The sequence below is a fragment of the Pelecanus crispus genome, chromosome 4, assembly GCF_030463565.1.
Source record: "Pelecanus crispus isolate bPelCri1 chromosome 4, bPelCri1.pri, whole genome shotgun sequence".
NCBI classification, from domain to species: Eukaryota; Metazoa; Chordata; class Aves; order Pelecaniformes; family Pelecanidae; genus Pelecanus; species Pelecanus crispus.
In genome coordinates, this window is record NC_134646.1 from 74,067,529 (window position 1) to 75,209,978 (window position 1,142,450).

The window sequence follows — 1,142,450 nt, forward strand, 5'->3', positions numbered from 1 at the left end:
CCTGAGAAGGGCGTTATTGTTTTCCCAATTAAGAAGCTTAATTAGTACTTCGGCGTGTCTTGTCACATTTTCAGTCTTACAGTGGCCCATTTTCACCCCTCTACTATGCTAAAAACGTTGGTCTTTCATTACGCTACCGTAGTGTAAACAGTTCTGATTAAGCTGGCATTTAATCAATCGGAATAAAATTTTCCCGGCTCCTGAGGAGCTCACCTACTAAAACCGACTTTCAATGGCATCAATCTTCTAAAAGACGACCTTCTTTCCAGACGGGCTTTCATTCAGCAGCAAAATAAACTTTATTTTCCAACCTTGCCCTCAGAGTCGTGAAGGATTTCAAAAGGACCTCACATTACAAACACCGCCACGCTCCATCATTATCCCCCATTTCCTCCTGCGCATTCCCGCCCCGGCCCTGGGTGTTGCCCTCGCCGTGGCTAGCAGGCAGCCAGCCCTCCCGAGGGCCGAGGGTGGCTCCCGCCGGCAGCCGGCCGAGGGGCGGAGGGGCGGGAGGCGAGGGGCCGCCGCCCGCCGGGGTGGCGGCTGCCGCAGGCACGGCGCCTCGCCTCGCCTCGCCGCTCCCCTCCCCGCCGCTCAGGCGGCCCTGGGAGCCGCTCTCCCCGCCGGCCGGTGACTTTCAAACGCCTCGCCCGCCCCTTTTCTCCTCAGGCGCCCGGCGGAGAGCGCGGCGCGCTGCCGGCAGGCGGGGCCGGGCCTGGGCCGTACCGCCAGGGCAGAAGGCTACTTCCCCTCCTCCCCCCGCCCTTCCTGTGCGGCGGCCCGCCATGGAGCCGGCGGGCTGGCGCCCGGGCACTGCTGACGGGGGCGGCGGTGCCCGGCAGCCCGCCCGCCGCCGCGGCGCAGCGCTCGGCGGGACCCTCCCCTCCCCTCCCCTCCCCTCCCCGCCCCGTCGCGTCGCGGCCTCACAGCCCGCCCCGCGCGCCCGGGCGGCGGGATCCCGGCCGCCCTCTGGGCGGAAGGATACGGGGAGGAGCCTGCGGCGCGGTCCGCCGGGGCGCTGAGTCCTGTTGCCTGGTGACGGAGCGGCCGGCCCCCTCCCTCCCCGTGGCGCTGGGAGCCGCCGCCGCCGCCGGTTTACGTAACGCCTCCCGGGGCAGGTCCCGGCTCCGTCCCGCCCGCCTCACTCGGGGACGGCAGCAGCGGGACGGAGTCCGCCGCCTCCTCCGGCTGCCAGAGGCCCCGGGGCCCCGCTCTGCGCCGCCACGGCAGGTAAATACCCGCCGCGGGCCCAGGGAGCAGCGGGAGGGGCAGGGCTGGAGGAAGGGCGGCTGCCGCCCTCCCCGTGGCAGCGGGGGACGGAGCCGGGAGGCGGGAGGCGGCGGCGGCGGCGGCGGCGGCGGCGGGCGCCCCCCCCCCCCCCCCCGCTCCTTCCCGCCGCTGCGCTGAGGCACGGGCGGGCTCGGTCCCCGGGGAGCGCCGGGCCGGCGGCTTGAGGCCCGGCCGGGGAGGCCCGCGCCGGCCCGCTCTCCCCTCCCCTCCCCTCCCCTCCCCTCCCCTCCCCTCTCCTCTCCGCTAAGAGCCCGGGAAGAGGAGGAGTTGCGGGGCCGGGCCTGGCCGGCGCTGGGAGGACGCTTTCCCGGGACGGCGCGTCCCGCTTCTCGGCTGCGCCTGCCGCAGCGCGGCGGGAGCGTGCCGGGGAGGCCGGGGGCAGGGCCGGGGGGAGAGGGGAGGAAGCGCGGCGACGGGAGGAGAGGGGCCGGGCAGGGGGTGCCGGGGAGCGCCAGGGGCCGGGCGGGGGGGGCTGGCTGCAGGCCGGCGGCGAGGCAGGGCTCGGGGGCGGGGCCGGGGGCCCGGCCGGGGTGCTCCGGTCCGAGCGCCTGCCCGGGAGCTGAGCCCTCCCCGCTCCCCCCCCGCTTCTCCATCCCGGCCCGGCCCCTGGGCAAGCAGCGTCAGGTGAGCGGCGTGCGCCGGCGGTCGGGGGGGAGGCGCCGGCCTGGAGCGGGACCGGGGCTGCCGTGCCTTGGGACCGGGTCACGCCCGGGAGGAGAGGAGGCGGGAGAGGAAGGCGGCACCCAGCACACCCCGTCGTGGGTGCCGGCCTGCGCCGATGTCACCCGGCGCAGTGGACGGGGAGAGCGGAGGATGCGGCGCTCCGGGCCGGGGTAGCGAGCGCCTGAGGCGGGCAGCCCCTTCCCTGCCCGTGCTGACGGGGGGCTTGGTGACAGGGCTCCGCCGCGGGCTGCGGCCGGGCCTGGCCGGCGTGCGGAGCGGCTCCCGCCGTGACCTTCCCTCCTGTGCGTGACTGTACAAAGCGCAGGCAGCGGCTGCGGGCCGGTGAGGAGGAGCCGGGAGCCGGCTCCGAATGCCTCGGACCGGGGCAGATGGAAACCAGCGCTGCCTGGCTGCGGCGTTCCAGCCTTACCCTGGGGGCCGATCCGGTGGGACGCGCTCCCCTCCTGGTTTTTTTTTTTTTTTTTTTTTTTTTTTCCCCTTTCCAGCAGCATTGTCCTTTAGGGGCCTATTGAAGGCAAAAGGCGGACAGAAAGGCGAGGGCTGCTGCCGTTTGGGGAGGCGGAGCTGGGCCGATAGCAGACTGACGGGAGCCGCATCCTATGGCCGCTCGGGGCTGGCGCCGCCTGGGCGGGCCCGGCGGCCGCCGCCGCTCGCAGGCAGGGGGCGGGGTGGGGGGACAAGGTTTGGCGAAGGTTACAGCCGAATGCAGAAGTGACACGAACTGACTCTTCGTTCCAGCAAACTCATTTCCATCTTCTCCTCCTGCCGTCGCGATTAAAAGTATACATTTATCAAGTCGCGTCATGAAACTTTGAGAAAAGCGAAAGTGCGGTGCTTTTTTTCTGGTTTGTCTTTGTTTTAATTACTCACTGCAGTACCTGATGCTGATCTGAAGGGTGAAAACAGTGCGATTTGCTTGTCCTTTGAAAGAAAAAAAACATTCCTATGTTCCAGTCTTTAGTCTATATAGTTCGGGTTGTGGTTTATAGGCCTGGGATCGGAGGACACCGTGGTACGGGTAGTTGACTTGCCTCGTGCAAACCCTTTAAAATGGCTAGGTTTTTACCCTTCCGTTGCGCACCGTATATTACTTCTGCATTCCTGGGATGAGGTGGGAATTGCACATCAAATTGCGTTTCTTAGCTGTCAAAAGTGAGCTCGTGATGATTCAGTAGATAATTGTGTAAAACCAACTACTTCACTGCAGTGCTTAAAATCCAAGTATTGCGGGCTTCTCAGTCCATGGAAGTCTGAAATTGACATTTTTCTTTATTGTTTAAGACAAAAATATGCCTTATAAAAGTAAATGGCATGGAACTTGATTGTTGCTTGACATGTAACTGTACGGATTTTATTTCGTACTAATCCTCCATCTGCTGTTTCTTGTCAGTATGGATATGCTAAAACAGTAGTGTACAACCCCTCCCAATCAATAAAGCATATCGTATAGGTATCAAAATCCTCTGTTTTCATCATTGAGATATAAGAGGGGGATGTCGGTAACTTGAATAAAATGAGTAGTACACTATATATTTCTAATGTTCTTTGTTTTCAAAGACGAAGAATTGTAGGGGAAATCCTGATTTGTATACTCCATTGAAAGCATGAGCAGTTTATATCCCCGCCATATTCTGCTTGGCAGATATTCCCACATGTATGGTCACAAAACTTTATTGGTTCATTTGTTTTGTGCACCGTAGGGGTAATGATTCTTTGAGACCACAGATTGTGCAAATTTGGATACATGGGTACATGACCCTCTAGCTTTTCTGCTCATCAGTAGGGGAATCAGAAGGAAAGGAAGGGGCAAATGGATTTATGTGTGACCCAAGAGGAAAAGTGGGAGGCCTCAAACTTCTCTTGTTATCTTAATATGCTGATTTCATAGCCTGCATTCCCCTCTGCTTTTGTTGTTCCTATTTGTTTTTCTTCCAAGTAAGAGAAATTCCATAGGGGTAAAATGATGTCAGCATTTTCCTTTGCTCATTTGCTGTGCATTCTAGGAGGAATAGGGACAGAGGAAGATCTAGATACTGCTCATAACTTCATTATTTCTCCTTCTTGAGAATCTTGTTTCTAGGTGAACAGGGGGAATGAAGGAAACCAAGAGGTTGGTTTTATACCTAGCACGGGTGAATTTTCTGTGGAATTTTATTGGGTTTTAGGCATAGTGCTGTAGAGTCAGAATAGACTTTCTATCTGCTTAGCTAGGATCCTAGCAAAATCATCTATCAGTTTGCTTCTTTTTAAGCTTTGCGTAAAGAAGCATACAAAATCCATAATGATGGGTGTTGAAAGCAGTATGTGTGAAATACTTACTTTAAAGCCATCTAAATGTTAACATGTTCAATATAAGACATTTGAGCTTTTTTTTTTTTTTTTTTAATCTGGGGCTTTCCACAGTTTGTGAGAGTAAAAGACCCTTATTTCTTGTTACTCCATTGCAGCTTGTCATCTTTCTTTTCTTAAGACATGCATTTATAACATAGGTTTCGTACCTGACTGATGGACTGATAATGTGAAGCCCCTAAAATTGTATAATGGTAATAACAACCAATAGCTAATGACTAAAAGTAATAACTTATTGCTATAATAACATGAGCAACAATATTAGGTAAAGCAGAATGTAGTGAAGACAGCAAGACTTAGAATTCTTGTAGGCTAAGAGAGGTAGCAGGAACTATTATCTGTACTGCTAGTGGAGCTTGGAATACAAATGATCTTCTAGAAGCTATTTAATATGCTCTGTTTATTGGGATAGTTTCTTCTGTATTGTGGAACAGAGATTGGAATCCTTCATTTTAGTCCAAGAACAGTGACAGGCTGGTTAGGTAATTTGTAAATGTAATTATAGAAACGAGTAGTTATGTTGTGTCCACCCGCCCCAAGAATTTTTTCCGAGTAAAATCAATTTCATGATACAAAATATAAAAATGTTCAAATGAATATCTGAATGCTCAGCTGCATTTCAATATACAGACAAAAAGAAAATTGGCTGGTAGGAGGGAAGAGTATGTTTTTTCATAAATTGGAAATAGTTTACCAGATTTTTCTAGGCAGAAATACCAGGTAGCTGGAGGACTGTTGGCGTGTTTTAGTAGAAGATCTAGATGAGCTAGTTATAATATTTTTACTAAAAAGTGTCTTGTTCTGCTTTTCCCCAAAGTTGGTTGGATGCATTTATAATGGATGCTGAGGGACTGAATGTGTATTTTATTGGGCCACAGCGGTGGTTGGAGGGGTGGGGGGAGGTGTTGAGTGGTTTGAACATTCAGTACAAAGATTATTCTTTCCCAGACTTCTTCCTAGAAGTTAATTTCTCTGGCTTTATTGGAAGCTACTGAATATTTTTAATTTTTTAATCTGCTATTTCCCTTATAATTTCACATGCACGTGTTTGGATTTACCTGCATAAAACTATTTTTTGATTATTTCTACATCATCTAGACTCTGTTCATAACTTAGCTTCTGTACGTCCACTTTGGTATCTGTCTTTCCAAGAGCTTTATTTCTAAGGCAGTAGTGTGGAAATTTTAATTAGAAAGGATTTAAATTCATAGAATCGTAGAATCGTTTAGGTTGGAAAAGACCTTTAAGATCATCCAGTCCAACCATTTTCACTGCTGTGATATCATATGTAATAAGTGGATTATATCCTGCAAAGTTTGTGCATAGTCTGTGCTCCGGCCTTGCTATAACAATTTTCATTTTTAATATAATTTGGGGAACATTTAAATTTCTCTTTTACTGTATTGAGGAGGAAGTTTCAAATATGTGGTCCATGCTAATTTTACTTCTGTCTGTAACATTCTAGGCTTTATTCTAGAAAGGATTGCATGTGAAAATGTATACTCTGTGCAAAAACTTGTTAATAAATAAAAATTAATTCTTACAGGGCTGAAATGTGAATAGTTTTGTGTTCTTTTTGTAACTAGGGGAAGAGTTTTTAAAGTTACTATTACATTTATGTAAGGAACAAGGTCTGCTGGATGGAATGCTGGACTAGGACTGAAGAGACCTGCAGTTTTCTATCAGCTCTATCACTGAGTGAATTCAAGCAAATTGTTTCATCTTAATGTGCCTGTGTTTAAGATGCCGTACGGAAAGGAGGAGCCGCTATGCCTTGTATATGTTACTAAGTTGTGTGAGTGTGGGGTTTTTGTTGTTTTTATGGTTTGGTTAGATGAACATAGAAGAATTGTGAAGGGAGCCATAGTTGCATCGGAGAAGAGGTTTTACATATATAGACTGTGGAAGAAAGTTCAGAGAGAGATAAGAGGGTAAGAGACTAGGGGTAGCTGAAGGCCAGAAAAAGTAAAGCAAGTTTTCATAAGATTGTATAGTTTTAACATCAGAACAGCAGAGTTAAGTTGCAAGATACGTTCTGCAAGGTTACTCCAGGCAGTGTTAGCGTAGTCAGGACTTAGATTGAGATAATCTTCAACAGTAAAGTGGGAAAACGTGCTAAAACATACACAGAGTGATTAAGGAAATTATTTTGGTCATCTAGCATGTGTCATATGTGCTTTTTAAGAAAACGAAGTGTTTTATTAGCCTAAGGAAAAAAGGCTGCTTGAAGCATCACTAATGAAGAAATCAGTAATGCGTATTGCTGCCATTGGATGAGTAATTAATTCTCACTAAATCCTTATGACACTGTAATCTGTTATTACAAACTTGAAACAAATTTGAAGATTGTGGCCGAATGGGAGTGCAATATTAAAACACTGCATTGAATTTAGGACACTGGAGTATCTTGAAAGAAATGGAGCCAGCTTCCAGTGATTTGTCTGATTGATAACTTTACTTATGAAACTTCAGGAAAAACTTTTACTGTTTCATGGTAGTTCAGTTCTGCTGGCTGAAGATTTTGAGCTAATGACTGTTACTAATTAGCCAAAGGTTGCTGTTGAGTGACTTCCTGTTCTCCTGGTTCTGTATTCTGGGGTAGAAGTTCACTCTGCTGCTTATTTGGGTATTGCACTTAACAGTGAAACAGAATTACCTATAGGAATTCTTGTTCTATTGAAGTTTTTGTAGCTGCTTTGCTGGAAGTCATATTGAATTGTGTGGGGTGACACAAGAGATTTAAAATGTTTCTGTAAGCCCAGATATTAGTTTAATTTTTGTATTTATATAGATGATTTTTTTCACCAGCTTCTCTGAACAGGATATCTTATCAGCTTGAGAGAAACCTCAGAGTTCCAGTTTTTAGTAACTTTGTTCTTGAGTTGTGAAAGAAATGCCTTGGTTAGCAGTACAGTAACTTCCTTGAAGAGAAGTAATATAATGCTGACCTGCTGTTTTTGTAAGAGCGTTTTCTGGTGGTGATAGTTAAATATTTTGCATTTTAGTAAAATAAGATTTCCAGCTCTCATTTGAAGTAGCAGACAGCAAATTTATTATTTTAAGAGCAATATTAACCTGTCCTACCCATTCAGTTTGTAAACTTTTTTTTTTAAATAAGCAATAGCATTTTTAAGCAACATACTTAATCATAAAAGTGGAAATATGATATGGCAATGAATATCACCACTGTTTTTATGGAAAAAGAAGTAGAAAAAGTTTTCCTGACAGTCTTACAACATAAAGTGAACAAACAATGCCTATGCAAATGGATTCAAGTGCTAAAATATGTATTCTTTCATGTGAATTGTTACTCTGTTCAAAATTGCAGAGTCTCCTACTTCTGATCTCAATTTCATAAATATATAGAATTTAATTTACTAACATTTTTGGATTAAAAATTAGAGGTAGTAGAAGTGCAGGAGAAAAGCATTTGAAACAGTTCCCTTTGTAGGCCTACTGTATTTTCTTTGGTGCAAAGTCAGTATCTTCTCTGCTGGTTAAGTCATAGAGCTTGCAAATTCAGCTTGTCAGAACTCTTTGTGATTACTGAGCTACTTGTGGCTGACACATACTGTACATTTTTACACAGTTATTAATGAAAACATTGTCTATATGTGACTTCCAACTGAATTTATGATAACATCTCTTTAATGAAGAGAGCAGTTGAAAAGACTATGTAGTTAGGCTATAGTTATACTTGTTTTTAAACCCTTCATGAGGCTATTTTAAGCTTTTCAAAAAGGTAGTAATTAACTCCTTGAATCACAGACCGAGTATAGAAAACTTCAGTAGTAAGCATTCAGAGAAGACCTTCATACAAATTAAAGCAGTTAACAAAATAAAGTAAAATGTGTAGTGTGGTCAATAACTAGTTAGATGTTTACATACAGCTGGATTATTAACTTTGGAAGTATAAATAGCTGGAGAAATACCATAGCCTTTAAATGGGCAGTGGTTATTGGATCTTTGGAATTCATAATTCATTCTCCTTTTCCCTCCCCAACTGAAAGATGCGGTGTGCCTAAGAATAAATTGTATATCGATTGAAATAAATCCTATATGGTTGCACTAAAAAAGTGGCCACTGGGCTACTTGGCACTGCAGTAGTGTTCCAGCTGATGTGAAGAGCACTGAGTGCTTTATCAGGGTGGGCTGTGCCTGGGGGGAGGCTGGCAACACCTCTTGGGGCACACTGGTGTCTGGCTGCGCACTGAGACATTACGAAACTGGAGGCAAGTCTGTTTTAAGGGACATGCATAACTTGGTGCTCAGGCCTCCAAGCTCTTACCATCCCGCTTGGGAAGGGCGTTCAAACACGGGCAAATAGCTGTTAGTAACAGGTAGTTTGAACTGCTCTAAAAGTTGGGTAAATCGAAGACATCAGGAGGGCAGGAAGGAGAGTGATAAAAATAGTCAATAGCATATATCTGATCTTTCCGTTACTTGACTGTGTCCTCCGTTGCATTGTTAAGCCCCACATACATTCTAGGTGATAGAAAGGCTAGTAAATACAGTGAGATTCAAGTAGTGGAAAGCTTACAGATTTTACATGCTGGAAGTCCTGAAGATAAATGTCTCTGTGAGCTTAAAATGTGTGCATCCTTTGTGATCACGGTTATATTTTGTTTTTTGTTTTTTATTAGCTCCATTTATGTTTCCTTAAACCTGAGAAAGACTTACTGAAGTATGATGACGATAATCAACAATGTGCACTCTGTTGCTTGTGTACATAGTAAAAGATACAGCTTTTGATAAATAGTGTCCCTGTGAAGATTCTCAGGGGACTGAACAAAAAAGGCTGTCTCCTCTGTGAAGTGACAGCTAGACTGGTATTTGTCCCCAGGACCTCTCAGGCTCTGTAGCAGTCCACCCAGGCAGTCCCTGGGTGTAACAGACTTGAGGTAAACAGGAGGGAGGGAGGTGTTTGTCACTGGCTTTGCTCTGGTATGCTGATAAGATCTGCAATTTTAAATTGAAAAACTTAAATCATACCAGTGTCTTCAATAGTAAAAAGAAATGTAATGGAACAGTCTGAAACCTGATGTCAGTGATACCGAAATTACACCAATGGTTGGGGAGTACTGTTAAGTATGAGCTGAGGCAGCGCCTACGTATTTGAGGGGTACATATGCTGCCTTCTGCATGAGCGCTCACTGTTTCTCTTGGGTTCTCCACACTTTGGTGATCCACAATATTGTAGGCTAGTTGCAGTGCAACACTTGCCTCTCTTACCAAACTTGAAGCAACCAGTAATTTATTTGTCATCTCCAGGATACTGTTGTGGTGGGATTCTGTTTTGAGGCTGAATCTGCTGAATGATAGAAGTACCGGGTCAGTAGGGAATTTCTGTAAAAATGTTGGAAGCACATATCATAGCTATTGAAGTACCTGGATTGGCTTCTGTCGTGGTTTAACCCCAGCCAGCAACTAAGCACCACGCAGCTGCTTGCTCACTCCCCCTGCCCCGGTGGGATGGGGGAGAGAATCAGGGGAGTAAGAGTGAGAAACACTCCTGGGTTGAGATAAGAACAGTTTAATAATTGAAATGAAGTAAAATAGTAGTAGTAATAACAACAGTAATAATAATATACAAAGCAAGTGATGCACAATGCAATTGCTCACCACCTGCTGATCGATACCCAGCCAGTCCTTGAGCAGTGATCGCTGCCCCCCGGCCAACCCCCCCCAGTTTCTATACTGAGCATGATGCCATATGGTATGGAATAGCCCTTTGGCCAGTTTGGGTCAGCTGTCCTGGCTGTGCCCCCTCCCAGCTTCTTGTGCACCTGGCAGAGCATGGGAAGCTGACAAGTCCTTGACCAGCATAAGCAGTACTCAGCAACAACTAAAACATCAGTGTGTTATCAGCATTCTTCTCATCCTAAATCCAAAACAGAGCACTATGCCAGCTACTAGGAAGAAAATTAACCCAGCCGAAACCAGGACAGCTTCCATATTTTGTGTTCCAAGTAGTAATGGTGGTCTGAAAGACTTGCATCTGAATTAGTTAAAATGTAGTTTCTGAACTCTGCCTTCCTAATGTTTTCTTGTTATGCTTAAGTGAATCTAACAGTGGGCCGCTGCTGAAAGGGGCAGCCCTGCTTCCTTTCTTATGCCAGATGTAGACATTTTGTGGCAATGGGGTGAGTTGATCACTTATTTGTGTTTTTTGAAGACTGGCCCACCAAAAATGAATTTTTTTTCCATTTAGAACAAACTGATCCAGTTTGTCCCTGCAACCACACAGTGGATGGGTAAAATACAAGGACAGAAGGGTGAGAATGCCAGGAAGGGCCAATGGGAGAAACAGAAGAACATCCTCTCTTGCTGGCAGTATGCAGTTGCGGTGCAGTTTGTGTTGCGCTAACTAGCCTTTGAGTCGTCAGCCACACAGGTTTCTCTGTCAAGATGCTGCTGCTGGTGTGGTTTTCCTGAAAGTTTTTACAAACTGGTGCTTGTGCTGGCAATAGTAGTAATTGTTTCAAATTTATTATTTAGTTATTATTTTTATTATTAGGACAACAAAGCTGGTGAAGGGTCTAGAGCACAAGTCTTATGAGGAGTGGCTGAGAGAACTGGGGTTATTTAGCCTGGAGAAGAGGAGGCTGAGGGGAGACCTTATCGCTCTCTACAACTACCTGAAAGGAGGTTGTACTGAGGTGGGTGTTGGGCTCTTCTCCCAAGTAACAAGTGATAGGATGGGAGGATATGGGCTCAAGCTGTGCCAGGGGAGATTTAGATTGGATATTAGGAAAAATTCATTCACGGAAAGGGTAGTCAAGCATTGGAACAGGCTGCCCAGAGAGGTGGTGGAGTCCCCATCCCTGGAAGTGTTCAAAAAATGGGTAGATGTGGCACTCTGGGACATGGTTTAGTGGGCATGGTGGTGTTGGGTTGACGGTTGGACTGATGATCTTAGAGGTCCTTTCCAACCTTAATGATTCCTAGTTTTTACTTTCATTAAAAAAATACTCCAGCCACCAAGCCAGGAAACATGAAATTGCTACTCTACCCTTAATTGGTTTAGTGGTGGACTTGGTAGTGTTAGGTTAATGGTTGGACTGGATGATCTTAAAGGTCTTTTCCAACCTAAACGATTCTATGATTCTAAATTCTGTCAGTTATATGCGGCGTTGTTTTAAGTTCATTTTGAATGTGAAAAATACTTACTTAAATTCCTTGTCATTAGATGCTGAGTTGTATTTTTAAACTTAAAAAGAATTATCGTATTTCTAAGTTACATGATATGTGTACATTTTTCTTTTTTTCAGATAGGATTTAAAAAAAATGCAGTCTCGTTTAAACAAAGGAGTAAAGTTTAGTTCAAACACCAGTTTTGAGCAAGCTTGAAATTTAGTTCAGAATCCAGTCTGGACAGTAACAAACTAAACTGGAAAAAATTTTCTCATGGCAGTTTATGTTCATCATTTTCTAAGAATGGAATGGAATTATTAAGATTGTATTGGTCCTTCTTTGGACAAATTCTTACTAAAATACTGTAAATGTTGCCATTGTTAATGACAGCTGGGCATTTGAAATTAGTGAAGGAGTGTTTCAGTCCTTTAGATTCAGACAGTCCGTAAATATCTTTTAATTTATGAAGTCTGATTGATGTTTGAAGGTGTTTTTAACAGTTGTAAACCCTTCTTAAAATCAATACTGAAATTTTTTGAGACATAATGCTTTGGGTTGGGGGGGCGCAGGTTACACGTGTGCTGTACTTACACTTATCTGGTACAACTGCACAACAAACTGTGGTACCAGGAACTGCTTTATTTTGTCAGAAATGCTCTGGGCTCCCCTATGTTTATTGAAATGGAAGTGGTGGCTATGTGCTGCATAATAAAGCGCTTGCTTTTGATTATTTTTTTTTTTTAATACATCTTTAATATTGAGTCTTGACCTCCTGAAACAGGATGTTTCCTGAGTGATGCTATGAAATAACAATACTTCTGTCTTGAAGGTAAAATTTGCTAACTAAATTATCAAGACACCTATTAAACCATGATCTGCAAAACTTGCCAGCTATTAGGGCTTATTAATTACATTTTTAAGTCTTATTATGTGTAGTGAAGAACTACTTCCTAGGTGTCCACTATGTAGAGATGCCTCTTAATAGTCTCCTATATGTAATAGGAACCCTTTCAAAAGAATTTGTTTATGAAACCACTTTCAGATCTTCTTACAATTCTATAAAGTGATGAAGTTTTGGTATGTAGTGGGCATAGTATGCTGTGGCTGTTCTTCACACTGTTTGTAGGTTTTGCTGCTAGGTCATGCTTTTTCCTCTTTCCATCTTGCCTTTTTTTTCTAACTTACAAATTGTACATTTTCCATCTTACATTATGCATTTATTTTGAGGAAGTGGAGAATATTCAGATTACTGAGAACTTGGGGTCTTGGATATGCAGCTGAACTTCTAGTGCAGGCGCCTCACCTGCTAATTCTGCAGTCGGTTAACAGTTGTTTCCCATGGCTCAGCTTTTGCTGTCTGACAGGATTGCTGTTCTGACATCTTGTAACGAAGTTCATATATGTTAATAATGTACAGCCCTGTGAACGGATCAGCTAATTGAACTCCTCCAGCTACTTTTTTTTGAAGTGTTGTTCTTGTATTATGGTGAACATAAATGTTTTATAAGAACACCTGTACAGGTTCAGACAAAGGCTTTGTCAAATCCAGTACTTGTCTGCAACAGCATCTGTAAATGAGCTGTTAGGGATGAAAAAGAACAGAGAGTATATGTGATACCTCTCCTGAATACTCCCCCAGCCTCACACTATCTTCAGTCTAGGGGATTTCCTGAGCCTGATGTAGTTTGTCCAGTTGGAAACTCTCAAGGGATCTCTCTTGTTCAATTTCCTGTGAAGCCCATCTGATTTTTTTTTTTGGTTGTTTTGAGTCCTCGGTGTCTTTTGGCAAGGAATTTCTAGTACCTGTTGTGTGAAGTTTTGCACATAGCCCTTACTAACTCCCCTTACTAACTCATTGGTAGTTTCTATTAAAAAAATACATTGAACAGTCAATCTCTATCCATGGAGAGGCACATCTTTTTTGATATTACAGGACTAGGGTTGCATGTTATATACAATATGCATGCAAAACATTAATTCAGTGGCACAAAGATGACTTTAGTTTTGTTCTGTCATTTGCTCTTTTGACTAATGCTGGGTTTGAGCTTACAGTTTTGTCAAATATCTAACATACTACTTAAGAAATAGATCCTGGGATTAATAGTCAGCTCACAACTCATTGTTCTGTGTATTAATACCATGAGATTATTATTCTTCCTCTGTCTCATTTCAGGTTTATCTATGCTGAATTTTGTTTGCCTTTTTATTGCCCAGTCCAGTTTCATAAGGTCCTTCTGTATTTTTTCAGTTATTTTGTATTCACTATCCCTGATAGCTTGCTGTCATTCAGTAGCTTGTTAACTCTGTTGCCCATCCCATCTCCCAGGTCACTTAGGAATTTGTAAAGCAATGCAGGTCCCAGTGCAGAATCCTACAGAACTGTGCTGGTGACTCCCCTGGTGTCATCTTCGTTATGCCTCTGTTCTTTTTTCTTTCCTAACCTTAGTAAATGAGGCTTATATGGTAGCTCTTGAATCCTTTGAGTAATTCCATTAAGCTTTTATACAGAATTAGCAACTTCAGATTTTCATTTGGATAAGTGTTATCAAAATAAACCTGCAGAGTTACAAGAAAAAACAATCCTGCAGTAACACCCACAGACTGGTTTCTGTCCCCTCTGTGGGTTCTCTGACTTGAGTTACACTAGAACCATAGCATAAGCCCAGCCTCGTTAGCTATCAGTCAACCGTAAAACTTATATCCATTACAAATGAGATTGTATCACTCTTGCACTTCCTGCTAATAATTCTGAAAAAAGGAAATTCTGTGTATATCCAGAAGTTAATTCACCGAGCTGCTTTTATGCTTTCGACCACTTTTACTCTTCCTTGCTTTGATTCCAGCTGGGTGTTTTAATCAGTGTTTCTCACGGCATGGCAGCGCTTCTGAAGCTTTGTGGCAGAAATTGTCTGAACTGGGATGGAGGGAGAGGTTTGTTTATAGCATAGGCATTATCAATTTTTTTGGTTTATGATAGTGTTTCGGTGTCTTGGTCATGAATCAAGTCCCTGCTCTGCTGTTTCTTGTACAATAACATCAAACATCACCAACCCCTGCAAAAGCTGTCCTTGCTGTGAAGACTATACAGCCAAATTTCTTAGATTGTCGAGGAATGTCATTAAAAAATAACAACTTCTTCTACTTCTGAATTCACATGTCTTCTAAATGCCATGTGAAATTTATTAAGGACACAGATTCCATTGTTCACTAGATGTTAAACAGGCTTTGTTTCTGGGCTTTGACAGTGCCCTCCCCAGTGTGTGGCCGTTCGGTTTGTATATTAAGGATTTGTTTAGATTTTTCACTGAAAGAAAGAAAAGAAATGATAGTAGAATTGCCGATTCCTCCATAATAGATAAGGACAATTTTGGACTTCTGTTACCATCATATGATGTGACTGTGCTTTTGATTATCAGTCTTCTAGAAGAGGACTGAAATTTACTGAAGTGAATATGTGATTTTAGTATGTTATTGACCAAACTTGGTAAAATTTTCACTTTGATTTATACTAATTAGGATTTGCATATTTTTGCTATATGTAGTAGTCAGGGAGAGGAAGGATTGTTTGCTTTTAATACAACCATTCTGGGAAAAAATACTACTTCTAAAAAGCTTTGTCCTGGTTAAAAAATGTGGACACCTGTATCTACATTTAAAAAAAAAAAAAAATTTTTTTTTTTCTCTCTGTGCATTGAAAAATCATCATACATTGTCAAAGACCATAGTGGGGGAAAAAAAGACTTCTGAAAATGAGAGCTATAAATTGTAAACTATGTAATGTACTGGCATATTTCACAGAATAATAGAGGAAACTTTGTATAAAACAGCAGTTATGGCTTAACTATTGTGTGAGAATATGTTTAGTCTAATTGTTAACATATAGCAGTAGGCAGAATGAAGCAGTGGAAACACCAATGTTGACCCTTTTGGGAATGGAAGGAAGGAAAAAGGTAGCATCTGTAGCTTTATCTAAGAGATCGACTTTTCTGTAGTAGATGTGTCAAAATGTGTAAAGAGTAACTTTGAGGCTTGAGAGACTTTATTTGCAGATTATAGAAATAAAAATATATTAGTTTTCAATGTCCTTCAATATGTAGATCCTGACAGTTTTTTTCCATTGACAGTATAGACCCTAGTGTAGCAAATTTAAGCCTGCAGGCAATTTGCTTCCTTTCTAAGTTACCTTTTTATGATCTCCAAGAAATAGTCTGTGAACCTTTAGTTTACCTGAAAGGACAGTAGTAAGGGGTATGCTTTTTACTCTTCTATTCCAATGTTTTCTCTTATTTTAAGACTTGATATCTTTAAGGAAGCTTGAAAGCTTGTTAAAGCATTAAGTCTACTTTTTTTTTTTTTCATTTACAAAAAATGTTTGTTCAGAGCCTTGCTGTATGGATACATAATTTTCAGAGGCCTCTTGGTGCTGATAAAATACAGATGAGGTTACCTTAGATTAATTTGGTGAGTTTTGTGGTTCAGCTTTGGTCACTGTTTTCCAAGATTACAAACAATTGGAAAAAAGGCTTTACTTTTAAGCTCCTTAAAATAACTTCTTTTTTTTTGTGAAAGGGAATTAAGGAGGAAAAAAGTTGTTGAAGACATGGAAATGTCTTGCCTGGTATGAGCTTTAAGCGAATCTGCTCTTTCTGTTGATAGTCTGATAAGCACAGTTATATATGCTAGCACTTTCTTGGTGGGCTTGTATCGAGCTTCATTGAAGAGTGATTTAATCACACCTTTATTTTGTTGCACTCTTTGGTAATCTTAGTGTAATTTTACACTCTAATGCTGTATTGCTGTAGGCACAACTGTCACAAGAAGGTGTTTTTATGGCTCTCGTTACTGTATTACCAAGACACTCTTTATATATTTTTTAATTTTTTTAAAAAATTATGTATTTGTTATGACAATACTTATATTCCATTTCACTTACAAGGAAGATGAGGATTATTTGGTCTTCAAAACAGATTATTTACCATGCAAGAACAACTATGTTGTAGGGAATGGACCTAGAGTATTCTAGCTTCAGTTTCTGTACCATTGATCCTCCTTCCTGTTTCTTGCTATGGATTATTTAAAGTTGTTGCTTTTCTGTAACTAGATTTCAGAAGACTAAAACTCAGTTATTGTCTTATGCTATCTATTTTAGGTCAAAAGAATGTTTAGTGACTATTGCACTGAGTAGAATTTTGAGAAAGAGTATCTATTCTAAGGTAGTCTAAGTTGTAAAATCTGAGTGTTTACACAATATTGTAGTCTTATTCCTTTACAAGACACTTCATACATTGATTCTTGTGCCTATAGTTGTTAAGCTGTTGACAGCTTATCTAACAGTGACCTTGTTAAGGTCATTGATTTGTATTACAAAAACTGAAGGTTACTTAAAAGGAAAAAAATTGACTAGGAAGTGGATTAAGTAGAAATTCTTTTGAAAGAATTTCATCGTGTATTTTTGACTTTAGGATTTGTAAGTAATCTGTAGTTTTCACAAACTATTGATAGAAATGTGTAAATTTTTATTTGGTAATTCTCAGTACAAGGCATGTCCCTCCATCATATTTTATAGCTGGAAATGGAGAATTATTTCCAACTTGGTAGTTAAAGTAACTAGCCTTGCACTAATTACTTAGGCTGTATTGTAGTCTCCCTGTTCAGATTAGCCGTGGTCATTGTGCAGATGAAGAAAGTTATTTTCAACAAGACAGTGTGAAAAAGATTTAAAAGGGATGGTAATTTACTTGTTGGAAAACATTATCTCTAAAATTGACTGTCATACCTACTAGCAGAAATGGTTGCTCTTTGAATGACTTGTTTTAATTTGATATGGAAAGCCTCTCTTTAGTACTGGCATGGGAAAATAGTCAGTTTGCATGAAATTTTGTTAATTCTAAAACATAATGGAAATGTGTTTAAGACTTTCTGTAAAACAAAGTACTTGAGACAGTTGTAAAATGAGAACTCAAATATTATTTCAGAATTTTGTTTAGATTTCCATTTTTTATATCATGTATATATTTTGAAAATTAATGTTAAAATAGGTAATTGAAGATGATACTCAAAGAAGCTGGACTATAATATTTGAACATTACAGAAATTTTGTTGTTGTCTCATTTCTTAATTCCTGTGATAACCTACCTGTCTTTCTCTGACTGTCTCTCCCCTATCCTCCCCATCTAAAAATAGCAAGACATATGCTTTAACTGGTCAGCCAAAGTAAATCAGATTATGTCAGCCTAGATCTCAAGAACTGAATTTCTCAAATGCCTCATGAAAATAAATGTTAAGATAGAAAAGAGAGGCCACATTATCACGTCGATCAGGGAAAAGCTGAAGCATAAACTCAGTCCTTACTAGGTGCTAAGGATCTAAACCATTTGTCTAAGTAAGTTTTGACTGAAGTGACTCAGTATCCAGAAGCCCTTTGCTTTGCTATATCATAGAATGGTTTGGGTTGGAAGGAACCTTTAAAAATCACCTGGTCCAACCCCCCCCCCACTATGGGCAGAGACATCTTTCACTAGATCAGGTTGCTCAGAGCCCCATCCAACCTGACCTTGAACACTTCAAATAGGTCATCCACAACTTCTCTGGACAAGCTTTTCCAGTGTCTCACTGCCCTCATCATAAAAAAAAGTCTTCCTTATGTCCAATCTAAATCTGCTGTCTTTCAGTTTAAAACCATTGCTCCTTGTCCTGTCACTACAGGCCTTTGTAAAAAGTCTGTCCCCATCTTTCTTATAAGCTGCCTTTAAATACTGAAAGGCTGCAGTAAAGTACCCCTGGAGCCTCCACTTCTCCAGGCTGAACAACCCCAGCTCTTTCAACCTTTCTTCATAGGAGAGGTGTTCCACCTCTCTGATGATTTTTGTGGCTCTCCTCTGGATCCACTAACAGGTCCATGTCTTTCTTGTACTGGGGACCCCAGAGCTGGATGCAGTACTCCAGGTAGGATCTCATGAGAGCAGAGTAGAGGGGCAGAATCTCTTCCCTCAAACCTGCTGACCACGCTTCTTTTGATGCAGCCGAGGATACGTTTGGCCTTCTGGGCTGCAAGCTCTGGCTTATGTCCAATTTTTCGTCTGTCAGTATCCCCAAGTCCTCTTCTGCAGGGCTGCTCTCAATCCCTTCATCCCCCAATCTGAATTGATACTGGCGATTGCCCCAACCCAGGTGCAGGACCCTGCACTTGGCCTTGTTGAACCTAAGGTTTGCATGGGCCCACTCCTCAAGCCTGTCAAGGTCCCTCTGGATGGCATCCCTTCCCTCAAGCAAATCAATTGCACCACTCAGCTTGGTGTCACCTGCGAACTTGCTGAGGGTGCACTCAATCCCACTATGTCATTGATGAAGATATTAAATAGTATTGGTCCCAGTATGGACCTTAGAGGGACACCGCTCATTACTGGTTTCCACTTGGACATTGAGCCATTGACTGTAACTCTTTGGACACGGCCATCCAGCCAATTCCTTATCCATCTAATAGTCCATCCATCAAATCCATATCTTTCCAATTTAGCAGCAAGGATGTTGTGTGGGACTGTCAAAGGCCTTGCAGAAGTCTAGGTAGGTGACATCTATAGCTCTTCTGTTGTCCACGGATGCAGTTGCTTTTGATTGAAGTAACTTAATTTCCAGAAGCCCATTGCTTTGCTGTATTGGGTACTCAAAACCTTCAATGAAAAATGTGGTCACCTTAACCAAGCCCTCTCCTTCCCGCCTCTCTTGACTGTTTTTGATGGTATCTTTGCAAACGAAAGACTACTTGGAACGTGTGTTTGCTGTCCCTTTCCATTCTCTGTGCACTTCATAAAAAAAAAAGGTTATGGGTAGATGGGAGACCTGTTGAATTAGAGGAGATGCATTTCTTGTTTGGTTGCTTCCTCACATTTTTCCACTGATTTTCTTCCCCATCCACCCTTTCATAATTCCCCTTTCCAGTGGAACTTTCTGTCAACTCTGTCAAAAAGTTGTTGATTTCCTGAACATTCAGGTAATTCTGCTCCATGTCTCAAAAAAAGACAAATCAAGAGTGTCGGTTTTCCCAGATCTTTGAAACATGGGATTTGGGGGGCTGACTGGGGTTGTGGCATTGACTTAGGGAGAGTGTTCATCACATGCTATGATGTGGACTACCAACAGGAGAAGGATGAAATAGATGTTTGCATGGAATGTTGTTCTTCAACAATTGAGAATATGGGCTGCTTAAGAGTTTGGACTTGTGGCTCTTGATTTGGAGTATCTTGGTCACAATAGTAGATTTTTCTCATACTTTCTGTTCTCTGATTACATGATGAAGCAGCAACCTCCAGGCCCTTTGCAGGATGTTTCTATCTACTGTTACTTGTGATTATTTATGAGATTCTGACTAATACAAACATTTTACTGACAAAGATCGAATGCTCTTGCGTTGCATACTTTCTCAAAATGAACATTGTCATCAGAGAAGTAAGGCAGCTTTAGCGTAGCTCTGTAGCAACTGATTATAATGGGTTTCTTTTTGATAATGTTGCACTTGACTCAGTAAAGATCTGGAATATACAGTTGTACCTGGGTGGTGATGCAAAGAAAGCTCCTAAAAACTATGATCTTTTGTTGTGTGGACATAGGTGGTAACTGTATGGTCACCTTTCCGTTTTGTTTGGCCACAAAACACATGCTGCCCGCACAAAATACTGCACACAGTATATAGTTTAGATAGTTATATTAGGTGATGTCTGGTTTGAGTGTGTTGGTCATCTTGCAGTGGGGTTGAAACAAAACAGTAGATTTTGCTTAGATCCTTTAGTCTTTGTTTCCTTTCGGTGAAGTGATATTTTCTGCTAGGATTTGAGCTTTGTTTTCTCTTGCTAAGAAGTTGGAGAGGAGAGAGAAGGCCTACACAAATTCCAGATTGGCATGTGGTTGATAGGCAGACCAGTCCAAAAATGCCTTTTTTGGACTGACTTCTTCTGGGTTAGAGGGCAGAATGCCTGCATGTGTGGTGCTTGCACCTTCTGCCCCTTACTTATCGAGATTGGTTTGGGATTGGGGGTGGTGTAAGTCTTAGGATGGTTTGTCTTATTTTAGGATATGGTTTAGAGTGTAAATTCTCAGGTAAGACTGGTGTATGTTTTCTGTAAATAAGGTTAAATGTTAATTCTGGCACTGATAAATTACGTTCTGCTCAAATTTTTTAAGTTATTCCAGAGATTTATATTTTTATGAGGACAGATTTTGGATGATAAAATGCTTTGCTATCCTGAGGCAAGGCAAATATTGAAACTACAAAACCCCCCAAAAAATCTAAGCCTGAAGATAGCAACGATTTAGTGGTAGGATTTATGAAGCTCCTGGCCAGATGAATTTCATAAATTCAGTGTTTTATAAGTAAGACACTTTTTTCTTTTCCAGAAATGGAAATCACTGCAAAACAGTAGGATTATATTGTCTTCTAATGATGCAAAATATACAGTGAGTCTTTATGCAAACTAACATAGATAGGTTTTTTTTTTTAATCAAAGGTGGGTTTTTTTCAGCTGATAGTGAAAGTAGTAAAACCTCAACTTTCCCATAAAGCTAGGTCAAACATATATTTCAATCAGCAGATTAGTTGTGAAGTCTTTGATGAAAGAGAGTCTCTTCCTGCATTAAAAAGTACCTTTTCTAAAAGTCACCTTTAAACTTGGAATAATTCCTGTTATTCTTCAAAATGACACTGAATAGGTGTACTATATATGTGGATTAAGCAGTATGTAAATGACTGCTTTCTACATTGGATGTTTTTTTCACTGTTTAATATTATTCATGTATGGATACATATTATCACAACTTATCATTTTTTCCTCTTTATAGGTCCTGCTGGGGACTTGCATCTGGCCTCAATGTGAAATTAAGGTAGAAAAACACATCTACATATGTGTTTGCTATTAGGATTTAGTTTATTCACTGGTCATGCCTGAAGAGTGATGTTCATCTCTAGACGGCTAACTGCCAGAAAATATAAATGATTGTCCTAGAAGTCAAGCCTCTCTCCTATTTACTGGAGTGAAAATCACCTCCAGATATCGACGGAATATCAACTACAGAAAATGCTTCACGTTATAAGGATGCCAACCACCTAGATTCATGCGCCCTATCTGTACAGTTGTTGTGGATGGTTTGCCATCTGAAAGCTCCTCAAGCTCTTATCCAGGCCCTGTATCTGTTTCTGAAATGTCTCTGCTACATGCTTTGGGTCCAGTGCAGACCTGGCTGGGACAAGAGCTAGAGAAGTGTGGCATTGATGCCATGATTTATACTCGGTATGTCCTCAGTCTTCTGCTGCATGATAGCTATGACTACGACCTGCAGGAACAGGTATTTACATATTTTAGATGTTGTCCAGTGAAAGTGAGTTTTTGTATCGGTTATGTTTTGTGTATTATACATGGGTATGGCTCAGATGGGGGGGTGGTCGTCTTTCAGTGTGTGGGTGGGAGGGGGGTATAAACCACACGGGGATCAAATTTGGTGGGTGAACTGAGATTAATGTAGTTAGTTTGCTGTATAAGCAATTACATTAAACAAAATTTTCACAATGCTACAATTGGTATCGGAATTATTAGCACTGGAATGTTCTGTATCATAAATGCAGACCTCCAGTACTTGTGATTATAAGGTTGATTTAATATTGGAACATTAATAAACTAATGTAATTCTTGTAAACTGTGTGTCAAATTGGCCTGCTTCACAATAGTTTGTAGACTCCCCATCACTTCTCCTCATGGATTTAATCTTGTGCTATTTTCAGTAAAGAATTTAAAAAAAAAAAAATCCCACTTTCTTTTTTTAGTATTTGAATATTTAAAATACATTCTTGCACATGCATTATTCATCTCTTCTAAAAGAATGTTAATGTTGAATCCTGATAAAAGCCATGCAAAAGAGTTGTGGAACAGTGAGTTGCTATACATGGCTGTAATTCAAAAAGGGCAGGGGAAGAAAAGTGAAGTGGTGTATCAGATAGGCACAACTCTATTACTATTTCCTTGTGCCTTTATTGCTATGGATTTTATGTGTCCCTAGAATATACTTTTCAGTCCTGATTTCACCTCTTCTTTTTTTTTTTTTCTTCTTTTTTTAATGTTAATTTCTCTGCATCATCCACCTATATCAAAATACTTCTAATAGTGGAGTTTTCCGGATATAGGACTCGGAGAAGTTCTGGAAGTTTTCAAGAGGGATGAGGATGCTGTTGATCGTAGACTTTGTCTTACAAGGTGGCTGTGATTACAGTGGGAAGGAAGTAAAGCAAATACCTCTTATTTGGTGGCTTAATTATTAGTTCTTTTTTGTTGCTGTTGTTTCTGTTATACTTCACACATTGCTACCTAGCTGCTTCAGAAATTTTGTTGTTTTCTAGTTTACCTTTTTAAAAATCCAGCAAGAGCAGGGCAAGGTGTTGTGGAATAAATGTAAATTTAACTGAAGCAGGAGAAAATTCATGTCAAATGCTGCCAGTCTCTGAACTCTTAGCAACCATTACTGTGCATAAAAGCTTTCATGCTTCCATTAGGCAAAACAGAAAACTTTATGTGCAAAAGTAATTTTTGTTCAAAAGTCTATCTGACAGCAGTGGAGGTCACCAGGAACAACCTCATGATTAATAATAATAATTAAAAAAACCCCACTGTAAACACTCTTTAGAATGTACCTTAACAGTGAACTTATTTAGGTCTTGGTCAGACACGAATAGCTGTATCTTAGAAGGGGACAGAATAAAGTTCCAAAAGGAGGGTGTGGGGTGAGGACAGAAAAAAGAAACCAAGTGAAACCACACCAGACTTGGAGGAGCTTTATAGATAGTCCTGTGGCCTTGGGGAAAAATGAAGACTTGTTTCTCTTCAGTCCATTTTAGAGCATAGTCATAACTGTGAAGTCACTACTGTGATAATTTGAAATGACTAAAGTGCCAAAATTAGTTTTCCTTTTCTCAGGCTTTGCAAGAAGCAGGGTGACTGTATTATGAAAACCTAATTCAGTTTATTTCTCGTTTCAATACCTTAACTGGGCGCTTTGCGGGTTGATAGCGGAGATTTAAGGAATGTGTCTGTTCTTTTTCCAAGCTGATTATCTGAACCTAATGAGCCAAAGAGGGAATAATACCACATGCTGACAGAATGAGGGAAGAATACCACATGTAGCCAAAACCTGTGTTGCTGGCGGATGCTGTAGTAGAAATGTACAGGATGTCTTCTGAATGACATAGAAATTTGAAGAAGCTGAAAGTTTCTTTTTCACCTCCTCAATTTGATCCTGCTTATAACATGCTTATATTGCATTTATTCTCTCTACTTCAAATAACCATATTCAAAGTTTTGAGACCTAATATCAATTTAGTTTGGGATGATAATCTGTAATAATGATTGGATGTGTGTGTGTATGAAACATACTGCTACCTAATTCCTTTTCAAATAGCTTAGTCTTTAAAGAGTCTGCAAATACAAATTTCTTATATGGAGAATTGAGGAAATCTTAAAACACACGTGCTTGTTCTTTTATTTATTTATTTATTTATTTTAAATTTTTATTATTGCCTACTGGTTATTTGTATGACCTGGTATTTTAAAATTAATTTTGGTTTAGTTAAGTGATTCAGAAACAAGAAAATCTGTATTCTAAAGCATATGTTTGCATATAAGCAGTTTCAATCCAATTTTGGTGATGGGTACAACATTAAGACAAAGAGGAAAAACAAATACTAGTGGTGTTTACAAATAGGAATCAGAGAAGAGTGCAGCAATTAAACATCTAAATGAGAAATAATTTAGGAGTAAAATACTGAGAGTTGCTGAGCTCCTTTAATTCAGATTAATTCCATGGAAGAGTTGGTTCTTGGCGCCTCAGGAATTTTTTCTCCCATATGATTCCTTTGATTCTTGAGAAAGATGACAGAAGTTCCAGGGAAAGAAGTGTTCTCAATAGTGGGTTTATTGCAATGATTTCTCCCCAACTTAGAGGACAGCTACAAAAAGGACGGAGGCTCTTTCTGCAGAAGGAGCCACATGGAGAAGACAAGGGACAACAGGTACAAATTGTGCTTGGTGAAATTTCATCTCGATAGGAGAAAGAAGAGGTTTTTGGTTGGGTTCCCCCCCCCCCCCCCCCCCTCTCTTATAGTGAGAACAGTCATTCACTGGAACAATCTTCTTGGGAACGTGGTAGAGTCCCCATTGCTGGAGGTTTTCAAGATGCAGTAGGACAGGGTGCTAGATAATCTTATCTAGGCTCCGCTTCCCTCGAAAGGGTGGACCAGATCATCTTTCGAGGTCCCTTCCAACCTGGGCTGTTCTATGGTTCTAGAACTCTCTTTCTGTGGGGAGAGATTAGCCATCACTTCTTCCCCAAAATACAGCAATGACTTCTGTTATGAACAGGTTAAAAGGAATGTGTGGTCTCTGAACACCCAGAATGGGATTACACATATGAACAATCCATTGCAATGCACTTTTTTTTGGGGGTGGGGCTGGTGAAGAGGACAAATTTAGGAAGTCCTAATCTCATGGTTACTGTATAAATCATCTTCATTAGAAGTGTTGCAAACTGAAGTTAAGATGGTTGTTAAGACCTCAGAATGCTGATGACGTCATTAGCACTGTTTTAGTCACTTCAGGGAGCCTCCTTCCGTGCTTTCTTTATAGTGTTCTGGTGTCATCAATTGTAGCACGGAAGTGGAACTCTGAAGTCCTGGACTAAGGTTCTGTCAGGTAAGTACAGAAGGATTTAAAATAAAAAATGAATGAAAAAGCATCCCCAACCTTACTAGGTATACCTAGCTATTTAAGGTATCGGTGTTATTGTGTTATCAGACACTTCTGTTTACATTTAAAGTAAGTATTTCAAAAGAATAGTCTTGATTGACTAGGTCTTCAGGGTTATTTTTGAGATTAGGCAGCATGTTCCCTTCTGTTTTGTTAGTAATATAATATGTGGTTTCTGGTCTTGATTCTCCTGCAGACTTCTGTGGCTTTGGTCACTTGACCTCTTTTCCTCCAGTATTATCTGTCTCTGTACGGTGAGGTAGTTTGATATGTGGATAGAAGATAAAAATGTGTTTCAGCATTTGGTGTATGGGGTTGCATGTGGGTTTGTGTTTTTTTTCCTTCTTTGCTTTGTTTTTGTTTGTTCTGGGTTTTTTATGTGTGAGTGGGTTTTGGGAGTCTTTTTGTTTGTTTTTTTTCTTGTTTGTTTGTTTTTATTACTGTTAATTCCATGTCTTGCCCAATAAGAGTGGTCTCTGTTGGGTATCATTATATGGACGCAGGCTCAATATTGTGGAAGGATAGATCAATAAACCAGGAGTTTTCAGGGAGCTAATAGGAGTTTTTTGCAAGTACTTGTGTGTGTGTCTGTGGAGGGAGGCAGAGTACAGAAAACAGGCAAAAGTAAAACCCTAGTACACTGCAACAGAATTTTACTGGAATGTTTGCAGGTTTTATTCTGACTCATTGTCTTGAACTGAAGTATCTATTAAAATATTGGGGGAATTGATAAGCAAGTATGTTTTGCCCAGCTGTGTTTCAAAGTACTAGAGAGCTTTCAAGAAAGGAATCTTGTTTATGGTAAATTGCACTGTGGTACCAAGATCTTCCAGAGCTGCTATGGTTATACATATGTTATACATACCTATCAAGAATTACTGTAACACCTCCTAAATATACACACTTTAAATGTTTTTTAAAAAAATACTCAAGTTAACTGAAGTTAATTTAATTATCGTTGGCATTTGTAGCACAATTCTTATTCAAGACATACGTGCTACTTTTGGAAATCATAGAATCGTTTAGGTTGGAAAAGACCTTTAAGATCATCCAGTCCAACCACTAACCTAACACTACCAAGTCCACCACTAAACCAATTAAGGGTAGAGTAGCAATATCCTGTTTCCTGGCTTGGTGGCTGGATTATTTATAATGAAAGTAAAAACTAGGAATCATTAAGGTTGGAAAGGACCTCTAAGATCATCAGTCCAACCATCAACCCAACACCACCATGCCCACTAAACCATGTCCCAGGGTGCCACGTCTACCCGTTTTTTGAACACTTCCAGGGATGGTGACTCCACCACCTCTCTGGGCAGCCTGTTCCAATGCTTGACTACCCTTTCCATGAAGAAATTTTTCCTAATATCCAATCTAAATGAGTCTAAAAGCTTAAGATGTGAAAGTTCTTAAGCAGTCCTTCATTCTTAGGGTGTGCACTTTTTTCTTTTTTTTTTTTTATTTCTCTCCCCCCTCCCCTCCCCCCTCCTTTTTTTTTTTTTTTTTTTTTGGCATCAATGATATTGCTGGTGGGAGGGTTTAAGAGGGTGGAAGGGTTGAGGCTCTTTGGGACTTTCTCCCCAGCGTTGACTGATGGAGGAGAGAATGCAAACACTATATGAATTGGGTTTGAACATTTTTCTTGATTACTGTCACACAGCAGGACGTTCCTAGAAATAGAAATAATTTTGGTTTTTTGTGGCTAGTTTATGTCTGCCATATCAGAAGACAAGTAAGGACTTCAGTGATAATTTGCCTTTTCTTACTAGAAACAAAGATGTTTCTTGCTTACAAATTTTTCTAGAGAACATGATTTACACATAAATTAGATGTCTACATGGTCAAAATTACTAAAGGAATCTGTTGAACTATGTTATAGAACATATTCTGTTCATTATTTAGGTGTGTTAGGGTTTTCTGTTTTGGTTTTGTTTTTTAAGATTTGAGGCCTATCAATGGTCTCTGTTCAAAATGTTTGGAAACCACTGGTATTTTTTTCTGAGGCAGATGACCTTTGAGATGCTTTGGTCTGTTAAGGAAAACCTCATCAAATTGGTGTGGATTTAAAGACTGTGATGATAACTAAAGTGCAGAATGATTTTGTTAAGTATATATGCTTTCATCATTTGCATTTTATTACTGATTTTTCTTATTTTGGAATAAAGGATAAATTAAGGAGAAAAAACCCATGAAAATACTGAAAAATCTTTAACATTTGGGGACTCACAGAATTGTGGTTGAGGGAGATCTGAACATTGTGAGATAGCCTTTTGACTTCAGACTAGATTGATAGTTAATCAGAATGCCTTGCTCTTAGGTTCCTAATGTTAAACCAACTAGATGCTGTTAAGATTTCTGATTGTTATTTAAATGCTAATTAAAAGTGTATTTGTAGATACATGTGTTCTCAAACCAGTTTGTGATACAGTAAATATTGCATTAAGAGAGTATAATCTGTGCGAAGCGGAAGGCATTGCCTTAAAATATGTTTTGTGTGCAATATTATTTCATTGATCTTTATTTGTACAGTATTAAAATCAGTGTATCTTTTTTATATACTATTTGTAAGCATAGCTGTTTCTGAATATAACAAGTTCATGGGTTTTTGCCTGCAGACTGTTCTCTCTTTTGAAGGGATGGAGCCTGTATTAAAAAACCAACCAAACAAACCCAACAGCTAGACACTCTGCGAGATAACGGCTTTGTTTATAAGCCTTTGGTCATGCAGCATGAAGGTCTAAATGATTTGTTATGCATACTTTTCATATCAAGTGTCTTCTGTTACTTTTGGTCTACTTCTTTCAACTCATTTTTGGAAGTTGACTTTTTTTTCTGACCCTTGAAAGTAAAAATCCTAAAAAAGTTTTTTTTTAAAAGATAATATTTACCTAACTCTCAGAATTAAGTAGCTGTTGCACTGCAAACCGTGTTCTTCTGTGACCAGCATGAGATTTTTCCTTTTGATTTTTCAATTTATAGGAGGGAGGGTTTCATTCTGGAAGACTAATTATTCATAGGCTGATTTGAAATAGTTCCATTCAGGTGATCTTTTTCATGGAGGGATAGAAAAAGTCTTCGGAATGATAGCTACGCTTCTGCTGACTTTCTGATCATAGTTTTTATTCTTGCTTTTTCATCATTAACACATACATATTTGAAGTCCAAAATGTAGTTTTCTTTTTTATATCAAGAGAAGAAGAGAGCGGTGGAGAAGACATCTCAGCCCACAGATGATAAATTATACGTCTTTACTCTGTGGTTTTATCTCCGTAAATGCTTTTGGCCTATCACTCTGAACTGGGATGGGGGTATTGTTGCCAGCTCTTCTGCATTTGGTTAGCGTGTGCTGGTGACTCGGGACACTTTTTGCTGACAGTACTTGTGATGCACCTGCTGGGTTCCAAGATCCAGTCGAACGTGGGGTGTTTCTTCTCCCTGCCATCCCATGTTAACCCAGTAGAGGGACCTGATGTCTAGACTTATATTCTAGTAATGGATATTTAGTTTTTCACGTGTGTATTTTAGGGGGAAGAGGATGTTGTGTTTGTTTTGAAGTGAAAATCTCATCCATAACCTAAAGATAGGAGGATAAATGAGGATTTGGTCCTCTGCACTACACTAACCCTGTATTAAATGTTAATCTGGCTGGTATGCCTATTTAGCAAAAGATGACAATGTAGGTTCTAGTATAATTGCAACTGCTCTCTTACCATCCCTAAGAAATAACTGTGGGTCACTCAAACCCAATTTTTTTTAATGCATTAAAATATGCAGAGTGTAGTTCAGTTACAGTAGGGTAATGCTGTGTGACTGCTGCAGGCAGTTGTCATTAAGTTTCAAAGTTTGCCAGCAATGTGTAGAAGTAAATTTCTTGAATGCAAAACAGTGTAGTTTGTATTTGTGTTACTGCTTATTAAGCTAGTGAAATTAAGCTGTGAAACATTCCTGTAGGAACAATTTTTAAAATTTTCTGACCTTAGTTTTTTAATCATTACCCAAACTAAGTATGTGAAATTCAACTTGTGGAAATTTGTGTGTGAAGAAAAGAATAGGTAGGAAAGGGAATTGTGAGACCAAGACTTCTGCCTGTACTTTTTTATATGATTAATTTGAAGTCCTTAGAGGATTCAAATGTGTACATGCTTGCAGGGTTGGGAATAAAACCCCTCTTTTTCTCATACATAAACATGTAAACTGAAGAAAGAGCAGACTTATTATATTTAGGAAACAGTACTATTTCCTCACATTAATATGACCATAAAGCTTATTTATTAATAGAAAATAGTTTAACTTTTGTAAAAGCTCAGATAAATAACTTAAAAGCTTCATGGGGGAAAACTTAGCTGTGCTTCTCCACCCCCCCACCCCCCCCCCCCACCCCCCCCCCCCCGGAGTGACAAGCTGAGGACTATATAACTCACACTGTCATATTTAAACTTTGGAAAAGAAATCTTCTATATACAATATTAACTTGTTGAGAAGAATGGGGAGGATGTGGATTCCTCTTCCATTAAGCAGTGGAAGATGACTAAAATGGCTTTAGTGAAAAGGCACGTGCCTTGGAGAACTCCCAGATACCCTCCCTGAACTGCTGTGTGTGCAGCAGGGTAGGGCCTCTTGTTTTCAGTCTTAGAGCAGACTTGTGACTCTCCCAGCGCAATGGGCTTTGTCCTCTGAAAACACCTGTAGATCAGCTTGTGAAGAGCAGCTGTACCCGCAGTCGTTTTGCAGGTGCTGAAGTTGTTTCAGTTGGGTTCCTTTGCAAGTGCTGTCAGTGCAAGAGCTTCCAGCCAAAGCTCATGGAACAGTTCTGACCAATGCAACTCAAGTTCGTACTGGTGCAGTGTCTCTGTGGGACTTATTTTATTTTATTTTATTTTATTTTTTTAAAAGTTACTGATTTTTAGTTGGCATTTGACTTGTTAATTATAACTGCTGTGTTCTGTATTTCTGTCTTGGTGACTGTTAGATGTGGGGTAGGTTTGGAGTATCATGGACTATGCATTTGTATTCTTTATTCCATTTTAGGGGTAGGAATTGTGGTGGCAGGGATTGGAACTCAACAGTAGTAGGCTCTCAAGGTCACTGTGCAAAGTGTCCAGGTTTTGGGGTAGTCAGCTTCAGCTGATACGTTAGTGCAAAAGAAAAGCATTTGTTCTCAAGGACTATGGTTATCTGAGAAATTTTTCTTTCAAACTACCTTCTGCCTTTGTACCAGTGTGAGTGATCATGTTGAAATGCTGATTCCTTTGCAAACATGTCTGTTCCAATATGTGAAATGTCCATTTCAGGACATGAAACTTATGTAGGCTCTGTGGTGCCTATCGTGTACTGTCCTACTGAAGTAGGCACATCTGTGTAATATAGTTAAAATCTTATCATTAGCTTCTGCTCTGAGTAATCAAAGCTATCTTTTAAACCAGTACTGTATTACCTTTTTGTCACTTTCTAAATAGCATCTAATGCTTAGTTATGGTGTATCTCTCAGAGTCATGCAAAAAGAACAACAATCGCTTTTTTATTGTTAGGTTATGACTACTAATGTGTTCTCATAAAGGCTTACATAATGCAAAGCAGAGATAATAAGCTCAAGTGCCAGGCCGGTTAGTCCTCCTAACAGTCAGGATTTATATGCAGCCATCTCTGTGCTGATATAATTGTACTGTTTTGGATTCTGGGGCTAGCTGAGATACATCCTTAGTGTGCTTTGTGCAGTAGACCGTTGCATGATGGTACACTCACCACGTCTCCAAGCATAGGTGTGCACTGCCTATATTCACACAGAATCAGATGATTACAGTGGTCTGTGATGCTTGCCACACAACTTTATTCCTAAGTCCAACCATAAATACTGTGAAATAAGTTCTCCCATCATAACATGTCCCTTTCAGATATCTGGACTCTGTAGTGGCAGTTTCTGTTGAGTTCTTGGCTTTGTTTTCTGTTATCTAGGTAATATGTGCCAGTAAAATGATGTCTTTATAGCTGTAGCTATAGCATTGCTAAATTGTCTTCTTTCCTGCTTTTACTTTAATGAGAAAACTCTAGAGGCAGCCTGCTCAACAAACATAAGATTTCAACAGATGCAGCATTTGCATGTTCTCTCTCTTGGGAGTGGGTGTGATCAAATTTCTTCTGCTTGGTTTCAGCCTAGAGTAACTTCTAATTAGTGAACAATACATAGACTGCCCTTTCAAGTTGGTAGGATTGTAATCCTAGAGTTTATAATTGACAGAAATTCGGTTTATGGGATTTTATACTCCTGATTGATTGGTTTCAGTAGGTGACGTTCTTCCCTGCCCGCAAATAGCGGAATCATCAGTCCTGAATGCCTTGAGGACCTTCACGTCATAGCAGTGCGTGATGTGGTCTGGTACACTATCAGCTGTTCTGTTACAGTCCTACTGCATAGGATTGTAATGTTCCAGTTACAGCAACCAGGGAAGAGGTGACTGTAGCGGCTAGGTGGTTCTCTGGCTTTTCACAAAAAGTCTAAGATGAATTCTTTCCCTGGTAATACCTGGATTTGGAGTAATTATCTAACATTAAAGATTGTTTTCCAGTCCTCTCCATTCTGTGATAGCATGGCTTTTGACATGGAGAAAACTTGTGCTGCTCTCTGAAAATGCTTGTCTGCCGTTTGTCTGCTGAACCTCTTGTTGCATGTCTTTTGGAGAATATAAGTTGAGCTTGTGCCACTGTTCTCACGTTTTCTTCTGAACTGTCTTGCATATGTATTATCTTATTATCTTTGTCTCAGTCTGAGGCAGCCTGTGAGGAATGTCTGAGCTGATCCTGGCCCATTAGACCTTTCTCATTAACTATAATGAGATGCAATGTCTCTTAAAATTTTTGCAAAAACAATTATGAAAAGGTATGTATCCCCGTGGCTCTAAGCAATCCATGACAGTTTTTCCTGAATCTCAGTTTAGGGGAAGTATTTTTTCAGGGAAGATCACTGAAGGTATTTATACAGTCTGCTTCTTGAATAATCTTAAAGGTGAAATACACGTGTAATCTGTTGCAGTTTTCCCCAAATTCTCCCTTATGAGATCCTGCTAGAAGTAGTGAGCACCTATTCCATCTTCCATTCTCTGCCTATCCAAACATCTCAAGAGCTGATTTTTTGGAGTTCTTTGAATAAGTTTTTGGAAAAGCTTTCTTGCATGCACAATGGTTCATACCTGTCTACACAAACATTGGATTTAATTGCACATCAATGCTGTAAAAACTGTTGCTGCCAGAAGAGACCAGGACTGCTGGCCTACCTGGGTTTCCACTATGTCAGATGATATTGTCTTTGTTTTAATTTATTCACTATAAACCTTGATAGCAGTCACTTACTTAAGATAAACTGATGACAGGCTTTGGTGAGGAAATTTTGTGGACTGCGTGTTGATATTCAGGAATTATTCTGGGCGTGTTTGTGGAGAGAGAGAATGTGCACTTTGGAGAACACTGCTGGCTTGAGTTGAGACTATTCTGAGGAACGATGGCATATGCAGTCACCGTTCACTCTGCCCATATGAGCATTTGTTCTGTTTTTCCCTTTGGCCTGTCCAGTAATTTGATGATCTATTTTAATGGCATTTGAGCATCTTTAAAAAAGTTTTGTAAGAGAGGTTTCTCCTACAACTTGGCAGAGGAGTCTGCAGACTAATGCCCTAGTTTGGAACAAGCAGACAAAACTTAATCTTTATGTACTGCACTGGACAGGAACTGGCCAGCCATTCAGTAGACATACAACTCCAAACTATTCATGGCAAAAAATACCAATCAACTGTTCTGCTGAGTCTTTGGCAAATGTTTGCACCTTTTAAAAAAACTGGGTAGTTTTTTTCCCCCCTTCCTTGGAGATATCTCTTAATCTTTTAACTGAGAATTATAAGACAGAAAAATTGTTTGCATATGTTAGTCTTTCAGGACTCTGCTTCCATACCCTAACAATTTTGGGAATTCTTTTTCACATTAGATGATCCTGTCTGGATGTTTGGGTTACTTATTTTGATGGTATTCTTTGAGTTGGATTCTTAAAGGGAAAAACTCTATGTGTGTGTGATTATTTTGTATTTGAGAAATTATGACATTGAACGCTTCTTATTTTTTGTATGAACTTGTTACTAGAACTTGCTTGTTGAAGCAGTACGTTCTGGCTGGCCAGCAATCACTTTTACGAGAGTGAGAAATGACAGGCTGGTAATATGCTTGGATAGCAACTGGTTTGTGCTGAAATTAAAATTAAAAACGAGTTCTTCAAAATTCTCTGATTTAGAATTTTTTTTAACTTGGCATTTTCTTCTCTCCTCTAAGAGAATGGAAATTCTTGCCCTAAAGTCTCTCGTATATAATTCGAATTAGAAGTGTCAGCCACATAGATGATTATGGCTGTTCAAGACATTATCTGAAAACTTGATATACATTATATTTCTTTATCTTGGTGTGTATCTAATTCAATCTGTAGTGCATTTATGAAGGGAATCTTAGGAAATCAGTTTCCCTGAACTTACTTTAAGAAAAAAACCCTGGTGTTTTTGGGGTTTTTTTAAAACATGTTTTCCTGCTGATTTGATTTCCCTGTTTGGGGAGTTTGTTGATCAGGTTATTAAATCTGATTCCTTTCCTCTGTGTTCTGTTGATAAGGGAAAATTTAAGCCTGTTTACTTACCTGAATAGAAACTGGGACCTTGAGTCGTCTGGTGTTTCTGCATCAGTGAACTTGACTCCGGCTTTTAGGAAATACGGGTATTCCTGCAAGATTCTTGAAGTATGTTTTAACACTGATTTTTCCATTCATGTAGACTATGAGCTTCAAAACAATTTTCTTTCAGTCTTATTGCAAGGTGTCAAATTTGTTCTCTTACTGATAGTAGATATTTCTCTATTATCTTTATAAGAAATGAAAATAAGAAGAATCACTACTAAACTTGCTTTTCTTTTGCTTCTCCAGTTTCTTGGTAGGTTGGAGGGAAGTGGTGGAATTGCTGCTTTTGTATAGTTGAGCAGGAGAAACAATTTAGAAACCTCTTTCTGAAATTTGTACCTGTATATTAATTCAGGATTTAATTAAGCACTCCAAATACTGGATTTCTTGAGACAGCATTAGCATAAAGAATACAGATACTTTTTCCAACATTTCTTTAGCCACATTTATGGTTCTTAAGTTATTCTTATCATGAAACTTTGCACTTACAGTGTCTTTAAAATTCAAAGTCTCTAATATGAAATGATCTAGTTACATAGTAGGTAGGTAGGTACAGTAGGACTCTGAAGAATAGATGTTTAAATAGCAGTTTAGATATTCAGACTTGAATTTTTCCAATATCCAGATGGCCTCGGCTTTCTGTTGGTACTTATTTAATATTGGGAGGTTGTCCTTTAAAAATGTAAGTAGTGGTAGTATGTTTTAAATACTAGAATTTTGTAAGCCAGATTTCAGTTTTTCTTCTGTGTGTATGCACACTTTTTAAATCTGTAAGTTTGGGGTGGCATTGTTTTTATGAAACGGTCAGTGACCACTGAACAGAGTTGTGAAAATTCAGAGTTATGGTAGAGCTCTTGCATTAAAACAAGCGTTATAATATGAACTCTAGTTCTGTTAGGAAACAAAGGTAAACCAAAGCGTCTAGTAGCTGAAGAGAACAGAAGCCCTTAGTGATTCTTTCCATGTGAAGTAACTAGTTTACTTGCCTTCATGCATACAGAATGTTTTGTTGAACTGCTTGCTTTCCTGTTTGTCATGGACTTAATATTTTCCAGTCTAAGGAGTAAACCTACTAATGGGCTCCTGACCACTGGAGACAAAGGAAAATAAAAAGGTGGGAAAAAAGCAAGAGAATAATTTAAACCATTTGAAACTAGTGGATTGTCTTTTTTTTAATTGATTTAGTCATCATAAAAGCAGAATTCCACTTGGTTTGTGTGTCACACCTCAAGTTCTACAAACTTACTCTCTAGGGAATATGACATTTTCTTGTTTCTTAGCTGTTTGCTGTAATGCTTTTTACCCTTTTTTTTTTTGGTAATTGATTCAGAGTGGTTCTGATAGAGTATAACACAAGAATTACATGTAAGGATTTTTTTTCTTCACTGTTCGTTAGTGTTTCATGGGTGTGGTGTTTGATTTGTGTGCAGAACGTGCAAGGTCCTCAATAAAATTAGGCCATATCAAATACTTATATAGTGCTGATAATTACTGTAGTTTACATGAGGATTTTAAATTTCAAAATTTTACGTGGAATAGCTGTAATGCATGGTGTTTGCTAATCCTGTAAAATCTGAGGCTAAAAAATTAGCTGGTTTGTCCAGGGAAAAGAATTAAAACCCTCACGTTCGCAAGTTTTTTGGGTTTTTGGTTTTTTTTGGTTTTTTCCCCTATAAAACTTAAAATGGCGGTGTGGCGCACTGGCAACCAGGTGTGACCAAAAACCGTATGTTCAGAAACAAATTTCTTGTGTATTGTGTAAAGAGGTAGAAAGGAGGAGAGGCCTCTACCGGAGCTCTGTCCTCAATTGCTGCATCCTACAAGATGAGCAGTGTTGTTCCCACAGTGCACAAACAACATGCTTACTCTGGAAGGAGGGATGAAACCATGGTACGCACAGCTCTGTGCTGGGTGCCTGAGAGAGAATTCCATTTAGCCTCCCTTCCCCCATTTAAAAATTTGGGTATTTGTTGTGAGGATTATATTTTGAAAAATTGAAATTGTCAAAGTTTGTCAAATTGTTGAAGTCAGATATCTTTCAAATTATGTGCGTGGAGAACTGAATGAAATGCTTTATAAATTTCTGTAAGCGTGAAGGTTCTTACTGCTCTGCTGGCAGACTGCTAGCATATACGGCTAGCGAAGCTGCTCTTGCAGAGGTTAGCTTTAACATACCAGTGCAAAGCAAAGCTTTGTTGGCGTAGATGAAACACAGGACTTTAATATATAGCATTTGAGAAATGTTTTCCTAGTGCAGATGTTGTCTTAATCAACTTTTCACCTAAAAGCAGGATAAATGAAGTTAACCCAGTACACATTTGCTGGTGTGCCTGGATTTTCATTTTGAGTAATGTATTGCAAGTGGGTACATATTTTTTCATTCGTAATTGTGCCTGTGTGGATGGGCAGGACAGGCTTTGGAAGCTGGTGGGGGGTAAGTGGCTTTCATCAGTTTGTATACTTTCACGAGTATATTGGGAAGAGTTAGTGTGCTCTACAGCCTCATTGTGTGTAAAGAAATATATAACTTAAAATTTTGGAAAAGACTTAGGAATTTATTTAAAAAAAAAAGGAGTATAGCTGTACACAGTCTATTGAACCTATCTTCTGAGAATTTTATTTTTCTTATTTTTTTCTATTATTTCTTTCTGCTAGTCCTTCTAATAACAGAACAGTAGCCTGTTCAAATTTCTTGTTTTAAATGAACCGCTGGCATCTTGCACAAGTATAAGGACAAACAGAGTGACTGGTAGCTTTTTGTTCTTTGAGGACTAAATCCATTTCTCCAGTTTCAGTGATCAAGTAAGACTTCAAGAAACAAATTCAACAAATTGCTGTACTCTTTCCTGAAGGACTCAGTCATTTAAAATCACAAACAGCAGCCATTTCAATGGCTGCTTCTGAAGGTGATTGGTCCCTCTCCACCCCCCCTTTTCCCCCATACTATTTTCTGGTTGCACAGACACAACTAGTTTCACTGACAACTTGGTTTTGCTTTATTTTGAAGCCATGGAGAATGGGCAGTTGTGTTAAATGAGGGTAGGCCTTAGCCTGGATTTCATTAGAAGCAGTAAGATACATTGAAAAGGTTGAAATGGGTATGTTGCAAAGCATCAGGTGTTTGTGGATCTCTCTGAAGAAGATGATTTAGACTGGTGGACATTAAAAGATGTTGAAGATTATTCTCCTGGTACCTGAAACATTTCTGTGATGAGATGAACACGGGAAATAGTGTATATGTATGAATGGACAGCAAAGAATAAGCAAGTCTGATAATAAATTTGTAAATTCTGAAAAGCGATATAAAATAGATGTTACGTATCTTCAGATGATTACATATAATGCAATAGCATTCTTCTTTGATTTTATTGTTCTTAATGAAATGTTCTTACGTGTATGGGAACTCAACCCTCCTCAACCCCCCAGTGTCTGATTTTCTTCTGAAATTAGTTCAGGTTCATTTCAAGATAGGCACTGCTATCTCTAGTCATAATGATGCTCATTGTGAGACTGAGTTTGAAGGCTTTGGGATCTAACATTGCATTTTCTTCTTTGGCTTGTTTAGCTTTCTCTTAAGTTTGATCCTAACTCTGAACTACTTGCTCTTCATCCTTATTATTTCAGAGATCAGTGAAACTCTCTAACATATGGTTGAATGTATTACTGTAATTTACACAAAATAAGTTAGCCATAAAATGGTCTTTATGGATATGCTTTCCAATTTGAAAATATTGCAGTGGAGTAGCTTCCATGTCCTGTGACAAATATATGTGCTTTTCTGAATATCAAGTGCAAGTGTCGTGGTTTAGCCCCAGCCAGCAACTAAGCACCACGCAGCCGCTCGCTCACTCCCCCTACCCCGATGGGATGGGGGAGAGAATCGGAGGAGTAAGAGTGAGAAACACTCCTGGGTTGAGATAAGAACAGTTTAATAATTGAAATAAAGTAAAATAGTAATGCTAATAGTAACAGTATAATAATGATAATAATAATAATGATATACGAAGCAAGTGATGCACAATGCAATTGCTCACCACCCACCGACCGATACCCAGACAGTTCCCGAGCAGCGATCGCTGCTCCCCGGCCACCCCCCCCCAGTTTATATACTGAGCATGATGCCATATGGTATGGAATAGCCCTTTGGCCAGTTTGGATCAACTATTCTGGCTGTGCCCCCTCCCAGTTTCTTGTGCACCTGGCAGAGCATGGGAAGCTGAAAAGTCCTTGACTAGCATAAGCAGTACTCAGCAACAACTGAAAACATCAGCATGTTATCAACATTCTTTTCCTACTAAATCCAAAACACAGCACTATGCCTGCTGCTAGGAAGAAAATTAACTCTATCCCAGCCGAAACCAGGACAGTATCCACCCCTTATTCTATACCATCTACGTCATGCACAGGCCCTCCCCTTTCCAATGTGTTCCAATTAATCACCACCGCTTTCCCTATCTTGATATACACACAGATATCATTCCCTTCGTCTATGGCCCATCCCTCTAAAATGTCCATTGAGTTCATTTAGCCCATGACTTTGGGTTCCATCTGTCATCACAGTCTCTCAGAGCAGGAGAGGTGGTGTGCAGGGTTGGACTGTTGCATGCTGAAGTCAGTTCTCATTCCAACATGGTTTCATCAAAGTTCATTTTCATTAAGCTGGGCAATTCTTACTGCAATACCATTGATGCGGCATATAGCAATCATAATATATAGTATTATATACTTAATATTAACCTACTATATTATTATATTAACATGCAGTTAAGAGATAACATATAGTTAAGAGATAACATACAGTATTATAAAGCAATTAATATTATACAATTCAGTTCATTGGCTATTTTCACCCAAAATCAAATTCCCTTGAGGTACACATTGGGCTTCCCCTCACCCACCAAGTGCACCCAGGTCCTTGAGCAAAAGCAATCCCACGAATGGGTTTGCCTTTGCCAGAGGGGGAAGTAACCCAGACTGTCTTCCCCAGCATATTTTTCATGTGCACTACAGGAACTTTATCTCCTTCTACAGTACGTAAAAGTTTTGATTGGGCAGGGCCAGCTCGATTGGCAGATCCCCTGGTGTTGACTAACCAGGTGGCTTTTGCTAAATGCGTATCCCAATGTTTAAACGTCCCACCACCCATTGCTCTCAGGGTAGTCTTTAACAATCCATTGTATCGCTCAATTTTCCCGGAGGCTGGTGCATGGTAAGGGATGTGATACACCCACTCAATGCCGTGCTCTTTGGCCCAGGTGTCTATGAGGTTGTTTCGGAAATGAGTCCCGTTGTCTGACTCAATTCTTTCTGGGGTGCCATGTCGCCACAGGACTTGCTTTTCAAGGCCCAGGATGGTGTTCCGGGCGGTGGCATGGGGCACGGGATATGTTTCCAACCACCCAGTGGTTGCTTCCACCATGGTGAGCACATAGCGCTTGCCTTGGCGGGTCTGTGGGAGCATGATGTAATCAATCTGCCAGGCCTCCCCGTATTTATATTTCAGCCATCGTTCACTATACCCAAGGGGCTTGAACTGCTTGGCTTGCTTGATTGCAGCGCATGTTTCACACTCATGAATAACCTGTGCAATACTGTCCATAGTTAAGTCCACCCCTCGATCACGAGCCCATTTATACGTTGCATCCCTTCCTTGATGGCCTGAGGCGTCATGGGCCCACCGAGCTATAAATAATTCACCCTTATGTTGCCAGTCCAAATCCACCTGAGCCACTTCAATCTTAGCAGCCTGATCTACTTGCTGGTTGTTTTGATGTTCTTCAGTGGCCCAACTCTTAGGTACATGAGCATCTACATGACGAACTTTTACAACCAGGTTCTCTACCCGGGCAGCAATATCTTGCCACAATGCGGCAGCCCAGATTGGTTTGCCTCTGCGCTGCCAGTTGCTCTGCTTCCATTGCTGCAGCCACCCCCACAGGGCATTTGCCACCATCCATGAGTCAGTATAGAGATAAAGGACTGGCCACTTTTCTCTTTCCGCAATATCTAAAGCCAGCTGAATGGCTTTCACCTCTGCAAACTGACTCGACTCCCCTTCTCCTTCAGCAGTTTCTGCGACTTGTCGTGTAGGACTCCATACAGCAGCTTTCCACCTCCGATGCTTTCCCACGAGACGACAGGACCCATCAGTGAACAGGGCATATTGCTTTTCATTTTCTGGCAATTTATTATACAGTGGGGCCTCTTCAGCACGTGTCACCTCCTCCTCTGGTGATATTCTAAGGTATTTTCCTTCTGGCCAGTCCATGATCACTTCCAAGATTCCTGGGCGACTGGGGTTTCCTATTCGAGCCCGTTGTGTGATCAATGCAACCCACTTACTCCATGTAGCATCAGTTGCATGATGTGTAGAGGGGACCCTCCCTTTGAACATCCAGCCCAACACTGGCAGTCGGGGTGCCAGCAGGAGCTGTGCTTCAGTACCAACCACTTCTGAAGCAGCTCGAACCCCTTCATATGCTGCCAGTATCTCCTTCTCAGTTGGAGTATAGCGGGCTTCGGATCCTCTGTATCCCCGACTCCAAAACCCTAGGGGTCGACCTCGAGTCTCCCCTGGTGCTTTCTGCCAGAGGCTCCAGGTAGGGCCATTCTCCCCGGCTGCGGTGTAGAGCACATTTTTAATATCCTGCCCTGCCCGGACTGGCCCAAGGGCTACTGCATGAACTATCTCACGTTTAATTTGTTCAAAGGCTTGTTGTTGCTCAGGGCCCCATTTGAATTCGTTCTTCTTCCGGGTCACTTGATAGAGAGGGCTTACGATCTGGCTGTAATTTGGAATATGCATTCTCCAAAACCCCACAACGCCTAAGAAAGCTTGTGTTTCCTTTTTGCTAGTTGGTGGGGACATAGCTGTTATTTTGTTGATCACATCCATTGGGATCTGACGACGTCCATCTTGCCATTTTATTCCTAAAAGCTGGATCTCCTGTGCAGGTCCCTTGACCTTACTCTGTTTTATGGCAAAACCAGCCTTCAGAAGGATTTGGACTATTTTCTTTCCCTTCTCAAAAACGTCTTCTGCTGTGTTGCCCCACACAATGATGTCATCAATGTACTGCAGATGTTCTGGAGCTTCACCCTGTTCCAGTGCTGTCTGGATCAGTCCATGGCAAATGGTGGGGCTGTGCTTCCACCCCTGGGGCAGTCGGTTCCAGATGTACTGAACACCCCTCCAGGTAAAAGCAAACTGGGGTCTGCACTCTGCTGCCAAAGGGATGGAGAAAAATGCATTAGCAATATCAATTGTGGCATACCACTTAGCTGCCTTTGACTCCAGTTCATATTGAAGTTCTAGCATGTCTGGCACGGCAGCACTCAGCGGCGGTGTAACTTCATTCAGGCCACGATAGTCCACTGTTAGTCTCCACTCCCCATTAGACTTTCGCACTGGCCATATGGGACTGTTAAAGGGTGAGCGAGTCTTGCTGATCACTCCCTGGCTCTCCAGTCGACGAATCAGGTTATGGATGGGAATCAGGGAGTCTCGGTTGGTGCGATATTGCCGCCTGTGCACAGTTGTGGTAGCAATCGGCACCTGTTGTTCCTCCACCTTCAGCAACCCTACAATCGAAGGGTCCTCTGAGAGACCGGGCAAGGTGGACAACTGTTTAATTTCCTCTGTCTCCAAAGCAGCTATACCAAAAGCCCACCGGTACCCTTTTGGGTCCTTGAAATACCCTCTCCTGAGGTAGTCTATGCCAAGGATGCACGGAGCGTCTGGGCCAGTCACAATGGGGTGCTTTTGCCACTCATTCCCAGTTAGGCTCACTTCAGCTTCCAGTACAGTTAGCTGTTGGGATCCCCCTGTCACTCCAGAAATACAAATGGGTTCTGCCCCTCTATAGTTTGATGGCATTAGCGTGCACTGTGCACCAGTGTCCACTAGAGCCTTATACTCCTGTGGGTCTGACGTTCCAGGCCATCGAATCCACACAGTCCAGTAAACCCGGTTGTCCCTTTCCTCCACCTGGCTGGAGGCAGGGCCCCTCTAACACTGGTCACAGTATTCGCTGTTCACTTCCTGTAAATGTGAATCAAAAGTCCCCTGATCAAGGTCGGAAGTAAAATTAGCCCTCTTACTCTGTCTCGGGAACTGCTCACTGGAAACTGGAGCTGCAATTTTCCTGGGAGAACCGCCTTTTCTAATAGTTTTTCCTTGCAACTCACGCACCCGTGCCTCTAAGGTTGAGGTGGGTTTTCCATCCCACTTTCTCATGTCCTCTCCATAATCACGCAGGTAAAACCACAGGGTGCCCCGTGGTGTGTATCCTCTATATCCTCTCTCTTGAGCATAGGGACATTGACTCCTAATGGCTGAGACACTGGTCCGTGCAGGTGGGGAGTAGGACAGATCCTCTCTGAGTTGTTGGAACTCTTGGCACAGTTTTTCCACAGCTGAGACACAGGCCTGTAGGGAGGAAGAGAGCTTTTCTTCGTAGTCCCGGAGTTGTCTAGCCACTTCATCCACCGTTGGTGCCTCGTCGTCTTTCCAGGCTAGTATTGCCAATGAGTTGGAATACGATGCTGGTGCGCTCCGTACCACCTTCCGCCACATGGATTGTGTGCACCTGACTTCATCTGGGTCTTTGGTTAACCGCTCATCATTCAGGTCACTGTAAATCACCTCCAGCACGCCTAATTCCCTCAGGTACTGGATACCTTTCTCTACGGTGGTCCATTTGCTTGGGCGGTATAAAACATCCTCCTTGAAGGGATACCTTTCCTTCACGCTTGACAGAAGTCGCCTCCAGAGGCTGAGCGGTTTTGCCCCTTTTCCAATTGCTTTGTCAATGCCCCCTTCCCTGGAAAGGGATCCCAGCTGCTTGGCTTCCCTACCCTCTAAATCCAGGCTACTGGCCCCGTTATCCCAGCATCGGAGCAGCCAGGTGATGATGTGCTCGCCTGGATGACGACCGAAATCTTTTCGCATATCTCGCAGCTCACTCAGGGATAGGGATCGGGTGGTCACCATCTCATTTATGGGTTCTTCCTCCTCTGGTTCTCGTGATGGCCCTGGTTCATCTTCATCCCTTACTAAACGAACTGATTTCCTTGTGTATTTTTTCTTCTGTATAGGGGCAACTGATACCGGCGCAGGTTGGTTCTCTGGTTTAGCCACAGTGTCTGTCACTGGGGTTTGAGTAGCCGCAGTGCTCATGGCTGTGGCTGGAGTAGCCACAGTGCCTGGGTCAGGGGTTTGAGTAGCTGCAAGGCCTGTAGTGGGGGTTGGAGTAGCCGCAGGGCCTGTAGTGGGGGTTTGAGTAGCCACAGTGCTTGTTGTTTTGTCATCAGATCCAGAGACCTTCTCTTTCTTTTGAGGGTACTGATTAGCGTTGACCACGGCTCGATAGGCATGGGCCAGTCCCCAGCATGTTGCAATGATTTGTGTCTCTCTGGAGCTACCAGGGTGACAACATACTTCTTCCAAATACTTTACTAATTCTTCAGGATTCTGCACTTGTTCAGGGGTGAAGTTCCAAAACACTGGAGGTCCCCACTGCCCTAGGTACTTGCACATACGTTCCCACACACCCTGCCACTCATAACTATCCAGCCTTGGGGTAGATCTCTGGATGGTATTTTTAAACTGCTTACTGACCTTTATCAAAACGGAAACAACATTCCCAAGAATTATCAATAGAAGTATATTAACTGCCCAGGGGTGTTCAAGATACAGGAAAGTTGTTGTAATGAAGGAGGAAACATCATAGAAGAAAGCAGCAAAGGTGCCATTCTGTATTTCCTCCACAACAAGCCTCTCAGAGTAAGAAGTGTAATTGCTAACTCTCTCTATGAGGTAGTACCCGAAGTACAGTAGTGACTTCTGTATGAAACCCAAATACCAAAGAATGCTCAAGGTCAGGGTTTTGATAAGGAGCCTCCCAAGCAAAAGATCATGAATCACTGCAGAGCATAGCACACTACACAAACTGACAGCAAGCTTTAACGCGTGCTGCAAAAAAAAGAACATGGTGCAGATCAGAAGAACTAATATCGTGACCGGCAACTGTTAACAGACTCCTTAATACACTCTGGTTAATCTGTTGTTATCTCAAACCCTTCGAGCCCCACGTTGGGCGCCAAAAAGGACTGTCGTGGTTTAGCCCCAGCCAGCAACTAAGCACCACGCAGCCGCTCGCTCACTCCCCCTACCCCGATGGGATGGGGGAGAGAATCGGAGGAGTAAGAGTGAGAAACACTCCTGGGTTGAGATAAGAACAGTTTAATAATTGAAATAAAGTAAAATAGTAATGCTAATAGTAACAGTATAATAATGATAATAATAATAATGATATACGAAGCAAGTGATGCACAATGCAATTGCTCACCACCCACCGACCGATACCCAGACAGTTCCCGAGCAGCGATCGCTGCTCCCCGGCCACCCCCCCCCAGTTTATATACTGAGCATGATGCCATATGGTATGGAATAGCCCTTTGGCCAGTTTGGATCAACTATTCTGGCTGTGCCCCCTCCCAGCTTCTTGTGCACCTGGCAGAGCATGGGAAGCTGAAAAAGTCCTTGACTAGCATAAGCAGTACTCAGCAACAACTGAAAACATCAGCATGTTATCAACATTCTTTTCCTACTAAATCCAAAACACAGCACTATGCCTGCTGCTAGGAAGAAAATTAACTCTATCCCAGCCGAAACCAGGACAGCAAGTTTTCTGTAATCAAACTAATCTTTAATTTGGCAAAAAGTAGTTTTTAGTAGATAGGATGACGTTTTTATTTTGAGCAGTATGTTATTTGTAGTCCTGTTCTGCCATAGTACTGATGTTATCCCAAAGGTGGGTTCTTTTACCCAGTGTGCAAGAACCAATTCACACACTGGGTTGAGATATTTGCTTTATTTCATTTCTGCGCAGAGATGGGTACTAGGTGGTAATTCCACAAAGCTAGCACATGCTGTTATCCTTGCATCACATATTTATACAATTAAACAAAGTCACTATGCCTACTGTTAATACCTACTTGTTAGTCATTAGTTATTTCTACTTTTGCTTCGATTTAAAGACATAGTTCCCTTTAAAATCACTGCGTATGCTCAGTGGTTAGGGGTCTCCCTTTGGAGGTGGGTAGCTCTTCCAACAGAGGTGTGGTTTTCATATTATAATTAGCTGGTTCGCATAGGGGACCCTAAATAGTGGATCTTGCTGACTAGTATCTTTTACTAGGAGTAAAGGGGAGTTTTGACACTCAAGGATATATGTTTGTTGTTTTAGAGATCTCTTGGCCTTCTGCTCCTCACTATAGATATCCTGGTGCCTATTATCTTTAGTGCATTCCTTTAACAATCAGTCATCACTGAGATATTAATGTGTTTTATATAATGTAATTTCTCTATTTTGATTTTAGGAGAATGACATCTTCCTGGGCTGGGAAAAGGGAGCTTACAAGAAATGGGGAAAGAGTAAGAAAAAGTGCTCTGATCTAACTCTAGAGGAAATGAAAAAACAGGCTGCTGTTCAGTGTCTTCGCTCTGCTTCTGATGAAGTAAGTTTGGACTGTTTAATAGATTCTTAAGATTTTATGCCCTTCTTTGTGTTACATATATTTAGCTTGTGATGCTTATTTTTTAACTTGTGGCTTCTTAAAATATACATCCCCAAGAGTTCTCTGAGAGTTCTTTATTTTTCTCCAGGAAATTATGAAATCTGTGTGTGGTAGCAGGATTTCACAAAAGATTCTGTATTATGTAGTGTCATGCTTTCCTTTCTGTAAGCCCTCACCTATTCTGGTGCATTGCAACCATCCCTGACAAGTTTGTGTTGAAATTACCACAAAGCTTTGCTTAGAGATATTTCTTAAAATTTTAAATTTACTTTGTGTTGTGTGTGAGCAGCAAGGAATGGAATATTTGGGCAGAAAGCCACCTTGCTTTGTGCATGCTCTGTGTGTAATCCAGAATTGCTAAATAAAACGCAACGTATAGTAGCAAATGTTCACTTTCCAGATTACATCATTGAGTGGAAGTGGAGTTGAAGTGCATTGACTGGAGAAGGTGAGGAGAGGTGAAGGCATCAGGTTGAAGGAAGATACCAGAGGCAGCAGATACCATGTAGCTCAATGGAAAAGTGGAGAAAGGGAGAGACCATCGAAGGAAATGTATAAAAAGAAAAAATTATCTGTAGCACAGGTCAATGAAAGCTCTCCAGGGAGATTTTTCAGACAGCAGAAATGAGAAAGTCTTATCTTTTGGTTTACAGAACTACAGATACTCTGACCTGTTACTGCTGTAAGAAGAAACTCTACCCCGCTTATGCAGCCTGGTTGCGTTATTGCTTCATACGGCTTCCTAGTCACAGTTTGTGCTTGTGCAAGTGTTTGTGTGGTGGTGTGGAGAACTGGATTGGGAAAGTGAATCAGTTTCCTGAGATTAACCTGGTTGAGGTGGAGGAAATACTAACCCAGAGAGGTTTCCTGGTCAGATTTGTAGCACAGACACTTGTGCCAGCAAGGGGGAAGGTATATGGCCAAGAATAATGAAGGAAGTGGGGTTGATTTGTGTGGTTATTCCCACCACCACCTTCAGCAGCGTTGTCATCATATACTGACTTGCTGTTTGTGAAGCTACTTGAGCATTTGTTCAGTTACTAAAGTGCTGATTGATTAATTGGGAGTTTTCTGAACTCCCATTTTCCCATTACTTAGTATCCTAACAAAGTGATGCAAAATATAATTTTATTGGTAATTTGCTCTGCTCTTACAGTTACAGAATATTGAGGTCAGTGGTCTGACTACTGTATAAGTTAATTTAAATGTGAAGCAAATATGAAGAAATAATTGCAAGCAGTAATGTCTTCCTTGAGGATATGACTGTCTTTGTATACTCATTTTATGAACAACAAAAAGTAGTAGTCTAATAAGAAAGAAATTTTTTACAATGAGGGTGGTGAAGCACTGGCACAGGTTGCCCAGAGAGGTGGTAGAGGCCCCATCCCTGGCAACATTCAAGGTCAGGTTGGACGGGGCTCTGAGCAACCTGATCTGGTTAAAGCTGTCCCTGCTGGCTGCAGGGGGGTTGGGCTAGATGACCTCTAAAGGTCCCTTCCAACCCAAAGCATTCTATGTTTCTAATACGTAGACCACAGGAATACTGATGATCAATTTTTAGCTTTAGAAATTACCTCTTGATGCATCTTCACATAGCCGAAAATCAAGGAGCATCACTTAGAGCTAAATTTATATCGTATAGAGAAATCCAATTGAAAAAGGAAAGGAAGGAGGAAAAGTTACTAATAGTACCTGGTCTGCCTCCTCTTGAAAGTTCGTATAATCTAAAGCAGAGGAAGGAAAGAAACACTTCAACTAGAGTTTTGAAAGAATAAAAACATGTGTGATCTGAAACACTGAACAAGTAACTTCCTCTTTTGACTCTTGCCACCTTGTCAGACTTTTGTTGTTCAACACTAACCCATAATCTACAACCTGTAGATCTGTGTTATTTCAGGGCTATTTTGACTTCTCTTGCATGCCTAGACAATTCAGCTTTGCACGTTTGTTGTCTTTAATGAAATTGTAGGTTGTGTATTTTTTTTTTTAATGTATTTTCAAACACAGGGTGAAACCTTTAAACTTTAAAAAAAAAAAAGTTGTTACTTAAAGCTAGGTAGTTTAACACTTGTATTGCATAACAGAAAAAGATAGGGTTTTTTTTTGTTTTGCTTTAGGTTTTTTTTTTCCCTGGAATTGGGCGAAGGGGTGATCCAGCTTTGATGCTAGTGGTATTTTAAAGTAGCTTGTAAGGTATATTTTCTTTCTGCTTTTCAAACACGTTTCCTATGTTGGCTCGTTTCCGTATTTATTTCTGTGCCCTAATGTGATGGGAATAATCAGTAGTTTTTGGACTATGAAACACAATGTTACAATACTATTTCTGCTGAGGCATTCAAGCTGCCCCGTGCAATGTTCATGATTTCATCTCTACAAAAAGATAAAAATACTCTGTTAACTGTAGCCAAAATTGATGATTAGTGGTGAGTGGGGAGCATGTATAAAAACTGTTGAGATACAAATAAGTACTTTTTCCCCAATGCCACTTGAGTTTCTTTAAATTGTTTTCTGAATCATCTGAAAACGTTTACCTGTAGAGGGTTTGTTTTTGGGTTTTTTTTGTTTGTTTTTTGTCAAATAGGTAGAATTTGGATGTGTTCATTAGGATCTTCATAAACATGTCGACTAGCAGCTTTGTTCTCACAGGTTTTTCTTCTTGCAAGGGGTCTGGCAATATTCCACGTGGGCAGTTCTTGAGCTTGCTTATAGTTTTGCTATTCTTCTCTGATCCTTTTTTCAAAGTAGGTGGATATGGAAATACCAGTATCCTTACATGGATACAGAACGCTTGCTCTTGCAGACTAACCTCTTCTTTCAACCTTAGCATTGGAGCAAAGCAAGCAAGGTTGAGGTAGCTCCATTATTGGGAGTAATTGAAAGAAGTCTTAGTGTATTTAAACTTAAGTATATTTGAAATGGTTAGAATGTTTACCCTGTATGTGTCTGTAGAGAGAGTATGTACATACTTGTGTACGTACACACAAACAAAAAAAATCCCCCAAAATAGGGAGACAATTAAATGAAGATTCTAGGATTCTGCAGCCTGATCTATTTTAGGGGGAAAAATGTGCAGAGGGTGAAAGGGTATTGAGGGTTAATAATAACTTTTCTAACTCTCATAAGAAATGACAGAGATCCAGGTACCATAATTTTGATGTTTATATTTCATTACTTAAACCAGTAACATGTTAAGAAATTGCAGACAGTCTGCCTCCTCCCCCCTACCAGTAATCAAAGGCCCTAAAATTGGGTGATCGCTTCAAAAAGATGCTTGATGGGGAGAGGAAGTCATAAAATAGATGAGATGAAAATTGACTTGATAACAGTAAACACTGTTTTGTCAGTCTTTCATTTAATGGTTGAAGTAAATATTTTGAAATCTTGTCTCTTGTGGATTTTCATTTACATAGTATTCATTCTTAGGGAGTACTTTATTTGATAGCTAGTTTTGTTTGAATTCAGTTTTTTGTCTCTTTTTAATAAGAGTAATGCTGTAAAACACTAGTCTGAGACAGAAATCTGAGACAGTGGTTATAATTTTATGGTGCAGAAAACAAACATTTGACTTCAGAAAGCCTACAGTTTGGTGTTTATTTCTAAAACATTTCCTAAGTTACAGAGTATGACAAGTCAGGGAAGCTGCAGTCTTTTGACCATGCTGCATCACTGTGTTTTTTGGTGGCAAAACATGTTGTGGACTAAGTGCTTTTGTGAGAGGAGGCCTGATTTTGACAGATACTATCAGGTATATTTAAGAATGCAAATTGTTAATGTATGTATGTTCTGAGGACAGTATTCTTTTGTGTGACAAGCATTTCGGTGTCTCAAGTTGTCTATATCCATATGAATCTTTGGCTGCAGATGCTTTTGATGCAGTCAGAAGCAGAGAAAATGTAAGGACTTTGCAACTTGCTAGAAAATGAAGACAGAATGATGGTGAGAAGAACTTCTAAGACACTTACTTTAATGTAGTAATCACTTGCTATTCTTACTGGAGTTCTAAAGTTTATTTTTTCCAAAACATTTGAATGGAGTATAAACAGCAGTTCAACGATGTGCTGAAAAATTGTTCAAATTTTAAAAAGCTTGTTAATATTGACCTTGAATAGAGACTTTATTTTAATTCTTAAACTGCTGAATTGTAGAAGAAATTTTAAAATGTTCATTTGCAATTAAGTAGCAAAGTAAGGGTATCCATTCTAACAAAGTATTGGGTAAAAAACCCCAACTGTTTAGGACTGGGGAATATTTATGTAAAAGTCCTTTAAGGAAAATAAGAAATTTTATTCTGAAATTACTGCCTCAAATTTTAAGTAAGACCAGCTGCTTTTGTCAGCATTAAATGACTTTTTTTTGTTAGTGTTTTTGTTGTTGTTTTTAGTTCCTGTCTGGTACACCTAAAAGTAAGAAGGTCACTTTGTTCTGTATAGTTTCCAAGATTTTTTTTTTTTTTTTTTTGCTTTAAGCCTCCTAATTCTGAAAGTCTGTAAATTATTTTGGATTTGAATAATGAAACTTGTCAGTAACAAGACAGAAAGCAGTATATTTGAGACTCAGAAGTTTAGTAAAAAAAGTAAGAGTTAGAAAATCACCTGTGTTGTATTTGACCTGTTGACCCACCTAGTGGATGAGGGAAAGGCTATGGATGTCATCTACCTGGACTTCAGTAGAGCCTTTGACACTGTCTCCCACAGCATTCTCCTAAGGAAGCTGGCGGCTGATGGCTTGGATGGGTGTACACTATGCTGGATAGAAAACTGTCTGGGTGGCCGAGCCCAGAGAGTTGTGGTGAATGGAGTTAAGTCCAGTTGGCAACTGGTCGTGAGCTGTGTTCCCCAGGGCTCTGTTTTAGGACCAGTCTGGTTTAACATCTTTATCAACAATCTGGATGAGTGGATTGAGTGCGCCCTCAGTAAGTTTGCAGATGACACCATACTGGGTGGGAGTGTCAATCTGCTGGAGGGTAGGATGGCCCTGCAGAGGGACCTGGACAGGCTGGACTGATGGGCTGAGGCCAACTGTATGAGGCTCAACAAGGCCAAGTGCTGGGTCCTGCACTTTGGTCACAACAACCCCATGCAACGCTATAGGCTTGGGGAGGAGTGGCTGGAAAGCTGCCTGGCCGAAAAGGACCTGGGGGTGTTGGTCGACAGCCGGCTGAACATGAGCCAGCAGTGTGCCCAGGTGGCCAAGAAGGCCAACAGCATCCTAGCTTGTGTCAGGAATAGTGTGGCCAGCAGGAGCAGGGAGGTGACTGTCCCCCTGTACTCGGCGCTGGTGAGGCCGCACCTCGAATACTGTGTCCAGTTTTGGGCCCCTCAATACAAGAAAGACATTGAGGTGCTGGAGCGTGTCCAGAGAAGGGCAACGAAGCTGGTGAAGGGTCTGGAGCACAGGCCTTATGAGGAGCGGCTGAGGGAACTGGGGTTGTTTAGCCTGGAGAAGAGGAGGCTGAGGGGAGACCTTATCGTTCTCTACAACTACCTGAAAGGAGGTTGTAGTGAGGTGGGTGTTGGTCTCTTCTCCCAAGTAGTTAGCAATAGGATGAGAGGAAATGGGCTCAAGCTGCGCCAGGGGAGGTTTAGGTTGGAAATTAGGAAAACTTTCTTTATGGAAAGGGTGGTCAAGCATTGGAACAGGCTGCCCAGAGAGGTGGTGGAGTCCCCATCCCTGGAAGTGTTCAAAAAACGGGTAGACGTGACACTCTGGGACATGGTTTATTGGGCATGGTGGTGTTGGGTTGATGGTTGGACTGATGATCTTAGAGGTCCTTTCCAACCTTAATGATTCCTAGTTTTTACTTTCATTAAAAAAATACTCCAGCCACCAAGCCAGGAAACATGAAATTGCTACTCTACCCTTAATTGGTTTAGTGGTGGACTTGGTAATGTTAGGTTAATGGTTGGACTGGATGATCTTAAAGGTCTTTTCCAACCTAAACGCTTCTATGATTCTGTGATTTTTGCAAGGTGGATACTGTCTAAGCAAGATTGGTATTAGAGGTTACTTTTTGACTGATACATGTAAGATTTTTCAGTAGGTGTATTTCATACTAGTAATATTGAAATTACTCATGTTGCCTGTCCATCAGCCATAAATCCTAGCTGAAATACCTTTTAACTGACTAGTTTTCTGCTAAAGGTTGCATTGCTCAATAGACCAAGCAGGTTTTCAGCTGTGTTATTGCAGTTCCTGTATAATATAGTTCATTCACGAACACTTGTAGTATTACGTGTGAAATTCCACCCCAAGGTGGTGCTAGAGTTTCAGTTAAAGCAATCGGTGCATCTTCAGTCTGCTGAACTGTATGAGGACATTTTAAGAATGAGCAAAGGAGAATACTTTATATGTATCTTACTTGCTGCACTGATGAAACCAGATCTCCCAGCCTCTTTCCTTCTTTGCCTATAAGTGGCCACTTCACCTGAGCTGTTCCACAGCACGTACTGAGACATTGCTAGTGTCTAATGCTGCTGATCTCTCGAGGCATGTCCTAATGGGGTTCAGGCAATGTAGTCCATTTCTGAACTAACCAGGCTCTCAAAACCTGCTAACTGCCACGTGAAACAGTGTACCTCATATTAAAGTAAAAATTAGTCTTGGTTGATAGATTCCGTAATGAATTTTGAAAGAGCACTGCTCTAATACATTTGAGAAAAGCAAACAGTGCCTTCCATCCCACTGTTCTAAGAGGTTACTGCTTGGAGGTAACATTGAAACATAATTGGTGAAATTTCATAACAGTAATTTCTTTGAAATTTGAAAAGTCAGGTGTGGGCATGCTGGTATTTGGAGCATTGGCTTCACTTGCTTTGAATTATGAGGGGGAAATATGACCCTTCTGATATCTGTATTATCATATGGGAGCACTTACAGGAACAAGTGTGGCTCTAGTGAAGTGTTGTTAAAAATTTGAAACTATAGTCTTTTAGTCTCAAATGTACCTTGCTTTCAGCACAAATTTGAGATGTGTCTAAAATAAGATTCTGTTGAAAATTTCTTAGTATTTGTCATCTTTCTTGCTCTAAGTGCAGAACTGTCCAACTTTCCATGTAGTTACTACAGTTCCGCCCATAACCTTATTTGAAGGAATAAGTTCCTAATCAGGCCAAATTAATCAATTGGTTATGTTTCAATGTCTGAGCGTATTTTTATTGATGGGTTACTCTCGCCAGCTATTGTAGTCTCCAAAGATTACGGTATCTGTGTGCCAGTTAGACCAAGATGCTATTGCATAATCGGTATTGGACTTGGCAATAGTGATGTGCAAGAACTGAGGCAAAAGCGCTTGTGGAGCCTGTAGCGCAGGGACTATGTTTCTTTTCTCCTTATGTAGGATGCTGGATTAACCGGATTATTTAAAATTCATTTTAATCACTGATTTTTTTCTGCTGTTCTCTGCTTCTCTGATGTAAGCCAATATTAATTAGCTAATACACTTTGACCGCTACGCTGAGGTACCAGGGAATTGGCTAGTAAACATTAGATGGTTTGTTAAGTGATTTAACTTACACATCTTGATATAGCTAGAAGTGACATAAACAAGAGATGTGTAAAGAAAGCATCCAATATTCTTTTGACTCTTTTAAAAATAAGTGAAAAACATTAGTCAAAAAGCCCTGTAAAAAGGGTGACAAAGTGCTAGGATGAACGCTGTTAACATAGAGATAAAGGACAGCACAAGAATGTAGCAAGTTGTGTAAAAGCCATCTTAACAAATCAGAAAGATGAAATGCTGAAGTTGCTGTTGAAAAGTTCAAATTTATTAAAGGAAAAAAATGAAGTTAAGGTTCCAAAACAACTGTAATGCTTCTTGAAGCATATATCCGGACTAGCTCAGTAGTAAGCATTTCTGTGTGTCTGAAGATGATTGTTCAGAATTTTTTTTCCAGGAAATGCCAAAACACTTCACAAAACTAGTGAATATTATCTTTCTTCTGGGTTATATCCAGTTGGCTGCCTGGAAGGGGATATACTAGACGTTTCTAGAACACGCAGCATTATTTGGGAAAGGATCTTAAAATTTTTCAGGAGCTAAGAAGAATTTTAGACAAGATGTGTTTTGAAAAATAAAATCAAGCTAGGACTGATGTCACTCAGCTTCTTCTGTGAGAAGGCACTGTTGGGTTTTGTTATTTCCAACCAGTCATTGTTTTTCTATGATAATTTAATTTGTACTGGTTTACAGGAATTTGTATTGGCTCTGTATTACCAAATTCATTGGCTTCAAAAGTTTTCCTTCTTTCTCCATTCATATACTAAGGTGGTATGTGGTATTTAATTTGGTAAATTATATTCGCCTGTGTTTTATAACTTCAGATACCATATAGAAAATTGAAGTGAATTTTTCTTGCTGAGGTAACAGTCACAGAATAAAATAATTACAATAAATCAATTACTTTTTCCTTATGACTTTGCCATTTAAATAGATATTCATAGTACCACATATCTGATTTGTCAGTTTACTGAAGCTGCTACCATAAGTGTAATAGTAACTTTAGTAGAAGTTGACAAAAGTTTTAATTATTCCAATTTTTATATGAGTTTTCTTGGTAGAGAAAAAGTGTATATTGAACTGGAGAAGTTCTTTGTGGGAGCTTAGTCTACACAGAAGTTGCTTCATAACATTTTTTGCGCATTTGTTTCTCAGTTTACATCAAGCCAGCAACAGTAAATTAATGCTTATTTTATATTTCTTGCATTTAAGTATTGCTTATAGTATAGATAATTTTGTCTTGGAGGCTGAAAGTAGGTCTTTGGTATGACTGAAAGTTATTTCACCTTGCGTGTATTCCCAGTGACAATGGGAGCAAAATGGGGCAAGGCAATTCTCTCGCCAGCAGCTTCTCTGATAAGTCTGGGACAGAAGGAAAGTTTGCACATCTTGGAGGGAGAAGGTGGCACAGCCTTTCAGATACACAACCATGGCCGTGAAAATGCCAGAGAAGTTGGTTACAGAGCTCTCCTGAATAATGCCTTGTGTTTCATCACCGAACAATGCTATTAGATTATCCTTTTCCTTAATGTAGAACAATAATTTTCACCAAAAATGTTGATTGGGGCCCATTATGAATTCTTGTCATATGCACAAGCAGACTTCAATGAATATGGCAGAGTACCTACTGAGAAAATTTCAAGCATCCCTTCTGCATTTCACTTGATGCAGAAAATAACTTCTGCGCAATTGGTAGGAGCACACTTTAAAAAGTTCCTCCTGTTTCACTGATAATATAGATAAGAACATTTCAGCATCTGCAAGCTGAAGTACTGTGATTAAGTGAAATCTCACAGCAGCACTGCTTGCAAGGATAGTAAGTCTTTTCTGGCTTTGAAGTCAGCATGTTTGTTTACAAGCAATGAATAATAATCAAGAATAGTTTCTAGAGAGGAATTATCCTTTCTTGGGGGGATGACTTTTATCTCAGTGTAGCCCCTACAGGAGGGAGCTACAAGAATTAAGTCTTAAATAACAGAAGTCAGATTAACTGCTCTAGTAACCTAGATTTAGGGATAGTGTGTTCATTTTAAGTTAGTTTCAGCTGGTAGTTGAGCTCTTTTATCTAGCATTGGTAAATAATGTGCTATTATCTCTCTTAGAATGTGTGGTGTGAAGTAGTGAATTACAGCTCTGAAATCTGAGCCTGATCCTAGATATGTGATTTACAGTTCCTAATGCTGTTTTAGTATAGGATTAAGAGACTCGCAAGGAAGTATTTTAATCTCCTTGTTGGAGAGCTATTGCTCTTGTATCACTTGAGATTGGATTTTTGTGATATTAAGTCGGTTTGTCTGCTTGGAAATTGATAGTCTAAGGTCACACATATACTGAAGATTACTTGGGTCAAGTATTCTTGAGCCCCAAAAGAGAAGTTAATAAACAGAATTTGTTTTTCTGACTGGTCCAATGTCTTTGTTGTAAATCGTTATGTATGCAAGTAAAAAGATAAAGATTTAATTATGTTCTCACTACTGAACGGTCAAAAAGGTGGTGTACAAATACATACTCTAAATGTTTCTTAGTGTCATCCACTGTATTATACTGGAGGAAGATCCCATAATGCAAACTGGAACCTAGTTTTTTTCCTTTGAACACTACCTGGATTGAACCCCTCAGGGAGGCTGCTGTTTTGGTGGATTTATTTATTTATTTATTCATTTATTCCTGCAGTGATGACCTTGGAGTTAGGGGGGTATTTTTTAGTCCTTTTTTTGGTCTTTCTATCTCTTAAGCACCTCTCTTCAGAGTACTTGTAACCAGATGAACTACACTGTATCAGAATGTTAGAAAATTAAAACCTAGACTTTCATCCAGCTCTCCTCATCCTACAAAATATAGCAATGGATGTGTGGTTGCAATGAATCACATTTTGTGCCTTATTCAGTTCACGTGGCTTAACAGCTGATTCATACAGAACAGCTACCTAATCCTGCTCTTGGTGACAGGCTATATGCCAAGAAAACAGTCCTGGTACACTACAGTCAGAGTTCCATCTCTGACTGGAGAGTCCTATGACCTGTTAAAAGAATCATTTGAAACTATGAATACCTTGACTTAATTTAATTTCTAGATTGTTTGAACTTCTGTTCTGTGAAAGGAGTGTCTGTATTGTGCTCTAACTGATCCTGCTGCAGCAGGGGTTTGGACTAGATGATTTCTAGAGGTTCTTTCCAACCTAAACAATTCTGTGCATCTGGGGAAGAAAAAAAAACCAAACCGACCACCAACAACAAAACCCAACAAAACAAACACACACCCCAACCCCATTTTTGTATATATATAAAAATGTGTGTGAGCTTTGCTGTTTCTTTTTTAATTGCTCTCACTCCTCGTTATGCAGAACTACATGAATTTGGCTCTAAATAGTCACGTTGGTCAGTAAGCAAGACACTGGCTATTTGAGTCCTGTAAGTCCAGCAGTCAGATTGACTGTTCTTAGAATCATAGAATCATAGAATGCTTTGGGTTGGAAGGGACCTTTAGAGGTCATCCAGCCCAACCCCCTGCAGTGAGCAGGGACAGCTTTAACCAGATCAGGTTGCTCAGAGCCCCGTCCAACCTGACCTGGAATGTTTCTAGGGATGGGGCCTCCACTACCTCTCTGGGCAACCTGTGCCAGTGCTTCACCACCCTCATTGTAAAAAATTTCTTCCTTGTAGCCAGCCTAAATCTATTCTTCTTGAGTTTAAATCCATTATTCCTTGTCCTGTCACAACAGGCCTTGCTAAAAAGATTGTCCCCATCTTTCCTGTAGGCCCCCTTTAAGTACTGAAAGGCCGCAATAAGGTCTCCTCGCAGCCTTCTCTTCTCCAGGCTGAACAACCCCAACTCTCTCAGCCTGTCCCCATAGGAGAGGTGCTCCAGCCCTCGGATCATTTTTGTGGCCCTCCTCTGGACTCACTCCAACAGGTCCATGTCCTTCTTGTGCTGAGGGCCCCAGAGCTGGACGCAGTACTGCAGGTGGGGTCTCACCAGAGCAGAGCAGAGCAGAGGGGCAGAATCCCCTCCCTCAACCTGCTGGCCACGCTGCTTTTGATGCAGCCCAGGACAGGGTTGGCTTTCTGGGCTGCAGGCGCACATTGCCGGCTCATGTCCAGCTTTTCATCCACCAGTACCCCCAAGTCCTTCTCGGCAGGGCTGCTCTCAATCCCTTCATCCCCCAGTCTGTATTGATATCGAGGGTTGCCCCATCCCAGGTACAGGACCTTGCACTTGGCCTTGTTGAACTTCAGGACATTCACACAGGCCCACCTCTCCAGCTTGTCCAGGTCCCTCTGGATGACATCTCGTCCTTCTGGCGTGTCAACCGTACCACTTAGCTTGGTGTCGTCTGCAAACTTGCTGAGGGTGCACTCGATCCCACTGTCTATGTCACTGATGAAGATGTTAAATAGCACTGGTCCCAGTATGGACCCCTGAGGGACTCCACTTGTCACCGGTCTCCATGTGGACATCGAGCCATTGACCACGACCCTCTGGATGCGACCAACCAGCCAATTCCTTATCCATCAAACAGTCCACCCATCAAACCCATATCTCCCCAATTTAGAGAGAAGGATGTTATGTTATGGGGGACTGTGTTGAAGGCTTTACAGAAGTCCACACAGATGACATCCGTTGCTTTTCCCTTGTCCACTGATGCAGTTACTTCTTCATAGAAAGCCACTAGGTTGGTCAGGCAGGACTTGCCCTTGGTGAAGCCGTGCTGGTTGTCTTGAATCACCTCCCTGTCCTCCATGTGCTTGAGCATATCTTCTAGGAGGATCTGTTCCATGATTTTCCCAGGCACAGAGGTGAGGCTGACAGGTTGGTAGTTGCCAGGGTCCTCCTTTCTTCCCTTTTTAAAAATGGGCACAACATTCCCCTTCTTCCAGTCAGCAGGGACTTCACCTGACTGCCATGACTTTTCAGATATTACGGAGAGTGGCTTGGCAACTCCATCAGCCAGTTCCCTCAGGACTCTGGGGTGCATCTCATCAGGTCCCAGGTTCATGCTGGGTGAGTTCAGAAGCTTAATTTATCTGTTAGCACAGTCACTCCTATGCCAGTAACATAACACCTATCCTTTATGTAATCCTTCCCTTGCTTCGGCCAGCTGATGAATAGCCAAAAGGAACAATTTTTGATGGAACTGGATGTAAGTTAAAGCAGGGGAAGGAAATAGAAATATGTTGGAAACAGTAGAACAGAGTAAAATGTGTTTTCATTGTGGAGGAAGTATTGTTATGCAAAATGAAAAATATGAATTAAAAAACTGATGTGCTGCCATTTGTAGTTTGAATGAAAAGGCTTAGTAGAAATCTGGGTCAGTAGTTTGAATCATCTTACAGATAATCACGATATTTAAGCCTTCTGTGTTGGGATTACAAAAGGAAACATAATTAGGCACTTCCATGTTGAAAAGTGTTTTTAAGGTACTCCAGTATTTGTACTATTTGGGGACTGTCTTCAAATTTGAACGTAAGCGAAGCAGTTCAGGCAGATCGCCTAATTTTGTTAACTGATTGTGTCCTATTGAACCAAGTTAGTGCCTGGAATATCTTTCTGCAATGGGGTTGCTGCAACTACAATGCATTAACTTAAACAATGAAAAAATACAGTAACTAAATCTCATATTCAGAGAACAACACTGTCATATACAAAATAATTGCTGAGGTATTGGTTACATTAAGTCTGCCACTTGTTTTTATATACTGCAGCAAGAGGTTGAGCAAGTGGTCTCTAGAGACTTGGCATTCTGCACAGTGCCCCCCCCCCCCCCCCCCCCCCCCCCTTTTTTTTTTTTTAAAAGCTAGCGCGAGCTACATCAGCGTGCTATGCAGGACAGCATGCAGCGTGTCAGCTGACTCAAGTATTAGTTTCACAGTACAGGAGGAAATGAAGCCTTTGATTCCAAAAGTTTTCACTTCTTCGGTGTAATGGTGAGCATATTGTTCCTGGTTTGGGGGATTTTTTTGACACGATGTTATAAAGTTAAGGAAGTGAATATATACTCCTTATATTTTGAGTATTTGCTACAGGTGTCCGTTCGATTAGACAGTTTGGAGAGCTAAGCAAAAACAAGGCCAGCTCCTCCTCTGTTGCCCTTTTGGGGGGAGGAAGGGGGAGTCAGGAGTGATATAGGCATAAAGTGGCAATTATTGCAACAACATAGGTTTGTTCGTATTACTGTGCTGCTTGGTTCTTTCTAAACAATTTAATTTATGTTGGTAAATTTACTGATGTAGAAGATGCCTTCTAAAGTTTAATATTGCTAAGTCATCCTCAGTTAAGTATGTGGCATAAAGGTTTATATTTAGCACTGCAGTGCAGCAATGCAGTTAGGAATAGAAAATTGCTTTCTCACTTGACTGCAAATAATTAAAATTTAGAAGTTAGCATATAAGTCATTGCTTCAGTATATGATTTTTCTAGTGTCTGTTTCTGACAGAGAATTAAACAAGCTAGTTTCACTGTATAAATGAGTGTTCCCTTTACCATAATATTTTCTTGTTCTTTAGCAACATATATTCACATTTCTCAGCAATTTCTAGCCAGTAATCGGGAGACAGGAGAAACTCAGATCTTGGGAAAAAGGAATCTTTATACCACCATGGTGACACAGCAAATCAAACTCTTTTTTTTATGCATTTCTGTAACTTGATATTTGATCTGTGTTACCTTTGGAGACGATGCGTTTTCCATGACTATATGCACACAAGATCATGTCAAATTCAGAAGGTGAGATAATTTTGGAGGAGGTTTGTATAAATCTCAGAATCTCCAAGTATGATGGGGACAAGATGCTGGAGTTGTTCTTGAGGAAGCTGTGCAGAGGATACAAGCAGCTGGACAGTTCTCCCTCATTCCCATTCCCAGCTGTATGGTAAAGCGCAGGGGGCTGCTTGTATCCTCCTCACTTGTTTTGGATTGCTGTGTTCGGCTGTGATTCCAGCTTTCTGGTTTGCAGTTATGGCAAGTGCAAAGTGTAATCTCCAAGCATGATCCCTGAGCATTGAAATACTAAGAACGTGAATATCTACACAGTACCCACCTCACCTAGTTTTCCTTGCAACAGGAATGGTCATTTCAGGCTGTAGGTTGGTGTTTACTGTTTACCTGACTGGAATGCAACTTTTATTCCATTAGAATAGCATGGGGTTTTCTCCACGGGGACAGCTGCTAGTATATTGTACCATTTTGTTTGTGTGTGTTTATTTTTTCAGTATTTTGCTGCTCTGGTGCTGTTGCTTTATCTAGAACTGCTTGTAAGTCTAGGCAGATAGTAAAAGCAGAAGCATGGGAGAATAACACTGAAAAGGGATTTAAAAGGAAGCTTGAGTGTGTGGAAGGTTAATGTGGAGGAGTAAAGGAGGAAGATAGAGGCTTATAGGGAGGATGAATAAGGTATTGATTTTTCCCTCTGCTCTCCTGAGCAAGCAGCATGATGTCTAAAGAAAAAACTGGGCATTGTAAACTGGCAAACCTATGGGATAAGTTTTGCATGAAGATACTGTGGAAGTATTTACTCTCCCTCTCTGCCACCTGTACGTATGTGTCTTCATACTGTTCTCCTTTTCACCTTCGCTCCTGATTTTCTGTATCCTTTTAACAGTCCCTTTCTCACAGGTATAAATTGTGCAACCAAAAGGGTCAGGCATAGCTTTTTAAAATGCATCTTAGTGATCGGTTGAATCTTGAACTTTTATCCTGAGACTCTTGGCTAAATCCCAAGTGATATAGTGCAGTAAATGTGACAGTGCAGAGTTTGCAAAACCTTGGATGTACAATAATGCAACAATGTGACTTGTAGTTTGAAACCTCTGTTTGAAAGTATCTACGTGTTTCGTGGAATCATTTTGACCTCTAATTAATGTATTTATAGGAATGGATTTATACCCAGTAATAATTTTTGTTGCGTTTTAATGCGTAGTTACCATGCAAAAAGAAAAATACGTCTGCTAAGATATGTTTACTGTATTGATGTCTTTTATAAAATGAATATTCTTTTTAGTAAGTTATGTTTTCTTTTTCTTTTTTTTTTCTTTTTTTTCTTCCCCCTGCCCCGTGGTTTTGTTATTGTGCAGAGCTCTGGGATTGAAACGTTAGTGGAGGAGCTTTGCTCCAGACTGAAAGACCTTCAGAGTAAGCAAGGTGAGGAATAAATCTTTAAACTCCTGAGGCCATATATTGTATTTATCAACTATGTAACATTCTGAGATGTGGAGGTGGGGGAGCAGGCTGTTAATTCAGTAGCTTTTAATACAGGCGATGCAATTTTAAAATACATTTGAATAATTTCATTCAAATAAGCAATTCTGTACTAGTATGCTTTGTTTACCTAAGAAATAGCCATTCACCAGTGGAGTTTCCTCATGAAAAGCTATAACTGTTCATATCCAGCTATGCCTGCTTTTTTAGTAAATATTCCATATTCAGTATCCCCCCTCCCCACCAAAAGAAATCAGAATAAAGTAGGCTTGATTCTGTTCTTTTTGTGTATTGATACTTGCAAAGAGTAGATCTGCCTCAAAATGGTTATATACTAGCTATTCCTGTGAAAAGCATCCAAGGAGCCATCACAGAGAGGTGTGCTTCAAATTCCCGGGCTTTAGGGGAACGATAACGGGGACTTTATGTTGTCAAGCTTAGGGCAGGGAGCATAATATAAGATTGTGGTGTCTCCAATGAAAGTTCATTGCGCATAAATGTTTGTTCAGGTGCCTAGCAGCAGCCTTTGACCCTTACAGTAAATTAATATGCTTATCGTGTAGTATAAATAGCAATAAATAAGGAATAAATATTTACCTGCTTAAAGCATGATTTTAGCTGTTCCCATTCCCTTTTTCTGTTTTTAATCAGAAATTACTAGTCAGCTCTTAGTATTTCATAGCGCTATGCTGTGACACTTTCTTACTGAGCCAAGGTCATATTGACCATTTCTTTTGGAAAAAAAGTAAAACTAGTCTGTATCTCACAGCATTTTTTGGTATTTTACAGATTTTAATATAAAGAAGGAGAAATCTTTAGAGTTGCCTCTCACATAGGAAATACGCCTTTGCATCCTCCCAAAGCACAGCAGCTGCTACAGGGGTACTTCCTTTTAGTGAAGTACATGAGAAGTTAGATGAAACCATTCATAAAAATATTTAGTTAAATAGCTGGGTTTTTTAAAAATCCTTTTTTATATGTAGCAATGCAAGAAGGAGATAAGGATTTAGATAGGAAATAACTAAAAACGCAATAGGAAGTCTCCTAGTGGGGGCATTGCTAACCATGAAGTTGCAAGCAGCTGCTAGCCAGTCATGTTTGGTGAAACTTGCGGGGCTTAAGAAGACAACTGTGGAAAACTTGAATCTTGGGTGAAAACTTGTAATTTCTTTATGTGTAATAACCAGGCTATAAATTGTTCTGTTATTTACAGTGGTTTATGGAAATTTACTACTATTACAGTATACATCCTGGTGCTTTTTGTTAAATATTGTTATAAAATACACTGGCTTTTTGAATTTTTCTGTTAAGCATTTGGAATTTTCTTCCAAAACAGAGGAGAAGATTCACAAAAAGTTAGAAGGCTCTTTGTCTCCTGAGACTGATTTATCTCCCACAGCAAAGGATCAAGTAGAAATGTATGCATTTTTTTATTATTATCTGAGATGCGTTTCTCTTTTCTCCTTTTACTCCCATATTTTAACACAGTGAAGTTAACTTAGTGGGGAATCTGGAGTTTTGTGGATATTAAGAAATACATTTCTTTCCTGCCATTTTCTTTTGTTTATCTTGCATGTTTAAACATGAGCATTTGGTACCATGAGCTAGTTTAATTTCTGGCAAAGTCCTGACTGCTTTCTTTTGACTATATGCAGAACTCAAACCGTACTGTATTTTAGTTTCCTTAAGACCAAGTCAACTAGACAAATTAAAAGCCTTTAAAACAGCATTAATTGATACATTAGACTTGCAGGGAGAGGAACAGTTTTCTGGGTTTGTAGAATCATAGAATGGTTTGGGTTGGAAGGGACCTTTAAAGATCATCTAGTCCAACCCCTCTCCAACAAGCAGGGACATCTTCAACCAGATCAGGTTGCTCAGAGCCCTGTCCAACCTGACTGTGAATGTTTCCAGGGATGGGGCATCTGCCACCTTTCTGGGCAACCTGTTCCAGTGTTTCACCACCCTCATTGTAAAAAATTTCTTCCTTATATCTAGACTAAATCTACCCTCTTCTAGTTTAAAACCATTACCCTTTGTCCTGCCTTGTTCAGAACTCTTTGTCTTCTGTTGCAGAAATAGGAAGCTGAAACTCTTTTATAACCTTTAAACTCTTTATAACCAAAGTGGTCTACTAGTTACCAAGTACCCGAGTCCAGTACCCAGGCGTGTTATCATTGACTTCTCTTGGAGATATGACTGCTTCTGTACCTCTTAATAATAACCATTGGTAGCAACAGTCTAGTAGAAGTGTTGCTAAATGGATGATACTTCTTCAGGGAACTGATTGTGCTAATGTGCATTTAACTTAACTGACTTCTGAATGTTTTTTAATAGGTTTTCAATGAAATATATGCGATTCAGTATAAATCTCTTTACTGTCAAATACCTCACTGTCAAACATTTAAACGTTGCCGAAAACTGTATTTTAATTTTGTCCCTGTTGCACAAAGCTGTTAAGCATCTTAAACTACTCAAGAACTAATCTTTTTTTTTGCAACAGCTTTTTCTTAATAACCGGACGATCAAACTGTGTAGAACTTAACAGATAGTGTCTCATTTCACAAAGGAGAATGTAAAGAACAGAAATTCAGGACTGAACTGACTGAAATTTAGGACTTCTTCACTTATACTCTAAATCAAAAATGTTTAAGACTACTGTAGTGAATTGCTACATTATCTAATAAATCTGGAGTCAGGCCTTCACTGTTTTAAGCATCCACAGTTTCTGTCTACAGTGAAGTTTAGTACTCCCTAAAAAGGGATTGTTTTACTTGGCAGTATATTTTTAAACATATATTAATATAAGCACTTTTAAAGCTTATCTTAATCTCCCCTTTGTTATCATTCAAATAAACAGTGCAGTGATTGCCATGTGCATATGCAGAACAAACTAGATTTTTTGGCAGTTAGATTGGTAGTGCTTTGATGTGGTTTTAGTAACACTTTCTAATCTTAATGCCTGTCTGAAGTTCTACGATCTGAATGTCACCTTTTTGTTTTGCTTTCAGGTACTATGAAGCATTTCCTCCTCTTTCTGAAAAGCCAGTTTGCCTGCAGGAAATTATGACTGTATGGAATAAATCCAAAGTATGCTCTTACTCTAGCTCCTCATCTTCATCCACTGCTCCACCAACTAGCACGGATACATCTTCTCCAAAGGACTGCAATAGTGAAAGCGAAGTAACTAAAGACAGAAGTAATAAAGTATCTGCCACTGTACAGGAAAGAACCCAGCAGAAGAAAAGTAAAAATGAGAAAGAAAATAAGTTTAGTACCAACACTGTTGAAGAGAAGCCTGTTTTTTACAAAAAGCAAGTCCGACATAAGTCTGAGGGAAAGATGCGTCCTCGCTCCTGGTCATCTGGATCCAGTGAGGCTGGCTCAAGTTCTAGTGGTAATCAAGGTGAATACAAGGCATCAATGAAATGTATTAAAGTAAGACACAAAACAAGAGAGGTTCGAAATAAAAAAGGGCGTAACGGGCAAAGCAGGCTTTCAGCGAAATCTGGTGAAAAGGCTGATAGAAAAGTCCACAGCGGAAGCAGTAGCAGCAGTAGCAGCGGGTCCATCAAACAGTTGTGCAAAAGAGGTAAAAGGCCATTAAAAGAAATTGGAAGAAAAGAAGCTGGCGGTAGCGATGGAAAAGATTTGTATTTAGACAGCAGAAATGAAAAGGAATATAAAGAAGAACCCTTGTGGTATACTGAGCCGATTACAGAGTACTTTGTTCCTCTTAGCAGAAAAAGCAAGCTGGAGACTACGTACCGCAACAGAGAAGATATATGTGGCGTAACATCAGAGGCTGTAGAAGAGTTGTCTGAATCAGTGCATGGTCTTTGTATTAGCAACAATAATATTCATAAAACATACCTCGCAGCAGGTACTTTCATCGATGGTCACTTTGTAGAAATGCCTGCAGTTCTAAATGAGGATATTGACCTCGCTGGGACCTCAATATGTTCTCAACCAGAGGACGACAAATATTTAGATGATGTTCATCTGTCAGAACTAACACACTTCTATGAAGTGGATATTGATCAATCCATGTTGGATCCTGGTGCCTCAGATACGATGCAAGGGGAGAGTCGGATTTTAAATATGATTCGACAAAAGAGTAAAGAAAAAACTGATTTTGAGGCAGAATGTTGCATAGTGTTAGATGGAATGGAGTTGCAAGGGGAAAGTGCAATATGGACAGATACGACCAGCTCTGTTGGTGCTGAAGGGTGGTTCTTGCAAGACCTTAGTAATTTAGCTCAATTTTGGGAGTGCTGTTCATCTTCTAGTTCTGGTGATGCAGATGGGGAAAGTTTTGGAGGAGATTCTCCAATCAGATTCTCCCCCATCTTAGACAGCACAATGCTTAATTCACACATGCTTGCTGGCAATCAAGAGCTCTTTTCAGATATTAATGAAGGGTCTGGTATAAACTCTTGTTTTTCAGTGTTTGAAGTGCAATGCAGTAACTCTGTTTTACCGTTTTCTTTTGAAACACTCAACTTGGGAAATGAAAATGCAGATTCTAGTAGCACTGCTAATATTCTTGGGAAAACACAGTCTAGATTGCTAATATGGACCAAAAATAGTGCCTTTGATGAAAATGAACACTGTTCCAATCTTTCAACAAGAACCTGTAGTCCATGGTCACACTCGGAAGAAACACGTTCAGACAATGAGACTTTAAATATTCCATATGAAGAATCCACGCAATTTAATGCAGAAGATATTAATTATGTAGTTCCTAGAGTGTCTTCGAGTTATGTAGATGAAGAAATTCTAGATTTTTTGCCAGAAGAAACCTGCCAGCAACAAGCTAGAACTTTAGGAGAAATGCCCACTTTGATTTTCAAAAAAAAATCTAAGCTAGAATCTGTCTGTGGTATTCAGCTAGAACAAAAACAAGAAAGTAAAGACTATGAAACTACACAAGGGTGTAGTGAAAGCAGTCCACATGGAGATGGCTACAGCTCAGGGGTTATTAAAGATATTTGGACAAATATGACAGACAGAAATTCTGCAGCGATGGTAGAAATAGAAGGAATAGAAGATGAATTGTTTTCGAGTGATGTAAATAACTATTGCTGCTGTTTGGATACAGAAGCAAAAGTTGAAACCCTCCAGGAGCCCAATAAAGCAGTGCAAAGATCAGAGTATCATCTTTGGGAAGGTCAAAAGGAGAATATAGAGAAGAGAGCCTTTGTCTCAAATGATTTATCAAAAGTAGATGGTGGTGACTATACTACACCATCAAAACCCTGGGATGTTAACCAGGATAAAGAAAACTCGTTTATACTTGGCGGTGTGTATGGGGAGCTCAAAACATTTAACAGTGATGGAGAGTGGGCAGTGGTGCCACCTGGTCACTCAAAAGGGAGCTTATTACAATGTGCAGCTTCCGATGTAGTGACAATAGCTGGTACAGATGTTTTTATGACTCCAGGTAATAGTTTTGCTCCTGGTCATAGGCAATTATGGAGGCCATTTGTATCATTTGAACAGAATGAGCAATCAAAGAGTGGAGATAACGGATTAAATAAGGGTTTTTCTTTTATCTTCCATGAAGACTTATTGGGAGCTTGTGGTAACTTTCAAGTTGAAGAACCAGGGCTTGAATACTCATTCTCTTCCTTTGACCTGAACAATCCATTTTCACAAGTTCTTCATGTAGAGTGTTCGTTTGAGCCAGAAGGAATTGCATCTTTCAGCCCTAGTTTTAAACCTAAGTCAATTCTGTGCTCTGATTCAGACAGTGAGGTTTTACACCCCAGGATATGTGGTGTTGATCGAACGCAGTACAGGGCTATACGGATTTCTCCAAGGACTCACTTTCGCCCAATTTCTGCATCTGAACTTTCTCCAGGTGGTGGAAGTGAGTCAGAATTTGAGTCAGAAAAAGATGAGGGAGGTATTGCTGTCCCTTCTCAAGTGGATGTATTTGAGGATCCACAAGCAGATCTCAAACCTCTGGAAGAAGATGCAGAAAAAGAAGGGCATTATTATGGAAAATCAGAGCTTGAATCTGGAAAATTCCTTCCCAGATTAAAAAAGTCTGGAATGGAGAAGAGTGCACAAACATCATTGGATTCCCAAGAAGAGTCGGCTGGGATGTTGCCAGTAGGAAACCAAGATCCCTGTTTAGAATGCAGTATGAAAGAATCTCTAGATGGGAGGGCGATGGAGAGCTCTAAAGTAAACTGCAGAATAGTGGAGCCGCGTGAGGAGACTAGCAGGTTTTGCAGTTGTAAAGCAGGGTGCCATTTCCCTACGTACGAGGATAATCCTGTTTCTTCAGGAGAGCTTGAAGAGGTATGTGGATATATAAAATTATGGAATTCACAGCTGGCAGCTGATAACCAGCAATTTGTCATGTGACAATTCAATTTAAATGTTTGTAATTGTATAGTTCTCTAGAAAAATACAGTTTTGTAGAAACACTGGAGGTTCCATCTGAACATAAGGAAAAACTTTTTTACTGTAAGGGTGACCCAGCGCTGGCACAGGTTGCCCAGGAAGGTTGTAGAGTCTCCATCCTTGGTGATATTCAAAAGACATTTGGATGTGGTCCTGGGCAACCTGCTCTAGGTGGCCCAGCTTGAGTGGGGGGAGTTGGACATGATGACCTCCAGAGTTCCCTTTGAACCTTAATCATTCTGTGATTCTGTGAAAAAAAATTAACCATCTTCAGCCATTACGGTGTCATCTTGCACACCTTTAGAAATATATGCATGTGTACACTCATGTGACTTTAAAATCTGTTTACCTTAGGTTTTTAGCTTATCTGATTTACATATAATATGTTAAAATGTGCATAAAGTTTGAGTAATAAGATATTACTGATTTTGATTCAAACCTGTTTTAAAACTTTGAAGAGGAAGATCTGAAGTCAGTCTTTGCAATATGAATTATAGTTACTTCCAAGTAGAAGAATCTGGAGTTGAATTATTGGATGTAAACTTCAGAAAAGAAAGGTTTGTAGAAAGGCTTAATTGTCTGGAAATTTAAAATGTTCTCCTGTCAGCATAGATGCAAAAAGAAATAAAACATGGGTGCAAAATATCCATCACTACCATGGTACTGTAAGGAGGCCTAACTATAACTATGGGTTAAGCTCAGAGTTTTCTTTCAAGTCATTGTAGCCATAGGTTAAGTAATGATCAAGAGCAAAAAATCCCTTCCAGCCAAAAATATCCAAGTTCTTCTTGCTGTGAGCTCCCTCTGCTCTTGAGAAGTCATATGTGACCAGCAAAATGAAGGTCCTTGAATGCATCCAGAGGAGGGCAACAAAGCTGGTGAAAGGATTGGAAGGAATGTCCTATTGAGGAACAGCCAAGGACTTTGGGCTTGTCTAGTTTGGAGAAGAGGAGGCTGAGGGGCAACCTCATTGCTCTCTACAGCTTCCTGAGGCGGGGAAGCAGAGAGGGAGGTGCTGATCTCTTCTCCCTGGGATCCAGCAACAAGACACGTGGGAATGGTTCAAAGCTGCACCAGGGGAGGTTCAGACTGGACATCAGGAAGCATTTCTTTACCGAGAGTGTGGTCAAACACTCCAACAGGCTTCCTAGAGAGGTGTTTGATGCCCCAAGCCTGTCAGTGTTTAAGAGACATTTGGACAATGCCCTTAATAACATGCTTTAACTTTTGGTCAGCCCTGAAGTGGTCAGGCAGATGATCATCATAGGTCCCTTCCAACTGAAATACTCTATTCTAGTCTAGTCTATACTAAAATAATTCAGTTGTGCAGCCAGTCCAGAGATGTTGTCTGGATAGTTAAAAAGTTGCATCTTACATTTTCCTCTTCAGCCTCCTCTTCCACATACTCAGCAGTTGTAGTATCGACATTAGGAAGGAATTTTTTTCATTTTCAGCTGAAGAGTCGCACCCAGCTTGTGTTGTGCAATTGTATACTCCTCAATTACAAGTTTGAAACACTAATTCATGTATGGGAAAGCTAACCTTTTTCTTGCTAAAACTAAAGCTAACGTTTTTGTTGGACAAAATCAGTGTTTCTTATTTTTCTTCTTCCCCATTTGTTTCTCTTCTCATCCTCCTTTAAATTAATTGCTATTGCAGCTTCTTTTCTCAGTGTCAATAAGTTGATGTCTGCTGCTTGCACGAGAGAATCAAATTTGTGATGTTTCCAGGCCCTTTTGAGACATCTTGGTTCCTGCTGCTCTGTTAAATTAACAGCATTGAAGTGGCTCAATATCTTTTCTGGAGTCTGGGAAGTTTCTGGGTTTGTGCCAGGCCTTGCAAAAAGAGTCATCAAAAAAATCAATAAACTTAGACCGTAAGTCAGAACAGGTTCTGGAATTACCTTATCAGGAGTAAGCAGAATCTAACTTCATCATGCAGTAGGACATAATGAATGAATAAATGGTATAATACAGTTATTTGTGACAGCAAGAGTCTAAAGTTCCTTCCAGCCCTTTTCAGATCTCCTTTCTGGATACTTAGTGCTCCATGAGGGTGTTTATTTTCATCTTTGCTTCAACCATTTATCCATGCAAGAAAGTAGTAAGTGGTTTCATAGGGGTTTCAAGAAAGTTACAGTGGTTCCATAGTTTATGGTAGCTATGAGGCTTGGAAAAAACCTTTGGTGCTGAATAGTGCTCGCTCAAAAAGCTCTGGTATTTTATTTTAAGTTCCTTAGTGCAAGAGGAAAACTAACTGCGTCCCTTGCTCAGGTCACATGATTTTGTAGGCATTTTCATTGCTTCAAAATTATAAGCCACTAAGAAGGACAAAGGGCCAGCAACCATCTCAGCACTCTAGACTCTAGATTTGGTTTGCAATTAAGCTCTTCCTAGGGGGCTTGAGAAGCCTGATTACAACCTAAACTCAGAAGGACTGGGTTAACTAGCCCTCCTGTATCTGGCATGTCTCAAGAGGATGTGTGCATGCTCAGGGCTTTTCTAAGAGCCGTTAGTGTACATCTGAAGATAATAGGCTTTTTGGCTTGAGAACATTTATCTAAATTTATTATTGTAGTTAAGTCTATCTGTAAAAGAAGAGGTTTTTTAAGCATTAAAACAATTCTAATATGTTGGTTATAAAGTAAACTTTAATCAGTAAAGATGATGACTGTAGTGTGCTGGAAGGGTGCAAGTCTCATGCAAGTATGTCTTCTGTGTGCAAACTGTTTTCTTCTTAAGAGTGATATTATTTATTTTCATGAGCATTAAACAAAATCAATATAGAATACCTAGAATTAGAACTGTTTAGGAGAAGCATTCTTCCTGGACATCCCACACATACATGCATGGGAAAAAGAGATCAATATTTTTAAAGGATTTCTTAAAAGTGAAACTTCTGTGCTTCCTTTTACTGACTTAGGATAAAAATTAGTTACTGTTTAACTCACTGTTATCTAACATAGTTTGAGTTGTGTTCTGAGGTACCTCCAATATTTTTGCATAAATAATGGGTGTGAAAATACTAATGCAGACCACAGTGTAATAGTAAAACATTCTGGTTTGCATCACATAAACTTGAATTATATACGTGCTGTGCCAACACACGTCTTGGAATACCTCCTATTTATAAGAATGTAGAAGAATCTGGTTCAGTTTCCTCCCTCTTACCTTCTGTATTAGAGCACTTCTTTTAGACTTGTGGCATATTTTGCAGAAGGAATTTGCTGATAGCTCCTGCAGAAGTTCTTCAAGAGTGAACAATAATTATATGCCTAGCCTTAAGATTAAAAACAAAAACAAAACCCCCAAATGCTCCCCCACCCCCAAACAACAAAAACAACAAAACCCTACAAAAAAACCCTGCTGAAGTACAGTCCTTTTTCTTCCCAGTAAATGCTCTTACTGTTTAGCTGTGGAGTCATGGGTAAGTACACAATCTGGTCCAGTTAATGGTCTCTGAATATAACAACGCTGAATCTCTTACCAACAAATTTTATATGGGCTCTGACCTAGTAGGTGTGCCCTAAGAATTCTTATGCTATTGAGTCCTTGACATAGATGAAGGGACTTGTGGGTCTTGTTGGGATCGGACCAAACTTTTGAGGTCTGAACATGCCTAGGACAATGCATTTGGGGATGAGGAAATTTTTACTGGCAAAAAACGTTAAGTGTTTATGGATCTCATGACTTAATTGGCCTATTAGATTTGGTGAGGTACTTTGCTTGACTGGAGTAGTGCAATGTAAGTGTATAACTCCTTTAGGAAGGGCTGTCAAGAGAGGAAGAGAAGAGGGGTGCCTTACATGCATTGGTTCTGAGATCAATAGTGTTAGGAGATAACCTGCCATAAACCTAGGTAGTGATAAGGAGGAGGCAAAATTCAGAGGGGTCTGCTTTATGCCTTAAAATCAGTAGAATCAAGTGGGGAAAAAACATTCAAGAGCATGTAGTCATCCACATACAAAGCAAAGGACTTCATTGTGAAAGAGAGAGTAACTTTGGGGTGATCTGAGAAGGGATTGGTCCAGCTGGTTCTTGATATGTGCTGATCGTGACAGATGATGAAAACACCTACAAAGACTCTGAACTCTAACTTTGTAATTAGTAAGACATTAATTTGCTGAGATTTTGAAGGATGAAAGTATCTCATGATGAGAGGGACTGTAAAAAGATGGAGTTCACAATGACAGTGTAAAAATCATGAGGGAAAAAAACCAAGGTATAAGGTAAGCCAAGAAAATAAAGGTTTGGTACACCTGAAAGTCCTAGAAGTAAATCAGAAACAGAAAAAAATGAGTGAAGGATGTTTCTGAGACAGAACTAACAAGCTTGGAAAGCTATGAAAAGATAATGTCAAAAAGGTACTGTTTAGTGTGGGGTTTTTGTTGTTGTTTTATTGTCTTTTCACCAACAATTCAAGCAAAGGAGTAGTACAGATAACTTACATTGTTTCAGCTAGTGATAGGAATATTCAGCTAGATATCATGAGGAGCAGCAACTAATTTGAAAAAAGTCTAGTAGAATACTTGTTTGAGAACACACAGAAGATAGAAAATATATAAAAGGCAAACATGTTTCCATCTTTTTAAAGAGGAAAATGAAACCTGGGGTATTACCAATGACTTATCTCTATCAATGAATATCTCTGTTTTAACCAGTAAATGGCATGGATGCATGAGAAAGAAACTTTCTAAGTATTGGTTTGGCAAAAAGATTGCATGCTCAAAATAACACCCAGTGGCTTACTAGAGGCAAGGCAGGGTGATTAATTTTTTCTGGTCTGGGGAGTAAAATACACGTTTATGAAAATCCCTGATGATATCGAACTGGGAAAGTCCTCAGTTACACTAGAATACAGGATTAGAATCTAAAGGTTGTTAAATTGGAGAAGTCTGAAAAATAAAATGCAGTCCAGCAGGGACAAATACAAACTCCTAAAGAAAATAATAATCCTCTTCACAAACACAGTGTGAGGAGTGACAGGCAAGGAAATGATGTGAAACAGAAAAGCATCTTCATGTAGATCATAAGCTGAGCATAAATCAGCAATGACACACTGCAAAAGACAGCATTGTGATACATAAATGGGAAAGCCCCTCTGTATGAGGGAAGTAGTTGCTCCGCTAGAGCTGGAGCTGGAAAGCCTTCTGCTGGAGTACCAGGCTCAGCTCCCATTACCTTGTATCAAGACAGGTGTCCTGAGGGCAGCAACACAAAGATCACTACTATTGAAAACAGAGTGAAAGAACTAGGGTTGGTTTATCTCAAAAAAAAAAAAAACCCAAACCAAAAAAACAACCAAAAAAAACCAAAAAAAGAGAGAGAGAGAAACCTGAAGAAGAACCCAGCAGTTTTGCAGAATCCATGTTCATAGTTACAAGAGATAAGGAGAAAGCTGTGCGTGTCCTGTAGGCTCTGGTAAACACAAAGGAAGTGGATGCAATGCCCTTAAATCACAGCAAGGGAAACCGAAGAAAAAGAATTCTAACCAGAAAACAAGCTTACTGTAAGGCTCAATTATTTTTAGGGAAGCAGTGGAAATTCTGTCTTGAAGCAATTTAGAATGTAGGAATAGTACATTGTAGTTGATTCCGGCTTTGTGCAAGAGTAGAGACTAGATGATCTCTAGGGTCCCTTACACATATATTTTCAGTGAAATTTGAGAATTAGGTGACTTGCAAATAGGTTTTAAGAATATAAAGTCCAGACTCGGCTTCCTTCTAGCTTCCTAAGGCAGATGTATCTTCCCTGGGTAGCTGATGAACTAAAATTAGGATCTGATCTTTTGGAATGGGACTCAATGGTTTCATTGCTGCTTTGACTTCTAAATTATTCATGTGTTTCTTGTATTCTTTCTGATAGTAAGGGGTTGCAGAGCAGGTTCAAGGAAATTTGTACTTACAGCAGATTAATATGACTTTTTCTGTGGTTGGTTATGAAACTGTCAGTCATAACACTTCAGATAATATTCAGATCATAATGAGGCTTTAGTGCTTATTCTGTTCAGATTCTGCAAAACTCGTCACTGCCTCGATCCTTGTCAGCATGCATTCTGAAAGGGTGGAAATATTCAATGCTGGTGTTTTCAAATTAGTATCTAAAGCCTAAATAGTCTATCCTGAAAGGCATATCAATTTAGATGAAAAATAATAGCTACTTAGATGGGTAGCTGGAAAATTCAATAGAACTTTTCATAAAATAGTGGAATTGCCATTTTTTCAAGATCTTCAGGCAGATGGTCCTTAAAACTGTGGACCCCAGCTCTGAGAACATGCTTTGCATAAATTTTGCTTGAAGACTAAAGTTCTGACCAATGTAACTTTTCTAACTAGCAGATGACTTATCTGCCGTATGAACGTGCTTTGGACTTTTGTCTGTAACTGTAGGGGAAAAACTTGTGATGGAAGCAAGGAAATAAAAATGATTGCTACCTCATACCAAATTGTTAGTTAAGGAACAGCAAAAAAATCGTACTAGTATTTCCCCCTATGCAGATTGTTGATAAAATAAGATTTGTTAAGCACATCCTATAGCAGTTCTTGGTGTAGAAAAAAATGTGTTGCATATTCATAAATGCTAAGAAATTTATTTGATGTGGCAAAATAAAGCTATCTGTTATTTTCTGCCAAGAAGAAATAATAAAGTGACTTCTTAATGAACTACTTGCATGAGCAATCAAGCTCTTACCTGAGGAGAATTTTTTTTAATATATATATATAAACAAAAATATAAATAAAATAAATATTTTGGGGGTTGTGGGCTTGTTTTTTTTTCTTTTAATCTATCAACATGAACTTCCCTTTTAATACATCTGTATACATAAGGAGAGGGGGAAGGAACCCCACCGCCCTGCTCCCTTCAGATTTCTCCTACCTTTTGTTCCTTGACTTTTCCATCTGCACATTTATCATTCAGGTAATAAAACCTCAAATTGCAGATGTGACAGTAGCAGGTTTATCATTTTATCATATGAATGGGTCTTTTTTTTTTCTTGAATTCTGCTTTCATATTTCTAGACCTGCTCTTTCCCAACTTTGGTAGTCACTGTTTTCTCACCTGCTTAAGTACCCCTGTCAAGGATGTTCCTGAAAGTTGGTGTAGTATCCTGTCATGCAGAAAATACAGTTAAATTTTATCTTATGTCAGCAAACCAACAGTACCACTCAAATGTGCTGTTTATCAGGCTGTCTACTGGTCACAGTTGAAAACTGTGGTGTTGGGTACATCCCTTGCTGTCGCGAGTATGGAACAGTTTACACAAACAAAAGAGTAAAATGCTCCTCCTGGGCATTCGTTCTGTCTAAAGTGTGTTTGCCAGAGCAGCTTGGCCTTTTCCCCAGATCAATATGATATGATATTCTGCTGCATTCTCACAATACAGCTTCATCAGCTAATCAATTACGAATTGCTGTCCATAGCAGTCTTGCGAAGAAAGCAGCAATACAATAAAACTGTGTAGAACAGTAATCTTCCTTGGCTGCTTTGTTTCAAATACGTGTGTGAGCGGAAGAGGGGAGGAAGATCTCATCAGCTGTAGGCAGTGGCATTTGTAGTGCAGGAAACAATCTCTCACTTCTCTGCCTGTTTTCCCTTTTTTTCAGTTGTATCCTTAACAAAACACCAAATTGCTATTCCATCGTGATGCTGGAGATCAGATACACTGTTTAAAATGGTCATTATCCACGTAAGCTCACAAAATCTCTCCTTCATATTAGCTACTTTACTCCAGCTAGATTACAGAGCTGTTTCACTGTAATTTGATCTTGAAGCCGCAGTGGAATTTCGAGTTGAAAAAAACTAATAATTGCTTTTATTCCTTTAGAAAGTATTTGTACTGACATTTGCAAAGAATGGTTGTTCTTTTGTATACCACAAGTTTCAGTTGGAATTTTGGATAAAAGACCTAAGTGGACAGCCCTGCTGTTGTATGAAGTTCTTAGGAAGGTTCATTTGAGAAAAGAGACATAAAATGATGTTAGAAGGAACAGATGTGAGCCAGATGCCAATGACAAACATGTAAATGCTATTTAAACTTTTGAAACTATTTTACTCTTTCAAACGCTTACACAAACAATAGCAAACATTAAAATTATTTTTTTGTTGCTGTTGGCTTAACCCCAGTAGGGGACAGATGAGAGGAGGAGAGAAGCAGAATGAAGTTTTAGTTTTTGGATCTAACTGCACAATTCTGACCCGAATCTACTGAAAATTCATAGACAATTGTGACTGAAATCTGCCAGGATTTGGGGGGAGGAGAATCTTTCATAACTGTAGTATTAGCATAGTATTTGTGCTATTGAGTGCTAAAGTCCTCAATGATTTTACATAGCCTCAACCAGAAGCTCTAAGAGAAACCTCAGTTACCATACGTCTAGCTGTAAAACAAGAACGGAAACCCATCAGCCTTCTCTCGGACCTGCAGCAAGACTGGGAGTGCAGCAGCACTGCAGTTGGTTTTGCCTTGTTGTCCTTGAGCTTGTACTAAGAATAAATATAAATAGTTTCAGAGAGGAGAGACTTCCACTTGCAATTTCTAATACTAGTACAATTGAGAATAATGGCTATTTATATGAGTAGCTGGAAATGTGTGAAAACTTTTCATAAAATACTGGAAGTGCACGTGAGTATGTGTGAGAGGAGGAAGTGCCATAAATTGAAAATGCAATTTTAAAAGGGAAAGGAAAGGAAAGTAGAGTCATGGGACTATTCTGGAGTTGGTATTTCTTATTTGCTAATTAAGGGTACTTCTTTAATTTTCAGAAATTTTCATGATGACAGACTGTACACTTGTAGTAGACATCTAAGCAACTGTAGGAGAAAATGGTTTTCTTCAGTGAATATATAAAATGGATGTCAATTTGTGTCCCCCATCGCCTCCCAAACAAAACCCCCAAATGGCTTTAGTATGGATAGCAGGTCTCTCCATCCATCCTTTTGCTTTCCGCATCTGACCTTAATGCTGGTTTGGAAATAACACACGTCAGTCCACGAGGGTCGGTGTGGGGGCGAGAGGGCCAGCTCTGAGCTCAGCCTGAAGCCCTGCAGCCGGAAGATGTGGCCCTGGCTTTCTCCGACTCCTCTGGGATCGAGGCAGAGGGCGCGGAGCAGCCCGCAGCCAGCACCAGCTCAGTCACCGAGCCGTCCTGACGCAGCCACGGAGGCTCTGGTGGTGACTTAGCCCAGGAAGCCAGACCGCTGGAGCTTGTTGCCCCCTGCCAGCCTCAAGCTGGCTTTGCTTGTAACGCGCTGTGCTTCGTCCAGCTCATCACGTGTGCAGATACGAGCGCGGGTGCGACATCAGCGACGCGGGGAACTTAGAAGTTAATGAAGCGTTGTGTCTGTGGAGTTCAGATGCCTCTGTCTGCAGTCAGAAGCAGAGTGAGGCTTCTGTGATTGAATTTATTTGTAAATGCACGTATTTCTTACGAAGTCCTGCGTCAAATACCATTGAGCTTTTCCCCCCCCGTTTCTGTCTTGGTTTTTTTTGAACTATGGTTTAACTTTCTAAGAACTCTCTTTTCTGGAGTGGGTTTTGGGCTTTTGGAGGGTGGTTCCAAAAGGACTACTCCTCAGTCTTACGAGAGGAAACCAGCATGGATGGTTTCAATATTCATTATAGCAGAATTTTGTGGGGAAAAAAGTTTAATCTGGCAGATGCTTCTGAATACAGCACTCTTGAGCTGCTTATTTGGTTTGAGGGGCTTCTCTTTATTAAGTGATAAGCATTTGTAAGTTTAGGTTCTATAGGTTTGTCATTCTACAGAAGAGGAACAAAAGGAGGCTCATAAATTTTCCATGCTTAAATGGTCTCAGGTTTACAGAGGAGAAAGCTGGACAGAAACTCAGTGTTGACACTCATTTGTTAATGTTTTTTAGTAGCTAGTTGCACTATACTTTGGTTTTGAATCATTCTATCTAATATCTATAGGGGATGTTAAAAGCTGGCATCATCTTTTGAAGGTTAATGGGGTTACCACAGATGCAGTCATAAAACTAGGGACGTGTCTGTTGTGACAAGCCTTTGGTATTTTGGCCATGACCATTAATTTTACAAAGAAAGGGCTCAGGTAAATTTAAACTAGCATTAAAATGTGGGGGGAGGGGAGTATTTAGGCATTATTAGTGAGTAGATTGAGATTATTTTTAGCATAAAGACAAATTATTAATCATCCTCATAACCGTTTTTTCCTCATGTTGACACATTAATTCTCTAGTTTAATTTTACGTTATCCCATTGATGGTAATCGTACTGCTAATTCACCCTTCTAGACTTTAAACATTAAATTTTGCTGCTTTTTGTTTGCTTTCTTTTCTGTTTTGTTTTATACTAAGCTGTTTGTCATGTTGACTAATGTTGTTCCCTTGTGTTTTCATCTCTTGCGCAGCTATCTGTTCTCTCTTGTCTTGTACTTAGATTATACAGCATAGGGCTGGAATTCATCTTTTTTGTGACGGATTTGTACAGCTCTATATCGGCAAAGTATGAGCTCCTGCATAGAGTTCATGTTGAGTATAAGAGTTCAGATAATGGTTCTATTGTAGTTTGACAGTCCTTTCCCATTAGTATTAGAAATTGAACAGCGCGACCTATAAGACCTAGCAAACTGGTTGTAATACCAGAGTTTCCTCCTTTACATGTAAGTATATTATTTATAGCACAATGAAGTGTGATTATTGTCTAAACACTTTCCTATATTGAATACTAATCTGCAGAGAATGAGTGGCAGCCAGGAAAAGCAATGCTGGTGGGAAAAGGCGCTCTATTCTCCCCTTTTTCCTGCGTCACAGTGTGAAGGTAAGAGGCTATGCCAGTTTGAACTGACTTGCTGTTGCACCCATGTTAGAATGCAATGCTCTTTCTTACGGATTTGAATTGTTGCAGATGAATTGGGACTACCATCTGTATTTTAAGAAAAAAACAAAACAGTAAACTTCCACAATAGATTCTCTTATCAGAACAGGGATGCTTCAGTTACATTTGTAATAGATCTCTAGCATGCTTCTAAATAGTTTTTAAATTAAAGTGCTTTTAAAATAGTCTTCACATTTATGCAAATTTACTTAATTCCAGAGCCTGGAATTAAGTAAATAGAATATTAATCTCTGACTCTGAAAATACTTTATCACATTTTTGAATATGCTTCAACCTGAATAATACTTATTAGGTAGCTAATTTTATAAGAATGTGAAAACGTGATAATTACCTTTTAGGGGTTCGCATAAATAACATGCCAGCTATTCAGTGAACGTGTGGAATTTCTCTCAAGCTGGGAAGGAGAGGGATTTGCCCCTTGGCCACTCCTTTCACAGTGACAATCTGGGAATTTTTCTGTCCCATGCAGAGAGTAAGTCCCGTCTTGGTAGGCAGGCTGCTCGCAAGCGGAAGCAGGTGTGCTTCCAGCACTCTCTGTTGCCTCCCAAGAATTCCCAGCATCTGACAGCTGGCCCAAGCCCAGGTTTTCAGTGGACAGGCAAGACTCCAGACAGCTTTTATTTGCCTGCGTACCAATTTACCTTTTCTGGGGAGGAGCCAGGAGGCTAAATAAGAACACTCTGTGTACTGAATTGACAGGTGGTCTGGTGCTTTCTGTTGGTGGAGGCTCACTGCAAGAAACTTTTGATCAGAGACCTGATTCCTTAATAAGCTGGAAGTAGATTAGCCAGTGATTATTACTGAACTATTTTTGGAATGCACCTTAAAGTGCAACGAACTAAATGGTGTTCTTGGTGCCTAAATGCCCTTACTGTGGTGTTTAGGACAGTTTGGCTTACTTTCAAGAACATCTTAACTGACTTCACTCCCAACTATAGAAATGTGTTTGCACAGTGAAAGAGAACAGATTGATGCCTACAGGACTTTGATTTGCCTCCTGGACTGGTCACAGAACCTCCCATATTAGAAAAAAACTCAGTATTGACGAAGTAGAGATATTTAGTGTCCTTTTGTAAAGGTTTTTTTTCCCCACAGGGATAATTGCAGGGGTATTCTTGGTGTACTAGCAAATGTAGTGACTCACACTCTTGAGTATGTATTTTACACAGAGGAATCCTTGAATTCCTGTGAGTGAATTCTGTCATCTTTTTGCTGACATCTGCTGGTAAACCTGCACAACTGTCTCGGTGTTTCACCGCCCTTACTTCATCAGAGGAAGCCAGAATATACCGTATAAAATACTAAGGAGTCCAGAACCTGCTTGACACAGTGGCAGAATTTCCGTGAAGTAGAATAGTTTCAGGATTTCCTCTTTTAGACTAAGTTTAATAAAACTAGGGCTTTATCCTCAGAGCTAATGCTATTCTTTCACAAATCTTTAGCTGTATCCAGTTTTCTGTATAGGTATTTTTTATATATGGATATCGATGCATGTGATCCATATATCGATACGATCTATGTTGATATTATATGTGGAAGCTTGGTAAGTAGAAACAACAGCCATTCACGTCAACTTTTTTTTTTTTTTTTTTGAGCTTCAGTCAGGATCAGGCTGCTGTTGCAGTATATTTTGTATGGGTATAGAAAGAGGAATGATCTAAAACACTGTGCAGTATCAGAACTGAAAAATGTACTGAACCATTTATAATAAAAAAGTAATTCTTGCTCTTTGTACCTTACTATTTTAGATGTTTTCATTAACTAAGTAGCTTCTTTTTTTTATTACTTGGTTCTCCAGGTAAGATTTGATGAAGCTTCCATGAGGTATTATGCTTATCTGTTTAAGGATGTCAAACTATAAAATCTTCCAGAATCACAGAGTTTACATGGCTTAGAGTGTGAATTTCAAGAATACTTCTCTAGATGGTTTCATTTTGGCTAAATGTAAATAACAGTGTTCCTCAATTCTGTTTTTTCTTCCTTTTTCCTCTGAAACACCCCCCAAACACAATGTAAGAGTGTTATACAAATGCCAAGGGCGAGAATGGTGTAGGAGAATTTGCAGATGTAAAGGAAGTATCCAATGATGATGAACATCTTTTAGATTTTAATATGGTAAGTGTGGTGTTGGTTTGGGGGAGGAGGTTTTTTGTTTCTTTTATAAGGGTGTGCTACCACGTCTTTCCTTTCATCGCAGTTTTCAGTCTGGCCTCAAATGAAATTCCTATGAAAACCTTCAAAAGCTTTTCTTTCCTTCGTGTTTTGATCTCTTCTGTGTCTTGAGCATTCCTCTGAGAACTCCTCAGTGTTGTGCTTTGGGGAGTACAGCCCTTTGTACAGAGTTGTACTTATGGTAGTTAAGCAAACTCAGTTTCCTTTGGGAACACTCGGCTTTTGCTTGTTGTGCGTGTTAAACATGAGTCTTTTTTTCCTCAACTTCTAATTTCAGTAGGCGTAGAGTGGGCTGATGTGCACTATGAAGGCAGAAAGGACCAGTAGCCACAGGCCTAAACATAATGTGTGCTGAATTCTGTCCTGCTTACGAACAAAAACCTGATTTTTTTGCTGTAGGGAGAATCTTCGTGTACATGTGCACTTACTGATATATTTTTAAACTTTATAGTGATGATAGCACTTCAGTTTACACTGTGACACGCTTGCTATAACTTTACTGATTCAGCTGAAAATACTTTGGTTTTGCTTGAAGTTCAGTCAGAACTGTGCTGTGTTTTCTCGGTACTTAATACTTACTATGAAATTTTGGAGATAACTTTTACAGTAATTTTCTAACATGACCTGTGATACTGATGCATTCTAACTGAGTTCACTTTTGAGTCTCTTGCTGTTTTGTGCAAATGCTAAAATGAAGGAATAGGAAAAAATAATAAAGCCCCCACCTTTTTTTCCTGCTGTTCTGCAGTCCTTTGTACATAGTGGACTAAGTCAGGGAAGTGGAGGACTTGCCCTGTAACCATGACATCTCTCTTGAACGACTACAATACTGTGTAACCTCCCAGCTCAGAAAAAAGCAAGCGTGTTTTTTATTGTTCCCCATCAACACTGTCAGTTTAAATCCTTAGGTTTCTTCTGTTTATGAAGCAAGATGTGCAGATGATATAAATGCTGAGGCAAAACCAAATGGCTTCAGGAAGAAGATCTACTCCAGTGATAGCTCCAGCTCTGAAGACACAGCTTCAGAAGGTGGAAGTGAATGGGCTGATCCATGTGAGGAGGAGCTTTTTTCTCGAACTCAACTCTAAAAACTGCAGAGTAGAACAGATGATTTAAAAGTAACATGAGATGGAAAACTATCCTTCTTGAGGGTCTGTAGCTCTAAAACAACAACTTGAGTTTCCTCTTCAGTTAATGGATTCAGATGTGTATTTATCTTTCTCTTCTTGCTTATTTTATAGATGAGGACACAGCTGTCCTGTTGAAGATTTTTTTTTCCCCCCAAAAAAACCTGTTAAATTCTTGGCTATTTGAACTAGACTAGATTGTGTTGTCAAATCAAGAATGGATGTGCATGTGCTTGTCTTAGTAGTACCACTGCTTTTTTGCATCTTAATTGCAGTTATTTTCATTCGTAACTGTAGCCCTACCACTATTACTATCTTCTTAGCATCGCAGTGTCTACAACTACTTCTGCTATTCAGAGACTTCAGCTTTCTGCACATCAGGCTTTGTTCTTTAAGAACTGGGAGATAAATACTTAACACTGTAATCTATCAGTGCCTTTCTGAATGCAGGAGAAAAGCATGAATGACTTGTCCAGTCTTCATCCAGTAAATCTCGTAACTTTGAAGTAGGAACAACAGGGTTGTGCTTTAGAGACTTACAGAAACTGTGTTTTCTATCCTATGATTCCCCCCTCCCGCAAACCAACACTGAGGATACCATGGTTTGTATTTTTGCTAACTGGAGAAGCCAAGGATTTTTTGTAGGTATGGAGGCAATCTGGGGTTTTTTTTTTCCTTTTTTTTCTTTTTTTTTGTCCTTTTTAGCAACTTGCCAATGTGGGGCAGGCGTTTAAAAAGTAACACCAAAAATAATAAACCACTGGGGTGATGTGTGGATTGTTGTGAATTTTGTGACGAGTAATGAGAGTGTTGTCTTGTTGCAGATGATGGCATTCATGTAACCTGCAAAAGCATCCTGTACTGAACTTGAGCCTGAATGACTGAAACTATCTAAAATGCTCAGAGTGTTCAATGTTTTAAATGCAAAGGGTCAGCGCTTCACTTGAAAGAAATCCTGTGGCTGCTGCAGTTAGCTGCTGTTGTGGCTGTACTTTAGTAAATCTCGTAGTTCATTTTGTGTTTCCGAGAGAATGTGTGGGGCAAGTTATGTGTGTGGTGGGGGGGGTAGGGAAAGTGATGACTTACAACATACATGTGTGATTGCAGTAGTGATTGTTGCTTTATGTGACTTGCTTTTAAATTTTCTTTTGTTAACTTAGAAAGTCAATACGTTGTCAAGTTGCATCTGTACAAGACTATCAACTCCTTGTGCTTTTAACACATTATGCAAAATGTATAAGCCAGGAGGAGCAATATTTGCAAAACTAAACGTTCTAAGTTTTTTACCAACTCATAGTTTAAAAACAACAACAACTAACTAGTCTATACACTAGCAGCATGTCTATAACATCAGGAAGTGCAGAAAGTCCAATACTGACTTGAAAAGCTTAACCATTAATTTTGACAGGCAATAAACCTCACGAGAACTACAGCTGTTTGAAATGTGAGCTGAACTGCCTTTGAAATATGTTCTGTGCTAGAAAGGTTTTCTGAGTAACTGGGTTTTGTTGCCTTTATTCAATTGATAATGTAAGAATTGAGATACATGGTTGGAAAACCATGCCATTCTTTGAGCAACGCTTTTGTTGAGATCCTTACTTAAAATTGGCTTGGCTTGTCCTTACCCAGGGACTTGCTTTTGGTCCTCCTCTTAGACTATGTTTTAGGGTTTGTATTCATACAAGAAATCTTTTGACACTTTACAGTTTCTTTTCTTAATTTATTTGCAGACTTTGGATAGATTTTTATATATTTTACTTTCTTCTGGAGCTTCCTTGAGAGGTTGTTTAGCACCTGCACTGAGAACTAGTTAACTGTAACATGAAAGTAAACAAGAACTGTACACACAAATTCTTCAAATCACTACAGTGAAGAATGGAATAGAACTTCATTTGAGAACAAGAAATGACCAAATGGACATATTTCAAACACAAACTTCAGCTCAGTTAATTTTGGCTAGAGCTGCTTTTTTGGTAAGAAAGGGCTCAAAAATGACAAAGGTGTTGCTTATAGTTACATCGTGGCATGTAATAATTCCAGCACCTTTGGGGAGAATAAAATCGTATCTTGAGCTTGGGCAATAACAAATTGTCTTTACTTGTTTTCATAGTTTAATGGCTAAAGCTCTACAGCTTTCAGTGAGAGTTGAAGTGTGGTTTTTAGTTTTTCTGTATGGATAGAAACACACACAACAACAACAACAACAAAAGCATTAAAGGTTGGCATACGCTGAACCGCACTGTGGTATGAAGCGCATTGCATATCCATAGCACTGAAGTATCAGTTTTCCATTCCTGGGCTGAAATTTGTTTCTACTTTTTGCTTCAAGTGGTTGTATTGTTCTGATTTCACGTACACCAGAGTAACTGATTTTGTTTTCTTGTGGAGTTACTTAACACCGAATAAAAATATAAAAGGACAAATGGATGGCGTGTGTGTGTGTTCATTTTCTTTGGCTAACGTATGTAACAGATACAACGTGGCAGTTAAGAATTAAGCAAGTCCCCGGAGAGAGAGCACGAGGTATCTAGTTTGGGAGTCCTTTTCATTGCTGTGATTTTTTAATCTCTTTTTTATTCTTTCTCAGTACAACACAGGAAAATGAAATACACTGCATTTGTTCTTCAAAAAAAAAAAAGACAGGCAAACAAAATAAGCTTAGTCCCCACTTTAATTATTTCTGTAGAAAATACCATAATCTCATTCCAAAAATTAATTTGTAATGACAGCTTCACGTTTAGAGAACGAGACTTCTTTCAAAAAAAAAAAAACCCAAAACCTCAAACCCAAACAAAACCCCAAGCAAACCCAGACCCTCTCTCACATATCAGTCAAAGCACTTTTATATAATACAGGATCTAAAATAGCAGACTTTATTTGTGCTTTCAACTTGTCCTCAGCCATCAAATGGTCAGTATCTCACTTCTACTTTTAGAAAAACTGCATCTACGATAAGAAAATGCCTACTCCTAACCCCATGGCCAGACCTCTTTTTATAAAAAAAGGAAAAAAGGCAGACCCAGTTTTGAGCAGCTCGCATTCTGCTTGCTGGAGACATGTGCATTATGTTGCTGTGAGCTGACAGCCACAGTGACTTGGGATTCCGTGCAGAAGGATCGCAGCTCCCCTTGATTAGAAGTGCAATGACAACAACACATGAATACACACTTGGGAAATCATGGAAAATGGTTGCTCTGTAAGGTTCTTCGGTGAATACATTTGTTCATTAGTATCTAGCATGTTTTAAACTTTGTCGTTAAAACTTTCAAAGGTATAAATTACTTTTAATTATTTATTAAATACAGCAGGAGGAGTATATTTTCATTGTTTATAGAAGATGCTTGATAAAAGAATTAAATTTGATCAGCCAGGCCTTTCAGTTATAATAATTCAGTATCTGAATTATTAACTCCACATATCCCAAGGAATTCGTTTCCAATGTGAACAATGCTTCTATTGTGCAGAAACGGCTGCATAGCCCTTGGCAGCAATTGCATCTGTCAGCGGTTGGGCAGGCTTTAAATGCACGTCAAACTACGGCTTCATGGGAGCGCTGTCCGCAGTGAAAATACATGGAAAGGTACCGCGGCTCCTGGAGAGCCAGTCTTCCCAGGATTCCTTGACAGTGGCTCATTTGTTTCCTGCCAGGACCAGTGTATTTAAGTATTATCCCCAATGAATTTGTCATCTACCTTTCACGTACAGCATCTCACGTTACTTTCTTTTATGACCTGTGCAACTAGTAGCAACAAGGCTCTAGAGGTTTGGGACAAATGAAACTTAACTGATACATTCTAGCATTCTGCACTAAGATGCCTTTTCCATTGTTCAAGTTGCTCTTAAACTGTATTATAATATGCGAGTGCTTATAAATTTTACGAGCTACCTCTATGCTCCAATACAACGATAATGGGATTAAAAGGAACAACAAAGCTGGCAGCGGGTCAGCATGCTGCCGAGAAAAAGTGACTGGGTGGACAACATTGCCCTGCTTCATCGTTGCGGATAGCTTCACCTCTAAAGAAGGCACCGAGGACAGAGACTGAGGTGAGAGGCTTCCACGTACGCGGCCTTCTCCCACCTGACAGCCTTCCTGTAGGGCACGTGCTTCTGGAAGCATGGTATCTGTTACTGCAGCGTATTCGCAGCTGCAGAACCCTGTTAATCCAAGAACATGAGGCGGTGCAAAAGCAGTACTCAGTCTCTCTCTCCCTGTCACTGCAATGCAGGGCGACTTTTATTAACAGTGGTAACAGCTACATAATATTGCTACAATTGCTTTTCACGCAAAGATTTTAGAAATTGTTAGTGAAGAAGGCTTAGCTGCCCACCATTTCTGTGTAGGCCTTATTTTGCTTGCTACAAGGAAATGGACACAGTGAGATGTAGGAACTTTCAATATATCACTGAATTGAGGAGTCCCAAATTCTTGAATTTCTTCTAAAATCAATCTGAACAATCAAGCCTGTTAAAAGTATAGATGAGTGTATTTTCATACTGATTTCGGTGCTTTTCTTGTTCATAGCCACAGAAATGCCTGAGCAAATGGCACTACAGTAGCAATACTGAAAGCAAATACATAAGCAGTAGAATAGACTGCCTAAAAAAGGGATGCCACTTCCACCACTAGAGATTTTTAGGAACAGATTAGACAAATGTGTCAGAAATAATGTAGGTATGTATACATATGTCCTGCCTTGGGGAAAAACAAAGAACCAAGTGATTTCCAGATTTCTCTGAATCCTGTTTTCCATACAGGAACAGCTAGCTTATATCCCGAAGGGCTGTTAAATTGATTCACAGTTTACAGAGAAAAGAGAACCATGAGATTGCCTATAGGACATTAAAACTTGGGCAGTTTTTCCTTTATTGATCACAAACTTGTGTTTGAAAAAAGTGCAACTTGTGTGTGGTTTAAGCTCATCGTCCAAAGAGTAATTTGCCTCATGAATCCCTACCCGCTGTGGTAGGCCACCCTGATCCCTTCCAGATGCAGGACAGAATTGGTATTGAATGTTTCTTTTCTTGCACAGTTACTTTATTCATGCAATAGTGAATGTCAAGGACTGGTAGCACGCTTTTTGTTCCCAATACCCTTTTGGTAGGATTCCTCCCTTTTTTTTTTTTTTTTGACACTTCATGACTTCTAATATTTGTATTGATGTTTGGCTTTTAATTGTCTGCACTTTTAGATGGGGTTTTAGCCCATAGTCTTTTGACTCTGGAGCCCTTATCTATTTGACAACAAAGTCTTCTTCAAGAAGTCTCAATTGTCATTCATGCCTTTTAAATATTTTTCCTCCATTTTTCCTATAATTTTATTCAATACAAAAATACTAAATTCTTTGAAGCACTGCAGATCCATAGAAGCATTAATTGGATCTGTTATCTGCCCAAACTGATGTTACTTGGTTTCATTCATCATCACTAGGTCGAGACAACTAATTCTTAGTCCAGTACTTCTTTTTTTTCCTAGTGAGTTCCAGTAGAAAGTTACCATGTGTTGGGTGCAATGCCTTTTGTGTTACAGAATTAATCTGTTTGCTTTTGGAAATTAATTTAAATTCTGCTTGCTTAAGAGAATAAATCTGCTATAGCATCCCAACTTTTCCTTATGCAGCTGTGCATAATAAAAACCTCATTTCCTTCTCTAGTATGATTTAGTGATGAGTTGTGATCTGTAACAGAAGTACTATGGAGGCTTTGTCAGCAATTATTTATGGGCACTTAAGATTCTGGAATTCTGAGATATTAATACAAGTAGCAATATTTTTAGTTTGTATAGTCTTACTCCTTCACACCTTAGTACTCATTTTGTCTTTCCTGAACAGCTTGTAGACAGTGATAGAAACATTCCAGTCACATGCATTACGTTTTGGTAATATCAATTCAAACATGCTGGAAAGGTTCACACTGCCTTCCCCTGCGTTTCCTGCTCTTCATTTTCTTACTTAAAGGGAAACTTTAAAACTACCTTAAATGACAGTGACGGGAAATGGAGGAAGGAGCTGTTGATCAGCTAGTATTCAATGATGTGCAACTCTTGTATCTTCACAATATGCAAATATTTGGTTAACTCGAGAAAAAAATACTATATTGAAATGTCTTCTAGTTTACGACACTGACCTCAGGGTGGACAGGCAGCGGCACAGCCGATTCAAATGAAGCTCAGTTTGGCTGTCTCTGAAAGCTGCTTGCATCATACTTGGCTTCTGGTGAATGAAAATTCAATCTAGATGTTCCCATCTAGTTCTTAAAAAAAATTAAATTAAAAGTTGTATCAATTGCAGAATTGCTGAAGCTTCAAAAGAGAACTGAAAGCCTAAGTGGAGAATGATTTCCCACATCTACAGGCATAAGAAGCATGAGGGAAACTTGCGTTTCTGCTCCTTAACTCTACCTTGTTCTAAAGGAACAAAGGAAGGACTATTACTTCACATACTTTTTCAATATGTAGTGTATTTTGGAGAAATCAGTGAGACAGAACAGAGCATGAACCCTTCAAGCTTTTTTGCAGAGTCACCATAAAACTGGCATATTGGATTCTGCTGGCATGAATATGAGTTTGTACGACAGGGCTTTTAAATTGAATGTTTTAAAAAAATTAAATTCTCTAGCATGTATTTGTTATTAGACCACGTAGATGTTTTTTGCCCGCTAGGTGAACATCAGTTGCCAATTTCAGGCTGCTCTATGTAGTGCTTCATTTCTACACAACAGCCACAGACAAGACACTCCTGAACAAAACATCAGGATTTTGTCCCAAGAATTTTTACAAAATTACGTGTTTTATGGCTTTACCATAAAATGGCTCCGAATCAATGGCAGACCACTGATGATAACCATGCTGAGTATGCACTGTAACTTCTTATCATGCTTTTGAGGAGTTACTTACAACCCATCTGTTAAAACAGGAATACCCTTCTGGATGAACTTTAAATTTTGCACAGCTGAAAAACAAAGGTGCTGAAGGTCCCCTTTGCACTTAGTTATGCATTTATACTTCCTGTACCTGGTAGTACCTGTTCAATTTCCTTTTAATAATTAGGACATGCCACGCTTCTGTGAGGCCTAATGGTATGATGCTGTATTTAGTCACATAATGTCAGCCCTCCAGCTGTTACCAATACAGAAGAACAATAATACACAATACTTGCAGACAGAAACTACGATGTCTCAGATGGAGGCGGCTTTAACAGAACTGATGCTAACTGCCAATGCAAAAAGTCAACTTTCGCCAATAGCTCACAACAACCAAGTCCTATTTACCCTTTTCTACAAGTTACACAGTCATTCACATGCAATAGAGAGTATTTTTTTAATGCTGACTAGGCTGTGATTTTCTGTAAACATTTTGAGGCTGACCCTGGTATTTTTACACTGCCTAGCACATTGGGGACCTGATTGTTCTGTGTTTCTTCAGTGCAAAGAACAGTAAGAATTTTGTTGTGAGTGGGTATCGAAAAACCCACCAGCCAAATAGGAAGAGACATCCGTGGGCTGGAAATGGAAAACATATCCACTAAAATAAATCACTTAGAATGGGATCTCAAAGGTATTATGATTGTTAGGCAAAAATTCTATCCTTAAATGTGCTGACTCAAAAAGTGTTAAAGTGCCTAACTCCTTGTGTGATCTGAAACTTTTAGAGCTGTACTCTATGCTCTGCTACTGCTGATAGATATCCTGCAGCAGATTTTTCTATTAGTTTCTTCAGCCTAAATAATATTACAAACATGGGAGTATCATTACTTCCTTTGGAGACACTCTGCACCCTTACAGAATTCATGACTGTATTTCTATTCTGTTATTACGCTAGGAATCCAAGAAGTTTGACCCAAGTTTGATGATACCATGATGACAATACACTCTCCTGGTTGCTCCAACAGAATTGATTGTCCCCCTGTACTCGGCGCTGGTGAGGCCGCACCTCGAACACTGTGTCCAGTTTTGGGCCCCTCAATACAAGAAAGACATTGAGGTGCTGGAGCATGTCCAGAGAAGGGCAACAAGGCTGGTGAAGGGTCTGGAGAACAAGTCTTATGAGGAGCGGCTGAGGGAACTGGGGTTGTTTAGCCTGGAGAAGAGGAGGCTGAGGGGAGACCTTATCGCTCTTTACAACTCCCTGAAAGGAGGTAGTAGTGAGGTGGGTGTTGGTCTCTTCTCCCAAGTAGTTAGCGATAGGACGAGAGGAAATGGGCTCAAGCTGCGCCAGGGGAGGTTTAGGCTGGAAATTAGGAAAAATTGCTTTACGGAAAGGGTGGTCAAGCATTGGAACAGGCTGCCCAGAGAGGTGGTGGAGTCACCATCCCTGGAAGTGTTCAAAAAACGGGTAGACGTGGCACTTTGGGATATGGTTTAGTCTAGTCTACCCTTGATTGGTTTAGGTGGGCTTGGTAGTGTAGGTTAATGGTTGGACTGGATGATCTTAAAGGTCTTTTCCAACCTAGACGATTCTATGATTCTATGATTCCCACTCTCAAAACCAGAAGGAAAATGTTAATACTGAAAAAAGAGTTAGTGATATGCTTCAAAATAGTATGTCTCTTGCATATCAACAAGTTTATAGTGCTTCAAAGCTGTTTTGCTTTTATTTACCTTCTTTTAATAGTAATATGCAAGCTGTCTTGCAGAGGTAGCAGTGATTTCAAAGAAAGATATGGAGAAATTAGTGCCAATCTTAACTGATACTCATCTTAGAAATCGAGTGGAATAAGCACTGAAATTTATCAGTCTCTGACCCACTCACAGAAAGTATCTGCAGAGATATAATCTTTGGTTGATGGTAGGTTTTCGGTGCCTACTTCTCATCTTGAAAATGACCTAATTCTCATCTTGATAGCATGGAACTGGTGTCAATGGTGTCATGGTGGCAAGTACTTCTGTACAAGTTTACCTCAGCTTCTTGCAATTTATTCAGGTGAAATTTGCCCACATCAAAGCTTGAACAGTCGTGGCTTTGCTCTTCTTGATATTGAACAAGTTCAGGTATTTCTGCATCTGCTGCTTCCACCTTCAGGGTAGGCATAAGAGGTGTGGGGTGATGCGAGCGGCTGCTGCTTGCATCCTCAGTTAAGATGGGAGACGGCTTTATTCTACTACCATTCTAGAGACACCAATCACTGAGTCTAGGTGCAAACCGCATACGAGCTTTGCAGAAAAAAAGCAAGAACGAGTTTCAAAGATGATAAGGGAACATGAGAGCTCTGCTCCTGCAAGGTACCATTGCTTGTAACTCCTTTGATTTCAGTGTGGGGATGGAGAGAAGAAGGGGTGTGCAGGACAGGTTGACTACGCAAACGCCAAAAGGGAGCACTTTGAGACGGAAGGTAAAGACAAGAGAACTGGAAGATAAATCAAACATGCTAGAAGAGCAATTACCATCCTAGACGCTGCACTTTTGGCATTACAGGTCAGTTCCACAGAGCTAGGGATACACCTTCACTTGATGCCCCAGACCTTCCACAGTCCAAGCTTGCAAAACCCACCAAATTTCATTTTCCCCTTACATGCAGCCAGGAACACAAGGGGCAAACCCACCAAATTTCATTTTCCCCTTACATGCAGCTAGGAACACAAGGGGACTCCCGCCGCAGACCTGCTTCCCCCGCCGGCCGCCAGCGCGCAGGCCCGGCCGCGCCGGCCCGGCCCGGCCCGGCCCCCCGCGCTGCCGCTGGCGGTATCGCAGGACGGGCTGCCACCGCCCGGTAAGCGGAGCGCGGCCCCCTCCGGTGCGGAACCCCTCGGAACGGGCGCCCTCAGCCAGAGCCCGCCGTTCGCCAGCCCCCGCCGCTCCCCGGGGCCGCCCCGCCGCCGTCCCCCGCCTCGGGCGCGCTGAGGCGATCCAAAATGGCGGCCGGCGCGCGGCCCCGGCGCCCAGCGGCCGCCTCCCCGCGTGCCTCCCCGCCCCCCAGCGCGCAGGCGTTGCCTCCCCCGGCGGGCGGCGCGGCCCGGCCCAGCGCCGCGCGGGGAGGGGCGGCGGGGCGGGAGGCGGCCGAGCCGCGGGGACCGGAGCGTCGCGGGAGGAGCCCGGCACCTGTCCCGCCGGCAGAGCCCGCCGCTGCGCCCGCAGCCAGGTGTGCGCCGCGCCGCGCCGCGCCGAGCCCGCCGCGGGGGCGGGCGCCATGGGAGGCCCTGCGCCGCGCCGAGAGGGCGCCCGGCGGGCGGGGGCTGCGCCGCCTCAGCCCCGCTGAGCCCGCCGCGGCCGGGGGGAGCGACATGGAGCGCCCGCCGCAGCCGCCAGCCGCCTCCTAGTCCCGCAGCAGCCGCCGCTGTGGGGCGGGTTGGGCATGGCCCAGCATGAGGAGAACGACGGAGGGCAGCGCTACCCCGGTGAGGCGTCAAAGTTTCTGCGTGGCTCTTCCTGCTGGGGCGGCGGCTGGCAGCCCTGCCGGGGCTCGGCCCGCGCTCGGGGCCGGGGGCTGTGCGGTGGCACCTGCCGGGGCGAGGGGGGCGAGCGGGCCGCCGCCGGGGCGAGCGGCAGAGCCGGGGGGCGAGCGAGCCGGGGCGGGGCGAGCCGGGCCGGGCCGGGCGGGCGGGGGCAGCCCCCGGCGGGGCGGGCGGGGGGCGGCTGCGCGCTTTGCCCGGCCGTGGCCGCCTCAAAAAGTTCGCGGAGCAGCTCGGCGCCGGCGGAGTCTTCACCGAGTGGGTCGAAGGACCGCCGAGGAGGGCGAGCGTTGCTTCCTCAAGGCTTTGGGGAAAGGCGTTGCTTGTGGGGTTTTGGTTTTTGGGGTTTTTTTAGGTTTGGTTTTTTTTTTTTTTTTCTTAATTTAAATGAAGGCCACCGGCTAGGAAGTCTTCGCAGCGTCGGGCCAGCCGCAAAGCTCGTGAAAAGGAAGCAACTTTCAGCTCTCTCGCTGCCTCTCTTTCTAGTCGAAGTCTCCTAGGCAGTTCCCAAAGAGCAAACAAAACCACCGCTAACGTTAGCCGAACTTCTCGTGACGCTGCTGCTAATGTAACGTGGCCTCAGATTTTTCGGTAACGTCGGTGTGGGGAGGAAAAAAGCCCTGTAAACTGCTTCTGGAGCAGAGGCTTTAGAAGAACACTGTGACTCATTTGTATTGCCTGCCTGACATAGCAAAAAAGTGGAAAAGCAGTGAATGGTTTACTTATGATCGCTCTCCAAGCGCTCCGCTCAGCAGCCAGATTTGTAAAGCTCACGCTTCGTGAAGGACGCTGGCTGGGAGTTAGATAAAAGGCTTCTTAATAAAAAGAAAAAAAAAAAAAATCCCAACTTGTTTCTTTTTTTGCCATTAAAGTTTTGGCAGTGCTTATGTACGTCGCCCTAATCGCTGTATCTCATGCTTTGTTGAAAGCTAGACTGCTTTGTAGCCTCGGGAATTCTTCACCGTCGGCAGTGCTGTGGCTGTTAGGAGGTAAACATAAACAATCTGAAACAAGAAATGTTTAATAAACAGAACTGGGTTTGATGTTTTTGTGCACTGAGGTCACCTGCAGTTGCACTGGATAGCAGCAATGTGTTTCTTGGAACATTTGATAAAAATATTGTCAAATGTGTGGAGAGTATAAATCCTGAATTTTTAAAAAAATATTTTTCCTTTAAGAAGAAAAAAAACAGTTGCAATTTTGTAACTGAGGAAATGCCTTGCTCTTCAGAACTTCACAGAAAAATTGCTGGCAGAGATAAGTGTTGAAGGGACAACCTGTTGGATAAAAATTGAGGTGTTAACTCTTTGAGAACTGAGCAGTATATGTAAACCATTCCTCTTCTCATTCCTATGAGGCAAGAAGACACAAAGCCTGTGTAATAGATAGTTGTCTTACACTTCCTTCTAAACAATTTCGATGCCTATATTGCATTGCAAGTCACAGCAAACTTGGAAGAACGTGGCTTGAGTTCGCATCTTTCTAATCTTTGTTTTACTCTAATGGTTTGGCGTTGCTGTTAACTTTCTTTAAATTTTACATTAAAATGGGTTAAAAAGCCATTTTATTCTAGATCTTAGAAATTATAATCACATATGACTTGCACCTTCTGTGTGGTTGAGTGATAACGCAAAATCAAAATCTGTTTTAAAACCCCTGGTTGTTGTCAGAACATGCCTTCTTGCATGCCGTGATCAGAATCTGGGGAATGTCAGGCCGTATGGACAGCCGTACTGGGACAGACCAAAACTCCACCTGTAAGACAGAAGAATTTATCTGAGAGAGGGCCTAAAAGCAGGACTAATGTATGTTGATATTTCCGTGAAGTTCTGGTACTTGCAGTTCAGGGACTTCCTGAGTTTCTTATTGTTTAGGAATCTTCAGTGATTTGTTTTCTTCCCTGTGCTTACATGTAAACTTCTAGCATCCACAGCGTACAGTGGCAAGGAGTCAGGCAGTTCAACTACCCTTTGCATGAATAGCTATATCCTAATGTTAATTTTGAACCTGGCTTTACCTGGTGCCCCTTAGTGCTTATGTTGGGAGAGTTAATAAGTAAATAATACGTACCTACCCTCTCATTGCCACTTGTGACCTCTGCTGTATTTTCCTATCTCCCTTTCCCTTGTTACCTCTCCTCTGGGATAGTGACACTTAATGAGATCATGGTTCCTTTAAGACATAGGATGTTAAGACTTTACAAATACCAGTTTTATTTAGATTATAAATATATTTAAGCAAGCCATGGGGATTATGAATGTTGTGCAGACAAAATTGCATATTCTTTCTCAATAGTTTATTATACTACTAATACCTCAATAATGCCATGTTTATTATGATGATAAAGTTACAATAATGTTATGTTAATAAATGATTTATGGAAAGAAGGTAGTATTGGAGCATGTGACACTTAGAATGTTTGACATCAGTTGTCAGATTTTGCACTTACCAGTGATGCAGCTAAAATAAGGAGTATAAATATCACTTCGCTAAATCCTTAAAAACAATCCTATAATAACGTAAGGCAAAATGAATCAAGGAGTTCCCATGTATGTTTTTGACAGCTGATTACATCTCAGGTTTTCATTTAAAGCCCTTGATGGGTATACTTCAAAGCTTCCCACAGTTTCGCTGAACTGTGTGAAACCTTTGTAGCTTGTTATTGCATAATTTGCTTCAGCAAGCTATAGCTGTTACATACTTCTCCATTTGCTGGTTGCCCGTTTAAAGGATCTCTTCCTGTTACATTTCTTGCTTAAAAACATACCAAGTTAAAATAGCTTCAGTACTCCAAGTGGAAATTTATTTTCACTTCTCTTTGAACTCTCTTGTTTACAGAATTGTTTGGCCTCTTGAGCTGCTGTGTGTACTGGCTCTTCCAAGGTCATCGAACGCTTACCATTTGTAAGTTTAGTTGAGAAGAGCCATGCAATTAAGCTAAGGACTGGCTGCTACTTGGGAAAATCATTGAGCAGAAGTGAAGGCAGTCACCGAAGGACTTCATTATGGGAGCGTGCTTGTGCTGTTTACCCAAACAACATCAAAGTTGTTCCTGGCTGATTACATTTCTGAACTTTGTTTTCCGTACTGCATTGTCTGGATACATTAATAAGTATGGCTTGTGATAAAGCAAACACCAGCACCCTTGCTTACACAGTTCCAGAGTGTGTATGTGTGTGTATGCTTTAGAGTAACGTTGGGGCTGGGTGGGCTGTTGATTTAGAGAGCAATACAATGTGTATGAAGGTGTGGGTGAGCACGAGGAAGAGAAAACAGACTTATGTTAGAAAAATAGGTGAATCCAAGCAAGAAGGTCTGAGAGCAGGAGATCCAAGTATATGCAACAGTAATTATATCTAATGCTCCGTGTTATGTCATATTTGTACACTTTGACTATCACAGTTGGCTTCATGAAGTAGAATAGATTGTCACCTGTATTCAGGGATTGTTGTTTAGGGGGTTTTGGTTGGTTGGTTTTTTGCTGGCCCTTGCAATTTTAATTTAGTGAACAGAGAGGTTCGTAACGTATGCAGTTTGTATGTTAGCTATTTCAAGACATCACTTCTTTAAATTGCAGGGGATGTAAACTTTTCGAACCATGGTAATATGCAAAAAGAAAAGTTGCTATAGCAACTCTGTAAGAGAAGTATGCATCTTCACAAGCTTTTTAGTCAAAACAATAAATTTGAAACCTTACATATTCAAAGGATTAGGCAATTGATGCATTGATTGGTTTGGATGGTTAGTACATAGTTGGCTGTTAAAAAATTCTGAAAAGTTCTGAAAGACAAAACATCCAGGGTTGTTTCTGCTTGACTTTTCCCTGCACTTAGAGGTGGCTTGAACTGGAGCATTGGATCAGCTAGTGAATTGCATTTGTGTAGTAAGCTAAAGAGTTGGTATAGCACACTAAGTATGTTTGGATTAATGAACTTTTCATGTGATTGAAAGCTTGTGGAAAAAAATGTTATGGTTTGGACCAGTGGAATACGTTTGAAATGCATTTTCTTGTTGGTATCACAAAGCCAAAGTGTATTGGTGGGCTCAGGTCTAAGAACAGACAGTGTGTCAAACCCTGGTGTTTTCCAGGGCTTAGGAGCCATTAGCCAGTGGTTTGTTAGTGCTGGGGGGAACCAGTTTTCCAAAATGAGATGTTTGGGGTTTGTTTTGCGTTTTTTTTTTTTGTGGGGAGAGGGGTGTTGTGTGTGTTTGTTTTAAAAAAGTAGAATGTGGGGGGGACCTCCTAGAGGATAACTAGCACCTTTAATTAAGTGCTATGCTTGAAAGAGAATAGCGACCAGAGCAGGAGACCAGGCTTCAGGAACTGGAGAAAAATCCATCTAGAAAGCAAGCTATTTGCAAGATGGGAGGAGTATTCTTCACTCCTTCACACTTAGTGCAGAGTATTTCAGAGTGAAGAAACCAAAGCAGTATGTGCATATTTGTTCTGCCAACTGCTGCAGAGTAATTACATTGCAAACTTCAGCAGAGCTGTAGGTAAATTAACTATTCATGTAGAAAGAGGACACGTATGTAATGTCACAGTAATAATCATGTAGTGTTTTAAAGGGTCAGTAGCAGTTCTGGGAGCCAGGGCAGCAGTCCTGATGGTGTGCCAGGTTTATGAAAGGCTGCAGTTGCCCACGAGGGCAGTGCATCTAGCCTGCAGCTAGACTTGACTGCCCTCTCTTTGAGGGTTGCTCAGATTTAGACTGGAAGTAGGGCACGGACTGGATTAACTGCCCTGCTGGCAGCCCCTGAGGAGACAGTGTGAATATATATTGCAAATATGAAGGATAGCGATCCCTGAGTGCAGTAAATACAATGTATTTGCAAGTAGCAGTTTTACTGTACGTGCGCTGATGAAGTGCATCACGTGTATTGTCAAAATCTTGACTACATGGATAGCTTTATAGCTATTCAGATTTTGCATCTCTTGCTTAATGCAAAACTGATGTATTATGCATTCTATTTCAGTGACAGATTTATCAGTTTTATGGTTTCCAGAAGAAAGCTAACAAATTCTATTTAAATTAATGCTTCAGAATTTTGGTCTAAGTGTGTGGAAACAAGTTCTGTAGCCCCTCAACGTCAGTAAATATGCATGTTGACTGTATAAAAATAAACTTCAAATATTTGTCTTAATATCAACATGGAACATTAAAGTACTGCAGTTTTTACAGTATGTAATTTCACTCTGAGGGGATGTATACGAAGCAAACACTGGCACATAAACTGCTTATGAAAAGCTTTTCATGCTTGACATTTTCTAGAAGCCTAATTTAAGTTGCCGTTGTCCTGCTTGTTCAAGCAGGGAGAAGGGATAGTGGTCATGTGCAAGAGAAGATGAATAACTTTTAATTACAGGACTGAGTGTATTTAAAAAAAACCCAACAAACAGCCAAGAACAAACCACAACCTTCCTGCAAACTCATAATCTTGTCTTTTCTTTCTTTTTAACCAGTTACCAGTTGGGCCAAGACAACTGATGTAAATTTATCCAACTCCTTAAATGGTTTGAGCTTCATGGGAATTCTGGACGCAACAGTGGGCAGCGGTATCCAGGGTCTTCAAAACTTGAACTCCGGGACCTCGAGATCTCTCTCATTGCCTGAGTATGGGCCTGGCCAGCTGTCCAGTGCTCTAGAAGACTGTCATAGCCTTAAATCAGTGGATTCTGGTATTCCAACTCTAGAAATAGGAAATCCAGAGCCTGTTCACTGCAGTGTGTTAAATGTGAAAAGAAAGCAGTCAGAACCTGAAATTGTGCCTGACAGGGCTTTTCAGAGCGCGTGCACACTGCCGTCTTACGTGCCTCCGCATTCTGTGACTTCTGAACATGACCACGCTGTGCGAAAATCCTCTACTTTCCCAAGAACTGGGTATGACACTGTCAAACTTTATAGTCCAACTTCAAAAACTCTGAATCGAAGTGATGATATCTCTGTCTGTAGTGTTTCTAGTCTTAGCACAGAACTGTCAACAACTTTATCAGTTAGCAATGAAGACATTTTGGACTTTGTGGTCACAAGCAGTTCAAGTGCAATTGTGAATCTTGAGACTGATGAGGCACATTTCTCAGATGTTACCCTGAATTCCACTAAAGAGGCCAATGATCAGAGCCAGCAGGGGTGTTGTCAAGAGACAGACGTGGACAGTAAACGAAAAATATTGGGACCTTTTACGAACTTCTTTGCCAGGTAACGTTTCTGTAAAATATATTTGTATTTTAACAGTGAGATTAAGTAAGATCATAGGAGAAAGCTCTTGTGTGATGTTTTACTTTGAAAGATGAAATAGCTTGGTATTTTAATTTAAATTGGTATTAACAACATATTTTTTTCTGTTCTGAGTAAGTCGGCAAATACTGCTAGGGACTAAGGCTCTGAGTCCTACTCTGTATTATCTTTATTGCATATGGAAGCATCTTAAATCTACTGAAAAGATTCCTTCTACATTACTGTAGAAGGAGTTCGGAACAAGGTTGTTTTCCTCTGAAGAAGTGTTTTCTTCCTGGCTTCTCCAGTGATGCCTTTTGTGATTTTGGCCAAGATCCTTAATCTCATGTCCTGTAGATAGGTAAACGTAGGTAGGATCCATATATGTATTGAAGAGCTTTGACCTCTAAGGATTCATAAGTGGTCTAGTAGTGATGGAGTATTTTGTTGATCAGTATAAGCATATGAAGCTTAAAATACAAATACTTGCCAAATGTGTGACTACTATGATTTTTCCAAATCTCAGTTATAGTTTTGTTAATCCCTTTTTTCCTTCATTTTTGGATGGAATCAGAACATCTGTCACTCAGTTGTTGAAATGAAAGCATTGGCCACTCAAAGGAGTTACATGGCCTCTTTTAAACGTGGCCTTTGTATGAACGATAAGGTATTCTAAATGCAGATACCCAGTGAAAGTGGTGAATGAGGAAGAGGACTAGTCTACTTTTTGGGGTTTGAGTTGTTTGTTGCGTTTCTTTGGGTTTTATTTATTTAAGGCCTTCATAATGCCTCTTATTTTTAGGATATAATGTCTGAAGTATGATAGATGACATATAGAATGAAACGGTTCTAGAAATAAACTTTAGACATCAGGCAGAGTTGGCTGTATCTAACCTGTTTTGAACATGTGATTGCTTCAGCTAATCTCTTTTTCCTCATGTAAACCTTTTTTTCCCTGCATGAGATGAATAGGCTGATAAAATACTTAGAGAACTGGCAAACATCATTCTTTGAAAGGCTGCCTTATTTGTAAAGCTGAAGAGAAGCAGTTTCTTTAGATCTACTAAATTGGCTGAAGCCTTCACTGATTTTTATTCTTAGGTTAAAGTTGGAGTACTGTGCAGCAGAACTCCAGTCATCAGTCGTGTTTGAGGTGCTGAAGCTTTTGTGGACCTCTGTTTGTTGCCATGGAACCAGACTTAATTCTGAAGCAGGAGGCTTCTCAGCACTTCAAAGCATGAACTTTTGTTACCCGTTCTGTTAGCACAACTGCTAACTCAAACGAATGCTGTCCTTCAGCCTGGAGGGAGCACAGCGGAACAGGCATATTTAGACCCTGCTCAAAGTAGGATGTTTAACCGCTTCTCAGCTTTTCTCATCCAACAAAATAAAGCCATCTGCCCAAATTCTGTTCTAGTGTAGTCTCTAGTGGTTTTACCAGTGTTACAGAAATGGTGGTACTCACTAGGCTGAGCTTTTTAACCTGAATCTTTTCAGGTACGTTGAGTTCTAGACAACAAAGGCTGTCCTTACTACCTTTTAAATGGGCAACAGGTACTCTTGGTCACCACGTGATGTCCTCATGAGAATATGAGGATTAAGTTCAAACTAGGTGATCGGCTTTGAAGTTCCATGTGCTCTGTCTACTCTGTCTGTAACCTGGGCTTTAATATCCCTCCCTTTTTAACATCCACTTTCTGCTCTGTTTTAAAAACAGGAGTTGCTCACTTTTTGTCTGTACTTGCACACCACACACCTGTATTTTATGCATCCGTTCTCTTATGTTATGTGACCTGATGGTGAGTTTCACAGGTACTGAACAAGCAGGGAGCTTCTGAAGGTCCTTCTGTGCCACAGGGAATACTATCTATATTTATGCTGTCAGCATTGTTAAGGATCAAAACATGCTGTTGCTAGTTTTTGTTGATATTTGCAATCTACTGTCAGTGGGGTTGTAATTGCTTCCTCTAATGATCCCATACAGGCCCTGTTCCCTGGAGTTTCTGTGGGCTCCTTGGATTCCTAGGGCTTAAACAAGTACTTCAGTAAATGAACTTGCGCCCCGCAGTGCTTTGTTTGAAAGTAGCTGACTTCTAGGGGCCTTGCTACCTAGCTCACCCTGCGCTGTGTGCCAGGGTTTGTGTACGGTGTTAGATGAGGAGGGGGCATTTGGAATAGTATCTTTGAAGACCAGCATGCTGAGAAGGCACCTTCTTAACGTAGTTTGTAAAAAGTGCTGCGGTGGTAGATATAAACAAAGTCCCCGAGAGGAGCATGTTCTTAGCACTTCACGCTGTGCTGAAAGGAGTTTTGCTTGAGATTCAGAGTCTTGCAGGTTAAGTGTGTAAACCTTCTGACAACCAAGGATGAACTATGGCAGGAGAAAGCCAAATTGCTTTGGCTTTGGTCAGTGGCTGGCACCCTTGCGTACGTGGAAGAACAAGCACCTCGGTGGTTTGTACGCAGCGTTTCTACTTTCCAGCAGCCTGATGGTCATGGGGTAAGGCTGCAGTGCAGGGGCCCTCAGCCTTCATCTGGGGGTTTGGCTCTTTGACGACTCCTCTGTGTAATGGGATACAAGTTTGAACCACTGAGAACTTGGCTTAGGTTTTGCTCAAGTTGTTGACATTTGGTAAAAGGAGAAACCTTGCTTCTAGAAATGGCAGCTGTGCTTGTATTGAACCCCATCTGGCATCTGAGAATGTTTTAGTTTGAGACTCCAAAGGGTCTGGTTGTTTCCTCAGGTTGCTACATGCCTCTCTGGGTGTGGCAGGAAGATCCAAAGTGAGAAAAAAAGACGGCTTTCCCGCTTGTTTACGCATGGCTTTCCTCTTGAAAGAGCTTAAGGCATCACAGGTACAGTGCTAGGTGGAGTACTAGTGCTCTCATTAGGCTCCATGTTAGCACATGAAAATGGATTACTGCTTCTGAAAGCAGCTGTAGTGCTGACTGCTGACAAAGAAACCTGACGTGTTGGTTGTTTTCAAGTGTCACATGTACTTGTATCAGCTCCAAAAGGCTGGCGGTCTTTCACATAAAGCATGAGTTTGAATTCATTTCCTTCATTTGAATATATGCAGGAACTTGGTTTGAGAAATAGTGTGAGCAAATAATTGGCAGGGAGACTAAAGAGTCGGTGCCTTGTCTGTCCCTTTGCCCTAGTGACCCAGAGTAGCATAGCTTAATGAGTTTTACCTTTGGAATTTGCTTCTGTACTGCTGAAACACAGACTTTTTAAATGCTCGGGTTTTTAAACAGCTTTGCTGAATCAGAACTGTTGTGATCTTACCGTAGAAGTTGTACTTTTCATTTATCTTTTTCATTTATTGTTTTGGACAGTGAGGATGAGGCTTTTTTGTGGTTACACGCAGAGTGACCATAAAAAGGATTAGGACTATGTTCAGTTAAATAATAAGCCATGCAGTTCCCTTCCTTTTGAATGGACTACAAGAATCCTAAGCCTTTGCTTATTCCACTGCTGCGGATATTGTCTATTTTTCCAGGAATCTGGATCCTCTCTCTTTTCAGGCTGCTCCTAGAAGTTCTTGATCTAGATGTTCTAAGTAGCAGGATCTCAGGAAACCTCTACAGGGAATTGAGATGACACATGAAATAAAGGGCTCTAAGAAGAATATTACATTTTACTGTTTCCAAAGAATCTCTCTATTTCTGAGAGAAAGCTTCTGAAGCAGGATTGGCATGCTATACCATACATAGAAGCACAAACCTAGTCCAGACTGTGGCCTTACTTGTAGTCTGAGAAGAAAAAGGGACTAAATTTCACAATAATAACTACTGGTTTCAGCATTAAGTCTGAAATCCCATAAGTTGTACATCTATATCACATACACACATATACATGTTTTGAGGTGACTGGTCACACTTAATTGGGAGTTATGGACTTAAGGAGTTAGGTCCGTCAATACTGTAGATAAGTCAACTGCATTAATGAATAGGACCCCTTCATAATGCCATTTGTTGCTTTTAATGAGAGGACAGCTTATTGTACTTCTCTAACTTTGACGTTAAAAGGAAGGTAGAATAACAAGGAGCAGTATACTGTTGATTTCCCACTTTCATCTCTCCAAAACAGGAATTCACTGACCACAGAAGGGAAGAGGAAGGATTAAAATAATTATGATTGAGTAATCTGAGATATTAAACTTTATATATGATGTTGCTGCCTCTTCTGTGCATGTTTTATGTTAAATGAAGCCTATTAAGAGTATAGGCTGTTCAGGAGGAGACAGGACTGGTGTGTAGGAGGAGGGACAGAAAGAGCTGCATGTGCTGTGGGGGAGGATAAGAGTACGCTGCTTTTAATCACAAATGTACAAAACCTAGCTGAGCTGCAGGTGGAGTTGTCCAGAAGCTGGGAGGAAGGACTCCAGAAACGCAGCCTCTGACGGAGGGAAGGCGTGTGGACACCCAGCACAGGCTGCTTCACTGCCCTGCGGGTGGGTGGGCTCCCAAGATTCGCTGTCCTGTAGGAGGGAAAATTGGAATTTGGTGGCAGTTTTGTCCCTCCCCACTACTATGTCTGGGGGCATTCTGAGCTAATTGTTGTCAATAATGGGCATTTAAAAGGGTTGGGGAGAGAGGAAGGCAAACAAGCTTACGTTTCAGTGGTGTGGGAAGCAGCATAGGCACCGAGGATCTGTATTAACAGATGATGCTGGAAACAATATTTCAGCAGCCTATGAGGCGTTCAGGTATACTCACCTGATGGCTGCTTTAGTCTTCACAATATGGTTTTGAATACTACTTACTTGAAAGCCACTTTCTGTCTACTTGAAACAAAAGACTAGTGGTCTTCCCCTCATCTGTACTTACTATCATGTCTCTGTGTAGTACAAAAGAGAAGTTGCAGAATTTTTCTGAAATAAACATTGTCTCTCAAAGCAAATCTTCCATAGGTGCAAACTTGGAGTTCTGCAAAGACAACAGCCTTTTCTTTTGGTAAAGGTTGAAAATTGAATGGTATGGTTTTCAGAATTCCTATCCTCTAATTCACTGTGTCAAGTGTTGGACTTTGTCATGTGGCCTGTTCTCTACTAGGTGTTGAACTGAAACTGTCCACATTAATTTTAATCCCTATTTTCCTTTCATGCATGAAATAATATAACTTTTGTTTAGAATTACTGTTCTGTTAGTTCTTCCTTAAATTTGCACTAACTTGTATTTGAGATTTGGCTTTTTAGAAGAAAGAGAAGTTGCTTTTGCAGATAAAACCTGCTTTATTTAAACTCCTGTTTGTGTGAAACTGTTTTTGGTTACTCAACAGCAAAACTAAGAGGCTTGTTAAAGTTGTTTGTTCATTATGGAAGTTAAATTAAAATCTGCTCAGCAGTACTTTGAGTTTTGGGATTTTTTTTTTTTTTCACTAATGATACAAAACTATGCAGTAAGTGAGGACTTTATTTTAAATAATAACTGGATCACATTAAGTCAGATGTGTATGTTTCTTTTCTAGTGGCTGGTGGGAAGCATTACAGAAGTCTCACACTGGCTAGTGAATGAGATTTGTAGCATAGGTGGGTGGTGTGTGTCGCTTGCAGCATTCAGCTATAATGCTGCTTCTGCCTGTTCCTTCTCCTTCACCTCCTGTGTGAGGCTGCCTTTTGGAAAGCTTGCGGTTGTTCAGTTCTATGCATTCTACGTGCTTGCTTTTGAACAGGAAGAGTAAGAATTACGTACATTTTGACAGATGAATACAAGACTTCAGGAGCTAATTCAGATGCATGAAATTAAGATCAGTTGTCGTTCTTGATTCATCGTCTGTATGAAGTTTTAGTGAATTAGTGGGTTAGATGGACTTTGTATCTTCAGTTCATTCGGAAGAACTTTCCTGATGTTTCCCTGTTTTAAAAGGAGCTGTGAGAAGAAGTAGACGGGTACTGGGGAAGAGCAGAATATCAGCACAATCACTGCCATGCGACTATCTATCTCTCTAATCAAAATACCACTTAATGTTCAACTGACTTTTTGTTCCCTCCCTTCCTTACCAGCAATATCAACTGTTGTAAGTTATTGCGAGTATAGAAATGATAACAAAAAATTACTCTGACTGTAAAGACTACTTAATTCAGAGTTGACATTGTGAAGGAATGTTATGTACACATAAAGATTCTGAAAAATGTGGTGAGCAAGGTGAAATTAGATGGAAAATAAATATCAATTCTTGCTCCTTTATTATTATTTTTTTAATACAGTCTCCCTTCCTTTCCCAGTGTTCTGTAACCTGTGGGGGAGTTGGAGTCAACATTACCTTTTGTTTTTAACATATTTATACAGGCTCAAACAAGAAATGGTCTGTTAATAAAATTCTATGTATGGATGAATACTTGTTTAACAGAAATAGTATATGGAGACCGCAGGTTTTTCTGGGGCAGAAATATGTGTATTTATGCCTGGATATTCAGAGTTCTGTTAAATAAATGTTGAGTTTGCTGGCAGGAGAAAAAAAAATTATGAATTTTGCTTTATGAACTGTTAATCTCAATTCGGGCATTAGTTACATTGCTGTTTTAAGGAGCTATGCGTATTAAGCCTCTCTTCCTAGTCATTAAGTGCATGAAAAGTTTTCGAGCCATACCTAAGAATAATAAAGAGAAAAACCCTACAGTAAATAAGGAGTCATTCACACCTTGCATTGACAACTGGCAGAATAAACACAAGAACTTGGTAACAGTGGTGAGGTAAGACAAGGTATTTACTGAGTGCTTGGACTCTCCTTTGTGAGCTGCGGCCTTTTGCAAGTACAGAACCACAGAACAGTTTGGGTAGGGACTTCTGGAGCCCTCTGCTGTAACCTCCTGCTCAGTGCAGGGCTGACTTCGGCACTACACCATCTTCCTCAGGCCCTTCCCCGGTCAGCTGTTGAGTATATCCAAGGCTAGAGTTACCACAACCTCTCTAGGCTACCGAGTCCAGAATTTAGCCACTACCACTGTGATTCTTTATTTTTCCCCCCCTTCCCTTTTATCCGGTTGGACTTTACCTTGCAGCAGCTTGCTGCTTTGCCTCTTGTTTTTCCTGTTTGCATCCCTGAGAATGGTCATCCAGGCTAAATGAAACCACCTCCCGGTGTCCCCGCTTGTATACCGTAGGCCTCAGCGCCCAGCCATCATAGTGGTCATCCATTGGACTGCCTCCAGTTTTTGATCTCTCTTTGTTTTAGTCCAGGGACCCCAAACTAGATACAGATGCAATCTCATGGGTACCAGGTAGAGCTTTTAATAATTTTTTCCTCTTGATCTTGCTAATACAACCCAGACCATGTTTAATCTTTATTGCTGCAAGGTCTTACTGCTGACTCAGGTTCAGCTTTTTGCTTGGAGTGACTTTCATGTATTAATTCTATTTTTGATTTGTGTGGTAATAGTACTCCAGATCAATGAAGAAATCTGCTTTCAGACTCTGGGAACAGATTTTTAGGTTATTCTGATAACATTGGGATAACTGGGGATTTTGCCAGCTAGAAAAGAACCATTATGTATAGCTGGTTGACTCTAATAGTTTGAACTTGGACCCAAATGTTGCTCTTGTATGAGAGTCCTAACTTGCTGAAACTCCTGTTTCTGAGATTCTGCAGCATTAGCGTGGTAGGCTAGCGCTGTGCGTCGCCCACACGCAAAATAGTTCTTGGTTTGCTACAACCAGCCCTAACTGCTAAACACGCAGGATTACGGTCTGATATATCTTGTCATGTCTTTGACACTTCAGTGCAGGCAGCTCTGCTTTGTTCTCCTCTGAAATGAGGGCTACCCTCTAAGAAAAAAAGGTAAATACAGAACATTGTAGTCTTAATAAGTAGTTTATCAAACCTTGCTTTTCTTCCCAGAAATCTAAAGAGATATTTTCAGTTACCCTATTGCAAGCTTTCAGATATCCTGTACTGCTAACTTGGATTGTATTACTGTCTCCCTCAACTGTGGAAATCTTTTTTCAGACCTGCAGGTATCTGCTACATTGTAAAGTGTCATTATTCTTTCTTCTTACTTAACATACTGGAATGTCAGTGGTTGGAAAACTTTGTTTATAAAATGTGATAGGGATTTATAGAACCTGATTTGTCATTAGTTACCTCTTTAATAAGTAGGTCAACTTCTAGGCTGTCTGGCTCTACTTCTGTTGGATTTGTTTATCCATAAACAAGGCATTGTTCTTCCTTTACCTTGACCTTTGGCAATCTCTCAGAGACAAAATTCTGCAAACCCTGCTTTTTTTATGTGATTCAAAGCATAACTTTTGACTTGTTAATGAAGGTTCTTCACCATAGCCAAAATACTTGGGCTTTTTTGATGCTATTTTGTTTTGGTGGGGTGGGTTTTTTTGTTTGCTTTTTGATAAAAGTGTAGGTTGATTGAGAGGTGATCTGGGGTTGGGATGGGGGAATGCAAGAACTGGCAATCACTGCATCTAGGGAATTTCTGGAAACCAGTGTTACCTGGTCACGGGTACCAACTGTTGGCTTTCACCTGTGGAGAATGTAGATTTAGGGCTCTTCAGCAGATTTTGGTAGGCCTTCTGTCAAAATGGTAACATCAAAATAGTGAAAAATCATCAATTTCAGATTTTCTGGAGAATCCAAATACTCTAATCATGACAAGTCCAAAGTCCTAAGCTCCTGCACCCTTTTATTTCAGGCAACTGGTATATCTTGGGAGGAAAAAAAAAAATACTGTGCATTACCTGGAAGTCCAGGTGTGTGTGGGGTGTGCGCACCGACCGGTGTCAGTGGGTGTATGTGTGTCCGCCTTGCTCGACTCCACCCTCTGACAGGTACTGTGCTGGAGCCCATCCTTTTTTCCTGTTGTTCGAGTGGCATGGGCCAGAGAAACAGTTCCTTCACTCTGGTGGTACCAAACTTCAGAGGTATCTCAGGGGGCACGGTATTGAGCCTGCCTGGCTAGAGAAGACTTTGAGACTTCTCAGGGAGGAGGTTTACAGCCGACTTTTAAGATCTGGACTAAACTGGCAACAGAAGCCATGGCAGCACTGTCTCTGCTCCTTTAGTGGATAGGTTTGTATACTCCACTGCGGGGAGTGGTGCGGAGGGATGACCTTTTGAGAGGTGACTTCATTTAAGTGGCTAACCTTGCTTGGGACAACCCACAGCTGAAATGTAGAAAAAGTGAATACTTGAATGCTTGTGGAGCAGTGCTATGAACTCATCCCGCAGCAGTAGGTGCTGGCAGCGGTGTTACAGACTTCCTGGCTTTTTAGAAAGAGAATTGGACTGAACTAGAGAAACGTTCTGCTTCTGTGGTGATGCGGGACTTTGTTGAAAAGCAGAAGCTTGAAAAAGCTGTAATAGATGCTGTATGGATAGGTTTGACTCGATTACCTGTTATTGATGTGGTTCCCATGTTTTTCTTTTTTATTTGATTGAGGCTTCAGCCTGAACATGACAGCACACAAGGCTGCATAAATACTGGCAATATATGAGTGTGCAGTATGTATATATGGCAACTGTTCAGTAGGTTTATCTTAGCAGTGCTTATAGAACCCAAATGAAGTAGTTCTTAAGTTTTATTAAAAAAATAAGGTTTTCTTGACACTGCTGAACTTATCTGTTGGTATTAACTTCTTTTCCCCACAAAAAGGCAGCTGGGCAGATCAGTATACATTAATGGTGCAGTATATGTATGTTCAAGCAAAAGATTGTTTGGTCCCTGTCTGGTTTAACCCCAGCCAGCAGCGAAGCACCACGCAGCCCCTTGCTCACTCCCCCTGCCCCGGTGGGATGGGGGAGAGAATCCCTGTTGTAAATCAGCATGATGTGCTCTAATGGGTTGTGAAGATGACAGTGAGGCTGAGATAATGATCAGCGTATGATCTTTTCTTTCCAGGCATGTCAACCCTTTTTATATTCAGGATCTCAAATTATGTTTTGTATCTTAAAACACTTGTAATTAAACTTCGAGATCTTTTACCCTAGGATTTCTGAGCTCGTCTTTGGAGTGAAGATATGTTTGGGTTTTTTCCAAATAGTGAATTTTTGCTACTTGTTAACTTGTATTTTCTATTAGGTAAGATCTCCTTAAGTGACCTTTAGAATGGAATTTTTTTGGTGAATTATATTTGCTCAGAAGTGAGACTGCTTAGTACTTTATTTTTTTTAAGATCCTAGGGAGCTGTGTAAGCAAGGGAGGAAAGGAATTCCTTTTTGTGCTGTGGTAGCAGAAAAATGAAAGCTTTTGCTGTGAATTATTTGCTCTTATATATATATGGCAGAAATTATTACTTCCTTCTAAGGGAGTTGTGTATTTTAAGGGTCTACTTTCAGTCCAAAAGGCTCAAGTAGTGGCTTTAGCAGGACCCTTTGGTGTTGTCCCAATATATTGCAAAGCTCTGTAGAAATCAGGCCAGAGAACATTCCATAGTATTTTTTTTTCCTGAAGCTTTCTAAAATTAGGTGCAAAGAGAGCAGCATCTCTTCTGCTCCTTCCATGCCAGCCCAGCTGTCATGTGGTTTACCTTTGGCTTGTTCTGGTCTGGGGCAGATCAGGGTTTAACAATCTTGGGTGTCCTCCGTCAAAACAAGAACAGGTTGTAGTTTGCGGTTCTACATCTGATGTGCCAATTTGTGGCTTCTGGTAACAGTATGCCTTTTGGGAGTTTTGAGACTTTTTGGAGTGCATAAAGAGCGTGGGCACCAGCAAAACACCAGGATTTAGGGCACAGGCAGAGAACAGGGGAAAAGAGGAAAAGGAGAGTAAGTTGCTCTGTAGAGAATGGGAATTGTATATTGACCATGCCTGGTGCTTTCAGTTAAATGTATATTTTAAATTTAAAAAAAAAAGAGTGAACTGGAAATCCCTGACATAGTGTGAAGAGAGGAAGAGATGCCTGGTGCCCTAGAATGTACAGTGGAAATCGCATGGACAGAGAGGAGTGAGCTGAGCAAGTCCTCTGCCATCTGCTAGATAAGCTGTAGAACAGATAAGTTATCATGATGCCCCCTCTAAAGGGAAAACAGATAGTTAGGATTGCGGAACTGAATTGAAAGCAAGTATGTGAGTAAACTAAACCTGAAAAGTCAATCTTAAGCAGGCTTTTGCAGCAGAGGGATATTACACTTTATCTTTCCAATTCACCTGTATTTTGCTGTGAGGATAAAGACCAGATGCTGCTCTTAAAATCCCTCCAGAGGAGATCGTGGGGGGGTGGGATTGTTGGTTGTATATACCTGTGCTAGCAACCTCTAACGTGGATAGATAGGGAGAAAAAATTGCCTGTTAGTCCTTTAATTTTCATGCTATTGCAGCACTAATGAACTGCGGTGTAAAGCCTTTTACTTGCAAAAGAGAGGATTTGAATGTGCACAGAACTGTCACACAGATGTGCCTCCTTGTGGGGCTCTTTCAGGTGTCCCTGATGCTAGAAGCTCTTGTTTTCTCTGAAGACAGTATGTAGTCTGGAATTTAGTTTGCTTGCTTCTGAAGTAGTAACAATCTGAAAGAAAACTTTCTGCAAGAACAGCCAGCCTGTCTTGCATTGTGTATCCTATTTACCTGCAGTGGTTTTGGTGATGATATTCCTGTCATGTTTTCCCTTTTGTTCTTACATATATTTTGAACTTGCTTGATATTTCTCCATTTTAAATTAACTAAACATATGTATAAAAATAATCTCATGTTTGGCTCTCTTTACATTTTTTTTCCTTGGTAGCTGTCTCAAATGATCCTATAAATCCATCATCTCAGGCTGTGTTATGAACTTGGTCAGGGGTAAGAAGATAATTAAGTGCAGAAGCCCTTCAGGGTACTAAATGCTCAAACAGAATGGATTCTTTATGTTGCCACGGTGAAGGACTTGCTGGTGAAAAGAAAGCAAATTCAACTGAGATACCTTTCTTGGAAGCTGTTTTTATGACAGTCTCTTTTTCCCAGCACTAGCAGTTGTAGTGGTAGCAGTGTAGTCAAACTTGTTGATTAATGCTCTAGTTAGCTTATAAATCTCCAAGTAGCATTATAGCTGTAATGATGAGCCACAGGAGAGCTTCATAATACTGAAATGGAGTATGCTAGTTACAGAGACAAAGCAAATCTTTGGTTTTGATCCAGTAGTTTACCTGTAGAATTATAATTTCATGCTTCGAAAAAAGTGGAAAGAGGGAAAACATGGCAGTACGTTTCTACATGTTTCCATGCTGCTGTTCTTTAGTGCTTTCCCTGCAGTGCTTTCCCCTACATCTTTATATAATTTTTTATTTTGTGTGAGGTGGGGTAGGGGAAAGCTGAAAGGGGTTTGTAGGAGTACAGTTACTGCTTAGCTTTGACATCAGTTGTTACTGACTTGTGTGATTTCTGTACATAAACACTTTGTTCTTATCTTTTAATATGATAATCTGTTCCTGGTTTGGGTTTCAAGGTAACTGTACCCTTGTGATACAGACGCATGTGATAGTTTGTGTAAATATATCCATATTTAAGGATGTCAGTGCACCTTATTAAGCTTACAGTACGTTCCAGTGCACTCTGACGTTTGTGCCTTGATTGTTTTTCTCGTATTAAACATTTCTTCTGTATTCTAAGCAATATTATCTCTGTTGGTGTATTTGTGATATTGTTCGTGTTAGCTGATCCAAAGTGGCCAGGAAAAACAACTTTTTAGAGTCCAGATCATTCCTGTTGCAGATGGGTATTCAGCCCTTTTAGAATATGAAGCTCAGTATAGTTTTATTTCCCAAACTGCGACGCTTCTATGAATAAGAAAAAATCTGTACTTGGAGAGTCAACCCACTGGGCATTAAGGTAGTAACTGTAAGGAAAAGCAGTAATGCCAGACTGGAAGCATCTGCGGTATGAAGGTGCTATAGGTGCCTGATGATTGAAGTAGCAAAAATGCTTTTGTCTCAGTGGAATTTTTTTTTTTTTTCTTCTGAATGGGGGAACGAAAGCCTATAGTCAAGTTCCCAGGAAAAACCTGCCACAAGGTGTGTAAATAATTGAGCTAACCTGGACATATTTGAGTATTTGCTGATCTAGACAGTAGGACAAAAGAAAATCTGTTACTTTAATAATCCAGACATGCTGTGGGTATAGAATATCGGTTGTGCTCTTGGAGGAGCTGAGTGCTACCAAAAACATGAAGACTGGTCTGTACCGTATGTCTAGTTTTGGAAAAACATAGTTGTGGTGAGAAGGCGCAAGTCTGGCATATTGCTTTATGATTAAAAACTAGCAATGTCAATAAAAAATAATCTAATTTTCAGTGGCTTTATGTCTAGATTTATGACTGTTACCACAGTGTTTAAGCTGGTTAATTTGAGACAGTTCAGAGGGACTTCAGAATTCATGTGTTTTGATAGCTGCTTTTAAGGTTATTCAGGAAAAACAATTTTTATGAAAGCAGATTAAATACAGTAAAAGGGTACTATGTCTGCAACTTTTTTGTGATTTTTGGTAGTAGTGTGTTGTAACAGGCGGGTAGGTAATGTTTGTGCAGCAAGAGATTTAGTGTCTTAGTCTTTAGAAGAGGGAGGCTGAATGATCTAGAGGGAGGCTAAAAAAGAAGGCAACTTTTTAGAAAGTTACAAATAAACTTTTTTTTATCTACTAAAAATTCTTATTTAACCAAGTCCATTGCCTGATATGGTGATAATACTGCATGATGTACCTCTTGAGGATGGGAAACAGTGCTTGCCAGCACAACCACAAGAGGAGTTGGAATATGTGATTGGGATATATAAGGTTAGCAAATTGTCTATCCTTCTGTTTATTATAATAAATCGACCCTTTTTCATAATCAAACTTTTTTTTTTTTTTCAGGAATTTGTTTACCAGAAGGCAAAGTGCAAGATTTGAAAAACAAAATGATGTGGGATGGAAGTTGTTTGGAAAAGTACCTCTCAGAGAAAACTCACAGAAAGATCCAAAGAAAATACAAAAGGTATTTGTTTAATTCTGTGTTAGGATTAGTGGTGAATGTAGAAGCCAGTTAAGTTTATGATCTGTATATATGACTGTGAAGCCTGTTTGAGTTGCACACAATTTCTTGGACAGTATCAAAGAAGGTTCTCCTTGAAATCTTACTTCCGTTACAACAGTGCTGTTCAAAAGAACTTATTTTACATGGTCATTACATTGAGTACCCCATGAAAACACATACCACTTCGGTATAAAGCATTTCATGTGAAGATTCAAAGTATATGAATGCGTATTTGTTTTTTATAATCAAGCTTAGTAAGTATTTTGAAAATCTTTCAAATTTCTTTATCTTGTTCTAGCTTTCACTGGTTTGTGGCCTTTGTGTCGTAGACCCATCTATAAAATGCTGTTTGAAGGCAAATTGTGTTCTGCTAGGCCTTGGCTTATTTGTGCTTAAATAGTAATTAAAAATACATAAATTCAAGATAGAGTGAATGGTAGAGTGCCAGAAACTTGTGTTGGAATGCTAGTTTCACCCATTCCTTGTTTTCTGAAGTACTTGCTGTTTGGAGTTGAAATTTTCTGTGTGTGGGCCTTGATGAAAATTTGGTTACTGACTTGAAATGTTGGAACAATACAATACAGTTCAGGATAGGTGAATGGAATAAAATAATTTTTTTCCTTGTACAGTATAGTTCAAAAGGGAGTGTGGATTGAAATTGTTTATTGAACTGGTTCCCAGGATAGAGAAAAACACTAAAAGCATCAGAAACACCAAGGAATTCAGGTTTCTCCCTGTCTTCATTGATGCTTATCTAGTTTTGACATTCGTTTTTATATGTGTCTCTGTTGCTTACATTTGCCAGTAGTTAAATCCATGATTTGTCCAATTTTAGCAGCTGTTTTTGGGGCCGGGGTGTGTGTGAAGAGGTTATACAAAAATCTTTTCAGGCCTTCCTTAGTGTGTCGTAAGAGAATAAAAAACACAGTGAAAAGGCCTTTTCTCCTTTGAATTTAACTTATAATGCTGTAACTTGAGAAGATTGTTGAAAACATAACATTTCAGAGGACTGGTTCTACTACAGATGAACCCACACACATTGCTGGTGAATCAAATAACCTGCTTTCCCAATGGGGAAAAGTCTTGTGAAATCCAACTGTGTGGTCGGTAGTTTATGAGCTGGTCCTTCAGTGAGAAGAAAACATCCTCTTTCAATCTGTCTCACTCAATCTGGGATTTTTGGATTGCATGTAGGCATTTTATGTGTTTGGGGCTTTTGTTGTATTTCATCCGGTTCTCACTTCCTTGTTCATTGTGGGACTGGGAAGGTTTGCATGGAGAGAGACCATGTAGTTAGAACTTCACAACCAGCTGCTGGGTGTGAAATGATCTGAAGGACTGTGCTGGCTGATTTAGGGTAAAGTGCTCTGGACATCCAGGTGTCTTGTGTGGCTGTTCTTAGCTGTAGCTAGGCTGTTAATTTAAGTGAAGTTCAAGCGGCTTTTTGAAGTTGTCACTATGATCAACCATTCAGACTTTATCTACAGCTTATCTTGATACAATTAACAATTGTACCTTGAGGTACGTATTTTATTTCCAAGGCCAGAAGAGTAGGTGCTTGAAAGATCTTTATCTCATGTATTGAAGAATTTGGAGGTATGCAATGAAGTGTGGGAGTTAGGGAAGAAGATGGCTGTGATCAAGGTAAATGGTTAGTGTCCTAGTAAATTATTTCAGCGTCTGCACTTTTTCCTCTGGGATATGAAACAGGGTGCCTAAACTATTTCTTTCATAGGTGGCTGTTAATTGTCTATGCTTTATGGATGCTTTACTTGAAATTGGGCTTGATTTTTTTTAAAAAAAATTTCTTTTTCTTCCCAGAAGTGCTAGGGCCTTCCTTAAAGCTCAGTGCAATGGGAGTTACACTTGCATTATATAAAATTCGCTATAAACACTAGCTGCCCTGAGAAGCCGATCATTTGGGTATGCAAAGTTGATGACTGTTTTGGAGCTGGAGACTCCATATCTTGACCACCAGTGTTACATGACTTGACTTTACCACCACACTGTCTTATGCAAAGATATGTGGAAAACATTGTGGGATGCTCTTACATGAACATGTCAGTGTAGGAGCTGTGAGGCCCTGAAAAATGATGGCAACATCATAATTGTTAATTGAACACTGTCAGCTGTACGTATTGAGTGAAGTGTGTAGAGCACACAGGCCAAGTGGAAAATGCCACCTAGACAGAAGGGACTAATTAAAAATCTAAGTATTCTTTTAATATAGCATTGTGTGTAACTTCCTATATGCTTCAAGAAAACCAGACTGGAGGGAGAAAAGGGAGAGTCAGTTTTTCTGACATGAGAAATCAGCAGGGTTTTGAACCCTGCTGTCTGTTGATCTCTTGAGTTAACACAGTGATTTGTAGCAGCAGTCACCTGTCACTCCATGCCGTGAATTTCTGATTATATTACACAACTGGGCTTGTGTGAACTTGATGAGAAGTAGTTACACACTGTTCATGTGCTGCTGGCCACATGGGTATTGCTTCCTTCCGGTAGTACGCTTCATTCCTTCTATCTTCTGTATGTGCAGGATTATCTGACTTCATTCATAGGATTCAGCGCTCTGACAGACTTATTTCTAATGTTTTGTGCTGCTGACACGATGAACAAAAGAATTGTGCGTTGGCGTGTCCTTGTAACTTTTCATCACTCTGCCTCTTGGGTATCCATCTGGATTGGTACTGAAGAGATACTCAGTGCCCTGCTAAAGGGTTTCATGTCTATTTGCTGGTGGCGGAAAATTGACAGGCTTCTGAGAGTCTGTTACTTGAGATGCCTCAAGTTTGGGAAAGGGTGGAGATGCAGACTGTGCCTTCCTCTTGAGCTTGACCCTTGTTGTGGTTTAGCAGTTCCTGCCTCTGTGGTGCTGCTACTTGAAACAGGAGTTGTTTATTGAGCAAGAGCCTTTCCATTCTCTGGCTGCTCAGGCTAGGCTTACTGATTCTTTTCAAGGGAAAAAACCCAAACGTACTCATACCATGGAGTCCAGGTCTCCCTGCAAACTGTCTGTTCACAGTGATGTTATTGTCCATGTGGCAAAATACTCATTAGTCCGTAGGTTGTAGGAGACTCAATCTGCCTGACTACAGGAGCTCTTGAGTAGTGTTTCTATTAGCAAAATCTTGGTCTGAGTTAATTCTGAAAGGCAACTTAGAGGAAAGGTGATAAATTCTTCATCGTAATTTTTACTGGATTATGGTTTCCCATCTTGGGCGGGGGGGGGGGGGGGGGGGCAGAAATTCAAGTTGCTTGTAACTTTTTTTAGACTATTAAAAGTCCGTTGGATTATCTAAGAAGCCACAAAATAGACTAACTGTAGTAGTAGCTATGGTTATCAATTTATGTTTGTATCTGTCCTCAAGTTTCACATACCGAGGGAAATCCATCTGATCGCACCTGCTTGGTATGAAGTTCTTTCTGCACAGGAACTAAGGTGACTGAGACACCAAGTAATCCTTTCTCAAGTCAGCTTCTTTTGCTTCTGGGCAGACATCAAAGAAATCCTTTGTGCCAGATCACTAATTAGAGCCCTGTGACTGTCTCATTATTTTGGCTGTAGACTCCTATAGTGAGTTCACTGGTATGTTCATGGTTCCATGTTTTAATAGCTTTCCCCACCTGCCCCCCCCCCCATGAGATGAACAAAGTTAACTGCAGACTTAGTCTTCTGAAAGATAAGGATGTTTGTGTACACATTTTTTTTAAACCTATATGAAATGAATAATCTTTAAATACATTTATACTGTACATTGTTCTGATACTTTCCCCATAATAAACTTGTCTGGGATTGAAGGAAATTTGCAAGAAAGAATGCTATCGTAAGGTATGTATTTATGTGAAGCACGAAAGTGGGGGGCAAGTAATTGAACTGTGAAGTGGCTAAAGATTGTTTTTAGAACTACCAGTTCATATTTCCTTCTGGCCTGCTACTTAATAAATAAATAATGAAAACTCCAGACCCTCAAATGTGGTTGCAGTTCACAAGTTGAGCGTTACCGTACCGCAGCTGAAGATGGCTCTACGTACACAATTGAGGCCAGACACAAGGAGCAGTAGCATTTTTTTCTGTCTGACCTCCGACCAAAAGAATGGTCAGACAGGTTTTTGAGCACATAAGCCTTTTCTCAAGTCCTGTAAAAACTTCTAACAGCACTGTCTTCAACTAGTATATGTAAGACATAGCATCATAATCTATTTTAACAATGTGGGAATTAAAGTCACTCCAGCTAGGTTGGTGTTTGGCCTACTTTTACTGCTGACAATATACATGAATATTTCGCTTTTGATAAAGAATCAGTATTGGCATAGGCTAAGGTTGCATTGCTTTGCAGTGTCACCCAGAGGTTTTATATGGTTTTTATACAGTTAAATATTTTAAAACTTAAAAGCTGTCAGAACAAGTAATCTCGTCTGAGAACCTGGAAGTATATTTACAATGGAGGTTTGCATGATTAATTTTTTGTATCAATTATCTTCAGGAATCCTGCTTGAGCAGAACTGGTTATGCCAGTTGCTTTAGTAATTGATGTGTGAAAATGCACTAAAAGTCAGATGACAGTACTTCACTGAGAGTAATAACCAAAGTTGAATTATCTTCCCTTTCAATAGACTGTAGAGCTGAGCTAGGCCTTGCAGCCACTATTTCTTTCAGGAACTCTCTTCAGGATTGGCAAGAACAGCAGATGTAAATACTGTATGTTTGCAAATTATTTCCTTCCCCCTCCCCAGTGGTTTTGTTAGTGAATGCTCTTGAAAAAATTCCTTTAAAAATTCAAGAAGACGTAATGTTGTTCTCGGCATATCATTTGGTTGTCTCCTCTCATGTGATCAGTCTTCACAGAACTTGTTTGCCACTGGCCAGTCAGGATCTTGTGTATTAAGAGACTAATGTGTATAGAGGAAAGTCAGATTTTAGCGATATCCTAGAAACACGTTACAGCTGTCTTCCCCAAAGGAGCAGCTTAAATGAAATTACTTTTTTCTGTAGTGTATGTCTCTTTTTTTTTCTGTAATATGAAAATCCATTTTTTAATCGGTGTGTGTAATTTTTGTCCCTTCCAAATGCGCTGTGACCCTATGAAGACTGTTCAGTTTAACTTCATGAATTCCCATAACAGCTCAATGTAATGTCTTCATTTCCTCTGAGTTCTAATACTGGTAAAATTCAGCACGTTGTCATGGTTTAGCCCCAGCCAGCAGCTAAGCACCACGCAGCTGCTCGCTCACTCCCCCTGCCCCGGTGGGATGGGGGAGAGAATCGGAGGAGTGAGAGTGAGAAACACTCCTGGGTTGAGATAAGAACAGTTTAATAATTGGAAGAAAGTAAAATAGTACTAGTAATAATAACAATATCATAATAATAGTAATACTAATATACAAAGCAAGTGATGCACAGTGCAATTGCTCAGCACCTGCTGACCGATACCCAGACAGTCCTCGAGCAGCGATCGCTGCACCCCCCCGGCCAACCCCCCCAGTTTCTATACTGAGCATGATGCCATATGGTATGGAATAGCCCTTTGGCCAGTTTGGGTCAGCTGTCCTGGCTGTGCCCCCTCCCAGTTTCTTGTGCACCTGGCAGAGCATGGGAAGCTGACAAGTCCTTGACCAGCATAAGCAGTACTCAGCAACAACTAAAACATCAGTGTGTTATCAGCATTCTTCTACTAAATCCAAAACAGAGCACTATGCCTGCTACTAGGAAGAAAATTAACTCTATCCCAGCTGAAACCAGGACACACATGCAACACAACACTTGAGGCCTTTCAATAACAATCTTTACTTATAAATTCAGATCTAAATATTTTATGGTATCATTTGCTGACATTCCGTATCAGAATATTTAGAATTTCTAATGGCAGTTCCTTAATAGTAAAAAGTAGCTATGATTTTTAACCTAGGGATCATCATCTTCCCAAACTCATAAGACTTCCCCCCGCGCCAGGATAAGGATTCAAATAAATTAAATGCTGGGGAGTTGGATTCCAGCCGTGAAGCCGCCAGTGATGAAAACAGTCTGCCCACTTCAGATGCAGTGGAAAACTATGGGGGTTTATGCGCAGCTGTGGATAACAAGTTTGTCCATGCGAGGCCCCAGGAGCAGATTGCAGGCATGCAGCGGGTGGAGTGGCAGCTTATAGCCAGGCTTTTCAGTACACCTTGCTTGTTCTGCGCTTGCCACTACAGCAAAGTCATTTAAGTCAGATTGTTTAGACTTGATAATCACATTAATACAATATTGCTTCTATCATACAAGCTGCCAGCAGTGTGTTTCCACCCCCTCCTAAACTGTTGGATTCTCTGTTGATTCTCTGCCCCCCCCCCCCCCCCCCCCCCCCCCAATCATTCCTGTATTTGTTTCTTTTGAGGAGAGGGGGAGATGGAAAAGTGTCATTCTCTTTTGGTACCAATGATAAAGTTTCCCAGCTGCGCTGTCTTCAGCTGGAGACACAACAGGCTTTCATTTAGGAGTGATGCACTAACAGGAAATAAATCAACTTGATTTACCAGTTATGTTTTTCTGTAATTATTAGATCATGACTACATGTGGGATCAACATTCCAGTCAATTAAAACCAGTTGTACTTAAGAGGCTTACTCTGCAGCATATGATAAAGTGAAAATGAGCTCTCGAAACAGCTAAATACGTTGCTTGGCTCATAGGGGATGGTTTTTTATGGGATGAATAGGTAAGCTTATAACAGTACTCAAGAAAAAACCTTTGTAAGTTGATTGGGGTCAGTTATCATTCAAGTCGATCTTCACTTGGTTTCCCCCCCCTTTTTTTTTTTTTTTAAAGCTATAATCCTAGTTGATTAATGAAATCACTTTACTCAAAGCCTGTGTTTTGGCTTACACCTATTAGGTGGAAAAGAGTTGCAAGAGCAACAGCACCCAGCAAGAAATACTGAAAGAAATTACTACAACCCATGCTTTAGGCAGACAGTGGTAAGAGCTCCTGTTGAGAGCAGTGTGTTTTATCTGGGGCAGGGAGGAGGGAACCAAAAAACCCTGAAAACCCAGAAAACCAAGAAAAGTCCCCCCACTGCTGATGTGTGGAGCTTGCACATGCAGCTCCATGTGCAAGAGCGGTCCGGATGGAAGCTGTGCAGCGTGGCTAGCTACTGTCATGCATTCCGCTTCCTCTTGTCCTCTGCTGATGGGTGGCAGTTGTCTAAAAATACTGAGCTTTTCTAAGCATTTGTCTTAACCATGCTTTATGCTGTATTCAGATGGGCGATTCAGGGCCTTTGGAAGAGGAAGTGGTTGGTTCAAGCTGACTGCTGATTTTGGCAGGAGCTAGATCTACAATTTTGCATAAAGCATTGTCTTCTGCTCATACCAAGTTTGTCTTTGGATAGATCACGGGATAAATCATTGTGACTAACGGCTATAGCGGTTAATGGCAGGGTGAGTGTTTGCATGTAGACTTCATTCACACTTGAAAGCATTGTAGGCTATAAACTACTGCATTTTTTTTTTCTGTTCCGCAGTAGCAGTCCAAGGGTGTAAATGAGTCACTTCCTGTGTTCTCCTCCTCTGGGTTCATGTCTACTTGTCAGCCTTCAAAAAGGCAGGGTTTAAATCTGTCATGGTGTGCCCGAGTTCCCTTTTTTTAAGAACAAAGCAACAAAAGTGCAATTGCAGCGCAAGAAGGCATAGTTACTGTGGTTATCTGAAACTAACCTGTGCTTATTCTTGCTGCAATCTCTAGAAATAAAGGTGTAACTCTGATTTTCCCACTTAAGAATTATAACCCAAAACTTGCAAGTTGCCTTAAAGCACTGCAATTTCATGTCTTTCCTTCTGATCCAGTTAAAAATATTTTGATTTTATTGTAATCGTATGTAAAGGGCATCTAATTTTTGTGGAAGTAAATAAAAATAAGTAAAGAAAGGAAACCTATTTTGTCACATATGAAGTCCTAAAATATCTTTTTTTCCAACAAGAACTGTACTAAATAGATTATTCAGCAATTCTAGTAGGCTGTATTACTCTACAAAGAGCGTGTTGCCCTTGTCCTGACTTGAAAATTACCTGCCTCAAACAAATCTACTGTCATATTTATATAGATAAAGCAAGAGTAATAGCTTCCATCCACAGCAAATGAAAGGGTAATTTAATACTACAGCAGAAGGATTGTTCTCGAGTATTTTAATAGTAAAAGAATGTAATAGGACCCACCCAGGTATCGCAATCTAGCAGAGTCTAGCTGTCAAAGTGCTGGTTTTGATGCTTTTGGAACTTCTTCCTTTATGTTATGAACATATGGAAAGCAGAGGATATGTTACAAACATTAGGCTAATAGAAAATAATAGGCTTTGAGTATCAGTTGTAACAGTTATGGCAAGCTACAAAGTATTTTTTGAAAGGGGGTGGGGGTGTCCCCCTTTTCCAGCTTTAAAGCTTTTATTTCAGTTTTGTCACTCTCTGAGATTCCTCATAAATTGTCTTGGTCAAAAGCCCTGGAAGGATCCTAAGTAGGTGTAACAGGTGGTATTTAAGGATAGGTACCTCCTTTCTGGAATAAAGATATGAAATAGATAGAAGTAGAAGCTTTGTTAGCTGTTACTGCAGTTAAAATGTCAGCTGCTAGTCTCTACTGAAGGGTCTGTTTCAATGCCAGCGGTGTGTTTTAGGGGAAATGCAGCAAGTTTATATAGTTGTCCAGTGAGATCATAAAGTTTGTCTTATTTGAATCAGTTACTTTGTAGCCCCCGTTGATGCTTAGCATTAGATGGGCAATATAAATTCACATGGCACAAGATTACTCTTAAATGCAGGAAGGCACAAATTCATGGAAAAATGCTTGACTTCTGAGGGTGAAGTAAACATCTCTTCCTACCCCCAGAATTTCAAGGCCAGGGAAGGCAACTTTTCAGAAGACCTGATACATCAGTGGAAGTTCATTCTCATTTGTTGTTGAATGAGGATCCAACATACAGCTGGCATTTGTGTGTCTGGTAGTGCTTATAGATAGATACTTAAATGCCTACTTCTTTGTGTAGCCAGTAAGTTTTTTCAGTGTAGTAACCTTCCACTATGCATGCTGATAAGCAACATGCAGGAGGCTTTTGGATTTTTTTTTTCCCCTATGGGTTTTGGAATGAAAATAGAAATCTGTAGAGAGCAAGCCTGGAAATACTGGCACATACTTGAATGTTGCATTGCACAAACACTTGGCAAAACATTGCTGTGAAGCAAAGCTGGAGAAAAATCCTTGAAGGCAGGTGTGTTAGCCTCGTAAATATTGTGGTGGAACTGCCTATCCTAAAAGGAGACTAGAACTTACATTGCTGAAATGTAAAATGAATTGAGAAAGCTTTGCTAGACTATAGTATGTTATTTTTGTGTTAAACAGAAGCAAGCTCCCAAGAAACCTAACCCAAAGGTTTTCTTTGTCTGTCTTCCAGTTTATACATCTCAAACTTCATCTACAACTAAAGAATAGGGGGGAGGTGAAGGTTTTGAAAGGCTAACTCTTACCATGCTCACTAGCAACAACAAAGCTGATGTTCTTTGGCTCTGCAAAATGAATGGAGTTACTGTATGCGTGCTATTGGAAACCCTGAGGATCTGGATGCAAGGATTTTAAAATCAACCCAGACTGGTACTTTTTCCTTGAGTGTCTTTCTGAAGAAAGACTGGGAAAATATTTCTTCAAATTTTATGTTCTCATTCTCCCTCCCTCCCTCTCTCAGAGGACACGATCTCATTTTTTGACATGATTTTATTAAACATTTTTTTGTGCCTGTTAGTAATTTCCGCATAAAAATTTTCTTTTGCTGTATTGAGAAGGTGTCTCTTTAGCATGACAAAGTTCAGTGGAAACAGTTTCATGAATACTAAAGCCTGGAAATAGTTATTGCTTTAAGCTAGACTATGAAGATATGTTGCCTTCCTTCATATATTTTATTTATATTTGTGTGTAGCTTTAAAAAGCTACAATCTCTTCTCCTCAAGACTGAACTGTAAGTTGTAAAGAAGGTTATATTCTGGAAAATTTACATGTTGATACAGTTTTTCGTAAAATCAAATACCAGGTGCACAAGAGTCTGCCAGTCCAAACAGATGATGAGAGATAATACAAAGCACAGCATCAGTATGAGTACAAAAGAAGCTTTTATTAGACATGTAAGAAATTGGCATCAGTAACTGCTTCAAGGGTAATTTCAGGGATCAGAGAAACAAACATAGATGTAGAAAACTGCTCAAGGAGGCTTTAGCACAATAGTCTTATCGCCTTGCTTTTCTATCATTTTAAGGGCAGACAAGTATCAAACTTGAAAAGGTTGGAGATCCTTACAGATGCACAAATTTTGATGAGGCAGCAGAACAGAAATTAATGGAGGGATTTGGAAAGGGGTAGGAAGTCGAATATGGTTAAAAGTATCGAGTGAAGTACCTTTCTCACAGTAGTTTGGTGTACGTACTGAAGTCATGTAGCTAAATACAAGCCTGCACATGCTTACCTACGTAGACAGCTGTTTGCAAACAAAAATAGTAACTGTGTGCTGTGGTGGGTATCTAAACAGCTTAATAATACAAGTTGTTGTGCATTGCAAAGTAGATGGCATTCCTGGGTGACTTTTACACTGTCTTGAAGATTGCAAGTATTTGAGGTCATATTTGCAACTGATTTGAGAACTTGCAAGATAAAATGCCATATTCCTGTGACTCCTTTCCTGTATCCCAGGGTTAACCTGGTGCTTTAGCTGTTTCATAATGGCATGAGCACGAATCTGATGTGGCATGGAGACTCCTTTTGTTTCTGTGTCTCGCTCAGAATGAGGGGGACAGTTCTGACATCTCTTCAGCCAGACTGAAAAGCATGTTAGTTGAGACTAGATAGGAAAGGTAAGTTTTCTTCTGCAACATCAGCACTAATGTAAAGTGTTGGAAGAAAAAGTTGCTGAGAGATTATTTGGAAGGCTATGGTGCTGAGGCTATACAGAAAATTGAGGTGGAGAGATCAGTGAGCAGACATACAGTTTATGTAAAATTATGTTTTTACATGAAGTCCATATCCAGTGTAATCCCAGGCGCTGGAAGTGACCTTTAAGGGATATGCTGAAAGCAGGTGTTGGTAGTATTTTGTTCTGGCAAATGTTCATTAAAAAACCCAAAAAGTTAAATAACTCTTTAGCTTGTATTCTCTTGCTCAAGCACTTACACATGCTTGCCCTGCTGGAAGCCTTTCTTGTAGATGTTTCCCCTTGTTTGGTACTGCAGTGTATCAGATAGTATCAGTATATAAGGAAACTGTGCACATGTTTGTATATGCAGATTAAATTACATCCTTTTCAGTGTTCTAAGTAGTAGAGGGTTTTTTTGTTACTGTGACTCATTGCAGTCACTTAACAGGATGCTGTACAATCTGATTAAAGATCCTGCATTTGACAATAAAGAACTGTTCTTAAGCCATGTTGTTCATAGGTATGCTTTGTCTCTCGGAGTACTTCAAATATAGGGAACTATTTTAGGTTCCTTCCTTTTTCTTTTAATAAAGCGTGTCACTCTATATGAGCCAAAAAGCACTTAAATTATTTACATATAGCACAAATGAAATGTGAACCCTGAGGGTGAGAACCATCTGATACGTAGCACGTTCCATGATTAGTGGTGACAGACTCCAAAACAGCAAACTGTTATTCTTTCTTGGAAGACCTAACTTGGCCTTATCTAGGCTTAGGTTTTAAATGTTCCTTAATTTGATGCCTCCATTGCTCAAAATGTGATGCTATAAAAATACATATATGTAAAAATTGTTAAAATAATCCAGTGGCTGGAGCACAGGGCTGCTAAGCAGAGTATGTGGCTTCTAGTTCTGTCTTTGCTGTTAACCTTCTGGAAGATGCGTGCATTGTTTTATTCATTTGGCTTCAGTGTGATTGCATGGGACCAAAGTTGCAAGCCCAAGTTCCGTATCACCTTTAATCAGAAGAGAAGTGGATACTTTTCAGGGGAGAAGGGGGAAATTTCAGAGCACTTGAAATGATGCCTAAAAATAGGTAGCGTGAGGTTTTCCTCATGTGAACTGGCCATAGCTTCTTATCCTTCCATTGCTTAAGCATTCCTAATTTGTTAAGCATGGAACAGGAGAATACTGTGGTACCAAAGACAAGAAGGATGTCCTGGTGGAAGATAAAACTTCATGCACATAGTGTTATTTCAATCAAGTTCTGTCATCACATCACTGCCATCTGCTCTGGTATCCTCTCTGTAATGTGAGAGGATTAAATATATGTATAGATGGGTAAAGCAAGTAGGGCTGATGGTTCGTGAACCATTATTTAATTGTAGAACTTGCCAGATCACTTCGGCAAAGTGTGCAGGTTGAGTGTGCAGCTCAGATTTCTCAGGTTGTTAGATCAGTAACTAATAAACTAATTGCATTTCAGAATAGTTCTGTACTGGTTTTGGAGTTACATAAAAAGCCCTCATCCCTTAAGGAGTTGTTTGAAAGTTTAATATCTGAGCTCAGCAGTTTCTCTTTCTGTTAAGTTTTGAAGGATATTCTCATAATCTGATCTTTGCCTGAGGTGTCAGTCTCCTTAAGTTCTCTTTGATTACTGTATGTGTAAGAGTCTCCATTAAAATTACTTTTTTTATGGCCTGGTGCCACGTGAAGAATCAGATCTTAGCTTCCTGACCTGAAGATCATTACAAGTTTCATGATTTGCTGGTTTCAGTTAAGCTTTGGAAAGATACAGTCCTCCTGCTTGCTCCTTTTCCTTCCTTTTACTTCCACATTTACATTGCCCTACAGCAGACATTACCAGAGTAACCAAACTAATCCAACGAAACAAAGGTTAGTTTTTAGCAGTATCATTTCCCCAATCTAGTGTGTTGTACAGTCACACAACTACTTACGGTGGCCAAAAGGGCAAGGGAGGGCAGTGAAGTGCTGGGTGTGTACCAGCTTAAATTTACCTGGTAAACCACTTTATAAATAAAAGGCAAGAGATTGCAGATGGGCAGGGGGTCATGCAGTGGAGAGCTATGAAGCAACATAAGGCAACGTTGAAGCAATATTTAGGTAGCAGACTCAAAACCCAGGAAAAAGAGTTTTCTGTTTGCTTGTGCAATTCTGGTCCAGTGCCTATCTTATATGCTGAATCAGGTGGGAATTCCAGTGGAAAAAATACTGTGTAATTAAAGCTTGTGTGTAACTTGTTCGAGTAGCCTCAGGTACTCTTATAATTGTGGCAGCCTAAAAATAGCGACTGCTACCAAATGTCTGTGGCTAGCTGTGATTTGAGTTACAGAGCGTACGTAGCTTTTCACCCACAGAAGTATCTTCCCGTGTCACCAGGCATTGCTCTCTCCAGGTCAGTGTTTTGCAGAACGCATGGTTGATGGAGCTCTTCTTTTTGTGGACCGACAAATAGCTATTTCCTACATCCAGAAGAGCAGCAGTTCTGTTCTATTTTCAGCATGTGAAACCACAGAGATTTGCCACAGGAATGCTGTTGCTCACCTAAGATTGCTCTTCCTCGTGATCTGGAGGGTTTTTTTGTGTTAATAGCTATTTAATTTTACCTAATTTACATAAAGTCTTTTGATATGTGCGATAATTTACTGCTTCAGCTTATGAGAAAAAGCATTAGCATTGAAGGTTGTAGTGCTTTTCATGAGCTATGTTGACTTGCCATTGTGGTCATTAGTAGTGCTCTGACACTGGATGCTTGGATGGCAGATGTCTGTAATTAATTGGTGGTGGCGGGAATGAAGCTAAGATACTTTTAAACAGTGAGCTGTTCCTCACGTGGTGTAATATCGCTGCATCCGTGAATTCGATGAGAAGTCGTGGGTTGAAAACATTAGCTGATATAACGGCTAGCAATTTTGAGAAAATGACTTATCTCAGCTTTTGCAAAGCCACCTCTTGAAAGCAGAATACTCAAGTGACTTTGGTTGTTTTCGAGTCTGTCTTTGCTGCTCATTTTGTGGTTCAGGATCAGGCCTTGAGCAATGCAGCCTGGCAGCTGCAAAGCCAATGAGATTAAGGAATATGGAATCCTTAGTACAGTGCTGAGAAAAGGACAGCCAACGGTTGCAGATGAATAGCTAATAGGATAAAACGTGGGTCTACCAAAGGTGGTGCCACAGCAACTTAGGTATCGCCCCTGAGTTGGATAATGGAACTTTTGGACAACGGAAAAACGGCAAACTTAATTCATCTGGATTGAGGCAAAGTATTTAACAAGCTGTGATGTGGAAGTTGTCTGAACTGCGGAAGATGGATATAAGCATATCTATCTTTTAGAGCCGGCTGGAGAGGACAGCACGAGTTGTACTGAAAAGATGCTTCGGGCGTCGGCAGCGTTTCGGCGTAGCGCTGCTGCTGCTCCTTCGGCACCCGTTTAAGGGCCGGCGAGGCCCGGCTGCTCCCGCGCTGCGCGCCCGCGGCACCCGGGGCAGGCAAGCGCCCGGCGGGGGCGGGAGGCCCGTGGAGAGAGGGGCCGTGCAGGGGGGCGCGGCTGTGCAGGGCAGCTGGGGGCACGGCGGGAGGCGGCTGCAGCCGGCGAGGTTTCGGCTGCCCGGCTTGGAGCTGGGTCTGAAGCGGGCCGGCAGGAGCCGCTCGGGCGGCACAGGAGGCGGACAGCTGCTGCCGGCTGGAGCGCGGCGCCGGGCAGGGCGAGCGCTGCCTCCCGGGGCGTCCCGCCGGGGCCGGGGGTGGGTGCCGTGTGTCCTGCCGAGGGGGAGATGGGGGGGTGCCGTGGGGGTGCCGTGTGTCCCGCCGCGGGGCCTCGGCCGCGCCTCCCTCCCCTGGGGGCCGCCGCCGGCCGCGCCGCGCGTGCTCAGGCAGCGCTGGGCGAGACGGAGAGAACCGATCGTGCGCGGCGGCTCCGCGGGTGATTAGCGGGGCTGGCGGGGCGGGCGGGGCGGGGCGGGGCGGCCCGCCAGGCCGTGCGGGCCCGGGCGGCGCGGCGGCGGGGATCCAGGCCCGCGGCGCGGGGCGGGCATGGGGCTCCGGCGCCGCCGCCTGTGAAGGACCGCAGCTTTCATGGTGAGCCAGGCCGCGGCGGGGAGCGGGTGCGGGCAGCCGTGCCGCGGGCGGGCGGGCGGGCGGGCGGGGCGGGGCGGGCGGCTGCTGGGCGCTCGGGGCGGGGGTGAGACGGGGCGGGTGGGCGCAGAGTTTAACGCGTGTCGGTAAAACCAGCCTTGTCCCCTTCTGCATCGCCTTGCTGGGGCCGGCGGCCACCCGACTTGCCGGGAAGGGGATCCCCTTTGTGCCGGGCGGCGGCAGCGAGCGGCCGGCCAGGGGCCCACCCGGGGGCTCGGGCGCTTCGAGCGCGGAGGCTGCTCGCTGCCAGCCGGCGGGTGCGCTCCCGGCCGGCCCGCGGCCATCCCGGGCGGCCCTGGGCCATCCCTCGGCCATCCCGGGCAGCCCTCGGCCATCCCGGGCAGCCCTCGGCCGGCCCTGGGCCATCCCTCGGCCATCCCGGCCATCCCTCGGCCGGCCCTGGGCCATCCCTCGGCTATCCCGGGCAGCCCTCGGCCGGCCCTGGGCCATCCCTCGGCCATCCCGGCCATCCCTCGGCCGGCCCTGGGCCATCCCTCGGCCATCCCTCGGCTATCCCGGGCAGCCCTCGGCCGGCCCTGGGCCATCCCTCGGCCATCCCGGGCAGCCCTCGGCCATCCCGGGCAGCCCTCGGCCGGCCCTGGGCCATCCCTCGGCCATCCCGGGCAGCCCTCGGCCGGCCCTGGGCCAGCCCTCGGCCATCCCGGGCAGAGCTGCTGGCGTGGAGCGGGAGTCGAGCAGGCTGGTGTCTGCCACTGTCACCCAGCACGAGTGTTTCACGTTCGGCTGCCCCGGAGAGCGGTTGCCTTTAAACAAACAGGGCCGGAGCAAGATGACCTTGATGGAGCAGTTCAGTTGTGCCGTGCTGCCGGCCCCCGGCGGGGCTCGGGCCACAGAGCTCTCCCGGGTAGCGCAGCCCGTCGTTCGGCGCTTCCCCGTGAGCCGGTGGGTCAGGTGTGTTTCTCCGTAGAGATGACCGAGGATCCCTTTGCAGGTTAGCTTCTCTTTCTTGAACAACTGGCGGAGGATCGCCGCAACTTGAGCGTCTTGCATCTCAACTGCACGGCTCTCAGGATCCACCCGGAATTAAACTTGGTTTCGGGGGGGTGTGTTTCTGTGGGGTTTTTTGGTTGGTTGGTTTGGGACTTTTAAAACAGTGCTTTAATCTACAGCATGCTTTCTTAGAACATCTTCAAACCCTAGTTCAGCTGTTGTGGCTGAATGCTGAACAGGTTAAGATGAAACCTGGAAGAAGGCCTAAGTGATCTCAGTGATAAGGGTGTATTCGAAATCGTAAACAATCAGCCTATCCTAAATTGATCCTAAAATTAACTTGCAACCATATCGGCTTAGTAACCCCTAATTACAGTATATGATTTAAATAGACACTGAATTATTTGTGCCTATGCTAGATTTGAGCCTGGTTTTAAAAAAAAAAAAAAAAGCTTAAAATGAGCTATTGTGTGGTTCAGCCTATTGCAGTATGCCTGTATGTGCAAATACTTCTACTTGCTTGGTCAGCAGATACTGTTAATATGAGTTTATGGAGGCTTCAGTCTGCTTCATTGCTGTATCATACATTGTGCTCTGTTCAAAATTGCATTCTCTTCTTACTGGAATAAAAGATCATTTTGAGGAGCTTTTGTCCTTCGTTGTGAATTTTGGGCGTTTTGGTTTTTTGTTTTGTTGGGGTTTTTTGGGGGTGGAGGGTTTGTTTTGTGGTTTTTTTTTTTTTTTTTTTTTTAATTTTCCCTAATTAAAAAACAGTCTTGTAGATAGTGACTGTCACCAACAAACATTTTTATTCTTTTTTTGGCTACCAGTGAAAAGGATGAAATTACTACAAAGGACTCATACTGGTAATCTGTTAAATGTGCCACTCCCATTTTTGTGCTAGTCTGGCTTCTTTACTGTAAGGTGGTACTGAGTAGAATACGTCAGTGAATACTTGCTGACATGCAGGGTGGGCTTTTGCTCTTTAAGAGGTCTGAAGAACTGTACTAATATGCCAATACTGTAACTAGCCACCCATATTCCAAAATAAAACATTGCTTAACCAAGAAATTCTTGGAAGAATGATATGTGTAGTGCTGGTCTGGAAAACTTTGTGCTTAGCTGAATGAGATTTCCAAATTGATTGTACTGTATGGAATAGAATCCCCATTGCAGCCCAGTGTGTGCAGTTTTTCTCACTTTCCAAAGGCAATTTTGCTCTGCAGTTGGCTTTCAATGAAAGAAGGCCCTGAAAATAATTTTTGTAAGCCAAAATTAAGCCGCTTTTCTGGAACTTCTGCTGTGATAAGCATTGTGTGCGTGTGTTTTAATATCAAGTCCTGTGATGCTTTAGGGAGATCCATATATGATGATTTCTGTATATTAGCAGTTTCTTGTGGCTGCCGGATGGTTTTTCTCTCACTAATAGTGTCTCAAAGGAGTAAAAATGTTAGAGATAGGGACAAGGTTCATCTTGTCTGTGGAAGCAGTGATAGAGGTTAATAATTGACTATGTTCATTTGTGAAAAATAGCTAATTAAAAAAATCAGTCTCTTAATAGAAACTGGGAGAAAGAATAGCCATTTGCCTCATTCCTGTCAGCACAGTGGGTATACTCTGTAGTTGATGGTGCAGCTGAAGCATGTTATGATGGTGCACTCATGGACTGCTGCTGTCAGCTGCTTGCAAGGAGTTATTAATGCAGGAATCATGTCTTAGCTTTCTGAATATGCTGTCGATCACAATACCTTTTTACTGTATTTCTTTGCTTATTTTCTCACTGGAGGTTTTTTTTTTTTTTTAGTAAACAGCTTTGTCAGCATGAGCACTATGCCTTTACTAAACAAAGCTAAGTACTATTCAGTAGTTGAAATAAGTTTTTCTTGGTTCTTTTCCTTGTTTTCAAACTGATGTCATGCACAGCGGTATTAACTGGTATTAATGAGCCAGACATTCCGAATTCGTGACAATGTCTCCTGTCACAGCAATGCAGGCATCATAGGATTGATGGTTGAGACAGTGCCCAGTTAACAAACAAGGAAAAAGAGGATTTTTTCTGTGTCCCGAGAGCTTCACAGACCTGCACCTATGAGTCCCACAGAACTAGCTTGAACTAGAATTGAATTGTATGACACAGAGTAGAAAACGGCAGCTGTGTTGCTCTGCATTCATGTGTGTTTTTCATCCATCCTTTTTTTTTTAAGGTGGGGTTGGAGGAGAAGACCTTTCTGGAAGTGGTAGGGATCTTGTTTTAGTTTCTGAATGATCCAGGATGTTCTGATTGTGTTGGAAGGGTTAGATCTATTGTCCAAGGAAGTTTTGACACAACTGACAGGTTAGGTTGAGAGAAAGAAATCAGTACTGTTGGAGGAGTTGTTTGTGCTAACGGGAAAAATCCATGGCTGGAACAGTGTTCACAGTGTTCATAATGATTAGTTTTAACAGTATAGTTTCCGTTGTTGTTTTGTTTTGTAGGGGTTTTTTTGGTTTTGTTTTTTAATTTTAATAGAAATGGTATAAACAAGCTACACATGAAAGCAGGTGGTTTTTGGAAGTGGCAAAATTCTTCAAAAAATTGAATGTAAAAGTATGTATAATATGGATTTGGTTTTTCTGTAGGACTGTTTGTCCGTGTTTGTTGTTTTGTGTATCACTGATACTTTGAATACTTAATGTTTGCTATAGTACTTCAAGCTTTGGAGTAGATGGGAGTTCTGTAAAGGTTGTTTTATCCCATTAGGTCATGTTTTTGGTACATTTTCTTCCAAAACAGTGTTTGTAGGAAGCATAACAATATCATGTAATGTCAAGTCCTCTAATGTAGATCATAGTGATACAGTAATTAAGGGTGGAAGGACCTCTGAGGGGCTAACTCCCATCTCAGAGCAGTCTGCTTAGACCAGGTTCCCAAGGCTCATCCACCTGAGCTTTGAATGCCTTCAAGGTCAGAGGTTCCACCACATCTCGGGAGACTTGTCCCAGTGTTTGACTACCTTCCTAGTGATTTCCTTCCCGCCCTCCCCGATCGGAATTCCCGTTGTAGAATTTTGCGCCTGTTGTCTTCGTGTTCTTTATACAAGCGCCCCAGAGACACGTACTCAGCCTTCACCGTCTTGTTACTGCTCTCTACCAAAAATCCCTACAAAGCCTTCTCCTCGGAAGGCTGAACGAGCCCCGTTCTCTCAGCCTCTCTTTGTATGGCGCTTGCTCCAGACCCCAGTCATCTTGGTGCCTCCTTGCTAGTCTTGCTGTGATGTGTCAGTGCCTGTATTACAAACACAAAGCAATACCTTATGCTCTGTTATGACTGAGGATTGTTGTACTTCAAGGCATCATAGCAAGTGTGGGATTTCTGTCTGACCGTGATTTTAACCTTTTTTTTCTTTTGCCATTATTGAACTGTTGCATCTGAAAATAACTTGAGTAGGAGAAATCTTACGATGAGATCTTAAGACAAGGAGCTTGTGGTCATTTTTGGCTTCAATTTCAAAATCATGTAAATCAAAAATATTTTAAATAGGTCTTATTTTATTTCTCAGATAGTATCTGATGTTTGTAAGCTCATTCTTAGCAATACTTTGTAAAAGCAGGCTGCCAGTCAGAGGAACTGAAGATGTTTCTACAAATGGAAGGAATGGGGAAAAAAGATGAAAACTCACTCCTGAACATAAATTTTAACATTGTTTTCAATTCTGAGGTTACTCTAGTTGGATAGCTTTGAAGGGGCTGCAGTTGCGCAGAGATGTGAAAGCATTATCTTGAAGACTTTTGTAGGCCCTGTTTGAATTCTCATGTGCGTCATCTTGGTGTTCTCCACTGTTTTAACTTGCCCTGTCTTTTGCTTCCCTAGGAATATGAAGAAAAAACTGGACGAGCTCACAGACCACTCTCTCCTAAACAGAATGTGAGGAAGAATCTTGATTTTGAACCACTCTCCACTACAGCACTTATTTTAGAGGACAGACCAGCGTAAGTTTTGGGAAGTACCACACTGAGGGTCCCTTTAAAATTAGGCTAGCAAAGCTTTTCTTACTGTTTTGTATTTGATTGCTCTAACGTAAACCAGATGATTTAAAATTTAAAGTAGAAATATTTTTCTGGCTAGTGATTATGAAAGTGGCATGATTATGAGAAAAAATATTCAAACAAAAGTAACTTTATTTTATAATAAAAGCAATGGCTTTTATGAAGGGAGGTAATTAGGGGAGCAGGGCTCTAGTTTTGAGTAATTCTAGCTTCTAACCATGAATAAGGGATTTTTATTTTCCCTGAGAGAATGTAAGCATAAAAATGAAGCTGGTATATGCTAAAGAAATTGAGAAGCAAGGATACAGTGTCCTGTTTACACAGAGAAAGACCACACCTCCATAAATAATGAAACAATATAATGATTGTTCTGCAGTGGGTTCAGCATTGCATTCTAAAGGTTGTCAAGTACTTGATAGGTTGTTTCATGCTTCTGTTACTGTAAGGAGATTCTTGCATCTGCAGACTAACTCCATAACGATTTACTGGCAGCTGCTCTACCTTGGTTTGCTTGTGAATTACACAAATTCAGTCATGCTTAGTCAATTTTTGAATGGTACCCAGCTTTACAGGCATGGTGTCTGCATTTTTAATATAGCTGTGCATTGGTGTAAGGAACTGGCGTAACAAAGGTCTGTGTTTTCATCAACAAATCTGTATGCAGAATGCTCATATCACAGTAGTCTAGTTTTAGGGTCATTTAAGACACTTTTTGGCTTGACTGGTAGACTGTGTGACAAGACTTCTTGGGACATCTAGAACAATGTAGGAGTAATTATTTGTCATAGCAGGTTTTTATTGTGTACAGCTGGAAACCATACTAGTTTATTTGTTGTATTTAAAACCTGTCTGTTAAAAATCATTCTTGATGTGAGATAATCCGAGAAGTACGCTGTTCAGATAGATGGAATTAGTAGTGATACATTACAGGATAACATTCAGATTTTGCTTTCTTTCCTACTCTTGATAGACTGAGAAACTCCTAGCAGAAAAGGTATTTTTAAGATTCTAGACAATTGAATGGTCGTTTCTTTTGTCTAGTAGGGAAAACTGCTCTGGACAGCAGTACTGCCCTCTGAATCTTTCTAAATAATCTTTTTTAATTGTTTACTTATAGTTTGTGTACCTTTTTTTTTTTTTTTTTTTTTTTTTTTTTTAACCTATCAGGCTTTAAGTAATTTCTTCTTGATTTCCTATGACAAAAAGATTTAAGACTTCTGGAAGAAAAATGTGGTGAGATTTTTTTCCACAATGGCTGCTCTTGATTTTGCATGCACTTGTAGTGTTTAGGTAAAACCTTCTAGGAAAAATCTATATATATTCCATAGTACCTCTAGCTTTAACTGGAAAAGTCTTAATAGATTCTAAACATCATCTCACATGTATGGTGATGTCGTTAAGAGAAAGGACAAGTAATTTAAGTGGTTGAATTTAAGTTAGCAGAACTTGCATTGTTTCATCTGGCTTTCCTTTCCAAACTTTCCCTAACTTACACCATTTCTAAAGACTTGGATTTAAAAATGCTGGTCAATTTACATAAATGAAACTGGAACAGAGTAGATTGTTCTCTGTGGTTAACAATGACACTAATGTGAAAATCCACTTTCCTTGTTCTTGCAACAATCTTGATTTTAAAAAATATGCATAGGCATGTATCATATGGCTGTGCATACTTCACAGGTAACACCATTATGTAAATAGTAAAGCATACTACTATTAATGGTGACTATTGAAGGCTAGCAGCTGCCTTATGTGTGACACCTTACAGGAACGTGGAAGTGAATTTTTGCGTATCTTTTTTTATTAACCAAAGATATAAACTGTCCTAGGAATACAATACAGTGTTCTACAATACAGAAGAACAAAACACTTAGTCATTTCCTGTTCTGATGTTTTGGTGATCCTGTGGTTGTATGAGATGCATAGTGGTTATGTTAATTACAAATATGATTAGCTTGAAGTTAATGTGGTCTGATATATGAGCACGTGTATTTGTGTGGCAGAGATGTTACCAGTCCAGGCTTTAATCACAAATCAAAATGGCTGTGTTGGTATTGATAAATGGAGAATATAGAGGATGCCACTCGTTGCTGTAGAAGTTGGGGGGGGAGGAGTTAAGCCTTTAAAATAGAAATGGGGTCTCAGAGAGCAGAGGGGGAAAAAGAAGCTGGTGTAGGGAGTCATTACTGCATGGGTAAAGAAAGTTGTGGATGTAACTCTTAATGGTAAGAGAGAGTATGGTCTTGTATCTTATCTGTAGCGATCAGTTTAAATCAAAACTACCAGCTTGGTATATACCAGTATATTCCCTTTGTTTATGAAGATCAGCCTGTGGGTTCAGTTGCTTTAATAATAAAAATGCTGAATTTACCAAACATAAGGAAATTATTCAGCATATTTTGTGTATAAAAGTAGTAGCTGGTCAGTGTTCTTTCCTTCTCTTCTGCTGACTCTGGCAAGAAAAAAAAAATTCTTTCCAAGGATCTGTTGCTCTACTCTTTGATCAAATATTTTGACAAGCAGTGGTATATGCTTTTCTTCTAGAAGTGTCCACAATTTTCTTTAGACAGGTTTGCCAACTTCAAATACTGATTATTATTATTTTTTAAATTTAAGGAACCTCCCTGCAAAACCAGCAGAAGAAGCTCAGAAACACAGACAACAGTACGAAGAAATGGTGGTTCAAGCAAAAAAAAGAGGTGATGGAATTTCTTGTCTTCAGAGGAGACAAGTAAAGTTAAGGGGTATTCTAAACCTGAAATGCACTTGTGTCAGTCTGTTGCTCTGTAGTGTGAGGGATCTGTACCTCCCCTCAAAGAAGAATCAGTCCAGAGAAGAGAGAGGGATGACGGTAGTTCCATTAAAAAGCCCCACGCCAAGCTGAAAAAGAAAGCAGTCCTAGAATCCAACAGGAAAGAATTTTTTAATTTGTAACTCTTCAATAGTTGAGTGGCATCTGTTTGTGGATTTAAAAGCTTACTAATATTTTGGAGTAGATTATCAGTCAAATTAGTGAAGACTAGACTTACTTAGATAACTACAGGCTGTTTGATAGTTTCGTGTTGGGAACAACCTGTTGAGGCTGTAGTACATAAATACATAATTTTCCACGTAGGAAAATGTATGTAGTTATGTTCATTTGATAATCTGTCTCCCACTTAAAATTTACAGCTTTCCCAAGGTTTTGCTCATAATTTCTTGTCTGACATTGTTCACAGAAGTGTCTCAGCAGCACTGTACCATGCACATCAGGTAGAGCTGACAGCTGTGGTTTTCTTCTGCTGATATTTTTGACCATCTGGGTTTTCTAATAAAAACAAGCATTGCAATAATAGGAAATTTGGAGTTGTAGAAGTTTTATGTCCAGTGAGAGCTACTGGAATTTTTTTTTTTTTCTTTCCCAGCTGGCCAGACCCCTGAGCCATATGAAACAGTGGAAAGGTGATAGGAACAGAGGACTTGCTTGCTTTCTGCAGTTGACATATTAATAATAGTATCCTCTTGTGGTTTTGAATATCATACACCTAGCAACAGAGTTCCAACTTCATGTGACTCCCATGTTAGTATATCCGCTTAATGTGTAGTAGTCCAGAGGAGTTTCTCTGTTCTTTCTTTGCATGTAGGGTAGATGGTTTGGAAGAAGTGGGATGGTGCTCAAGTTAGGCAATGGGCCAGGTCCTTGTGCTGTCTTCACTGGGCTGGAGTATGTCATTCTGTCCAGATAAATACTCTGACAAACCCATTTTCCCGAAAGCCACTCCAGATGAACAAATTTGTAGAGTGATGTATTGTGTAGAGGTCAGGAAATCAAAGAGTGTAAACACCCTCTTTTTGTTTAGAGAAAAATGCAAAGCCTGCATTTAGGCAGGCTTACAAAGAGCCCGTATCAAAGCTGAAAATACTAGGAGGCAGTTGGTATGGTTCTGCTCAGGCACGGCTTCTGTTGGGCTGTAAAGTGGACCCATTAGGTTGTGTGTCGTCATTCCAAAGACCTTGTTCATGGTACTGGTGTTCTTCAGTCAGTTTTCCTTGCCAGGTGAGTACCTTCCTATGTTTTAGGCAGTGTGTGTGTGCATGCACAGGTCCTGTCTTTCCTGTTCAAACTAAACATGAAAAATGTGTTCTTCATGAACTGAAGGTTTCCAGTATATATGTGTTTGTGATCAATGACATTTAGATTAACCATATGCTAAGTAGCGTTAAAAAATGTGGCTCTTGTGATTTCCTGACAGTATATCTAAATCATAATTTACAAAGACCAACACATAAGAGTGAAAACAAAATACACAATTTGTATTATTTTAGCCTGTGTTTTTGAGTCTGCCATAAAAAAAGGGGTGGGGCTTTATTAGGAAGTCCTCTGACCTGTCCTACTAGGTGGGGCTTTTGGCTGTCAGAGATGCTAATTCAAAGTTACTAATGTGGTTAGATTTGAAGGGTCGAAGGAGCCATACCCTATTCAAGTCCCTTTGTCCCATCCATCGAAAATCAGCCTTATGCATAGTTCCACTTTTTTCTTTATTCACATTTGGCATCACTGCTTAGCTTCCTGTATGTCTGGGAAATTTTTAGAATTTGGACAGTCCAGTGTGCGTTTAGGTGAATATAGTGTGCTTTTACATGGCTATATAGCCATGAATAGCTAACTCTGAATATTTGGTTTCTGGTTTTATTAACTTAAAAAGGAAATTGCTTTTCTGCAGAGCTTAAAGAAGCCCAGAAGAGAAAGAAACAACTGGAAGAACGCTGTAAACTGGAAGACAGCATCGGCAGTGCTGTTTTAACGTGGAACAATGAAATCTTGCCCAACTGGGAAACTATGTAAGACAGTATGTTATACTGAGTTTTAATTAAAATTGCTGAGTCTGTATCCTGAAGAGAAGTTACAAAGCTAGCAAGTATAATTTTAAACGGTCTTGGAAGCTTTTGTTCAAAAGTAGCTTGTGGACAGCTACAAAGAAAATGAGCAATGTATGTTTCATTATTTCTACAAGGTGGCTCAAGTGAAGCAGTTACTATTTGTTTGTAATGGAGGTTCAGAATATTCAGAAACTGTGAAATGCTGAGAAGTGATCTGTGGTAGAGAATGTAAAAGCAGAAAGCATAATGCTTGAACACCATGATTTATCAGAAATGAGCCTTCCTTGACTACTTGAGCTGTTGATGTTATAATATCAGATGTAGATGGAAGTACGTGTATGGTATTATGAAGCCTCTTTAATTACAGAGTGGTATACCTGCTGGGATAATCAAGTGATGGAAAGGAAAAGTAGGGAAAAAATTGTTTTATAACAATTAAGTGCTGAAAGATTTTCTACAAAGACACAGCACAGGCAATTGGTAAGCTACCTTCGCTGTCTAGTTTTCATGGACTTTGCTAGTCACCTCAAAAAAACCCAGCCCACCACCACAACCACCAGCCTCCACAGCACTCACAATTGCAATTTGCTTAATCATGGAATTCAGTTGTCCTGCGAATATATAGTAAAAATATGGATGGAATTTGTTGGAAAATGCGTTTCTGGAGAACTGAAGTAATAAGTATAAGCAAATTGCAGATTTACATGTCTGTCTTTTAGTATTTGAGGATGCATCTGTTATGGCTGCTGTTTAAATAAGGACACCTTTTCCTGTATTGGTTTATAAATCCAGAAGTTTCCTAATGAAATTAATTACAGAGTGGTATACCTGCTGGCATAATCAAGTGATGGAAAAGAAAAGTAGGGAAAAAGTTGTTATAAACAATAAAATGCTAAAAGATTTCCTACAAAGACACAGCACAGGCAATTGGTAAGCTACCTTCGCTACCATTATTCTACCTTTTAGTTCAGAATCTACTTTTAGATAAATGGATTGTTGTGTTTTTTGTCACTACCACAAACTTTCATTGGTGCTTAGATGCTATTCTGTTCCTCCTTCTGGGCTCTCAGATCAATCAACATCAGCTGCAACCATTTCAAAGCCTGTGTTCTGTTAAAATGTTTTTCATGCTCCCACCTAAAAGTTGTTACTTGTTACCTCTTCATGCATTTTTTGGAGGGTTACAGCTGCAAAGCTGGGTGGGAAACTGCATGTTTCATTTGCACAGCAGGGTGATGATGGAGGGGAAAGGGTAGACTTCCATAACTTCTTTCTGTATTTAATTTTACATAGAAATTTAAGTCTGTCCAGTCTTTAGCGTAGGCGGTGGCATAGATATGGTTTTCATTTTCATTTGTTTATTTCTGTCCTCTATGATTCTTGCTGGTCAAGTGTGGTTGCAGATTATGGATATTGTGATTGCAGTGCTTCTGTCAAAATAAGGCATTATCTTGGAAGGAAGTAAGCTTTCCTTTACAGTTCAAAGCAAAATAGTACTAAAGAATGGGTATGTGCAAACCACGTTTGACTTCTTGGCCTGTTGATGTTCATTTTGGTTTGGATCCCTGCAGTAGTGGTAGGAGGACACATTTGCAATTCAGCTGGCAATGAAATATTTATTAGAATAATCTGTTTTATTTTAAACAGGTGTTGTTCCCGTAAAGTTCGAGAGCTATGGTGGCAGGGCATCCCACCGAGTGTGAGAGGCAAAGTCTGGAGCTTGGCAATTGGCAACGAGTTAAACATCACCCATGGTGAGACTGTTTTGTCTACCTTGTCTTACAAAGAGAAATAGTGAGGGGACAGTAGTGTATTTATTATGGTGTATCAGAACCTGAGGTGTGGGTGTGAGATGTTGCCTAGTTATGCTTTTTTAGTGGTGCTTTGAGGTGTTTTGTTCAAAAATACAGCGCCTTTTAATCTTGTAACTGCTCTAGGACTGCTGCTGTGAATTGTTTCTGATTATTGCTGTCACTGTGTCTTGCTTTGATGTTAGATGGAGATAGTCGGAATTAATGACTCAAGCTTTTTTTTTTCCTTTTTGAAACTTAGAATTGTTAATTTTGTAGTGCCTACAAATATGCCTATAGTGTAATTCCTTTGATTTAGAGCAAGACATTAGGTTTGTGAGAGATTAAAAGACCCCTGGGAAAATTTGTACTTTTGTTTATGTGTGCGTTTCTGAAAATAGCAATAGTGTGCTGCTTCAGAGTACAGAAACACACAGCTCTGAAAGGCTATCATATGTAATTAATTCCAACGTGGAAATGTGGTAGACTGCCTGTACTCCTGCTGCATTGTGCTGCTTTTCTGTGCTTGGCTTAGTTACCTTTGGTGTAGTTCCTACATGGAATTTTCTAGACTTATCCTAATTATCCATTCAGACTATAATTTTGAACACCAGTGCTCTGCAAGAAAAGTAAACGCTTGAATATAAAATGGAACTTGTGCCTAGATTGCTTTTCCTTTTCACTTAAGTTATAGGTCAGTGCAACAAGTCTTTCAGAACCTACTTTGACATTCAACTACTGTTAGAGATACTGTTACTTGTAATGACTGGGGCAGCATTGCTCGTATGGTAGGGAGGTAGAACCTGACAGTGGATGTGAACATACACAAATAGTAGGCTTGTTTTTCTCTGTTTTTGTCTTTCCAGAACTGTATGATATTTGTCTGGCTCGTGCTAAAGAGAAATGGCGATCACTTAGCACAGGAGGGGCTGAAGTAGAATGTGAAGGTATGCTTTTCATGAAGGATTTATGCTGCATTACAAAATAAGAGATTTTGTAAAATTGTTACTTAAAATGAAATCACAGATTTTAAACAAAAAAATTGAGCTATAAAGATGCCTCTGGTAAAAAGAAAGCTTTTTGTGGGAGCAATAAATAGCTGTATTCTTTTTTCTCAATTAAACTATAGTCTCTTAAAAACCACACTTGTTCGTTTTTCTTTACAAAATATCTCTAGGTACAATTCGTATTTGATGCTAATTTGTAGGAAAACTAGGAAAGTTTGGGGATTATAATTTGAATTGCAACACTAAAATACTTTTCTGCATCTGAAGTTTTGGAATTAAAACTCAAATTATAGCAGAAAATTGCATTTTAATCCCTTATTGCAGCTTTGAGCCCATCTCTTGAGTCTGTTTCAGAGAGCAGCAATTTATTTTTGCAGATGCAGTGGTTTGAGATTTGCTAATTGATTGGAAGAGTTGTCTGGTTTTGAGAGAGTGTAAAACTACATGCAGATGCTTGAAATTGCCTTTGGTAAGAAATTACGCTGAGCAGAAAAAGGAGAACATACATGCTGGCATTTATCAACAGGAAAATATTTTTGATTGGAAATCCCCTACTTTGTCCTCTTAAGATCGTCTGCATCTTAAATAAGATGACATCTAGTATGTTTCCAGCTTACTCTTGCAGTTTATTTTCTGGAATGTGTATGCTCATGTGATTGGTGTAAGCATTGGCTAGTGACAGCTCTTGGTTTTTGATTGCTTGATAAGTAGCAGTAGGTAATTCCCAACTATACTTACCACAACAGACAAAATACAAATAAAACTTTTTGATATCGGGGAAAAAAACCTAATACTTTAGAACATTACCTTATATGAATCTGTTTCTTTTATGGAGAGTGTATTGCAGTGTCCACGATCTTTAACAAGACATACTAAATAAGCATGATTTTGGAAGGAGAGCTGACAGTAGTAAAGATAGGTGGCATCCATCAGATGTTTCTGCTTTAGGACTTCTCCCTCCCACCACAACCTTTCCACAGAGACAGCTCTTCAGGAGTGACTGGGAAGCCTTGTTGAGGGCGAGGGGTCACAGGTTAACAGGCTGGTGTCTGTCTAATGATTTGTCAGCGAATGCCAGTAAAGTGCCTGGCCTGCCTTGTCCTGCGTCTTTCCCCCCATTGCTTTGAAACATATTGAGGGTCAGTGTGCACTGCAGGGTTGCTTTGAGTCAGGACATACTTGCTCCTTAGCCTGTGTGCTGAATTCAGGGAATTGCCCTGTCTATACTCTTATTCCCTAGCATTTGCATCAAAATAAATGAACTGTGCAAAAGCTAACCTTTACTGGGGTGGTGGGGCAGCAGGAAAGCACGTAAGCTGATCCATGTAATAAATGCAGTACCTTTGGCTGTTGCAGATGCTGGATTTTCTGCAGCTGACAGAGAAGCAAGCCTGGAGTTAATAAAACTGGATATCTCAAGAACATTTCCTAACCTCTGTATATTCCAGCAAGTAAGCCAATGTTAACTTTTGTGTGACTTCTCAGAACAATTAAGTTTACATAATCTTGCCTGTGCCTTGGTTGAAACAGCCCGTTGAGTTCAGATCTTGAAGGAGGAGACATCTTGAGAGGAAAAAGTTCCTAAAGATTTTGGAAAACTGTAAATAATCTAGAAAAGAGTAATCTCAAGGTACTATACATTTGGAAGAAGCAAAAAACCAATCTGTTGGCTAATCATCATGGTTCGTGTAGCCCAGTTTATGCTGGTTTCTGTCTGATGAAGTGATGCAGGTGAGTGTTTCCAAGTCAGTGAATCAAGGCTGCTGGGTTGCAAATACACAGTAAGTGAGAGAGCACACAAGTCAAGCAAGCAAGGTTTGGTGGCTTTTTTGTTTGTTTGTTTTATGCAAGACCAGTTTAACTTGTATGTTTCTGGTGTGCTTTAACAACTCATTTTAACCAGGCATTTTGTCCTTCTATACACAAATTTCAGTAGCCCTGTCAAAAGTTTAGATTGTGATAAGCCAACATTTTTGGGTGAAAAACTTCTCACCTTTGGAAATTCTCAGCCAGTTACAATACTTACTGTAAGATATGGCAGCTCTAAATAGTCAACAGTGTGAAATTCTTTTTAGCTCTACATGTCATTCTTGATATGCTCTGTGTGTGTTATAGCATATTGTTGTTGTTTTAACTACTTTCATCATGATTGAATTCTGCCTCTAGTCTAATAGACAATTAAGTAGTTCTCATTAGTGTTCTGCTTTTTTGGCACTATTGTCAAAGTGCTGCTAAGCTGTAAGGAATCTCTGAGGTTTACATTCCCCTTGTGTAAGGATTTAGTATGTAATTCATGTATTGGATGAACTGTATGCTTTTGTAATAAATGTGGTATGGAGGGCTGTTTCATGCTTTTAAAGCCAAAATTATTTGGAAAGACTTGGGGCTGTTCAAAGCTGCAGAGGGGAATAATGTGTCCTGCATCAGAAGTAATAGCATGGAAGGGATTTTAACGTTTGTTATATACTCAGATGTATTGTCTCGTTCTTGTTTAATTATAGGGTGGTCCTTACCATGACACGTTGCACAGTATTTTAGGAGCCTATACTTGTTACAGACCTGATGTAGGCTATGTAAGTGAAGAAAATTTTTTTTGGGGGTGGGGAGGGAGAACTAGGGGGAGGGAGGATTGTGTTAATCAGTCCTTTATAGACCAGTATTAAATGATTTTGTGAATACTTGGAGGGTTTCTGTGTGTTTTTTTCTATTCCACGACATGCTTGAGAAGTGTATATAATGATTCTGTTGCTAGATTTAAGCTTTTTAACAGGTTAAGCATTTGGAAAACTCAAAAGTACATATTTGTAGTGCTTAAAAATTGGAGTCAGAAGATGTTCTTAAACTGGTCCTTTGAAGTATGTACTGTTCTTAATGGCAGTGCTACTGAGGCTGTTGTGTTGAGTTGATTATCTTACTCCTGTTGATATGCATTTCTGTGCCTTAGCACTGTGAGCTTGTGGAACAGTCTTTAAAGCCATGCCCATCAGCTACGTGAGCTCTCTCAAAGTATTTGAAGTAGTGATTATGAGAGGACTGAGTGGATTTCAGATACTTCATTTAGTCTTTTTTCCCAGAGCAGGTGTATATATATACATATATGAGCTTATTCTTTATTTGGGAGCAGTTGTTTTAGAGAAGGCAAATGTAGAAAGATTACGTTCTTCTGTGAATAGCATGGGATGCTTGGCAAAAACTGCTGCATGTGGCTGCTGGGAAGCTAGAAAAAGGGCAGATCAGGTGGTGTCCTTCATTTGGCATGGAACCTGTTGTGTTGGGAAAGGAGCTTGTTCCTCAGGTTTGCGGGAAGAACTGTCACACCTTGGTCCATGTGACTCTGCAGTGGCAGCGTTACACGCTCTGAGCGAGCGAGCTTTGCCTAGATTCAGCATTGATTCCATAGCATACTTTGTAGAATAATGCGAAAACATCATGAGCTTATGGTAAATGAAACATGAGCTTAATCTTAAAATGCAACTTACTGCTTGTCAAATGAGTCATTGCAGTTGTCTGTAACTGCCAGTAATTGATTGAAAAAGAACAGGCTTTGTGTCTACTGTCCTAGTCCAGTTTTCCACAAATAAGGGTATATATGACCCATCCCTAGGAGAAGAGGGATTGCTTAGAAACAGCTTATTCTTAAAAAAAAAAAAAAAATCTTTATTCTGTATGTTTGAAAGTGCTGTCATCCTAGTCTGTCTTAGGAGTTTTACTTAGAGCCTTTGAAAGAAGGCACCATGGGGATCATTAGCTATCATGCTCTGAACATTCAATACTAAAGGGTCACATGGGTTAAAAAATCCTGCCTTTCTGAACGTTCAGCAGCTCAGTGAGTGCATTAAACACTAATGATTACGAGGACAAAATGAGGCAGTATTCTTGGAAGAATACAGTTATTGCTGAACAGTAATACTTCTCCTTTCTTCAGGTACAGGGCATGTCATTCATAGCAGCTGTATTGATCTTGAACTTGGATACTGCAGATGCCTTCATTGCTTTTTCTAACCTTTTAAATAAACCCTGTCAGATGGCATTTTTCCGTGTGGACCATGGCCTTGTAAGTATGCAAGAAAACTGTAATCTACATGTTGTAGATATGTGTAGGGAAAGCTTAAAAAAAAAAAATTGATGGGCTCAGTAGCTTGAAAAATAAGTCGGTCTATTTTAAAGCAACATGCTTGATAAACAACACCCACCCCCACCCCCCCACCCCCCCCCCCAGCACACACATGCATGTGCACACCTCTTCCAAAAAAAGAACCAAATGAAAACCCATCCCACTAACCTTTTTGAACAGGCAGGTGGATGAAATTGTTCAGCTGCTATTTTATGATGCTCAGAGAATAGTTATGAGAATATTATTGTATGGGCTTTTCAAATTGAGCATGGTAGTTCAAAGCTGAAAACACTTTAATATTATAAGAAGTGTCTTGAAGGTGCTTTTTATCCCAAACCATAGATGGTTAAAAATAGGCTGTTGCAGGGAGAACCAGGTTTCCCATCTCTTGTTGTAGCAGCTGTGTTTGAAAAGGAGCCTGGGGGAATCAGATGAGCAGACCCCTCCAATTTTCAGTGGGAGCTGGTTGCCTAATTCTCTCTGGAGTCTCTAAAATTCCTTGGTAGCATGTACATTGGGCTACTTGTGTACCGTAGCAAAATAAGACACATCTCCTGAAGTGTGTTTTTTAATTTAAAGTTGTGGGGTTTTGTTTTTTTTTTTAAAATACATGGCATTCTGTATTTCTTTCTCGCTTATGTACCTTTTAACACTATGAAAATAGGATCTGCTTCTCAGGAGTTCAAATGGGAGAAATAAAGCAAGGGAATGGATGACATCAACAACAATCACTCCTGTTGCTTAAGCAGTAGGACACTAGGGATCCTATCAGTATTTCCTGCTGGAAAACCAGTATGTAATTCCCTGTTGCAGCCCCTGAATCTCACCAGTTGTAAATGCCTATGGGGAGAGGTATCACAGTGCAGACAGCATTGCTAGAAGGAGTATCAGTCCTTCTCCATTACTGTACTTGGGAAAAGAGGACATACTCATGTGTAAACATTGTTCTTGTGAAGATGATTTTGGAATGAAATTTGCTAGAATAAGATTTTTTTTTTTTTTCCTTAGCTGAAGTAGTGTTTTTTGGTATGCTCTTGGATAGTGCTGTTTAGTTCTGTTAGCCTGGCTAAATAGAGGCTCCATGATAAATGAATGCTTACAGAAGAGTAGAGATGGTGATACATGAAAGAATATTAACATATCATGAAATTACAAAGCCATGATTCACATCAAAAGAAAAACTTTGTACCTAATATTTCAAACAGAGTAGTGAGACATAAAGTGAGACAGTTTTGGCTTCCTGTGGTTAATACACTGATCTGCTGTCTACTCGCATCTTTTTGTGTCAGTTTTACAACTTAATAACCAAATGCTGATTTATCTTAACATATAATAAATTAAAAAAATAAAACCAGCATAAGTTAGTTGTGGAAATAATTGTAATTTATACAGATTTATCTTGATTTCTTTTGTTGGTTACAGTTTTATTAAACTAGTATTTTTTTTGTTAATTACTACTAAGTAAATGTCTTGTCGAATGTGGATTTGATAAAGATAAATACCTGAACTGCTATTGCATTTCTAATAGAGCTGCCTGTGTTACTATCAATAGATGTGATTGTAGCAGTTATGTGTAAAATCCCTTCTCTAGAGTATTTTTGAAACGCTTTAGTAGAACTCTCTTACTGTGGTGCTAGCATGTAAACAGATCATTTTGGAATTAGGACTGTAACTGATAGTTCAGAGATTTTACGTAAATTTGTTATGACTGTTTCTGTAGAATACACCCATCTCTGAATGGCTTTTAAGCCTTATACTCATACTGACTACTAGGCTCAATTTTTTATTTGCTGCCGTTAATGAAGGTAGTCTACCATCTGTCACTTCATTCAGATGAAACGGGAAAAACTTTTTTAAGGACACTTAAAAAAACCGGGAAACAAATCTGTCATCCTTTAAAAGGATCTCAGACAAAAGGCTCCTCTTTTCCCTTTACTGCCTTGCTGTTTTGGGGAGAAGCATGCTGATACAACTCATACTTTGAAGTAATCACAGCCATTCTTTATTGCTTTTATTGGGGTATTGTAATTAAAATTACTGAATCATTCAAGGACTTTGCTTAACTTTTCTCCCTATAGTATGAAAAGGACAGGGCGGGGGTGAGGGTGGAACGAAAAAGCCTTTTGTTTTTAACTTTTAGTTGGATTGGAAGATTTTCTTTTTCCATGCCCTCCATTATGAAATTTGACCTAAATATTAAAATTTTAAAATAACAGGAAAGTCTTTGTGTTAAAAGGAGTACAGTTCAGGGGTTATGGTATCAGATGGGAGTTACAATCTGTTTCTCTTGCATAGGTGTTTTGTCTTAATCTTTGGCTTTTCTGTATGAACTCCGTGTCTCCTTCTTTGCAATAGAAATGTTATTATTTTAAAATGTATAGTATAAAAGAAGCTTTGGTATTAGAATATGATTTATATGAATTATATGAATATGATTTATATGAATTATTGGAGCCAACTGGACACTTCACTCTTGCTGTGGACTACTAAATTATTTTAGTACCGTATTTCATTTTATAATCCATTGGGCCTTGGATCTTATTCAGTGTGATACTAAATTACTGCCACAAGCATAAAGCACCATTCTACTATCATAATTATTTTGAGAAATCAGCAAATAACTTCTCTGCTGGTATTTTTCTTTCCAAAGGAAGCTGGCCAAGACCCAACACAATAATTATATTGTTTAGTATGAGAACAGTATATAGGGTGGATCTTAAACTCTGTGTGCTTGCAGATGCTGTCCTTTATGTAAATATTTTGCTTTTTATTGTATCATGTAATTCATACGATCCTGTTTTTGAAGAGCATTAATCCAGCAACAGATAATATATTTAAGCCTATTAATACAGCTAACTGCTTTCTCTCCATTGTATTTTCCCAGATGTTGACTTACTTTGCTGCATTTGAGGTATTCTTTGAAGAAAATCTGCCAAAGTTATTTGCTCACTTCAAAAAAAATAACTTAACTCCAGACATCTATCTTATTGATTGGTAAGACATTGGATTGGAAAATATAATTAATGTGCATACTAGCGTAGAGCTCTATGTCAGTAGTCATGCCAGAAGCTGGAGTGCTCTTGCCTGGTTTAGTATTCTTTTAAGATGAAGGCTTTATCTTTTGTTCAGTACTTGAGTGTCAATCCAAATCGTTCCCATGTGCTTCTGTGGTGTTTAACATTTGCCTAACCTTTATTATTGTACTTCTGTTGAGCTTGAACCTTATTTTGAAATACAGCTGTATAGCACTTAATCCATATTCAGTGCATATTTGGATTGATCTTCTGAGAAAATCTGTCAGTTTTTCTGTTTTATGTGCAGGTGTGTATCAGGGTTGTATATCCAGACAGTATTGCTAGTCTTGCATTTGAAAGTAATAGTTTGTCCTCTTGCACACAACAGGAAGAGAGTAGTTAAAACAGAGTATTTCTATCCATACAACAAAAAGCTAGAAGCTACAGAAAAGCAAGCACCTCGGCTTTTGGCAGGATGAACTATGGCTGCTGGGCAGTATCTCACTCACATGTTAGGTGGTCCCAGATCCTGTTTAGAGGATCCCAGTACAGGTTGTTTAAAAACTGATCTTGACACAGTCCAATTGTTGAATAGTTAATGGGCATTAGCATGTTTTTAATTACTGCAGCTATTCCACTTAGCAGACAGGCAATTACAATCTTTTTATTTGGCGAAACTGCCTTCCTTTTTAGTTCTAGTGTAATTAGAACCTTTTTCCTTAGAGAGGAAAAAAGACACGGATATTATTTGCGCTCCTGCCAAATTTCACTGTGGTATAAGGCACTCCAAATTGAGTATTTGCATTTGTGCCTCTCAGGGTTTGGTTTGGGGCAGCTAAAATGTCTCTTCTGAGCAAGACTTCGTTGTCAGTGTCAGGATGATATGAAATCTTTCTTGTGAAAAATTGATTTGCCCTTAAATTGTTGATAACTTCTCCTGTTCTCAGGTATCTGACTAAATACCTTCAATAAAAGATGGAATTCCCAGTATTAACAGCATTTTTTTCCTGAGATTCATAAGTTTTTATTTTGGAAAACATTTGTATTGTGTTAATGCAATTCTACCTGAACCAAGCTCTTGATACCCTGGTGATTTTTAAGACCTAGTTGTTAGCACTGAACATGTTCCTGATCCATTAGACGGAAATCCATTTAAAGTAATTCAGTCCAATCCAACAGCTAGAAGTTTGAATACCTGAGTTTTCATAGGATCACAGAATTGCTGGGGCATTGGAAGGGACCTCTGGAGGTCATCTAGTCTAAACCCACTGCTCAAAGCAGGGTCAGCTAGAGCAGGTTGCTCAGGAGCTTGTCCAGTCAGGTTTTGAATATCTCCAAGGATGGGGACTTCACAGCCTCTCCAGGCAACCTGTTCTAGTGTTCAGCCACCCTCACAGTGAATAAGTTTTTTACTTTCTTATGTTTAAATGGAATTTCCTGTATTTCAATTTGTGCCTGTAGGCTCGTGTCCTTTCACTGGATACAACCGAGAAGAGTGGCTCTGTCTTCTTTATTCCCTCCTGTCGTGGTTTAGCCCCAGCCAGCAGCTAAGCACCACGCAGCCACTCACTCCCCCTGCCCCGGTGGGATGGGGGAGAGAATCAGAAGAGTAAGAGTGAGAAACACTCCTGGGTTGAGATAAGAACAGTTTAATAATTGAAATGAAGTAAAATAGTAATGATATTAATAACAATATAATAATGATGATGATGATGATGATGATGATGATAATAATATACAAAGCAAGTGATGTACAATGCAATTGCTCACCACCGGCCGACTGATACACAGCCCGTCCCCGAGCAGCGATCGCTGCCCCCCGGCCAACCCCCCCCAGTTTCTATATTGAGCATGACACCGTATGGTATGGAATAGCCCTTTGGCCAGTTTGGGTCAGCTGTCCTGGCTGTGCCCCCTCCCAGCTTCTTGTGCACCCGGCAGAGCATGGGAAGCTGACAAGTCCTTGACTAGCATAAGCAGTACTTAACACACTGATGTTTTAATTGTTGCTATCAACATTCTTCTCATCCTAAATCCAAAACACAGCACTATGCCTGCTACTAGGAAGAAAATTAACTCTATTCCAGCTGAAACCAGGACACCTCCTGTCAAGCATTTTTACACACTTAGGTCTGAGCCATCTCTTCTCCTGGCTAAACAGTCCCAGACTCTCCCTGTGTATCAGATGCTCCAAGCCTTTAATCGAGTTCATGGCAAGCTGGACTTGCTCCAGTGTATCCATGTCCCTCTTGTACTGGGAAGCCCAGAGCTGGCTCACCAGTGCTGAGGAGAGAGGCGGGATGACTTGCCTTGGCCTGCTGGCAGTGCTATTCCTAATGCAGCCCAGGAGCTTGTGGACGTTCTTTGCTGCAAAGGTGTGTTGCTGACTTACATTCAACTTGTCATTCACCAGAACCTCCATGTCTTTTTCTGTAAAGCTGCTTTGCAGCCTGCTGGCTTCCCACGTGTATTGGTGTCCAGGCTTATTTCCTCCCCAGGTGCAGGACTTGGCATTTCCCTTTGTTGCACTTCATGAGGCTCATGTCGGCTCATTTCTCCAGTGTCTCAAGGTCCCTGTGGAGTGGTGTATCGATCACTCCTCCCAGTTTTGTATCACCTGCAAACTTGCTGAGGGTACTATCTGACCCATCATCTAGGTCTTTAATGAAGACATTTAGAAGTATTGGATGAGTATCAAACTCTGGAGTACTCTACCAGTGGACTGGCTTGAAGGTGTACTTCATGCCACTAATGACAACCTTCTGAGCTTGGCAGTTCTAGCCAGTTTTCAGTCAACCTCACTGTCCATTTATCTAGTCCATACTTCATCAGTTCATCAGCAAGGATTTTATGGGATACAGTGTTGAAAACCTTGCTAACATCAAGATAAACCACATCCATTGCTCTCACCTCATCCACCAAGCCAGTCATCTCATTGTAGAAGGCTATCAGGTTGGTCAGGCATCATTTTGCTTTTAAATCCATACTGACTTCTCCCAATCACCTTTGTGCCATTCATATGTTTTGAAATGATCTCCAGGAATTTTTCTTCCATTACTTTCCCAGGGATAGAGTTGAGGCTGACCAGCCTGTAATTCCCTGGATCCTACTTCTTGAAGATCAGAGTGAGATTTCTTCAAGTCCTCGGGAATCTCCCCTGATCGCTGGGACCTGTCAAAGATAATTAAGAGTGGCCTCGCAATGACACCAGAAAGTTTCCTCAGCACTCATGTGTGTTATCTCACCAGGTCCCATGCACTTGTATATGCCCAACTTGTTTAAATGTTCCCTAATGTAATCCTCTTCTATCTAGAGTAGGGCTTCCTTGCGCTAGGCTTTCCTGCTGGTCTGGAGGACCTGGGATTCCTGAAGACAAATCTTCTCAATAAAGGCTGAGATGAAGGCAGTGAGTACCACAGCCTTCTGCATGTACCCTGCCCCATTCAGCAATGGGCTCATGTTTTCCTGAGTCATCTTTTCTGCTGATGGACCCGTGGAAAGCCCTTCTCATTGTCCTTAACATCCATTGCCAGATTCAACTCCAGCTGGGCTTTGGCTTTCCTAGCCCCTGCCCTGCATATTCAGACAATGTCTCTGTATTTCTCCAGGGTCATCTGCCCCTCCTTCAGCCTCTTGTATGCTTCCATTTTGTATTTGAGTTTTGTCAGGAGGTTCTTGTTCACCCAGACAGGCCTCCTGCTGCCTTTGCTTGAGTTCCTTGATTTTCATATGCCTCTTGCACAGAGGGTAGTGTAACATGGGCTTTGTTTGACTTGGCTTTTACACTGGGATTAAATTTTAATGCAACATGAAGGAGAATGAGAGGAGGGGGAATGGATAGGCTCATTTCTCCGAACATTTGATGGCAGAAATACCATCAGAAGGATTTTTATGACTGAAGGCTGAGAATATTAAACTGAACTAGATCTATGCACAGAGCAGGAAGATGCTAGAAAAAATACTGGAATAGGATAGAAGGGAAGGAAGAAGGCAGAGGCTGGTATGTTCAATGATAAGAGGAAGGATGTTGAAGTTATATTGCCTCAGACAATGTTGTGAAAAGCTTGTGTGTGGAGGAAGCAATTGAATAAAAGGGATATCAGAATAGGAATACTGTAAACATGCTGGAGAATAACTGGATAGACAACATTAAAATTATTAGGTTATCATCTCTTTAATGGATTGCTAGTTTAATATCATGCTGTTGTAAATAAGGTGATTTTTTGTGTGTGTGTGGAGAGACTAAAACTGAGTGTCTTCGTGGTTAATATCACTCTGTTGTCTAACTTTCAGCTTTATATTGTAAAGAAGAAATCCTGAGGAACAACACCAGAAATTGGAGATTTAGAAAAAGCCTGTTTTGACAAAAGGTTGAAGGTTTACATTCCCCTCAGCAATTTTGCTTTGATAGATTAGCCTTGTATTTTCTTGAGTAAACATTTATGGGATCAGTTGTTCTCTCTGAGCACATTTATAGGTTTGAAAAAAAAAGACTGACTTACGAGCAAAGGACTGAGGTGTTGCAGTGTGAGTGTGTGGGGCACATCAGACCTCCCCTTTTGTTCCTTCTGTGGGTATTGTTAAGAACACTTGAAACTTAAGTCAGGAGTGATTGTGGATGGTGCTTCTCCAGGTCTTTGTACCAATGGACTGACAACCCTTAGCATTTCTTGCTGACTACCTGCATCCATATTAAAGCTGTTTATTTTAATCTCAAGAACAGTTCACTCTGTTCCTCCCCACCCCTAGGGAGTCACAACACTATGATCTTGCACAGGAGTGTAGGCTAGTTGAGGTAGTCCTACCCAATCCTATATTAAACTTTTTTCACACTTGCCTTGAGCTAGACAGCTTGTCCCACTCTGTCTTTCATTTTGTTAGATAGTGGAGTTGGTATTTAACTGTGTAAGATTTAGGTATAATATTTAAATATGTGTGTGTATATGTGCATGTGTATATAAGTATATGTATACATATGTGTGTGTGCATACATACATATACTTTCTCCTTTAAAATACTTTGATCCTGTAGGAAGCAGATTTAGGTTTTTTGGGGTTTGGTTGTTTTTTTTTTTTTAAATGGCCACTGGAAACTTAGCAAATTGGACTTTATATGTGCTGTCCTTCCGTTACTTCCAAGAAGTAATACAGAAAAGATGTAAGGAAAAGTCAGGTGGGTCCGTGTTCTCACAAATGAGTAACTGTTAAAACTAAGGACCTTGGAAAATGTTGTTTATAAGGTTGCCTGTGGCTCGTGGCTGACAGTGAATTTTCTGTAGTGCAGGTATTGCTTCATTAAAAGCAGAACTGTTTCTGGAAGGAGAAGAATGTGGATTCAGAGTGTTTAAAGTCAGGGAAGAATATGGTACTGCGGTGCTCTGAATAGGCAGACCTTTTGGTTGTAGGTAAAAATCTCTATGAAACATCCTTGCTGTAACAACGTCACTTTTATTTAAACATGCATTTGTTCTGAGCCCCGAAGGGATGCCTGCTGCTATGCCGGTGGCTGGCATGGTTACTGTGCAGGCATGTGTGCAGTAAATCTCAGCTGGTGCCAGCTCTGGGAGGGCTTCAGTAGCCAGTGCTGTACAGACCAGTTGCTGGGAAACCCTCCTGCTCCTGCTGCAATTACAGTGGAATCAGGTAGTCTCCTTTGTGCCGCGTCCTGTAACCAGTGCTGCAGGGAACGGCGGTAAGATTCGTATGCTTAAATCATTTTTGAAGAGGTATGTTCTTTGGGTTTTCTTGGGGCTGGTAAAAGATTTAGGGAGGGGAGGCCCCTGCCAGTGCAGTTCCACCACTGCCTTCTGTGATGGGAGAATACCACGGACTTAACAATTCAATTAAAAGGTGTAGCGGCATGATTATCAGTGGATACCTGCCAGAAATAAGGCATCTCCTTTAAAAAGGACCCATGTGCTTCAAGCCCAAACTCCCAACTGAGAAATCTCACAGAAGAATTCAAAAGCTAGCTAGTTTTTACTTTTTTTTTTTGAAGAATATAAAAGGAATCAAGTGTGAGAGAGCTGCAGAGAGCAACGTGCAGTCAGGTTCACGGAGAATAGAGGGGAAATAGTGTGTCTGAATAGCCCAGTTCTGGCCTCAGCTCTGTCAGCTGATGTACCGCAGGCTCTTGTGAGCAGAGCAGAATGTGGATTTGCAAAAGACACATGCTGTCTATTTATGGCCTGCTGCTGCTATACAAACACCTCTTTATCCCTAGTCAGAAAAATGATTTTGGCAATAATTATAGCCAAGGGCTTTGTTTGTACTGATGGATTGATCAGTTGTTCTTTAGTATTACATTGACTGTCGTCGTGCTTCATGAACACTAACGTTCTATTGATGCCATTTGCTTGTTATGATAAAGGTTCAAGCCACTTTATGTGGACATTTGTAGTGGGCACTTCCAGTGAAGTATCTGTAAGCTTGCTATCTGTTACATTAAGAAAAACGTAGTCCATGTCATGCCAGTAACTCTCCACCCCCCAAAAAATGAAGCTTTAAATGCATGCCTCCTTTTCAAAGAAAAAATGGACTGTAATTCTGTCCAAAGGTTTATGGTGACATCCTGATTTTTTGAATTGGAGTTGTTACCAGACTCCAAAAATCACAGTCTTCAGCCCAGTTTACAGTGTGCTCATCCTTATGTCCCTGCAGGTTAGGGTGGAATCACGTGAAATATTGCGCTGCTGTGTATTACTCCTAGGTGAGAGAGCAGGGCTTTTTGGGTGCTTCTGACTGGTTGGAAATTGCTCAGAAACTCACGCAGTATTTTTAGTATATTGGTACATTTTACAATGCAGTCAGATAGCTGCGTGCTAAAAAGTTGCTCTATTGCAGTCAGTATTGTATAGTACATAATATTTAAGTTTTTCTTTTCCTAATAAGGAACAAAGTAAATGCTTCCACTTTTTTTTAACTGTAATGATTTTAAAATTGTACTAAATAAACTGTTACCAACAAGCTTATTGCAATAACTCTAAATGTGCTAATGAGAACAGATGCTGCTATACAATACAGTAATGCACGAACACTTAGATGCAGTCTTTGTCTCAAAGCAGATGTAGTTGAAATTGATACAAAATGTAACAACTAAAAATTAGTACCAGGATGAAGGAGGGGGGGGATCCAAGAATAAGTTTAAAAGGTGAATTAGTTCATCGGTTTCCGCAGCTGAACTCAGAAGCTGCAGAAATATTTTTGTGCTGTTACAGACATGGGAAAAGAATGTGTAGTGCGAGATTATATAAGATCTGATTTGCATCAGCGTTCTTGTGCGTGAGTCGTCAATCCAAAATCTGGCATATCTGTCTTCATCACTGCTGCTAACAATATCTTTTGAAGACTTTTTAATTAAAAAAAGAAGGGGGGGGGGGGGGGAAGAGGGAACAAAAGAAGGAAAACACAGAGCATATGGTTATCTTGGTGACAGTGCTTTGCTTTGTCGATAATGTTATGGTCATACGCTTTCCCCGTGAGTAGCAAACCAGCCGGGATTTCATGCACCTGCATCAGGGCACGCTTCCATCATAAGCAGGGCTGGGAGGAGCAGGAGCATCCGGTACTTGTTGGGTTTTTTCCCCTCTTCCAAACAGGTAGTGGCCAGTAGCCTGCATTTACGTTACTCTGACACTGGACATCTCTGTGCTGGCGGGCTGCGGTGCCTGGGGCTTCTGGGGAGCTGGAAGAGAGCTGCAGAGAGAAAGTCATCCTGCAGTGCAGCGAGAGCAGAGCATGTGCAAGCAGTGTGCCAGTGCTGCCGAGAGCTGCCGCTGTAACTGTTACAGTCTAGCAGCTGCTTTATTACAATAACACATTTCAGCTGGGTTTCAGACCAGTAGCTCAGATGTCTAATAAAAAATGTCTTTCAGGAGGAAATGGTTGAAAGGAGCAAATGCAATTCTTAGCAATAATGATTCCTACTGTTGTTTCATTGCTTATTCTAGGGGGCCCAGTCTCTCTTCTTAGGGCTTGATGCATTTAATTCCATGCTAGTATTAATGAAAGTTAATTGCCTTGCGAATTTCCTGCAAATTGCACTTCCTTCCAAATTATGAAGAGATCAATGTCAAATACCTTATTTGATGTGACAGCTCTTCGGATGCAGGTCAATCTTTTCCTGCGAAAAGTAGTGTTCTAATAAATAGTTCTGACTATTTCTTCTGACAGTTAATTTTCTGCATAGCTGCAGAATAATACACATAGGTTATTCAGGTTAGGTCTGAATCATGACAGAATAATAGCTTTTGTGAATAAAAACAGATCCAAAAAATGTGCATTGTTACTTCTCTTTAACCAGGATTAGTTTCTGGCTGAGTGTTTGCCTGCACTTGGTGACCAGGAAAGGACTCGGTTGAATTGCTTCCTATTACACTGTTCTTTTTAAATTGAAATGCTGTTGCTGTTCCCTCTGTGTGTATGTGTATAGACAAAAATTCTTAATTCTGCTGTTTAAGTATTCTGTAGCAAGACATTTTTATATGGCATGTGACTGTACAAAAATGTTGAAAGAGTATACAAAGTCTGCAACGCACAGTCAGCCAGTAACCCAAAGAAGGGGCTTGTGTTGTGCTATTCTTATACATTCATGTATGTATGTATGTAAAATACATATATGAAGAATAGTGGGTTTTTTCATCCCAGACTCAACCTCTTATTTGCTTATTTTTATATTTCTAATTTAGCCTTTTGGTGAACAGAATTTAAACAATTTCCACTTGTTATAAAAACATTGTGATGAGATGTAAAAATAGAAAAAAGTAAAATCCTAAGGATCCTAAACCTACAATTTACTTGTCACCTGAATTTGTGCAAATGGTTTAGTCTCATCTTGCTGCTTGTAAAATTAATATATTTTCCTAAAGTGTGCTGATTCACAGAGAAGCCAGATACTTGATGGCACATCATTCAAATAATGTTACATAGTAAAAAGCAGATACTGCAGAAAACCCTTGATTATTAGAATTTGCTGTGAAAATATATTAATTTATATTCTATACCTGTATATGCGTGTGTGTTTGTGTGTATATATCTGTTCCATTGTATTTTTTTAATGTAAAGCCGAATTTCCTAAATAAAAAGTTGGAGGGGATGGGGGGGAGTCTTAAACACAAGAGAATACTGTTCAATTCAGCATACTTGAAGTTTTGTGTTAAAAGATGTGGAAAGGTTTTATTTACATTTGAGGCTTTGCTGACCTCTGCTGGAGAAAGAATTATCTGCAGTTTTACGGGGATCTTTCATGCAGTGCATCTGTGGAGAAGTGCTCTGGCTCTAAATTCTGAGGGGAAAAAAAAAAATCACTGTAACTCGTTTCCCTTATACACTATAACATGATTCCAGGAAACTTAATTCTCTTTGCTTGCTGTTATGACGTTAGTGGTCAATGAAAACTGCTCTGCCTTGTAACGAAGTGTTGGATAGAGGAGGGAGTAGGCAGCATCTTAGCTTTCCTGGCTGCAAGGCTGTCAGCATTTTGATGAGGGAAGAAATGTGCTCTTGGCAGTTAATGAAAATGCAGTTTTAGCAACTAGGAGGAGGTTTTTGCTTCTGCTTTTAATTTTACTCTGAGGATCCCATCCGTTCAAGCACGCTGAGCCACCATCTTATCACAGCTATCTGTGCATTCTCTCTGGACATCTTGCGTGTTTCTCTCAACTCGCTAGAGTTTAAACTGATCTTTCCTCCAAAACTCATGCTATTATTACTTTGCCTGGAACACAGTTAATTTCACACATCTCCTTCATCTGATCCACAAAATTCCCTTTGCAGTATGTCTTAAGATTCAGCTTTTTGCGTTCTCAGCACTAAAACTGTATCAATCCTCAACTCTGAAGTGATGATTAAATACGCCTTTGATTATACCTGTGGCCACTGCATGTCCATCATAAAACCATGTATATTGTTTCTTGTGGTGTGATCCAAGACAATTGAATGTGGAGACCCAGATTGATAGCAAGCTGCCTTAACTGTGGTACAGTTTTATGTTGTTTCATGTATTGCTATGCAGCAACTAATAGAAGAACTTTTGAAATAGAAAAGTATTCAGATACAAATATTTGAGAAGCCTCAAACTTAACTGCTAATCCATCTGTGTACTTCTGCAAGTATGCAAGCCATTTTTCTTGTGCAGTAACTCTGAAAATTTTACTGTTTTTCAGGATATTCACATTGTACAGCAAATCTTTGCCACTAGACTTGGCGTGTCGTATCTGGGATGTGTTCTGCCGTGATGGAGAAGAGTTCTTATTCCGTACAGCCCTGGGAATATTAAAACTTTTTGAAGATATTTTGACCAAAATGGACTTCATTCATATAGCCCAGTTTTTAACAAAGCTACCAGAGGACTTGCCTTCGGAAGAATTCTTCACGTCTATTGCTGCCATTCAGATGCAAAGTAGAAACAAAAAGTGGGCTCAGGTAAAGAGGATGTTGATCTTTGGTAACAGATGATTGTACTGTACTCATGAAAACGGGGTTTGGCAACACCTGGAAGAATGTTTTAGCGGAGCTAGTGTTCAATTTTACAGGTAGGTAGGACTATGTAGCTCACTTCATGCTTTTAGTATACATTCAGGTGAGTAGATTCCCTGAGCTCTTTCTCCTCTGGAAAGGGAGAGCTCAGTCAACATTCAAAATTGAAATGCTGGGTGGAGTTGATGAAGTAAAGTATCATATGACCTTTTTAACTTCCTAAGTACAAAGGCTGCTAGCAGCATTACAACTTGATATTTAAAAGCAGAAACTTACTCTTTGGGAGAAGATGGCAATTTGTCAGGACATGTCATCATACAGTCATTATCTTAAGATCCCTGAGGATCTAGTTTGCCTAGGTTTGGGCTGTAAAGAAGTGACTGCATCTCTGACTTCTTCACTGGAATTTAGCACTGAAGCCTTTACTTAAAAAATTGTAGTCTCATCACTGTAATTCCAACTAAATTCCAGGTTAAAGAAAAAAGAAGTGTGTCGTCTGAATGTGGAAATTAAGTAGCTGTAACAATCATCATGCTGGAGAGTTAGGTCAAATGTACTCCATAGCATTTGGAGTGTAAACGCCTTTTTTTGTTGTTGTTATTGGGGTTTTTTTGTTTGTTTTTGTTTTTTTGTTTGGTTTGGGTTTTTTTCCCTCCTTCAAAGCAGAAATAGTCTGCTTCATGAAGCATGCTGTAATAGAGCTCTGTCCAGTTTGTCAGTTCTTTTTTGCAGTGAAACTGAAAGGTGGTGTTAAACGTAGTGGTTATGGGAGTTCGTGGTTCTTTCCTGGAGTAGTAGTCTGCCTGTAGATGGGAGGCAGGGGGATGACTGCCAGCTTGCTATTTGAGATGAGAATTTAACCTTCACAGTAAGATTAGATTGTAGCCTTCTGAGCCTTATCTTGTGTACAAGGGGGAGCACAACCTGCGCTGCACAGCTAAGAGCAGCATGCTGCTAGCATTTCCTCGCTGACACGGCTTTCCTCACAGTTTATTTTGCATTTATGTTCTGGTCTTGGTCATAAGTTGCTAGTACAGATCCAGCTTTGTTTCTATCCTTAAGAACGTTTTTCAGCCAGCAATGTCTCTTCAGGTAACCTTCCAGTCTTGTTCCCTGTTCAGATGGTTCACTTTCTTTGAACTTGTCTAGTGTGGATGAGGATCACATACCAAATCAATTCTCAGCCTACTGCTGCTTCCTTTGCACAAAAGGGGAGACAGTGGTCCTGTTCTGCGAAGTAACCCAAGTAATAGGCTTGTGTAGCCAATGCTTTTCAGTCTTTGACACCTGTGAAGGTTTAGTGGTGATTATCACAACAGGAGGAAGACTTCAAAGTAACCTAGCCTGAGCAGTCTTCCCCAGGCTCTTAATCAGCTTCATACTGACTGCGCTGGCATTTCCAATTGTTTTTGCTTGTTGCGGCAAACTGAAGAAAAAATGCTGCTGAACTGTGGTGCAAGTAGATCTCAAAACACAATTAGCACGCTGTAGGTATTGGCTGACCTCTTACCTATCTTGACTTCTGCACCAACTGGCTTTCTTCACCAGGTAGTTCCATTGCTGAGTAGGTTTCCATCAGGAAAGCATCTTCACTCTCTAGCCCGCCACGCTCTTACAGGCCAGAAGTGGGTAGGGGCTATGAGTTTGCTCACCTCATGTACTTACTGGGATTCCTCAGTTGCTGAGGTACCGCTGTTAGAATCTTGCAACCAACCTAGAAACATTAACAAGACAAAGAGCATATGGGATTATGTTTTCTATTACTAAGATGCTACCTGTGATGACCTGCTCTCTCTCTTCAGGTTTTTAAAGTTCACCAGGATGAGTTTGGATTCAGAAACGTGAATTTTGCAGTTCTAGGACAGACAGGCTTTTGGTAGTGTGTGACTTGGTTGCACAGGAGGACTCATAGCAGTGCTGGGGCTGTGGCAGCACGCACCCACACAATAATGCTTGAGAAGTCTGGCTGCAGTTGGGATGGTCCCTAGCTGGATAATTATTTGTGACTATTGTATTTGTGGACGCAAATGCGGACTTTTTGCTTCAGAAAAAAACTTAAGCAGATCTGGAGGCAGTGACATGCTCCAGACGAGCACCAGTCAGCACTAAGGTAATTCTGGTCTGAACTCTTAGATAATATCATATCATACTGCTCAGGCTGCTCACTTGGTGTGTTTCTAGACAGTCCATTTATCTTGAGAATTATGACTTCCCCTCAGACAGCATCCTTTAATAGTGCTAGACTTGTGTAATCTGGGTAGGAATCACATCTCCAGGCTTCAAAAGTGTGTGTTGGGGGGAGATTGAGTTCAAACCTTTGTTAAATCCATTTCTATCTACCATGCCACAAGAACTTAGGGAGAAGTCTCTATCAGTGGAGAGGTTCTCTGAATTTGATTACATTTAATAGTTAAAATAGTATTGCTCAGAGATAATTAAATTAGAAACTCTTCAGACAGTGATTTATTGAGTCACTTTTAAAATCTAATACTTTTTTTTTCTCCTTCCTTGAAACATCTAGATACTGGCTGCTCTGCAGAAAGATAACCGGGAAATGGAAAAAGGAAGTCCTTCACTCAAACGTTAAAACTATGATTGCCTCCAGTGACTCACGGGAAAAGAGCTAAAGTGGCAAAAGTATTGAGTACTGTTTGACATGTATGAGCCTGCAACTCAAAGTGTTATTTCAGAGTTTTGTTTAGTAATAGGATAGCCTTAAAGGGGAGAGAGAAAAAAAAAGGGGGGGGGGGGGGCAGGGAAGGAAGGAAATCCGGGGATAAAACCCTTATAAGTGAAACCTAGGCTTAGCCTTAAACTTTTAGTGGAACGAGCGTTTGCTGTGGACAGCATTACACATTCTGTACTTCTGATGAGGGCAGTGAAACTAAACAATATCAAGGGGTTTTCTAAGGTTTTTTTTTTTTTTCTTCAGTGTTTTAAAAGACTGGGCAATGTTGGTTGCTTTGAAAGCTATTCCTCAGTTTCATTCCTGGGCAGGATATATTTCCCATACCCATAACAGTAGCTGGATCTGGATTTTAAATAACTGGTGCTGGAATTTATAGTTAAATGATGTAAGGACCATTTCTTTAGAAATGCCTCTTGTTCTATAGGCTGTGGGTCCCATTTACCAAAGAAATCACGTAGACATAGAACTGCATTCCATTCTTTAATAAGAAAAAGTTAAGTAGAAAGTAAACTTGGAAGAGAAGTCACGCTAGCAGTGCAAAACCAATTATTCTTCAAGACAGCTTGGAAATCTATGTTTCCAATCCGGATGCATATGGAAGAAGTTCCATTAATCAGACTTAGATTCCAAACTCACCAGGGGGGTTCCTGATATTAAGCTGGCACAATTTCCCAATTGTACTCTTTCCTTTGTTTAAACACAGGGTCACGTACTACTAAATGTGTGTTTCTGTGTCTCCCTCTCCTGGGCCAGTGCCGGTTCAGGGTGTTCTTGCCTACCAGCTAATTATTCCTGTGCCACCTCTCCAGTCGTTCTGATAAAACTGTGGGCTGAGCAGATAAGTTGAGAAATGGTTAAAAGCAATTTTATAGTTACTTTAAACCCAGCTCTGCTCACTGGCAGAACTGAGGAGGAAGGGTGTAGGGGAGAAGTTAGGTAAGCTAACGTTGCTGCTGAAAAGAAAAGGTTCTGTGGGACCTCCTGAAGCTGCTGCTGCCACGGTGGGAAAGTGTTACATGGAGCTGATCTGTATGTAGTGACAAGTGAAAGAAGTTGGGGAACGTGCCAGAAAAATACTATCAGGATAGGTACAAGCTGTCATTTCCTAGCGTTTTATCCAGCCTCACACATGGGAGCAAGTTAGAGAGACAGCAGGCTGTGGTTACTTAATTCTGTTATACAGCTTAGATCCCTTCTGCATTCAGATGAATGTTAAACTGTAAATCATGAGTGCCTCTGATTTACAAGAATGTTTATTGCATAGTGTATAGTGTAAAATCTATTTTATAACTAATGACGATCATTGAAAAGGGAAACTAACTGAAGCAGTATTTGTGTTAACTGTAAACAGGTGTTACAAAATCCTCTAGCTATATGGTCAGCGGTTTCCCAATGCTCTTCAGTTTGTTTTATGCAGATTATTTTGGCATTGTCTGAATAAAAAAAAAATGAGAATAATAGTTGCACACTGCTCAACTCAACATATAATGTAAAAGATTGTGGGACATAATCAAAATACTGTCCTTTAGTACAAACATGGTTTCTGCAAGGGATAGCTTGATTGTAATATTAAAAAGAGTGAGAGCAAGATTCCCTGGTAAGTGAGGGCTCATAATCACTTTGGAAGATGTGTAATGCAAATGCAGCTTACAAGTCTGATACCTCATTGGCCTCTTTTCCTCTCCACTTTGTGTACCTGGCATAATGGATGTGGTTTTTTTGTTGGCCATCTTAATTCCTCCATACGACGACTTCTAGGCCATCACTTGCTGAAAATAGACATCAAGATGTTGATACAAAACACATGTTAATTCTCCCAGAATTTGTATAGCTTTGGTCCTTCAGTGACCGGTACGTGTATGCTACGTTGCTTTGGAGTGCAATAGAAAGCTGGAAGGTCAGTAAATGTTTTTTAATACTACTTTTTCTAGTACTACAACAAATATGCCTTTCCGTGAAGGATATGAGAGGCCTACCATCTGAAACATTTGCACTATGCTTTTAAATGGTTTATTAAACACGGAGACAACGTTTTCCTCAGTATACGTTTTTAGGTGGTACTGTAACTGGCTTTGCGATTTACGTCTTCATTGCAACTAGGTTTGTATTTCCTTTTAAACCAAGTCTAGAAGTATGGCTCATTTGTCTGGTTAAAATGCTTCTTTGGCCACTAGGTACCTTTGCAGCCATGGACAGCCTGTTCTCCTTTTTCTCTTCTTAGTAAGATGTTGAACGCAACAGTGAAAATGGGCGTAGTTGTGGGGGAAAAAGGCCTGCTGCGACACATGTGCACTGTTTGTTACTTGCAAATGCAATTTTTTTGTTCTGTGATTTGATCTGTCTGTTCTTAGAAGATGTATATATTTTCTAAATGATTTCTTTGTGTATATAAGGTATGTTCTTTAATGAAGAAAAGCAATGCAATAAGGAGCTTTGCACAGTTTGTTTTCAAACAAAATACATTTTAAAATAAATCACCTGCCTAAAGATGCAATTGTTTCAACTTCTCAGTAACTTGATTTGAAGGTAATGCTGGAATTTTGATAAAAACAGAGATAAGTAGTAAGGGCATAGAATTACTTGCCACTGAGCTTTTTAAGTTTCTTGCAGCATACCAAATCTCTTAATTAGCTATTAAGGAAAATTTCTGTAATAAATTCAGGGATTGCATAAAAAAGTTTGACAATTTTATTGTTCAGGTGCTTGAGCGTATCTGTAACATGATGCATGAGATTTTCTTTCATTGAGCAAGTGTCCCTGTCAAGCAAACTTTCTTTCCTTCATGGGTTTAAGGAAAAATAAAAATGCTGCAATACATCAGAAGTCTGCAACTACCACTGTACGTGCAGCAGATTAGAGGAACCAGAAAACTTAACCAGGTTTGGAATTCTGTACAACCTGCACTTTATAATAAAGCTGTTTTGCAACTTCAATCAGCAATCCATCATTAACGTTACTTCATTTAGTAAAGAATTTCATTTGGGAAAAAAGGTACCTTGTTACAGCTTATTTTTGAATGTTTTAAAAACTAGGATGACATATAGAGAACTATTGATACATCCCCTGTACATCATGTTTAAATTGGTTTTATGTAGTTATCAAGTCTGTTTTGTTTAGATACATGTATCAAACTGGAACTTTTTTCAACTGTAAATATATGGTTTTGTTAAATAAAGTTATGTAAAGTTATCTTAATCACTTATTGTCAGTGTAATTCAGAAATTAAAAACTTGAGTACCTGTCTGTTTCTTCACAGGTTTCGTTAACAGTTTTTGCCTGTCCAAAATCAGGACTTTGGCACACTTAAGTATTGCAGGTGGAGGATTTGTTGGTGATGCTTTCCAAGTTCTCATGTTAAAATACCTGTTATATTACATGTGTCATTTAGAAGATCTGATACTTATGGTGCCCACGGTTTAATCTGTTTCATATGCCTTTCTCTAGACTAGTTCTGAGATCTGATAAATTTATTACGAAAAATAGATGTAAATACATCTTTGTGAGATGCACAGAACTCAGAAATGCTTGAATGCCTTATCCTTTCTTTGTTTTAAAAGAAGAAAACCTGGTTTGTTGCAAGTTTTGTAATCACAAGACATTTTTGTGCTCAACTTAGGGCAGTATTCTTTTAATTCTTGCATAGGCATAACTCCAGAGCTTGAAGTGGAGAAGCTTCCTGTTGCTTACGTAACTGAAAAGAGGTTAAGACACCAAATAAAAGATAGATAAAAGCAGGGGAGAAGAGAAGACAGTACCTGTGCAACAAGACTATGTGGGGAACGCAGTCAAAGACTTGGCTGCCATGGTTCTAGTTTCCCCAGTAAACGTCTCTCTTATTTGTATTGATGTATCTTACTGTTTGATTTGCTGGATTAGAACGTATCTCCTGGTTTCAGCTGGGATAGGGTTAATTTTCTTCCTAGTAGCAGGCATAGTGCTGTGCTTTGGATTTAGGATGAGAAGAATGCTGATAGCACACTGATGTTTTAGTTGTTGCTAAGTACTGCTTATGCTAGTCAAGGACTTCTCAGCTTCCCATGCTCTGCCAGGTGCACAAGAAGCTGGGAGGGGGCACAGCCAGGACAGCTGACCCAAACTGGCCAAAGGGCTATTCCATACCATGTGGCGTCATGCTCAGTATAGAAACTGGGGGGGGTTGGCCGGGGGCAGCGATTGCTGCTCGGGGACGGGCTGGGTATCGGTTGGTGGGTGGTGAGTGGTTGTATCACTTCCCCCCCCGCCCCCGGGTTTTGTTTCTCTTGTCATTCTCCTTGTCATTACAATAATTATTATTATTATTTTATTTCAATTACTAAACTGTTCTTATCTCAACCCACAAGTTTTCTTACGTTTGCCCTTCTGATTCTCTCCCTCATCCCACCGGGGGGGAGGGTGAGCGAGCTGCTGCATGGTGCTTGGTTGCCGGCAGGCTAAACCATGACAACGTAAAATCAGAATTCCTTATGTAACCTATACCAATTTGATACAGATAAAGCTTTATATTGTGTATGTTACAGGAGTTGCACAAAATTGTTCAAAACTGGATTTACTTTTCCTTACCTGTTTTCCCAGTACTAATTCCAATCTGTTTGAAGAGAAGTGAAACACTTTCCTGCATGCCAGCACATAAGATTAGGAGGTAAAAAGACATTTGTCTTCACTGCTTCCTGATGGAATGTCTTCCTGTATTTATGGGAGGAAAATGGAGGAATCTTTGATCTTCATCCTCAGGGTGCTTTGGAAGGCTGGGGTAGCAGTGGGTTGTCTCAACAACTCAGAGCTAAGAAAAAACAGTCCTGGAGGCAGCGTGTCGAGTTTAAGCAAATGTCTTAGTAGTATTTGTTTCAGTAGAAATACCCAGTACAGGGAATATACTATCAACCTCATTTGCACCCTAAATTCTTGCCTTCTCCATATGTCAAACATACAGCAATCAAAAGCATCTAAGATTTACTTTCCCTGCTTCTTCTCCCTTTATCTGTCTACATTTGTTGCTTAATAATGTTTAGGAAGTTAAAGGAAGGTTTATGTTTATATGTCCTAAGCCAAAAGCAGCCAGAAGCGTAAGAATTTTCCTGGCAGGAACTTGTAAGAAGTCAAAACAGGGAAGAATAACTTATCTTAGGGAGATGACTGCTCATCATCCTTAATTAGCTATGAAAGCAGTTTCATGGAACACCAGGAGGCTACGTGGCTTCTGTGATAGCTCCTCTTTCAGCAGAAGAGCTGACTTTTGGTAACAAGGCTTCAGATGAAAGCTGCTGATTTTGGGGTGTCTTTTTTTAAGAGAAATGGTTGGCAGTTGCACTTGTCTCCTTTTAGTGTCCGGCAACAACAGACAGAGGTAGATCTACTGGTATTTTGTGCAAAGTTTTTGAATATTAGTTGTGTAACATCTTTTCATGAATAGCGTGTGTGAGCTGCTGAAGATGCAGAGCACAGTTTGCAGAACAAGAGCCTGCACTGTTCCCCTGTGTTTATGCAATAGTTCTGCAGAACTGTAAGGACCTTAGAATACCACCAAATTGCTACTGCATGGTTGCAGTAAGACTAAGAAATTAATTGATCTCTTCTGTCATTTCACTATGACAAAAGAAAAATATTTAAACCTTCAATAGTGTCATAACCACTTTAATTATGTTGTTTTTTAAATATTCAGGCAGTTCAGAAAACCTAGTTCAGAGATGATTGAAGAGAGAAAGGTGTAAGCCATTCCTAGAACTGCCTTTATGTAAGTTTTACCTACTTTTTATCCCCTATATAAGTGCATTCAGTGACTTGTGTACTTTGCTTAAATGCATATGCAACTTATTTTGGAACTAGGACCAGCAGCTCAAGTAAGCTCAGCAATACTGGTCCCACAGGGTGTAATTCCAACCTGGAATTGGTGGAAAACCAAGAGATTCCATTCTTACTCTTTCCCACTGGGGTGTGCCTTCTTACCTGCAAAATTCACAGCCTTTGCACTTAAGTCTGGGCCTTCAACACCCACCTCTGACTACCAAAAATGGGACTAAAGACTGCTGGCCTGTCTAAGCAAAGCAGTGGTATCACACACAAATTAACAATTAAGTAGGTAGGACTGATGCAGTAATTGGGTACACCGGGCAGTGGTGGCCTGTGAGGAGCCCACCAAAGTTGCAATTCCTTCAGTGATGAGAACATGGTACGTTAGAGCTCCAACATTGTACTGGCCTAAGATGTTTCTATTTTCTTGACATCCATCCCATGCCTTAAATAAAAAAAGTAACACTACAACAGCAGCAGCAAGAGCTGCAGGATATAGATGAGTCTCACAGCTGCTGTTTGCCATGGGGGAATTGGAGTTTAAAGAACGTATTATTTTGAAAGGGGAAGCTGCTTCCTGTAACTAAAGCTCTGGGAGCTGTACAGTCATAAACGTGTGGATGTTTGTCCCTCCCTCCCTTTCTTCGGTCTTTTTTTTTTTTTTTTTCTGGAATTCTGATACACTGTAGTTGAACAGTGCAGAGGGGACTGAAACAGCGATGGACTTAACGCTACTCTCTACCTCTTCACACACCATGAGTAAGGGCAAGGCTGAGGACTCTGTACAACTGTAAAAGCTGAAAGACCAGAAAGATTAAAAACTCTGGTTTTGAGTGATAAGTTTCATGTATCTATTTATGCTATGGAAATAGTTCTTAAAAGTAATAAACCTTTCCTCTTGTGCACCACCAAGGCAAACTCGGCAGCCAAGTATATTTACAGAACGGGTGAGAGATTTAGTGCTTCTGTAGTATCGTAGCTGTATGCAAGTCATGTCAGGTATTGACAATAAGCTTCTCTCCAGTTCTTGGCCACGTCTATGAAAATTACCCCTTACAATGTGCCCAGAAGGCAGGCATAGTTGCTGTATAGGTGAAGTCGATGCTGAATTATAAAACCCATACAGAGGGTGACAGGGTCAGGATTTGAGTTAGGGTGTGGTGAGTGCTCTGCTTAAATGGTATTGCCATGGCCATAAAGGACTGAATGCTGAGATGGTTTCCTAGAAGGGCAGGCTTTTCACTGTGGCTTTTTTTGTTTACACAGGCACATGCATATGGTTTCATTTCAAAATGAGTAACTACTGTAATCTCTTTGCTAAATATGTAATACTGATAGGTCACTTGGAAAAGGCTTTTCCAAGAGTATGCGTGTTAACATATTCCCCAGGACTTAGCAAAAAAAAAAAAAAAAAAAAGTGTGTTAAAAACCAAAATTACAGAAAACTCCTTTGTTTATTTCTTTTCCATGCCTTCTTTTCTGTAGTCATCCTCAGCAAGGAGAGAGGATTTGGCTTCCCTGATTTTTTTCTGAATTCCCCTACAAGTAAGGATCAGACCAGCATGGTGACATTTCAGTGTTTCCAATCGCTGACTTAGCAGCTCTGCGGTGTCCACCTTTTCTTCAAAGTCCCGAAGCAGTATCTCATGTCCAAGCAACCCACATTTCTGCTGCAATTTCAAATTGTCTCTCCGCAGTCTGTCTCTGGCCTGTTTGGTTTTGGTCAGAATGTCTCTTTTGTGTGACAAGACTGTCTCAACATCCATCAGTTCAGCCTTTCTGCCTTGATTTTCAGCTTCCACAAACTGTAGTTTTTCCCTGAACTGGCTGAGAATATGTACTGTGTTCGATAGCTTCTTTTTGAGCTTCAGGATTTCATCGCTGAGCTCGTCAATCTTTTTGCTGTGCTTCTGGTTCTCTTTCTTCATGTGCTCAAAGTCCATTAAGTGTTGGCCCTCTACCAGCTCTCCCTGAGCTTTCAAGATGGCTTCAAGGTTTTGGATTTCATGCTTCAGCTTGATGTTTTCCACACGGGCCTAGAGGATTAGAAGTAAAAGAAGAATTACTCTCTTTTTTTAATCCTTGCGTCGCCAGGGAAGAAGCGCTTCCATTTAAGATAAGTCGTGACGGCAATAAAGCTTGAAGGGGAGAAAAGCATCGCGCGTCTTCCGTTAACAGCGAGCGGTAGGCGTTAGGGGAAGGAAGTACGCTAGCTGGAAAGCGGAGGCAAGCGCTGGCCTTTCCAGAAGCCTGCTTGGCGAGAGGAGATGGAGGCGCCACAGGCCAGACGGCAGCCGCCGCCCGCCCGGGGGCCGAGCCTCACCTCGCACACCTGGCGCTCCTTGTCCCATTCCCTGGCCTGGATGCGGTCCAGCGCCGCCGCCGCCGCCTCCCTGCCGCCCAGCCGCCGGCCGAGGCTGCAGACGGCCACCGCCTTCTTGCGGGCCTGGAAGGCGGCCCACTCGGCCTGGGCCCGGGCCCGCCGCTCCTCGCCGAGCCGCCGCCGGGCCGCCACCCGCTCCCGGCAGGCCGCGGCCTCCCGCTCCCGCTGCTCCCGCAGCTCCCGCAGCTGCAGGAGGCGCTGGGCGTACCGCTGCGGCTCCCCCGCGCCCGCCCGCCGCCGCCCCTCGCCGCGCCGCAGCCGCAGCAGCTCGCCCAGCCGCAGCTGCAGGCGGGCGCTGGCCTGCCGCAGCCGCTCCCGCTCGCCCGCCAGCCCGCGGTGCTGCTCCAGCAGCGCCGCCCGCTCCCGCCGCTCCTCCTCGCCCTCCGCCGCCGCCGCCTCCCGCTCCTCGGGCGCCTCGCCCGCCGCCTCGCCGCTCCTCCGCTCGCCTCCGCCGGGGGCGGCCGGCGCCGGGGGGCCCGCGGCCTCTTCGGGGGGAGGCGCTTCGCCCGCGGCCCCGTCCCCGCCGCCCGCCCCCTCCGCCCCGGCGCCGCCGGCTGCCGGCGCGGCCGCTGAGGGCCCCGGCAGTCCCGCCGCGACCGCCGGCTCTGGCGGCTCCGAGGGCCCCGGCGGCTCCAGCTCCTCCAGCCCCGGCTCCTCCGGCCTGGGTTCTGCGGGCTCCGCGGGCCCGTCCAGCACCTCGGGCCCCGGCGACTCCCCTGGGGCTCCCGAGCTCAGCTCCCCCCGCGCCGCCGCCGCCGCCATGGCCGGGCCGCTGCCCGCTTCCCCCGTTGCCCAGGCAACGGGACTCGGTTCCGCCGGCCGGCCCCGCCCCGTGGCCCGGGACTACCACTCAGCGACGGGGCCGCTCGGGGTCGCCTCTCCGATTGGTCGCGAGAGAGGAAGACGGATGCCGGTCGGCCAATCCTAGCCCCTCGTTCATTTTAAGACCCCCCGCGCCCAGGCGCGTCGGTCCCATTGGCCGGTGGTCCGAGAGGAGGGCCAAGCCCTCCGCCTCCATTGGCCGGCCGCGGCGGGGCTCCGCCCATCGGGCGCGCTGTCATTGGCGATGCTGGTGCGGGGGCGTGCCGGCGCGTGCGCGCGGCCTGTCGGCGGGCGGGGTAAGATGGCGGAACTGGGGAAGAAGTACTGCGTGTACTGCCTGGCCGAGGTGAGCTCCCTGCGCTTCCGCTGCACCGAGTGCGCCGACATCGAGCTCTGCCCCGACTGCTTCTCGGCGGGCGCCGAGATCGGCCCGCACCGCCGATGGCACGGCTACCAGCTCGTCGACGGCGGCCGCTTCACCCTCTGGGGCGCCGAGGCCGAGGGCGGCTGGAGCAGCCGGGAGGAGCAGCTGCTGCTGGACGCCATCGAGCAGTTCGGCTTCGGCAACTGGGTAAGGGCCGCGGGCTGCCGGCGGTGGGGCTGCCCCGCGCCGGGGGCTCGTCCCGGCTCGGGTGGCGGCCGCGGGTGCGGGGGGCAGCGGGCCGCCGCTGGCAGGGAGGCCGCCGGCCTGGCCGCGGCGGGGGGCGTGCGCGGTGCCGGCCAGGGGCCCGGGCGTCCCGGCCGGCGCGGCAGAGCCGCCAGCGCGCCGGGGAGGCAGCAGCCCCGCTGGCCGGCAGGCCCGGGCCGGGCGGGCCGCCTCGGTCTGCCGTGGGGGGACCGCTGGTCGGAGGAGCGCTTCGGGCTTCTCGGACCTGTTGCTACCTTAAGTTCCAGCGTGTGCCTTCCCCAGTTACGGCTCTTGCACCCTCCGTTTCCTTCGGCTGTCACAGTCGTAAACTCGCTGCTTGCCTTCTGTGTCGGCTTTTAAGAAACAGCAGTAAAACCATCATAATTTCATTCACTGATTGTTGCTTGGTTACGTTTTGCTTCGTTAAATGTAAAGACTTTTTCACAATCTTAAAGTTTATGACTGCTGTAGCTTGCTTTAGTTCTTAAAGAGCTAGAAAAGAGTAAATACTATCTTTCTTACTATAAATACTGTGTTTCTGCATTGCTCTAAAAGTCCTTCAGCAGTGCAATATAGACAAGCAAAATCCAAATGACGTCGTGATCTCGGTGCTGGCTTGGGACTTAGAAAGCTTCCTGGTGATGGTAAGCTGCCTTTCTGAGAGAGCGGTGGATGCCCAGGAATCACCACGTGAATCCGATGTCTCGATGGTGTTCCTGTACCTAGAGGATATGATGCAGGTTGCCTTAGTGACGTTTCTGGTGCTGTTTTCATGGCTTATGTGCCCCTGTGCCCTTGTAAATACTTATTTGGACCTGAGAATGCAGATCTGATGGAAACGTGGCTAATTTCAGTACTGCTAGAAAAGTTTAGGCTTTGTAAGTTGGCTTTTGAGGAGCAGGGAAGAAGTCATGCTCTTACCTGAGCGCATCTTATGCTGGAGATGTAATGGGAATCATTTTGTCACTCCTTATTTTCTGTTTAGGAGGACATGGCCGCTCATGTGGGAGCATCCCGAACACCTCAGGAGGTGATGGAACACTATGTGAGCATGTACATCCATGGCAACCTGGGAAAAGCCTGCATCCCTGACACTATTCCGAACAGAGTAACGGATCACACGTGTCCCAGCGGCGGCCCGCTTTCTCCTAGCTTGACCACGCCGCTCCCACCATTGGATATATCGGTGGCTGAGCAGCAGCAGTTGGGATACATGCCGCTTCGGGATGACTACGAGATCGAATACGATCAAGATGCGGAGACTCTGATCAGTGGCCTTTCGGTGAACTACGATGACGATGATGTGGAAATAGAGTTAAAAAGAGCTCACGTAGACATGTATGTAAGGAAACTCAAGGAGAGGCAACGGCGGAAGAACATTGCACGAGACTATAACTTGGTACCGGCTTTCCTGGGGAAGGATAAAAAGGACAAGGAGAAAGCTCCCAAACGGAAGATCACAAAAGAAGAGAAGGAGTTGAGGCTGAAACTGAGGCCTCTGTACCAATTCATGTCTTGTAAGGAGTTTGAAGACTTCTTTGAGAACATGCACAAGGAGAGGATACTTCGAGCAAAGATTCGGGAGCTGCAGCGGTATCGTCGAAATGGAATCACCAAAATGGAAGAGTCGGCAGAATATGAGGCAGCCAGGCATAAACGGGAAAAGAGGAAGGAGAACAAAAACATAGCTAGTTCCAAGAGAGGGAAGGAGGATGGTAAAGACGGTGAATTTGCTGCCATTGAAAACCTGCCTGGCTTTGAACTCTTATCGGACAGGGAAAAAGTGCTCTGCAGCTCTCTAAATTTGAGTCCTGCACGTTATGTGACTGTAAAAACTATAATCATTAAAGACCATCTCCAAAAAAGACAAGGAATTCCTTCAAAGAGTCGCCTTCCCAGTTACTTAGATAAGGTACTGAAGAAAAGGATTTTAAACTTTCTAACAGAAAGTGGTTGGATATCCAGGGATGCTTCATGAAACTCAGCTGATGTGAAAAAACACAGCAGAGGCCCACTATAGCCTCAAGGACTCCGTTATTTTTTTCCTTCCCTCCCCAAAGATACAGAAATTATCTCAGTTAAAAACAAAACAAAACAAAACAAAAAAGCAAATACGTAAACCCCCCCAGTATTCATGATCCATGGTTCAAATAGACTTTTGCTTTGGATCATGGAAAGTACTTAATTGTGAAACTTCTACATTGGATTTCACTGCTTTTGGTACATTATTAGAACAGCTTGCTTTCATGTGAACTTACTCAAGTCCACTAGTCCCAGAGTAGTTACTTTACTCCTTACTATTAGACGAATGAACATCAGTGTAATCCTTGCTTTTCTTTGAAGGTGGGAGATAGTTTCATTTGCTGGAAACTTTCTTCTCCCTTTGTTGGGTAGGGTTTTTTCTTTTTTTTTTTTCTTTTTTTCTTTTTTTTTTTTTGCATAATGCTGGCAGCAAAATGAAGCTTACAAAAGTCCTGAGCTCAGGAGCACGGTGAGTGGGGATTTCTGTGACCATTGCTAAGCTTTTAGAACGTTCTCCTTAGTAACTGCAACCAAGGCACTGGAACAGTGCAGTGAAAGCTTCTGTTGAGAATACAGCAGGGATGAGCCATGGCAGGGAGTGGAAGGGAAGAAATGTGGTAGGTGAGATGCCTTCAGGTACTTGTGCTATGGAAAGGGTTCTTGAACAGCTGCCTTCGCACCCAGCTGATCTGGACATAGGTTTGTCTTGAGTTTTTGCTGAAACAGACCCCACTGAAGCTTTGATGGTAACTCAATAGTAGCAGAGTTGTAGGAGTACACGGCAGCTGTTGTGCTCTGTTCTGGAGGAGGGGTCAGCACTACTGTGAAGTGGCCGATTTGGGCCAGAAATGGGGTTTGGGAAAGTAGGGAGCGAGTTGTCTTGCAGCGGTTGGGAGCCTCAGACAGCAGCAAAATCACCGTTCCTTCTTGTTGGGGGAGCCTGCTCCTCCTTTGGTATCTGTGACTTCTGAGCTTGTATGGGCTGAGGAGGTGTAGCTGCTGCCTCCTGAATTTGATTGGGAGGGACAGGGAAAGGGAGCAAGATTCTCAGGCGGAGAGTGATCCCTGAGATTAGTTTTTAAAAATAAAAATGAGAAGTGATACAGATTAGGTCAAAATGCACAGCTAATGTGCTCCTGAAGTAGGGAGCTGTAAATCAAGCCATTACAGGGTTCTAATTGCACATACCTTGAAACGTACCGGACTAATAAGCACGTTGAAGTTGGAATTACTGACATGGTAGGAGAACTGTGAATACAGCCCACTGCAGTGTGAGCAGCGCACCTTGACAGGTAACTCGTCACAGCTGTAACGACTGCGCTCTGAACGGGGTGCTTGCGACAGGCACCAGCTGGCAATGTAACACAGCACGTACAGAAATGCCAGATCCACAGTACTGTTTTAGTAAGATCTACCAATTAAAGGAAAGAAGTTGAAGGAGGACTAGAAAAGCATTTCTATGCTCATTTCATCCTTAAATTCCCATGCTGGTATTTAACCAAATGAATAAAAAATGGTGATTGCCATGTGGAAGACGGCACAGTGTCACTTGTGCCTAAGCCTCTCTACTGGTCACATCCAGAGCGGGAAGCTGTGACCGGAGGCCAGCTGGGCAGGTCTTCTGGAGTGCAGGTGTGCCAAAACATGGAACTGGACAGCCTCCAGAACAAGCGCAAGCCCTGCGAACGTCATCTTGGTTTGATGCTTTGGGCTGTAGTCAGTGAGGATACCACAAAATCTTAAAGTGGTATTAATTCTGCGACTTGGCAGAGGTATACTGATCAGAAGTGGGTTTTAGTTAATATATCCAGCATTACCAAAACAGTGTTACCAGTGAGTTTAGAATAAAAGGGGTACAGTTACAAAGCCAGCATTTCTAAGAAAGAAAAAACCAAAACTCTAGTGCCTTTTTCTTTTGAGCCTGTGATGTTATGTCCCTTCAAAAAAAGGTAAGGGCTATGTCCTCTTGGATGTAATATTTTGTTTGGCTTACCTGTAAGTGGCTTGTTGCGGAATACTCGAGACAAAACTGTCTCTCCTTGGCAGCAGTGGAACTAACTCCAATGTGCTGAGTAGCTTTAAGAACCACTTCCACCCTATATGCATTTGCAAACAGCACACAGATTCATAAGGTATAAACTCTCGGTTATTTTCTCTGTCCTACTCCTGCGGAAAGGAAGCTCAAGCCTTTCTAGTATTGTAGTTTTGCAATTTGGTTCTTCCTGTAACTTGTTACCTAACTGCCGTTAACATCCCATTACTGATAGCGTACTGGAGCCTCACCTCTGCGTGTAGCTGGGAGTTTAAAAGAATTGGAGTTGTTTTTTTTATTTTTTCCTCAAATCTGTGATTTTTTTTTTCTTTGTTTGTTTGTACACTGTTTTGGCACATCTAAGTCTAACTGAAGCAATAGTCTAAAGCCCATCTGAACTTAAAAAAAAAAAAAAAATCTCGGCACCAATGAGTCATTTAAATGTTGAAGTGAATTCTGCATTTACACTTTGTAGTTTCTTAATTCCTCAGCCCCTCCAAAATGTTTCTTTGGTGCTAGACGTAACTTATTGAACATCAAAATGAATGTAAAATAAAGTATTTTTAATGTATGAAATATGGATATCGATATTTATTTTATACTTGCAAGCAAATTCAAGGTGGTAAATGTTTGCTTTAGCAAATACTAGTCCCTTGGAAAGGGCTTCCCTAGAAGCAATGTCTCATTGTCAGCTATGCTTTTAATTTTAAAGGTGACTTGCACTAGAGGATGCTGCTGTTCCATATTTTCACATGGAACTGATTTAGTCTAAGCATTCCTTTGTTATGAGCTGCTGTTTTTTTGTTTGTTTGTTTTTAAGTTGAGATGCAGTTATGTTAATCCAGCAACTTACTAGCGCTATGCTCTTCTGTGGTGAAGGGGCTGAGAAAAAACATGGCACAGAGCTCTTCAACTTGTATCTTGTGTTGATCTGGAAGTGCTTCCTATACTGTACAAATAACCTAGCCTTCATGTTGCTAATGAAAAGGTGTTTTATATGCTTGATGCTCTTGACTTTTCTAATTAAAGATATTACTAATTAAAAGTATCTGTCCTAACAGCATTGATGTAAGCCTATGAAAAAGTGACACTCCATAAGCTGTTCAAAATACTGATCTTCTGCTACTGATAGAGGCAGCAATAAGTCTGTTTTAATGCTGTATGTTTACTTCGATCAGTCCAGTCCCAGCAATGTTTTACAGTAATATTTGCTCACTAGGTAACAAGGGAGCATTAATTTCCATTCTGCGTGTACTAGCCAGCGCAGAAGGGCTTGTTACAGCATATTCTGGATATGGCCCCTCCTGCCCTGTGTTCGTTGCAGTCCCAGCAAGCATTAAGAACAGCGTTAGCAGGTTTGCACGAGTCTTGGACCATAAACTGCCTTGTAAATCACACAAACTAAGCACTCTGCCATTATTCTCTTGTGCGGCGGCTGCATCAATTTTCTTTGCAATTGTAACAGACTTAATTGGCCTCTTGGTTTACTATCTCTTCTTGCAAAATGTTTTTGCATGTGCCCACATTAAATACTGTGAAGGAAGGTACCTGGTGAGCATGTTCAGCTCATCAGCTTCTTCCTTAAAGGGAATGTTGCACTCATTTGAACAGTGTACTGGTGTAGCTGTGCCAGACACACAAATGCCTGTGCTGAAATCATGTAAAACCTAACTGATGTTGTGCACACTCAGCATTTTACTAGGTTTTTGCATTGTATATTGGTAAATAAACTTGTATTAAAGTTTCTTTCCATTATTGATTTAATGGTAATGCAGCTTGTGTAACGAGCGAAATGGCTTAAGTCTTTGCAGTAACCAATGCAGATGCATTTTAGCTAAATGATGATGGGTGGAGATGTGGTCTTTATGAAATAGCTAAATGAGAGGTAGTGGTGGTAGCTTTGTTGGGTGCTCTTATGCTTAAATTTCAGAACTACCTCCCTCTGTTCCTTGATTTCTTCTGTGCTTCGTACTGTTGTATAGCAGGGTGCACAGGTGCTCTGAGCTCTCAGGAAAAACTGAAGCTCTCCATGCTGAAAGCCTCTGAAAGGGCAGGCCAAGGAAAAGGAACCACTTCAATGAGATACTACTCAATTATCAGCTTTAAAGATACCAATTCGAGTTTTTGTGCTGAGCATTTAACAGTAACCTGTGTTTAAGAACACCCTGAATGAAGTAATGTAATGTAGTCCAAAAAAGACAGTTTGCATGAGGTGCTGGGAGCTCAATAACAAAAATCTTAATCTGCTACAAAGAAGCTGCCCTTTTGTTTTAATTGCCCTACTGGAAAAGCTTCTATACTAGTGAAGCTGTTACTAGATTTAGTTCAGATCCAGAGGGGTTGGGAGGGGGCAGAACAACACATGACAGTTCTTAAAAAGTGTCTAAGTTGACCCTGGTCCCTTTACGGCATATCAGTTGAGCATGGGTTCCGATCAAAGTACAACAAAACCATTTCTTCAATCTTACTTCACACAGCTGTGGTGTGCTCTAACCCAGATGGAAGGAAGTTACTTCCAAATTCAACTTAAGTATATGGAATCCCCCCGCCCCCTTTTTTTTCCCTGTAGTTTTACACTCAATCTGTGCATTTTGTACCCTGTACTTGATTAGTTTAAAAAAAATTAACACTGTAGTTGTCTTCTCACACGCACCAAAAATTACTCTCCCTCTCATGCCCAGTCAAAGCATTGATTTTCTTTCTTAGAGTTGAGAAAGAATGAATGAATCCTTAAACATGACTAAGCCCCAAACAGCAGTATGCACTTAGGTTGTTCCTAATTAACTGTCTGAATCCCGTGAGGCAATGAGCACTGGGAAAAAAGTCTTAAAGAACAAGTAATCACTTCTCACCCTGAGTAGGTCTATTGTTCAGTAAGCTGTAGGCAACTCTGCATCTGAACCAAAAAAAAAAAAAAAATCAATACTTGACCTTAAGGTAAGAAGTTCCTAAATTTAATACAAACCAGAAACAAGGGTGAAAAATTCAGAAGTACTTACTGTTTACCAGGTTCTATAACATGCGTAAGTTTGAAGTTTCTGTCCTGTGTGTTACATGTATGGGCTTTGAGGATACAAGAGGACAGATGCTTTGTCAGTTGTGTGATTTGCCAGGTTCCATCCACTCCTATCCAGGTGACCAGACAAATGTAGGACAAAGCATTCAGTTAATCACGTATTGTATTTCAGCCTGATTCTGCAGGACTGGGAGCAGCACGTGGAGTTAGACAGGGCAAGAGCTGCCTATGGGAAAAGTCCTGTTGTAACTTAAGATCCAAGCTGGGTAAATGCAAGAAATGAAGATGAAACTAAGTTCACATTTTTTGTTTGAGTCACTTACATGCAGTTATTTATGCAATTCTAAAAGACAGCATGTACCAAACTCTCAGCTACTTGCTTCTTCGGGTATTCTGGCTTTCAGCAGGGTTGTAACTACAGTTTGCATAACAAACTGATTGTAAAGCTTGGAAGTTACAAGACTATCAAAATTGTTTAAACCAATTTATACAATATTAAATTAAAAATCCAGAGATAGGATAAATTCTATTGGTTCTTCAATGCCATACAAGTATTAGATGGTTTTGAGTCAACATTACTACAGAATGAAAAGGGCTGAACAGTTACAAAAGATGTCTACTCTCCATTGCCTTTTATTTACAGGTCAGAATTCACAAAGGTTTCAATTTCAGTTGTTGACAGATTATTTCTGAATAGACAAAAAAGGGCATTTATCACATCGGTACGTAAAAGCTGATGGACACTTGCAGAAAATGGGTTATTTGTACTACTTCACCCACTTCTGCAATGTTAGATTCTACAAAACAAAAGGAAGTGTTTGAACCACTATTTGGATTTTCAATCTACACATAGTGATAAACATGAGATTGCAAAATTCTTGTGAGCATTTTGTTCCTTTCAATTTAATGCACCTTTGGTAGCAATAGTTGCAAAAAATGTTATCTAGTCTAAAGCATTAGAGGGCTTAATGGCTCTTGTATTTCACACTTACGAAGAGAGCTTATGCAACAGTGATGTTGAAGGCCACTAAGCAGGAAAATTTCATCGATTGCTTCATTTTCAGTGACAGACCTCAACCAATTCATTTAAACCTCTCGGGCCAGAGGAATGAGGAAGGCGTGGTATAAGAGAAAAACCATCCAGCTGTTTAATAGTTGTATGGCATTTTAAATTCTCAGATTAAGCAGCTAAGCGTCCTTCACAACACCCACCAAGGCAGGCCGCAGTGTACGCCCATGCAGCTTATAGCCAATCTTGGATACTAATGCAATAGTGCCAGGCTCCTTCCCTTCCATGGGAGCATGGAACAATGCTTCATGTTCATAGGGATCGAACTTGGCTCCGACAGGATTCAGTCTGAGCAGGCCATGTTTTTTAAACACTTTTTGAATCTGTACTTCTGTCATCACAAGACCTTCATATAAGCTCTTCAAGTGAGGATTTTCATCCTTAATTTCTTCTTTTGGAACACTTTCTGTTGCTTTCTCCAAAATGTCTGCAACTTCTAGTAAGTCCTTACAGAAGCTCTGAATCCCTAAAAAGAAATAAGAGAGAAGGGAATGGGATTAGTCCACTGAGGAAAACAAGCATTAAAAAACCCCCAAAACCCAGAACCCCAAAACCTACAGCAATAATCTGTACTCTTTTAGAATTTTAACAAAGTATGTGATACTGTGAACATCTGGGGTAAAACATCTTCCCAGTTTTCCTTGATGATACAGAGCTATTAAAGATACCTTGAAATCCACACCACCTCCTCTAGTTCTATGGAAAAAATGTGTTTCAACTTAATACTTAAAAGAGCTCAAGCTATGCGATGACCTGACATCAACGGTTAAAATTCTAACTGAAGTTACCAAAATCTTCAGATGGCTTAATGTAATTTCCTCATTCTCTCTCATCCTGGGATTCACCTAAAGTTCAAAGCATTATGTTGCCCTATTCCTACCCTTTAATCTGGTGTGCTACAAGTATTTGCAGAAGAAAAAGCATGTAGTCAGGTGGATGAGGAGTCCAAGAGATGAACAGGGATTCTTCCTTGAATGAAAAGAACTCGCACCTCTCCCTCCCACTACAAACCACTTTACAGAGTCAGAAATGCCTTGTAAAGACCGAGCAATCCCTAAGCTAACGACAGTCTGCATCCTGAAGCTGTTCTCTGGCTCACACAAAAAGAATCCAGACTAATCTCTCTTAGGCCAACTGTCTCTAGAAATCATGAAAAATCAAAACGATTCAGTAGAATAACACATTTCTGTGTAGAGGTAAGCCAGTGACAAACTGGACTGCATTTTGGTAGCCTTGTTCTAATTTTTTTTTAGCCACAGCCAGCCTTTTTAATTCTAGCTCACATTTTAGAGTGTTTTTTTCCTCACCAGGAAGTGGTATGAGCATTACCAGGGGACAAGTCTTTGGTTTAAACAAAAAACAACTATGGAAGCACCTTGCAAGATCTATAGGGATCACCTTGTTCTCAGGAAAGTGTCACTTTAACAACTGCACAACTCCGTAGAGACCCGAGCTCTTTATAGAACAGTAACTAACAGTGTTCAAGCAGTTAAAAAAATATGAACAAACGAATCAAGGTTTTAAATTAAAACTAGAACTGTGGTTAGGGCTGAAGAGTCCCAAACATAGATTAACTAGTTGTCTAGCGATCTGGATCAAACCAAATAGCCAAAGTCTTCAGAAGGTGTTTTGTTTTGGTTTGGTTTTTTTTTCATAAGTAAGCTCTGCAAGTATCTGTGACTGCATCTCTGTGAATTGATGCAAGACTGAGAAATGAGTTTCGCTTCCTTCAAAAGAAAAAGCAGCCATATACGAATGATAAAACTTACAATTGTGCAGATTATCTGTAATTTAGTTTTCATGAGAAATTTTACTTGAATATTTATTTCGATGGTGGCATCTCTTTGCTCAGACATGACTCAAAGTCCTTCTGCCCTAAGTAGCACATTAGTGAAACAAAGCTTATTGAAAATCAACTTCAGGATGAAGCATTCAATCATCCACAAAAATGGTAAAAGAATACTATGTAACTGAGAAATGCTTTTTCTTACAGTACACATTAACTGAAGACCCTGTATTCAGAAATTAAAACTTCCGTATTCAGAATTAAACTATACAACTATATATATAGTGTGTAGCAAAAAAGGCCAACTAATTTTTCAAGCCAGAGTGACAGTCAAACACCAAGATGATACAGCACTCTTCTACTGCAGTATTGGCATACAATTTCTGTTTTACAGATTTGTGTTTGAACTGTCAAAAAGCTAAATCAGATGTCAGTAGCCTGGCTCTTGAAGAAAAGTGTGTTTCTAGCATTCCTCATAGCCAGTGATTGTACATTCCTTCCACTGAAAAGAATCCACCCATCTAAATGTATTACTTCTATTTGAAAGCTATGGCCTTCAACAGAACAGAAAAGAAACAAAAAAACCCAAACCAGAGGGAAAGCTAGTATTCCATGCTCTTGGTTCAGTTTTTTGCAGTCAGTTCAGAGACCAAAGTGCATGAAAAAGGCAAACTTTAGGCTGCAAACTTACTGAAAAATCTACTAGTGCAGTACATATTGTAGGAAATCAGATACCAAATTTAAGAAAACATCAAGTTGTCGACTTTAGCAGTTTAAGTCCTGCCCTTGTCTAGCGAGATGATGACAATTCTGATGCAAACTGAGGAACCATTCAAACCTCTCCGCCTCAATACATTTTTTAACCAAGCAGTCAGAATCACTGGGAAGTACAACTTGTCAAAACTGTGGGCCAGTCAGGCCAATTTTCCAGGCTTCGCATTTCCTGAGTCTTACGAGCATACACAAAAGCAGCCTCCACTGACCGTATAACTTTGCCTCTTCTACCAGTTTCTGGCTTCTTTGCCTCACGTTTTCTGCATCTGCCAAGGCACGCTTGTACTTGTCCTAAACAAAAAACAGTAATAGAAGAGATTTCATTCCTGGTGGTTGGGTAGTTGACAATAATTCAAACCATCGTATTCAGTATAAAACAGCATTTTAAAGAGTTGCATAGCCTAACCCACCATTTAAAGAGTAATCTGAAGACAACACGCCAATTATCACAGCATCCTTCCTACCAAGGCAGATGTTTGCTTCACTTCAGTGCAGACAGAAGTGAGGGAAAGGAATTAAGATGGGTTTCCAGACCCTCAGTATTTGTCAACAGATTAGCTAGAAGAAGTTTTTAACTCTACAGATATATCAAGTTTTATGAATCAAAGATTTCTGCTTTTTCTGATGTGTGTTCACAGAAAGCCTTCATCAGTCATAAGGTATTTTGACACTATGGCAAACGACTTTCAAACCATCTCTTCCCTCTCCACACATACCACAGAGTGTCCTCCAGTTTTTTCAAACTTTACAGATGAAGTCTAATGAAGTCTATGAAGTCTAACTCCTCTGTTGTCAGATTCAGTTTTGGTCTATTCCTAGCAATACGGCCATCTAGCAGCAGATGTACTAAGAATGAAAGCTTAGGCACTCCAGGTTGAGCGCTTCACCACCGAACCAAGAACTCCATGTTGGGCTTCCACTCTGAATGTGCGTGACCTTCACATGCTAGTGAATAATCTCAAAACAGAGTAAAAATAGTCAACGAGTCGACTGAAGAGCCACATTAGGTAGCCAATAGCAAATGCTGTCAACAGAGATGTTAAATGACATCTCAGCTTTGTCCTTCAGTGCCTTGGGAAGGGCAACAGAAAGCAAACTCAATCCACTTACAATCCATAGCTGCTGCTTCTATAGAAGGTTCTGGGCTACCTTTCAAAGTCTCAAACACTCTAGAAAGACACTTTATGTAAAGCACTCATCCAGAAAAGCAACACTTTTGTTGAATCCATGCCTCCCACCTCTCGGGGCATCCTTCACCCGCTGCTGAAGTCACGCACGGGAGAGAATGCAGGATACTTTAGGCCAGACTGAGAGAATGTGACACTTCAGCTTTGTGTTTAAGGGCTCTCCAACAGAGAAGGTTTGAAACTTTCACTTCCTAAGTATGTAGTAAGTACACTGTTATATAAAAGCTAAGCATCATTAACCCCAACCTTTGAAAAGTCAGCAGCTGTTTTCAGAAAGCCTACTCTTAGCACACACAAATATGCATGTCAAAGATGCACTCAAACCCTTCCATAGGCTTCCAAAAATTATTTCTCCACTGAGAAAAACAAGTGAACTGAAGTCAGTGAAACTCAGTAACAAATTTTCAGGCTGGAGAAGGTCCAATTCCATCCAGAAATTGGAAAGAAACTATCCAAAAATCTTAATTTTGGACCAGGGATGCATCTCGGGTCTTGCAGTACATCTACTCTTAAGTTTAAAGAAATTATTGAATTGCAGGTTTTTGTTCAACAACTAAACAGCAGTCACACAACTGTATCCAGATTGTGCACTGAGAACCCATAATGAACGCTCTTAGGTATGCGGTTTGTAAGGTATGCAACTTGATGACCAAAAGACACTTACAGTAACTTCTTTTAGTTGTTCTTCCAGTTTGGCCTTTTCTTCAGTTAACATCTTTTCAGCAGAGCTGGGTTCAACCTTCTGCTCATTTTGGCTCTGACTCTGGTCCTCTTCCAAGTTCTGGCCAGTGTTTTTCTGTTGTGTTGCTACACAAAGCAGTCGTGGAGAAGTCCTAAGGCAAAAACACGTGGACAATATTAATCAGTTGTTTATTTTGTAAGATATTAGCATTTTCTGGACATGCTGGACACTTTATTTGACACGTCAACGTCTACAAAATTCTCACATTAAAGCACAAATTAATACAACAATTCTAAGTCTGTGAAAACTGTTTGCAGAACCTTTCATCAGAAGTAACTGAACTTAGCCCGTCTAAACCGCTGCAAGAAATACCTTTGCTGCAAAATAACGACCACTGGGCAGCGGCTTGTAAGTGTCCAATATATTCAGTTTATAAAGTTACGGCACTTTTAAGGGGAATATGAGCTCCTTTTCTGCACAGTACTCTATCAGGAAGCAAATCCAGTTTAGGTGATGCAATCACCTGGAACAGTCTCCCAGAAAACACACCGACGAGAACGGTGGTTTGCCGCCGACTGCTAGAGACCAATGGAAAAGCGCTTTCTGTGTCACTGCTGGATCTTATTGCTGTATCGCAAATAGCACGTCAAGAGCAGGCCAGTCTCCATAAAGATGACTATTTATCCTCTCCTAACATTTCTCAGGCTGAACTAGCTGAGCTACTTGAGCAAACCGGTTCACGGACGAGGCGGGTGGCTCACTGCCGCAATGGCAAAAGGCCTCGGATCCCTGCACGCCACCTCAGGACTTCAGGCCTGGAGGCCTTGAGGCTCCAGACCGGGCCAGGAGGCCCTGCAGTGCCCGGCGGGGCCACTCTCCCGGGGGAGGGTACGGGGCCAGCAGAGCGCGGCGGGGGATGGGGGGCCGGCACCAGCCCGTCCCGGCTGTGGGAAGGGGCTCCCCGGCGCCGAGCCGGAGGGCCGGGGCTCGGGGGTGAAGTAACCCATCGCGGCGGGGCTGGGCCCCGCTCTCCTCACGGCCCGGCTGGGCGATGGCGAGGCGACGAGTGCGGACCCGGCCGCGGACCCGTCCCGACGCGGCCGATCCCGGCCAGGCGGCGCGGCGCGGCGCGACCCTCACCTCAGGGAGAAGCTCAGCAGCGGGTACCACGGGCGCAGCGCGGCCCGCACGCACTGGGCCACCGCCGCCATAGCGCCTTGCTGCCCGCCGACCGCCTCAGCCCGCCCCTCCGGGCCTCCGCGAGACCCCGCCAATCAGCGAGCGGGCAGGCTAAGAGTGACGCGGCCACGGGCCAATCCGCAAGGCGGATGCGCGCCTCAGGCCAAAGAGGCGAGGCGGGAGGTGGAGCCTGCGGCTCTTCCGGGGCTCTGCGGGGGCTCGTGGCGGACGGTGACGCGCGGGGGGGCGTGGCCGAGGGCGAGGCGAGGGCAGGCTCGCGCCGCGAGGGCCATTTTGTCCTGTGAGGGAGGCGGAGCGGCGAGGCGAGGCGGGGTTCGGCTGGGGCGCCGGCCCCGTCGGGGCCTTGCTGCCCCTCGGCGGGGTGTGAGAGCGTGGTGTCGGGGAGGAGAGCCGCGGGAGCGAGCAGGGCACCGGCTGAGGGCAGGCGTCGGTGTTTTCCCGTCAAAACCGGTCAACGCACGCTGGAGGCGGTTTGGTGGCTGCAGGTGGTCCAGTCTGATGAGCCGCACCTCTCCTGTGCGAGTTGTGACTGAAAAAGTTTGACGATTGCAGCTTTTTTTTTTTTTTAACTGCTGAATAACCCCGTTACCAGTAATACCTTGTAGCATCTGTCAATAGTTTGCAAACCTCCACAGAGAGGTTTTCATCATGTGTGTCTATACACGCTCACTGTAACTGCTGTATACACTCTTGCTGGATAATTGTGGTCTAAAATCTTGAGTTTTCATTAAAAGGGATAATGTTGCTAATCCACTACTTCCAAATTTGGTCACCTACTGTGCAACCTGTTTGTGCAAGTGCCCCGTGTAACTGGAGGCTACGGAAACCCTGCTTGGTGATACTTGGATGACTTCTTAACTTCGGCAGTGTTGCCCATCAGTTTGTCATTACCCTGTTAAAAGAGGGGAAAAAAAATAAAGGTCATGAGTTTATCGTACAGGCCCAAAGTGAATGCTAGATTATTCACAGATGCCTGAACACCAGCTGTTAACCTGATTTTTTGCATGCATTTGTGCACTTTCCAAATGAAATCTGAAGGATAGAGAAGATACAGATGCCATTATGCAAATCCAGTAAATGTTATATTCAAGTGCATAATTAAAGTATTACTAACAAAGAAGCTGCAGAAGATGTTTCTGGCTTGCCACATGAGAATTCTGCAGAAGTTAGGACCTTGCTAAGTTAAATCAAACTTTGGGAGAGTGCACTAAGTTTTCAGCATGGTCTTTATTTGGCAGGTTTGCTTGTCTACGGTACATTGCTTCGTGGCCTCTGCAAAAAGCAGGATCAATGGTATAATGAGGCCAGTGGCCTCATGCCCTGACAACTGTTACATCCCAAGGAGTCTCTCTGTCCCTTACAAATACATGGATGTGGATTTCTCCTCCTGTGAGAAGGTTTGGAAGAGTAGAAGGATCCCAATAAACATTCTTGGGTGACAACAGGCAACAGCTCTAAGATAAGAACCAAATGTTTTTGCAGTCCATGGTTTTTGTAAGTTGGTGATCGCTGTTTTGTGATGTGACTCTGATACAGTTCCAATGGCTTGCCTATACAAAACACAGTAAAGAAAAAGGGTGTATGCCATGTGTTGCCCATACATGGAGTGGCTGTAATGCTGTCAGTATCTGCTTTCTGGAAAGTAGATAAGCCACAAATTCCAAGCTTCATCCTCAGAAATACTGAAAGAAGTAGTTGAGGAAGTCTGTTAAAGATGCTGATAATGCTGAGGAGGGATCAGAGAGAACAAGGAGAAAAATAGGAATAGCCATAAAGGACAATACCCACAGAAAGCCATGAAGAAATGAGACAGAGAAGATAAGTGGATCTTTAGGTCTGATGTTTTTAAAATGGTTCCTGGAAAGATTATTTGTTCCTTACAAAATCTAGACAAGCAGTCTGCCTGTCTCATCTTTCTTGTCTGTTGTTTTTCCCTGACACCCTTAGCATGTAGCTTCCTATTTCAGCCTTTCTTCATTCTCTGCTGCCTGCCATCTCTGGAAGTTGTGCTTGATTAACGATTGATCACCAAATCACAGAACTGATAGCAAAAGGCTGAGAAAAGCCCATTGCCAGCATGTCTCATTAATAACTGAGTAAAATATATTGGATTCAAGATTTCTGAAACAAATTCCTTCTTTTATTAGGACCCGTTTACCCCAAATGACAGTTCATAGGCCTTTTGCAAACAAATTTTCAAGATAATCCACAGTGACAATGAATTTTGTTGTGATTTTTCTCAACTTGAACAACTGTCAAGAAAAACCCACAGCTAGCAGAGATACTGATGTGTCAAGACTAAACAGCATATGTAGCGCAAAAGAAGACCAGGCAAGTTTACGTGGAGCTTGTTTGCATCATGACTGATGTTGGCTGTAAGTACTGTTCCACTTTGACCAAAAAAACCAAAAAAGACTTTTTCGTGCTTTGTTCTGACTTACGCTATTGCAGCCTGTTCTGTTTTAATTGTAGTGCCACCTAGTGGGTTGGGTTTTTTTAAACATAACGCATGAGTAGTCAGCATCTGTTACTTGACCTGGTTGGCAGTCCCAGATGTTCAGTAGCAAGCACAGTTTTGTTCTTGAGCAGTCCTCTCCATATCAAGCAGTCTTTTGCTCTTGACATAAATACCAGGTTTGAATATGATTCGATGATAAGTAATGCTTATCCTGAATTCTAAAACATTAACCAGCTGCTGCTTTTCAACTTGATGTGGTTAGAAGTGACTCTAACCTATAATTTCTGTGGACTAGTGATAGCATCAGGTAGTCTGGATATAATTCCCGGTTCCTCTAGTGATTCCCTTTGTGGTCTTGTGCAGTTATTTAACCTAATTTCCACATTTCTAAAACTACAAATTAAGGGTAGTAATCTTTCAGTACCTTACAAGAAAGTTGCTAGGAGAGCACGAGGGAATTTCTGTGATATTTTGAAAATTCAAAATGTCAACTGAATGATAAGCTTCTTTTTTATTATTAACATTGCACTTGTAGTAAAGACACTTGTAATCCTTTGAGATGAAAAATGTCATAAATACAAGATTTGTGCTTGAAAAGTTAAATGAAAAATTAAGGCATTTCTGTTTCTCTAAAAAAAGAAAACAGCTAGTTCTGCCTCCAAATGCTAAGATATAGTCTATTGATATTCAGCCGGCAAACAGAATGGCATTACATCTGTGTTTCAAGTATGAACTGTATTATTAATGTTTTGAGGGTAAAAGGAAAAGGGTATCATATCTTCTCCAATCAGATATGTTATATGTCATCCTAATCAGAAACAAATATTGAACTACGATGGGAGCAAGTGGAAAAAAAAATACCAAAAAATATCTTTGTAAATATTCTAGCAGTGACCTTTCAGGCTACTTACCAGGAAATACCTAAATCAAATTAAAAAATGTTAATTTAGCTGTAAGACTGTTACTGAACAATATAGCAGTGTAGACACACTTGTTATTCATACCTGTGCCCTTTAGAAAAGATTGCAGATAAGACCACTTAGCCATAGTATTTATTCCATAGTCCATTTTGGGAGGATGTCTAGTGTAAAATTAAGGGACTCATCCTTGAGTATAAAATAATAAAAAAAATTCCTCTATAAGGATTAGTGAGGCTGAGGATCAGCTACACCCTGGATCCTTTTCAGACAGAGGACAATAAAGATTAAATCATTACTTGAATCCAGAAACTTTAAAACTTGAAATGCAGATTGGGGTGTGTGGAGGGAGATGACCTTACTTTCTTTTAATTAGAGCAGTACTAAGATGGTTAATCTATATGTTCAGAATTTATCATTTTTAATACAAACATTTTAAGAAATCTCTCCCAAGGGTGTAATACCTACTTTCTGCTAGTTTCTCCTTAGGCTGAAAATAAAGAGTCATATATCTTGCTCTGATCATAAAGAGTACTCTTTGAGTTCCCATAGCTTTTTCCTAACAGGTTTGAAAGGTACATTTTGTAACTATCTTGTTGCCTGGAGAATGTTGACACTGTGTTGGAAATCTAATAGCAATACCCACAGGGCTCTGAAGAGAGCTAATTAGAGCAATTTAGAATAGCAAAAGTTCTGTTCCTGGGAGGACACTGAAGAGATCCTTCCCCAAAGCAGCATGCCACAATTTCAGAGACAATTTATTGTAGTATTCCTGCATAAGTCGTCTGGTATCCCAAGGATTTACAAATGTGGCTATCTATTAGCGGTTTGTTCTCTTAGCCCTCATGTTATCAGGGGCACTTGGGTATTTCTTGTAACATTCCTGGAGATATAAAAATGGAAAAACTCTTGTCAGTCAAGCATTGTCTGTCTTACTTTAGTCTAGTTACCAGACAGAACCAAAGTGTTCAAATGCACAGAATCAATCTTCTGTCATGCTGATGTGGCTTTCCACCTCGAGACAAATTTATTGATGTTTGAGAGAAGAGTTTTCAAACCAATTGTGATTCTCTTAGTGTGGTGTCATGGATTTTCTTAATATTTTTCTTAAAAATAAATTGTTGCCTTTCAATGTAGCAGAACAAGTTGATAAAAGAGGGGGTCCGCTCTCTTTTGTCACATTCAGATTTGCCAAGAAGACAGCAGTTGTTGGTACCCGTTTCTGTACAGAGGCTAACAATGGAAGCACTGTTACTGGAATGGTATTTTGACATTCAGATCTACATTTTTCTTTCTTTCTTAATTTTTCTTTAAGATTTGATGAATTAGTTGCTGTGGGCCCGTTTCTGCTGCCTTTGCATACAAGTGATTTGTGTTAGTCAAAGGGAATGTTGTACGGTGAAGCACTGCCAAGCCAGGTGCTAGGCAAATAGGCTGCCAGTAGCGCTGTAAAAGCCTCAGGCCTGGCTATTTATTGCTCAGGTGTGACTTGTGCAAATGTTTCTCCCTTGCTTTTTACATATTTTTTCTGATGACTGACAGGATGTTGAACTGCATGGTTGGTTTGGCCAGTGCACGGAGCTCTGTTTAGGCATGACGTTTTAGTGCGCTGGTTCGCAGTTCAGTCTCATAGGCAGGCTGTTCTTCGAGCACCCAGCTGGCTAACAAAGGAGGAATGCTCAATCTGCTGACGCTGTGCAAGGGTATTGAAAAGCTATGAATACAAGAAGCATAAAGCAAAATTTAAAAGTATTATCTTCCGCTTTTATTCAACTCCTGTAGAAAGCAGCAAGAGCTTTTAATTGTGTTTCTATGCGTAATTAATGAGTGGGTGAACACGCCAGTGGGACCATTGCTGTGCTTCATTCAATCCTAATCTAGCTAGATAGGTCTGGCCTGAATGGGGACAAAGAGTTCAGCTAAAAATAGTTGGAGTGGGAGGGAATAAAAAGCTTCCACAAATCTGATTGCCACATGAATAACATCTACCTAACAACTCTTTGGTGCTTTATTGAGAGGTCACAGTCTCTGAACCTGGACTTACACCTGTCCCTAAAATGAGTGCTTCACACTTTGTTCCCTTTCCACAGGAGTCTGTGAAGGCACAACTTCAACCCTAGTATAGGAGCTCATATCATCATTAGACTGGCGAAACTGTTTTGTCAGATTTTCCTCAAAATCAGTTGGGTTCTGTTGCTGATATCTGTGGTATAACTCCAGGTTTTAGAGTTTATTTGAATGTAGAACCTGTGCCAGGCAGGTACAGACAGAACTGAATGAAAGCCCTTGTTTTACATCCACAGTACTTGCAGCTTGTTCAGAAAGCAAGAGCATGGCTGCCTTTAAATTTTCTAATAGTTGTCACCCAAAGTAGTTTCACTGCTGTTTTAAAGGTCACCTCAGATTTATGAATCACCTCAGGTTAATGTGTTATTAATCAGTCAGAAACCAGTTGAAAATTATTGCTTCGGCACTGTGAATGCTCAAGTGCTAGATGTTTATAGAATAAAATACCAGGAAGGAAACCTGTACTTCCATGCTGTGTGTTAAATAAGAATTCTGCTGCTGTAGCTGAAACCACGTAGTCTTTCCCTCTGACTCCATTACCAGCTCCGGATCTCTGCGCTGTTCTCTGGTCTGACTGGACAAGCTGCTTCTCATTGCCTTTACAGCCCATAGTTGATCCTTTGATTTTGCCCAGGCTTATGCTGTCCGTTCTTTTCCCCTTTCACCTTCTTGCTCTGCGCTTTCCATCACCATGTCTGCTGTGTTTGCAGTGGAAGAGCGTCTTTACCACGCTGCTTCCATCTCTGCTTACTCACTCGTTCTCAGGTTTTGCTAAAGCTATCCTTGCTTAAGACCTCATCATGATTTGTGATCAAGACAACCTTCACCTTTTTGATATTAAACATTGCTTCAACAGCACTGTGTTCATTTCTAGAGATGGTGTGATCTCGGTATCCCCTGCTCCTGTTCATGGTGTTAGTGGTGGTTGATAATTATGCTTGTGCTATGGTGAAGCATTAAGGTGGAGAATCCCTGCCCCCCCCGTGGCTTCTCTTTTAATTCATCTTTATTACTGAACAAAGCAGAGCCTTCCATTTCAGAGAGCTTATAGCTTTTTATAACTAGTGCTCTCTGTAGTTTATTAAGCCACCTTTTTCTGCTTGCTTAATTTGTATTTTAAGTCTGTTTTTAAAATGATATTTCTATTGTGTCTTTTTAAATATGTGTTTATTACTTTTCTATGACTCCCCAAGTGGGAGAGTGCTTGGCTGGCAGAGTCTTAATGAATAAAATTACTGTCATGGTATAGCTATAAAAATCCACTCCCTCCTTGGAATGGGATATGCAAGTTTGAAGAAGCTGAGGAAAAGGAGAAGTATAGTTACCTTGGAGTTATTTTAAGTAAAATGGGATAAATACAGTGGAAAAGTATTTGTTAAATTATTTTGCAGTTATGAACTGTTAAAGTGTTGATCCTCCTAATTCTACATTATGCACATAAATCGAAGGGTGTATCTGTACTATTATTGCAATGATGTTTGTGGACAGATACACTCAACTTTGTAGAAGTTGAATGCTGACAGTAGTCTGGAAGAACCAAAGAATTCTGTATGTGCTTGAAAACCTGCTTGAGTGTCACAGTACATTGTCATGCTAATTAACTCTGAGCTGGTTGTGCTTCTGGAAAGCAACTAGTATCTAAGGCAGCTTGCGTCTCATTCAGCTCTATACTACTCTGCAGACACATTAGCAACTGTCTACACATTGATTTGACAGCTTTTCTGTTATTTGGAACAGAAGGAGCTGCTTGGGACTGCTGGTTGTTGTTTTTCAATAATAATTGTTAATACCTTAGTACAACACCAAGTGCATAAAAGATGTACAAACAAGAAGTTGAGGCTTCAGAGAGAACTCCGAGAGCTGTAAAGTAGATGCTGTACTTTTCTGCCAGAGGACAGCATGGCAGACCCAGAGGATCTGTTCTCATGGTTCCCCACATTGCAAATAACTGTGTTTCAGACCCAGCTTTTCAGTAAACTCCAGCTAAACTGTGTAGGTCGTGTAAGCAGTTGGCCAGTGCAGCTACAAGCAAGGTCAAGCAAGAGCATAGCACAAGAAATATTGATGCATTAATGGCAATTTCCTTGTTACAGCTCATGGTTTGTAAGGAATAAATTCCCAGTTGGGGGCAATTCTGAGGCAGCAAGCAAATTTACCCAGCTTTTTACTTTTCAGATATTACCTGCCTTTGTAAGGGCTCTGCAGATCACTAGGTAAGTGCAAAATGCTGATAAAGTTAGGTGATGACTTAAGGCAGTCTCAGCTTTTCAGGCAGAGTCACTGAATGGGGGAGACAGGATACATTTATCTTCCTCTGTTTGCACAATGTGATGGGTTGACCCCGGCCAGCAACAAAGCACCACCACCACAGGAGGAATGGGGGCGAGAATTGGAAGGGCAGAACCAAGAAAAACTCATGGGTCAAGATAAAGACAGCTTAATAAGTGAAGCAAAAAAATGAAAAAAACCCACCAAGTGATGCAAAGGCAATCACTGCCTCTCACTGATGCCCAGGCAGCCTCTGAGCAATGACTGTCTTGGAAAGGCTCCTGCCCCAGTTTTATTGCTGGGCATGACACGTGGCATGGAATAACCCTTTGGTCAGTTTGGGTCAACTGTCCTGGCCATGGCTCCTCCCAACCTCCTGTCTGCCCCGAGCCTGTTTGCTGCGGGGGAAAGAGTGAAAACCAGAGAAGGCCTTGGTGCTTTGCAAGCACTGGTCAATAATAGCTAAAACATCGGTGTGTTATCAACAGTGTTTTAGTCATAAATCTAAAACACAGCATCGTGCAGGTTGCTGTGAAGAAAATTAACTCCATCTCAGCCAGACGCAGTACATACAATAATAGATAGGCCTGACCCTACAGTGGGATAAACATGGTGCTAACTATAAATAGAACTTGACTGCATTTGCATCTTCTTAAGTTCTTTAGTTAGTGTTAATGACGTGTATCCAGCTGACGCAGAGAAATAGCAGTATCTTAAACTCCAAATACATTTTATGAAAGCTATAAGCAAAAATTTTCAAACGGAATGGCTGAAATTGTGCATCTGATCTCTACTTATGCACATAAATATTTTGGTCTTCAGAAATGTACTTCACGTGCAGTTCCAGAAAATTTGTAGTAGTCTGATCACTCTAAGACTGCATTTTACAGGGGTTGTATATCCATAATTTTTTGCTTGCATTTTGTGATATATTTTCATTGTGTATTTAGGTGAAATGCTAGTTTAGGTAAATCTGCAACCTAGATAAATATAAGCCTCTGGTTTAGAGAAACTTACTTGTGTAGAACTGTCTCTGTTTTTTTCTAGAAAAGTCTGTGCCCTGTGGCAAAATCTCACTCTGTTTAGGGACTGTCTGGAATGTTATTTATAGCATTCCCCATTTGTCCTGCAAGTGCTACTACTTGATTTGAACTCCTGTTTTTATGTGGAATTCATTACCTTTCTTTCTGGAAGAGAAGATCACTTGGAGCAGAGAAGCTGAGATGACATGTAATGTGGGATGGAGGTTGTATTAGGCTGGAAACAGTAATATGTTGTTAACACCAAGCAGTGTTTTGACCTACAAAGGGTCAAGGGATAAGCTGAGCATCAGGCTTCATTTTGTTTGGCCAGTGATACCACTGTGGAACTTTTGTATCTGTCATTTGGCTGGCAGCAGAGAACTGTTTTCCACCATGTAGGTTACGAAGCGAGTAATTTAGGTGCTAAATAAGTATAGTCCCGTTGCAGATACCCCACATACCCCACCTGGCCTCCAGCAGCTGTTCTAGAAGAGCACAAGCCTTAGTAAGTCTTGTTTTATTTCCACCAGCCCCATGCTGATGTCTCATAAAATATTTTTAGGTACCTATTTTTAGGCACCTGAAACACTCTTCAAACATCAGTTCTAGCAAATATGTCTACAAAAATCCTGTAAGCCACAGTTTTACACCTGGTAAAGGTGTAAACAAGCTCCTCTGTGCATGTCGAAAGAAGACCCTATCAAAGATACTTAAGGCCCAGCAACTTGTTCTCTGTCTTGCAGTCAGTATACAGGTTTACATCACTGGGGCTTGTCTGCCTGTGCATCCCCTGTGTTTGTGTGTCCACTTGGCTCTTGGCAAAATTATTTATGCCCTTTCCAGTCTGCCTTCCAGAATCATCCTGAGGCCTTTGTTTGGCTCAGTCTTCTGGCCTTCGGTCTGTTTTCCCTGGCTCTGCTCTGTCGTGGTTTAGCCCTAGCCAGCAACTAAGCACCACGCAGCCGCTCGCTCACTCCCCCTACCCCGATGGGATGGGGGAGAGAATCGGAGGAGTAAGAGTGAGAAACACTCCTGGGTTGAGATAAGAACAGTTTAATAATTGAAATAAAGTAAAATAGTAATGCTAATAGTAACAGTATAATAATGATAATAATAATAATGATATCAAATCAAGTGATGCACAATGCAATTGCTCACCACCCACCAACCGATACCCAGACAGTTTCCCGAGCAGCAATCGCTGCTCCCCGGCCAACCCCCCCCAGTTTCTATACTGAGCATGATGCCATATGGTATGGAATAGCCCTTTGGCCAGTTTGGGTCAGCTGTCCTGGCTGTGCCCCCTCCCAGTTTCTTGTGCACCTGGCAGAGCATGGGAAGCTGAAAAGTCCTTGACTAGCATAAGCAGTACTCAGCAACGACTAAAAACATCAGTGTGTTATCAACATTCTTCTCCTACTCAATCCAAAACACAGCACTATGCCTGCTACTAGGAAGAAAATTAACTCTATCCCAGCCGAAACCAGGACAGCTCTCATCTGCTTCACCCAGTATTTCTTATGACTATGACTCTTGTCAGTGGTTTACCCAGCTATTTCAGGAGATGCCCTGTCTTTTGACTCTTGCATTTTGTGTTCTATTCTGTGAGCTGCCCAGAAATGTGAGGGTCACCATAACCTTGATTTGAGTCATCTGACTGCATCCCTATGTCTTATGTTGAATTCCTGACTATTTACCAGCATGTTCTTCTGGCTTTGAACCCAAAGACAACATCATGAGACAGGCTTTTAAACCAAACCATTGGCCTAAGAGGGCTGGGGATGCTCCCTAAAAGCTGCCTTCTGTAGCTTTGGATAACTGGTTCCTTCTAAGTGAATAGGAAGGAAGGTCAAATGTTTGGGATGAGTGAAAAAGTAGTTTAACCTCAGAAAGTACTTCATAAACCTTAGTGAAAGTTGAGTTTGCTATTTCCATATCAGGCCTTCTTTCTTCAGCAAGATTTGTGATGAGCCAAATGATCATTGCTTATCCTTGATGTTTCTTGGGCTCTCTAACATGCATTGGTGCCAGAGATGAAGTGTGTATATAGTGCATACAGAAATACGTGTAATGGTCAGGTTAACATAGTGCCAGGATACTACCATGTCTGTTTGAGGAGCATACTAATGTGTACCACAGACTGAACTGAACACTTGAAATTTATTTCCTTGTTTAGAAAGCGTAATGGCATTGCAAAGATGTCTCTTCAGTGGTGTCAAAGTTGGTGCATTTGTTCCTACTTGTTAAAAAAAGGTAATGTTGATTTGTATGATTTAACCATAAATGCTTACCTGGTGCTTGGACCATACTGAAAATAAACCCCATTGTATTTAACAAGAAATGCTGCCCCATATGCCACACAGAAGTGGCAGTCAGCATACAGCAGATTGGAAAGATCTTCTATTATTTTTCTAAAGTTCTGAAGTGAAAAGAACATACCTGTGAAAACATTTAAGTAATATATTATTCTTATACTGTACCTTGTGTTCTGTAAATGCCTCTGAAAATCAATAAAAACAAATTGTACCTAATGCAAGGAGGGCAAGCCTTTTCCTCTGATTTATTAATGTTTGGAAAAAAGTCATTGCACATAAAAATCCTATATTAAAAATAGTAATTCATGATGTTTTAATATTTTTTCCCCTAGCTAAAGAAGAGTAGGAAGTATAGGAGTGATAGTTTTTTACCACTATGAAAATATTTCTGGTTTTCGACAGTAACTGGCATCAAGAATAACAATAAAAAAAATATAAGCCGTACTGAGTATTCCTCCTCCAATGTTTTATGTCTACTCAGAGAAGATACGGTACAGACAATTGTTCAGCTGCAGTAAAGTTCTCATTTTTATTGTGCAGAGCTAAATTTATCCTTGTTGTAATTTTTCTGAAATCAGCAGTTACTTCTGCTAGGCATGAGAGTGACCTGCTCTGATTGTATTGCTGTTCTAGGAGAGACTGCGCTTGAGCGGAGTTTCTTCCCTTCAGTTGAATACACGCATACACGTAAATTGTGTTTACCTCTGCAACTGTTTGTATGATTAGAGCCAGCACAGATAGAAGAGCACTGTAACTTGAATCTGTGGCTTTCAGGTGGATGAGAAGTTTTGTCATTTCAGAAGAAAGATGCTGTTCCATATCACGTACTTCATCTGAAATGGTTCACCACATACCTGATTAGGCAGAAGCCTTCTTTAGAAACAAATTGGGGTTAGTACTCATGAGATGTTCAGGCTTGATATTTTCTGCAGAGTATCCAGAAGTTAAGGCCGGGGTTGGGGGGGTGGAGTTTTGATTTTTTTTAATAAATACGTTTCTAACGTTGTATCAGAATATTTTGTGGTTATAAAAGAAACGGGTGGTGCAAAAGAAAATAGGCTGATGGGAGTCCAAAGCTTCTATTTTAATGAAATAAATGTGTCAGAAAGGAATAGAGGAATATAAGGTTTACACAGAAGTAGGACCAAACTGAGATTTGACATCAAGTTTCTGTTTTGAGATTATTCATTTTCTCCTTATTAGACTGTACAGACCCAGCTTGAGCAAGTTCTCTGTAAACTGAAGATTCATAATTCACTCCCAACATTTCATGTTCCAGTCTCCTTTGTATTGATGTGAAAATCTGGATTTTTAACAGAGCTGATTCATTGGGGTTTTTTGCCTCCCTTGGAAATACCATGTGTCCAGAAATGTATATGGTTCATTTCTGTGCCTTCTTATTTTTATTTATTTTTAATGGATACTCTCACTCTCATCAGTAGCATATGTGTCATGCAGGTTGCCATGGTAAATATGAATTTTTTATTAACATTGTAAATATTAATTTAAAACATGAGAAGCTGGTAACAGATGTTAACACTGCTTTGGAGATTTTCCTGAGGTGACAGAAATTGTATATGGGGTTAAAAATGTGAAAAGCAACATGTCTTAGGAAGGAGGTCCTGTAGTGATAGTACAGCAGCCGAGGGGCACAGAATCTAGGATATTTGGACTGTGAAGCAAGGACAATAGGAGGTCAGACATAAGCTGCTGAAAGTTAGTACTAGAGATGACATGGAACCAAGGGTCAAGTTTCAAACTCCTTCCTTACATTTCTGGCCCATTTGTAGTCAGCTCTTCGCATCAGAGTATGACCAATTGGCTCAGCTGAATCCAATATAAAAAAGAGTGTGAAGAGACATGGTCAGCTTCAAGGCAGAGAGGGGCACGGGGCTGGCCTCCTGAAGTTTCATTTATGACTTTACATCTAACTGGGCTAAACAAGTAATATTAGGCAGATTTTTGAAAACTCCCAGTTACCCAAATTTTGTTGAGCTCAATGGGACTTATGTGCCAGGAAGTTCTTGAAAATTCACCTTTCTAGACATACCATATCTCTAAAACTCATGTCCTTCAGCCTCTGTTAGATTGTTTGTGAAATGAGTCCGATGCTGCTATCTTTCCTGGGAGATGAGGAAACAGAAGTATTTTTTGGTGGTAGTTTTGTCCAATGGAAACTTTTTTCTGCATAACCTGTGATTCCTGATTATTTTCTATTCATCTGTGGTGTTATGACCGAGTGTTAATTTTTCGCTGTGAATTCACTTTTGGAGCAGAAAGTTATGAGGTTGTTGTCTTGCCCTGAGACTTTGACTCGTATTTGATGCTGTCACTGAAGAGTGATTTTAGAAGCAGCTACATGATGAGAGGTACTATCTTTCAGCTGATATGTTAAATTGAGGTCGCTTCTGTCAATGGCGCTCTTAAAAATCACCTCTGTGTCTTGTCAGACATTCCATTTCCCAGTGAAATTAATTCTAAAAATCAAGGACTGTGTCTGAGATATTACGAAGACCATAATGGTGGCTCTGTTTGCCCCGTCTTCATTGCACTTCTGGTATTTCACTTACTATTTTTGTCAGGACTTATATTATAAAACTCAATTTTACTCCGTTCTATATCACGAAGCAGCATATGTCACGCTAACTCCACTGAGCAGAGTAAGATTACTACATGAAATCTTGTATCATCTTGTGATATATATACACACAAGATTACTCAGAAAATAACTTGTCACCACTGTAGACACTTCATGGTTGCTGGAAAAAACACTCCATACTGAAGGTCACATGTATATATACACTGATTTAACAGCTCTATTCACCCTTTGCTAGAACAGTGCTGCTAGCAGAATGACAGGAGACTAGTAAAGCTTCATACTTTCAAAGAAAGCTTTCTGATCCCTTCTGTTTAAAGGACCAAAGTTCCTTACATTAAAAGGATACAGAACTTTGTAACTACATTATTTTGTGAAAATAAAAGCACTCTCAACTCCGTTTCACCTCAGACACTATTAAGACTCCAGATGTGTCACAGAATTTGCCATATAGCACACCATAGTGATTGCAGCATTAGATTTGACACTTTCAGATTGTTAATTCCTTGGTTTGAATCGTGTTGGGGATTTTTTTTTTTAATACCGATAAACAGTTCGAATAGTTTAGGGTCTCTGGTTCTTTCAACTGAGATGTTAAAAAGCATAGTCCTCTCAGGTTCTTTGTAGACTGAAATCTTACAACCCGTTCATAAGAACAGGACTTAGGAAAGCTGATTTTGGGTGCATGTCTCCCATCCATACTCCTATTCACTGTACTATACGCTTTTCTGCTTGATGCATTTCAGCAGTGATTTCAAAGGTAAGAAGGCTTCCTTTCTGCTACTGTCATGAAAAGCCACTTAGATTTTGGTGATTTGTAACCTATTGAAATATAACCTTTACTGTTAGTGTCCTGTGCCTTTGAGGTGGCTTCCAAAACCCCAGATGTCTCTGCTGGTTCTGTGCATTCCCAGCTGAGATGGTTAGTTTTGCAGACTCACCTTTTATGTGTTCTGACTTACTGTGTATCTGGAATTAAAGTTCATTTTGGCTATGTGACACTGGTTGATTTCTTGTCTTAAAATGTTTCACAAACCCAGTAAGTTTCTTTTATTTCTGTGGGATGTATTTGATAAGAAGTGACAACATTTCACATTCTTCTTTTGTCAGTACACAAAAATTATGTCCCAAGTGACTTGACTTCTAACAGACCCACATTCAGTTTTTCACAAGGTTCCGATCTGGCTTTGTGTTAATTGATTTCTTTAATGGTTCCAGTGATACCTTATGACAGAAGAATGTTATATGCGACCCAGTAGTGTTGTGCTCTTTGTAGTCCACAAATCAATAAATGCACTTAAAAAACTAAACTCTAAAAACATTAATTATAGATATAGGCAAAGGTCACTCTCTCTGTCAAATTCCTCTCCCTATCCTATTTATAAATAAAGACATTATAAAGCAGCATGCCACTTGTGAAGTCTAGTGACAATGTTTATTTTTATATATAAATTAGACTGTAAGGGTTCCATTTTGGAAATGGAATGGAAAAATTTCAGTGAGCAGAATTCCCTAACTGCTTAATAAAAATGGAGGTCTCTCCTAGCATATTATGTAAAAACACAACAAATCCAGAAACATTATTGCGCTCACTGTCAGTATCTCCCTGTGGAATTACTTCTTGGCTGTAAAATGGCAGCAGAGTCTCTCAGCATTTTTACAGTAACCAAACTGGGACCTAAACTGGTATTCTACCACTTTAATTTATATTCTAGTAATTATATAAAATAAATAGATAGACACCTTTTGATATTTTTTCAAGCCATGAATGTTTAATTAAAATGCGGAACTTCCTAATTATGTCAAATGTTGTCATGAAGAGTTCACTTGAAAGCAATTCAGACATTACAGAGAAGGGTATGGCTTAGTGAGCTTATTATTTCTTTCACTTAACTTCTAACGTGAAATTGCTTTAACAGCTTTGTTGCCGTTTTAAATGTTTTATGGGCTTTCCTTCTCCACAGAAATTTTAGTCACCATATTTAATTTAGGAATCTTTCCTTAATGAAATTAGTATTTATAAAAGTTGGCAACCTTGTAGGCAGAATTCTGTTTATTCTCAGGACAGATATAGCATAGACAAGAAGAATGTAGTGCTATTGTTAGATAGGCATGGTCATCTGGATCAAGCTGCATCAATTGAAGTCATCCCCACAGCCCCTGGAAATGGCAGCACTGTGTCCTATGCTCTGCATTGTGCAGGTGATCTCAAACCATGTCCTGGCAAAGTCAACTGAGACAGCCAGCTTTGCATTGAAGGAAAGGAGAAGCATTTACTTGTTTCTTCTACTAGCAAAGGTTTGGGAGCAGAAGCCTGTGACAAGGGATAGTAACAAGCCACTGTAAATTATTGATACCCGTCCTAGCATGCTTCCTTGCAAGATGAATGTGAATTGTGACCTGAACTTCCGTTTCACTTGTACAATGAAACTTCAGTCTTATTTTGGGATAGAAAAACAACTTCTAGCATTACAAATATGCTCATTTTTTCTGTAAGTTTGCAGTATGGGTTGTGATGCAGGTTGTCTATACCAGTGTAATGTGAATGCAAAACACTTTTATTGTAAGTTAATAACACTGAACACTTCTGCCTTATTTTGAATTGTTGAAAATTGAGCTGAGCTATGGACATGGGGCTTTGGGGTCTTTCCACAGTAGTTAGAGGGATTTGTGCTAACTATGTGATAACTAACATGTAAAAAACCTAATGGCTATATGGTATGTATACAGCCTGTTTTTCTACAGCAGACATCATTTTGTTTGTTTTTAAGGTAGCGTTTGCAAGTAATTATCATCGTGCTTTTTGAAATGTTAGCTTCTGCACAAGAACTGATCTACCTGCTTTGTCAATTCCGGTTTGACTTAAAAGGGCACTATTGAACCAGTATTTGAATCAGTGCTAGAGTCTGTATAGATGTTCATGAAATGTGGATAGACCTGCTATCCAGAAGGTGGGTAAAGGGACAGATATACTCTTCAGCTAGAGGTTAGCACACCTGATGGCAGAGCATCAGATTGGTAAATGTGCAACGTGGTGCAAAACAGCCAGTGTAGCTCCAGCCACAACTTGCATGGTTTAAGGTGAGCTTTGACCTTGCCCTGAAGAAATGAGGAGGACTTACGCATTCTGGCTCGTTGACTCTGCTCCAAGGGGAATAACTTCCAGCCGAGAGATGGCAACATGCAGCTTTAGGGCAGTGACCTTGCCTAAGGGGGTGTTAAACTGCTCCAGAGAGCTGCTAAAAATCTAGTTTATATTTATTAGTTTTGTACCATAAAAATGTAGGTATAAACCCTCATAAACTCAAAGAAGCAGATGCAAACTGTACAGGCATAAGCCAGATTAGATGTAAAGCAAGAATGTCATAATATTCGTGCGTAATACTTCAAAATATCATTCATTAAGCCCATGCGAGTCACAGAGCGATTTGGGGGGAAGAAAGGGTACTACATTACAAAATTACTAAGCCCCACTGTCTAAATCAACTCAGGCATTGGAAAGAATAAATGTCATGGAAAGTCAATAAGACTTGGCTCCTGGGTAACCCATGTTATTTTAAATGTCATGCTCTGTACTAAATAGTGACTCATTTTGTACATGTTACTGAATCTTCTTGGGAAATGATCTAGATTAAACTAATGCCTGTGAAAGGAACAGTCACTCCCTGGCCATCCATTTCTGATTTTTTGATTCTTTAAATATTGATACCCCTGCAAGAGGTCTAAGAGACAAAATGGCTCATAAACTAAAGGTGACCTGAATGCCTAGTAAAGATCTATGGTAAAGAAACCAAAGGTGTCAAATGCCATATGAATTCTGAGACAGGAATGTTACATACAGAGGCAGATGTACTTGCAGCTCTTAAGTTTAGTTTGGGTCTGAAAGAGGGTTTCATATATACTTACAATTTTCCAGGAGGAAATATTTCACTGAAGTTGTATTTATGCTAAAACAAACATCTTGAATTTATTGAGCTGAATACTATAGCGTTTTCCAGTTTTTCCTCTCTCTAAACTGTGCTTAAGTGTCCTCAAAGTAACACAGATGGTTTTGATTGTCAAATACTGATTTGTTAACTTTGAATTCCAGGTTGTTTCTAGAGGAAAGTTGTTTTTCTGGTTCTGTCAGAACAAACAACATCAGGTTGTATATGTGCGGGTCTCTACTCTTCATGTTAGTCTTGTACTCAATGCAATCAATGGCTCAGTCTAACACATACTGAAAGCAGTAGGAGGTATTCTATTGATTAAGAGGAGCTGGACTTCTCAAAGAAAAAGAAAATCGTCCTCTGAGATCAGAATCTGGCATCCAGCTTCCTTTCTACAATTTTAAGTATCTTTCCTGACTTTTTTGTGAACATGAGAGATATTTTAGAGAACCATCTTTAAGTCTACAACAGGAGTTGAAGCAGCAGAAATATTTTGTCTCATTTCTATTCTAACCAGATACATGCATTATTATAGCATTCTTCTGTATGATACCGTAGAAAAGATCTGGCAGTTAATAACTCTGTTTCAAAAGCTGTGTACTTTGGCTGTAAATAGCATTCCATGTGGAAAATTGGCACAGCTGGTGTCAGCTCAGGATACTCAGAATTCTTCCTCCCTCTGCTACCGAATCAGGCATAGGAAACAGTGTAAGGATTTTGTGGTTTCCTGTTCCACATGCTGTTTTGCATTCTCGTTACTCCTGTTTTACCTCCCATCCAGCCTTCCACAAGTTTCTTAAATGAATGAGGTTCTACAGAAATGCAAGGAGGAAGATTATGTGAACTGCAGGCTTGGTAGTGTCACCTCAGTCCCTGAGGAGATTATGGAGCAAGTCATGTTGGAAGCTACTTCCCAGACATTTGAAGAGCAAGAAGGTAACTGAGAACGGCACAGATTTACCAGGACAAATGATGCCTGACCAATTAATTACGTTCTAGAATGAAATGAATGCTCCATGGTTGAAGGAATAGCTGTGGATGTTGTTTACCTTGACAAGGCTTCTGACATGGTCTCCAGTACCATCTTTGTAGCTAAACTGGTGAGACATGGATTGGGTAGTGGATGAAAAATTGGACTGTTGGCTCAGAGAGGAGTCATCAATGGTTTGGAATAAAACTGGCAGGAAACTACAAGTGATCTTCCTAAGCGATCACTACTGGGGCTGATACTGTTGAACATCTTCATCAGCATGAAGGGGTAGCATGCACCCTCAGCAAGTTCATGAATGATGCCAAATTGTGTGTGTGGGAGTGGGGCAGTTGATGCTAGATTGGAGCAGAGCTTCCATACAGAAGGACCTCAGCAGGTGGGAGGAATGGGCTGGTAGAAACCTCATAATGTTCACAGTGCAAATGCACTGTTCTGCCAAGACAGATTAGTACAGGCTAGGGGCCAAGTGGCTAGAAAGCAGCTCTGCAGAAAGACCTGGGAGGTCCTGGTGGGCAACGAGGTGATTATGAGTCAGCAGGAAGAGCCTCAGAGCAATGAAAGCCAATTGCATACTGGGCTGCCTTGTCAAGACTGTAGCAAGCAGGTCCAGTCGTTATTCCCCTCTACTCATTACTTAGAAGACCCCACATAGAGAAGTGTGTTCAGTTTTGTCCTCCTGTGCCTGAGAGAGATTAATAAACTGGAGCAAGTCCAGCAGGGAGTGAGTAAGATGGTTAGGGAGCTGCAGCACAGGAAAATTAAGGCAGGCAATGAAAAATTGAGAGTGCTGTGCTTGTTTACCCTGGACAAGGTAAAGCTAAGGGAGGATCTAACTGCAGTCTTCCAGTACCTCGAGGAGGGATATAGAGAGGATGGAACCAGAACTGCACAGCAAAGGGCAAGATGCAATGGATGCAAGTTGCTACATAGAAAATTCAAAGGCGTTAGGAAAATTTCTTAGATATAAGGTAGTTTTATTTCACACGGAGGGCGCTTAAGTACTGGAACAGGTTGCCCAGAGAGGTTGTGGAGTCTCCATCCTTGCAGATACTGTAATTTGTTAAGTCCCTGAGCAACCGATTTCACTTTGGAACTCACCATGTTTTGAGGAGGAGGTTGGGCTTGTCGATCTTCAGAGGTCTTTTGCAACCTAAACTATTCTATAATTATCCCATTCTATAATCAGCCTTCACCTCTGGACATGACATCCTTCTGAAATGTAGGAGAGATGTAGTGAGGAGATGGGAAAAAAGCGTGAGGTTTAGAAGTTATTCTGTGGGCTTTTGTAGAGGATTTTTTAGATCTTAGGTTAGTCCTTGAGTCTGCTCTCCTCCTGATTTCCATGGGTGTATCAATCCTTAGAAGTATCGCAGAGCTCTGTTAATGCCTGAATAGCAGCATGGTCCAGTGTACGGTACACAAGACTGCCACTCTGAGCTGGCTTATGGACTTGACCATCCTGCTGAGTTGATAATGTACAAGTCACTAGCTTGTTTTCCCCTCCCATTACTTCCCTATTTAGACTGCAAACTTTTTGGATCAGGAAGTGAATTTTTACTAGCTGTTTAGCGTACAGCATGCCAGGACCTTATATTGGGTAGGTCTGTAAGTGTTATTTTTTGTAAAACACCATCTGAGGTGAACAATGCTGTAAAATGCAAAGTGTTACAGCTGGAATTTCCCTCAGACTACATTTGTCATGTAACATTGACAGAAAAGTAAAATCCTCAGTGCTGTAAGAGACTTAAAAAACTTGGTATTATGAATGGAAATGTTAGCAACGGTGCCCAGAGATGGGGATTGAATTGGAGTAATCTGGGAGGAGGCTGAAGAGTCCTGTTACAGTTAATGGGGCAAGACGAGGGAGAAGAATCTGTATTTGCTTGTAAGAGTCTGCTTGCCCCCTAGTTCCCTTGTCTTCCCTACTCCCAAAATAAAAATAAAGCACAGGGTTTATTTGGGGCTGAAATCCTTATGTGACTTGGTGGAAGACTTTGTGTTGATTCTGTAGTGTTAATTCCTGCAGGGTACAGTGAACCCTTGACTTCCAATTAATGCTGATGTAAAGTGCTCACAGGATTTATGAGCCAGAATTAAGAAAAATAACTGATGTGGACAGCTGCCATAGGCTATTGAGATTCTCTTGTAGCCAACTTTGCTGCCACTAGAATTGCTTCTGGCAAAGTACCGCAGCTTCCTTTTTTTCCTTTTCCAAAATGGAAGGAGATGTCTGATCATGCTCTGTGCACGTGTTCCCTGCAGCTTCTTGCAAAGACAGCTGGGACGACCCTTGAAATGAAGAGTTCAGAGACCCAGCAAATAGTTCTCATTGTGTTGCCACCCATGAGGCAACAGAAGAGCAACCATAAAGTCCACTCCATGGCCAGGGGCAGATTAACTCACTTTGGGAAGAGAATCTCCAGCCACCACACAGGTGATTTAGTAGCTCTGTGTTATTATTGTCTCCTGGGCCATGCAACTGTGGGTATGACTGGGACATGATAGATATGTACTTCAGCAGTGTTAAACGCTTTAATAGGCCCCCTTGGCTCCCACACAAAATGGCTGCCGAGCTAATTTCTGACCATTGGATAAGGGAACTGTGAACCATGTTTGCTGATTTCCTTACTTTTCCCAAACTGAAAGCCTGCATCTGAGATAGCTCAGGATGACGCTGAAGATTTTAAAAATATTTGTTCCTGGAATTATTTGTCAGAATTCACCCTTTTTTTTTTAAAAAAAAAAAAAAAAGAAAAAAGAAAAACAGATTCTTACCTACTGGGAGTATAAACCTGTGATTTAAATTACCCTGGAGATGGTATTTCTAAAATTAATACTAGTCTTAGGTTTGTATTAACTTGTCCTTTGCTCAGTTTTGCTCTGATAGAGCTACTATGAACATATGGCAGGTGACTCAGAAAGCTTTGAATTTTATTTTGTTACTGCCCCTGCTTGTCTCATTATTTCTCATGAAGTTCCAGGATGTGATCTATGAGTAATTTGTAATTATATGCGACTAGAAAGGTAATGCTGGTCTTGCAGATAAATCACAGGACTTGATGGCAGGAGATGTAGGTTCTTTCAGCTTCATTACCTTTGTGGCCTCCAGCAAGTTACTGGATTTTGGTGTCTCGCAGTACCTATCTGCTTAAGTGGGCTCAGAAGCCCTGTCAAGTACAACAGAGACTCAACATTTATACAGATTTGGTGAACTTTTAATGGACTGTTGTGTGAAAATTAATGATATGATTTTGTAAGTCTCAAACCAAAATTTCGAGCTCAGCCAGGTAGCATGTTTCTGGTGAAAACATTGCTGCTCTTAGTTCTGTTGTTTGAAAACTGGATTCAAGTGCATGCAAGGGAGGAAAAGTAGCAACAATGCCTGAAGTCTATGAAGAAATATGGCATAATGCAGCTTCTGCCTTTATGCTGTAGCAACATTGCTATCTGTAGTAACAACAACTGTTTTTATGATGGTCAGTATTATAGTGTAGCTTCAGAAGAGGAACTTAAATCCTTCTGAAATTAATAGGCTATAATTTGAGTACCTTGACTAAATACATAGTTGAGAAGAGGTCTCTTCCAATAGCAAATTTTCTGACAGGAAATTCTTGGCCTGTGATAATCCTGGGGAAACTGCCCTACAGTTTAATCCTGCACACAAAATACATTATTAGATGGCCAGAAGTAACCTGACATCTCTATCAAAGACAACATTCCTATTAATGAAGGGTTTTTTTTGGTTGGTTCATTCTGCTGTGTACGGTGACACCTGGGAAACAGCTAAGTAAAGAGAGACTATTATAAAGCATAATCTATATTTTTTCCTTTTTTATTGAAACACATTTGTGATAACATAGCTTATTGTTGTGTTGGCTGGAGAAGAAATATCTGTGCACATACTTCTGTAAAATTTAGTTGGACTTTTATGAGTAGTATATTTTTATGTGATAGAGAGGGAGATAAAGTGATAAAGAGAGCCAGAAAGATCAGTTGAACTATACTGATCTCAAACTGTATGCTGGAGTCACAGGTCCATTTAACTGCAGTATGGAGAATTCTGATTCCTGAATACATTTTCTTTGGTATGGTGATTTTTAAATAAGCCTTTAAAGTTTCTGTATTTTTAAGGATTTTGTAGTTTTCTTAAAAGGATATGGGGCTAATGGATTGACTTGTAGCCCAGAAAAGGCTGAGTAAAAAATTTTCCTTAAGCTTATGATTCTGGTACCTTTACATGCCTGTCCTAGTTCATTGAAATTTGTGTTGATATAAGTTGGATTTGAGAACAGATACTAACCTTAGTGTCCTTGACATATTCACACTCTACAAGGATAACTCCTTACTCCTGTTTTTTACAACTGGTCTAATTAATTTTAGTGGAACTTGTCACACGACTCAAGATTTTTTATGGGTTTAGGGGCTTTTAGATTGATTCTAAAACAGTGCAATCTGCTTAACTTTGACATAGAATAGCATAGCTGTGTGCTGTTAATCAGCTGCTGTGTCCCACTCCATATGTTTGCTTGAGATTTCTGTGTCTCTTTTTAATTGTTTGATTAACTAATGGGAGGTGTTATTAGTGTTTGTCAAGTGCTTTGAAATCCACACATAAATGTTGTTGTAAAAGTGAAAAGCTGTTCTTTGGCAATGCCAGGAAAAACAGGCATTGCTTTGAACGTGGCCCATGGAGTTACCCTCAGTCACTCCCTTATCATTACTTGGCTTTATGAAAAAATAAATAAAACAATGGGGTATGACGGGGCTCATTAAAAACATATTTTGTTATTAAGCATCCTATAAAGAACATACTGTAATATCAATTACTGGCTTCAGCAGTTTTGGGAAATGGGAGCATCAAAGTACATGAAAGCCAATATGCACCAATGGTATAGTCATTGATTTTCATAGGACTATGGGAGTCAAAAATGGAAATTGATATTGCAGTGATGTCCTGGGTAATTGACCATTTAAGTGATTCGGTAGTAGTCCTGTAGGTAAGGGAAGAGGTGCCCTTCTTTGGTGCCTGTTCCATATTAATGAGTTTCATACTTAGTCTTTTATGCTTGTTTCATTTATAGTAGAGCTCTAAGTACCTGATCTTGACTTGAGAGTACTTGGCATCTTGCAGGATCAGGAATTGTGCCTGCCGAAGCTTGCTGCATTTAATTTAATTGTATCATTTTATTCACTGTTACTCACTTCATCTATCCCAAGGGGAACATAGAGAAAGGAAAAGAGAAAGGAGAGAGTGCCAGTAAACTATAATAGCAGAAAGAAGGAACTAATTTTAAGCTGCTTTGAAGCATGCTTTCTGTAAGCAATGCTGTCCTCCCAAGTGGTAAAGAGCTTAACGGTTGAGGAGAACTGCAATAAACTTCTGTTTTCTTCCAATGGCATAACATAGTGTATTGGTAACACCTACTTACAAGCACTGTCTAAAATGGGTTTTCTAACCTAGGGAAATTGTCAAGTGGATAGGACCCAAAACCCCAGAAATCCTTATTATGATCACAGTTTATAGTGAGGGTCATACAGAGGGTAAATAATAATAGACTTAATAGATATTTGAGTAAAATGCAAATCAGCAATTACAGTCCAATAGGTTGCTTATGATCATTGCCTTTAACTATCCATTAAACCTTCTAATGATATTGTCAGCTGTAATATGTAAATCTTGTAACTATATCTTCTTTATAACATGTTATAGTCATTTAACCTTTGTAAAATATTTATAAATTGAACCTTATTACAAGTTCAGCCCATATTTTGTGTCTTTGGTTTCCACTCTGCAGCATGCTGCTTACTGTGCAGATCAATATTGTCTTGTTGCTTCCTTGTATTCCCCCATCTCATGGTTTAGTCTAGTCTACCCTTGATTGGTTTAGTGTGGACTTGGTAGTGTAGGTTAATGGTTGGACTCGATGATCTTAAAGGTCTTTTCCAACCTAAATGATGATTCTATGATTCTATGTAAGAAAAGAGGATTTTCTTTTGATTAGTATCCCTGTGCTACTGTGGAATTGTGCAAATGTGTTTAATTACATACACAAATATTATGAAGAGCTTCTGAAAGATCAGTTCAGGAAATGCCAGAATGAATGTTACCTGTCCCAAAAGAGGCACATGCAACCCTGACGTGAAGGGCTCCCATCTCACAGCATATGAAATCGGGTGTTAAGCCTCTGTGTGATGTTGTACGTGAAGCAGTGTTCTTCCTCTTCCTTCTGTGCCATGACATCCTACCATGTGGCAGGACCAGCATGATGGTGTGGGTGGAAGGAAGATCCAGGCTCAGTGACGTGTCATTTGGTGGATTCACTGTTAGCCCACTTCGAAGCAGGAGAGTATTTTTGAAGCAGATCTCCCAGTTGTCAACACTTACTGCACATTTATTTGCATCACGGAGCAGCTGCAGTTTGGATGAGCTAGATTGCTTTCAGAAGAAACTAAACCAGAAGATCCACTGTGGGTATGTATCAAATATGCCCCAATCCCTAATAATGGAGACTGAAACCATGAATTGCCCTTAGCACCATGAAGTTCTCCAGCATGAATCAAATGCACACCAAGAAAAGCCTCTTGGACATTTGAAAGTTTGTGCAGCACCCATAAAGTACTTCTAGTGCTATTTAAAGGCCCATATGGTGACTATGCTTTGATGTTTGCTGCTGTTGACCACCTTGAAATCTGCTCCTTTTTTCTTTTCTGGGGCAACTCCTACCTCGGTATTCTTTTCTTTCTTTGTAATCACTATCTTGTGTTACAGCCTGTCTTTGTTGAACCTAGTTCTGAACAGAACCTTGGTCTCTTTTGCAGTAACTCTCTTTTTTCCCCATCTTGTTATTACTTCAGCCCACTCCCCACTGTCTTTCCAGGTTGAAATGTCTTGCTACTTCAGCCTCCCAGAAGATCCAACAAGGTACATGCTGCGGCCCCAGGAATATAATCATGTTTATTATCTTGTACTGTGAGAAATCTGAAAACTTCTGCAGCAGCAGAATAACCTAGTGGCAGAACACAAGTTTGCTAACCTCAGTATAGCTTCTAGGTGCAAGGGGGTTGGCAGTCAGTGGTGTACAAAGTGCTGGAAGATGAAGGTTCTCTTGATAACAATAACTACACTTTCGGGGAGACACAGTGGATGTACCCCTGCTAAGGACATCCAAACAGCTTTTCAGGTGGGACCACACCTCTGAGGCTGCCGTCCACTTGGATGCTTGCGTCCTGGGTCCTGGGATCATCATGCAGGGGTCCTGGAGGAGAACTCAGCCTCTAATGCCACTCCAGGGAAAGCTGAATCCCACAAATGACTCCTGCGAAAAACTGTCAGCATCGAGGGATATTTCTTTTACCTGCTCTCTGCTGTGGCCAGTATCAACAGTCCCCTGTGTCAGATTTAGCGTTTTCATTCTAGGTAAGCATAGGTCTGCACAGCAACGCTAAGGATCCCACCTCCTCCCCACGAAAACAAGGACAAGTGCAGGCTGGGTTTATTTCAGAAATCAAGCCAAGGGTTTATCTTGATCTGCTGTTACATTACACAACTACAAAGTTTTCTGTCTCCGTTGTTAATATTTTACCCTTAACTTCAACTTCATTCTATTTGAGGCAAACCGTGAGAACAGTACCAGCCTTAATGTTAGTATATAAACTATGTGTGTATTTTAGGCGACTAGCCATAATTAAGACTTGGCTTGTTTTCTTCCTCTTTCTCGGCCTGTATAATAACGGACAAACAATTCTGATGAGTTATTTGTCAAACTGGCTTGTAATGATAAAGTAGAATAAAACCCACGTAATTTAAAATTATTTTTGAAATTGAAATTAAACATATTTTCTTTTGAAAATACATCTTTTGAAAATACATCTTCTAAAAATACCTTTAAAACATGAGTATATACTAAGCCCCGACTTTAGTAAAAAAATACCTTTAGTTATTTTTCTGCATTAAAAGTTTATTATATTGTTGTCAATATTTTCAACAGTCAAACCACTGCAGTCAGTAAGTGTTTGAAACCACAGGTTACTAAGGCTATAATACAGGATTAGTTTTTTTCTGCAGACACAAAAAAATGCTCCCTTATTTTGGCCTTTTCAAATAGTTCAGTTCAATAATTATTTAACTCCAAGCTGAGAAACTGACCTGTGCTGAAAAAGCAGAAAAACTTGGTTTTCTCTCCCAAACTGTTGGTAGGATAGGAGGATCAGATCTACTAATTAAACACTTGGACCAACAGCTATAAGAGACAATCAGATTAGTTTGCTAATTTTAGATTAGTAAAGCCTTCTTTATCAATTAGAAGATTTTGAAAAGAAAATGTGAGTTGACAAACATTTTTCTTCAGGTACACAGCAGATTGAATATTTTTACCTAACTTACAAAATAGCTTAAAATGCTGTGTTATGCATTTGTGGTGAATTAGAATTTTTAATCTAATTCAGTTTGACAGAAGCTACACAAAAGCAGACCTTTAATAAACAAGGCAGATGCTATTCACAAGAGTCCGAGTCTAAGACCCTGAAGAGCCAGAATAATTATGTATTACTCAAATAAGGTCTTAAATTAATTTATTTTTGTCAGCAACAAGAAAATAACAATGCATGCCCCAATGAAAATTAACAAAGTAAAGAATAAAATTGCAAAACAAAAGTAATGATTATTTAAGGTTTTCTGCTTGGTAATTCAAATTATCATTAAAATCTGTGACTATCAGCATAGCTACAAATGATCAGTAATTCAAAGGCAGCAGCAGAACTTTCTTTACTCTTCAGACAGTCTCAGTATTCAAAGAGAGAAATTTCTGTGGCAAGATGGGAAATAGAAGAAAGATTCTGTGGAAGGAGACTGACGATTATGTTTTCAGTAATTCCTCAGTGGTAAAATGCTTATTCAGCAGTTAAAGCTGAACTGAAATGTTCTTACATATATTGAAATGCTAACTTACTCTACAGGAAATCACATTCAATTCAGCGTCTTGTTCAGTAGTATGGTGGTTAGTCAGTCTAAGACTACGGATGGTCTTTTGCTTTTTTAGTTTCTTCTTTCTTACTCCTGGTAAGACTTTCTCTGTATTTTTAACTGTAAGTAGATGAAAATAAACTGACCACCATAAGGAAATTGAGCTAATAAAAGCAGATCACCTTTGGATATGAACTTAATGGCGAAACAACAACAAAAGCCCTCACAAGACCATTAATTTGGACTGAAAAGGCTGAGCTATATTTTTAATTGTAACACTTTTAAATTCTGGGCTGTTACTTCAGGTTGTTTCTCAATGGATTTAAATGGTATGTGATGAATAAAATATTGATTGGTGGTTTCAGATGACAGGTACTTCTAAATCTGAACATAACTAATACAAAATTCAAATTCTGACCAAACAAAAAATTAACATGAATTTCATATTTTCTTGCTTTTAATAAGCACAGATGTCTTGCCAGTGGCTCAGGCTCTGTCAAGCATCACTGCATCACTTTTTGTCGGCTCAGACATAAAGGTATAGAGCTCTTTCTATGTATGTGCTTTGCATGCAGAATCAAACTGGTTGATATTCAGGCATCACTGATGTTGATTTTCTTGATGGCGATTGTGGTTCTAATGTAATAATCCTGAAACTCTTTGCTTTTCCAGTACAATATGCATTTAGTAATTTAGGACCAGCAGGGTCCTTAGCTCATCAGTGAATCATGTCCCCTGGTCTTGCAGGCACTTTGATCATATAATCCCTTTAACAGACTGATTCAGCTCTGTACCTCTTACTGCTTGACAGTGGGTAAAAAAGATAAAATTGCTGATGCTTCTTTTATCTTCTGTCAGGTTACTGAAGGTAAATAATATGCTCGCCTAAATGAAGTATCAGTTTAGTGAACAATGAAGCATATGAACACAAGAATTGCCGTGTAGGTCAAAATATTGTGTACCTGGTCTAGTATCCTAGGTTTGACAATGCCCTGTTCCAGAATGAGGTTTAAGAAACTCTTTCCTGAATCATCACACAGGGACCTTCCTCTGGGGGAGGCATTTTTGTAATGGTTGTCAGTGAGGAATCCACCCAAACATGAGGTTTAATTTTTTTTTTTTTTTACTACTGCTGTATAACTTGTGTGATCATCCTGTTTATATAAACATTTAAGTTTTGCTTTTAATGCCTTATAGTGTCGAGTTTCAGAGGTTAACCTGACAATTTTTATATTTTAAATATTTTTTACCTTCACTACTTCACTGAGTGAAGGTATACCAAAACGTGACTGACTGTGGCTATACCATTGATTATTTTATATAGCTCTTTCATATGTCTTCTTGTTGGCTCAAGCACTTAGTTTCCTCGGTTATCTTTAAAAAATAGGATGTCCAGAACTAAATGCACTATTTCAGCTGAAAGCATACTAATGACTAGAATAAAATGGCATGCTAACATTACTTTTTAGTCTTCTCTGTATCATTCCATTACAGAAAATAAGGCTGAGAATCTCAAGAAATCATGTTTTCCCCTCCTCCCATAATCCTAGCACGTTGTTTGCCTCTTTATTTGCAGTTGTGTGTTGATCAGAAGCTTTTGTATTCTATCTGTTTACAGTAGTGCTCCTGTCTCTTTCCTGAAAGGTTCTAATTAATTTAGAATTTATCAGTGTCTTAAGTAATTCAGAGAGGATTAATGTATAGTGAACTGTGTCTGGATTAAAATCCTCATGTCTTGGATTGCTGACTGGACTGGTGAAAGCATGGAATGCCTTTCAGTTCCAAGGCAGTTTGATATGGTAGTGACCAAAAGTTTTCACCAATGTGAATGGAGTTTGTAGTGGTATCATCTTGGCATTTTTTTCATAATTGGTATATTTTTAGGAAATCTTCACCAAGAGGCCAAGGCTGGCATGAAGTAGAGCCTGTGCAGGTGTCTCTGAGAGGTGTCCGGAGTGAAAAAGCTGATACTGCGGCTCGCTCTGCATTATTAATTCTAAAAAGGCCCTGGGGAAGGGCAGGGAAGTATTTTCTTTGTCAGTCAGGGAATTAAATGATATTTCTGCCCTCCCCAAAGTGATGTCCTGAGTGTCTTTTGCTCCTTGGGTCAATGAGTCAGACAACTATGTTATATCATTCCTTTAATAACCTAACCAAAGTCAGCCTAAAGATGTGCTGGTGACTGTGGACATGGCCAAAGGATCATCCAGCTGTAATAATACGTTGCGATTAGGAGGCACCTATGCGTGAGGACTGTAGCTTCATTAACTGCAATTAGCATGAATATGCAACAAGCTGAAATACGCCCAAGAACGCAGGATGAGAAAAATCTGAAGAAAATTGCCATTTACATCCCATTGCCTCAAAACAGTTAAAATGGACAATAAATATATGTCTGTACAGAAGCAATACAGTGTACAGCCTATTACCTGGTTGAGTCCTGACGTGCATAAGGATATGGAAATCTCATTTCATGGCAACAATGTACACAGTGTATTCAAAGAGTGAAATAGACACAACACACTGGGTACATGCATTATCAATATACGAGTAGTTACTTATAATTTTAAATTGATATAGATAGTAGATATGTAGTAGATTGATGTATCTAGTACATGTACATATATATTAGATGCAGGAATAAAATAAAAAGTATCTTTCCCTAGTGTATGTCTGAAATCATATTAATTGCACAAATTTTATCTAGACAGCACTACGTGTGATGGAAAAAGAATTTATTCCTTCAAGAAATTTCAGATGCAAAGCAATGAAGAATCTGGGGGTTTATTACATACTTTCTGTGATGATAAAAGAATCTTCACCTATTGCATGAGTCAACCTGTCATGACAACAGATCATCAAATATTACTTACAAGTTCAGCATTCATCCCCAGTGTACCCTCCTTATGGTTCCAGTCCATGCATTACTCACCCTAGACATATGGCATTAGAAAGACATTACTCTGTCTCAGTACTGGAGTTGTTCAGAACTCTGCCACTGATCACCATTATTAATAATGTCTGCCTCATTCTGAGGACCTGAAGAGGACCAGGGCTTTTCTGTGGACAGGCTGGACCGATGGGCCGAGGCCAATTGTATGAGGTTCAACAAGGCCAAGTGCCAGGTCCTGCACTTCGGGCACGACAACCCCATGCAACGCTACAGGCTTGGGGAAGAGTGGCTGGAAAGCTGCCTGGCGGAAAAGGATCTGGGGGTGGTGGTTGACAGCCGGCTGAACAGGAGCCAGCAATGTGCCCGGGTGGCCAAGAAGGCCAACAGCATCCTGGCTTGTGTCAGGACTAGTGTGGCCAGCAGGAGCAGGGAAATGATTGTCCCCTTGTACTCAGCACTGGTGAGGCCACACCTGGAATACTGTGTCCAGTTTTGGGCCCCTCAGTACAGGAAGGACACCAAGTTGCTGGAGTGTGTTCAGAGAAGGGCAACGAAGCTGGTGAAGGGTCTAAAGCATAGGCCTTATGAGGAACGGCTGAGGGAACTGGGGTTGTTTAGCCTGGAGAAGAGGAGGCTGAGGGGAGACCTTATCGCTCTCTACAACTACCTGAAAGGAGGTTGTAGGGAGGTGGGTGTTGGGCTCTTCTCCCATGTAGTTAGCGATAGGACGAGAGGAAATGGGCTCAAGCTGCACCAGGGGAGGTTTAGATTGGATATTAGGAAAAATTTCTTCACAGAAAGGGTAGTCAAGCATTGGAACAGGCTGCCCAGAGAGGTGGTGGAGTCACCATCCCTGGAAGTGTTCAAAAAATGGGTAGACGTGGCACTTTGGGACATGGTTTAGTGGGCATGGTGTTGTTGGGCTGATGACTGGACTGATGATGTTAGAGATCCTTTCCAATCTTAATGATTCCTAGTTTTTACTTTCATTAAAAAATACTCCAGCCACCAAGCCAGGAAACATGAAATTGCTACTCTACCCTTAACTGGTTTAGTGGTGGACTTGGTAGTGTTAGGTAAATGGTTGGACTGGTGATCTTAAAGGTCTTTTCCAACCTAAATGATTCTATGATTCTATGATTCTATGTTGCATAAGACTGGTAGGAAAGTGTTTGGCTTCTACAGCATAAGGTTGAAGTTGCCAAGGGAGAAGTGGAGAAGCACATAAATATGCAAAACAAATGACCATTAGATGTGTAGAGCACATACATGCATGTATCAGGGCACACATTTTTGCTAGTTTAAGTAGAGAAACCAACCATTTAGTTTAGTTACATGTTAGCTCATTTCCTCTAGGCATCATGGCAGAGGTGGGTAATGATAAAAAAGGGGATGATCCAGGTGCTGCTGCTCTAACCTGGTGGGAGTTGAAAACTCTGTGGCAGACAAATTCTAGAACCGTAAAACGTATTGAAAGAGACCTCCAGAGGTTATCAGTGTCATTCCCTTGTCTTCTCTGGGTTAGAATCCACAGAGGGACCTGGCTATATTGACAGTCCTCATAAAAATTGAGATTCGTTCTGTCATTGCCCTTAACTTCATGTACTCTGTTCATTTCAATTATGCAAAGCATAGGTGCTCGAACTGGTCATTTTTCATGATGCTGAAAGTTTGATTTAACATGCTGAATAAGCAAAATGCAGCGTGCGCTCTTCATTTCTCACGCTCCTTGCATTGTTTCTGTAGCTTGTGTGGTATCAGCCAGCTGTTACAGTTTTGTTTGTCTTGATTTTTACCAGTTCATCTTTAGATTGGCTCACTGCACAGCAAATGCCATAGCCACAGTTTCTAGTGATACATTTAAAAATTCTAATTCAGTCTTGCTACTGCTTGATATGTCTGCAAACTGTCAAATTGGTCATCACTCAGCAGTCTTCTGTGTGAGGCCAACATGTTGCAGCACTTGAGCAGCTTTCTTCTTTTCAAACTACTCATTTCTGCTTATCTACAGTCTGCATGGAACTCAGAATTTACCAGTGTTCTTATAAGGAAATAATATCTCAGGAGAAATTTATTTTTATTTCTATTTTGTTTATTATGTCTTCTGTTGTGATTATAAAATACAGACTCTACTATTCCTTATATCGAGGAACAGGGATTTTAAAATAATGTGCATCTGAAGTTTATAGGAAAAGTTTTTAATGATTTTTTATTTTACATGCATTGTCAGTTTTTCTGTGGGATATGACTTATTTATTACTTTCCTCTTTTCCTTATCATAGAGTGTGAGGTTCTCGAGGTGTTATGGAGCTGCATTTCCACTTTTTTCCGTACATGGACATAGTGTATCTCCAATAAAGTTTCATTTGATTTCACTAGGTACTATTGCGATGAGAATTGTCTCTCTGATTTTGAAACTGCTGAAAATAATTTGCTTTTATTCAGAGATTTGAAAGGACGACAGAATGCTATAAATAGACCTAAGAAGAAAGCCAGTACCAGATGCAACCATAATGTGAAAGAAGGGATGTTGCTGGATGACTGCTTCTGTATCACCTGACTAATACCATGTGCTCCTCTTGGTCCCCTGCTTTCCCCACACCCACAGTAGTGCACCTACCTTTGTGAAGTGTACGGAGAGAGAAAGGAGTCGAGTACCGTGCTGTGACTTTCCTCCACAACCAGTCTCACAGGCACAGAAAGCTCCTTGCTTTAGGCTCAGATGCTGAGCTATTAGGAATATTCCGCCCTTCTCCCCTCCCTTTAATTTTTTTCTGCAGCTATGTCTATTCTGTTTTTCTAGATAATGGTATGTTTTTGCAGATGGATGTGTTACTTGTGGTTTAAACTTCTTTTGTCCTCAGAGCAGCATCAAGAAGTTTGTCAGAGTCATTTAGTAACAATAAATAGTAACAGCCTGCTTTCCTAGGGAAATGACACAGCCGGGTCTGGTTTCACCAGTAGTAATGCTTAAATCACCTGAATTTGAAAGGGGGTAAACCTTTCAGAAGTGTTACATTCCTGCACATTTTGTGAGAACAGGTTGGCTGGTGAAGGAGGTGTAATCTGTTACTGTTGGAATACCTTTGATTCAAATGTGTTCAGGCATCAGGGTCAATCCATCTTGAGTATTAAGTTTTCTTAACACTAGTAATTGTAGAAGTACGTATTTTAAAACAGGGGGACTCACTAAATGGTGGTTTATTTTGATTGTAGTTTAGCATTGGAAGGCTGTGTCTGGGAATAACTGGATTCTCTGTCACTTTTTCCTTAGTTACTTCTTTCTAAACTGACAGCCTTTTGAATACAGCTTCTAAATATGGCACAAGAAATAATTGATGAAATTGTAAAGGATTGTAATAGCCTTAAAAACTATTGAAAATTATAATTCTAATTTATTTATTTGTAAAGAAGAGTTTCTATTGCAGGAGCTCAAGGCAGATATCCTGGGCTCCCTAAGAATCCTGTGCTTATCACCTCTCATGTACTTTAAGAACAGATATAGCACTTGGATCCCTATGTTTGATCCATTTTTCAAACTCACAGAAATCAGGTACATCATCATGCTTTCAGAATGTAAATATTTAATACAGACTTCTTTCAGGAGACAGAACCATATTGATCCTGTGTTCTTAATCTTTACAACTTTATCATTTGTCTGACTGAAATTTCAAAGCTATCCTTTGTGGTTTTTGGAGTTCTCTTCCCATTTATGCTGAATGACTTGACTAAATTCCATATCACTATGACTGTAATTTATGTAACTCAGTTTCTCAGCCTCTGTCTATCTCCTTGTTGAAACACTGTGTGGTTTGTTTCAGTATTAAAATAGACTGCACCCCATAACTTACTGTTCAGTCTTTCAATGGGTGAGCTAAGGGTCTAAGTGTGAATGAAGGGAAAAATTCTGAACTTCGTACACCGAAGCTGTAATTCAAACAACAAAGCAGATATTTTTCAGAAGGAGTAGTCATTAAATAGAGTAAAATCAAAGCTTCCAACACTTTTTCTGTGTTGAGATTTTAAGTTAGGATTATAAAAGCTTCAGTAATGAGGATCAGTTAAATGAAGTCATATGCAGACCATAAGTAACAGAACATTCACCACCACTCTAATGAGAGGGCACTTGATTATGGTAGAATGTGCTTTTTTCTATTAAAATAATTATACATGTTTTTCATGTTTTAGATCTAGGATTTTTAACAAGTAGCAACTACACCTTACTTCTATTCAGGCAGATATTAATTATATGGTAGAGACCATAATTTCTGGTATTATCAGTTGGTGACAAGACTTTGCCCAAATCAATCTGGGACAGACTTTGCACCTTATTATAAAGCAAAGGGGCCATGTGATGTTTTAGAACAGTAGGCAATATAGAGAAGATTGGTGCGTAGCGAAAACTCTAAAACTGAAGTTGTCACCCTGCATGGGGCTAGAACTGATTGTTCTGCAGGTCCTTTTCCCTGGTGAGCATTGCTAGGAGTTTACCATCACTATGCACTAGGAAGAGTTCAATACATTTTAACCAAAATTGCTGCTGAAAATGTCCAGTAACTAATAGTAATCTATCCAACAGATACAGACTTTTCTTTCTGCAGTTCTGTTTTTGCCATTATGTCTTTAATCCTATTTGTCCAGAACACATGCTCCAGTCCACCCTCGCAATTTCTGAGACACTGAATCATTTCATTTCCCTAAATCCCTCTGTGACTAGATGATGAATTCTTGCAACTCAGTAATCTTGCACCATTTCCCTCACTGAAGTAACACATTCAATAAGAGGGAGACTTTAACTAAGGTTGGTACTTTTGCACCAAGTTTCTTGTGACCCAGAAGTTCACGTGGCTGACGTGCTTAATGTCTTGCAAAAGGGAATTCTGTTTCATGAAATTAATGGGAATAGGACACAATTCTGGTAGTTGTTTGGCGAGTTTGATAATGCTGTCTGAAAGTAGTGGGAAATGACATGTAGATGATTGAATTTCACATGCCTGTGTTGTTATTTTTTTATTGTTGCTCCATATCAGAGTGTAGCTTCATAGAGAGAGAAAGGTGTGCTTGCTGCTGCTCTCTCCTTTTATAGTTAAGCTACTTTGCATTTGAAAAGTTAAAATGGTGAGAGAAACAGAGCAAAGAGCTATAAATAGAGCACTGTCTGTCAATATCCAGTAACAGATATTTGGGGGAAAATAAAAGAAACAGGACAAATACTGAATAATCTTTCTCTGGTGCCATCCAACCTTTCTGTAAATGGCAACTTAGGGACTTTCAGACCTTGATGTTTCATCTGTACTATGATGCTCAAAAGTCTTGATGCGCAATTACCTCTCTCTAATGTCTCTTCATACTTCTGGCTTCCACAACATCTCATGTGGCATTTAATTATGTTAAGAAGTGCTTCATTTTGTATGTTTTAGCCCTGCTGCATGCTGAATTCATGAGCTACCTTCTCCCTACAAATTATTTCATAGAACTATACTGTATTCCTCTTCAGGCATCCTTCATCCAAGCTCGAGTCTGACTAGCCTCTACAGATGTTGCTCATACTTCCAGTCATCTTTGTTGCACATTTCCTTTTTCTGGTTCTGTTACATCCTTCCTGAGATGGGAAGATCAGTACTCCACACAGTATTTAAAATGTAGGCACACCATATATGTGTACAATAGTGAAAAATGTCTTTGCATCTGTTCTCAATTTCTTTTCTAAAAATGTGGCCATCCTAGGGGAAAAGAATGTTTGAGTACCCTGTCATGCCATTTATAAGGTCTTTACAGGGCATTTACGTTATGGTCAGCAGTGCAGTTCATCCAGGGAGAGGAGACCTTACCCCTTCGATCTCTTCTAATGCACCCTTTCCTGGTCTTAAAAGAGTTTCAGAGCTCCCAAATGGCCAAATTCTCTTCACTGGATATGACTGGCTCTGGATACTTCTTTGACCAGTACTTCTTTAGCCCTTTCACTTCTGAGCCTCACAAACAGCTACCACTGGCTGCTTGCTTGGTGTAACTGCTGCTCCCCATGTTAAGTATGCAAAGGTGCTTCCCAGCTTATACATGCCAGCAGTCCCTCCTTCTCCATTGCTTTGTTTACCTGGCTCCTCCTACTGCTTTCACATGCATGGAGTGCCATGTTCTTCCTTCAATACCTGCTCCCCTTTCAGGGTCCTCCACTTCTACATTACTTTGCTTGTATTATTTTTCCCCTTCTCATCTTTTCTAGAAATCAATGATGAAGCATTTAATGCGATGGGAGATTGGAGGTCTGTGGCCCATTTTGTCAAGCAGCATACAAACTTGATAGAAAGGGTAATCTTAGTTCATAAGAGCTTACTATATTAGTTAAAGGTAATGGGGGGCTATGACCAGGGAAATGGAGCAGAGCAGTGAACTGTAAAAACTAGAGGTAGTCACAATGGCACTAAAAGTAGACATAGGTCCATTTTAACCTGGAGACCTATGGTACTGAAATGTGGTGTGGAAGGAGTAGTCCTTGTGTTTATAATAGGCAGAATCAAACCTTTGATTTGGATACCACTAAGCGCCAAGGTAAGAGAGTGTTAAAACTGAGACAATATTTTCTTGTGCCCGAGACCCATGTTCAAGTGAAAACTTAAAAAAAAAAAGAAGTGCCTGCAGCTACAGCAACAAAAATAGTAAATAGAAACACTAAATAAAAACACTAAATGCACTATAGGGTTAATAACAAACACTCCCTATCATAGTGTTGTATTCATGGTTTTATGCACAGGAAGTCTTTGTACCCATGACATGATAAAAAGTTGTTATTGATAGATGAATCGTCTGCTCAAAAAAAGCTACAAAATATGCCATTACCAACAAACTTCTACCTAAGACATGCTTTTGTCCTCATAATTTTTTATAGTATCTTAATGTAAGGTGCTATCTTAGACCTGTATGTACAACATGGAAGGGTTTTTGAGAATAATAAATTAAAGTTGCTATAGAAATAATACAAGAGTGCTTAAGAACGACTTTTAAATGGTGTGGTGAAGTAGATACTGGAACAGCAATCTAAATTCTATCAGACAAGGTAATGGAGGGTAAAGAAGCTGGCGAGCAGAGTGACTGGAAAACTAAATGATAATATAAACCTAAAACATAGAAGAGCTGTGAAAAACTCTATGCAAATGAACCAGGAAACTAACGTATACGTGACAGGCTGTAGCTTGAAAGGAGTAAAAGGAATATCTGGTTTAAAAGGGGTCAAGGAAGAGCTGAGCCAAAGGTGTTACTGAGTGCTTTTGCTCTGGATGCATTTAGCTGAGGGCTAAATTCCCATTTGTGGTGTTTTGATTTAAAAGAAGGCCTATACACATACAAAATACCGCTGGCAGTGGTCATCTGGTGAACCTCTTGGCTCCAAACCAGGATCAGCTGTACCTCAGTCATTCTTACAAAGCCTTGTTCTACTGGTCCTTAAAAACCTGCATGGGGATCTGCAGTCGCCAGTGGTATTCTCTTCCAAGTGTTGGCAATTCACCTTAGGGAACTTTTCCTGATACCTCACCTTAATATTTCTTTCTGCACTTTGGACCCTTTACTTCTAGCCACAGCCTCAGGTGACAAGCATGAGATCTTGCTGCCATATTAGCTTGAATCTCAGGCTTCACTTCTCTGCTCCCACAGTCATCTCTAACGTCCACGTGATACCCTTGGGCTCTAGTCTGGAGTGACCCGCTCACCCCTGTAGACCCGGAACTCAGGTCATTGACAAAATGGCACAGGTGCCGTATTCCTGTCTAAAGCACAGAAATATTTGCAGATTGGCCTGATAGCTACTAGTAGCTACTATTTTGGCTGATACCCTGCATATCTAGCAGCCAATCACAAATGTATGAATCCTCTGTATTAAGCCTGGAAGAAAATCCTGGCTTGAAAAGGAGAATGCATCTTAGAGAAATCCATGGGAATACAACCTGGGGGGGGACACAATCATAGCTGGTGAATTCTATTTTGAATGTGTTTAGTCTAAAATGTTCTGACAATGGAGTGCTTACCGACAGTTATTTGAGAAATACATAATAAAAATAGCAGGGAGGCAATTTCAGTTCTCATATGGAACAATCACTGAGAAAGTTGTTCCCAGTGCTTTTCTAGAACTAGACAAGTGTTCACAGGTTTCTTTAGCAATAAAAAGTGCTCTAAAAAGAAAGCGTAGCACCACAGTCCAGCCACGTGAAAAAGTGTCCTGAGTGAGTGAATCAGTGTATCACATGAGTATCACAGGGGAATCCTGTGGGGGTTTTATAGATTTGGTGTGTATTGAAGATCTGGCTGCTGTTGAATACAATAAAACAGCAGATGCTATGTTGAAATTTTGATTGAGGAGAAAACTGTTAGGATCCTAAGTATCTCATCCAGCATGGCTGCTTGAAGATTTGGAAGGAAGGATGTTCAGACAACATGGCAGATGAATGCCTTTTCTGTACTGGTCAGTGCTACAGCTGTATTTGGGCTATAACCAAGCCTAAGCTTCTCAACACGTGGTGTTTGGAACAATTAACTCTGTTGACTTCAAAAGGGATACAAATTTGATATAATTTGCTCTATTTTTAGACAGTTGGATAGTGACACACATTATTTAGTTTTTATTAGCTTAGTCAATGCACAGGTCTAGTAAATGTTAAACATTTATATTAACCATACAGCAGTGGCACTTACAGGCTCTCAGCATTCTGATCTTTAGCCAGAAGTGCAGGTGTGCAAATGAGGAATGTTTTGGCTTTAAGAGACAAAACTTTGTGCCTCTCACACCTGCACATGTTTGGAAAATAAATATAGCCAACAAAAGCTCTTCTAAAATATTATTGTCCAAGGATTCCCTACCCAAACACTTGCCAGACATGCACACATATATAACAGAAGCAGATGCTATTCTGAGAAGTGTAAAGCATACGTACTGCACAGAAGTTGATGTGATCTACTCATGCTCATCAGAACAGCAGCATGTAGGAGGTATTTGATTACCTGCAGAGTCTGGCCCTGGCTCAGAAGACTGGTACGTGATTATTTACAAAGCCTCGTCTTCCTCCCACTGAAGTCAATGACAATGTTCTCATCTTGTTGTCTTTAATGGATCATCTCTTGGCAATATTTGTTAGATTATAGTTCACATAAACAAACTTCCAATTAAAATATTTGCAAACCTCTCCTTTCTTGTTTATTTGTGTGAAAGGAGACATTTAAATATTTCCACCTGCCTTTCTTCTGCATTTTTTTTTAAGACTCAAAATTACAGGGTCAAAATAACTACACGAGTAAGTTGTATGTTACTCTACTGATTTAAGTGAAGTTATAAATATATAGTTTACAATATGCATGGCTTTGTGTCTTCAAATGCAAAATCTGGCATTAATAATCTCACGTTTCGCAGGAAAACCTACTTTAAACACTGCTTGTTGCACTGTATATTTTAAGATGTTAGCTCAGAATGAAATAGAAATTTGGTAAAGTGTATTTTTGAAAAGAATCAATCACACAGGGGATAATATTCCCTGAAAGTTGCACAGACCCTCATGAAAGCTCTGCTGCTGAAAACCAAGGTCCTCTTGTAGTATAGGATACACAGATGCCTAATATGTATCTTCCGGAATTCAAGGAGAAGATAAGAAGATCAAAAGTGGTACAGAACTTTCATAATCAATAAACCTTTTATGAAGAGAAGTTGGATCCTGACTTGCCCCTCCAGGGAGCTCCCAAAGGGAAAAGCAAGTGTGGGTGTGAATCTTTTCCGGGTGTCCAGTGAGACAAGTGATTCAGGAAGGAGTTAGTGCAGTTACCGTTAGAGTTTCAGCTGTGTAAGTTAGCATAAGCACAGCAACCTTGGTAACGTACCTGGGGAAGGCACGACTTGTTAGAGCTAGTTTGGTTCTCTATTTTAACAGTAGATGTGAATCTGGCTTAATGTGTAAAACTTGGGGAAGCCACAATTACAAGATGATGATGGGAAATATTGGCAGAACTATTTAAAGTGAATATACATTATGAAGGGAAAGAATTAAACTTTTCAGAGAGATTGAACGGATATCTAACTAACTGGAAATAATGGAACTGAGTCAAAGCAAAACTGTTAGGAATCGTATCTCATTTGCATTGTGGCTCTAACGGAGTTGCGTTTTCTTACACTTGAGCTCATTTAAGGCATACATTCACCTAAAAAGATCACTGTAGGCTTGATTTGCATGGTAGTAAGTCTATCTAAGGTTCGGAAACAGCATTTACAGTAGGAGAAGAAATAAGTGAATGGCAGTAGCTGTTAAGACATGATTAAATTTGATGTATATGTCGGAGGTGGTTAACTTCTGAATGGCTAGAGGCTACTTTTATTCTCTAGAAGGTGTTTGCTGACCAGAACTAGCAGCTGTGTTTCTGTGGTATTGCATGTCCTGTCCTAGATTAGCATCCTCCATATAACCCACACGCACAAACGCCCTTTGATTTGGCTGCTCTGTTGACCTGATGGCATTCCTGGAACCTGGGTATCTCTAAGGTTTTGGCCCCACAAAACCTACAAACCTCAGATTACTAAGTGGTCACTCCTTTCAACTGTGCTGCAAATGGGTTTCCAACCTAGGTTAGGGGTCACAGCATGAGTAAGACTTTAGGGTTAGCTGGAAATAAAAAGTCCAGATGACAAATATGACAGCTTACATTGGGGCATTATTAGTATGGGAAATGCTGCTATGAAGTCAATCCTTCTACTTTGAAATGCTAATGCTTAATGAATGCAATGGACATGAAGTCAGGATTTTCTCCATATTTAACCCTTTTTAAAAATGCACAAAAATATTTTGTTTCAAGGGATGCAAAGGAGGATTCCTAGGGAAATCAGTGGATCCACTTGCATGACTTAAGTTAAATGTGTGCTCAAGGTCTCTGCTCATTTGTGAGCCTTGGCATAGAACCTTCCTGTATTGCTCTTTTTTGTCATAGCAAAGTCAGTAATATATTCAACGTATTTTCCATAATTTATAACCCAACAGTGACAAGCACTGTATCAAATGCTGCTGTAGTGCCTGATTGAACTAATGAAGTCCATGGGCCATGTGCAATATTCTACAGCTTGACAAAGAATTAGACTGGTTTTGGAGGGGAGGGGGGACAACTCAGCCAATATAAAAAAAGATCAAGTATGCACCCTATTCACAGTAATACTTATATCCCTAGGAATAACTGCTAATACAGCTAAGGTGGAAAATCTAGAAAATGAAGGTTCTCTGAAAATAAAATGGTAGAAGTTAAACTGAAGATGAGAAAAATTCTGCATCGAGCCAGCTGCAACTGAATATCTTCACTAATATTTTTTTCTGCTGACAAGAGAGACCCCATGAGAAGTCTTTTTTTTTTTTCCCCCAAAACAGAAGATTTGTGTCCTCTGATGCAGTTCTATGCAGGCTAAAACTACAAGAGCACTGCTGGAAAATTGCAGGAACAATGATTTATTCCCGGGTTGAAAGCTGAACAAGGGAAAACACATAAACACTGCACTATAGGCACAAAGGGTGATTATTTTTTTGCCACATGAAACAGTTTTAAAATTCATGGGAAAAAATAATTTTTGACAGTATGGTGTAGGAGGTTTAGGTCTTATAAAAATAGCTATGGATGGTATGTTTGCTTTTCAGACTGCTATCTTTGCTCTACCATTCGGGTATTTTTGATGTTTTTTCTTGAATAAGACTTAGAGTAGTTACGTTTATTGATGGATGAATTTATATGATTACAACAGACTAAAACTGCAGAATCTTTACAATAGCAGAAACGAATCTGTGGTCTTTCTGTATTTTTCTTGAGCAAGTTGTGTTGGGAAAAAAAAAATCTGTTCATTCTATTTGACTGTTTGGTTTTTTTTTTCCCCAGTTGTATTTAGTATTTTGGTGCATAAATGTACTACTATTCTGGGTGCTACACTCTGAATCATATATGAAATTAGAGTGAAGTATGGGAATTTAGCAGTAGGTTTGTCACTAAAATATATATAAAAGTAATTCCCTGTTTCTTTGTCAATTTTTACAGTTTAGGTGATGCAAATTCATATTTCATATGCTCTTTCATGACCCCTAAGCAGATTTGTTTTCTTAGGTGTTTCTAATGTCCATCTTTCCCAGATTTCTGGTTGCATATTCTGTAGATCAGGGATACCGAATTACCAACTAAAGATGGGGAAAAAATTCCCAGTTAAGGTCCTTTTTTTAGTTATTTCCCAAGTATATTTCAAAACGAGAAAAAATCAGCTCAGGTCCTGTAATGTAATAAGCACTAAAAGCTTTTGCAAGTTTAGTCAGGCGGGAGAAGAAGATGGTGAGAAACTCATGCTAGACCTTTCTGCCACAGCACTGCAAAAAAACCCTAAAATTTTGAAAAATCATGAGAATGTCTTAAAGAATGTGACATTAAAATGAAATTCTTGACTCCACTTTCTTTGTCTTCCAATATCCTGAGTCTAGAGGATTAATTTATTCTGTGTTTTCAGTCTTTCTTTGAAAACATGAGGACTATCACACTTCCTAAATGCCAACACTGAGATTTTTATGCAGTCTCCTGATGGCAACAGCTGGAGTTCTAAGAAAAATATTGTGAATCTATAAGCTGCTGTATAAGCTTTATATATTGTTTCCTACAGATACACATTTGCTCTTATTTACCTCTGACATAGTACTTATTCCCAGTTTCCAAGTGAATAATATAGCAGGCATATGGAAAAACATACAAGTTTCCCAGATTTCCCTGCTTTTTGATAATCCCAAAGAAAATTGAAACAGCTACTCATGCCAGATTTCTAAAGGCAAACTCATTTTTTAAAGCATTTGGCCTCTTAGCTCCCATTGATCGTCGTAGAAGTTAGAAGCCAAAAACATTGAAAATGCCTACCTGCACCTTTACAGATTTAGGCTCTTTCAAGATTCTGGATCAAAGGGAACTTCAGGGTAGCTGCAATTGTTTGGGATTGGAGAGAAAATATTGCATAGGAAAGAAAAAACATAGAGAAATGCTTTTCTTTTGGATATTTCTTCATTCTCTATGTTTATAAGAGGTACTGACAATGGAATTTATAGGGGGCTGTTCAAAACAGTTTGATATTTATACACCGTTTTGTTTTTTTCAAGTTAGGTCATCCTATATTCATAGCACAATACTAACAGGTACCTTTTCTTCGGGAGAAGTAGTATATTGTCTTGATATAAGTAACCTGGCTTGGTGCATAAAATAAGACATTAAGATGTTACAAAATATGGGGGGGGGGTGTGAGTGTTGTTGTTTTACTAGCTCAAAATAATGATTTAAAATAGCAGAAAATAATGATTTAAGAGAAATTAATGTTTGAATGTAGAAATAGAATTGATAAGGGGAACATTGGAAAGTGTGAAGTCCTTTGTATTTCTCTAGCTTGTGATTCCAACGCCCTCCAGCCTTTTACTTACACAAAACATCTGCCTTCAGCTGTTCCATTTTTCAGGAACAATAAATAGCATGTAGGAGAGGAATTGGTGCCAGTTGTCTTCTATTACTTTAATTTTCACTATTACCCATACAGCTTTTTTTGAAAATGGTTTTCTCCAAAATGTGTGATAGTCAGGTTCCCGGGCATCTGACAGTACACATTTTTCACAGTGCTACATTACTTTCAGTAACTTGCTTTTTTGGGGAAAGGGGAGGAAGACTTATCTTTATCCATTCCTCTAGACCATGCAAATCTGTATTGCAAACAAACAAGGAAAAAGGAAAAAAGATATGAAAAAGAATAAGCCAGCTCAGAAAAAAGTACTACCTAAACAAAATTCATGTACTATTCTGTTAATTATTTAAAACTTCTATTCCTGAAGGTTGTTACTTTAAGTAAATCTATTTCACAGATTGAAAACAGTGTGGCCTGCTATGATGTTTTAGTTGAATATGTCTTCTACACAAAACTCTCTCATTTTTGTTGGTTTGGCTTTGAACCAGCCACTGCTATTATCTGCAGACCTCAGCCATGAGACAAAATTTAGCAGACTCTCTGGAAAACTTACAGCAAAATCCTTCCCCACCCCTTCAAATAGGCACACAAGACCACACAGTTAGTACCCAGTCCCACACCAACTTAAGCTTGTATGCTTGCAATAGAAAGGATTTGCTCTGTTTGTCAAACCCTATTAACCATAAATTGGAGCCTACTTACATCTGCATTCCTTAATAAGCTCTTTCCATGAAGAGTTCGAGAGGATCGAGGTAGTTGTAAACATGTCATACTGATTTCCCACTAAATGTTTACCAGATGGGAAGATCTATTAGAAAAATGGTGCCTTCAGGGATCCTTTGCAAAAGACCAAAAGACTGATTTAGAATGAATTGGTTTTAGTTGAGCTTAGTATTTATCTATTTTTCTGATACCATTTTCTCAGAAATGCAGCCATATTAGCAAACTGATTAATAAAATGACACTGGTAAAAATACTGGTAAGATTAGATCAGAACGTAAGTGGTTGGTAAGACATTGACAGTATTTTTAAAATAAAAGGAACTGCATTATCTATACCTATGTGAAGCTGAATGTAAACCTGAGAATTACATCTTTCACACCACATTTTACTTACCTAAATACCCAAATTTTTCCCAGCTTTCCAGATTTTCTCAAATAAGCTTTTTGAAATTTTAGGACAGAAAAAGCATGAGTGCAAAGCTATTCTGGGAAAAACAAACTCCCACAGTCTAGCTAGCCACATAAAAGAAAAAGCTCTTCTTGTTCTGTTGTGAGCTCTTAAGGTGTAGACAATTAATCCAACTCTCTCATGTTTTCAGAACTCTCCCCATTAATTGTTGGTGAGAAATTATGAAGGCTGAAGACAGGTAATCTTACAGTAGCCACCACAACATTATGCTTCACCGTATGTTTTCTATTTCAGACTAAGCCACTGTTTCAGGCTCTGTGGCATAACAAATTTATACAGGTCAGATGTATTTTTGTTTTTTCTGATTGATGGAAGATAAAACCTTAGGGGCTTTCATTGAATTGGATGAGAGCTGAAGATGCTCAAAGGACGAGGTTTCTAGACAACCTCAATGACTTGTTTATGGGTGACTGGCCTGTATAAAGGTGGGTGGTTGTGTCAGTTTTCTCTGCGTACATGCTGGTTGCTAACTTGATACTGATAAAATTAGAAGCTATTACCAGAATGGAGCCCACATAGTCCAGGAGGAAGCAGTTAATGACCTGCTACGCCACCTGGATGCTCACAAGTCTATGGGGCCAGATGGGATCCACCCGAGAGTACTGAGGGAGCTGGCGGAGGAGCTCGCCAAGCCACTCTCCATCATCTATCAGCAGTCCTGGTTAACAGGGGAGGTCCCTGATGACTGGAGGCTTGCCAATGTGACGCCCATCTACAAGAAGGGCCGGAAGGAGGACCCGGGGAACTACAGGCCTGTCAGCCTGACCTCGGTGCCAGGGAAGATTATGGAGAGATTCATCTTGAGCGAACTCCACAGGCAAGTACAGGTCAACCAGGGGATCAGACCCAGCCAGCATGGGTTCATGAAAGGCAGGTCCTGCTTGACCAACCTGATCTCCTTCTATGACCTGGTGACCTGCCTGGTAGATGATGGAAAGGCTGTGGATGTCATCTACCTGGACTTTAGCAAAGCTTTTGACACCATCTCGCATAATATCCTCCTCGGGAAGCTGGCAGCTCACGGCTTGGACAGGCATACTCTTCGCTGGGTAAAGAACTGGCTGGGTGGCCGAGCCCAGAGAGTTGTGGTAAATGGTGTTAAGTCCAGTTGGCAGCCGGTCACGAGCGGTGTTCCCCAGGGCTCTGTTTTAGGGCCAGTCTTGTTCAATATCTTTATCAATGATCTGGATGAGGGGATTGAGTGTGCCCTCAGTAAGTTTGCAGACGACACCAAATTGGGTGGGAGTGTCGATCTGCTCGAGGGTAGGATGGCCCTGCAGAGAGACCTGGACAGGCTGGATCGATGGGCCGTGGCCAACTGTATGAGGTTCAACAAGGCCAAGTGCCGGGTCCTGCACTTTGGTCACAACAACCCCATGCAACGCTACAGGCTTGGGGAGGAGTGGCTGGAAAGCTGCCTGGCTGAAAAGGATCTGGGGGTGTTGGTAGATAGCCGGCTGAACATGAGCCAGCAGTGTACCCAGGTGGCCAAGAAGGCCAACAGCATCCTGGCTTGTATCAGGAATAGTGTGGCCAGCAGGAGCAGGGAGGTGATTGTCCCCCTGTACTCGGCACTGGTGAGGCCACACCTGGAATACTGTGTCCAGTTTTGGGCCCCTCAATACAAGAAAGACATTGAGGTGCTGGAGCGTGTTCAGAGAAGGGCAACGAAGCTGGTGAAGGGTCTGGAGAACAAGTCTTATGAGGAGCGGCTGAGGGAACTGGGGTTGTTTAGCCTGGAGAAGAGGAGGCTGAGGGGAGACCATATCGCTCTCTACAACTCCCTGAAAGGAGGTTGTAGTGAGGTGGGTGTTGGTCTCTTCTCCCAAGTAGCTAGCGATAGGACGAGAGGAAATGGGCTCAAGCTGCGCCAGGGGAGGTTTAGACTGGAAATTAGGAAAAATTTCTTTACGGAAAGGGTGGTCAAGCATTGGAACAGGCTGCGCAGAGAGGTGGTGGAGTCACCATCCCTGGAAGTGTTCAAAAAACGGGTAGATGTGGCACTTTGGGACATGGTTTAGTCTAGTCTACCCTTGATTGGCTTAGAGTAGACTTGGTAGTGTAGGTTAATGGTTGGACTGGATGATCTTAAAGGTCTTTTCCAACCTAGACGATTCTATGATTCTATGATTCTATGAAATTATTTACAGCTCTTCCAAATTTTTTCTCATAGGTGTATGTCAGTTAGTATATACCTGAACACAGCTCTCCGTAATAACCAGAGGTAATACACTGTACTGAAAGCCACGGTCTTTTATATTGTTCAAATTTGAATAGGGTAATTGAACGTGTACTTTGTAGCTTAGTCAGCCCTTCATAGAACAAAGGCAGCTGCTCACTTTTTTGACTTCAAAACTGCCCACAGAAGTAGGGTTTTGTTTTTCTAGTGACAAGTATTGCTTCCTATTAATTAGGCTTTCTTCTGCGGGCATCTGGCCTAGCTGCAGCAATGTATCAGTGAATTAATGCGAACCAAACAATCTGACATCTGCTTGATTTTTTTTATTCTCTCAAATGGAACAACTATTGAGAAAAGTGTTAAGACACCTAGATTTCTTGACTATAGAAAGATTTTTTTTTTTTGTAATTGTAGTAATACAAATAGAAATTATTTTGGATCCCAAGAGGCCTAGCTAAATAAAAGCTCTGCTGTTTGGTGTAAGGGAAATCAGGGTATGGCATTATGTGCAATAATTTCCATTTAACACAAAAGAAAGCATTTGGTTTTTGTTAATTGGGCAACAAGGCAATAAAGCTTTGCCATTTATTAATTTGTTAGCTTAGAATGTGGTCAGAGTGAGTAATAAGGCTATTTTGGTGTCAGGCATTTTGATAAGACATGTGAGATGAAGTTGTTTTCATGCATGAGCATTTAGTCTAAAACCCTGCAGGTCACTGTGCTCTTAATGATATTGTTAACATAAACACAATGTAAATGGAAGTTGTTTTGTATCTAATGAATAGAATAAGGTATCCTAAATGCATCTTGATACAGTAATTTAAATCAACCTTTAAAAGAGGTAAACAATCTACAAGAAGCACGTTTAAATGGGTAATTCTTTTATGATTTTCTACCATGTTGTGCATCTGCGGTCATCTTGCGTTATCAACCTAAGAAGGCTGTGAGTATGAAACATATACCAAACTTATCAATATTTTTATTTGCAAGAGTACTTCTTACATTCAGTAGCAAAAGGAATATTAGCGTTGCATCTTGGTTTCTGCTCAAGCAAAACTTGCGGCTTTCTCTAATACTTTCCATGTTTGATCAGAAATGAACCTGGTAAAAATAAAGTGGGTTAATTGAGGCCTTTTTAATCTTAATCTAATCTGACAGTCAATAAAAATGTGAGTAGACTTTATTAGTATAGCACTAATAATTCTGCCATTAACAGGAGGAAACCTGCCTTGGATTTACAATGCACTAATTCTTTTTCAAGCTTTTTCTATTTCTATTCTGGGACTAGAGGAGCTCAGAGGTGTCTAATACTAGGTTATTTGTCCTTTTGTCTGCCTGTATGTATTTGCTGAGACAGAGTTTATAGGAGACATAAAAGGTGACAGAAATTTAGGGAAGCCTCTTTGTTTTAGGAATCCTTAAACTCACTCTAAACTAGCTTTTTGGCAACCCTTAAGAAGTTCCAGTTAAACGAGGTTTGAAACTGGGAAAGCCCTTCCCTTCACCTCTTGGAGTTGGTCTCTTACATTGCTTAGCTTGCTTGGGCTTTCTAGACAAAATTATACTCACTGGTCTGTAAATTAGCTTCCTTCCTTTATTAACATACTTGATGTTAACAAACCTAGAAAAATCGGTAGCAATTCTCTTCTGTTTGCGTTTCAGCTGGAACAGTCACAACAGAGTAAGAAGTACTTAAATATTCTGGTCATGCTTTGGACTAGAAGTGTGTTGTTTTGATTGTCCTTTGCATAACCAAATATTTCTATGAAGCTGGATCAACCTTTGTTTTCTCTTTTTGTACAGTACCTACCTAACGCAACTGGGCACTGATCTGTGAGGTGGTGCCCTGACTTGGAACAAAACAAATACATGTTTTTACCTCTTTGGTGATTTAGCTACAGGACTTTGAATGACATTAATGGGAGTTATATAATGAAACTTCCTTTCCAGTTTTGCAAACCTCAGCCTTCTCATCCAATCTGCTCTATACTCATATTGAAACTATACTGTCATTAAGCGTACACAGTAGTGATACAATGCAATACAGGTATTGTTGCTACTATATCCCTAGTCTAGAGTTACAACATTTTATTATTGTGAATTACTGGTATATTAAATATGCATTATTTATTAGACTGGAAGATTCAGTAAGCGTGCATTAATCTGGTTGATGTAAAAACAGCTTCAACAGCCACTGAAGAAGTGGCCAGGTAAAAGCCTTTCACTTAGTGGCAGAAGATCTCTTTATCTATCCTGAGAATGTCTATTGCAGAGACAAGAGATGGTGCAAATATTTCATAGCATTGCCCACACATCTGTCTTCGTTATGACAATCTCTAAAGGAGGAAAACAGAGAAGTTACCTTTGTTTCCACTTAATCCTTGACCTCTTAGAAGCCTGATAGTAAGGGATTCAATTAGTGACAAGCACAGTGGTAGGTTGCGTGATTCATCCCCATGTACTCAAATCTCACAATTCATACAGAGAAATAAATATTACATCCATTTCTCTCTGTTTTACCATCCTTCAGGTGAGATTTTAAACTGGCTTGCCTAAGAATAAAAGGCCTGTGCAATTATTGTTTGTCATTGGGCTGTGTGTCTGTCAACATCTTCTGAACCTGTAAGCCAATTTCAACTAAATAGGCAAACAGGGGGAGGTCACAAAAATAAATGGCAAGTTTTGTGACTGGGCAGACAAGGAGGACTTTATGAGTGGATTTGCTAGGTTCCTGTCAAGATAGATGCAAAAGATAATCTGATAGTGGGAAAAGATTCAAGCAGACCTTGCAGTTGACCATAAGATGCAAGGCTGGAAGAAACCAGGCTTCATTAGTTCTAGAACTATTGCTCGGTTTTCTTTTTCAGTCTCATTGTAGGAAAAGTCAGTTACTGACAGATACAAAGAGCTTGACTCTTAGGAACGTGGATGGTATCACCTCTTCTTTCATCTGCTGCTCGCTGGGAGCCCAGCCTGTCGAACACAGTGGTGAACGCAAAATGGATAAGCATGACAAAGTCCAACTGTATATTCATTCAGATGAAGTATTAGGTTTTGTATGGCAGTTTTAACATTTAGGGACTCAGGCCGTCCCATCTATTCTGAGTATTTTTAGGTTATTCTACAAATGTTGAGTAGTCTTCACAGTTTCACAGGAGATAGGCCATTATGTCAGGTATGACTTTCCACTCGGGTGTTTTCTGCGAGCGGTTGAATCACTGCCTAATTTCTGCGCCCATGAACATGTCCAAACAGCCATGATTCAAACAAGCGTTTGACCACCACCTGTCACTGAGATCAGTTTGCAAGAGTCAAGAGGCTTTTGTCTGGAAAACTAACTTTCTGTCCACTGAAAACCATGTGTTTTTTCCCTTACAAGGGTTGTGTTTCAGAGGGATAAGACACTAACTTACTGAGGAAACTAACTGCATGCAGAGATCATTCTCGCCTCACACCCGTGTTTCACCTCCTTTAGACAGCTCCCCATAGCTTCTCCTAGGCCTTCTGAGCTTTCAGCATTGTCTCCAGAAATCAAGATTTGGGGCGGGGCGGAAATCGACTTGCTTTTTACAGAAGATGCAAAGTGCTTCAGGAATTAATTTAATACTCAGCCCCTTCAAGAGTCCCAGGGGCAGCTTCTGGTGACCTGGGCCAGGTGGTGTTGCCTGCCTGAGCTCCTCCCAGCTGCCCGGGCTCCTGCTGGCAGGGTGTTTGGGGCAGAATCTCCAAAACTGGCAGCTGGAGATTCCCAGAGGAGGGGCAAGTTCTTCAGTTAATTCAGACACCGCGCTGGAGGAATGGGGGGAAGGCTGCGCAGAGGCCGTTTTGAGGCTTTGGAGCTGCACTTGGGACTCTGAAAGAGGACTTTATTGGGACGTGTGGAAAAAGCACATGAGATTTTTTTAAAAAAATTATCTTTATTTTCAATCTTTATTCCTTCTGAAATGTGAGAGTCATCCTGAATTTGAAGCTGGCTTATAGTTTGAGCCACTACAGTAATAACAGGGCAGGTTACCATAGGTATCCTAGCACTGAATGTGTACAGCTACTATGTAATCATATACCTTGCTGAAAGTCATTTTTACATGAATTTGGGATGACCAGGTTACTTTAGGTCATTGTGGTAGTCATCCCGGGCTTGTAAATGGTATAGTTAAAGCAGTGGATACTATTTTTTCTATTAATCTTCCTAGAAAAGCCTTTGTAATCCTAATTTTCTAGGCCATTAGGGTAAAGGCAGATTACAACTAAAGCTGGTTTACTAACTTTACTCACCTTGGTTTTGCCCAGCCCAGATCTCTTCTATTAGGTGTCATCTAACGTGTCTGCCTCTAGCCGGAGTCATTACTGCCCTCAGTGATCTTTCAAGCGTGTTTTCTGACGCTTAGGCCTGAGCAACCTTACCTTGCTGTGAAGTTAGATTCAGCTTCGGAGCTGGCCCTGGAGCGTGCAGCAGGTTGGACCAGGAATCCTCCGGAGGTCCCTGCCAACCTCAGCTACCCCGTGGCTCTGACCTGCTCCCTCTCACGGCATCACACCTCTTCACAAGCACAACGCACGGTTGCGCGGCACGCCGCAGCGGAGCGGGAAGAGCATCCAATCTGTGACGCCTGAATCTTCTTCCACCGCTTCACCTGTCTGTTCTGAGTTACGCCACACTGCACAGGCCCCGTCGCTGCCACTCCTGGCCGTGACCGCGCGGCCCCGAGCATCTCCTGGTGCTTCCACGGATCAGGCACACGTCCCCACAGTGGGACAGCCTGGATTTGCGAGCCCCACAGTGGGACAGACCAGATTAGCGATCGGCTCTGGACAGTGCTGGTGGCGAGCCTGGGGCCTCCTAGGAGCTGAGGGGCTGAAGGAAGGGTGGGCTCCCACTCTCCACCGAAGCACCTCCCGCCTTCCTCACGGGAATCGCGGTTTTGCGCCTGCTTCATTTGTTCCTCGCCTTCCAGCTGCTGACAAACGGACGCCTTCCGAGTTCTTCGCTGCGGCCAAAGCGGGGCCGTCCCGGGGCCGGCAAGGCAGGGGTTGCCTGCTCGCCCCCGCCGGCCCTCGGCCTGCCCCGCGCCCGCCCCGAGGGGCTGCGCGCATTTCGCGCAGCGCGCTCCCGCAAAGCCTTCCCCCGGCGCTCGGCGTGAAACTTCGCAAGCAGCGGGCTCTGCCCGGTGCCGCCTCGTCCCCGCCGCTGCCCCGCCGTGGGGCGGCCGGGCGTGCCCGTGCCCCCGCGCCTGTCCGTGTGTCCGTCTGTGCGAGCCCCCCCCCCCGGCCCGGCGTTTCGGCGCGGGCCAGCAGATGGCGGCGCCGCCCCGGCTGGGCGCGCAGCCCCGCGCACGCCGCTGCCGCGCGAGCCCCGCTCCGGTTACAACCCTCCCCCGCCCCCGCCCTCCGCGGCGCCGTCTCCCTCCCCGCCGCCTCCCCGCCTGTCACTACCACGCCGGAGAGCCACCATGGCGCACGGCGGGCCACGCGTGTCCGCCGCCGCCGCTCCGCGCGGGGCCGCCCGCCTGCCGCCGCTGCCGCTGCTGCTGCTGCTGCTGCTGCCGCTGCTGCCGCCGCCGCCGCCGCTGCCGGGCGCCGCCGCCGCCGCGCTGCTGTGCGCGGAGCCCTGCGGCCGCCCGCGCCCCGGAGCCCTGACCCGCGGGGCGCGCAGCCCGCCGGAGCCGCGGCGCGGCGGCGGGGCGGCGGCGGGGGGCAGCCGCTCCAGGAGAGCGTCCTCGGCGGCGGGCCGGGAGCAGGTCTCCCTCATCAGCACCTCCTTCGTGCTCAAAGGGGACGCGTCGCACAACCAGGCGATGGTGCACTGGACGGGCGAGAACAGCAGCGTGAGTGCGAGGGGCAGTGCGGGCGGGCTGGGGGGGCCCCTGCCCTTGCCCCTGCCCTTACCGTTGCTTTGCTGCCCCAACTTGCGGGGCGCAGCCTGCCGCTGCCGCCTGCGCTCCCCGCCGGGCTCGCTGCGGCCGGAGCGCGCTGCTCCCGCTGCCCGGCCGGGGGCGCGGGGGTCCCCGCGGGCCGCGCTCGAGGCGAGCGGCGCCCCCGGGGCCGGTGCGGTGCCGCGGGGGAGGCGAAGCGCCGCCGGGGTCGGGCCGGCCCCGCGCCCCCCCCCCCCGCCACTTCCCCAGAAGTTTGGAAAGTTTGCGAGCGCGCATCTTGCAGAGGGGCCGGGTGCGCGGGGTGCGCCGCGCCGTGCGGAGGAGGAGGAGGAGGAGGAGGGCGGTGAGGGCTTGGCCCCGGAGCGGCGAGGCGGTGCCCGTGTGCGGCCGGGGCTGTGCGAGGGTCTCCGGGTGAAGGAGAGGCAGGGGGCGAGCGGCGGCGGGGGGACGGTCTCCTCCAGCCCCGCACCCAGCCCCCGGTGGCGGCCGAGGTCTGGCGGAGGCACCTGGCCTCAGGAGCCCCGGCTCCTCTCCCCGCGCCGCCTCCTCGGGCGCCGGGGAAAGAAAAACCCAAAGCAAACCAAAAATCAAACCAACCCCCGGCCCGGGCTTGAGGTGGACGTGAGCGGCAGGAGGCTCAGCCGGGGCGCGGGCGCTGCTCGGAGAGGGCTGGGGCCGGGGGTCTCCCCCGCACGGCCCCGGGCTGCACCCCGCCGCGGGCCTGGGGGGTTCCCGCAAAGGTCCGGGAATAGCAGCAGCTCTCCGAGGATTTTTACCGCCTCGTCGATGGATAAAAATCGCACGCCGAGACTGGCGTTACTGCGTTAGAGCGCCCGTGTTCACAGTTTTTCGCAGTTAAAGCAGTGTGCCTTGCCTTTATTATTATCTGTTTTAGACGGCAGCTCTCACGGTGAGCACCCATAACCTATTTTTAACTCATTTTCAGTTTCAGCTAGTCTTCATTTCTTTACGTATCGACCCATTAATGGCTGTGTATTTGCACGGGTGCTTTCAGGGATTTGCTGCTTCTAATTTATCCTTCGCTGAAACATTATATCATAACAGTGGGCGTCATAGGTAAATATTACATAGCACCTTGCACTGTCTGTGTAACTTCATAGACAGGAAAATATCGTTATGAAGGCTCAAGATCAACTTTCTCCTGGAGGATTTTAGTGTTTCTGGGAAACTCTTGAGTGTTTTTTACTACAGTTCAGCTAAGCTCCGACTCTGCTTGAACTTTGTGAATTTAGCGTAAAGTTTACTTAAACTTGGCTCAGTTCAGAGAGCTTGTGTTGTACTTCTCATAAGTACGTGAATTATCATCCTTTCTCTAGGATCTCGCGTCCTGGTTTTTGCCTGTTTTGCTAGGGAGTCACCCAGGATGTGGAGCTGCTGAGGCTCCACGGGTGAGGATGCAGCGATTCCCTTGAGCACGCTGAGCGTTCCTGTTAATGCTCTTGTATAATCAGGTGTCAGAGCTGGAGTCAGCATCATAAAGCTTGACACTTTCAAAGGCAGTTTTTGATTTGCTCAGGAAGGAAGCGTAAGATGATGGCCATTTTCTGTGAAAAGAAAATGTTGCAAATCAGCATCAGCTATTGGGATTCTGTCCTTCCTCCATTTCTCTGCTGTTAGACTGCTGCCGTTCTTGGTGGACAGTGCTTGCAGGCTGTTAGGAGTACTGCCTTGAAGAATTCAGTATTAAAAAGTTGGCATAAGTTCATTTTTTGACATGAAAGGAAAGTAACAGCTTTCATGCAAAGCACTCTGCACTCTGAAACGAATATAGTAGAACCTTGCTAATCCACATTTATGACTAGTGGTCTCTCCTCGCCTCTCTGCAAAGATTTAATAACAGATGCTGCAGTGAGGGCTTGTATTGCTAAAATGTTGTTATTTTTTCACAGTATGCTACAGTTCACTTACTAGAATACTACCAAGTAATCTCTTCAAAAGCAAAGATACATGGCAACTGTCAGAACAAATGAAAGTGGTTACAGTCTTTGCTGCAACTTAGTTCTTTTTTGTTCTCTTAGTTACTGTCTACTAATTCAGTCTTGCAGGATGACACTCTCATCATGAATGCCTGCAGATGTGCTCTACAGTATTTACACATTCAATAAAAAATACTTTTGCAGAGTTACTTAAAAAGTATGGTGCTTCCTCTGCCTGCCATCAGGTGATTACCGTCAAGCAAGACTGGATTTGAACGAGTGACCTGGTAATGAAAGACTCTTTGGTGCCTTAACCCAAATGAGGGCAGCTGGTCTTTTTGCACTGGATGTTTTACAGTATGACTGTCAGCATTTTTTGCACCTTTTGTTAGCTTTGTTTTATTGCATGCTTCCAGTAGAAGAGCTGATTTTAACAAAGGCTTCCAGAGAAAAATGATTTGTAAAGACAATCTGTAGAATCTTTTTTTTTTTTTTGAAAGAAGTGGAAGAAGTACATTAAGCCCAATGGAAGCAGGATGGGCTTGAATGGTTTGGAGAGAATTTTGCTGCCTGTATGTATGTGAGATTAAAACAATTTAAAGTAAGTACCTGATCCAAAACATATTCAAGGTAGTCTTGAGTGTTTGTTTGTTTATATGGTTATGTATGTACGTATTTGTTTTACTTTGGGTTAAGTGTTTGGAGGTAGGAAAGCAAAGATCCAGTGCTTCTCAAACCTGGCACCGTACTCTGCATTCTTAAATCTATGGCAAGTCTTGCCTTGCCTCAGGAGCACAGGCTTGGGCCATGAAGCGCTGTTCTGTCCCAAGCGCGTTGCAGTCAAGGGGGGGACTGTCATGCATAACAGTGGGGTTGGGATCAGGCCCTGCGAACCTCAGGAGGCGCTCAGCAATCTTAAAGTGTCACCACGCACATTTGGCACCTCATTGGAGGTATTCGGCACTTTGTAAACCAAGGAGCTAAACTAGTTCCTTTACCCTTTACAGCTGCGTGGCTGCAAATTTGACAGTGATGAGCTCCAGATGACCATATATCCTCTTAAACACCTCACCTAGTAAAATAAATGAAGAAGAAATATGCAGTAGGATTATTCCTTTGAGCTCTGTGATGGAGAGGCAAATAACCATAAAAGTGGAGGGGGCGGCTGCTGCTCTGAGGGATGCTCACCTGCACGAATAGTTCATTGAAAGTGCTACCATGGAGTACTCATGTGTGTGGATCAAGGGCAAATAAATAAATTTCAAAGGGGCAGAGGTTATGCTGATATGCACATGGAGCTTTAAAAAATTTATTTACATCTTGCAAATCCTCCTGTGCCGCAATACTAGGAGCATGTGATTTTTGGTTGTGTGAGATGTCTTGAAAGAAACTAAGGAGGCTATAAATTAAATTGGTCCTCTCTCCTCCCCCTTCTTTTCTGTACTGTAGAAGTCTGATGTGTACTTTATTATCCTCTCGTAATGCCGTTAGTTTTCTGAATTAGAGAAATGGTGGATTTGATAGCACAGCAGAGTATATGGTTGCACTGATTGTAAAATGAGCTTGAATAACTGAGAAGATCACTTGCTTTGTCAAGAGAGCTGTGCAGGGAGGGATGCAAATTGCTTCCTGTTTTGTGTCCTCATTAGTTTTATTTTGTACTTGAATAATTAATTATTTATAAATTCCATAAACTATAAGCCTGTCCCCGACCTTCCTTGACAGTGGGATGCACAGCTGAAACCATCACTAGTGATGCAAGTCTTGCAAAGCTGGTCCTTGTAACATCCAGAACGTATCTGGTTAGTGAATTCCTACAATTAGCGTTTCTGCTCTCTGTCCCCTATGCCCACACAAATCTGTTGTGCACTATTCCTTTCAAACAAAGGCTCATGCAAGTGGAACTAATTTCCTTTCCAGTCTTAAAATATCATAAACTGAAGACATGACAGGTGGGTGGTGCAGCGCACCATTTAGTCTGGCAAGGGCTAGTGATTGACGTTTGTGTAACCGATAAACAACATGGAGTTGTGCACCGGAATAGGTACAGGTAGTGTGCTTACAGAATAGCCTCTTACTGTGATAAGCTGAATATGTGTGTTCCCAGATTTACTAAAAATACAGTACCCTTTCTGAATTGGGGAAAAACAGTCAAGTGATGACAGCTTTTAAAAACCCTACTTTTCATTAGAAGAGACCTTATAGTCATCTCAGGACCTTTTTTGTGCTAGATAAACAACTTCCTTTGCAAAACTATATGCTTTTTGACCCTCCTGGAGAATTCCCATTGTGCATTAATACTAGCCGATTTAAAAAAAAAATCAAAGCCAAAACAGAAATACGGGGAGAATGAGACTTGTATTCACAATTGATTTTGATTCATGGGCTGCTCTTCATGCTGTGTGCAGACTGCTAAAGTGTTGTGAACAGGACTTGGGCCAACTAGTTCTAAGTCTGCAGTTTCATGGTGCCAGTATTTCCTTTTTTTTGTTTGTTGTCAAAATATTAAGTCTGTGCAGGCACTTATTTGTCCAGTAAGTTGATGTCATGATCCCTCATAAACATGTAGCTCTTTTTTATGGAAAATAAATATACACACAATTGTTTGCAGACTTAATATTTAGCAGCACCTTATCAGAAAGGAAGGTTTATCACACATCTACAGAAATCACTACACACAAAAACTTTAGTGGATCCAGACTTCTCTGTATTTGATATACAGATACTTTGTTTAATTTAAAAAATATTGCTCTTTGTGATACAGTTTCACCATATATGATTTATACAGCCCAGTGATCACTGAATGTATTCTTCTGGCAGGTATTTTATTTAATCGGCTTTCTGTTTTGTTCAGTTTGCAATAAATTTTGCTGAGGGGATCTATAAAAAACATTGACTTCAATATTACTGTAGCAGTATCTGTAACAGTAAATGTAATTATCTATTCAAACTGGCAAAACTGCATTTATGGTAAGGGTTTGGTGCTGTTTCTCCAGAGTAGCCAGACTACTTTTTATGAAGCTAAAGGGAGCATGAGGTAAAAAATCCTGATGGTTCAGACCTTTGATAAATGGCAGATATATTGCAAAGTGAAAGGCAGATTTCCCATAGGGAGGTTTTTTTTTTCTTAGAATTCCTTGAGATGATAGTGTGATAAAAAACAAACAGAAACCAACCCCAATAATCATATTTGAATGGAACAGCAGAGTCCCACACGGAAAGCAGAATGATTTTAATCTGACTGAAGTAACTAAGTAACTCTGAAGTTTAACATCTTCCCCCCACCACCCTTTTTTTTTTCCCCATGATGTAAAGTTTATGGCTTACTTCATTTATTTGCTTCTACCAGCCTATGTTTTCCCTCTCTTCCAGCCCTACAGCTTGCTAGTCATGTCACTGCCTGCTGAGCTCTCTCCACATTTCAGCAGATTCTAGCTGAGAAAGAGAGAGCGCCTCTTCATGGCCTCTAAGTAGACACTTAAAACTGATACATAGTTTAATTAGTAAGTGTGTGTTCCAAACATGCTTCAAAGTCCTGCTCCATGCGCAGCTGTCTGCACCTGCAGTCATACCTGCTTTTACCTGGTTTGCTGGTTTAACTGGCATTGCCTGGTTTGTTTAGGAGCAAGCTACTAGCAGCCTTAGCATGAGTAGGTACTACTGTACTGACACTGGGACGAGTTCAGAGAGTTTAAATCTAGGAGGGAAATTTAGCAGTGAACGCTAAAGACAGACACTGGATTGAAAGTTTAGCTCTGATACTGCTGATGTGTTACATGTGTGTGATAAACCAAATCTGGCTTAATACCAGTCATTAGGTATGTGTTTAGGCTCTTGATAGCAGGTTCACATATCACAGTGGGAAAATAATGCATTCTTCCCAAGCTTGGCAGTGTTAGGAATCTACTGATACAGATCTTTGGAGAAAGAAATGAGGACATCCCTTTTGATTTTATTAAAATTCAATCGACTAGTAGATTCTTTTTGAAAGAACAGAAGGGGAATATGATGAGCTTTTCAGAAAAAAACAGTAACTGTTCTGCTAAAATGGGAAGTTCTGTGAGGTGTGTACTGATTTATGAATTTAAAACATGAAAGTGCACAGATTACGGCAGTTTTCATGCCAAGCCCTTTGTATGTCCAAATAAAATATTTTTGTAGTATCATTTAGGTTGGAAAAGACCTTTAAGATCATTGAGTCCAACCATAAACCTCATGCTGCCAAGTCCACCGACACTGCCAAGTCCACCATGGTCCTGTCAATTAAGACCAAAGGATGTTAGCATAAGGAGAGAGAATCTGCAGTACAATGCAAGTGAGATCCTTCCAGTTCCTGAAAGCACAAATTCATTTAAGCAAAAGTTGAAAACATAAGTTGAAAGTAGTCTACAGTATATGACTGCTCGCCGTAGCTCAGGATGAAACTTGATGACCTGCAACATTCCTTCGGCATTTTTATTCCCATAGTCTCACATTCTTTACCAAGCATTCCCATCCCCAGCTGCCTGCCCCAGTAATAATAATTTAAAACCCTAACAAATCACCAATGACAAAACCACTTTTGCAAGAAATAATGGATGGGATCCTTTGTCATGCCTAACTTCAGCCTTCAAGTCTAAGCTTGGACTTCTGTGGTAGGAAGGAGGTGGAGATGGTCCCTGGATTGATGTCTCCCCTGACAATCTTAACATCCGTACTGGAGAAAGCTTGGATGCGTTGACTTCTGAAAGGATGTATCTCTCTCCACTTATTGTAGAGGGGCCTAGAAGACAAACTTAGATAAAACACAGAATTTATTTAAAGTTATCCCTAACCTAAATACCTGGAGTTTATTGCTGCTGCAGTTATTTCCTTCCTTAGTTATTGTAGCATGGCTGTTGGAGTTTCAGTTATAGATTGAGACTCTGTTGTGGTAGATATTGCACAACCCCAATGCAAAAATACAGGTGCAGCTCTAAAGTTTTTATAATTACAGTTCTACCTGCATACATGCCTGAGAAGCAGAATTAGATACTTAAAGGGTGTACATTGACAGAAATTACACAAAGGTCTAAGTTTCAGTCCAAGGGCTGCTCCAACAGTTGTTTTAAGTATTTTTTTTCTAATGACTTGGAATATTCGTACATAAGTGGTCACTGGGGCAAGGCCTAAAATTTCCCCTCCGAGTTGGGAGTTAATCAGGAGTTTAGAAATGTGCCCACTCTGTGTGTATGTATGTAGGTATGTTTTTCTGTCTCTCTCTCTTTTGTCCAAACCAGTAGATATGCAATGTGTCAAGAAAAAGTGGAACAGTTTCAGTAGTAAGGGTTGTGAGTCTCTGTTCTGGCAGGAGATGTGAATTTCAACTCTTCATGCAGAAGGGGGAATTAGACCCTTCTGCTGGGTGAGCACCCTAACCCCAGTGCTCTTGTGCAAGGGTGAGGAGGGCAGCGTCACCTCCCGTGAGAAGCCGTGTTTCAAAGGGGGTTGCCACTGTGTGCTGTGAAACGCTCCGTGTCGTAGGTGTGTGCTGGCACATCTGTTGGACTCGCTGGCTTCGGTAAGATGTCTGGAGACGAGCTGTGTTTATGGATTCTGTTGGATTTCGTCAGCCCTGGGTGAGGCTGTTGTGGAAAGAGGAGAGATGCTGAGGTGCTGCTGTCTTGCAGGACTGAGAGCACGCGTGCCGCCCTTGGCAGAGCTGGTGATGCTCCGCGCGACCCTGTCACCACGTCTGCGAGCTCTGAGGCAGTATTCACAGTGATACCTTGGGGACATTTGAGGTTTGGCCAGAGGTAGAGCGTGAGGTTCCAAATGAAAGGCTGTCGGGTTAAACTGAAGCACCGAGGAACTTTGCCAGTGACCTCACTAATATCCTCTGAAATAGCACTTGCGTTACGTAGGTGATTTTGTGCCTCCGTTTCTTACCTGCAACGTGAGAATAACGGTACTTCCCTATCTCTTAGGATTGCTGCTGTTCAAAATAAGCTGGACACTTCAGTATTAAAGTAATGGTTATCACCTAAACGAGGCAGGACCATAGAAAATGACATCTATGGTTTCTATTTTCCTCTGACTGTTTCACAGTACAGTACAGGAATTAGAGAAGAAAAGGCTCTTGCAGGTCATGCAAACTTCTCTGCTTGTTCTGATGTTTGTTTTGATCAGGGCTCCTTTTAATGTGTAGTCCAGTTTAATTTAAATGCCTAGACTCTGGCACTTCAACATCATTGAACAGACTTAAGATTATGTCACTAAAACCATTTTCAGTGAAACAACCTGTATTTAATATGATTTTTTCTGCCCTCATTTACTGGTATACTGAAATAGCTGTGCTTCTTTCTCGGTATTTGTACCTTTCCTACTCTTGTAGACTAGTAATTATTTCTCTGAATAGCATTTATTTTGGCCTTTAAAATTTTCTTTCACAACTCACTTTTCCTAGCTCTTTAATTGCACCATCTGGATAGGACAGTACCTACATATAATAGTACCTACCTACCGTGTATTTGACTGGCACATTTTTAGAAATGTACATACACACAGACATTATTGTTCATTTCTGGCTTCCCCCTAATCTCTCTAATGTCCTTGTGATTATTTGAGTTTTCTAAAAAGAAAACCACAGAACAGTAAGTTATTTTTTTTTTTTAAAAGATAAGTCATAAAAACACCTAAATAATTTGGTCCTTAGCAAAAAAGTAATTTCTGTGGTTTCTGTGCAGTAACATTTAAAAAAGTTTTAGTAGATGAAGTAGATGTATTTAACGTTTATTTTTTTCCCCATTCACTTTATGAAATCTGTTTCTTTCATGGTCTTTGGAAGCTCATCGGAGGTACAGTAAAACTGCATGAAATGTCGTAGAGGTGTATTTGCAAGCAGCAATTACTGGGACATGTCCTTATTCTGGCTGAGCAGTGGGCCCGTGTTTACTGGCCAGTGTGTTCAGTTTTAGCAGATGGCAAACTGCACTCTGTGAAAACACATTTTTTATCACTGTTACTGTCTCTTCTCCGCTCCCCAGACTGAAAGTGCCACAGGGAAAGAGCAGTCTTTCCCCCGCCCATGTATGAGCAAGACGTGGTGTACTGGGGCTCTGCTCTGAGTTGGTGGCTTCTGTAATACCAATAAATAATCATGATGATGCATGAGGATTGAGCTGTTCCACCTGTAAATTCTAGGACTGCATAGCCTGGCCTCCCTAACTGAAGAACTACAGTAGAGAAAAGTTGCTTTTCTCAGGTATTGAAGAAGAGCCTGTTTATGGTTAATGCATTCCCACGCTTGCCTCCACCAGCAATTGTCACTGCAAGACAGAGGCCCAAGGGGATGGAGCTGGAGGATTAGAGGAATATGTTTGAATCACTCTTTGAGCTTTGGGCAGTGTTTCACAGTGTTAAATGTGACCGATTCTGAAAAAATAGTTTGTTTCTTCATTGAAAACACAATTGTATCAGGGGATGATAAGTTGCCATAAAAGCCTCCCGGGTCTAAGTTCAATAAGATATTTTTCCTGTGTTTGCTAGCAGAAAAATACCTTGTAACTTGCTCTTTTCAGAGGATTGGAACCACCTGCGAGTCTAAGGCATCTAAATCTGCAGCAGTACTTGTTAAATCTTGTAATTTATGGAAAGCTGAGTATTCTTTTCTCAGTTCTTCTTTTATGCTCCTAGATATTGTGTTGGGTGCTCAGCATAAGTAGGTATCAGTGTTAGCATAGGTAGAGACAAGAGTATAACCCTGAGGGAGCTCGTGAACCCCTTTTGTATGGGTACCTCTTTTTTATGCATAGTTTTTGAGCGGCTCCATGGATGAGTCATAAAAACAGAAATAAAACAAACAAAAGCAATGCATGCCAGCGACAGGTGGGTTATTTCTGGGTGCATAGAGATATCTTTGGCAATCAGTTGCTGCCACAAGGCAATGGGCACCCATTGGGATGTAGAGCTCCAACGTTCAGCTCATGAGCTGAACTCCGGGCAGATCTGTAGTGGTAAATGCCTGGAGATGCCCAGGGACCTGGCTGGTGATGCTGGAGACCTGTAACCACATGCAGCTGGGTGGCACAGAAACACTAATGGTCTTTTGCCCAGCTCACCTCGACCTGCAGTGATCTCTCCAGTGGGAAGTCAAAATCGAATGATGAGGATCCTCTGTGTGTGTGTGTATTTGTAGTTACAGGCTCTACTCTCGGTGATGCTTAACTAAACCCCAGTAGATTCTTAACTAAACCCTGGTATCCCAGTCCATGACAGGTTGGTGTTAACATACTTCTGTATCTGAGTTCCCAGCTGGTTTTGAGAGTGATCCCCCTCTGCTCTTTCAGAGCACTTTATGGGGCCCTGTTCAGGCTGGTAAGGTTCACGTTAGATTTGGCTGCTGCATGTTGGTTTGTGGATATGCTATGTGAACATCATTCCTTCTGTTCTCTCTCATTTCAGTCTTGTAAACCCCACAAGTTTAACTGATATGTATAGGACTCTGGAGTCTTAGACATTGTAGTATTTCACGTGGTTAGAGCATAGAAGCAAGCAGACATACGAACTAAAAAGCTTTCCTCTCCCAGGCTCAGATGCCCCCACACAGGCAGTTCATCAGAACTGCAGCTTTTGATTTAGAGGGCCATTTCTTATTTTGTTTATTTGTTTGGCTTTTAATGAGTGGTTTTGCATGTTTCCCTGCCTGTTATCCAACCACATAATGGCATGCATGTCAAAAGGTCTCAGCTGCCTTGAGAGCAGTCTTAAAACACGTTCTTACCCCTGAATGAGAAGTACAAAATGAACAGAAACTACACAAAACATCTATGTTGGGAGTACAGTGGCTTCGGAGTGGGAGCTGTGTCCTGAGCACCAGTGATGGACTGTAGAGGACTCACAGTGAACTCCCTGGTTGCCCTTGGCTGTGCCAGTGCTGGGGGTAGAGAATTGGGAAGCTGTTACTATTGCTGGTTCTCAGCTTTTCTTTCCTCCTGGATGAGGGAGGCCAATATTGGCAGAGTCATCTGAGACCTGATCCTGTTCTTTTGGGGGTTTCACAGCCTGATAGGAAAAACAAGTATGAAAGAATCCAGAGTTATTTTTTCCTCTCTTGTATGTGACATCCACCGAGGTACTGCTGAGCACATGCAGGGGGAGGAGGATGTGTGGATGGAGCAGAAGTGCCCATATTTTTGGAGCAAGCAGCCCACTGTAAGTGTTTTAAATTTCTCTTGGGTCACAGATATTATTATTAAACTCTGTCTAAAGCCACTGTAAAGAAGAGAAGTAAGAAAGTATGTTGTGCATCAGCCGAACAGTATTTTTGTAGCTCTGCAAAACCCACTGAGATTCACTGATTAAGCTCCTGGCTCCCACCAGCTTCTGCGAAGGAAGATGTAGAAGGAATGCATTCCCCTGCATCTAGGCTGAATCAGGCACCTCTGCTTAAAAATTGCAAGATGTAGCTCAGCGAACACGTTTTCAATTCATAATGAAATACATATGTTCGTCTTCATGCAGCATCTCTCAAGGGCTACTGTGCAGAGCACTGAGGGCCACTAACAAGATCTCCTTTTCCTTCCTTCCTCCTCTTCAAACTGCTTTAAAACAGATGTTTTTTTATAAAGTGGGCTACATTTAAGGGGCTTTGAACCTTGGTATTCCTTTCAATAATCTCATTGCTCCTGGAGAACTCTTCAGAGGCAGCATTTTTTAAATTCACTGTATAAGCACCTTGTGCCCTATGTTCCATTTCTTTATTTAAAAAAACCTTGGGGAAGAGGAGGGAGATGATTGATATCAGGCTACCATCAGTGTGAGAGCTAGGTTGTTAGCTGGTAAATTATCAATATAAAATATATTTTTTTTGTTTAGCTAACTGCAGAAAAGCCACTTCTTAAACTGGCATGAACTGGCACAACTTAAGAACTGAATGAAAGGCAAGCTTCTTCGTCAGCGGGTGGACTTGGTTCAGCTTGATCAGTCTGGAAGCACGCAGGAATTTTTGAGCTACTTTTGTGTGTGCTACGGAGGCAAGAGGTGTTTTATGAACACTGGAGCTGCATGAAAAGAAGACCCTCCACTTCCTGTTTGAATCAATGTCCATATTATTGTGAGGGATTACGTCTTGGCTCTAATGTCATGACTGTGAAGAGACTGTTCCTGAAGATGGGAATGTAAGGCTAGAGAAGGATATAATCTTTTATCTTGTTTGCAGAAACTGCCAGCAAGTCTGGTTATTGCATTGCTGTATTTTGTGAAGTATATCGAGGCTCCCTGAGGGAGCAGGACTCAGTCCAGCGTGATGTTTCACAGGGGTCGGTAGCTCAGAAGTCAAGCCCATTGACATGAGAGCACTGAAATTCACATTTAGGCATAGACTGTGTGCCAGGAAATAATATAAAGAGTGCATATTCTTTGATCGACAGTCTGTTGTATGTGGAGGGTTTGCACAAAATATGCAAGCGTTTTATTTTTTGCACCAACTAAATAGACTTGTATTTATTAATGGAACCTGATTGTCATACTCAACTATCACTCAGTGAGAAACTCTGCTCCCCTTTAGGCAACTTCTGCATCTGTCTTTTGTTTCTGTTACTTTTCTGTCTGCTTTTTTGTATGTCTCATTCCTCCTCCCTCCTTCCTTTCCTCTGTCTCTGTGTGTCTCCTTTGTTATTCTACCTTCATTTCCTTCTCTGTATTAAATCACCTTTCTCACCCCTGAGGGCTTACCTAGCATCGTCTTCCCAGTTCCATCTGGAAAAAAACGATCTTCAAAGACATAGTTAGTAATGACACAGACATGTCATCAGTTTGGGAGCTGCCATTCCAGTGAACATAGATATTCACACTTGGTCACATGTTGTCTGCAAGCCTGGACAGACAGCGCGGCATTGCTTAAGGAAGTCTTGCGTTCATGGCAGTATCTGTAGCTCTAGACGATAGCAACAGCAGATGTTTAAAAAAACCACTGTCCCCAAAATACATCTTCTAAATTGAAACTGGCTTAGGAGCAGTGTATTTCACCTCATGCCCCCAGCCTAAAGCTGTGAAGTGATCTCTTCAACTCACCTAGGGTTAGTTTTGGATTGGGGACATGAAGTGAAACACGGCTTCTGTGTCAAGCTTCTGGGTGAGTTTAAATGAGCATAAGTAGGAATGAAAAGACTCAAAATCCCATTTCCAGTCATCCAGTTCTGTAATCTGCACATGCCATCTAATAAGAATTTGTATACTACCCATCACTGGAATTATGCTGCTGCTCATCCAGGTTTAATCGAAAAATAATCACAATCTATTCAGTGTTAGATTTAATGCATAAATGAGGTATTGTGAGTGAAACACAACTTCTGAAATGTCTGTTACCGTGGATTCTATTGCCTGGGTTAAGTTCAGATACTAGAGCATGTCACTGTGATATTTGGGTCATGTCATTCTGATATGTGACTTTGCCAAGTATACCTCTATTACCTTTTGCAACCTATAGGCAATGACTTCTTTTTCCTTTAAATTAAATGAAATATTTACAAGCTGTTACTTATTGCAGGAATTTAAATGAATGAAGCTTCTTTTGAAAAAAACGCAAGCCGAGGAAAGCAAAGACAGCAAATGAGTGTGAAGCTGTCATAGGAGGGAAACTCTGCAGCTCATATATGCAAGCTCTGTGGCTTTAGCTGAGCCTTGAAAACATGGGAGTCAAAAGCAGGCAAGTGCTAAGGTCTTGGTTTCTGGCATAGCTTGTTTCTCTGATGCAAGTGCACTTGCTGTGCAGTCACTACAGTACATGGACTGAAAGAAGACGAACAGATTTAGAGTGCTTTTATTTAACATGAAATTGATACTGTCTTATGGGAATGACATCTAAGAAGAACATGAGAACCTCTGTACTAGGCTAGACCTGTGGGTATCTAGGGAAGGGCATCAGACTCAGATGAGTATTTTGTGATCCTTCACCAGACAGCTTTTCTGGCCAACAGCAATTTGTGGCTCAGGGGTAACTGTAAAAGCATCTCAGGTTCAGGAAACATCCGTTGTTTATAAACATGAAAATGAGAGGGAAGATGAACTTATGTACTTAAATGCAGCAGTTAGCCAAGATTGCTACTACTGAATTTCTATTGATTACATCATCCTTTCCCCAAAGCTAAATGAGTTCAAATTTTGGGGTATGTTCTCTGAGTGATTTAAATTTTGTGGCTCTGTTGCTACATTTTAGAATTTCAAAACCATTTCTTACTATATTGATTTAAATAGTATTTAAATTCCAACAAATTATGTAAAATAACAAGTAGACCTATCAACACATAATTTACAAAGTACTTCTTTTCTACTGTAAGTTTCTCACCAAATTGGGAAGTTTAAAGGGTACTATTTCTCTTGAGTGAATGTTGTTTCTAGAAAGAAAGATGCATGGCAGAAGTAGTTTTTAGATGTCTTTTTGGTTTTATGGAATTTATTAAAGCATCTTTTTAGAAGTGTTGGATGATGGTACTATCACGTGGAAAAAGTACAAAGTATCCTGAATGTTTTCCTTGGTTATTTAAAATTGAATAAATGTTCATTAAATGGCCAACCTCATCTGAGCCAGGATTAATTTTAAATTCAAGCCATTATTGTCTTGGTCTATAACCAGTACAGTATATTTTCTTACCAACAAGTGAGTCTCATTTTTAATTTATGAAAGTTTACCTGAGAGTATTCAAATGTCTCACCCTTTCCAACTATTAAAAATGCCTTTGATGTCTCAGCATTTGACTTTAAAACAGCTGATCTTCTGGTGTGCTGTATAAAAGTTGTTTTGATATGTACAAGAAATGCTGCTTGTTCGTTCCAAGTTTGCATAGCATAATTAAGCTAGGTTTTTGTTCAGTAAAAATCGGTGATTCTGTTAAAACGAAAATCAATCCTGTTCTCTTAATTTACTTTAAGGCCGATTATTAAACAGGCATGATCAAGTTTCTTAGATTTTAAGAAGTGCTGAAGGTGAATTTTTAAAGTCTTGCTCATTCTTATTTACAAATAGTTCATGATTTTTAAATAAAGAATTCTAGTGCTCTCTTTTCATTTTCAATACTGGATTGAAGGATATCAATAGGAACATTCAATTATAGCAGACTGTCTGTAGGCTCCACGGGAACCCGAGCTGTGATTAGATTTCTCAGCTAGAGTAGAGCAGCGCCATTTCATTGACTTAAATTTCACCCATTATGGAAGGATTCTTAGCTTTGATTTGTCTCACAGTTAGTGGAGCGTTCACAGTAATGGAAAAGAAGAGGTGCAGGAGCCTACAAAATGGGGAAGAGTAAACAGAAACAGGTAATACCATAAGAATTATATTTTTAAATGTTGAATTCCACACTGTTCTTTCTTACTGTTTTTCCTCTTCTTTTTTTTCTCTAAACATTTCTGTATTATCAAGTTTCTCTAGAAAAAGCAAGCTTGTTAGCTTGAGCGGAGGTTTGTTGTTTTTTGCCTTTCTTTGTCTCACTTTCTCTTAGTCCTCTACCTTCCTTTCTATGGATTGGTTAATTTAATCTTTCTAGCTGCTGTATTGGTTTGTTCAGCATCACTATGGTCAGCATGTTACATATGAAAGACACATCAGCTGAAGGAAACTAATATCCTGAACAACTTACCATCACTGCAGATAGAGGGAAGCCAGCTGGCATGAGTGAATTGATTTCTGCATCAATCTCCTTGCACAGGCAATCAATTCAACAGAGAAACGAGACCTGAGTCCTCATCACTCCCCTGTTGTAGAAGGCTCCCTATATTGGAGTCTCATTCTTCCAAATTCACTGATGCACTCTGCTATCACTTAGCTATGAGAGCAGTGTACTCCATACAGTATTACTGAACCCAAAGCCTGTAAAAGGCAACAGCAGGCTTCAGTGTGTTTTGGATCAGATCCTTGGGCTAGTGCTGCAACCATACTGGTCACCGTATTAGTTAAGAGGTATTTAAGCCCCCAAAGCATTAGGAAGGATCTCTAATCTCTCATTGCTCACAGCATGAGGCTCATCCTGATAACAAAGCAGGACCAATTTTATTTGTAATTTTTTAGTATACCCATGTGCTTTTGTAGTTTCTGAACCACATGCATGCTCATAATTCTGAGGAATGACACACAGTTTTAGTAGGCATCGTTATTATATCTACATGGGGAAAAAAACATGGTGCTTTCACTCTTCTCAATTTTTTGGTGAAGGAACAGTAGTGCAGCAAAGCAGGTCTGTTCTATAATAAAAATTTTCAGGGCACTAATGTATAACTTAGGTAATGGCTTAAATAGTCAAGTTAAAGAGAAAATAATTAGAAGGTTAATTTGGATTCACCCTTCCCTATTACAGCTTAAAGATGTTGACTGTAGAGGTCTGTTACTGCTTCATTTAGCTTGACTATTGCAATGACCTGACTCCTTGTGCGTCAGACTGTTCTTGTTCAGGTATGAAGTAGGGTTTTTTTGTTGCTGGATCAGAGCATGTAGCACTTGTGGCTTTTCTAATACCATAGAATTAGGAGCAAATAAGCTGACATTGGCTTACAGAAGGGAACAGACTTGCTCTGCTTTGGTCCCAAAGGTGTCATTGATTCTGTTTGCATTACACGGTCAAATATTTGTATATGGTATCATTGAGGCTAACAAAAGGTTGTCATAGGGCAGTATTTATGTCACAAATTGTGACATTCACTTGTTGATGGGATAGTATAATGTCAGCATGTCGTGGCACAAATGTCATCATTTTGTGATGTGACAAATTGTCCCTAAGGATAGACTTTTTAAGAGACCTTAACGGATGTTGGAAAAATGAATTGGTTTAGACTGATTTTATTTGCCTCATATTTAGGAACAATCAGAAGTTTAGAAAGCAAAGCTTGAAGCAAATTGTATCACTTTTCATTCTTGAAGGGTCTTTGCTAATGTCACAAACTTTAGCCATTATATACATGATGCTTCCTTAGCAGGCAAATTTGTTGACTCATCATGCTTCAAGGCAGCTCCAGAGATGACAGTTCTTCAGTAGCTAACGTGTTTAATTGGACCGTTCTCCATTTGTAGCAGACTGGATTTTCCTATTTTAACCGCAAAGTAGTAGGAGAATTTGGAAAGTTTCCAGTCTGTCAAAACTTAAGTGCAATAGGAAGTAAGATAATTTTGTTTGTATTTGTTCTGTCCTTCATTCAAACCTTGTGAGAGGAAACTGTGAAGCATACTAAGCAGTGCTGCTTATACCTTATCTACAAAGCAAATTCAGCTGGGATGGCTGTGCTTTGTTAACACAACTAAACCAAACCACAAGTATATTTGGTATTGCAGTGTATTCCTGGACAGTTCCCCATGTATGCCTGAGACATACTGTAAGAAATTGAAGGAGAGGATGTTCAATAGTTTCCAGAAGATATTTTAAATAAAATTAAGACACGTAACTTACACTGAAATTGGAGCCTTTGAGAATGTTGATTTGGTTTCTTAAATATGAAGGGAATATTCTGGCAAGAACTGAAGGCTGCAGCTTTTTCTGTGGAAATAGCAGATTTCTGCTTCTGTAGAAGTAGACTCAATGGAAAATTTGTTTGTCCAAGCACAGAATAAATCATAGATTTGCTCTTTAGGTGAGGTGTTTCTGGATTTAATGATGAAGTTTGGTCTTACACAGGCATAGTTGTACTTCTGGGTGGTGCCAGCATGCAGGTTTATTTTGTCAAACGTGGGTCAGAAAAGCAACATGTAATAAATAGCGCTAGCGGGCAGTATCCTGCCCTCTGTTCCTGAAGCCCTGTGTGCTCGTTCTAAGCTGGACTTCAGATGAGTGATTTTGTATGAAACTACTTTCCACTAGATTTGGAAAAAGTTCTGATGAAATTTGTACTTTCCAAGTCTGTATGTTCTCAACCCTGTGTTTGCATAGAAACTCAGTTTTGTGTATGTGCTATATGTGAAACTATATGTGCAGGTGGTTTCAGGCACTGATTCTGCCTGTATAGTTTGTAAATTTAATGCAGAAGTTTGAGCTGGTGTTCTTTGAAAACACAGATAAATATAAATAAAATATAGTGTGCTCTCTTGTAAAATTTTCTAACCGAGGCTGGGATGGGAAGTCCCTGGACGACTCCTCTGCAGGAGCCGGGGGAAGCCTGTCAACTTATGTCAGCTTTAACTGTAGCGCTACTGTCAGAGAGCTGTGCTCATGTGGCCTCTTCTTGCTATACTTGGCCAATATTGAGCTAAGGCTTCGTGATTACACCAGGCTGTAACGTGCTGCTAAGGAAGAGAAATTGAATAAAGAAAAAACATAGTGTTTGATGAAAATGAACAGTGTTGAACAAACTTTGAACAGCTTTCTGATCAAGATATTTGGACATTGGGTACTTTGCTCAAACCATTTGGTCTGGAACTGATCCAAAGCCCGTCTTTCTCCTGAGCAAATTCCAAAAGTAGGACGTTTTTTGCTCACATTGCCAATAGCGTAAGCCTCCGTTTCTGCAGTTTCTGTGTCAGTTCAAAGACAGACGCCAGGTGAGATGTGATCTCTCTACAGAGGACTGTCAGTGGTTGCAACATGATGCGGTTCCTGCAGAGATGGCAAACAAGGTGGGTCCAGTTGTTTTTGCATCTCTTGGGCTTCAGGGGAACAACTTCTGGTTTGCGGGGCTGCCAGAGGCTTCCTGTTCAACCTGGAGAGGGTAACTTCAACCTTTCTATAGCTAAATGTCACATATAGAAGTCTTGTTCCGCCTCTTCAGTTATCAGGGCAACATCAAAGATCATGAAGTGTTTGGATACTTTGGAAATTTGTGTGATCATGTTACCGTAGGTAAACAGAAGGGAAAAGAGTGGCAAGCTACACAGGAAAGTTATTTTTCTGATGTTAGTCTGATATAAGGGAATCTCATTTTACAGTCTTTTATCCAGAGCTTTCATGTGGCTTTACATCCTACATGATAATTGCTTTTTAAATGTTGTCCTGTAAAACAGTAGAGCATTATGAATGATTTTTCATTTACATATATTTTTAATGTCTGATATTGTATTAGTGAAATATGCTTCTTATCAAGCCACTTTTAATTTTGTTATATATTATTTTCTTTCATAATAACATCTACTTAAAAAAATCGTTGGGAAATTTTACCTTCCTTAAAGAATGTTTGGGATTTTTTAAATTCTTTTTCTCAACTATATGGTTTTTTAATTTCAATTTGGTAAGAGATATAAATTTCTTAGAATCATTGCATACATAATAATTCGAAATGTGTCTGGCATTAGTTCTGTAAAAACAATCTGGATGTTCTCTGATCTGGATCTACAGAGCCATAAAATATATATGGCACTGTATTAAGTTTTATAATGCTCATTACTTCAATGTTGTACCTGTTGGGTAGAAAAATCACTGAAGCAGATGAAGAGTATTGCTCTTTGAGCAGCAGAAATATTAGAAGTGCTTTTACATGGCCCCTTCTAGATATGAGTTTCACTGCAGGGTTCAGCAAAGAAATAATTAGTACTTAAACTGTTTGCGAAGGAGTATGACTATTCCTCCAGAGCGGAAGAATTACAAATCAGTGGAGCGCTGCAGAATTTTTCTTTGGGCTAAAATAATTGCAATGTGAGTCTTCAGGATATAATGAGGGATATCTGTGGTCTAGCAAAGTGAGCTTAAAACTCGATATAGTAGCACCCTGTTTTTAATTCCTGAATCTTTCACATGACTGTCATTGTAATTTGGGGCAGTGCTCTTTGTTCCTGTTCCAGTTGTTAGAGCTGTATTAGCAACGTAATCTGTGTGTCTTTAAAATTAACTGTGCCTTTGTATTTAGTTACTTTCAGGGTCAATTGCTAAGCTACTTAGACAACAAATTTAACCTACCTGCTTTGTAATCACTGTAATTGGTACTCTGGAAGGCCTGGAATCTACATGCGTGTTGTACAACATCAACCATTGTACTCCAGCAATGAGCTCTGAAAGGTTAAATATTTAGATAGTGTTAGCTAACTTTCTGCTTATAATTATAGCCCTAATAAACCTCAATTTTGTCTTGATATCCTTCTATTTTTGAAAGGGATTTTTATTTATGATCTGTAGAAAATGCATTTATTAATGGGCATTGCATTAGCATTGCTAATGGTCATAATGTGTTTAGTTTCAAAGGATGTCTGCTTTGAGATTTACTGCAGATGAGCGGAAGTGCCACCATTCACTTGGGAGTGTCTAGGAGAAAGTCATGTTAATGTTTTAATTTTAGAATATGTCATCGTAGTGTTCCACTTCCATTACTGAAGTGCCAGCTGTTTGGTCTCAGTAGAGTTGTACAGGACATGAAACAGTCCTGTAAGTATCATGGTACAAAGCCATAAGAAAATGTGGAAGTTTGTGGTGGGTGTGCAATCCCCACCTCAGTTTTGCATGATGAGAGCTTGTTGTCTAGCTTTGGGACGTAAGCAGCTTCTGAGTGTAAAACGTGGTATGCGTACCCCATTTATGTTCACCTGTCTATTGTATGGGTTTAGATGCTTTGCAGTCTGCTGAGTTTGCATTCTCCCGGTTATAGCCCTCTTAAAACAAACCCTCCAAAACCAAGGCTGTTTTTAAGTTGGCTCATTTCACTCTACCAGCACACAGTGCAGCTCTGCAACCATTGCACTGACACAACTGAGGGGGCATTGGACACGGGCAAGGGGCTGAGCACAAGTGGCCGGAGTGGTAGGGAAACGGGAACTTTGGGAGGTAGCTTCACTGCTGAATCAGTGCATTGGGAAACAGATTCCTTAACGTGTAGTTTGCTACCTGTTTTTCTGGGTATCAGTGCTGTCTTAAGCAGCCACAGAGTATTTCCAGGCCTGCACAAACCCTCACAGCTGGTGTCAGCGTAGTTGTTTGTGGAGAACTAACTGGAGAATTGATTGTGATAAGAAGAACCTGGACAGCTTAGTCTGTTCTCTTCAATGTCTGATTTAAATCTGCCTTGCTTCAGTTTACTCCTTTCCCTATCCACTAGGGATATGGAGAAAAGTTTATTCCCTGTCTCTTTTCATCAAGCTTTAATATATCTGAAAGCTTTTATTATGCTTCTCTTATATCTTGCGTTCTTTAGATTTAATAACCTCAGCTTCATCATCCTTTCCTTGTTGCTCACTTGGTGCGGCTTTTCTAGACAAAAACAAGTAGATAAAAACAAGTTAAATGTCTGTCCTTTTCTGGTCATCTGGTATGCACCCCAATTTCCATTAGTTCTTTAAGAAGTGAGTGAAACAATCTCAAAACTTAGGGCAGTGTTTGAGAATCTGAGGATGATGTTCATCTCCACCTTACCTACTAGTATGCTTCTGTTGCCTCCTCCTTTGTTGAAATACCACCTAAATTCTTCTTTCACCTTTCTCTGTCTCCAGGCACCTGTTACTTTTCAGTGCATTTCACTTAGCTTTGCCACCACAGCACTTTGTGCGACCTTGTGGTAAAGCAGGTGAGTGAGCTGAATTGGGTAAGAGTAGCTCTGTAGTCATTCCCCACAATGTCTTTCCTTTTCATGCTTTGCATGACACCCTCTCCCTCGTATCCCTTAACTGCCACCCCCACATTGGGCGAATCACATATGGAGAAGCCTGTATCCAGAAGTGACAAACAGGAAATTTTGGGAGAGGCTGTGTCTTGCTGCGTTGCTTTTCCAAAATATGTCTTCTGGGTAGCTTTATTCACCTTACTGGTAAACTCCGTGAGTTGGATTATTTTTCTTGCTGATTAAAATAATGTACAGAGATCTTTTAGAAAAATAGGAATTTCTGTATTTCTGTGGCTTTTAGTTCACATGGCAAACTCTGCTTTGAATTAGTGCATCTGCTTCAAGGCCTGCATAGTGTCATTGGGTTTTGCATGCCATTGCCTGGATGTTCTTCCATGGTGGCATATGGGCACACAGTATATGGCCTCCCACACCTCCTCCCACCTCTGCTTCACTGCACTTTTACTGTTGGGCAGTCTCCTGATCTTCAGTAATGTGTTTTTTCTTTTTATTCTCCTGTCATTGCTGGCATTTTCTTTCTCTCTCCCTCTGCATCCTTAATTCTTCAACCTGCATGAGCTTCATAATACATTTCTGGATTATAGACACTTATAGGTAAATTTTGTATAAGCAAAGTACACAGCTGGTAAAAACAAGTTCTGTTAAAATCAGGGAAGGATCAGAAGCTCTGTGTGCCTGTATATATACTTATTTATGTCTCACTTGAAATACTTCATAGGTTAACCTCTCATTTATTTTCTCCCCAGAAAATCATTGAAAGGTTTCCATATAATGACTTCTGTTGCCTTGGTTGTATGTTTACTTTTCCCTGTCACTTTGCCCATGTGGCCAGTATGACATCTATGCTTCTGGAACAGTACCTTATATGCCCCATTTTCATCTTGGAGCAGGGCATATAGGTGCTACGGTAAAGCAGGTAATAATATTCATCAGATGTTAATGCATTAAACATAGGACTTCAGAGGCAGGCTTCTCACTTTTATTATTACTACATATAATAATATATTATAATATATAATAATATACATAAATATATATAATAATATATTACTACATATATATTTACTACATAGCTTTTAAGCGTCCCTGTGTCTTCCTAGGCAGATGTCTGGAATTTATTGAGTGGAGTAAATTCCTTCTGAGTGTTTACAGGAAGAAGTGACAAATGTGATTTGATAACATTGACAATTACATGATTCCCTTCCTGCTGGTGAATCCAAAACAACTTTTGAGAGCAATATGAAATTAAATTGTGACCAAGGCCAGCCACTGTGAGTTACAGTAAAACCAAGCATTTGGTTAAACCCTCAGAGCTGCAGAACTTCTTACAGAGACATTCCGACAACAGAAGAAAAATAGCAGAATATTAGTGAGCTTTATATCTACAAGAATTAAACTGATTTTTCAGATAAGCAGAAGTGCACAGCTTGCTGAACAGAAAGAAGAAACATTGCTGGTGCTCATACCAAGCCATTGCTACAGACAGCATGATGAAGCTGTTGAGGAAAGTCTTTTGAAGAGTCACTGGTGGTACAGGAGACACCAGTGAGCAAAGTGCGCCTGCTGTGCACACAAGAGTGCTGTGGTAATTACAACATTAGATCATAGAATCATAGAATGCTTTAGGTTGGAAGGGACCTTGAGAGATCATCGAGCCCAACCCCCCTGCAGTAAGCAGGGACTGAACCTGTGCACTTGGCGTTATTAGCACCATGCTCTAACCAACTGAGCTAACCCAGCTGGTCATAACTGTTTCTGGTGCAGTTCATGTGTAGCGAAATGCCTCACTGTCTTGCATGCTTTACATCACAAACTGAGTAGGTTTCATAGACTACTAATGGCATCTATGTAGGTAGAAGATGACTGAAAATGGGCAGGGCCTGCCACTAAGCATGAGGAAAGTGAAGTGCTGAAGGTATGGAACTGTGTATGTCCCATGTAGTTCTACAGAGGTCAGTGAAGCTATATCAGCAGTTGCATACACTGTCCTGGGGGAGGGACCTGTGTTGTAAAGAAGCACTAAGAGCTATAATATGAGAATTACCACTGGTAGGATCCAAAGACTTCACTAGCTGAAGGCTGTGCAAAGGCAGTGCTCTTTAGGAGAGTGCTGAAGGAAGGCTTAGCATGCCAGAAGAGAGGTCTTCGGTCTTCAAGACACCCTAAAATACTTGGTGTTAGGTATTTTCACTGAATATTAAAGGCAGCTCTGAATTTGACACTGTTACTGCTTGGACTGGCTTTTAATATGGTCAGTGAGTTTTTGGAGCTCACGGTGTTCTTGCTCTAGGAAGAAATAAAGGTGATGTTTGTAATTGTGTAACAAAGGCTCCGAAAATAATTTCGGAGAACTTTGGAAACAACAGAGGAGATTGTGCCAGTGGGAGTTGCCATTGCGATTTTAAGTCTGCCACCTCTCTGAGAGCCAGGAAGCTGAGCTCTGAGATAGTGCAGGGTCATGTTGAAAGTGTGAGTATATTTAGAGATGTGGGAGTTTTGTGATGGGGAAAAGTGATACTGTGTTACAGCCATCAGACTCAACTTTTCACTTTGGTTTTACCAGAGCTAGATTTGATTTTTAACAACTCCTGTAATCAATCTCTTTCTTGACCTTGATAATCTACCTTTTATTTTCTTTTTGATCCTTTTTGTCTATTAAGATAAAACTTCAGGGAAAAGGCAGTTTCTTACCATGCATTTCTGCAGCACAAAGCACAGAGGAATCCCCAATTTGAATAAAGTTTTGAAGTTCTACAATGCAGAGAGAGGAGTTCACCAAAAGCAGAGTTGATGCAAATTATTTTGTCTGCTGAGCTGTAGCAGATCTTTAGGAAAAGTTTACAGAGAGCACGTTGGCTCCACTTGTCTAATAATCTATGCTTCAGTAGTTTGTGATCCCACATATGTTCTGCTTCAGGCTAGATAATTAGTGTTGCCAGTGGTTATCACTTTCTGTGTAATAACTCATATCTGTCCTGGACTAGAGGATGATAAGCTTTTGCTCCATCTAAGAGTTGCTGTACATCCTCATGCCACTGTATATATTCTACTTAAACAGTAATAATGTCTTGCTGGACTTGCTCTTCTACACTTCACTGGGGAATGAGGACTGTTAAGAGGAGGTCATGCTATATGATGCTACAGTATTTCTTTATCTTTAACTTGGGCAGACAAGCCTTCCTGTCACCTAGGGAGCACATTTGAAACTTTCAGGGTGGCAAAAAATGCCTGTGCCTTCACTTGCTGTGTTAGAGACATGTCATACAGGGCAATGCAGGATATGGAGCTTAACAGGAATATTTTGCCGTTGGTCCCTATCAGCACACAGGAGATCAGCCTGTAGAGTTTCTGGTGATTTGATGGTGGCTTGCAGAGAGCTTGTTTGAAGGTGGTGCTCTCTGCATCTGGACAGCAGCAGTAGCTTGTGGTGGGCACAGCTGTGGCTCCATGCTTCCAGGTTTCTTGGGAAAAGTATTTACTGTCACAGCACTCAGTTGTGACTGGCTAAGGAGTAGAGGGAACAAGTGTGGAGGAGGAGGCCATTATCATAATTTCTAATTGTAAATACTCCTTCAGTTGGTCTTTGTTCTGAATCTGAGTCAATAAGGAATAAGCAATGAGGAATAAGCGGAAGTTACGAGTACGATGTACAGTGTAGCTGAGCCCCAAAATGTTTACAAGATCACACTTTGATTTTTAAACAATTTCTTAAACAGATAGTTTATTGATAGAAGGACATTTCTTGAGTTTGAAAGTGATTTACGATTTATACAGTAATTGAAGTGGCAGTTGCTTCATCACACTTAAGTTTATTGATTCCATTAGTACATTGACCTCCTTTCTGCTGAACCACCAGTTTGAATGTCTGTGCTGTGTGGTATAAATTAAAAGGAAAAATGCAATTTTCCTAACCCAGTTTTCTGCAATAAATAAAGAAATGAAAGCAAACAAACTAGTGGAAAAATAAAAACCATAGGAGAAATGATGCTTTGAATCTCTTTAGATTTGATGGATTTTTCAAAGCAACTTTGTGTTTATCAGAGGATGCCTTTTCTGCAGGTCAGTGATAGATGCTGAGTTTGCTTGCTCTGTTAAAGTGGCCAGCATCCATATTCCAGCAGTTTGAATAAGGAGAAATCCAGAAGAATATGAAAACTGTCATATGAATGGCAGAACAGGGCCAGCTGGAAAGTGATTTCTGTATGATTCCACTTTGTATATCTTACATGTTAAATAATAGTTTCCGCACTTTTATTTTCCCCCAGAAAGACCACTCATAGTTGGGCGATGCTCAAAGCTGCAAAATAAAAATGTGGAGCATTGGCATGTGAACTCAATGGGAGCTGAAAGACAGAAATCGCAGACAGACAGAAATCTCTCTTTGCTTATGGTCTACTGGGGCAGCAGCTCCCTCCTCCTCTGGCCTCTTTAGAGCAAGCTGCCTTCTGCTGCAGTCTCGCTCGGTCTTATCTCACCTTTGGGAAGAGAGTGGCTTTCTGCACCAGCCAGTGCCTGTAAGAGCAGGAGCTGCCGCCTTGCCCAGATCATGTGGTCCTCCATCCCTGTCTGCCCTCCCTGAATTCCTGGCATCGTTCAGCTTGTGGCAGTTCCCCTGGACAGTGTGGTATGAAAGCTGGTGATCTGCCATGGCACTGAGTGCTCATCTAGTCCGAGCATGGCACTGAGGAATGAACATTTTGGCTTTTGCTGCGTGCCCCTTTGATTTGATAGGTTTTCTGCTTTCTCCCCTTAATCACTGATGAAAGTCAGCCAGACTGAAAGGACATGTTTTGCTCTTTGTAGCTGGGAAACAGAACAAAACAAAGTAAAGATTTGGCCCTTGGGATAATTGAAATGAGAATGACCCATCATTCTGTGTCTGGCAGAAGGGTAGTTAATATTCTTACCATTGATAGTATATGTTGGGCTAATGGATGTAAAGTTTCAACAGCACCTGTAGGATATCCTGACCATTTAATCATGCAATTCTGAAAAATAAAGGACTTTGATTACAACCAAGGCTCCATATAATAGTATCAAGCTAACATTCAAGGTCTCTTAGCAGTACTTAGATACGAGTATAGAAGAGGTATTTAGCAAAGTTATCTTAGGAGCACCATATTTTTAACAGCATGATTTGTGCTTGCATTACCTCAAAGTGAGTTTTGACACAATTCCAAGAGCACCTTTTCATAGGATTTGGCCCAGGCATGCCATGCTTTCACAGGAGTGAGCCTGGACAAGCTGAATGGGAGAAATAGAAATTGGGAACCGTGATGCTCTTTCCAAAAGGTTTTTCAAGCAGATTTGTTTTCATCCTATTGCAAGATGGAAACTTTTGGATGCAGAGCCTGGATTCAGAGACCAAAGGGATCACACAGTCTCGCATTTATTAAATTGCGATGTGAGTTGGGCCATATGGCACAGAAGCAGAACAGGGGGATAGTGAAGGGTTTTCTCCAGGGATCCAACTCTTTTTCTGTGACTACAGTGGAGTTATTACCATTTTATGGTGCAGACATGCTCCGATGCTGTACTGAGAAATGCAGTATAGTAATCTGAACTGGACTGAATTAATTTCTTCTGTATGACAACAAAGTCTCTGGCCATATTACGAGGTTGGCCTCTTGTCATCTTTTTTGATTGTGCTACTCTAAATTTGGACCATCTGTGTGGGGTTACATTAGTGTTGTTGCTCAGAAGTTTACAAGCTTTCTAACAGCCAAGTGGAAAGGGCATTTCTCATTATTGTACCAATGGCTGAAACATTAAATGCTTGTTGCTATGTTCACAAATGAGTGTACAGATTTTTGGCAAAACCAAGGAGTCAGATTCACTCATGCAGATTAAGGCCTTATTACAGTATGTCCAAGGGGGTTGTATACACCCAGGTCAAACCACTGGGTCTTTCATGTGAAACGGAGTAGGTTTTAGATAAATGCTAGAATTGGCATAGTATTTTATCAGTTCTTTCTTTTTTTGTGTGTTTTTGTCACTTTGATTAAAGAAGAAAACAGGATCTAATTTAATTTCCCTTCCTGCTCCTGTAAAAATCTGTTTTACTGGCAAATTAGAGTGATGAGAATTTCTGAAAATTTTATCAAGCAAATACTTTCCATCTGACAAGGCTGAAACTCCAAAGTTTCCAGGAAACCTGAAAGCTAGTGTGACGTTAATTAGAGGAGATGGTCTGGCTCTTGCTTTTGCCATCTAACTTAATTTTTCTATCCTTGCATCATTTCACAGAGAAAGCCCAATAACTATTTTAGGTTCAGTAGCCAGCTGATTGTCTTGTCTTTTATAGTGCAGAGCATGAATAAAAGAAGTGTTTATTTGCAGAAGTATCATGAAATATTTGTCTGTGCTACCTATGAAAATAGAATAAACTTTTTAGATTTTATGTGGCCTGAGCTTAAATAAGAAGAGGGGGAATGGTGACCAAAAGAGTGGCTGAGCGCATAAAAATGGCAAGAAATATCTTCCACGAGCTCACTGTTATTATTTTATTAGAATGATGGTTAGGAACCAGTATGAATACTTTGAATACAGAAAAGGTTATGCTTCCCACCTCCTGATTTAAGGAGATGCATAAGGATTAAATTAAATATGCCTGTAATTTACTGTATTGCGTGCATTCAGCATACTTGCTCTTTGACAAGTATCCAGCTCCATTCAGTGCCAGCTACTTCCTAATCAGGTAATAGATGAGGCTGGAAGGAGGCTGCTCAGCACTCTCTGGTTGAGCTTTTGCTGCTGGGTAAAGAGGTTTAAGGGGGCCAGATGCAGAATAAGCAAGAGGAGGCAGGATGCTATAGGAGCGTGGATGCTGGGAGGGTGAGGGTGCTTCAGCTGCTTGTTGTAGCATTATTTCTACATTTTTCCTTAAAGAATCATTGGTTAAAGTGCATAAATGGTGATTAAAGCAGTGGATTTAGTGTCTACAGCTGTGGTGTTGATACGTGTCTCAAATGAAGTGATCCACTATCTCCCTGGCTAAGGATTGTAGGACAGAATTTTTAGAAGTGGTGGTTTTGGATGCATCCATGTTCTCTTTGTTGCTGGCCTGAATATTAGTTTCTTTTTTTGTCATTTAGCTGTCATTGCAGTGGCCTCCCATCTTGTGAGGTTTATAAACACATGCTGTCAAAAAAAAACCCCAAAACAAATTAAGAAGTAAGTATGAATTTAAGCTGAAGCTTCTTTAGTCCTGGGATCACAGGGAGTGACTACATTCATTGATCCACAGTGTGGATGTATTAGGACTGCTTCTTCTACAAGGAGAATTAAACCAGGTATTAGGGATGAGTTTACCCATTGTGTGGAACAACTGCAGAATATTCTAAGTTTAGACTGTGCCATAAAGTGTATCCATTTTTTCCTGAAGTATTTATATGGGATTTCTTGAGAATTTTGGTTAGAAGCTTGACTTAAATGGAATCTTTTAAGTCATAGTAATAGTGATGCTTTGTGTTTGAAGTGGCCAGTCTCTGGAATCCTGAGCTTCTGCTTTGAATCTGTAAAATGGGAATAACGATGGTTCCTTATGTTTGTATAGTTATCCTGAGAATTAATTCATTAACATCCAGTTGTTGGTGATGGGAGTCCTAAAAGTATGTGGTGGGAGTGTTGGTATTGGGTATGGTTACATACATAACATATCCAATTGGATTCCATGGAATACATAGTGATATTTCTGAGCTTTTCTAAAGTTTGGTACTATGGACTATACTGAGATGAGGGCAAAAGTGGAATCTGAAGTTCTTGCTTTTCAAGACTATCAGTTCACATGACCCTTCCTTTGGAACCTGAGACTTTGTTCTTTCCAACCATGGTCCAAGTTAAACCAGAAGTGAAATAATATTTCCATTGTCTCCCAGCAGGCATTGGACATGCATTGGATATGTGCCTACACCTTGATTACATTACAAAATGCATGTAGTGGCAATAGCTCTGCTTTGTGTTAGAGAGCTCAGTCCTGCCGTGTGCCGGACACTGCTGCCAGTTCTCAGTGCCCTTGCCACAGCTCAGAGTGTTCAATGTGTCCCTCAGGACTATGTAACCAAGCTGAAATACATTGTCGTGCTCAATATTTATATTTTAATTATACTGTTTTTTCTTTCCCTCTTTCTTCCTTGTTAACTGTTCTTTTCGTCTGGCTTTGGGCTCTGAATATTCTCAAGTCCATAACTGATTCTAGGTTGTTAACAAAGTTTTCCACTACCTGACCTCTAGTAGAGAGGTTCCCTAATAGCAAGCCTTCTATGTAGGAGTAGAAACTTCCATTCTGTGAAGATCTGGTGGACCAAGAAGACTTTTTGCAACCAAATTACTTTTTAATGGCTCATTGATTCAGTGTCTAGGAGCTTACATGTCAGAGTGTATGAGACTCGCCCTTTGTCCCATCCCTAATGCATTTCTCTTTAGCAGTCACTCTTTGTGCATCTTTTTTTGATTTGGGGCCTTGAAATGCACTGGTGCTGCTTCACTAAGTTTTATTTAGTAAGAGTGGATCGTGTTGGTGATCAGTTAAGCTGGTGAATGCTGACAGTTCAGTGAAACTCCGTACATCCCTGGTGTGCCGTCACGTGCATGACGCTGCTGTTCTGTCACAGTGCTGACATACTCCAAAGAAGAGGCAGTTTTAAGAAAGTGCCATACCTAACTTAACTTCCACGTTTAGCGTGGAATAATGTAAAGCACTCTGTCAGTCAGAACATGGGACAGGAGCTGGCACTCCTGGGTTTGGTTTTCCAGGCAGATTTGTAAGATGCTGGGAGTGCAGACTTTTGGATGCTGGTGCTGGCTGTCCTGCTGATTTGTTGTTGCTGTTTCTTATTTGTGTTACCGCAGCATCTAAGCATTTCAGGCAGGGAGCTGAACATCTTTGTTCTATATGCTCTGTACACACAACACAAAATGTGGTTTGGGGAACACTTTACAAACTTGTATCAATAAAATTAATTTTCTAAAATTTATGCTCAAGTATTTAATTGAACTTGGCTATTTTTTTCCCAGAAGTGATATGCTGCTTCTTCATCCTTACAAAGACCAAGGGCCTAGCTCTTATGGAAATAAATTAAGATAGCAAAACAAAGAGTTTTAAAAGTGATTAGTTATAATAATATATTTACAGTTATTTAATTATTTCAAATATTTAAGGTTTTTGGATACCCATCTTGAGGGTTTTTTTTTAAAAGGATCATTTGAAAGGACTGAGAATGCAGTACTTTCTGAAAAGTAGGTCTAGTTAAGGTTGCCTAAAATTGAGATAAGTGCGAGTCAGCTCACTAGCCACTTTTGAAAATCTACATCTATCTAATGTCGAGGAGCCTAATTTGAGGTCCCTGTTTCGAAACAATTATGCCATTTTTTTTTTCTAGCTTCATTTAATCCTGCTGGACAGGAGGCTAAAAGAGATACACCTCATCATGTTGCTGTCAGAATTAATACTTTTGAAAGACACTGAACACTTCACAAATTACACCTCTAAAGTATTAATTTATTTATTATTGTGGCCCCTGGTGGAGACATACTTTGCCTTTCTGTATCTATATCTTTCTAAAATGAGCACAATGGTATTATTTGGTATTAATCTGTATTTTTTCTGTGGGGAATGGAAGCCAGCTGATGGAGGTAGGAAATTCTGATGAGCTCCCCCTTTGCAAGTTTTGTAGCTTAAGAGTTCCCTCTGCCACATTGCTGCCCCCTTAAGCTGAAATTTTAAGCTGTTTCCCTCTCTCGTTTTGATGCCTACTTTGTAAAATACTCCTATTAACATCACATTTGTGTCCTGCATTATATCCAGTGCTGCTGTGTAGCTGAGAGGTGCAGGCATTTCAACCCAGAGTGAGCTTGTGGCTTGTATTCATATTCAAATTTTGGTATCATCTGTCTATGAAATTATTCATCAGATTCCTGTGTGAATGCTTTTAATGGTTTAATGTGTTCAGCTGATAACAAACTGCATGCTGAAATGTAATGTTGCTCTTTTTAGACTTGATTAGACTCTATCCTTGATTGTGATTTAATGGCTGTTCACAAGCTTGTTCGCTCTTGCTGTTGCATATTAAGTACCAAAGTATCCAGCCAGGTCTGCCAAAGTCTTTCAAGGGACCATGGTTTCTCAAGGGAGATGAAAAGCCCTAAGTAGGCTAGCGTTTTGATTCAGGACTTGGATTGTATTTGATTGTTCTTGATCACCAAAGATTTTGTCTGTAAATCCCTCTGGAAATGTTTAAGTACTCAAAGACCTGTCTCAGTGCTGGATTTTACTCTCCTAAAATGCTATCCAAACAATCAAACAGAATCCTTTTTAAACCAGTTAGCACAAGCAATAGCAGTCAAAACAATTCCAAATATAAGTTTTGTTCATCTTCTCCTTTTCATTTCCCAAGTGCCTATCTGAGCTATTGTGCCAGAAAAAGCAATGTAAGATTAGAAGTCAGCTGTTTCTCATATGCTTTGTGCATCATCTCTAACATCTCATATTTGTGTATCTTGGGTACTTGCATGGCCCCAATTACCATCATCTCTGCTTTTTAGCATACGTTATTTTTCACTGCGCCCTTACAGAAGTACTGACAGACCTAATTCTCAAACAGGAAGATGCGGGGATTTCCACAAGAAGTCTACACAGCAAGGGCTTGATCTGAAGTCTTATGCTAATGCCATTACCAAAGAGTCACTTTTCCCATAAGTATCTAGTCTTCTCTGTTTAGACTAGGTGAGGATTAATAAAAGTGTGGTAGTGATACACTAGCTAGGAGATTGTTTAAGCTAGGCTTAAAGTTACACCATATGCTTGAACAGCACAGCGAGAGATGAAATGACCAGTATTTTTCTGGACAAAGGATCAGATGAGGGAAGATGCTCACTGGGCAGTGGGAACGTGGGACCACAGAAATATGTTGATGTCTTCTAGTGATGTGCTCCTCACCTTTGGCTAATGTGTCTTTTATGAGCCCTAGTGAACTCATGCTCTCTAAGAAAATACCTGTAAGAATAAATTAGCTTTTAAAATGTAGGTTGATGACAGTTGACCCTGAGGTGATGTTGAGAGTAGCCTGTCAGCAATGGCATGTTTTAAACCAGAGCTGATTTCCACAGCCTGCATTAATTGTTGCTTTTCTAAAGAAAGAAATAGTCTAAGGATTTGCCAGTGCTTTTTTATACCAGCGAGTCTGTATTGACTTCAGTGGAATTATTTCTGGTTTACTCTTGCTAGCTGTTAAGGGCATTGTCCAAATGCCACTTAAATACTGACAGGCTTGGGGCATTGACCACCTCTCTAGGAAGGGAAGCCTGTTCCAGTCTTTGACCACCCTCTTGGTAAAGAAATGCTTCCTGATGTCCAGTCTAAACCTCCCCTGGTGCAGCTTTGAACCATTCCCACACATCTTGTTGCTGGATCCCAGGGAGAAGAGATCAGCACCTCCCTCTCCACTTCCCCTCCTCAGGAAGCTGTAGAAAGTAATGAGGTTGCTCCTCAGCCTCCTCTTCTCCAAACTAGACAAGCCCAAAGTCCTTGGCCATTCCTCAATAGGACATTCCTTCCAGTCCTTTCACCAGCTTTGTTGCCCTCCTCTGCATGCATTTGAGTACCTGAACATCCTTCTTAAATTGTGGGGCCCAGAACTGCACACAGTACTCAAACTGAGGCCGTGCCAATGCTGATTAGAGCGGGAGAATCACCCCTTTTGACCAGCTGGTTACACTGTGTTTGATGCACCCCAGGATGCAGTTTGCTCTCTTGGCTGCCAGGGCACGCTGCTATTGAGCCTGCTGTCGACCAGCACCCTGTGTCCCTTTCTGCAGGGCTGCTCTCCAGCCACTCCTCTCCCGATTTACACTTGTGCCCAGCGTTACTCTGTCCCAGGTGCAGAATCCTGCATTTCGACTTGTTAAATTTCATCCCATTAATCATAGCCCAGTGCTCCAATCTATCTAGATCCCTCTGCAAGGCATTGTGTCCCTCAAGAGAGTCAACAGCACCTCACAGTTTGGTATCGTCAGCACACTTGCTAATGGTCATTGAACTCGTGCATCCAGATCGTTGGTAAATATATTGAACAGAACTGGCCCCAGAGTTGAACCGTGAGGAACACTGCTGGTGACTGGTTGCCAGCTAGATGTAGCCCCATTCACTACAAATGTTTTGGGGTTTTTTTGTGGTTTGTTTTTTTTTTTTCCTCATAAATCAGACACTTTATTTTGAGGTAAGTTTCAGCCAGAGAAGGCGGGTGTTGCAAAGCTCCCCTTGTCCATGGTTGTGGGGAGCTTCCAGCTGCCTGTGAGACTGTGGCATGGTGCAGAGTGCAGCTGCGTGTGCTTCCCTGTCCTCAGTTCAAGGGCTTTGCAAAAGCTGCAGAAATCTCCAGCTGGGTGGCTGAGGAGGGAGGGGACAGGAGTGCACCAGGGTCCAGTTGTGTCCCTGCCTGGGCCTGAGGCTGTGCAAAACAGCCTCATATGTGCAAACAACGGGAGCAGCCACCCTCAGTCACCACGGACAATCCCTGCCCAGGGCTCTCCCAGCCTCAGGCCAAGGCTGTCGGTCCCACATGTGCCCGGCAGCCCAGAGACACCTGTCCTGGGGTGGCCATGTCACCAAACCCCACCACCAGCTTGCTGCCCACTGTGACATGGCCACTACATTGTTTGGGCTGGTGCCAAGAGCAGATAGCTCCGGCCAGGTGTTATTTTGACTCCCTATCTTTAGGCGGATGTCCTTGTAGAAACTCCAAATTGCTCTGGCTGAGCGGCTGAGGACAGGAGCGCGCCACGGTCCGGTCGCATCCTCTTCGGGGCCTCTGGCCCTAGAAGGCAGAGGAAGAGCAGCCACTGACTGTTGCACCATGGCAGCCCCTGCCTCCCTGCCTGCGGGCCCCCGTCCCCTCCCTGTCCTTTTCCCCGTCCTCTCACCTCAGCCTTTGCTCACCCACCGGCTCGCCTCCAGCCTAGGCTGGCTCAGGGCGCAGCCCTTCCGTACCCTCCCTGGGCCGGCCGTGCCACCCACCCGCTGTGACAGGGCCCCTGCCCACCTTCTGCCTGCGGTGACGGAGCCGCCGGAGAACCGGTGGGAGCGGGGTGCCAGGGGCTGACGGAAGGCCCAGCCCTCGGCTGCCCAGGGAAAAAGGGCTGTTGCTCTTCAGTTTTACTCAAATGTAGTGGGACAGATGATAACTCAGACCTGTGGGGAAAATGGCCAACACGGACAGCCTGCTGTGCTCCTGTCTGCGTGGGGACAGCCTCTCGCCTGGGGCTGCAGTCACATCACAGCCCCCATTGCCCCCAGCCCGCCCCACCTCCCCTTGGCCTCCCCCTTGCTGTCAGGGCCGGGGCAGGGGGAGGTGAAGCCCAGCATGAGGGTGCAGACAAATAAATGTGGTGTCTGAACACTGGGGAGCGATTCAGGTGTTTAACATACTGACCTAGTGCCGCTTTGGCTGTCTGAAAGCCCAGTACCCTATGAATATACATGAAATTGGCAGCATAAAATATATGCCTTTTTAGATCAGCCAGGTGGGCTACACTAAGGCATCTGAAATTGCACTAAATACGTATTTGAATTCCAGCTGTATTGCCTGGAACTCCACTGGCTCCATCTATGGACAGTTAGCTCACACCTGGCTGCACACCTGTGCTTGGGAAAGCTACCAAACTCACTAGCCTTTTACTAAGCACATTTAGAGATTAAATGCAGAAGGTTGTACACGAAGGAATGTTTTTGCTGTTAGAGGTAATGTGGTAAATGCCAGTTATCAGGGAAAAGCCATAGGAAAGATGCAATTTTGACCCCTAGTGAGGAAGTGCAATTGTCTTGTTTTGAAAGCAGTGTTACAAGGAGGCAGGTTCTTGTACCCTGCTTTAAAACACTTGCAAACATTAAAACCTCCAACATGCCTGTTCCCATGCAAGTGGCTCTTTTGTGCTTGTATTCAACCCCGTGCCTTCATCACTGCCTGCTAAAAGTCCTTCATTTTTCTATGGGGAAATAATTGCCAGCTGAAGTGGATCAAGAATTACTTTTACGTGGATCATACTCAGCAACAAGTTTAATTACAGCTGAAGTGGCAGATATTCCCCTTGTGACACATACTCTCTTTATTGGCACCAGAAGAAACATTTAGCAGCGGAGGAACTCCGAACTTCCAGGAGAATATTCTGCTTTTCTGCTGCTCTGACCAGGTGACTCTTACGTTAGCCCAGCTGCCCCTTTCATCTTCCTTTCAGGAGAGAAGCAATATATATCTTGTGATTTAATGCATACCGAGCACGAGGACTGGGTATGGGATTTTAAAATCGGCAAAATATTCTGCAAGCTTAAATTGCAGGATAGTATTTTATTAAGGCAGAAACTCTGGATTTTTTAAAGCTTTAATGTAGACATTTTTATTACTTAGTAATCAAATTCCAGATATGTCAGGAACATGATCTAATTCCTACTTAATAATCCTCTAAATGCAAATATTGGAACTCTTTAAAACAAGCTAAATACTTTCACTTGAGCTTGATGAAGCTGATTAAGAACTACCTGCATTAAGTTGTTTTAGTTCCCATGTAGACTATCTGTTTAATAAAATAAATTACCACCTCAGGGGAGTGTAAAGTGAAACACTGGAACATACTAAGGGCGAGCTTTTCAGAAGCACTTTGTAGTGGCTTAACTCTGCTCTTTATTGTGAATTTTACCCTTCACTTCAAACGGAGGAAGGTGAGGGAAACACCCAGTGTCCATCCTGGATAAACGGTGCACAGAGAATGCAGAAACATTTTTTTCTCTATGTTCTCTGTAAAATGTTTGTTCAGCATTGCTATGAAATCCTAGTTGTCTTGCTAAAATTAAAAGTCTTCTGCCAAAGGCAAGGACAGGTTAAACTAAGTGGGCTGAAAAACAGCTGTTATACTCACTGGCAGTACTTTATTGTCTGTGTCTTGTTAGCTTTTTGTTGGATTTGGCACAGTTCCTTGAGAAACAATCCCATCTCTTGAAGAAATAAACCTTATGTTACCACCTTAAAATAACACGAAAAGTACTTAATTCTTCTTACCACATTCCTCCCATCCTCTTCTCTCTTTAAGCTGTGTTGTTTGGCTGTTTTTATGTCGGCCCCTTTCGGTATTGAACTCGATACCTGCAATATTTTTCATTGCCTTATCCCCTAAAAACTCAAGCATATCACAGTGCTTGCCAGAAGCCATTCAAGCAAAACATTACCAGTTTATGAAATATCTTTAATTAATATGCATATACCTATAAGAAATAGGTGGTGTTAAAGACAGTTCAGCCAAACTAAACATTGTGTTTTTATCCACGGATCTCCCCTCCTGCTGCCTGAATCTCCGTTGAATCATAAGATTAAGCTGTGACTCCTTCAGAGGGTGGGGGATTCGGGTAGTTTGCCAGGGGGCTGGGCCCCACCCTACCTTCTGGAGCCTGGGAAATAATAGACCGTGCTAGGGAAACAACGTGGATCCAATTTGAAGTCCGAGAAGCGAGGACATTCTGTGACATATCAGAAAGGCACGGCTTTTAATCCACTTCCTCATGCCTGGCTCTTGCTGATGTCCTTGAGAGCACGGTGATCAAACATGACACACAACACACACTGTCTCAGCTAAGCACGGTGGCGCAGGGGCAGGCAGAGTTATGGCCTTAAATTTGAATTTTCCATGGTTTGTGATAGATGGAGCGTATGTCTGCGTTGGTGCTGATTCACGTGTGCATACTACGCGTGCTGAGAGGGAAGGCACCAGGGCTTCCCTGATGCCCCACGTGGCTCTGGCTTCCCAGAGAGCAGGGCAGGGCCAGCAAGCAGCGGCACTTTGCAAGCTTGTGTTCCAGCAGCTATTCATGGCCACCTCTTCTGCAGAGCACCCAGATAGCAGATTGATTATTTGTTATTAATTGTCCTTCTGGATGGTGATAAAATACAGAGTGAAAAATACATGGAACAGTAACTGTGGTTTCTTTTCTTTTGGTTGCTGGAGTTGGGCGCATCTCCTAATGTAAGTTGTGCATGGTAGGAGCGTAGAGTGAGTAAAGTGTCCTCTGGAAGTTCATTGCTGGAGAAACTGAATGTAATTGCCTTTGAGAAGTGGATATATTAATTTCAGGACCCTTCTTATTAAGCTTTCATACAGAAGGAAAGAGCTTTCCACGCATCATCCTTTTCATGCAGATGGAAAACCTCTCTTCACAGCTGTCCGTCTTTTCTAACTCTTAGTTCTGTGCTAGAAGCTCACAGATAACTGCATTTGCATGCTGAGAAGGCTTTGGTTAGGCAGAGGCACCATAAGTGAGGTCATCTGGTTTCGTGTCTAGTCCTTGACCCTAACTGTCTTTGCAGCCTTAAATAAATCACTTAGGCCAACATTTTTTGAATATCAATGTCTGAAGTTAGACATCCAAATTTGTAGTTGAGCATGTAAGTAGGACTGTTCTGATTTTTACAGACACTGACTCCCACGGTGTCTTTACGTGTTATATTGTGTGGGGGTTTGCAGCATTACTGAAAACTAAATGTGGATTTAGGAGCATAATGTAAGACATCCAAGTTTGAGAATGTCAGCCTTGACCTACACAATTTTAATTTTTTGCCCCTCTGTTAAGCTGACCTAATAAGGCTTACCTGGCTGAAGAGGATGCCAGGAGGACTGATGGACAGTGACTTTTCTGATGACGAAAGTGTTTTGATCAACCAGTGGCTGATATTTTCTGGTTTATGAATAAAGACAGTTATTGTTAACAATAAAAGGAGGGAGATTTCTTCAGACCTGTTGCCCAAACATAGTGCAGTTGTCATGTGCAAATGTAGCAATCATTTAATACATTTCTGCATATCAAGACTGTGCTGTTAGACACAGCCTGGTTTGATCCACCCTCCACCAAAACAGATGAACTGCAGTTTCTTAATGAGCAGTTAGATAGCTTCTTAGAGACATGTGCAATATCATCCTGATGAGATAAGGGCTCCTTTGTGGTACTCTGGATTCATAAGCATGCTGACTCCATAGGCTGGGGCAGAATGTTTGAGCATTTTATTAAAAAAAAAACCAACCCACTGTTTTGGTAAAGTTTTGGGGCCACATTCCAATCTCATTTTCATCACATATCTCTGGCATAGAGAACAGAGGAGCTTACAGCTGCACTGGGGGCTAACTTCCTTTTCATCACGCGAGGACCAAAGCATAGAGCTCTCCTTTTAAATTCCTATGGTCCAGGTTTACAGTGGCAAAGACATGTCAATCTTGCTTCGTAATATAAAGGGAGTGAGTTCTGTGGCATACTTTAAAGGACTAGATTTGATGGTAGTAAGTGCAATTGCAGCTTTCAGCTTGTTACAGAGCTAAGCTCCAGAGCGTGCATGTTAAAAAAGAAGTTGCCAGTGAATGTAATATTGTTTGCAGGCAGAAATGTCTTCAAGTCTAGTATCCCTCTCCCTTCCGTTTCGTGAGTGCTGTGACAACTCTGCCCCTTTTGGGGACAGACCAAAGTCTGCTGCAACTTTGTGTGGAACGTGTATCAAAGCCTACTTTTGTCTTGCTGAATTCAATGGGAATTTTGTCTTTAAATGTAGTGGCAGCCCCACTGGATTCCTTCTGTTATAATTTATTCTTTAAGGAGTTTATGTCCAGAAGTACCGACTGCCTCTTACTTCCAGTGACTTAACATGAGCTGACTGCTTATCACCCTTGGAAGGTGGGCTTCTTCCCTGCAGAAGATTCCAGTTTAAACAGATACAATTGCTCAGAAACAATTTTTCCCTTGGCTCCTGATGAGACTGTCTTAAGTCAGGCTTGGTTTGGTTTGGTGTGCTTTGATACGGAGGTGTGACAGTGCTTTTCACGTAATTGGGTTAACACTGAAAGCCTTGTCTATTTTGATTAACATGGTGCAGTTTTTCTTTAGCAGGTGGAGAACGAGTACAGACACAGAATCATTTTGACTGCCAGAAAAACGTTCTTCAAGCAAATGGGTTTATCAGATACTTGATCAATCTTTCAAAATCCAGCTGTTGAGCAGAATCAGCACAGGCAATTGTGTTTTCTGTGGTTTTAAATAATGTATCAGAAAGGATCTTGACTTTTAAGAAGTGCAGTGCCTGTGTTGTTTTTTCACTCCGAAGCCATGAAGCTGCTTTGCTCCAATTTGGATTCAAGTGTCTTCTGCAGCATAGGGCTGTGTGTGGTACACAACTGCTGGAATTGTTTCTTTTTTTAACTAAGAGATTGGCAGCCTCTTGGATGAGTCACAATCATGAGCCTAATTTTAGCTGGTGTGTATGTGTCGGGAGAATCTACCAGAGACAGTTGCATCTCAAGGGTTGAGAGAGGTGAAGTGAATTTAGTTTTGGGGCTTCTTAGAAATCAGCTTCTGTGTCTGAATTCTATTTCTTCTCTTGTGGTTTTGTACAGTCATATTATATGACCTTTCTGTTGGAATTCACCTAATTCCTTCACCTTCAAAGAGTTTATCAGAAGGAGACAATCTAGAGTGACAACATCAATACTTTGATTGATGCTTGTTGGGTACGTGTTTGACTCCTGTTTGTGTTTTGAACATAATAAAGTCCAGAGTTTAAGCTGTCTGTAGTGTCCCAGTTAATTTGTTAATTTATCCATATGCAGCCTCTGCTGGTTTCCTCTAGCTGACATGGGAAATAGTATCCAGGAAGGTGTGGTAGTACGTAGTGTGAGAGCAGTTTAGTATATGCAGTCACAGTCCTCCAGTCATTCAGGCTGCATAATCTGGCTGCCAGCGCTCATGCCACTGTTTAGTGGCTGCTACTGTTATTTTAAGGCAGTAAAGGTATTCTGTTGAATACTGCATTTTGCTCTGTTGGTCCACCTGTATCAAAGTAACACAACCTCTGGCAGGAGCTGGTTCCTACTTCTGGCAGCCTGCTAGGAAAGCAACGTGAACAGTGGTACCTGCCTTTAAATGCTGCGTACGTGAGAAAGAAAAGGCGTGTGCTTTTAATGGCATCTTGCTGTTCCCTAATGCATTCATTATTCCTGTTTCCTGGGAGGCAAAGGTGTTGGACTGGATTGTGCAAGGAGATGGAGGCCAAGTTGTCATTTACTGCCCATGTTCAGAAAGCAGCCATTAGTAGTACCCAAGTCCCTCCTCTGCTTTGTGTTCTGCTCAGCCTCTGTGTGCACGTAGGTAGTAAACTACCGTATGTTGTTTATAGAGAATGCAAAGGCAATGTATCATTTTCCACTTAATCAGGATGTTCCTAATCGGGAAATTGCCCAGAGAACTAATTAAAGCCAAATGTACTCAATAACTACTGTTTAAGAGACACAGTAATTCTGCTTAGCATGAACATCCTCAGGTGATTTACAGGTACCTGGGCCACATCCCATTTTTAAACTGAACGTGGCTTGGTTTCTCCTAGGAGAGCTCTTAGTTTTGTCGGAGTTATGATGCAGGGAATGTCTGTACAAACCACTTCTGTCACTGTCTGATCCGTATTGAAGCTCTATCTTTTCAAGACAGGCAGGCAGAGTGCCCTCCCGGTCGTTGCTGTGGCTGGGTAGCCAGCCCTGCTCCCACTCCGGGCAGAGCCACTTCTTCCATTACTCTGAGGAGTCTCAGGCTGTGGGCTGGTGGTAGTGACGGTGATGGTCCTGCTTAAACTTGTAGAATCACAGAATACTTTGGGTTGGAAGGGACCTTCAGAGGTCATCTAGCCCAACCCCCCTGCCGTGAGCAGGGACAGCTTTAACCAGATCAGGTTGCTCAGAGCCCCGTCCAACCTGACCCTGAATGTTTCTAGGGATGGGGCCTCCACTACCTCTCTGGGCAACCTGTTCCAGTGCTTGACCACCCTCATTGTAAAAAATTTCTTCCTTATATCTAGTCTAAATCTTAGCCTCCTTTAGTTAAAACTTTGCTTATGCTGAGCGTAAACACCTCCTGGCTCTGGACACATGGTCCTGGTTAGTGCTGCTTCTTGTGTTGTCCTGGCAAACTATTTGTTCAGCTGTGCAGCAGCTAAATCTGGATACTGATCTGGCTGAAAAATAACCCAGAGAAAGGGGAAAAAAGAAAAGAAGAGAGGTGTCTCATCCAAATCGGTTTTCTAGCCTGGTTCATGATGTGGCTATGCAAACAGCTGTACAAGCACAAAGAAGGGAGTGGTGGGACTAAGTGGGTGAGGTCAGGGAGAAGGGAGGCTATTTAAGCCAGCACTGCTGCCAAAATGTTACTTGCCAAATTACTTCTCAGTTCCTCTGTTTTGTTGAACATTTCCTCACATCTGCTCTGTCACAGTGAACTCTTATGGATGTTACCACTTCTGCATAATAACATAACAGCTGTACTGGTTCAGATGAAGGCTTCATCTAGCCTAATATCCTGTCTCCAACAGTGGCCATAATAAGCAGATCCAGGGGGTAAGAAGGGGACAAGCATGTCTGATACTTCCATGAATGTTCTCTCAGCCTCAAACAATGTTTAGCTCAGGGGATTTCTTGAACCTGGTGTGTTTCATTTACACAGTAACTCTCAATGGATCTCTTAAGTTCTTGTTCAAGTCAAGCACTCCCCTGAAGGCCATGTAAAATCATGGTGTTCATGACATCTGTTGGCAAGGAGTCCCACAGTTTTCCTGCTTGGGATAATCACGAAGTCTGTAGGCAGGACAGACCTCTGGTACCAACATGAATGGGTCTGGGACCACGCTGGCCTGGAGGGTGACAGTTGTGGGAGCAGCCCAGGACTGTCACACCTCTGCTCAACAAGTGTGCCTTCCAAACCAGGGTAGCTCCAACTGCTCCTCCTGTTGGGACTGGTCCCTGGCTCACCATGGCTCTCAGGCTGTGTCTAGGGATTGTTGGCCATGTTGGCATGAGCCAAATAAGTGTGGGGCCCCTCAACAGCTCCCAGCACGGGCGGGTGAGTTCCAGTGCTCAGGGGTGTTCCCTGGCACTCTTTAATTCACAGAAGGAGGTGCAGGCATGATGCCTTCAGTGAAACATGTATAGACTAATATCATTGGGATATTCCTAGATCAACATCTTTAACCTCTGAGGGTTTCAGGAAGATGGTAATTTCCTAGAGGAGATGGTAGTGCTTATTTAGTGTGCTTAAATGGGTAATTCCATTGAGTCAGGTTTAGTGCCCAGTGCAGTCATCTGTGACCTATTGTCATTATTTTTATTAATATATGTATTTACATAATGTTGACTCACCTATACAACAGATAAAAATATTGGAGAAAAGGCTTCCCTGAAGAACTGAAGTTCGTGACACCTGCTAGTTACTGCTCAGCGAAGATGAAATGTTTTAGTTGTCTCAGTCCAGTATGTGAAAAAAAGATTTGAAAGGACCCTTTCCATAAGCCAGTGAAGGGTAATTAAGTTCTCAGTTGGTGTGCTCAGCTGAAATGACCGGGAAGGAGCAGTCAGGATGCACACTGTGTGTTGTCCTCTGAGGTGGATGGGTTGAGTTCATATCTGAAAGCACACGAGGCAGTGGAAAAGCTTGCAGCCTGCATCAATTTTGTGGGCAAATAAAAATTTTTTACATCCCAATGCTTGTGTAATTCCATTGGGATTCATGCTAGATTATAAACTGGATAACTCTGGATACCATCATTTTCTGTGCACATCTGTCCTTTGTGACCAAGTCAGTGAATTGCAGTGCTGCTTGAGAAGGGTGAGTCCACTGAGACAAGGCCATGTTGACAAACTAGGGCAAATTTTAAATGTTTGTTCAGTGGTGTGTTTGATGCAGATTATAATTGTTGCTAGAAGGTACGTACCTGTTTACTAGGATGAGAGGGAAAAGTCTCCATCTCTTTTCACCTGATGTTCATTGTGTTTCTCATGGTAATCTGTGCATAGGCCTGCGAGGCAGTCCCGGTCAGTGCAGCACTGCCTGAGCCACCTCAGTTGCTTTGTCAATGAGGAACACATGGGCGAAGAGTAAAATTACCTGTTACTTGTTTGCACACTAAAATCTTTTTATGAATAGGCTGTACATTCCTTTCTCCCGTCCCCTTGGGATGTGATTCCCCCTTTGTAAGATATTCACAATCTATGTAAATGATTGTGATTGCCAAACTAATCAAACCAAGGACAAAAGCAATCACAGGCGCTCATCTAGCATCCAGCTTCCTGACTGCAGCCCCCACATTAGCTTCTACTTCATTAAAATATATATGACCCAATTCAAGAGCTAATTTGGACGAAACCATTAGGCTTCTGTCCTCATCACTGGTAGAAGTCTGAGGTTCATTTTCACACATGAGTGAGCAGTTGCAGCTTTAAGATGCATGAAGGTTGTTGCTGTGTATGTGCATATGAAAGGGAGAAGGAAAGTGGCGGCCAGTGGACAGACTCTTATTGTTTCTGTAGCAGCATTGTTTTATAAGGTCTTATTTGTGCTCCACCTGTCGAATGCTAGGCAGGATATAAAAATACGTGGATGAGTTAAACACATGAAAGGAAAATTGACCCTTTGGGAAGGGAGACTGGCAGGATGCGCATGTTGCATCATAACTGTTGGGTAGCTAATACAAAAGTTGGTGGTGGTCCCAGTGGAGTCCCTGGTGGAAGATGTCTGGTTGGGTCTCTGGAGGTGTTTGGACCAAGCCCAGAGAATCTCTACACACTCTGCAAAGTTTCTTGGTTCGTTTTGGTTTGGCTTTTTTCATATTGGATAGCTGTTTTAAATGCCTTAACTTCAAAAGAAGCCCTTAGCAGGCAGAGTTTGCAAAAATATGCAGAAGATCTACAGATGCAGAATCTCAAGATATTTTTTAATCCAGCAAATCCGAGTAATTTATCCTAGGAATTTCCCAGTCTCAGGAAGGACGCCATGACTAGCTTGTGTCGGTAATATCTACCGGCATGTGTGGCTGGCAAGGGTTTCTTCCCTGGAGCCGCTATCTGGGGTATCAAGTTACTTTCCGGACTGATGGATGAGTCACTAGAATCTCTGTTTTGTTTGTGCATTTTATCAGAGATGATCAGGCAGCCGTCAGTATGATTGACTAACTCCGCACCAAGTGTCAGGCAAAAGTAGCTGAAGTGAAGTAACACAAGTGACAGCTAAAGAATAAGCAACAATCTGTCTTTTCAAATGAGTTGTTCTGTTGGCAATTTGACAAATTGTACAGTGTAACTGAAAGTTCTAGTTAATGTGCTACATTATTTCAAAATATTCTGTTATGAATTGCTTACATTTAAATTCTGCCAGATAGAATGCTTAATGATATCAGTACAAATACAACAAAATTGACATAAAAATGCTGAGACAGTGCAAGTCTTCTGAGATTTATTCCTAGATATACTTGCAAAGTCCTGTTTCAGCATTTTTAAAAATAATTTGACATTTTTGTTTTCTACAAAATAGAATGTAATAGGAGAGTTCTCGATATTAAATGGACAAGAAGGAGAAAGGGTGGGATTGGAAACAATTTGTTTGCCTGTAGAAAACCTCCTGCAAACTTCTGCTCAGCAGATTTATTAGGGTGCCATACCAACTGATTGATCTAATTTGTCTGCCTTGCACGAGTAAGTCATGTTTTTCCCATCCTAAGAGAACCTGACTTCTTTTTTCTTTGAGTTTGATCAAAATTACTCTGGTTCCATGATATGAGGATGACATTTTAATGGGACATGTAAATAAGGAGTATCTCCATGAACTCCAGTTTTGTTGAACAAATATACTCCAGGAATGTTGGAATAATTTTCTTCAAACTTTTGTTTTTCCTGGCTGGTTAATGCCTTGAGAGAGCTCACAGCCCTTGTGATTGTCAGTGTTTCCCCATGTTTTTTGAAATTACTCTCATTCTATAAGAACATGTGAATCATGGTTAATTGAGCAGCGGCTGTCTTACTTTATTACGACCATATTTCAAGGTCTTATAATTAGTTTCTCACAGTCTGGCCAGTCAGCGTCTTGTATGTAGCTAGCTGACGATATAGCTTGTAAAAAGCTTTACTGGAAAAATTAAAGTACGATTTTAAACAATTGCAGTTTTACTGGTATATGTCCCTATGGGGATATCCTTATTCTACAATGATCTTTTTTTTTTTTTTCCTTTTCTCCCAGACTGACAAATCAAATTTGTGACTAATTTGAAATATTCTCCTCTGATTCCAGAGTAAGCATTCCCACATGAAGAGGTATTTGCAAGCAATCAAGTGGCCATATTTTAAGAACTTGCTGTGAAGGTGCTTTAAATGTCCTTGTTTTATTCTGTGTTGTAAGACTAGGAGCGTACATTGCCAGCTACGATGCATGACTGAGAGTGCTAAGTCAATCACATGTGATCATTAAAAATGTCTACTGTCCATTAAATTGGTAATATTCTATCTTTGGCTAAGATTGTTCAGATGTTTGCAGCGGCTTACAGTATCTAGGTGCTTTAGGGTTCCTGTCATGCTTGTTAGTCTGATACAGTGTCAAGACACACTGTTTCTCTTGGCAGGTACAGATTATAGATTAAGCAGCAGTTGTACGGCAGTATGTCTCCTGTTTGTCTTCGTCACTGCTACCTGCTCATGCAGTGGTGAAGATTTGTCCAGGAGTCTTCGTAAGAACAAGAGCAGACAGGAGGAACAGATTTTCGTAACTATCACTTCTTTTAGGAGACCGAGGTATTTTTTTGCACATGGCATTCCTCAAGTTTTAATCTCATCCCTCGTGATGATAACTGCATGGTTGTTGGGAAGAAGCGTAGACTGCAGTTGTCATCATTATGTTGAGGCTTGGGGCTGACACAGAAGATAGGGGGAAGATAGGGGAAAGCTACTTGCTAGTCGCTCTGCTGAAAGCAAGGCAGCGTCTTCTCAGGGTCACCCTGGTGGGGCTGGTACTCTTCCTGCTGATGGAAGGCTCTCCCTCATGTTTTGGTCTGATTTAAGCACCACTGGCATCAAGATGTGTGACACTCTGCTAGCGTAGCTGATGTGACCGAGTTTCTTCCTCAAAATTGAGGGTTGATACTGGAGTTCAGATGGCAGCTAGGTGGTTACAGCCTGACATAGATGAGAAGGAGCAGAGACCATTTTAATAGATTACCAGCAAGTTATTGCAGAGAATATAACCACTGCTTGCCCTGAAGGTATTTATCTGTTCTCTAATAGCTGAATTTGCAATGACATCTTAGTGCCTGTGGCAACTAATGCCATAAGAACTTTTTCTTTCAGATACAGGCTTTGTATCTAAACCTTTAAAAGTCTGCAGTACTCGCAGAAGCTAGTGTATGCGTGCTGGAAGCACTGAGGCTGGGGTAACTTCAGCAGACCCCGGCACAGCTGCAGCGAGGCTCATCGGTGCCTGTATGGCCAGCGGCCCCTCACTGCATCGTCTGGCTTGGAATTACCTGCTCTGCAGCTGGGGAGGCAATTTCCAGGAGGAGAGGAGGTGAAGGGAGGGCTCTAAAACTCTTCCCCTTCCCCTACCCTCCAGTCAGCCCATTTCTGTGGGGGGTTCTCCACCTTTGCGAAGCTGGGGTTTTTTTGGAGGGCATATACCTGCTGGCATCACTCAAGAAAGTGTTAGGCATGACAGTGCTTTTGAGATCCGTCATGGAGAGCTGTAGGTGGAATCTCTTGGCAAGAGTTTAAAAAAGAAAAAAAGACAATTGCACTAACCTCGCTTCTCCTCCCCAATTTAAAACAACTCCGATGTTGGCATTTTCTCTTCCATTTTCAGAAGGATGAACACTAATCCAGAGGTGATGATGATAATGGTTGATGGGTTTACTTTTGTTATGTAGTGAGTATTGCATTATCCTTTTGTTCTGTGATTTATGGTTAAAACAGCCGACAGTTCTGAGAATGCAGGGGAGGCTTGGCTAGCATACATATTGAAATAAAAAAATTAATAGATGAAAATAAATTACATTCTTTATTAGTGAGTATGTTTCTTTCAGGCTAATTTTTCTAATGCAGATAATAAAATTACGTTACCTAAATTCGAACAACTATATTTAAAATATTTTATTACTTTCTTGGCTACTCCCCTTTTTAGTATATGTCCCCAGACTTTTGAAACACAGAGGTCGTCATCTTAAAGAATCCCACCATTGCCTTACTTTGCAAATTAGCTCCTTGAAATATCAGCTGTACATACTTTGCATTTAATAAATTAATTTATTAAGGAAGCAAGAAATTGATTTTTCAGTTACTGTGGATCAGGCACCAAACATCCTAGTATGTTAGATGAAGCAGGAAGCTGATCAATAAAAATCTATTTCATCAGCATTTCTTAGTGAACTAGCTGCTTGGGAACAAACGAAAGCACCCACATGCAAACCCCTCTCTCCTCTAAATGTTTTCAGATGATGTGACTGAAACACAAATGCCCTGTGCAATAGGTCTGTGTATAATCAGGGAATTTGTTATGTGTGGGGAAAAAAAAACCTGGAAAAAAGTTATATACATGTTTGCTTGTATTATATATGTCTGAGTGAGATATATGGATCCCATGAGTAAGAAACACATTATAAAATCTACATGCAGAAAAATTTTGTGTATCCTAACATTAAAGCTGTGCTGAACACTGGCAACAGTCCAGAATGAAAACTGTCAAGGTTTGTATGTGTCTGCCTGTTTTCTTCTTCTGAAAGATCCTTTAAATCTTTGCTTGAGAGCAGGCTCTTCCAGATAGTTTATAGAGGGTGCTGCCAAACTCTTCTCATAGTGGACATATTAGAGGCCACACACAACAAAATAAGTCTTTTCACTGGGAATTTATGTGCAGAGTGATTGCTGAACAGTTTTTTTGGGGGGTGGGTCAAAAATGTTCCCGTTGCAGTTGATGGAATGGATCATGTCTTACTATGTACTGCATAAGAATGACAACGTATATTTATTTTGGGATGCGGGCAATAGAATATAATGAACCTGTCACCTTGACATCAACTTTCTCAACGTTGCTCCGTTTGGATTCTTAATATGCAAGCATCAGGCTATTGCTTGCCATTTGTAACTGTCTACAAAATAATGATTTATTTTGTACTGGGCAGTAGTGTAATTATTGCACTTTTGTTTGCATATTTGTTTAATAATCTTCAAGTTGGATTCTCCAGGCCAAGTTCTGCACTCTTCTAGGTACGTCTCAGACCTTCGAGCTTTGGCAACTATTGAATGTGGTTTGTGTAGTGTACTGAGATTAGGAGATAAGAGTGCTCTTCTTCTAGTGGCTTCAGTGGATTTCCTTTCCATTTACACCTGAATAACTAAGATCAGAGTCAGGTCATTGGTGTTTGGAGCCCTATTTTTAATTTTTTCGTTACTAGAATCCATCTAATGATATTCAGCTGCTTGTAAAATTTCAAGGGAGCCAGAGTAAGTATTGCTTGGTCGTTTGGGAGTCTTTCCCGTCTTTCAGCAGTTTTATTTTGAAAAGAAAATTGTGCAAGCTAATTTGAATGCATTTTGCAAAACTCTGCTTCTGATCTATGGTTTGTGTTACTGGTACACTCTCTTCCAGCCTGAGATCTCCCAGCTAGTCCTGGGAGACATTATAACAGTAGAAGAATCTTTATCCCTCTGTCTATGAACCTGTAAAAACTACTACCAACACAAATCTACACAGATGAAGGAAGCAAAGCAAGTTAAACTCAAGGCAGATTTATGTCCCTCTTCAGCCAAACACTTCAGCATGCATTCAATTACAGACATGGGTTTAATCCATTTTTAGTCAACAAGTCACTTAAGTGCATGACTAAGTCCCACTGCATTACCATGAGAGGTGAGCGGGGACGTACGTGCTTTGCTGACTTGGAGTCTATTCCACACATGAGTGCAAGAGTCTGATAGTATCGTGTGTATGACGTTTTTGCCGTGGTAGCTAGGTATAAAGCCACAGACTAAGGGTGAATCATCAACATCACCACAGCAACGAATTTCTTAATACTCAAAACCTTTGTCTCTTGTGAGACAGAATCTCTCGTTACACGACCTTGGTAGAGCGGTGAGGAGGTTTTTATTGGAACGAACTGAGCAGGGAGGCTTGCACATGTTGAAGTTCAACCAGCAACTGTGCCTTGCTTTGCACAGGAGTTCTCAGTTTGGACTTCAAGTCCTGTAGTTGCCTCCTGGATGCTGGTGCTCTCATGCAGTTGCAGAAAGCGGCAGCCGTCCTCGTGCTGGTGGGTGTGCGAGGAGAGGGGCACCGAGTACCCTGCTGCTCTCTGGCACCCGCCTGCAATCCAGAAAGGATCAGACTTTGATAAACCCACAAATATTTGTGTATCAGCAGCAGCTACATCTAACTGCACCATGTAGGGCCATCCATGAAATTAAATTATTTGATATACCAGATTCTCAACGGGTGAGCTTCAGTACCTGAATTAATTACAACGATGTAAACCAGCCAAGGGGAGGACCCATCTTCTTGTGTGTGTTTTCCATTCTGAGGGTTTGCTCACTGAAGCAGACATTTGAAGTCCTTTTTTTTTTTAAAATAGCAACACAAATTGATTATTTTGAGAGAATTAAATGTTCAGAATGAACCATTTTTTACCTGTTTTGGGATTTGAATGAATGTACCAGAAACCGAGGCCGGTACACCTTCCAGTCTCCAGCAGGGTGATGAACTTTCTAGAATAAATTTTGTGGTGTCCTATGCACTAGCCCACTAGCATGGGTGCAAATGTTTCTGGGAGGACTCAAAAAAGAAAAGATACTTTTTGATTCTTTGTATAGAGATCTGTAGTCAGTCTGAGATTCCTTATGGGATATAGTTTGTCAAACACCCGTCAGTCATGTAATAGTCTTTGCTTTGTTGAATTCTCAAAAAAGGCATAGGATTCTGTTTTCAACTTGGTCCTTTAAAATGATTTAATAACCATGATGAGTCAAATGTTTTATGAGGCTTTTTGGCTTCTGTATGCTTTTCTTGATATGGATGAAGGCACTTGATGCTGAACCCAGAGCAACAGTCAGAAAAGGGGTTACGATGAGATGACCATCAAGGGAGTCTTTTTTTCACCCCATACTATTTATTTTTATAATAGAGCTCTTGATGGCGGCAGAGAAGAGATTCATGGCTGCTTGCGAGCAGGAAGGCCTCGCAGGCGTAGCAAGGTTGGGTGCCCATATGAGGAGTTTGCCAATATTCTTTCATTTGTTGTGATAATTATGGTTTGAGGTTTTTTTCTATTTCTGAAAAAGAGCAGGAGGAAGAGAATGTTAAAAACTACACTGAGAAGATACCACAATGACTATTCTTCAGTTGCTGGCTCTTGCAGCTGTGTGCTTTCTGTTGTTCTCTACCTCAACAAGTTTATTTGGAGGTAGTAGAGATACTTCTAAATCTTAAAAAAAAACCAAAACCCAAACTGAAGGAATTTGTGGTTGAACAGGGAGAGATGGAAGACAAATGTCTGGCCAGTTCATCTCAGTCTTTGCTTGATGCTCTGTCCTGGTGGTTATCTTGTGGATCTGACTAGGCTCATTTCCCAAAATTTATATCCATCTATAATCGGAAGTTAATGTGGTAGAGTGATTCCAGTCCTGATTCTGTGCTCTCTCTCCTAATTAAATTATTTGAGGCAGTTTGTGGTGAATAGAGGCAGTGCTATCCAGAAGTTGTAACCTTCTGTCCATCTTGCAGGAAATAAGTGATATTCCCTGGGTGTCCCCATCAAGAATAAGAAGCTTCCTTCCCAGACAAATATAGTTCAGTTTAATGGTTTACGTTTACACCAGTCTCTATTAAACTTAAACTAAGATTTCGTGCCAGCTAGTGCTGAGAAGCCTTTCCAAATGCCTGCCCAGCTCTTCCAAACGTATACTGTTTTTAATATGATACAGTCTTCGGGGTTTACTGACTTAACAGGCTTCAGCTGGCTTTGGCCTGGCAGTACTTCTACAATATAAGTGCAAAGCATATGTCAACTCTATATTTTAGTTCTGGGAATGACATTTTATCCAACTTGCAAATTCTTAGGGTTTGCTTACTAACTATATTTATAGTTGGTATTTTGAATTTTTAAGTGCTGGATGTGTTACACAATGTGGTTGCCCTCCATGACAAAGTATTTGTAAAATTCGCTATCTATCATAGCGATTTTTTTAACCAGTAAAAAAAGGAACACTTTCATTCCTGAGAACACTCTCTTCTGTGTTAATGGATGTGAACTAAAGGATGGAAAAAGCTGTATGATACAAAAATGCGCAGGAGAATTAGAGAACATGTAAGAGGATATTTTCCCCAGGTAATACAGCCTGCAGTTTGTTAGTCTGCAAAGTAGGTGATGTGTTAACTCTACAGCTCAAGAGAAACACTCCCATTGTAGTTTTTGATCGTTTGAACCAGTCAAGACCCTTATGACCGCTCAGTCTTGAAGAAATAGATGACTTTTTTGTCTTGAATTAGCCATTACATGTGCAGTTCAGCAACATTTAAGTACTGCATTGTTGTGGTTTAACCCGGCAGGCAGCTAAACACCAGACAGCCGTTCCCTCACTCCCCCCGCAGTGCGATGGGGGAGAGAATCGGGAAAAAAGGGTAAAACTCGTGGGTTGAGATAAAGACAATTTAATAGGACAGAAAAGGAAGGGAAAGTAATAATAATGACAAAAGAATATACAAAACAAGTGATGCACAATGCAATTGCTCACCACCTGCTGACTGATACCCAGCCAGTCCCTGAGCAGTGGCTGCACCCTGCCCCGGCCAACTCCCCCCAGTTTTTTGGTTCAGCATGCTGTCATACGGTATGCAATATCCCTTTGGTCAGTTGGGGTCAGCTGTCCCAGCCGTGTCCCCTCCCAACTTCTTGTGCACCCCCAGCCTGCTCGCTGGCAGGGCAAGTAGAAGCAGCAGCAAAGGCCTTGACTCTGTGTAAGAACTGCTCAGCAGTAACTAAAACATCAGCGTGTTATCAACATTATTCTCATCCTAAATCCAAAACACAGCACTATGCCAGCTACTAGGAAGAAAATTTACTCTATCCCAGCCAAAACCAGGATATGAATAAACTCTCAGAGCTTTCATCCCTCTTTTGATGTATACACTATAGTCATTTTTTGAAGCAGAGTAGTCCTTTCCAGTCACAATATAAGGGTTGCTGAATAGTTCACATTTAATTCCTGAAATGTACATTTCTAGGTATATTCCTGGAGATGAGGCAAATGTAATATAACATTATGGTTTTCTTTTCAGTCCACATGATTAATTCTTTCTTATGATACGGATACAACCTAAGATTTATCAGTTTCAATTTATCAGGTCAATAATGGCCTTCTCTCCAGATATAATACATTGAGCTCAACAGACAGCAGCCTTTTAACATTTCTGTCTTCTAAATTGCTATTTATGTGGAGAAGACGAGTCAGTGGAATCAGCTGAGTTCACATTTTCCCAGGTCTGCAGAATGGAAGACACTAGAGGAAAATAAACTTCTGAGTGCCTTCTGGGTCTAACTGGCAGAGGTGGGTTATTCTCTGCCTACACTAATATATCGTAAGATATTTTTTGCTGTCCACAAGCTAATAAATTTTATTGTGTGCTATCAGGGGAGTGTAAAATATGACCTCAAGAATTTGATATCCTTTTATATTGAGGGCTAGATAAGACATGGGTTCTTTACTTACTGTGAGGAATCAGAAATAGTTTCATATTTAATGGCAGTTATTGATTTACTAGGTTTTTTATTCTGTCCTGAGGGGTTGGAAAGAGGAGTACTTTTGCTCATGCATAAAGTAACAGCAAAAGAAATTTTCAAATCCTAGGCACATCTAAAGGTACATCCCTAAATCAGCATAATCTAATAGTAGTCTTTGGACTACTTCTACTGCTTCCTTTCTGTTTCCCCGAGAGGCCTCAGAGGAGATGGGGATGAGCTCCTCCTGTACATGGAAAGGCACTCAGATCTGTCACTCCCGCATCAGCTTGGCCTGAGAGGGGTGCCAAAACTGGGATGTGTTGCACATCTTATGTCTGAGGTTTTATCAGTCCCTCTTAAATAACCAAGTGACCTGATCTAGATCAGTGCTAAGCACCTGTAGCCTCCGATAACTTTCATAAGTTTCATGGTGTTCATCATTTGAAAACAAGATATTTAAATAAATGTGGACTTGGTTTTCCAGCTTTGGGATGAAGCTTTCAGAATTTTAGCCTTTAGTTCAATCACATAGGCATCAGTGCAGTTTTCTGGAATAGTCTTTTAGATGCATCATCTTGTCAGCTACTCTTACCTTCCCTCCCTCCTTCTGCTGTCTCATCTACAGTCCCCTGAGCAGTTACAGCTGCTGTTCTTGCACTCATCTGAGACAGCCGTAGTGACTACTGCTGACTGAAGGCATAACCATGATTCCTCTTCACCCCGATATTTTGCTCTGTATTCAGAGCTGCCTCGAAGAGCAGGGATGATCTGAACATCTGTGTGTAGGTGCAGTTAGAAGCCTTGCACTGCTGTCTTCCAGAGTTCCAGCAGCTCCATGCCATTGTGCCTCTGCCTGTGTTTAGAGGCTGAGGCCGTTATATTGAAGTTATGTTAATTTTTAAGCTTCAGAATACAGTGATGTCTTTGTTGTATGCTTTTGCTCCTTACCACGTAGATGGCTGGCATGACTAACTACTTTTGATAGTGTGGGGATTTCGGTTTGCAAGGACACCTTTCCATAGACAACCTAGCTGGTTCATTCTTTCAAGGTGGAGAGCACAGGTTTTTGATGTGTAAATTTGCTAACGCAGCATTTGTGTTGTACAAGTAATAGTGCAGGCCTGGCCTGATTCATTGAAGTAGCAGATTTCTTGTGTTCTTTGTATGTGCTAATGCTAAATATCGTCTACTTCCTTATCTTTTTGTACGTTGATACGCAAAGTGACAAAGTTAAGTTGAAAAAACTGAATTGATATAAGATGTTAATTGTTTGAACAAATAATTTAGAGGACTAACTCTTTTGTGCTCATTACCAAAAAAGGAGTATTTCAAATATATTAATCAAATTCTATGTGAACTTTGCGAAACAGTTGATTTTCTTTCACTGAGCATTGATGGTTTTCTCTAGCTTCACTTAACTCATTGAAAGGATCTGCTTTGTGATGTACCTGAACTCTATAAACCTCACTGGGATTTTGGTCCATTCATGGAAGACACTTTTAATTTATTAGGCAGCCTGGTGAATTCTTAGAAAGAAAACTTCAAGATGTCTGTGAAGGATTTGGTATGTATTGAATGAGTACATGATTTGTGTACTTACTGCAGAAAGAGAACTGATTTATCTTGTGATCTCTTGCCTATACAAAAGCTTGCAATATGTTAACAAGTCTGGGATATTGTTGCTAGCACATATTGGAGGAAAGCCAAGCTCTGCTCATATTTGGCTTCAATTCTAGTAAGTAATTTTTGATTATTTCAATTAAATTACTTGGTTTATGTAATTCCATAATGCCTTGATAACGCAGAGGCCTGTGCTGCACACCTGCAATGTCAACTTCATGTAATAGCTACTATTTGGGAAGAACATAACAGAAAAAAGTAGAATGAAAAAAGAGTAGAATATAAACTTGCTGGTTTCACCTGGTGGTTGCACCAAGAGTTTCACAGTGTGCTTGTTCTCTAATGCATTCCTGTCTTATGCGTTTTGCCAACACCCTCAAATAAACATAATAACATTTTGGAAGAGTAAATGATCGATTTCTACCAGAATAGCAATTCGGGACATCTCATATGGCTTGGTCTCGTGTTGGGAGTCCTGGCTGCATTTGAGGCAAGCCTGCAGCTGTTCCCCACACCATTTCAGGTCTGTGGTTTGTGGCATTCGGGATCTGGTACCATCCAAATGCAAAGGCATATGGCTCAGGATGAAGCAGTACTTAAAATACCGGTTTCAGAGCATGAGTTCTCTCCTTTTTTTTTTCTTCAGTAACATTGAGGTCTTTCAGTGGTGCCTGTTCATTCAAAATAACCCTTTTCTTCTTCAAGGGACAGAATTATGCAATTGCCATAATGCTCCTGCTGGGTTTGCTGACGGGGCACTGGTGTATTTGTAACGGTTGTGGTTGGAAATGCAGCTGCTTCTGTCTTCGGCGGCGAAGAAAGAAATTGTACTTAGTGGAGACACTGCATAGCTGTCCAGAATGGAAATTTTTAAAGGGGAGAATTTTCTAGTGAGTCATAGATACTAATGTAGATACTGATTTTTTTTTTTTCCTGGCTGTCTCTACTAATTATCTGATAGGGAACTACCCAACCAGAAGGCCAGGCTGTTGCTTTCTAAGCTTAAGATACTTTCATTGTTGGAATCAAAATATAAAGCTGCAATCAATAGGATGATCAGTTTTCTGCAAGCAAAGGGAGCATAGTGTGTGTAATAATCACTTTGTGTATATGTAGCTTGTTGAAGAGATTAGAAAAATGATGGCATCATCCTTTTTATTACAGCAATTGGATTAGTTGGGGCTTCAGCTTGCAATATTATCTCACAGACAGCAGATAAAGCAGCTGTTAGGGAAGCTTTGCTTGTTCCCATTTACAAGGAGCTCGCACCTGTACTTGTTTATTTTCCAGTGTGTGGGGAAAAGGCTGAGAGTGTAAAGCCACTAAGTGGCCAGAAATGATACCACTCCATTACAGTTTTCATGGTTCATATTTTTTTACTGTGCTATAAGTAGTTAATCCAAGCTACCCATGGAAACACACATAAACAACGTGCCTCCCATGCTACAGTGGATGCTACTGTTTGCCTTCATCTTCCCCAGGTGATATATTGGTCCTGATCCTGTAGCCTTCTCCCATGTTGAACAGTCCTTCCTGCACATAATCCTGTCTCAGCAGGACCCACTCTGGAAATGCAACTTTGTGTGTGGGAGAACCTGCAGAGTCCGGTTGTGATTTCTGTTTTAACTTCCCAGGTGCATGGATTTCTACAGTTTGTTGATCAAAGGCAGTAGAAATAAATATACACATGCCAGGATTAGGACATACAGACACCATGGAACTCTTCCTTTCTTTGGGCATATGTGATTTGAAGGGTAGATTTTCAAGTTTGTTTTTTTGGGGTGGGTGGGTTTTTTTTAACTTATCTTCTTAAACTGTCTCTGGGCTTTGAAATACACATAGTTTCATGTTCAAAGGCGCTGAATAGTGGATCTCCTGACATCTGATGCTAAGTGCTTTCAAAGATCTATAGGTAGAGATTTAGAAATCCAATTTAGTTTCCAACGAAGTATGAAGCTCAAGATGTTTATTAAGCTTTATTTTAAAAAAAAGTAAGAATATCAGTATGTATTCCCATCAAGATAATTATTTCTTAGCATTCACAAGCATATGAATGAAACATTCCTTTTTCTGCTTGTGGTGATGATTTTTATTGATGCTGCACCTAGAAAAAGTTTTCCCCAAAATGTAGTTTGCATTTGGAGTTAAACAGCAGGCTTCGGCAAATTTCTTTTGACAAGGACTTTAATATTTGGCATCCAGCCATTGAAAATACACAATCCTTGCTGCTTCGCTCAAAGCTGCATTGTTCTTCGAGAGCAGAGCTATCAAGCAAGATTATGGAAAATGAGGGGATTGTAGAGGCAGCTTGGTTAAAGGCTTTGCAAATTTAAGACAAGGCTTTAAAATATTTCTGAAATTAAAAAGAAGCATTCATGTACTGGTGAGATGTGTTTGTGTAGACTCCTGTTTGCCATGTGTGCCTTCATAGTCATTTACCTTGCGCTAAATGTGGACAGATAGGGCTGGATTGGATTTGTACAGGAACAATAGTCCACTGTCAAATTTGCTTCAGTAAAAATGTCCTGCTGTTGGCATTATTAATTAAAACTAGGAGGCTACACTTAACAGTTATGGCACTCAGAGGAAGAAAGGTGATCTTAAAAATAGCTTGGACCTAACCCATATAAAGACTTTCATAGTTCAGCGTCAACATCTTGAACTGTACTAGGGTTAACAGGGCAGTCATATGGTCTGAAAAATTGGTATGTTGTGTTCCTCGAGGATAGCTGCTTTCTCCATTGCTTGCAACTATTAAGTGATCCACAGCTGCTCCATGTAAAAATCAATACAGTAATCCAGTCCAGAGGTCCTAAGGTGTAGCAGCAGTGGCAATTATGCTTTGACAATAGACTTCTAAAGTGTGTGATATGGCTTCATTATAGCGAGTAACTTTAAATATACTGTCACTTTTCTGAGGCTCCTCTGATCAGGGCTGAGCTGGAGCGGAGATCTTAAATCAAGGCAGCTGCTCCATCTGAGCAGTCCAAGCAAATGGGTCTTAATGGTGGCAGCTAGCATGGTAATGAGAATCTGTTATAACTATTGCTTGGTGTAGCAGAGCTTTGGATACCACAAAAGGTTGTCTTCAGATGATATAGGGGATTAGGATTAGTTTAAGGCGGACAGAGCAGATGGTTAAAGAAAATTAGCCACTCTGTGTTTCAGGGAACAGCAAAGATTTCAGATTACTTTGGGCTGCCTTTGTTGCTTTTTTTATTGTAGACATTTGCAAAGGTTACTTTGGATATGTGCATACCAATAAAGAAACCTGTAGTTTATGCAAACAAGGAGTCTAGCTTGCACATTTATCTGAGATAAAGAATATATTTAAGCTGTTATGGAAATGAAAACATAACGATAGAAATAAGCCCATATAGATATGGCATTATTGTATTTGGTCTTCTGCCAGATACCGCCCTTGGAGTTGCAGTGTTTTGCTGTCTTTAATATAGAGATGTGGCCACTGAGACAGTTGGTCAGAGTTAGAAGTTACTTGAATCAGAATGCAATATTGCCTGTTGAGGCTTGCAGTTGTAGGGGACTCTACCTTCATCGATCAGATCAAGATGGATGGCTGCGAAACTGGATCTCCAGCCTCACTGAGCCACACTGGAGTGTGAAGGATGCAGGCAGAGGAATTATGCTCTGGTTTGGCCATACGGCTCCAGCCATAGCCCCAGGGCTGCTGCCACGGTCCCAGCGATCTCTCTTTTGTCGGAAGCCTAACTGCCTCGCCCTTGAAGAATTTAAGATAAAGGAATGTGTGTTCTAGTCTAAAGAAAAAAAAAATGTTTCTAGCTGTCAGTACGGTGTGTGTAGCAGGCCTTTTCTGCATTAAGTTAGCTTCAGGTTCATATGGGAATTAAAAAGGTCAATCTCTTGCAAAGTAAGCGACAAGGCGACGATAAGTTGCTCAAACAGACATCCCCCTGTTTCTCTGAAGCGTAATCTGTCAATCATTTTTCAGCCTCTTTCTTTGCTGTCATGAGAGGATAGCAAATTAATTGTAGGTTTGTACATCAAACTTTTAAGTGCGTGAGTGTGCTTTCTGCAAAAATAGGTTTCGCATGGCTTGGAAATTGTAATTCTAGTGAGCACTCTCCTTCACCCATAACACTTTGTGTCTTTATAAAGTCATGAACAAGAATTAAACTTGGTTTTAAAAATTGATTTTTAAGAACTAATGATTGGTAACAGAGGATGGCTCTTAAGTGGGCTTCTCTACAAAAAATGCAAACAACCCCCTAAGACCCCAAACCGCTTAGTTGCCCAGGTTTCTCTAGCAAGCTGTCCTTCTCAATGGGAAGGCAGTTTTTATGGAATTGATTTGCTTGACAGTGTAGCAGGGGTGTCCAAAATAGGTCAAAATGGAAGTATTGCTCACCATTTTTGAAAGGGCAGCAGGCTCCAGTGAGTCTGTATGTCTCGCTGCAGCAAAGGGGGATCTTGCCTGCCTTTGCACTTGCTGTAGGATTGACCCACAGAGCCACATAAAAGGGCATGGTTGTAGTTTCACAGCAAACTGAGCGTTCAAAATCCCATTCTTCGTTGCTTAAACTGATTAGAAGACCAGCACCTTTTGCAGGGCTTTTTGTAAATCCAGTTCTGTAAAGATAAGTATCTAGGTCAGAAGCTAGAGGTGCTGTTGCCTGTTTTTCCAAAGCTATAGTATGTTTGGAAACTCTTTAATAAGGCTGAACGGCTATAAGGAATCCAGTGGAATCTAAAACACTCATTGAATTTAACCTGTAAAACTCGACTACCAGCAGGTTGATGGAGGCTTGTCAGCTGGTGGTGCCTTTGTCTTGACTTAGGCTGACATGAACATTTTGAGAAAAAGCAAAGAAAAACTTCTGTGTTCTCTTTATCCTATTCACATGCCTTTCAAGGCCTTCTCATTTACTTCACTTCCTTCATTACATTGCAAAATCGAGCTTAACTGTCTGTCATTTAGCACTGTAGGGCACCTGGCCATGTGGCCTCGTTCTGCTGCTAATGAGGGTATTGACCACCGTGCCGAGGGGACTGTGGCTGCTGGTGCGTTGCCTGCGTTGGGTGCGTCCAGCAGAGCAGGAGCTGCCGGTAGCGAGGCGGGGAGCGAAGTGGCAAGGCCAGAAGTGATGTTAACTCCAGGGAGCTGAGCCCTGGGTACAGGGGCTTTGCCTGGGTGATGCAGAAATGACACCAAATGCATGCTTGACAGGACAGAAAACTTGTCTCCCTGAAAGGAGCACCTTTGCGCAGAAGGGCTTCTCGGGAGTACATATACTTTGCTGGTGACCGTACCTTTTTTTGCTGTCAGGAGGTGGTACTTGTTGCTCTGGAAGTCAGTTTAATGAATCAGCTGTCTGTACAACTCTGCAGAAGATGCATCCTGCTGATATCAAAACACATGAATTCTAGTTCTTGTTTAGACGTTTTTTTCTCTGACTTCAAGAAAAGAAGGTTTTTACAGGGTGCGTAGGTACTTAAATATTCAGGCAGAGACCTTGTGAAATTTTAAAAAACAACCTGTCCTTAGCCTGCATTTACTACCGGTGCCCAAATACCTTTAAAATCTGCCCTATGCTTCTCTACTCTAGCTATTCCTTCAGTAAAATGAAAAGATAATCAGGATTAATTTGCTAATGGAAAATGTGTGGCAGTTGGACAGTGTGCTGAGGACAAAAAGTAACTTCCAAGAAATCCAAGAAATCTGGAATTCTCCTATGCCTTTACAAGACCAATATGAAACACATGGGTCTGACGTGGTGGAGGTAGTAACGAAGAAGAGGTTGTTCCACACGCCCTCTAAAGAAACAACATCCCCTTAATGGCAGAACTCTGGGGTCCTTCTTTGCAGAAAGCAGACTGACAGCATTTGTAGGTTAAATGAAATGAATTAGCAAACAAGTAATTATATTTGCATGTAACCTTGTTAAGGTAATATCCTGTCCATCTTAAACCTGTCATATTAGACATTTAATCTTCGTGACGCATGGAGTGGTATATTATGTTTGACAGCTTCTAAAGGAAGAAGGACGAGAGACTGTAATTGGAATGCTGCCGTTGGATAATAATGATGAAAACTTATCATCTTCAAAGGGTTTTCAGCCTCTAACTAATCCACACATCCGCTGAGTGGAGAAGGTAAGTTTTATCCTTGTTTTACAGATAGGGAAACTGAGATGGAAGACGAATCACCGGATTAGAACTGGAAGTGCCTAGATGCTTGTAGTGCTGTGTAATAACAAAATTAAATTAATTTATGCACTCAAAACAAAATAAATGTATTGTTTAGATTTAGATTACATACATTACATCAATCTTCCTGATATTTGACCCTTCAAATATAAAGTTAGTCTCATGCACTACCTCTATAACAGGTGTTCTCAATCATGTTACTGTTGTATTCAGTAACTTTTACAAGTAAAATGTGCAGAGTTTCTGAATGATTGTGCTTAGAAGTGAAGATCCGATCCTGAAAGCCTTCCCGGTATAGAATCTGTTTTGTAATTAGTGGAACTTCAGATTCAGAAAACAGAGAGTATCACCCACTGCACTGGCAAAACTCTCCGTGGAGCGTGCAGCTTCCTGGACACTTTTACTTCCTGGATTGGCATGTTAAGGCAATTTGAATTTACTGGTTATTAAAATGGCAAAACTAAATCAATTGCTGAAGTGGACATCTTCCTCTCCTGTTCTTAATGCCCCCATTTTATTAGAAGTGATTTACTTTTGGTGTTAAACAGATACAAGGTGATTTAAAAATAACATTTTCTTTTGGTTTCAAGTCTGTAACTTATGTTATTAAACTGGAAAATGTTTTAATAAAATCAGTTTACCTCCTACTGATCATACTTTATACTGGAATTTCTTTTATATTAACAGTAAAAGGTGGGTCAATTATTACACGTATTATTCGCCCTATGTGATTCTGTTGTCCCAAGAGCTAATGAGTTGCAAATATATGTTAGAGATTTTTATAAAGTCTTTATTTCATGAATAAATAAATACTAAACTATTTTATCCTTATCTTAAATTTACTAAAGCTTCCCTGATGTCACCAAATTTTAATGTACACGTGAGCCATAAACTGAACTATACTACAGTCCTCCATTGGAATGCAGTGGGTGAACATTATGCAGCTAGCTAACAGACATGAAAATATTCTGACTGATGACGTTTTTAATTACTATCTGGAGAATACTTTATATATACAAAAAATTGTGAGCAAAAATTGCAATATTTAAAAACTTCATTAATTAAAGAAAAGAAATACTTCCTTTTCCTTTTCACTGATTGTCTTCCCCCTTCACTTGCTCTTACATTGCAGCACTGCCCAGTAATTTTGTGAATAGACACCCCTTTTGTTTTCTTTCTCTTTTGTATTTTCTGGGGAAATTCCTATATGCACTTGTTAGTGCCCCAGTAAAGGAAAATGTTTTTGCTTAGTCTTTACCTGAGTTCTATTGGCTGAAATGACAATGCTGTTAAAAATCAATGTGCAGAAAGCCGGATCATTACTGAGGTCTTCCCTTGAACAGTTCATAGAGACAGCAAGCTCAGGAAAACAGCCTGAGTAAACTGCATCGTGATTGATTTCAAGTACATCTGATGGAGTATAATTGTCTACCCGTTCATTTCTTTTCATTCTCCTCTCTACATGTTTCCTCTTTTGGGATCAAATAATCAGTAGCAATAATCACAAGCAGCAAGAATAAAAAAGGAAAATACATAGAAATGATCCCCCCTCAGTTTTGGTTGCAAAACCAAATAGCAGTAGATTTGTATTTCATTTATGAATTCCCATATTCCACTATAATATCAGCAGAATCTTTGGGAAAGCCCTGACTCTACTTTGTATTAATTTAATAAAAATGCGCACTGTGGTTTATATTGATGGTTTTGCTGCTGGTGGCATTGAGACCAGATTTTCAGGTGTGTCAACATCATCACCAATATCTTCTCCCTCTTAATTTCTTTTAAAATGTGGCAAGAGAATCCATACTGTGAGGGGTTAGGTTCCCAACATTTCTGGGTGGCTGGGTTTTTTTGGTCTGTTTGTTTGTTTTTCTTAGTTTTTTAATTGACATTTATGGCACTGAAAATGGAGACTCTCCAGTTCAGAAAATATGACTCTAACTGGCCTTTTTGAACAGAGCATTAATTGTGGAATGTGGTCTGATACCTACTTGATATAAATCCAGACTATTAAACTGATATTAATAATCTTCCTTCAATAGGAGTCCCAATTAAAAGAAATTTAGATTTTACTTATATCCTTAACCTTGTACATTTACCTCAGTGCAAACTCTTAATATGAGAGGAAATTGTTCTTCTGTGATTATCTGCCACAGGCCATAAATCTGTTTTATAAAATCATACTCTGCTTAAAACAGTATTCTAAAAATTATTTAATACATTGGTATTTTTGGTTTCAGGCACAAACAAGTGTCTTGAGGCTACCTAAGCAAATAGTTCGGGAATGGTTTAAAAAAACCCAAACTGTCATGTTACCTGTGTATAGTCATAGCATGCCTGTGAATTGCTGTTATTGCGCTGAAAGGAACTGTTGTCATGAATGTGGACCTTTTTTTGGTTTATCATATGCTCCTTGCTGTAACTGCTTTCATACCTTCAGGATATCATCCGAGCACTGTGATTTCTTGTGAATGTTTGCTCTAACATGCTATGTTACTTTTGAGTTTTGTTTAGTCCTAAATTCCTCTCTCAAATAATGCCTTTGTCAGTATGTCCTGGGCTTCTGTACTTGCGACTTCTCAGTGTTTTAAGTATCAAATTTACTAGTGAAAAACTCCGGGTGTTTTTTTCTGCCAGACCCACAAACTCAATTTGAAATGTGAGAATGAAGTCACGCTCCTCCCTTTTCTGTGCACGTGGGTGTGTGTGCTTAAACCTATCTCCAGTAAGAGAGAAGCTTCTTCAGGTGGAAGGTTCATTGACTGCCATCAGAAAAAGAAAATCCACTTTTGTCAAATTATGCCTTTAAATTATGCCTTCAGTGCTTTCACCCACTGAAGGCAATGGGACTCTGCAGTGAGAACAACGCTATGAGGAATGAAAGCAGTAATATTTTGTTTGTTCAGGTATGTCTCTGCAAGGAGCAGATGCCACGGAAAAGAGAAGGTGTCTTTTAATTTTGAAGCTTTTCAGAACAGAACAATACTTTTGAGTATCTAAAAAGTCTTGTCTGCTGTCATTTTTATAGAAAGATTATTATACACTTTCTAGCTATTCAAACAGTTTCTCCTTTTGCACTCCATTTTAGGTGTACTAAATCCTTCCCTTCTTTCCTTTTTACTTTTCATATAGTTAATCATCAGCTACAGTCATGTTTCCTCTTTCCTTCAGCTCAACCCTCATAGGTTTGGCTTGCTTGCTTACGTTGTTGTAGGCGAGTCCCTCCAGCTCTGCTCAGGTTTTGTTACCCTCTGTGAGAGCTCTCCACTTTATTTACATCTTCCAAATAATACTATGCATAGAAGTGCTGGGTAGCCAACTAGATCTTTGTTAATACGGCTTCTTAATAAGCAATTTAAATGTTTTCAGTTGTGTTAATATATTGATACAGGTAAATTTGACCAGTAGTATATCGGCAAATACATTTCTATATTCCACAAATGCTTGTATGTTCTTTTCCTATTTCAGCTGTGACTTTAAGGGAGTGCTGTTTACTTCTTCCATTCTTGATGAATTCTTCCATCTGTTTCAAAAAAGTATAGGAGGACGTTATGGTAGAGAAGGCCCCATCCACATTGAGACCTTCACAGATAGTGAAGTTTTACGGGAAACAACAATGAATTGGTTTCTGATGGGAATTATAGTCGCATTAATTACTTAATTGTATTAGTTTTTGAACACAAAATGATATTGTGGGTCTTTTCATTGTCTCAAAATGTATTTTCATTAATTAAGCCAGATAGCATAAGGCATAACTCATCTCTGGTTTGAAATAAAGGAAAACATTTGAATCTGATGTGTGGACCTGAGCTTGATATCTATATTCTCCTTGTATTCCCTCTTGTCTTGTATTTCAGGGAAGTTCAGATGTATTGTATAGTCCATGAAACTGTACAGCAAGGAAAAACTGTGGAATTTGGTTCTGAATCCAAGATAAAATTCTGCAGAAAATTCTATGCCTATACTTAGCCTGCAGCCTACTTTTTCTTATATTTTATTCATTATTACTAAAGTGTTTGTACAAGTAAGACTCCTGGGATTAACTTTTTTTAAAAAAAAAAAAAAGCTGTCAGTATGTCAGAAATAAACCTTCTGGCATTGCAGAAGAGGAGAATTTAAGGTGTGGTTCTCAAAGTCAAGATTTTGCGCCATGATAAACCCCTTTTAGTTACATGTCCATAATTAAATAGCCAGCTAAATTCCTCTCAGTTAGTCACCTACAATGCAGCATCAGCTGTTACATTTGTTGTACGATTCTAACTCACAGGTCTGTTCCAATTACATGTTAAAGCGCAGGGACACGCTTCTGATTTCATCTGCTTCCAAGCACAAAATTACACATTGTTCCTCATTAATAATATTCTTTTAAAAATAGTACAAGGATGAAGACAAAGCCTGGACCGTCTCTCATAATGATACCCTGGAGCATTAGAGATACTACAAGCTTCTGATCTTGGTGTGAAAGTAGTAAGCAAATGGAAACTGTGTATCAAGAAGGCAGTGAAGTCTTCCCGAATACTCTCATGCACAATTTCTCTTTGTTTTGGTGGATTTAGGTCTATACCACTGTGTTTTAACTCCTGTCCAACATAATACATTAGTTTCTAATTACACTGCTCTTCAGACCAATGTAGGTCTCCAGGCTGTTTTTAGAGGTGACGGCTTAATACATTAACACAGAATATCAATCACAATAGCTGTTTGTTGCTGAAAATACAGAAGCTGTGCTGTTCATAGAAACGAAAGACTACCTTGTGCCTATGAAACTTGAGAGACTGAGACTTTATTTCTTTCTCTTCCACAGGTTTTCTGTGCAACTGTGGGCAAGTCTTTTAGGCTCATAAAAGGACTTGAGTCCTAGTACTTGCTTACTTGTGCTGTTTATTTCCCCTCTCCCCTTTATTTTTTACTTTATTAATTGTAAAATACCTAAGTAGTCCCTTACACGGGCAGTAGAAGTGTTGGAAAATATCTCTGTTCCAGTCTTTTTAAAGACCTGGTGGTTAGAGGACCTTCTACCAAAGCAAGAGATGCAGGTTTCACTGTAGGACCAGTATCTACTGGATAAATGTTTTCTCCTTTGTATTAATACACAGAATTGTGAATAATTGAGAGTAGTGAATGACAATAAGAAAGCTGAGAAGAATGAATTTAAGTAAGTGCATAACTGATTGCAGAATTAACTCCTCTGCCAGGAAGCTTTGCATTTTCCTTGTTGCTTTCAGTGATTCAAATTTACCAAATGGAACTTGTTCTGTACAACTGCTAGTGAAAAGAGGAAGAGAAACTGGTTTGAATGGGAGCCTTTGCCATTGGGGTGGAGTGCTCTCCTCGGAGTTCTTGGGAGAATGCTTTTGGGAAATCTGCCTACTGATAGAGCCAAAAAGAAACCATAGAGGGGCCATAATGACAGCAGTAACGCTGGAAGCAAACAGCAAGACTTTATTGGAAGGTAATGCAAGAGGACTGAAGTGCAAGATACCGGGGCAGCCTGTCAGAAGAATTGTTCTCTTGCTGCCACAATGATCGTATGTACTAGATAAAAAGTTGGAAGACTAAAACTGAGTCACCTGTGAGGAAGACACAAAGGCGTAAATCTAGCAGAGATATCACAGTTGATATTTCTAAATTTAGATGCTAAGGCAATAAGAGGAGAGGAGGCTTAGTATATCTGGCAATTGGAGTTACTCTGCTTTGTAGTGGCAGAGCAGAGATGTCTCTGGGTGGAAGGGAAGCAATCCTGTTACGCCTTCCACCCAGGTTGTTCCTAGAGCCAGTCTTGGTCAAGTGAAATGGAGTCCTCAGATTTTAGGCTAGACCCCAGCCACAGTGGAGGTGCAGCTTGGAGCAGCTTCCCCAGTTAACAGCTATGTGTGTGCACCTGAACCTCTTACCGCTTGCAGCTCTGAATACTGCAGACCTGTTGGGGGGACTGGCTAGGCTGGGGACTAGCAGGGCAGATCTCTCTAGGGGAAATATGTGTGGTTTTTATACTTGGAAACTACTGCTATGAAAACTGCCTTCAAAAAAGAGGCATCCCTACTACAAAGCCACTCTGCTTGTCACCAGTTTTAAAGACTCTGCTCAAAACTCCCAGATTTCAGTTCCTTCTTCGGTGCTTTGTTTTTTCCCCTTCTCTGCCAAGGTTGCTTACATTTCATCGCTGTGTATTGCTTGTAGGCTACTTAGTCTCTATAAAGGACTTGCAGCAGAAAAAGGCCTAATAATGTGAGATGCTCAGTTCTTGTTAGTGCAGCTGCCATCTGTGGGAAGGGAATTCTGCACAGGTGGCTGTAGGTGCGAATTGGAAAAAATGGAGAGGTGGTAAAGTAATCGAAGGTGCTGTGAACATGAACGGAGAAATTGGATTGTTGAACATTTCTTGTCCTGCAGCATAAAATAATTATGGATGAAAGTTTTACTCTGCAGAAAATCTGTTGTGAGCTTCGTGCACATGAGTGTTTCCATTCGGCATGCAGATTTAAATGATGTGGAGAAATGCAGTCTCTTTTAGAAAGCAGCCGTTGGCAATAATGACACTAACCTGGAATTTGTTTCTATTTCCTGTGAGTTCGGCAGAACAGGCTAGAAAAGCACTGAGCATCCTTTGTTATTCTCATGATGAAGAGGACTGATCTTTTGCACTGCGCTTTGGGTTCCTCCAACTCTGCAGAATAGATTATCTGTTGCTTTTTTAGGAAGAAGTTACAATAATTGTATTGATTGTCTTTCATTTGACTTTTGACTGAGAGGAATAAAAAGCTTCAGGATTATTGATTTAGTTTTGCACTCAAGTATTTTACTTTTGTTTTCACTTCCCATAGGACCTAATCCCAAGGCCATTTAGGCAGTTGTGTAAGGCCTTAATGCAGTAGAGATAATGCAGTACGGCTCTGCAGAAGCCTGAATCAGCAGACAGCCCATGCATCTATTGCCTTGCTCAGGCATTTGTAACTGTATCTACTGAGAATAACCCTAAAATGAATCAAGAGATGTTTAAACAGATGGATTTATTTATTCTGCCTTTTTAGGAACTATTCGTTTCTCTCACATGCCTGAATGACTTCTAGATAGATCCTTGCTGTATCTACCCCTGTCAGTAACCAGCACCAGAGGGGCAGGAATTTAGGGCTAGAGATTTTCAAGTGCCAAGCACAGCCCGATCTTCTTGCTACTGAAATGCTGTATCTGTAGGAGTAGAAACGGTCAGTGCAGTGTGCTTTGGAACATCCATGAGTAGGAGTTAGGCAATGTTGTGTTCATAGTCAGCACTGAAATTTTAGTGTTTAAATTTGACTGTCTTCTCCTTACACCCTATTCTGCATCCCCAAATAAAGTGGAGCTTAGGTAATACTGATCCAAGTGATTCTGTAGGTAAGGCTGTTGAACTCCATGCTAACTACAAAGGCGATGCCCAGCTCAGTGGTTGGAACTGAAAATCCTTTTTTCAGTCTCTCAGTGCTTCAGTGTTTGTGGAGAATAGGTCTTCCATAAATGTGCTGGATTTTATGTTTAATACTGGTTTTTCCTTTACTTGGAAAAAATAATTAAAAAAACCCACAAATGTAAACAAGATTCAGTTGGGCAGAAATACTTAGGCACAAAACACAGTAAAGCAAACACGTAATACAAGATAAGCACAGAAACATGCCATTAAATACAACAAATAAAACTTACTTCATGGATTAGGGTCTGTTGAGCTTAAAGGCCTTGTTGTTCAAACACCCCACATAGAATCAACACAACTTCTATATCTGGCAGCTTACGCACTGTGCCTATATATGTAGTGCTAGCATGTGTGGGAGGAAAGGAGTGGGGCACATGAATTGGTTGTTTATATAACAGAGTTCCTGTGTTTGCTGCACCATTATTAAAATCACACAATCCTGTAATAATGTAAGTTTGTCTTAGACGTCTTGGCCACATTTTTTCCATCACTTTCAAACATTTTCGCAGGAGTTACATTGGTGGTATATCCCTCTGTCACCTCGTTTTCTTGATGTTGCAGGTAAGGCATATTAAAACCTAGGAAATGCTTTGGGGCAAAAAGAGGTGTGCACTTAAAGTTATTTTACTATATTAAATTCAGCTTCCACTCCATTCTGAAACAGTGCCTCATGCACACCAGAATTTTAGGAATTCAATCAAATACACTGAATTCCAGGTCAGGTTTGTTCTCTTGGACAAAGTTGTTTCTCCTGGGATGGTTGGTAGCGAGTAACAGAGTCTGGTTCTCTAGTCTTAGTTTTAAGTTACTGGATGACCTTGGCAAATTTTTTTCTGTCTTCTTGTCCTCATTTGTAAGATAAAGGTAAGGAGGCAGAGATCCATTGCACAGTGCTTTGACATCTCTTGATGAAAAATGCTGTGCCATTTCCAAGTATTTGTTATTGTCCAAGGGTGGTCATTAGTATACTGTTTCCTTGAGAACATTAAGCCCTTCTCGAACCTGTTCTCCTTTTTTTCTTCAAAAAAACTACATATATACCTTATGTCCAGGGACCTTCTAGCACTTTATAAAGACCGGAGGATAACATTATCTCTGTTTTACAGATGTAGCAACAGAGAATCTGTAAAGAGTAAGATCCTTCTTGGAGATTATACATCTTGCTCAGTGGTCCAGGTTCCTGTCTCCCAGCAGCTTTAATCGCTAGACAACTTTGCTACCCTTTGTAAGAGAGAGACGGATGAAAAAGCCATCTGCTGCTTGTGGTTGCTAGGGAATCGCATGCTGCCCTCAGGTTAGGCTGATCCACTTTCTCTCACGTTTGTACTTGTTTGGATCACTGCTCTGTACTGGGCTAAAGTTGATTTAGCTCCTGTTTTTTTCCTCCCCCCTCCCAGTAGTATGGCAACTGGACAATGCAAGGTGGGCTGCATGAATTTAAACATATACCCTCTTAATACATACATGTGGAAAGGGAGAGTAAATGTAGATTTTGTAAAGTGTTGCTCTTCGACTTGCTTGATGTCTGAAGCTTGCAACACAGATGAGGAAGAAAACTGCTTTTAGTGAAGAATACTCACACCTGAGACACTGGCAGAATACTGAGGTTTATATAAATCCGTTCATTATGGCTCTGTGGGGAACTTCCAAATGTATTAGCATTTTTAGGTCCTCTTATCAGCACTTCAAAGATAAAGTGGTGTGAGATGAATGCTTCTCCCTTAGCGCGTCGGGTTTTACATACACCATGCACCTGAAATAGGTAGGAAAGTCTAAAAGGGGATTTACAAGCAGACGTTTAAAAATGCGGTGAATGATTTTTCGTATGGTTTTTAATTATGATTTGTCAGATGGCTTCTCAGAGGAACATAATCACAAACCAGATAATCACTGATGGTTTTTTTAAAGAAAAAAAGAGGAAAAGGCAGGCTGGGTAGTGTTTTTGTGAGGTGCTGCTGGTGGGGGCTTGTTGTGCCTCTGTCATGTTTATCTCCCTGCTGACTGTCGTCATGGAAGCTCAGAGCCAACTGGGAGATCCTGCTCTGCACGGGACTGGATTACTGACCCTCGTGCATGGAAAATTGAATGTATTAAGCGGCAGCCGCATTTTCAACCCTAAGGACTTCACAAGGAATTTGAAACAAAAGGCCAGAGCCCTCTGAGGAGATTTTCATCCCAGGGGGGAGTCTCATTTTTAAAAAACAAATTAGCATCACCATAGAGAAGCAACTTGCAATGACCAAAAATTAGAATACAAAATGAAAGATTTTTTCGTTCTCCTGGGTGCTGCTTTCCATCTTCTTTTGCCATCGAAGGAGCGCTCTTGTCTTAGATGTAGCTGAGGTGAGCTAAGCTCTGACCTCAATGCAGTCGGTTGCACTTACATTGGAAGTGGGAAAACTAGCAACATCAGAATGTCTTGCCAATCCATGGGTGAAAGATAAGAGGCTCATTCTTTTCTAGAGGGTTAACAACAGCAGTCTCTTGATTTATGTATATATAAATTTGCTAAAGGCCCATGAAAGGAGAAATCTACAGGAGTTAATCTAGCAGGGACAGATAGGGTTTTTTTTCTCCTTTTTCCTCCTGGTGGAAAATAAAGTATTTCACAGACTTCTAATAAAAGATAGTCAGAATTCTGAAAAGACCTGTGAAAGAAAGTTCATGAGCTATAAAAGCTTGCCTTGCATGTACTTGCATGTGGAAAATGCGGATGTCATATCCCTCAGAAGATGGCCAGAAGCTGTAGGGAGAGGGCTAAAATGTTTGCTTTTGGAAATGCAAAGGATGGAATTGCCAGAGGTGAGGCACGGACAACCTTCACGTCTCCTTAACTCCAGTTTGCTGCCTTGTCCCACAGATTTGTGTTGCAGCGACTGGGGGTTGAGTTGCACGGTGAGGCTAATGGCAGACGTGTCTGTGTGTGAGATGGAGGGCACAGCGCAAGCCTGGGACCCTCGTTTTGCCATTTTGCCCCTTGAGGTGATGGCAGAATAGCTCCTGCCAGGGAAGTCTGTGGGGACTGTGTGCTGAATTAATGCAAAATGTGTTTCATCTACCTTTTCCTACGATAGATGGTGTCCTCCGAGTTCAGCATAGATCTTTTGAACTCCTCTAAGGAGTTGTTTTGGCTTCGTTGCAAAGGGCAGCAGTACAAGCTAACAAGCTTATACTGATGAGAGTGTCTTCTCCTTAAGCCTGGCTATCCAAACGTAATAATAGTCTGCAGATTTTTCCCTGAAGGGTGCCTGCATAGCCTGTCACTTTGGAGGATATGCACTAAGACTGAAAAAAACACTTCATTATAAAGAATAAGCAGATTTTAATGATAGCTGTTGTTGTATGAGATGTTGCAAGCGAAGCATGCATTTTTGGTGCAACCAAACCAAGAGCAGACCCAGCAGTATTGTCACTGCTTTTTGACTTTCTGCTGTAGAAAAATACTAAAAATATCTACAGTTATGTATTTTGTGCAAAATACTTTATAAATATTAAATAATTAGTCCTCACAAAATGTCTGCTCGAAGCCAAACTTGTCCCAAGGCCTCTTGTCACCTCTCAGATTGTTTCTTAGTTTCTGTCATCCCAAAGTAATTCATGCAGTGCTCCGTGTTAATTTGGTTTTGCTGGTATAGTACCTGAGAAAATTGTAGTATAGGAACGAAATAGGTAGCTACCTAATTTGTTTTAAAGGATTATGTGCTACAGGATCCTTCAGTATATTTGTGTGTAAGACTGTCTGTGGGCATGTGTCTCTTTCTACAATTAACAATACTGACACAGCAGTTTCACCACCGAAAGCTCTGGTTTTGGACACTCTGTAGACATAAGAGGAATCTTCTATTGTAAAGGTGGCGGCAAAATACCCTTTTTCTGCTGTGTACACTAAACGCGTAAAGCTCACGCTTGTTGAGAACAGCAGCTTTATTTTTGTGACACAAGCGAAGTGTTTTGTCCTGGTTTATGCATTTACTGTGAGGAGTGAGTTGTGGAGCTTGCAATGTGACTTCCCACCGTTTCCATTTGGTAAGCGTTGGGTGACATACACTACAGCCAACGGGGGCTCAGGCAGAGGAGCAAAACGCCTTGGTGCGATTTTGATAAAGAAAGATGCTGAATCACTGTCTGCCCTGAAGAAATCTCCTCCAGCAACACAGTGAGATTAAATGACAGTAACTTTTCAACTGTTCGCTTTTTTTTTTTTTTAGTGTCTACTATCAAAAGCATACAGTAATGTTGGAAAGTGGGATAGCCAAAACACTGCACAGGGTGAGATAATACTGGTAAATCATGATAGGAGAGAGAATGAAATGGGCATCTTTCCTCCAGTGCCAAAGCTATAAGGGAACACGGGGAAAAAAAAGAAACAAACAAAAAAATCCAACAAAAATCCACGCGGTGATTAACATGGCAAAAAAGCAGAGATGCTGGCATTCCTGTATGCGAATCAGGAGAAGATAATGGTGACAAATGGACACACGACAGCCCCCCAGACATTTGCAGCTGATTAGAAGCACTACAGACAAACAGCTGTCATGCCAATGAAATATTATGGAATTGAAATGAACTTAGAGCGGGTTGGGGTGCCACCCCTCGTACTTCACTTTTATCACTGCTGCTCCAGGCTCCTACTCTCTACCTAGTCAGTGAGTCTCTCCATCTCCCTGCATGCTTCCCATTTAATTAGATTCACTTTAAATCAAAATGGGGCTCAGTTTCTGCGAGCCTGTGTTTTATAAGGTGGTGAGGTATGGAGTAGACTCGAACTGTTCTCCCCAAGCACAGCTGAGATTGGGTAGATTATCACTGGTACAAGTGAGATGCTGATCAGCTAATAGCTGCAAAAATCTGGAGACCACTAGCTTTCAAAAAATTCTGGTATCTCTCTGCTTTCTGCTCTTTATTTGTCTCACCCTTTTTTTCCATGATCTTTTTCCTCTAGCCCTCTACAGAAAGCTTGTTAATATTTTGTTCAGCTACCAGCTAAGAGAATGAGGTTGCAAATAAGGGAAATACTTCTCCTGAAGTAGCTGTATCCTTAAAAATACATACCTATATACTTAAAATGCTGAGCCTTGGTATAACATGTGTAAAATATATTTGCAGATCATTTAGCTCAAGCCATGGTGTGAAAGGTAATTCTAGTTGACTGCTGGGAAATAGGAAGTATAGCCTCTCATTTTCTGCTTTCAGTGCTGAGCTATTCATGGAATCCGCAACTTTTTTTTTTCTTTCTGGTCTCTATTATTTTCCATTATTCTCTAGATTTAGCTGCTTCTAAATCCAAAGCAATATTCTGGATTTAAAATATTGCCTCCAGGAGTAGAAAGTCTGTTTTCCTGTAGGATGGATGTTTTCCTCTTGAGTCTAATAATTATGGCCTTTTCTTTCAACAGGAATAATTGTGTTATTAATAGTCTTTTCATGAACAGAAGAAAGGCCTCTTTGGAAGGAGAATGCTCTTGCTTCACAAAAGGTTTCTGATAGCCTTAAGGTGGATTTATCTGGTGGAGCCTTGGCTAACCTTCATATTAAACAGACAGAAGCAGTTTAGGGAATTTGGGGATGTGAAGCAAATTAGAAAATAAATTAAAAGCATTATAGTTCAATAGTATAAATTAATGCAGCTGCCGTAAGCTTCATCCTGAGAGAGTTGTCAATATCTGCAAAGCTCCTGCTATGGGGAAGAAAATTAATGTGTACTTCAACATTTGTGTTTTGCCCCACAAGCAGCAATCTGAAAGAGTCCCCTGTAGCTTTGATGGTTTTCCTTATCTTAACTCCTTCCACACCAGTGCCCTGGATGTCCTCTGGGGACTGCAGAGCGAAGGGGCTAACAGCCCATCCCAGGCAAAGCATGTTGTCAGTAAAAGCTGTGCAAAATAGATGCTGATGACAACGCTGATGTCCAGGCTTCCCTCTGCAGCCGCTTCTCTGGGCTCCCGGCTGTTCAGGTTGTGGCAGGCTTGGTCCAGCAATTTCTCTGTCTTGCAGATGAATAGTGTGAGCATAGAGGCATCAGCTGAGCCTGCGTCCGCAGAACAAAATTCTCTCTGTTCTGCTATGGTTTTGTTAGTGTTGGTGGGAGAAGAGCACTAACTTCCCTCCCACTCCCGTATCCCAGCCCTCTGCAGTGCCATTCCCTCTGCAGCAGCTCCTTGTGTCTGCTCTTGCCAATGGAGATTTTAGTATTGTCTCTTTCCTCCCTGACACCTGGGTGGAGGCTCTACCAAGAGATCAGAGAGGGCAGTGGCGAGTCTCTTTTTGCTTATGGAACAGAGAGAGGAGTGCTGCTCATCCTAAACCCACACGAGCCAAACCTCCCAAAGCAGAAGAGAGTAAGAGAGCAGGAATTCTGTCTTGGGCACGGACAGAGTCATTCAGAGTGGTTACATGGGAATTGAGGATAATAGAAAAAACATGATAATTTGCTGATTAAAAAGAAGAGTCTGTATGGCATTTGTGTTCTCTGGTACTCTTAATATAAACAGGAGTTGAGAACCGTTGTTGCTGTTGTTGTATATATGTTCTAGTTGTGCTGGGCACTCAGTCAGATCTGGTCCATGGTGTTCTGAGAACTGTGCAAACACATAGTAACTGAGAAATTAACGTTCCAGGCAGTTTGTGTTCTTGATCAAAATAAGGTGTTTCAAAGCATATGAAGGGATGGAAAGTGGTGAGGGCAACCGTGATATGGCCCATGGCTGGCTAGGTAAAAATCAGTCCCTACAAGGGTAAGCAGAAGGAGATGGTGTTTGGCCATAGTTAACTGTTAACTTCTAGGAGAAATAGATTTTAGAGAGGAACCTTTTCAGCTGGTCCTGAGACAGCGTTCCTAGGGCTAGATGTGTCAGAGAGAATTTGAGGTGGCAGAGGACAAATGGCTATTTGAGGTTGTCATTATTGGTATGTTGGAGCATCCTGGAGTGAGACAAGTAGTGGAAACATAGGCTGTGCAAATGCTTACTGCAGGGGACAAGGAAGGTGTCCTTGAATGAGAGCCAATGGAGAGACTTCGATGATGAGTGATGTGTCAGGGCTTTATGATGGTTCTCATGGAGATGGACTGGGTGTTATGAAAATGGCAAGTATGCATGCTGAGTGCGTACTCCTCCTTCGTGAGGAGGAGGATGCAATCTGTGGCACAATATGGCAGCAGAAGATCTGGAGAAAATTCGGTAAGTTTAACTCGTTTGCTGACATCTGTGAGGAGATATCCTAGAGACCTTGTTCTACTGTTGTAGATAAGATAGGAGATAGTTTTCTAAATTTTAGCTTGCTGTCTGCTTTTAGGGGTTTTTGTGTCTTTTGATTTTTAATAAAAATAACTACTTGCTGCCTTTAATACATGCTACTACTCTTTAAACATGAATTCTAATCCTAACACTGTTAAATAGATTATAGCATGCTTCTGGCAGAACATGACTTGCCTCCAAGAACAAACAAGGAAACTCGTAATCCTGAGAATCTGACCTTTGCTTAATTTCTTCTTACTTCTTCTCAGTATGTCTTTCTCCCAAAGTCTTCTCTTTATTTAAAGTGTGAGACACTAAGAATGTTAGCTTTGTCTTTCTGCCTTCTTTAAGGTACTCAGTGAAGTCTGGATGCCTTGCAATTGTCTGTGTAAGAAGGATATGGGCAAGGAAGATGAGGAATTGCACGTATGCAGAGAAAGATGGAACAGAGTATTTGAAACAAAGTTGGACTGAAAAATTCATATCAAATGCAAGCTCACTTAGGCATGACTCTGCATCTGGTATGTAGCCTAAACTTCTTGCACCCTCTGCTACAAGACAGTAGAAAAATACTGTCTGGGCTCCAAACATTACGAATGGAGTAAGGAGGCCTAACATGTGACAGCGGGTGCTAATATCTTTATTCTGCTGCACCTGAGACCCTGACTATTCCCCTTCTAGCGCTGCTGAAAATGCAGGTCAATTAATAGGAGCAGAGTTCTCATTTTTGATCCTGTATTTAATTCCCTGAAGCTATTATTGCCTTGAGGGAGTAGGGGAAAAGTAGAGAAGATAATTAGACTTGACCTTGTGCTATGGACTTGTGCAAACTGTTGGATTAGCAATGAACACTGTCAAAGCTTGGTTAGAAAGCGAGGGGGGGGAACAAGACACATTGTAAAGCATGTTGCTGAATATGCAAGAGAATAAAAATTGAAATGGAAAGGACAAGAGGGAAGCTGAAAACAAATACTGAGGCCAACTCCGTAAGTGCGATGCTGTCACAAGTTAATGTCTTTTTCTTTTTTGTTGTCAGAACATCAGTGATAATCAGACAAAATGGTACTTACTGCAGAGAAACAATTAAGTTGGGCCTTCACAGCCTAAATGATTAAAAAAAAGAGAGGAAAAAAACAGGAATTACAATAAGGGAACATGTTATAACAGAACTTGTGATGGCTAAGCAGCAGCCGTACATCAAATAGATGGAGCAGAGCAACTGATTCTGATCAGCTTTGCTTTTTCCTTCCCATTTCTCACTGCACATTCTCTCACATTATCCTACTATTAGCATTACTGGCTTCCATTTTGGTGTGGATTACAATGGCTTGAATAAGTCTTTTTTGGAAACCATCTGGCCTTAGACATCAAAGAACAGCTGTAGATAGAGCTGGCTTTTAATGTAGCTAAAGTTCACGTCTCTGTGTAAAATAAAATGGAGCAGTGCCCACATTGATGCTGACATGGCGACACTGAGCCTTGGGGAATTCAATTTCTCATTTTCGGTTTCTTTGTCTTCAGTCTCTCCCCCCATTAGGGATTCTGGGCCAAATCCTGTTCACCTTGCTCGTGTGAAGATAGTTTTTGATATCAGTAGGATTCTTTGCTTGCATCTTTAGACCATACAGTCTGTGTCCTAAATGCAGGCATTGTTCAGCAAGTAGGGGTGAAAGGAAAAGGCAGTGATATGGAACCAAACATAATTAGAAATTTTGCTATGATTTAAATTTTGTAAATGTTTTTTTTTGTTTGTCTGAATCTTTGCGGCACTGGAAATCCCAAAACCAAAAGCAGTTCAGCAAAATGAAACATGCCAGAAAACACTTCAAAGGGCTGGATTCTGCTCTCATTTCTAGTGGTGTAAATCTAGAGTGATGTGGGACATTTTCCAGATTTATGTGCCTGTCACAAACAACTGTACCCAACCTAGGAAATGGAACTGATAGTTGTTTTCAAGACCAGACTGAGTGCAGGAGGGGAGAACTTGAAAACTTGATATGATTTATGAAAATGTGTTAATTTTCTGAATTCCTAGGACTTAGCAGTAGCATTACAGCTCAGCTGGAGCAGTAATGTGAAGTTAGAAAATTTCAAAAGCAGCATTACCAGGCGGACTGCTTCCAAGAATGGGCTTGTGGTTGTTGCATTCCCTGTGCATGTGTCCACAGAAAGGAGAGCAGTGCCATGACCCTTTTTCCCTTTTCCCCTGTTTTTCCCATTCTTCTCCCCTTCCCCCCCTTTCCCTCCCTTTCTCCCCCTTTCCACCCCTTTCCCCCCTTTCCCCCCTTCCCCCCCATTTTTCACCCCATTTTTCACCCCCCTTTCTCCCCCTCCCCCCCTTCCCTCCCCTTTCCCCCCGTTTCTCCCCCTCCTTTCTCCCCCTCCTTTTCCCCCCTCCTTTCCCCCCTTCTCCCCTTCCCCCCCTTTCCCCCCCTTTCCCCCTTTCCCCCTTTCCCCCTTTCCCCCTTCCCCCCCTTTCCCCCCTTTCCCCCCCTTTTGCCCCTCCTTCCCCCTTCCCCTCCCTTCCCCCCCTTTCCCCCTTCCCCCCCTTTCCACCCCTTCCCCCCCTTTTCCCTCCTTCCCCCTTTCCCCCACTTTTCCCCCACTTTCCCCCCTTTCCCCCCTTGCCCCCCTTCCCCCCTTCCCCCCTTCCCCCTTCCCCCCTTTCCCCCGCTTTTCCCCCAGTTTTCCCCCCTTCCCCCCCTTCCCCCCCTTTCCTCCCCCTTTTCCCTCTCCTTTACCCCCCTTCCCCCCCCTTTTCGCCCCCCTTCCCCCCCCTTTCCCCTCCTCTTCCCACCTTTTCCTCCCTTTTTCCCCCCTTCCTTCACCTTTTTTTCCTTCGCCACAGTGGGCAGTGCTGATCTGGCCCAGCCCCACTGTCCGGAGGAGAGCAGTACCTAAAAGCTTCGTTGTCTTCATACCCTCTTCTGGCTTTTGAGGATCCGCACAGAGGCTGGGAATGACCTGCCTTGCTGATCACCCCTTTCTATTTCAATTTCTGTAAGTAATGGTACTTGTGGCCCCTGCGTACTGCGAAGCAAAGCATTGTGTTTGTGTTACTGCTGTGGCAATGGCCTGCGCTCTCAGCACAGAGCAAATGAGGAGTGAGCAATGACAGGGGAAGCTAATCCCCTTTATACCAAATCGTCTGCCGTAGCACTCTCTGAGAGCAACAAAGAGAAAATGAAGGCAATGGAAGAGGGTGTTGCAAAAACATGTTTCAATTACTTTATGAAGAAGTACCTGTAAACGTTCCTTTTTAAAATTTGCTAAGCTTCATTGATTTAACGTTGCATTCAACATGGGAATTTTCCTCCTGAGCAGCTAGGTTACATTGCACCTGACCTCTTTCCTGCTCTTTCTTTTATATTTCAAGAATGACTTTTTCATAATGATTTGCAAAACAAAACAAGATTCACTTTTGTAAGTGCTCGTTCTATTTTCCTGTATTCTTCGGCCATTGAAATAATTGCTTGTAAGAGACAAATATGTTAATGCTGTTAAAAAAACACCCTATAAGTACAGTGGATCCAAACTCATGTCCTTCTCCTGAGCAGATTTATTTTTAAGATAAAGTGCCCTTGCATACAGTCTCACATTTAACAATATACTGTGACCTATAAATATTAGGACAAGAGGAAATGGGCTCAAGCTGCGCCAGGGGAGGTTTAGATTGGATATTAGGAGAAATTTCTGCACGGAAAGGGTAGTCAAGCATTGGAACAGGCTGCCCAGAGAGGTGGTGGAGTCACCATGCCTGGAGGTGTTCAAAAAATGGGTAGACATGGCACTTTGGGACATGGTTTAGTCTAGTCTACCCTGAATTGGTTTAGTGTGGACTTGGTAATGTTAGGTTAATGGTTGGACTGGATGATCTTAAGGTCTTTCCAACCTAAACGATTCTATGATTCTATTCCAGTGAACATTAAATAAAATAAGTATTGGGCTGTACGAGTTCTAATATTTTGTACTTCCTGCATGGAGTCTCTGAAAGTTAATCCAAACACTGCTTCCCTTGGGCTGCCAAGGTAATGGGGAGCAGAAAAAAAAAGAAGAAGAAAAAAATCTCCAGCAAACTGCAGGGTAAAAGATTATTACAGGAGGGAATGAAATGCTAAAAAGAGAGGTTAAAATCACTGCCTAGCTACGCTGTAGGTTCATACTTGGATTATCTAATGAAAGCGCAATGAGAGGAGTATATATGATGTGTGTAAGTGTCATGTGAATGTAAAGTATATGAATATCATCCTACATCTAAGGAGGTAACAGTGCTTTAGATACATGAGTTAAAGACTATATACAAGATGTATTTTGGTATTACAAGTAATGTGTAGGTGAATTATCTGAATCGCAGGAAAGTTAAATGATGTGCCGTAGCTACTGGCCCAGTCACAGAGCTGGGGCTAACTTCCAGTAGCCTCCGAGCGAGGGGCTGTGGTGTCCGGCTGTGCCAATAACAGAGCTGGGAACGGAGGGTCCCTACACACAGCGTTCATCAGGAGAAAATTACAGATCGCATACAATGTTCTGGTCAATTAAGGTTGAAAATAACTTTCTGATTGCTGAACGTTTTTTCGCTCTTTTCTGTTTTCAGTTGTTCTGGCATGTGTCTGGAGCGTGGGTTGCCTGAAGGGGGGACTTTCTCTGGCCGCCTGGCTGGGAGTGACACTGGTGCTGTGACATTTCTCTGCACATCTGTGCCCCTGTGGTTAGACAGCAGTCAGCAAATGGTATTGATGGGGCGTTCAGGAGCTAACTTGATGCTGAGGAGGCAGATTTCATACTTGTCTGCCTCTTTCAAAAAGAAACAGGCTCTGATTGATGCTGAATTACCTTCTGGAGGCTTCGTTTCTCTTCTGGAGACTTCACCATCTGTGGATGTGTTCAGAGTTGACTTGTCTCCCCAGGCCATAATTTGCTTTGTGAATGTCTCCCCAGGAGTCTTGCTTCTGAAGGTGAGGGAAGGATAGGTACCTGCTCTAGCTATTCCAGGCTCTTTTGCTGTTATTTAACAGATGACTTTCCAGATTTGGGCTTTCTAGGAACTGAGTCTCATTTTTCCTTGCGCTGTAGTTCTTCAGAGGACTCAAACACACCATAGGTATTGTTGCTTAACCAGTTACTGTAAATCAGCTGAGCGACGGTGACTTTCTGTGAGTGCTTGATCATGAGTCTCAGCCCTCTCAGCCCTTAGGTATGCCCTGATTGCTTCACAGAGATCTCCAGGCAGATCTCTGACTTAACTGACTGCGCTAGCTTGCTATCTGCTCTCTTAGTTTTTCAATGATGTGTTAGTACTCCAAAGTCAGAAATATGCTTGAAGTTTTAAAACGGTTGCTAGTCCTGGAGAAAGCTTGGTTTTTGTTCATCTTACGATTCAATTTACTGTCTTTTTTTTTTTGTTTGTTTTGAATCAGAATGTATATTACTTGATAATTTGATCAGCGCTGCAGCAACAAAGGCCAGCCAGTGCCTCATTGCCTGTTGTGCCCTCTGGTTTGAATAGTAACAGCACATTTTCATGCTGAGTTTAGATGAATTGGCTCCTGCCTGTGTGTGCTGGGTAATGTCCTTTCATATTCTTGGCATTGGTAATGAATAGGATTTTGAACACAGCTTGCAGATGTTAAGGCTTATTGTAGGAAAAACCCTCACAAAAACTTTAAGCTTCTAATATGTGCCTAAAAGCCAAAGAGGGTATCAGAATTACGGTACTAATTCAGTTGCTATCGGTTGCTTGCTAGATCTCTAATTGTCTGTACAAGCACTTAAATGTGTTTGGTGATCGGTGACTTTATAGTTCCCAGATTTTTTTTTCCTGTCTTTTTGTCCATAGATAAGAGAACTTTGTCAATCTGCTTGCTTTTAGACCTGTGTTTGTTTTTTAAATATCTTCTTGAACATTAGTGGTGTTCTTCCATCTTAATTAAGATAAAAGTTTGACCTGTTTTTTTTTCCCCTGAAGTAACAAAATAGCTCTGTTACTGATACCATGGTTTACTATAGGAAATCCTACCTCCCCCCCAAAAAAAACCCAACCCAACCCAAAAACCTGAAAAGTTCCCCAAAAACCCAAGACTGTACTAAAATGTCTGTTGCCTGAAGATAGAGTATTTGCCACCTTGTGATTTATTATTTGTTTGCAAAACCAGAAACTGAAAAAACCTTTGCAGTGTCAAAACTGTCAACTCCTTATTTAAGAGGGTGTATTTTCTGAATAGTTACAAAAATTATAAACAACTAACAACTAACAAATCTCCTTTTTTGAGGAATTATTGAGATTTACAGATCCTGTTTGATTTTATAGCAGAGAGTAATGCTATGGAAAAGCCGGATTTAACACAGTTAAGAGGGATTCTGTGTGTTGGGGTTTTTTGGCTGCTTCTTTTTTTTTTTTTTTTTTTTTTTTTTCTTTCCAAGAGAGATGTTTATTTCAGCTGTGGATTTAATCCTTCCTTCAAAGAGAACTGGAGGATAAAGTGAATGCCAGAGCAGCACTGCGGGTTTCTACTGTACTTTTGCTCTTTGTTGCTGCAGTGCTAAACAAGTTTCTGTTAATGTGGTGGTGCAGGTGAAAATGCTGGGACTTCGTTAACAGTCCTGCTGATGAAGTGTGAGCCAGAATAAAATCCAGTTCCTCCTCTGTTCGCTGAGTTAGATTTGCAGGACAAGCAGAAGCAGAAAGCAGCATGCCCTGCTTGTGTTATTCCACCGAATGGATTTCATCCACTGCACAGATTTCACTCGGACTCTGCATGGGCAGTAGAGTAAAAGAAAAATAGCAATAAAAATGTGAAATCTTTATGCAGTCACAGTTCTGAGTAAAACCAAACATCTGAGACCCTCAAAGTGAGACTTTGCAGGCAAATTACAACGGGACATGTGTGCTGTAGCCAAAATATACTGAGAAAAATAACTTGAGAACAACACATTAACAAGGAAAAGGTAAGGAAATGAACACATCGTTTTACCTTGTGGCCTGTGTAATTCAGCACGGTGTCAGAGAAGGGGGTCAGACTCCGACACAGGCATGTGTGGGTGTACTGGTGCCTGGTTTGCTGCCTCAACTCCAGCATGCATTAAGATGGGTGGTCTTGTGGCCAAAGACCTCATCTAGGTCTTATGAGTAAATCTGAATGAATAATAATGATTTTTCCAATTTCCTAGCTAAAATGAATTTAAAAAATTGGAGGCGAAATATAATGTTTTAAACCAGGTTAAAGCCATTGATTTTTTTTTTCCTGCCCATTGGTCCCTACTTTCATGTGAGAGTAAATTCAGTGATGTGTGGGTACTGTTGCAGTGGGATGGTATGACCACACAGGCGGTGACAAGAGAGTCCCATCTGAGTAAAAAGTAGCCAGCTCACTGAAGAATAACAGTAGATGCTGAAGAAAAACCTGGTTTTGTTCTGCCTTTCATGGTCTCTCTGGTAGAGCTCTTTTCTAAACAGTGTTTTACATAAAACAATTTAACTCTTACTAAAAAGAGTGCCTCAACATGTTTTTTAAGAGACCTTTTTCAAAAATGGGAAGTACATCTAACACTTCACTGTTCTTAAGTATCATGACACACAAGAAAATGAAAAATAGAAGAAAATCAGTCAGATGAAGATGGTAACAACAGAAGTTCTTTAAAAGCCAGTGCTTCTTGTATCTTGATAATACAATCAGTGTATTCTCTAAAAGCTTTAAGGCAGTAAGAGTTTCTTTAAGTAGTGGGGTAGCTTTCAAATTCCCTTTTGTACCTGGGTAGAGCAACATTAAATCAAGAGACAGCATCGTCAAACTTGCTTTGACTGATGAAAGAAAAGGGGTAGTTGTCTGAGCCCAGTCTCTTTTTTCTCCGAGAGATCTTGCTAGCTGCAAATCATTTGAGACAAAAATCGGATTCTGCATCCATATTACCTTCCTAGAGAGATCTTTGCAGATCTGACCAGTGCTTTCCCTTTTTTCCTAGGAGTCACCAAAATCTTTACTGTTTTTCACTCAATCGTATATACTGGAGGCTTTGCTTATTTCCCAGGGCAGACTTCAGATGATGCATAAAACTTAGGTCATGAACACTGGTGGTAATTAAAGATCCATGGTATGTATGTTCTGAGCTGTTAACTTGGGTATCTGGGCAAAATTCCAGCTTGGGTAATTATGTGCTGTCTCCATGACTTCTGTCAGTGGCTTTCGTTGGGTAAGGGGTTGTATGCAAGTCTTCTCCTACATGAGTACGTAATATTAGTTGCTCAGTCTCCTGGGCCTGTGATTCTAGGAGCTGATTGCTGATTCACCCTTTGAAAAATCACTAATGATTTTTACATGGCTATCTTGTTGCCCCATAAAAACATCCAGTTCTGAGAGAGCACATCCTCAACACTTACTGAAAATCAAGTCCTTTCAGTATTGTTAAATTAAGCATATGAAATCACCAGTTATTTTGCAAAATTTAAGCTTTCAGCAGAAATTCAACATTTTCTGGGTAGGTTTTGTTCAATGGTAAATTTCAATAAACTTACCAAAAAAAAAAAAAGACTCCCTTTTTGACAAAATACCCCCTCCTCCCGCCCATGCTGAATTTGCCTGAGAATACGTGTATCTTTCTGTCAGAGAAGAATCAGGGAGAGCTGCTGTTCATGCTAAGTCTTTATTGGAAAGGAGTCAATTAGGAGGAGAGAATTCTCATTGCTATTACCTTAATGTATTCATATATTTATAAATATTGACGTTACATTCCCTTGTGTTGCCTGAATGTTAGTTGAAAGCTTTTGAATATCTAAATCATTAATACTGTAACAGATTCTAGTTTGAGGAAAATGGTGCTAGTTTTTATTCTGTGAAATGCTTTGCGAGAACTGTATTTTGTTATGTGCATGCTCTGCCAAGTACCAAATTCCTGAAGACACTGAAGACATGGTTCTAACAGCATCTTAAGCTGCTCAGTTAGAATGGAGGATTAAATATATATGGTCATTTTTATTTTAAAAAATTGAGTTTTATAGTAAGAAGACTTGTAATGTATTCCAAGGGACTATTGTGATGAAGTTAATATAGCAGAGATTTTATTGTCTTATAACATCACTTGTGGCAAACTGTGTTGTCACCAAAAACATGCTGCCATTGTGGAAATAACCTCCTCAGGCATAATTTCTGTGGTTTCTTGAATAACAGGAGTGGAACTTCAGAATGAAAATTTCCCAAAACATAGGATAGATATTAATGGGATTAGATATGTATATCGTGCCTCTGAGAAGTGCATACCTGGAGACAGCTTCGCCATCTGTATATGTGATGCTGGTATTGTTGACTGCTTACACAGACTTTGCTTTCTGGTGTTGAGAAGAATCACAGCAGTTAATGTTGAGGATTTTGGATGCAAAATAAGCAGATTTTTTTCCCTCTTTCAGCTGCATTTTTCCTGTTAAAGAGGAAAAAAAAGAGGACAGGATATAGTATATTGTCAGATCTGATCAGGAAACCTCTGTGCTAGCGAGGTGGGACTAGCAGCAATGCAGGGACATTCTTGATCCTTTGCTGCTAACAAGAACTTAAAAATTTCATTAGATGCTAGTAAAAACTTTTTCACCGTGAAAACCATTGGTGGTTGAATGTTAGAACAGGTGCCCAGGCAAGCTGTGTGATCCCCACCCTTGGCGATACTCAGAGTTTGACTGGGTACAACCCTCAGCAGCCCGCTCTAACTTGGAAGTTGACCCTGCTTTCAGCAGGGCATTGGAGCAGACCTAGAGATCCTTTCCCTTTTATTCTGTGATTTTAAATATGCATCCAGATATTTGGAGATGAATTTATCACTTGTTATTCCACTAACTTCACTAAATTCTATCTAAATGATCGGCCCACATGCCATTACAGCAGGTGGAGATGTTAATTTTAACTTCAGCTGGAATTAGTACAAGTTCTGAGTCTCTGTAGTCCTGTTCCAGTGCCCATTAAATTGGAACTTTTGTGAGTCAAATTAATTTCTCTAATTTCTCTAATCCGTTTATACATGTGACATCTATAGCAGTGTGCAGGAGGCAGTTCCACAGTATCACTGTATGAAAAAATCCACTATTCTGTAGCCTAAAAGTTTACCTACTTTTTTGTTTGTATTCCTTCCCATTGCCTTCCCTCTGCAGTTTGATACGAGTTTGTCAGACCATTTGTATGAAGCAGAAACAGTAAAAAAAAATCTTGAATAAAAGAGCTTAGTACGCAACACTGCATTGGGAACTGTCAACCATGACAGAAGATGGAAGTGTTGAAATTTAAATAAGCATCCTGGGCAGTGTATTTCTACCTCATCTTCAACGCTAATATGCCTCGGTTGTGATAGTAAGGCATTCTGCATGCAGAAGTTACAGCCTCTTCTAAGAGTAGGACTGGTGTGCAATGGATTATTTCTCAAAACTTGCTGACCAGCAGCAAGCCCTCGGCTGGGTTAAGAGCATCCTTCTGCCCCAGCTGAGGAGCTTGCCCGGCAGTCGCATCGCTCCTGAGAGAAGCCAGATTTGAGCCAGTGACCCGGAGGTGAAAAGCTCTGTATCCCATTAGCTATTTTCTGAGGGACGTTCAGTCTTTCTAATTTTAACTGTTTAAGGATTGCTGCGCTTTCTCTGATGGCTGCATTTGGCAGAAGTGAACTGTTGCTAAGAAATGAGATCAGACCCATTCCCCCGAGGTTTCATCCCTCACCCTCTCCACTTGCAGCTTGACAGTTTGGACAGTGAAGAAATCAGTTATTTACTAACATTTTATAATAGTTGAGAAGAAAAGGGTCACATCATCTCTCTAATATAGCCTTTAGCTCCAAATCATGCAAGACGCTGCTTTGAAATGGCTGGAAATATGCATGACTTCAGCAAGCGGAAAAATTGTAGCCAGCAGCTTTGCAATCAAGTCAAGATGACTATATATGAATATTTCCTAATATTTGCACCTCTTCTATTTTGCGAGCAGTATTTTTGCTACTTGTAGGCCAGATTCTTCTTGTAGATTTTATTAGTGTGAGGAAGAAAATTTGGCTGCTCAGGTCTATCCTTTGCAGTTCTCACAGTTTTACAATTGCTTTTTATTACCAGCAGGTGCTGCTGAGGTTTGTTAGTGCAGAGTTAAGTGGGTCTAACTTCTGAACTGGCTGTAACAGCTAGAAATCTGATCAATTAAAAGAAGTGGAGTAATTCTCTTTATCTTAGTATGTTCTGCTCTGAGACAGGGGTTATGGTTCCGGCGCATCACTAAAGGCATCCCAGAAGCTGCCTTTCAAACCGAACTTGTAGGCAGTACTGAGAGCAGGCTGGCACATGGAAGTGCAGGTCTCACCAGAGTGCATCTTCTTGAACCCGCCGGGTGCTGGAGCCTGCTCTAACTTGCCTGCAAGGCATTTTCCAGGTGGGAACAGGGTGCATTGTGTTTGTAGCCACTTCACAGACTTCTCTTTAGAGCACCCAGCCAATGACATGACCTCCCTGGGAAATGAGAGAGTGTGGCATCTCCAAGTCTATGCAAGAGATGATTTGTTTCAATAAAAATATGTTGGCTGTAATAAGCAAATAGTGGACTTTCCTAATTCTTTTTCCCTGGAGGGTATATAGTATAGGAAATTACTTTTATTCCAGACATTTCTGCCTGGAATGATGAGTGAGAATGGGTGATTCTACTTGAAAGAGTGTAAGATAAAAAATGAACAGTGATATTGATAAGATTTTTTTTTTTTTTTAAACAAACCAGTGGAATTAATTCCATTCAGGTGCTCCTGAGTATGGCCATATTCAGCAGCCTGCTAGAAGGAAACCAAGCAAGACATGACCAGCCGGGTTAGCTCAGTTGGTTAGAGCATGGTGCTAATAACGCCAAGTTCACAGGTTCAATCCCTGCTTACTGCAGGGGGGGTTGGGCTCGATGGTCTCTCAAGGTCCCTTCCAACCCAAAGCATTCTATGATTCTATCTCTTACTATGAATGGAGAATCCATTTGAGCCGATAGCCTGGAATGTGGGAGTCTGCCACTACAGCCATGATGCCACCAGCGGAGCAGGATGGCATTCCTGGTGGAGCCTGACAGGATCCCTCAGTGCAGTGTAGCTCTGCCAGCTGTCTCTCTTCCATGGAGTGTAGCACAGGCCATTTAGATTCAATTTTGTTTTTATTCTTTGATGAGTGTTTAATAACCATTTCCAGATCTCCGCACAGTTGGAAAGTGACATTGTCAAGAACAGGTCCAGCCAGCTGAAATTATGTGGTAATGCTTGTTGTAACAGCACTGGCAAGAAGTAAAGCGGAAAAGTTCTATTTCCTTCAGGACAGAGTTGGCTAAATGGAATTGAGATATCCGGGGATAAAATAATTACCCTCTTGGTTTTGGCTTGCTTTCCATCATGAGAGAAATGGCATGGCATCTTCAGCTAGGAATAAAATATTCTCATCTCAGCCTTTATCAGTTTGCTGCATGACATTTGAAAAGTGACATGGACAAAATTTTGAGTTTACTGGTTCTACAACCAGGTGCTTATATAAGCCACCTAGTTTCTTAACGTAAACCTACAATTCTGCTTTTCATTCTGGACACCCAACGTTCCCAGCACTTGCTGTTTAGGTAATTAACTGTGTATTGATACAGTCATTTGGGACCAAATGTGTCAGCTTTATTTTTGCTGTAGGAACTCTCTGGATTGCAAGGAAAATTAGTGGAACCTAGAGGTGTGCTACATCTTCTGAAATAATTTCTTTTATTAGTTTCTTCCTGGTTAAATTGGAGGCAATGATTCATACCTCATTGCGTTGTTTTGAGGCTTTTAATCAGAGTTGGGTACTGCAAGATATCAAACATCGTCGGCTCTGATGGATATTAATAGATGAGCATGCAGAGCACCTGGTGCAAGAAGGGATCTTGTGATTGCTTTGAGATCTTTGCTGAGATGCTAAGCAAGTGCCAAGGCTTATTAAGCTCTATCTTACTGCTAGCAACCCACTGCACTGTCAGTGGGCACTAGCTGTTTGTGGCAATGTTCTTTTATTCATGATATGTTTTACTGCTTTTTCTCTGATCTTTTCCACTGACTGCTTCATACAAATGTTTTGATGGACTCTCTGAGCGCTCAGAAGCTTCCCTTCTTGCAGCTCTCCACTATCCTTTTCTTTTTCTGATACTCCACCTTTTCGCTTTGCTTCTTCAGTGTGGCAAAACAGCAGGCACAGCAATCTCTGTCCTTCAGAGCAAAAGGATTACAGGGGTTAGATGTAAAAGTATACATCAAATTAATAATTCCCATTAGAAAATCAGTTTGTTGACTAAGGGAAAGTAGCTGGGGAGGAAGGGAAGAGAAGAAAAAGGCTTACTTAAAATTGTTGTTCCCTGTAGAATCCTTGTTAGTGTGAACAGCTGATGTCTGTGGAAACTCTCTAGCCTCCTTGCCTTAACCATGAACCTCCTCTTCATTGCTTTAGCTCCCTTTTTGCTACTAGAGGGGTTAACTCAGTAGATGGCAGTCTCTTTCCTCCGAGTCAGCGCGGAGAGGCAGTGAGCGGGAGCTTCGAGGCAGTTCTGCAGATGCCCTCTTTTGGAGAAGATACAAAGCCCACGCCCTGGTGAACTGGGGTCAGTCAGGATCGCCGCGCAGCTTTCATGAAAGTAGGTGTGTTCCACCCCAGCAGACTATAGCTCTCATAATTACATCTCATCTTTCCAAGTTAACAGTCACTATTTTTATTATACCGTAAAGTTTGGAAACAATGCAGCTACTAGGTCCAAGCCTTGTCTCACTAAAGGTAGCCCTACATGACTGCTGAGCAGTGAAGCTGCTCTTCATTCACATATGGTATTGGAAGGGGGGTCGATCCCAACATGTAGTCTTTAGCAAGGTGTTTGTCCAAAAATATGAGAAAAAGCCCATGAAGGTAAGTAATATGGGTAAAACCCTAATGACAAACGACATATGCGGAGGTGTGCTGCTCCTGAGTGCAGCCTCCCACACAGAGACACATGTCCTCATGGAATAGAAGCTGGTTTTTTATTTCATTTGCATTGCGATAGTTGCAGTAAAAACCTGCACTGTGTTTAGTATAACACCAAAAATAATTTACTTTGTATTTTGTAACTAATATTTAATTTAATGGTTAATATTTTATTAAAATATTTTAGGAAGAAATGAAATTTGGTATGCATTGCTAGATTTCTTGTAAAAATGCTGAAAACTTTCAGTCCTAAATTAATGAATTAGACTTAAAAAGTCATTCATGAGACTTAAAAATAATCCAAAATGTATTTTGAAGTTGGGTTTTTTTGGCTTCTGAGTGAGGTTCTGCATTGTTTGACTTACTCCAAGAGAAACCAGGGATGCTTTTAAACACTGCTTTGGGCTGTCTGCACGTTAGCTTGAGGTGGCAAGTCAACTTCCAGCCCCAGACACCATCATACAATGGCAGAAACTCAGTGCTGGAGTTTCCAGTTGAGGTTCAAATAGTAGGCTAGATTTGAAGCTAAAAACTTTGTGTGGTTTTTTTTTTTAAATTTTTCTTTTTTTTTTTTTTACTTTATTCTCATCAGCACATACAGTGACCAGTGCATCAATATCTCTGTGAGACAGTGAATCCATTACTAATTGGGCAGCTGTCTGTTACACCAGCTGGAGTTTGTTTAGACCTCTAGCTTTCAGTCGCACGCACTGTGCGCTGCAGTAGTCAGGCTGGGAGGTCATATATATATGGATGATCCTTGTCTCTCTTCCATAAGTACAGAAGAACATATAGGCCTGAATGGATTAGTTATTGAATTCACTCTAAAATGTCCTTGATTATTATAATTTTTGCCCTCTGAGCTTTAAAAAAAAAAAAAAATTAAAAAAATTTAGCTATTAATACCTCTAATTTTGGAGCCTCTGAATACATTTTGGTTAAGTATTTTGCACCCTGGATTTTTAAATACTGTACACTGCCATAGTACTATTACAATACCTGCTTTGAATTCTTCTCTCTCCTACCTGTCAGTGCATCATTTCATGCTCCACTAAGTGGTGCGAATAGCAAAACCATCTGTTCATTACTCATGTAGCCATTGTGTGAAATATGAATGAAACATCTCATGTCTGAAAGAGTCATTGTCAACCGAGTCCAGCTGGTATGGTGTATTCTGCCCAGAATCCAGAGTCCAGTTGCTTCCTTCAGTTGTTGTGCTTAGTCTCAGCTCAGTATTTGTTCAAGCAAATGTCTAATCCGTGATTTGAAATCCTCTGTTTATTCACTTTCTTCCCCTTGAAGCGTACTTTAGGGTTGAGATCCTTGCTAGGACATTAACCGTGGCATGAGCTCATTCTTTGATTTTATCCTTGTAGGCACAGCTAAGTGAATAATATACGCCTGTATACCTGCAAATGAGGGAAAGAGATGAATTTGTTATGTATTCCAGGAAGTTAATGAATGTTTTAAAGAACTCATTTTTTTTCCCCACATTGTCTTTACTGAAATAACTTCCATCAAAAGTTTTCTCCACCAGGTCTAGAGTTCCATCTCCATCAAAGCTATTTGTACTGTTCATTCTTTTGGCAGAAAGAATTGTTCCTTGGGAAGCCATCATTGTCAGTACTGCACAGATCAGATGGTAGTGGCTTCTAAAATAGCAGGTTAATATCCCTGTCTGACAGGATTAAATGCTTAACAGTGATTCTTGCTTTTACAGCTATCAGGGTAAGTGATGCCATATGCAATGATAAAGATGTGACATTGTTCAGCTTGCCTTTTCGAGAATGATTAAATGACATGCTTAAATCCTTTGTGGCCTCACAGGTTTGATGGTACCGAGTGATACAGTGGAACAGAACAGCTACACCTTAAGTGAGGAACAATGGCTAAATTACATATCTGAATTTTAGTTTATACTTAAAAGTTGCAGGCAGAAGGAAGAGTGCGTATTATTTTCATTTGTAACTAACAAACTGATATATTGTAAAATCTGTCTCTGGTGTAAGCTTTCCCACACTCATCATGAAGGCACTCATCCCTTTGGGGTGGAAAAGGCTGAATGACAACACATGCAGTAAAACCTGAACCTACATAATTTCTTTAGACTTCAGGGTAAGATTCAGTTCGAGAATTTAAATATCTGAATAGAGGTGTCTACATGTGAAGCAGGAGTCTAAGCTTCTATCATAAAGTCAGTAAGGATCTCACTATAGGAGTCTAAAGCTATTCAGCTTCTAAAGCAACACAGTCTAGGCTGTTCAGCTAACCAAATTTAAGTGCCTATTTTAGGATGAGCTGAGAAGCTGACATGAACTCCGTTGACTGTGATGAGTTCTCAGGTGACTTCCTCACCTGTGAACGCCTCTGTGTGGCACCTACATTTATGTGTCCATCTGTGAGCTGGATCCAAGTCTCTTTTTGTACAGGTTACAGCGAGATGTGTATGCCTTCTCAGAATCCATGGAACAAACTGGACCATTGCAGCACAACAGATGAGGAAGGTTTGGCTTGTTGAGATAGAGCTGTCAGGGTTGGGCGAACCCAGGGTTGAAGGTGGGTTGTTTTCTGCGTACAGACTTGTGAGAGCTTTAACATCCGTACACCTGAGGCATTGAAGGAACAGCTGAGCTGTAGGAGTTTTGATGTAGGTACTGAAACAGAGGTTGATGTCTAAATATCTTGGAGGATTTGGGCCTTGGCATTGTGTGCTGGTTGCTGACATCATATTTAAAAACAGTGTTCGGAGTGGTAGTTTGGTCCGCTTCCATATTTTTTATTGCTAGCATAGAATTAAATAGTTGTGTTGTATGATATTAATCATTTATACTAGGATATTGCAGAAGACAGTGCTGGGAGAGATCTCAAGTGCTAAAATGGCCATCATATCTCCAAAGTCAGGATCAGCTGTATCAATATATTTGGAGAAGGCCTTGGAAGGGTGGAGCTTGGCTTGTAGGTGCTTGGGGGCCTCATCTACCACTGTTGTGCTGGTAGTCCCATTGATCTGGGCTCTGTTACAGGTCTTTTAGTAGTTTCTCTTCATGCTTAAGTTTTTCTCCAGTATGGAGGTAGGAAAAGAGTGCTTACTCTAACTTTGGTGTTTCCAGTCTTTTGGCTGTTAATCTGTGGTCCCTTAGTGTTTTTCTTTTGAGTATCACGTACATACATTGAGTATCACTTTCATTCATTAGAAATGACATCATTAACCAAAAATATTAGAAATATGAGAATTCTTAGACTAGATTTTAATGTAAGATTATGTGTTTCTTTTAAAATGAGAAGTTGTGGCTGTCCGGCATAAGCCTTGTGCCATTAAGAGCAAAACCTGTGATTCTTTAGTCTCTCTGTTGTGTAGGTGTAAGAGATCCTCATAACGGGAAATTAACCCTTATATAATCAGGCATCTAACACTTTACAGTAGGATAAAATATAACCTGCAGGTTTGTATTATGTGCAGTTTCCAGGCTTGTAGGATGTGAGCAGGTTTGGGTCAGCCCTAATGCTAGAAAATGACTCAAAGTTCAGAAATCTGGAAAGCTGCCGGTGTTTGCTTTGCTTAATAAAGCAAACTGTAAGTCAAACATTTAATCACAGCATTCTGGTAACAGGGGGCCTGTTTTAATACAGCTCTTTTATTGGCCTCTTTGTAGTTCAGAAATAATAAAGGCGATCCTGGCGGATAAGGTGTTTTCAATGCAGGTCTCATGTGGAACCTTTATTTTCAGACGCATGCCTTGTATAACAATATGAATCACCGACATGAAAGCTGTTCTGATCTATGGTGGGTTTTCCAGTAGGGAAATAACCTGCTGAGTTTATTAATGTTTGTCTAATTTACATCATTAGGGTCATTTTTTAAATAGCCCTGTCTGTTTGCTTTATTGCCGGTGTGAGCGTTGGGAGGAGGGATGCCAGAGCGCGAGCGCCGCTTGTTTCTGAGTGGAGTGGAAAGCCCAGCCTTGCGTCCTCCCGGGCGCTCCCTGAGCGGAGAAAATCTTCAAGGCTTCAAGCTCTGAAGGCCTGCACACCAGCACAGGTGTACGTGTTTCAGCGTGGTTTTTCTAGTTCCTCAAAAGACCTTTGTGAAAGCAGGAGAAGAGCAGGGCCGGGGAGGTGGGAGAACGGGGCTTCTGCGCTCAGCAGGGAGACAGCACGACACCTGTTTCACGATTTGAAAGGGGAGTCTGTGCCATCCCTCTTCTTACAGGTGTTGCACATAGCAATTAGTGAAGGGGGATTTTTGCAGCTCTGCGTGCTGACCGCTCAGCAGTGCCCGCAGAATTCACTGGAGTTGTCCTCGTGCTGCTCGTGGTGGAGAGGAAGCTCAGCAGCGGTGCTGGGAATGCTGCGGTGTTTCTGAAAGGCTTGCCCAGCTCCTCTGAAGCACCCTCTCCTCTGAGGGATGGAAGATGTTTTTCTGTGTCACTGCAGGAGACAGTATCATGTCTGTTACTACCACTGCTAGCGGTGATACAGGTGAGACTATTTAGTTGAAAAGACTGCTCTGCAGGTCAGACTGAAATTCTGGTTTTTTTCTCTCCTTGTTCATTCTCAAAGAGGAATAAATGAAAGGAAAAGGTAATACTGCAGTTGAAATCTAGCAGACCAAGTTTTGATCTTTGTCTTCTAGTGAAAATCTGGAATCTTTGGTTTGCTAGTTACTCTGGGTTTACTACAATGAGATTGGAATTTGATTCAGCTGCTGTAATTTTTGTGAACTGTTTTTAATTGATATCTATCTGTCTGTCTACACATACATAGGCAATATGTGGACAGTTGCCTGCACTTGACTAAAATTAGACTAATTCAGTTCTGCAGTTTCCATGACTAGATCCTTTTTACCTGAGTGGGAAAAATGTAAGGAATTGTCCACTGTGAGCTGTAGTGCCTGTTGAGTTTGCCAGCGAGAAGCAGTGAGATGCTCTGTCCTGTACTGCATCCAGCCAGGCAGGTAAAGCAGAGGCAGAGATTTGGAAAAATCCTGATCTTTGCTGTTTCTGAGTTCATAACATTTTAACTTAAGACTCTCACTAGTAGAGCATTACACAGATTCCTTGGAGAAGAGTGAATGACTGATTGTCCATGTGTAAATATATTGCAGAATTTAAGATTTTGAGAATGACTGATTGTCCATGTGTAAATATATTGCAGAATTTAAGATTTTGAGATTATTTGGATTCTGGACAAAAAGGAACTCTAAAAGAAGTTTAATCTGATACACTGACTGTACTTGGTTCTGTATTAGACTGTAAGGAAGAAGTTAAATGCAACGTATTTTCTTCTTTTTCCTGGGTAAGAAATTTTTTTCTTCTCTTTGTGTGGACAGCTGCTCAGCTTCAGGTAGAAAGTGTTATAGTTTATGGGACTGCCAGCTGGAGCCAATTAAAATCTAATGGACCAGAGTTGGCACTAAAATACCTTTTTCTGCCCTAGCAATGTAGAGGTTTTTTTTCTGCTGCTTATACCTGATTTAAAAGGTTTACAATGGTGTTAATAAACAAATTTACTTACCATTTTGCAAACCAAGACATGTTTGAGTTTAAAATCTGACGCAGAAATATTATGCTTTGGGACCTTTAATGAAGTCATGGTTCCACGGAGTATGAAGAGTTGTGATGCAGGGACTTTCTCTGCCTGATGTTCTCTCCTAAATATATGAGACGGAAGCAGAGAGCTAAATGCCTTGCTTTGGTCACACCAAGGATCTGCTGTATCCCTAGGAAAAAATGTGGGTCTTAAAACAGATGATCTGTCTTCTAGTTCTGACTGCCTCGAGCAAAAGAAACCTAGGACAAGACTAGGAGCTTGAGTTACAGTATGGGAGAGTGAAAATCGTTATTGAGAGTAACATGGGTAAAGGGAGGCGTGAATGTGGTGTGCTAGAGGGACAGAAGAGAGAGTAAGAGCTCAGCAAAAAGAATTGATTTTGGAAAAAGAATTCAGTTCATTTGAACTGGAAGGAGCTGCTGTTTGTTCTTGAGAGATATGATTTGGACTAGTCTCTTCGTGCAAACCTAAAGACTTAAAAGGCATTTTTGGCCTTTCCAAAATGATGTATTTTCAAAGATTGAATTGAGACTTAGTTTTGAAGGTTGGGAGAATTTTTTTTTTTTTCCCCCCAAAACATACAAATTTCACCAACACTGTATGAAACATGGCTGGTGTAGGCAATCTTTCTATCTAGGAAACCTTCCTATTTTTTTTACTTTGTGGTAGCTGAAGTGCATTTCACTTCATGTTTTCAGTGAGAACATTTGATCAGTTAGTGACTAAGGTTCGCCTGATAAACAGAAACTAAATTACTTATGATTGTTTCTCCACATTCTTAAAGATTGCTCAAGGCACAAAAGATACCCTGATAACAGGTACAAAAGTAATCCTGTAGATGCATAAAAAAGGAAAGAGATGGTTCTTAAGGCATAAACCTGGAGCATATTATCCTGGGGTTTCCACAAATGAACAGGCCGTGCATTTGAAAGAGTGAGGAATGTGAATAGTGGGCATTTGAAAGTGTGATAAACGTAGGTCTGATTTCTCTGTTTTGCTGTTCATGGGGCAGATCTAAGCTGCTTTTAAGCATTCTGCCGTTTATTCAAAGATTCATGTATTCAAAGACTGGTCAACATGACTGATTTTAATCATGAACTGACCAGTTTGAACCCCAAAATGCGTTATTCCATGCATGTGTTCATACATGCTGAGGGTGGTCAAGTTGCTCTAGAAGGCAGGAAGAAAAGAGGATTTAGAGAACAATAAAAGAGCATAAGAAAAAAATGAGTTTAGAGATGCTTGTATGGAACAGATTATACAAAGCCTGAAAAACTTGTATATTTGGATGAGGTACTTCAAAATGTCAGCCGAGGGTCATAAAATCTAGGGTGTATCTAGTGTAATACTAACAGCAAACAGTTGACGTTTGTCCTGCTTTGACTTGTCACAGTGTTTTGCTCATTCCTGGGTGACCAGTCTTCTTGCGGATGAAGATCAGTTTGTGTTGAGGAGCATTTACTGTTAGACCACTCAGGTGAAGGTGCAGAGCTCAGAGAGAACTGTCCTCAAAGAAATGAGACTGGGCCCAGGCTTAATTTGGTCCTAATTTTCATTTTTCCATAATTTTCCTTTTCTAAAGCCTTTGGGGACCATTTCTATCTGGTTTTGTGAAAATAAGTTAATAAAACTACAAGTAATTTCTTAGAGCTTTTTACAGTTAAAACTATATAGTTCTCCTCTTTATGATATATTCAGCTCCCCTCAATACTGAAACCAAGGGTTCAAACAGCACTGGAGATCATACAGCTGTAGGGTGGTCCTCAGGCACAGGACTGAGATGTGCTCTCAGGAAACCATTGGAAATACTGCATAGGAGGTGGTGTTACGCCTGTATCACAGCCAGAGCACTTCCCTCTCTGAACTTGTCAATGTGTCACTTAAAGCGGGCATTAAATTTAATATTTGGAGAGGCACACAACTTTGTAATATTAATAACAGCTTCATGATGTTAAAGAGAAAGATATAACCTAATTGGAGAATGAATATAGACTTTTTTGGCTGCTCTTCAGGCAGGAGATTTATTAGAAGTGCTGTAGTACTCCAATTCCTAATCCATCTCCTCTCCCCAAGCTTACAGTAAGTTACTCTGTTTGCTTCTCTCTCTTAGGAGTACTCTTGAAATGGCATCATTTTACGTACCCATTTTTTAGAGAACATTGTGGAGGAAAAGGAAGAGGAAAAAGAAACCAATCTAAACCAGAATATGGATGATTCATAGTAAAAACTATTGAGGTTGTAAAAAACCCTAGTAGGGATTCTGACAAGCTGGCATATCTCCTTCCGCATCGATAAATTTGTCACTGGTGAAAGTGTTTATTCGTTTGCATTTTATGATTGATGCTGGACCTTTTGTAATGCATATGTGGACCTACAGCTCATCCTCAAACAGTAGAAGATGAACTCTCACTAATAGGTCTCAGTGACTATCTTGCAATTTATGCAGGATTAGCATTTTAAAAGGGTAGTGTGCATGATTTAAGTAGGATTTGAGTATATAGCCATGGTTTGTCCTTTGCTGTCAGCAAAGGCATCCTAAGTTCATTTCTTTAAAGAAGCTCCAGGCCAAATGTCAAGAAAAATTAAATCAAGCAGTGATGTAGTCCCGTAGGGAAAATGTATTTCAATTGTGAGGTATTCATGGATATAATATGTCATCCTGTAGTCTGTGACTGTTGGGTGTACTTACAGGCAACGTGGCTTGGTAATTGCTACTTGTTAAGAAATTTGGCTAGGGTAAAAAATGACCTGCCAGGGAGAGAGACAGTTTTGTTAATTTTATTTATGAGACTTTCATCAAAATTGGAAGGATGTGTGTATGTGGCAGGAAATCCTCCGTGATACAGCATCTTTCATAAACGAACATTGGTTTTGTCTTCCTGTCTATCCAGGAGATACCGTAATCTTTTAGAGCTTTGGCTTCCGCAGTCTGAGAAACAAGTTGGATGCAAGCCCCTTACTTTGCTCAGCCACCAACATTTTGCTACCCGGATCGCCCTTCCTGAGGGCAAGTGTAAGCAAATTTTCCATCTTTCCAACAGATGTGGGACAAAGCTAGGCTTGTCGGATCAGCCTGGATCCAAACCTGGAAAGAATTAACTCCACCCTCTGTAGTTTTGTTTTCATAAAGAGTTTCTTTTTTTCCTGGCATATTCTAAATAAAACAAACCAGACCCTTACAGTTCAGATTATTCTTGAGTGTGGATACCTGACCCAGGTGCAAGGTCGTGTAAGTCGTAATTAGAGGCCTGGCAAGCTGAGATGGAGCCACAAACTGCCTTTCCCATGGAGTCACCTCCATGCCCATGCTGTTGTATTAGTTTATTCTCTAAGCTTTTCTGGGGGGCATAGAGGCTTGCAGTGGTTTTCTTTGTCATCTCTAATCACAGATGGGTTAACTTTGTGGTATCAGTAGCCGTAAGCACTGATGTGTAGCATTCAAATGTCCATGTCACTCTTAGCCCTGTTACTTGATTACTGTGAAGCATTACATGTGGAGCACACATGGAATTTAGGAAGAGTATCTTTTCAGATGCAAATGGATGTTTAAATCGGAAGAAGCCGATGCACATTTGATAGCAGCATCCTTCCAGAATGAAAAGATTTATCACCTATTGAATCGTTAAGGAACAATAGACCTGCTCCCTCAGCTGGCCAAAATCATTGTATTGCTTTGGGCTTTAGCGACCCTCTGACATTTAATGATCTAACCCAGTATTGTTCGTATATCTGAGGAAGAGAGTAATGAAGCCACCTTTCATGGATTTATTTTAAGGACATGAGAAATAGAAGGGGCCAGTTTCTGCTTCAGCTTGTGCCACTCTAAGTCCAGAAGAGATGAATTAAAAACCCGAAGTAGATTTAAGCAGAGCACTTGTGTTATTCCACAGTAACACTTCCCTAGCCAGAAGCTTAAAACCAATGACAGAAAAAGATTGAATCGTAAGAATTTCTGAATAGTTTCATTGTGTGCTAGCACAATGCACGAGATGTTCTGGGTAAGGAAATAGGTTGCACGGAGTTTTGAAGAGGAAAAAAACCTTCATGTAGTTAACCCTTTAGAGTCTGCAGACAAGGGGAAGTGGCACACTAGCTGGAGGCAAGAAAATTAAGGGTGGGCTGTCACCAGACAGGTTCGTCTGGCCCTTGCATGTCTGGCAAGCCAGTCCTTTTGGGCAATGTTTTATTATTCATTCATGGTCTATCTGCAAAATAGTTCTTTTCACATCAGATTCAGCTTTGTTTATCACTTTTTTTTTTGGTGTAGATTTGTTGAATTAAAAGACCTATCTAAAGGAAGACAAAGTTTTTGTTGTATCCTTTAGTATTCATTCTTCTTGTATGTCTTAGAAGAATGAGGAATTGCTCAGGGTCTGCTGGAACTGAAGTACTTTGGGAGACAGTTGACCAATGCCCCTTCACTGGAAAGGAGGCTGATTGACAGATCAAAGTGCATCTTTCCCATAATAGTGAGCAAAAGATTTTAATCGAGCTGCCCATATGACCATAAAGAGATGATCTCTTTTCCTGGGGAGTCAAGGCTGATTTTGAATTAATTGAATCTTTCCAAAGTACATTTCATTACAGTGGCTTTCCCTTATTATACTGCTGGAACACTTTGCTTTGCTTGGTTTTAGTAGTTTTCCCAGGTCATTCCAGAGTCCAACCTAAATGATAGTGTGTCATGCACAGATATCTGTTTTAACTATTTAGATTTGTAATGAAGATGTTACATAAACCCAAAGTTACTAAGAGCATAGAAGCATGTCTATTGATTAATTTCTTATATAAATGGTTTTCTAAACATTTGTAGTGTCTTTTTAGACCCATACCTAGTGTTCACAGCTCTTGGGTAAATAAGCATTCATTCCCGTCCTTTCTTCCCCAGGTTCTCCTTTATCTTGTTTCCTACCCGTTTTCCTGTCTTCTTTGCTATTACTGCCTGCAGTATTTTTCTCCTTTGGTTTGTCTCCTTTCCAGTTATTTCCTGCTTCCTTCACTGGAACCAGTAATTATTCAGTTTTTCCTAGATAGCTAATTTCCTCAGCTTTTTTCCTAGTCCCCTCATTTTGTTTCATGCTCTCTTTCTTTTTTTTTTATTGAGAGGTTCTTTCCTCCATCTCAGTTATATTTTATGCAGGTAGTTCAAATATATTTCCCCGCTCTACCTTGATTATATTGGACATGAGATGGTGCTTGTAGTAGCTGTTACCTCTTGTACAGTACCTGCAGGTATTTCCTTCCTTTTTAGAGACTCATTCATTGCCTATTGGCCCTGCCCGAGGCTCTGAGAGATGGGAGCTCTCACTGAAGCTATTGAAAAAGGTTTGTTAAGAGGCAAAGAAAAGAGTATTCTGCAATTGGTAAATGAGGCAATCTTTGCTGAAGAAGATTGAAGACAGTACAGTTGTTGGCAGATGTGATCCCTACCCACTCTTCTTTGGCAAAGCCATTTATGTAGCTGTTACCAAATGGCATTCTAGGTACACTGGCCTTCTGGGAGATCTCCCGTGCATGTCCCGTCTGCTCCTGGCCTGGATTTGCTTGTGGGAGGTGAGGAGATCACAGCCCAGAGCCAGCCTGTGCTGCAGATGGCACTGGGAGCTGCACCAGCTCCTCTCAGATCAGTGGGACCCAGCTGTCCGGGCCTGCAGCTTCCTATTTCTTTGCATTTATCCTTTGAAAAGTGCGGTTAAAATTTTCAAACTCATTTATGTAGTTTGGTGCATAATGAGAAATATGCTTTTTTACAGAAGCCGTTTGTAGCACAATGGTTATGTTGCGCTTTTATTTCCAAAGGCTTCAGGGATTCTTTCCAGGCCACATGACTCACACCTTTGAAGTCACTGAGCAAAGGGTCAAGCCCTTCCTCACTCAATAGATGCTTTCAGCTCCAAGTGCTACCAGTACATTCCGGGCTAAAAATCTTGTCTATTGAAACAGCTGTAGCTTCAAAATATCGGGAAGCTGCATTAACGCTTCATTTCCTGCAGTGAATAATTTTGCTTATGAAAGTATAAGAGCTAGGGACATTTAGGAAAAAAAAAAGAGAGAAATAGAAAGAAATAAACCCTCTGTGCTCTGGAATGGATCCCCCCACATCCCCCCCCCCCCCCCCCCCCCCCCCTTGGATAACTTTATCCCATCACAGCAGTAAAATGCAATGATATGGAATAATTATGTGTTCCTAAGCCTTTCCAATTGATCTACTGTTGTGAGAATATATTCAGTAAATTCACCTGAGTGACTTTGGACAGCAAAACACAAGGACATTTATTCATAAAGAAACACTTATTTGCCTGATATAATGGAGCGTTGTGACCACAGGAACATCATTGTCAACCTCTATTCTAGATAGGTTTGTTGTCAGAAAAATGGGTGTGTGGTTCAGAAGGTGACTGCAAAAATGACTTGTGGAGCTTCATATTTATTTCCTCCCTCTACTTTCTGGTGTTAAAATTTAATTTTGGATTGGAAAGATCAAGCTTTCTTCTTCCTGTTACTGTAAGCAGGAAGGCAATTTTTTTTTTTTCTGAGAGAAACCAAATGGCAGTTGTGCTGGGTGAGGAAACAGGAAAAATAAAGCCTAGCTGTCTTCTCTTGATTAGCTTTCTAATACTACTCATATTTAAAAAATAATTTAGTTTTAAAAATATTCAGATTTAAGGGAGCAGATACTTGGAAAAAAGAATGTGCCATTATTAATGATTTGCTTCTATCAGTGGCTGCATTTTGAAGCAGCACTCTCTTCCCCAGGCTGTATTAGCACTGTGAACAATAAAGCCAGAAAAATGCAATGTCATAGATAAAAGTATACTCATTAGTATTCCCCTATTTTCCTCCAAGTATTCATCTTCTGCATTTGTCAGCCATACTTTAAAATATGAGGTAAAAATTGTTTAAATGTTTGTCAAATGGGGATGTAGGAGTTAGGAAATGCTGTAATGAGAAGTTATTTCAATATATGAGATAATATATATGCTATGTAATACACACAGTTTAATATTATTACAACATTATTGCAGAATTAACAGATTTCAAAAAGATACTATGTAACAGCCAATGAATATGATACATTGCAAATAAGGTCATCTTGTTATACAGCTAGAAGTAATAAACTTACACTGCTAATGATTGTTTTTCTATATACATTTCTGCTTCAGTGGCATTTGAATTTTTTCCTTTGTATCTTAAAACACCAAAACTTATTGTAAAAGCTCAGAAACAATGAAAATAGAAGGAAAACTAAGAAAAGAGAGGAGGCGAAGAGCACTGCAGAGGATGGGTAGCAGAGAAGAATGCTCCTTCAAAAATATATTTTGATGTATTTTAATTTCAAGAATATAGTTTTAATGGGACATTGTGACTTGCCAAGATACAGAGTTGCCTAAACAAAGAGAAAAGGAAACAGTTTGAGCTTTCAGTTCTTATACTATTTTAAGTTTGAAAATTTCAACAGAAAGTTTTATATTCTCTGGGTTTATAATTAAGTTTTTGAATTTTAAATGCCATTTCTATCTAGCTGCCTCCCTCTTTTTGGTTTCAGTACTGAGAAATGAGAGGATATGGAAAAATTTGGGAAAAGGAGAAAAAAAAAAGACCTCTGGAGGGGAAAAAAAAGGAGACTTATAAGTTTTGTCAAAGTAATTAAACAAAATTTCTAAACCTCTCTTCCAAGATGTTTATTTTTTTCTCCATATTTTTAATTACGGAGAAGTCCATTTTTGTCTACAAAAACACCTACTTTGAAAAAAAAAATTGACTAGTTCTACTTGTTAAATTATTATGGTAGAAGTGAGAACATCTAGCATGTTTCTGAATGGTGTGACAACTATAATTACCCACACAGGGAATAATTTTTGAGAGTAGAGGGATCTTCAGTCCAGGTGTCAAAGACATGGTGAGATCAAGTGCCTGGGAACCGAAGCTAGACAAATTCAAGCAGAAGGTAAAAGCACAGGTTTTTTAACAGGGGTGTTGGGGGGGGTGTTATCCATAGGAACGTCTCATCAGGGAATGCTGCTCTATCTCCATCACTTGATGTCTCACATTGGTAGGACGGCTTTCTAAAAGATGTGCTGGAAGGAATGGAAAGATTTCTGGGACTAGATGCTCCATTCTGTCAGAGGCGAAGTCAGATGAGATCTTGCAGCAGTCCTTCTGGTCTTAAAGTCAGAATCTATGAAACGTATTTTCAAGCAGCTTTGTGAGTCTCTCCTCTGTGGCTGTGAGATTCATCCTACATGCTGAGCTGGACGAACCAGAAGCATTGCAGAGAAAGGCTTACCTGACCGTTTCAAGGGGACGGTTCAGAAGACCCGCATAATCCAGTACAGCATGTGGTACACTCGGGGCTGCCATGTCATCTTCTGTGAACCATTTGACAGCTGCGTGTGTTGGCTTGTAAATGCATACACAGCTGGGACACTCTCAGCTGCATGTGCTTCTCTCCTCTCTATTCTAATTCCCACCTCATCCCCAACCAGCTGGTAAACACGCAGCACTGTCTTGATGTCCCCTCTGTCAGCTGAAGAGCGTATTGCTCAGATAGCTGCAATGCACTTCTTGAAGAAACCTTCATTTGGGAAAAGGAATTTTTGAGCCCAACAGTACCTGCTCTCTTCTGTAGCTTTTATCAAGGATGCTAATTGCAAAGCCAGGGAGAGGAGGAGGAGGAGGAGGAGGAGGAGGGTCATTTCTGTGAGGTGGGCAGCTCTTTGCTGATGAGTAAAGGGTGTCTTGCTGAGAGCCAAGGTCAGCGCCGGAGGAGGTGCATTTTTCACTTGGTTTTAATGTTGCGTGGAGTTAGATGTGGTGTTGCTAGCACTTCTGTCCTTACAGAAATGTACTGTGCAGGTCACATCCTGTAATTTCAGGCAAAGAATAGGTGGAAGAGTCAGATGTAGCTGCCATCATTAGTTAATGAGTTGTTAGCAGCATGAAAATAAAGGTATTGAGCAGAGGGTGAACGTCCTCTGATGAGAGAGGCTGTTGCATGTGAAGAAAAAGGTTTTACCTTAATCATGTTAAGGTGACTGAAGAGTTTAAAAAAGTTATTGAAGAATATCCAGGGCTAATATTCACAGTACCTGAGGGAGTGCAAATGGGAGAAGAATTTTGCACGTTTTTTCTTGGTTCTCTATTGCTTTGAATGCAGTGACAAGAACCAGGATGGTATTACAGATTTGTGGGCTAGGATATGCAGTTCCCATTGATTAAATAACATAGCTTCATAGTTGTCCATTGGATAAAGAAAAGTAATTTTAGGTTCACATTGTAAAGGGGGGAGATTGAGACAGCTGAAATTTATCTGAGTTTTTCTCAGTACAATATTTGACCGAGAGAGGAGCCTGTCCTATGCTAGGGTCTGCCGCAGGTGGCTTCGGCTCCTGGTTTGCCCAAACTTGTCCCTGCGTGATGGAGCAGGTGGAGTAACGTGCAGTCTGCCAGGGTCCAAGTCTTCCCAAGAACTAGAGCTGAGATGGTGACTTTGTGCCTGCTCAAGACTCCCTTTTGGGAGGAGACAGGAGACCTTTCAGTGGCTGAATTTTTGCTATCCCAGTGGACAGGAGGAAAGCATCAGGTTAGATTGCATACTCCAAAAGAATTCGTTAGTTAAATCTTGATACATCAGAGGGTTTGTGCAGGATTAGTCAGCATTAATACTGGGCCATTAGGGGTTAAATTATTTTCCCAGAGTCTTGGAAAGGAGTGGGATCAGAGCCAGGATTTGAAGCCAGGTCCTGCGGTTGGACAATGAGGCTAGGCTCTCTTTTCATGCGGTATGGAACAGCTGGGTAGAAACATCTATTATTTGTAATATACATATTCAGAATATCTGCACAATTAAATTGTAGTGTTGATCCTTCAGCAGTTGCATTTGAGACCTCTGTGGACTAGAGGATTCGGACCTTAGTAGATTTTATGTTTCCTAAATTGATTTTGTAATTATGTTTTCACTATTTCAAATTTCCCCCCTGAAATACTGACATTTGATATACTTTCTCCTTCTGTCTCTGTCTGGATTCGAATGGTTTGTGAGGTAAATTTAATCTCTGTATTGCACAGTTAGATTCAACAGCTTGTCAGCATTTCCATCCTGAGCTGTTATGGAGGTCTTTGTAACTCATCTGTGTAGTAGTGAAATTTGGGCTTAAATGGCTACGATGTGAGTAGTTTTTCCCCCCTGTTGCTTATGGGTAATTAAAATAAATTGGTATGGAATGCATTTTTAAGTTTGAGGAAGACCTAATGTTTAGACAGGGAATTGCTTAGGAGGTTTTTTTTGCTGCTTACACTTAGATAAAGCCTGCCTCATTACTGCAGTTTGCACTTATTGTTAATTAGTGCATGCAAAACAAAGCAGGGAGATTGTTTGCTTAATTCTCTTCTAAATCTCACCTTTTTTAAACTGGTGTTATTCCAGCATCTCTAATAGAAATACTGTAGATTTACACTTAATGACTACCATGACATGCTGAATAATGCTCTCCAAGTCAGATGTGTTCCTTGCTTGGTGAAATCTGAACTCTGCTATCTTCAGTTGCACTGAGTAGTATCTCGGGTCAAACAAGGGTATAGCTCATTCCCCATGTGTATTCTGGGCACCAGTGCTTTATTCTCGGTATTTATGCTGAAAGCGCTGTATGCCCAGAGGGTGCAGAATTACACAGCTGAGTGTCCTCTTACATGCAATTCATTTAAGCTGTTCGCTGCATCGACACCTAGTGAGGCAAAGTGTTGACCCAGGGCTTGTGGCAGCGTGAGGTCTGAACTTCATGCTTGCACCTAACTCAAAATATCCTCACTTGGAATAATTCCCAAATTTTCCTATGGTCGCCTTTATTTGTGCCATCTCATTCCTCTCTTCAGATCTAGGTATGCACAGTGTAGACGTTAAGCAAATTAAATCCGCTGTTGAAGTCACAGTTTGGCAACCCTGCCTTGTGTGTGTAGTTCCGTGTGTGCCCAGTGAACCAGGTATGTGGTTACTCAGCATGAGATTAATTCATCAGGAATGAGTAGGACGCAGGTAAAGGTTCTGAAGACAAATAAGCAAATGTGGTCGCTTAACATGTTTTAAAAATATATTGCTGCGTGCACTAAGTACGTCTCGGAGAGATCTGTGGTGTGCTGAGATGGACAGAGCCTTGGCATGTTGATGCAGATTGCACGGTATCTTTTTCTAAGACAGACATACAAGTGGCAATGTGGGACAATTAGAAATTAAAAGTATAAGTAAAACTTCTCATGTGCTTCCATTCACATTTCAGAAAGTAGAGAACTAAAGGGAAGTCTAATTCTTTTTCTCAGATGGATTTTAAATGAGAGTAGCGCTAATGAGGATTAAAACCCCAAACTGCATAGGAAGCCGTATGGACAGCAGGAGCCAGCCTGTAACATTTGTGCCATTCTGCTGCAGCCAGTGTCTCTGTTTCACCACTGCCTGTGCATCATGCAGTGCGTTATACCAGTGTAGCTGCTGCAAGGAAGGAGTTGGAATATCTTCTTAACCTCCTGGCAACAGTCTTAACTCTGCTGACTGGTGATGCCCAGCTTAGAATCCCATTTTGGTTGGCTCTGACTGTTGAGTTTGTAGCAACGTGTGCTCTCATTAGTGCTTCTCGCAATTTGCTGGGCTGTTCATCGCCGAGAATTGACCTGTGTTACACCAGTGCTGGCTGTAGGACAGTCTAGCCCTCCTCTAGGAGCTGGATGATCAAGGCTAATAGAACACCTTCGGACTCTGGAGAGTCCTGCAGACTCAGGAGGCTGAGTGTCCGCATCACATTCTGAAACTGCATTTCTTGACTCACTTTGTGCTGTCCCTTCCTTATGTTTGCTTATAAATGAATTGCCTATGCATATTTGGTGTTGGATGAAATGTTGGCTCATCTGAAATCATCAGGGTCAGCATTTGGCCCCAGATCTTTCTAGTCCTCATGCTTTCCTCTGCCCAGGGAAGGATTAGGGATAGTTACTAGTGTCTGTACAGGAGCTGAAGATGAGGTCTCGCTTTCCACTCCAATTCCATCGGATGCTTATTCAGGAATAGTCCTGATCGTGCCAGAAATGTTTACTGTATACACTTTTGGTCTTACTCAAGCATAAATAATACTTTTTTTTTCAGTTGTCAGGGTCAGTTACATGCAAATAGCACAATCCAATATTCGGAGGGGTAGGAAAACTCTCCAGAGTGCTTCTGGCTTTTCAAGAATCTGAAGCTTTGAAAATTAACAGCTTTTGGCAGAAGCCTAGTATGAAGGGTCTGAGTAGAAAATAACAATTAGTGCACATCTATTGTCATTGTTTCTGTGTTTGTTCAGTGTTAGTTTGGCAGTAAGTAATATGCTGGGATTTTTTTTTAATGTTTGTTTTATCACATTGTGGTACACAGAATGATTGCAAAAGTACACTTGTTTGTTTTAAATTTCAGGAGAGAGGTTCTTGCTTTATTGGTTAGATGGGAAACTAAAAATATGTATAGGCTGGGACCACAAACCCAATCCTCATCTTGATTACAGTGGTCCAGCCATTGCCTTGTGTCTCTTAAGCTCATGCACATCTACTGGATCGATGACATTGCACTCGTGTGCAAAATGTGCAGAAAAAGGGCTGCTGACTTCAGTGATGGCTTTCCAGATTTGCTGAGGTTGGTTTGATTGACACAATCCTTTTATTGAATTTGGTGACTTTACAGATAATTATACATGCGGAATACAGGGAGCTACGTAGTAGCTTTATGCTTGACTTGTTCTGTTTTATGAGGGAGTGAAAACTAGCAGCCAAATCAAAACAACCAAACCTCTGAAGAGGTCTTCAGTAACTTTAAGTTAAAGTTAGTAAACTTGTAGTGTAGGCCTGCCTTATGCTGTGTATTTTTTTCAGTCAAATGAGTGGCATCTTCACATGATATTTAACAGGTAAACTGTGGGGAAGAAGATGCCTCCTTAAAGTATGGAGCAGAGATGCAGAAAACTGTATTGGTGCTGCTGTCTCAGCTCAGCTGCAGTCTCTCCCTATAGACTGAGAAACGTTACTGCATGACCTCCTGAGGAGAACAGTTATCATTAAAATAGTTAAATTCAATATGGCTCAAATCAAGATACAGATTTTATGCAAAAGTCACACAGAGGGTATCTGCTGCTGCTGTAAGTATTTACCACTAAATAGCTTTATATTTTAGATGACAACAAATCCAACAATTCTGACCAAAAAAAGCTTCTAGAAATACAAAACCTGTAGGCGCACTGTGACCAACATCTTGTATTTAAGTAACTCGATTACAGCTTGTATGCATGTGGAACAGACTGGTGCCAAAAACCCCAAAGCTGCACAAGCCTTGTCTTAGTTTCTTACTTGAATTGTTCTCCTTTTTTATCTTGAAGGCTGACAAATTTTTGTCATTAATATCTCTGTAGTACCAAAATATTTCAGATAACAGGTTCTAACTTGATTTGTGGAACTTGACCATATATATTTCTTGGCTTTGCCACTTTGGGTGAAGACTAAACTGCAGGTAGGTCAAAAAACAATGAAGAGGTATTAACTGCCCATTAAGATTAACTTTGCATATGGATATTATTGGGGAGCCCACTGACAGCTGTGGCTCCTGGGGCTTGTGGTGCAATAGGAAACTCAAACCAAGAGATGTTGTAGTTAGGTTCAGCCTAGGTCAGAAGGGACTAATACTTCTGAGGTCTGCTGGATTGCCCCAGGAAAGTGGAACTGGGCTCAGCGCAGCATCAGGAGTGGCAGACATCATTGTCAAAATCTTTGTTACACACATAGGACTCAGGAGAGATTTGAAAGAGCTCAGAGGCCAACACAGTGGTGGATTCAGTAAAGGACTTACCAGTGGGATGGTATGGGGAAGCTTTTGCTTTCTTTGCACTTCTAATTTGCCTTACTTCATTTATTAGTATCAGTATGAGGTCATTTGCTTTTGGTATGATGGAGGAACACTTTTCTGCATTTTAAATAAGACATTGTTCAGCTTTCTCTAAGCATCTTATTTCTAAATGCATGCTTTCTGTTCGTGACAAATGCTGGGAGTTGGCAGCCTAAAGGGGGAGTTAGCAGGAGGTGGGGGAGTTCCGTAAAGAAAAGACAAGAATTTGCCTTCAGTGTGGAGAGAAAGATCAATAATACCTCTGATCATTGCATTTGTGTAAATGATTTGACCATTGGTGTCTGGAGCATGTTAAAGCCATGTGGTCACTTCACACGGACGATCAATATATAAATGCAAGGCAGACAAGAACGGCATGAATAACTGGTTTTCTTCAATACTTGGTTGCTTCTTGCCAAGTGCAATTTATAGGTGGCTTTTAGGGATTGATGGATGAACATAATTTTTGTGGTCTCATGTGTGGGAGCTTAAGCTACAATGATAAAATCCAATTTAATATTTTTTTCTCTGGTGAAGGTCCAGCAAGGTTAGCTGTACTAGGAAGTGCCAGCTGCAGTCTCACCAGGGCTGGTATACTTCTAGCTTATCAGTGGTGGGAGACAGGAGGATAGACTGGTTGCACCATTTTCAGTTCTTTTTGACCCTCTCCATTAGATTTCTTTTGTGTTTAGCGGTCTGCGAGTGCCATCCTTGCCATATTTTCAGTGTGCTTATGTGGGTGAGTGATGCTGAGAGGTGAAAATGAACTGTTCCATCCTCTGCCCTACACACTTTCTTCTGTCTCCTCATCCATTTCGCTTTTATTAATTAATCTGTTTTCATTTTATTAATTATCCTTTCATTGCTATGTGACACCAGGGAATAACATTTACATTGAAGGCTCTTGGGAATTTGGCTAAAGAGGTGGGGAGTCTGACATGGTGACTATGCAGACAGAAGATGTGCGTCTGGCAGACATTTCTTTTTCTGCTGGTGAGCCCTGCTCCTGAGCTTTTGTATATATCAGAAATCCAAACTCAGATCTTACTTGGCAAAAAGCCCCTAACTCTGGAGTAGGCTGACTTAAAACCTCAGAACAGAAATCTTTCTGGTTTCCTATCAGCTACAGCTTTGAAGTGTAAATAAGTTAGTATTGATTTTGTGTGTGAATGTGTGCATACCTACCTACTTCCTTTGCCCACCAACCAAGTATTTTGGAATTCTCTTTTCTGTAATTTTTCTTTTGTCCTATTTCGTCCAAGGCCTTTCTGCCATTTCCAACACATACAGGATGCTATGGAATAAAAATGCCTGTAGAGGTTAGCACCTTAAACCAGAAATCTGTTCTTTACCTGCTGCATGGGCAGATGCACAGACCATTTGAAGGCACTCTAGTTTGTCTTTCCTCAGAAGCTGGCTTTCTCCTCAGTGTTTGAGAAATAAACTCATGCTTTCAAGGACTGGGGCAGAGGTTGGATGCCATTTGGATTTTTCTTCAGCTTATCCTTTCAAATTTCAAATTTTAGGTCAAAACCATGTTTCTTGCAGAGCTCCAGCTACTTCAAAGTCATTCTGCCTGCAAAAGTTTCACAGCTTGGGCTGAAGTTACTGATATGATGGAAGCTGCTGTGGGCTTTTAGATCTTGTGGGGTATTCTAGCCAAAAGGCTCTTGTTCATTAAAAATTGAAGTGGAGAGTTAAAAGCAAGCCATGGGAAAGAACGTGTAATGTTTTTTAAAAGTCTAGGCATTTCATGCTTCCTAAATTTTTAAAATTAGTGTATTTTATTGTGTCCCAATGTTAAAAAATGCCATGCAGCATTCAGAAGAACCCATTTTATTATTTTTGTAATTAGTTATTTTTATGCTGGTGTCATCTACCTGTTCCACCATAAATTAGTACCTTGTCTGTTATAGAAACGAACCAAGAAACCATTGTGATTGAATAGGTTTGCAGCCTAAATATACAAGTATTAGCAGTAGGCTAAGGAAATAATAGTATCTCCCTTTTGCAAATAGGGGTTATAGGCACAGGGAAATTCAGTGATTTGGACTTACATATTCTGCACCTGGATCCCCGGGAACAGAGCCCACGTTTTGCAAAATCTCTGAAAATATGAATCTCTTTTATATTACTGGGTCTGCCATTGAACAGGTCAGAATTATTTAAAAATCATGCAGAAGGTAGTCTCCCCAAAAACCTGCAATGTAAGTTAACCATCGGTATTCTAACCCCTGTTTTACTGAAAGGAGAACTGATAGAGAATTGAATAGGGCTTTCTACGGCATTCCCAAGCCAGACATCCCAAAGAGGGATTATAAGGCTAAGGTAGGAATCCTCTTGCTTTCACAGTAGTTTCCTGATCAACTTTCACCACCGAGGTATGATCAGAATCACAGTCTTTGGTATTAAATGCCACTGCTTAGTTGGAAGGCAGGTATGTGAAAGACTGCAAGCTGCTATATGCTCCTACGTGATCAAAGCAGCTATAAAATTCCACCACTGTTCTAAATAAAAAAATGAAGTTGTATGTGTTAATGTTGAGTTTGTCCAGGTTCAGACTGTGAAAACGTTGGAGTTTAGGTCCTGCGTAGTCTTAGAACTAAACCATGTAGTATTGTAATGTGATAAATAATATTTTTTATTATAATTTATCTTTCTATTTAATTGTTTGTATCTATTCCTATCTGTATGCAAAAAATCAATCCTTTTTTTACTGTTAGCTTTGTTAATACTTTAATCGATCTTTAAGTCAGGTTTTTATACAACAGCTTCTGCTTGCTAATATGCCACTGAGTTGGTTCTAAGGCAAATGAAATCTACCTTTTTGAGAGCAGTTTTCCTTTTTAGTTGTTAATTTTTGACTGTGTACCAGGAATTGTCTGAATGCTGCTTCTTGCACTAAACATTTAGTTCATTTCCTTCCTTATTATAAAACCACTTTCTGTAACAGGATTGCCGTTTATTTCAGTAGTACAAAAATGTTCTGTATCATTATCAAAGTAACCACCTGGAGTGCTATAAGTAATGCACATACATGGAACAAAACCCTGCTCTTTATTACAGATTTTCGAATGCAAACTACCTGCATGTCAATTTAAAATAACTCTTGACTTCAGTAGAGTTGCTCAAGATTTATACTTGTGTAATTGAGAGCAAAATGCAGCTTCATGTATACATCTTCTAATAATGCAGCAATATTGCGTGAGATGTAATTGAGAGCAAAATGCAGCTTCATGTATACATCTTCTAATAATGCAGCACTATTGCGTGAGAAGTAAATCTAAACTTTATTGCTGTCTAATAAATTATCTGGTAAGCACTATAATTAAACTACAAACCAGTTCATTAGATGCAGGCAGTGTCACTAGATTAGTTCTAATATAAGCTAGGTAGTTGCAGAATGTGAGTGGCTGATTGTGAATATCATTGCTGTGACAGCAACAGTTAATTCAAATAATGATGGTAGTTTAATAGTTGAGGTCGTATGACAGAATTAGCAAAAGCAGATTTGCTGAATAATTGGTTCTTTCTTGGTACAGTAAGTCATTGATTTCTGTTCTCTTCCTTCTCCTGCTTCCTCTTACAGTTGTAATCATCAATCTGATCATATGTGCATAATGCCCTGAGACTTCAGCTACAGCTGTAGCAAAAGTTCAGTGCCTATCGGAATAGAGCAAGCCTGGCAGAAGAAATGCCAAACCAAATTCATCACCAAGCTAGCAGGCGCGTGGTCCCGGAGCTGTGGGTTGTGAAATAAAGCGAGGGAAGGCGCTCAGCTGGGGGCAACCACCAACCGCACCGTGCTGCGGCCAGAGCTGGGACAGCAGGGGGGTTATGCCACAAGCCTGCCGAGCTGTTCTACCTGCTCCGGATTTTTTTTTAAAATGAAGTTGCAGCCTAAGGTAGTGCTTTCCAAGTGTAAATTGCTGTGCCTGCACTGCAGATTTAATGTAGTTGTTTTTTTCTTCATTCACTTTTCCTTGACTTGATCCGTTGCTAAAAAAATCACAATCAAGCTATTTTACTCTCAGATCAAACACTGTTCCGTGCTGTCCTTTTCTCTTACAGTGTGAACACTCACAATTTTTTGTATATGTGAGCCATTGCAAAGTGTGTGCATGCACATGAGCTCATGAATGCATACGTCTGTGGGAATGCATGTGCTACAGTGTTTTCAAAGCTATAATGCCATAGTATCTCAGCAAATGCTTTCAGGGTATGTAGCATGATCTAGTACATAATCCTGCTTAATGTATTTTTTTAATAGCACCAGACTGTGGGTTGTATTGCCAGATTCAAATTGATAGTAGTTGTTGTAATAGCCATTCTAAGGAGAAATGAAAGACATGAACTAAAACACTGGAGGCAATTGGTTAAAATGTGGCTTGGTAGGCAGGTGTACAAAGATAGAATCATAGAATCATTTAGGTTGGAAAAAACCTTTAAGATCATCCAGTCCAACCATTAACCTACACTACCAAGTCCACTCTAAACCAATCAAGGGTAGACTAGACTAAACCATGTCCCAGAGTGCCACGTCTACCCATTTTTTGAACACTTCCAGGGATGGTGACTCCACCACCTCTCTGGGCAGCCTGTTCCAATGCTTGACTACCCTTTCCGTAAAGAAATTTTTCCTAATTTCCAACCTAAACCTCCCCTGGCGCAGCTTAAGCCCATTTCCTCTCGTCCTATCGCTAACTACGTGGGAGAAGAGCCCAACACCCACCTCACTACAACCTCCTTTCAGGGAGTTGTAGAGAGCGATAAGGTCTCCCCTCAGATCAGATCGGATGTAGCTCTGGACTCTGTATTAGGATAAACCCATTTTCTTATACAGTAACATTTCTCAAAAAATTTAGAGTTGGAGCTATGTTTAGCACCTCAAGGGCCCTGCTTTGATTTTGTTTTTGCATGCTGAAAGCCTTGATTGGACCTGTGTGTTAACTTGCCATCACTTCAAGGAAGTGTTACATAGATTCATCGATACTCATTTTCCTGTGCCTTGACTACCTGATGTGTTCCGCAGCAGACGGGGGGGAATAACAGCTCCCTGCTGCTGATGCCACTGCAGTCCCTGCACTCCTTTCGCACACAGATTCTGTTTTTTAATGCCATATGACTGCATTTAGGAGTTCAGTAATTTGGGACAGCTACTTTGCAAACTCTGACAGTGCTGAAACAAGGCTCTTGAATAATTCTTAAAAAGAACATTTTTCATAGGTCTCTGTACGCTGGAGTGACAGGTACAGACTCTGTAGGTACAAAGAAAACTGTTCCTTTTCTACGTGCTCTGCATCACATCCTCGCCATTATTATATCTTCTGGATTCAGGCATGATTCTCTCTGGATTCTAGAATTCCTCCGATTCTGGGTTAACATTTTGGGCTCTAATTTCATAGAATAATGAAGTATTGACCCAAACTATGGACTTAAACGTCCGCACAGCTTGAGGAGAGATAGAAATGATTTAGACAATATACACATTTTGGTTCCTCTTTTACTAACATGCAATTTTCTGTTGGATTCTGGGGAGTTGAGAAAGTCAAGCTTTTTAATTTGCAGTCTGAAGGATTCTCCAGGAACTCTCATCTTCTGCCAAAATCCAGGGGATAGTCTCCTGCTTTTTCTGATAAAGCAGGCAGTCTTTGCTTGGTATCCTGTCAACCAGGATCTAGACTAGCCTAATGAAATATGTGCTGCTCTATTATAATCTTTAGTGATTGGACAACATTTAGAATAATTTCCAAATGGTAAGCTCAGTTGCAGTTCATCATTGTGGTCCTTGTCTTACAGAGACACAAGATTAGGTACAACAGATTAACAGCTCAAAACGTTGTTTAAATATTATAAAATCTGAATACTTTCTAAATCTGTAACTTTATGCCTTGATTCTGAAAAGTGTGCAGACTTCTGTCATTCTTCCTTTCAACCCGAGGAAGGTTTTTAAATGACGATGATTTTTGTTTCATAATTGTTTGTAATATCCCTAAGACAATTGGATATATATGCTTTTGCAGCATTTGGATGCTACTAGATAAATTCAGCTTTGACTCTGGACACTTGTATTGATAAAGCATCAATTGCTGTTTACACAGGTGCTAAATGAATAGCAAACATCTCATTTTCCAACTTCTCCCTGATGGACCTTTTCTTGCCAGTGCTGACTGCAGCATCCAGTTGAGAAGTGCTGCCGGGTACCACTGGCACGTTATTTTGATAGTTTACATAGAAACGTTAGAGAGTTCTTGATTCCAAATTCTCTTCATGTTTCCAGTTCTGCATCTGATAAAAGCTGTTCTAGAAAAGAGCAGATGTTCACGGTTCTTGTGAAAGTCATGGATCTGCCTACACTTTCTCTAGGTTTAGTCTTTTCCTTCTGGAACGATAACAAATGTAAATTTACGGACAAGTAGCTCTGGCACCAATCACTTTTTACTGTATCATCAGTACTTGTGGAGCAGAAATCCACAGACTCTTGTAAAAATATGTAGCTTTCCTGGTTTATTTGCAGGTGTACCAATTTAACATTGTGGATTTGCTGCTTGTACTGTTGAAATTGTGGAACAGCTTGTTACATACAAACCTTACAGTGAATCACTAACAGGCAGTTTCTGAAGGATTTTTAAACTTAATTCAACATTTCCTGGCTGGATTAGCTTTCATCTCCTGTGTTAGTATAATGAAGGTTCCCCTATAAAGTTATATATAAATAATATGATTTAAAGAATAACGTGGATAGTTGCTGTTTGGCTTTCTGATAATTATTATGGTCATTAATGCTTACAGATCCAAGAAGCTAGTGAAACTAAGTGGGTATTTTAGAGCTCTGCTATGTTTATCTAACAGTTTAAGTACTTCTAAATTTAGTTTGAAACTTACTTTAGGTGAAGAATGGGTAAAAAGAAACGGATGTATTTAAATTGATGCATATTCTTCCATGCACAACTGTATATTGTTTTAAAACCAGTTACATCAATTTAATTTGCATTTGAATGCTTACTTATGGAAATTAAACCTACCTGAGTCAGATTTATTTTTTAAGGGCAACCGCATGGGATTCGGTAATGCAGTCTGAAAATACGCTGTTTATGGTATGGACACAACTGAGTATGGAATGACTCTAATTGGAAGGTAAAGCAAATTGATTTAAGCCACCTGTAGTGATGCTTAATATAAGTACCCACACAGTACGGTTAGTAAGTGGTAACTTCTTAAGTGATTGTAACTCCATGACTCTCAGTGAAGTGCCCATATCTTCAGGAGAAACTTAGAGCTCAGACTTCTAATCAGTTTTTTACAGCTTAAGAAATTACCATGCATCATCTGAGGCACAGCAGTGAAAGCCCAGCAACATAATCTACCTTAAATCTCAGTGTAAGAGGTTTGAGCTACATAGGATTACCTGGCTGTGGGCTAAGAGTGTGCATAAGGATAACAGAGTTGTGGTAACGCGAACTTGAGACGATAATGTATAGTGCATAGGGGTAAGTGTTTCTGTGTTTTTCCTAGTGCATTAAAAAACCTCAATGGGTTATAGCCACCAGTTTGCAAATGAAGAATCTGTAGTGGAATTCTTTCTGTGGCACTCTCCAAATCCCATAAATTAATTACATAGGTATTTATTTGAATTTTCTTTGCAAATTCCATTAAGCCTGTGTTTAGAAGTTTAAATTATATACCTTAATGTTTTTCAAAAATGTTGAACTTTCTAGGGCTCCATTCGTTGTAATCGAATCATTGGAAGTTGCTACAGGTTGAGCACTTTTGAAAAACAAGCCATGTGTTTAGGCTCTTAATAAAATGCGTAAGCCTAGTTTTAGCACCCTCAGGATATGGTCCAAAGTCTATTAGATTAACAAGATACTTTCCATTTATCTTAAAGATATTAACTCAATCTGTAATTGATTCTGAGCTATTACTGCATATTTAAAAATAACTTTTTTAAAGAATACCTCATACTGCAATGAAAGGGCTTCTGGAGAGGTATTCACATACAACGATCACCTCTGTGTAGCTGTACAAAACAAACCTGTGACTCAGGTTAGAAAGAATTGTCCAGGGACCGAAGTCTGTACAATACAGGTCAGCAGGTGGAAATTCGGACTCTCAGTAATTGGTAGCATTTTGTTTATTTACGGATGTAACGCCTCCTCTGAATTCTTCTAAAAGGTAAAAGATGTTAACAGTATTTTGACTTGGGCTCCTCTCTGTGAGGTGAAACAGTGCTCCCAACTTGCCTTCTCTTTCCCAGAAGTGTCAAAAAGTAGTCTAAAGTATGTTCGTTCACCTCCTATTGATTTGAATCCAGTCATCTGTGATTTTAGTTCCATATGGCCCGAGCTGCTGGAGAATATTGTTATTTTCCCAGGTGGTTGGGTGGTATGAAGTAGGCATTAAGACCTTAGTATACATCTTCCTGCACGTGCATTTATCTTGCCTTACAAAGCCTTGGCGATCTGATGGTGCCGCACCAGCTGCGGGAGCCAGACCAAGCTCTCTTCTGTTGAAGACCCTTCAGGGGAGCTCGGAGGCTCGCGGCTGGGCATGCTGGACACGCTCTATTGCCAGCCTGAGGACGGCAGGCTTCATGCTGCCACTCCGTCATCTCTGTCTGTCTGGGTCTCTGGTGTCCTGTCTATCAGTGTATGGGGAAGCAAGTAAGTAGAAATCTAGAGCACTCTTTTGAGACTTCAACAGTTTAGGGCAATGCTCAGGTTTTCTTTCCAAATCCAAGTACTATGTGTTTCAATTTAAGATATATAAACCCAAGATGAAGTAGTAAGCTGGAATGATATTTTTTAGGAAATTAACCAAGATAGGATCTTTAATGTCCTGTAACAAAATATTTTTTTATTAATACATTTAAATAGTCAAACTCAGATATGATCAGACAATTAATGAGATTGCATTTGATGTAAATTTCAATTCATTGTTACTGTCACGGTGTTCGTAGACTCTGTAATAACATCTGTGTTCTGCACTAGTTCAAAAGGACAGCTCTGCCATGGAACACGTTGAGTGAGCATGCAGTCAGGAATTATCTTGGAACGAGTCAGAATTGTGTATTTAATATTGGTATTTCTGTGATACTGTAGTGATCTGTAAATATTAAGACTGAAACAGTAGCTAATTAAGGCAAGCCTCTTCGTCTTATGAACAACAGTTTAGATAACAACCCCTGCTTGGGTATAGAGAAGTTTTGGGGTTTTTTTTGTCTTTCCAGGTTTCACTTCCTTCCATTAATTATTGAGCAGAAATACAAGACTGACCAAGCTTCATTGTAACTTTTCCAGAGGTGAACATCATCTCAGGAAAAAAAAAAAAATCCACATAAACAGCATAACACCTTTCTTTTTCTGAGGTTAACCAATAAGTAAGAGATGATAGAATATTAAAGAACTTATAGTTTATAATCAATCCTTTACTCAGGTTTTTCCTCTTTTCACTTATAAAAGTAATTTTGACTTGAGTAGCCTCCATATGTATTTTACTTCCAGCTCAGGTCTTCTCTGGCCTTATTTAGAAGACAGAAATGTGCTTGCATTTTCTTTTTGATGTCATCGCTTTTCTTCCTCTTCGAAGGGATACTTTTTATATTAGCATTACCATCTACAGGAGAAGGGGTCCAAGATATGACCTGAAAGCACAGGTTTAAGAGCATGTGCTGCCAATGTCATTATGTGTTTCTGTTGGTAGGCAGTCTCTCTGTCATCTTTCCAAAAGGCTGATGGGCTTATTTTGATATTATTTGAAACCAAATTAAGGTAGGAGAATGGTTATTAAAAACTGTGTGAGTGCTGGAGTTGGAAGTGTAGAGGAGCCGTTTCAGGCCAGCGCCTGTAAATAACTGTGTCAGCAAAGTAAAAAGAAACAGAACTGCACCCGACTTGTTTCTTTTCACCATTTCTTGTCCTAGTTTTTCAGCAGCAAACTAGAGGCTGGAAGCCACTCAGTGGCACTGTTTGGTGCTGTTGCTCTCCTGACAAACCTGTTCCAATCTTATCCAGCTATGAAAAAGCCTTTGAACCCTTTTATAGATGTGGTTGAGTGTGACTTTTTCTGGTAATTCTTTTCCATGTTTTCTTATTCAGAAAGGGTGACAACTGCCTCTTTCCTAGAAGCTGAGATCTGAAATTGAGTAGCTTTAATAGCTGTCTTTCATCATTCTGCTAGGAGGAAGGGGTCAGGCCACTTAAAGACGATGAAGACTGATGTATCGCAGACAGGGTCAGAAGCGGAATTTGCTTCATTCTCATAGAATTACATTAACTCTTGAAGAGCTGGATTTCACTTTGACTTCTACTTTGCAGGCAGTATTTTCAGATGACTTTTGTGGAGCAGTTCACAGGAAGTGTCTGCTGTCAAGCTGAATACATCACGTTAATCACTGATTATGTAAATCTGTGTTTTTCCACCTATCACCACTTTATGAACAACTAGCTTACATTTCCCTTCTTCAGAGTTTTAGTTTTCTGTTTAGTTACTGAGTTGCATAAAAAGTCTTTCTTGTAGCTGAAGTAGGAATTATCATAAAGTTGCAGTGCATAAACTTTCCTACAATGCATCACGTGTCCATTGATATCAGCAAATTCAGTTGTGCGAGGTATATGGCATGGAGTCTGTTCTAAAACCTTTACTGGCAGGAGATTTGTCATCAGGCCTTTCTCATGCAAATCCCTCATAGAGAGAGCAGTTGGCAAGGTCAGGTTCAGGTAGGGACTGTGGACCCAATGCTTGGCCAAACAGTTTGCTGAGAATCGTCGAGTTTCAAAAGGTTGCTGCCATATGATAACCAAGCAGTGACCTATATTATTGCTTAGCCTTTGCATGACAAGTCTTTTGAAGCCAGTGACTTGAAAGGTGTGTCTTATAATGTCCATATGCAAGACCTAATGTCCATATGCAAGACCAGTTTGAGACATATTGCTGCTCTGATACAGAAAGGTTGACATTGCTACGGTTTTCTCTGCTAGTTCCGTGGCTGTTGAGGCATTGTTGGGCTTTAATATCATTAATGTGCCATGTTTAATAAAAGTAACTACTTCTGTTCCAGTTTAATACCCTGAATCTGACAATCTCAGAATCATGTGTTGCACAGGAGTTTCTCAGCTCCTGCTGTTAGCAGGTTCTGCGCCTTTGTTCCAGACGGAGTCGCGCTCTCCTCTGATGCAAATGTACAGCCACTTCCCAGATATTATCTCTATCCCGTAAAAAAGGTGTAGTAATTCCAGAAGTCCCTTTTCAGATGTAATTAGTGACTCTGTTAACCAATTTGTACTGGCACGATCTTTCTTACCCATTTCCTTCTAAAAAGGTTCATAAACTAACAGTATAGTTGGCAGTGAATTGACAGCAAATGCATAGAAAGATGAATTAATGCAGGTCCGGAAAGTCCCAATAGCGGTACAGTGTTCTTGTTACAAAGGTTTAGTTGTTGTTGAAATCCAGTAATTGAAACTGGACCTTTCAAACTGAATGTGGCTGCTACCTAGAACAGGCAAATCCTTTGCTTCCTCTAATAAGGTAGTGAAAGAGTATAGAAAGCTCATTTGTCATGTTCATATTCAGTGGTTCATAATGAACCATAGTGCAGCAAACTTTGGGATTCCATCTGAGGTGGTAATTTTCATGACTTCTGGTCATGTTTATTTCAGACATTCTGTCTCAGGGATATGGAAATTGTTTGTTGTTAATCCCTATATATGTAGGATGGAGTTTTCCAAACTGTCTAGTGTAGTCTGCTCCCACTGGGGCATCAAAGGCAGTTTTACTACTGACTCTAGTGAGAATAGAATTATGTGCCATCTCTACATGCTTTTAACAATCCAGTTCCCTAATTGTTTTAAGTTTGGATATGCTTATCCCTGGCAAAGGTGCTTTGCTTAATAAAGTTCCTTCTGGACTTGGTTCTTGACTGTATCCCACGACCAGTATACCCTTGCTAGTAAGGAATTATAAACTTGTAAATTATTGCATCTGACCTAACTTGCCATGGCAGTGCCTTTATACTCTCACTTTTACTATTTGGTAACATTTTTCCCTTACTTGAGCAAAGACTCTTTTAAAACATTTCAAGTCTTAAAAGAAATAAAGTGTGAAGAGATTTGAAGAAGGTTTCTTTTTGAACATCCCATTATTCAGCTATACCTAGAGGGAATAGTTACGGTACCATGAGGCTTCATATGAGAATAATTGAATGGAAGGTAGTACTTTAATGGCAAGATTTATGCTGTATGAAAGACTTGACTGAGTATCGCTTTGCATTGAATAAACCAATAGGTGAGATCATCATTTGGGTATTCATAGAAATGACTGGATATATCTGTCTGTCTCCTTGTTTTTCTCTCCTCCTTTCTCTGCCATTCTTTTCCTCTAGGTCTTCCCATTCAAATTCACCATGCAGAACAGCTGCCCTGGGCCAGCTCCTGCTGAGCCAGGCTGATGGGAGAGCACAGATTTTTGTTGCTTTTTCGTGACAGGTTGTGGGTGGATGTTGGACATAATGAACCCAGATTGGGAAAAAAAAAAAGTACTAAAACCAAAACAGAGCCCGAGCACTTTTGGGGAGGGTGGGATGGCGTTCTGGGAAAATGCATTTGCCGTGTATTCCATCTGTGCCGGCATCTGAGAGGAATGGTTATTAGAGCAGGACCCAGAGCATCACACCTGCAGTCCAGCCTCTGTGGGATCAGTAATTACATGTTAATTAACAGTCTGGAATGAGTGAGAGTTTGCATGTCAGCACATAATCTGTATAGTGACTAATAAGCTGCAGAATGTTTTCAATTAGCAGGCTTGAAAAGGAAATCCCAGTGAGTGTTTTGCTTGGTTGGGAAAGGACTGAATGAATGCACTCTGTTGTTAGGACCCTCAAAATAGAAAAGTGGCAGATTTAAAAACTATGTTGTAAAGATTTAGATCTGTGAAACGCATATACTGAAGTTACTTGCTACTGCTGTGCATTGATGAAATCATACAGAGTAAACTTGAGTGAAATGAAATTTTTCACTTGATTAAGTAAGAGCAAACATGGAAAAATTCCACTCTTGCATAGGTTTGTTAAGGCATTTTAGTAGTCTACAGTGTATTTTTATTGCAAGTTTTTTAATGGGCTGAAGTAGGGACAAGTCAAGAATCTGTTCACTTGGGAGGGAAACAAATGTTGCATTCTTTCTTTGACACAGATTCTGGGAATCATTGACTGTACCCCACCTCTGTTAGGCTTTTCACTGTGATCTCCAGGTGTTAGATTCCCTCCGTTATGTGTTTACATAGTAATTTAAGGAGAGAAGTTATTTCCCAGTGACCTGGCTTGTCTATTTTGACTTAGCTTTATTTCTATTCTGTCCATATTTTCACTCAGGGGCAACATTTGGAGTGGTAATTTCCAGAAGTGTTTGAGCAGGTTTTTTTTGTTGTTGTTGTTGTTTTTTTTTTTCCCTTCCCCCCTAGGATGGTATTACAAGGCCAGGCAATCTGGGACCCTATTTTTTAATTAGCTACAAGTAAAGAGACCTCATACAAGGGAAGAAAGATTAAAATTTGTTTGGCTTGTTACAATTTATAAAAGTGGACTAAAAACTTTTTGCTTAAATTGGAGAACTTTAGAGCTTCAAGATACATAGTGTGTTTCAGGCACTGCAGGTGGATCAGAACTGGTCAAGTTAACCTAAAGGCACGGTTTTCAAGTTAGTTCTTGATAAGTGAGCTGTATTCCAAATTACAGTCAGACGGAAGAGATACACTGTGGTGGCCTTGGTGTACTGAGAATGGAGATATGCTCAAAATGAGAGTGATTTTCAGACTTGTGAATACTCAGAACTACCTGGCTCTGGCTCCGTGTTGCACAGGTACTTTTAATGTTTTGTCTTAGTGAGGATGCTTTTTGGGAAAAAATGGGCACCTGATGGAGACCTGCTTTGTCCATTCCTCACCTGCAGTGGCTCATCTTCAGCTCCCCCCCAAGCAGTATTGGAGCCATGTGGAGCCCACCCTGGCTGAGCTGAGCTGCAGGAGCAGGAGTCCAAACTCCACTCCTGTGCTGTTGCCACATCATCTATTTCTGGTAATGAACATTTTGCAGCAAGTGAGTTTTTTATGATCTTGGAACAAGTGCAGCTTGGGTATGTATAATGTCAACAGTTCTAGCTTTTCTTAATAATCGTTGGTCTTCAGGTTGGCAGTGAGCTGTTGGCATGTCTGAAGTGCAGAACACAGAATTCCTCCTTTTCATCCCTGGTGGTACCTCTTACCCCACGGAAACCACTGAACTTCCATTTGTAGTGTTCAAGGCTTGAGTTGCCCTTTACGGACTTTGTGTCAACTTCAGAGGCACTGCTATTTCCCCCCCGCCCCCCATCCCTCAGATTGCTGCTGCCGCCATGCAGCAATGGGAAGCAAGGCAAAGGCCCATGGAAAGGTGCTAGGTCATTTCCAGGAACACGTGGTGAGATGTAGCAGAGTTGGGCTGGTCACTTTAAAACTCCAGCTGCAAGAAGTTTTTCCCAACTTCTCTTCTGTGTTTTCCTGCAGATTGCTTCCTGGCTGCCTCACTGAACTGATGTAAGAGATCTTGATACCATCTAAGGCATCATCTCCTTCATGGAGCTAAAATTTTTATTATCTTGTAATTAATTTGCAAGACTCTCTGTAGTAGCTATTTGAAAGTTGAATTGGATGTACAGATTTGGCCAAGCTCCTTCTAGAGGAGGCAGGCAGGCATTCTGCCCCATGCCAGATAAACTGATCCTTGACTTCAAGCCTTTTTAATTCTCACGGTGCTTATTAGTGCTCACCTCCATCAACTGCATACTAGTGGGTTATTTTTAATTAATCTACTTCAAGATCTTCCCCTCCTCCCACCAATTTCTGAAGGATACCTGAGCTTGTATGTCACTCGGATCAGGCTGCAGACTTTTTAGCCTTCTCTTGTCATGTTAAAACCAGGATTGGTTGGAGCCTAAGAAATGGCATACACTTTTCACTCTGAAGACAGCGTGCATGTAGAATTATGTCTTCACAGGTAATTGAAGTTGCGGCTGTTGTACCAGCCACCTCTTTTCACACAGTGAAGGAAAAGAGGCACTGTGGAAGACTAGCATCTCAAATCAGCAGTTGGTGTTTCTAACACATGCAGACCATTATGTGTATAAATGTGAAGAGTTTTAAATACATTAGAGTGACTGTAAATTGGTTGACATCAGAGGTTTCTTTGGATAGAGGATGTCACTACGGTCATCTCATGTTAATCCTTCTGGTTTTCCATCAGTATGACAGCTGTCCTTAGCTTATGGTTGAGAATGTTTGTAAAGTGATGAGAAGTTGTATTATTCCTCCCTTACATGGCTTGTTCCAGATTAAAATAATCTAATACAATTATTTTAAAAGTAATTTTCCTCCTAGTTTTGAGCACGTGTAGAAATCATCTACTTGCAATTCCTCTTAGAAAGTAGTGGGTATATTCCCGCCTCCCCTGCAGCTTGACAGGTTGTGCTATACAAAATGCTAAAATAAAAATGCCAGTGGAACAATAGCAGGGGCTGTCTGAAATGGTGTGGGATTCCCGAGCTGAGGTGGTTGGCCAAAATCCCATCAGGCTGTCTGCTGCACGAGAGTGCCTTACCCCAGCCAGGCTGGAGTGGCATACTGAACCTGCTGGGTTTTTAACTACGCATCACGAGTCAGGCACTTTACTGTTAAAAGTGCAGAGTTTGGGCTATTTAATTATTTGTTAGCAGTAAGAATCTGAGGATTCATGAACCATCTCTTTTGACGAATGCAGTGATTTCATCAGATAAATGTTTAAAGTGGGGCTAAGATAGTAGCGAACCACAGCAGAAAAATATCTTTTCCTTTTGAGATAACCTCTTAAATATATACGTATTTAAAACCATTTTATCTTCTCTGTCTAATTCTAAGCACCCCTTCTGTCAGCAGCAGACAGAAATAAAAAGAAAAAGCCTTCAGTAGATGCCTTTACTTTTTTGTGAAATGTGTCAGATGATAAGCAAAATGTAACTGGGTATTTATTTTACTTTTCATGTGCCCTGCAAACTGTGGAAGGCAGCAAGAGATAGATAGAGCAGCAACAGTCTGATAAGCATGGCTTTCCTCTTTTTGCTGGCTTTCTGCTTATACTGCCTTTAAGCGAACACTGGGCTAGAGACCAAATGTCTTCACTCATCTGGGAGACTTCAGAGCTGCTGGGAATAAACTGGTGCAAAAAGCAACTCCTTGATTACAAGATCTGTAGGTAAATGTTACTTCTGCAATAATTGCCATTTCCCCTCCATCTCCTCCACAGCACATTCTGTTCTAGCAGTGCCTAACAAACAATAATAGCAAAAATAAGGCGTATTTTTACACTGGTTATTTTCCATCTCCTTAGTGAAAAGGACACATAATGGAATGAATCTGGCTTCCCATCTGTTGCTAGGTGCAATTCAAAGTGGCAGTTTTGACCTATAAAGATTTGGCTGGTTTGCGTCATGCTTACCCTAGAGACAGCCTCTCCCCTTTAATTTCTGTGTGTCTCCATTTTCCATCTGTGAAAAATCAGGATAACACTACTTTTCTACTTCGCAGGGATTTTACAAGGACACATTTATTAACAGGCACAAAGCATAGGCTCTGTATTAGATACCACACAAATATCTATGTCTAAAAACTTGCTGCCACCCTCAGTCCCACAGAACGCAGGTCGGCTGACCTTCATTACGTGACAGAAGGTGATTCATTGTTCTAGGCTGTATTATGGATTGCCAGCTCCTAATCTTGCCATTTTTAAACACATGCATAACATGATACTTGCAAGTTGTCCAGCTGAATTTGGTGTTTCCCATTAAATAGATTGGGACATCCCAGGGCTATAAAGTTAGAAGTATGTTTATAAGTTGCAGTTTTGGGTCCCAAATAAGGGGCAGTGGGGACCACGAAGAGTTAGGCTGGAGGAGGTGTGTGTGTGAGATAATTGAGAACGGTTTCCTCAGAGCACACGTATCTAGAGTTGTGGTTGCCTTTTGTAAGTGAAGTAGTTCTTCAGTTAGCTTCATAAATCGGTAGTTCTCAGGTACATTTTTGCAGTCACATGCAGGTCAGGTTTAAGCAGTTCAACAGGCCCTTTTGAGAGAAGATGTCTCCAGGGCATGTTGGCTGATCAAAGCAATATTTTAGACCTGTACTAAATTATGAACTCAGTCCTGCAAGAGCTCAGGAGATGGGTAGGGGCATTTTAAGGAGCCTTGGCTTTACAGCAGCAACCCTTCAGTCCAGACTTACAACTTTTCATACCTGTCCTATTTCCAATGTGATTGTTGGAATGACAAAATTCAAGATCAACAGTGGTAGTAGTTCTGCAGATGAAGGTGGGCAGGGCAACAGTGTTTCTTGTGGATGGTTACAAGACATGGTCCATCAAGCTAGATGGATTAACTTCCTCATTGGTGTGGCTCTTGTCTTGGAAAAAGTGGGCTCTGTCCCTACCAGACCTTTATAACCCTTGGTAAAAATCTTTGTTTCTTATTTCCCTGCTGTGCTAAGCATGGATAGCACATATACTACCGTGATGCTAGCCCTTGGTGGGGATTTTGGTGGCTATTCCCAAGCTCACAGAGACAGACAAGATGCAGGCTGTGCCAGAGTAGCACATGGGAAACTGTTGTAAGGTCTGTTAAACATCATTGCCATATTTTATGATTTCCAGCATATTACATCCAAATATTCTGGTTTTTTTCATAATATTATCTTCAAAATATTAATGAAAATTGACCTTGTTTGGTATGATACTGTTCTATTAAAACTCCATTGCATTATGTATGTATGCATACACACGCTTTGCAGAAGAGGCAAATTCTTCTGCAGAGAGCTCCACCAGCTAAAAAAAATCAGAGCTGCTACTGTACCTAACTGAGTAACTCCCCTTAATTCAGTTCTTAGTGGTTTTGATAAATGTAGGATTTTATCCTTTTAAGGCCTAGCTACCCTTTAGGAATCTTGTTGACAGAATTTTAAAAAAATTAAATAAAATTACACTGCAGCAGAGTTGTTTTTTTTTTTTTTTTCAACCTGCATTTAGGAACACGTTAACAAACTGCAAATAAGTAGCAAATTAAAATTTAGCTTAAAGTGTATTCATTTTAGTTAACTAAACAAAACCTACAAGCCCTTTCATTTGAACATCAGTGATGTGGAAGCTGCAGTTTTGAGGTTTGGCAGTGACACAGCTTTTGAGAACTGGAAATAAGAATATCAGGGAAAGACAGAGACAGGGCCTCATCCTGCAAGGCTTTACTCGTTTGAATAGCTCTTCTTATTTCCTTAGGGCATGTTTGCCTGTAGCACTGCGTTCCAGTGGAAAGTCTCTTAATTTTGCTCAAAGAACGAGGTCGGCAGGAGGTGACTTCTCCCTGCGTAGGAGGGAGCAGGCAGGTTGAACTGCGTTGAGCCTCCTTGCACTCCTCCTGCTCAGCCCGAGGAGCAGTGCTTCTGCTTGACCATGTCAGCTGTCTCACGGCACCTCGTTAGCATGGGATGATGGCTTTATTGGGGGAACAAGACATAAAAATCTTCCTTTGGTTAAAAATGAGCAGTTTCATTTTAGTGCGATGACAGCCTGATACTGAGGATTGATTTTTTTTGTGTTAAAGCCAGTTTTGTGTGTGTGCAGGCAAGAGAAGGGAACTGTGGACACACATGCCTAGAAAGCAGCTGCTGCAGGGGGTGAAATCAAAAGAAAGAAAACCTGCTGTGATTGTTTTTTTATTTTTATTTTTTAAACTTCTGAGGTTTTTATTCTCCTGTCAGCTCAATGGGCATCTCTTTAAGTAGCAAAACCCTTGTGTGGAAGTCATGTCCCTGAATCTCACTTACAAAAGTGAACATTTGCAACTATGGATGAGCAAAGTACCAAGGATGAAGCTGTCAGATGTATTTTTTACTGCTACTTGTAAAACAAACATTTAATTAATGTATTGCACAGTCCTGTATCTTGTCATCATGGAAACACAGTCTACAGAAAGTTTCAGTCTTACTTGTTCCAGTGGAAAAAACCTAATGTGGGAAAATGTCTCCAAAACCGCCCATGTAATGTAATACCAGTGTTTAAAAATCCATGTTCACCTTTCATGTGAACATCCCAAAGTGCTTTTCAGATGGGGAAACTGGAACACAGATTAATGATGTGGTACTTCTGGCTCCCTATTACAATATCTTTATTTCATCTTTCTTTTGTATCTTGTTACCTAGGAAGGCCAATCTTGTTTTTTGTTACGGTTCATACCACAGTAGGGCCCCCACGCTGCCCTGGTCCTGAGGTCTCCAGATGCTACTGTAATGTAAATAATGCGTATCAGCAGGTCACCTGGTGAGGCGATCCAGAGGGAACAGAACCCAGGCTCCAGGGCACATTTTTCTGGTCATTAGACCAGACTGCCTCCCTAGTGTTGGTTTTCATCATTGACATTATATTGATTTCCAAGGAAAATGCCACAAAGCAGCAGCCACACATTGGCTGAAAATGGGGCCAGCATAATAGTTATTAGATTTAGAAGCATAGTGCATGCATAGCTCACCCTAAAAAGCACACAATTATCTACAGTCAGTCACAGGCTAATACATCTGTCACTGGATAACCACAGATATGCACGATGAAGAACAATATCTAAATTCTTCAATACTAAAATGACAGACTTATACCTGACAAGTCAGCATAAATGAATATACATGAGAAGATTATCTGACTCAACCTCTTATTAATTGCTGTTTATTTTTTGTGATGACAGCCAGTAGAGGGCACTGGTAGATGTCTATATAGTACAGAGCTGTGCATCCCAATTCCGTAAGAGCCCAGATAAACCCACACAACTTGGTGTGACTTGCTGCCAAGAACGTGTTACATTTCTTGCCACAGTGTTTTATCCACCAGTAGTGTAAGTCTGCTTGGGGTGGTAGTTGTTCAGCACATACTGTAGACCTCACGCTTTGAGTCAGGAGGTCTTCCTGTAACTGCATTGACAACCAGAATGATAGTTCTTTTGATAGAATATTTTCTGCTGAAATAGCAAATAATATTTGCAGATATGTGTTGGGATATCCATGCATCCATAATTGGGATATCCATATGGAATATCCATATTTAGAGATTAGGTGGAGAAGGGGGAAAAGTGTTGCATACGTTGTATAGTTTAGCCACCCTGATTGGCGATAGACCTAGCTGAAGGTACTATACATGTGTCCTCATTGGTTAAGATTTTTAGGTGCAGCTATTGTCTGTGACATCCCTGTTTGCCTAGATGGTGTCATGTACATCTAACATATAGACATACTACCTGCAAGGGAGGAACTAATTTAAAAGGGGTGTTTGGTGTTGCGGGTAGGTCGGTAAATGGATTCATTAATTGTACGGACCCGAATTCTCATATGAGACACTGAGGCCCTGGCCCATTCTCTCCTATCAATATATTTGATATATTTTTGTGCGATGGCTCCATTTATGTCCTGTTCTTTGTAAAACAACTTAGCACAGTGGTGGCCAGGTTGTGATCGGAGGCCCTGAGCATTATCATGTCATTAATAACAGTAATGTTATTTCCACCTTTAAAGCCTGTGATGACCTCGTCATATTATTCTATGAAATATCTTTTAAATGGTATTCATTGTTACTCCTCATAGAGACCACAGGAGGAACGTTGACTGGCCACTGAGAATCTTGAATCTTAGAGCAAACAGATTGGTTATGGCCATTTTTGGGTGTTTTGGTGCCTTTGTATTCTTCAGGTTAAAGTGCTATTTATTCTTAGTGCTGTTGACCTGATTTTAATTCCAGCTAATGCCTTGCAGCCATTGAATGGAATATATTGAGTAGAAAAATAAATTCAGTCTTACAGAATGATGCTATAAGAGCAGCTTAAAAAGGTCAAAGATGGAATTTATTTCCTCTGTGTTGCTGGAACTCCTGTGTTTGAGTATTTAGAAACTTGATATGCCTTTATAGCAAGTGAATAAATCAGAGAAAAGCTAAAGCCTTATATTGGCAGTTCCTGAATACCTCGCTGAGTAGCTTCTCCTTGGAGGTAAATCAGTGAGAGGTAAAAGGTGTTGAATGTCTTCAGCTATTTGTGGATGTAGAACTGATAGGAGCAGGATGGAATAGAATCTATCCATGAATTGAGTCACCACAAATGGTTTTCAGTCAATGCACAGTTTCTGCACATACTAAAATAATAAAGAATGGGGGTGGCCGTATCAGAGGTCATAAGAAAAAACTGAAGTGTGTTAAATGTTCACATCTGTCAATCCTGCTCTTTTTGGAGTGAATGGGAAATAGCTGAAGAAATCGTGATGCGTGTCCCAAATGACTCTACAAACAATCTGGGAAGTCTCTGGGGATGATATTTGATTCTGAACGCACACTATTTTTTCTTGTCAGTCATCACCTTGGCATTGCACACCGTTATTAAGCTATTACCCAGCTTTTGTGAAACACACAGAATCATCACACAAGATAAAGCCCTAAGTGAAAATCTCAGTGGCTCACAACAAACACTTGTTGAACAAAGCAAAGTTCATACTACTGTTTTCTTCTGATGATGTTCAGGGGCATGCATATTTAATACACTATTGTATCAGGAACTGCAATCAAAATGGGAGTAATATCTAAAGACATGAAACTATTTCATGAAACCTACTAATGAAAGTTAGGATTTTGTAGATTGCTCCCTGGAACAGTGAGATCTCTTGAGCACTTACATGTGATTCCTGTAACTTGATCGGGGCACGGGGAGCTACACGTACAGGAGAGGGGAAAAGGCTTCCTAGTTGATACAGTACAATTTGTTAAAAGGATAATTGGCAATTATATTAATTTCTTGACAAACGCTTTCAACTGTACCAAAGTACCAATTCACTTGTGGATTTAAACAAAATGCTGATGACTGATGATAAGTATTTTTATTGTTTTGGAGACTTTAAAGGTGATAGGTTTAGTATAATCTGACTGTGACTTCCATTGACTTTGGTGGAATAGGCCCCGAAAACATTTCCCTATTTTAGGGGCAAAATACTTTGGCTTTTTCTCTAGCGCTTGTGATATTTAAGTTACTAGAAATACTTTTGCTTTCTACTTTTTAAATGTATGTTGCTTATCTTGTGCTGTTTTTTGCTCAAACTAAATGGAGTTTTAGTTTTACCTGCTCTTCCCTTGAAGAGAAAGAAGCAGCTTATTTTAGATATGGTATTTTTCATGGAATCTTAAAAAAAAAAAAAAAAAAAAGTAGTAGAAATACTTAATTCATACAAGTTTTTAGAAAACACTTGCTCTTTATTTCTTAAATGCTGTGTCTGCATTTCAGATTTACGGTACCCATCCCTTTTGAAAATGGGAAATGTAGACAAGGAAGACAGGGAATTATTCCAAGTATTCATTTAGTTTTTACACTGAAAGCCATGAAATGTTCTTTTGGTGTTCAATTTTCTACAGATGGTTTAGAGCGTATATTAATCTATGGTGGGGGCATGTGTATGTAAACCCTCAACATTTGAAAACAAAATCAACCTTCTTATAACCGACACAGAATTTTTTAAAAAAGACCAAATTCTCTTCCTTGCTGTTCAGCAGAAAGCACTGTGTTTGCAACAGGACAACAGCAATTCTAGCAGAATTTCGCCAGATGTGTAGTAACGCCTTTGTTTCATTTTGGGAAGGTGATTGTTTGAAAATGGCTTTTCTAATTCAGGATATTTTGATATTCAATAAATAATTTAAAAGAGTCTGGATTAGGATGAATGCCTTTAATGAATGTGTTTTAAATTAAATAGGACTGAAATATTAATTTATTTTTTCTGCCTAGCTCCAAGTTGCCCATCAAGTCATATTTTTTGTTAGCTCCAAATTCTTCCCTGTGTAAAGTCAAGGGGGTCAGCAGAGTTAAAAGCAAACATTTTTGCCCCGTGTCATTTCTGGTAACTTAATTTATGCTTAATTGTTCAACATAATTACAAAGACAACTTTAGTGATAGTTTATGAGAAATAGTCTCAATGAACCATGGCTAGCACGATGGCTCCACAAATGAAACATTGCATCACAGTCTGCTAGTACTGGCATCAGGTTTTTTTAAGTAAATAAAGGGCGATGTGGGTAGATTTGGTGCTGAACTCAGCCTGCAAAAAAAGAATAATTTCCCCCATACCACATGAAGATTTCTTGCTTCTTACATCATTGCCCTGCACCGAGTGTAATGGGATTCTCTACAAGCCATTTCCACAGTAGAACGAGTAGCTTGTCAAATAGGTGTATTCCTGCTTGGTATCTGTGGACTGATGGGCTATAATAATGACACAGCACTGGGCACTGTTGATATAATCATATTGGAGAACCTGCTGTCTAAGGGTAGCGTTTTGTAGTGCATGTGTTGCAGGGGGGCTGTATGATGTAACCTGGGCACCAGTATCTATTACAAAAGACCAGGCTGCCTTAAATTGATAGTGCAACTCAGAACACTGAGGAGAACAATACCACCAGGAGACGTGGAGCTTCATAAAAACTGACCTTCATGCTCTTGTTAAAAATAACAAAACAAAAGCTCGACACTGAATCCTAATGAATGAGATCTTTGTGTTAGTTCAGAGAAAGTAATATGATTCTGTAGACCTTTTCAGGTGGCTAGAGTAACTTTCCACTGCAGCTGTGAAAGGACAAGTCCAATTACTGGTGTAATACTCCTTTGCTGAAGTGCCTAATAGCCATTCAGTTCCTTGATCAAGGCCATTGTTGGCCCTTTGCTGTCCAGTAAAAACAATATGAAAAAAATATTTAAAATATTTATATGTAAATGGTAGTATCCATTCATATTAAAATAGCAGGAATAATTCATACCTGCCCTGTAGGTCATCTGGAAAAATACCTGTCTGTTAGGATGTAAACTTGCAGTAGATTTGTATTCTCTTGTCAGCTGGTCACAATATTTTCCTTTACTTCTCTGTATTGCACACAGTTTTTCTGAGGTTCCTTTCAAGCCATTTCATTAAATATTTGACCTAGTTAGTCTTCTGTAAATACTAGCAATCTAGGGCAAGTTTCTCATCTATTTTCATTTGCCAAAGTCGGGAGTAACGGTGCTCAGCTGAATTATTCTAGACTTATGTGGTAAAGGAGATCATGGTCTGGTCCCTACCGGTAAACGTGAAGTGCCGTCACCCATTTGATTCATGTGCATTGTTCTCATTATCCTTAATGGATGTTGCACACATATATTAGGAGAATAGACCCTGTAAGGAACTGCCTAAGAAGTGAAATGAAAATGATAATCACTTTGTCTTGGATGAGGTATTGTTTTTATTCTATGGGATTTCAAAGGATATTTTAGTGTTTAAATTATCTGGTGCATTAGAGAATGGTTTAGATAGGCTTTGGTTGATTGACAGCGGTGTGTATATTTTAGAAAATTATTATACGCATTGGGATTTTAATTTTGCTGTGAATTATATTATTTTTGGAGATGTAAATTGCTGTCTCTCCCAGGAGACAGAAATAGTGTGCTGCTTGTTTGATTTTTAGCAATAATTAAAATGATGTGTTAAATTAGGCTCAGGTAGTGTCACGAAATAGGACCTACCTACTTGTGTGGGGGAGTTCAGCGTCCGTCACAAAGCCGCAATTTTTTGTAGTAAAATAAACTGGGACCTTGTGGTTCATATCCTAGAAAGTACCTTTCTCCACATGTATCATCACGTAAGAAGGCCAAGTAGGCTGGCAAAGAGACAAGGCAGCTGAGCCGTTCATTGAGGGTGAGGGTGGGTGCTCTCCAAATGACCATTAAACTGACGGAAGAACAGATGAGTGGATTCAGCTATTGCTGTGCCTTACACTTAGCTGACACAGAAGACTGTCATTTTGAATGCTGTCAATGCTTTAATTTTCATCCCTTGCCATTCAGATCAGACGAGGCTGTGACTGAAGCAGTTAAGTATCTACGTAAGGTCTTTGAGGGAGAGTTCACTCTGAATAGTGCAGAGATCTGCAGGTTACATCTTTGCAGATCACCGGGCTTTGTGGTAGGGCTGTAGGAGGGAATAAGGTTAAAAGAAAGATCATTGGGTCTTGTGTTGTTTGGACTTCATGGCTTCCTACCAGCAGCCCCAATTTAGTTAAGGTTGTTACTTTTTCCCCTAGAGAAGAGAAATCACAAGAAAAGTAAAGTGACGTTTGTTACAGCTGATGGGAAGCAAATTGAGTGCAGTGGAGTGGGTGATCTTTATTGAGGACTAGGTGGCAATGTCACATATCACCCTCTATGCAGAACTTGGCAAGTGTAAAGATCCTCTTTCCTTCCTAACCAGAGCAGGGGACGGTTGTCACGCTAGATGGATGGAGCGAATGTGAGAGGACTCGGGGAGTTCTTTTATGCCTGTAATTGAGGAGAATCTGAGATAACCCGTTAGTCTCCAAGGAAGCAAAGAAAGTTTTATCAGTCAGTCAGTTGACAGCTTCGTTCAGAGGAAGAAAAAGGCTTAAGTGTAGGTACTATCAGAGCAGAGTAAGTTGTTTCTAAATAGGGGTGCATGTGTTTGTGCATGTGCAACCTTAAATGCTTTAAGTGCAAGGTGTTTGAAGCACAGGGCTGGGATTTGGAATAGTGTTCAAATAATTTTTTAAGTTCAGGCAAAGACAAATTTAAATCTACCATATCAGGGAACTACAGAATTAAGACTTAAATTAGTTTCTGTTATACTACATTGTCTGCAGATGCTTTATGTATAATGTCATAAAAATGGAAATGGTCTGCAATTTAACCATGCCACTTCTTGCTGAGGTCATCCAGTGCTTTGAGACCACTTATTATCCAAACACTGGAAGAAGCATCAAGAAGGGATTCCTAGCATTGATTCTGAATTTCTTTCAATTTTTGTCATGGCCCTTACAAGGCCTTTCAGGCCCATGATCTTATCTCAAAAGGCTTGTATTTAATTACAAATCACTTATGTGTTCTTTAATCCTATAGGTGACAATGTGTAGTCATAATTTAGGATGCTACAGTTCAGCTATAGTAGGAAACTACAATCTCTGGGGCCTCAGATTACAATTCTCAGTGTTTTGGAAGTGTAAGCAAAAGTTAGCAATGTGATACTCAAATTCTGTGGGATTAGGGACCATCCACTTAGGCATCTCTAGGCAAAACTCTGAATGTGACTGTAAACCACACACAGACAGGGAGAATGCAAAACTTGCAGTGCTGCACCAAAACAACTGTGGGATTCCTATAGTCTCTATTGCCAGGTAGTACTTGGTTTTTCCAAAGGCAGGGATAGAAAATGGCCAGTAACGGGTAACTGCCAAATAAACACAAACCTCAACATTACTGAGGCTTATCATATGCAAACAGAAAAAAATACAATAGTATTCTCTCCGAAACATTATAGCGTTAGCTGATGTATTGATTGGATATCTTCTCAACCAGTGTTTTTATTGACTTTATGTTCTTAACTGTTCATCATAGTACTATTCCTTTCTGCAATCCTTTTCTTTTTCATACTTTGAGGCAAAAATGTCATTTCATCTCAATAACAATAGGACTTGATGATTTTCACATTCATTAAAAATAAAAAGGCCTGAGAGGTTCCCCAAATGCTCCACATTACCTATTTGTAGTTTTCTGCATCACTTTCCCCAGCCTCCTGTGCCTGCATCTTGATGACCACTTCCTTGTCAAATCAAAAAGTCTTCCTGCTGTCAGAGAAACTCCTTAGTTCTGGCTTCTATTATTTGGAACAATTTCTTCGCATGTCTCCACCTCAGCAACTCGCCTTATTGACTGTCCCTTGTGCTTCACGTTTTGTCTAAGAATGTATTTTTCTCCCCTGTCCTTGTCTGTATCTTCATTTCTTTGTCATTCTGCTCTGTCCTGTTATTACAGTCATTAACGGTATAATTTCAAGGTAAAAAATAATAAGGGCACAGCTTGTTTGAAAAACTCAATGTAAGATGAAGTTGTATAATATTTGCTTTATTCTGTTAATTCTCCAGGCTGCTTCTCTCCCTGCAAAAATGAGGCTCCATTTCTGGAAATGTTCCCTATCAGCTCCCAGCTCTGTCATGCAAAACTGCATCTTGAGGTTGGCTTATCTGTGTTGCTTATGGTTATGTAGAAGGGGAGGGCGAGCAGCCTTAGTTTTCTACTATTTCTGTTAGACAAATGAGAATCATTCCTTCTCAAAACCATAAGCAAGTATTATGCAGCCATTTGCTGTGTATCACATGTAAGGAAAAGCCATCACAGGAAAATATCTTGATCAGGAAATACTGGTAGTATTTTTCTAGAGCTGAACCTTTAATACAGTGCATGATATCTCTTGCACCAAAACAGTGCTGTTGAATCCTATTTCACTTTAGTATGATTAAACTCTTTCAGAACTGAACGTGAGCAGAATGAAGTTAAGTGTTTCTTGTGATTATTCCCTGTTTCCAAAGTACAAAACAATGATGTCCGTGGGCTGTATCATCAGGTGCATGGTAGGTTTACATCCCCTTCAGACAGCTGTCCTTGGCCATCGACAGCGCGTCTGCAGGCAAGGTCTATGTGACAACGTACTGCTGGGCGGAGGTAAGGTTGGCAGCTAAGGTAGCTGTGCAGTAACAACCTGGGTAAAGAGCAAAAAGTGGTTTCGCCAAAAGAGCCAATATAGAGCTGAAGGGAAATTTGAGCTGGAATAAGCCCTGTTCACAAAACACTCAGGTTTGTCCCTTTGAACCACACCTTCACCATGAGGAATTTTTTGCTCTAATACAGCAGTATAGCTGTAGTGGCAAAACTTTCCCTATACAGATATGGCCAAAGAGGCCAGGGTCTGCCCCAGCCCTACCTGAGCTTGCTGTGTCTGTTAGCACCCTCACCTGTCCTAGCTGCTCTGTAAACAAGAGCATTACTTTTCTGTCATGTGAAATGGCTTCGTGTTAAGGAATTGTGCTGTCCTGTGGGCAAGCTGTATTTCAGACAGTGTCTTGGCATAGAGAAGCTGTCTGGTCTCAGGGAGTGATGTTTTCCTCTGCTTTTGAGTGTATCATATGTTTTTCACAAATGAATTTCTTAGCCTGAATGTGATGCCATGGTGTGTGGATCGATACTGTTCCTCTGTGGCAAGGTGTACTGAATGCCAAATGTCTTCGGCAGTCTGTTATTATAAGGCAACTTAGCAGAGCCAAGAAGCCTGCAACCACCACTTTCATTAAGTGTAATTATCCTTGAGCAGCTGGGATAGGAGCAGGAGCCTGAATGGTAATTAGCTGTAGTTGTTAGGAGATGCATTTTCAGGTTCCTGTATCATTTTTCTCTCTGTTTAAAGAACAGACTGAGGGAATTGTGATAAATCCTGAGTCCTTGCTGTTGGAGAGGAGCTAGCTGCCTACTGATCAGCTCAAATTAGGATGTTCTTTGCATGTCCATGTGGTCTTGCTGCAGTGAGAAATCATCCTGCACTTGGATGGTTTGGGTCTTTGCGGCAACATTAACGTTTTCCTATATGTTTTCTCAACAGATGTATTTCTTTATTGTTGAGTTTTATGTTGTGATAAATTAAAGTGACAACTAGTGCAGATCTGTTTCAATTCAGTTTTGTTATACAGGTAGAGAGATATGTATGCATGTCACCAGTGAACAGAATCACCAGACTGGTAGAACCAGACAGATACAACCTCCGTCATAGATAAGATTGATGTATTTCTATCCATCAACATTTTTAAAATGTACATTTGCAGTAGAAGTTTGGTGCTTAGATTTAAATGGAAGAATGACTTTTTATTTTTAAACCATTTTTTTCCCCACAGCCTGCTTTGGTATTAGGTTTTGCTGTCAGTAAATAGCGTTGGAAGAGCTTGACAAAGTAGTATGTCCTTGCTGCAATGTCTTTTCATGAAATGAGAGAATTTGTAAAGAGGAAAAAGAATTAGTAAAGCTCTTATCATGCAGCACAAATCTGCTAGACACTTGATCACCCCTGCTCTGTCCTTGGCTAATAGCAGCCGTCCTTATCTAGTAATGTTCATCTTCAAAACTTTTTACAAGCATTAGTTAATGAACTCTTGGAGCACTATTTAAGCATTAAAAAGAGGTGCATGATGGAAAACTGAAGTAAACATGTTAGGTCGTACATACTTTTTTCTGTATTGTATTTCTGTGTAGGAGATACTTCTTGTTAGTTTGGAAGAAAAAACAAAGATCGAAGGCTTGCTTCTGTGCTTTGCAAAGGACCCCTGAGGGATTGTGTCAGTGAGAACCAAGGGCATTTAGGCTGTCTGTGCTAGATGCTGGGCCCTGGTAGGATTTGTCCTGGATGTACAGTTGTCTTTTCTGGTTGCCCAATTATATTTTCCATGACTGGCATTTATAGCGTACTATGTAGAATAATTATTGACTTCTTTTCCAATTGTGTGTAAGAATAAATGATAACAATCTCTGTCTGCAAAGCAGGCATAAGTTTCATAATATTACAGATTTAACTGTATATCCTTACAAATGCCTCTTTTTTTTCCTGCTACTTCAGACATTTTTCTGTGAGTTCAAGTTTTTCTGCTTTCTGTTGGAAATCTAAAACAATGGTTTCATCCCCTCCTCTAGTTCTAGCAGAATTTCAACGTACGCTATTTATGACAGTATTGAGAATCACTGATGCATTGCATCGGTGGGAGTGGAGAGGACTCCAGCACAGACTGAAGGGTTTGAGGAGCCAGGCACAGGTCTGATTTTTGCTGTGTATGCCTTGAGGTAAGTTTTTCAACTTTCTGAAAGCCTTTTTAGAAGTCTCCACCGATCTCTGTGGGGGAGGCCCTGCTGATCTATCCATTAATCAGTAGCAGAAGTTTTCATCATCAGGTACCTTTGTTTGACACTTTTTCTCTGCAAACCACAAAGTCCAGCCATTCATGTTCTGTTGTAAATGTGCTTTGTTGGCACTCTTTTTGCTGCTGCTTCTTTCTGTAGAAAAGAATGTGGTATGAAGGCTTGGTTATAGTGAGGTCTAACAGAGAAGAGCTCAGAGGACGGAGTAGAGATGTCCTGAGTTTAAATAATGATCCATTTATAAATAACAGAATCTATCCATTTATAAATAACAGAATCTATCCAAATACCTTCCTTTGCAGCAACTCTTCTTCCTGCCCTCTTCCTTTTTTTTTTTTTTTTGGCTAATCTTCCTGTCCAGCAGCTATTTTGCTTTTAGATTGTGTGAAGTAACAACTTAATAATTGAAATTCCCCCATTTGTTGGCTACATATAGGCCCCCTGGTGCCTTGTTAAGTGCTCCGTTACCAGTGAATGTTCTTAATTATGTTCTGGAAGACGTTGTTCAAGTCACAAGTCATTTACTCAAGGTTTGGGCCCAGCAGGTAAACATTTTCAAATTAATTTAGGTTGCTAAACAGTAACCACTTAGATCTCTTGAATGCTGGTAACTTGCATTTCCTACTGAATTCAGTGGGAGAAGAGATTATTTACTGCATTTTGAAATCAGGCTGATTGATGGTTAAATGACAAGATGGGCTTTTACTAGTCTCCTAGTTTGGAATATGCTGAGTATGATTTGGATAGAGAGAGAGGTGCCTATGAAGTGTCTGACTTGCATATTTAGAAGGGACATTGGGCATGTGCTAATGAAAACAGTCGCCTATGAATTACTAGGAATGTCTGATCATAAATGACTAAACATGAAGATTTGTTGTTCTCTGTCTTACCAGTTTTACATGAAGTAAAACAATAAAGCTGTCTTAAGAATCTCTATTATTCCTTTGTGCATGGAGATATGCACTATAGCAAATGCTCTAAATATTGTAGATACTGAAGGTATTTATAGGTGAATGATTTTTCTTTTATCCTGTTATATAAGGACATAACTTTGGTTTTATGGACCTTCACTTAATGTAAATCTCTCTCTTCCTTCCCCCTCCCCCCCTTCATTGAAAGCCATAGAATCTTTCTATTTTCTTTGCTGTCACTATCATCATCAGCTTTGTCCTTGGGCCCTTACTAATGAATGACAGCCATTAGAAACCCAGAGTCAGCAAAATTTATACAGGACTATATGCAGCACAAAGGGCAGGGCTCCCAGGGCTGCTCTGCTGATGGACCCAGAACTTTGCAACAGCAGACAAATCTTGACCAAAACCAGACACTGACAAACAACAGGGGAAAGTGTTCCCCTGCCCCCCATATCCAGTTGTAAATCAATCAATAAGTAAAGCTAGCAAACAAGCAAAATAAAAAACCTCTGAACAGATATAAATCTCTTTTAGCCTAGCTGAAATAATTCCATGAATTTTTAGTGAGAAGAGCATGCCCATGCCCTGCTGACCAATAAGGAAGTGGAAGGTTGGGAGTTTGACATGAGCATGGCCTCAGTTTCTGATGCAAACATGCATCAACTATGATGATACCCAAATTTCCAGAACCTTAATTTCAGCAGGGTCTGTTGGCAGAAGCATAGCTTGTATTAAAAGTGGCCATGGTGGTTTATGTAGCAAACTTCAACCTGGGCGTGGTTTTCTTGTAGCTGGAATTGGGGACTCCTGTTACTGTATCTTGAAGTACACGCAGTTTCATTTTTTTAATTCACTCCCAGTGTTGATAACCTGTCCGCCTCTGGGAAAACATGTTAGCTGTTTTAATCTGAGCTAACAGTGGAGAATATCAGTACTTTCTAGTGTTATACTTTGCTTTCCATCTGTGATTTTGTTAGTATAAACTTCTGACTTCAGCATAGTCATCTTAGTCATAGAAAATATTGACCTTGCAGAAATAACAGAATTTAATTTGATAAATAGCTGTAATGCTACACTTGTTAAGATTTCTTTGGGAAAGTACCACTTCAACACACATTTGCATCCACCTACACAGTAAAAAAGATGATTTTTTTGTAGTTAAGGCCAAAAAATTACTGTCGTCAAATGTGATGCAAGTTCTGTCAGGGTTCATGAAGTAAAAATCCAGATTTTTCATCAGTGAATCTTGCTCAAAATACTGTACATGTAGGGGAGGGACTGGAGACATCAGACCCTGTGGAATTGTACAAGAAATACAAGCCCTGACTGACATCTCCTGCAAGTAAGGGGGCTGCCCAAGGCATCTGACAGGAAAGCTGTCTGTGGATGGACTCCTTAGTCACCAGGAGGTGGGTGGCACTGAAATGGGTTCGCAAGACTGGTTGTGTGTATTGAGATCATACAGGTTCTGTGGGCATTTGACAACTGGGTGTTCATGGAAACTGAGGGGCTCCTATTGGAAGAACACATAAATAACGTGGATTTGGGCTACTGTGGATAGAAAAGCTAGTAAGTGCTTAGAAAAAAGGGTACTGGGTGCTTGAAGGGTGTGTGGTACGGCTGGATTTGGAAGAACATGAGACTGCTAAGTCAGCGCAGTAGACCCTCAACCTGATGGTGGTGCTTCCACGTCCCTGTGGCCTTTGCTAGTAAGCATTAGGCAGCTGGAGGGGAGGTCCCCCACTCCTCTTTCTGCAGTGGTGGCTGTGGCTTGAAGTTCTTGCCGTGCACTTGCTGTGCTCAGTGAGACCTGAACTATGGGTCAGAACTGGTCTGGGGTGAGGAGCGGTGGAGGACCTCTCTTCTGACAAGTGAGCAGCCCCCCAGGTTCCTCCAGGTAAGTGGGCCACAAAGACAGGGGTCCTGCTTTAGTACCAGTAAGCACTTGGATACATGGTTAAAATGAAAAAATACCTTAGAGCTGGCAAGAAAGACAAAAGCTGCAGACATTGTGGATGTAGTAGATGAAAAGTGGAAACTTACTGCTCCATCTTTGTAATAGAGACTTCAGCCTCTACATTTTTAACATCTGGGATGCCCTCTGTAGTTCCCTTCCCACTGAGAATAAAGAGATTGGCATGCCTCAGTCAGGTTCTTCTGCCCTGCCCTCCTCCCAAGTCAATATAGATATGAATTTCTTTCTGCTTTCCCAGCCGCTGCTGAAATCTGTTTTATAAATAGTTCCCAAATTTATTCCCTGTGTCTGAAGTACCATTTGCTTCTGAACAGCCAGCCATGATGTAGCTACCTCCCTGTGTGTCAGATAACTTCCTCAGTTGTTTTTACCCCAAAGAATTCCCATTCTTTCCCCCCCACTTGCTGGGGATGTGAGGATGTGCCTCTGCATTTCCTAAGCAACCTAGATAAAAGGGACAGAGTTGACAAGAGTTATGGTAGCTTCCTCTTCAGCCTATCCATCCTACTTGCCTGCTGATCTCCACATGCTTTCCTCTTTTGCCAATCTTTTTAGTCATTTCAATGGGACAGTGTTTCCTATAGTATTCATACATCGATATCAAAGGGTTTATTGGAATTCAAGAAGCAGCAATTGCTGCTGTGTATCAGCACTAATTAAACTGATTCCTTAAATCCTTGATCCTCATCCATAACAATATAAGATCAAAGACCCTGAAGATAAAGGAGCAGTAGCATCCAGTGGCGCAGAGACTGTTTTCACCAGGTCATATATCTACATTTGTTTAGTAAGAGTTTGAAAGCAAAACTAGAAGTTCTATTATTTTTGTTACTTACAGGAATCCAACTACTTTAGTCTAACATATATGCAGAAGGTGTGTATACCTGCCCACTAGTATGAGGAAGAGCAAAGAGGTCATGGTTAGTTAGCAAAAATGCTTTTTGAAGACTTCTGTGAGTTGAGGCTCTGGGTTTATTCTGCCAGTTCTTCAGAATGGATACCCCACTGCTGTGCTGCTGTGTAGTGAAGCATGCCAGGGTGTTACCATACTTTCCTCCATGCATCCCTGTGGGATGGTTCATCTTCCCCGTCCTTTCCAAGTATCTGCAGATGGTTTTTGATGTATGAACTGCTCCATGTTTTTAATTACCAAGAATAATGTAACTAGCTTCTTAATGACTATGTTAAAGCTTTCTTCCAAAAGGGAAAAAAAAAAAAAAAAAAAGAGAGAGGATATTCAATTTTTTCTTCCTGGTTACTTACTTTTTCAGTTGCAGGGCCATCTCTTCTTCCTGGTAAGCTATGCATTTCTTTTCACTAACACTTCTGTTTTTTCATATTCAGGAGTGCTGTCCTTAAGCCACAAGGCACTGTTACATTATTTGCCTATGAGCAGAAAGGACCTTTCCCACCCTTGATACCTGAATAGTTAAATCACAGTGGAACATACAGAGAGGCCAAAAATAATCTGTGAGGTAGGGGGGCAGCCTGTCCTGTGTTGGCTGGTGTCTGGAAGAGATGGCAAAAATCTCTCTGTTAACATCTTGTTGGTGTCATTCAGACTCAAAGCCTGGAATAAACAGTTTATCATCTCCCACCCCAAGCTCCTTGCACTGAGGGCAATTCTAGTCCTGACTCTGGTTATTGGACAGGCACACTTCATATATAGTTCAAATTCCTCTTCAGTTATTGTATGAAGGTTAGTGGACCAGTCTGAACTATGACATGTTTCACTGCTGTATCTGTAATCGTTTTAGCCCATTCTGCAGCTTGGAGAAGCACTGCATACTTGGGGAAGATAGCAGGCCTTTCAAACCAGCTTATATGAACCGATAGGGCCTCAGAAAAGGTATTTTTATTGAAAACCAAAACAAACACCCCCAAATGCCCCAAACAACAGCAACAACAAAACAACCCACCTGGTAGCCATATCTGAATAGCTGCAGATACTGAGATCTGCACTGAATATCTGCATGGTATTCTCCCCAGCAAAAAACCTCTGCTGTCTTATGGAAACTTCCCCATACTGTTTTGGGTGACCTTACTGATAACACAGTCCTGTAAAACCTGCGAACAGAAGCAAATTGTTAACTAGATCAGTAGACTGAACTGCTATTGAACTACTCCAGGCTCAGCAGCCTTAGTTTCCTTTGGTAGATGTATTGATGAGCCAACACTAATTCCTCAAGCTGTTTATGCTTCCATGTTGTCAGAAGACCAATCTAATGCTTTTTCACTCCCTTCAGATGGCTGAGAGAATACTAAACTGCATTTTTCTTTCCAAGTTAGTATTAGAATGTTTCTTTTTTTTTTCTTTTTTTTAAAAAAAAAAAATACACTGAAAAATATTACACTGAAAAACATGTATTTGGCTAGTTTCGGCTGCTGTCCTAGTATTTCCATTCCCCCAGCTGCACCTACTGATCACTTAGTAAGCATGCTAAAAAGTCTGAGAATGAAAGAGTACTGCTTGGGAGGATCATCTGGTAGGATCACCTTAAACATGCCCCAAAAGTAAGTTTGTTCTGTTAATATGCTAGGAATTCTTAAGATGCTGTCGTCAAGGTGTGAACTTTCTTTTTAGTACAGCAGTATTAAAATACTGTTTTTTAAATATGTATAAATACATTGAGCAGAGACTTCTCATTCCACTGAAAGTAAATTTTTCTTCTTTATTGCAGAGGCTGGTGATAAGTTATGACTAATTTTTAACTTTTGGAAAAGTAAAGAAAAAAATCTCAATTCGTTCCCACTTCAGGAGTTTCACCCCATGCATAGACTTGCTTCAGGGCCTTATATCAGACCACACTGTGGTTTTGCAGCCCTCAGTGTCTCCTTGTGTCTAGCAACAAGTATCTGGGCAACCCTCATGTAGGCTGCTCTATTAATTGCCACTGGTTACCCTTCTGTGTCAGCCACTTCTGGGTTCCCTGGCATGACTTGACTCTGCAGTTCAATCTCGGGTGTTCTTTGACTTCACATTATCTCTAAATGTCAACTGTTTGGGGACTTGCCTTGTAAATCATAGAATCATAGAATCATTTAGGTTGGAAAAGACCCTTAAGATCATCGAGTCCAACCATTAACCTAGCACTGTCCACTAAACCATGTCCCTAAGTACCTCATCTATATGTCTTTTAAATACCTTCAGGGATGGGGACTCAACCACTTCCCTGGGCAGCCTGTTCCAATGCTTGATAACCCTTTTGGTGAAAAAAATTTTTCCTAATATCCAATCTAAACCTCCCCTGACACAGCTTGAGCCCATTTCTTCTCATCCTATCACTTGTTACTTGGGAGAAGAGACCAACACCCACCTCAGTACAACCTCCTTTCAGGTAGTTGTAGAGAGCGATAAGGTCTCCCCTCAGCCTCCTCTTCTCTAGGCTAAACAACCCCAGTTCCCTCAGCCGCTCCTCATAAGGCCTGTGCTCCAGACCCTTCACCAGCTTCATAGCTCCTCTTTGGATGTGCTCCAGCACCTCGATGTCTTTCTTGTATTGAGGGGTCAAAAACTGGACACAGTATTTGAGGCGTGGCCTCACCAGCGCCGAGTACAGGGGGACAATCACCTCCCTGCTGCTGCTGGCCACACTATTCCTGACACAAGCCAGGATGCTGTTGGCCTTCTTGGCCACCTGGGCACACTGCTGGCTCATGTTCAGCTGGCTGTCTACCAACACCCCCAGGTCCTTTTCAGCCAGGCAGCTTTCCAGCCACTCTTCCCCATGCCTGGATACCAGTGACTAGCTTGCACATGGGCTTTTCCCATTTTTTTTTATCCACTTCCTTAGCAGTCACTTCTTGAACTGTTACATCTGGTGTGAAGTAGTTGCCATGAGGCTAAGAATTAGAGCTTATATCTTTAAGAAAACCCCAGCTTTGGTGCCTACTTTGTAAGTCTGCATACAGCTTCGTCTGTAGGTTTGTGCAGTGTGTTTGAATTGCTGATCAGTGCAATAGGAAGCTCCCTTGCTAATTGTTTGCAAACTGACTTTTCACAGACGATCTCTTATGTCTTACATCTGGGCACAGAACTCTGGCTGGGATGCCTTTGCCAGGTCTGGCACAGCTGACTTCACTTCACTTGAGCTGTCTCTTAAGACAACTGGCACGGGGGAAACTGCATGAAAGTATTTGCAGTGCATGCAAATAGGCATACACAATTACTCCTCCTGTCTGCCTTCTGGCTTGCCATCTCTTTCGATGTTTCAGAAAGCTTGTCTTTCCTGCCTCCTCCCCTGCTTGGAAGTGCCGTAAGCTTGCATAGCTATCTCTGAGACCCACCGAGAAACCGCAAGCAACAGGTTTTGCTATCACTGTTGAAAATTCTGACAGATACAATGCAGCTTTTTCTTTAGCATTTTCATATACGGAAAGCGGTAACTCCAAAATTCAAGTACAGAGATGCTTGGTTTGATCAACATGATCAGTAAATTTAATCTCATGTGGAAATGCTTTTCCATCTGAATCTGCTGGCAGCACTTGTCATTATTTTAAAAGATCAGAATTTCTGAACAGAAAAAATTTACAATTTCAGCAGACATAGGTAGGATGCAACTATTTGTTATCTACTATAGTAGATAACTGCTGTCTTGTTATCCAGCTTTAATGCCAAGATGCAGGTCTACTGGGTTCTTTGGCTGGGTAGGTATGGTGTTACCTGGCAAATGCAGCTGGCTTGTTGTTTTAGTTCACTGAGAAGTGACACAGCAGATTATACTGGTAAACATAGCCAAAATGATATGAAAAAAGTGAAGAATATTAGAATGTAAAAGGAGTAAGAGGGAAGAAGAGTAATTTTTATAAAAGGCTACTGTTTACTCAAAATGTTCTCTCTCTGTGCTTTGTATTGCAAAGGTGAAAAGGCAAAGGGCCAAGTCAGCTTGTGGCTCATGTTAGTATAATTCCATGACAGAATAACAGTATTTTCCTGTTACATGAAGAGATAGCAACCAAGTTGCATCCTTATTATACTAGACACGTATAGCCATATAAAGTTGGAAAAATGGCACTAGTTTTAGCAGATGAGTGAAATAAATAAGCCAGGAAAGGAGAGGACAGAAATCCCGGTATTGGTGGTAATTGCATCGTTAGCAATAATCCCAATTGCCTAGCCATTAGGACAGAGTTCTTGTGTCAGGCAGATGAGATGCATAAAGCAGTTTTGTAACACAACAGACAGCACCTTTTACGCTCCTAAAAACAAACTAGCCAAGGGTGGAGCGTAGTCTGGGAAAATTGCTCCATATGCTTGTGGGTTGTACTGAACCTCACTGCACAAAACCTGAAAGCTGGCCAGGTGTCTGTGTCTCGACAAAGGCAGAGTAGGTGTTTGGAGAGCAGGCTGATGGAGGTGACAAAATCACTGAGATGTTCTGCAAGGTGCTGTCTTAAAGCGGCTCGTGGCCAAGCCTGAACAATCTTCCTGGCCCCATATCCCCACGCATAACTGTGGCTCCTGCTGCTTAAGGACCCAGCTTGTCTGCACAGCCTGCCAGCATCTTCTCACTGCCGTAGCGGGCAGAGGCTTCCCACCACGCTGGAGAGGAACACGGGGCTGGAGCCAGCCCTGTCTGCTGTCACCTTGGCCAGTGGTGTACCCTGGGCTGGGAAGGCAGTGTGGGCACATGCTCCCAGCACTGGTGGAGACTGGGAGTGAAGGCAGGCACCGACTACAAGGGTGGGAGTTCCTCTGCTGGCATGGCCAAATGCAGTTTAGCCTACACCTCCCAGAAGCTGAAGTATGACCTAGATCTTCTGAAACAATTTAGCTTTGAAAAGCTGCACATCCTGTCCGCAGTCCTTCAGCTTCAGAGAGCAGAAGGCCTTGTTGGTTCAGGATGCTTTGGTATGGCCTTGGACTTAGCTTAGTTTTCCTGTTTGCAACAGAGATGCTGTGTGTGGCTCATAATACACTGAGAAAAACACAGAAATGTGAGCATGGTTTCAACACTGTGCATCTCGGTGAAATTCCTCTTCTCCTAAGCTCAGAAGCTAGTTCCTGCTTTTATGGGGTTATCACTGGGGGAAGGACAGGCAGCAGGAATTAGCAGAAACCAAATTCCCATGACTTAGATATAAGAAGCTGCTCTTGACATAGTTTGCCAACATCTTCACAAGGGGATTTGGTTCATACAATAAAAAACCACCCTTGTTGTCCATATCCACTTACATACCATTCATTTGAAGTGTCCTTTTTAAACTGATAGATTTTTAGTGGACGCAGAGGCTGGTGACTTGAACCTGTCACACAGTATGGGAGCACGGGACGGTGGTCTGAAAAGCCTGCTTGCTTACAGACTTGAGGGAGCTGTTCAGGTTTTTTTTTTTACTCATCACATGCTATAAATCCTAATTATATTTTTATTCATTAAAACAACACACTTTAACACATTTCCTAGTATTTCATTGCCTGGAGCTGTTAGATACTATTACAGAGTAATTAGGTAGTTAAGACACTGTTAACGCATGTGTAGAATTTGAAAGGCGTTATTTGCTTGTAAGGCTTTATATATATACACACGCACACACTGCTGAAGGAGAAAAAAAAAAAGAAATTCTACTAAGGAACATAAACCAACATTTAAGTAATAGTGAAGAGTCTGGCTTAAGCTCAAAACTTCAAGGAAATTCAGAGTTAAGGCTGAAAATTTGTGTTGATAATCAACACTGATGTTTGTTTATTTCTTTATTTTTACAGTAATGAGAATGGAAGCTGGAGTTGTCAGCCCTTCAGCTTTAGCTCAGAATCTGATTCTAAGTCAGACACTTAATATTAAAGAAAAAAAAAATCAGATTCTTGTAAATCAGTTGTAAATCAGTTTTTCTTTTAATAACACAGTGTACTATTTCTGTAGAGAGGAGCAGATCTTAAAGAAAGCTATTCTTCCAGGTAACAATATCGCCAGCCTGGCATGCTAAGATGCAAGCATGAATGCAGTCTTCTCAACAGCAGCAAACATTCACAAGGAGCACAACAGGATCACCCTGTAGGTAGAGAAGTAATGTGAAAGGAGAGAGGTTGCAGTATTTTGCAAACTGCAGGTGATCAAAAATCAGGAGATTAAACTCAGTAAAAAAATCAGTAAGCAGCTTACTGAGTGCATATGTGTGTGTATATATTCTCTCTATATGATCAGTATATATACAGTCAGTGTAAATATAAGCATATAATCGGTGTGTATATTTCTATCCGTGTTTACTTTCTGACCTCTGAACAGCTAGAGTTTACTTGCTAAAGTCTCTTGAGCTTTTCTTTGAGGTTAAATACTATGACACAACCAGATGGAATTTAAAAAATAGATTATTTTCTGTAATAAGTATTGCAATTATTTATTGCAATTATTTTCTGTAATAATTGCAATAAAATCCTTAAAGTTAAAAATAGTAGTTATAAATTATTGATGCTGAATTCCTTTCCGTTTGGAAAGGTCACTTAAAATGTGTCTCTGATTAGCATTTTAGTGATGTGGAACTGTAAGATTTACAGGAACTTAGGTGAAATGGGAGGCAGAGATGAGAAAACTTGCATTTTTGTTGGCAGTCTAAAGAGAACTTGCTATTCTGTCTCGCTGCTTGGCTGAACAGTGTTTCCCGCAGATGCGACGAGACCTCCTCCTACTGTTTCATTTTATTTGCACTCAGTGTCTACACAGGGGATGAAAATCTCAAAGCCTTTGAATGGGAAGTACTTGAAATCATACAAAACAGCTAGTGCACATTGATCACTCAACTCATCCCAAATGGCCCCGATCAAACCCTTTTCCCCAGGAGAGATAGCTTTTCCTGCCGGGCTCCAGTGCTTTCCCATTTCAGCTGTGAAGTAGGATGCTCCGATGGGAACATCTTTAATGCAGGTTCCTCTCAAGTCTTCATTGACTGGAGTCAAGGTTATTGGCATCCACTGCCTTTGAGATGGAAAATGAATCTCATGATCTGGAACTCAAACAAAATGTTCCTTGGATTTTCCTTGAGAGCACTAATCCCTATTTTTAATTGGGAGGCAAAACTTTCTTTAAAGAGAGGATTTTATTAGGCCTCATGTTCCATGAAGTAAAAGAGCAATCTGCACAGCGGCAGCTTTGTATTCCAGTGGTAGTGAAAGAAATGCTTGAAATGGGCGTAAGTGTTGAGTAGAGATGCATTTCAAGTGCGTTAAACATCTTTTAGGAAAGATGTTGCTGACATGCTGTGTTGGTTTATTTATTTATTTTTTTTTTAAATGTACGTATCCCTCTAAAGAAAGAATAGGCTGTATTTAAAAAAAGAAATCTGCTACATACATCACTAGGAGGGCTATTACCTGTTGCAGGCTTCTTCACGTTTTTGTTTAAAGCCGTAGAGCTTTCATATTCTGAGCGTATCTGGGGAAATTGCCATGCAGTTCAGAGTCATTTCAGGATGTTTGGAGTTTAAATTCACTCTGTGCTCCAGCATTTTTTTTTTTTTTTTTTTTTGGCAAACAATGTTAATACGTTTCATTGGGAGAGAAATGTCAGAAACATCACCGTTTCCATTGAAGCTAACGTCCCTGCGCGATGCTGTAAACAAACAGATACCTGCAGTTCTCTTGCAGCACTAAGTTGTCTTGGGCAATGTTCTTCCCTTCGCCCTTAATCCCACTCCAGCATCGCATGCTTTGTAGCCCTTGTAGATGTGCGTGGCTGCTGAGAGCTGGATGCAGGCAGGCTGTACTGTGACCACAGACGTGCTCTGATATTTTTTTTATATAGAAGACATATGCCTCTTGAGGATTTTTGTGGGCAAAGAAGTTCAGCTGCTGGAACATGAAGGATAGTTGTGCCAAGGACAAACCAAAGTAGCTTTGTCATCTTACAGGATGGAGCTTTTTATTTGCAGAGGAAAATACTATTGTGGTTTTGGTGGGTCTGGATCTGTGGGTTGGAAGGTCAGCTTGAACTTCTCAGAGTCCCTGTTGTCAGTAAGTATCCTGCTAAGGCTGGCTTTTTTCCCTAATTCCCCTCTTAAATGCCGTTGTTGAGAATTCTTAACTTTGGAACTTGCAATCTTTCAGCCAAACCTGTTGCCTGGGTGGTGAAGTTTCAGCTGTGAAATGCTGAATGAAGGGTGTTGCAGGGACACAAAAACCTGAGCTAATTTCCCTTCATTTTTCTCCTCCCCCTGAAAAAAAGGATGGAAGGCTTTTCTTACAGCATCTCTAATGAGTTATTCAGAGTCTACATCTCCCTCCGCACCTGACAATAAAGAGTCAGGACTGATTTTACCTTAACAGGAAATACCTCTGTTTCCAGGGGAAAGGAGAATCTTGAATTTACTTAAATTCCTTAGCAGCTCTAAGTAATTCAAGATGTAGCACACCCCATGTATATCTGATAGCTGAACTGTGTATCAGAGAAACACAATTAAATGTAATAAAGTGTAGATTTGAATCACAGTTTGGCCTGAATGTAACCCTGAAGTAAGTGTCTTATATTAATATTTACAATTGATATCAATCACTGCAATTAGTAATAACACTGATGAGACAGAAGCAAAACAGTAATCTCATTAAAATTCTCATTTCAATAATGTAATGTGACTCAGGCATTTGAAGTGAAAATGGATGCACATTGATTAAATCTGAAAAATAAGTTTTTGAGTCTTTTTCTTAAAAAAACTCCTTATAGCTTGATTTGTCACTAAGGTTTACAGTTACCTATAGGGGAAATGCAGAGCTCCATTAAAATAAATGGAGATCAGGAGAACGAATAGGTGGAAGATCTGCTCTTGTAGCAGACTCCTGCTGGAGCAGGTTTGGTTACCATTTATATCTGGGGTTATGTGTCTTGCAATTCAAATACCATTTTGCATAGCCTAAAGCCATTAGGGATTAGGAATATTTATGGTAACCATAAAATATGTGATGATGCTATCATAGCATCAGGTGTGGTAAATATGTAGTGATCAAAATACTGAGTTTTCAGGTATTTCCCCTACTTTTCTAATCAAAACAGCACTATAAAATTAATCACTTGGAGCATAACAGCCATATGAAATTTTCTGCTAACTTAGACAGTAAAAGAGTACAAATACTTCTCACAACGTCCTAGCCAAAAAATGCACATTTAAAAATAAGTTCTTAGTAGTTTCTACAGCATTCTGTATTCTCCTGCCAGGAATCCTCTTTTCTGATCCTGATTATTTTCAAGCTGCAATCATGTAAGCCATAACGATAATGAAAGATTTGGTGCTCTAAGAAAGTATCATAAGCAAGAGAGTAAAAAATTATTTCAGTGCTGTCTTGGGCTTTGCAAGCTTAACAATGTGACCTGTCTCATGACTGAAATATTTGCAAAAACACTTCATCTGACAGATTCTTTCCCAGCTTTTCATCATAGACAGTCTCTCCATCTTGTTTTTTCTCTCCGTTTCAGACTTTCTTAATTGCTACAAGTCCTAGCATGCAAAAGTCTCATCTGAATGCATCATGCAGAATCTTCCTGGCTGTAGCAGAAAAGTCTGCCCTGTTTTTCCAGTTTTCATTTTAAACCCCTACTATAGTAATTAAGGGTTCCCTTCTGTTTATATCGTAGGGCTTGCATACAAAGAAATTAATCAGCTTCTGTCTGTCAGTTGCAAACCTGTCTTTTGTGTTACTAAAAACATATTTTCTGTAGTGGCAAATGCTGCAGTTGCCTGATCCTGTTGACTGTCTACATTTGGTAACTGTGGAAAAGTACAGTTTGAAAAATTCTAGGTAAACTGAGATTTTTGAGCCATTGCCTTTGGTTCTTTGCTATCAAGGACCTCCATTACTCCTTGGTTTTGGCAAGATTTCCCCTCCAGCTCCCCATTCTGGTGTTTACAGTGTTTACCAGTTTACAGTCTTAGAGAATTTTCTTTTCTGTAATGTTGCACCCTCTTTGGCTGGTCAAACTTCTGAGAAGGCCTGGTGAATGCTGCTTTTCCATCTCACCACTGGGCACGGTATTTGATCTTGAGGTTATCCTTCCAGACGGGTGTTGTGTTTTGTTCAGGCCACTAGCATGCTGAAATAATTGATTATGGAATGAGAAAGAAACCTGTAGTCAGTCTTTGGGACTTTCTGACTCATTTTTCCAATCGGATCCATACAGGTAGAGCTGCTTTTCTCCTAGAACATGAATGGTGTCCCTTATGTGGATGTACAGGTTTGGTGGCTTCCCTGGGCCCATGAAGACAGTTGTTGAGAGCTGCTGTCACTTGGGTGCCTATTTCATGGCCAGTACGGCAAGGTTGGCTTGGCTTTTCAGCAGGAGAGGTTGCTGTGTCTGCAAAAGCATATTTTTTGACTAAGCAACGACTAAGCAATCCAAAATTATTTCTGTACATGTAAAATGAATTTCCTCTTCCCTCCTCTTCATGCCACCTCAGTTCATGGGTTAGGCACACTGGCTTTAGGGTCCTGCAATATTGTTAAATGTGCTGTATATACACTTTATATGGGACTATCTAGACTTGTAAGTTTTTTGGGGCAAGGAGCTTTGGGCTCGGTGTTTGTGCAGCATCTAGCACAGTGGGTTTAATTGGAGACTTAATGTGCAGTATCATTGTGAAAACTAATGGTCCGTTAAAGTTCAGGGGACAGCTTAAGTAAAAAAAATAGATCTTTCTCTTTACCTATCTTGTACCAAACCTTACATTCACTGTCTTCTCAGAAGATCTTTGCATTTAAATAGCTCCAAATAAATCAAAAGCAGAATATACAGAAAAATTATAGAGGAGACACAGGGCTCCATACTAATCACCAGACTAACCATCCTGACTCTCTTCCCTGTCATTCCTATTTATTTTTACATACTTTCACATCACTTTCATCCTTCCCCATCAATTCGAAAATCAGTTATTTCCCTGTTTTCATCACAACACTTTTGAACTGCCAGCCTGTTCTATAGGCCTATCATCATTTTCTTGGGTTTAGAACAATTTTCCTTACCCTTGATTGGACTTTCGTCACTAACTGGGAATTTGACTGACAGGGGAAGTTGTAATCGTTTTCTTGCCTCTTACCGGTGGTTTGGAAGAGAAATTTCCAACCCATTGTGCAAGGCTAATACCTGTATGTACCTCATACAGGGGTTCCATATAAATTTGGTCTTATTACTGTAAGCTTTCATTTCCAGATAGCTCCTGCAAGTCATTCCTTCACAGGAGATGTTTTGGCACCTGAAACTTTATTTACATCCAGATATTGTGCCTGCAGACTTACCAAAGTAAGATGCTGACTGATTAAAAGTAGTCTTATTGTTGTATTCCAGTTGAAGAATTTACCATCTGTGATCTGTAATTAGACTTCTCACTAATTAGATATAACAAAGCTGCATAATGCCAAGTTTGAGGAAAACAGAAATACGACATAATATATGGCTGATTGTTTTTATTACTTAACTGTAAATAAAATGTTCCTCTTATGTCCTGGGCATCCATAGTTTCCTACCCCTGTAGATTTAAAAAAATATTTTCAGTCATTCATGACACTGTTTGGTTGCTATAGTGATACCAATTTCCTGTCTCAAATTACTGTACTTCAGAGGTACATGAGGCCTTTTAATCTTTGGGGTTTTTTTATTTTCTTCCCATTTCAGTCTTTGATTTTACAGATGCTCTTATTCAAGGACTGGAATTCCTATATTGTTGGTCTGTTTTTTGCACTATCTGATGGAAACCGGAATAAATATATACCTTTCCCCCCACAGGACTAATGAAGATTCCTGCTGCTTTATTGGTACCCTCGCTGAACATTGCTCTGTATCAAAGCTTTACAGAACTTATATGTAGTTTTCTTATGGGTCACTAAGCTAGAGAAGCACAGGCTGTTCACCTTGACCAAATCAAGAGCAGCTGCACCCAACCAAGTGGAATTTACACACTTATGAAAAGCAGCTTGTCAGCCATGATAGATGCTACATTGAGTGGGATGCTACCGAAATCCAGTGTGAGAAGTGCAGCTGGGCCAAGCCTCCGACTTAATGGGGACTGAACCCTGACTGAGACAGTTCGCTGTTTCTGTGATATATATATATATAATAGAAAGAAACCATAAAGCAGTATTAGCTGATCAATGTTCCCTTTGTTTCTCTACTTATGACAGAGTTTGTGTGGTGGTTGAATTTTCTGTAAGGATCTGTGGGGTTGTCACTGTGCTGGGCATCTCTGTTGCTTCCTGCTCTCTCTATACATCGCTTTGAGGGCTGCTCTCATTGGAGATGCCTGTGCGTTTGGCCTGTTAGTCTTTTGATGGAATATTCCCGTTGACTATGTGGTCTAATTTCCTCTGCATTTTGTTCTCCTTCCTGGAGTACGGCATTGCAACTGTAGCCTTGATCATCAGCATATGTGGAATTTGGTATGTTTTGTGAGACGTGTAGCCCTAAGCAGCCTCAGTTCAAAGGTCTGTATTGCGAAATGCCTTTCTGCTCAAGCAGCACTTGTACAGATGAATGATGCCATTTCTGATACAGATCACGTCCTGAAAACTCTGTGGAATCAGACTGTTAGAGTTTCTAAGCAGCAGGAAAAACTCATCACTGAATAAGGTAAAAAGGAAAATATTCCAGGCGGGATTACTGGATTTCCAAATGGGCAAAAACTGCATGGGGGAAGGTGCATATAGAAAACATTCAGGAAAGTCAGGAAAAGGAAGGGATCTGTGTGGCTAGAAGCAAGTGGTGTGTTTGTATTTTTAGCAGGTAATACATGCTAAAAATGAAGGAGAAATGGGAAATGAAGGAGGCGGATGTGTGTGGATCCCGGGATGAATTAATATCCCATGGAATTATACACGAATTAAGCAGGGTGGCAATGATGTTTGTATAACTGAGAAGGAATGTACAATATGCTCTTCTTTATTAATGTCTTTCTCATCTATATATGATGTTCTACCCCATTTTCTTTCTAATTTAGGCTCTCTTCTGATTTCTGTCCCTTGAGTGGCTGTCTAGCATGGTGGATTTATGCTGTTTATTCAGCAGCATTCCTGCTTTTCTAAATTCTGTCCCACGTGCGTTTAGCATAATCTTCGTTTGCACTTCCACTTGCTGCCTGCTTATTTAGCTTTTCCTCCCAAGCCATTAGTTCAGTTCTATTTTCTTGTGGGGAAAAAAAAATTCTTTCTGTGGTAGAAGTAATTAAGTCTCCTACGCTAAAATCATCTTCTTCAGGATACTCCAGATTTACTCTACTATCACTCCCTTGAAATCCATATGTGATGCTGTGGATTGGTGATAGAAAAAACTTGGCTTCTCATGCTCCTTTTCCAGACAATGGAAGTGTCTGTGGCTGAACTGGTTGGCGGGAGGTGGGTCCCAAAGCAGTACCCGCACCACACCGTTAGCAGCTATTTGCTTTGGCAGCCAGAAACTTACCCTATGGTGTTGTCTTTTTTTATTTGTACTACTGTTCTTGGGCAGCGGCTGCTTGCTTCACTATCTGTTTTTAGCTGCCTGTGTGTGGGCATAAAACCCATGCGAGGCTCACTCTACTGTGGTTGTAATAGCAGAAAATAGATGTATTTTCATCTCTCAAAAGATCTTTAGATCTTTTCAAAGAGAAGTGAACTGTGATTGTGCAGGGTGAAAAGGGTCTTGTGCTTTTTAACTTCTATATGATGACACTAGGGACAACTGCATTTCTTTCTTCTTTTTCTGTTCCTTTTATTGATGCTGGGAATGCAAGGCTTGTCTGGCTCAGGGGAATCCACAGGATTTATCTATTCTCTCTTTCTTTTCTCCTTATTTGACTTCATACCAATGATTGGTATAAAAGTATTTTTATTTGCTTTTTAACATTAATTGAATTGTGGTGCTATCTCTCCGCTTCAGCTGCGAGTGTATGCTATAACCACCTCTCAGAACCTGGAAGAATATTGATGAACAAGCTAGGGAGAGCAGGTCAACCAGTGTCTGAAAATTTTTAAACTTTTAGTTTTTTCTTGCTTTTTATATTTGATGTGGGAATAGCAAACCTAGATTAAAAATAATGTAAAATTAATATTCCCCTAGTTGCAGGCAAGGTAACAAATCAGGTCCAAGGTCAAGCCAGGAGATCCAAGCAACGATTCAGGAACGTCAGGGAACGGGAGTGGGAACAGGCACACCTATGACATAGCTCAGGCCTGGACCCTGTGCCAGAGCTGAAAAGAAGATCCCAGGGCTGCGGATAAGAGTGTGCATGGGTTGGGGTCCAAGGTGAGGCTGCCCAGGGCAAATAAGGCTGATAGGTGCTCTCAGGACCCTGACAAATTTAACTTTCTTAAAGCGCTTACTGGGAGAATCTACAGCCAAGTCACTGTGACAGGTTAGAAGTGCCCAGTAGAGCTGAAAGGTGAGTGATGCTGACTATGTTGAGAATGAGCGTGAGGAGCTTGTGATGAGTGAATGCTGGCTTTCAAATGGAGCAATTATGAGGAAAAATGGAGAGGAGATAATATCATTGCAACAGTGGGCTGGATGAAGCCCAGAGAGACCTGTGATTCCAGTTCATGCTCTCTCTTACCAAGACTTCTTGTACAGTAGAAGAGTCTGGTAAGGGAAGAGGACAAGTATATTTCTTAGAAGAGCTAAAAAAGATGATAATTATAAGATAATTAATTACTCTAAAAATAATCAATGGACTTGCATCACACTTGCTACAAAAGCCTGGTTTTCCAAAATCTTTTTGTGCTTTTGATCTCTGAAAGGAACTGCGGGTGATACTAAGGTCATATGCATATTAAAATATAGGATTTCAGACAGAAATCAAGTATCTAAAATAACAAATAATTTAATTTGTTGGTATCATTTCTGTAAAAGATATGGATGCAAAAGGAGATGACAGTGAAGACCCAAGGTCAAAAATCAGATTCTTAATACTATCTGACTATAGTAAAAATATTTGGTTTCCTGAGTCATTTGTCTCTCAAGTAGAAGACTCTAGTGGTAGGGGTATTTTTTACACAATGCACTTGGCCTTCTGCCAACAGATGAGCGCTCCAGATTGATACTAATGAAAGAAATATTAATGCACCGTAGCATGTCAATTATCTTGAAAAGGTCTCCAGCAACCATTTATCACTTAAATTTCACATCTTATAGCTGGGGACCAAATTGTGTTACATGTTAGAATAGTTCTGCCAGATTTGATCCATCATTAACTTTCATTTGTTGATAATTTGAACATGAATTTTTATTTAAGTTATGCATCTTTGTCAACTTGATGGAAACGTCCTGGATTGTCATGTTGTCATAGATGAGTGATGCTGTTTCCCAGTTGAAGCTCAACTGTATTCTGAAATGCCTTTAAGGATATATCTCCCAGGAAAAAGTCCTGAGGTCAGGGACTTTATTTGTTGCATTTGAGCGGGAGGGTGGGGAGAGAAAAGAGGAGGAAAAGAAAAAAAAAAAAAAGGGGGGGGGGGGGAAGACTTTTATGATTTAAATTGGATTCTCAGTTGCTGAATCATGCATAGAACCTTAGTGGGATGTGTTGGTTTTTTTTTTTTTCCCTTTAATATCATTCTTATGATGGTTTTCATTGCTAGGGTTACCAGGCTTCCAAGAAAAACAGAATAGTTATAAAGGGGAAAGGTAACACCAGAGTACATTTTCTTTATCTGCTAGGTGGATTTCAGTGGATTGGGTGACATATCTCAGGTGCAAGACGGCAAATGAATCCATTGTAGAGGATGTGATGCAGTCACAGGTCTCAGCGCTAAGCAACGTTAACATTCACTGCCTCAGACTTCAGATAAAGACAACCCCTGGAGGGGTTTGACCAAGGAGGGTCAACACAGAAGAATCGCCCATCATACTGTTGAGGGAAATCCTTTGGCTAAAGGAGATTGTTGGACTTGTACAGTATGGGATGGCTGCTCCTGTTGACTAGGAAGGTGTAACACATGGTAGGCTGTGGAAAAATATCTTTCTGTCTCTTACGGGACCATTGTAAAGCTCATCAACTTCTTTTCCCTGTACAAGCCATACTTTTTCTCCCTGCCTTTTTAGAAAGCAAACACACAGCAGCTTAGGGTTGTGTTATTCTTCAAAGCTCTAAAATACAAGTCTTAGTGACATGCAGAATTCTGGCCAGAGGAAGCTTGGAGAAGGCTCACACATAGCAGGCTTTAATCACAGTTTAATATACTTCTGTAATATGCTCAGATACTGTTTTCAGGAGTGTGGTATAAGAGGTCTGTGTTGAATAAGCAGAATGGGAATCAAAATGTACTTAAGCAGTCAGTAGTTAACAAGCTCAGGTGACACCTTCAGATGACATGAACTAAAACCAGAGCCAAAGAGGCGACAGAGGGTTAAACACTGATTGTAGCTGTGTGAAGTGCCTTGAAAATGGAAGTGAAGCCTTGGCTTCAACAAAGAAAATTTGTTTTCTTTTTGGAAAAGCTATGCCACATCAGTATTCTTACCTACGTTTAAATAGACAGTGCAAATGAATTCTTCATGCAAAGCTCAGGATTGCTGTGTATGTTCTGTTTGTGCTGGTGTTTGATTTAATTTACTCTTTTGAGGATCTGTAGTAGTACAAAGGCCTTAGGTAGCCTTTCCCATCACTTGGTATAGTGATTAGATCCTTGCATTATAAGTCACAAGATCATGGTTGTAGTCATTTCTCCATTTTCCAGGGTATCGGGAGGTTGATGTAGGCTTTGGATAATATACTTCATCCAGGATATGCTTGGAGTGCAATTTAAAGGCCCTTGAATCACTGTACTGAGCTCCCCAGGTTTCTGGAAAGACTAATTAGCTCAGGTTGTGAACATAAAATACCTCTGTTCTGCTTCTAGACAAAACCTGGGCAAGAAGCAGCAAAAATGAGTTGTTGCTGCACCTCAGCAAATAAACCTTAGCATGCTCTGCGGAGAGCTACATTCATAACCCTGTACAGTTAACTGGCAGCTTGAATAGTCTGACCACATCTGGGCATAATGGACAGAGTTGCCAGCATTTTGCACCTTTGTCATGTTGTCCCAGCCTTACAGGGGCCAGTAGTTGAATAGTTGGTTGTCACTATGTCTATGAATTGTTCTGACCCCACTGCAGCAGCTCTTGGGCGTGTGGTTATTTCTTGCCGCAGTGTGTAAAGTCCTGGTGTCCTTCAGAGGCCGTTGTGTTGGGAACAGAGTGGAGGCAGTTGTATTTCTCAAGTACCATGCTAAACGAAATCCTGACTGTGTGGTTTTATGGTGTTATCTCTTCAGTGAACTATGGTACTTCACGGGGGCGTTCTTTTCTGCTTCCCTTAGCTTTTAAAACAGAGGGGTAGTGATGATATGGCTGGCTGTGTTTAGAGAGAGCGCTGCTGAGATGCAGGTTCAGTTATGGTGCTGTCACAAACACATAACTGTCAAGTCACCTACGCTACCTGGTGTTAACATCCCCGGACTCTTAATGCACCTGTTCCTAATTTTATGTTGCCTTAAACATACCATGATTCATTAGTGGTACAAGAAAACCGCACCAAGTAATACCTCAATTTGCTTGTTTTACAGCCAGTTGAGTAGCGCTCTGACAAGGGACATACGAGCATCTCTTCTTATCTAACAGTATAAAGATTTCCGAGACATGTATCTTTCTTAGAAAGCAGTAAGAAAAGCTTTCAAATTTTCTTAATAGTTTGTTATTCTGTTATTTTCTGGGTTGTGTCTAAATGATTCTAGAGCGTATCTTACAGTTCTTCCTTACATTTCATACGTATTTTGTACGTCTTTTTGGATCTCTTGATATTTACAGTTTTGTTGTGGTTTAACTCCAGCCGGCAACTCTGCACCACACAGCCGCTCGCTCACTCCCGTCACAGTGAGATGGGGAGAGAATCAGAAGAGTAAAAGTGAGAAAACTCCTGGGTTGAGATAAAGGCAGTTTAATAGGTAAAGCAAAAGCCGCACACGCAAGTAAAGCAAAACAAGGAATTCATTCACTACTCCCCATCGGCAGGCAGATGTTCAGCCATCTCCAGGAAAGCAGGGCTCCATCACACATAATGGTTGCTTGGGAAGACAAACGCCATCACTCCAAACATCCCACCATTCCTTCTTCTTCCCCCAGCTTTATATGCTGACCATGATATCATATAGTGTGCAATATCCCTTTGGCCAGTTGGGGCCAGCTGTACCAGCTGTGTCCCCTCCCAGCTTCTTGTGCACCACCAGCCTGCTCGCTGGTGGGGTGGGGTGAGGAGCAGAAAAGGCCTTGACTCTGTGCAAGCACTGCTCAGCAGTGACTAAAACATCTCTGTGTTGTCAACACTGTTTCCAGCACAAATCCAAAACACAGCCCCATACTAGCTGCTATGAAGAAAATTAATGCTACCTCAGCCAAAATCAGCACAAGTTTATTACTTCTTAATGTGAGTATCTCATGTACTTAATCACCTACTTAATCATCTACTTCATAGCATTTGGAGTTGTGCTTCATGTTTGTCAGAAAAACAAATGTGTGGGTCATCAAAAAAACAACAAACCAACTCTGGTAAAAATGTTTTCTCCCCCCTCTTTGCAAGAATTAAAAGAAAAAATAGAAACATCAGACAGCGTGTGCATATTGCAGGACTCTCTAATAGCCTGAGGCACTACTTTGGTATCGTATTGAGAATAGAAATGCTTTAGTCCCTGCATGTCTCTGAAACGGGGAGGATTTGAGTCTGGCAGTCACTGTTTAAGGAAGAACTTTAGGATTTTTTTCTAATGATGATCCATATATTTCATTTAAAGTAACTAAGGAAAATTTTGGTGAAGCTTATTTACTTACTAGCAAAAAACTATATGATCCTGTCGTGGTTTAGTCCCAGCCAGCAACTCAGTACCACGCAGCCGCTCGCTCACTCCCCCTACCCCCATGGGATGGGGGAGAGAATCGGAGGAGCAAGAGTGAGAAACACTCCTGGGTTGAGATAAGAACAGTTTAATAATTGAAATAAAATAAAGTAAAATAATAATAATAACAATATAATAATAATAGTAATAATAATATACAAATCAAGTGATGCACAATGCAATTGCTCACCACCCGACGACCGATACCCAGACAGTTCCCGAGCAGCGGTCGCTGCTCCCCGGCCAACCCCCCCCAGTTTCTGTACTGAGCATGACGCCATATGGTATGGAATAGCCCTTTGGTCAGTTTGGATCAACTATTCTGGCTGTGCCCCCTCCCAGTTTCTTGTGCACCTGGCAGAGCATGGGAAGCTGAAAAAGTCCTTGACTAGCATAAGCAGTACTCAGCAACGACTAAAAACATCAGCGTGTTATCAACATTCTTCTCCTACTCAATCCAAAACACAGCACTATGCCTGCTGCTAGGAAGAAAATTAACTCTATCCCAGCCGAAACCAGGACAGATCCTAACATGAAAAACTCCACAGCAGGAGTAAGACTGTCTTTATAGTAACAAGCCACTTAGCTCATCACTGGATTAAGTGATGTGACTCAGTCACCTTCATTCTTGTTGGACCATGGAAAACAGCTGGATACAGAAGCTGGTGTTTTTGGAGCACAAGTCACCATCAGTCGCCTTAGCAGTGAGGTGTAGGGGAATTATTGTGGAATTTATTTTACTCAAAATATTCTGTAAAAAGGAATAATTCACATTTCAGTTGTTACAGACTTTCTGCTGATTTGTAATCTAAAATAAATTTTGCAATGGAAGCGGCTCTTGGGGAAAGGAAGAGTTACAACAAACCTTGTTACACCAAACTGGTGCTTCCTGTGCTCTGTGGAGGTTATGCTCTCTCCCCTTACACACACTCACAGTTCACATAAGTTTCTACTTGACTCATTTCTGTCTTTGGAGGTTTTAAGAAAAAAGAAACTTAAATGCCAGGGATCTTTGTTATCAGCATATAACACTGTTAAACTAGATGCAGTAATGGGGTCCCAGACTGACAGCGTGTTTCGATGTTTTCCACTGAATTGTGAATAACCTGGGTGGCATCTGAAATACACGGCTGGTCCAGGCTGGTCTGGTCAGAGTTACACCTGTACAGCTCTGCTCAATCGAGGGTGGCTGGGGAGCGAATTCACCCACATTTATGGCGCCGCAGCGCGAGCAGATTGCTGTGAGGGTGCTGCTCTGTCACTGTGCCCACCTTACCTAAGAGAAATTTGACTGCTGGAGCTGTTTAGCAGTGAAGGGGCTCTGACCGCCTTCAGGTGGCCGTGGCCGGGCTCGCCCCAGCGCATGGTCCTGGGGGAAGGGTCTCCTGTGGGCTCCGGGCATGGCCCTGTGTGCTCTCCTCCCCTTAGTCCCTGGGCTGGGTGATCCCGCGGGACAGGAGCGCGTCGGCCAGCGCACCGCTGCTCTGTCCTCTCCGGGAGCCTGTTGATTCTCCCAGGTCGGTGCGAATCAGAAATAAGAGTCCAGCTCTGCGATCGTTAATCCCAGACCAGGCGCTCCTTCATCATCGAGTAGCCCAAGTGTGATCTGGGGCAGTGCTGTCAAATTAGCCAGGCAGCGCGGCATGAAATCTCTGCTGGCTCTGTGCCTGATGCTGGAAGACAGATGTTACCTGATCCATAGGGGTGACTGGAACGGTGCAGGCGGATAATACCCGAGCCAACATAAAGCTTGAAAATTAACTTTTCAATGTTTGTTTGTCAGATTTGAACTGTCAGGGTGAGTTAATACTGATGCAGTTCTTGGGTGTTTTTTTAGGAGCCCTCAGGGTAGCTCGGCTGTAGTGTCAAACTACAGCCTAACTCCGATTCAGCAGCTGTTTATGTAAAGCGGGTGGTGAAACTTTGAAAGAAAATGAGTGGTTAAATATCATCGACTGCTTTTGAAATGTTAGCATGAGAGATTTGCATGCAGTGAGCACTGTAGCTCTTCCTAAGCAGTAATTGGACTCAGCTCATCTTAATTTTAGATTTGAAGTAGGCAGTCTGAGCCTGGCTACTGATGTGCTGGCTGTATGCGCTGCCATTAAATGAAACCAACAGCAGATGAAGCACATCTAGACTGAATACTTTATTTTTCTTTCTTAGCTTTAATTTTTTTTAGGAATTTTAACTATTATTTTGAGCTTGTTCCTATTTCTTTCTTTCTTCTTTCCCGCAGTGGGAGAATGGGATTACAGTAAAATGAGTTTTTCCTTCACATTATCAGCAACATGATTTGCCATTTTAAGGGCAATGTTTGTAGTCTAGCAATGTGTTAGATATGTTCATAAAAGAAAGAAATGCTTGGAAATACAGCTTTCCACCAAAAGAAAAAATAGCAGAAGTACAAATTATACTGACTTCTGTGAGGAAAATCTGGTTGTAAATTGGTGTGAATTATATGCACAATTTTAAGAGCTGTCTAATAGTTTTTGGCTAGTTAATACTGTCACTTCCAAATCCTGATCAGCTGCAATGAAGCGTTGTTTCAAAAGACGATAGTTTTAGTCTGCAGAAGAAGTTGCTAGAAAGTTGTCTCTGTGAGATAGACATCCATAGCAGGATCTCACTGGTGCAGATAATTTTTGTAAACTTTAAGGCTTATTCTTTACAGAATTAGTTCATTTTCTAGGCAAAACTACAGTGACTATCAGAACATTGTCTTAAGGTTATAAATTGGTCTTAAAGGATGGGTTGACAAAGGACTCCGTTTCATAGTGCGGTGTATTACTGCAAGGTTACAACTATTAAGGGGAAACTTCTTGCTTTAACGTATCTGGCATTATCCTCTTGGAGACAGGTGATTGTCCGCTTTTTTCTAGTATGACTTACAGTACTTTGCTGTTACCAGATGTTATAGCAGTAGAATATATCATATTATTTGAGAGATTCTTTTAAAATATAATCTATAGGCATTCTGAATGGTGTGTGGACAGATTAAAGGTTTTTTTTCAAGCCACCAATGCTTTCTGTTTAAAATGAAATGATCTGGTTCAGAAAAGGAGATGCAGCATTAACAAGATATAGGGGTTTTGATATATTCATGTAGAATCTAATGGGACTTGTTCTGATGCATCACAATGGACTGTATAAGTGATCACATTCATATAACAGGAGATATTCATATAACAGTGACTGAGTGCTGTGGAGAAGGAAAGAAAAAAGAATCAGACCAGCCAATTTTGGTTTTATTCTAACTGCAACTGCCAGTCTTATTCTTTCACACTGAGATATTCTTAAAAGCAGAAATTCATCGGTGTAAAGAACATAGTTACCCTTGTGGGGGCGAGAATTAGATGCTGAAAGTGTCTGTTTTTTCTAAAAAAAAAAATTAAAAAAATTTAAAAAATGACACCTTTTTTATTGACTTTTATTTACAGAAGCATGACAGAAACAACCTCACAGCTTATCCAATTACATTTTAATATTATATATAGATTTGAAATATTGGGTGCTTCCAAGGTGCTACAGGCATGTAGGAGATCATTTACAAAATTCTTGTATGTGTTATAAAAGAAATCTTAGTTGAGCATCAATTAAATGGCACTCTTCGTTATTACATTAAAATTCAGTCATGTTTGAAGAATTGACTCCTGCAGTAGGAATATCAGAATTAAAAAATAGACTAATAAAAAAACCCCTTGTTGCAATGCATTTTTTCTTTAATTATAAATTGCAGCTGGTCAGTGACGTTCACTAGCCCATGATATGAATGGAATAAAAGTTGGTTTGGAATGAATTGCTGCTGTCTAGGTCAGCAACACAGTTGTCCTTTAGAAAACGAGCTTGAAGAGTTGAGCCCTAATTCGATGAATACTTGGTATGTGCCTGGGTGCTTTGCTGAATCATGGTTTCTATGCTGAAAGTACAGAGTTCGCTCCTCCTAATTTGAATCCCCTTTGGGCTGTCGCAGAGTGTTGGCTGGATGGGATTCTGATTCTGGGAATGCTGCGCACTTAGACTGAGCTCTTTTTGTTGAGGGAACGTCTCGTGCAGTAGGGAACTATGTGAACTTGCCTGTCCCTTCTGTGGCACAACTAATATATTAAATTCCTTTTGTTAAACCGAAGCCTGCATTTCTGTGCTTCCTAAAGGTCATGATTTCTGTCCCCTTTGAGCACCCTGCACAGGGTGGTAGGGAAGGGTCATTTTAAGTTTATGGTGGGTATTTGAGAAAGTCACCATTCAAGCTTGGAAAATGTTGCTCATGCAGCTGAACAAGTCCATGCTTGTTGCAGTGAGCTGTGGCCACTTGCTGCAGCTGTGTTGCTTTTCTTTAGTAGGGTTTTGGTTTTTTTTTTCTCAAGCTACGGGTCCATTTGCTCTGAAAGGTTCTGAGGTCTTCTCTGTGTGTTTGTGTGCAGTTTAACAATAACAATACTTTGTCAGTGGCTTTTGTTTTGTGGTTTGTTGTTGTTTGTTTTTTTTTTTTTGATTAGCAGTGTTGATTAAGACAGTGATTCATGACATTTTTGGCCATTAGCCTCCATTGTGGTTTTCACAATACACCATTATTTTCTTTCTTCTTCATAGTGGGCTACTAGCCCAGACTCCTTCCACTTCTGCTGCAGTAGCAGGATGGATTGAACAGAAATCTCTCTGGGCTCAAAAAGAAAAGTGACTCATCTCCCCTTGCTCATCCACTCATGTACATCTTAATAAAAAGAAGTTTGTTTAATCATTTTGTTATGAATGTAGGGTATAGCTTCAGTCATCTCTTTGCAGTCTGTTAAATTTTTCATTTAAGCTAATGTTTTCAAAGGAGTTAATGTTATCTTAGAGTCAAGTGAGTGCTCAGGGCAGATCCCCCTCACTCATCCTGCTCTAGACCCTGTTGCCGGGTTTGGCTGCTCCACCTCACTGCGGTAGGAGATGTGAAAGACATGCTTTGCAGCTATAGCCCTGGTCGCTCTGGGAAACCAGGCACCCTAGCTAAAAATAGTCTCTAAGTTAGCAGCTTTGCTTGTGAATACACAGGCACGAGAAGCTGATTTGGGTAATAAGAGATTCCCATGGTAGACTGGGAACTGGGGCTATCTGGGAAGAGACAGACAGGAGAAATACAGAGATGACAAAGATGTAGTCGTTTTAATCCCAGCATTGCCAGTCTATGGAGTGCTTGATGTTGCATCCTTTAATTTTGCTAACCACTGTGTATTTCCTTAAGACCTCAGTCAAGGTCAGAATTTCATCCCACTAAATGCTTTACACATGCATGAGAAAAAGCATTTGTCTCAAAGACCATAAAGTTTTAGCAGACCAAGGACTATGTGAGGAAAACAAAGAATTATTGGATCTTTACTCTGCTCATGGGGAGTTAAGGTGAAGGAGACTTCCTTAAGAGGCTGAAAATTTACCATCAGAGGAACTCAATCTGAATTTTCTGTGTTCAGGATGTGAGCCTCCAGACCAGTTCCCCTCTTCTCTGTATTTCCGTTGACCTGGCTTCTTCCACCTCCTTCTGCAAAGCTTTCTGTAACCCCCCTTCTTTTCACTTGTGCAGCTGAACTGAACTCACCCTGCTGCTGGGGGGAATTCCTCTGCGGTGGGCTGAAGCTGTACTCGTCAGTGTTTTATTCGCCAGTGGAACTGGCTCATTTTGTCAGCTATGGAAGACTTTCAACTAGATCATCTGTGGTACAAGGAGGAAAATAAAGATGGAGGTTGGGAAATGCAATTGATAAAGGCTTAAGTGGTCAGAATTTAAATCTTAAATTGCCAATTGCATGGCTGGCTAGAAAAAGGAAATGTGGGAAGAAGAAGGAGGCAGTAAACATGATGATTAAGTGGATCTTACTCAGAGGAAATTATAGCATTCCTGAATGAAAGTCTTCTCTTTAACAGAGAAATCATTAAATGTTAAACCCGCACTATTATTTGCGTTTCATTGGGTAGACTTGCATGTGCAAAAATACCCATTTTAATTAGTGTTGAAAAGAAGTCTCGTGTACAGAGCACTGCCTGGTAGGTATTTTTATACTCTCTCTCGGTGAACTCATTTTATATGATGATGATTTCCTCTAATTTTTAATTAACATGTCTAAGTTATAGTTGGGGAAAATGATCAGTGTTTCATTAACTGCCTCACACTTGGAGATCTGTGCAAACCTAATTGATGTGGTTGCTACAGGGTACTTTGTCAAAATGAGCCGTCCTGCCACTACCTTTCTCCCCTTGCCTTTCAGTTATATGAATTTGAGTGAACGGCATACTGCAGCAGCATATAGTTTTTACCTCTAAAATGACATCATGTGTGGCGTTCTATGCCAATGCAGTATTTCATCCAGAATATCTCAAAACATTTTACAGACTGTGTATTGGAAGATAATTTGTTTATCACTGGTATATAGTGCCCCCCCTTTACCGAGTGTACATAACAGTGCTTAGGAAAAGAAGTGAGAGTATTTCTTGCTCCTTCCCTGGGGAAAATTACTGGCTCAACTCTAAGCATCACAGTTAAAAATATACTTGCTAGTCAGTAACAAATACCCCTAAATTCATAATGTTTAATATCACAAATTATTAAAGCCTATTGTTGATATTTATTGATTTATTTAACCATATATACAAATCAATTATAGTATCTCACTGGAGCAAGTGGTTGAGGTGTGTGAAGGCAGGATGGTCTGGTGGTAAACATGGTGTTACTTACAAGGCCTTGGCTCTGGTCCCAGCTCTGCCACTGGTCTGCTTCATGACTGGGACCAAATAACTGCGTACAACTGCTGGTGTACTAAAGAAAGTAATTTTTGGGGAGGAAGAGACTGTAATTAGTCATACTCATTAGTAAGCGAGTATATTTATACTATATGTTTTTCAAAGAGTTTAGGTTAAGCTGTAACTATGGTAGCTATAGGGTTTCTATTGCCATACGGTAATAATGAGAAAGGTTATGAAAACAGCAAAGATAAAAAAGAGCTGAAACCTAGCAATGTACTCAGTACTCTGCCCACGAATTATGCCATGAAACTGAGTTAGAGATTGTAAAGTCTGAGTAGAAATGCTATCTCTGAACTTGCTTTATCTCAGGAAAAACAAGACTTTTTAGTGACTGCTTGTCATAGCGAGAAGAGCTAACTGCAATAGCAGTAGTAGAGTTGATACGTTATAAATTACTCAAATACGTTTTTATGAAGCCATTATTAAAAGGAGAATAAAAACTTTGTTTCTTTGTTTTCTTTACAAAGTGGTGAAAATGGTTATGGTCATTTGGTTTCCTCTAAAGAAAACTTGCTTAGAAATTTGATCAAGAAATCTTTTTGTCTTAAAATATGATATTCACATGAGATATTAAGGCACATGAGATTAATTTAGAAGTAGTTCATGTAAAATAGTATTGCAGAATAATTGAGGTTGGAAGGGACATGTGAAGGTCATCTGGCCCACCTTCCTGCTCAAAGTAAGGCTTGTATTAAAAGTGAGATGAAGTTGTTACGGGCCTGGTCCAGGCACTTTTTGAGATCTCCAAGGATAGAGATTGCTCATCCGCACTGGGTGACCTGTCCTAGAACTTAACTGCTCTCTTGGTGAAAGTATTTTTCCTTTTACATCCCATCGGAATTTACCCTCCAGCTTGTGGTTTTTCTTCTCTTGTTCTCAGACTCTGGGAAGTCTCTTTCTTCTCTTTTGGTAGTGGAAGATGCTGCCTTACTCTTCTTCACTAGACAAATGGAGCTCCCTTACTTTTCCTTATCTGTCATGCTGCAGCTCTCTAACCATGATCCTCTAGTGGACTCACTCCAGTCTGTTAATCTTTGTTGTAGTAGAATCCCCCAAACGGACACAGTATTCTAGATTTTGTATGTAGTTGCCAATAGGGAGTTGCTGAATGATAAATATCAATAGTAGGGTCCCCACAACTACCTGGATGTAAGGGGACTTAGTTTATATGCCAGACTTGCCATGAGAAGCTGAATGCGTGAGTTAGATAAATCTTTGCCTTTGCACCTTGTATGCCAGTTCTGGAAAAAAGGGATAGGAGAGAAACCCAGTTTGAAAGAAGAGAGGAGGGTAGAGAGTGCTTGGTTGTAATGGTGATATTACGTACAAATTCTAAAGCTTCATTTTCCTGGAGAGGTGATGAAGCAGCAAGTTATGGAGAGATGAGTGAGAGTACGTCTTTTGATGGGAGCAAGCACATTGCAAGCCCTCAAGCTAACTGAAACACCGGAGCCACTTTAGTGCTAGGCATGATGTAATGCCGTGAACAGTTTCCTTGTTTAACTGTTTCCAGTTCTGCAATTAGGAATGTAACCCATTGCGTTATGAGAATAAAATCTATTTTTCCTGGTAGGCTTTTTAGTGTTGGGTAAATATGACAGTCGGAACACATGGTGTTTCCTTAAAAACTGTGAATTCAAATGATGGCTTAGTGTTAAAAAGAGGATCTTGGGTGTTTATAATCCAAGGCAGGTCTGTCAGTTATGGAAGTCGGAGTGTGTTTTCCACCAACTAGAATAGTCCTTTTGCAGCAACTGCCAATTAAAAAAAATCCCAAAACCTCACTTGGGGAAGCAGTGGGGACTTAATTCACAATTTTGTGAAAACTCATTACCTTAGTTCCTAGGCTTTAGTTCTGAATCCAGTGCTGAAGTGAATTTTGCTGTTAAGTTTGTAGATGGCACAAAAATTGCTAAAATAATGAAGGTTGTTGCAAGGATAATCTGAAATGGTTGATTAGATGATGACCTTCCAGCAAAATTCATTTTAATATAGCCAGATGAAGAGCTGTACATCAGGAAAAAAAAAAAAGGGATACAAGACTCTCAGTGTGGAAGGCTGCTTTGGGAAGTAGCAACCCAGAAGTCAATGTAAGGTTATTGGGGGGGTAGCTTGCTCAACATATAGTTAAACTGAATTGGTATGGCCAAGAGGGCTCATGAGGTTTGTTCTTGATGCTGAAATTCCTATCTGTATTTGTGAACTGAACTTGGAAGATTGTTCTCGCTTTCGTATTTTTTTCTTTTTTTTTTTTTTCTCCTTGTCTCCATCTGCAGACTTTTTCTTGACAAACTTGCTCTTTTCTTCTGCAGAAAATCAGTTGAATTCTACTGGCAATTAGCCCAGGGAAGCAGAGACTAGTTAGAATAATTATTGCTGGAGGTGTAAGTGTAGGCCTACAAAGCCTAAGGCTAAACAAGAGGAGACAGATTAGAAAGAGCTCTTTGGAGTCTGAGAGATGAATAATGTCTGGCTTGGAAAGTTCTTGGATTCTTGGGGAGAACCTGGTGGCGTGGATGAAAAAATGCTGATTATTTTTGTATGTATCTGCATTCATTTAATCCCCCCTCTGCATGCCCTAATTTTATTAGGCATGTTTGCCAAGTGATCTTTCCCTTTTAGGGAAAGAAGAACAAAATGTTTAACACAGCTCTCCAACAGCAGCACTATGCTGGCTTATCCCAGAATCACTATTCATGGAAACCGATGATGAGGCTCCTGTAAGCTGTTTGTGGGCTGTCCATAAAGGTTATATCAAGTACAAGTTGGAAAATTAACTTGCTTTTGCCTCTGGTAGCTGCTGTTGTTCGTATCTGGTGCCCTCACCTCAGAAGTGTCCTCAATTCTAGAGCACATAGTCTGAAGATAAGTGGTGAGGGGTGGGGAGAGGACCCACAAAAAATGATCCAGATGCTGGAAAATAAGCTTTATGAGGTGACTTGTAGGGAGGCCAGTCATTAATCTCATCAAAGAGAAAAGGTCAAGAGGTAACGTGATTGCTGTGTATAAGTACTTATATATGGAGAATATATTTGTCAGTAGGGGCCTTTTAATCTCCTATACAAGGACAGGACAAGATCCTACAGCAAAAGATTGAAGGTAGACAAATTTAGCCTAGACTTAAGTCATCATTACCTGTCTGTCCACATAAATAAATACTGGGACTCTTTACTAGAGGAAGATGTAGGAGCTGTATGTTGTTTGAAACGTAGATAGCTGTATTTTGAGCTATGTGCTTTAAGCATGTTTCTGAGTTACGTGTATTTGGGTCTGGAAGGGAAGGAGGAGAGGAAGCTGGACAGCACGGACCAGGTGATCCCTTCTAGCTTTGGACTTTGCATCTGAGATGCCTTCAGTTTATTCCTTTCATTTGAGGGCCATTTGAGTGTTGTTGTTTGAGTGTTCATAATGGCTGCAAATCTCAAGCAAGATGATAATTATCTGACACCTCAGAGCACCAGTCTGCAGGAGGTCAGGAGAGATCCCTTTTCATCCTGGACACGTGCTTGGCTCTAGTTGCAGTCCCACCTGCACAAGTGCACCCACCAACAAGCGTATGTTCCTGCAGGGAGCTGAGGAGAGCCACAGCCTCAGTGCCTGAGATAATGGATGCAAAGAATCTAGATCTTTGGCTTACCACCTCTTTTTATAAAGAGAGCCTTTTAGGAAATATGGTTGTGTTTTGTGCTTTACGAGGGCCATTTCCACTGCCCAGAATTGTTGCTGCCTCATTGCTCCATGGCAAGACCATCTTCTCCTTACCCCTGTGTCACAGGCAAACAGTCTTGACTGTGGGAATTTTGTCCCTGTCTCCCCTTCCCAATATAAGAGCAAAATATCAAATTAATAATTTAGAATAAATCAGAATATCCTGCCTGTTTCTGACACACAAACCTTCAGGAACAATCAAACACAAAATACAAATAATGTTAGGGTTAGACTACAGGTACATCTTAGGAGCTAAAGCCTACATTTTGGTGAATCTAAAAGCTAGGCTACAAAATGATTCTATGCCTTACAAGCTGTCAGAGATGCCCAAGTACAGAAATCATTCACTTTACAGTAAAAAGGAACCACCGCTGGGAAGCAAAATGTTTTATTTCTGTAAAAACATGTATTCTTGTTTCCTTTTTTTTTTTTCCAGTTTTCTTCAATTTCTTTTTAGTTCAGCAGAGAATTACCTTGTCTGCCGACCTAGTAAACATTTACCTCGTAGCCTTTATCCACTTGGATTCATTATGAATTTAGGCAGAAAACATTTGGCTTTTGTGATCATTATCTGCCATTACCTGCTATGACAACTGTTATACTTTACTGTATTGAACATTACTGGAATTAAGGTTGTAGTTGCAATTCCTTTAAGAAATACCTATTTCCATGGATTTGCAGCTCAATTCTAAGCATTCTGGATAGGAAACATTTAGCTACAGGCAGTTATTTAATTTTTCATTTCTGTTCTTTTCCTTTGGTGTTGAAAATAAAATCTTAAAGAGCGTCATCTTTGGAAACTATAAAATAAACAGATTTTGGAGGCTTACTGATTTCCCTCCCCTTTTTACTTGTGTCCACTCCCTACCCCTCTTCTAGCTGAAGTGGGATGAACCCTTTTCTCTAGTCTGTCAGTGTGAAATAACCATGAGAGTCACTGCAAAGCTGAATGGTAATTAATAATTAAAGACAGATCTGGAGGAATGTATCTATAATGCATTGATTTGTGGGGGGAGGAGTATGTAAGTTGCTTTTGGTTTTTTTTTTTTTTTTTTCTTTTTAAAAGAAAAGAAAGACTTAGCAGCTAGTCTTGATTATAGACGCAAATCCATTTTACAAACTTCAGACTAAGCTGCTTATTAGTCATACCACTGCTCCTGGGTACGGCGAGTTAGGTATTCAGTTTGCAGATCTCTCAGTCCTTGTTCATATTAGCCGGTCATGCACAGCCATGAGCGCAGCCACACAACGTTAGTTTTGTTTGCTCTGAGGAAAATAGCAAAAAAAAGGAAGGACAACCCTAGGTACTAGGATACTAAAAGCAAAACAAAGACATGCCTGAGCCGTGATCAGAGACCCAGCACATTTCCCTAAGCTATTTCTCTAAAGGCACTGAGGAGTAAATATTTCTTAGGGACTGACAGTTCTCCAAATAGCTTAACCCACTGAGAAAATGGACACTGCTTGAGTTGGACAGGAACCAAAGAACTGAACTGACGTGTTTGAGCATCTGTTTTCCCCTTCCTGGTTGATGCATTTCTCTGGTAGCACATTTACTGCCTTTTTATTTTATTCATGGGAAATTCACATTATTTCCAGGTACCTGATGATTCCTATTTTTTCACTGTAGTCCTCTATGTCCTTTACATCCATACTCTGGACCTCTTCTTTCTTTTGTTCAAAATTTTTTTGATCATCATCCAGTTGTGCCTTAGTTAATTAGTGCAACTGATTAAGAGTGGTATGTGTTATGTCTTCTCCCTGAGAAACGCACTTCAGGCTGCTTGTGTCGTGACTTGGGGAAGGGAGAGGGAAGCTACAAAAAATATCACTTCAGGTAAATTGCTATTTGTTGTCACAGAGATTAAACGATGCTCTCACCTTCTCTGGACCAGAGAATAGGGAGGGGACTTGATTTCTTTTCCTGCTGATAGGGAATCAATGCCCTTGAAATTGCATAGGTTTCTGTGGGTAGCTCTCTGAGCTGGGTGGTTTGTGAATATAGGTAAGAAATCTCTGGACTGAGTTAACATCTCCCAGCACAGAACTTTAACATTTATAATTTCTTTCTTCATATAGCAGTAATAACAATGCGGTATTAATTAACTAATACTGTAATGTGTTATGCTTGCTCATTTTAACTCTCTGAAAGAAAGCCAGAGCCATTTTGATCTGTATTTTTCCTATATTGTGCACAAGGATTTTTGCTGGGATACCATCTGCATGTTTGACTGTTGAAAGTCAAATTTTAGCTGAAATAAACTTTTGTTTCATTATTTTTGACACTGCTCTTCCTGAAGAAGTGTCGCTGTTCTCCCAATGCGAGAAAGAGAGTTCATGGAAGAATTGGCAGGGAAAATAAAAGATTTTTTCCCCCAAATCTTGATCAGCTTTTAACATGCTTCTTTCTTCAGGAGGTGGCTGAGTAATCTTGGATGGTAATTTTATTCATTTTAGTGTGTCTACAAAATAAGCTTCTACAAGCTATTTCTTGGGCTGGACTGAAAGCATCTTTTCCCTTCTACTTGCTGTTGAAAAATACAGGCCTACTGCCCTGTCTAAGAAGATAATGGAATTGGCAGAGGTTGGAATATTCTTTCTGTGCCGGTGAAAAGATTGTTCCAAAGTGGGGAAATTAAAGGAGTTGAATGTTGTTTTAGATATGTGGGTGATATATTTTTCCTGTGGCCTTTAATCTTGTAAAATTCTTGCAAACTACAGTATTTTTTAAAAACCAAATATATAGGTGAACCTGCATTGATATAATAGGTCTGAGATCATTTCCAGTTGTCTACCTCTGCTCACTTTCTCTTCTACATTGTGAGTAAATTTTACTTTAAGAAATGTCTGTTTAGAGAGATCTTCAGGCATGTGAGTTTCCACCGTAGGATAAAAAAGCTTGCATTATTAAGTATAACCCTAGTTTTTCTCTTTGAGTAGTCATGTCCCTTATAACTTGGAATTTAAAGTCATAAATTCGTACAGCTATGTGCATTTTGTGGAAGATACAGTGTGGTGTTTTTTCCTGTGCACAGAATGTATGAGACACTTGCAAATACTGGTTTTACCAAAATTGGATCCTTCCCTCCATGAAGGAAATTTCAAGATCTGATTTGCTTTTAATAAGTTTAGAATGGGCTTAATCCAGATTCCCATTGGCTTAAATAGGCTTTGGATCAGACTCAAAATAAATGCATGGGTATGGAAGGGTGAGGAGGGAGGAAGAAAAACATCCATTTGCTAACAACATTGAGCTGAAAAGTTGCCATTGGGTTTGGGCTGTATCCTGTGCACTCTGGTTATTAGTGCCTTCCCGTCATGGCATCAGTTAAACCCCAAACTCAAGAAAAACAATTTGCAAGAATTAAAAGGTTCAGATTTTTTTCTTCGTTTTGGGATAGGGTAATTTCCATAAGAAAAAGACAATTGACTTGTAAACAGAGAAGGCTATGCTGTAAGTTTCAGAAATAGAATATAAATAGAGACAGGCATTTACAATACAAATATAGAACAAACTCATTAGAAAAAAAGATTGGAAAATAAATAGCAGTTCCGGAGAGATGCTCAATATAATGAAGGACAACAGTAAATGTCATGTAGACTGTGCAGAAGTTTTAACTGTTTAATACTATTAAGTTCTGAAATAAAGTACCTTGCTATGAAACACATCATAGTTATACATGCCATTTTGAAGAAATGAAATGTGGTTTTTTTAGTAGTTACAAAAACTAGGCTGCTGCACCTTCTGAGGTGATACATAGTTGCATAAGTTTCTTCTAACTCTTTCCTCGGATTTCCATTTATTCCTTGGCGAAAAGGCAAGTGAGGGGAAAAATGAATTTTTCCCATACTGAAGATGTTGACCTTTTGGCACAGTTTCTATTACATGTTAGATAGGACATCTGTGGTATGGAAGTGCATAACTGTATTTCAGACCTCCTAGCTCTGAAAAGAGCTGGGGCGTCGCTGCAAGTCATGAGTACCAGTGTTAGGGTAATATTGGTCTTGAATGGATGTAAGACTTGGGTCTGAGAGCATCATGTACTGGAAAAGAAGATCCTTAAGGTTAGCAGCACACAGAATTTATGGCGTGTCTGTTGATCCTGCTTCTCAGTTTGTCCTCTTTTTGTATGTTGCTTTCTGCTCTGCCTGGACTTCTTCCACAACTCATTTAAGCGTGGATTCATACAGTCTTTCTGAGAGGGTCAAGCTTGGAAGTGTAGGTCCTCAGCATGATAAATCACTAGGAAAAAAAAGTACTTCTAAAGGACTATTCAGATCCAGACAGACAAAACTGATCTCCAGAGGTATCTGTGTCTCTCCCTACGGGCTGGTACATCCTGAAGTTAGGTGGGATAAATCAGTGCTACATCTCTGTTGCCATTTCTCAACTGTAAAATAGACAGTACTACTATCTTATGTTAAGGGGATGTGAGAAGCCTGAAATTACTGCATTTCTACAGAAAAGAGCCATGAGAAGGTGTGTTAGATAACTGTTCAGAAGTGTTCTAGGCATGAATTAAAAATATTTTCCTTCCAAGTCTTGTGCTGCTTAACTGTTGTACCTATCCTTATACCTATGAAGACAGAAAAGAGTACATCTCATAACATGAAGAAAGAAGTTCTTCACGTATTTCTAAACCAATCTGCGATCACAGGGGAGAGACGAAGCATGAAAAACATCAGTCTCTAAGGGGGAGAATTTCACATTAAGAGTTTGTTACTGAAACTGCTTTGCAGCCCTAGCTACAGCCTGCTAAATGCTGACATACAAAAACTGTCTCCAAAGAATCTGTCGAATGCCTAAGTCTTTGCTGGAGTAAAATAAAGAAATATAGACCTCATTTATCAGGACCTACAACCTTTTCCTGCTTGTATCTACTTGATCTGCAGGTCATTTAAAATGTATTAGAGGTTTAAGATTGGAATGCGAGGCTAATTTGAAACCTGGCTCTAAGATGACTGATTGTGTTAATATTCTTCATGCTGGTTAAACTAAAGCATAGTGTCCGTGTGACAGGACGGCATTAGCTAGGGATCCAAAATGATGTGGCATTGTTTGGTGAAATAGCTGTTTCTTTTTGCAGATAATGCTGTATAATTCCACTTAGCTTTAATGGCCCCATGGGTCTTAAAGTAATGAACACCTAGGGCAGAGGCTGGGTGAGGAAATACAAAAAGCTGGCGAAAACTCAGTGCTCACAGATTAGAAATCCTCCTGGTTTGGCTTTGGACTGAATGTGGAGAACTCTCCAGCACTCCCCCGGCCCCTTCCAATGTTTTCTCTGACATATTTGGCCCCTGACCAATTTTCCCAACTGCTCCCAAGCCCTTTCTAATAGTCTCCTAGCCCAGTTGGATGTTCCCTCAGCTCCTTTATGCCCTTTCCATTGGCATGGATATGAAGTTCTGCTGCTTCAGGGATACTGCTGAAGATAAATGTGCTTTCATCCTTCTTCCTCTCAAAGGGGGTCATTCTCAGTATTTTACAGTAGCTGAATTTGGTTAATGTCATTTGAGATGTTCCACATTTATTCTGAATGTGGCCACAGATGGGGAGACGGGCTTGGCATTTGAGTGGGAATGGTCCCTTTCCACACCATACCGGGGGCAGTGTGTTGGTACTTCTGCTGAAATAAATTATTTTAGCAAGATAAGTAGGGATGCAAGAGTTAAAAGGAAAGGCAAACATAGAGAGACCAGCTTCCACCCAGTAAAGGACAGCGAGGGGGTGGCATTGGGCTTAGTCTGTCCATGTGCAAAGCTGCAGAGCAAATAGTCCTTGCTCGGCGGGGCTCCTGGGCCCACCCCACTGCGGGGGTGATCGTGCTGGGGGACTAGAGGACTTTTTTTATCAGCACTTGAAGTAACAGGCCCAGATCTGTTTTGTGTTATTCCTGTTTTACTAGGCAACACCCTGACTTCCCCCCCCCCACCACCCCGTCTCTGTTTTTAAGTCATTGTCCTGGCCTGATTTTGTCTTTGGAATAAGTAAAGTACCCCCAAGCACATTAATGCTGTTCAATGCAACACACACGCTCCATATCACAAAAGGTGCGAAAAGAGTTTTGCATCTGCCTCTGCTATGTCTCTGGTCTTCTGACTAAAATATTAATCAGCATCACTGTCACTGTAATGTAACTGCCTTCATCTTTAGCATGTTTGTCCTGGCAGTACGGCTTTCAGGTAGGGGTCTGCTGTTGTCCCCTTCTGCAGATCATGTGGCCATGTTTATCTTCTTTATTTATAAAGAATTCAGATACCTCCAATATTCAGGAAATAGAAAGTCCAGTCCTTATTCATGATAAGAAGGATATTAAACACCGAGACTCTGGCTGAACTTGATGCAGCGTCAAAGTCCTTGCTCCCATATACAGTCTTATAAAGCATCTTTATGCTAGGCAGTTAGGTCTTATTTGAACACTGTAAGCCATTCTCAGAGATAATTAAATGTAATTTTGAGGTCAGTGTAGGCTGATGCAACCTCTGATAAATATGATGTTATCTGGTACAGTGATATTTAATCCTGTGGTTCTGGTGAAGACAGAGCAGCTGTGAGGGAGAGTAACCAGTATGAACATAGCTGCCAAAAGCCCTGCGTCAAATGAACAGTTTTCTCAGCTTGTGGTATCCTCTACAGATGTTTCCATATGTCTTCCATAATAATGTCTTTTTTGAAATAAAAAATGTAATTATTTTAATATGGTAACTTTTTTTTTTTTTTAAAAAAAAAGCTCTTGTTTTGTAAAAGGATTTAGTGATGCAGATTGGAAGCTCACTTTCAATTTTTGTATTTTACTATTGGGCAGTAACACTGCATGACAGACCGGGAATATTTCACAAACAGCACTTAAAATTTAATTTTTCTCTTCTGGTAGTGAATAACTATATAACATTGATGACCAAGGTGAATTGCCTATCCATAATACTGGATTCCTGAAATATCTGGAAGAGAGTAAAGATGTTTTACATATGTCTTCTTTGGATGTCAGCTCTGCTTCCTCTTGAATTTTTGTGGGAATGGAAAAGAATATTCAGACAATAGGTTTGCTTCTGCAGGAAGGTTTGTTAACTTAATTTAGAAGACATTATTAGAGGAGATAATTAAAGCCTATAGTCTATATTTCAAAAAAATTTACAATTAGGAGTCAAGCCAGACTAGGAAAAAAATATTCTTGCTTCGTGCTTTAGAAAGTTACTCTCTTGGCATGTTTGCAGATGTGGTTTTAAGAGCTCATCAAATGCTATGTTAAATATTTAAACCTAAAAAATACCCTGGTTTTGTAGAAAAAGTCAATGGCAGAGAACCAGAGATTTTTGTGTCAGAGATGACATTGTTTTGGGCTTTCTGAAAAAGAACAGAAAGTTTAATTGAACAAGTAGTTAAAATGTTAGACACTGTTTCCCAAGCTGCAGATTTAATCTAGAATTTTGGGCCCTGTAATTCTGTGGCCTTCAAATTGAGTTCCCGTTTGCTTGAGTGAGCTCTGCATCTGCAGCGTGCCCAGAAATCTGAGCTGCATCTAATGAGTATAGAAATGAGTGGCAGCATGAATATGTTAGAGTAGCAGCAATCCAGATTGGTTGACCAATTTTACATATGCTTTGATTTTTAAAGACTAAACATTAAAAGTTACAAACACAGTATTCTCTGTTGTTGTGCTGATGGGTCAGGCAGTACCACCTAGAAGCCTGTGCTTATCCAAGCAGCCAACTGCTGAAAACTGAAGTATCAGCCCAACTTGCCCGAGTTGCAAATTGCTGGAGGCTGGAAAATATATTTGGGAAGCATCTTTGTGTATATGCTTCCCCCATTCTTGTACTTTTTCTATTTTTTTGTTTGCTGCTTTTGGAGACAGGTGACTGATCTAGATGGACCTGTGGTATGAACCAGTATGGCTACTTCAGACGTATGGTTGTCTATCTCTCTGTCAAATGTGATTGAAATCAGTCAGTGGATTTAGAACTGTAAGGTAGGGACGAGCAGCCAAAAGCATATATATACATGGTGTACATGCAGTGCCATCACATAAACATAATTTTCTTAGGAGCTAGCACTGAAAATCTAATACCAGTTGATGATGATGTGAAGACTTCTCTTCTTCTGAACTTGGACTGTATGCTCATAAAGGCAGTAGGTTGTCGTTTTGTTCTGTGTTTGTACAGTGCTAACAGAATATAATCTTCTTCTGTGCTAGATAGTGGATTAAATATATTAGATATCTTAAAGTTACTCTTCTGTATAAATGTTTGCAGGGTCAATGTGTAAAGTACTATATTTAACGAGGTTTTGAATCCGGAAGCAATCATGGCCACCACTTTCAAGACTATGCACTTATTCAGCTCTTGTGGATAGAAGTACCTCTTAGAGAATAGGAATTGAGCCATTATTGTGTCTTGCCTTGAATTATGAATAAATTCACTGTACAGAATTATTACTAATGCTTAAGACAAGAGCACTGGTCCGGTTGGTGACTTCATACACGGTAAGTTCTCTCTTCTTCCAATACAATTTAGTTGGAAGAACTATAAATCTAATTCTTTAAGTCTTTCATGTGAAGTCATGGGTTGCTTTTATGAACTTTATTACTAGAGAGGAGTAGAAGCTTATACAGTGAATTCTTAATAGCTTTAGTAATGGTCTAAATGTCTCCTTTTTCACCTTTCATCGTAACGCTGCAACAGAGTAAACCTAAACGCTCTTTTTTCCATTTACATATATATAAGTTCTCCCAGTGTAATCAAATTATTATGAAGTTGTTAATAGTATTATGGCAGTTGGTCCATGTAATACACCTGTGGTAAAATACCTTCATATTAATAATCTCTTGGTTTTTACTTTTCTTGTAAGAGTCTTTGTTTTAAATAATGAATGTAAAAACTAATGTCAACCGTAGCGTGATGATTGAAGAGCCTGCTGCTGCAGAAGTGGAAATGGCTTGAGCGACTGGAGCAGTAGGTGGTTGCCTACAATTTGTTAGGGAGTTTTTTGATTATTAGTTGTCAAGAAAGTTTTGGAAGTACAGGGGGTGGTGGTGACAAATTAATAGGCTGTGCCTAGAACATCTTGATCTCCCTGAAATAGTTACAGTGTACAGTGAAATAGTTACAGTTTAATAACTGAAAAGGTGAGTTCTTGAACAAAACAGCAGCTTATGTTCCAGTCATACAGAGTATTAATTGCTTGTTCAAGTGACTCTCATAAACACTTCTCTTGATTTCAGTGGGTTCATTCACATCAATTAAATTAAGCAGATGCTAAAAAGTTTGCAGGAACTTGAGTCTGTCTGAGTAGTATATTTTCCTGATAGTTCTGGCTGCCCAGAAGTATTTACACTGTGCTCTCACCTTCTAGTAAACTTGGGAAAACACAAAAGCTTGCAGTCATACTTGCAATTATACATTTGAAAGTATGAGTCTTTTGCTATTGCACTTCTGAATAGAAGCAAAAAAAAAAAAAAAAAAAATTCAAATCACAAATGGCAGGGGTCAAATAAAGCTTAATCCATAAGAATCTCCATGTAGGTAGAAAAAGAGAGATCTGTGTTACGAATAGTCCATGAAAGAAAATGTCATGGATAGAGCATGGAAAAAAAGAAAGAAGTTTTTCCATAAGTCAATGCTTATCAAAAAGAGAAGGATCTTAGCAAATCCTTCACAAAAAAGGGAAAAAAAAAAAAAAACAAACCAACCCAAAGGTAAAATATAAACACCAGGGAAATGATTGATGTAGAATTCGTTCCTTTTTCCTTTCTTGCCCCTCTTAGGTGACATGGTGATGAAAAGAGAGGATTAAAATGGGCTTCTTTAAAGCCAAAATTTTATTAGGAAATGATTAAAAGCACATTGTATCTCTTAAAGTGAAGGTTTGCTCTTTTTGGTCCAGCCTTGCTGCAAAGCATTTTCAGAAGAGAGCGAGAGAAAAGGAGAGGGGAAAACCGGAGATCATTCTAACTTTAATTATTAATGGATAATAATATCTGTGGAATTTTCCATTTGTTTTCCCTGTCCATCATTCACTGAAAACTGGAGACAGGTCTATGTCCAGAAAGGATTTTTGGTTCAGAAACTGCTACAACCCTTTTGTTTGGAGAACAGTTTTGAGCTGTAACTACCATAACAGTGAGAATCCACCCAGGCAGGAACTAACTGATGGAAGCAGGGGAATGGCATGGGAGAATCAAAATTCTCTCTGTGCACCCCCCCAGTCCTCCCAAAGAAAGGTGGGGGAAGGATGAAAAAGTAGAGGTAGAGAAATTTCTGAACTTTAAGGTCTCCCAGCCTGGATGAATTGACCAGAATTACAGTTATTACTTCCACTGAAAACTTACTTCCAATGCACATTGCATATGGCTTTTGGAATCCTAAGGGATTTGTCTTCCATACCTTGGCCCATATGGAGAAACATTGGCCAACTCTGGCCAACTTCTTGGCCCTGGAGAGGACAAGGGTTTTATTAAAGAAGCAACTAATAGAGCACTACTTTTGTGACAAAAGCTGAAAGTTTTCATTTTCCTCTTTTCCTTTTTTATTTTAAATCTGTACTATGTGACATGGTTGGTGTATGCTTGCCATGTAGTATCAAAATAAAACAATTTCTTGGAAAGAAAAGGGTGAAAATATTGTCTCCTGAATTCTCTGCAGGGAACCTGGCAGGCAAGTGGAAATACAATGCTCTGTTTATTCTAATGTTCCTGAAGGGAGGTAAAACTGCAGATGTCTGCCATCTTGCTGCAAAGGGGCAGAACACACTGAGATCACAGCAAGCAGTAGAAAGGCAATCAGAAAGCTGTAAGGTGCAGTAAGGACTGCTCCTAAGAGAAGTCTGTGACGCTCGAATACTGAGCAAGGGATCTGTACCAGAGATCTATGTCGTTATTCGGGACCAAAGTATGTATGTATTTTTACTTGTATTTACTTAAAACCCCCAAACAACCAAATTTCCAATCTTCAAGCTTCGTGAATGTCTTCCTTCTTTAGGGGTTGCAGGTAGAAAGGCCTTGGTGGTGGTCTTGGTAACAAACACGTTCTGAGGAATCTGAGAAGAAGAAATACTTAGGGACTTTTGTTTCAGGACAATGAAAGCAGAAGGGATACATTTCTTTGGTATATTTGAGCAGAAGCACCATGAGGTGTTTGTAGATCCCTAGCACACAACAGTGAATTGTTGTTGCCACCTCCATTGACATACTGTGGGGACTACTCAAAGAACTGTGAGTGAATTTGAGATTAAATGGTTTAAAATGGTTTCACAAGTCTCCTCATAAAACAGGAGGCTGGGTGGACCTGGAGATCTCTAGGTAACCCTAAAAATCCATCTTTAAATAAAGAATCTGGTGAGTCTAATTCTCCTCCATTGCCTACATTTATTTTAGCTATAAAATAACACACAAAGAAGTTAAATTTATTTTAGCTCTCTATGACTGATGGTAGTATGAGCTACTTAAGAATCATACCCTTGATCGTTGCTTAGTTGCTGTCGTACTTCAAACCTCTGTCCATCTACAGGCCACCCAAGCACTTTCACTAGGACAGCTGTGTGTATGAACCATTGGCTTCCATCCAAGCTGCAAAATGCTTGTAATTATGGAGTCCCATTGAAACGAAATCAGTGAAACAGAGCTCTGCTCTTACAAATGATGCACAGAATCCAGAGATCCTGAAGACCTTTATGTTTTTATTATGAAATGATTCCTCCCGTTCTTTGGATCTGTTTATTAATTGAGAAAAAACACTGTTCTGGTTAGAAAGATCACTATTTAGCCTGAAAAGATGCCCACAATCCAGAGGACAGTGCTGTAAAATCTGTTAAATAGCCGACCTACATTTTTCAGATATTGGGATGAAATCCACTGGCATAGTTGAAATAGTGGTCAGGCCCCTGGCAGCCTTGTACTTCTTAGGATGTGACAGGAATCTGCTAACAGTGTTTAAGAATTCAAAGATGGCTCATTATGCCTTTGCTTTTCCTACTAAGTCGTTCTCCACACTTCTGAAATGCAAAATAAGGTGTTTTAATTTTTGAATGAATTTACCACTCAGATTGGAAAATACTGAGATCTCAGAGCTATGGCTCAGACTAAGGCACCAATGCTGCAGTGTAAATAAGACATCTTGCTGCATCTGGCTGCTCCCCAATGCAGTTTGCAATTACCTGAAAGCCATTCATTTGAAGTGTGTGGAACAACAGTAGCTTTCTGATTTGGTGTGTACATCCCCTAGATGAACTACAGCTACCAAGCAGTACGGCGAGCCCACTCCTTGTTCCTGCGAGTCTTTAGCACTTAGGACAGGTGCTGAGTTACAGAAATGGCTTATCTGGAAGGTGCTTTGTTGATGCTTCCATAGAGGTTAAGTCTGGATGGAGGGTAACCCAGTAAGATCTTCTGTGTGCAATAATAACCAGGTTAATTCAGGAATGAAACACTAGGCTTACCCCATGGCAGAGTGGCTCCAACGTGCATCAGTTAAAATCATCCGAATTTAAAAAGTTATGGTTGTATGGTGTACAGGGATGAAAAAAGTTGGCTTACTAAGTTCAGGATTCACTCTTTGGTTCTGTATGAATGTAAGGAAACAAAATGTAATCTTTTATATCTTCTGGTATTTTCTTTTTTATTTTCATGCGCCAAATATGCATTCTTGTATCTCTTAGAAAAAACTCCTAGGTCAATTTTTGTGGCCTCAGAGGAATTTCAGTTGTTCAGAAGAGCACGGTCTGAAACTTTTTCCTTAATAATTGGAGCCAATAGATGCTCCCAGTAGTGAAGTTTCTTTCTTTTTCTCCTTAATTGCAAGCACCAGCAGAAAGCTGTAGTTAAGACACTGACAACAGAATAAATAGCTGACCTGATGGAGCGTGCTTGGGCTGTAGCCAGGAATCTCATCAGTAGTTACTCTCTCCTTCGGGAAATGGTTCTTTCTCTTGGCTTTGTAAGTCTTGTAGGAACCTATTTAAAAGTAAAAGATTTTTTTCTTTCTTGCTTGCTTTATTTTAAACCCAGCCTTTATTTTTATAAATCATCAAATTCCAACAAAGTGGTCTGGTAGATTGTGACTCTTTTGAGAATAGGAGAGATTAATGGTATTTGTGAATTATGGATTGGTTCTGCTTTTACTTACATCGATGTGCATCCAGCAATATGTGTTGTGAATTTATTAGGCTTAGATAACCCTGAGTGAGACCAGTATTATAGCTCAGTTCTGCAAAATGTTGTGTTATTTCCAAATCGCCATGTACATAACACCTATGGTCTGGAATTCTGTTCTCTCACAAGCTCCAGCATACAGAGACTGCGGCATAAATGTATCATCAGCATATTAATTATCTCAATAATCAAAGTGAATGCCTACAGTTGCTATTTGCTGGAGATTTCATCTGGTGGTGAGGAGCAGAGGAAGTGCCAGCTAAATAACAGCATGCTCCAAACATTTGGAGTCTGACGTTGACCCTGCATTAAAGAAAGCCAACAGCTGTGCAAGGAACCAGAGGTTCTTCCCGTTCTACCTCTGTGGGGTTGCTATGGGAACATGGGTATAAGAACCACTAATGTGGACTGGCAGCAAGTGAAGGAAATCTGTTTTAAATGATCTAAATATAAAACATAGCATTCAGCTTAATACACCAGTCATGGACTAGTGCTTTACATTGTTTGACCAGTGAATTTGTCGGATGTTGAGCGAATGGGAAGTGTTTCTTGCTGACTCTTCTCATAGGTTGAAGATGTTTTGTGGATGAAATTTGTTTGTGTATTTTGTTGGCTGTTTGTGACGTAGATAAGTAATTTACAGAGCACAGAGCTGGTTCTTTTATGCCTGAATTTGCTATCTGGATATATTTGCTATCTGGATAATCCAAGTTAATCAACATTGTTTAACACTTTGGATTAAAAAAAAAAGTTGTGTCTGTAGATGTCCAAGAGAGTTGCCTCCTAAATTTAAACTAGCAACCAGATTGGTTCTTCCTGCTGAGAAAATCATACAAATTGCTTGGGGGCTTTCATGTGGTGGTGGGATTTATGTGACTATTCCAACTCCACTGCTCATGTGAAACGGGCAATCTTTCACAAAGTCACCAGGTTTGCAGAAAACTTCCAGTGCCGAAATCACTCTTTGCAGAAAGAGAAAGGAAAAAAACCCAGTCTAAAAGCAAAACTGGTAAGAAGTAAAAATAAAGTGAAACACAGTTCAGATTTTCAGGAGCCTCACTTCTGCGTTCACCAGAATAATGCTGCCCATGATCTTCTGTTTCTTACATCAGTTTACATATATAAATATATTTTTTACATATATAAATATATTTATTCTTGTTTTCTTTTTAGGTGATCTTGATCCTTACCAAGTATTATCATACTGACATGGGGAAAGTGCTGGAGAGCTCTTTGTGGAGGTAAGCTCCCTGCTTTTCCTATAACTCCCCCTCCGCCCCCCGTTATCAGAATAGATCTGTCTCTTTTCCCTTTCCAAACTGCTGCTGAGTTTAGCTGGTAGCCAATTGGTACTAATATAGTAAGATTATCCAAATTGTCATCAGCTCTTACTCTTTCTCTTCCTTAAATGCAGTTCCTGCAGTTCAATAAGAAAGAGTTTGAAATGAGTTTTAACAGTAGAGACAAACAATGAGGGAAAGTATAAGGTACCTTCCTGATGCCACTTTGCAAGATGGCATTCTTTTCCTTAGAAATTTTGCATCAAAGTTACTTAAAAACTTTGAAATACTTACTCTGTTGGGATATGTCTGTTGGGAGTTCTTACTGCTTTTGAGTACTGTACTGAGGTTACTAAATAATCCTGATTTGGAAGCAGTCACAATTGGGTGAAATATAATAGCAGTGCAGGTTATATTGTGTCTTATGAGAACTGGGAATATGTAGTAATCCAAATAAATTTCTAAATTGCTTCTCATTTCCTTAACATTCGTGAATTAAGATATCAATATGGTTGTTGCCTGCGTGTGCACAAATCGCAGGCTTGGGTGTATATCAGCACAAAGCCAGGGCTAGGGTAAGCCTATATTATACCAGGCATACTGGTTATCTTCTCATGTGTTGAGTTTGTTTTGCTAAGTGGGCTTTTTGTGTTCTAATTTTCTGTGTATCTATAAATCTTCCATCGCAAATTTTTGCTAGACCCGTTATGTACACTTCAAAAGTGAAAGAATTTCACTGTTATCAGTAAATACAACATTGCTCCAATGTTTGCTATGCAAGTTTTGCTGGGTTATCTGTAGCAGTAGAAATAATTCTTGAAATATTCTGCCAGGATATCTAAATAGTTGTTATAAATGACAGGAGGCTTTCTTGAGGAGTCTTGTGTGAAATCCTTATGTAGCCCATAAGCTTCAGGTCTAGAAACAAACAGGTTATCTAATACCTTGTGGCTTAGGTACTTGTGAACTTCACACTGTCCCAAGAGCTTGTATGGGGACTCAACCTTCATCTGTGTGTGTAAGGAGCTTTAGAGACAATCCAAGAAACAGAGTGGGCAAGGGAAAAGGGAGTGGGAAAAGTCCGTGACCAGGACATGCTGCACACCAGCCTTCTTGCTTGTTTTGAAGGAGGCTGCATTTTTTTTAACCTTGCGGGTTTTCTCATAGTGACAGTGTATCTTTGCAATACCTTGTTGTCATACTACTAGCTGAGTAGTACAGTCTGGCCAGGGACAGTGGTCCATGCAGCACAAGGGTATTTTCAAGTAAAAAAGAAACTTCTAGCTATAAAAAGGGGGTATTCAGGAAAGAGAGTAAGATCAGAAGGAGACTGCTTAGTATTGGCTCAGGATTGGCCTTTTGAAGGCTATGATGGTTCATTTGTAATCATCCTTTAAACTTAAAAGATGCAAAATTAATTGCACATTTTGTTTCTGTTTTAATTTTTGTCCAACATCTTGTGCAAAGAAGACAACCAAATGGCAATTTGGATACTCCCATAATTGCATAAGCACACATTGCTTTCCCGTTACATGCCCCTGGCCTATACAACATGTGCAGTGTTTCAAGTTTTGCTATCCACGCTTCAGTGTAATCTATCATAGAATTCTTTTAAACTTAATCAGTCTGACTCTTCAAAATAAACTCTCTGCTCTTTCAAAATAAACGTAAACCAGGCTTCAGATAATGTTGCTTTCTTTTGAGAACATAAACACTTTAAACAAGGTCATTCAGACCTTGCTGACAGCTGGTGTAAAGACGAACTGGTGTGAACTGCATTCCAATAAAACTGATGCTAGTGTGCATCATAGGGAAATCAGGCCCTTTTGCTTGCAAGTCATAGATGTACCAGATGCTTTGGCTGTTTATAAAACTAGGATGGAAAAGCTGAAAGGAAGCAAGTGCTTAAGATTAGCACTTGGGCCAGGGGTGGTAGCTGATCCATCCCTAGCTATGTTTGGCTCTGGGCTCACCTCCTTCCCCCGCCTCCGCCCACCGTGGCATAAAAGCAGCACATGTGGTTGTCAGACTGGGGGAGTTACACAGGGCCCGGATCTGGAAGAGCACAAATGGTGCAAAAATGTCAAATAGTGCCTCCCTCTGTTGAGATGTAGCTCATTATTTGTACTGAATAAAATAAAAATAAATACTGTCCATGAAGTCAGGGAGCTTTTGTGTTTTTCTCTGTGAAATGGTTGGGTGTAAATTGGTGAGGCTCCGTGTTTGCTGATGGAGCCGGGGCATCGTACTCACATTGGCAGCCTGCCCAGAATGCGCAACATATATATTTTTAAACTTTTTTGTTTGATTCTCTTTTGTATTCCTCTCACTTGCATCAGAGCAAATATACAGTAAAACAGGTGTGAAAAACCTTATAGCAGTTTTTTTGTCAGCGGACAAAAGCCATTAATCTTTGTGAGGTTTCTGTGCCCTAGTGGGAATGGATCCTGTCTGGTTATTTCCTGAATCAGTCCAATGTTTTTCTTCTCCCTATCTTGCCCAGCTAGATCATACCAGACACTTCATATTCTCTAAGTGAAAATAAACTTGTTTTATAACCCAATCAATCCCCACCAGGTTAATTTTTTAATGTTAATCTCCCACTTTTATTTTGCCTATCAGTAAATATTATCCTAGCTTGGCATTTATCGGTTCTTTTGTTTCTTGAAACTGCATCTTTATTTTCTTCCTCTGAAACATATTTCCTCTTCATCTCTCTCTTTCTTTTTCTCCCATCACTCAAAATAATTGGTTTTTTTCCTTGCTTAGTGGAACAAGGAATGAGAAGAGAAGGGTGACTCAGTGGTCCAGTGATGCTTATTTGTTCTTAGTGACCTTGGAGTTGCAGTCAGACTTTTAAGAGTAATGCAAACAGTGGGGAAAAACACCCGTCGGAGGTACCTGCCCGGCGGGGGCTTTATGTGAAGAAGATGCATTTTTTGGAAGTGGATCTAGGTGGTGGATTTCTGAGCCTCTGCAGAGCGTTGTTAATTTGTGTAGGTAATTTATGCCTGCCCACACAGGTCAGGTTACGGGATTGGGAGGCCTAAATTTTAATTATCTTGGAATCTTTTCATTGTTGAGTAAACAGGGAAAATGGTGCTGGATAATGAAAGTCTTAACAACTTTTTAGTACTAGCAACCATATCTGGTTGCACTGAGGGGGTGGAGGCATAAATCTTTGTGGAAGCATGTAGTTAGAAGACACCAGGGTGTGCTTCTCTAGTCAGCTATTTCTGATACTTTGCTAATTTGCTTAATTAATTAAGTAATTGTTAAGGTTGGGGTAAATTGTATAGTTATTTGACTCAAAATAAGGTAGCGAAACAGACAGAGATGACATTGGTTGCCTCTTGAATATAAATTAAAATAACTTATTGAGAAGGAGCAGAGGATTGGTTTCAGGTTTATTTTTAGAGTTTCTAAACTGCAGTATGTATTGTGAATACAGGTTGGTTGTCGTGTTAGGCCTCATTAGCATAATGAAAAAACTGATACTGTGACTAAAACTTAAAATTCAGGTACTAAAATTATATTCAAAAATTGTGCATATATTGAAGATACTTTGCATACTAGAGCTATTCCTGTCAGAGTCCACATACATCTTTATCCAGCACGTTTACAGTATGAAGGACCTGAATCAAACAGACCATTTACGATAACAGATGCTTGAGTATGTGTTTTCATATGTTTTATGGACCAGTTTGTGCATGAATATATAGGTGCACATATTTTACAACCTGTTGTGGTTTAGCCCCAGCCAGCAACTCAGCACCACGCAGCCGCTCGCTCACTCCCCCTGCCCCGATGGGATGGGGGAAGAATCGGAGAAGTAAGAGTAAGAAAAACTCCTGGGTTGAGATAAGAACAGTTTAATAATTGAAATAAAGTAGAATAGTAATGATAATAATAACAATATAATAATGATAATAATAATAATAATATACAAAGCAAGTGATGCACAATGCAATTGCTCACCACCTGCCGACTGATACCCAGACAGTTCCCAAGCAGCGATCGCTGCCCCCTGGCCAACCCCCCCAGTTTCTATACTGAGCATGACGTCATATGGTATGGAATAGCCCTTTGGCCAGGTTGGGTCAGCTGTCCTGGCTGTGCCCCCTCCCAGTTTCTTGTGCACCTGACAGAGGATGGGAAGCTGACAAGTCCTTGACTAGCATAAGCAGTACTCAGCAACGACTAAAAACATCAGTGTGTTATCAGCATTCTTCTCCTACTAAATCCAAAACACAGCAGTATGCCTGCTGCTAGGAAGAAAATTAACTCTGTCCCAGCTGAAACCAGGACACAAAACCTCAGGTGCCTGCTTTGCATACGTTGCATGCCTGCAGCTTTAGATGTATGTACTTGAATCTTACAATCAAATATTTTAACTTTGAATTGGTAGCCACTAAGAAATTAATACTAATACTTATCTGCACACCTGAGTTAATTAATCTGAAGAATGTCGCTTGGAAAGAGATACATATTATTTTTATTATTAATCCATTGTATACACGAGGCACCTGAGATGATAACTTATTGCTGAAGGTTATACAGTGACTCAGCACTCTATGGCCGTGGAATTCGTTTCCAACCCTGTGCTTAGGGTCCTGTTTCTGGTATGCATGCAGCCTTCCCCTTCTTAACTTGATCTAAGCAATGAATAATAGATGATGATGATTGCTAATAAAGTTTTGATTGCATATTATCAAGCTGTAATGATGTGGTAGTGCTAATGCAACTTGCTGTGTAATTGCCATTGTTCCCAGTGGCATCACCAATGTTGCTATTGCTTCACCACAGCAAAACAAATGGCATTATTTGACGTTAACTGCACTGTTAACTCCTCTCAGCATGGCGTGCCGAACCCCAAGTAGGCCCTTTTTCAGAGATTTTGGGACATTTTGCCCCATGTTGTCAATAACGAACTGCTAAATGAAGAAACAGACTTCTCTGACTGCTTAAATATGGTTGGATACCCTAGCTGAACATCCTGGAACTCCTTACTCCAAAACGCAGCCTGAGGAGAGAGCGAAGTCACAGCGCTGTGCAAGGAGGTTGTGAGTCCAGGTCAGTGGCCGGCAGCTGGAGGTGAGAACAATTGGGTGAGCCTCGCGGACAGCATGAGACTTGGCAAACCTCAGGGAGCCAGGAAAATCCTCTCTTTGGTGACACAGCTGTTTCTGTCTGCACCCACAAAAAGCCACGTGTTCAGGGCAAGACCCAGTTGTACAAGCCCACTGCCTGTCAGTAGTGATCGATGCACAGTGACTGCATGGTGCTTTTGGTGTTTACGCAAAGGAGCATGCCTACACTAAGGTTAAAATCCAGACTACAAAGAGCAGGAGATTCTTTTAAGGTAGATGCGGCGAACAACATACCACTCAGGAAAGTAAAACTTCCAGACCCTGTGCGGCTCACAGTGTGAGAAAATAAGTATGGGCATTTGTTTCCAAACTCTTCGGACTTGTAGGTGAAACTCATTTCACCTGTTTCCTGAAATTAATTTAAAAACCAAAACAAACCCCCCCAAATATAGCATCTGGTGCCCCAGTGAAATGCTTTCTTGGGGTGAAGTGTTGCTTTGTAAGTAAGCAACTGTATTCTGCCGCAACTTGCACTACCAGATGGTCTTATATTGTGGTTCTGCTTTGAAAAGTGACTTTGTAGAAATGGCCCCAAGGGATCAAGTTATTGAGTCTGTGATTTCCATATCAAATTTGCTCTCTTTCCAAGTGAAAACAAAAAAAGAAATGGCTTTGTAATTATTAGCCCAGTGAACTCAGCTTGGGATCTAATGTCTAGCTGTGCTTTCTCTGGCTAAAGTATCATCCTGAGTAATGCAGGTTCTGCAGTCAAAATAGACTGCCCTCATTTGTACCTGTGCAGCTCTTTTGTCCTCCTATTATATCCTTATTTACACCTGTTCCACTGTGCAAAGGTTTTGGGCAGTACTGTTGAAAAGGCAGTGCTACAATTAGGATTTTATTTCCCTTATCAAACAACAGATTTTTACGCTCTCTTTGATCATATTTCCATATTCACCTAATAGCATTACAAAGACTTTCATTATCTTTGCTGCAATTTCTATCTTGCTAATACTCTACAGTGCATCATTATGAGTTGAATTGTGCAGGAGAGTCTCTATTTTAAATTTATTTTGGGCATTTAAAATGAGCTGCAAAACCATAGTTAAAAAGTGAATGTAGTGGATTTCAGCCTATCAGCAATGTTTTAGTATAGGTGTCAGGTAAGGAAAATATGTTAAAGATAAAGGAAATTGAAGGAACATGTCTTGACAAACCTTGGAATGTGCAAGGTATTGAAGAGATGGTTATTGATGTTTTTGATGGGTGTGCTTCTGTAGTGTGTGCTCTAATGGACACACGACCCACCACAGTCTTGCCTAAGACCAAGACCCATCACACTGGCAATAACCTTGCTGCTACCTTCGTGCTGCATTCATCCTGTCGCTTGTTTTGGCTGTAGCTTTTGGCCATTCAATAAAGGAATGAACTTTGGTTGTGGATGTTGGGAATCATTCTTCGACTCGTTGACCTGTAGACCCCTCTGAAGGAGATGTCTTTTAAATGGCTCTCCAGGGCACAGAACTTAGCTTAAGGAGGTCCTTTTATGTCTGTGTTACCATAACAGCATTTAACAAATATTTTTATGTCTAGTGTATATGAAGGTCTGAACTAAAAAACATAAATCCCACAAGCAAGTAAAAGCTACCAAAGAAGTCTGTCCAAAATTCTTTACTGAATATCTGTTGCTCACAGATGAAAGCACTGTGTCATAACTACTATTCCAAGTCTTCAACAAATTGAAGTGGTGATGATCGTTTTGAATGTTTACATGTTTCTACACTAGTTTGTGAATACACAAAGAATATATGACATATGGATTAAGATCCAGTTGGAAGGCTGTGATTTATATACTTAGGAAAAGGCTGTTGCTTGCAGTACACTTGTGTTTATTGGAGCTGGCTGCAGCCTGGCTGCTGGGCATGTTACGTATATCTTGGAGCATGGGAATTTTGCTACTTTACAGGTTAATTTCTTTCCTTTCCCTTTCCCTCTCCCTTTTTCCTTTTCCCTTTCCCTCTCCCTTTTCTCCTCCTTCTGGAAAAGGAATTAAATAATTGTGAGATGTAACTCATTATGAGTGAGTCAATTGATTAAGAAAGAATAAGCATTTATCTTAAGTGGTTTAAGAATCCTGTCCTATTGTTTGAGTAACTTAAACCTAAGTCATAGAATTTCTGATTGCTTTAACTGGAACTGGTATCATAAACATTTTTTATAGCCAGAGACTGTGTGGGAATTGTACCACAGGTTCTTGTTTTAAGTAGATTCCTTTTGTCTGGGACTGACGGTAAAAGAATAAGCAATCTTTCCTACCCAAAACCCATCTAGGTTGGTAGCAGTAGGAAGTTCAGAAAAGCCACTTCACTGGCGTTTCCTCAGATCTGTCATAGTATCTTATGGCATAAGCCTCCCTACAAGAAATGATCATCTTTCTTGCTAGCCTCAGCAGACAGGTTTAAGATGAGGAGTAGAGAAACAATGTCCTTCTATGCATTAGTCGCCTGTGGGGTTTGTAATTTTTTGTGTGTGTTGTTTTTCCACTCCCTTCCAGCATAAAAGAGGGAAGCTTGCATTGGCACGACCCACGATCCACTTCTACACGATCAAACCGAGAATTGCACTCTCAGAGCTTTTATCGTGGCATGATTCCTCTGTACTAAATTTATGTAAAAACAGTTGAGCCATCAGTTTTTAGCTAATCAGAAGTACTTTGCTGCATTGTCATCTGTTAACTCCCACTGTCAGCAGGCCAGCACAGCAGGGAGGTGCTGGGCCCGTAACCGAGGGGCAGATGGAATGACACCATATATATATTAAGCAATGTTTCCTTTGCCACTCTGCAAAATGGAATAAATAAGATACCACAATGAAAGCAGCTGGTTTCATTGCTCATCACATTTTTATGATGATAAATGAGGTATAAAAACCTGAATGGGATATATTTTTAAAAACTGAAAAGGGCAAAGTCACGGCTTAGTGGAGCATCTGGTAAAGTAGATATGACATTGCACTCAGCAACTAGTGACGCTACTGGTTCCACCTTCAGCCTACTGTATGACCTTGTTTGAAGAACCTGCCATTCCTGTGCTTTTCTCTGCTTGGTCTTTGCCTGGTGTGCTGCTTTGAAATATAAGTAATTTGGAGAACTGATTGTGCAAGTGCAGTGGGACCCCCATGAGTGCTGGGGCTGTATTGCTGCATTAATACAAGTAATACGAAGGAGCTGTAAAGCTTAGGCATGTTTTTTGTTTTGTCTCTGAAAGTTTTTGGCTTGAGCCTGAGAAGGACAGGAGACCATCAGAGAGCACTGACATACCATGAGACCCATCTGAAAACACCCATATTCTTACTACAAGGCAGCTAAGGATGAAGTGCCTTTTCTCATGTGCTATTCTGAAAATGCTGTTTTGCAACCCCCTGTTGCTTCTCTTAGTGTTGGGCACCTTGTGTCACTGATGTGGTACGCGGCATGTGAGCAGCTTTGCTTGCCTCTGTAGTATGTGCGGTCTGCTCTAGTGCATCCCCTGTGAACTGATTGCAAATTAATTTGGTTGTTGGGGCTGAATGAATGAACAGCTGCACAGTTAATTATGCAGAGTGGTATAGAAAAATGTAGTGTTAATGTTTTATACTCTCATTATCCCTGCAGTATGGAATATATTTTTCAGTGTGGAAACAACAAGGGCAATATTTCCCACATAACTTATTTATTAGGAACTTTGCATTGTTAGGCAGCTTTCTCTGCTTTAATTGGGAACGGATTGGGACAATTAAAAACTCCATACAGGCCAGTTTTTAAAGTGTAAATATAATCCTGTGTGCTGAAGAATTTGGGGCAGTGGGTAGTTTACAAAAATTAAACTCATCTTACAGTAAGATTTAAATGTCTTGATTCTTTTTGGTGTTCTGAAATATGGAAAGTTAGTCAAGAGTTTTTCCTTCCTCTCCCTGCCACCTGTCATTGAACAGATGACTGATAATTTGTCAATTGAAGCTGTGTTCCAGATACTTTTTTGTTGTAGTGGTTGTTGTTGTTTTGTTTTCATATGGTATTTTGTCCCTTCCTACTTCTACTCCCCTCTTTCCACTTCAGCATCATTTCTTCCTATTGCATATAGGGAATGCAATAGAAGGATAGCAACTTGTTTTGCTTCAATAAATAGCCATTCTTGAGGTAACCTTCACTTTCTCACCGATTTTCCCTCCTAGTAGCCTTTTCTTGCTAGCTATTGCCCTCCCTCTTTCATGGGCCTCGGTTTCTCTCTCTTCCAGGCCTGACTTCTCCAGTCCAGGCCTGACTTCTCCAGTCCAGAACAAAGAAGCTGCTTTTGGGTTGACGTATTAAGTGCCTACCAAAAATTCTTGCATTTTTGCCTACCATGTCAGCTCCAAGGCCAGCTTTTGAGGCTGTTCCAGAGCTGATGTCCTCTGATGGCAGGGCTTTTCCCCAGTACTTGGTTTGACAGACTGTAGATATTTCCATGACCTGTGACCACATTTGATCACAATTTTCTATCATGTGGTCTGAAATTGTAATTTCAATCTGAGGGGGTTAGGGTTATTGCCTGTTATTGACTATTTGTTGAAAAGAACCCATGTTAGTTTATTTTTTTCAAATCTGGTATGTACTTTCTTGGCCAGATGAACATCGTTTTTCTCCAAGAGGGTGCATGCAGTTTGAATTACGCCCCTTGATAAAAAGACATTGCAGTATCAGTGAAATACAGCCACCTCTGGGCAAAAGCCAGGGAAACAAGTAAAGCAGACCCACAGTAAAGTGTGCTTTCTTAATATCAAAAAGAGTAACAGTTCAGGTCAAAAGCACCTACATCATTCAACCTTTTGATATCCAGTCTTTCAAGCTTTCCTTTCTGGCAGGAAGACGATGTATGGTCGTGCTTTCTGTACGATTCAGATAGTTTTCTGTAACGCTGATCCATCCTTAGGATTGTTGGCTGTTCTGAAGACTTCAACATAAAATGTTAACACATGGGAGAGAAAATTATTTTAAATTTTACTCTCTCCCAAGAATTTGGAGACTTATAACTGGTTTATCTTAATTCTTACCATACGCTCCTTAATTTTGTAATGTCTCTTTGGGATACAGTGTATGTGGAAAAATGTGATTTAAAAAGAAAGCTGTGCTGTTCTGAAGTATACTGGCTAGAGTCTGAGATTTCTCTCCCTTTGCCCTACCCCTAGGCAGTGTCTGTGCTAAATGTTGGGGTCTCAGGTTTCAGTAGTTTTTAATTTGCCTTTTCTTCAGCCTGACATGAAAAATGAGAAAAGTAGTAATATTTTACTTTTTAGCCTCATTTAGAATCATAGAATCATAGAATCATTTAGGTTGGAAAAGACCTTTAAGATCATCCAGTCCAACCATTAACATTACCAAGTCCACAACTAAACCAATTAAGGGTAGAGTAGTAATTTCATGTTTCCTGGCTTGGTGGCTGGAGTATTTATAATGAAAGTGAAAGCTAGGAATCATTAAGATTGGAAAGGACCTCTACGATCATCATTCCAATCATCAACCCAACACCACCATGCCCACTAAACCATGTCCCAGAGTGCCACGTCTACCCATTTTTTGAACACTTCCAGGGATGGGGACTCCACCACTTCTCTAGGCAGCCTGTTCCAATGCTTGACCACCCTTTCCGTAAAGAAATTTTTCCTAATTTCCAACCTAAACCTCCCCTGGCGCAGCTTGAGTCCATTTCCTCTCGTCCTATCGCTAACTACTTGGGAGAAGAGCCCAACACCCACCTCACTACTACCTCCTTTCAGGTAGTTGTAGAGAGCGATAAGGTCTCCCCTCAGCCTCCTCTTCTCCAGGCTAAACAACCCCAGTTCCCTCAGCTGCTCCTCATAAGGCCTGTGCTCCAGACCCTTCACCAGCCTTGTTGCCCTTCTCTGGACACGCTCCAGCACCCCAATGTCTTTCTTGTATTGAGGGGCCCAAAACTGGACACAGTATTCCAGGTGCGGCCTCACCAGCACTGAGTACAAGGGGACAATCACCTCCCTGCTCCTGCTGGCCACACTATTCCTGACACAAGCCAGGATGCTGTTGGCCTTCTTGGCCACCTGGGCACACTGCTGGCTCATGTTCAGCCGGCTGTCTACCAACACCCCCAGGTCCTTTTCTGCTGGGCAGCTTTCCAGCCACTCTTCCCCAAGTCTATAGTGCTGCATGGGGTTGTTGTGACCCAAGTGCAGGACCTGGCACTTGGCCATGTTAAACCTCATACAGTTGGCCTTGGCCCATCAGTCCAGCCTATCCAGGTCCCTCTGCAGGGCCATCCTACCCTCAAGCAGATTGACACTCCCACCCAGTTTGGTGTCAGCTGCAAACTTACTGAGTCAATCCCCTCATCCAGATCATTGATAAAGATATTAAACTAGACTGGCCCCAAAGCAGAGCCCTGGGGAACACTGCTCGTGACCGGCCGCCAACTGGATGTAACTCCATTCACCACTACTCTCTGGGCTTGGCTACCCAGCCAGTTCTTTACCCAGCGAAGAGTATGCCTGTCCAAGCCGTGAGCTGCCAGCTTCCCGAGGAGGATATTATGCGAGACGGTGTCAAAAGCTTTGCTAAAGTCCAGGTAGATGACATCCACAGCCTTTCCATCATCTACCAGGCAGGTCACCAGGTCATAGAAGGAGATCAGGTTGGTCAAGCAGGACCTGCCTTTCATGAACCCATGCTGGCTGGGTCTGATCCCCTGGTTGACCTGTACTTGCCTGTGGAGTTCGCTCAAGATGAATCTCTCCATAATCTTCCCTGGCACCGAGGTCAGGCTGACAGGCCTGTAGTTCCCCGGGTCCTCCTTCCGGCCCTTCTTGTAGATGGGCGTCACATTGGCAAGCCTCCAGTCATCAGGGACCTCCCCTGTTAACCAGGACTGCTGATAGATGATGGAGAGTGGCTTGGCGAGCTCCTCTGCCAGCTCCCTCAGTACTCTCGGGTGGATCCCATCTGGCCCCATAGACTTGTGAGCATCCAGGTGGCGTAGCAGGTCATTAACTGCTTCCTCCTGGACTATGTGTGTTCCATTCTGCTCTCCGTCCCTGTCTTCCAGCTCAGGGGGCTGAGTACCGTGGGGATGACTGGTCTGGCTATTAAAGACAGAGGCAAAGAAGGCATTAAGTACCTCAATCTTTTCCTCATCCTTAGTGACAGTGTTCCCCCCCACATCCAGCAAAGGATGGAGATTCTCCTTGGCTCTCTTTTTATTGTTGATGTACTTATAAAAACATCCTTTATTATGTCTTACAACAGTGGCCAGATTGAGTTCTAGCTGGGCTTTTGCTTTTCTAAATTCCTCCCTGCATAGCCTAACAAGATCCCTGTACTCTTCCTGAGTTGCCTGCCCCTTCTTCCAAAGGTGGTATACTCTCTTCTTTTCCCTGAGTCCCAGGAAAACCTCCCTGCTCAGCCAGGCTGGTCATCTTCCCCACCAGTTTGTCTTACGGCACGTGGGGACAGCCCACTCCTGCGCCCTTAAGACTTCCTTCTTGAAGAAGGCCCAGCATTCCTGGACCCCTTTGCCTTTCAGGACTGCCTCCCCAGGGACTTTCCCAACCAGCGTCCTGAACAGGCCAAAGTCTGCCCTCCGGAAGTCCATGGTAATGGTTTTGCTGCCCCTCCTCTTTACATTACCAAGAATCGAGAACTCTGTCGTATCGTGGTCGCTAAGCCCAAGATGGCCTCCAACCATGACATCTCCCACGAGCCCTTCTCTGTTTGTAAACAGCAGGTCAAGTGAGGCACCTCCCCTGGGAGGCTCACTTACCAGCTGCGTCAGAAAGTCATCCTCCACACACTCTAGGAACTTCCTAGACTGTTGCCTCACTGTTGTATTGTATTTCCAGCATGTGTCCGGCAAGTTGAAGTCCCGCACGAGAACAAGGGGTAGTGCTTGTGAGACTTCTGCCAGCCGCTTGTAGAATGCTTCATCTACCTCTACATCCTGATTGGTTGGTCTATAGCAGACTCCCAACAGGACATCCGCCTTGTTGGCCTTCCCCCTCATCCTTACCTATAAGCACTCTACCTTGTCATCACCACTCTCGAGCTCTATACGGTCAAAACACTCCCTAACATACAGAGCCACCCCACTGCCTCTCCTTCCCTGCCTATCCATTCTGAAGAGCTTATAGCCATCCAGTGCAGCACTCCAGTCATGAGAGTCGTCCCACCACATTTCTGTTATGGCAACTATGTCATAGCTATCCTGCTGCACAGGGGCTTCCAGCTCCTCCTGTTTGTTGCCCATGCTACGTGCATTGGTGTAGATGCACTTGAGATGGGCTATTGATTTTGCCCCCAACATTGCCATGCCGCCCCTGGGCTCCTCACTAGCGAGCCTGTTTATATGCTCTTCCTCCTTCAAACCTAGTTTGAAGCCCTCTCATGAGTCCCGCCAACTCATGAGGGAGAATCCTTTTCCCCTTTGGAGACAGCTGATCTCCATCTGCTGCCAGCAGGCCTGGCGCCGTGTAAACCTCCCCATGATTGAAAAAAAACAAAATTCCACTGATGACACCAGCTTCTGGGCCACCTGTTAATCAGGTTAGTTTTCCCGTTCCTTTCAGCATTCTTCCCATTTAAAAATAATTGGAAGCAAAATATATATGTGATGGAGTTTTGTATGTGTGATGATTTCAGGTGCGCAATACTTAAACTGTTGGTGCTATTTTGATGCAATTTTCAGCTTAGTTCAGACTGCTCTGTGCTAATGGGAAGGATGCTCCAGTAAAATATTATTCCTCTGTGCCATGAGAGGGCAGCGTTTTCTGGCAAAGTGCAGAAGCCCAGAGTGAAAACTGTCATGCCCAGGCTTTCTACATGGCCTCAGGTGAATGTAGGAATCTGTCAGTGTTCCAGAGTGGAAAGCGTCCAAGAAGCACATTAAAGTAAAATTAAAGAAGGAAAGTTAATTATTTAAAGATCAGAAAAGTATGTTACAAAACACCCTGACCTATCACAGCATTACTTCAATAGGTCACAGTTAGAGGAGACCTTGACTCTTTGCATAAATATACTTCAGGTACAACACCTCTTAATGTGCACTGCTATGTGAAATGCACGGTTGGATTTCCAAGAGCTTCACAGTGATAATAGGACTTAGCTTCTCAAAAGGCATGTTAACATTTGTAAAGTACTTTAATAACTAAATATGAGTAAATTTTTAAGTATCAAATTATATTTGATTTCCACATTAACTGGAAGTTGTGGTCTTTGTAATTCCAAATGCTTGAGTTTTTATAAAATTGTTTGAGATTTCATCTTGGGAATTGATACATATTGATATTATTATAATAAACTTTATTATTTCTTTTCTCTTTAGCATATTTGGTAGGGCTGGGAATAGGACATAAGTTTTCTGATTCCCGGTTGATCACTTACATAACTGCTTTACTGGGAAATTTCTTCTGTATTTTATACATTCAGAGAATGATTTTTGTTGCAAGGGAGCTCTGGTGATCATCAAGTACAACCCCTGCTGAAAGCAGGGCTCGCTGCAGAAGTTAATCAGGTCGCTCAGGGCCTTGTACTGTCCAGTTCTGAAAATCTTCCAGGATGGAGATCCGACAGCTTTGGTGGGAAACCTCTGTCCATCCTTTGTTGCTCTCATTGTGAAGTGTTAATGTCAACTGGAATTTCCCATCTTGCAGCTTGTGCCTGCCTCCTATCGTCTTTTCACTATGTACGCCAGTCCTGTCAAATTTAAAACCTCTGTCTAAGTGCTGGAAGACTGAAATCAGATTCCTCATTAGCCACGCTTCCCAGATTAGCCAAACTCAGCTCCCTCAGCTGTTCTTCCTATGTCGCGTGCTCCAGTTCCCTCACCATCTTAGTGACCGTCCACTGGACTCACTCCAGGTTGCTGATGTCTATCTCATATGAAGTGCCACAAAACTGAACACATTTACTTTATCCCATTTGTAGAAGTGGGATGATCTGTCCTCTGGGGGTCCCCCTCTGCTGCTCTCCCCACATAAAATAATAGGCTGTGCTTGGGTGAATGGTTTAGAATAGTTACCTCGTTATCTGGATATAAGAATAAGTATAAAAATCCCTAAATGCCAAAATCATTAACAGCGGGAATTCAGTTCTTTAAAAATTACTTAGACACCCAAGTTACTTCATTACCTCTTGAAAAAGATAACATTGGTCTTGTTTGCATTGAACCTCTCAGCGTAAGAACAGTGGGGATGCCAGCATTAACTTTTTGTCCTCACTTTTGTTATGCAGTATGAATTCTTGATGGGTTTTGATTTAGTTGCTGGTACATTATTTATGACACCTCTTGGCTGCAGCTGCTGTAATCCACGAACCAAAGCCAAGCCTATTGTTTCTAGTCATAGAATTGTAGTTTGTTGTGGAGCAACTCCCAGGTAATTAGGCAGGATGTGCTGTAATTGGTTGTAACAGGGCTCTTCTAAATAAACCATTAATCAGACTGAATGGCAGGTTAAAGTATTCTTTTTTCCTTTCGAAGATTTGTCTACCACAGGTAAACATTATTGTGGCCACAAACATCAGGAAGATTAATTTTGCCAGGAAAGGAAGGAGAATTACATTCAGTTTTTTTTAATGATCCTTCACTTAGCAGAGAATTCTTTTAAGTCAGAATATTGGAATGTGCAAAGCAGAGTTTTTAAGGGCAAGAATTCATGCACTAATCCTGGGATGTGCATAAAGCTAAAGTTTTATTCAAAGAGTGGACTTCATACAGCAGATTTTACTGCTATTGGTTTTGTGATGTTTTGGACAATCTGGGGTCATCTTTAGCTTGACGTATACTTTCATACATGTATAATCTTGATTGACAGGGTTTCGAGGATCAAACATAGACACCTGAAGTCCCTAGAGTAAAAACTGCTGATTGCTTTAAAAAGTGCACAAAGAAGAAATTGTAAGAGGCACAACATTAGTTTGGTGGGTTTCTTGTCTCTTGGCATCTTCCCATCAAAGCTTGATTCTTTTGTGGAGTACACGATGGATATGAGCTAAATGGAAACAACACAAAGGAAATGGGATGAAATTTAGCATTAGCTCTGAAAATCAGAATATGCAGTAGCCACTCCAAAATCTATGAGAAACTAATGGATTTGCCTCAATTCATGCTTCAAGCTTGTGAAACAGTCCTTGCCACAAGAACATTTAGGACAGGGATGGGAAACAAAAGGGAGTCAAAATGCATTTGTTCCATCGAAGGTTGTTCCCTCGAATGTGGTATTTTGCCATATTGTTTTCTTAAGAGAGAAATTAAAGAAGGAAGGGTCAAAACTTTTCCTTTTTATGGCTCTGTCCTGTTTTGAATCTATATGTTTGGTTCGACTGGCTAATCAGGAATGGTGTTTATGAAGAGGCTCTAGTCTGCTCTCTCACAGGTGTCAAAGAAAAGTGAATTACTGTGTTACACGTTACAAAGCAAGTGTTGGGATGTCACTGAGGCAGAGCCTAGACCAGACATGGATTCTTCCAGTTTTTGTTTTGCTCCACAGAGTGCTGCATATTCTGTATTCAATTTTCCTTTGCACCCTCTCTGTAAAATTCCCATGAGTAGTAGCAGCCGTGTTGCTGCTGTGCTCACAGTGAGCCGGATTTCCCCGTCAGCAAGTCACAGAGTGACTTCACTACCAGAAAACAGTCACTCCATAAGAAGTGAACTGTGTGGTGTCACCCTTGGGGACAAGCTAACTTGCACGGCCCTCCACCTTCTCTCCTTGAAAACAAACTGTATTTTAGGGCACAAATGCATATGCTCTACTGGGGGACAAGGCAATAAATTGGTGTAATTGTTGGAAAGAGGGCTAGTGCTTTTGGAAGCAGTGGGGCTGTAATATTTGCACAGGTTACAAGTCAGGTCCTACAACTAACAATAGACTTCAACTGCAGTTTGTACTAATTGTGGATTTTTTTAGAGTGTGGAGTGCCGTGTTATTTATTATGGAAGTAGTAATGATCTGTTCCCATTCTCTTTTTCTTTCTGCTTGGTAGCCTCTGAGGAGACACTGCTTTGATCACTGGAGTATGTGTTCCAAAGATGAAGCCCTGCAGCAGAAAAGGGGTTAAACTTGAGCTCAACAGCAGGAGTTTTCTCATCTTGACAGTTTGCACAGAATTTTTTTTTTACATCACAAAGCATTTTCATCTAGGCAGAAATTGGGTGATCTTACTTTGGGGCGGGAGGGTGGGAGGAAGGCAATGTCAACTGTATACAGGTTAAATTATTCTGAGTGAAAACTGTAGTCTTGAAAGGCCTTGGGCTTCCTCCATGCATCTGATGATGACTGTGTTGGTTTGGACTTTAAGGTGGAGAGAATTGACGTGTTAGAACTATGTCTCCTCATCCATTTGTTCTCAGCTTCTTGACCTATGGTGTGCTCTTCACAAGCAAGGATCTTCGTTGAGCCTCATCCGTTATCACTCATTTTGTCACTTAATGCAACGGGCAGAAGATTTCAAAGAGGCACACTGGAGGCCAAGTGGCTCTGGAGTAGATTCTTGGCTCCTGGTTTCCTTCTGCATTTGATAGTAAATGGCAAGAGTCCCAGTGTTGCACTGAGTCCTTCCTCCCCAACTTAATTCCAAGCTTAACTCAATCCTGCCTAGGCAGCTGAATGGCAGCGAGACAGCCAGTTGCAGAAAGGGAATAGTTTCTACCTGTTAGTTTGCTTACAACACCTGGCTTAGCTCCATATTGAAAACAAGCAAATGGATCAGTCCCACCACCGCATAAAGATATGAATATTAACATGTAAGCATAAGAGATCTGATTGCCTCCAGCTGCCTGGGGCCACTGCTCAGAATTTGGTCAGTAGTAGGGTTGACACTTGGTGTGGCATCTGCTGCTCTCATATTTTATTTTAAAATCAGCATGTGACTCACCAGAGTCTTGTAAGGCTCACCAAAGCTGTTATCAGTGCGCCCTTCAGTGTAAATGTGCCTTAAGTTAGTCACTGTATTTTTTCACATGCTAAATAAATTAACACAATATTTCCATAAATGATAAGTAATTACTGATAACCCACCTAATTTTCAGAGAGTGGGTGTTCAATACTTTCTAGTTACCAAGTTCTTCCCTCTGAGTACTCAGAATGGGAGGTACCCAAAATTTTTATCATCTTTGAAATTAAATGGTGAGATGTCCATGAAAAAAAAACACTTGATAAACAAAGTTTCATTTTGTAGTTACTGAGCACTCAGAATTCTCAGTATCTGGTAAGGATGACAACTGTTTGGTTTATGCAATACAACAAGTATCACCAAAAAGAAATTTAGAAGTTGAACCAGTTTTGTTGATTTCCACTTTGGTTTTTCACATCTTTACCAAAATTCTGCTTAAGCTTTTTTCTTTAGAAATTAGTCTGTGAGTTTTTGAACTGATATATTCAGCTTCACTGATTCATTTCTGTATCATATTCTGGGAGCTTGCTATCTTTTTAAACTGAAGTTTTCTGATACTCATTCTCTGTTTGAGGGGGTGGGGGGAAAGCACTATGCAGTATCAATAAGGCACAGGATAAATATATTAAAAACTCGTTAATTCACAGATCTTTTAAATTTAATTAACATTGAGTAATTGTAACTGCCTGGAGCTTAGCAGTGATCAGTATCAGCCTTGCTTCTAGTCAACTTTTTAACCACTTATTTGGCAGTAAATACAAATTATTGTTGATTACAGTTATGGGTGACAAAAAAGAATTGACAGGGTTATGAGGGCTGGACTGACAGAAGAGCTTTAAGTTGGCCTATTAAAACCAAGTTCAGCTTAAGGGAATTGTATTTATCTGGGAACAAGAAATGTGGGATATGATGTACAAAATAAGTTGGCATATGGTAGAAAATTGTGATGGTAAAAAAGCTGAGGGGATCAGAGAGGTGACCTCCATGGTTGTGTCTTGGGTAATTATGAACTTCATGTAAACTGCACTCACGAGCAGGGAGAAGAGCAGTATCTTGCTTTCTGTGCATGCTGCTGTGAGGGTGATGCTGAAATATGTCAGGGCCTGTTGTCCATACATTCAGACACGTGTAGAAAAGTGGAAGAGAGTCACGGGAGCATTTGAAAGCTGGAGAAAATGGCCTGCTGTGAGAGATGCACAGAGTTCAGTCTTTCAGCTTACCAAAGGGAAGTAAAGGGCTCTTTAATCTAATGGTTAAGTTTACAAGAGGGCTTGATGTTTGCTCTGCTCAACCCTATGTGACCTTGGCTGTAGCCAGTAGACTGCAGGGAAATGACGGCCATGTCCGTTTGTTTTCTCTTTCTGATATCCCCCATCTTATCTGTTTTGACCAAAAATACCTTTCTGACTCCTTGCTCCTTAGCCAAACAGATTTCTCTGTAAACTATTTTCTAGCAGTTTTCCTTAAAAAAGAAAGGGAGGCGGTAACTGCTCTGTTGGATAGACATGTTTGTTCTCTGTTTTTGCAGGGGTGGGGTAGAAGGAAGGAAGGCCAAAGAGTAGTAAGAGGCAAGTAAGAAAATAACTACATGGAAGAAATCATCGCTATCTGTTACAAAAAGCTTTCTAACATTTTGACATGCAAAAAATGAATTTTAAACAACATTCACTTAGTTTGCAAATTTCATCCCACTTAAAAATTAACAGTACATAGCACCACTTGTGCATTGAAAGAGTTGGTAATCTCGGTCTGATTGCTTACAGCAAAGTTGTTAAAATGATCAGAAGCCCCACCAGAGTCAATGCTGATTTATGTTCCTGCAGGCAGCTGCAGCAGAAGGACCAGGGAGCTGGTACAAATGTAGCTGTGAAATATGCTCTTCTCCTTGGATGTGGAAGATTCAGATCAGAGCTTTGGCCGTTAGCACGATAATCAGTTTTATTTTCTTGTCTGTTTAGTTTCATCAATATTACGTTTCAAAACTTTGAAACCTTGTTAGTCGATCCTTTTAAAGACCACACGAAGCAAGACAGTGTGCAGTAGGGAGCGAGGAAGGATTCCAAACTCAAGCATGGGTGATGTTTGCCGAGAGCCTGTGTAACTGAGGTGCCTTAGCAAAGTGCAAATGTATGGACCATTTCTGTGTGCCTTCAGGTGCCTATGCACTTTCAGACTTTGGGATTTCCCTCTGAGAGCAAGGCAAGGATATTATTCCTATTTTGTTTGCTTCCCATCCACGTATTCTGTCACTTTGAATGGGAATGTTTTCCCAAGAGAGAGTTAATTAAAAGGAAACAAGGTATTTCAAATTGAAAGGTTATCAGCAAATGTTGCATGAATGAAAACATTAAATGAGTGAGTCTCGCACATGTCTTCTGTGTCACTGCTGCTTACAGAAACAATCCCAAGAAAGAGACAAAACACCCAATGACTTAGATTGGTAGCATTTAACAATTTGAAATACTCTAATTACCCATGTACTTGTTAGGAGAAGGAGAAGGGGTTGGTGCTTGGAGGGAGAACAGATGACTTACATGATTCAGAAACACTATAAATTAGTAGATGCGGATTTTGTTTATGTTTAAATAGAGATATTCTGAAATGATGTTAGACAGCTTGGATGTGGGGCATTTCTCTGAGCAGAGATTGTGTGGTTTTGATAGATTTTAATAGTCAATTTGAGTAGCATCCACACTGGTTAAGCAGTCTTTTCTGATTTGAAAAATTATTCAAGTTTTGTTCTGAATTGCGGTGTTACATTTAGATGGATTGAAAATTATTATAATTTAAAATAAGTGGGCAGGAAGGGGAAAAATAAATCAAGATGGATTCTCTATTGGAGGATGTGGTTTTGAAAACCACTACTATAAATACCCTCCAAAACACCTTTTACATGCAGAGAAAGCTTTTTAGGAGATTATTGTTTTAGAAAAATCTTCTTTTACATTTTTCCCTTCTTGCCATTCTTTTTTTTCCTTTTTTCTATCAGATGAGGAGTGAAGGAATGTGAGAATAAACTCACTGAGTATGGTAAGAGTCAGAGTGATGTAGTGCAAAGCAATATTAGAGTCCTTCTCATCTACATATTCATCATTTTCAGCCCTGTATTCTTTGAATTGGGATGAGGAGCCATTGGGTCCTTATGAGTCAGCTCTGAGCACCTTCTCTTTTAGGAGGAAGATAAGGAGGAAAAATAGATTCTTCAAATAACATAACCTCTATTTAAATCCTGTGGAAGTTACATTAAAAGGAGAATCACACCCTGGAAAGCTTTTGCAATGTGAGAATTGAATTTAACAGGCTAAGCTTTCCATGATAATAATTGCACAGCTAAGGATGATGCAAATTTAATGGTTCTAATCAGATGAGGTGAAAGAAAGCAAACATTGGGTTTATGCTTTAATTTGTGATTTGCTCTACTATTGATTCTTCTGTGGAAGAAGAAAGGTGTGTTGTGTGTGTTGTTCGTATGTTTTGTTTTGGTTTTTTTTTTTTAATAACCTAGAAAGCTTTGGAAAATATTAATCAAATTGAGTGCTTTTCATCAACATAAACTGCTTGCAGCTTAAAATGATACATTTTACAACATTTAAATTAAAATACTTTACTGAAAATTATCATCTAGAAAATGAGAATGACCATAGTAGGTCACAACCGAGTACTGAGTTGGATAGTCCTTCATCTCTGCCAGTAGCTCATACCAAATACTTAATGAACTGTAAGAAAGGGACACAAGTCTGTAGTGGAGTTTCACAGAATCACATAATGATTGGGGGTGGAAGGAACCTCTCGAGATCATCTAGGCCAAGCCCGCTGCTCAAAGCACAGTCAACTATAGCAGGTTGCCCAGGACCATGCTCAGCTGGGTTTTGCATATCTCCAAGGATGAAGACTCCAAAACCTCTCTGGGCAGCCTGTGCCAGTGTTTGACCCTCTTCACATTAAAAAGTCTTTTTCTGATGTTTAAATGGACTTTCCTGTGTTTCAGTGCATACCTGTTACCTCTTGTCCTGTCACTGGGCATCACAGGGAAGAGTCTGGCTCAGCTTTCTTTACAACCCTCCTGTCAGGTATTTATATACATTAATAAGGTTCCCCCTGAGTCTTTTCTTCACCAGGATAAACACTCCCAGCTCTCTCAGTCTCTCTTCATGTGTCAGATGCTCCAGTCCCTTAACCATCCTTGAGGCCCTTAGCTGACTTTCTTCAGTATGTCTATGTCTCTCTTGTACTGGGGAGACCAGACCTGGACCCAGCACTCCAGACTGACTCACCAGTGCTGAGTAGGAAGGATCACCTCCCTTGGCCACACTCTTCCTAATGCAGCCCAGGAGGCTGTTGCCCTTCTTTGCTGCAAGGGCATATTGCTGGCTCATGTTCAACATGTTGTCCACTCGAGTTTCATGAGATTCCTGTCAGCCCGTTTCTCCAGCCTGTGGAGGTGCCTCTGAATAGCAGCACAGTCATCTGATGTATCAGTCGCTCCTCCCGGTTTTGTATCATCTGCAGTCTTGCTGAGGTTGCAGTCTGTGCCATTGTCCAGGTCATTAATGAAGATGCTAAGTAGTATTGGCCCCAGTATCAACCAGTGGGGTATGTTACTAGTGCCTCACCTACAGCTGGACTTCATGCTGCTGATCACAACCTACTGAGCTTCGCATTTCAGCATCTTTCAGTCTACCTCACTATCCACCTATCTAGCCCATACTTCATCAGTTTGTCAATTAAGATGTTATGGGAGATGGCGTCAAAACGCTTGCTAAAGTCTCTCTCCTCACCCTGTGAGCTACCTAGAAGGTTATCAGTTTGGCTAAGCATGATTTTCCCCTTCATCAATCCATGCTGACTACTCCCAAACCTTCTTCCTATATGTTCCTATATGTAGAAATGGATTTCAGGATTATTTGCTCCATCCTGCCCAGGGATGAAGGTGAGGTGGACATGCCTGTAGTTCCCCAGATCCTCCTTCTTGCCCTTCTTGAAGATAGGAGGGATATTCGTTCTTCCATGAACACTCTTGCAGCCTCTAACAAGTTTTGACTTAGGCAGTTCCTGAGCCTGAGGTGCAGCCCCTTTATTTAATATCCCTTCATAGATTCCCTCCCCCCCCCTCATCTGGGGTTCCTTGGGGTTTTTGGGTTTTTTTTTGTTTGTTTGTTTCTTTTTGTTGGTTTGTTTTGTTTTGTTTTGTTTTTAATTTGGGCACATTTTTTACCACAACTGTTGGTTATGGTGAAACACCTCCTCCACTTCATCCTGTAAGGTTTTGATTTTATGGACACTACAGTTTTTGGTCCTTGAAGAGAAGTAATTTCATTCCTTTGTGTGCCCTTGTCTGTCTTATGTGTATTTCTTGTGCTTCCCTTGTGTCCTGTTCGAGCTAAGTAGAGCAGTATTGAACACAGTGCTAAAGATAAGGGCACAATGAAAGAGCCAATACAGTGCTATACTGGCATTTTCTATTTCGTTCTGTTACCTTCCTAAAAATTTCTGAATTTGTTTTTTTGAATCGCTGTTGAATGGCAGATTGATGCTTTCATGGTACTCTGTATCATACCACTCAGGTACCTTTACAGAATGGTAGTAGTTTGTGCAAAAGCCTTCATTTTGTATGTGATGTTAGCACATCCCTTTAAATTTATCTACTGTGAATTTCTTTTGCCATTTTAATGACCAGTCACTCAGTGTTATGAGGTTCATCTACAACTTCTCATACTTGCTATCTTACTTGATATTTACTTCTCTTCGTTTTGCTTCTTTGAATGATGTAATCAGCAGACTTTTGTCACTCCCTGCCCCTGTTTCTATAATTATGAATACGTTAAATAGGACTGACCAAAGTACCTTGTGGGACTCCTTTGATGACTTTTCTCAATAGCAAAAATGAATCAAACCTTATGTTTCCCATTTTTAGAACAATTATGCCTCCAAATGAAGACCTGTCCTCTTGTCCTCTCCTCTAGCAATACAGTTTCTTGAGCACATTTTGTGGGGGAACTGTCTGAGAGATTTTTAGAGTAGACTATTTGGTTGAATTTCCTTTTTATACATTCGTTGATTCTGTCAAAAAATGAGGACGTTAATGAGTCATGCATTCCCTCTCCAAAGTAATGTGGACTCTCACTCGGTACCTCTTATTTCTCCATGTGTCAAATTACAGAATTGGAATAGTTTTTACTAATTTGCCTAGTACTGACATCAAACTTTACTGGCCTGAAGTACTTCCCTAAATTGCTCTTGGAGATCTTTAAAAAATTGGAATCCATATTTGCAATGTCAATTTCTCTAATACAAACATTTTAAATGAGAAGACACTCTCTGCAATTAATGGCTTAGTGATTTCATCCTTGAGTTCCTTTAGAACATTTGGATGAATACCATCTGCTTTGGGCAGATTAGTAGCGTTGATTTGTGTAAAATGTCTTTCACTGACACTTTAATATGAGACACATCTTAATACAGCGACAGCAAAGCAGAGGTCTGACACGGGAACCTTTCAAAGCAGCTCCAGGGTGAACAAACATGCAAAACATTATTTTACTTTCTCTACTGTGGCCTCATCTCTGGTTGCTCTTTTCTCACCTTGCTCGTGTGTTGGCTTCACAGATTGCTGTGTCAGGCTTGACATCTTTTGGTAGGTTGACAGAAGATTATTACAGTGTAAACTTTTTCAAGTTGTGTTTCAAAGGCTTTTATTTTGGCCCATTGCATTATAGTGTTATCCTTCTGAGGATTTTTTTCCCCCCCTGTTATCTTCAGCTGGACAAAAATTCAGCTTGTTAAAGTTGTCTGTCTGTCTTCAAGTAACATTTTTTTTCAATCTTGCCTTTTTTTTCTTTGGTCCACTTTAGGTAGTATGCACTTGCACTGAAATTCAATCTCATGCCTTTAAAAAGACATTTCCGATATTTTACGTGTATCATTGCTTCTTTTAGCTTTCTTTTTTTAACCAAGCTTCCTCCTTTTTGTGCAAGAACGCTGTTGAACCCACTCCCATTGTGCGTATTTTGGCTTCCTTGCTCATGCACAGATGTTGAATGTACATCCGCACTGCTCACCATTGCAGAGTGACTCATTGACAGCCCTGCTGAGACCCGGTGAAGGGTTGCTTCCCCTCGGAGTTTCCTGGCTAGCTGCTCACGAAGCAGGGTCTGAAAATTTGCTTTTGGCACCGTGCCCCGATACAACATTTAAGCAATCTACGTGGGGTCACTGAAATCTCCCATTACTGCTGTGTTTCCCAATCTTGCAGTCGTTGAGTTCATGAAGCGAATTGGAGTCACTGCTCCCATCCAGGCCAGCCCGGTGGTGGTATGCTAAATACTGCATACGGTACTGCCAGTCCTGTGTGGGACTGAACTTCCAGTCTGCAGGGACTTCATAGAGTTTACTTATTTATTGGATTTACCTTTAAGCTGTTCCTGATGGATAGTACCCTTGCTGGCTATTCTGGTTTTTTCTGTATTCCCCACCCCCCCACCCACTCCCCCACGCCCCATATTTAAGCAATCTACTAACTTCCTAGGTACCTAACATTTATATAGAAGGACATTTACTTACTTTATCCTCTGGTCTGATTTTCTATTTTTTTCATGCTTGCTTAAATGGGACTTTCTTTTATCTGACTGCTTTTAATCATCTGAATCATCTGCTGTTTCACATTTGCCAATATCTCTCCTATTCTTTGCTTAAGAATACAGTGTTTGAATCCCTTCTCAAAAAGATGCATTGTCCCAAACTGCATGTCCTTCTGTGCCTTTCAGCATTCTTTTTCTTTCTTAATTTGCTTTCTTGTCATTATTGACTTCAAATCTACTAGTAAGTAGAAAGATGAGGGGAAGAAATCGGTAATATTTTTTCTGTTAAAAAAAGGCAAGTGATGCTAAATATTATCATATACATTAAATTTTTTTACTATCAACATAATTTTGGGGGTCCTTTTATTTTCTCTTTTTCCTATGACTGTGAGTTTACACATTGGAGATGTCAAAAATGAGACAGCACTACATTTCTTTTTAGGGAAGAGGTCCTTAACTCAAAAGCATTCCTGCCTTTTTCCCTCACTCCAGCGTCTTCCCTGGGAAAATTCTCACTAAGAGTGAGGAAGCCTTTGTAAAATCCTTGGCCATGTGTTTTGTGTACATTTGTCATCTGGCCTTTCCCTTTTTTCTTTTTTTTTTCCTTTCTTTTTTTCTTTTAGTTATACATATTTGGTATAAAACCAAGTTGAAATTAACCAGAATTCAAAGGCTTTGACTTTTCTGGTGAATAAAAACAAAGATAGTGCACATGAATAAAACAGACTTTGTGTGTCTGCAGCAGCTTCCCACACTCCTTCCATCTAGCAGCGAACACTTTCTGTTGGCGTTCCAATTAAAGCTCTATGCATAGGGACAGATTTGCATCATTTAAAATAAAACTGCTGTTTAATGCCTTATAGACATTACCCTCCAGAACATTATTATTCGTTAATTTTTATAGCTAGGAACAGTTTAGTCATCTGGATTGTAGTTTATCTCACTACCACTTGTGCCTGTAATATATCCTGCCTGTCTGTGATTTGCGCAGCGATGTTTGGTAGTCCTTTCCTTGCTGTCTGTGCCTCTGCTCCTTTGGCCTTCCCCTTTATAGGGAGACATCTCTTATGTTCTTTCACCCGAGAAGAGATCTCTTCCCCATCTTACCCCACTCATTTTTTCAGGGCATTTTAGAATATCAGCAGAAATCTTAATAACAGGAGATCAGCATGTCTAAGAATACAATAAATACAATTCTTGATCATTTCTAAAAGAGTAGAATCATAGAATGCTTTGGGTTGGAAGGGACCTTTAGAGATCATCCAGCCCAACCCCCCTGCACTGAGCAGGGACAGCTTTAACCAGATCAGGGTGCTCAGAGCCCCGTCCAACCTGGCCTTGAATGGTGCCAGGGATGGGGCCTCCACCACCTCTCTGGGCAACCCATTCCAGTGTTTCACCACCCTCACTGTAAAAAATTTCTTCCTTATATCTAGTCTAAATCTATTCTTCTTTAGTTTAAATCCATTATTCCTTGTCCTGTCACAACAGGCCTTGCTAAACAGATTGCCCCCATCTTTCCTGTAGGCCCCCTTTAAGTACTGGAAGGCCGCAATAAGGTCTCCTCGCAGCCTTCTCTTCTCCAGGCTGAACAACCCCAACTCTCTCAGCCTGTCCCCGTAGGAGAGGTGCTCCAGCCCTCAGACCATTTTTGTGGCCTCCTCTGGACCCGCTCCAACAGGTCCATGTCCTTCTTGTGCTGAGGGCCCCAGAGCTGGACGCAGCACTGCAGGTGGGGTCTCACCAGAGCAGAGCAGAGGGGCAGAATCCCCTCCCTCGACCTGCTGGCCACGCTGCTCTTGATGCAGCCCAGGATTCGGTTGGCTTTCTGGGCTGCAAGCGCACATTGCCGGCTCATGTCCAGCTTCCCTGCTGCTATATCAAACCTGGAGCTATGTGCTAAGCGTAGTAGGGAGAAGAGGTGGCCACTGAGTAACTGATGCTGCTCCTCTGAGTGACGAAAATTGATGCCAGTGCTGTCTCTTTGATAAGGTGCTAAATAAAATAATTATCTTCCGTTATTAGCAACCTAGTCTTTATAAAAGGAGAGGACTTAACCCTGTTATCCTGGACATATTTCAACTGCTACATGCACATTTTTCAGACTTTGTAGAGATGTTGATCACAGGTAATGGTGATGTGATACTCTGTGTGTTCGTATGTGTGCGTTCCTGTGTTCAGACATGTATACCATTTAGAAGAAATTCATTGTACCCTCAAACAGAGGAAATACCAAGTACTGGAGAGCTCTACACTCTAACAAATAAAGGCATGAATAACAGCAATGGCTGGGAATTGAAGCAAGAAAAATTCAAATTATAAATCAGGCACACATTTTTAATTAGAAGCATAATTATATGCTGAAACAAACCAACCAGAGTTAGTGATAAATTCCTCTAGTCAAGACTGGGTGGCTTTTAGAAAGACATGCGTTGGTCAGACAAGAGTTACCGTCCTTTTGTGTACCTGTAGTCGCGCAAAGTGCTCTGGCCAGTTTTATGCAGGAGGTCAGGCTAGAGGCTCCAATGCTTCTTTCCAGATTAAAACTAAGTGAATCTAAACACTAACAGTATTGCTGTGAGACAGATGTATCTGAAACTGGAAAACAGCAACCTTGTTAAAATGTAGAGGGGCAAGTGTTGAAGGAAGGCTCATGTTAAATTCCAGTTTAAATTCCTAATTTCTAGCTCTGTAGTATGATTTTGTTTTTTCCTTCTCATGGGCATATTCTTTACCCGTGTTGGCAAAAAATTTAAATGTAGAATAGCTTTACCAGTTGGGATGTAACTACATTTCTTAATGTACTTTTGTCATTGGTTGGATTGGGGGATACTAAGATGCTTTCATTTTCCAATGAAGAGTAAGGAGCAGAAATTTAAAATAGAATTTCTTTTCCTTCCTGTTTTTGGCACATTTGACTATTTTCACATGTAGACGTAGGAATATTTTTCTCAGTGCTTTTTCTATTGTGTTCTGGGGGCTGTATCCTTCTATTTGTCATTAATTTGTGGCTTCTATATCATCCAGAAGCTTGGAGTAAAAAATTGGACAATGTGTAAGAGAAATTTCCAGTGGTCTTACACTGGAGGAGGCAGTTTATCCATTTCCTACATTGGCTGCTCCATCAGCCTTAACATCAGAAGAAGGAAGAAGAGTACCAGCAAAGTGTGGATGGGGAATGCTGGAAGAACTGAACTGTGCCAGCCTTGGAGGAAATTGTAATGATTGTCCTTGTATTCTAGCAATCTCTGACTCTGTTTGTATGTCTTGGAGGAATGAAGGGAAATAAGGTCTGAACAGGCATTTTTAACTGTTTTTCTCTTCCTTCTTGTAACACTCACTGTTCTGACTGACAGTATCGGCATCCAGGGACCGCTGGCGTCCCCCTGGAGAGGGAGGTGGAATCCTGCCTTGAGATTACACGGACATGATCAACCTTCAGCAGTTGCAGGATCTCAGCCATCCAAAGCTGCTGTTGCCATCCATCTTCTTTGTTTCAAAAATTTGCTTTTGAATGCATTTACTTAAAGTTACAGGAAGACATTGTATAGCTCTTAGTACAATAGTATGCAAGATTTTATGTACATGGTACTCTGGGAGATTATGAAATGTATAGGATCTCTTGGGGGGGGGGGGTGTCTGTTTCTGTCTCTTTTTCTCTTTTTTCTTCTTTTTACTGTGGTATACAGATTATACTGAAAGTAAAAATACCCATCCAGCTGTTTTCCCAAATTGTAAATAGGCTTGGAAGCTTCCTATGAAGTCATCAGTCACCTAGTTACTACACATAAATGTGTTCCTAAATGTAACAGGTTTCAGATTTCTGGCTGAATTCCTCTTTGCCTGTGTCAGAAAAGCCCCACAAACTACTGACAGCTGGAGCTAAACAGAAATAATCATTCTCTGGAAGTGCCTTTACTGTGTCTGGCAAATGGACCACATTTTCTTAACTGCTTTTTAAGTTTGTCTGTGTATTTTTGTGAAGACTGTACACAATATTAAGGAGGTTATAAATTTTAAATTGCCCTTTTTGCTACTTTTCTTACAGTCAAAGAGTAATTTTGAGTTGGGGAACTTATTAGTAGGGGCTTGAATCCATTTGTTCTGCCCAGCAGAAACTATCTAAACTATTTAGCAGTGCTAGTAGAAACAAAGAGGAAAGCAAGGAAAATACAAATGCTTAAGCTTTAATGAGCAGAGTTGTAACTAACTCCATTTCCCTTTTCTCCTTTCCACGTAGGTTTTTTTTTTTTTTTTTTTTAAAGGAAGAGCTCTCCTCTAAATGCATCAAGTGACTGTGAGCCCCAGACATGCGTATTAACTTAAATGCCTAAATTAGGTAGGTATTTGCCTGAGATCATATGTATAGCCTAATGGACATGAGTAGAGGCCTCCAGAGGATGACTGAGAAGATAGGAGTGATGACCTGACCATGGCAGTTGCCTTTCTCTGTCCACTGATTTCTGCAAGGTGAATGTTAAGTGGGATGGATCTAGATCATAAGAGTCCCACTGGGGAAGGAGGAGTCAGTAGGTACCAGCTTTCCAGTTCTCTTGTTTTGGAATCAGAGATGATGATCTAAGATACATTTAGGGGAAAGGAGGAAACAAAAACACAACATGAAGAATTCTGGGGAAGAGGGATCGGTGAAGTTCAGCTTGGTGCCTTGTTGAGCAACAAACAGTAAAGAAGGTGGGAGGGATACAACAGGAGAATGACTCAGTTACGGGGTGAGAAAAACAGTAGCAGGTCAAATTCATCTTTTCAGAATACGTTTCAGATGATGCTCATGTCTGGTTCACTCCCATCGCTTAGTCCATGCAGGACATTTCTGGAGTAGGGAAAGATTTGCTGATTGTATATTCAGAGGCCTTGCTAGGTAGGTGATGATAACCACGACTATAGTCTTTTTGATGCAACAGGGATGTTGCTGCCGTTGCTTCCTGCCTTGTTTAGTGAGTTGCTAGATTTTTCCTTCCGAGAACAAGTATCCAAAAGAAATGGACACTGGCAGTCCTCCCCAACAAATTCCTGGCTGTCTGGGAGAGGAGATTTCCTTTTCTTATGGAAAGAAACAGCTCAGTGTGCCATCTCCATCTGCTGGTTGAGCAGATTGGCAACAGGAGTATGTGAACTGATTTCAGAAGAAAGAGAATTAGCACACTGGAAAATATGAGTAGGAAAGTAGAAAGCGTAGTATATACTTTAACGCTTACTGAAAAATGGAATTTAATCAACAAGATATTAAAAATTATGGCCTTCCCTGGGATGATTTAAATAATATCTTACATTTTCATGGCAGGGATATAATTACACATTGTTTGATTAATTGTATAAGATAGTACTGTGGCATGTAACTTGACTGATACAGGCATATCAGTATATCTAGACTACTGAAAATATGGTAAAATAGGTGTCTTTACTTGGAGAAAGTATTATGGTTTGTTTTAAAATTCAACCGTGTGTAAAGCAATTATATAAATTGTATATTTTACAAACTCTGTGTGTTTAGTTTCTGACAATATGTTTGATAATTTCCTTGTTATCCTTAGTGTGTAAAATTACTTAATTGCTAATGAAAATGTTCAGCCCACCTGAAAAAATATATTACCTAAGTACTTCTATTAAATATTTTCTGTTCTGTACAGAGCAGAGGAAGTTCTCATTTTTAAACTGGTTGTCACTGAAGTATTCACTTACTGTTGCTATACTTCATCATTTGAAATGTGCTTAGAGGAGGAACATAGGAAATGTATTTTCCTTTTCAGACTTTAGTACATAAAACAGTCTGAGTGGCATGCTGATAACCTTCAGGGCAAAGGGATTTCTTCTGTGCCCAAATAATGGTGGTGCATGTTGAAGGCTTTCCTGGAGCAAACTAGAAACCTTAAAAAGGGTAGAGGTGAGCTCTACCAGCTGGCAACTTTTCTTGGCAGGTTGACTTCACTGAAATAGTGTATTAATGAAGTCATGATCTGTAACTTTGGAGTTCAATCATTAAAAGTTGCATATTTACATATTTTTAAATTTGTCTGTGTCTATTGCAAGTACGTTCCTGAAGTTTACCATTTGGATCTTCAGCATCGCATTCTATTGATGTAGTTTCGCTGCTGTTGTTTTAATCTATATTCAAAGCAAAAAAAGGTAAAGCTTCTATAAGCACTATCCTTGCCTTATTTCCAGGAAATACAATTACCTTGATATCAATCTATCCCTTTATTCAAAAGTGTTCTTTTGTATGCATGTGTATATGTAACTACATAGAGAGGTAGAGAAAGGCGTTAATTTCTCAGCTGCACGTTTCAATGAAAAGAGAACCAAAGTGATACAAGAGCAATTGCTGTCATCATCTTCTGATGTCTCCGTTTAGGGTCATGGTTTTCTATCTGGATATCATAGTGACTTTTTGATGGAAAACCAGTGTGGCTTCATCTTTACTGAATCCATTGATTTGAAAACAGTGAGAGTCCAGCGGGTTTCAAGCACAGGCAACATATATTAACCACACAATTGAGGACAGAATTAATGGGTTTCTTTTAATTTTTTTATTTTTTTTTTTTAACTGGATGACTGTTGTGGTTTAACCCAGCAGGCAGCTAAACACCACGCAGCCATTTGCTCACTCCCCCACAGTGGGATGGGAGAGAGAATCAGGGGGGGAAGGTGAAACTTGTGGGTCGAGATAAAGACAATTTAATAGGACAGAAAAGAAAGGGAAAGCAATAATACGATAAAAGAATATACAAAACAAATGATGCACAATGCAATTGCTCACTACCCGCTGACTGATGCCTAGCCAGTTCCCGAGCAGCTGACCCCCGGCCAGCTGTTCCCCTAGTTTATACGCTGAGCATGCTGTCATACGGTATGGGATATCCCTTTGGTCAGTTGGGGCCAGCTGTCCCAGCCGTGTCCTCTCCCAGCTTCTTGTGCACCCCCAGCCTGCTCGCTGGTGGGGTGGGGTGAGAAGCAGAAGAGGTCTTGACGATGTGTAAGCACTGCTCAGCAATAACTAAAATATCAGTGTGTTACCAACATTATTCTCATCCTAAATCTAAACCACAGTGCTATGCCAGCTACTAGGAAGAAAATTAACTCTATCCCAGCTGAAACCAGGACAGGGACTAAATTAAAACAAATCAAACCAAAACAAACAGTATGAGTCTTTCAGTATTTTGGAAAATGTTTGAGGTATAGGCCATACTGTTGCTAACTGTAACAAAGGAGCAAATTAAGAAGTTACTGTGGTAGGTATAAATTGAAAATAAACCTTGTGCTTTGCTTTATGTTCCTCCTCTTCCAGAGTGGCAGACAATGTAGTCAGTATTACGTAATTGCAACATGCAATGTTAATGGTTCGGTTTAACTAGAATACAAAAACTTGACGCAATAAGGAAATGTTAAGTGTTTGGGCTTGAAGTTACTGATGCTTAGTTTTCAGTGTATTACCTATGAGTAGTTCTTCCAAAAGCAGCAGGATATGGGAAGGAATTGGAGTAAACCTGATTGGCTATTCATTCCTTAAGAGCTGGTTATCCTTAGGTAAGTGCTTCTGTCTAATCTTTGCCAGTTTGTAAACTGTGATTGGCAAGAATATATATCCAGTATGAAAAGGAATTGCCCTTTTCATGAAGTCTCCTAGAGGTGGTTGTCTGATATACATCCTTTCACCCTGTTTGAGTTTGCTCTCCTGTGAGAGAAGGAGATAGTTTTGCCTTCATGACAAATATTTTCTCTCAGTAAGATCACCTTTGATTAAGAGACCGTTTCTATCTTAAAAAAATTCAGCCCAAATAGAGTGTGAATAACTAGCAGCAGCTGCCCAACATTTCCATTTCATCCTATTAGAATATGCAGCATGTACCCTGGTAGTGCAAGCAAGAGAGCAGAATACATAAATGCACTTTGAAGACTAGTAACAGTCAACCTTTTCATATAGCAGTTGACTGTATATTCCCTGATAACATATCACTACTAAGAACTTCAAAACCTGTTATTTGTTGCTGCCTGGATTGGTGGAAAATATTTTAGCAATGGTAAAGCCTGTGAATGTTGTATCAATGGACCTATTAGTGCGGCTTTGTGCTAGCTCCCACTTCACAGGCAGTCACTGATATTCCTTCTTCAACCTTGCCTACAGGAAGCTTAATTAAAAAATGAGAGCTTGTTTTATTGCTCCAACATTTCAAATCCAAAGACCAGAAAATATACTCAAAGGCATCTGAAAGGATATGCTGGTATGTCTGCCACAGAAACGTCTGGTTTTGATGTCTTTCCTGGAAAGTAAAATTCATTCTTGCAATACCCCTCACGCTTTTGAACTCTTAAGCCATTCTTCAAGATGAAAATTATTTGAACAAATGACCCGTATCTCTCTAGCAGGTCCTTCCTACAGGGGTGATAGCACTGAAGATTTTTTTCCTTTGTCTTGGGTTTATTTCAAGTGAGGATACAGAGTTCTGGTAATGTCTAAAAGAGGCTAACTGTATTTCATATACCAAAGAACAACCATCTTTCATATGCCATCTACTAGGTGCTTTTTATAAACCGCTCTGAAGGGGAAGATCTACCCTAAATCAGGATTGCAGCTGAGTTGCCCACTTGCATGATATCTGGTGTTGTCTTGGTTGAGCAGGCCAGAGGCAGGATTCCCACCTTTGGAAATGGTGACTAAAGTGAAGACTCAGCTCTGAGAATGAGATGTCATCACTGTGTTACATAGCTGAGTTGTGGAGATGATGTAAATAGAGAGGTAACATGGAAGGAAGGGAGCTTTCCCAAGGGTCCTTTATGCTGCTGAATTTATTCCTCCATTCAGTGCCAGAACTGAGTGTACAGTGCTCGAGTTTCTGTTCTTATTGCCGTCTTTCCTTGGAAGAAGTATATTTGAAAGTATTGTTATTATATCTTTAGCCTGGGGATCTTGGGGACCTGGACCTCCTACCGGATGAGAGAGACTTCTATGTCCACGTGCTACAGAGTGCAATGGAGGCAGCAGGTGTCAGGATGACGCTGGGCTAAAGGCATTTCCAAGGACATCTTCAAACTGCCCCAGGCCCAGTGGTGATGGTTTAAGGAGAGATGGCATGACACAAAGGTAGTGCAAGAAGTCTCTTGACATCACGTGAACATGAATTCCACTCATAGGGAGTGGAAATGGATTTGTTTGCATGTGGTCTAGTCTCTGAGACTTCATTAACCACAGTTTAAAGCTCATGGGAAGGGGTGAGCTGTAGAAGCAAGGTCACAGAATCACAGATGTGTGGGGTGGAAGTGACTTTTGGAGACTATGTAGTGCAGCCTCCTGAGAACTTTGTGTTGGGCAATTTCAGCATCAGTAGCTGTACAAACTGAGGTGAGGGATTACTGCTGATGTATCTGTGGGGCTGGGTATTTAGCATATATGTATGCATATATTTTAGTATTTTCTTATTTTAGTACTGTTTCTTTTCTATGTGATAAAGGTGCCTTATAGAGGGCTTACGAGAGGGATCAAGCCACTGAGGTGTATTCATATAAGTAAGAACCCTTGGATGTTTGTGTCCTTCTACATTTGTTGCTTACAACACTGCTCTAAACAAGAATTGCAGGAGTTGGCTCCAGACATTTAACTTTGAATGAAACTGGCTTTTGGGAGGGGTTTTTTTTTTTTTGAAGGGACAATAGCAATATTTGACCAACGTGTTAGGTGAAGACAGACTGGTTTTAGTCTGCCTGTATAAGCAATAGAAGTGCATATATGAAGTGATAAGGGAAATAATATGGAAGTGGAAATCAGGCTTGCATATTCACAGGGCACTCGGGGATTTATTATGTATAACATATTTATCCCTTAATGCTATTTTGAAGACACGTAATAGCTGAGAACTCCCTCTTGCCCTGTTTCTGAAATACCTTATGGTACCTGAAGAAGAAATATTTAAGAATCACCTAGTGGTTTTGAAATATGAGAGGATCATAGTCTTGGGAAGTAAAGGCTGCCTTTTATCTGCAGAACTGGTTCAGCAAAGGTCATGGTAGGAACCGCTTCTCAGCTCAATGCTGTTTGGAAGGACCACCTCGAGCAGAGGGAGGGTGCAGTCTCCGTTGCTGTTGCCCGTTGAACCACTAACATCTAGTGTGCGATTGCCAACAAGGCTGTCAAATAGTGCTAATTGTGTTGGTCGTTTTTGTGAGTCTAATTAACTTTTTCAAGCCATTCATATTGCTTTCCTTGGCCTTCCTGGATTATTTAACATTACTCACAGTCTGTGAGAAGACATTTATGCTTACGTTGCATTGATGCCAAATTAGATGGTTTAATGGCTATACCTTGTTGAAAACTGATGCTTGTGTCTTAGGAGTACCTGGATGGAAATAAACACTGACAGCAACTAGGAATAATAATTTGGTTTTCTCATTTTCGTTGTGCACTCTTGCACAGAGACAACACTTGCAGGTATTAGTAAGCCCATCTGCTCTCCCAGCATTTGCCCACCAACTCAAATAAGCCAATGTTATTGTAAACAACTGGAGATTGATGATAGGCTATGTCTTTGAAGGTGTGAGTTTGCCTCCTTCAGCTCTGATGAGTTTTGCTTTCATTTCCATTACCTAAGAATTTGTCTGGGAGTGGTGTAAGGGGGTGTCCATGTTTCTGTATGTACTGAGAATTTCCAGGACATAAAAGTGAGATCTTGGGGCAGGAGGGAGGGTGCAAGCTGTTAGTCTTGTGCTTCTTAATATAGTTCAAGATTTGTCTTGGTTATTGGAGGGATCCCCCCATTGACAGGAGTGCTCAGCTGAGTGCTCTGGCATATTTCCATTTACTAACTTTCATTTGAGTCTAATCTGCAAAGTAATACTAATTTTTCAAATAAATGTTTTAAAGCTGCAGGATGTTCCCACACTGAAAGAAACCCCAGGGGATAATCTGTTTCCTCTTTCCTGTTACAGCAGGGGAGATTATTTCTACCTCTTTCCATACTATTTTTTCTAACATTACCTATTGTCCCAAGCCATGCAGTAACCTAGATACACAGCACTGCCAGTCACAAGCAACCCAGGAACTCAGCATTGCAAGTCATAAGCAGAATGAAATATTTCCCGCCCTTTATTTGGCTGTACAGTGCTGGACAGAAAGCAAAATGTTATTTTGCTTTAGGAAGTGGTGAACCTTTGTGCTCCATAGATTAGCTTGCTGTGTATTCAGAACTTGATATATTCTGGCTTTATGTCCTTTATAGAACCAGGTGAAAAACTCTTGCTCCATAGAAAATTGTTACCATAAGAGGAGAAAAGCCTGTTTACTTATCTGTCCTCAAAGATATTGCAGAAATATAAATATCCATTGGCATTTTACTTATGCACAATTTAAAAATTAATAAAGGAACTAGGAAGTGTATAAAGTTTCTTGTTTGAAGATGCTTTTTAGATGAACTAAAAGTTCCCATTACACTTGTTCTTTATAAGTAGTGATCTATCCAAAATGCAAAATTTAACGCTGGATCCAAATGCAGTTTGTGAGCATCCTTTCTTACTGCTAAAAGCCATGGACCTGATATTGGGTCCTTAAAGAGGTAGTGTTTAAGGACTGAGGGCACGTTCAGAATGTGGGCTTGAGCCCAGAGATCTGTCTCCTCTGTTGTCAGATTTGAGAACCTTTAAAAATACTGGGGTTTTGCTGTGCTCTCAGCAGTTCTTCTGTTCCTTAGGCTTATTTTGTGGAAATGAGTCAACTGGGGAAATTTTCTTGTCTTCCTTTTTTTTTTTTTTTTTTTTTTCTTTTCATTTATGAATACTGCTTTTGCTGTCAGGGCACAAGAGAGTTTCTTTAAGGAAATTTATTGCTGAAATAAGGGAAGAAAATGAAATTCTGCTGGCTGCTGCTTAAGACTTATGGATAAAGAACATACGGACAATAATTACTTTTAAAGCCTCCCTGGAAAATATAAAATCTCTTGCTATTAACTAAACTGCCTTTAGAACTAAAGAAGGCATGTGCAAGGCCTGCACAATTTTTTTGTGTGTGTGTCCATGCGTAATTCTCTGTAGATTTTTCATTTCTCAAGTCTATGTTTTCAATATTCTCTATTTCTTTCCTCTTATCCCTTTGAAGAACTTCTAATGCCTGTTTAGACACAGAGAACACGTATTGTAATCCAGAACTCCACTACTGAGATTGTTTATTTCTCATTTGATTATTATGTTTTATTATAATATTGCATGGTCATCTTGGTTAGCTAAATATATGTGTTGATCTGATTAATTTACAGTTGGAGCATGTGTCTTAATATAGGTAGTTCTTCCTTCACAATGACTTTTTCTGGTAGCTTGCAGTCTGTTTGTACTTTCCTTGGCAATATTTCCCAGAGGTGGGATTTAAGGAAGGAAATGGAGCAAATCTAGATTCAGACTTTGCTTTTGGATCTCTTCTCTCTAGAGGATCAGAACAAATCCCTGAATTTAATGATGCACTCAAATGTAATGAAAATTTGGATATTAATCATCACTGGGAACCTGTGTTCTGTGCTCATTAAATAGCAAATTTTGGTGAGTGCTTCCCATTCCCTTTTGAGATACCAGAACAGCAGGTAGACGCTAAGCAACGTCAGGTCATAATGCAAATTTTCTTTGAGGTAGAGCAGTGCATATTGCATGAGTTTTCAGTAAAACCTCAGATTCCACTTTTACTGATGTAACTTTAGCATCATAAATATGCAAAATTGCTTTATCATATGCAATATGGGATGCTCATCACTTTTGTTAGTGAAAGCCTGGACTATTTAGGAAGACCAGTTGTTTGAATCGACATGTGAATTAGATTAAGAAACAGATTTCAAGAGTGGAGAATAGTAATTCAAGTGTCATTAGAAATAAGTGACTGCTGAAATCTTTCCTGGCTTACTAGTGAAGTATATATTTTTTAATGAATTATATTTGTATACGGGGATGCAACATGACCTAAACCTTTGGGGCCATACAGGACTCCCAGCAGTGTTGTCAATCTGATGCATTCCGAAGTCAGAAACAAGCTTGACTTAATGAATTTTGAATTCTTTTTGCTTGTCTTCTGGCATTTTTGCTTTTAGGACCTGTATTCTGAAGGTTTTTTCTATTTTCACAAAGAACAGAAGTTTTCTTTCACAATGCTTTAAAAAAAAGGAAAAAAAAAAAAAAGAAAAAAGAAAAAAAAGCTGGGATTTTAGGGTGATTATGTATCTTCCTGAAAGGAAAGAGGTTATCTAAAGGAAAAAAAAAATATTGTAAGTCTCAGGATGATACTGAGATTTGTCATAAGATTTCACAGCATGAAGCAGAAGATAATTCCCACGGCTAGACCTGTGTCTTGCTTGTTCCCTTCTCTCTCATAATGCCCCACACCTGGTGCAGCCAAGGTATGTCGAGTCATGGCGTAGGTATTTCCTATTCTGATGGGTTCTTATGCAGCAGGACTGCAGGAAGACGTTTGGAATTGTCACCAAAGCGAGCAGCTCCGGTGCTGGCAGCGGAGCGCTCCACTGCGGCGGACAGGGGGCTCCCCAAACCGGGGGAGCCTCCAGGGGAGCCAAGAGAGCCGCCAGGAGCCCGCAGCTCCCGCCACAGCAGCTGACGGGACCTGGCCGTGGCCAGGAGCTGCGGTGGCCAGGCCCCCACACGTATGAACGAAGCCCTTGGAGAGCCCCAGCGACCAGGGCGCGGCGCGGCGTGGCAGCAAGGGCGTGGCGCAGCACTTTGCGCGGCAGTTTGCAAAGGGTGCCAAAGCTCTGCTGGCTCGACTGGGGAGCGATGGCATCCACCCGGCAGAAAGCCACGGCCTCTCTAAGCTCTACACCCACCACGACTGGTGCAGCTTCCCCGACAGAGCTCCGGTGGGAACACGCTGCCAGCCAGGTGCCGGGCTGCAGGCTGCGCCCTGCTTTTCTTGCCAGTACCGGAGGGCAGCAGCGAGCACACCTGTGGGACGTGCGCCCAGGTAGAGGAACTCCTCTGCTTAGTGACAGAGCTCCAGGAGGAGGTGAGTAGGTTGAGGAGTATCAGGGAGAGCGAGAGAAAAATAGACTACTGGAATCGCACCCTACATTCCCTGGGACGGGCCCAGCAGGCAGACAGGACATGTGATACGGAGCATTCCCTGTCCTCTCTCTGCCTGGCTGAACACAGTGACTTAAGGGACAGGGGGTAATGGTGACAAGTTCCTGCCTGCGCAGCAGCCGCGTCTCCTCTGTGACTGCCCCACCTTCCCAGGTGCCCTTGGTAACAGGTATGAGCTCTGCAAGTGGAACTGAACAGTAACGAGGATGATGGTTCATCTAGCTTGGAAGTGTCGCTGAGGTTAAGTTGGCCTATGCCCTGCTTCAAAACTGCCTCTGTAATGAGAAAAAGATGGGTCATTGTCATAGGAGGCTCCCTTCTGAGGGGAACAGAAGGCCTAATACACCGACCAGACCCACTTCTTAGGGAAGTCTGCTGCCTCCCTGGTGCCCAGGCTAAAGATGTGAGGAGAAAACTTTCTACCCTGTTATGGCTCTCAGGTTATTATCCATTATTGATTTTTCAGGTAGGCAGCGATGAAGTTGCAACAAGAAGTCTGAAGGCAATCAAGAGAGACTTAAGGGCCTTGGGACAACTTGTTAAGGGATCAGGAGCCCAAGCAGTGTTCTCTTCTATCCTTCCAGTTGCAGGGAATGATGAGGGAAAAAACAGGAAGAGCCAGCAGGTCAAGACCTGGCTCCAAGCCTGGTGTCACCGGCAGAATTTGGGGTTTTTTGATCATGGGTCAGTCTATGTGACACCAGGCCTGCTGGTGACAGACAGGGTACACCTGTCTTAAAGGGGGAAAAGGATCTTTGCACAGGAGTTAGCAGGGCTCATTGAAAGAGCTTTAAACTAGATTTGAAGGGGGAAAGGCATAAAACCAGGCTGACTAGAGATAAGCCTGGGGGCAGCACGCAGATGTTTGAGGGGTGGTGTGCTAGCGAGGTCCTTTGGTTTGCCATCTCAGTGGAGGTAGGAGATGGAGATCCATGCGGCAGCAAAGACACAAGGGTTATTGATGCGTTAGAAACCATGGAAGCACCTGAGAATGGCCACTTAGGAATTAGGGTTTCTCTCCCCAGAAAGATGGTGGGATCAACAGCCCAACTGAAGTGCATGGACACCAATGCACGCAGCATGGGCAACAAACAGGAGGAGCTGGAAGCCACTGTGCAGTAGGAAAACTGTGACATAGTTGCCATCACGGAAACATGGTGGGATGACTTGCACAACTGGAGTGCTGCACTGGATGGCTATAAGCTCTTCAGAAGGGATAGGCAAGGAGGGAGAGGCGGTGGGGTAGTCCTGTATGTTAGGGAGTGTTTTGACTGTCTAGAGCTCAATGATGGTGACAAGAGGGTTGAGTGTTTATGCGTAAGAATCAGGGAAGGCCAACAAGGCAGATATCAAGGTGGGAGTCTGTTACAGACCACCCAACTAGGATGAAGAGGCAGGCGAAATATTCCATAAGCAGCTGGGAGAAGTCTCAGAATCACTAGCCCTTGTGCTGATGGGGGACTTCAACTTACCAGATGTCTGCTGGAAATACAATACCGAGGAAAGGAAACAGTCTAGGATGTTTCTGGAGTGTGTGAAAGATAACTTCCTGACACAGCTGGTAAGTGAGCCTCCCAGGGGAGGTGCCTTGCTTGACCTGCTGTTTACAAACAGAGAAGGACTCGTGGGAGATGTCATGGTCGGAGGCCGTCTTGGGCTTAGTGACCATGATATGACAGAGTTCTCAATTCTTGGTGAAGTAAGGAGGGGGGCCAGCAAAACCACTACCATGGACTTCCGGAGGGCAGACTTTGGCCTCTTTAGGAGCCTGGTTGACCAAGTCCCTTGGGAGGCAGTCCTGAAGGGCAGAGGGGTCCAGGAAGGCTGGACATTCTTCAAGAAAGGAATCTTAAAGGTGCAGGAGCAGGCTGTCCCCATGTGCCAAAAGAGGAGCCGGCAAGGAAGACAACTGGCCTGGCTGAACAGAGAGCTTTGGCTGGAACTCAGGAAAAAAAGGAGAGTTCATGACCTTTGGAAGAAGGGGCAGGCAACTCAGGAGGACTACAAGGATGTTGTAAGGTTATGCAGGGAGAAAATTAGAAGGGCCAAAGCCCAACTAGAACTTAATCTGGCTACCGCCATAAAAGACAATAAAAAATCTTTCTATAAATACATTAGCAACAAAAGGAGGGCTAAGGAGAATCTCCATCCTTTACTGGATGTGGTGGAAAGCATAGTGACAAAGGATAAGGAAAAGACTGAGGTACTTAATGCCTTCTTTGCCTCAGTCTTTAATAGTAGGACCAGTTGTTCTCAGTGTACCCAGACCTTTGAGCTGGAAGACAGAGACAGGGAACAGAATGAAGCCCCCATTATCCAGGGGGAAATGGTTAGCAACCTGCTACACCACTTAGACACACAGAAGTCTATGGGGCTGGATGGGATCCACCCAAGGGGACTGAGGGAGCTGGTGGAAGCACTCACCAAGCCACTTTCAATCCTTTCTCAGCAGTCCTGGCTAATGGGGGGGCTCCCAGTTGACTGGAGGTTAGCAAATGTGATGCCCATCTGCAAGAAGGGCCAGAAGGAGGATGTGGGGAACTACAGGCCTGTCAGTCTGACCTCGGTGCCGGGGAATGCTACGGGGAAGGCTGTGAAGCAGATCATCTTGAGTGCCATCACACAGCATGTACAGGACAACCAGGTCATCAGGCCCAGTCAGCATGGGTTTATGAAAGGCAGGTCCTGCTGGACTAACCTCACCTCCTTCTATGACAAGGTGACCTGCTTAGTGGATGAGGGAAAGGCGGTGGATGTTGTCTACCTAGACTTTAGTAAAGCCTTTGACACCGTGTCCCATATCATTCTCCTGGAGAAACTGGCTGCTCATGGCTTGGATGGGTGTACTCTTCACTGGATAGAAAACTGGCTGGATGGCTGAGCCCAGAGGGTTGTGGTGAATGGAGTTAAGTCCAGCTGGTGGCCGGCCACAAGTGGTGTTCCCCAGGGCTCAGTTTTGGGGCCACTTCTGTTTAATATCTTTATCAGCGATCTGGACGAGGGGATTGAGTGCACCCTCAGTAAGTTTGCAGACAACACCAAGTTGGGCAGGAGTGTTGATCTGCTTGAGGGTAGGAAGGATCCCTGCAGAGGGATCTGGAAAGGCTGGACCGATGGGCTGAGGCCAATTGTGTAAGATTTAACAAGTCCGAGTGCTGGGTCCTGCACTTGGGTCACAACAACCCCATGCAACGCTATAGGCTTGGGGAAGAGTGGCTGGAAAGCTGCCCAGCAGAAAAGGACCTGGGGGTGCTGGTCAACAGCCAGCTGAACATGAGCCAGCAGTGTGCCCAGGTGGCCAAGAAGGCCAACAGCATCCTGGCTTGTGTCAGGAATAGTGTGGCCAGCAGGAGCAGGGAGGTGATTGTGCCCCTGTACTCGGCACTGGTGAGGCTGCACCTGGAATACTGTTTCCAGTTTTGGGCCCCTCAGTTTTAAGAAAGACATTGAGGTGCTGGAGCGTGTCCAGAGAAGGGCAACAAGGCTGGTGAAGGGTCTGGAGCCACAGGCCTTATGAGGAGCGGCTGAGGGAACTGGGGTTGTTTAGCCTGGAGAAAAGGAGGCTAAGGGAAGATGTTATTGCTGTCTACAACTACCTGAAAGGAGGTTGTAGTGAGGTGGGTGTTGGTCTCTTCTCAAGTAACAAGCAATAGGAGAAGAGGAAGTGGCTTCAGGTTGCACCAGGGGAGGTTTAGATTGGATATTAGGAAAAATTTCTTCACTGAAAGGGTTAATCAAGCATTGGAACAGGCTGCCCAGGAAAGTGGTTGAGTCCCCATTCCTGGAGGTATTTAATAGACGTGGAGATGTGGTGGTTAGGGACATGGTTTAGTGGACTTGGCAGTGCTAGGTTAATGGTTGGACTTGATGATCTTAAAGGTCTTTTCCAACCTAAACAATTCTATGATTCCACAATCCAGCTCATGTTTCAGGTTCCTTCACCTGCCACCATCCTTCCTCCCGACCCCAGATAGCTCTGGGCTTGTAACATGTCCTGGTGCAAGGCTGTCATATGCATGGAGACAGTAAGGACTCGCAAATTTTAAACAGCGAGGGCTGCATGTGGATCGTGTCACTGAGCGTTTATGTAGAAGCACAGTCAGTGTGATGGCTCTTCCACCATGCAAGAAGTCTAGCTTGTTTTATTTTGTGTATTTTACTTTTTATATTCTTATTTTGTGTGGGCACGTGAAGTTACCCCCGAGTTATAGTTTGGGTCACACTATAGGAAGAAAATGACTGATAGAAGAAATGATTCAGGATGCATGTGTTGCATCAGAAGGAAAAAAAAGCCCAAAGTTTTCTTGGGGGGTGTGGTGGATTGACCCTGGCTGGATGCCAGGTGCCCACCAAAGCCGCTCTGTCACTCCCCTCCTCAGCTGGACAGAGGAGAGAAAATAGAATGAAAGGCTCCTGGGTGGAGGTAGGGACAGGGAGAGATCACTCACCAGCTACTATGACGAGCAAACCAGACTTGACTCAGGGAAATTAATTTATTACCAATGAAAAGTCAGAGTAGAGCAATGAGAAACAAAGCCAAATCTTAAAACACCTTCCCCCCCACACCTTCCTTCTTCCTGGGCTCAACTTCACCCCCGATTTTCTCTACCTCCTCCTCCTGAGTGGCGCAGAGGATGGGGAATGGGGGTTGTGGTCAGTTCATCGCACCCTGTCTCTGCTGCTCCTTCCTCCTCAGGGCAGGACTCCTCGCACTCTTCCCCTGCTCCAGTGTGGGGCCCCTCCCACAGGACACAGTCCTCCACAGACTTCTCCAACGTGAGTCCTTCTCACGGGCTACAGCTCTTCATGGACTGCTCCAGCGTGGGTCCCCCACGGGGTCACAAGCCCTGCCAGCAAACCTGCTCCAGTGTGGGCTCCTTTCTCCACCTGTCCACAGGTCCTGCCAGGAGCCTGCTCCAGCGTGGGCTTCCCACGGGGTCACAGCCTCCTCTGGGCACATCCCCCTGCTCCGGCGTGGGGTTCTCCCCGGGCTGCAGGTGGATCTCTGCTCCCCCGTGGGCCTCCATGGGTGCAGGGGCACAGCTGCCTCCATGGGCTGCACCACGGGCTGCAGGGGAATCTCTGCTGCGGTGCCTGGGGCACCTCCTGCCCTCCTTCTGCACTGACCTTGGTGTCTGCAGGGCTGTTCCTCTCACATATTCTCACTCCTCTCTCCAGCTGCAGTTGTGCCCGTTCTTTTTCCCCCCTCTTCTCAAACGTTATCCCAGAGGCACTTGCACTGTCACTGATGGGCTGGCCTTGGTGAGCGGCAGGTCCGTCTTGGAGCCGGCTGGCATTGGCTCTATTGGACATAGGGGAAGCTTCTAGCTGCTTCTCACAGAAGCCACCGTTATAGCCCCACTGCTACCAAAACCTTGCCATGCACACCCAGTACAGGGGGTAATCAATACAGGGCACTTCGGAGCAAAGCAAATACCACAGTGAGTTTGAATTGTCTCTTTTCAAACTGCTTTAAAGTTGGAAAGCAATATCTAGGCTAACTTCTAAGAATGCAGCTGAAGCTGTATAGCATCTGAAACAATTATTGAGTGCCAGAGCTCAAAATGTGTGAATGCACAAATGCATACGTTTTTAAACATGGAAAAAACTAGGTTAGGAGCAAGCGGTTGGATTCCCCGTAAACTTTGTTAAAGATCACATGCGTGTCGGGTTTTGCTCAAGTGGATCTGGGGTGAATTTTTTTTTCCTTCATTCACCTGGCAGATCTGATGTTCTAGGTTCAAGACACCAGCAGCACTTTCTGATTAGTTCCATCTTTTGGCTTTTTTGATTCAAAGAAGAAATGTTTGTTCTGGAATTTTTAGCTATGTTTTTATGTTTGTCATGGGTGCTAACAGGTCTCCTTCCAAGACTGCACTGAGCCTGCAAAACTATCTATGCAGTCTTATACTAATGAACTTAGTATTAGATTTTACACAATCTGCTTAACAAAACCCAAAATGGGAGTGGCCTATTGACGATATCCTTCTAAATCCTGTTCTCCTGTGCAGTTTCATACTGATCTATGTAATTTATAGTAAATGAGTATCTGCAATGAGTTGCTCAGTTTGCATTCTTTCCTAAATGCTATCTTCTTGTTTGCTTGGTTTGTATGCAGGAGAGGACTTGGGGAGACAGTGGCCTTATTTATTCTGATGTGATAATAACACAGTTTAGTTTACTTGTGTACATCAGCAAATGTACGTTCTGTGCCGTAAAAGGAAAAAAAATAAACATCTTTCTCTAGTATTTGGCATGGGTTGCTTTAGCTGAGTCTAGATTTTAAAAACTGAGATCTTCTGCCCTGTAAACCCATTTGTCCATAATTTACTAAGTACAAAAGCCTGTTATTTGCCCTTCCATCCCATCCCATGCTGACTGACTGGCTTGAAGTTCAGAAGTAAATGAATTTGTGAGCAATGGTTTGTTCCAGTCTGGCTTTAAGGCTTAATGAGACTGTAACGTATCCAGGCTGAGGTTTCCGTTTGATCTTGTAAGAGCAGGAAACAGACAATTAGATTGCACTGATCATTAACGATTGCTAATACATTTGTTTCTCTGTTCTGAGAGAATGACTGTCTAATGCATGGCTTGGAGTCAGGCACGTGGTAAATCAGAAGGGTTACATTATCCTACTTACGTAATGTCACTGACAAAAAATACATAGTTGGTTATGGAGAAGGCTGGCCATCTCTCACATCTACCTCCATAGAAGATGGAAGGGTCAGTGCTGTTTAGAATAGCAGGATGTTTTTATTGGGAACCTCCTCCTCCTCCTGTGAGCCTCTCTGCAGGTGTGGCAGAGCTGACCCTGATGCCAGTGGAGGAAGCAGGACACTTTCAGTCATGCCCCGTGGGAATTAATAATCCAAAGCGTTGTGTTGGAACTGGTGGCACATTCATCCTGTGAAAGTAAGAGATCACCTTTAATGTCATGACTCTGGTGCTCTCTGAATTAATTCCTGAGACTCAGTCCTTTTCTTCTCTCATAGGTGTTAGAGTGAATTATCTGTCCTGCCAGAATGGTCTGAAATGCATATGCTTCCTTTAGGAAAATTGCAAAATTGAGTTAAACTTTAAAGAAACCACAGAATCCCTTTTGAATATTTAACTTAAACCTTAAGGATTTTTTTTTTCCTCCCCTCACTTGGCCTGACACGGGACAGAATCAGAACTGAGGAATGGAAACCAGGGGTGGGAGAGCAGCCCTAGAGCTAGAAGTTGGGTTTTTGGATGGTGGCCAATCATGGGAGAAAGCCAAACTAGAAAACCTGCAGAGGTGTTAAAGGCTCAGAGCCCCCAGACCTGTGGCTCACTGATCTAAGCTAGAAAAAACTGCTGATCTGAAAAGGTAATACGAAATGTGTCGTAAAACATCGGATGATGAAATAATATATGCAGTGAAATGGGAAATAATCTTGGACTTTTGAAAAACATCTGGATGTTCTAGGGTGTTTTTTGTTGGTGGTTTTTTAAGTTAAATAGGACTTAAAAATCTGCAGCATATGGGAGCTGCAAATCCCCACCATGTGTTGCTGCTAAGTGTAAGGATGTATGGTTTGTGCAGCAACTTTTATTGTTGTTAAAGTGTCCATGTGATGCAGCTGCTTGCTTGCTTTCCCCTCACCCCAGCGAGCGAAGGCTGTCAGCTTGTGGCAGGAGAGAGCATTAGAGCCCTTGGAGGTGACGTCGTGGTGATCTGAAGGTGGACATGGATCCCATCAGAAACAGGACCTGTGAGCCTAAAAGTTTCCAGTGTAACTTGACTGCCCAGCTTGCTTTACACAGACCCTGTCAGCAACACATAACTGCAGTGCTGATAAGTGCTATAAAATGTCATGGATGTTGTCTAGAGCCAAATCCTGATGGTGTTGCATGAGATTTGATCATGGGAATATGCATTCTCTTAGAAACAGTTCTGATATTAAAAATAATCGTTTCTTGCACCAACATTTGGCTGGAAGCTACATAGACATTTCCCAGTAACAACACAGACGGCTTTATTTGCTTTTGGAAGGTTTTGCTGCCCAAGTTCATGATCCTTCCCTGCCCTTCTCCATCCAAAATTTTTCCTAAACCAGGGCTAGATCAAGGCACAGGGGGTTTTGCAAGAAACCTTATGCTTTCTGATGTCTCAGTGACAAAGCAGATAAAGAAGTCAAGTGTCTTTTCCTGGCATACAAACATTTACTGACTGGAAGAAACAGTGTGTGGGGAATATCCAAACATTTACAGAGAGAAGAATGGCTGTGGCAGCTGCGCCGTATTTTATAACTGTGATAAAGATAAAATCATTCTGGTCCTTTTTTGAACCTAAGGAAACAATTTAGTTGAGAGAAAAAAAGACATTTTCCGGTGTACATGAAGAAACCCACATGCATGCTACACACATTCTAGTGCAACAGTTTTGGCAGGGTTAAGAGCTGGGAGTGTTTTCCTTGTGACCTGACGTTCCCTGAGGACACGCGGAGCAGGGCCTCGCAGCCCAGACAGGGTGTAGCAGGTTCTCGGGGATCCTTACACATTGTGATGTCTTTTTTTTAAAGGGAGTTCAAGATCAGGTGATCTGATTTTCAGGAGTGAGTACTTAGCAATGGGCTAGCTCTTTTCTTTTAAACTGTGTTGGTGTTTGAAACACTGGGATAACTTCACAGTTCGGAGTGTGTTATGCACATCTTGGCGGCATGGTGAAAATATTAGAAGATGCCAGATGGGTGACATGATACTGTGGGCAGATAACAGGGGCTATAACTCAGACTTGTGGAGGTCCAGCCATAACAATTCAATAACAGATGCTGTATAATTTTCTACTGCAAATGCAATGAAGAGTATCTCCCTGTAACTCCTAGCATTAGCATCCTGTTGAGTAGACATATGGTTCTGGAAACCACCAAGTGAAGGCATTAACTACCTGTTGTATATGCTAGTCATTGCTAGTAATGATGGTTTATTAGTCTTAGAAACAAGGCACGCATTTTCTTTGTTGTTTCTTTTGAAAGATTTCTTTGTATGTGATGACTAATGTTTTCTTTGCTTGGAGTTTTCATTGAATTTCTTTTTTTTTTAACTGCTTTTAAATACACTAAAGGTTGCTAAATAGCCTGAAAAAACAGTCTGCTAAGTTAAGACGTATCACAGGATTGTGCCTAGCCCTGAATAATGAAGACTAATCAGATGAGAACAAAATGCAGTCTATTTTTTGCCTTGTATTCTGGGAGATAGGATAGATGGATAATCTTCTAGTTCAGACATAAATCGTGAGTTTGGCTCTGCTATAAAGTTTGTATGTGGTGCTCTCAGAGGCTATTCAAGGCACTTTCTCTAGGCACCTACAGAGGATCTCAATGGCCAATTTTGTGCCTTTAGGAGACATGCGGCTTTAAGGTCAACCATGGCTCTGGGAATGCGATTCCCTGGGCTGGGTGCACAGCTCCCATCACTGACAGCTTAAGTGGTACACAGATACTGCACTTCTCAAATCCCATGCAAGGTGCGCACTTTCCTGTGATTCTACCTTTTTGAACACTTTCCTCTGTTTAAAATTGTCATAGTCTCAGTACAATTATAATCTCCACCAGGGCCACTCGGAAAATGTTACCTATCTTTCATGTTATATTTTGACATGCTGAAACTGGATAAAAAACCATGGAAGCACGAGATTTGTTATGAAGATATAAGCTGTACTTCACAGGGTTTCAGGCCCAAAGGAACCACTAGAGGATTTAGTTCTAATTTTCTTTAGAGAAAATCTTAGAAAAAAATAATTTTTTTGTTATACTCAAGTACTCCTTTGTTCAGATTAAAGAATTTTTGCCTTCTGGAGACTAAATTCTTTGTGCCAGAGAGCAGGAGAGATCACAAAACCTCTCATACTTGATACCCTTGGAATGACAGGGAATTTATTAGGTATGATTACATAAGTCCATCAGAAAAGAGAGAGCTGATAGCACCATTTTTCTAGTTTTATCTTTTGCTTGTGCTTAATCTCTAATGTTGTGGAATAAGCTAAATAGAGTGCTTTCCTCTTTTGCCTTTGGAGTAAGTCTAGATAGCTGCATGGGAGGGAGAAGGTGTTGTTTCTGACCTCAGTGGGTGATTTTGGAAGCCCTAAAATACGAGATTTCAATAAAATTATTTTCTTAATGGAGAACAGAAGTCATTCTGATTCTTTCAGGCGAAAGCCAAGAAACTCTGTTTTCCTGTGACCTGTGAAGGGAAAGAGATGAGCAGGCAGAGGTTTTGGAATCTGTTTACTTTTATAGTCTTTCTGCCCTTGAAAGTCAAAACATGATCTTTCCTGTCCAGTCCCAACAAAGCTTGTTAACTGCAGAGAATTTCTTCAAGAATCTGCAGGAAAAAATAAAAAAGACGAGAAATATATTCTAGAAGGATAGCATAATTTTCTTTTAAAGACTTCAAGCAATGCAGAGTCCCCTGGTAAAATATTTCAATTTGATTTTCCCAGCTGTGAAAGTAATCAAAAGCTTCTTTCAAGGTTTAACTTGCTAATGAGATCCAGTGACTGGAAGTTAGTTATGCCATTGTCTGCATGATTAACTATTTCCATCCTGTTATCAGATAGCTTTTATGCATGAAAATACCTGTGTGTGGTGATGAAGTCAGCCTATAACATTCTCTTTGATGATCTGAATATGTTGCGCTTCTTAAATCTCACATCATAAATCATGTTTTCTAGGCTTGAGTCATTTTTGTGGGTCTCCTTTGAATGTTTTCCAGTATTTCCACATGTTTCTTAAATTGTGGACACTATGCTGGTACTCTGTCAGAGGTCTCACAAATAATATAAAAAAAAGTGAGATGATTTCTATTTGCCTAACCTTTATTTGATCCTTCCTCCTCTCCCCCCCAAGAATGTCATAGATGCTTTTCACTGAGAAGGTTTTTCAAGTGTTTATCCTGAAGTTCTCATCATTCTCTTTCCTCCAGCTTCTCTTTTTTACCTCACTTCCAGCAAAGCTCTTCTCCAAGTTCCCAAAGTGAGTGGCTGCCATAGCAGTGACCAACCGATAGCCTTCAGACGTCCAACTCTGGAAGTGTCTGTTTCTTTTTCCATAATTCTGTAGGAAATATAGGCTCTTATTTTAAAAACTTTGACAAGCATCTAAACTAAATTCCTGAAGTAGGTAAATCAAGTACAATCCTCAAGTTCCCATTAGACACCTAAGAACTCCATTCTTAATTCCCCTTGTGTGGCCTTGCATTTGGTTCTATTAAAATGAATTTTGTTAGATTCTCCTTGTAGGCAGCAACTTAGATTGCTTCTCAGACACCACATTTTCTTCTCTAACCTTTGAGAAGCCGTCTCACCTACCACTGTTACCACAGGAGATCTTATATTTTTGATAAAAATAACTTCAGGTGAAGAATGAATCCCTTACGGCTCCACTAAATGAGGAGTTGTCGGTATCAAGAACATTTTGAGACCTGTGAGTATACTACAATTGAATCCAACTGAAGTACACTCTGTTAATTCCACATCATCATTTTTTAATTGAGATGTCATGTTGTACTAAGTCAAATGCCATGGAGAAATCAAGTGCACTATAGCATACAATTGCCTTTGTCAACCAGACCTGTTATCTCTTCACAAAAAGACAATACGTTTGTTTTACAAGACCAACCTTCCATTAAACTAACTGATTGACATTAATTGGATTTTTAGCCTCTAATTCTTTGTTGATGAAATTCCAAATTAATCACTCCTTTTACTGAATGCTAAATAACTATTCTAGAGGTCTATGGCCCATCTCTTTTATCCTTATTTAAATATTGTATCTCCTTTGGCAGTCCTTTATTTCTTTGGAATTTCCCCAGTTTTCAAAGGTTTGTTTAAAAATTAACATTAGCAATTCAGGGAAGCTCATCAGCATGTCCTTTTAACACTCAGGGGTATGTGTTATCCAGGCTACTGATTTGAACATTGTTTAAATTTAGCAGATGTTGCCTAACATGCTCCTTTACTGCATATGGAAAACTTTCTGTCCCATCCCCAACTTCGCATGAGATGAATGCATCCTTGTGCTTCATTCTGCATCCAGAACAGAAAACCCCATTCGAGCATCTCTGTGTACTTTACATCCCCTGCTACAGTTTTACTGCTCACCTCTTGCAGATCTCCTGTATCTTTTCTTCCCACTGTTATCTTTTATGCATTGTCATTCACTTACCTTTCTTCAGCTTTATACATCCACATGCTCTCTTTTTTCCTGTATGTGCTTTGTATATTCTAGTTTCTTTTCTGTTTTCGTTGCTAATTCCATGTCTCATTTTAAGCAAGATACCTTCTTGTCCTTTTTTGTGTGCATCTGGGTAATGATGACTTCTTGGGAGTTTAGAAGCATACTTGTAAAGGCACCCTCATATTCTGTTAAAACTTACAACTTAAATTTGTTTTGTTGGTTTTTATTTTTTATGCAAACTGTTGCTTTAAACTTTGGAAAAATGATTCTCCAGAGTTTTCAGATTTCCTGTAAAATATGTGCTTGTGCTTTTAGATAGAATTTATTTTTCTGTACAGAGGTGTTTTGCACAAGGTAAGTGCAGTGAAGTCACGATCATCAGTATCGCAGTCTGATGTTGAGTATTTTTTTTTAAACAGTGGCTTTTTTAAACATTCAGGTATCTGAAACAGATCATGGGTGATGAACCTGGAGTTTTTGGAGTTCTGACATGTTGATTTTGTCAACAGATGAGGGCAAATATTTGTCTTTGCTAGAATTTCCTTTACTTTTCTCAGCAGAGCTGAGCAAATCATCAGGTGCAGAGCCTATGGAGAGCTGTGCTGCTGTGTCAGTGCGGAGGCTCAGTGCCATCAGTGAATTCCAGCAGCTGGTATCTGCAAATCTGACACCCTTTTAACGATACTCAGTGGTATTTACACAATATCACAGTGAAAACTGTTCATTCAGGCCTTCTCGTGCATAAGCTGTTAATGCAACACGCTAGATCTCCTGCTTGCTGTCCCTTCTATGTTACAACTGCAATGGTATTAATATTACCTCCTACTCTCCCAGCGTTTGAGGAGGTGTGGTTTTGGGTCTTACTAAGCTGTACTGGCTCCCTCTGGCATCTTCCATGTGCCCCTCTGGCACCCACTCCTGCCCTCAGCAGTGTTTAGTCTGTTTGGCAGCAAAGAGCTTTGTAGCCCCACAGCTTTAGATTTACATTTAGGAAATGCTATAGAGGGAAAGCAAATACCCTGAAACGGTTGATGCCCGGTGTGAGCCCAAGGCAGATGGCATGGGCACCCTGCTCATGATGGGGCTCCAGTCACATCTTTCCATCTCCTCTGGTGTTCAGTGAGCTCAGGCAGGTTCAGGATGCTGCCGCGGAGAGAAAGGGCTGTGTGCAGGGAGGTTTTGTGGGGCTGGTTAGGAAATCTGCTCCTCGGAGAAAGGATGTCTGTTGAGATTTTTTTTTAAGAAGCAGAAAGGAGGACAAGAAGAGGGGCTGATAGTTGAGGGTAGAGGGCGCATCTGAACTGGGGAAGCTCATGTGCACACAGCAGCTCGGTCTCACAAATCTTCCTGTAACTCTGACTGGATTGCTTCCAATAGCTGAGTTGTGGGTACATCTTTTTAATACCTGTTTCATGTAGAAGTGGCTCATACAGCTGTGTGTTGCTCTTAGCCCCAAGAAAATGGTTTGGGATAAAATCTAGGGTTTGAAATGTAGAGACTTAAGACAGTGCAGACTTGATGTCCTAAGCATAATTGCCTCCTTCAAAATCTGGCATGTTTACTACAATATTTTCTATGCATCTCATCCACCTCTTCAGATTTTGTCTCCAAGTCCTGTGCCTTCTTCCCTTGCTCATTAGTAGTACTGCAGATATCAGTGCATCCTCGACTGCTCTGACTGCTGTGGTAAAGATCACTTTATTATGATATGAATACAATTACAAATGTCCTTTATGGTTTGTTTGACCCTTTTTAATCGCTTTAATCACTTCCCTTCCCTGAGCTGTTGGCAGCTGACAGACAGACCTTGTTTTCTAGCTGTCACTGAATGTGTGGAGACTACATAACCTTGTACTTCAGCCACATCTTCAATGCTTGCATCGCTAGTAGAAAATTGATTGATCAACTAATTGATAAAATCCAGCTAAGAATTCACTGAAGTGCTTGTGGGCACCAAAGAGGTGAAGAAAAAATTGAAAACCTATTTATTCTAATTAACTCAGTAAAAAACAATTTTAGGAAACAATGCCTGCCTCGGTGGTGTGGAAACCTACAGATATAGGCAAAATAGCTTTATATAATGTTCCTCATTTATTAAGAGGGAGTTTCTGATTTGCCAGAGGGGCTTGCTTTGCAGCATTTTCACTATACAAGTAAGGTAGAAGAAGAAAATTAAAACTAGAGTCCTGGCAGCTTGAATGTAAAGTGTACTCACCAGTGGTCTTTGTTCTTCTTGCAGCTCCAAGCATGGAAAATCTCCCATGCTATTTCATTTCTTGCCTTAATGCATATATTTGAAGTAAGGCTGAGAGTCAAAGTCAGTGGTAAAATTCAGTGCCTGAGACATGGGAATGAAATGGAAAGGAGCTGCAAGACTTCAGCTGCATGATTCTAAATCTCATTGATTTTTATCTCCTCCTTCGTATGTTGGAGTTCAGGAGAAGCTTTTGCCCTTGCCTCCCAGTTCCTCCCCAGGAATGACAGAAAGGTTGTTTTTGACCTGTAAATGCTTTGGAGTCAGAGCGTATGTGCATGCATGGATAATTCAGTCACTTTCTACAACATGTAGTATGCTGCAATTGATTCCTTGGGTTAAATCTGGTCCTGTAGCTAAGCTTTTATTTAAAAAAACCCAAACCACCGCCAACAATAATGAACAAAAAAACCGCCAAATCAAAACAACAACAAAAAAAACCCCAAACCAGTCAAGCAACTCTTTCTTCAGTAATTTCTTTCAGTTCTTAGAAGTGTAAACCAACAATATTTTGCTTGTTTGATTTTAAGCCTGACTGTAAGAATACTCTTTAAGGGGTGTAAACATTTATTTCACCAAGATGCCAACTTGGAAAAAATCAAATGATATCAGTGTGAATAGCAGCTCTTTCAAGTTTAGTTAATTATTTCATTGCCTAGATTAGGCAGTGGAATAATTAACTAAATAATATGCTTGATTTCCAAACTCAGATGGCTTCCTTAGGTGTCTAAACCTTCCAGTATTTCCTCTCCATCTGTCAAATTTTCTGCTTTCCCTATAGCCTTTCCAGACAGGATTCAGAATGCCCTTGTGCGTTTTCAGTGCAAAACTTTCCCTGTCTTGCCAAACTTTCCCTGTCTTGCCATTTAAATCTTCAAAGCCACCCAAGTTAATCAAATGTAGTATAAAATTGAATACGGGAGTAAATGCAGACCTGCTCATTTAATATTTAGTTCACTTTAAGATTTTATTTTTCAGTGTGCTATGAGATTTTCCCCTACATTGCAGTAAATGCTAGGCGCCTGTCTTTGAATTGAGGCATATTCCCCACAGTGCGTGGTGCTTGCACGCAGTGAGGTTATTCCCCGTCTGCAGGGCTGTGGTGGGCAGCAGTGGATGCTTGCTAAGCTGCAATTCACTTCTAGCCCTAAGCAGGGTTATTATTATCTCACTTTGTCATCTTCAGCAGATGTCCTTTATAGAACAGATATAAAAGATACACCTTTGAGGGCGGTATGGGACATTTTCTTCCTAAAGAAAATGGTGTTGGTAGACAGCCGGCTGAACATGAGCCAGCAGTGTGCCCAGGTGGCCAAGAAGGCCAACAGCATCCTGGCTTGTATCAGGAATAGTGTGGCCAGCAGGAGCAGGGAGGTGATTGTGCCCCTGTACTCAGCACTGGTGAGGCCGCACCTGGAATACTGTGTCCAGTTTTGGGCCCCTCAATACAAGAAAGACATTGAGGTGCTGGAGTGTGTTCAGAGAAGGGCAACGAAGCTGGTGAAGGGTCTGGAGCACAGGCCTTATGAGGAGCGGCTGAGGGAACTGGGGTTGTTTAGCCTGGAGAAGAGGAGGCTGAGGGGAGACCTTATCGCTCTCTACAACTCCCTGAAAGGAGGTTGTAGTGAGGTGGGTGTTGGTCTCTTCTCCCAAGTAGTTAGCGATAGGACGAGAGGAAATGGGCTCAAGTTGCGCCAGGGGAGGTTTAGGTTGGAAATTACGAAAAATTTCTTTACGGAAAGGGTAGTCAAGCATTGGAACAGGGTGCCCAGAGAGGTGGTGGAGTCCCCATCCCTGGAAGTGTTCAAAAAATGGGTAGATGTGGCACTTCGGGACATGGTTTAGTCTAGTCTACCCTTGATTGGTTTGGTGTGGACTTGTAGTGTAGGTTAATGGTTGGACTGGATGATCTTAAAGGTCTTTTCCAACCTAAACGATTCTATTCTATGATTCTGTGATTCTATAAAACATCTTTGATTCTCCTCTCCTTTATGAATAGCACAGGGCTACTGCTGTTACTCAAGTGCTGCATTGGGTGGCAAAGAAGTTCATTCAGTAGTGCCCATCCGAAAATGTCTTCATGGTCCTCCTGGCTGCTTCGGATATGCCTGGCTATTGGAAAACTGGGAAGAGCAATGTCGTGCTGCTTTGACTAACCTTAATTTAAAAAGAGGGAAATCTTTTTGAAATTAAAGAAAGATTATATTTCTACCAAACTGTCTTGGATTTTCTAAAAGAAGCATTACTGTATTTATAGCTATATTACAAGTATGAAATAGGATTAGATGTAATACAGAGAGACTGTGATCTCTTCAAAGAGTTTGTCTCATTATGCTTCTGTGTACCGTGAGCTATATATTGTCAAGTAAGTATATTGTGTCACGGAAGTTACAAGTTCAGTTCAGGATGACTTAGCTCAGATTGCTGCAGACTGAATAGTTCTGGTTCAAGGCTCTTAGAAGCTCCTCAAGCCTGAATGTTCTAGCTCAAGATATTTATATCTCCTGCCTGTGAAGGCCAGGGTGGTTTGTTTGTTCTGCAAGAAGAACAGCTTGAGACTTCTTTTCTCCTTTTCTATTTATTTCATACTGTGTGTGCTTGTGGGTTTTTTTTTTTTTTCTTTTCTCTAGGTTTTTCTCACTTCTGCACACTAATGATACTGTTAAATAAGCAAGTTGCACGCTCATGACTTCTGTTCAGTAGGGGTGAAAAAGAACATACACCAACATCAAGAAGCTGAAACTAAAACTTGGATATCCAACTCTAATTTGACATAAGTTGTATCAGCATAATATGTTACTTTGTAGCACTGACTACTTATTATATGATAAAATCAATCATGCTATAAAAAGTTAAGATTGTCAGATACATCATACATTTATTGCAGGCATTGAGGGCAATATAAAATTTCGTTCATAGACAAGAGAAAACCAGTCTGAAATTTTTACGTTCTTTAAAGATACATTCTGCAGACTTAGGGCCTTTAAAACAGCATCCATGTGTTACAATTAAAAACCTAACTATATGAATATTTAATATAGGAAATGATATTTAATGTTTGGAATGCATTAGTAATTACTGGTTATTTTAACATGAAAATTTGAAGCGCTGTTCAGGTTAACCGTGGAGGGTTGGTATGATGTGAGAGAGTCAGGGAGTCAGGTGAAAGCCAGTGCTCCGGGGGATGTGAGAGCCTCTGGGAGGCTGTATAGCATGAGGCTGCGGATGGGCTCAACAGGCAACACAGATCCTCTGCTGTACCCGCAGCTGGCGCGTGGTGCCAGGGCGGAACAGAAACCCTGCACCGAGGCCAGGAGTTCCCCACACAGGGCAGGGCAGTTGCAATTCCAGACTAATTTTGGGCAAGCTGCCGGTTACTCTTACCACCTTTATAAATCTTCTGCTGGTGAAACGCATAAAATCTGTTGTGACTCACTTCAGCTACATGTGGAGACCGAGCAAGCAGAAGAAAATGCTTTTTGCAGGTGCCCCCTGGGGAAGCAGCTGTAGGAGGGAGAGGGCTTGCAGGGTGTGCTAATGCAAGGGACACTCAGGCACACAGACTTAATGGGAAGCCTTCTCCTAAAACATTGTGGTTTCCTTGTGTGTAGGTCAGCTCCCACCTGTCTGTGATTTCCTGGAAAAATCTGGCTTTTTTGTTTAAAAATTCAGTCTCGTTGGAGTTTCTTTCTTTGGTTCATTTGTCTGAGATTCCTGCTTTACAGATGGTGCAGGCAGGAGCCCACGCCCCGAGTTCCGAGCGTTTGCAGCTCAGAGAGGTGAGCTGCTCCACCTTTAACTCCTGGTGCAGAAACCGTTGTACAAATACAGCATCCACAATTATGTTGTCTCTGTGGGAATTTTGCCTGGCTTTGTACTAAGGACACAAGGAAAAGAGGGAATGTTAGGAAGTCAGAAAGCTTCCTTTTTTTGAAAGCCCTGTGTAAGGCAGCGGTAATGGTGAAAAGGGGACATGGTCTTCTAAATGTATACTTTTGCCCTAAGCAAATCCTTGTCAAAAGTATGTCTTCCATAGGTCAGCTTTTTTTGCCTTATTTGGGCATTATTGTATAGCGTTATTTATATATGTTTATGTAAATAAGTTTACTGATTAAAACTGACACATTTTCTTTCCTGTTAGTTTTCTGATACTGCCTTCCCTTCTTCCTTCCTATTCCATTAATAAAAAGAAACTCATGTTCTTGGAATTCAGACCCTAAAGGATGAAGATAGTATTGTACCCTTACACATTATCATTATCTATATCCATACATGGACATAGATATAGGTTTTTATTATGAATAAATCTTTCTAATGTTCCAGGATTGTCACTGAGAGCTTTTGGTTAAAAAGGAAATCAAAGTAAAGGTGAAAATAGAAAGACAAAAGTTGGGCTTTGTCCTTTGATATCTTACAAATAGGAGGTATGTATCTGGAAAATGACTGCCTTCTGAGGCCTCCCTCTGATTCAACTAATCTTTTAAAATTGGTGCTGATACTCACTTTTCCTCAAATCTGGGAATAAAACCTGTTCTAATGATGACCTGTGATCGGCTTCTGTTTTTCTCTGATCTTTTCTCTTCCTCCTCCCCTTAATATAAAGCCTGCTTGTAATGGAAAAAAAATGGTCAACATTCTATACACAGCTAGTTTTGAAAAATGTAACTATGTAAAAATGAGTTCATTTTGAGCAAACTTACCCAGTTCCGCTATTTTTCTATTAATGACTTGCCAACAACTGACATGCAAGCCCCCTATCTATGAATGAGGGTCATCCGGTTTTGGTGGGGTTTTTTTGATATTAGGTTTGTGGGTTGGAAAGAAGTGAAAGAGCTAGTGAATACACACATGTTCTCTGTAATAAAATGTGAATTGGACACAGATTAAGCAGAAATTTGTGTATCTGAGTGCTGGGCAGAATTCTGAAGTGCACACACTGGCCCTAAGTGGTAGTTCCCATTTATTTTGATTTCTTTGAGGACTGGGTATATGGTTTTGGAATACTTCAGGTGACAAAATTAGTTGGTGTTTAATTCAGCTGATGAAGGGTTCAGCATTATTCTTTCAGTAAGTGTCCTAGTCATGGTAAATGGACTATACAAGAACTAAAAATACCCTCCAGTATATTCCACAACCTGCATGTGAGTGCTGGTGAATAATTCCCTTTTACTGGATTAAGTCTAACCGAACTTCTATTGAAGTAAGCCAAGCATTTAATGGAAAACTTCGGGTTGTAATGTATAGCCAAGACAGACATGGTGGTTTGTATTTCACAGAATTTAACACCACCCATTGTCCAAATGTTCTGCTCATTTAACACTTAGTAACTGTCATTCCTGTTTCTATTAGATCAGGGAGGACTGAAGGAGGCCCATGCATAGTGGGAACATGGTGGCCCACAAAGCTGATGTATTGAAGCTTGCAGAGTTGCTTTCCTTTCCATCACTTACAGTTGTGAATACAGTGGCTACTCTAACAAAGCAAACAGACTGTGCATAACCTTAATGTATCGGTCTAGGAGACAATGGTAAGATAACTCATGGTCTGTGAAATCGCTTTCTACGAAGCCAGAGCACAAATGTTGAAGTAGTTGGATGCTGGTGGCTGAATGCATCCTTGAAAGATGAAATGCTGTGGTGTAGTATGCATATTGGGGTAGGCTGCTGCTCAGCTGTAGCCTTCCATAAAGAAATAACAATTAAACAAAAAATTGGTATGTTTTGCCTAGCTCAGAAGTAGCAGCCTTTGGTAGCAGCTGTTGAAGCAAGCAGAGCATGAGGAAGATGGGAGGATGGTGGCACCGAATTCCAGGGTGATGTTGCCTATAAGTGGAGCTGGGCATGTGAGAGCACAGGATTGTCTGGGTTGTGAGTAGATGCTATTACATCTCATAGATTTGTACAAATGGTTTTGTTTCAGTGGTACCCATGTATGGCTGTTGGCTCCGCTGTGCAGTGGGAAGGCAGTGTCTTAATACCATTGGTTAGAAAATTCAGCCAGGTGTTAAGTTGAACAGGAGTCAGATGACGATCGTGAACAGTTGTTTTTAGATGGAGGTTTTGGCCTGTTATTTAATGTCTTCGTACAAACACATAGCACTTAGCATCATAACATTTGCATCTCCCAACAGTTAAGACGTTTTATATGCCACAGTCTTGATGCAGATAATGATACCCGTGGAACAAATACTTTCCATGCTCCAGCAATCGCTGTACATCTCAAGGTAACCTTTTCCCAGGAAAAAGAAATTTCATAATCAGGAGATGTGTCTTTCTCAGAGTCAGTTAGCTATATATCTAGTGTTACTCTTGCAGAAGGTAATATTGAATAACTTCAGATATGATTACAGCCCTGTCAATTTTGATATGAAAAAGTGTCTTAAGTTCTTCTCAGGAGTTCTTCTGGATCATGCTCTTGTTCCTTATAACAGAATTGTTATCCTCATGATACTGTTCCTAAATGGTCTTGATACCTAAATGGGTTTATATAGCAGAAATTGTGATGGGTGCACTTTTGTGCCAACAGTGTGCAAGAGAATTACAATCTTTGCATCGTGCCCAATTTTATAGGAAGTTCATTTTTACCAAGCTAAGGCAACACAGTTTTAAGTGATTTAAGAAACCCAAATCCTTGTAAAAACTTGAAAATGTTCAGCACAAGGGATTTCGAAGCCCAGTGTCCTCTCACTAACAATGACGACAGTGGATGCTGAGGGAACAGTATGAAAACAAACGTGGGTTATGCATTCAGAGACACCTCCTGCCTCTGCCAACAATCAACATTTTAGACTCACTGAACCAGGGGTTGCATCAGGATTACTGCAGCCACTGCAGTGATTAGTGAATCCTCCTTTGCTGATGCAATATGGAGGAAGAAGACCTACAAAAGAACCAGTAAGGTCAAAGTCTGTCCTGTGCACTTCCAGGATTACTCACAGGCATAGGAATCTGCTGTGAGCACATCTTTTGGAAAGCTGTCCACCTTTTTCTGTAACCTACTTTGTTATCAACCCTCTTTTATGCATACAGATTTTGCTGTGCTACCTCTGTCAAACCTCATCTTTCAAATTACACTTTTCAAGAGGATTTATCTTTTCTTTAAAGACAAAGGTTTAACTTGTGCAGGGTGAGTCCCAAGTACTTCATTCCCAACTCTGCCAGTGATTCGCTTTGATTTTGGACAAGACTGTTTATCCACTTTGTGGAAGCAAAGGCAATATTATTTTTCTACAGAGATGAGTTTAAAGTTTTTTGATGTCTAAAGATGCTGCACTACTAGGTCCACACTATATCATAATATTTTATTCATGAACTGGACAGTGAATAAAGCTTATAGTACAATGAGATCATGAGATAGTGCTTGGGAGCCAGCTTAAATTTACCTAGTGGTGACAATTCAGTACACAGCTGAATAGCTCTGTCTGGCATTTCAGAAATAGATATCTGAAATAGATCGACCTTTTCCCTTAAACAACACTTCATTGTGGATTTTTTTTAGTAGAAGTAAGTAGAAGTTCTTTACGTCATATCTGTACTTGCAAAGAACTTGACTCGTATGGAATAATGGTTAAATATGCTCTAAATTTTCTTATGAGGTGTTAACTCCCTTTTCTTTCAGGCTTTGCTCTCATTCTTAAAATGTAAAAAGCCCTTTGGTTCCACCAGCTTGCACTGTCCATATTTGCCTGCTTATCCAACCTGGCACACCAAAGTCAGTTTGCTGATTCCAGCTCTTCTAGAACCTGTTGAAAGAGCCAAGCTATATTTTTGCCTTGTAACATGTCAGAGAAATAGTGATTTATTGCCTTTATTTCCAAGTTGAAGTACAGTGCAAAAGGCTGGTTCTCATCATGCTTTCTTCTGGTCTAAAGCACACACTAAAATGGGTGTGTGCTTGTGATGCACAGAGAAAATTACTCCCATTAACTGGCATAAGTGGCTACTTGCATATGGGCGATGCTGAGCAAATGCTTCTAAAATTAACTACTGAAATGTAATCTCTATTGTGATGTAAGGTTCCTGTAGGAATCCATTCTCCCTGATCTGAAATGTGGAAAGGATGTTATCTCTTTATAGCTACTGCTGCTACCATCTCCTGCCTCACAGGGTGATTCTTTTTTATGATGGCAACATTTTTTAGAAGACTGGGAAAATATAGAACATTACCTCAGAAAGAAAGATCACTTGCTTGTCTGCCTATTTTTAAATGGATATTTATCCTCTCTCGTGGTGTAAATTAACTGAAAAACAAGTACGCTAACAATAAATGTACTGTTGCGGTAAATGAGTCAAAATTGTATTGTTTCTTCTTGCATTATTCTAAATGATGCATTCTATCCAATCCTAACTTGTCCTATCATGTTTTTTTAAAATGATGCTACATTCCTTAAATGATAACACTGAGTTTAAATGCAGCAAACAATGTAGTCAGGAATAGTGCAAAGCTGCTGCTGTGCCAGTTTCTTCGCGCCAGCTCAGGACTGAACTACACTGAACTGAACAGCCTCTGTTTTCAAGTTCTCCATGAACAAAACTGAGAAATGTTTCAGTAGTTGACCTTCAGAGTGAAAAAGCTGGTGCATTAACTTACAATGTCTCCTACTGTACTGTGCTTATTGATTCATGGGGCCAGAAGTGTAGATAATAACAAACTGATGAGCTTTAACAGCAATTTATTATAAGAACTAGTCATGATTGTTTGATGACACCTCTTCTCCTTTTCCTTCCCTCCTGCAATACTCTCTCATCTTCTATATTTTTGCTTCATGTCCCTAAGTCCATTGGTTCATCTGACCTCCTTATTAGTGTCTGTTTAATGCCAAGTACATGAAGTTTTAATCCCTCATTAGATAATCAAAGAATTTTGTATGCACATGGACAAAACACAGGTTTTCATAATAACGTATTTGCAGTTCTTCTCTGGGTCAAGTTCAATAGGAAAAGAAAGTATTTATTGGATATCTCATTTTAAAAGTTGTTTTGTATCTTCAAAGTAGTACAAATACTGTTTTGCTAAGAAATTAAGAGCTGGTTTAGATTGACTTGTATATGTGCTAAACTGCGTGTCTTTTTTTTTTTTTTTTTTTTTTTTTTCCAATCTTTGCTCCTGATTTTGGTCTTGGCAGTTTGAGAGCTCTGTGGGGAAAGCTTCATAAATGCTTTACAAATCTTTAGTAAATTAGGCTGTAAGTTACATCAAAGTAACATTTGATCTCATTATCTAGAAAAGGCATGGCTTGCTGCAGAATTTAATGGTGATTGTTGAATTAGATGATGGTTTTTATACTGGTTACTATAATCTCTGGTGATGTAGATGGATAAGCTGTTATCCAACAGGAGATGCAGGTTAGGGAGCTGTAGAGTAAATAGCTCAAACTTGGACAGAAAAGTGCTGAAGATGTTTGGGAAAAAAAAAGCAGCTATTGATCGGTGAAACTTATTTTTGATGCATTTAATCATTCTCATAATGCACATAGTATTAAATGGATCTGGCAGGTTTTATTTTGTAGATATAATGTTTAAAGAGGAGGATGCCTAATTCACTTAGGTGGGAGTGGCCTGACCTCTCACTGACAGGACGTACAGATGCTCGCATCTGCTGAGAACTAAAACCTTGAAAACACACACACTGTGACAGGGGGTGACTGCAGCTGCTGTAGGTGACTAAGCCACAGTAGGGAACTGCTATAATTGTTTTCATAATTTCTGTTAATTTTTGAGTCTTTCCAACTGATGATAAAACTCAGTTTTAAGGGTGTTTTTTTCAACTGTGAACAAATATTTCCTTGTCTGGATTTGAAGTCAAGGCAGTGAAGTGTCCTCCTTATCAATAATATGAAAAAAACACAAATTATTCTCTTCATTCCCTGTCCTTGATGAGAAAAGATAAGGCAAAAAAACTTCTATAGACATGATAGATTTGAGGAGACTTACTACTTGTAAAGTAGTTTAAAAGGTTGGTGAATTACACGTAGTTTCATGAATTACATGTCTTTCTGTAAGTGTGGCTTTTAGGCAAAATTTGACGTGATTTTGATAACTGGACATTGGAGTGTAGTGATAGTGTGTTGAGTGTTGTTCCCCATGAGTCACAAACCTTGCCTGTTTTGTGATGTACTTACTCCTAGTCTTGTTGTTTGTTATGCATCTAGAGGGAGTTTTTCTCAGACCAGGGGAAAAAAAAAATTAAGACCTCTGCTTGGCTGTTTGCCTGAATACAGGGCAATCTACCCACTGTGTGTCCAGTTTCCCAACCACGCCTGCTCACAACCTAGGTGCATTTCTTCTTAGAAATGTTGGGTGGTCCCATGGCAGCAGGGCACCATCAATGCAAGGGCAGTCCTTGAAAAACCAAGGAGAAGGTGGGCTCTGAAACATCTCTGTTCCTGTGGACCTTAAACAAGGGACTGGCCAGGGAGGTTCAAACAACCTCTGTAGCACAGGAAGACATTAGGTCTGAAGACTGTGACTCTAGGATGACAGGTTTCCTAGATTTTTTTCTTGAGCTTTACAAAATTTCCAAAATGTGGTGGTTTTTTACAGTTCACTGAGGGCAATCCCCTGCTGATCTCCTTAGTAATTTGCCTAATTGACAAAATTGATACAAAAAAATGCCCAGAAGAAGATTAAAAAAAAATCATGCTTTGCATTGGCCCAGTATGAGTTTTCCTAATACAGAGCTTTGATTTTGGATGCCATTGGCAGGGGCTGGGACATTGTTTGCTTTGATTCTGTGATTTGAGCTTGGTTTGAGAACAGTCAATTATTGACTAATTGTTTGAGACAATTTAGTCTTAAAGCAACCTAGGAAGCCAAGTGATCATAAACGATAGCTGCCTAGTTTCTTAAATAAAGCTATTCACAAAGGTCTTTTAAAGATGTAATTTAAATCTTTGTGATATTATGCTTGTTAGTTCTCAAAATAATAATGATTTCCATTTATAACACTAGCATGCAATTGTTATACTATAGCACTATACTTTGGATAGTATTTATTCAATGTTTTTAATTGGAAGAGCTTAAAGCTTTTCACAAAGCATTAATAATCCTTGCAATTGCCTTCTTTAAAGGAAGTGTTCACAGCCCCAGTTTCCATATAAAAGAAGACAAAGACATTGAGTCATTTGCCCTAGGTTACAGAACAAGCCAGTGGCAGAGTGAAAATACAACCTATAGGTCCTGATCTCTGAGAAACGAAATAAATCTTGAACACAAGCAAATGTTTTCCACTGCATGGGAATTCCTTTATATGAACAGAGGAAATAGGATAGACAAGTAGGTTTTATGAGTGAGTGCTTATGAAATTATGTACTAATTTTCTTGGACTCTTTCTCATATCTTTTTTTTTTTATTATTTTAAGTTCTTTTTGGAAAGAGTAGAATTAAAATTTGCTAATAGGGCTACAGAAGAACGGTTATCTTCTGTATTGTTTTTTCACTACGGTATTACAAAAAATAGAAGCACGTGCAGTGCTTTTGTGAGCATTTGAATTGTAGATTAGTATTTAGCTGTTCAGCTGCAATGATATCAAGCACTACCAACCAGGGCTGACACAAGTGATATGGAAATATAGAACAATGCAATTTTTGCATCTCTGAGGAGATTCAAATCATTAGCCTGTGTAGAATAAAGTATATTTGAACAGATATCAGCCATATGAGAATGGACACTTTTAATTGAGACAAACTTAGTCCTTGAATATAAAAACGCTTTGTTTCCATAACCAAAATTATGCTACTGTAGCATTTTTTCTGTATGTGAGGAGTTTTACGTGTTCAGAACTATAAAAATATGAAGTTCAAATTAATATTATAATTTTAATAATTAGCATTCTGCTGTAAATCAAGTATATAGCTTAGTTTGATATCTTTATATCAGTTTCTGAAGAAGTACAACAACTTAAAAATTAAGCTTCATATCACAAAAAAGCAATGCCATATTAAAAAGAAAATAACTATCATGAAGAGATTATGTGTCTGAATGAAGTTCTTGTCCTTCATCTAGCACAGGGCATTTTATTCTCAATTTCTACTCAGCAAAGAGAGATGATTCCAATTCCATCTATGGTCTGTACTGTATTGAAATAATAATGATGGCTTTTGCATTTTGGAAGACAAGAAAGATGCAACCCAACTGCTCTTGCCATCTTCTGCCTTTACTGTTGAAAGAAAGGTACCTCATGCTGTATTGGTTTCTAATGTAGACCTTGCACAAGTTAATTGCATTACATTGCTGTAGTCATACAGCAGGAAACAAAGACTATTTTATAGCCCCCGTGGAGAACATAGCCTGGAAGGGTGCTCTGCTCCTCAGGTCCTCAGACCTGTGTTAACACTAATCTTGTTTCTGCTGTTAGTGATTTTGGAAAAATGCTATGACTTCACACCACTGTGATGCTTTGTAAAAGGAAAAATACTGAGTTTAAAAAATAAAATAAATATAAAAATGAAAATATACTCAGTGATGGCTTTGGTCTCTTTCTGCGGGGTTAGGCTTCTCACTGAAAAGAAACTCCGTGAAATGCACTACAACTGGTTCTGTGGTGACTTTAGGTTATGGGAAATGAGACGTTGATATTCAGATTTTCAAAATCAGTATTCAGTCTGCAGTGCTGCATGAAACGTTATAGATTGAATATATTATGAGTAAAGCTGTCAGATCTACTTTAGGAGAAATAGTTAATGCTAGTTGCAAGGCATGCTGTCATCATGACAAAATCCAAATGTTAAGTTTAGTGTACCTGATCTAGTGACCACTGATCTTTGTAAGCATCTCGTTTGGAGACTGGTTTATGTTTGTGGCCCATGTCTGAATAGCAGCTATTCTTCCATAGTCAAAAGAACAAAATATGAACAACAAAAAAATTTCCCTTTTAGTGGTATACCTTGGAAAAAAGTCAAGTATTTAAGAGCAACAGATGCAAGAGTGTGGATGGGCATAAGAGAGAAAGAGAAAAGAAGAAAGGGGGAATTTTGCCACAGTGCAGTTACTTTGAAGCAACCAAGTTCTTTTTGCTTGCTGATAAAATCTGTATGTTGATCTTCAAGCAGCTCATGATTACTAGGTGACAATGATCCAGCTAGTCCAGTGTATAACATCCGAGTACCAAATGCTCAAGAAAAAGTGCAGAACTTTTTAGAGGTTTCTTTGGTATCTAAACTGGTTGAGACCTCGAAGAATTGGGTTCGATAAGGTTTCCAAAATGTGCTGGAACACTTGCCAACAACTCTAGAAATTGTTATTTCTCTAAATATCATGCCATGACCTAAATATCATTCTTAGTCTTTCTCTGCTTGATTTCTTTACTATGTGGCAGGGAAATCCGTGGATTCATTGCTTGAGAAAGATTGTTTTTCTTGGTCAGGTTTGAGTTGATACATTCTTTGTTTCATTCAGTATACCTTTGTCATGGTGCTGCATTAAAAAAAGTGTCAGATCAGCCCTCCGTAGCCTGTGTTTTTGTGCTGTATGCTTATCATGTTTCCTCTAATTTTATCTTCGTGAAATAATCTTTCAGTCTTTTAAGTCACTCTTTTTGAGGGAGTACTGCTATCACTCTGTAATTAATCTTATACCCCCACTCCCCAAACCCCCTTCAGCTCTTTAATAAATGGATTTATCCATTTGGATGAAGCATAAAACAGACTAATTCTGCAGCTAGAAATTGATTTAAACTTGTACTTTAATGTTTTCCTGAACCTTAGCCTAAATGAATACATTGCTTAAATCAGAAGTGTTTCTTAATTAGTATGCAGACAGTGGTGAATGAATATTAATTTCTTATTAGCTATTTTTGGATTAAGTTAATAAAATTACCAAGCATTTCATAAAGGACTATTTTTAATATTTTTACTCTTGTGCACTGCCTTCTAAGTATGTGAGGGGTTTTTTCAGATCTTAAGTTTTCTTTTGCTCCTTAATGGATCAACACTACATTTCAGAAACAAACTTGCATTTAGTGTAGGGCCCAAATCATACAGTGCTAGATTTTGCCATATAGAGAGTTTGAGAAAATAAATCCTCCACTTACCAAAGGCTATGAAGAAACCTTGACTGACCTTTAACTATAATGTCATAATCATGACTATATAGCATAGAACACCATATAGGATTTCAAGTGAAATAACTTAATTTATGTTAAAACAGTTTAGAACATTGGAACAAATCTGTTCCCTTTGGTTCCAACAAACCACATGCTGTATCAGCTTTGTTAATCTTCCAATATATGTAAGGCACACCACAGTTTAAATCTTTGCGAGGGATAGGTACACACAGACAAACAATAAAATGATTGTATGAATTAGGTGAAAAAAGTTTTATAACGTGGATTTGTTAGGATTACCTTCTTTCAAGGCCTGAGCTGCGTGTGCAGTGGGAGCACAGTGGGAAACGTAATACGGTTTGGCTGGTGGGTCTCATTCTCTCCCCCGCTCCCTCCCCTTTTTTCTTCAATTCCCAGCCCGAAACCTGAAGCTTTCCCAAATCCATGTCCAATCCACAGGGATAAGTTGCTGGGAGTCAGTTAGCCTTCCAGTGAAATGCGGCTGGTCTGGGGCACTGACATCTGTGGCCATGACCTTCCTGTGAACCCTCTAACAAGTCTATTGCTGGTTTTATGCATTTCATTCGATATACATGGCAAAGATTCACTAATTACATTTGCTGGGCTATGCTGCCTTTAAAACATTGCTTTTACAATGTCCATTCCCCTCATCCACTGTTTTTTTCCCCTTTTCTGCAGTATCTGGAGAGTATCAAACTGATAGTTGCAAACTGAGTACGAGCTTTTGAAGTCCAGACATTTGGAATATTGCTCAGCTTTAATGGGTGAGAATAAGTGTGTTATTGAGAGATATTAAAGACAACTGGAATCCTAATGACGTCAGGCCTGAAAAAATGATTATTCTATCAGTAGAATATTTAATTTCTGAAAATGAAATTATGCATCATTTCCAGATTTGTAATAAAATAATTAGTGCCTGCACTTTCTCATTATCAACTGGTTTGCTCCAATTTCTTTCTATGAAAGGGGCTTTGTCGTTTAGTGAGGAATCATATTATAGTCAAGTTTTACACATTTTATTGTCTCGACTTCAGCTCCGAGAATTACATGTCTACTTGGGAAATGAATTCACAGTACCACAGAGGCTGGCAAGCTTCCAGATTTTAATTGCTTACCAGTGAGGTTCAGGGCAGACTGTTCTTCCTAGGGTGGGAAAATGAAAAAGAAACAAACCTCAGTTGTGCTAAAGAAAATGAAAATCACCTTCTTGAAAAGAGTATTCACTGATACGTGAAACAAAGAACTGCATCGTAGTTATTGCATAGTGGGCTCTGTGGCTGAATTAACAAAATTGGGGAACTAGGCAAAGTTGGAGCTGTCATGGTATTCAGCCAAGTCTTAAGGCTTTTTGTAACTAACTTCTTTTAGGCAGACTGAGGTAGCTGATGGGGGAAAAAAGGGACTTAAGATCAGAATACATGGGAAAAGTTGAGAGGAAGGATGGGCTAAAAAGCTCTGTAGTAGCAAAACACAGGAGTAGCCCTGAGCATGTCAGCTGCAATGTAAAGGTACTGCACAAGGAGGTCGAGTGATGAGATCCTGTTACTGAAAGCCAAGAAATCTGAATTTCGATCTGTGGCTCCACAAGAGGCTCCTCTCAGGACCTGTCATGCCTTGTTTCTGGTGTGCTCTGTCTGCAAAGAGGGAATATTTCTTCACCTCTTGCCTAAAGATCTCTTCCTCTCTCTCTTTTAAAGAGTATTTTCCATTGTATATCTTGATAGCATTGCTTTCATGTCTCCATCTTGCAGTGTGCAACCATCACGATACCAAAAAAGTAGTGAGAATAACAGAAAGTAAAGGACTGGTGAAGCATAAATATCTGAACTGAAATAGTAACTGTAAGTGTAGGAATTTCTTTGCAATTTATTGCCATCAAGCTGTCTAGGAAACAAGTTATTTATTTGATACAGCTTCAAAAGGGATCATTGGTGCTTTGAGGAGGAGGATGACATCATGTTTCACCTGCCAACGCTGCTGTAGCAGCTACATAAGACTGCAAAAGGGAAAAAAAAGGAAAGAGGACAGTGTTGAACAAGCTTAAGTCTAGGCTCTTCTAGAAAGAGTGATTCCACAAAGTGAAGCAGTTAATAGGTGATAAAAAAGTGTATTTTGTGTTTGCTACAAAAGCTCGTAAAGAACTAGTGGAGCTCTACTAGGAAGGATCTTTATTGCACTGTGCAAGAATAGATGAAAAATAACATGCTTGAATTTGGATATGAGTAGCTTGGGAGGAGGTGAGATGCAGTAATCAACAGCTGTAGGCGAGCTTGGCAGCTGGAAGGGTGGCTGGATTGGTGCGGGGTGGGGAGGGATCTCTGTTTCAGGACTTGTTTACTTGGAGCGTGAACAGCCTGAGATCTGGTTGTCTTCTAATGAAACTCAAGAGTCTCAACTTCATTGCTTCTCCTGAGCTTTCCTTTCATACCTGTTAATTGGCTTGTACTAACATTTGAGCAACCCTGGTATTTTTCATTCTTTTCATTGCCAGCCTGGTAAATGACAGGAAAGAGATCAGTACAGTTTTGCTGGGGGAAAAATATTTCTATGCAGTGCAACATGGGCTCTAAAATATATTCACCAAACAAGAGGAAACCTACTGCTTACATGACTTAAGATCTCTTTATCTGTCAACAATTATGTGCTCCAATAGGTACTGTTAAAAAGATACTAAAAAGAGCTCTAGTTAGATTTGTAAGATCCCAAACTTTATAAGCCTTGCTATTCATTCACTAATGTTCACACTCACCAATGTTCATGCTTGTTAAATGTAACACTCATTAAAAATATATAATCCGTATTCATCATTTTTGTTATCCATCACTGAATCAAATTAATAGATCACCATACAATTTTACATTCTTTTTACAAGTTAATGGAAATGATCCATTATTCAAATGCTGAGCATTGCCCATCTGCACTCTTCTTTTTTATTTTTTTTTCTCCAGTTGAGTCGCCCATTAATGAGTGACAAAAAGAGTAATGCTGACAAATGTATTTGGAGATCTTCAAGATGTTGTTGCCAAGACCCCTTGTAGGGCTTGGTCAGCCTTCTGAGTCACTATTCTGTGCTTCTGGCTTCTTGTGCATCCTTGGGTGGGGTACTCCTGTTTTGGTGATGCCCCTGAAGGACAGGATCTCTGTGATTGGATTAATGGATTCCCTTATTATGTCTGATGAATGTTCATATTGCTCATTTTAATACATTTTTTAAAAATGGCCTCATGTAGCTTCTTTCCCATGAGAGGAGGTCTCTTTTAATCAAAACACTTAATTAAAGAGATTTTTTTACTAAATACCTCATTCTTTTTGCCAATACTGCCATTTAAATACCACAATTACATATTTTAAAATTCTGTGTACCTGGGATAGGCAGGACATTGCATGTGTTTCTATTCCAGTTTATGGTTTCTGAGCACACGAAGGAAGCAAAAGACAACAGGATAACATACTTAACTTCAATATTAATCACAACCATAACTACCTACAAGCATACCCCTCACTGATTTGTTTCATCTGGGTTTAGCTCAAGCAAAACCTTCACTCTAAGAGATTTCTTCCTCAGGATTTCCTTACCTGTTTCTCTTATTAATTCTAACTGGTTTTGTCTTGAACAACATCCACAGAGGAGGTGGTTGCTGAAAACCAGTGTGTAGCAGTCAGTCCTTAGAGGACAGCCTCCATGCCCCAGACCTGTCACCATGGGGCTTGGGAATAGGGTCTGAACCTTCTAAATGCTAGCAGCTTCTCGGCCACTGTCAGTGCTAAATGATGCAATTGTAGGAGAAACTCTTGGCAATCTGCTCTCCTGTTCATAGGCAGCAGTGCCCTCGCAGATGCACAGGGTGCCTCAGTTCCTGGACAGTTTATGCACCGTCACTCAGTGCACAGGGCTGAGCAATACTAGCCAGACTTAAGAGTTTGACAAGAAATGCTAAGGGAGAGGGGTGAAAAAGGGGTGGGGGAAGGCAAGTCTGGGTCCAGTCATTGCAAAAATGTTACTTTCCAGCACCTGTGAAGACTTGTACAGCTCATGATTTTTCTCTCTCTCTGTCTGTAGTGTTTGCGTGTATGTGTGTGTGTGTGTAATTCCTTTGGCCAAGGATTGCCAGATTGTACACATAATCTATTCTTTTAAAAATCCCAGTTAGTAAATCCAGCATGTTCTCTTTTATTCTTTTGTCCTCCTTTACCCTTCATTTTGCCCCCACACTTCATTCTATTTATACTTCCCAAGAGCTGCGTGCCGAGGCTAACGCTGGCAGGGATGCTGGGCAGGTGATGTTCCGGGGGGGGCAGCGGGGACAACTTTTGCTTCTGGCGTTCCCTCCCTCAGCCAGTGCCCAGGAGTGCTCCCTGAAGCGGTGCGCTGCCCTCCTGAACCTGCTTCCCACGGGGCTGGCAGTCTCAATTGGCCGTGCACAGAGCCAGGTCTTCAGTTTTTTGAACCTGCTCTTTTCCTCTCAGTTTTTCTTTCTCTTTCTACCTTGTTTCCCACATCTGCCCTCTGCCTTCCCTGCCAAGCTGCCTCCTGAGCGCTGCTGTTCAGAGGAGTGGGTGCAAGCTGGGCTTGCAGCCTGTGAAAGGTTTTCACAGAGGAACCTTGTAGGAGGCTGAAAGGTGAGAATTGTTTTCTTTTTCCTCAGTAAACACTTGAAAAAAAAGCAGCTTTGACAATGAAAGAAACCTTCAGAAGTGATACTAGAAGTAAAACTGAAAATTGAGGTACTTTAATAACAGAAAAATAAAGAAAACATCAGTAGATTCTATATCAGTATTTTAAACGTTAAGCAAACATATTTCATACACATCCTTTCCTAATCATGCATTTAGCAGCAGACTTTTTCTGTGTAGGTCCAGTGATGCAGTGAGCTGGGTTTGTTCGCATGTTGTGCAACAACATTTGATTCCACCTGCACGTTTCCAGCTCAGGAAAAAGTGATCAGATAACCTGTACAGATAGGGTGTAAGCTTTGTCCTATAGCTAGAACATGATGAGCCAATTTGTACTGATCTTTCGAAGTGTTTGGACAGGCTCTTACATTATGAACATTGTCTTCTGGTGTTCGGTGGTTTCTTGAGATTACTATTTGCATTTCCTATTTTCATCTCCCTGCCTGCTCAGCTTTCATATTTCCTTCCTAAATATGTCTTTTCTGTATCTCCTTGTGTCTTTTTCTATGTCTTTTTCCCCTGTCCTTTCTAATTTGAATTCCTTTGTTCTCCTTCAGCATCAAATACCCTCACCCGCATCCTTACCCTGACTCTCTAAAGCCTTTCAGGAGCAATCCTCCTCCGAGATCCCCTGATGTCAGAAATGAAACAAAAAACCAGAAGACCGTGCCCACCTTAATGATAAATGCATCTTTCTGAGTTTCAGTGGTTAGCCTACGTTGTTTTGCTAGGGCTGTGTGCTTTGTTCATACGGCAGAGACGCTTGCTTGGAGAACTGACAGGCTGAAAAGCACCACTGGAGAAAGCAATCAGTTAAAGAGGTTACCACGTACAAGCACAGTATGTTGGACAAAAAAAGCCCCTACCAGAAAGGAAAGATAAGATTTTTTTTTTTTTTAATAGTGTAAATGGCAGTAGTGAGTCTTTAGGAGGGATGTGAGCAATGAGAAATCTGTAGAGGAATCATTTGCTTAAGAGAGCTTCTCATGTGTAAGGGGCATGGGAAGGAGGGGAGGGAAGACACATAGTCAGTGGAGGAGGGAGGCAGGGGAGCAACTTCATGAGAGATCAGGACGGTTTCCTGGACTTTCTGCTCCAAGTTCAATGGAGCTTCAAACTGGAATGAAGAATTTCAGATGACAGTCTGGCCTTTTCAAAAGATGAAGGGGTTTGCATCCTCCTTAAATATTTAAAGAACACAAGGAGCACTTTGAAAAGACTAAAGCATTGAAGTAGGCAATTAAAAGAGAGATGATTCTGCTGAGACCTTGTTTTTGAAGATGTACTGGAGAGGTAAAAAAGCAGGCTGGTCCAGGCGCTTAGTACACAGAAGACAGCAGGTAGTAATTGCTTAAGCAAATGTATGTTCGTCCTGGTTTTGGCTGGGATAGAGTTAATGTTTTTCCACAGTAGCTTGTATGGGACTATGTTTTGGATTTGTGCTGGAAAAAGTCTTAATAATACAGGGACGTTTTAGTTACTACTGAGCAGTGCTTACACAGCGTCAAGGCCTTTTCTGCTCCTCACCCCACCCCACCAGCGAGCAGGCTGGGGGTGCACAAGAAGCTGGGAGGGTACACGGCTGGTACAGCTAACCCCAACTGACCCAAGGGGTATCCCATACCATATGACAGCATGCTCAGCGTACAAAGCGGGGAGAAGAAGAAGGAAGGGTGGGACGTTCGGAGTGATGGCGTTTGTCTTCCCAAGCACCTGTTACGCGTGTTGGAGCCCTGCTTTCCTGGAGATGGCTGAACACCTGCCTGCTGATGGGGAGTAGCGAATGAATTCCTTGTTTTGCTTTGCTTGCATGAGCAGCTTTTGCTTTACGTATTAAACTGCCTTTGTCTCAACCCAGGAGTTTTTTCACTTTTACCTTTCCAATTCTTTTCCTCCCATCCCACTGTGAGGGGAGTGAGTGAGCGGCTGTGTGGTGCCGAGTTGCCGGCTGGGGCTAAGCCATGACAGTGTTGTAAAAAAAAAGTAAGCAATGCAAAAAAGGTCAGTGTTCCCAGTTTGCTGTTGAGAACCTGAGTACAGTTGTGCGTGTTTGCATTAGAAATCTGTGCACTTGCATGGCAGTGTGTAGTACTGCTGAAATTAGGAACCTTCCAGCATCATTCTACTTAGATAAAATTATTTCATTCAGTCTCTGCCCATCCTGTCATGGAGAAATGTTGGGATATCCCAAGATTTATTGTGCTCTGTAGGTTTTTGAAAACTCACAGATTTTTTCTGGCTGAAAATCTCTCCAAAGGAGTTAATTGTAAGATTTATCAACCGATGACAACCACCCCTCCTAACCCCCCTGCTACTACCACAGGGATTTTTGTCCTGAATTAGGACATCTTTGATATAGCTAGTGGTACCTGTAATGTGCTTCAGGGAAGCATAAATGGGAAAGGCATAGGTCATTCAGTAGTGGGTATTCACAATGGAAAGAAGTGTAGAAAAATAATTGGCTTCAGAAGACTTTTGATTTGTGATTAATTATTCACAGCACAATTTCTCTAGCCCATCGTGGTCTTACACTTTAATCTCTTCAATTTTTCTGGACTTCATTGGTTTTATTTGTAAGTTCATTAAAATTAATCTTTCTGAAAAGAAGTCTGACTTTGAATATAATCTTGCTTGTGCGATGAATGAGGACATTTTGCTTTGTTGCACACATATATATCCGGGGGAGCGGCATATGAAAGGGTAGTCACGTGGATTAGATGGATGTGCAATCAGTTGTCTCTGAGTGTAATATGTTACACAGCTTCCCTTCTACAAGACAATGGAGCATCTGTGTGGACATGTTCCACACAGCAGCACTGCCTTCACATTGCTGTACATTTTTTTTTAAAAGATAAAAAGCACTACTATGAATGGCTTCAAATTATTTGTAAGTGGACTGCAAGTGCAAAGCCGGTGTACTTTGTTTGGTTTCTTAGTCCTCATTACATCCCATGTGCTTGCTGCTGGCATCTTAGGGCTGGGGCTGCACAGGCATTTTAACAATCAGAAATTCCTCTGGCACAGAAAGGTGCAGCTCGTTTCCCTCCCCTTCCCCAGCTCCCAGCCACTCGTACCCGTATGCGTCGTCCCCTGTGCGGGCGCTCGTGTTCGTGCAGCTGCAGGGCGAGCCAGGCAGAGCGTGGGGCTGGCCGACGGCTTTGGGAAGGAGAGCAGTTTGCAGCTGGATTTTTTTTTCAGCAATTTCTTGCTCTAGCTGACTTGTCTCACTGGGGGGTTTGGTACAAAGGTGGGAGCAGTGGCCTGTGGCAGGAAAGCGGGGCTACAGACAGTCTGCGTGTCTGCTTCTGAAGGCGTCAGCCTTCTGTACTCTATTTACAGAAGTAGGTTAGTACTGTGGTTTGTCAAAGGCAGCTGAAAGGATGGGTAGGATAGGATGTTTAGGACAGTATTAGTGCTAACGAATTTGGCTACTAATCAGGGTTGATGCATAGTTTTCTAGACTGGTATTTTAATATATTGGTTGGCAGAAAAAAAGTGAAACACTGCTTTGGCACTTTTGATATTCCCCTTCCTACATCTCTCTGGTGTATTGGACTGGAAAGTGGCGTAGGATCCCCTCTGATTTGGGATTTGCCAGGTACTCTGTTATATAGTTATTTCCTTGAGTTTCCTGAGCCTTCTTTTGATCTCTTTAGAAGTATTTCTGTACCCATCAGCTGATACATTCTTGATCAGGCACCAGCGTTTCATCTGAGCTTTTTTCAAATTTATAATGATGCTCTGCTAGTTCATATTCCAGGAGGAGTAAGTATCACTTTGTTTTAGTTGCTATGAAATTATTACTTTGTTTTTGTCCTCTGCATAGATTTTAAACATGCTTTATGGCTCAGCTGAATATAGTTGAATTTGCTTAGCCCTTTTTTGTGAACAAAATAATAAGCCTGAATTAATATTTCTTAATTAGCAATCCCTAGTCTTTGCTGATAAAAGTCACTTTGAAAATTAATCCAACCAAGGCTGCTGTAGTGCTAGAGATACTCATTAGTTATTTCTGTCCATAAGACTGTTCCAGATGTTCCCCCAGGTTTTAGTGCTGATACTTGGAACGACTGGCAGTGGGTGGGGAGCAGGCTGGTCTTCAAAACAGCAACAGATCTGCAGTTTCGCAGTTGGCCAGTATTGAGCAGAAGCAAGGGAAAATAGGGTGGAAGTGTATAACCAGCATGAAGGGAGATATGGCACACTGGTGGTCACGCTGTTTAGCCACTGTGTTCGCAGCCAACTTGGTTGAGGATCAGTTTGCTTTCTTCTTCTGTTTCAAATCTTTACTTGGCATGAGGGAAGAAGGGAAAACATAGTACTTTCAGGGTCCTGTGATAATGAACCTCACTGCAGAGCGCCCTGCTTTAACCCGTGACGCATCTTAGTGGAGCATTTCAGAATTGCACAAAGACTGGCTTTTGGTCTTGGGTCCTACAATCTGAAAGCACCGGTGAAAGTCTCACCACTCTGGGGTGAAACGTCCCGGGGAGGTAAGGGGATGTTTTTCAAGTGAAAGGAAGAAGCTGGAACTCTGAGAGCTTCCAGTGGTCGGCTGGATCTGGAAGGGTACAGGTGAGGAATCACAAGGCAATATGGGCGGTATGAGAGGTTTGCTTGCAAGATGCAAGACAGTGCTGTGCTGTGTGGTGAGCTTGCTTGTTCTGCTGTTCTGGGAATTTAAAAGTGGTTTACAGAGACGAAGTGGCCAAGCCTGAGGTGAAGTGAATTCATGCCAGTAGCCTTCCTTTTGGTTAAAACTTAAGAGGTCCTGGAGAGAAGCATCTAATATCCAATAGACAGGTGCCAGCCAGTACCAAATGGTTGTACTGAAAGCAAGCAATGCATAGCAATGTGTTTTCTGGAGGGACATTATGATTTAAAATGCCTATGTAAAAGGAAGTGGGTGTTTACATGTGGTCACATGTTTATCTATGTCATCTGAGGCTTTGATGATCTTACAGGGTCTCCTCTCATGAGATACAAACACCACCTAATAAGAATTTGAAATACTCATTTTGCCTGTCAGGGATAAGTGCCATTTAAATATGAGCTGAGATTTGAGACCTCTTCCCAGAAGAGCTGTTCATTAATTTTTGCTGATAAATAACACTTGGAGCTTTACACATAGGATGTAGTACCTGCTTTCCTCTTCTTCCTGATGTTAATATTAAAGTTTGTAGCACTGAGGGTGGGGGCGGGGACACACACAGACGACCCAAACCTTAAACGCTCTTGAATTAGCCCAGTATCTATCTCAATATTAATTTCTTGGGAACTACAGATACCACCACAATCATATGGGACCACAGATTAATCCTAACTTCTCTTTAATTTTGGAGTTTGATTTGAGAAGATGCAGTACCTGGTGATTGCTTAAATACTGACTGTAGCTGGAACACTGGCAGATTATTCCTAGTATTCTGCTCTAACAGGAGTAGAATTCAACTTTAAAGAGGTTTGCCTTAACTCATCTAATTTTTTACCTACCAGAAGCTTTGCCAAACTAGAGATTCAGAAAAGAGACATGATATTATTAGGCAATGAATTGTTTTGACACAAAATATTGTTATCAACTCAACTATTTACATGTTACCAATGTAGAGTTAAGCAAATATTTAACTTCTGACATACTTGCTTTGCTAATTGCCTTCATGGACAAAATTTTAAGCTGATGCATTCAGAATTTCACAAATTTAAGGACTTGCTAATGGCAAGATTTTAATTTTTGTGTTGCTTGCGTGGATGTATTTCAGACTAGGGATTGCTTTAGAAATCTGCAGTAGCCTGTGTCTAGAGAGTTAAACCTGCTTTGTGTGTGAATATGTTAGCAGCATTTTCTTTTAATGGCATATTTGAAAAAACTGAATACTGGAAATCCTTCACTCACCATACATTAATATTCCTCACAGAAATTCTGCCACTTTGGCTTTCAGGTAGTGGGTGCTAGAAGAATGGTGATTCTTCTAGTTGATGGCTTCCTCTTGGTTCACAGTGTTTTTCTCTCCACAAAGACATTGCATGTGAATCGCTACTCACCATGTGTCCCAACTGATCTAGCCAGTATTGTCTCCCTGTTCCAAACAGGCTGAAATTGGACAGTCAAATGGAAACTCCCGTTCACATTTGTGATGAAAAAACTAATGAAATGCTCCATTAATCATGTAGTTTGACCTTCATTCCCGCTGTAATGAAGACTGAGAGGCAACATTAGTCCATCTGAAAGATTTAAGCATTCGGGATTGATCTTGAATGGGATAAGGCCATCAGTGATATGATACAGGATTACTAAAGGCTTAAATAAATAACTCATGTTTTACAGTTGTGTTAACATAACAATCAGTCATACATAGTACTTCTAGGTACTGCATTTAAATTTCATTATTGAAATGCCTCTTGTCACTGGGAGTTTTGTCTGTTTGCTGAGAAACTTGGGAAGGATGCTGATTTTGGCTATCCAGTATTTTACTGCACTACTTATAATGCTGTGCATGTTAACAATGCTAAGTGAGGCAGGAATTATTTTTTAATACCTGTAAAATAAAAATACTGCTGCTTTGTGCAGAGTTTCATGAGTCAGTCGGTGTCAGCGGCATTATTATTGTATCAGCAATAGTGTGGCCAGCAGGAGCAGGGAGGTGATTGTTCCCCTGTACTCACCACTGGTGAGGCCGCACCTGGAATACGGTGTCCAGTTTTGGGCCCCTCAATACAAGAAAGACATTGAGGTGCTGGAGCATGTTCAGAGAAGGGCAACAAGGCTGGTGAAGGGTCTGGAGCACAGGCCTTATGAGGAGCAGCTGAGGGAACTGGGGTTGTTTAGCCTGGAGAAGAGGAGGCTGAGGGGAGACCTTATCGCTCTCTACAACTCCCTGAAAGGAGGTTGTAGTGAGGTGGGTGTTGGTCTCTTCTCCCACGTAGTTAGCGATAGGACGAGAGGAAATGGGCTCAAGCTGCGCCAGGGGAGGTTTAGGTTGGAAATTAGGAAAAATTTCTTTACGGAAAGGGTAGTCAAGCATTGGAACAGGCTGCCCAGAGAGGTGGTGGAGTCCCCATCCCTGGAAGTATTTAAAAAACGGGTAGATGTGGCACTCTGGGACATGGTTTAGTCTAGTCTACCCTTGATTGGTTTAGTGTGGACTTGGTAGTGTAGGTTAATGGTTGGACTGGATGATCTTAAAGGTCTTTTCCAACCTAAACGATTCTATGATTCTCTTTGTGCCAGATAATCCCAGACCCAAATCATGCTTAGAGGGATGGACAAACTCTATCAGGTGTCTCAATATCTCAGCATGGTGTCTTGAGCCATATCCATGCTTGAAGTGAGAATTCTGAAATTGCAGGCATGATATATGAAAAGTGTAAAGGAATTTAGGGTACCATGTAATTTATATTTTTCTTTTGTAATACTTCTTTCACAACCTTTATAATTAGGACAGAGCCTCTATGGAAATAAGCATTGGTATTCAAAGGACTTTCCATTATAAGTGTCTCCATTAAGTAAATAGATGTAGGAGTCATAGCAAAGCAATTTGTTCTTTAGCTGTGTAAAACAGCAGTGATTTGTGCGTATTGAATTTTAAAACAGCGCAAAAAAGTTAGAGCAGAATTTAGGAAATCGCTATGCAGTTCTTGTTCACTGTTACAAAAAGTTGAGTGATGCATACAAATAGTGCTAATTAATTTTTCAGTAGGAAACCAAGACTTCATGCATACTGATTCTTCCAGCACTGGCATGAAATCGGTTACACTATTGCTATACCGGGAGCAAAAGGCATTGCTGCAGGGAATTATAATATGTATAGAAAGGTGTTATGCAATCAGCACTTCTTGGATCTGCAGTCTCATTGACTGAAAGCATTAAAAATGGGAAAATGTATCATTCTGTTTTTGTCTGTTACTTACTTTGAAAATGTATGAAATTGAAATGTGATTTTCTGATTTTTTTACTTTAGGTAAATTAGACTATGATCAGACTGTAACAAATGGAAGGAGTACTGTGGTGCTTAAGTCAGGGTTGACGGCAAGCTCTAGGCAATGATAGTCTTTATAAATGAGCTGAACTTGTTGCTTGTCTAATGACATTTGTCAGTAGAGCAAGTTTAATGTGATATTTTTAATAACAATAAGGCTTTGTGGTTTTGTAAAGTTCTGTTTAAAGATCTGTAGAGTTTCTTCCTCTTTATGAATGAAGACTCAGAATACTTTTTTTTGCTTTTATTGGACTGCAGTATTCAAGATAACAAGCTTTTAAAAAACCTTAAGAGGTAGTTAAGGGCTGCAACTGTTAATGCTACTTCTTTGCATTTAACTTTTTTCAAATGCAGTAAAAAGTGGAAACGTGAAATTTCTGTACAGCAGGAAGCTGAATTGATCATTCCGATGATATGGAGAGTAGATTTTCTGAAATGCTTTTACAACAAAATAATGTGTTAAAATAATAAATGAGTCAGCTAAAACTTCAGGTCATTGAGGCAAGGCCTCTGCACATCCACTATGGATTTGGCCCGTTTAGTACTTTTCACCTTTGGATGACAAAGCATGAGAAGGTGGAAAAGTTACTGCTAGAGGATAGAGTATAAAAATGTTGGTACAGGACTTCTCACAATCACTGTCACTTTGCACTCCCCTTTGATACGGCTCTACACAATTTTCCTGGGACAAAAGTAAAGTCTACAGAATTAGCAGTTGATGAGGTTCCCACCTGGCACCAAAGAAAAATCTTTCTGTGGCTCTTGTATTGAAATAACTTGGAACTAATTTAGAGTGGGCATGTTTGTGGCCTTATAAGTTGACCAAATTGTGTTTATGCCTTTGCAAAATTCCTCATTTACAGTCCATGGCTTGATTGCAGCATCTGGGATGATTTGTCCACACCTGGAACAATTAGAAAGTCTTTTTCTTCCCCAGCCCGTGTCAGAATGCTTACTCTACAAGCTGCTGCTGTAATCTAATTTTTCCTGAGAATGGGGTGACTTGCTATTGTTACATACCACAGCAGACATTTGGCTCAAAGACTTGAGGATGTTGAACAGTCCAACCACAGAAAGCAACAACAGAATTGTAAAATTTTGTGTGTTAGTGAAATAATTGTTATTGATTTCACTGGATGCAAGCTCAGGTCTTAGAAATGTACATATCTTAGAAATGATACAAATTTCAGTGTTAATATTGTAAGCATCCTCTTGGAAAAGCGTGATTTCTAGCTCACTCCCAGCCTTTCTTGATGTCTTCTTAAGAAAATTCCGCTGTTGCTTAATAGGCTGATTGTCCTGGTTTCGGCTGGGATAGAGTTAATTTTCTTCCTAGCAGCAGGCATAGTGCTGTGTTTTGGATTTAGTAGGAGAAGAATGTTGATAACATGCTGATGTTTTTAGTTGTTGCTGAGTACTGCTTATGCTAGTCAAGGACTTTTTCAGCTTCCCATGCTCTGCCAGGCGCACAAGAAACTGGGAGGGGGCACAGCCAGAATAGTTGATCCAAACTGACCAAAGGGCTATTCCATACCATATGACGTCATGCTCAGTATATAAACTGGGGGGGGTTGGCTGGGGAGCAGCGACCGCTGCTCGGGAACTGTCTGGGTATCGGTTGTCGGGTGGTGAGCAATTGCATTGTGCATCACTTGCTTTGTATATTATTATTACTGTTATTATTATTATATTGTTGTTATTATTATTTTACTTTATTTTATTTTAATTATTAAACTATTCTTATCTCAACCCAGGAGTGTTTCTCACTCTTACTCCTCCGATTCTCTCCCCCATCCCATCGGGGTAGGGGGAGTGAGCGAGCGGCTGTGTGGTACTGAGTTGCTGGCTGGGACTAAACCACGACAGTCCTTTTTGGCGCCCAACGTGGGGCGAAGGGTTTGAGATAAGAACAGATTAACTAGAGTGTATTAAGGAGTCTGTTAACAGTTGCCGGTCATGATATTAGTTCATCTGATCTGTACCATGTTCTTTTCTTGGCTGTGCATGTTAAAGCTTGGTGTTGGTCTGTGCATTGCGCTATGCTCTGTAGTGATTAAGGATGTTTTGATTGGGAGGTTCCTTATCAAAATCCTGACCTTGAGCATGGTTTTGTATCTGGGTTTTATACACAAGTCATTACTGTACTTCGGGTACCACCTCATGGAGAGAGTTAGCAATTATACCTTTCCCTCGGAGACGTCTGTTGTGGAGGAACTACAGAATGGCACCTTCATTACCTTATTCTATAATGCTTCCTCCCTCATTACAGAAAGTTTTCAGTATTTTGAACATCCCTGGGCAGTTAAGATACTTCTATTGATACTTCTTGGGAATATTGTTTTGGTTTTGACAAAGGTTAGTAAGCAATTTAAGAATATCATCCAGAGATCTGCCCCAAGGCTGGAGAGTTATGAGTGGCAGGGTGTGTGGGATCGTATGCGCAAGTACCTAGGGCAGTGGGGACCTCCAGTGTTTTGGAACTTCACCCCTGAACAAGTGCAGAATCCTGAAGAACTAGTAAAGTATTTGGAAGAAGTATGTTCTCACCCTGGCAACTCCAAAGAGACACAACTCATTGCAACATGCTGGGGACTGGCTCATGCTTATAGAGCCCTGTTCAACACTATTCAGTACCCTCAAGGGAAAGAGAGGGTCTCTGGATCTGATGACAAAACAACAGGCACTGTGGCTACTCCAACCACAGCCATGAGCACTGTGGCTACTCCAACCACAGCCACAAGCACTGCAGCTACTCCAACACCCACCACAGGCACTGCGGCTACTCCAACACCCACCACAGGTACTGCAGCCACTCCAACCCCAGTGGCAGGCACTGCGGCTAAACCAGAGAACCAACCTGCGCCGGTATCAGTTGCCCCTATACAGAAGAAAAAATACACAAGGAAATCAGTTCGTTTAGTAAGGGATGAAGATGAACCAGGGCCATCACGAGAACCAGAGGAGGAAGAACCCATAAATGAGATGGTGACCACACGATCCCTATCCCTGAGTGAGCTGCGAGATATGCGAAAAGATTTTGGTCGTCATCCAGGCGAGCACATCATCACCTGGCTGCTCCGATGCTGGGATAACGGGGCCAGTAGCCTGGATTTAGAGGGTAGGGAAGCCAAGCAGCTGGGATCCCTTTCCAGGGAAGGGGGTATTGACAAAGCAATTGGAAAAGGGGCAAAACCGCTCAGCCTCTGGAGGCGACTTCTGTCAAGCGTGAAGGAAAGGTATCCCTTCAAGGAGGATGTTTTATACCGCCCAAGCAAATGGACCACCGTAGAGAAGGGTATCCAGTACCTGAGGGAATTAGGCGTGCTGGAGGTGATTTACAGTGACCTGAATGATGAGCAGTTAACCAAAGACCCAGATGAAGTCAGGTGCACACAATCCATGTGGCGGAAGGTGGTACGGAGCGCACCAGCATCGTATTCCAACTCGTTGGCAATACTAGCCTGGAAAGACGACGAGGCACCAACGGTGGATGAAGTGGCTAGACAACTCCGGGACTACGAAGAAAAGCTCTCTTCCTCCCTACGGGCCTGTGTCTCGGCTGTGGAAAAACTGTCTGAAAAAATATGCCAAGAGTTCCAACAACTCAGAGAGGATCTGTCCTACTCCCCACCTGCACGGACCAGTGTCTCAGCCATTAGGAGTCAACGTCCCTATGCTCAAGAGAGAGGATATAGAGGATACACACCACGGGGCACCCTGTGGTTTTACCTGCGTGATTATGGAGAGGACATGAGAAAGTGGGATGGAAAACCCACCTCAACCTTAGAGGCACGGGTGCGTGAGTTGCAAGGAAAAACTATTAGGAAAGGCGGTTCTCCCAGGAAGATTGCAGCTCCAGTTTCCAGTGAGCAGTTCCCGAGACAGAGTAAGAGGGCTAATTTTACTTCCGACCTTGATCAGGGGACTTTTGATTCACATTTACAGGAAGTGAACAGCGAATACTGTGACCAGTGTTAGAGGGGCCCTGCCTCCAGCCAGGTGGAGGAAAGGGACAACCGGGTTTACTGGACTGTGTGGATTCGATGGCCTGGAACGTCAGACCCACAGGAGTATAAGGCTCTAGTGGACACTGGTGCACAGTGCACGCTAATGCCATCAAACTATAGAGGGGCAGAACCCATTTGTATTTCTGGAGTGACAGGGGGATCCCAACAGCTAACTGTACTGGAAGCTGAAGTGAGCCTAACTGGGAATGAGTGGCAAAAGCACCCCATTGTGACTGGCCCAGATGCTCCGTGCATCCTTGGCATAGACTACCTCAGGAGAGGATATTTCAAGGACCCAAAAGGGTACCGGTGGGCTTTTGGTATAGCTGCTTTGGAGACAGAGGAAATTAAACAGTTGTCCACCTTGCCCGGTCTCTCAGAGGACCCTTCGATTGTAGGGTTGCTGAAGGTTGAGGAACAACAGGTGCCAATTGCTACCACAACTGTGCACAGGCGGCAATATCGCACCAACCGAGACTCCCTGATTCCCATCCATAACCTGATTCGTCGACTGGAGAGCCAGGGAGTGATCAGCAAGACTCGCTCACCCTTTAACAGTCCCATATGGCCAGTGCGAAAGTCTAATGGGGAGTGGAGACTAACAGTGGACTATCGTGGCCTGAATGAAGTTACACCGCCGCTGAGTGCTGCCGTGCCAGACATGCTAGAACTTCAATATGAACTGGAGTCAAAGGCAGCTAAGTGGTATGCCACAATTGATATTGCTAATGCATTTTTCTCCATCCCTTTGGCAGCAGAGTGCAGACCCCAGTTTGCTTTTACCTGGAGGGGTGTTCAGTACACCTGGAACCGACTGCCCCAGGGGTGGAAGCACAGCCCCACCATTTGCCATGGACTGATCCAGACAGCACTGGAACAGGGTGAAGCTCCAGAACATCTGCAGTACATTGATGACATCATTGTGTGGGGCAACACAGCAGAAGACGTTTTTGAGAAGGGAAAGAAAATAGTCCAAATCCTTCTGAAGGCTGGTTTTGCCATAAAACAGAGTAAGGTCAAGGGGCCTGCACAAGAGATCCAGTTTTTAGGAATAAAATGGCAAGATGGACGTCGTCAGATCCCAATGGATGTGATCAACAAAATAACAGCTATGTCCTCACCAACTAGCAAAAAGGAAACACAAGCTTTCTTAGGCGTTGTGGGGTTTTGGAGAATGCATATTCCAAATTACAGCCAGATCGTAAGCCCTCTCTATCAAGTGACCCGGAAGAAGAACGAATTCAAATGGGGCCCTGAGCAACAACAAGCCTTTGAACAAATTAAATGTGAGATAGTTCATGCAGTAGCCCTTGGGCCAGTCCGGGCAGGGCAGGATATTAAAAATGTGCTCTACACCGCAGCCGGGGAGAATGGCCCTACCTGGAGCCTCTGGCAGAAAGCACCAGGGGAGACTCGAGGTCGACCCCTAGGGTTTTGGAGTCGGGGATACAGAGGATCCGAAGCCCGCTATACTCCAACTGAGAAAGAGATACTGGCAGCATATGAAGGGGTTCGAGCTGCTTCAGAAGTGGTTGGTACTGAAGCACAGCTCCTGCTGGCACCCCGACTGCCGGTGTTGGGCTGGATGTTCAAAGGGAGGGTCCCCTCTACACATCATGCAACTGATGCTACATGGAGTAAGTGGGTTGCATTGATCACACAACGGGCTCGAATAGGAAACCCCAGTCGCCCAGGAATCTTGGAAGTGATCATGGACTGGCCAGAAGGAAAAAACCTTAGAATATCACCAGAGGAGGAGGTGACACGTGCTGAAGAGGCCCCACTGTATAATAAATTGCCAGAAAATGAAAAGCAATATGCCCTGTTCACTGATGGGTCCTGTCGTCTTGTGGGAAAGCATCGGAGGTGGAAAGCTGCTGTATGGAGTCCTATACGACAAGTCGCAGAAACTGCTGAAGGAGAAGGGGAGTCGAGTCAGTTTGCAGAGGTGAAAGCCATTCAGCTGGCTTTAGATATTGCTGAAAGAGAAAAGTGGCCAGTCCTTTATCTCTATACTGACTCATGGATGGTGGCAAATGCCCTGTGGGGGTGGCTGCAGCAATGGAAGCAGAGCAACTGGCAGCGCAGAGGCAAACCAATCTGGGCTGCCGCATTGTGGCAAGATATTGCTGCCCGGGTAGAGAACCTGGTTGTAAAAGTTCGTCATGTAGATGCTCATGTACCTAAGAGTCGGGCCACTGAAGAACATCAAAACAACCAGCAAGTAGATCAGGCTGCTAAGATTGAAGTGGCTCAGGTGGATTTGGACTGGCAACATAAGGGTGAATTATTTATAGCTCGGTGGGCCCATGACGCCTCAGGCCATCAAGGAAGGGATGCAACGTATAAATGGGCTCGTGATCGAGGGGTGGACTTAACTATGGACAGTATTGCACAGGTTATTCATGAGTGTGAAACATGCGCTGCAATCAAGCAAGCCAAGCAGTTCAAGCCCCTTGGGTATAGTGAACGATGGCTGAAATATAAATATGGGGAGGCCTGGCAGATTGATTACATCACGCTCCCACAGACCCGCCAGGGCAAGCGCTATGTGCTCACCATGGTGGAAGCAACCACTGGGTGGTTGGAAACATATCCCGTGCCCCATGCCACCGCCCGGAACACCATCCTGGGCCTTGAAAAGCAAGTCCTGTGGCGACATGGCACCCCAGAAAGAATTGAGTCAGACAACGGGACTCATTTCCGAAACAACCTCATAGACACCTGGGCCAAAGAGCACGGCATTGAGTGGGTGTATCACATCCCTTACCATGCACCAGCCTCCGGGAAAATTGAGCGATACAATGGATTGTTAAAGACTACCCTGAGAGCAATGGGTGGTGGGACGTTTAAACATTGGGATACGCATTTAGCAAAAGCCACCTGGTTAGTCAACACCAGGGGATCTGCCAATCGAGCTGGCCCTGCCCAATCAAAACTTTTACGTACTGTAGAAGGAGATAAAGTTCCTGTAGTGCACATGAAAAATATGCTGGGGAAGACAGTCTGGGTTACTTCCCCCTCTGGCAAAGGCAAACCCATTCGTGGGATTGCTTTTGCTCAAGGACCTGGGTGCACTTGGTGGGTGATGCGAAAGGATGGGGAAGCCCAATGTGTACCTCAAGGGAATTTGATTTTGGGTGAAAATAGCTAATGAACTGAATTGTATAATATTAATTGCTTTATAATACTGTATGTTATCTCTTAACTATATGTTATCTCTTAACTGCATGTTAATATAATAATATAGTAGGTTAATATTAAGTATATAATACTGTATATTATGATTGCTATATGTCACATCAATGGTATTGCAGTAAGAATTGCCCAGCTTAATGAAAATGAACTTTGATGAAACCATTTTGGAATGAGAACTGACTTCAGCATGCAACAGTCCAACACTGCACACCACCTCTCCTGCTCTGAAAGACTGTGATGACAGATGGAACCCAAAGTCATGGACTAAATGAACTCAATGGACATTTTAGAGGGATGGGCCATAGACGAAGGGAATGATATCTGTGTGTATATCAAGATAGGGAAAGTGGTGGTGATTAATTGGAACACATTGGAAAGGGGAGGGCCTGTGCATGACTTAGATGGTATAGAATAAGGGGTGGATACTGTCCTGGTTTCGGCTGGGATAGAGTTAATTTTCTTCCTAGCAGCAGGCATAGTGCTGTGTTTTGGATTTAGTAGGAGAAGAATGTTGATAACATGCTGATGTTTTTAGTTGTTGCTGAGTACTGCTTATGCTAGTCAAGGACTTTTTCAGCTTCCCATGCTCTGCCAGGCGCACAAGAAACTGGGAGGGGGCACAGCCAGAATAGTTGATCCAAACTGACCAAAGGGCTATTCCATACCATATGACGTCATGCTCAGTATATAAACTGGGGGGGGTTGGCCGGGGAGCAGCGACCGCTGCTCGGGAACTGTCTGGGTATCGGTTGTCGGGTGGTGAGCAATTGCATTGTGCATCACTTGCTTTGTATATTATTATTACTGTTATTATTATTATATTGTTGTTATTATTATTTTACTTTATTTTATTTTAATTATTAAACTATTCTTATCTCAACCCAGGAGTGTTTCTCACTCTTACTCCTCCGATTCTCTCCCCCATCCCATCGGGGTAGGGGGAGTGAGCGAGCGGCTGCGTGGTACTGAGTTGCTGGCTGGGACTAAACCACGACACTGATACAGAAAGTTTTGGAATATTTCTGAAATTTCTTTTGTAATTCTCTCTGGCAATAGCAATTCATCCTTCCAGGCTAAGGGCTTGAGCAGTTTTCACCAAGCTGATGTATCAGGACCATTCTTAAGTACCGTGCTGTGAAGCTCTGGGAGCAACAGGGAATTTAATTTCACAGCTCTAGTGCTCTAATGCATAGCCAGGGCCTTTTTAATAGGGCAACACCTTTCCCAAATGGAAAATTTGAGCCAAACTAAGAATTAGCTAAGTGTTTCTAATGATTTTTCAGCCCTATCTACTTTGTAACAAAACACCCAACTGAACAGACTTACTGTATAATATTACATTTTTTAATCTGCTCTATCAAATTTTGGGTGCATTAAATGATTGACTCATTCATTCATTATACTACTACTCAGACCACAAACTGCTCCGTGGTAGTGGGGCAGAGTTTCTTCTGATGTAAATGGAGTTCAGTGGGAAGAACAAGATTCAATTCCCATTCTTCGAAGAGATAACAGAATATTTTTGCTGCTTTTTAATTGAATTGTGTTAACTTTGGAATGATACAAACTCAGAGTAGCACAATTTCTATCTGGAAGAGCAAAGTGATATTTTACTGTAAGCATTAGAGCATTAATAGAGATATTGAACTTGCAATAAAAAGTAATCTGAAGAATTAAAATCTGTTTTATAAATACAATTTTATTTGCATCCCAGAGCTTTTGATAAAAGTAATTATTATAGTCAAGTAAACTGGGGTACAGTTTGTAACAGTGAGGATGATATTGTCACCTCTCACTAGATTCCAGACCTATTGGGAAAGTGCATAGAACAAAAGATTTCTTACGAAAGAAGTGAATCTTTAGCCTAGTGGTTTGCTCCCCTCCCTGCCCCTCCCTGATTGACCTGTATTTCTAGTTTTATGCCCCAGTATATTTTCTGATACTATGTTTTACCCCCCTGTATGAGATCCTGTAGCTGCCTGACAGCCTGTTCCATATGTTGTACGGACAAGTCTTTGTGTAGATGAATCCTTCTAATGCCTTTTGTGGCCAGCTTTCCCCCTCCTTTCACAACATGTCTCATTTTATTGAGTATGACATCGATTCAGACTCTGGTTCCTTTTAGACTTTTGTCACTTCTTCTCCCCGGTGTCCTGTGGCAGGTGATTACTAAGGTTATCCTTCTTCCTTTTTTTTTTTTCAATTGTAACCTAGGCTTTGTAGCTTGCATTTCTCTGTAGAATATTGTGGAATATCTGAATACCTATCTCCCCATGTCTCTGTATTTCTGAGTCATTAATAATTTTATTACTGCTTTTGTTTCTATTAACTGTAGGTTTATGTTATCAATAATTTTTTTAACCTATGTAGCCACCTCCTGAGTCTTTGATCAGCTTTAATATAGACCACTTTTAGATTCAAGGTATTACTCCTTTTAGTTCTCTCTTCTACTGCTGTAAATAATCCCTTACCAGAAGGGATTATTCTTAAAAGGTGTACTCTCACCTTTCCTGCCGGGTATAAATGAAGCATTCTCATTCCCTCTCCTCTGGGCTTTATCTTTACAACCCTTTCATTGTTTTGCTTGCCTACTTTAGATTCTGTCTAATTTATTAATGCCCTTTATTGTAATAAGTGCCCAAAGTGGCATGCAGTACTTTAAAGCACAGGTGCTAAATTTATTTCCTATGAATAATTCAGCCCATACTCTGTTAATGAACTGATCCTGCCTCCGCAGAAACATCCATTGTTTGTAAGTGCCAAACTGTTTGTGCAAACAAATTCCAGGTGATGTGATCTTGAATAGTTCAGCTTTTGGTTTTGGTGGTATATGACTATTAACATAAGGTCTTGTCTTACCACAATCTTCCTTAGTTAAATTGGTGCAAAGGGCTTATGTCTTAAGAGGACTTTGACAGGCTCTTGAGTATTAGTAGTGTTACCAGTTATGCTCATCAGCTCATTTTCATCAATTGAATCTATGCTCTCAGTCCATCACAAACATGAGATGAGATTTTTGCCTCCCTTTCAGATAAACAGGTTTAGTCTAAGACCCCGAGCATAGCTATTACTGCTCATGAGGTTTCAGCACATACATCTGTATTCTTGGTTGCACGTCTAAACTTAATTTACCCTAAATGTGTTCCTAAGCAACTTCAGCTAAATCGAAATACATACATGGCTTAAGCTGAAATGAGCACAGATACAAACACCTTGCGAGAGTGCAACACAATTCTGCAATCCAGTCCTATCCGTGTGCCAGGATTACAAGACTGAAATTTGTCAGTGCAAGAAAGCAGGATTATAAAGTGCCATTCAGTGAAAAGAAACCAAGGCAGGCCTGCCAAAACAGGCAAATATGGGAGTTATCACCAGAATCCTTTATCTGTTCCAATAATCATAATCTGAATCCTGTTCCAAGAATTAAAGCAGAAACAGTATCTAACAACATAGGCACAGTCTTTCACAGATTTCAGTGTCAAGAGTAAAATTTGGAGTGGTTTCATTCATGATTATGTCATTTTTAAAATACAAGATTTTAAAAAAGCATGTAGCTGGGACCTCATCATTTGTCAGTGAGTCAATGAAGGATAACAGTGCTTTACGTTCTCTGTTATTAATCTGCTTGCCACAGTCTGTAGGACTGGAGACATTGAATTTTGACAGGGACATTGAATCTTGTAACAAGCTGTTACAAGAATAGTCTAAGGAAAGTATCACTTAAAATTATTTAACAAGCAATTTGTTATTTTGACTTCATATTCAATGGCTTAATTGCCTAGACTGTAAGACATTGTGTCAAGACCACCTTCCTCTTCTGTGCATTGCTGTCTGTCTCAGGTTAGGTGATACAGATAATGTAGTGATACAGATACATAGTAATACTGAAATTCTTTATTAGTTTAGCTCTATAGATAATTTGCATTTTTAAATTCAACCACCCTAAATTAGAAAAAAATAATAATCAAAATTTCTAACTATAGATTTAAAACAATCTTGCAGCATGTAATATACCTGAATTTAGGGATCTGATACTGTATCCTGAAGGGAAAATTCAACAGACTTTGGTCCTGAACATTAGATCTCAACTAGGCAAATCAGTTGTAATTCCTCTATCCACAAAGTGAAACATTGTTCTGGTCTTGGTTACTACCTCTGCTTTCAGGATTTCTCAACTAAGGAGGCTATTTTATAATGCATTTCAAACGTAGTAGAAAAATTCTATCCCATCCCTCGTGAACAGTTATAGGGGATGGTATTTCTTTGACTGATGGGCTGATTTTGACTTCTAGTAAAAAAATGAATTGCAGCCTTAACTGTGAACTCTCTATTTCCAATTCCCATAAGTGCTCTTCTATTTTATATTAAGGACCTGAGATCTGAAAGAAGATTTAGTAAGGAGGACAATATTTCAGAATTAATAGAATATCTGGAGTTACATCAAGATATTTGATTGGCTAGTGTACAGCTTATTACTTCTTTAGAGTTCATTTAAAACACATTGCCTCAAAATAGCTGTATGTCTATCACATTTAAGTTTTTTTATGACAGCAATAAAGTGAATACAAGTCATTTCTCTGGAATTGATTGTCAACAAAGTTTAAATGTCCCAAGAAGTACCTTGTGTCTCAATCATTGCAGCTGAAAGAGGTGTGCATAGCTTAAAAACTTGAAAAAGTGTTGGCAAGTACACAAAAGTCTGTTCTATGGCTTAAAGACAAGAAACCACATCAAAAGGAAGATGTGGGATGGAGTATAAAGAGGTATTCATATTTGCACCAAGAGGAATTAAATAACCGACAGCTGTCCTACAAATAGTTGCCTGAGAAATGTCAGGTTGGTGTAATGAAAACCAAGCATGTCACACTGAACTGTAGGACAAAAGTGTAGCGTGGCTTTATTATGATTTGACAAATAGAGAAAAGCAAATAAAATCGCAGGAGAAAAAAGTTGGAACTTGAAAGTATTCAGAAATGGCAACAGTAAACCAGAGAGCAACATCTGAATCCTTACATAGTTATTTGAGATTTTAAAAAACACTTCAAAGATTTGCTTAAAGCATATCTGTGGTGGCATGCAGCTCCCAGCACACTAGAAATCAGCTTTTTTGGAATTTTTTGTGTTTGATGATGATAAAAATATTTACTGTTAAGACATAGATTTGTAAGCAAGATTATTTGGCAAACTGGTCTGAGTAGGTGACAGAAAATTGGCTAATTGACTTGTGGCAAAGTAATTTTCCACTTTTTGCCCACTGGGCCCAATTCTGTAGTCCCTGGAGAGCGTTACTGATTCAGTGTCATTTGGAGAATCTTTTAATAACAGTTAAACAATGACTTTCAAATGTGGAATGATAATAATGCAAGACTTTTCCTCTGATTAAAGATAATGTTTAGTTAATACCCCATGATTATCTTCTAAACACCTGATGGTATGTGGGTTATTTTCACAACAAAGTTTTTGAAATTTTGTCCTGATTGTGTTATGCAGTCGTGAATTGAGAGTAACAGTAGCATCTTCTGCAGGAAAACTCATATATCCTTTTGTTATTTCTAAAATATATTATATTCTAAAAGCAAAGCAAATGGAATCCTCCAGATTAGATGGATGTTAAGAACTCAGTTCAGGAAAACACTCAGAAGAGCTTAAGCATGATCTCCTCAGCTTTCAGTCTTTTTAAAACCAAAATGGAAACAACAAAACCCATATAATCCTCCTAGAATTGAGTGCCCTGAAGGCACCAATGGGCTTTGGTGTCGCTGACCAACCTCTCCTGGGGCCTCTCCCATCACCTGCCCATGGGCCAGGAGCCCCACTTCAGCTCAGCCTGGGATCATCAGCCCCTGCCTGAGCCACACCATGGGTATGCCTCCAGCTCTGTCACTGTGCCCCTGCCTGGCCATGGGCCTGGATGATCTGGACCCCAGCACACAGGCTGACTTGTTGGCTGGACCTCAGACCTGCCACATCACCATGACATTGCCTTGTAATCTGGAGTCATGGTTGGACCTGGCCGCCATCTGCAGTCTGTTCAGCTCACTTCACTTGACGTGGTGGGATGGGACCCTGGTCAGAGAGGTTCTTGCCCTGCTGACCCTGTCCTTCAGGGAGCAGTCACCCCTCATTGCTCCTTGACAAATTAAGGAGAATTCCATGTATTTTACAAGAGTAAGAATTACTTTTGCTTGAATTTAAACACTGCAATCCAGTATTTCAGTAGTTGCTTCAGGTTCATTCTATTATAAATCCTGGTGAAGGAGGAAAGGAGACAAAATACACAAACTACATGCTCTGTTGCCTGCTTCTGCAAAACAATTTAAAGGGAATATCCTATCTGAAAATGGAAGTCTGAAAAACCACTTTTCCTTATACTGGTAATTAACTTCCTGCTGGGAAAAGTGCTGTGTGTCCTGTTGGCTTCTGGAACACGAATCTGCGAACAAAGAGAGATCAACCCATCCAGTGAGAGAGAATATACTGGGCTGAAGAGTTTCAGAAGATGATAGTCAAAGAGTTATTTTCCAATACTGAAACTGCAGTAAGTACAAAATTGCATCTGTTACGTAAATACAGTGCCAGGGATGGCTGAACTTTTTTCTTTACATAAAAAAATGCCTCTATCATTTTTCTGCTATTTTGTTGTGTGACTCTGCAAACCCATTGGGATGTCGACTTTGCTTTTGTTTCTGGAAAAAAAAAACCAAACAACCAAACACAAAAACCCCAAACAAACTCAAAGAGGTTTCTGTTATGAAAGAAAAGCAAACGATTAAGCAGTTTTGCAAAGAGAGACTGTACATTGATCATGTGAACTTAGGATGATTTATAGTAGAAGATACAGCATGCTTTCTAATCCAGGTAAATACTGAAAAATTCTTAGCCTAATCCATGGAGATTTCGATATGTGAATATGGAAAGGCCAATATATTGAGCTGCAGGCATCTTCAGTGTGCTACTTGTTTTTACTCTTTATTCCTATATTCCTGTTAAAACAAGAATGGGAAATTCGGCGTCTAGGATGCTGACACGCAATGTGGTAGAACTTTTCAGGGAGATGCGGCAACTCTTCTTCAATGGATGTAGCTGCTGGACAACTTTTGGTAGCAGCATAACTTAATCAGTTCCTTCTCTGGGCTGTCTGCTTGATTCTCTCTGTGTGCTGCCGCTGCCCTGGTAATAACAATCACTGTTACTTTTCTATCAGAATTGTTTTACAGCTTGACCAGTTTCACCATTCTAGTCATCAGATGGACACACTAACACCTCCTTGAGCACAGCGCTGCATGCCATGCAAGGGCAGGAATTAGTGGCTGGGACTGAGGAGGTGATTACCTGCTATAGGCAGTACTGCTGGTGAACATGTAATTGCAGCCTAGCTCCTATTGACTTTCAGTCCCTGTCACTTGTGCTTATGGAAATCCCAATAATTGTGTATGGACCAGCAATAATTCCTATTGTAGACTTCCAGTGTATTTGATCTGACTACTTGGTGTTTTCAGACTGAAATACCTGACCTATTTTTGGCTTATCTGTCTTTATGTGACCCCCTGAGTAGATAATGTGAAGACTGAGCTGCAGCTGTAATTACGGGCTCGCTCAAACATTTTGGAGGATCCGAGCTGTTGTAAACAATTGCATTAGGTGAGCACTTCCCATGCTAGCGAAACCACGTGCAGTCACTTATCACAGCCTGCTCTCATTTCTCTACCTTGGAAGAGCTGAGCTTTTGCAGATTGCTGCTTAACAATTCTCAATCTTCTTTCAGCTCCTTTGCTCACCCTCCAGAGAGGCCATGACCCATAGTGTAAGAGTGTAAGACCACATTCGTATTCATAAATTGAATGTATGAAGTGTGTAACTTGAAGTGAAATTGAAAAGAGGATTATGAATTTTGGAAGAGGGAAAAAAAAGCCTTTCAGAATCACTTAATCACTTTTTGAGCTTCATCCTGATAAGAGAATACCTAGAAGAATATGTGTCTTTTATTAACCCGAAGACCATATTGCTTACACCTTATATTAAGTCATCCTGTTGCTTTCACTGGGGTATTTAAGAGAGTAAGACACAAATCAGTATAACGTTGTTTGAATCTTGCTGTATGTAATGCTTGAAATTATATTTTCAAGGTGTTTTCTTTTTTATCTGACTTGGGCTGCCTTATGAACACATTTTTTTAAAATTAGAAATGACCATTTAATATGGTTTTCTGAATTAGCTATGGAAGCTTGCCATGTTTCTGTGACCGACCCATAAGCAGGCTTGAGACCACAATCTGACAGCACATGAGAGTTTGAGAATAACTTTCCATGGTTTGTTCTGAAACTCAAGGTGAGATTGATTATAGTAAAGATAACAGTATTCATATTCTTTGGTTTGCTTTATGATCTGAGAAGGTTAAGAAGCAATATCGCATTCTCTGAGCCAAAGGCAAAATGCATTTATAGTCTTTAAACTAGTTCAGAATTTATGTTTGTTAATATATAGAAAGTTTCTCCCTCACTTGCTCTCTGCCCAAGGTGATGGTTAGCTCATTATCAGCCACTAACAACTAGCTCTTGGCTTCTCCTAGTTCAGTGTATTTGTATTTTGAGGTGGATAATGCTCTGGTTCTTCTCTTCCCAATTTATTTCTTTAATTGTAAAAATCAGATGGAATAAAATTATTCTAGAGATGTCTGGGGTTTGAGGGATCCAGCCAGTTTTTCATTATTATGTGCTTTTACATTACACTTTATGCCAATGAAATACATCCTCTGTCAAGCCTTACCTTTCATCCTCTTTTCTTTTAAATATACAGTTACACTTAGGAACATAGCATGGAGAGTTTCTTATGAGTCTGATCGAAGTGTGGTGGCTCCCTGTTGGCTCGTGCAGGAGATGGTAATGGAAATCTTCACACTTTCATCTTCAGCTCGAGTCAGGGTCTTCAGCCATAGCAGCCATGGACTGGGCTGGCGCATACTGCCCAGTGGGTTAAATGAGGACTGTAAAACTAGATAAGAATCTTTCCAAGACTTCAGTAAGGTCGGGACTCAATCCTAAATAAACACTAAAAAGTTTGAAAGAGACATAGTCCCAAGATGTGCTTTACATTTATGAGCCACAGATTTTCACATGGGCCAGAAATAGGTTTTGATGAATTAAATGTCAGTAGTTCAGCTGGTGGTGCTAAGAAATACATTGATTGCATGTAAGCAAATAGAGATTTGACTAATGCATAGTGTAGTGGCCACATAGGTCCTTCCAGGCTTACATAAAGTATTGATAATGAAATGTTTCATGCCTCCAGTATATTCTACCCTCCAATTGGAAGTATTTGTGATCTAGTAATTAGCTCTACTGAAGTTGGCACATACATTTTGCCATTTTTAGGGGACATAATGTGTGTGCAAAGCAAACAACTTGTTACATTGTAGTAAAGAGGTAGATGAGTTCTTTAACTTGTATTTCTTTAAGCAATACTTTATGGGGCTTACAGCTGAAAGCCAATCTCAGCTGCTACTGTGGAGTGATAGTTGCTCTACAATAAACTTACAGTGCTGTCATAAGATGAAATATATAGATGTAGGCACACAGTTGTGTTATAAATATTTGATTCTGTGTTTTTTCAAAGACTCACAGCTTGAATCATGGGCTTTTGTTGGTTTCCTTTACAGATTCTATAAGGGTAAGTTGATTCCACATTGTACAAAAAAATACCTTTGAAGGGGAGAAGAGAGATATTGAATATCAAGCTCAAAAAGGTTTATAACAAACAGTAAAAGGAAGACAAGCAGGAAAAAGGAAAAATTAAGATACAGAGCTTGTGAGAGTCACTCCATCAGGCACTGAAATAGACTTGTTCTTCTCCAGCATGCCTGCTCAGTCTTTACTGTTTCAGGCTGTTGAATCCTGTACTCTGTCATACTTCCCAGGTCTTCCTGGGCTCGTCTGTTCATTTTTTTGTTGTTGTTCACAGCAAAGAAGTCTCCTCCAGAGGACTGTAGTGATAAATGAATAGAAACCAGGACATCCATCTTAGTTATAATTATGACCTTGCAGCTTTTAAGGAGCATTGGAGGGATTTCTTGCTCAAAAATGCTCATTCATAGCAACGATGTTCCAAATGAAACTGTCAGGGAACTGTTCATAACACAAGGTCAGTGAATCATCTAATGCTAGTTAGCTGTGGAAAAAAGTATTCTCTAACATAGATGCTGTTAGCATCTTAATAGTTTATATCTGTAAACATGGCATTGAATGCCCAGTATCCTCTGTGAATTATCATTTAGCTTAGATACATGGAAAAAAAGTCTTCCATCTAAGTAATATTCCTGTCTTCATATTAGTCATGGATAACACTGTCACCCCACAGTGGAGGCTGTCTAAGTTGTGCAATGCTGAAAGACACTGCATCCCTTAATAGTGCCTGGGGTTGCAAAAAATTTTGCTTTAGAAAGTATGCGAAAGCACTTCTACAGCAGGAAGCATTTGTACATGCAGGTTGCATTCTTCTTGCTGTGGAGGAGCAGCCTTGAGGCCAGACTCGAGGCTAAATTCATCACCTATATACTTCATTTTCTCCAGTGCCTTCAGGGTTGCCTGGTAGTTACCTATTTAGGTAGTTACCTAGAGGTAACCCAGTAGTGTTTCTGGGAACTCCTGTTTCAGCACACACTCAAGCGTGTATTTATTTGCATGCAGCCTGGCAGTCTCCTGTGGCTCTGGCACACATGCAATAGACATTCATGCAGTACTTCTTAAATGGCCACCAAGTTTATATGCCAAAAATGGAGATGGATTTCTTTTGGTAGCAGGAGTTCAGGCTGTCCACAAAGAAAACATGGAAGGATAATGCAAGCCAAAGTACAACCATGTCCAGATCACCTCTAGTGGGACCAGAATCTTTGATGAAATAGAAACAACAATAATAAAGAAGGAATTGGTGTTGAGAGGCTGTGTGCCATCCAAGCCTTGGAGTATAGAGGAAATACAAAAAGGTTCAAGCTAGGCTATTGCTTCTTATTCCTCTTCTCTCATTTTTTCATTTTCAGTATGATGTCTCCTGTGGATTTCCACATCCACCATCTCTGCCTTTGTAGAGCCTCCCCAGGTGTGTTGTCTCCAGTAGTTTTGCACTGCATTCTTTTGTGTAGCTTTCCTTGCTGCTTCTATTATTTGAGCTACTTCTGGCCAAATATATCGGTCCAGATAAGGGAATTACTTCATGCCTCAAACCCTAAAATAGTAATAAAAAAGGAGTACTGGAGAGGGAAATCAATCTTTTCCCTTAATCATATCTGCTAACTCCTCTCCAAACCATCTTTTGTTTGTAGGCATAGCCCTACATTGGAGTTATTGTCAGCAAGAAAAAAAATCCCCTAAATTAAAAAAAGCGCAACCCCCTTTTTTTTTTGCTGATAAAATTACCTCCAAATACATGGCATATGTCTGCCTAAACATTTCAATATAAATAATAGCACAAGAATGAGATAGCAAAATGTTGCAGCAGCAGTCTTTTGCTGAAGCAACCAGGAGTCACGTTACCTTCCCTACAGTCCTTATGATAGCAGTAGGACTGGCTTGGTTAGTCTGGCAGCTGTCCCTAAGTGTGCGAAATGAGATATGGGGACAGAGAGGAAAAGTGTGTGCGAAGAAAACACATTTCTTAATTGAGCTGGGACTGAAAGTGAAGGAGTCTTTATAAGAACACCTTTTATTATCTCTCTCTGCATCAGGTACAAGAAGTGACCTGGAGCATTTTGTGTTAGAAATATTTTCCACTGTTAGCATAAGCATAGCAAACAACATAGCACAGCAGTCAAGACGCTAATGTGCGTTGGCAGTATATGCAAATGCTCTAAAAAGAAATTTTCATATATTTATATACACTGCTGTCAGTGTGGTGGGAATTGAAACTTCTGAACTGTTCAGTTGTTTTCTGGACACATAAAAAACATCCAATGTAGGAACCTGATAGTATATATATTAGTTTTTTAGATGGGATCATTTAAAAAATGTTTTTATATATTGCATTCTAGAAGGTGCTTTGCTGCTGAAGAGACTTGCTCTGTTCTCTGAAGAATTACCATGCTAAATGAGGCTCTATTTATTGAGGTGTTATCATTTTTCTACTAGAAAATGGTATGTTCCTTTTCTAGCTACTTGGAAGCTTATTCTCTAAGGAAGGGTGTCCATTACTCAGGCTAGTTGTCCCTATTCCAGCACTGTTTTCTTAATCCGAGAACAAGTCTTGAATTTACAGGACAGAAAAAAAGAAAGAGGATTGATGTAGCTCAAGCTAGACAAGAAGAAATTAAAGCTTGACTGCTTTGAAAGATGGATGCCTCCCAGCAGGAGCTCAGAGAAGAATTACATGTAAGAATAGAAAGTGGGGACAGGTTGCTGGGAAACGGATTAATGAGCTAGAAGATAAATTGAGAGGAAAAAATTAAACAGCAGATAGACCCTGCCTTTAGTGTCACAAAGACTGATGTCCAGTTCCCTGTAAGTGAAGAAGCTGTGAGTAAAACTTCCATCTTAAATCCTCATGCTCCTGGTTTCCAGACCAAAATGTGTTCTGTGATTGCATCTGGTGGTGGGGCAGGTTGGGGTACATTGCTCTGCACGTGTGTACTCCTACCTGCTCATGATGGTTTCAAGACCTGCCATAGTGCATGGATAATGACACTTTGATGGCATTACCTGGAAGAGAGGCAGAATTGGGCCCTAAAATGGGAAGAGTTACCAAGTGTGCTCTGTTAAATCACGTTTGGATGCATGTACCTTACTTGCCTTCAGCAGATGGGAAACTGTAATGCTTTCTGACATGTTTTTAAGGGGAAAAAATGCTTTAATTGACTTCAACGTTTATCTGTAAAAATGAACGGAATACCTAAGTGATTGCTTTCAAAAACAGACTATTAAGATGCTATGCGTGATGTACATGCATTGGTACAGAATCAATTTGTCACCATTTTACAATCTAGACATTTGGGACTAAGGCTAAATCAGCCTTAGATTACTAGGGAAACCTCTGACTGTCACAAAAGTCCTTTTGTTTGTCAGAGTAATGGTGCTGGTACGTCATTATGAGTGGGCCAGTGATGAAACGTGTAAGCAAGAAGAACATTTTGGATATGCATAGGAGATGTACTGCGAATTCTGAGACAAAAGGAGAACATGTCCCATTTGGAGAGACAACAGTAGAAAAAGCAGATTATGGAAACGGGCTGTGCTCTGCAACAATATGTAATGCCTGAGGGAGTATCCAAGCAGTGTCTATGAGCTGGAAATGTAATGACACAGTTATGGATGGAGCAGCTCTGCTCATCCATTGGAGCAGAAAGCAAATACATCACTTTTCAAGAGCAAGAGAAGACAGATGCAACAAGAACTGAAGGGAATTGAGTTACATACTGTGTCAAGCTGTCCTGTGCTAAGGCCTTGGCGTTGAGTCCTTTTGTACGCATTTTCCAAAAAGCCAAAAAAAAAAGCCAAGTTTTAGGCTTTTTTTGGTAAAATCTTATATACTTCGATTATGCTTTCAGATAACCTGGTGCAAATTTAGTGTCAATCTGTTTAGTTCAGTAGAGTTACTTGCTATTTCTGCTAAGGTGACTGAAGCAAATTCTGGCCTCTATGGATATTATGAATTTGAATGCAGAAGAGGGCAGTTGTGTGAAACAATGCTCTTGTCAGAGCATGAGAACAAGAATGTTAACAGGAAGGAGGTCATCCTTCTAAATTTATAAAATTGCATTAAATTAAGTTTTCTAAAATTCTGGCCTTTAACCCAAGCAAAGGCTAGCATGGGACAGAATTTTATAGGCTGTATAAGTGGGAAGATGAAGAAAGCAGCCCAGCTGAAAACAGGCTGAGGTGACTGGGTAGAGAATGATATTACTTACCGGGGTGGCTTAAATCTGATCAGTAACTAAGCTATAGGGGACTAGAGATGGAAATATTATGGAAAGTTTGGGCAAAAGCTAGGTGGCAGACTAGTTAGATTGGAAACTGTTTAGACCGTATGGATCTAGTGGGCAAAGAAAAACAAAAGAAAGAGAGGGAAGCAACACCCGACGTATAGTATTTTTAGACAACATGGAATATTTTACTGCTCTATTTGCTTGTCTTCCAGGTGAGAGAAGGAAGGAAAACATGGGGAGTTAATTTTGTTTAACCATACTATGTATGAAGGTAACTCCAGTAATTTTAGGTTTTGTGCCATTTTGCCACTTGTCAGCATATGCATATATGCCCTCTTTCTCCTGATAGTTGATGTCCTGCACAAATTGCAGCCAGAGCTGGGCGATGCTAAAAAGGTTGGCTTTGAAAATACAAGTAATTCCTTTGCTGTTTTAGCTCCCCCGGCCTTGTTCTGTAGTCCAGCAAAAGGATGGAGACAGCGTCAGCTTTTACAGGGTGCTCTCAGATATCTACTTTCTCTTGCTGTCTGCTAAGTTATGAACAGTCATATGCCTGGTGAAGCATCTGGTTAATCTTTAATTCTGTAGTGAATAAATTCTCCTGCCTTTAGCACTGATGTGAAATAATGGGTCTGACCTTTAATTTCAGACCCTAGTCTTGTGGGATAAAGTGAAGCATAATGCTTTTTTCACAGCTCCAGGAGGTTCCCTGTTTAATATTAGCAAGTGTACAATAGGATCTCATGTCTCATTATCATTGGGCAGTTTTAGGGGTTTTATTAGAAGTATTTAGAACAATAACAAGAGATGCCCTTTGTAGAAGCTTGTGTATAACATCCTGATGAAGCTTTTCAACAGAGGTTCCCTATGAAGCATCTCAAGGCCTATCATTAGGAAAACACCTGTCTCAAGTCAGGTAATTGCACCACTTTTTCCTCACTCTATCGTATGTAAAAGTCCTAAGAACCACTCCTGTCCTTCAGCTGGTTTTTTTCCACTATAGTGCTATGATTAATAAGATACTCACGTTGAATCAGATGTGAAAAAAAAGTTAAGATGAATATAAATTTGCAGGCATAATTCAGAGTTCTGAATTCTCAGATCCCTCATTATGAAAATGAAATTCTCCCAATGCAGACATTGGATGTGGTATTAGGAATAACTTTACTTGGAGAATAGGAGAGAAATGCTCAAAGAAAGTCCCATTGTATTAGAATATTATGAGGAAACGCTATCAAAGGATCAGAAAAATGCACTAGAAACTTGCTTTTGAACCCATAGTTATCCTAACAAGCTTCAAAAATGTGAGGTGTTTATAGAGGATTTTTTTAAAAATGGTCTTGAAATTGAAATGGCAGAGGATTTATACTAACTCATGTTTTCATTGTACTGTTAAGCAGAAACTTTCCAGTCCTACTAATCTGGACAGACAGAATTTTTTCTGATTTTCGGTTCACACTGATTTGCTTATGCTTCACATTTCTACTAATGTGTAGTTTATTGGCTGTTAAAAATGCAGTAATTTTCAGTAATGCTGATACTGGTGTAGTAAATCTCAACAGTGTAACCTAATGTAGAGATGAAGTATATTCATGTCTATGTCTCTGCTGTTAAGAAGTCGCATTATAATTATGCCAGTACCTAATAATGTTTGTGAAGGTTTCTTTTGTTTTGTGAAATACACTATTAGGCATCAAATTAAAGAAGAAATGACAGCACCCAGCCCTGATGGCTGTGCACTCTGCATTCCAAGTATGGTGGTTATGGGAAAAGACCACTTCTTTCATTTGTATTTTTTAAGGAAAACTTCACTTATTTTTATGTCATGTGTTATAAAATACACCCTTCAAACAGTTACAATTTTACTTGGTGGTGTTATATGCTTTTAGGTATATATTGCACTAAATTACATATCTCCTTTCATCTTCTGCTTGGAGTTTGTATATTCATAGTATGATTTGGGTTGGAAGGGACCTTGAGAGATCATCGAGCCCAACCCCCCTGCAGTGAGCAGGGACTGAACCTGTGAACTTGGCATTATTAGCACCAGGCTCTAACCAACTGAGCTAACCCAGAGTTTGCTGTAGAAGATGATGGCAAATGCAAAAGCCCCATTGCTTTCAGAGGGACCAAAATGTCACATGTTAGGAAGCTTATTGAAGCCAGCAGAGACAGTTGTCATAAAATATTTTTTTCCTTCTGATTTAAATGGCAGTTAAATAGAATTTTCGGGTTTCAACTTTATGAAAAGATGAGAGAAATGGAGATTTGAGAAGAAAATAAAACATTGGAGGCTTTCTTCCCTGCAAACCAGTTCTAATATCTGTAATCTATCAGCATGGATAGAGGTGCGTGGCCCTCATTCATAATCACCCAAATGGTCCATTATGAGTGAAAGTTATAAGGACACAGCTATTATAATTTACTAAGAAATATTAATATTTCCCATTAATTTGGCTGGAATTTCAAAAAAGAGTAAATTTCCATCAGTTGGTGTATTGTTAAGACATTGTTAATTTATTAATTTGTTTCCAATTAGAGTTATTCTTATTTATGGATGTTTCCATTTGACTGCCAAAACTGTGGTGAGATGAAATTTGTTCCTAAAATTCCTTGGAAGTCTATAACATGTCTGTCATCTTCAGAAGCCAGTGGAGAGACTCCTCATTAATTTCAACAGGAATTGTGTTGATGCAAAACTTATTTGCCTTTAAGACTTATTTCTACTTTCTTTTTACCAGCACATATTGTGGGTTGTGCATTTTTTTCCATACTTCTTTCTCATTAAAGAAACACATTATTTGGAGAGAGAAGCTCTAAACATTGTGTGGTTGGGAGACAAGAGTTCTGCTTTTCAGCTCTTAGTAAGAAGAATTCCTTTCTGTCTGAGAATAATTTGTCATCTAGGAAGACATTTCAACTTTGTCACGATCAACAGTTGCAGTTAGTATTGTTTGTTCTATTTAATTTTTATTTCTTTTCAAGAAAGGAAAGATAACCATGGGCCTCCTCACATTATGAGATAGAAAGCAAAGAACTGGGAAGACAGATGGAGAGTATTAAGGGAGGGTTGGGGTGGGCATTTAGAATTTGGGGTCCTTTTTAAAATCTATAAACAGACTACTGACTTGGGCCTTTATGGTTTCTGAATGGAAAAAACAGTTGTGTTCTAGAGGAGTTTGCTTGTCCTAATGTAATCTACACACAGGCAGGCTTAGAGTCACAACACTCAAGTTTCAAATGGATCCATAAATTGAAATAAAATCATATCTATCTTTTAAACAATGGAAATATAAATTACATTAATTCTGTCTTGGAGAGAAGGGAGAAGTCCATGAAATGTGGGTGGTCCAACGTCTGTGCAACAGACAAGAACTCTAATTTATACAGGGGTCATGATTTTAGGGGATAAATGTTTATAATCCCAGATGGGAAAAGGTCTTAGAAAATAATTTTACGATTGCCGCTCAGAGAAGAATTACCTTCTTCTGGACACACCTTCAGTTATAATTCAGTTAAATATGTGTATGAACACTAGTAATAATTTAACACCTTACTTCTGTTGTGTCTTACTGTGCTGGAAAAAGGCCTCAATTCTTCAGTGAACTCTCTGTCTCTCTGTTTTCCCACCTCCATTGGTTCTTCTGGATGTCTTTAATAGATGCCACGAAATGATAAAAGGATTGAGGTTTTAAGCCATCTGGTGATGTAAGTCTTCCTAGCATTAAAAATTCTAATTACACATCTCAGTGTAGTACACATTTTCAAGACTACCTTTATTTCATTTTCAGTGCCTTCCTTGTAGGGTCCTTTAAGGCATAGATTTACTTTTTTACCCATTTTAGATATCAAACAAATATTCAGTACCTGGGTTATTTGGCAGCCTTCTCTTAGTATTCTCATTTACTGAAATGTCCTTACAAATATTGGAATATTTCTCCTATCTTTTTGTTACATAATTGTAGTTGTGAAGCATATTTATTTAAGTTTGTCCATATTCTATGTTCATTAACAGCATTTTAAGTACTCTGCCTTTAACTAAAACATCTAAGGTCCAGATTTTTTTAACTGCATCCCTTTGAGGATCTGGGCAGGATTCACTGCAAGGTCTGTAGAGTTTACACAAAACAGTGTGATGGAAATGAAATGAGAGTTAAGCTTCTTACACTTCCTACAGTTGCTTTAACAAGCAAAATGCTCTCAGTGTAACTGAAGCAGGCAGCTCACAAATGGCTGAGAACTGTAATTGTAAAGTTATCCAGTCCTTCAGAGTGGATCTTCTTTGCAAGCGCTTCTTAGAAAAACGTGCCTGTGGATTGACTCTGGAGAGCTTGCAAATGCGTACCGCGTTTCTAGGGCTCACTGACAACACCCAGGCAACAGCTCCCACCAGATTTTCAGCATGGAACGATATCTCGTTGGTTGTAGTGGTGTATGAAAGCATTGCAGGCACAGGAAGCTGCTAAACATAAAATGGTCAAAATTATTCACGGCCATGTTTTGGTATTCTTTCCCCAACTAAGTAGTTTAATTATGCAGTAAAAAGTTGGCAATATTTGCCGAAAACTCCTTTTTGGTGTAAGGGTGTTGCCATCAGATACTTGGTGACCTAATTAAAATGTCAACATTGTAGATGTCCATGTTTGTTGTCCCAATTTCTGTTTTATATGTATTTGTGTAAAGACTGTCTATGTGCTATTAACATAATCCTAAAACAACATTCCAAACCAGAGCCCTCGTATGCCTGTATCTCCTCACTGGTGATAAAGCGAGCCCAGATGACTCTTTCAGATGTTGGCATTTCTGTTGTAGAGGTATGATGTTTGGCAAGATGAGTCCCACCATTGGCATGGCAAAGTCCGAAACCCCCAAACCTTACTTGATCTCTGCTTTCAATATGCAAGCTCCGTTCTCAGCTGAGAAGGCTATATAAAGGCCACGTGGAATGTAAATTGTGAAGTAATTTATTGTAGTGACACATTGCACTTACGTTCCAATGGGCTGCATCTTGTAATATGTTTTACAGAAGAGTAACTTTGAGTTCAGTTATTAAGGCTCTAAACCAGTGGGGAGTCACATCTGCGCAAGAAGTCATCAAAGTGAGTACGATGTGAGAGCAACTGACTGCAGCGCCACGCAAGTAAAAAGCTTCTTAGACCTATATCCATGAGGACCGCTGCATGCAGAAAATCCAGGAAAGTTGTCAACACTCTAAGTAACAGGAAGACTTGAACAGTTAGAGTCTCCTTTTGGAAATACCAGTCATACCCATTCATAACAGAAATGGGATTCGTCTGCGTGAAATTCAACTGCAGCTGGAATTTCTGAAGTGAAGAACGATGTTGTGGGTAAAACCCAGATACAGAGGAGGTTCTGGCTGACCTTTATAAAATAAATTACTGATAGATTTTCCTTGCTTTACTACAGACAGTTAGTCATGTAATATCAGTTGCTATATTCTATACCTAGACTCCATCTCACTTTTTCTTAAAATGGATAAAGTCCTGACCTGAGGCATCTGAAGTCAGCCAACAGTAAATTTTCATCCCCTCTTTTAAAATTCAAGTGAAACCACTGTTCTGTCACATACATGAAATTCCTTCCACCTTTATTAATGAACTTCAGACAGGTTTTTGTTTTGGGAAGGCTGACTTTTTCTAATCTAAGTTGGCTGTTCAATATCTTTTTCTACCCTTAGGATTTTAATCAGAAGGCTGAATTTTTATTTTAGGCTGCAGGATACCATTCATTCCAAAAGACATAGGACATCTCTTGGCTGTAATTAGGAAAATGGGGCCTTGGGCTGGGATCTACATGCAGCCCTCGGGTGACTGTCAAAACCAATCCATAGCTTTTGTAATCCCTTTCCTTTGGGAAGGGGAAAAATGTTTAAAGCAACCCTGCTCAACTCTTCTGTTAGTCACTTCAGGAGTTTCTCTAGGCTTAACACTTACCACTGATCCCAAAAGGGAGGGGAGAGACCTGGATGCGGCGTGTTACTAGTCTGAATTTGATGTAGCACTGAAATATCATAAAACATGTTTTAGAAAACAAAATTGGAAATATGAATGACTTCTTAATTTGCCCTTTTTTTTTCAATTTCTAGCTTGGATGATTCTGTGCCATATACTGTTTTCTCAAGCTCCCTTTCTCGAGCTCCCTTTTATAGCTGGAGAATGTGTGTGCACTCGTTAGCAGTAAACTGGGATAGGACTTGGCCTCAGGTTTGCTTTTCTTTGGAATACCTCTACTTTATTAAGATTTATAAATATCTTGACCCATTTCAGCAAAACTGCAAGATCACTAGCAAGAGCATTGGCCAGTTCCTCCTTCCCCTTCTAGTAAATCTGAAGTTTAACAGCCTCTAAGCCACCTTTCTCTCCAGAATGTGTCACCTTTTTTGCTCAGGGTGTCCTAATTTTGCTCAGGAAAGAACATAAGAACCGCTGCTCTGGTCAGGGCAGGGGTCCTGCCAGCCCACTTTCCTTTCTCCAGGAAAGATCAGTACCTTATGGAGGAATAGAAAAAATGAGGCATTGAAAAGAAGCTTTAAAATACATTAATTTGTTGAATTTATTCTAGCCATTGATCCAAACAATATAATTCTCCCTTAGCAAATAGCACTCTCATATATGAAATAGTCTTTTTCATGGTTTTAGCAGCCTTACACAGTCATTAGCTCTGCTTTATGCTAAAGCATAATAGGTACTTACTAATCTTCTCTCTAGACTCATATAAATTGTTGTAGGAAATATAAAATTTTGATAAAAATGCAAATATAGCACCTACACACTCCTTTGTTCATATTAGAAAGTTTTTAACTTATTAGGCCCACGTACAATAAATCTTAATCTACTCTGTTTTCTGCATACAGAAAATATTCTCCAGCTGTTGAAAACAAGCATAAATAATGTTGGAGAAAGCAGAAGCTGACATAGATTAAGTGACCTTTCTAACAAAAGGAACAATAATTGTAAATTAAAGTTTCAATTACCCAACATACCTATGGATCAATATCTACAGATGAGTCTTCTGTTGCGGCAATAAATACTAAAGGAAAAGTCCTATATACAAGAGGAGTTTCTTTTTAAGTTCTCTTCCTTCAGCCTCTGGGATTTTTTTGCATTTTTTCAACTATAATTTCTTGCATGGAATTGTGTTTCTGTCCCCAAAACTAGAACTTCATTTCCTTATCTTCATTCCTGTTGATGTGCCCTTGACCTCTCTCCATTCTTCATCCCTCCTTCTGCCCTCACCACTGCTCACTTTCTTTTTCCCTGGATGTCTTTGCTAGCAAAACTAATGTCATCCATTTATACTCTGCTCTCTGCTGCTGTTTACATTTCTGATTTTCTCACTTTCTATTTCCACAGCATGCTCTTCATATTAAATCATTTCTCTTTGTTTTATTTTTCCACTCTGAACTTTGGTCTCTTATTTACACCTGGAAGGTTTTCCCCATTCTGTGGGGAAATAAGCTGTATTCATTCGTACCCTTTCTGAGAACTCGTCTCCTGTGTATGATTGATACTGATAAGCCATGCAAATGATTTTAGGTATTCTTAAAATGAATTACAGTTTGAGATAAGTCTTCTTCAGCTCTGTAACATCTTACGTGTCTGTCTTGTATGTGATTATAGCTGCCTTGGGGCAGGGTTCCTGTCTTCGTTTCTTTTGTATGCAGCTCTAAGCATGTTACTATCGCTAAACAAGTCATGTTGTTATTGACTAATAGATGGGGTGTTTCACTTCTCTGTTTTCTTAATTTGAACCCTTTTTAACTATTTAAAAATTATCTTACAGCTACTTTTATTCTCAGCCCAGTGGAAACAAACAAGGTATTTTGTCAGACGAAGCATTTTAGATAAAATGCACTGTTGGCACGACTACTGAATCTTGATTTAGGAGATTTTAGAAGAGACATTTTGAATGATTTCTAAATGAAATGCAGTGAATGGTATGCTGTGTTTGCTTCAGAGAATGACTGACATGCAATCTAGAATTTCTTCACAGTTGTATAGTTATTGCTTTTGATTTTAATGTGAAATTCAAGCCACCACTATCAATTTGATTAATAGGATAATACAACTTATGATGTTAAAAAAAGTTAAATGTTGATAAAGATTGCCTAGGAAGCTGAAAATATACTCCAATTATTGCTGAAGAATTATGAAGTCTGGTCTCTTGAAAATGTTAGCATGATTCTTAATGTTACAACTTTAAATAATACTTGTCATCTGAATATTTGTGCGGTTCTCCATTCTGTAAGACTTTACTGTGAAATCTTAATCTCTGCAGGGGCAAAGGACCGTGTTCCATAAACTAATTGGTTGTAAAGAAAGGAAGAGGGCATAAAATTGACACAAGAATAAGCAGAAATGCCCCTCTTTTTCAAATCCACTGATTAGAATAGTTCTGAAAAAATTACATCTGCAATATGAATATGCAAAAAGCATGGTGGCCTCTTTAATTTTAACATTTCATTTTGTTTTGTATACAATATGTAATATTTTGTATTATGTTTAAATATTGTTAACTATTGTGGTAGAACAAAATACTGTCCGTTTATAAGCAACCACACCATTTTCTGTACAGATAAAGAATGCAATTACAGAGGCAGACATCAGTACTCCATACAAAGTATAGTTCAACGCACACTCTATTCCAAGAGGTGATGTTCTTTCAACCGTAGAGGTGAAACAGGGAAAAAGAAGGAAGATTTAGAAGGACATTAGTGTGTAAGCGTAGATGAAAGTAGGGTATGTAACAGGAGGAATGGTAGAACGGAACCCTTCAATATCTGTCAGGTTTATAAATCCCTTTTTCTAGAGATAGTAGTAATAGTACCAAAGGAGAGACCTCCTCAGTGATAGTCTCTACATGGTCCTTCTTTTCTGTAATATCCTCTTAAGTATTCTAGCAGTGTTCTTTTAAAAAACAGCCTCTCTTCTTTCCAAGGCAGATCAATCTGGCCACCATTACACTGTAGTCATCCAAAATAGCATATTTTCACAGATGGAGAAAAGCAGTATTGGTGGGAAGGCAGAGAAGATCACCAAACTAGACACTCATCTCAAGAAGAAGAAATATGGTCATATGCAATTCCTTTAGTATTCTTTTGTTTTCTTAGAAAGAGTAGAGCTATACTCTGAGAAAAATAGTTTTGTTAGCTGTGAAAACAATGTTGATTCCCACATGCTGTACTACAGAGCTGAGGCACGTTAGTCAATATTTCTTAGTATACATTGACATGAAGTGCTTCTCCATGGGAGAGGGAGTCCTCTATGCCAGAGTGTGCAGGTGTGTGCAAGTGTGTGTATACATATGCATGTGTCTCTGTGCAACTCTGTAGTCTCATCAGGCAAGAGGAGATGAGATTGGGGAAAAACCAAAATGTTACCCCCATTTACAGCTGCAAAGCTGAAGAACAGAGAAATTAAGCAATTTGAGGTCACAGAACTAATCTCTGGTGACAGAACTAGGACCTTTTGAGCCCAGAACTCCCCTCCATAGCAGGCGTGTTATTGCTGCCACTCCTCCAGCTCTCCACTTGCAGAATTACCAGCCTTGGACTAATCTTGTCCATGAGGCACGCTACAGGGCTATTAAGATTCATATCACACAATACTTCAACTTTTAGGAAACAACATCATCCTCAGTGTTGTCATCTTGCCTCCCATCTCTTCAATGACTTGATTAATCTAAACTTGTCTTTAATATAAGATTGGTACTCCTTAGGGATTTTGTGTTTTTAAGTACCCTTGGTTTAGGGAAGACTGGCTTGTTATTTCAGTGCTCATGTAAATTCTTTATGGAAAACAAGTCACCTCAAATGGCATAAATTGCATGTTTTATCATTAGTTGTCTCCAAATAAATTGACAGTTTCAGAGATTTAAATACTCATAGTCCTACTCTCAGTTAAGACTGTGAGCAGGCCCAGTGGGATTCATGACCGTGTTTGAGTAATAAGATATTGCACAGAATGAACAAAAATGGCAAATGCCAGTCCTGTGCTACTACTAAAATGTTGATGCACCGGAGGCATATAAAGTTGTGGCTGAAAAAAAGGCTTTGAAAGGAAAGCAGAATATAGACAACTATGAATGAAGCTTTAAAATAACAAAGTAGATGACCTGAAAGCAGAGCAGATTTAGCATACATCTTGCAGAATGGAAATTGCATCTCTCCGTTCTCCCCACTGATATTTTGCTCACATGCTTTTAGAAAACAGCAGTGACAAGTTAATGCTTTACACCAATTAACATTTTCTCTGTGTTAGACTTCAAAGTTTCTGCACTCTTGATGAAATCTAAATTGCATGCATGGTAAAATATTAAAATGATACTGTTTAAATTCTGTCATCTTCTTATGCTTGTGACAAATGAGAACCCATTTGCTTCTGTATTTTCACTCACTGCATTCAACAATTGCTACAATATTGACTGTCAGTTCCCATGCCTGGTAGGCTAGAGGGCTTTCATATGTTTGAATATGTACTACGGATATCACGCCCTGAATCCAAAATATTTTCCAGGGTTGAAGCACAGGTGTTGCATTCGTTTCACTGAATTTTTCATTTCCTCTTCAATTAAGTCCCATAGGGTGGGTTTCCATCTTCTTGGTCCTGTATAAGAATTTCTCTTAGACTGTTGAATCTAGTAGCTGTCTTCAGACAAAATCCATTCTTCAGAGAAGCTGTTGATGTGCTGGCTCTGAATTGACTGATGCCATCTGTATGTTGATTTTCACACGCTCAATGCGCTTATGCCCTAAAATATGAAAGTTTTCTTTATTATACAGATAAAATCAGGAGCAGAGATATGTGGAATTATATTGCTTTTCTTGGTGTATAGTATTCAAGTGTAATGAACCTTTATTTTTTGCTTTTTAATCACTAGCTACTGGTACGTCAAACTCAAAAATAAAGTTGAGCACCAATATGTTTTAATGTAGTAGTGCATCAGGTTTTACTATTGTATCTTTATATCTAAATGATTTCTTCTTCCTATTTCTGTCCTTGGTGTTGTACATTTTTATGTCCAGATGAAGCAGTTTTATGGTTGAGAGGTTTTTTTCTAAAGCAAATGATGAATGTAGCTTTACACAAGAATTTTAATGCAACAGATGCATTCACTTATAGTAGAATCTCAAAGACTCTTAGACAGCAAAATGAAAATATATTAGTTTGTCATTAAAGGAATTTTGAATTTCTTACTAACTTAGATAAATGCAGCAAAGTATATTTTTGAAATCTCATTAGTTATGTTGATTCCAATAGAGTTGTACATTGTTAAATACGATAAAACATAACATTAGACCTTTGACTGGAAGATATAGTACAGAACAAACTGGAATTGATTTGTTGGGTTTTTTTTCTGCAGCCACATTTTACATATGATCAGCATGATTTTAGGTGAGTTAACTTAAAAGCTTACATAGAGATTACCAAAAAAATGAATTTTGCCCCAGTTTTTCTTTTAAGTGCAAACACAACTATGAGATAAATCACCCTCATTAGCTGGTGGTCATACTAAGAATGCTACAATCACATCACCTAGCCAGCAGACAGACACCAGTAGTAAATAAGACTTTGTTTAAAGGGTTTTTTTTTCAACTACGTTGATAGCTTGGTCCCTGTCCTGCTTCCATGATCCTGCCTCCTTTTGGTTCATCAGCAGTCCTTACTTTGTGGTATTCTTTTTTGAGCTTGTTTTCTGTCAAACATATCCCAGTACTGTCAAACGTATCCCAATATTCTCTGCTTCTACACTGTATTATTATCATAGAGTCTTCATGAATTGATAGGCATTGTGGTGATGGTGGTGAAACCTTGAAAGGATGAAACACTTTAAATACAACAAAAATGATCTAAAGAATTTTAAAAAGTAGACCCCAAATTCATTATTAAAACCAGTTGTATAAAATCCCACTTTTGAGAAACCTGACTTATGATTTTTATATATTTGGGGTTCACAGGGCAGTATCACATTGTACCATTTTATGTGTCATCGTTGATTCTAACTCAGTATCAACAGATGTTGAGCATTGACTTTGTTATTTCTCAGTTAAATAAAATGTTTGCCTCTGGATCATCTTCATGCAGGTACAGCCTTTGCCGGACAGCTGGCTAGCTTGCATTTCTGCAGAGTCATTTTATTGGATTTGTTAGTAGTTGAATGTATCCTATTCAGAAACAACTAGGAACATAAAAGTAACCAGTGATACTGGACTGCCATTCTTTAAAATGTCCTTGCAGAAAACTCAAGGGAAAAAGAATGATAAAATGAATTAACTGTATGCACTGTGCAGCAAGCCCTTCTAATGGTTATTAGTTGTCTCTTTGTTGAGGTTGTAATACTATCCCTGAGAAACAGGGATTTTTGAGCACTGGTTTTAAAGAGATGGTATCATAACAAGGATGGTAATAATAGTAAAATTTTGTCTGACAGTCAAGAAATAGTAACCCTAGAAGATGGAGCACTTTCAGCAGGAAGAAAGAATAGTGGGAATGACATGCCTGCCCCAGAACCCCATTTATTCACGTGCTGCATTTTTGAAGCTATATGAATTTGACTAAAATTTATGTTACCTTCACCTTTTATTATGTTCTTGAAACCATTTTACATCTCTGCAGATGCTTTTGGACTTGCATCCTTCTGTAGCTGTGTCCAGTCAGTCCTCTGGATACAAAGCAGATTTATCAGCAGGATCTAAGAGGAATTAGGGTTTGGGGGCTTCTTGCAAAAGGTGTGCAGTGTTTAGTTTGAAATTGGTACATTTAAACATTTCATGCTAATTTCTGTTAGTAAATACAGAGAGCTACAGTTTAAATTATCCTTTGTGAACATGAAGATATCAGGCTGTTAATTATCATTACTTATTGTCAGGCTATTATTTTACATTTTAGCCTTCTGCCAAATACAAACAGAGAATAGATCCAGTTCCAACCAATATGGCTTGTCCTACTGAAAATATTTTGTTGATCATCTGATGATTGGACATGCCTAGGCCCTTTTTGGTTTTAAACCAGAAGAGACTCACTATCTTCTATTCATTTGTCATCACTAATTAATAATTCCTGGTAATGTTGTCCCCCAAACATCTTTTCCCTCTTTCATTAAATATAGTTACGGAAGAGGTTGGTACATACTCTCTTTCCCAGGTCGCCTGTAGCACCGGGGATGATTGATTCAATATACAGGTTTCTGAAGAGCTGACAGAGTGGTTGGTGATTGGTGTTATCTCCTGGGAACTGGCTTTGTGCAGGGCCAGCTCCGAGCAATTGAAGTTTAGGACTTCAAGGGCACATTGCACAAATGCATCTATACTTTTTTTTTTGGGGGGGGGACACCTGGCTTCAAACTGACTCTGCATAGTCTATCACCAGCCTGGGTCAAAGATGGGTTGCGAGCTCCACGCTGACCAGTTGAAGCCCTTGCCTTTACCCCACATCCCTGATCTCCAGGCTGTGGGGGCCTTTGGTAGGGCTTCATCTTGCAGTTTATAAGCCGTATGTGAGCCAAATGTCACGAAGCTGAAGCTGATACTTACCCAGGTCTTGCTGGGGTGTCTCTGCATACATTCCCATGCTCCCATTTCTAGGAGGATCTTCTTTGCTCCCTTTCATGATACTGTGCCTATGGTAATGTAATGCAAACACCCAAGCCAAGCTGGCTTCCTACAGGCAGTTATATTTATTACAGAAACAAGTCAAACCTCCTACAGTGTCTGATTGTTTGGGGCTTTGCCCTTCTTGGGAGTGTGCCAGCCCGCCCCCTTCCTTGCCTTAAATGATAATTGGTTCATTTAAAGGATGTAGTAAAATGATAGACTAGGGACTTTTTCAAAGGTGATAAAAACAATTATTGATGCTGGTAGACATTCTCTCTTGTCATATTTTCCTTTACAACCTTGAGAGATGCGGAACAGGGCCTAAGAAGGATTTTTTGGTGTGTGTGTACAGAGACATTTTCACTTTCATTAAGAATATATGGGGGACATATTACAGACCATGGAATTGAGACATTATTTGACAGGATTCAGTCTTTCCAGTGCAGACAAGATTGAATGGTACTTCAAGTGTGTCGTTGAATCTTCCCAAGACGACATAAAGTTCAACTAGTCTCATTCTTTATGTAAAATCAGAAAATGTGCAGAATTACTGAAATGTTCATTGCTGAAACATAAAGCGTAATTCAGGGGCATGAATAAAATGCAGATCAGTCCAAACTATGTAGAAGTACTAAATCTATTTTTATTTTTGTGCAGTGAACCCACAATATAGTTAACAATGCGTGCATGAGCATGGATATAACTCCCTATAATATGATTTAATGATTGTATAGCTTGGGTTTTTCATTTGTATATGTATTTGTTTCTAGAAACAAGAAAAGTTAAATTCAGAATGGCTCAGTCAACAAATTGGCTAAAAGAAAGGAAGGAACTGAGCAAAGTAAAGATGCACAGTGTTTTCACAATGCTGCAGAAAGACAGGGTGGACAGCATTATAGGAGTGACCAGTTTGTGGCAAGGGAAGTAATGAGCAGGGAATGAGGCAGCATAATGATAAGTTATAAGCAGTACTCAGCAACAACTAAAAACATCAGCATGTTATCAACATTCTTCTCCTACTAAATCCAAAACACAGCACTATGCCTGCTGCTAGGAAGAAAATTAACTCTATCCCAGCCGAAACCAGGACAGTTGGAAAAGAGTAGATATGGAAAGAATGATGCAAAAAGAAGGTATGCTGTTTGGCGAGAGAGAAATTACGTGATGATCTATGAAATGAGAGAGGAAAGAAAGATATGATGAAGTGAAATTGGATTTAATGAGGTAGAAGAAAGGTGATTAGGGACAGAAGAAAAATATAATTTAGTGATGAGAAAATCCTATTAAATTATCCAATAAATCTTCTTGCCACTCAAGGATTTCCCTTCTTTCTCCTCCTTCTCCCCAGGGTATTTTCCAGGGTAGTTGTCTCAATATGTAACCATACAGGAATGCCATTTTCCTTATGAAGTACTTCACCATCTTTCTGTAGGACCAAGAAAATGATACAAATGTACTCCTCCACATAGTCACAGCCTTCAGGACTGTAGTCTACACAGCATGTGAGTGCTTTGTCAAGACTATGTTTTAAGTAACTAGGTTAACTTTTTTAAGAGCCCTTTTTTTCAGGTTTTTTTTTGAGGCGGATTATATCTGTTCATTATATCAGATACTGCATATGAAATAACCATCTTTCCAATAATCTCCATTGCATAAGTTAGATCTCTGGACTTTGTACCTTTGCTTGCTTTTAACATCGTTCAGTTCCATATTACAGCTTTTTAAAATCTGAGCAAAGTAGATAGGAACAGCAATATAGTGCACGTAGCAGATGACTTTCCATTAGGAAATGATCGGTTTATCTGAATTAGACTTAAAAGGTCAAGTGCACAGTATTTGTGCAGTCTCTTTGCTTTCTTTTTTTGATGGATAAACAGGAAAATTCACTAATTCATGCCTTAACAAAACCACTCCTAAGACAATCCATCAAAACAACAATTACAATTCAGCCACTATTGCATTCTCAGTGTGTAACCTTTCTGCCTTGGTGTCATGTCATTGAGACCTCATTTGGCAAGAATTGGCCTATTAGTTAAAATTGGGTATGTTTGGACAGCAGGATGGAAATGTGAGCCAATAGAGATGGAGGGGTGTTATGGAGGGGTGTCCTGAAAAAGCAGTACAACTAAACTGCACAGTTTTACTGGAGTTGAAATTGCATGTAGAAACCTTTCCTGTGAAGTTACAGTAGATCTCATGCATGCACTAAAGCATCAGTCTTAAGGTGGTGTCTTTTAGAGAGTGGAAGGCAGCTAAATTGACCAGTGTTTCTGGAGGTCTCCTGATCTTTGAGTGATGACTAGTCACCAGTTTTCAAGTTTTTTTGATTTTTCCCTTGGCAATAGTTTTAGACCTTCTGAAAGATGTTTTTGAAGACTGTTTCACAGGAAAAACAAATCCAGGAACTATAAAGTTAATGCAGTTGTCATAAAAGCAATATGTGGTTTAGTCAAATCATAAAACTTCTTGGAGTGTACTGTTATGCTTGTCCTACAGACTGGGAATACTGTATACCAACCAAGTCTTCCACCTCTCTGTCCTTCATGGGAAAACATTTTGAGTGTTGCAATTCCACAAGTCTATTTGTTCAGCTTGAAGTACATTTCAAAACGGTTCTCATCAATTAGGTAAGTCTGATGTTGCTCAGCAAAGTTCTTAATTTGGAGTGCCCTAAAGTTGCAAGGAAGTTCCCTTATGCAGTAGTCTCCATGACATGGAAGGTGCTGAAATCAAAACTGAGCAAGCTGCTTTCCTTTCCTGTAGTCTCTGGCTGACAACCCTGTCTGCATGAATTCATGTTACTCACCCCTTGTCATGCTGAAGATGCAATCGGCAGCATTTTAGAGAAATAGAATTGTTAACTTATTTTAACCAGAGAACCAATATCCAAATAAAGCCTGTGTACCGTGATTTTGGAAATGTGTGTGAGTGTGAAGTAAGAGGACTCCTAATGACTGTGAAAAAGTAAAAATGCTGAAGTAATGACAAAGTTTAAAGAGAGAAATAAATGCATACTTTTAGCTCTGTGCTGTATCTGTTTCTTAAATACTTGGCATTAACAGTAAGGACTCTGCATATTAATCCTAAACCCTTTCCTTACTGGGAAGATGATGCGCACAGAGGCTGCTATGCCAGCTGTTCTTCCAGCTGTATGAGCGCAGTTTGTGTTTTTTAGTGATGGACCAAACACCCATTCTTTTACCAGTGATTCCTGCATCGGGTTCTGGGCAGATTCCTCCTGTGTGTGTGTACCAAAGGGTCAAATTTTATGTGAAGTGAAATTCGAAAAGAAGACAGCAAGAAAGAATTTTTTAAGGAATATAAAATAAAACATGATAGCTATTGAAAGCTAAAGGAAGCTTGAAGTGGCAAGAAGAGAGGAAGTATTCTAAATTTATAATGAAAATTAATTATGCATTCATTGCATTTGAAGAGGTCAGACATGATGAATTTAAATAGTACATGAGAATGAAGGCCATCTTTTATATTAAAGGCGTTACAACAGGGTGATGTGAGGAGAGGCAGAGAAATAAAGGAAGCAAAGGGGGAAGATTGCAACACTGAGGCAGTAAGTAACAAGAACATTAAATCGAACAGATCTGCTTTGTGACTAAATTGATTCATGATTTCCAGGCAGTTCAAAATAATGATAATTTATTAGCCATAAAATTATGCTGGAAAAATGTTGAAAGCTGCCGAGAAAGTTAATAAAAGAAGGAATTTCAAAGTGGATTTTCACCAGCTTGCAGCAACCTTTACAACTTCTGTACAGTGGAATAATTCTTCCTTAAAATTTTGTTCCTTTCTTATATATAGTTACTATATATACTTCCTTTTTTATGGGGAAAATACTAATTTTTTTTCTGTTTTTTGCTATCTCCTGTGACATCTGTCCTGTTTTCACTACCCTGTTTCATTTGTGAATACAGTATACGAGCAAAGAGATTAAACACAAGCCTGTGTAAATGCCGTATGGGATAATTAGCTGTAGGGCTAAAGGAGAGTACGTTGCTCCACTTTCTGGGTTACTGGAGCAGAGAGTTATTCTTGGCAGGGATAGACTATACTGAATAACACTGGTAGAAAAACAGTGTAACCTTTCTGCTTAACACTGTTTTAATATACATATTCTGGGGCATATGAAGATATTGCATTACTCAGCCACCTTTCTGTTTAGAAACGCAGATACTTTGGAGCTGGGGATCCTATACCTATACCCAATACTATACCCAATAGTTTGTTTTATAGTATTGCTATGGAGCTTGAGGAGATGGAAATAATACGTGTATAGTAGCGTGACTAGGAAGTCAGAAACTCACACCAACTTTCCTAGCAAAGGCATACCTTTAATTACGGAAATTCTAGGTGAAAGGAGTCCTTGAAGAATTTCATTTCTATGGCCCTGAGCTAAGCATTGTCAATGGAAAGTGAAATCAGAGCAGCTTAGTGCTTAAGAAGGGTGAAAAAAGGTTGAACAGCAAATAGTAAATTGTCACCTCAGGCTTTTACAAAATAGCACATAAGAGGAATAAAGAGTATTTTTCCTTAGAGGGTGGTTTCATGTACCTAGTTGTCCATGGGGTGCAAGGTTACCAGAACAGGATATGGTACCAGACAATTCCCCTATGGCAACTGTTATGATTCACTGGTTTTATTATCCCCAACTTCACTTGGGGGAATTCTCCAGACAAGCTTCTAAAGTGTAGCGTATAACCTAATAGCATTATTGTTTTTATTTTATTATCACAGGCACGTTCTTCATTTACTTACAGTCAATTTCTATACTGAAAATGATACCATAATTTCTATAGCCACAATTAGATAACCACAGTTAGATTGAATCAATACCCATTCTTCTGAAGAATATTATACTAAAATTGTGGAGTATGGCTCTCTTCTTCATCCTGACAAATACAATTATCACTAAAGCCCTGGTCCAAGTCCACCTAATTCGTGTAATAAGTTATGTACCAATTAAATAATATATTAATAATAGATAAGCTAACGGTTGGACTTGATGATCTTAAAGGTCTTTTCCAACCTAAACGATTCTATGATTCTAAGTTAGTATTTAACACATGTATGCTGTCCTTGTATTTTAGAATCCTAAGTGTTCAGCATGGTTTTCTATTGATGACTAGTTATTGCACTGTGTTTGGTGAAAATCCTAACAAGTGTAACAGCCAAGAAGGGGGTTGTTGGGCTTTTAGCACACGGGAGTTTTGATACCTAAGTGGGGGCTTTTCATGTTGTATTTCCTTTTCCATTTTATTTCCCTTATTCTTCACCCTAGAAGTGAGTAATTGTTATTCTTAGGGTAGAAAATTTCTGTGATAATTCTCCTTGCTCCCAAAGTGCTTGGTGTTACCTTCCTGCCAAGATTTGCATGGTGTTTTGAACTGACAAATGGTTGGGCTGGCATGGTTCTAGTAAAATCATCAATGGTAAAACCACTCGCATTAACCTGTCATTTTTTCTCTGAGGACTTCACAGTTCACTCCCTTAACACTGAAAAACTGATTTACATTGATTTACCACTAGGAAGTTTTCCTTTTCAAGGCACTTGAGCACAACTGTGTGTTAGCCTGCTAGCACCTATGGATGTTCCTAATTTACTGATGATTTCACGGAGCCCAGATATATTATCAGGTGTAGGTCTTGGTGGGTTCCTTTTGATGAAGTCTGGGAGTCTTCGCTGTGGTTATGTATTAGCTTTAAATCAGCTTTCTTTGTGCAGCAATCGGTGCAGCATATGAAATGAGATTGTATACAGGGAGCTGTACTGAAGACAGGCTTACCTTGTCAAACAGGCAAGTCAAGCACAAGATTACAAAACACATTATTGCTTTCTGATTCAGTTGTGTTTTGCAATATCAGTCAGGTCTGTCAGCTTTTCATTTGCCCCATGAACAAAGTTCTGGTAACCAAATGGAGATAATACTCTCCCTTCTCCATGAAACTCATGTTTCATGAAACTCAGCTTTGGCTGGGTAGAGCTGGCAACGTGCATATCCCCCAGCTGTGGCTTCTCTTCAGTGGCTCAGGTGTGCTGCATGCAAGTGCTCTGCTAGCTTGTCAGTGGTGGCTGGCATGTGGAGTATGGGAAGTGCAGAGAAGCTGCTGCAGCTTGGGAGCTGCTGATCTTATGGTAGGAGATGAGGAGGCAGGAGCCGAAGGACCAATTTGCAGGCAGAAGGCTGGGTATTAGGTAATTTTGGGGAAAGCAGTTATAGATGTCCATGAGAGAGAAATATTAACAAGAATATGGTGGGCAATCAGCAGAAGTTTGTTTCTTGGAGAGGCAATACATAAAGTAGGATGATCATCTTTTGTTTTAAACTTATCATTTTAATGCTCTCCAAGGGCTTAATTTGATTCCAATCATGACTTAAATTTTGCCTTAGGTTTGATTTCAGAATTAAAATCCTATGCTTTTTAAACTTCTTTGGGGTTTTAAAATGTTTCTACATAATTTCTCTCATTTCAATGCCTCTGTCCTCAACCAGAAGTAGATATTTTTCTCTTAAAAAAGGCACAACAGGGAAAAATCCTTCCCTGCTAGGACCCAGTCAAATTTTCCTCATCAGTTAGGTTGACAGCAGGTTTAGCACATTTACTAATTATGAGTCCAATTTGTTAGAACAAACAAGATTCCAAAACTTCAGGAGGCCTAGTGTGATTATAAATCATTAAAAAAACTTGAAAAATGCTTCAAGGCAAGAGCACAGCAAACAAAAAGAAGGGACCCTACAGTAGAGACTATGGTGCTTAAGTGGAGAGTACCTTCCCATTTTGAAAAATTATGCCAGGTATGTTAGCAATACATTAATGATCTACAAGTGTATATGTAGTTTTTTGCTTGCTAGAGGTTCATAAAAGCAAAACACGTTATGAACTTGTATATGAATTTCCTTGTGAACATCTTCTACCTTCAGGACTGGCAGTAGTTCTGTCCTCTTTCTTGTGTGTCTGATTGTATTTCCAGCTTTGGGGCACCTGTCTATGCTACTCAGCAGATAAACTTCTGCAACAGCAGCGATTATTCTGGGAATTTGGGTCTGGGTTGGCACATGCTCTTCTTCTTTTGCAGGAGGATGGATGCTTTCCAGGCCCTTACAGGGATCTCTGGAGGTCATCTATCTAGTCAAACTTGCTACTCAAAAAATGCAACCACCTTCTTCAAAATTACCATCCATCATAATTAAGCAAAAGAGGAAGGTTCATTTTCAGACATCGTTTTCCATGTTGCATTTGCTACCTAACAGACTACTTATTGAGCAGAACCAAAATACTAATGCTGGGGATATCAGTTGTCATAAATTACTACAGCACTGCTTTTTGTGTGCCAACAGATACGAGAGATTTGGGTGCTAATCAGCTGTCATGGTCAATGAGAATCTTAACTGTTCTGTGTTAGAGGCAGCCAGTGTGGTGATTTAGTTGGATAGCACTAAAATTATTGACTTCAGATCTTGAGAGACTTGTTAAATATATCATGAAGGCCAGAATTCATTTTTTTTTGAGACATCAACACTGAAACAATGAAAGTGGAGTGTATAGTGGCAATATGAATAAATCTCATGTTCATGTCTTCAGAAGAAGCAAATACCTGTGTGTAACAAGCACAATCATATTTTCTGTCCTGACCTGCCCTGAGTCTCCGTATTTACAAATACTTATGATTTCCATGAGTTCCATTTTCATATACCTCACCCTGTGAATGTATGCCTTGCAGTGCTGTAGCCACTCTATTCCTTGATACAAACCCAGTATGAACAGTTGTGTTTTACCGTCTTACTGTCTCGGGATTAGTATTTCTGCATTTTCTTCTACAGCAGGGAATTTGCATCTAATAGTTGCCATACCTCTATCCCATTGCTATACATTCTGCCATGACAAGCAGAAGATAATGTAATGCAACCAAATAATCTGCTCATCACTGACAGTAGAACTTCAGAAACACGAATATTATTTTCCGTAACTAACCTGGATACCATTTTCTCCAGGAAATGTAAGAGCACTTGGGCGGTGAACTGGATTCACCTCTTCATTACACCAATGTTAAAAATGGTTCTGTAGTTGCATTTCTGGAGCAGTTCCAGTGAAATTCAGGGAGCTACTCCAGCTCTACAGCTTTGTAAAACAGAGCTGAATTTGACTCATTAACATGTTTTTCTTCAGACGTTAAGACTTGATTTCGCCAATGTGCTACTCTAGCGTGCTGCTTTTGTAACTGCATTTGTTTCTTTGAAGTTGGGCATATGATAATGACATACTGTCAAGGTAGGTCAGAGCCACAGAGGTGTATGAGATAGTCAAGACATGGATATTGTGGGCTGTGAGAGTTTCTGTGACCCAGAAAGTAGCACAGAAGTACATTTACTCTGTGTGCTGATGACATACTGAGTCCTTGAAAAAACAGTGAGTTACTCATCTTCCCACTCGATTATGTTTATTGGACAAGTTCCACATAGTTCATGATCAGCAGAAAACTGAGATCATACCGTTAACATTTTTTGGCATTCATAGCTAGACACATTTTTTCCCCTTTTAACAGAACATATCTTTGAAATAAATAAATTAAAAAACCCTAAAGCAAGTTGTAGTACCTTGTAGGTCAACGTCTTGGTTTTCCAAAAAATGGTGGTGCCTGACAATACCTATCAGCAACTGCTCAGCCATTCTGAAAATCAAGGTATCTGCTTAGGTATGTGAGTGTAAATACCACTGTCTGACTTAAGGATTCTATGTTATTTGTGTCTTTTTTCCCATAATTTCTTTATGTCTTTTCCCTGACACAGAAGTTAACAACCAAAGAAAACAGATTTATATCTGAGTGTCTAAGTGTAAACCACAAAAAAAGTGAAAGGAGTCTCAGATTTTGGACATTTAATATCTGAGCTGTTCATCGTTATCTGTCTGTGAAGTTGCTGCATTGACCCAAAGGTCTGTGGGATTAGTTGGAAGGCTGATATTTATGTCACAGTTTTAAAAAAGCCCTAAATGCTTTGTGCAACCTGATTCTCAGTAAGATGTATTCTCTTCCTGCATATTTATACTGAGATTCCTGAAGGACCAGATGGTAGAGGATTCACTCAGTGACCGACTTTCAGGCTGTCCTGGACTTTTTTATTTGTGATTTCAATTCTGTTTTAGCTGTGACCATTTACGACCATATTAACAAAGTAGGTTAGTTTAAGTATGTTTCAGGTTTGAAGTCTACATTGTTCTGTAGAGTTTTAAGACACAAAGTGAGCATAGTTACGAACATAATTGCTAGTACTTAAGAAACTTCTCCAAATAAGTTGTTAGTTTTTTTACATACGATTTTTTTAATTCTCAGGCACTCAGATGTTGTCCTATTAGCTGCGTATTCTAGGGGTTGCATTGTTTTGTATTGTATTATGTGTATATATAAAATATTCTTATAAAGATAATTGTATTATTGATGGTCTCTTCTTGCTTTCCCAATCATTTGTAAAGGCTGGAGTTGGGAAGGACACTGTTCCACATTTGAGTGATTACAGCTTTCATTTCAGGTATGCAGAGCAGACATGATGCTTCCCAGTTGTAGATCATTTTTCCCCTCTGTCACCCACCCGGCACGTGGTCTGTGCTGCAGGACGGCTGCTCGGTCTGTACCAGGAGCTGCTCTCATTCGTTACCTTTTCTCTCATTATGCCTCGAAGCCAGAAAGGCATCATTTCAGCTGCTGTCTGCTCCTGTGGTTCAGGCAGTACAGAACCAGGAAGGTTTCACAGGCATGTCTGTGGACAGCTGTGTTTAATGCTGCTCTTCTGTGGATTTTGGAAGATCCCGTACTTAAAATGATCATAATTTAGTCTTTACAAATGCTTCTGTGAGCATTTCATAGCCATGCCCAGGCCGTTCTCCATGTTTTGTGCAGACAAGGCGAGATGATTTCAAAAGAAACATTCTGTGCCTTTCTGGATGACATCCTGCTGCTTCCCAACCATATTTTTGTTTGCTCCCCCCCATCATATATTAATTCCGTCTCTTCTTCCTTCAGAGACAGATGGTGAGCTAGTGATACTAATGAGCTCCCTGCTGCCCAGGGAAGGCAGCCTGAAATGCTTTGTGTTCTGAGAACTAACAGGCTGAGCACCCTCACTAAGGATGTAACACATGTGATGAAAGGTTTGATGCACAAATACTGTAGCAGACTTTCTTCACGTGCACCTATGAACTCTTTCCCCAAGAGAACAACTTCCTGAAACAGCCTACCTAATAGTCCGCTCCTTACTGTGTTTATTGGGGGATTGCTCTGAATGGTACAATAATTTCTCTCTTTCATGGAGATGGAAAGAGCATTAGGTTGTGGACACATGGCAACCGAATGCCCTGCTTCTCTGGCATTAGCACACTGAGAAATAAAAACAAAGAGCACCTGCTGTTCCCCAGAATGAGTCTCTGGACATTATAAAAACTTTCTTGGCAGAAAGCCAGCCTTTTCTGGGCTGACTTGAAAAAGAATGCAGTTAATTATAGGAGCTCCAGACCTCTAAGGTAACAAAATGCAATTATCCAGGGATTTGTGATGGATTCAGTTATGTCTTGTTTAAGCTGTAAAAGGATTGTCAAAACTGACTTGTACTAAGTATGCAATTAAAGACGGGTCCAGTTGGCCTGGAATTCTAATGGTTGCAGTCGTGTGGCCAGTTCAAGGCTGACTACAAAGTTCCCAAGTAGTGGTAGTTATGTGGATTCAGCATGATCACGAGGAGTTTTTCAAAACCTAATGAATTGGTTATGATTCTGAGAACTTTCGTAATGGATTCATTAAATGTTCTCTCTCCAGCAGAGATCACAAAGAGAGATGTAGAGATGTATCCTTTCTCCACACTTAGCAGTAAAAATGCAGTGACACAAGATTTCTAATTGAGTGAATGTAAAACATTCACTTTTTGTGTTTAAAACCAAATAAATACTAGCATCAGAGGATCTGTCTTTTAATGTGAGATCTCTTTCTCAAGAAACAGCACTTTGCCACTGGAATGGAGAACATTAAAAAACCCAGACTTTGCTTTCAATTACTACATAGAGAGATACCACATAAGTTTAGGGGATGGATAGTAAATCTAACTCTAACCTGACCAGCTATTATAGCTGATAAAGAGGTGTTGGTCTCTTATCAAAGCAGGTGCTTTGATATCTGTTGATGCAGAATAGTACCCAGTCCACATTTAAGTTAACTACTGTATACTAGCAAGTAACAGATGTGCTGCAGATGGCTAGGGTGATTAAAATAAAAAAAGCTCACAAATAAAGATTTTACAGGTTTGGAAGCTAACAATAAATAAATGGGTTAAAAAGCACAGTATTAAAACTCAAATACGTTCATAATTGAACTAAAACCGTATTTGTTTCCCTATTATCAGTCAGTTGCTATGAGTAGGTTTAAAACAAAATTATGAGTTACAGACTTAAGCAGGGATGTTTTCCCCATTTGAATTTACTAGTACTGTGCCAACAGTTACTTTGGGAAAAGTACTCTCTTCTTGGTTCTGTGCTTTCATCAGCTTTCAGTTAGAACATGAAATGACGGTCAGTCTGAAAGTGGCTAACGGTCTCTTTTTTAGATTGTACATTTGCATTTACTGAAATGAAAGCTTTTTTACAGGAATGTACTAGTTTCACCAAGAATGCTTTTACGAGCGTTTCTATTTTATGACTGGAAGTTCCACCCTGAAAGTAGAGGCAGCCACGTACAGGCAAACACCTATCTCAGAAAAAGCAAGATAGTCCTGTAGGCAGTGTAGGATCAAGAAATTGAACCAGAGGTTCCCACAGGACTAGTGGGTATCTTCACCATAAGGCTTTTTTCCCTTCTGGGATGTTGCTGCTTCTCTGTTTTTTCTTGGTTTGTTTTTTTTTTTTTTTTTGAGAAAACCTTGGCAAGTCTTATTTCATCTTTATTTTCATCCTGATTCAAACCATGGCAATTTATGGAGTCTCAAAACTTTCATAGGACAAGAAAATGGTTTCCTGCCTAGCTGTGACAGGCGTTATTGTAAGGTGAGAAAGATTATGAAATGTTAGTAAAGGAAATGATACAATCTCAGTAATTTAAGCATGTATGGGCAGGTTGACACAATTTCCAAATTAATAATAAAAATGTAGACCACCTTGCTGTGAGATCTGATCAACAAGAACTACTTAGATACGTGATGTAACATTGAATTAGCTTAACGGAGCTTAGTATATTCAATGTACTACACTAAGTAGCATGTACAGAAGACCCATCATACTGTGGTACTCTGGATTGGGTTTAAAAAAAAAAAATTAATCTTTTAGAAATTGGTCATAGGTAAGTTTTGGTGTCTTTTTTTTTCTTGTGGGATTGCAAGTGGTGCTTAATCAGAAAAACAGTGTATGAATATTTTGTTTTAAAAGGGTATTTTTAATATGAGATGAAGTAACTACTTTTTGAAAGAGATGACTAAACAGGTGAACTGCTTATTTCTGGATTTTGCTGTAGCTATTTTTGCAAGTACTTATTAAGGGAGAGATCTTAAACAAATAAGAAGTGAATACTCAGCTTCTACTACTTGTGGTTATAGTGTGTACGAGTGGGACATCAGATAACCCCACTCACTGCCCAGAAAGGCCTTGGAAGTTTCTCTGCATATCTTAAGGCATTTTACTTTTTATTCTAGTAAACCTCTGCACTGTATAGTCATTTACACTATATTCACGTGGAAGTAGCTCTGGTAGTAGAATCACAGAACACTTTGCTTATGGATTTTTCTTCTATCAACTGTAATAATAATTCCTTGCTACATTCCCCTGACCTTTCCCTTTGACGCCTGCAATACCCCGTGGTTGTCTCCACATGCTTCTTAGAGGGGCAAGAGGCAGTACTTGCTGTGGCCGATGACGAGCTCTGTGACTGCAAGTGAGCCAGCCGGCTGCTGCCTACCAGACCCCCTGATGGCCTCTTCCATTTGCCTTTCCCTCAGTGGAGATGCTAATTGGGTCTGTATCCTTTATCCAGCTATTGCTATTCATAAAACTTGTAGGAGTTGAGGATTTTTGAGGTCTCTCTTCCTCTGAAATCTGGGTCCAAAAGCCATTTTGGATGGGGAAAGGAACTGGAAGAGAAAACAAATGATCATGTAAGTCTTGTTTACTTAGGCAGCCAAACTAAAGATGCATATCTAGGACTTGTCTTTCATGTTGTAGATTGAGCAGAATGCATCCTCTGGTATACAGGTATAGTAGGGAAGCTTAATTACAGGGGTGATCAAGAATTTAAAATCGTGCCTCTATTGCCATGTGATAGCTCTGGGTTTGTATTATTTCCGAAATGCAGTTGTCATTTGTTTAGTCATTTGTTTATATGCTCTAGGTAGTTGTTATCTGTTTCCAATGGTTTCCTCTCAGGTCATAGCCAGAGATGACAGATGACATAATTACATGCATTTTTTTTTATATATATATACACATATATATGAGTATGATATTTTATTTGCCAAAAAGTGTTGCACTGCGCACTGTTCTGTCCTATGAGAAAGTAAGCATGAGATGCGCTACAGAAATGTTTCCTTGCAGTTTTCTCTCATTTACTGAATTTGTTTTCTATTAATGCTTTCTATTACTTTGGATTTCTGGATATAGTGGAACATTATCAAGTATAACATAATTGTGTTGTTCAGACAAGTTTTAGGTTTGCATTGTCACAGACACCCCCTTAAGGAATTAGACAGAAAGGAGAAAGAACGTTGCCTTTTCCTGAATTTGCAGCATGAAGCACCTTCTTAGAAATCACTTTTGAATTGCCCTCATGTCATACGAAAAAGTCCTTATTTCCTCTTTAGCTGTGAGACAAATACCCCCCACCCGCCGCCCAGATGTACAGAAAGATGTAGGCTGATGAAGTATTTAGAATTGTTTAAGCTTTCTAGTTTGAGCATATGCTGGTGGCACTGTGGAAACCTGGGAAACTGTCTCCCAGTAAAGATAAAGTGAGAGAAGATCCCTTTTCAGTGCTGAATAAACTGCCTCTGCTTTAAATACGGAGAAGCTTTGGTATTTTGGATTTAATGAGGCCTAAATATGTCAACATTGGAGGCTGTTTGCTTTTGTTAAATAGTTGGCATGCTATACTGGCTGGCATTGTTGTATTTGCTCTGTCAAAATCCTCTGCAACTCATTGTTTCCCAAGCTATATGGATACAGCTCTTCAGGCCTGCCTTCATATTAGGTTGTTCTGTTTGGTTTTAGGATGAACTACATCTGCTCTCTGGTTTGTTTTTTTTTTTTTTTCCCAAATGTCTTGCTATGTCTTCTGTTATGCATCCTACAAGCGTTGATATAGACAAATTAATGTGAACAATTCTTTTGAATGAAGCCAGCACAAGAGAAGTGATGCATTTGAAATGTGAACTGTGGAAGTTTAGCTCACGTAGATACCCTAATGCAGCCTGATCATATTAAAAATTGGCTTCTGATTGTCCAAGACTACAATTCGTTTGGCCAGGGGCACGAGGCTGTCATGCATATGGAGCTGGATTGCTCTGCAGTCCCAAATCTGAAATCTCCTGAGCTTGCACTACGAGGAATTATACTTGTTACAAGTGACAACTCTATAATCCCCTATCGTATTTCTCCACCAAAAATAGTTCTAGTCATGACGTGTGCTTGAGTTAGTGTCATATTTTCTCCACAGTTGCTACAGGTTTCAATTTTTCTTTCTGTGGTTAGCGTGCAAAGGAATACAGTAAATCATCTCCTTTGCTGTTGTGTACTACATCTCTCTTGTAAGTACAATGCCAGAATTATAATGTGAATTGTTAATATTCCAATGCTGAGCACTGAAGTCAGTGAAAACTTGGCATGTAGGATGATGGGATTATTGGTACAAGTTGAGTAAAAGCCATGTACATTTTATTGCCGTACTCTGTGATTTTCCATTAAGTAATTTTGGATTATCTAGTTCTTTATTTTTGTCCAAACATTTTGGTGGCCTCCTGGAAAAAAAACAACATCTAGGGGATGATAATCAAATGAAGCTACTACAGAGGAGATGGATAGCTGGTCAGGAGACTTTCTCAGAAAGTCATTACTGCTTCATTGGGAAAATGGAAAAGTGAAATGAATGGGATTCTCTAGAAATCTGTTTGTGTTCAGGGTCAGTCAATTTTTATTAGTGATCTGGTTGATGGCGTAGTCAGTGTATGTATTAAATTTGTAGATGTCATGGAGTGTGAAGGGGTTGTAGGCATGTTGGAAGACAAAACTGGAATTCAAAATGATCCTGGCAAACTGAGGAAACTATAGGAAAATGAGACAGGATTAATTAATAGGTATAAGTGCAAACTATTGCACTTCAACAGGAATTGCAAGCTTCACAGGTACTGATTAAATGGAAATTTTACAGAAATAAAATATGAGTATTAAATGTACCACAAACTGAACTTCAGTCCTTTCTTAGTGATGCAGAAAAGCCAAACCTCACCCTGTAATATATGTATATCTGAGTTTACATGCAAAAGATGCAAAGTAGTCCTTCTGGTCAATTCAACCTTGTAGGGCATCAGATGGGAGCAAGCCTAGAGAAGAGCATCGGGGATGAAGGAGGGTCTAACACGTGACCTATGACAAAGACCAGAAGAATGTGGGTTATTTATTTTAGAGAAGAGCAGTCAATGGGTGATGTGTTAACAGTCTTCAGATATATTAAAAAAAGTCATCAAAGAGGATACAGTCTCCAAATGCATAGTGCTAGATCATGAAAAACAGACTTACATGTTAGCAAAAAAACCATGAGTTGGAAATTAGGGAAATCTGTATAAAATGGTATGTCATTTGGATTATTTGCCTGGGGAGGTTATAAAATCTTCATTACTGGAGGTTAATAAATATATAAACAAACATCTGTTACGGATGACAGAGCTATCATTCACCAGCCTTGGCAGTGGTGGAAATGAAGTAGGCTTCTTTTGAAGAAACTTGCCACCCTATTTTCTGTATTTCTGAGCGTTTTTGTTTGTTCGTTGTGATTCTAATGTCAAATCGATATCATCAGAAAATAAATTTGGGGATGTAGGGCTACTTACTGCTTTATGTACTTAAAGCCTGAAAAATTTCACCCCTACAGGTAATATTGCTTATATTTAAGCGATAAGAGGGTTTCTTAAATTAGGCAGATCAATACTGGTATGCTGATTGCAGATATATCAAATAATTCTCAATAGGTTAAAATCAGATGTTATTATCCTTTCAGTATGTGGTAAATTGTAGCTTCCTTCTGGAGAACTTCCTTTTATGACTGTGCCTAAAATAAACACTTTTATCTGCTCTGACATCTTGATGGTAAATAAAATATATTGTTAGTATTATGGCTCTTTTTTAAGTGTCAGATTTATTCTGATTACTACTGTGGCCTCCTGAAAGTGGTAATTGGGAAGACACAGTAAGAATGTTAATAGGTTCCATAGGCACATTAGCCTACATGGCATTAGAGTTTATTTCTAACTTCAGTAGAAGCTTGTACAATAAAACAGAATTTGCCTCTGTGCCTTTGGTCTCGTTCATACTATGTGCTGTTCTGTGTGACATGATACTTCTGTGTAAAGTAGTATAAACTCAGACTGGAAAGTAATGTGACATCTTTATCACAGAGAGGAATAACCTACAGCAGGATCTGATGGGAATTTGGGAGAAGCAAATGATGTGGTTTCTTTTGTCCCTTATCCACGGTGGAGATGGGCAGGGCCGAGCAGGCAGGGCACCCTGTGTTCATTAAGGTGGGACACCTGAATTAATCCTCTGTAGAGGTGAGCAGTTCGCCTGTTATCCCGTGGATCGACAGCCGTTCTGCCTGCCCCAGGACCTTTCATTTTTCAGAGAGAAAGCAGGTTTTTGACCCTGTGAGTGCTTCCTTTATTGTGGATTATGGGTATGCTGGAAACCTGTGTTTAGCTCAACAGTTCAGTAATGGAAGGATCGAGGACTGAAACACTTTCACTGAGAAGAAAGTTATTTTTACAGTAGTTGTACATAAGAGATAAATATTTATAGGCACTGTGACAGGAAATTGGAATCCTTACTGCTAATTGTGATTTATGCTCAAATCAAGAAGCTTCTTTTAGATTTTTCATGCTTTGCATACGTTCACATTTCTGCCCTAATGCATTTTCAATTCCTTTTGTTACCTTAAATATCCTAGATCTTTTAGATTTGGAAGAGTGGGCAATTTCCACCAGGCTCGTTTGTTCCAAGTAGCAGCATTACCTCTTGGTTTTATCCCATCAAATGTTGTAAACGCTTAGTTAGCTCTGTTAGCTAGCTTGGTTCCCATTCAAAGTTGTAAATGAATTTGATCTTGTACACAGATGTCAGCTCCATTATAAAGGTACAACACTGAAATCAGACCCCATTATTGCTGAACATAGTGCTCACTGTCACTTTAAAAAAAGAAAAGCTATCAATGGCTTTGGTATTAACAGTAGCCCACTGCAGCTACTGGACATTGTGAGCATTGTGCATGGCAATACTTGCAGAACCAGAGTTGGAGCTTGGTTTACATGACTGTTGTGTTTTACAACCATTACCACTTGAAAACATTTTCAGACAAATATGAACACTCTCCAAATGCATATGAAGAAGAGGAGCCAAGAAGTGTTTGTGGTACTGACTGATGACATTTGTAATTTTCTGTAGTGAAATCAAATTTTTATGAAAGCTGGAGTGTTCCAAAATACATTAGAACAAGTAATTCCAAGGTTACGATTGAATTCGGGATGTTTCCAAGTAGCAAAACGTTGCCAAAGAGGCACAAGTGTAGACCAGATGAAGAAGCACTCGTTCTGTGGTTAGGTTTGTTGGGACAGGTATGGTGACAGTTTTGCATCTCCGATAAATGCAGCACACATCACTCGTGCCTTACAGTTCTGTTCAGTCTTATTATCTCTTATATTTCTGTTTAGTCACTACTAGTTTCAGACAGAGGAGCAGTGTGTTTGGGGAGTGCTTAGGCAAAAGGGCATGCATTATTTGGTGCATATGCAGTGCATGAGGATTAACTGAGAGGCCTCATTAAAGGGTGGTAAGCTCTGTTGCAAGTGGTTCATCAGGTGAACTAAGAAACCTTTTGAACTGCTCCCCCTGCACTCTTGAGTTGGACTCAAGTTGTTGGGGAGAAGAAACAATGCTCTTTGATTATGGAAATAACTTTTGCTTTGAATGGGAATATGTTCTCAACTGAAATTATTCTTAACCACTTGGATAAGCAGATTTCAGGATGAAATCATGTATTTACAAATGTCTTTATTTTCGTATTGTCATTCAATATATAACATTCACATTTTGAAGTACTCTTTAGAGAACGGATTATTAAATTAAAAAGTATTGTTGTTCCGTATCAGCAGGGATAGTGGTACCTGGTAGAGAAATGGAAGGATAACGCTGGAATATTTACTTGGCTCTGGAGGAGCAAGTAGCCTTCCTCTGGAGCACAAAGTGACCAGGAGCTCTGTCTCCTGTGATAACCCCCTGTGACTGAGAAGGGCTGCTGTCAGTAGATCTTGTCTCCTGCAAGTTCTTCCAAGCTCCTATGTGTACTTAAAATTCAGTGTGGCATTTAACAGAATCAGCCCTGCTAGTAGTTTTTACTACATACTTTACGGCATGTAGTGCCAATTTTGTTTTTTAATATCACTGTTTTTCTTAACTTTGAGTGTTTTCTAGGAGCAGAACAGACCAAGTGGTGGTACTCTGCTTTTGTCTGCAGGTGCTTATTCTGAGGTTAGGAGCAGGCATAATTTTGTTCTGTGGATGGTGTGGTTTGATGGACAATGTCCCCTGCAACACAGAGCCTGTTAGCAAAACCAACAGCAAGAATGGTAGCATTCCTGGCGCACCGAGGATTAACTGACAAGCTAAATGATACTGTTGCAGAACCAGTGAGGGTGAAACCCACAGGAGTTACTATAGCTATTTATACAATCATAGAATCATAGAATCGTTTAGGTTGGAAAGACCTTTAAGATCATCCAGTCCAAACATTAACCTACATTACCAAGTCCACACTAAACCCGTCAAGGGTAGACTAGACTAAACCATGTCCCAGAGTGCCACATCTACCCGTTTTTTGAACACTTCCAGGGATGGGGACTCCACCACCTCTCTGGGCAGCCTGTTCCAATGCTTGACTACCTCTTCCATGACGAAATTTTTCCTAATATCCAATCTACACCTCCCCTGACGCAGCTTGAGCCCATTTCCTCTCGTCCTATCGCTAACTACCTGGGAGAAGAGCCCAACCCCCACCTCACTACTACCTCCTTTCAGGTAGTTGTAGAGAGCGATAAGGTCTCCCCTCAGCCTCCTCTTCTCTAAGCTAAACAACCACAGTTCCCTCAGCCGCTCCTCATAAGGCCTGTGCTCCAGACCCTTCACCAGCTTCGTTGCCCTTCTCTGGACATGCTCCAGCACCTCAATGTCCTTCTTGTATTGAGGGGCCCAAAACTGGACACCGTATTCCAGGTGTGGCCTCACCAGCACCGAGTACAGGGGCACAATCACCTCCCTGCTCCTGCTGGCCACACTATTCCTGATACAAGCCAGGATGCTGTTGGCCTTCTTGGCCACCTGGGCACACTGCTGGCTCATGTTCAACTGGCTGTCAACCACCACCCCCAGGTCCTTTTCGGCCAGGCAGCTTTCCAGCCACTCTTCCCCAAGCCTATAGTGTTGCATGGGGTTGTTGTGACTGAAGTGCAGGACCCGGCACTTGGCCTTGTTAAACCTCATACAGTTGGCCTCGGCCCATTGGTCCAGCCTGTCCAGGTCCCCTCTGCAGGGCCATCCTACCCTCCAGCAGATTGACGCTCCCACCCAACTTGGTGTCTTCTGCAAACTTATTGAGGGTGCACTCAATCCCCTCATCCAGATCATTGATAAAGATATTAAACCAGGCTGCCCCCAAAACGGAGCCCTGGGGAACACCGCTCGTGACCGGCCACCAACTGGACTTATCTCCATTCACCACTACTCTCTGGGCTCGGCCACCCAGACAGTTTTTTAACCAGCAAGGAGTACGCCCATCCAAGCCATGAGTTGCCAGCTTCCCAAGGAGAATGCTATGGGAGACTGTGTCAAAGGCTTTGCTGAAGCCCAGGTAAATGACGTCCACAGCCGTCCACCACAGTCACCAGGTCATAGAAGGAGATCAGGTTGGTCAAGCAGGACCTGCCTTTCATGAACCCATGCTGGCTGGGCCTGATCCCCTGGTTGACCTGCACTTGCCTGTTGAGTTCACTCAATATGAACCACTCCATAATCTTTCCTGGCGCAGAGGTCAGGCTGACAGGCCTGTAGTTTCCCGGGTCCTCCTTCCGGACCTTCTTGTAGATGGGTGTCACATTGGCAAGCCTCCAGTCATCAGGGACCTCCCCTGTTAACCAGGACTGCTGATAGATGGTGGACAGTGGCTTGGAAAGCTCCTCTGCCAGCTCCCTCAATACTGTTGATGTTCCCTTGGAAGCCTTCCCTATATTTGAGTGTGTTTGAGGTCATGATTGAGTTTCGTTTCAGACAGGAAGCATATGGCAGTGGGCTGGGGAGCCAAGACTTTGCTGGGACACAGAGCACACAAAAGAAGCCACATGAGTAATTGAATCTCTTGTTCTGCTTGAGTTGAGCAACAGAATATTGCAAATTTTCTGTGAATATTAGCTCGTATTTGAGAATTATTTTTTTTAATCCTGTCTGGACCTGTCCTGCATTAATTTTCTACAAATACACTTCAGCAAATGGCAGGATTTGCCAAATCAATATATTTTAACTATACATTACAGAATACTTAGGGATGGCAATTGGAATTTATAATCACAAATGCTTAGGACAGCAGTCTGATTCTATGAGTAGCAAGTTGGTCAGGCAAAACCAAACTTAGCATGTTACCTTATGCCCTGTCAGAGCTCAGGTATTTTATAGCTAACAAGCTACAGGTCAACAATTACTTTAGAAATAATCTGAGGCAAGTATTGTTGCTTTTTCAGATAATTTACAAAGAGAAGAGTAATTTGTCTGAATAAATAATGTAATGCAACGTCTTGTGATATTCTTGTGTATTGAGATGAATTTAGTGCTCATACGCATAGAAAGCACAGGGCTTGATTCCCAGTGATTTACTCAGGTGCCTTTTACTGGGGACTTAGAGGATGGACTGTTCTCTAACTGCCAGCATCTCTTCCTTTTCTGCATACATCTTTGGAGAATATTTACCATTTTCAGGAAGTGCAATGTGTCTCACTATTCTCAGAGTTTCACCTTTTCTCTATTATAATCAAAACTAAGGTGGTGAGAGTGGCAAGTGAATTCAGAAAGGATAGGCTAAATCCAGAGTAAGTACATGGAGATGATGCAGTTAAATAAGCAGACTACTGTAGGCTTAGATGAACAATTTTCCAGCCATCTGTCCTGTTTTTCTCTCCAGATTTGATGGCAGGGTATCAAAACTATTGAATAGTTAGTGATAGCTGTTAGAGATATCTGTAAGCTGCCTATTGAGTATGGACCACTGGTGGTCTGCAAGTTCATGGCCCAATGCTTCACAGCTGAGCTGTGGAATGACATTGCAGGTATGTTGTTTTCAGTTGGAAGCGTGAAGTATAGTGATACTTGAAATATTCTGACAGAGGTCCACTTATCCAAATTTTTTGGAACCAGTTGCCTACAGACAGTATCCCTGATATTTAAGGCATTTGTTTTCTCTTCTCTGAGATGGGACAGTAAATTGACACCAAGCACTGATATGCTAAAAGAGAAGATAATAGAAAATTCCAAAGCAAATACAAATAGGCCTTCTTGTCTGTGTGCCAAGGATGCCTGATGTTGGTATCAGTACTGTTAGTGATGCTCTACCTGCAATTTAGATTAAATCTGCGCCTAGCATGTCCAGCTTTCAAAATAAGGAATAATGCATTTCTCTCTCCTTGCTGATGCTACACACAGAGTCTTGTGTAATCACTGCCAAAAGATAAAAAGAAAAAGTAGCAAAACCCAATGCTGTTCTGATGGGGAAGGCAAAGAAAAGATAGGTATAAAAGAAACACTGTATGTGCAATTGGTGTTGTGATGTTAATTTGAAATGCAACTCCTAAAGGTCAGCCATCTCTAAAGGCAAATTTTGCTCTGCGGCTCATGGACTTGCATGCTGGGGGGGAGAGCAGGGGGACAGAAAGCAGGAGGCTTACAGGAAGTAACAGGTAGGGATGGGGTGGGCAGCAGAGGATAGCAGATCATCTTTTCCTCCTCAGGACCTTAGATCTTCTAATGATGAAATCACATACATCTCTAGTTATCATGTACCTGACAGTATTGCTTATTCACTACAGCTTCAAGGCACAGATGACCCTGCTCCATTCCTGTTTCGTTATACCTCTGCCTTTGCGTATCTTCTGCTTGAGGGATGGGGGAAGAGCAGAACTAATTCCCTCCCACATTCTTCTATGCCATTTGACACATTTACCAACAAAGACAACTTACTTTTTTCCCCAAAATCTATACTTAAATGTTTGAAGAGGCAACTGCAAAACATAAAATTGAAGCCTGAAAATCTACCTACAGTATGCATAAACCCAAGCTGTATTTTCTTTAAGACACTCCATTGAAAATATGACATAAATGTTCTTCTTTTCTTTCCTCTTACACTTGACAGTCTGTCCGTACAGATGTGAGAGTCTGAATGTGGTGTTATTTTTTATTATTGTTGTTGTTGTTATTTAGTAAAGTCACAGAGCTGAAATGATAAGTAACCAAAACCTCATAATAATAAGTACGCATGACTCATGGGTTGCTCATAAAGTATTTGTTCCATTAATCCAACTCTATCGTGTGGTTTGAAAGTAATTACATTTTGAATATCAGTGTGAATAACTTAATGGTTTGGAATCACTTGAAATTTCTTATCAATCCATCAGCTAATATCCCTTACTTATGATTTGCATTCTTAACAGAATAAGTGACTCACTCAAAGCTACTTCTTATTTTATTTCTTTTTATAATCATTCACAGCTTCCTTTGATCATATGGTACTATCCTTCACTTTTACATCCTTCAGTGTCTTAGAGGCAACAGGCATCAACTTTGTTCTATTTTTATGCTTTATTGAGGCAAAACCAGAAGTTTCTCTGACCTCTTGTAATATTTGAGGAAATTTGAGGAATCTGAAGCTCAGCTGTGTGGAATGCACATTTATTTATATATGTAATATATGCGAAATGTTAGAAGAGTCTGAGATAGATCCAAAAGCTATAACAAAAAACAAAACAAAAAAAAAAAATTAGAAGCTTTAAGTGCTGATCAAAATGCTGTCCACACATAGCTGCCGAAGAGGCCATATGTGGCCAATGCAAATACAGGTGTGACGTGACTGTTCGTTGTTCTGCTAGATTAGTCAGTGCCTGAAGACACAGCACTAATGTTGGAGGACAATTTCTCTGGGATTTGATGGGTCATCTGATTATCATATTTTGTATTATTCTTACTAACTCATGCTGTAGAATAAATTGTGAGAAGGTAAATAAGGAGAGTGCAACTATATTGGAAGGAGTTGGAACAAAAGATCACTTTTCCTCCTGAGACAGTTATGCGGCAAAGCAAAGGGTCTTTAGCAAACACAAGAGAAAATTATTGCCATGTGTAATTTTTTATGTAATATTGCTCGTGAAGGAAGGAAAGTGTTACTACCAGAACAGATTTCTTTCCTCCATCCCCTTCCTTAAATCTAGATGCCTCATTTTCATGAATCTGAATTGCAGGCATGCAGGCCCCATGTTTGTTGACAGAGGGACACAAATAGACCCTTTTTGTACATTGTACATAATGAAAGAGTAAAACAGCTTTGAGTCATGTAGGCTGCTTCTCAAATTTGCCCAAAGTTTGCTCAGTAAGAGGTGACTAAGCTTTTTAGGTTCTGTAGCTGTTTCTGGAAAGGGTGTTGCATCTGTTGAGTCAAGTCCTTTATTTGACAGTATAGCTTTTTTCTTGTTCTCACATAATATGGTCTGTTGGCCTCAAAAAATAGAGAATGTTCTTCAATTAAAAAAAAAAAAGAAAGAATAAAAAGTGGCTCAAGAGTTGTTGTACTTGTCTTTAATCATAAGGTGGAATAATAAAGTTTGTCTCTCTTGCTTAAAGTACATTACAGATGACCCTACTGTCCAAACTCATTTACTATTATTAGATCTTTTCAAACCTGAGATGTGCTGACATCCTGTCATTAATACTCTTGTAAATTCTGAAGTAAACGGATTTCAAAGACACTCGACTGTTAGTGTGAAGGCAAGGTCAAAGAGTTGAATGACAAGTCCTCCTGGTACAATAAGACTACCCATCAATCAGTTTTACTAGCAGCTTCTTCATAAAGAAAAGAGATCAGAACATGACAAAATAGTATCTTGGAAAATACATGTGCATGACGTCATTTTGGTATCCTTGGACTAGTAGTTAATGAAGAACAACTATTATATATGCTCTGGAAATGTGGTAGTCTCCTATAGGAGAACATCTTCTGCAGTTTAAAACTTCTGAAATTCAGAAATTGAAAAAATATATTATGCCAAAACTTTCTGAAGCATATATTTTAAAGTAATTAAAATAAGCAAGATGGTTACATTTCATTTAAGAATTATCAGGCTTTCGTAGTGATAACTCAAGGATGGTCATTTACAGCCGTTAAAACCAATTTTGTTTCAGTTATTAAATACTCTCTTGTATGAGTGTGCAAGCTTCACTGTCAATGCATTCAGCAAATACACAGCTCAGAAGCTAGGTCATTTTCCTCTTAACTTTCTGCTGAAAGTTTTTGGAACTTTTTAGCCTGCCCGGTGGTGCCACTGTGTTTCATTTCCTTAAATCTTCTGTGGCATTTATTCTACAGGGTTGGATGTTAGAGACAGGTTAATCAGTGGTAATGTTAAATACAGCCAGTCTACCAGCTTAATGGAAGGACACAGTCTAAAATTAGACAGATGGCTCTAGAAGAAGGAATTCCCTTTATCTACTAAGTAAATGTATAGGAACAACAAAATTATTACTCAGATCTCTCATTCTTATTAGCACAGGATATTAAAAATTAGACAAAATATAAAATGCCTACATTTAAAAGGACTTCAGCTGCATTCAACAGTCAAGATACTGCATGTGTCTTTAAGATATATCGTGAGGCTTTTTCACTTGGTCGTTGTCTCATGATGATAATGAGAGTTTGTCTCAGTAAAAGAAAACAAAAGTCAGTTTATATCTGGAGATCCAGTCTGATCCAGTCTGAACACAAGATACATTTACATGTAAATTTACTTCACTATATGAAGCTGAGTGAAGGCGGGCAGACTGCAGTCTGCTGTGTTCCATGGGATTACCCACAAATGTGGGGCAATAGGCATTGCATTGAGTGACTCCTCCTAACCACCCCTCCGTTTGCTTTCTCCAATGATAGCTGGAGTCTTGATTTCTTTGAAAAAGTCTGCCTTGGAGTGGATGGATTTGGAAGTAAGAACAGCAGATGTATCTTAGTCTCTCCCCAAACACTGGCATGTTGGTTTTTCTTTTATTGGTGTAAGATCAAGCTGTTTTCTGAGTCCTGTATAAAAGGTACTTAATAAAATATGCCTGTTGGGACTAGTGGCTAGCATTTGGGATCTGTACATTTATTTGTAGAGTAGTGGTGTTGTGCTAACATTCACTATGAACCTGAGGCTTGACCGCATATACCAAAAGGTTTGCCAAAGCTTTCATAGGTTAAATTCCCCAAAGTGTTGGTTGGTTTTGAGTGGAATCAACAACAGCAGAAAAGAAAAAAAAAAAAAGCTTTCATTGGGCAAAATGACTTTTTTATTTTTTTTTCCATGTAAGCTTGACTGCCTTGGGCAGTTGAATATGACTTAGTTATATGACTGCAAGAAGAAAAGTAGATAAAATGCTTCTGTGCCACCTTTCAAACTGCAAATGTAAAGATTGGGGTACGACTATAATTTCAGACTTCATATCCAAAGGTTGCATAGGCCCTATGTTGTTGGTACTTACCAGTAAATTTGAGGCTATCTTTTGTCGGCTTAACCAACACTGCTGCACAGTTGGGCACTTCTTTGGCACAAGCAGACTCCGGGCAGAGTTCTGATTCCACTGAGCTTAAAGACAAAACAAAATGACAAAGCTTTTGTTTTAAGTATGGTCAAGACTTTATGTGAAGTTGTGGATTTCCTAGAAAATACTCAGGTAAGTTCCTTTTGTGAGTTGGTAATACTGTAATTGTGTTGGTTGTCTACAGAAAACTGTTTCTATTACACAGTATCTTCAGCAAAGACAGATCATGTTATGTAATTTTGAGTAACTGCAGAATCACAATTTCATTGGGGTTGGAAGGGAACTCCTGACATCATCAAGTCCAGCCCCCCTTGTTCCAAGCACGGTGCTCTAGACCTTGTCCAGTTGAGTTTTGACTGTCTCCAAGGATGGAGATTCTGCAACCTCCTCGGCTTCCTGTTCCAGTGTTCAACCACCCTTACAGTAAAAAAGATTTTTTTTTTAATGTTTAAATGGAGTTTAATGTATTTCCATTTGTGCCCATTACCTCTTGTCATTTCAGTGGGCACTGACAAAGAAGAGTCTGGCTCCATGTTTACTCCCTCCCATCCAGTATTTATACACACTGATAAGGTTCCCCTTGAGCCTTCACTTCTCCAGGCTCTCTCAGCTTTGCCCTATGTGGTAGATGTTCCAGTCTCTTAATCATCTTTGTGGCCCTTTGCTGGGCTCACTCCCATATGCGCATGTCTGTCTTATGCTGAGGAGCCAGTACTGCAGATGTGCCTCACCAGCTGAGTGGGAAAGATCACCTCCCTTGGCCTGCTGGCAATGTTCTTCCTGATGCAGCCCGGGAGACTATTGGCCTTCTTTGCTGCAAGGGCACATTGCTGGCTTACGTTCAACTTCATGTCCACCAGCACCCCCAAGTCCTTTTCTGCAAAGCTGCTTTCCAGCCTGTGGGCCTCCAGCATATACTGGTGCATGGGTTATTCCTCTGCAGGAGCAGGACTTTGAACCTCCCTTTGTTGATCTTCATGAGATTCCTGTTTTCCCATATGTTCACAAGATGCATTATTGACGTTATCAGCCACTTCTCACAGTTCTGTATCATCTTCAGACTTGCTGCCGCCATCCAGGTCAACAGTATTGGTGCCAGTATCAACCCGTGGGATACATCATTAGATTCATAAATCCCTGTTGTCTACTCCTAATCATCTTCTTTCTTTTCATATATGTGGAAATGGCTTCCAGAAGTATTTGCTTCATCACCTTCCCACGGATGAGGGTGAGGCTGACCAGACTTTAGTTCTCTGGATCCTCCTTCTTAAGATAAGAGCCAGATTTGCCCTCAGGAACCTCACCCAATCACTGTGACTTTTCAAGGATAATCAAGAGTGGCCTTGCACTGACATCAGTCAGCTCCATCAGCACTGAAGGGTGCATCCCATCAGGGCCCGTGGACATGTGTATGCCCAGTTTGTTTAAATGTTCCCTAACCTGATGGTCCTCCAAGGAAGTTAAGGTTTACTTGCTCTAGCATTTCCCATCGGTCTCAGGGGCCTGGGCTTGCTGAAGACAAGTCTTACCAGTAAAGACTGAGATGAAGAAGGTATTGAGTACCTTGACATTTGCCATGTCCTTTGTCATCCAGTTTCCTGGTCCATCCAGTAGTGGGCCCACATTTTCTCTAGTCTTCCTCTTGTATGCTTCCTTTTTATATCTGAATTTTGGCAGGAACATCTTGTTCACCCATGCAGGCCTCCTGCCACTCTTGCTTGACTTCCTGCTAATTGGACTGGAGTGTTCTTGAGCTTGGAAGAGGTTACCCGTGAAAATCAAACAGCTGTCCTAGACCCATATTTTGGTCCCATAGCCCATGGGATGTTTTCAAGCAGATCTCTGAATAGGCTGAAGTCTGCTCTCCTGAATTCTAGGGTTATAATCACAAATGAGATCATAGCCCTGCAACCGCATGCAGACCTCAAAAATCTCTTCTTTGTTCCCTAGGCTGTGCACATTAGTGTACAGACAATTCAGATGGGTACCTAGTCGTGCTGATTTCCCAGGAAAAGAGTGAGAGCTTCCCCCATCATGCTGTCCGGTGGGCACTTCCTTATCTGTGTGCACACACTTGGACTGGGCCCACTCCTGCCCAGCTCTGTTGGTTACGAGGTCTCTCTTGTCCATATCACTCTGCATCCTTTGTCTACCATTTCCTCACTTGATTGTGGATACTAATTTCCCTCCCTTGTCATTTGTCATTTAAAGTTCTTCTTACTAGGCTGGCCAGCCTGTTGGCAAAGATGCTTTTGTCAGGTGGCTCTCATCTCTCCCTAGCAGTCCCTGATGGCCAAAGAGGATCCTATGGTCAACACCAGGGGCACAACCAGGCATCAGCCTACATGATCCTTCTACACCTCCTCGAGCCCTTTCCCCACACTGCCAGGATCGAGGAGAAAACAGCCTGGGCCCTCCTTGGCCTTTGCCCCCAAAGCCATGTAGTCATAGTTGGTACAGTCCAGGTCTCCCCTGGTTCTAACCCATGTGGGTGTCCATGAAGAAGAGCAGCAGGGGTTAATAATCTAAGGGACAGAAAAAACTTGGCAGTCTGTCTTCCACCTCCTGGATCCAAGCCCCCGACAAGCAGCAAACCTCTCTAGACAGCAGATCAGGTCAGCAGATGGGGGTCTCTGTCCACTGTAGTGGGGAGTCTTCAACTACTGTCACTGGGCACTTTCTCCTGGCACTGCTGTGTGGCTCAGGCTCAGCCAGCTCAGTGCTTTGCTGAACACTGCTCCCAGGCCCTCATGTGCTTCCAGGGCACTGAAGCTATTCTGTAGTTGCAGATCTGTAGATGGAGCAGGAGCTTTCCTTGTGGTGCCAGCACTCACCAGCTTCCAGCCTTTGCCATCATGGGAGGATTCAAGTCCTTATAGCTGCAGTGTCTCAGAGAGGATCCCATGGATCTCTTTCCTGTCACCTCGGATGCTGTGAAGTCTGCTGATCTCCATCTGCTGCTCTTCACTTGGTGATCCAGATTCTCCGCCACCACAGAGCTCCTGCAAGGAAGGAGCCCATCTCCTGCTGTCTCAACCTCAGTGAGAGACCCCAGATGCCCCTGCAGCCCTAGACCTGCAGAGCTGCATCCTCTGCTGGCAGCTCCATCTGAGCTTAAATGGTAGAAGCTAGGGGAAGCAGGAGAACATGTAATAACCTTCACTCCTAAAAAGAACTCCTCCTTTTTAGATGCTGGGTCACTTTTTTGTTCCTCCTAGTCTTCCTTAATGCCACACAAGAATATGATTGAAGTTTTCAGCTCCTTGAGTACTTTGTGTTATTCTGAATGCAGAGAGCTAATCTTATTCTGTTGGGGTTGTTTTCACTTGCATTTGAAATTGCATGGCAACAATTTATAGTGGACCAAGCTTCTGTTAAGAGCAGTTAGTCATCATCAAGTGAATGAATGTATTAGCATGTCACCCTGACACATATCAACCCTCTCTCCTGTAAAGCACAATGTCAGCTGTGAACAGACTCTTAGTGCAACTTTATTTTTACAAAATAGATCCATCATGGCATGTGTTCAGAAGAATTCTGCCAAGGATCATCTCCTTGCTGTTTTATTTTTAGAACATTCATTACCATGGTGTGGACGCACCGTAGATCCATGTGAAAGTGTTAATGGCCATAAAGCAGCCTGCTTCCTGTATTTGTTGCTATGAAGTGTGATCATCTCAGTTTGGAAACTCCTATGTAAATGTGTGTATTTGTCTTAGGATTCTGTTTCCTAGCAAACTGCGATGCAGTGCAAAATGTGCGGCATTTGCTGTGGCTGGCCCTCGTAATCCGTCTGCATAATTTATGGGAACACTTCACAGTACCTTCTGCTGCTAATGGTCTCTTGGAGTCCTGCAGAAAAGGCTGGTTCTGCCTTCTAATTTTAAGAGCCATGATGGTGGCACTGTTTGTCTCTTTTTCTGGATCTATTTTGGATTTATGTCTGGCCAAGGGTTTGGAAGAGCTGCTATAAAAGCAGAAACATCTGCTGGGGCTTTATGTGCTGCTGGCTTGCCAAGTTCAACAGCAGGCCAAACTACAGCTGATGGGCTCGGCCCTCCCCAGGTGTCACTGCAGTTACGGGAGAACAACTGCAAGGGAGATTTGGCTGCTGAAAGCTCTACACAAAGTAAGTTAAAAAAAGAGCTTTGGCGACTGTAGAAGGCTATTAAGAGATTATGACTGGGGTCATTAGCCAGTAACAGAAACAAACCCTGCTGAAGTGGTTGTGAGCATCTGAATTCCCCCAGTCAAAGCACCCTCAGGTGTGCCTCCTCCCATCATTAACCACAGGCTTTCCTACTGTGTTCTGCAAACTGCCAGTTCAGGTGGAACAGACATGCACTGATTTTAAAGGCTGTTAGGAAAACTTGATCTTGTTTAACTGTCCGAATGTTTTCAGACACATAATGGCAACCTCATTCTCATGGGCAGACATGGGTGAGGCAGGTGGTGTTTTTGACACGGACAGTGAACTTCTGTTGCAGGAGAAGAATTCAAAATGATGCCTTAAATTTCCTTGTAAAGGTTTTGTTCCTGATGCAATTGTAATAACTTAGAATAATCACTCCTTCAACACTGGGGACATGGGAACTGGTATCCTGGATGAACTTGTGCACTGGGCGCTGCCCAGCCTCCATCCGTGATGTGTACTAGCAGTTTCAGAGAAGCATGCCAGAAAACCCACAACAGACAACTGTAGGGCAGTTGATGGGTCTCTAATAAACTCAGCATAAGGCTTCATACCTTCCAGAGTCTATTTATCTGTATTTACTTACTGTTTAGGACTTTTTTGTTCTTTATAAAAATGTCCAGCTACTCCCTTAGTTCTGCCAAGCATTTGGCTTCAGGTGCAGAATACCACAGTCAAATTACTGACAAAACATTGACTTCATTTACCTTTTTATAAAGTGCTACAACCTGGCCATATAATTCACTTCCCCTTCAGCCTCCCCTGGAGTAATTGTAAAGTTGAGGTCAGCACTTCAGCAGCAAAAGCAAAAACTTCTACAAATGGAGTTAAAGAAGAGTTCCACTTACTGAAGAGTAAGTAGCTGACTATTATAGTTGGCAGAGCTCATTACTAGAGGAGTACATAATTGCATGTGGATGTGCACATACAATTTATTAAATTATTATCAGTTCTGTTTTAATTTCCTAAATGTTCTTGTTGAAGCTGGATCTATCCAGTGATTACAAGAGAACTTGATGTTCTGTTCAGAAAGCACAAGGTCAAATTCTCTTTTCTCATACATCCCAACATCATTCTTGCTTTCCAAGGAGCTGCCTGACTGAGAATAAAGTTGTTTCAGAAATATTTCAGCTGTGTGTACTGGTTTAATAAAAAGCCTGGGCTGTGGAAAATACCTAGCATTTTTCCATGGTGAAGGATTTTAATGCTCCTTGCAAACCTCAAAATGTTCTTAAACCATCCTCTTTCCCCAAAGAGCACAAGTATGTGAGATGAGAAATTTTTCCTTTGCAATTACTCATTTCCAATTGCAGCACTCACAAAAGAGGAATCGTACTGGAAGTGATATAAGGATGTTTCCACTTTTGGCATCATTTTGAAGTATTGAATTTTAGCACCAAAGGCTTCTCTTTCATGTTTATTTTCCCTAAATTTTCAACAAACACACCTCTTTTTCAAAGGATGTTGTTTGTTCAAATTGGTAGAAGTAAGTTAACCCTATATAGGAAGTATTCTTTTTTTTTTTTTTTGGTAGGTTTGTGGTTGCAAAGGAAAGCCTTTGTATTAAAAAATATACCCCTAAAGGTAAAATTCTTCCTGTACTCTAATCCAGCTAACATTTTTACAGTGCAAAAAACCCCAAATTAATATTAATCATTTTTGTAGCACTGTGTGAGTTCTCAGTTCTGGTATTTTATTTATGTTTATTTATGTTTCTAATATGCAAGAGCTGTCTCTCAGTAGCAAACCCGTGAAACACTCCATGATATACTCCATTCCTTGCTGTGACCTACTAATGCAATGCAGGATTTGCAGCTACCGAAACTAAATCTACACAGGATTGTTTCTTAGGATAAATGCTTGCACGCTAAGGGTTAGTTTCGTGATACATTGAATTCAGTGAAGAAAGTGTGGCGAGAAATTTATCTTTCCCAGTTTTCCACCATTTCATTCTCATTTTCTACTCACTTATTTAGGCCTCTACAACTATTTGTGGGACAGAGTTATAAACAGGATTACTGAAATCATCCCGGTTAAAAATAAGTCTTCAAAACCATTAATAAGAACATGGATCATTTCAGTTGTTTTGTTTTTAACGGGAGCAAATGGCTGGGGTAGAACGATGGTGGGGAATTTTTAAGGTGCCCCCAGGCCTGGCTGTGTCTGGCAGCTGCACCCAAGGGCTGCGTGCTCCACTGCCTGCCCCAGCCCCACCTGGGCTGCAAAGCTAAAAAGGAAGAACTAACACTGAGCTTTTACTTTTTACAAAAGAAGGACGTAACCCTGTCTTCCTGGCTGTGTCTTGTCTGCTTTGTCACTGTGACACTGCTTGTTTCATGGTTGAACGGATTCATCGCAAATATCTGTGTACTGCAAGCATGGCTACAGGCTGTACCTTCCAAGACGTGCTGTCAGCGAGTGCTGTGTGTCGGTGATGGAATTAATGTGCCAAGGCAATAGTTTCAAAATAGGTTTCCTACCTAAACTCCCAGTTTCTGGGAGAAAAGGTGATGGCTGCAGCTAATAGAAGCTAATGCGATGTTTTACAAGCCTGTAAAATATAAAGTCTAATTATTGGAGCTGTGCAGCAAAGTAATGAGGAGCTTGAAAATGTAACTGATAAGCAGTGTGATTATAGGCTAATGAGCAGGATGTTTGTGGTGTATTGAAGGACTAATGAAGGGCTGCAAAAGATAACTGTGGTGGTGTACAGTGAGACTATGCAGAGTAGGAATATTTAAATAGAGCACTGAAAGATATGTGGTGTATACAAAGACACAGTGCTGCTAACTATTGGAGTTTAAGAGTGTGTGTGTGTGTGTATTGCAAAGATTAAGCAATTAGCCAAAACCAGTACACAATAAATGCATGACAGAAGATACCAGTAAGGGAAAACATGATACAGTACATAAGTATGTATTATATAGCTTGAATTTCTGTGCCACGTAACACCCCCATCTGTACATAGAGCTCTGTTTATCACCTTCCATACTCCCTCATAAGAAAACATAAATGGTTCCTGTACCATCTGAAGCTTTGTGTCCAGACAGCTCTGAGACAGGCTAATTCGTGGAAAATGTGGGCTTTGAAACACTTTCTGCAAAGGTAATTGCAACATCAGAATAGAAAGCTGTAGCCTGGCATGTATGGGGCACAGTCAGCCCCAGTACCATGTAGCATCACGAGAACCAGTTGTCCAACCCTCAAGGGAGAAGCCAACATGTAACATCGTTTAGCATTTGTCTTCTGTGATTTTTAAGTATGTTGCAAAATAAGGCCATGTCCTATCCTCACAGTGAAGTTAGTAACCATAGTTCCCGAGAAAGGATCTGACTCCATAAAGTCACCTAGCAGGGTAATCCTTGCTTTTATTATCAGCTACAGAGGACTGGTTTTCCCTCTTGGTGCAACCAGTTGAATTGGGTATATTTAACACATTGAATAAAAGTCCAGTTCTAGAATTTGTGATGTTTTGATCCTCCTTGAGTTCTCACTTGATATGAATGTAGCTGTTCAGTGTTTTGGTTTCATTTGGGTTTTTTTCTGTGGATTTTTTTAAGTCAGTATTTTACAATCAAATATATATTTACAGGTTACTAGAAAGCCACTGTGAATGGCTGGCTGTCCTTTACTGTGCTCCCATGTAGTCACCGAGACTGTAGGAGTCTTCATGTGCACGTAATACCTGTAAAAATGGGAAGGAATCTCTATAACTGTAGAAATGCAGAGTTGCACCATGTTCTGTACTCCTCAAAGCATTACAGAGAAGATCACTTCAGCCAAAATGGCTGTTGTGATAATCCACAAATATCTGTGTTATCAGCATATATGATCAGTATATGTTATCAGTAATGGCTTGGTAGGTAAAACCAGGATACATTCATCTTCATAGTGCTTTTGGAAAAAAAAAGGTAAACTCTGTATTGCCTAAACTTGAAGGTGGTAAACTGTTTATCTGTTAGCTCTTGCCTATGCCATTGATTCTTTAGTGTAAAACTGGATTAAGGAACAAACTTTTTTATATATCTGTTTTTGAGAGGAAAAATATGTAACTTCAAAAAGGCTCGACTTTTCTGGAAAACAGAGAGAGAGGTATTTTCAGAAAGTACTCCAGCAGAGCTTATAGCTGATGAGTAATCTGTTAATTGTATTGCTAGGAGTCATACTCTTCTACAGCCTTCGGAGAAACTTTTCATCTGCATGAATTCCTCAATACGTGAGTCAGATATTGGAACCCGACATTACAATGTGTTTCTACTCTGAAGAAAGGCTTTGGGGTTTGGAGTTTTTTTTGTTGTTGTTTGAAAAGATTTAATGAGGCTAACCCATTGTCTGCATTTTCCACATTGTACGTATAAGAGACTTTCTGTGGGGTTTAAGTAATTACGATACATTAGTGTACCACTTCTTTAATGATAGTCCTCTGGTTACTTTCTTTTCAGTAGGTTTGTCCTGGCATTTGTTGTTGGAACTTCTGATGTATCTGTTTTAGATACTTGCATCAGCCAGTTCTTCATTGCCCTATCCTATAGAGATCTATTTTCCTTACAGACATTTGAGGTATAGGAGATAGTATTTTTGTTTCAGGTGAGGGACTAGAACACAAAGGTAATCCTGGTGTTAGACAGAAGTATGCGGTAGAGCAAGAACCTGAATTAATTTTTCTTGCACTTCAAAGTTCGTGATGTAAATGCTGGATTGTTCTTCTGACCAAAAGGAGGGAAGAAGAGAAGATGACATTTGCAATAGTCTGGAAAAAATTAAGTGGGAAGTAGTCCGGTGAGAGTTATGCACAGATCCACTCTTCCTTGATACTGTCATGTACATCTCAATTGAATCTTTTTTTTTTTTTCAAAAAACTTAAAATAATCTAAACCAGCAGATCTTTCCTATATTTTTTTCCTAATTTTTTCATGTTGTTTTGCTAATTAAATAATCCACGAGTCATTTAAAATCTCTTCATTGTTGTCTTCCAGGATTTTCAGTTACTGGAGCTTGTACAGTATGGCTCATTTGCCTAGAAAGGAGCTTGACTTAATTTTCAAGGAGAAAAGGTAGAGGAAGTCTGATCAGCATGTGTATTAAGTGTTCCAACCATTCTCTTTTCAATGCATCTCTTCATTAAAAATAAAAGAAAACAGGGAAGGAAGCATTTTCAGTTGACGTTTTCTTTGAGTATTGAATTTGACTTGGGAACGCAATTTTGATCTCTAAAAATTTTCATTAACATCTTACTATATGCATTTTAATGTTTCATATATATGTATTTTAACATATACTTGTAAATATTATCTGGAAAAACAACTAACAATGAGCAATACTGAATCATAGGTGGGAGTCATCAGTGGAGAGTTGTGTAATGATAGTGACATTTAGACAGGCAAACATTTGGTTCATGTCTTTTTTGGTATTTGTTAAATTTCTTCTTCTTTCTCATTATTTCTGTTGGAAGATGTCCAGACTCAGCATTTAGGTACAGTTCCAAATTATGTTAGGCATAGATTTATTTTAGCTCAAATATGAAAAAGTTACGTTTTTAAAGACAAGTCCGAAATTTCCTCAGAGTTTAGGGCCTTTGGAAGTTTTGTTTCGTCAGGCTACATTTCTGTACCACTTGGAAGTTTTCCCAAATATCATTTGAGCTCACAGTATTAAAACAAGCTAAAGAGACATGATTCTGTCTGTGCTGTAATATCGTTATTTGATTTTGATAATTGTTATTTCAACATGCCGTTGTTACAGTGACAAGGGATTTTTCCTTAAAGAAAAAAAAAGAAGAATGACGCGTATTTCAGCAGATGTACACTCTTTCAAAGAAGCTATTATCCAGCCACAAGCCCTGTCAGAAACAGGTTGTGTGGTGGCTGCATCAGTACGAGCAATCATGTCATTCCAGCATCCGATGGTCCTACCCGTCTTGAATGGTCCATCACCTGAATACTGAAAGATGTGTTTCCTATGAGTCCTCCGCTGAGTTTTGCTGTACTAAGGAACATCCATACAACCTGTAGCCTGTAGTGCACAGGTAAATAAGCAGCAGCCAGAAGCAGCCCGTGGATAGCTTGCTGTATCCCCTGCAATGTCTCACAGAAAGCCAAAATGGTTACTAACTGCATCCAGATCACTCAGAACCACAGGTTGGGCCCATCTTTACAAAATCAACCTTTAAACTTCTTTTGTTTGTTGTGCTGTTGTGCTACTACTGCAAGTAAACTATGCTATAGAAAGATGTTTTTTACTCTTCTTATCAGGTACATGTGTATCTTCTTTCCATTATACCTTGAAATATCTTTTCATGAATTTTTCGGGAGAAAAGAGAATGTATTTATCCTGATAAACACAGATGGTTCATTTGTGGGTTTTTTTTCCCCTCTCCTTAACATTTTTGACACAGCACAAGTTTGGTTTTTAACACACAGAAAAAATCTGGGCTCCCTCAAGGCTGGGTTATAGTAAAAAAGATTTGGGAGTCTATATAAATTTCTCCATAGATCCACAGATCTTCTGCCAATCCGGGTCTTCCTGCTTAAGCATGGTGTACCGTTACAAATATGCATTAGCCTGTAGTCTCAGATTGGAACTGGATTTTTTTTTTTCCCCTTGAGATACCTAATTTGTACCAGAAAATGAAAGATTTTTTACTATATAGTTTTTCTGCTTTTGTCTGAAAATATCTTAGTTGCCTTGGCGTACTCTTTGTTACAACTTTATTCTTTTCTTGTAATACTTTTATAAGTCATGAGAATTAGAAGAGGAAGTTTTAGATTGGAACTTTTTATCTTTGAAATGGCTTATCCTCTTTGGGCTTTCTGCCTGTGCTCTTTTCATACCTTGATACAGTTGCCACCACCGTCCCTCCTGCAGTGTCACTCTCCAGTGGTCCCTCTGTATTAATCCTGGAACCGCCTCTTCAAAGTATATTGTATCATCTTTAAGGTTCAGAGAATGATTTCAGGATGTTATTACTGGGCAAGCCACTGACCTGATATTCTTTCCTCAAAGAGAACAGACTAGGTTCTGTTTCCATCACACATACTTGTTCTGCATGGTTTCAGTACATCTGTCTGAAGTCAGTATTTTAGTCTTTGCTTTAATTTCCTTTCTGTCAAACACCTCTGGCAAATTAGGTTTAGCACTGTCCTTCCTATTCCCCTTAGAATTTTAATTAGCTTGGCACTGAATACCCAGTGCAGTGCAATTGTATGTATTTGATTTCTACATAATTATTTGTCAAAACTGAATTGCTGTGATTCCATTAACTTTTGTAATGCATTGCTGTATATCTGCAGGCGAAGCAACATTGGGGGGAGGGGGGGAACCAGATCAAATCCATTCAGATGTCACTATAAAATAGATAAACTCTCAACTTTAGGCTGTGAATGTGTTCTGTGTGTCACAGGCTTATGCCCAGTCATTTTTTGAATGGTAGAGAGAGAAGAAAAGCAAGGTAAATGTGAACCTTTCTTTACTTGGTGGCCCTTAGGGCCTGATCCAGGCATATAGTTCTGTGCTCGATATGCTTGGTGATGCCAAAGATGTAGAAAGCTGCTGTAGAAAACCACAGATGAAAGTTCTTGTATCATGTGGAAAGGTGGATGTGTGATTGCAAAGTAGCTGCCTCTGGCTTCATACCACATGCCCTCTGACTTAAGTGACATCCCCAGTGGGACTGGGACACGGGTGGGTGGAGGGTGGGCACACGGTGCTCATTGCAGCCTCCTCTGAGCACCAGTCCCTTGGGGACCATTCTTCCTCAGGTGGCTTGGAGGAGACTTCAGGCTCTGGGCCACCTATCAAGGTGTACATGCTCAGCCAAGGATTTGGTTTCTCACTTTCACTCTCGCTGTACTTGGTCATGTTCCTACCAATCTCAGCAGTGACTCCCCTGGGTGAGGAGTATGAGACAACAGAGGCCACCTGGGGAGCAAGGAACATGGTAGAATGGGGCTACAGGGCAGAAATCACAGGCAGTCCTCAGTGCCAGACTGGGAGGGACACAGGACTCATCCTGAGTCTCTTGGACATGAGAGCTGTTGCATGTTCCCACTTGTTTGAATAACAGAGAGGTACCAGGCAGGGCACCTTCAGCCCCATTTCTTAAAGGAGACTGTTATTGCAGTGCAGAAAAGGGCACATAGAATGGAAGTCCTCCCACGAACCATCTCTCCTAGGGAGGGCTTCTTGGTGATGAAAGGACAGGTACCTTAGATGTGTCTGAATCCCCTTCCAAACAAGAAGGGAAAAACTGTAAATATGGAGAGACCATATGGTGCAATTTGATCCTGTGTAGAACAAATGAGGCTTCATCCAAAGTGCTTTCATTTGGGGTGTGACTTGTTTCGCTTTAGTTTCACTAACTAACATTTTCCTATATTAACATTTTACTTGTGCATTCTTTTTATACTAGACGGTGCAGATACGGGTGCATAGCACAGATGCCAGTTTTCACTGTAGGTTTTTCAGGAATACAAAACAATTTCTGCAGAGTGCCCACATTTGAAATATTCATAGATTCGTGTATATGACATACTGACGGCCAAGTGCTGACTTTGTTTTTATTCATTCCAAATTATGTGATCCTCTGAAAAAGAGCTGGAGGAGTGGACAGATACCTTTATCAAGTACAAATTCTGGTAGATGTCCATTGCAAGTCTTCCAGATCTCAGGCCAAATTGTTCTTTTATGCAACACTGGGCTCTGAAGTCAGCTCTTCTTTTTCTGCATAGCTGAGGAGGTGCTGTTAGTACTTGCAGATGAGCCTTTGCTCTGCTTAGCTCTTTTTTCCCACCTTGTGGGTGGTGATGGAAAGGTATACGTGTTGTGCTTCTGTCACTGCACAGCACAGTGTCAGGACGAAAACTAGCACTGCACAGAACTGCAAAGTACAGACAGAACTAGCCATGTTTTTTCAAACCTAGAAAAATATTCTTACTAGTTTCTTTTAGCTAATGAGCACTGAAAAGAACAAAAGGATGTTAGAAGAGCATTGAAAAGGGATAGTTACTGCTACAAAGTGGGGATTTTTTTGCTGAGTTTCAATGCTGAAGCCTTTAGAAGAGAGCACTTACAGATGTTTGATTTCTTTCAGGTCCTCAGATTTTGGGACGTTATACACAAAGTTGAATCTACAGCCTGGGATTGCCACTGTTATTGACAATTTCTACATTTGTCCCACCAACAAAAAAAAGGTATGTGGCAAAAAAATGACTTTTTCTGGTGCAGCTGAGACTCTGCAACTATGTGAAGTGTGTTTTACAGGTTTTCAAAATACAGGGAAGTGGTTTTCACAAAGTTGCAGGTCACCTTAGGTGAATTTGTGACATACAGAAGTAGGATATTTATTCTTGCTGAGTAATACAGAATGGAAGAAATGCCTTGATGGACTATGAAAACTTTTGAGGCCATTGACTCCCGGAAATGGAGTTTCCATGGAGCTTTTCACAGAAATGGAAAAGCAACTCTTGTAGGTTTTCACACATCCACCTAAATTCTGGGACTAGTGTTCAACCTCTCCATGCTTTATGCACAATTTCAAAGCCCTTTGCACGTTCCTTAATATAAAGCATAGGGATGTTTATCCTGTGTAAAACCTTAATTAAAAAATTAAAAAAACCTCTCCCTGAAACTCTTTCTTAAAAAACGTTCCTGCATCATTAGCAAGCCAAAAAGCTTTTCATGGAGCCTAGGAAGATTAAGTGAGAGCGAAATAGACCCATTGAGTGTATTTACAATGGATGTTATATTAGAAGCAACAGGAAGAGCGATTATGAGAAAAAAAACAATAACAACCCTTCTATGTCTGCAGAATGCCTGTGATTTAAACGGCAGGAATGGTGAAATACATTGTGAATAACACAAGCACAGTAGGTCTTTCATGAAATAAGAATTTTCTCTTGATAAGGGCCTTTTAACTCCAGTGTAATACAGAAGCATTGATTTCATGCAGAGGCCACTGATTGGAAGGACAATGTTAGTTGTGTTTATCTGTCTGTTCTGCCTAATCAAAAATCAGTGGAACTCAGCAAGGCTGCCTGGATGATTAAGTACATATTTTATTTCTCTTGCAATTGTCACTGGAGTTTTTGTGCCCAAGCTATGCTATGCCTGAGCTCGGTAATATATTTTTAATCTGCTGCAAAGTCAGAAATTAATTTTTTGTTTCTTGAAGTAGAACTACCACCAAGCACAAAGTTTCAACAGGCTCTGTGTCTCAGAGATAAGATCTACGGGTGATTTCAAGTCCTAAAGAATAAAAAAAAAAAAAATCTTTACCCATTTCAGTTTTGGGAATAAAAACTAGAAGTAAGAGACAGGTGAGGGCTCTGTGGAGGATTTTTCCCAGCTCACCCGTCTAAAATATAAAAGCCTGCATGAGCACAGGGGGGTCAGTGACAATGCGGTTCTGTCAGTTGTCTGGCAAAAGAAACAGTGGTAAGATCATTGCTAAATTTCAAGCCTGAAGGACACACCAATGTTCACAAAAAATCTCATGTTAACCCTGTCTTAGAAAAATGTATATTCTGCTCAAGACAGTTTGAAGTTCTTAGAGATACAAAGTCTGCTTAGTAAACTAATATCATATTGGAATCCATTTGTTATAGAAAGTCTCTTTGGGTAGTCATTAAATATGATGGTTTTATGCTAAGAGTTGCTTCTGCAAAAGATGCTTTTCAATAGTACACAAACAACAAAAATCCCGCAGAGCAGAAAGGACTTCTAGGGCCTGTAAAAGATGCCAAAGGGAGACATTTATACATGCAAATATTCATACAGGCATACATACACACATACATGGTACAAAAATGGTGAAAGCACTGGAGTTATATTCTGCAGCCAACAGCATCAAACTGATCTTGGAAGTGTTCAGTCACACGTGGCAGGTAAGGAGGAAGTCTCCATGTCATAAGAACTTAGTCATAATGGCAACTTTTCTGGTGTTGGACATTTGATTGGGACACTAAGACTACCAGCTGATTTCACAACATTTATTTAGAAATATGAAAGAAAATGTCTCCCTATCCATCCATTTCAGCCCAGTTGCGGTAAGGTGGGATAGAACATTTAGAACTATGACTCCCTTTTCTGAGCTGTGCAAAAGTCTCAGGGTTTCACTTGTTCCTGATGCTACTAGACTTCAGATCATTATGGTATGGATTTCTGTCAACCAGTTCACATCTTTTGAAATGTGCTGAAAATGGAAACTGCTGGAATGCTGACCATGCGTACTGGAACTGAGCATGCATTTTAAATTTAAAGCATGAGTAGTCTCATGCTACCACTCAGCATTTAGAGACTGGGAATATGCACGAAAGCAGAGATAAAAGACATTGATGGGGATTTTTTGAATACTTTGCATATTAAGCATTATTCTATGCTTTCATTCCATTTACCCATTGTAGACCTCATCTGTGGAAGAACTGATACTGCAAATTTAATGCTTATCATTTCCACCTCAATGTCATCACAGCATTAACCTCACCTGGTTTTAGCTCTGTGCATTTTAGATGTCTAGTCAAGGCCTCTCCCTCTGCAGTCAATGGAGAAACACGGGTACCTCCAGGCAGTTCATCCTGTTAAAGTCATAGTTCTTTGTAATTGTGAGAGTAAGACTGAATGATCTTGTGGAGGTTCCTATAAATGACTTTGTGACTATTGTGGGTCTGAACAGAGGCTCACTGCAGCTTCCTACAAAGACATACAAAGAGATGGAAGACTATTTTGGTTGTGGAATGCAATTAGATAAAATATTTACTAGAGTGCTCCAGTCTAGTTCTTGGACTGACATTATTTCTTCAGTTGATCTCTGCCAGTATACCAGCTCCTGGAGTGACTTAAGAGTTTCAATCAACATGCTTGCACTCTGTGAGCTGCAATTATACCATTCAGGCCAATGGACTTATAAGTGAGCTCTATACAGCAAATGTGAAATTGTACTGGAAATTTTCAGTCCCTATGAATTGCTCTAGTTTGCATTTTCTGTAGATGGATTGAAAAAGAAAAAGAAGTTTATACCTCTTATCTTCCCTACCCCATTGTTTAAGAAGTTAAAATTCCACAGAATTATTATGCTGTTTGTGACAAGTGCATTAGCAGATGCTGAGGGTACAACAGCATCCTTTTCACATAGTACTCCATGGAAAAGAGATTGTATAAAAAAAGAACAAAATTATAAGGTAAACTAAAGGAATGCGGGGCACTTTGAACTAGCTGGTGGAAGGAATCTACAAACCCTACTAAATCCATGCAAAGAAGTGGCACGTTCCTTTTCTCTCTTATCCTCCTACGAACAAGCTGCAATGAGTACTGTTCATAGGTCTAAGAGACAAATCAGGAAGAAGTTGTATCAAGGGCATGTCTACACAATCTTTTGACGACTGAGGTAAATTCACTCAGTCTGAGTCTTTCTCTGACTGAATGCAGCAGAACTCTGATGCAGAAATTGTGTTGCTGCAGTTACCACAGGACTTAAGCTATGAAACCCAGTTTTGACAAGAAATGATGACAAACCTCTGAGGGTAGAGCTTTAGAGGGCTTTGTGTATCACTCTGAATGGGCCTTTCTGATGAAATCATGGTATGAAGGCGTGAACTGTGGCTGTATTATTTGTGATTCAGAGCTGAACTGCAGTCAGCTAGCAGCACAAGCAGAAGACATTTGCACCTACCTGCAAAAGACCATGTAGGCTCACCCTAAGTGCTGTGAAACAGTAGAGTAATAGGTGAGGTAACACTGTAATTAAGAGTTCATGCTTCCTAAGGATGCATTAATATTTGCTTTGCATTCTGGCTGTTTTTAGTGTAGTATAAACCTGCAGTCAAAGACACTGAAACAGTTACTCTGCCATGGTTTTGTAAAGTTGTAGAGTAATGAAGGTGAGTTCTCCTCTGTAAGCTCTCTTATGCTAACTTCTCAATTTGAAGCACTTTTTCATTGATCTGTGACATAAAATAGCCTTACTCTATGCAGGCCTTGAAGTGCTGTGCATTGATAAGGGATGTTCCTGCACTTTAAACAACAGAACTTATGTAATTATTTCCTTTTCAGTAATTACTCTATGCCAATAGCATCAAATAGTGCAGGCATCCCATAATGTACCATGTGGGGAAATAATTTGGTTCATATCCTCTGTTTTCCAAACCAGCATTATAACTGTGATTTGGAAGTGATGCACCTGATTCATGGAGCATGGGGTTACGCTTTCCATAGTGTCAATCTGGAGTCAGCTGAACAAAGTAAATTCTTTCTACAGAAGACAAAAGTTAGCAGAATTCAGCTTCACTAAGCTAAATTATCAACAAAATATATAACATTTTTTGTAGGTCATGTATGGTGTTGGATGTAGAAATTACATATTTGCTTTAATTCTGTTTGTATAATGTTGTTGAGGAGGGGTTGAATTTTTTCTCACGTTCAGCGCATATTTTAATTTTCATTGGTGTTAATGCAGCTGATGCATCCATCCTTCTGTTTATATGCTTCTGGAAAAGAGACAGCTAAGCAGTGTATATTCAGGCTTTTCATAAGCCTTCATGTTGATTGTGCATACACTGACTTATTAGTTAAATGGGTTGGACACTTACATTTCCCAGCTGTCACAGTAACCAATAGATCCATGTTTTTCCAAACTCAAAGGCAAGATGACAAACATGTATTCTTGCTTGACAAACCATGCAGAACACTTAATAGTAGTAATAAGGGTATAGGCTATCCTGTACAATATTTTAACTCCTGATATTTTAAAATAGTATAAATTACACATGATCGGGAAAGGGTATTTGCCACAGCTATAAAAGCATTTCCTGGGATGCAACTGGCTTGAGCAATGTTTATAAGCACTTACAGGTAAATGCAGTCCTACAGCATTTTGACATTTGTCTTTCAGAGCACAATTGGTAGTGGAAGTTGTCAAATGACTGTGTTTACTTGTAAGGAATAATTCTACTCAAGTATTGGTTTCCTTAGAGACCATTCCAGAGCATCTGCAAACATACAGAGCCGAATTATCTTATACTTTCATTAGCAGAAGTTGTCAGCTATGGAATATTCCTTTCAATAACCTGAGTAGTTACTTCAGGAAGGTTTCACTGTGAAATTGCAGAATATGAGTCTGTATGCATCATCTCTCTACCATGATGCATTCTTTCCTTATAAGCAGTGTCACCATTCAGTTTTATTCTAGTGATGCACCACCAGAGCACTGATGTAACCTGACTGCATCCTTTTGCTTAAGACTTCTGTCTGGGGCTGTTCAGTTCATCTTCAGATGTTCCAGGAGGCAGTCCTATGCAGAAATCCCAGATTTTATTCACACACTGTTGATGAGCAGTTGCGTAATTGATGGTCAGTCTAGGAATCTATTAAATGCAAGTGGAACTAACTAGGTTAAACCAGTCAGAGCTTTCCTTGAGCTGTTAGCTAGGAGTCAGAGGTTCATGCAGCACCACTGAAACCAAGCCATACAGGGAGAAGGTTTGATGGATGCTATTTGATGGGGTGTGAGTACGTATATGTGGAAAAGGTATGATAAAGCTTTGAGAAGCAGAGTAAAGTAGTTGAAAATTAGAAACATACATGGAACAATCACTAGGAATCTGGCTATTAGAAAAGTATTTGAGCCAAGCACTGGCTAAATGGAGGCTAGGAACTACAGCTTTCCCTGTCTGACTGATTCCTGCTATGTTTGAGAAACCATGGCTTTTTCACACTTTGTATGTAAACAGGGCTGCATCAAAAATGTATAACTCTCATGTGATTTTCATACTCTAACTCCTTGTAACACCTCCAGTAAGTCAAAGGTAGTAGCAGTAGTACTGTTTTATTGAAGTATACCCTCTCTCTTAAACAGTAGACTATGACTGCATTTTTCTATATAGTGTGGTGGAGAAAGGTTTGGTTTGGTTTCCATAAAAATTTTGCAGACGCTTTCTGTGCATTTCTCCATCCTGGTCTTCTACGTACAGAGCTAGAAAGGAATCCCCAGCTCTTGTTGATTAGATGCATTGTTGTCTTTGAATACATTTCTGCATGCATGTCTACCAAAGCGTTGAACCATGCAGTCTGAAGCTGTCTCTAAACCTTTTTGTTTCAGTTCTGCTCCCTTTGTCCTTTAAATGTTTTATAGTCCTGGAGTAGATTGTGGTCAAAGGCTACACCTCATTTAAAAAAAGAAAAAAAAACAGCCCACAAAAAACCCAAACCAACAAACCTGGCTAGCAACACAAGTGAACAGTAGACTGCCATGACTAGTGTGTAGGTTTGCCATAGTACGTATGATAATTACTCATCAAGGTAGAGGGTGTGTGGGCTAAATGGGTGCACAATTGAACAGACATTCTGTGTTATAATTCTATCCTATAATTTATTTGATGCTTAATGTAGAGATCTCAATTAAAGTTTTTGAAATTGACCTTCTGCTGTGATTTTGTAACCTAATGTGCAACTTTCATATTCTTTTGTGCTCAGGCATACAATTATTCTAAGGAAAAATAGTCCTGTCTTTACTGCACGCTTATTATAGATTCTTTTGTTCTGTTTTTATGAATTTCCTGTCTAAAACTCATTAATCACAAAAGCAGACCAACAACTACCAAGACGCCATAATGTTAAATTAAGTTTACTGTAGTGAAGCCAAAAATAAAAAGACTAGCTGGTGGGAGTACAACATAAAAAAGATTTATGTGAAAATGGAAGAGACCTATGAGCAAGTGTTAAGGGACCATTGTGCATATGATTCTGCACTTGAGAAACATCCATTTCCCTCACAGTAATTCTGGGAAGAGAAGGAATCCAAGCATCATATTTTCAGCAAGGTTTTATTTCCTGTTATGATGAGCAGGGGTCATTGCTTAGAGAAATAGGAATAGTCAATCAAGAGCATACAGTAGAAAGCAGGTCTGAAGCCACCCTCAGCACCTGAGGTCATATGTGCTGCTGAGTGGGTGGCTGGTCAGAGAGGAGCTGTAAACTGGAAAGCATGATGTTCCACACCAGAGGGGTTTTTAAGATCTGGGATTTTGATTTGGTATGTCTGAAAATAAGGGCAATTTTGCAAAACTTAGACCAAGCTGTCATTTCAAATTTGTTTATTTTAAAATGTAGATTCTTATACTTAGGTCCAAATCTAAATCTGAGGCATACGCCAGAGAAGAATCTAGGGAGGATGGCGGTAGATTTGCTGTGGAGGACAGTAGGCGGGTTGTGTGTTTCCCTTATGCAGCCTGCCCATGGGCTCATTGGCCTGAAATGACTTCCTAATTCCTCCTCTGCTTGAGGTAAGTACTGGTGGGGGAGAAGCCAAAATCAACTAACCAACCAAAATTGTCTGCAGTAGGTCTCTAGACCTGAGCGAGACCTAGGCTTTTGTCCGGCATTGCAGAGACTTTCTTCTGTCCTAGCTAGAGCTACAGCTGTCTTCTAATCAACAGCTATGAGGGTACCACCACAATCATGTACACCCTTTTTGAAGGCTATATGATTCCCATGAGAATATATATCCCATGATGCAATATGGACCTTGCAGAATTAAATATAAGAAAGAGTCAAATTGTAATATATGGGATAGTGTCCACAGGAGAAGGTGTCCGTATGAAGAGTGCACAGAGTTACCGATTCAGGGCTGCATGAAACCTGTGACAGATAACACCAGAAAGGAAGAGGTGGTTATATCAGTGGTGCTGAGTCCTTGCAAAAGGAAAGAGGAGAAAACAGAGAGAAGCTAATTGTAAAGAGGAAATGGTAAAGGATTACTAACAAGCATCTTATGGTACTTAATAATATTTAATTGGTTGCCCACCTTGCTAGGATGAAATGGGTACAGTTAAGTCTATGGAACAGAGTCAGGTTTCTGCTAAAACTGGCATACACAAGATGAGGTTTTTCTGTGATTAATTCAGATTATTTATATCTATTGCAATTATCATGTGTGTTGAGATTACTTTTGTCTAATTATTTACTGAGCATCACAACATGCCTAGAGGCATGTATCAAGGTTCCTGTGTTACTGAAGGGAGGAAAATGGCAACTCCTCCATCTTAACTTGAAGTCTAACTGCAGCAATAGCTAACCACAAGGTCAATGTTAAGGAGGTTATATGAAAACTTCCAAACAGTGTTTGAAGAAAGATGAGTAATACCACTCAGAAGGTCTGCAAGGACAACATACAGTAGGCATATTCCCCCGACAGCCCAAAAATAATTGTGTAGTGTGTTTGAAACTTATTCATCATGCTTGCTGATGGCTCTTCTGCATCTCCTGGAGACCTGTGCGTTTCCTCCTCATTTCCCCAGTGATGGAACGGCAGCGTGAGTCCCAGCTTCCATGTTCGTGGTCTGCTAGCGTTTTCCAATCTACTGATGTGTCAAATTCTGCTTCTCTTCACTGCAGCTGTTTGACTTCCCTCCACTTGTGCTGACCACACAAACTCCTCTTGCTCTCTCAGCAGCAGAGATGTAGCAGGATTTTTTTTCCGTGGGGTTGGCATGGAAGCACAGTGGAAATGAGCTGGGCTTAAATTGCTGCCACAACCATTTTGCAGGGCTGGCAGCATGCTCACCCCACTGAGAGTCCCCGTGGCTGCTATCCCCCTACACTGCTAGGAGGGAAACTGCTGCTTAAACCAGTCAGCTGCTGCAGTCTTGCTGTCACGGCACCAATGTTTGTACAGGACTCCTAAACTACTGTGAATCTCACAGTTAAGCATGCCAGTGATTTTGCTTATTCCGCCCTCTGTGGCATTTACTAGAAGGGATGAATGTAACTGCTTACCTGTTTCTATTTCTGAAATGAGCCCTGATTCCCAGTAGCCCCAGCACTTTGCAGCAGCAAACTTCCACTGAAAAGGCAGGACCTGTGTGACAAATGTGTTTTAATCATGTCCTTCTCATGCAGCCTGTACACATTTATCTGAATATAGTCTTCAAAAATGAATGCAAACATAAAACAGGATTTTTTTTTTTTTTTTTCATTTCACACTATGCATTTCTGTCAGGCAGAGAAAGATTCTTACTTCTGGAAACTGAAATCTCTTGTGTTTAACTAAGCTACCTCTGAAACCTTCTTGACAGTGGCCTCTTTCAGGCTTGTGCTGGAGACAGATTTTTTCCAGCTGTGGGAGTAACTAATGCACTAGGTTGCTGTCGTCCCTTCATACCAGAAGATTGCTATGAGATGAATGGTGGATTCTTCATAATTCCTGATTTGGTTTTGAGGTGGGATCTTTGGCAAGCCTGTTTTGTTTTGTGTCTAACCGGTATTTCTCTTTCCCACTTTTTTCATAATGGTTTTTTGCAGCCTTTCATCACTTCTTTCTGTCCTTCCATCTCTAATCTCCTTCCAGTGCTTTCTTGTTTTCCTGCTTTTCTTTCTTCCATTTCTGAGCATTACTCCTTTTTACACCTTACAGGTAATTTCTGGGCCAAATTAAACTTTCTTCTTTCACAGTTAGAATTACTAAAGAAAAATAATGTTTAGAAGAATGTAGCTAATGTTCTATGTTTCTATTAAAAAATCATAATTCTCTTGGGATAATAACAAAACTGCTGACATATCCCTACCTATAATTCATAAAATTAATCCCTTCAACAGCGGTAGTAGGGTGATTTGATCAGGGAGCTGTTAGCCAGGAGACCTGACTTCAGTTTCTATGACCTTGAGCAAGCCTGAATCTCCCTGAAGCCTGACTTCCCATTGCCTCGTAGCTCGTAATATCATTTGCCTTGTGGAAAAACACTGTGACATGACATGATTTGACAGTCTACCTTGAGGTCAGATTACAAGGTTTTGCAAAAAGTACAGAGTTAGTCTTCTTTAGTTTCCTTATTTATAAACTTAAGACAATAACACTGAAGTCTGCAGAGCACCTGTGATCCCTAAATAAATGCTGAGTACTTTTATGATCCCATTTCGAAAAGAATGCATATTTATAAGGTATTTTTTCTGTCACATCCCTGCAGTACTGAGCAGCATTTTAAGATTTGCAGCATGCTGAAAATAATTGTTATAAATACGTTCCTATGTTTTCCAAGATTGTTTAGCATTTATCAGGCATGGCTGTTCAGGATATAAGTAATAATTTGAATATGATGTTAATACTTATATTCTCACATAAATGAAGAAATTAAGCTACTTGCCCCAAACAGAACAGGATTAATTTCTGCTGCAATTGCTGGATCTACAATTTACAGGTTTACAAACCTATTGTCAGTCCTCTAAACAATATTACCAGTCTGAGCATTGAAATGGCATTCAGATTTGACTTTAAAATGCTCTTGTTCTTTTCTAGAAGACACCAAGTCTATGCAAGGAGGTCTGGTGGAAAGGTCTGGTGAGGAAAGTGCCTCAGGTAGCACTGGGGATTGTGGAGTGTTTATCTTGTAAAGCTTGGTGCCAAAAACGGACGACTGCTAGCTGCATAAAAAGCTGTGCTTTCAGTGTAACTATGACTACAGGAATCGGACTGGGATCACTGGGAATAAGCAAACATCTCCTGTCAATTTAAGATATTAAATGTACTGCTAATGCTAATGCTAGTGCTAATATATGTCCTGTTTGTTTCATTCAGCCGTACCTGTGAACTAATTTTTTCCCACATTGTGTCACTTTATAGGATTTTCTGTGTTTAAGTGCTTTTACAGTTTGTTTGTGATGCAGTGCAGGCAGGCATAAATTAATGTGGGTTTGGCTAAAGGTTTGAGTCTGGCCGGGAGAATAAGAGTGTCTCGCACTTCGTTCTTTTTGTGGGCTCCAGCAAAGGCAATGGTTTTCTTCTTTGCTGCATCTGAAGGGTCACAAAATGCTTTTCTGCTCTCCAAGGTGCTCTAAGACAGGAGCAGGAGATCTGGGCCTCCATTTTTTACGTCTTTGCTAGGTAGAGCTCAGGGATACAGGGTTTCTGCTGGGCTTTGGGATTGCAAAGCCCAAAGGCTCCTCTGAAAATCTCCCACACTGTATATTATTGCAAGGTCCAGCCATAACTTTTCACTTGAGTTAGGCAGACAAAGTCTATAAAATGGTCCTTTCTGGAATAAAGTGCCGTTCAGGAGGTAGTAATGTTCCGTTCTAATACTGCTTGGTATATTGTAAGACCATATTAAAACCACTTGTGAGTTGTACTCTGCCATAAGATCTCAAAATTTTATATGCGTGTAGATGATTTGGTGTCTCCTGTTTAATAGCTTTGGGAATTCTGAAGAGGTAGTAGGATTTCTGTTTCACAGATGTGGACACAGAAAGATGTAAATGACTTGCCTGGGAAAGAAATGAGAGAAATTTAATAATATGCCACACGTCTAAGCCAGCCTCTCAGCTTCGAGCACAAAACTACCCTTTTGCCCCTCGACACAATAATAGATTAATTAAATCAAATGCATTTTACTAGTTCAAGGGAGAGCACGGGCTTGTGGAAGGTCTGTTGATGTCATAAATATTATCAGCAGTCATACATGAAAGCTTATTTTTTAAAAAAGTCAGAATGGTTAGTATTTCCAGAATGAAGGACTGAAATATGGGAAATATTTTCAGTGGTAAGATCATAATTAGCTTTTGGCAAAGACCAAGTAGATAGTTACACTTTTTTTGTGTTATTGTTTTGGGAGACTGAATAGATAAATACACAGAATTTGAAGATGTGACTTCTGAGCCAAATTTCGTACCACCTTTATAGAAAGCTAATCTGCGATGATAATGAAAAAAGTTTTAGAGCTTTTCTAAAGTGTTAGAGGCAATTTGAATGCATCTTTAAAAATTTATGCTCAGAAAGAAAGAAGGGAGCTAAATTTACATCTAGGACCTTAATTTTAGATACTCTGTTGGAAAATATTGGCCCTGTGTTTCTGCACATTTCATAGAATTCACTTTTGATTAACACTCATCTACTATAAGCCAGTTACCATGTAAAACATGGCTGGGTTAAATAAGGTCAGAAATGTTTGCCAATACTCTGAAAATTTCTGAAAAAAATTATATCCCAACTTACAGATCAAAATAAAAAACTTGGAGCCAAGATAAGGAAAAATAGATGAGATTAACTGAAATACTTTGTTTAAATTGTGACCCTCTTAAATGTAGTGTTTTAAAAGTATGTCAAGGTTTACTTATAATAATAATAAATACTTCAAATTAAAATTAACATTTGAATTGGGAAACATTAAAATGTGTGTTGGAAAACATTAACTTTGCCACTTCAGTATTTTCTGACCAAAAATTTTTTTTCTGAAGGTGCCCTGGCATTTTACTAGCCAGTAAAGTCCCACAGTTGTATATTTTTTTTTTTTCTGATAGCTAGTAAATTTTTGACTTACATAATGTTTATATGACTCTGAGTTTATCTCAAAGCTATAATGTATTCTGCTTTACTTATATATTTTTCTGTCCATGGGATTCTTCAATTTATTAATAAGGAGATTATCCCCTTCCCCATTTTTTCAAACTAAGATGTTAAGAGGCAAATTCATTAGGCTGATGTTCACAGTTTGCAGGTGACACTGCTAAGTTTTTCTTTTCTCCTGTTTTCAGTGGTCCATGATTTAGGTAATTGCCAGTTATTTCTCTTTTTTGAACATTTTGATAGCACACTGGGTTTTGTTTGTGGTGGTGCTTTACCTTCTCTCTTGTCTGCCCTCTTTGACTGGAGCTTGTCAGTGGCTGAGGTTGGACACTTTGCTGTTCCTTAATACTACTGTGTCACCTGCCACTGTATTTAAGCCACGTTCACAGATGTAAGCTAAGTATTACACAGCTAAAATCCTAAATCTCTAAATGTTCATGCTAGCAAATAAGTTTTTTTTTAAAAATCACAAGTGATGTGGTGGCAGAACCCAAGAGTCCCCCTTTCTGCCTTCTCTGCAGGTCAATTTATAAGCTTCAGCCAGCAAAATTATGCCCAGAGAACACTGCGGTCGTAAACTGGCAATGACATCTACTGTGGTAGGGGCTACAGGCTTTTACCAGAAATCTCAAAAAAAGGTCTATTCTCAAGGCTGTAGCCATTTTTAGTAGATCTTAGACAAGAATGCACAATAAATTTTTAGTCCACTTTTTAATCCAGTAAATACATGTTGATGGCTGCACAGTAAGATGTTACTGTGCTTTTTCCCTGAAGGGTTTGATTTTCCAGCTTATTTTGATTTCTTAAGGAACCACAAAAATCAGGAGGAAACCTCCAATTTAAGCTTGCTCAGCTCCGTTGTAGTATATTACATGGTAATCAGGGGTACTCCAGCTTGATGACCTTTCATCTAGGGCTGTTGTTTAACAGTGTACAGTGCTACAATCTGGGCTTTCATGTGTTTTGAGTATTGATTTTCCAGATGGGGGAGAACTGCAAGAACCTGAGAAGGTCTGGCATCACTGTGACCTGGTTTGCTTTTATTCCTTATGGCTCTAGGCAAAGCAGTCAGTTCCCGGGAGCGGTGGACTGCTTGAAATGGCATGTCCCTCCCCACTTTGCTTGTGTGAAAGCCCTGAAAAAGTGTTTCCCTGGTGTAGCTGGCTCTCCCTCCAGCTTTCCTTTCCAGCTTATTTCCATTCCACTTCTCTTTTTCTCCTCCCACCCTTCCAGTTGCAGATCGGCCTGGAGGGGACTTTTCCTGGCACCCGCACCCCAGGAGCAGCAGCATTCAGCTCAGCCTGTATTGCTGGGCAGCCTTACACAGGCACTGCTAATAGCTGTAGCACCAGAAGCTGAGGGAGTTTGCATGTCAGATGCAAATTGCATATCAGATGCAATTTTAGTCAAAAAACACGTCAAATGGTTCTCTGCTCTCATAATGTATTGTTTCTTTCCTTCGGACAAAGAAATGTGCTGGCATTACCTTGTTCAAATCTTGTTCAAATCTCTATGTAAATTCCCTTCTTCCCTTTCTAAAGCTCTAGGGTATGAATCCCGTTCACACTGGGGTACCATGGTGATGGGTGGCTTCCAAATACCAAAGACAAAAAGTGTGATAATGGTTGCTGTGGTGTTCTTAATCCCCTCATGATCCTCTTTATATGAGACTAGTTCTCTGTGAAGAACCTATGATCCCGACTAAATGCTCTCCACGCCAAAGGAACGACAATACAGGGAGAAGTGGTGCCTCATGGGGTTGAGTTGGTGACCGATGTCAGTACTCCAGGTTTCTAAAGCTATGTCACCAGATGTCTTCGTAATCCTGGATATGTTTACTCGATCTAAAAGACTCTTTGTAAATGGGGTTCTCTCCCATTTGTGGGATAAGTGAATGAGATTACTCACCAACTATTTCAGAATACAGTATATTGTCAGAATACAGTATATTGTCAATATTTGTTCATCACATGTAATGCTGTTTATGCAATTTTTATAGTCTTTCCATAAGGATTACTGTTGGGTATAGCAGAGTCACAACCAATTGCCTTAGCTGCTACTTGTAAAAACCAACTCAGTTACCATAACTTGGTTGGAATAATCTAGCCCTGCGTTAGAAGTATATTACCCAGTAAACACAATGCAGTTGATGCCTATTTGAAGAGACCTCACGCATTTCAAAAGTCTCAGGAGACAAAATAAGTTATTTGTGTGGCTGAATCGGTGAACAAAAACGAAGCAGTTTGTTATCTGAAGTAGCAGGACAGCATATGTTTCACTGCAGTGTGGCTGGCAGCCTAGAGCCTTGAAAAATGTGTTCTTGTCTTCAGGGAAGCATAGACATCAACTTCATGCATCTCAAAAGGTGTTAAAACAACACCTGATGAGTCAAGTCGCAATCAAATGAGCCTTTCTAGGGAAGAGCAAGCAACATATTCAAAATTTTGGCAACTGCCATTTTACCTTCACCTTTTTTAATCAGAGAAAATCTGCTGTGATTTCTCACAAGTTTTCTTCAGCTTTACAATAAAGAAAGATGCTCTGAGCTATGCTCTCTTTCCCACCCAACCATGCTGAAATTTTAACCTTAGAAGTGAAAATAAAATAAAAAGTTAAAATACAGTTTGTATTTTTGCTTCTGTTCTCTTACCTATTAAAGATTACTGAGTTTGTCACCTAAGATTTACTGAGTTAGTCACCAGAGGGGAGACCTGTGGAACCTCTCTTTATTCTGGAATAAATAGTCAATTTTTATTTTTATCATTTTGAAGAACACTTTGACTGCCAAACAAATATCCTGAAGAGTCAATTCTGCAGATGTACATAGTCCTAAATTTGTCATGTTTGTGTTCAGATATGCCACGCCATCTGTCTTCACGGCTGTAAGAAGCTTATTACATGTAACCCTTTGGGTAGTTTAGTTTGTATTTTGTGGTAGAAGATATCAGTGATGCCCACAGTCTTAACACCCTCACTCTGGTAAAGAAGAAAAGACAGTAATCGTTAGAGGCTTTTTTATGCCCAGCAGCTTTTAAATACTGTGGAAAATAGTCAGTCCTTGTACAAGATAAAGATGAAAAGTGTGTGAAATGTTTTTCAAAGACCATATGTTTTCCAGAAGGTCATGCAATTTCATCACCAGCGCTAGGCAAGGAAGAGGGACTTCATTTGCTGTGATGAAAACAGCCTGGTCAAAAGAGGTTAACAGTCAACTATGCAGAGGGGTTACATGCTTTGGTTGGATCTGTAATTCCATTATGCTTTCTGACTAAAAGGTGTGTGATAAAGGAGTTTCACAGCAGAGCCTGAGCTGCCAATTGTTCTCTGGAAGCGCAGGGAAAGAGAAATTCTGCCCAGGTTTGGCTGGCAGTGGTTGGAAGCAGGGGTTGGTTCCACAACACCTAACTGTGGATGGTTCACTGGAAGAGCCTTAGCTGGGACTATGAGACATTCATTAATGGAGAAATCCATAACCATGTTGATATCAAAGGCTCAGACTGTTCTGGTCTTCTGGAGTAATTAACAGCTTCAATGCTTGAACATACCCACCTAATGCTATTGTGAACCGATCAACTCTTATCATGGTGCCATGCAGTACTCTTGAACATCCACTTAGAAGCAATTGCAGCATCAGGTGAAAAGGTAGATAACTTAGAGACCTGATCCTGTTTACACTTGGCTTGATCTCAATCAAACCTGCTGTGCTTAGTTTCCTACCTTATCCTTTGCATTAATTTATTAGTACTAGTTCTTGCTGAACAGGGTGTAGGCAAATGGGAGGAGATGCCTTAGGTGTGAGGCTTCGCATTTCTGGTGATTTTTTCACTGCAGAATTCCTTTTTCCTCACAGAAGTCATGTTTATAATGGAAATTATGAAGGATTTAAGGAAACCCTTTCATGTTTTGTCTTCTTGCCATGTTGAGAAATTATCACCAAAAGCTGAAAGACTGACCTTTTCCATTCAGAAAAAATACAGAAAATTAAATTAATCAATATAGATTATTTCAATATATGTGGGCTAAAAATGCTTAGTTGTGCTATGGCTATTACATCATGGGGAAATGGTTACATTAGGAAGGCTAATAATTGCCTCAATGACTGATAGCCTATTTCGTTAGCATATGTCATGCTGTTGCATGCTTATTGCAATTATCAAGGCAAATGAGTGTTTTGTACATGTGACATTGCATTCTGTTGACATCTTTATATCAATACTTGGTCACATTCTCAGGGGCAGTGGTTTGACTGGTTCCTGAGTGACAGTGATTAGTAGGTAAGGCAAATATTTTAAATATTTTTACTTTTTTCTTTTTTAACTTCTCCATGGCTGTGAGCAACATGGAAGAGCATCACAGGCACTGTGTTGTTCCCAGTGCTGCTTTACAAGCTGACCTAAAGAGGTTGGTAACTAGCTTAATACTGTAAAAAAAAAAAAAAAAAAAAAAAAAAAAAATGTAAATTAGGTGGATTTACTCTTCGGGATGTAAGCAAAGGGGCATTTATCAAAATGTATAAAACTTCTGCTGTGTTTACTTGTGTCACTCCATTCATGCATTCCCCCCCCCCCTTCTCAGAGCCTAAACATTTTGTCTGCCACTAGCACTTGAGTGTTGAAAATAGTTTCTTAATTGTTCTATGCACTATGAGTATCTCTATTATCAGATTATATCCTTACGACAGAATATAGCTAGAGATGTATGATATGCAATATAAATATGATAAGAAGTGTCACTAGAGCTCATCCTTGATTAAGAATTTATTTTACTTTCCTCTTAACAAGGATTGACTGGATCACAGGCCATTTCATTTAGGAGGCTCTATGTGAGAGCTTTGTTGATTTTTAATTTTCCTCCATTGATTTTCAGCATCCAGAGAGCACTTGTTCTCTAATGGCTCTCTGTGTTGGTGTTTGCTTGCAAATTGAAGTAAAAGATAAATGGCTTTCAGGGTAATACCTCTCCAAGGGCTTCCACTTGAGGGCTGGTGGCTGTTAGCGGAGCTGCAGTGTGTTTAGAAAAGTTCTGTGCTCAAACAAAAGCATTCCTGAGCCTCTAAGTGAGGTAAAATTGTTTTAGGCCTGGTGTGACAACAATCTGTAGCTGATTTATAAATCTTTACAGGAATAGCCCAATTTGTCCACAGTTTTCTATGAAAGTGAAATGTTCTGCGCTTTTCTTAATAGGGATTCAAATGTTTTCCTTCCACATGGTTTTCCTCAGCAAACAATTGATTTTTCAGTAAAAGAAGGGGGGAAGAGCTGCCAGTATTTGGCTAGTTATGAACAAGTATTTGTACTAAAATGCAGTAATCTTTTGCTTGTGCTAAGGTTGAAAGTTTTGGCCTGTATATTGGAAAACAATATTTTGAAATGGCTGTAAATTTAATTTTCAAAATCTTTGCTTGCTTAGTAATATTAAGCTAATTTATAGTGTAAACTTGCTTTATATTTGAATATTTCAAGCCTGCTTGTACACTGTTGCTGTGACAGATCATTGCGTTGTGAAACAGTGTTCTGTCTTAACAGACTGCTAACGAAAGGGTCCTGCTTAGCACCCCTTATCCGTTGCCTTCTCAGACCAGGCTTCACTGTTTCAAAAGGACATCTCCTTACTCTAGGCTTGAGTTAGGAAGCCCTGGAAAAATGGGTGTGAGGCTCTTGGATTTCCAGGGAGATGATCCAGTGGATCATGAGCCTCAACTCCCACAGGTGCTGGGCAGCGTCATTTCCCATTGGCTCCTCTGGAAATGATTGCCATTCATTGCCTTAGAAAGTCGTATTTGTGTGTCAGATAGCTTTATACAGCATATACACACAGAGTGCATTATATATTTTCATACATTTGAATTGTAAAATTGGGCTAATATAATTTTTTTTAAAAGAGTTCAGTTACTGAAGATACACTGCTTATATAGTATCCATGTATGTCTTGTCTTAATTAGGTTTTCAGCTTTTCAAGAGTGTCCTGTAAGAATTTGGCTTAAGGAACCTGTGATTCATTTTTGTTACTCTCTGCTTCTCATGGATCAGTACTGAAACAGCTTAACAAACTACTCCATTAGCACATAGGTCTGAGAACTTAAACACTCAGTCTTAAATGAAGAGGAGCTACAAATCCTTTCTGTGTTCTGCTACTGTGTCACTTTGTGTCTCCAAGACGGGTGTTAAGGACAGTCTCATTAACAGTCACCCATCCTGCAGCGTCCAGCATCAGTCAGAGTTTCATCAAAACTGAAGAATGGAGACCTGAATTTCAGGTTGGTTTCTGTGTTCTGCTTTGGCAGAAGTTTAAACTGTTCATGTTTGGCATTAAGTGTGTGGATGATGCCATTGACTTCAGTTCAGTGAAGCATTTGCACAGTTGCATTTGGGAACTGGGGAATAAAATGGAATGCACGAAAGTTAGTCTTTACCAGAGGAGTGGGACCGTAACGTCTCCATATTTTAATTTATAAATAAGAAAAGTAGCTTTTTTCCAAGCAAATGAAGTCACTGTTTTATAGCAAAATGCAGCTTATCTGAAGCCTTCCCTTAGCTCTTTTTTTAAAGTCAGAAATTGCTGATGGCTGTGTGTACCACAGGGCACACAAAAATCTTTTGCTGGAGGCTTTGTTTCAAGCTTGTGGGACTTCCCCTACTCAGTAGCCAGGCTTGTTACATCAGATGTGCTTTTGTTTTGTTTCTTCAATGCAGCCTTCAGGGTGACCTCTGCTGAGATAAAAGGACTAAAACCACTGTGGATTTCCCTGAAGCAAAATCCTCAGCAGCGATGGGCAATTCATTGCTCTGAAAGCAACTGCACGCTCCAGGAAAGAACCCAAACCAGACCAGAGAAGATCTGGCGGAACTCTTGCTTCTCTCTGTCCCTCCTGTGTTACTTGTGAATAAGGGCACTGTTAAATCTTAAAATATAGCAGTATAGGTAATGACCACAGTGATGATTGAGAAAAAGTGTTGTCTTATTTTTTCTTGGAGTATCGTAATGTTGTTACATTCCTGGTCAGCTGTTCATTGGGAGCTCTTCTGGAAGAGCTTGAATTTTGGGCTGTGTCTTCACTGCATGGCTCAGTGCTACTTAAACTCAGGCAAATCTAATGTGAAGGGGTTTGAAGTGCTGCCAATAATAAGGGCTGGCTTTAAGCTACTGTTATGAGAAGCACTACCGAAATAGGGAAGATGACCGGGTTTGGACCATGCAGAGGTGCCACTGCTGCTCTGTGATAAAGGGACATGTATATGTCCCATATTCATATGCTGGGGAGCCTTCCCAGGGCCTCATTTCCCAGTCAGTGGCTTTAAATATGGTTTTGGGCCAGCACAGAGCTCCAGAAAAGGATCTTCCCCCTCCCCCCTAAAAAGGGGGAGCAGCAGGTTGGGCTCGAAGGTGTTCTTCTCACAAAGAGGAAGACATATCCCCCAAATGTCTGAAGGGCAAAGTTGCAGACCCAAGGGACCTTAAATGGAGAGAGTCCTGGTGTTTCTTCTGTTTGGCTTTAAAATAAAGCTTGACGCAGCAGCCTTCCTGCGAGGGAGGCGGTGGTGTCTGTCACCTGGGATGGTGCGGATGAGGCTGACTGCTCTGATCCTGCTGTCAGGGCTCGGTAGGGAACCAGCAGTTTTTTGGTGAGAGGGTAGGGTGGTGTGTGTTTAGCTTTGCGTAGCTGTGAATGGCTAAATTGAAAGTCAGGGAGTAGAGATATGAAACCTCTATCTCTTGTGGAAGTGGCAAATAATAGTCTCTATTGTGAAGGTGACTCTGTTTACTTTCATTGCGATAGAAGGTAGGAGATTTTGTAAGCAATATTAGTCCATTTTGCAATCCATAAATCAATCCATGTTCTCTGAAATGGGGCTGGAGGCAGGGGTATATGTGTCTGTTTATCAGCAATGGATGCCCTAGAGTATTTCCTGGGAAACAGGTAAGGCTAATATGAGGGATTAGTCCTGGAATAAGGCTCAAAGGAATAAAACAGCGAATATTTTTCATAATACTTCTTTTTAATAAGATACCTAACAAGGGAGTTGAGGGAGGGCACTGGAGTGGTTTGAAGCTAAAAATCAAGCATTTTTATGGAAATAGACTCATTAAAGCTGCCCGTTATAGAAGTGCAACTGTTTTTCTGTGAATGTGATATTTGTGCAATAATTGAAATATTCCGTCGGTTTTCTTTTTTTGGTTATGTAATTCATAACTGCCATTTATAAGTAGACTAGATACCTTGCCCCAGAAAGCCTGGAACACGTCTACCTGCTTTTTACTGGTCTGGCAATGTAACCACCCTGCAAAATAAAGGTTTATTTTATTAAACTTTGGATAAATTACTGATGTGAATCAGTAAGTAGAGATGTGGTTCTGCCCCACAGCATGTATTGTCTAATGTTGATGAACCAGACTCAAGTTGCTTTAAGCCCTTTGCATTATTTCAAATACATTCTATGAACTAACTTATTTTACAATATATTTTAAAAATTATTTTTTAAAAAGCAATTCTTTCACTTTGAAACTTTTCTTAGATCTTAAACAATAGATCTTGCTATTGCCTTTGAACGCAGGTTTGGGGAAGCCTCTTGATTACTTATTGTAGTTATACTGTCATCTTTTTAAACCTCGTATTAACACTCAAATTCTATAGAGTGCTACTTAGTTCTTATTTCCACCATACAGAGTGACAGCCTTGGCTTACGGAAGTCTTAGACGTTTATTCTGGCTTCAGTGCTCAGTGTCAGGGCGCAGCGTGGGGCGGCTGCTCCCTGTGGGAGGGGGAGCTGAGGGGGATCCCGCGGCCGGTGGGGCAGGGACGCAGATTGCCAGGCACATCCGCGGTGATGAGGCCATGGTCAAGGGGGTCAGCCCTGGCTCTGGCATCCCCACAGGGCATCTGGGAGCCTCTTCCTTCCTCCCACCCCAAAATTTTCACAAACATTTTCAACCCAAGTTAGCTGTTCTGCTAATCCCATCAGTCAGTCCCCAGGCTGGTCTGCCTGAGCAGGAGGCTGGAGTGGAGACCTCCTGAGGTCTGCTGGGCTGCTGTGGTTACAATGCGCCACACACGTTCAGAATTCAGTTTCATGGTTCCTCCTGTCAGAGGTTATGATTTACTTAATGTGCTTTTATTTTACATGTCCAGTTGTTCAACTTAAATTCAGAACTGCTTAAGACTTTTTCGGGTAAGATGAGCAGTATGAATTGTGCCATTTAATTATACAATCTGGTTATATATTGTAGAGTTAAAGACACCATGAGAAAGGAAAATGCTATGAAGCATGCAGTATAAATCTTAAAACAGATCTTCTGAGTCCTGAAGTCACCAATTTCTCACTGCTCACAGTGTAGAAATGTGTTGGTTCAGTCCTCCAGCTGACCACAGACCCCATTTTAAACATTTATTTTTAATTTCCTTGATATCCTTTCCTCTTTGTATGTATCTGAACTAGACTTTTTGAGATTTCCTGCCTCCCCTTCCCCTGATGGGACAAAAGATTGCTCCTGTCGTGCCCCCTGGAGCCCAAGTGAGACAAGAACGGGTGCCTTGTTAGGCTGGGAGCATCCTGAATTCTCCAGGGATGGAAAGCCATGCTGTTGTAAGCAAGATGACCCAAGTTCACTTGGTTTTGTTGTATTATGTTCATTGATATTGGTTCTTTTGTTGCTTGACTGACTTGTCACTTAACAACCTCCCTGTTTTGAAGTCAAAGTGGCACGTTGGAGACCAGTTGAACCCGAGAGGCACTGGTGATCTATTGTGTGGAAGTTGAGGGTGTCTGAAGCTGTGGTTTGCAATTCAGTGAATGCTGCTCAGTTCCTATGGCAGATGCCATTAGTTATGGTTTCCCTTCAAGCAAAAGGTTTGCAAGCGCCTTTGTACCAAGTTCATTGGCAAAACAGAAAGCTGTAGCGTGCACATGGAGTGTTCAACCCCTTCCAGAGTGGTGCACTCTTCTGCACATTTTTTTTTCTTTTTCTGTACATTACATACTTTGCTGTTTATTGACAGATTTTTTTTTTTTTTTTCACCTCTTCCACCTAATTTTGTTTAGAATATGGCTAACTGGGTAACTGGTTTATACTTCTCACTTCAGGTCGTTCATACAAAGACATCAAAGCATACTAGAGATTTGTATCTAACCCTTGGCAAAACTGGGAGTGAGGTGCTGGAATGCAATTTTTCATGGAAAAAGAGAGAAAGGTAGAGTCAGTCAAGGCAGGTCACACCCCATGTGTGACAGCATCAGGGATTGCTTGCAGAGTGCTGATTGCATGACAATGAAGAGACTATGTTCTTGACCTTTAGTTTCTTAGGCTTATATCCTCACTGTTAGTGCATGAACTGCCAAGTCTTTGGCTGTTCACGCAGGGTATTGAAGGTAGACTTGTATAGGACTTTTTTCCTTTTTTTTTTTTTCCTGCTGTCTTTTTAAAGCAGGCAAGCTGTGAGAATCTGCAGTGTACCTATAGGCAAAGTACATTCTGTACAGCACATTTAGTGACCTCTTTGAGCCCTCCCAGTAAACAGTAGAGCACCTATTGATGGACTTTGTGTTGGCATTTTCATCAGGCTTCTGAAGAAGCAACATTGCTGGCTCGATCGATAAAACTCAGTTAGATTTACTGATTACACAATTCTCTTTTCCCGAGACAAACAGCAAGTTCGTAATTGCTCAGCGTACTATATTTTCTGGCAGCAATACCCAGCCACACCTATCAGTTTGCATGTGTCACAAGACAGGATTCAGATCACTTCAGATCGCTCTTTCTTCTCCCATACTGCTGTGAGCTGGTGGACTTTGTTCAGCAGAAAAGGAGAAACATGCTTTTTATGATCTGAGCCTGTCACTGCCGTCTTCAGAGCAGCGACTATAATGTGAGACAAATGTTTTGAGATTTTAAAAGCATAGATTGTGACAGCTGAGTGTGCTACCTTAAAAAAGAGACAGACTGTCTCAATATAGCATACTAATCCCACAAATGAATAATAACAAATGAAGTTGTTATACTATGCCCAACTGACCTACGCTGTCACTGATTTTAATTTTATTTCTGAATACAAATATACTTTTTTTTTTTTCCAAGACTGTGCTGGGAACTGTGCGATGCATTTTGTGTTGTTACCTCTACAACTGTGTACCTGCTCTTTTCTTGTACATTACAGACACGTCAGTCTTAAGTTTTGGGAGTCTTAAGTCTCCAGTACACATACAAACTCTGGGCTAAGTATAAGTGTCGGGCCTCTTGTGCAAACTAAATGCCAGTCAAAAAAACCTGATAGTTAAAGTCTTGGAGCTGAGGGTAATTAATTCATTTAATCAAGCCTGTCTGGATATCTGCAAACCGCTGTGCTACATGTTAATGGGCAAGCCTCTCAAACTGCCTTTTTGTCCCTGGGTTTGGTAAAGCAGGTACTTCTCTTTGAAAATGCAGGTCATGTACAACTTGGAAAATACGTGCTAAATAACACAAAAGAGTTAGATGAGAATTTCCATTCCCGTAATCACATTTTCCCCAGAATGCTGTTGCTATTTAGTAATCTATTTACTGCTGTAAGAATGCTGTAATTGCTGGACTAAGGTGTACTTACTGAAGTAGTTCATAAGTAGCTCTGTTAGAGGTATGTCCTTCTTTAATTTGACTGCCTACTAGGGAATTACAGCCATTCCCTCCCTGTTTCCTTGCTTGTGGAGCACAGGTTCTCTGCTGACGTGAATAGACAAAGCTTCGCTGATAACAACATTGGATTTTGAGCCCTGTCTTTGCTATGCTGTCTCCTGCACTTTGGTTGTTACTGCTGCAAAACCCCTCTTTCTCATCAGCTTGCATAATTTGTTTTGGTAAATGTAATAGCTTTACCCTCCCTCTTGCTGGGTTGTGCAAACCTGATACCCTTGGAAAATCCATGGAAAAAGAAGGAAAGGATCCAATGACACTGAACGGCTGGAACTGCCGTCTTTTAGGGGTTATGTCTTCTTTTCTACATGATTTTGATACTCTTGGGACTTGGTTCTCCACTGTCCTGAAAAATGTTTAGTGACTTCTAGAACTGTGAGGAGAAGAGTCAAGCACACAAGTACTCCATCAACTCTGTGACAACACAAAATGGAGGCAGCAGAGAAGCAGGACTGGTTTTACACAGCAAACAAAGGATTTGAGGATCCTAATACAAGGGTTCATAAATGTTCTCAAGGGTAGAAACAGCCTGAGTTTCCTAATGAGTATGTTATTGCATTTCAGGCAACCATTTCACCAAAATTATCATCTTTGTTTTCTTTGAAACAGACTGACCTGCAGCTGAACTGTGTGAAGGCACAGTTTTAACAAAATTATACCAGCTGTTAATAGAGAGTTAGAAAAAAACACGGGCTAGATTTGCAGCTGGTATAAATTGCTGCAATTACATTGTGTTCAGGGGAGCTCTGCTTGTTATATGAACCTGAGGATCTGGTATTTGGGGCTTTTCTGAGGCTGATGTGCAGCATGTGGCTGCTGTTTTCCCATGTGTTGTGCTGTTTTGCTTAGTGTGAGAAGGTGCAAATATCTGGGTTTAGTTTTAGAGATTCCTCTCTTGGATTTTTGAAGAGTCTCCTGAATTTGACCTTTTGCCACCTCTGACGCTTCCCAGCTCTTGAAGAGCGCAGCATGCCAACTGTTTGCCTGGCTGGAAGCGCTCCAGCGGGTCACCAATACGGAGCTTCCCTGAGGTAGGCATAAACACATGTGATATATCGCTGGTTGTTTTTTAATATTGGATAAAGTTTTTAATGAGTAGCTTAATCTTTTTCAATAGTTTTCTTGTAGTGCTCTTAAATTATAGCATTCCTAGGAGATGGGTGTTATCTAAGTCCAGAGGGACCTGAAAAAAATGCTAAGCTGCTTCTGTCCAAACCTTCGTTTTTCAGTATCTGTACAATGGTGCAATGTCTGTGATAAGTTGAGGTTTTCCCCTTGTTATTTTGGCACTGTGAAGCAATAGCTCTATGATATAGGTGCTATTTAGTAGCCCTTGCTTACTGCTATATGTAGAAGTCTTCAAAAGAAGTAAAGGTAAATAAATACATTCTAAAGACATTTTGAACAGCTTTACTTTTTTGGATGTCTAAACTGAGACATTTTTTCAGATGATTACTGCTTGCCATTTTCTAAAGTAGGGATTGTCTCCAAGTGGATGTGCTGGATGAGATATCAAATCCATTTTGTCTTTGCTTCTTAGGCAGCCTGTTGCAGCTAGAGGGAAGGGCAGCCAAATGTTAAATGATGTGTCTCAGGCCATAGATACTAGTTTCAGAGATAGCATTAAACTTCAGAAAAAATTAGTACCCTTCCTTGGACTGATAGCTTTTGGGGTTGGGGGAGGGGCACACCCACCCCAAGAATTGCTCCTCCCCCCCCAAATTCTTTTGTATTTTTGTTTAAAGATTTGGTGTGTGTCTGTACTTCCTTTAAATCTATGATTGCCTAAGTTACTTCTCTCTCCCAATATATAGCATCCTTTATGATCAAGGAGAGCTATTCCTTGTGTGTGAGACAGACATACAAACACTCCTAGCTTATTTTGATATGGTTTAGCAGGTGGAAGAGGTAGCAGAATTACTTGCAGGTGGCCAGGTACTTCTGGGTGTAGCAGCAGCAGGTGAACTGCTGGCCTCTAGTGGTAAATGGGGAGTAATCTGAGTCTCTGAGTGTCTCTTGCTCAGAGACGATGTCTTCAGTTACTTCGTGTAAATTACACCAAAACTTGAAGTATGAGTGAGACCATGGCTGTGATTTAGTTTCAGTTACATGAATTATTTTCAGTATGATTCAGATAATCTTGAAATGAAATATTTTTCATTTTTGCTGGTGTAAATAAAGTTCAAGCTGCATGTGAGAACTGGAAGAATGAAATTCTCATAATGAGATCTAAGGGTACTGTTATTTTTAAGAGAATATGCAGTCAGTATTTTATAATTTCTGTAAAGAGGAAAAGCCTCTGTCAGGATTCTTGTGACAGAGAAATAGATGTCATTATAAAACATGTAATCCTCTGAAGATACTCTCCTCCCCCTTTTCCAAGTGAATCGATAGAGGGATATGGCTCTCCCTGGGCTGTATGGGCAGCTCTCTCTCCAGTTAATGAGGAAAATAATACAAAGGCCAGTTTGGTGGTCAACAAGGTAAGTGCTGTGTTACAGGGCTGATCTCTGCTCTCCTGAGATGGCAGAAACCACAGAGGGGATGAGCTCCATGCAACGTTCCTGTTTTTAACACATCACTAACTGTGGTCCAGTCCAGCAAGTGTTGCGGTGGTGCTCACGTGAGCTCTCCTGATGAAATTTAGTTGTTGTCACATGGAAATGTGCTGAATCTCTCCAGCTGTCGCCAGGACAAATGGTCATTATAGCAATACCTTAGAGGGATTGAAAGAAGGGAGTAAAATGCAAACCTCTCGGGACAGTTGAGAGGGGAAAAGGTCCTTCATTAACTCCAGAAACAATTAGTGTGAGAAGAGAGACATTTACTCTTACTAATTAGTGTATTGTCAGATGTTTTTACATTGCTTTAATTTTCTGTGATAAATATATCTGAGTTAAAACTTACCTGTTGCCCAACTTGTATTAATACCAAATATAGTTACTCTCAGCTTAGTTCTGTCCTTTTTAAAAAAAGGACAGAAATAATGGACCTGAGTCCTAATAAGAGAAAATGGTGTAATTCAAAGGTAGAACCAAAGGATGTGTGCCAAGGTGAAACCAGAATGGAATACAATTCCCTTGCTTTGAATGGTGAGTTAGACTTTGACGTTGAGGTTGAGCTAGCATTTTCTGGTTAGCCCAGACTAGCTGCCATTTCTGCAAGGATATTCCCTTCTGTAAGACATCCTTCACTCTCTTTTTCCTCCCTCTTCTCAGTCATTGGAGTGACAGAAAGGATGTGCTTACGCTTATATGCACCTCAATAACAGTATTTTCTAAATGTTCTTTGGCAGGACATTTTGTGGTGACTAGAAGTTTCTCTTTTTGTATCTATGTACTCCCCCTTTTTGGTCTATTTGGAGATATGTAAGGCATCTACTGGGTTTCTGGATGTGTCTATCCAGCAGAAAGTGGCATAGCAGATGGAGAAATCCCAGGAATACAATTTACTTTTCTTCATAAGAAGATCACTTTCAGTGCAGATGGTTCAGCTGCAGACCAAGGGCTGTAGAGCCCAGCCTCTCCCTGCCTGCCCAGCTACTGGCTGGCCAACGGCATTGGGGTTGTTAGGACCTGAAGGAAGAAAATGGTAAAAACAAATTAAGAAGCCAAAAACAGCAAGAAGCTTGAACAGCCAGGTGTTGTTCACCCAGTATAGTTTCTGTGAAGTTTCTATTATTGCAGAAGTTTTAATGTTTAAGATTTGCCTCTGAAAACTTCTGTATTTCAGCAGCTCCTGAGGCTCTTGGAGCTTTTCCCCGGGGTGTCCCCACCTTGGAAGAATGTGTGGCTTTACTGTAGCTGCTGGAGATCAGGCTTTGTCTTTGGTTCTTAGTGCTGTTCCCCTCATTCATAGGGAGCAGTGGCTTGGAAGAAAAGACTGATGCCCCTCCTAGCATTCATAATAGGATTTCCTTCCATTTACAGGCCCTTAACATTACTTACTCAGCTGTGCAGGGTTGATGTCAGTGAATAGCTGGCTGAGTCATTTTTGAGTTATTTAACATGTTGAGATTAAGCCTGAAGCTGTCAGACAAGTAACATCTACATAGGCTTTTTCTAGCTGCAGCCATTAATTTCTGTGCTATATTAAAGCTAAGTTAATAATAGTACTTTGGGTGATACTTTGATGGGAAGCTCTGTTAATGCATTTGTGAGGACTAAAAAGGCCGGTTAATTCAGTGCTAGAAATGTTACAGAGGCAGTGATGCTAAACTGGAGATTGAATGAATAGATGGAGCAGCTAGTTGTTTTGCTAAAGAAGATAAAATATCTGTGTGTACGTCTTTGCAGCACATTAACTGGTGAATAGGCACAATAGCTGCATCGTCATACTTGGAGCTGCTGCTTTTCTTCTGTAAGAACAGATGCTTAGTGTCTGAAGTAGGAAGTGATTGTTAAAAGTGTGACTAATTTTAAGAATATGGGTGCGGATATTCAGTTCCTTGTTACATGTTAGTAGTCATTCCCACACTGAATCTTTTTTCAGAAGTAGCCTAGTGTTTAGCACAAGTTAATTAGAAAGAAGGCGAGTGGTACAACTCTGTTGAGCTGTCAGCAGATGATGTACAGATGGCACCCATGTCTGCACTACTGTGCAGCAAAATAAAATAGGGCCATCTCCGAGCTGATCTGGTGACTTGAGAAGATTAAGAGAAGAGTGGTGGCAACAAGACCTGCATCTGAGAAGAGCAGGTGAGGATGGGGGTGCATGCTGGAGACATTGATAAGGCCACCATTGTACCAGTTATGTCAAGTACATCTGTGTACATTTGGAGAACCAGATCCCTTTTTGGTGGCATTGATGGAGTCAGTGGAGCTGTGGTGACTCGCCACAATAGAGAATTTGTCTCGAGCAGGTCAGCTGCCTTATTGAGACTTCAGTGAGCTCAAAGGTGTGGAGTAGCTGACATCCACCACTGACTAATCTGTGAGGAAATGTCATGGTTAGGAAAGTAAGATTAGGAAATAATAATAAACACAACATGTCACTGCAAGACTGTAACCCTTTAGAAATCATTGGATTGTATTAAGTTCAGTTAGATGTTAACTGGTCATAAAAGCAAAACTTACAGATATATCCTTTCTTAAAATGAATAATTTCGTATTTGTATCAATAAACTGGTAATAAATATTGTATAGTACATGTTGACTTCTGTGGCTATGTGGTTTTATGTGTGGGAGGAGTAGCAGGGTGAGATCTAAACATATCGTGCCTGGGTTATTTTTGTTTATGTTCATGCTTTTCCTTACCTTTTGGAGTCTCTCTGTGGAGTAATTGTACTGTATTAGATAGAATCTGTTCCTTATATAAAATTGTATAGATAAGTTTGAAATCTATTTTGAAAGAAAATACTCTACTAAATTCTGTGGATTGGGTTTTATTTCCTTCGTTCATACTGAATAAGGCCATAGAGGAAGAATTGTATGTTATATGGTACTGCTTAGTATCAGTAGTAGTGGCAGAAAAGAGCTTTATATATTTGAGTAATATTTCCTTGGCTGAGTCTGTGAAAGCATCAAGGGCAGCACAAAGGAAGAGGCCAGGGCAAGAGTAGGAGACAGAAAAGCTGAAAAAGATCATAAAAGAAAATACAAAGTGCAAAGAAACTATGCCTGGGATAGCCTTTCATTGCTTTCTCCATAAATCCCCATGTTTAAGGGGGTAAGCTAGCATGTGAAGTCCTGTGGCAGTGTCGTGGTTTAACCCCAGTTGGCAACTAAGCACCACACAGCCACTCACTCACCCTCCCCCCTGCCAGTGGGATGAGGGAGAGAATTGGGGGGGGCAGTAAAACCCATGGGTTGAGATAAAGGCAGTTTAATAGGACAGCAGGGGAAGAGAAAATAATAATAATAGTAACAATAATATACAAAGCAAGTGATGCACAATGCAATTGCTCACCACCCGATGACCGATACCCAGCCAGTCCCCGAGCAGCGATCGCTGCCCCCTGGCCGACCCCCCCAGTTTCTGTACTGAGCATGATGCCATATGGTATGGAATAGCCCTTTGGTCAGTTTGGGTCAGCTGTCCTGGCTGCGCTCCCTCCCAGCTTCTTGTGCACCTGGCAGAGCATGGGAAGCTGAGAAGTCCTTGATTAGCATAAGCAGTACTCAGCAACAACTAAAACATCAGTGTGTTATCAGCATTATTCTCATCCTAAATCCAGAACACAGCACTATGCCCACTTCTAGGAAGAAAATTAACTCTATCCCAGCTGAAACCAGGACAGGCAAGAAATCCAATGCATGTGTAGTTGCTGACTGCCACTATCAGCTTGTCTGTGGCACTTAGCATCCAAGCACTTCAGTACAATTTTCGTACAATTTCCAAGCATTATATAGTGAAACTGTAACCCAGACCAGTTAAGAGACTCGTCTGGGGCTCTCCAGGGATGCAAGGCAGATGCAGAACCTAGCCTGTGTGAGGCTTGCTTCTGTCTTTCCCTGCGTAGCTCGGCGTGGCAGCCTTGTGGTGGGAACCACAGCATCTTTGCTCTTGATCTGCATGTATTCGTAGAATCATAGAATTGTTTAGTTTGGAAAAGACCTTTGAGATCATCAAGTCCAACCATTAGCCTAACACTACCAAGTCCACCACTAAACCAATTAAGGGTAGATTAATAATTAATTTCATGTTTCCTGGCTTGGTGGCTGGATTATTTTTTAATGAAAGTAAAAACTAGGAATCATTATTCTTTGATTGCAGAAGATTGGTCAGAGTCACAAAATGGGTCCTGTAAGTTACCTTCGCAGGGGTGTTGTGGAGGCTGCTGATGCATGTTACCCTGTGGGAGATATTGTCTGTAATCTATATACAATAAACAAAGGGAGCAGAGCCAGATCTTCAGCCCACCTAACAGTGGCAATTTTCTGTCCAGATCGGCTCCTGCTTTAGAAGTGAGGAAGGCAATGGGGTCAATGCCCTGTAGAGTCTTTGCATCCCCCTTTGCCCCAATTGTACAGTTTGCTCACAGCATATGTAAGCGGATAAGCTCCTCTTTTGTATTCTCTTAGTGATTTCATTGCATGTTTTGCTCCCCCCCCCACCTTGTGCATGGACCAAGTGATAAACCTTGAAAACAAATGTGCAAGAATAAACAGATCGTCCACTCTCTGTATCCCTTACAGGCAATACAGACTTTGAAATGTTTTTTCTTTCAGCTCGAAATGTCAAAATAGTCCGTGACTGGAAAGCTACTGCTTTGTATTAAGGGAAAATGCTGACACAATTTTCACTAGCATCAAGGCTCTTAATGAGCAACTGTTAAGGAAGAGAGGACCAACACAAGTAATTGTATTGCTCATTGGGATTACCCTGTCAGCTATAGTTCTCCTTTTCAGAAAAGCAGAAGAATATTTTTATAATAATTAGAAATGTAAGATATACTGAGAGTCTCTTTTTACACCTGGAATATGAAGCTTCCAGTCATCCTGAAAAACTGAATAACCATTTCTGCCACTGCATGTTGAGAGCAGGCTTGCAGATGTGGTGCAGGGCCATTAATGAGTCGATGGTAGATCATTGCCCTAACCTTGTCTTGGCTTCCATGTCATTCACAGGTAAAGTGTGAATATCTTCAGATGATGTAACTGAATAGGATACTTCCTCTTGAGATTTCTAAAACTCAAATAGTCCTTTGCCTAGTACAGTTATTCTTGCAGAGGCAGTTGAACAGGGATATTTTTAGCAGTTAAAGCACTGAATAATGGAAGCTAAGGGAAATACTTCTCTTTGTGGGATTTAAGCATGCAAAGTCTGTTAATACCAATGATGGTAATGCTTTTAAATTCTGCTAGTACTCAAATGTAAAAATATGCAAACATCTAAAATACCTATCTTTTCCACCAGTATTGTCTGAAAAGTGAAATATTGCTGTTCTAGGATTTACTGAAATGGCTTTTGGTTTTTATAGGGGGAAAAAAAAGAGCAATTACAAGCTTTACTAAATGGACATCATCACTCACTGGTCTATGTACTGTGTAGCTGTGATGCTTTGTGCTTTCTCTGCTGATTCCGCTGTCACTATCCCAGGTATAAAGGCTGTTCATGCAGGATCTGTACAGAGTGTGAAGGGGCTTTTTATACACAGACCTTCATAACATAGCTCTGTGCAAGAATAGGTTTAATATTGGGACAGAGTCAGAAGAGAACATTGAAGTCCAAATTCAGGTTGTCCAAAGACTGAAAAATTTGGTAGGTGAACTTAGACGTCCTTAGACATTGTTTCCCTGAGAAAAATTTGTGTCCTATATATTTAGAACCAATTTTTGTGGTTTTGGAGGGGGGGGGGGTGGTGGTGGTGGTGTTATAGAAACAGGTTTTTGTATTGCAACTAGTGCTGATAATATTTTAAGCAACACACAGAAAAAAATAACATGTCAAGGGGCTGGATTAAAAAACCGAACATTACTTTCTCTCTACTCTCTCTCATTACTCTTCCTCTGCTTCCTAAATGATAATTCCTACTTAATTTCCTGATTATATGATGATTTTAAGGAACTGTCAGCTTGACAAAACTTGGAAATTGGATTTGCTTATGTACATCCAGAATATTCAGATTTTTTTTTTTTTTGTTAAAGCTTTTGGATTTATTTTATTTTGTGATTCTATTATTGCTAAGGGTCTAATTCTAACAGCTACCATTTTTATTGGGTTTATATTTTCATTAGAGCCTCACCTGTAGAAATTAGATTTAAACCTTATAGCAGTAATAAGTACTGACTTGTTTGCTCTTGAATGCTTTGGCTGTATGTCCTCATCTCTCAGAAGGTCACATGCTCTGGCTGTCCCTCAGGTTTTGAGCAAAATGAGATCCTTTAGATGCATTTTGTGTTTCAGCCTAACAAACAATATTTGGTTATGTACTTAATGAAAAAGATTGCTGGTGGATGCTCTCGCTCTACTTTCAGTTGTTATCTGTGCTCATCGATCCATGAGAGCAGTTTAATTACACTAAAAATGAATGTCAATGGATGTAGAAAGAAATAAATCTTTTAAATCTGTATAGCATACTTCACTGAAACAACTGAGTTTACTGCCCTTCCTAAGACTACCTTTAAGAAAGGTTAAAATGGAGACATAATGTGCTGTGTAGTCTGCATCCTTCAGCGCTTGCATTTAACCTGCCTGTCACTACTTTTAAAATCAAGGGCTGGGGCAATGAGTTGATTTGTAGATGAGAGCTTCGTAGACTTCAGGTGATCTTTATGTGATAGCTCATGTTTATGTTGGGTTGATCTGCTGTGGATTTATTTTAGCCACACATAAAATGGCAAGAATTAGCTATGAAAGGGTAGGAAGTGGGCTTAACTGTTACCCAGATAACATATCAGAGAGAGTTATTGGCTGTCTCTTAGCTCTCAGTGTGGCAACGTTTTGGTTGAGTGGGAAATGTAGACTTTATTGTGTTTTGCTGCAAGGAAGAGAATTCTGGAGGTTTTTCTTGAACATAACATTGTTCACCCATCAGAATCACCAGTTGTGTTCTCCAAATTGTGGGATTTAAGACACTTATTTGTATGCATGTGAGGCAGAAGGGTAATTGATGTTTAGGTCAATACCTTGAATGGTCTCTCAAAATAGCATAGTAGTAGTGTGATCTGATTGTTGCTAATCTCATTTCCTGGTCTAAAAAGTGTTTGAGATTTTTGGCTGCGTTTTCTGGCAGTTGGCTGAATTGCTGGGTGAAAATACAGTAAGTTAGAACAACTCACATTTCTTTAACTCTATTTGTAAGTGAATTTCTCAAAGGGTTTGATAAAGCCTTTAATTACAGAGAAGCTGTGAAATAAGTGTCCATAGGACAACGCAGGTACCATTTAAAGCTCAGCTACATCACCTTTATGGCAATCACGCTTAATGTCAACTAATGAGCATGGTATTCATGAGAGAGTAGATATTGGCAGGATAACACAGCGGTTGCTGCAACTATAAAAGGTCATTGGATTTTTAAGCTTTCAGTTAGCAAACAGCTACTTAAATGGACAGGAACCAGGACTGATGTCTCAGCTGTTATCACTGTAAAGTCATTTAGATTTTTCACTGGTTGTACATATGGATTTAACTCTGATGGCTCCCACCTTCATGGCAGGGAAAAGCAGACCTGACCTTGGTGGCTCTTACCTTCCTTGCATTAAGTGCAAGGCAGGCACTACTCAACGTGGTTCAGGTTTGTCATCCTCCCATGCACTCACCGACTTCAGACATTGATGCACAGGTTCAGCTGTCCCTTCATTTAAAACAAAACCCCAAACCTTTTTATTAAACAGTAATTAAACCATTTTAGACACGTTTTTTGCTCCCCTGTCTAAATGTTACAGTCTTCACTTTTGAAGCTGAGACTGAAGTGATCTTGCTTCACTCCAGTCAGACAGGAGATGGGTTGTGGAGATAGAAATTATAACTTGGATCTCCTGGTGCTGGTTTGATGTCTTGTCCATTGGGCTGTGCTGTCTGCACCAGTGGTGTGTGTCCAGTGTTTCCAGCTTGCTCCTGTATTTGGTTTTATATTCATAGTAATGAGTGTTGCTCATCTTGTTTCTTGCTAGTCCATTATTGTATTAAAATCTGTGTGCTATGTTATCCTCAAGTTGAACTCCAGGGTTGGTATATAACAGTCCAGTGTTTCTGGCTCATTTAGCTTTGCAGTTTTTAAACACTGTTATTGATACTCCTCTGTCCTTTATTGCTTTATTGGCAATCGCTGCAAGGACTTGGTGGTCCTGTCTGATCAAGTGTGTTGTACAGAGAAGTAGCTTGCAAAGTATTAAAGAAAAGATGAATGGCAAGAAGGAAAAGCTGCTTGTTAAACTGCACCTCTAGTTCCTCATGATTTAGGAAAAGGAGAAATTCTTCAACTGTATATTTTGGTTTTTTTGTTTTGTTTTGTTTTTTTAAAGAATGGAATTTCCCCATAATTCTTTGATTCAGTGACTTGTAAAAAGGAAAAAATAAAATTACTGCTACTGTAGTTCTGTAATCTTGTACACAGTAGGCCAGATCCAGATGTTTATATTAATGAGGGACTTGCTTCCTTCAGCTGCAGCAATGCAAAAAGTTAGATATTTAGTACATTTTAGTTGTCAAAATTAATGAAAATCCAATGGTATCTCAACATGACATGTCATAGAATTGGAGTGAGAGGTAGTTTAAATATATCGTTGAATATAGAGGTAGCCAGTATATTATTGAAGTGCAGGGGTGACCAGCTTTGTCCAGAGACGGAGGATATCTTCACCGAGAGGCAGGTTTTCAGAAATAACCAGTAAGAGGATTTAGAAATTGGCCTTTCATTGACTACTTTTTTGTGTGTGTTCGCTGTTCAAACCTTAAGCATCTAAACCTGTGTTAAGTTTGCATTTCTAAATCAGTACTACCAAAGGAGAATTTTGCTTGCAGAGTTTATTCTATGTATGACAAATGAAAAGTATTAATGAGGAATTCCTGATTTCCATATGCATTTCTACTGTGCATCATAAACTGCCTTGACATTATAGATCAATGCTATTGGTTGCTCAGTCATTCATGTCTCCTGGTATAAATTGCCATTATTATTACTCTTAAGAATATGTTAGGCAGGCGTTTGGATGTCTGTTGCTGTTGGTACTTCTCCTTGCACCTAGAGGCATGTTAAATACCTCTCAAAGCAATAAAATATGACTTCTGAACCTGGGGAACTCTCATACAGGTTGCAAATTGGTGTAATGAGGTAGTACAGAAAAGTACAGCAGTACAGAAAAGATAGTAAAACTAGAAGGGTCCCTTTATTTGGCAAGGCCATAGCATGCCTGGAGATGAACAAAGTGAACTGGGAATATCTAGTCTAACTTTTAGTTTGTTAATAGCTGATCTCCCTACAGTCCAGGTCTTTTGTCTTTGGAAAACTATGTTCTTTCTCAATTGTGTGTGCACTGTTAACCTTCAGGAAGAAATTACCTGGGGGGGAAAAGAAATCAGTTATGTACACGCACGGCAGATTAGACATGAACTTCATCTCTACTGAAGTGACTTTTCACTCCTACTAACAGTAATTTGGTTGGGGTTTTTTTTTTGAGAACTTAGTAGAAAATACGCAGCAAGATGTTGTGGCACCATTTTAAATAGGCTTCATTGTCGATGGCCATTTCCTGTTGATTACAAGGGCATAAAAGAGTTTGCTGCATGCTCCTCTCAGAAAGGCTCTACTGAAGTACAATCTGTTGCTTTTTCAAGACAACGGTGATACTAATATTAAGCAGGTTTTCCTGCAGACATGGCAAATAGAGGACAATAACAGTTTTGTGTCTACTGTTAATCAAATAGAGATGTTAAAAATAGAACAGGCAGGTGGTGTCTTGATAAAGGGAGCTCTGTATTTGTAGATCCAAACCGCTTGCAGGTCATTTTGAGCTAGGTAAGAATTTGTAGTGGGCATTGTTTTATTGGAGCATAGTGGTACGTTGCCTGAGAAAGGCGGCAGTTCTAATAAGAAACAATGGTCAATAAGGTATGATTGAAGCAATTAACTTTCTTTAGAATTAACCTTTAATGAAAATCTCAGTGTGATTAATGAAGAAAGGAGATTCTTCATAAATGTTACATGTTAATAGTATTAACACTTAAGATGTACTGAAAAATACTGTGATACATTTGTAGAACTCGAGTGTCTTCCTTAGTTGCATACCAGTACATGCTTTCTGAAATACATAATTAGTGGACTGCCACAGTGTGGTACATGTCAGATTTGGCAGCAGGTGTGATTATCATCTCCTTTCTGAAGCAAGTTAATTGTCAGTTGTTCAATTGAACACATAGGTGTTTTCCACTGAAGGTGATATATCAGGGTGCTACCTGCTTGATGAGGATATTTAGATTCTGTGGCTCTTTTAGTAAAGGTGGATTTTTATTTTTTTTCTGTCATTAAGATTGTAATCTGCTGAAGTCTGTAATTGTTAGGCACATTCTTTAGCTCTCAGCTGTCACTCTGCAGAAGCTGGAGCTTTTCATTGGCACTGTATGTGACTTTGAAGTCTTCTGAGGTGAGCAGAACTGCTGTGTTAAAGTGTTGCTAATAAAAATGTAAATACCAAAAGACATGTTATCCAGGGAAATTCAGATCTGCAGAATGTGCAGATCTACACGGTGAACCTTTGTGACGAGCAGCAGCAATAGAGATTTGGGTATTGAGATGAGCAATGTTGGCTTTTGACTCTTTAAAGTGTCACAGATGGCAGGCAGGCAAATTAACAATTGCTTGAGAAAACAGTTGTGTGTGCTACCAGGCTTTTGACAGATGGGTTTCTACAGTAAGGCCTGCAAGCTATAGCTTCTGCTGCTGCTGTTGACTTACGAATTCAGGGGAGTTAACGCTGGATCAATAGGGATTTCAGAAGGCTTCAAGGCTTATAGTAAGAGGTGAGCAAGTGATATCCTTGGACATTCAAGAAGTTACTCAATAATACATCAGGCAAAGACATGAATTTCTACCACAACAGTGATATGAAAGAATGAACTTCGTAGCTGGAAAGACAGTAATTTTTCTCTCTTCAACAAATGCACGTATGACTGAGATTCGGTTAATTCAGTATGGTAATTGGATCAGCAGTTTCTGTGGTAAAGCCTGACTACTGGTAGTGCTGACAACAAAAATGCAGATTTGTTATTCCTCCTGAGAGCCGCAAGGCTAATCCCTTCAGTGCTGTTTTCCGTGAGGTGGCCGAGCCCATCACCGATGACCCTCTGCTGTGGCAGCAGCACCCCATGGATCTGCCACACATCTGTCCCGTGATGCACATGTTGAACCACGTGAGCTCCTGGAGCAGGGAAGGAGTAAAGGCTTTAGGAGGAAGACAGGTACCACAAATTGGCGCTGACTGGTTATGAAAGAATCTAAATCATCTAAATCTAAAGACTTGATAAAAACTAGAGAGAGGGACCAGGGCAGGATCTTTGCTGTATGCATGGGTGCACACCAGCTCATCTTATAGGAAGAGGAGAAGACAGGCATATACAGATATTCTAATATCTTTATCTTAAGCTTCTTTTCCCAGATGTATTCAGGTATCTGATAAAGGGGAAAAAAAACCCCAAACCCACGCTGGATTAAACTGACCTCAGATCTGCTACCCAGTGGTATACCCAACGTAGAGGAAGAGTACATCTTAGAAGAATTGTGTTTATCTCAATGGTTATAGAAATTCTCACATTAGATAAAAGCCAATGTGCAGAAATGAAGAATTAGGAAGCAAGGAAAAAGCCTAATGTAAATAAGAGCGCTAGGATTTATTGGCATCAGAGATGTCAGTAGAAGGCTTGTGTTGCTTCAGGAGGCATGGAGAGAATTGCATGGTGGGATATTTGGTGGTCATTTCCTCTTGGATTAAAAATTGTAGGCAGAATACAAGCCAACCTACTGAAGTTCCCATGCGAGGGTGGGGCGGGGGTGGGGGGGGAGGGAATCCTTTTGATGAGGCAACAAGGGAAAATGGGGGCACAGCAAAGCAGGCAGTGTACTACCCTTGCTGTCCATGTTCTGTGGCAGGTAGCCCACTATATCCCTTTCCTGGACCTCCTGTAAGCAGCCAGAACCTCTCACTTCTCAAATAAGTAACCCAGTGTCACCCTTCAGAAAATCCTCCTTAGAGCCTTAGGAGCACAAGTTGGGAAGGCAAATCTATTGGAAAGCAGTGATTTTGCACATTAATGCATGACATTTGGGGTTCCCCAATGTAAAATTTTGACTGAATGCTTGGCAGAGAGGAACCCTGATTGCATCTGGACCACTATACAAATCTGCACCAAAATACAAATGTATTAATTATAATCTTAATAAAAGCATCAGCTGCAGATGGCACTAACACCTTTACAGAAAATTTTTAAAGAATTACTGTAGGTGAATTTTCATATTCTAAAATTACTGAACTTTTAAGTAACTCAGTTTCCAAACTTTTGTAATTCTTCATATTGCACTGGATCAATCAGCAGAATGCCTAATGCCAGGGAGGGAATGCTTCACACTGCAGGCTAAAGGAGAGAGGAGAAACTTAAAATTCTTTCAGAGTAAGAAGAAAGACAATTCATTGCTGATGGTACTTTAGGAAATGTTAGGAACAGCCTGTCAGGTGCATTGGTGAGAGCATCTTCTGGGCATATTGATAGACAAGGCTAATAAAGCCAGGGCTCAAGAACATGAAAGAGCGCTTGATGGGAAGCCATAGGCAAAAAGATCATCTCTGTATTTAGAAATGAGTAAAATTGCAATTGAAAGGAGCTGGAAAAAAGCAAGGATAGATGTGTAAGAACCACCAGAGCACTGATGCACAGGCAACACAGGGCTGCATACTGCAGGGACTGACTTGTAGACTCATCGTTATTTCACAGTGTCTGACACCAGACGGGGGAGAATGAAATCATGCAAAGTTCAGACTAGCTATTAAATTGTGTTGAGTAGTGTTGTACTGAGCCCAAGAGATTTGCTCAAACCAGTTCTGCCCCAAAGCACTGCACGCTACAATCAAACAGGAGGCTCAGGCATGCTCATTGCCTGAAGCCTCAGCTGTGGCAGAAGGTGGTACTTGCTCCAGGTCTGCGCTGCACACCTTGGCTGAACAGTTCTCTGTCAGCATGGTCTGGGGTAAGATTCCCTCCCAATCCTAAATCTCATGTGAACATGGAGGAGATGAAACCATGAACTTAAAAAATGGTTTATTTTCACTGCCACAACATCATGTCTTTTTATTTCTGCTTTCAGCTATCATATCCTAACATATGCATATATATCATTGGAACTGAGCTTTTCTCTTCCTTTATGTATTTTCCCTGTCCAAGTACCAACAGTTTGCTCTTGGTGAACAGGTTGTGCTCTGGAGACCTTACATGGTACAGCTGACTTTTCAGCCCTTAGATAATTTCTGTGGCTCCCCCCCCACCCCCCTTATAGTTCTGTGGCATTATCACATTTTACATTTGAGCAAATTTATTTGCTAACTATACCCTGTCCTACCTACCTAATTCTCTGTATCTTTTTTTTTGTTTTGGTCACCTACAAATGGTACCAGCAAAGAATCTGTATAAGAATCTATATGACTAGTGATAGTGACTGATTACTGGGAGATAAAGAACCCTGAATGCTGCTTAACTATATATGCTACAACTGGGGCAGCTGACTATTTCTTGAGTTCCATATAAAACATGTGATTGTAATTGTGAGGCTGGCTTTTCAAAAGCTTTCTTGCTGGCCTAGTTCTGCTCCTGCTGGAGACCATAGTAAAATTGTCTTCCTATCCAGTGGAGCGAAGTTAGGCAGGCAATAAGAGCTTTAGAAAATCCCACCTTAAAATTGCAACTAAAAAGAATTTTCTAGCAAATGGTTGTCTCTGGTTTCTTTTTTTACAGCTAAGCCACCCACTGGGAGTTTGATTCTGTAGGACCCTGAAGATGATTGGGGGTGGGGGACAGAATTCAGCCTAAAAATAACTTAGAGGAGCTCTTTTATGCCTCAACAAAGACACAGTTGTAGGCCTGTCATTTCTAGATCTCTAGGGCTGAGAAATAAGTGTTGGGTGCTCTGGAAAGAGAATATGTGCATGTAAGCATGTGCCTGTGTGCTCTGGATGTATACACAGAAACTTTGTCAATTTTTGCCCCCCTTGGGATGAATTGGAAATGTTTCTTCAAGAATCTGTATCTCTCTCTTCTCCAGCATCCTTATTACTTTTTTTTTTTCCTAGGGAATACCCAATTAAGACTATTGTTAGCTAAGTTGTTGGAAATCTTTTAGTTACAGTTTATAAAATAGTGACACTGTTGATACAAGCAAGTGAATTGTCAGCAGAACTGCAGAAAAAGCTGGATTTTCAGAAGGAATCTGAGGTGCTGCTTTGTAAGTAGAGCAATAGACACAGGACCATGTTGTGCTCAGCACCTACACCAGAGTTGATCCCAATCAGCTCCACTAAATTTACCAAATCCATGCTAACTTCATGGTGCATTTATGTGAGAGCAGAATATAACCTATGGTGTCCTACTGCTTGCTTTACTTGTGGGTGGATTAACAAGGTTCAGCACTGAAGTTGTTGCTGCCTTGTGACTCCCAGTAGTGCATCTCTTCCTGGCTGCAGCACCGTAGGAGGCTAATGAAAATGTCACTTGGGAATGAGGTGGCCAAGTTCCTGTGGGTAAAAGCCATCTAATTTTTTTTTCCCCCTAGTGGACTGAATGTTTCACCTGTTGGTTGCTTTCAGTTTTCAGATTCTATCTGGCAAGTGTGCAGACAAGTTTTTCTCATGTGTGTTTGAGTTGAAGGATTTGGGAATACAGTCCTTTGGCTTTTCAGGGTGGGTATTTTTGGCCTTGCAGTGCAAATGCATGGGGACGTCTGCAATGTTCTGCTGGAAAAGTTGGCTGTATGGGGTAAGCTAAATCCTGAGCCAGAAACATAGCTGATCCTGCTTGAATTCTGTAGTTCTTTCACAAAGAGAATATTCTTCCATTTGTTTTAAAGTGTGATTTTTGCATTTATTTTACTTTGAGCCTCCAGTAACACACATCAAGGCTGATTGCGAAGGGTTTGCAATCAGGCACTACTCGGGGAGAAGGAAGGATGTAAACATTGCTGCTTGCTTCATAAAGAACCATATTAATCTCACTCTGCCAGGCCTTTGTAAACCTTGGCAGTGGATAAATGATATTACAATTCCTCAAGCATGTAGAGAAGGGAAAGCTGGTTACTTCACTTGTGCTGTCAGCTATCGTTGGGAACATAAAGTCTGTATTCCTACAGCTGCTGACAGTTTGTAGAAGTCATGATAAAAATGTGCATTTTTAGTCAAATTGTGCTGCCTAATGCCAGTATGCTTTTAGCGTGATATCCTATTTCTGGGTGCAATATAATAGATTTGATTGAATAATTCTGGTTTGAGTTTAGTATTTCATCTTTCTGCCTGTATTTTCAAGGCTATAAATAAATTCATGTGATCATTTAGACATTATCTTACAACAAAAATCTATGGTAATTCTTGGATAAGAGATAAGAATTAATTTGTAATTTTGATCAAATGTTAAATCTATACTTATGTGTATTCATCATTATGCAATATAATATTTCTGTCACCATATTAGAAAAACTTAGAATTGCACTCTAAGACTGTACTTTCAAGAAACATTCTTTGTGGTAGTCAGTGTTGACTGGTGCTGTAAAAGGTAGATTATGGAAAGGATTCCATTCTTGCTTTCTGGAGGCCATAAATAGAATCATAAATGTACCACAATAATAAGAATTCTAATTCATATTTCTGTGCAATTGTAGAAAACATAGGTGGTTATTTGTCCCCTGTAATTTTCTAGCTGTATTTCCTGCAAATGCCAGCTGTACCATTTTTCTGTATATTTTCATTTTCTTAGCTGAAAGAAAATGTCATTTCCCAGTAGACAAAGTCCTCTGTAAATAAAGTAAAAACAGAAATGTAAAATGTCAGCAACTGTTTTCTTTTAAAGAAGGCCATTTTGCGTGTGTGTTCGCATGCAGTGAGTAGGGAAAAGGACTTGCATTTTTTTACCCAGTATTACCGATAAGGATGATATTTCAAGCAGCATTTTTAATTTGTTCTTCTCCAGGGGCTGGCTGGTATAAAATGGTGATAATGAATTATTAACAGTTTTTTAACAGAGGTGCTGCCAGTTCACAGTGTGCCTGTAATCCACAGTTGGGTCTTGTCCTCCTTGGAGGAATAGAACTTTGTTTTGTGAAATCAGTGGGATTTCAGCCGTGGTCAGATGACCTTTGAGAAACAGCTGTAGTTGTTTGAGGTGTTATCATCCCTGAATTGTTCATCCTTTGCATCAGAGGTTGGGCTGGAAGACAGCTGAGGTAGCAGAACAAATCGTTCAAGTGCTGTTCAGCAGCTTTCATGCAAAATCAACTATCTTTGTTTAATCAGGTCTCACTAGTTGTCCAAGTCAAGCCATCTGAGTCTGTGCTGAAGAAGAGGAGCAATGTTTATACAATCAGCTCCTCAATCAACAGTAGGGGGGTGGTCCCCAGCCCAAGAGTTAGCAAACAGCTTAAACAAGGGAAAGCCTTAGACCTTGTTGAAGCATGTAGCCATTGGAAATGCCAGCCTTCAGTCTTTCCTGGTTTATTTTAATCTTGGAGAAAAACGTTGGGGTGGGTGAGATTTGTACATTGGAGTGTAGATTCATTCCAAAAACTGCATAGCTATCTTCAGATGGCAGGTTAGGAAGGTAAATCATAGGCTTCCCCTGTAGAGAAGGACTGGTGTTTTGAGGGTGCATTTCCTTCCACCTAGGATGTGAATAGTCCCGTGCGTGTTTGGTCTTTTCACTGACTGTAGAAGGACCACATGCCATTTCATACACGTAGATTAAGTATTACCCTTGGTTGTCTACAACTAGGTGGGATGAATTTGGTGTTAACAGCTCAAACGCACAAGTTATTGTGCTAACAAATCACCTCTGACAAAGTCATGCAAGTTATCTTTAACCACTTCTCACTATGCATTAAGTTATAGTGCAGTAACTTAGATTTATTATGTCTAAGACTATGCACACTGGTGGTTGTCATGGGTCAGCAGATATTTGGTAGCTGAATAAACTGTAATAACTGGATTTGGAATCTAATCCCAAGCTGAATGTTTGCATGAAGAGTATTGTTGTTATTGAACTTCTTTATTAGAGTATCTGTGTGCTAAGAAACCAAGAATTACATTAATAGATGTGATCTAAGGTAGATAGATGTAATCTGCTTAGTTTAATATCCTGTCTCCAAGAGAAACTTGTTTGGGGGAAAAACAACAATATCTCGCAACAAGGAGTGAAGGGGAAAGAGTTGATGTTTCCTGTCTTTTTTTTTTTTTTTTTTTAAATATACCGCTAGTCAGTTTTGTTGAATGACCCTTACTCTTCTGTCATGAGCCAGAGAACTAAAGCTCCCTCTCAATATAACTCATTATTTTTGATACATTAGTTATGCATTCTTGTTTATTTCCCTTCTGGGATAAACACTATCAATGTTTTCAAATCCTACTTCAAAGGAAGAAGCTCTGTTTACCAAGAATTCCTAAAAATATGGCTAATCTTAAAAGTATGTTCCAGAAACAGACTCTTTGATAAATGTAACTTTACTGTTACAACAAAGCATCGTGGAAAAAGATGGAGTCAGAAAACAATGCCCTATCTGTTTATTGACCTGATGCTGCTACGTTTAGACTGAAGATAGCTGGAGTTAGTATGAGAAAATCTGTCTTGTTATGTTTTGGAAGATAGGGACAGAGCAATATATTTCCTATAAAACCTGCAATTTGTGCATTCAGGTTTTTGAATGGAGATGATGGACTGCCCAGTTCCTCAGTAGTATGTTAGAATTGTATAACAAAGGGAAGCATAAACCAGGCAATGCAGTCACTGGAGGAACAAAGATAATCTACATATTTATGAGAATAAATAAGGACAACATTTGGACTATTTCTTTTTGCTGTCTCAGTTGCTTCTTCCAATTATAGCACTCCTTTTTATCTGTCTTCATCTTTTTCTTAATTAATACGGGTGAAGTCATCCTCATCCATGGTGTCTAGACATCTTTTTTTCATACTGAAACATTTTAATTTCTAAAAGATTTATGTTGCCTAATGATCACAACATGCTCTGAGATGGTATGAATACCCCTAGTAATGTTTGCCTTAGGCTACTTCTTTGAAGTTGAAGACCTGTAAGGTAGGTATGAATTGGGGCACTGGAGTGAGAGCCCCGTCTTTTATGTAACGAGCAGCGAGAGCTATGTGACCTTAAGGGTGGATGAGGGTGTATATATATATCAGGAATTTGAACAGAAAAGTGGCTCTTCTGTAAAAAAAACTCAGACTTTTTTCACATCTCAAAATTTTAATATGTCAATTGGAAGTCTCTTATGCCAATGCTGGTCTTTTAGATAAGGGTGGTGGTTTTTTTTTTTTTACTTGAGTACTGGCACTCAATTTTTTTATTGCAGATGAGAAAGAGCATTATAGAGCATCGGAATGAATGTCAGGATGTTCTTCAAATCACAAGATTTGTTTAGTTTGCTGTTTCACAGGCACAATGATATTCTGAAAGGACCAAGGCATTACAGTCATTTAATTAGGTTTTTACAGCTTAATATATTTCTTGCTTAGCGATAGATGACTTGTTTTACAATACAAATAAAGTCATTGGAATTAATTATGGGGTATAAAATTAAACATAAACTTTCTGAGTCCTTGCAGAATTGTGGCCTAACAGTTACTACATCCTGGAAAATTATTAGACTTAAGTACCTCTCAAAACTTGGCTTTCAATTTGGGAGATAGATCTGAGCTGTCTGACTACTTGATGAAACGCATTTTATGTAAAAATTGAAAAAGCAAGTTTGATAGGAGCAGTTGTTTCCATATATCAGTGTTCATTTAAAAAATTGCTTCTGATTTTTGAATTCCATGTAATGAAGTCTTAGTCAAAACCTGGTAACTGTTATGAAAAGATTAGGTCAGAAAGAGGCAACTCATGACTAGCCCAGGGGCAAGTCAAAAGTTGTTGGTACATCTGCCTATATACTGCGTTTTATTGTTTGTCAAGGAGTCAGAAGATGTTACAAGGGGAATATCTTTTGTAACTGGTGTCTGTGCTGCCAGACCATGGCTGCATGCAGCAGGGACTGCACATACCTTGTTTGAGGAGTCTTTACATAGTAAAGACGAGAGCAAAGAAGGACTTAGTCTTTACTGACTTTGAGTATACATTTCCACTGTAATCTGTAATGGATTGCTGTTGCTGCTGTAGAATAGCAGTAGAGGTTGCTTGAATTTTGTATTAGGTAAAATGGGTGCAAATTAGACCATGTTCAAATCTGTGTTCTATAAATATAATTCAACTTTTTATATGCATTTTTGTAGACTTTTCATCATGGTTATATTTATTAGCATTATTTTGCTGCAAGAAAATAATTCTTGAAGGATAACTAGAAGATTTTCTCTTCTGTCAGTGAAAAAAAGAAAAACACAGTCGAAGTTAATTTGATGGGAAAATGCAAAAACAGTGTCTTCCATTTTTATATTTAAAGGCTGAATGAATGCCAATTTTGCATATTCTCTAACTAATTTAAATTTAGCAAAGACTCCTTTACTAAATCTTGCACTTCCTTGCTCATTGATGTTATATTAGGTGAAACACCTACTTTATGCAGTGCACACGATTGTACAGTTAAATTAATCCATAATCATTGTGCAGCTGACCTTTAGTTGGGAAAGAAACCATGGCAGTCTGCTTCCATATTGGTTGGCATATTTGGGCCCAGGACTTAGGATGATGTAGCTGATGTCTGGCTACCATTTAAATTGTAGGATCAGTGTTCCATTTCTGCCATCTAAAGAAATGAGCATTAATTGTTATAAAGACCCTAAGGATAACAGTAGTGCTTCTCATGGGTAGTATTTTCTTTTAGTGATGGAGAAATTGTTGCAACTTCAAATGTTTCCCAAGACAGTCTGAGATTTTGAATAGTTCTTCCAGCAATTACTCAGTTACTTAATGATTTAAATGATACTGAAGCTGTATGGAAATGCTCAACAAATTAAGTAATATTGGTGGTAGGACACTTAGAATAGGATTTTATTCTATAATAAAGTACAATGTATCTGACATACTTCATTATGATAGTAGTTAAGATATCTAAGAACATAATTCCCAGTTATATTTTTTCTCTTTTTTTTCTTTCTTTCTTTTTTTCTTTCTTTCTTTCTTCCTTCCTTCCTTTCTAAGACTTTTCCACTGTTAACCAGCAGCTACAAGATTTGAAACTTTGGTAATAATTTTTTGAATTCTCATACAGGGAGAAAATAGAGAACTTCTTTAAAAGAAAAAGAGGAAAGGCTTCAGCTTGGAGCACTTTCCTCCATAGCTGGACAATTTTAAAGTGACTGAATCAGTTTCTCTCACCAGAGGCCAGATGAAGGGAGACCAGATCACAGTTAGTACAATTTGAGTAGCAAAAATCTAAACTCAGGGTTTAAAGTGGACAATATTCGCTAACCCTACAACAGGTTGCTGTTGTGTGTTACTCTACTCGTGTATCTCCTGTTCATATAAAGTATTGCTTTCATTGTCAAAACTCTCTGAAAGAAGAGCAAGTGTACTTAAATCTTATTGATAACATTTGGCAATTTGCCTTTGCCCTTTCTATTCTCTTTGCAACTCGTTTTTTGGTTGCATTGCCATATACTTCTGATGGTCAAGCTGATGCAATTGAAGGCACTCCTGCTACTAAACTTGGTCAACAAGCTATTCATGATTGCAGTTAAGATGTTTGTTGCATTTGAGTGCATTTTACTGAGCATGTTTTGCTATCTGTTCTACTCTAGAAGTAAATGCTGGCATGGTTCCCTGAAATGGCCATTTGGCTGCAAGGGCCAATGGCACAACCAACCTCTCAATGTCCAAACCAAGTCTATTAACCATCTCCTTGCTGATGGCTGATGCACACCTTTGAGTTAGAAAAGAGCTGTGTCTGTTGTGAGAAGTATTTGACTGAAAGCTGCCTTTTAGAACTAGAAACTTGAATGGGCAGTGTGTTTTCACATATCTAAAGGTGTTATATAGCAGACCGTAAATCTGACCATTACTGTACATCATGATTATGTCATATAAGTGCAGCTGAAAGAACACTTGTCTGGCATTAAACCAAACAGCTCAACTCTTTCAGACAGCAGCACACATATAACAGTTTCAGATCATTCATCCATCTAGTTTTTGATCTACTGTGAAAAGAAATGCCAGAATTCATGCACTTGGTCACACTGCTGACAGATTCCTCAGGATACTTTGAAGAAATCTGGCAGCTCCAATTTAAGTTTACTAATGTGATAAAGTGTTTTTTAAAGGGAATAAACACTTTATATGGGGAGCTGCAGTCTTGCCAGGGAAAATGTTTGGCTTTACAAAAACATAAAGCAAATAAACTCCCCTCCATAAAATAACATGGCTTTACAGTAATATCATTAGAAAGGTTAAATAGTTAAATCTGCTGAAGAAAATAAAGGATTCCATAGGCCATTGGAAGCCCTTAAAGCTACTGAGGTGTCCAAACCAAGCTACATGGTTCAGGACTATCTCCAGTTTTACATCAGGGTAACTGGTTTAATATTTGTCTTCAATCATTTTGAATATGTGGAATCAGAGTGAGAGCACGGTTAATGCAACTGCTTTATCCAAATGGACAGAGCAAGAAGTAGTTCAGGAGAGAAAGCTGCTGTAACGTGTGTGGGTGTTGCAGTGTCCCCAGTACTCCTCGGCAGCAAGGAATAAGAAAACTGATAAAACTGATCTCTCCCTTCCCAGATTGGACCAATTTCCTTAATGCTTTTAACATAGTATGGATGAAATAGATTTTTTACTAGAGCTTCTGAAAGAACTTAATTGCTGTTCAGGATAATTACTTGTTTTCTGCTGTACTGTAATACATAATGTCTTTTTTCCAGTAAAATAGCATCTTGGAGTGAGAACACTTAAGAGCAAATACTCTGATATTAAATTATAACCATTAGTGGGAAGGTAAGCATCATGTTGTTCCTCATTTCACAGATGTACAATGAAGATAATCAATTGGCTTGATTGTGTCTGTTGTGTCAGGAGTAAACTTGGAAATAAGAGAATAGAGGAAACTTGTATTGTCTCAAGGGAGTCAAGAGGTCCTCCTACCAGCACCCTTGTTCACAGGGGACATTCAAGAGGATGAAACTGAAGTGCCAGTAGAGGAGATACTAAAATCAATTGCCAAGAGCTGGTGGTATTTGCCCAGGAGGTGAAAGGAACTTAGGAATGAAATAGCTCTGCCTTGTAACCTGTTGCAGGTGTGCCACCAGAGGACTAGAAGGTGTCAAATATATCTCAAAATTGGAGGAAAAAAGAAAAGGGAGGAAGTGTGATCTGTGGAGCTACCCAGTAAGGCCAATACCCACAACTGATCAGAGGGATTCTATATGAATCTGAATGGCTCAGAAATGTTAGAGGGTTTCTTTTTGTTTTGGTGTGGTGGGTTTTTTGGTGTGGGTGTTTTGGGGGTTTTTTTGGTGGGTTTTTTTGGTGTATGTGGGTTTGGTTTTTTTTGGAACCAACCAATATTTGAAGAAGAGAGATTTGCTTGATAGTCTACTGAGATTTTTCTAATGGTCTTACTTTCCTTCTACCGCCACCACTTTGTGTGTTTCAGAGTTGGCATAGGAGTCTGTGAATGCTAAAAATTTGCATTTGTTTTAAAAAGGGATCAAGAAATTAATGGAAAAAAAAGTACATCTAGCTGCCACTCTTGCCTTGGAAACTACTGAACCATGAGCTGTGGGAAGATGGCATTGTAGAAAAACTGTAGGGCAAAAAGTGTAGGGTAAAAATTTACTTTCCTATAATAGTTTTCCTCAGAAATCTATTCCTCTCCAGGTCTGGAGAAAAGAAATTGATGTGGACCCTCTGTCAACACCAGTGTGAATCTTATAAATATTTGAGGAGTACAAAACTCCAAAAGCCCCTGTGGAGCATCTGCATCTTCCACTGGCCAGTGCTCCCTGTGGCTATATATATATATATTTTTTTTTTTAATGTGAAATGATAAATGCAGCTAATATAAGTTAAATATTATAGTTATTATCTGAATGGATTATTAATGAATGTTTACTCTCTATAGCTGCAAATACTTAATTTAAAACCGTTCCAGTAGTATGGAAGATGTATCACACAGTTTGTGATCCTGTTCAGAAGGAGATGTACCAGAATGCACCTGAAATAATTCAACATACTCTTTCTCAACATTATGAATGGAATTCCTCATAGCTTTATCATGTGATGATTTCTATATATTGTCTTTGTTAAGTGATAGATTCACTGGATAAGCATGATATTGGGTGCTAAACTTTCTCACAGCTTTCTAAATCTTCTCATTTCTTTCAGTGGATAGATATGGATACAGTCTTCTACGCGAACACGGCTCACATCTCCCCACTTATTCTTTTCTTTGTTGCTTCTTATAGCACACTCATCATCTTTCTCTTGAGCCTAGCTCAAAATTTAGCATTTAAATACAATTTTGATGGAATTGAAGTGCAGGAGAGTAATCCTGAGAATGTCACTGGGTGAGTTACAATTCCTGGAAGTCCAACTTTTTTCAGCAGTGGAGTTATTAAAGTGTCTAGGCTTTTGCTGCCATGCAAGCCCAGAGGTGCCTCTGTCTCAGCTGAGCTGAATGTCTTAGCAGCTACCTGGTGCCTGAGGCAGTGTGTGATTCACACAGCCGTCACCTCACTGCTTAATCCCCCAAGCAAATAACCTAGTAGGTGTATTCAGCATATGTCTAACCTATACAGAAAGTGTCGCAAAGCTATGGCTACTGTAATTGCTATGAGTGGTGGTTATACCTGTATACCTGTAGGTAAGGGATAAGGGCATCTGTCCAGGGAATGGAAAACCAGGATCTTAGGACTGTTTTGGCTCGAGGGAATTCAAGCCAGAGCTTGCACTTCTCAGAGGTGTCCCCTAAGTTTCTGTTCTCCTAGGAGAGTTTCTGTTTTATACTAAGTGATCAGTGAATATAAAATGTTACTTCTAAAAGCCAGGGCAAGATCCAGGACTTTGCCTTCCCAGATGATTCCCCAAAGAGGGGAGCTAGAGACAGGATCCTGCTACTTCCCCCTTCTTGCCTTACAAAATCTCCTCTCCTTGCTGACACAGTGGCCAGGCATTAATGTGTGCCCTTGTCCAGTGTGGCTGAAAGCTGATGGGTGGCATGCTCTTTAACCTTGTGAGTAGCTTACCATATAGTATAGTGAATAACAATTATTACAGCCGTTCCTCTGACTTAAAAAGAAAAGTATATGTCACTTCTGCCTATACAAAGTGAAATGTTTAATTTAGGAGAAAGCTGATAATACCAGTTTTCTGTCAGTATCAAACTGAAGGCTTTTGCTCAGCATACAATCTCTAGAAAGAGGTGGTATTTTTCACTGTTTTGCCTCACTTACTTTAGGTGCACCCTCGATCCCCTCCCCTTTTCAGTATACTAACAATAGTTGAATTCCACTCTAGATGACTCAGTCTCTACATTCAGTACAGAGAGTGTTGGGTGGTTTGGTTTTTTTTTTTTTGAAATAAATTTAAACAAAAAATCCAAGATTAACACAGACCCAAGGGAAACTGAAATGCCAAGACACAATAAGCATTTACTTGGAATCAATATGTCTGTTTACATGATGGGTAAGAGTGTCAACTCAATGTCTCTTCATCATGCTTACAGGGCTGCCCTGTAAGGGCACTTGGTTAGACAAACTTTCATGCTCCTAAAAAATAGGGGTTGTTAATTCTACTTTCGCAAGTAGGTATCTTGTGTCTGCTTGTGGATGTGACCAAAGGACCATGTTGATACCTATCTGTTGATACCTAGCTGGAATTCAACATGTGTTTCATCCTCTTCTGCATTTCTGAAGTATTCCTAAGCCTTTTCCATAAGGAAAGTAACTGAAGCTGTGAAAGTTTTTTAGAAGTAATTACATTGAAAATGCCATATAGTATGAAGAAGGTTTGAAGACATGGTTCAATATTTTGTTTTAAATGGATTTGTAATTACATATGGGGATTCTTTGCTTCCACAGTCCCGAATGGGCCAGAAGGAGAAGAATGACAGCATGTGTGGGAGTATTGATTTTATATAACCAGACTATTAAATGATAGCAAAAAATGCATCACTCAGATACTGCTAAGGACAATGTCACATTCATCTGTCACTGTGCAATGAAAACAAGTTTTAGAGTAATACCTCAGCTCTTGATATAGTTTTTATGGAGTTTTTTTCTTTTATAATTGGATTAGAATTGTTGCACTTGTAACCTTTCTAGTAACTACTCATTCAGGTATTGACACATGTGCGTGTTTTATTAGGATCACCCTTGTTGCGCAAGGGCCCGTGCTACAAACAAATGGATATCTGGCTTCCTAGAAAAGTCTCTCAATGACTGCAAATTCCAAGAAAAACATATAATTTATAATAATATTGATTTTCATTTTTTCCCCTTTACTTGAATTTAGCAACATCCATTGACAATGCTGGCTATTAAAACCCTCTGTTCGTGTTCAGATGGAACTATAGTTCACACAGTCTCCCTGTACAATGCTTAAATCACGTCAGCCCCTCTGCAAGGTCTTTTATGACTGTTTAGTAGAGCTGGGAGGCGTTATGTTGCCTCTAGTAGTTGTATCCAGTGAAAAATGCAGAACTTTTCTTAATAAAACTACTTTTAAATTTGTGCTGAATTAATATTGTTATTACTTAAAGAGGTTGAAAAAAGTGTTTATGATATTGTGACGTACTGGTGTGGGGGGTTGTTTGTTTGTTTGTTTTAATTGAGTTTCATTTTTAAGTTGTCCTAACTGGGGGAAAAAAAATGCATTAAGGTAGGTGATTATATTATGCACTAGTTTTTAATCCTTTCTTTAAATAATTGAGAATAACAGAAATGTCTTAGAACCATTTTTTTCATAGCAATTTCTAAATCTCTCTGATTTAGAGATTTAGAAATTCATGATCAGGAATTAGGAATTAATAGCTTCATGTAGATACAAAACATTGGAACTGGAGAGCAGACCCATTATCATATTTCCAAATGAAACAGGATAGAGGGGTACTCTGAATTTTCGTGTAGATACAGTGTGTATTTGAGTTGGTAAAGAGGCAATTCTCAAAAGCAAATGCAAACCTTTTATCCAAAATGCGTAACTGATACAATGGTAACATTGATCCAAAGATGGCCTTTGTGATCTCAGAGTAAGTTGTTTATAATATATGCACAAGACATAATATTTTGAATTTTTTTTTGTGTGCAGAAAGCCATATATCTGTCCTGTATTATAACTTCCTCAGGGATGAAGTTTAATGCACATTAGTCCTGGTAACACTACTGGGAGTTTCATGTGAGAAGGTGGTATAACGCTTTCCTAATGCATAGAAATAGGTGGTTTCCAAACATAACATATTAAGGCCTAATCCTGTACTTGACTCGTGAGGTGTGCCTCAAGTGGGACTATTTGTATAGGCAAGGATAATAATTTCCAATTCACTCTTTCCCTAAATACAAGCATCAGGAGTTAGATTATGTGCGATGCCAACAATATTAAAGAGCTCATTTAAAGAACAATTTTTATTCTTATTTTAAATAAAACATACTTCCCAACCATAATCTCTTCTGTACGTTTTGCTGAAAATACCTAAGTTCAGCTGGGGAAACCATATCCATGTGAACAGTCCCATTAACATCAAGGTTTGTGGCTACTTATGCTGCAGAATAACTGAATAGTGGCACAGGCTCACGTTCTCAGGGGGTTTCTTTAGGGGTAGGAAGTTCTTTCTGATTTTCCCCCTTCCACACTATCCTCTTCCTTTTCCAGTGTTGGGGGTTTTTTTTGGTTGTTTGTTTTGTTGTCAGCCTTTAAACTCTGAATATCTGTTCCCTTTAATATAAATGGTAACTTCACACACATTAGTATTCTCTTAATTCAGCGGGGACTGCCTGTGAGTTTTAGACTGCATATCACCCTCGTTCTCTGGGGCAGGGATTACTTCTCACCCATGACAGTGCAGAGCATGTTGTCAGCACTCAAAACAAACAATAAGTAGTAACTACATATAAAATATCAGTCTTGGATTTATCAGTGTGCAGAAAAGTCCAGATTTTTTTTTTTTTTTAAAAGACACAACTGCTTTCTCCCTTGTGCTTAAATAACTCAAAACTGGCAAAATGATCTTGTGTTAACCTTTCCAAAGTATTTTCTTTTGGAACCAAGACCAGGCAGGAGAAAGATCATCCCAGACGTGCTTTTTGAGGAGGAATGCATGATGGAAAAGACCCAGTTAGAAGTGAAAAAACACTATTTCAACTTGACCTTTTACATCCATCCCCAGATGATGCTCTGTGAATAGCTCTGGTGGTTTTTGCTTTGGAAAGTCTTGTTTAACCTAATGCCTGGCACGCCAGGGCTCTCCACAGTCCACGTCCTCATTATGGCTGATGCATTTCGGATAACACAGGCTTGGGATAGAAATATTCTGGCAGAAATTGTGTTGGTGATGGTAACGATCTCTATTTGTGGTGGCAAAAGTCAGGTTGTGGTTGTTTAGTGGGGAGAGCAGAGGTGGTTCACCTGGGAAACATGGATGATGTGTGACTGTATTTCTCCTTTTTTTTGTTTGTTTTCCTAATGCATTTCAAGTATCTTTCTATTAGTGTTTCTAAGATGTGCATCTCTCCCCAGAAGACTCTATCCGTGCTGCAAACAAAACAGAAATGACCTTTCACTGAATCAAAGGCAGACTATCTCCAGAATAATCACAATCTTTATACCCTAAAAATGCTTTTTTTTAAACAAGTCAGGTAGGCAAGAAACAGATCTTTCCTGGATCGTTATGTGTTGCCTTTTCTGCTCTCCCCTTCTTGATGCAGTGTGCATAAATAGGTATAAGTTAGAGTGATGTGAACTTACAGCTGCTGCCGCTGGGACCTTGCTCATAGGAACTCGCGTCTTTCATACAGCGTCTGGTGACGGTGGGAGCGAGCACCACCGTGGTGACCTGGCCTCTCGTTTCCTTCCTAGTGGCATTCCTAAATTTAGCAGAGCAGCAGACTTGGCAACATTGGTTGAAGCGACTCAGGCTAATAATTTATGTTGTTTAATTTTTTTTTTTTTTAATCTTTCTGTTAAATTTGTTTTCAAATTAGAGAAGGTTGCAGCAGGAAGCAGATGCGTTTAGCCGCAGATGCTGCCTACTACAAGAGGGGGCTGGAAGGGAGTTTGAGGACACTAAATGGGGATAAAGAGAAAAATAAGCTGTGAGTCCATTTTGAAAGCTTTTGAAGCCATAATCCATCTCTGTCATAGGATTTTGTGGTGTTTAGAAACCCATGCATGTCAGGACAGCTTTTTCAGCTTCAGATACTGGTGATGGCATAAGGTTAAATTTAAAGGGGAAAAAAAAAACCCAAAAAGTGGTGTGAAGTGGTGCTACTGGTACCTCTAGTAGCAGAAAAAAGTTGAAGCCACAGGGGTGAACAACAGCTGACGTATCAAAGTGTAATATATGTTTTATCTTGGTTCTCAGTTCTTCTGTAAGATATTAATGGTTTATTTGAAATGCAAATGAGAAAGGACAAAATTTTATTGCAAAACCACATTCCACATCAAACTTTGATGTCTGATTATATGGAAAGAGGTTCTAAAATTTTTCTGTAGTTTTTGAAGTCAGCTCAACGTATTCTTAAAGGACCTGCATTTAAGCCAAAAGGCTTGGTAAGCAAACAGCAGTTGCTGTTTTAAGTGCAGGTTCCTATTGTCCAAATCATCAAGCAGGAGAATCATTAAGTCTTCTTGTCAAGTGGGAGGAGAGGGTGGGAGGTGAGTAAAGACATTGTGGTTATTTTCACAGGGACTGTTTTATACAGCCCTTTTGTACCACCTGACTGGGAATCAATAGTACTTTATTGGAAAACAAACAAGCAAAATGAAACGTAAGACAGCTCCAGAGCACAGCTGTCTGCATTGCCATTGGGAAATGAAAGCTTCCTTCGTCTTTCAACATTCGCACAAAAGGGCAGCGATGCTGTTGGAGTTTTACATTAAATTTGACTTCTCTTTAGGACCTTTCTAAAAAAAATTGTTTTTACAGAAAGCTTAGCCTTCTCTTTTTGTGGAATATAAATCGCATATTCTCATATGTGTTGTACCAATAGAGTAACTTATATGCGGAATGGTTTTACTCTCTTTCTTTTTCTTTTTTTTTTTTTTTTCCATTCAGCTCTATGTTCTTGCTCCTTTCCCAATTTTCTTCCTCTACTCCCATCCCCAGCTCCACTTCTTTATAATGGCATAAATGGCAACCAAATTGCAAGTAAGTGGAGAAGTATTCTTAAATGACATCACGTCGGAGAAACTCATGATCTCTTTGGTTTGCACTTTGAGTGTCTTATCTGTGTGCCCTCCCACACTCGGAAAGCGTTACCGACTCAATAAAGTAGCAGAGAATTCAGCTCTGTGATTCAAGCTGGAAATTGTCAAACTGAAATGGTAGCTTTTTTCTAAGGAAAGAAAAAAATTGTTTGAACAGTTTTTGAACACACAGAAAAATGTGATAAAGCTGTGATAACTTGTGGATGGAATAACATTAACTTCTAAATCTTGTCATCAGAATAAACATTGTTGACCCATTCTGCTAATCCTCTTTTTCTTTGGTTTGGTAATGACCACTTCACAAAACTCTGGCTTCAAGCCTGGGAAGAAAGTCCCCTAAAATTATTATTGTGATTTTTTTGTCTTTCGTGTGCTTTTCAGTTATTTCAATTATTTTGTGGTTTTTAGAAATATGAATGGATAGACCTGTAAAAACTAAGGATGGTTAACTTTTTGGGTAGGATGCCTCAGGTGTAGATGTCATCTCAGTTATAATGGATGGAAGGAACTGCACTTTTAGGGTGCAATTCAGTTCATAGAATGGATGTTTGAGTTTGTACCTTTTAAAGTGCCTATTTTTCTTTGTTGCCTAGAGAAACTTGGGTAACTTACTCAGGTCTAGGTATTTATGTAGATACCTAAACTTAGACATTAATTTTATGCTCTAACTTGACATCATCCAGTCAAAAATAGACCTTGGCATCAGTGTAGACAGCTGAATTCAGGCTTTTATGTATTGTGCAACAGCTGCCAAAGAATAAACAAATATTTAAATGTTAAAGAAATGGGAGAGAGAAAAATGCTGAAAACACTATGGCTATGATTTTATTTAAAAAAAAAACCAAAACACACACACCCCCTGACCAACACCACCACCACCCCCCACCCCCCCAAAAAAAAAAGTTAGAGCCATGCCCTCACCTGGGATATTGTATTTGGTTCCAATTGCTGCATGAGAAAGACACATTGGAGAAATAGTGTGGTTGAGAGAGATGAGAATTGCAGGAGTATGGAGAGAATGTTCTTGTATGAAAAGAGATTGAAAAGACTTAGACTATTTAGGGAGAGATTAATAAGAAGGAAACAGTAAAACTAGACAAAGTAATGATTACAGTACAGAAAAGCAGGATGGGAATTTGTATTTTATTTTTAAAGCATGAATGGAAGAACAAGGAAACCCTGATTGAAACTGGAAGGGAAAAATTGAAAACCAATGAAAGAAAAGACTTTATTCACACATTGCATAATTAACCCATGGCAGTCATTTCCCTAAGATAGCATTGAGGCTAGTGTTTTACCAGCCTTGGAAAAAGGGACTGGAAATATATATATGCGAAATGTCTACAGTGATGATAATATGCAACATCCCCCCCCAAAAAGAAGAGAGCAGCTTTGAATGTTTTCAAAACAATTTCAGTGCTCCTAGAGCAGTGTGACTTCAGGATAACTTCAGATTTCACCACTTCTGAATCAAGTAGAAAGTAAATGGTTTTGAGGAATTTTTTTCAATAGTTAATTTGTTTATGCAAAATAAATATACTGTTTGAAACCATCAGACTGGATATTGCTTGGTTATCATCTGCTCTCATTTATTCAACTCTGCGAAAACTGTTGTGGCCCACTATCAGAATGAAGGCATATTTTTGTCTGTGATATATTAAGGGCAAAATAGGAGCAATATTTCAAAAAGAGTGGGCTAAATCAGTTTCAGTATGTTGACTGGCTGGGAGATGAGCTCAAAGGAATCTCAAAGCAATTCAAGCAGGTTGCAGCCTTTAAATGCTGATTGGGTTTGTCTGCAATGTTATTGAGAGGGCCTCTAAGGAAGAGAATGAGAATTCATTATTCTTTATATGAATAACTGAAGGAAAAGAAAATGAATTAAAGGGAGATGTACTTTTTCTTCCTAAAGTCTAGATTTATCAAACCGATTTAACTCATTTTAATCTTATGTCTAGTGGTCAGTGTAATGTTTTAGATTTTGTTCTGTTTCAAGGTCACTAAACATCTGTTGCAAATATCGGTGGTTTTTTTTACTTAAGCAGCTAGCAAAAATGTAACCTCTTGATTGCTCCAGTTGTGGGATGAAACACTGAAACATAGCAATGCAGTCCATTTCCATGTCCGATTTGGTCTGTTCAGCAAGAATTATATGAAGTGCTGTTTCTCTGAGTTAAGAACAACTAAGTTTTCTGAAAGCCTAAAGATTGTTTTAAACAGAACCTGCCATCAAGGTGCTCCTTGAACCCTCTCTTAAGGGCATCTGTGTCTTTGTTTGGTCAAGGTGGTCTGGACTTTCTGTCCTTGTCTCATCGCCCCACCCTCTTGGTGGTATTGTCTTGTGCCGTGCAATTCCCTGATTCTCACCTCAAGCTGGGCTGGGGCTGTGCAGGATTGGCATGAGAGCAGCTTTCTGAAGTCATTTTGTGGTCCATGGAAAAAAGTATGGGGAGACTACTTCCAGAAGGGCGTGACAAATAGGTATGAGGGAGCACATTGATTAAAGGTGGTGGGAAGCAACAAAAAAGGAGATGCTTGGAACTAAACTACAGACTTTTTTGCTCCCTAATCTGGAACGTTGTTCTGGCTGTATGTGCCTCTTTCCCCTTTCGCAGTGTAGTTTGCTGTGGTCCAACCCTTAACGTTGTTACTAACTGAAAATTTCCGTGAAGCTACTGCTGCTTTGAGTGTCAAATTGGGTTAGAATGTGACTTGGAATGAGCAGGAAGTTTAAAACTGGGAGCGATGGGCTGTATTTGTTAGTGCATACCAGCTGCTCTGTTTTGATGTGAAGGGTATGAAAACATCATCAGACCAGGAGATTAAACTAAGTTTACGGCTGCTTTCTGTTACTGTCAAAGAGGCTGCTGTACTGTACTGGTGAATCCCTGTAATTTTGAAACTGGTTTGAAAAAGGAAGGCCATTCATCTTTTAGATTTATTTTGTTAAACCCAGGGAAAATGGATGTTGTTGAGAGGACTATTATTTTTCACAGACTTACAGTAAAAACTGGAGGGCACCTGTGAAGATTGTGGTGGATATTCTATGTGTGTACCATAGATAGCCATGCCCCAAACATCTGGGGGATCATTTGCTGAAATGAATCTTTCTTTTTTCAATTTCAGTGATGAACTCTCTATTAATTTCTTTTTTTCATAAAATAGATTTAAAACAGAAAGCTTGCAAGCTATCAGATATTCCCTGATAAAGTGTGTTAATTTTTTTAGCTCTCTTAAACCAACCCAAAAACCATTTCCATATGGCTGGGCAAAAGTTAGTGCCCTTCTCCACAGAGTGCAGACCACAGCTCATATGTATTTCTTGGCATTCTCTCTTAATCTTAAATTTAAAACAGAACAACAACAACAGAAGTTGTAGTAGTACAGAATTTTGTCTGAGCGATTCTGTTTTTCTCCTTGTCACAGCCCCTCCAAGCTGCTTTTGTAGGGTCTCTCCAACCTTTCTGACTGTGTTTCTTTCTCGTATGTCTTCATACTGTTGGTACAGGTATAATGACACTTGCTAGGGCAAAATGATCTGGCAAAATAGCTCTTTTGCACCATGAACCTGTCTTGGGCCTTATGTTAAATCTCTTAAATCCTTTTGGGGGGTGGGTGCACAGCAAATAATGCCTGGATTTGCAAGAGTCCTGAAGAGCTCTTGTTTCTTAGGACTTCCATGGGATGTGATGCTGGTTATCTCCCCTGAAAATCAGTCCTTATGTTTCCAGGCCTTAATGCAAATGTGTTAGACTCAGTGGGATCTTCTGCTTGAAGTTTCTTAACCTTCTTGCTGCCAGATGCATCATTTCTAAAGTAGTAATAATAATGTCCTCTCAACTATTTCATTCTCACAGCAAAATACATTTAATGTACTTTTGGCTATTATGCTCCATTATTAAGTACTATATCTATGTCATTATTAAGTGAAGAGTGATAACAATGTAAGTAAACAAAATGCAAAAATTGTAAATATTCCTGCATTCAGGTCTTAAGTGATGGAGATTTAAATGTAAGCAGTATATAAGACATTATATTTACTTGGTAGCTGCCAAATGAAAGAGGAGTGGATGCATGTTTAAACTGAACTTGATTTGAATTCTGCAAGCACCGAATATAGACAGCTAGATTCATTGCAGCTCTTTGTTTTAGAATTCTTGAGGAGAAAGAGTGTTTAGATGAAGGAGGGAAAGAGAGTGTTTGTAGGATTATAACTGTGCAAAACCCAAATGCTGAAACTAATGAGGACACTTGGCAAAGTTTTCCATGCGTATACTTTAGTGTAGGCATGTATTAATCATAGTAAATCTATTCTGCCTAACAGGCAACCCGAAGCTGTCTGTAACCACTCTGTGTATATAGATATATATATTTATATATTTTATATATCTATAAAAATAAAAGCTTTACATCTGTAGCAGAAGAAATGTTTCAGAATGAAGATTTAGGAAACGTATTTGAAAAAGACAGTTGAGTTGGAGCAAAGTAAAAGAATGACTCTGTGTAATAACCTGCGCTTTGCCGCAGGTAGGCTGAGAGAGAAGCGTGTCGTGGCAAGTGTCAACTATTAGCAGATGATGAATAGTGTGGTTATCTTAAAGAGTTGGTGCTCCTCTGTGTTTCATAGTGACTGGCAGGCCACAGAGCATGTTCACTTGGTCTGTTGAGCCAGCGAAGCATCTATCTGATTTTTTATAAAATGATGCTTGTGACCACAGAAAGTGGTCAGAGCCAATGCAGAGAAAAACGGGAAAAAATGTCAGTGTGACACGAGAAGTGAAAGTGGGAGCAATAAAAACATATGGCTGGATCAGAATGAATTTCAATTTCCAAACAGCTGTATTTAATTCTCTCTACTTCTGACACTATTATAAAACATGAATGATATTGGTGTAAGTGTGATGTGGAGGCAGAATAATGCTTTGTATCTTCTCAGTGCCTGGTGTGCTTCAATGATGCAAACTGAATGGAAGTCTTGTTTAAAGTGAGTTTAAGGTAAAATGAAACCTATTCTTAAGTCATTGTTGTCACCAACAGAGAACCAGTGACTGAATCCATGAACTTGTATTCATTTCTTTAAAAAAAAAAAAAAAAAAAAGGAACGGAAGTGACATAAAAAAAAATTTGCTTCTTTAAATGAGCAGTCTTGAGAATCAGCAGAAATAGTCATAGATGTGTTAATTTTTTTTTTCTCCATGATCTTGGTGCTACTAATGAAAACGAACATTATTGTTTACTTTCTTTGAAATGGTGACCAAAGTTTTCCTTTATCACTTTGGTCTTTGCCTACAAGTGTGATGATTCTTTTTTCATTGCTTTCCAAAGGGAGGCACCACAAACTGGCAGCATTAGGAGAGAGGTTCATTGAATGAGAATATGATGGTGTTTCAAGGCATTCAAATTTAGCTGTACAAGCTTAAAGTGACTATCTGCTCTCCATTATGAACCATATACTGCAGTTAATTGGATGGCCTTTGAGAATATTTCCAGCCATCTGGATATCTAGAAAAATGGTGGAAGAGCTTTAGCTCTCTAGGTTACCCAAAAAAAAAAAAAAAAAAAAAAAAAAAAAGCAAGCTTGAGTTTAATACCAATTAGGGCTTTAACATCTGTTACTAGAACTAATAGTCCATAAATATTAGAATTCTCAACATCAGATGTTAAAGGTTGGAACATATCTGACTTAGTGTTAGCAGTATAAATGTTGTGCATCTAGCTAGAGTTGATTTTCTACTGTTTCTGTCTGGACAGATGCATCTATGGACAGATGCATCTATGGAGTGTGATTTGTTCTGTCCTAAAATAGATGTCTGAGATAACGAGCGGGAGTTGCCCTTTCAGGGTGCCTACTTCTCTGCCACAACATTAGAGGAAAAACTAGGAGTTTGTCTTTTTAGATCGCTAAGGTGAAATGAGATTAATTGCAATGCAAGTACCAAATTTCAGTTTATTTAAAAAAAGAAAAAAGAAGACGAGGAGAAAAAAAAACACCAGGAAAAAAAAAATAGTAGTATGAAGTAGTGATGGATATCTCATAGCAGGTATAAGTCAAGTGGTATATTAGGAATCTTTTAAATCAGCCTGGCTTGTGAGTTAGTGTTATGTAGGAAAGGGGCAGGAGAAAAGGCTGTTTGGAAGTAGTTAAATAAGACATGCTGTTATAACTGGAATACTATACTCTTAGGTATGTTTGTTTGCTTTGACTTTTCCCACTTAGGTCTGAGTGGGAGCTGTGCACTAGGTATTGTCTTGGCTGTTTAAGTCCAAACACTTTTTAGACTGCATTTTCTACGGCTACACAAGTGTAGATGCTGATGATTCTGTGCTGTAAGGGTAATTACAATTTTCTCACCTTAACAGAACTTTTTCTAAAGAAATTAGAGCACTCCTAGCTCTGTGCTTCTTTCTCAGTGATTTAGCATATCCCTGGTGTATTTGTTCATTAACCAGATGCTACCTAGATTAGAAGGGAAAAGGTAATCTACCATGCAACATGACCCAATACTTGCTTAAAAACGAACTAAATTCATTCCACACTATAGTAAATAACATGGGCTTGTCCCTTGGGCTTTCCACTGAAAATTTCATGCAGACCTTATAAATATCATGTCTGAGTCCATATGCAGTTTGTACACATGCTGTTTTGCATAACAAGGTATCTTGTCAGTCTTGGACAAAGTTGGGATAATGTTGTAGGGACAAACCCCAGGCCACTTTTTTTCTTTTCTTTTTTTTTTTTCTTCTTTTTTTTAATATCGTGCCATACACAGGGAATCAAATAAATAGTTCAGTATTGATTCTGGAATTAGATCTGGCTCCCTTCTGCATAGATCCATTGATCTATTTAGGATTTCATGAAGCTTTAAGGCTGTGTGACTAGAACCGGAGACTCTGGTTAAGGTTTATAAAGAGATTAAGGGACCAAAGGAAGCAGACAGACTTCTTTCAGAATTTGCATAAATGCTTAAGCAATTTGGGGATTAAAACCAAGGTTTAGCTAAACCATTGTGGGCACTGCTGTAGATCATTCTAAGCACATATTTATATTTGAGTGCTTTCAATATTTTCATAAATCTGAGTACAGGAGGTAAAACCTCCAATAAATATATGCTTTTGGGGATTTTTTTAAAAAAATTTATTATCATTATTCTCATTTACAGTCCATAGCTGCATGCAGATCACTGGAAATGCTCAGAAAAGAATGAATGCTAGGGGAATAGACAAGGCTCAGTTCTCTCCACATGCTCACTTGTATTGGAGTTTTAAATTCTTATGGTACCATTCATGGCTTTAAATGTTATGCTGCACAAGCCACAACATAAGACATGGTCCTTACTTGAGGAACCTTCAACATATTGAAAAAATGCAAGTTAAGTATAATTACTATAGGTTTGTATGATAACAGTAGTAGTAGTGACATCGTAGTAACATAATATAGACCTGAGATACTCTCTTGTCATATGTTTGCCATTAAAAAATGGCTGTAGCTTCTGTGCCTGTTTTGCTGTTAAACCTAACTAGAAGAGTGTCATTGAACTTAATTTTGGTTCTTTTATATTATTGCCCAGTAACATACCCCTAATGTTTCAGATGTTTCCTTTCATCTTTCCTCCTCTGTCTTACAGATCAGGTAAGTGCTGTGGTGTTCAAGATCAAACCATCATGATGGAGAGGGTTCAAATTTGGTGAAATGTGTTCACTCATTTTAGATAATGATATAAAATACATAGCTACAATTTTTGAAGCTGCTATATGTATATACCGGAAAGGCCGAATTACTCTGATCTTGTGAATGTTAAATATTACAAAGCAATGCTTTTCTTCCTGGTGAAGTTCTAATGTCAGCACACTGTGGCAATGTTATAAGCACGTGTTTCTTCTGTAGAAAGCCTAACAGATGGGTATATTTTCGATCATTTTATTCACAAAGGTGTTCAATAATTTATATGCTACTTTGCATCCAATTGTAAAACTGCTCAATGAGCAAATTAAAGCTTAAGGCGGCTGTTGGGTTTGTGGAACAGAATGCTGTTCAGCATTTCAGTTCTTTTATCTCAAGCCTCTCTTTTTCCATCTGTCCTTACAGCTTCTTCTCTTGTGTGGTGCCCATACCTTTCTGACCATCAGCTTCTGTCCTCCTCTATTCGTCCTCTTTTCTGTCTATGGAATTTCCATTTTTGTAAAAACGTCCCAACCTTCCACAACCTGCTCATAGGTTTCACATTCTATTTGGAGTCATGAATTTACAGAAAAATGGCAAATTTGGACCAACTACAGTGGAGGGAGGTAGAAGTAAAATTCCTGTTCTCTGCTTAACATATTGTCAGACATTTCCCCTTGACCCATCTGCTGAGTAGTTGGAGGTTCAGCTTTCTATTCTGTCTTTAGAAATGGTGTTTCTTTGTTGCTTGTAGCTTTAAGCAAAATTTCTTTACCATGTTTGCAGAAATGTCCAGCATAAAATACTTCCATTAGAGTCGAAAAGGTAAATGATTCATATATTTCTGTATTATTTATTTTCTGTTCTGCTATTTGACAAATTGACTCTCAAGAATTCACAATGAAGAAATTAAATGTCTTGGAAGGCCCTGCTGGCCTCAGAATTAATGAAGTAAAGACCATCGATTTTTACTGGGGATAGTGCCATGTCAATTAACAAACAAATTATTTTGTTATATGTATGATTTGAGGACAGTGAGAAGGTCTGAAAGGCATCTAGAAAAATTCAAGTTGGTAACTTCTGTCTCAGATCAGGGTCTGTAGTGATACCCAATGCATTCAGTGCATGAACTTCTTCTTCCAACTGCAGTATGTTGCAAGGAAGAAGAGGAAGTCATTCTGCTGCAGACAATATTTCACTGTGTTAAAATGTTAATAAATCTGACATAATTTTGGTTAAGCTGTGAAAATCAGGAAGGTTCGATTTGTGGATAATTTGGTGCTAAAATGTATGCACTCACTAATAGTAATTTCCTTTTAAATGTTTTAAACACACATGAGGTACTCTGTCTCAGAGTGGGTAGAGATCATTTCAATAAGGTACCATTGATATTCTGTTCGGTTTTACTAGTAATCAATAGAAAATGTTGGCAGCAAGGTCACTTATTAGCACATTGTTTTGCTTTGTTTTTCCATTTATTGAGAAAACAAATAGTTCAAATTTTGATCTAAAATCTGAAAACCTTAAATTGTTGACAGCTCCTACTATTCTTATGACTGGCAGTAAATTAATCAAGAGAAGTCCTGTTGGACTGGTGTTACCGTTTAGAATCTTTTTTGGGTTTGATGGTTTGGGTGGGTGGGTTGGTTGGTTGGTTTGTTGGGTTTGGGGGTTTTTTTGTTTGGTTTTTGTTGTTGTTGTTGCTGTTTTCCAAAGACGTTTGCAAGGGCAGATCAGCTAGTTGGAATTGACAGCAGATGTCTCAGCAGTCGTTGAATGGTCAAAGATGAGCTAAAGGTAGTTAAAAGTCTTGAAAGCGAAGCCAGGAAATGCTGTAGTTCACGGGGATAGGATAAAAGGAGCCAGAGAGGGGAGGAAAGTGGAGGATAAGAAAGCTGTTTGGATGAGTATCAGTGGGAGAAGACTGCATTTGCAAAGGCCAGGAAAAAGGAATCTGCAGTAATAGTTTGGCAATGTAATATATTGAACTAGACTGAGTAATACGAAAAGAAAGTCATATCTTGGATTTGACACACAGTGTCTGCAAAATGTAGATGCATGATAAAAAGATGCCTGAGTGGAAAGCTGGCTCTGAACCAGGATAAAACAGTGCCATCTCCTAATCCAGAAGCTCTCAAATTGCTGAACTTTGCTGAGTTTTGTTTAATAAAACATGTATTTTACCAAATAAGCCTGTTACTTGAGAGAGTTTAGTTGGTTTAAGCATGTATACAGTTGAGATGTATAACAAATTATTGAGATTGATTTAAAATTTGTTCAAGTTGAACCCGCTCAATTTCTCATGAAGATTGAATTACGGATGGGTCAACTACTGGAACAAGAGATTAGGGCAAAGTTTTTCCAGAAGGAGAATTTCCAGATAGTTGGAAGTTATGAAAATCAAACTTCTTATTGAGTGGCTAAATCAAATGTAGAAACTTAACTCTGTTCTCTTTTCTTCTCTTGGCCTTAGTGACTTGCCTGGGGTCACTCTGTGAATCAATGGCAGAGCTGGAAATAAAACTGAAGAATTACTACTCCCAGTCACAGGCACTAACCGCAAGACAATCTTTCTCCTCATTTCCCTTTTAATGGACTACACTTGCATTTAGCATTCCACACCAGTCAACAGGGTAAAATTATTGGCTATAGTTAGACAAGCGTACTAAAGAGTACCTCGGAGTTTACGGATGAAAACAGCTATAAAAATGCTCAGGTTTATTATTATTTATTGTTTGCAAACATGGAGATTCAATAAAAGTTTACAGATAAAGGAGGCCCAGCACAGGACTTAAGTTTCCCATTACTACTTTTCTGTTCCAAAAGCAATATGCATTACTTAAAATATTTAGCTGAAAGAAGTTGTTGCCAGCATTTTTCTGATACTTATTCTTGGAAAAAAATATATTCATTTTTCATGAGTTCTTCCATATTTTATCTTAAATTATCCTGTTCCATTCTTAGCATCTCTTCCACACCTGGTAATTGTTACGTGGTTCTCTGCTAAGAATATAAACCAGCACCTATTAGTGAAATCAAGAGTACCTATAGTCCTGAGTAATCTATGGAGGGTTTTCTTTTGTTGCCAGATCATTTTCACTAGTCTGAATGTCAGCTCAGTTTTCAACATTGAGGTCAGTTCCCAGATTTTTTAGTTGATTTGTCTACTTGTTGTTGCCAATCAGTATGAGTGAGTGGTGGGAATGAGTTGCATTATCGAGTACCATTCAGCATGAACAACCCATAAAAATGAATGGCTATATTTTTCTTTAGGGCATTCCATTAATTTAAATGTGAGCCATATTTGACAGCAAACATTTACACCGTGAATTGAAGTAATTAAGAATTGAGATGAAAAGCTAAGTTTAGCAGGTTATGAAACTTCAGACAGTCTGACTGCACAAGTTCAGCAAGGACATCACATCATGTCCAGCAATGGGTTACACACAAGATGAAAACTGTCTTCATGGAGACCTTATAGTCACAAAATAAAAGAAACAAATCTGCCTATCTAGCAGAACCTGGCAGCGGTTGTAAGGCTGCAATGAAAGCTTCAGTCACCTAAATACCAGGCAGCAGCCAGTGTTTGTTTTGCTTATCAACTGCTAATCTTGTAAGTGAGCTGCAGCTATACCGTGCAGCTCGACATGGAGAGCAGAGAATAACCTTCAGGACATGTGCAATAGTGAGGCTTGAGGGCAGCATTTCATCATGTTTAAGAATTGTAAATTACTTCCATGAGGAGAGGACCTACCCCCATTAGAGAGGTGCTATGTTTATCTAGTTGCAGAACAAAGAGGCAGTGGTATAAAATCATAGAATCATTTAGGTTGGAAAAGACCTTTAAGATCATCCAGTCCAAACATTAACCTACATTACCAAGTCTACTCTAAGCCAATCAAGGGTAGACTAGACTAAACCATGTCCCAAAGTGCCACATCTACCCATTTTTTGAACACTTCCAGGGATGGTGACTCCACCACCTCTCTGGGCAGCCTGTTCCAATTCTTGACCACCCTTTCCGTAAAGAAATTTTTCCCAATTTCCAACCTAAACCTCCCCTGGCGCAGCTTGAGCCCATTTCCTCTCGTCCTATCGCTAACTACATGGCAACACCCACCTCACTACAGCCTCCTTTCAGGTAGTTGTAGAGTGTGATAAGGTCTCCCCTCAGCCTCCCCTTCTCCAGACTAAACAACCCCAGTTCCCTCAGCTGCTCCTCATAAGGCCTGTGCTCCAGACCCTTCACCAGCCTTGTTGCCCTTCTCTGAACACGCTCCGGCACCTCAATGTCTTTCTTGTATTGAGGGGCCCAAAACTGGACACCGTATTCCAGGTGCGGCCTCACCAGTGCCGAGTACAGGGGCACAATCACCTCCCTGCTCCTGCTGGCCACACTATTCCTGATACAAGCCAGGATGCTGTTGGCCTTCTTGGCCACCCGGGCACACTGCTGGCTCATGTTCAGCCAGCTGTCTACCAACACCCCCAGGTCCTTTTCGGCCAGGCAGCTTTCCAGCCACTCTTCCCCAAGCCTGTAGCGTTGCATGGGGTTGTTGTGACCCAAGTGCAGGACCCGACACTTGGCCTTGTTAGACCTCATACAGTTGGCCTCGAACCTCATACAGTTGGCCTCGAACCTCATACAGTTGGCCTTATTGATAAATACTTATTGATGCTTCCAAAAGGCCACAAGGCCCTGCAGCAGCCAGTGTGTATTTTTTAATTTGGAATGTCTAGTACCTTTTGTTTGTGGAATGAGTGTCTATGAGTGAGCCCCGGGTAGTGAAATACGGAATTGGTGCTGATAATTGTTAAGATGCTAGTAGTGCTAATGATGGGTGAATAAAGCAGCATGAACAAGCATTCCAGTAGTGCCACAGCAGAAATGAGACAGGTACTTCTGAATGCTGTGCTTGGGGAAGTAGACTTGTATGCAGAAGCATAACATACTCACTGGTATGTCTGGTACTGCTGCCTGTGCTAAACTTGAAAAATGTGACAAAAATTACACGTTTGTGAGGAACTACTGACAAGTACAAGTGTGTTGGTGAGGAACTGCTGACAAGTACAAGTGTGTTGGTGTGTCTGGAACTATATGGAGCTTCTTGTCATTCACCATGTCCACCCTGTGTTTTTTCGATTTAAAGGACTTCGTCTTCTCTTTCTGTTTATCTATTTATTACCAAAGGATTGAGAGTATAATCAACCACAGTTGGCCAAGAAACAGCAACTTCAAAGCCTCCTGCTCCTTGGTCACTTGTGTGACTCGTATACTTAAGTTTTGTTTATTCTTTAACACTAAATCCTGGTAGAGTGAGGAAAAAAGCAAGCCTCAGAACCTAACACAAACAACAGTCAACAAGTAGCAGAATTCAATAGCAAATTTCAGGCTTCAATTGACTACAGAGTAATTCTGCATTCTAACTGTGGTCTCTGGTTCATTAACATTCCAGTTTCTTTTGTGTTTTCTGAGCACTGCATTTAACTCTAATACATCCCAGTTTATTTCTGCATAACCTCATTCGACCACAACTTTCCAGTAGCAGGTTTAGAGAAATGCAGCTTTTTTCCTTTTTTTTCTTTTTTTTTTAAACCTTCCCTCCAACATATTTCTCATCAAAGGAGTTTTGCCATCAGCTTCCGTAAGGCAGTATTTCTCCAAGTGTGCATTAAAAATGAGGATAAAGTCTGTAAGTGTGAGTATATCAATAAAAATAGCTTTTGCACACCCTCCCCCCCCCCCCCCCCTTTTTCTTTTATTTGTAAGCCATTTGGAGCTTTCAGAACTCTCTGAAGTCATTAATATTGTTATGGTACTCTCTAGTCTCAATAGAGAGACTTAACCTATTAAATAGAGTCAAGGAGGTGGGAACCCTTCTGTGATAGCAACAATACCAGCCTTGTTTTGCAAGATTCCTCTCACCCTCTCCACCCCTTAGAAGGTATAATTTGTAACCAGTAATCTGAAAATAACATGAAGAATTGTTTTTAATGCAAAAATGAGTATAGTAAAATTTACTGAATGTGAAATCATCATGTACTCATGTTAATATAAAGTACAAATGATGTAGACAGTCAAGCTTTGGGTTTGCAAGCTGTGTCACCATGTCACCTTTGCAAAGCTGCTCCATAGTCAAATGTCCAGGGACTCAGAGTTGACTTCAGAGCCCTGCTCCTGGGATTATTTCTGTTCTTGATGTGGTGGCTGTGTAATGTACAATGCATAAACTAAGCAGGAATATAACCTAGTTTCTCCCACTTCGCACTGAGTACCTTGACTACGAGGCCATAGAAACAGCTCACTGCCTGCAGATACCTTCATCCCTCTGATGAGCAGCCATGAAATGCATCTTCACCAGACTCTCCTGTTGGCTGGTGGACAGGCACTCTACTTGTATTCCTCCCGTCAAATTCTAGATGCTTAACTGAAATGTTAAAAGGAGTTCAGGATCTTACCTCAGTAATGAATGGAAAGAGAGAATCAGTTCTCTAACAAACATATTTACAGGTAAATTGCCCATGGGATATACACACAACCCCCCACCCACCCACCCCCACCCCTCAACCCAGAGAGATCCACAACAAATCCTCTCCAAGTTTAGGAAAGCACCTAGAATTAGATGGAGGAAGACTTGCCTCTCTGAGGTGCCTGACAGGTGGGTTTGAGTTTCTTCTACCCAAGGGAAGACCTGGATCCCACCTCTTCCATTCCTGGTTATATATGCTAACCTACAGGGCGCTGTGTAGGCAACTGTTGTCACCCACCATTGGATGTGGCTTATAGATATGAGTCCTATCTGCAGGTGTGGCACCTGGATATCTCAAGTGGAGGGAGTCACTAAGCCCTTACTCAGGTGCCTTTGCTTCAGAGCACGGCAGGAATTTGGGGACAACCCTGTTGTCAAGCTGTAGGTTTCTCCTCGCAAACTTTGGGGCTTTCTAGGCCATTCTGTGGAAGCTTTTGCTGCTGGTGATTTTTTTTTTTTTTTTTTTTTTTTAAGGCCATACAGAGTCCTTGGTTAAAAGCAAAACAAGAACAAGTGTATGTTACTGCCTCTCCCTGTGAACTGGCTTACGTAGCAGCAGCAGTCACAGACTTACCTAGACTAGGCAGGTTTCTGACACATCCCAGACCCCTTCAGACCTTCAGCTCCTCAGCTAAGCTGTTCCCTCTCCTGCTCTGCAGGATAAGGGGTAATACTATTTGCACTCCTCCTTCCTGTTCTGGATGAAGTGAGTGCGAGCAGGGCTGATTGAATCCACAGAAGATTACTAATCACTTCTGGCAGCTTGGTATTAATATACCCGTCACAGCGTCAAATCCTGGTGCTGTGAAAAGGAAATGCATCTTCTTAAAGCTCTTAGCCTGGAAGACACAATTTAGCTGTGAATAGGGATATTTCTGCTAGAAGTATAATCTCCTTTACCTGATTTTGCACTGAAGACAGTCACCTAGCTGCTTTTATTTGCAGTTGTAAATCTGTAGTAAACTGTGTGACTTAAGCGTGTTACATACCAATGCAATATGTAAGTCATGGTCAACTGAAAATAAGCCAGATCTTTGCATACATGAAAATGTTGCTCAAGTGAACGGAAAGATCATGTTTGCATGATCTTTATTTACTCTTCAATGCTTACGGTGAGAGGAAGTGAAATGCCAATTGTCAATACGCAGTTATGCCATTTAATATTGTTAAAACTTGCTGGATTTATGAACAATCTAATAGTACATGTTCTCCAGAATTAGTTTTTACTTCACCTGAAAAAGTGATGATATAATAATGTCAGAAGATGTTAGAGTAGCATTTTGGCCAATGTAGTATGAAGTGCCTTGCTGTAAATTGAAGTAGAGCATGTCTTAAACCCTCTCTGTCAAGCATGCAGTTAGGTGGCTTGCTGAGGAAGGAGGTCCTAACATAGGAAATGAAAAACTGTCCTTTCTTGTGATGCCCCTAGTTTAGTATCTTAAACTTCTGGGTATTTTGGGAGTTTTGGTGTTTTGCTTTGTCTTTAAATAATGGGGAAGAAGTGATCTGCCTCATTGTATTTTGTAGTAACATCATTCCGCTGACATCTTTTTAGTACAGCTCTCTCTTTTACAGATCCTGTAAATAACGCAAGGTGAGCATTGTCTCTCTCGGGAAAGATAAGGGGTTACAAGTGATGCAAAACATCACCTTAGCTACTTGTTGTGTTAATTACACCTCTGTTAAGGTTTGATAACAGCTGCTTGGTCTGCTGTAGGGCAGAAAACATGCACATGATCTCGCATGTCTTTAGTACTAGTACTTTCAAAGAATGTCTTGAGTTTAGTAAAAATCATAATAATTTAGAACTCTAAAATCAATCTCTTAAAACTTCAACAAATGATTGGCTGCAGCATGCTGAAACCTGTGTCTTGAAAATTGGGTAGGTTTTTGAGTATTCTGTTTTTGTTATGCTTAAATAAGTGAAATATTTGAGTAAGGTCATTTTCTCCAACTCTTCAAATGTCACAACTGTATTTCTAAGAAGCAACTAGTTTGGGATTAAGAAGCCTAGGTAATTTAGGTTGCATGAAAATTGAATCAACTAGGCTTTTAAAAATGTTCTTCATTTTAAATGAATAGCTGGTATATCCATTCTACACAGGACTTCAGCAATTCAGTGACATTTATTACATACTTGACTTCAATTCCTGGAAAAATACTGGAAGAAGTCACTAAAAGTACCTGTAAGCACCTAGAAAAATAAAGAAGATAAGGGATGGTAAACATACATTTGCCAAGAACACAATGTGTCAAACCAATTTAATTTTCATCTCTCATAGAATAACAGGTCTTGTGGGTAAAGGACAGGCAGTAGATGTCATATATTTTGACTTCAGCAGAAGACATTGTTGTAGGTGGATAGAAAACTGTTGAAAAAGCTATAATAGAGTGTTATTAATATTTCACTGTCAAAAAAGAAGTGTGTGTCAAGAATGTGCTTATTAAATCTGTAGATGACACCAACCTGAGAAGTACTGCAAGTACTTGGAAAATACTGAAGCAGAGTATCAGGAAAAAAGTTATAATGTGATTACGTAGGGAGGAGTACCTGGAAAATGTAATGATGTTGCAATAAGTAGGGAATGCCTCAATTTTCCTAAAGTTTAAAATAAATTGTGGCTGAATAAAAAGCATGTCAGATCATTACATTTGCTATTTTTCTTGATGATTACAACTGAAAAAGATTTGATTTTCAGTATCCATGTTAACACTTAAGGTATGATATTTCTATCTAATGATTTGGGTGAAAGAGTCCATGCAAATGAAAAGGGGCATAATAACTGAGAAAAGTGAAATCTTTGATATAAGCTGTTAAAGCTATTTTATATAGCAGCTGCCAAAAACTTCAATTTCAGCATTGCAACTGATACATCCGCTCTACCTAGACATAAGCTTTTCTTGTATTAAGTGATGTTTTATCACTTAAGTGGGCAAAATAGAATTTATTTGATCAATTGAAAATAACAGAATAGACATTCTGTGATGAGGCAATTTTCATCTCTTTGTAACAATGAGAAAGCAAATATTCTTGGTAAAAGTAGTTTAGTGTCATATTTGAATATTGTTGTTAGAAGGATCTTATCCACTTTGTTACTTTGTATCATATATTGCTTCTGATAGAAGTATATTAACATCTGTGTATACATCTTAATATACTGTCTATACATATATTTCTCTATGCATGTTAATTATAGCCGAGAGCCTTACATTCTGCAAAAGTCTGTCCTTAATCCCTCTTTTAGGAAGCTACTATTATTTTAAGAAAATTATTTACTTACATTCACAAAAGAAATATGGAAGGACTGAAATTCAAATCCCAATTCCCTTAATAACTTTGTGTTAACCTCATTAAAGAAATTCTATTAAGTGTTGGAGCATTGTGGGGTTAAGTAAAGGATTGCTGAACAGTTTCTTTTCATCATATCAAAATTATTGGGCTTAAGTGATCAAGTCTCAGCAAAATAAATGCTTCTAAAATTTGTTTAACTTCAAAATAACTGTATATATATTTTTTTAATATAAAACTGCTGTTTAGTTACCATGTTAAAATTTCATTTGTTGTGTTTCTAGACAATACATTTTTAATATTAAACCCATTAATAAGTTTTACCATCTTTTTCTTGGTAAGATTGTTTTATCTTCACTGAAATCATTATATTTTCTTTAATAAGATGAACATTTAATGTGCTCTTGGCATGAATTAATTTTTAATAAACCATTAATAAGTCAAATCTCTATGGTTTTCTTTCCCTGAAAAGTCAAGCCTCTTCCAGCATGGAGTTTTTGATAGATCCAGGCATTTGAATTTATTGTAGCATTTTCAACTTTATTCATAATAAGAAGAGAGGAAAAATTCTTGTTAGTCAGACTGTAGGTGATTTTTTTCCCCCCTTTGATACATTTATGAGACAGTGTAAAATTTGTATTGATAGAGAAGCTGATTCTTTTCAGCTGTGGTGAAGCATGGGTTATTATACCAGGTGTTTTGATTTCCTAGCAGAAATTAGCAAAATTGCTAATTTTATCTATTTATCTACCTGTCAGAATGTTTGTGTTGTACTCAAGCACTGATTCACTCTTCAGTTAGTTGATGAGCTACTGTGATAGTGTTTGCATTGATGCTTCAACGATCTGAGTTGCAGAACTGACATGGTCCGAGTATGGAAACTGGAATTCTACTTGGAACTTGAAAGCCTACCTTGGTAAACTACAGAGCTAGCCTTCTTCCTATTCTGGCCAACACTTACAAAGGAGGTAGTGTGAATATATTGGTGGAGTGATCACTCTTCAAATGATAAATTAAACATGCCCTGAATTTACATGCAAACTCCATGAAAAAGCTGTACGTTACAGCTTTCATGGGGTGGGGATGCTCATGAAAATAGCATGTCTGGGTTACTTTTTGTTGCACTGACCACAGAGTTGGAAAAAGGTGGACAAGCTTTTGGCCTGTTCAGTTCAAAACAGAAGTAGCAAACTTCAAAGAGAACAGTTTGTAAAGGTTTAGTTATGTTGATATCAATTATACCATTCGGGACAAGGTAGTTTGGTACTTTTGGGATGGAGTGGAAAAGGCCAAGTTGTTCTCTCCAAGGAGAAAGAGATCAAGACTGTAGAAATGTAAACTACCCTTTTAAAAGAAAGGGACTTCTATGCTAATTGCTCTGTGTAAATTTAGGATATCTGGCAGTGGGTTTTATCTGCTCACAGGTACTCAACATTTATACCAGAGACTTTATGTCAATCTCCAGTGGATTATTGTATTTAACTGAAGTCAGTGACTCTTTCCATTCAGTGACAGCTGGACTTGGAGCTGTGTAATCGCTTGCACATACCCTCCTGTTTCATGGACAGTATTTCTGTGAGCAGGGAACATAAAGTCCTTGAGTGGAAGGCTTCTCTTAGATCATTTTGTGCAGCTAGAGTTCTGTTTCAATGTAAAGTTGATGCAAGTCTTGTAGGTGTTTGCTTAAAACTTACAGAAAAATCTGTTTGCTTTGAGTTTTAGACTCTGTTGTATTACAGACTGTAAGGAGACAAGTGGGTACATAACCAACTGGTCAGGATTTACCCTGAGGGAAGAGCTACCCTTGGTTCTACTTATACCTAATTGATTTTAGTGATGTTTTGGGGGGACTAAGGCCTTGCCCCATACCTGTGTGTTATTAATGAAGTGGTGGTGAACCTGGCAAAACTTCAGCATTTTAAAGGAACTGCAGCAAAGCAGAGGAAATAAAGTGTCTATATTGCAATACAGGTATTTATGTTTTCTGCAAAACAGGTGTGGTTGTTTCTTCTTCCATTGCATTGTTGAGACAATGCTTTGCTTAGGTTTGGGCCTTTCTTGCTGCACTCAGAAGTGTTGCTCTGTGTGTGTAATTCAAAGACAAGACGTGTGTTCCTGTGCTGTTGTGTGTTGAAAATGTTCTCAGTCTAAGCCATTAATTTAAGAGGAAACTTACATTTATTTTTGTTAAATTGGAGCTAATGTTTTTTAGAGTAGACTTCAAAGATGAATGGGTAAACCAGCCTGAAGAACGTATAATTAGCCTGGATTTATAAACTACGTGACTATATATATATATTGTGGTTGCTTCTTGCTTCAGAGGTGCTGACAGTTTCTACTGTGGTACAGTTTGAATAAGCCTGCAAACATGCAAATGTAATCCAAAATAACCTTTTACTAACACCAGCAGCCAATTGATCAGGTCGAGTGACAGAGGCAGCCATGCAGGGCTAAAGCAAAGTCTGGCGAGGGTTCTTATTCCTTTATTTGTATTCATTTTCATTGCTACTAAATCACAGAGGTAAAAGGGGAACACCCACAGGCATTCCCATGTAATATGGTTCCATGACTATAAGAATCATGTCTTTTGCAAGCATCTTTTCTAAGCAATTACTGATGCTTTGTACCTTATAATATAGGTATATTTATTATTTTCTAACTTAGTTACAGTACATTTCAATGCTCATGTTACCTGTTTTCCTTGCTCTGCCTGTACTAATTCTGTCCGTCTTGAAGTAAGGAATCTTGAATAGTTTCTACATACTTTTGTTTAAATAGCTGCAATCTTCTGGTTTTGGTTGGTTTTTTTCTAAGATTTAAAGCAATCCAGTATGGAGGATGACTCTGGTGTTCAGAAAATTGCTGTGTTATGTTAAATGCAGTGTGGGGGGGTTCTCACTGTTACGAAGCAAATTAGAAGTACTGTAGACAGATACTATTAAAAAGTAGTTTTTGCTGGGGGTAGGGGCTGTGGGGTTTTGGTCATTTAACTACTTTTCAGGCTATGCTTGTTGAATGTAGTCACTGCTTTATGTGTATGGGTGCATTGAGCTAGGTATTTTTACGTATTAGGAAATTAATATAGTCTTTGGTCTTGCGGTTTATTTAAGGAATGAGTAAGCATTCTTGCAGCAATGTTTTTAGGCACACAGAGTAAGTCTTTAAAGTGTATGGCCTCACTTGGTGTTTTTCCAGCAAAGTGATTTCAGTTCTGCTGACATAAATGATTCTAATATACTGGGGTGAAATAGAAAATACTGTTCTAAAGGGAACTGCTAAATATTAGCATTAACTTTAAGAAAATAAATGTATAATAACTGGTATTTTAAAATATTGTCAGTTATACTAATTCAGACAAATCACATATTAGATACCCACACTATAGGAAGAACTTCAACTTTCAGGATCCTTTAAGTATACAGTCTCCATAACTGTAAATGAAGGAACTATGGTGAATCATGGCAAGAACCAATACCAGGACTGATAAGAAAGTACTTAAGCAGGCTGCCATACACTGCAGTATTTGCACTCATTGAATCTGGCCAGTGCAGTAACCACACACGTGGATTTCTTCTCTAGCCTGAAATAACACCGCAGCAGTTGCTGCCGTAGCCTGCCCAATGGAAATGGGGCCAGGTTCAGAAAGGCTGAGCATGAGAGCTGAGCTCTAGCACCCAGCATTCAATCTCCTTGTCTTTGGCATAGGAGTCATACTGCTAGGTGCAGCATAGGAAGACTAGCGAAATAGGAAGAGCTACGTGTCCCAGATGAAATATTGAGCATGTTGGGCAGGAGGAGCTGTTGAAGTACATGTTCACTTGTCAGTTCCTTTGTGCAGCCTAACAGGAAAACAGTGAGGATAAGAAGTTCTAAATCGAACAGTGGTCTTCTAACTGTAGTTTGGATGAACCTTCTGAAGATACTCATGTCTTTAGTTAGTAGAATATTTGCTTAGGAGATGAGACAGATTCAGTGCTGTTGTCAGCAGGACAGCGCTGTGACTCTCCACTCCTGATGAAACTGCCGTTGCACAAAGTGGAGGACACAACGAGGAAGAAAGTGAGCAGGAAAGGAGCGATATGAATCCTTGTGATTTGCCTTCTGTATTAAGCAGCAAAGACTGTTTGCTATACAATATACGAGTGGTCTTGTAAGCAGGGACACAAGGCTTCATACTCCCTGTTCCTCCCTGCTCCATCTTCCTCATAGGTAGTCCTATATTTGCAGCCAGTGTGATAGGAGACATGGATTGGGATCCTTTCAGGTAGAGGAAGACACTGGATTTCCGTCTTCTGCAGTGTCACAACTGCATTTTGTACAGGTTTTTATGCTGGTGGTTAATGTTACTAGCACTTTGAGAACACCTACCAGACTAAGGCTCCAAAAGCATATAGACAAGAAATAATCTAGGTTTTATGGCTGTTGGTGGGGCTTTTTTTGGGTGTTGGTGGGGGTTTTTAGGGGGTTGGTTTGCCCTTTTTTTCTTTTTTTTTTTTTTTTTAACTGGCTTTTCTTCATTACCACAGTATTCAGTAAAACCTGTGTGGAAAGGGCAAACATAATGCCATCTGTAAAACAAGGGAAGGAGGAAAACTCTTGACATTACAAGGTTGTCAGTTTAACTCATTTTTGTAAAAAAGCTTTGGAACAGATAAATAAATTCTTTGTAAGCAACTAGAATATTACAGTGATGCTTAATAACTGTAATCAAGAAATCGAGATTAATCAAGGAAAAAATACGTCACATGAATTTAATTCTCTATTCTGACAGCTTAACAGTTCTGGTAGATAGAAGGGAAGCCGTACGTGTCTGTATACGTACACATTAGAAAATCTGTCAGAATGGACAGATACATCAAATGGGACTTTTCAGGAGCCTGACTTCAGCCCAATTATTGTTCTGCCTTTTCATTAAATACTTTTGGTGAAGGATAGAGACTGCTTATTCAGTCTTCAGATGACAACAACATGGGAAAATGTACAAGGATGTTTGGGAGGCAAGGTTTGAATTCTGTGAATCATTCTAGTCATCTGTTTCTGAAACACTATGGGAAAAATAAAACAAGTTTAGCTGGGTTGCTATGTAGAAAGGACAGATTTAAACTTTATATTTAGATAGGAATAATTAACTGTACAAGCACAGGATGGGTAATGACTCCTTAGGCATCAGCAATAGAAGAAGAAATGTGGGTTAATAGTCAATCTCAACTTGGAACTTAGGTAAACAATGTCTTTTCAAAGATGTCAAACACCATCCGGAGTGTGTGACAGGAATATTGTGTTAAACAGCGGAAGAAATTCTTTAGCCCTCCTTGAACCTCCTAAGGTCAAAAAGGATATGGACCAATTTAGGAGAGTTCAGAGAAAAATAACGAGAGTCCTCAGAAGTCTGTTTTTTAAAAAAAAAAAAGAGAAGTGAAGGAACTGGATTTTTTTGAACACAGAGAAGGTAAGACTAAGGCATTATGATAATAGCTTTCAAATATATAAAAGGCAGTTGCAAAGAGGTAGAGAATACATTCATGGTCTCTCACAGGGAGATCAGTGAGAAACAGACTTGAATTGCAGCATGGAAGATTTAGGTTATACATCAGAAAATAACTTCTAATAATAAGGATTGTGAAGCTTTGAAACAGGTAGCCTAGAGAGAATGTGAGGTTTCCATTATTTGAGGTTTCAAGAACAAGTATCTGTACTTGGTATTGGGGGAATATAGCAGGAGCACGGGGAGCTCTTTCACCTAGGTTAACAGATGCGTACAAATCTAATGCATCAAGTAACATCTACTAGCTTTATTTTGGATTCTTAGAAACAATGTGTTGTAATGGTATGTTTGTTTTATGATACTGGTATGTGAAAATACTAGGATGTAATGCAGTTAAATATTGTTGAACCTGAGAAGTGGAGCATAATTTATTCCCTTGCTCTCTCATTCTTCTCTGCAAAGGCATTTCTACCTGTTAGTCTTTCAAAGGTGAAATACAGAACAAATCTCAACTGCTTTTCTTACAGATTTTCTTCCTCCTAAAATGCTGGTTCAGCACTTGGCAGCTCAGAGCACGACATTTCCACTGGAGAGCTGTAGTTCTGTCCTAACCCCGTCCTAAAGGCACCGCTGGGCCCAATGCTTCTCGGCCACTGCTTGTTATTGACTTTGATTTTGCAGAACCTGACAGCAAAGGTCCTGCAAATTCCAGCCTTGTTATAGTCTTGTTTCTATGTCTCATAACTTCTTTAGCAGGCACTGAGCTGCTTTCTGCCCCCGGCCCTGGCCCTTGCTTGTGTAACCCTGGTTGGGATCATCTCAAATGGTGTTCTTAAACATCAGGTCCAAAGCCACCTCTCTGCTTGGTCCTGCTTTTGTTGGGAAAACAGATCTCTTCTGGTTTTGTTTTTAAACAGCAAAGGGCTTCACTTCAGGTCAGAATGTTTATCTGAAAGGCACTTCAGAGATAAAAAGAAGAATGCTGTATTTATCTTGCAGTAACAGCAACATCCAGCAAATAATGCAGCCATCTCCCTTGGCTCCTGTGCCTGAGACAAACAAACCAGCTATAGAAGGCAGTTCAGGTTACTATAGACTCTCAATTTAAGCACTGCCTATTAAAGAACATCTACATGGCCAATTTATTCTTCCTTTCCTTCCTCAGGAGGAAAAAAGACCTAACTGTTTTTCAGTCACAAAGGTTCTCAGTCCCAACAGATGGAAGAGCCGTCATCTCTCTTTTCCTTGAGTGGAAAAAGGACATTCATCAGCTCTTGGAATGGGGTACAAAAATCAATAGCTCCTATGTTGTTAAAGCCATTCAAAGCAGTAGTTTCAGCATATTTGTAAAACAGCTTAATGTAGTGAATTAAAAAAAAAAAAAAATTGCTATAGGAAAATCTCACTAATTTCACTATTAACCAGAATATTCACTATTAGCCTGCTTAAATATTGGTATAGATCCAAAATACATTTTTTTTCTTCTTATCCAACACAGACTTAATTTTTAAACCCTGAATTAATTTCTCACATTATTGTCTTCTAAATACTTACCTTAAAAATCAATTTGTCACTAGCTTAGCTAGTGCTGTATGCACTGTAAGCTGTGACAGAATTGCTAGTCCAACCTGGGCTGTTCAGATGTGACTCAAAGGCAAGAAGGAGGCGGATGGGTGCTGCTTCACTGAGTTTCTGGTTTTGAACTGATCTGTAGTATGTAGCTGAGCCTCTACTGCAATATCCTCCAGTTGTGACATTTCAAGGTACTGGAATTAGTCTAGGATAAATACATCAAGTCTTTTGGCTAATATAAACTTTCTTTGCTCCGGGAAGGTGAGAGCAGTAGTGGGAAATATTTTTTCTGTAATTAACATTGGGTCTTTCACTGAAATTGGCCTGTGGGTTTTTTTCAGAATATATGATACACTTTGATTCTTTGCTGACACTGTTCATCTGAGACTTCGTGACCATCTGCAACTCTCTTTAGTTTTTCTAAATTCCAGAATAAACTTTGCTTTTAAAGATAGAGCTTTTCATCATTATGCAAAATTCTGTTTAATCTCAGAATTAAGAGCTCCTGTTCACTGGATAGGGAAATCTGGAATTATGTTGTTCAGGCCATGCTATGGCAATAACATTTGACAATAATGTGAAAATATATTTCACATCTCACTTATGATAAAGCACATGTAAAAAAGTAAAGTCAGAGTGTATGTAATCTGAGAGACTGAGATCCTATGTTTTTTCCTGGATTTAGAACTGAGATATGAATGTTTACTTCCCATACAGCAGATGAGTGACCTAACCTCTGTGTATTGGGTGGTCTCCCTTGGTGAGCCTTTAACTTTGGGAAGATCTTGGGTAATTGCACATGTAATGAAAAGTTTCATGCCCAGCACTAGTTCAGGGTTATAGCTACTCTTGGGAGTGATCACAGAATGGTTGAAGTTGGATGGGACCTCCAGAAGTCATCTGGTCCAACCCCCCTACTCAAGCAGGGCCACCTAGAGCCAGTTGCCCAGGACCATGTCCAGATGGTTTTTGAATATCTCCCAAGGATGGAGACTCCACAACCTCTCTGGGCAGCCTGTGCCAGTACTTGGTCACCCTCACAGTAAGAAAGTGTTTCCTGATGTTCAGAGGGAATCTCCTGTGTTCCAGTTTGTGCCCACCACTTCTGCTCTGGTCACTGGGCACCACTGAAAAGAGCCTGGCTCCGTCTTCTTTGCACCCTCCCTCCAGGTATTTATAGACATTGATAAGATCCCTCCTGAGCCTTCTCTTCTCCAGGCTAAACAGTCCCATCTATAACATCACTCTTACACTGTATCATACTAAATTTTACTATAATTGTGAAAACTCATTGATGTTTCTGTTTATATGTCAGTCAGTTACTGACCTGAAAGTAGTTGTACCTATAAAAATCCATTGAAAGCAGTTGGTTTGACATATTAGTAAAGTCAGGGTTGACTACTATGTTTTTGAATAAATATAATCATAATTTAATACATGAAGCTGTATTTCTGGTGATGACAAACTTCTGAGCAATTCAGCTTGACTTTGAGATCACAGATTGAGTTTGGAGTGGAGGAAGAGTAAATAGTTTTGAAAATCTCAAAAAGAGAATGTCTTCTGTTATGAAATTTTGCAGTCATATTTATAATGCAGATTTCACTATATACATGTACTTCAGGATAAGCAGGGCAGTTCTTTCCTTGTTCAGACAGATTTATCCTAATCTGTATCTTACCTGTATCTTATCACAGGTTTTCTTCTGTGGTAACAAGGTATTATCAGTCACATTACAGTGCCATCAGATTTTGTTTTCTTCTGGAGAACAAATGTGCTTGCAGTAGCAGATCTCATTTAGTGTATTGTTTTCAAGGCAAAGCCTTGAGATATCCTCCTCTTAATGAGAATTCTTAGATCTCATTATTGCTTAGGTTTAGAGAAAATTGTGTTAAAATTCGTGTTAGTAAAAATGGTCAATTGGTTAAAGAATTTACTCTTGTATCTGTAACATCTGTAAAATTGCACTGTCCTGGTTTTGGCTGGGATAGAGTTAATTTTCTTCCTAGTAGCTGGTATAGTGCTGTGTTTTGGATTTAGGATGAGAAGAATGGTGATAATACAGGGATGTTTTCATTGTTGCTGAGCAGTGCTTACACAGCGTCAAGGCCTTTTCTGCTTCTTACCCCACCACACCAGCGAGTAGGCTGGGGGTGCACAAGAAGTTGGGAGGGGACACGGCTGGGACAGCTGACCCCAACTGACCAAAGGGATATCCCATACCGTATGACAGCATGCTCAGCGTATAAACTAGGGGAACAGCTGGCCGGGGGTCCACTGCTCGGGAACTGGCTGGGCATTGGTCAGTGTGTGGTGATTAATTGCATTGTGCATCACTTGTTTTGTATATTCTTTTATCATATTATTACTTTCCCTTTCTTTTCTGTCTTAATACATTTTCTTTATGTCAACCCACGAGTTTTACCTTCCCGCCCCTCCCCGGGATTCTCTCCTCCATCCCACTGTGGGGGAATGAGCAAATGGCTGCATGGTGTTTAGCTGCCTGCTGGGTTAAACCACAACATGCACCTTTTTTGGTTCTGACTTTAAAGATTAAAGGTGACTTACGGGGTTGTTAGAAGTGGATTTCACAGAAAGCTTTGAAGAAAATCCTGGTCTACTAGTCAAAGAAGACACAAAGCTGTAATTCTTTCTTTGATGAAGTCCACCACTGTGAGATTTAACACTTGAGTCCCCATTGTATTCTGTACGCATGATGGATTCCTGATAAAAGTATGTGCTGCTCTCTCATCTGGCTTTGTGTGTGTTTACGTGTGGTGATTTGAGGCTATATGACATCTCTATCCAGTCTTGCTGTCAGTATTCTCGGGATAAGTAATAGAAGATCTAAAAGTTTTATTATACAAATTAAATTGTAGGTAAAGAGGAGCTCGGTGGCTCATAAGTGCAGAAGAAATAAAATTTATTTTTAATTGGCAGTAGCATTGAGAAATACATATGCATAGCCTTTTGAGACTTTTATAAAGTTATCCTTAATGTACTGTTTCCTCTCTTTAATATTTTTTAATAAAGATGCAGAATTCAGTTTTGAGTACTTGATATATGGCAGTTAAACATAAAAATTACCTACGTGTAGCTTGGTCAGACTCTTCATGAGAACATTAAGGAAATTTTTCTGCAGACTGGATAAAAACTAATTAATGCTTTATCATGACTTTGCCTTCTATGAGCAGTGTTGCTGGTGGGAAGATACAGTCTCTTCAACCTGAAGAATTTTTTACTCAGACTTCTGCGTCTCATTTCTTTTAAAAAATAAGTAAAAAAGGCAGTTTCTGAGACCAGTGTATCTTAAACGATCTTTTGTGGCACATACTCAACAAAAATGCCAGAGTGCAGTATTGTGCTTATGGTTTATCTTAATGTTTTCTTGTCAGACATATTGGCAGGTATTTTATTTCTTCTTCTCTCTTAACAACTTTTTGCTACTGGCCTAAGGTACGGTGTCAATTAAAAGGAGTATGTTGGAGAGAAATCAAAGGAGCTACGATTCCTTATGGGCATGAGAGTATTTCCACTTGTATCACATCACATCTTCAAAATATATGCAGGAATTTGGATGCTATGTGATTTTGGGGATCTGGGTACATGATGACAGGCTATTAACCCTTAGATCTTCAGCTGGGTTCAAGGCAGATCGTACTGAATATTGACCATCTTTACAGCTGGATTAGAACAATGGAAAATACTACAGCTGCACGTATATTTTTTGCACTTGATGGTAGATGGCTTTTCTGTTGGTCATTTGGTAAGGAAAGATCGCAGAGGGGTAAGGGAGAAGGCAGATGGGGACTGCAGGAGAGTTCAGAACCTGAGCGTCACCAAATCATTTGTCAGAGAAATAAGAACAGATTAGGCAACTGGGCGGTGGGTGTGTAACAGCTGCTGCTCGGAGGCTGTAGGAGCTCTGGAGAGGAGGAAAGGTGCTGGAGACGTACTGCCTATACGCTTTGAATGCTCAACACCAGTTGAGCATGTGGTTGAGGATGCAGCACTTCATCAGTCCTGGCAGGTTAACAATAAATCTTTCCAGTGTATTTTTTCAAGTGCCTTTTTGTGTGTTGTTATCAGGATCTTTAAGTGTCCATCCTCATTCACAGTCTCTCTCTCAGCTGCAGTTATCCATCCTGGTGATGGCTTCTCAGGCTTTTAAGTAATACCAATGTAGTAACACCCTATCAGCATTTAATGTCAGCAATTAAGTAAGAGGCAGTACCCCAATATCTTCTCTAAACTCGCTCAGTTCCTTTTCTCTTTGGCATTAGGGAAAGATTTGCATACCTCTGCTTTATCTGGCTCAGAAAGTAGGATAAGAGGGGCACCTAGACTGCAAATTTTTTTAAACTGTACTCATTCTCTCAAATGAGTAAAAATCCCTAGTAACCTCCATTACTATTCAATGGACTTGAGAATGAGATGGCACATTTCAGTTACCTGTGGTTCACCGTGCAGCTCATGAGTTCATGCAGAGCTGGAATCTTTTGCAGAAGAACAAAGAAGTCCGGATTGTCACAAATTAGGTGACTGTTTTGCTGCTAAAGCTGCATACTTTGGGGATTTTTTTTTTAAACAGTTTTCAAGTAGTGCAATCTCATTAGTTTATCAAAAGAAATATCAAGATATGCCTTGACTATGATTTATGAGTATAGTAACAGGAGGTAGTTTTCAAGAAACACTAAGCCAGACAATTTAAACTTCATACTACATGCAAATTTTAATGGGTTGTGACTTTCACCTCTTGAGGTTCCTGGCTTGAAACTAGTGCCTTATTCTATAATATAAAATATACTGTAGGCAAATACTAGTTGAACTTGAGAATAGTAAGTAGTATTGCATAGTGATTAATGCACTGATTTCATACTAAGAGTTCTGATGATTCCTTTCCCTTAGAAACCTGTGAATCAATGATTCCTAAGTAGTAAAAAACCTCTGGCAAAACTAAGCTAACATTGACCTGTCAAATTCTTATTAAAAATAAATTGGCACAGTTAGACCAAAAAATGAAACTCAGCTTTATTTACAGAATGAAAGCCTTTCTAAAGTAAATCTGGAAAAAAGGGGGATTTGAAAATCATAAACTTTTCATGAGATCTTGGCAGTTACATCTGGCTTGTTCTCCGCTGCTACATCCCGAGCAGAATAAGCAGTTGGCACATCACCTTTCTTACAGTAAGTGGAGCTGTCTGTGTCACTGTTAGTGGACTCTATCCCAAACTTTGTGTCCAGTTCTTTAGAACTGACTGAACATTTTGTTTTCAGTTTTAAATTTTCCAAGTCTAGTGGCGAGCTATCTCTTTCTCTTCATTTGTTTTCTATCAGACTTGACCACCTCTGACTTAAATGGATGGCTGCAAATTTGTCCAAATTGTCTCTTTCAGAAATTATGTTATTCTGAATCTTTTCTGAGCTAATGATAATGTTAAAACTTGATCCTGTAATAGCATGGCTTTCACTCTCATCACTAGATATTGGACCTGATCTCTTCCTCAGGGTTTAACTCCCCCCCCATCCATGCAGATGTTATCAGCTTTAGGGGCTAATATTGCTTGAGTTGTAGCTGCTAGAATAGGCCTGTCAATCCATCAAGTTTTGGTCACTTTCTGCCAGTCATTGGTCAGTCATTGGTGTTTCTTCATATTGATCACCCTGAACAGGGATATTTCTCCTGCAAACTATTGTAATAATGTTGCGATTTATTAGTTGCCTGCTAATTTGTGAATGGTATTGAACACCAGTCTTTCCTGTCATCCCCATCTACTGCTCTTCACGCCACTGGGAGGATTTTTTTCATTTGTAAAAGTTAGGGAAAGTGATACTAAATGAATGGTAAAAGCAGAATATCCCAGGAGATAACAGACATAGAGAGGATTTCATAAGAAAATGCTTGTATCTAACATAAAAAGCTATCCAAGAAATGAAATAAAGTGATGGTCATTCAATAAAGACATCAAGAGAAGGAGAGGAGGGTTCTCCACAATTCTCGTGCTGTGTATTAAAAAAAAACTAGTGAAGTGTGTCAGAGCTATCTCTTCTTTTTTGGAGGAAGATCGCTTTTGACCACTAGAATTCACCAAGTTACCAGGTCAAACTCGGACCTTTTTGGGGTATAGTTACTTATAATTGGTGAAGAATGAGACCTGAAGCGGTTTGTGAAGAAGCTGTAACTGTCACTGCTCTTGTGTTGCTTTTTAAGGGAAATGCATAAATTAATACATCTTAGGCCCGAAGGTCCATTCAAGTTTTTTGTGTAATACAGATCACAGGATGTCACCAGTGTGATGAGCTGAAGAGCTTGTCTGGAGTCTGTAGGCAAACGGTTTGCTTACAAGATGCCTTGAGTATTATTAAAATATTAGATTATTAAATCAGAAAAGTCTTACTAAATATTCTGATTTATGAGGCATATAATACCTAAAATGGATAATATAGATAAGGATTATAAAATGTTTGCTATAGCATGAGACAATAATAATAGTTGCTCCTTAGTAAGAGACATTTCCTGCTCATTGCAGGCTTATTGTTTAGGTTTTAAAATAATTTCTTTTTATGTTTAAATATAATTTTATTACAGAGGTTTCTGTAACACAGAACATCTATCATTTCAATAGCGGGGGGGAAATCTTCAGTGATAACCAAACAAGAAGGTTCTCATAAGAATGATTTCCTCGTACTGCTAGGCTGTTATATATGGAAATTGTCTATTTTGGGACAAAATCCAGCACCATGCTATATGACTGTACAAAGACGTTTTCTTTTGTGTTTTGTTCCTTTGCTTTTTAAATTCATACTGAATCAGTGCTGTTCACTCTCAGTCCATGACAACTTCTTGATTTTTTTTTTTTTTTCTTTTCTCTTTTTTCCCCTCGCCCTTTGCAGAGTGCAGTACTCACTCCCATTTAGAGCAAAGGGATGCAGTCTGGGATTTTTATCCATAAGCTTTCTTTCAAACTGCTTATCATTCTCAACAAGGCTGAGGAGTCTGTTGCTATCTCAGTGCAGTTGTTTTTTGAAATGAGCTCCATCATTTTTACACAGCAGTAGAACCCAGAATTCCTCCATGTCTTGGTTTTTCTTGGTAAATTGAGGCAAACAGATGAATTGTGAAGGTGTGTTGCTGTGTACGTCAGTGAAGTATTCTAAAATGCAAAGGCAGTATTTCTGAATTGTAACTCTGTTATGCTTCAACAGAGAGTTTGTACAGGAAACAGTATAAATCAGGTTGCTAATGTATGTCGTCCATGATTCCTAAATTCCTAGTTCTCAGTTGGGCCCAGAGTTTTATTCATCATGACTCACTTGGGAGTTTTATAATAATCTGTCATCATCTCCCTTTCCTCCCCACCTGTCCTGTCTGACCCTTTTCTCCTGCTAATCAGTGACTGAGATGTTTTTATTTCCTTGAATTTTGTCATCTTAGTGACTCCTCTGGAGGTGGTGCTGAGTTCAGATAATCCATTTCAACTCAGAGCTCCAGACAAGTGCAGAGGAAGACAGCAGGGAGTGATAGAAAATGGTATGTGGAGGAATGCCATGGAGAATAAGCAATAAATTTTTAAAACCCAAGTGATGAAGAAGTGGGGACACACAGGGAAAGAAATAGCAGCAAAAATATTTCCAGAAATAGGACATCTTTTCAAGTCATGGATTGGAAATGATGGGTCATGTTATGATGTCCTAAATCCTTGCTGCTCCTTTTAAAGAGATGTTGCACACATGGCTTCAAAAAAGGCACTGCAGTGTTAACTAAGTAAATTCTTCATTAGATTGATTTCTCTTTGATAAGCATCTACATCCATTACTACAACATTATTTGTGTTTCACTGGTAAGCTCGTGAATTTGTTACATCAAAACTGTGAACTAGAAGGGTGGTTACTTGTACTCAGCTTTTTGGTAAACCATAGTTCGCACTAATTGAAATTGTCAGTGATTTCTAAGTTCAGAATGTAAGTTTAAAGAAACATAGTGACTTAGCAAGCTGGCACTGCTGACTTCTCAGGATTGCACTTACATCTCCTTGCAGTTTACAGCACACATAATTTCTAAAATTGAAATCCCAGGAATGTACTCACCCCCACGATAGGATGGTGTTAGAAGGTGAGCTCAGCTGATGTGTCACCTCCAATTTTCTGCAAGACCTGATGTTTTTTTACACAGGTTTGGGTTTTTTTTGGGTGGGTGTTTTTTGGGGTTTTTTTTGTTGTTGTTGTTGGGTTTTTTTCTGTTGGGTGTTTTTTATTATTTTTTTCCCTCTAGTTAAATTGGGTGAATCATAAGGAAAAGTTGTCTAAAGTCACCCAGTAAAGTTACTGGTTCAGTCCCTAGTTTTCCCTAGGCTTTTTATCCTCTGATTTAAGTACCTGATTGCATGGTCTCATTAAAAATGAACCAGAAGCAAGAACATATAGAAAGCATATCAAAAACAACTTCTGCAATTTGGAAAGGTACGCTAGCCGAATGGTAAGCTTTAATATTAAACAGAGATGCAGTGTCTTTCAAACACTTTGATTTCAGGAGGACATAACTGGTAATCAAAAAATGATTACTGAATACTCAAAGTGATAAAGGCTATTGTATGACATAGCTAAGTGCCTTTCAAGCAGTGACATAGTGGAGGGTAGGTGAAGTATGTTTACTCTGCCTCCCCTCTTGGATCATCGTTGCAACAGTGCCTTGAAGAAAGCAAAAATTTATTATTATGTTTTGATCTTAAACTGAAGAAGTTATTTAGTGGTAGAGTACATTAACTGTGCTTAATACGTAAACACAGTGGATATATCAAAATGCTTCCAACTACTAAAAACTCAACTATGACAGCCATTGGTTGCCTTCGTACTCAAGCCTTCAAGAAAGCATGAAAATAATTAAATGTGAAGGATATCTTTCAGTAATTGAGGTGGTAGGACTGCTTTGATACCTTCTCTGTAGTAACTGTTCTTAAGCATGAACAGTGTCTGTGCTGGACAAGGCAAAAAACTCTCTGCAAAGCTTTCAGTCTGAACCAGTGAGCCACTGAGCAGAGCAGACTTCAGAAAGCCTGGAAAGGGCTTGATTGTTGCTGATTTGCTTATTATGAGTCAATAATCCAGATTATCAGACAGTAAATTCTGCTAATATGCAAATGAACTGTGTTCTTATCAGTTTCTTCTTTTGAGATACCAGAATAATCCTGTAGTTTTGAGTGTTTTATGTGTTTGTGAAGAAATGAAGGCAATAGCACATATTTCCTTTCAGTTTCATTTTGGCCCAGAGAGCAACTTTAACTCTTTGTTGTGGCTGCTTTTTCACTATACTGTGAGAGACAAAAAGGTGGTGGTGGGAGGCCTGAACCCACCACTGTTGAGGTCAGTAGCAAATAGCCTGCTCAAAGAAACTGTTGTCACTACAGGCCTTCCTATTGACCTCTGTGAGTTTTGGACCAACCCCATGAGAATGGGAGCAGGTTCCTAGCAGAAGAAAAGCAAAAAGAGTAGAAAAGCAATTTTCATCTCACTTAAACAAGTTTGGAATAAGGATTTGAAGTCTTGAATCCCCTAAAAGGGACAGTGAGTCATCCTCACCTTTGTTCCCTCAAAGCACATTGTATCACCCAGCAGGTCTGCAGATGACCTGGGAGAGGACTTGTAACATTGCTGAATATCATCACAGTTGTTTTTTGAATATCCAGCTCCAGGAATGGAGCCCACAAGCCCATCTTCCAGCACCTAGTCTTTGTAAAGTGCATGGAGAGAGTCAGGTGTCCACGCATGTGAACTGTGCAGGAATGTCTCAGCCAGCTCAGAGCTGTTGCCTAGGGCTGCAGGAGGCAATGCAAATGTGTCTCGGCAGCAACTGCAGGCTGTCAGCTGTATCATGAAGAAGTGAGGGGGGAGCATGAGATCCCAGAAGAGACAAGGTTTGGGGGAGGAGAAGGAAAGAGATCTGCACCCATCTGCAGCTTGAATAACTGTGATCCCTGGTCCCTCAAACCCCGTTCCTCCCAATCGGGCAGATCCCAGTACTCTTCCTGGATCCTGCCATCAGTCCTTCCCACTAGCCCCACCAACCCCTCTAGCCCTTGAAATGCTGATGACTGCTTCTGCTCCTTCTGTGGTTCTTAACCCACTGTGTTGCCACTACAAAACTGAATTTTGCTAACGATATGGAAGCATGGAATCACCTGTGAGTCATTTGACAGGAAAAGGTGAACAAAGATAGGGTGCAAAAATGTCTGTGGCCTGACTGGAGTGTTTCTGGGGTGGGCATTTGTCATTTCAAATTTCAGGAATTTAATTATGTTTATCGCTGCTTTCTTAATTTGTTGGGATGGAGAGAAAGAGGATTCTGCTATTTGTGCAATGGCCTTGTGATTGCACCCCTTCCCCGAGAGCAGGCACCCGGGCTAGGCTGCATCCCCTGTCGCGACAGCGCAGCCCTGCCTCCCCGCGAAGGCTGGGCCAGCTGGCAGGAGAGAGGGCAGCAAAGAAATCGGGCTGCAGCTTCTGTCTGACTGTGGCTTATGCTTTTTATATCTTTACTATTCAATGAAAAATGCATTGGTAGTTTTTGGGCGAAGGTCTAGAAGCCAGGCTCTGTACTTCCCGGGCAGGGTCCCTAGCCCTGCACACTATTAGTAAAATGTAAGCACCGCTGCTGACTTCTGCTCTTTGTTTTCCTCCTTTTTGAGCTTGGCTGTCTGTGCTTGTGGCCGTGTGTTGAGTACATCTCCCAGATTAGCAGATGCCCATGGGTGCCTGAATTTATGAATCTGTGCTGGAGTTGGCATGCGTTTACATACACAGCTGAGAAAGACGGCAAATGCACAACAGCAAACTTAGAATCATAGAATAGAATCATAGATTCGTTTAGGTTGGAAAAGACCTTTAAGATCATCCAGTCCAAACATTAACCTACATTACCAAGTCCACACCAAACCAATCAAGGGTAGACTAGACTAAACCATGTCCCCAAGTGCCACATCTACCCGTTTTTTGAACACTTCCAGGGATGGGGACTCCACCACCTCTCTGGGCGGCCTGTTCCAATGCTTGACTACCCTTTCCATAAAGAAAGTTTTCCTAATTTCCAACCTAAACCTCCCCTGGCGCAGCTTGAGCCCATTTCCTCTCGTCCTATCACTAACTACATGGCAGAAGAGCCCAACCCCCACCTCACTACTACCTCCTTTCAGGTAGTTGTAGAGAGTGATAAGGTCTCCCCTCAGCCTCCTCTTCTCCAGGCTAAACAACCCCAGTTCCCTCAGCTGCTCCTCATAAGGCCTGTGCTCCAGACCCTTCACCAGCTTCGTTGCCCTTCTCTGGACATGCTCCAGCACCTCAATGTCTTTCTTGTATTGAGGGGCCCAAAACTGGACACAGTATTCCCGGTGCGGCCTCACCAGTGCCAAATACAGGGGGACAATCACCTCCCTACTCCTGCTGGCCACAACTTGAAGCACCCCAGTAATTTTTCTGGGGAAAAGAGTTCTCGGGGACCACTAGGTATGGAAGGTGTTACAATGAAAATTATTTTATAGCACCCTTAATAATATGCTTTAACTTTTGGTCAGCCCTGAATTGATCAGGCAGTTGAACTAGATGATCGCTGTAGGTCCTGCTACCTGAAACTATTCTATTCTGTTCTCATGCTTTGAATTCCTAAATTTTCCTGATTTCAATTTTGCATGTCTCAGTGCACCAACCCCCCCCCCCCCCCCCCCCCCCCCCCGGAAAAAAAAAAAAAGATAAGTATGTCTTGGGGAAAATTGAGGCACACGTAAATAGCACATTTACACTGCTATAGAATGTTTTATGTTAGAAATTAGTTCTCAAATCTACAGATGGATTTTTTTTAACCTTCCTTTTCATTAAAAGTATATTAGGATCCAATAGGAGCTAATGATCTAAAGATGGAATAGGCACTGAATTTTGCAAATTAGTGAATATACAAATTCAATTTTTTTCAAGAAAGAAAAGATAATGCAACTCAAAATGTATTTTAGTTCTTTATTTGACAAATGTAGATTAATATTGAATTAAAGGCTTCCTAGAATGCTAATAAATATTATTTGATAGATTTCAGTAAAGCTTGGGATTCTTATGGTAATGTACAGTAAATTGCAAATCTCATTATGTCGGTCTTTAGAAATCCTTTCTTAGAAGCAAGTAGACGGTGATTATAATGCAAATTGTGCAGTGCAAACTAAATATTAGCTAGTAAGGTGCTATTCTGTTTAGATTTTATGATTCTTATTTTCTCAGATAAACCTACTGCATTCATTTTAAAAATAAATAGTGTTAAGGAGTTCCTGTGCCTATTGTACATTAGGTTAAAGTGCTATTTTTTAAATTTGGGGTTTTGTTTTGTTTTGTTTTTTTAATTTGTGAGGTTGTTTAATATGATTCCATTTATATGTGGAGATGCCGGAGAGTGGTCTCCTCCACTCTTTCCCCTGGCTCTGAAATTTTTATTTTCTGCAGTGACTGCTTACTCTGGAGAAGTGGAAGGAAAGGTGATTTGAAACTGGTGTGACACGGCTTTCTGGGTTCCCTGGCACCTCTTGTGGCCTTAATTCTGTAGGCTGGTCATGACTTTCCTATTGAGCTGTCATCCTGTCCCTCCCCAGAGTGATGATGCTCACAACTGCTTTGACACTCTTTTGCGACAACGTGGTTGTCAGAAGCGTAACTTTAACTCTGCGTATGCAGTACATAATGAAACTGTCTTTATGTCCAGGGTGGGTTCCCATGGCAACAGCAATGTGTTCGCTGAAAGGTTAATTACAGTCGCGTTGGTAAATGAAGTGCTCCAGAGAGCTGGAGCTGCATGGTGACTAATCCCATCTACCTGTGCCTGCCACTGAGGTGATGCTTGGTTTAGGAGAGCGTATCGTTCCCTACTTTTTTTGAATTATGCAGCCCACGAAGCAACACCTTTTACAACAATCAGGGCAGAGCGAATTCTATCAATGTTATTTTGGTCAGATTCGGAATAAGGACATGGTCCAGGGGGCTGCCCAATCAATGTCTGGTCTCACAAGGCTGGGGGCAGCCAGTGCCTCTGAAACGCCTTACAGGGTATTTCCCTTGGCCAGCATTGTAACCTGAGCAGAAGTTTTTCACTTATGACTGGATATTTTGTGAAGGTTTTCTCTGGTTTCATCAGTGCAGAAATGTATGTCAAAATTCATAACCAGTGCATTATCCCTTCCTCTTTGTTTGACCCCCCCACCACGAGTCTGTAAGGAACTGGTACACAGTGAAAAGTTTTAGACCAAATCCTTACAGACTTAGTAGAATCCATTTTATTGGTATCAGACAACAGATATGAGACAGTGTAATCTCTGCATTACCCTACAAAGGTATCAATGCATGATGAGTATATTGAGGGAAAACTCCTCTGAAACACCGTGGAGGGAAATCTATAGCTGTCATCTTTAAGCTGTAACTAAACTTCTCAAGGACAAAAGGAATTGAATCGTCAGGCGAATTTTAATAAATACATCTTGTATTTCAGTTAGTTAGATTTTCTAGTTTTTCTTGTTTAGTATCATAGACTATCTCGTGTTCAAAGGGAACCATGAGAATCATCGAGTCCGACGGCCTGCTCCTTGCAGGACTACCTGTATATCCTTGATAGTACTTATATCCAAAGATACCTGGTATCTTTGTTACACTGGTAACCAGATTGAATTTCTACAATTCCCTTTTGATAGCAAAGACTGATTCAGCGATTCGTTTTGTTTTGTTTTGTTTTCGTAATGTTAAAATATAGGTAAAATCTTAGTAATGTAACCTGAGCAAAACCCGGGTTTCTTTTGCAGTAATAGGCATCCTGGGAATGTATTCAGGTGAGGCAGTGGGATACTATTCCACCACTTAGTCCCAGCATGGATGATACCAGAGGAGTGTATATTGCAGGATTTGTACACATTGATGCCTACCTTTTATCAGGCAATGACTTTATTTACAAAGAAATATGTGCAGATGTGGAAGGAAAAGCAAATATGGTTGGGCCAACAAAATGTGTATGGACCTTAGCCATGCTTTTATCCATTCTTTTTTTCTTTCTTTACCTAGTTTGATTTTATGTCCTTCAGAATAGTGTCTCTCTGTCTGTAGGAAGTACATTACAGTTTCTTTCTAACACTGTGCAAGTGATAAATACTAACAAAATTTCACCTGACCTGCAGTGAGAAGTCAGGGACACTGGGTCAGAGAAATTTACTTGGCAAAGTAGAAAAAAAACATGTAAGATGATTGGAATTTTAGTCTTTGGAAGACTGTAAGCACAATTGCAATTGCATTTGCAAATTTCCTTGTGGAAATAATAGAGAAGATGCAGAATATTTAAATTGGATGCGCAGAAATGTTTGATTCCCCTCCCTCTCCCCCCCCCCCCGCCCTGTTTTGTAGAGATCAGTCTTTTTAAATATATCTAGCACGAAATGAGATGGCTTGGTGCTTATTTCTTAGTACAAGATTAGATCATTCCGGTGATGGATGCAGAATAGTTAGATATCCTGTTTCTGGTGTTATTGAAGCCTTGTGAGACATGATAGCTGCTCATCAGCAGGGATAGCTAGCAATATGTTTGAAGGACATGACAGAGGTCACTTTTTAAAAAAAAAAAAATCTAAGTTCTGTCAACGTTTTTCTGTAGCCACTTAGTTTATACTGCAGCATTTGAGTTTTAGCCTTGAAAAAAAAGACAGAATTAATATGAGGTAGATGCATGGATTTATTTTTTTAATTTTATTTTTCCCAATACCCTGACCATTTGCACAGAACAGAGTAAGCCAAGTAGAAGACCACAGAAATATGCAGGAACTGGATGGGCAGTTGCTATTATTAGTAACTGCTACTGAAGTAACCTACAATACTCCCACTGCAGATAACCATCCCGGCAGGGTGCTCTCATCCCTTGATAATGGAGTTGGTGTGATCTTGGTGGGGACAAGGAGGTGAATGGTAATAAATACAGCATCTGGGCGGGGGGAGGGGAGGGGGCAGGGAGTGTGAACAAAATAATGCCATTCTCCAGTTTTAATTTGGTCTCTGGAAAACAAATGTAAAAGCTGTGTTGAAACAATGTGGGGAAGGCACGCCATGGGTTACTGCTTTGTGTGGATCATGTAGATGCAGTGTTGAAGTAATGCTTTTGGACAGTTAAACCTGTATGTAAAATTTTGTGTATGGTCTGTCTAACAGTAATTTTATTTCCAAAAACTTTCAAAGTTTCCTTGGGGGGACAGGATATGTCCAGCAGAAAAAAAAGCACTATAGCTGCATGCTGTTATGATGATAGGGTTTGACTTCAAAGGCAAGGACCCTCATCAATTGATTTTGACCCAAAGCTCTACTTGCCCTTAGTAAGGTTTAGTCTCCAGACTTGTATGTAAAGGCTAGACGAGTACATATATTTACGTAAAAGTTGTGAACATTGGCAGCTAAGTAAGTGGCTGGACTGCTGCCATCTTTGGGTAATCTACTACAATAGCATATTTTGGAGAGAAAACTTGTTTATGTAAATGACCAACTTGTAGACAAGGAATGTTGAGTGGGATTTGTCTCATCTGAGCATGCCTGATGTTAGAAGACTGGAAGACTAGCCTCATCAATAGTAATTACTCCCTCTATGTTCAGCCCTTGCAGGGAAAGAATGATACCCCGAGCACTTCACTGCTCACTACCTGCTGCTGTGTGATAATTGCTTTGGCTCAATCAAACCTTAATTAAAACATTATTGATAATTTGTCTGCAAAGAAACACTTGCTCACGCTTCTTAATGAGAGGTCAAATTGTATCATCGCTTACCTTAATCAGCTAAAACTTTAGTAGAAAATAACTAAAATTTTCCTTGGTCTTTTTGCTTTACTGTGGAAGTGTTGGTCAGTAAGTTTTCACCCTGTTGATTTCTATAAGCAGAACCAACTGGTGAAAGCAAAGAGTACAGGATGATATGCAAGGATATCCAGGAATGGCATGCAAAAAAGATGTATATCTAAAGATAACACTTTACAAGTAAGATATTAATTGCTTAGCAACTATAGCTGAGCAAAGCTCAGTGATTTTCTTTCTTCCACATCTGTTTAAAGACATGTCCCTGATTTTTGGATCTGAAGTGTAACAATAAACAATTTTCACTTAATGTTCCAGTAGAAAAAAAAGGTAGATCCTTATTGTAAAACTCAAAACTGCTCAACTTACCTGAGTTCACACAGAAATACATATTTCGAGTCATTTTGAAGAAAGAACGCTGAGGTTGACTCCAGTCAGGTTACTTCTACTTCATGCTAAGATTTAGAAAACCTTTGTTTCTGGTTGAGTAACACATCAACTTCTATTTGGAATTTATAATGCATAGGGATAATTGAATAATGTGTTTCAGGTTCATTTGATTTGCTGAAAATAATATATAAGTTTTGTGCTTACAAATCAGGTAAATTTTATATAATTTCAAATTTGATTGCCCTGTTAGACATTTTAACACAACGATTTGTGTGTTTTTAAATCAGTAGTAGATGCATGTAGATGTTGTAGATGCAAGTAGTAGTAGCAGATGTGTTAGTAGATGCAAGCAACTGCCTTCAAATCATCTAGATTTATGTAACGAGTCAAATTTTATGCACCAAATATGAACTTACAATGCTGCTGTTTTCATTAAGTTGCCTAGCTAGCACTGATGTTGGTAGCATAAATGTCAGTAAATACTACTGACATATGTGTGCGTGTATATATATGAATATGTATATATCCACATATATATTTATATACATATGAATCCCAAAATTATATTGGGGTCATATAAGAGAAGAAACTTGTTATTCTCTGAGAGTGATCAGATGTTTGGCCAAGAAATCCTGCAGCTTTCATCCACGACAACTCCGAGTCCTGCTTTGGAGAACGTTGCCATTGGGTATGTACCTGAAGGTTATATACCTTGGCAAAAAGAGTAGTGTGTGGAATGGTGCCAGTGAAGAACAAGATTTTGTAGTAGAATCATAGAATCGTTTAGGTTGGAAAAGACCTTTAAGATCATCCAGTCCAACCATTAACTTAACATTACCAAGTCCACCACTAAACCAATTAAGGGTAGAGTAGCAATTTCATGTTTCCTAGCTTGGTGGCTGGATCATTTATAATGAAAGTAAAACCTAGGAATCATTAAGATTGGAAGGGATCTTTAAGATCATCAGTCCAACCATCAACCCAACACCACCATGCCCACTAAACCATGTCCCCAAGTGCCACGTCTACCCGTTTTTTGAACACTTCCAGGGACAGTGACTCCACCACCTCTCCGGGCAGCCTGTTCCAATGCTTGACTGCCCTTTCCATGGAGAAATTTTTCCTAATATCCGACCTAAACCTCCCCTGGCGCAGCTTGAGCCCATTTCCTCTCGTCCTATCACTAACTACTTGGGAGAAGAGCCCAACACCCACCTCACTACAAACTCCTTTCAGGCAGTTGTAGAAAGCAATAAGGTCTCCTCTCAGCCTTCTCTTCTCCAGGCTAAACAACCCCAGTTCCCTCAGCCGCTCCTCATAAGGCCTGTGCTCCAGACTCTTCACCAGCTTTGTTGCCCTTCTCTGAACACGCTCCGGCACCTCAATGTCTTTCTTGTATTGAGGGGCCCAAAACTGGACACAGTATTCCAGGTGTGGCCTCACCAGCACCGAGTACAGGGGGACAATCACCTCCCTGCTCCTGCTAGCCACACTATTCCTGACACAAGCCAGGATGCTGTTGGCCTTCTTGGCCACCTGGGCACACTGCTGGCTCATGTTCAGCCAGCTGTCTACCAACACCCCCAGGTCCTTTGTGGCCAGGCAGCTTTCCAGCCACTCTTCCCCAAGCCTGTAGCATTGCATGGGGTTGTTGTGACCCAAGTGCAGGACCCTCCTCTGCCAGCTCCCTCAATACTCTCATGTGGATCCCATCTGGCCCCATAGACTTGTGAGCATCCAGGTGGCGTAGCAGGTCATTAACTGCTTCCTCCTGGACTATGAGGACTCCATTCTGCTCCCCATCCCTGTCTTCTGGGGACATTTAATAAGCTATTATTATAATATATACTTGTTTCGATTTCTGGTTGGAAAAATCCTTTGGAGAAAAGCTGTCATTGACTATACCCAGTCTGACTTTGGCTTAATCTTTCAATTAATGTGTGATCAACTATCTTTGGATATATTTTGGTAAACTGTGACTAGTTTTTGTCCAGTATTCGCTGGTCTTTCTTTGAATACGCATCCTGTAAGTGTATAGGATATTGTCTCCACTTGCTTTTTCAGTGGGTTTTAGCATTACATTATAGTTACTTTGTGAATTTCTGTAATTTGGTATTTTTGTTCTGAGGCTAAAGAGCAATTTCTGCTTTTAAACAACCAGGTAAGAGCAGTAGCTTGTTTATGAGCTTGATGGAGCTAGTGAGTTTGGTTCTGTAAAATATGGTTATTAAGTAAAATCTGACTAGGAAAGGTATCAGTGCTGCAAGAGAATATTTTATAGCACACTCTTAAAATTTCTTCCAATACATGCACATGAAGAGATTCAGTTAACCGCAGTTGTCAATGCCCACCTTTATGTGTGTAATTTTGGTGCGTGGGGAGGGGGACAAACTAGTGTGTTAACTTCAAATGACATTTATTCAGAGCGTATAAGCACTTTCAAAAGCAAAACATTTATGCCCAGGAAAAGTGTTGTCTAGCTTGTGGTCTGGGACATCATTACCAATCATTCATGCCGTGGTGATTATAGAAATTTTTTCTAACTGTTATTTTAGAAGGCACAGTTTTTAATTTGTAGAGCGATTTTCCTCTTTGGCCTCCATCTTCACATCAAAGTCTAAACATTCTGATTGCTTCCATGATTGAGGCAAGTCTCTGTGGGAGGAGATTTATTCCAGTATACATCTAGCAGATAGGGTGGGGATTTTCTTTGCTCTCATAAGTAGATTATGTAAAAGCAGGCATAACTCGAGTCTCATTAGTGCTGGATAGAGGGAGGCCAGTTTCTTCATTCTCTCTCCACCCATAATTAGCATAAAATGTTACTCCATGCTCCAATATAGTTTTGTGATCTCTTTTTTCATAGCTGAAATAACTCAAATATACTTTACACTTAAATGGTGCTCCACATTATCAGTGTTGTACAAATCATTAAAAGTCCTTGTCATTCCCCTTTCATTTTCGTGATGAGAAAGGTATTATCCTCATCATCTTTACAGAAAAGTCTAACAAACAGGAAAGTGAAGAGGCTTCTTCATCATGATTCACTGGCAGAGAGTCAGCCCCAGATAATGACAGTGCCCGGAGTAGAGTGGGTGGTCACTAGGGTGCAATTCTGACTACTGAACCATGCTGCCTTGCTGGGAGGAGAGGTAAAAAATGATTTAATAAGAACTGCTAGGTGGCCGGAGGCAACTACATTAGGAAATGAGGCAGTATTTATTGCAAGATGCATATAGCTGTTGAATTTCCTTGCTAGGGAAGTGAAAGCATAAATATTCAGCCAGATTTCTAATTATTCCTATCTAGTTAAGGGGACTATGCAAGCTTTTGGGAGCTATATATCTGTGAATAGAATGGCCATTTTTAGTTGCAGGACAGCTTACCTCTCATATTCTGTTGTCTTACACAGGGTATGCGTCAAGTATAGCCATCAGATTTCTGTAATTCCTCATCACTCCAGTCCTATTTTCCCACTTTGAATCCACCCAGTAGGTGACCTGTTTCCAGTTAGAGTTTCCAGAAGTGGTTTTGTTTCAGTTGTAGTGTGACTCACTTTTTAAAGTCAGAAATCTGGCTGCACACCAAACATAGAATAGAATACAGTTTTTCAGTTGGAAGGGACGTACAATGATCAACTAGTCCAACTGCCTGACCAATTCAGGGCTGAGCAAAAGTTAAGGCATAGTATTAAGGGCATTGTTCAAATGCCACTTAAACACTGACAGGCTTGGGGCATCAAACACCTCTCTAGGAAGCCTGTTGGAGTGTTTGACCACACTCTCAGTAAAGAAATGCTTCCTGATGTCCAGTCTGAACCTCCCCTGGTGCAGCTTTGAACCATTCCCGCACGTCTTGTCGCTGGATCCCAGGGAGAAGATATCAGCACCTCCCTCTCCGCTTCCCCTCCTCAGGAAGCTGTAGAGAGCAATGAGGTTGCCCCTCAGCCTCCTCCAAACTAGGCAAGCCTAAAGTCCTTGGCTGTTCCTCAATAGGACATTCCTTCCAGTCCTTTCACCAGCTTTGTTGCCCTCCTCTGCATGCACACAGGTACCTGTATTTTGTGACTCCAATGAAGTCCTGCTTGAGGAGATTTCTTCCGATTCACACTAGCCTTCAGTCTGTTGTGTTACAGTGAATATTTTTGTCACAGATATGTGAAGAAATAAAGAACTGAAGGCTAATGATACATGGAAATCAAGCACTAGAAGTCAGGTTAAAAAGTAAATGTTTGTTTCATCTCTTCCTGTCTTCTGTGTTTTGGGTATGGTACATTGGGTTTTTTTCTGTTCATGTGTGTAAGAGAAGGATAGGTGAAAAGAAGTGTGACTTTAGGGCTTGTACGGGTGTGGATTTTGGACTACAAAAGTATGAAATTCCTTTACTCAAGACATAGTTCATGAAATGGACTCATTTCCCTTTACTGTCTGCAGATCTCCTATTTAAATCTTTCCTAAGTTTGTTCTGAAGAATTTGTCTTACCTCATCCCAGCTATAGAAATGAGTGCTTTTTTTGTCTCACTAATTTAAAACAATTACTTTTCTCTGAAAGTAGCACTGTTCCATCTTCTCCTTCAGTCTTTTGAGTACAGTAGCCTTAGTAGCTCATGTTCATTTACTGTCTTGTCTGTTGTCTTTCTGTTTTCAGACTTAAGCCCACCTATGCAGTTTACAAAAGTTTTTCCTCATTAATTTTATTATCTACATTTTTTAACATTTGAAATGTGAAGCACATGTACCATGCCTTGGGCTCATCTGGTGTAATTTGTGTTTCTTTCTGATTTTGTATTTCCAGCTAAAACCAGGTGAGGAGAAAAAACTCAGTGACATGAGCAGAAGTACTAGTCCAACACAAAAGCACAAATGGAATCAAAAACTGATGCCCTTTTTGTAGTCTAAGTAGAAATCAAGCCCAGGCTACGAGAAAGTTGACTAACCCCAAAGGACCTTTTTGCATTTTCAATCATTGTGACAGAAGTGTCTTAAATAATAGTAGTGTCAGAAACTAGTAATATTTGATTTTTTTTTTTTTCCTTAGGAAATCCCATTGTTTTGCCATTAATATAGTGTCTTATTTTGTATCAACTACACTACTGCTAAAGAAAAACTATATTATGTATAATGATAGATTAGCATAAATGCTTCCCATTTAGCCTAGTAATTTGAGATCTTGTATTATTAGTATCTGTCACACTTATGTCTCATCCTAGTTTGACCAACATAAAAGTACTAGCAAATTTCTTGAAGCTGCATAATGTACCCTTCTGTAAAAGTTAAGCCTCTGAAGTGTGTAGCATATTAAAAGAGAAAAGTTAAAGGGCTGTATAAAGTTGTGTGTGGTGTTTTGGATTCCTGTAGATGAAAAGTCCTAAGGACTTTGATACAATGAAATTTTTTCATAAAAAAGTTACCCAACTGAAATTCTTCCCAATCCCCATATACCATTTATCTGTAGTTGTCAGATAATACAGCATCCAACTGGTTCAGTCCTTGACAAGCATGGATGTGTGTGAAAAGTTAAGTGATGAAATAAAGTAGGTGGTACACCAACCATAGGAGGTTCCATAGTGCTGTAGTTTGAGGTCAAAACAGAGTTCCCTATAGTCGTTACTGTGGGTTTGTCCCAGGATACCATCACATGCTGTGGGTCAGGGTCATCCAATCTGCCAAATTTCTGTTACATTCTCATGAATAATTTGGTTTTATGACTTTATGTTTTATTTTAAGAATAAAATCTTAAACCAGGATCTACAGGGGGGCACCAGTATATTTATTCAAGTAGCAATCATATTTATTTTTACCAGCTCCTCAGGGTTGGAACTTGCCTTTATCTATGTTTGTGACACAGTGTTTAACTTGCAGATGACATATAGAAGTTTTTCAATAACTCCTCTTTATTATACTTTATATTCAGCCTTGTGTTCTTGTTCTAATAGGCACATTCTTTCCCAATAAATCAGAAATACAGATCTTCCAAAATAAGGATTTTAGCAGCAGTGTTTTCCTGCCTGAGCCACTTATCTATTGTACAACTCTCTACTGAGGAAACTTCAGAATTTCCTGAAATAATCATCACTGAAAGAGAAGGAAATTAAACATTGTTACAGTAATAGAGAGTAGTGGAAAGAGGGTGAAGAAGCAGATGAGCTTCTCTTTGCTCTTCTTGTAAAGGTGTTTTATTTTCCTCCAAATGTTTGTTTCTTTTTCAAATCTGGCCTCTAGTTGAAAGTTTGGTTTACATAATTAATTTTTTGGCAGGGAAACCCTGGATGACATGTCTAATGTATACTGCAGGCATCTGTTCTTCTCTGGTACTAAGTCCTGCTAGAACAATTCAAAGCCTTTCAACTACCAGATGGCTGTATGAGTTTTCAAGAGAACTTTCTCATTTTGAACGTGTCTTAGGTTATCTCAGTCCAGTCATTCTGGTTCATGAATTCTGAACAAAGCATTGGGGAAATAAACAAGTACAAAGCTACTTAGTTTAATGATACATACTTATTGAAGTTTTCCTTTTTCTCTGTACTAACATTTAAAGGAGAGACAGTCACAGTGGCCCATTTCATGATGGCCTGGTTTCCATAATATTACATGATTTTTGGAGTTTGTGGCAGTTGTTTGGTCGTTTGGCAAATAAATGCTGAATTTTCATACGGAATGTGAAGAATTTAACTATGTTGGGCACAAACTGATTTGCTTTACCAAGCAGAATTATTCTCTTTTTGTGCCTTCTAAGATAAGGTCATGGTTTAACTGGGTTTTTAATTTAATGATATGCTTTTTAGTTTAAGGATTCCTACCATTGCTTGTTTGGAAGAAATTAAAAAAAAAAAATCCCAAACGAAAAACCCCAAACCAACACAAAGGAAAAAAAGAGAAATGGCTTTTATATTAGGACTTGATTACTTTAAATATTGGGTTCGTTTTGAGTTTTAAAAACTTCATTAAATAATCATAGCAGATAACAGCAGTGAGTCACCCTGTTTGATTTTTCTATTGTTCATCTTAATTAACCATAACAAGGAGAATTTTTTAGGTGACTAAATGACTTACAAGAACATGTAGCAGTGAAAATGGTATGCTGAGATACCTCTGAAAATATTGTATCCTCTGTTTACTGTAATTTGTGATAATGATTAACTTTACAAATGCATAGGGTAAAACACGCTACAATGAATTCAAGCGCTCTGATGCATTCAGTAATGATTTTGGTAAAAATCTTCATTTTCAGAGCATAAGCATTGCTTTAAAAACATTAAAAATATTAAAAATGAGTTGATCAAACCATACGGAGCCTTGAACGTTTTGTCCTTTCTGTGAGATTTGCTGTAACACTTGGTGTTGGTGGTAAGCAGAACCAGAAGTAATGGGAATGTTTTAAACAGCCAGAGGAGTTGGAACATCTGTAAATAATTGAGAGAATGGAATTGACTTTGACTGAAGTTTGGGTTGCTGTATGGTGAAACAGAATCTTATGTTTTGCTTTACTTACCTATTACATGAGAGCCTGATTCAAAGCTGAATCTTCCCATATCCTCCACTGGGTTTTGAATAGGTTTCAGATGAATCTCCCATGGTTATTATGAAGGTTAGTAAGTTAATGTTTGTGCAGCACATAGAAAATGTAAGGTAATCCATACCCAGTGAGTATGTTGAATTTATAAGTGGACTTAGTCCAGGTATAGATGGAGAGAATGGAGGGTGAAAGGTTGAGGCAAACTACATATCAACACAACCGTGACCATGTCATGTGATTCAGGGATATATACCGCTGTGTTGAGTGATAATGGAGGAGCTATAGCCTCTTTAATCTTCCTTATCCAATAAATCTATCCTATCTGAAATAAGCCTTCCAAAAAATTTGATTAACAGCAGCCTCTGAGAAGACAACCATTTCGTGCTCCTTGTACCCCATGAGTATGGTTTTACTATTCCTCAATAAGAATGAACTGTTTCTTTGGGAAAAAAATTACTCTCTTTGAGCAAATGTATAGTAAGATATTGTTGTACTATGCTAAATATTAGGGATTCAAGGTGAATGCTTCGGTTGTCCTGGTGGGACGAATCCCACGACTGGAATGTGGCTATTGATGGCTACAGGCCGTTCAGAAGGGACAAGCGAGGAAGGAGGGGCGGAGGCGTTGCCCCCTATGTAAAGAAATCAATACAGTGTGAAGAGCTCTCCCTGAAGAATAGCCACGAGCAGGTCGAAAGCTTATGGGTAAGAGTCAGAGACAGAGGCAACAAAGGGAATCTTGTGGCTGGTGTCTACTACAGGCTGCCTGATCAAGGGGAGCCTGCTGACAAAGCCTTCTTCCTCCAGCTCAGTGAGGCTTGGCGCTTGCAGACTCTCATCCTGCTGGGGGACTTCAAGCACCCCGACATTTGCTGGAAAAGCAACACGGCGAGCTGTAGGCAATCCAGGAGATTCCTGGAATGCATAGACGACAACTTCCTAAGCCAGGTAATAGACACACCTACCCAAGGGGACGCGATACTGCACCTGATGGTCACCAATGCAACTGAGCTCATCGGTGATGTCAAGACTGGAGGCAGCTTGGGCTGCAGCGATCACGCACTGGTGGAGTTCACGCTCCTGAGGGACAAGGGAAAAGCAAGGAGTGCAGTCAGGACCCTAAATTTTAGGAAAGCAAACTTCCAGCTCTTCAAGGAGTTAGTCAGAAGGACCCCCTGGGAGACGGTCCTCAGGGACAGGGGAACGGAATGGAGTTGGCAGATCTTTAAGGACACCTTCCATAGAGCGCAAGAGCTATCAGTCCCCAGGTGTAAAAAATCAGGCAAGGAGGGGAGGAGACCAGCATGGCTGAGTCGAGACCTGCTGGTCAGACTAAAGAGTAAGAGGGAACTGCACAGGCAGTGGAAGCAGGGACAGGTGTCCTGGGGGGAATACAGGGAAATGGCCCAGTTGTGTAGGGAGGGGGTCAGGAAGGCCAAGGCAAGGATGGAGCTGAATTTGGCAAGGGAAGTAAAGAATAACAAGAAGGGCTTCTACAGGTATATCAACCAGAAAAGGAAGGTTAGAGTAAAGCATACCACCCTTGATGAACAAGAAAGGTGAACTTGTATTAATGGACGAGGAGAAGGCTGAGGTACTCAACAACTTGTTTGCCTCGGTCTTCACCGGCAACCTCTCTCCTCACTCCTCCCAAATCGATGGACCAAAAGATGGGGACCAGGAGGGTAAAGCCCCTCCCACTGTAAGGGAAGGTCAGGTTCGAGACCACCTGAAGAACCTCAGTGTACACAAGTCTATGGGACCTGATGAGATGCACCCCAGAGTCCTGAGGGAATTGGCTGATGGAGTTGCCAAGCCACTCTCCATAATATTTGAAAAGTCATGGCAGTCAGGTGAAGTCCCTGCTGACTGGAAGAAGGGGAATGTTGTGCCCATTTTTAAAAAAGGAAGAAAGGAGGACCCTGGCAACTACCAACCTGTCAGCCTCACCTCTGTGCCTGGAAAAATCATGGAACAGATCCTCCTAGAAGATATGCTCAAGGACAGGGAGGTGATTCAAGACAGCCAGCATGGCATCACCAAGGGCAAGCCCTGCCTGACCAACCTAGTGGCTTCTATGAAGGTGTAACTGCATCAGTGGACAAGGGAAAAGCAATGGATGTCATCTACTTGGATTTCTGTAAAGCATTCGACCCAGTCCCCCACAACATCCTTCTCTCTAAATTGGGGAGATATGGGTTTGATGGGTGGGCTGTTTGATGGATAAGGAATTGGCTGGTTGGTCGCATCCAGAGGGTCGTGGTCAATGGCTCGATGTCCACATGGAGACCGGTGACAAGTGGAGTCCCTCAGGGGTCCATACTGGGACCGGTGCTATTTAACATCTTCATTAGTGACATGGACAGTGGGATCGAGTGCACCCTCAGCAAGTTTGCAGATGACACCAAGCTGAGTGGTGCGGTTGACACACCAGGAGGACAAGATGTCATCCAGAGGGACCTGGACAAGCTGGAGAGGTGGGCCTGTGTGAACCTCATGAGGTTCAACAAGGCTAAGTGCAAGGTCCTGCACCTGGGACGGGGCAACCCCCGATATCAGTACAGGCTGGGGGATGAAGGGATTGAGAGCAGCCCTGCCGAGAAGGACTTGGGGGTACTGGTGGATGAAAAGCTGGACATGAGCCAGCAATGTGCGCTTGCAGCCCAGAAAGCCAACCGTATCCTGGGCTGCATCAAAAGCAGCGTGGCCAGCAGGTCGAGGGAGGGGATTCTGCCCCTCTGCTCTGCTCTGGTGAGACCCCACCTGCAGTGCTGCGTCCAGCTCTGGGGCCCTCAGCACAAGAAGGACATGGACCTGTTGGAGTGAGTCCAGAGGAGGCCACAAAAATGATCCGAGGGCTGGAGCACCTCTCCTATGAGGCCAGGCTGAGAGAGTTGGGGTTGTTCAGCCTAGAGAAGGGAAGGCTGCGAGGAGACCTTATTGTGGCCTTTCAATACTTAAAGGGGGGCCTACAGGAAGGATGGGGAGAATCTTTTTAACAAGGACAAGGAATAATGGATTTAAACTAAAGAAGAATAGATTTAGGACTAGACATAAGAAAGAAATTTTTTACAGTGAGGGTGGTGAAGCACTGGAACAGGTTGCCCAGAGAGGTGGTGGAAGCCCCATCTCTGGAAACATTCAAGGTCAGGTTGGATGGGGCTCTGAGCACCCTGATCTGGTTAAAGCTGTCCCTGCTCACTGCAGGGGGTTGGGCTGGATGAGCTCTAAAGGTCCCTTCCAACCCAAAGCATTCTATGATTCTGTGGTCTGCATCTAGGCTAACTAGTGATGCTAGCATGTGGACTTTGTCTTACTAAGCTATTCTATACAGGTAGAAGATTTGATTATTTGCAAGCGTGTCCAAAGACCAGCTGTAAGAGTAAGGTGGTGTCATGGAGTGTGATACTTTCAGGTTGGCTCTTGTAAAAGACAGTTTATTCCATAACTTAAATACAGCCCCATTGCATTTGGGTTCCCGGTCATATTATGCCACCTTTGGATCTGAAGGGTTCCCTTTGGGGGGGGAGGCCAGAAAGGGAGGATGATGAAGATGGGAGAGGACTGGACTTGGAGACTATTCAGAGGAAACCTGTGCTTTCACATGGTGATGTTTTGTTTGGAATAGGGAAGCCAGTTAGCAGTATTCTGGGCTTGTAGAGCAGTCCCTATGGGTGTGTTAAAAGAGGAAAAAAGCGACACATTAATTTTCACTTACTAGTGAGAACCTTTAAAGATCCTTGGCTTCCTGGTCTCTCTGCTCCTTCTATGCAGAGATTACCTTAAGAGCCTGTAGCACCAAAAAAAATTAATTGTTTAAATAATATTTTAATATGCTTTTGCTTGGAAGCAGAGATGCTGTTAAACTCTGCACTAAGTCATGAAGTCCTTCCCTGTTGCTGTAGATACTTTTTTTTAAACAGAAATTTGTTGCCAAAAGGATGTTCCCCTGTTTTATTACCTAAAATTTCTTTGTCTCGCTTTTTCAGTAAAGTATAATGGAGATCAAGGAGGATAGTGAACTTTTGAGGTAAAAATCAGGGACAGCTGCAAGGCATGTTTTACAGCCAAAGGGGATCACTTTTCTGTGCTACTAAGAGCTACGTGGTGGCTTCTGTCTCTATACACGTCTTTGCAGAAAAATTTAAAGATAACCAAAGACGCTGAGAAGCATTCTTTTAATCCTGCCTCTTACACCAGAAATGCCTGAGAATTGGACAGAAGAGCTTAGAGAGCACACTGAAGTGCTGTAATAAATAAACATATCTGGTTGTGGATAAAGTCAGCTGGACAAATCTCCCTCCAGAGATGAATAATGTAGCCCTGCGTGGCAGCCAGAGGGGCCAGTTAAGAGTGATCTGAGCTGCTTGCAGCCCCCAGGAGATATTAACAATTGCATTTAATGCTTATGTAGCACTTTCCCAATGTTTAACTGGATTACTGGAGGCTTGTAGCTTAAAGGCTTCTGGTGACTTAAAACAGAAGAATAACTGAAATCCATTAAAATAAAAAATGCCCGCAAAAAACTGTTCCCTGCCCTGCTCCTCAGAGTGCTGGAGAAGGCAGTGCTGAATCCTGTGGGTCTTTCCTCATGTGCTCTATGTGCTTCACTGTCCTGTGCACATGTGGCAATAGCAGTATTACTTGGTTTTCCTTCCCCCTCCTTCCTCCCACTCCCAAAATGGGAGACTTGACCCTAATATTATTTTAGGCTGTTTTCTGAAGAATATGTCCCTTGCTGAACTGTTTATCCTTTTGACGCAGAAGGACAATTATGTGGTAGACATGTTACCTCTTTAATCTCTCCCACAAAGTATAAGTGAAAACAAGTGTGGTTTTATTGTCAACAAGTAACACATTGGAGCCCATTTTTGATTACTTGATTCATGTACGTTAGCATCTAGCTCCAGAAGTAGCCCTACTGGCTTCATTGGGTCTGCTCATAGAGCAAGAGGTTGTCACCATGAGTAAATTTAGAGAAGTGGTTCTCTAGCACTAGAACAGACAGAAGATCTGGCAAGAAAAAAACCTGAAGTCTTCATTACTTCTTTTTAATTTTTACTTTCTAGCAAGGTCTGTTAAAGCTAGTAGGAATTTGTAGGAATGTGGGAGAGAATAAATACTGAGGTAGCATAGCAAGATCTGGCTTCTCTTGGTAAGGGGAAAAAGAGAGAGTCTGATGCTAATAGCTCAGCACCCTGCATATATAGCAACACACAAGCCATGTGAACAGTTATGTGCATGCTTGACCAAACAAATATAATTGTGCTGCGTCAACCTGATGCAATGGTGACGCATGATGTGTTCCTTTCCAGCAAGGCATGATGTCTAGTTTCATCGTGCCACGTTACATGTGCGGGCCAGTGATGAACCTAGAAATGCTTTTGGTATAGGAAATCAAATGGTTCTGTTGTAAATACTAAGGAAAATATACTGTAGCTGTATTTCTGCTTGAGATTTGTGCATCCATTTTTCTGTCAGGTGAAACGTTTCATTTTTATAAACCTCAAATCACTATCCAATCCAATATGCATTGTCATTTAATCTTAACCTTAGCATTATCTATTCTTTGTTCTTGGGGGGTTTTTTGTTTTGTTTTTCATTCAAAACATAGATGAAACCAGAAGACTGTATTTTGTCTTCAGTAACAGTCTTCAGTGACTTTATTCCTGGTTTTGGAACATGTATGCATAACAGCATATAGATCTCTGTGAGCACAAAACTGTAACCTATATTTGTAGTGATGATGAAAATTCAGTAGTTGCTCCTATAAACATCCAGTTACATATCTGCATCTACCTGCATGCAAAATTATACATGAGACTTTATGTCACTCATAATTTTGCTTACTGTGCTACTGACAAAATGGTCATTCATCTTAATGTTTCAAGAGCAGGCTTGACAGTGTGCCCATTTGTATAATATAGTTAGTGAGTTTATGATTACAGAAACACTTCTGTCCTCAGATGGCTGGGAAAGCTGATTATTTGCAGATGGTGCAGGCAGCACTTTGGAAGCATGAGCACCTATGTCTTTGTGTGCTGAACTCAGGTGTTGGAAGTGTATCTGTCCTTTGGGGACCAGTTCTTTGGAGAGCCATCAAATACTTGGTTTTGGTTTTTGGGGTTTTTTTTTGCATGGAAGAGGTGCAGAAATGTAACATTTCCATGCCATAGTCCATAATCAAGCTGAAAAAAAGGCGGCTAGAATCCTCTCGTGTTTTCTTTATAACTAAAGGAATTTTGTTAAAAGGCCTAAAATAACCAATGTTTTTTGAAGAATCTTTCCTACTGCAAAACTTCTGTCTGCAACAAGTCAACAAGCTCCAAGACTTGTGTTTTGCTTAATTTCCTAACCAAAGTAATGTGGCCCAAACATCACATAAAGATATTTTCCAAATGCTAAGAGAAGCTCATAATATAGCTTTCAAGATTTGAATCATACTATACCTTCAAGATACTAATATTCTTCTTACGCTAAAAAGGTTTCTATTGTATATAGGGTACTGAGTTCAGTGTTGGAGTTTCTCATGTTTATAACTTATTGTGGTTATTTGAGTTGCATACAGTCAGATATTTTAGTTGATTCTCTGTACTGCTGCTGTGTATCAGGATAATAGATTGCAGATTGATTTTTCCTTCAGTAATTTTCCAGTCTGTTTATGAATATGCTGAAGCATTTTGCATGTTATGCAGTCTAATTCCTTGCTCCTGAACTAATTATTATACAAATCCATAGTGAAGTTCACTATCTGCAAGGTTTTTGAATTGGTGCTATTTCCCAACTTGTTTGATGTCAGGTATTTACCTAGATATTAATGAGTGTAGTCTTTGCAGGAAATTGTTTTTACAGCAGAATTAGAAATTAAAAAGGACAACAAAAATTATACTAATGCTCAGTAACTCAGTGGAGGGTGTGCCAAAGTTATAATTTTCATGAGGTTTTCTAGCAAGTGTTTCTATTCAATGGTGGATTCTCATAGGAGAGCTTATTGGGAAGAGCTTGGTGTCTTAATTTTCATGATTCACTCAAGTCCTTCATATCCTGCTGTGAGTCTGAGGGGATATCCTGCACATTGCCTTTTTTTTTTTTTTTTTCCCGTTGCTACTCTAAAATGGTGTTAAAATTAAGGATGTGCTCAGTGGGTTGCTGGTTGATTTCAGGCTCTGTGTGTAGCTTCTATGTATCAAATGATGAATTTTTCTCTGGAATTTTGGAGGAAGAAATTAGGTTTAAAGGTTTTAAATATGTTCCAAAAACGCACTTCGGCCAAACTCTATGCTTCTTTTCCATCCTCTGAGATGAAATCTTATTTTTATTTCTTTAGTGGTGTGATTTTGGGGTTTTTTTGTTTGTTTGGTTGGTTTGTTTTTTTTCCGCTGCCACCTTGATTAAAAATATGAAATGGCAATGGATTCTTCTCTTGGAATGTGTCTGCACAATATTTGGTAGTAATTACGTAATCTGTCTGATTGCATAGGCTGATTATAAAAGCAGGTGTTCAGATTAATTACATAAAACAGCTTCCCTTTTGCAGATAACTGTCATTAAGGGACAAATTGTGCTCTCATGCTAGTTTAATTCCAAAGTGACTCCATTAAAATTAACGGAAACTCTTTGGATCTCAACCAAGGTAAGGTGTTTAGTGAACAGTTCAGATGGCAAACTGACAGCCATATGTATCTGACATCTCACTGTATATTTTTTTTTTTTTGCCCCAGGTGTTCTCCTAGAGCCAGAGAGAATGTTTTGGGGCGATTCTGCAGAGGTCATTATCTGAGATACAGATTAAAGAAAGGAGCTATATAAAGTGGAATTTTTGTTTGTTTTAGAGTGGGAATTTCAGGTCTGGGTGATATAAACAAAAGTGTTTAATTTTGTTGGTGTCATTAATGGCATGGAAAAGTTGCTTGGAAATAGGCGCCAGGCAAAAATACAGCATACTTCAGGAGCACCATTTATTTGCCACAGCTGCCTCTGCAATCCCTAATGTGGGTAATGCTCTTCCTTGACAGCTGTAGACCTTTCTTCAGTTGAAATATGATTCCAGTAATGTAGAGATGCATTGAGGTTACTTGGATACTAATAGTGTCCCAATATCTCCTGATAAGACTTGAAGTATTCCTACATTCCCCCATAGGGGATTCATTTGCTATGACATTGAGTAGGATGGTGTTAGTATGACTCTCACCAGCCCCTTTTGATCTTTGGTTTGTTCTGCTTCATGAGATGAACTACATCTTGCAGCAAAAGCAGAACACATGCAGTGAACCCTAATCTAGGAAATGAAGTTGCATTGTTTTATGTGTCCTGGTTTTGGCTGGGATAGAGTTAATTTTCTTCATAGTAGCTGGTATACTGCTGTGTTTTGGATTTAGGATGAGAATAATGCCGATAACACACTGATGTTTTAGTTGTTGCTAAGTAGTGCTTACACTAGTCAAGGACTTTTCAGCTTCTCGTGCCCTGCCAGTAAGAAGCTGGGAGAGGGCACAGCCAAGAGAGCTGATCCAAACTGGCCAAAGGGCTATTCCATACCATATGATGTCATGCTCCGTATTTAAGCTGTGGGGAGTTGGCTGGGGGACTGGCTGGGTATCGGTCAGTGGGTGGTGAGCAACTGCATTGTTCATCACTTGTTTTGTGCATTCTTTTATTATTATTACTATTATTACTTTCCCTTCCTTTTCTGTCCTATTAAACTGTCTTTATCTTCACCCACAAATTTTACTTTTTTTTTTTTTTTCCCCCCCCTCCGATTCTCTCCCCATCCCACTGGGGAGGCAGGGAGTGAGGGAACGGCTGTGTGCTGTTTAGCTGCCTGCTGGGTTAAACCACGACATTATTCATCATGTATAGGCAGCATAGTATTAAAGAGATAATTAGTAGAGATCTGGGGAAAATCCAACAAGCCAGCAAAATTATGCTGGTGTAAAAGTGATGTTAGAAGTCTACAGTACTATCACATGCAGTTTCAGCAGTGTTGCACTCATAAAAGACTGTTGTAGTGGCCTCTCCTAGCCTTATAAGGTATGAATACATGAGGTTTTTTATAGTTGGGGAAAATACAGCAAGTGCTCTGTATTTTTATGGTAAATAAGAACTTATAAAAATTGTTTGGTGTCAATAACTTAATGCATAACTGACTCCATTGTTTACATATGAGTTGCAGTCTGCCTTTTAGATCAATTCCTCCAACAAATGGAAGCCTCATAACAGGTATATTTGAGCACTATGTGGTGCTCAGAGTTAATGTTAAGGCACACAGCGAAACATTTTTATGATTGTCTTACAGGGCTTCATTGTCTTTTTTTATATCACAGAAAGAGAGATAAAGGGTTTTATCCTTCAGGTTTTTCAGTTACTTGACTCTCTCAGGCATGCCCTGCATTTGAACAGGAACACTGCTTAATGCTATCATATTGCAATCCAAGTTCATTGCACTAAACCCAATACTGTCATTTGAGCAGAGCTGAGTTGATTCTGTTGTCTAATCTGTAAATTCACAACCTGCTGTACAAGTGATAGCTTATCAAAACTTGATTAAGAGGTAGAAACTGGGGAGGCAGGATAGGAATCTCAGATGCTATACCTTTTGAACTCTCACTTGAAAAACCCCGGTGGCAAATAGTTGATAGCAGTAGGTTGCTATCACAAAGGCTTGAACAGGTCCAGTAAAGGGCAGTGGTGCACATCTGTGTCAGCTGTGTATCAGCAGTGATACCTGCCTCTCAATTACACTTATCTCTGAAGTTTCATGGGTACATACCACCTTCATAAAACATACTAAACAAGGATATTCCATGCACAGAGCTCACTAAAAAGTTGACTGTCTTGTATGATGCTGAGTTGGAAAGTTACTGATGGAGGATCTGTAAAGGGGGGGTGGAATTCAGAAGAGAAAAACACTTTAATAAATCCTAACTCTTGACTCTAATGACTGTTGATTGACTGTGTAACTTTTAGGTAGGTTTGAGCTGGAATAAATGTCAAATATAATTCAGTTCACACAGCAGTGTGAAAAGAACTGTTACTTCCCTCAGAGAAAACCTGACAGCCCAACTTTCTTAAAGGGCTTTTCTGTCTTGCTTGTTCGTTCTCTCTTTTTAATGAAGCCTTTCACAATTGACACTTCCCTAACAAAAGGTAACACAGGTCACTCTATTAAACAGAATATTCTCCCATCAGCGACATCACAGCTGTAATCTGAGATCAGAAACTATTATTTGTCTTTCAGAGGATGAGTTGTTACTCATAAGAATAGTGTGGTGTTCTGAAATGATGTCTGCAGACTAAGGGTGCTTGGTATTAAAGGCACATGTTAAGAACAGGTACTTAATGGCTATAAATATAAAAAATTATATCTATATGAAACTAAGAAATGGGTAGTATTAAGTTCTTGAGTGAAAAAGCAAATATACTGCATTAATACCCAGCTCTGCCACAGACTTCACATTTACTCCTTTTGGGAATGGATTTGAGCGATGGTGGGAGAGGAGACAAAGGATCAAAATTGCTTAGTGCCAATGATTATGATCAGATTTTCAAGAGCTTAGAGTACCGAGTTCTGACATAATTGGAAAATGTACTCATGGGGTTGCAACAGGAGTTACTGCATGCTCAGCATTTTTGAAGATCGGGTCTTTATTTACATGCTTCAATAGAAGGTAAGGTTTTTTGAAAGCTGGTCTTTGTTTTTCTGCATCAGTTCACAACATGGAGGGCGATGGTATTATTGCTTCCTGGTGCTTCAGTCTATTTTCTTTTTTACATTACAAATGATGGTCAGGATCTGTTTCCCCTCTGTGCTGATATTTCTGATCTGCTGTGGTCAGTACAGAGTCACGGAAGTATTCAGCAGTCCTTCAGATCCACCTGTTGTATATGAGGTCCCTGATGACTGGAGGCTTGCCAATGTGATGCCCATCTACAAGAAGGGCCGGAGGGGAACTACAGGCCTGTCAGCCTGACCTTGGTGCTGGGAAAGATTATGGAGTGGTTCATACTGAGTGCGCTCACCAGGCATGTGCAGGTCAACCGGGGGATCAGGCCCAGCCAGCATGGGTTCATGAAAGGCAGGTGCTGCTTCACCAACTTGATCTCCTTCTATGACCTGGTGACCCAGCTGGTGGATGAAGGAAAGGCTGTGGATGTCATCTACCTAGAGTTCAGCAAAGCCTTTGACACCATCTCCCATAGCACTCTCCTTGGCAAGCTGCATGGCTTGGACGGGCGTACTCTTCAATGGGTGAAAAACTGTCTGGGTGGCCGAGCCCAGAGAGTACTGGTGAATGGAAATAAGTCCAGTTGGCGGCCGGTCACGAGCGGTGTTCCCCAGGGCTCAGTTTTGGGGCCAGCCTGGTTTAATATCTTTATCAATGATCTGGATGAGGGGATTGAGTGTGCCCTCAGTAAGTTTGCAGAAGACACCAAGTTGGGTGGGAGTGTCAATGTGCTCGAGGGTAGGATGGCCCTGCAGAGGGATCTGGACAGGCTGGATCGATGGGCCGAGGCCAACTGTATGAGGTTTAACAAGGCCAAGTGCCAGGTTCTGCACGTGGGTCACAACAACCCCATGCAACGCTACAGGCTTGGGGAAGAGTGGCTGGAAAGCTGCCCAGAGGAAAAGGACCTGGGGGTTTTGGTTGACAGCCGGCTGAACATGAGCCAGCAGTGTGCCCAAGTGGCCAAGAAGGCCGACAGCATCCTGGCTTGTATCAGGAATAGTGTGGCCAGCGGGAGCAGGGAGGTGATTGTCCCCCTGTACTCAGCGCTGGTGAGGCCACACCTGGAATACTGTGTCCAGTTTTGGGCCCCTCAATACAAAAAAGATATTGAGGTGCTGGATCCCGTGTGTTCAGAGAAGGGCAGCAAAGCTGGTGAAGGGTCTGGAGCACAGGCCTTATGAGGAGCGGCTGAGGGAACTGGGGTTGTTTAGCCTGGAGAAGAGGAGGCTGAGGGGAGACCTTATCGCTCTCTACAACTACCTGAAAGGAGATTGTAGCGAGGTGGGTGTTGGTCTCTTCTCCCATGTAGTTAGCGATAGGATGAAAGGAAATGGGCTCAAGCTGCGCCAGGGGACGTTTAGATGGGATATTTAGGAAAAATTTCTTCACGGAAAGGGTGGTCAAGCATTGGAACAGGCTGCCCAGAGAGGTGGTGCAGTCACCATCCCTGAAACTGTTCAGAAAACGGGTAGACATGGCACTCTGGGATATGGTTTAGTGGGCATGGTGGTGTTGGGTTGATGGTTGGACTGATGATCTTAGAGATCCTTTCCAACCTTAATGATTCCTAGTTTTTACTTTCATTAAAAAAATAATCCAGTCACCAAGCCAGGAAACACAAAATTGCTACTCTACCCTTGATTGGTTTAGTGGTGGACTTGGTAGTGTTAGGTTAATGGTTGGACTGGATGATCTTAAAGGTCTTTTCCAACCTAAACAATTCTATGATTCTATGATTTTAGTGTTCTGGGGCAAGATCACACGGCTTTTAATTTTTGGGGATTTCTGAGAAGACACTAGTATGTGTGCCAGTCAACGTTAGGAGGAGTGGGAGTGTTAGATTTGCTTCTAACAGGGGAAGGACCAAGCCAGGGTGGGTTGAAAAAGGACGAATTTCCCTCCAAGGGCAATCAAGAAAGGTGCAGGAGCAGGGAGAAAAAGGAAGAGCAGGAGCAGAAAGTTGTAGGAGCTGGAGATAGCTTTTGACAAGTGATTCGGGAAGCAACTGTCGTGTCAGTAACTCAGCTACATCAAACCAAGCCACCTACAGTGATGCTTCTTGTTGGATGCTGGGATATTCATTAGAGCATTGTAATGAAAATAAATGTGTCTGAATAGCAGGGAGCTGGGTCAAGCTACAAAAAGCCACTGTTGAAATGTAAAAAAGGTTTGTCCCTGTAAAATGTAGCAAGTTCTGTTCTGGATGTAGTTAAACAGTGGTGGACCTGGCAGTGTTAGGTTTACGGTTGGACTCGATGATCTGAAGGGTCTTTTCCAGCCTAAATGATTCTATGACTGTATGAAATAAGCAAGGCTGACAGATAGTAAAGAGATGATGAAGGAGATAAAAAAACACCTGTATTGTTCTCAAGTAAGACTGAGATTCAGTTTGTATCTCTATTTGTTACAGAAAAAAAAGCAAATAGAGTTCAAGTTTGGTGAAAATTTAATTATTTAGATATAGAGTAGGAATTATGAAGAAAAATATTTTCTAATATTGGCAATGGTTTGTTTTGGGTTTTTTTGTACTTGTCTTGAGGTGATTAAGAAAATAATTTGGTAGTGCAGTCTGAAGATAGATTTTTACACTTTCTAATCATTCCTTAATTACAGTTGTTTATGACTTGGGAGAAGCTGGCTATGTGGTGTGAGTAATGATGATATCCCCCATGATTACTCAGAAGGCAGCAGGACTTGTAAGGTTTCCTGCAATTTGTGTCTACACGAATTGTACAAAAGCCACTCGGGTATACGATATTTCTCAAGCGGTCAAATACTGTTCTTCAAAGGTTCTTAAAATTACTCTAGTAAATACATTTTCTATGTACATAAACCCAAAATAACTTAAATCATAGAATGATTTGCACTGCTGTATTACTCTGTCATATTTTGTTGCCATGGTGTATATTCCCACTTGCATTGGAACACACTAGTACTGCTTTTAAGTAAGAATTGTGCTTGTTTTTCCTTCATTTTAGCCATTTGTCTTTTTACAAGATGATCCTTTCAAGGTGGAAGGCTATGGTACACAATTAATGCTTTCCAAATTGCTCTTCAGGATGGATATTTGGAAGTGAGGGAGACAAATGTTCTGATAATACAGCAGTAATCGCAAATTTATTTATTTATTTGTTTGTTTGTTTATTTATTTATTTGCAGTGGGACCCCATGGGTATTAAAGTCCTGCTTTATGATGTTACTCCCTAGCCCAATGGGTGAAACTTGTCTTTGCAGAAGACCAAGCTTTCTTGGGATTTGGCCTGAGAGAAGGCTAAGAACTGCCAGCAACCTCTGTGTCTTCTCTTCCATCTGCAAGAGGCACTCTTGATCTTGCATTCTCCAGAGTACAGAAGTGTGTATATTTTAATAAAACTCCAGATGGAGACTGTGCACAAGTGCCTCCTTGAAAAGTATTTTTAAGGCTTTCTCTGTGATCAGGCTGTATCGTTCCATTAATTCAAACAAACCGATACAGAGCTCTGCATCCAGAAACACCAGTAACTCACAATGCTGATGGAGTGACCTTTTTTTCTGAGGCAAAGAATGGTTTGTACTGACTTGTAGTCAGCATGATTTGACATGATGTGACTTTTGATTCCTTTTTACTGAGTAATTCAAGTACAGTCCATTCAGAATTTGTAATGTAATGGTGAATGCTGTGATTCTGCTTTTTCTTCAGAATGGTGAGAATGTTAGTGGTAATTACTAGATCTAAAAATAGATATATTAACTAACATTCAGATCAGAGAGAGGGGCAAAGAATGGAATGCTAATACAAGTGTTAACTTTTCACACTGAATTGAGCACCTCTTGATAATATGAAAGTCACGGAATACTGGTGTGCTACAGAGGATAAACCGGCTCCAAGACCTGAATTCTTACACCTCTGAAAACCAAGACACTCATCACAAATTGTTTTAATTCAACAGATGGTCACAGCAAACCTGATTCTGCAGCCTCCTCTTACATAAAGGATTACTTATTTCACTAAAACACCTCATATATTAAAGTGAAGAAGGACTGTATAGAGCCCTACCTCCAACTCTCTATTTTGTTAAAAGGTCAAAATACATCTGGACTTCATAGCTTTAGCTGCATTTTTTACACTGGTAAATGTGGTTGAACCACATATTACAGCAAGGGAGTTTATTTCTCAGGGTAAAGATTCATATCTTTTAGACAGAGCTTCAGCGGATTTAGTGGTCTTTATGTTTGGCTCTGTCATTTCTAGAGGGAGCTATGAAGTTGAATGGGTGGTGGTTATAGTTACTTTATGGAAAATCTGCTTTTGAGACTTCTTTTGACAGCACAGATGAAGTTTATTTTTCTTCACCATACTGTTTGTTTCCTTGTTCGGTGGCTACTATTTGATCTACATTATGCCCATTACAACCACAGTTTTACATTAAATGGTCAAAATGCCAGCATGGAAAATGAGAAGAAACCCACACAGGATGAAACATCTGTGCTTTTTTTGAGAAGTGTAAGCAGGGATATTCTGAAGTACTTACAGCAGAGGACAGTTTAATATTACATCATGTTTTCATTCCATCATCTTAGTCTTGCAATGTGCATATGTGTTATCTCCATTACGTTGACAGGTATTATAAAGCACAGAGAGGTGACGTAAACCGTCCCCCAAGTCTTATAGTGAATTGCTGAGAAAATCTCAAATACAGCTGGGGAACCTGAGTCTCTAATGCCTGGTTTTGCTGCCTGCCCATCATAGCCACCTCCTTGTTGGGATCCAAGAGTCATCTTCTGGTGAATCTTGTTTGAACTATCAGTGTGGTAGTTGGTCATAACATACTGGTCTGAGACCAGAGCAGGCATTTTTGCTGTTCCTATTCTAGAGTGTAACCAGCAGAGAGGTTGCAGACACCCATCTCAAAATACAGCAGAGTTGGCATAGCTTTAGGGTCTTGTGTTGAGGGGAAGGCTTTGTGAGCAGGTAATTTTATTACAAATCTTCTGTTGAGAAAAGGCTGTGTGCTTTTTGCAGCCATGATCTATGTTTGCGTAGTGCAATGTGCTTTGGGAAACAGTTACTTTACCTTGTCAACTTGAATTATGTTACAGCATTCACAGAAAATTGTTTTGTTACCATCACTCTGTTGCAAAAAGTACTCTTCAGTGAATTAAAAGTTTGAATGTGTTTTTTTTCCCTTATGTTTAACAAAGTGAGTATGGATTACTAAAGGTCACAGCTGATTATTTTGCCTAAAAATATAATAGCTGGATTTGGGAATAGATACAAAAAATGCAATGCATGCCTAAGTTCTGAAGGCAGGTGTAGACAGAATACTGACATAAACCCAAACCATTTTTCATTATATGACAATTTAGAGTATCACAGGTTCAGCCATTGCTGTTGTGCTACATAATGGGAACTACAGACCATCAAATACTTTCCTGGGGGGCCCAGACCTAATAAAGATACAGGGCAGCACAGAAATAACTTTAACTGCAACTTTTGGTGGAGGTGCTTACATGAATGTTTAAATTGCCTGTAACCTGCACTGCTCGTTTGCCTTCCCCTTCTGTGATAGTTTGTCAACGTGCAGTTTGACTTAAACATCAAAAAAGGAGAGAAGTCAAAAGATGTACCTGGGGGTTGAAGGAAAAAAGAAAAAAAACATAAATTCCCAGCCTGAGCATGGTAAATCATGGACACTAATGACAATACAAACTCGAAATGCGTATTCTAACATGATCTGTATTCCATGAAAGTTTCCAAAGCCTTGCAGATATGTAAAGACTTCATCCATGCTCATTTTACTGGCAAAAAACCAGAGATAACCTCTATTTAATAAGTTGTTTCATGAACATGTTGATAGGCTGCAAAATTTAGCTGTTTCTTGTCTTTCTGAGAAATGTCTCAATATGAGGCAGACTTTTTTTCAGTGGGATTATTTTATTGTAGAACTGGTTTTAGTTGGAAACCATATCTGCATTGTATTGAGCCATATGGCACCCGTTCACTGAAAAGTGGAACCTATATCTGCTGTAGAGAAGCATACTCCATAAGAAACTTCGAGGCCTAAATCTGAATTCACAAATGCTCCCAAAAGCCAAAGACTAAACATATTCACTAATTGTAAATATGGATAAAAATGATGGCAACAATTGTTTTGCATTAGAAAAATATTGGTATTGAGCTGCAGCTGCACTTCCTGGTTGGAGTTCTGTAAAAACTTATACTGACGACCTGTGCCCTGTTGAGCAGAGGGACCTGGGAGTCTCCTGATGTCACAAGAGAGACAGGGGAACCAGATGAGCAGGTCTTACCTGAGGCTTGATGGGTTGGGTATGTTGCTGTTGAGAGTTTGCAGGGATTTACCATTCCCTGGAATTCATATGGGCCACTCAAAAAAACAAAAACCCAAAAAAAACCCCAAAACAAACAAAAAAACCCAAACCCCAACCAAAAAAAAACCCAACCAAAAAAACCCCCCAAAAAACCCAAAACAAAAAAACCTCAACAACAACCCCTTCAACTTCTTGTTTCATCTTGTTTCAACTAGCTGTTGGCAATCTGACATTTCTTAGTCAGAGCCTGTTTTCCAGGTGAACAGTTCAGCTTCTCAGTGGCTCGCAGTGATTACTGTCAGTTAGCATGGTGCCACAACAGGTTGTTCGGGCATGAACCTGCGTTATTCTTTCTTACTCTCTTCCTCCTTAGCTGCAGTGATTTTAACAGCCTGAATTACATGTAACTTTTCATTAATACCCACTGCCATGACTGTTTACAAAGTCACATTCATAGCTCCAGGATACCGAAAACTCTTCCTAGTGCTATACCTTGGAAAAGATGCTCAGAATAGGAGTCTAAGCAGACTTGGGCTTCTCTGTAGGCATAATTTAAAATCTATGAAAATTGTGGAAAGCATGAAAGACGATGATACAGTTAGGAATTTCTGATGCTAAGCAGTTTGCAAATCGCATCACTAGTGCAGCAGCAGTAGTACAATGAATGAAATTCATGGAGCTGCTTTCTGTATATGATGGTGGTAATGAGGGCAGTGTGTAGCTCATTTGAATTAATTTGCCATAAATTTTTGATGTGTCTCTATAAATTGCCAAATTCTCATTTAGGGGTTAAAAAAATAGAATTGAGTTCAAAAAACACTCTGCAGACCTCAACATTCGGTGTGACCAGTCTGTTTTTTGCAGCTGTATTTATTTACTTTTATCATGGTTGCACCTACAGGCAAAGGTATGATTGAGCTCGGCACTGTCCAGATATGAAGCAGAGAGACAGTCTTGCCCTAGGCAGTTTTTAATCAGTCTGACAGAGAAATGGATGTGCTAAAGCCTTTTAAAAACTTAGCTAGGACTATAGGCATGCTGACTGTGTTTTACATGGTGGGATTCTATTGCTGCTTTGTTTATGAATCCTAGCTTCAGTATTATTTCTGCATGCCCAATCACCACCTTGATTTATACAGTCAAAACTCATAGAAATTTTGGTTATTACTTTCTGAAACATTTTGATTTAGGATCCTTTAGTTCTGTATAAACATGCAATATTGTTTAGTTATCAAAGACAGATTATTTCACAGACTACAGAGGTCTGTTTGGAGGCAATTTGGGAAGACTAGCCATCCACCTGGGCAATCTTTCTTCTTGAATGAGGCTTATTTTTTCTCTTGGTTTTGGTTTTTTGGGGGGTTTGGTGGGTTTTTTGTTGTTTTGTTTTGTTTTTTAAATGTAGCATCTTTGATGTCTTTTAAGTCCCATAGGCCTATGTGTTTTCAGTAGCAATAAATAAGTTACAGCCTATTCCTCTACAAACTTTTTTGTCTGCTTATTAATTCTTTCAAAGAAATGCCTTGGAGCAAGCTGATGAAGCGAGGTAGATTTGACTGTGAGACACTGTCAGGCAAGAGAGTTGTCCTGGTTTCGGCTGGGATAGAGTTAATTTTCTTCCTAGTAGCAGGTGTAGTGCTGTGTTTTGGATTTAGTATGAGAAGAATGCTGATAACACACTGATGTTTTAGTTGTTGCTAAGTACTGCTTATGCTAGTCAAGGACTTCTCAGCTTCCCATGCTCTGCCAGGTGCACAAGAAACTGGGAGGGGGCACAGCCAGGACAGCTGACCCAAACTGGCCAAAGGGCTATTCCATACCATATGGTGTCATGCTCAGTATAGAAACTGGGGGGGTTGGCCGGGGGGCAGTGATCACTGCTCGGGGATGGGCTGGGCCTCGGTCGGCGGGTGGTGAGCAATTGCATTGTGCATCACTTGATTTGTATATTAGTAGTATTGTTATTATTATATTATTAATATTACTACTACTATCTTACTTTATTTTGTTTCAATTATTAAACTGTTCTTATCTCAACCCAGGAGTGTTTCTCACTCTTACTCCTCCAATTCTCTCCCCCATCCCATCGGGGTAGGGGGAGTGAGCGAGCGGCTGCGTGGTGCTTAGTTGCTGGCTGGGGCTAAACCACGACAAGAGTAAATAACACCCCCCCCAACTGTCACCAAACTGTTTAACTTGCAATAAATTATCAAGAACTGTTAGTAAATTAGTATGCCACCTGGGATAGGCTGTTGATCATTGTGTGATTTCTGTTTACTTTTCTGGAATGGGCTGCAGTCTCAGATGAGTGCTTTTTTTCAGGAAACTCACTTGTAGAAATGACAAAAGGCCATTTTTCCTGGATATAGATTATACTGAGATTTTTTAATTAACTTTTAATTATGTGAAAGAGGCTCTTCATAACTCCTGGTGGGTTGGTGTTTTTTTTTTTTTTTGTCTCATCCTTTATGGCTAACTCACACCACCCAGCCTCCACCCAGTTAGCTGTGTTGTGCTACAGTGAATTTGATGGTGCTTACAAGTTTTTAGGAGCATTACTGGAAATACAATTGATATAAAATACCATAAATCTTGTTATGCTTTTTATCAGTGGCTAGCTGTGGTCCAGGGCTGCAATGGATTAAAACATAAGAGGACAAGGTGTCCTGGAAAGTTATACTGGAAAGGGTATTATAAATATAAGAAAATACACAATATTGTTTGCAGGGCTAATACCAACAGGGGAAAAAAAAGAACAAAAACCAAATTTTGAAACAAAACTGAGGACCAGAAAAGGTCATTTGAATGTATGCTAGAACAGAGATGAGCAATTAAACATTCCTAATTATTATAACTGATGGGTTATAACCAAGGGTTGAATCTCATCCTTCTAATTTAGGAATCTGAGATCCTGCCTCATCAAAATGTTAGGGGCTTGGACTACTTGGGGCAATAGACCCCGCTTTACCTATGCATCTAGCTTTCTCCAAAAAGATAGATAGAAACATGAAAAATCCAGACAGGCAATTGAGTCTTCCTAGCTTTAGTGCTTGCCCTTCACTATAGGTTGTACAGGGAGCAGCATTTGTGAGGGACAATGAGGTGGCCTTTGAGACAACAGCAATTGTTAGGTGCCTCCATGTACGACCTTTTTTTTTTTTTTTTTTTCTTCCGCCCCCCCCCCCCCCCCCCAGGATGCTACTTTCAGAGTCACATTCACTGTGCAGGCTGGAGAAATGAGCTGGTAGGAAACATGTGAAGTTCAACAAAGGCAAATACAAAAAAAAAAAAAAAAAAATCCTCCATCTGGGATGGAATAACTCCAGCAGCTGTACGAATGGGGCTGACTGACTAGAAAGCAGCTTTTCAGGAAAGATCTGGGGTTCCTTGTTGAACTCCCAAGGGTGGAGCAATGTGCCCTTGCAGCAAAGAAACCCAACCATGTACTCTGGAAAGAGTATAGCCAGCAGGTCCAGGGAAGTGATCCTTTCCTCTGTTTAGAATTTTTGTGACTGCATCTGGAATAGGTCCTCCAGTTTTGGGCTCCCCAGGACAAGACAGACATTGATATACCAGATGGAGCCTGGTGGAGGGGCAGCTAGATCCAGAGCTGGGGCACAAGAGACACGAGGAGAGGCTGAGGGAGCTGGGCTTGTTCAGCCTTAACTAGGCTCAGGGGAGGTCTTATTGCTGTCTAAAACCAGCTGTGCATGAAGCTGGAGTCAGACTGTTCTCAGTGGTGTGGAATGGAGGTAGAGCCAACGACACCAGCTGGAACACGGAAAACTCCAACTTACAAGGAAACTCCAGCTTACAAGGAAATGAATTTTTAAGATGAGGGTCATTGAACACTGAAACAGGCCGTCCAGACTGTGGGATCTCCATCCTTGGAGATCTTCAGGACTGAGGGGACATGGTCCTGAACTATCTGCTCTATTTGGCCTTGCCTGGAGGAGGAGGTTGGACTAGATGTCCTTCGGAAGTCCCTTCCTATCTGTATGTTTGTATTATTCCCTTCTCGTCAGCATTGTAGGAGTTACAGTGGACAAATAACTCCCAATAGCCACATAGTCTGTCCCTTAGCACAACAGATGATCTGAGGAGCATAAGCAAAGGAGAGGGAAGAACAGTGAGATGAACTGAAGTTCTTAGGAATAAGAACGTGTTCATTTGAAAGGAATGAAAGAAAGAAAGGGAAAGACTGTAAAAGCATGCAACTTTCAAGTCAAAGATCTATATTGTAATGCGATGCCTGGGTGGTATCCATCTAGGTCTATCAAACACTGGAACTGCATCTCCCAGAACGATGCCTAATTACCAACTGAGATGAATTGTTTTTATCCTTTCTGTCTAACCCAGGTTATTTATGACTGCCTGTTCAGTTCTGAAGAGGTCTGTGTTCTGTTTGCTGTGTAAGTGCATGCCAGCTGACCAGTAGATTTAATAAAACCCATACGCATCTGCACAGCTGAGATTAGGAGTTGGCTCTGGAGCAGTAAGGCATTCTTCCCTCTAGTTAACTCTAAGGAACTGATACCACTGGAAGCATTGGTATAGTGTGGTCTTAACATACAGTAAAGGGATGAAATGTATTATTCAGTCATTGGAAGTGGATGGTACTTTAAGCTGAAAGTTCGAAGTTATATTGCAATAGATATTTTTTTTTTTCATAAGAACAACTCCTACTATTCATATGACCTTTTTTTTTTCATGATTAATACTTGTTTCATTGACAGCACTGTGGGGTGAGGTGGGAGGAGGTACTTTGTTATTTACTCCTAAAATTCATTTTGTTAAAATGGGGCTGCTTCCAATAGACCTATATATACTTCCAAAAGGCTTGAGACATGCAATGATTTGTATGGTATCTGGTACTTTCTGCTAATGAAATCAAAATATGAACAATATAGAAATTTTGAGGAGAATGGCAGAGAGGTTTTCTCCTCCTTTCTTTGTTGAAATGCAATTGTTCTTGCCAATATGTTGTCTTCAATATTTTGTTTCCGTTTCTGAATTTCTCTGTAGTTCCTCTGTTTCCCTTTTAAAGCCACATATATATTTTTATTCCCATCCTGTTGGTATTGATGTGAAAGGTAGAGGAACTGTGATATATGTAAAGTCTCATAAGAAATTTGTGTTTCAGCCTCAGGAACTAGTACAGAATCTTGTAAGTGCCAACCTGGTGGTAAGACTAATGTTTTGTTTGGATTCTGCTTTAGATGGGGTCAGTCCTGGGGTCTGCAAAACGGTCAGTTTGCAAAGTTCCTGCTGACTGAGGACAGAATTGGTACCCCAGGAGTAACATTGGTCTGATGTTTTTAGAGCTCTGTGTAGCTGTCTGTCTTGGAAAGAAAAAATAACAACATCAACTGGATTTTCTTTTTCAGTATCAGCCATAGTTCATAGCTGAATCTCTAGCAATATTCTTGCCAAGAGAGAAAGCTCCTGAAATCTTCCTAGCTGCCTTCTATGTCTGTAAATGCTCTGCCAGCATCTGAGCTCTCCAACTTCTCGTTTTCAGTAAAATATTATGTTAAAAAAAAAAAAAAAGGATTAATTACAAACTTTTCATGAGGATTAAATGTTAATAAAAGTGAAAGAAAGGGGATTAGTAGAAATGTTTGTGCATTCATTTAATTTACTTTCCTATTCACTTTTCAACTTTTCATTAAAATGTACTGGAAAAGAGTCAAAATAACACACTTGGGAATAGACATGGAAACAATTACCCTTGCCCCTAAATTTTACCAACCTTGCAAATCAGCAAAAGAACATTGTCTCTGTTTCTGTCTTGTTTTTGATGACGTGCAGCCTTTTCTCTGTCAGATATATGAGAATATGTACAGAATTGCCTAAGGCTTAGTAATCACAGCATTCAGCTGGGAAAATACCAAGGCTTGTTCCTGCAACGACACATGTGAGTGCTCTAACAACTGACCCCAAAGTCAGTGTCTCTGTCCCAACAAATATTTTCTATCTGTGTGTGGAAGAGCCCCGGGAGGAATACCCTCTCCCCCTAATTCCCTCATGGGCCGTAGGAATCATACTGGTAAATCTTCTGATGGAAGTTTTCAGCAATACATTTCAGTTATAGCAAAATGATGCTTTTGAATAGAAAAAAAATATGTTTTATACATCATCTTTCAAAAGCTCCAATAAACACCCATCCCAAGTACACCTGGAGAAAACTAGCACAATGAGTGCCAGGTATGTGCATTTACTAAAACCCTACCTCAATATAAAATGGGTACTTTACAACTGCAAAAATCTAAGCCCTGATGGAGAAAGGTTTATTATCTACAGTGCTGCTAGAATCAGGCACAGCAGTACCATATGCTTCTGAATATGAAAGCTCCATTCTTCAGTGAAGTCCTTTTTCTATTAATGAGATTTGCCCTAATGGGACCAAAAATTACTTTAAAAAACATTTCTTTTCTGCTTTTCTAGGGCTTTTTTCCAGTCCATTTGGACTGGATATCAAAGATAAGGGGAAATATTTCAATAGCAAGACCTTTTATAATTAAGCTTTGTAGCCTATATAATGGAGATATGGCCAAATTCAAGAGGAAAATAATTACTGTTTTTCCAGGGCTTGCGTCTGCTGCTCTGCCTCCCTTTCTTCTCCCCGTTCCATTTTCCCCTTCAAAACCACATAATCAGTTGTGCCTTACGTATGAAAGACTTGCTCAACGCAGCTCTTTCCCCCAGGTTCATATTTTCTCCTGTGGTCTAGGAGAGAAGAGCTGTTCAATCTTTAACTATACCCAGACTTCCATTAAGGAGAGCACCTACAGTTCTCAAAAGGAAGCAGGTGCTTCCTGAAGGGTAAGCACTTTAACAACTCACTTCATAGTGCCAGCTACCCCTTTAGATATGGGAACGGACAAATTCAAAATACAGTGTGAGGCACATCCGAGAGACTACGTAGATGATGTTAAGATGAGCATGATGTTTATTGTTTTCTACTCTTCAGGAACCTTTCCCAATCACTAGAGCCTTTCAAAGCTCTCAGTGATTTCAGGCAGCTGCTTCAGCAATTTTGAATGTAACCAATCTGTTTGCATGAACCTGTGGCTATTTGCAGGCGTATATACATGCACACATATATAGACACGTCTCCAAGTTTGGAAAATGCTACTTATTCTTTATGATTCGTAACAGAGTTGTTAGGTACATTGATCTTCATGAGAAGTGCTCTATAGAATTGGGAGAGAGAGGAATAGAGGTGCTTGAAGTTGATGCCTCAACTGGTGTTAGGGATATCTTGGGAACATTATGGGATGGCCTTTGGCTGTGAGAACACCAGGAACCTGTTGAGTATTTGGGATTGGAGGGGATGATTTGTGCCAAGTGAGATTCCCCAGGGTAATATTTTGAGAGCTCCCTTTTCCAGTCTTCCCAGAAAATTCTTATGCAGCCTTACAATAGAACTGAGTTTCATAATAAAAGACCAAAGGGCACAATTGTAATATTTTTAAGGCAGACACGTGTTTTACCTATTACACAAGACAATGAGGTCCTGATCAATCCCATATGACTGATATTTTTAACCACCACAACTGCCTTTCTTTCCTTCATATTTTCTCCTTGTCCACTAATAACCATCCATGTAATTTCTCTTTGAGCTTAGTGCAGTTTCTGCTGGCGACTAGGAACCGTTTGACCTGCTTTTTCATTAAATTAGCAACACACATATACAGTCATTTGTTGTGCATCCATTATCCTGTTTGGGAAGCATTGTTTTATATTTTTGCTCTGTGATGTCTTCAGGCATAAAATATTTGCAGGTTTATTGGAGGACTGCAAAATAACTTCTTGAATTAGATTAGTCTGTAAATGCCCTAGCTAAAAAATCAGTATGTGCCCGCTCTGTCTGGGAAATACTAATGTTTTGTGGAGAAGTTGGTGAGAAAGAGTGAAACTTGCCCATTTCTGCTATGCAATCCAACTTTCTTTTTTTTTCCCTCCAAGTCACGCAAAATGTCCTTATTTTATGGGCAATATAAAACCTGGTTAGGGAACATTCCCCTGCTGTGACAAGAATTGGCGCTATGCCTCCCCCAGTGCTGTTCCCCATTCAAACTGCTGATTTTGAGCATACTGGGAAAGACTATCTGATTTAGTTCCTGGTATACTGGAGTGCATAGTTTTAAACAAAACCATCTGAATACGTGAAGACATCAATATGATGATCATCCCACAAAACATCTGATCAGTAAGTTTTGCTCTTTTTAGATGTAGGAACTGTACAAAGGGTACATTAAATGATCACTTTTGCTGAAGAATTAGCAATAGCAAGGCTAACATTGGACCTTGCAGGAAGACCAAAGGACTCTTCTGTTTTCACTTTAAACAGAGACAAAAAAGTAGTGTCTGTAACAAGTAGTATTGGGGTCCTTTATGTCAACCTTAGGTTCTGTTTCTCTCAGTCTAAGTTCAGCCTGTGCCAAGAGAGCCACTGGGTATAAAAAAGGTATTTCTTATTAATTAACTACTTGCTTATAACAGTACCAATATATTTTGCAGAAGATAAACAATGTATGTGTAATTTCGCTCTGCAAGATAGGTGCAAATAACACTAGAAAAATTAGCTATTAAAGAAAGGACTGTCTATGAAGATGTTGAGTACTGTTTTTCCTCTCTCTCTTCTGTGACCTTTGGCATATTCACACACCCCTCAGTATATTGCAGGAATACCAAATTTGCTTAATATGTGCCAGTTTTTTAGAATTCTTGGGCTGGCGGCATGAGTTACTGCTCTGAAATGTTTTTAAACAGACCATTCCTCATGAAAATTTGGCCTGCCACGCTAGTCAAGTGGCAACAATTTTTTGGTTCCAGCAGGTTATAGATGGATGAGATTTGTTCATGTGGAGGAAGAGGCAATGATCAGCTTGCTTATCCTACCCGATGCTTCTCTAAATAGGAAGACTGAAGAATTGAGCTGTAATTGGTATCCCCTAGAGAGCTGGTGTAGTCAGCATCTTTGAGGTGTTCAGTTGTAGAGATCAGGCAGATTTAGATATATAGAGGTTGCCAACAAGTGCAGCAGGGCAGGATTTTTCAGGCTGGTCATCAACATCAGTCAGAACTTTTGTAGCTATTTCTCTGGGGGCATTTATTGTTATCATATGTAACCACCCTTAAACTTGTTTCCATTGTAGTGAACGCCCTAAAGAAATGCCAACTGTTTCAAAACTTTTTCCTTTTATGATCAGATCGTATCATTTCAGGCTTGCCTAGTTGCAGTGTGAGCCAGTTGTTCTCCATCCAGTTGCTCTGAACGCATTTTTCTGTTGAGGTGCTAACTCTGATGTTCTTTTCCTTTTAAGCATGTCTCGTGTTACAAACTGCTCCAGTTGGTAACCAGCTCATTTTAAGATCCTAACCTCTTAATATTCACTCCACATCCTAAAGTGCCTAATATGTTGCTGGTACTAGATAAATAATATTACAGCTTCAGCTGTGGTATTCCAAATGATTAATGAGCTGACCACAACACAGGGGAGACAAAACTGTAATACATGCTTTCCATTAGCCCCACCAGGATTGCTTCATATGGCCTTTGATTGTGTCCTGAGATTATGCAATCAGTGTAGCGGATATTTCTCGGGTGTCATCCTTAACATTCCCACCTTCCCTTTCCTTATGGTGGTTCTCGTAGAGACTAGCTGCTGTTTTGAAATGGATCTGTGTGACAGCTTGAAAGGGTCTCTTCAAGGGAAAGTAAATACGAAATCTAGAGGACGCTGTGAATGCTTACTGGGAAAAGTAACATACTGTTCTGGGATGTATGTACATTCATGTATATATGTATTCTATCAATGTGCATTTATGCAGTTCAGTTGTGCACACGCAAGCTGGTTTTCTAGCTCTTGTTAATTTTCAGTGAGTCATTAGTGATTGGGTTCACTAATAACTAACAGTTGTGAGGAGTGATTTTGAGTGCAACTTCCAGGGAAAATCTAGAAGATTAAACTGCTATCTGGAAGGCATTCTATTTTACTCTCTGCTTGGAATTACCCTGGGTTGATTCTTTAGAAATTGGTTTTACCCCTATGAGAGTGAAGGGACTATATTTCACTCTGCAGTTTTGCCACTCTTGAGTTATCAGGACTTTCATACCATCTAAGATAAAAATCATAACCTTGGCAGTCTACTTTGTGTGTTTTATGAATGCCATCTGAGAAGCAACATCTCATTTATAATTGGGACCAGGAGCTAGAGTAATTTCTGTATCGGCCGAGCATGTCTAATAACACATAAATAATGTATATTGTGAAAACAAGAAAAATAGATGAGTAAGTTACTTAATCTGAAAAATGGTGAGGGTGTGACTGCAGTGCTGTGAAGCTCTGTGAATACTGTCCCGAGATTGGCAGTACTGCTATGAAGAATATTGATCTTCAAAACTCATGTAGGCATGCAGGTTTATGTGATGGTATCACTAGGAGTTTGGTGCTGCCCTGTGCCCAGCAGCCTTGTCTCCAGTTTAGCTAAGAACCTTCATCTAGGCATTAATATTTCAAGTTCTTAATGGAAATTAATTGACCTTGGTAAGGATGGCTCATAAGTTTGCATCATTAAGGATTTTGCTGGAGTGAGTCCAGCACTCTTTAGGATTGAATCCCCACAGCCAAATCTTCGACGTCCAATGGGAGTTCAGTCGAGTGTAGGTGGTTCCTGGGCACGCTTAGCCTCTCAGTGTATGGCTGCTGTGTGCTTAAATGAAGAGTTTCCATATTTTGATTTCTTACTCAGCCTGAAGGAGGTGTTTTTCCCTCAAGATCAGTTTAGAATGCTCAGGAATATGAGGTGTCTTGATTTTGACCATATGCAAGATTATAGCATTAAAAAATGGCGTGTCTCGTCTTTCTCACCACTTACTACAGAAATCTCCTGTGGCAAGTCAGATGCTGTGAGTCTAGAAATTTCTTCATGATGGACATTTTGACTGTTTATTTCTTCCTATTTTAATACTAGAGAAACGGAAAGGAAAATAAAAGCTAGAATTAAAATTAAGATCAGTTGCTGAAGCTGAAAGACACAGCACAATTGTAATATGTTAGAAGATTGCCTTGTTTTAGAGAAAGTGCTGATTAAGATCAAATTTATCTTGAGTTTACATTTTGATTGGACCTAAACTGAGGGGAGGGGGGTTATATTTCAGACACGGTGCAAATGATGCATGTTAATATCCTGTGTTTATTGCCACTTGGAATTACAGCATAGCTTTGAATTGCTGCCAGATCTACAGTTAAGACTCCCGAGTAATCACTATGATTATTCCAAGTCTTCATAGTAATAGTGGAAGAAGTATGATATGCAAGCTACTGTAGCCTAAGCTGTCAGAGTATTTTTATCCTTTGGGGCTCAGATTGTGATTGTACCCGGTAGAGGGAATGGTTAGACATGCCAATGAATCCTGAAAAAGAGATTAAAGAAATGGATTTAATTATGTTATTTTCATATTTATTTGGCTTTTCTGTTACCTCCTGCCTCACTAACTTTTCCTGAAATGAGGAAAATGAGCTTTTCTTTATTTTTTGAATGCTTTAATTCATATGTTGGCATGGTGTAGTATTTTCATTTTCACTTTTATTAGAAATCTTTTTTGCTTTCCTCCCTGTTGAGCTGTACTGTATCCTATTTCTACTAATTCTCTTTACAATCCATGGGATAGTTCATCTCCTTGAAATATTCTTTTACCTCTGCTTAACTATTGGAAGTTGTAGATTTACATCTGATCTGAATGTATACACATGTGTTACTGTGGTTTATTTAGCTGTTGGGAGATTAAGAAGTGAGGTCAGGGATAAACAGCATAATATAAAGTTACAATTTACTAAAAAAAATTAGGAGAGTCTCACAAGAGGGAGAAATGCTCTGTAAAAAGTTGTTTAAAAGAGGCTTAAGTGAAATTTAGATGTGATTAAAATCTGTCCTGGTTTTTGGATACACAATTATTCAAGCAAGTAGTTGTTTATTTTGAGTTAAAACCTTCAGTGATCACTGTTAGTGAGCTCTCCAGATAGTATGTCCCAGTTGCATCCCTTCATCAGTTCCTTGCAGGAAGGTTTTGCTATTTGTTCTACTTATAAAGTAAATAAAACTTGTTATGGAAAGCATTTAATGTGGGTACAATGTTTACTCTGGAGTACTTTCCTCAATAAGTAGTGTTAGCCAGCAGGCAAGTCTGAGCACCCAGTGTGTTAGCTGTGGGAAGCAAATCTGTATGCCTGGCACATAATGATCAGTTTAAACTATTGAAATATAAATCAGAACACTGAGTGAAATTCAAAAATATTTCATTAAATGAATTATGATGTGTGTGTGGATAAAAGTATAGTTAGGGACTCTGCCATATATGCTTAGACGTCTGCACTCTTTAGGCTATTTTTTTTCTGATAGATTTAACTCTGAAGGACAGCATTAGCAAATATCACAGCGTGTTTGCATTTTTCTTTGACTGCAATTTCTAGAACGATGTTCTCTGCAAGCTGCCCTTGGGTCCTCATTATGAAACTATACTGAAGGCTCATTAACAGTGAAAGCCACTCCCAAATTTATAGACCTAATTCCTTTATTATTTTGAAGTCATTATTTTGGTATTTTTAGAAGCATGAGATTTATTGGGCCGGAAGAAGAAAACAAGACAATAGCGCTGTAGTCCAGAGATTACCGTTCTGTACAAGTGCAGTTTATGCCTTTTCTGGACTATATGCCATACTGATTTGTTGTCGTAGTTGTATTAATTTTTAAAAATGCTAACAGGAGAGAATGCAGATAATGATATTTACAGAAAGTGTTATATGGACTAGAAGACTGTATCCAAAGATATTAAGCTTTCCGTATGGACTTATCTGCCGTCCTGCTTCTAGTGATACAGCATGGAAAGACTTGTACACGCTGCAGGCTAAGTGTGGGTCTCGGGGCCAGCCTTGTGCATGCGTTAAAATGTGAGGGCGTGCCTGGACACAAGCTTCAGCAGGAATTGTGGAGCTCACGCTGCAGCCTTGCTTGTGGAGTTTACTTTAGCGCGGGACCGGGTCCTCCTTTCTGTCATCTGGTCAGAAACCAACAGCATTGAGTCCTATGTAGCCCGCTCAGCATGCAGATAGTTTGAACGCATTTATTTCTAAGAAAAACTAGATGTTTTGAGCCTGAGTTGCAGATGGTAGTGTGGTAAAGAAAGTACAAATCTCTGTGCTGGGCATAAATGCTTCTTCACTCCACCTTGCAATGCAAGCAAAAGGGCAGTGCAGCACACAACAGCACATGCAGTTTTAGGCTGGAGTCGTGCCCTTTGCAGAAAACTTGCCAAATGGGTGTGTTACAAGAGTCTTTGAATGCTGTATCTAGGCCACCAGCATACTTGGAGTGTATAGTAATAAATTAAACAGACAGGAAACCATTGGATACAGTAGGAATAAGAGATGGCATTTGTGACAGTGCATTTATAGAGGCTTTCCAATAAAAATGACAGTTTCCTACTCTTGGGTAAAGTCTATCATTAAAAAAAATACAAGATCATAGGAAGGTTATGGGCTATGGTTTTGCTCTTCTTACTGACCTAGTCACACAGCTAACAGAATTAGGTTTGGCTTCATATATGCTTTAGTGTGGGGTTTCAGCGATGGACCATGAACCCTGAAGTATGTGCAATTCTCTCTCTTGTTCAGCAATGTACTTCGATATGTGCCTCATTTGAGGTATATGAAAGCTATGCAGAAATTAGTGTAACTGTGTACGTGCTTCAAGTATGAGTGTACATGCTCAAGTAACCTGTCAAATTAGAGCATCTACAAATGTTGTATTTATAGTTTTTTTCCCCCAAGACCAATTCCAGTAAAAGCTCAGTCCAGCTGTCATATCTGTGTAATTCATTAGAAATTTCAAATTTTTAACCTCAGATTTACTCTAAAAAAGTGACTACATAAAAATTGTACTGTTTTGTCTAATATGTTTCCTTCTCTGTATTCGCATTATTGTAAATTTGTTTGCATAACTCATTGCCACTTATCTCTGTAAACAATTTACAGTCACAGTGATCAGGATTCTGTGGTGTCTTGTGCATCATTTGCTGAACATTCTAAATACACTTTGAATTCAGGATTTTTTTTTTTTTTAATTTTTTTTGAAGTGTGAGCCAAATAGAGCCCAGCTGGGCTTTGAAAATCCATGTTTTGTTTGTAGGCTATCAGTTGACAAAGGTACCTTTTTGAATGCAAACTGGACCTGTTTGATCTGGAAAGACAATAAAAATGGATCCTCACATTGGCAGTTTTAGAATCACGCTATAACATGCAGGCCAACTGCAAAAGGTGAAGAAGTTGAAAGGAGTGAAATTCTGATTAAATTACGTGGGGAAAATTTCTTTGTTGCTGAAAGCCTTACATGAAGTTCACACAAGGAGACAGCTCAAGCTATTACTATGTTTGAGTCAAGGTATTATCCGGACCTGAGAAGGAAATGCAAATAATTGATTTGTATATTTTTCTGCATCAAAGTGAATTGCCATTTTGTCCAAAATCTGTCAGCAGGAGGAGAATGGCGAAGCAATGGAGAGATGTTATAAACTAGTTCTTTCTCCTGGGTCATTATTCTGATACAATTATAACAGTGATTATTTTTACATTTAGTATTTATAAAGCCAGCCTCACTAGATAAAGTGATGTATTTGTATGGACATGTTAAAATGAGTCATTACTAATATTATTTCTTTTTTGGTTAGTCTGAAGATTTTCTTGTGGCCTCATGAACCTTGCACGAGGACCACAATCCAAGGCAGTCATTTTGAGTAGAGATGAGGAGTGTGATCAATTTAGTATGACTTGCAAGAGAAGTTATAGAATTTAACATTCACAGATTTGGGCAGGGAAGATTAATAGGATCTTGCAGTCCGCATCTCTTAGATGCTTTTGAGTTTCTTGTCCACAAAATTTTGATAGGTAAGGTATGTACAAAATCTGATATTTACACATTAAAGTAAGGCTGTGTTGTCTGTTTTAGAGAAAATAGTCTTCTAAATATATGTTGTTGGTTTTGTCTTTTAGATAATTCTTGTAAGTTCTTCCCATAATGACCGTGACCAAAGCCTTTTCATAAGCACAGATGAAGGAGCCACTTTCCAGAAACAACCCATTACTTTCTTTGTGGAAACTCTCCTTTTTCACCCAAAAGAAGAAGACAAAGTACTTGCTTATACCAAGGAAGGCAAGGTAAAGCTTGAAGATACTGCATTTATTTGAAATTTAGGAATTACTTTGTTAAGGACGTATAAAGCAGTTTTGATACATTGATTAGTGTTGGGTTTTATGAATTATCGGTTGTCCAGAAGGGAACTATATTTTGTTTTTGAGAGGCTTATTTAAATATTCATTGTATTCATGTCCAAATCTTTTTGTTTTACAGTACTTTCAATTCTGGCATTTTCAGCTGATATGGATGTTGGTAATATTTACCCTCCTGTATAATATAGTTAAATACTACCTCTGAAACGTGCTCCTCCCTCGAAAGTGACCATAAGCAATTGCTCTGTAATTTATAGCCTAGTAGAAAGTTAATGAAGCTGAAATAGTGCCTCCAAAGGCCTTTCGTGGGATCTAAAGTAAAATAATATAAAATAAACTGCACAGTTGTACAGAAGAAGGGGATTTTGGTGATCACTGAATCTGTAGAAATGTAGAATAATTCTCTCTCTCATTATGTATTTATACCGCTTTCAGATTTAGGAGTTGTATCGTGTGGTTTGTAAATTTTGACCATCTTTCAGATTTCTTCTGGTTAATTTATAAAGTAATTTTTCTGGATGGGTTAGGCTAAACACTGATGAGTGAGCACACAGTCTGTAAGTGTGTAGTTCATCTCTTTTTCATGATGCCAAAATTGCAGCTGTAACGTCACTGTGATTCTGGTCCTAGTAGTGGTCTTGACTCATCTTCATCATTACTCCTGTTATAAGCTGAAATTACATAAACTTTAGTCCTTTTAAATCCTTGTCAGACTTCACAGAAGGTTTATATTTAGTTGGTGAGAATAAAGCAAGTTTTTCATGCTGAAACCAAACACTGCACTGATTTCAGTGATGTTATATCAAGTCATCATCCTTTGGGATGTTTTCTGGGATATATAAATAAATAGCTGATCCCAAAACAATTCACATTTACAGGCATTTGCAAATAGGATAAAGCTAGAATAAAAAATAGAGCAAACCAAACGCAGTCACAAATTACATGAAATACTTTACTTAGCAGCTTCAATTTGAAATCCTAACACAACTACAAATGTGTTGAACACATGTTATGTTAACAAAAGACTTCAGGGAAGCCTGAAGTTATGGAAAGCCTATCTTATGAAAAGCTCTTCTTTCACTTTGACTTTTGTTTTTGATGATAGATATAATTCCTGAATTTTGTATAGGTAGAATCATAGAATCGTTTAGGTTGGAAAAGACCTTTAAGATCATCCAGTCCAACCATTAACCTAACATTACCAAGTCCACTCTAAGCCAATCAAGGGTAGACTAGACTAAACCATGTCCCGAAGTGCTACGTCTACCCATTTTTTGAACACTTCCAGGGATGGGGACTCCACCACCTCTCTGGGCAGCCTGTTCCAATGCTTGACTACCCCTTCCGTGAAGAAATTTTTCCTAATATCCAACCTAAACCTCCCCTGGCGCAGCTTGAGCCCATTTCCTCTCGTCCTATCACTAACTACATGGCAACACCCACCTCACTACAACCTCCTTTCAGGTAGTTGTAGAGAGCGATAAGGTCTCCCCTCAGCCTCCCCTTCTCCAGACTAAACAACCCCAGTTCCCTCAGCTGCTCCTCATAAGGCCTGTGCTCCAGACCCTTCACCAGCTTTGCTGCCCTTCTCTGAACACGCTGGATCCAGCACCTCAATGTCTTTCTTGTATTGAGGGGCCCAAAACTGGACACAGTAGAAGATCAAGTGTCTTGAAAAAAGTAGATGGCAGAAACTGTAAGAGTCCAAAGAAGTGTATTGAAGAAGTTGACCAGCCACAACAAGTGGGTAGAATTATTTGCCAGGAAAGAGAAGGTGGCAGGAACACCAAGTGAAGCATTTGCTTTGTGTTTTGACAAATTATGCGTGACACAGAAGTTTTCAGGCAATTTGTACTTGGATCATCTTCCAAACGGAGTGATACTACTATTTGCCACATTTAAAATGTGACTGGACAAAAAAAACTTTAATATTCAGTAAGAAATAGCTCTGCATTAGTAGCAGGAAGGGTTAGGCAATCTGATAGACTTTTCTCAGGCTTTCAATATGACACCATAAAGACTTATTGGACAAGTCCTACATCTTTACCTAAGATGTGTAGGAATGAAGGATGCCTTTGACTGTAACTGGGTCAGTAACCTGCTTTAATTTTCTATAAGTTCTGATCTGTTTGGGCTAGTGGGGAGAGGAAGATGAAGTGATGTTGGCAAAGGAGGAGCTGAAAATGAAAATTGCAACTTGACATAAGAAGAGGTCACTGTACTAAAATCAATGGTCTTGAGAGATAATGTTGATCTGAATTTGGCCTAGGGAGATGGTATACTCTAGGTTTGTGAGTTAAGTAACTTCACCTTCGCTGAAAGAAAGTAGTATCAGGATGTAACACAATCTAAAACTTAGGAGAAGCCGCTACCTCCTGTAACTCAAATTATTTCTTAAAAAGGCACTTTTGAGAATACAAGGAATACAAGATCACGTCCTTCATAAATAGCAATCACGCTTCTCTGTCTACTGGAGCATCACAGCCTTTCTCACAACTTCTGATTTGATTTAGGGCTTATTTTATATTGCAAAATATGCATTGTTCTTTCATTCAGAACGCTAGATTTTGTTTAAATAAAGCTCTAGCCTCTAGCTGACACTATAAATGAATGCAAATCCAGTCAATGTGGTTGGATTAATCCATTTACTGCCTCAGACCTATACTTTCTTTTTCTGGCTACCTCAGTTATAATGAATAACAATCAGCTATTCACTGAGACTATATAAATGCTTCTAGATTTTTAAAAACGCAACAGGGATGCAGTAGATTTTAATTGTTCAATTGGAAGCTGAAAGAATGAAAAAATGGCAAAACTGACAAAAGCATTTTCAATTTTTTTAAAAATTCCACACATTAATTACATGGGATGTGTTTGCTGAAGCCAGAGATTTTAGCTGTCCACTAATATAACTGTTTTCACCTCCTATCTAATCTCATTTAGTAGTTTTATCATATGTACCTGTTAAAAAGCAAAACACATATGGAACATTTTTCATTGAAGGAAGCTGAATGTCTACATAAGTTACACATTATTTTTTATTTATTTCAAATAGTGCCTCAATTAAAATTTCATCTGAGTTTGAATGTGTCTTGTCAGTCCTACTTCACTCTCCCTTACAGTAAGATTGCAAGGGCTTCCCCCTGCACTAAACCAAACTGTTCATTCATAAGCTCCCAGACTTCAGTCTTAAATGTGTGTGAGGGGAGGTAGTTTGGGTTTGGTGGTAGGGGGTTGGGGTTTGCTTTGGTCTTTTTTGGCCGCTACTGACAGGCATCGCTGTTCCAATGTTGGGAATCTTCTCTCATTTCTTCTGAAATTCATCCATGACAAAATTATATTCCTTTGTTCATGTGCCAGTGTTGTCTCTTACCCTAAATAGCTCTTTGCCCTCTTGCCAGGAACCTCTGAATTCTTGGCTTTCTTTGCAGCTTGGACACCAGGGTTAGGGCAGTGCCTTAAATGATCATCTCTTCCAGATTTATAGTAGTCTGCTGAGGCAGGTAACTAGCTAAGCAGGGTCAATCCTTTCAGAAAGATGGTCAAACCAATGGTTATCTTTTCTGTAATGCCTGTGGTGACAACTGTTTGAAGCAGCAGCTTAGGTTCTCTGTCCTGCACAGTTTAGCCCATTTAAAGCCACATCCCTCCCTCCCAGGAGGCTGCTCTAAAGCCAAATGCTATAAAATACACTGGTTGCAAGCAAACCCTAACCCACATAATAAAACTAAGATCAGAAAGTTAGCAGGCAAATCAGGAGCCTGGCTCTGCAGCCCCATCGTTAAAAGTATTTAGATCTGACATTGAAGACTTTTTGATCCCTGATCATTTCTGTCTATTGACTGTGTAAATGCTAAAGTAAGCACTCTGAGTCCTGAGTGTAGTTTCTCACCCGAACTGTGGTCTATCTGCTTTAACTGAGCATGCAGTGGAATAAAGCCTAGTCATTGTGAAGTGCAGAGTAAGTGGGAAATACTGTTTTATCTCTAATTCAAATCTTAGTAAATTTACCCATAGAGTTTATGCTCAGACAAGTTACCTCAGCCTTTACATATTAATATCACCAGTTTTCTGTAGTAAAACATAATGCGTAATCGTGGGGGTTTGTTTTCATTTGTCATTGAACCCATCATTTTAAACCAAAAACACTTCTTACTAGTCCTCATAAGGCACTTTTCCCCAGAACAATCAATGACTGGTGACTTATTCCCACATCAGAGAACAGTTTTACTTGCCCTTTTTCCCCCCCTATTAGTGATATTAAGGGAAAACCCATCGTATGTAAATTGGATCAAATAAGAAATGCATACAGACAGCAGGGGGCTTTAAATCTGTCTTTTTTAGCAGTCAGATAGATATTTCCTATTTTAACTGGAGGAAACACATTATGAAGGCAAATGCTGAAGCAAGGAGATTTTTGAATAGCTATTTTATATCCCACTTTATTCTGGGGAAAAGAGCTTTCATCTGCACTCTCAATATCTATCCATCTCATTAGCATTTGCTTTTATACCAGGGTGGACTGTTCAGAGGGAAGGTGGAGCTGGAGTCCTCTTCCTGCAGGCCATCTTCTGCCTCTCTCTCTGAGTGACCATTTCTCACGGGTCACAAATTGGTATTCCATGAAGCAAGCCCTTAAGTACATCTCTCCTCATCAAATCTCTTAAGCATTTCTTTAATATCTTTTGGTCCTATTTTAGCAGAGTTTTAAATCCATTGACTTCCTGGCTTAAGTATTTTTGATGGAATTAAGGCTCGAAGCATAAAGGGAACATTTGTGCTTGTTTCGCCAATGAATGGGAAGAAGGAGAAGAAAAGCGTCCTTTTACCATCCCTCTTGTGTAACATGCTGAGGTGAAAAAGAATCTGACCCAAAATGAACTGTGAATTTTTTTCATGGTAAACAAGAAGACGTTGTCACTGAGTTTTGTTAGGTATAGATTATATTTTAAAAGATTTTCTCTATGAAAGGTTATTACTCTGAAAACATTGTAGAGAGTTCCTGGTAATGATTTTCTTTTTTTCTTCGTATGCAATCTGTCATTTTAATAGTGACATAGGACCTATCTTTGAAGATGTACATCATTAACAGTTTCCCATCGTCTAATTTTAATTTAATTTTTTTTATCTTTTGTAGGTTTATGTATCCATTGACTTGGGAAAAAAATGGATCCTTCTGCAGGAACGAGTTTCAAAAGATCATATATTTTGGTAAGAAGTCTGTTATTTTCCAAATAAAAAAAGAACAGCAAAAGTATTTCATACTAATCAAGAAAGATGTTTCCAGAGGTAGTGATGGGGACAGTATGAGCCTTGGCGTCTTTTGCAGATTGAGTATGTCAGTGTTGCTCTGTCTGCTATTACAAATTCATACTCATGCCAGTGATCATACTGAGTGTCAGCACATGTAAAGGTTATATGTCTGGATCTATGGAGCCTAAGATTTAGAGAGAGCTGTAACGTCCAATGAAATCGCTCTTCATTTTACTGGTGAAATTGATCTTAAGAAACGAGAGCAGTCTTTTTGCAGAGAAAAATCTATAACATTTTTTTAAGAGGCTGAATCAGACCTATTAACTGGAGTCATATATAAACTTACACTATTAAGGAAACTGGTGAAAAATATGACTTTATGTGCACACATATATCAAATGATTTCATTTTCAGCTCAAATATTTTGCAGTCTTTCAAAGTGTTTAAGAAGTGATTTAAGCAGGTTGACAAAAAGTTTGAAGATTAAGTCAATGCCTGTTTTTTATACAAATGAAATTAATTTGAAAAGTGTATAATTTCTTTTACACCAAAATTAACCTTTTGATAGTGTTTTTAATTGATTTTTGCATTTAAAAATAGTCAATTTGTACACTCAACATTTATCTGATTCCTATTGGAAAAGCCAGAGAATTTCCCCTTTCACATTTTACCTTAGTGTGTAAGTATGGACTGTGAATAACTGTATCGTTACCAATAATTGGTATTTTTTATTACAGAATTAGTCATAACATGCTAGACACTTCTGTTCCCAAAATGACTTTTGATTTTAGTTCTAGGAGGATTCTGATCTATGTCAGTTATGTGAAGTATAATTATCCATGTGTTTATGGAGCAATATCTGGCTTTCAGCAATATTTTGTGGTTTGCTAGTGGTGTTGCCAGTATTGAAATGGATTTACCTGATCTTGGTTGCAAAATTTGCAATGTGTTTGGCATTCATGCTGTGATCCTCCTTGTTCTTCAGGTAGTTACTTTTCTCTTGAGTTGAAATAGATACTCATCCTGGCCATACTTGGGGAAAAACAAAAAAAACAAAACCCCAACCTGCTTAAACTGATGGTGTAGAGGTTATAAAGCATGCATAGCTGTTACAGTACCTACAGATACATTGGCCACTGGCCCAAAATGTAATTTGACAAGTCCAAAGGTGTGCTACCATGTGTGCTGCTGCTGAACCTGGCCAGGGGGCGGTTTGTGACCGAGGGGAAGGGACACAGAGAGAGGTTAAACCCTGTTTGGAAGAGCTGGGAGCACAAGACCTAACCTGCCTTGCTGCCCTATTGGTGTAAGTATCTCTGGCCATATCAAGGAAGCTTTTTCACAGTTCCAGTGCCTCTTTTTCAATCTGCAACCTACTTACTGTCCATACTTTTAGAAAACCAGCCTGCAGTTGGTTTGTAGTAACACCCATCTGATTTCGTAGAATCATAGAATCGTTTAGGTTGGAAAATACCTTTAAGATCATCCAGTCCAACCACTAGCCTAACACTACCAAGTCCACCACTAAACCAATTAAGGGTAGAGTAATAATTAATTTCATGTTTCCTGGCTTGGTGGCTGGATTATTTACAATGAAAGTAAAACCTAGGAATCACTAAGGTTGGAAAGGATGTCTAAGATCATTGGTCCAACCATCAACCCAACACCACTATGCCCACTAAACCGTGACCCAAAGTGCCACAATCACTTCCCTAGTCCTGCTGGCCACACTATTCCTGACAAAAGCCAGGATGCTGTTGGATTTCTTGGCCACCTGGGCACACTGCTGGCTCATGTTCAGCCGGCTGTTGACCAAAACCCCTAGGTCCTTTTCCGCTGGGCAGCTTTCCAGCCACTCTTCCCCAAGCCTGTAGCATTGCATGGGGTTGTTGTGACCCATGTGCAGGACCTGGCACTTGGCCTCGTTGAACCTCATACAGTTGGCCTCGGCCCATTGGTCCAGCCTGTCCAGGTCCCTCTGCAGGGCCATCCTATCCTCGAGCACATTGACATTCCCACCCAACTTGTGTCATCTGCAAACATATTGAGGGCACACTCAATCCCCTCATCCAGATCATTGATAAAGACTGGCCCCAAAACAGAGACCTGGGGAACACTGCTTGTGACCGGCCACAAACTGGACTTAACTCCATTCACCACTACTCTCTGGGCTCGGCCACTCAACCAGTTTTTTACCCAGCAAAGAGTACACCTGCCTAAGCCATGAGCCACCAGCTTCCCTAGGAGAATGCTGTGGGAGATGGTGTCAAAGGCTTTACTGAAGTCCAGGTAGATGACATCCACAGCCTTTCCTTCATCCACCAGGCAGGTCACCAGGTCATAGAAGGTCAGGTTGGTGAAGCATGACCTGTCTTTCATGAACCCATGCTGGCTGGGCCTGATCCCCCGGTTGACCTGCACATGCCTGGTGAGCGTACTCAAGAGGAACCACTCCATAATCTTTCCCGGCACCGAGGTCAGGCTGACAGGTCCGTACTTCCCCAGATCCTCTTTCCGGCCCTTCTTGTAGATGGGCATCACACTGGCAAGCCTCCAGTTGTCTGGGACCTCCCCTGTTAACCAGGACTGCTGATAGATGATGGAGAGTGGCTTGGCAAGCTCCTCTGCCAGCTCCCTTGGTACTCTCGGGTGGATCCCATCTGGCCCCATAGACTTGTGAGTGTCCAGGTGGCATAGCAGGTCATTAACTGCTTCCTCCTGGATTATGGGAGCTTCTTTCTGCCTCCCGTCCCTGTCTTCCAGCTCAGGGGGCTGAATACCCTGTGGATAAGTGGTCTGACTATTTACTCTGGTTTGTCTTGGCCTTTTCTGCCAAAATACTTGAGTCATCCTGATGCTTTCTGCTTACTTGCTCCTGCAAATTATAGGCTTATTGAAGAACTTATTTGTACACAGCAGCTGGAGTTTCATAGGCAATACACTTTACAGGTCTCTTAACTACCATGTATAATCGTTTAGAAGTAGCACAGTAGGTCAGAAATGTCACGTCTGCCTTATAACTGATTTTTCCTTAACAAGATTATACAGGGTATAAATCAGGAGGGCATGTGGCGCTCTGTCTTTAACCAAAGAAATTTTTCAAATGTATCAGATCTGAAAACCATCAAAGTCACTAACAGGTAAGAAAGAATAGTGGAAGCCTCTCTCTTGCAGACTTGTTTAACGATGTTTTTCTTACCTGAGTCTAGGTATATTTAGCACACTTAAATTATGAAAAAAACATAGCATGCCACTGAAATATGTGTCAGGTTTGCTCTGACTCAAACAATCTGTCAATGTTTTTTGTATGTAAGAATTAAAGCTAGCAAGTGCATGTTTAATATTATTTTGTATTTTGCTGTGTTTCAGAATCCTTATGTTTCCTTATATCATTTGGACACAATCAGGGAAGCGTCCTGGAACTTCAATAGGAATAACTCCCATGTAGTACTTCAAAGTCATGGTTGTTCATAAATGTCACATTCCTCTTGGAAAAGAATAATAAATTCTAAAAGTCTGTGCATTTACAACCATTAGAAATATTTTCTAGGTTTTTGTTTTCCCCTTTTCTGTATACAGACCATTTTGATTTCTCTCAAGAACTGTATCAGCCAGCAACAGCAAGACTTTGGGAGCAGTAGTGTAGTGCCTCATCAGTACCAAATGATCCTTCTCTTAAACTTCCATAGAAATAAAGATATATAAGTATATTTTACTTCTAATATCATATGGAACATTGCAATATATAAAGAATCTGCTGCAAGTGGAGCGTTTGACCTGATGGCCTCCCAGTGGGAGTTACTCTGTCGTTATATGAAACTTTCCACTACTTTATTGCCTTCATCACCTGAGTTATCTGAGTGCTAGATAGAGACAAGTATCTGTGTAGTTTTCAACAGATGTAAGAATATGGGCTTTGTCATACCTTGACAAGGTCAGGTTGGATGGAGCTCTGAGCAACCTGATCTGGTTAAAGCTGTCCCTGCTCACGGCAGAGGGGTTGGGCTAGATGACCTCTAAAGGTCCCTTCCAACGCAAAGCATTCTATGATTCTATTAGGACACTAAGTCCAGTATTGTTTTCTTGGCAATATATAACATCTGATGTGTAAAGATAGGTGAAATGAATTCAAACTAATTGTACATCTCGCTATAAATGAGAGCATGTGTCTTGCTGATACTGGCTGGTTGTGTCAAGAACATTTCACTGGGCAGATCTTTAGCACATGTTTCTTCTTTGATTTCAGTCAAGCTTTGCCACTGAGATTGATAATATAGCCTAAGATTTTCATTTCAGCCTGGTAACTACAAATATTATCAGTCATAATATTTTCCTGTGCTTTGTAAAAACAGTTTTTTCCTCCGCCTCGAGCAGCAGCCAGATCTTCATGCATTTCCTGAAGAAGCAGATTTTTTTTTTTTTTTACATAATGAAAAATCTAAATGCAATTGATTTAATGGAATGCCTTATGTATTTACATTAAGGGAAGGTCAGTAGGGACTGAGTATTTTAAACTATTTATGTTCAGATCTTATCCTGTAGGTTTATAAGCAATATATTAAAATCATCTTCTAGTGTTCTAGACCATCCCTTAAGTATGTTTGCAGATTTAGTGTATAGAATTTGTTTTTTCATGATAGTGGAACTAATGGAAAGATTATTGGTATCAGTGGAAAGTATATACTACCATGTCTATTTTAGGAGCACAGAATATTTTCTTCCCATCTGTGATATAGTGTGGCATTTTCTTACCCCCTCCTAGCTGTTTTCCCAATTTGTTTCATTTATTCTTTTGGAAAGGAAAATTGACTAATCCTTCATAGCAGTTTGTCTTCTCTTAGCATCTTAGGAGGCAAAACAGGCTTCCTAGAGGAGTGGTTGATGCCCCAAGCCTGTCAGTGTTTAAGAGATATTGGGACAATGCCCTTAACAACATACTTTAACTTTTGCTCAGCCCTGAAGCACTCAGGCAGTTGGACTAGATGATTGTTGTAGGTTCCTTCCAACTGAAAATATTATATTCTAAAAGCAAAAGAGCTGTAAAGCTGTAGATAGGTGTAAAGATGGTTGCAAAACAGATGCATTCCAGAAATTTCTTTCTTTGTTTTCTCATTCAAGTTGAAATAAACAAATCAAAATGTAGGAAAAAAACCTGTTGAGAAAATATGGAAATACTGAAAATAAATGCTCTGATATTGTTCATTAAAAAGCTTTTTTAATTTTTCAAAGTAAAATAATGAAAAGTGGATTTGAAATTAACTTAAAATGAAATGCTAAGCCACGCTGTAGTTCAAAAGAAAAAAGTTCCATTTTGTATCAACATTTAGAAAATAAATCTTTTATTTCTGTATAAATACTAACTAGGAACATTCAAATCCTTTTTTTTTTTAATATGAAAAGTTTTAATTTTGAGCAAACTCTTGTGCTTTAAAATTAAGAAACTTTCATTACGAGGATCAGTTTTACTGCTGCATATAAACTGCAGCTGGCCATGAGTAGTGCCCCAATGTGATGATTTCTGTTTAAGGGATGTTTTAGCACCCAACCTTTATAAGTACGTTTTCCAGCTCTTGGTGTATTTGTAGGAGGGAATGCAAAGAAATTGCTTTAGAAATAGAATTATATGACCTATCCCAGCCAAACATTAAACACCCACGCGTCACATGCTACTTAATTGGTTTTATATATCAAGCCGATTTTCAAAAAAGAATGGTGTATTATGTGGTAATCATTGAGAAGAGGAGAGTAGTGCAGTTTGGGATTCCTCCCGCTCTGCTGCTATTCTTCTCAGTCCCCAAGGCTTATGCACCAGTGAGTTCCTTTTGATGTCTCAGAATAGAGCTTAGTAATACATAAGTGAAGAATAGATTGTGAATCAGCTGTCTACACCAGCACAAATATACCCCAGGACAGTAAGTCATGAATCAGTAATTACCAGAGAATTAGGCCTGGCACATTTGCTTTATGACTGTGTCTAGAGCCTTAGAAATGCTTTATCCTCAACTCACTAGGACCTGTGGATCCTATCTGTGGGTATTTGTTACTCTTATTTTTAGCTATAGGTTCTCCATTTGCATGAGAGGTGAAAACATAAAAATAAAAAGAGATTAGTTTATTTGGGTAGAACAGTTGTTCTCAGGGGACCAAAGTTCTGTTCTCATCATGAAATCCCACAGGAGTAATCAATCACAGCCATCTCATTAGCATCAGTGTAGTGAGTTCCTGGCTATTCACATGTCAGGTGAAAGAGGGGAATTCAGAGATGTTGTGCCCTGAAGGGGAGAGAGGAATGCAGAGAGGATTTCGCTGAGCCTCTAACATTGAATTTTGTGTGAAAGGCTCTTGTGTGGAAAGCCATGAATCTGTGTGGGCAGTCATTCTTATGTTTGACTTTGTCACTTGGGGCGGTATTTGTTTCTATTTCTATCTGTGTGGTGATATGTATGACTGTATTGGGTTTATGTGGCAAGGTTTGGTAGCAGGGGCATTCCGGGCTTCTGAGAGGCAAGACCAGAAGCTGCCCCCATGGTGGACAGAGCCAGTTCCAGCTGGCTCTAAGACAGACCCGCCACTGGCCAAAGCTGAGCCCATCAGCGACGGTGGTAGTGCCTCTGTGGTAACATATTTAAGAAAGGGTAAAAAAGCAGCAGCTGTGAGAGAGGAGTGAGAATATGTGAGAGGAACAGCCCTGCAGACCCCAAGGTCAGTGCAGAAGGAGGGCAGGAGGTGCCCCAGGCACCGGAGCAGAGATTCCCCTGCAGCCCGTGGTGAAGCCCATGGTGAGGCAGCTGTGCCCCTGCACCCATGGAGGTCCATGGTGGAGCAGAGATCCACCTGCAGCCCGGGGAGGAGCCCACACCGGAGCAGGGGGATGTGCCCGAAGGAGGCTGTGACCCCGTGGGAAGCCCACGCTGGAGCAGGCTCCTGGCAGGACCTGTGGACAGGTGGAGAGAGAAGCCCACAGTGGAGCAGGTTTGCTGGCAGGGCTTGTGACCCTGTGGGGGACCCACGCTGGAGCAGTGTGCTCCTGAAGGGCTGCACCCCATGGGAGGGACCCATGCTGGAGCAGTTCATGAAGAGCTGTAGCCCATGGGAAGGACACATGTTGGAGAAGTTCATGGAGGGCTGTCTCCCATGGGAGGGACCCCACGCTGGAGCAGGGGAAGAGTGTGAGTAGTCCTCCCCCCCGAGGAGGAAGGAGCGGCAGAGACAGCGTGTGATGAACTGACCGCAACCCCCATTCCCCGTCCCCCTGTGCTGCTCAGGGGGGGAGGTGGGAGAGTCAAGGAGCAAAGCTGAGTCTGAGGAGAAGGGTTTTTTTCACTTCTGGATTTTGTTTCTCAGTATTCTACTCTGTTATTAATTGGCAATAAATTTAAATTAATTTTCCCCAAGTCAAGTCTGGTTTGCCTGTGGCAGTAATTGGTGAGCAGTGTCCTTATCTCAACCCACAAGCTTTTCATCTTATTTGCTCCTCCTGTCCTGTTGAGAAGGGGGAGTGATAGAGTGGCTTGCTGGGCACCTGGTTGCCAGCCAAGGTCAACCCGCAGCAATGACAAACCACTCCAGCTATGCTGTTTGGATAAAGGTGGCAGGAAAATTGTTTTTCTTAAAAGAGTTTTTAAACATAGGGAGTAAATAAGTAGCAGCACACATTGGTTGTGCAGGGCTTTGGCTGAATCATTGAAGGTGCGTCTTTCAAAGCGGATGCAAAGAAGGCAAGGCCTGAAACACAAATCTGTCATAATCAAACAGATTTTTAGTTTGTATGAATCAAATCATAGTTTTGTCTCCTTGAGTAACCACTTGGCCAGGAGTCAATACCATTTTAAGCTACTTGGTGAAAAGGTTTGCATGCTTTTGACTTGCTTTCTAAACAAGGCTGTGCCCTTAAACCAATAATGTGAATTACTGGAAATCAATCAATATAAACTGGGAACTTGTTGCCTTTTGGATAAACTTCATATTCAGAGATTCATATTTAGAGAGAGGCAAACTAAGGAGACCAGCAAATTTTTCAGATTGCCTTTGATTGGAGGCTCCTGCACATCAGCAAGCAGGTTTCTTTTGATTTGGTTTTGTATGTCATATTTGAAGATAACTCTTCATTAATGTGCACCCAAGTGAACTGCATCAAATATTTAACAATGAAGGGTTCCATAGGAGGTAGAGAAGATATATGTCCATAGCAGACTCTACTTGATTAGCGTTTGCAGACAACTGCTGCCCTACGAAATGAGCTCAGACTACTGGAAAGAAAGAGTTGTTTCCTGTTTGGAATAAAATACAAAATCATCATTATCATGTAAGGGACTGATACTTATGATTCACATATTTGAGATGTGTACTGTGACACGTCAGTGGTAAATTTGTTCACATACATAACATAAATATCAGATTCCAGGTCAGCACTGGTGTTTTTCTGATATTGCATGCAAGTGGAGTAAGAAAATACTGGGGCGGTTTGTGAAGAGAGGTAGCTGAATAAAAGCAAAATTGTTATCAAAATAATGCTTGATTTTTAAAGGTCTGATAATTTGAATTCTAACTTCTTAGAATTTTGGCATTGCTATTTAAAAGTGTAAAATACCCAATGGTCGTATTGTGGAGTATATATTTATACACAGACCAAGGCAGATGCAGAGGGCTTATAGTCCTCTCCATCGCATCATATTTACGCTGATGTCATGCTGTTAAAGTCAGTGGAATTACCTGGTGGAGCACTAATGCAGAGATGTGAAGAATTAGGTCGTACAACAGCTGATCTTTCAGAACTTCCCTGAAAGTCTGAAAGCCCGTATGAATAAGAAAGGGCTCTAGTGCTCCTCAGGAGACCAAATTCAGGCCTGCATTGTGTGTATATGGAAACAAAGGTGCCCCGATTTCCCCGTACATTTTGTTGTGTTTTATTAGGTGCGGCTTTACGACGTAAACAAGGTTAGACATGCACAAAGGCTGCACCAGAGCTGAGGCAATTTCATCTCTGTGCACCACCAGAAGGGGCTGTCTTGTCACTTTTCTTCTACAAGTTTGGTGCTCAACTGCTGGCATGATCCAGTGATTTAAGAAACAGAAAACTAATCCCTCCAAAAAGTCCCCAAATTACATTCTGCTGGATTAGTTTTCCCAAGGGGCTCAACATGGTGTCAGACAAGCACAAGGGAGATAATGGGAACCTGTGTTCACAGGAAAGGGAAGCAGCGTATTAAGGCTGCCTATACTTACACCACCCTACAATCAAGTTGGGCTGTTTTAATTCTGAAGTGTTGTAACCACACTGTTAGGTGATCTGAAGTGCTAGTGTGTTGCGCTTGCTTTATCCAGCATGGTATACTTGGTCAAGAGATATTTCTTTTCCTAGAGGAAGACTTGTCTGATCTTAAAATTAAAGTTAGTCTGAATTTTCAGTGGAAATTTTAACATTTCACTGTAAAACGCTAAAACAATCCAAACCAGAAAACCCTAAATTCAGTGGCAGAGGCCTTTTTTACCCAAGTAAAACAAACAAACAAAGAAAAGGTCCGGAATTGCTGAGATATGAAGATTTTAATTGCAAACTACTGTCAGAAGAAAAGTGGGGGAATTCTAAACAAATTGAATAAGAAACCTTGCTGAAAATGAGAAAAACAGATAGTTCCTGAGAAAGTGCTTGAATTGGTGCTGAAATGTCAAGTGAAAAGGAAGAAACTGCTGTATTATCAGGAGCTGTTGCATCTGTGCTTTATAAGATGGCAGAGGTCGCAGGTTCAATCCCTGCTTACTGCAGGGGGGTTGGGCTTGATGATCTCTCAAGGTCCCTTCCAACCCAAAAAGCATTCTATGATTCTAGGGTCCTATCCTAAAGCCAGGTCAGGAACTGTGCTTGTGAAAGTATGTGTGGGCACAATCCTCACAGTGATACAATGCATTTATGTTGTGGTAGTAGTCAGTTTGTAAAATGATGATGTAAAAAAAAAAATTGTCTTACATTTCTCCTTCAGTATAAAAAAAACATAATTGAGCCTTCCTTTTAAGTGGATCATTTACTGTATGTGTTCCTGTATGCACTTTTTTTGCCCGTCATTTTAAGAACACTGCATTGCATGGGCAGAGGGACCTACACTGTGTTTAGCTTGCACTGTATGATTCTGTGTATGATACGGCTTTTCTTTTGGTGCATGATTTAAGCACAAGTGAAATGACATAGAATCATTTAGGTTGGAAAAGACCTTTAAGATCATCCAGTCCAACCATTAACCTAATGTTACCAAGTCCACCACTAAACCAATTAAGGGTAGAGTAATAATTTCAATTTTCCTGGCTTGGTGGATGGATTATTTTTTAATGAAAGTAAAACTAGGTATCATTGAAGTTGGAAAGGACCTCTAAGATAGTCATTCCAACCATCAACCCAACACCACCATGCCCACTAAATCATGTCCCAGAGTGCTGTGTCTACCCGTTTTTTGAACACTTCCAGGGATGGTGACTCTACCACGTCTCTGGGCAGCCTGTTCCAACGCTTGACCACCCTTTCCGTGAAGAAATTTTTCCTAATATCCAATCTAAACCTCCCCTGATGCAACTTGAGCCCATTTCCTCTCGTCCTATCGCTAGTTACTTGGGAGAAGCAAACAGTATTGCTTTTTAAAGTACTGTTGGCACAGGAGTCCACTGAAATGAGTAGATTACTTTATTCTTCAGGGATATAGAGTCAAGTTCTCTGCATTAGTTATACTCTGTTCTGAAGATTTTCTTAGCAGCCATAATAGATGGGGTCTTTTTTTTCAATAAAAAAAGAAAGGATGATTTTTAAGTGTTTGTAAAGCTGGGTGAAGGGACTTTGGATTTGGGAAACTCTGCTCTGTAGCTGACATTCAGAAGTAGACTTTAAGGGTATAATGTCTGCAGTGAGTAAACAGTCTCTGCTGTTATTGCTCATATGTACAATTAGAGTAATGAAAACCACAAAACATACTTTTGAAAATATTCTGCTTACCTAATTTGTGCCTTTCAGAATGGATAAACTCTGCACTTAAAGGGTGCATCTTACCTATTAGACTTGTCTAAAGACTTGGCAAGCTCAATGGTATGTCTGAGGCGGTGAAAGAGAGGCAAGATTGGGGACACGGAATGGGGTGGCTTAATCTGGTAGAGCAACGAGGAGAAATGCTTGTCAAACTTCAGCGTGGAGCTGTCATCCTAAACCTTCTTTATAGTCAATGAACACCATGGGAGGTGATCCAGCTGGTTTAGGAAGAGAGGACTTACCCTTTGGAAGTAACTGTTCTCCTGTATAATGAAGGATAGTTTTAAAAGGGGGAGTAGGGGAAATGTCCGAACTTCAGGGGAAAAGAGTGTTACTTTTTCCTGGCTGGGTTAAAAAAAAACCAAAACACCACTTCCTTGTGATTTATTCACATCTACTCAAAAGTCTGAAGCAGAAAAGTAGTCTGGGTTGGAAACTTCAATTTTCTGTGTCCATGCAGTGTTCATTGAAACAGATCAGTTACAACCTCTTGCGCTAAAAGATAACACTGGAAACAAGATTAGCGGCTACTTGTACCAGCTGCCACTGTTAGGAGAAACGTGGTAGACATGAGAGCATTGTCACTTCTGAGCTGTTGAAAGAAATATGAGAAGGTAAAGGTATTGACAAATAGCTCAAACTGTGCTTATGAAATCATGTGTGATGAATTATAGATATAAGTTGTTTCAAAAGTACCCCGAAACTATCTTTGCATTATTGATGCCAGTCAGCATGTCAAGCTGAGCCTCAGAAAATTTAAACCCTAAAGTTTCTGTTAGTTTGTGGTTCAGCTGCATGAGGTCCAGCACAAAAAGTAAAATATTCAACAAACATAATTTTGTTCCTTCAAAAAGCTGACTGCAGAGTTGATAGCAGGTTTGATTTGGTGTGTTGTTAATGTCTAGAAAAGTAGATACAGCGCACACAGCAAAAAAAGTTCACAGATCCCTTCCCTCTGCTCAGATATATTCTTATCAGACCTCAATGAATGTAACATCTTTTCCGATTTAATGTATTGCCTTCAAAATGCTAGAATAGTTTGTGTTTCAGAGACCAATTTCTTAGTAAATGCAAGATTTTTCCATGCATTTACTAAAAAATTCGCACTAGAAGTTTCCTTCACATCTGATGCCTTGGTGGGGGCTCATCCCTCCCCCTCCCCTTCCTTCTTCAGACAGATCATTTATCTTATTAGGGAAAAACAGCATATGTGATTATTTCTGGTGGTTATGCAGCAGTGGGAATCATCCAGTCTCTTCCCCCCGGCCTGCGTTCCCAAGGAACCACCAATTACTGAGTCTGAGTTTTAACCGCTCCTCATAAATCAATGCTATTAAAATCATTAGACAATGATGTAATTTCAATCCAAAGTATAGTTTTATTGCATTTGATTATTAATAATTGTATCAAAATGATCATTTTCTCTTAAGTATTTTAATGGGCTTTTTTAATATCTGCATCCAGCTGCACTTTATCACTCAATTTATCTCCTTTGCATGTCTTCAACTTGCATCTGCTGACTCGATGGCCTCTTACCGTGCCCGTGAAGAGCAAAGTAGCTGTGGGAGTGGGGCCGGATTCTGCTTCGCTTAGTGACAGCACAACTGTCAGCTCAAAGCTTTCCCTGCAGAATCTGCCTGACTAATGATGATGGAAGGGCCAGAAAAAAGCGCAGCTGGGGTTGCCGTTCCCAGGTTGGGATGGAAGCCCTGAGGATAGAAAACTCATCTTTTGGCTGAGTATATTTGACATGGGAGATACTAAGAGAAAATCAGCCTGTATTCCCATTACACCTTTTCAAAGTTAAACGGCACCTTGATCAATTCTGACTGAATTTTCTTCTCAGGATATTCTTCTCAAAATTATTCTTCACTTTCTTCCTTTGCCAAAGTGGAATCTACTCTTCTTTTGAATATACTAACCAAAGATATATCAATTCGTTACGGAAGCCATGTGTCAAGTTTAAGATATTTCTAGTAAGAATGGAATCTAAGTCTTTTTCAGCACTAAATCTGCCTTGTAGTCTCAAATGTCAAGTGTAATTGTAAAAAGATGCTCTAGTACCTGCCAGTGCATGTGAGTGTGTGCATATCTCAATATATATATTAATTTATGATTATGAAGTTTTGCTTCCAATTTCATACCTATTTCTGTTCTTTTCTCCAATTGATCCTACTTGTATCCATATTTTAGTAAAAAAGATTCTAAAGAAAGTTAAGAAAAATGTAATGTCTAGTACAGAAAAAATAGTTTGCATCTAGATGTTAGTGATAGGACATTATAAATGAGGTTTATTTTAATTTCCCAGCTAGAATGTTAAAGCTGGTTAGTATGAAATTCTCTCTTTTCTTCCATCTACATCATTACTATTCTTTAGCTGGCTCTGCGTAATTTGATTATGTTATGTTCCCAGGGCTGTTGCTGGAGTTGATGGAGACCCTGATTTAGTTCATATGGAAATCCAGGACCCCAGTGGAGGTATGCAAATTAAAATGTTATCAATTGATACCCTAGTGTATAATCATTGCTTTTTGTTTTAGAGAGTACTTTTTGGATTGTTTTTAAAACTAGTCAGAAGAGAAATTGGGCAGGTCAGATGCTTTCTCTGTTTATCTGTAGTCAGCAAAGCTGTCCTGTTATATAAAAATATAGTCTAATCTAAAATTTACTTGTTTTCTGCTCTAAGATGAATTGATGTCAATACGCTATGCTCCATTGAAAATGTCCATTTATAGTGCAATTTATTCTGGCAGTTAAACATTGAACATTTTTTCCTGATTTGCAAATAAAACTGGCAATGCAATGTTGGTGCTGGGTAAGTGTCTGTTAAAGTGAATTGTTGCATATGTCAGTCCTAATGCAGTAGCCACCATCTCCCAGAATTTCATCATGTTGTAGTATCCAGTATACTTTGAGACTTCAAAAGGAAAATAAACAAAAAATCAGATTAGCAGTCAGGATGTGCTGTAGTAAAGTTACCATGATTCCAAAAGCCTGTATAGTTTCTGGTTACCAATTGTATTCTTGAAAGATAATTTAGTTCCTTGAATCAGATAATCTAAGTTCCTGTGCAGTCTTAAAAATGAGTTGTAAAGATTGCATAGTTTGACTTCCACTCATCTAGTTACTTTTCTTAATTTCAGCCCTATTAAAAAAATCAAAGTTAAAATCTGGATGACAAAGTGTCTAAATCTTTTAAGCAGTGAGATTTCTGAGACCTGGTGAGCCCTACACAGCACCGTTAACTCCTCTGTTTAGAGGAGTTATCAAAAAATGGACTGTGCACTTATGGTCAGTACAAGCATTGCCATTGATTTTAGTGGAAACAACGTCTTTGTACTACCTATCTGGTGAAGAACTATAATGCTTGCCATGGGAATTATGAATAGCTGCAAGACTTTTCTATGGGCTATTACTGCCCTTGCTAAAATATCCTTGTGGTGATGATTCGGACATGAGCAGGAGAACTTGGATTAACTCTAGCTGTCTCTTAAATAGATCCACATTTTAAAACAAATATTTGTATCTAGTGTACTGGTTTGGCCTTTTCTAACTGAAGGTCATTAAGTGTGGAATGCATTTCCTATTGCACTATAAAAGTAATGAAGGATGTGCATGGGGTGCATTATTTGCTCTTTCATACTGTATCTGGAGCATGGGGAGAATTAGTGATCTGGACACAGGATTGTGTATATAATGTTTTTCTCACTGCACTTGGGAAAGTCACTCAAATATTTTGTGCTCAGAAGCTTGTGAGGAAGGGTGAGCTGTACAAGGACGTGAATCCAGGAGAAGGTCTTTGGGCCACAGTTGGTGCAAGATATGATTATTGTCTCTCTGGGAAGAGCAGATTGCATCAAAGATGTAGTGATGCTGTTCTAACAGCCCAAGCAGAGAGGATATTCCTTGCCCATTGCTAATGGGAGAGGAAGAGAGAGGCCATAGCCTCCACCGATATAAATCAGTCCAAGCCTTTTCAGCAAGGTGTTAACTCTGAATATAGAAGTCCTGCCGCAACAGAGCAGTTCCAATCGTGTGTTAATAGTGTGTCTTAACTCTCCTACAGAGCTTTGAAAATAGCCTTTCAAATTCTGCACGCTGTCTATTAAACAGAGTCTGATTCTCTTCTCACTCATCACAATTTTATACTGGAGTTGATCTATTGATTTCAGTTATGTTGTGTCAGGCTGCCATTTCTCCAAGTGAGTAATTCGGCTCTGTGCATAGGTTAAGTGAGAAAAGAGGATCCTTCTATTATCCCCACCCATGAATGTCTCATTCATCTAACCTGTAATCTCTCTGGACCAGCAGAATTTGGATAATAACAGGCTGCCTCCTGGGAATGATCTGAACTGTAAGCAGTTAATATAGTCTCAGTACATTGGAAATTGAAAAACTCTTGTATGAGGGTTTAATATAATAATTTTACAACTAACTCACCTGGCAAAGGCAGTGGTTTCCCTACATGAAAAACATTTTATACCGCTTCCTTCTCTTTCCCTTGATAGCCCTGTCATATGTTTCTGTCTCTCTTCCCTCAGGTTATCGCTACATCACTTGCCAGATTCAAAATTGCTCTGATAAGACAATGACAGTCCAGTTTGCTGGTGGCACTGATCGGGATTCCCTGACTGTGCAGGATGACTACATATTTCTTCAGGTACTGCCACTTTCTTGAGAGACAGCCCCTTTTCAAATTCAAAAATAAAATTGTAAACAGTGCAGCAACACTGTAATTTAGGAGCATGGAGAAACCTGTTCCAGAGTATGAATGATGCATTTATGAATTTTTACATGGAACAAAGCATTCATTTATCAGTCAAAAAACCCAATGTGTCTCTAATTTGTGCAACCAGTTGCCTGTTTATGCGGTTGATTTTAATTTATCACTGACCTAGCTTTAACTATATGAAAATTTTCAAGTGGGTTGTGTGGTTCAAAGTTACTTTCTATAAATACTCTTCTGTGTTAGACAAAATGCAACCCTTATGTTCTTATGTTTACAACCTCTTCTGGGTCCTTTTCAGTACCTCCATGGCACAAAAAGGTTCTCTGAGAAGAGCATCCAAGGAAAGCCACTGACAGAGTAGTGGCTCAGCTTCTTTGTATGGATTCTTCTCTGAAGAGGTTTTGCTGGGAAAGAACTTTAATGGCTGTGCTTAGGAAGCGAAAGGATGAAATGGCCATAGCTGGAGAGCTTGGAGTAACTTAGAATAGAATCATTTAGGTTGGAAAAGACCCTTGAGATCGAGTCCAACTGTAAACATAACACTGCCAAGTCCACCACTAAACCATGTCCCTAAGTACCACGTCTACGACTTGTGATGGTCCAAATTACATTCAGGTTATTTCATTCCCAAACTACAAGATGTGCGTGCAGAAACTGGGCTGTGGAACTCTGTGAGCACTTACGGTACAGCTCAGGCACACTTGAAAATTTAATTTTATGTGCTTGGGACTGGTTGTGATTTGAATCTATCAGAGCTGCAAACTTCTCAATGAACCATTATGTCCTCCCTATTTTTTAACATGTTACTAGGGAAGTCACTTATACGTTCCTTAGTCATTGGCTATCATTTTTCCCTAACTTTGATATGATTTGCTTGTTGCAAGGCTTGTCTATTTATTGACTTTTGCAGGGAAGCAATATTGTGGCAATGGAGAGGTCTCCCCGCTGCTGCCTCAGTGTACATCAGATTGGCTTCTTTGCAGCTTTCCTCCTTTGTGGCTGCTTTTTCCAAGAGGATCTGTAAACTAATAGAGACACAAAAGATCTGTCATCCTCTTGTTTGGCACAGTGGTTTCAAGGGCCCACATGGCTTAGAACGTTTAGCACCACAAAGAAACAGCAAAATGGATTTGTGAAAGAAGTTTTGAATTAAAGTAGGAATTTTTGCAGCTCAGGTCTAGCACTCATGGCACTTGTTTTGCTCAAAGGTACTATTATCTGTGGCTCCCCCCAGGCACACTCTAAAATCCATTTCACGGTGTGTAGACGGTGAGAAGTGCTTCTCACAATGTGAACTTCCAGACTGCTGTGCTCAGCAAAACACTGGCTGCTTCCACTTCAAGCATTTTGTTTTGCTGAATGTCTTGTATAATTGCATCTTGAGCGGTTGTTGTTCTATCTCATGCCAGGCATGGGCAGACACGAAATGGAAGTGCAACCTGGAAATATACACACAAAGTAATAGAGAGTTGCTACTAGCAAAATGATGCCATTGGTAACATAGTCTCTGTAGATTTGAGACATGTCAATGCCCCAGTAGATGAGATGTGCATGTATTCTCCGTAAAGGGGAAGCATCTCTTAGTCTTTTCCTTTCAGACTTATCTGCAGTAAATCACAGTATGTAATATAAATCTCTCTTATTGCTAAATTGGTTTGCAGTTAGCCATATCTATATTATTGGAGGATAGAAGATAACTCTGGGATCCTATAGTCACATCTGAAGGGCAGCCACCTCTGAGGTGTGATGCAGGACACTACTTACCTGTTCCAGTGAAACCAAACAGCAGCTGCACATCTGAGAAGCAGCATACTTATGAAACCACATAGAAATTGTTTTATCACTAGACTAAAATATTGCTATATAAGTTAGAATATTGCTATATTAGTTAGAATCAGACAAGGGACTCCTCTTAATATCACAGCGATACTTGTCAGAAAGAAGATGGGACAGAATCATCTGTGCAAAAAGTGAGGAGAGTTTCACGCTGCCTTATTGCCCCTGGCATCGCTCACAGCCCCTGAGCTGTGCAGCTGTGAATCAGTGTTGCAGGTCTGCACTGCTAAACCTGGCCCAAATGTTAGACTTCTGCCCTCTTTAGAGTAAGATCTCAACTCCATTTCTTTAGTATGTCTATATCCACGAAGATCAGGAACTTTCTAATACTCATCTCTCTTCCAGTTTGCACTGACAGTCAGGCAGTTTCAGAGGTGATTTTAGTAGGAGGATTAAAGTTTCAACACTGTTTTTAAGCACAGACCAGCCTTTAAAGGCAGTAAGGTTTGACACGACTAGCTGCTTCAACTCCAATTCTCTACTGCCTTGCATCTTCTTCAGTCATTTAAAATGAGTGACATTAAAAAAATGCATTATGAACAAGAAGGCTATGAAAAGATGGATAAGACTGCTATTTAACACTAATTAAATAAACGGTGAGGTTTTTTGTTTAATCCATCATTTAACAAATCACATTCCCAAAGGGCACCATGTTCTTTCTACCACAAAAAAAGGAAATTGGTTTAAAGAAAGAGGGAAAATGATTACAATATTAAATACTTTGATGTCTTTAAAATATTCAGGTAGGTGGACCTTTTTTCGGGTCCATTTTTCAGAATCACTTTTTCCTTCCTGAAGAGGAGGAGAGCAACAGAGTTTGAGTCTGTTTGGAGTCTGTTTTGTCACAACTTTTGATTTATGCTTTTAGGAGTACACTCTGCAAATTAATTGCATGCAATAAAAGTAATAGCTATGTATTTCAGTTGCAGGTTAAAAAGAAAAAATGTCTTCTATTGCAGACTCTTTATATTTAACATAAACTATCACAGGGTTCCGTTTTTCATTTGTATAGACAACCTCAGCAAATCGGACCAAATATTATGTGTCTTACCGTCGCAATGGCTTTGTACAGATGAAGTTGCCAAAATATGCATTGCCAAAAGTAAGTATACATATTTCTTTCTATTTATGTATTTGTACTCTTCTCTTTCTACCTAAACTAGTTTTGTTCTTTTCTTTTTTAAACCTCATTGTTCTGAGATCACAATTTCTCCTTGTAAGGATTTCTGAATCCCATTTGTGGTATATTCTTATCCTACTGTTTCTATTTTTATTTCAGGAATATAGTAGCTCATAAACCAAAGCGGGCAAGAACATATGATAGCTTATTTTTCATCAGTTACTGCAATAGTTTTTGAGCTTTGCTTCCATGAAACAGTGCTACACGCCCAATGGCAATGTAATGATATTGAGTGAGTGTTCTTTCAAGAATCAATTACAGTTTTATTCCACATGGTGCTTTCTGGTATAAGCATGAATAGTAATATAAAAGAATTTTACCAGTTGATGGTGCTCTATTTCATTAAAGAATCCCAGTATGAACTTTAATTACTTAACAGAATGTCAGTGTTTGTTGAAAAGTTCCTTCAGTCTAGCATATTTTTATAGTGACAGGGTTTCTATATTTGCATAGTAAATTAGCAATAAAGCACAGACAGATATTTACATATGGTCTAACGGATGCAGCTGAACTTTTGTGCTGCACTTAATGTGTTTCATAACTTTATGTATAGTTAGAAGGCTTCTACAATCCTGAACAAAAATGACTTGGTGGTTTTAAAGAACTAGCTGGATAAAGCCCCAGGTAACTTGGTCTGGCCTCACAGCCTACCCTGCTCCCAGCAGGTCAGTCTAGAGACCTCCTCAGGTTCCTGCCTTTTCATGTGATTCTACGTGATTCTGTCACTTACTTAGTAGAGAACTAAGATATGTTATTTTTGCATGTCTTGAAATGCACAGGTTTAATTCATTGCTCATCTAATGAAGAACAGTGGAGTACAATGTATTTCCTTCTTTTGTTGTTGCTCTGAAACAAAGAATGTGTTTAATGTTGTTTTTTCACCTTTGTGTTTTTTGTTTTTTTTTTTTTTTTTAAATCTAAGTGGTGGCCTGTAGTCTTCTAGTTTTAAATATACAACGTATAACAAACCCCTCAAATCAAATCCTCAGATGTTATTTGGGATATGCTCCCAGTAGCACTATGGAAATAGTTCTTTCTGTCTGTCTGTCTTTCTCTATTTTGACAATAAATGCATAGACAAGGACAGGTAGATAGATCAAACATTCCACATATTTATTTCAGTGTTTTTAAGGCCTTCAATGTAGTCTCTTTGTTTCTTGGGGAAATTTGTAATTAGGAAAACAACAGGAGAATATACAGTGCTAAGTGTTAAAACACACCAGGTGTGCCCACTCTGAGGGACTGCAGCCCTTGGGCAACTCCTGCAGGGGCAGGGACATCCCAAGGGACTGCAGCCCATGGGTGACCTATGCTGGAACAGAAGAAAGCAAGGGAGGAGCAATGGAGGAAAGCAAAGAATAAGCAAGGAGTGGCAGAAAGAAACCCTTCTGCAGATGACCCCAACCTCCTGCACAGCCCATTGTCTCACTGAAGCAGTTGGGAGGAACCATATTAAAACAAGGTGGAAACAAGGGGCTTGAGGGTAAGAAGCGGGGAGAACAGGTGTTTGATTAAGCTGATGCTGGAGAAGGGGGAGGAATGATGTTTCCCTAAATGTTTAATTATTTATGGTATTTTTTCAAAGACCCAGATCAGTAATTAAAAGTGTGTGTTAGCTGGCAATAAATTAAATCACATAAAGATCACCAAGTTGCGAATGTTTTGCCCGTGGCAAATTTCCTAAAGAAATGTCAGTACACTATATTAATGAAAGGCATGTTATTTGCCAGATCTAGCTATCTGACACATCTCAATAAATGGGTGGAGGTTGTCAGAACTCAAGAACTATATGAGACTATTGTCTTGTAGGCATCCACGTTTGTAATAGGTGAGCTTGCATCAGTTGTGAAGAGCAGCAAATGTTATGGGAGGGTTGGAGACATGGCACACAGTAGGTGACCTGGATCTCTGTTCCATCGAGCTTTCTTTGGCAGCAAAGCCAGTTTAAGAAGTTCTCCCCAGTCATTTATTTCTACTGCTCTTCTGCAGTCCGCTATGACATGTGTTGTGTTTGCGGGACTGTACTATAAACAAGAGCAGTGCAGCAAATGTCATTGAAAAATAACCCTGAAAAAAGTACAATTTGTTTTTCAAAAAGGCAGATCAAGAGGCAACATGGTTGTAGTGAAGAAACCTCCTTATGGGGAGAAAATATGGAGTCTTGAAAGCACTTTAGTAGAGAAAGACCCACCGTAGCTGGGAGCTGAGTCCAGATGCATGCAAATTAGAAACTGAGCTGGACTTCTTAATGGTGTTGGTGATTATGTATTTGAAAACGTGCCAAGGAAAGTGACAGATACTCTAGGTTTTGATGTTTTCAAATCATAACTGAATGCCTTTCTGGGAGATTTGCTCTAACCATACAGAATTTATTTGCTCCTTCTGTGTCTTATAAAATATGCAGAAATAATTGTGGGAAATTCTCTGGTTGGAAAGATAGCAGAGAGCAAACTAAGGGATCTAATCATCACTTTTAGCCTTAAAATCCATTAATCCACAAAGGGTGCTTAGTTTACTGGGCATATTCACTTACTGAGTGCATTTCTGACATACTCAAAAAATGTCAGTCATAACTCACAAGTATTTCTGTCATATGTAGTCTGGATTGTTTGAAATAGTGCTGCATGCTGAATTCTTTTGAATTCTTTGTCTTGGAAAATATGGGTTTTGTTTGTCTTTTTTCTTTTTTTCTTTTTTTTTTTTTTTTCCTTCCCTTTGCTAAGCAGATTAACTCCAGGCTTGACTCAATAAATAAATTAGAAGTTAATGGTTTAATTTTGGATAGAGTCAATAGCAAGATAGGAACAGGATGACTGTGTCATTTGGAAAAGGATGTTTTTGTGTTCTTCGTAGTTCAGGCAGTACCTGATGAGTGGAACAAAATAAACTGGATCTCTTTAGCATTTTGATGATGCCTGCAAGAGAAGTTTCTTGGGTATCTGCACACAACAGAGCTGAAAATTTTACTAAGAGGGCCTGGAAGCCAGACATCCATTAGAACAGTGGTGAATGTGAGAGATTTTAACCTCTTCTGTAAAAGACACATTTTTTTGAAGTGATTCGGTACCTTCACATTACAGCAGAAATTTTATATACTAAAGTGAATAAGAACATAGCTCTGAAATTTTCACACCATATTTCAGTAAGAATCATCAGAGTGCAGTAGAAATGTATCTTCCAATCCAGTTTGAATAGAAGGCAAAAGATTCATATGAACAAATTACTGATGAAATTTTGCAGAGAAGCAGGATATAAGCAAAGACACTGGCAGTGGTACATCTAGAACACATGACTGCGGAGTTGCTACTTTCATGGTGGCAGCAGATAAACAGAAGGAAAGAATTTACAAAGAATTTGTTTTTTAAGTTTAAGAACAATAGCTTTTAAAAGAACTGAGTTTCAGGGGGTTTTAAGTATTAGATCCTGCCTAACCAGGAGATGAAGCTGGTTTGAAATAGGCTATATTTCATTTTTCCTCAAAAAAAATTGAATGAGGCTTCAGAAAATCTCTTTCCAAGTGGTCTCAGTAAAGTGTTTCATGTCACAGGCCAGGGTTTTTGAGCAGTGACTGTGTACAGGGAAGGAAAACTGTAGCCGAGTCAGAAGATACTGCAGGGTGGTCAAGGATCTTTCTAACAACATTAGGAGAGCTGTGCTGGAAAACCAGGCTCCAGCCTCAGGGAATAGTGCTGGGCTCTTCAGATATCATTTGTTTGTGGCACAGATGTGTTTCACGGTGATTTTATGTATGCAGATAGAATGAACATTTTCAGACTGGGTAATTACAAAATGTTATTGATGTCTCGTTTTCCTTTCCATATGAAGAGGTTGAAAATCTGCAAAAAATGATTCAGTTGTTTTATATTGTTCATACTTGCATTTGTGTCTGTACTTGTCCAACTGTACCCCCAAAGAGAAACCTAGAAAAGGATAAATGTTTGCCCTTGGACATATCTCAAGGCCTCCTTACTTGTGAATCAAAGGCTGATAAAAGCAGCTTCTAGCCAAGCTTCACACATGCTAAGTTTCTAGGCTCGAGCTCCACAGTGCCACTTAGATCACCTTTGTGATCTATATATATACAGATATATATATATATATATATATACAGATATCTATATATATACAGATACAGCCCTGTATATATACAGAGAGCAGAGCTGTTGGGGGCCATCTAATGAAGAGAATTTAGATTTTTTTTCTTTTTATCCCCCTCCCCCCTCGCTGTTGAGAGGTTTTTGTGGGGGTTTTTGTGGGTTGTTTTTTTTTTTTTAGTACTGTGTTTGATACTGACACTACATTGAATCACACAGCTGTCTCCTGCATTTGACAGGAGGCAAGTGCCGGGTGCTGCCAGGCAGAGTGGTAGCAAACATTGGTGAGACCCTATTAAAGGGTGCCTGTATGCTCCCCAAAACAGAAGAGGAAGTTTGGAGTGATTGTTTTAAAACTGAATTGGTTTTTATACTATATTCCATTTTACCAAGATTGCTTGTTCTTTGCTGCTAGAGCTAGATCAGGAGTGAATTAAGTCATAGGAAATGAATAACAAATTCCAGCCCAGAGCAGCAGGATTGCATTTGTGTCATGAAATGGCTGGGTAGGCATGCAGGTGTGTTCCAGGGAGATCTGGTGAGATCCAGGGAGATCCAGTGATTCCCCCTTGGGCTGTTTTCAGCCTGGAGCAGGGGTTCAGCTGCTGCTGCTGGGAGAGCGGGTCTGCCAAGGGGCGCAGGCTGCAGCCCCATCTGGAGGTTCATCACACTTGTATTGCATCCAAGTCCCTGCAGCTCTGATTGCCCTGGCCTAGAGAAGTGTGGTGTGGAGAAGTACATTGGGTTCTGGTCCCTATTAGGGATTTTGAGTCATGCTCTGTCATGGTTTAACCCCAGTTGGCAACTAAGCACCACACAGCTGCTCGCTCACCCTCCCCCCACCCCCCAGTGGGATGAGGGAGAGAATCTTGGGGGGGGGGGGGGGGGACTAAAACCCGTGGGTTAAGATAAAGGCAGTTTAATAGGACAGCAGAGGAAGAGAAAATAATAATAATGATAAAAGAATATACAAAGCAAGTGATGCACAATGCAATTGCTCACCACCCGCCGACCGATACCCATCCAGTTCCCGAGCAGCGATCGCTGCCCCCCAGCCAACTCCCCCCAGTTTCTATACTGAGCATGATGCCATATGGTATGGGATAGCCCTTTGGCCAGGTTGGGTCAGCTGTCCCGGCTGTGCCCCCTCCCAGTTTCTTGTGCACCTGGCAGAGCATGGGAAGCTGAAAAGTCCTTGACTAGCATAAGCAGTACTTAGCAACAAGTAAAACATCAGTGTGTTATCAGCATTCTTCTCATCCTAAATCCAAAACACAGCACTATGCCAGCTACTAGGAAGAAAATTAACTCTATCCCAGCTGAAACCCGGACATGCTCTAATGTGACTAACAATGAAAGTGGGAACTAGTTAATTCTGACAGTTTAAGGAAAAAATTTGTTAACAATATTGCTGACCAAACCAAGGAATCTGCTACAAATCATGGTAGTTTTACTGTTGCAATTGGAAGAATTTAATTATTCTGACTTCCCTTCCCATCTCTGGTAAGTAAACTCCATTGATAATGATCTCCTTTTATGAACTGATACAAGACATTTGTTGGTTCTGCATTTGTTCATGCCAGCTACAAAATCTTAGTAATGCGAGAGCTCTACTGTCTGCTATATCCTACTGCAATTCAAAAGTTTAGTTCTGAAAAGATATGGTGTGGAAAAAGCTTATTTCATCTACTTTGATCTCTGTATGTCTTTTCAATCTTGTGAAATAGGCAATAACACAAAATTTTTGGGGTAACCAAGATAAAAGGGAGTACAGGGGAAAATAAACAAAAATAAAAGAAGAAAAAAATCCTATTGCCTTAGAAATAAGTTAGCCTTTAATGTATTCATGGTAATATGAATCTCCTATACATGCCTTTTATCCCCTAGTGCCCTTCTGAGGGGCTCGAAACAGGCCCACCTCTTCCTTGCCTCAGTCTGAGATATATATAGCTATTTTAACCACAGGTTTTCTTCCAAACTTGCCTGTATCATCCAATAATAGATATAACACTATCAGGAGTTAAATATTTTGAGCAGTTTTACTCTTTCTCCCTAAATTGCCACCATTCTTTTGAAGCATGTATTCTTCTCTATCAAGCTCCGTCTTACCATAACTTTTCAAGGATTCCTCAAATGGGTCCATTCATTAACAGCAGAAATGGCAGGAATGATTCCTGCAGCCCCTTTGTCAGCAGACAAAGTTCTTTTGAGGCTCTGGCTGCGTGATGGTTGGATTATGAAGTACTGAGGCTATGAGAGCTCATTTAGCAAGGCTCTTAGTCTCCCAAGAATTGTTTCTCCGCTTCGGTAGGCCCTTCGCCATCTCTGCCATCCATCACTCAGGGAGTCTTAGGCTGAGGTTGTTCCTCTGTGCGAGGCAGAAGAGCAGTTTGCAGCTGCAGCAGGGCTACTTCTCCATCCTTCTGAAAGTCCATTGGAGTTGCTGTTGAACAAAGAATAAAGGGGAACACAATAGAAATACAGGTAGCAGTGGCATTTGATGCAGTAGAAGTATTCCTTTCCCGGGCGGTGTCACAGCACTAGCCAGTGAAGCTGAGCTGCAGCAGCTGTCTGGCTCCACAGTTACACAAATCCATCTGAGGTGGATTCAAGAACTCTTCTTCACAGTGTAACTTATTACTGATTTCTCTCATTGCACTGTTTTACTCGGCCAGGCAAGGAAGATTAGGGAGATTATCTTTGGGATATATACTATCCAGTTACCATGATTGTACTTAAGAGATTACAGGGGTATAAATGTGGTGCAACTGGAGGTCAAGGCTGAGACTACACAGCCTTGAGTGCTTACATCTGTTGTGCTTCTGATACATTCACTCCTCGTGATTCTCTATTTAATTTATCACTTGCTTCAGGTCAATGTATTGCCCGACCACAGCATTAAAAGGTTGCTGAGGGGCAAAATTCTGACACTGGACTGAAAATTGTAAGATTTGAAAAACAGGGATTTTGTGGTTCTTTTTATTTGCCTTATTGACTAAAGCACCACAGTCCTGCCTGCGTAGCATTATACCAGCTATGCTGAACCTTGCCTACAGTGTTTTTACTTAATGATATTTCCTATGTCATCAGCCCATTTTACTACACAAAGGAGCACTGGCTTGCTGTATGATCCTTGTCATCTTTTTTTATTCTTCTGTCTTCAGCATGTGATTGTATTTGTTTGTGTCATAGGGTTTCTTATCACGGTAGTATAGTAAGCCGTATTGAGCATTTCTTGAATATAACATTCTATAAAGTATTAGTAGACTTACAGGCTGGTGAGTTACTAAATGTAGATGGTATGGGGCTGTATACAGTGAAAGCAATGCATTTCTCTTCCCTTCCTCCTCTAAACCTCTTTCCTTCCTTCCTTCTATCCTAAGCTCCCCCAAACCCCAAATCTTTTAATTTTTTAATACTTTTGGGCTTCTTCACTGATTTTTCATTTTTGATTTGGTGTTCATTCAGCCTTCTGTGAAAACAGACTCAACTGCATTAAAAGCAGATAATTTTTGAAAAAGGTTAGACTGATCATGTTGGTGTCTCTGTGTTAAAAGTAAAAAAATAACTCTCAAGCAATGTGGATGTTTTTAAGAAGTAATATTTGATCATTGCTCTGTACTGGCTGGAAGAGTTCTTGGGTGCTTGCTTTCCATTGCATGTCTGTGACTCCGTGGGAAGGGTGTGCCGGAGCAGGCTCTTGGCAGGACCTGTGGACCTGCGGAGAGAGGAGCCCACGCTGGAGCAGGTTTGCTGGCAGGGCTTGTCACCCCGTGGGGGACCCACGCTGGAGCAGTCTGCTCCTGAAGGGCTGCACCCCATGGAAGGGACCCACGCTGGAGCAGTTCGTGAAGAACTGCAGCCCATAGGAAGGACTCACATTGGAGAAGTTCATGGAGGACTGTCTCCCATGGGAGGGACCCCACGCTGTAGCAGGGGAAGAGCGTGAGGAGTCCTGCCCTGAGGAGGAAGGAGTGGCAGAGACGACGTGTGATGGACTGACCACAACCCCCATTCCCCATCCCCCTGTGCTGCTCGGGGGGAGGAGGTAGAGAAAATTGGGAGTGAAGTTGAGCCCGGGAAGAAGGGAAGGGTGGGTGGAAGGTGTTTTAAGATTTGGTTTTATTTCTCATTACCCTACACACGTTCTCACTCCTCTCTCCTTCTCAGTTTTGATTGGCAATAAATTAAAATGATTTTCCCTAAGTCGAGTCTGTTTTGCCCATGATGCTAATTGCTGAGTGATCACCCTATCCTTATCTCGACCCACGAGCTTTTTCGTTATATTTTTTCTCCCCTGTCCAGTTGAGAAGGAGAGTGACAGAGGGGCTTTGGTGGGCACTTGGCATCCAGCCAGGGTCAAACCAGCACATTATAGCTCTTGAATTAAAAAAAAAAAAAAACCCCAAAAAACACCGAAACCAAAAACCAAATCCTGTCCTTTTAATGATATTTCTATTTGTATGTGTAACACTTCAAGTAATCTCAATACAATGTGTTTTTGTTTTCCCCTGTTTTCACAGGATCATAGAAAATAGACATGGAAAGGATCTTGAGAGGTCCTTTTCCAAAGCTCTACTCTTAAGAACTCCTGAGGATGAAGACTACTTTACCTCCCTGAGTATTTTATCCTCAGTGTGTATGACCGGGCCCTACTATAGAAGGATATTCTGATATCTAACCTAAATCTCCTTCATTGCAATTTATACCCAATATTTAACTCCAAGTAGACTTAGAAGTTTATTCCATTTTCCTTGGGGTGGCTGTTTACATTATTTGAAGGCTGTTTTCTGCCTACTGTCATCCACCCATAGAGAAATGACCCCATGGACTTGATTACATAGTGGACTTTAGGGTGCTTGCAGCCTTCTTTGGTTGCACCTGTAGGTAGACCTATCCCTGGCCCTGGGTTAACTCACTATCTTGAACCTATGAGTAGTTCCACAGATTTTTAGTGATGAACATACAGAAATCTGTGCATAGTGTGATATAATATTACCCACTAAAGAGAGGAGGATGAAGGAAACATTGTGACAAAGGAATTAGCAGAATATAGTGCACAAGAAGCACCTTAGCAAACAGAACAGAGAAATCTCATGGGGTTTTAGAGGTTAGAAAAAAGGAGTTTTGGACAATACAGCTAGTAGCACCTCAAACTGTACAGAAGCTTACAACCTAAGATGATGACATAAAATAAATGGAGAGTACTGGTGTTTGGGAATCACAGTCTATTGTTGATACAAATTGCCATGGTAAGCTTTGCAAAAACAAAAAAAGAGAGAGAAGTGAGAAGGGCAAGCATGGATGCTTGGGTCAGCAAGACATGGATCAGAGCAGACACGTCAGACTGGACAGAGCAAAAGTAAAGCAGTAGAGATGAGAGAAAGGATGTCTGTGGAGGAATGGGCATGTCACAGAGGAAACAACGTGGTTGCTGTGGCAGATTTGGGAAAAGATTCTGCCTTGGGACACCTGAAAGTGCACAGAATATCTTATTTGAGCATGAAAGTGAAAGGAAAGCACAAGAGCTAAAATACTGAATGTATACATAAAAGCAGCCTGGAGATAAACAAAAATCTGAGACAATAAGGAATGTTCCAAATCCTGAAGATCTCTAACATAAGTGAAGATCTCTATAAATGAATTTGAATAAATCATGTGTGAATAGCATAATTACAGAAAAACTAGATGATCAGCAGGACTTTGAGTATCCTGCAGAATGTGGAGAGAGAAAGCAGGAGGTCCAGCAAGAAGGCAATTACAGTAGTCCAAGCATGAAATCGTCAAAGAATAAATGCTTTCCTTATAGGATCTGCTGAGATTACAGCCTAAGGTAGTATCTGTGGCCATGAATTAGATAAAGCAATAAAAACTTGCATTGCCTCAATCAAGATATTTCTTCTTTCTCAGATGTCCTTACTAGTTAACTCTTTAGTGACACTAAGTTCTGTCTAGCAATATTTCCTGACATCCCGTCTTCACATGCTTGTCATCTGAGCAGCGGGTAGCTGGGCTGAAGGGCTGGACTTGGCACACTGAAGACCCAGCCTCTGTATTTGTCATTCAATTTCTTCTTCCTCTTTTTTAAATTCAGCTTTCCAGGATAGGAATAGTAAAAGACTGACATGACAGTTTAGCTTTGTTTTAGCTACATTTTCAGCAGTCTGTGTCATTTAGGGTTTTACAAGATAAATTTAAGAATTGGGCATGAAATTTGCAGTTTTCCTTACTTTGTCAATTAATTTTCCCAGAGTATTATATCATGACTGGGCAGAAAGTGTCATGCAGGATTATTGCAAAGTAGTATAACTGAAGGACTGGTTCTTGAGGGAAAAGAAATCACTATGAAAGCTGAACTGAAAATCTGAAAGTGTAAATTCTGAGTGGAAGGAACAAAGTTCAAGACAGTGGAAGGGCAATTTTCACTTGCTAAAACCAGGATCTCTTAAATTCTTGTTTCAGAAAAAATTGGCATCCAGCATTCTGAGTGTACAAACCTCTTTCTGGGTAATAGTCGCTGCCAAGAGAAAAGTAAACTCTCATTTGTTGCAGTAAACTTTTCCAGTTCAACCCATCTTTCTTTCACCAGATCCTTCTTTCTGCCCAAAATTAATCTTCCTGTCCTTCTGCACCACACATTTTGGCTCTCTGTGTGCTGCTGCTGCTGGCTCAGCAGCTCCTACCCCATCGTGAGACGAGAGGCACGCCGGTGCTCCTCCCAGCTCTCGCCTCTGCCGCACGGGCCACCCGTACAACCACTGCTGCCCCACCAGCGCCTGGAGCAAGGAAAGCGCCTTACCTGCATTCACTGGAGTTTTGTGTTTGTTTATGGCACTGTATAAATGTTTTATTATCATAATGTGGATGATAATTTTGCTGAAAGCTCCTGGCTTCCCAGGAGAGTAAGGGCTTTCTAGAGATTTTCACATGAAAAAAAGAACTGCTTCTTTACTCCTTGCTTCACTACCTGCTTTACTTCCATCCTTACTTAACGGATAATCATGGGAGTTTTTCACACACTGCAAAAGAAAAGGTGATTTCGGTATTAGATGTGGTGTAATGTGGGCTGCCCAGCCATATAGTTAAGGCAGGAGATGAAGCGTTCTGTACATGTAAGAGGCTTTTTAAAGAACCTGTTGGGATCCGTTGCTGTGTTTTGCTGGCACTTCTGTGTCAGAACAGTTACTATTTCACACTCAGATGGAAAGAATTAAAGATCTGGCAGACTGTCTGCCTCTGAGTTATTTTTGAGTACAAGAGAAAAGGAATCTATTAATGGGATGCTAAACAAAAATCTACTTTAGTACACAGTTCAACAAGAATGTCTTTGAAAACAGCATTGAGCTGTCATCGATAGGAAACTTCACTTAGGTTCTTTTGTGTTGAGATGTGTCGGATACGTAAAAATAAATTTAACTAAATGATTATTTAATAACCAACTTTTGTTCATATTAAAAATCTTTCCATTTTATTTTTATTAACTTTTTTTTTTAATCTAAGTGCCTCAGTTGCATCATGTGTGTTGCCTGAAGTGTGACTGCCATGCTTTGCCAAGTATTCAGTGTTACTCATATTTTCTTCAGTCTTAACTGGATTCTTACAAAATTTGTTTTATTTCTCTCTTAGAGTTCTACAAAGTTGTTTTCTTGATATATTTATATATTTTTAAGTCAATTTTCCCCAAACATATTCTCTTGACATTTTGGTAGCTTTATTTCATATTCACTCCATCACCTTAGTTATTTTTCGAGTAATAAGGTGACCAGAACTGTATACAGTTTCTCAGTTAAGTACCAAGGTCATAAAGAGTTTACAAGCTTTCAGTCTCCGTGACTAGATGCCATTTCATATGTAGCCCCAACATGTGCCTTTTTGCTGCCATATCCTATTGCAAACTCATGTCCTTCTTTTTTTTTTTTTCCTGTTTCCTAAGCTTAGTGTAGTGTTGCTAATTCCTTATTTATTTTTTCTGTTTAATATTACTGTTACATTATTTTCCCCAGCTGTGCATTTTTTGTCTTGAGAAGTTTGGAGTGAAGAAGCTGGGAAAACTGAAAGGAAGCTGTTACAAAATCCACGCCTGAAATTCTTGAGAAATGAATGCAGAATGTTGACTCTCATGTTATTACTGTTGAGTATTTAAGTGGCTCTGTCTACACAGATAAATTAGCATTATGTACTATAATATACGTGAGCTGTGTGCATGATAGGTACTACTTCCTATGTATAATTGCTGTAAATTTTATCTGATCTTCTTTGTGCTATGTTATGCTTTACCCTGGACAATTCTTAATTCTCTAGGTACCTGAGGATTATTTTTTAGATTAGCTTTGTTTATGTTGTTTCAGTCTTTCATTGACTCTCATCCAGGTCTTGGAAAATCATTTACTTTTTCCTTTCCTTTTTTCCTTTTCAGGGAGTCATTTCCCATAAAAGTCAAAGCACAGCACAGCTTTTGCACATTCATGATTTTTGGTCTTCACTAAGCTGGTTTGCACTCTGATAACCTGTAGCCAGAAGGCAGCGACTGAGCACCTCAGAGTGATGGGATACGGCATGTTGATTAGTATTGTGTTGAGATACTACTGTCCTTTCAGATGCATCCCCCCTGCCTCCCGTACTCAACTCTGCTGGCCAATTTATTACTGTTTGTAAAATAGAAATGATAGGAACATGAGTCATTTGGTATCCTATTGTTCTACAGGATTTACAGATAATCAGTACAGATGAAAACCAGGTGTTTGTGGCTGTTCAGGAGTGGTACCAGACAGACACGTACAACCTGTACCAGTCTGACCCGCAAGGTGTTTACTACTCTATCCTGCTAGAGAACGTCCGGAGCACAAAGCAGCCAGAAGAGAACGTCCTGATAGATATTCTGGAGGTAGGTCTTTAATGTGTATAGTCTGAATGGAGTTTCAATTTTTTTTTTTATTTTGATTGAGTATAATTAATTTTACATTAATATATTTTTACCGTTATCTCTAATGTAAAAGACTAGGATTTCTTTCTTATTGGTAGTGCATCGTTACTACTTACATGTTTCCCTCTTGCCCTGCTAATGTGCTGTGCGCTCTAAGAACTAGATTCTTGGTGTGGAGTTACATGGACATGCAAAACCAGAACTGGCTGAAGCGGGGGGGGGGGGGGGGTTAAGATATTGAAAAGTGAAGCTGGCAGCGCAGTTTATTACTGAAGTAAGAAGTTACGTAGCTGCCTATGTACAGCTTAGTTCTTCTAGGTGACTCAGTGATACACTGCCTGACTTACAGCAGGACATCTTTTAGCCAGTAGGGTCTTAAATAGTAATCCTGCAAGCCTTGTGCTAGGTTGTGTCAGCTCTGACAAGTGAAGAACCAACAAAATTAGATATTGGACAGCAAATCCACTTGCTTTCAGTAGGTGTCTTATGCCAACAGCATTTGCTATGGGACAAACTCTCCTGTAAACAAATCTATCTTGGATTTTAACATCAGTGCACTTGGCAAAAGAAAAGACTGAAGAATATAGCGTTCTGGAAGAGTAGCAAAAACTTATTAATTCCATTCCTGTTGATGGTGACATTTAAATGTAATAGCGTGTACATTTGCTCTGGTTCTGTTCTTTCTTGTAGCATGTAGCTCTGGCCATTATCAGGATATTAAACTAATGGACCTTTGGTCTGACACAGCTTGGCGACTGTTACTCTCTAATCTGTCTGGTGTTATTGTACAAAAAAAAAAAAAATCTTTAAAGCACATCAGACATCTCTCTGGAAAAGGTCTGTAGTAATTCAGGGTACTAGTCATACATTTACAGAGCTGGTAAATGGCTGTAATTAGACTCTTCTTGGTGGGGGGAAATGATAGTAGTTCTTTCCCCCCTTATCTCCTCCATCTTTGTTTAGCTTTATCTTTCCAAATGGCTGTAGTAAAACAAGAAGGTGTATCATTACCAATGATTTCTAGACTCTACCTTTTTAGAAATGAGGCTTCTTAATGAGTGAAGCTATATGTTGTGGGTAGCCAAATTCCCATAGGGTGATTTTTTGAGATCATTAGTTTGCAGCTCTGCTCGTGGTCACTCCGGTGGGATACAAAGCTAAAAGGGAGTCAGGTGCAATCTCTTCTCCCTGCGTCACCTGTAGGATGTCGTTTCAGATAAGTTGTGCAGAGATGCCACCCCTGGGTGTCCTTTTGTCTACAGAGTTATTTATTTAATTCAGTTTCAGTGATGATTTCAGAATTTCACAATTTCACCATTTTCACTGAGGGTATATTTGATAACGCACAAGACAGAGACATCCTAGATTATTGTGGGTGCTGGATTAATTTGTAGGGTTGCATTAAAAAAAATGCGCACATGATAAAGAGTAACTGAAAGGCAATACACATGGGGCCATACAATTCAATTTTTGGAGCTATTCTTGGAATAGAATTGCTTTATAGGAGAACACTTTATTTGCTTACAACCTGCAGCTTCCAGGTGGCTTGTATGATAAATAATTAGTGTTCGTCTTCTTTACTAGAATGTGATTGTGTACTCATATCTACAGGTAATGTATGGATTATTTACACAATACAAAATAACTACTAAATATATCTTGCAGTCCTTGAGGATGGAATTTTTTTGGTCTAGTCTTGGCTTTCTCTCTGGGCATTTTAATGCAAGTATCCCATCTTGGGAAGAGGAATCTTCAGTGCAACACAGGGACAGTTCTCAATGGTTGACAATTTCTCTTTCCACCAGTGCATAATCCTCCTTAAAATTTGCACTGTTCATCTTTGTTAACTTCTGCTGACCTCACTTCATCTTTTACTTGTGCACCTGCTATAAAATGATTTATGGGCTTCTACCTGCTTCATTTGTTTTCTTTTATATGCTGTATCTTTTTTTTTTTTTTTTGTACTATATTTCTTTTCATGTTGCATGTGTGAAAGGGGAATAATTCCCAAATACTTGTTAAAGAAAGAAAGAAAAAGAAAGGTAAAGTATTAAGTGACTGTACAAAAGGAGCATGTCCTTGAAGTTGTATCAAGCGCTGCCAATGCGAACCAGTCACAAATTTGACGTAGGCATATTGGTAAGATGGGCATACTAATGTAACACTTCTAGATTGGATCTTGTTATGGCTCCTCATACGGGTAAGAGCTACACAAGTTGCAGTACACATTCTTCATCTTTTTTTTCCCCAAACAACAAATCATGTATATTTAAGTCACAAACTTCTATTATATCGCTGTATCTTTTTTATTTTGGTAACTGCTACTAATAAACACTGTGGGGCCATCTGAACAGTGCTTCTTGCTACCAAGTAGTACAGAATAGTGTTTGGCTGTAAAATCAGTAATGTAACAATGTGGCAATTAATGTGTCACAAAATATATAGTCATAGTAGAAAACCTGTTTAGAAAATAGGTTTATGAGGTACAAAGTGTTTTACTAAGAGTACTGGGGAACCACTAACCCCTGAACTGTTTTGTAAAATAGGTGCTTCAAGAACTAACCCAAAAGTCCAAAAAAAATCAAAGGAAAGATACTTGTGAATTTCCTAGTGTTCATCTGTCTGGGTAGCTACTGGACTGCTCATCAGGGTAACTGAACACTCCACAACGTTGAAATGTCTTCTTTTCCATAGCACCTTATTATTAATGTGAATCTTTTCCCTTCTTGCTAGAAAGATATTAATCTCCCAATTTTAGATTAGGGAACTGAGTCAAGGAGTAAAAAGTGCAGAAGAATTTGGGTGCTTCGGCATCGCAGTTGAATCCAGAAGGTAGATTTGACATACAGCATTTACAGTATTCACAGAAAGAGTCAGGCATGTATTTACATAGGTCACAGGAGAAATAAAACAGCAAATGCTACAGAGGGGGTGGGGTGTTTTAAAGCTGCCATTTTTTACACACTGTAATTTTATATTAGTAATTAGTTTTTAAGCTAATGCACCACTCCAAACATCATGCTTCTGAACTTGCCCCAAAGACAGATGCCTGAAAGTTATTTATTATTTCAAGTAGGGTTTATGCCGTTCATTCAACGTAGAACTGCTGAAGTGCTGGTCAGCTTTTATCTTGTTTTAGAGCAGCAGTGGGAGAAGTTAACTGAGACACTGGAAGAAATTTTTTCATAGCCTTTCTGTCTAATAGATTCAAACACTTTTGTCCCATATTCTAGAGAGGAGAGATTCCCCTAGCACTTGGATAGGTTAGAGATGGGAGTGGGAATGGAGAAAAATTTTAGCCTGACTCCCAGTGAATGATTATATGGAATGATTAAATATTCATTAAACAAAAATGAGAGAGAGAGAGGAAACAAAAATATTCATGATGCAGCACTGTTTTTCCCATCCACAAATGAAGAGGGAAACCTCAGTTGCAGTCCCTGATCTAATTATTGTTTAAATATTTAATATTGTGTTCTCTGGAAGAAAACATGCACAGAAATTGAACCCTAAGTCTACCTTCCCAAGTAAATGTTTGAACTGCCAGGCTTTTCAGTTGTATTCGTGGCTGTGCTGTCTCTGGAAGATAGAATATGTAATAAAGCCCCAGCAAGATGAAAGTGCTTTGAAAATAAAGCAAGCAGGTTTGTAGTTTCTTTCCTCTCCTTCCTTTTCTCACCTGCACTGCAAAGTAGTTGACTTTTATACTATGTTTGACTTGGAGGTAATTCTGAGCTTCCAGCATCCTGGATAAGTAAGCCAACCACACATGCATGGCATTTTAAGGAAGAAGGAACTCATGGGAGAGCAGGGTATTAAAATGTCTGTACTGAATTTGGTTATCTAAATGTAAATACATTTCCAAGTTCTAGGCTGTTACCATAACTAGCAGAGCATTCTTATTCTCTGTAGATTTGGGTCAGTTCCTTAGAAAAAATCATATAGTTATAAACATTTACAAACAATAGGTATCAAATTTGTAGCCTGCTGGAAGGAATGCAGTCTCTTCACCCTAAATGAAGGCTTTTGTTAAATGAATGTCAAAGTGATTTCATAACTGGTAGTTGGAAAAAAGGGAAAGAGTAAGTATTTCCAATACAAAATAAATAGAAAATCCAGGAATTAATCATGTTGGCAAGAGGCAAATATTCCTGATCATGCAAAGAGCTGGCTATCTTGTGCATTTAGCTGTAATGAATGCTTCGGTTTTGTTAAATGTCAGCACATAAGCAGATTAGAGAGCTGTACTATGTTGGAATGGTGTATGAGTTGGTATACATTTTCAAGAATTTTTCAAAAATTCAAGAAGCCTCATAAATAATCAAAAGGGAAACAAGAACACTCTTAAGGAAACCTTCAAATTTAATACAAGATCTTATCTCATGCCATTGGGTGGAATATTAGCACATAACATAAACGCTAGGGCTACAGCTAAACGTATTAAGGTGTGACTACTGTCAGGTTGCTTCTAAAAATTATCCCCGTTAACTTTGACTCTCTAAGTTGTAATAATTTTCTAATACAGATTATTTTGATATGAAATAACTAAATTTTCCCAAGAGAAGAGAGAGCCTGTAAACTTTTTTCTTTTTCTCCAGAGGTTAAACAGGTGAAGGGAGGCTAAATGTGTAGAGCTAGGCTGGCATTTCAGATGCTTGAGAGGTTGATTCAGCCCTCGCTGTTTTTTCCCTGGATGATTTGTCTGCATTTATTTCCTACAAAAGGCAGTTGTGCTTCCTAATTCAGTGTTATTTGAAAGGATATTATATTTTGTTACTGTAACCTACTTGTGTACTATTTATATGATGTAGGTCACATGACTTCAGTGTAAAGTCAGGTTGCTGTTAAAAATTGATTACATCATTTGTAGAATTTGTAGAATAACACATCCTTTTAAAATACATTTAGAAATACAAATCAGATAGCAGTAATCCTCCCATTCCCCTTTCTTCCTTTCCTCTTATCCTTTTGCCTTTTTTTTTTTTTTTTTTTTTTTAAGGTATCATTCACTTTCCTAGTAGAGAAACTACCAGAGGTACACAGTTCAGAGCCACAAAAGAGCAGCGATTCAGGGTTAATCCTTGTTGAAAAAAAAGTGTATGTGCTGGTCATTAACCCTCTCTCCTGTATACCTCAGGTCAGAGGTGTAAAAGGCGTCTTTTTGGCCAACCAGAAAATTGATGGGAAAGTTACAACTCTGATAACCTACAACAAAGGCCGTGACTGGGATTTTCTAAACCCTCCAGACATTGATATGAATGGCAAACCGACAAACTGCAAACCTGTAAGTGGTTCTTTTTAGCCTATCCTTTCTCTAAAGTGCACAAGAACTATTTTTATGGTAGGATGTGCAGTAGTTCCGACAGCCCAAGAGCTTTGCACCAAGTTTACCAGCCAAAATAGTAGGCAAATCTACTTGCATTGCATGCGCAGTGCCTGCGCAAGCTGTTAGTCCGGTCATCTTGTAGAGTGAGTAGTCACGACCCTGTCGTACTGCATTTCTTATTGTAGAGCATACTTTGACACAAAGAGGACATTTTTTCTTGTGCGTCAAACACACAACCCAGTTCAGAATAATCATGACAACAATCGTTTGTGTCTGCATATAAGGGGCACATCATCAGTCAAGTGCAGCTTACCAATACCTTTTCTCTTTCCATCTTTTGTATTTTTGTTTCATTTTAAACGAAGGTAACCCTTGGTTCCCTGTTAAAGGGAACTCTTGACAGTTGCTTGGAAGTAAATACAACAGTTAACTGCATGAAAAAGTCCTTTCTTTTTGTAAGACGTTGTTATTTCAGTTTATTTAGATGTCCCAGCTACCCATAGTATTTTGTTATTTGTGAGGCTGTACTGTAAACCTTGTGTTTTTCTCACTGACTCTCTGCTCCTGGGGACACCAGGCTGGGTGAAATAAATGCTTTTAGTCCTTCCGCTGCCAGAGATTTGATTGCTCTCCATGTAACAGAAATGGAGGGCTGGAGCCGTTGGCTCCCTTTTGAAGACTTTAAAACCATGCTGTATGTTTCAAGCCTGATGAGCGGAGGGATCGCAGTGGCAGCAGCTCCCAGCCGATGCTGGCAGCCTGCTCCTGGTAAGGCTCATGGTCAGGTTGCTGAGAGCAATATGACCTTTCAGTGCTACTGCACAAAGAGCAAGAATCAGCAAGTTGCTTAGCAAAGAGAGGTGATCAGATGTGTCCAAAAGTCATTATGATATTTTTCATACTACTTTTTTTCTAAAAAAGACATTTCGGTACAAACAGTTGGTTTTAATCATCATTTTACCAGTTACCTGGAACGAAAAAACATGCAATACTTGTTGTTGTTTGGTTTTTTTTAGGTTTTTTTAAGCAATTGTTCTGTCACAAAGGTTTTTTATAAAGTAATTTCATCCTGACCTTTTTGAGTTTGGAAATCTTTTTGCTGAGATAGTGACAGACTACGCAGACATCACCAGAGGTTCTTGGTAGTTAGATAGCTAAATTTAATATTTCAGAGTGGATTTTGGCTCCACGGGAAACAGCCATTCTCTATCTCTATAAAGACATATCTGAAGTGCTCTGACTGGGCTTTCATATAGGCGCATAACTGTTACCAGTTGTTTGGGTTTGGTGGGGTTTTTTTTGTTCTTTTTGGTTGGTTTTTTTTGTTTGTGGGGTTTTTGTTTCTTTTTTTTTTTTTTTTTTTAAACCTGTTGTCTTCTTCCCCCACAAGCCTGACTGCTACCTTCACCTCCATCTCCGCTGGGCAGACAATCCCTATGTGTCAGGAACAGTCCATACGAAGGACACTGCACCAGGGCTCATAATGGGGGCAGGTAAATGCATAAAATCATTTTTTAAGACCTGAAATGTGGCAGCAGTTCTTTGTAGATCTAGTCTTTTGGTTTATAACAATACCATGCTAGAAACGTTGCCAATAAAGGCTTTCCCTGCAGGATAACCCTTTATGGGATCTCTTGATGAATTTAATAAAAGTTAATTGAAGTCCCAGCGTTGTCTTCTAGGACAGATACATAACAGAATACATTATGCTTTGTGCTGATCTCCTTCCCCATTAGTGTGGTGTGGAGGAGTGACAGTGGCTGAGACTTGTCCTGCACTCTTTTTCTCTAGAAGTCGGGTGTAACACATCCAGCATAATGAATAGCCCAGCAAATCCAATACACCAGTGTAAGCAGTGGCCAAGCCTTTGTTCTTTATGCTTAGATACAGATAACTTGTCTTGTAATTTTTATTAATTTCCTTTTTGCCTAAAGGGAGATGAAGTGAAAGAGGCAAATGTGTCTCTATGTTGGGAACAGTGCTGCTTCTGGTTTCTCCATATAACATACATATGGAGCCATGCTACTATGAAGTGGCATTTAATAAAAGAAATACCATCGCAGTGTTGAGTACTCATCTAGAAAAATATTCACATAGCTCTGTTTTACTTTGTATCCTTGTGATTAGTCTATTAATTTAATTTAATTATCTGTTTCTTTGTTTCAAAATTATTGGAATCTTAACTGTTCTAAAAGATTTTTTAAGTTGCATTATTTTATTCTTATGTTATGGATTATGTTTAGGTGAAATACACACATGTACTGCTTCTCTTTTCCTAAAAGTGTATCTGATTTTAATCAATAATGCTTTCTGTCTTAGCTTACGCTAGTCGCTTATAAATGGCTTACCTAATTGAAAATTTCCTGAGAGTATCAAGGTGAGCATATTTGGTGTTGAAAGAGACTGACAGCTGCCATTACTTCAATATAACTGAAGATTTCAAGTTTTCCCCTAGTGTAAATGGAGCTTAAAGTATTTTACTGGAGGCAGACCTACCTGGTGAAATGTTGCTATGTTTTTATTGACACAAATGAGACTAAGAATTTATACAGTGTCCTTGTAGATACATTTCTATTAGGTATTTAATTCACATTTTATGAATTCCTATATTTAGAAGAATAACTTCCTGTTGTGGTTTAACCCCAGCCAGCAACTAAAAGCACCACGCAGCCGCTCGCTCACTCCCCCTGCCCCGGTGGGATGGGGGAGAGAATTGGAAGAGTAAGAGTGAGAAAACTCGTGGGTTGAGATAAGAACAGTTCAATAACTGAAATAAAATAAAGTAAGATAGTAGTAGTAATAATAACAATATAGTAATAATAATATACAAAGCAAGTGATGCACAATGCAATTGGTCACCACCATCTGACAGATACCCAGACAGTTCCCGAGCAGCGATCGCTGCCCCCCAGCCAACTCCCCGGAGCTTACGTACTGAGCATGATGCCATATGGTATGGAATAGCCCTTTGGTCAGTTTGGATCAACTATTCTAGCTGTGCCCCCTCCCAGTTTCTTGTGCACCTGGCAGAGCATGGGAAGCTGACAAGTCCCTGACTAGCATAAGCAGTACTTAGCAACAACTAAAACATCAGTGTGTTATCAGCATTCTTCTCCAACTAAATCCAAAATACAGCACTATGCCCACTACTAGGAAGAAAATTAACTCTGTCCCAGCCAAAACCAGGATGCTTCCATCTCGGGGTTCTTATTTTTACATAAAGGTACTCCTATTCTAATGTAGGTTCTTAATTTTAGCCTCATCATATTGCACCTGAATGCCTTCTAGTAGCAAATTGAACAATGAGGTTTAATTACTCTATTTCATTTTTCTCTGTCCTTGTGTTATGATCTGATTCGGTGAACTGATTCTCGTTGAGATCTTGGGTTGTTTTCATTTGGTTGGGTTTTGTGGACTTTTTTTAAGTGCACTGTTCTCTGAGACACTATTAGGGATGGTAGGTTGGAGAAGACTATTTTGCCCTTAATTCCTTCCTAGCATGGGGTGAGATTTTGTCGCTGTGACATTGTCTTAACCATGCTCAGTAGGTAAACTAGTCAACAGCTCTCCTCAACGTAAACATGAGGGAGCCTTTTTGATGACATCCAGATATCGTTAAGAACTGAATTTATATGTTAAATCTGACTTGATTGTGGAGCAACCTATAATGTAATGGAAATGCTAGAGAGGCACTGTCACTCATAGCAGCTGGCTAAAAAGCTAGGATGGATGGTATGAAAGTGAGAAAAATTTGCCCAAGAGTAGTGCAGTACCTCCTTTCTCTGAGAGGGTCATGTAGTTGCAAACAGAGCTGAGGGACTTATTTTGGAGTCTTAAAAATCTTGAAGAGCAACTGCATCCCCTTGCCAACAGACGAGCTGAATCAACTCTGATTTTGACTTGCATTTACAGGATTTGGATGCTCAGGTCATCTAGATTCAGAGCACATGTTCAGTCTTATCTGGCAAACCTGGTATCCTTGTAAACTTACACTTCTTATCAGAAATACTTTACATACAATGAGCTTGAATTTCTTTTAGCCTGATCCTTGAAATTGATAATCCTATGCAAATCAACAGAAGTACTAGGAACTTAGCGCATACGGAAATCAGATTATTTGGGCCACGTCACACTATTGGAATTCTACTGTCAGATTTAAGGAGAACACATCTTCTGGAAATGACTGAAGATGATAAAGATCTGTGAATGTAGTTGATCACAGTGTGCCTAGGAACCATTAGGGCCTTTTGCTGTGAAAAAGAGAAATGTATTCTGAGGGTGAAGTAAGTAAATAACTGCCAGTGGAGAGAGGGAAATATTAATACTCTGGCAAAATACTGTACAGTGACCTTATTAATAAGAATGTGTACAATTCTGATCATCAATTTGCAGGACCAATGAGCAGGTGCTAAGAAGGACTACTTGGCAGTTGATGGAAATAGAGAATATTTACAAGAAAACCACATTAGCTGAGAAAAATAAAGGACAATAAAGAATTTTTTTTTTTCCTGGAAGTGTAACCATGGGGTAGAAACAAGTGATCTAAACAAGTGGATAAGAACTAGAAATTAGAAAACAGTTTGTAACCATAAGACCATGAAGTTCATCCTCTCAATAAGAGCGGTGTGGCTATCAGTCAAAAAGGCAAAAAAAAAAAAAAAAATTACCTCTAACACGGAGTTTGGCTACTTTATAGAAAGCTTACACAACACAGCTGCTTGTGGCAATGAAAACCTAACCTGTGACTTAAGGATAGTTTTGATCCTGTGCTTGAAAATCAGAACACAGAGGCTACTGGATATTGTTTTAATTTAAAAAATAATTAAATGGTGAACAGCATTGATGCCTAGAGCATTTGGGAAAAATGCAATAATAGGATGTTAAAATTGCATCTTTTTAAACTCATATTTACAAATAAAAATTCCACTCTATTAAAGTTGCATAAATAGTTGAGGAATGCATATTTTCAGCTTATGTATATATATATAAAATTGTGCAGACAGAATATTAAATTTTACAGCTGCATATTAAAGTGTTCTTTTAAATAACTGCTCCCTTTAAGAAACGTAATAGGATTTTGCATTTACATTTTATTTTCATGCATTTTCGTCTTGGCAACAGCTTCTATTTCTCACAGCATCAGCTATGAAATGTGTGTCAATTGATGTGTAAATTTTTACTATAAACTTGCGAAGGACTTTTCTATGAAAAATGTTTAGAGAAGTATAGATTTTTCAGGTGCTAGTTTACAATAATTGTCTGCTTAGCTTCCAATCCAGATGGCAAATCAAGCAAGCAGTAAACGCTGCACATTCACGCAAATTGAGGAAGTGCTGGAAAGTTCAGTTTACTTTTTGTCATATCAGGCCCGAATATATTGCATACATTGTGATAAATTTATATCATTTTTCGCAAAAGTAGCATACCAGGATGCCACTATAAAAAGGATGAGGGAACAGGGAGATGATTGAGCCTTTCCCAGTGCATTTTGGAGTGAATATGCTGCGATTCGTTTGGATTTTTCTTCTATCAACATGTTCCCCCATTCTGATGGCATGAATCACTCCCTCAGCTAAACGCATCTTCAGCTTGCCAGGCAAAAATTGTCTATCTGGGACATTTAAATACAAACTGGTAGTATGCTTGTTCTACACTGTGACTACAAGTTTACAAACCATGAAATTTTAGCTTATTTTGCATTGACTGAAGGGATGTTACAACTGTATTAATTACCAGAAATCTAGGCAAGGTACATCTCTCCTTTTGGAGTAGATAATCTGCCTGTATGCTAAATTTAAGTGGCTGGAAAAGATTTTCCATATTAGAAGGATTATTGAAGTGTTGCATATGGGGATTATTTCTTCTCACAGTAAGTGTGTCTAAAATCACATATAAAAATATGGGTAAATGCAGTGATAAGTAGCCCTTTAAACGTAAATTAATAGTAAATTGTATATGAAGGTAATCTTCCATATTTGTGTGACCCAGTAGGAACCAGCCAAAATGCCTGAGCAAAGACAAACTTTTAATTACTCTCTTGAGATCTGTGTGTGTTTTTCACAGCTATACCACCTTTCCAGAGAGCTTGGCTGGCCACCGGGCACCACTAAAATACATTGCTTTCCTTCACATTCCTGTGCTACCAGCTGCTAAACTGGCATGTGCAAAGTTACAAATAGCTTGGAGAAGTATGTTGAAGAGTAGTTAGTACCCCTGTATTGTAGTTTTTGGGACTTCCACCCCTGGAGGGATGGAATGTGTGATTTTTACCCAGTTACTTTAAAATTAGCCTTTACTCAGGACAAGTGAAAAAGCAAAAGAGGATTTCCTGTATCCCAGAGCACAGTTTGAAAAGGCTTATAAGAATGCAAGTGATAGAAATAAGACTGCTTAATCAAAAAAATCTGAAATTCAGGCCAAAATGTTACCTTTTCGTTGCTAATTTTAAGAAACAAGGCATCAAGACATAACAATAGCAGAGCCATACTGGCTCAGGTCAGGAGTCCACCTAGCACAGTATCCTGGCTCTGCTGGTGTCAAAAGCCTTTGGGGAAGTGTTTAAGAACAATTCAGGTGTATATGGTCCCCCAGGCCATGGTTTGGGAGAAGGCACGCACGTTGGACTGTTTCTCATAAGTGCTGTGGTCAAGACAGCACCAGGTTTACCTCTGCTAACCGATACAGCCCCATGACGCTATCATACCTTGGCCTTCTACCCTCAGACACATCCATCATGGCTGGGGGCATGCCACGCACATCCTCAGTTTCATCACATGAAAACATCGTTTTCATGGTCTATAACATAACCCTCATGTTATTTCAGGTAATTGAACTTGGGGCAGGAGTGGGGGGACGCTCACAATAATACAATAATCGCAACAATAATCTCCTGTCCTGGCCATTGCAGCCACCACCTGGGGACAGCTGGGGCCGAGTGCTCTGTGGTGTGAATGTGGTCAGGTCACGCCAACTGGCTCAGGGCTGCAGGGCAGTCTCTGGCCTTGCCTTATTTTACATATGCATGGTGTTTGCAATAATGCCATCCCTTTGTTAGGGACAGAGGGTGAGTCTCCAACTGCCTTTAACAACAATGTATTTAAAATTGCATGAGTGTCCTGGTTTTGGCTGGGATAGAGGTAATTTTCTTCCTAGTAGCAGGCATAGTGCTGTGTTTTGGATTTAGGATGAGAAGAATGCTGATAGCACACTGATGTTTTAGTTGTTGCTGAGTACTGCTTATGCTAGTCAAGGACTTTTCAGCTTCCCATGCTCTGCCAGCTGCACAAGAAACTGGGAGGGGGCACAGCCAGGACAGCTGACCCAAACTGGCCAAAGGGCTATTCCATACCATATGGCATCATGCTCAGTATAGAAACTGGGGGGGTTGGCCGGGGAGCAGCGATTGCTGCTCGGGAACTGTCTGGGTATCGGTCGGCGGGTGGTGAGCAATTGCACTGTGCATCACTTGCTTTGTATATTATTATTGTTATCATAATTATTACATTGTTATTATTATCATTACCATTTTACTTTATTTCAATTATTAAACTGTTCTTATCTCAACCCAGGAGTGTTTCTCACTCTTACTCTTCCAATTCTCTCCCCCATCCCATCGGGGTAGGGGGAGTGAGCAAGCGGCTGCGTGGTGCTTAGTTGCTCTCTGGGGCTAAACCACAAAATGAGAAATGTAGAAAGCAAAGTTGAAGCAAACACTCAAGGTAATTTGAAGTCTTCTTTCCTGTTCATGTCATGTAGCTACAAAAAGAATATAAAATAATGTAAGACAAAGTTGAGAAGCTTCTGTTTACAGACAAAAATTCTTGAAACTAGATGGCAAAACACTCAGTGTCATGTGTCGGAGGAGTTTTCAGGCCGTTTAGATTAAAAAGTGATGTTAAAATGATACCATTGATAGTGCTGGCTAATATAGTCTGCAGCGATTACCCATTCCAGATTCAGTAACTTTTTCCAGTATGAACCTGAATCCCTTCAGTGCATTGTATTACCTTTACTGGTTACCACAGATGGATTTTGAGATCTAACACAGAACCACTAAAATGTTAAAAAAGTTTCCATGTTGTAGTGGCACACCTGAGGAGGTACTGCAGACATTTGAAGGTGCAATTAGGAGCACAGATTTTGGTGTGATTCACCAGGCAAACAGCACACTGACGTTTGTGGGTGTGCGGTACAGTCTGAACACTTCAGGGTGTGGTGGGAATGGTACTTAAAAACTGTTAAGTATTGGCTTCTAGTCTTGGAGCTGAGCATAATTTGGCTGTTTCTCACCTTCTGTATCACCTCATCCTGATGTCAGTTGTGCACCTGTGTTATTGGCTGCCACGCTTCCCACAAATAAGGTGCATAATTCCACTTAGATACGGCATGGAAACTTTCAGGAAACTTTCAGCTTGTACTTTCTGAGTGTTCCTGTGACTTCGTAGTCATTTGTTTGTAATGCTATTAATGTCAGGATTTTTTGCATTTCATTTAATGTGAATAGTAGCTGTTGTAAAGGGGCTTATGGAGTTCTATTACATGTGCTTTGTCTAGTTAGCTGGATTAATCCAGTAACATGACACACTGCAAGGTAGAAGTAAATTGGTGCACTTTATTTTAAATCTTAAAAATAACAGAATGTCCCAAATTTTTGAAGTTATTTTTTATTAGAATATAAAAAATAAAGTTAAAGCGATGTAGTTCTTTAAATAGAGAAAACTCATAACTCGTGTGACACACGTTAAATAGAAAGGTTTGCAAATAAAACTGTGGTGAGTCCGCTAAGTTCTTTGAAGGACTTACTTTTATTCCAGTTCTACTTTTTCAGGCTAACAGCTTTCAAAGATACCCTTGGCTTAAACTCATCACACCCTCCCATGTGTTCCTGCGCTTTGCAGGAGCCTCCCTGTCTCTGTTGGTGATGCCGGTTTCCCGCTTGCTGCCTCACCTGCTTTTCCTTTCTGAATCCACTGGTGCTGTTTTCAGCAAGACATTGTCTGCAGTACCCGCACAGCAAACTGCAACTAAATTGAAAAGTTTTATCATCCCTTACAGAAAGGGTTTTCTTATGTGCTTGAACACTTGAGTTTATAAAGTTTGCAGTTCTATTACATAATTTTGCATCTCCTAAAAAATCTGGAAGTATTGGAAATTACATCCTTCATTAATGCATGGAACATTACCTCAGCAATCAGAAGTTCCTGCATGCACCACCTCTGGGTTTTCACCCTTGGCCTGGGGACGGACTACTTTCAAAGGTCAAAGAGCAGTGAAGTCCTTTTTCCGAAAGCAGCACACCAGCCTCTATGCCAAGTTTGTCATCAGTTGTGGGTTTTGACATAATGGCATTTCTCTGTAATTAAAATTGAGTCCACTAGCTCCTTTTGCTGATTTACCAAGAAAAAGCAATAAAGGTAAAACCAAAACTAGGAGAAATCATGTCTGTCTTGTTACAGAGGTGCAGTTACAAAGCTGTTGCGAATATCTTTCAGTCATCACCATATCAGCTGGATATAAAATCTTTCTAACGAAGCACAAGTTGATGCTTTTTAGTTTACAGACTAATTCTCCATTAGCTAAGGCAGTTTACCACTGCACTTTTAAAGGGCAGATCCAGAGCAGTTCTCAAAATAAAGACCTACTCACGTAAGCAGATTCCAGTAAGTGGTAAAAAGAGGTAGAATAAACAGCATTTATCCAGGAGCAAAATTACTAATGCGTTCATTAAGGTATCTGTGCAAAGAAGGGTGTAAACCGACAGCAATACTTTAGATTCTAGCAAGGAAATAAATATTTCTATCCCCAGCTATCCCAAAGAAAAAGTTCTGTGAGTAATTGCAGAAGCACAAGGATATACCCATTTGCAGAAACATATACCATTGAAAACTATACAAAGGAAAGTAAGAATAGCAAAAGAAATATGTTTTGTATAAACAACAAATCAAATCTCCCTTCCCTTCCTACAAATCCTGAGAAGGTGATTTCTCATTCATACCTCTTTTGACTGATCAGATTAATGTTTGCTACACAAAGCTGATGGGATTTGGTCCCACTTGCTGATGAGATGTGTGAGACTTGGGAAAATCAGATCATGTTTCCTCATCTTTGCTTAAGTGGGGTTCTAGGATTCAAAGTGATAATAAATTGAAAATGGCCATAAACCAAATAAATTTAAATAAACTTGAATTTGGGGAGAAAAGACAACTGAATTCAAATGTGAAGCTTTCATTTTAGATCTGTCTTATTAGATAATATTCATGACTTAATCATGTTTAATTGTTAGGGTTTTTTTCTCTTATACTGGAAGATCTGCCTAAATGAATGCAACATGACTGTAACCAAAACATCTAATTTTCCAAAGACCATTGGACAGAATAAAACCAAAAGCTTAATCTATTTTTTTGAAAATTTGAACCTTGTGTTAGGCCTATGGTCCTTTGTCCTTAATACTGGTGGTGTAACTTTCTGTCATGGAAATTTGATTTTGGTTGCTGGTATCACTAGAGCCTTTGTTTCTGAAAACTAGACAGCCTTATGTATAAATGATAACCCTTTGGGGAAGCCATGTGATGGCCCTCGCTACCCTGGCTGCGTAGACCAAGTCAGCAGGCAGAGCAGTGGGAAGGTGAGACCACGCAATCTGGGCGAGCACCCCGTGGCCTTGGTGCTGACTTAATGGTGGGCTGGTTTTGAATCACAAAATCATAGAATGCTTTGGGTTGGAAGGGACCTTTAGAGGTCATCTAGCCCAACCCCCCTGCAGTGAGCAGGGACAGCTTTAACCAGATCAGGGTGCTCACAGCCCCGTCCAACCTGACCTTGAATGTTTCCAGGGACGGGGCCTCCACTACCTCTCTGGGCAACCTGTTCCAGTGCCTCACCACCCTCATTGTAAAAAATTTCTTTCTCATGTCTAGTCTAAATCTATTCTTCTTGAGTTTAAATCCATTATTCCTTGTCCTGTCACAACAGGCCTTGTTAAAAAGATTCTCCCCATCTTTCCTATAGGCCCCCTTTAAGTACTGGAAGGCCGCAATAAGGTCTCCTCGCAGCCTTCTCTTCTCCAGGCTGAACAACCCCAACTCTCTCAGCCTGTCCCCATAGGAGAGGTGCTCCAGCCCTCGGATCATTTTTGTGGCCTCCTCTGGACTCACTCCAACAGGTCCCTGTCCTTCTTGTGCTGAGGGCCCCAGAGCTGGACGCAGTACTGCAGGTGGGGTCTCACCAGAGCAGAGCAGAGGGGCAGAATCCCCTCCCTCGACCTGCTGGCCATGCTGCTTTTGATGCAGCCCAGGATGAAGATGTTTGCAGGGGAAAAAAATAGGGTCTGTTCACTCCATAATTACCCATTTCTCTTTCCTTCACACTTGGCACAACTGTTGTCACATCCAGTAGTAGTCATAAGGGTCATCCCGGCACTTTGAGTCTAAGCTGGTTTTGGCACATTTTTAATCTTACAGGTCTTACTTCTACTTCATCCATACAAGCCTGTTTCTAAAAATTTGTGTTCACTCCACATCCCTTTCATCCATACTGTACTGACCTTATCAGATATTCTCATTGTCTACAGGAATAGGGTCTTATTTTCAAAATGGCATGGCCAGCTAAGTCTGTGCTGAATTATTTGAAAGACAGTGTGAAGTGGGTTGGAAAGATGAAAACCCAAGAAGGGGCAGTGGTGTCTTCTGAAACATTAGATGCAGTTGAAATAAATAAACTGACTCCTATAAGTTCCCTGATTCAACATTGTCCTGGTTTCAGCTGGGATAGAGTTAATTTTCTTCCTAGTAGCAGGCATAGCGCTGTGTTTTGGATTTAGTAGGAGAAGAATGTTGATAACACACTGATGTTTTAGTTGTTGCTGAGTACTGCTTATGCTAGTCAAGGACTTTATCAGCTTCCCATGCTCTGCCAGGCGCACAAGAAACTGGGAGGGGGCACAGCCAGGACAGCTGACCCAACCTGGCCAAAGGGCTATTCCATACCATATGGAGTCATGCTCAGTATAGAAACTGGGGTGGGGGGGGGTGGCCAGGGGGCAGCGATCGCTGCTTGGGAACTGTCTGGGTATCGGTCGGCGGGTGGTGAGCAATTGCATTGTGCATCACTTGCTTCGTATATCATTATTATTATTATCATTGTTATACTGTTACTATTATCATTACTATTTTACTTTATTTCAATTATTAAACTGTTCTTATCTCAACCCAGGAGTGTTTCTCACTCTTATTCCTCCAATTCTCTCCCCCATCCCATCGGGGTAGGGGGAGTGAGCAAGCGGCTGCGTGGTGCTTAGTTGCTGGCTGGGGCTAAACCACGACAAACATAAATATCCTAATCCTGTCTAGGCTGTATTTAGGGTTAAATAATGTAGAGTTATACCATTAAACAGCGGAGCACATGCAATCTTGATAGTCTAAATAGAGTGTGTATTTTGGTCAGTGGGTGCTGTCATTCCTCTCAGGAACCTTTCAGCACTAATGAGCACACTCTGCATAAACAGATCTGTCTGGTAGTTAAAACCAGCTATTTATATAACACACAAGTGACATTTCATAACACTATCCTGATCTCAAGTGTTTTCTTTTCTCATGTCTCCTGCTTAAGAAGATCTGATAACTTCGATCTTACTTTTACTGTAAAAACACACAAACCATATATTTAAGTCAAAATCCCCTGGAGGATGTAATTTAGAAGGAATATTTTGCTATGATTGCTTCTCCCCTAGAATACTGTAAACTACCTGGTGGTTTAATAGTTTGCTATTTGAAATATTGCATGTTAAAAAATTGAGATCTCAGTATTTGGAATTGCATCCGCTAAGATATCTTCCATTGGTTTGTTTTAAAGCTTCTGTTTGCTTTGCAGTAACCTGAATGCTAGCTGCTGCTCCTCAGTGCTTTTTGTCAAAATATTCAGTAGCTTACTGGTCAATATTTAGCTAAAGTCTGTAGTAATTCTGCTTTAAATTCTTTTGTATTTATACTTTTTCAACCCATCGCCTCCTCTTTTCAATATTACGTATTTCTCCAGATTCTAGATTTTGCTACAGCTTCATAAAGTCTTGCAGATAAAACCGTTTTTGTTTTAACAATTCAAGTTCAGGACGAATAATTTTACTGAATGTGATTAAGGTTAAGGTATGGCTTCTGAGTTTATGGACGTTTCAGACTTACATCTTAAATACATGTTCTTTTATAATAATTTTTCAGTATGCAGCAACAAAACTAAAATGTTGGTTTGGCCTCTGCATTTCAGTATTAGAATTAAGCCTCATTGCTCTCACCTATGGATAGCTAGCAATGTAAAGGAAGAAGTTAAAAGTGTATATGTATATGATTTTAAAAGGATTTATCTGGTGCTACCAGAAATGAAATAAGCCTGCTGACCATCTAAGCTTAGTTCTTGCTCTTACCTAGAAACTTCTCACTGTGCCTGGTGTCAGGTCTAGATCCAATCTCTCTTGCTCATGTAGATGCAACCCTTGTTTCCTCCTGTTTTGTGACAGGTAACCTGGGGTCCCAGCTGGTTGAATATAAAGAAGAAATGTACATAACGTCTGACTGTGGGAACACGTGGCGTCAGGTAGGAAAAAGGAATCATCAAAGGCACCTGGAAATAATTTTAACATACCCAATATGATGAAACTTATAATGCTTAACTAATCTTTATATACCCACTGTTTCAAGGGAGGTGGCTATTATTATCCCCATTGCGCTTGGAAGCTGGGAGAGATTAAGGAGATCATTGCAAAGACTCAAATTGGTCAGGCTGTCAGGTTCTGCTGAAATTCAAATATTTTGGTCTTTTTAAAGATTTTAGAAGTATCTTGCTTAAAAAAACATGTAGAGAGTCTGTTTAGGTTTTTAATAATTTAAGTAACCTTTCTGTGCTAATGATGAAGTGGACTTCGGTTGGATCTGGCAGTACGACTATTCTAAGCTGAAAGATGTGGTTTAGGTAGAAAGGAAGAAATTCTTCATAGTCTGAAAACTGGTATTTAAGCTTAAACTTTGTTCTTCATTGCAACTGAGAAAGCAAAAAGAGTTTGAAAAAGCAATAAGCCTTTGAATGTCTTTTTTAGTATGATTTAATCAATTCTGGGACTACAAACATAAAAATATTTTAAAAAACCCCGTCTCGTAGTAGCTGTAATGCTATTTGAATTCTGGATGTCTTTTGCTTCCAATGCCTAGTGTCAATTTAAACATTGCACCTTTATTATGTGGGTTTTTTTCCTAAATTGCTCTGTTTCAGCAATGTTCAGTCACGGGGATATTTTCTCTTTGAATGTAAATAGCAACAACAATCGTGATCGTAAGATATAAGGAAGTTCTGCAATCTACTTATAATCTATATCCAGGACAAAAACAACCCTCAAACCACCAAAGTGTGTCAAAAAGTCATTTAATTTCAGTTAAAGTAGTCTTTTAGTGTTCAGCTAAAATAAAATTCAGTTGTGTTGTTATCTGAGAAGAACTAAGTGTGAAAATGCTCTCACAAGTATTACTGAGCTCAGGGAGTTTGAGATAAAAAGAAAAATACAGCCAGTTTCTTATATTGCTATTGTAGTGTGCTATTAACACTCCATAGAAGGACTTTTAAAAAGAAATACATTATTTTTGTCATGATAATGTCCTTTGAGGGTTAAAAGATAAAATTTTATGCCAAATTCGATCTTGAATTGTAGCAGATGATAAATAGGTGTTTAAATGCAAAAGTCTTCCAGGATTTACAGTGGGTACTGTGTTGTCCAGTACTTCACAGAGACCTCTCTAACAATTTAGTGTCACTATTTGCCAAAGTTCTATGGTTTTTCTGGGGTGAAAAATAAGAAGGCAAGAGTGAAGGAGATCAGATTCATATTTTCACCACTTTTTATTTATGAGACACTCAGGCAAATGATATGTGATGAAACTTGACCTTAAGATGACTATTGTGTGCTGTAAAACCAGCCACAACCTGATCCCTCATTATGACAGTGAAAATGAAAACCACCATTGCTAGCTTTATTTTAATTAAAACTGCTATGAAGCCTTTGAAAGAGCTTACTCAGTCTTAATATTTGCCATCAGAATGAAAATGTCGATTATTGTATGTATTTTATAGCCTCGCTGTTCATGATCAAACAGTTCTTCCAGAGGACAGCGGTACATTTCCTTTCTCTGTCGGAGTTCATGCAATGAAAGACAAGGCTTCAGTCCGATGATATGGGAATTATTTAGACAGTAAATTACAGGTCTCGTGAGCTGTCAAAAGCAGAGCGAAGCTCATGTTTCAGCACAGCTCTTCGGGTGGGTTTAAGTTACTGATGTAGAAACTTTGCGGTTGTCATTAGTGAGTGCGTGTCACCTTCCTCACACGTGACACATGATGTTGCAGAGCTGTCTGCAGACTAGAAGAGCAGTCTGTGCTTCAGTAGACTGTCAGGGCAACGCAGAAAAGTAAATATAAAGGACTTTGGAGAAAAGGCAGTTCAATGAATTAATTAAAAGCTTTTCTGAAGTAATAGCAGTAGTGGTTCATAGGAATATAGGACTGGGAGGAAGGTCAAAGATCACATAATCCAACCATGTGCTCTATGACAGTATCAAACATAAGAAGAACACCTCTAACAGAGGTTTGCCAGACCTGTTTGTTAATCCTTCACTGTAGGAGATTCTGCAGTCTTCCTATGTGGTGTTTCACCATTCTTCATAGATTTTTCAGAACATTAAACATAAGCTGGCTATGCTTTTTGCTGTTATTCTTGCAGTTTCACAGATTTTGCAAGGTAAGTTGATTTCTTCTTGTCTTTGGAGAGGATTGGTTTCCTGTCACCTTTGAATAACTTTTCAGGTGTTGAAAGTTGATTCTCATGTCTACCCAGAGCATAGGGTTTTTTCCCTTGGAAAAAAGCAAACTCAAATCCACTGATTTTCCTAATGGATCAAATTTCTGAAGTGCTTTTCCTTTTTGTTGCTCAGTGATTGGACTGTCTAATATGATATCCCTCTCCTGAAGCATGGTAAAACTGGATGTAAAATTACAAATTTTATTGGTACTAAACAGAAGGAAATGATTGCCCTTGATGTCTTGACATTACTGACACCTCATTTCAGAAGATTTCTCTTCCTTGCAGTAGCATCACATTGCTGACTCAGGTTCAGTTTGCAATTCATAACTGGGACCAGTCCCTGAGTTCCTGAATTTGTAATACATTCTCAATTTAACAATGATCTGCTGATCATTTTCCTTCCATAATTTTTTAACTAGCTCTATACACTTAAAATTATTTCAGCTGAGCCCATGTTTCCATAGCTTGCATATGATAAGGTCACATGAGAGTTCAGGAAGACTTATTATTGCAGTATGTACAGCCAGTGTTCATAAGAAGAAATAAAAATGCCCAAATGAGTGTTTTGTGCAATTAAGTAAATACTGGTGATAAATGGAAGAGTAAAGCAAGGATTCTGATAAGTAGCCACAATACCACTTGGGCTGGCTCCACTTGTTCTCCTGTCTTTTTGTTGCATGATGCCTGAGCTCTTTGTTGGTATCTCCTGAAACTATCACCCTACTGTGTACCATTTTAAGTCAGACTGAAATTTCTGACTCTATATTGTACAACGTTGCACTGTAAAAAGCAGTAGTTTAGGAACTAATTGACAAGTAGCTTAAACCTCTATGCAGTAGCAGTGATCTGGCCTGTAGGAGAAGGGAAGCTCACCTTGACATTATCCTGAACTACATGGGTTTAGATCATTTTAAGTGAACCACAAAGATGTAGCCGAAGGTAAACTTGTGGGACAGAGATGTCTATTTGGAAGATTTCTATGTCTATTATACCTGGAAAACAATATCATAAAATGTGTTAATGAACATGATAGGACTCGGAGAGATAAATAAATCTTGCATCCTGGGAGAAATGGGCTAGCTTTCAACACAATTTCAGACCATACAGGTTTTATACATTTTTTTTTCCTCTGTGGGGCCTGTTTTTTCAGTCCTGATTTTTAAAATATTACGATACTCTGTCAAATGCTAAGGATGACCTTGTGTATACATATGAGTGTGTTTTACTTATTTTTAAAAAAATAATTATTTCTGTTCGCAGTTATGGTTGCTATTGCTATTTCAAAAGCATGTGTTACAACGCTGTGCTTGAAATAGGCTAAACAGAGTAAGAGAAAGGTCTGGCTTTCAAAAGCAATGGCTTATATAAAAGGAAAAATATCAGCAACAGAGAACCTTTCATATTTGATCTGCTACCAAAGTAGCTAGCGTAGCAACAAAATTCTCAGTTAAGCTAATAAGGTTACACAGAAAGTGTGTTGTAGGTCTAGGAATGGAATCTAGATCTCTGAATCTTTAGTCCAGTGCTTTGTTTGTTGGAATGTTATTTCCCTATGTCAAATCCTTTTGTATCAAAGCAATTTGGAAAACCTTTGTTTAAGCAAGACTACTTGTTTTCCTGCAGACATCTTAAGAGATGAATGGTGACACATTTAAGCCCAACAGTAAAGGCTGCAACCCCAGCCTCTCACCCCTGGGGAGGTCCAACTGGCTTATTCTATGTAGGAAACTGTTTCCAGATTTGAGTTTAGAAATGGATGTCACTTTGTGAGAGAAGCAAGTGACTGTGTGCATTTTTGGTTACTTTTGAAACTTAGGTATCTCAGAGTAAAATTGAGTGCAGTATATTCCTCTAGGATCATTTAAACATGTTTTCATTGATTTTGTAGAGCTCTCCTAATTGCTCCCAACAGATACCCCAGCCTGAAATAGCTGCTGAAGTTGTAAGGACAGACACAGAAAAAACATGGAGAGCAGAGGGAGGAGAGAAAGAGAGAGAAAAGAAGTTGACATTACAATCATAAAGCACATAACATGCTCCAAAAATTACAGAAGAAGGAAAAAACATAGAAATAGGCTATAAAAATCTACTTCTCTAGTTGCTACTAGTAAGGATCATAATAAATTTATTACCTGACTTTAGTTAGTGGAGAGGCATATATCAGAATTTGTGGCTGACTGTGAACATATGTATCACTTGTTGCTGGGTTCGAACTTCAGCTCTGACACTGGGACCACCTTTGCCTAAAGCCTTTGCAAACTGTTTGTCTTGGTTTTGTTTCTAGAAAGTAGATAAATATTTACTTTTGTGCTGAACTCCACAGGCATGAAATCATTAATTCTTTTCAATGTACTGAAGATAAAGAGTTGCTTTCATCAGGAATGTCATACGTTTTGGTTCTTAAATGTTTGAAATGTGTGCAAGAAAAGCATGATATAAAGATGGCATTAATGTGCCTGTAATGTGTCCGCTGTGCTTTATAGTGTGCCAAGTGGATGTAGGGTAAAGCTGGGGTACTGAAATGGTGCATGAGGGAGTGCCATGATGCTTTTCTGGGAAGACCTGATTTGGATAAAGTGATGCAGATACCAGCTTCCTTTATCTTTAGTGTGATGGTGAAGCTTTTGGAGACTTCATGTCCCAGCATATACCATTTCATTTTAATTTGAGCAAAAGTTCAAACAAAGTTTAGAGGAGGATCAAAACTCTGCTTGCTTATCTGACTCCAGCTGATCTCATCCTTTTGAAGTGCATCTAAAATTAATGTCTATCCTTTACTGAATTCTCTTCTAAAATATGCAGCTGTGTGGAACAAGTAGATAGGACTGTAAATGCCTCATATCAGGGTTTTGCCTGTAAAATGGCAACACTGAAAAGCTGATCAGACACTTGAAGGCCTAGGATTCCCATAAAATATGCTCTTACTAGATGAGAGGAAGACTGAATTGTGAACCCAAATTAAATGCTTACTATTTTTGAAGTAATTGTGAATGTGCTGTAAGATACTTCCCCCTGCCACCCCCACCCCACCCCGGTTCAGTCTTGCTGATATATCATCTAAATGTGGCATTTAGTATTGTCAAAAAAAGAAGCATTTAGTATTGTCAGGTTTTTTTTTCATTCACAAGGCAAAGTAAAGGTAACGATTATGTTTTTCACCTTTGCTTTGTCAAAGCATGTAGGAGGCTGCGTGTTCTTCTATTAACTGCTAAGTATGTGTAGTAGCTCTCACTTTATCACCTGCTCTTATGTTAAATGAACTTTCACAGGTTAATAACATGAGTAAACCCTGTCTTAAAACAGATTTCAAATGTAAAAAAGGGGAGATATTTACCTGTTCATTTATGTTATTACTGCTGATGACCTCTAGAAGACGAAGGAAAAGAATTTAGGAAATTTTGAATCCTTTATACCATTAAATCAATATTACGTGTATTTTTGTTCAGAACTCAGAGCTGCCTCTGTGTGAGATCACATAAAGTTTGAATTTAAATAAATCATTGACACTGGAAATACAGAAAGCATGCTTGCGCCAATTATTTCAAGTTCTGTAGAGTCTGGAAAACACATGAAAAAGTCATGGACAGCAATACTTTTCCTATTTTTCTTAGAATTAGACTACAAAGCATTTTATTCTGCAAGATACACAGAATATGGCAAATACCAAAGTAAGGTGATAGGTTGCTTGGTGATATATAATAGGAAGGAATGCAAAATGCATACTGTGAGAAATATAAGCTTGGGCTAAAATCATTTTAGACAGTTTAATCTGACTGTGATTTGAACCTGAACATTTTCTGATTCACCTGCTTAACTTTCTTCTCTTTTACAGCTGGGAGAAATATAAGAGTTAGAGTGACTTTTATGTCCTTTTCAATTTGAAGTGTGTACATTATAAAACTTAGAAGTCTTTTAATCCTGGTTTGCTCGTACGTTTTATTTCTGCTGTTCTGTATGTTTGCTTAGCTGGCCTTTTTTTGTCTGAATTGTAGGTCTTTGAAGAAGAGCATCACATCTTGTACCTGGACCATGGTGGAGTTATTGTGGCGATCAAAGACACCTCCATCCCTCTGAAAATACTCAAGTAATCCTACAGTCAATTAGAGTAGAGCTATTGTGTATTCGAGACATCAGGCAAAGTTCAGAGTTTAAGATGAGCATTTTGATGTGATCATGTATGAAATGCAGGTGGAGTCAGCTTTATTTAACATTCATTAAGTCAACAAAATGCAGATGGATGTTTTCTTAAAGATTACTTCATGGTGGTAAAGGTACCATGGCATAATGGATTAATCATAATAAAATTTTCTTGCACCATGTAGATATTTTTGTTTAAAAGGCTATCCTGGAACTCTACAACGCAATGATGCTCAACCTACGATGCATATAAGGCTTAGGTATCCAGTCAGGATAGTTCGTTCATACTGTAATAAGGCTCTGTCCCCTCCAAGGGCCACAGTGAATGATGACATTGGAGAATAGCCCTGAGTCGCTCTGGCAAGAGCAATATAATGTAGACTTTGGGAGCCAATGGGGAGTGGACTTATGTGTGCTGATGTGCTGTGTAGTGCAGTATGCAAGAAGCCCAGTTCTTCTGAGATAGTCGTACACAAATTAACTGTAGTATGTGTAGATCCTGTCATATAGTGATAATGCAGAAAATGGCCTTCTCGGCTTGTTTGGCAGGAAAGATTTGCTGCAAACCATTTTTGTTACAAAATACCAAGTTTAAACTGCATGATAGTGAAGCAAAATATGGTAACTTTATGTCATGGCATACAAAACTATCATCTTCAGCATAAAAAAATGTAAGAGATCTTTATTACTTTTGACTAGGTTCATTTTTGCATAATACTGTATATACTAATAGGAACTAGGCTATGTACTTAGCTAGAATGAAAGCCATCATTAACCTACTATCTGAAAGACCTAGAGGAAATGTACAGAAGAGACTTTTATTCATAAATTTGGGGCGCACAGTGTATTTGAAGTATGTTTTGCTGATCCCTCAGCATGTTTTGAAAATTTTTAAGTTGATGGTAGCAGCTGTGAAGGGCCCTCATCTTGATGCCTGCAGTTACCGCACCTCCTGTATGTTTTAGCAATTGGGCTGGTTTGCTTCTCCTGTTTCACTGACCTCTGCTTAACAGGTGTCTAGCTCAGAGAGTACTAGAACGAAGTGTAAATTAACTTGCTATTGAACCTACAAGGTAGCAAGATAGTTTGTTGACAGACCTCAGTTTTTGTTTGCCTGAGAATTTCCATTGTTGTGGTAAACTTGTTATACACCTTCTAATACAGATGTGAGCCCCTGGATACGTTGATGAGAAAAAGATCATATTAATATGATATACTGTCCAGGCATATTGTATTTTGGTGATCATAAATGGTGGGCTTTAGTAGTGAGGGGATTTTTTTTAATGAATTAATTAATTCTGTTTTGTATAATAATAGTTGTAAATGAAAACCATTTCTGCTTTTTTACAGGTTCAGCATAGATGAAGGCCAGACTTGGAGTACACATAATTTTACCAGCACTTCAGTCTTTGTAGATGGATTACTTAGTGAACCTGGAGACGAGACACTGGTCATGACGTAAGTTTCTGGTTTCATCTCTTTTTTTCAGGGTGCTCTCTGCTTAGGCATGTGAGCATATTTTTAATTGTGGATGTTTGAGATAGTCCTTGAGTCAGTGGCTTTTGCTTCTTGTAGTCACACAGACTGTTACACTGATGTCCAAACAACCCTAGTATGCAACCTGTCTTTGAAATTACCCGAGTGCAGTATTTCAGATTGTAAAGATGAAGTGTTACGTTCATATGAAATTTTGCGTAGTTACTGCCAGGGAGAATGGAATAATAGGACTGCAAATACAAATCTGAGAACTGTACGTAAAAAAATAACTATTTCCTGCATTTTTTCTGTTTTCTACAGATTCTTAGGCAAACTTCAAAAATGCTAAATATCTATCCCTTCTTCTTGTGAAAATTGTCTTCACAGCGTATACAACTATGTTGTTGTCCTAGTAACTATCCTTGCAGTTCTTTGTGTAACCAAACACTGTGCTAACAAATACATGTTTTAATTCTGTGCAGTAACTGAGACACATGCTGTGAATAGAGTTAAAAATAACCAAATCCTGCAGCGCAGGCCCCTGTTTATCTTTTTCAAAAGGGCCAGGGATATCTGGATCTGAGCTGCAGGTTTTGCTCCATCTCTAGGATAAATGCTAATACTTTAGAAGTGTCTGAGACTAAAAACACCTGTCCAGTTAGAGAGAAAGGCAAGTGCTGACTGCAGCAGGAAAAGGGAATGCACTCAGAGGTGTGCAGGTTGTTACATGTGCTCCTATCAGAACAGCTTGTGTGTTCTTTCCTTTGTATTGGAGCTCAGTGTGTTCATGACAAGCTTTTTCTCCTAGGAGTTACAAACAGAGCTGCCTTGACGTGTCCCAGTAGCATTTTCCCCAGGAAAAAAAAAAAAAAAAATACCCCAGTGTGGAGTTGTATAAAGGATCCTCGGCAAAACAGAAATCTTACCCAATGTACTTAAAAGCATTGTGCCAAGTTCATAACTCTGTACTGCATAGGAATGAATTTGGTCTCTTAGCTCATTCTTTCTCCGCTGTCCCATTTATCCTCTGTTATACATATATGACCTGAGAAGAACACTATTACTCCACCATCTTCCCCTCCTCTCAAGCATAGGGGTTTTTTTATAGGATAATATATGCCACACGGAGATGCTTATGCCTCTGTATGAAGGATTTCCATTGATTTCAGTGGAAGTAGAGGGATCAAAAGCTTATCCTAAACTGTACTTACTGGCAGATAAAACGATGTGTGATGACTATATGCTCTGTGGGTTGGTTTTTTTTTTAATTATTAAGTATCATTAACAACAGTGATTTTGTGAAGATATACTTAAATATCTGGCTGAATAGGCTAAAGAGCTCATGTAAAATGATACCTTTTTGAAATTATCCATCTGAAATATATAAAACTGTAGCAAGATTTGGTACATGAGCCCAGATTGACAAAAAAGCATCATGTGACTTATATGTTTCTAAGGCCAGAACAAGAGTCTGACTCCAGTATCTCAATACCAGGCTTGTAAGATCTTACTTTGCAGCTAGTCCTACTGAACAAGGAGGACATCAACCACTTAACTGCCACACTGGCCCTGAAAAGGCTTGCAGCCTTCCTACCCGACTCTAAAGATAATGGGAAGAATAAACTTACAGTATGTGTTTCCTTGTTGCCATTATATCAGCTTCCTTGTCTCTCCTACTGCTTTTTTTTTGGGTTTTACCTTCAGGGTGACGTGGTTTGCCCAGTGGTGCTATGTCTGACTTTACGTCAAAACCTTTTGTTGTTCTGTCTGGCTTAGGTCATTTTCTCTCAAAACTTCATGCTTGTACTGAGTTGCTGTGCATGACTTAATCTACAGTGATTTGCTGCTTTTGAGAAATGTCATCCACTGATATGCGCTCCCTGAAAAAAAAAAATCAGCTATGCCATCTTTTCCATTTTATTAGATAAAAAGTGCTTTTTCTTTAGGGTAGAGCATGGTGAGATGAACTTGTGCATGGTAATGGGAATAGATTAACAATGTCTTTCACCCTAAAGAATCCCCAAATCCATTACTAAAGACCTAGTCTGACATTTTTTACTTGTATAGGAATTTCATTTTCTCCCTTTGCTAGGGAGTTTGTTTGAGTAAGGACTTTGAGAAGAGAGTCCAATGTCAAAATCTGCATGAATTACTATAGATAACATAATTCTGAAGTGGGAAGATAATAACTGAAAAAGTGTACAGAAAAATAGTGGAACAGAGACTGTTTTATTTAAAGCTTCTAGAATAAATTCACAAAAGAGTCAAAGAATATTTTACTTGTACAGAAAGCAGCTGTTACTGTAGGGTAGAATCCCACTTCCACTGAAACCAGCTTGGGGATTTCCTTCAAGGTTTCTAATTTTTATTAAAAAAAAAAATATATATATCCACAGAAAGATTATCTGGGAAGGACATTAAGGGACTTAGTAATACTGTCTGTGAGAGAGACTTCTCATTCTCCAGCGTGATGACTGGGACATTGACCTGACTCATAAGGGACTTCCATTTGAATTCCTGTTGTGTCCTAACTTATCCAAAATGAAGTGGTCTGGAAAGCTTTACTGATGAAACAGGGAAATGTGAACCTGGTTGTCTCAAGTCTTCATTTCAGAAAGTTATGTGCTTTCTGCAAAACAGAGAAAAAACAAATGTTGACTTGTCAAAAGTTTTATGAAAACTGAGTTGTCATCTGCCAGTCGACATCAATCTAAATCATTCATCCAAATCCCCTGCAGTATTCAAAATATGTACACTCAGATGCCAAGGAAAATATATTTTATTCCATTGTGCTCTGCAATAAACCTATTTAAGATTTTTAGGAGTTTTAAGTGGTAATGTATTCAAAAACTTTAGGAAACTCATTCTGTATAAAAATCAATTTCTAAATAGACCTAGTTAAGAGTTTTAGGAAAGATAAGCAATAAAGTAGTCATAAAGTTTAGGAAACTCGATCTGTGTAAAAATTTCTAAATGAAGAGCTCAAATCCACCATTTGTTGCTAAATGAATAAGTAAGTTTGCTAAGAAATTTTCTCAATTAATTGATATATATTCATCAAAATAGTGCATGGCCTAGTAGGCTTTATTTTGTTCCAAATTCTTTAAGAATGAAAGTTACTGCAACCCAGTGTTATACTTAACAATATATTATACTTGGGAAAAATTACTAACACTGAATTGAGTAATGGCCTAATTCAGTGGAAAAAGGAAGAATTTCTGTGTGCCTGAAATATTGATGTCCCTCTTCAGAGGAAGTAGTTCATATAATGAAAGTTTCAAACCTGTTAAAATGACTTCTAGATCACAGTTCAGCTTTCTGGGGGTGTTTCCCAAACCGGGTTATTTAGATTGCAGCGTAAACCCGGTATGCACGATAACCATGATACCACAGACCGTGGCCAATAAGAGGTTACATAAAAGGACTGCTTTTATTTATGTCAGATAGAATCAAAATCTTCCTTATGGGTAATTATATTTTTTTTTCTAGAGGGATTTTTTTTTCTAAGGTCTTGTGGAGTAGCAGCTTAAGATGCTGCTGGGAACTTTGACATCTCTGAACTGCAGAACTCCTGCATGTGCATTTTGGTGTCTTGAAAGTCCATTGTTGCATTCCTGTTGGGTTCCTAGGTGATAATGGAAGCAAGAAAATAGTCTAGTTTAAACTTAATCAAAACAAGATGGATATGATATTAATAGGTGTTAGCTATTAGGGAGAACCATCCAGATTTTTGCAACTGGAGATTCTGCTAGGAATGTCAACCTCACCTTTAACATCATCAATAACCATCAACATTACAGGTAGTTTGTGGGGCTTATTGTTGTGCTACACATGGCAGCACACTACCTTTCCTGTTGTCTTTGAGTATCTTACTAGGTGGAGGTACTTCTCTCTGTTGTGAATTCTTCACTACTTTCTCATACTGCAACCCTTAAAAAAGGTAGAGAAATGGTAGATGAAGCCTTAGTATGTAAGAAAATAGCTGATTTCCCAAGGCAAATTCTAGGTTTTATTTGCAGATAGTTAATCTCTTGTTTGAGAAGCATTGCTCAGTCATTAAATGGTTGTCCTACTCTCTGCATAATGAGGAGTGTATCTGTCAATAGATGGAGGAATATGGAAAGACAGGAAGAGAATGGTGACCTTGATAAAAGAGCAACGAAAAAGCAAACTGGTTACTCTATTTCAGTCTAATCTAGATATTGGCTAATCCAGACGTACAGATGCCTGTTTAGTGGCAAGTCTAACACTTTTGCTGCCATCTCTGTGGACACAGATGTTAGCAGAGCAAGTCAATGTGTTGTAGTGTCACTGCCAGCCTGTGGTCTTGGAGCCAAGACCATGGGACAGCCCCTGTCTCTCCCTCCACTCAAAAGAGGTCCAGTGTTTAAAGCTTTGTTTTTTCTTTTCTTCCCATGAAGTTTTCATAACGTATTCAGAAGCATGGGAATGTGATGCTTTCAGTGTCTTGCTAAAGCCCATATTTAGTACATTTTGAGGGCAGACCTGGAAATATATTTGAATAAGAGGAACTGAAAGTTTAGAAATCCATGTCCTGTATGAACCTTTTATCACCTTGTCCCTATTTAAAGGAGAAGAGAAGGAGAGAAAAAGGGTGACACGTGACGTTTTATTCAGGTAGGTTCTTTGTGTCATTTTGAGCCCCTAGCACTGAGCGAGTGCCTGCAGCTCTGGTGCTCTAACTTCTCTTTCAGGGAGACAGTTCCATTTTAGTGTCGAATTCTAATAAATGGTGATGATGAGGTAGACGTTGGAAACTTTGGCCAACAATAAAAATGTTCAAACATTTTACTTAAATTTTAGTAAGGGGGGCCTTGAACTCCATTTTGCTGTATTTGCTCTCAGAATGAAGGAGCTACAGTTTAGGTGACCATAGGCTATTTACTTCACCAGGTGAAGTCTGAATGAAGAATTTCCTACCTGTGACAAAAGAGATCTGATTTTTAACTATGAGAGTAGAGAAAAAAAAAATATTAGCTAAAGAATGAATTATAAAATTTTGTAAGTATCCCAAAATAATTTGATCTTTAAGTAAGATGATAGCAGAGAGCTGAATAATGCAAAGCTATCCTTTATGATCTTATATGTTTTGCATTAAATTCATCCATTTTGTTCACTGTTCACCTTGTATTTACTTCTACACAAAGCACCAGGATAGGCACTAAATCTGCAATTTTTTCCAAACAGCTTACATTTTAAAAGGTTGTTCTTGGACAGGAATTTACCAAATAGATGGAAAAAAAATGTTGGAGGTAATTCGCAAACATCATGGAGCCACTGAGCTTCTGGATGAAATGGGAACATGTTCATCCTGCTCCTCCCCAGCACTTCTCAGAACCTAAGCATTCATTTCCTTTCTTTTTCCCCAAAAGAGCTGAAACCAAGATATTTTGGCATGAAAGAATGATTGGCAATTACTATTTTTGCGGGGCAGGAAACAATGAAAAAAGATATTTTGGTTCAATTTCAACTAAATTGTTTCCGCCCCTCATTTTTCACTTTGGCAGCCAAAGAAAAAAAAAAAAACAAACCAAAAACACAAACAAAACAAAAAACCAAACCTACTGTTTAATGCATTTAGTATATGCATGTGTTTGTAGTTTAAAGCACTTAAATAATAAATATCTTAGCATATTTGCACATGATCTGTTGTGTACACAAGCACTGTTTATGTTGCTTTTTGTAGGCAGGTGTCTACTTTTGCACATGGAAGCATTCATCATTTCTGTAGCTGTGATTTAGGAAGGCCACTGAAAATCTGACCTCTGTTATGTTCTTTTGGGGAATTAGAAAAATATGCGGAATTATAATCTTGATGTAAAACAGACTGCAGCTTGAATCTTACATTACTTCTATCCATTTTACTAGTATGAATCCTTTGACTTACCTAGTTTTTGTTGTTTTTACCATGGTGTAAAGGAAGTAAAGACAACTGTTAGAAGGTAAGCATGTCTGTAAGGGTTCATCTATTATTTTCTTTTTGAAAGTGATAGGCTTTAAATAGCACTGTAGGACATAGTCATGGCTAACCCACTCTTCCAACCCATATCGTCTTAGAAAATCTTTCATTAATAATGTTACTTCTAATATGAACTACAACAGGCAAAACAAAAAGATTGTCACATTTATTTGCTTTTTCAGTTATATTGTCATTTGTAGTGAAGGTCTCAGTGAAGCAAAGGACTTGGCTCTCTGAGCTCATGATAAATGGACAAGAAATTTCTAACACACTATTCCTTTTAGGCAAAAGACAGCTGAGAAAGTTGCTGCTGTTTTAACGTAAATGGCCTCTGATATCTAGAGAACCATAAGGTGGATTAGGTATTCAATCTGAAATTGCAATTGTGTTATAAAAATAATCAGGGAGGTGTGACAATTAAAAAAAATATTTTAACAGTACAGTAAGTTCACTGACAATTGTGATTGCTACTAATATCATTTACTACAGGAGAGAAAGCCTTATATGAGGAACAAGATCTACGTACCACTTTTAGTATGGCTCTGTGACTGCTTCCATTTAAATGAATACTTACCAAGAGACAGGCTGAAAGTTGTTAAAATAATTAACTAGCATCTCTGAGAGTCTGGTTTCCTTTCCCAGCTTGATCACATGCTCACTGTTCAACTTTGAGGTTTAGATCCACAAAGAATTTCAAGTACCTGCCTTTTTGCATGTGTGGAGGGTTGACCCTGGCTGGACACCAGGTGCCCACCAAAGCCTCTCTGTCACTCCCCTCCTCAGCTGGACAGGGGAGAGAAAATAGAATGAAAGGCTCCTGGGTCGAGATAAGGACAGGGAGAGATTGTTCACCAATTACTGTCACAGGCAAAATGGACTCAACTTGGGGAAATCAGTTTAATTTCTTATCAATCGAATTGGAGTAGGATAATGAGAACGTAAAAACCAAATCTTAAAACACCTTCCCCTCACCACTCCCTTCTTCCCAGGCTCAACTTCACTCCTGATTTCTCTACCTCCTCCCCCCGAGCTGTGCAGGGGGACAGGGAATGGGGGTTGTGATCAGTTCATCACACGTTGTCTCTGCCGCTCCTTCCTCCTCAGGGGGAGGACTCCTCACACTCTTCCCCTACTACAGCGTGGGGTCCCTCCCACAGGAGACAGTCCTCCATGAACTTCTCCAACATGAGTCCTTCCCATGGGCTACAGTTCTTCACAAACTGCTCCAGCATGGGTCCCTTCCATGGGGTGCAGCCCTTCAGGAGCACACTGCTGCAGCATGGGCCCTCCATGGGGTCACAAGCCCTGCCAGCAAACCTGCTCCAGTGTGGGCTCCTCTCTCCACCTGTCCACAGGTCCTGCCAGGAGCCTGCTCCAGTGTGGGCTTCCCATGGGGTCACAGCCTCCTTCAGGCACATCCCCCTGCTCCGGCGTGGGGTCCTTCCCGGGCTGCAGGTGGATATCTGCTCCCCCTCCATGGGCTGCAGGGGCACAGCTGCCTCACCATGGTCTTCACCACAGGCTGCAGGGGAATCTCTGCTGCGGTGCCTGGAGCACCTCCTGCCCTCCTTCTGCACTGACCTTGGGGTCTGCAGGGCTGTTCCTCTCACATATTCTCACTCCTCTCTCTGGCTGCAATTGCAGTTGTGCAGCAACTTTTCCCTCTTTTTAAATATGTTATCCCAGAGGCGCTACCACTGTTGCTGATGGGCTTGACCTTGGACAGTGGTGGGTCTGTCTTGGAGCTGGCTAGCATTGGCTCTATCAGACATAGGGGAAGCGGGAAGCTTCTAGCAGCTTCTCATAGAAGCCACCCCTGTAGCCCCAGTGCTACCAAAACCTTGCCACTCAAGCCCAGCACAACATGCTTGGACATCTTTGCTTAGGTGCTGCCCAGAAGATAGACGTGTTATCCAAGTTAGAGCTACTGAGATTGCCCACATCACCTGTGTGTGGGATCCTGAATTGACCCTGATTCAAACCCTAGGTTTTATTGTATTGTCAGTAGTTTTATACATTTGAAGACACTCACAAAAAACTAGAGGTCCTGTTCCACCCCCAACTGGCATGTCAAGTTAGCAGAGTGTGTCAACAGGGCAGTAAAGGACTGTGCAGACAAATTCTGCAATGTTGGCAGCATGCTGTTTTGAACATCAAGGTTGACGACAAAGTCGTATGGAGGAGAGCAAAAGCCAACGCAGCACTTGGGAGATTAAAGCAGCATGTCTAGAATGAAAGAGGCATCCAATTTCAAACAAAAATAGCTGTGCATCACGCAGTTGTCATCACTAAGTCTTCAGTATGACTGCAAAACTTGGACAATTTAAGTTGCTACATCAAACATATGAATAAATTCCACATGTGCTGTCTTTGTGACAGCAGTACAGCAAGATCACTCCCGCCACTCTGAGGTCTTTGAGTGTTCTAAGATATTCAACAGTTAAGCAAAACTGTTGCAGGTTCAGCTATGCTGCTCTGTGGATCTGGTGGATATATCAGACATGAGGCTGCTCAAAGCCATTTTCTTTGTCCAGAGACAATATGGCTAACAGCTCAAAGGTTAACCACCGTAGCATTACAAAGAGTTGCTCAAGGCGTGTCTTAATTTATATGGCATTAGATCCATGATATGGGACACTAGCTAAAATCCATCTGCTCTGGCAAAGAATGTTTTGATGCCTGTGAACAAAATCCCGAAGAACATGCAGAAAAGGTAAAGAGGAAGGCAAGTGTAGTGGTTATAAAAAGATGTCTGTGACATCTGAGATGAGCAGTGTGTTATCAAAATCAGGCTCATTTCTTCTGAGTGAAGCCATGGAAGCTGAATGTTGACCTGATAAGTCTTTGGGAATCTCCAGCTTTAGCACCATCATAGCTTCAGTCAGGTGGTTTGGAAGTGGCGCAGACAGCAGGCGTCGCAGCTATTACATCTATTGAATAGATGCTCTTTTCTATTGAATAGAAACATGAATTTACTGGAAGAGATTATCATTGCATATGATTTCTCTTAAATTAGCTCCCCCTTATTATGAGCTTTATCAGGAACAGAAATAACCAGCAATCCTCCAGCAAATAGTTTAAATGAGTTAGCTTAAAAAGTGCATTAAACTGTCTTAGCTATCAAATGATGCAATCAAATTAAAAAATTATGTGCTCATAAATGAACTAGGAACAAGTGTACAAAGTTGTTATGGCAACTGAAACACTGAATTTAAAATTATGGATCCCAAGTTCTTTCAAATAAAAGTAAATCAATTTCCAAGGTAATTGGAATTTCTTTCAAAAATTATTTATCACAGCATCATCTTTCATAGTTTCAACAGAATTGATTTGATGGCTTTCTAATGAAATATAATTAATCAAGAAGAAGGTTTTAGTAGCTTATGAATTACTATCATCTTGATATTTAACTTCTAATCATCAGTTACACTTGCTGCACTGTTCCAGTTTTTTCCGTTTATGTGATTTTATTGGATGTATATATTTTGCACCTGGGCAATTACATTGTGATTGTTGTTATGTATTGCTTTATTGTAGCTCATATTTTTGTCTAATCCATTGAATCCTACTTCAAATATGCCTTTCTTCCTTACTTTGGAAAAATATTTCTTTTTAATTCTAGTGATATTTGCTAATGCATTTAAATGGGCTCCTCTGATGCATCTACAAAGCCCTGTCCTCAATAGGGTAACAAGTGTTATTGCAGAAACAGCATTAATAATCATGAGACTATGTTTTCAAACAGTTTGCTAAGCTGGGTGCACGTAAGGTGCTGGATTCCTTAGAAAATTTGCCCCAGGAATTACCAAGCTGTATGGCTGCATTTTTCATGGGGTTTGTGGCTGTGCTGGGAAACTTCCTCAAATCTCAGGAATTTTACTTAAGCTAGAGAATGGTGGAATCACTGGTGCAGTTACTTGTGCTTTGTCAGAACATGGTTTTCAGTTTGTAGAATCAGAACAGCCGTAATGGAAATGAGGGTTTTTTTTGCAAGAGGCTGGACTAACAGGCAGAAAGGTTATTTCTGTCTTTTGCTAAAAACCCACAGAGGAGAAGCTTATAGTTCGCCTATTGAAGCAATGCCTTTGGTGTACACACATATAGTTTGCACATAGCTTCCATATTATTCTAGTAGAATTTGCATAATTTCTAGAGTAATTTCTATAATTTTTATATAATTATAGGATGTGGGACTGGGCAATATCTCAAAAGTTTATCTAATCTCTAGCTCTAATCCTGATGTTTCACTGATTTCTTTCGCCAGTGAGGGAGAATAAACAGCCACAATAGCTTGTATTATTGCCATTACAGAATCACAGAGTCACAGAATGGTTGAGGTTGGAAGGGACCTCTGGAGGTCATCTGGGCCAACCCCCCTGCTCAAGCAGGGCCACCTAGAGCCAGTCACCCAGGACCATGTCCAGATGGCTTTTGAATTCTCCAAGGATGGGGACTCCACAAATCTTTTTGGGCAATCTGTGCCAGTGCTTGGTCACCCTCACAGTAAAAAAAGTGTTTTCTGATGTTCAGAGGGAACCTCCTGTGTTTCAGTTTGTGCCCACTGCTGCTGGTCTCATCACTGGGCATCACTGAAAAGAGCCTGGCTCTGTCCTCTATGCGCTCTCCCTTCAGGTATTTATACACGTTGGTAAGATCCCCCTGAACCTTCTCTTCTCCAGGCTGAGCAATCACAGCTGTCTCAGCCTTTCTTCATAGGAGAGATGCTCTGGTCCCTTCATCATCTTTGCGATGCTTCATTGGACTCTCTCTAGTCTGTCCATGTCTCTCTTGTACCGAGGAGCTCAGAACTGGACACAGTACTCCAGGTGTGGAGGAGAGCTGAGAGAAAGAATTAGAGAATTGTGTGGCTGTGTCTTTTAAGTTTGTTGATCCTTGTCTTTCCTCTTTTTTGCTCCTTCTCTAGGTCTCTTTGAAGACAACTCTTCAGTCTATAGCACGACTCTTTGAAGACATTTTGTTGTACTTTTAGTTTTATCTTTTCCAGAGAAACCCCCAATTCTTTCAATCTTGCTTCATTGGTTACATTTTCTAAGCAGTTTATGAGTCATCTTTGCCCCTCTTCAAATTCATTTTTAGTGGGCGTGTAAATATGCATGTAACATCCAAAATTAGACACCATATTCTTTCAGAGGCTCCACCAGTGCCAAGTTTATCAAAATACTTGCCTCCATGTCTTCTCTTTTCCAGTTCTGAATACAACCTAAAATTAGTCTTTCTTCGTTTGCAGCAACATTGCACTCTTGTTTTAATTCCACAGAATTCCCCAAGCCTTTCCTTCAGTGTTTGAAAGTTATTCTCCAATTTGGTTTTGCACCTTTGTTGTTGTGTTTTTCCTAGGAGCAATTTTTAGTCTTAGGAGTAGTTTTAGTCTGGAGAAGAGGGGGCTGAGGGGAGACCTTATCGCTCTCTACAACTACCTGAAAGGAGGTTGTAGTGAGGTGGGTGTTGGGCTCTTCTCCCAAGTAGCTAGCAATAGGACAAGAGGAAATGGGCTCAAGCTGCGCCAGGGAAGGTTTAGATTGGATATTAGGAAAAATTTCTTCACAGAAAGGGCAGTCAAGCATTGGAACAGGCTGCCCAGAGAGGTGGTGGAGTCACCATCCCTGGAAGTGTTCAAAAAACGGGTAGACGTGGCACCCTGGGACATGGTTTAGTGGGCATGGTGGTGTTGGGTTGATGACTGGACTGAGGATCTTAGAGGTCCTTTCCAATCTTAATGATTCCTAGTTTTTACTTTCATTAACAAATACTCCAGCCACCAAGCCAGGAAACATGAAATTGCTACTCTACCCTTAGCTGGTTTAGTGGTGGACTTGGTAATGTTACGTTAATGGTTGGACTGGATGATCTTAAAGGTCTTTTCCAACCTAAATGATTCTATGATTCTATAATTTTTGCAATTGGTTTTGGAGTATTTCATCATGTTGATTTCTGACCATTGCTTCCACCAGTCAGTGTCTGCTCCCTTCTTTCTGTGATATGTGCAAAATTTTATGTGTGTTTGTTATTTGACCACACGCGTATTAATGAAAATACTGACTGTGGACCCATCATATCTTTGTGATACATATCTCAAAATATTTCCCTGTTTGATAACTACTTTTTGAAAATGGATTTTTCTAATTGGATTTGTACTCCCATTCCTCATTACAATGATTTTATCTGCACTGATGTTTTCCTCTTTAAGTTGAGACAGTGTCAGCTAGAACTACGTAACAGTTTTAACAGAGGTCAAAATATGCTCCATGTTCTCCTTTCCTTTTTCCCCTAAGCCAGTTACCCTGTAAAAGAAGGAAATTACATTAGTTTGACATGATTTACTTTTGACAAATCCACGGTGGCTGTTATCATTCTAATTATTTCCAAGGTGCTTATAAGAGGATAGCTTAATAATTTGTTTGGTATCTTTGTGGATATCAAAATTAATTCTGTAACTCTCTGGGCTCTGTTTTGTTGATTGATATGTATGGTTATATATACATATATATATGCACATACATATATACACACACACGTGTGTGTGAAATGTGAAATGTTTCCCTTTCCATAGTCATCTGGAGTCACCCTCATCCTCTGTGAGGTCTCAAAGATGATTATTAATAGGTCATAGATTTTGTTTTATATTTTCAGGAGAATTTCATTCTTCTGTTCTGCACTGACCTCAACCAACCATCTCCTTTCTTTTTTCCTGAGTAATCTGCCTGAGTTAGGTAACATGAATGAAGAAAATTTCATCTGTTCCATAGAAAAAACTTTTTTTATGGCAGGAATGAAGCTTTGATAGGACTTGGCTCCTTGCACTTCAACATATTTGTTGATAAATGAGTTAATAAATGTAAACAAGTTGTAAAGTTTTGTGGTGTCTAAAGAAGCATTCGCTGAGGTAGGTAGCTGCATAAGCACATGGTGAAGTCTGCCTTATGTTAGTACCTTGTATGGAGAAAGAAAGATTTTAAAAGAAAAAAGGTACAGGTACTTAGCACACAAAAGACACTTCATGCCTGTCAGCAAAGCCAGTCATATTGAAGCAGGCATTGTGGAAAAAGCATGAGACCACCTAAGTAGTCACTTTATTGAGTATGTAACTACAAGCGAATAAGATTATATGGTGACAGCAGCTCTCAGGATCCAGCTGAACCAGAAAAAGGAACCAAACCTGTAGGTCTCAATGAAAGAAGTGGGACCACACACCTACGTGCACATACAGCCAGTGGACCAAGCCACATTTTTTGGGTTTTGGGTATTGTTTCTACTTCTGAGCCATGGGTAGATTGAAAAGGAAAGAAAGTTAGATGATCCAAGTCTTTTAATCTCAGAGTCTTACTAAGAAAAGAGTAAGACATACAAACTAAATGCACATATTTGAGTTTAATTAAGTGCATTTCTGATGGTGAAGTTCCTTGTAAGCCTGGATTGTTTGGTCATTATAATGTGGTCAGTATGGGCAGTAATTTATAGATACCTACACCTCTGTGCTATGGCTGAGAAACAAAGACACTAGAAAGGAAAGGAAAGGGGGAAATCGCTGTACATCTTTAGTCTCTGCGACTATTTTTCAGCCTCTAGGTAGAATTCAGAGCTCTACATCCATCTACCAGGGAGGAGGCTTAGTGTGATGGTGTTGCCTCTGTGCTGCAGAGAATCTACCATTTTCTTGCTTCTGGTCTACCCTAGTTCCACTTTGAACCTGGTATTCAGGACAAGAGAAATGACTGTGCACAGCAGAATGCTTTTAGCAAAACTGCACCATTCCTGCTGTGTCTGGATTTGAACAAAATTGAGGGCAAAACAAAAGGAATGAATTAGTTTGGAGAACGCTACTAAAGCTTGGAATGTGAACTCTGTGCAGTATGAACTGCACTGAAATGGTTGGCTTCAGAATCAACCTTAAATTCTTTGGGAAGTAAGCCACATAAGTCTGATACAAACCACAAATACATTTGACTTTTGCCCAAATAGAGTCTTTATCCTTTCTAATTTGTTGCTGGATGTCATACTTACCCATTTTGTTTTGGAAATAAATATTCTGACTTTGAAAATGTTGGCTGCTTTGAAAGTGCAGCTTGGTTTTTAAAGCAATGAGATTTCCATTTTTTTTTTCAAAAAGAAATTTACAGTTTGTGGCTGGTTTTTGTTATACATTGGACTGTCTGAAATGAAGAGGAGTCTGAGAGTTCCTCAGCACAATGTGTAGATTCAGTGTATTCCTTAGAAGTGAATACAACTTCATGATACTACTGTGAGTTTCAACAACAGCAAATTGCCATCTGAACTCTGTAGACATTAAAAAAAAAAAAAAAACCCACAAAAATAAAACCAAACCAAAAACCACAACAAAAGCAAGTTAATAAGTTGCACCATAATCAGAAGGAATAAGAGACAGAGCTGAAAATTGAACCTGGTTATCCTGGGTTCTGCTCCCTGATCTGAGTTTCCTGTCAAAATCTGTGTTTCATGTAACAGGATAATAGAGAAAAATATTGGGTTCCAAATTAGAAAAGGTAGTATATTTCCAATTAAATTTCTGGATAGTTTGCTAGGGAAAAAAAAAATCTCTAATCTATGAGCTATATTTTTTCATTGTAAAGTTTCATAGACAATTGGAAAATGTTTTCTAACTAGACACATTGTATACAAAGAGGAATCAAAGTGGAAGTAAAATTAACAAGGGACCTTTTAGTAGGGAACTGTGACCAAAGGAAAACATAGAACTGAAAATTGGAATCTCAGATGTATAGTGTTTCTTTCCAGTAAGATTTTACTTTTGATCTTTTTGTTCAGAGTCTTTGGACATATTAGCTACCGTTCAGACTGGGAACTAGTGAAGGTGGACTTCAGACCATCCTTCCCCAGGGAGTGCACTGATGATGACTATGAATCTTGGGAGCTCACAAATCTACAGGTATTCATGGTGTTAACTGCCACAACTTTTCCATAGCTTTCAGATTCATGTAGAATTGTGTGCTAGGAAAATGTTTTCAAACAGAATTTGGATACTACATTCCCTGCTTTGATCTCCTTACATTGGTATTTGCTGATTTTACAATAGTTTAAATGGGGAGGGTTTTGTGTTCCCTTTGGTTGTGTGATCTGTGCGCTGGGAAAGGCGGAAGTATATCTGGTGGTCTGCCGTAATAATAGGTGGTCCTGCTGGATTGTGAAGCATATACCATAAACTAAAGTGTGTAATATTGATTGAAGCAATTTCAACATGCAGACATATGTTCTGCCAACTTCCTGACCACATACTGTACTCATATATAAATTGCTGTAAGTAAAGTCCATTCCAGACGTAGTTTAGGGTCTCAGTGGACCGATCATGTAATGGAGTCCAGTTGTTTTGGGCAATACCATTTCTGCAGTAATGCATTAAGGCTGTGCGAATCCTGGTGCTCTGGCCAAATCCAGTTTTGGGAAGGTACATGCTCTATACAATGTATTGATTGAAGAGACCAATGTGAGAGGGTTTTTCTACATTAAATGGAATGTGTCATATTTATTCATAATCATTCTGATTATTATGTTTGCGCTTCTTCCAGCACATTTGTTCTCTCGGTCTCTGCAGGGTTGGGGTTTTTTTGCATACTACTCTGTGTTATTCCAGCTCTCCAGCTTTCATTTCTAATGCCTGATTTTACACTTCTGGTTTGGGAATGCTGTATATTTACTAAGAACATTATGCAGATCTGAGCCTCAAGTGTAACAGTATCTTGGGATATTGGCATTGAAATGTCTTTCAGAAATTAGAAACTACTCAAATGACTCTGACAGAGTACTTGCAGCTACCCAATTACCAGTGGACTGTAACTGAATGAAGATAGTCTTCATTCTACCTGTGTCCACATGCCTGGTGCTTCCTGTTGACTGCTGAAACGAGACCTGGTGATTTAGATAGAACTTCAACCATCTGCATCCACACTGAATTTTTAAATGGCCAGTTGTAGGGTTGTGCCTAGATTGTGCACACATGAAACATGGGTTAAATTGCACTTGAATTTCCATGCACATTTTTGGATTTGTGCCCCGAAATAATAGCAGACATTATAATGCTGTAATGGCCTGTTAGTGGACAGCAGTAGATATGAGAGCTTTGTATACCTGTACGTTTGAATATAACAGAGTTGAGACTTGATACAAGTTTATAGTCTTGGCAGCAAGACAAACCTTTCTCATGACAACATAAGGTCGCGTCTGTGTGGTGTAGGTTGTGGTGTGCAGTAAGTGCGGTGCTTTGATGTTCAGGGTGATCGTTGCATCATGGGCCAGCAGAGGAGCTTTCGGAAGAGGAAGATTTCATCATGGTGCATTAAAGGGAGAAGTTTCACATCAGCTCTCACATCTAAAGTTTGTGAATGTGTGAACTCCGATTTCTTATGGTGAGTCTGTCTGTGGATGTTTTGATTTATTGCTAGTAAATAGTTACTTAGAGTTTGAGATAGGTTTATTTTCCTCCTTTTGCCCCTCTGCCCACATAGCCATGTATAAACAAATAGCATTTGCCTTTGTTTAAAAACATGGCCATGTTTTAGGTATTGGTTTCACCTGACTGAACAAATCCTGATGTTTTTCTCTATTGATCAAGACTTGAAAAATGACCATTGGATTGATTTATAAGGCAAGCAAATCCTTTCTGTTTGCAAATGAAGGAAAAAAATCAGAAGAAATGTGTTGGTCTGGGTGGCACAGGAAACCTTTTAAAAAATCTAAGCTATCAAGAGAGTTAATTTTGCAGAACTGACAAAGTAATTACAAACAGTTTTTCCCCCAGGTGTACACAACTCCTGTTGAAATTAGACTTAGAACAGAACTGGCTTCATCAACTTGTATGTTCAACTGGTAGAATAATATTTTAAAAAACTTTTTACTCTTAAAAAAGTAGTCTTGTCCACCCCAAATTAGATTGCTGAATGAAGTGGGGGTAGTAACACCCTTGGTGTTGATGTTTTTCAGTGATTATGGGTTTGAGCGCTCTGCACCTCTGAAGTCGCAGTCTAGCAAATGCTTTGCTGACTTTTGGTTTAACCCAGAAGCACCTCCTGAAGACTGCGTGCTGGGGCAGGCATACACCAGCAGCACTGGGTAAGCTGATTTTGTGTTCAACTGGCTTGCAGAGGCTTCCAGAGCAGGGGAGAACATTCCAACCAAGGGCCACAAAAGTGGTTTTAAGGAAATGTAAATAAGGCAAACTGTAAAAAAAATGGAAAATGCAAAAGTTCTGACTCTGACTTAGAGCATGTGCAAGTTTCCTACAGACTAATGAAACATAAAGGTTACTTTACAGTTCACAGCAGTTCAAAAACGAACCCATTTGAGAAAAGGGGGAGCTGTCTTCTTCCCAGTATTTTTATTTTTTATTTTGTAACTGTATTTTGTAACCATTGCTACACTTCTGATAGGAACGTTCATTCAAAGGTTTGGGTTTTTTTTTTGTAGCCCATTTCTTGAGTTCAGATCAATTTTCAGTCTGAATCCAGTGAATTCCTCTGAGCAGCCAGTAACATCTCACAGAACTTCCCAGTCTCTCACTTCCATAGGGGTAAGGAGTTCTGTGGAGAATAGATTCTCTTCCTGACCATATGGGACACTCAGAATCAAAGGAAAGCTTTAGTAACTGTAAACAATACCACATAGAATATACACTACAATGTAGTCTGACGTCTGTGCTGAGAATAACTTGCAGCTGGCATCTGTTCTGGCTTATCATAACATCATCTCTGTTGGTTGTGGAGATGGGAACCAAATGATGAAATGTCAAATCTGGCAATAGCATCAGAGTTTCTGTGTATATTTGCCTTACCAAGGAAAATGATGCTTTTTGCGTTGCGGCTGACAGCTGTGATATACAGAATAGGAATTCAAAAGAGTGAAATCTGACTCTAATTTTAAAGGAAGTTTAAAAATAACATACCTGAGTGAAACTGATGTGTAAATAATTACTGTACACATCCAAGTATTTCATTATTAGTTCTTTAAAAGTGTTAGGCTTTTCACTCTTTTATACTGTTACGTTAAATAAATGCTTTAAGTTTTAAGAAATGCATAGATTTGAGAGCAGCAGATGAGCAATTGGTTCTGGGTTAATGCAGAAGCTGCTTGATCTAATTTCTTCCTGATCTTTGGGATTTGAACCAAGACCTTCAGAGCATTGCAGACCATTGGACGCTAGGAAAGGGTATGGCAGAGAGGACAGCAGACTGTCTAGCTCTTGGAGGGCTGGTCAGGAGTGTTTCTAAATTTGAAAAGGCAGACTCTTCCAATGCATACAACTGAAATCCTCATCATGCTCCGCACCCTCTTTCTTCAACAGGTTTTACTCAGTAAAGGCAACATCCGTCATCAAAGTATTGGCATCATGAGTTGGTTTTGATCATGTGCAATCTTGTCTGTTCATGAACCCAAGGAATATTCATTAGCTACCATCACACTCGCATTCAGTGCCTCTGATGGCATTCACCTGCTCAACTCCGATTCTTTGTGCTCACTGCTTACTGTTTTTGCAGGTACAGGAAAGTTGTTTCTAATGTGTGTGAAGGTGGCGTGGACCTGCAGCAGAACTTAGCACAGCATATGTGCCCCTTGATTGCTCCCAAGGGACTTCAGATCAGCATCAGAGAAGAAAGTCTGGCTGTTAAGCCTGGGGAAGACATCACCTTCATCGTCAGACAAGAGCAGGTAGTAATGAATATTGGCTTTATGAAAGTTTCCTCACTATTTTTATGGTTCCTTTCTCTCCTACCTGCTTTGCTGCTGAATGAAATTAAGTTGTGCTTGAGACGAAGACAAATGACTCTCTAAATATTGAAACTTCTGTTTTCAAGTGAATCAGACAATCCAGTAAGCACAGTGAGCCACCAAGTTCTGTCCACAAAATGGGGTTTGTCTCCTCAGCAGCGTGGTCAGTCATGATTCCTTAAAGTCATCGGCTTTTTTGAAAATCAAAGGAACTAAATTACCAAAGTCTCCTTGGACTGAAAATTTCAACTGCTGTATCAGAGAAGAACTGAAATGCAGAGAACATTTAATATTCTGGTTTAAGAGGTTTTGAGAATCTGCCTTTCAGAAAGGAAAAAGCTTTATAGAAAAGCAAAGCTTTATAGAAATCAGCAAATAGCACAGCACAAGAACATTTATTATATATTAGTTGTGTTGCCAAGGATATGGGTTTTTTTCTGTTTATTGAGAGAGACAATGCCCTAAGGCCCTGACCAACATCAGCAAGTAACTTTTGGATGAATTGTTTGCCGTGGGTATCTTTCTTAATGCTTGCTTTTTAGTATTAGGCTGTAGCTGTTGTGCAGAGGTTACCAGAGTATTGTACTTCCTGGCTAACCCCACTGATCTGCAAGAACTTGAAGGAAGTTTACACATTTTGGCAAACCTGTGCAATATAAATCATGCACTTGGGATTTATTTCTATAAGGGAATTAAGGTGATTAAATGCAGAGCACCGGGCTGCTTAACGCTTCACAGGTTCTGCATCCCAGTGCTTGCAGTGCCCCAACAGTTGTGTGGCAAGTTATGCTGCCTTCTCTTATAATTTGTTTGGAAATGTTATTGTAAGGATAGAGCATTAGGTAGCAATTTAGACTCTAATGATTTTGACTGGCAGTTAGATTTTATTTTTTTTCCTACTCTGTAGATTCTGAAGCTTTAATGAATCTCTGTGGCAATACGTAAAACATTTAAAACTATTCAAAAGTCTTCAGCAGTCAGGGATCTTGAAGGGAATCCTGTGCTGTGTTTTCTGATGAAGTCTTTGCTCGCTACATCGAACCGGAAGGCAGATTTAGAAGAACTGTAACAGTTTGCTGCCCCCTATGGCTAAGAATAATATTTATACTCAAATGTCCTGAGCATTGCTTAGGATTTAATCTATACAACAAAGTCTAATGAGAATTCATAACAATTACTGAGTTTAAGAAACAGCTCTACTAGGGTAAGCCAAAATATACCACTTTCTCTGCTGAACAAAATTAATTTACTAGTTTATGTGAATGTATGTTACTAGGCGCAGGAATGCCAGACACCAGGGACTAAAGAAAGCAGGCTTTGGGTATGCTTGGGCAGTTTGCAAGTGACCTTAGAAATAATAACACTTTATAGTTATAATTATTTTTTCCCAAAGTCTGTTGGCTGAATGTATGAGTAAATAATGTCATGACAATCATCTATTTTGCATGGAAGTTGAAGCCCCAGTTCCTTTTAAATTTTGCTGCCTTTTCCCTATGCGACGCTTTTGATATCTGTCCACTGCTCTTTGCCTTTCCCGGTCAGGGAAATAGAAGTGCCTTGGTCTTTTGCAGACAGCACTCTCATCTTTGCATCAGGGAAGCTATTAGAATAAAACATTAAGAGAAGCTTGCATCTACTGGCTTTCAACACTGGTTTCTGTCTCACCTGGAAAAAATATGCATGTATACTTGTTAGCATAAGAAAGAGCGAACAAGAACTGTTTGCAAGCTAATGTCATCTAAAGAGATTCCACTTACTGGCACATTGCTGGCAAGAAGACATCTCTTTAGCTTTAAACTTTAGTAACATATTATCTCCTCTGCTAAATTGTACCCATCTGTTGTCAAAAGAAAGACGTTATTTGGAAAAAAGATATTCACAGTGAAGAAGCTTTCAGGGTCCTTTATGTGTGTTGAAAGATGGTGTTTAGGTATTTGATAACCCTACAGGTTCCTTATTATGGGTATTCTTTTACATTATAAGCGATGCTCTTTCATCTGATAAAACATGGAAGAAAATCAACCAAACTGCAAAATAATAGGAGGAGGAAATAATAGTATGTTTTCCTTCCCTTTGTAATGCCAGGGTACATAAGTTCTAGGCTTTGTTGCCTCCTTTGATTTTACATTAGTGCTGCCTTTTGGGATTAGATTTTGATGTAAACCTATTTCAGAGTGTGGCTTATTAGGAAAATGAAGTGATTTTTGAATACTTCAATGGGTGTCAATCCTTCTCTGCTCTGATGGCCATTCAGGTCACCTGACTAGCATATGGATGTATACATTTCTTTCCTAGAGGCAATGAAGATTTTTAAACAAACACTGTGTTTTCACAATATGGAGGATTTTCTACCAAGTCTGGCCCCGCAACCTGTTTTAATTGCATGGCTGTGATGGCCGTGTACTGTGGCAAGTGAGCAGGAGCATGTTGCTGAAGACCAAAGAAACAGGGCAGCTCGCTAAGGCAGTGCTGCCAGTAGCATTGGGAAAGTGTTGCTGCTCACAGCTAAAATTAATTTTCATTTGACTCCATCCACATTGCCAGTCTATGTAGCACAGGCCTGGCTTCTCTCCTGAGCAGCCACACCATGACAACATGAGCGATGGGCATATGTTTGTCCTCTGACAGTAGTATCAGTCTTACAGTATTTTAGGACGGAGTTTAGGAAGACAGTGTCATTTAAAAGAGCACTTAGCAGAAGTGCAATGAATTATAAATTGTGTGAGATGTTTGACATGACAGAATTATTTGGCTGGACTTTTAAACCCTTTCCCAAACTCAGCTCAATAATCTGCTTCATTAAGCATGCATCTAACTTTGCAGTAGAGCGTGTTAGTTCTAGGCATGCTGGTAGCTCTGTATAATGCAGTACAACTCTGTGCAAAGATCCCAGCTTCGACCTTGAAGGCCATATGGTTGACACTCAGAGGGTGTGGTTAGAAGGTGCTGCAAAGAAGGTCTAAAGCAATTAATTTTACTTTATAATTGTATAGGCTAGAAGCTCACCGGATGAGTGGTAATTCGCTAAAATAACAATATTCAGTTGTTTGCAATCATATGAACATCACTCCAGAACTTGGGGCTGCCCTGCACCGTTATGTTAGTTAATGTTGAGCCGCATTAAGGCAACAGTGATGGTTCCTGTGTCATACAACTTGGTTAATGGTCTGGGGTGTCTTATTTTAAGGTAGCACCTTACTGTGGAAATTTAGTATTATCTCTATTAATGCACGCAATATCTGTTGTGCTAAAATCTTTGCCATGGGTATAGTGCATTTACTGCAGCTATTGCAATTGAGTCAAAATATCTGGCTGGGGCTGGAAATGCTGTTGTGATTCAGGAAATGCCTGTAATTCAGGAAATGGCTATAATCATGTGTCCTATCTATTTTCGTTCTGGCTATTTAAAATATTTTTGTTATATTTCCTTTTAGGGTGATATACTGAATACCAAATACCAGGTAGATCTTGGAGATGGCTTTAAGGCAATATATGTGAACCTTACGATGACTGGAGAACCCATCCGTCACCGCTATGAGAATCCTGGAATTTACCGTGTCTCAGTGAAGGCTGAGAATGTGGCTGGGCATGATGAGGCTGTGGTGTTCATCCAAGTGAACTGTAAATCAGCTCTTTGGTTTTCTTACTTTTGCTGCTGTGTAAAAACCTCATGACAACTATGAAGTAGTAAAGAAAATTACTAGTCACAATTAGGAAAAATGCATATTTTTTCAATAACCTCACGCAGTCTTGCAGTGCTGTATGTTGTTAATGCAGAGGCTTGTAAACCTAATGTATTAGGAGGTCAGAGTTAGTTTTGTTTGGATTTGGGAGAATGATGGTGTATTAATTTTTTAAATAGCAAGCATGCCTCAGTTCAAATCTCACGTTTGATCCATTTTCCTGACTCAAGACCCCATTGGCAGTTCTAGCAGCTAAAATTTAACACATCAAGCTTTGTCTTTTTAAAAGCTTCTATGGGCTATGTGAAGCAAGTGAACAGACATGTTGAGAAACACATGAGCTCTTGTATGATTTTAAGAAAGAATCAAAATCTCAGTGTTTCTAAAAGTCAGGCTACTTACTGAAGTACTAGAATCTAGATTTTAGGTAGTTAATTCTCACAAAGTTTTAAAGTGGTGCTTGGGTATAACTTCATGTTGGCAGGCAGTGTTACTTGACTTAGACTTCTCTCTCTCTCTCTCTCTTTAATTAAGACCTAAAAAACCACATCAAATAGATTTAAAAGAAAAGAATAGAATGGTACAGGGAATATCACGCACCATCGCAAGCTTAATGTACCTCACTCATCTCATAATTGAAATGAAGAACTGGAACTGAATTTTCCTCTTCCTTCAAGATTCAAGAGAGCTATTGCTTTGCCTCTTTTCAGATGTGTCAAAAATTCAGAAACAAGTAACGTCAAAAGAATAGATACTAATCTTGCATTCTTCAGGTGTCTGTTTCCCTCTGATGTGAGTGGTGTGTCTTCCATCCTAATCCCAAAGCAATGGAAATCGCTGGGGCCACATACAAGGCTGTGCACAGATCTGTGTGCTTTATGTCAGCCTGTCTGGTGACTGCTGATATTTATGTATTTTCCTAGTCAGAGTCCTTGAGTGCAGAGTTTCCAGTTCTGCGTTGATTAGCAGATGGAGCCCAACCCATTAATGCTAATGGCCAATCTCCTATTAAAATCAAATGGAAAGGTTCAGAATCGAATTCTCTGCCTCAGTTTCATTATCTGTTTCTTTGTTGTGTTTGTTTTTTAAATCATTTTGACAATTCCAGAGAGCTCAGATAAATTACTTAGGGCTTCACCGTTACTTTTTGGGAGCTTCTAGGTGCTGAGAAGTAGATTAAGCACAGCAACAGTACAAGCAATGAACAACAAAACAACTCCATAACATCCTTCTCTCTGGGGAGAACAACTTCTTACTGTTCAGAGAATGACGAGCCGTAGCAAGCCCTGATGGAAAGCAGAAGAACTGCTTTCTCAAAATGCGCTTCTGCTGTGGCCTACATCAGGTTAAACAGTAAAAATAAAAGATACCGATTGTGTTTTGTGTGGTGGATTTACAAATTGCAGAAGCCAGAGGTATTTTTCACAAGTAAAATGACTGGTGCATTAAGAGGACTTTGGTGCTGAAGTGCAGAGGCAGCAGAGCACTGAAGCAGCCGTGGTCCGTTCCTGAGCTTGTCTGTGGACGCTGTGCACAGTGTAGAAGACTCACAGAAGCGTGTTACCCAGTCCGGTTGAAAAAATGCTTTCTGTGTGATTTGCTCTGTTTAATTTTTTAGGTAAATTACGAGATTTGAGGAAATTAGCTGGCACTAATTAAACTTCAATTTCTACATTCGAGAGGAACACTAATAGCCATTCAGGGTCGTTTGTCACTGTGGAATACCATGAAAGCAGAAAGGTCCATAGAGTCCTGCTTTCACTCTATCTCTAGCTGATGTATTCCCAGGGCAGTTTTTCAGGGACAAATGGTACAGAGAATATTTTTTACTCCTGCCAAGTTCTGTTGCTATGGGATGCTGTGTAACGCAGGACAATTCTATGAACTTTGGCCTGTCATCCAGATTATGCTTTCTGATGCAGATCACACAATCTACAACTTGTTAATGAATTGTAAGAGAAATTAGAGAAGTCTAATAGTATAAATGTGAGTAGGTAACCCAGAATAAAAAGAACTGAAGAAAGACTAGGCATACATTTTCTTTTTCATGAAACCGTAATCTCTATAGTGTGTGAAATATCAGGGAACTTTGAAAACTGTACTGAAATTGTAGCTTCGTTAAACAGAAATAGTGTAAGTCAACTTCATTTCCTAATTATACACACTGAAGGGTGCTATGAAGCTTGTTCAAATGCATTACAGAATTGTGTGACTGAGACAAGCAGAAGGACTCAAAATAACTATTTTTAGCTCTTTAATGTATAGGAATGGCAAATTTGGAATAGCAGTCTGCATTCAAGTACCAAACAATTTCACCTCTAAAAATTTTGGAAAAGTAACCTACTTTCTTCAGAAGCAAAAACGTATCTCAAAATGATCAATTTCCTCTGGGAAAATGTAAATTTATGGGAAAATCAAACCAGTGATGTAGATCCCTCCAGACTTTTTCACTTTTCCTCATCAGAAGGAGAATTTATTCCTAGGAGGACCAAATTTAACGGAATTCCTACAATTTCTGAATTTTCCTCAAGACACCAGCAACAGGAGGAGCACTGTAACTCTGTTTTTGTAAAGAAGCTATTGAAGAAACCATTTGTTTAAGCACCCAATGTGTCTTGAATTCACATATGTGGTTAAAGTGTTGTCGGAGAAAATGCAGAATGAAAGTAGAGCCTTACATTCAGATGAAGCAGCATGTGGGCTGGTTGAAGTGAGGTCGAAAAGGAGGTTGTGCACAGCTTGGACAACTTGCTCTCAGAGAAGTTCAATCAGTTTAGTCAAAGTGTATTAGAAGTGAATGCGCAATGATTCCTTTCATGAAAGAGAGTAAGAGAAAGACTGGACCGGTTTTAGTTACCTTTAAGTTTGCACTGAAATGAAACCTCGGAAACCTCTGAGGGAAAGATTTTCTTTCAGTGAAGTTATTGTACTATGAAGCAAAACACAACATTAAGAAGCAGATAAAATCATTGTAATGGTGCATTTCTTTTATACAAATAGTAATGTTTACAGCCTTCGTAGGCAAAAGTTCAGAAAGGAAAAAAACTTACTTTAAGGCACATTTTGGAGTACAGAGTTTATCTATTTTGATTTGCAAATAAATGCTCCCCTGACGTACACATCTATTTTAAAGCATGCATTAATGAGAGTTTATGTGGTGTGAGCCTAACAGCTGATATTTTATAATGAAAATGAGTAATCAGCAACATTCTTTTTCAGTTTTCTGTTTTTTCCATAGCAGTTTGAGATTTGTTAGATTTCTATTCATTTGAGCTTTTATTACTTTAAAAAAAAAAAAAAAGCTGAGATTGCCTTTTCCACTTTTTAACTAGGATATTTACTTATGTTTTCTAGAATTGGACATCCACCCAAAAAAAGTGCATCAGAGAGGTGCATTTTGGTCATCACATTGCTCTAGGATTTTGTTTGTGGGTTTTGGGGGGTTTTTTTTGGTTGAAATGAGGTCCTTCTAATTATGCCTGCAGCTTTCAACACAGATGTAAAAGCAGGAGGGAGGGAAAAATAAATTGAGGACCTTATGGTGTGCAGGTGAGAGGCTTTTGGGCAAAGAGGCATTAATAAATTGATGGATTCTTGTTCAATTATATTTTGGGAACTTTGTTCAGCTCCACTGCAGGCTTTAAATTTAGAAGTGGTTCCAGTTGTTGGGAGAAACCAGGAGGTGAATCTGACAGCCATCATACTGCCGAAGAACCCCAATTTGACAGTCTTCTACTGGTGGATAGGAAACACTCTTCAGGTACATGAATGGTTTTGACTGAGATTATTTTCAATCTCTTTCCAATAAAGGTTGAGTGACACCTTTTACTTTAATAGAAATACGACCATGTTGCATGACTTCTTTTAGACTATCTTTCATTCCAAATAGCCAGTTATATCTAGTGGCAAGCAGTATCTAACTTCCCTTGTTTTATCACATACATTTAAAGTGTTAATTTCCCTTTATTGCTACTTATATGGAAATGCAAATTTCTCTTCTAGAATTGGTTTAAATTTCTAAATCATTTTCTTTTGGGGGGAACGACAATTTATTCTGTTTAATTTCCTTTGGAAAAAAACCTGTGGAGGGGGATGCATTTGGGATCAGAGCATTGGTGAATGATGAAACTTGGGTTTACGCACTTCCATGTTGATAATATGAGTACTGTAAATTTAAGTGGTGTACAGAAAAAGATATCTATTCATTGTATAGATAAATATTTTCTGGGAGTCTAAAATAAACTGGCATATCAAAAATAACTGGGATATCTAAAAGGATGTCAAAACAGTGAAAGCACTCAAACAATCTAGTGATATTCATTTGGGGATAGAAAGTCTAGATAAACATATCCTAGAGCAATAAATATCCAAGTATTTCTATTGGGAATATTTCTTGTTGAACTGGGTTAATATCTTTTAAAGTAATTCTTTCAGTAACAGATAAGTAAAATATTTTCTTTATGAGGGAGACTAAGTATGACAGAGGAATGCTTCAGATAAGTGTAATGAACTTTCTTCTTGTAAATGTGCTGTCTACCATAATTCCAGCCTGTACCTTTTCATTATTATTGACTTTGCCATTGCTGGAACAGGCACTGCAGATTGATGTAGTCTTGTGAACGGTTTTGTAACTCATACAGATGTGGTAACATAGTGTCTCGTTCCACCTTGGAGGTTATGGTGGGCTGATGCACTTCCATGGGTCCATGCTCTAAGTTGACAGAATTAATCCTTTTGACCTTGGCTATACCCCACATATTTTGAGGCAAAGGGCTTGCTATGTATGATCTTACAGAGATTTGTGAGCCTGTTTATTTCAGTGGGATCTGAATGAAAACGTAATACTCTACCAATTATTCTAAAACAAATGATTGTCCCATCTGGCAGCTATTCTGTTTATAAACATTCTATGTAGGGAAAGAAGCATCCTGTATTGAAAATTGCAATTGAACAATTTGATAAAATGTTGATTAATTGAATAATTGATGTGAAACCTTTTTTGCTAATATTTTTAGTGATGGTATGTTCAGACACTGTTCTTGTGGTTCTTGCTGAAATTCTGTTTTCAGCTTCTCTTGTTTTTTTAAAGCCACTCCTTACATTGGACAATTTTCTGGTGACAAAGTTTGCTGAGACAGGTGACGTCAGAGTTACAGTGCAGGCTTCCTGTGGGAGCTCCATGCTTCAGGACTCAAAAGTTGTCCGCGTTTTTGGTGAGACATTACTCTTGTTAATTTTTTTTGTTTGTTTGTTTCATGTGTACTTGTTTCTTATACCTCTTAAACCAGCCCTGACACAACTGAACCTGTTGTAAAATTATGTCTAATACCACATTTAATTGTTAAAATTAGAGGGATGAGCTGTCACTAGGTAGCTCCGTGAAGTTGAACAGTGTGATTGTATGGAAGGGTTTAATCTGAAATGTTTTGTTTCCTTTGCTTATTTTAAATGTTACTATGGTTTCCAAAGGTTATATGTAACAATAGTGTTTAAGTAGTGTTTTGGCCTATGACTAGAGAATTTCTTAGAATTTCTAAATAAAGTAGTTTAAAAACCTCTGGAAAAAAGTGTATATACTCTCAGCATTAAAAACTGTGTGAAATAATTGCCTTTTATCACAATATATCACTGTTCCTTTGATGTTTATCTGAGAGTTTGGTTCAAGTGTAGCTCCACTGTAATTATTGAATAACCCTTCAACTCTTCTTTCACATTGTGCCCTCATGTGTTTTGCTGTGTCTTACAATGTGGTAACAAGGCATAATATACTGTGAAAAATGTAGTGCTGACGAATTATTTAAATTTGTATTTGTGCTGTCACATATGGGAATTGTGATAAGTGAAAAAGCTTCTTTTTAATGTAGAGCTAAAAGCCTTCAGATATCATGAAATACACAACATGATACATCTCTGTTGTCTGAAGAAGATTCTGTTACTTTTGCTTTTAGTATACTTATTAATTTAAAATAAAGGTTAAAACCACACTCATGCTAAATGCAGCTTTTAAGAACCTTCTCCTTTGCTAAGATAAATGGATTTAACGTTTATGCTACCACTTAGAAGTGCATCCAATTTTTTAGAAATCTTCAGAAGTATAACCCGTCTTAGTGTGACTAGATCAATGACTTCAGCTTTCAAACACTGCTTCTGCTCTTAGTGTTGGCCAGTCCTGATAGCCAAGAGCAGGAAAGTACTGGTCATGGAGGAAATAAAGAAACCTCTGGAAAAGAAAACCACATTCAAATACAATTATTTCGGAAGCATTGGGAAGGCCAGGTTTAACTCGTGCATTCTAGAGCATCTCTTTCTCTGCTTTGCATTAAGTTCCCCAGGTGCTCATCCAAGGAGCCTATATTGAGAAAGGGAAGATTTTAGAGACTGTTTACTGAGAAACAGCCCATTTCTGGTATTTCAGATATTTTGGACGACATCCAGAGAAATGTTGTGGGTGTACCTTGTTTGTATTTTTTTGAAGAGGGCAGTAGTTAGCCTTTGGTATATAATTTCTGTTCTTATTTTCATAGCTAGTTGATGGAATACATAAAGTATTCATTTTACATGAAAAACGGGAACATGTAATGGGCAAAAAACACATGTTTATGATTCAGTGAGAATAAAATCCATTGGCGCATTCCCATTACAAATAAAAGAAACTAACCATGTCTGTGTGGTGTATTGTCCTAAGGAAAAATTATTGGGAAGGTTATGACCCCAGAGCACATATGTAAATCTTCTTTGTTTATTTTTTTTCTTCCTGCTTTTTTATCTTTAGGCACAAATTTGATGATGTTGATGAAAATATAGAAAGAAATTGAGTGTCTGACAGGAGTGTACTCTTGCTCCGTGCAAGAGTACACAGCACAGAGCAGTGGGGTTCCTAGATACCGCAGTGCTGCACAGCAAATAATGCCAAATATGTATTTTCAGCTTTTATTTCTGCAAAATTGTTTTTACAACCTGGTTTGTTACTTGTTGAAAAATGTTTATTTTTGTTTTTCTAGATCATTTTCATGTCCTTCCTCTGAAGTTTACTAAGCACCTGGACATGTACAACCCCGACATACCAGAGTGGAGGCAAGACATAGGGCGGGTAGTAACACGACTTCTTGCAAAGGTGCTCTTTCAGATCGCTCGTAAAATGTTCCCTCGCCAGTCGTAAAGCTTGAAGGTTAAGTTAATGCCTTCTCATTTAGAAAAAAGGAGGCAGAGCAAAATAATAAAGTGAACCTCATGAGCCACATTTCAAACAGGTTTGAGCCTAGTGTCACTTTTACGTGCAGGCTGTAGACGATGATATTGTAACATAGAAAGTTTAGGGCTAACGCAGCCTAATTGGCAATTAATGCTAAATATTGCTGTCTGGGATTAGGGATAGACGTATTGGCAAGTACTGCTGACTCCAAAACAGGAAGAGTAGCTTAAATGTGATATATTTAGAAGTTAAGCAAAGGATGCTGTGTAATATAAAAGACATAGGCTTTGTGTAAAAACAAAGTGGAAAGAAAAAATTTACAATGTCAGTTGTGTAACTTCAAGAAGTATATATGATATATAGGCAAACAGTTCGTACAGCTGGTTTTTTAGATCATATTAGCGAAAGAAATGTGGATTGGGAGCAGTTGAATCCTGTAGGTTAAATCAAGTACAAAGCCATGCAGCAGTTCCCTGAGATAAGTAAAAGCACCCCATAAAAACTGTGAGCTCTAGAGCTGTGCTCTTCAGGTACGCACACTGCCAGCAGCCGAGTGTGCACACACTGACTTTTTGTGAGGACAATAGCACTGAGGTGTAGGTTGAGAATGTTTTGAAAATGTTTGTGTCTGAAATCACTTGACTTTTCCTGGATTTACAGTAGTGCAAATCAGGTTCTGGAATTTTGACTTTATACTTTTTCGTGCCTTTTTTTTAAGGTTCACATCAAATGTTAAAGTAAATTCCCACTTTTCTCAACTTAAACCCATTCCATAACCAGTGTCAGTCAGACAAATGTTTTAATCCCTTATAAAATTTCCCTTGCATTTTAGTAATTACTAAATCATTTGCAAAAGAATATGAACAATTTAATGGAATTTTGGAATCTGTTTGGGAAAGGAAGGCTGCAGGAAGTGTCCAGGGTGTTGTCATTAGAATTGTGTGGCTGTATTATACAACACAGGGAGGAATCTGGGACTAAAAGGAAAATTTGCATGAACTATTTTGAAAAGGAATGCACTTTCAGTGGGGGCTGCAGGTATTCATAACAATTTCAGGAACTGAACCTAGGTGCTCTTCGTCTCACCATGGAAGACTTCTCTCTGTCCATTAAGCACAGATGGGAAAGTAGCCTCCCTAAGCTAAAGTTAGCTGTAATGAATATGCCCTTCTAAGTCTACTAAGTGTCTGAATGGCCCACAAAGGATCCTAAATCACTTAGGAATTTTTTTATGTTACCCTAGAAGTGCACAGCCATTGCAGAGTTTTGCTAAAACTGCATACTTCATTTTGCTTCTTTCCATGATGCCACTAAATCTCTTTTACGTGATAACAAAGCTTAGCTCTTCCAATCTTCAAACATATTTCAGTTAATTTATGTTTGGCTTTGTTCATGTTTTAGCTTCTGGTGGAATCCTCTCCAAATATTAAGGATCTGAACACCAAAGACTAAAAGACACATGTAGAGTTACGTATGTAAAATATAAAGCATGCTGTTCTATAATTTGCCATATGCCTTTGTCTTCACAGGACACCAATATACCCGAAGAAACACTCATGACAGTCGTGAAACCTGGTCTGCCCACAACAGCTGACTTGCATGTGCTACTACCAGCAAACCAACCAAAAAGGAAGAGAAGTGTAACTAGTGATAAGGTAACCAGAGCAATGTATGTCTTATTATGACAGTCTTCATCCTGTTCTGCAATCAGTGGCTGTACTCTCATTGTCTTTACGTGAAATTAAAAAGTGCCCCCTAACTATGTAAAGATCTCACTCCCCTCTGACAAGAGACATGTAAAAGCCAGCAACAGCTATGACTGCTGTGTTTGACAGTGTATGAACCAGCATAATCTAGTGCTTACTGGTACTGGTGTATTTCTCAAGAATAACTAATACTGATCTGTTTTTTAAACAGAAACAACAATGACGGCATGTTAGTCTGTGAAGATCCAGTAGAACAAAGAGTGTATTTAGAACACTGATATTTCTGTCTCTGCACTGTCTTCAGAAGCAAATTAGATTTCAGGTCAAACAGAAACAGAACCTTAATAATTGACTTATAATGTAAAAGGCATCAAGTAGGTAGTTTCTGCCTTTATGAGCAAATGTCCTTTTCAATTGGCAAGAAACAAATATAGTGAACAATGTAAATCAGGCATTAGTTTCTCCCTACTTACTTCCAAGCCATATTTCTTCCATAATAAAAGACCTTATGCCAGTTGAAAATCAGAGGACTGGCACAATTTATGATATTCGACCTTTTGCTGAGATAGAGAAGGAACAAATCCCAACACTGTGCCCATATCTTGCAGTTCAAGTCCTGCCAGCTACAAAGAATCCCAATGTAAGGTATCATTAATTCTAAAGGGCATTTTACAACTTTCTGAGACAAGGTCACAGTATCCAAAGAGCTGGAGAAGTAGGTAAGATGAAGCTCTTCATGTTAACACAAAGCCAGTAGATTGTGTTTGGAATTGATGTGGTACACTTTGGAATGTCCAAAGGAGTATGTTGATGTTGTCCAAGTATTTGAGCAGGTGTCTTACGTTAAAATGCACAGAGTACAGTGTCAATGCACAAAATTTTCTGCATTGTGGCAACCCCAAACCCTTACTGCTGTCCCTGTGTAATCACAGTGGAAATTCCTGGGAGTCTGAAATCCTGATTATGTTGCAGGAAACGGTTAATTTTAGTAGGTTGTTTCTGTAGTAGAGAGCCATTCATGAACTATGGCTTTCAGCCAGGTGAGTATTACCGCTTCAAAATTATTTGCAACTTTCCACTTCTTGAAGAAGCAAGGTGCAGCTTCTAAAGGAAGTTCTTTCTCTATATTCCAAGCATATATGGAATGGACGTCTTTAATAATTTAAGGCAACTGATGGTGATAGATTCTTTGGTTGTGCAAACATTTTACTTTGGTGCAAAGTGTTATGCATATTAGTTCCCTTTAAATCTCAACTGCTACATTAGTGCTGTGCTTCGAGGCAGCTTAAAGAATATCATCGATTATAATCAATGCTGTCTCAAGGTTTTTATCATGTTTGTATATGAAATACTTTGTGAGTTACTCCAAAGCATAAAGAAGAAAAATCACATGTTGCAAATGATTTGGGAAAACTTCTGTTCAGTGGGGCTATGGGGAAATTACAGTAGTTTAGCAGGGCACAGTTTCTGTAATAAGTAGTCCTCCAGTAAGACCTTGCAAAGGTTTTTGGAAACTAGAGGAGCACTGAAAGGTGAAAGTAATTGTATACTCTGGAGAATAGATATATATTTCTGACATTGTTAGGATGGACCAGGTCAGACCAGTGGTCGCTGGGGATTATATGTGTGGAAATACCAAATATGGTACAACTTGCGTTTGGTTGGAGCAGGAATAATGGAGACAGGAGCAATCACAGCGACCTATGCTGTCCAATGATAAAAAATCAGGTATGCTAGTATCACATTTCAACGCTGATTGCTTTATAGAGTACAATACTGTAGAGCCAGTCTTCTAGTGCCAGCTGCCTAAATTTCTAATTTCATGTTATTCCTGAGACACTACTTTAGCTATTGATATGTCCTTATAAATTTGTTGATTTAGAATTAAATGGCACAAATTTTGATAAAATATGTGTTGTATCAGGATCCATTCTAACTTGAGAAATATCCTGAAAATATACCCTATGTAAATAAACTTAGAAGCAGTAACTGCTTAAGTCAACTGGAAAATACTCATGGTATCGCTTGTTTAAAGATTTGTTGCATTCTCTTCTGTTACCAGAAGAGAATCTTGAAGGTCTTCATCATGTTTCACTGGAAGGATGTGCTTTATCATGCTGCTAAGTGCTAGTCCTCAAAGTCAGTGTTGTGACACTATTGCAAGGACTCACCAACACAGAAAGTTTTCTGCACATTTGGAGGAGATGTCCCTGAAATCCTTAACTTAGACACGGTTATGAAATGTCTTCACTTAAAGAGACCCTATTTGTTCTTGGATGAAAACCTTTTAGATTTGGGATATTATGTGACTTCAGAAGGATCATTAAAGGCAATAATTTCTTGGTCAGCAAGAGAATACCTACTATGTGGAGTTTCTATTGGTATTTTACGTGAAGTGTGATGTGATGCTATTTATTAAGTTAGTGATCTAGAATAGAGTCATTACTGGTAAAAGTAGCCAGCAATAACAAAGATGATAAGTTGGCAGTGTAGTAGTAAGAGGCCTTTGGATAATTCTGAAGTTTGGTTCCATTCTGACAAAAACCCTTTTTCTTTCAAATTTATGCATGCAGAAATAAAAGCTGAGTGTGATTTAACCTGGTTTTAAGAACACAGCAATTTCAAAAGTATTTCATTCTAATCATTGACTCCAGAGGAAATCTTGGTCGCTTAATTTATGCACATCTGTTACATATCTAATGTCAGGTGGGATGAGTCCAGTTGAAAGAGTCAATTAAAGTTCATTTAAACTATAGCCTGGAAAGCAGTGGCTCTGAGGAAGATTTAGGGCCCTATCTAGACAAAATAATACATGAAAATTGCCAGTGAGTTGCTTTGGCAAGAAGGGCAAGTCAGACCCCCAGCTGCTGGTGAAGGGTCTGGAGCACAGGCCTTATGAGGAGCGGCTGAGGGAACTGGGGTTGTTTAGTCTGGAGAAGAGGAGGCTGAGGGGAGACCTTATTGCTCTCTACAACTACCTGAAAGGAGGCTGTAGTGAGGTGGGTGTTGGTCTCTTCTCCCAAGTAGCTAGCAATAGGACAAGAGGAAATGGGCTCAAGCTGCACCAGGGGAGGTTTAGATTGGATATTAGGAAAAATTTCTTCACGGAAAGGGTAGTCAAGCATTGGAACAGGCTGCCCAGAGAGGTGGTGGAGTCCCCATCCCTGGAAGCGTTCAAAAAACGGGTAGATGTGGCACTTTGGGACATGGTTTAGTCTAGTCTACCCTTGATTGGTTTGGTGTGGACTTGGTAGTGTAGGTTAATGGTTGGACTGGATGATCTTAAAGGTCTTTTCCAACCTAAACGATTCTATGATTCTATGCATAAGTAAGTGGGTAAGAGTTTGAAAAGTGTCGTTATTTTTACATTCTTATACCACAGTGCAGGAACCATTGTGTTCACATGTTCAAATATTATCATTGGAAAAGATGTATTAAAAGAAGATAGAAAATTCAAATGCTGGTATAAGAACCTTAACTTAGAGAGTCTAGAGAGAAGCTCCAAACACTGCCTTTGTTTTTTAAACAGTTGGAGAGGTGGCAGCACTCTGCTCAATAAATACCTTGGGGCAGAAGAAAAACCCCTTGAGTACTGAAACAACCATCAATCTAACAGTGAAAGAAATAAGCCAGAATCTTTGGCTGGATTCACATCAGATTCAAATTTTTGACCTGTGGAAGTGTAGTTCGTATAGGCTTGGCTGGGAAGTCAGGGGTGGGGAGAGAAATAGCAAACAAGTATTAGTCACTTAAGCAACAACCAGAGCAAATGTTGAATTCTTCAAACACCTGCCAGGAAAATATGATGTATCCAAAGTTGTGGGGCTCAGTAATTTCATTTACTAGCTGAAAGTCAGATTGGCCTAAAGTAGTGGTCCCTCTTGTATACCATGAACACGTGAATGAACCTGGACTGAGACTAAGTAAATCTATTTCAGGGGTGCCAACATCACTTTTAAAGGCTGCCAAGCAATATAGTTATCATATCCATTCTCTCTTCAGACTTTGGGCAAAAAGATAAATACTTAGGAGCTATCTGGAGTAGTTGTCCTGTAAAATAACTGAGGCCATGCTCACATCACCCTTATGTTGAGTCATTCCCCTCCCCCCAAAAAAGTAATAAAGTCAGTGGAATGGCTTCAGAAGTTAGATATTTCTCAATATGAGTGAGGATATTTGAATTTGAACTTTTGCGTAGTCTCTGTCCATAACATGAGAAAGGCTACAGGGATTTCTATTTATTATACTGCAAAGGCTTGTCAAAGATGAACACTGTAATTGATAATATCATAAAAGGAGTTGCTCGTGAAGGTTTCATGGATTTAAAGCATATTTCTAATTTGGCATCCTGTGGGAAGTCATGTCCTAAATTACAAGGCATGGAGTATAAAACTAGCTTTGATCTTTTAGAAAATTACCCGTGCTGAAGACACAAGCAAGTAGAAGGGAAAATTTAGACAATTTGTCATCTGGGGTTAGGATATGATGGTATATTTAATGGTTCTGCTCCATAAAAATGTGAGAGACCATATTTTACTATGCTCTATGCACTGGGGAAAAATAGGAGGAATCCTGATTTTTTCCACATGGATGGATTTATATATTTCTACAGAGTATTGTTAAAAATTAGGTATAAATGGAACCCATCCCATTATAGGTAAGGAGGTGAGGTAAATTATGACATGCAGTTCATTATCAAAAAGCAGTTACTTTTCAAAGCAAGAAATCTAAAGTGATATCACAGGTTTTGTTCTGAAAGGTTAGAAAAATTGAGAGTTTTTAATATGGATTATGCATTGTGTGAGTTATGACCCAGGTAAACCCAATAGCGTGTGCAAATGACATGCTGTCTGTCACATATTGGTTAAAGGGTTTGGTAAGCAGAAAGAAAGATTTGGCTATAAAATTTTGACATTTTCAGCTTTTACGGCTTGTGGAGTTTTGCATGATTTTTAAACCTGGAATTTCTTTAAGATTTCAGCTCATCGTTGACAAATGCTTTCTGAGTTTCTCACCATTTAATGAACCAGAGGTTTTCCTTTTTAGACCATTGAGTGTCTCAAAGTGGAACAGAGTGCGAGACGTCTGACATTCTCTCTGTTGTATTTTCAGAGAATAGCGGCTATAAAGCAGGCCTTGAATGCACACAACATCAGTTTCTTTCTGAGGGGAGGATACTGGGTCTTAGTGACTTTAGCTGACTCCGGTTCAGGTAAATATATAAACAAAGCTCCTAACAAACCAACCTTTGGATGCTTGTCTGAGTTCTGATAAGTTAAGGAGAAAAATCTTCATATCTATGTATATGTACATATACACACATGCATATGTGCTTATTTGGTACTTGTTACATATAGATACACGTATATGTGTGTATATGTGTATGTAAATATATATATACATACACACACACAAGTATATATGGATGTGTTTTCATTTGGTACTTGTTTACAATCACCACGAAATAAATATTTCTTACCTATTTCCATTTTATCATACCTCATGATTTGTATCAGAAGTTTCTTGCTTTTTTCTATGTAACCGTGACATTAACTAAATACCTATATTATACTAAACAGTGCCCTGAAGGAAGTGCCAACCAGGCTTCAAAAAAACCATCTGGTGAAGCACTTTGGCTGCACTGGCTGCAGAGAAAGCAGAGCTGCTTTACTTCAGCCAGATATAACTGCAGGGGTCTGGGACATGGCCTTGCATCTCTGCCTTGTGTCTCTGATGGTCAAATCAACTGACGTGAAGCTTGCTGTAGGGTTTCCACATTTCTCATCCTGTCCTGGGATAAATTACATGCTTTTTTTCTGTTTTTAAAACAAATGAGAACAGGTTTTCTGCATGCATTTCCTGCATCTCTGGATTCACTCTGTACCTGGAAACTGGTTGAAGAGAGTATGTGTGCATACATGCGTGTGTGTTTTGAATGGAGATTGTTAAAATGATGTTTTAAGCAGAAAGTTCAGTTTTGACACAAACCTTGTATTAGAATGTCCTGTATTTTTTATTTGTGTATCATATCCCATAATTTATCCTTCTTTCTTATTTCAATGTGCTGTGGGAGAACAGCTTAGCTGACCGCAATCAGTTTATGTAAATACTGGTGTGATATTTTATCTGTCAGCTCTCTGTAGAAGACAAAGCTCTTTTATCTAGTCTCTACTGCAGAGCCGTGCTACAGTCTCACTGTGGTACCGCATCTGGTTTAAAGGGCTAACATGCGTTAGCCAGCACAAAAGGCTGGGATTGAAAGAAGCCCATGTTCATTCCAGCCTTTACTAATGTATGACTTTGATGAGTTAATTTTTTTGTTCAGAGCCTTAGTGTCTCCATCTGTGAAATTAATACAGCCCTGCTTTTGCAACGCATGTACTTAGGGTATGTGATCATTTCCTATGATAACTTTAGATTCCCAGAAAAAAAACACACTGAGTATGCAAATAATTAAATCTTCAGCGTTTTGGTTTTTGGTTGGGCTTTTGTTGTTGCTGTTGTTGATCCTCTGTCCTTCAGTCACAAGTCATCAATTAATTTTGATTTGCTGCCTTTTTGAAGAGGCTACAGATGGAGTGAAAAGAGGAGGTTACACAAATAACAACAAATGTTTTTCACCTGGCAATTAGATAGAAAAGAAAGCCCAAGAATGACTGATCTGAAAGAGGATGTGCTAAGCTGTTCTTTTATTTCATATTTCAGACTCTCGGAGAATTGGAGGAGGCAGTGGCTACTGGGCTATTGTGGTTCTCTTTGTTATCTGTCTAGTTGCAGTTGGGGCTTTCATCCTCTACAAGTTCAAAAGGCAAGTAAACCTTAATCAACAACATATACATTTTAAGAATTAGGCTTATCCACAGATCAGCAAAGCTGAGTTTGTTACTTGAAAAGGAGATTGAAGAATTGCAAAAAGTCCACCACTTTGAAAACTGTGTTTTTCTGAACTTTTCAGACATCAAGGTACTGCACTGATGCTTGCTTTCACTTGCTGTGCTCCACAATAAATAGCAGTAATATGGGAACTGTGGAGAGTTTGTGCAGCTTGTCTAATTAATATCCTCAAGGAACAGAGCTTACCTAAATATTATTCCTGATTAATTCCTACCTCATTACTCCTAACAGTTATGAATAAACTGAAGCTATTGGGACAAAGAGTGCATCTGCAATGCTGATTTGCTTAAAAAAGTAGTTTTATCAAAACGCGTAGTGCTCTAGAGTTTTTCTTTGCACACATTACGTTTTAATTGCTGGGGCAATGCCACGTAGAATGACTGATGGAAATAGATTAGCGTTAATTTGACACTAGAGTGTGTTGAGGGGAGAAATAATTCTGGAAGTGGCCTTTATGCGAGACATATTCTAAAAATTGACAAGGGATGTCATGCCAGCCTTTGGCAGTCTAATATATCTTTAGTCCGCAATTGATTTTAATCAGAGCTACTAGGGTTCTCTGCAGTTTAAAGAATTTTGTTCTTTTTCATGAGTCTGTGTTATCATTGGCTGTGCTCTTGGTATTTTGTATCTCTGGGGCATTTAGAAGCTATTTGGGTTCGAGCATACTGGAAACAAGCCTTCATCATCATAAAATCCTCATGTCTTTACTCAGTGAGGATTCCTGTTGATTTGTCTCATTTTTTTAAAGATTGATTTTTATTTGAAATAAATATAAGGTGATACAAATGGGTGTGGCAACGAGTTTGTGATAGCAATAGGCGTAGATAGCATTTAAGTAAGAGTTTGTTTAGATAAAGAGTTTTTAAGTCAATAGAGAAAACCCCTTTTTTCCAAGAATCTCTTCATTTTCTCACTGCAGCACCTAAGTTTCTCAGAGCTCGTAGTGGCTGATTGCTCTAAAGGACAAAGCACAGAATGCTGTATCAAACTGTCTCCAACTGAATAAAAATCCATTTTGCTAGTTTAGGTGCCTGCAGCAAGGAAAAGCATAAAAATGGTTGATGTGATGTAATTACATTATTTCAGTAGCAATACATGGAGCGTTTGCTGTTTGTAGTGTGGGATCATAAAACTTGCTTGTGATACCTTTCGAAAGCTGTATGATTTATGTCTTTTATTAGCTCTTAAATGAGAGCAATTAAATAACAGACACAATTACTGCATGGCAAAAGAAGTATAAAATATTAAAGAAAGGAAGAAAAAAATTATTTTCCTTGAGTTCTTTCTAAAATGCCCAAAGAATCATTGCTTTATAAATAGAGTTTTTATTAAGGAGGAAACTATAGTACAATTTGCAAATTGCAAGCTTTAATGTCTCTCACGCTTCTGTATATAATTTGTGAAAATCATTTGCATTTAAATTTTGTGGGGGTTTAATTTAGGTGTGAGTGGGGACAATTGTGAGATATATTCAAATGTTTCTCAGTAGCCTGAAAACTGCTGTTGGCATTGATGAATGACCATGCAGTAGTATTCAATTTTAGTCCATATCATATCTGTTTCTGAGATATTTGACAGAATTATTTTTAAATATTCCTGCTAAGGTTTGCCAGGATGACAGGTTTTTTTGGTTGCATCCTTCATTTGCAATTTGATTTTCAAAGAATATTGAGCGCCTAATCGGTGCTACGTTTGAAAAATCATTTTTTCCCCCATGTGGTCCCTGTGAACTCCTCTCCCACCCAAATCTTTAAGCCCTTTATAAACACAGGAAAGACTTTTTTTAAGACAGATGGTGAATTGCTGGATCCCCATGGAGTACTTACTTGTGAGTATAGTCCCTTTAAAGTCAGTACAGTTAGTATGTAAGTGTACAAACTGTTCCATAGGGACTAAGGCTATGAATCTGAGCGTCCTTTACAGATATAAAGGTTGCAGGTTGTAATACACAAAGGCAGCTTGTCAATATTATATGCCTGTATATTAAAAATTAATTTGCTGAAAGAATGCTGTAGGCAACAAAAGTTGTTCAATTTTAGGAGATGATTTCAGCAAAATAACACTTACTGGGCCATATGGTAACTCAGACAACACATGCAAATATAAATATGAATTATTTCCACATAGAAATTACAGACATGTATAAGGTGTTGAAATGTTAATACTGTCCATAATTTTTATGTATGATTCATAAAATCAAGGTGGAGATGGAGGACATTTAGTGGTGCTTTCCTTTCATTTATGTAAGATGATAGTCAGATACTCCCTTCAGAAAAGGGTTAAAACTCCTTTTTTCCCCAAGTCAGATAAATGTTTATTAATCTTAATTTTACCACTACGCTAACTGGGTCTACAGGAGTTACATTTGGCATTGAGACACCGGCAAAGCAGGTGGTCTGCAAAAGATTGCATGGACATGCCTTGGACAATTCTCTCTCTCTCTCTGCTGCCAGTTCTTTGCTTAAGGTTGATACCTGGAAAGACTGGCTTGCAGATAAGATGGTGACTGGATTGCCAGGGAGGTTACAGCTTCATACATGAGAGCATTTTATCCATTTGCAATGAGCAGAGGCACTGCTCAGGACTTGTGATGAAAAGTAAAGAGAAAACGGTGGACTTCTGCATAGACCATAGTACAGCTTCAATAGAAAATGGAGAAACCTGCCCGAACTGCCCAGCTTATTTCTGAAGTTCATGTCATAAGAACTTGGGTCTTATTTTACACTAATTTTTGTCAGGCAGAATTGTGAGATGAAAGATGGTGTTGACAAGACATGAGGGACTAATCTAATATCTCTTCTTTAATGAATCTTTTAGGGCAATCACGACAGCTATGATGAAACTTGCTGCTCCTGTTTAATTTCTAATTTTTTGAAAACTGCAATACCCAGCGCTAAAAGTTGGTGTCCCTCGCAAGAAGTAAATCTCACAAAATTAGTTTGGAGGAGAGCAGTAACCTAAAAATAACAATCCTGCATAAGATTCTGTGTCAGATGCGTCATGTACAGAAAATGAAGAGAGTATTTTATCTAATTTAGTAGGGGGGTAGGGGAAAAAAAGAGGCAGATTCATATAGAGGTAGTGGGATTTTGGCTGATTAGTTATATGCATAGTAAAAACCAGCACTGTCTCATCACTCTTGAAGGAATGCCCATTAAAAAGAAAAGATTAAAATGATACAATTTCCCACTACTCTAATCAAAACTAAAATTGTAGGGTCTGCTGTATAATCAGAGCTGTCACGACTGTCTAGCTAATGATTAGGGGACTGTAGGTTGCATGGGTTCTGATATGCCCTAATCCCAAACACTTGAACACTGACTAGGAAGACTGCTGCCCTCCGTTCTTATATGCAGTAAAATTGCAAGCATTTATCATTTCATCTCCCTGCCCCCGCCACTTCATCTAATGGCCTATTTGTGCATCCAGCCACTTCTCACCAGGAACATGCGCTCAAAAAACTGGTGCTGAAGTCCGCAGAGCTCACTGAGCAACTCCTGGCCATCCCAAGAGTGGTTAGCTGCTTTAGACAAAAAAAGAAAAAGCCAGAAAGTCTTGGCTTTTGATCCTTTGTGATCAGAGTAGGTAAGCAATTCAGATTAGGGCTATTTTTACCCAGTAAATGAAAAGTAAATTTTAAATATAAATGCTGGTGGTTTTAAAAACTAATTCCAGTCATATCCCACAAATGAACAGAGATTGGTTTAGATATTTTTGCAGGGGAAGTTTCAGCATGGCAGCGAGGAGCGAGAGCTAAGACCCCAGCTGCCAAATCTGACTGTGGCTGTGGCGCGAGAAGCAATACAGACAACGAACATGGATGGCGGGCGTAATTTGCCTTTTCTTTGGTCTTACTTTCTGGGTATGGAAATCACCCATCCGATGCCTCAAGCAAACAATATGTTACAATACTCACTAGTATGCTTCAGTTGTTTAAGCATCCAGGTAAAATGGACTACAGCTGCTCCTTTTGACCACAACAATATGAAGCAGCTGGAAAATATTTTTGAGAAATCAGGTCTACTTTTTAATGCAGATCTGGGACCTGCATATATTTTTTTCTGTACCATAGCATCTTTACTAAATTTGGTTCAGTAAAAAAACACTTCTTCCATTCCCTTTGAAACAATGTTTATATTTTTTGTGGGTTTCAAGTTGCCATCCAGAAAAGATTTCTTCATCTTTTCAGAGCAAGCTTCTATGGTGTGGGATCCTGGACAACAGTATAGAGAAGGCAAATAGCACTGTCTGCTCTAGGCAAAGTGGAGAAAAGGAAAATATTTTAGCCACATCAAAGCTGCATGTAATCATCATGTTACTAATGAAAGATCTGAAATCAACCTTTTCTTATTTTTTACTTCTCTATTACAAGATACTAGAATAGTCAAACCAGAGCAGATAGTTGGATTTTCTGCTTAGCTATTTTACCTGGTTAATAGTAACAAATTTGATTCTCTAAAAGAGTATGAAAATCTTCATCTTTTAATTTATATGCAAACTACCACCAGTGTACTTAAGGCAGCATACATTACTTTCACAAATCGCCGTGAATATACTTCAGCCAAATTTATACCATTTTGTGTGTATTCCTTTTTTCCCCACTACTATCAAGTGCCACTTTTGGTAAATGAACCCCCTCCTGGGTCATTTCCACAATCTGGAGCAGAACTGTGTTATCTTTCTGCCTCATTGACTTACTATCTCATTTTCAGTCTCTGAAGAAAAGCCATCTTTTTTCCCCACCTTGCTTATACTACTTTTATGTTCCATGAGAGCAAGTTTAGTCCCAATCCATGCCGTTTAGTTATAAAAAAACAGGCACTAATTTAACGATCCATAATATTTCATAAAAACTTCCTCAGAAATCAAAGTAATAGGATGTAGAAAAGATTTCTGAAATGAAAGAGGCAAGTAAATCAGGAGTACCTTAAAGCACAAAGAAGTCAGTCATCCGAACATTAATCCAAACATAATAAAGCCAACACCACAGTATTCTATTTAATAGATTATTATTGTTAGTTTTATTTAAGTTCCAAGAGAATGCTACATTATTCCATATCCTTTGCCATGTGAATATGTTCCTATTTTTTATACTAAACAGAATCTTAATCAAGCCTCTGGAAAATGAATGAAGTTGCATAAAGGCCAATGAATATTGGCTCCACAACGAAGCAATTGAAAGCCAAATAAACTAGAGAGTTTAAATGACTGGGAATCAATATCTCATCCCCCTCCTGCTGTTCCTTAGTGCAGAACATTTTTAAGTGCAAACAGTTTTGGATATGAACAGATAGAATTTGTGAATACAGGGAGGAAAAAAAATACTTTCTGGAATATCTTCTAAAAGGTGTGGGACCTGGAGAGCTTGGTGAAAGCCATGTGCTGTGATGTTCATTAGTAGTTCTGTGCAGAATTAAGTCTCCAGTTCATATTATTATGGTCCTCAAAGCAGGCACGAATATTTCTTCATGACTGAAATAAAATCCTACAGAGAAAACAAAAGGAACTAAAAATTTAAACCATGGAGTGCTGCTCAGCAGAGGTAATTGTCTCCAGTGATGGATGTGAAGCACATGCATTTTGCAGCTGAAGAGTAAAACCCCAAAAGAAACTATTGCATAATCTTTTTCTCTGTTCTTATAAATGTGCTTTCAATTTTCATATTTTTGATATAAATCTCTTGGGTCAAATTTCATGTCTTGTCATGTTTTCACAGTAGTCTTTTATGTAGACGCAAGCATTTCAGCTCTGCCTACTTCAAACACTTACATTGGACTCAACATAAATTGCTTCCTTACAAAGAGCAAAGCACATGAGGGTACACAAGATTTTCTCTCTGTACAATTAGGGATAGCAGCTTTCTTCCTACATCTTAAAGCAGCGAGTGGTGACTGGAAAATTGCCAGAATCAGGCCCATCTTTAGCAAGGATTCAGTATCCACATCCTGTTTCATCCTGCAGTGCGGTTGTCCCTTATGAACAGAACATCTGGCACATGTGTTAAAAATGCCTCTTGAAAAGTCTTGGACTATCATTTTCTTCAATCTGATTGAATCTCTTCCTTGTAAAACTCAACCAATATGAAACACGTAGAGATCTCTATAATGTATAAAGGGTCAAATGCCTACAGTGTATGCCTTCACCAGACCTGTAATATTCTCCTTCCTTCCATTCATACTTGGTGTTACAATCTAAGATGCTTTCCTCTGTAAGTGTGAGAAGCAAAGGAAAGTACAGAAGAGTCACTGAGTACCTCAACTTTATACCTTCCATGAAGGATCTGTACATAGCAGGATTGGGCTCATGAGGTTTAGGTGAGTGAGAAATAACAGCTTGCTGCTTTTATCCATAACCCATAAAGAAGTGCTCTTAACAACAATACGTTTAATGGTTATTTGTGAACTTGTGAGGCTTCTTCATTCAGGAACCCCTTAATAAGTTTAATAGTATGTGTTGTGATTGTGGTGATCTCTAACTAGTAAGTCTTACTAGAGATGTGTGTTGAAGCCTCAGGATTTACACCAAAAGACACACCTTGACCAGGTGTGTCTTCAGACAGGTCCTTCAGCCTGGGCAGACAACAGATAGACTAGCAGCTCTGCTCCCTTTACTTAACTGCAAAGGTCTGATGTGCCATATGGGTTTGAGATGGATAACATTTTTATTATGTCAAAAATATTTTGATAATGCCATTGATGCTTCTACAATCTGTCAGAAATACAGTTTTGAGAAGGTCACCTAATTATTGCAGAAACATATGTGCTAATTTTGCAGATGTGTTACAAAGACATTCTTCTGGGTTTTGTTTCCCATACGCATTTGGCAGTGGACTGAAAGTGAGCAATTTGACAGGTTTGATGCAGGTCTGATTGAGAGGGATATTGTTTTCCACATGACCGGTTTCATTAGCAGACACATTAAAAACAGTCTGCAGTTACTGGCCCTAGAGAAAAAAATCAAAATTAATTACCTAATGTATTTGTTTTGGTAATGAGGAATGTCCTTCTCCCTTTCAACATGGCTTTGTTTGTCCAATTAAAGGGAGGAGAGTGAAGCAGGGCTTAGCTTTTTGTGTATGTATGTGTTGGAGGAGCCATCGGACCCGTTGAAGTGGTCATAATAGCAGTGTTGTGCTATCAGATCTTCTTTCCATCCATGTCCATTGCATTTGGTTAGTGCTTTATTTACTCCATGCTCACCGAGATACAGAAAAGAGCAAGAGGAATCAGATTTCTTTCTTTGTGCTGCTTATAAATAATGGGATAAAATACCTGATTTCTGTATATGTATAATTGTGTCTGTGCGTGTGTATAGGCATACCTATACAGATGTGTGTGTGTGTACATATATAGGTATATAGGATGCAATTCATCTCTTGGATAGTCCAAACTAAAGGGAGGAGATCCTCTTCAGTCATCTTTAACAATTTCTATTTGTTCTACTTACTTTGATACAATGGAAGGTGCTGTTCAAAATAGTTTACTTTTATCCCAAACTAACATGGTGCTACCTGGTAAAGAACTTTTCTTCTGAAATGACATGTAAAGACAGGCCATCTTCAAAAGCCTAGAGAAAACAGAGCAACCTGTGCCTTTATCCAGCTTTCAAACTGCTGCCAGAATATGGAGCAGAAGATGGTCGTTTTTAGAGATGCCTAAAAATTAGTGTCACTTTTTCTATTTTCTCACTAAAGGAGCTCAGCAGAAACTGCAACTTAACCTCAGCAGTTCAACCCCTTTTTCTCTTTTCTTCTTGTTGTCTGCCCATTGCAGTAATCTCTGTTTAAGCACAGACTTTGACAGCCATGATCTGCTGGCATGCTGATCAAGCTGTCAAGCTGCTTCTTGCAGTGTAGGAAGCGGAGCTCACAACCTGCAACTCCCTAACCAGAAATGTCTGCTTGGAGCCTAGGAAAGGATGTCCTTATATGCCCAGGCAGATTGCAGGTGAATACAGCTACAGCAAAGGGTATGGCTCTTGAGAAATGTTTAAACCATAAATGCTGCTGCAAAGTTACAAGTCCCTGATTATTCCCTTTGATTTTACAAAGCCTAATTTAAGTTAATCTAGTTAAGAACTCTTTATCAGTACTAAGTCTTAAGCCTCCCAGTCTCAGCCATGGTGCTAATTGTTCATTAGAGCTGATAAAGTAATTTAATAACATGCTCTTTGTTTTTCTAGATTCAAATCAGAATGAATGAATTAAATGCTGTCTGCCATAGAGAGTTTTGTCTAATTCAGCAGTTCCCAGTAGTCCCAGGCCAAGCTTTACACTCTGTCTCCTTCAGTGCTGCCTGCTTAGCTTCACCAATCTCCCCTGTTGTCTTATTTGCCCTTATTGATGCCTGTTTACCTCCTTACCCCTGGGCCTGGCCTCCTGGTTCTTCACTCTCTGCTCCCTTTCCGTTCCCTGTCTCCTGGGTTTCTCCTGCTTCTTCCTCCTCAACCCTGAAGGAGTGTGAGAGTGCTTCAGTGCTTTGATGCTTCAGTGTCAGCCCACCTCACCAGGGAGATGTGATGATGATTGTGACCCAGCTTAATGTTTGTGAAAACACCTGGAACTAGGAATGAATGCCTGTTGGGCCTTTTTATTGCTTAAGTTCTTAAAATAGTTTTTCTGTCTTTTCAGTAATTTTTTTTCAGTATTGTTCATTGTCTGTCAATCTTAGTCAGAAATTGATGCTTAATTATTACGTTGGTATGAACATCGTGATAAGGCAGTTACATAAAACTGTGACTGAGAATAAGGAGTTGGTAAGTTTAGGTTGTGAACACAAAATTAAGGAAGGGTGGGATTGGTGATGTTTTGTGATTCTGGAACGACTTTGCTCTGCTGAAGCTCTGCTCTGATGCCAGCGACACAAAGGAACTCCTTCACAAGACTTTTTCTCCTTGTCCGATTTAGGAAACTGCCAGGCAGAAATGTCTACGCCCAGATGCACAACGAAAAAGAGCAGGAGATGACAAGCCCTGTTAATCATAGCGAGGACACCCAGAACATCATCCAGGGTGAGGAGTTTATTGATGATGATCTGGACTCTCAAACACTAGGTAACGCAAGAGGTAACTTCATTTTTAGTTTATAAATTTTCATAAGTAATTAATTTTTAATTTATGTTTGTTTTCATTTTTGCTTTTTTCATATTCCGCTCAGTCTCAGGAAGAAGCAAATAGTACACCACTGACAAAGGATTATCTCAGTTATCTTCTTTTGGCTTCCTTGTGATACAGGCTGATGTATGGATGACATGCTATGTAGAGCATGAGTACGGAGATAGTTTAATGTCAGGAGACTTACTTGGACAATTTTAGAGAGAAATTACATTTGGTGGAACAGGATATAATAAGTAACAGTTGAATTAACTCAGTAATCCCCTGCATTAGTGGAAAATGGAGTTTAGGCTAGAAGGATTTGTAGAATCAGTGTTTCCATGATTTCAGATAGATTGTATCTAGATCCATTGCTATATTTGCCATCATATTGCAGTGGCATTTAAAGTTTTCATGATTAGAAACATTAAATTTATTCCTGTATAAAAAGTATTATAAGTCTTCCCTAATTTAGCTGGTAACTTTCTAGTATTCATGGGGTGGTCATAAGGAACCCATGAGGGAAACTTTCTGTGAATTTCTCTCAGTGCAAATGATTTCAGCGTCAGGTGGAAGTGTATATCCTGGCACCCTGTGGTTATTTTTAATAACACGTGGAGTGCTGATCTGTGAAGTTCATTTCTTGTAAAATTTACCATTGTGTTCAGACTGCTTTCAGGTCACAGTCTGAAAAGCGGAGGACAATGGAAAAAGCTCCCCAGTTCCATTTCTACACATTTTGTGAAAATAAATCAGATAAGGCAAAGCCTTTGGAATTTGTAGCAGTAGATTCATGGTGTAACAGGCAACTATAATGTCTTCAGGAACCCAAGGAAGATGATGTGTTTTAACTGCACCAGAGGTAGCCTGGGGAAGGACAGAACTTTGGCAGAGGAGAGATTTCTTTATCTTGGGTTTCACCTTTATCGTTTGTTGTCGATGTCTTTATTTTCATTTGCTGAACTGTGCCCCGCTTCTAGGTTCTTGGAGGTGTTAGCGTTGAGTACAAGGGAAGAATCCAGCCTCCTGCTTTGCTTTGTGTATTTCTATCTTTTCTTTGACAACCTTTGTCTATGAGTGTCACTGTGTTTTCATTCAGATTTTGCAAGACGACCTTGATTGCACTCCTGACTTTACCAGAGTTTGTTCCAAAAACAACCCTGGAAAAACAAAGTCTATGTTAAAATTGTTTAATCAACTCATCTCCGGGGTCTTTAGAGGAGAAGGCTGAATGCTAACCAAGTCCTTGCAGACATGCCTCTTAAAGCGGAGCACTCGAACACCTCTAGTAATGTACAAAAGCATAACTTCTTTTAATGGTAGAAAATCCCTTATGGCCTATTTATATAAGGCAGCTTGGGATGCTGGAATAAAGAAATGCTACCCTGATTTGTAACGCACTCAGAAATAATCTCTACTTGCACTGCACTCCTTACTCAGAGGGGAAAAAAACCCCCAACTTCTACCTGGGCAGAACATTATTAGGGTTAAAGAGTGCAAGCTCATGATGTTTTGATGGAAACTTAAGACAGTTAGCAAATGCAGATCTTGAAGTGATTTGTGATTCTGCCAGGTTGTCAACACCAGCAGCATTCCCAGTGGAGCATAAAGAGTTCATTTCTGTAGATCATAATCATCCATATTGGTCAGCTACTGTACAGCTTTTAGAAAAAAGGCTTTATTTAAGACATAAAACTATACTTCTGCTCGCTGTACTGTTTTGTTACTTGCAATACTGCCCACTAGCTCCAGTATTGCTCAGTACTGCCAAGAAAATATTCCTGTTAATGATACTCCTCTATTTTATCTGGCTAGAGTATGAAACGTTATAATCCCTGCTTTATATTAAATTCTGGTTTACAACATTATTTGCAGAAGGTTCCTATGGCTATGGAGATCCCTTCTAGTTCTGGTGAGCTTTCCCTCTCCCTGTTGGGAGATGTCAGTAGCAGCCTCCACTCCATGCACTGCAGGGAGTTACAGGCCTGGCTTTCTGTTTGTTCTCTCTCTTCTCGTAACTTTTGAATTTCCGCAGTACAGTATTTCCAGACTCACCCATCCACTTTTTTTGTTTTCTATATATTTTATGTTGCCTACTTTATCGCAACCCCCACCTTGGGACTCCTCAACACCATTACCTTGCAGTGACTCCTTCTGGGAGAAGTGGCAACTTGAACAGCTACAGAGTTCCCCTATTGCTGATGCCGGTCAGTGTCCAGTCCCAGGTCAGTGGCATGTCGAATGGACGCCTCAGGTTCCATTCTCCTCCCTCACCTGCACCCCTCAAGACAACTACACCTTTTTAAGCCACAAAGAGAACCAACTTATGCTGTCACTCAGATAGAAACCCTAGGAATTCACCACAAATCCACCACCATCAGCAAAAGCTTTGCGCAAAAGTATGCTGTAGGTACATGGAGCTGTTGCACCAACTTTCACCTGACCTGTTGTTTGATAAAGCCACTCTCTTTATGCGATTGACTTGTCCCTGCAATAAAAGGGGGATTTATTGTGAAGTGCCTGAAATACACTAATGCTGGCCTTTTGTTTCTATATTTTTGTAGGCAATCACTCAGGCGTGGTTTTGAGCATCAACTCCAGAGAGATGCACAGTTACCTGGTTAGCTGATATTTACAGCTGAACACAAAAACCGAAAGACTCTTCTCTGTATCGTTTTATTTTTCCCTGGTGATGTCACAAAATTGCAAATATGGCCGTAAATGCTGGTGGAGAGGAGGTTTCTTATCAGTCCCATGGAAAAAAGCGTCTATCATCAGTTACCGAGGGAGAAGGATGATACGTCTTGTGTTCGCCCTATGGCCTGGGAACTCGTTACAATTGAAACTCAAACTATGGTAGCAAATTTGTAGCCCTAGGCACCTTCAATGCCACCTTATTTCTTTTCTGTATATGCTCTAGTTCTTTATGTTTATTTTTAGAAGGATTGACTGTAACTTTTTAATTATATTTTTAATTGAGGTATTCAGCGGCAGGCTGGGACTCTTCAGCCCAAAAAGGTGATTTTTACACAAGCGACTAGACCAGAACAGATGGTTGGTTGATCACGATGACATTTTTTTAGGAGGCCAAGTGTTTCTGCACTGGGAGAGGACTGAGCGAGGAGACAAATGCACTCCTAGTCGATACAAACTCTTAACTTAAACATGTGTGAGACAATCTAATGAATTTAGGCTTAGGCCCTTCTGCGGATTAAAGGAAGTAAAGTGTTAATGAAGATATCTCATAATATAGGATAATGCTCTTGTAATTGTAGCAAGTCCTGACAAACCATCAGCACCAGTATCTCCCCCAACCCCACCATGCGTGAAAGAAAAATACCAGCTTGATGCTATTTCCAGACCAGGTGCCTTCACTTGCAGACAGTCATTTCAGTTGCTCTCTTCTTGTCTCCTGAGCAAGCACCTCTAGGACGATGGCAGCTGCCAGATGAGTTATCCTGTAAAACCCCATGCTGGTGGCCTGTCTCTTTTTAAATTTCCAGAATGTAAATACCTCTTTTAAGTCACTTTCTTTGTATGGTTGTTTTTTTTTAAAATTTCCTATTAGGGCAGAGGTGCCAGGTAGGTCAGAGCTCTCCTCTGGGCAGGACTGGGTAGTGCACCGCCATCCCCTTCCCACCCGCATCCTTCTTTGGGATTTTCCCTGGCCGTTGGACCTTGCAGGCAGGGGTGGGCAAAATCTTACCTGACCTTTTCTGCTCGGGTTGGTTTGGCCATCCTGAGGGCCAGGGGGAGGATGGGCTGTGATTCAGGGGTTCGTATTTCCTCTCCGTCACCACAGGGTGTCACTCGGTCCCTACCACTGCTGGCCCCCATTTCTGCAGGGAGGACGGTGGGGCTTGCGAAGGAGCTGCCTGCAGAAAAGCTTGTGAGTCAGGTCAGAGTTTCCTAATCCCAGTTTTGTGAGTTAGGTTAGAGTTTCCTAGTCCTGACCTCTGCACCCCTAGGGAACGGCATCGTGGTGTATCCACACCCCACTGGTCTTTTCCCTGTGGTTTATGGAGCTGTGTAGGAAACAGACTGTGGTGTGATGAGTTTAAACATCTGGCATCCTATGTGTCACAGCTGCCTGGGATTAGGACGCTTCTCTCAGAAACCTATATAATCTCTTCACTTTTTGCCTTCAATAGAGAATAAATAACTCTTTACTCACTGAATGTCATACTGATGCTAGTGGCAAACTCACACATCACCTTGCTTAAGGAGGATACAGATAGCTAACTACATCTTTCTGGATAAACAAAGAGAAAATAATGAATGCTGGTAAGACAGAAAAGAACTGTCTTAAAATTATCATATGCATTGGAGTCATTCTTCCATGTAGCTGTGGATATCCTAGAGCATATTGTCATCAAATGCAACGGACTGGGATGTAGCAATTCAGTGTAGTACTGTAGGCTCGCACAAACCCCACAGGATGTACGTGTAAAGCACAAGAAAATCTAGATTATAAGTATACTGTAAGGAACTAGGTGGAAAAATTAAAGTGAAGATTCTGAAAAACGCTTGCAAACTGCTCAGGAAAATAATTTCAAAAATTGTTCTAAAATTTCTGCCTATTTAGTTGTAGAGTGCCATGCAAAGTGATTTACTGAGAAGCACTGCTCTAGCTGACTGTTGTATGCCAGACTGTGCAGAAATCCATAGTGTCATATATATCTGAGTCTGGGTTTCTTGAAGAGAAGTGCAAATACAAAATGTGCTGTGCATTGGAAACTCTCAGGATTGCTGCACCAGAGGCTTTCCCTCCTCTTTTTATGCTTTTTGTAGTGGAAGTGAGCTGGAGCAGAGAAGAAAACAGTATTGCAAACAGCTTACTTATTCCTATGAAATACATCTGAAGTGGGTTATTCCTATAGGGCAGGTGAGTGGCAGATTAGCCTCATGGACAAGGGATGGGATGGAAGTTCTAGCTTGGGGTTGTTCTCCCACGGTTTGTCTGATTGGCAAAGGGCACTGTTGGAACTAGGTTACACATCTCATTTATGCTGTAACAGCTACTTTTATATGTTTAATACAGGGTGATTGGTGTCTCTGGTAACAGGAGTCTTTTGGAACCCTGTAGAATATTTAACCGCTCGGTACTCTAATTAACACTTAGCACAATATAGTGCCTGTAATGATGTTTTTCGATGCTTATTAATTTGATTCATGCAGCACTCCTGTGAGGTTGGTTTGTCATGTCTTAGAAACACTGTTTTCTAAAGAGATATCAGTATTGCCATAACTGTATTAACAATACCCAGCAGATAATAAAGGAAGCTTTTGATTCCCTGGCAAGAATAACTTTAAAATTAATTATTTTAAAACTGAGAAAATACCATTACCATTTTCCCATTCATGGTGTCTTGGTTTATCTTTAAATGAAAAGTCTCACTAGTGCTAGGTTTCGAATCTCTTGAACTATGTCTGTGACATCTTAGCATTTTATCCCTTTATATATATCTAAAATCCTGATACGTGTGTATACAGAAACAGAGTTGTTTCTATGCACAAATGCTAGTCACACATGCATGCACACACACATGCAGTATATGTATGTATTCCAGTTAAATTTGCTAGAGAGGAAGGGTGATTTGATGGCTAAGAAACAGAAGACAGCTGTCAGGTACCTGGATTTTGTACCCAGACTTTGAGCAAGCTACTTAACCTGTATGTGCCTCAGTTTCCCCACCTGTAAAATGGGGCTGATAGTAATTACCTACCTCACAGGGGTATTGTGAGGCTAAATTAATTACTGTTTGTTCAGGATCTTCACAGTGAAAGAATTTTGTGAGCATAAATTATTAATAGTTTCGCTTTCTTTGTTTTACTTGTAATTATTGCTGTTATCAAAGATAGTCTACTGAAACCAGCTGCAATTATGTATAAATGTAAAAAATACATAATCTGAAAAAGGTACATCACTCTTTAAAAAAAAAAAAGTTAATTTTATTTAAAAACTGTTACTGGAACATATTGTTACATGGTAGCATTGCAACATTGGCTGTGCTTTTGCTGTTACACACTAGTATCTTAAACTTACTTTTCTGCAGTGTTATTTGGTCAAAAGCCTTATAATAATGGGTACAGTGATACTTATCAACATGGATATTGAACTATACTGAAACCAACAAAACTGGAAGTGTATTGGCCTCACTCACATCTTTTGGCGTTCTTAAACTCTGATGTATTTGCAATTTCAAAAACACCCTGTACTTTTCAGAGTGCTCCAAGCACTACTGGTTTGAAGCATTCTGACAGAGCCATCAAGATTTACAGCTGTTATCTTTGCTTTCCCTTTTGACATTGAATGTTTTATATGGCTTGGGAGTGGTCCATCCATATAAAGTGCTCAGAAATGCTCAGAAAACATTTAGGGAAAATCCACACAATAGTGTAAATTAATTTATCAAAAATAAAAGCAATATAAACCAATGTATGTTTTTATACCCTGTAGAAGAGGGTGATGGAAATGGCTGTGAAGAAATAGAAGGTACCAGCCTGAGGCAAGATGTTGTTGTTATCTCCAATTCACATCCAAATTCTTTGAGCTCTTTTAGGATATTCTCATTGAACTATATTCTTCTTGATGAATTTTCTGCTTTCAATGACCAGTGTAAAGAGGAGTAAAGTGTTTATTCCTATAAAGTAGATGAATTGTTAAATTACTGTCCTCTGGACAGCCAGAGACAAATCAGTGCTTTGCCATTAGTAGTTCCTAGTGCAAAGCAGATTTCATCTGACATGATTTGGATGGTTCGCTGTGTTCTAGGTCCAATGAGACATCCCTTTAGTGGGAATACTCTACTGCTGTATGCTGTCTCTTCAATAGAGGTCAGTAGAATGGAACTGCAGTGGTTTCCATCCTCCTTATACAAATACGTGCTCAAAGAAATGTGGTGGGGTTTAATTATTTTTAAGAAATTAAATACATGCATTTTTTACAGTAACTTTTTGATGAGGAACCAGTGGTTCTGATAAGCTTTGAATGTCTAGTGTTATTTCAAGCCAAATACAATATTGCTAAGTTGATAGAATTGATGACAATTTCAGTCGTAGATTTTTCCTGTGTTTCCTGTAAAACAGTGTTTTGTAATTTTTCATTAATGAGACTTTGGGGGGAAAAGAGAGACTAAGATTTTTATTTCAGTGAACAATCCCTGACAGTTGGAGTTGTTATTGTATATTGATTGATACCACTGTATTGTTTCCATCTTCATTTTTAATTCAGAGTTTTAGATGAAAGTAAGTGCACATTTCTCTCAAAATATTGGCTTTCCAACAGGAAGAAATTTATAAGTATTTACCTTTATAAATATTGATTTTTGAGATGCAAAATTTTGTTGTGTCTTCTAAGTCCATCCATAAATCTATTTCCTGGCTCATTTTCTCTGTTCTAGTCCCAATTACATATTGCTTCTACGACTTTCTTTACGAGACTGGCATATAGCCTAATCTTACTAGTCTGAGAAAGTCTTTCTAAAACTTCCATTAGAATAGCATTTAATTGCATAGAAGTAGTTACAGGATCTGCTCAGACCCTTTTCCTAATGTTAAGTCTACATTTTAATGTTCCTTATTTCCTTTCAGTATTTCAGTATTAGCCCTCTCAGTGCCATTTAAATGCATGTTTATTCCTGTCATGGATATATATGTAATGTTTTTCATAATGATCAAAGTGACAAATTTGGAAATAACTCAGACCCCTAGCTAGCTTTTGCAATTAAAAGCCTAACCCCGCAGTCTTTGGGAAATGTCAAGCTGTGCACTCTTAATTTTTGTATCTTCTTTCCTAAGTCAGCCCTTCTACCCGAATGATCGCCTCAGCAGCTTTTCCTCCAATTCTTTTTGTAACCTCAAGCTGGAGGGAGCGCAGAAGGGTTTCTCAATGTCAAGAAGGAGTAGAACAGCTCGTTTCCCAAATCTGAACGGGAATGTCGTCTGGACAAAGTTTTTATTTTTCCTTTCTTTTCAAGTATGTTGCATAGAGCAGAGAGGCTTATACATACCGTCAGGGAAATAAGGACCTATAATGGTACTTCAGGATGCTGTGAAGACTAAGCAATGCATTCCTCTAAGATATGTCTTTTTTTTTTTTTTTCCCCCTTCCCTTCCCCTGAAATTGATACATACAGCAAGTTACTTTCATAATTATTAATATGTGAGATCTCATTTCTTTAAGTCTTCAGTCCCAGCCTTTTTCCTCCTGTTAAATGGAGTAGCAAATTACTTAAAATATGAATTGTGGAGCCATGCATGACTGAATGAAGGATTTTCATTCTTTTAATCTCTTTTTTTCTTTTTCCTTATGTGAAGCTTGTCAGAATCACTATTTTCAGCTAGTTTATGTGCTGGTAGCTGAGATGATCTTCTGGAAGACAGTGTCTAAGACAAGAAATACTGGAAAGTTTAGAACTACGTACTCAAGTGCAACGATATAGCTATGTGAACAAAATACTTATCAAAGAGCTGTTATCACTTGTATTAAAATACTTTTTTTAATAGTATCTCTAAAAATTCTTAATTGCGTACTCTTTGTCTCTCCTTCCAGACTGATTTTCTTTTAGGAATGACATTTACTAGCACTGAAAAAAGTGGATTCTTTCCCTTACACAAGTAATTTTTTTTAAAATTATTTCCTTGCAACACTTGAATGCATTACAAAAAACTTGACCTTTATTGATTGGACTTGATTTCTGAGTTTCTGTAGAATTTGCATCTTTACCCTGGTTTGTTGCAATACAGTGGACGTAAAGCCCTGTTGGGCAGCAGTAATACATGCAGCATGACATGGCACTACTTAAACAATATGCCTTTGTTGCACATATTTTTAATAGTGTAATGAGAATATTAATCACCAGGAAGGCCAGGAATTCCCAATAACTTTCTTAGCATTTCTTATATGTCTATGTTAGTTGTTGCTAATTTTAGCCAGCTTTTGATACTTATATTCAGTTCTTACTGACAGTGTCTGCTTTTGCAGATCAAAAGGCAAGAATTCGCTTATTCTCTTTTTTTTTTTAAAAAAGTATTAATTCAGAGAATTTGTTTATTAATTAAAACAGTTCAAGAAGGAAATCTTTCTGAAATGGTGAAAGAGATGCTTTTTAATGAGAACAGCTCATATAGGAAAACAGCAGACTTGTATCCACACAGTTTTTAAGACATTCTGGTTATGGATTATCAATAGGCAGGACTATGCAGAAGGGGAAGTGTACAACCCCAACATCAGTAACACGCATATTGGCAGTTTGCAAATGATAAAGCTAGTATAAAGGAGAAAATTTTAATACACCACTTATATGGCCCTGATTCACAGAAAGGCATTTAAATGGTTAAGATTACAGAATATCATCACAAACATAGGAAGATGCCCAATTCACCGGGTCCATTTGCTTGTAAATACACTCCTCTCCCTGTTTGTGGTTTATTTTTTGAGATGCTGAACTCTTCAGAGAAGTGACCTGTATTGTTTAATGCTTCCAACTGTTTGCTAAAGTGTTACTTTAGCATTGTCTGAATTTCCATTCTTTTTCTCTTCTGTTTCTCCTCATTTCTTCCCTCTCCCTTTCTTGTCTTTTTTTTCATTATTGCTGCTGTTTGTTGCTCTGCCTTGCCTGCCTCCTCCTCCTGATGACAGTTCTCTACAGTCCACCCTTTTCTTCCTTGCTTTTTGTTTTGCTTTGTTCTGTTTCTATCTGTGTTTTTATTTGGATATGCACCCTACTGTGTCCTGAGTGATAACAAGAAGAACCAGGGTCTCTTCCTCATCCCTGTCTCTCCTCTGAGCTCTGCTGTATTATCTGGGTTGATGTAGTTCCCCTGTGCTTTGTCTCTCTGCAGTTTGTCCGCCCCATTTCTTTCCCACTTCCAGTGCTTTTAATCCTTTCACTTTTCATTTTGGCTCTCATTTTCTCTAAATCTTTTTGGAACTCTTCCTTTTTGCCTTTCCAGGACGTCTCTCAGCTGCTTCTCCCAGAGAGCACATACTTCTAGTCTGAGATGTGGATGAGTGTTGTACTCCCTGGAAGAACAATAAGCCTATAACTAGCATTTTTTTTTCTTTCATCCGTGTATATATTGACATTGCTGTCTCTCTGTGGTGGGGAAAAATATATTTCATTGACAGACAGCTGTACCCACTATCTCCCAAATGCCTCCTTCTGCCTCATTTTGGGTTATGGGGTTGAGACACGGTGTTTGCGTGAGTTTCCTGGAGCACAGTGAGGGCTGGCTTGCTTTGCCAGCCCTTCAAACTGGCAGGTACAGAATTGCAGCAAGGTTGGGCAGAGAGGATGGGAAATCCTGAGGACCAAGCTAGTATACGGCCTTTTAGGTAAATTGTTAACAACCTGAAGCTGAAGAATAGGTGAGGCAAAGAGGGCCCATTGCTAATAGAGGAGCAGGACCAGGGATCATTCTTCTTGGGAGTGGTTTGACTTGTCATGTTTGTGGGACAGGTCTGCATGCAACCTTTCCTAGAGGCAGAGGCAAATGGCTTGCTTTCAAGCCCCATAAAATGAAAGTTTAAGCAAAGTTACCAGATAGGTTTGGCAGAATCTTCCTGCTGGAGGGGCTTGGAGAAGCTGATGGGAATAAGGTAATTGAAAAGCTCAGCGGTATCTTTCTAGGGTAGAGCCTGTGTTAGAGAGGGAGTGTATGTGAGAGAAATGCAGGAGGGAGGGGTGCACAAGACTAAACAGGACAAGGAAAAGCAGGGAGAAAGTCAGTGTTACCAGTGTGTATGATTTTGCCATGAGCTGTTGATTTTGTTTTGCCTAAGCCTTGTGCTTACATTAATTCATAATGGGAACTATTTTCAGTTTTGTTGGCTGCATACAGAGACTTGAAACCATGCGTCTAAATTGGTGCAGCACCAGGAACGTGAAATTATCAGCATTTCTACCTGTAACTTAAGAGGGATCTGACAGCAACATCCCACTTGAGGTGCATGGAAGAGAGGTTGCTTCCCAGGAGCCAGGATACATGTTTATGTGCTCCAGAGGTAACTCCAATGTAGGGTTTACCTCTGAGTTGATTGTAGGCCATTTGCTAATGGTTTTCCTCCTCAGCACAGCACTGAGCTAGGAGGCAAGGGAGAAGAATTATTTTATGGGATCTGTGTCTTGGATTTATACTGCTTAAATGTAATTTGCTACAATCCCTCTATGAGCTGTAATTTTATAATGTTTAGAGAGGATGAATGGAGTTGGTGTAGTATTCCTGAGGGTAAACACCAGCCGCAGGAGTTTACTGAACATGTAACTAGAAATTTTAATTTTAGGAACACAGAGTTCCTCCATTTCATATGCACACCAGGCATTTGAGTAGAGCTCCTTTTTTTATTTGTCACTGACCAGCTATGATTTATTTCCTCATGGGTGTATGTCATGGGCTGTGCTTGCTGCAGTGCAGAAGGCTCTGGAGGGAAAACGTAATCAAATGGAGAAGTATACTCGAGTTCTCCCCTCTTGATCCCAGTTTCTTCTGAGTTGCTTTTCTCTGATTGTAGTTCTGCCAGTAAGCTGGGTTGATGTCAAAAGGGGATTAACTCATTTTTATCCTCTTCTGTGTGGCTGAGAAAAATACAAGAAAAAATTTGCAGAGGAATAGCAGATTGGAAGTGGTGGGGAACTTGATCAGTTGGTAGGGTGCTTTGGGAAGCTTCCACTTTTGTGTTTGACTTAACACTTACTTTTACAAATACGTACAGCTACTGTGATTTACCTTTCCATTAGCCATAGGTATGTTTCTTTGCAAAAGGGGAGGTGGTTCTAAAGAATATCACACCAGTGCATTGGCAAGTGTGGCTTTAGGAGACATCAACTACCACCCTTCCTCACCTAATTGTATCATAGTATCATTGTATCATTGCTCTGTATTTTTGAAGCTGCACTAGGAATATCAATTCACCCTAGATTAAGTCTTGGAGGAAGATTTGGAGACATAATGAGAGCTGGAATGGGAGAATTTTCCATTTTAAGAGTAAAGGATGAATACTGGCATATTTACAGTACATCTGTGGCTGTCTCAGCACAGGTGGGTCTAAACTCTCTTGTTCCAGACTCAGACAGATAAATCATACAGATTTTGCTGGCATTACCCATGTGAACAAAAGGAGAGAAAATTGGCCATTAAACAAAGCCCAAATCATAATTTTTGGCTAATTAGAGCTACAGCTCTTGGTAAAGATATGAAAGCCAATAAAATAAAAACTAGACTTGACATACTTCTTGTGAAGACTCACAAAACTTTTCTTGCTACCCTGTTGTTCATGTGGAGCATTATTTATTTGGCATTGCAGGGCCAAATTCTACCCTAATTTATGACCGTGCAGTTCCATGGACTTTGTCAGTTCAGCTTTGTGTTACAGAAGAAAGGTGCTCACACACGGTAAATTTGAAATGTAGCTGCAGGCTAAAATCAGTCATCATTTCACTGCATCTGTACTCACAGAGGTGACGGGTTGATTTTCACCTGTAATTACTCCCGTGGTTAGCAAGAGGGTACGTTGGATAGATGTAAGCTAATTACAACCAAGGTGGAACTTAGTTTTGAACTACTTGCAACTGGTTTTCTAGAATGTGATCAGCAAATGCTTAACACTGTGTTTCTAACTGGATTTCTGACAAAGGGGACATTTCAATCTGTATAAAGGCTCTTAGTGGTCATCAATATGCTATAGTCCATACCTTTAACATATGTGACTACGCAGTCTTTTCCTGTTGCCTTTGCACATTCTAGTATTTGTGAAAACAGTACATGCCTTTTCCTAATTTTGTTTCAGGAGACCTTGTCTTTGAGCAGGTTTCGTTGTATACAGTATCAGGGCTCAAGGGAAGTATGAAATTAATCCATAACTGGTGCATTGTCATAAATGGGGAAAAGTCTTATTTGTATATTTTTGTAAATATGTAACATTTAATGGCAGTTTTGTAGTGATGTGCTGGTTTTGAGAAAAAAAATCAAATATATGTTTGAATATGCTTAATGTAACACTTAACTGTGATTCAATTGCACAATTAATAGCTTAATCAAATTCCTGTGCAATATGTAGTGCACACACATAACCAAGTATCTGTTAGTGATCCACAAGCAAGTTTTTGGCAACTTTTAACGATGGTGATGAACTGTGCAGTACAGTTTATCACGGTCTCTTTTAGCTTCCAAACATGTAGCAGGCAAACTACTGTATACGTACCTGTGTACTCCACTGCATCCAAAGGTATGCATTTGTCCTGAGAACCTGCACTACAGGTTTTTCTTTAATAAAATTTGGTTCTAAACTATTGGTTGCTTTGTTTGTCTTGTGAAGCATTTCATGGGATTTGTGGAGGGGAAATGGTTTAACCAGTCCCCAGAGTTTGTGTGAGTTTTGATTTGTCTGTAATGAGCAGCAAACTCCTCAACTTCAGCAGCACTGAACTCAAACGCTGCAGCAAAGCTTCATCCTCCTCCACTTTAGCTACTCCACTTCATCCTCCTATACTGCAGCTCAACCCCACTTCTAGGGAAAAAGGGAAAAGTCCTTTTTCGCTTTTTCCCTAGGAGGGGAGTTGCTGCAGTATAATTGGTGGAGGGTGACACTCTGTGGTGAGACTGAAGCCATGCAACTGCAGTAGAGGAAAAATAAATGTTCTCCTCGAACTCTGCTGAATCAAAGGCTGAATATTTCTGTCTAGCTAAAGAATTAAAGAATTCAGCAGGTTTTAATTTTGATCTCCCTGAAGAAATGACCATAAACAGAACAAAGCGATGTGTGGTGTTCTGCCCTTCCTGTGTCTCTATTCCAATCTCTTCCATTTTCATTGGCTTCTTCACACACCACTTGGTCCTTATTCTTTTTTTTCTTTATTAACCGTCTTGCTTTGCCTTTATCCCATACTCTTCCTGAAGAGTTGCCTGTGCTGTATAGAAGCTGCATCCTCCTTGCAAAATTGAGGGCTGTGTATGTGCGATGTGAAATCTTACTAAACTGCATATTGGAACAAAGCGCGACATAAACTATTATTTACCCGTTGTTTAATTAGCCATAGAAATGTTATAGACAAGAATGAAATTTTAATGGGACAATGAATGGATTATTTATTCATGGAGTGAGTATACTTTGAGGATAAGAAGATGGGCAACTAGAAAGAAAAATTTCCGAAATACAAGTTTAAACTTCATTTTCTCAGTCTGCCCTAGTTCAGCACTTTCTCAAATCTATTCACTACTGAAAGACTTAGCAGCCAGAGGAACCCCATGGTATGGGCTATACGATCCTACCCTGTGGCACAGCATGCCAAATGTGCAGCTGGGTTCAGAAATGAAGCTTGAGGCTTTCCCTACTTGTGTAACTCTGCTAGAAAACATTTTGATGGTTGTCATTTTACGTTCTCTAATCTTATACTGTGGCTAGCTGAGACTTTAAACTGCAATTTATCACTAAAAAAGCTGCCTCTTGAATCTCGAGTGGCTACGTTTTATTTTCCAAATTTAGTGCTCTGATATAAATAAAAGCAAAACTAAAAGAAACCCTAAAGTCTCTTTATTTTTAATGATGTTCCAATAGCTCCTTCAGAGGAAAGTTCCTGAGTTGGAAGGGCAGGAGTGAGAACGAACAAACTGTTCCCATAAATGAGACACCAAATGAAACTTGCTAATATTTAACCTGAAGGGCTACTTTAGTTCAGAAACCAATTTCCATGGAAAAGAGAGTAAGATAATCACTTGACTTCTGTTTCCTTTGCTGTCCTCATCAAAGATATATTAATTGCTATGCTATTTTGAAGCCTAACTGGTTTCAACATCATCGTAAATTATGTCTCTCTAATAAAACTTCTGAGTCATAAACACCAGCCAATACTTCTTCCTGTTTTCCATTAAGACACTGATTTCTTTTCCATTTTTTTCCCTTTTGTGATTTATGTCTTGAAAGATGCTTTGCTTTCGTATGAATCCAGCTGCTGTGGTGAAAATGTTACTGTACTCTGACCCTCATGTTTTCAAAAGCTGAAGCAAAATGCTACAAATGCTGCTCAGTGTATTTTTAACATGATAAAAGGATCCATTCTCACCATTACAGCATCACACCACAAGCTGACCTCCAAAAAAATCAGAAGCAGCACTACATGCTAAAAAAACCAGGTTAAAAAAGTAATAATTCCAAGAAATAACTCAGTGACAGCAATTACCAGTCTATTTAAAAATTAATAATGAAACCAGGAATGAAGCTTTTCACTTAAGCTCAACTCAGGACTATGTAGCTATAATTCTATAGAGTTATAATTCTACAAAATCTAATAGGAAAATTATTTCCTTGTCATCAGGAGAGATTACTGAAGAGGAATATCCTTGATGTAATTTAATTATTTCAATTATCCAATATATTGTGAAGGAATGACATTGCATTGCCTTGATCTTAAGACAGATGTTTACTTCAAAAATCAAACTGAAATGATGATGATACATTATTTTATAGGAGAGAATGCTTTTGTAACTGCTGGTGGGAAAAATGAAACAGTCTATTATGAAAGAAACCAGCTTCATTTATAGAATTACAGAATTGTTTAGGTTGCAAAAGACCTTTAAGATCATCAAGTCCAACCACTAACTTAACATTACCAAGTCCACCACTAAACAAACTACTTTCATGTTTCCTGGCTTGGTGGCTGGATTATTTTTAATGAAAGTAAAAAAAAGAATAGAATCATTAAGGTTGGAAAGGACCTCTAAGATCATCAGTCCAGTCATCAACGCAACACCACCATGCCCACTAAACCATGTCCCAAAGCGCCACGTCTACCCGTTCTTTGAACTCTTCCAGGGATGGTGACTCCACCACCTCTCTGGGCCTGTTCCAATGCTTGACCACTCTTTCTGTGAAGAAATTTTTCCTAATATCCAATCTAAACCTCCCCTGATGCAACTTGAGGCCATTTCCTCTCGTCCTATCACTAACTACCTGGGAGAAGAGACCAACACCCACCTCACTACAGCCTCCTTTCAGGTAGTTGTAGAGAGCGATAAGATCTCCCCTCAGCCTCCTCTTCTCCAGACTAAACAACCCCAGTTCCCTCAGCTGCTCCTCATAAGGCCTGTGGCTCCAGACCCTTCACCAGCTTCGTTGCCCTTCTCTGAACACACTCCAGCACCTCAATGTCTTTCTTGTACTGAGGGGCCCAAAACTGGACACAGTATTCCAGGTGTGGCCTCACCAGCACCGAGTACAGGGGCACGGTCACCTCCCTGCTCCTGCTGGCCACACTATTCCTGATACAAGCCAGGATGCTGTTGGATTTCTTGGCCACCTGGGCACACTGCTAGCTCACGTTCAGCCGGCTGTCTACCAACACCCCCAGGTCTTTTTCGGCCAGGCAGCTTTCCAGCCACTCTTCCCCAAGCATGTAGCGTTGCATGGGGTTGTTGTGACCGAAGTGCAGGACCCGGCACTTGGCCTTGTTGAACCTCATACAGTTGGCCTCGGCCCATCGGTCCAGCCTGTCCAGGTCCCTCTGCAGGGCCATCCTACCCTCCAGCAGATCGACACTCCCACCCAATTTGGTGTCATCTGCAAACTTACTGAGGGCGCACTCAATCCCCTCATACAGCTCATTAATAAAGTTAAACAAGACTGGCCCCAAAACTGAGCCCTGGGGAACACTGCTTGTGACTGGCCACAAACTGGATTTAACTCCGTTCACAACAGCTCTCTGGGCTCGGCCACCCAGCCAGTTTTTTACCCATTGAAGAATATGCCCGTCCAAGCCACGAGCCACCAGCTTCCCTAGGAGAATGCTGTGGGAGATGGTGTCAAAGGCTTTACTGAAGTCCAGGTAGATGACAGCCGCAGCCTTTCCTTCATCCCCTAGGCCGGTCACCAGGTCATAGAAGGAGATCAGGTTGGTCAAACAGGACTATCCTGAATAAATTAGTAACAGCAAATTTTTCATCTCTTTTTTTTTTTCCCAATTATTTCAATTATTTTGATATGCACAAGGCTCAGAACCAAGCCCTGTGGGATCGCAAGGCGATGGCCACTGGAAACAGAGGATTTATGCCCTATTTTTTGTTTGCTTACCAACCAGTTGCTTTATCCTATTGTGTCTTTTCCTTTTCTCCAGTAGGTACTTAAACCTCATTAGTGACGGACCTTGTCAGAAGCGTGTTGAAGAAATCCAAGCAGAGTATGTTCTTTTCCTGGACGCTCATTAACAGGCTCATAGACCTCCTAGCGCTTCATGAGCAATGACACCGCAGTATAAAACCTGCGTCGACTCTACCCAAGTACATTGATTTCTCAGTCTGTTCATTAATCCTTCATTTGATTGCACCTTCTGTCAATCTGCCCAGTACAGCTGTAAGCCTGTGTTTCCTAATTCTTTCCCTCTCCATTCGAAAAATGGTGTCACATTTAGCATCATTTATTCTCTAGTAAGGAGCCCTTCTTTATAAAGCCCTATGCTTAAGTACTGTAATGGAGGGCCTGATGGTGCTCAACTTATGCATGAACTAAAAAAAAAAATAAAAAAGACCTTAGCATTAAAGCACTGCAATGCTTACAGTGTGGGTGCCCACCTGCAAGAATAAACCACAGTGGGGAAGTTAGGTGGTGGTGGGGTCCTTCATGTTGAATGCCTTTGGGATGCAACTGGGTAGACCAAATATTACATGTAGCTTATACAAAACCACTAAGATCCTCTTTAAGGCTTTTTTTTAGGCCTGAGTAACTTAAGGTATTCATTTTTTCTAATTTTTGCATATATAGTATTATACTATAATAATTGTATATATTATATTACATAGTACAACGATTCTAAATATATATTTTTATACATAACATATATATTTTTGTACAACTTGTCCTATATATCTTTTCTACAGATATTCTTTCTTTCCCTAGAGAAATACTAATAATTTGCTTTGGTTTTGAAGGCTTTTTAATTGACAAACGGCAGTGAAGGGTTATAAGCTTTGATTAAGCAGACAAAATGCTGTGTCTACTTGACAGACAATTCTTAACTAGTTATACCACCATGACATGTTTTACATATGCCGACCACCTTTTTCTTCTGAGGTCAAGGAGGCTATGAGTACAGAAAGGAAACCGATCAGACTATAATACTGCTTCCCTGAGTTTGGTAAAGTGAAATGTATTTTCTACTTAAGTATGACATTTGGTAATAATTTTAGTGTAATGGGACCAAGAGCTAAATCTAGGAAAAGCAACAAGGAGTAATTATGGCTTATCAGTTCTCAATCTAATCCATCAGTCATCTATAAGGAATTGCTATATTCCTAGTTAAGTAGCCTGATAATTATTTCACTTTGATTTTTATCCACTTGAGTTTCTTAGGGGTAATTTTTAATGTTTTACAGTTTTACATTATTTATTAATGGGGCTGACATCTAAGCAAACTGATGCAGTAACATGCCAGAAGCGGTAACTTCTGCTATGAGCTCTGAATACATTGAACTTCCATTTTCCATTGCTGGACTATCCCAGTCCAGCTGGGATATATAGCTGGACTATAGACTGCATTCAAGTTGGAGAAGGTCATTGTACAGTTAAATGGGGACAGAACTGATACCAGAAAAATACTAATTCTAACCTGTCCAAGCATTTTTCAACTGACACAGGAGAATGGTACTTGGTTGAGGAGGACTATTGCGGGTGTCCTGCTAAGGTGCCACCTACTTATTATACTGAAAAATACCAAGAAATAACAATGCCAATACTTCTTTTTTGACAGGTAACTTTATTAATAATGATTTTGGATCTGTCGCACCTACCAGGTGCCAGTCTTTTTTCACACTCTGCAAGACTTTCTGAAGAATAAACAAAAAGGCATAAAGTTAGTTGAAGCTACTAAGACACACATTTATAGGTGGGTCTGTTTTGGACTTTTTTTTTTTTTTTTTTTAACAGAAGTTTCCACGAATGTGTGTCAAAAAACTTAAATACGTTGAGAAAAACAGTAGAAAGACTATATTTACAGTCAATTATAATGGGCACTGCCAACATATCCAATAACAAAAATAAAACAAAAACTTTTTTCATGTTTCTTTCATGCTTTTTTTCACAGACATTTTTAAATATGATTTTGTTTTTTTAAAAAATACAATAAGGAAATAATTACATTCTTAATATGAGAACATTATCTTACAACATACAGCCTGGGCCAATTAATTTGAAAGTGTCTTTAACAAAAATTGATACTAAATTAAGTATTCACCATTTGAAAAATCAAATTGCCACAATCATCTCATTAAAAAAAAAAACAACCTTTGATCCCCCAAAGTTATGACCTGTTTTTCTTTAAAAAAGCATCACCCATAAAAAAAAAACCTATTAAAAAAAGCACCTGGTACAGTAACAGGAGTTTGTTGAGGAAGCACAAGTGTAACATTTTTCTTAAAAGACATAGAAATGCAATGGTTTAAAAATGCAAGAGTTTTCCTTTAAAACAAAAGTCATGCTGCTCTAGTGCTGACTTTGCCTGGTGATCCTGAAATCTAAAAATGGTAAAAATACAAGCTCTGTTGCTTTTTATAAGAAAATTGTACAGCAATAGAAGTATTCAATAAAACGGAGTACATTTCACAGCACCGAATGTGGTCTATAGAGAGGTTATTTCCCGAGGTTTTTTTGTTTTCCTCCTTTCAAAACCTTGGCCGTTATATAGAATAGACATGTCACTTACGCAAAGTGCGATGGTACCAATGTACTTATACATTACAGACATACAATTACAGTACCTGCTGGGTCGGGGGCGGTGGTGGCTTTATGGAGCCTTTGCTGGAGAAAGGGTGAAAGATGCTTAGTTTTGCCAGCAGCCCCTGCTGCATCGGGCGCTGTAGGTGCCAAGGGCGCTATAGGTGCCGAGGGCGACCGGCGCCTATGGCAGCGCAGAAGGCTGCGGCACCGGGGCTGGGGTTCTGTGCATGGCCCCAGCACCACGCGATTTCTGTTTGCTTGGACAGAAATTTGCACACATCTGTTTCAGGCATGGATTAAAACCTGTCCTTGCCAAGGGTTTATTTTTTTTTTTCCATGGGCTATAGAGGGTGGAAGATACAATGCCAATACTGGGTAAATGAGACAACTGATTTGGCTTTTGACGACTCTGCATTACTTGATGCGGGACCACTTCTTAATGGCAATTGATACATCACTGCAAATGTTGACTATAAGCCTAATTTGCATCATAAATATGTACAGATATAAATTAAATATTTATTGAAATATACAAATAAATAACTTAATTTGAAATAAAAAGCCTAAATGAACTTACTTTTACTTCAAATTTGTTTCTGCTCATATTTATGGGAACTTGGTAATGTTTAGTCCATAGTCATACAGCACAGAATGTGCCCTCCACTTATAGAGTTAGTAAGTAAGCAGATGACCTAAAATAATATAAAAAAATCCTGTTTTCAGTGAAAAAAACCACACTGACGCTTGCTTCCCTACTGCATCCGCATTCCTGCAGCACTTTGTACAAAGCATAGTCCCAAGAAGTAAAGAGCCTTTTCTCATTTTGGGCCCCATTTCTACTCTGCTGAGGTCAATGGGATCTCTGGCACTAATTGCATTTGGCAACAGGACCTGTGTCTTATCAGCTATCAGGTCTTTTTGATAGCTCTGAGCCTTCAAATTCCACCAGCTCCTGTGGGAAGTCCTCTGGCATACAGCTCAGCTGGGAATCCCAGCGTACCCTTCAAGCTATACCCAGCTATTCCTAAAGGTAAGAGACAAACTATAGGCTGGGCCATAAAGGGATGTAATCCTTGGTATCTGCTGTGGTGCCAACTTCTGTGGTTTTAATTATAAGGCTTAACTAATTATCAAGACTCCAGCCCTAACATCTCTGATTATCTCAAAGTATTTTAATTTTTTTCAATTAAAGTCATTTTTCTAGTCCTCACACAGTTGAGGAGAAAAAAAATCTTGAGAATGTGATTGAAGGCTCTCCAAAGGCTTAAAAAAAAACCCACAGAGAAAAAATTAAAAGAACCTAAGTCATTACATGGTTTTTTCCCCCCCCTCTCTCTCCTGATTTTTTTAAAGCCAATCTTGAGATTTTGAAGGACTTTAGTTGGCAATTTACTGCATGTAAGTTCTCAGGAGTGACATGGATGGAGACAAAGAAGAACAGATTTCTATAATTTTATAGACTAAAATGCAAGACACTGTTTCCTAGTAAACAGAAATGGACTCCTGTCTGAGAAAATCCCCAATTCTTTGTAAAATTGTTTACAAAACAGTCTGGAAACTATCATCTTTTCAATCCATCTTCCTTAAAAATAATAGCTGAGGTCTGAAAAGACGAAAGAAACTAAGTACAGCAGTGTTCTACAACTCAAGTTTAACAATACTATATTATAAAAAACAAAACAAGACTGACTGCATAAGCTATTCTGAGTTGCCATTATCTGTTGAGTATTAATTTCAATTATGTTTTCTTTTTCTAAAAGTATAGAAAAGAAGCAGTATCTAAAAATACCTTTTGGCTTTTAAAAAATTCAGGAACAAATCACAGTCCGACAACATGACCTTTGAAACGACTGGTGCTTCAGAACACTAATAAAGAGAACGTACTAAACTGCCTTTTTTTTTTCTTTTTTTTTTTTTTTTCCAAAGTATGGCAGCTTTTTATCTCCCAATGACAAAAGCATCTGTCTAAACAGTATCCAAAAAATGCTTCACAGCTGAGTCGTGTCATCCCACGGTCTCGCACCAGTGCAGAAGACAGCAGCACTGAAGAGCTCCTGCCTTCTTGGCCGAGCAAGCCATGCCATTTCTGTGAATACATTTCTTCAGTTTTCTTTTGCCATGTGAACCGCTAACAGCAAGGTGACTGCTAATGAGCAGGACTTCACTTGGCCACCTCTGTGGCAGAGCTCACAAAGTCAGTTTTAACCTGTAAGAGTACTTCTTATCCATAATGCTTTCACATCGGTCTTAACGCGCCAGTCTTCAGTGGTGTTCAGGCCATCTGATGCGATATAATTAACATTGCTGGTCTACGCTGTCTCAGCAAAGTAAAGTTTCAGCTGTGACTTTATGCTCCTTTTTACTTACTATGGTTGGTTTGGGTTTTTTTGGTTTTCATTTTCTTTACCAGTGAAGTTGGAAATAAAGAGTTACAGCTAATAAAAAGGGGCACACATAGTTACACAGCAATACAATAGAGGGAATACAGGCAAATTAGCGCCAAGCTACCATTAACTTAACAGAATTATAAAACCTCTTATGTTGTATCGCTTGATACCACCTTTCAGACGAGTCTTTTGCAGCCTATGTCTTGGTCCATAACAGGTAAGGCCTTTATGGAAAGTGAGTGGTTTTGCTATATTTATGTTCCATTTTTCATCTCCCATTCCTGGAAGGGGGGAAAAAAGAGATACGGAAAATGTTAGAGAAATCAGGATATTTCACTGATGTCATCAGATCTGCTAAGCCAAAGCCAGCTGAGGTCAGTAACAGTTTTTCCATTAACTTTGCTGGATCCAGCCTTCTGCCCACAAATTAGGGAATGCTAACAAGTATGACCTGCTAGTGTCTGTGCGCAGCTTCCACCCCTCTGCAATTATATACAGCAACTTCTTCTCTCGTGCAGTGCAAATAAGCCATGTTTGCTTTCTGCAAAGGGTACTTATGGAGCAAATTCACACACCACAGTTGGTCTAAAGCATGCAGCTGGAGCTGAATATGTGAGAGGCTGATTGAGCATATAGGGCTTTCTAATTTACTTCCATGAGACAGCAGGAAGCACTCGATAACTCTCATAGCTGACACCAAGTGATTGTTTTACTACTCTTCAATTTTTTTATTATAAAATTCATGGCAGACACATGTTTCTATGGCTGAAAAGGGCAACTTACTGAGGTAGAGAGACTTACAGGCAGGGTAAAGAAAAACAAGTTAGTTTACATTGCATTTGTTTCCCGTATACATAATCCAAATTGAACTATTCCTTGGCAAGTTAAAGAAATCACTTTGCCTTTCCGTGCCTCAGTTTCTCCACCTGTTAGCTGAGGACAATGACACCTACCATCCACAGCAAAGCACATAATCTATAACGCTTTCATCCATGTGTCTCAGAGCAAGGTATTGCCGTTTCTTCTGCCACATAAGTGAAAATCCTGAGATTGCTACAGCTAAACACCCAGTTAAATCAAACTTGTGGCTGTTGAGTGATACCCACAGTATTTCCTAACACTACATAGGAGCAGAAGAGCTGAAGAGGGATGGGCTCAGCCTAGGACATGCATACTCTATCTACTCCCTGAATCACACCCTTACAGCGATCAGAAAATAATGAAGAGGCGAAGGAGTTGGCCTCTCGATGAAGTAATCCCTGTGGAGCAACTGCCCAGCTGTTCCTAGCCAGGCACTGGGGTCTACAGATTCCTCTCCCACCCATCTACTCTGCAGAGACACTATGCAGGCAGCCTGCTGACTTGGCTCCCAACCTGAATTCCTGAATTTAACACTCATTCCACAACGTTTAAGAGCTCTGACTGAAAACCTGTTACTTGTCCATGTAAATATCTGTTTCTGCTGCAGAAAGCAGTAATAGCATTAGTTGGGCTAAGCAGCTGCATGACCGTGACACCTCTTCAACCATTGTAAAGCAACGGGAAAGGTCACAGCTGGCGGCTGCTTTAGTAATATAAGAAAAAAAATCTTGCGTTTAAAGCAGGTAGACAACAGTTTATTGTTTTTTAATCTTGTGGGGCTTTTATTAAAATCCAGTATATTTTAAATATTTAGTTTTACACTTGAAATTATGGCAAACCCAAACTTAAAACACAGTATTGGTAAAAGCTAAATTACTTTAAAATGGATATTAAATGTATATTCTCTATGTTTATGCTGCCAAAGCTCTAAAGGAAGTCGTTGGCTAAGCAACTGGGAGGAGAATTTTTGTAAGTGTTAAATAAGCCTTGAAAGCAGTAGCTTCTTTTGCAGGTGCAGGAGGAACTTTTTCTTTGTTTCCATTTCTCCAGCAGGTTCATGCCAAGGAAAGAATGTTTAAGTCAACACTGACAGCCTGACTGGGAGCTGGGAAAGTGGGCGAGCTCCTTTTCTTCTTCAGTCCCTGAACATAAGCAAAATGTAAGATGCTGACATTCACCAGTCCACCAGTTTTGAAAACAGATCAGAAATACTCATTGCAGTTTCCTTGCTTCACATAACTATTTGGTTTTAGAAATTCATTTGAAATGTGAAAGATTTAAATCATTGTTCTTCTTGTGGAGCAAGGATATTTGGAGTATTTTACTCCTCTAGGAATGCTAATGCAGAATATTGTTTTCCATGTTTTTTAATACAGTCTCCATTTTCAGCCAAGTAGAGATTAATAAAATTGCAATTAAAATGCCTTCCGACTTCTTAAAAATAAGCACTATTACTTTCTAAAAAAAATTAAAAGCATGTTACAAACACAGAAGTTAGAAAAGCCAAATATATGTACGCATACATGTGTGTATGGACGGTGTATGTCCTAAACAGTCAATCCCCAAATTGCTGCTAGCTCTTAGATTTAACACTAGACCTGTCCTCTTGCTTCTCTCTGTATTTCCCTCGCACGTCAGTGCATCTGAGAGGAGAGAGATTTTGGTAGGGCAGCTTCCGAACCTGCTGTCTCCGGTGCCTCGCCTCCCCTGCGAGGCACTGCTGTGCCACACAGCTCTCCGAGCCGGCCGCACACACCGCGCGCACATCTGGCAGCCGCAGCTGCCCGAGCAGAGAGCGGCGCGGCGCTGTGAGCTCGCAACAGTGACATGAGGCTGGCTGCAAACACAAGGCTGGCTGGTGACAGACTTGGCATCCTTCGTGCAAGGAAAGAGCAAGAAGGGAGGCATTCAGTGCGTTCAGATGCATACTGGGGGGGAAAAATACTCTGACATTTTTCATGCTTACACAGCTCCCTCATAACATTAGGATATTTGCCAGCTGCTGAAGATGCAAGCGTTAGCACGGACTTGAAACCTCTTTCACGCCCACATATTACATTGACATCCATGCGTGGAGAGCCAAGTAAGTTCTGCTCTTGGATACTCACGTGTGACGCCCTTTCTTTAGCCACATCTATAAGGCCTGGCTCACGCATAACTGCAAAAGGCCGAAAGAACTGAGAGCCAGATTCCACCCTCGCATGTGTACACTTAACTCCCCCTGAACGCAGGGTGTGCTGCAGATGTATACCTGATGGCAGACTTTGGCTGCAGCTCCTTGCAAATGGGCTGAGTACAGCTTGGGTTGCACTATCTAATTCAGCACAATTTCACTCTTAACATTTAGTGCATGAGGTTTTAGGAAAAAGCTGTTAAAGCTGAATTGGATACTTTGAGTTGTTTTTCCCAGGATGGGAAATATGCTTAGTAACTCCATATCCTTTCTGATTAGCCTAACCTTATATCCAAGATTCCTCTACAAAAGAGCTTGACCAACCTATCATGCCATCCAAAGCACAGCCGATATCAAACAACACAGCGGGGTTTTTCCTGTATGGTATATGCAGAGCATGAAAAATGTACTACAGCTGGAAGGTATTCTTTACACCAAGAACGTTTAGGTTTTTTTAATAGTGCCTTGGTTTCTCCAGCTCTCAAGATTACATGGCTGGCTTTAGTGTGCCTGTCCAGCGTATAGCACAAATCCATGCTCCCTTTCGCAAGGACTGTGCTTGAACTGCTAGACCACATTCCCCGAGTAACACTATGCTAACATGCAAATCTAAGATGAAGTGTATAGTTAGAGACGGTGTCTTTATGAGACAAATTAGGGTATAATTGGAATACACAGAGAAGCTTTAGAGCACATGAATCCTTCTTCAGCTTTGGAACACAAGCAGCAAACTTCAAAGTTAAACAGAACTGAAACCAATTGTTCTGAGTTTAATTATTCTTAGTCAAATTTAAATGAATCAGGCTAACCGGCAGAAAAAGCAGTTGATGTCCATGGAAAAGATGGACGAAACGGTGGCAGAAGAAGGGTGAGAAAGCTCTCACATAAGGTACAGCGGGAGAAGAATTTATGGCCTGGGCAATGTATAGAGGTTAAAGGGGCTGGGGGGAGGAAACAGAGAGATTAGGATGTGCCAGAAAAGCAAATCAATTGCTGAGATGATGATTTTTCAGTATCCACTATGTTTAGGTGCCAGGCTCATGCTCAGTCACTGTAATGTGTATAATCAATGAAGACATGTAACAGACGTTACTTTAAAAAAATCCCTATACAGAATACTTCATTGTTTTGAAAAAAGAAATGGACTGCATGAAAGACAAATGTCTATGATTATTATTGTTTATAATTACAATTAGCAGTGGGCCAACGCTATTACTGTCACCCTTAGTTATATGTTGCCCACATGCTTACGTTGCTAGCAAATTTAGCCTAAAAGAATGGTGACAAAAATCTCATTTAAACTAAAGCATGGAAATTAGAAAACTCTAACAATACAAGAGGAACACAAAATTCAGCCTGGTACTTGTGAGACTAAATTAAATTTATTCAATTTCTACTTTAAATGAACATTAAGAGTAGATACTTGCACAACACATTGCCAATTATTATAATGTAGAACTATTCTTTTCTTGCACCAGCTGACAAAGATCAGACCCGGTCTTGTGTTGTTTCAGAACATGTACTGAACAGTGCTCTTTTAACTACTTCTCTGCACACAGGTTAGTGTAACTTTATGAATTTTAGATGGACTGTCTACACCACAGACCACTTATGTCGCAAATTAAATCTATAAAGGAACAGAGGAAAACAGGGAATGAGAGAGCAGAGTCAAATCCGTCTCCCAAACTACTTACCAGTTCTTCTGCAAAAGGTTTCCCAAAATCAGCAGTATTTATGTAGCAATACATATAATTTAGATATGGCCCATTCTCTTCTTAAAGCTAAATTTCACCCACAGAAGCAGCAGGAACTTTTCCCTCTCTCCTTCTCTGTCTCTGCCTTGCCACAAGCAAATAAGATTTTTTTTAAAGTAAGAAAAAGGACAGACAAAGAAAACTAGACGTAAGTCTTCTCACCTTTGCTTTTCGAAGGACATGGCCTCGACACGGAGAATTATTTGACGAGGGAGGTCGCTTCAGAGCTGCTGCGCTGTTCACAGGTATTGAACATTCAGTATCACTGGTATCACAACTGGAGATTGGAGAGTTTTCCAAAGTTCGGTGCTTGAAAATTGGAGACTAATAAAGAGTGAAAACCCTACACTGAGTTTCCTCTGAATAGTCACATGAGCAATATTTTCTATCTAGACTTAGATTTGCAGACTTCTTTTTAAAGAAACCATATTCATAATAATGATGGATAAATGAAAAAGAGGTTAGAACAAAAGAAAACAAAACAAATGTGTGTTCTGTGATGAAAATTCAAGTTTGTTTTCTGGGATTAAACAACATTGGGTCATCTGGAGGAACTGACACATCCCTCTGATCCTTCTAATGCAGCTACCCAGTTGCTTCTGACATAGATCCATAGCATGAGCCAGGGCTGCCATGCTCCATTGTGAGTGTGTGAGATGCAGCCCTTGCAAAGGGTGACAGTGACTGACAGGGGACTGACACAAGTAGGTCTCCATCACTGCACGATGACTTGGTGCATTTAAATCTCCCTGGGATGGAGCAATGTCTCAGTTCATGCACTTGTACAATCACTGAGGACAATGAGGTGTCAGCTTTTGTACATCATCCTAACCCATACTGCCTGTGACTCCCATGTCTACCTGCTCCCCGTTGCTGTAGAAAGTACACCTGATGTAGGTGAAGAATACAAATAATACAAAGGCATTTAGTTCTGCTCTTATTTCCTGGGCTTAATAAACCTTTTGAAAACTGTCAGTTCCCACTCATTTTACTGGAGCTGAGAAGCTCATGGTACTGGGATTTGCATGTTTAATGGCTTTGCATACCTGTGGGCTTGATGTTCCTGACTTGGGCTCAATAGCCAAGCCCAGTGTGATGCCACCAGCCAAGGCTTTCTTAAGGCTTTCCTTCACCTCAGTCAGTTCTAGCTCCAGGTTTACACGCTCAGCCTCCTTCTGCTTACACTCCTCTTCCAACTTCTTTAACTTGTCTTCAAGAATCACTTGGGTCTTCCTGCCTGTCATCCACAGCAATGTTGTTATTTCAGTAAGAAGCTTAAATTGACACTTACAGAAATTACTTTTTTTTTAAAAATGTAAGGAACAAAGTCTCTAAAAATCAGTGACATCACAAAAAAGTTAAATACTTTGCAAAAACCACTTTTTTCACGTAAAAAGTTCAGCAACCGAAATCAAATGCTTTCTTTCAGGTTCCTTCTCTAGGTTTCTGGTCTATTTTCAAATCAGTATTTGCTTTGTTATTTTTCCATGTCATGAAAATATAATTAGCCAGTCACAAGAAAATTATTCCCATGTTCTGCTTGTCTGAAGTCCCCATCAGTGTCATTTCACAGGTGTGTATACACACACACACACACATAAAATATGTATATAAAGTACATACACCTATACATATATATGATATATATTTATATTATATATTTTTATATATATAGAAAGTGAGTATAGACATTACAGAGTATTCTTTAACATCAAAACCAAACCTCATGTCTTCAGCATGTCTTCAGCACAGAATACAAAGCTATTTGGATAATTAAGCCTACCCAGGGCACAATTCAGCACAAAAAAGCACCTCATACCAGCATTGACTTCAATGGCAGCGCGTAGATCTTTTCTTTCTTTTCGGAGCTGGGCCAGCCTATTCCGGAGCGCTTCCTTCCTCTTTAGCAGCTCCTCTTCTTTGCTTTGTAACCTCTTTGCATCTGCCTCTACGCGATTCTTGCCATATTTGTACTGCTCCGCATCTGTATGTATTGGATTGTGGTTATTTATGGTTAAATTAACAGTAAAACTCTAAACTATTCCCTGAGACTGAACATCACATGAGGCATTTCATGGTTTGAGAAACTGGTTTAGCATCCAACTTTTTCTCAGTCCGCGATGCCCACTGAGTTCCGAAGCACAGCTTTGGAAATTATATGGGATAGATAATTTGTTCTCTACATTTAGACAGGGAAGATGGGAAATACCAGTCACCTTATAGTACATTGGTTCTGAAAAATGGCCTTGCCTTTCTATGTAGCAGAAGAAGGAAAGGAGGTTCCTCTTTATCTCTGAACCCTTCATTTTTAATTGGAAGGGGTCAGAAGAAAAGCTACCTGTTTGACTTTTTTGCCTGGTTTCCATTTCTACTTCAAGTACTTAAAGCACATGTCTTTTCTCACCTGACATAAGAGAATACAAAGTTCTCACCTTTTTGATACCTGAGAGCTTTTTCTTTTTTGATTTCCCATATAAATGCTTTCATTTCATGGCTCAGATGTATCTGTGGTCTAATTTATATCACAGCCCCTTCTATACCTCTGCTCCAGTTGCAAACTTAAAGAAAATAGGTCAGCTAACAGATCACTTTGTCTAACTGCATATCTGAAGGCAAAGTCAACTAAACCATTTCTGACAAACAGCTGTCAAACCAGTTTTAGTTGGTCTTTAGTAACCAAGATGCCTTTACTCCCACAACTATCTATTCCAGTACCAATTGACCTGCATGGTTAGAAAGATACATACTTTTTTCCTGAAGTCTAACCCAAATTTCTCTTGGTGCCATTAAATCCATTTATTACATTCTTAAACATTTACCATGGGATTGAAAAACCACATTCTTTCCTTCTCTAGCAGATGCCGCATTTTTGAATTCATATTTTAAAAATATATTTCTTTTTTGTCTTTTCTTCTTTAAGCAAAGCAATCCCTATTGGGGATTTCCTAGAGGCAATCCACCTGCCCAGAAGAACCCTCCTTCCAAACGCGCCACTCACCAACTGAAATCTCTCTCTGAGGAAGCCTTTGAGCTGTGTGGTTGTCTTCATCATTTTGTTACACCTTTTCTTTTTCATTCGTGATAAGAGTGCTTCCCCTGTTGACCAATATAGTGTTCTCATGTCTTTCTCAGCTCCTCATATGCCTCTTCCAATAGAATTACTCTCTGCCCCAAATGAATACTCATTACCCTTTTTTTTTTCCCTGCTGCCCTCATGACTTTGCAGCCATGGGTCTACATCTCATATTTATCGTTCTCTATATGACAACCCTTTATCTCATGGCATGGCTGGAGTACTAATGAGTCACCAGTGCACACAATATCTCCTATTCAAAGTCTTGGTGGGCATCTCCTGCTCAGCGTCTCAGCCACAGAAGAAGCACAGTGGTTCATTATCTTGTTTGCTGAGAACACAGCTATTTCGGGTATCCTCATGACTCCACTCACAAGTGAGGCAGCAGTGAGGAAGCAGCAGTGAGAAGACATACTTACTGGACGCGGTGCGCTTCACACATGACACCGATTCAGATTTCTTCGGTTGGCTATTTAAAGTTCTCCCTTTTCCGGTGATCCCGTTAGCAGTCGCAGGAGGCTTCTTGCCTTTAAACTGTTTGAAAACAAAAGTACAAATGGGCTCCAGCTATTCCTGTACCACTGGCATTACAGTCACCCTTTCATCAAGGGCAAAGCTTGACAAAAAGCCGCCTGCTCGGAGAGCCTTAATAGAGCGCATTGATTGAGCTGGAGACGGTGCTTCCTCCAGAGATGTTGACTCTGAGAGCTGTCTGCTCAGCGGAAGCCACGCCGGCAATCACAGGGTAACAATGGGATAACAGGATAACAACTCCCCATCTCTGGTGGCATCACAGTCTCCAAGTTATTTAAAACTGTGGCATTCACTATATTAAGAAAGCCATTGTGAGGTAGAAAAGTTGTACCTTTGAATAATTTTATACAGGAAAGCTTCTTGAAGCACAGGTTTGTCAGAGTTAATTTCATACAGAAAAACCCAGCAGGGTTGGCCACACAAAAATTCAACACTGTTTCTTATTTACTATATGACCTTGCCATCCTTGTGGTGCATGGATTTTTTTTTTTTTCCAAAACAATATAATTATTTCATATTTTTACATGTTGGGAGTTAAGATGCCAACTTCCTCTTATACAACTTCTAGCTACTAATTAGAAGTTTTTCTTACTTATAGAAAGGCAACCTCTTATAATTGCCAGGCAAGCTCACAAGATTAACAGGAACAGCTCATTTCACGTCCAAGGGGTTTCCATGTCCTGGTTTCGGACTAAACCACGACATTCCATTTAGAGGCCTCTCCTGTAATGAACTGAACCTCGGGAAGAGCAACACTGTCCTGACTAATCGCAGTGTTTCCATGGGGGGTGCCTTAGCCAAGCACAGGGCATACATGTGCCATGCTCTCCTCACCTGCTTCCAAAAACTTTGGAGGACTGAACTGGGAGTGCAATGAGAAGCCTACTGTTGAAGGCAAGGATCAGGGCAATTTATTGCCCAGGTCCACCTCTGATTTTGCAACTCCACTGAATTCTAATATTCCAATATGAAGTTTTTGTAAGGGTTAAGTGAGTTAACATGCAATATGACAGGTACCTTATACAAGGGAAACACTATCTATCTGTTCCATTTCAGATTAGATTGAAAACCACCCATCTTTGTGATACATTCGCAGGCTTATGCCAATGACCAGCTTTAGGAGACTCGCTACGGGGTCTAGAGAAGGTCCCTGGCGTAGCAGTGGGCAAGGCTTGCTCTGCCCTCCTGCTGGGGTCTGCCTGTCTGCTACTGAGGCTGAACACACAGGGTTTCATCTGCTCTGTAGCTTCGCATTTCAGCTGAGGTCCAGAAGCCTGAGGCCACCCTCAGAAAGCAGCACAGACATAGGCTTAGTTTTTTTTCAGGGGAAGAAAATAACAGGCAGTAATTTAAATATGGTATACACACACTATATACAATATCATTTAGTGTATATATATAATAGATAACATATATGTTACGATACATATGTATATTCACAATATATATAACCATAGTGCAGACAATATACAGATTAGCAAAATTCTAGAGAGGCAAATCTGCCGTCACAGCCAGGTTGTATTTCACTTTTTTTTTTTTTAAAAGTCATCACTACCTAAGGAGACAGCAGGAAGCTAGATATGCATTCGGGTTAAGTTTGGACGGTCACATCTGTTTTTCTGTTATTATCCACAATCTGTAAATCACCAAGAACTTGTGGGGAAAGCCTCTCCCAGGTGCCAATACTTCAACATCAGAATCTACAACTTAGCAAACCTGTTTCATTTGCAGTGGACTCATGACTAAACTCTAAGCACTTCAGTGCTAACACAGTGGGACTGAAATAGCCCAAGGCCCTTAAGATAACAACCAGATAAACAGAACAGACAAAAAATAAAAAGCTTTGTTAAATATTAAATAGTACAGTACCTGCGAGCCAGATCCCCTCCCCACAGCAGAGGTATTAGTGACAGACTGAGCAGAAGACAGATTGGATGAGACAGGGTATTTGTAATGGTTAGAGGAGAGTTTGTCAGTAGATAACCTATTGGGTTTTCTGTCAGCTGGCGGATAGCGCGCAAAGATTTTTGGAGACGGCAAGTTATCGTACAGGCCTGCGTTATCATAAAGCATTTCTTCTCCAATGTTCCTGCTACGAGAAGAAGGAAAGCCATCTTCTGGTTCCCACTGCAACACATACACTTTGGCAGTTAGTAAACAATACACCATGCAGAACCTCCTAAATTAAAACTTTAGTACTTCTTTTGACCATAGCAAGCCCTCAGCGTTCAGCAAGCATATGCTTATTCCTTACACTTGAGTCAAACTCTTTAGAAAGAGGGGGAGGACACGGTGTGGAAAGGAAGCATTGCATTACATAGCTCATAGCTTCAGTCCTCTGCATTTTCCATAGTATGAGCAAACTGGTACTATCCTATCACCCTTGCTGTTTCATGACTGCACCTTCAGTTGTTAGCTCTAGCACTGAGGGGGCACAAGCAGACTGTGTTAACCGGGGGATACTCACAGGCTACACAGATGAATCTGTGGGATTACATCTGGTACATGAGTTGTTAAAAGTAATACGGCCTAACAGTTAGCAGAAGCCAAGAGGGTTTTTTCCTTTTTTTTTTTTTTTTTTTCTTTCTTCAGGCTATACGTCTTTCCAGTGAATACCAGCTGCTGGTATGCTAGCATTACATTTTCTTTGATGGAGAATTATTATTCTGAGCTAACCAGCTAAAATAGCTACAGGCCATTCTTTTTTTTCCTTTTTTTTCCTTTTCAGAAAAATGGAAAGCTCAACAGCAATGCTCCAGTGATTCATTCAATTCATCTTAAAAGAAACCAACCTGGTTGCCAAATACCCTTCCTTAATCCATCCTGGCTGTGGCGGTACACTACTCATACAAAGGCTTGAGCACATCCAAGATCTACACATACAGACTACTCACCACACATGTGGTCATGTGTTGTTCCCCAGAGGGGTTTTCTGCTATCTTTCTGAGATTACTAAGACATGATGGAGGACTGAACTTGCAGTCTACTTAACACTTTGAAACTCTGAGCTTCTCTTGAGTTCAGCCTTAGTGGAGGCCTTTCTGAGGCAGCCCAAATTAAGAGCTGACACAGGCTGTAGCTCCCCTGTAAATCTTCCTGAGGACCACATATTGCTGTGGGTAAACATCCACTATGTGTTAAACCCTGTAACACATCTGCCTACGATTGGCTCTGCAAATTATAAAGATGGAAGTGACCACTGTGGTTCTCCTTTGGGATGAGCAGTACCTGCTATCATCAGGAATGCGGCCCCAGGGATTGAGTGTTTGGGTTTTGGGTTTTTTTCAACAGACACCAGAAAGTGCGTGGTGTAACTGAGTCCTTAATTTTGCCAGGTCCATTGTGATCTAAAAAATACCCTCTCAAGTGAGTATTATACGCAAGGACTTGGCAACAAATCATCAACAGGCAACTGCTTTCTAAATGCACGTTGGCTCACGTGCAGGTTAATGTAAACAGTATGTCCCACACCCCTAATACTCCGTAGGTGTGAGAGACGTCTGCAGCCCCCAATCAAAAAAAATACGAGTTCATTTGGAAACTGCCCAGTGGGGCTTTTTAGACAATATAATTTTCAGATGTCCATGCATTCAACACATGCAAACCATTTGTTCTGTGCAAATTCAATTCTTACCGATCCATTTATGCAGGGAACATCATCATAATGAAGTGCCATTCCACTCGGACAGGCGTAGCCATTGGCAGTGCTTCCCCGATACGGATTTGTAGATATAACTCGCCTGTTCATAAAACTGAATAAAACAAAATAAAAATAATAAAAACCAGCACTTGAACCTAAGTCTAAATGATGATTCAGTGGTATATTCCCTGTATCTGATTATGTAGCCTGGAAGCACATACCTTCTCACCTTCTGCAGGAAAGCTGAGGACAGTTTTCCTTCTTTTGCTACTCACATGTTGCTGCTAGCAGCCAGTATTACAACATATGTTCCTGTACTCCATTCTTAGACTGGGGATAAGACTGTGTGAAAGCCAGGAGGGCAACAGCTGTAACTGCTCAGTGGAATGTTTACATGGGAACCTGCTGATCTGTGTTATAAACCAGCTTGCCAGTGTCCCGTCAAAGTTCCCTTGTTGTCTGCATCAGGGAGAAGCAGGTATTTCTGGGTGCATGCACGTTCAGGGGGGGATGCGAACTTAGGAAATGGGAGAAACAAGAATCGAATCCAGCAAAAATTTGTAAAAAAAGTGGAATTTTGACAAAATCTAAATTCACATATCTATCAAAATTTGCTGAATATTTTCTTCCTCAAAATCTGGGCATTTTTCATTTCCATATCCCAACTTTTGGCTGGGTAGAGTGTGCACAGTGGCACTACGCTTCCCAACTCTCTGTCTGGGTAATTGTGCATGCAAATACTCCATATGCTCATTCTTGCTCTGTTTCACGTGGTGGATCTGAGCCCTCTGGACTCTTCAAAAGGGATATATATATATATATGTATAAAATCATAGAATCATAGAATCATTTAGGTTGGAAAAGACCTTTAAGATCATCAAGTCCAACTGTAAACCTAACACTCGCAAGTCCACCACTAAACCATGTCCCTAAGCGCCACATCCACACGTCTTTTAAATACCTCCAGGGATGGTGACTTGGCCACTTCCCTGGGCAGCCTGTTCCAGTGCTTGACAACCCTTTCAGTGAAGAAATTTTTCCTAATATCCAATTTAAACCTCCCCTCCTTGTTTTACTGGAATTCTGCAGAACACATGCACGATATCACAGACTACAACGGGCTTTGCGTTGGGAGCAAAGATCTAACAATGCAGAAAATGGCAGAATCAGACCCAATAGCAGTGACGACCCCAAAGGCTGTTTTCCTTTGTAGCAACTGCTGAAATTGAACGACATATAGAGTGAGATCCTAAATAATTTCTATAGCTTTAGGTGTATGTTAACAGGAAAACAAAGCTTTCCATCCCAAACAATGGAACTATTCAGACTCTGTGCTGACATTCATAAAATATGATAAAGCCCTATTAAAGCAGAGAGGGTCTTCTGTAGTGCTGGCGCGAGCTCAAGAATGCTGTGGTTTCAACAGTTGTTTTCTCTTGGCTTTGGAATAACATGGAGTCCACTGAATTTCACATTCAGAGGGAGATAGACCTCATCCAACTGTGGCTCACCTGAGCCACGGGAGACCTGCGGCTCACAGAAGGGATGAACCTGGCCAGTTTGGCGTGAACCTTTCAGGGCAGGGCAGGGGTGGAATAATCATTAGATGGAAGCTTTTCTTACTTCAAACAAACAACAAAAAGCCCAAGATAAATTCCATTATAAAAATACTTTAACTTTATCATATCTCATTCTTTATTAGACATTATTAAAGGGCTGCATTTGTTTACTGTTCCTCTTAATGAGGAACATTACTCAAGTGTTTCTGTTTAGTCTGAAGGACTGCCTTTGGAACTATTACTGCATTTCTTTCTATTTAAGTAGAGTGATGCATAATAACCATGTCTGAAAACGGGGATATTCATTAGTGACATCTGATGCACCTGTAGTAACTATTTCCCAAAGGAAGCTAAGATTTATCTAAGTATCTGCAAGCACTTCATAAGCATTATTTCACTATGACTCATTAATCCTGTTTACAGATGCATCCATGTAAGTTAATTGTATTCTGAAACTGCTAGGTGGGAAAGCAAATGGAGAAAACCTGCCTGGAAGCACTCTTTCTTCAGCCTTTCCTAGACACCTAATGATTTAATGAAGAAAATTGATGGGACTATTAATGAAGAGCCAATTGTTTTGCAAAGCATCAGTCTCTGTAAACGAATAACCAATAATCCTGACTTGACTGTGATAATCAAAGCTTTAATGATAACTGCAGTTAATTTGGAATACTGATATTAATTCTATAAAGGGCAGCAGTAGTATTTTATTAACACTTAAGTATCATTGTCATTTCTCCTCATTTTCTAAGAGTAGCTGAAAATCAGCAGACAGCTACTCTAGTTGCTTATCAACAAGCTCTTACAGTCTTTTAAAGACACCCAATGAATTTTAACTAATTCTTAATAGGGGAATTCTGCTATTTTGCAAGTTGTTTGACATTCCTTTCTAACATGTGGTCTAGTTGCATATGTTTTTTCACTTGGCTCCAATTAATATCACATTTTTTCAGAAAAGGAAAGCCAAGCAGTGTTCAGGGGGAAAAGGTTTCCATTCTATTTCTTTCTTAAATGTGGTTATTGCTAGATGCTGACTGAAGCAAAAATAGATGTCAACACAGGATAAACTTTTTGAGCCCTATTAACTTCAAAACAAATATTAATGTAAGTCTGTAAGCTAAGTGAATTTTAATTCTATCAAAATTACCCAGTTTTCACAAAACTGGGCTTGTGGTAACACTGAGTCATGTTGGTTTCTATCAGAAGTCATTCAAACCAGATCCTGAATGAAGCTGCCCATTTCCTCTCGTTAAAGCTCTCTTAACACTTCGCTAATGGCAGCAGAGTCTTCTCTTAGAAAACTCTGAAGCTTTTGCCTTTTCTTTTTTTTGCATTTTTAGTCTGTTTAAAGTTATGATGGGCAGATGGGGTGTGATTCTCTAACATATTAAGTCACACAAATTCCAAATTTGTATGGGTAGTCTCATTTTGCGAGATGAGGGATGACGCCTTTGCCAGCTGTCGTCTCAGGCTACCCACTTTCTGACCCTGGGAAACCACAGGGTGCATTTGCAGCATGGCATCCCGCCTGTCCCAAACGTTCCTTCACTCCCATTTCTGAACAACCTCATCTAGCCAAGGAAAAATGACAGTCTCTTCTCACCAAAGACTGCTATAATGCCTAAATTTATTTGAGCATGTAAATCACTATATACGCTGAAGTATGCATTACTGTTCTTAGCTCAGGATGGGTGATGGAGAATTCACTGTACAGATTTGCAATTTGAACAGAGCTTCTGTGCTGCGCCCTAGACACCTTCCCAATTTCCACCTCCTAAATTAAACCCCAGAAATTAATTGGACTGCTGTGAGCTTGATGAAGTATTTCATTAATCAGAAAAGAACTTGAGAAGGAAACACTGAGAATGCGACTAAGACTTAAATTTGCTGTGCATTCTTAATGTACAACATATACAGCCAACAGATAAACATGAACTACATAGTTGCATATTTATTTAATTTTCAGCATATTTGTCCTCTTCCAGGGACAGTTCTTCAGGCAAAATAAAATATTATAATATCGCATTTGATAAGGAGACTTACTGAAAAAATGAGTAAAGATTTGAGTAAAGTTGGATGGTGTCTGCATCTTTTACAGAACTTAGCAGGATGCCAACACAATAATCATAAACACATCTAACATGCTGCAATGCTGAAACACTTCTGGAGTTCAGTATCTGACAAAGGGGGGGGGTGGATTTTGATAAGCTCTCTTGGCACCAGAGTTAACATACAGATAATAAATTCTCACAGTACTGGAAATACCCGGGTAGCTGAACGCCTCTCACCAGAAGGTCTGTTTGGCAGCCTGGATGACGCTTGCCGTCATTTCCACGTCGATGTAGTCATAATGCAGAGCTCCGGGGTCTGTTGAAGACCCTGTTTCCGCCAGCAAAATTCCTATCCATCTGCCCATGTCTTCGGAGGAGGATGCCTGCGAGGAGAGGGCAAGGGCGTATGTCACGTCTTTAGTCTGCCACTGAGCTAACCATTATTGCAAAATGATGCATTCTTCTTGGCTGACAAATTGCTACCACACTGTATGAGAGGCTCTGGTTTCTCTCTGCTGAACCCCAGGATTTCTTATTAAATCTGCTTTGCTAGAAGGAGTGCACTTCAAGTAAGCTATGTTCTCATCAGTTATGATGTAATATGAAGTGGGCAATTTCCAAAAAAGAAGAAAAAATAATCATTTAAGGCTAGTGGATTTAGATTCAAGTCATGCTTATTTTAGACTTCAGAAAATTGAAAGCTGTAACAGAATTATTTTCCTATGCTAGGCTGGGGGATTTCAGTTAGGATGACTCCTAAGAAGAAAATCTTAGTCCTAAGTAAAAATGAGAGGAAAAAAAAAAGAAACAGTAGAAGAAATTTTAGTGTTGTTTTTGGAAAAATTCCAATACATTTGTCTAGATGACGGCATTTATATTCCTAACAGCACCAGTACAAACATAAATACTTTAAAAATAATTTTTAATTTTTCATATTTTGCTTCAAGTCACCAATTGCAAAGTTAAACAGCAGCAAAATAAATAATGGAAAAAAGGAAGGGGGGGGGAAGAAAACTGTGCAGTTTCTAATTTTTTTGTTCTCTTTAAATATTTCTTTGCCTTTCACAGTTTCTTGAGCTGCTTCCTAGTTTTTCAGTTTTTCTGAATTGCTCACATATAACAGGCCTGGTTGCAAGGACAGGAGACTGATGTGACCTGCAGTTGGAAACCCAAAGTGCCAAAGTGTCCATCCTGCCACTGAAAACAAAAGGTCGCCTCCCCCTATACCTTCATTATACTTGGCTTTAAGTGTCTTCTCCTTTCAGCTTTCAAAATATGATGAATAAAGCCCCTCAGAAAATCCTGACTCACCTAACACAGGTGAAGGTATGACCTTTGTAGTGCAAGGAGTGTACCACTGTGTACATGGGTGGCCTGTAAAGGGACTCACCAGGATGCTGGCACACTCTACTTTCTTACTGCAGAATTACTCTAATACGGAAACAGACTGAGCAAAAGTGGTTCACATAAGTAGCAGACAAATGAGAATTAAGAGCTCTAGAGTTCCCATCGACAGTGATCCGTTATTTAATTATTGCAAAGTTATTTACCCAAAGTAATTATATCCCTGATGTAACAGCGTGTATAGAGAAGGAGCAGGGATATTTTAGTAACAGATCAAGGGAAGGTCAGTGTAGAGAAAAGCATCTTACTGAGAAGATTTGTGAACTGCATTAAATCTCAGTTCTCTCTTTGCCTACAACTCAGTATTTTTCTTCTCCTTCCAGTATTTATTAAAAGATCTTTTGAATGGCCAGGTTGTATGAAAGTGCTTCTCTAATTTAGCTTGTGGGTGTTCTTACAAGTCATAGCCATTAGCAACCACCGCACCTCGAGCACAGCAACCTCCTGCCCATTTCGGAGCAGGCGGAAGGTCAGGGGATGCTTCGAATCCAGTCCCGGGATGACTTCGCAGCCACGGAGAGGGATAGAAACAATGTGCGTCTTCAGATCTGTCCTGTCCTTGTGGAAAATGAGCTTATTATCTTTCACTCTGCACCACCGCTCACGCCAACGGTTATTTAAGAGCACGTTGAGATACCCTGCAATAAAATGAAACATGAGATATTTTACTCCTGACTTTTTTTGAAAAGACAAAAAAACCCCAAACTTACTTTTCAGTGTAATGCTAGACTTAAACAACTTACTCCTCTTATAATAGAAAGTCCAGATGGATTTTAGGAAGACAAATAAAGGACCCTGCCCCACTTCTTTTAATGAAAACTTTCACTGTGCCAATAACTTAGAAAAAAGCATATGAAGATTTGATCCCGCTCACGTGCAAATTGCTGTTCTGTTAGTCACTGCAGCGGCTGGATGAGCAGGAGCACACCGATCCCCAAGACTTTAGTCTTGGCGAGGGACAGCGATAAAAAGGTACGTACACAGCCAATGTGCTCACACAGAAGACCCACCTTCTCCATGTGTAATGGCTTTGATAACTGTGGCTGACCAAAATTTTCTGGGAAAATCACAGCTCATATTATATAATTAGGTGATGAGCTACCTTCTGTAACAGCCAACATCAGTGTTTTAAAGACCTACTAAGCGTTAATGTCAAATGTTCCAATTTCATTTAGAAAGAAGAATGCACATTTGGTTTGCAACACTTCTAAAGCAGAATTTAAAAGATCACTACTGATGCCAATAAAAATAAAAATCATATTGGTTTAAAATTCAAGAAGTAAAAGTATATGAAATGTAGCTAAACTTTAGGACAAAAGTTTAAACAAAGATTTTTTTTTTCCCCAGGCATAATATACTACCCTTACAACAAATCAAAATTTCATGCACAAAGTGCCTTTTAAAAAAACCCACTTTTCTTATCACGCTTCATATTGGATACAGTGTCTAGGCATATAATATCATTAAATGGCCAGTATTTTTGTGGTTTTCCTTCTCTGTCCCATAGGAACAATCATTCCAGACTCAAACTTTAAAATCAAGACAATGCCCAATTTTCCTGCCTTATTTAGTTTGGGAATTTAAAAAAAAAAAAAATCTTTTACTTTTGCTTCCACATTATGAACAGTACATGAATTCAACATGTTGCTGCTTCCAAACAGGCTATGAAGAGGGAAACAAATGATATCTTGCACAGGCCGCAATTTACGTGAAAAAATTGTCTTCTATCTCAGGTCTGATTTTCATTTAATCCTGTTGGATAGCTATCTCTTTGGTTTTCATTAAAACTGTGACTTATCATTCATTTTTCTGGGTTTCCCTTCCAACATTTTGGTTCCAATGTCAAAGCTCAATCCAACAGGATATGGCAGATCAGAATTGCGCACATCTTGGAAGGTGCCATAAAAAACCAGGAGGATGTGCACAATCCTCTGATTTTGGCTCCTTGTGATGATCACACTATCCAGCTCTCCTCCCTCCTCCTGTAACAAAACCCTGTATAGCTATGCATTATAATATAATCCCTGGAAATGGAAAACCCCTCATGTGCAAGCCAGCTGGCTTGTTTTGGAGTGAGAGTCCTTTTTTTCAGACAGTACTTTTTTTCCCCCTCTGCTCCCAGCGCATCTCTCAGAAAAGCTCTTCCAAACCCTCTTACTTCACTTGAAGTAAGCAGGATCCCATGCTTTTCCTCCCACATATCCATCCTTAAAACTTCAACAGTTGACATGACCAAAATGCCCTGAGTGTGTTCCCAGCGGGGGCATTAGCACTTCAGCTTAGCCCAGGCAGTCAAAGACCAGTGATGCTCTAGGGAACACCTTAGCCATCACTCCAAGTGCAGGTGGGTTTCCATTTCCACTCTAACTGGGTGTCCCCTGCAGCCCCGCTGGGCCCCCTTTGTTCATGGGAGGTAGAGCCTTTTAAAGTGGAGAAGCCTTCAACTGTGGAGCAACCTCCCAGAGGGCATTGCACTAAGTCAAATTTCTGGTGGTGAGAAACTCCTTCTGCAAACACTTCCTGCAATGACCAAAGCCTAGACACATATATTTTCCTATAAAAGCTGCAAGTGGTGTTGAGTAGAGCCAAATGCAGGCAATAGTAACGGCTATACTTATGTCCATATCCGAAATAATGATAGAAATACTAGGAATTAGATTGTACAGCTGTGGTTAACATCTCACATAATACAGAATAATCAATGGAGTATGAGACCCCGGAAGTTTGGGCTTTTATGGAAGCCAGATGCTTCAGACAATGCATCTGGCTGGACACAGCTTTTCCCAGCTGTTCTTTGGGTTGATAAATCACATGTGTACTTAGCTGACGTATAGACATATATGCACACACTTATTTCATCAAAGATTGCTTATGTGAATCATTCCTCAAGTGTGGCTTGAGAGCCACCTGCGATCTATGAAGTTCTCGCTGGTGGTCCATGGATCTGCTTCTTTCACATTGGGCAAGCATCTATCACACTTCACGCACCGGTAAGTTCTGCCAACTGCTTGCCTAATCACAGATTTCTGGGTTTCCCAAAGTTTTCCTAGTCAATTGAAGGGGAAAAGGCAAATCCAAATTCAGAATCCAGTGCAACTGCTTCACAGCTTGCTTTCTATGGAAATTTTTTTTGGAATGCATTGGGAGAAGGGTGGGTTCAACCTTATTCACGTATGGAAGTGTTACTTAATACTGGAGCACCAGAAGGCAAACAGGAGAATGTAAATACATTACGTTGTTTGAAAATACCAGAGCTGTGAGGACATCAGCTAAGTATATTGCACAAAGTCCTAAATTCTGAGCAAACATTAACAGCTAAGATACAAAACATAAGCATTTTCTGCGTGCCTTTTTATATACTTCTTTGGTACTGCCAAGTGCTACAGCTGTCATATGGAGTGATCAACATTAGGAGTTAAAATAGCTTACTAGAAATTTGTTACTTCATTCAAGTTTTACCCAATATGTACCACTTTAGGAACCCACAATTAAACTCAAATCACTTTGGCTGAGGCCAGTCAACTGCTGTCTTGATTACTATCCCATAAAATCTCACCACGATCCATCATAAAAGACTTGATACCTTCCCAAGAACCTTCTTCTAATTCCTAGCCTGAATTTATTTCACAGTTCAGCCTATATTCATTTTGTACCCATTTTTTTTTAAAACAGCTCTTGTTTCTTTCTGCTTTTTGTCCACACTTCTCTTCCCCCTCACCTTTGTAAAGAGCAATGATATTCCTTCTTAGCCTGTACTACCATTTTATTTAAAAAGTCAAGTTCTTCCAGTCTCTTTCCAAATTATAAGCTCTTGATTACTCTACTCCTCTTTCAGTCCAAATGCATCCTTCTGATGTTGGGGGAAGAATTATGGCAATAAAAGCAAATTTTGAGGAATTTCTAGGCTAGAATTTTAGAAAGGTTTAGTCACAATGTGCATTTAAGACTCAAGGAGAAAAATCACTTACCACATGTTGGAACATCTTCTTCAGCTGATGAGGTCTGTTCATCTGTTGATGGCTTTTTCTTTCCTAAACCAATGATCTTCGTTATTTTTTTCCCTGTTACTTTAGTCACAGTGCCCTTGGCTTCTGATTTTGAACTTTTTTTCCTCTTCACTATTAAGAAAGCAAAAGGGTGTATTTTAATGTGCTTAAATTAACCAATGAATAGAGAGAACCTGAATAAAAATAGTAGTTCAGACAAACAATCCTGTGCAAGATGAACATTCATACCAAAGTTGCAGACTGCCATGAGATAAATATTATATGACCTCTTTAATGCAGATGCCTATAAATAACCTCTGTGCTTTAAAAATCATGGCATTCAGAAGGATAAGAAAAACAAAAATCAACTTTTTAATTTAATTTAATCTAATCAACCTGACAGTCTCTTTCCACAGCAGACATCATCTAATTTATCAGTATGACTGAGGTACCCGCACATAAATTTAGCTCACATGCACAAGAATAAAAATCCAGCCGGACGATTTCTCATTGTTCCTAAACATTTACCTTAAAATACTTCAACAATTAAGTACACAACAAAGACAGAATATGCTTGCCTAGCAAAAATACTCCTGCCATGTACAATCAGGTTAAGGTATCTTATTACAATGGACCTTTTAGAAAGATAAGACTTGTAAAATAACTGCTAACAATTAAATTAGTGGGATCAGTATAAGCATTCAATGGTTAGAAGCTGGCACTTTTTGCGATCATGAGGGCTTGGAAAGAAAAGGCTCTGCTGAAAAGAGGTATTTTGCTAACACCCAGTCTATGCTTCCATTAACTTAATACAAGACTAGTAATATTACAGCTCTGTGCAGTGAGGCATGTTGAACTGCTAAATGTAACATGGCAAGGACTATCGATATAATTTTTAAAAGTGCTTACGTGACCAAAATCCTAACAAATTAAAAAAAAAAAAGGTTTCTAATATTAAATAGAATCGGAAAAAAAGACCTTTTATTTGCAAAACAGAACAAACAAAATGAACTTTCAGAAATTGCATTTGGTGGCCTGATTTGGATTCCATCAACAGAGCAAAAGTCTCTCTACTCACTGAAAGGGCAGAAAAAATATCCATTAACTTGCCCTGATACACGATTTTGATGAAAAATACATTTAGGATAGCCACTGATTGTGCTGCTGTAACTTTATCCCGGACACATCAATTCCCTTTGCAACAGGGAACATTTAGTGGTTACGGACTTGTGTAAACTGAGGAAAAAAAAGACAGCATGTTCATCTGAGAAATGACTATATGAATTGATGAACCGGGAAGAAGAATGCACAGAAAACAGAGAAGCAGTTTGGGACTCACAATGGGATTAATTTATCATATTTAGTTTAATTATTAAGAATCATGGAACATTATTTAGAAATTGTATCTGCAGCCAAGACTGCACAAATCTGTCACCCGCCGCATGCGGTGCTGAGAGGGAAGGGCAGCTTTTCAGGCGTGGATAGCTGTTGACCAGCAAACTCCAATACAGCGATGCACGTGTCCAAGCGAAGGTCTAATTCTCTCTTCCCCAGGGAAGGGCGTTCACAACTTATATTGTGCTCTCGAAACATGCAGTGAGCTCCTGTGTGTTCGAGGGAGGAAGGCCACCCGTCCCTTCTGCTCATGTCACCCCCTGCCTCAGGGACGACCCAAAGGCAGCACCTGCCCGCAGCCAGGTTTCCGTCCCACGCAGCGGCAGCCGATGACCGGCTGTGGCTGTTGAGTGGGGAGGAGATGAAAAGCATTGAAAAAAGCCAGAGACTGAGAAAAACTCATCTCTCTGAGACAGAACCCCAAAGGAACCATTCTCAGGGGCGTGAACAGACAGTGGAATAAGCCTGTTTCAGTGCTTTTTTTTTTTTTCTTCTGTCCTATCTTTCCTTCACACTGCTCTATTTTCCTGCAGAACTGGGGGGCAGCAGAAATAAGGCCTTCATGACTTAATCTTTTCGAGTTTAAAGAATATACTGATTGCCTGACTGCCAGTGATTTTTGTCACAAAAGCCTTTTCTTCTCATTTCCTTCCCCACAGCAAAACGAGCAGCTGGTTCAGAGCGCAGCAGAGGCTGGCCGATGGGTGACGGCTGGAGATGCCTGCTCTCCGGAGTGTCCCTTCCCATGTACTCCCTTAAGCGTTTCCTCTCCATTGTTTAAAAAACTAGTGTAACTTCATCCAGAACCCCTTAAAATGATGCCAGGGATATTTTAATCTTCTTGTAGTCATTAATGCCTATTATTTTTATTACTTCATATCAAAGGCCACAATTTTCACAAGCAACTTGTATTTTTAATCACCCTCCTTGAGACGTCTAAGCTGGGCTGGTTTTCCAGCAGCACATGCTCCATCAGCATGCATCTTGTGAGGCATCTGAGCCACCAGGCACTTTTGGACATCATGGACAATACAGCTTTTGGGTCACAGATGTTTCTCAGCAGGTTTCAGAGGCTAAAACAGTAGTGCGCTTTTTGAAAGCTTAGTAGAAGATTTTATGGGGTGAAATCTAACCACAACTTCTAGACACCACAAAACCTGACATTGTTCTATACTGTTGGGTATGTCAGAGATCTGTACAGTCAGGAAACATTGGAAAATGACCCAGGGAGAAGGTAAAGGAAATGAGTCAAAAGGCGAGACAGCGCTGGCACCAAGGCCAGTATTGACATTGTGCTCACTGCAGCTCACGTTACCCTTCAGCTTGACAGCTGCAGTAAATGTCTTATCTTAACGATACCACTGCTACATGGCAAGTTAACAAAGTCATAGAATTTCTTACACTTTGGGGAGCAGAGAGCGTGGTGGAGAAGAGAGCCCAGGGGTTGAGATTTTTAGATATCTTGGACAAAATTCCCCCTGGGTTTGGGATGTGCCTCTGTTAGATTATAAGGACTACAAAACATGCATGGCTCCAAAGTAGCATATGTAAAATCATACAGCTATATACTCACAAACCCACGGATATTACACGATTATATACATTTTAGTATGTTAATACAAATAATCATACATAATAGTTTATATATCCATGTATCTGTGTATACACACATACACACACACATATATAAATACTCACGATTCTTTCCTTCTAATATTCAATGATAGCTTTTTTGCTAAGAAGCTATACACCCACTATTTGTGTTGCCCCTATACACTTACAGTTACTAAAAGCAACTGTTGCCTATAGTGGTCGCCCAAGCTCTAAAAAACTGTACTTTTGAACACACAAAAGGCCAAACCACAATTTCTATATTCTGTTTCCTTATACTAATTATATTGATTTTACCTGCGCAATGACAACATCAAATGCCTTCTGTTACTGCAGAATTTTGTGGATTCACTGACATAATTCAGCTTTCAAGTGAAATTGAATCCTAATAAAAATATTCAAAAACTTTACTGCCTATTTTTAAAAGACAAAAGTCAGGTAATTCACTACTGATCGCTCCCTATATGCACATACTATTTACACAAAGCATCTCTGGATCTGAGACATACCTTGTTCTTTCCCATTGCACACGGTAGTGATGCCATTTTCCACAGCACCTTCCCCATCTGAGCTTGGCCTCTCAGATGACAACTTCTGCAGGGACAAAGAGATTAGTTGACATACAGTGTTGGCACCTTTGCCGAACGAAGTACCATGAGTCAATTTAAAAGTATGCTTACTGTGAAATAAAACACATTTCAAGCTCTCATCCACTTGGAAGACAAACAGAAGACAGTAAAAAATTCAGTTTTAGAGGGTTTTCTTATGTTGCCATATAGGCTTTAGAAAAGCACAGAAACCACAAAATCAGTCTATATTTGAAAATACAGTCAAAACAGGGAAATAATCACAATTCAATACCTCTTATTACACAACATATTTTTAATTAATTTCTAGACTCTAAATGTTGTTGTTTATTAATCTGCTAAGCAATGAACAATTACATGGATCAGGTAAGAATAATTTTTAAAGTACTTCTTTAAAAAATGCTTCACATATGCATTTACAACTACAACCTATCAGAAAACAGTGCATTCCTACATGGTGCTTCAGTACTTTCAATATCCGCAAAAAAGAGACTTTTGAAATAGATTTTTAGCACCGATTATTCTGTAATGCTTGCGTATGAGATACAGGATGATGCGGTAAAGAGCTTATGCTGGCACAGTTTTGGTAACCACATTACTCATGAGTGGCGAAGCCATGAAGAAGGTGTACAGATTATCACAGAAAGAAATGAATGAGAAGTTTTGTTATCCCTTTTCATGGCACGCATTTTAAAAAACAACTATTTTATGACACTTTCTGTTACTTTGTTAATATTCTGCAGGTGTGTGCAAGCATGCAAACACAACAGCTTTTGCCTTGTGAAATCAGAAGGTCTGAGCTGTCATGGAACATGCTTTGCTCTTACTATCCCAGGTGCAATGCAATGTAACGCTACTGACTGTAGCGTCCTTCCACCATGGGGGTAGAACTTGCCACCAGGAATTTGGTGACGAAACCTTTGGCAGTGGGACTTTTAAGCAGGGTCTGCAGAGGGGTCTGCTCACATGGATGCCTTAACAGAGCAGGGGCTTAAAATGGTGCTGGTAATGTACTGATCATTCACTGCAGGGTTGTTCTCCTTCCTAATCCTTGCTCTCACATCCTGCTGAGTCAAGGCAGCAGAGACAACCACATGTGAATAGCCAAGTTTCTGTCTTGAGACACAAATGCTTGACAGGGTCTGCCAAAACAGTGACCTCAGCATGCCCAGGGAGCTCTTCAAGAGCTAAATTCTCAAAAATAAAAGGCTTTCCCTTAAAAGTTATGTATAATCTTAAGCTATTCTTCCCTGAGGGTCACATCCCTTCCTGCTCTTTGCACTTGATGGAAAGCATCTCTGCATCACAGCACATGTATCAGACCCGCTTAGTCTGCACCTGAAATGGCTAAAGAGAAGCTGCTAATGGATACACGCCAGTCTGCTGGTTGTTCATGACCAAATGAATAGACATGGCAGAAGTCTTCTTTCTGTAGGATGTGTGCACATACCCAAACAAACAAAAACGACACAAGGGCTAACAGTCTAAAACAGTAGCATGAGTCAGCAAATAGTTATTGAAGGTTGCCCCAGAAAATGGTTTAACATGAACAAGTCAATGCACGAAATCCAGAACCTACATTCAATTTCAGCTTTGTGGTCTGAACATGCCCTAAACCATGCAGTGTCTAGCTGTGCCTCTATCATAAGTAATCACAAGGAATTCTACATTCATCGTTTTGATAACTTTACCTTTTCCAGCTCCGTCTTGTGCACTGGAGAACTAGACAATGGCCCATCAGAGTCTACCGCTCCCATACAGTTGCTGCACACATCTTTTATAACCTTAGGAGACAAGGCAAAACTTACTAATTATTCATAAAATACAACTCAAAGAAAATATATATGAATGTGAAGGGAGATGGGAAGGAGAATCGCACAGATATTTACTAGGCTGGCAGGTGTCACGCAGGCTACCACTACACCAACTTCACACTGCCTCCCTAAGTCATTTCATGTACAACCTAGAGGAGACATAATGTCTAGAGGTGGAAGGTTTCAGTTTCTAGACAAGCTAAGCTCCAAGGCTCTCCTGAGTAAAGAAACCAACAGTGCTGCTGATTTCCATATGCTAGTTTTGCAATACAGACTCAGCTGACACCACCAAATTAATTTCATTATGATGACGAAAAAGTGGGATTAGATCCAAGGCCCTGCATGTCAAAGGACAAGAGTTTTGCATAATACACTACCCAGCTGCTCTTTTTTTGCTATTGGAGAATTAATGAAGTGCTGATCAATTTACAGTTAATACCACGCAGTGGTATTTTGTGGTATTTTTGTATTATACTTGCACATTGACATAGAGGTATAGGTCAAAGTAATTGTAAATGTGTTCTTGGAAATGGGAACGGCATTAAGTCTGCTTTTAAGAAGTTGAAGAAAAATCCAGAACCAAATTCACCGAGATTTCTATAGAATTTGAAGAACTTCAAAATGTGAAACTTTATAAATGTAAAACCACGCGCTGAGGAAAGACATTTGATGATTCCCTATGGGCATAATTAAGTTTTTTCTCTCATGAGGTTTCCACCAGCCCATTATCAGTCTGAAATTGCTTATGCTGATGAACAGGTCCTGACTCTCCATCCAGACTCATGCCGAGGGGGTGCTGAGGGTGTGTAATCAGCACACTGCTGATTACAGCCATACAGCCACGCAAGGACAGCAGAGCCAAGCGAGGTAAGAAAGAAAGGCATCCTAATCTGCTGGAAGCATTACCACTAGACATGCAAACTTTCCCCTTTACATGTACATGTACGTGTTTACATATCCAGCTCTCCCTTCACACTGTTTACAGCAAGCTCGGCTGGCAGAGAGGAGGATCTGGCCTGAGAACTCCCAGTTCCAGGGAAAACAGCAATTAGCTAACTGTCAAAATCCAAAATCTTCTTTATAGGAGAGGAAAAGCAAAACAGCAAAGAACAACTTTTCAGTTTTGACTGAGCAATTTTGATGTGGAAACCATTAAAGAGCTAAGGATGGCACCAAACAGTCCCTTCACAGCGCTGAAGTTCCCTTTAAGGGTGAAGCTAAACAAATCAAATGTTTATGGGCTTACAAAGACCCTATTGCTACAACTCATGAGCACATCATAAATTACAGGCACTATATGCCATAAAGAGCGAGCACCAGCCCTGTTTTACAGATGAAGAACTCAGGAACAAAAGAAAGATTAAATCACTCCCTCAATGTCACATTAAAAAAATCTATGCAGAGGAGGGAAATGAACCTACGCTTTTTTTTCTGAGCTAGTAGCTTAAAGCACTTCAGCATCCTTCCTTGACCATCTGAACTTCCTTCTGTCTTGTCCCAGAAACATAAGCACAGTATTTCATGACACTTGGTGTCCTTTGTAACAGAAAATTTAAATATGTGTGTTGCAGAGCATTTGCACCTCAGAGTTAAACGTAGCTCTAAATTCCCCAAAATCGTAAGAATTTTTTTAATGTGTGTTGTTTTATTTTCAATTGCTGGTCCTCAGCATGGTGTAAATACACTGCTGTTTTCTTCCTAGAGAAATATGACTGTACTGTTTCTGGGAACATTCATTTCTGTCTCCTGCATGACCCTGATTCAATGGCTCATGTTTTCAGCATCTGCTCACACCACACAGTTAGTTAATTTTGGCAAAGGCAGATAGTAGTGGGAGTTACAGACAGAACAGAGGGAAATGATTTGGCAGCACTAACTGAATAGTATGTGCAAAGTCATGCACTCAAGTAAAGCCGGTTCTTATCATACCTCACATATTTAAGGAGAAGCTGAAGTGTTTAATTGGGTTGTAATTAAATTTTGATTAAAAAAATGACACACTATCAAGTGGAAGTTCATGGCAAGATCTGAAGTAAATGCATATTCAAGGATCCAACACTTCATTTAGGTTCAAGGGGCTCACTGGCAAAGACTTGCTCATCATCTTCTATGTGCAATGTAATTGTGTTCGATGCACAGCATAAAACTCGTACTTCTACAGCTCACCAGGATGAAATGCCTTTAATATATAACGGTTGCCTGGATGCACTCTCTATAATTACGTTTGCAGACAACTGCCATTATAAATGTGGTTTTCACATGCTTATAGCTTTAACTCAAAATTTTAAGGATAAAACATTCCACCAGTGTTGCCAACATGCATAATTTCAATCACAAGACTCGGCGTTTTTGTCAATTTTTTCTATGGAGTCTCCTGGAGTCATATGAAAACAAACGATCACTGTTTTCATTAAAAAAATAGCTGCGAGTGAGAGTGGGGAAAGGAGGTCAGCAAACTTTTATCCATTGCAATGAAACGTGTGAAAATATGAATAAATGTATCTCAGTGGCTCCAAAACTAGAAAGCAAATATAAGGAATCCCCAAATGTGTTATTTTTAATAAAACAGCATAATCTGGAAGGCTGTACTGAGAATGCTTTGTAATGGCACACACTCCATTAATAGTTTAAGTTTTCCCACACATTAGAAAAGGGAAATAATTCTCTTTTTCTCACCACAAATACCTTTGTACATTAAATATACACAGACTAGGTGATCTGCCAGGAAAATCAAGCTGAGATCATAAACAGAGTATGCATTCAAATATTTAAAATATATAAGCAAATGCAATCAGAAAACTGAAGACCTTTCATTTCTTCGGATAGCCTCAAAACTAAATATATTTAAAATAACCTTCTGTTACTCCATCACAGGAATTTTAAATACCACAATTACCATTACAATGTTACAATTAGTAGACTTCAGAACTGCCTCTTTCAAATGCAGACCTGGAAAAAGCTTGTGCAGCCTGAACTCTTTTATTATTCCTTATTTATGTTAGAGAAAGGTCTCGAATCCCCAGCTGGATCAGGATATACACCAGTGTATCACATTGACTGCAGTGACATGAGGAATAGAGGGAAGTATTTGCAGGTACAAAGCTGGAAAGGTTCCCTGCCCCAAGCCTTGACAGTGATGGGTGAAGTCAGTGGAATTTCTGCCACGCGGTGTGTCTGGAATATTTCTCTCTTTAAAACTATCTTACTACACAAGCACTAACATTTACTATAAAACCTTCATAACTGCCATCACCTACAAATTTCTAGAGTTATTGTGTCTTATTTTAAATGACACGCCATGACTAGAGGCAAAATACTTACCCTACATGCAAAGTCAGAAGAATCAAATTAGATTTTTCCATCTACCTTCAAAGAAGCAGGCTTCAGATAAAAAGCACAGGCTACACAGCAAAAGCAGAAAGCCAGCTGCTTGCCAGCCAGACCCTGCCGCACAGAAACCCAACACCTTCTGAGTAGAAGAACTGAATCCGTAGCTGGTTCCTTGTAGGTGATCTCTTTGGGACCTGATAAGGAGTAAGACCGAGTCTCCCTGCGTTTGAGGAGCTCGTAGACCTCTCTACAAACTACAAAGTTCAGGCTACAGGCTGTGCTCCCCACAGGGATGTGATGAGAGCATCTCGTCTCATCTTTTCATGAAACTCACAGGAGAAGGTCACACTTTTAATATGATCGAGCTCAAAAGTGATTAGGGAGAAAGATGACAGCCTGACTGCACATTTGCTTTACTTCTGTATGTAACCAGGCTAGAAAGCCATCCAGCCAACCCACCCCCTCATCCCCATCTACCCACGTGTTTCGCAAGAAATGGGATGGGCTGAATCCCCTGCCTCTTGCCTTTGCTGCTTAACTCTGAAGACAGGAATATGGTAAAGCTGAAATCTGCTTATGCACAACACAGCAGAGGGAAAAAGGTTTGGCTCCAGATATAACCCAGTATTTCTCATTCCTGAAACACTCCCTTTTCAGTGCTGGAGGAGTACTGACTTTCTGGGGCTTTTTGTCATTTTGGCATGACTAAATTCTCATTTTCTCTCTCTTTTGGACCCTTACACACCACATACATTAGCATCAATCTCCTCCTCCCCAAGAGAGCCCCAAAACTCTCTTAGCACTTTGCAGAGAAGAAATGCTCCAGGAGTTTACCTAGATAAATTAGAGTAAAACCAAATTATTCACATCATAGCCTATGCTTTTATGTCTCAAAAAGAAACACCCTTTCCCCTCTGAACTGGAAAACATCATTCTCAAGCATCCCCTAGCCTGAAAAGATTCATCTTCCTGCCTTATTGCCGTTTGTTTGAGCAAAGTGGGGATGAGTTTCTAGCAGACTAGCAGCCAGCAAGCCTATCTTTAGTGCCTCTTTATTTCCTTAAAAATACTTTTCTGACATATTCAACCAAGACAACCCCTGTACCCTTTCTCCTGCATTATTACCATGAAGTCTGTTCCCATCTATGGCCACTGGATCGGGCAGGGTCTGGGAAAGGAGGCTCTGGGTGGCTGCAGAGGGTGGCTGGAGGCATTGCTGCTGCAAGGGCAGAGGTACCCCATGCAAGGGAAGCTGCATCCCCAGCCCAGGCGGTGCAGAGATGCAGACTGCACTTTAGGCCATAAATCTGAGCTAGGTATGATTTAAATAATTTTCCATCCAAAGCTGCAAGTAGGAGAGAGGAGGAATACTATCTCGTGGTGAAAGCAAGGGATCAAGCCTCAGCCCTCCTGGGTTCTGCTCTGAGATCTGCTACAGCTTGCATTTGTGATTTTAGCCAGGAACTTAAGGAAAACTTATCCCTGAGAAAACAAGCAAATAGGATGTTTGTGGCTCTGTATTCACTGGTGTGGGGTTTTGTCTGGTTTTTTTCTTTTTTTTTTTTTAATTTGCATATGCATCTGCTTTTTTAAAGTAATGTATTGTTTTCCATGGTGCTGGTCACAAAACACACTCTGGTTCACAGCCAGGATGGGGTCCTCCGGCTCTGTCAAAGCACGCAGGCAGCAGTCCTGCAGGCTGGTCAAAGCTCTCACGCGCAGCTCCGTCTGTCGCGTCTCCAGATTGTGCCCTAAATAGTTCTTATGCAAACATGCTGACCTTGCCATGGTTTGTACCAAGGTATCTAAAACCATCTCTTTGAGACAATAGGGGCGTAAGTCCTGGGAGGTTTAATTTAGTTTGCAAAAGCCTTCACTGCTGGTGATGATGTGCAGTGGAGAAAGAACCCAGCCTGACTGTCCTGGGACACAGTATGTTCCCGAAGTTACTTATAAACTAACAACCACTATATGGAAATCACTTTTACTGAGTATGCATCCCCAAATGCACTTTTTCCAGTCAGTTTGAAGGCATGATCATTCAGCACTTGACTCTATAGTCAGCTACAAAATGGAGATAATAACCTCTTTGGGGAACATTACTTAAGCCAAGAAAGCAATGTTTGAAGTGAAGATCTCTAGCTGGAAATTCCCATAGAAAGTAAAACCAGCCACACAATGTTTACAGTTACAAGCTCAGTTTTGTGCTGATTTAAACTGGTAAAAGAGCAGCTCTGTCAGGAGTTTATTCTTCAGTAAAACTCAGTCCACACTAAGACCAGAGCCCAATAGTGAAAAAATAAGCTGTTTTCAAAGACTTTTATGCAAGACAACATGCAGTTATCAGAGATGGAAACTGGGTAGGACGACCGGATTAACAGCCCTATGAGGAGTGTTGCAGGGTCTTTGGGTGACTGGATACAGTCACAACCTTGATCTTCTCCCCTCTTCAGGGCAAAAATCCCTCTTATTACAACAAGTTCAGAATGGACTGAACATTGTCAAAGTGATAGATGCAGAAACGTCTACTCATGCCTGAAGATTCACTGCTCAAATACAGACCCTCAACTGAAGAGATTGCTGCTAAATGGCTGCACACTGTAAAATGAAGAAAAGTTAACAAAGGGTGCCTAATATTTGGGAAGAACGAAAATCAAGGGCAGTACTCCAAAATCATAGATTACCTCTCATGCATGATAAATCAGAAATACATTTTTGCAGGGGGCAATGCTAAGAGGAAGAGAAGGCCTTGGGACCAGACACCATGACCATTTCCTTCTTCTACTGGTCTTTTACAAGAAGCTACTTCAGAACTTAATTTCTTTGGCATCCATGTATTTTTAATATTAAGAGCAGTTTTCTGTGGCCTAGTCTGAAGGTCCTGCACACAGAACACATTCATCCGTATGAATGAAGCCACTAAACAAGCATCCTCTTGTAATGTCATGTTCTTAGTAGTCCTTTTATTTTTAATGTGGCATTTCCCAGGGATGCTGACAAATAAATGTAGTTTCAACCAGTCTGTTGGATGTGCTGAGACAAACAGGCAGATTTAAGACCTTACTTGACCACAAATGCACAAAAGCGCACACAGATGGACATACACTCAAGCGCGCATGGAAAAAGCTCATGTTTGGGTCTGAGTGTGTAACTGCATACATTTTTTCATGTACGTTTTTGTGGGAACATTTTAGGACTCAAGTCTGGAAAATTCCACCACTTTATGTTGCACACCATATTACTGCTATGATCTCAGCTCTAGCCTGAATTTATACTAGTTAGGCTCCTTGCTCTGAAAGCCTGACAGGCTTGTTGGTGACATCAGCTGTCTTTTTTTTCATCAAGCATTTCTTAGCCGGTAAACCTGAAACTCCCTTTGTGGTTTCCAGTCTAGACTTCAATTTGCACTAAGTTTATCAGCTGGGGTTTTTTGGTGTCATCTTTACAAAAAAGGTCTAAAATATTCTGCATTTATTTCACACTTGTCTTCCAATAGATATTTTAAGATTATTTGCTTAAGTAAATGTATTTTATACCGATTACATCTGACTTAAAAAAAAAAATCATCTGGTTTAGCTTTCATGGGAAAATCTGGCCTCCAAAGCCATTCTGAGCTTTTCAGGCTCAAGAGTAAAGCTTTAATTTGACGTTTACATATGAGTTCATGAGAACCCATTGTTCCTGAGTGATAACCTGGCTCCACTGGCACGTATTGGTACAGTATCTTTGACAGAGAAGGTATGTTATGATTAAAAAATGTGGTTGCAGAGACATTTCTCATTGTCAGTTTCTGAATCTGCCCATTTTATTAACTACAGAAATCACACGTAGGTGACAGAGCTGGGGGCCACCCTGCCCCTCTGAGTGACAGGCAGGGAAAGCTCAAACTGCTTCTCCCAAGACAAAGCAGTGATCTCTTTCTCAGTATAGAAACTTCCTACACAAAGCCACACATGATTTTCAGACGCTCATTTTAAGTAAGGCTTGAATGACAAAAAATAATTATTTTCATAATAAAAAACCAAACTTAAATTTTGATACTTTTTAAAAAATACAAAACCCAATGCTTTTTATCTCAAAAAGCTATAGTCCCTCTTGAAAACACTGGAGCTGTTGCAAGAGCTGCACAGACCATTTTTGGTTAGCTGCTAGGTAGGCAATTTGTACTGTTCAGAACAAAGAGTGCTGCAGCAGTGCTGAGGACTTGGAAGTTGACTGTACAGGAGCGTTGACATGTACCTGAAGGAGTTTTATTATTAGACAGATTTGCAGCATGAAGGAACTAAACAAAGTGCTGTCAGACTGTCTCCAAATGCTTTGCAGATAACATACTGCCCGGCCATTCACCCTTGGCACACACAACTTTGTTAACATGCAACTGTACAAAATCTCTTTTTCTAATTAAAGTAGTGGGAATGCATCTGGGATATGGAAAATTCTAGCACTGCTCTAGAGTTTGTGTGTGTGTGGGGAATGCTGTGTACAATTAAAAAAAAAAAAAAAAGAAAAAAGAAAACAATTTTTTATGAAAGAAGGTCTGATAAATGGCCATGAATTCAGCATTACTAAACCCAAGTTTAGAACAACACAGGAAATAATGGTGCAGTTACTATGACCTAATTACAGCGGAATTCCCTTGGAAAAGAACATGACTTATTAATTTCTTTTCATTCCAGTCGGTGTTTCTGAAACTCTAAGTGAGTTAGCGGGACACTTGGATGGTGCTAGATTTTAAAACTTAAAACAAGATACTGTTAGAAGCAGCCTAACAAACCCATGGCTGTGATTAGTTTCTACTAAAAAGATAACGGAGAGTGCATTTTCTAAGCTAAGATACAAACTTGCAGTCAAAACCAAACACACACACACATGTAAACTGTAAACCCCCAAAAGGTGTATTCAAATGTTGAAAAATTGGAAATTACAGATTAATTTTCCATTTAGAAATTAGCCCACAGCAGAACTCACAGCTCTTAAGCTGCATTTTATGTCTCCGTCTTCTGCAGATAAACTATCTGCCATCAGGAAATTCCTATGTGTTTAATTAGATTGAATTTGTAAAAATACAATTTATTCTTAGAAAAAGAAGTACTATATAAGGTTAGATCAGAGCACAGCATGGAGAATGCCTGATGAGTCTTATGCATTCAGACTTTTACAAGCATTTAAAAGGCTGGATTTCAAGGTCTTAAAACAAGCTACTGAAACTGCAGTGACAGGCTCCCACACTACTTCACTGACCTCCACATCTGAAACTGGCAAAGTCCAACATAAATACTAGTAATCTGGTTAGGATCTAAAACTGCAGTCCTTGCATTGGGATCTTCCACATTTGCAGACACTGAACAGAAAAGAGTGGAAGATGACAAAATCCCATTTCTCAGAAGTCTGCATTCCCAGAAAATACCATAACAGATGATATCCTGCTAAACTGGGATTAGCAAACTTGAATTGACTTCAGGAAGCTGAAAGATTTTTCTCTACCCAAGAGCAATTCAAACAGGTATCTCCTCAGAGATCCTTCTTTTTAAAAAGGTGACTGTGATGTTGGTATACCCAATTTTTGCAGGGTAGCCTGTGGGAGTTATGCGTATATACCACTCCAAAAAGCAACCTGGGTGCCACCCCCTCCACCTTAGGGAATTTGAACCTTCAGCTCACTACCAGCGTGCCTTAACCACCAAAGCTTTCTGGAAAATGAGCTGGAGATGAAAATGGAAGGGAATTTGCCACCTCTCCTCTCGGTGCCAGATTATTGTGCAATGAGCAGTGAAAACCATACGCAGCAGCAGCAGCTGTGTAATACTGAGCTGCTGGTTGCCCAAGGAGTTGCTTCAAGGCCTGAACATTAAGTCTGTACTTCTGCAGTCCCAAATTAGACGGGATTTAAGTGGTTTGGATTTGCCTGAATGTTAGTCTGTATCTCAGTTTTTAACAGCAACTGAGCAGGCAATGGACACACTTTGTGGGTGGAAAAGCTTCTGGTCAGAAATCCCCCCTTACCTTTAGCCACTGTTCCGCCTGCTCTTTGCTCTGCACTGCCAGAACCAGGGCATCCGCTCCTTGGTGCGAGATTTTCAGCTCATGCTTCTTCTTTTTGCTGTCTTTGGGAATGTATGTGATACTGCAGTCATTCAGGAGCAGCTCCATCTGGGGCTGCTGGTCCTTGGAACTTTTGTAACACTAAATGAATGCAGGGGAAGTTCAAAAGTTAAGATATCACCTTTCCGAACCTTGGGGGAAAGCTGTTATTACATAGAAATGCTATTTTTTAATTTTTAATATTTTCCGTGCACCCCTTTACCACATACCACAGAGTTCAGCCAATGCCAACTTTGCATTTCTCCTCCTCATCCCCTCCGTAAAGCAAAATTACTTCCAGACTGACATTAATGGACATCTTTTATTGCAGGACAGGTACAACATATGGAGAGCATTAAGCTTCTCTGTGTTATCCTTACGACTCAACCTTGACCTTGACCAGGTAAGAAGAGGGTGATTTAGGATATCTGTTCACATGTAGCAGCAGGATAAACTTGTACAGCTAACTACTTTAAAGCCTAGATGCTTACCCTGACCCGCAGCAACGGCCCAGCATAACAAGGCAAACCTACGCCAGTGCCTACACGCTGCAGCTAGCAAGGCGCTGGCACATGCCCTACTCAGCTCTTCTTTTTCTTGACATAAGTAAAGAAGAAGTCACACTGTAGAAAGGGGGCAAAGCCGCAGGATGGTAACTTTTTTTGCTAATTCAGTTCAATCAGTCACTGCACAAAACCACAGAAATTTCCATGTTAGTTTGCTTTTTATCCACACATAGTGGATGTTTAGCCTGTAAGCTCCTGGATAAAACTATATGACTTACCCAATGTTTTTTCCCTGAGTAGTAAGTACTGTCAATGAACAGCCATTTTGAGCTGGATCATTGATGACTGGCTCTGTGTTTAAATTGGTGATCTAAAGATTAAGGGTTTCACATTACATCACTTGTCCTATAGACCTAGTCCCTATTCCCGTCTTCTAACACATCAGTATAGTTGAGGTTCATCAAGCTGTCATAGAGTCCCAGACTACAGAACAACGTTTAACTGGGTATATGAATGTCCAGTTATTTTATATACTTAGGTAAATTGGGCTTTTATTCACACAAATAAGCACAAAGGCTAAAAAGGTATCTGATAATAAAGAAGACTAATTAGTATATCCATACATAGAATAGTTCAGTATAAATGTGAACATGAACTTTTGCATGTCTGTGGCAGTACTCATGTCATGATGCAACTGTCAGGAAGACAGTAGCTGTTAAGAGTATGTTATAAACACTACAACTTAGGCTGAGCAAATACAGCCACTCTAAACCAGCCTCTGCAAATCACTCATAATCCTCCTTCCCCCTCCAAAGACCATTAACTCCATGTTTCTTGGTCACAGATTTTAAGTTTGTAACATTAAAATATATTAAGTTTTCAAGCTATGAAATCTTGAAAACATACAACATCAGTCACCCTAAGAAGCAATGAACAACATACAATTCCCTTTATATTAATTTAAATATTTTATTTATAATTATATATTACTAAAACTGAAGTATTTGTATATTAAAGGACTTTAAGTGAAAAACGATTGCCTACTAAAAGTTATTTCTAATGTCTAATTAAAATATTTTGGTTTTATGATGACAGCTGCATTTATAACACAAGCAATTACTAATCCCTTAGAACATATATTTGTTTTACTTGCATATCTCATAAGTTAAATGTCTAAGTCCTCCTTCAAACAATAAACCAATCTTGTGTAACTTTGTCATTAGACTCCTATTGTGATTTTTGTTTTCTTAATCCCCATTACAGAATTACTGAAAGACAATCCCTACAAGGAAAAAAAAAGCTTTTCAGACCACACATGTGGCTAAAGGAAATGAAAATAGAAAAAATAACGTATTTCTATACAGAGCAACAAGCATAATTGTAGAAGAAATATTGTGTGACTTCAGAGAAAATCTGTTTTTTCCCCTCTCTCTTTCATTTCTTCAAGCTGTTATCAGATGGTCCTGAAATTTGATATAATCTTGGTATATGGTGATAAAAATGTGGACTAAGCACAATGGCATTATAACAACATCATACAAACTGAATCGGAATCAACATTCTTTTTGACACTTACATAGAGGAGAATAGAAAAAATAAATCCTCAGTAACCATTGAAAACTGGCATGAATGAATTCCAGCTATATTTTCAGAAACCTCTTACCCAGATACCTCTATTTCAATTTCATATCCTGTTATTCCCTACACCACCACAAGCATAAATGTACTTTGAAAGTGAATACATCTAAGCTATGTTGTAAGAGCGTACAATAATGAGGGTCTACAGAAAAATGTTCCATCACCTGTTAATCAGCTTTTAACGTTTGGGCTATTGCAGCAATTATTAGTTACATAATTAGTTGTAACTCTTGGAAGCACCAGACAGGAAGACAGGGAGTGCCTAAGACCCCGACTTATTTACTACTGTAAGCATCAGTTCACTTATAACAACACAGAAATGAGTGTTTCTCTCAATTAGGCTAGGCTCTCTTCTCAGAAAACAAAAAGACGTATATGAGCAGATAATTCACTAACTTACAGAATCTTTTACTGGTGCATCCAATCAGAAAGAAACATAACAGATATGCTTAAGGAACAAATACGTCCACTTGTTTCTTTCCTTTCTATAATGCAGCTGTGCATCATGTGAATACTGCATCTGTAATTACCGCAGAACAGATGGCAAAGGTTTAGTTTAAAGTGTATACATTACCACGGCATATGCTGCCAAGTGAATTCTCAGTCTAACAAGGGACTTTTCTCTTCAGCGGTCTGATCCAACAGTTCATACACAAAGCTCCCTATGAGATTTTTGGTCCATAGGGAATGAATGATTGGATTTACAGTTTCAGCAATTTATTTTTTTTTCCAAATGAAATATGTTAGAAGCTAATAGGCCAGACTTTCTTTCCAATATCAGGGAACTGCCTAGGTTTAACTTTAAGAGCAATAAAAATCAAAGTTCTAAGTGGCTAAATGACACACTTATAATTTCAGTGCTTCTCTGCTTCTTGGGTAAATCATGACTGAACTCTTTCGTAAGGTTACTGTAGACTTGGCCACTGTTTGCGGAACATATTCCAAAAACTAGAATCCTGTAAAAATATACATCATCTGAAAGGTACAAAGAAAACATAGCTAGATAAAAATAAAAATTACCAGTAGTTTGTTTTCTTTGATAACACACAGTAGTTTGGTCCACTGCCCAAATCGTTTCTTTCTAAGGAGGAAGGCACAGATTTTGGCATCCTTCACCAGATCCATAGACGCCTCCTCAGAAGGCCACTGATGTCTCATTTTCTTCCCCTTTCCATCCTCCTCCTCTTCATCATAGGATTCGTAAGAGCTGCTCATAGCATCTGAGTCATAATCTTTAAGAAAAGCGTAAAAGTGTCAAGTTAAAATATCTAGTAATGAAGCATACTGAAATAACTGGAAATCTCAACAGGGTTCATTTTAAGTTAAGGCTTTTGAAAGTCAGCCATGAACAAATTACTGTTTTAGTGCTTAGTAATATCAATACATTAAGTTAATTGAATAAGAGATGCTGTTCCATTAGAAGACCCATACTGATACCCTGGGAATTTTAATTGAAAGAATGAGCTGGGAATAAACAGAATTTTAGGTAGTTTTTTATTGTCTTCAAAATATTACTTAGCAGATACCTTCACCTCTAGTAATTCTTTTATAGAGAAACATCTCCATCTTGCCCTATTGCATAATGCAAAATGTAGGCACAGAAATGTCAATATTAGTACAGTACATTAAGAAACAAACACTGAATATGACAAAGGTCACAAGAGTAAATTATAGGGCACTACCTACCTATCATAACATTTCATACAATTCTCAAATACAGCACCTGCACTGATACAATTAACATCGAATAGGCAATGCTTTTCCTTGAACTATGGATTCTGCTGGAGTTAAAGGCATTCTTCAAAAAAGGTCTTGTTATGTTAGCCTAAACAGTTTAACATTGCTCTAAGTTCAGGGATGTAATCGCAAGATTCCTTTTTAATTAAACAATCTTCGTTCTTGCCTTTCATTTTCAACAATGCAATCAGCTCTTGCAGTCCCCTCAACTACAAAACTGATTTGCCATTATCACAGAATCCTCTCTTCCACCATCCATACTCATTTATTTTTCTATGTGGGCATAGAAGTAAAGCTCCTCAGATAATAACACCTGAAGGCATGTCTGTTATCCATTGGCACATGCTCCCATGGAGGACATTTGATTGGATTATTTTCAATAGCTGAAATTTTATCCAAACATTTCAAGTAGACTTTGACATATTTTTAGGCCAGAAGGTGTAAGAAAAATCTCTCATTTGCTTAAGCTAGGTATTTAGGACACAGCTGGCATGTAGGAAGGAGACCTGGGACAACTGGAAAAAGGACAAGAGAGTGGATTTTTGGAAAGCTCATTCTAAATCAGCTCCTCCCTACATGCAGTCCAAATGGGATACACCCAGACCTCACATCTCTGAATCAAGACTAGATATTCTGATCCTATTTGTGTTTTCACAAGTGTACAAAATAGTTTATCTTCATTCCAAAGTGAAATGAAAAATAAAATTTCAAGCTCTTGAAACTTTTTTTTAAAATTTAATTTAATTGCCATCTTCCGGTCAATTCTGCTATGGAGTGTTCGGTTTGGGGCAGCTCCATATGGCCAAGTGGTAAAAGCCTCAGATGATTAATTAAAGTAATTGTAGGAAGTGCTGATTGAGACTTCAAAGTAGAGATTGAAATTCTGCATGTTAAATATCCTACAGGTACTTCCTATGTGGCTCACAAGCAGTCCAAGTGCAGATTTCATGTTAGCAATAAATTGTGTGATCAGCAGAGGGACGCTGCTGGCACAGCGGTTACAGGTTCATCCAAATCTCTGTTTATAGGAGGATGAAAGCCAACAGGAGCTTCTGAGGCTGACATTTCTGGACTCCCAACCTCACACAGTCTAACAGGATCTCTGGGGACCTGTTGCCATATCCTGCCCATTAACTACTCCCCATGTCTCTCTTCTCCTTGGGTTGTGGGACTCTTGGCCAGAAGAAGAGTTTGCTGTGTGACTCACACCAAGAAGGATGACCACCCTGGAGTACTCATAGCATCTGGGCTGAAACATTTGCTGCTCTTTGCCACATCCCGCTTCTATTCTTTGCTTCTCCAAACTGCTATAATCATGACCAAAACAAGGTTTTCGGGCTCTAGACACAAACTAGCTTCTGTTCACATTGTAAAGTGACTATTTTAACATAAACAGCATAGGCAGTCTACTACCCATATGTAACAGCTTTAGCAGGCATTCAGAAAGTTATGCAGAGAAATCCAGCATGTATGTATAATTTCAAAGGGTTTTGAAGCAGTATTACTTCGAACTAATATTCACTGTGAACTGAATTTGGGAAGCAGTAAAAGTCATATTAGAAATGCTAAATTGTGGAAGCAAACTGTGTAAAGGTAAGTTGTGGAAAGACTACTAGTGACTAAATCCTGCCGTCTCTTATTGTCTCATCACAATGGGTAATGAAACAGGCTTCACAGTAAGCTATAGGTAAGAGCTGAAAACTTCTTGTGTGTATGTTCAAGTCAACACACTCTTTGGGTCTTGGAGTGGGGAACAGGGCGAGAAAGGAGAGAAATACAAAACGTGTAGAAAAAGTGAAAAGTGTCTCTCCAAAATAAAGTTATTTTATTAAGTCTACTAAAGTCTCAGAGACTGAGATTCATGGATACAACATGTTCCAGTGCTGCTGATCTACCTTTTTTTGCATCTGCTGCGTTTTCTGATTATTCTAGCTTCTTTTGACACTGGCTTTTCACACTTATCTTCATCAAAATTTTCCACCGTTAGGGGATGAAAACCACAGTGGACTTTTGCATTATTTGTAATAGCGTATTCCAAAGATTAGTCTGCAATAATTTAGGCATATTGTACAGACCAGCAGCTTTTAATAAAGCAAAAGAGAGTTATCAGACAAGGCATATACAATCTTGTTTTCATCTACATGCAAGTGTTCATTTACATACAGATTACAGGGACTTGGGGAAGTTACAGATATTTCATTTTCATATCTATATTCTGCAATTTTCTTCTGCTGCTGTTCACCCGTATAGGTAGGACACATGGTATGTAAGCCTTCTTGCTACTAATGACATTACAAAAATATTCCATAGGAATATTTACTTAAGATAATGGTATCTATCCCAACAGTTCTTTAACAGTTTATTCTTGCACTTCTGGCACTTCGTTGTTACGGTCAAACAGTCTGAAGAGCTAAGGTTACATCTTTGGTTAATATACTGCTTTGGTGGCTTATTTTAATTACCACACACACTGGATTTAGTGGAAGTTTTGCTTGAGTGGAGATATATTACTAATGGAATATTGAACATAAAAGCAACTTTATTACTGATGAAGAAAGGAATACTTTTAACACAAATTAAAAGAGATGATAAGGAGTTCAGGACATAAGAAAATACAGAAAAATCACAGCAAGTGAGATGATAAGTTACAATAACAGAGAGTTGAGTATCTGGATATATATTCTTAATTTACAGAATTACTAATGAACTTTTAAGGCTGATATCCTAAATATTTTTATGGCTTTGGATGGTTAAATACAGTAACAAATCAGTTTCATATTTTGTCTTTCTTTTCCCCTACATGATCCTTTAGCAGTGCTATTAATATTTGTTCTATTAATACTTTTCTGCCTGAGCATGGCTCTTGTTTAATGACAAAACACAAATCAGCGGTTCACCAGATTACAGGGTGTAACAGGACCACCCTGCAGCATTTCAAGGGAGGAAATGAAGAGAGGACTGATTTTGCTGCTCTGCTAAGACTGCATGTTCATTTGCTTTACAGTGTATGAAACTCTTTCTTACCTTGAATTTCTTAGGTAAATTAAGATAACCTCAGTTTGTGCAGTGTACAAGTGAATAATTAATATTCTAGGGTGACTCCTATGCATGTGTTTTAAGAACAGAGATACCATTTTATTCATTTGTGCTAGTTCAAATAATATAAATGGCTATAAAATGGGGGAAGATATGCCTTTAATCTTTGGGCCATAGAAAATAATGATTAGTGATAAATCAGCCACACACAAGTAATAGATTACCCCAGCCAATAAAAAAGCAGCAAAAAGGAAAATCTGTGCAATTCTTTGGTACATAAACATGAAATTACTACTCTACCCTTAATTGGTTTAGTGGTGGACTTGGTGATGTTAGGTTAATGGTTGGACTGGATGATCTTAAAGGTCTTTTCCAACCTAAACGATTCTATGATTCTATAATGTCCTGTTGACTGACCCTGTGTAAATGCTCACGGTAGTCATTTCATTGGTTCATCAGCGTGCTCCCAGTGTAGCTCCACTGATATGCATAGGTCTTTGGATAAGTACTTGGACATGAGAAGGAGCATTTGTGTCTTGCAGAAGGACATTCTGGTGGTCAGGTAGGAGGCAGCCCTCTGCCTTTTGCACTGAACAAGTAGTCACAAAAATACTGTCATGTGCATCAAACATGGCTTGAGGAAGCCAGTATGAGCGATTTATCCCTATCCACAATGTATCATCAGAAATGCTGTAAATCACATCTTTTCAAGAATTCCTTTTTTCTTGTTATTCGTCTACTTTAGCAAGTAATTCAGTGCAATGGAGGCATATCAGTAGATCTGCAGATCAGCACCAGTTTCTGAGACCTCTACATTTACAATAGTGCTAGTTTAGAGGGGTTTACTCTGGATGATACTTAACTCTGGACTCCTGGTCCAATGCCCCCACCACGTTCGTGGTTCAAAGCTGTCCAAAAGACTGGTGGCTGATTTGGATCCTCTGTCTCCAATAGCAGCTGAAACATGTTTATGTGCACCTAACTTGAGCTCCAGGTTTACTTTCCTCTAAAAGGAGCCTGGTTTGTGCACAGCAAACCAGATCTGCAAACCAAACCAATGCATGGCCAAATGGCAAAGCTACGACCTGACTGCCATAAGTGAAACTTGGTGGGACGAATCCCATGACTGGAATGTGGCTATTGACGGCTACAGGCTGTTCAGAAGGGACAGGCGAGGAAGGAGGGGCGGAAGCATTGCCCTCTACATAAAGAAATCAATACAGTGTGAAGAGCTGTCCCTGAAGAATAGCCACGAGCAGGTCAAAAGCTTATGGGTAAGAATCAGAGACAGAGGCAACAAAGGGAATCTTGTGGTTGGTGTCTACTACAGGCCGCCTGATCAAGGGGAGCCTGCTGACAAAGCCTTCTTCCTCCAGCTCCAGGAGGCTTCGCGCTTGCAGACTCTCGTCCTGCTGGGGGACTTCAACCACCCTGACATTTGCTGTAAAAGCAACACGGCAAGCTGTAGGCAATCCAGGAGATTCCTGGAATGCATTGAGGATAACTTCCTAAGCCAGGTAATAGACACCCCTACCCAAGGGGGTGCAATACTGGACCTGATGGTCACCAACGCAACTGAGCTCATCGGTGATGTCAAGACTGGAGGCAGCTTGGGCTGCAGTGATCATGTGTTGGTGGAGTTCATGCTCCTGAGGGACATGGGAAAAGCGAGGAGTGCAGTCAGGATCCTAAATTTTAGAAGAGCAAAATTCCAGCTCTTCAAGGAGTTAGTCAGAAGGACCCCCTGGGAGACCATCCTCAGGGACAGGGGAACGGAACAGAGCTTGCAGATCTTTAAGGACACCTTCCATAGAGCGCAAGAGCTATCAGTCCCCAGGTGTAAGAAATCAGGCAAGGAAGGGAAGAGACCAGCATGGCTGAGTCGAGACCTGCTGGTCAGACTAAAGAGTAAGAGGGAACTGCACAGGCAGTGGAAGCAGGGACAGGTGTCCTGGGGGGAATACAGGGAAACGGCCCGGTTGTGTAGGGAGGGGGTCAGGAAGGCCAAGGCACAGCTGGAGCTGAATTTGGCAAGGGATGTGAAGAATAACAAGAAGGGCTTCTACAGGTATGTCAACCAGAAAAGGAAGGTTAGAGAAAGCACACCCCCCCTGATGAACAAGAATGGCGACCTAGTATCAACAGACGAGGAGAAGGCTGAGGTACTCAACAACTTGTTTGCCTCGGTCTTCACCGGCAACCTCTCTCCTTGCCCCTCCCAAGTTGATGGATCGCAAGATGGGGACCAGGAGGGTAAAGCCCCTCCCACTATAAGGGAAGATCAGGTTCAAGACCACCTGAGGAACCTGAATGTACACAAGTCTATGGGACCTGATGAGATGCACCCCAGAGTCCTGAGGGAATTGGCTGATGGAGTTGCCAAGCCAATCTCTGTAATATCTGAAAAGTCATGGCAGTCAGGTGAAGTCCCTGCTGACTGGAAGAAGGGGAATGCTGTGCCCATTTTTAAAAAGGGAAGAAAGGAGGACCGTGGCAACTATCAACCTGTCAGCCTCACCTCTGTGCCTGGGAAAATCATGGAACAGATCCTCCTAGAAGATATGCTCAAGCACATGGAGGACAGGGAGGTGATTCAAGTCGGCCAGCATGGCTTCACCAAGGGCAAGTCCTGCCTGACCAACCTAGTGGCTTTCTTTGAAGGAGTAACTGCATCAGTGGACAAGGGAAAAGCAACAGATGTCATCTGTGTGGACTCCTGTAAAGCCTTTGACATGGTCCCCCACAACATCCTTCTCTCTAAATTGGGGAGATACGGGTTTGATGGGTGGACTGTTCGATGGATAAGGAATTGGCTGGATGGTTGCATCCAGAGGGTCGTGGTCAATGGCTCGATGTCCACATAGAGACCGGTGACAAGTGGAGTCCCTCAGGAGTCCGTACTGGGACCAGTGCCGTTTAACATCTTCATCAATGACATAGACAGTGGGATCAAGTGCACCCTCAGCAAGTTTGCAGATGACACTAAGCTGAGTGGTGCAGTTGACACGCCAGAAGGACGAGATGTCATCCAAAGGGATCTGGACAAGCTGGAGAGGTGGGCCTGTGTGAACCTCATGAGGTTCAACAAGGCCAAGTGCAAGGTCCTGCACCTGGGACGGGGCAACCCCCGGTATCAATACAGACTGGGGGATGAAGGGATTGAGAGCAGCCCTGCCGAGAAGGACTTGGGCGTACTGGTGGATGAAAAGCTGGACATGAGCCGGCAATGTGCGCCTGCAGCCCAGAAAGCCAACCGTATCCTGGGCTGCATCAAAAGCAGCGTGGCCAGCAGGTCGAGGGAGGGGATTCTGCCCCTCTGCTCTGCTCTGGTGAGACCCCACCTGCAGTACTGCGTCCAGCTCTGGGGCCCTCAGCACAAGAAGGACATGGACCTGTTGGAGCAGGTCCAGAGGAGGGCCACAAAAACGATCTGAGGGCTGGAGCACCTCTCCTACGAGGACAGGCTGAGAGAGTTGGGGTTGTTCAGCCTGGAGAAGAGAAGGCTGCGAGGAGACCTTATTGCGGCCTTTCAGTACCTGAAGGGGGCCTCTAGGAAAGATGGGGAGAATATTTTTAGCAAGGCCTGTTGTGATAGGACAAGCAGTAATGGTTTTAAACTAAAGAAGAATAGATTTAGACTAGACATAAGAAAGAAATTTTTTACAATGAGGGTGGTGAAGCACTGGCACAGGTTGCCCAGAGAGGTAGTGGAGGCCCCATCCCTAGAAACGTTCAAGGTCAGGTTGGACGGGGCTCTGAGCAACCTGATCTGGTTAAAGCTGTCCCTGCTCACTGCAGGGGGGTTGGGCTAGATGACCTCTAAAGGTCCCTTCCAACCCAAAGCATTCTATGATTCTATGGCCAGTGAGGATAACCAGAACCGGCCCCAAATGGTTAAAGCCATGCTTACAACATGTCACCACAGCACTAATAGACATGTAGGTATCAAATACTAAAACAAGGTGAAGGACACTGGAATTATCAATTGCTCAGAAACTGGTCTGGATATATATTACTCACTGGAAGTGATGTACTCAGGAGCCTTTCCAGGACTAAGTGGCACTGCCTCTTCATAATAGCCTTCGGGAAGGGAAGATGTTGGTAGTGGTGGAGGCCCATTATCTGGTGGCTAAAAAAAGTAAAAAAGAAAGAAAAAGAAAAAGTGAACATCTACCACTCATTATAAGGAAGCAGAACCTTCTTGCATGTACGCCAACTGCATCCTTTGGGGATATAAACACAGTACGATCTTCCTTGGCATTGTTAAGGATGGCAAAATCAAGATAACTACATTAAAAAAGTCCTTTCTACAACAGCATTAAGTGACAAAAATGTTGAAAAGATATAGTTCTCTATTTAAGAACTAGGAACTTGAAGGGTCTATGTGGGAAAGAGATTTCTGTGCATAGGCCATTTTACAATGTTAAGGCTTATTTATTAGTATTTTACATCTGAAAATTCATATTACAGAGCAAACGACAGTTTAGAAAAGCCTGGGCTGGCAGAGATAAAGGACAGATAATTTAGATCATATTTTCATGATGTATTTTGTTTTTCAATGGCAAATCAATTCTTAATATAGACATTAATTTTTAAAATACTCTTTCTAAATAGTGAAAACTGAGCTACAACCAAGGAAAAGTTTGGGACATCAAGAACTATTATATGATAAAATAAATATTTCAAATACCAGGTCGAATTCTAAAACGCTTCTTTTCTAAATATAAACCTGTTTTAAATTTAGAACTGACCGACTGCCGGTATGTTGATATAGTAACAAAGTAAATTTAGTACTCTATGACTTCTTCCATATGACTTTACTGTTCTATTTCCTTAACAAGTACCAAAACAACTGTATTTTATAGAACTCATTCATATTTGCCACAGGTTTTTACTTCCATATTTTCATATTGGAGAAAATACTGAAGTCTTCTTCTAACACTAGTGGTTTATTGAATGATTACAAAAATATAACTTGTAAGCAGAGTCTCATTTCTGCAGTAATATTTTTTCAATACATCTTTCTCTTTTTTCATGTAATGAAAGAGATGTAACAGTGTCTATCTGCATTGGACTGATCCAGCCTAAACTCAGGGAACAAACACAGATACCGAAGGAAGAAACTAGTCAGGGTGAGCTTTGCTCATGGTCAGATACAGACATTTCTGGAGTGCAATTCAATGGGCTAAACAATCTAGTAGAGGCATAGAGCCTTCCTCCACATAATATAAATGAAGCCACAATGACTAGACTCCTCTTTTGCTATAGACCTAAAGTTACCTGGGAGGAAGCTGAGCTTCAATAATATGTGGCGTTAGCTGTAATGAAATTACTTCTGTGGGAGATTCACGCTTGCAGATTTCAGAGCTAGACATCTCCAAATCTCATTACCGATTACACATCTACGCTGGATACCTAATTCTTAACAACATGAGCAAGATGAGTCCCGCCCTTAGTGTGCTCTGTAGTTAAATTCATATTGAGTAGGTTATTCCACCTTGCAGGTAAGTGCTTGTGTATTCCCAATGTGCAGGAAGGCAAGGAGCTAGCAAACAAACCTGCCCTCCAGCTCATCCAGCGCTGACTTCCCTTTCTGTGCTGAGTAAAATCAGAAACTTCCTCACGAACAATGAACTGATTCGTGACACAGAAATTCTTGGTCAGATTGAGAGTTACACTAATATTACTTCTATATCAAATGATAGAGCCAACTTCATATGTCACACGCAATTACAGATAAGAGATGGCAATTACTGTTATCTACAATGTGAACCAAATGAGTTTTCCTCTCAGACCAGTTTTGCTAGAGAAATTATCTGTCAAAGAAGCAAAATAATGAAAAAATACCACTTTTAGCGTAGTTTCCCTGTGATTCTGCTGAAAAAAACCGCCAAATTGCAAATCTGCACATAATCACAAAATAAATGAGTCTTTCCAGGTTAGCTCCTACTGCACAACAGGCGTACGGGTCATGAAAAATACTACATGTTCGTTAATATTGGAAGATTGACAGCACATTATGAATTTTGCCCTACACACCTGCACACATCAGCTCTGTGTGGCCTGAACTGCTAGACACAATAGGAGGAACTGCCTCCAAAGAGTTTGTATTTTTTCCCTTCACGCAGGTGGGCAGAGCCTTGCTCAAGTGAGTCGGGGTCAAGGTCTGTTCCTGGGGCAGTGTAGATTCATACCACCCCTTTCATAAGACAGATGTATTAATATCTAGGTCTAGCCTTATTTTCCCCATCAGGTGTATATACAATATATGAAATTCCTATCATTATTAAACCTAATTCACCCAGGAAATACCCATCTTGAGAGTCGCTCCAATTTTGACTTGACACAGCACCAAGGTTTCAATGCTATCTTTTATCCAGAAACAAATAAGAGGTTCCAATGAAGATCGGGGGGGCAGGGGGAAATCCTTGTTTTTAGACAAAATGTTATTCAGAAAGAAAGAAAAAAGGAAATGAAACACAAATGGTGCTTGTCTGAATTCGACCCTGCTGGAGCACCAGTTACTTCATACAGCTGGGGCGGGCTGGGCTGTGCAGCCAATGTCAACACAGATGGAATCCATTGCTGAATTAACCAGTCCTCCTTTCTGAAATGCATTTTGCAGTGCTTGCCATAATAACATTGAAAACAATTATAAAAAAGATAAAAAAAAAATTAGGAGAAACAGAAACATCCCACGTTAAATACTTTCTGATTAAAGCAAGGATGCTTTAATATTGCAAGAAAATCCAACTGATTAAATATAAAATAAAAATACCTCACTCAAATCTGTACCATAAACAGCTACACCTTTTGGGAGCTATGGAATATATAAGAGTTTCAGCATCAAGAAATATAAAAAGTACATCTGAGCATTCTGATATTACTTGCTAATATTTACAGTGCTTTAATTTTTTTTACTGTTGCTTGTTGTATTTAATTCTTTCAGCTTGGCAATTTTTTAGTGGAAGAATTTTGATGAAGTTATGAATTATGAACTGAAATATTTCTTGATTCAATAAATTTTCATTAGTTTACCTGAAAAATAAAAAGGCCATAAGACCCACAAAACTATTTACATATCCTATAAAAGGACTAAATCTAAAAAACCCTAGAACACGTGTAGTTTGAGTGGTATCAGGAGGAAAGACCTGGCAACCTGCAAAGAAGGCATTAGCACAAATTCCTACTTTTTTTTTTTTTTTACAACAGGCCACAGGGAAGAAAACTAGAGAATACTGCCTTTCAAGACAAATAACCTCGCTCAATCACAGGAATAAGAACTGAGTGAGAAAAAAAAAATGCCATTATTTTTATCTCATTGGAGGAAAAGGGACAAAGATGAGTGAGATATTGTTGCCCAGAATAATACCAGTAATACTGAAACAATACTGATAAAGGTGTTTGTCAGGTGCTGGGTCTGAGACCAAATGAGAGATGCTTTATTTGAAACGAAGAAGCAGATGCGGTGATAATTACACTACAGAGGTGAGATCTCTGAAAGACTGGATTTTGTACGGGATGCCCAACTCCAGTTTACAGGAGGGATTGTTGAGAGAAAGAAACAAATATCTCCAAATAATAAGCAATATTTACTTGGACAGTAAAACTCATTATTCTACTGGACACTATGAAACAGACTTAGTGGAAATATTAATTTTATGGCATATTATGGTCTTCCCCTCCACCTGCCCCTCTGTGTTCCACAGGCCACAAATAAAGTCTTTCTTTCTTTGTCCTATGAGATAAAATAGTTTAGTTCCCCCTTCTGTCCAAGGGTGCCTACCAAGGCAGGCAGTAACTTTTTTTTTAGGGATAGTCCAGCTGATATCTGCTGACAATATGGAAGTATATAGCGTGGAAAGCAGTATGAAAGACAGAGGAAAATAAATTGTCATCGTATAGGGGCCTGAGGATATAAAATCACTTTACACCCCAATGAAGACTTACACTATGTAGGAAATAGAGAGAAACACCTCCCTTTATGCGATGATTTAGGACATGGAGATTTCCAGTGCAAAGCAGTGACTTTAGCAGAGACTGTCAGTACACTCGTGCTGCAGGCAAAGGCTGCCAGCAATTCAAGGGCCACGCTCGCACGTGTTGTTAGATCAACCACCAGTTCGGATCCAGTCAGACTGCGGAGCCAGCTGCTGCGTAACCCCTTAACACCGAAAGCAGCAACATGAGACTGAGACTGGAAAAGCGGTCACACGTTGGCGATGCATAATAAAGCTATTCAGAAGCCAGCAGGCAAATGTGGGCTGTCAAGAAGAAACCTTGATACATGCACATGCCATTTGCTTTGGAGCAAGCTTAGACCTGACCTCTGTACAACCCCACAGCATCCTCAGCCTGGAGGGGGTAGAGTGCTCACACATGTATGATCCCTCTCCCCACATGTAAAAAAAAAAGGATATCCAGAAAGCAAGATGAATCAACAAACTGAGTACCAATATCATTGGCAAAATTACTGACTGCACATTTCAACCAGGCTTTGTTGTACCACTGTAAAGGCTGGAAACTGGGCACCAGTACTTGCCACACACTTGGTATGAAAGCCTTCAGATAAACTCAGCTTTTTGGAACAGACTAACCCTGTCCATCCCACCACAAGTTGGGTAACATGGCTGCATGACAGGTTATTGGTATAGTCCCACCCAACCACCGCCCAGGGTACCCAGGCAATTACAGCACACGCCTCTGGGACACCGGTGGTACCAGGAAAAAACCAAAAGGAATTGCCCAAGAAATCAACCGCCAGAGTCAGACACGATGAGAGGCCCAGCAACCCCCAGCAATCCCATGAAGAGCCGAACTGGTCACCCGCCAGCTCCTGCTGCAGCGCTGAACAGGTGAGAGCAAGGAGGAAATGCTAGCAGAAGTGACTGCCAGGCGGAGGATGATTATAAGCACAAGTAAAGCTTTTCTTTAGGTTGATCCTGAACAGCAACTTGAACAGGTTGAAGGCTAAGAATAAAAGAAGGTACACGCTGTGCACGCTGTCCTCCAGGGAGTGGAGGTACATCTGACACAGGCTAAGAGTGCGTCTGCTGACTCAGGGGTGAATGCCTAATTAAACGTATCGCTGGAAAAGTGCTTAGTATGTGGAGTATAGTGACTACAAACAGATCACAGCCTCAGAAAGCACAGCCTGATGATGGGAAAGGGATCTGAACAGACTTGCTTGCATTTAAAGAATGAATCAGTGCATACTATGCCTCCACAGTGATCTGAAGATTGTCTGGAGAGCATTTACACAGGAACTTCACCAGGAACTGAGTTACCATTTCACAAAATACAGCACATCTTAGTTCTGCTTAGATAACACAATAACCCCTTTACCTAAGCAACAGGAAGGTAAAGATGGCAATGAAGAGGACCAAATGGAAACAGTAAGAAACCAACACAGTGAGCGTATTGACTGAGCAGAGAACCCAGTTGGGTCTTGCATCTCTCTGGTGGCAATGTCAGCCTGCGGCAGAACCCAGGCATAAGCTTAAGTCTCAGTTCTTGCCATTGTATTTAATTAACATTTGAGATACTACATAAAACGGAAAAGACTGGAGCACAGAATGCACTACTGAAAGGACAGGTAGCTGGAAGGAGTTACACCCAAACTCTATGGAAGACAGGAGTGGAAATAAACTTCAGACTCCATGGAAGTAACAGAAGATGTAAGGAAATAATTAAAAAGTGAAAAAGAATGAGCCATAAACAAAAAAATATTTCCGTAATCATTCAGATTTTATAATAAAAGATTATTACACAGCCAGTTGGAAGCATCACTCAGACAAAACAACAGAGTTGACTCTCATCAAGCAAAGGGTCTGGCTTACCGAGAAGAGAAATGGGCTTTAATTAATGCTGGGGAACACTTTCATGCATATTACATGAGAAAGATGAATCTGAATTTTAAGCAGCATGGGGCCCTCAGTCAGAGGTGGTTATTGCAGCTGTGCTTAAAGAAGCGTCTGTACTCCCCAGCAAAGACAAAAATCACCTTCCTATTCCAGCGTTAATAAGCTCATCCACGTACACAACATGACAGTGCGGACAGAACAAGGCAGTGTGGTGGGAAGAGTGTGGGCAACACCATTTCTACTGGAACAGTATTTTCTAAGGGCCTGAGCACTGCATCAAACAAAAACAAGAAAAGACTTTGGTACTTACTGGCCATTAGGCCTTTCCCCCATGACTGTGCACAGCACATTAATGAGCATGTTTCGAAAAGTAAACAGGCTGGTTCCTCACTGTCAGCACAAGGAGCGTGTTTTATGGACACGTATAGCATACAAACAAGAATCCAAAAACCTGAGGGAGCATGTTACGAAAAACGGTGGGACAGTAGCCTATCAAACCTGTGGTATTAGTAATCTAATAGCTTTCATCTGTGCAGGTCAAAGTCCATCAGCATCTAGTAAAGACAGAAAAGAGGGCATGCAGCTTCCCAATGATCATAGAAAGAATCTGGTAAAGCACTTCAATCCTACTCTAAATCTGACCTGAGCTCATCCAGTTTAAATGTGGATTTCCAGCTCATTCTGGCAGCTTAGAAGTGAAGAAAGCTCTGAAATACAGTGATGTGCATTGTTATCAGTGTACAATGTAAGTGAACTGAGAAGGAAATTAACTACAACTTTTCTGTGATACCATTTGCAAATGTGCAATAAATAATCAACAATAAGCCACCAACCCCACCCAGGGGAAATGGGAATGGCAATTACGGCTGCAAACACTTCTTTGTCCTTAATCTTTATGCAATCATATATGATGACTGAAAGTATTCCACAACCAACTGCATCATGTTCGGAAGACTCTGCAGTTCTGGTCACTCGTGATCAAACTATGATGCTGCAGAACACGAACCTGCAGCAGGTGCATAGAAGAAATACTGATATAGTTCCATAGAATTAAACTATAGCTCAAAATGACACTGATAGAGCCTTTCTTATACACAGTGGAGTGAAATGAAGCCTGAGAGGAATATGATTGTGATTTCAAAGGGTATCTGAGGCACAGGTACCAAGGTGAGGAAAAAAGCTACAGACACACAAAGACAAAGGCTGGCAATGAACACTGGGATGGTGGAGCTTTCAAATTGAAATAGTGGGTTAAAGAAACCTAAATGCTAGTAGATAGAGTTTGGTAAGTTTCTGAAAGAGTTAATATTTTATAATTGCCTGCAGTAAGAGTGATTGCACTGAATAAGCAAAAAGGCCCCTTTAGTTGTTCCTTCACTACAGAAGAATGCGTTGAGATTTGTTCAAACTGAAGCTATTAGCCAGCTCTGAATGAAACAATTGAATTTTTGTTGCATTTACTTTTGTTGCTTTTAAAAATGTTCTGCAAGGAGAAAAACTCCAAGGCTAATACTATCTTAAGATTACTTTTTAAGAAGAACAGAGAATAACAACTGCTTTTCAGTGTTGGAAGAAAAAGTAAGATGAAATAAGGATTCACAGGTACCCACCTGGCACATGAGCCCCTTGCTTTTGTTATGGCACTAGTCTCACTGCACATTTTAGAAGAACCTTTAAGACTGGCACTTTTTTGGTGGTTGTTGAAAGAATGATTAATGTAATTGGTGATGTATTACCTCAAAAATCCTTTTGATTTCAGGATGATTTTTTTTTTTTTCCTCTCCAAGGACACTGTCTCCTTTCAGCATTTTCTAATAAACATCTGAGAGTATACCTGACAGGCAGCCAGATAAAGGGAGCCTGTCAAATTGCTTCTCCACAATAGGAAACCCATTTATATGAAACACTCCTACAGAGTAAGTGTGTATGTTGCAGGAAAGGGTTGGAGGAAGATGGCCTATCCTTTTGATTTATACCTACAGGGGTTCTGGCATCTTGCTGGACTCTTGTTGCGGTAAAATAATTATGAAATTGTCAATATGCCAAGAAAAATAAAACATATACTCAGTTTTACTGTGAAAATCATGCAAAATAGCTGTGCTGTTTGTATTTGATTTTGCTGGACTGCACAGTGCACTGAAATCATCAACTGTCAGGTGTAATAATGACAACCAAATGCTTGGAGGCTAGAAGTATTCTGTCACTGTCATGCTGTGGATAACTTATGCCAGTAATCCTCAGGCGCATCTGAGCAGCAGGACTCACTGATCTTATTCTATTGCCTCAGCGAAAAATGTACTTCAAGGCAACTTGGTGATAGTGCAATGATGGGATCCCAGGTGTTAAACCACCAGCAGCACGGCAAGGTACACACAGAGCACTGCCTCCGTTATTCCTCCAAACCCATCATCTAGCGCTGCGTCCTGCCTGTCAAGCACAGGGAAATATCATAAATGTAGCTGCTCATGTAGAGATGGAGAAAGGAGGCTAAAAGACACAAGCCCTCACGGTAAGGTTCAAGAGGGGTAAACCAATAGGGCTGTCTTTCAGACACGGTGATCTCCTCCTCTGCTGCTGACCCAGGCAAAGCTCCACCAGCTGCTGGCACTGCAGTCATGCCAGCAAGCACCTATTAATGCAGCCAGGCGAGTGGTGGTTCAGTTCTGCAGGAGGACTCTGAGTTGCCCTTAAGTTCACATCCTTTATCTGCAGCTTTTACTTTGCCGGCCATCTGAAGGAGCTGTATGCACAGGCTAAAGCAAGTGCGGATTTGTGCTTTCTAAGCCTGAAAGAAAGCCTGCCAGACCAGATGTAGACAAGGGAATGTATACAGAAAAAGTGAATTACTAAGAGATTGTGTCCTTAGTGATTTGTTTCATTCAAGTATATGCAAGGTCCAACTTTGTCCCTCAATTTTAAGACCTGGTCCAAAGCCCACTGAGTCCAGGAAAACTCTCCGGACTTTAATGTGTTTTAATAACTGGAGACTTCATTTAAACTACTAACTGCATGTCTCTAAATAAAATTAAGTTTATATTCTTTCTTTGTGGGCTGATGAGTAACAAAACTGATACAAAATTTGGCCTGAGCAAATATGCAGGTCTGTTTACAGATTTACAAAGGAAGCCTTGCACAGCACCTGCCCACACATAATTCTGGCTCCTGGCACTGCTTTAAGGAGTATTGAATTCCTTCCCACCCACACATCTTAACATAAGTAAAAGCTTCAACATGAATTCAGACTAAGCATTTTTGAATGCAGAATCCCTTGGGTGCCATAAAAAGAAACAGCGGTGTAAATGAAACTTTAATTTCCATCACGCTCAATAACTGATGTGCTAAAAACATAGATTTTAAAACAGCACATAGTTTATTTAAAGTTATTGATTCCCACTTCCAGTAAATTCCTGTGTTCCAGCAGCACACTGTGTTTCCACTGGAGGCTGAGACCACCACTAGATGTTATTCAGCAAGTGGAAAAAGTTTCTGTCCTGAATGGCTGACAAAAAGAGGTGCCATACAACACAACATCCAGCTTGCCATGTGAAGAAGGGCAACCTGGAGCAGAATCTCCCAGCCTCTGGCGGGTCCAGGGGATTTCTTCCACTCAACTAGGAAAGCACGGTCAGTGAAAAGTAGCTAGGAAAGGTAGCTCAATATTTGTGTCACTGAGCAATGTAAATATGTAGCGTTTTTACAGAGATTGGCATAAGCTACAAATTTTTAGGAGTCTACTGATTCAGGGTAGGTTGAAAATCATCATGCAGGAGCATTAATGGAAGGGAAAATTAGATCTTAGCCACTGTCACTGATGTCCAGCCTAGTGTAAAAACAAAGACAATATGACAGTCTCTGATTATATCTAATAATAATGAGGGACTAACAAAGAGATATCTAATAGAGAAAGGTTTCCAAAAAACAGCTGATGATCAATTCCATTAGTTCAACATGACTTCAGGAGAAATCTTTAAACACTCAGACTGGGGTTTGAGCTTGCCCTGGTGTTCAAAGGTCAAAAAGCGGACAGTTTAGTCCTTCACTTCTAACTCCACCTGGTCTTTTGCAAGACAGCAGCAGTCTGTCATCTTTTTCACAAATGACGATGAGCTACTGTCTTAAAATAGCACAACTCGTAACCCGTATTTGGATAATGCAGGGCAACAAGAGGCCTGGGACATTTCCTTGCTCATCTCAAAGTGGCACCAACACCAGAAACGGAGGTGAAAACCACCACTGCCTGACAGCAGCAACAGAATTGCAGAAAAATTGGCAAAAATCAGCTTCCGCCACTGTGGAAAAAACAGCGCAGCTCCGTGACTTCACCAAGATGAAAGCGCCCACAGCGTTACAGGCAGGTCAGAGGGGAGGGCCATGTTCAAACTCCACGTTGCCAGGCTCAACATGGGAAGACTGCGTTCCAGACCAGCCAGCTCTAACTGTGTCAACTTCCACGGTAATTCCTGCTATATCTCAGAGAAATATTTTTGTTACTCCAAAATCCAAACTGAACTACTGCAAAACCCAGTGCTGACCTCCTGGACCTAATTCATACTTCACACCATTTCACTCGCTGCAGCTGTACCAACTTTAAGGGAATTTACACATTAGTATAGGAGAAAAGAAAAGTAGGTCAGTTGTCTTTAGAAAAACAACTCGAATCTTCAGAGCCAATTTATTAAACTGAACCTACACAAATATGAAAGAACAAGGATCTCAACTGGCTTCAGCTTATGAAGCTAGCACCTGAAGTCTGCATTTCAAAGGCATGTGCATTTTGCATAATTTTCCTGCCTCTCATCAACCCCATCCCTTGTAAATTATGCTATATGCATCTTGAATTAAAGAAAAATAATCATTTTCAGGCACTGTTAACCATGAAATGGATTCTCCAGGTTTTACTGCATATTAATAAGACCACTTTTGCATCCATTCAAGTCTAAGCATAATTATTTTATAGCATCCCTTTTATTTGAATTTTGCTACAGTATATATGCCAATGCTGGATATGAATGTTTCTAGCATAAACATTCCCTTCCTATAATGGTTTCAGCATATCTCATTACATTAGGTAGAATTAAAATTGGGGGGGAGGGGGGGATCTTGTTCAGGTCACAAACCAAAAGCTGGCAGCACTTAGGGAGAAACTATGATTAAGGTATTCTACGTAATACATGTTTGTTGGTTTTTTTACTTTGTTCTGCAGTACATAGCATTATTCACCATCAAATAAAGGTTAATATGAAAGGCTGGCCAAGAGTTTGATCTGATAAATTAGTTCTTATGTGCATAAGATGCTACTGGCTTATATATCTCTTAGAACTGGGCATAAATGCCGTAACAGAGTAACACACTAAAATGAAGCAGAACATCAGTTATCCAGTTGTTCTGCCCCCATAAGCTGCATCTGTATTTCGTGCTTCAGACAACGAATCTCCACGGATTGCTCTTATCACCATGCACAAAATTTTCCACAAATGAATAAAAAGATGGATAATTTATCAGTATTAGGGCTAAGACTGTGTTCACCTTTCAACAGGCTAAACCATGATTTGCTTACGCTTCTGTAAAAAAAGTTGAAAATGTTTTCTTTCAATCTACCGTAAAGTCAGTAACAGAGGAGCATTAAAACTTGTTTATAGTTTATGCTGTAACAAGACAGCTGCTCCCAACTGGAGGAACTGAATTACAGATCTCGATCAGTATCTTTGCTATAAACATCTCCAAGAACACTTCTACTTGTTCTGCAAGGAATTTCCTACCCAGAGACTGAGCACAGAAGGGCACTAAAGACTTTACAAAAAAAGGAAGTATTCTTCCTTCTTTTTAAAAATCTGTACTTTCATTTTTCAGCTATCAAGAGGGAGTCTTCTCATAAGGCTTGCTCCAGGGAAAGCTGATCCTTAAAATTGTAAGAAACTGGCTGGGACCTGTGGGCTTGGCTAGGCCAACCTCCAACACAAGGCAGGTCAACCTTTGAAGTTCAGATTAAGTTGCTCAGGCTTTTGACACTTGAATTTTGAAAATTGCCAAAGATTGCAATTCCACAGCCTTTGCAGGTGACCTGTTTCCAGGCTTATTTCACCATAAGGAATTTTTTGCCTTCTCTTCTGCAAGCTGAACCCAATTCCCTCAACCAGAGCGGAGTTGAGAGGAATAATCATTTCCCTGGACCTGCAGGCTCCTTCCCCTTGTAACCGTTTTGGCTAGTGCTTATCACAAATACATTCTCTCTTATATATATTTATACATTTAAATTAACACTCACCAACCACTGCTGAGGTATTTCTGGCAGAGGCATTTGAGGAGGCGCTGGCAAACTGTTCGCAACTTCTTGCTTCTGTACATGTTCTTTTATTTCAAAACCTGTGGAAGAGCAACACACATCGCTTAACACTTCAGTGGATGCAAAGCGGACGTTTTTTCCACCCGTGGACACCATGTCTGTCTGACTGTCACACACCGAAATCTGGTATGCAGTTCTGCTCACAACCTACCCCCCAAGCACGGTTACTGAGGTGGAACTGGAAGAATGCTGAGAATTCAGGAATTTAATCAAGCAGAACAAACACATACTTATTCTATATGATAATGACATATATGCTATTTGGATCAACAAATACCAGACACAGAAAAAACTTACAGGAAATCATTCTGAGCTGCCTATCCATCTGGAACTGAAAGACTTAAACAGCTACAATTCAAACACGTTGCCAGGCGCCTACCATACAGATAAAACCACCTACGGGGGTAGATACCACACTTGTGAATGTCTCAGTGGCAACGTACAGTGAATAAAACATGGTCATCCTGTGAGCGGTATGTGGCTGGCTGCCTTTTACCAGCGGAGACGAGCAACAGTTGTTCCCATGGCACATTTTGGATGGGCAAGGCCATCATGCAGAAATGAGTCCAAAACCACCTTTCATACCAAAAGAGTGGGGACGAGGGCAGAAGAAGAGACCCTGCCTCTCTCCCTCCCCTGCAGCAGTGGTGACAGCTATTCAGCCAAGCCCTCAGCGCCCATGTACCCTGGGGTCCCTGCTGCCACCACCGTCTCTGATCGCAGAGCCATGGTGCGAGTCTGCACAAGTCCTGGGAGATGGAGGATGCTACAACACCCCAACCTGGAGCACGCGGCTGCAGGAAACATTGCCCTAACCAACGCACCATTAACAGAACTGCACACTGAGCATGTTTTCCCACTATTTCCTTCTTCCTCTCTTATTTTTTTTAAATAATCCCATCATTTTCCAGGTGAATTTGAAAAGGGAAAAGCAGCCAAATGTAAAAGCTGCTTTGAAGGCCCTTTGTATCACTATTGCATCTCCCTCCCAGGGGAAAAGAGGAGTGACCCACTCGTTCTGAGGTTTTGGCACAATAATTTAAATCCCAGTTGAACTCATTTCATAGGAACATGATAATGTTTATTTTTCTAAATATCAAAAGGGAGATTAGGGTGCATCTCCTCAATGTTCTGGCAAAAATTCAGTCAACAGATTGTACCCTGCCCTAGACTGAATTTAGCTCCTAGTGTTTAGTTTAGTTTCTAAAATACATATTTGCAAAGTCAAATGGATGTCTTTTGGTCAAGATCATATAATTCTCGAAAATGTAATCAATGATTAAATGTTTCTTGTCATAATAACCCAGTCCCACTGGCTGTGAAGTCACGGATTGGAAAACAACACTGATAAAACAAACTGGCTCTAAGGGCCACAGATTCTTCTTTCTTCCTGCACATCAAGAGATGGATTAGTCTTGGGAAACATTCCAATTTTTTTTTTCAGTATAACTTTCCCTTGTTCCTCTTTATGTAGGATGAACCCATATTATGACTGCTATCCATATCCAAGTCTCCCATGCTTTTCATAACACCCAGAAGTCAAATATGAAGGGCTTTATACTGAAAAAAAAAGTATTCCAAATGAATTCTATTGACTCTGTAAAACTAGTTTTTCCCCAGTTTTAAACTATGTGTGTTTAAGCAAGAACCTGCTCTAACATTTATTTTCTTCTACCAAATTACACAGCAAAGTCAGCATTACAGGTTTACGGCATCAGGCCCCTTTAGGGAAAACAGGCAATGTTGACAGTCATATTAAATGACTAAACCCACCAACAGTACTTACTCCAAAATAAACTGTTTATGTCTTTGTTTTTTAGAAGAAAGTCTGAGTTTCAGAAGGAAATGCCAAGTGTTTTGTTCAGACCTACAATCCATTGGGCATGCCAAGGCTCAGGAAGAAAAATAAAGTTTATGGTTTTGCCAGCTATTCAGAGTAACCACTGGTTTGGACGTGGGGCAGGTCAAGGCCAGGCAGCTATGACCTGGAGAACACTGGCCTGGCCCAGTTCTCTCTGGTTGATAGATATTAAATGAAGAAAACAGTGTGCATTTGGGAGATGGAACAAAACAATGCAAAAGGTTTCTGAAGAATTCCCCAAGCAAGAACTTACTGAGTTTAAATCGTTTTAAGTGATTTCCACACCTTTACAAAGAAAAACATAATTGTTCATTTCCAGATGTTATAAAGAACCCAGCCAGTTCCCAGTTGCACAGATCCTTCATAACCATTCCCCATTGATCTTAAATGGTTTGCTCCAGCAATCAAAATATCCTGTTGGATACACAAAGCTGATTTTTGCAAATGCACATAAAGAGTCTGAACTCAGCATAGTCCGCAGGCCTCTTAAACTGTGCCAGCGACCCAAGAGCTCTCATGGAGTTATGCGGGTGGAGTAAAACAACATTTTGAAAAACAGACTCCAAATGACTGTTCAGCTTGGTTACAGAGTACTGTGGGTTTATGCACCTTTTATTACTTTTAATTTTAATGAAGAGATGAATAGTTTCAAAGGGATGGGAGCACTGAATGTTGTAACTGGTAAAAAAACCAGCAGGGTCAGCTCCATTAAAGTACATGACTCCCCGGGTAGTTTCACACACACTTGAAGGCAGCATGGGATGGCAGAGCTCCCAAGGAGGCAGCTCCTCTCCTTCCCTGCCTTGTTCCTGTCCCTGCACCAACCTCTCCTTTGTGCCAGCGTAAGCATGTGTGTGGCCTCAGGTTGAACCAGACCAAGGAAGTGACACTGGTTAGGACTAGACCAGAAAAAAAAAAGCAAATAATGCTTGTGCTAGCAGAAAGGAAGATGCAGCACATGATGAGCAAGAATGAGTAGCCTGGGGAGAGAAACAGGATGCTTTTTTTAGAGGCCATGCTGGCTTAAACTCTGTTTAAAGTGCAGTTCCATAAAATGGAGTTTACAGACATATAAAGCATAGTCCTGCGACCTCTTGCTTAACTGAACCATGGGATTTCCTTGATGTAATTCTTGTTTGGACTAGAGCATATCTTTCAGCAGAATATTCTATCCTGATAAAATGGCAGCAATGGCATGCAGACCTTACAAAGTTCTTCCATTAGTTCATAGCTTCAATGCTCAAATTATGTGCTTTATTTCCACTTTGAAACAAACATTCCACCACTGCACACTGCTTTTTGTTGTGTAAGTCTAAGAGCTCATTCTCAGGCATTCCTTCCCTACATCAAGGTTAATTATGATACCTCATTTTGGATAATTTCAAGGCGTATGTCTGAATCCTTTAATCACTTTTATGACTTTTCTTTGCAATGTCTAAATTTTATGTCCTTGAATGTAGGCGCTAGAAGTTGGTATAATGTTCCAGTAACAACTGGACTGAACCAAGCTCCACCGCTTAATATATGGCTTTTATATGGATCTTGTTAATGGATGGATCCTGTAATAGGATGTAATGGATCTTGTTACAGATCCTGTAATAGGCTTTAAAACCTCAACAGTAGGTGTGAAAGGTAGACGGCTATGGTCCTTGAGTCTTTTTATCCTTGGCCACATCTATAGTCATAAATTAAACATGCCTGGGAAGGTGCTCTGGTATGGAGAAATCCATACCCATACGGTTAAAATCTCTCATCCCTCAAAACCGGGGTGGAGGGTGATGATTTTGAACTGTCTGTTGGGAACAGATCTTTGCCCATGCTAACTCCCAAATCATGCCTAGGAACTGATGGAACAGACGAGTCAGCTCGGGCCAAACCCACGCCAAGGACTGCTCCATAATTTTAACAGTGTAAATAATTGAGTTCCAGGGTCCAGAAACATACCCAGCACTGTTTAATTTACTAGTAGAGCTGTAGCTTTTGCATCCTGAAACACCATCCAAAATCCAGAAGAAAAGCATATGACAACCCTTGCCTGTGTTTGCAAAGTTGGCAACAGAATGTTGTCCGACTTCTTGAGGAAGTCAAATGTTTTTGTTATTAAATCTAGTTGAAGCTTACAAGAAGAACAGGCAGTGTCAGATCAGCATTGCTGAGGTTATTTTGAACTCCTGTAAAATACAGTTGTTTCTAAACATGTAAAATTGCAGGTTCTCACCTACAGATTTTGGTTTTGGGGAGTTTGGTGTATTTTGATTGACTTTTGGAGCATGAAGCCTCCTTCTACAATATGTGAAATTGAGACCTGCCTCCTTCTCTCAGTAGTAAAGTAAAAATAGTGATGGGTCTTTCAGAACGTCAAAATGGAAAGGAAGAGAATCATTATTTTCAAGTTGATCTCCTTGGACTTGAACCCTGTGGCAAACATGATTTCTTTACTGGAGGGGGGAAAAACTGCATCGAACAAGACCGTATTTTTTTAGCACTGGAGAAGAAACAAATCATGAGAAATGCAGCTGCTCACAACGTGGCATTATTCTTCAACACACTCTGGTATTTTTTAAAAATCTGAACACTGAGGGTTTATACTGACAGCATTTCTGTCAAATGTAGGAGAGACAGAAGTCTTATAGCCCAGATGCCTCTTTATAAAGAAAGGTGCTGTAAGGAAATGTAAGAGTACTGGTAGGAAACATAGTGAGGAATATTCTTCGTATAAGCTCTGTGGAAAGATTGCTGTACACAGTGAATCATTTACACTGCATTCAGTTCCATAATCGTATTGAAGACAAAAGCAATTGTGCAAACCAAATGGTTTTAGATAGGAAGAAAAGGGGAAAATTAATATAACTCTAATTGCAAAATACAAACCAAACATGCTGACAGCCATTTCCTAGCCCTGGCTTGACACTCCTGTACCAGTCACGCACCAGAGTCCACCTCAGTATCAAGCGTTTTGATGGATTTGGGTCATTTGACAGAGATGCAGCGTGCAGCACCCACGCATCCATAAAATGGTGCTGTGGCCAGCACTCCCTGATGCAGTATCACTTTTCCATCAGAACTCATAAATAGCATTGCTGCCACAAATAAAATGAAGCAACCACTATATCAGCAGAAGTGAAAACATTCTATGTAGCATGTAATTTTGTGGCTGGATTCATCCATGTGCACCCAAGACACTTCCAGTATGCCTTTTGCTGTATTTTATTGCTGAACATGAAGGAAAGCATTCAGGAAAGGTACACTTTGGCTTCATCCTGTCTTTCTGTCTTGCTTCAATTTAGGGCTTGTCTTTAGCCCTTAAAGCTATTTCACTAGTACAGACTTATTCTGTGCATTCTGCAAGCGAGAAAACCCACCCCTGACACTGACCTTTTGATGACTGTATCCTCAGGAGAATGTTAGTTATTACTGCCTTCTTCTCCCTGACAGTGGAAGTTAGATATTCATGGTCCAGAAGTTCAAGAAACAGGCGCAGCTCAACTATTAACTCTTCCATGGCTGAAAGACAAAAAAAAAAAAAGAGAATTATTTTTTCTACAAAGTCCCATTACGAAAAAGACAGAGCTAATTCTCATTTATTCACATTCATAGTTATTTTCTAGCATTTCTTAAAAATGCATGGTCCTCCCTGCTGGAAACAGACTATTCATTAGTAAAACCAACAGAATAGTCCATTAGTGAGCATTACTGGCATTTGCAGTGGTTATCTCAAAATCAATGCAGAAAAGACAGTTCTTTTCACATACCACATCATCAAGCCAGCACTAGACAAAAGTAAGCGGAGTGGTGGCCATCTGCTTCTCTAGCAGTGCCAGTCTGGTTCCTCTCCCTTTAACAAACAATTTCTAACTGCAGAACAAATTTAAAGTTTGATAAAACTTCTAGGCACATTGATATTTTCATAAATCTTTAGAGAAAGTCTCTCTTTCCCTCATCTTATTTCTTCTGTTTGCTGTGGGAAAAAAAAGAGCAAGTATTCCTTTACAGTGATTTGTCTTTCTCGTAACTTCCAAAGACAAGCTCCCAACCCATCACATAATTTCTATTACTCGCCAGATTCCTGATCATGCACTTCATATTTCATCTACTATTCCAGATCTCAAGGGTTTCCAATTCTTTCTAGAAAAAATGACATTCCTTCTCCATATTCCTAATGCGTCTCAATTTTTTTAATCAACAAACTTTATAAGCACATTTCTACTTTTTTCCTTTCAAATTACCTCTGAAGTCTTGATGACTGCAGTAGCTTAGACTATACATATAAACATCGTATGATACCTATTCAGCAGATTTATGAGAAGCCCATGGTACTGAACCTCATTTTCATTCTTCAGTTCTCTCATAATTCTGAGATTCTCTGGTCCCTTCGCTTAAGCGGACTTGCTATTTTTAGTTTAAGTTTCATCTTGGATATAACAGTTCACATTTCCATATTTTCTGTATCTGATGACATTATCCTCATTAAAAGATGAGGAGGAACATCCATTTCATTTCAGGGCCGCACCTAGGATTAATCTCAGTGCTATCCTCATTCCAAAAAGCCTCTACTTAAATTTTTCTCTACTTATTCACATTTGTTTTTATAGTCTTTTCAAGGCCTAACAGGGTAACTACTGCTAAGCGTCTTCAGACCTCTAAAAAATACATTCTTTGCTGCTTACTCCCTTCCCAGCTCTTCCCTACTCCTAAAACCTTTTCTGATATAGTTGTTTACCCCAGTGAACCTGAAATCCTTTTTCCATTTCTGAAAACACATCTGGATGTTTAAACAACCCTTGGTCAGGATGGACACACTTGAAAACGGCACCATGCAGGGAAAGGTGCAGATGTCAGCTACAGTCCTACAAGGGAATGTTGGCCCCTTCTTGTCTCCAGTGAATGCAGATTTTCCCATTTATTTGCTGATTGTACCTGCCAGTACGTTCAGGCTGTCCTGGCAAACCTGACATACTCCTAGCAGGCACAGAAGACATGCCAGCTGGCAATATTAAGGCACGATAGTGTCCTAACAAAGAAATCCCTGATAAGAAGTAAACTTGGGCAAATCATTTCTGAAAGACACCATTAATTTGTACATATACACCCATCCTGCCCAAGTTTTCTCTTGGTGAATATGTTCTTCTATTCAACTGAGCAGTAGCACTGCCATTATATCAACTGTCCACATTTTCAGGAAATGTTTCCCGAAGATTTTTAGAATATATAGGCAGAAAGAGGGTATCCAAAATGACAGCAAAACTGCCCACATCACTTCACATGAGAAACATCCCATGGCTACAGGTCATTTTTTTGCCATCACACTTGTAGCTGTCTAAGCTGTCTAGAAGTCCCTCAGAAATCCAAAGTATTTTATGACAACCCTATTACTTCCAGTGTTGTTCACATTATGGAACAACAGTATACATACCCGCAGCATACAGCTTACTGAAGCAAAATGGTACAGGTTCAGATTTGCAAAGCAGTAAAAGATCACAAGTCTCAAGGAGGGAAAAAGAAAGAGGACCTATGACTTAAAACAATAAGAACACCCAAATAATCAGCTCTGAGTTATTTTGTAAATGATAGATTTTAGAAATCAAATGTATATTCCATTAAGTGTACAGTGGTCTCTTGCTTTTAAGTACGCTTTGATATAAGATGTATTAATGTTGTTGTTGTGAGCTTCATTTTAATTATGGAATTTATGAATCTTTTCCTATTTCTTTATTCTAATACATCCATTTCAAAAGCTATCATTACCATAGAATCTAGGCAGTCATTGTGAAATCTAATCAGTATACAGTACTAGAAATGTGTATTTTTCAAGTAGTTCTACAGCCATATAAATGACTGTCAGTAATTGCATATATTACTGCACTAAAATTTCTTTGCAATGGCATGTTTTCTGGATTCTTTAAGGCAAGGGACTGTAAATAAGCTGAAAGGGAGCTCCCCCTTCTCCTCTTCACCAATAAATACCCTGTGTCACAGTAACCCCATTTCTTTGCCTAGAACCTTCACTTCTGGGAAGGGAGAGAGAAAAGGATGAAAGCTTCAGATACCACTGACGTGCACAGTACGCATAACTGTTTCCAGTTATTAAAAATGATAAGATCCTTGGACTCCAGAGCTTATAATCTAATACAAAGAGATGAGAAATGAAAACAGAGCAAGAGGGAGTTATGAGGCAAAGGGACAGGGAAGGAACAGGAGAGGAGATGGGAAACTGCTGCCGGAGGGACTCCTGGGAGCCGGCATCAGCCCCAATCTCTCCTGAGGCCTCTTCATATAAATGTGCGGCCTTCTCCTCCTCCTCCTCCTCCACGTCTTTGGAGCAAATCTGCATTGCAGTCACTGGTGAGCACAGTTCCTTGACCTACACTGACAGCCACCTAAGTTACTGCAAGCTGTTTAACTGCACCCAGCAGAGGATTTTAAAAGAAAAAAACCCCTCAGGACTGACAGGGAACGACAAGACGAAGCTGACACCAGTAAGACAATGCTTAAAAAACCTCAAAACCACTGCCTTAGTAACATGTTCACTGTAGCTGATTACATTTGGCCTGGTGTCCAGCACCGTGGTTCAAATATCTAATAGTACGTCATAAAGGCATACAGAGCGGGAGAAGACTTGTTCTTCCTGCCTTTGTAAGCTTACAGGTATAGGACCCTGACTTCAAGTAAGCAGTTGTAAAAGCTACTTTAAAATGTTAGCATGACAACAGAATAAAATTGTTAGCAGCTGTTGTAAATTGCTAGGCATAAATACTTAGACATCGCTTCTCTTATTTTCCTACCAGGATTAAATTGGGGTTGTAGTTTCTTTTGTGGGAGCTGATAGCATCACAAACATCAAAGTGTGAAGGAAAGAACTTCTGAATTTCACTTTATATATATGCAATGATGTCAAACGTCCAGAAAGAAAAAAGGGAACACTGCTCTCAGCTAGTAAGAAACACTCCACGTATCTTTAAAATGCACTTTTCTTTTTTAATACTTTCGCTGCTTAAGCAGAGAACATAAATACTGCCATGGAGTGCATTTAAAGTATTTAAATAAGGAAGCGAAACCTCTTTTTTCTAAGATGGTAACAAATAAGCTTGTACGTACGTGGGAAAAACAAGTTTGCCCGTTGTCAATCCTTGGCTTATTTTCTGGATTAAAGAATCTTTTCTTCTCCTTCCTAGAAATGTAATGATGTGCTCACAAAAAGTAACGGAACTGAATAATAGAAAATCCACATAACGCATATTTTCAGTAAGCAATCATTACTTCTGAAATGGAGACTAAAAATGAGAGGGTGATGCAAGTCCCAAAGAAAAACATACTCCTCCAGTAAGAGATTACCCTTGGAAATCTGACATCACCACAAAATAAGAATAATAATCAGAAGGCTCTCAAAAAGGGGCCAATTTATTTGACAGTTTTGGCTGTATTCTCATTGCCAAAGGAATTACTTGTAAGTGGCAGGTGGTGAAAGGCAGGGTGGAGCCCAGGGATGGTAATCACAACAGTAAGCAGATTTTAGCTTGACTGAGGAGCAAAATCACATTCCATATTAAATGATGAGAAGTCCATTCTATGCTCAATAGGAATTCTAGGCCCCTAATGAGCTGCTGCAATTGCCATGCACAAATAAAAAACAATGATACATCCAGAAGGGTTTCCAAGACTGGCTCTCAAGAGTTTTAAAGTTTTTCAAATGACAGCACATAAAAACTAGATACACAAGCCAGCAACGGAATACACCAAGGTAAAAATAATCAGAGGAAGGCAATTACATCACACTGTAGTTTTTGTTCCAAACCAGAACTAAAACCAACTGGGGTTGAAAGAGCATGATGATGCAATTATTCCAAATCTACATTTATGGGTACTAGCCTATAACCATTTTTTAATGAATATAAAGTTTTCACTTCTAATTGATTAAAAAAAAATCATAGGAGCAGTGCTATATCACAAACATGATTTCAAGGTTGCTTAAACCAGAAGAAAAGACAAGGATGAGCTCATTAAAAGAATGGTCAGATGATTGTTTTTTGGTCACACACAGCAATTGCAGTATCTCTTAACCTTGCCATACCACAAATGAACCGAAAGTGTTTTCCAGTTGACTAATATCTGCTGAAGAACTTTTAAAGAAAAAGAGACAAATCCAGGAAGAAAGTATTTTTATTAATTATTGTCTTCTCCATACAATACAAACCCTACACAAAGTAAATGCACTTCCATGCTTGCATGTCTATTATAAATGCATGTATACAAATATGTCAGTATACAAATCTATCATAGAAATACAAATTAAAATTGAGCTTAAAATTTTTAGAAGATCCTCTTGATCAGTTCCTTGCGCATTGCTGAATCAAATTTCTCTGGGCTTAAATCTTCTGTTCACTGTTTAGTTTGTCATTTACAGATGTTAAGGGCCAGAACAGACCATGTCAGTGAGATCCACTAGAAGAAATCACCTAATCTGACCTTCTGTACAACACAGGCCAGAGGCTTTCATCTAGAGGAGCTACTCCTCTGTTAGTGGAGAAACTTGTATTTACCTAAAGCACATCTTCCAGGAAAACCAAAAATCTCTGTCAGCATTTTGAGCCCTAATTTCACATGGGGAGATCCCATTTAACTTCCTGAAACAAATTTGATTGGGTTTATGGATAATATTGATGCCACTCTTCAAGCAGTATATGAAAAACAGGCATTGAGAATAGGTGTGCTTCAATCCAAACACAACCCAATACAAGCGCACACATGCGCATGCACACACACACCCCCCAGCACTATATTTGGTAACCACTAAGAGGTTTTCAAAGTGGATGTCTCAGCCTTAACCTTGCCTTTATGGTCGTTTATTTCAAGACTATATTAAATGAAATAAATACCTAATCCTATAATAGTATTTATTCTCTGAAACATGTTCATCCTGCAGTTTTGTACCACATAAAGAAGATGTTCTCTAACTCATACACCACATGGGCCAATTTCAATGCATCTGTGTTCTCACCTCTTAAAAATCCAAGTCTCCATATTCGGTTAGCAGTGTGACACTTTGGGACTTTCTTCAGAAAAATGTTAAAGCTGGTGATGGCTGGCTGGCTGAATGATTAAAAATTATTCTGTTTCAAAATCTGATTAAAGCCTACTAAGATCCAATGTGTAAAAGCTTCCTGAAACATACAGACTCTCCCACCCTGCCAAAAAAAAGCCTCACTGGCATTTGGGTACACAAGCAACAGAGGAGAAACCAGACATATGATCTAGGTTTGAATCAAAACCAGAGCTTGAACTGCATGTTTATACCCATTTCTATTGAAATAGTGTCATCATCCTTAGTTTTGGATGTCGTCATTTGAATATTTTATTTAAAAGCTCATAACAGAATACCGCTGGGGAAACCATGTCTGTGTTTTATAAAGATATAAATATCAGAGACATTATGAAGAATATAGAGCCACAAAGAGACAAAAATCTTTACACTAAGAAGAAAAACACAAAATCACTTTGACTTGGTTCCACTCAATCCTATAATGCAGTTACAAAAACCCAGTAATTAATGAAAAAGTTCCTTTGATGACTACATTATCATTATCTAGGAAAAGAATTTCACACAGAAATATGCAAAAACTGGAAGCAGGCGGCAGTGGCATATTTAGCACTAGGAAAAATTTTCACTCTTCAATACGCTACCAGAAACTAGATGACATATTTGAAAATTCTATCAAAATCCTATCCAGCAAGAAATGAAAAGGCATGCCGTTTGAAGAACACACAGTGACAAGACAAGACTTTACACTGGAAGAGTTTTCTGATGGCTGCACTGGCCCTTGTTTGCTGTCCTGTTAATGATGGTGGATGAGGTGTGATGAACTCTACCTGTTTAGTATGCTCAAGACCTGCTCCAGAAAGTAGAGATGATCATCTTGGGGGTCCATGGTATTACAGGATGGAATGGTAAAAGTCTATGAAAAAGGGGTGAACCCTAAATCACAGATGCAGCCCTAAAGATGAAGAATTAGCGTGGAGCAAGTAAAACACATACAAGGATTGACATCAGAGTGTTTTAACATAAAAATAATGATATTTAAGCCTCTCTAAAAACTCGTAACAATACTCTTTTGTTTAAAATTTGGAGCTCCCCAGACTGTCACCAGCTTTCTTTCCAGACAGCTTGGGGCAAGAGAGGCAAAACACAGCTACTAAAAACTCCTCCTGCCTCATGCATATTTATGACCAACCTCAACGAGTGTCAAGGGATCATTTCAGCCACAACCCACATGTATTCCTCTTTTTCTTTCTTCCTTCTGCTTCAGTTTCAAGGACTGGCTTTTACAAAACCAGCTTTCCGAAAAAGCTATCAGAGCTCCAAATGCTGCCGTTGCAATACTTGGGTGATAAAACAAGAGGTGGGAAAGCATTAAGGAATGTTTGGACAAGAAACAAGCTGCCAAAAATCCTACTCTATCAGCTACAGCCATGCAATGAGTGACAGCAATGCAGGAGTGTAATCCATTAGCATAAGGTAGATGGATAAGAGTTTATTTTTTAAAGTCCAAACCAGTGCTTAAGCACTGCCACAGACTTTGGAGAGGAATGCCTCCTTTTAAGCAAGTTCACAGACTTGTAGAAAAAAAGAAAAAAGAAAAAGGAAAAAAGAAAAAAAAAAAAGAGAAAAAAAGCAAGAACAAAGGAGAAAAAGAAGAAACAAAAGAAGAACAAAGAAGAAAAGAAAAAGAAAAAAGAAACAAGAAAAAAGGAAAAAGAAAAAAGAAAAAAGTAGTATTACAGGCATTAATTTTCATTCAAGTATTAATTATCTACATAGAACTCATAATAGGTTAGCTGCCCCCACCCAAATGCTGATAACTAATTACAGAAACTTACAGTGGACTTGACAAAGTTGTTGAAGGTTTTGTCTAAAAGTGTGTTTTCCACATGAGGTTTCTTTTGTTCCCAAAATAAATGTAACATACCTTGTAAAGCAAAAGAACATGGATTTCACTCCAACTACATGCCCAGCAGCCTGGGCAAGACTCTCACCCTCCCGTCTCCGTGCTCACTGTGGGCATTCAGGTTGAGTTTTCTTTTCAGACTCCCATTACCCTACTAGGGCAGAAAATGGAAATTTCTTCCATTTAACCATCTTCAAATATACCAGCTGACATCATCTCGTCAGGACAAGACATTCCAGGTCTTGCTTGCTGGCTCCTGCATTAGCTCAACTCCTCCATTACTCCAAACCACAAAAGATAAGCAGCCACTACAGTATTAATAAATGGGCTCCAATTCCACAAAAGAAAAGCAGTTCCCTCATGATGCAAAAAGGAGACAGAAAATCTGTGGTAGGAGGTGAAAGGCTGCCCCAGACTCCAGGTCCCAGGAGGAGATGGGGCTCAGTGAAGGCTGAGACACACTGAAGCAGATAACATGGGAGAGTAAAAAGAAAGCGAAGCATTGCAGTACACCTTGTGAATTCTTCACTTGGTTCCTCAGCTGCACACAGATCTGTTTTTAGGCTAGGATTTCTTTCAAAGCTATGAATAATTGCATATCCAGCAGAAATGTGAGACAGTAAGTTAATGAAGTTAATGGAATGGAAAAACAGAATAGTGAAACAATGACAGAGAAGTACAAATACGGCAATGGCAGGAACTGCAGAGTAGCATTTGGTATTTTTTGTATTCAACAATACGATTTTTATTATGCATGTCAAATACGAAACTTAAAAATTGTTCAAGAAGTCCTGAGTCTGATCATGTCAGCCATATGTGCAGTACAATCCAAGAATAGTTTGCACTCTATGAATGTGGTGCTCTAGGCTTCCAGTTTGCAGCTTATTTATAGCTAGAAATGAGATAATATTCCATTTTGTAAGAACAGATCCAGAAGTCCTCACATTTGTATGTGAAGATGGAAAAAAAATCAACTTTTTTGTATCCTACAACACTTTTTTATACCATTGTTCTCACTGCTGGTTCCATTATGCAATGAGGAACTTCTACCATACATTGCTTGTTGTCTGATGCTCTTCCCAAGGAGAGAAGCATGTTCTGCTTTACCTGTCAGGCTTTTGAAAATTTCTTTCAAAGAAACATCTGCCCCATGAAACATCGGTCTCCTTTACTGTCACTCCTTATTCTTATTTTGGAGATTTTCATTATGTGAGACGTAGCTCATAGTCAACAGAAAAAAAATATTAGAGCTTAAGGTAGCTTTGAAACTCAAGCCCCATAGGTGAAGAACCATTAACATAAAAATGGAAATCTTTTTAAAAAAAAAAAATCTGTAGAGAATGCTCCACAAGGTTTCAACAAAACCTTCAGAGCAAAAAATGCTTGAACATCATCGAGAGAGAGATATATAGCAATTGTTTAATATCTTGTGTGCTCTGTTCCTTATCCAGGAGTGGCTCTGGGCTTTAGGGACTTCACACTCTTTTACGTGTTGCATGGAATGCAGAAATATTAGGGTTTTTATGAGCTTTTCAATAGCATTCACCCTAAGATTGTCCAAATGATTCACAAATTAAGTTTGCTACAAAACACAACTGCACAGGCAGTATCACCTCATTTTAGTTAAGGAACTAAGATAGAGATAGAAGGAGCTCCTCCTGATTCTGGATCCTGTTTGAAATACTCAGTTTTTCAAAGTGCTTGAAACCATGCAGAACTTGACTCGTGCAAGCACTGCTCTCCTGGACACCAGCTGAGTAGAGTGCTCTGCACTTCTATCGGGTGGCTCACAGGACCTCGATTTCCATGCATAGGGAATGAGGAATAACTGCTCACTGCCAGCCTCCTGTGAAGTCAAGTCTAAAATGCTTTGCTCATCATGCAACTCTGAAGACACAGAGGATCCAGTGCTCTAAGGCAATGTTAGACTGCCAGAAAAACAAAGTATCCTTTCTGCTGCAATTCTTTGCCTCATTCAAAAATCTGGAGGACACATAAACAGGTGCCCTAAAATCAACACCTTCTCCCCCTACGTATGTTGACTCATTCCTAGACCTCTGTTCTGAATAAGGACATAAATGCAACCAAAATATCATAAAATCCCACCATTGTGATAAACATCACCATAAAACTTCCAGTTAATTAGTCTGTACCCTTAGACAGATTTTCTAGGCCAGGAAGAAAGTGAGCTTTGCTAGTTCTCCAACATAGACTTTTAGAGACCAAAGGGAGAAGCAGCTGCAAATGTATGGGACCTTAAGGGAGAATATCCTGCAGTAAGCATCTTCTTTCTTAACACTGGCCCTCCCTCATGAACACCCATCTAAAACAGCTTTTCACAGTCTGATGCTCAAAAAGGAGCAATGTCTTAGACAAGTTGTGCCAGGACATTCATGGTTTTATGGAGAACTGAAAATAAACATGCTGAAACCAGCTCAGAAATCAAGACACAGTCAAGATGATAACAGTAAATGTTCACAAAGAAGCACACATAATATTGTTGTTGTTGTTGTTGTAGTAGTAGTAGTAGTAATAATAATAATAATAAAAATAAAGTATTTGGCATTTAGCCCCCTTGCACTGGAATTATGTGGTACCAATGGAGAATTTTTTTGGTACTAGATTTGACACTGGTCTGCAGTGGAGGCAGGTAATGAAAGTGAGGACCTGCTGTTTGGTGACACACAGGTCAGGCTGGTGGGAGAGCCTATATACTAAGAGAATCCATCAGTGGGTGACATGGAACAGCTCTCCTCCTAAGCTATGCCTTCAGAGCTTTTTCTCCAGTATGCATACCCACTTGTATCACTTTGCTGAACTTCTTTGGTGTACCATTCACTTGGAAACGTCTCTGACACACATGATCCGTAAATGTAACTATGACATATATTCCCTATTGAAAACAGCAATATATGCATTTCAACAATGGATTCAGCTAGCTGTGATAAAGTAGGAAAGTTGCAATTCTAAAATGGGAATTTCAATTCCCTTTGTCCCTTATAGCCCTCAAGTTAATTCTCCGAAATACATCAATGGCTCTGATTTCTCCTCTTTCTGGGTCTCCTTCATGATTACTATGTAGACAGGAAAATTAAATAAACTTTTAATTTTATAGTTTCTGACCAAAAAAAAAACAAAAATCAAGCTCAGCCACCCAGAGGCAAATTATTCCTTTCAGTTCCTTCACTCAGCACACCTCTACAGCATCCAAAATAAGACCGACCATGGGTTCCCGAGGTAACCCTACTGTGCCCACTGGCACAGTGAGTGCTGGGAGCCTGGGTTTGGTCCAGGTGCCTCTGGGCTTGGACAGAGACTGCTCCAAAGGAGGGCCACAGCAAACACACTAACTAGAGGTAAGGGATCAGCCGAGACTGGAATTCACACTTGCTAATAGAGCTCCACAGAACAACCTTCAAGGCGCCTTTTTTGTGTCCATAAATGTGTTTTAAGTGAAGGCTACACTTTCTTTCTAAAAGCAGATAAAGTTAGCAAGTATCTTTCAGAAATCTATGAAAAATTTAGGTCCCAGAAACTAAGTTATATTTCCTTAAAATAGGAAAATTAGAAGTCAAAAAACTGCATTTTTACTTATTTGCTAGAAAAGAAGAGGTGCTAAAGAACACACTAGTGATAAGCTGGTTCAATAAGTCGACAGATATGTTGCCAGTTGAGCTAAGGATGGTGCTGGAATTCAAAATGCTGTTTTGTCACAAAATCTCATACTGCCAGCTTTAAAAATATGCAGAAACGTAAGTATTCTAGCACAAGGCTGGAGGTGCCTATGAGAGTTTTAAAGAAATACAGCTTAATGCATGCAAGGTTCACTGCCCTGGCAAAACATGGACAATATTATCACAACGGGTCCCAAGACTGAGCATGCTGTAGAGGAAGGATCACAAATACTCTGGAACAATTTTCATGAACGGATTTAGACCCCACAAATCTGATGTAAGAAGTTGTTACCATGTCACCAATAGCCACCCAGTGCACCATATGAAATACATTAATTGTAAAGCTAAATATTTTCAATAACCAAAGACTGATACTTGGTGGGTTTTGTCACCAGTATTGATCAGGCAGAAAACAAGGTTTCAGACCATTACATTTCAAAAGACTTGAGAATTTCATGGCATGAAATACAAACCATGAACTCCTCCATTAAAAATCAGTAAGTGATACATCATTTTAATTACTGACTGTATAGTGTGTCATAAGATGGACAGAACCACTGAAATTAGTGAAGTTATTTCTTCACTGTAGCCTTCAAAATGCACAGTCAGAGCCCCGAGACATTAAATACTGGCTACTGTACAAGCTTTTAAAGAAAACTCCATCATTCTCATACTACCAACGGTTATTCTGAAGACTCATGGTGAGCTGGATCTGCAGAAAGATTAAGTGTGAGGCCAGACACCGAAGTGGACTACAGCACACTTAATTCTGTCTGCTGGGATGGTTCTTTAGAGTACAAAATTCTACCAGTAACCTTTGCCTTAAAAAATGCAGATTCTTACAAACGGATTTAACTACTGTGTTGGGATTTTTATGTACTACCTGTCAGAATATATACAACTTGGACTTAAAATTGAATTTTCCTCACCATTAATCTGTATTTATATTCTAAGGATACAGAATAAAATAAATAAATAAGCAAATTCTCCTCACCACAAAATAGAGAAAAAACCAGATTAAAAACTTTGGGTCCTTTTCTGGTGTAGTTCTCATGGTTTCAGTGATGCTCAACTAGTTCATTCCAACCTAGGATATGCAGCTAATACTGGTATGTTACGGAGATTTCATTTTAATTACAGATGTGCTTTGAATTTATCATGAAACCAGAAAATGTATGGTTAACCACCACTAATAAACTGCTGCCAACGCCCTTCTCTCAGGCTGCTCCAGCCACCTTTCCTCTTCCATCTGATCGCCTTCACACCTCTTTGGAATACAGACTGTGCTAGACAGACTTACCTACAAGGTCTTAGGGAAGATTTACTTCCATGGTTTTCACCCCCCTTGGCCACTTTCTGTTTTCTGTACGTTATCCATTTTTTCTACATCTGTTTACGCTGCCCCATATGTTTGGAACAGGCTCCCTTCTCCCTGCCAAGCAACATCCCTCTCTCCCATAATATCCCTCTTTCTTTCAGCAGTCCCTTCAACAATAATCCTCACATTCCCCCTTGCCTAACAGTTGCGCCGTGTCTCATCATGCAGCTGTTTTTTTCTTATTTTTACCTACCTTTAGGCCAGACCTTGCAAACATTTTCCCATGGTAAAAAAAAGTCCCAGTCCTTCTGATCAGTGTCACTAACCGCAACAACAGGATGAGTTCAGAGAAAAAAAAAATCTGTGTTTTAGTTATCAATGTCTAAAAGGCAGTAATTTCATTCCTGTGCAACAGGAACAAAGTAGACGAACAGTCGGATGTCTGTTCATCCTGCCAGCAGCGGGAGGATGCAGCACGGAGGACGGGAGAACGGGGCAGCTGCCGGGACGTACCCTGGTCCCAGCACCGGCATGGCACGGCCAGCTGCGCCTGCTCCATCCTACCCCCTCACAGCTGGCCCTTTCCAACAGGGAGGTGACATGTAAAATTATTCTGCCATACAACAGTATTTCAAAGCTCTGAGGACCTATGTCCAAAACGTTACCATTACCAGAGGTGTAGCATAACAGTCTAACCACTTTATAGCTGAAAAAGCCAAGACAGCAAAGTCCAGGGTAAAAAAATCATTCCAGGAGAACTGTAACAGGTATCAACCCACGCTCTTACTCACCCTGAGGCTGGGTGCATTTTTTGACGTCAATGAACTAATTTACCGTTTGTTACGTGCTGCCGCAGAACTGAACAGCACAAGCAACACCAGCTTCTCACTGTTACAGCATCTAAAAACTTCGTATCTGGTCATGAGAGAGAAAAAAATGCACTTTACACATATCCTCAACATATTCTCCTCATGACTGCCTGCTTGTGCCAGCTGATGGATACCATAAAGATAAAAATGGACCACTGGATCCAGAACAAAACCCTCTATTCAAATTACACAGCTACCTCTGAGCATACTTCAGCAATATTACTTGGGCAAGAAAGCCACATTTTATGACTAGGAGGATCGCTGCGACTCCATTTGTCCTCACCAGTCTTCTGTCACAGCTGAGGGAATATCCTCATGAGGGAACAACATGACCTTCACCAAGGGTTGGGTGTGCCATCGATCTCATGCCTTGTATCTCTGGATAAGGTCCCGGATGGCTTGTTTAATGATATTTGCCAAAAGGATGCTTCCCAGTTCTTCCTGTATTCCTGAGTAACAAAGAAGATGCACTGCCAAATGTCCTCCCACTGAGATCTCAAAGGCAAAAACCCAGCATCATCCCCCAAGAAAAAAAAAAAACAAACCAGCAAGGACTTCAGTTTATAGCAAGTTTGCATATTTTCCTGGGTGTACGTGCTTTGTTTTTCACAGACTCATAACCTAACTAGGAAACCACAGACTGCTGCATCTGTTGGCCTCAGTATTATCAAAAATGTGCTGACTCTAAATAAAAGTTATCCCATTGCATCATAGCACAAACAACCCGTGTCACGCCTGCAGCCGTGCGCAGATGAGCCCTGTGCAGCACCCCTCCGCAGCCAGGCTAGGGAAGGACCAGCTGGTGCGGCTGGGCAGCCATCGGGCCCCGCCGGCTCAGCCCGCCATCAGCCACTGCCATTGCACAAAGGTATAACCCATCGATGGCAAACATTTGCATCCTTGCCTCATCGCACCATCTGCTTCTGCTGCTGCCCACTTGAAAATTAATATGGAGGCTGCCTGAACCAGAAGCTAATGCTACATCTGCCTCCCTTAGCATTACAGATAATTATTAGGATATGCATGCAACCCTTTTTGCAACTCAAAATGGGGTGACAGTGGCCTCTAATCTGACAGGATCCTTCCTTCATCAAGTGAGACCAAAACGCTTCATTTCAGTGCAACAAACTAGACTGAATGTTCCTCCTCCTAGTCTGTGCTCCCTTACTTTTTTCTTCTGCTTCCCCCATATACTTTCATCAGAGCTAAAAAGTAAATTAATATAGTGTAAGTCTCTTTCAAAGAACATAAAAAGGTCTTTCACAAGCAAATGTACAGAAAACTCAGGGCCGGTCTTGCTTGGATAAATTACACCTCCTAGCCCAATTTCTACGGGCTGTTCACCAATCATGGACATTAAGGAAACAACTAAAATTGCATTTTATTATCTCAATCATTTATTCCTAATAGTTTCCTATTTGCATCTGATTTGCACTGCATGAAGAAAAGCAGAAATGTGGGAAGAATCAAGTATATACCGCCATAAAGTCTTTGACATTAGCATACTCATACAAATCTTAATTCTGTGGCCTTTAATCCACAGAGAGTCTCAAAGAGGTATTCCCTATATATAAATTGCAACATACTGGTTTTAGAGCAGGACTAATTTCACAGGCTTCAGGGGAAAAAATCTGAGATAGAAATCTGTTCTCTTCTTTCTCATGTAAGACATGCTGGAAACTGCTTATAGGAATGTTATCAAATTGAATATTTTTAAAACCCTCCTAGTAAAAATTATTTTACCCTATGTGTACTTTTCGTCATTCGAGTTGGAAATTATTTACAATAAGAAAGCAAGCAGTCAAATCCACTTTGATAGTTTTTAAGGGAATTCTACAGAAATGTATATATATAAAAAAAAAAAAACCCAAAACCTTTCCCTCCTGTTCAAAGCAGTTTGAAAATGCAGTGAATAAACTTCTAAGAAGAAAGTTTGCAGCCTTTTTTTTTTTTCATAAACTATACTTTGAGCACCATGGTTATATCAAATAAGCTGCTAAAACTAAAAAACAATATAAAAAGGGATAAAATGCTCCAACACATCCTAGTCCTTTCCAATTCTGTCCCCCTATTTGCAGAGGCTCACGACATATTTATACATCAGCAATAAAATAATGCAAGATGACCTCCTTCATCTCCTAGCAGCAAGACAATGACAGACAATTGGCAAAAGGCAGAAAAGTCCAGTGTAAAAATGGAAACGAATTAAATAAGCCTTTGTTTTGGAGCATTTGAGAATGGCAGAAGGGTGCTTCAAAAAGGTCAGGCTGTCCCATGAATAGGAAGGAGCACGAGAAGAAAAGAAAGAAAGAGGCGGGTCATTAGGAGTCCATGAACCTTAAGGGTATTCCTTGAAGAAAAACAAAAAGTTTTATCTCAGTTACATTGTTTATTTACAGGAAAGATGCAAACATGCTCTTGTGGTAAAGAGTTTTTTTCTGTTCTACGCTGCTTTAATCTGTTTTCCCATGATTACACTTTTTGTCCCCAATTTTTCTTAAGAGACATACAAAGAAAGGCAAAATCAGCTTACGCTTTCTTTTCATTCCAGATGGCAAACTGATGAAAACTAATAGCCAAATCAAGAAATGAATTATGATGGAGACATGGATTCTAAAAAAAGCCTTTGCAATTTTTCAAGTGAGAGAAGCAGGAGAGCAAATATCACCACGCAACTTTTAGAAAGCAATTTACATTACGCTGTAGACCCATTAACTATTTCATTAGCTACCCCCCTTTGGGGTTACAAAGTAGCACGCTCTCTGGTTTACAGATGGGAAACTGAGGCAGGCTTAGTACCACAAAGACCTTCATGGAGCATAACTCAGCGCCGCCACCAAAAGGAGCAGCCATGTGCACCCTTCCCAAACCCAGGCTATCATTCCTGCCTCTTCTCTGGGCTGGCACGTGTGCTTGTGCAGCCACAGAATGGACTGGAGCAGGGCACTGATACAGTTTCCAGGTGCAATACCTAGTTATGCTAGAGTAACTTAATGGTGGAACACCACCACAGATTTAGTTGTACCTAAATTAATGCTCCATGGAGCTCCATAGGGCTGTAGTCCCAAACTCAGGCTGTTCAGAAATCCTTTTATCCTAGGATCAGGCAATAGTGGGGGATCTCAGTACGAAAGAATCAGTCCTGTGTGTCCGATTTCCTGACATATCACAAGGAGAGATAGGACACATCAAGGGCTGGTGTCCCACCCACGCTGCATGCTGGAGCAGTTCTGTGCACACCCTAAAGCAGAAATACCTGATACTTCCCTCCTGGGGACACCAGCAAAAGATGCAGAAAATTGCACATTCTCCAGTTCTCTAAATCCACAAATTTGGTGTCAACGTCATTTCTGTGCTATAACATCAAATTAGCCCAACAGACCAAATATATCCACGTTGACTGTGTAAATGTTTGAGACAAAATCTCAGATCCAAAGAGCATTTGTCTAATGATTCCCATTAATGGCAACGTTCTCCCAATGTCAGCGGCTGCTGAGATAATCAAACCCTTAGCACATCTGAAAATCCAAATCAAGCTGTGGCCCTCTCAGGATAATCTGACTAATTTTATCCTTTTTTGACAGTGTTGTCTATTTTTGTCTTTGGCTTTCGTAATTAAAATGTGGATCTAAATCATGTGACCTGGACGCAGTGGAAAGTCCTTAAGGACTTTCTGAAGAAGTGATGTTTTCCTTAAACCTTAAAAAAGCCCAAACCCCTATAGAGTAAATGGTTAGATATTTGTATTAGAGAATTAGAAAAAATCATTCAAAGCATACAGAATTTACAATTACACTATTAATAACTTTAATGATATTTGATTTTATTAATAAATTTCTACACCACTTTGCAGGTTTCCTTGACATTACAGGCTTGTCCCAGGGCCACAGCCCTGTGGATGGGGCAGACCCTGCTGGCACACGCTGCAGCATGGCTTGACCAGATGTGCAGATGCTAATAAATAATAACAACGCTGATGATGATGGCAGAACCATGTAAGCGTTCATGATTTTCTAGTTTCCAGCCTCTCCTCGATCTACAACGCCAAACTGCCGCAGATGGCTGGCGAGAAGTCAGACGCCGACAGCCACGCTGGCAGTGCTCTCAGCCCCCAGGGCCCCTCACCCAATTAGCCTGACACGCAGCAGAGGGATGCTGCGCCGCTGCCAAACGCGGAGGTGCGGGCTCAGAGGGACACCCAGGTTCAGCATACGATGCTCCTCACCGAATCCAAGGAGTCCTGCCTGGGAGGACAGTCGCAGGCCACACTGGGCCCCCAGATCTACATTCCTGGCTTGCACTAGCCTGCAGGCAAGTGGCTTACCTAAGTCCAGGAGTAGTGAGGAAGAGGACTGGATTTCAAGCTAAGCCAGAGATGATTTGCAGCATGGATTAATTAAACCTACTCGGCTTTCACTTTTCACCCACCCATACTGAGAAAGAATAAATGCTTCAGAATAAAAACGCTCAACCACGCCAATACATCTCCCCCACCGATGCTACCGACAGATTGCTGCATGCGCCAGGGCGCAGCCTGGCCATATGTGGATAGCGTAATTCTCTGACACGATGACACTGACAAAAATTATTTCACAGACTATGGTGAAACTGTATCCAACTGTATCAGCTTAGCCTATAAGTCTGAAACAAGGAGAACATGGAGAAGTAAAACAAGAGGTGAAAATTGTCATCATATTCAAGCAAACCACATGCACAAGTCTGAAATGTTCATTATAAAATTCCAAGCAATGGCCTCAGTTCTGTGGCACAGAAAGACTGTATTTTGAAATCATGAAAGAGCAAGGGTGGAATAGGGCTTGGAATAAAAGTCAGCAGGTGTGATTATTATTTGGAAAATTCTTATGCACCTATTCTTCAGACCGCTGCATGAATATTCATTAAGCCTCCAAGCTTAGGAAGTTTCAGATTGGAGTGTTGATGTCTTCACTTTATGGAAGAAAAAACAAGGCATAAAAGCCCAGCTTCAGACAGCTAAGTGGAACTTGAGGATTGTAGTTTCTCCATTGCCTCATCAAGTCTTTTATCAATTATCTTTCTTTAAGGTAAAAAGAGCAACAACTAAGTGACTGTGGAGAAAAGCAATTGCCTAAACCCACTACAAAAATAAATGGCAAAGCCACAGATTAATTCAGAGCTCTGAAAACTCAGTCCAGTACACTGGTCCCTCGGGAACACTACTTAAGTGTAGCAAATCATGAGCTAGTATCACCCTTTCGAGCTCTGGTAGCAGTTTCCTAAAGCCTGCTCTGTGAGGCCACAGTTCAGTGATCCATGCAGCTGATCAATGGAGCAGTGCTGTCAGCAGAGCTTCAAATTAAAAGCTAAAAGAAAAGGGTTCACTGAGTGCTTGACATAAATTTTAGGTTCAGCAACAGTGCCTCAAAACCACTGCTTTTTGGCAATTATCACAGTCAGATAGCATTTTTCAGAAAATATCTCAAGTTTGGAAAATAACGTCTTGTCAGAGAGTATCTTTCAAGCCCCACATACTCTGATTTGCCGTTGAGGACTACTACCACAGGAAACACCTCCCCGAGTGTCAGTTAGAGATGGGCACCTATTTAAGTGTAAGTTAGAGAAGCCGCATCCTTAAGCCAAACACTGGGGCAAACAGTTTTTTGCTTCAACTCAAAAACCTATTTAGAAAAGAAACAATCCTGGCTGCAAAGTCTGTGTGGAAAGCTAGGAAGTAGTCAAATGATATGCTGTGCCCAAACACCTTTGCTCCCCAAAAAACAGAGGACTAAAAAGAAGATACTGGAGGAGTTAGTAGACCAGCTTCTGGTTCTTCATGGACCTGTGAGATGCACTAACCAGAGTATGATCTCAAAGGTCTGCCAGCGAGCAACCAAACGTATCTATCTATCTTATTTGTTCAGTCATTTCTAACTTTCCCTGCACTAGAAGAAAAGAAGTTGCTATTCATCCCCATTTACAGTGTATTCCTTTGAGTAAAGGACCTAAGAAAGGTCACTGCTACCCTGGCAGGGTTTAATCTTCTAGGTGGTCTAAATAATGGTGAGGTTTTTCCAAATGAACAAATAAATATATATCTTCAAGCCTTTCCCACTTAAAAGTAAACAATATGAAGCTAAGTAACATAAGAACTTTAAGAAGAGTAAAAACAAATCAAAGAAAAAGACTGAGGCAATACAGATGGTAGAAACTTGAAAAATGTGAAGTCTAGGAAGGGGAAAATTGGGAAGCAAGTTTAGAAAGGAGCTCTGAAAACCTGTTCTCTACACCATAGTTTCATACAGGGTGCCTTAACTGTGGGCTTGCCTGATGTTGCTGGGAAAGGTCATTCCCATCATTCACCCACGAGCTGATGCAGAGACCAAGAAATGCCCATTCCCACCAGCTCTGCTGGGCTGCGGGCTCCCCCGCGGTTCCCTCCTGCTCTTCCCCAGCATGGCCCACATGGAGGAGCACCATGTCACTTCTTAGTGACACCCCAGCAACTCCCAATGTGCCCTATGGCACCTCCCCAATCTCTTTCTGTCCCTGCCATCTTGATTCCACACTCCATCCCACAACACAAAAAGGAAAATTCAGTGAACACATCTACTTCATGTACCATGACCAGCAACAGAACAGGGAATGTATCAACAGTGGGACAGCACTAATTTTTATAATGCTACATGCTGCTCACAGAACCCACGTATAGGTGATTTAAAATGATTAAAAGATCAGGCAGACTTGCTTCAGAGAAAAAGCAAAACTGTAATCCATTTGTCTTACAAAAGGAAAAAGTAGAAAGGTAATGATGTAAAACAGGACACTGGGATTCTATTTACTCCTCAATAATTAAACAGCAAGAAGACAGCAAAACTGGAAAACAACAAACATAAAAGGAAATTATACACAATTTTCACGTGGAAAGTATTAATATAAAACATTAGCAAGGATGCAAAGAATATATTTTTTGCTAATAATTCTGGATCACTGTGTGGGACAAAGACCAAACAGCGTTATCTATTTCTCAGGTGTTAAGAAGAAACTTCCCAGAAGGGCAGGTTATGCCAAGATCACCAAACAGATGGGGTGAGACATCCTCTTTTTGTGCATTTGTTCGATGAGGTGGATCTCTGGCAATAGTGCAGTCAGACAAGGGCAGACAGGAGGAAAGTGTTCCATCTGCTTTGGGAGCATCTTACCGATATTTGATCCCATCATCACTAATTGTCCCTATTTCTGCCCCTGCACTTGGAGGATGCCCTGGTGCCAGGGAATCAGCAGAGAAGGCAAGGGGGAAGCTGAGTGCAAGGAATACTCTGGATCATAGTTTACGTATTATTTTGTGTTTCACTTAATCCTATGAAATTCTTTTCTAATTTGCACATGTTTTCCAAAGGCATTGCATCTTTGTGTTTTTCTTATAGATTCTGCACCTCTTAACAAGCCTCTTTGCTGCCTTTTGGCTTTGGACAGGCTGCAGCCTTATCTGTCTTTGCAAAACTTTATTTATTCTCTTTGCAAAACCTTATTTATTGTTGGACACTGGTAGTGAGGTCAGCCTCCTGAGAACACAAGCGTGGATACAGTCCCAGCCCCCGTAGAGTTTACAATCCAAACATTCACTCAGCAGAAAATCCTCATTAGCTCTGCTTCATCCCTGTCTCCTACTACCCCCTATTTATTTTGGCATTGTAAAAGAATATACTGTGTTCTTGAAAAGAGCAGTTTGCTCTATAGTAGGATTTAGGTACATTAAAGCAGGTAAAGTGTAATTTTGACGAACATTTATGTAGTAGCCTGGTGGGACTGCAGCCGTTCAGCTACGCTCTTTGCAAAAAAGAGATGCTGAACTGCATGCGATAGCCACCAGCTTCACTGTGGCACCAGGAGGGATGGAAGAAAAGGAGCCACATCCCAGAAATACAAGGTTTCCCCGTTTGTAACATCACATTCCTGTTACCCAAGCAGCTGTGAGATGCTCCAGTGTATGACAGCTGTATATAAGCACACACATACCAGATGACAGCCAAGGGTCTTTAGGAGCCTCAGAAGCATTTGAATTCAGCCCCACATCCCGTTCTGATGGAGGTACCTCTTGGTATATGACAAGGAGGAGGCTGTCAGGGGTTAGATGACCATTTCCTCAGCAGGAATTGCACGCTGTGACAAGGAGCAGGTGATCTTCTGCAGTTCCTCGACCATCCTTCCTTTTTCTCCTCAAGTGCATGAGAAATTGCCACACCAAGAGGAGAGATTTGCAGCACACCAAGGAAAAAAGGCAGCATCACGTGGGGTGGCAAGAGGGCCCCTCCGAGAACCAAAGACCTGTTCAGAAATCTTTTATGAAGCCAAAATATAAGGTCCCACCAACCAGAGCTACTGAGATAAAGTCAGAAGGTCCCCTTATTTATAGCCAGTGTTCCAGAGCCATTTCTTCATGCCTTCAAGGCACAAGAACATTTTATTTCACCTCAGAATAATACAGTATTAAATGTTAGAAAAAGATGCTCTGGAAACTTACCATGTAGGTTACCAGCAAATATCTGCTTCTTGGCAGCCTCACATATTTGGAGAGGTCTTTTATTTAGTTAAAAAAAAAAAAGACGACGAATTTTTTTATTACATAAACATACACACGTTATTACTCACATCCAGAAGGAAGTGTGACTTTTCAGGAAAAATGAACTTTCTGCTCAGGCAGTTTCCGTAAGACCCCAGAAGAATGAGTATGCTACGAGTCAGGTTCATTAGAAGTAAATTAAAATCATCTGTTGTATGAAACATTTTTTCTCCTCTAAACTTTTGTTCTGAAGCAGAAATCAATTTCAATTGTACTTCAAAACAAAGTAAATAAAAGATTTTGTAACTTGCACTACCTCCCTAATTGTAGTGTTTATAATGAACAAAAGTTATTTATTTTTAGAGGGTAAAAAATGAACATTCTGGTATTATTTTTGGCTGTTTTGTACCTTTTTAACAGCAAGGCATTTAATTCTTTTCAAAATGCCTATTAATTTTTGGCATTGCAATACCTTTAGGTAATTTTGTAAATAGAAAGACACTGAAGTCTGTGTTTTTACATCACTATTTTATAGATCTTTTTGATTCATTTTGAAATTCCCCAAAAGTTCAAAGTTTGAAAACTTTGAAGAACTGGCCCCTAGTATCAGTTAAAATATCATTATATATTAACATGTTTGAAACCAGACCCTCTCCATTTAGTCATAAACACTACAGCTAAAGTCTGACCTAAGTAATCTGCCAAACGCTGTGTAGGAGCTGGTGCCAGTTAGGAAGATAATCTAATTCTCTCTGTTCCCTGAGCTGGGCTTTATCCAGAGGACAATTTTTTCTTTGGGTTGTATCTTTTTAAGCTAATTTGGGCCATTTTGCCTTTGGCTTGGAACATTTTCTAAATAAAATAAAAACATTAATTTGGACATAGTATTAGTTCCAATACCATAATGTACTACTTTTTATATGGTTTAATGTGAAAAAAAAAAACCAACCATTACATCAAAGAGACAATTATAATAAAAGACATAGTCCTCAAGAAATGTCGCTGTGAACAGATCTGCAGAACCTACAGCAAACCCAACAGTTAACTTAAATCATCTTCCTATGGTACATCTAGCTAGAAATGCAATTCCTTGTTGCTTCTATTCCAGTGTGATTGTGGGCTGCTGGGAAAGGATGGAGCTGCTCTGCCCCCCACTTTCTGCTGCGGGTTTCTGGCTTTTCCCTGCATCAGGGACCAGACTGAGCAGTTGCAGAGTGCCTCAATTCAGTGCAAAAGGAAGGATTCCTTTTGCTTGAGTAAGAGCCATCTCACCCTACAGCTGCACAACTGTTAGACCTGGTGCATCCATCACGAATCCAGCCAAGTCACTGGTAAAGCAATCCAGTCAGGTGCTGTAATTTTCAGGGCTGCTAACTTTAATTTTGCAATGACTCTGCAGCTACTCAATTTCCAACTGCTTTTTGTTCTGCTTGCTAATGTCTTTCTCTGAAGTCGAGAATGCAATCTTTCGATAGTTGCGTTTAATCACAAACCCCATTTATAATTAAAAAGTGCATTCCTCCAATATTTGTTCAATTGTACTGCCCCGAATTTCATTAGATAATTTACATAGAGGGTAGTTAAATTTTGTGCCAGAAGCAGTTCAGCAGTTCACCCTTATTTTAAGAGAATGTTTTGCTAACACGGGGATACGGAAAATTAGGAGCTGTCTTCATGGAACTGATTTCTCATTTTTTATTAAATAATTCCTGCTAGCAGTATTGTATTAGGCCACTGTCTGCTGGAAGCTACAGGCCTGACCCTGGTACAGGTTGCATCTCCTGAGGCATCAAACAACTCTGCCAGGGTCTGAGCCTCTCTCCTACAGACCCGTCTGAGCGCTCTGTGCACGTGTGTCCAGAGACGAAGCCATGCCTTGAAACCACCCCTCATGCTGCGGGGCCAGGGCTTGTGCCTGCTTTTTTCCTAGTGCTGAACTAGTTCAGGAAAAAGAAAAAAAAAAAAAAAAAAAAGAAGTTTCTAAAAGTGGAAAACAATTTCAAATTAGAAGTAGAATTAGACCTGAGATGTTTTGGGGAAGAACTGCTGGAGGGTGGATGGCAGCTGGGGAACCTTCATCTTTACTCTCTGGTAAGGTTTGCTCCTACAACATGCTAAGCAAAATACACCCGACACATGCATAATTATCTGAATTCATGGGACTAGTCACTTGTTTCAGCACATGCTCCTTCTGGACTCAGTTACCCTGAGATTAAACTAAACAGGACTAAACTGCACTGGACAGCGTGGACTCCCCGTTACTCACACTCCAGGAAAAGGGTGAAGCTGGGGAGCTGAAATCTCTCCGCTGTCCCAGCACTGCTCCTGCTCAGTCAAGGAAGGAGGCAGCGCTTGATGCTATACATTTTCCCTACCTCCTCTAGTCTTGGTGGTTGAACACTGCTGCAAGACTCTTTCATGTGGTTCAGTCCTCCCATCCCATGCCACAGACTGTCCTCAGGCTTCATATGCTGTGTCTACAGCACTGCTATTAGACTATATCTGTATGTAAAAATTTCTCTGTAAGTTGAATGAAAGACATATCCAATTTGTAAATCAATTTTTCCCTCTACCATCTGTAACCTTTATATGGCTGTAAAAGATCCCATCCTGTTAATTGGTCTAAACTTCAAAACACATTTAATTCTCCATTTTTGCAACTACAATGGAAAATGTGTGGTGTTTTTTCAGTTTAATTTGTTTAAGTTCATTTAACTGAATGCCAGTGATGGGCTGTGAGTTACACACAGAGACCTTTCTGCAGAAGGCTCATGTCCTCAGAACAAGCCTTCTGATGAGGAGCCACAGGCCTCAGTAACATTTGCTGACAGCTATAACATATTGACAATGCTTTTTATTATTTTCATTATGCTAATACCCAAAAAATTGCAAAATGGGGTGAAATTAACTGAGGTTTTATTATAGCTAAGACGACAGTAACACTATTTGCAGGACTGGATGCTCAGGTTGGTTTTTTCCACATCTAATCTCATCTGCCTCTAGTATTTATTTTAGTGTTAGCAGAGAGTCAGTTCTTACATGCTTTTCATTCTGGATCAAGGTTACATTAATCTCAAGGTTTCATTCAGACATAGACACAGTAATTATAGTGAGGGTTATTCTATTGTGTCTGAGTAGAAAACTCAAGTCTCCTTTCTAAAAGCCCAGCAGGTATAGCATGAGAATGTAATGGAAAACTCCGGAGATACTCCACTAATGGACCTGAAACATGATATGGAGAAAATCTTTTCTAGGTAAAAAACTTTTCACATCGTAGGAAGTTGCATTATTTTGTATTTAATTATACCCACTAGATATAAATTTTCTGTACCAGTTGCAGCAAAAGCATTTTACTATAGGTGCCTATCAGTAACTGGATAAGACTTTCAGCTCATTTCACACTAGCTACAAATGGCCTCAGCCATGTTAATGGCTGAAATCAAAATGATTTTGAGATTGGCTGGATTTCAACTAATAACCTAAGATGAACAATCTTACATATCCAATTACTAACCGAGTCCCTTCAAATGGACACTAACTGGATACTCATCTTTGTATTCAGAGAGAAAAAAAGAAAAAAAATTTCAGCCAGGCTGGCAGAAACCATATATTTGGCAACTGTCTAAACTAAGTAGTAGATTTATTGGCTTAAAGAATAGTCTAAAAATTAGAATTGCCATGAATTCAAACACACATGAAACTGTAATCTTATTTGAAATTTTGACTATAATCTTTCAAATGACATGCCTGACTCAATTTTTAAATCTTAAAAATCCAGGAAAGGCTTGGTGGCCAAGCAAAAAGATATTCAGTAAAAGCAAGTTGTAATATAGGATAATAATCCTAACAGTTCCCAATGGTGGCTGTGTGGTCCAACTTTCCTTTCTCATTCTTGGGCATCTGCTGAAAAAGTACACAGACTATCTCACATTCTGTTTTGATACAAGTAAGTAATTTATGAGTAAACTGTTTTAACAGAAAAAGCAGTATTTGGTAAATACAAATTGCAAGAATGAAAAACCTGTAGAGATTGTTTATGATGTGAGTGCTCATTAAAATAACTGCAGATTATATGGCACCAAAAAGAGAGTAATCAAAACTAAAAATACAACAAAAACAGAGAACTGCATGATGATCTACTATTATATATTTTAAATGATAGGTTTTGAGGTAAATACAGCTTTCTTTAAACAGTAAAGGTTAGGCTAAGACTGCTTGCTCTTCTGTTTTCCCTAACGTCTTTGTTTCAAATCTATGAAAGTCTATCGCTGGTTTTGGACCGATTCCCTTCTTAATGCTGCAGTGATAACATGCTTCCTATCCTGCACACAAACATGCTCACAGGAAGAAGCAATTTATAGAGACACAGAAGAGTACAAAAAAGTGATAAATTAACCACTTATGAACATACCTGGACTAGAGGAGTTAACAATTTATGACAAAATATGAATATGCTGAACAAACATTGGCTTTCACTAAAGTTCTGTTAATTCTAAGAAACACGAAGGAGAAACTATTCCTCCTTTTTGCATAGTTGTGTTTATACACATTTGTTGCTTATGAAACACATCCCCGTTGCCCACCTTTGCTGTCCCTGGCAGACGGGACACCTGCTCTGCACAGCAGAATGCCACAAGTGTATTTTAATCAGGGTAGTATACCGGAAGGTATATTGAACCCCAAAGACATCTTGCATGTGTCCCAGTGGCATACATATAAGACAGATACTAGATGGCAAGGAAATAGAAATCTCAAGGTTTTTGTTGAGTCTCAAGGCCTAACAGAGCCAAAAAAGGACCGTTTCTCTACTGTTAGTAAGGAGTGACCCTCGGGTGGGGACAAGACAAGAATTCAGTGTAACTCCAGCTCCACTTAAATTGATGTAAAGATGGAACGATGCTGCTGCATTCCTGGTGGTTTTCAAGATTTATTCCTCTATAAAACAGGAACCAGTGGTTTCAGTGATCAGATAGGGGAGGCTGGAAATTCAGATTGCAACATGTTAGTCTCAGTTCTTCATGGTCTTCCAGTACAGCCTATGTGGACATTATTTAAGGCCTCTGAAAACACTAACACATCGCCACCTCCTTTTCACAAGTGTTGCAATACGTTGAAGTCCTCTGATTAAAGCAAGAAGTAGTCAGGCTGTCAACATGCCCCTTCCAACACATCAAATCACAAATCACATCAAACATTTAACACAGTCTGCTTCTCAGAAAGGACACCAGAACCAACCTACTGATAATGCAACTTCTACAGAAACAAAATTATCCAGCAGCTCCCGCACAAACAGGCCCTCATGTGCCACATTATCTGATATCATGGAGTAAATAAACCAATACTGTTAACACACTGATTTTAAACACATACTATTGTGTTAGCATTGATGCATTTACTCCTTGCTTTACTCCCATCTATGAGAAGATCCAGCTATATTCCTAAAATCCTTAGCACAATACAGTGGCAGCAAGAAACCAGTTCCTTGTCCCTTTTCATTTGTGTGTTCTTTCATTCCTCATCTCAGCACTTCTGGGAAGTGCAGCATCACTGAAAGATTCTGCTTGTTGGGAATTGTTAATACTTACTGCCAAAAAAACCACGTATACTGAAAAAAGCTAGGTAGCAAATTTAACAGAAAAAACACCATGTTATTTATATCAAAATCATGTAGGCCACATTAAACATTTGGACATGGTGGTTCACATTGACATTTAAATATTTCAGGAAGAGTGGGGAGACTTTTTTGATGTTATTACACTCCCACAATTTCCAGGGAGCACTACATACCTTCTTGACCCTTATATTAAACAGACAAACTCCATCCTACACTGCCTCTTGGTTACTTCCCTGAAAAACTAAGTTTGGGATTAGAAAACCAGTACACACTTATCATTATTTTTTCTCATTTTATAAGTAGAAAGAGCATAAACTTCTGCAATCATTTCTAAACAAACTTTTCTAAACAAAGATATTAACAAAACAGTGCAGTCCATCTCTGCCAAATCAAATCAAACCATCCATCTCCAGGAAGGCTCCCCATGGACTCCTCCAGCACTACCCTTACAGAGCATCTATCATTTGAAAGGGAAAAACTACAGGAATCTCCTAGGGAGCGAACAGCCTGCAAATATTCAAATAAAAATTAGAAAGAATCCTACTTTTTGAAACACAGAAAAATATATTACTCTTACCTCATTATTACTAAGACATTAGCATGGCTTTTGCAAAACATTCCAGTGGCCTTCCAAACTGCAAAACCTGCCAAATTCTTTGACTCGGTTGCCATAAAATGCTTCTAAACTGCTGGAACCAGATCCAAATTTTGTTTTATAAAAGTATAAAAAGGATATGAGTAAAACCGTGGGTTGATTCACTGTGAATGTAACATATGTTAAAGGGTTTCCGAGTCCTGTTACTCATTATGAGAAAACAGTGATCCAGATATGCAGATGTATTTTGGTGGCTCCACAGATTTAGTCTCATCCTATTGTTTTTGGTAGTTTTCCCTTTCATCTAATGATCTGCATCTGGATTTTCCCTAAGTAAACTCATGTCTTCCAAAACCAAGTAAACTAAAGCAGTGCCATCAATAAAAGTGTGTACTTTCTCTAGTAATGTTAACCACACGCTAATGTTAACCACTCTTCATCAACAGAGCAAATTAGATCACAGAGAAAATGACCCTTTGGACTTCTCAAAAATTCAGCTATATTACTATGAAATTTGGAGTATTTTTATCCTTTGAGAAGACAATAATGTAACTTACAATTGAATTTATATGCAGGTTGTACAAACAGCTAGAAAGGATCCTCAAGTTTTTTCTGCTTTTATTCTTACTCGGAATGTTTCAGTTAAGTTCTATGTGAGTTTTACAGTTTAAACAGATCTTCAGAGGCTGTTCAGTAGTTAATACCTTCCATATAATCAACCAACGAATCATCATGGAACTCATACTTAAATATCTGCTAAAACATGTCTTTTGCCGCAAGAACATCTGCTTGACTGCTCAACAGACTAACCCAGTTCAGGTGTGGGAGGTTATCAAGTATACATAAGAAACCTCTTGCCTTTCCAGATGGGTTTTCCAAGAGTTTCTGGGAGCGTATCTCCATAGGTTCACCACGTCCTTTCAGGCACATATAGGAAATTCTAGGAATGCACAGGAAGAGTAACAGCTTGGCTGTAGCTTGGTCCCATCCTCACTGGGAAGCGGCAAGAATAGCAGCCCGCATCAACGACCCGCTCAGCTATTAGCTTATCTGCTCACGTCATCCTGCTTGCCTACACTGAAAGTGGCACCAAGCTCCATTCAGAGGTTTTAAACTGTGTTTGGGAAGTGAACTAGACAACTTCACACCTGGGCAAGCGTAGGAGTGAAGTCTGCAGAAGAAACAGCAGCTAATTCATGTCCATCAGTCCTTCCTGGAGTCTGAGCAGTCCCAGAGCCGCAGCTTAATGGGAGGTAACATAAGGCTTAATATTACTGTTTGGCACCGGATGGGTTTTTGGGTTTGGGTTTTTTTTTTGGGTTTTTTTTTTTGGTCTAAACTAAAGGCTGGAATTACAAAGACAGATATAAAGCAAGTTAAATTCTTCTTACAGCTTGTGATGTTCATGTCATGTGCAACTGGGTTTTCTGCATTTCAGGAACCATCTTTTAGAGAGTTCAAGTTTGGGCAGTGCCGGGGGAGTGATGAGGCTGTTTTGACCCCATTTGTAAGGAAAAACATTTCCATGCTTTTAGTGTCAGTTTTCAAAAAAGCAGAGGGTTGGATTTTTTTTTTGGGGGGGGGGGGGGGGGTGGTAAGTTTTTTTAACTTCCAAACAAAGACTAAAGTGATCCATTGCTTTGGAGGACTGTGTGGAAGGGAGGTATTTTTAACAAACACCCCAAGATCCTCTTTAAAAATAAAACCTGCAATCTCTTCTATCCCATCACTTATGGTTTTTTTTGCCTGCACACTGATTTTTTTTTTTAAATTACCTTTTAGTTTCTTTTTTCTTATTTGACTGTACTGTAGAAGAAATACTTACTCTCAAACACCAACATAAAGCCAATTTGAATTGCCTTGAATTGCTTTGCTGATTGTGTTCCTTCCACAACATACTTTGTTTTTTAATGCTCACCACCCGTATCAAGCCGGTTTTAGGCAGCAGCACAAGGAACTTCAGGATTTCACTTAATATTCAGTGTTTCTCTCCCTAAGGAGTGGTGGTATCATATTTCAGCTTTTGCTTTATATTTCCCGTTGTCATGTGTCTCTGCATGGTTTTTAAGACACAACTTAGGCAGAATCTTGTTTCTGAGGGGGTTGGAATAGGAAAAATGCACTTTTAGCAAAGGCAAAGAGAATGACAACAGGACAAGATGCGAGAGCTAAAGAACCAAGAGGGGAAAATACTAGCAAGCAGGGTGCGATTGCCACTCCAAATCATAATTTTCAGCCCAAAAATGTTTATAAAAAGTGTAATCTTAATCTTGGTCATTATCTCTGTTTTTTGTTTTTGTAGCTAAGTGATTATATTTAACACAGCTTGAAGCCAGTTATGTTTATACAAGTGCATGGGTCTAACATGGAGAACTGAAGTCTGCCAAAAGTAATTGAACCATAAAAGTCACTGAAAGTTTTCATGTTACACCAGAGGGGCAAAAACACAGATATCGGTGCTGTGTTCTAACAGGATAGCTGCAAAAGTTGGGACATTTGCTGGTCATGTTTTCTTAGTAATGGTATTTCCACAGTACTTCAGAGAAAACCTTTCTTCTACCAAAGCCACTTCTAAAGCAGCAGCAATCAGAGGCAGCAGGATGAGACAATAGACACAGAGGGGAGGAAGGACAGACCACACCACCAGAATGAAGTGTCCCCTCTGTCGGAGCCTCTCCAAGGTTCATTCCTTTAAATGCTCAGTTGGGTATTTTCTTCCTAAAAAGTTAGGCTTTAATAATCACAGACTTCTACGTTACTTTGAGCGGACTGTCTTTTGCAAGTGATATCCCTCAGAGGCTGCATTGCGTAAGGATGAGTGGTGGGCTGACTCAGTACAACGATGCACTCTCATCAGGGAGTGAGCAGTGCCAGACACTAAAAACTGACAGAAGGGGACAGTAAGTGTCCCCGCAGACAGCAGCTTCATCAGATGGTTTTCTCCAGTTTCTGCCCATTTCAGAGGCAAATGGGAGGGAGAGAAAGGGAAGGTATTGCTGTCAAGAAGAGGTGACAAAGGAACTAACCCTGCAGCTGTTATCAAAGGTGAAAAGTCCATGTCAGTTTTGCTAAAAATTGCAGAATTCAATTTCAACACAATAAAAGAAGAAAAGAAAAAAGAACAGAATATTTCCAAATGTAGAGTTATACGGAAAAGCTTTGGGTGAATATGAAACTGTGATCTGAGAAGACAGAACTAAGGACATGAAAGTGAAGCAATGGTATTTAGCAGTTAAAGCTTCCTCCAAGATGTCAAAACCATTTTGTACTAGCTAGTTACTCTATTTAAGATGGAGAAACAGAAGGTGTCAGGTCATTGTCTGAAGAGAGCAGCCAGGAAATCCAAGCCACCCTGATGAAAAATGTTCTTTACTATGTTTAAGTTTACTTTGTTAAGACATCATTAAGCATTAGCCTGAGGAAAGCCATTACTAAAAAATGGAGGAAAAATTATCTTTTGGGTGGGAGAGGGTTAGAAAAATATGAAAATGCACACACCATAAATAGGTCTCGATCAATCAAAGAATACGGCAGAAAGAAACAGCGAGGGAGTGATGTTCATCGTTCTCACCCAAGGTGAGATCAGCTATACCCACCTCATTCCCGATGGAAGGCAGTGCGGCCTTTGACCTCTGGGGGCAATCAAGTCCAACCTTCAACCATTGTTAACATAACAAAGGGTGTTGCTAATGTGCACTATCAACCTCCTTTGCTGAGGTTTAAGCACATTTTTTCTGGTGCTGTCCACAGAAGACATGGAAAACACATTCCCTTTCTCTTTCACAACAACCCCATGCAACGCTACAGGCTTGGGGAAGAGTGGCTGGAAAGCTGCCTGGCCGAAAAGGACCTGGGGGTGTTGGTCGACAGCCAGCTGAACATGAGCCAGCAGTGTGCCCAGGTGGCCAAGAAGGCCAAAAGCATCCTGGCCTGTATCAGGAATAGTGTGGCCAGCAGGAGCAGGGAGGTGATTGTGCCCCTGTACTCGGCGCTGGTGAGGCCGCACCTCGAATACAGTGTCCAGTTTTGGGCCCCTCACTACAAGAAAGACATTGAGGTGCTGGAGCGTGTTCAGAGACGGGCAACAAAGCTGGTGAAGGTTCTGGAGCACAGGCCTTATGAGGAGCAGCTGAGGGAACTGGGGTTGTTTAGCCTGGAGAAGAGGAGGCTGAGGGGAGACCTTATCGCTCTCTACAACTCCCTGAAAGGAGGGTGTAGTGAGGTGGGTGTTGGTCTCTTCTCCCAAGTAGTTAGCGATAGGACGAGAGGAAATGGGCTCAAGCTGCGCCAGGGGAGGTTTAGGTTGGAAATTAGGAAAAATTTCTTTACGGAAAGGGTGGTCAAGAATTGGAACAGGCTGCCTAGAGAAGTGGTGGAGTCACCATCCCTGGAAGTGTTCAAAAAACGGGTAGATGTGGCACTCTGGGACATGGTTTAGTCTAGTCTACCCTTGATTGGTTTAGAGTGGACTTGGTAGTGTAGGTTAATTGTTGGACTGGATGATGTTAAAGGTCTTTTCCAACCTAAACGATTCTATGATTCTATGATTTGTAGCAGCCTTAACATATTTGAAGATTTTTCCAACTTAAATGATTCTATGACTCTAAGACTATTATCAATCACGTCTCTCCTCAGTGTTCTCAGCTAAACAACTGAAATCCCATCACCAATCATTCACAGGTTGCATCTTCCAGCCCTCTGATTATTCCTGTTGCTTTCTTCTGAAATCTCTCCAACAGTCCCTATTATCCCTCACATACAGCCCCGCACCTGACACACCGCTCCAGGCTATTTGGGCCCAGGGATTATTTCACATCTCTTCCAGACAACATTCCCAGTAAAATGTTTGCCTGTTTTTCTGGCAATGGCATGACATTGGTCCTTCAGACTTGGCCATGATGTGGCTGTCACATCTACACATCTTGCAGAGCATACAGCTGTTTTATTCTTGCTATAGGTAATGCAACAAAATGAAAGATACCACTTACTTTTACCTTAAATTGTTTCTATTACTTAAAAACATGGAGGGGCGGGCAGAGATGACATTTTATAATGATGCTGGCCTTCAGCCCCTGCATAAGCAACACAAAAAAAAGTCTTCAGGGTTTCATCACCAAATTCATCACACCAAAGATGAAAAACGAGTGGGGAAAACTCACCATAATTGCCGAGAGTAATAAATCTTTTTATGATGTGGGCATGAGACAAGACAACAGAAGAGCTGTAAACATCCCAGCTGGTAGCTGTCTGAAGAAACGGCTTTGCTCCAGCTTGAGAGGCCCCTTCCCACATGCCAATATTTTAGAGAAGACCTGCTAACTCCTCCTCCATGTTATAAAAGTTAGTTTTATTACAAGCAGAATAATGGAAAGAGGAAGGATTGCAAACGGATTATACAAATGAGGTGCTCAGGAGTCCAGGAACAGCCTTCAGCCTGCACTTGCTATATTTCTGCTTAAGCAATGTTTGAGTAACAGCGTCAGCACTGGGAGAAAGACCATGACATAATCTATCACCTCCTGATATTACTGCACATAATTTTAATCAGAGAAACAGCCTGTGTCTGTCTGAAGTATTAACAGTGACAATATATACATAGCCCAGCTGACCTTATCCTTTCATGGTAAAAAAGGTTATGATGAGGAAACATTGCTTTGCTAATACGACAAATTACTAGGTTGCAAAGAAGTGGACACATGACAAAGTCTAATTATGGAGCGGAGATAATAGGTTATAGGCTCCTTTCTGTCTGCCCTGAATTGTTACAGAAGTTCATGCAGGAGGAAAAAGAGCCAGAATATTTACAGGATGAGATGCTATACAGGCCCTTCAGAATCAGCTCATCTCAAGAATGACATGGATGCCTTAGGGCTCGGACGTACCTTGGCACAGTTGCCAAGGATATCGCTCTCCCTCCTGCCCCCGCATGGAATCTACACCAGTCTTACTTCAGCTGATGAGCCACTGTGGCCGAAAGAGTCATGCTAATGCAAAAGATCCCTAACTCTGGTTAGTATTTAAATGCCACAGCAGTTCAGCAGCTGAATCACAAGTAGTTCAGCCGTGCACGGGTAGTATTAAATTCAGTTGGCCATGAAGGGTACACCAGAGCTCTTATCAAGTAGGGTTTGAAAGGTTGACTAGTCAAGAAGCCTGTGTAGAGCTTCAAGTAACTGATCTTTTTCTAAGACCCTTCTCTTCTTTCTTGTTAGTTTATCACATGATATTATTTTCACAGGAAGTAAGTGCTTCTCATTGATTATTTAGATGTAATCACACAGAGTGCTGCTTAAGTAGGAAAAAATCAAGTTCTTAAGGAATCTGTCTGATGCTTCTCAAGGAGTAGCAGTTATTTGGACATTAGCTGTAACATATCATCCAAGTAAAACACCCAGAAGTTAGAAAAAGGTCATTTTGACATTGCTAAGAGTTTAAATTCAGAATGTCTTAATCTACTTCTTTTTAGATTAGCATAAAATAAGTAATACACTCTGAGATGATGACATGTACAATTGAACATAAATAAAAAACTCCTATTGATGCTCTCTCCACCTTCCTCCTTCCCTTCCAAGATGCTCATGGCGTGCTTTCAGCTTAACGATTTCCTAATTAGAGAACTTGCAACCCTTAGGCCAGGCTGGATGTTCTCCTTAAAACGAGTTACCAATGCTCTGAAAAAACAGCAACTGGAGAGTCAGTTTCTGAGATACTGAGATGACTTTCAGTGCAGTCTGTACAACTGAAAGAAGCATGTGCAAATATATTTGTATTTCAAATTAGATGGTTATTTCTGCCTTTTTCCCTCCCTGCCTTTCCGGCAATCTGTGGTTTCACAAAAACTTTAAGTTAACCTATGTCTGGGCTGCTGCTGAGGGGTGGATCTCGTCTCTGATCCCTCATTCTCACGCCCTCCTTTGGGCCAACGCTAGCATTTCTGGGCCACGGGGTGAGCCAGAGGAGCGCACAGAGCCAGCTCACCGCGTGCCTGCAGGAGCTTCTGCCGGTGCCCAGGCAGGGCAAGAGCAAGGAAGGGAGGATGAGCTGGATCGTCTCTTTCAGCGGCAGCCTACATTTAGGTTTAAAGCTACTGTGGAACAGCAGTCTCTGGTGTAGGTGTCACACAATGGTTAACATTGGGAGGGACCTCTGCACACGGTCTAGTCCTACATATGTGCATATATGAAAGGCAGGTCCTGCTTGACCAACCTGATCTCCTTTTATGACCTGGTGACCTGCCTGGTAGATGATAGAAAGGCTGTGGATGTCATTTACCTGGACATTAGCAAAGCTTTTGACACCGTCTCCCACAATATTCTCCTTGGGAAGCTGGCAGCTCATGGCTTGGACAGGCGTAGTCTTCAATGGGTAAAAAACTGGTTGGGTGGCTGAGCCCAGAGAGTAGTTGTGAATGGAGTTAAGTCCAGCTGGCAGCCTGTCACGAGCGGTGTTCCCCAGGGCTCAGTTTTGGGGCCAGCCTTGTTTAATATCTTTATCAACGATCTGGATGAGGGGATTGAGTGTACCCTCAGTAAGTTTGCAGATGACACCAAGTTGGGTGGGAGTGTCGATCTGCTGGAGGGTAGGATGGCCCTGCAGAGGGACCTGGACAGGCTGGACCGATGGGCTGAGGCCAACTGTATGAGGTTCAACAAGGCCAAGTGCCGGGTCCTGCACTTGGGTCACAACAACCCCATGCAACGCTACAGGCTTGGGGAAGAGTGGCTGGAAAGCTGCCTGGCCGAAAAGGACCTGGGGGTGTTGGTCGACAGCCGGCTGAACATGAGCCAGCAGTGTGCCCAGGTGGCCAAGAAGGCCAAAAGCATCCTGGCCTGTATCAGGAATAGTGTGGCCAGCAGGAGCAGGGAGGTGATTGTGCCCCTGTACTCGGCGCTGGTGAGGCCGCACCTCGAATACTGTGTCCAGTTTTGGGCCCCTCAATACAAGAAAGACATTGAGGTGCTGGATCCAGCATGTTCAGAGAAGGACAACAAGGCTGGTGAAGGTTCTGGAGCACAGGCCTTATGAGGAGCGGCTGAGGGAACTGGGGTTGTTTAGCCTGGAGAAGAGGAGGCTGAGGGGAGACCTTATCGCTCTCTACAACTACCTGAAAGGAGGGTGTAGTGAGGTGGGTGTTGGTCTCTTCTCCCAAGTAGTTAGCGATAGGACGAGAGGAAATGGGCTCAAGCTGCGCCAGGGGAGGTTTAGGTTGGAAATTAGGAAAAATTTCTTTACGGAAAGGGTGGTCAAGCATTGGAACAGGCTGCCCAGAGAGGTGGTGGAGTCACCATCCCTGGAAGTGTTCAAAAAATGGGTAGATGTGGCACTCTGGGACATGGTTTAGTCTAGTCTACCCTTGATTGGTTTAGAGTGGACTTGGTAGTGTAGGTTAATGGTTGGACTGGATGATCTTTAAGGTCTTTTCCAACCTAAACTATTCTATGATTCTATGATTCTATATATGTGTGTGTATATATATGCACACATGCAAATATACACATACATACATGACTTTCCTCATGTTGCTGTGGGTGGAAGCACAACAGTTATCGGGAGGTGAGTGGGGGGAGAAAACATCTCCGTCTCCTGCGTCAGGCACTCAGGGTATGGCAGGAAGGCTGCAGCTCACCCTGAGCTCCTCGGAGAAGGGTCCCTATTCCTGTGGGGTTTCATTTGTTTATGTGTAGAACTCAGTAGCTATGTGGAAACAAGAATAAGCATGTTTTTATTATGCAGTATACTCAGCTGCTTGGTGCATGCATGACTTGGACACAGAAATTTTGGGCTGCATAGACCATATTGTAACAAAACACTTGAAGGTAAAAAATGGTATTTATTAAACACATATACAAAATACTTGTGTATATTGTATGTGAAATACACTCAGGCACTCTAAACTGCTGGAATTACTGGAGGCAATGTCACCAATATCCTAAATGTTGTAATTATTTTCAAATGAAAGCAATAGCTGCAAGTAGGCTGACATTTAGCTTTCTCCTCCCTGGGGCAGTGCATTCCTAGCAGGGGTGTTATCCTGCATCTCTGTGGAACGCATTAGCTGCTCTGATAACAATGCAGCTCTGTGCTTTTGAAGACTACAAAGCAACCATAAGAGTAGTAAAGTTCATTCTGAATATTTCTGTGAGAATTAAACAGCCCAGTAGTATTTAATGTTTTACATTGGGGAGATTGTTTACTTTCCCTTCTGAAATTTGTCTTAAGGTCAATAAATACAACATCAGTAGAGACTTTTTTTTTTTAACAAAAATAATGAACCAGTGGGCACCACACCTACCCTTTACTTTTTATCCTTTTTACTTTGTGCTTTTCTACCTGATAAACAGAAGAGACTGAAACTGGATAAGCAAATGTTGTAATGGAGGAATGCACAGTTATTCACACCTTTCATTTCAAGGGGACTTAATTTTTTGATGTATTTTAACTCTCAGGACATTGTTCTCCACATGAAATTGAGTACAATACAGTTCCTTCTACATCCTTTTTTTCCTAGAAGTATGGTTCAAACATATTATTCAATCCTTACAGAAGCAGTAATAATAATAGACAACACATACATATTCTTACACTGTAAGATGAATTTAATAAAACTATTTTTTTGGAAAAAAAGCTGACATGTAACAACCAAGAGAAGTCAGAATTTTTAAAGTACCTCCTGGCAAGGTTTTGGAATCCACAAGCAGCATGGAAAATGAATGCAGTAAACAAATAAAGAACGAAAGAAATTAAAACCAACCAAACAAAAAGAACCCATACCCTTTAAGGATGGAGTATGGAAAGGTGGAAAGCTTCCAGTATATGAAAAAAATGGAAATGTATCTGAAACGATAGCAAGAAATCTCTCCTGAAGGCAGTCAGAATTCCACTACAACAGGTTATATACAATATTGTATTTCTAGCTGCTCACCTATGGTTGTCTGTTACACAGTACAGATGCATGCAGAAGTGTTAATGCAAGAGACCACACACACATACATTCGTATATAAGACCAGCTGTTCTTAATACAGTTTAAGTAACTGTGTCTCTCCTATCCCACAGCTCAAGCTAGAACAATTCATCAGCTGCAAGCACTATCTTAACTTTACTTAAGTGTTTCCCAGCAAAATCCTACAGCTCCATCACAGATTCACAGAAAGTGGGGAAGCTTGCCTAAATTAAGAGGAAAAGAATCAGGTCCACTGCAAAGACCCAGGGATATATGCTACTCAGCAGTCTCAGTGCCAGTGATGAGACAGTGCAGTGCAAGGGTAGCCACAAGATTCAAGAGCCATTTCACAGCATGGCTTCTCTCAGCCATCCTTCAGTGACCCAGGAGGAGCCCTAGGAGTATATCTTTTTATATACATATGTATGTGTGTGTATATATACACACACATACTCTGTAAGACATTGTTAGTGGAATAGCAACAGAATGGGGAGGAGTGATGGGCACCAGCTAATCATCTAATAAGAAGCTGGGGTCAATTCTCCCCAAATATCTTTGTGGACAGCAAATGAGGCTGCTTGAAGAAAAAAAAAATTAGATGCATCCACTCTTTTGAAACTGAGAGCCTGTGCTCTCTTGTTGTAGGCTTGTTGAACAGTATATGGTTTTATTCTAGAATTGTACTTGCAATACACTTTACTAGATTACTAGGTCAAATCTCAGTACTCCCCAGGGGAGACTAGTTTCAAATTAGTTTTAAGTCAAGAAATCCTATTTATTAATATCCTCATGACATGAAGAGGTATAAGCACCTATATGATTGCAGGTACAAACCAGTTTCTTCCAAATCAAGGTGAATAGTGAAAGGGAGGCATCTCCAGGAGGTTGTTCCTTGCACTTAAATTCTTAATCACTGCCCAGCCCTTTAAATTTTGTTGCATCTAAGGTCTTTACCTGTAAGCGGTATCAGCAGTTCTCTGGACAGTAAGGTAAGGAGGGGTGTGTGAATATATAGTACGGATACCTTCTACCAACATCTGTAGCAACTGGCGGTGTTTTGCTAGGGGTCTGGATACAGTTTTGGGGAAAGCATTGAAACATCTACCAAGGTTTGATGCCCTCATTTAGCTCTATCTTGCCTTTGTGGTTAATACAGAATGTTAACATAAACTCCAGCTGCTCAGCATATCATAAGCCCTTGTAAAGAACATGTAAATGCACGCTGCCTAAACTAAACAGCAGCCATGTGGTGGTCTACACTTGAGTGAATGTGATGTGTTTATGAATAGCACTTTCTAATAAATGCTGTACCTCTCCAGCTCTTAATTATATTCAACTTAATCTCTTTCTTTCAACAAAAATTATTTAGGTAAAACAATACAGCAATAAACATCATGTTTCAAACAATAATGAACCTTTCTGGGAGGTCACCTACAATAGGTAATATAAGCAAGATGTAGCCAAATAGCAATTATTCAGCCTGAAGCAGTGATGAGGAACTACATTCCTTATAAAAATAGCTTAAATTGGTTTTAAGTCTTTGAACTATTTTTAAGACTTAAACAGCAACAAAAAGTCAGACAAGGGCTGATACCAGTAAACAAATGTCAACAGGAAAAGAAATACAGAACATGGGTTATGTACACTGTCTGCCTGACGGGTGAAGTTAACCCCAGGACGAAGGAGCTTCACAAGGCGCTCTGCATCTTCTAGGTCTGCAGTTTTATTTGACGTTTTGGTGCGTTAATAGACATAGTTAAGTATCTGAATTTTCCCACTGGCTTAAATGCAAACACACATGTGTGAAGAACTTTGCTTGATTGGGTCTCATGGGCAAAACCTTATTTTTATAGGTGTTCATTTCCTACTGGAGTCATTTGAGTACTGTTGCATGTTTACAGTTTCCAGCCACCTCTACATAAATCTCCTCACTAAATTCTATGGAAATGATTGCTCCACTAAACTATCTGAGAATGAGATATATACAGAATATATATAATGTATTTAATATATAGTATAATAAAAACTAAACCAAATAAAATTTTGGTTAAAAAACAGCCTTTATGGAGATCACCTTGCAATACAATAGTTTATATATGGATTTCTGCTAAAGAAAGCCATATTTCTCAGTTATCATATCTATACCTATACTTCCTGTCCAAATCTGAAGTATGCTTATAAAAAATCAGGTTTTGGTAATAAATTCAAGCCACTGGTTCTCCCTGGACTTGCTTTCAAAATCCCAATTCCCTGGCATTACTCAGATGTAGGATTCATGTTTGAATGGATTAGTACATTATTGGTTAAACCCAGATGCTTCCCCTTCCCAGAAGTTATGGCCTCCAATGTGTACCTTTTCCAAGGGCACAAGCAACATTTTCCCAAATACTAGCTATGGCTTCCCATGTACCTCCGAGTGATGACCCCCAAGGCACTACACAATCAGCTTCTTTTTCACTTTTTCTGTCTTAAGAATATGTTTTTCTGTGATTTGACAGCACAATTTTTTCTTTTTTCAATTTTAAACAGTAGTAATAAAACGATTTTTGGTCTATTTAAGATTAAGAACATCAGTCAGCCAACGCAAGATATCTTAATTAGTAAGGCACTGAGCAGAGCAATCTAAATAAAAATCTCACAGCTGAATGAACGAACATTTGGTATATGAATGATCTTATGAGACCAATATGGCAAATCTCTCGTAAAGGAGAGAACTAATATTACACAGCAGTTCTCAGAAATACACAGCTAACAATTTTATATCATAAAAATCATTTTCCAAGAATCTGTCTTGGTCATCATTCCTGCATTTCCAGTCTCTTTTCCAGGATGTTTCACCCGAGTCCCTTGAGCCTTCAAAGCACTGAAGTAGCCATGCAAAGATGTCGTGACAGACTTTTTTGTAAGCACTGAGTAAACCTAAATTAAGAGTACAAATAAAGCACCTATCTATGCAAATCTAAAGAACGATCACCTTGTTTTAAACCTCCTGAATGAATTCCTTTACTTCAGAAGAATTACTCATTTCATCTGGTTGAAGGCAGGGAGGCAGACCATTGGAGCTTTAGAGGTGACATTCCTCTGACTACATGCCAATGCTTACAATGCAGTAGTCATCTGTATCTCAGCTAGTTGCCTTAGGCTCAATGCACAGTCAATGGAGAAACTTAGGCTTCCTAAAACAGACCTCTAGAACAGGTCAGATTAATTACATCCTAGAGAAGCAGATTTCCATCCCCTGACTGTAAAGGAAGTCTACAGGGAACAAGCTCAGCTGCAGACCTGCTCTCCCGTGTGGGGCTCGAGTCTGGCAGGACGCGTCCCACTCTAAGTGCCTATCGGCTTTCACATGCCTTCTAATTTGAAAATCTGATCCCGTGTTTACTAAAATGAAAGTGAAAAAGAGCTTTCTCATTACAGTAAAGCTATTTAAATATAGTTAGAAAGTTGTTAAATATAGTCATATGTTATATTCACACGCATATTTAATAGTGCTATTATTACTTATCATTTTTCTGTCATCTTTTACCTGCTTAACCAGTTTTACTGAGAATAGAAGTAAAAGAAATACATCTAGACTTGCATTTTCAGAAGCACACATTAACTGACACCATTGGGAGCCACAGCAGAGCTCACACAGAGTCCTCTCAGTTCCTGACTCCCTCAGCATGCACACGAGCCTGCTGTTAAAAGCACCCGGGACAGGCGGGACTTGTGAACATAGGACGACACTTAGCTTCGTATTCCCATTTTTTCAATACAGATGGTCCAAGTGAAAGCTCTTCTTAGTGCCTTGCAAGTACCACTAGTTGAGTCCTAATTTAGAAGTGACTAGATTAAAACAAAGTGTTTCTCCTCAGTTAGCAAGCACATTTCCAAATGCTAATCATTGAGATTAGTAAATGTAACATTGCTTCATAAAAATGCATTCTCATTTCACTCTAACTTCAGCTTCCTCCTGTCACAGCCTCATCACGGGTCTTTTTCTCCCAGCCTCAAAACTCTGGTGTGAAAAACGTAACAGATTTCACGTACGAATGAAAGATTTCATCCCACTGTCCCAGGAGAAGGGAGGAGGGAAAGAAAGCACTTCTGGCTCGTAGCTGTCACCCGTGTATCAGGAACAACCAATGCGACAAGCCACCACAAACATAATGAAAAACATTTTAACAAACAGCATGTCTGTTCCCTCAAGTGCCACAGATAAACAGGGTAAGGGTTTGCACCGCACTCAGTACCTCTGCTTTTCCTAACCGATCAACGCGAGTTCAGCCGTGTCGATTTAGCTCCAGCGCCTATAGTACACTGAATAATGCAGTTACATATCCCATGACTACTCTTCTATATCCCACTACTACTTTTCTACACCTGATGTAGATAAGCATTGGTGCATGTATTTCACAAATCTCCTGCCCTACTACTGAAGAACTAGCCGGGTTAGCTCAGTTGGTTAAGATACTATTTGAAATCATTCTCCTCTTCAATCAATGTCCATGTTGGTCGCCCTCTGCTTCATTTTGCCTTTGATTGCACATGTCAAGTTGCATTCTGTCCATGAAGGACAGTGATTGAAAATAACCTGAAATTAAACCCCCTACATAATTTCTACCCATGGTCTTTTGATAAGAAAGCAGACCTAAACAAATTCCCATTGGCAAGACTGTGTATTGTGGGACTGAGAAGCACCATGCTGGAGCACCTCGGTCTCATTTGTTACAAGGGGGGACTTTCTCACCATTTGTCTTCTAAAGCAATTTGTCAGGATACCGGCTCTATCATAATCTCCTCACATGAAAATTCACAACAGACACAGGTACTCAATCAAATACAGAGTAAGGCAAGGCAAAAACCAAAAAAAGGATGGCAGACAATTATATACAGGATAAGGCAAAGTCACATAGGGTACCATTCAGTCCTGAATGCATGTGGAGTGCAAAAAATCTCTAGTATGGGGCAGGGTTTTGCTTAAGAACAAGCATAAACATAAATAATAATAAACATGATTATTTTGGGGTACAGTATTTAGAAGTGAAGTGATTTCACTGCGGAGATACACCAGTTTAACGTTTTACAAGTCCAGCAGAAATATCGTCATCTTTGAACGATGCAGTTAGATTGAGTTCATCCTACACTGTAAAGTGCCCTGTATGAGTAGATGCTGATAGATGATCTTTTGGAAATGTGTTTGGAAAAGCAGCTATCAGTCACAATCAATACACCACTTTACATTTTCCCTTCAGAAGTTAGTATTTTTAATCTGGAAACGGATAGCAATGTGACCTAACACGTATCTTAGTAAAAATCCTACAATAACAATACAGCAAAAGAGTGGCAACACATTATTTATCATTTATCTTACAGAACACACAGTTATTGCCTTGAAAGATTCTGAAAATGGGTGCGCATAAGAAGAAAGTAGGAAAAAACCTCTGGGAAGATCAAGAAACTAGGGCAATACAAAACTACCCAAATCAATCCCTTTGCTAGTCTTAATCATAGAATCATAGAATCGTTTAGGTTGGAAAAGACCTTTAAGATCATCCAGTCCAACCATTCACCTACACTACCAAGTCCACTCTAAACCAATCAAGGGTAGACTAGACTAAACCATGTCCCGAAGTGCCACATCTACCCGTTTTTTGAACACTTCCAGGGATGGTGACTCCACCACCTCTCTGGGCAGCCTGTTCCAATGCTTGACTACCCTTTCCGTGAAGAAATTTTTCCTAATTTCCAACCTAAACCTCCCCTGGCGCAGCTTGAGCCCGTTTCCTCTCATCCTATCACTAACTACTTGGGAGAAGAGACCAACACCCACCTCACTACACCCTCCTTTCAGGGAGTTGTAGAGAGCGATAAGGTCTCCCCTCAGCCTCCTCTTCTCCAGGCTAAACAACCCCAGTTCCCTCAGCCGCTCCTCATAAGGCCTGTGCTCCAGACCCTTCACCAGCTTCGTTGCCCTTCTCTGGACACGCTCCAGCACCTCAATGTCCTTCTTGTATTGAGGGGCCCAAAACTGGACACAGTATTCCAGGTGCGGCCTCACCAGCGCCGAGTACAGGGGGACAATCACCTCCCTGCTCCTGTTGTTTAGCTAGTTTAATAATGCCATTTCTTAGCCCTCACATGTGGAACAGATGGGATGCAGCCCTCTGATCCTTAAATTAAAGAACATGCAACTTTACGCTGACGAAGCTTTTAATCATCTAGGACACACAGTCTAGCACTGCCAGAATTTTAATTCAGTGACATAATTCCATGGTGCCATCAGATAAAGAAAGGAAAATAGTGGTATCCTCAAAAGCCCAGATCCTAGTAATCTTCGCTACTAGTGGCAAGCCAGCAGACAAGCTGAATGTAAAACAAGATAATGGCAGCAGACAATGAAAATTCTCAAAGGGCTCTCTGCTGGCGTTCAGTGATTTCCCAGCAGTCCTATTATTAGGGTCCCAAGTCCTTGATGTTTCGCTTATTAGTCAATGACAAAACTTCACTTGCCTACAGGCAGAGGAAGAGTCATTGTAGGCATGGATACTATTTCTTAAGCACAGGAAGAAAGAGGCATCGCTCTGATTATAACGTCAAATCAAAAAATTAATAAAATTACTAAATGCTGTATTAGGTTTACTACAGTTTAAATAATCATTCCATAGGAAAATGCACTTTACATGTGAAATCAGCAACCACTGAACATTTATTTTTCCAGGTGACTTTTATCATTCTGCTCTTAACATTTTGAAATGGCATTTTCCCCTTCTGCTTTGGACAACTTCCGCTGGTGAATGTAGAGTATCTGTTTTCTCCTTACAAAAAACCTCATTGGGAAGAAATTCTCACTTTAATAAAGAAACAATGACAAAAGGAATTTAACATTTTCCTAGGTAGACTTACCTCAGAAAATGTCCAATAATGACTATTTTGCAGAATTATGCCACTAATAACGATTTCTCCAACCCAAGGAAAAACCTTCTTGTCATGCCTTTTGTCTGCTTGCATGCAGTTATACCCTGACAGACTCTATTAGCACAAGGTACAATTGCTCAATATTATTTTGTGCGTTCCTGTGCAAAAATGCTCTTTATTATTGACTGTAGCAAAACCACCCTGTGAAGTGCTATGGTACACGCACAGCCATGCTTCATTCCACCCCTCCCAGAGCTGGTAAGAGCCTTCTAGAATTATACACATACTTTTAGCTGCTTCATTGCACTGGGTGCAGCTGAAACGAATAGGGGAAGGATTATTTTGGCAGACTACTATAATGAAGTGAACTAATCCAGGATGGTCATGACCCCCTATAGCTGACCTTAGTGAATGCAATCAAAGTGCACGCATGTGTGGAGAGTCCCAGTGTTGTCTCATGTGAGTGAGACAACTTGCACGGCTCTTCTATGCTGGCTCGCTGGGAGAAGAGCACAGTCTGTGATTTTAATAGCAAATTATATAGCATTATGTGACACTGCCCACGTAAGGGCTGTACAAGGCTGTACAGGGCTGCAAAACAGTAGATGAGATGTTTGCTCCATAGACTGCTTGACTAAAGGGGAAGGTAAGCTATCCCCTGTAAACTGCAGTTCAAAAGTGGTGTGATAAAAGTGTTCCTAAACTCATTCGAGTTGCAGGAGTTAAGATGAAAGCTTATGAAACAGGGGTGACTATAGCAAGAAAAGGGAAAAGATGCTATAGGATTCTTACACGCTTCTCTCCCTCCTGTGTACCTCATTGAAGTGAAATTGGATTACGGTTCTGTACTGAAATCTCAGAAGTGTTGAGGCACTAGCAGGGCTGATGAGACAGATGACTAGTGTACCAAAATCCTTACAACTTTATTATGCATTTGTTTCAAGCATTCAGGGAGACAAAGTCAATTCTCTCCTTCCCTCTGCACCCTGAGCATCTGCCATTTCCAGTTCCTACTCCCCATCCCATCTCATGAAGTCATGAATTTTTTATGAGTTATTAACATGTAAAGAGCTGCTCTAGGGTACCAAGTGCTCTGTAAGCCACTGATGACAACTTACTAGAAGGGCACACACTTCTTCAGCTATATATATAGCTCAAGCTATAGCTTGAGCAAGGGCACATTCCTACTATGTTGTCTCTGGGCAACTTTGGTCCTGGCTCAGCCAGGTGACTGGACCATCCAGGTGATGCCTCTTGGCCAAGAACAGCTCTGCAGTCACACCTCGGAAAGCTGCATACCTTCATTTCGTGTATTTTTATTTTCAGATATTTACATTTAGATCTTGCTCTGGTTGCCCAGATCCTGACTCACAGAGGAAAGCACTTAGACCTCAGTAGGAAGCAGCCTTTCCCTACAGTGATGCACAGGGAAAGGGCTGGACTCTTTCATAAACGCTGCTTCCAAGTCACCTCCCTGAAGGGAAGGAAGAACTGAGCTAGTGTAAATGCAAAGACTGAGACTACTTAAAGCACACTCACACCAAGCTGAGGTTTGATCCCAATTTGGCAGAGTATTTTTTTCTTTATTTGGTTGTTTTTCTTTAAAGCTGGCACAGTAACAACCGCATAACAGCTGTTCTTTTAAGGGCTGGTATGTCAGGAAACCTAGCTCAAATGACCCCGAGTCCCAAAGACTGATTTCACCCTTTGCTCTCATGAAGTACAATAAACTTCAGGGCAATCCGAGATTGCACTTAGATCTTGGAGCCCGTAGATGTGCTGACTATAAACCAGAATGGAATCCCCAAGTGCAAGTACAGCAGAGCTAGACCCATAATACTTAAAAAGATATTACTGTGGCAGGAAAAAGAAGTCGAAGGAGTTGAAAAGGGTTGAAGAAGTCTAAAAATCCCCAAGCATTATACCTCTTCAAGACAGCTTTTGCGTTTCTTGTAATTTAATCAATATTTCAGTTGTTTCTTTGGGGAAGGCAGTTACATGGGCCTTCTACATGTACCTGTAATTGCCCTTAGGTTGTACACAGAGCTACTGTTTATAGGGAAGCCTTCAGTATAGCTTATTTTTAACACTCAAATTACTTTTAAAAGTTACATAGTTGGACTATAAACAAGAGGACAGAAAAATGAGAGATCTGGAGAAGATGAGGTCAAAGGGATGACAGCTGTCAGCAAGATTTTCCACATATGCAAAATCTAGACTTGGCATTTTGTAAACAATAATAAAGGAGAAGATCCAAAGGGATGTGAAGGAAATTGCAGCGCTGAGAGGCTGTGAGGCTCTGTCATTGCAGACAGACAGACAGACGGGAACAGCAAGTCACCAAGAGCCTAATTGGGACTTGAGTCAGGTTAAAATTAACTGTTGCATCTTTTTGGCTTGTTGGATACAGTTTGATCCAGATCAGCTCTGGGATCAGGCTCCAGACGTGGCTGTCACAAGGGGGAAGGTGTCTTGGTGGCTCCAAGCCCCAGCAGGGGAGGTCAGTGGGAGGGCTCCTTTTGGGGTCAGAAAGGTTGATGTGGGGTGGTGTCGTGGTTCAGCCCCAGCCAGCAACTAAGCACCACGCAGCCGCTCGCTCACTCCCCCTACCCCGATGGGATGGGGGAGAGAATCGGAGGAGTAAGAGTGAGAAACACTCCTGGGTTGAGATAAGAACAGTTTAATAATTGAAATAAAGTAGAATGGTAATGATAATAATAACAATATAATAATGATAATAATAATAACAATATATAAAGCAAGTGAAGCACAGTGCAATTGCTCACCACCCGCCGACTGACACCCAGACAGTTCCCGAGCAGCGATCGCTCCTCCCCGGCCAACCCCCCCAGTTTCTATACTGAGCATGACGCCATATGGTATGGAATAGCCCTTTGGCCAGTTTGGGTCAGCTGTCCTGGCTGTGCCCCCTCCCAGTTTCTTGTGCACCTGGCAGAGCATGGGAAGCTGAAAAGTCCTTGACTAGCATAAGCAGTACTTAGCAACAACTAAAACATCAGTGTGTTATCAGCATTCTTCTCCTACTAAATCCAAAACAGAGCACTATGCCTGCTACTAGGAAGAAAATTAACTCTATCCCAGCCGAAACCAGGACAGGTGGGCACACTTACACACCTCCTGGGCTGACTCCTGTCCGCCAGGGCTCCCGTTCAGCAGAGCAGCGTAAACACGTGCACAACCCAAAGCACTAATCTGACCGACATCAGATAAGATGATTCATTTATTTAAAGTTAAGCGCTTGCATAAACGCTTCTCTGAGCTCCAGGGAAAGAAGCGCAGGAAAGACTAAGAAGCTTCAAGAAGTGAACCAAGGACAGCAGAAAGTCCCAGAGAAGATTTAAAGTTCACAAGCCACAGGAACAGACAAACTTTCCCAGAGAGCGAACAGCTCTTCCTTTCCCCAGAGGACACTTGTTTTGTTTATGTGAGCTTTTTGGTGTGTGCTTTCAGCTGTCTGCATGTTTGGGGGCCTGTTTTCATTAATTTCTGAAGTGAGAGACTTTTAGGGTTTTTTGGTTTTGTTTTTTTAAGGTCTCTAACTGTTTGGCTTTTTCTTTTGCCTTTTAAATGAGACCTTACTTGTTAAATACCCCTTTTTTCAGCAGAACTAACTAACCTTGGAAGTAGGATTGTTTTTGTAACCAGGTGGGGTCCCACCCATCTGCACTCAGCATTATTCACGCTGGCCCTCATCCAGAACTTTCCCCAAGGCTCTTCAGGGTGGATTTCATTCCTGTTAAGCTCAAAACAAAATGCCGTGGCCTGACCTAGCCTCTATCTCCTGTCAGCTCTCCTGGTTCTTCCTGCAGGACCCACCATGCACCCATCATCCCGTCCAAGGACACTCACAGCTTTTCATGGTCCTAATGGCAAACACATGGTGCAGATAGAGGGATCAGGCGAGGAGAAGAGCCCTGTATATTCACAGAAGCTCCTCAGCCTGAATACATTTTTTTCCCTCCAAGCAGCAGACCTTTTCATTTTCCAAAGGGTATTCTTTGATAACGTTGTGTAATAGAGTTGAAAATCAGCTAGCTCCTAACATTTTCAGGTATTTCTTTTCTTCTGTCTGTATCTCCTGCAGCCAGCGACAACACCCAGTAAGTATTTCACTCTATTCCCTAGCATGAACTTGGCTTACAAGAATAAATCCCACTCTCCACAAGGGCAATTTCTTTTAGTTTGATCTATGCTAAGTCCCAGCAGCAGAACAGCATCAAAGAGTGGCCCCTCTGCAGCTCAGCTCCTGGCCACCACCGCCCCGGTGACGCTCAGCAGCCCTGCTTCTCTGTATCTAATGACTTTGCCTTTTACATTATCTTAGTTTCAACTCCTGCCATTTTATCATTTCCTCACTGAGGCCCACCCTGCTTGCAGGGCTGAAACGATGTCTTCGCATTCGGTCTACGCCAGCAGCAGGCAGCCAGTGGGTTTGCTGCTCATGAAGCAGGAGCCCCCGAAGGATGACACAGGACTGGGCTCCTGATTCCTGCTGGTAGCTTCCCCTCTCCTCCTCGTCCTCCTGCTGGAACGGGACTGCTCATGGCTTTGGCCTCTTAAAACCCCTCTACCAAGCAGTTGTGCAGCCGCGGTGCCTGGCTGCTGGAGCTCGTGGTCCAGAGTTTCAGCGTCTCCTGGCCCCATCTCCTGCTCGGGCAGAGATGCTGGACTGGGACCCAGGGGCTGACGCCGGCTCAACAGCGAGGACTGGCACCGCTGGCACACAGCGGCTGACAGCACCCTCTGAAACCACCCCAGGATGTCTGTCTGTGACACCCTTCCCCTTGGCTGCCAAAATCCGCAGGGACAGCATTTGAAGACAGACGACATTTTGGGCAGGCTCCTTTCCACTCTGGTTTGCTGGTCTCTGGGGCAGGGACTGAGAGCTGTGGCCGCTGCCCTGCCTAGTGCCAGTTCAGCAGCTGGAGCCATAAAACCTGTCAAACTGACATGGCGCACAGAGAAAAACCACAAAAGTCATTCTTTCCATAGCCAGCTAGCCAACTCACGTGATTCTTTTCCTGACAGAGTAGATAACCATTTTGCTAAACATATTTCACATCTTATGAGCATTTTCCTTGCACCTGCTATTGCACATTTCTTACAGCATTTCAGGCTTCCTTGCCCAAATGTGGTACCAAGGTAGCTTCTACCAAGAACTGGCTGGTTAAGAACCACAAAAATTACAGATCGTACCTTGCTCTTGGCCATCAACATCATCAGTTTGAAGCTCAGGGCCTTAACCTTTTACTTGATAGTATACAGTAAATATATGTATTTATTAGCAAGTAGCCATTTTTCTCAGAAAAACGTGTGTGACAAAGGCAGCTCTAATATAGATCACCTATACATATACACAACTCTGTATCTATCTATATACATCTACATATATATCTGTACATATCAGATATACACACAAACATATGCCCATGAAGGAAGTCAGAATTACACGCTAGCAATTCTGCCTGTCCCCATTGCTTCTTGCTCTCCCATCTACCTGTTAGCTAGGACTTTGCCCGCGAGGAAGCCAGGCATGAAGCGACAACCTGTCACTGTACTGAGCCCTGGAAAGGAAGGCAAGAAAGTTGTACTTACTGCAGCTAGCAAGAAAAGGAGAGCAAAGGAAGTTGAAAAAGGCAGTGAACTTGGTCTAACAGTGAAAAAAAAAAAAAAAAAATCTCAGAACACAAAATGTTTTAAATTTCAGTAAAACTCCAAAACCAGACCAAGGTCAGTAGGGAAAAGCAAACAAAGAAACACAAAACAAACAAAACACTTATAGGTTGTTGATAATGTTTTGCATGCTTAAAAGTGGGATGTTGCAGCTGATCAGCTGACCTTGGCCACTACGTTGTAAACTTGCCTCTGAAAGAGCCCTAGAATAGCCTGCGAAGGCACACACATTCCCACGAAAAATAGCAAACCGTTTAATCTGAGAAAGCTACACTATTTCATATAAGAATCAGAGAAAACTGAAAACACTTTGTTATTCCCTAACGTTTATGTGTGCAGAAAACACCTAAAATAATCTACCTGTATGAACTCCTTCGTAAAAATAATGCCTGGGATTAGAATGAGACTGGAGAGTATTGACTGCGAAAGGCTGAAGCTGCAATGGCTTGTGAACGATTTGCCAATGCCATTGAGACTTCGTGGAAGTCTCTTCCACTGCTTCACAACCGTCATATTTTGTTAATCAGCTCAACAGCCCACAGTAAAAATTTAGGTCTGCCTACAAAGCTGGCACATATGGGAAAAGCTCACTCCTGGTTGTTTTCTTTTAAACAAAACCTCCACTAGCTTGCATTGTTTGTTTGGTTTTCCCCCCAGACTAGACAGCATGTGGCTTATGAGCCACACTGATAGACGCGATAAAGCTCCTGCCAGATCTGATTGATGACCGCACTAGGAAATGCTGTGAAGGTCACACTGTAATTCTCTGTTTGCAGCTGCTCCTGGTAAGAAATGCTACAGCCAAATAAAATCTGGATCCACTAATTGCTGATAAGAGGGAAATTCCCTCCTTACCTTTGCCTTCTCTTCTCTTCCAGTTCTGAACAACAGGAATGCCATAAGCATGTGTAACCGATGAGAAACCAGGTAAGTTTCAAAGAGATATTTAAAGTTACTTCAATGGACAAAAAAAATCCACCCACAGCAGCTGGCCAAATATTGAGCCTTTATACATTTGAAGACAGTGCATAGTAGTTTAGTACGAAAGCGGCATATTAAAGAGCTTTTACTATTTGCTCCTCTGCAAAACTGAGATAACCTACCACTATGCATTCTCTGTGAAGGAGTGCTCTCTCTGATAATGCGAATACATGAATTAAGCTCCTTTGCCAAAATTTGTTCATTTTAGATGAACCAAGCAAGCACACTCATTAAAAGCGGCTATGAGCCCAGGATAAATTCGGTGAGTCAGAACATCAGCCAGTCAAGTAGGACACCGAAATCTTGTTTTCCATAACTGTTTAGATGTGATTAGGACAGTGATAAGAGACTTTGGGGAATTCACAAACATGATCTAATGACAGTCCCCTAATGAATAATATATAGTTAGTGCAACTCATAGCAATTACCTCACATACACAAAGTGCTGTATTTCTTGAGGGTAAAAGGCTGTTATCTTCAAGGCATCAGCTACATTACAGATTAAATTTGAAGTCACTTGTGTACTCTTTTCTGGCACTTATTATTAATGGATGGAAATATTTTTATTCAGCATTTTGTATTCATGAAGATTTTGGCGCAATAAGGACATTACCAACATCTGTCCTAGAGAAAGACAGCTTTATCACTCTGCTCAAAAATACATGGTGGCAGAGAGATGCTGGCAGCAGAAATCCCCCAGACAGTCAAAAAATGCCACCACTATGTCACCATGAAGGGAATAATGCAGTGTTTGGGGTTTTTTTAATGTTTATTTCTTTTTCAGTTTTGGAAAGAAATTTAAAGACAGTCCTATGCAGCTCTGCTTATTTTACTGCCAAACATAACACCATCAACTTTTAAGATACCACTACATGTAAAGAGCAGTACCTACACAAAACCAAACCTATAAAAAAAGTCCTCTTAGGAGTTTCTTTCCTAGATATCTTGATGGACAGTGATAAGATATAGAACATATATTGATTCATCCTTTTCACAGCCTAGTGTATTATCCCAGGGCTACTCTAAGAGACTTGATCACCACCAAATGAGCTCATTTGGACATTGCTGTGTGTTAAGGGTACTCAGCACCCTGAGCAGTCAAATTTTACTATGCGCTGTATGTCATGAACAACTTTCTGTCAAGGGGGCAGAAGGGTAATGGACGGCAGACAACTCTGGTTTTCTGCCATTCAGGATTTCATTTCTTACCATAACTCTGGAAAACAGGGCTTGTGTCCCAAAAGGTTCATTTGTTATCTGCTATGAGATATCCCCCCTTTCCACAAACCCTGATTATGTTCCTGCAATACTATTCATTAGCATTACTAGCATCAACACGTAGTTCATGACCTGGAGAGTCAAGAGCTAACTTTTAATCAGAAAGTAAGAGCAATTTAATCCATACATAGTATTTTACAGTGCTGTTGCATATGGAATACAAATACAAGACCTTCACGCCTAGGTAGATGGGTAGGTCTGACGGTCACACTGGTGTGACACCTGCACACCGCATTCAGGGTCACCCCCGTGTGATTGCAGCTGCATGTTTCCCCACTGCTCACCGTGCTGACAGACTCTTCGTGGTATTCTTTTATACAGACACTCCCCAAAAAGACATCTGCTATGATATTAAAAACTTGTATTTGCTCTAAGGACATCTTAGGATACTTCATAGTAGGAAAGCTAATTCCTCCTAAATTTCAATAGATAACTTTAATAGGCGTAGAATAGGAGTGCATTCAAGACAGCTTTTTCAGTCCTGGTTCAGAGTTCACAGTAACTCTGTAGTCCTTTGGTTAACATCCATTCTTCTATCATTTTTGGAGGTTTGAGTCTTTCAAGTTCAACCGTGAGCCTAAGAACATTTCATATTAGAGTATATTAACGCAGAACAGTATTTACTGAGTGTGTAAAACACTCAGCTGTCCAGCCCAGACAGACAGTTCCTGTGCCAGATGAAACACTGTATTTGTCAATAAACTGATGAATCAGAGGAAATTCAGGATCATACTAGTAGCTGGGTGTCATTCACATGTAAAACAAGTTGAATTGCATAACTGGAAGGGATGCATGAATTTTTTGAAAAGTTGACACAAGCAGGCTTTGGTGTGACTGACAGTAATATAGAGTGAGCTAAACTGTATGGGAGCTCGGAAGTGTAAGTCCTTGCATCCCACCCTCCCATTTCAGCAAGAGATCTCTTGCAAGTGAATATAAAGCACATCCATTCCTCCGCCTCGCCCCCTCCTCGCAAAACAAAGAGCACAGCTCTGAACAATGCCGTAAACCAGGCAGGCTCCTGGATACCATACTCCCATTGACTGACATATCAGATACGAAACTTTTGAAAACGGCCGGAAATTAAATCGGTCAACTCCGGATTGCATAAACCAGCCCCGAACCGCTGGCTCTTTGTCCTGGGGCAATGTCTCAAGGAAGTCTGCAGTGAGCAGCAGGGCAAGACAATTCCTGCTCTGCCCTTACAGCAGGTTCGCTTTGCACCACTGAAAGGAATAGCACAATTAGTCATCTGTGTACCAAATACAGCCTGCCCCCATTGACATTTCAGTATTATTTTTTGATTTATGTCTTTGACAGTATCCCTTCAATTCTGAGAGCTTCAGGGGGTGAAAATGAAAAACCTCTGCACTAGGATTGTAAGGTTTTAAAATAGTGTGAGTGGCTGACCTATTGAAGTGTCTTTGCATTTTACCCCTCCTTGTTGCCACTGCTTCAAGAAACACTGCAGTTTCAACCCCAGAGATCTTCCAAATCCCTTTATCTAAAAAGCTACCTGAGACCCAGGAACACCACATAACACTCTGATTTTTGCTGACACATTTCCTGGGAAATACCAAACAATGCCACATATTAGCAAAGACAGTGAACATCTGCTCATTGTTCTGTGCGCAGGCTTGTCACTGTGATCACTGGGTATCCAGACACACAATGAAAACTGTAGATGCTTCTTTTCAGACCCCATTCCAAATTCTTCTTAAACCCATCTGGTGCCCTATAGCCACAGAAAGACAGGACTGCTCTCCCTCTGGCTCTAATGCAGGATTCGTTCCTCTTCCGCCCCAGCTCCAAAAGGCAAAGGAATTGTTCAAAAGCAGCAAGTAATTGTGCAGCTCTTCCTATGGAAACCACCAGGAGGCATAAGGGATGGCTGAAGGGAACCAAGTGCCCATATAGGAGAGCGCTGATGGATGGATCCATCTGGCTGCCAAGCTGTTCCCTTGTCCCCCTGCACCCACCCTTCCTGGAGAAGCAGAGAACAACTTCGTAACACTGCTATTTTCATGAAAGAAAAAAGTGGCCCTGTAACACTCGGAGCAAATAGCGACAGAGCACCTGCGAGGGCGAGATACGAGTTACGGAAAATACCTCCGAGAGCCGAACTAAGCCGTGCCGTGCCATCTTTTTCCCCCCATGGAACAAAACAAAGAACTGCACAAAGAACCGCAGAATCCATCGGCTTAGGAAGCCCTGGACTGCAATATTTAATTAGATTTCTCTGGCTTTGAGATGCATTATTTTCTAGTTGGATCTCAGCTGAAAAGATCAGTCATTGTGAAGGTATGATATTTAAAACAGGCAAGGACACACCAAGTGTTTTCATCAAACTGATCATACAGGATCCAGAGGGGAGATTAGCTAAATACTTCTCTGCTCCTGACACTGTCTTGTCTTGCCTTTCAGAAGAGCGCGTTCATTCACCTACACTGCCTTTCTGGGCAGGTGAATGCCTCGGGTTCTGAGGGATGCCTGCCTGAATCCATTCACCTCCTCTGGCTCGTAGTTTATAAAGCGACGTCCGCTTTTGGCTGTTGATCTGGCTCTTTTGCCGCCTATTATTTTCCTACCGGCTAAATCTTTGGCAGGTTTCCTCTATCCCCCCCTCTCCAAGACACAGAACGTGCACAGAACTGACAAAGTTAAAATTGAGTTTCCAAAAAACCCTCAGTGGAAGAAATCAAAATACGTCGCTGTGAACTGAACGGCCGCCTACCAATCGCAGGCTGCTTTTTAGTGTTAACCTCTCTGTTAAACAGGAAATAAAAAGGAGGGGGTCGGATGGGGAAGCCAATGGGATAGATCTGGAAGGATGGTTCTTTTCGCCTTTGCCCTTACTGAATCCAGGGCTGTAACATGATGCAATCTCTCCGCTATGATGAAACGGGTTCAAATGGCAAAGTCTGGAGAGAGACCACCTCTTCCCACCCTAAAAGGCAGAAAATAATGAAACTCTCAGCTGTACAAAGCAGCAGCCCGGGCTCTGCCGGCTGCCGCCTTTCCCCGGCAAGGGATGCGGGTTTGGGGATGGCAGACAAGAGGGTTTCGTTCCGGGGGATCTCAGCCCGGTTTGTGCCCCTTCACGCTCCGGCCACGGGCCGCATCCCGCAGCGATGCCGGGCCCGGCGGGGAGCCGAGGGGGGCGGCAGCCGCCGGAGCTGCCCGCCCGATGCTCGGGCTCCCTCGCAGCTTTTTCCATGTGCTTCTCCCGGCCAAGAAAACGAGCGAGACTTTTTTTTTTTTTTTTTTTTTTTTTTTTTCCCCTCCCCTTAAGCTTTTTTTCCCAGCAAGCCCACAGCCTTGCTAGCACGGGGCTGCGCGGAGCAGCAGCGGAGCCTCGGCAGAAAAAGCCCTTTCCTGAACCCAGCCCTTCCCCTCCCTCTTTTTTCCTCCTCTTTCCCCTCCCCGCCCGCGGAGCCGGGCAGAGCGGTGCCGCCGGGCGGCAGAGGGGCGAGCGGGGGCCGCGGGAGCCGTCCTACCTTTCCGGCCGTCCTGCCGCGGCTGCCGGCACAAAGCGGGCTCCGCGCAGCAGCGGGGGCGGGCGCAGCTCCGGCCGCGGAGCGCAGCCAGCACCGCACCGCGCCGCGCCGCGCCGGGGCGGGGAGGGGAGGGGAGGGGAGGGGAGGGGAGGGGAGAGGCGGCGCCGGGGCGGGGGGGAGGCGCCGGCCCGCCCGCTCCCACCGCCCCCGGCCGCGCAGCCCCCGCCCCCGGGGAGGGGACAGGGGCGAGGCGGAGCCCGCGGAACAAAGGCGGCCGGGGGGCAGGGGCGGCCCCGCCGCATCGCCGGGAGGGGCCGGGGTGCGGCAGCCGCCGGGGGTAGGGCGGGCGGGGGGCAGGTGTCTGGCTGGGGCTGGGGCTGGGGCTGGGGCTGGGGCTGGGGCTGGGGCTGGGGCTGGGGCTGGGGCAGAGGCAGTGGCTGGGGCTGGGGCTGGGGCAGAGGCAGGGGCTGGGGCAGAGGCAGTGGCTGGGGCTGGGGCTGGGGCAGAGGCAGGGGCTGGGGCAGAGGCAGTGGCTGGGGCTGGGGCTGGGGCAGAGGCAGGGGCTGGGGCAGAGGCAGGGGCTGGGGCAGAGGCAGTGGCTGGGACAGGGGCTGGGGCTGGGGCAGAGGCAGTGGCTGGGGCTGGGGCTGGGGCAGAGGCAGTGGCTGGGGCAGGGGCTGCGGCAGGGGCTGGGGCTGGGGAGCCGAAGTGGCCCCCTGCGAGGCAGATGCTGGCAGTTCCAACGTGGGCGTCCTGCCCCTGACTAAAGGTCCCTGGGGGATGGAGGCTTCTTCCCCGAGGCAGTGCTGAGATCCAGCGCTACCGTAACCGGAGCTGCAGGGCCGGCCCCTTCCCATTTGCGGCCGGGAGGTGCTGTCGCTCTGGCGTTCAGCTGGGGGGAAATAACCCAAAGCGTGGATTTGGAGCCCACGCAGCATGTTGCCATTTGTCCAAAGTCACAATTTCAGCCCTTTTGTTAAATGGTGAGAAATCATGCACGGCCCCAACGTTGGTTTGACGCTGGGTTCCATTGCCTTAGTTCGGCTCGATGCAAGCCACGTTTAAAGCAACAGTGCAAAGTGAGACACTTTATGTTCATTAAAGTTTATATGGATTAAAAGTGCCCTCTGAGAGCGTAAAGCAGCCTTTAGTTTTCAACAAAATTGCAGGTTGAACCAGTGCAAACTTGCACATGGACAAGTTGGGTAAACATGTTCCAACTTTGACAAGTTCACGTATTTATTTTCTTCTCTGTCCATAAAGAAACTAGAAAACTGAGGCCACAGAGGAATGTTACTAAAGGAAGAACATTACTTAAGGCAACAACATTTCTTCATCTTTAATCCAGCTGGGTCTTAGAGAATCTTTTCTTTTACTTCAGCTGTAACAGTTGGATGCACAAATGTTCTCTTGCGAGAAGTATTTGTGGAGCATTCTACATGCAAGTTCATTATTCTGTACAAGCTTGTAGCTTATGTTGTTGTCCATCTTAGAGCATACAACTCATTAAGCATCTTTAATTTTGGTGAACAAAATTTGGGTTGATCTGGCCAAGTTTAATGTGGTCTTCTGTCCTGTTTCATCATCCTCAGTCATTCCAGTAGGGTGATAGGCAAAGTAACAGGTTCAACCAGGGAAAATTCTATTTATTCAGCATTTCCACTGCGTGGCCAGCTAGGATATGCCTGAGATCTCTGTAGCCTAAACCAGGAGCGCTGAATTCACAGCCCAACCTTGTCAGGACAAATTACTTAGCCTAAAATCTCACTTTCAGCTGTTTTCTTTCTTGTATGCCTTTGGGCATGGGCAGGGAAGGACTTGCCTACTCTTCTGTCGGCAGCAGCCTGCTCCTACCTGCCTTTTTTTCATTCTGCTTGTCGGGAGCTGGCAGGAGTGGGGTTTGGAGTGCTTAGAAGTAGTAATTGTTCTGGCAATACTAAAGGGCTTAGTCGGCCTTGAAAAATTAAACCGTAGCTCCTCTTCTCCACAGTTCAATTGCTTTCAGCTATTGCTGTCTTAGAGCTACTTGATTTGTATCATGACCTGTAAAACATGATCACTAGAGAGAACAATCCAAAAGTTTGCTGTAAAAGCACAGCTCTTGGCTGCTGTGGCACATGCAGTGTAATCCATGCGTAGCACCACTGATTTCTAAGCTTGCAGTGAGCACTTCAAGGATTTGGTGGCTTTACTGCCTCTGGTTTGATAAATTTTAATGCCTACATTACATTAAGTAACACTTGAGTGTATAGCCTCTGCCTGCCCTAAGATGTTGTGTGGCCCCTCTGCAGGCTGTAAGCAGGGTGCTCGGTTCTAGCAACACTGCAGCGCATTTCTTCCATAGAAATGTCCTGAAGATGTTAGGAAGCTGATCAGCAAATAAACAAAGATGGGAAATAGACATCACAAGACAGGCAAGAAAATAAGCACTTTATGCCCTATGCCAGATGGGAAAGTGAGATAACAAGGGGTTTGTCTTTTGGCTGTTGGACAGATTGGTAAGGGCTTCTTGTCTTCTGGTGGTAACTCCAAAGGGACTAAAGAATGTGCCTTCTATCACAGAGACAAACATCAGACAGCACAAACAGTTCCTCTTGAAGACAAACTCTCTCTAAAGCTGAAGGGCTCAAAAGAACTTTGCTCTTACTTGAATTCTTAGTTTCCACAACGCTGCACTTCGAAATGGCATTTCCCCCCACCCCCCAACCCCCCAATTCTGAGTTTGGCCACATGCATTCTGTAAGCTATTTCAGCTGCAAAATAGACCTTAGTGATTCAGTGATCTTTTTTCCCATGAGTCCTAATGACACTATTTAAATACAAATTCTATTTTATAGAATTAAAAGGAACAGCATATAACTCACCCCAAACACAATATGATTAAAATAAATCAATTGATTACTAAGGAGTTTCTTGCATGGAAACTGAAGTCACATCATTAATAGGAAAACTGTGGTTCACAGTAACTGTACGTCATACTTTGCACCCAATAAACTTCTTAAACTAATCATCTTCTAACACAAAGTAGTAGAAGGCAATTTTGTATAAATCTCCCTATTTGAAACACACGTCTTCCATGTTTGACAAAGCGCCTTCTAGCTTTAAGACCAAACATCCATGCAATGTTCCAAATATTATCTCTGTTCTCAGTAATTCACAATAAATTCCCACTCTGTCAAGGGTAACTTCACTACCGTAGAAACAGTCTTCACAAGCTTTAGGCATGACTTGATGAGGCTTAGCCATAAGTATGCCCTTATTGTCCTGTAATCTTCTTAGTACTCGTTATCACAAAAAAAAGAAAAATAATCAGAGGAAAAAAAAAAAAAACCCAGAGTAGTCCCAGCAGTAAGGTATCCAAATATAGTTGTTTACAAGACTGGGACTTTAACCATCAGGTAATCCCCTGTGTGTTGAAGGAGAAAAGTCATGACAATGACAGGCCATATTTATTATCTTTAGGATGTCCTTAGAAGAGTTATTATGCATGTTTTAAGTTTTTTTTTCTTCCCTTGGAAAATCAACATTGGATGAAATCTGAGAAACACAGGCATGAGAAAAAAAAAATCTCCAACCATTTGTTGTGATTTATGTCTTGCAAGGAACTCCAAGCAATTTGGATTTGGCTCACTTAAATAATGTAAAAAGGCAGGAAAACAGTACTTTAAGCATTTAAAAGTATGGGTCAGTTTTTAAAGATACACTCAATTCCACTTCAAATCTGCCTTGGACTGAGTCCATGAGCAGACAACTCGCTAGTTTAAGAGGCCTCAAAACCTCAGCAGCATCCTGGTGAGAAAACAAGTATAAGAAAAGCTATTGGATGATGTAAATGATGATTGGTATCTCCCAAAAGTCTGCTCAATACTTTTCAGTAAGACTTTTCAAGATGTTTCAACAAGAATATGTTGGTTTGGTTTTTTTTTTCCCTGGTATCTTAAAGTAAAATCATAGCTGTAAGAAAGAGCTGGTATGTTCTTGTCATTTGGTACCAGAAAGGCTGTCAACACAATCTGCATATTTGTGGATTTTTTTTTTTTTTTTTTGGGGGGTGGGGTGGGGTGAGGGATTTATAGAATCATAGAATCGTTTAGGTTGGAAAAGACCTTTAAGATCATCCAGTCCAACCACTAACCTACACTACCAAGTCCACAACACTACCAAGTCCACATTTTTGTTGTTTGAGCAGACATAAAAACGCTACAATTGTCAAAATGTTGACTTCATGTACAGCCCAGATACTGGCCCCATGCAGAAGACACTGGTGTGTTGGGCAGAGGAGATGAGGGCTCCCTGGACCGAGCCTTGCTGCGGCCGCCTCCCGCTGTGTCCGACCTGCCTTTGCATCTTCTTGGCACGGGGGGGAACGGATGGTGTCAGGAAATAGTGAAAAGTGGGCAAAAATACTGCACAGTCTGGGCTGTCAAGAGATGGAGTGACATTACAGTAATTGCCACTCTCTTCAGTAAAACATAATGATGGCAGGATTTCAAAAACAGAAGGCAAGTTATGGCTTTTTAGAACAAAAATGTTCTTCTGTTACTTTGAAACAGTAATTTTTCTGTAAGGAAAACATCAGTGTTTCTACAGCTGTCTCAGACGCTTGAGGCATTTACAAACTAGGAATAAATGTCTTTTACCCACAGCAGAAAGCTCTCAATAAAGGGGCTTTTTCCCTTTCTTATACAGTGATCCTGTTACCGCGGAATCTATTGTTATTAATACTCAGCATCTTTCTGATTTTTTTTAATGATTATCTTTTTGAAATATCTGTTCAACAAGTTGTTTTTTCTTGGGTCCTACATACTCTCCAGGTTTGCTGGAGAAAAAAAAAATTGTATTTTACATATGCTTTTAAAGTTTGTTTCAGGAATCTCACAGTGCTGAGTATATATGTGTCCCAAAAGGACTTCGTATACAGGTAAAACTTACTTTTATAGAAATGCCATTCACCTTTCTGCAGAAAGCAAATTTGAAAAAGTGTGCATTAGAGAAACTTCAAGAGGGATTATGCAGCTTTTATAATAATGCACAGGCCTCTCCTTACTCTCTACACAGGTAGGTCTTCTGTGTAACAAAACTATTTGTAACTATGTTCTTAGAATCATAGAATCATAGAATCGTTTAGGTTGGAAAAGACCTTTAAGATCATCCACTCCAACCATTAACCTACACTACCAAGCCCACCTAAACCAATCAAGGGTAGACTAGACTAAACCATGTCCCAAAGTGCCACATCTACCCATTTTTTGAACACTTCCAGGGATGGTGACTCCACCACCTCTCTGGGCAGCCTGTTCCAATGCTTGACCACCCTTTCCGTAAAGAAATTTTTCGTAATTTCCAACCTAAACCTCCCCTGGCGCAGCTTAAGCCCATTTCCTCTCGTCTTTTCACAGAGAGGTAAAATATCTTAAATTAGGTTCTTCATTCCACTGCTAATTGATTTTGAATCAGGGTGAAGGAGGGAATACATACAAAAGGATAATATGTACTTTACAGAATCTTAATGTGTAGCTAAAATTTGTTACTTCCCACTCATATTCTTCTGTTTGAGCTAAAGATAAACAAACAACCCCTCCTGATTTCAGTTTTAGAAGAATTTCTATATAACCTAACCTTTGCAGTCTTGCTCAGGTAAGATTGCCAGTGATTTCAGTGGGCTTAGCATTTAGTGCCTGACATTTTCAAAATGCTAGGCTAACATCCTTTTATTAGTTGCATATTAAACCCCCAGCATCACTGAAAAGTAGCTCTACCTTTGGGTAGTACAAACTTTAAAAAAAAAAAATCATCCTACTCTTTTTAGTTTTATTAAAAATAAAAATATTAATAATATTAAATATTAATTATTAAAAATAAAATTATTAAGATTGAACACCGTGGGAGAAGATTTCCAGTAAATCTTGCCTCCTTGCCCCTCCTTTCTTTGAATTCAAGCAAGATTAGGCCAAAAATGGAATCTCAGCCCTTCCCTGCCTCTTTTTCCCCCTGCATTGTTCAACAATGTATGAAATCCTATACCTTCCTTCTCCTTTATCATCAGGATCAGGCAACAGCCCGTTCTTAAATTTATCATCTGTCAAAATAATGCCTGTGTAATTCTGTTGAAAATCTCAGCTATTCAGGTAAACTCACTTTGTTGTTTCACTTGGGCATTACTTTGCCCTTTTTCCTACAGAAACACACTTATGTAAGCACTGGAAAAGCTACTTCAAGTTACTCCTTATTTACACCTTATTTACTCGTGAGTTGACTCACTGTGATACAATGTCACTTTTTCACAGGAGTAATTTTCTTATTCCTCCAAGACAGCTTGGCCAGGTTCGCTTTGATGATACTTTCACAAGTAACAAAGCCATACTTTTTCTGCTCCAAAACCCCTTTCTAATATTTCTGTTTAAGCCAATGAATTAGAAGGATTTTGGAAGAAAAAGACCTTATTTATGGTTGGGCACGTGTTACTTCAATGCTTGCCTTCTGTACAGTGTTCGGAAATTAAGGTCTGATGATGTCGCGTTAAGTATATTTACAAGGCTTGTTTTGCAAGTATTAGGCCTCTTTATTTCTTACTGAATTTCTTACAGTAGATGTTTCACCTTTTTAGTAAGCAAGATAGGATTCAAGAAAATTTTCATAAATACTTTTAATTTCAGAATAATAGCAGTATTGCCAAACTGACAGTAGTATAGAAATACTAATTCTAGTCATCTCATGAGCATAGAAGGCCTGAAACATGCCAATTTATATGTGGGCCTATTTCAGAGGTACAAAGGTGAAGTAAATGTGAAAGCACGTAATCTGGTATTTCTATTTTTATAGAGTATTTTAAAAAAACATTTATAGACCCTGGAGGAAAGGGTCTGTCTTGAAATTCAGCACCTCATAACAACCTACAGCAGCAGAGTCCTCCCACCAGTGACAACAGGCGTGCATTCTTCTGCAGAACCCTTTCATTTTAGCCCCTACTCAAAAAAGAGAGATATTTCTGCTTCTATTAGGTATTTATATTCTCTTCTGTGCCATTTAAAATGGAATAAATTATTTCCGTGGCCTTTGATTATTATGTTATTTTTATTGCACTATAAAAACAACCAGTTATTACACTGAAAAAAAGATTAAGGAAAAAAATGCGATTTGAATGATTTGATGCTTATACAGTGACTCATAAAGTCCTGCAGGCACTGCGATCTATCAAAAACTAGCTGGGAGATGAAAAATGTCTAGTATAAAATTGGCAAAAACTGGGGAGCCCAAAGTGTCTGTATTCCAGATCCTTAAATTGATAGAGATTCTTTTTTTAAGTCCGACTAGCAAAATTGTCAAGTGACATGAAGAGTATTAACCTGGTTCCACAACTGAATTATACCAGGCCAGAGAACTGAGAAAATTCAGATGCCCGTTAGCAACTTCAGTTGATTAATTTGCTATCAATCATATTACCTATTTAATTATCACTTAATAGAAAAATGTGTAGATACTAGTGTAAAAAAATAAAATTACTCTTATGTCAGAGTTCAGGAACTTGTCCACTCAGGGGAAAAAAAACCCCAACAGCTTGCAATAGTGAGAATAACTCTAGCAGGGCTTCAGCATAATGTGTATTTGTATTAAAAAATTCTTCCCCTGTAAAAAAAGAGGTTATAATGTTTGACATAATGCGGTGAATATAAAACAAGTACTGTAATGCCTTTATTCTGTCAGACCACCTCCTGCATACAAGATACAATGGGCTGAGAGGAGCTTGCAGAAGAATTATCAAGGGCAAAGAAAGGTTTTAATCTCAACAGAAATTGAAAAGTTTGCAATTTTTTAGTGGAGAAAAGAGTTAGAGGATCTAATAAAGGAGTGCATCATAGCAAGTGGAGAAACAAGTCAACAGCACATCATTCAGGACACAAATGTAACAAGATTCAGAAAAAGCAATCAAAGATACCCAGACTTCTAACAAATGGTAAATACATCATAGCTGAGACAGTAAACCTCTTCTCTAAAGCCTTGAATCATTACACATTTAGATATGCGGGACATGTTGCTTTTGTCCATTTTTGGTTTCCTACCGATCACTCTGGAGCTGCTGCTGTTGGGCAGTCTGGCACGGAAGGATTACTGGCTGGTCCAAACTTCTTGAATGCTGCATAGGTTTGTTCAACCATTTAAAAAAAAAATGGAACCTACCTACTTACAAATACCTGTGTGCATAGTAGTCAAGATGTTGAACACTGAGTGGTAGGAAGAAAACGTCCTAAATCATGAAAGTAAGAGCACTTAGAAAAACACAAATCTACTTACTTCTCTTAGCTGTAACTCAGAGACGGTGGTTGTGAAGAGGGAATAATAACCAGCTGCAATAACCCAACAAACTTCAATTTGCTGTGTGTGCTTCATTACCAGAGAAGTAAACTATTGAGATCTAATGTTTCAAAGGCATGCATTTTTACTGAGTACCACCAAGACTCCAAAAGCCTGAGCCAGCACCTCCCGTGAGCCTGTATTTGGCCATACCTCAGAGGCGGCCTGGATATGAAGAAGAAATGCAAGCCTCCAGTATAATTTTACATGTACAAGAGGGTTGCAGTCTGTCATTGTGATATTAAAAACATTTGTCTTTTTTTCAGATATTCAAGATATTCGAAAAATGGTAGACACGCCTGTGAGCTATCAAGTAATCACCTTGGTCAAGGGTCAGTCTAGATCTAAGGAAGCTTAGAAGAACATGACCCTTTTCCTCACACACGAGTCAAAGGGACAGGAGAATATAAGGACACCCTGGAGCCCATGCACCACACAGATGGCAGTGCCTGGGATCTCACCTAGCTCATCTGCAAATAGCAGAACAGTATTTTCCTGCAGATCTGTGAAAAGGCTAATAAAATTAATGGTCTGGCTTGGTCACGCTTGGGAATGTTAAATACATGGTTCCTCATCAAAATGATGAATGTAAGACAAGGCATCTCTCTTGGTCTGAACTGTATCTTTTTTGTTCATGTAAAATGCACTTTGTCTCAGAGGGTTATTAGATTCCAGGTAGCTTCTCACAACTACATATGTTCTTGTTTCTGCAGCTCCAGTTTTCAGAGTTCTCCCCTGAACCACAGGGAAAAGAAATAGCAGAAGGTCAGACAAAAATGTCCAGCCTTCTCAGACAGCTATAATGGTAATCTGGCATGCCTGGTTTCCTATCTGGAATTGTTGGTCAGATATTCCTCAGCAACCACAAAAATCCATGTGTTCCTTTGTCTCAAAGACTATGATGATGAAATAAGTTGGCTCTTTCATTGCTGTGTTTTAGACATGCCTTCTTTAAAATACATGAGGTGAGAATTAGGTCATACATCAGGGTTGTCATGAACAGCTGAGACATACACTTCAGATCCAAGTATGAAAATTAAATCTCTGACAGAATTCCCTTGCTTCTTGTATGTATATGAATATAGGTTCCTTCAAGACCTATATTGATCCTTTTGAGCTACATAGTCATATCCATACTTACCAAAATGGTGAAAGACAGCATTTCCTTGAAAAGAGGACTACGGAACAGTACCTTAATAGCTCAAAAGAGCATTATCTAAAAAACAGCCGATGATTTGTCGAGACTCAGTTTGTTACTGCCAATGCTGGACCGTACTATCAGATGGAATATTCTGGCACAGATTTATCTAATTACTCTGAACTGCATTTTCCATTTCATAATGCTATTTAAGATTAGCATATGGAACTCTAGAAATAAACCAGAACATTGATTATGCATGTTAGTCTATTCACATTTAATTAGACACTCTTAAGTTCCTGAAAGAAGACTGCCTGACTAAAATCCCAATTTGCAGTTTTTAAATGGGGAAAATATGATAAATTTTAGAAACAGAAATGTTGTATTCTCTGGTATGTCATGTTCTGGTTTATGGAGTTTAGGTAATGTACAGAAAACTTAGCAGTGAAGTAAATTACAACACTACTCACTTCATGGCCCTTTTACACTGGTGTATTTGGCTGGTGCCAAATCCAGCATACAATATCATATTGTAAATGAGAATTTAGTTATGCTAGAAAGCATAACTAAATAGGTCCCTACACCATATGACAGTAGATGCTTTAAAGACAGAGTGAAACACTGACATGTATCATCTGAAAAACAACAGCTTATTGAGTTATGCCACCTTTGCACAGAACAGACATCTACAGACCATTTCAAACTTTCAGGAAAACGAAATAAGAGGGACACACAAGAGTACTTGTTCATCTAACGTCAGCAAAGGTTTTGTGTATGGAAGCCAAAATTCCTTTTTGGTTTTGGCTGGTAGTAAGAACGTAAGTTGATAAACTGACTGTCTTCTAAAACATTTTTGCGTGTTTGGCATCAAATATGTGCCTGTTTGGTGAATAGTATAATGAACACAAAGAATTACTGTGTTAAGGCATTTTGTGAGATCTCTGCAATTCAAAGTACTGTCCTGATGGCTTGAAAGTGATTTGGTAACATGGTCGAGGAACTACCAATGGTTCTAAGACTGGTATTTCACCAACTTGGTAAAATATGGCTTTATTATTTTCACTTACAGACTGCAGACATAGAATTAACTTCATCTAAGATTAGCTAGCTTGCAATGTATACTTCTGCAGCTGGATTAGCTTCCTTTATATTTGGTGGACACAAATATGATAGGTGCAATTCATATAACTAGTTTTGAACATTAGGATGTGATTGAAGTGCTTTTTTTCTTCTTCACTGACCATAAAAGGGAGAACAGAATGACAAACTGACTTGCAAGCAAATACAGATAGATGATGGGGTACCACTCCTAGGTACAGTTGCACCTTGTGATAAGAATTGATGGTCATGAGCTAAAACATATACAGCAAGAGTTGTATCTGATTTAGCTGAAGTAGGACAAGGATCTTCAGGAGACACTTTTAAGGCTGTTGATGTTGTCACAGACTAAGTGGCTCAAAACAGCATAAATGGGTCAAACAGAGCTCACATGCTCTTACTGTCCTCACTTGTCATCACCTGCACATCTGCATAATACAGCACAGCAGCAAGGAGCTGTTGATCACGTGTTGCTTAGTAACGCACATTTTCCTTGCAGCATAGGTTGAATCCTACACTGGTACAATAGCTGCTGTGGTTAAGCAGTTTTCAAATTATGTATGAAGATCCACATTGAACCTGATCTGCACCAGTATATGGATTTCTTTGATCAACCTGCCTTTTTTTTTTTTTACTCATGGAGAAGATGCCTGTAATCAATCTGATGTCCCAGGAAGGTGTAGATGAGAAGAGCGGTCTTCACCAAGGTCAAACATACTCATTATCACTCCCCAAGCAATTGTTCTCCTGGATTTAGATTTACATAGTACCAGCGGACCTTGCTGATCACATTTTAGATTGGCCTATTTCAGTGTGCTGCCAGTTTTCACATGTAGGCAAAACAGAACAAGCTATTCTGAGGTTGAAGAGCATTATGGATGTGGTCTACAGGTGATCAGGAGCTCTCAATTAAGACAATTAAGACTGGCTAATGGTTCTGTACACTGAATATCACCAGTGAAGCAGCTTTTGCTTGGTGAGATGTACCAGCTGCTAGATGGATTGTAAAACATGACCAACTTTACAGTAGTTTGACATTCAGAGGTACACTTAACGCTCTCCTCACTGAGAAAAACTAATGCAAATTACATATTATTTACATTAATATCATGGGAAGACCCTATCCAGAGCAGCAGTGCAATCTAAAAATTATACACGTTAGCAAAGTCATTCAGTTATGTCTTTTGTTTTAATGATTTTTTTTTTAAACATTTGTATCATCAGACAAAACATTTAGGTCATGAGAAAATATTTATTTCCAACAGCATGGATTTTGAAAGTTAGTTGGAAGAAGGCATGTTCAATGCTATGGTTTTTCCAATGCTGGGTCAGTTGAAACAGTGTGTTGTAGTGCATATATTAACCAGTTACTTTAACGAAATGCAAAAAGACATAGTGAAGTAGGAAGTGAGTACAAACATTCAAGGCAGTAAAAATGCAGAATACTGACACATGGCTGAAAAATGTACTTTTTGTAATGCTCTTTTAGTATCACACAAAACTAGCAACTCACTTTAAAACATTCTTTGTCAGCAACCATACTTCTGACCATATGAAATTATTAAATTTAATACAGTCTTTCAGCTGGAAGAGATATTAAGGTCTAACGCTCATATCAAACGCTTAGATTTTGTTAGCTTTGCTTGTTATTTACGATAGTTTCAAGGTACTGCACCAGTAGCACATAGGCTTTTTTTTTAAAATTGATTTGTATAGAAACATGCAAATAGTAATGCATGAGGGTTTTATATATTTGATTATAATCGGATGTATTATTGATAGAGCACACCAAGCTTTTTTTGTTACATTTTATGCTGAACTGTTCCATTTCCACACCTACCAATTGCCATCAGAGTTCTCATGGCTTACTGTGTAAAGCCAGAAAGTGGAGAAAGTAAGAATGTCTTTACTTAGGACATATATTAATGAAAATAATTCTTTTATAGATAGATATATCTATCTACATATAATTAAGATTACATGGTATTTTTAGCAGCATGAAATGTAAAAAAAAAGTTCTCCAAACACCCCAGACTAGTAGGAAAACACAGTTAACTGGCACAATACACTCTTAAACCAGTTTTGTATAAGGCTTCAGTTTTCCTGATGAATGGGACTAAATTTTTAAGTAGGTCTGTATACATTTTAGTCATTATAACTGTTTTATGTCACAATATATTCTTAATAAAATAAAAACTCTTGTGTTGTAATTAAAGATAGCTAGTTACCTTCTAGACAAATAAGACCTTTTAGAGAGTAGGCTGTGTCTAAAGTATAAGAAGTAGAATTAAGGTGCTTCCATATTTTTGCTTTCATTCTTAAAAAGTACCACACATAAACAATTGCAATAATTGCTTGCGGACATGCTTTTCTTTGGCTTTTACCATATTTTTAATAGCATGTGATCCCCCATTAGAGAATTTTATATTTGTTACTTACTTGATTTTGTAAAAATTGTGTTGTGAAACTTAATGGAACAAAATGTTGGATGCGTTTCCTTTGTCACAGCTACACTTTTTCTCTTCCTTTCATAATTTCCATTTGCATCAAGCAATAACTGCAAGCAACAATAAATTTAAAGCTAGATTTTTTGCACGTTGTAAACTGGGTAGGACCAGGAGTTACTGACAAAACCATCTGGTCATGCAAGATTAGCAAATTCTCTGTATTCCAACGTGTTGCCATCTAATCTGTCCTGTTTCCCCGACACATACTAACACAATGAAGCTGGACAATGGTTCAACAGCAAGTGCATGTGATAGTTCTGGCAAGACTATTTTTGTTTTGATTAAGCACATATTTTATCCGGGAGGGGCTAGAAAAGCAGGGCCTTTTTCTTCAGGTCATTCCGCTTCCAAAGTGCCAGACGATCAAATTCCTCAATGCTCATTTTGAAGACTTCCTGGAACTCTTCAGGGGACAAATGCCTCTTGAAAATGAAAATACAAAAGGTATCATTAAGCCTTTCTGTGCACAGGAATATTTCCGCCCTTCCTAAGTTTTAAAACACACCACAAAATAATGCATTAGGATTTGCATTTCAATTCCCAAATGGGTTCTGGAAAAGACCACATCAAAATGAAATGAGCTCAGAGTAGCTGGGAAATGAAATTATTGATGGCAGTAGTGACTTTTAAAAAGAAATAATCTTTTCAATATAGTTCCAACTGAGCAGAAGCTACGGTCTTCGGCAAAAAGATGTGTTTATACACAGTGCTTGATGACAGAGCACGCTGAGACAAATGCAAGCTATTCCAGGACTTTAAAAAGATTGATAACAATGTAATTTCAGAGTTGGATTTGTTTTGCCTTGATCTTTAATGAGAGCAGTGGACACCACACTGGTCCACTAATAGCAGCCTTGTAACAAAGAAGAGAGCACACTGCTAAATTCTTAAATTCAAAATGTGCTTATCCGTGGGGATAAACTCATATCAGAAGTCCAAGCTGGATATAGGGTTTTTTTTAAATGCCGAGAACTATGCTTCTATTTCATGTTTTCATGATTCAATATAAAAAAAAAAAAAAAGGTAGATGAAGAGGGGAGAATACTGACATAAAGAATTGGAAGGAGTTAGGATAAGGAAAGTATAAACAGTTTGCCTAACAATTGCTAGTATACACACAGAAAAGGCAGAAAAGATAAACGTGTGAATTTCAGATGAATATCTTATGGGTCTTTTGATAATTGTGAACTAACTCTTGTTCAAGCATTTCAGTAGTATCAGTTATGGTTCTCTGTTTCCGATGTGTTAAGCACACACCGTCTGAAAGGGACAGATTCAGTGCAATAAGAATTACAAACTGCAATTTTTAAACATGGCCTCTCCTCTTCCACAAATATTTCCTTGAAACCTGGGACCAGCCCTGCAATCTAACCTTCTCCTTCCCAGCTGAGCTTTTGACTTGAAATTCCCCAGGTGCAGCTCTCCTTCCAGGCACGGCTGGGCAGCCTCGGTGCACCCAGCCACCTGCATCCAGAAGGGAAGTCCCCCAAAGCCGCCAAGCGCACGAAACGCTTGGACATGCCTCACCCAGCAAAATCAGGCTCATCACACGTTAGACAACTGCGTTATTTCAAGGGAAGGATATTGGCCCTTTCCTTTCATCTCACTGCCTCCTGGCTGCAGGACTTCCCAGGAGGTGAGAAAGCTGGGTTCAACGTCCTCATCATTTGGAGGAGGCTCAAAAACACCATCTAGTCCACATCACTCACTCTCAAGACGCATGCTGGCAAGCCAGCCAGGAGCTGTAATTTTAAAGGACATACAGTCCTCACAAATGTGAAATAACGCTGCCTGCAAATGCTGAGTGCAAGGTGCTGAAGGTAGAGGGGAGCACAGCACTCCCCAGAGGCAGGGGAACCACTGGGTCCTTTAGACTATGTTTTTCTCTGATAATTCAATTAAGCCAGGGTTGTCTATCATTTGAGTCAGGTCCCAGCATCGTCTGGAGGAGCGCTTGCTCCTATTAGCCAAAATTGTGGCACAGAGCATGCTAACATGCCCTGGTAATCCCACGATGGTTTACCTGACCAGGATAGACACAGCCCCATGGGCCTACCTTACAAAGCTATTTTTTGGACAAATTTGAAAGCAAAATTTTGCTTTCCACTTATTAACAATGCGTTTCTCTCTGTAATGTAAGTTACTCAAGGAAAATTAATGAAATTGTTTATAAGAAATCACTACCTTTACCTTGAATGGTCATTATGGGCCCTTGTGGTTTCTTAAAAAAGGACAGCCTTGGTTTTCTTCCCTTGAGATTCCACATATTCAGAACAACAGTGACTAAGAGTTTGGAACTGAGCCTTCATTTTTCATTTGACCAATGATAGCAACCCACCATAAGCACTATGCATAGCATGGAACAAACACGCCATGCATATTTGGCAAAGGAGATCCTGTTTTGCATGGAAATGAGCAACATCTGACAATGTATTTTAGAAACAATCTCTCACTGACAGAATTTAATTCTACTGGGTTTGGAAAGAAAAAGTAACTTCTCTCTGCATTGATTTTTTTTTCCCATATTTTCCTGGTAATCCAGTGGACAAATGCAAGCAAGCTTAACTTCAGCAATTTCTCACAGCAAGAAACATGTCTGTAAATTGTGGGATTGAAAAAGAAGTCTGGATGAGCAAAGCATATCATATTTTATTTTATCTTGCTTTCTAGATTGTGGATAAGACTTGAGATGTCCCCTCACTCAGGAGAAAGCAGTGACAAAACGTACTTCATACTCAAAGGGAAAATCAGAAAGCCTATACCCTGCAGGTAAACCCACTTTGCCAATCATCCAAAACCATAGTGAATGTCAAGCTTTAAAAGGAATGTTTTCACCTTTTTTTTTTCCCTTGGGGTAAATTACACCATTTTTTCCTAGAAGTGCTGTGGTCTCATCAGATCTGTTTCAATATTGAAGGTGAATGGAGAGAGAGTCAGCAAGCCCTACGTCAGGGTGTCAAATACTACACTTCCCCTCCTGACGAAGCTTGCCACCAATCTCAGTAAAAGCTCTGCAATTCCCCCTTTTCTCTCCAAGGCCGTACTTTGCCATTTATCATTTTGCTTCGTGCTCAGGCTTAGCAAGCTTTCGGTCTGCATGCATCTATCCAAGCCAGTATGAATTAGATATGCGCTCTGCTCCTCTGCTTGTATCTGGATGACATCACCTTCATTCCTTGCATGCACGCCTTTTCTAATTATACTGAAGTTTTGGTTTACACCAGCACCATTTTTTTGCCTCACAGAAGTTCTCAGCTGATGCTGCCTGGTCCAAAATGAGTTGAGAGTTTCCAGCCCAGAGATGCAGTAGCAGAGATTGAGATGGGGAAAGCACGAGCTCACTTATTTCCACCTCCCATTCCACTACGCAGTTTCTTTGCTTTTAATTCTCCACCACAAACTGTCCCTCATCTCAAGGACTAACAACCAGACTGCACTATTAGCAAAGTTTCTTACTCCATCAATGCATTATCCACATGCAAAATTAATTCTAGTAGAAGATCCCCTTTGGTCTGAACCATCTCTGAGGACACTAGTGTGTGCCCACTGTAGCATAATTCCCACTGTTTTTCCTGCATCTCAGAAACTTTTACCATCCCTTTCTTTTCATGGGCTCTAGCTTTGGGACCAACCCTAGGAGCAGCAATGATTACGGTTCTGTCTGCAAATTTTGGAATAAACCAAGATGTCATCAAACTGGCAAAGCTTCAGATAAAAGTAACAAAAGTAATCATGGGTTGCGGAGTTTGATTTATGAGGAAAGACTAAAAGGCCTAAGTATGTATAAGCTTAGCCAAATGATGACTAAGGGAAAATATGGTAAATGTCTACAAGTATTTGAAGGGTCTAAACACCATGGGAATAGGCCAGTGTGGGAAGTTTATGTTCATACTTTTCTTTGTATGTGTGATGTTAAATTTTGTCTGCACTGTTGTTGGGACTTTCCTAAACCTTATAGCTTTAAGACCTAGACCTCTTCCCAAAGGCAGAGAAAATGCACTACGAAGAAATCTTACATTGATTTATCTTTCTTCTCAGCTATTTGAATATTAATTTGTCTTAACTGAAGCGTTACCTTGTCTCATTAGTCAAACAAAAGAAGGGAAATTGAAAATTATGCATAGGGAATAGGGAGGATATTAATCTTGAGGTATGAGAGAAGATGTGCGTGTACAGCTACGCTTTACAAGGCCAAGAACATGATTTCTTGGGGTTTTTTTTAGGATTGGATCAGCTTAAAATATCCAGCTACGTTAACAGTGCATCATTGGGCCATTAAAGGAATGGCCAAACTTATTAGTAAAAGTAACATTCATTCCTTTTTTTTACTAGCGTTGGTCTTGTTTACATAGGAAGTCTGGGTGTTTTACAGTGTGCTAGTAACCAATTCTTAATTCCCTTTGTGACAATTTGGCCATATTCAGGCGGCTTAACTCAATCTACTTCTCTGCTCTACATCAACGGCAAAGCTGGGCACGTTGCAGGCACTGAGGAGAGTACAGAGGACCAGGTTAAGGTCCCCTTCTGCCCACACTCTGAATTGACTGTATTTACGTGAGCTCAGTTTGGAAGCTGCATAGTGATGTTAACATCATGCTACCTGAGAACTTGCTAAAAGATAAGGTAAACAGTTTAAAGAGGGTTCTTCACTAAAAAAGACTGCTATACTGGAGCTTACAGCATCAGAACATCAGCATTTTGGATATATTTAAGTGTGAAATTGCCACACTAGAAAGGACTACTGCACTGTATTACTTTGATAAAATTGTATTAATCTGAGGCTCGTAAAGCCACTAGTGCTCAATCTTTTGTTCTGGATAGCATTTTGAGTCAGCTTGCATGGGAAATCAGAAAAAGACAGTGAGACTCGAGTTCAGTAAAGTGCTGAGGATCCACCAGATGTGTTCATGGGTCACAGCAGTGGCTTTGTACGGAAGAGGAGAGTCATGTCTCCAGAAGCACAATCTCTCACCTGCACTGACAGAATTTTGGATTACAGACATGGGATCACAACCTTGGGATCCCACTTTGGGAAACCCAAAGGTGGCCTGCAGGGAACTGAATGCTGCTGCTGTAATTCCTCACTTGGATGTTACCTATAGGGCACAGCACTGTGTAAGATGGGTCACCACACCTTGCTGTAATTATGTGGCTAGCTCTCCTAAAACATACAAATGCACAATGGAAGAATTAAAATGCAAATGTTTCTTATTAAGATATACAGAACTAAGTAAGGGCTGAGCTAAAACCTCTCTACTGAAATGCAACCACTATAATGGAAAATCCTCATGCTCTACGAAACATGGTCATTAAAATGAGCAGTACGGATACGTGCTCATTTTCGAGTCTCTCAGAACAAAAGTAATTAATTGCACATTCAAATACTTGCTCCACAGTGTTATCTCAGAAAGAAGTGATGCTTTTCACTGTCAATTAATGAGGCTTGTCTCTATTTTTCTGTGGCCTGCTAAAAAGCCACTAATAATTCTAAATAGTTATAATATTCATTTAATTCAATGAGATTTCTTTTCCCCAAGAATAATTGTGCTTTTAATGAAATTCAGAGATCTTCAAAACTAACACTTAGGAACATGGAATTAGTGTGAATAAGTCACAGGAAGGGAAAATTGCAATTAACCTGCAGCTGTACTGCAGCAAGCTGTGACCAGGTCATGCTGCACAAGCATGTTTATTCTGGGTCAGTAATTGGATGGAAGTCCTCATGTGAAAACCTGCTGATGTAGGAAATTCAGAGGATATCACAGATATCATACTTCCTCATGAGTCAATACTGAACCAATGAACCGACGCAGGGGATGGCAGGATGTGATGAGTCGAAGACCAGAAAAATCAAAGTCCTAATTCCTAGAGGTCATTTAAAACCTTAGGTTTGTTTCTCTTTTGCTTTTTGTTACGTTATGTTCATAGGAAACAGCCAAGCATTACCTTGCCTTTGCTTGAATCCATAGTGAATTTTTCAGCTAGTCTCTCTGAAGCACTCTATTTTATAGAGTGTAATTTTAAGTCGTTGTCCAATTCATTTTTGTTCAGAGTCCTTGTAACACTTCCAACCTCTGATCCACAAAACCCAGAATTAGAAGGTACAGGATCTTTTCCAGAGTCTTCAAAATGCAAAATAGTCAAACTAAACTGGGATTTATTGCGAAAGGTTTATCCACAGGTAAGTTAGCATCATGTAAATAATCAGATCTTAGCTCTTCAGGGTAGTTAGTGCAGAGCTTTGCTGGTGGGACGTAGTCTTTCTTGTATTCATTAGGATGTTAAAAGTATCTCAACTGAATACATCTGGAACAACAATAGCCTCCTCCCTTCTCCAGTTTTTCTCCTCTCCCCCTCTCCCCCCACATTCCATTCTCCCATGCCTCTCAAAGTTAGCCCAAAAATTACTTTCAGAAGCCCAATCATAATTTTCTGGAAAATCTTCTCTTTTATATACTGAATTTCAAATCCTCATTTTGCTTTCACAAGGTTCACACTCTTCTCCCTTCTTTCTGTTGTACTGCTGGGGCTCAGCAGGCTTTTCAGAGGTTTCTTCTAAGCCTACTGCATGACTAATTACAAAGCTGTAATTAACCATGTGCCACATTCCCAAGGGAGTATTGAATGTTATGCTCATCTACGAAGTAATTAAGCTTCACGCTGAATAAATATTTCAAACTATTAAGTAATTATGTGATAGGGGAGGGGAAGTTAAGAAACATCATGAGTTGCCACCTAATGAACTTCAAAAGGTATTAAAAGATAACTAGAACAACTCCATTGATCAGGGAATGAGGCAGTAGGTGCTACAATTGTGGTTATGCTAGATGAGGGCTGTTAGTCACAGCACTTGTGCAACCGAGCCTTGGCGGGTGTAGATGCCCCTCTCTCCTCTGCTTCCACATAGCAGTATGAGTCCCAAAAAAGACTCCCAGAAAAGTTGTGTAACAGAAGCAGCAAGGAAAAGAGTCTGAAACCCTTCCCCATGCCAATGTCACCCCAAGCGTCTATACAAGGCTCCTGGGTCTGTGGATATATCTCGTTTAGTATCTCAGGGTATCATGAAATTTCACACAGAAGCTGCATTCCACTCAGCACTACTACTGTGGGGTACTTACAATCTAACCTCTTGTGACGTATCACAAGGCACACACAAAATATTCTGTAGCGGCATTGTACATTCAATATTTTGCCCAGCTGAGTCATCCATAAATATTCAAGAAGCTGAAAAGATACAAGTATTTCTCTCAGGGATATCAATATATTACCTACACAGCGGTACACATAGAACGTCTCTGAGGATAACCTATGCCATCATCCTGTCATTCAACCAAATGAGCTTTTTCATACTGACATTGACATAAGTAATTGCCTTCAGCAGACTGCTGATAAAAAATATTATATAATTAAGAAAACAATTCATAAATAAAACACAAACTATGACTCCATAATGAATTATGAAAATATATAGAAGATTTTAAGTTTCAAAAATTTCATTCGATTTAGGTACAAAATACCTTATTCTTAAAGCGGATTTTCCAGTTTCCCTTAGTTTGGGCTTTAGTGCATCTGTAATATGAATGCTCCACATCTAATCTCTGTTCACTCCCACAGCGTTTCCACTCTGCTAGGAATTAGCTTTCATACATATCACATCATTTCTAATGCATATTTTGATTTTATAATGGCTCCTTTCATAAGGGCTTTGAAAACTGATACAGACATCCAGCACTGATCACAACACAAGTATATGCCTAGAATAAGAAACACCACACAAACGTTTTTCAAGTTAAACAGTGTGAAGTTCCACTGAAGCCAGTGACCTGTACTTTTTCACTCCAGGTTATGAGCTTCATTGTGCAGTGAGCCTGTAACCTCAAATCCAGCCCCAAACTACACTTCCCTGTGTTAAAACAGACAGCATTCCAGCTTTGCTCTGATTTTCCCCATCTGAGCTCCAGAGGAGGTGGGACACAAAACAGTACTTGTATGAATGACATCTAGGATCTGGGGCTGTTATAAATTCAGGCTCAATTACTGGAAACCAGTCCTAAAATGGTTGCAGCCCAAATGGTTAGAACCCAGGGTGACTGCTGAATAAAAAATAGTGGAAAAAATGTCATCCCTAAAACAAATCCAGAGAAGCAGTTTCAGGAGGAAAAGCATATTTGAGTTAATGTGAGTGCTCTGTTCAAATAAGACCGCACCCATATTTAAATCTCTCATTTCTGTTTACAAGAGAACAAGGTAGCAGACGAAGGTTTGCTACTTGACATTCCAGAATACTTTTTTCTTAGCAATTGTTTCAGTGTATCCTTGTTAAACAAAGAAAGAACAGGCTCAAACAAAACTGGAGTAATTTACTTTCTACTGTATTTGATAGGTATGCATGAATAATGCTTTTAACTCTCTGACATTCAAAAGAAAAGGCTAAAGAAACTAAGACACATTAAGATAAGAAAATCAAATGAAAACACTGAAAGATAAAGATGGTTTCCAAATGGAAGACTCTAACTATGTTGGCTTTCAAAATTACCAGCCTGTGACCACAAAAGAAATCTTATACTCTGTGATAAAAGCAACTTTGGGAGAGAGAAAAAAAAAAAATCTATGCAGCTGGGCATGAACCATCAATCTGGATGTGCAAGCGCTGAATCACATTGCTATGACTGAATAACAGGCAAACAATATCCAATCTAAGATAAAAGTATCAAGTGCATGCTTTTAGGAGCCCAATGCCTAAATCGTAAAAGGTATTCAAGTATTTAAAAGAGGTATCAAGATTTTCAGAAGTGTCCATAAGCCAAACTTCCTTTGGAAAAAAAAAAAAAAACAGGCCCTGTGGAACACCACTGGGAAACCAGCAGGTAAGAAATGTGCAAATGTGTACCATCCAAAGGTGATGTCCCTGGAAACTCAGGAGTTAAGTTTCCAAAATAGGGAAGTTTGCTCCAGGACACTGATATTTAAGCCCCTGCATAGTAAAATGATCCTTTTGATAAAATGTGCCAAGATAGACCAAATGCTATTGCAAGAGCAAGCAAGAGCACTGAATATTCCTATTTTGGAATTATACTGTGTTAAGGTTTTGTATTCACAGAATACACCAACCTAAGCAAATTAGGGACTTATGGAGGTCTTCAAAGCAGGGCCAACTTTAAAATTAGACCGCATTCCTCAAGGCCATGTCCAGCTGAATTTTGCATGCCTCCAGGGATGGAGACTTCACAGCCTCTTGGGCAACCTGTTCCAGTGCACTATTCTCCCAGTGAGGAACTTGTCCCTTGTATCTAATTGCAATTTTCCTTCCTGCAACTTGTGACTGTTGCCTCTTGGCCTTCCAGTGCCTACTTCTGAGAAGAGTGTGTTTTCCTTTATAACCCCTTTACTGCAAAGGTGTGTTGCTGACTCATGTTCAGCTTGTTTTCCATTAGGACCCCCAGATCCTTTTCTGCAGAGCTGTTCCCCCCATATTGTGCTGTCGAATGGCCTAATTCTGTCACAAGTGCAGGAATCTGGATGTACCTTTGTTGCACTTCATGAGGTCCCTGTTGACCTATTCCTCTAGCCTGGCCAGGTCCCTCTGAACGGAGGCTCTGCTCACCAGAATGTCAACTGCTGTCCCCCCAGTTCGTGTCATGTGTAGATGTGGTGAGAGTGCAATTCCCCTACTTCACCCAGATTGTATAATCCAATCTTGTCCTAGTGCTTTGTTGTTCTGCAACATTATCTGAATTAACTTGTTCTTCACCATTTCCCTTTAGAATAGCTCACAGGAATGCTGCTCCGTTCATCTAACAGAATAAACAGCCCTGTGATAGAGAGAAACATCTAAAAAAAATTCTGGGCCAAATCCTTATCTAGTATAAATTCCTCAGATTTCTAATCAGCTTATACTAAATGAAGATCCAGGCTATTCATTCAAAATCTAGAGTGCCAGTAATGTATTTAAAAATCAGCAGGTCGTTTATTATAACTAGTTCTCAATGCTGGATGTATTAGTTCACTGTTGGCATAAACATCTCCTCGAGGAGCACAAGGAACTAGGCTACTTCTGCCTCACTGCTGAGTTAGAACAAGCAAACAAAAACATGCCGAGTGTTTCCATGCTTAGATATATGTGCTTTTGAAGAAAGAATTCCTGTTATTTGAATGCATTTATTACCAGTTGAGCCTTCCTAATCTCTAGATACCTCTTGGGCTTAGAAAAATACGCATTTTTACAAGAAAATATTTTTTATAATCCTTAAAATAAATTTCTTATGCAACAGCATAATCTAAAAAATACTCACAATGGGAGCAAAGTCAGGAAAACACTACCACCCATTAAAACCCCACCCTCCTGCAGTCTTTGACCATTAGCCGAGGCCATCATTGCAGCCTCCCTTAATTTGACCCAAGGAGCTAATACCATTTACTTGAGTTCATTTTTCATGACAGAAACACTCAATATAGGAGACTTCCCTTGGAAAAGGGAATCAGAGATAAACAACAGCGCCTTTTCCATGACATCTATGCCAGATCATTCAAAGTTCACAACAAACTCTATTCCACAAACAGGAGCCCACTTCAAGTCAACTTGCAAGAGGGCTGTTAAATAAATCTAGCTCATGCAGATTTAGTCACCTTATTGCTCCTAAGTAGACTAGGAAATCAGAAACATCATGTGTGAGATATTCTAATCATACTGGACACGGTAAGACCGCTTTCAGGTTTGATAGTTGATATCACAACTGGTAACACAAGTTGATAACACAACTGGTTTAGGTCTCCTTTCACTGATACCACCCATACCCTGCCCACAGCCATCACACCCAGGAGCCTGTCCTGATTTGCAGCAGTGAGAGCACGGTGAGGCTTCAGCCTGCAAAACTGATCAGAATAATGCTGGAATATTAGAACATGGATTTTTTCTTAAAAGATTTTCCTAGATAAATCACTCCCCAGTTTGGATAATCCATGGGCTTAGCAGTGCTATCACCTTCACCATTTCTGTAGGCATAATCCAGCCCTTTCACAAGTGACATTGGCTGTGCAGGATGAACACAGAAGATCAGCCGGCAACCAATTCTGCTCGGAGACAGCACTTGCCTCCTAGAGATCTGTGAGCATCGATTCATACCCTCTAGCGAATGTGACATGGAGGTCAAGAAAAGGTGAAATCTAGCTTAGTACCTGCTTCCACTATTCCCGGTGTTGCACCCAAAAGCTTGGAGATACCAAGATATGCTTAGTGGGTCTTCTACTAACAGATGGGGGGTGTGCATGTCCGTGTGTCTAATCCTGCTCTGTTCCTGTGCAAACCTATAAACCCACCTAGCGTTGGGCTCCTGGAGTCCTGGGTCTTGCCCAAGCCTGAAATCTGCTGAACACACAAGTCAGCAACTAAGTTACAATCTTCTTCTTCTGCCACAAGAGGACATAATGATAAACTGCTTTTCTATGCAAAGCTACTTATTTCCAGCAATTCTGTAATGCAGAAAGAAGGGACGGGGAGGAGGGGAAGAGGCCAGCAGGGAAGGCAACAGTTTTTGCCTGTCGCTCAACTCTGCATATGGTTTGAATGTGTAGATGAGCTGCTGCCTCTGTTTTTCCAGTAGTTATAATCCTATTAAAATGCTGCTAATTTAATTGTTTAAAAATCTACCAATCCCTAATAAATGTAAGATGGTCTACAAAGGAGTCCTTCCTGCAGACACACATGTTTAACATACTGCAGCAATCAGCAGGATCAGCCTGGTCCCCTTATCGCTTTTCTGGTTCAGGTTTGAAGCAGATCTTGTTTATTGTTCTTTTTTGCAAACCTCCGTGAGATCTTTGAAGTGGTCGGGCTCCTTGAGCCATCAGGCACTGGGCTGCACCTGGTGCGAGGCAGACTGAGCAACTCCAATGTTAAACAAACAGCGATCCCAGCTGAGGACAGTGTATGAGTTACGGATAATGGCAGCCAGGACAGGCATGATCCATCCAAAGCAAACTATATGTTGTCTTAAAAAAGCAACTTGGAGCTGCATTTGCTATTCAGACCAGTCTGATATGTTTAAACAAAGACTCTATTCTTTAATATACACACACTCACATATATATATATATATATGAAAGAATCCTTTATAGGATGTGTCCAGATGAGTATTCCTCCAACTCCCTGCTCCTTTTTCTGGACTCATCATGCTTTTTATTATTGCTATCATGACTTGCTATACCCCAGGCTTAAAACAGCACGTTTGAGGCTTTTTTTTCCTTACAATCAAATCAATACCACTTGCTGGGTAATCAAGCGACAAGCACACTGAAGTATTTAAGAACATAACACCATTTCCAAAATATACTACACGTGTAAGAATTTGGTAAATGGTTTAAAAAAAAATTGAACTTTAATGAGGAACTTTCTGCTACTTCATGGTTTTTCTTCTTTTGTTTTTCTTTAAGATTAAAGTTTCTTTCTTCTTTTCTTGTCACATTATCAAGTTAAAAATATCTCTTCGTCTTAATAGTAATTCACACAAAGATACATTAGTTTAATAATTTAGGTGAGTCTTTATTCGGTCCTGTCATTACGCAGTCAAAAAAATCAACCTCATGAATTTCACCTGAACATCAACTTCAGGATTTGGCCTTTGGAAACTAAGCTTTCCTTTACAATAAATTTTATCTACATATCCCCAGCTTATACTACTACTCTCTGAGAGAGGTGGAAGCTGCAGCAAATTGGTAACACAGTGATCATGGATAACACAGCAAAGGAGAGGCTGAGTAAGACAATGGACCAGAAACATAAGTCCATATATTTGCGAGACAAATGGAGCTTTTTTATAATACTCAAGATTATTCTAGGAGGGTGGTTTTTATAGGAATTAAAAAAACAAGTTTCCACCCGCCCCGTTCTGCCTTTCAATATCCTGTATAATTATCCAAAACTAATGGGTTTCATCAGCATCTTTGTAAAACACCATTTGGTCAGACATTCGCCAGGTTTTGGCTATTCTTTTTTAGTTAAATTGCTTACATGCTAGTGTTTTGAAATAAAACATAATATATAATGTTATTCCTCTCTTCTTTCATTGCTATTACTTGGGCACAGGAATATCTAAGATGGTAAACAAACAGGACAAAGACTTGCAAAACCATCAAGCAAATATCATTCCTACCTCCAGTCTGGTCCTGTCCACATCCTTAGGCAATTTCACACGAACTCGGTTTGTTACAATAAGTGTTTCATAAGGATAAATCTGTTAAAAAGACAAAAGCATATGAACTCTAGCCAAATCTGATTCTGATGTGTGGAAATGACAGTGTGGGGAACTTACTAATTTAAACGGTACATACTTGCATCCTGATTTGACAAATATTTCACTGGGACAAAAATTAATGAAATAAAATAAAAAAAGGAACATATGTAACCTTGCTAGGAAGTGCTGAATTTGATTGTTCTTCCAGGGTTGGAAAAGCCCTTCTTACCTTGTATTCTGCAAGAGAATGAGAACAGGTTCACAGTTTAGAATTTATAGGCTGCTTTTGGAGTCACCGTAACAAACATCTAGGTACATCAGCAATTTGTTGTGCTATTACATTTCTCCTAGGTTTTCAATAGTTGTTGGATAACTGCATGCATAATAAGCATTTGACCCCCATGCTCTGAGCGCCTATAACACTATTACCGAAGCAATAGTCCTCAAAATCAAAGGCTTATTACAGAAAATCCATCTCCTGATGCCATTGGGTTACACAGTGAGTATGCCTGGCAAAATTGGGAATTTCTTTTTACAGGAGGCTTTTGTTCAGAGTTAAGCCAGTCTGTCATCCAAAAGTCCTGCCCTTATTGTTCTTTACTGAAAATAGTTAAAATATACGGATTATTACAGGCATGTCAGTTTGGGAACATATATGAAAATCATTGAGTTAATACAATATTCCAAGATGCCAATATCCTGCACTTGGGCTGACTGCAGTGGGAATAACGATAGTGAAGAAAAGATGATTTGGGAATGTGGGGATGATGATTCCTGGATCTAACCTAGCACAAGAGTATTCTAATTAGGTCAGTATATGACTCTATATGATATGACTACCACAACGTCAACTATTCACACTGATGATTAAATGCAACCAGGATAGCCAGTATGTTTTCACAGACCTTTTTATGGTCTGAAATGAAATCACAGATAAGTCTACTTTCAAAATCTGTACTTTAAACTATTCAAACATAGAGACAAAGATTTTTATCAACACAGAGGCAAGAAGTGGATCATGATAGTAAGATTTTTAAAATGAGATTAAGTGTCTTGGAAACAAAATCCTACTCTTCCTCATGAGTAGATGCATGTTCCTAAATTGCTCAGCTCTTTTGAAAATTCCAACCCAAGTTCCATATTAAGTTCACAGTCCACTTAAACTGTAATAAAAAATTAATGCAAATAAATTCTGGTTTTTGAATTCTGCATATTTTAACGTCACTGTAGCACAAATAAGAAGCACAATTGATTTTTTTATTAAATACATCTTGAAGGAGTGATTATCTTAAATTTCTTCCTCTCTTTGATATGAGACCACCACCTACTAAGCAAAGAGAACCAGAGGCTGTTGCCACATACTGAGGATACTGGGGCTGACTCAACACGGTTGCACCACTTCAGTCAGGCCTTTATGTTTGGTCAGATAAAAAGAAGATTCTCTGAGATAAACATGATACTGATCTGGGTCTCTATCTAGTCATTATTACGTAAACTATGGGAAGATCTCAGAATAGTAACCCTTTATGGCAAGATGTTAATGAGCATCCTCAAAGGAAGAAAACATGAATTGGAGTGGAAATGATATGGCAATATACCTTTCATCCCCCAGCTTGCCTCCTGGTCCGTTTCGTATTGGCCCATATTTTCAGGCTGAAAGAGAAAGAAAGAAGCAATATAGTAGCAAAATACACTGCAAAATCACTCTGCACATTGTTGAGAGAAAAAAGAAAATGTGTTGGTACCACACAATCAAAATATAGATCCTTGTAAGAGAGAAAGAGAATAAAGTCTCATTCAAACTTGACCCAATTGCTCAAGGCAGGAGTCCGGAGTGCTCACAACACCCATGGATCTATGACTGCAGAGATGGAGGCGAGGATGGAGTGTCGAGTGAATGCCTGGGTCCTCGGAGGCACTGCAGGTGCAGTTTGCTGCCTACGCTGTGAACTCCCACAGACCAGCAAAAGCTGGAGCTCGAATGGCACTCACAGAGGCAACTGCAGTCTTGTATCAACTCACCGCACCCCTAAGCCCTTGGGACGTTTTTGAGCTCTGCCTCCTCACAGCTTTCAGTGAGGCAGAAAGGTGTCAGAAAGCCACCAACCACCCCCATTTGAAGACCTCGCAGCAAGGCTAGATTGAAATTGTCATGTGCCTTTCCCTGCAATGCAGACGTCTTACTGTCATCACAAATCACTTGTGCTGCACTGAAACTTGTCTCATTCTGCTTTCTGCTTCACACTGCTGATGCCACTAAGACCAGGGAGAACTGTGCGTATATGCCATCGCTTTGTTTGACCCACTGTCTTTTTCTTTTGCTGGCAAATGCTACGATGAAAAACATTACAGGAGATCACAAAAGCACTATTATATGAATTTTCTTCCCAAGTGTCACTTTTGCCTGCTAGGGTATCAACAGTGCACACAGCTACGCTCACAATAACCTGCAAGGCTCCTTATTGTTTGGTTTTGGTTTATTTTGTTATGCGGCACTGGGAGAGCTGATTAAAAATAACAAACCACAAAAGCTGGTATGAACCTGCAATCCAAACCAAGGATACCCATTCTGAGAAGAATTTTGGCCTGAAGGATTTGATCACGAGCAACCTTTTCAACTTTCCTAGTTTTCGGCTGTGAAGTTGGACCCTTTAGGCGGGGCAAATGCTGCCACCTGCTGCTTTCATAGTACATCGCATGGCTTCAGCCCACAAGCGCAGCCAACTGCACTGCTGATGGAGTTTGCTTTGGCCTCATCTGCGTGAAGCCTTTTGATGGCTTTGGTGCCTCACCAGTGCAGTGGCTGGGCGCAAGGTGGTCCCTCGCTTGCTTCGGGTTACTGGTAACAGTTATTCTGAAAAGTTAGAAAAAAGCTGTTGACAGGTTTATCTAGACCCTTTAAAATTCCTAAATCGTATTCGATCAAGTTGCAGTGCCAGTGGTTCTTTCAGAGAGGGATTCACACAGTCAGGTATTGAACCAACACAGCCACAATTAGTCTTGTAATATTAACTCAAAGCGATGGACATTTCAGTAGCTACTGAAAAGTTCATTTAGCTACTCTCTGACAGTTGCTTTCTTGTAGCTCCTTCCAATGACCTGCAGTTTGACTCATCACTGGGGAAGTTTAATCCTGCTCATGTACTTTGCAGCTTCCACATCTTCCTTTGGAGAAAGGAGGGCATTTGAATGAGGTCCTGTCCATGTAATTTAGACACAAATCAATCTTCAAAATATAAGTGCACGTGCCTATGTATTGCCAACTTATCACTATTAATCATAGTGGGTTTGTACCTAAAAATATAAGCCATGAACTGAGAACCCATAATGCTAGATGTCAGAAAGAGAGACCACAGTGGGAAAGATGCCTTTTTCCTAAAGACTTACAAAAATCACAAAAAAGGATTAGAAAAAGAATGCCTAGTCTGATCTGATCATAATTTTGTTAATGCATTTTGCTTTCCAGATTGCTGCCTGCCATTCTCTCTGTATTGCTCCCTCCCCGCCTTAGAAGTATGATGACTGTCTGTGTATATACATATATATATATAACACACACATGCATACTGGAAAAAAACAGAACAGATGGTTCAAGAAATGCAATGGATGTGGGCTGCTCCACCTTTGCTCTAAGGTCATTACTTGCCTAATTATAGGCCTAACCCTCTCTATCATTAATTCAAGCTACACTGTGATCTATTAATATGTGCAGCCTGTACATTTTGGACCTTTGTTTGTTTTGGGAGGAGACTCAAGATTCCTAATGCTCATGATGTGCACAATTAAAAGGAGAAGCCTCAGTCTGTCTTACTCTTGCAGACAAACTGCAACCCACATAGGGTATGAATCCATCAGACAGGGCTGGCCGCCAAAACACCTTTGAAGTGTTATTACTGTGTAGATTTTCAACTCGTTACTAAGCTGCCTATTTATGATACCCTGTTGCCTGGAGAATGCATTTAAATGTATACTTACCTGATGTAAGCCATTCTTTCCATAGCCAGGTAGAGAAGCAGATTTAGAATATGGAAATCCTGTAAAAGACATAACATACAGCTATATTTTTTGTAAATCCTTTACAGCCTACTAAAACACAGAATTAAAGAAAACATCCAGAAACAGCAATTACAAGATCAATATGTACATTCTATTAACGGGATGAAATATAACTGAGCAATGCTCATCTTTTCTCCATATTTAATGTACATGAACATGTGTTACAATGTCTATAAAGAGCATGCCAGGATGCAATCACCTTACCAGGCATGGCATGAAGAGAGTTGTAGGACTCACGTTACGGAAGCCTTATGCAGCTACATGATGCAAAGCAGATTTGAGAGCTTGCGAAATCCCTGCCCTCCAACTTGGTGTTAAACCATGACTTGAAAATGGGATTAAAGGTACCGTCATTTTAGAGTTACAACACTTCTGATCATGATGTATGTGGTCTGGTTTTGGTTTTGTTTCTTAAAAAAGAAGGGTTGGTATCCTACCACTTAAAAAAAGCCACAAAAAATTTTTTGCTTTCTTTAAAACTTCTTCTACTGCTTCAAGTGGAAAAAAGCATAAATGAAGATATGGCAATGGATAAAGTAAATCAGTGAGAATATAAACACTCAAGAGAAAGAAAGTTTTAAGATAGATAAAATTGGCAAAGTGGTGTTACCGTGAACAAACTGGATGTAATATGGTGATGAAACTGTGTGTGGTCACTGTGAAACAACTGAAGAGACTTACTTTTGATATTGAGAGTCTAACAAGAAGGTTTGGAAGTTCCTTTTGTCAGTGAAAGGACAAAAAGTGTTTCAGATTAGTTTTTGGTTAATAAAAATAATGCTGCATAGAAGTGACAAGCCGAATCAGTTTAAATTAATCAGAAGATGAACAAACATGTGTGTAATAAACATTCTTGATTCCAGTACAGGAAACTTTGGTAAATCGATGCAAAGAGTTACAGAAGTCAGTTAGCTCAAAGAACTGAATGTACAATGCTTCTTTCTGTCAGAAATGTTAGCAATCTGTGTCCAAAGGGGAATGCAGGAAGGGAATCCAGACCCCACTGGATTAATAAATACCCTAAGGAGATGATTAGGAATAAGCATACAGAAAGAAAAAACAAAAGATGGATCAGCAAAGACCTCACGATGTGCTGAGATAAAGTGAGAACTGCCAGAAGTCAAGCTGAGTTAAACACTGAAAATGATATTAAAACAAATAGCAAAGGGTTCTCCAGCTATCCAAATAAAAAGAGAACAAGCAAAGAAGAAATGGGATCACTGGGAGTTATGCTATGTCAGTACACAGCAGAGGTGAAAGGCAACCTAGGTAGGGCTCCAACACTGCAGTATTTTACCTCCATTTTTAGGAACGAAAGGTAGAGTACTGAGCAAGGAGGGAAAGCTAACAGAATAAGGGTATGCCAATGAATCACAGTCGTGATGGAAACATAATTCAAAGCACTTAATGTATTTAACCAGGGAGCGATAAGCTCACATCGAACTGCAAATCCAATACCATTGGAGAACAGCAACTATGGTTTTTATATTTAAGAGGGGAAAAAGAGAATGAGGAGCTACCAGTTTGCTTCCAACAGAAAACTTAAGGAAAGACTGAACAAAAACATTGAAGTAAACAGAAAATCAATTATATTCACATGGATTTTAACTGGTTTGACACGTTAAAGACACAGTGCCAGACATGCTTTGTAGTTTTCCTTGTTAAGAGAAATGATTTCCGCACAACATAAATTTTATTGGATCTCATCTAATGTGATATCATTACAGTGTTTGGTATTTGGCCGCCCATGGAATTAAATGCATATCTGGAGCAGATGGACTCAGAGGAATGATAGGGTCAGTAAGGAAATAATGAAGTGTAAGAAATGGGTAGTGAGAACTGAGCAGAGCTGATAGAGAAAAGTGTCAGCATGGACTGGTGTTGAGTTGAAATTGCCTCATGTTTTCACTATTAAACTTTGCTGTCTACACAAAGTTATAAAGCACTGACAATATAGAGGAAGATTGGGATATCACGAAGAACTGGGATAACCTTGAACATTAGTGTAATAGAAATGGGATAAAATTTAGTAATTCACAAGAAAAGTCATGCACTTGTGGACTAATAAATACCCCAAACTTCTACTGTTTAAGCTGAGAGCTCATAATTTGGAAATGATGGGGAAGGAGACAGGCTTAGGTACACAGCTCAATCACAAGATGACTTTGAGTTGCTAATGTAAGTGTAAAAAAAAGCAGAAGTTGGAAATGTCTGTCCTGATACATATAAAATATGGAAATAATAGTATTTTCAGGCAGTGACAGGAGATCCTGGAGGAATCCTTTGTGATGTTCTTGTTCATCAGTGTTCAAGTGGGTTAAATTAACTCCAGTAGACCAGTGGCCTTCAGGATAACTGGGGCAATGAAAGCTCATCGCAGGAAAGGCGGCTTGAAAAACTTGATTTACTTAAGCTAGTAAAATGAAGATGATCTATAAAAGGAAGAGATGTTTTAGAAACATAATCAACCAGCATCTGAGGAGTGTATAAACTACACGCAGAACTTTTGTTTTCAGCCCCGCAGGGGGTTTCCACGTCCAATACAGGGATGTAGTGATGAATACTGAATTACATGGATCACTTAGCTATTCCAGTTTGGAAACTAGAAACTTATCATTGCCTGTGATCTGAATGGTAGTGACACTGGAGGGCAAAGCGTATAATACCTGTGAGATAGAATGAATGTATCTGCAACAAAACTATCATCTCTGCTCCTGCCTGGAAAAAGATGCTGGTGTTGAACATCAGTGCGGAGTTCAATTTCTTGCCCTCTTGGCTACAGCGAAGATGGGTGAGACAGTTTTGTTCTATCGCCAAATACTACTTACTCAGTTACCAAGGTAAAATGCACTAAGGTAAAGACCAGTTTGAAATCAAACACAATTCACTTTAGGAGATAGCAGCTGAGGAGCTGCCTCCCAGGCTGCCTGGGCTGAGCCACATCCGCAGGCACAAGCGACATCGTGTGGCTGGCTGGAAAAAATCCAAGAGGCAAATAAAGCCGAAATAGCCCGAAACAAGCTAGCAAGACCCACTGACTCCAGTGGGAACTGTATTTCACTTAGCTTCTGTTTCCCATGAACTGTGTTACAAAGTTAAACACACTTACTTTGCTTCTCTTTTTTTTAAAATAAAGGAAAAGTATAACACTAAAAGCCAACAACCACATACTGATTATTACCACATCCAACTGCAGTTGTACCGTTACAGTACATTTTCTGGAGTAACTGGCCAAGATAAAGCAATCTTCCTCTCTAATTAGGCACTATCTGAGCATCAGCTACTCTCTGCATCGATACAGCTCCTGCTTTTTCCAGGATGACATTCACTCTAACCTGGATATTCTGAGGTTGCCTCTCAGCACATCAGGGACACATGAACACCTTGCTAGATGTCTGCTTTCCTAAATATGTGACACTTGAAATCATGAATTATGGTAAATTATTAACTATTAAACATCTACATTTACAGAAACAAGACAAATTTACACAGGTAGATATAAGGAGATGCAAGCTCCTCTCTAGATACCTGCTAATTACACAAGCCTCATACTGATGTGCTTTGTTGTTAGATGTATTTGTCTGGGCATATAGCTAACATAATGCGGCTAAGTATCTTCCAGAGCAGAAAAACCCTTCTCTGGTTTGCTCAAAGGCTGGACAGATGAACACAGGGCTGTTTGCACAGTATGTCTGTACACATCACCAGAGATTTGCAGTCTGATGCCTGCTAACTTCCTCCACTCTGCATGTAACCACTTGGCACCAAACCTATACCCAAAAAGTTTATTTTCTCTGATACTCACTGACTATGCCACAGAGATAGGGCTGATGTCAGAATTCTCAACCCTAAGTGCAAGAGGCAGAGAAGCTACTCTTCCATGGCCAACAGACATGTGACAGACTATAAATTAAAAATTATAATTATAAAAATTATAAGTATAAATTAAAAGACCTTATCGCTCTCTACAACTACCTGAAAGGAGGTTGTAGTGAGGTGGGTGTTGGGCTCTTCTCCCATGTAGTTAGCGATAGGACGAGAGGAAATGGGCTCAAGCTGCACCAGGGGAGGTTTAAGTTGGAAATTAGGAAAAATTTCTTTACGGAAAGGGTGGTCAAGAATTGGAACAGGCTGCCCAGAGAGGTGGTGGAGTCACCATCCCTGGAAGTGTTAAAAAAACGGGTAGATGTGGCACTTTGGGACATGGTTTAGTCTAGTCTACCCTTGATTGGCTTAGAGTAGACTTGGTAGTGTAGGTTAGTGGTTGGACTGGATGATCTTAAAGGTCTTTTCCAACCTAAACAATTCTATGATTCTATAAATATTCAGAACTAAATAAGGAAACACTGAATAGAGAACGAGTTACTTAGGATGTCCATGGGTAACAGTCAGGTGGCTAAATAAAATCATAAAGAAAGGAAAAAAAAGAAGTTTAAATGTCAGGAAAAGAAAACTTCCTCAGTGTCATTTCTGTGTAGCTGCTAATTGGGTAACAGGGGCAGCTTTCACAAGGGACAGAGAAACACTGACAAAAAGCAATGGAAAATGAACTATGCAACCTATATTGCATTGGCACGGAGATGATTTTGACCCTGACAGAGTGGGAACCATCTTTTGCATGTCTAGTTTTAGTGGCTCCACATTCCCAATAAAAAAAAAAAAAAGAAATGCTGATATAGATGAGTGACAGGTATAAAAATATATTCTCATGAAAAAAACTGACACGGTATGTTGTTCCTGTGTGACACAGTTCTTGGTGTGCTACATACTTCTCCCTACTTAAAATTTGCATGCAAGGACTAGGACAAGAGGAAATGGGCTTAAGCTGCGTCAGGGGAGGTTTAGGTTGGAAATTAGGAAAAATTTCTTTACGGAAAGGGTGGTCAAGAATTGGAACAGGCTGCCCAGAGAGGTGGTGGAGTCACCATCCCTGGAAGTGTTAAAAAAACGGGTAGATGTGGCACTTTGGGACATGGTTTAGTCTAGTCTACCCTTGATTGGCTTAGAGTAGACTTGGTAGTGTGGGTTAATGGTTGGACTGGATGATCTTAAAGGTCTTTTCCAACCTAAATGATTCTATGATTCTATGACTATTCTCTCAATACATATGTTGAAAAGCATCAGGTCAGCTCCAGAAAGAAGCTTCCAAACTTACCTGACGTGAGCATTACAATGACAGATTTGGATGTTCATTTCTGGGCAATGACTTATAGACATTAGGTGAGTGAGGTGGTCAGACTTGCTTTCCCCTGCACAGGGAATCCTACAATACACCTTGTGCACATGTATGAGATGTCTGGTGAGAATTAAGGAATCAAATCCCTTCAAGGGACCAGCGAGACTGATTATCCAAAATAACTTTTCTTCTTTATCTTGTTCCAGCCTTGTGACAGACTTTGTAGCATCTGTTTTTCCTCTTCCTCGCATAGCTAAGCCATAATTTCCTTAATATAAGTTGATGGAGCCAGCTATCACATTACCAAAATGCCCACAAGACTGACATCCTAGCCCTGCTGCCAGACATGCCTCACATTGGATGCATTCTTTTGGAAAACTGCTTCCCCAACTTGTTTACCCCAGATGACCTGCTACTGCTGTATGGTGTAAAGTGGAGGAGGCAGGGAGAGGAATGGCCCAGTTATCTGTTAAAATTCATTTAACATATTTTTTTTTCATTTATGTAATCTAAAAGTAAAATTCAGACCCCATTCTGATGACCATTTCCTTCACCTCCTGGCGTGCTGAAACGTGGAGTAAGAAACGTGTAGAACATGTTTTTGATACTGACAGCTAGCATGGGCTTATGGTCTTCAGAGCAGTATTAATAACAAAACTACGTCATTATTCCACCTGGAAGATTTCTGTGAACTTATAGGCATAACTATGAGCAATAACAAAAAATGCCTATTCTAAGTTAATCTTTGGAGCAAAGTGTTCTTTATGCTTATCATGATACAGAAGAAATGGCTATACCAATATTCAAAATACATAGTCTGTATCAAGGAGTACTTAGCACAAGTCAAAAATCTGCCTGATACTACCATCCTGTCTATTGAAAATAGACAGCATTTAATAAATGGGCATGTTGATGCATTAATGAGGGGCAGGTTTTTGTGGCAAGGAACCTCTGCTCTCCAAAGAGACAATACAGTTTCTTTATACAAGCAATGCTGCTTCTTTCACTAATATGAAACTATAAATAATTTCACTGTTGAAGTCTGAAGGCACTGAACGCTTACAAGCCATAGCAAAACAGACAAATAGGTGTAATTACGATAGAGAAATGAAGCATAAAGCCAACTAGAGAGCTGTGTGGATGAGGCTGCAGCAGGGCCACCTTCTGTTGCCACATTCCTACTCGACAGCGCCAGCGGGCCAGGGGATGCAGTACTCACGGGAGTAGCCGGCAGTCGTGCCCTCCTGCGCCCTTGGGAAGTTTTCTCTGTCGGTTCCAGCAGTAAGAGACAGGGACCGCGTGTCTGAATCTGGGGAATTAGTTCTGGTGTCCACATCCCCTTTCAGAATAAGCCAACTGGTCTTTAGCTGGAGAGAGTAAAAGCCTGTTACTAGATTCAGGATTTAACGTCTGCATGCAGTTCTACTTCACCTGTCTAGGAAGTCTTGTGAACTGACTGTATGTTTATGCTCATTGCAACTTGTACCATTCTTTATCAAATTATAAAAGTTGACTACATCATGACTTAGACATCACAGCCACCAAAAACTTTTAACTTTCAGCTAGGCTGAGGATAGTTTCTCTTTTAAAGAAGCTGCCCACTGCGCCCCAATTTAGAAGATGCACCATGTCATTTTCTTATAATTAAACTGCCATTAACATTTTTCATGTATGTTAATATGCACCCTAAGTAAAAGTCTGCAGACTCAGCTGACTCACAAATGTACATATTGAGACTGAGTGAAAATCCATGAGCTTATTGCTCTTAATCTCAATATGCCTATTTCTTTCTTTCTGTAGGTTCTAAAACCTCTGGGTGAGAGATTAAGCTTTTCTATATCTTCCTGGGAAGCCCTAAAAGTAGTAATGATTATTTCAGTTATATGAAAGAATACCTTTATGTATGAACATGTTTTAAAAAACAGTTGCTTCAAGAAAGATCAATAAAATACTCCCTTTTTTTCTTTCTGATCATTACCTTCTTACTGTCCTGATCCAAGCTTCCATCCTCCCCTTCTGATCTTCTTGCTGCTGGAAGATTAAGTTAATTTTAAAAACTAGAACAGATTACATCTTTTTTGTCTTCTATTTTGACTGTGGTTATGTTCCAAATATTTTTAAGGGTGGGAAAAAAAACCCAAAACAAACCAGAGCTGGACAGTAAATTCAATGTGTAGAGCTATAGTTTCACAGACTTACTGAAAATAATTTTGAAATTATTACAGTAACACTTATCGTTCAGGCATACAATGAATTTAGACAATCTATTCCTGCTGGATTTTGAACCTATCTTTTTAGGAAGAAACTACTTTTTGGGAATGATTGGTGGGAAAAAACCTACAGTATAACTTAGGGACAGATTTATATAGTCACTGCACACAGCAGCAAGTCATTTCTCCATTCTTCTGTGTTACTGTGACCATGAAAGTACATACGGTTACACAGACATTTTGTGGTCTGCACACTTGGGCCCCCTACATTCCTAAAAAGGATAGGCACTTATGGTAAAGAAGATAGGAACAAATTTGGTATTACGTCTTCATGAAATCTTCAAGAGAAGCTCTGTCAGACGCTAGAATTCACAATTCTGTGACCAACCACTTTCCTGACTATATTGCCCTCTTAAAGAGTCTTTTAACAAAAAAAATATTGCTGATATTTTACTGTTGGTTTATTGTCTTGTAACTTTCCAACTCGCTGAGAAGAAAAACTCAAAACTGAAAACCTAAAAGCTATCCATTGATAGTTTCCAACCATCAAATGTGCTTTTCCTTGTCTTTGATGTCCCAGAGTATTGTTCCAGACACTGAGTTAGACCTCAGGATCTTACAGAAAGATTTTGTGCTGAATTTCACATAATTTCAGACAAATTCCCCAAATCCGAGTCCTACTTGCGTTTGTATCACTGTATGTTGTTTTGGGGAGAGTTTAATGGTACAAAACTGGGGTAATGCAATGACCCAGCATAATTTAAGCCCATGAGAAGTCACCACAACAAGGGGGTTGTCTGCAATGCCCAAGTAAAAGGGCAACACAAGAACCCCATGCAACGCAGTGTAGCCAGAAAACATATTTATTAATAAGAAAAACAGTATGATAATACGAAAGTTGAGGCTCAGATTAAGACTCTCAGAGACAGGAGGAGATCAGTTTGCACCATCAGAAGTGCTGCAACACTCCCAGCAAGTTCAGAACAACTCTGCCTTCTCCATTTCCCCAGCCAGCATGTTTGCAGATGATCTGCCCTGCATCTAAACAACATGGGCAAAAGGCCACCACCGTTAGCATTGCAGTGTTATTCTGTTTCATCTTCTGGTGCCATTACACAGCTCACATCCAGACCTTAACTGGTTTTGTTGAGGAGGTGGTACTTAAAAAATGACAAATTGCAGTAAGGAAAAAATCTGTGGGTTAGAGGTGAAAATCTGTAACTGTAGAGTTTTTTTGTCTGAATTTAATGTGGCAAAACAAAGCTGGGTCATAAAATAAAACCAGCATTATGAAAAAACTCAATGTTTTTGCAGTTAGCTAATAGCATCGTGACCAGGGTATTTTCCCCAGATGGCAACCAGCTTCTCTGAGAAAGAAATAGAAAGAAATATCCATATATGAAAGATGAAAAATGAAGTCCCTATATTGCAAGAAGGACTTAAACCTGGTTCACCGATATTTTGGGAGCATACCCTAAATCACCAGTCAATGGGTTGTTCTAGGTTATATCTATGAATCTTGCTCTCATTAAGTCAAAAATCCATATAGAGAATCTGATGTATTTTTGGAAATTGTTTTTGTTTCAAGATGTTGATCTTTTCAAAGGAAAAAAAAAGTTTATTCCAAAGCATTATTCGAGATTTCAGATATTCCATGGGATCTTGAGAACATCTGACTTCAAACCACTTAAACACAGAGGTTTTATAGAAAGGTCCAGAGTAGTACAACCAAAACCAGTGGGGGCCCTGAAGGCCTGCCCCTCCCAAGTTCCTGAGAATCCTTTATACAACACATCATTGGCAGATAAATCCAGGTGGCCTGAATTTCATCAGTACTGGGCATTAGCTTCACTGCTACAAGGGATACTCAGTTCTGCTGTGAACCCCCATGTGAACTGCATGTTTCACATGGATCACCGCTAATATTGCTGAAGAGCAAAACTCTTCAATTTTTTTTTTACTTTGAATGATGTTCAAGTATTTCTGAAACATGAATACACACAAAAGAATAACCATGCAGGCTCCCACACTCTTCACTTGCCGACCCCAGCTCTCAGCCTGATCTCTCGTATGTCCCATTTTTCCACCACCTTTTTTTCATTCTGAAGTTCAGTGTTTATAATAGAAACACAGAAGCTGTAGCTACAGCAAATCTGTTGGGCACTGCTGTAACTGAAACCTTTTAAAGCCAAATGTTTTGGAAGAGCTTCTTGCAGTTTTTGTTTTAAGGAACATTTTTGTGCTTGTTTGTTCAAACTTGGTCTGTTCAATGAAGGAATGTTCTCTGGCTCCTTTTCAGCATGCATCAGTTCAGTGTCCTGTTAGCTTGAGGAGCTGAATCATCAGTTGCTCATGTGTTCACGCTATAGCTGGGAGTTCTTCCAGAATAAAAGGTAAATTTTATTATTTTTTTAATTTTAAATTTTTTTTTATTGGAAGGAAAGTTCTTTTTTTTGTTGTTGTTTTTGAGTTAAATTATGTTTTGTTCTTCAGCAGAAAAACAATGAGCATGTATTTTTAACACAACCTTTCAGAACATCCATAATCTATGAAAGAAAGTTTAAAACATATGTCCTTGTTAACCTGTAGAGAATGCTGACTTGATAATTTAATTATCTGCTCACTCCAGTGAATATGAGGAACAACTCCACAGAGCAGTGCAAAACTGACATAATCCAGACTTCGACTGCATATCTGACAGACAGAAAACTGATATAAAAATGCCTGGCCTGGAACAAAAAAAGCTGCTGCTTAGAATCCTCTTTGCAAACCAAAAATACGTATAAAATTAAATGACACAGCCAGGATACAGGACATCGGAGCCATATCATCAGATTGTGTAAATCATGAAGTCATGCTGATTTACACCAGCTGATTGTAACTTCACATCTGCTAATGATCTTTCCAAACACCACCGTAATATTCAACTTCTTCCTTTGTCAATAGCTTTTTTTGCTCACCCTGAGTAGTTGCCTCAAATGATTTGTATATCTAAAGACAAGAAGGAATTAGAGAGCTTGGGCAGACTATAAGGTTGGTAGATTACATTAAATCAAGCACTAAACCGAACAAATACTATCTTTTTGCCTTAGAGGTAACATTAGTTTGTCTAAGATTAGGACATTGTGAGCAGAAAATGTCTATCAAAGACCAATACCTAAAGTGCACTGAAACATCAGCATGTCTGACTTTGTTCAAAACCATACCCAGAAAAACCACACAGGTTATCTAAATCTGGATGACTTGAATGTGCAGTTACTTTAGCATGAAGCACCAGTTACCATGAAGTACCAGTTACCGTGAATGTACACAGGCTGACTCACTCAGTTGGGAGACATCAGTTGACAATTCTTTTTTCTCCTATTACTGTATCAGATCCAAACTAGAACTTCATCCAAAACAGAAAGAAATGTCGTTTTCCGTGAAAGATAGTATAAAAATGATAACTACATAAAAGCATAATTTTTTGGACTAAATGTTGAGTATTTTAAAATCAGTTGAAGCTCCGTGTTACCACAATAGAAAAATTGTAAAATGTATTTTCCTTGTTCTGACCATGAAGCCAGTGATGTATCTGCAGTTCCCTAACCTATGACTCAGGGAAAGAAGAGACACATGGAGCTTTGTCACTCTTACATACAACACGGCAAGTCACCTCTGTGTTGACAGTGCTGCTAGAAGGTAATAGGATGGGAAGAGTTGCTCCAACAGAGATACTGCTCACAGGCACAGGCTGGACCTTCCCTTGCCATGAAGAGTGGCATAGCTTCATTCTCCTATCTGTACCCCCAAAGATACATGCTTTCATCCCCAAAGAGCCTTAGCTACTGCTCACAGTGTGATGAACATCTCTCATGTTTACTTTATTCTCTTATTCATTCCCAAGCAGGGGAACAATCATGATAAAAATATGATTTTTGGTTTGGGACAGATTTATATCATGCATTTTGCTTTTATTTTTGTCCTTTGCTTCTGAGTACAGGAGTACCCCTGTCACAACTTTTAATCAGAAATGCAATTCTGCACTTTCTAGGCACCCTAACGCAGCAGAATCCATACATATTTGTTTCTAAAGATTAATAATGGAATTCAGTGTAGAAAAGTGAATTCTGTATTTCTAAGCCTGTATCACGAACCAAGACCATTGTCAAACATCACTGAGAACACATAGGCACTGACATCAACATGGAAATTGCACTGATGTTAATTAGTTAAATATACAGCAAAAATAATAATAGAAAAATGCAGACTTTCTATTTCTATTTTTTATATTTTCTAGAGTCTTAAGTCAGTTTCTCAGTGGCATAGAACATCACATATTTCTTTCTGTTGTTTAGAAACACAGACAGCAGTCTTGTTGCTGCGTCTGCCCAAGGTTTTCTAGCCATATCTTGCCGATGTTATCAGCTACTGAATTTGTTCCTAACTGCCATGGTGTGATCACATTTGTTCCTGATATTTTACAGCTTGAAGAACTTGCAGATGAAAAGTAAGTATTTCATATACACCACTTATCAATGAACATTTTTTTCCCCAGCAATGTAGAAGTAAGAATTATTTACAAAAATTAGATATCCCAAGGCATGGTCTGAAAACAGGAGAGCAACCTTCTACATTTACATGTTTTATATCATTCCATAAAGAAGAAAACTGCTTTGAAGTTAGTATCAACTCTGAATTACCAAGACAAATCAAAATATCATTATCCCAGTTTTAGAGAACTTACTGAATCCTTGGACAGCATGTTATACAAAATGCTATTTAATGTTCACATTACTTCTTTTCCTTTTCTATTTGAGGTTATAGGGACGTAATGAAATGCAAAGACTACAGCAAACTAATTTGGAAGTCAATATGCATTTCTTTACAAAGACATGTAGCGAAAACTGCATCAGAGGAAAGCAGACTGTACCATGCTGTTTGTAGATAGGAGGTTTCCTATAGATGTTATCTTTTACGCCAGTGTCTGAGGAAGAGGAAAGAGAAAGGAAAGAATAAAAGAGTAAGCAAGCAGTTCAGACCATGCTGCCCTTGTCTCCTCTCAACAACACTAAAATGCAAACACTTGAACAAAGACTACGCGTTCATTCAGTGGTTTGTCATTCACTGGCTATTACCAAAGAATGGAGCCTTACTCATTCTTTATATAGAAAGAATATATATAAAAAATCTATATATAAAAAATCTTTATATATTTAAAATATTGGCTGTGCCTACCTATACAGCATAACACCCCCTAAGTCCCTCAAAATGCTTTAAGACACCTCAGGTGGCATCTATTAGGTGTTTATATCCGCACTACCAATGTATACTTCATAGACAACAAAGAGAAATCGGCTGCACTTGTCACCACTTAAAATAAAATTCATATAGAGGTAGAACAGACTACTGTAACAGATATAGATGTTTATACTGCAAATGCCCAATATTCTTATAGGAAATCCTATAGTTTGTCTAAATTTTGAGTTGTATAGCTAACTTGGCCTTGCAGGGATGTTTTGAAAGCCCCCAGAGCCACAGTCCAGGGTTCCCATATCATCTTGTACAGACATCAGATTTACTTAATACTACAGACCTGAGCAGATGCTATTCCTAATGATGGTGTGTTTACAGAAATGTTAACCCCAGAGGCTAAACATGAATAAACAAAGTATTCCACTGAGCAGGTAGATGTGCTTAGAAGACAGAAAGCTAAACAGCGTGGACAAAAATTTAAGGTGCTCGTTGACTGAATGTGAACTTGAAAACAGTATAGTACATATGCAAAGATACCACCACAGTGAGTTTCCCGGAGTTCTAAAGTCTTTCAGCTATTTTTAAAATCTATATTCAAATGACTCTTTAAATCAGAGAGCAGATGGATAAGGAGAAAACCAAATCCAAAACCCCCTTCAGCCTTCCCTCCTGCACGCAAATTCAACAGACCTATGCAGCCATGGCACTACAAATAATTGTATCTTTGTAGGCTTAATAACATTTGTCACTGCATGCCTCCTCTAACACATTTTTTTTACACACATCAGCGCACAACTCTCTAACTCCTTTATTTCTGAGAAGAAGTTTAACAGGTAACAGTTTTTCATTTATCAGACATTTTCTTCTCTTGCAGTTTGAAATTCACAAATCAATGCAAAAAGACATTCAGAAGAGAATAAACAGGTGCCAGCAATTGAAGATCAAAGCTAAGCAGTGAATGCCTACCTGGAATATGGAAATGCCTAGGAGCCTGCTGATAGACAGAAGGTGAAGATTTGCTGTCTGAGTACATGGATAAGCTTGGAGTGCTCCGACCACTTTCACTGCCTCCAAGGGGAAGAGCAAAGAAAGCAGATAAAAGAAAAAATGGAAAGCAAAGTAGAGTATTTCAAGCATAAAAGCTTGTTCAGAATGACTTGTTAATCCAACAGTTTTAAATATATGTTTTTTGTAAACCCCATTATTTTTCAGCACAGGGTATTGGCTCAGTCTCCAAACATTTCATCAATAATGCATGTCTGATAGATAATATCAGATTAAACTGCCCCACTTTGAAACTAAAGATTCTCTTTTAACAACACTTTAATGAAGAAAATAAAAGGATAAGAACAGCCACAATCTTGTAATGTGTTTTGCATAGCCTTAACTGAATAATCTATCAATCGAGTTTTTGAAAAGTTTAATGCTATGGCTCATGGCCTGCCCCTGAAACCAGTAATGAAATCATTCAGTAGTGTTTAAGTTATTTCAAAGCAGGACTAGACCAAAAAACAGATGTTATGGTTAAGTCAAATATTCCTGCATATACCAGTGACAAAAACAGATGCTGAAATTTGGTTCTTAATTGCAAACTTCTCCTGGAGGTACCATGCCACAGCATTTTATATTTATGCAAACAAGGTTGGATTATCAAGTCATGGATCTATAATGCCATAGTCACTTCACCAGATTTCCAGATACACATACGATTGATCTGTATTCATTTTTCCATTTGTTTTGTCAAATGTTGATTAGGTGCCATTCATTTCCTCTTAGCTTATTTCCCCAAAGCACACTCTATGGCATTATAGGGCTGCTTGGCAAACAAAAAAGTAAAGCTCTACTTTTTTGGGACTTGTAAAATCCAATTAATTTACAGCACTGTTAAGCAACTGGAAGCCAAACATGACATTTATTCTAACATAAAATGGTTCTTATTTCGCTGTTATTGTTTTAGTGTGGATGGAGCACAAATTTAATGGCTAGTAATGATGAAATTATAGCAAGTTTTTGGGGGTAAAGAAAGTGCAGCAGCTCAGAGCGCTAGATCTGTAACTGAGTTCTGCTTTCAGAGAGGGGAAGTTTTATAACCATAAAACTACTGGATTACCATAACTGTCTAGGCCATGCCCATGGAGGTGGTCTCTGCTGAACCTTTGCCTCTGTTGACAAGCAGTGGACACCTGGTCATCGGTCTGTCACCAAAACCAGCCTTGACATGCACCACTGAAGTCAACTGGGTAGTGCCACTGAGTTCAACAGGAGCAGAAGCAGGCCAGACGAGGTCAAAAGAGCATGCTGTGTATCTCATGAAGATACACTAACTAAGATGTTCTAAATTTTGTGTCTGTTACTTTCACAGTTTGTGAAAAACTAAACCTCAAAAATTCTACATCCATTACCACTGTGTACTCAATAACAATGATTTTGTGTTGAAAAAAATTTAATCAGAGCAGTTGAGAAACTGAAATCACATCTGTGCGTGATGATAGCCTACGGTCCTTCCAAAAAGTAATGGAAGAATTGTGGCATTACTAAAAACCTGGTGCGTGGCCACCATCTTGCAGTCAAGTTGTCCTCAGACAAGGAACCAGACGGTTATCCAGGTTCTTGATTCCTGCTTTGCTCTTGGAAGGAAAGAATTGGTGACAGGTTTTCACTACCCATTTATTAACTCCCTCTTTCTTTGCTGCTTGCTGCCCAGATGCTTGGCCACCCCTACTAATGGAAGAAGTCTCAATGTCACTCCAAGTTCAAACACAAAGAGCAGTGGTAGACACTTACTTAAGTAAGGTCCCTTACAACTCGAATAACCTTAAAAATCTTGATCCCAAAGTGATGTTACTAATGGAATTTTTTAATTTAAAAAGAAAAGGTTTCAAGTGACTTTCACAGTGTACTAATTCCTCATTTACTTAAAACTAGCCTATTTTTAAAAACTCGTATTCATATATGACTTGCATGAGTAATTACTTCATTGAGTAGTGACCCCAAGGTGCTGGCATCATACACTATATAGAGAGTCATTCTGCAGGGATAGGGTAGGGTGTCAGCGGGGAATCAGGGGGAAGCATTGATTAAGAGGAATAAACTTGTAAGAAAACAAGATGCAAGCACAAGTACCAGGGGACAGCAAATCTGCGAACTGCTCAATGCAAGGATCACCTGGGTGGAGCAGTTTGCAAAGCCATCACCTCTAAGCTGCTCGAAAGGGAAGAATTAAGGATGAAATGAGGGAAAAGGTTCTTCTTGCAGCCCACTTGTACAAGCTGATGCACATTTAAATTATATTTATAATTCTGCCACAGATTTGGACAAACACAAAGGAGCAGTTGTATTTCACATTTTGCATACAAAAATAAGTATTTAATAATAATGCAAACTGAAGACCGATGTAGAAAGTTCATGTGTAGGAACTCCAGACAGTCATTTAATCTAGCCTATAATAAAAATCTCTAAAATGGGACTTTGCCAAGAATTTGTCTCTTTCAAGGTTTGCCTGGCATACACTGAAGAACTTCAAATAAGGTCTCAGAGAAAATAAAACTACCAGAGAGAGATTTTTCAAACTTTTGGTTTTGTCTTCTGCCACAAGCAGCTGCAGGCTGTGATCTGCTCTACTGGTCAGTGCAGAGCAAAAAACCAGAATCATGAACTCTTCCCTGGATTTTGTTTAACTTGGGAAGAATCTGGAAAGGCTTACTTTGAACTTGAGTGTCAACCACGAAAACTTCCTTGTGTCTTTTGGCAGCTGAAAGGGTAGGCTGCTCTTTTAACCTTGTGTGTGTGGAGCCAACTGACCAGAGCTCAGACCATGCTCCCTTTTCAGGGGGTAGTCAGGAAAAGTATCACATTGTTTATACCTCCTTGCTAGTCAGCTTTTATCTTATCTGGGAGGACAGGAAATTTGATAACAAGTTACAGTAAGAGCTGTCTATGTTCAGGATTGAACAACAAACAGATACCACTGGCCCAGTAAGGGAGATGTCAAGAGCCTACTCCTCAGACTAGATCCCTTAATATCTCTGCGCATGGTGCACTAAGCTAGACAAAGGTTTTTGAAGTTTGATGACTAATTCTTTTCAAGCTTTCAAAGTCAAATAAATGGGCTTTGGAAGCTGTGCTCCTGCACCAGAAAGGCAAGATACTTTCCACCACATTTTAAGTACGCATTTTTTCAGTAGGGCTGAGCACTGTATGCTCATTGACTCCATCACCTCAAGAGGAAGAGTTACACCAAGTGCAGGTACTTGGAATATCGCACCATATGATTTGCAAGGGCATGAACTGTGAAGCTTTCTTGAAGTGAGGCTGTCACAGGGTTTATTTTGAAGACATTCTGAAGACAAAAATCCTTAAAAGATCACAACCAAATCATTGGTCTGCATGATAAAGAATAGCTCATCCTATTACACTTCATGGGAGCTAGACTACAGTATCCTGAGAAAAGAACAGGAACTCGGTAACCATATTTTTCACTGGAAAAATGATGAACCATATAATTCTCAGAAAGAATATGATGCAAACTCAGTGAAGTCAAAAGGAAAATTCTGCCTGTTCTAATTTCCCTAGGGTAATAACATTTCTGTCTCCTGGAACCTTAAAGAAATATTTTTTATGATGATTGTGGAGTGCTGCTTTTACAAAGTTTACTTCTAATATTATTAAGCAGTGTGTTATTTTTGGATTTAATAAAAAATTTTTAAATGAGCGTGATTACACTTTTTTAAAACTGAAGTGGCAACATTAACCTTGGTCTGGATACAAAGCAACTATTTCTACAATCCTACTCTTCCCACACTAACCACTTTGAAGAGAAAAAAATAGGACATCAACGCCCTCAAAAGGCTTCTCAAGAAAGGAAAAAATACAGTCTACAACTCAGAGTAGAGAATTCACAGAACTTGAAGAGGATGGGGGCAAATCTTCTGACTCCTTTTGGACTGAGACATTAACTCAGTGTAAAACAGTGGATAATCTATACAACCTCTGCAGGGCTCAAGATTACCTATATAGGAAAATTATAAACAGGCTCGCCTGCCTCACAGGAGTGCTGTGAGGCATGGTAAGCTACTGCTTGCAAAATATTTTAGCTCCTTGATAAAAAGTGCTGCAGAATTGCAAAATATTATAATTTTGATCACACTACTAATAGTTGTTTGGGTACAAGGAGCTGCCACTTGAGGTTTTCATCCTTCAAACAGCAGCACAAAGAAACTGCTGCTGCTCTGAGCAACAGCAGGTAGCACTGAACAGAAACTCATTTTAACAGGAATGCTGCTAAGCAACTGCAGGCAGGCTTTCGAATGCAGCTTTCCATACAGTGAAACTGTGCACTGCAGCACACTAAAGAGGCTTTTCTTACTCAGTGCGCCAGGTTGGATGATATCGTCTAAATTTAGAGGACAGATCAAAAAATTGTTCATGCAGTGCCTCAGGGAATACCAGGGTGTGTCCCAGTCTTCCAAGAAATGTTGGAGGGGGGCAAGTGCTTGTGGGTGTGGGAAGGAGTTTTGCAGGTAGGCTTTAAAATGGCAATAATCAGTTTAAACTCATCAGCTTTTTCTTCCAAAATTTTGTCTTGAGGATCACATTTGGGAGACTTGAGCCTGATTCTGTTCCTGCTGATACCAGTGAAATTCAGCTGACTTCGGACAGAACTGTTTCTGGATGCATCAGGGCCCAATGAAGATACATTAGTTATTTTTCTAAAGGTGATGAGTTTCTGCTATTCATTTGAGTTTGCAAGTCTGGCTCCTGCAAGAAGGTCACTTCCTTTTCTGTAATGGTTACAAAGGCAAGAAGAACAATTTTGCTTTATTAAATCAAACAGTACACGAGAGTCAAGGAACAGGCACTGAAAATGTTTGGCATTCATCACTCATGTCTCCTCCCCACTCGTTACTAGAGAGGACAGACTTGGGGAAGACACATGTGGCAGCTGAATGTCTTCTCTTTCTATCGTTTAACTAACTAGCTAAAAAAACCAGCCTTTGCCTCGAAAGTTCTTGGCATTTCTCGTTACTGTCTCACATCCACAATATGGAGGTCATTAAAAGTTAATATCCACTGCAAAAAAATTTAATGGCAAGGAGACTAGACTCAGTTACTCTGTTTTATAACATTATTTGTAATCAGTGCAGTTATATTGATTTAACAAGCTTATGTAGCATCATTTTTGGTAATGCTAAAAATAATATGAAGAATCCCTAAATGTGGGTTAGAAGGTTAGATAACTGATCATCCAATGTTCGATCCAACGTGTAAGCTTGTGATAATATTTATTTAGCATCAGCAGAATAGGGTAAACACTGTATTTGAGAACAAACAGACTTTTAAATTATTGCCCTCCCTCGTTTTCATTAGAAAATCTCATTCCTTCCCTCCATCTCTTTGAAAAACAATCAACACTCACTGAAAATAAGCAAAAATAAAACAACCCATACCCACTGAGTTCTTAAAACTTACACAGTACATCAAGAAAGCACTTGCACAAAATTAAGACAAATTTTATCCAAGTGGAAGCCATGCTTGCACAGACATAAAAGTGAAACACATCTGAATAAGTCTACAGTATCACAGCACGGTTTTGCATTCCTGGACCTTACCTTTGAAGAAAGGGATGTAATGATGTCTGAATGTAGATGTAGGGCTTGGGTGTTGGGGCAGGGAGATGCAGCTACTGGTACCAAGACTCTGAGTACCAGCTGGGGGCAACAGAGAGTAAGTGAAAATAAACTATTTAGTTCACTTACTGAAAGCCACAAATTACAATGCCATCCTTTTTTTCAGGAACATTTTCCTCCTGATGCTTAGAAAACATATAGTTTATTTTCAAGACCTCATCCTTCTCTGGTTATTGCTAAAAACGTCACAGTGGCCATACTATGCAGTTGGCCAAGGGACAGAGGCTTTCTGCAGACAGAGTACATATAAAATGCTGATAATGTAACGCATCAGAAAATATTCCAGAAACGGCACCACAAAAAGCATAGCTGCACTCAGGGGAAAATCTGCATATTCAAAAGCTGCAAGAGGGAATGATATATGCTCATAATGGATCTAATGAAATGAAATGGGAAGAGCCTTGTCTCTGTTGAAAACTCTGCTACGAGTGTGTCCAGTTCTCACTGCTGTCAGTGCACACTGGCAGGATTTAGTTCACAATGCACCAGGGCACTCAAGTGCATGGCTAATTTAAGCATTTGAAGGAACATCCTCTGCAAGTTAGACATGTGGTTAAGTACTTTGAAAAATGTTCTCAGAAGTCATCTTTGCTTTGTTGTAATGTCCTGATAACGTATTTTGGAGGACTAATGACAATTATTAAAAGTGGCAATTATGATGACTATCTTCTAAATTTGCAATGAAGCAGTAAAACATTAGAATTAATTTGGAATTTCTTTCGTCTTTCCTCCTTGCTTTAACAGTGTGCAGCTAAGCTTACGCATGACACAGCTGCCAGACCTTCAGCGGAGACTAATCATTCCTCTCTTTAACATATCTTTGATAGTCAATCTCATTTCCACTTCATCAAAGACTTAATCTAGTACAAATATTCAATTTCTGTAAAAATTGTTTGTGTTACCCATAAAATTTTAATTTCCACTGCAAAGATTAAGAACTCCCAATTTTCCAAACTAGTTTATAATTATAATATATCCCCAATGAAGTTAAAAGACACCAAGAAAATAATACAAATGCTCTGTGTTTTCCACCCAAATGATGGAGTTGAGAAAAATTAGAATGAATTTTGAACAATTTAGTTGATTATTTCTAAGAATAAAACTCTGCACAATGCCCAAATACAAACAGGCCTTTGCATGGGGCCTCCATGCAAAGATCAAAATGGGGTGATCCCTCCTCTCTGTGCAACAAGAACACTAACACCGCTGCCACTACAACCCAATGCTGCAATAAACATTGCCGTAAGCTTCTCAACTAAAGCAACTTGGCCTTCAAAATCCAGCCATTAGAACCATTTGTCACTCCTCCAGCTCTTGCACTGTGGAGACGAGACATGGGCCATAACCCTGTGGTAGAAGAAGGGATATGAAGTCACTCAGCCACCCTCTTGGCTTTGTGTGCATTCACTGCTACCATGCTGCACCGTGAAAGAGCTGTGGATTGAATGTGTAGCTTCAGGCAGGATGGGACCAGGATTAAGTCCTTTAAACTGTTCTATCTTCTGTTTACAGATACATAAAATCAATCTTTCTAGATGCCTGTTTTTGTTTTCTTAGATGCTCATTTCTGAAGCACTTGTTTCCTTTCTCCCCATGGGACTCCCTGGTCACAGTAAATAAATCACTGCAATGAACTGCTACTCCACCTTAAACCCTTGTCTACCTGAGTCTACCCTACTTACAACATAAGACAAAGTAGTGGAAAAATCTAGAGAATAAATAAGGTTGCTTTTCAATTACCTGGTCTGCTGTAATGCTGAGGAGAATGGGAGGTTGGAGTGTAGCGACCATAGCCCAGCGAGCCAGCAGAGCTAGGACTTGATGTCCTGTACTGCTTGAAAGATCTGTCATCTTGGTCACCCTGAGCGGAAGAGAGGAAATATATGTCATTAGGAAACAGAAATAACTTCCGAAACAGGCAGAATATGCCATTTTGCGCATTTCTGTGCTGTGCAGATGGAAGTTGATGCTGTTGTAACACTCCATGCAATCCCAATGAAATGAGGTGGCTTTCAGCCATAAGCACCTCCACTGCAGTGTGACCGAAGGAGCTCTGCCAAGTATCAGAGAATGGCCATGTTCCCAGGAAAGTCAGCACATACATGAATTTAAAATGACAATATAATCTGAAAAGAACATAACACTGTAGAAGTACTGTTTCAGGACAGTGTAATTCCCTGAACATACATGGGTGGGTGGAAGATGGGATCTGGTTAGCATGATAGTACTATGGTCACTTTGTACCCATATGAACGGATGCATAATGGTTACAGGCAACACAAAACCCAGCATTTGTTGGCTTCATTACATCACAGAAATGACTGTGTCTTCTGTACCAATTGCATACCATATTACAACATGATAGGTAGGTAACTGATGTAAGCACTCATATATAGCATTAGCATTCACACTGCAGCATCGTGCAAGGCAAGTCATACATCCCATTTCCCACTAAACCCTTGGCTTCAACCACTTACAACCATCTGCGCCCGTTCCAAACCCCTCGCTCTCTACAGCTAGTTAAATTACAATTGCAAGTTGCATGTAGTGTCTTCTTAACCGTAAAAACATTACTGAGTGAATTAGAAGTGGAAATTACTTTTTGTAAACTAGCTATAAAAGCAAATTCAAATTTCTTCTTTAAGACAAGCAAGAATTTGTTTGAGTTAACATCAAATTAGAACAAATTGATGTAACCTGCAGATGCTCCCTTACAGAAAGTCATACTCCAAAAAAATGCTTCCCTTCTCCTCTTCCAGTAGGAGTGAAGACAGGCTATACCATAGTAGGTGTTAGTCACTTGTCATGAATTCTGGGACATCTTTAGGCATCTATGTGACTCCCACTGGATCATTCATCATTTAAATACACAGGAGATCCTACTTAGTCCCATCATCATCTCCCAGATTCCTGTCAGGACAACTTAATTATATCTGTCCATTCATCTTTAGATGAATGCAGTTTCCTATTTGGCTTCTCCGGGATTATCCTTGACTCCACAGAGATGTAGAATGTTCTCCCATCATCAGTTTTTCTCCTCTGGTTCAGGTGTGCTCCACCCCTTCCACCTCACCCCAGACTCACTGACTGCATTTTCAAAAATGGAAAATCATATTCTATAGTGGTAAGTAGAATTATTGCTTTAATATGCATTTCAGAAGAAATTATACGAAAAAGTGAGAGCTGATGCCTTCCCAAGCATGCAGGGTTCTGTAGGCATTCTGCCACCAACTCCTCTATGCCCAGTTTGAGATGTTTCCCTCCTGAAGTAGCTACATTATTTCATACCTACTCTAACCCTTGCAAAGAGATTTACAAGCAGGATAGAAATGTCTCTAGAAAGTCTTGTGATGATATTTAAATATCACGTGACTGTTAACTAATGGTCTATGATGTATCCAATTGTATGATACAGTGGAGCTTTCCTCTAATAAAAATCCCTGCAACAAAACCAGTGAAAAGTTTGCAGATGATGATGCCTGAGCACCTGATCATAGACTCCTTAGAGAAAGACAGCATGGCAAAGCTGGATAACCTGGAAAATTCACATAACATGAATCATGGCAGCACCAGCCTCCATACCAGTGTGACTTCTGGAATTTCATAGTACAACTGTTTGCTAACTGATAACTAATTTAAAACAAATTATTATAATCTTCCAAAACACTGAGATTTCATATTGATTATTTCAGACCTTATCTTTTGCATATTTTGTGTCTCTGTAAGGATCAGCCAATCAAGTTCATGAAATCCAATATTAAATAAAGCAAATTTTTATTTTTAAACTACCAATTAAATTACATTTCTATTGGTTAACTTTTCTGTTTAACCAATGCTCATAGTGACAGCTGGTCATTTACAATCCTTAATGAAAATTCGCAATTCTCCACTGTAACCAAAATTTTGCAATGCAGTTCTCTTAATGTAAAATTGGGATAATGGAGAAATTAGCCAGGCTTGTGATATGTAATTGAGTTACTATCTGGGAAGCTATGTGAAATACTTTCACAGCTTCCAAGCTGATGTTTCTTGACACAATAACTGGCTGTGCAAATGTTTTAACAGTATGTGTGCACAAATAGTATAAATAGTTTAACTATTTGTGGAATAAAAAAATAAAAATAAAAAAGAAGAGAAAGCTATGCCAAGCATAAATTCAAGTCAATTCACGCTGGCAGCTTTAAATGTAAACATAAATCATATTTCCGAAGGTAATTTATTTAGTAGAGCTTGAAGAAGTGACCACAATACAACCTTTATTTTGGAAAGCAGAAACATGGATGACAGTGGAGACAGATGCATACAGATGACAATCCAGAAGCAGAGCACATATTCAACACAAGTAACACTGTGAAAAACATAAATTATAAAACCCCATGCACTGTAGAGGCAGGAGGCAAACCCCACATTTCAGACGCTGCTGGTTATCAATATGACCAGGTTTATGCATCACAAAATGGGTCAGAAGAGGAGAACAAAGGCATTAGGGATTACCTCAGTAGTTGTTGGAGAGAGCAACTGAGGTGACTGCAAACAGCAACACACAACAAATTAGTGATACAAAGTCATGCATGATGTTACTTGTGAGAAGAACTACTCTTAAAATATCAGTATCCATGTATAACACAATACAGTTTCTGAAAAACACCTGTCAATTAAGTTAGGGCAATTTTTATTTGTTTTTAAAGAAGTAAATAAGGAATAAGATGTAAATAATTTCACATAAAGCTTTTGTTGGTTTCTTTACTACAAAATCCTGGAGTCTGGTGAGGCCAGTACTGTACCACAGAGAGTGCTGCTAGTAGGGAAACTCACATTTAAAGCAACTGCCTGAAACTAGACACAAGCCCTAGTTAAATTTGCATTGAAGCAGCTCCAAAACCTGGACTAGAATTTTGTTGCTCAGAGCTGGATATTTTAAGGGAAAGAAAAATATCTGTACTATTTAATTTTTAATTAAATATCATGTAATTTGAAAATTTGCTGTTTTTTCATTTTCCTTTCAAAATTAAAGGCTAAGCTTGGTTAGTCAAGCAGAAATCTACTGAAACTATTGCAGCTACAGGTGTAGCCAGGATGCTGAAATTTGGAAGTCAGGATATACGTATGTACAAATTGGGGGACAAGTGGCTGGAGAGCAGCCCTGCAGAAAGAGATCAGGGGTTTGGATTGACGGCAAGTTGAATACGAGTCAACAGTGTGCCCTGGCAGCCAAAAGGGCCAACCATGTCCTGGGGTGCATCAAGCACAGCATAGCTAGCCAGCTGAAGGAGGTGACTGTCCCACTCTACACTGCACTGGTGCTGCCTCACCTCAAGTACTGTGTGCAGGTTTGGGCACCTCAATATAAGAAGGACATCAAGCTACTAGAGTGTGTCCAGAGGAGGGCGACCAAGATGGTGAAAGGTCTTGAGGGCAAGACTTACAAGGAGCAGCTGAGGTCACTTGGTTTGTTCAGCTTGAAGAGAAGGCTGAGGGGTGACCTCATCACAGTGTACAACTTCCTCAAAGGGGGCAGCGGAGGGCAGGGTGCTGATCTCCTCTCTCTGGTGACCAGCAATAGGACATGAGGGAATGGAATGAAGCTGCGTCAGGGAAAGTTCAGATTGGACATTAGGAAAAGGTTCTTCACTGAGAAGGTGGTCGGCCAGTGGAACAGGGTCCCCAAGGAAGCGGTCACAGCGTCAGGCCTGTCAGAGTTGAAGATGCATCTGGATGACGTTCTTAGTCATATGGTCTAGTTTTAGGTAGTTCTGTGAGGAGCAGGGAGTTGGACTCGATGATCCTTATGGGTCCCTTCCAACTCGAGATATTCTATAATTCTACCATCTTTTTTCCCCCTGGCAACATCAAGGACGTATCGAGCACCACATAAATGTGCATGCTGGCTTGTGAGCACAGCCCAAAATCCCCTCCTGGTTTAGGCACCTAGAAACAGATGAGTGGACCCCACTTTTTTATTTTTTAAAATATCACTGAGGTCTTGCTGACATGAATGCCTACATCAGCACAGACCTACCTGAGACAGTGTTAAGCTGGTGGTGCAAATGCTGTGTCTTTTACAGCCCCAAGGGAAAAGGCCCTCATTCATGATGTGTTCCCTTTTATCTTCTGCTAAGTTACATGTTTACTGAAAAGGGCAATGATTCCAGCTGTCCCAATAAACCCGTCCCAATAAACCCCTCCTATCATGGTCTCATCACTGAACTACCCACTAAAAGCAGGTGACAGTGGCAATACCCTCTCTGCTGTGATTTTATTTCTTTGGTTGGTTGGGGTTTTTTTAGAGCTCAACTGCAACTACCTTCTATCCCACTCCTGAAAGTGTGATGCTGAGGTTCCCACAGCTCTCAGCCGCTGGGTCCCAGCAAAAGCCGGGCTGCCACCAAGACAGGCAGTTTCACCACACCACCAGGTGGTTGTCCCACCCATGGAATCTCCACCCTTCAAGTGATGGCACGGAGTCACATCATGCCAGGGGTTCAGAAGAAACCTAAGTCCTACCACAGCCACATGGACGCTTGCTCTGGCAAAGGACAGGAGTAGAAGCAAGTGGCCAAGGAGCTACTGAAGGCAGGCAGGGGAAAGTCCCTCCAGCAACAGCACAGATTTATGCTGGGTGCGATGGTTTTATAACCGTCACCTTGGAGTGGGTGCAATGAGTGAGTCTTCCCAGGAGCTGGGCAGAAGATTGCGTAGTCTATGCACCTCTGCCAAGCCTAGATGGCACCTCTGCCAAGCCTAGATGTAAACGGGCAGTTGAGGAGGGCCACAACCATAATCAGCACCCAGAAATTTTGACATAGGAAGGAAATGTTCATACTCCATATGTTCAGGGCTAGCAAGCAGCTTTCAGTTTTGTGAATTCAGAAACCTAAATACCATTTAAAGCCTTTATCAGATACAATCTTAATTCTTTTAGCATGCATTATAATAGAGCTACTCTGGTTCAGCATAGTACAGAGAGGGTTTGGAAGAGAGTCTGCAAGATCTGACATATGTGCTGCACTTTACCTGAGACTTTAGTAGCAGATTAAGTGTAAAAGGTGTAAGTGATAGCAGGACTGGGGCTATTATAAACAGTATGGCTATTATTTATAGTATTTATTTCTACCCATTCACTTACACCTATAGAGAATAATGCAGACTTCCATTCTAGACCATATATATCTTGATAATATACCTAGCATATGTAAGAGGTTTGATTTGTAAAAAAGTATCTAAAATTATAAAAGAAATCAGAAATTCAAACAAAAGGTAGATATGGTTAGGGAAGAAAAGCTAACTTGCATGACAGGAGTTATATACAAATATGCTTCACAAAAAACAGAATTAGTAAGATTATGTTAAATTAGATTTCATTAGCACAAACTGCGTAATATTAGCTCTGCATATGAATAGGTTGAAACGCATGCGTGACATGAGGATGAACTTTAGTAAGGGACAGTTGAAAGAAATTTGTCTGTAGGAAAGTGATACCATTGTTGTGTTACCAAAATAACATGGTACACTTTAAAAAAAAAAAATCATGAAAGACATTTGGCTTTGCTTCTGATTTTTGCATTATAATTAGCAATGGCTCCTGTTTCCTACCACATACATGCAGAACTCCTCTCATAGAAAAACATATTTTTATTACATGTCATCTGTTTAAAAAATGATCATAGAATGCAATTCTTCAATTTTCACAAACTAAAAAGTGAAATGAATATCTCGCTTGGTTTTGGAAGGCTAAAATGCCTTGTGAATGAATGGATGACATGATTCAATTAACTGAAATCATAATTTTTTTAAAAATTACACACATGTTTAAGAGTGTTCGGCAGCACGTTTAACAATGCACATAAAATCTCAAATTCATAGTAAAAAAATACCCATGTTTCAGTACCTCCCCATAACTATGCCTGTCATCTGAAGAGTAACTGATATATGGAGAATAGGAGATCATATCTGGGCGGTCAATATTATAGATGGCTTTATTTTTAGGAAGAGCAGCCAAATCCCTGTAGTCAAGAATTTCATCTCCAAGCTTTGCCTAAGAAAAGGAGGAAAGAAAGCAGTGAGAATAAGAAAGAATATGATCAGCATGCAATCAGAAAAGGACAGATTCATATAGGTAGAAAAGTCATCATCATAGTAATAAGCCACTTTTCCTGTCTGTGCACATTTAAATCTCTTGTATTTACTACACAGTGCTAAATATTACCGCTGTTTTCTTTTTATATACTGGTGCTTTCTACTTCTCTTTGTCACTCAGATTTGGCTAATAGGAGTAGCATGGCACCATTCCAGTTCCCTTGGTTATATCCTGCTTCTATCCTGCTAGCTCAGAGACACATGCAGGACAGATATTGTAGTCTTTTTCAGTCAAAAAGCCCTTCATTTTAAAGTGGTTTCGGTGTGCAGGGTTCCCCCACCATAAGCACGAGTGAATAATCAAATTCACGTTTCCAACATATACTTTCCAGATGCTGAAAAACATCAGTCAGGTCTTTAATTTTTTTCCATTCAGCTGTGTCCCACAGCTTCACCTCCTTTCCTGACTATGTCTAAGTACCCCTTAATTATGGGTCACAAACCAGCAGATGATGGATTTGCACCATGGTGGATTAGCTGGAAGATCACAGATGCCACTTAAGTAAAGTTCAAATCCTTTCATGAGATTCACACAGCCAACAGAGGGAAAGCGCTGTATTGCTGCTCCCCATTCTCCTCTTACTACACTTATTCAAAAAGTATAATTATCAAAATGCTGCATTTGGACAGATTATCCTTAGGATAATGGTAACTTGCACCAAAACGGTACCCAGCACATATTGTACTGTAGATACAAGTTGAGTGTGGAGAAATGGGCAGCATAATCGTCTCATTCCCAGTTCAGGCTTTGCAGAATGATAAGCTTCTTGTTGGCAACAAAATGATGAGTGAATCTCACTGTTCTCTAAACATCTCAGTATGATCAGCTGTAAAACTGTAAGAATGTTTTACACATGCAAAAATATGAAAGTATCCAGGATTTATGTGTGCAGTGATTATATTTTTTCTTAGTAGGAGCTAAGAAAAGTTTAATTGATTTTGCAGGGAAGTTTTCTATTGGGTTATACAGTAATAATTTAGTGTGACAACTTTAATTTATCCCTTTTTCTAAAACAATGTATGAATTTGTGCAAATGTAAGCAACACGGAAAAGAGGAAGTTTCCTCTTAACTAAGAAAGTGGAACAAAGCTGCCATAACCATCACGTATTCTCATCCTCAAAACTAATGAAAAAATGTGTTTTAATCAAATATGAGATTCTTTAGTGATCTACAAATCTCACCTTCCTTGCAGCTACTTTAAGAAGCTAAAGAGCAATGAAATAGCCTCTTAATGAAAATAAATTTCTCCCTACTGAGAAGCCAGTGGCATGCTCTGATGCAGGGACAGGTCATGCAAAGATAAGGAGTAGTCTGTTCATCAGGTCTGTTCCAGGAAGACTTTAGGCAGCATTGTACCTACCAGGAAGGCCAAGGAGGCTGGGATAATTTCTTTTTTAAGGTATCCAGGGTTGTGGAGCTTATTTTAGTGAACCCAAAGAAGTTCAGAATTGGGAATATTTAAATGTGAATTATGGTAATTTTAGCCCCTATCTCTCCACGTAGAAGTGCAAATTGAGATCCTCCCACTAGACTTCAGAACTGTCAGGAGTAAAACTAGTTATGTAATTCCTTTCAGTTTAAATATCAAAATGTAGGCAAATTTGGCTGAAAAAACACTGTAGAGATACAGCTGCTTTCAAAATACCCAATTCTACAAAGACGTAGCCTACATTGTTTTTTATTTTATTTGTTTCACCTACTTTCAAATAAGTGACTGGAATTCAAATATGTTAGGGAAGGCTCAAATTACAGCTAAGAGGCTTTAAGCCATTTCTTCAATAATCTGGTATTTTGGATTCTGTTAAAACCACGCTCCAAGTTTAGAGTATCTATTTCATTTGGAATATGTAATTTTACAATTGTATAATTGCAAATATGATCCTGTATAAAAATATAATGTGATTTCTATTCCTAGTATGAGAACGTACAACACAGCTATGTAACCTAGCCTAAACCTTCCAGATAGATATATCTTTGCAGGGAGCTCCTAATTCTCTCTTCATAAAATTTAGCTAAGTATAAAGAAGGACTTTTATTTAAGCCCTATTTAATTGCACAATTTAGAAATTAACTGATTTTTAAGTGGAATTTAGGAACTCTGAAGGGACGTCTGCACTGGGGTAAATTTCAGTCTGGATATAATGAAGCCATCGCTAAAGTTAATGAAAAGATGCCCATTAACTTCAAAGGGCATTGGCCTATGCCCTTTCTCAGTGCAAGACAACACCAAAGTCTGATATCAACAGATGAAGAAAAAGTGGTATGGCTTTAGTCAACCATCTGTATCAACCACACTCAGGTTTAGTCAAAACACACTTTCTTCATCTTTCCCTAGCTCAACCATGACCCAGAAACACGTGTCCCACGAGATGGCGCGTTGTTCAGAATGACTGCGTTGCTCTGACTTGATGCCTTTGAGAGTCTGAGCACCACGAATCCACGGTTCCTAAGCTTTAACCGTTTTCTCTAAATTCTCTTTTGTTCAACATGATACAGAGCTCACGGGTTGTTGAGGTACAGATTTACTATTGGTTTTAATGATCTGAATCTACGCTACTCCTGAAAGCGGCTGTCCTGTGTGCGCCTTCCCACTCTGCTCAGCCTTCTACGTTAGCATTAGAGACACGTAGACGGCTGGGTCTTTTATGCCTCTTTGGTTGGCTGGAGGTTTTTCCTGGGTTACTTTTTAGCTGAATCTGGTTTCAAGTCTGACCGATCATATCTCTTTGTACCCTCTAGTACTAGCAACAAAGTGGAGATGGGAAGACATGGCTGGAGAAAGACAGGGCCACATGTGGGTGGGACCTTCCTTTCAGTGGCAGCATGAATTTAGGTCTGTTAAAAACAATCGTGAAAGCACCCAAGACAAATCTTGAGCATGTCTGTATGTCGTAACACTCTTGTAATAAAAAACAGATGGAAAAGATAGCCAAATAATCATTTTGATAATATAGAAGTCCAATAACATGTTTTTAATTCTTTTTACTTTCCTATTCATGAAAGCCAAAATAGGGTTTAATCAATCTCACAGCTTTCTGACAATTAAGCGGTCAGAGATGAGACAGATATAGCAAGAACATGCACGCCTCTGGAGAATTATTTTTCCTAATTGACTCATATTTGCTAGAGAACTTTATTCTTTCACAGTCCCAGCTGCCTCTAAAGTATATTACAGTAACAAACATTAGAGTTGTGTGCTAATTTAATGATATCCTTTGAAAAAATAGAAGAAAATGGAGGCTTGCCCTTGACTTTTAACAGCCTGTGAAGCATATTTAAAGTCGTAATCAGAAACATCAAGGAAAGTAGTACCATCCAACAGTTAGATAAATGTCACTAAAAACATATAAATCTTAGAAGAATGTTCATGCTTATAAAAACAATGAAGTGGTGCCTGGCTGGAGAGATAGAGACCATCTGGCCAAAGAAAGTGCTTACATGATACTAGGCTCCTACCACAATGAATTCTCTTTGTAGGAGTTGAGGCAACAACATTTTTTTACTGTGAATATACCACTGGTATCCACCAGCACAGAGCTCTGCCGGAAGGAGAACTCAGAAACACTGACTTAGATAAGGGGCAGCTCCTACACTTCTAGCTCAGTCTTACTCAGATAAAGGGTATACCGAGTTCAAAATAACTTTTACTTGAAGAAAGAAGACATGTTTGGCTCCAAGGCACTGTTTTGCTTGTCTCAGCATGGTAGATAAAAGCCTTTAATCTTCATATAGTAACCTTTCTGGCAGTCAATCACATCTCCAGCAATTTCCTCTGCATATGGTCCTACCCAATGAGAACGACTTGCCTTCCTGAGGGACACTTGGACAGGACAAAGAATAGACCTGGGAATACCGAAGCTCTCCAAGAGATGTTTGTATAGAACATGCCACTTTTGTCAATATGGACTGATGATCTTAGAGATCCTTTCCAATCTTAATGATTCTTAGTTTTTACTTTCATTAAAAATAATCCAGACACCAAGCCAGGAAACACAAAATTGCTACTCTACCCTTAACTGGTTTAGTGGTGGACTTGGTAGTGTTAGGTTGGACTGGATGATCATAAAGGTCTGTTCCAACCTAAACGATTCTATGATACTATGATATTTTTTATCTGTTGGCGGTAGCCTTGAGAATTTGGCCATGAACATCAGCTACAGCAATTATGACAACCAAGGTACACCTGGTACTGAAAAAAATACTCAGCACAAGCTTTTATCATACTTGTTATTTTAAATTCTCTCTATGGGCTTTCCAGAGCTACCACTTCTTAAACCAGAAACACATCAAAGGTCCTCTGAGGTTAGTGACTGGCATTTGTCAAGGCCCGAGTCCTGCAATTGCACGCACGAGTGTTTTCATAAGCAATCAGATGCAGGCTCAAGAGCTCGATTTAGACAAGTTGTGTTCAAATCTAAGCTTGTAATCTACCTGTGGGCTGCACTGTTTACTTAAACTTTTCTTTTTAGAAAGCACTGTGGTATTTTGCATGCTTTGGTATAAGCCAGCTCTAGTGGTAATGTAAGTGCTATAAATACACCACAAAAAATAACATGAAACTGCCAGAATTCTGTTATGGTAAATGCAGTATTCAAACATTTTAATCGTGAGAAAGTAAATTCCATTTTAGAGGAATCACCAACTGCAGTGGTTTGGAGACACCAGCTTTCCACACAACGTGCTAAACTGTAGGAGAAAGCATGGGGTTTTCCCAACCCCCCAGAACAAATTTCACCATGAAATACTCACATAGATCACACGGCTTGGAGAACCTGATGTACTTGAAGCAGGTACGGAAATAATACTCTCAGAGGAAGTCCTCGTTTCCTGTGGCAGGAGAAGTGAAACACATAAGAAATAGAGGAGAGGGAGAGAAAATGTAACTGTTACTTCAAAAAGAGCGTGCAAGACATTTAATTTAATGTAACCTTTACCACTCAAAAATGGCATATTACAGCAAGCTCAAAACATACAGGCATACCAAAGACTTCAAAATAAAAGAACACCTGCAGTCAATCAAACTGACCTTTCGAAAATGTAAAAATGATTTTACATATGACTTTCTTTTCCCCTCACTTCAGAATGAAATGGCCTGGAGCACTTCTGGGCTGCCAGGACAGCCTTTGGGCACTATTAGGGACAGGGCAAGTTACAGCAGCTCTGAGTCTGGGGTCACAAGATGATACAGTGGCAGCATTTTTACTCTGAGGTTACACCATCAAACCAAACTACATTGCTTCTGGAACGTGTCATTCCCTCATAGCAAACAGCATGACATCCTGCAGAGCATCCTGAATCAGGCACCCAAGGGGTTAGCTTTCCCCTCTCTGAGTGTAAGACTACCAGATTAGTTTTAATACTCAACTGGTTTTGCTCTGTTTTCAATCATTCTGGCATTCAGAGTGACAGACCTTATTGCTTTCTTTTTGGTAGATTCCTTTATGAAGAAAAATATAATTACTTTTAAATAAAAAAGGGTTGTGAGACACAATATTAACCATCAGTGAACCGACCTGACATTCATAATTGAAGTTTAAACAAATCTTATTATGAAATCAATGGTTTAATACCCTCTTTTATTCAGATACGTTAATTCATCATAAAATATTCTTTCCCATCTATGGAAGAAACCTGTCCTTGACTGCAAAAAGTACATATTTTTCCATGCGCTCAGAATGACCATCATTTACTGTCTCACCAAATGCTGACACTTCTCACCTGAAGGTTACAACTGTTCAAACCCTTAAAAGCATTTTAGCATTATTAAGCTGTCAGGTCAAGGTAGCATCCTTCCTACTACTCCAGTCTTTACTTGAAGTATTTCCTACCTTTTAGGAGCAATATGGGAATATATCTGTACTGTACTGTGTTAGCAGAGCAAACAAACTCAGCGATCCTTCCACTGACCTTCTTTAGCCCAAATAGTCCTATGAATTTCTCTGAGAAAGTGGAGATACTTATCCATATAAAAAAGATTCAGTTTAATTGTTTCGGTATGTCTGACTAGGATTTTGGAATTTTCTCCCTCTCATTTTCCGTTGTCACACACTGAGGCTCTAGACAAGCTCAGAAGGTCTGAGGGGACAAGCCAAACACCAGCATGGAAATAGAGTATTCTCTGAGAAATACTTGTGGCTGCCATTGCGATGACCATTCAACATGGACAGTGGAATTGCGTTGCTCTTCTGCATAGTTAAAGCACATTGTGATTTTCCAGAATTTGTGTAAATGACATAAAAGTGTCATCAATGCACTGATGTCATGTGCAAACCACACTTCTTTTTCAGGATGTCCCTAGACATCATTTTTCTTTTTGCTGTCACTCTCTTTCACAACTCCTTTTTCCTTTCCACTCCATCTCCAAAGTTCTGGAGTGTGCTGCCACTTACTCCTTCTGCCTTTGTCACCTACTTTAATTACATGCTGTGAATATATCTATATAATGATATAGAAAGATAACTTTTAAAACCAACAAACTGCAAAGGTTGACCAGATAATTTCTCAACCAGAATATCCCATTCCCAACTTTACAGGTTATGTTGAAAAGTCCATTACTACCCTCTGTGAAACAGCATCCTTTCCTCTTGGTTTATTTTTTCAATAATGAGCGTAAAGACCAAAAAAAAGAGGAAAAACCCAAAGAAAAGGAAAAATGACTAGACTTGGAAAAATTCTTTGAGATTCATTCTGTTTTTCTTCCCTACTCAGACAAAACTCCCACTGACTTTCAGATACGGATGTCTTCCTCTCTGCTGGGGAAGGGGCAGAGAGGCTCTGCGCTCTGCGCTCTCTCAGCGCTCAGGAGAGATATGTTATAAATGAGTCAGCCTTTACACAATAGCTTACAAGTACACTTTCTTTGTGAGGAAAAGGCAGCCAAGTAGGAACCCAGTACAATCTTGTCTGCTGTCTTTCTTTGAAGGAGGGAAGAACAACCCCCAAACCCTACTACATTTTCAATAAATTACATGGGGTTTTAGCCTTGCAATTTCAGTTACTCAGCCAGAATAAAATCCTTAGGAAGCCTCAAATACTGCTTAATAGTATCAGGCTGAATCAGCAACGCTTATTAAAGTATTTTGACAATTTTAAATACACATGTATTAAACAATACATTTTATACTGAAATGCAACTTATTTGATATTCAGAGCTCGCCATGAAGAATACCAGAGCAATCACTTCCCACACACATGGGTACAAAAAATACAGCCAAGATCCTTCAGGGTAAAGCCCAAACCAAATTTTTTTCAAAACTGTAATTTAGTCAATGTTGCACTTGCTAGCACACCAGATTTGTAAACACTCTTTTTATAGCTGCTGCCCTGACTTGTCCCATGTGCCTTGTGTCCAAGCCTTGATGAATCAAAGCAGAGCTTTTACAAACAAGGATACCAGGGTACAAGGATACCACCTGGAGCATCAGAGAACAGCAGAACTGAAAAACCCCATACTTGGCCTCTGCATTAAATGAGATAGTTGCGTCTCAGTCCCACCACTTCAGAGGGATCATTTCCCCAGCTACAGATTAATTCTTCATTTCCTAGGGGCAAGCTTATTCATCTGCTAACCTTGTAATTATTAAAGTTGCCAGAACTCCCCCATTTTCCCCATGCACACAGACAGATGTACAAATCATCCAACTTAAGGAGGTACTTAAAGTCAGAGATTAAATTAAGTTGGAGCTGGCTTGCCAACATTTTAAAAACAAATAATAAAAAAGAAATTCCAAGGAGAGATTTTTTTTGTAAAAACAAATAAAGTGAAAGTCCTCTGATCTTTTAAGTGCAGACCCACATAAAAAGAGAAGAGGTCATGCACTGATCACATCATAATCAGACAGAAGTTAAAAATTAACTTTTTTTTGCCTTATTCATATTTTCACATTTTTCCTTATTCAGCTTATACATATAACTCTTAGGTCAGCATTCTCTTGAAGCTGTAGTTTTAATCACTAAGTAAAAGTAGAATATTTATAGTACATTATTACATTACATAAACCTACTAGATTTCTGTCATTTAAAATTTAATATTACAGTAGTGAAAAAATTCTAAATCCTTCCGTCCATGCCTGCCACAAAAAAAAGGATACAGAATAATATGACAATGGAATAATACTGGGTAACAATAAGGTATTTTTACCTTGTTTTTTTCTTCAGCCTTTGCAGCCTGTCTACAAACTGGATGCCAAATGGATGTACCTGGAAAGTAAATTTAAAGTTCTGCTTAATTCAGTTCCCCAGTAAGAACCTTAAAAGGTTTAAAATAAGAACCTTATTAAACCTTCGTATAAGATTTTATAAGACACAGCACACTGACTGATCCCACCGCAGTCACTGTTTCATGGACACTTTCAAAGCTAAAACCGACGACTCCTCAGCGTCAGTGAGCCTGCTCACACACACCTGAGACTAGGCACGCTTCAGAAAGCCACGTGGACGTCAGTCAAAACCTGCATCCTAAGAAGGGTGCTATGGGATCTCCGGAGCTCCTCCAGCCCAGCCTCCTGCTCAGAGCAGACCCCGGTACTGAGGCAGCTCAGGGCTGTGCCCAGTGGGGTTCTGCATATCCCCAAGGGTGGAGATCCCACAGCATCTCTGGGCAACCTGTGCCACTCTCATTGTAAGTTTTTTTTTCTTTATACATAGTCAGAATTTCCTGTACTCTTATTATACATATTCTTGTAATAGTCTGTCCCAGGTCGTACTAAGTAGCACACTGTGATGGGATGGAATAGCATTGTGGCATTTAACACTAGCTGAAAATCCAGTCTGTCTTTCTGAATTATTCACTGTACTGTATTGCACTGTATTGCACTGTATTGCACTTCCTATATCTTTGTCTCTTATATGTCAAATAGTAAAGAACTGCATAAATTCAGGAGAATATCCATCCTAGAGGAAGCAGGAAATACAGAGTGAACCAATTCTCTACTTCGTGTAAGTACTGAAGAGAGGATTATGAACTCCAGAGATATAAGTAACCATAAATGTAAAAAAGAAACAATAGTTTTGTCGGTCAGAAAGGAAAAAAAACCCACCTTTTGAAAAGTTGAACACAATGTTCAATATTCAGTGTTCAATGGAAGTGGAATGTATGTGACTATACAAAATTTAAAAAAATATTCATAAATTTTAATAGTAAAAAGGAACGTTTATGTTTACGCCAGTCTGAGCTCAGACAAGCCACAAGCTAAAGCTCCGCACAGTTAAATAATGTGAGTGCACTGCAACTTCTGCCTGACCAAATAGGAAGTTGAGAACTTTTGTGTTATAAATATTTGATGTTTATACTGGGTGGAGAGCACCAAGAAGATTTATTGGAAATGCTTTGTTTTCACAGCAATTTGATAGTTTTCTAACCAGTGGATTTTGGAAATGAGATAGAAACAGAAAGTCTATTTCCCAGAAGACAGACGGAGATCATTGGAGTTTATTTCACAAAAATAACCCAGATGAACACAGACTCAAGCAGTAAAAGACTATCTATAAGTACAGACCGGATGAATTATGTTTACTAAGTTACTGAAGTTTGTGGGGACTGAACGACTAAGAAACATCTTTATAGCACCTTTAAATTCAATGTTAATTTATCTTCCAATTATGAGTGGGTCTGAGATTATCCACTGAAAGCACTTGTCCCAGTTGCTGCGTAAGTTGATGCAAATCTTCCCAATGGTTTTAAGAAGTATTTAGAGCAACTGTTTTTTACTTACTCCTATCTGTGGTCAAGCAAAACTGGGTGGGAAACTTTCTCACACAGAAGAAAAAGATTCCTTTCACCCAAAAGGCATCTGTTGGATGACCACTGATCACTCAATTTCTGCTAATAAGGAACATGCAACACCTAAGGGAACTTTACAGTAGTTTATTAAGAGGATGAACAACAAGTTATAAAACCCTGGGCTCTGACATTTTTTATCTAACACATCAGGTCAGACAGTTCAAATACCTAATCACAGATCTTCCGTGAAGTTAACACCAGTTTCTAATGGAAACTGCTCTTCGTGTGAAGACAAAAAGTGTATGACTGTAAGCTGGTATGAATGTTTCATGCATCAGAAAATAAAGTGAGTAAGATGGGTCCAAATTAGCAGGACCTGAGCATACTTTGCGATTATTTGAACTACAACTCAGGACAAAACCTAACAAATATCCACCCTAATAACAAACTGAACTTAAAAAGAAGATTCACTTGCAACCCAGTTTCAGAGGGTTTGAAATCTAGAAACAAATTTGTAGTTTGATGTCTTTTTTTAAAGCATTGATTTCCCAGGGGGGTTTAGTACTGCTAAGCCTCTTTGCAATTGGAAGAACCACAGCATTTTCTGGCTCCTCAGGGAGAATCCATGAGCACAGACAAGGATCATTATGTCCTTTAATGAGCTAGTTCTTGTTGCAAACCAAAGTGACAATAAAATTGTCATTTTAAATAACGTACTAAATTATAATTAGATCTTACTGAGACCACTATTGTGTTTTAAATAAAGTCTAACTTTTCCAGCTTAATGAATGATTTCAAAGTATGCTTCTAGAAGACTGTGGACAACTGCAAAGTTGTAATACAGATCTGGGCAAGCATGTGATTTTAGGGTAATACACCAGCCTTGCAGTTCCCACATCCTACCGAGTTTCTCTTTTCTGTTTTCCTTTGAAAAGATACTGCCGGTCAAAGACATAGGCAAAAGCCTTCATTTTCTCTGGTGTCTGACCCTGTATTTAGCCGTGTAGACATTGTTTTCTTTGACCAGAAAAGAACAGCTAAAAGTTGCTACATATGAAATACAGATTTTAACTCATATCTATGTTAAATAACTTTCTTTTTTCCATTGAATAAATTATTATGTAAGTTGTTCTCTATTACCACTGAAATTTCCTGACAAGAAAGACTGAATTTCTCCCTGCACAGCTTTCTCCTAAGCGATGCAAGCTTATGGCTGCATGGAGTATAGGCATATTGTCTGGTAGGGGCTTCAGCTCCATCCTCTTCTCCACCCTCTGAGGGCAGCTAGGTCTGACTGAGGGGAATTCAGGTAAGGACCTTTAGATCTTCTCCTTGTACCCAAATGGGCAATGGGTACAAAACTGGACTTAGGACTGCTTTAGGGAACCTGCTGTCCCATATGTGTATTCACTTTCATCTGGACCATTTACCACTGCCGAAAAATTCACATTTTTTTAGTAAATGGAAAATTTTATAATCTTCACTTTCAAGTACTTCCATCTGCAGGAAATAACTGCTACCACTCATCCTTTCTCTGATTAACACGTGCTATTGGATTGGAACCGAGAGAGAAGTAATAGTGAGTAAAAAGCAACAAGAGTTTTGTTTTGCTTTTCTTTAGCCTACATGTTGCATTCTTCACTTTCTTTGGTAGTTATTAAGTGAGAATACGTGCAAAACAGCTCAGCCATGCTAGCAGGCATGGGCAAGAGGGCCATGCTGCCAAGTGTAACTGGTTTGGTTTTAGGGGTTTGTTTGTTTGTTTTTACCTTGAAGATACATTTCTTCTCCTTCTGCAAACATCTGACTGCACCTGACACATCGTGCGCAGGTTGGGTGATAATGTTTTTCTCCTGCCTGTTTGGAAAAAAAGGTACAGATGATTAAGTATACTGATCAATTTAGCAGCTTCACTATGAGGAGTTTTTCTTTCATCCTTTAGAATATAACTAATTAGAACAAATTACTTAATGCCAATTAGCTCAACAATCTCCTACAACCACAATGCTTATTTTTGATTACAGACAATTCATGATTTAAAATGTAATTATGGTCTTGCCTACACAAAAAAGTTAATGTGCAATAGTTAAGTCTCTGAATTTACATAATGGAAACAATTCTGTATAGCGAATGCATTTTCCCTGTAGACAACGATACTGTGCACCAAGTGCAAGGTAGTTTAGGACTCACATGCACAAGGAAGTTGGGGTGTCATAACCTTGAGCATGCATTTGCAATTCACTGTATATTCTTCATGATCCTACTGAACATATACTCTTAACGCACAGCAAGAAACATCTTGTTCAAGGAATGTTTGCATTTGCTTTGAAAGTAATGGGTACTAAAGGGTTTCCATGAGGAATGTGTGTGGCGTGCCTATGGGACTCCAAGTTCAGAGCTGCCACTTTTGGGTACTGTGCTCTAAATCCCTCATGTAGACAAGCCAGCAGCTTTGCCAATTGTTCTGAGATTAATCCTCGTAATTTAATACCACCATTTTCGTTGACTGGAATGAGAAGAGGACTGAGCCCTAAATTTACTCAGAACAGCTTAGTAACTCATCAATTTTCATAACCTTAAATTTCCAATTACCCATTAATTTAAAATGTTTCACCGTTGACCTCAGGGTGTTTTTCAAGAGGAGACATCTACCTGTTAAAAGGAGCGAGGACTTGCTTATGTCAGAACATCAATGTGTAACACAGACAAGGGTGAAGTTAACCTCAAATGACTATCAGAAGAGAAAGCCAAGATTCTTGGATCACAGGATTTATGCAGGACTCAATTTTGGTAGCTTGGCCAAAATTCGATTCTATGGCCAACTGTGGGCAAACTCGTTAGCTCTGGTTCCCACAGGCAAGGACAGCAGCACCACAAGGCAATGTTGGCTTGAGCCAGTGACAAAAATAGCATTCAGGGAGTTGTGCTCCACTGAGCGAACGACACGAGCCAGCCCCTCCAAACCACACCCCTGCCCCATCTTTCAGATGACACTCACAAAACAGAGTTCGACAGCCCAAAGCTGGCTCTTGCACTTGCTCCCAGCGCTCCTCATTCTTCAAAACCCCTACAGAACTGAAAGCCAGATCTCGGCATCTCCTTCCTCCTCTTCGACCCCACACTTTCTGTTACAGAATGGCCCATGGTTTAAGTGGCTTAAGGTCAATGCCACTTCCATTACGAACAAAAGCCGGGAGACCAAGTAAACTCTAAAACTTAGAGCTAAGCTAAACTAAATTTAACTTAAAGTTAAGCTGAAGTCTGACTTCAGTAGAAATCCTCCTGGAGTTAAAAATAAGCAAAGTTTGGTCTATGTAGAATGTCTCATAATCTGTTTATCTGGAAAAGTTTGAAACGGCATTGAGTGTACCTTTAAGAACTTACCATCAATTATTGCCCCACTGTCTTCAGCATGTAAATATGCTCTCACAGCACTGCACTGTAAATCCCCCTTCTATTAATCTAGAAATTTAACTGTGACTACAGGGATGACTTGCCTTACTCTTTTTCATTGACTGAATGTCGAAGCCTTCAGAGGTATTTATACTGAAGAATATAATCTGTGTCTGGGGGCTATTTTACCATTCACAATATCAAATGCAGGAGTGTGATAAATTTACATTAAAGAATCTCTGGTTTTACTTCATCAGTGTTAACTTGGTTCAACCCTGAAAACCTGTTGCTGTATTTTAAATCAGCAATAAGGAATAGCAACACATCACATGAGAATTGCCATTTTGAAAACAGCTTTGTTCCAGTTCACTCTTCTTTTTATGGTGTCATTTGCACAGACTGCTGGGTGATTTCTACACCTTTAGATATGGTAGGTGGTCACTATTACCTGTGTCGACAGCTTAAAGTATCAGACCATGAAGTATCAGTACCGGGTTTAAACCCTGGGTTTAAAAATTGCTTTACTAAGTGCAGGTGTTTAAGTGCAGGACGTTATTTAACTATCATGAGATAAACTTAAATTTGGAATATGAAGCTGAAAAGAAATATAATTTCCCTTGGAAGATTTGTACTGCACAAGCATTGCTAATGCAATGCGTAGCCTCAATAATCCAATTGATTTAGCACAGCTGATACAATTCCCAGGCTAACACTCTCTAGGGGAATTCAATTACTCCTTTGCTAAAATAAACTGTCAGAACACATTCTCAGATAACCTGGATGCATCATGGAATAAAATCTGTTCCCCTAAATTTAACAGCACAACCAGATACATTATTTTAATTCACTCTGTAGAGTAAGTAATATCAACTAACTGTACAATGGCACAAAGAGACATCTTTTTATAACTTAGATACAATTATAACAGAAAAATCAGGGGGAAAAGGTGCAGTGATCCTTTTGTTGATGCTCACATCAGCATAACTCCAATTACCTCTGAATTAAAATGGGACATACTCAAGCCTTTCATATAACTCTAAGTGCTGACAGTCTTCTTTGTTCCCCCTTTTAAAATTTTTTTATGATGTCCCTCTTCTAACCAAGGCACAGAAGACAAGACATGCAGACTCTTCATCATTTTAAGTATTTAAAATGGATCACACCATCTTTCTAAAGGAGAGGTGATAGCTGAATCTGAAGCTAGGGACTTGATGCAGGAATTAACTAATAATATTCCCTGATATGTTTATACAGTTAGCCTAATTAGATACCATAAATTATATTCAAACCTGGGTGTGTTGGATCTGAATGCGAACTATAACCCCACTTGGGTACATGCCAAGGAGGCTTTAATCAATGCCCTTTCTCCTCTCTCTTCAGACATTTCAGAGGCTTCATTTCATAGATGAAAAATCAGTTCCAGCAGAACCCAGAAATTTTATAAGCTTAGGGCAGCAACTGTTTTATGTTTTCAGTTTAGTTGTAATGATGGCCTGATTATTTTTTCTTTTCTTGCTTATATTGATATGAGGGAGTTTAATGCAGCAAACAAATTCCTAACCATATGGCTACTTCTTTGCACAGTTTGAAAGCTTAGGTTGACAGATTGTTGTCTCAGTGTTCAATAAAATATCAACACACACATAGCACAGAAGCAGCAACATTCATCTCTGAGACATCTCTTATAGTTCAAGTGGTAGATTGTAAGAAACCTCAGTATCGTACATTTGCTTCAAGACTGCACCAGGTCTTTGTGCCCAGGGATCCAGATGTGAAGACAGTATTATTATGAAGATCAGTTTAAAGATTAATTCTCAGATGAGATGTCCTCAAACCTGAATAGCAAAGCATGTCCTTAGGAACACAGTACACTGCCAAAAGTTTAATTTCTCTTCAAGTGACTATACCAGCTTTCCACAATCACCGAGTCAAAGTCTTGGTGTGCAATTTAAAGGTAGAGTCAAAACAGTCCTTAACACTCTGAGACAAAGTATTGTGAATTACTTCATTCCCTTTAGGTATGAGGGACTGCTTTGAATGGTAAATCTCTGCGCAGCAGGCAGAGCCTTCTGGGCTGGGTCAACATGAGGAACGTTCTCCCAGCAGAGCCGAGGACCTGCCTGCATTCCCTGCCATAAGCATGGGGGGCACTGCAGCGTTACTACCTGTCCCACAGCACATCAACAAGTAAACCCATGCTTCACTTAAAACAGGACCAGAAAGCTCTGCAACAAAATACATACAACCACTTCTCTCATTTCTCATAACTTCAGGGCTTGAACTAGATAAAAGAAGAATGAACCTGATGCGACAAATGTGAATTGCATCATTTAAAGCAGAATTTGAAGACAGTAAAGGGTGTTATCCTACAGTCTGCAGAACAGTATGAACACCAGGCCTGGGAAACTTGCAACGCTAGCAAAACTGGAGTAATTCATACTGGAAGGAACAACCTTAACTAGTTAAGGTTGGGTTTTAAATTAGCTGTCATCACTCAGGAAAAAGATACTACATTATTGCAGACAGCTCAGCAAAAAGCTTTGCTCATTCTCTGGCTATGGCTGCAACAACTGATGAAGTGATACAACATATAAAAGATGATATGTGTAATAATTGTAACTCTATCACAATGACATTGCTTGTCTGGCCTCTCATACTGTTGCTAGGAGTATGACTGATGTAATTTTTTACTGCAGTTGGTGAGCGACAACTGCTTATGGACTGACATATGAGGGATTGAACCAGAGCAGCCTAGAGCTCAAAGCACGAGCTGAGTTCTGGAAAGAAGACCCAAGATTTCTGATGATTCTCTCACCAGTGAAGTCTAAGTACATCTTATCTCACCACATTACTCACTTAGTAAAGTACCTAGTAAATCATAGAATGCTTTGTGTTGGAAGGGATCTTTAGAGATCATCCAGCCCAACCCCCCTGCAGTGAGCAGGGACAGCTTTAACCAGATCAGGTTGTTCAGAGCCCCGTCCAACCTGACCTTGAATGCTTCCAGGCATGGGGCATCTACCACCTCTCTGGGCAACCTGTTCCAGTGTTCCACCACCCTCATTGTAATGAATTTCTTCCTTAATCTAGTCTAAATCTACCCTCTTTTAGTTTAAAACCACTACCCCTTGTCCTATTGCAACAGGCCCTACAAAAAAGTTTCTCCCCATCTTTCTTATAAGCCCCCTTTACTGAAAGGCCACAATAAGGTCTCCCTGAAGCCTTCTCTTCTCCAGGCTGAACAACCTCAACCCTCTCTGCCTTTCTTCATAGGAGAGGTCTTCCACCTCTCTCATCATTTTTGTGGCCCTCCTCTGGACCCATTCCAACAGGTCCACACTTTTCCTGTACTGAGGACTCCAGAGCTGGATGTAGTACTCCAGGTGGGGTTTCATCAAAGCAAAAGGGCAGAATCACCTCCCTCAACCTGCTGGCCACGCTTCTTTTGATGCAGCCCACGATTCAGTTGGCTTTCCAGGCTGTGAGCGCACATTGCCAGCTAATGGCCAGCTTTTCATCCACCAGTACCCCCAAGTCCTTCTCGGCAGGGCTGCTCTCAATCCCTTCATCCCCAGCCTGCACTGATATCAGGGGCTGCCCCAGGTGCAGGACCTTGCACTTGGCCTTTTTGAATGTCATGAGGGTCACATGGGCCCACTTGTCGAACTTGTCCAGGTCCCTCTGGATGGCATCCCATCCCTCAGGCGTGTCTGCACCACTCAGCTTGGTGTCTTCCGCAAACTTGCTGAGGGTGCACTCGATCCCACTGTCTATGTCATTGATGAAGATATTAAACAGCACTGGTCCCAGTACGGACCCCTGAGGGACTCCACTTGTCACCAGTCTCCATCTGGACGTTGAACTGTTGACCACTACACTCTGGATGTGACCATCCAACCACTTCCTCATCCACTGAACAGTCCACCCATCAAATCCCTATATCTTCAATTTAGAGGGAAGAAAGAAAGTAGAAAAAAAATCATTTAATGTGTTAAATAAATGCGTAACTATTTGGTTCCTTTTCTGAGAATGAGAAGTTTTCAGTAAACTTTTTCCTGGGGGGAAAAAGAAAAAAATCTATCTCATTATCAAAATGCACAGTGGTAATGGACATCTTTCACTCCTGGCAGTAAAGGATTTGTGGAAGTGAGAAAAGGTTAGGCTGCTGCAATGATTCAACCATATCAAAGAACATTTTCCATTTTAAAGGTATAACAGGTTGCTGTAATTATTACCACTGAGTGTTATCTATTGAGGTAGGTCCAAATCCTGCCATCCTCATACTCTAAAATCTCCAGATGAAGTCCTAACTGTATCCTATCCTGAACAAAGATAATGGAAGTCAACCTACAAAACACTGAGCCTGCTGGTATGCCAAGGCATGGTGCAGTTGTGTGATCAGAAACAAAGCCAACAGAAGACTGGTATAAAGCATTCTTAGTTAAAAGCTTTTCACATGGAACAAATCTGTTGGAGAGTTGGGTCATCACCAGACAACCACCTGTTCAAGCAAAGGGAAACAGAATAAAGCACAAAACCAATGACAATCAATAAGCCTTTCCATCAGGCAGCTTCTCACCCTGAAATGAAGGACTAAAGCTCTTATGAAAGACATACGACTTGACTGCTACTATCTTTTTAAGTGGAAGGGAGTTACTATTTGTTTGGGATGGGAATGGGATATATAGGTATACTTAGGCACTGTAGTGATGGGCAGTTTAAAACTTCAGTTAGACAATAAATTATTCTGTTGTCTATACTTTGTCTCCATTTCCTGAATAATTTTCATTCGCATGGACATTCACATTCATTCATTAAAGGGCACTGAGATTTCTTCAGGTGCACTTTGTAATACAGCTAATAGTAGAAATACCATTCAGTTTAAAGTCAGGAAGTGTGCAAGTGCACCACAGAATGACAGAATAATTTAGGTTGGAAGGGACCTTAGGAGGTCATCTAATCCAACCTTCTGCTCAAAGCAGGGTTGATGCTCAATTCAGACCAGCCTGCTCAGATATTTGTCCAGTCAGATATTGAAAACCTCCACTGATGGAGACTGCACAACCTCTGGGCAGACTGCTCCAGTGCTTTGTTATCCTTACAGTGATTTTTTTTTTTTCTTTTTATCCAGTCAGAACTTCCCCTGTTTCCATTTATGATAGTTGCCTCCTGCTCTTCCATCATGCACCTCAGTAAGGAGCTTGTCTCCACACCCTTGAAGGCCTCCTTGTAGGTATGACAATGCTGCTATTAGGTACCCCTGAACCTATCCCTTCTCCAGGCTGGACCACTCAAGCTCCTTGAGCATCTGCTCACAGGAGATGTGCTCCAGCCCCTCAACTATCATGGTGGCCCTCCACAGAATGAGCTTCAGTTAATCAGCATCTTTTGGTGTAGGAGGGCACAAAGCTGGATGCAGTATCCTACATGTGGTCCTGCACGTGCTCAATAAAAGGGGTTATCTTCAACCTACTAGTTGTGCTCCTGTTGAAACTGCCCTCTATGCTGGTGGCCTTCATCGCTCTCAGGGCACACTGCTCTCAGGTTTAGCCCAGATTAGAGGACCTCAGATATCACGTATACATATCCAAGCACTTATAATTGAATATGAGACATCAAAATAAATCAAGATGTGCTTGATGTACATTATACTGAAACAGAACACAAAATCAAGACATAACTCCTTGATAAATGAATCCCCTACCGCTTTCAGCTTATGTCCATGGATTCATATGAGTAGATCTGAGGAGAAAAACATCTTAACACTGGGTAAGGGAAGTTCATTATCTATCATTTTAAATTCAACATTGAGGAGTATGTGCCTTCACTGGGAAATTTTTTCAGAGTATGCAAATCAAAAAAGGTGGAAAACCACTGAACTCCTTTAGTTGGTATTTAATTCATCCTGTTTACACTTCCTCATACATTCCCCAAATGATTGTTTTTACTGGGGTATTAAAGTATTACACGAATGAACTATTCTTTTCCTTAGGTGGTGGAAATGTACAGGAAACTGATAATGAAATACAGGTATAAAAAGGAACACCAGATATTTATCTTCATGAAATTTAATGAAGTTTTTGAACAAGATACAACATTTCAACTTTAAATGGCCCAACCAGTTACTGCACTGATTTATGGAGGCAAATTCACAATTTCTGTAAGTAAACGCAGTTCCCTGACTTTGGCTGAACTAACATTCTAGTTCCTGCTCCCAGAACTAGATTAGTTATCATTTAAAAACACTCTGAGCTAATTAGCACAAAACAGGCCCAGAAAATCTTCCTATCAAGTTCTTCTACCTCCTAGACTGAAATCAGTGCTGTTCAGTGGCCACACACTCATAACTCTGCCATTGCATCCACGTAGTGGCATATTTGTTATGTGGACTATACTTGCTCCATAAACTGGATTCTATGGGGTACTTTCAAAACAGAGTGATGATATTCAGAAAATCAGATAACCTTTGCTGCTTGGAGTAGAAGACTGTGCTCAGTTACCAGCTTTAAGTGTAACCACATAAAATCTCCATTCACATTTATAGCAAAGCCAGAGTTTTGCATATGCTACAGAAGAACTTGAAGAATTACTCAGTAATAGTTGTATACAATACTGGTTAAGTTAGTAAACATCTGTCATGTCATCTCCTGGGTATGAAGGGGCAGGCAACATTATCAAGGCAGAGGTATTTGGCAAAATATATATTGCTTATGTTATACAACAGTGCTGAGGAGAAAAAAGTGTGAGAGCCAGGAGAGAGAGAATTATGTGGAGGAAATATCTTACTAATTCTCTTAGTCACAGTGGACCTGACTCACCACTGAGTCACTTCAGCAGTGTGCCAGGGCAAATGAACCGTTTTCAATGGGGTTTACACCAGCGTAAATGTAGTGTAATGTTTTGAATCAACTCTTCTCCTCATCTTCTCCTTACTGGATTCATTTATCATCCCACTAGATGCCAAGAAATAGTCATGTGAAACGTTCAGTACATGCACCTGCAGCATTACTTACAGCTTTAGCTGTCTCACATGTACGGTTATTTCATATTGTCTTGGTTCTGGCTCATCCCGCTGTACTTTGCAGAGCCTTGAGACTTCCCACCCACATTTGAGTCATTTTTACTGCCTCCCACACACTCTTTATTCTTCCAGGTATAAAGTGCAGATCAGATGTACCAAAAGGGGACATTTATTTCAGAATGTTAGTAAGTTACTATATACTGGACTCTCAGAAGCAGAAGTTTCTAATGCTTGCGGGAGAAATAAAAAAATAATTAAAAAACCCTAAAGGGAATAATTAAGAAAAAAAAGACTAGAAAAAAAAGTCAGCGCTATTATAACCGTAATCTCATTCTGTGACATCTGCAAACACATTCTGGCTCAGGAGCAAATTCAGCCCTGCCACAGTCAGGCACAAGCTGGAAAAGGCCAATAGTGCATTTTTTCCACAGAATTTGGTACATGATCTTGTAAACCAAAATGGTCTGTCATGCCTAAAATCACTGATTTTGCACTCAGTTGCTTTTGTTAGGCAATGAGTGATCTGCCCTTTTTGTCTTTTTCTTCTCAGCTTTGCAAATTTTTTTTGCCACCCACTGAGACTGGAAGAGGCTTCTGTCTTCCATTTGCTCAACAACCTCCTTCATTTCTTTTCCACTTTCCTCTCCCACTCCTTAAAACCCACTTATAGGCCAAGACAAGCTGCAGCTGGCTCTCACTTCTGCCATCCCTTGACAGGGGAGAGGGAGCAAAAGAGGAGAAAGATGACTTGCAGACATACTCCCCTTCCTTTCTGACTTTGCAGCTGTGCGGTTAGCCCACCCATTTCAGATGGGAAGAACGAAGCTGCAACCAACACCGAACAGCCCTGGAGGGGCAGCATGATTTATCAGATGAAGCCAGCTCTTTTCACGCTGGTCATGGTGATCCAGGCTGCAAACATCTGAGGACAGAAGCTGTCTCTCGTTCTGTGCCTGAATAAGGACTGGTATTTTGGATCCCCAAATTTAGCTGGGACTGGAAATGCTGCTGTCATATGCAGAACTGACATTAACAGTCCTTCCTGGACATAGGAAGTTGCTACTTGGAGACTCATCCACACATTTCCAGTTCAAGGTACCATTCAGAAGTTCTTACTTTGGGGGGAAAAAAGAAGTTTGAAGAAGCACAAAAACTGTTGAAGGTTGGCAGGATGGAAAATCTTAAAGATACAAGGAACGAGTCACATAGGCTGCTTTCCTGCTGTTAGCAGACACACTGAGCCGTTGTCACATGGGCCAGGGCATCCTAGAGATATTTTATCAACAAAGCCAATTGTCGCTAAGTGCACTTACTACTGCACCACTGTCATGGTTACGGGAGAGAGCTGGAGGCAGGCACTTGTGCTGTTGGCTGCATCGTGGGTAGGTACAGGGCATTGCAGAGCAGTGGGCTGGCCAACCACTGCATGCCCGAGCCATGAGACAGAAGACCACCGGAAATTAAAGAAATTATGCAAAGTAATAGGATGAAGAACTGAAGACATCCAGAAAGTGCAATGTTTCACACCATCAAAATATTCAAACGCTGGCAAATAGTACTATATAATAATGCATCACCACAGCAACGCATCGCTTACAAAGGCATTGTAACTGGCATACTGTATGCTGTTTGCATCCGAGGCTCGGAAGGTATCAAGGTGACTGCTGGAATCACTGCTTTGATGCTTTAATTAATCACTTAAGATAGTTTAAGACAGTTAACTGGTATTACATTTTTGTGTAATGGGAAAAGGCAGCGGACACCATTCACCTGTCTGCCAGGCTCAAGAGTCAAGCTACGCACTAAAACTCCTAACACGTACGAACCCCCACAAGCACAAATGCACAGCAGCACTACCAGGGACTTTCTCTGTACGTACCAGAGAAATCCTCAACAGAAAAGCAAGCAAGCAACTGAAAAAAAAAAAACCCACAAAACCTGCAGTAGTCATTCTTTCTTCTCTATCAACCAGTTTCCCTCAAATTCTGAACTTCTCTTTTATGTTATTCAGAAATAATTTGCAGAATCCCTTACTTTGGTAAAAATGTAACAGGATTAAGCTATCACCGAATGCTATTCAGTGCTCTTCCTCAATAAACCTAAGAAATGATTTCCAGCATAAAAACAATGCAAACAGTTCCTTTTGATATGTACTGGTTTTCCCTGACATGTCAACAATTGTGAGTTCTTAACAGTTCAGACAATAAATATGGATAGGTGTAGCTCTGTATCTTTTTCTGGAGAGAAGAGGTGCTTGAAAAAGGGAAAGGATGAGGGTGGGAGAAAGATAAGGTGAATGTATCTAAAACAATACAACTGGGCTACAGACAAGGCTAAAAGCTAAGGTCAAAAACATCTGCATTGCTATTTACATGCTCATTGATAGTATTTTTAATGATGCCTGTTTTAAAGCAGAAAGTCTAAGTCAACTGTCAATTAACATTTACCCAGCCAAGTTCAGACCCTACGCATTGACGATTAACCTGCCTTTGCAAACCAGCAGCCTCAGACAAACGCAAGTGGCACCAAAACAGAGACCATTCTCAAGCTGCAAAATGCCTTGCATCTCTGCAAACACTACGCATTGAAAATGCTAGTTAATGTTTCCTACCTTAGAAGGCTTCCTTTTGCAAGAGCTACTGCTGATTTATTTAGATGTATCTTTTCCAATAGTTTTCCTTCTTCTCTTGTGATGGGAGAAAGCTGGCATAGAGAGCAGTTTCTACCTGAAGATTAGTACTGACACTTGGATCCTTCTGCTGCTCTGACAGCCTTCGCAAGGGTGCCCATGCTACTGGAAAGCCTTCCTTCATATAGATGGAGCCGCTTTTATTGCATGTTTCAGTATTAATGCCTGTATTATAAGCTGCTCAAGTACCTTTCACACATCACTAGGTTTTGTTGTTAGTGAAACAGCAGGGTAACAGACATTTCAGAATGAACCATTCTTCCACACTGCAGGCAGAAATTTGTACACCCTGCTGTAAAGAATTAGTCTCGTCTCTCTGCTATACCGAGACTTTTGCAAAGGGAAAGGCAATTGATTTACAAAGTAGATGTGGCTGCAAACAAAAGCAGCTCAACCCTAAGGCAAATGAAAAAAAAAAAACTACAAAAAATAATAAAATAAGATTCATGTTTTAATTAATAAGTCACTGAGGTGTAAGTAGCACTTAATTGACACATAAGTAATGGACATTTGTAGTCTCATTCCTGTCTAGTGCCTACTGCATTTGTTCCCTTAAAGTAACATACCATTATGATTAATAGATTTTAAAAATATATAATGATTATGCTTTTCTAGACATTTACACATACATGTAAACCAGAAAAATGTTAACCCTTTCTTCCCCCACATATACTGAGTGCCATACTGCCATGTTAGGATGTCAGATACAGCAGCTGGACCCACCTTTATGTTTAGTAAGTGATCCAGGTGTTTTCACCAGCACTTTTACGACACATTTACACCAATAACGGGACAGTTGTAGAGAGAAGTCTAGTCAAGTGCTGAAAAGAAGCACCTACTTAGTCAGTGCTTACAGAAGCAGTTGGGCTGCATGTAAATAAGCCCCAAGAGACCTCTTCAAAAGCATAACTTCCAATGTGCTAGACTGCCAGCTTTTATTCACATGAAATTCAAAACACCAGCTAGTAGTGGCAGAGATCCGTTGTTCACCAGCTACCAGTACAGCTGGTCCTGGAGGCCTGCTAAGAGACAACTAAGCCTGGCCATCACTGGGCTGCAGTTGCCTACCCAAGCAATCGCACCTGATTCCTCACAGCCTATACCGCATTTGCCATCAAAACATCCCCAGGAGGTTATCTTTGGATATGAAGGCTTCCTCTAACAACCTAGGCTTCCTCTAACAACATCAGTAGCTGAAACAGCAGATGAAACCTCCCCTCCCACCACCAAGTCGTATCTCGCTACAGGCTGTCAATGTTAACGAAGCCACAGAAAAAAAACCCACACTCAGTGCGATATAGCAGGGAAAGTACTTTCTTTAGAAACAGTGGAAGGGGTTACTATCACTGCACAAGGTAGGGGTGAGGCATCATCTGCAGTACAGTGTCCATCCATGCTGACAGAAGGTGGTTCTAGCTGGGAATGGGCAGTGAGAAGATCCACCAGCATCACCAGAAGAGCCTGGAGCTGACTTTATGAGCAGAGGAGAATTTGGCTCAGTCAGTTTTGCAAAACAAAAGTTGGGAGGAACTAAGATTGTTCTCCATAAATTCTCCTTAAAGTTCATCAACTGAAGGGAAGAAGATCAAAAAAGCTAATAATCAGTCTGTATCAGAAGAATTAATAACTATACAGAGACCACTTACAAAAAGAGAGTTTCCTGCAACTGAGTTTCTAAATATCAGATGTTAAGGAAACCCAGGCATGTTCCCCAGGAGGGGTCACTGGCTGTCACACAGCTCCTCCATGCACCTCAACAGCCTTCCAAGCCTCTGCACGGCTTGTTGTGTGGGAAGGACCGGGAGGCAGGTAACCCTCCTCTGCCTCCTCTGAGCAAAACACAGCTAGAAGACTGATTAGAGACCACGAAACAAATGGAAAGTGTTTTCTTGATTGAAAGGGGTTTGTATCAGGCTTTGAATTATCATGCAAAATAAGTATATTTTTAGAAAAAAGGCAATTACACTTATTTTGTCCACTTTTATGATATGCTCGTTAGCACAAGTTGCAATTTTCATTAATAAATAACTGCTTGTGACAGAAAAAGAGAGAAAAAATATTTTTAGTGCCAAATGCAGAGAAATAGATTGCAATACAACAAAAGGGAAATGGCTGGTTATAAAAAAACAATGGCTTGTTATTTTAAAATGTGTTTATTTTCTGTGTTATTGCATGATTTTAGCTATTGCTGGATTGGGAACAGAGCTATACCATAAGCACTAAAATAAACCCTTTTTCTCCCTGAAGGTTTTCAGTTGCACTGCATTTTAAGTCAAACTACAAAATAAACTCAGCCACCTTTGCTCCCCATTTAAGATGGTAGGTTTATCAATACATATGGTCAGGGATAAAACATAGCAATTTCTAGGAGGGGACTGATGTTGCATTAAACAGTGCTATGTAAGCTTCACAAGCAAAGCAAACCTTGCCCATTAAAGCACTGGTGGGCAGGGTTTTTGTAAAAACAGCAAAACTATTGCCTTTAAAAGCAATAGAAGAATTTATGGTCTCCGTAAATTAGCTGTTCAGCCCCTTTTGTAGCTTTTCCAGTACAAGTTCCCTGAGAGACTGGGGGCAAGCCAAGGTGGACTGGAGGGGAAGAAAGGGAATTATAAACAGAGCTATCCTGTGTTTAAGCCCATTTACTACATGGAATGAATCTGGCCCTCAGAAAATGGGCTGAAAGAAGAATTTAAGTAACTAAATCATCATTTTATTTGGCTGGCAACCTACAAAAACAGCCATATTTTTATAAGTTATCAGTAACTCACACTAGTTGACTCTCCCTTCCTCCTCTGCTGAATAAACACTTAAAAACGAACAAGTGTTGGAAAGGGAGACAATATTATAAAATCTGGGCACAGAATAATTGTGGAAGCAGCTGTCCTCCTGACATTATCACAGAAATCAGAGATGGAAAAAATCCTATTAGGTCATATAGTCCCTCCCTTTGTCATTGCAGGACTGTTTGCTAACGTAGATTTTCCAGTGCCTTGTCCAACCTTGTTTTAATACGATCTAAATGATAGCTTCCAGCAGCCCCCTTGGGAGACAATTCCTCTGCCTAATAAGTATTGCTGTCAAGATTTTCCCCCACTTTAATAGCAAATTGCCCTATTATTTTTGTGTATCTCCAGATTATATTCAAGATTGTAAAAAGAAGTACTGACGTTTTGAAAAATGTTTCAGGATTCCAGATAATTCCACAAAAAATACATCTCACAACAAAAAGCAGCCATGGCTACTTTTTCTTTTTTCTGTCCTCCTGACCAGCAGATACACAAACGTACCAGCAAGCTGGCCAGTAACAAACACACACCGAGCCTGAAACTGGACAGACAGAAGAATCGGCCCCAATTCCAAGCCTTTTGAACAAGTCCATCTGCTGCAGATGAACAACAAACGACTTAATCGTGTTAGCTACAGATACGGTCTCTGCGTTCTTTCAAATCTGTTTGCTTAGGTCAAGACTTTTAGTGTAGCTTCCCAATGAAATGAGGTGTGCGTGCTACCTCCTCATCTGATTGCTCTCCATGGTCAACACTGAAACTCAACGGCCATTTAAAGTGATCCCTTAGGTCCACAGGCTCATGGAAATCACAGGCTGATCACCATGGAAGGAGCCTCACACTGTGTGTCTCCTCTTGACCATGTAAACAGGCAGTGGAAATGCAAAGAAAGCTCTTGAGATATTTCACGGGGAAACACAGGGGATGGGAGCAGGTATTTCGGGAGACGTCATGAGGAACGGGACTTATCGTGACCGCAGAATGCTAGGACATAGGACATTCACCCATATTCAAGCTTCATTAGTTTTGTTGCATACAAAACTACATGTTGTTTTATACAATCTTATGGAAAGAAGGTTATAGACTGTAACGTTTCCGGGTGGTTGTAAAAAGCCTCTGGACATTAAATACCATTGTACCTGTTCAAATCCATTGCCTGCTTCACACTAACTTCATCCCACCTTTCCTATTTGACAGTGGCACTATATGACACTGCTGTGCTTTTACAGATCATGAAAGTCCTTTCTCCTCATCTTTTTTTCAAAAAGGTTTCAGAATCTTGCATCACTATTTTTTCCACAGTTAAATGCCACAGACTTCATTCAATCAAAGTCTCTCCCAGCCTGCACCAGTACCAAAGAAGAGGATCAGTGCTACAGCACTGTCATCAGAGCAACACTGGGGAAGGGGAGAGGAGGGGGACACACATGCACTGACCAAAAACATCACCTACAACTACAATGACAGACGTAATCAGTCATGGTAAAATTCCTACAACAGCCTTAAAGTATTAACTTTTCTCAAGTTTGTTATTGGTCCGTCTATATTAAAAACAAGAAACTTCCCTCCCGTTCAGTACGCTCTCACCAAGGAATTAGAAGAAACAGATACAGCCACATGTGCCCCCAGGTCCCACAAATTCGACTCAGCACTGTTACTGTACAAATCTTCTTTTTAACTTTTTTTTTCTTTTCATCATCCACAGAGACAGTAAGGACACAAGTTCTTAATTACATCACACCACATGCTAATTGTTTAACCATATTGCAGGTAACATATTACCAAATAAAAGGAGTATTTTTGTACAGACATGTCAAGGCAAGAACCAGGACAGAAAAACACAATACTGTGAAGCCAAGAGTCAGTAGAGAAATCGGAGCTTCTGTTCTTCTCCCATCCTAGTATTAATCACTCCCTGTAACCTGCTATGGGTAAATACACCCCAAATTTGCTATAGCTTTTGCCATGACACTCTTCTCTCTGCATTCACCTCTCTCTTCTTTATCACATCAAATGTAAGTTAATTAGCTTCACCTTTCAAAGCCTATCCCCTCTTACTACCTTTCATTCAGTGTCAGAGGCTGACATCTTTGAAAACATGTAGCAGCTGCCATTGGTCACCCCGTACATTTTTGAAGGTTTATTTAATGTTTTCTTCTATTTTGCCTCTCTCACTTGAAAGAGCCATCTGTAAATAGTGAGAAAGCTGTCTTTACACTCTTTCTCCCTTATTAGAAGTCTGTTTTCTGAGATGCCCGTAAAAACATTTGATAACGGAAAAGCCTCACACACCTAACCCTAACAGCATACCATGCCATCTAGTATGGACTCATTGTTCCCTTCCACTTGCTTCTCAGTCCCTTCCATAGCTATAATTCTCCACCATTTGGATAGTTAAGTCTTTGTACGATTCCCAGCAGACCTTTCTCTGGTTAAGGAAGTCCTTTGGGACTCCTCCAGGCTTTCTTAACTGATGAAGAGAAAGGAGTGAACTGAGCAACCTGGGGAACCTTTTCTTAACTCCAGTACTGTTAAGGCTTCACAAGATACAGGAAAAGGGCAGAAAGAAAAACTGGATAAATGATAACATTGATTGGCTAACCATACACTTAGATCCAAGGATAAATTCTATTCAGATCAAAGGAATATATCCATTTCTGATCCTGGGTCAGTTATGAGGAAATCTCTTCTGCATAAAGTACAAACATTCACCTACACTAAACAACCTCCTTGCTTTTTAAAACAACAAACTCAAAAAACCCCTGCAACATAGCTCATTTCTGGGTGCAAAAATACATTTCAAATGATTCATTTTAGTTTTTCAGCATCTTCACCCTAACTCTGGGGAACGTAAAAGGGAATCAAAGAGCAGAATTTACAGAGGAATTTAGTATAAGTATTAAAACGTGCCTGATAATCCATTCACTTATTACTTCTGCTACCTGAACGTTCTCCAGTACCACAAATATCCATTTAAGGAGTATGTGTATTATCAAACCATTAAGAGAAGAAACAGAAAAGAATTATAGAAAAAGTTCCTAGTATTTCACAAAAGTAACAGTAAACTGCTGCATTAACACTCATTTGCGAGCACATGACTAGACCCAAAAGAGCAAGTCTTTTTGTACACTTTGAGATGTGTTTGAATGACAGGTTCTCCTTACCTCAAGCACTCTTCCTGTGATATACTTTGCACAATTGTCACATCTGATACCAAACTTTGCATGATAGTCCGTTTCGCAGTATGGAATGCCATCCCTAGGGAAGAACAACAGGCCACACAGAGATTGCTTTAGGTAGGCTTACAGGTTTACTGGGGGATTATACAGCTAATATCTGTTAATGCTTCAACATTTAACAGGGTGTTTAGGGACTTTTCCCCATCCCAAATACTTGTATTTATTAATTTTGTAAAGAACTGAATAGTTAACGAACTATTCTGGCCCTTCACAGTCTACCACGATCCCACTTTCCTGCTTTGTTGCTGAATTCGGCCATCGCCTCTCCCCCAGTCACAACACTCGCTCTCTGAGACTCTCACACCATTTGTTTTGATAACGTTACTCATTAAATTCTTCCATGTATTTTGTACTCTGGAAAAAATACTTATTACTACATATTATTCTTTCCCTCTTTATTTATCATCTAATTGTATTTAGCTTAGACTTCAGAATAATATCTCAACTGACTATTTTGACTGTAAACCAAGTTTTGATGAACACTTAAGTCTACTGACATTCTTGACCGTCCTTGCTTAAAGACAGTCATGGATTAACCAACTCAGGAACCTGCTCCATGGAAGCCAGTAATGACTAAAAGACTTCAACCTAAGCAGCAGAAGAGACCTTGCAGTACGTTAGTGCATGATGTGAACAGTTATTTCACCACCACAAGTGATTTAAGTTAATGTACTATTTAAAAATATGAAGAATAAAAACAGGAGTCTTAGCTTTTATTCTAAAAAGTGATAACCAGAACACTTGGGCTAATGCTCTGAAATGAACCTATTTGTTAATTTACATTTAGATCACAATTTTACAAAACTTTACATTTAGACCGCTAAACCGATGAATGAAAATAAATTACTCTAGAAGAAACTGGAGACTCTTCTCCTGTTTCAAAGTGCAAGTTAAACATAGAATCACAGAACAGTTGGGGCGGAAGGAACCTTTAAAGGTCATCTAGTCCAACCCTCCTGTAATGAGCAGGGACATCTTTAACCAGATCAGGCTGCTCAGAGCCCCGTCCAGCCTGACCTTGAATGTTGCCAGGGATGGGGCCTCCACTACCTCTCTGGGCAACCTGTTCCCATGTTTCACCACCCTCATTGTAAAAAATTTCTTCCTTATATTCAGTCTAAATTTACCCTTTTTTAGTTTAAAACAATTTCTCCTTGTCCTATTGCAACAGGCTGTATGAAAAAGTCTGATCCCATCTTTCTTATAAGCCCCCTTTAAGTATTGAAAGGCTGCAATAAGGTCTCCCTGGAGCCTCCTCTTCTCCAGGCTGAACAACCCCAACTCTCTCAGCCTTTCTTCATAGGAGTGGTGTTCCATCCCTCTGATCATTTTGTGGTCTGCATTTAACATAGTTAACTAAGTTTAGTGTGCTATGCTAAACCAGCCCATGATCAGACAGATTTATTAGCAGAGACATAATTTTATTGGACATTTCCCTGGAGAAACGTAAAAATTAATTTTATAGCATACAAGTTGGATTTCTTAGAGACTAACCTATAAGTTATCACAATAATTAATTGAATTAACTGAAGCAAGGTTGTTTCTTCTCTTGAGTTATTTTGTTTGGCATTTAGCTTTTAAAAAAAAGAGGATTTCACAATAACTATATCTTTTTACAATTTATGGGGTTTTTATTATTAAATAACAAGCAAAAAAGCACTGTACCAAAATACAGCAGAGCAGCATAACATTTGACATAATGCAAAACCTTATTTAAGAACACCCTTTTATTATAAATTGTTTTCTCAGCCTCCAGTGCAAGCTGTGAGATTAAATGTTATACTTGTATTAATCTAAATCCAAAGAATTGTTGAAAGTCAGTGGGACATTGGCTCTGAAACTCCATCATCTCTGGGCACTGGTGATTGAGTTACTTAGCTGTTTAGGAAAATTTCATCGTATCAACACACTTCTCTGAAGCAGAAATTAATCCCAGGTGCCCTGGCCAGTGAAAGCCCTGTATCTCACTGGACTGATATGAGTGTTGACATGGGACTTGGTCTGCATGTGTGCTTTGTGCTGCCTCTCGTTGCTGTCATCACATTCAGTCCAAATCTGACAGCACGAGGGTCTGGAGCAGCGCAAAAGCATGATACATACCTCCTTAACGAACTTTTTGAGAACATTTTTGCTTATGTGAAACACATGGAAAGGATAGTGCTTGTTCACATTACAGCATCGCACAGAGCAAAGTCAAACATAGCTAACTAAGGGCATACTCCACCCATTGCCTTTCTATAGCTTTGGCAAGTCCCATTCCAGGTAAATGGACAAATTCTGCTTCTCTTCATTTGAGTTTTTCTGTGTTTAGTACAATTTAGATAGTAATTTAGGTAATAATCTCTAATATTTTATGTATCTCCAAACACTGACAAACACAAATTAAAGGATATGCAACACTGAACTAATTATGTGGTACTAAAAGAATGCTGAAAACGAGTGAAAATGCTCCTCCACTCAACTTACTTGCTGATGTACTCTGCATTCAGTAGCTTGCCGCATGTATTGCACTTAAAACAGCCCAAATGCCAGTGTTTGTCCAAGGCAACCAATGACTGCCCATTTTTTATTTCTGAACCACAGCCCCCACAATCTGCAAGAGAAAAATCCAGTATGAGTGAATCGCACGCTTTAGATGGTCACGCAACAACACTGGTTACTGCAGGATGAGGGTCCATTGGTGTCCTAGTTATAGCTCGTGAAGGCTCTAAAGCTCGCTGCTGGGTGCTCACTGACGGATGACAAGTGGTGCTGCCCTAATATTGTCCTAACATTGCTAGAAGACATGAATCATTCAAAGAAAAAAGTAATGACTTAGGTTTCCTAGTGACTTAGGGTTTATTTTAATTCATTCATACTGCTTTAAAAGATACAAAGCTTTGCTGATTAAGTTTTCAAGCATCACAAATCAGCCCAATAAAATTAATAAAATAAGACCTAAAAGTCATGAGATTAAAACAAATAATTGAGCCTTCATATTAGACTTTGCTTCTGGGTCTGAAAACTTTACTCATAGTTCAAAATTCTTTTTGCAGCTGTGGAAAAAACTAAGCTGAAATTCTGAAGTGAACTTCTATAACCAGGAAAAATACACCAATATTTGAGAGGCATTACAAATTCCTGAGTAGTAGTGACATTGCAACATGTGAAAGTGATGCCTAGCTATATATTTATCATTTATAGAAATTCACTTATATAAAGCTCCAAAATGTTGTAAGGAAAATTAAACACATAATGCATCATAACTGGATAACATAAGCTAGGCTATGTTGGTTAAATAGGCTATACACAAAGCAGCTATACTTCTCAGAAAAAGTCCTCGAGGACAAGACTTGTTTGGGGGGTGTTGTTGCTTTTTGGTTTTTTTTTTAAATGATGGATGCTTTTGATTACAGTAGTAAAAGCCAAATCCACTCAGCTTCCACGCCAACAGTCCACCAGTGAGGGCTCTGTTTAGGGAAGCTACACTGACATGGGATTTGAACCTGGTTCTCTGTATCGTAAATAAATCCTCCATTACCCTATACGGTCCAGCTCTCATTCACTCTTCACTCTCTACAGATTCGGATCTATGTATAATTTTCTTACAAAATGTTAAAATAGTCAGAATGTGGAAAAATAAGGATAAACATCAATAATAAACTTATTCTAGTATCAATATCTCAGTAACCCTTCAAATCCTCCATATGATTATATCTTCCATCTTATGTAAAATCACGTATTTTTTCTTTAGGAATTCTTCTTGTATACCAATGGTTTGCTAGAGAAAAGAAAAACCCTGAAAGACATTTGAAGAGTCATTTAGAGATGCCAGAAGAGAAATACAACACAATAAAGTCTTGCATCAAAGAGAAAGATACACAAAAGCATTAAAAAAGATTTATCTAGTTATTAAGAAAGAACTTCAAACATAGGATCTCATTAAAAGATTTAAACAGTCCTCTTAAAAACTTTCTGATTTAAGGTTCTATTTAGTTGGTTACGTGACCCTAATGAGACGCTCTGTTAGTGCAATTGTAAATGTTTAACTTCTGAGTGCACAACAATAAAGGATAGTTTTTATTTTCCTTTAGTGGATTTGGAATGGATTAAGGGAGTAATAATATGGCTCTCTAATATCACCCTGTAGAGCACCAATACGTGGAAACAAGCCCAGCACAAAAGCGTGTGCACCACAGATCAGAACATTTGAGTTTTGCTAATAAAAGAGAACATTTGGGTGTGTGCCTGGATTTAGTCCCACAAGACAAGAAACACTGCAGTATCTATTTTTTAACTGAAATCAGAATTTTTTGTGATCTCCCCTGCACCAGGGGTTCATCTGTTAATCTAATTTAATCCCACCGCTCGAGGGTTTATTTCACAACCTTAATACAACACTGTGTGCTCAGATGTCATTCACCTTTCATCTGGTTTAAGCTTGGGCGAGCAGAAAAGGCAGCATTTTGTGAGCTACTTTTTTATTCCTAACTGCTGTTTTCTCTGTTAAGTTCCAGATAATTAAAAACAAATATTGTAGTTGCCATGCCAACAGTGCCTATTGATGCAAAGTCCTTGTCTTCCTGTCTTGGATGCAGCATCCTTTGGTGACTCACCTAATTTCAACCAATAACTCTGCAGAACACATCAATTTGCTGCTACATGTTGATATTCTTCCCTGAGTACTCTTTCAACATCAACGCTGCCACAAGAGGTTTTCACAGCTAGCATTTTATAAAAGAAGCAAACCAGGTAGCTAGGTATTTATATAATAATAAAAAATTCAAGGACTCAGGCAAAAAGCAAATATTTTACATTCTTGATTTCTTTCAAATGTAATGCATAAAGGAGGTCAAAACCAAACTGGGAGAATGAAAATAGAAGGACCGGTCAGAAGGGGCAGTGATGTTGGGAGCTCAATGAGTCCCAAAAGATCTCCTGAAAGCATTCTTGAGCTCAAGTCAGAGACAAATAGGCTGATGAATAACATACACACTAGGTATCAGGCAGTTCTGAGCCAAGAGCAAAACCAATGTAACAGCGGGTCAACGTATTAGTTGGTCCTTGACTCAGCTTGCTTGAAGTCCTGTATTTTTGTGCACTACTGTTCTTTTATAAAAATAATTGTTCATTTAAAACATTAAGGTCTTTTCCAAGAAGGCTGTTGTTAAAACAAGGAGGCACTAAGGCCCTTTACTGCTTTGTGTAATATGTAGCATAGCTACAGCCAGCCGTCCTGGACTTTTGATTTTCCAGTTCAAACAAGATGTCTCTGACAGTGCTTGTTTATTCCTGAAACACTGGTTCTAGCCTAAGGATTAGTTAAGTGCTTGGAAAACAGCTGTTATTACACATTGCTCTCTCACATATTACATATTAATCTGAAGGTTTCCCAAATTCTTTATTTTTTTTTTAGATATTTGGTTAATTCTCTGTATATTGTCATTGGTCAGGCTCTGACATAACTTGCTCTATATATGCATGCACGCACCTCCGTGTATTTGTGGCTGCAGTGCTTCCCATTGACCCATCAAAGCTCTATTCCCCACACCAAGCATGGATTACACCATTGCTACCTAATTTCCCAAAGCCCATGAGCTCTGCAGCTCCTGGGCCAGCTGGGTGCTGCACATCACCATGAAATCAGAAGATGCTGCCCTGCAGCAGCACTGCAAGACACTGGGGAAATGGAGTAAGGAAGAGATAAGAATGGACATGGTCTACACAGGTAAGGAAGATACTGATCTGGGATCCTGGCAACATCATGGCACAACTTACTTGCAGACCAGATACGGACCTCAGTTTGCCCTTTAAGAAGCCATGGTATCTATTAGCTCACCCCCATCACTACATTATTTGAGAAGCAGAGCTGGTAAGTCTCAGGTGAAGACCAAATCAAATTATTTTAGAAGTCCAGACTACAGTGTGGCAGATATCTGGGTTTGAACCAAGACTCTTATCTGAATCCACCTAAACCTGTAGCAAGCAAGATTTCCTCCATTTATAATGAGTTTTAAAGCAGACCTGTATTTGAGGTTTAAATACTTGCATCTGTATTAGATTTTATTCAGGGAAAAGCTAAACTTTTGTTTTCCAAGGTCAGGTTTTGCCACAAAGATATGCTTCCAGTGCTCCTTCTCTTTGGGGCAAGTGGTTTGCTGAGATTTGCAGGTACCCATGCACTGAGGAGGCTCGGTGCAGCGACCTGAGCGAGCGGGGGAAATGCAACACAAGAAAAACTCTCTAGGGGGTGGTGTGTGTGTACAGAGAAAGGGAATGTAAGTACATTAAAGGATTCTGTATTACAGATAATCAAATGAAGTTGTTCTGTCAGTACTCAACCAGGCAAATAATTTCCATTAAAGTCAAAGCCACTTTTCCCGTACGACAAGGAGACAAACAGATGATAGGGCATTAAAGTATGGATCTGCAAATGCAGCCAGCCAAGATGATTGAGGATGATCCATCTCTGGAATAAGCGACAAGAGAAAGCACCTAGGAGACTGAGCCATCCCCTCCCCAAAAGAGAACAGCATTAGCAAGAGAGGAATCAGCATAGCGTCTCTCACTGCATTCACACAGCAGCTTTTGCTGACAAAGTGGAGAAAGGGGATGGTGAAAACTTCTGTAAAAAGAGAGATATGGGGAAAAACAAAGAAGAAAAACCAGACATTTCTCCCTGAAGTGAGCTGGATTCCTTATATACAAAGAAGAGCAATCTATGGGGTCTTTCCATGCCGAATCCAGCTTGATGTGATATGATAGTCATTAAAAATATTTCTGTCTTGCTGTTTAATTGAATGGCTGTTGATGCTTAATTACATACAGGCAGTGGATGAATGTTATGACATGGCAGCTCCTCATGAACAAATCAGCAGAGGAACAGAGTTCAGAGCAACAATGCCACTCTATCATCTGCTGCAAAAAAGGTGTTATGAAAAGACCACGTTTCTTCTCTGCAGTATTGGTGTCTTCTGATAGTACACAATAGTATTGAGGCCAAGGCAAATGTCCCTCTGGTCACATTGCATACATTAACCCTTCCTGTGTAGTATTTAGCCATGCAGCCATGTCACTGATATTTCCTGAGGCAACCGTGGAACACTTACAAGTGATTAGATATCATGTTGGATTTTATTTTAGCTGGAGTTGGACTAAATCCTCAAAAATATTAAGATCTGTATTACACCTTTCTCCAAATAATTTGATTTACTCCTGTTTTAATCAAATGTTCTGGGAGGTTCTTTTTATTGTTAACCCTATAATGGCACCATTTATGTTTCTTTTTAATATCAGACTTCTCAGAAAACTGCCATATACTTTTTCACATACCTACATTGTATTTCTTGACACCTTTTAAGCAGCACAGTGGTAAAAAGTCCAGTTAAACATACCAGTATAAAAGTGTGTTCTTTAAGACTGTGCAGAGTAAGAAGTACCAGAGAAAAGAGCGGAAACCCCTACTCACTTCGCAGGTTCTGTACGGGGAGAGAGCCGGTGCTGCTGGAAGGGGGCAGGGAGCATTTCTGGCAGATGCACTCCTTCCCGTTAAAAGTTACCCGGTCACCTGCAGGGAAAGGCAGCCTACAACAGAGGAAACAAAAGCAGACAGGTTACAGTCTCATGCCTTTATCAAAATTCAATATCTTTCCATAAAGGAACTGATTACTACCCTGGTTTCTTTTTCTCTGCTTGCCTAGTTCTCATTCACTATTATTCAGCCACTTGAAGGCTAAAGTATTGAAGGGACATATCAAACAGACAGTTGCAAATGTGAATGTTACAGCTACTTAGAAAAAATAAATATTATCTAAAGATACAAAACCACACTGAGCACACAAGTCCAAATCCTTGTGTACCTAAGAAATGTAGCATCAGCAAGGGTTGATAACACAATCAGTTACAGAATGAAAATAAAATTGGCATTACAGGGAGTAAGGACGGGCAAATGCAGCTGCTTTTATGTTGTTCAAATGCTGCATGAGAGTGATGACTTTTATACATTAAAAAACCAGCACTTGTCCTCCCAACTTTCATCATATCCAAGTCCTTCTCTTAATGTATATGCTCAGAAAGCAAATGTCAGTGAACTCTCATAGGAGAAAATATATCCCAGTTATAAACCCCAAAGTGTCTACATTACTTGTTTGCTCTACTCAACAACAGCTCTCCTTACACTTAATTAAATCCTTCCTTTTTATCAATGTCCTTAAAACAAAAAGCTTTCCGCTGTGAGCTTTCTTGTCTGGGCACAGAAGCTACTCAGGCTTTTTCTCTAAGAGGACCAGATGGACAAATCACTTCATAATGCAGCAAAGGATGGTGAAGATTTAGAAACACATTTCACTCCACCCAAAGCTCACATCCAACTAAATCCCAAGTGAGCTATCAAAATATGGCTTAAGTGGGGCACAAACATAACGCAAGCCTTCTGCCTTGTGGTGAAGTCCATCTGATCAGATTATTTCATTAAGATTTCATTAAAACTCTGCATGACATTCCCCCACAATCGCTATCAAATTCATACCAATTGAGAGGTTATCTTCACTACAAAAGCTGCACAGATACTTCTTGCTAAGCATAAACATTATTTTGCTCCCTAAACCATCCAAGGGTGGCTTATTCTACATTTGCATTACATTTAAAATAAATTTTTTATTACTTAAAAAGAGAACAAAAGCAATCCTGTCCTATGTTTCTAAAAAATGTTACTAAAATCTGTTTTAAACCAGCTAAATAAGTGTTCAACACCGTCATCCATTTTGGACCATAAGCAATACTTTAAAAATTATGAGGACACATGGAGTTTAAATATTGTGATATCTTTGGACAGCTGATAATGTATTCTGCTTTTCACCTTTTTTTTTTTTTCCCTTCACTAATGACTTAATACTCCAAATACTTGCTACCTTCTTACTTACCTAAAGTTAAGCTAAGGAAAAATATTTTATGGAAATAGACTTTAAAACTGTCCTGATCTTTGACACAATTAAATGTTCTATGTGTAATTCTGGTACAAACAGGCCCTCTGGACATGAACATACATTCATTTGAATAAGAATTACCAAGTGCGATACACTTCTATATAGATAATGAAAATTAATAACCAATTACCAAAAACTGTCTTAACAATGGAGTGATATAATTCAAATGCTCTCCTAGTTTTCTACTGCCAATGTGAAAGACACCATTTAATCATGTTTTCATTTTAATAAAATGCTACAAAATCAAGTTGAGAGCTAAGCACTATTGATTGACCTGGAAAGGCACAAGCCAAGGAACTTCAACTGTTTCAGGACTGAGACAAGAACTTGTAATTGACCTCCTATGTGTTTTTAAGAAGATATCTCATCTTGATTTACAGACACCCGTATAATTATTGTGACCACTGGTAATCTATTTTGAATTAAACCCCCACAAAAATGGTAACGTGCTCCACAGATACACTCACACAACTACACTGCCATACAACTACCCCAATACCTTTCATTCTTATGCATAGTTGCATGCCCTGGGCAGGATATTGCCATCAAGTATGGTTTGCTCTTAGTATGCTCTTTATGGGGAACAAGACTGGGACTCAGCCAGTGACCCAGCTGGACTCTTGTGAGAGGTCTCAGTAAAATGGCAGGCTTTGCACCTGGAGATGGTGACATCCTGGAAGCCACAAGTGATTCACTGCTCTGAAGAAGTGCCACAACTACTAAGTGTTCTTGTCTCTAGTATATTAGGAGGAGAAGCCAGAGGCAAACTTAGTATCTTTTTTGACTTAATGATTTATCCAGCTGAACTTAGAAGCCCATATGAAACAGATGCACCAAGTATCAAGTAAAGTAGAAGTAGGGACCGTTCACTTTGAATTTGCTCAGCTGTGTTAGGCAATTAAACACTCCGAAAGAAAATACAGTTAAAACTTAGAGAGGAATAGGATAATTGACCTCCTACAGCACAAAGAGAGAGCCAGGTAGATGACACCCACAAATCATGCCAAAGCTCACAGGCACCATGGCACGCCACAGAGCCTCCTTCGGGGTGAGCATGTGTGGAGGTTTTCCTACCCCACAAACATATCTTATTTGGCCTATTTTCTGAAAGTTTAGAAACTATTCACTGTGCCCTTCCATTCAGAGGGGAGGGGGCAACAATTTCACTTCTCTCAAGTTTTTCACGTCTGCAAGATACCCTACTCTATAAAAGCAGGGAAATCCTCCTTGGAAGTTGTCCGCACAAAGGTACAGGCAGACGTTTCCTTCCCTCGCTGGTCTTCTAAACTCGTAATTAAGTCTCAGCATTTGCTTCACTATTTTTTTTTTCATTGGGAATCTAGAATTCATACACAACCCATTTGCCAGTATTTCTGTAACATCTGACCCCTCCCTTTCACAAGCAGCCCTACTCGAGGATTTCAATGCCAGTACAAGTGAAGGCACAACAGAAGGTGGTAACAGTCAATTAACAAGGTTTCAGTTTCTGAGGTCTTTAACTTGTGAGCAGGACTATATATAGCATTGTAGGTTAAGAGCAGTGTATCTGCCTTCAGATATGACATCTCACAACCAGTCACCCACTGAACACTGTTAGGTATGTGTTTTAATTAGCTACTTATCCTTTTAAAAATATTCAGTGTGATTTTCACAGTTGGATAATCTATTTTTAAAATGAGGATTAAAAACATCTTTAAAGCAGCTCTCCGAAATGACTTGTAAGATTTTAATACATCTTCTATGATTCATTTCCCAACGATTTTTGTTTTATCCACCTGCCTACAATATTTGTAAACCCAGAAATGACTGGAGCTGACCAACAAAATTATGTTGTAAAACATCAAACCACCAGCCGCCTAATCCAGGGTAACTCAGTGCTGGCATTGAAAGGTCTGGACCTGGTCTCATCCTTTCCTGCACCATGCCTCAACCTATGCAGCCATGGGTACGTCATTCAAGCTTTCTGGGCCAAAATAAAATATTCATTTTTTTTTCAGAGCAGACGGATGGCATTCTGTTCTTTAAGTTGCTGATCTGATGCTGTGGCTGAACAGTCAACTAAATTTGATATAAGAAAATTAACAGAAGCATACGGTCAGGGATGGGGGGAGACCAGATTTATCCATTTCAGTAACAGCCTGCAGTTACACTGGGTCAGGTGTAATGTCAGACTGCAACCTGAGGACCTACAGGATCAAATTCGTCTCTAACTTGTACCTGATACAATCATATCCCTCAAGGTTGCTCCATAGGGACAAATTTGACCCAGGATGTTAAACCTGATGAAATAAAGTAGACATTAGTTCCTATCTCCTGCCTTCACAAATATCAACAAGGGCAAATGCTAAGTTCTGCACCCAGGGAGGAATAACCCCATGCACCAGTACACCTTGGGGGGTCAATCAGCTGGAAAGCATAAAAAGACGTAGGGGTCCTGGTGGACACCAAGTTGAACATCAGTCAGCAGAGTGTCCCTGCAGCAAAGGCGGCTACCGCATACTGGGCTGCATTAATGTAGTCAGCAGGTCCAGGGAAGTGATCTTTCCCTCTGTTCATCATTTGAGAGACTGCATCTGGAGCAGTGTGTACCATTTCTGTGCTCCACAGGACAAGATTTACTGGAGGGAGACCAGTGGAGGTGGCTAATTTATCCCCCCAGCTAAGTAAGCATAAAATTGTCCTTCTCTCTTCATCATTTACGTGTCACAGAAAGCTACATTTTTCCAACCTTTGATTATAAGAATACTGAAATTAAAGGGATAACAATTACATAAATTCCTCCAACTGGGTGAATAAACAACACCAGCAACTTTACCAATTACATTAAGCCTTAAAACCAAACCCCAGCTTTTTGATACCCTATGCACACACGTCAGTAACACTGAAATCGAATACAGAGTCTTTGTATAGTACAACCTTATGCAGACCATACATCTTACATATGGAGGGTCTGCATAGATGTATTAATACATTTATATAACCTATTATCACACCAAGATTTCTGAAAATTCCATTTTCAAAAGTATTATCACAGGTATGATTACCTATTGCTTTTTGAAAGACTCAATTTCCTGCCCTTTCCCATCCTGCATAAGATACTTCTGGGAGCCGTACAGTCCTGTCTCTGACAGCCATACAAGAGCTGCATGCACAATTTTTAATAAAACTCAGCTTCTACTGATACAGATAGCCTTAATTTTCTCCCTCTTTCTATTTCACTTTTACAAATGTGAACCTTTTGGAGGAAATGTCTTTGGCAGCCCTCTGGAGGGCACAGCTCCTTCCAATTAATGAAACTGTAAGAATAAGATCGCTCACCCGCTTCCTGGGAATTCAGAGTAAGCAGTTGATCTGCAACATTTTTCAATCTATGTTGTCATTCTTCTACTCATTTCTAGTTTTAGGCATCATCATCATGAAACACAACGGCAGAGAACGGTTTCACTGGACTATTAGCAGGGTTGGAAGAAGGGGCTAAACCCCCAATCTTTATGCCAGCAGAGCAAACAATGCAACTAAAACCTAAATTTGTTTAAGAGCCAACTGGTCAATGCAAGATAGAAACAATCACATAAGACGATACTTTTATTAGTCAGTTTTTCTCTGAATACTAATACGTTTTTTTCAACTTAGACCTGTGGCAGCCCAGGGCAATAGCACCTGAGTCCCAAGGGATGCCCAGGGATGCGTTGGGTTTCTGACAGACAAGCTTTTTCACAGAGGGCAGCAGCTTATCACCACAGTGCAGAGCGCACCTGGGAATACAGCTCTTTCCCATGATGCTGGGCCACGTGGCATTCAAAAGTAGTAATACTGGGAGCTCCAGAAAACAAATGGGCTTGTGTTACTGGCTTTTTCCCACTGCTCCAGCTAGCTGTATGCACATGAGATTTTCTCACTGATTTTACCATCTGAAGCAATAAACACTTCCCACCAGTTTCTATTCAGATCTTATCTTCTCTGAAAATAAGAAAAAAAAAAAAAAAAGGAGTCACTACTGTGACTGGTTTACTACTCAATGCAGGAACAGTTTAGAAGTGTTACTTCAGAGCTACAGAAATACAGGTTATAAAAGTGCTCATTTAAAGCACTTAATGATCCTGCACCATTCTGGAGACCCTTGTCACATGTGCAAAGTGCCTTCCGCTGCCGATGTTTTCCTGCTGAAGTGGCCAAGAGCCTTGCTTGGTTTCTATTAGAGCAGGATCAGCCCCGCTGTCAGGCAGCCACCACCTCTCAAGTTCACACCGTTCTGGAAGACAGATTTCTAACAGAGCACCTGCATTAAAGTCCAGCTGCAAAAGGCAACATCAGATGAAGTTTGCGTGATCCGCCAACTGCCTCAGACGGTGCGCTTTTGGTGCATTAAGATTTCTGCCCATGTGTAAGAAATGACAACACAAATGGTACTCCTGACTCTTCCCACCAAAGAAAATGCCAAGGTGGAGTGCTTTACAATCCTGTACCTCAAATCAAATGTCTCTTGGTTTTTTGCCTTTTAATATTTTTTTTTAAACAAACAAACAAACAAAGTTATTTTTTCTACTTAAACCACATTTATTTACAGTCTATCCACCTTATTTTTACTGAGGATATCACTCAATAAAATAAATGCTGATGATGTTTAGATAGGACACTCTTCCCCATAAAAACCATAAATTATGTCTGGCTTGCAAAGACTGGGGTAATTGAAGCAATGTTGATTTAAAGCAGTTGGGGACCTGGTCCAGTGTTTTTACTATAAACAGATGACAGAATTCTTCTGTTGCTCCACACCACAAGCCAGTGTTACAACCCCCCTGGGAGACACTAATTGAATCCTGCTAGTTAGCAGGGCATTAGTTGGCTCTGATGAAGACAACATGAATTTGCACGTCCTTCTAAGGAAAGCAACAGAAGCAAATCTGTGTCTTTCTACTGAAGTTTTAGATAGCAGCAATTAGAAACTTCACCAGTGAAAGAGCTTTTAATGCAATTATTTACGTATACAGGTTAGGGAACATATCTGAATCTTTTTTTTTATATGAAATACTATTTCATCAGGAACTTCATTTTTAAAAGCTTTAGCATGTGTTCAATACACATGGTCTTTGTAGTATGTTCTAGTATTTTCACTGTATTGCAATTCAGCTCACCTGAATTGTTAAGTACCTAAGAGTAAGTAGTTCAGTCATAATGGAAAATTGTTCTGAATTTCCAGGGAAACAAGACAAACTGTACCACCAAGCTCCAAACTATCAGCTGAAGGACTGACTAAATACAGCAAGAGGTTAGCATCCCCAACTGCCTGACTGAAACCTAAGTTAGGTACCAAGTTGCTAAGTACACTAACACACAAGTAAATAATTCATGCCTCAATGCTAAACCCTAATGGTGTGGCTGAGGATACAAGCACATTTAGCAGGAAAATGGAATCAACCAGTTTTTCTTTTTCTCTTAAATGAAGAAATACCTCACTTTACAGAAGGTACTAGTGCTAAGAAGAAAGGTACCAAGAATTAGTTGTGCTCATCTGCAGAAGAGCTGTAATACTGACAGGCTGCAGGCCAAGAGCATGTGCAGCCAGCAGTTAACTCATGACATCCACAATTAGCCAATTAAATAATTTTTCCTCCTATTTATGTTATCTTTACTCTTCATGTTTATTTAAAGTATCCAAAAGGAAAAAATCTCCTATTAAACATAGCAAAACTTGGACAGAATTTAATACAATAAAGGCTTGTTAGTCTTAAAGTCTTCTCCTTAACATGGCTATTTAATTATTCCTGCAATTGATATATTAAATTGATACCCTGTCACGAAACACAGCTGGTTTGGAATTTGAAGTCCTGCTTCTGCATCAGCACAGGAGGACATCTCAGCAGCCCTATGAGCTGGGCAGATTCGGCTGACAGACGGCCACAGTGACACGGCCACGCTGGTCTTGGACTGCAGAGTCACCGGAATGTGGCACCAGCACATATAGCATCTACAATGCCATGCATCAGTGCCCTGTCGTGCTCTCCCTTTGGACATGGGGTTACTTTTCTTGCACTGCTAAAGGCTCAAGTTCAGCCAGAAAAATTATTACAGGATTTCCATTTGCTCCAAACTGCTGGAACAGTGCATTTCCTGAAGGCGTGGTGGACTTAAAAGTTTCTTCCTGCTGTCTTCAACAGATTTGTCTGTGCTATTTCCAGAGAAGAGGATTAAGATGCAGGTCAAATGGACATCAATCACTTGTACTGGAGAGCCTGCAAACACCTCCGCCAACACTGGGTCGCAACACCACAGGCACCCATGTGGGAAGTGATCCCGCTGAACTCCACCGGGCTGCTGGGGTGGGAGGGAAAAAAAACCTTGTGTGCTGTGTCACTTGTCACCTCCATGGCTGCTGGAGACCCTCGGTGAAATCCAACACGTACGTAAGTGTTTGTGAGTCTAGGACCTTTCTGTCCTATTTTAAATGACTATTGGATTTTCTGGGAAGTAGCACCATGAAACTCTGGTTTAAATCTATTAATATGGTATCCACTCAGCTCACCAAAGTCTCAGCCACTGGCATTTGATTCCTTTGTACCTTCAGTCAATGAAAGACAAAATAGCAGACACCAGAGAAATAAAGCAACATTTGGAGCTAAAGGTCTGACAGTAGAGGCGGTGCCAGTTTCTCAAGTACTTTGAAAACTTCACACATAAGATACAATAAAACAGAAAAAGCATTTGAAACAAAAAGAGGCACTCAGAATTTGCTTTTTTTTAAAAAAAAAACTGCTACTTTCTTAGGAGTGGATAGCAGAAAACAGAACTATTTTTCTTTTTTCCATCTATAGGCTATAAGTTTGAACACCTGGCATTTGTCTTTCAAAATCTAGCTTTTAAATGAAAAGCAACTTAATGTAGAAAACATACCTGCAGACAGCACACACGAAACAGTCTGGGTGATAGGTTTTGCCCAGTGCTGAGACCACTTCACCCTCAATGAATTCATCACAACTGAAGCACCGTGTGCCATAGAGTCTCTGGTAGTCCAAAGTACAGATGTAGTCTCCCTGTCTCACAAAAAATCCTCCTTGAGCCAGGTCACATCCACAAGCTGCAGAAAGAGAAAAGGCAGACTCAGAAGGCTAGAAAAGCAAAGCTCGCTCTCCAAGAAGATGCTGATTTTTCACCTATGATCAGGACAGTTCCTACTGGAGTGTTTAAGCACTTCAATATATGGGCTTATGATCCCAGAACAGCTGTGCATCTGAAAACCACTACTTTTATAGTAAGTTACATCAGTGATGTATTTTGTACACTAATATTTTGGATTTATTCCATGTAAAAATACTAACCTCAGTGCAGAGGCTGCTAGTACAGCGTTAAGTCTTTAGGAGCGGAATTCAGGGCTACCATATACAACGCCCGTCATATTTAATAGGTTAAAGGAAATGCATAAAGGATATAAACCTTCCAAATCTAAACCACCAGTGTTACAAAGAGATTACAATTGTCTGATACTCCTCCGGGACACAAAAGTGGTTAAAATACTGCCCCCTCTAAACATGGGGTCTGATGTGCATGGCAACTGCTGTAAACTTCCACAAGGTTACAAGATCCATTTTTTAAATCAGATCTTACGTTTACCTGATAAACATCACTCACCGAGCATGAATTGGAGGGATCTGCAGAACCATCTGCTCCTGGCAAAAGTAGTTTTTAATCCTATCTGTCAATTTATATTTTTTAAGCTAAATCTGTAGGAAATGGTTAAATTTGATTAAACGAAGGCTTGTGCGACTTTTCAGGGGCTTTCTCCATTGCACCAGGGATGGAGCTAGGCTGCCACTTTGAGAATATAGAAGATGGGAAAGGAGAGGTACAACAGTCTGGCTGAAGTAGACAGAGATGTAGATGATCCTCACCCATATTGACCAGGATCTTTGAAAACAGACTTGAATTGATTTATAAGGAGAACTGGAATCCAAAATGATGACTCTGCTGCTGTGCTGACTGCTACTGTACTCTAAGTCACAACATCGCACTTGTTACTACATACTTCTGCTCCTGGGGATGTGCATGTAGGGAAGCCCTTCCAGCAACAAACGGTGCTTACAGCCAAACAAGGCTGAACAGACAACCACAGCAGTGTCACTCCTCACATGCAGCACACAGAAGAAGAGTGGGAATGTTGCTTATCAAATTTGGGTTGCATGTACAGAACACTGCAGAGCTGCTCAGTGCCTTGGTCCCAAAATAGCAGAGGCACCTAAACATTTAAAGCTCAAGACTGACATTTCTGCTTAGGTACCTGAGAGTCTACAGGCACTTTGGTTTTTAAATGTAAATCCTCCCAACTCACACCAAAGCCTGTCTGCAATGCCAGAATCAGTCATCTTGCATCTAAACTAGGAGAAATGAGTCCAGCAGGCATGCTCAAGGCACAAAATAACACATACTCACAGCACAGAAACCCCAGGAAAGCACAGGATCCTGAGCATTCATTCAAAAACACATCTAATCACCTGCCCTTTTTTTGTCATCTTTCCAGGAGGCCTGGGCTCAAGGCCCTCTTTAAACCCTGAATGGGCATTTAAAGCCTGATCTTTCTCCCTCGAGATGGCCCCAGCCACTAAGTGACAGAAAACAACAATCATGCTGAAACTGTATTAGTATATGACCATGTGCTGAAGAACCATGGGTTAATTAACCTTTCTTATAAGTCAAAATAATTCCAATTATATTGTATTTGTCATGGACAGCAACTATGGATTAGATGATTTATCTTGCAATATGCTTTATCTCACAGGCTTATTAACACATTCACTTTAGCATTTTTCTTTCTCACCCTTGCTCTAATTTTTACTAAGGACATGGTTTTTGAACAGACTTTTCAAAAATATGGCATGACTTGCCGAATATTATGAGTTTCTTTCAGTCTATATATTTTACCTAGGTATGTACTGGTGTAACGGAAGCACAAATCAACTATGAATTTAAGATGATGCTGAACAGCACGCTGAGCTGATTCTAGTGATGCACTAGAGCAGTTCTAAATTGTATCATACAGTGTTTAAACTTGCAGAGTGGATCATAACAGAAAAAAGCTAAAGGACATAACTGGGTTTCTGAAGTGAGCAGGGAGGAGTTACGTCCCTATGGAGTATTTCTTTATGCCAGCAGTGGCACATCTTACTGCAGCGCACCTGAACAAAGCCACCAAGAACCGCCTTGAGCTACGGGGCAGGCACTGACCTACGCATTGTGGTCTGTGCCATCCAAGAGGGATTTGGAGCTGGGCTTCCATAGCAAGGGGAAGATGAAGAGTTGATAGCGTACCCACAGATTACCTGCCACTGCTCTGTCGTGCACTCTTGCCACTACTGATCTGCTAAAATGAGCAGTAAGGACAAGCAAATCTGTATGTTTTTACTGCTGACATGGGTCCTTAAGGGAGGCCACGCAGGCCCTGTCTCACTGCTAACAGGGCCCTGGTGCTGAGGTTGGGGGCAGGTGGGAACAGCCACAGCCCTGTCACTGGTGTTTGATGGGACCCTGTCTCACCCTGGAGGTATCTGCCTTTCTCTCTGCTGTCACCGAGGTTACAATTACTATGGCTTGTTGTGTATTACTCCAAAGCAGCTTGCACTAACGCACTTAATCCTGACTTCTCAGGAAACCCTGCAATGAAACTTTACCCAAAGTGAGCCAGATAAACAAGATACTACGACTTCAACATAAAAGCTGAGTTGGGCATCATCTACCCGGGCCCCTCCCTGCATTGCCATCACTCAGCCTCCCTGTGCACAAAGAGTGGCTGAATTCAATAAAGAGGAACACAAATTGCTCCATTAAGCCCAGGCGAGCATGAGCAGAGAACACATTCATTTGAACAGCAGAATGAAGATTAAGAATTGTTTTCTACCTAAGTTGTGCTAATAGCTGTTACTGTACTTTCCAATTAATATTAACAGATTCAGCCTGACAGTCATAGCAGGTACGCTGCAAATGAATTCCATGCTGAAGTCATGGGTTCTTCTGGTGGCTTTTACTACACGCCACACTAGGGTGACATTCATACAAGAAATGAAGCGGACCATGAGAAGGAAAAACAACTTACCAACATACTTAATCCACAATACAGAGCTATTTCAAGATACGTGACTTTCTAGACAAACCAAGTGCTGTGAATCTCACCTACCTGTAGCTCTAGAGCAATAGATAGGATAGGAAAAATGAACAGGATAAGATTGTAATTAGGTAATTGGCCAAGGTGGAGATGACAGTGGTTTGTGAAGAAGGAGGAAGCACAGCCTCCAGGAAGGCTATTAATACAGCTGATTAATGACTATGGCAAATGCCAATAGGAATCATGTACTTGCTCCAACAAAGTAGAGCCATGGCAATGAAGTGCACTAATGACTCAAAACCCATAGGCACTATCGTGCAGAGGGGGATCCGGATAGAAGGGGAGCTGGATACCTTGAGACATGGAGAAGGGATTTACTTTAAATGCACAAGGTGAAACGTCTTCCATTCAAACAGGAGCAACAAAGAAATTCCCTTCTGAGTGGCAGAAGGAAAGACAGACTTGCAAATACTGGTGATCACGGGACAACTACAAGCCGTTAATGTTCTTAAGTAATAAGTAAGGATGCACTGGGCCAAGCAGGTCTGACAGAGCTAGCTAGTACTAAAGACAGTATACCTTGTGACCACACAGGATATATCTTGCTCAGTTATTTTCACAAAAGACTGATTCACAGCAGAGCAGAGCTATCAGGATGACATAAAGAATAAAAGCCTATTTTAAGAGACAAGCAGAGCTTAGGTTTTTTAGTGTAACAAAAAAAATAAACTTTAGGAAAAAAACTAACATCTCAACATACATCTGAGGTTTAAACAGAGAGAGTTAAACAAAAGATGAAGAGCTATTTAAATCCAATGAGAATGCTGTCGCAAGAACAAGTGAGGAAACCCTGGCCATTAATAAATGTAGGCTGCAAATTAATACAAGTGTTTCTAACCATCACGGGAAAGAGGTTGTGGAACAGCATCCCAGTAAGAAGGAAAAAAGAAGGAAAAAAAGGCCTCAGATCCCTATAGCTTTGGAATGAAGTCTCAGAAATATTAAGGGATTATGAGATATGGTTAAAATATTATCTTAAAGATACTATCTTTTAAAGGATAATAAGAGAGACCTCACAACACCATACAAGGTATCAAATGTGAAACAAGCTTGAATAAAATGAGAAAAAAAAATTGGGTTTTTTTTAAAATTGCTTAGGGTTCGAGTACCTTAAACCGAATACCATCCATAAAATGTAAATATCAACATTCAAAAATACAGTTCTTCCATTTAATGCTTCTACTTAATTAAGCAGATGCAACTGTCTTCCTCCATAAAATCAGAACTTAGCAAACACTATAATATAAGAAATACCTAACAGTTTTATCAACTGTTCCCTGATACTGCATGAAATTTCAAGTCCTTGAATTCTATGGTTACAGTGGAAAATGCATGGGAAATAAGGAAAGAAGCTCTTTCTTTTTCACTGACAGTACTACTTTCCATGTAATACAGTAGTAGAAAGAAACTGACAAATAAATAGGTTATAGCATAAATTTATTTGGAACCAATTAGATCCATAACAAATTGAATTGAGACTAGTGTCCAACATGCTTATTCTTCTTTGGAGATTTGATAACCTCTTCCACTCAGCAAGGCTATTAAATCTCCTGATGTACGTCAGTATGACTACTGATTCAGTTTAGTGCAAGAACATTTTTATGGCAGAGGACTGTAATTTTATTGAATTTTTTTTTTTTATAAAGCCAGCCGCTTTTATGTCACTAAAAACATAACTTGTGAAGATTTTAGCTGAAGCAATCTTACATGTTCCATACTAAAGGAAAATATTTTTTTCATTACAGCTTTTAAATGAAAACAGGCTTTTCATGGAAAAATGTTAGGTACATTGTAAAATATTTCTTCAGCGAAAAAAGCTGGGATGAAAAGATTTCAAACAGGCTTAGCCATCACACAAGTTTTTATCTGTATCAGTGACACAGGTTTTTAGTGCTTTAGCATTCCAAGAAGTGTCAAAAATCATTTGTATCAGACCTTGATGACACATTTGGCCCCTTAATCTCAATTCGTGTCAATGGTCATTAGTTCTTCTAGAATTCCCTCCAAACTGATGAGCTATAAGCAAAACTCCTAAGAGAGTCCATTAATGCATTTTTTGGCACAGAAAACTGAGCAGGGTGGACTTTTGGCCCTTTCTTTCCATCTTGTTTTGGCATATGCCCATAACAGAGACCACGTACATGACAGTTCACAAGGTGCTACCCTCTGCAAAGTCTATATTTATTCGTGAATGAAGAAAAATCTACTCATGAGTGAATCTTGGGCACAGGAGGGAGTCCCTCCTCTTACCCACTGACTCTGCAGGCTGGGGGAAGTCACAGCTTTTCCAAAATCCAAATCCTCCTCCCCTGCTCTTCCCACATCATTCCATCACCAACTATGCTCCACCAGCCATAATTTGGGTCACGAACCCTCGTGTGCTCCTGCATTCTTTGAACCATCTGACAGGATTTAACTTGACACCCACCTGACCAAAGGAGACCACAGGGATTCCAGTTAAATACTGGCTTGGATATTAGAACAGTCCTAATTTAAAGCTGACAGTAGCTCTGAAAACAGACCCATTAGCCATCCCTCGGACGAGATGCTGTGCCCCTTGCCTGCTACTTACATGGACAGAGACACTGCCCAGCTGAGATGATCCTGCACACCTGCAGAGATGAGGAATGAGGGAAAGGAAAGCTGGAAGAAGTCTAGGGAGCACATTTGAAGGCAACTACCAGATCTTACTCTGCTAGGATAGGAAATCAGCATTATGTCACACATCCACTCCCACCCAACACTTGTCATCCAAAATGAGTATCTGGAGGTAGGGTTATTTAAAACCTAGAAACAGTTTCCAACCATTACTGAAGTTCAGCTTAGTGAAACAAGAGAAGCACTGCAAACCCAGCGCTTATGATAATGAAGAGACTAACACTAAGTAACTCCACTACTTGTCTTGGTATTACCCTGTATACCAAGGCAATGCCCTATCCTGAACAGTCACGGGCTTTAGGAGTAATTTTTAAGTAGTGCATAAATAAGTGTTTGTCTCCTCTTATGGTATTTAGCAGCAAGCCAGTACCTGGACATGCTATGGGACTTGAGATGGAAGATATCCAACTATTTCTGAGGAGGGTACCTCAGGATGGCTTCTCTGACAACTCAGTAGTTCCACCCATCAAGATGGTTTGCAGTTACCTGACACCAAAATACTTCATATAGATCTGAGGGTTTTCTCTCCTTGCTTAGAAACAAGCTACTTTTTTCCCCGGCCCGGTGTCTATAACAGCACCTGGAGCACTGTCATTTATGCTGTGTGATTTCACAGTCAATCTAACTCCATAATTCTTTATTGCCTACAGCCTATAAAAATAAATAGCAGCAATAGCAATTAATTATTGCACTTCAAGCATGTTGCTATCCTGCTATTTTATGTCATCAGTATTCCATTTGCACTGTACAAATATAAAATGCATCTCTATTTTCCTTGCTAGCAAATGAGCCTACTGAAAGTAGATTAATTTTTTGGCTGTGTGCTGGGCCTGAAAATCAGCTGGGTCCTGAGAGGCTCAGAGGATGCTCCGCTCGCTGTGCTGCTGTACACTACAGCAGGCTGTAACCATAAAACGCACTGGTCTTCTTGTCATCCAAACAGTGATGTTTTGCTTTCAGCCTGCCAGACAATTGAGTGGTTTGCTTACATGCAACTGCATGTATGAAGTCTATTTTTTTTTTCTCCCATTTGTTGCCTGATGTAAGCAACCAGGCATGAATCCAACACAGGAGAGAGAGGCAGAGACCCTGAAAATAAAAGAAGGGACAAAGACCCATTCATAACGTTATTACAGGGAAAACAAGAAAAAGATATCTACTTGCTCAGAGCTAAATAAAAGTTTTCTTCCTCAGCACTGCAGCTTTATGTCCATTACTAGTATTTTCCTCCATCCCTGAGATGGCTGCTGGTGGCTAAGATCCCAAGAATGACACGTAGTACGCTGTTGACATAATTCTCTTTTGGCAGCTAAATTGCATGTCTTCATACATCGTTGATGCAGTCTGAGAGCCCATTCTCCAAAAGCCCATGATTATATCTGGAACATTTCTCCCAGCCACTACGCCTGTGAGAAGCAACACCAACCACCTGGCAAACTTCCACCGCTACAGCTTTGACTTAACTTCAAACTAAACTGCAATTAATTTGAAGCAGTCTAAGCCTGTTTCCAGAAGATAACTGTGACTGTGATACTCCTTCTGGTGCGTGGTCTGGTGTGGATGAGGCCAGGTAAGCTTTTCACGAAGGTTTTGGGGAAGTCTTCCCCAGCTGGAAGTTTGCTGGCCATGCCAGGTCTGCATGGGAATAGCATCTCACCCGCCCTCTTGGTCAATTCACACCTGAAACTTCTGTCTATAGGTGAGGCAGCAGTGAGACAGAAGGAACCTTGCGATAGTATATAATCCATACAATCCAATCGCTTTTCCTAGGCAGGAGTGACCATACCGAAGTCTTTCCAAGCAGATGCCCGTGAAATCAAGAATAGTCAAGCCTGTGAGTCACCAGCAGCATTTTAGCTAGAATATCTGAAATACAAGCTATAATCTCAAGGACTGGAATCTCACCTCATTTTGTTACAGTCCAGGGCTAGCAAAAGCAGCATGCAGCACCAGGAAAGCCTGGGGCAGACCTGCTGGCCCCTTCCCCAGCTCCCTACCAGGAGCTGCAGGAAGGCAGACAGTTCTGCTGGAGGAAAACCGGAACAACTTTCTGGAGTGGGTAAGATACAGAGAACTGTGGGCTGTATCTTATCCATCTTACAACACTTCACCATGCATGGGTAGTATTGATAAAGCTATAAAGGATACAGCGTACAGCTCATCTACACAAGCTCTCAGGATAGAGAGGCCATGATAGCCATAAATTAATTTGTGGAGTACACACTTCAGTGCAGGAAAATCCTTAGAGATTCAGAATGCTCTTATGAGACTGACAAAACATTAACAACTCAGGTGTACTAATTAAAATGAAGGAGAGTTTGGGGAATTCCCTGTGCACTATGTAACTTGACTCCTATAATTTATGGGAAATACACATGTAGTAATTTTTGCATTAGAAGGTGCATTTACATTTTCCATTTCCCTTCCGGAAAGTAGAATTTCCCACTAGCCTAAAGACGGTGTTACTGCCCTACAAAAGCTATCCTATAGTGTTAAGGATGAGAGAGATCCTCACAGCACGATGTACATGGCTGTTCCAAGCTACTGAAACAACCCCCAGGAAAACTGGAAAAGTTGTCTGGTTTATATTGATTTATTATTTTAAGAAATCAATCTGGTTATTTAAAATTTACAAGCATGCTAAAGAGATGTAAGAAACAAAGTGCTTTAATCCATTTTCAACCTAATAGTATTTTAAGTGTTTATGATAAAATACTGCTGTCATTTGCCAGGCTAATTATAACACTTTGCTTTTTTTTCTTTTGAAAAACATGTGAAGCAATAACATTAAATATTTTCTGATTGTTCATAATGATGCTTTGGGTGCCAGTTACAGGTTTGCAAATTAAGTGCTTGCTCTGACTGTGCACAGATATGGCAGATGGTCTCATATTAATGAGTCGCAGAAAGCGGGGGGTGGAATAACACCACTGTGGCAGTGATGAATTTTATGCAACAACCCTCTCTGGGTCTCCATGCAGGCTTCACATCACCTTAGTGCATCAAAATGCCCAGTAACTACTCCAGCGTGCTGGCTGTATCCCTGCTGTATCCCCATGTGAAAGAGCGTGATACAAACAGAAAGTCCCCCTGCATAAAGGCATTCTTGCACTGACATTTTTTGCGTGGGGAAAAACTCTACTTTAAGAAAAGAACTTGAGTAACTGAAAAGAATTACAGGCTCTTCGCAGGGGTGACACTATCTAATGTGGGCTGAAATTATGTATGCTCAAAACTGCCTTATCTGGATAATAACTTTCCTGCCTGCAAAGCTTATGTTTCCATCCAAAACTTTATCTAACGAACATCAGGCATAATTTTAAAATGCATTCAGTTTTGTCCCAGTTCTACTTTGATTTCAACCAGGGTGAGTTTTACTACTCTCCATTTATTTGGTGATAATCCACCTCAGTATTCCCAGCACAGCTACGCACCTCTCCCAGGTAGTTCTTCCCAGTGAGGAAGCAGCCCTCCGCAAGGCAAACATCTTCTGCACATGGCTGTTATCTGTTGTTTGGATCGTCCCCCAGAAATTTCAGCAATTACCTCTTTGAAAATCCTATCCATGTTTTTAATGAGCACTTAACTTTCTAGCATAACTTCTCAGTCTTTGGACTAGAACAATGTAAATAAGGAGAAAAGCGAGGCAATGAAAGGAATAAAGAAAACTGTATTTGTCTATTAGTAAGAAAGTAAAAGGAGGGTATTATATAATATCCTGGGTATAAAGACTAGAATAAGCATGTATAGCTTTACTATGTCCTAAAAACCTAAAACCCCAGAAACTTCATGTCTTTCAATGAGATTAATCAAGGTGGAAACCAGAAATAACAGAAGCTTGGCTTCCTGTGGTGGACAGATAGATAACTTTACTGAAACATTAGGAAGCTATTCCTTTACCAATACTCTTAACCGTGATTCCTCTCCTGTCCCTTTCCCACACTTTACTAATATTATGTAAATTCATGAAAGATACTCTTAAAAAAATCATCAGACTCTGGATGAAATATATGCCATGAAATAAAGCTTTCGCTGAAGTGCTGATGTGATTGGTATACAGCCAAGACATGAGGGGTTGCACAAAGTTCTTCATGAATCCAAAGAAAGGTTGCAACTAACAAGGATGTGATGAAAACAACAGAAAAATTAACAATTACTTTGTGATTATGAGAGTTCACTGATTTTTTTTTTCTTTTTCACACTTTAATTATTGAGGTCCTTTTAGAAAGTTAGTGATTAATGATTTTTTTAGGTTTAAAAACCTCAAACCTACAACATAGAACCACTGGCCACTGCATTAAATCCGTTTTGCACAGGCAAAACTAATTATAATTGTCATTAATATTATGATTATTTCAATGAAATAAAATATTAAGCTAACACAACATTGGTAAGTCAGTCCCAAACCCACCATACTGCCCAAGCCAGAGTCTGAGAGTACGGCATTGAAAGCATGGGGTTTCCCTATTATACTGAGTTAATATGACCTGGGACTGCAAACTCCTAAAGTACTTGGGAAGCGATGGGCACATTGCTGAGAGTGCCTGATGAACAAGAGCCCAAACGGTGCATCGCAGTGCCTGAGATACCACACATGCCATCACCCGTTACTGCTTGGCCAAAAGCTGGGACTCGGAAATCTTACTAGTGAGATTCCCGTAAGTGACTCCCATTCCGAAACGTGAAACCACGTAGCTATGTTCAAACGCGAGTCCCTCAGATTACACCGTGCAGCTTTTAACATATATATATTCTAGCAGATGCATTTGATCTAACAAACAAATCACTCCTGTTACCAAGTTACTTGATGTTTTTAAACTTTTCACGGAAAATTCTGCATTAGCCCTTCCCATTAACATGGCTTCACAATAAATGATATAACTGTGGGTTGTGTTGTACGTTCCACTGAAAAAATGGTATAAAAGTGATATATCCAGCCCAGGGCTTTTTCACAATTCCCCGGAAACTGTAGTGCCACAAGAATCAGAAATACTGACCCAGAGAAACACATACCCAACCCTAGCTGAAGATGTGATATGTTCTCACAGGTTAATTAAACAAACAGATGAAAACTCATGGGGGATAAAAGTATACTTGAAACTGCTAGCTGGGCCAGCATGGAAGACTGCACATGCTGCATCCATAGCAAGAGAGCAATCCAGGGAATTTTGATTAGGGGTAAAACAAGACAGACACTACATAGCGACGCTGCTATGGCACAATGGTCATATTTTTACATCTGTGGCTCGGTTTGCAAGCTTACTTCATGTCATCGAGACCAAATCAATAAAGGACAAAGATATGACTTATGGTTCTTCTCACATATGAGTAATCTTGTATAAAGAACAGCTTTTTGCAAGATTGCATGGATTTTTCCCATTTAACTAGGGTGGAGGCTGCAGGATTTTTGCATGCAAATAGATTTGCAAACATACTATGGATTGTCCGTGATTTGGTCTGCTAGAGTGACTATATAAAATACCGTAAAGCATACTTTCTGATTTTATGTAAAGCTATAGTAATCAAATTATCCAGACCCCCTAGAAACATTGGCCTTTGATTCACGCTTCCAATATTTCCTAACTACTGTATTTGACATAGGTTACTGCTACTTTGGAAATGCCGGGATGCAATCACATCACAGAAAAAGAAATACCTGACAAACACTCCTAAAACAAGGTAATTCCTATATTTATGAAAGGTCAAAGAGGCTATCCAGGATAATATAATTGCAGCACCCACGTCTCTCCTATCTGCAATTCTACATTAGTCTGTGTCTCTACTGGCTCACTAAATTACGCTGTTGTAATTGAGCTCCAAGTGAATATTTGCCTAATACCATGCCCTGTATCAGAAGCAGTCCTGACCTGACAGACACCCTTAGAATGAACTAGACTAACACAATTTGTTTTAATTTGATAGTCTGAGTCATCGATATTTTATCACCTTTTGTCATTTTCCTTGATGCTTTCATTACAGCAGCAAGAAATAATAAGAGAATTTGCAAACATGGGAACCAAAGCCCTTGAAGTCTAATGAATAAAATGTTTGCCTTATATTTCAAAGGCATCTACTTCTATTATATCCGCATTTTTATTAAACCCAATTAAAAAGGGAGATATTTTAACGTAAAGACTGAGTAAAAATTTTATGTGAGACTAGATGGCATGTTCCCTACAGCCTTTTACTATCAGATTAGATCTGCACTTTAACAAGAAACATTATATGTGAATAGATATGAGTATAAACCTTATTTATAATGCCTATTTACCTCCATAAGTCCTACTAAACTTTGCTACTGAGCAAAACTAGCAGATGTTCACACTATTGCTACTAAAATTTGTAACCTGGATGCGTATCTCAATCTTGACTAATAAGAAGAATTATTTGATTTTTAAAACTTTTCTTAGAATTCTTTAGAACCATTATCTGGGGAATGTAAGAAGAACTGGATAGGAATGAGTGACTTTATACTAACCTTCCTTGGTTATATAATTTAATTTAAATACAAAAGACACCTACATACTTGCTGTTACCATTCTGAAACTCACAGTCCCCATAGGAATAATCAGACAGCAGTATGGCAATATACAAAACTACCTTTCTACCCTAAAAAAATGAAGCTATTAAATGTCTCTGCCCCCCTGAAACCTCATAATGTATCCAACATTATCAAAGAAATGGTTTCACATTTCATACATATTCAAAAAGGTAAATGTGACTTCTTCCAGTGTAATATCATCTGTCGCTAATCAAGTCATTCAAACAGACCTCAAATACCTATAGACACCCTCTCAAGACATGGCCTTTTTCTCTCTTCTTCACGGGCTCTTTGTCAGTTTGTGGTCGCCACCATGATACATCTGTAAATACTGTGAGAAGGAATGTAATTTTCTGCAGTTTTAGAAATATCTAAGGTTTTCTGATGAAGGCTATGAGGTGGTTTAATACAGAGGCAGGCAACCCCAGCAGGCAGGCAGCTTAGCAGGGCAATGCAGCCAGCTCACACGTGGGATTATCTGTCCTGGGACTGTCCTGCGGCTGTGCTGGACGCTGGACGCGCTGCCTCTTTCCAGGTGCTATCTTTGGCGGATGAGGTGAGAGGGGGCAAACTGCACCGCTGAGTACCATCAAAATAAATGCACCGCAGGGAGGAGTCAACTGTAAGGTAAATATATTCCCAGGACCGTCACCCTGCCCATGCACAACAGTCCAGCAGCATGACAAGAAAAGGGGTTGGGGCATGAACGAGACGTCTCCTCCAAGGCTGAAAGGAGGTAAGTGGTTCACTGACCAGGAGAACTGGGTACCATTTTTTTTGCTAAATCCTAACACATTAACTACATTTTTTCATCCACCGATTTGAGCACATGATTAAAACCCCAAATCATATTTGCCTAACCTGATCTTTTTTTTCCCCCTTTATGTTAGCTAGTGAAACGTATATTCAGTGCTCTGTTCTGTTCCTAAGCTCTTCTCACATAACAACGTGGTAAATCCACACTAGAAAGCAACTTACGCTTCCTAAGTAACAAATAAAACCCAGAAACAAAACAAAAACAGATACCAGAAGGATGACAGTAAATCGACGGAAACCCTTGAAAAGTGCTAAAAGGAATTATGGCATTTAAATGATGTGGGGGGGGAAAAAAACCCCAACTATGTGTGCAAACTTAGCCAAATGATTAGTAAGGAGGAATATACGTACTCCAAGAGCCCTGACACCAAGAAGCAGTTTAACCACACGCCTCTGACACCACCTCCTGTGCCAGCTGAGTCTGCTGGGTGGCTGACAGATGCTACCCTGCTTCTTCCTTCTTAACATAGTGATTTTTTTTTCTCATTTTATGCAAGATTTGCCTGAAGCGAACAAACTCCTTCTTATCTTTTCCAGACAGGTAGGGCTAATACAGCTTCTACAGTACATTCACCATCATCTTCTGCATGGGGGTGGGAAAAGAAGCCTCCGCACTGCCTAAATTTGGGATCAGTGAATAGTTTCAGAATCCCCTTGCTGCATTTGCGGGTGACCTGGCAACCTCTAAAAGGAGATGCCCTGTGAAAAGAAAATGTGGATGTATGGTTGTGTCTCGTTCCTTCCATAGGACTTGTCAATGTTTTCTCATAGCAGATCTGTATAAAAGGGGGCTTGGATTTCATCAAGATAATTATATGGAGCACATACCAGTATGTTACTGAGACTTCATGCAGGAGACAAGACTCCTGAATAACAAATCAGCTGCTCTCTTCCTGAGTTAGGTCTGAAAAACTAATTTGATAATAAAATTTGCCATAAGAACAGGTGGCTTTAAAAGAGTTTGAAAGATGTACGTACGGGCTGTGTTCTGCTTTAAATACCATTCTGATTCTGAATAGGTGACCAAACTATTTTTGCTATTTAGAATAGTGCACTATGCTTATTTTTCTTGCTGTGTAATTTTGAAAAGAATGCAATTATTGAGCTGAACATTTAATTCTGTCTATTTAACTTATTCAAGATTGACTCAGGTATTGAATACTATATACTTAATCCCATGGGATTTATAAAAATATCAGTGTAGCTGACAGATAACGACAGTTTTCTTTCTGATGTTTCCTCTAACTAGAAATGGAAATAGTCACATTAACACAGCTGGGACCAGAGCCATGCTCATGTTTCTAGGCTGTGCTACAAGGATTAATAAATGTCATTTGAAGTACTGCTTAATAATGAAGTATGCAGGTTGCCCAGTAAAAATCACTGAACATTTACTCATTTGTACATTCAAAACAAATTAGATCTTTGCAACTTCCAGTTAATCTCTCAAACAACCAAGGATCTACAGAAGGGGTGTTGTATCGGTTAATTCCCTGTTTCCTTGACCATCCTTCTGCCATTCACAATGTGTCAATATCAGATCACAGCCAGGCACCAACCTGGAGTAAACCAAGTAGTTCCCCCCCAAAAAATGGAAAAGCACAGAGGGTCACACTGGGATTCAAACACCACAGTCCAACACAAGAGAGTCTGAACGGACGTGGCCATGGCTCACCCCATGGCATGCATTAGAAAGCTGACAGACGGATAACCTCCAAATTTTTTTGTAGATGTTAATTCTCTCCTAACCCTGCACTGTGTTTCACTACCAGTTCTCCCGACCTGTTCTTCTTCAGGTCCCAACTCTTAGTAAACTCCACGGGTTTATATCCATTCAAAACATACTCCACTTTTAGGATTTAGGATGTTTATAATCTTACAGTAAGCAGTCATAGAGTTTAGAGCAAACCCTTTCAGGTGTGGATTGGATTGCAAAATATGTTTGTGCATTTTCCAGGACCATGAAGTCACATGCCCAGTGCTAATGCCCTACCCATAGGAACAGCTGTGACAAACACTTACCTTTGCAAACAAAGCACTTAATATGGAAATACTTGTTCTGAACTCTCAAAACTTCTCCTTTGCATGGGTTTCCACAGTTATTGCAGAGAATTGCAGTACTTGATGGCTTCTCCAGTTGGCTATGCACAGCCTGTGGTTGTGAAACTGCAAGGGAAAGCAAAAGGTAGAGCATTTTAAAGGCCATCAGATGCATCTTCTGTAAGACCTACAAATAATGACAATTAACACCTGGGACAAAACAGGTCAAGCAGATAAAACAGTTTTAACTTCTGGTATTGGTCAGCCCAGGAGAAAAGATTTGCTAAAGGAGCTAAGCCAAGCTTCTCGTTTCATAACTTTCAAAGCTCATGCCTGCAAACATTTCAAACACAGATCAGAATTGCTTATAGAGGAAAGAATCCACATGATCAAGTTTTGAGAGTCTCCACCTGAATTCCAAAAAATGCCTTGTTGCATTTTCTCTTCAAGAAATCAAAGACGATAGATAAAAGCTGTTGTTTTTATCCAAAATACCTTTAATGGGATTTAGTAACTATTACACTGTGAGCTACTGATCCTTAAAGTTCAACGTAATTGCCTTTTAAATTGATTTTAAGATAGAAATACACTTCTGTAGATGTTTTGACTTCATACTTCTGAAACATTGACATCTCTCTAAATACCACATATATCTGATCACTAAACAAAGGCTGCTTTCGTTTTGTAAGAAAACCATGATTTCAAGATATTAGGTTTATCTAGGTTAGTAAAATATTAAGTGAATTAAAAATTTGCTGCCATCTTGTGATGTAAATTAGAAATTGCATTTATTGGGCTGTTGATAATAACAATGTAAATTGGCATCCCAATGTGTTATGTGGGACACCTGAGATACGATCTTGTTCTTGCAATTCTGCTGCAGTACTTGCATCAATTTTTTATAACAGTGTACTTAGGAGTCTGGAGAGCAAACATCAAAGTTGTTAATTATAAAAGGGCTGTACTATAACTCAATAGACTTGTCTTTTCTCCTATGTGAAGAAGAGCTAATAACAGGAAAATATATCAAGCATTTTAAGTAAATTACGTACTTAGAATCATAGAATCATAGAATCGTCTAGGTTGGAAAAGACCTTTAAGATCATCCACTCCAACCATTAACCTACACTACCAAGCCCACCTAAACCAATTAAGGGTAGACTAGACTAAACCATGTCCCAGAGTGCCACATCTACCCATTTTTTGAACACTTCCAGGGATGGTGACTCCACCACCTCTCTGGGCAGCCTGTTCCAATGCCTGACAACCCTTTCCGTAAAGAAATTTTTCCTAATTTCCAGCCTAAACCTCCCCTGGCACAGCTTGAGCCCATTTCCTCTCGTCCTATCGCTAACTACTTGGGAGAAGAGCCCAACACCCACCTCACTACACCCTCCTTTCAGGTAGTTGTAGAGAGCGATAAGGTCTCCCCTCAGCCTCCTCTTCTCCAGGCTAAACAACCCCAGTTCCCTCAGCCGTTCCTCATAAGACTTGTTCTCCAGACCCTTGACCAGCCTTGTTGCCCGTCTCTGAACACACTCCAGCACCTCAATGTCTTTCTTGTAGTGAGGGGCCCAAAACTGGACACAGTATTCGAGGTGCGGCCTCACCAGCGCCGAGTACAGGGGCACAATCACCTCCCTGCTCCTGCTGCCCACACTATTCCTCATGCAAGCCAGGATGCTGTTGGCCTTCTTGGCCACCTGGGCACACTGCTGGCTCATGTTCAGCCGGCTGTCTACCAACACCCCCAGGTCCTTTTCGGCCAGGCAGCTTTCCAGCCACTCTTCCCCAAGCCTGTAGCGTTGCATGGGGTTGTTGTGACCGAAGTGCAGGACCCGGCACTTGGCCTTGTTGAACCTCATACAGTTGGCCACGGCCCATCGATCCAGCCTGTCCACGTCCCTCTGCAGGGCCATCCTACCCTCGAGCAGATCGACACTCCCACCCAATTTGGTGTCGTCTGCAAACTTACTGAGGGCACACTCGATCCCCTCATCCAGATCATTGATAAAGATATTGAACAAGACTGGCCCTAAAACAGAGCCCTGGGGAACACCGCTCGTGACCGACCGCCAACTGGACTTAACACCATTTACCACAACTCTCTGGGCTCGGCCACCCAACCAGTTCTTTACCCAACAAAGAGTATGCCTGTCCAAGCCGTGAGCTGCCGGCTTCCCGAGGAGGATATTATGCGAGATATTCTTCTTCTTTAATGTGACACACTTATTCTAAGGTTGGATTGCTTATTTCAAAGTGATTTAATTTTTTAAAATTTCAGCTTCAAAATAAACTTACCAACTGACCAGTCAAGATGGAGCAACCTCTCATAGGTCAATACATATAAATGGGAATCAGATGCGTTTCCTTTCAGGGTTTAGTCAAGGGATAATGCCACTTCTGTGCAACCCTTTTCTTCCATCAGCCTTCAAATAAAAATTGGGAAGTAATTTTTTGTATGAGACTGCTGCAACACGATTAATCAATTTATAAAGAGGCTGGATTAACCTCAGATTGGCCGAATTCTTTAGTTTCTATTCCTTCTATTCCTATTCTGTAATATCAGAGTTGCTATTTCAGAAAAAGGCTTCTGAAAGAAAAAAAGATGGGGAAAAAACCTACAAAATTGATTTTAATTAGGAAAAAAAAAAAGAAAACCAGTAATGTCTATACCTTCACCATAGGTAGGGATGATATAGACAGGCAGTGATCGTACTGTCACTATGAACACATATAATAGACAATACCAAAGTCAGTAAGTGAGCATCATCCAGCTTTTATTGGCTAATATCTGACCTTGCTGCTCTTCCTCCTCTATTCTCACCTCGCCCGCACCGCTAGCACCTTGTGGTGATACCTAAAGAGCCTTTCCACATCCACTGACTCTATGGAGTCAGTATTTCAATGAGATGCTGAGCATCCCACCCAGTGTTCCAGGGGAGCTTCTGCAAGTTTTGCCCAAACTGGCACTTTCTACTCCTGTAAGTAAAGTGTTTGGGTTTTTTTCCCCAAGGAGACACATGGGATTGAGATGCCCATAGCGTTATTCACCACCCGTTAGCATTCTGCCTTGTCTGCTGAAATTATGCATTCTGGGATTGTCAAAAAGTCCTGCTCAAGGCAATGTGAACTCCGGAGCTATTACTGAAGCCCTGGCTATAATTAAGTCCATCTCCAATAAAAACAGCACAGCACGATAGGCAATTAGAAGTTTATAGAAAGGCAGATGCCCAAATTTACACAGGGCAAATGGCACCCACAGTTCAAGCTAATATGAACATCTTCCTTATTCCTCAAAAGAAAACAGAGGAAACTCTGAACTTTGCAATATTTAACTTTAGACATGACAATTTCTCTTTATTACAACCTGCCCAAAACAAACTACTTGCCCTGAAAAAGAATCAACCCTGTAAGAAACCAAAACAAAGTATTCTCCTGAGTTATTTAGTAGAGTAGCTGCTAAAAGTTTCTAGCTATGGATAAAGAAGGTTTGCTCTATCCAAAATTACTAACAAGCATCAAATTTGTAGCATTTAATTCACGGAAGACTTGATTTAAAGAGAGCTGACCACACCCAGAACGTTTTGGCCTAAAAAGTTACATTTGAAATACAAAATTCTGATTGGAATGATTAAACATTTGACTTTTTTTTCATGTTTGAATCTTCCCATGGCTAAGGCTTTCTGAACAGCATCTCGCCAGAGGCATCAGCACCTGGCCAGTGCAGAGGCACGCAGACGGCTGCGATCTCGTGCCATGGTGTGTCCCATGGGCAGGGCAGTAACCTGGCCAAGGAGTCCCAGCCGCAGCGCAGAGCATGTGCTGGAGGGACCCAGATGCACCACTAGAGAGCCCCAAGGGCAGCCCTCCAAGCCAAACATACCCACCTTCCCTAAAGTGAAAATATTGTCACATTTCCAGAGAAAACTTCATTTTTCCGTTTGTTTTCCTGCACCTGGGAGTTCAATGCCGCACTTGTGGCAAAGCAGCAGAAAATTCAAAATTGTTGCAAATTTATTTTGTGAATTGTGAAACAATTGTGAAAACTGTTGCAAACTGAAAATTTTTGTGAAGTGACAGAAAACAGAAAGTTTTGCTTTCTTCATTTCATGTGGTGCTCAGTGTCCAGAGCTACAGGGCAGGACTACTTAGCACATTTGCTTCTCCTCAGGTCTCTGGATCAAGATTTAGAATTTAAAAAAAACAACTACTCAGCTATAAAATAAATTAAAAAGGAAAAGATGCAGTATTTCTGTTGGAATTCTTCCATGAATCTTGAAGTAACACAAATTGTATTTAAAATATGCGTGGTAGACAGATGAATAATTATTTTGCTTTCCTCTCAGTTCAGAACTAAGCTAATCAATATTTCACACAAAACCCCAGTGGGAATACAGTGCCTTTGGGCTCGTTATAAAACTGTGCTTCTGAAGACAGTTTTAAGTACTCATTCATCTAGCACAACAAAATGATGTAATTAACGATATATTAGTTTAAGTTTGAATATTTTAAAATATGTGCTTTATGTTGAAATTGCAACTACTGACACGATTTTGGCAAACTAACTATATTAGTCAACTTAAAATTTTAACTTACGTTTCAAATAATTTTTAAGGAAATATGTTTACATGGCAATTTTCAGCATTCTACTTTTATGCCTTTATGTATCAAAATCAGTCTTTGAAGCAGCAGAAGATACAATCAACATATTTAACGAGTGAAATAGTGAATTACTGATAGAATGTAATGATCTGAGACTACTCATAGGATCATAACTGACTGAAGAGATCATTAAAAATTAAATGCTTACATTATACCCTGATCTGCAGAATTTAATGAAACAAGAAATTTCCTCCTTAACTTTAAATGAATTTTTCTGAACAGAAATACAAATGAACGCCTGATTCTCCAAACTTCCCTTTCTCTCAGACTGCATTTTGCTCTACCAGAGGTATCTCCACCAATCCTTAAACCCGAAAAAGATCTGACTACACATACTTTATGACAAGGACAAAAAGTGGCAAGAAAGGAACTAGCAAACACTCTCCCCAGCACTTCATCAGCATACAAGACCTGTCTGCTGCGGACATGTACTGCCAACAATTTTTCCAAATGTCCAGTGCTCACACATTTCTGATGTCAAGACTCAAACTCTCTCCAACAGGCTACGCTGTATATAATTCTGTAGTTCTGGATAAAGTAGAGGTTATTGAATTAGCAATGGTTTGTTAAACAAATTGTCAAATAAGATACATTCCTCAGATTTACTTCTATACTGCTTGCTTGAGACATACGCACTTGCTGTAAGTATCATGGGGAAGAGAGGACAGTGGTATCACTCGTTACCAACCTTATGGCAAATGCAAAATGCTGTTTTCAGTGTGCTTATAACTTTGCCAAACTTCAACTGTTTATATTGACATTCTTCATGTTCGGTGTTCTTCAGGTCATTTCTTTAGGGAAAATTTCAGGCAAACTGTTTAAGCTTTTTATAAAGGTGGGAAAAATGATAGGATATATTGGTTTTCAATATTAAAAAGAAAGCATAGCACCTTGGTTTTGGAAGTACTTCGGAGTAAAGGCTTAAGCCTGGCAGAGATGGATTTTGTGAAAGGTACACTGGATCCATGAAAATCCACAATATGTGGTCAGAAAAATCCCCCATTCAATAAAAACAGCTCCTTCGGCATTGCTAGACTAAGTAGGATTTAACAGCAGTGGGGACTAGGATGAGGTGCCAGGGCTGAGGATGAGATCTGGCCAAGACAAGAGAGTTTTGGAAACAGCACAAGACAAGCTGATGGTGGTGGCAGAAGGGAGAAGATTTGCGAGTCCCTGGTCATGTTCCACTCTGGAACCTGGGACGGAAAATGTCACGGAGCTCTCGTCATCTCTCTGCTGTGAGCAAACTGCTTAGGGAGATCAAACTGTTGGCAAAAAATCCTGTCTAGGACCAGTCCACGCAGAGGATGACAAAACCCTTTGCTATCAGGCTTCGGGTAGCCAAATGAGAAAAATCTTCAGGGTAGATTACAGACCTGATGAAGAAACATATGGCCAGAAACTGCAGAATTTGACACAGTCGTAATGCTTTTTCCAGTTTGGTGCCTTTTGGTTTAACTTAGCATAAAGACCCATAGAAGCTGTTACTGAGCTTAGAAATCAAATACCGAAAAGTTAAGAAGTCTCGTGGTTAAGAATATACATTCAATCTTGGATCAAACCTCAAATATGAAGGCACCACCACAACCTGCTCTGTTCAATACATGGACACAAAAAAGGCCACATAGCCCATTTACTCCACATTATTTAAACCTGTTCTGAAAAAACAGTTTATTAGATTTACTGCTCTTGGTGATTACAGATGCCTGAAATGACAAAGGGCCACATGACACAATGTAATATTATAATCACAGAATCCTAGAATGGTTTGGGTTGGAAGGGACCTTAAAGATCATCTATTTCCTAAAGATCATCTAGTTCCAACCCCCCTGCCATGGGCAGGGACACCTTCCACTAGACCAGGTTGCTCAACTCCCCATCCAACCTGGCCTTGAACACTTCTGGGGGACACCCACAACTTCTCCGGACAACCTGTTCCAGTGCCTCACCACCCACACAGTAAAGAATTTCTTCTTAATATCTAATCTAAGTCTTGCCTCTTTCAGGTTAAAAATGTTACCCCTCATTCTGTCACTAGACTCCCTGATCAAGAGTCCCTCCCTATCTTTCCTGTAGGCCACCTTTAAGTACTGGACAGCTGCTATAAGGTCTTCCTGGAGCCTTCTCTTCTCTAGGCTGAACAACCCCAACTCTCTCAGCCTGTCCTCGTACAGGGGGTGCTCCGGCCCTCGGATCATCTTCACGGCCCTCCTCTGGACCTGCTCAAGCAGGTCCGTGTCTGTCTTATGCTGACATGGCTGACAGATGCTTTCTGTTCTGTGATATTTCACATGGACATTTTAAAGAGTACTATGAACTAAGCTAAGGTGTAATTTGAATGGATAGGCAACATTTATGTGAATAAATATTTTATTCCTAAATAACAAGTTTCTGTAATCCTCCAAATTACCTCTCAATCCAGGGAAAGTGCTAATTCCTCACCAAGGTTCCTGGATGGATAGTGCCAAACCAGAGCCTAAAGACAATAGTAAAAGGAAAACCAAAGGGGATGGGGGGGGGGGGGGGGGGGGGGCGGGGAGGAGGTGTCCCCTCCCCTGTGCTTTTTTGTGTTTTGTTTTGGCTTTTTAATCCTGTTCTTGAGGTTGGGTTAAAAAAGTGCAAGGCTTTCATTTCAGCTGCATACAAATATAGTATCATTTGCCTTCAACAGCAACCCTCCATCAGCAGAAAAGCTACATCAATTTTCTTTAGCAACTATCAGCACTGCTGGTTCCTCTATAAATTCACCAGGAACATCCCTCTTCACAACCCATTACATTCACTTTATGAGATGCAAACATTTTGTTTGAGCAAAAAGACTTCAATATCTAAAATTACCAATATCAGCTGTTTAGTTATAAAAATGTTCAGTTTTTTCAACAAAGACACAGGCCACATTCCAACTCTGAACCAAAAATGCACAGCTCTGATAACGGATATTATTTTGCATGAAGGAATTAGCAGAAAATTATCTCTGCGTTGACACTGAAACCTTTCATCTGTATAGCTAGAGGTGATGACTGAAAATCAAAATAAACATATATGAGACCCAAATGCCATTTACTCACTAAGCGTTTGAGAAAGTACAAAGTATTGATTGCTGAAATGCTGTATCAAGCGATTTGGGGAGGGTGTGGTTCACAGCAGCCCAGAACGGAATTAAATTTGCAATCTTCTCTGAGCAGGATTAAAGGAGAAGTAGATGAGTGCAGCAGCACCCAACCGGAATTAGAGATTGGAATTCAAGTTGTTTTCTTGCCAAACCCTTCTTGTGTCGCCTCAGTCAGATCACTCAGGGCTGGATTTAAAAACACGCAGATGAAAGCAAAGGAAACAAGCATTTAAGTGCCTCTAAATATCCCGTGAAGTATTATTCCTGTTTTTAAGTGCCTAAAGCTGGCCCCTGCTCCCTCTGTGTCTTGCGTCTGTGTGTAAAATACAGTGACTAGGAGTTCTTCCAGTGCTGTCGTGGGGGTAAGGATAATGTAACACAGTAATAAGTAGTATGGTAACACATACAGTGTTCAGAGAACTGCATGGGTGTGAGCTATAAATTTACTTCAGATAAGGGGCTTTGGTTTCTTTTCTTTTTCCTAAGAACTGGTGATTCATTACGGAGGCTTGTGGAGGCCCAAGACCTTGATGGTCCTTTCCACAGAAAGGATGAGAAAAAGAGCGGCTGTGAAACAGGGACTCTACAAGCCTTCCCCATCCATCCTTCCAACTGCGCTTGGCAGCAGGGAAGAGCAATTCCCTGGCCCCAGCCCTGCCTGGCCGTGCACCCCGGCGGTCCAGGCACCAGGGCAGGAGGGAGCACACGTGTCCAAACAGACAGGCACTAAACCTGCCCGAGCAGCAGACATGTTAGAAACAGCTCTTCTGCAATAGCATGTTAAGTACCTAGCAGTAGCCTGTTTTACCGTATTTCTCAACTAGCAGCTTGTGTTAAAAGCCATTCCAAACGTGTTTGCACGCTTTACGGTGCCTTGCCATTATAACACAATACCTTTCTCTTCCATACACCTCGCAACAAAGCAGAAGATCACACGGATAAAGGGAAAGCTAAAGAAGTTTTGCCTTGAATGTCCAAATTACGTAGTCCCTTGAGCCCTCCAGCTGGCCATACAGAGGGCTGAGCTGTCCCCACACCAACGCACACAAGCTTGCTCGCTTCCCCAGTGGGGATTTTCTGCATCGAGAAGGTCCAAGCGCTCCCCCAGAAATGCTCGCTGCTCTTTCCAAGACCTCTGCTGCGGCTCCTACAGCAAAGAGCTATTACTGCTTCTCTCTTTAGCTCCTATACTGCAGGACAGGCAATTCAGCAAATTCAATAAATCTTTATTTGAATAAATCTCTGTTTGAATAAATCTCTATTTAATTTAATTCATTAACATAGTCCAAAAATACAAAATAAATGGTTCAAGAATCACGTTCCTCTCTGAAACGTATACCTGCTTCTACTACTTACAAACAACAGCTTTTACAGTGCCTTTCCATTGGCACTGAGGAAAGGATTGCATGCCTTTTCCAGCATTTCCAATGGATCATAATCAAAACAGAAACGTGTAGCTGATACAGGACAGCAGGCACACAGCTCAGCTGAAGTAACCTCTGCTTTTACTGCTAATTGCAGAGTTTATGGGATCAGAGATGAAGGAGAGGTGTTACCCAGCACAATGTGAATACAACCACACATAAAAGATGCAGCACAGCACAAGTACTCAGCACACACGAGCTCCAAATCTCACCATATGCTTACTGCAAAATTCACATCACATAAACAAGCCTAGCACAAGCTAACCTCCTGCCCTCGTTATTATAATAAAATATTTACCAAATCCAAAGGTGGTTAGTAAAAATCTCTGCTGAATTTTAGGAACCATTACCGCAGCAATGTAAAGGCTATTTTTGTACAGGTTCAGCATGATTACAATGAGAAAGGATATAGGAACAGCACTCCAATATATCTGCATAAAGTAATAGGTATTTTTTTTCATTACAAGCTAATACAAACTCTAAAGTCAGTTTAAATTAAATAAAATGAGGAAAGTTTTCAAACTGAGCCGTCAGCTAAGTGTCAGTATCATTATAATTTCCAAATCATTATTCATATAATTAAAAGAATATGAAGCATAATTCAAAATCAATGTTTAACCATCTTCCTCCACTCTGCTGTGTTTCCACATAAACACAGAATAATTATTCTCACGACAGTATCAGTGATTTCGTTACCGCAGCTCCGGGTGAAAAACAAGTCATTTCAGGTCTAGGCTCTCCAAAACGTGGAGTCATCCCACTGTACCTGTATCTTCTGGCATTCCCGCATTAATTCCCTTCGAGAGGGGAAGTGCCACCAGAAGCACCGCTGCTGCGTGGCTGGCTGGCGGCGGAGCTCAGCTGGTCCGGCTGGGGAGCGGGAGCTGCGGCAGCGCGCCGTCACGGGAGCCGCTCCGACACCAACGCGCCCAGGGGTCAGATGACTCCTGCAGCACCCACGCACAGGCGGGAGGAGAGCCAACACCTCGCTGCCATGTAAAAATAGCGTCCTGCAGAAGCCTAAATATTGTCACGTCCACGGGACGGGCCACTGCTGGCAGGGTCCCGGAGGGACCGCACGGAGGACATGCCAGCGACGGCTGTGTTTGCATCGAGCGATGCCACCTTCCATTGCCACTGCAGGGTGGTGCTGGGCACCTGGGGAAAAAGGCTTAAAGGAAAGCCTGCAAACTGCCTGGCCACGAATTAAAAATACAGGCTGAGGTAGCTGGGAAACCCTTCTAGCCATCCCCCGACCCAGGCAGTCCCGTCCCGCTGGTGCAGGAGGGCACAGCACTGATTTTGGAAGGAGATGCTATAAGCACATCTCTCTCCTGAAGGCGGTCAGTGAGGTACCTGGCAGCCAAAAATCTCTCCCGTGATTGCTCATATAGAGTTGGACTGCGTATCACTGGAATAACAGCAATGTGTTGAGCTATTTAAAGCAATACTTGCTTGCCCAGTTATCGTGTGAATACTCCACAAGGATTAAAATCTGTAGCTCTTACTTGGCTTGGACTAAATTTGTATGAAGGTAGTAATGTGGCTTGTGCATTGGAAAGGGGACTAATGGCTTGGAGAACAAACTGGCTAAACCTGGAGTAAAGTGCTGGGATAGGAACAGGATTGCACCTCCCCTTTTCACAATGCAGATTATTTTTTTCCCTGCAGGCTTCACAGAAGCCAAAACACTCTCCCCGCTCCATTGCTCACCATCTTTTATCCAGTCATTGCCTACTTTGTTACAAAGCAGCCAAGAAACAGCTTTTTCTCTCTTTTGACAAACAGAAACTAGGCAGGGGTGTAAATGCGAAAACAGGTCTCTGCAGCTTCTGATGCTGCTGAGGGAGGGCTGTGAAAACAACACAGCTTGTGTAGCACCGTGCACAAAAAGCACAGTAAATTCACTCTGCTACGCAGGTTGAAGAATATTTTGCACTGAGTCATATTAAAATCTATCAAACTGATCCAATCTGTGTGCATGTTGAAGGCTGAGTCTCCATTGACTTCAACAGTCGATGCTGAATCATTTTGCAGAAAGTTCAATACCTTCCAATCTCCATCAAAAGAACAAACAATTTTTTAAAACTTGAAATACTGCTTTTTTTCTTTGTTTGACAAAGAAAAAAAAGGGCTTATTTGTGTAGAATAAAGTGCGAATTTTATGGTTTAGTGAAACGTGATTTTTTTTAAGCTCTTACCAGCTTACTGTGGATGAATACTTATAAACATTATATAAAGAGGGGGTGGAGGCTATTTTTTTTTAAAAAAAAAAAAGCGTCAATGCTTCAAAAGCATCTATATGTAATTACAATCAAGTTTAAAAATATTTCATGACGAGAAGCCAGAAACAGCTGATATAGGTCATAGCTCTTACAGAAATGCCCATCAACTAAAGCAGAAATCAAGAATTCCCGAGTTTCAGAATGTCTCCCTTTGGTTTCTTACAGAAAATATCTTCACATTTTGTAACAGATACGAAACAAAACATTGCTTTGTTTGTCCAGTATTGACTATTGGGAACGCAACGAGCATTTCTACAAAGACAGCTGAGGAGCTCTGACTGCAGAAATCCGTATGGTGAGTACACCACTGTCCTGGGCCATGCCAGGCATGGTCCGTAACTTTAAACATCCCCCAGCTGACATGGCCTGAGGCCCAGAGAACAGATCCGAAGATCCCAGGTTCTGCACATTGAATCAAAACTATGAGTTATTCCATTTTTAAAAATTCTTATGTATGTGCTATCTTGCAGCAACTGACTTTTGGCATTAAAACCTTATGGCAATATTTTGTTCAATACTGTTGTGCTGCCTGTGTGAGGCCAAATCCGTCCCTGCACTCTTTTGGATCATCATCAGCCACCCTGGCTGAGCTCTCCAGATATTTGCAGGATTTGGCCTACTTAGTTTTTTCCCAGCGGCTACTTCAGCTTGGCAGAAATGCAGAAGGCACTTCGCTAAATAGCAGTGCTCTGAAGGAACATAAATTAATAGGCAGAAAAAGTGAAAGGGCTTTCACTCTAACACAGCCTTTCCCTCCGCTCGCCAGGCCTTCTCCTTTTCAAGGCTAAATGCTATATAACCCACGTTTTGATGTTATACGATCATAATGCAGTCACATAGTGCACTAATTTGTATTTACAATTCTAGGTGTAATCCCTGAGCCTCCCCTGCAGTCTCACCACTTGGCTCCAGCAAAGGAAAAATCACACTCGAAGAGCTCAGAGGGTTTCGATGGTGTTGCTTTGAAACTCCAGCCCCAGTCATGGGCTTCATGGGCACAAAGTATGAGACTATTGCACTTCATTAGTGTGATGGACTGACTCGGGGGAGCGTGACAAGGGACAGCAGTGACAGCAGCACCAGCGAGACAGCTCAGACACCACCGGCCGACGCTCCTGCTGCAAATGATCCACAAAGCAGAATAGCTTTACCCCGATTCCTCAAAGCAACACACGCCAAACACCTGTAAATCCCCTGTTTTAAAAGTAATAACAGTACACTACCCTTGCTATAGAAAAGGATGAGGCACTTGGCTCCTCTTACAACTTGGAGTGAAGTTCTGGTAGCCACAGCAATGTCCTCACCCCATCCTCTGTTTCAGGTTTCTTTTCACCAGGGTTGCAGTACTGAGGTTAATGCCTTCACCGATGTCTTTGCAAACAGCACCCAGAGAGCTTAGCAATGAATTTAGGCCACGCTGAAATGGATTAGCTGGCTGCAACCTCTTTATAGCCTATGGTACCATTGATTGTACATGGCATCTTTAAAAGATTTCAGATCCATTCCTAATTAACTCATGTTTTTTCCTGTACTCGCATCTCTCTTCCCACTAAAAGTTAAAGTGAATATCAATAGTAACTGAAGGCAATGGTATACAGTCTAATCCTGCTCCTTTCTTCCATGCTCACAGCATGTCACTAGACCCATTTTGAGCTTTTTCCATAGCCTGTCTTTAAAAACGATTAGAAACAATTACTTATTTTATTAAATATGGAAGAACATAGATGTTTTTCTTCACTATAAAATATAAAGTACTTTCTAATCAAGAATTTTTTAAAAATCAAAGCTAAAACACTACCTGAGATTCAGGGACTTCAGAATACATCTATGTACCTGCTTGCATACAGCAATTCCCCTGCTGCTCGGGGCCTACATGTTGGTTTAACTTTTAGGCTGCCCTGTGTGGAGGCAGGAGGTGGACTCTGTGATCCTCATGGGTCCCTTCCAACTCAGGATCTTCTATGAATCTATGTCCTTGGACTTTAAGTTGCTCACTAAGTTTTGAACCAACCACATATATGACTGTTTAATAGCAAATGGAGACTACAGAGTCCAGTCTCAATGCAGATTAAGAAACTTACTTTTCATAAACAATCTGTGATTAATTCATTTTACTTTGAAAATACTGGAAAATACAAGAAATCATCATATTTCACAGATTTTTCTCAGTATGTTTTAAGGTATCTTTCCTTCTAAGTCAGAAAAACTGGCCGTAGGGCTGCTTCATGTTCTTTTTGACTTACAGTGGTTTCAATCCAGGTTAGTGTTTATTTGGATTTTCTATTGAGGATAATATGACCCCAAACAAACAAACAAAAAAATGCAGTGAAATTAAGTATATCTCTGTATGTAACGATACAGATTTTGGCAATGTTTGATCACTAGGACAAAAATAAAATTAAGAAACAGATGTTTCCTTTTAATTATCATCATTTATTAATTGAACCGATGTATTCCTTAGTGGTTGTGTTCAAAGTTGGCACTATTGCTGAACAGTCCTTGCCCTCAGGCACTTATGATGCAAATAAAGAGGACGAGCCCATAGTAGAAGTGAAAAAGAAGAGCAAAAGGGTAAAGGTTTAATGAGGTTAATGTTGGATAAATGGTGTCTCTACAACTAAACTGATGTCTTCCAACTTTCTGCCCAGCCTCTCCTGCGTCAATCCCATCCCTGCTGGGAATGGACTTGCGGAGTCACCCAACCATGCCCTCAGTGACCAGTCACACCCTACCAAAATCTGTCCTGCTCAGAAACAGCCTAAATTCAAACTTCTGGCTCTCAAATGCCTCCATCCTCAAGTCCACACACGAGAAAACATTTCTCACCAGCTGCATAGCAATGAGCCGTATACATGGGCAACTTTAATTGAAACACACACACAAGCAAGTCAGAGAAAAATAACAATTTGTGGCCTCTTGTAGTACAAGGCACTGAAGTATAAGACACTGACAATGCTGCATATTTATGAAGTAGGAAAACTTAAAATGTGGGATCAGGCTGAGAATCTACTCTGAGCTCTGCGTAACAGAGAGCAGGCAGCCATGCTTGCTCCAGAGGTAACTGGGTCATGAGTCCTTCTCTGCTCCCTGCTATCTCTTGGGAATAAAGAGCTTCCTTCAGCCCTGAAATTCGTGATGACACCCCTTGCCTGCTGGCCAGCAAGTTGGATGAATGAAACCAGAACTTCTCCCACTCTTAGCTCCTTTCTCCTCTCTACAGCAGACCTAGATCCAGACTGAAGGGTGCATTTATCCCCTTTTACTCCCCCAACTAGAATAAAAGCACCATCTAGTATTATTCAGAAAACTGTACACATGAAATAGTGAGCAGAAATCAAACATAAAGCCTGCAAAGCCTTTAGCAGAGATTCTATAATGGGAAAAGATGGTATATCAAACCCATAAATAGGGTGCAAGAAAATCCTTAGAGGACTGGAAACAAACAAACAAAAAGTCTCATAATGAGGTGACAGAGTACTGCCATGTCCAGAAAGCGGTTTGCAAAGTGACACAGGTCAGAGAATAAAGGGATATGGTCTGGTCAGCAGCGAAGGGACAATGAGAGCCACAGCGATGGTACCACAGGTCTCTCACCTTCAGAAACGAACCGGCCGCAGAGGGAATCTGCTGACCTTACGAAAGTGATAGGGATGGCTGGGACCAAATGGAGTAGACGTCGGATAAGAAAAGACCTGCTTAAGCAGAGGTTATAGGCTGACGTGCCATTTAGCACAGAAAACCTGCCATGCAGTAAGGATAAGGCAACCAATTAACAAAAGGTATTAGTTTCTAAAAGGTCAGGCACTACAAGGGACTAATCAGAGAAAGGACTTGAGAAAGTGAGAGGGAAACTTACTGTCTGCTCAATACCTGGCAGTAGGCTGGGAAAGCGAGCACGATAATGGGATGTATTGTATTAAGGGAAGGCATCCTGGATGCAACAGAAACGGTACTGTAACAAGAACTGCCAAGATAAAACCCAGAATCTGAGCCTGGCATTTTATGGGAGGGAAATCGAAGAAGCAGAACGAGGCAATAAATGTCAGTTGGTGTGGCCAGAAATTGCACGTAGTAGTCATGAAAGTTAGAAAAGCTAATTTATATCCTTTAATACTGGAGGAATTAAACTACAAACTGAATTTGACATTTAGGGGATCACAAATGGTGCAAGAAAGTTGACAAGCATTGCAAAGATGCCAAGATCATTTCTGGGTATTTCTTCTGGGAGTAAATTAATGCATGGAGCACATTTTTAAAGATGGATTTTTCTGTGTGGGCTGCTGCTACATGCACACAGAAAGAGAAAGAGATCACTAAATGTTAATTTATCATTGTTTTACATATAAAATTACCATTTAAATTGTCTGGATTTTTAATCAATGGAAATTTGAGTGCTTAAATGGAGAATAAACTGAAGTATCAACTAAGTAATCAGATAGACTTAAAGGATCTTCATTGCTTCACTCTCGTCTGGAAAGTTACACACACATTGCCATAGCTCTGCAATGGCAAGCTACCTATTGTTCAAGATTATCAAGTAATAATGTGGGCTGGGTGCTATGTAGAAAAAAAAAGATTCAACCTGCTCTCTCATGTGTTTTAATTAGAATCTAGAAATTTAACTTCAGAGTTGCCTTATAAAGGAAAAGAAAAAGCAATGAATGCACACAAAAACCCAGAAAAAATGGAAGATTTTGAGAGCTAAGAGGCCTGGGCCTAGGTCTAGGGAAAGACTCATGTGCCTGAAATGTCAGACGTGTTAAGTCCAAAGCTGCAAGGCCAAAAACCCCCTTCTTAGCAGCCTTCTCACGCCTTCTTCTCGGCATGTCCACAGGCAGAGCAAGACGATATTTCACTTCTCATTTCTCAGCTGTCCATCGAGGACTGCAAGAAAGTGCCTTCAGCTTCCCTCCCTTTTCCCTATGTAGCAGATGGTAAAGCAGCTATATGTGCTTGTTTGTAGCTTATATCCTTTGTGCGAGTGCGGGGTACTGAGTGCTTTTACTTGGTGTCACCTAGGATCTTCCATTTGAATGAGGATATTCCATTTGAAGAGTTACCTTCCTTGCTTTCCAAGAAAACATGACTGTAGGTCCTTGGGACATTTGTTGGAGGAAACCTGGAGAGGCACTTTTCCCCAAGCCCAGGCTGCCTTGCTGCCAGGCCATGCAGCTCAGCCCGTCTCTGACGCATGGCACCACCAGGACAGGCATGCATGGACAGACACACATGCAGAAACCTCTCTTTGCAAAAAAAAAATGGCTATAATCTCCTAATTAGGGCAATCGGAAAAACTGACAAGGTGAGTTTAACCCCATTAGATCCAACAGGGAACCGCAGCTGCAAATTACACTTAGAATCATAGAATTATTTAGGTTGGAAAAGACCTTTAAGATCAATTCCAACCGTAAACCTAACACGGCCAAATCCACCACTAAACCATATCCCCAAGCGCCACATCTACATGTCTTCTAAATACCTCCAAGGATGGGGACTCAACCACTTCCCTGGGCAGCCTGTTCCAATGCTTGATTAACCCTTTCAGTGAAGAAATTTTTCCTAATACCCAATCTAAACCTCCCCTGATGCAACTTGAGCCCATTTCCTCTCATCCTATCGCTTGTTACTTGGGAGAAGAGACCAACACCCACCTCACTACAGCCTCCTTTCAGGGAGTTGTAGAGAGCGATAAGGTCTCCCCTCAGCCTCTTCTTCTCCAGGCTAAACAACCCCAGTTCCCTCAGCCGCTCCTTATAAGGCCTGTGCTCCAGACCCTTCACCAGCTCCGTTGCCCTTCTCTGGACACGCTCCAGCACCTCAATGTCTTTCTTGTACTGAGGGGCCCCAAAATGAACACAGTATTCAAGGTGCAGGAGCTTGAGCAGCTGTGAGTCTAACCTCTGCCTTTGCACAGACAGCTCTATTCAGGTTTACAAAGGTGAGGAGAGACACGCTGAAATCAGGGTCAGGATCCAGACTGTGAACCCCAAGTGTAAAGCCCTGAACGAGAAACCTGCCCTAGAGGGCAGAGGGGATTTCAGACACGTCCTCATCTTCAGCTCTCCACATCCCATGCGCACGCATCTGACTCCCAGAGCTTTAATCCTTGCATTTAGCCCACAGTGACCATGCCAGAAAACATTTTTCTGCCTGCTTTCCAAATCCCATTCTCTATAAAGGGATGGAGCTGCAAAGCAGCAGGTCAGATACAAAGCCTACTTAAATACATTCATTTTGGTTGGTGATCACCAAGGAACTTGTCAACAACGTGGAGCGCTGTTTTGAAAGTAAAAAAGATAACAAAAAAGAAGTCATCATTGGAAACATGATGCTGTTGGACTTCACCCTGCTCCCAGTGAAGCACACCAGTAAAGCTATTACTGACCTGAGTGGAAGACTTTCAACAGCATTAATTTCTGTTCTCGGCTCAGCCAAGTTTTGATCTTAGCAATTTACTCATCACTACCAGAAAGTTCAGCCTTTCCCCTGTTTGCCTAAGGTTACAATTTCTCATCAGTAACATCTGAAATGAAATTATGTCTCTGAGCTCACTTTAATACCAAGAAATAAAGCAGAAAGGTTGTTTTTTTTTTTTTCCTTGGAGTACATCTAAATTAATTGATATTCTTCATTGCTCAGTTCCGGCATAGGTAGCTCCAAAATTTTAAGAAATAATTAAAAAAACCCATCACTGGACTCCATGCCTATTACTGCTCTGCAGCTCCCTGGCTACTTGGTAATCACTTCTAGCACCTCCACTAGTTACCCAAGCCATACTCCTGCCAGTCCCCTCATCTCCAGGGCATTAAGCTATAAAGAGCCATAACTCTGGATCAGAGACCGGCATTTTGGTGCTAGTTCCCCCGCACAGGTCTGTAGCACTGACCGGGCAGCACCCCTGCTCGGCATCACTCTTCACGCTGATATTTGCTCCATCTGTGTCATCGAATGGAGGAGGGGAACAAACACATTCCCTGGCTCGGAAATGAGCAAATGTTTGGAACTAGGGAAAAACAGTTTAGAAGGAATTTCCACGGCTCATTTCTCTTTCCATTCCCTGGTACAAACAGAATAATAATAACAATGCCTGCTTGTTATAGCAACAGCAAAAACCAAAAGCTAGATAAAATAATGTGAAAAACAATAGTTCATTTTGCTAGCCAAGCCACAATGAATCACCCCCAATCATTAATTAAATCACAATTTACTAACTTCCCACTAATGCGATATGAAATGGTGTTTTGAAAAGGATTACAAACAATAATTTAAGGACCTTTCCAAAGGTTCTTTCTTGTTAAGATGCATTCTGTGGCGTATAAAAATGTCTTAATTGTACTACCATATAAAACTGAACCCTGGCTTATTTGCTCTGCTTAATTTGGCATTAAAAGGGGATTAGCCATTGTTTTGTTGCAATCATACAGTTACTTCAAATATATACACGTATTGACATTATTGAAGTGCTGGTGCTAAAGTCACACTACTTTAAACAGGTGCAAATTAGTTAACTTTGGTGAACTTTGTCACAGCATGAGAATTTCTTCTTAGATTCAATTACACCCATACAAATCTAATTGTGCTTCATCCCCACCAGATATATCAGCACATTGCCTCCCTTTTCACATGCAGGCTACACATTTTCTGCAATCAACTATCTTTCAACACCACATTCATAGGAGAAATGTGTTATATTCACACAAACACAACCCCAGAACCTACAACCACTGTGCTACTTCTTGCACAGTTCTGCAACTAACAGTTCTACTGTCGATGGACACATTTTTGAGCTATCTACACAACACACTTTTTGACTGAGTTTTGGGTTGCTTAATTTGCAACCTGCCACCTTATTCAGAAGTAATGAGTTTTATGTCAAACTGAATATTTTCGTCTGAAGGTTTATATTTTCCTTTTGCAGATAGAAGGGGAAGAAACAACACCATCTGATAAAATTGTGTATTATTTATAAATGAAAGATATCGCACACTATTTTTCCCAGGTAACATACAGAAAGGCAACTCAGTGAAGGATGGGTGAAAATGACAAATGCCACGTTAGCCTCACGCCCCTGATCTCCACAGGATTGAAACACAGACGAATTATGTTCATTGTGCCGAGGGAACCAGAGTGGGATATGTGCTCTGCGGGGGCAGGAGGTACTGGAGCCCGCTAGTCCCCATCCAGCCTCTGTACTCAGGTTGGTTTTGCATGGAGACCGTCATGTAGAGGAGGTGAGGGAAACTGGTGGCCAAGGTCTGGTCCCAGTGCTATGTCAGGGTGAGGCTGTGGTGGGCACAAACAGGAGCTGCCACAGCCTTCGCACTCCCCGTATTTACTTAGTGCAACTCACTGGAAAAGAAGAAACAGCAGCAGGCTCGGTGGGAGCTCATCACAATATTCCAGTACAAAGAGGACGGAGGTTTTCTCTTCACAACGAGCCACATGGACAAGACAAGGGACAATAGGTAAAAGTTGCACTGGGAGAGGTTTCATCCTGACATAAGAAAGAAATTTTTACAGTGAGAGGAATCATTCCCTGGAACAACCTCCCCAGGGATGCGGTGGACTCCCCATCGCTGGAGGTTTTCAAGATGCGATAGGGTGCTAGATAATCTCATGTAGGCTCCTTTTCCCACGATAGGTTGGACCAGGTGATCTTTCAAGGTGCCTTCCAACCCTAGTTGTTCTATGATTCTGTGAATAAATGCAGCCCTGCATGATGAACAGTGTGATTCAGAAATTTGTTTCTGTTCACCAAGGGGGAAAATTGTAAAATACAGGTGGAGGAAAGCACCAAGAAATGCTTTTCAAGTCAAAACAAGAGAAAGCACAAGAAACTGTTTTGAGATACTTTCTTAGTCTAAATTGGCTTATAGTTTCACTGGGACTGAACCTGGTAAGTCTCACATTCCATGCAAAAAACTAATTTAAAAGTTAATTTAAAATTGTAGCCAAGGCCTGGTGAACACCAGCTACCTTTGCAAGAGCATTAGAAAAACCTTTATTTCCCTCTGTCTCAAGTGAAGCCTTTATCTCTGTCCCTAACACAGAAAAGCCTAGTGAGCCACTGCGACGCAGAGATTGGCAGTCCCACCACACAGCCCACCAGTAGATATGGGTCACTCCTCCTCCATGCAAGGGAAGGAAATGGGGAGTTTCATCTGGCTGCAGGCTGCTCCAATTGCCAATAAGCCTACTGATTCAAGTCTTTAATAACAACCTACTAAGATGACGATTACGTAGGATGCTATTCCTTGACCTATATCCCGCTGAAGCGAGACTCAGTCTGTCGGGCCATCACTGACACAGCCGTCCTGGTTCACGGACTCAGCTCGTGACACCACCCACATGTTCTACTGCATCCCTTTCTTGCTGCACGCGTGGCCCTGAGGCTGCTCATATTCACAGTCATTCCTCCTTCACCACTTCAAGCTCTCTTCCACTTCCCCACAAGGGATGACTGCTTATTTGTGGTTTTGGTTTATGCATCGATGACTGCTGTTCAGCCAGTTGGCATACGTACAAGCAGGATGAAGTATGCATAGCCAAATCAGGTGGACCACAGCATGCGGGGATGCCTCAGGCACACAGCCAGCAAGGGTGCTGGGTGCCAGTCCCCAATAAGCACACACACCCCCACCAAACCCACGCACAGTTTAAGGCGGCGGCAAGGACAGACTGCAGCCATCCTGGCTGGGCTCAGCCAGGCAAGGGCACTGCCTGGCAGCTGACTTACTTGCAGCCAGCCCCGTTGATCCCTAATTTCTCTCAATTTTCCCACAAATGCTCCTCCCCGACCCACCTTGATGCCTCCTGTCCCCATCTTTGATCCTTCTCCCAAGCATCTCCCTGCTCCTGTGAGCACAGTTTCATCCCACTGCCCTTCCACCAGCCCTGGGACTCCCCATGGAGATGGAGGAGGTGTCTCCCTTACTGTTTTGCAGGGCTACGAAACATGGGAGCTCTTTTTACTCTTCCCCACTGCAGAGCATATATTAAAGAAGCATCAGGGCATAATCCACTGTGCTCTACTCCCAAAGTATAACACAAAAAATACTGGTTTTAATGAGAGAGAAGCCCAACTTTAGTTTAATGCGACACACAGAAAGAGCAAGTGATCCATGCTACCACAGCACATTTCCAGTATTTATTTTTAAAACAGAATATAAGCAAAGATAATTCTCCTCCCAGTCCAAATACTCATAAAGTAAATAATGACTCAGACAGTAAATACCCTTTCTATGACATCCCATTTCTCTCTATCAGTTAGAGTGACAGCTCTCACTGAATTAAAAAAGGACAATTCTGCTTTGTAGTGAATGAAATCAACATTCGCTCTAGTATGACTAGTTTTTCTGCACTGCTAAGCACTATCGGTATCTGTACTTCAAAACTTTTGTTTTTAATAGTGTTTCTGTACGAACAGGCCTAATTTTCCAAAGTTATTTTGCTTTTCTGGGTACTCTCTTAAAACATGGACATGAACGTAGCACTAAGTGAGCTACCTAGGAAAAACAGAGGCTAATAAACTTAATCTGATCAAGCTGGAAGAAGTGAGTATCAATTTCATATTCAAAGCATGATACCCAACTCCATGAAAAGACCAATGAGGTCCTCAGGGTATGAAAAATGATAGGATGTGATTGAATTATCTCAGCAATACAGTTTCTTACGTAAGAGCTAGAAAAGGACACAGTAAGGGCTAACACTTTTAATAAGCAGAGAGGAGCAATTCTTTAATGCAATTCAATCCTTACATTTGTAATAATTTTAGCTACAACTGTCATTGGGACTGTGCAAAATGAGACTTCTCCTGGAAGTGCTTCTCTCTGCTGATTAACCAACTTGCTTACTGTCGTGGTTTAGTCCCAGCCAGCAACTAAGCACCACGCAGCCGCTCGCTCACTCCCCCTACCCCGATGGGATGGGGGAGAGAATCGGAGGAGTAAGAGTGAGAAATACTCCTGGGTTGAGATAAGAACAGTTTAATAATTGAAATAAAGTAAAATAATAATAATAACAATATAATAATAATAGTAATAATAATATACAAATCAAGTGATGCACAATGCAATTGCTCACCACTCGCCGACCGATACCCAGACAGTTCCCGAGCAGCGATCGCTGCTCCCCGGTCAACCCCCCCCAGTTTCTATACTGAGCATGACGTCATATGGTATGGAATAGCCCTTTGGTCAGTTTGGATCAACTATCCTGGCTGTGCCCCCTCCCAGTTTCTTGTGCGCCTGGCAGAGCATGGGAAGCTGAAAAAGTCCTTGACTAGCATAAGCAGTACTCAGCAACAACTAAAAAACATCAGCATGTTATCAACATTCTTCTCCTACTAAATCCAAAACACAGCACTATGCCTGCTGCTAGGAAGAAAATTAACTCTATCCCAGCCGAAACCAGGACACTTACACAGGCCAGTGAGACGTTAGGTGTCAAAAGCATAAATCTCTAAATTAGCCACCGTGACTTGCAGAAACCCTTAATTTGACCTAGCTTCCAGACTCAGCCATTCTAACAACATTTTTCATACTGTCAATCACAAATCAGTCCCATCTCTTTAAGCTACTCCACTAGTAATACTTTCCTGTATCACCAAGCATTTGAAATTCCAGAGCTATCTCAATTTTAGTCCCTCTTCTAACACTGACCTGAAAAAGAGTTGAAAAGTCTGGTCTGAATTTCAGTCTGGAAGATAGGAATGACATGCACTTATGCCCCAAGCCATACAGCTTGATGGCTCCCATCATGTCACAGTCTCACTGTCATACACCACACTGGCAACTCAAGGGAGACAGGTTTTAACGCCATGCATTCTATCACTGATTTCATAATGACAATGCTTTTGGACAGCTTTATATTTCCAAAGCACTATGAGGAAGACTAACATGGCATCTTTTCCAATGGCAATTCTAGTTGTCAAAAGAACAAGTTTTCAGTTCTTCACTCTATGAAAGCATGAGCTTTACACAAATACAGAGACTGGGTAAAACTTCAGTCTTCCCTTGTCTGCTAGGGTGGGACTCATCTCACCTAACAGGCTTCCAAAAATTAGGAAACTAGTTAAAGCAGGTTCCCACTATCATAAAAGAGACAGAAACTTCCCACTGTGAAGGCCGCCACCACCACAGCCTGGCACAGAACATCCTCTGGAAGTGCCTCCTTTCCACTCAACGTGAGACTAGCTCAGCCTAAACACCTGATGTTGAGATATCTGAAGTCAGATGAGATAAATCCAAACCTGAGTGCGTAACTGCCAACTCTGTTTTCTGTGCTTGTTTAAATTTTTTGGGGGGATTGTGAGTTTGTTTATTTCCTAGGCGAACCATGTCTGAATATTCTAGATCTCACTGTCCCTCAGCTGCCAGCTCTCCTGATTCTCCTCATCAATGCTTCTTGTGATTGCAGCATGGGAGCCCTGCAAACATGTGAAAATCTTATCCTTCATTAGGAAAAAAAAAAAAAAAGCTTTCCTCCCCCAAAAAAAATTATTTGAGAATTGTGTATAATCATTTTAAACAAATATAATGTTTTTTGGAAGTTAGATTTTTCTAACAATTTGGTGAGGCTGATAACACTTCAGTATCAAGTTTTCAATCCATCACTTCAGCAATGCACTGTACCTTTTTCTTCCTTTTTGTGCTACTTTCCCCCTTCAAGTACCTCTACATAATTATGAACTTTTAACTGTGAATTATCCCAATTAATGGCTATTTAGTCTTTTTCTAGCCTCTTTCTTTGATTTTCCTCTGCAGAGATAAATCGGTTAACAGTCTTTCATATTTTGGATGCTCGTACTAGTAGAGCATATACTAATATGAACATAACAAAGAATGAAAAATATTAGCGCAGTATTTCAGCTGTACTGAAGTCAGCTGAAATATTCCTATGTATACAGTCAAAGACCTTCATAGATATTTATCTTGATGGGTTTGGTGGGTCACACTGCTAGGTCTTTGGAGGAAGGATCATAATTACTTTGTATGTTGTCTATATGATGCCAGCTTTTGTTTGCTGAAATGCTACTGCTAATAGCTATTCAAGTTTAATCAGAAGAAAGTTAGTAATTCCCAACCAAAATCTCTTAGCCAGAACACTGTGTATGAAATTTCACACAAATATATTTTATTCAAAGCAAAGGTATTTATAAGAGTTTAAGCATTGCTCTTGGGCAGGAATTAACAATATGTGGCACTGTATAACAAAAATGAAACGTCTTTAATCTCCAAGCTTTAAAATTAGGCAATGGAAGAAGAAAGTGTCTTTCTGAATAAGCATTCCCACAACATTACAATCTCTTATTTCCAGATTCTGATTACACAAGTTCAGCATATAACCAAATATTAAATACACATGCAATCTGTGTCTTTAATATAGACTCATACCTAGTGAAAAATACTCAGATTAAGTGAAAAAGAAAGAAAGAAAAAAAAAGTTGCCTCTTTCAGAGGAAGGTCTGTGAAACAATAGAAAATCTCTGCATATAAACACCTGGGAACCGTTGGCAAACACAGGTACGGCCCTGAGGGCAGAGAAGAAGGACGAGGGGAAAGGCAAAACCCACTGATTACCAATCCCAACGGGAAGAGAAGAGCAACAGGTTCTCTGGAGTGGAGAAACAGCTGGAACGGGTGTTTCTGAATCAGGAGATTGCCTCCTGTTCTTCAGCCCTGCTATTAGCAACAAAAGTGGCCTTTCTTCATGTTCTTTTCTTAAGAAAATTTAATTTTGCAAGGAATACCTGCATTTGTTGTCAATTCCTCCTTCTAACCAAAATAATAAAAAGTGCCCAAAATGCTAGCTAAACATTTGCGAAAAAAGGAGCAATACTGTGTCATTCTATGATTACTATCTATCATCTAAAAATCTAAGATTTTTTGATAAAGTATTTTTTGGCCAAGATGGTGTCATGGAGGTTTTCTATACACATAGTAATAATATTATCTTTATTAATAAATACACCACTAATACAGTGCCATTCAGTATGGCACCTGAGAAAGCAGCAGAATCCCCGCACCTGTAGTTCACAAGTATTTTCTATTGTGCTTTACAATTTGCTGCTTTTAAGCCTCCATTTAGACTTTCTTTCCAACTGCAGGTCAAATCCGTCCCCTAATTCACACCATCCACCCAATTACTGATGGACTGCTAGCACAGTTATACTTTTACAGATGTAATCAACACTTATTTACAAATTGATTAGGCAATTCCAGTTGTGAGTTCCACTTAGCAGCAGGGAAAGGTAAAGGAAAATTGCTGTAAATCACCTCTTTGCTCTCCAGAGAGGCAGCCTACGTGCCCAACGCTATAGCACTATAACAGCAGTCCCCCCGGGATCCTCCAGCAGACTGACAGATTTCCCACCTCCATATTTGGCCTGTTAATAATTATTAGAAACTGGGAAAAGACAGAAAATAAACTAATTATAATCCATCTGAAAGCTACGTAGACAGAGTTTTTCATTCGTTCTGTTCATGTTCCCTTTTCAACCAGTGAGATTACATTTGTACAAAGAATTGTAACAATCACTTTAAAGCATGTTCTTCTACTCACAGTAAGATTTAATTATTTTACTTAAAGCACTGATCCAAAACCTTTCAAACACACTCAGACCTACTCAAAGGCTTTAATGCTTATATGCTAATCCTAAACTCCAGTATGTATCAATCCATTTATCAGTTGTACGACGAGGTATGGACATAATTAGAAAATGTAATAAAATAAATTTTGCTTTTTTAAACTTGAAATTGCTCTAATCTTTTAAAAAAAGCTCCTTTTCTTCAATATCTTTTACAGTCATATTACAGACAGTTTTATACTAATGAGCTTCTACCTCTCCTATCTAAGAATTCACTATATATTTTACATTCAGTCCACAAGAAAACAACAGTCCCAAGATTCAACTTTAAATCAAGACACTATCCTAAAATTGGCCTAGCTGTAGTAACAACATACTCGATTAAAAATGAGAAGCTGGGTACTCTATTATGCAGCAAATCTACAGAATATTGGAAATGTATTGTCTTTATTCTCAGGTCAGCTGTACAAGAGATTAGATCTTTTAATTATCTGTCACAGAATGGGAAATAGAAGCCTTGAATCCATTCAGCTGTTCAGTTTATGACCTGGAGAATTAAATCTGACCCCTTACAAAGTACATCTAAGCATCACGTACACCCTGACACACAGCTATGGTTTTAAAATAGCCATGTAACTCTCAGCTGGTATATCATTATGCTACAGAATAACCGAGTTTCCATTGAAAATGTACATGTGTCTACATTGTTTGGAAGTGCTGCATGAGAGTCCCAGAAGTGTTGCCTGCTCTAACTTTAAATGTAATTTTAATCATACCAAAGTCAAGTTTAGCACTCCCACATGCTATATTTAGAACCACAGAACAATTTAGGTTGAAAGGCACCTCTGGAGGTCATCTAGTCCAGCCCCCTGCTCAGCGCAGATCCCGCTAGATCAGGTTGCTCAGGGCCTTGTCCTGTCCAGATCTGAAAACCTCCGAGGATGGAAGGCCACCACTTTCCTGGACAACCTGCTCCAGTGCTCTACTACCTTCTTGGGAATTTTGTTTCCCTTTGTTTCTAATCAGAACTTGCTGTGTCACAAGGTGTCACGGTGTTGACTCTTGTCCTTTTGCGATGCACATCTGAGAAGAGTCTGGGTCCATCTTCTCTACAGCCCACCAGTAGGAACACGAAGACAGTGGTTTTCTCCCTCAGCCTCCTGAAGTAGCCTGGCTCCCCCAGGCCCTCTTTGTACACCCAACCTCTGACCATTTAGCCAGCCAGTCCATGGACCTGCTCCACTTCATCCCAGTGGCAGGACCCTGGCATGACAGCAAAACAGATCTTTTGTCTAAAATCCCTCTCTAACATGAACATTATCACAGGTGAGTGAGGACACACACTCTAAAGCAGGGCGATTAAAATTAGCCTTCCAAACTCATATTTAGGATCTACTGAAAAGTGACCTGGCGTTCAGTGCTGCTGAACACCTCTACCTCACAGCATCTTTGCCCATCCAGGTTTTTTTACTAGGCCACCTTCCATCATAATATCTTACTACATACCACAAGTAACAAAGCAAAACTCCTCTCTCTGGATCTGCCATAACAAACTTGGTATGTCCTAGGGGGTCAACATTTCTGATCTGAACATGTAGCTTTAGACCACTGGATTCTAACAAAACAGAAGCTAATTTTAGGCACACTCATGTATAAATGGCTAAATGAATTACTTTTCTTTTTTCCCCAGATATAAATGTCAGAACAAATTTCTTGTCTCATAGTGCTATCAATCACAACAAATATGCCTATTTCCATTTACACTGCCTGCCTTCAGATTTGCAGCAGCCTGGCCCAAGGACTGACCCTAAGAATTCAGGAGGAATTTCATTACAATCCTACAAACTAAATATTAGACAAACAATGACCTTGGTGATCCCACCACCAAAAAGTCACAGAGAAGGGGAGAAGCCAACCTCTTTTTAAATCTATGCAAACACCAAACATAGAAAGAAACCAACCTAGTTTACAAAGTTACACATTTGACATTGCAATTGCCTTAGAAGTAGTGATTTTGTTGTGACAGTAAATACCAGTCCCACCTAACCACATATCCTACGGGTCACAGGCACTACTGCACAGGTATCCAGTTTCCAGCCTCTACACCCTGCACAGGTTCCTTGCAATTTAAAGAACAGGCAATGTGATTAACACTGCTAATCTGGCTGCATTTTAAATTTTGGCTGACTCTTCAACATGGGAGCTCTGGGAGTTTTGACTGCAATATAAGAAGTATTGTTAAGTCTCACAATTTTATCACAGCCTTGAAATACTTGACGTTTTAAATTAAGTACCATCACTGGGAGATAAGTGATTAAGCAGCAATCTGTTCTTTATTTTTTTATTATTTTAATTTGGTTCTAGCTGTCATACTTGCAGAAAAAAGTTAAAGGGTTTTAACATTTTAAAAAGTCTCCTCATCCCTTTCCTGTATGAACAACATAAACAAAATCCGAATGGTAAAAACCGAGGCTCTGACTTGTATTCTGGTTTATGAATATAGATGCTACTGCTTGTGACATCTCCCTTAATTTTCTTGTGTGTATGCATGGTTTAATTGACAGATCTCAGGCATATGCCCAAGGTTTTTGCTTCTGCTTGTATACTATCTGGTAAACTGATGATACTACAGTAATTAAAAAAAAAAAAATAATAGTATAAGATCATTTAAAGTCCTGGAGATACACTACAATACCTTGCTTCGGAGCAAGAACACCAATCACACGAGTTTTGCTGTGAAGCTGCCTTCCCAGGGTGTTGGGAAGAGCAGACAAAGTAAGCAGGGCAGGTCCACCTACCAGCCCCAATGACAGAGAAAAATGTTAGGGAAAAAAAGAAAAAAATACTCCCACTTGCTGTGATATTTCTCTCGGAAACACCAGAAACGGCCTCTTCATTCCATTCACCAATTTTACTGCTGTGGTGGGGGAAATGGGACAGTGGTGACAATGCCCGTAGCTGAGCATCTCCTACCAAACCAAGGCAGGGGCCAAAAGCATCTCACCAATGTGATGGGTGTCAAGGGACCCAAAACTGGCCCCCAGCCCTCCACCACTTGGAGCAAATCCTGAGCTGCTGGGTCCGTCCGCGTACCTTTTGCCATAATACTTAATTTTCCAGCTCACAGGCAACTGACAGAGCAGATGCCACTGAAATGACTTAACATATTAAGCTGCTATTTGTTTAATTCTGATGTGGAAAATGTGTCACGCTGCAAATAGTTTAGTATGTTAATGTACCACCGCAGCAACCTACAGCAATCTTTTATAATTTTAATCTAGACCTATTTGCTTATTGATTTTATTTTAAAACATAATTAAAACCTGCTTTCTTGCTTCCTATCTATGTTTTTAACTGTACTCTTAACTTCACCTCCAGTTTCCTCAAGCTGAATAAACAGAACTACTACTGCAAATAAACATTTCATGTCCTAGCATATTTTATCTACAATTCATTTGCATTAAATGACATAAAACAGGTGCAAACTTCCAGAATAACATATTCCTTTAACAACTGCAGCGCAATAGTTCATAGGTGAGGGGGCTCTGGGGGTTTGACTTTAAGGAATAACATTTTAGTATCTATGTCTGCACAAGAAAGCTGACCAAAGCTATATTTGGAATTGGCCTCTGAGTGATATTAACAGTAAAAATCTCTGAAATCTAAAATATTCTTATTTGAATCAAACTTTTTAAAAAAAAGATTCTTCAAATTTTCAATTCTAAGGTAAGGGGCAGCTTTTAATAACTGCAGCACGAAGTTTTATTTCTTGTATTAGTACGTACTTCTTTATGCTCCAACAGGACTATAGGTGACAAAGCGTGTATCTAGCCTTGAATTTGAAAATTATTAATCTCAAAAGCATTTAAGGAATCAATTTTAGACCAACTTTTAAAACCTTCTAATGAGCACCACAAATGAGGAATTCCAAGCCATAAACATGAATAACGCCCATTTCAAACTAAATGTGCAATATAATGCCTGCTAAATTTACCTCTTTTATGGATTTGCATCAGATGGTGCGGAGCCTTATTAGCTTGACGAACTGTATGCATGTATTAGTAAAATTAATCCTCTCGCATGTAGCTGCACTCCTTTGATAAGTCAGCATCCCCAGGATTAGCACTTCTGGTTTCTTGAGACTCTCTGGGCACGCGTAAGACAAATTTAACTTGCCAGCGCCTTACCCTGATGCTCTGCCACAGCACATTTTGACAGGCATTCCCTATGGAGGCTGTAGGCTTCAGGGCTGGCTGCTGTTCCGTCAGTGGCTTCATGTCAACAGCGCTGAAAATAACCCTCATGAATTTCTTAAAATGAACTATAAATTTGAACAGATTTTGGAGTGCACTTTTCAAAATACAGCTTCTGAAACACACGCTTCTGTGGTTTGAAGCCCAGTTAAAGCCCATTATTGTACAATATTGAGGATTTCCTGCAAAGAAATGCCTGTCTGCATTTTTCTTTACACGAGGTCCATTCAACTTGATGGTGGTCAAATGACCACTCCTCACCAACAAGACTGCAACGACCCATACGCACGACAGGTGGAGGCACAACCCACAGCGAGCCACCTCTGGAACAAAGGCCAAACGTCAGAAAAAGGCTTCAAACAACACAGAAGCTGAAATGAGTTTGTTCAGCAATGCAGTTCTTCATAACCACCCTGTGCTGGTGCTGCGCTCGTCTCCAGTGGACACCCCCCGGGTGTGACCTGCCTGCTCCACGTCTCATTTGAATGGTTCTCATTATGCAGATGCTCCTTCCCCCAGTATTAAATTATACCAGTGGTTACACTCTTCGGGAACGATGAAATGATCAAAACCTGATGACAAACACATGAATATAGGACCTTGATGCTGCCACACAGCCAGCATTAGGGGACAATCAGTGTGGCACACTTTGGTCAAATTTTTCTTAAGATGAACTTGGTTGTTTTGATGTCTTTTGAACAGAAGTGCTATGTGTGGCTTGGAGTAGGTCCACTTTATCTAGACAAATGTACCCAGTAAACAACCTTGACTCAGTACAAGCCCTCAGGATTGAAATAATCTTCATCCCAATAACTAAGCCTTCAGGTCACTGGGGGATACAAAAGCTGACGTGCATTATCGGTCTGATTCGCAATGGATCACAAATATTTTCCAAATTATCTACTGTATTCATGTGATTGTGACTGATGAAAGCTGCAGAAATTGAGAAATTGGAAAGTTGCCTCCATCCCCAGCTTCCCTACCTGGCTGTAAAAGGGAGATGGGCAAGCGGAGCAGGGGCTTTTCCACATTTCTGCACGTATCTGTAACATGGGCCTTTGGGGAAATATTAACTGAAGCCTGCCTCTAGAGGAAAGAACTGCATGTTATCTCTTTGCCACGTTACGTCACCTTTCAAGAGCTTTAAACAACTGGCAAGTGACAGTGGCAGCTGCTGGCAGGGGTCTGCTGGGACAGGCGTCACTGCAGGCTGCACAGATTCCTTGGTGGGGCTGCACGCTTGCAGCTCGGGTGCCAGTACGTGCAGCCTTTTCCTACCATGTAAAAATAAAAAAAAAAACAATTTTGCAGGGTTAGGTTCTTGTGGGATTTTTTTTTTTTTTTTAAGTATTTTACATGTGCAATCTTATCTGACAGGTGACATCAGTTGCAATCTTGATTTCTTTTTGGAATGAAATCTCCTCATGGATATGGTCCAGAGAGAAACAAAAAGCAAGAGGGGGAATATCTAGGCTGCCTGGGGCAAGGAGTTAACAGCAGGAAAGTGGCTTTGTTGCAGTTGGTTTTTACAAGCCCAACCCTTCCATCCCTCCTTCCCTGCTTGAGCCATTGGACAAGCTAAGGACCAGATACTATTTTTCAAAACTTAGTGGAAGATGGCAAACAAACTAAGCTTTCGTTTTCCTTTCTTACTTCTGTAGACAAATGTCAGCCACCCGTGCCAATGCCAAAAATAACCCAAAATGTATTAAGCGTTATACATGTGAAGTCAGAGTGACCTAACGGATGCAACATTTAATTCAGACTTTGGTATTTCAGATTCTTTTCCTCTTGACTAATGCTACCAAACGCAAGTCACAAATTGCTTCTCAGTTCTCCTGTGTGTACAAGCAAATTCCCTTCCCTCGTGAGAGCTTTGCAATCAATTGACCCAAAACTCTATTAAGAAGCTAAATTTATTTATAAAAATACACAGCACCAACAGTACCATAATGAAATTCTGCCAAAAAGAAACCCTGATATCAGAGAACAAAAATGTAAAAAGTAATAATCCCTACCAAAAAAGGAAAGAGTTCCTGCAAAATATGGCAGAATTTTCCTAAAGAGATGATGTTATCTTTCAGTTTGGGACTAAAAATAGTATGGCTGTTTATATAGTACACAAACCCAGAGACAGCGTCTCCTCCCAGAAGTTTACAAACAACATAAACTGCAGGTAGACGAAATACAGGGAATATTAATATAACAGCAATTACCCTATTAATGACATTATTTGTATTTAAAAGAGCTTTCCAATTTTTACGGCATTAATAATTTCTTTAAGGCATAACATTTTAGGATGCTTACACAGAAGTATGCAACAAAAAGTCTAAATAAATTGATAAAAAGAGACTTCAACACTGACACCACGATGCAAAGGTCACCTCAGGAGCAGCAGAAGAGATTGCAGCCTAGAGACAAAAAGGAGTGAAACACGTAGGGTGACCTGTTTACGGGTCAGTTCCACAGCTCTCCTGGATGCGTAGCTCTTGCTGTCCATCCACAGTCCCCCCTCCCTACTGCTCAAGTGCTACCCATAGCTGCCACGGTGAAATGCCAAATAACCTGTGACCAATATAGGTTCTTTGGTAACTGTTAATTCTTTGTAGTACCATAATATCAATGCAGTGGAAATACTTTCCATATCATAATTTTTTTCCATAGCATAATTACCATAATTGCCCTAGAAAATTCATAGGGGCTACCTGTTAAACGTGAGTCCTTTGCCTTCCAGCAACAGAGTCATCACCTGCCTCCCAGATCCACAGCATGGAGCCACAGGGCAGGCTAAGAGTAGGAAGCTTGCTAGAACAAGTCAAGGTTTGCTATTTACCCACTGCTAAGGTCTCTGTAAGCAACACTGGATGCGCAACTCCTTAAAATACATTCACGCGTTCACTTATGGAAAATAGGTTCAATTAGAGAAAACAGAAAATTATTTTTTATTAATAAATATAAATTATTGTGATAAAAAATATTAATCACTTCAGGAGAAGTGATAGGTTCATTATCTTTTATTGCCCTGAGGGAAGACAGCTCTGCTTTTGCAAACAACTCAGTATTGGGATATGTGAGTGAAAACAGCCAGTTATATAGAGAAGTAGTAGTAGATTAGACAGTTTAGCAACTGAATTTGACCTATAAGCTAGACAATGTCATAAAAATAGTTTAAACAAGTAACTAGAATTAAAGATTGGTGAGCTGTTTGATGTCCACAGTGCAAACAGCTATACTGAAAGCATCCACTGCTCTATTAAATACATCATTACAGCACCTAAGAAACACATGTATGAGATCAAAATTACCAGGACTGAAGCTGGGACTGCTTCCAATATATAGCATTCCTATATATTTCCAAAAATATTAAGTACCTTTGTATTTAGAAAGGCTCTGAGAAGCTGCCTGTTTCTAATTCATAACAGGACGGGTAAATCAAGCAAGTATCCAACCAACGTTATGGCAGTTTCTGACAGCTTTAGCTTAACAGCCAGGCTGCTTCTGCCAACTTAACTTTGCAGCTCGTGCTGTTTGCTGCTTTCTAAAATAGGCATGACTATGGCACGCTTCTAGATCTATGTAGACCTTATGAGCTTCAGAGACAAGATGCAGAAAGCCCAGCTGAGCATTCCTTCAGGGCTGGCAGTATCACCCTAACGCCAGCCTCATACTCTTTACAGGACACAGACCGTGTTGTTCCCATGGAAAATCAGCCTTGACCTTGGAAAAAAGCTCAGCCATATCACAAGTTAAAATTAGAGATATATGGAAAGAAATGTGAAATGGGTGCCTACTGCTTCAGCAGTTTTCCTGAAAATGTAGCATACCACTTCAGTCCAGAAAGATTATTTAAACCCAAAGTTTAGAAATAATGGGAGTTAAGGGTCCTGAACACAACCTAGGATTGAGCCTTAGGTCAAATCCAATCAGTAATATATACACAATCAAATCTACAGCAGTGTAACTGGGTACCTCCATTAAGATATTAAGCTCTATTAAGATATCAATAGAAGTTTGTTATGCTGGCTTTCTGCAGACAGTGAAATTCAGGCCACGCTACCAAAAATGAGCTAAAATTTGGCGTTTCAGGTGATGCATCACTTAGTACCATCTTGAAAAATATTCAAGACCAAGATGGACACAACTAGCCACTGTTAGGTGCTTCCCAGGTCAGGATGATGGGCACAGCTGGACACAGGCTACTGGGCCACACAGACATTAATCTGAGCTGGTCCAGACAGTGTTATGACCTTAAATAATGACAATAAATATAGCATACAGCAAATTGAAACACAAGTGCTTACTACTAAAGATCCTATGGTTCATAAGGACAGAAGCCTTAAAGAAGATGCTGGAAAAGGTTTGGTTGTTCTCACAGCTCACAACACATTAAGACAGTCTCCGAGATGCTTGTTATCTTAGTTTTGTACCATGAAAAGCCATGGCTATTAGAAATAAGAGGTTAAAATGTTTACCTGTAGTTCTGCACATAAATAAATGCCCTGGTTTCAGAGTGACAAAACACTCTGCAGTTCACAGTGATTTCACCCATGGGTGGTGGGTGCTTAGCACTTCTCAAAGTCCCAGTCGTGATGGAGAAGCCAGGTGTTTACATCCAACTCTCCATCCCAGTCAAGGAGGGGTTCTGCAGCTGCACACACGTAACTACTAGAAGAGGTCTGCACCTTTTAGACAGCTGTTCAACAGATCTGTGGTGCATAAACTCTGTTTCTCCACAGGCCCTGCTGCAGGACATCTTACAAGTGTTCATGCCTGAAGCTGATGCTAGCTTTTCTCCAATTTTCCAAGGCAGGAATGAGCCCTCAAAACACGGACAGGAAGACTGGTTGGTAAATGGCCACACAAAACATTTGAGATTACTCTGCCGATAGAACTCTGTAGCAGCTCAACGAGAGCTCTGCAGCCACGCTTAGCGATGGCTTCAGATACCCACAGAAAATTTTGGACCAGATGCCCAGAGGTCCAACTCACAGCAGGACAATCTTCAAAGTTAGGTCAGGTTGCTTAGGCTTTTGCCAATTAAATTTTCAAAATCCCTGAGGCTGGAGATTTCACAGCCCCTCTGGGCACCCTCCTCCAGGGTTCAGGCAATCTTACTGTGATTTTTCTTTTCCTCAAAACCAATGGGAATTTCCCTTGCTACACCTTCTGACTGTTGCCTCTCACCCTTTTTCCATGCATCTGTGAGAGAAGCTTGGCTCTTGTCTTCCCTCTACCCACCCATTAGGGGGTTGAAGACTGCAATTCAATTCCCCTTGGCCTTCTCTTCTCCAGGTGGAACAAAAGCAGGCCTCTCCACCTGTCCTTGCATGCCCCACACTCGAGGGATGCACACAGCAGCTCCTCTCATCACGCTCGCTGCACAAACCCCCGTAGGATTAGGGGCTGGACTCTGTTGACCAAGCGGGTGAGAACACTGTACCCAAGTGTACACTACTAGTCATGGAGAGGTTCGAGACGGCACGCAACCCAACGCTGCTCTCTTATCACCAGTATTTACCTACCGCCTGCGCTCAGGCACGCTTCTGCCACTGCTCCAAAGCCAAGGGCAGAGTGCAGGGTTTTATTTAGTCTGAGCAGGGCAGGAACCACCGAGTACACCAAGGCTCAGACTGCAAGCAGAAACCCTACAATTGGCACTCTGAGCCTGACTTATAGCCAGGTTAACAGATAGCAGAACGGAGAGCATATGTGCGAGTCACAGGGGTGAGGTGTTGGAGTCACTGCCAGACACTTGCTACAACTCGCAGTACAGACATACGCAGCCCCAGCTGTTCCCGATTGCCTTGTATCCCGGTTACGGGATTTGGCTGCAAACCCTTTTCCATTCCTGTCTTCCTGTCATCAAGGGTAATAGTGGCAACACAGCCTGTTTCTATGGTTTCCTTTGGTCTCTGTCCCCTACACAATTATATATGCAACCTTAAAGATTAGGTCCTCTGCATGTGTTGCACCTAAAATTGTAACCCAGTGATTGCTTTAATGCTGCTGGTAGCACAAAGCCAAAAGAAGCACCTGAGCAAGGCAAACCCTACAAGACTCCGTAAAGCCAAACTTGTCAGCTGAACTCTATCAAAAATCCTCAGCAGTCTGTTACAAGGTAAAGAACAGAAATACCCTTTTGACTTGCAGGTCCCAGCTAAGTATGCAATACTGAGAACATCAACAGGAAAAGAGAGGTAAAGAATTTGTAAACAGAGCAAAGTAAATGAAGGTAACTGAGATGAAAATAAAGAGGAAACTGCAAAAATATTTTCATGACTTCTAGTGCATTTACATCATTTTAAACTGCAACATTTGCAGCAATCTGGGATTTATAAATGTACCTCAGTAAACTCTCTGGACAGACGTAAAAATAAGTCAAGAAAATACTGAAGTGGTCTGTGATCAAGAACTCTCCAAATTAATCACTGCATGTAAGGCTGCCTATTCATTTAGTCCCACTTCGCGTTGCTCGGCAGAGAAGAACCCAGTATATATTTAGACATCAACTAGTAAACTGCCGTATGTATTACTTCTGAAATTCTCTGCTACCCATGAATCCTCAAGTCACATACCTGTGAGGGGAAGGAGGTATATGACCTATTTTCTAAAGTGACAAAAGCTCTTGCATGACGCTCTCAAGCAGAACAGGTTCTGTGGCTTCTTCTTCATACGATATGCATCAAACTTTAACTCCTTCTACTTCATCAAGGATTTCACCGTATGAACAATGTCGCACGGATTCAATTTTACTTTGTCTTCCTCTGAAACAGACTTGAAGGAACACAATTACTGTATGCTTAGTGCTCCACATTTATACTACTTTCAGTTATTTCACTCCATAAACCAGTATGGGTGAGGAATTTTATTTTTCTTCCCCCTGAAGCTCAAATGAACTTAGCAAGAGGGAAGAGGAAGAACGTGGGACAATCACATTTCATCGTCTTCTGAAGTATCAGAGAGTGCCCCATGCTAGAAATCGTAGAATCATTAGGTTGGAAAAGACCTTTAAGATCATCAAGTAATGAAATGATAAAAGAGGTACTTGAAAATTTCCAAGGAACTGGATGCTGTATTTGTGAGCAGCTACTATACTGTAATAACCAAGATACCACACTTGTTCCTTGTATCCACCAAGAGGAGCACCTGCAGTCTGTTACTGCTTTACAATGACAGTATTACTTAATTCTAAAAATAACAATTTCTAAATAGCAAAAAAATCCATATTGCAAGAACATTAAAGTGTTTTTAAAATATCACTAGTGATGTCTTACAATTCACGGATGTTTATTTTTCACGGCCAACTGCATTTAGACTTTGTCTTCCTTCAACTACAAATCAAGCAACTTGTCCTACAGGATCAGAAGAATCTCCAAACTCCAAAATAGTTATTGATCAATTTGACTAACGCCAGTAGAAGAATGATTTGCTTTTACAGAGAAAGGGAGAAAACCAGCTCCTAAAGCAGAGAGAAATATTCACTGAATGGAGTTTATATTCCTCTCACATTCCTTTTCTGAAACGGAAAATAGATAAACGTGCTTCGTGCAAAACAATACTCCATCTAGATTTCAGAACACGAACATCAGCTAATAAGCTGTGAAAACAACATCCCAACATTTCAGACGATAACAGTTAAGGACCTTGACACAGTGCTAATGGAGCTTGAAACGGGGAATAATCTAAATTCAGAAATATTTGCCCTAAGGTTATATTTAAGGATGCAGACAGCGAGCCAGCGAATTGCCCAATAATCTCAAAGGCCCATGCGCTGCCCTGCTTGGGCAGAGACACAGCTCTGCGGGCTGTGCCCCCTCTCATCCGGGCGCTTACAGAGCTCTGCTTCGAAAAGCCCCAAGCAGCACAGCCCATTTCCACACAAATCTGTTTAATTCATTACTGTGAGTGCTGGAGGCTTGGTTTGAGAACCCAAGGTCCGAAGGTGAGTTAATGGCACCAGCAATCGCCTAACAGGACTGCAAAATGCAGCGCTGAGCTTAAAGTTAAAAGTACTCAAGAGAGATGCGTTTCCACTGCTAAAAGCCTGAATTTGTGTAGTGTAGAGGGGGAATGATTTGTCAAATTAGGCAAAACTAAAATCAGGGTCTCCTCACTTCTCCTTGAACGCTGGCCAGCCCCTTGTATAGAAGAAGGTAAGAGAGGGAAAAAGTTACCTCAATAGCCATGCTTTGATTAATTTTTCAATTTTGTTTACATTTCTTAGCCCTCTATGTTTTTATGACAAAGTTGATTATTGGGCATTAAGTACATAAGCCATTAATGTCCTGAGAAGCAATACTGAAAGTACACTGACTTTAACATCATATTGAAATGACAGCAAGATGCGTACAGATACCAGCCACGAAGGACGCTCGTTACTCTACAGATGCTGCGCTGCAAACAGGCAAGTTGGCAAGAAACAGACCTCGCTCAGAAAGCCAAGTACCTGGGTTTTTTAAAGCAGAACCAGCCACCTTTCCCGAGACCTGCTGCAGTGCTGGGGCAGCACGTGAAGGCCCATGGCAGCCAGGATGTCCTGCAGTCAGGAGTCACCAGCTGAGGTACCATCACCCGATAATCTCTTCTGACCTATTTCATCCTCTCGTAACTGTGCTGTATGTTCTTACAACCCAAGAACATGATGCCATTTAACAGATGTCATACACCGAGCTGAAATCCTTTTCTAAAGAGCTGTAAAGAAAAATCTTCAACCAAAAACCTTAAAGAATCCTAAGATACGGCTTCCTATCTTTTACAGTCTAAGAAATTATATACATTCTATGCAACTCCACTTCAGAGGAAGAAAATACCATCAGGAAAGACATGTTGTTGCTTATTTTTTCAGGGAAACGTGGCTAAAATGGCAATGAAATGAAGCAGTAGTTCTGTTTAATTACAACACTTGGAGGATTGCGCACTATAATCTGCACACATTCATTAGCTGGAGAACTCCAAAGCAAGCTGACCTCCTGCTGCTTGTATCTAGTAATTCAATGCTCTCTTCTACTAGTGCTCAAAATGAAGGGCTGAAAGTAAAACACTGTATCTAACTATAAAATACACTACAGTCTGAAACAGTTGTACTATTGTCTCCAGAGAGGATTCCTATCAGTGAACTTTGAAAGGGAATTAAGCCTCTCCCAAGCAGAGCAGGACCCTGCGTGACCAACCTGCGTAACCTCTTTTGTAACCAGAATCACTGTTCGTCCTCTGTTTGGGCTGTGACACTCCATTAGCTGCTCTCTGATCCACGCAATCAAATTTTCCCTCTAATATAATAGTTTAAAGACTAAATAGCCATGCGAATGTGTGTCATGACATTTAATTTAATCTAATCTAAGATAATTCACCTCGTATGTAATTAGCTCTGCGATTCCTTTTTTTGCACTTAAATAATAAGACACCATGTTACCCTATTTCTGGGAATTGATGGGAAGCTAATTTTCTCAATCTCAAATTTTTAACCTACTCTGTTCTTCTTCCTATGATTTCAAGATGGCAAAGAACTGCAATATTAGTCTGACAATATTAGACAGCCATGCCATGCAAACAGAGGCGTAAAGGGCAATAAATGAGCTCTTTCTTAGAAACAGTTTCAGCCAAGATCAACGGTAACTATATGGAAGTCAGCTGAGGAAAATCAGGTGTGGAAAAATCTAATTACAACATATGTAATGATGCATTTGAGCTGCGTTTTACTATGCCACGTGATCATATGCTTTCTACGTTTAAAATTATAGCTTGAGTATCCAGTCCATTAATACAGAATAATGTTTCAAAGTATGTACTATTGGGCCACTTTAAATATTATCTGTATCTATATATTACAAACTAAATAATATTTACCAAATAGACGCATTTCTATATCTGAAGCCAAATCTTATGTCTAAATGGCAAGGCAGGGTAGTAGGGTTGCATAAAACCCTCTTGATACAGATTGCTGGTGATGTGTTGCATGGCAAGAGGGGACACAGACTGAGCAAAGGTTTCTGGAGTAACAAGCACAAATCCACAGCAATTCACTCCATCTCAAGAGAAACAAGAAGACTGGGGATTTCTCCCAGATTACCAAGCAGTGCAGCAACTCCTTGAACCTTATGTAGGGCTAATTTTAATACCACACTGCACCCTTACTTTCTTTGCAGAACCAGAAACATAGTTCTATTACAGTAAACACCAAACTTTGAATTACAGCCTTTCCACAGTAATTTTGGTGGAAATCTGTTGGAAACCGTAATTTCAGTCAAACTCTGGCATTTCCATTGATGTTAATGGAAAATTTCCGTTGATTTTGCAGAGCAGGTGTGGGCCCCTCACATGTAATTTATCATAAAAACTGATTGTAAATTGTTTACATAGTCCACATAGACATGTAAAATCGAAATTTGGAAACATCAAAGCTAAACCTATACTTAAAACCAATACTCCTAAAACTGCCAGTTATACTGTCATATGAGAGCTAAGAACTCTCCGGGGTTTTTTCCACTCTCTTTTTTCCCAGGGTGTTATTTTTATCTTGGCACCACTCATTTTTGCTTTTTCATTTACACCATGTTTGGTGCAATTACTGAGAGAGAATTGTGTCAAGTCTCCTCTGCACTAGACTGTTACACACTAACTTTGCTACTGGGTTTATAGCTTTACAATCTATTTTATTGGTGCTTTAAATATTATAGAGATACAACTTTGGACTTTAATATTCCCTCTACCAGCCTCAGTTCTACTGCTAAATGTAAAATGTGAAACTTAAATGTTTCACAGTATTTCAAACTCTTCTGTTGGAATTTACAGATGGGTAACCGAGGATAGGATTCTGTGCTGGAGTTTAATCTCCAGTGCAGACGTCAGCGTCCGCATGAAGCATCTCGATTCCCTTTAGACACAGAGGACAGACTCAGGATTTCTAGCACACGATTCAATTCGCCCTGAAAGGGCTCTCACCTGCACCCCTGGCACCTGCCCTGGCCTGGGCACTTCCCCAGAGGGGCCTGGCACGCTGGCAGTGCACGTGCCACGCACAGACCACGCGGGAACGTGGATGATCGGCACGTACGGAAACATCTACATTTTCAACACCCATGAGGAGATGCCAAACTACGTTTTAGCTGAAGTCTCTGGCAGGTGCCTGACCCCAGGTCTCGCCCTGTTCTAACAGGGAGCTCGTTTTCCTCCTTGTTTGCACTAGGCTCTCATTTGGCTCCCCGTCAGGATGTGATATGATTAAGCGTGTTGACATACAGAGTCACCACGTAATTGTAGCTATTCAACGTTTCCCTATTGTTGTAGCAGAGGGTATATTTAGCAGCTGCAGTTACCCTCAGAAATGAAATCCACAATCCACTCTCAAAGCCTCCCCCTTTCCCCTACGCACAACCCTGTATTTGCCTTAAATACTGTAATATTTTGCGATCAGCTGCGCTCTGAAGTATCCACCCCCCCGCTGCCACAGCACGCAGATGAACGCTGAACGGCTGGAAAACACAATTCCAAGTCAGGTCTCAAATTCTGCACGTATCTCAGAATAAATTACTTTTGTATTGCCCTGGGCAACCGGATCCCTCCGGGCAGCCATCCTGGCCGGGCTCCGTGAAGCCTCCCTGGTTTTCACCTTCTCTGTCACCACGATACCTCGGCCAGCAGAAGAGGCCGGGCTTTTCTCCCAAATACCCCCGCCAGAGCAGCCGTGTGCCCCCGCCCCCGGGGGCGCGGAGGGGGGCAGCAGCCTCGCCAGCCGCCCTCGCCCGCCCTCGGCTGCGGGGCCGGGGCCGCACCCCCGCGGCGAGCCCTGCCGGGGGCTACCGGCGGTGGGGGTGCGCAGCGGCGGGCGCCGGCCAAGCCCACGCCGCGGGGCTCCCCGCCGGGGCTGCGGGCGACGCCCGGGGCGGGGGCGGGGGCGGGGGCGGCACGGCCGGAGCCCCCCGCGCAGGGTCCGCCCGGCCGGGCACGGCGGCGGCAGCCGCAGCTCCTCCCGCCCGGCAGCGCCCGCGGCTGCGGCAGCGGCAGCTGCGCTCCGCGCCGGGCACGCACGCAGACACGCGTATTTTCTGCTTTTTGGGGATGGTTTATTTTTGAGGTTAGCAATTTTCAGCCGTCACCCCCCTGCCCGCAGCCCGGAGAGCAGCCGCAGCGCAACGTGACGGACCGCAGCGGGGCAGCGGCAACGTCCCCTTCCGAAATAGAAGGGGCGGGGGGGGGGGGGGGGAGGCTCGGCTGCCTACCTGTGCCGGTGCTCATGGCGCGCAGGAGGGGCCGCGCCCGCCGCTCCGCCGCTGCTCCGCCGCCGCCGCCCGTCAGCGCGCCCCCGCGGGCGGCTCCATCCCCGCCGCCGCGCAGCCCGCAGCGGGGCAGGCGGCGCCGCGCTCCGCCCCCGCCGGCAGGTGCCGCGCACCCCAGCCCCGGCGCGGCGCGGCGGGCACCTTGGGAAGTGTAGGCAGCTCCGCGCCGCCGACTACATCCCCCTCCGTGCCTTGCTGCGGCCGGGGGGGCGGCTCCGGCCCCGCCGCTTCTGCGGGCAGAGCCGCTGCAGCACCCCCCCCGGCGCCCCGAAACTTCCCCGCCGCCTCGGCAGGAGCCGCAGCCTGCGCTCACCTCGCCCGCCAGCTCTGCATCCAGCCCCTCCTGTGCCCCGGGGGTGAGGTCCGCGTTTTCCCTGCCTTACTGGTGCTCGGTCGGCGTGATGCCCGAGGAAAGCAAATTGGTGCTTTAGCGCGTCCCCAGAACGCCCAGGGAATGGCGGTGAGGATGTTCGCATTGCTCCTGGGCTCCAGGCAGCGCTGCGCCGCACGGAGGTTCGGCAGCAAGGCTAGTTGTTCAGGAGGGGAAGGTCGCGCTTTCCGGAGCAGGTGAACTCTCACCGATCCTTCACACCTGAAAGTGCAAGGACACACGATGTTTTATTAAAGACAGTTTATTCCGTATTTCATCAATCTGAAAAGCTACTGTAGTTCTGGAAGAAATAATGTCTAAAAAAAAACCCCAGAACGTTTGGTTTAACAAACCCAGAAGGAGTCAGCTGTACTTCCATAAACGTGTTGTGCGGCACAGCTCCTCAGGCTGGGTTCTGGGCAGCCTGGAGTTAGAGTAATGGCATGAGGAAACAGGGCTGTGAAGACTTGCTTTGCATTTATATCAGCATGCTTGTTATGCTCTTTTCCACCAATAGTTACCTAAAAGTTAAACTTAACAGTTGTAACCATAAAAACCTACACAACTTTCCCATCCTACACCAGTAACTGAAGTGAGACGAGCTCTGTAGCAGTGCTTACGCATCGTGATTTGATAGGGAATCATGATCATATAATAGAATCATAGAATCGTTTAGGTTGGAAAAGACCTTTAAGATCATCCAGTCCAACCATTAACCTACACGACCTAGTCTACTCTAAGCCAATCAAGGGTAGACTAGACTAAACCATGTCCCCAAGTGCCACATCTACCCGTTTTTTGAACACAAAAATGTGTAAGTATAGCAGTACAGTATGGCTCTCATGTCATTCGACTGATGCGAATTGAGACCCCCTGGAGATAAGCGCTGCCATTGGGAAGAATGTGGACCTGCACTCAGAGCAGCCGTACAGGATCAGACAATCCAACCCAGTTTCCCATTTCTGAGTCACCAGCAGCGGCTGTCTGCTGAGGGGACTTCCTGAGCCGGATGTGGGTTCTTTGTATTGAAGAACTTTCCATGGATTTTCTTCCATTATCTTGTCTGGTTATTTGAACTCATGAATGCTTCAGACAACTACAGCATCATGTGTGGTGTGAAGAACCACCTGCTTTTGTTTTGAACCTGCTATTTGCTATCTTTATTTGATGCCCGCTCATTCTTGTAGTAGCAGAGACAGCAAGCATACCATTCCCTATTCCCTCTGTCTCACTCGTGAATTTATACTTCTCTATCCGATTCCACCCTTCATTCCTACTCTACTTAGTTATTCCTTTAAAACTTAAAACTGGCCACATGTAACTTCAGTACCATGCTGCTCTCTGTCTCTTTCTGTCATTTGTTTTGGAGTTGCATCATTGATTGTTTAACACCATGCTTTGCTAAGCGCTTTTATTACCTGTTTTTCATCCTGCAATCTTCTACCACCCATTTTCCATTGAAAGCTCTCCTGAGCTGCCCAGCTGTACTGAAGCATGCCAGCTGAGTTGCCATTGGCCTTGTAGAACTTCATTAAGACACAGATGATGCATGAATGTCCATGTGTGTATGTATGTTATGTCTCGCACGAGTAGAAATGTGTAGAGCATCTCAGTTGTGGCTATGCAGCACCATCCATCTTGTCTGCTCTGCATTCATGCCAATGAGATCTGTCTTCCAGCATCACTGCAATTTGTGGTTTTAGTCATGAACTATCTTTGCCTATAATAACCATCAAGAGTTCAAGGCAATCTTTGAGTGACGCTAGTAAGCCTCTGGCTATGCAGAAGTGTTGCTTTAAAAGCTAAATTAGACATAGCTTGTTGTATTGAAGGTGGTGGGCGTGCAATCCATATTGGATGTAATGAAGAGGAAACTGCCTTGGGCTTTAAGGCTGCTAAAAGATAGTTTGATCCTTCTGCTGGGCACCAGTGCAGAAGGAGACTGCACACTAAAGGCCTTGCTTATTCATTGCAGTGAGAAGCCCAGGGCTACAAGAAGATTTTGGAAGTTCTCTCTAGCAGTCATGGAAGCAACTGAAAGGCCCAGGATACTACACAAATGCTCAAAGTGCCTACCTGGTGCCAGACTTTAGGCAACACTGTGAGAAACAAGTCAAGGAATTCAAAATTCTCCTTGTTTAGGAACAATGCCACTGGCCGCAGGCTTAATTAGGAGACCCCATGACCCAATGGAAAAGTCATGTTCTGCCACTGGTAAGACCCCATTACTCCAACCAATGAACCAGGGAGTAATCATGACTTTCAAGGCCTACTGTCTAAAAGAGACCTTCTCCAAGCTTACCCAGGAGAGAAGAGGTAAGGAAAGGCACTGCCTGAATGACTTTTGGAAATAGTTTAATATCATGGATGGCATAGATAACATTAGCATTACTTGGGAAGAGGCCACAATTCAGTGTGGGAGTGGTCTATGGCAAAAATAGTTGCCAGAGTTTATTCGGAACTCTGTTGGATTTGATGTTATCCTTGCTCTCCAGAAAGGCATCATCTATTTTGCTAAGGAAGTTGGCTTGAAAGGGTTGATAGCAAAAGGAAACCATCCAGAAAGAGCTGGCAAGATGGTTTACATTAAACGATTTATGCCAAGCATGCAGTCTCATAGAGGAAACAGCTGAGATCTTCCAGGACAATGATCCATCCTGAGAATGGGCAGATATACTCATCGGGGCACTGTAAGATTCAGTCTCATGTTACCAATCCAAATCTCAGGCTAGTAGGCAGTCATCTCTTGATTTTAATTTTTAAAAGCAATCAGCTCATCCAGTCACTGCAAAGGTGGCTGAAAAGTCAGCCTCTGAGCTGTCAGCACTTTGCACCACTTCTGTCAGTGCTGGAAATTGAACTGGCACTTGGCAATCCTGATGGTCCTGTTTCTTCCTCCACATCCTCAATGTCATTCTGAATTCTTTTAAGAGCATCATTATTTTGTGGAAGAGATTAGAAAACTCTATGCAAGGCAAAAAAGTTTACTTTTTAGTATACAAATGTTTTCTAATATTTCTCCACTAATACTATTTGGACAGCATTATGGAAGAACTTATATTGCATTTTGCTGTCCCTGTGTATTTAAACAGGATGTGTTTCTTAAGTACATTCACACATCTTTATTGTTTTAGCTGTATTGTGGGGAAAAAAAAAAAAATCTTCACTATCTATTGAACTGCTAACCGTCCCAGTTATCAGAAATGCATCCTCAACAAGTAAGGGAAGGGAATATATCTTCATGTATCTTCCCTCGACAAGTAAGGGAATATGGCTTCATGTAAAGGAAAAAAGAGTAAGCACTTTAAATGTAAACCAAAACAGAACAATCAATATAGTGTATATTCATTAATAGATATTATCATTACACTTGACAGTGTGCTTCTATATGTTGTGTACTGCAGATTTATGGACTGACAAAATTCACATTCTTGCAGAAGATGGTGTAACTCAAGCAGCCAGAAAGTTTGGGGGTTTATCCCCCTGTGTATTTATGTGAAGTTAACCACATCAAAAAGTATTTACCCTTCTTCATTCTTTTCCTTTTATTACCTTCTAATTTCAGGGAATCCAACTGGGGTAATATTCAATTAATAATACTGGTATTTTAAAATTCATTTTCACAGCAAAGTTGTTGTACAATATTTCTATTTAGTGTTTTTCTTGAAAAAACCCAGCTAAAGCAAGCAAAAAGGAGTGTTTCTAATATCTCTGAACTTTCCAACAATGGGGAGGCCATGGGCTTTCAGCACAATAAAATTATTACTTTCATTTGATTGTTTGCCTGCAAAGCTTTTTAGGTCATTGCCAATTGAGTATGAAAGGGGTCATATTTTAAAAGCGTCTCAGTGACGGAGGGTCCAGCAAAAGGGAGAGGAACTAGAACTCCTGCTCTGGGAATGAAGCAGAGCCTTTGTCTCTTCAGCAAAAAAAAAAATACTTGTGGAAAAAAAAAAAATCATCCAGCCAGTTGCCAGAAGTGATTTACATGCTAGTACAGAATTTCAAGTAAATGTTTAACCTGATGAAGGAAAAGAAGTTGGCCCTTGGCTTCATGTTCAAAGCTGACATAGTATCACAAGATATTCGGGTCAAATAGCAGCTTGGAGCAAAACTTAAAAAACAATTAGTCAGTTTGTGCCAGCTATACTATTAGTTATTCAAATCCTTCTAAAACTGTCCTAAATGGATATCTCATGAAAAAAAAAAAATCAGAAAAAATCCACATATATTAGATTTCCTTTTGTAAATCCTACTGTGCATCTCTGTATTTCAGGCCTCTAAATTCTATTAGGTAGTCCTGAAAACTTAGCTTAAGATCCTAAAAAACTTTGGTATTTCTTTACTTTTTAAACTGAAATCTAATTATTAGCCTCATATGCACTCTGAGCTGCTGTCTTTTGACAACTACTGTATCTTCTGGAAGACGAAAAGTAATCTTACAATTTACAGTAATTTATTTTGAAGTGCTTATGTTTTAAATGACAAATTATCCCTCAAATGTTGTGGTGGATTGACCCTGGCTGGATGCCACGTGCCCACCAAAGCTGCTCTATCACTCTCCTCCTCAGCTGAGGAGGAAATATAACGAAAGGCTCATGGGTTGCGGTAAGGACAGGGAGATCACTCAGCAAGTACCATCATGGGCAAACCAGGCTCTACTTGGGAAAAATTAATTTAATTTATTACCAATCAAAAGTCAGAGTAGGATAAGGAGAAATAAAACTAAATCTTAAAACACTTCCTCCCACCCCTCCCTTCTTCCTGGGCTCAACTCCACTCCCGATTTCCCTACCTCCTCCCCGCAAGCAGCACAGGGGGACGGGGAATGGGGGTTGTGGTCAGTTCATCACACGTTGTATCTGCTGCTCCTTCCCCCTCAGGGGAGGGCTCCTCATGCTCTTCCCCTGCTCCAGCATGGGGTCCCTCCCACGGGAGACAGTTCTCCATGAACTTCTCTTCTTCTTAACTATGTTACCCCCAGAGGTGCTACCACCGTTGCTGATGGGCTCAGCCTTGGCCAACAGTGGGTCCGTCTTGGAGCCGGCTGGCATTGGCTCTGTCGGACATAGGGGAAGCTTCTAGCAGCTTCTCACAGAAGCCACCCCTGTAGCCCCCCCACTACCAAAACCTTGCCATGCAAACCCAATACAGATGGGTTCCATAGATTTCCAGAAATGTGTCATTTTCATACTACTTCAAAAATGGCAATTCTTTTGTATCACAGAAGAGTAAGAACCTGGCATGAGGTGCTGTCATGACCCCTCTTTTGCTTTTTACCAATTCTCTTTTGTGTCAAGAAACCTCCCTAAAAATCTGTATGCTAAAAACATTGCTTTTTTTTTTTTTTTTTTTTTTGAGTCATATGTCTCTCAAGAATTCAGGGCTGGACTACTTTGCCTGGGTTACAGTCCTGTAACTAGACCTCAACTAGTCTAATTTTATGTCCAACCCCAAATCTAAATTATGAGTTTTTTGGCGTCAGGGAGTTACTTATTCTGGGACAGTCACCAAAATAAGCCACAGTTGTGTTTGTAACCTGTTTGTGTGACAGTAGTTACCTCTCTACCACCTTACTGTGTTTGTCATATTGATATAACGTTGGTAGTAAATAAAATAAAGGTCAGGTCTGAAGTTTCAGAAGAATAACAGGCTGGGATCTTAAAATGAGATTCTGGGTATGGAAATACATTGCCAACTATTCACTGAGCCAGAAGTACACGTGTTTATAAATAATGAATTAGCATGAAGCAGCTGTAATGAAATAATAACGTAGCACTATATTGAGATGTCTGCATCACACTATCAGGATGTCTGTAACAACTTTTATGCAAAGCTCCTCTCACACTGTAGGCAGAATATAAATATTGCATCAGCAGTTATAACTTAGACATCAATTACCCATTACAAACCTAAATGCATTATGATCAGTAGGTCAAATAAAACTCCCAGGCAAACTTTGAAAACAGAAAGAATGAAATAACATCAAAGGGAACAATGGCTGAGGATGAAAGAAATCTTTGTTACAGTGAAACAATCAAGGACTGTTCTCTCATGTCAGCAGTCAGCTTTTGGGAAGTTGGTCAGAACAAATAAATTTTAATATCACAGACTGCTTTATATGACAGGAAGTCTAGCAGGTAATGATTAGCATCAATATATAATTTATACACAAGAATGACAAGCACCCAGGTTACAGCAATGAAATGGGCAGAAATACAAATGCAAAGCAGGGTTTGGGGAAGAGCCAAGACAAAGCATGAATAATATAAAAGTCACTACACTTGCAAAAACATTGGCAAAAATTTAATTTTAATTTCAGAACAGCAGATGAAGCTTGCAAGGATTTCAGTGCAATGTTACACAGTCTGTGTAACCAGTGATAGCCGTACTCCTGACTGTAAACATGTAAATAATGTTGTGCTTTCTGTAGTAAACAAGCAAGAACTATAATACTGTCCCTTTTGTGCCTCCTGCGGAGAGGTTAACGCTTATTAAGCATATTGCGATCTTTTGCAAATGTGACTCCTTGGAAAATTGCTCTTTATGTGAAGCTACAGCTTCTCACTTCAAGTAGATGATATTACAATCCACTGGCCCTGAGTCAATTTAACTCTGTTTTGTAGTGCAGGCTGATGCATGCTGATCTCCTGTTGCTTGTCCTACATTTCATTTCTAACACTGTTCTTATGTCAAAAAAAATACAGTATGGTGCTAGCAGAATTTAGACTCTTCCTGGGTGATAAAATTCTCACATAGCACCATCTGTAAGTGAGGCTTTGCCTGGTAAGACGCACGGCACTTTACAGAAGTTTTCGGCACGCTCTGCCAGGGAACATACCTGGGCTTGAAGACATCAGTCCCTAGAAAAACGCAGCTGTGACTGAATGCTCCTGCCTGTGTCCCCAGCTGCATTAAAGCTGCCTTGTACTACCAGTATTGCTCTCCAGGCTTAATGATACAAGGTGAAGGTCCCAGTCTGTATGTAATGGCCTGGGCCAAGCGTACCTAAAAGGTAACTTAAAGGTTTTAGGTGAGGTTTGTGGATAACATATGCACAGATGTCAACAAGAAAATAAGGAGGAATGGAAACATTTTTTTTTTCCAAACATGGGAAAAAATGGAAAAAAATAATACTGAATATAATGAATGGATGTGACATACAAAGATCATTTAATGGAGTGAGCCCGGAATGTATTAATGCGTATTATAGTTTTTTTTTAGTTGCATACTCTTAAACATATTAAGAATCTTTTTATAGCATGCCCCTACACATTCACACCTTAACATCATTATTATCTGTGATGGCAAGTGAGAGTATATTTCACTTAATCAAAAGGCCATAAATGGAATTGTAAGATGGCTTAAAGGCCAAAATTTAAATTGGAAGCATCTAGAATTTTGACAATCTTCAGATCCATATTGACAAAAGCTCCACTGTGCCTCAGATCTTCTCTATTAAAATGAAAACCTTTCCTCATATTTCTCAAGACTGTTGATTGCACTATACCTTTTAAAGACTTTATTCTTCTTCTAAGAAATATTGCATCAAGCATGCCAAGGCTGGATACTTAAGAAGCAGAAAGTGGTGTGCTTGTTATGTTTATTACCATCTTTTTATATACTTAGTTGTGGTGTCTGTGGCCAAGTGGTCTAAAAAGATACATACAAGAGGAAAGATGTTACTAGAAGTTGTAACTTTGATATACAGGTAAAGCTGAAAAAATGGACACCGATGGACAAAAATGGACCTTCTTCAGGTCTCAACTAGAGGGCAGCAGTAATCTGGAAGAATTCCAATGACTGCTAGTTTTACACGGCTGCAGACTTTTACAGTTATTTGTTAAACTCAAAATTATCGATATAGGATTTTCCATAGTGTAGATATTTTGGTGGCTGGAGATGTTAATCACAAAATATAAGAAGATAGTATTTTGGGCTACCTTGATCAAGGGGAAAACCCTCACGTGGCATGCCTACCACCACTATTCATTCCATTGTACACAGAAACTACTGGCACTAAACTGTGTTGCACCTCATGAATGGCACAGAGATTATAAGACGATAAATCACAGTTCTACAATCATTTCTGGCCTGGTGGCTCTCTATCATTTTGTGTCCTCCAGGTATTCCTTCAGGCGTGTTCTTCCACAGAGCATCAGCAGAGGCAAAAGTGAGCCTTGGTTTCCACTGAATCCATATTGAAATATCTTTCTTCCACTTTGGATGCCTAAGTAAGTCAAAATTTACTTCCTCAGTACCAAAACTAGCTCAGGAGATATCTGTATTACATGTATATTCAAGCTCCCATATATGAAGTTACATCACCCTGCATTTTCTAGCACTAAGCAGAATCACCAAGCAGAAGGGTAAAATTTCAGTACTGCAAATTAAGTGTTTCAGTGTACAGCTAAGGATTGTAAATACTTTTCTGTTGGAAGTCTTTTTATCCATCCCAGAAGTGCTTCAGCACTCCAGTAAAAAAAAAAAAAAAAAAAGGAGCATCAATATGTATATAGAAACATAAAAATATATTTCAAATATTATACATTTATGCAAATCCTTAGAAGGGAGAAGAAATTGAAACAGAGCTAAATATTGATTGCTGCTGCTTCTCCCCCTTCTTTTTTAAAATCATGCAGCCATGGCCGCCTACTTCAGTCATCACAATAAACAGTTTCAGATATACTGACATAGTTTTCTCTTTTTTAAAAGCTAACAGGAAAACCATGACAGAAATCTCACTCAGGAAAACACCTCGATTAGTGCCCTTTCCTGAACGCCTAACAAGGAAAACAAAAGGTTTATCACAGAATCATAGAATAGAATAGAATCATAGAATGCTGTGGGTTGGAAGGGACCTTTAGAGCTCATCCAGCCCAACCCCCCTGCACTGAGCAGGGACAGCTTTAACCAGATCAGGGTGCTCAGAGCCCCGTCCAACCTGGCCTTGAATGTTTCCAGGGACGGGGCCTCCACTGCCTCTCTGGGCAACCTGTGCCAGTGCTTCACCACCCTCATTGTAAAAAATTTCTTCCTTATATCCAGTCTAAATCTATTCTTCTTTAGTTTAAATCCATTATTCCTTGTCCTGTCACAACAGGCCTTGTTAAAAATATTCTCCCCATCCTTCCTGTAGGCCCCCTTTAAGCACTGAAAGGCCGCAATGAGGTCTCCCCGCAGCCTTCTCTTCTCCAGGCTGAACAACCCCAACTCTCTCAGCCTGTCCCCGTAGGAGAGGTGCTCCAGCCCTCGGATCATTTTGGTGGCCCTCCTCTGGACTCACTCCAACAGGCCCATGTCCTTCTTGTGCTGAGGGCCCCAGAGCTGGACGCAGCACTGCAGGTGGGGTCTCACCAGAGCAGAGCAGAGGGGCAGAATCCCCTCCCTCGACCGGCTGGCCACGCTGCTCTTGATGCAGCCCAGGACAGGGTTGGCTTTCTGGGCTGCAGGCGCACATTGCCGGCTCATGTCCAGCTTTTCATCCACCAGTACCCCCAAATCCCTCTCCGCAGGGCTGCTCTCAATCCCTTCATCCCCCAGTGTGTGTTGATATCAGGGGTTGCCCCATCCCAGGTACAGGACCTTGCACTTGGCCTTGTTGAACCTCATGAGGTTCACACAGGCCCACCTCTCCAGCTTGTCCAGGTCCCTTTGGATGACATCTTGTCCTTCTGGCGTGTCAACCGCACCACTCAGCTTGATGTCGTCTGCAAACTTTCTGAGGGTGCACTCGATCCCACTGTCCATGTCATTGATGAAGATGCTAAACAGCACTGGTCCCAGTATGGACCCCTGAGGGACTCCACTTGTCACCGGTCTCCATGTGGACATCGAGCCATTGACCACGACCCTCTGGATGCGACCAACCAGCCAATTCCTTATCCACCGAACAGTCCACCCATCAAATCCACATATCCCCAATTTAGAGAGAAGGATGTTATGTTACGGGGACCGTGTCAAAGGCTTTACAGAAGTCCACATAGATGACATCTGTTGCTTTTCCCTTGTCCACTGATGCAGTTACTCCTTCATAGAAAGCCACTAGGTTGGTCAGGCAGGGCTTGCCCTTGGTAAAGCCGTGCTGGCCATCTTGAATCACCTCCCTGTCCTCCATGTGCTTGAGCATATCTTCTAGGAGGATCTGTTCCATGATTTTCACAGGCACAGAGGTGAGGCTGACAGGTTGGTAGTTGCCAGGGTCTTCCTTTCTTCCCTTTTTAAAAATCAGAAGGAAAAGAGATACTGAATTTATTCAAACAACAAAATAAATAATCTCTAATCAATACATTATTACGTAAGTATTTCCTGGCTATTTATAAGAAGGTTACAAATCTTTCCTTAAGAATAAATTCTTATTTACCTGCAAACTTCAAGCACCTGGAAACAGTTAACCTGTAATGAAAATCAATTCACCTGATTATAAAAGGAAGTACCCATTTTCCTTTAAATCATCTGACATGTTATAAAAGGTGGGTTTTTAGCCTGAGGAGGGTGAAAAAATGTTTCTTTTAAAAAGTAGATGTTCTATGAGCATTGAAATATAAATTGAATTGCATGTAACCATTTTTTTCCCCACTTTTAATAGTTGGAGATTTGTAGAAGAATAGTATTGTTGCTTCCATATGAACATGTTTTACCTAAATTTTTAAGGCTTTGTCAGACTTTTTAGAGGCCTTGTTTACCAGGTGGTTTGCTAATCCCAGTAGATAAGAGAAGATATAATGAAATCAATTTCACTTTTAAAATTAAAAAAAAAAAAAAGCAAGTTTCCTATACTGGAGTTTGTGAATACAAGCTCTCTGAATGTTTTTGGTTTGGGGTCATGGAGAAGTAAAAGCTTTCTGTGACATGTGGTACTCAAAAGTTAGTGCCTAATTAGGGGAGGTTGTTAACCCTGTGGGGCAGAAAATAAATCCTGGTGACCCAGAGAGTAAAGCAAGGGGATGATTAAACTTCTAAGTGGTAAGTGCTGATTATCAATTTTTATTCTGAGCTGATGAAACTGTTTTAGAAGTTTTCTCTTTCTCTGATACACGGAGGCCTGTGGCCCATCTCATGGCTGAGACAACAGGGAATCCTATCACAACCTTCTTGCCTGCTGGGACTTGGATATGAGCCCAAATTGTTTCCTTGGTAGGAGCATGTTGGGTTTTTGGTCTGTGGCCAAAAATGTCCTCAAGTGAGTAACAGTGGCTCTCGGGAGCTGTTAAACCTAGGAGGAAGCTTTGTCAGGTGTGTACCATGTAATGGCACTGAAGAACAACAAGCTCAGTAACATCTATTATTAACATTTGGTAATTGTAAGTAAACGTAGCTATTATTTAGTGAGCTGGGTAAATAGCTTAGGAACTGTTTAAGTGGTGTAACAGCTGGATGTTTTGACTTGGGATTTTCCTGCAGACTACAAGGCGACAGCATTTCCGTACAGATGGATGGCAGTATATTTTTCTTTTCATGTTTTCTGTTTTTCCTTTCTGAACCAGGCTGTGGAGCTAGGGTGGTGTTTTTTTCAAGACCTTGGGGAAGTAAAGCTATCTGGGTTCCAACCAGGCAGATGAAAAGATGACAGGACTCCACAAAAAAACCCACTTTAACTCTTTAGCTAAATCTATATGTAGTTTCTGTGGAGAGGTAACATGCTAATCAAAAGGAAACATATGGCTAAAGCTATTTTTGTGGAAGTTTTGTGTAACCATAGTGTGAACATGATAACACAACTAATATCCATCCATGCTGCTAATCCTGCAAAAATTAATATAATTATTTGGGTAAGTTTGCTAAGTAAAAGAAGTAAAAGGTTGCTACTGTAGGTTCACAATTCAAGCTGAATAGATTTCACATCTAGGGGCTCAACTGATATTTCTCTGTGGACTTTGCAGTTCAGATTGCATTACATTACTTTTTCTTTTTTTTTTTCAAGTGAGTATACCTCAATCACTGGATGAAATAGGAACTGATAGAGACTAATTTAGCCATGAAAGCAGTATCTTGTGTGATTTCAAGCTTGTCATGCCAGCTGTAAATAGTGAAGAATGCTAATTTGAGCAAAACATTAAGCAGAAGATCTTTTTATGACAGGGTTCAGCAAGGGGAAATAAGCTTTGTAACATTTAGTGGACTTGAGAAGAAAGAGGTCAGGCAGGAATTTAGTAAAGCGGGTGGGAAGACCCCTTCTTGCGTAAATCTTATATTTGCTAACAGTTATCAGTAAACAGTCAAATGAGTTACATTTCAGTGTGATTACATGTTAAAGTTAGCCCCTTTGGCAGTGGACTATTCTTTCATAGGTATGTCCCCAACTGCGATTCAATAATAGTTATATTGGAAGGTATAACTTAGCCTTAAGATTAAATTGTGTTGGTTTTCCTAAAACAAGCCGCTATAGTGAAAAGCGGTCAGACAAACATGCAGCTGCAGAAGGGCAGACAAACAGGATGATGAAAAGCAATGCCAGAGAGAGACAATTAGAGGAAGTGTCTTGTTTCAACACGCAATGTCCTCCTCTGCCTCCTGTCAGGTTCTTTCAATAATCCTCAAAAGATCAGGGACAACCAAACATAAACAGGGCTGTCAAGTCCTCATGTAATTTTAATAGTTGAAGAAGAAGTATTCTCAAGCCTATTTTTTAGTATAAGGAAACCTGAACAGGTAGCACAATTTCTAGTGATTAAAATGCAGTATAAGGGATGCAATGACTAATACGGAAGTCACTCTGTGCTGCCTTTGTGTTTTTCCTGTTTGCTACAATATATTGGTCTCTGGAGTTATTTCATGAGAGCAGCTGCTCACATCTTCAATAAGGTTATTCACTTACCTTTCGGCAACACAGATTGGTACTGTTTTAATAAGACAACAGGAAGTCCAGGGCCAACTTTTGATGTCGTTATCCTGAAGCTGAAAACGTTTTTTTCCTTGTTTCCACTTAAACTACATGTCAACAGACACCCCCAAGAATCGAAGTACCATGTATGGTGTGATGAAATATACTTTGGAGTAAAATCATAGAGGACAACTGAAGAAGCAGGTATTGAAAAGGGAGCTAAGGAGCCTGGAGTTCAGTTGTTGCTATTTTGTTTCCTTAAAGCAAGTTGCATGTGTGCAAGTTTCACTTCTCTAAAATAATAATTGGTTGTATTTTTTGAGTTTTTAGGGAC

At 40.4% G+C, this 1,142,450-nt stretch overlaps 8 protein-coding genes across 11 annotated transcripts; 4 read left to right on the top strand and 4 right to left on the bottom strand.

Annotated features, from left to right (window-relative positions):
* Nucleotides 1-1,182: 1,182 nt before the first annotated feature.
* KIAA0232 (KIAA0232 ortholog) lies at nucleotides 1,183-84,206 on the top strand. Of its 3 annotated transcripts, XM_075708632.1 has the most exons (10): nucleotides 1,183-1,230; nucleotides 21,289-21,792; nucleotides 45,319-45,456; nucleotides 61,081-61,147; nucleotides 62,541-62,622; nucleotides 64,216-67,513; nucleotides 78,334-78,415; nucleotides 80,511-80,608; nucleotides 81,574-81,718; nucleotides 82,617-84,206. In XM_075708632.1, the coding sequence occupies exons 2-10, from the start codon at nucleotides 21,562-21,564 to the stop codon at nucleotides 82,655-82,657; spliced, it is 4,182 nt and encodes a 1,393-aa protein (XP_075564747.1). In that variant the 5' UTR covers nucleotides 1,183-1,230; nucleotides 21,289-21,561; the 3' UTR covers nucleotides 82,658-84,206. The 3 variants fall into 3 exon arrangements, with proteins under 3 accessions (XP_075564747.1, XP_075564748.1, XP_075564749.1); XM_075708633.1 differs by lacking the exon at nucleotides 81,574-81,718 and having other exon boundaries at nucleotides 82,617-82,668; XM_075708634.1 differs by lacking the exons at nucleotides 1,183-1,230; nucleotides 21,289-21,792; nucleotides 45,319-45,456 and adding an exon at nucleotides 58,806-58,935.
* Nucleotides 84,207-92,081: 7,875 nt separating this feature from the next.
* TBC1D14 (TBC1 domain family member 14) lies at nucleotides 92,082-160,369 on the top strand. The gene is made up of 14 exons (XM_075708892.1): nucleotides 92,082-92,124; nucleotides 97,643-98,378; nucleotides 112,175-112,295; nucleotides 132,214-132,332; nucleotides 135,006-135,088; nucleotides 137,093-137,210; nucleotides 138,897-139,003; nucleotides 139,906-139,986; nucleotides 141,403-141,497; nucleotides 142,548-142,619; nucleotides 143,972-144,100; nucleotides 147,045-147,154; nucleotides 157,337-157,595; nucleotides 160,171-160,369. The coding sequence occupies exons 1-14, from the start codon at nucleotides 92,082-92,084 to the stop codon at nucleotides 160,234-160,236; spliced, it is 2,139 nt and encodes a 712-aa protein (XP_075565007.1). The 3' UTR covers nucleotides 160,237-160,369.
* Nucleotides 160,370-167,579: 7,210 nt separating this feature from the next.
* On the bottom strand, nucleotides 167,580-169,270 carry CFAP184 (cilia and flagella associated protein 184). The gene is made up of 2 exons (XM_075709870.1): nucleotides 168,449-169,270; nucleotides 167,580-168,161 (listed from the first exon to the last, which is right to left on the bottom strand). Exons 1-2 carry the CDS (start codon nucleotides 169,268-169,270, stop codon nucleotides 167,580-167,582), a joined length of 1,404 nt encoding a protein of 467 aa, XP_075565985.1.
* A 346-nt stretch (nucleotides 169,271-169,616) lies between these two features.
* Nucleotides 169,617-172,047, top strand: TADA2B (transcriptional adaptor 2B). Its single transcript, XM_075708989.1, has 2 exons — nucleotides 169,617-169,901; nucleotides 170,944-172,047. Exons 1-2 carry the CDS (start codon nucleotides 169,632-169,634, stop codon nucleotides 171,934-171,936), a joined length of 1,263 nt encoding a protein of 420 aa, XP_075565104.1. The 5' UTR covers nucleotides 169,617-169,631; the 3' UTR covers nucleotides 171,937-172,047.
* Nucleotides 172,048-177,842: 5,795 nt separating this feature from the next.
* On the bottom strand, nucleotides 177,843-183,737 carry GRPEL1 (GrpE like 1, mitochondrial). The gene is made up of 4 exons (XM_075709185.1): nucleotides 183,667-183,737; nucleotides 182,509-182,677; nucleotides 180,867-180,948; nucleotides 177,843-178,563 (listed from the first exon to the last, which is right to left on the bottom strand). The coding sequence occupies exons 1-4, from the start codon at nucleotides 183,735-183,737 to the stop codon at nucleotides 178,217-178,219; spliced, it is 669 nt and encodes a 222-aa protein (XP_075565300.1). The 3' UTR covers nucleotides 177,843-178,216.
* Nucleotides 183,738-236,444: 52,707 nt separating this feature from the next.
* On the top strand, nucleotides 236,445-828,296 carry SORCS2 (sortilin related VPS10 domain containing receptor 2). Its single transcript, XM_075708979.1, has 28 exons — nucleotides 236,445-236,819; nucleotides 423,069-423,136; nucleotides 578,128-578,227; nucleotides 714,374-714,538; nucleotides 719,748-719,821; nucleotides 733,285-733,349; nucleotides 735,413-735,531; nucleotides 738,449-738,538; nucleotides 751,415-751,594; nucleotides 756,771-756,917; nucleotides 758,350-758,452; nucleotides 770,467-770,543; nucleotides 776,787-776,878; nucleotides 778,282-778,389; nucleotides 793,190-793,310; nucleotides 794,651-794,784; nucleotides 795,359-795,487; nucleotides 796,909-797,080; nucleotides 800,575-800,761; nucleotides 804,450-804,583; nucleotides 805,913-806,036; nucleotides 807,825-807,937; nucleotides 809,545-809,670; nucleotides 814,834-814,933; nucleotides 816,427-816,529; nucleotides 825,524-825,681; nucleotides 827,854-827,933; nucleotides 828,273-828,296. Exons 1-28 carry the CDS (start codon nucleotides 236,445-236,447, stop codon nucleotides 828,294-828,296), a joined length of 3,468 nt encoding a protein of 1,155 aa, XP_075565094.1.
* A 19,755-nt stretch (nucleotides 828,297-848,051) lies between these two features.
* Nucleotides 848,052-912,136, bottom strand: AFAP1 (actin filament associated protein 1). Of its 2 annotated transcripts, XM_075709281.1 has the most exons (17): nucleotides 912,010-912,136; nucleotides 906,696-906,793; nucleotides 894,588-894,696; nucleotides 886,815-887,026; nucleotides 883,573-883,752; nucleotides 874,117-874,209; nucleotides 872,348-872,432; nucleotides 868,815-868,964; nucleotides 865,273-865,484; nucleotides 863,680-863,825; nucleotides 859,827-859,944; nucleotides 858,062-858,319; nucleotides 856,078-856,192; nucleotides 854,405-854,569; nucleotides 853,632-853,822; nucleotides 852,748-852,909; nucleotides 848,052-848,078 (listed from the first exon to the last, which is right to left on the bottom strand). In XM_075709281.1, the coding sequence occupies exons 1-17, from the start codon at nucleotides 912,134-912,136 to the stop codon at nucleotides 848,052-848,054; spliced, it is 2,448 nt and encodes an 815-aa protein (XP_075565396.1). The 2 variants fall into 2 exon arrangements, with proteins under 2 accessions (XP_075565396.1, XP_075565397.1); XM_075709282.1 differs by lacking the exon at nucleotides 858,062-858,319.
* Nucleotides 912,137-981,880: 69,744 nt separating this feature from the next.
* Nucleotides 981,881-1,086,497, bottom strand: ABLIM2 (actin binding LIM protein family member 2). The gene is made up of 21 exons (XM_075709871.1): nucleotides 1,086,305-1,086,497; nucleotides 1,071,009-1,071,192; nucleotides 1,062,602-1,062,717; nucleotides 1,057,621-1,057,747; nucleotides 1,055,080-1,055,173; nucleotides 1,037,793-1,037,880; nucleotides 1,034,443-1,034,501; nucleotides 1,031,052-1,031,129; nucleotides 1,026,053-1,026,199; nucleotides 1,022,659-1,022,691; nucleotides 1,019,905-1,020,025; nucleotides 1,018,087-1,018,185; nucleotides 1,012,445-1,012,546; nucleotides 1,011,156-1,011,209; nucleotides 1,006,012-1,006,064; nucleotides 1,005,253-1,005,400; nucleotides 998,777-998,835; nucleotides 996,400-996,454; nucleotides 994,974-995,038; nucleotides 994,721-994,801; nucleotides 981,881-981,994 (listed from the first exon to the last, which is right to left on the bottom strand). The coding sequence occupies exons 1-21, from the start codon at nucleotides 1,086,495-1,086,497 to the stop codon at nucleotides 981,881-981,883; spliced, it is 2,070 nt and encodes a 689-aa protein (XP_075565986.1).
* Between the last annotated feature and the right edge of the window lie 55,953 nt (nucleotides 1,086,498-1,142,450).

Coding starts and splice junctions, on each gene's coding strand:
- KIAA0232 (XM_075708632.1), top strand. CDS start 21,562: ATGCGCCCTATCTGTACAGTTGTTGTGGATGGTTTGCCATCTGAAAGC. Junction 62,623..64,215: donor GCAAAGGATCAAGTAGAAAT/GTATGCATTTTT, acceptor TTTTGCTTTCAG/GTACTATGAAGCATTTCCTC. Junction 80,609..81,573: donor ATCTTTTAGATTTTAATATG/GTAAGTGTGGTG, acceptor TTAAATCCTTAG/GTTTCTTCTGTTTATGAAGC.
- TBC1D14 (XM_075708892.1), top strand. CDS start 92,082: ATGGCCCAGCATGAGGAGAACGACGGAGGGCAGCGCTACCCCG. Junction 92,125..97,642: donor CGGAGGGCAGCGCTACCCCG/GTGAGGCGTCAA, acceptor CTTTTTAACCAG/TTACCAGTTGGGCCAAGACA. Junction 144,101..147,044: donor TCCGTGTGGACCATGGCCTT/GTAAGTATGCAA, acceptor GTATTTTCCCAG/ATGTTGACTTACTTTGCTGC.
- CFAP184 (XM_075709870.1), bottom strand. CDS start 169,270: ATGGCGGCGGCGGCGGCGCGGGGGGAGCTGAGCTCGGGAGCCCCAGGG. Junction 168,162..168,448: donor AGGAGCGCCAGGTGTGCGAG/GTGAGGCTCGGC, acceptor CTAATCCTCTAG/GCCCGTGTGGAAAACATCAA.
- TADA2B (XM_075708989.1), top strand. CDS start 169,632: ATGGCGGAACTGGGGAAGAAGTACTGCGTGTACTGCCTGGCCGAGGTG. Junction 169,902..170,943: donor AGTTCGGCTTCGGCAACTGG/GTAAGGGCCGCG, acceptor TTTTCTGTTTAG/GAGGACATGGCCGCTCATGT.
- GRPEL1 (XM_075709185.1), bottom strand. CDS start 183,737: ATGGCGGCGGTGGCCCAGTGCGTGCGGGCCGCGCTGCGCCCGTGGTAC. Junction 182,678..183,666: donor CTGCTGAGCTTCTCCCTGAG/GTGAGGGTCGCG, acceptor TTTTTGCCTTAG/GACTTCTCCACGACTGCTTT. Junction 180,949..182,508: donor AACAACTAAAAGAAGTTACT/GTAAGTGTCTTT, acceptor TTTTTTGTTTAG/GACAAGTACAAGCGTGCCTT.
- SORCS2 (XM_075708979.1), top strand. CDS start 236,445: ATGGCGCACGGCGGGCCACGCGTGTCCGCCGCCGCCGCTCCGCGCGGG. Junction 719,822..733,284: donor TCAAAAGATCATATATTTTG/GTAAGAAGTCTG, acceptor TTATGTTCCCAG/GGCTGTTGCTGGAGTTGATG. Junction 809,671..814,833: donor GAAGTGTAACTAGTGATAAG/GTAACCAGAGCA, acceptor TTGTATTTTCAG/AGAATAGCGGCTATAAAGCA.
- AFAP1 (XM_075709281.1), bottom strand. CDS start 912,136: ATGGAAGAGTTAATAGTTGAGCTGCGCCTGTTTCTTGAACTTCTGGAC. Junction 906,794..912,009: donor GAGGATACAGTCATCAAAAG/GTCAGTGTCAGG, acceptor GCTCTTCCACAG/GTTTTGAAATAAAAGAACAT. Junction 865,485..868,814: donor AGAAGATGTTCCAACATGTG/GTAAGTGATTTT, acceptor ATTTTATTGCAG/GGTATCTCAACGTGCTCTTA.
- ABLIM2 (XM_075709871.1), bottom strand. CDS start 1,086,497: ATGCATCTGATGGCCTTTAAAATGCTCTACCTTTTGCTTTCCCTTGCA. Junction 998,836..1,005,252: donor CACGACTGCCGGCTACTCCC/GTGAGTACTGCA, acceptor TGTCTTTTACAG/GATTTCCATATTCTAAATCT. Junction 994,802..994,973: donor ATTCAGCACTTCCTAGCAAG/GTTACATATGTT, acceptor TCTTTTTAACAG/ATTTATCCTTATGAAACACT.